This window comes from Scyliorhinus torazame, chromosome 4 (assembly GCF_047496885.1).
Source record: "Scyliorhinus torazame isolate Kashiwa2021f chromosome 4, sScyTor2.1, whole genome shotgun sequence".
NCBI lineage: Eukaryota > Metazoa > Chordata > Chondrichthyes > Carcharhiniformes > Scyliorhinidae > Scyliorhinus > Scyliorhinus torazame.
Window position 1 is genome coordinate 265498068 of NC_092710.1, and position 1145055 is coordinate 266643122.

The following is a 1145055-nucleotide window of genomic DNA, read 5'->3' on the forward strand; positions in this document are numbered from 1 at the left end:
CTGCCTCCTCCTTAAATGTATTCAAAGTCCGGCATTCACTGAACTCTGGGGTAGTGAATTCCACAGATACACGACCCTTTGCGAGAACTAATTTCACTTCAACTCTGTTTTAAATCTGCTACCCCTTATTCTAAATCTATGACCTCTCATTCTAGATTGCCCTACAAGAGGCACATAAACAAAGCATTTGTAAAGTGGCTGATGCTATGACTATAAGATATTGGTCCATTACCCAATCATACAAAAGGTGGAGGTGTCTTTGACAGAGTTTAGGCCCCCATTTACATCTGCAAAGTGCCTAACTCAGTCTGTGGCATGACCCTGGATGGGTAAGTATGAATGAATGAATGAATAGTAATGAAGTAGGTATCTTCTTCAGATAGGACAATTTTGGGTACCGAAAGAGAGTGTGAATGTCTTCCACTAAATTGTACTCTTAGTGCCAGGCAAAACCATCTCCAACAAAAGAGAATCTAATCCCCTCCCCTTGACATTCCATCGCTGAATCTCCCTCTATAAGTATCACTGGGATTTCCATTGACCAGAAACTGAACTGAACCTGCCATATAAATGTTGTGGCTACAAGAACAGATGAGGAGCTGGGAATTCTGTGGGAGTAACTCACCCCCTGACTCCTCAAAGCCTGTCCACCACCTGTAAAGCACAAGTCAGGAATGTGATGGAAAACTCCCCATCTGGCTGGATGAGTGCAGCTACAACAACATTCAAGAAAGCTCTTCACCATCCAGACAAAGAAGCCTGCTTAATTGGCACCCCACCCCACCCAGCATCTTCAACATTCACTTGCTCTTCCAGTGACACAGAGTGGAAGCATTGCTTACCATTTATAAGATGCACAGCACCTCACCAAAACTCCTTTGATGGTATTTTCCAAACCCGCAGACACTACCACCTCCAAGGACAGCAGATGGGTACATCACGACCTGCAAGTCCCCCTCCAAGTTGTTGCTCTATTAATAATGTTGATGAACCACAAGCCTTCCCTTATATCAATCAAATGACCACACAACCAGTTAGTTAGTTCAAAAGATGTTTTATTTACATACACAAGAGTTATGTCGACATGCAAACACAACATCTAATACGAGTTAAACTACACCTATCAGTTACAATAAGCTATACTGAACTTCAGGGCGACCGGCACTGTGCAAATGAATAAGGCCTTTATCTGGATTTCACTTGGCTGGTTTGAAGAAAGTGGCTCTGTCTCTGCTGGGCTCATCCGTCAGGTAGCGTTCGTTGGTCTTGAACTTGGCTGGCTGTTCCTGCTACAATTGGGTTGGCACAAGCCGGATCCAAAAGAGACAGAACACATGGCTGTGCTCTCTTTTATCCCTCTGGGATTTCACACTCTTTGGGGCGGTCCTTAACCTTGGACCCAATAGTTCGACAGGGCTCTGATCACTCTCTTCGATTTTGGCCAATAAAGGGGCGGGCGCCTTGGTAGCTGGGTGGGTCCTCAGCGGTCATTGACCTTGGCAGTTGGGCTTTCTGAGTAAGGGGAGTGGCGCCGATCAGTCTGTGGCTGTACCGGTTGTTTGATTGGAGTTCTATTGTCCTGAGAAATGGGCCACTAAAATGCAAAAGAGCAGGGGTTTCGATCAGGTCTGGTTACCTGTGTTTCAAATACACATAGGCTCTGTATCTGTCTGAGTCCTGGGTTGGCCATAATTTCCATGGTCCTTTGCAGGTGGCCATCTTAGATGGCTACAAAGTCACTCACCATCCTGACTTGGAAGTACAGCACCATTCCTTCACCATCACTGGGTCAAAATCCTGGGCCAGCCTCCTCAGCAGCACTGTGGATGTACCTACATCACATGGACTGCAGTTTTATAAAAGGCAGCTCACCACCACCTCCTCACGACAATTAGAGATGGATGTAAATGCTGGATGCTCACATCCCATGAAATAATAATAAAAAGAAATAGAAAGAACATAGAACATACAATGCAGAAGGAGGCCATTCGGCCCATCGAATTTGTGGTTGGTCAGTAGCAATAATCATAGATCATAGAATTTGCAGTGCAGAAGGAGGCCATGCGGCCCATCGAGCCTGCACCGGCTCTTGGAAAGAGCACCCTACCCAAGGTCCACAGCTCCACCCTATCCCCATAACCCAGTAACCCCACCCAACACTAAGGGCAATTTTGGACACTATGGGCAATTTAGTATGGCCAATCCACCTAACCCGCACATCTTTGGACTGTGGGAGGAAACCGGAGCACCCGGAGGAAACCCACGCACACACGGGGAGGATGTGCAGACTCCGCACAGACAGTGACCCAAGCCGGGAATCGAACCTGGGACCCTGGAGCTGTAAAGCCACAGTGCTAACCATTGTGCTACCATGCTGCCCCTGGAACATGAAAATATGAATAGCAATATCTTGTTATTAATTAAAATTGCATAAAATTAGTTGCATATAATATTTATAAAATAAAGCATAACCCAAACAGGTCTCAGATGAAAACCAAAAATTAACCAGTGTCTACAATGTATATATGCTCCATGCTATAGCATATCCTACATGAAGTCAATATTAACTGGATCTTTCATCATTCAGTGTGGGCCTGTTTCATGATAATGATCGCAAACTACAGCACCCTAAATGCTGAATTCAATTTACTTTGACTATTCCATTACTCCTTAACGCTATTGACCACCCACAAATTCAATAGCTCTTCCATTCCTTTTTAATTTGCCTAAATGATTATAAAATAAATATATAACAAAGTGCTGTATTTGATCACAGCTTCAGATTGTCGCCGAAAACCTGCAAGACTGTACCTTTAAAATGATTCTTTCATTACTCTCAATTGAAATAAAAGTGTAACTCGTTATCTGATTTTTAATAACATACGAAGAACAGATTGCTCAACCTTAAGGATACAGGTATTTCATTTCAGTTTGGCATACACCACAATATCTGCTCCACTAAGTGCATCTTGCAGTATATTACAGGGAAGAAAAGACATTTGTTTCTGACTTTGACAAGAGCCATCTCAGTACAGTAGCAGCTGTGGAAACTGAACTAGAAGGATTCAAAGATAAAAGGCTGGATTCTCCGATCGCTGACGCCAAAATTGCATTCGGCGATCAGCCGCAATCTGGGGCAGCACGTTTTTCCAATGCTCCGCCCCCTAGAAACGGCGTTCTTGAGGAGTATGCCGCACACTGTTGGGATGGCCTCGGGCATCACCTGATGCTCTGCCCCCAATGGGCCGAGTCCCCCGATGGCGTGGTACGTGTCCTCACAACATTCGGGGACCTCGCGTGGCGACTGTATCCAGCACCGTCACAGTGGGGGGGGGGGGGGGTGCTGTTCAGCTGGCCGGGGGGGGGGGCTGAGGCGGGTGCTGGGAGGACTGGTGGTGGGTGGTCTGGGGGTGGCAAGGGGGGTTAGAGGGGGGCACTTTTTGGCAGGCCAGGGCCGTGCGCCGCTGGCACTATGTTGTACGGCACAGGCGCCGCAGGCTGTTGCATGTGCATGCGTGGCTACGGACCCGGCCTTCCTGCGCCATATCTACAAGTATAGCTGGGGGCTTTACGCGGCATGGCTGCTAGCCCCTCACTGGGCGGATCATTAGTGCGGGGGTGGCAGTGACTTTTTGGTCATAAGATCAGATGGATCCTGCAGACATAGCCACAGAATCGGAGAATCCAACCCAAAATTTCGGCAAGCACGACAATGGATTTGGGAGGCAACTCACAAAGACTTTGGAGAGCAAAGGAAGGTAGAGATGGACCGGGATTTTCCAGCCTCCGTTGGTTTTCCCACCGCAGATGCGGCAGGCATCTTCCAGTCCTGTAATGTCTACAGCATTGCATGGTTCACCCGCCCCATTTCTGGGGAACATGCGCGTGGGGTTCACGCCGGCAGTGGGAAGCCATCCTGGTGGTGGGAGGGTGCAGAATGCTGCCCATGGAGTAGTAGTTTGAAAGAACAGTGTGGGTTAATGATTGCTTTTTTAAGAAGACCTTTCTACCCATGAAACATTTTGTTGAGGTATGTAGAAGCATGTCAAAACTAGCAGCATACCCTTCATTTGCACATGGATCGGACGATCCAGAAGGTTGAGAAGGCGATGGCTGAGCAGGAGGAGCATCAAACTGCGATGGAGCTGGAGGTGGGGATGCTGTGGAACCAGCAGAAAAGACTTCTGAAGAAGGTGGAGGACCTAGATAATAGATCCCGCTGGCAGAACATAAGAATTGTCGGGCTCCCGGAGGGGTCTGAGGGAGCTGATGCTGGGGCATACGTAACGGGTATGTTCGAAAAGCTGCTGCGGGAGGGGACATTCTCCCGACCCTTGGAGGTGGACAGGGCATATAGAGCGCCTGTGAGGAAGCCATGAGCGGGGTCCTGCCGAGGCCAATGGTGGTGAGATTCCACAGGTTTCTGGACAAGGAATGTATTCTCCAGTGGGCCAAGCGAATGCGGAGCTGTAAATGGGACAACAGTATCCTGCGGGTGTACCAGGACCTGTGTGGAGGTGGCTAGGAAAAGGGCAGGCTTCAACCAAGTTAAGTCAATCTTCTTCAAGAAACAGGTGAAATTTGGGCTGTTGTATCCGGCTCGTCTTTGGGTCAGATATGAGGACCAGCATCATTATTTTGAGTCGCCCGAAGATGCGCTGGACTTTGCGAAAAGTAAAGGACTGGTGGGGGGCTGAGAACTCTCGAACTTTGATGCAACCTGTTGGCTTATATTGGGCCCCTTTTTTTAAAATTTGTTTTTTCTCCTCTTATTTTTTCTCTTCTGTTTTTGAGTTCTGTTTAAGAAGGGGGGGAAAAGATTTTTCGTTTTCGGGTTTTCTTTTTGAAATGTCTTTTTCGTTGATGTGCACTTTTGTGGGATGGAGACGTGCTTGTTTGAGTTTTGGTGGGTGGTGTTTTTTTTGCAGCTGGGTGATTGTGTGGGGATTGTTAGATGAGGGAATTTGTTTGTACGAGCGGGGGGGAGGGGAGTGAGGGAACAATAGGTGAGAAACTTTTTGGCGCCGGGGGCACCAAACTAGCTGGGTGAGCTAACTCACGAAAGCGCAGTGGGGTGGGGGGGTGCATATGTTTAGTGTATTATATGGATTAGGTTTCAGAGTAGTATTGCTAGGGGGGAGAGAGGGGGGAGTGGTTCTGCTGACGAGGGAGGGACTTCGGTGGAGGGACAGTGAGGAGGTCGGGGGCTGCCGGGGGCGGGCCGGAGGAGGGGGGGCGCATGGGCTGGAGGCGGGCCCAAGAAAGGGGATGGCTGATCGGCGGAAGGGGGGGGCGCTTCTTGCCCCCCAACTAGGCTGATCACCTGGGATGTTCAAGGGTTAAATGGGCCGGTTAAGAGGGCACGTGTGTTTGCGCACCTGAGGGAACTGAAGGCGGACGTGGTAATGTTGCAGGAGATGCACCTTAGAGTAGTGGACCAGGTTAGATTGAGGAAATGCTGGGTCAGTCAGGTTTTCCACTCGGGGCTGGATACAAAGACTAGAGGGGTTGCGATCTTGATTAACAAGCGGGTGATATTTGAGGTGGGCAGAATAGTTTTGGATGTGGGGGGTCGATATATTATAGTTAATGGTAAGCTGGAGGGGATGAAGATAGTGCTGGTTAATGTGTATGCGCCAAATTGGGATGATGTGGAATTTATAAAGAGAATGTTTGGAAAGATACCGGATCTGGACTCGCACAAACTGATCATGGGAGGGTCTTTAATACAGTTATTGATCCCGGCCTGGATAGGTTGTGCTCGTAAACGGGTAGGGTGCCAGCAATGGCAAAGGAACTGAAAGGGTTCATGGAGCAGATGGGGGGGGAGGATGAACCCATGGAGATTTAGGCAGCCGAGGGAGAAGAAGTTTTTCTTTTACTCCCACATACATAAGGTATACTCTCAGATCGATTTCTTTGTTTTGGGTAGGGCCTTGCTGGCAAGGGGGGTGGACACGGGGTACTCGGCGATTACGATTCCGGACCATGCTCCACATTGAGTTGACCTGCAGGTTAGTACATATAGCAATCAGCGCCCGCAATGGAGGTTGGATGCATGGCCATTGGCGGATGAAGCGGTGTGCGAGAGGCAGAGGAAATGCATACAGAATTATCTACAGGTAAATGATACGGAGAAGGTCTCAGCAGCGGTGGTCTGGGAAATGCTGAAGGCAGTGGTGAGAGGAGAGCTGATCTCGATCCGGGCTCACTGGGACAGGACGGACAGGGCAGAGACAGACCAACTGGTAAAAGAGATTCTACAAGTCGACAGGAGGTACGCGGAGACTCCAGAGATAGGGCTTTTAAGGGAACGGCGGTGGCTACAGGCGGAGTTTAGAACATAGAACATAGAACATTACAGCGCAGTTCAGGCCCTCCGACCTTCGATGTTGCGCCGACCTGTGAAACCAATCTGAAGCCCATATACGTTATTCCATTATAAAGAACAAAGAACAAAGAAATGTACAGCACAGGAACAGGCCCTTCGGCCGACCATGCTGCCCGACTAAACTACAATCTTCTACACTTCCTGGGTCCGTATCCCTCTATTCCCATCCTATTCATGTATTTATCAAGATGCCCCTTAAATGTCACTATCGTTCCTGCTTCCACCCCCTCCTCCGGTAGCGAGTTCCAGGCACCCACTACCCTCTGTGTAAAAAACTTGCCTCATACATCTACTCTAAACCTTGCCCCTCTCACCTTAAATCTATGCCCCCTAGTAATTGACCCCTCTACCCCGGGTAAAAGCCTCTGACTATCCACTCTGTCTATGCCCCTCATAATTCTGTAGACCTCTATCAGGTCGCCCCTCAACCTCCGTCGTTCCAGTGAGAACAAACCGAGTTTATTCAACCGCTCCTCATAGCTAATGCCCTCCATACCAGGCAACATTCTGGTAAATCTCTTCTGCACCCTCTCTAAAGCCTCCACATCCTTCTGGTAGTGTGGCGACCAGAATTGAACACGATACTCCAAGTGTGGCCTAACTAAGGTTCTATACAGCTGAAACATAACTTGCCAATTCTTATACTCAATGCCCCGGCCAATGAAGGCAAGCATGCCGTATGCCTTCTTGACTACCTTCTCCACCTGTGTTGCCCCTTCCAGTGACCTGTGGACCTGTACTCCTAGATCTCTCTGACTTTCAATACTCTTGAGGGTTCTACCATTCACTGTATATTCCCTACCTGCATTAGACCTTCCAAAATGCATTACCTCACATTTGTCCGGATTAAACTCCATCTGCCATCTCTCCGCCCAAGTCTCCAAACAATCTAAATCCTGCTGTATCCTCTGACAGTCCTCATCGCTATCCGCAATTCCACCAACCTTTGTGTCGTCTGCAAACTTACTAATCAGACCAGTTACATTTTCCTCCAAATCATTTATATATACTACAAACAGCAAAGGTCCCAGCACTGATCCCTGCGGAACACCACTGGTCACAGCCCTCCAATTAGAAAAGCATCCTTCCATTGCTACTCTCTGCCTTCGATAACCTAGCCAGTTCTGTATCCACCTTGCCAGCTCACCCCTGATCCCGTGTGACGTCACCTTTTGTACTAGTCTACCATGAGGGACCTTGTCAAAGGCCTTACTGAAGTCCATATAGACAACATCCACTTGCCTACCTGCATCAATCATTTTTGTGACCTCCTCGAAAAACTCTATCAAGTTAGTGAGACACGACCTCCCCTTCACAAAACCATGCTGCCTAACACTAATACGTCCATTTGCTTCCAAATGGGAGTAGATCCTGTCTCGAAGAATTCTCTCCAGTAATTTCCCTACCACTGAAGTAAGGCTCACCGGCCTGTAGTTCCCGGGATTATCCTTGCTACCCTTCTTAAACAGAGGAACAACATTGGCTATTCTCCAGTCCTCCGGGACATCCCCTGAAGACAGTGAGGATCCAAAGATTTCTGTCAAGGCCTCAGCAATTTCCTCTCCAGCCTCCTTCAGTATTCTGGGGTAGATCCCATCAGGCCCTGGGGACTTATCTACCTTAATATTTTTTAAGACGCCTAACATCTCGTCTTTTTGGATCTCAATGTGACCCAGGCTATTTACACACCCTTCTCCAGACTCAACATCTACCAATTCCTTCTCTTTGGTGAATACTGATGCAAAGTATTCATTTAGTACCTCACCCATTTCCTCTGGCTCCACACATAGATTCCCTTGCCTATCCTTCAGTGGGCCAACCCTTTCCCTGGCTACCCTCTTGCTTTTTATGTACGTGTAAAAAGCCTTGGGATTTTCCTTAACCCTATTTGCCAATGAGTTTTCGTGACCCCCTCCTGACTCCTTGCTTAAGTTCCTTCCTACTTTCCTTATATTCCACAGAGGCTTCGTCTGTTCCCAGCCTTTTAGCCCTGACAAATTATCATCCATATGTTTATCCAATGACCATTTAAATGCCTTTAATGTTGGTGAGTCCACTACTGTTGCAGGCAGGACATTCCACGCCCCTACTACTCTCTTAGTACAGAACCTACCTCTGACATCTGTCCTATATCTATCTCCCCTCAATTTAAAGCTATGTCCCCTCGTGCTGACCATCATCATCCGGGAAAAAGGCTCTCACTGTCCCCCCTATCTAATCCTCTGATCATCTTGTATGCCTCTATTGTCACCTCTTATCCTTCTTCTCTCTAACGAAAGCAGCCTCAAGTCCCTCAGCCTTTCCTTATAAAATCTTCCCTCCATACCAGGCAACATCCTGGTAAATCTCCTCTGTACCCTTTCCAATGCAATACTCCAAATGCGGCCGCACCAGAGTTTGGTACAGCTGCAACATAACCTCATGGCTCCAAAACTCAATCACTCTACCAATTAAAGCTAACACACCGTACGCCTTCTTAACAACCCTGTCACCTATCAACCTGGGTGGCAACTTTCAGAGATCTATGTACATGGACACCGAGATCTCTCTGCTCATCCACACCACCAAGAATCTTACCATTAGCCCAGTACTCTGTCTTCCTGTTACTCCTTCCAAAATGGATCACCTCACACTTTTCTGCATTAAACTCCATTTGCCACTCTCAGCCCAGCTCTGCAGCTATCTATGTCCCTCTGTAACCTGCAACATCCTTCCGCACTGTCCACAACTCCACCGTCTTTAGTGTCATCTACAAATTTACTCAGCCATCCTTCTACCCCCTCCTCCAGGTCATTTATAAAAATAACAAACAGCAGGGGCCCCAAAACAGATCCTTGTGGTACACCACTAGTAACTGAACTCCAGGCTGAACATTTCCCATCAACCACCACCCTCTGTCTTTCATGGAATTTATAGAATTTATAGTGCAGAAGGAGGCCATTCAGCCCATCGAGTCTGCACTGGGTCTTGGAAAGAGCATCATACCCAAGGTCCACACCTCCACCCTATCCCCATAACCCAGTAACCCCACCCAACACTAAGGACAATTTTGACACTAAGGGCAATTTAGCATGGCCAATCCACCTAACCTGCAAATCTTTGGACTGTGGGAGGAAATCGGAGCACCCGGAGGAAACCCACGCACACGCGGGGAGAATGTGCAGACTCCGCACAGACAGTGACCCAAGCCGGGAATCGAACCTGGGACCCTGGAGCTGTGAAGCAATTGTGCTAACCACAATGCTACCGTGCTGCCCATCTTCTTACAGACAGCCAATTTCTGATCCAAACCGCTAAATCACCCTCAATCCCATGCCTCCGTATTTTCTGCAATAGCCTACCGTGAGGCACCTTATCATACGCTTTACTGAAATCCATATACACCACATCAACTGCTTTACCCTCGTCCACGTGTTTGGTCACCTTCTCAAAGAACTCAATAAGGTTTGTGAGGCACAACCTACCCTTCACAAAACCGTGTTGACTATCCCTAATCAAATTATTCCTTTCTAGATGATTATAAATCCCATCTCTTATAATCCTTTCCAAGATTTTGCCCACAACAGAAGTAAGGCTCACTGGTCTATAGTTACCAGGGTTGTCTCTACTCCCCTTCGTGAACAAGAGGACAACATTTGCTATCCTCCAGTCTTCTGACACTATTCCTGTAGACAATGACGACATAAAGATCAAAGCCAAAGGCTCTGCAATCTCCTCCCTAGCTTCCCAGAGAATCCTAGGATAAATCCCATCCGGCCCAGGGGACTTATCTATTTTCACACTTTCCAGAATTGCTAACACCTCCTCCTTATGAACTTCAATCCTGTCTAGTCTAGTAGCCTGTATCTCAGTATTCTCCTCGACAACATTGTCTTTTTCCTGTGTGAATACTGATGAAAAATATTCATTTAGCGCCTCTTCTATCTCCTCGGACTCCATGCACAACTTCCCACTACTGTCCTTGACTGGCCCTACTCTTACCCTAGTCATTCTTTTATTCCTGATATACCTATGGAAAGCTTTAGGGTTTTCCTTGATCCTACCTGCCAAGCACTTCACATGTCCCCTCCTGGCTCGTCTTAGCTCTCTCTTTAGGTCCTTCCTGGCCAACTTGTAACTCTCAAGCGCCCTAACTGAACCTTCACAGTTTGGCTTGTTAACCACAGGGAGGGCGGTGGAACAGCTCAGAAAGGCGAGGGGGGCGATATACGAGCACGGTGAGAAGGCCAGCAGGATGCTTGCACAGCAGCTCAGAAAGACGGAGGCAGCTAGAGAAAAAGGGAAAGTTATTGACGGGGATAGGAACTTAGTTGGGGACTTGGCAGAGGTGAATAAGGCGTTTCGGGATTTTTACAGCAGGTTGTACAGGTCAGAACCCCCTGCGGGGCGGAGGGGGTGAGGCACTTCCTGGAGAGGCTGACTTTCCCGAAGGTGCCGGGGGGCTGGTAGAAGGGCTGGGGGCCCCGATCGGGTTGGAAGAGATAATGGAGGGCTTGAAGGCCATGCAGTTGGGTAAGGCCCCGGGACCGGACGGGTACCCAGCGGAATTCTATAAAAGGTTCTCCGGGATATTGGGACCGGTGCTGATGAAGGTGTTTAATGAGGCAAGGGAAAGGGGGGTTCTGCCCCAGACGATGTCACTGGCCACAATTTCGTTTATCCTGAAACGGGACAAGAACCCGGAGCTATGTGGGTCTTACAGGCCGATTTCCCTGTTGAACGTAGACGCCAAACTGCTGGCCAAAATTTTGTCCTCCAGGATTGAGGATTGTGTGCCAAATGTCATTGTGGAGGATCAGACAGGGTTTGTTAAGGGCAGGCAGCTGGTGGCCAATGTGAGAAAGCTGTTAAACGTGATCATGATGCCCCCAGAAGGTAGGGAGGTGGAGGTAGTGGTTGCGATGGATGGGGAGAAAGCCTTTGACCGAGTTGAGTGGGATTATTTATGGGAGGTTCTGGGGTGGTTCGGATTTGGGACGGGCTTTATTGACTGGGTCAGGTTGCTGTACCAGGCTCCTGTGGCAAGTATGCGGACGAACAGGACGACTTCGGACTATTTTAGACAGCACCGGGGGACGAGACAAGGATGCCCCCTCTCCCCACTGCTGTTTGCGCTGGCTATAGAGCTGCTGGCAATTGCTCTGAGGGCCTCAAGAGACTGGAGGGGGCTGGTCTGGAGGAGGGGGTGGAGCAAAGAGTCTCGCTGTATGCAGATGACCTCCTTCTGTATGCTTCGGATCCAATTGAGGGGATGGAAAAAATGGGAATTTTAGGGGAATTTGGCCAGTTCTCGGGGTATAAGCTTAATATGGGGAACATAGAACATTACAGCGCAGTACTTGCCCTTCGGCCCTCGATGTTGCGCCGACCTGTGAAACCACTCTAAAGCCCATCTACACTATTCCCTTATCGTCCAAATGTCTATCTAATGACCATTTGAATACCCTTAGTGTTGGCGAGTACACTACTGTTGCAGGCAGGGCATTCTACACCCTCACTACTCTCTGAGTAAAGAGCCTACCTCTGACATCTGTCTTATATCTATCTCCCCTCAATTTAAAGCTATGTCCCCTTGTGTTAACATCACCATCCGAGGAAAAAGGCTCTCACTGTCCACCCTATCCAATCCTCTGATCATCTTGTATGCCTCAATTAAGTCACCTCTTAACCTTCTTCTCTCTAACGAAAACAGCCTCAAGTCCCTCGACCTTTCCTCATAAGATCTTCCCTCCATATCAGGCAACATTCTGGTAAATTTCCTCTGCACCCTTTCCAATGCTTCCACATCCTTCCTATAATGCGGCGACCAGAATTGCACGCAATACTCCAAATGCGGCCGCACCAGAGTTTTATACAGCTGCAACATGACCTCATGGCTACGAAACTCAAGCCCTCTACCAATAAAAGCTAACACACCGTACGCCTCCTTAACAACCCTCTCAACCTGAGTGGCAACTTTCAGGGATCTATGTACATGGGCACCGAGATCTCTCTGCTCATCCACACTGCCAAGAATCTTACCATTAGCCCAGTACTCTGTCTTCCTGTTATTCCTTCCAAAATGAATCACCTCATACTTTTCTGCATTAAACTCCATTTGCCACCTCTCAGCCCAGCGCTGCAGCTTATCTATGTCCCTCTGTAACCTGCAACATCCTTCCGCACTGTCCACAACTCCACCGACTTACGTGGCATCTACAAATTTACTCAGCCATCCTTCTACGCCCTCCTCCAGGTCATTTATAAAAATGACAAACAGCAGTGGCCCCAAAACAGATCCTTGTGGTACACCACTAGTAACTGGACTTCAGTCTGAACACTTCCCATCAACCACCACCCTTTGTCTTCTTCCAGCTAGCCAATTTCTGATCCAAACTGCTAAATCTCCCTGAATACCATGCTTTCGTATTTTCTGCAGTAGCCTACCGTGGGGAACCTTATCAAACGCTTTACTGAAATCCATATGCACCACATCAACTGCTTTACCCTCATCCACCTGTTTGGTCACCTTCTCAAAGAACTCAATAAGGTTTGTGAGGCATGACCTACCTTTCACGAAACCGTGTTGGCTATGTCTAATCAAATTATTACTTTCCAGATGATTATACACCCTATCTTTTATAAACCTTTCCAAGATTTTGCCCACAACAGAAGTAAGGCACACTGGTCTGTAGTTACCGGGGTTGTCTCTACTCCCCTTCTTGAACAAGGGGACAACATTTGCTATCCTCCAGTCTTCTGGCACTATTCTTGTTGACAAAGTTGACTTAAGGATCAAAGCCAAAGGCTCAGCAATCTCCTCCCTAGCTTCCCAGAAAATCCTAGGATAAATCCCATCCGGCCCAGGGGACTTATCTATTTTCACCCTTTCCAGAATTGTTAACACCTCCTCCTTATGAACCTCAAGCCCATCTAGTTGACTAGCCTGAATCTCAGTATTCACCTCGACAACATTGTCTTTTTCCTGTGTGAATACTGATGAAAAATATTCATTTAGCACCTCTCCTATGTCCTCGGACTCCAAGCACAACTTCCCACTACTGTCCTTGACTGGCCCTACTCTTACCCTAGTCATTCTTTTATTCCTGACATATCTATAGAAAGCTTTAGGGTTATCCTTGATCCTACCTGCCAAAGACTTCTCAGGTCCTCTCCTGGCTCTTCTTAGCTCTCTCTTTAGGTCCTTCCTAGCTAACGTGTAACTCTCGAGCGCCCTTACTGAACCTTCATGTCTCATCTTTACATAAGCCTCCTTCTTCCTCTTGACAAGTGTTTCGACTGCCTTAGTAAACCACGGTTCACTTGCTCGACCACTTCCTCCCTGCCTGACAGGTAGATACTTATCAAGGACACGCAGTAGCTGTTCCTTGAACAAGCTCCACATTTCCATTGTGCCCATCTCCTGCAGTTTTCCTCTCCATCTGATGCATCCTAAGTCTTGCCTCATCGCATCATAATTGCCTTTCCCCCAGATATGCCCTGTGGTATATACCTATCCCTTTCCATCACTAAAGTAAACGTAATCGAAGTGTGGTCACTATCACCAAAGTGCTCACCTACCTCCAAAATCTAACACCTGTCCTGGTTCATTACCCAGTACCAAATCCAATACGGCCTCGCCTCTCATTGGCCTATCTACATACTGTATCAGGAAACCCTCCTGCACACATTGGTCAAAAACGGACCCATCTAAAGTACTCGAACTATAGCGTTTCCAGTCAATATTTGGAAAGTTAAAGTCCCCCATAACAACTACCCTGTTGCTTTCGCTCCTATCCAGAATCATCTTTGCAATCCTTTCCTCTACATCTCTGGAACTTTTCGGAGGCCTATAGAAAACCTCCTAACAGGGTGACCTCTCCTTTCCTGTTTCTAACCTCAGCCCATAATACCTCAACCGACGAGTCCTCATCAAACGTCCTTTCTGCCACCGTAATACTGTCCTTGACTAACAATGCCACCCTTCCCCCTCTTTTACCACCTTCCCTGAGCTTACTGAAATATCTAAACCCCGGCACCTGCAGCAACCATTCCTGTCCCTGCTCTATCCATGTCTCCAAAATGGCCACAACATCAAAGTCCCAGATACCAACCCATGCCGCAAGTTCACCCACCTTATTCCGGATGCTCCTGGCATTGAAGAAGACACACTTTAAACCACCTTCCTGCCTGCCGGTTGACACTCCTGCAACTTTGAAACCTTACTCATGACCTCACTACTCTCAACCTCCTGTATACTGCAGCTACAATTCAGGTTCCCAAGCCCCTGCTGAACTAGTTTAAACCCTCCCGAAGAGCATTAGCAAATTTCCCCCCCAGGATATTGGTACCCCTCTGGTCCAGGTGTAGACCATCCCGTTTGTAGAAGTTCCACCGACCCCAGAATGAGCCCCAATTATCCAGAAATCTGAAACCCTCCCTCCTGCACCATCCCTGTAGCCACGCGTTCAACTCCTCTCTTTCCCTATTCCTCGTCTCGCTATCACGTGGCATGGGTAACAACCCAGAGATAATAACTGTTTGTCCTAGATCTAAGTTTCCATCCTAGCTCCCTGAATTCCTGCCTTACAGCCCTATCCCTTTCCCTACCTATGTCGTTGGTACCTATGTGGACCACAATTTGGGGCTGCTCCCCCTCCCACTTAAGGATCCCAAAAACACGATCCGAGACATCACGCACCCTGGCACCTGGGAGGCAACACACCAACCGCGAGTCTATCTCGTTCCCACAGAATCTCCTATCTATCCCCCTAACTATGGAGTCTCCAATGACTAATGCTCTACTCCTCTCCCCCCTTCCCTTCTGAGCAACAGGGACAGACTCTGTGCCAGAGACCTGCACCCCATGGCTTACCCCTGGTAAGTCCCCCCCCCCCAACAGTATCCAAAGCGGTATACTTGTTACTAAGGGGAATGGCCACAGGGTATCCCTGTACAGACTGCTTCCTCACAGCCCCTCTCACCGTCACCCATCTATCTTTATTCTTCGGAGTAACTACATCCCTGAAGCTTCTATCTATGACCATCTCTGCCTCCCGAATGATCCGAAGTTCATCCAGCTCCAGCTCCAGTTCCTTAACGCGGTTTCTGAGGAGCTGGAGATGGGTGCACTTCCCACAGATGAAATCAGCAGGGACACTGTCGGCGTCCCTCACCTCAAACATTCTGCAGGAGGAACATTGCACTACCTTCCCTGCCATCCCCCTAGATAAAAAAAAGAAAAAGAAAGAAAGAGCTTACCTGTTATTCACTCCCCTTCTCAGCAAGCACTCACTCAGCAACCTCTGCGCCCTGCACGATAACACCTGTGGGAAAATAAAAGAAAAATCACTTACCAGTCACCAGCCAATCCCTTACCTGCAGGCTGTGGTGTCACGGTTCAACTTCTTTCTACTTCTACCTGACCTCGAGCCTTCCTCTTGATCTTTACAGCGGTTGTTTTTTTTTTGGTTAGAGGAGGGGGTAGGGAGGGAAACACCGAAGAAGTGTTTCGGGTTTAAGTGTCACTTGACAACAGCACCTCCACAAACCACCTTCAAGTTAGGGTGACCACAACGGAGGTATGCAAATTTCCCTTGCAACAGTCAATCAACAGCTCTGCTCTACTGCCCTCTGCTGGATGCTTGTCTTCACTCGAACAGCTAGGGTCTCTAGCTCAGGTACACCATCACGTTAGGGTGACCACAACGGAGGTATGCAAATTTCCCTTGCAACAGCCAATCAGCAGCTCCGCTCTACTGCCCTCTGCTGGGAAGAGCGAGATGTTTGTGGTCCAGGTGAGGGGTCAGGAGAGGTGACTGGGGGAGCTGCCGTTTAGATTGGTAGGGGACAGTTTCAGGTACCTAGGTATCCAAGTGGCGCGGGATTGGGACCGGCTACATAAATTGAACTTGGCCTGGTTGGTAGATCAGATGAAGGATGATTTCCGGAGATGGGATGCGCTCCCAGTTGTCTCTAGCTGGCAGAGTCCAAACGGTGAAAATGACGGTCCTCCCGAGGTTCCTGATTGATTTCAATGTCTCCCCATCTTCATTCCGCGGTCCTTTTTTAAGCGGGAGCTTCGGTCTGGTCCCCAATCTGCGATAATCACCGGTTTGCCCCAGGGAGGATGGACGGGGGGTTCCGTATATGGCTGAGAGCAGGAATTGAGAGGATGGGGGACTTGTTTATAGAGGGGGGCTTTCTGAATAGGAGGGTGCTGGAGGCGAAGTTTGCATTGGCGGGGGGGAAACGAATCTCGATACCTGCTGGTGTGGGACTTTCTGCGTAGACAGGTATCAACCTTCCCACTCCAGCCGCTGAGGGGGATTCAGGAAAGGATGGTTTCTGGAGGATGGATAGGTGAAGGGAGCATTTTTGACATTTATAAGGAGCTTATAGGATCAGAGGAGACGCAGACCGAGGAGCAGAAGCGAAAGTGGGAGGAGAAGCTGGGGGAGAGATAGAGGAGGGCCTTTGAGATGACGTGTTGAGTAGAGTCAACACGACCGCGACATGTGCCAGACTCAGCCTGATTCAATTCAAGGTCGTTCACCGGGCTCACGTGACAGTGGCCCAGAGAGCAGATTCTTTGGGGTGGAAGACAGGTGCACAAAATGTGCGGGAGGACCAGCGAACCATGTCCACATGTTCTGGGCGTGTCCAAAGCTGAGGCGATTTTGGCAGGGGTGTACTGACGTCATGTCCAAGGTATTAAATACAAGGGTGGCATTAAGTTCAGAGGTGGCGATTTTCGGGGTGTCACAGGATCCAGGAATCCAGGAGGAGAAAGAGGCAGATGTTCTGGCCTTTACTCCCCTGGTAGCCCGGAGGCGGATATTACTAGCATGGAGGGACTCAAGGCCCCCGAAGTCGGAGACCTGGCTGTCAGATATGGCTAGCTTTCTCTGCCTGGAGAAAATTAAGTTCGCCACGAGAGGGTCACTGCTGGGGTTTACCCGGAGGTGGCAACCATTCGTCGACTTCTTCGCAGAGAATTAATCAGCAGCAGAAGGGCGGGAAGGGGGTTAGGTTAGCGTAAATTAGGGGGTTAATTAATGGTGGGACCTGTGGGGGAGGGAGGTGGTATTTGCCTATGTTTATATTTTTATGTACATTGTTTATATTGCTGCTGTTACAATGCCAAAAAAGTACCTCAATAAAATGTTTTAAAAAAAACTAGGATGTGTGTGCACATCGCTCGCCATATTGGACAATTGGGCACCCTTTAAAACAGGTGTAATGACAACTAACTTCTAGGTCTCCAGGAATAGTCTGGGAACAGTGTCCTCACAGTCAGTGTCACAGTGAAGCAGTCTGGGAACAGTGTCCTCACAGTCAGCATCACAACGCTGCGAGTCGGAGCGGAGATTTTAAAAGATCACCGCCTAGTTTCGGGAGCCGTTCGGAGGAGGAGGAGCAGTCTGTGTCAGGGAGAGAACCTGAGAACATCTAAGACACTCAGAGGGTAAGAAGGTAAGTAAGTGATTTTTACTCATTTTTACTTTTATACCTTTTTCAAATTGTGCGTGTCGGGGGGAAACTGAAGTGACATAACAGAAAAGCTGTGGCCTGAGTGGCTGGTTGGGAATCTACACTAAATTTAAAAAATTAAGCATTGGTAACTAATTAAACATAATTATTTAATTATAATTTAGAGGGATATCTAAGCCAGAGATCGGAGAGTACAATATTTCGCTTTCGCATTTCTATTAGAAATCTAGTGCTAGGAAACAGATAGTTAACAGTAACTTTGAAATTTAAAAAAAAATATTTAAATTTTTTTTTTTTTTTTTAATTTTAATTTTAATTAATTGACGCAATGTCAGTTAGAGGGGTGCAGTGCTCTGACTGTGAGATGTGGCAGGTCTGGGAGGCTTCCAGCGTCCCGGATGGCTTCATCTGCAGAAAGTGCACCCAACTGGAGCTCCTCACAGACCGCATGGTTCGGTTGGAGCAGCAATTAGATGCACTTAGGAGCATGCAGGTGGCGGAAAGCGTCATAGATCGCAGTTATGTAAATGTGGTCACACCCAAGGTGCAGGCAGAGAAATGGGTGACCACCAGAAAGGGCAGGCAGTCAGTGCAGGAATCCCCTGTGGTTGTCCCCCTCTCGAACAGGTATACCCCTTTGGATACTGTCGGGGGGGATAGCCTATCAGGGGAAAACAGCAGCAGCCAGAGCAGTGGCACCACGGCTGGCTCTGATGTTCAGAAGGGAGGGTCAAAGCGCAGAAGAGTAATAGTAATAGGGGACTCTATAGTCAGGGGCACAGATAGGCGCTTCTGTGGACATGAAAGAGACCCCAGGATGGTATGTTGCCTCCCTGGTGCCAGGGTCCAGGATGTCTCCGAACGGGTAGAGGGCATCCTGAAGGGGGAGGGCAAACAGGCAGAGGTCGTTGTACATATTGGTACTAACGACATAGGCAGGAAGGGGCATGAGGCCCTGCAGCAGGAGTTCAGGGAGCTAGGCAGAAAGTTAAAAGACAGGACCTCGAGGGTTGTAATCTCGGGACTACTCCCTGTGCCACGTGCCAGTGAGGCTAGAAATAGGAAGATAGAGCAGCTAAACACGTGGCTAAACAGCTGGTGTAGGAGGGAGGGTTTCCATTATCTGGACCACTGGGAGCTCTTCCGGGGCAGGTGTGACCTGTATAAGAAGGACGGGTTGCATCTAAACCGGAGAGGCATAAATATCCTGGCTGCGAGGTTTGCTAGTGTCACACGGGAGGGTTTAAACTAGTATGGCAGGGGGGTGGGCACGGGAGCAATAGGTCAGAAGGTGAGAGCATTGAGGGAGAACTAGGGAATAGGGACAGTGTGGCTCTGAGGCAGAGCAGACAGGGAGAAGTTGCTGAACACAGCGGGTCTGGTGGCCTGAAGTGCATATGTTTTAATGCAAGAACGGGTAAGGCAGATGAACTTAGAGCTTGGATTAATACTTGGAACTATGATGTTGTTGCCATTACAGAGACCTGGTTGAAGGAAGGGCAGGATTGGCAGCTAAACTTTCCAGGATTTAGGTGTTTCAGGCGGGAGAGAGGGGGATGTAAAAGGGGAGGCGGAGTTGCGCTACTGGTTCGGGAGAATATCATAGCTGTACTGCGGGAGGACCCCTCAGAGGGCAGTGATCAGGAATAAGAAGGGTGCAGTCACAATGTTGGGGGTTTACTACAGGCCTCCCAACAGCCAGCGGGAGATAGAGGAGCAGATAGGTAGACAGATTTTGGAAAAGAGTAAAAACAACAGGGTTGTGGTGATGGGAGACTTCAACTTCCCCAATATTGACTGGGACTCACTTAGTGCCAGGGGCTTAGATGGGGCGGAGTTTGTAAGGAGCATCCAGGAGGGCTTCTTAAAACAATATGTAGACAGTCCAACTAGGGAAGGGGCGGTACTGGACCTGGTATTGGGGAATGAGCCCGGCCAGGTGGTAGATGTTTCAGTAGGAGAGCATTTTGGTAACAGTGACCACAATTCAGTAAGTTTTAAAGTACTGGTGGACAAGGATAAGAGTGGTCCTAGGATGAATGTGCTAAATTGGGGGAAGGCTAATTATAACAATATTAGGCGGGAACTGAAGAACATAGATTGGGGGTGGATGTTTGAGGGCAAATCAACATCTGACATGTGGGAGGCTTTCAAGTGGCAGTTGAAAGGAATTCAGGACTGGCATGTTCCTGTGAGGAAGAAGGATAAATACGGCAATTTTCGGGAACCTTGGATGACGAGAGATATTGTAGGCCTCGTCAAAAAGAAAAAGGAGGCATTTGTCAGGGCTAAAAGGCTGGGAACAGACGAAGCCTGCGTGGAATATAAGGAAAGTAGGAAGGAACTTAAGCAAGGAGTCAGGAGGGCTAGAAGGGGACACGAAAAGTCATTGGCAAATAGGGTTAAGGAAAATCCCAAGGCTTTTTACACTTACATAAAAAGCAAGAGGGTAGCTAGGGAAAGGGTTGGCCCACTGAAGGATAGGCAAGGGAATCTATGTGTGGAGCCAGAGGAAATGGGCGAGGTACTAAATGAATACTTTGCATCAGTATTCACCAAAGAGAAGAAATTGGTAGATGTTGAGTCTGGAGAAGGGTGTGTAGATAGCCTGGGTCACTTTGAGATCCAAAAAGACGAGGTGTTGGGTGTCTTAAAAAAATATTAAGGTAGATAAGTCCCCAGGGCCTGATGGGATCTACCCCAGAATACTGAAGGAGGCTGGAGAGGAAATTGCTGAGGCCTTGACAGAAATCTTTGGATCCTCGCTGTCTTCAGGGGATGTCCCGGAGGACTGGAGAATAGCCAATGTTGTTCCTCTGTTTAAGAACGGTAGCAAGGATAATCCCGGGTACTACAGGCCGGTGAGCCTTACTTCAGTGGTAGGGAAATTACTGGAGAGAATTCTTCGAGACAGGATCTACTCCCATTTGGAAGCAAATGGACGTATTAGTGAGAGGCAGCACGGTTTTGTGAAGGGAAGGTCGTGTCTCACTAACTTGATAGAGTTTTTCGAGGGGGTCACTAAGATGATTGATGCAGGTAGGGCAGTGGATGTTGTCTATATGGACTTCAGTAAGGCCTTTGACAAGGTCCCTCATGGTAGACTAGTACAAAAGGTGAAGTCACACGGGATCAGGGGTGAGCTGGCAAGGTGGATACAGAACTGGCTAGGCCATAGAAGGCAGAGTGTAGCAATGGAAGGATGCTTTTCTAATTGGAGGCCTGTGACCAGTGGTGTTCCACAGGGATCAGTGCTGGGACCTTTGCTCTTTGTAGTATATATAAATGATTTGGAGGAAAATGTAACTGGTCTGATTAGTAAGTTTGCAGACGACACAAAGGTTGGTGGAATTGCGGATAGCGATGAGGACTGTCGGAGGATACAGCAGGATTTAGATTGTTTGGAGACTTGGGCGGAGAGATGGCAGATGGAGTTTAATCCGGACAAATGTGAGGTAATGCATTTTGGAAGGTCTAATGCAGGTAGGGAATATACAGTGAATGGTAGAACCCTCAAGAGTATTGAAAATCAAAGAGATCTAGGAGTACAGGTCCACAGGTCATTGAAAGGGGCAACACAGGCGGAGAAGGTAGTCAAGAAGGCATTTGGCATGCTTGCCTTCATTGGCTGGGGCATTGAGTATAAGAATTGACAAGTCATGTTGCAGCTGTATAGAACCTTAGTTAGGCCACACTTGGACTACAGTGTTCAATTCTGGTCGCCACACTACCAGAAGGATGTGGAGGCTTTAGAGAGGGTGCAGAAGAGATTTACCAGAATGTTGCCTGGTATGGAGGGCATTAGCTATGAAGAGCGGTTGAATAAACTCGGTTTGTTCTCACTGGAACGAAGGAGGTTGAGGGGAGACCTGATAGAGGTATACAAAATTATGAGGGGCATAGACAGAGTGGATAGTCAGAGGCTTTTCCCCAGGGTAGAGGGGTCAATTACTAGGGGGCATAGGTTTAAGGTGAGAGGGGCAAGGTTTAGAGTAGATGTACGAGGCAAGTTTTTTACGCAGAGGGTAGTGGGTGCCTGGAACTCGCTACCGGAGGAGGTGGTGGAAGCAGGGACGATAGTGACATTTAAGGGGCATCTTGACAAATACATGAATAGGATGGGAATAGAGGGATACGGACCCAGGAAGTGTAGAAGATTGTAGTTTAGTCGGGCAGCATGGTCGGCACGGGCTTGGAGGGCCGAAGGGCCTGTTCCTGTGCTGTACATTTCTTTGTTCTTTGAATACAGATCTGTTTGTTTATAGAAGCCATAGGATTAACAACTGTTCCTTGATTGTGGAACATAGCACATAAGAGATTCCATCGGATGTTTACTGCATTCTGCTGAACCTCCAGACAGATAAAAGCGCTGCACTGGCAGGCCAGCATGCTACAGTTAAAACCACTTGGTCAGCAACTCTGGCCTGGATTCTCCATTCTGGAGACTAAGTGCTGCCGCCGGTGGAGAATCATGCTAACTGCATGCTGCCTCTCGGATTGCTGGCATGTAGAAATCAATGTCATGCAAATGAACCTGCACACAGCCCACGTGTATCCCGGCCGAGACCCGGCCCTGCAGGCATGGGATTCACATTCAGAGCCTGACAAAGCATGAGCAGCTTTTCAAGGTCTCCACTCAGCACAGACTGTCATTCCAGCCAAGAAGGCGGCTGCATGAAGACCAGCACCAATGTTTCTTACATTGAAAGCATGCGAGACACTGTTGAGGAGAGGAGGGGCACTCTCTTCCCAGGGTGGGGCTGTACCTCAAGCCCGCTTTACTGAACGAGCCCTGGGATGAGGTGGCGGAGGCTGTGAGTGCTGGCAGCCTCACCCGGAGGAATGGCATGCAATGCCATAAGATGAACGATTCCTTTAATCAGCTTGGGTGAGTAACCACCTCTGTGGCCTGAGCATCACTCGCGTCCCTCGGGTGGGATTCTCCTTCCCACCACACCCATTTTCTGGTGCGGCGCGCCCCTGCCGACAGCAGGATACTCTGTCCCGCCAGCCAATGAGGTTTCCCATTGTGGGCACCCCCCCACACAGTCAGGTAATCAGCGGCTGCGAGTGCACTGCTGCCAAAATGGAGGATCCCGCCGATTGAGAATCCAGCCCCTCATAATAATAATAATCTTTATTGTCACAAGTAAGCAGATGTTAACATTGCAATGAAGTTACTGTGAAAAGCCCCTAGTCGCCACATTCCGGCGCCTGTTCGGGTACACCGAGGGAGAATTCAGAATGTCTAAATTACCTAATGTCACGTCTTTCGGGACTTGTGGGAGTAAACCGGAGCACCCGGAGGAAACCCACGCAGACACGAGGAGAATGTGCAGACTCCGCAGAGACAGTGACCCAAGCCGGGAATCAAACCTGGGACCCTGGCTCTGTGTGGCAACAGTGCTAAACACTGTGCTACCGTGCTGCCCCCATGACAATGTGCATGTCATTCCTCACATCTGCCCCCAATCGCCTAACGGCTAATATCATCCCAGCCTCATCTCGCTTGCAAATCACCCTCCACGAACCCCCAACACATGTATTTGTTCTCTTGGCAAAGAGCCTTGCACATACATGCCACCAGCTTCATACCCTCCATAAAACTGTATCCCCAAGGATAAAGAGGGCCATAATGACCAGGAGTCTAAGAAGACAGGAGGGGGCATCCCAGATTTTCGGGTCCACACTCCACCTGAGGAGAGGGCCCTGCAACTCGCAGGAGAGGAAGAGGAGAGGGCAGTGGCTGCAATGGAGTTTAGCATGCACCAAACAAGTGAGAGTCTAATGCAACGCAGATGTCCCTATCGCAAGTGAGTCACCCCTCTCCAACAGACCAGTAAGTCAGATCTCAAACAACGATGAGTCAGTATAGGAGGGAGATAGAGAATCTAATGTAACAACAACAATCTCTTCCTCTCCTGAATGTAGACGCCAAGTTGCTGGCAAAAGTGCTAGTGACGAGGATCGAGGATTGTGTCCCGGCGGTGGTGCATGAAGACCAGACAGGGTTTGTAAAGGGGAGACAACTGAATGTCAACGTGCAACGGCTGTTGGGGGTGATAATGATGCCCCCAGCGGAGGGGGAGGCAGAGATAGTGGTAGCGATGGATGTAGAGAAGGCATTCGATAGGGTAGAGTGGGAGTATTTATGGGAGGTGTTGAGGAGGTTTGGGTTCGGGGAGGGGTTTGTCAGTTGTGTCAAACTCCTCTATGGGGCCCCAGTGGCAAGTGTAGTCACAAATCGGCAGAGATCAGAGTATTTTCGGTTACATAGGGGAACAAGGCAGGGGTGCCCCCTGTCCCCATTCTTGTTCGCGCTGGCAATTAAACCACTGGCCATAGCGTTGAGAGACTCTAGGAAATGGAGGGGGGTGGTTAGAGGGGGAGAGGAACATCGAGTGTCACTCTACGCAGATGACCTACTGCTGTATGTGGCAGATCCTGTGGAGGGGATGACAGAGGTTATGCAGATATTGAGGGAGTTTGGAGATTTTTCAGGATATAGGCTTAATATGGGGAAGAGTGAGCTTTTCGTAGTACACCCCGGGGATCAGGGAAGAGGGATAGACGCCCTCCCGTTAAGGAGAGTGGAAAGGAGCTTCCGATATTTGGGGATTCAGGTAGCCAAGAGCTGGGGAAATCTACACAAACTCAATCTGACGCGGCTGGTGGAGCAGATGGAGGAGGATTTCAAGAGGTGGGATATGCTGCCGCTCTCACTGGCAGGCAGAGTGCAGGCGGTAAAGATGATGGTCCTCCCAAGGTTTCTTTTTGTGTATCAATGTCTCCCCATTTTGATCACTAAGGCCTTTTTTAAGAAAATAGATAGGAGTGTTATGAGTTTCGTGTGGGCAGGGAAGACCCCGAGGGTAAGGAGGGGGTTCCTGCAGCGCAGCAGGGACAGAGGGGGACTGGCGTTGCCGAATCTGGACGACTATTACTGGGCCGCCAATGTGTCGATGGTTTGCAAGTGGATGAGGGAGAGAGAGGGGGCGGCGTGGAAGAGGCTGGAGATGGCGTCCTGTAAAGGAACGAGCCTAAAGGCGCTGGTGACGGCGCCGCTACCGCTTTCCCCGAAAAGGTATACCACGAACCCAGTGGTGGTGGCAACCTTAAGGATCTGGAGGCAATGGAGGCGACATCGGGGGGTGACGGGTGCCTCGGTGTGGTCCCCGATCAGGAATAACCATAGGTTTGTCCCAGGAAGGATGGACGGAGGGTTCCAGTGCGGGCATCGGGCAGGAATTAGGAGATTGAGAGACTTGTTTATTGACGGGGAGTTTGCGAGCCTGGGAGCGCTGGAGGAAAAGTATGAGTTGCCCCCGGGGAATATCTTTAGATATATGCAAGTGAGGGCGTTTACGAGGCAACATGTGAGGGAATTTCTGCTGCTCCCGACACAGGGGATCGAGGATAGAGTGATTTCGGGGGTATGGGTCAGGGAGGGCAAAGTGTCCGAAATATATCAGGAGATGAGAGACGAGGGGGAGGGGGGGGGGGGGGTAGGGGGGGGGGGGGCACTATTTCTTGCTACTTTGCTAGTTCACTATTTTATTTAAATAATGTTACTTATTAGTTATTGTGTTATCTCTTATGTTGATTTGTAAAGTGAAAAAATTGTGCTTGAAAATTTTAATAAAATATATTTTGAAAAAAACAATCTCTCCCACAACATCAGCAAAACTAAGGAGCTGGTCATTGTCTTCGGGCAGCGAAGTATCTTAAACACGCCTGTCTTCATTAATGGTGCTGAGGTGGAGATGGTTCACAGCTTCAAATCCCTAGCTGTGCACATCACCGGCAATCAGTCCTGCTCCACCCATGTCAATGCTACAACCAAGAAGCACAACAGCATCTACACTTCCTCAGGAAACTTGGCATGTCCACACTCTTACCAATTTTTACAGATGCATCATAGAAAGCATCCTCTGCATCACTGGTATGGCAACTGTCCTGCCCAAGACTGTAAGAAACTACAGAGTCGTGAACAAAGCCCAGTCCATCACGCGAACCCGCCCCCCCATCCATTGACTCTGTATACATCTCCTGCTGCCTTGGGAAAGCAGGCAGCACGGTAGCACAAGCGGATAGCACTGTGGCTTCATAGCGGCAGGATCCCAGGTTCGATTTCCTGCTGGGTCACTGTCTGTGCGGAGTCTGCACGTTCTCCCCGTGTCTGCATGGGTTTCCTCCAGGTGCTCCGGTTTCCTCATACAGTCCAAAGACGTGCAGGTTAGGTGGATTGGCCATTCTAACAATTACTCTTAGTGTCCAAAAAGGTTAGCAGGGGTTATTGGGTTTCGGGGACAGGCAGGAATGGTGGGTCGGTGCAGACTCGATGGGCCGAATGGCCTCCTTCTGCACTGTATATTCTATGTTCTATGTCAAAGACGCCTCCCAGCTGGGTTATTCTCTCTTCCAACCTCTTCCGTCGGGCAGGAGATACAAAAACCTGATAACATGCACTAACAGACTCCTGAATGACCCTCTTATGGACTGAACTGATCTTTCCACGCATCTTCTCTACTGAGTAATACTACACTCTGCTTGACTCGATAACTATCTATTTACTTTGTGTATTTATCGTATGTCCTATGTGTTTTTCATGTATGGAACGATCTGTCTGGACTGTACGCACAACAATACTTTTCACTGTACCTCAGTACACATGACAATAAATCCAAATCTAAATCCAGTTTTTGCCAACATCTCACCCCTGTCTTTTGTCTTTCAGGCTCACCATCAGACGAGGCTAGTCCATTCGAGGTCACTTCCCCAACCAGACCCTCAGAACACCCCGAAGCATGATTCCGGGGAAGACACCGACATTTCAACACTGCTCTCAACTGCAGAATCCACCATTGCAGAAACTAGCACCTCGGTGGATAGTGTTAGCAATCAGGTTCCTGGGTGACCCTCTGGTGAGCGCCATACACAGACTGGAGCACATCATGTTGAGGCAGGGACTCGCGAGGGAGTGGATGGTGGAGGGCTGCCTGACAGCTTTCGCCTAAACAGATGTTGCACTTCTAGAAAAGCTGATCCCATCAGTAGTGCAGATGCAGAAGCAGAGTCAGAGTTTAAATCCTGCCAGTGGCCAGGGACAGCAGGGTGTGACTGCAAGTCAGGCAGGTAAAGGGAACCAGCAGTCAGGAACTCAGGAGCCTTAGCCCTTGACCCTGTCCAACAGGTATGAGGCACTTTCTCCCTGTGACTAGAGATTGGGGGGGGAAGGGAAAGTCAGGGAACCAAGAGGTGAAGTAATCAGTGGGAAGCGTAGCTGCTTAGAATACAAAAAAGCACGAAAAGACAGAACTCAGGAGAGGTTACGATAGTCCCCATCCCACAAAATATGACACAGTGTATGGAAAGGCTCAGTAAACCAAGGTCCACCACGCTAAGAAAACAAAAAGGGACGGTCAATAGAGAATTAAAGGTGCTATATTTAAATGCGCGCAGTGTACGGAACAAGGTAGATGAGGTTGTGGCCCAGATTGTGACTGGCAGGTATGATGTGGTAGGCATCACAGAGACGTGGTTGCAGTGGGTTCAGGACTGGCAATTAAACATCCAGGGATTCACAACCGATCAAAAAGACAGAGAGGTGAGCAGAGGGGGCGGGGTTGCCTTGTTAATTAGGAATGAAATTAAATCAATAGCACTAAACGACATAGGGTCAGATGATGTGGAGTCTGTGTGGGTAGAGTTGAGGAACCACAAAGGCAAAAAAAGCATGATGGGAGTTATGTACAGGCCTCCTAACAGTGGTCAGGACCAGGAGCACAAAATGCACCACGAAATAGAAAGTGCATGTCAGAAAGGCAAGGTCACAGTGATCATGGGGGACTTCAATATGCAGGTGGACTGGGTAAATAATGCTGCCAGTGGACCCAAGGAAAGGGAATTCATTGAATGTTTACAGGAGGGCTTTTTGGAACAGCTTGTGATGGAGCCCACAAGGGAATAGGCCATTCTGGACTTAGTGTTATGTAATGAGCCAGACTTGATTAAAGATCTTAAAGTAAGGGAACACTTAGGAGGCAGTGATCATAATATGGTAGAATTCAATCTCCAATTTGAAAGAAAGAAGGTAGAATCAGATGTAAAGGTGTCACAGTTAAATAAAGGTAACTACAGGGGCATGAGGGAGGAATTGATGAAAATCGACTGGGAGCAGAGCCTAGTGGGAAAGACAGTAGAACAGGAATGGCAGGAGTTTCTGGGAGTAATTGAAGACACAGTACAGAGGTTCATCCCAAAGAAAAGAAAGGTTATCAGAGGGGGGATTAGGCAGCCATGGCTGACAAAGGAAGTTAGGGAATGCATCAAAGCAAAAGAGAAAGCCTATAATGTGGCAAAGAGTAGTGGGAAGTCAGAAGATTGGAAGATACAAAAACAAACAGAGGATAACAAAGAGAGAAATAAGGAAAGAGAGGATCAAATATGAAGGTAGGCTAGCCAGTAACATTAGGAATGATAGAAAAAGTTTCTTTAAATACATTAAAAACAAACGGGAGGCAAAAGTTGACATTGGGCCGCTCCAAAATGACGCTGATAATCTAGTGATGGGAGACAAGGAAATAGCTGAGGAACTAAATAAGTACTTTGCGTCAGTCTTCACAGTAGAAGACATGAGTAATATCCCAACAATTCAGGAGAGTCAGGGGGCAGAGTTGAATATGGTAGCCATCACAAAGGAGAAAGTGCTAGAGAAACTAAGAGGTCTAAAAATTGATAAATCTCCGGGCCCAGATGGGCTACATCCTAGAGTTCTAAAGGAGATAGCTGAAGAAATAGTGGAGGCGTTAGTTATGATCTTTCAAAAGTCACTGGAGTCAGGGAAAGTCCCAGAGAATTGGAAAATCGCTGTTGTAACCCCCTGTTCAAGAAGGGAACAAGGAAAAAGATGGAAAATTATAGGCCAATTAGCCTAACTTCGGTTGTTGGCAACATTCTAGAATCCATTGTTAAGGATGAGATTTCTAAATTCTTGGAAGTGCAGGGTCGGATTAGGACAAGTCAGCATGGATTTAGCAAGGGGAGGTCATGCCTGACAAACCTGTTAGAGTTCTTTGAAGAGATAACAAATAGATTAGACCAAGGAGAGCCAATGGATGTTATCTATCTTGACTTCCAAAAGGCCTTTGATAAGGTGCCTCACGGGAGACTGCTGAGTAAAATAAGGGCCTATGGTATTCGAGGCAAGGTACTAACATGGATTGATGATTGGCTGTCAGGCAGAAGGCAGAGAGTTGGGATAAAAGGTTATTTTTCAAAATGGCAACAGGTGACGAGTGGTGTCCCGCAGGGTTCAGTTTTGGGGCCACAGCTGTTCTCTTTATATATTTACGATCTAGATGACGGGACTGGGGGCATTCTGGCTAAGTTTGCCAATGATACAAAGATCGGTGGAGGGGCAGGTAGTATGGAGGAGGTGGGGAGGCTGCAGAAAGATTTAGACAGTTTAGGAGAGTGGTCCAAGAAATGGCTGATGAAATTCAATGTGGGCAAGTGCGAGGTCTTGCACTTTGGAAAAAAGAATAGAGGCATGGACTATTTTCTAAACGGTGACAAAATTCATAATGCTAAAGTGCAAAGGGACTTGGGAGTCCTAGTCCAGGATTCTCTAAAGGTAAACTTGCAGGTTGAGTCCGTAATTAAGAAAGCAAATGCAATGTTGTCATTTATCACAAGAGGCTTGGAATATAAAAGCAGGGATGTACTTCTGAAGCTTTATAAAGCATTAGTTAGGCCCCATTTGGAATACTGTGAGCAATTTTGGGCCCCACACCTCAGGAAGGACATACTGGCACTGGAGCGGGTCCAACGGAGATTCATGTGGATGATACCAGGAATGGTAGGCCTAACATACGATGAATGTCTGAGGATCCTGGGATTATATTCATTGGAGTTTAGGAGGTTGAGGGGAGATCTAATGGAAACTTACAAGATAATGAATGGCTTAGATAGGGTGGACGTAGGGAAGTTGTTTCCATTAGCAGGGGAGACTAGGACCCGGGGGCACAGCCTTAGAATAAAAGGGAGCCACTTCAGAACATAGATGAGGAGAAATTTCTTCAGCCAGAGAGTGGTGGGTCTGTGGAATTCATTGGCACAGAGGGCGGTGGAGGCCGGGACGTTGAGTGTCTTTAAGACACAAGTTGATGAATTCTTGATTTCTCGAGGAATTAAGGGCTATGGAGAGAGAGCGGGTAAATGGAGTTGAAATCATGATTGAATGGTGGAGTGGACTCGATGGGCCGAATGGCCTTACTTCCGCTCCTAGGTCTTATGGTCTACAGGAAGGGGTGTCTTTCCAACACCTACAACTACAGCTGGAGTAGTCCAGTCAGCTTCAGGCACAGGAGATGTTGCCGACAATGTGTGGCACCCATGATGCTCTTGGTTGCAGACTGAGTGACGTTATAACAGTTCTCCACCTCAATCTGTCTGCTCAGGTGTCATTAGCCATAACCTCAGCAATGAACTCTTGGCCCCCGCTAGCCAACCCCTCACGAGAGGAAGTGCCTCAAAGGTGTCAGGAACCAAAGAGAGCGCCAGGATATTTGTGTCATGCACACTGCCTGGATATCGGGTGCAGGTGTGTATGCTGTGCAGCTGCTGGTCGCACACCATAGAATCACACCATAGAATCCCTACAGTGCAGGAGGAGGCTGTTCGGTCCATCAAGTCTGCGCCAACCCTGCAAAAGAGCATCATACCTGGGCCCACTCCTCTGCCCTATCCCCGCAACGTCGTAATCAAACCTACACATCTTTGCACACTAAGGGGCAATTTAGCATGGCCAATCCACTTAACCGGCACAGCTTTGGACTGTGGGAGGAAACCGAAACACCCAGAAGAAACCAACAAGGGGGAAAATGTGCAAACTCCAGATAGTCACCCAAAGACGGAATCAAATCCAAGTCCCTGGTTCTATGAAGCAACTGTGCCAAACACTGTGCCATCGTACTGCACAGTCATGGCAAACTGGCGCTCAGAGGGCAATCTGCATGCGCAGGAATCCTGTTGAGCCTCAGCTTGAAGGTGATTTAGTCCAATGCCCGGGTGCATAAGGCATCCGTGACAGCACAGATGCACCTGTGTGCAGACATTTGCGAGGTCCCACACTTTGATAGCTATCGGGAGCTGGCGTCCTCCTCCATATTCCCACCGTGCCAGGTGCACCATCATCTGGCACATGTGGCGCATCGTCTGCCGAGTGAGCCAGAGTCAGTGGCGGCACATGCAGTCTGGCAGCTCTTGAAAGGACAGGTGGCGATGGTATAAATGTGGCCTGGTGCAGCGCCTCCTCTGCACCTCCTCCTTGGCCTATTGGATGACTACCACTTGAGCCACCCTGAGCTGGCCCTGGCGCTCTCATTACCATGTATTTGCGACGACTGCAACGGCCCGATAGATAGCGAGCATTTGGGAGACTAAGTCCACACGCCAGCATGAAAACGGTGGTGTTTTACGCCAGGAAAACTGCCACAAAACGGCCACCAATTCACCGTTTTACTGGGGGCCAGCAGGAAGGCAGCGTAGAGCTCCCAGCTCTAACTGCCGATACGGCCTGAGCATTTGCGGGTCCGTGGCTGCGCATGCGCACAGCGGCGGCCTGCAGCAGCCGCGCCATACCTCATGGCGGACTCAGCCCGGACCGCAAAAATAGTACCCCCCTTCGGCCGCTCGCGCACCCGAGGCCGCCCGCCCACAGGGCCCCCCAGCCCCAAATGAAGCCCCCCCCCCCTGCCCGCGGATCGGCCCTCCCCTGACTGTGGCAGCGCCGGACTGAGTCAGCAGCCGCCACGCTAAGTTCACGCCGGGTGAGGCCATACATGTCCCACGCCGTCGGCAGCACGGCCGAGCGGGGACGGAGCATCGTGGGGTGGGCCTCAGGCCTGAGGTCGTGGATATGATCTAGTACTCCTAGTGTATGCCGCTTTTCAGTGGGTGGAGCGACACAAAAGCAGTGCCCCCAATTTTGGCAGGCATTCTCCGCCCTCTCTCCGAACGCTATTTCAGTGTCGAGGAGTGGAGAATCCAGCATCATGGGCGTCATTCTCCGACGCCCCCACCGAAGTCTCCGGCACCGGAGATTGGGCGGGGGCGGGAATCGGGCCGCGCCGGTTGGCGGGACCTCCCCCGCTCAATTCTCCGGCCCGTATGGGCCGAAGTCCTGCCCAGAAATTGCATGTCCCACCGGCGTAAATCAAAGCTGGTATTTACCGGCGGGACCAGGCGGCGTTGGCGGGCTCCAGGGTCCTGGGGGGGACGCAGGACGATCTGACCCCTGGGGGTGCCCCCATGTTGGCCTGGCCCGCGATCGGGGCCCACCGATCCGCGGGTGGGCCTGTGCCGTGGGGGCACTCTTTCCCTTCCGCCTCCGCCACGGCCTCCACCATGGCGGAGGCGGAAGAGACTCTCCCCACTGCGCATGCGCGGGAAACTGTCGGCGGACACTGATGCTCCTGTGCATGCGCCGCATTTCCGCGCCAGCTGGCGGGGCACCAAACGCCATTTCCGCCAGCTGGCGGGGCAACAAACGCCATTTCCGCCAGCTGGCGGGGCGGAAATCCCTCCGCCGCAGGCCTAGCCCCTCAATGTTGGGGCTCGGCCCCCAAACATGCTGAGCATTCCGCACCTTTGGGTCGGCGCGATGCCCGTCTGATTGGCGCCGTTTTTGGCGCCAGTCGGCGGACATCGCGCCGTTGGGGGAGAATTTTGCCCCATGTCTCTGTGGGTAGAAGGGGGAGAGACAGAGAATGTTAGCAAGGTGAGGATTCACTTGACCATCAAATGCCACCAGATTACACGATCATCCTGAGCTGTACTGCTGCACCATCCTCAACATGTCAGGAATATGCCCCATCAGGAATCCCAATACGGGCATCAGGCAATGGAGAATCTCTCCCTTTATTTCACAGGAGACAGGTTTCATCAGAGCCAAGATACTAAATCTATATAAGACCAATAAAACTAAAGTCAGCCCTTTGAAAATATATTTATTTCTCAGTGGGAAGGGGGGAGAGCAATATAGAGAGGGTGTAGTTGAGAGGGAAAAGGGGTAGGGATGAGAGGGAGAGTGCAGAGAGAGGTAGGGGGAAGAGTGGGGCGGAATCACAGAATAATAGTGTCGAAGAGGACCTTCCGCCCATTGAGTCTGCACCGCCGCATGAAAGGCCCCTGACCTGTCTACCTAATTCCACTTGTCAGCACTTGGCCCATAGCCATGTTATGGCGCCAAGTACTCATCCAGGCACTTTTTAAAGGATGTGAGGAAACTCGCCTCTATCACCCTCCCAGGCAGTGCATTCCAGACCATGACCACCTTCTGGGTAAAAAGGTTTTTCCTCAAATCCCCTCTAAACCCCCTGCCCCTTACCTTGAACTTGTGCCCTCTTGTCACTGACCCTTCAACTAAGTAAGGGGTCAGGAGGGCTAAAAGGGGTCACAAAAAGTAATTGGCAAATAGGGTTAAGGAAAATCCCAAGGCTTTTTACACATACATAATAAGCAAGAGGGTAGCCAGGGAAAGGGTTGGCCCACTGAAGGATAGGCAAGGGAATCTATGTGTGGAGCCAGAGGAAATGGGTGAGGTACTAAATGAATACTTTGCATCAGTATTCACCAAAGAGAAGGAATTGGAGGATGTTGAGTCTGGAGAAGGTTGTGTAGATAGCCTGGGTCACATTGAGATCCAAAAAGACAAGGTGTTGGGAGTCTTGAAAAATATTAATGTGTTTAAGTCCCCAGGGCCTGATGAGATTTACCCCAGAATACTGAAGGAGGCAAGAGAGGCCGTGACAGAAATCTTTGGATCCTCACTGTTTTCAGGTGGTGTCCCGGAGGACTGGAGAATAGCCAATGTTGTTCCTTTGTTTAAGAAGGGTAGCAAGCATAATCCAGGGAACGACAAGCTGGTAAGCCTTACGTCAGTGGGAGAGAAATTACTGGAGAGAATTCTTCGAGACAAGATCTACTCCCATTTGGAAGCAAGTGGTCGGATCAGCGAGAGGCAGCACGGTTTTGTGAAGGGGAGGTCGTGTCTCACTAACTTGATAGAATTTTTCGAGGAGGTCACAAAGATGATTGATGAAGGTAGGGCAGTGAATGTTGTCTATATGGACTTCAGTAGGTCCCTCATGGCAGTTTCAAAAGGTGAAGTCACACGGATCAGAGGTGAGCTGGCAAGATGGATACAAAACTGGCTAGGTTATAAGACCATAAGAGCATAAGAACTAGGAGCAGGAGTAGGCCATCTGGCCCCTCGAGCCTGCTCCACAATTCAATGAGACCATGGCTGATCTTTTGTGGACTCAGCTCCATTTTCCGGCCTGAACACCATAACCCTTAATCCCTTTATTCTTCAAAAAACTATCTATCTTTATCTTAAAAACATTTAATGAAGGAGCCTCTACTGCTTCACTGGGCAAGGAATTCCATAGATTCACAACCCTTTGGGTGAAGAAGTTCCTCCTAAACTCAGTCCTAAATCTACTTCCCCTTATCTTGAGGCTATGCCCCCGAGTTCTGCTTTCACCCGCCAGTGGAAACAACCTGCCCGCATCTATCCTATCTATTCCCTTCATAATTTTATATGTTTTTACAAGATCCACCCTCATCCTTCTAAATTCCAACGAGTACAGTCCCAGTCTACTCAACCTCTCCTCGTAATTCAAACCCTTCAGATCTGGGATTAACCTAGTGAATCTCCTCTGCACACTCTCCAGTGCCAGTACATCCTTTCTCAAGTAAGGAGACCAAATCTGAACACAATACTCCAGGTGTGGCCTCACTAACACCTTATACAATTGCAGCATAACCTCCCTAGTCGTAAACTCCATCCCTCTAGCAATGAAGGACAAAATTCCATTTGCCTTCTTAATCGCCTGTTGCACCTGTAAACCAACCTTTTGCAACTCATACACTAGCACACCCAGGTCTCTCTGCACAGCAGCAGTTTTAATATTTTATCATTTAAATAATAATCTCTTTTGCTGTTATTCCTACCAAAATGGATAACCTCACATTTGTCAACATGGTATTCCATCTGCCAGACCCTAGCCCATTCATTTAGCCTATCCAAATCCCTCTGCAGACTTCCAGTATCATCTGCACTTTTTGCTTTACCACTCATCTTAGTGACTTGGACACATTGACCTTGGTCCCCAACGCCAAATCATCTATGTAAATTGTGAACAATTGTGGGCCCAACACTAATCCATGAGGGGCACCACTAGCTACTGATTGCCAACCAGAGAAACACCCATTAATCCCCACTCTTTGCTTTCTATTAATTAACCAATCCTCTATCCATGCTACTACTTTCCCCTTAATGCCATGCACCTTTATCTTATGCAGCAACCTTTTGTGGGCACCTTGTCAAAGGCTTTCTGGAAATCCAGATATACCACATCCATTGGCTCCCCGTTATCTACCGCACTGGTAATGACCTAGTAGAGGGCAGAGAGTAGCGATGGAAGGGTGCTTTTCGGATTGGAGTGCTGTGACTAGTGATGTTCCGCAGGGATCAGTGCTGGGACCTTTGCTGTTCATAGTATATATATATAAATGATTTGGAGGAAATGTAACTGGTCTGATTCGTAAGTTTGCGGACAACACAAAGGTTGGTGGAATTGCGGATAGCAATGAGGACTGTCAGACGATACAGCAGAATTTAGATCGTTTGGAGACTTGGGCGGCGAGATGGCAGATGGAGTTTAATCCGGACATATGTGAGGTAATGCATTTTGGAAGGTCTTATACAGGTAGGGAATATGCAGTGAATGGTAGAACCCTCAAGATTATTGACAGAGAGATCTAGGTGTACAGGTCCACAGGTCACTGAAAGGGGCAACACAGGTGGAGAAGGTAGTCAAGAAGGCATACGGCATGCTTGCCTTCATTGGCCGAGGCATTGAGTATAAAAATTGGCAAGTCATGATGCAGCTATATAGAACCTTAGTTAGGCCACACTTGGAGTATAGTGTTCAATTCTGGTCGCCACACTACCAGAAGGATGTGGAGGTTTTAGAGAGAGTGCAGAAGAGATTTACCAGGATGTTGCCTGGTATGGAGGGCATTAGCTATGAGGAGCGGTTGAATAAACTGGTTTGTTCTCACTGGAACGAAGGAGGTTGAGGGGCGACCTGATAGAGGCCTACAAAATTATGAGGCGCACAGACAGAGTGGATAGTCAGAGACTTTTTCCCAGGGTAGAGGGGTCAATTACTCGGGGGCATAGGTTTAAGCTGTGAGGGGCAAGGTTTAGAGGAGATGTATGAGGTAAGTTTTTTTACACAGAGGGTAGAGGATGCCCAGAACTCGCTGCCAGAGGAGGTGGTGGAAGGAGGTCTTTGTTGTTCTTAAGGGGAACAGCTGCCCCCTATCCACACTGTCCATGTCCCTCATAATCTTGTACACCTCGATCAGGTTGCCCCTCAGTCTTCTCCGCTCCAGCGAAAACAACTCAAGCTTATCCAGCCTCTCTTCATAACTTAAATGTTCCATCCCAGGCAACATCCTGGTGATTCGCCTCGGCACCGCCTACAGTCCTACATCCTTCCTATAGCCATCCTTCCCAGTGTCATGCCATTCATTGAATACTTCCTTCCAAAGTGTATCAGCTCACACCTTTCAGGATTAAATTGCATCTGTCACTTTTCTGCCCATTTGACCATCCTGTCCATATCTTCCTATAAGCCAAGACTCTCAACCTCAATTTTGTGTTATCTGCAAACTTACTGATCCTACCCCCACATAGTCATATAAATGACAAATAATAGGGGAAAGAAAGGGAGCAGGGGAGAGATGAGGGGAAGGGGGGAGAGGGTGTGGAAGGGTGAGGATAAAATGGGAGAGAGAAGGGGAAAGGGGAGAGTGGAAGGACGGGGGAAAATGTTTGGAGGAGGTGGAGAGGAGGGGGGGATGGAGAGGGAATGTAGAGGAGGAAGTGGGGAAGAGGGGAAGAAGTGAAGGGGAGATGGGGAAGAAAACTGCAGCAATTTGGGAGAGAGAAAACTGCTGAATCCAGAGGAGGCAGGGGATGGGGGCAGGGGTATGCTGCATTCGTTATAGGTTATGAAGAAAAACATAAACCTAGCTTGTCAGAACAGATTTGTTAAAATGTAGTCTGCTTTTTTTCTAAAGTTAGCTCAGTTTTAGAATGCTTATTAAAGTATAGAAATTCAGAAAAATGGAGATGGCGTCAGAATGTTAAAATAATTTTGTTAATTGCAAATGTTTGAGCATTACGGTTTCGCGACAATTGATGACAATGTCAGTTGATCGCGACTTGCAATTTCAAATGATAACTGAATGATCACTTTTGAGCACAACCGATGTCAAATGTGCACAAGTTGAATGCAAAAGGTGTCAAAATTCTCTGGTAAGGACTGTTGACCAAGGGGGTCAAAGGATGAGAGCAACGCAAACTGCTGGACTTTCCAAAGACCACAGTGCCATCAACTGCATCCATGTCACCATTCAATCCTCAACCCTGGCCCGTCAAAATGGATTGTATTTATCATCCTCATGATATACAATCATTAGCTTAGAATTAGGCAAAGTAATGCCTGCTTCCCTCGGAGTTGTTGCAATGTTTCTCTCGATACTTAAGTGGAAATGAGAAATGGGAAGATGATACCAACGAAATCAAGGTCACTCTGTGCAAAGCAGCTCACGACACACATGGGCACACGCAGGAGCAGTGAAGCTTGCATTGCTACAGGAATATTCAAACATACAACTTTTGGGAAGTAATAATTCACACATTTAAATCATATCCAGATAGTTGGTATGTTCCAAAATCTTACCCTCAAAGTAGACTTCTGCATATATTTACATAGAATTACATAGTTTCATAGAGTTAGATAGTTACATAGTGCCCAAACCCATCTCTGCAGCACAGTCCAAAGTGACTGGTAAATTTAGGTATGGGGAACCAGAGTACAGGATCCTTGAATTTTTTCTCCCTAAGATTTCCCACGCACAGCCAGCGCGATTGGCAAGCAGGGCAAGAAATCCTACAGCACAAGGCTATATCCGAACACTCAACTCCTCTTAATCCACAAGCACTGCTGTGAAAGCATTTACCTCAGAAGTTCAACCCTTCTTGCCTGGTTTTGTCTGGTGGGAATTTCAAGACATGGAAAACACAGCCTTCTTTGGTTAACAATAGATCTGCCATTAAAATGAAGACAGGGAGGCTCATTCAAATATTTAAACCAGCCTCCTAAGAGCAGAGTAGTTGCCTATCCTGCATCTCACCTCTGTTAAATGAAATGAAAATCACTTATTGGCACAAGTAGGCTTCAAATGAAGTTACTGTGAAAAGCCCCTAGTCGCCACATTCCGGCACCTGTTCGGGGAGGCTGTTACGGGAATCGAACCGTGCTGCTGGCCTGCCTCGGTCTGCTTTCAAAGCCAGCGATTTAGCCCTGTGCTAAACAGCCCCTAGTTCTAAAGCCAGAACTGAGTGGATTTGCATAACCACTTCTGAGTGGAACTGCATAACCACTTCCTTACCTTGCAGGTCAGCTGTTCGGGAGAGAGAGGGAGCCAGGACCTTGGAAACAGCGCGGGAGTTTCAAAAAGCGCGGGAGCTGCGAGGCAGAGGGGACAGTTTAAAAGGGCGCGCTGTGGGTGAGGTAAGTACTGCATAACCACTTCCTTACCTTGCAGGTCAGCTGTTCGGGAGAGAGAGGGAGCCAGGACCTTGGAAACAGCGCGGGAGTTTCAAAAAGCGCGGGAGCTGCGAGGCAGAGGGGACAGTTTAAAAGGGCGCGCTGTGGGTGAGGTAAGTACTGCATAACCACTTCCTTACCTTGCAGGTCAGCTGTTCGGGAGAGAGAGGGAGCCAGGACCTTGGAAACAGCGCGGGAGTTTCAAAAAGCGCGGGAGCTGCGAGGCAGAGGGGACAGTTTAAAAGGGCGCGCTGTGGGTGAGGTAAGTACTGCATAACCACTTCCTTACCTTGCAGGTCAGCTGTTCGGGAGAGAGAGGGAGCCAGGACCTTGGAAACAGCGCGGGAGTTTCAAAAAGCGCGGGAGCTGCGAGGCAGAGGGGACAGTTTAAAAGGGCGCGCTGTGGGTGAGGTAAGTACTGCATAACCACTTCCTTACCTTGCAGGTCAGCTGTTCGGGAGAGAGAGGGAGCCAGGACCTTGGAAACAGCGCGGGAGTTTCAAAAAGCGCGGGAGCTGCGAGGCAGAGGGGACAGTTTAAAAGGGCGCGCTGTGGGTGAGGTAAGTACTGCATAACCACTTCCTTACCTTGCAGGTCAGCTGTTCGGGAGAGAGATCAGTTTTGGGAGCAGGCCTATTGGCTGACTGTAAATCAGGAAGGATACAAAGGGTGTGGCTGAAGTGCCTTTAGAAACAGAGTGCTGAAGGCAAACAGAGTGTATCTGAGTTTGGGTAAGGCTGAGTTCGGGTAAGAGGGGAGTGACAAAAAAAAAAAAAAATCAAGTTAATTAAGTAAAGTAATTAACTAGTTAAGGGAATTTGGTGCTCACCTGAAGGAGGTGCAGAGAAGCAGACCTGTGAGGGAGTCTCTGGAGCAACTACATCACAGCCAGCAGGTAAGTGTTTGGCTTGTAACTGGTAAGTGATTTCTCTCTCTTTGACTTTCTCCTAGCTGTGTAGTGTAGTTCAAATTTAACTTCAGGTTTAAGTCATGGCAGGAGAGCTCAGACCCGTGTCATGCTCCTCTTGTGAGATGTGGCAAGTCAGGGACCCTTCTGGTGTCCCTGACTCCTTCATCTGCAAGAAGTGTGTCCAACTGCAGCTCCTGTTAGACCGCTTGACGGCTCTGGAGCTGCGGATGGACTCACTTTGGAGCATCCGCGATGCTGAGGAAGTTGTGGAAAGCACATTCAGTGAGTTGGTCACACCGCAGATTAAAATTACTGAGGCAGATAGGGAAAGGGTGACCAACAGACAGAGGAAGAGTAGGAAGGCAGTGCAGGGATCCCCTGCGGTCATCTCCCTCCAAAACAGATTTACCGTTTTGGAAACTGTTGGGGGAGATGGCTCACCAGGGGAAGGTGGCAGCAGCCAGGTTCATGGCACCGTGGCTGGCTCTGCTGCACAGAAGGGCGGGAAAAAGAGTGGCAGAGCTATAGTGATAGGGGATTCAATCGTAAGGGGAATAGACAGGCGTTTCTGCGGACGCAAACGAGAATCCAGGTTGGTATGTTGCCTCCCTGGTGCAAGGGTCAAGGATGTCTCGGAGCGGCTGCAGGGCATTCTGGAGGGGGAGGGTGAACAGCCAGCTGTCGTGGTGCATATAGGCACCAACGATATAGGTAAAAAATGGGATGAGGTCCTACAAGCTGAATTTAGGGAGTTAGGAGTTAAACTAAAAAGTAGGACCTCAAAGGTAGTAATCTCAGGATTGCTACCAGTGCCACGTGATAGTCAGAGTAGGAATGACAGGATAGCTAGGATGAATACGTGGCTTGAGAGTGCAAGAGGGAGGGTTTCAAATTCCTGGGACATTGGGACCGATTCTGGGGGAGGTGGGACCTGTACAAATCGGACGGTCTGCATCTGGGTGGGACCGGAACCAATGTTCTCGGGGGGGGTGTTTGCTAGTGCAGCTGGGGAGGGTTTAAACTAATGTGCCAGGGGGATGGGAACCGATGTAGGAAGTCAGTGGGGACAGAAACAAAAGGCAGGAAGGGAGAGTGTGTAAAGCATGACCAGAGAAAGCAGGGCAGAGAGCAAGGAAGGTCTACATTAAACTGCATTTATTTCAATGCAAGGGGCCTGACGGGCAAAGCGGATGAACTCAGGGCATGGACGGGCACATGGGACTGGGATATTATAGCTATGACTGAAACATGGCTAAGGGAGGGGCAGGACTGGCAGCTCAATGTTCCGGGCTACAGATGCTATAGAAAGGATAGAACAGGAGGTAAGAGAGGAGGGGGAGTGGCGTTTTTGATTAGGGAGAACATCACGGCAGTACTTAGAGGGGATATATCCGAGGGTTCGCCCACTGAGTCTATATGGGTGGAACTGAAAAATAAGAAGGGAGAGATCACCTTGGTAGGACTGTACTACAGGCCCCCAAATAGTCAGCGGGAAATTGAGGAGCAAATATGTAAGGAGATTACAGATAGCTGCAAGAATAATAGGGTGGTAGTAGTAGGGGACTTTAACTTTCCCAACATTGACTGGGACAGTCATAGCATTAGGGGCTTGGATGGAGGGAAATTTGTTGAGTGTATTCAGGAGGAATTTCTCATTCAGTATGTGGATGGACCGACTAGAGAGGGGGCAAAACTTGACCTCGTCTTGGGAAATAAGGAAGGGCAAGTGATAGAAGTGCTAGTGAGGGATCACTTTGGGACAAGTGACCATAATTCCATTAGTTTTAAGATAGCTATGGAGAATGATAGGTCTGGCCCAAGAGTTAAAATTCTTAATTGGGGCAAGGCCAATTTTGATGGTATCAGACAGGAACTTGCAGAGGTAGATTGGGGGAGACTATTGGCAGACAAAGGGACGGCTGGTAAATGGGAGGCTTTTAAAAATGTGTTAACCAGGGTGCAGGGTAAGCACATTCCCTTTAGAGTGAAGGGCAAGGCTGGTAGAAGTAGGGAACCCTGGATGACTCGAGATATTGAGACTCTGGTCAAAAAGAAGAAGGAGGCATATGACGTACATAAGCAACTGGGATCAAGTAGATCCCTTGAAGAGTATAGAGATTGTCGAAATAGAGTTAAGAGGGAAATCAGGAGGGCAAAAAGGGGACATGAAATTGCTTTGGCAAATAATGCAAGGGAGAATCCAAAGAGATTCTACAGATACATAAAGGGGAAAAGAGTAACTAGGGACAGAGTAGGGCCTCTTTAGGATCAACAAGGGCATTTATGTGCAGAGCCACAAGAGTTGGGTGAGATCCTGAATGAATATTTCTCATCGGTATTCACGGTGGAGAAAGGCATGGATGTTAGGAAACTAAGGGAAATAAATAGTGATGTCTTGAGAAGTGTGCATATTACAGAGGAGGAGGTGCTGGAAGTCTTAAAGCGCATCAAGGTAGATAAATCCCCGGGACCTGATGAAATGTATCCCAGGATGTTGTGGGAGGCTAGGGAGGAAATTGCGGGTCCCCTAACCGAGATATTTAAATCATCGGCAGCCACAGGTGAGGTGCCTGAAGATTGGAGAGTGGCGAATGTTGTGCCCTTGTTTAAGAAGGGCAGCAGGGAAAAGCCTGGGAACTACAGACCGGTGAGCCTAACGTCTGTAGTAGGTAAGTTGCTAGAAGGTATTCTGAGAGACAGGATCTACAAGCATTTAGAGAGGCAAGGACTGATTCGGGGCAGTCAGCATGGCTTTGTGCGTGGAAAATCATGTCTCACAAATTTGATTGAGTTTTTTGAGGGAGTGACCAAGAAGGTAGATGAGGGTAGTGCAGTAGACGTTGTCTACATGGACTTTAGCAAAGCCTTTGACAAGGTACCGCATGGTAGGTTGTTGCAGAAGGTTAAAGCTCACGGGATCCAGGGTGAGGTTGCCAATTGGATTCAAAATTGGCTGGACGACAGAAGGCAGAGGGTGGTTGTAGAGGGTTGTTTTTCAAACTGGAGGCCTGTGACCAGTGGTGTGCCTCAGGGATCGGTGCTGGGTCCACTGTTATTTGTGATTTATATTAATGATTTGGATGAGAATTTAGGAGGCATGGTTAGTAAGTTTGCAGATGACACCAAGATTGGTGGCATAGTGGATAGTGAAGAAGGTTATCTAGGATTGCAACGGGATCTTGATCAATTAGGCCAGTGGGCCGACGAATGGCAGATGGAGTTTAATTTAGATAAATGTGAGGTGATGCATTTTGGCAGATCGAATCAGGCCAGGACCTACTCAGTTAATGGTATGGCGTTGGGGAGAGTTATAGAACAAAGAGATCTAGGAGTACAGGTTCATAGCTCCTTGAAGGTGGAGTCGCAGGTGGACAGGGTGGTGAAGAAGGCATTCGGCATGCTTGGTTTCATTGGTCAGAACATTGAATATAGGAGTTGGGACGTCTTGTTGAAGTTGTACAAGACATTGGTACGGCCACACTTGGAATACTGTGTGCAGTTCTGGTCACCCTATTATAGAAAGGATATTATTAAACTAGAAAGAAAGAGTGCAGAAAAGATTTACTAGGATGTTGCCGGGACTTGATGGTTTGAGTTATAAGGAGAGGCTGGATAGACTGGGACTTTTTTCCCTGGAGCGTAGGAGGCTTAGGGGTGATCTTATAGAGGTCTATAAAATAATGAGGGGCATAGATAAGGTAGATAGTCAACATCTTTTCCCAAAGGTAGGGGAGTCTAAAACTAGAGGGCATAGGTTTAAGGTGAGAGGGGAGAGATTCAGAAGGGCCCAGAGGGGCAATTTCTTCACTCAGAGGGTAGTGAGTGTCTGGAATGGGCTGCCAGAGGTAGTAGTAGAAGCGGGTACAATTGTGTCTTTCAAAAAGCATTTAGATGGTTACATGGGTAAGATGGGTATAGAGGGTTATGGGCCAAGTGCGGGCAACTGGGACTAGCTTAATGGTAAAAAACTGGGCGGCATGGACTGGTTGGGCCGAAGGGCCTGTTTCCATGCTGTAAACTTCTATGATTCTAAGTTGGAATCCTGTTAGGGATTTTAGTTTTTTAAACTTGCAACAAAAGCTAAAACACGTATTTAGAAACAGAAGCCTTGTGACCGCACCGAGCTTCCTACATACCTCCAGCCTAAGAGGGTTGCACACTCTGGGGCAATTACCCACTCTGAGTCCTATTTGGTCCCCTCAAGCCAGGTGACCCTAACTCTGCTGTGTAGCCCTTGCAGGGGCAATCATCGCAAATCACCACAAGTAGTCACATTACTTATCACCGACTTTTAAAAATCTGAATGTAAAAGAGTATTATAAATGCAAAACTGCCTAGAAAATGAATTGGATCCAGACCAGGTCATGTACTTAAAGTAGCTGACAGCAGAGACAGAACTGGTATTGTTCTGGTATTCTACAGGCACTACCTGCTCCTCCTGGCTCCACATTACTCAGCTTCTTGGTTGCAGCCTCCAGTGGATCCGATGTAAAATGTTGGTCTGCCTGCTGTTTGCCTAATTAAACTGATTGCAATCAACATGGTACATGCAGTCACTTGTCAACCAATTTTGAAAAGGGGCCTGAAATGTGCATAATGTCCTCAGTTTGCATAGACAATAGGCCGAATGACTGGTGCATGTTCAGTGTATAGTGAGCATGTTTGTGCTGCACACCATATTGGACCCATCTTCTCTAAGTGCTGGGGGTGACTCACTGTTGTCACAAAAAGGTGCCATCTCGACAGTTAGGCACGATTGGCCTCTAGAGTAATTAGTCCAGAGGCCTCTTGTGTCAGGATTCCTCCTTTTCAGTACACCTGTAAACAACCCCCTAGGCTCACACCTGTAAGTGATAATATGTTATTATGTTTTAAAATGTTTTACTTGTCAACGTACCCTTATTTAGTGGATGATACCCACATTTCTGAGGGTCACTGGATTATGTTCTATTAAACAGAGCAATGAAAGGTCGGTAATAAACTAAAGCCCCGGGTCCTAAAAGAATAGCTTATAAATACCTCTGCGCAGGAAACCCCTGCAAATATTTGCAAAAATCCAGGGAGTCCGGTCTTTAGTATCACATCATCTAACCAAAACAAAATGGTGCCATCATTTTCACAACACATTTTAATAAGACTACAACAACATCAACAAAATAAACAAATCACTAAGCAATCAATAAATATCAAAAATATTGATTAACACATTTTGAGACACCGGGCCGGATTTTTAAAAAGCGACAGGGTTGGGATTTGAAAACCACAGTGCCAAAGGTCATCTAAGGATCCTGACGCCTCCAGGACAGTTTGTAATTTCCATGGGGCTGGGGAGAGGTGAGGGAACAAGAAACCCACTCACCACTAATTGACAGACTCTTAAGTTCCTTAAGGAGCTCGTGAAGGAACACAATTTTGAAATATGATTTTAGCAGTCTGGTGCTTGTTAGTGCACTGCCGCCGGGGTCACCATGGGGCAAAATGAAGTTTATTTGCGTTTGCATGAAATTTGAGGGCTCAACCAGCACCAGTTCAAGCACTGTGCCTCGATGTGGCCACTTTGCACCGTTTTATCCTCCTAGTCATTTCATGAGCTGCCTGCTCACCTCGATAAAGGCGGAGACAACCTCCAACATGGCTGACATCTTCCTTTCTACATGTGCCAGGCAGGCATTTTCTGCCTCCTGGAGGTGCTTGGTGCCTCTAATTAGACATCAAGCTTGCCTCTTTCCCAGTTAGGGCAATAGCATTTGACAGAAGCATTGTGAGAGCCATGTAGCTTAGAAGTGTCTCCTGACCCTACCTTAAAAATCCACCACATTATGACCAATGTATTGTACGTATAGTCCTGTTAGATAGCAACCTGTGATAACCCTTGTAGACCCCTGTGATTCCAGCTTGAAAGCTACAGACAACAGTAAACCCGAAAACTCCAAATCAACTGAGTTGACTACATCGCTTATCACATGGATTTACCTATACTCTCCCAGATTCTTCCTTCGTTCTTAATGTGTACATGTACCTTCCAATTATTTTGACATCTCCATGAATCATGACTGATTTATGGACAAAGAAAGAGTTTGAACATTCCATCTAAAAATTAAATTGTGGTATGGTTTAAAAATCTTACTTCTAGGTCAATTTATCTTTGCGTGTACCGAAGACATGACTGTTGATGGGAGAATCCAAAAAATTGAATAGGTACAGTGATATTTCCTGCTTAGTGCTATGCTGCCACAAATTATTGATTTGTATTGACATTGACATTCTGATAACAGTATGTGACACACCATGGATGGACTTCCTGTATTTCAGAGGCAACAGATGCAGTCCCCCATCAGTTATGTCTCAGCATATAAACTCTTGAGGGACATGAGCAAGGATACATATCATAGTCTTTCTTTTACTTCTTTTTTTCTTTTAGGCTCCAAGTGCTACAGGTCACCATTGGCACGAACAGGCAGCATCTGGCCAGCTCAGGATGCAGGGCCTCTGCAGCAGTTAGTATGGAGGCCTCTGGTTTCAAGGTTCTTTTTAAGTACACATGGAGCTAATAAGGATGGGGGAGCCAAGGAAATTGTATTTTAAATACCAGCTATTTCCAATGTATTTGACATTACTAAAAATGGGAGAGTTAGGTGACATTAAATCAGAACAAACAACCAACTGGAGTTAAAGTGCAGCTTAGAAATAGACCAGAATATGAGAGTGGGCAATTATGAGAGAATGAGAGTGAGCAATTATGTACATAAAATGCAGGTTTTATTCCTTTTATAAAGTAATCTCAATTAAGGGACAGCACGGTCTGTTTGCAGTTTTCAGTGGGGATAAGCTGCCTGCAGCAGCCAAACTGCTTTGCAGCTATATTCATTTCCATAGCACCAGTCTATTCTAATAGTGATTTACCATCAAAGCTATCCCTTCACAATTTTAGCTGAAGAATGGTTACATACAAATTCATCAAAAAAGATAAGGCTTGATAGCAGTTATTCTTATGTGGCAATGTCACTGAATAGGACATGGTTACAAGTAAAGGGGATAGTATTAAAATAGGTTGGGTGGTACGGTGGCCCAATGGTTAGCGCTGGTGCCTCACAGCTCCAGGGACCTCAGGTGACTGTGTGGAGTTCGCACATTCTCTCCTTGTCTGCGTGGGTTTCCTCCGGGTGCTTCAGTTTTCTCCCACAGTCCAAAGATGTGCAGGTTAGGTGGATCGGCCATGCTAAATTGCCCTTTAGTGTCCAGAGATGTGCAACTTAGGTGGATTGGCGATGCTAATATTGTCCTTTAGTGTCCAAAGATGTGCAGGTTAGGCGAGGTTATGAAGTTACAGGTATAGGGCGGGGGAAGTAGGCCTAGGTGGGGTGCTCTTTCAAAGGTCGACTCGATGGGCCCAATGGCCTCCTTCTGCACTGTAGGGATTCTATGGATTCTATGGTGGCATTGGTGATGGAGTTAGTGCATATAGGGACCATGTGCCAGAAGTATGCAAAGTAGACAGGTGATAATGTCAGTGAGCAGATAACACTGATTTGACACCAACACAGCCATTTTTTTACTTCAATCAGTCAAGTTGCTGGCTCACCACTTGCAAATCCTATCTTTAAGTTATCTTTTAAGCTGGTGACTGCAAGAGTAAATGTGAGTGACGGTGTATCTTCATCATCGGTGTCTTCCTGCTCTTCTATCTCTGGTTGCTCCACCACTGCCTGGCCAAATGGCAGTTCTTGGGTAACTGAAAGGAGAAAAGCGTTGTCGTGACAAAGCGGAAAATGCAAAAATGCTTACACCACGTTCATTTATAAATCAGAAGAGAGTCTGGGATGAAGTGGAAGTGGAATATAAGAAAGCAGTTTCGAGGATACTGCCACCTTCTACAGTTTTTATCAATGGATACGGCCTCCATTATGACTACTCCTCCAAGAGGGTAAAGCCATACAACCATGCCTGCCTCCCTCTAGTTAGGTGTTTCTGCCTTAAGTTGTATGCCAACGTACCTTGTGGCAGAGAAGGAAGTGCATCAGTGTGATGTGCTTGGGTGTTGTGGCAGCCGTGGATGAATAACTAACAATATGTACAAGCTATCAAATGTGCGTGTGACACTTGCAGCAGTACTTAGTGAGGTTAACAGAGCTATGAGTTCAAGGTATGAATCACGATCGATAGACATTTGTTTTTAGGTCCGTGAAATGGGGGTGGTGATTTGTGTAGTGTGGAGCTACTGGTTCAATTGGTGGGATGTGGCATTTAATAATGAATTTACTAATTCATATGGGTGGCATGGTAGCACAGTGGTTAGCACTGCTGCTTCACAGCGCCAGGGACCTGGGTCAATTCCTGGATTGGGTCACTGTCTGTGCAGAGTCTGCACGTTCTCCCTGTGTCTGCGTGGGTTTCCTCCGGACGCTCCTGTTTCCTCCCACAAGTCCCGAATGACGTATTTGTTAGGTGAATTGGATATTCTGAATTCTCCCTCAGTGTACCCGAACAATATGGCGACTAGGGGATTTTCACAGTTACTTCATTGCAGTGTTAATGTAAGCCTACTTGTGACACTAATAAAGATTATCATTATTCACTGCATTTGACCACCCACATGAGATTATTATACTTCTTGGTGCACTCAAAGCCAAACTCGGGGAATTTACTTCCTTAGCCACCATTCCCATCTGAGGGTGCTCGTTAAGTGCCTTCTGGCTCACTCACAAATAAGCGACATCTATCCTTTTCTCTATCTCCACTAATAATTCAAGCATCAGGTGACTCTGGAGCCCTCTTTCTGCCCTGGTGCTCCATTGTTCTTGTTTAGGATTGCAGCAACAGCATTCAGCAGCAGCCTCCTTTGATTTCATGCAGTAACCCCTTAAGAGGGACAGACTACGTTGAAGAGAAACAGGCTGTCTACATCATGTGCTCTCTGTGAACACTCAGTTCCCTGCTGAGGACTCAGGCAGCCAGCAGCACAGGCCCCACTTAGACCAACACTAAAATTGGGTGAATGAAGATGCAGCACGATGCTTGCATGCTACGGAATTAGGAACAGGCAGGTCGTGAATCCCAACACTGCACCCAAAAAAGAGCAAGGACCAATTTGTAGTCAAATGTATTTTCACCTGATTATCCACCTTTCGGTCAAAAGCTAGTGGATGTAGACCAAATGCGATGGCATATTAGTTTGCAAGTTTGTGATCAGTCTTAACTTCAACATCCCCATACAATTATCCATTGAAACGATGCGTGAATGCATGTATTTGCTGTACCATAAGCTGATGGAATCTAGGTTCACGGCTACACTTTTGCACATTCTCTGCTCCAAATGTTCGGCAAGTTGTCGCGGGAAGGTGACCTACGTGGTGGGATAAGAGCAAGAGATGGTCCATGTTCTCAAAACGTGAGCATCGGTCTTGGTTACCTACTTCCTGAGTTGGAGAATATAAAATTGGAAACCAAATGGAAAAGTTATTGTTCCATCAGAATTACTCACAAAGAATGTGTACTTCTGACAAGGATGACCATACTTCTGTCTTTTATGTGCAATTGTCAGAATCAGTGGCGGAACGTGGGTTATGTTTCTCCTTTCACCCAGTGATGTAATTGAACATCCTAGATTATTTATTACACAGCCGAAATAAAAAACAGATGTACCGCAGGGCTCCCCTGCATTGCTTGAACAATGTAATTCAGCCCTAACCTCAGAAGAGCACCCATTACCGCACCAGTGTGATATTTTCCATTTCCATTTCCCCAACTGTCTGTCACTGTAATCTCTCTAGCTTCAGCTGTACTTTCATCATTGTTGGTTCAGGTCAGGGTGTCTTGAACTCGAGACAATCCCCAAGGTTTAAACTGAAGCCTGAACCAAGGCAGCTCATTCACTGGGAGGTATTAAATGACCTGCCTAATGGATGCATGGACTCTTGACAGTCGAAATCAGCAGGAGATCCACATCAGCCATTTATAGTGGCCTGATGGCAATCTGCTGCTCAGCAGCATCCGAAAAAAATCCAATTGCCGTAAATGATTCCTCACTGTTTCTACGTGGTCAATTGTAGGCTAGAACAAATATGAATTTGCAGAGTGAGCATGTATCAAAGACAGATTTCTGAAACAATAGCCATCAGCAGTAATTTCAATCAAGGTAGCTGACACTGGGTAATGTGAAAACAAATTGAGGACCCAAAATACACAGAATATGACTTGATTGTGGGGGCCGATCAGATGAACAGTACTATTCAAGCACTTTTGCCAATACTTTTAAGAAAGCAACATACCAGCCACGATGCAATCGCCTTGTACTGGAACATCATTTTCTGTTTCCTGCTGTACGTTTTCACAGTTTCACAAGGAACTAAAGCTAAATTCTGTTGTTTTCTTCTTAATTTGTATACTTGTTTTACCATGTGGAGGAGGGATTTTCCAGCCCATTTACTCAGCACGTGCAGCTTCATTTTCGCAGCGTGAGATCTTACTTCCTCTGATCCAATCATTATCGAATTGTTGTGTGTATCTAAGCAGGAAGGAGGTCACACATTTCGTGGTAATCTTACAGAAGGTTGCTCATTACCAATAGCAATGTCAGACTATGCACCATGAGATTAGCATATTAGAATGACATTGTGCATAATGGACCACTGCTGGGTTTAGGGAATTAAAGTTCATCTCAGATTTAGCATTTAAAAGAAAAGCATCCCAATCTCTATTTTTCAATGCTTTTCCCTGATTTTTCTTTCTTTACTCGTCCATGGGATGTGGGCATCACTGGCTTGGCCAACATTTATTGACCATCCCTCAGAGCATTTAAGGGTGCTGTGGGTCTAGAGTCACTTGTAGGCCAGACCAGGTAAGGATGGGAGATTTCCTTCCCTTTTTAAAAATAAATTTAGAGTACCCAATTTACTTTTTTCAATTAAGGGGCGATTTAGTGTCTCCAATCCACCTACCCTGCACATCTTTAGGTTGTGGGGGCGAAACTCACGCAAACACGGGGAGAATGTGCAAACTCAGATTTCCTTCCCTAAAGGTGTAGCCATCTAGGATGGCCACTTACAACTAGGGACAAAGAAACTCGCAAAGCCTAGCGGGTAAAATGGACAAGGCAAGACTCAGGCAGGCTCAGAGCCTGGAATGTATATTTGCAAGCAAGAAGTCCAGACAGTATCGAAACTCTGACCAACTAGCATTTTGATGGGGCCGATTAGCATTTGATGGCTCATCTTCACCAGAACAACAAAGGACTGGTAATCGAGCAACCGATACAGTCCCAGACATTTCGGCGCAACTCCCTGTTCAGGGGAAGCGTCAACAATGGGGTCAGTGCCCGCTTGGGACACGCCCAGCCATCCAGATCCCCGCCCACTTATTGGCTAGGAATCGAACAGAGTGATCAGGGATCACCCAATTAGTGGGACCCAAACTGAAGGACCGCCCAAAAGAGCGCAAAGACCCCCAAGTATAAGAAGAAGGGTTCACCGTATGTTTGTTCTCTCTTGGGCCTGGCGCCCCGGTCACGTCCATCTCCAATTGCAGCAACACCAGAAGCAAGTCCAAGTTCAACGCTCGCTACCAGACGGATGAGCCTAGCTGAGCAGCAGTTACTCCTTCGGACTCGATAGATACAGAATCGAACAGCGGCCACTGTTCCTCTGACCTAAACCGGGACCTAATTGTGTGTAAATAAATTACCCTTGACCTTGAACTAACAAACTGGTGTTTGGCTCTTTGATCGATATCCAGTTGAACCTTGTGGTGGTATCATTCAATACCTGGTGACCCTGAGCATTAGAACATAGATATCAAAAGAATGGAGTAAAACTCACTGATTGCCATAATTGGAACAGAGCCACAGGAAAAGACAGAGGAAAAGTAACTCACAACAGCTATTGGCGACATCTGACGGGATTCGACCCAGAAGTGACCGTGTCACTCCGAGAGAACCCACAAAAGCGTTTGAATTAGAATCCAAATTTGGCAAAGTAAAAGAAACCACAAGCGAAACCAGTATCGATCAAACACCCAGAATCCGGGAGTGTGTAATTTGCATGCGTACTAACAAAGGGATATAAGGTAAACTCGATGGATTTTGTTGCGTGAAACTTTCGGGAGTTGCGCAAACCAGAAAATAGCTTGAGCCGTACCCGTGTTTGCACCACTACTTTATTCCCCCTTGTTCCAAATTTCCGGTAGAGACAGAAGTAATTGTAGGGATGGCCATGAAGGCAATGGAACTCCTTATGCATCCACAAGAGCCCGAGGTTGCAGCGACCAATAGATCAGAACAGTGTCCCGTATGGAAAGAAGAGCTTAGGAGATACCTAAAGGGGAAAGGATGGCCCCCTATGGTCGGAATTTTGTGCAAATGAAGAAACAGGTCCTGGCAGCATAGGACAGACTTGGTGGGACAGCCTGACCGAGATTCACAAGAAAAGTTTAAGCAAGGTGCGTAAGCCGATAGCAATCATGTCCTGTCTGGCACAATTGCGAGGCACAGAGGAGGTCGTGAGGACGCTCCATAAGCAACTTGAGGAGAAGGAGAGAAGTAGAGAGGGAGATATTAGTGAAAGCGAGAGATTAAATGTACAGCTCCGGGAGCAATTTGCGGTGAAGGACAAGGAGATGGATGATGTCAAGAGGGCACATCAATCTCTTGTCTCGCCCACCTTAGCAGCTTCCAAATCCAATATGATAAGGCCTACCAGGACATGCAATGTGCTGTAATGGTAAGAGAAGAAACAGAGGTGACTTCCGGTTGCGGCGATGCAGAGCTAAGCCGCACGTTTCGGCAGCTCCCGTGATTACGGACGTTCGGGCTATCCAGAGGAGCCCCAACGGGAATTTTTCGAAGACGTTCTGTGTGGGAAGGTGAGAGAAAGGTCCCCCTTCACTGTATATGGAACGGACAAGAAGTGGAACGGCTAAAAAAGCGGCGTTGGAGCAGCGAGGGCAGCGAGGGAAGAAAAACAAGATGCCGGCGGCCGGAGATAAAGTGGAATGCGGGCCGGAGCTGCAAGAGTTTATCAAGCACTGTTTTGAGGAGCTGCGGAAAGAGATGCTGGCGCCTATACTGTCGGCGATCGAAGGATTAGGGATGACCCAGAAGACCCACGAGGTAAAGATCCAGGAGGTGCAGAAAAAAGTCGATGAGAACGAGGATGAGATCTTGGGCCTGGCGGTGAAGTTGGAGAGGCACGAGGCGCAGCACAAAAGGTGGGCGGAACGATTCGAAGACCTGGAGAACAGGTCGAGGAGAAAGAATCTTCGGATCCTGGGTCTCCCTGAAGGAGTGGAGGGGGCCGATGCCGGGGCATATGCGAGCACGATGCTTGAGTCGCTGATGGGTGCGGAGGCCCCTCCGAGGCCTCTGGAGCTGGATGGGGCACATCGGGTGCTGGCGAGGAGGCCCAAGGCCAACGAGCCGCTAAGGGCGATTGTGGTGAGATTTCACCGTTTCACGGACAGAGAGAGGGTCTTGAGATGGGCCAAGAAAGAGCGGAGTAACAACTGGGAGAATGCGGAGATCCGATTCTACCCAGACTGAAGCACGGAGGTGGCAAAGAAGAGAGCAGGTTTCAACCGGGCCAAGGCGGTGCTGCATCGGTAGGGAGTGAGATTCGGAATGCTGCAGCCAGCGCGATTGTGGGTCACATTCCAGGATCAACATCACTACTCTGAAACGCCTGAGGAGGCTTGGACCTTTATCCAAACTGAAAAGTTGGACTCAAACTGAGGGTTTGTGGGGGTGGGGGGGATGTTGGATGTTTGTTGTACACAGGGTTTTAATCACGCGCAGGAAATGTTCCACGGGTTGGGTGATGGATGGGGATGGGGAAAGGGATCGGGTGAGAAGACTGTGCGAGAAGGTGGGCGCTGGTGCTGGAGGGAGGGGAGGCTCGGGGATGGGGGAAATGAGATAAGGCCGTGACAGGCGCTGCGCCAGAGGTGGCAGGGCAGGCTCAGAAAAGAGCGGGCTTTTTCCCGCGCTAGGGAAGGACGGCTGGGGGGGGGGGGGGGGGGGGGGGGGGGGGGGGGCGGTGGTGGAGTGGAGGAGCGCACAAGGATTGTTGGGGAGGGAAGATTACCACACGGGGGGGTCAATGGGCCGGCGGGGGAAGCCGGGGTCTGCAGGAGTCAGCTGACTAACGGAAGTGTTATGGGGGGAGCAAAAGAGCTAGACTCGGGTCTAGCGGGAGGGGGGGTGGGGGGAATAGGGTTGCTGCTGCACTGGCCGCGGGGGTATTGGACACAGAAGAGGTGGTCAGGGTGGGGGTCCCCCGTCTGGGGGACTGGAGGGTGAGGGCGGCGCGGGCACGGGACTGGCCTAGAAAACGTGATGGCTAGTCGGCGGGGGGCCCGGGGGGGTGGGGGGGGGGGGGGGAGGGTTGGGGGAGGCCCCCCGATCCAGCTGATAACGTGGAATGTGAGGGGCCTGAATGGGCCAGTAAAGAGGGCCCGAGTGTTCGCGCACTTAAAGGGACTGAAGGCAGATGTGGTCATGCTCCAGGAGACACATTTGAAGGTGGCAGACCAGGTCAGGGTAAGAAAGGGATGGGTAGGACAGGTATTCCATTCGGGGCTGGATGTGAAGAACAGAGGGGTGGTAATATTGGTGGGGAAGCGGGTGTCGTTTGAGGCCAAGAATATTGTAGTGGACAATGGAGGTCGATACGTGATGGTGAGCGGTAGGTTGCAGGGGACGTGGGTGGCATTGGTAAATGTATACGCCCCGAATTGGGACGATGCTGGATTCATGAAGCGTATGTTGGGGCGCATTCCGGACCTGGAGGTAGGAAGCTTGATAATGGGTGGGGATTTCAACACGCTGTTGGACCCAGCACTGGATGGCTCCAGATCTAGGACCGGAAAGAGGCCGGCTGCGGCCAAGGTGCTCAGAGGGTTTATGGATCAGATGGGGGGAATGGATCTGTGGAGGTTTGCCAGGCCGCAGGCCAGGGAATTTTCTTTTTTCTCCCACGTGCGCAAAGCCTACTCCCGGATAGATTTTTTTGTTCTGGGCAGGGCGCTGATCCCGAAAGTGGAGGGAATGGAGTATTCGGCCATAGCCGTTTCAGATCACGCCCCGCACTGGGTGGAACTGGAGTTGGGAGAGGAGAGGGACCAACGCCCGTTGTGGCGGTTGGATGTGGGACTGCTGGCAGATGAGGCGGTGTGCGGGAGGGTGAGGGGGTGCATTGAAAGGTACTTGGAGGCCAACGACAATGGGGAGGTGCAGGTGGGGGTAGTATGGGAGGCGCTGAAGGCGGTGGTCAGGGGAACGTTAATCTCCATCAGGGCTCATAGGGAGAAGAGAGAGGTAAGGGAAAGGGAGAGGTTAGTGGGGGAGATTTTAAGAGTGGACAGGAGATACGCAGAGGCCCCTGAAGAGGGACTACTTAGGGAAAGGCGAAATCTCCAGACGGAGTTCGACCTGTTGACCACAGGGAAGGCAGAGGCACAGTGGAGGAAAGCGCAGGGGGCGACGTATGAGTCTGGTGAGAAGGCGAGCCGGATGCTGGCACACCAGCTCCGTAAGAGGATGGCAGCGAGGGAGATAGGTGGAGTCAAGGATGGAAGGGGAGCTACGGTGCGGAGTGCAGTGAAAGTAAACGAGGCATTCAAGGCGTTCTATGAGGAGCTGTACAGATCCCAGCCCCCAGCGGGGGAAGAGGGGATGCGACAATTCTTGGACCAACTGAGGTTCCCGAGGGTGGAGGAGCAGGAGGTGGCTGATTTGGGGGCACCAATTGGGTTGGAGGAGCTGATTAAAGGTCTGGGGAGTATGCAGGCAGGGAAAGCACCGGGACCGGATGGGTTCCCGGTTGAGTTCTATAGGAAGTACGTAGACCTGTTAGCCCCGTTGCTGGTGAGGACTTTTAATGAGGCAAGGGAGGGAGGGACCCTGCCCCCGACAATGACTGAGGCGACGATCTCTTTGATCCTGAAGCGGGATAAGGACCCACTGCAATGTGGGTCGTACAGGCCGATCTCGCTCCTCAACGTGGATGCTAAGTTGCTGGCAAAAGTGCTGGCTACAAGGATCGAGGACTGTGTCCCAGGGGTGATTCACGAGGACCAGACGGGATTTGTAAAGGGCAGGCATTGAAACACCAATGTGCGGCGGCTCCTAAACGTGATAATGATGCCATCGGTGGAGGGAGAGGCGGAGATAGTGGTGGCTATGGACGGGGAGAAGGCCTTTGACCGAGTAGAGTGGGAGTACCTTTGGGAAGTGCTGCGGAGGTTTGGGTTCGGGGGAGGGTTTATTAGCTGGGTTAAGCTCCTATATAGAGCCCCGGTGGCGAGTGTGGTTACGAATCGGCGGAGGTCGGAGTATTTTCGGCTGTAACGAGGGACATGGCAAGGGTGCCCACTGTCCCCCCTGTTGTTTGCATTAGCAATTGAACCCTTGGCCATGTCATTAAGGGAGTCTAGGAAATGGAGGGGGGTGGTCCGAGGGGGAGAGGAGCATCGAGTGTCACTTTACGCAGACGACCTGTTGTTGTATGTGGTGGATCCAGGGGATGGTGGAGGCCATGCAGACTCTAAGGGAGTTTGGGGATTTTTCGGGCTATAAGCTCAATGTAGGGAAGAGTGAGCTCTTTGTAGTACAGTCAGGAGACCAGGAAAGGGGGATAGACGATCTACCGTTGAGGAGGGCGGAAAGGAGCTTTCGGTGCTTGGGGATCCAAATAGCTAGGAGTTGGGGGGCCCTACATAAACTTCACTTGATGAGGCTGGTGGAGCAGATGGAGGAGGACTTCAAACGATGGGACATGTTGCCGCTCTCGCTAGCGGGTAGAGTGCAGTCGGTCAAAATGGTGGTCCTCCCGAGGATTCTTTTTGTGTTCCAGTGCCTTCCAATCGTCATCACCAAGGCCTTTTTTAAGAGGGTAGGCAGGAGCATAATGGGGTTTGTGTGGGCGAATAAGACCCCGAGGGTAAGGAGGGGGTTTCTGGAGCGCAATAGAGACAGAGGAGGGTTGCCGTTGCCGAATCTGGGTGGCTACTACTGGGCAGCCAATGTGGCGATGATCCGCAAGTGAGTGATGGAGGGAGAGGGGGCGGCATGGAAGAGGTTGGCGATAGCGTCCTGCAAAGGAACGAGCCTGGGGGCGCTGGTGACGGCACCGCTGCCGCTCTCGCCGACAAAGTACACCACGAGTCCGGTGGTGGCGGCAACGCTAAAGATCTGGGGCCAGTGGAGACGGCACAGGGGTGCAAGGGGAGCCTCAGTGTGGTCCCCGATCAGGGGTAACCATCGGTTTGTCCCAGGGAGGATGGACGGGGGGTTTCAGAGCTGGTATCGGGCAGGGATTAGAAGAATGGGGGACCTGTTCATTGATGGGACGTTTGTGAGGCTAGGGGCACTGGAGCAGAAGTTTGGGATACCCCCGGGAAATGCTTTCAGGTCCATGCAAGTGAGGGCGTTTGTGAGGCGACAGGTGAGGGAATTCCCGTTGCTCCCGGCACAGGAGATTCAAGATAGGGTGATTTCGGGTGTATGGGTCGGAGAGGGCAAGGTGTCGGCGATATACCAGGAGATGAAAGAAGAGGGGGAGGCTTTGGTAGAGGAGCTGAAGGGTAAATGGGAGGAGGAGTTGGGGGAGGAGATTGAGGAGGGGCTATGGGCTGAGGCCCTAAGTAGGGTTAATTCCTCTTCTTCGTGTGCCAGGCTTAGCCTGATACAATTTAAGGTGGTTCATAGAGCGCACATGACGGGGGCGAGGTTGAGTAGGTTCTTTGGGGTGAAGGACTGATGTGGGAGGTGCTCAGGAAGTAGGGCAAGCCATGTCCATATGTTTTGGTCATGCCCGGCACTGGAGGGGTTCTGGAGAGGAGTGTCGGGAGCAATATCTCAAGTGGTGAAAGTCCGTGTCAAGCCAAGCTGGGGGCTAGCACTATTTGGAGTAGTGGACGAGCCGGGAGTGCAGGAGGCGAAAGAGGCCGGCATTCTGGCCTTTGCGTCCCTACTAGCCCGGCGAAGGATCTTGCTAATGTGGAAGGAGGCGAAGCCCCCCAGCGTGGAGGCCTGGATAAATGATATGGCAGGGTTTATCAAGTTGGAGAGGATAAAGTTTGCCTTGAGAGGGTCTGCGCAGGGGTTCTACAGGCGGTGGCAACCGTTCCTAGACTATCTCGCGGAGCGTTAGATGAAGGTCGGTCAGCAGCAGCAGCACCCCAGGGGGGGAGGGGGGGAGGGGGGATATCTTTCTTGGGGGTGGGGGGGGGGGAGGGAGGGGGGGAAGGGGGGTTTATTTGGGGGGGCATTCGAGCAAGAAAATACGTGAATGAGCCGGAAAACTGACATGTAGGGGAGGAATCCAATGTACAAAGCTCTGTATCATATCGATTTACCATGTTCACGTCTTGCTCTGTGTGCTTTCTTTCTTTTTGTTACGGGGGGGGGGGGGGGGGGGGGGGGGGGAGGGGGGGGAGGTTTGTTTGTAAGGGTGAAAAATGTTGTTAAAAAATTCTTAATAAATATATTTTTTTTAAAAAGAGAAGAAACAGAGAACCAGGTAGAACAGTTGAGGAAACAATGCGATGATTTGAAGGCAGCCCTCCGAGCACTCCACAGTTCCACCACGGAACAGAGGCAGAGTTCGGTGGGTCATGCCAAGTGCAGGCAGCAAATTGCAAAGTTGCAATCCCTGCTATCTGTTCAGAATGGGTTTGAGAAACCTTTGGCCCACAATTAGATCAGGAAGTCGGCCCTGATTGGCAGGAACTCAGTGAAACGGCCCAACGGTACGTGAGTGAGACCGAAAATCAAAATAGAGCCCCTCAGGCCCCGAAAGGAAAAGCACCCGCACCACCGACTGCACAGGCAGCACACAACGCAATGAACCCCATCACTACGCAGCATGGGATCACCACGGAAAACCAACCCGATTTTGTGTATACAACCTCATTAACCATCACCCAGTTAAGGGATGCCCGCAATAAGATAGAGACTTTCCACCCCACATCAGAGCTACACCACTTTTTCGAGCTAGTAAAGCAACAGACCCTCATGTACGGTTTAGACAAAAAGGAAGAGATAAAGCTCATAGTAATGAGCCTTGACCCGTCAGTTAGTTCTGCCCTTCCCGACCCACAAAATGTAGGAGGAGGTAGCCTCCAAGAAATGAAAACAGCCATTTTAGACGCTATTGGGTATAATAGAGGAGATCCAGTAGAAGGACTCAACCGGTGCAGGTAGAAAAAGGGAGAGCATCTAACAGCGTTCGCTGGACGCCTTTGTATCCACTTTACTGGGGTATTTGGTGAGTTAGCCCGCACCCAGTTATCAGCAGACAATACGGCCAAATGGACCCGTACGCTGGTATCCCACGGCACAGAGGCAGGACAGAAGGCATGTGCCAGTTACGACCTCTCAGACCCGGCACACAATGAAGTGTGGGTTCTGAAGCACTTATCGAGAGCTTGGGAATAGTCCGGACACAGAAAGACAGAGCGGGAGAGAGTAGACAATTAATCCAGTAAGGGCACACCAAGACCCCACATGAGTCAATGAAGGCAGAGATGCAGTGCAGCACCCTAAGACACAGGAATGTTATAATTGCGGACACGAAGGACATTATGCCCGAGAATGCAATGCCCCCCCGAAGCAGCAAAGGAATCCCCCCCCCCCAGAAACAATGCCAGACGCATCCACAGTGTTAGCGCCCACCCAGATAATTTGGCCATGAACGGCACCGATTGTCAGTGTTTGGGCTCCCCAACTTGGGTCTACAATACTCTTTGGGATAAGTCCGGAAGACCGGTAGTTGCAGGCACAGTCCGGGAACACCCCGTTGAGTTCCTTTGGGACACAGGAGAGTCCTGAACCACGCTAAACTCCTCTACCATATACCAGAGAGAGATATGGCCCACTACGGACACCATTACCCTTAGTGGCTTTACAGGTCACCTCCAGCAGAGACACATCACAGCCCCTGTGGACGTACAGCTTGGCAATATTAAAACAAAACACTCGGTCATTTTAGTTGATTTATCCCAGGCAGCAGAACACATCCTAGGCATAGATTTCATGAGAGCACACAACCTTTCATTTGACCCAGTTAACAGATGTATATGGAAAATAGCTAGAGCAGCACGAGCCCCCGCCAGGCTCACCGCAGGAGATTATGCCCATAGAATCAGCTCAGTAGGAGAGTACTGGTTTGATCCACAAACCATTACCACAGACAAAGCGGTTGGAGAGGTCTTGAAAAGACATAAAGCAGCGTTTGCCCAGCACAAGCACGACTGCGGCAAAATCCCAGGAGTGGTTAATAGTACAGGTTCCGATCCTAAGCCCCAGAAACAGTACGGCTTCCCCCAGCATGCTGAGGGAAAGATAGCCAAGGTAATCCAAAGTTTATTAAATCAAGGTGTGATTCGACCTGTAGCATCGACGAATAATGCCCCGATTTGGCCAGTCAGAAAACCAGATGGTTCATGGCGACTGTCCATCGACTACAGGGAACTGATCAAAGTGACTCCCCTAGCAGCCCCAACCATTGCCACGAGTCCCGAGACAATGTTAAGACAGGGTCTCCAGTCGAAATTTTTCACAGTATTGAATATCAGAATGGTTTTTGGTCCATACCACTGGACAAAGCATGCCAGTATAAATTTGCGTTCACTTTCCAGGGACAGCAGTATACGCGGATGTGCCTTCCTCAAGGCTTCCACAATTCCCCCTCCATTTTTTACAGACAATTGGCAAGCGGCTTACCTAAATTTCCCCACCCTGAATGCCTTGTTCAGTATGTGGACGACTTGCTCCTACAGACGGACACCAAAGGAGAGAACATTTCGCTTCTTTCCAAATCATTAGAACTACTCACAACACTTGGATGCAAAATTAACCCCAAGAAAGCCTAAATCCTCCAGGAAAAAGTCACATATTTAGGTACGGTCATCACGCATGGTAAGCGTGAAATGGAACATAAACGCATAGATTCCATTGCAAAATTGCCTTTGCCCCAAAACGTTACAGCACTCCGGTCATTTTTAGGACTGGTTGAATATTGTAGAAACCACATAGACGGTTTCGCCACGAAAGCAGCCCCACTTTCCAAGCTCCTAAAGAAACAGGCCCCATGGAAATGGCTTCCACAGCACACGGACGCCGTGGATGCACTGCAACGTGCCCTGAGCACAATCCCTGCTTTGCAAGCCACAGATCACAACTCCCCATACGCGATAGAGGTAGCGACCACAGACCGAACCCTTTCGGCCGTACTCCTGCAGGACAGGCACGATCGTTTGTGATTTTCCGCCTGCAAAAGGCGCCTGTTAACAGTTTTCTAGGCGGTACAGTACTTCTCGTACATAACCGGACTCAACCCAGTGACCATTTTGACCGATCTCACCCCAACACAGCTTTTATTGGACGGCAGACTAAAAGACGGCACAGTAAGCCAAATTCGAGCAACCGATGGACCCTACTCCTACAAAGACGCGACATTACCGTAAAATGAACAAAAACGCACACGTTTCTGGCCAATAATTTGCACTCTGCAGGAACCCCACATGAGTGCGAGATCATAGCCCCAACGCACAGCACAGGCTCCTTTGTTCCCAAGTCGGTACCAAAGAAGACAGGTACCCGACCACAAACGGCCCAGCCCACAGACAAAGCATTGAGAATTTACGTAGATGGCTCCTCCGCAGTCCTTGATGGAAAAAGAATCACAGGATGTGGGATTTATGTAGAGGACACGCAGGGACGCGCTTTAGAAGAAATTGCTTTAAAGTTGCCTGGACATTTAGCTTCGCAGGCAGCCGAGTTAGCAGCCATCGCTTACATTGTCCAGCACCCCGATTCGTTCCCGACCCCAGCAGACATATATTCAGACAGTTTGTCCATCTGTAAAAGCCTAACAGAATTCCTACCCCTGTGGGAATCTAGAGGATTTATTTCCACCGATGGAAAACCTCTACCCTCAGCCCCATTGCACAAACATATCCTTCTGACAGTGAAAGGCAGAAAATATGGCCTAGTTAAAGTATGAAGTCACCACCGTTCCTCTCCACCTGGTAACGTGAAAGCTGACGCCCTAGCGAAGGCAGGCTCACGACATGGCCACTTTTGGCAACCCCCCGAGAGTGCCCCAGTGCACGCAGTTCAGGTCTCACAGACCAACATCCAAGACTTAGCCCAGGCACAGAAGGAAGACGAGGCATTGAAGGGAATTTTGAAAGGAAACTTCCCAGCCCCTACAAAAAGTTTAGGAATTCCTTAACAATCCATGAGGGAATCGTTTTAAAAGATGCAATTTATGTGGTCCCCACCCAGGACAGGAATGAAATCATTTGTAAGTTCCATGACGGACATGGACACCAAAGGATTGAATCCACTGTTGCCCACCTCAGACCTCTCTGCTGGTGGCCTGATTTAAAAACCGACATATCCCATTACGTTGAAAACTGCCTGATTTGTGTACAGAACAACCCGGATAGGTATGTGAAAAAAGTCCAGCTACGACACACCCGCCCTGTAAATGGCCCGTGGACAAACCTTCAGTTAGATTATATTGGCCCCTCCCCCCTGCAGAAATGGATACAAATATGTGTTGGTGGTAATCGACACATTTACGAAATGGGTCGAAGCTTTCCCCTCGAGAACAAATACAGCCAAGGCCACGGCAAAGATCTTAACTGAGCACATTTTTACGAGATGGGGACACCCCCGTAGTATTGAGTCGGACCAAGGTTCGCACTTTACAGGCAGGGTTATGAAAAATGTTATGACAATTTTTGGTATTAAGCAAAAGTTCCACATTGCCTATCACCTGCAGTCCAGCGGCATTGTGAAACGCATGAATCGGACACTAAAGGCCACACTTAGAAAAATGGTGCAGCAGCATAACACGACATGGGGCACAGTTCTCCCATTCGCACTGATGTTTATTAGAAACACGGTGTCGAGTTCGACAGGATATACCCCCCATACCCTCATGACCGGATGACCCATGAAGGGTACCGAATACTTATTCGGACTTGATTTGGCCAGCCCCGCAGTCACCACCCTGACCCATGATAAAGCAGTCCAGCACATGGTAGAGAATATTAAAGCAGCACAGCTCGCTGAAGCTGTTCGACTAGGCGCTAAACAAAAGCAGAGTAAGGCCTGCTTTGATAAAACAGTACACCCGACAGAGTATACAGTCGGACAGCAGGTAATGATCACCTTGTAGAACCCTAGTTCATTCCTCTCCCCTAAATTTGCAGGACCCTATTCAATCTCAGACAAAGTAAGCCCCTCAGTTTATAAAGTCATGTATCTGAATGGAAAATCAGGATGGTTCCATGTAAATCAGCTTAAGGTTTATGGAACGCAGTGCAGCCACTCGCACCACCTCTCGTTGACGACCCAATTCCCCCCTTCCCCAGCAGCAGCAGCACATCCACAGACACGACCTTAACCCCGCCCCCAGGATCAAATTTCACACTGACGCTTGATTCGGCTGCCAGCGACAGCACAACTGAAGTCCCTGAGAGACCCGAACATTGCACACACAGGCCAGGCCCCAGTCACTACAGCCCCAAAGACACCGACCAGGACATGTTCAGCCCCTTTGAGACGATTTATTTGCCCACATGGGAACCTGACCCACCACCCGACAATAGCAACACCTCCCTTGCCCAGACCGCCCTACAGAACATGAAACAATGGCACCATGATAATTCCTGTCGCCTGACACGGAATGACGAAATGGACCCCACATCAGCACAGGCCGCGTTAGCACGCAAACGCTACATGCGAGTTTGGCACCCAGGAGATGGTCTGACTCCCACCATGGTAACCCCTTTGAAATCCTTTTTGGAATGGAACCTTGAGGTGTCCAGATGATGAGAGAAAAGAATCGATTGAGATTTACGGTGTCCTAAACTCTGATGGAACCTGCCCGCTTTTCTTGTTTAGTTTGTTTTAAATATTGTTCGTTCTCTCTTGTACGAGTTTGTCTGTCGGCCTCTTGGACACTTTCTTGATACAGTCATAATTACTCTTCTGACGCCACATGACAGTTAAAGAAACAAGTTTGTTGGAGCCCATATATTTACAAATTCTTACCGCTCTTGGAAGGTCACTCAGGCAGTGGAGTAATGGCACTTATCCCCGCCCTGCCTGAGGACCCCTTATACATTTGGTCAGCCAAGCTCGGGTAGTGGAGTAATGGCACTGGTCACCGCCCTACCCGGGGATTCCAGCCATACTTGCCCTGCCGCGACTCATACGCACCCCATTTGGAGAATTGTTTTTGAAACTCTTTTGCTGTTCTTTTTCATTCTTGTGGTTTAAACAATGCATTTCGCCACAAATTTTGCCCCCTTCCGGCGACCCTTTGATTGCTATCCCCCACCTACTATTTACATGTCAGAATCACTTGGTTGGAAACACGAGTTTACAGAGGACGGAGAAATTGTCCGCCCACTCAGCCCATCATACACAGGCTGCAAGAGTGCTCGCACTGTGACACAGAACTTTTCCAGATGTCTTGTCTCCAAAATGATTGTTTAAAAAAAAATGAGGGAGTCACATATGGTGACGATTCTAATGGGAAATTGACGTTAAGGAGAAACAGACAGACAAACGAGATATTAAGCAACAAGATAATAACAGATATTATGCTTGTTCCCCGAGGAAGATACGAAGATATTTACAGACGGAGAAAAGCCTGAACAAGATGAAGACGACCCTGATGATCTACGTCATGATCGTCACTGGAACAGTATAGTTGCGCGCGTTACCTACCTCCACCACCCTCACCACACAGGCCCCGAACACGACTACCCAACACAACACCCCCAGCCCGGACACTACACCACACATAGCCCCAGCCACCGATACCCCCACATGGTGTGAGAATCTCGTTAAACGGTACTCCCTCTCCTACACAGTGGAAGCCTCACTAGTGATAGTCGTATTGTGCAGTGTCATCCAGACAATCAGATTGTGGAAATGGAGAAGCAGAGCCTCCCACCCTCCAGTATACACCTTTAGAGCCCCTTTCCTCGGACTCCAGCAAACCCCACACTCTTTCTGAACCTTTCTCTTTAATAAATTCCACGGTTGTTGTTTTGTTAATAAAGCTTATTTTTCTGTGAATGAATGTTAGTGATAAAAAGAAATGTTATGCTGCTATCGGATTTTTGTATTGTGAGATAAGTTCTTTGATTGTTAAATAGCAGCATGAGTGTAGTCTAGTTAGAGATAGAGGTTCCCTTTTTATTATTTATAAGGAGAATGGAATATAGGATTGATTGTTAAATGGCCCCTTAGGAATTTTTAGGTATGTGTTGTATTAGGGAAATTTAGGTAAATGTTTTTGACCCATAGGACATAGTAGGGTAGAACCTGTCCTTGATTGAGGGTACCCGGCATTTCAGAGAACAGGAGAAGACCCAGTATTGTGATCCTTCACGCTTCGCGTTGAGGATCAAGAGGACGGAGTGTAGCCATCTGGGATGGCCACTTACAACTAGGGACAGAGAAACTCACAAAGCCTAGCGGGTAAAATGGACAAGGCAAGACTCAGGCAGGCTCAGAGCCTGAAATGTATATTTGTAAGCAAGGAGTCCAGACAGTATCGAAACTCTGACCAACTAGCATTTTGATGGGGCCGATTAGCATTTGATGGCCCATCTTCACCAGAACAAAGGACTGGTAATCGAGCAACCGGGACAGTCCCAGACATTTTGGCGCAACTCCCTGTTCAGGGGAAGCGTTAACAACGGGGTCAGTGACCGCTTGGGACATGCCCAGCCATCCAGATCCCCGCCTACTTATTGGTTAGGAATCGAACAGAGTGATCAGGGATCACCCAATTAGTGGGGCCCAAACTGAAGGACCGCCCAAAAGAGTGCGAAAACCCCCAAGTATAAGAAGAAGAGTTCGCCACATGTTCGTCCTCTCTTGGACCTGGTAACCCGGTCACGGCCATCTCCAATTGCAGCAACACCAGAAGCAAGTCCAAGTTCAACGCTCGCTACCAGACGGATGAGCCTAGCTGAGCAGCAGTTACTCCTTTGGACTCGATAGATACAGAATCGAACAGCGGCCACTGTTCCTCTGACCTAAACCGGGTGCCTGAAGTTAAGTACAGGTTGTCTTAGTCGATAGGTGTAGTTAACTAGTAGTGTTTATGTTGCATGACTAATTGTGTGTAAATAAAGTACCCTTGACCTTGAACTAACAAACTGGTGTTTGGCTCTTTGATCGATATCCAGTTGAACCTTGTGGTGGTATCATTCGATACCTGGTGACTCTGAGCATTAGAACATAGATATCAAAAGAAAGGAGGGCAAACCCACTGATTGCCATAATTGGAACAGAGCCACAGGAAAAGACAGAGGAAAAGAAACTCACAACAAAGGACATTAATGAACCAGTTTTTTACAACAATCGACAATGGTTTCATGGCCATCACTAGACTTTTGATTCCAGATTTTTTTTAATTGAATTCAAATTTCACCATCTGCCCTGGTGGGATTGAACCCAGGTTCCCAGAGCATTACCCTGGGTCTCTGGATTACTAGTCCGGCAAAAATACCAGTACGGCACAGCTTCCCCTGATATCATCAAAAGTTTTTTTTAAAGTAGCTTATTAAAATACGAGTACCATAACCTTTCAACTTAACTCTAGAATAACTGTGTTTTAACATGTGAGTAATAATTTTGCAGGTCCCTTCTCCTAACGCTAAGTCTCACAGGAATAATGCTAAACAGATTCAGAACCCAAAATGTCAAAGAAAAATAAACAATTGCATTTCTTATAGCGTTTTTCAACCAACGCAGTACCTTTCAAGTGTAATAACTATTATAGATCATAGATCATAGAATTTACAGTGCAGAAGGAGGCCATTCGGCCCATCGAGTCTGCACAGGCCCATGGGAAGATCACCCTATCTAAGCCCACACCGCCACCCTATCCCCGTAGCTCCATCTAACCTTTTTGGACAGTAAGGACAATTTAGCATGGCCAATCCACCTAACCTGCACATCTTTGGACTGTGGGAGGAAACCGGAGCACCCAGAGGAAACCCACACAGACACGGGGAGAACGTGCAGACTCTGACGTGACCCAAGCCGGGTATTGAACCTGGGACCCTGGAACTGTAAAGCAACTGTGCTAACCATTGTGCGACAGCACCGCCCCTATAATTCAAGAAAAATGACAACCAATTTGCACACAACAAACTAAAGCAATCTGATAATGACCAGGTAATCTGTTTTTGTGATGTTGACGCAGGAATAAATATTGACCAGAGCATCGAGGATAACTCCCCTACATTTCTTCAAAACAGTACCATGGGTTGTCCACAATAGGCAGAGTTCAGACAGTACTCAACCAGGCCATGATTACCAAACCCAGAACAAAATGTCTACTGTTAGATGTGATTCCGTGATTAGGCAGTACTCACTGGGCAATCTTGAGTATGCTAATCGATACACTAAGGACCAACTTAAGATAGTCACTCAAGCTAATTTCTGCTTCTTAGAAACAACATATATTCATGCTCAGGGGTTACAAGAATATAATCAAGCCTCGCAACTAGTTGAATTACCTGGGGAGCTTGGGGAGTCTATAGTTCCCTATTGTTTTCTCCATGGTAATGCCTCAGCCAATCAGAATAGACTTTCCAACCAATCAGCAACCTTTTCTCCTGTAATATAAATTGTTGTGATTGTGTGAAATCTGGCACTCTTGAGTTTGCCCTGATGGAGCAAAGCAAAAAACTTCAGCAACTTGTCTCTTTTTTCAGCTGACGGATTGCACGGATTTGTGGGAGACTTTCCATTTGGCAAGATGAAAATTAGTTTGAGTGGAACCTTGAGCAGAAAGGAATTTCCGAAAACAGGCACAACTCTGAGCACAATGCGTACCACGATTGCTAGTTTCCCCTAAAGTGGAAACTCTGCTCCATATTTACTAAAGGTAAAGGGCGCGATTCTCCGCTCCCGCGCCGGTTGGGAGAATCCCCTGGCACACCATTTTTCCCCGCGACGCCGGCCCGACGCCCTCCTGCGATTCACCCAAGCAGCGAGAATGGCCCCGTCGAGTTCTACGCGCCACAGGCCGGAGAAACGCCCGGAACACCCAAAATGGCGATTCTCCGCTACACCCACTATTCTCCGGCCCGGATGGGCCAAGCGGCCTGCCCGAAACGACGGCTTCCCGCCGGCGCCATCCACACCTGGTCGCTGCCGGTGGGAACAGCGCGGGAACGTTGGGGGACGGCCTGTGGGGGGGTGAGGGGGGTTCTTTCACTGGGGTAGGACTCAAAAGGGGTCTGGCGCGCGATCGGTGCCCACCGATCGGCGGGCCGGCATCTCTGAAGGAGGACCTCCTTTCCTCCGCGCCCCGCAAGATCCATCCGACATCTTCTTGCGGGGCGGCCTCGGGGAGGACGGGAACCACGCATGTGCGGGTGACGGCAGTTACGCGACGCCGTTTTTACGCGGCGCCAATGCCCGGCGCGCGCTGACGACACTGCTTTCGCGACACACCCCCGAGTTTCTCGCAGCCCCGATCCTAGCCCATTTTCGGGCCCTGAATCGGTCGAGATCGGCGTTCACGACGGCGTGGGCACTTAGTCGCGGGAGCGGAGAATCGCGCCCAGGGTGCCTAAATAATTTAGAGCTTCATTCCTTGAATGCAAATGCTTTTTAAAGAAAAGCTGGATTACAATCTTACATCTAATCAGTTTTACAAATAGTTAAAACAAGTAATTTGCCTACCTCCATGACTGAAGTTGAAATTTGTGCAAGATGATAGTAATAAAAGTGTAATTTGAACTCCAGCAGCTCTTAACTAACTCAGCAGGACTGCAGAAGAATTTACGATGTGCTAAATTTTTCCTTTGTTCCTCCCCTGGTAGCCTGGTGTAGCAATTAGAAAGTCACTGAGGCTGCTCATGTCAACTGTAACATTATGCAAACGTTTGTTATTTATTAGTCGCATTAATGAAACACAGTAGGTTCCTTTTGTTTAACCACTTCATTACAGAAATCTCTAAACTCCTGTTACATTTGTGAATTTTATTCTGAAAACTCTGCTAATTGTTGTTTTCCCTTCTTCCTGTGGTGCTCCACAATGATGCGTTTGCTATTTTCACAGTTAGTTCCATTGCAAATCAATTGTGAATGTTAAAACGTGTAGACACACCGTTCTTTCAAGCTGCTTTGTGGTTTTGGGCTTCTAACATATGGGCTGACTGCAACGCAAAGGCAAAGCTTTTGGGTTTGCAACAGGAGAAGAAAACAGGGTCATTTTGACTTTGGCTGATTGTGTAAAATTAGGGATAGTGTATCGAGGGAGATGTCAACCAGGCTGAACTGACTATTTAATGTCACTTATTTTATAGTATCACAAAAGTAAAGCCAATCGCACCCCACCCTTGCCCCTGCCCTTGCCCCCGGCCTTAGCAAATAAAAAGAAAGAACTGCATTTGTATATTGTCTTTCACAAAATTAATGACGTGTCAAAGCACAAATGGACAACAAGTGCTGGTCTAGCCAGTGACGCCCACACCATGCGAAAAATAAATTAAGTGATCCTTGTTCGCTGTTATTGCATAGCAAATGAGGAAACTCAGCTTTCAATATACAACACTCTCCAACAAACAACAATGAGATCAATGACCAGATCATTTGTTTTAATCATGTTGATTCAGGGATTAAAGTTAGCCAGTTCATCTTTTTCTCTAACAAATGCCATGGAATCATTTAGTCCACCTGAGAGGACAGATGGTGCTTCAGTTTATCGGCTCAACTGAAAGGCAGTACTTCCAACAGTACACTACCCCATCAGTAACTGTTCTGAAATGCCCACTTGGATTATACACTCAGTTCCCTTGAGTGAGATTTAAGCCCATGGCCTTCTGACTCATGGCGGACACTTAAATCTTAATTGGTTTATCTTCAAATGGCTGTCTTCTATGCTTGACCCATATGTTGGGAATATGTGATGGTTGGATGAATAAAACAGCCGGAAACAAAATCACTGTTCAGCAATACGAAGCTGAATGTTGTATATTCCAGAATGATGGTGGATGACTCAACCAGATGAAAGGTTCAAAACCATTTTACTGGCTTTTATGGAGGGAGTAGTTGTGTGCAGACATCTTTAGCTAGTCAGTCCATCAGTGGTCAACAAACACGACGGTCCAATTCTCCGGCCATTGGGATTCACTCTTCCTGCCGGCAGCCCACCCCCGCCTGTGGATTTCCCAGCAGCGGGATGGCTTCAGTGGGAAATCCCATTGACAAGCGGTGGGAATATAGAATCCTGTTGCCAGTGAACGGTGGCTGGGGCGAGATGCTGAAATCGAGGAGAAGGTGGGAACGTGTTCGTCTTGCACAAAAGTGTGGAATCTGCTGCCATTATTCCCATTACACCCGTGGGAATGGCAGAAGAGACTTGGCAACGGGTAGATGTGGATTATACGACACCGTTTGAAGGCCGTATGTTTGGTTTGGTTTGTTTTATTGTCACGTGTACTGGGGTACAGTGAAAAGTATTGTTCTGCGCACAGGTCAGAGAGATCATTCCGCACATGAAAAGAAAATACATAGGACAAACATAAAATACACAATGTAAATACATAGACACAGACATAGGGTGAAGCTTACAGGAGTGTGGTACTCCTTAGTAGAGAAGAAGTGTGAAGAGATCAGATCAGTCCATAAGAGGGTCGTTTAGGAGTCTGGTAAAAGCAGGGAAGAAGCTGTTTTTTAATCTGTTAGTCATTCTTACAAATTGCTCAAGAGTCTGTAATTACTCAGTGAATTCCAAGTCGTATTTAACCAATTTATGGAATCATAGAATTTACAGTGCAGAAGGAGGCCATTTGGCCCATCGAGTCTGCATCGGCCCTTCTAAGAAAGAGCACCCTACCTTAGCCCACACCTCCACCTTATCCCCGTAACCCAGTAACCTTTTTGGACAATTTTTATCATGGCCAATCCACCTAACCTGCACATCTTTGGACTGTGGGAGGAAACCGGAGCACCGGAAGGAAACCCACGTAGACGCGGGGAGAACATGCAGACTCCACACAGACAGTGAGCCAAGCCGGGAATCGAACTTGGGACCCTGGAGCTGTGAAGCAACTGTGCTAACCACTGTGCTACCATGCTGCCTTAGTTGATGCTCACTCGAAATGGCCTGAAGTTGCCATCTTGAAGACAAGACAGCAGAGAAAACAATTGCGAGATTGGGTGAAATCTTTGCAGATTCGGTTACCCTGAACAACTCATGAGAGGTAATGGGCTGCGGTTCCTTGAACAAATAGATGCCACAGCTGCAACGTACAATGTTAGCGTCCCAACCCAGGATTACCGGGAACACCGGTCCGGGTCTGGGTTATACATTTTAAAGTCCCGCCAGTTAGTTCCCATTGGCCGAGCCTCCGCAGCTTGAGTTGGAGGAAGAATCAAGGAGATTCATCACCATGAACATACACAAAGGCTCATCCGAACATTCAAGATTGTGCTTCGGTATTTCATTATGTTTCAGCGCACGATGGAAAGCCTTTGACAAGCGACCCCAAAGGTTGTCGTGTATCTGGATGATGACTAAATAACAGGGGCAACACCCAAAGAGCATAGTGCAAATTTGGAAGAAATCCTCAGCACTGCTGCCTCACAGGATCAGGGACCCGGGTTCAATTCTGACCTTGGGTGACTGTCTGTGTGGAGTTTGCGCTGTGTCTGCGTGGGTTTCCTCCGGGTGCTCTGGTTTCCCCCCACAGTCCAAAGATGCGGCGGTTAGGTGGATTGGCCATGCTAAATTGCCCTTGGTGTCCAAAGGCACCAAGTTGGGATAGGGTGGGAGATTGGGCCTATGTGGGGTATTTCTTCAGTGGGTCGGTGCAGACTTGATGGCCAAATGGCCTCCTTCTGCACTGTAGGGATTGTACGATTCTATGTTCAAAGAAACTGGTGTATGCCTGAAGCAAGAAAAGTGCACATTTCAGGCCGATGAGGTCATATATTTAGGTTGCAAAGTTGATACAAAAGGATTACATCCATTCGAGGACAAAGTATAAGTGATAAACGGCACCATGGATTTAGATTTAGATTTATTGTCGAGTGTACCAAGGTACAGTGAAAAATATTGTTCTGCATCCAGTCCAAGCAGATTGTTCCGTACATGAGAAAATATAGGACACACAATAAATACACAATGTAAATGCATAGACATAGACATCAGGTGAAGCACACAGAGTATAGTGCTAACAACAGTAACAAAGGAACAAGATCCTCTTGAAATCCGTTTTAGGGATGGTCAACTATTATGGCTATTTTTTTACCTAAATTGTCTGCATTTTTGGCGCCCCTGCACTAACTGCTGAAGAGGTATCGATGATGGAAGTTGGAAGATTCCCAGCGAAAATCTTTTGATCAACTGAAGGAATTGTCGGCCTTACTTGTCCATTTTAACTCAGGCAGTCCCATAGTAACCATGTGTGATGCATCACCTTATGGCATACGGGTAAGATGGAAAATGGCGTGGAGAGGCCTGTTGCTTTTACTTCCAGAACCTTTTGGATGGTGAAAGGAAATATTCACTGATAGATAGAGTTTAGCAGTCATTTATGCCATCAGGAAACTCCACTTCACCATTGTCTCAGATCATAAGCCGTTACTTGGGCTCTTCCACAAAGATAAACTTGTTCCGCCGATCACATCGGCCTGAGTACAAAGCTGAGCATTATTGTTGACTGCGTGGTGTTAGATTTTCCAACACAGAGCAGGTACGCAGAACTCAAAAGCTGATGTTTTAAGCCGGCTTCCACTTCCACAGACAGTATCTGTGCCTCCCATTCGACAGGGATTTTCTCAACATTCTGCCCATTTCATCAGCCCATTTCAAGATGTGGACTGACAGGGACATGGTTTTATCGAACGTCAAAAGGGTGGATTGAACTGGCTGGGATTTTGATAAATCAGAGCAAGTCAGGCCCTAATTTCATCATAGAGATGAAATTACCTGTGAAGTAGGGGTTCTTTTGTGGAGTGCAGATTAACACTGCCACCCCCATTGCGACAGCCACTTCTCCAGGACAATGCACACTTTGGCCAAACCAAGCTACATTTGGTGGCCAGGGATGGACAAAGAAGTAAAGATCGTAATCAGCCATTGTGATCATTGCCAAATGCAGCACCTGTAGCCAAACTACACCCTTGGGAGTGTCCTGGCCACCCTTGGCCAAGGCTCCACATTGATTTTGCTGGAACTTTTATGGGAATTATGGGCTAAATTCTCTGCCTCGCACTGCCAGTAGCAGAGTCACCGATGAGGCGGGGAATCCAGCGGTCATGAAGTAAACAGGATCAGCACCGGGCGCCGATCCGTTTCTGATGCTTCGGCTTCCCGCTGGCGTCGGGATCAATGTCTGCACCCAACTTAATGACCCATTTGCATCCGCCTAACGGTTGGGAACCATGGCCAGGATTCTCAGCCCATGCCCGGCCGGAGAATCGGCGGGCCGGGCTTGAATCGCGCGGCGCCGCCCCGATGCCGGACTGCCAATTCTCTGGAGAGCGGAGAATCGGTGCAATTGGCGCCGGCGCGGTGGCGGTTGGGGGCCGCTCTACACGGCTCTCCTGGCGATTCTCTGCCCGGATGGGCTGAGCGGCCACAAAAAAAATCCGAGTCCCGCCGGCGCCGTCCACGTGTGGTCTTACCCAGCGGGACCTCGCCGTGCATCCATCCGGGGGCAGCCTGGTGGGGGTGGGGGGGTCCGACCCCAGGGGGGGTCTCCGCTGTGGCCTGGATCCCGATCGGGGCCTACCGATCGGCGGGCCGGCCTCTCTGGCTGGGGGCCGCTTTTGCTCCGCGCCGGCCCCTCTAGCCCTATGCCATGTTGCGTCGGGGCCGGCGCGGAGAAGGGAGCCACTGCTCATGCACGCTTTGGCGCCGGTCGCAGTGTGCATGCACAGACCCACGGTGCCCATTTCATGCCGGCATTGGCAGCTGGAGCGGCGTGGGTCACTCCAGTGCTGTGCTGGCCCCCTGAAGGCGTTTATGACGGCGTCAACATTTAGCCTCAGGATCGGAGAATGCCGCCCCATATTCTCCAGGCCCACTTGATTCTCCAGTCCTCCAGGAATCACGTGGGCAAGAATCCTACTGGTCCTGACAAACGTGTACATGGAGCTGTGGCTTTGCGGTGTCTGAGGGGAGTAAAGGGAGGAACGCCCAAAATCCATCTTAGGGCCACCCTCCCCCGAAATGCAAACCTATCCACCCCAACCCTGCCGGGCCACCCCCCACCAGAGACACCCTAAATAAGGAGAACGCAGAGAACCATAAATAAAGAGACTCCCCCAGAGCCACCCTAAATAAAAAGATCATTTCAAACAGAATTAAGTGCTGTCAATTTCTAGCTGACCACTTCAAAATTACTCAGCCGTGAGGCGAGGTATTTGGAAAGCACTTAATTCTGTTTGAAGTGATCCAGGAGCTGTCAGTCAAAGATTGATGTTTACAAACATTGCGGTTAGAGAACTTCAGAGTTATTCAACCATGAATAAAGATGAATGGAACAATGCTGACAGCTGGGGAGTCTGGAAGCTGTCAATCATAGCCTAGTAAAATCAATATCAACGATAAATTAATGAATGCCTTGCAGATCAGAGACCTGAGTGGGTCTCTTTTCAGGGGGGGTTTCCTGACACGGGTCTCTTATCTGCGATCTTCCTGACAAAGGGCCTCTCTTCTAGGGGGCCTCCTCACAGGGGTCTTTTTTTGGGGGGGCGAAGGGGGGGTCTCCATATTCTGGGGGATCTGGGGGGGACTTCATATTCTGGGAGGTCTGTGGGGGGTCTCCATTTTTGGGGAGTCTCTGGGGGTCTCTGTATTTAGCAAGTCTCTTTGGGGGTCTCTTTATTAAGGGGGTGTCTGTGTGTGGGGACAGGTCAGGTCACCCCCGTACTGGTGAGGAAGGGAGGAACTTAAAAAATCTGGGTGGGAGGGAAATGAGGGTATTCCATCACACCCATAGTCATCCAAACAGAGAATTTGCTCCTATGTTTTTAACATACATACAGCATGCAGTGCAGAAGGAGGCCATTCGGCCCATCGAGTCTGCACCGACCCACTTAAGCCCTCACTTCCACCCTATCCCGTAACCCAATAACCCCTCCTAAACTTTTTTGTCACTAAGGGCAATTTATCATGGTCAATCCACCTAACCTTTGGACTGTGGGAGGAAACCGGAGCACCCGGAGGAAACCCACGCAGACACGGGGAGAACGTGCAGACTCCGCACAGGCAATGACCCAAGCCGGGAATCAAACTGGTACCCTGGTGCTGTGAAGCCACAGTGCTATTGTGCTGACCAGATTTTAATTGTATTGATGCTCACTCAAAATGGTTGGAAGTCCAACTCATACATTCCTTTTTTTCAAATATTTTTATTCAAATTTTTTACATATTTTCAACAAAACCCCCTCCTTACTGAAAAACGAAAAACAAAGAACACATAAACAAACATCTTACAACTACATCACAAATTCCCCCAATATACAAACACCTCATTAAGCAATAATAAACACAGTAGTAAACACAAAATACACCCCCCCCCCTCCCCCCTCCCCAGGTTGCTGCTGCTGCCGACCACCTCCTAACGCTCCGCTAGAAAGTCGAGAAACGGTTTCCACTGCCTGAAGAACCCTTGCACAGACCCTCTCAAGGCAAATTTTACCCTCTCCAATTTAATGAATCCTGCAATGTCGCTGACCGAGGCTTCCACGCTTGGGGGCCTCGCATCTTTCCACTGTAGCAGAATCCTCCGCCAGGCTACCAGGGAAGCATAGGCCAGACTACTGGCCTCTTTCGCCTCCTGCACTCCCGGCTCGTCCGATACCCCAAATAGTGTTAACACCCAGCTCCTTAACCCGGGTGTTCACCACCTTAGACACCGTCCTCGCAATGCCCCTCCAGAACCCATCCAGCACCGGGCATGCTCAGAACATTTGGGTGTGATTTGCTGGGCTCCCCGAGCACCTCACACACCTGTCTTCCACCCCAAAGAACCTGCTCAGCCTTGCCCCTGTCATATGCGCTCTGTGAAGAACCTTAAACTGTATCAGGCTAAGCCTGGCACAAGAGGAGGAAGAATTAACCCGACCCAGGGCGTCTGCCCACGTACCCTTGTCTATCTCCTCCCCAAGCTCTTCCTCCCATTTACCCTTTAGCTCCTCCACCGAGGTCTCCTCCTCTTCCTGCACCTCCTGGTAGATCGCCGAGACCTTTCCTTCTCCAACCCACACCCCCGAGAGCACCCTATCCTGGATCCTGAGTGCCGGAAGCAGCGGGAACTCCCTCACCTGCCGTCTTACAAATGCCCTTACCTGCATCTACCTGAAGGCATTTCCGGGGGGAAGCCCAAATTTTTCCTCCAGCACCACAAGGCTCGCAAACGTCCCATCTAAAAACAGATCCCCCATCCTTCTAATTCCGTACCGAAAACTCCTTTCCGCCCTCTTCAATGGAAGCTTGTCTATCCCCCTTCCCTGGTCTCCTGGGTGTACCACGAAGAGCTCGCTCTTCCCCACGTTGAGCTTATACCCGGAAAAGTCCCCAAGCTCCCTGAGGATCCGCATAACCTCCGGCATCCCCCCAACTGGGTGCACCACATACAATAACAGGTCATCGGCATACAACGATACCCGGTGTCGTCGTCCCCACCACCCCCGGACCAGCCCCCTCCAGTTCCTGGACTCCCTCAAAGCCATAGCCAAAGGCTCAATTGCCAATGCAAATAGCAAGATGGATAGATGGATAGGGGGCACCCTCCTTGTCCCCCGGTACAGCCGAAAGTATTCCGACCTCCTCCGATTCGTGGCCACACTCGCCACCGAGGCTTCATAAAGTAGCCTAACCCAACCAATGAACCCCTCCCCGAACCCAAACCTCCTCAGCACTTCCCAAAGGTACCGCCACTCCACCCTATTGAAGGCCTTCTCCGCGTCCATCGCCGCCAGTATCTCCACTTCCCCCTCCACTGCAGGCATCATGATTACGTTAAGGAGTCTCCGCACATTGGTATGCAGCTGCCTTCCCTTCACAAAGCCTGTCTGGTCCTCGTGAATCATCCCCGGGACACAGTCCTCAATTCTGGTAGCCAACACCTTCGCTTACAGCTTCGCGTCCACGTTGAGGAGAGAGATTGGCCTATACGACCCATACTGTAATGGGTCCTTGTCCCACTTCAAGATCAGCGAGATCAGCGCCCTGGACATCGTCGGGGGTAGGGGCATGTACGTTCACTAATACCACCTGCACTCCCTGCAGCTTACCACTCACCATCACATACCTACCTCCATTGTCTGCCACGATATTCAGCGCCTCAAACGACACCCGCTTCCCCACCAAAATCGCCACCCCTCGATTCTTTGCGTCCAACCCCGAGTGGAAAACCTCCCCTACCCACCCCTTTCTCAGCCTAACCTGATCTGCCACCCTCAAATGCATCTCTTGGAGCATAACCACATCTGCCTTCAGTCCCTTCAGGTGCGCGAACACATGGGCCCCCTTGACCGGCCCGTTCAGGCCTCTCACATTCCAAGTTATCATCCGGTTCAGGGGGCTTCCCGCCCCCCCCCTGCCGATTAGCCATCCTCTTTTCTAGGCCAGCCACGTGCTCCGAGCTGCAGCTCTCCTTTGGCCAATGCAGCAGCACCCCAGTCCGTCCCCCCCCCCACCTCCCACCCCCCCCCCCCCCCCCACCCCTCCTCCCCCCCCCACCCCCAGCTAGGTCCCCTCCTAGCTGCGTTGCTCCCGCCCAAAGCACTCCCATAAGTCAGCTGACTCCTGCTGACCCCGGCCACTCCCGCCACTCCATCGACCCCCCCCCCAGTGTGGTAGTCTCCCCCCCACCCCCGTCCATCAGCGGACACTCCTCTCCAACACTGCCCTTCCCACCCAGCCCTGTCCCCTTCCTTCCCTAGCGCGGGAAAAAGCCCGTGCTTTCCATCAAACCGGCCCCGCCCTCTCTGGTGCAGCTCCCTTTTGCAGCCTAATCCCAGCCCCCCCCCCCCTCCGGCCTCCCATCTCCCTTCCACCCCCCCAACGGGGCCCCGTCCTTCCAACCACCGACGCCCACACTCTCACAAAACCCCACTTCGAACCATTTCACCCTACCCCACCAGCACCCAAGGAAACAGTACAGAACAGAACAGAACATCCCCCAACATCCCCCCAAGCACAGTAACCACAGTAACCCCCCCGCGACATCCCCTCACAACCGACCCTCAGTCCGTGTCCAACTTTTCGGCCTGGATAAAGGTCCACGCCTCCTCCGGCTTCTCAAAGTAATGGTGTCGGTCCTTAAACATGACCCACAGTCGCGCCGGCTGCAATATCCCAAATGTCACCCCCTTCCAATGCAGAACCGCTTTAGCCCGATTGTACTCGGCCCTCTTCTTGGCCACCTCCGCGCTCCAGTCCTGATATATAGGGACCTCTGCATTCTCCCACCTGCTGCTCTGCTCCTTTTTTGCCCATCTTAGGACACACTCCCTGTCCACCAAGTGGTGGAACCGCACCAATACCGCCCGCAGAAGCTCGTTAGACTTGGGCCTCCTCGCCAGGACTCGGTGGGCCCCATCCAGAACCAGGGGCCTCGGGAAGGCACTCGCGCCCATCAACGTGTTCAGCATCATGACCACGTATGCCCCAGCATCCGACCCCTCCACTCCCTCCAGGAGACCCAGAATCCGCAGGTTCTTCCTCCTCGACCGATTCTCCATGTCCTCGAACTTCTCCTGCCATTTCTTATGCAGCGCCTCGTGCGCCTCTACCTTCACCGCCAGGCCCAATATCTCATCCTCATTCTCCGAGGCCTTCTGCCGCACCTCCTGTATCGCCGCCCCTTGGGCCTTCTGTGTCTCGACCAGCTTGTCGATCAAAGCCTTCATCGGCTCCAGTAGCTCTGTTTCGATTCCGTGAAGCAGCGCTTGAAAAACTCCTGCTGCTCTTGCGACCACTGCCCACACTGCCTGGTCTCCACCCACCGCCATCTTGGTTTTCCTCCCTCGCACTTTTCGCTGCACCAAAATCACTTTTTTCACCTCTCCACTCCTGGGCCAATCCATACAGTTCCGGGGAAATCGTACTGTCACCTTCCCACACTGGGAACCGTCGAACAAATGCCGCTGGGGTCCCTAAAAAGAGCTCAATAGTCCTTTTCTGGCGGGAGCTGCCGAATGTACGACTAAGCTCAGCATAGACGCAACCGGAAGTCCCCAACTCACACGTTCAACAACTTCATCAGCCACAGTCAACAAGGTGCGTCAGATTTTTGCCACGCAATGCATCCTGGAGGTGATCGTTTCAAAAATGGCACCGCTTTCACAGCTGAACAGCTTCAACTCTATCAAATGTAACGGTATCCAGCACAGACGTACTGCCCCTGCCACCAACTTCAATGGATCGGCGGAACAAGCAGTCCTACCCTTTAAAGCTTCAATGAGGCAATAGTCCAAAAGACCACTGCTGCTCTGCTTGGCCAATTTCTTACTCTCGTACAACACAACCCCACACACTACCACTGAGGTTACTCCAGCCGTGTTTACTCTCGTACAACACAACCCCACATGCTACCACCAGGTTTACTCCAGCTGTGTTTACTAACATACAGCATAACCCCTCGCGCTACCACCAGGGTTACTCCAGCCATGTTTACTAACATACAGCATAACCCCTCACGCTACCACCAGGGTTACTCCAGCCATGTTTACTAACATACAACACAACCCCACACGCTCCACCGAGGTTAATCTAGCTGCGTGTACGAACATACAACACAACCCCACACGCTACCACCAGGGTTACGCCAGCCGTGTTAACTCACATACAACATAACACCACATGCTACCACCGGGCTTACTCCAGCCATGGTAACTCACATACAACACAAGATCACATGCTACCACTGGGGTTACTTTGGCCGTGTTTTCTAACATACAACACAACCCCACACGCTACCACTGGGGTTACTCTGGCCGAGTTGTTGATAAGTTGATGCCTTGATCTTGTTTTCCTAAATTTTGACGGGGAGGGTGGAGGCTGAGCAAGCCTCATAGAAGCTATACCACGACTCAGTGGTGACAGGTCATTTGAAGCGGAGGATTTAGTTTTTGTCCGGAATTTCGGAGGGGTACCAGCTTGGGTACCTGGGGAGGCTATTGCAAGGACTGGCCCAATGTCTTACTCATCCATAGAACCGCTACAGTGTAGAAGGAGTACATTCAGCCCACCGGGTCTCCACCGATCCTCCGAACGAGCACCTCACCTAGGGACTTAACCCCATAGCTTCAGTTAACCTGCACATTTTATGGGCAAATTTAGCAAGGCCAATCCACCTAGGTAGTCGACCTACAGGGTCACAAAGTGCGGTAGTATGTGTCGTGTTGGGTGTTCTGGTTCACAAACAAGCCAACAATGCTGGAAGTGGTGTAACGCTATTTTATTAACTGTTCAACTATGCTAACATACTGTAAACGTGGGTATAAGCAATACCAGCTTAACTGTGGACCCTTTCCTATCGCTAGCTATGGTGAGGCACTCAGTATGTAGATTATGTGAGAACCGAGAAGCTGCTGCCCCACAGAGAGGCATGTAAACTCAGTGATTGTTTTATGTGTACCAGCCACAGAGTCAGCAGTGGTAGAACCAAGGATTTCCCAAGGGGTATCTCATATGTTAGGCAGAAGGGGCTGAGGAGGGTGTCGATGGCTCACTGTTGGAATCAGCCTGTCACTGATGTGGACTCTGATACCTCAAGTATGGAAGAATCAGTTGCAAAGTTGTGGCGCTCCGCACAAGTTCAAAAGTCCCCTGATGGACTGACCTTATGAACTTTGCCTATTGGCTCCCATGCAGAGAATTCTGTTGAACTGTCATAGTTGTATATAAGAGTTTTATTTTGTGTAATCTTAAGTGAGGAGGAAGATAACAGTGCGGCCCCTTTAAGGGGCGCTCCTTTGCGTGCCACGTGGGACTGATGGGAGCACGTGAACCTGGGCCTGACGGGTGCCAGGCCAGGGACTGAGGTAGTGGGGGATAATCTGAGTCAACCCAGGAAGCAGAGGGGCTAGTCCTGTATTGGAGCTGTGTTGATCTGGATATAAAGGGTGCGATTTAATGGAAAACGTTCTCAGTATCGTTCTGGATGAGATTGTCTGGGTGTTTCCTGGCAGCCGCACCAGCGAGCTCGCAGCCCATATTCAACATTGCTGGAAATGAACCCAAGCGAACTTCTCGCCAATACTGCCGTCTTTCCGTCTGATTCACCATTACTGGCTGTCTCGCCGTCTGATTCGCCAGATTCGTGCCTCAGCGTCTCACTACTAACAAGGGCGGGGGCTGTTTTTAAACCACTCACTCCCAGTCAACACACAATTATGGCAGTGCACAGACCTGCTTCTTGCTTTGGCGATGCCGACCTGGCCGTGCTTCTGGATGCAGTGAATGCAAGACGGAACGTCCTGTTCCCCTGAGGGAGTCGGAGGACCAGAGCAGGGTCAACAATGCCGCCTGGGAGGCAGCGGCAGCGGCTGACACTTCGAGCAGCATGACCAGCAGGACCTGCATCCATTGTCGGAAGAAGGCCAACGACCACCTTTTTCCTGGCATCAGTTCCGTCTGCCACCCCTCAAATTTCCAAACCACCCCCTCACAAGTCACTGGCTGACACCTTGCCATCTGACACCCCTCCCCATCACACACACACACATCCACACACACACACACATCCGGTCTTCATTTTTGTTCCCCAGCTCTCCCTGGCACCCACCAGCACAACCCCTTCATGTCCAGTTGTGATGCCCATACATGTCACCTGCCATAGACCGTCCTGATCCATCAAGCCTACAGCTCACAATGTGCCCTCTTTGTCCCCACAGGATAAGTTGGCCCATAATAGGCGTGAAAGTGCCAAGACAGGCAGCGGAGTACCAGAGATCAGGGGCGAAATTCTCCATTATCGGCGGATAGTCCGCCGATCGGCGCAAAAAACGGCGCAAATCCCACTTGCGTCACGTCATAAAAATGGGCCGATAGTCTGCGGCCCGAAATGGGCTAGCAGCGACGTAACGGGATCCGCGCTTGCGCAGTGGTTCACGCCGTGCAGCGTCATACGCGCTGCACGGCGTGACGGCTCATAAGGCCGCGCAGCTCCCCCCCACCCGACCGGAACAGCCGACCGCAACACCCGACTTGATGGCTGGCCGTCGCTCAGCCCCGAGGTTCGAGTCACGCGATGTGGAGGCGCTCCTGGACGCAGTGGAGCAGAGGAGGGACGCCCTGTATCCCGGGCACGGCCGCAGAGTTGCCCCACGCCACAGCCGGCGTCTGTGGAGGGAGGTGGCAGAGGCCGTCACCGCTGTGGCCCTAACACCACGGACAGGCACCCAGTGCCACAAGAAGGTGAACGGCCTCGTCAGAGCAGGCACGGTGAGCCTCCCCATCTCCCCCATAGCCCCCCCTCCCCATATCCCCCTCCCCCATATCCCCCATATCCCCCCTCCCCCATATCCCCCATATCCCCCCTCCCCCATATCCCCCCTCCCCCATATCCCCCCTCCCCCATATCCCCCCTCCCCATATCCCCCATATCCCCCCTCCCCATATCCCCCCTTCCCCCATATCCCCCATACCGCCCTCCCCCATATACTCCCTCCCCCATATCCCCCCTCCCCCATATCCCCCATATCCCCCCTCCCCCATATCCCCCCTCCCCCATATCCCCCCTCCCCATATCCCCCCTCCCCCATATCCCCCCTCCCCCATATCCCGCATATCCCCCTCCCCCATATCCCCCCTCCCCCATATCCCCCCTCCCCCATATCCCCCATATCCCCCCTCCCCCATATCCCCCCTCCCCCATATCCCCCTCCCCCATATCCCCCCTCCCCCATATCACCACCTCCACCATATCCCCCCTCCCCCATATCCCCCATATCCCCCCTCCCCCATATCCCCCCTCCCCCATATCCCCCCTCCCCCATATCCCCCCCTCCCCATATCCCCCATATCCCCCCTCCCCCATATCCCCCCTCCCCCATATCCCCCATATCCCCCCCTCCCCCATATCCCCCATATCCCCAAGTGAATCCAGCCCTAACCTTAACCTCTGCAATGCACGCGCAACCGATGGCGTGCATTCATATACCTGCCTAACACTGTTGCCTTTTACCCCTGCCACCACCCCCCCCCCCCCACTGGAGAAGCGCGCACACAACAATAGGGAGCATGTGAGGACTGGAGGAGGGCCCGCTGATGAGAGGCCACTGACCGTACACGAGGAAAGGGCCCTGGAACTGGCTGGCGGACCTGAGGACCGGGAGGTTGCTGATGCAGAGGTCGGGGCCCCACGAGCAAGTGAGCCACCAACAGCCCGTCCCCATATCCCCCCTCCCCTATATCCCCCTCCCCCGTATCACCTGATCACTGCCTGATGTCTAACCATGCATGCTTCATTGTGTATCGCAGGACCAAACGTCCAGGCACCCATCCCCGCAGATGCACACCGCCCGCAGGATGCCCCTCGGAGACCACGGGAGACGGAGAGACCCGCACCCTCCAGCATGCGACGCCCGCAGGATGCCCCTCGGAGACCACGGGAGACGGAGAGACCCGGACCCTCCAGCATGCGACGCCCGCAGGATGCCCCTCGCACACCACGGGAGACGGAGTGACCCGCACCCTCCAGCATGCGACGCCCGCAGGATGCCCCTCGGAGACCACGGGAGACGGAGAGACCCGGACCCTCCAGCATGCGACGCCCGCAGGATGCCCCTCGCACACCACGGGAGACGGAGAGACCTGGAGCAACAGGGAGACGACACCCCCGTCACGTGCGGGAGCGACCACCCAGCGATGAGGGGGGCAGCCACAGGCCCCCGTCACATCCGAGCCAGGACACCACTACCCAGGACACCACTATCCAGGACACCCCTACCCGGGACACCACTACCCAGGACACCCCTACCCGGGACAGCACTACCCAGGACACCCCTACCCGGGACACCACTACCCAGGACACCCCTACCCGGGACAGCACTACCCGGGACAGCACTACCCAGGACACCCCTACCCGGGACAGCACTACCCAGGACACCCCTACCCGGGACACCACTACCCAGGACACCCCTACCCGGGACAGCACTATCCGGGACAGCACTACCCGGGACAGCACTACCCAGGACACCCCTACCCGGGAAGACGAAATACCGGACAGTGACTCAGAGTGGATGGGTGGAGACGAACTCCCACCCCAAAGTGCCATGGACTCAGAGTGGGACGAAGAGCACGACACAACGCCACTGCTGTCACCAACACCCTCCACCATCGCAGAAACACTCACCACGGTTGGGCACTTTAGTGATGAGGCGTCTGGTACACTCACTGGTGCGCACAACACAGCCGTCCCGGTACAGCAGGTGGAGGTAGGAGCAGCAGAGGGACCGGGCGGTCGGAGGGCAGCCCAGGCCAAGCGAACATCTGCCGCCCAGATGGATCCCGGGTTCCTGCAGTTACCACACCCACACATAGATCCGATGCAACCACCGACACGGAGACGAGCGAATAGGGTGACGGGTGGCTTGCGGCGTCTGCGGTCGCAGGTGGAGGAGTCCACCTGCGTCCAGGAGCTGGGAGTGGTCCCGGTCATGCGTGCCACCCAGGCTGACACCGCACGGGTGGCGTCCGCGGTGGAGGCAATGGGTGCGACGGTGTCAGACATGGGGAACGGTTTGCGTGGCCTGGGGCCTTCCGTGCAGGCGGCGTCTGTGGCCCAGGAAATGGCTGCCCTCTCACAGGAGGCCATGAGCCAGTGCCAGCGCCAGATGACAGAGGCGCTCAACGCCATAGCCCAGTCTCAGCAGGCCATGGCCCAGTCTCAGCAGGCCATGGCCCAGTCTCAGCAGGCCATAGCCCAGTCTCTGCAGGCCATGGCCCAGTCTCTGCAGGCCATGGCCCAGTCTCAGCAGGCCATCGCTGAGGGCATCGGCGCCAGTGGCCATGTGCGAGCTGGCGTCGCACTGTCGCAGACAGGGTTCGACAACCCCCTGGGCTCCATGGCTGCAAACCTGCAGACCCCTGTCGATACCAGCACGGGCCTCCAGGACTGGCAGCGCCAGATGTCGGGGGCGCGTCGGATGGCCAGTCCGTTCGCATCCCCCACCCATGTAGAGGCCTGGGGGCCATCGGGCACCCCGAGGGAGGAGGAGGTGGTGTGGTCCGTCCCGGCTCCCTCTGTAGGGGAGGTCCCGGTACACCGCGACACCTCGGACTCCCCCCCTTCCGTCCCAGGTGCATCGGGTGGGCAACGGGCTGGACAGGCTGGCAGCTCGCCATCCCAGTCGCCCGGGCCGCAGCCTGGCCCATCTAGGCCAGGACGCCCCAGGAAACGGCCGCCAAAGGGATCCAGTGTCAGAGGGCAGGAATCACAGGAGTCCACCTCCAGTTCTGCTGTACCGTCTGGGGAACCACGTAGACGTAGTCAAAGGGCCCGTAAGGCCAAACAATTAGACACTGAGTAAGTTGGCACGGGTGCAGGGCACAGATGAGTTTTAGGGGCTAGGGCACGTGCATGAACTCCTTTGGTTATTAAAGTCAATGTTACACCTACCGAAGCTGCCTTTGTGCTCTGTCCAAAGTGTGCGGGCGTGTCATGTACGTTGAGCGCAAGTGTGTGTGTGACGGGTGGTCTTACCTCAGCCCCAGGTGAGTCTGCCCCCTTCCCGCTGGGCCGCAAACAACATCCCCCGGGCAGAGGACGGGACCGTGCGCTGCAGTGTCACAGCCGCATGCAGGGATAGTCCGGGTGGATGGTGGTACTGTGGCCATGGGTCAGACATAGTCCAACGATGTAGAGCCAGGAGCTCATCGGAGGCGAGTTGTCATCATCCTCCATGGCCTGCGATAGACACGCGTCCACCCGCAACTGGGTGAGCCCGGCCTGTTGTGCCGCCGGTGGATCGGCAATTGGAGGTGGGGGGGGTGGTGTGCATGCGGGTGGGGTGTGTGGGGTTGGGGAGGGGGGTGAGGGTGCTGGGTGGGTGGATGGGTGGGGGGTGTGGGTGGTCGGCTGTTGTCATGGTGTGCGGTCTGTGGCCATACTACCCGGTTCCCACGCCCATCTAGTCAGTGAAGCGGGCGTCTATCAGTCTGTCCCGTGCCCGCTGGGCCAGCCGGTAACGGTGGACAGCCACCCGCCTGTGTCTACCCCGTCTGCCCTGACCATTGCCCCCATCCCCCTCATCTGGGGAGGACTGGGCCTCTTCCTGCTGCTCCTCCACTCCGCCCTCCTCTGCCTGCGGCACATCGCCCCTCTGCTGGGCTATGTTGTGCAGGACGCAGCACACCACAATGATGCGGCCGACCCTATCTGACCGATACTGGAGGGCGCCCCCAGAGAGGTCCAGGCACCTGAAACGCATCTTCAGCACGCCAAAGCACCTCTCGATCACTCCCCTTGTCGCTACATGGGCATCATTGTAGCGGTTCTCCGCCTCATTGCATGGCCTCCGTATAGGCGTCATCAGCCACGATCGCAATGGGTAGCCCCTGTCGCCCAGCAGCCAACCCCTCAGCCGGGGATGGCGTCCCTCGTACATGCCGGGGATGGATGACCGCGACAACACGAATGAGTCGTGTACACTGCCTGGGTGACGGGCGCAGACGTGCATGATCATCATGCGGTGGTCGCAGACCACCTGTACGTTGATTGAATAGGTCCCCTTCCTATTAGTGAACACGGCCCTGTTCTCTGCAGGTGGCCGCACGGCGACGTGCATCCCATCGATCGCGCCCTGGACCATGGGGAACCCGGCCACGGCAGAGAAGCCCACGGCCCGGGCATCTTGGCTGGCCCGGTCCACGGGGAAGCGGATGTAGCGGTGCGCCATGGCATAAAGGGCATCTGTCACTGCCCGGATGCACCGATGCACCGATGTCTGCGATATGCCGGACAGGTCCCCACTCGGTGCCTGGAATGACCCCGTTGCATAAAAGTTCAGGGCCACCGTAACCTTGACGGACACGGGGAGAGGGTGTCCCCCGCCAGTGCCACGCGGTGACAGGTGTGCCAGCAGGTGGCAGATGTGTGCCACGGTTTCCCGGCTCATCCGGAGTCTCCTCCTGCATTCCCGGTCCGTGAGGTCCTGGTATGACTGCCGGGGCCGGTACACACGGGGCGCCCTCGGGTGCCTCCGTTGCCGTGGGGCCGCGACGTCCTCCTCCCCCTCCTCGTCCTGTCGGTCAGGTGTCCCTCCAGCCTGGGCGGCTGCCGCCTGCCCCTCTGCGGCAGCCTGCGCCGCCTCTCTGGCACGCTCCTCCTCCTCCTCCTCCTCCTCCTCATCCAGGGCAACATAGACATGAGCGGCTGCCACCACGGCGGCCAACATCGCTGGATGGTCTGAAAACATGACGGCCTGGTGGGGGGGAGGGGAACGACGACATGTCATCATTGCCCATATCCCCTCCTCCCCCCAGCCAGGTGGCATGGACCGCATGGGTCCAACTGTTGGAGGCTGGCACCTGGCCAGGTGGACCAACTCATTTGCCCTCCCATCACCCACCCCGGCACGGACCCCCTCCCCAACCCCCAACCTCCACCCAGGCACGGACCCCCCCCCAACCTCCACCCCAGCACGGACCCCCCCCCCCAACCTCCACCCCGGCACGGACCCCCCCCAACCCCCAACCTCCACCCCGGCACGGACACCCCCCCCCCAACCTCCACCCCGGCACGGACCCCCTCCCCAACCTCCACCCCAGCACGGACCCCCTCCCCAACCTCCACCCCAGCACGGACCCCCCCTAACCCCCAACCTCCACCCCAGCACGGACCCCCCCTCCCAACCTCCACCCCGGCACGGACCCCCCCCCCCAACCTCCACCCCAGCACGGACCCCCCCCCAACCTCCACCCCGGCACGGACCCCCTCCCCAACCCCCAACCTCCACCCCGGCACGGACCCCCTCCCGGCACTCCCCCGGAGCCCAGCCTACTCTAACCACCCCCCCCCCCCCCCCCCCGCCGCACACACACACAAGCCGAGACACACCTCTCCTCACGCAATCAGTCTGCGGCCACGCCATTTCCTGCCCAGAGCCAACCCCCCAGGCCGTCACTCACCTCCTCGCTGGTCGGCGTGAGCCTGGAGCACCGGGTCACGCCGATGAAAAGGAGGTTTGATTGACGTCGACGTGAACGGTCATCACGTCGACGGGACTTCGGCCCATCCGGAAGGGAGAATATCGGCAGGCCGAAAATCGGCTGCCTTGCGCAGACCCGTGACATTCTCCGCAGCAGCGGCTCCATTAACGCCCCGCCGACTTTTCTCCCTTCGGAGACTTCGGCGGGGGCGGGGGCGGGATTCACGGCGGCCAACGGCCATTCTCCGACCCAGCGGGGGGTCGGAGAATGACGCCCCAGAGCTCTCACCCCCTATGAGGAACGGGCCCTGGAGATCATGGGGTTGACTGGGGAGAGAGCACTCATCGACAGCAAGTTTGGCCTGCGTCGCAGAGGTGAGGACCCATTGCCCCTTCATCCAGATGGCATTTTTCATGTGAGACAAAATGATCCTTCTCTCTCATTGACCACGTGTCCATTCTCTATTAGGACCTCCATCTGAGGGGGCTGGTCTATCTAGAGCTGTCCCCACCTCCGCCATCCAAGAGCACACCTTAGAGGAAAGCTCCAAGGATACCACCATTGACACGTCACATCTATCATCCCCACCTTCAGAGACACAAACCTCGGTGGGTGACAGACTTATGGGTCACTATCTGGTGAGCACCAGACAGTTGCTGATACACATCAGGTTGCGGCAGGAGCATCTAAGGGAGTCAGCAGTCAGAGGTCTGCTGGGTCGCAGTCAGATGGACAAGGTTATCCCAGAGCTGATGCAAATACTAGGACATGGTCGTGAGACTCAGGAGGGGATGTCAGTGACACTCCGATGGGTGCATAGTTGATTGGAGGAGTCCCAACGGCTTCGGACACAGGAGATGATGCTGACAATACGTGGCACCAAGGCCAAGAATGCTAGGGTGGAGACCGCAGTAGAAAGGCTCCAACACAATGTCAGCATCTTGAATGCTGGTGTCCAAGGCATAGCTCAGTCTGTGACAACCATGGCTGAGGCACTGGACATCATGTCCCAGTCACTGAGGGACATGTCCCAGATGCAGGTGGACATTGTCGAGTCATTGCTGGCCGAGTTACAGAGGAGTATCACTGACGGCATCGACACCACAATGGGGAGGTGCCAAGGCCAGCAGAGCCAGATAAGAAGACCTCTAAAGCTCACTCCAGCTGCCCCTTCCTCCCGTGGAGACCCCCAGGGGCCCCCCAGTACTGTCAGGGAGGAGGAGGCGCTGGGGACCAATCCGGTGCCTGCCAGCAAGGAGACGACGGCAGTCTCCAGTTCTCCCATATCCCCTCCTCCTGACACTGGGACATCTCAAGGGCAGCAGGCAGATCAGGATGGCATGACAATGCCAGTGACACCAGTAAGTTGGCCAGGAACCTCTGGCCCCAGGCCTGCTAGAGAATGTCTGCCAAAGACACGAAAGGTCACAGGGCGCGGAAAGCAGTAGGCTGCCTCCACATGTTATGTTCACCCTGGGGACACACCTAGACGCAGCACTAGACCACAGAAGATCAAGAAGAGTGAGCATCACTGAGTAGACACTGCAGGGGGAGGGGAGGGTCACTATCTGTAGCTACGGGTGATGGAAATCCAAATTTTCACAACTAAAACATATTGGGCTGGATTCTCTGCACCCCAACGCCAAAATTGCGGCTGGCGCCGGGGGGGAGAATCCGGGCACCGAAAAGCGGTGTCACCGGGGAGTACATAGAACTGTACAGCACAGTACAGGCCCTTCGGCCCACGATGTTGTGCCGAACTAGTCTGAAACTAAGATCAAATCAACCTACTCCCAATCATTCTAGTGCACTCCATATGCCTATCCAATAACCGCTTGAAAGTTCCTAAAGTGTCCGACTCCACTACCATAGCTGGGAGTGCGTTCCACGCCCCAACCACTCTCTGAGTAAAGAACCTCCCTCTGACATCCCTACAAAAAAAAAAAACACACAGTATCATCCCTCACAGTTCCCCAACAGAAATGGAGGATAAACCTGAGAATGTGTTATCATGTCCAGAACTTTGTTGTATAATGATCCGTCCATCAATATGTGACTTGTTCCCCGTATCAGTGCCATTCACCAAGAGCCACAGCTATGCAGGCCCTCCCATACAGCCCAATCTCACCGGAACCAAATCCTGTCATCCATATATTCCACCGGCCCTTAAGATGCAGTTGAACATCCTTGACTTCCAGCATGGTTAGCCCGCGGTGATGTGCCAGTTACATGCAGCGCTCCACACCAGCAACAAAGGCATCAGCAATCTGCGAAAGCATTTCTTCAACGGCGTTAGCAGGTGACCTATTTAGAACAGGTCGCGCACCAGGTCCCGCAGCAACTTTTTGCTTCAAACCGGATTGCCTTCTGGATTCATACATCCCCCTGTGCCCAATGTTCCAAGACTTAGAAAAAATGTCCTACTCTCCGGCTACAGAAGAGGAAGGAAACAGCAACAGCAGCCTCCAGGCATCTGCAGCCACCAGTAGGAGCAGCAGCAGATACAACCTGCAACTATGAAGTGCTCACATAACTAACAAGGCCAATTCTTTATTGGCGATAGCCTTCAGTTGTGAAGCTCAAACCTGCTCACAGTTAAAGGGAAATAAAGTGACCTTCAGCATAGATCCAAGAATAGGGCTCTGTCCTGGGAGTGTTTGTTAGGACAGACAGGCAGTAATTGTAATTGCCCCTGTTTTGGGTATCCATAATATTTAAAGATGGCTTGAAGACCTCATGGACGATAAGTCCCTCAACACCCACACCCCCTTCCCCCGGCCCAGGGGCGATCCCCGACATGGAATGCTTCATCCTCCCGACCAAGTCCAACCCTCTTGAGGGGGCCCCGATCTCCCCCCCCCCCCCCCACCGCAACACCCCACCCCCCCTCCCCCGCCCCCACCACTACCCACCCACCGAAGCACCAAGGCAGCAGTTCCAGTGTCCTTGAGCTGCGTGACTGAAAATAACTACTGTACCTAAACAGGTGCCAGAATGTGGCGACTAGGGGCATTTCACAGTAACTTCATTGCAGTGTTAATGTAAGCCTACATGTGACAATAAAGATTATTATTATTAAAAAGGAGTACCAAACGACAACCATGTGATTTCTCGCCGGGACCGGGTTCAATCCCAAGAGGCCGTTATGTTCGACTGCAATCTCGCTAATGAGATGGAAATTGGTGCTAATTGGGGTTAATAATATGATCGCCATATTTGGGCTTGATCCAGAACTCGCCATCGGGAGCGGACTGGTTAGGTAGCAAACTGATTCACGGCCGGCGCGGATCTCGATTTTGGCCTTCCCTGCTATTTAACCGGCGTGCCCAGGTCCATGCCGGGCGCAACACGGTGATTAAATTGCGCCCGTAAAATTCTTATTTTGTTAATAAATCATCATAGTGATTTAGTTCTGCCTCATCATATGACATTTTGGATAATAAGCTTATTTTTAATTCTTCTGGCCAAAATGGACAAGTTCACACTTGCCCACAGATGCTGAGTATTTCTGGCATTTTCTAGTTTTTATTTCAGATTTCAAGGATCAACAGTATTTTGCTCTGTATTAATCAGGAGGTGACAGGCAAAAAATAATAATAATCTTTATTATTGTCACAAATAGGCTTACATTAACACTGCAATGAAGTTACTGTGAAAATCCCCCAGTCCCCACACTCCGGCGCCTGTTCGGGTACACAGAGGGAGAATTCAAAATGTCCAATTCACCGAACAGCATGGGCGAGATTTTCCCCTACCTGTCGGGGCGGGCGGTCCCGGCACCGAGGAGTGGCATGAACCACTCCGGTGTCGGGCCGCCCGGAAGGTGCAGAATCCCCCTTGGCGTGGCGCAGATGTGGCTTGGCACCGCAGCAACCGGCGCCAAAGGGCCTCCGTCGGCCGGCACGAGTTGGCGCATGCACGGGAGTGCCAGCGTGTGCTGGCGTCATCCCAGCGCATGCGCAGGGGGGTTCGTCTCCATACCGGCCATGGAGGAGGTCCACAGCAGCCGGTGTGGAGGGCCCTGATCGCGGGCCAGGCCACCGTGGGGGCACCCCCTGGGGCCAGATCCCCCCTGCACCCCCCTGAGGACCCCGGAGGCTGCCCGCAGAGCTAGGTCTCGCCGGTAAGTACCAGGTCTAATTAACGCCGGTGGGACCGGCCTAAAACAGGCGGTCGCTCGGCCCATTGCATGCCAGAGAATTGCCGGGAGGGCCACTGCCAGCGGCCGCCGACCGGTGCGGTGCGATTCCCGTCCCCGCCAAAACCCCGGCGCCGGAGAATTCGGCAGTCGGCGGGGGCGGGATTCACGCCGGCCCCCGGCGATTCTCCAGCCCGGCGGGCGGTCGGAGAATCCCGCCCCACATCTTTCGGGACCTGTGGGAGGAAACTGGAGCACCCGGAATAAACCCACACAGACAGAGGGAGAACGTACAGACTCCACACAGTGATCCAAGCTGGGAATCGAACCTGGGACCCTGGCGCTGTGAAGCAACCATGCTAACCACTGTGCGACCATGCTGCCATGATAGATACCAGATAGACTAAGGCAGGCAGTATTGCAGAGGTGAAATTAGATAGGCTTGTGAAGAGGATCTGGGGTCAGTAGCTCCATTGTGAGTCAAATGGGATGCAAAGGCTATGAACAGTGTTGGAGAGCAAAGGGAACTTGTAAATGGAGCAGTAGTTTGTTCTGACAGAGAGCTCAATGGTGAGATTCCTGAAGCGTGTGGGGGTTTGATGACGATAGTTTTGAAAGAGAGACAGTACCCAAGGAGGGAAATATTTACAATGTCAGCTCGGGTGAGAGGCAAGTCGGCAGTTTGGTATTTGGGAGTTTAACAGGAATGGGGTCAAGAGAGCAGGAAATGGAACAAAATCAGCTTCGAAGGTTATGAGGGGAGATAGGAGAGTAATTAAAGAAGTGCACAGGTTTGGAACGAAGGCAAATAGGTCCTGGTGGCAGGTTTGACTTGTTGAACAAGGGATAGGTAAAAGCAGGAAAGGGAGCTCATCCATGAAGCTGAGGGCATGGAAGTGAGGGGGAAGTGGACAGTAGATTACGGAGTGGGGGAAAAAAAACTAATGGATATTTTTGCTCTCCTGTTTAATGAGGTGTGGAGTTTACTGATCCTGAAATAGTGGATGATTTTGGCAGATTTTAAGGCCTGAAAGTTCTTGATATTGTAAAAAAAAGACATTTGGAAATTTAACTGGCATGGCTATGTGGGGATTTTCATTGATTTATGTCAGAATTGGGTTGATAGGAATTTCACTTGTTTCTGCGGGAATTGCCATCAGTTCATATTCCCAAACTTCCTCCTACAAAAATTTATGCCATTCAAAAAATAATCTTGGGAAGTCTGACAAGGAATGTATATTTTTGATACATTCCATTTCTCAGGATGCGGAATGTCTACGTTCTGGTAAATTCCACCTTCAAAATCTGCAAAAAGCATTCCCTTCTGAACTTGGAGACATGACTCAACACAGAATCTGATAACCATGGAAACAGTCTGCTTCTCTCTATCTTCCCACATCTTTCTTCCCAAGCCCTTGGAGCCTGCTCTCCCAAATGCCATCTTAAATGCCATCTTTCTTTTTATTATAACTTGAGAAAAATTAATGACTTTATTTATTAAATCAATCTTTTCCTATCATTGCTGCTTCTTAAATGATAATACTCAGCTAAGTCTACCACCTCGAAGGACATGGTCAGCAGACACTTGAGAATACCATCAGCTGCAATGGGGGAGTGGAGTTAAAATGGGGGGAGGGAAGGGGAGGAATGGGGGAGGAGTGAAATAGGACACAGGTGAGGAATGGGGGAGGAGGGATGAAAGGACGAGCAAGACAAATAGAGAGGGGGAGGAATGAGGGAAATCGTGATGGGAGAAGGAAGAGTGGATGGGGTGGGCAGCAGAAGCAGTTGCGGAGAGAGAGAAAGAGGAAAAGTGAGGAGGGGCTAGAGGATGATGGGGAGATAGGGAAGGTGGGAGCGGGAGGAGTGACTGAGAGGATGTTGAAAAGGAGGGATGAGGGGAAAAGGGAAAGGAGAGAGAGAGAGAATAGGAGAGGAGGGATAGGTGACGGGGTGGGTAAAGAATAGGGGGAGAGCGGAGTGGGAGTGGTGGGGTAGGACTTGAAAGGGGAAGACAGGAAGGGGTGGAGGGAAGGACGAGGAAGGAATAGGAGGTGAGGCGACTTGGAGGGGCAAGAGGAAGGGCAATTGGGGGCAAGTAAAGGAAATGAAGGAGGGGAAATAGGGAGAGAGGAAGATGGGAGGAGAGTGGGAGGGAGTGGGTGGGAGGAGGGAATGGAGGGATGCAGGGGAAAGAAGGGATGGGCGGAGGGGGGATGTACAAAACCTGTGGGAAGGTGGGGCTGAAGAGAGTGGATTGGAAGGGTCTATTTCCCCGAGCAGAGGGGTCAATAACTAGGGGCATTTATTTAAAGTGACTGGTAGAAAGATTAGAGGGGAGATGAGGAAATGATTTTCCCCAAAAAATATTGCAGGGTCTGGAAGCCACTGTCTGAAAGGAGAGCAGAGACAAAGACCTTCAACTCATTTAAAAGGTGTCTGGATGTGAACCTCAAGTGCTGTAACCTGCTGCGCTACGGAGCAATTCTGGAAAGTGGGATCAGGCTGGATGGCTATTTATCGGCTGGCACAGACACGATGGGCCAAGTGGGAGTGTTGGGGTCCCACTTTCTGTGCCATAAACTTTCTATGATTCTAGTTCACATAGCATCCTCACTTGAAAATGTATCACCATTCCTTCATCATTGTTGGGCCAAGAACCCTGGAATTCTCTAACTACTGCAGGAATACCTACCACACCCAGACTGCAATGGTGTAAGAAGGCTGCTCACCACCACCAATTAGAATGATGGGGAGAGGGGGTACAGGTTTAAGTGCACAGTGAGGAGGGTCACTCCAACTCTTCCTGGCTCCACATTCAATTAAATAAAGCATTCAGGCACATTGGCATTGTAGTGAGTAAGTAACTGTCACTTTGGACACTGGCCTGATCCATGCCCACGAAAGCTCTCACAATCAGGCACCCTTGCAAAACCTCCGAGGCTTCCTCTTACTTTGCTGGTGAGTGCAGACACTGCCCTAACAAGGTTTGTGGATTCTATGTCAGGAGGTCAAGACACTGAGGCCTCAAAATTTGTTTCTACCAAATTTGGGCCTGAACCCAGCGACAGCCATGAACCACCAAATCAATGGACGCGATCTATCGACCTTGCCACGCCCGATTCGGGATGCAACGAGGCCGGTAAACTTTGCGAGAGGCCAATTACAAGATATTGACACTTGGGGGCTCTCCCAGGCCATTGGAGGCCCTGGATGGTCAGGTACCACCGATGCCACCCAGGTGCCATGGCACTGCCAGTCTGGAACCCTGGCAGTGCCATCTTGGTGCCATCTGACAATGCCAGGGTGCCCGAGTGGCATTACCAGGCTGGCTGGGGCACGGCCAGAGTGCCAAGCTGCCAGCACCAAGATACCCAGATGGCATCTGTCCCGTACCAGAGATCGAACCCGGGGGTGTGCTGCGCTTATTAGGTGGGGTGTAGGGGGCTCTAGGACCCCCTAATTGGTAAATTGGGGTATTGGGGGTGTCCAGAGGCCATGATGGAGAGGGGAGGGGGGGTCAGAGATCAGGGGCCATTTATTTCTTCCTGCTGAGGTCATTAGTGCAGGAAATGTAACTAAGTGCAACCTCGACGGGATGTTCTTTGCTGAGGCCTGGAAAAGGAGTAGTTTACAGGCCCCCGAGCAATACTTCCAAAGTGGGGCATAGTAATAATGAGGGCTTGTGAGAAGGGCACAACAGTAATCATGGATGATTTTAACATGCATATCAACTGGATTAATCAAATTTTAAAAGGAAGGCAAACTTTCCATGGATAAACAATGAAGTCAAGAAAGAAATAAAGGTAAAATCTAGGGCATGCCATACCACAAAAGTAAGCGGTATGCTGGAAGATTTAAGGTTAAGCCAAGGGCTACTCAAATAAAAACAAAAGAATTAAGATGAACTATGAAAGGAAACTAGCAGATAATATAAACACTGATACCAAAAGTTTCTATAAGTATGTAAAAAGGGAGAGGATAGCTAAAGTAAATGTTGGCCCTTTAGAGGATGATACTGGTGAGATGGCGGAGGCACTGAACTAATATTTTGCTTCTGTCTTCATGGTAGACGATAACAAAAATGTTCCAACAACTGCAGGAACTTGGAGCAATAACCATCACTGGGGAAACAACTTGAATTAACTAATGGGATTAAAGGCAGATAAGTCTCCGGGACTGATGACCTGCATCCTGGGGTATTAAGGGAGATGGCAGAGATAATGGATGCATTTGCTTATGATATTTCAGAATTCTCATATTCTCAATGTTCTTGTCATCAAGCAGCTTTGCACACATTGGTTTGTCTTCTTGGAAAAGTAAATACATTGGCATCATGGAACCTCTCCCTCTTATGGCATGATCTGCAAGAACCTAAGCAGGGTGCCTTCCTGTTTAAGATTAACATTGACTTTATAGGGTAATGGTCGATTGTAGTGACAAAGATTGTATTGGTTGCAAAGTCAACAGCCCATTCACTTTAGCTTCACCTGCTTATGGGGAACTTAACATATCTACTGGTTCTTTGGAAGATTACATCTTTTAACTCCTTGATGAAGGAGTGCAAAGGTGACTGACTGACACAAAATGTCATCTGCAGCAGACAAGAAGGAATCAAGGCAAACAAAATCAAAGTGATTGCAACCTTGATGGCCACAGGTGAGGTAGTCCATGGTTATCTCTAATTGAAGGCTCCAGGTTTGGATTCAGCAGGTGACACAGAACAGTGACACCCATGCAATCTCCTGCAACTTTGTTCCTTGATAAAATTGAGGTTAGTGAATTCATTAGATTCTGTTTGGAAAATGCCAGTGCCTTCTTTCTCCCTGACTCCCTACCACTCCTTGGCAGTCTTACTGCATCCTCCTATACAGCTTACCGATCTCTTCCTCCCATTGCTCTAGTTGGTGCTGCTATTTCCGTTCTTCTGCAGAGAGGTGCTTCAAGAAGGGCCCACAATCAAATGCTTCAAAGCATCCACCAAAACTTGTCAAATGCAAAGTGGAGCATTATGGAGAATGATAGACTTTCTTTCAGCTAGATCCAATGATCCAAAAACATTCTTGTGCACGCCACTTAAAGTCTTGTTCCCGTGGTCTTTTTCCTGTCCTGGACAGCTTTGACACTCAGTGGCAGTCTTTCATCTGCTGTTAAATCACAGCAAATGTTCTAGCTGTGTAATAGGGTGATTATTTTGATAACACTGCCACCTGATTCGCGCAAAGACTAACCACAGACAAAATGATCACCGTACATGTGCCAACAGGGTGATAAATGTTGCACCAACACATTAACACACTTACTACTCTATTTGCACCTCATTGGAATGGGCTAAAGTTGACATAAGGGTTCACACCCTAATAACCCTCTGCGTAATTTCAAGGCCTTTTATTTTTTATTTAATCTTTTTGAGAGAGACATTTAGTCTTATATTAATCACAGAATAATGAAATTGTTTCTGATCTTAATTATTCTGAGCATAATCAAAGATCCCTCCCTTACTCATTCTTCCAACTGCTTCCTTCGGGCAGGAGATACAAAAGTCTGAGAACACACACGAGCAGACTCAAAAACAGCTTCTTCCCTGCTGTTACCAGACTCCTAAACGACCCTCTTATGGACTGACCTCATTAACACTACACCCCTGTATGCTCCACCCGATGCCAGTGTTATGTAGTTACATTGTGTACCTTGTGTTGCCCTATTATGTATTTCTTTTATTTCCTTTTCTTTTCATGTACTTAATGATCCGTTGAGCTGTTCGTAGAAAAATACTTTTCACTGTACCTTGGTACACGTGACAATAAACAAATCCAATCCAATCTGAGAAGCATTAAGGGGGTAATATTAGAAGGAATTTTCATTGTGTGCACAAAATTGTAAAAGAAAAAAGGTTGGTCCACGGACTACAGGATTTCTGCAAAGTTGCTGTAGTTTGAAGCTAAAATTAGATAATCTCCTTTGCTCAAGTGTTCTTTCTGGAGCATAGGTCGGTATTGTTTATTCTATCGTATATGCCTTTAAATGAATTGGCTTACCTAAATGCGAATTCTTCCAACCATATCCGTGGCCTCCATGCTGACACACCTCTGCAATGACCAACATTCCTAGATCCTGTAATGATCTCCTGTAGCTTCGTGGTTTATGGTCTATTAACGACAATTTTGTCTTTAGTAGTCCTTTTCACATGGTTAAATGCTTCCCAGCAGTCATCTTGATCATGTTTGTTTTTTTGATTCCCCAATTTATAACAGTGCTGATTTCTTTCCAGGCAACACAGTGTCCATGTGGATTTGAGGTGGGGATAATGGAGCCAAAAATAACTTCACGCCATTTTAAAATTTCTTCCCCCAGAAGTAACCCTCAGTTTGTCTGAAGCATGATCTTCTATTTTATTTTCCTCCACCCTCCGCTGCTTTCTGCCAGCAGAAACACAACTGCATTAGTTTATTGGGCCCAGGTGAATACACTTTGTGAGTATTAAGTTAATTTATCAATTATTTAATTGAGATTGCTTTCCCTTTCTGAATTGAGAGCAGTAGTATTGGTGATGGACATGCTTTACAAAAGTAAAGAGAAGGGAACAATATAGTTAGAGAAAAGGAAGTTTTAAATATTCCAAGAACAGCATTAGTGTTTTGGTCTTTTAGATTATTTTGGGAGCAGCTGGACTATGTCTGTTTCTGGTACTGCCATAACGGTTTTTAAAAAAATTTAGAGTACCCAATTCATTTTCTTTCCAATTAAGGGGCAATTTTAGTGTGGCCAATCCACCTAACCTGAACATCTTTGGGTTGTGGGGGTGAAACCCATGCAGACACGGGGAGAATGTGCAAACTCCACATGGACAGTAACCCAGGGCTGGGATTCAAACCCGGGTCCTGAGCTCCTGAGCGCCGTAGGCAGCAATGCTAACCACTGTGCCACCGTGCTGCCCGCCTACTGCAATAACTTTAACAAAGATTCCATCCACTTATGATTTCACTCTCATCTCAGTGTAATCATGATCATTAATGCCACACTTACAGATTCCTTCCAAAGACATCTCGACTTTTTTTAAAAAAGCATCCTCAATACCCTCCTCTTCAAATAAGCTTTGAGGCAAGCAATCCCTTGCTGGTGTGGCATTTAGTATTCATGCACCCGCCTTGTCATGCACTGTGCTTTAAACCTTTATTAATGTTCAAATACGCAGTGAAAATGTACCTTGTTGTTGACTCCTCAAGAATTATTGACAAAAACAGTTTGAAAAAGTAAATATAAAACCCAATGGGCAAGAGACTGCAGCATCAAGCATCATTATATGAAGCTGCAGGAATGTAGATTAAATGGACCTTTAAGCTAGATGAAGACATTTTATTGCAAGTGTCTATATGGATTTTGCAGCCTGACCTAACTGATGCTGGCCCTCCATTGTGCTCAAACGTATTAGTGGAATGAGTCAGAGAATTCCCCAAAAAATAATGTTTTGTTCCTTGACTGGTGTCAATTTGGTACTACTTCTTATGCTGTTTCCTTTTTTAGACATAAGACAAGCAAAAAAGATTACAGACAGTTTCCTACTGTCCTTTGCTCCTTTCAGTCTTGCAACAACAAACACTTGGCCTTGCTGCTAGCTGCTGCTGAGGTACCTGTATAAGCAACGTAGGACTAAGCCAGTGTTTTTCAAACGTTTTTTCCAGGGACCCATTTTAACCAACCAACCAACCTTCGTGACCCACGCCGGCCGACCTGTGCGACCCACGCCGGCCGACCTGCGCGACCCACGCCGGCCGACCTGCGCGACCCACCATTTTCTTTTATCTTGTTTGTTGCTGACAAAAATGGAGAAAATGATTTTGGGTCCCTTTGGCCCCAATGGTCTCTTTGTCCCTTTGGTCCCTTTGGGCCCCTGAATGTGGAAAGAAAAGCCTGTGACCATATTAAAATAATGCAGCCGCACTGCGCATGCATGCCCGATCTTTGGTGCGCATGCGCATAGTTACGCATGAGCACCGATGATCGGGCACGCATGCACAGTCCGGCCAAATGTTTTTTATCTGTTCCTGGATATTTTGAAGGCCACTCGCAGCCGGCATTATTAAAAGCCGGCTGCTGCGGCTGTTGCGCGCGGATTTGAGCGACGGATGGCTCCCCGACCCTCCCGACACCCACCCGACACCCACCCGCGGGTCGTGCCCCCAAGTTTGACAATGCCTGGACTAAGCCAATGTGGTTCCATGGAAAGTAGAATACAATTTCTGCTGCACCTAGTATCATATTAATATTGACTCTCTGATGAGGAAAACCAGTGCAGTTCGTGGGCTCATTCCTTTCATAGAACACAGGCAGATTTAATAGAACAATTTCAAAGTGTCTTTTTGGGCGCGATTGGTGGGGTGTTTCTCGATGGCTGCATTGGCAAGATCGCGGCCTGTATTTAACGGCACTTAGTGGCGAAAATAATCACACACGAGCTTCTCGCCAAGACTTGCTATCTCGTCATCTGATTCACACGTCTCAGCACCTCACCGCTAACAAGGAGAACTGCTTTTAAAAGCTCCCTCACCACTCACCCCAGTCAAGACACAAGCATGGCAGCGCGCAGACCTGCTCTTCGCTTTGGTAATGCCAACCTGGCCAGGCTTCTGGATGCAGTGGGATATCCTGTTCCCCCAAGGCGGTCAGAGGCTCAGGAGCAGGGCCATTTCAGCCTGGGAGGCAGCGGCAGTGACTTTCAATTTGGGCAGCATGACCAGGAGGACCACCGTACAATGTCGGAAGAAGGTCAATGACCTTCAATGAGCTGCAAGGGTAAGTTACCACCTCTCTCCTGGCATCTGTTTCATCTGCCACACCTCAAATTCTCAACCCCTCCTCCCACAAATCACTGGCTAACACCTTGCGCCCTCCACACATCCAATCTTCGTGCTTGTTCCTCAGCACCCCCTGCCACCTGCCAGCACAACCCCTTCATGTAGAGTTGCAGTGCTGACACATGCCATCTGCCATGAACCCCCGATTCACCAAGTGTGCAGCTCATAATGTCCTCTTTTTGTCCCCAAAGGAAAAGAAAGCCCATAATAGGTGGGACTAGGCTAAGACAGGGGGGGGAGGGGAACCAGAGATCCGAGTCCTCACCCACGATGAGGAACGGGCCCTGGAGATCATGGTGTTGACCGAAGAGGGAGTAGTTATCAACAATGAGGTTGGTCTGCCCTGTAGAAAATCATGGCTGAGGGCCTTAACATCGTGCCCCAGTCGCTGAGTGATGTGTCCCAGACAGGTGGACATTGCTGGGGTACTGCAGAGCATGGCTCAGTCACAGAGGAGCATCGCTGAGGGCATTCACACGATGGTGCAGGCATTGGGGAGGAACCCGGATCGGTGGAGCCAGATGACGCAGAGACCTCTGGAGCTCACTCATCCCACGGAGACCCCCAGGACTTTACAGGCACCATCAGGGAGGAGGGAGCACTGGAGGCCACCAAGGAGATGACAACGGTCTCCAGTTCTCCCGAATTACGGCCCCCCCTCCTGACATTAGCGCATCTCAAGGGCAGCAAGCAAAACAGGATGGCACGGACTGCCAGTGACACCAGTAATTCAGCTGGGGCCCTCCAGCTCCAGGTCCTCCAGTGGACATCCACCAAGAGTATTAAAGGCCACAAGTGCAAAAAGCAGCTGGTTGCCTCCTCCTCTGATGTGCATCCTGGGGATATACCTAAATGTAGCAGTAGACCTTGAAAAATCAAGAAGATTGAGGATTCCTGAGTGGGCACTTAGTGTTGGAGGGTTACAATATGTCGCTAGAGGGAATGGAAATTTCAAATGTTCACAATTAAAACATGTCACAGCTGATACATGTGACGTTAATCTTCACAGCGGGCCTGCCTCCACCGCCAGCCTCTTTTTCCCTCCGCTCCCCTAACCCTGCCCCCCGGTCACAGTGGTCCAAGAGCAAATGCCCCTGATACAAACCCCGTTCAGATGATGGGCACGAGCATGCTGACAGCAGAAAGACAGGAGTCAGATTTTGGGATAAACTGAACAACGCCAGAGATGACCTCACAGGAACATCATTCTCCTGCTGTGTATATTGACCCACTGACAATGCCGACACAGGCCCATCACCCCGGGGTGATGTTACACAGAGCCTGGGAGGATGGAGCATGGTGGTCAGGAGCGGGGGTGGGGGTGGTGTTGGTGGGAGGGTTGGGGAATGGGAAGGAGGAAGGGAATGGGGCTATGATGGGGAATAGGGGGAAAGTGGGAAATGGGGGAAGGAGGGGAATGGTGGGAAGGAGGGGAATGGGGGGAGGGGGTGAACTGATGAACAAAGACAATGAGAATCAGGAAATGGTGAGGGCCTCGCTGGTCCTCTGGGCATGCCGGACTCTTGCCGCCGCCTGTGCTCCATCCTCCGACTCCCCCTATGGGTCCTCCCTGAGCTCGACCACCATTCCCTCCTGGTTCGCCTCCTCCTCAGACGAAGTTGCATGTCCCACCTCCTCCTCCAGCATGTTGCCCCACGGTTGTGCCAGATTTCGGAGAGCACAGGAGACCACCACAAAGCGGGAGACCCTCTGGGGGGGGGGGGGGGGGGGGGGGTGCTGCAGTGCACCACCGGAGTGGTCCAGGCATGGGAACCGCATTTAGAAGTCTGATGCACGCTCAATGACAGCATGAGTGGCAACACGAGCCTTGTTACATCGGGTCTCCACCTCGGTGTCCGGTCTTTGCACTGGGGTCATCAGCCAGGACCTCAGCTGGTACACCTTATTCCCTCAGAGCCAACCATTGATCCTTGGGTGGTCTTCAAAGATGCTGGGGACATCTGAGTATCCCAGGATATAGCCGTCATGCACACGGCCTGGGAAGCGTGCAAACACTTGCATGATTTGGAGGTGGTGGTCGCACATTGACTGAACATTCGGGGAGTGGAACCTTTCTATTAATTAAGGGCGTCCCTGATGCCCTGGTGCGTGCAAGGTGGCATGCATGCCATCAATTACCCCCCAGACCTGGGGCATCCCAGCAAGAATCCTGCAGCCCCTGCATCCTGGTGGGCTTAGTCCAGCTCCAAGTTGATGCAGTCAGCTGCCCAGGCATATAGGGCATCCATGTGAATCCACGGATTCACTTGTGGGCTGTAACTTGTGATATGCCAGACAGGTCCTTGCCCAAACCCTGGAATTAACCAGTTGCATAAAGGTTCAGGGTTGCGGTGACCTTCACAGCCACAGGAGAGGGTGTCCTCCTTCTCCAGGGGGTGCCAAGTCTGCAAGGTGCCACACTGTCTGTTTGTTGGGACTGAGTCTCCTGTGGAGCATGCTGTCCGTCATCTGCTCGAAAGACCAAAGCCTGGGCCGTCGTTGGCATACCCCTCTGGTAAGAGGTAAGTGCATTCCAATCGCTAAGTGCATTCCGATCGCTCTTTGATGTGGCTGTGTTTGTAAACATTGGGGTTTCAGCGCTTAAGAGTCACCCATCCAAGAAGGGAGATGAATTAATCAAGGCTGCAGTGGAATTGTGGAAGATATCAATCACAGCACACAACTGGAAAGGAATGAATGGCTTGCAGATAATGGATCTGAGGGCTGAAACACAGGTCATAGCTGTTCTCCTTTTTTCACTGCCCATGTGTGGACTGATCACTAGCTTCCAGACAGAGGTCTCTTATATGGGGGGGGGGGGGTCTATTGCAGGGTCCCTTTAGTCAGGGGGCCCTAATGGGGGGTTCCCTGTGTGGGGGTCACCTTATTAAAGGGGACCTGAGGAAAGAGCACCCTACCCAAGCCCCAGCTCATGCCTCCACCATATCCCCGTAACCCCACCAAACCTTTTGGACACTAAGAGACAATTTAGCATGCCCAATCCACCTAACCTGCACATTTTTGGACTGTGGGACGAAACCAGAGCACCCGGAGGAAACCCACGCAGACATTGGGAGAAAGTGCAAACTCCACATAGACAGTCAACCAAGGCCGGAATTGAACCAGAGTCCCTGGAGCTGAGGCAGCAGTGCTAACCACTGTGCCACCATGCCGCCCTGTGGGGATAGTGGATAATTCCAACCTCCCCAACATTAACTAGGGTCGGCATAATGTGAAAGCTTTAGAGGGAGTGGAATTCTGAAAATGCATCCGAGATATATTTTTAAGCCAGTACGTTAAAGATCAGACAAGAGAGGGGGGCGGTCGAGCAGCACGGTGGCGCAGTAGGTAGCACTGCTGCCTCACGGCGCCGAGGTCCCAGGTTCGATCCCGGCTCTGGGTCACTGTCCATGTGGAGTTTGCACATTCTCCCCGTATTTGCGTGGGTTTCACCCCCACAACCCAAAGATGTGCAGTGTAGGTGGATTGGCCACGCTACATTGCCCCTTAATTGGGAAAAATGAATTGGGCACTCTAACTTTATTTTAAAAAGAGGGAGGGTGGTCCTGGAATAAATTGAAGGTAACAAAGCCAGGCAAGTGGCTGAAGTATCAGCGGGAGAGCATTTTGCAGACAGTGATCATAACTGAGTTAGATTCAAGATTGATATGGAAAAACACAAAGATGGGCCTGAAATCAGGGGCAGGATTCTCCAACCCCCTGCCGGGACGAGGCGGCACGGGCCGGCTCTGGGATCCTGAGGGAGGCGCAGGGCGATCTGGCCCCGAGGGGTGCCCCCACAGTGACCTGGCCCGCGATCGAGGCCCACCAATCCACAGGCGGGCCTGTGCCGTGGGGGCACTCTTTTCCCTCCGCCTCGGCAACAGTCTTCACCATGGCCAACGCGCAAGAGACACCCCCCGTGCGCATGCGCAGGGATGATATCAGCAGCCGCTGACGCTACCAGGCATGCGCGGACATCCGCCGCCCGGCAAAGTCCTTTGGGCCCCGGCTGGCGTGACGCCAAAGGCCTTTCCCGCCGGCTGGCGGCGCGCTAACCACTCCGGCGCGAGGCTAGCCCCTCAAGGTGAGGGCTTGGCCACTAAAGGTGCGGAGCAATCCACACCTTAGGGGCGGCCCGACGTCGGAGTGCTTCACGCCACTCCATCCCGCCGGGATCCCCCGCCCCGCCGGGTAGGGGAGAATCCCGGCTCAAAGTTCTAAACTGGGGGCAGGCAGATTTTAATAAGATCAGGGGCTGGATTCTCCACCTCACGCTGCGACGGAGAAACCAGCGTCAGGGAAAAAGGTGGGTTGATTTGTTTCCAATGCTCCAGCCCACCACATGCATTGGGATCAAGGTTCACGCCCTGAGCCAGCAGGATGATGCAAATGAGTCACTAAGACCCACTGCATTCTATTAACAGACCAAGCAACATATTCTCCGGACCTGCATGATTCTCCGGTCCTCTGGATCGGAGAATCACGTGGGCGAGAATTGGTGCAGGTCCTGACAAGCGTGGCCCTGACACGGTGGACCTCACAGTGGGCCAGGGTGGGGGTGGTTGGGGGTGGGGGGTGGGGGGCTGGGTAAGTCTTTAAGAGAGTTGCCCCCAAAGTCCATCAGAGGGCACCCATAAGACCATAAGACAAAGGAGAAGAATTAGGCCACTCGGCCCATCGAGTCTGCTCCGCCATTGAATCATGGCTGATATTATTCTCATCCCTATTCTCCTGCTTTCTCTACATAACCCCTGATCCCCTTATTAATCAAGAACTTATCTATTGTCAAGCGAATGTCGCTTTAAGAAATGGTTAGCTGCTCATGTTGCTGCTGTAATGTCAGAGTGTGGGTGTAGCTGAGCTCTGGTTCTGCTTTTTCGTTTCACTTTGAGAAAAGCTTGAGTGTGTCTCTGTCTTTTTGGTTTCGTTTTTCAGTGTGTTGCAGCTGAAGTCAGCCAAAGCAGCTGTATTGTTGAGCTCTCTGCCATGAAGGACATATTGTGGTTGCTTTTCAGGTGTGGTATTTTAATTTAAGTGGGGAGTGTGTTGTGGACAATGGCTCTTTCAGAGGCTCAGAAGTTTTTGGGGTGGAGATGGTCACACGCAGTACCTTAAGGACAGACACTAAAAGCAGACTGTTAGATTTGGCAAAAACATTGCAGTTGACATTACCTGACAAAATGCGAAAAGGTGAGGTAATTATGGTGGTGGCTAAGCATTTAAAGTTGCCTGAGATACAGTTTGACTCATTGGAAATGGCAAAAATTCAATTACAAATTAAACAAATGGAACATGAGAAAGAATTAAAGCAGCTTGAATATGAAAGAGAGGAAAAAGAGAGAGAGAGGACAAAGAAAAGAACATAAGAACATAGGAGAGAGAAGAAAGGAGGAAAGAAAGAATAGCCCTAGCAGAACAAAAAGAAATAGAAAGGGAGATACAGATCAGGGAAAAAGATAAAGAGAGAGAGTTTGAACTTCAGAAGATGGCCTTGAAACATGACAGTCAGTTAAAATTGGCAGACATAAAGGGAAACGTGCAGTTGGATGATAGTGATGAGGATAGTGAGAAAGAGTGTCATAGTCGAAGGCGTGGTGGGGATCTATTTAAATATGTCCAAGTATTGCCAAGGTTTGACGAGAAGGAGGTAGAAGCATTTTTCATTTCATTTGAGAAGGTAGCTAAACAAATGAAATGGCCACAGGACATGTGGGTATTATTAATTCAAACAAAGCTGGCAGGTAGGGCTAGTGAAGTGTTTGCATCACTACCGGAGGAGGTATCTGGGGCCTATGAGGAGGTGAAAAAATCCATTTTAGGTGCATATGAACTAGTGCCTGAAGCTTACAGATAAAGGTTTAGAAATTTAAGGAAAGAATTTGGTCAAACATACATGGAGTTTGAAAGGCTCAAACAGAGTAATTTTGATAGGTGGATAAGGGCTTTGAAAATAGACCAAACGTATGAAGCTCTCAGAGAAATTATACTTTTAGAGGAGTTTAAAAATTCAATTCCTGATGTAGTGAGAACTCATGTGGAAGAGCAGAGATTAAAACTGCGAGATTAGCAGCAGAAATGTCAGATGATTATGAATTCGTTCATAAATCAAAGCTTGGTTTCCGACATCAGTTTCAGCCTGTGAGGGATAGAAACTGGGGATATGAGAAATACTCAAGTGGTGAAGGTAAAGGTGATCTGATGGGAGATAATAAGGAGGGTGTACCTCAGATTAAAAAAGAAATCCAGGAGGGTGGAAAAGAAATGAAAAGTTTCAAATATTTTCACTGTAATAAACTAGGCCATGTAAAGTCACAGTGTTGGTGGTTGAAGAAAAGCACTGGGAAGGCTGATGTGGTAAAACAGGATAAGAGAGGGGGGTTTGTTAGAGTGGTGAAGGAAAGCCCAAGAGAAGCGAAGGAGGTGCAAAAGATTGTACAGACTGTTCAAGAGGTGATTGATAGGAAGGTGCCAGATGTCTTTAAAGAATTTACTTGTGTGGGTAAAGTTTGCTCATGTGTATCAGGAGGAGCAGGTAAAGAAGTCACAATTTTAAGAGATACAGGAGCTAGTCAGTCTTTAATGGTAAGAGATGAGGAGTTATGTAGGTTGGGAAGAATGTTGCCAGACAAGGTGGTAATATGTGGAATTCAGGGTGAGAGAAGGAGTGTTCCATTAAATAAGGCAAGGTTGGAAAGTCCAGTGAAGAGTATTGAAGTGGTAGTAGGAGTAACAGAGAAATTATCTTGTCCAGGAATACAGTTTATCTTGGGTAATAATATAGCTGCATCGCAAGTGGGAGTGATGCCTACTGTGGTTGATAAGCCAGTGGGAAATCAGACGACTGAAGTGTTGAAGGTCGAATATCCTGGGAGTTTTCCAGATCGTGTAGTAACAAGGTCGCAAACTCACAGGTTAAGACAAGAGGAGAGATCAAACAGTGAAGATGAAGTTGAAATGCAATTATCAGAAATTATTTTTGATCAGATGGTTAAAAAAGAACAGAACAGTTGGAGGATGAGGCGGATATTTTTAGTTCAGGATAATTGACGGAGTTACAACAAAAAGATATAAAAATAAAACGGATGTATCAGAAAGCATATGCGGAAGAGGAATCTGAGTGTATACCAGAGTGTTATTACCGTAAAAGTGATGTCTTGATGAGAAAATGGAGACCTTTACATATGCAGGCGGATGTAAAGTGTGCAGAAGTTCATCAAGTAGTATTGCCGGTAGTGTATAGAAAGGAGGTGTTGCGAGTTGCACATGAGGTACCAGTGGGAGGTCATTTGGGGATAAGGAAAACTCAAGCTAAAATTCAGAAACATTTTTATTGGCCTGGACTACATAAAGATGGAGTAAAACTTTGTCAATCATATCACACATGTCAAGTGATAGGGAAACCTCAAGCAGTGATAAAACCAGCACCCTTAATACCCATTCCAGCATTTGAGGAACCTTTTACAAGGGTCCTATTTGATTGCATAGGACCGCTTCCTAAAACAAAAAGTGGGAATCAATATCTTTTGACTGTAATCGATGTGTCTACTAGGTTTCCCGAGGCCATTCCAGTATGTAATATTACAGCCAAAAAGATTGTGGAGGAGTTACTTAAATTCTTTACTAGATATGGACTACCTACAGAAATACAATCGGATCAAGGATCAAATTTTACCTCACAGTTATTCAAAGAAGTTATGGATAGCTTAGGAATAAAACAATTTAAATCAACTGCGTACCATCCAGAATCGCAGGGAGCGTTAGAAAGGTGGCATCAGACATTAAAGACAATGTTGAGGGCTTATTGTCAAGATTATCCAGAGGATTGGGATAAAGGAATTCCATTCGTACTGTTTGCAATTAGGGATGCACCTGAGTCAACCAAATTTAGTCCTTTTGAACTAATTTTTGGTCATGAGGTAAGAGGACCACTTAAATTGATTAAGGAAAAATTGGTGGGTGAGAAATCAGAAATTACATTATTGGATTATGTGTCAAATTTTAGGGAACGATTAAATAGAGCAGGTGAATTAGCTGGACAACATTCGAAAGTTGCACAAAATGTGATTAAACGGGTCACGGACAAGAAATCCAAAATTCGTAGTTTTGCCAGTGGAGATAAAGTTTTAGTGTTGTTACCAATGGTAGGTGAGCCTTTAAAAGCTAGGTTTTGTGGACCTTATCAGATTGAAAGGAAATTAAGTGAGGTGAATTATGTAGTAAAAATATCAGATAGAAGGAAGACTCACCGACTGTGTCATGTGAATATGCTTAAAAGGTACTTTGAAAGGGAAGGAGAGAAAAAGGAGGAGATTTTAATGATTCTAACTCAAATTGACGAACCAAATCCACTGTGAATTTGACATACCTCAAATTAAATTGGAAAACGAGGATTTTCTTAAAAATTTAAATCCCCTTGGATATTTAATCTGCAAGGCATTCATTCATTTCTTTTTGATACAAGGCTAAATTCTCTGCCTCGCGAAGCCACAAACGCAACTGCGATTGGGTGGAGAATCAGACGTCCAACTACCATCGATGTTTGCACCCAGCGACAAATCGGGTGCCATGTTCCAGTCCCTACCTGGCGGCGAAAATGAGGTTTACATCCCATGCCCATGTGGGCATGCAAAACTAGCATTTGCATGCATTTAAATGTGATTAGCAGGTTGGACACTGTATGCCAACCCTTCCGCAATGCTCCAGGAAATCTTGTTTTAACCGACTGGCAGGTGGTGTGTCTGCAAAAGGCGCAATTAAGATGTCATAAATGTGAGATAAACATTCATTCCAACCAACTATTTGTTTACAAAGAGAGGCCCAATGGAATTTCATTATGAGTGCTGGCGATTCCCTGGAGAATAGATAATTTGAGACATTAGGCAGAACCCTCCCAAAAAATGACTCGGTAATTTTGGGTGGGAATCACAGGGTCATTTTCAGTGGGTGTATGGGCGTGATCCAGTTCGCAATTCACCCACATTTAGTGCAAACAAAGGAGCTCCCACATGAAACATGCCGAGCCTGAGTCCCCAGGTGTGTGATCCGCCCAACTCAGGGCTGTTAGCTGTTAACAGCTAACAAGAGGGAGCAGGTCCCTGAATACTCATTCCCGGTCAATCCAGGAGAATGGCAGCACGGAGACCTTCTCCTCAATGTCTGGATGCAGACCTGACCATGCTTCTGAAGCCGCCGAGGAGAGGCAGTATACCCTGTACCGTCGAGGGGGTTGGAGACCCAACAGCACGATGACAAATGCCGCCTGGGAGGCAGTGGCAGCATCAGTGAGTGCAGACAGCATGACCAGGAGGACCATTGTCCAATGTGGGAAGAAGGTGAATGACCTCCTACGAGCTGTAAGGGTAAGTTACCACCTCTCTCCTCCTGCCACCCTTCAATTTCCATACCACTCCCCCCACAATCCACTGGCAGACACCTCGCGCCTTCCTAACATCCGACTTCCAAGATTGTTCCTCAGAACCCCCAGCACCCACCATCACAACTCCTTAATGTCTAGGCGTGCTGCCCTTACATGTCACCTGCTGTTGACCACCCTGACCCGTCAAACGTGCGGCTCATCATGTTATTTTTGTCATCTCAAGGGAAGATAACCCATAATAAGCGGGAAAGAGAAAAGACAGGGTGAGGAATGCCAGAGTTAGGAGCCTCATCCCCTATGAGGAAAAGTCCCGGAGATCGTGGGGTTACGTGAGAAGCGAGGTTGGCCTGGATCAGAGAAAAGAGGATCCACTGTGCCTTCATCCAGATGGCCTGTCGCAAGGCAATTGTTGATGTCCCAGACAATTATCCTTCCCTTTCACTGAATCCATGTCCATGATCTTGCAGGATCTCCATCTGATGAGGCCGGGCCATCCCGAGTCTCTGTCTCCCCTGCGACTCAAGGGACCGACAGCGGATCACAGTTCTTACCCGCCCCTTCCACTATCGCAGAGACGCACACCTCAGTGGGCAACATTAGCAGGCAGGCTTCTGGGTCACTATCTGGTGAGCACCAGACAGCTGCTGATGGACATCAGGTGGAGGTAGGAACATCCAAGGGAGATGGCAGTCAGAGATCTACTGGATCCTGTGACACCGGTAAGTCGACGGGACCCTTCGGTTCCACACCCTCCAGAGGATGACCACTAAGGACATCAAATGCCGCAGGACATGGAAGGCAGCAGGCCACCTCCACCTCCACCTCTGATGTACATCCTGGGGGCACACCTCAACGTAACAGTAGATCACGGAGGATTTAGAAGTTTTAGGAGCACTGAGTGGGCACTGGTGAGGTCAGGATTCGTAGACATGGGGAACGAATAATAGTTGTCATAATATCCACCAGTAGGAACCATAGACCCAACCAGAGGGCGGCAAAATGTATATCGGGTCAATTTTTTTTAAAAGGGCAGGATAAACCTTTGTGCACAATAAAGTAAACTTACACGGGTAAGAAAAATGTGATGTACATGTACAATTGGTTCTAAATATGAAAAATGCCAATAAAAAGATTTTTTTTAAAACAACTTTTTTCTATGAAGTTAATGTGTTTAATCCTGTGTTAAGAATAACGTTTGTTTTAATATGAAAGACACCTATTGGTCAGTGCAATCTTTCCCGGAGCGAAGCGTTTGGGATTCTTGTCCGGCAACCAAACAAATGTTGGGGTCTGGTCTAGGATCTTGAAAGTCCTGCGTGAGAGACTGATAGCCCATGGGATCAAAGGAAATTTGTCAGATTGGATCCAGAATTGGCTGAGTGGCAGAAGGCAGAAGCTGATAGTCGAGGGGTGTTTTTCTGACTTGAAGCTAGAGCATCGTGTACAGTTCTGGAATCCACATTCTAGGAGGGATTTGATAGCACTGGAAATGGTGCAGAGGAGATTTACCAGAATGTTGCCTGGATTGGAGAGTTTTAGTTGTGAAGAGAGATTGGATAGGCTGGGGTTGTTTTCCTTGGAGCAGAGGAGACTGAGGGGGGTAAATCGTTGAGATGTATAAAATTATGATGGGCACAGACAGAGTAGACAGGAAGAAACTTTTCCCCTTGGTGGAGGGATCAATGACCAGGGGGGCAGAGATTTAATTTAAGGGGCTGAAGGATTAGAGGGGATGTGAGGAAAAGCCTTTCCATCCAGAGGGTGTTGAGGGTCTGGAACTCGCTGCCTGAAAGTGAGGTGGAAGCATAGACCGCCGTAACATTTAACAAGTATTTAGAGTGCACTTGCGATGCCAAGGCATACAAGGCTGTGGGCCAAGTGATGGAAAATGGGATTAGAATAGTTAGGTATTTGTTTTTGACTGGGCTGAAGGGCCTTTTCTGTGCTGTAGACCTCTACGACTCTATACATTATTTTGCACAGAGTATTGTTTCAGTTCATGGATAACACAAATACAAATGCAACATAGCTGAAAGAGCCTGAAACATACCAGGTAGGATGCCAAAAGTGGACAATAGATTTCAGAAAAGACAATAAGAACAACAATTTGTAAAATGCCTTAAATGTAGAAAAATATCTAAGACAAGGAAATCGATGAAGAGATTATGGGGGAATGACCAAAAACCTAATCTAAGAATTTGGTTTAATGAGTGTCTTAAAGGAGGAGAGGGAGGCAGAGAGGTGTAAAGAATTAGAAAAATAATTATTTATGTATGACTGGAATTTTTTATTCCAGCTGTGATGAGTCTTGCATGATAGCACAGTGGTTAGCACTGTTGCTTCACAGCGCCAGCGACCCGGGTTCGATTCCCGGCTTGGGTCACTGTCTGTGTGGAGTCTGTCATGATATTCAGATGAACATCACAGCACATACACACACACATAATGATGGACAGATCAACGGACCAATCAACACACAAAACACGACAGCCAATCACGGACAAGAGCATACACAGTACAAAGCAGGGAACACGACACTTCCTGGGCACTGGAGCAGGACAGGGCTCAGGGCACAGACCTCATTGCCAGCCACTCAGAGGTTCACCATGTGCTGAATACCAGAGTTTAATATGTTAATAGTTCATTGAAATAAAACTGCGTTTATACCATTCGCAACCGTGTTGGTTCGTCTGTGTATCAGAGTACCCAACACTTCATGATACCAGGAGTGATTTGACACCTACCCACAAATCTGCCATCCTGCGCCATGGACACCGTCAACACACCGCAGCCGCTGCAAGTCGCTGGGAACCTCGGCGTAAATTGGAAGTTGTTCAAGCAGCTCTTCCAGCTCTTTCTGGAAGCCAACGAAAGAGAGAGCACCTCCGACACCAGAAAGATCGCCATCCTCCTCACCACCGCAGGGCAGCACGTCATCCATGTCTACAACTCCCTGGTGTTCACGGAAGGCGAGGACAAATCCAAATACGAGACGGTCCTTCTCAAGCTCGACCAACACTTCAACGTCGAGGTCAACGAAAGCTTCGAGAGATATGTCTTCCAGCAGCGCCTGCAAGGTAAGGATGAGCTCTTTCAATCATTCCTCACCCATCTCCGCATCCTCCCAGTCCTGCGGTTACGACACCACCTCGGACTCCATGATCAGGACCAGATCGTTTTTGGGGTCGCCACTGGCACCCTACACCAGCAGCTTTTAAAAATAAACGGTCTCACCTTAGCCTCCGCAATCGAAGCCTGTGTCCTGCACGAAAACGCGACTAGACGCTATGCACAATTTCAGGCGACTGAATCAGCGCGGCGGGGGTCCTACGCGGCCAGATTGGCGAGCCAGGTGCCCCACGAGGCCGAACGGATCCAGGCGATCGGGTTCCTCCCGGCCCGCGGCCCGGACGACGTCGGCCATTTCGCGTGCTTTTCGGGGCCTCCCGTGCTTGTGCGCACCAAAACCTACGGCAACACTGAGGGACGTGATGCGCAGGCGCGCCCGCGCAAGACCGAATTGCGCATGCGCAGTGGCGCAACGAACGTCATGACGTCACGACGTGCGGCAACTGTGGAGCTGCACATTTAAAGCGGCAATGTCCCGCAAGAACCCGACAATGCCTACGCTGTGGCAAGGTGGGACACTACGCTGCTTACTGTCGAGCAGCTCAACCTGTCAACTTCCACAATTCCGACAACCTCGAAGGGACGTGCGGGCCATTCAGCCTCCCCATTACAAATCTTGCCCAGACGACATTCAGACCGGTGACACAGATGACCAAGACGCCTTCCGTGTTGCGGTCATTGATGGGAACCGAGTTAACATGATCAATCCGGGTGATGAATGGTGTGCCACCCTGACGGTCAACTGATCGCCGATAACTTTCTGCCTGGACACTGGCACCTCCGCCAACCTCATAGCATGGTCAGCCTTCTACGCCATGAAGGTCAGACTACCAATTCGGCCGTCCCGGTGCAGGATGGTCAACTACAACGGGAACGTTATCCCAGCTATGGGATCCTGCCAGCTCCAGGTGACACACAACACACACACGGCCACACTCTCATTCGAGATAGTCGGCTCATCAAAGGATTCCCTGCTAGACGCACAGGCATGCAAGGCTCTCCACCTCGTGCAACGAGTCCACTCTCTCTCTCCAGATGGAACGTCTGACTTCCTGGATGCAGAGTTTAACGCACAGCTCCAATCACTCCTCGCCCACAACCAGGAGGCATTCGAGGGCATGGGAACACTGCCATACACCTATAGAATTCGGCTCAAACCAGACGCTACCCCAGTCATTCACGCACCTCGCAGGGTCCCTGCGCCACTCAAAGACCGCCTCAAGCAGCAGCTGCAGGATCTTCAGGACAAAGGGGTCCTATCCAGGGCCATGGAGCCCACGCCGTGGGTCAGCTCCATGGTGTGTGTCAAGAAGCCCTCCGGCGAGCTCCGGATCTGTATTGACCCAAAAGACCTCAATAATAATATTATGAGGGAACATTACCCAATACCCAAACGGGAAGAGATCACGAGTGAAATGGCCCAGGCGAAATATTTACCAAACTGGATGCCTCTAAAGGCTTTTGGCAGATCCAACTAGATCCGTCCAGCCGAAAGCTGTGCACTTTCAACACCCCTTTCGGCAGGTTCTGCTATTTGGCATCATCTCGGCATCCGAGGCCTTTCATAGGATCATGGAGCAGGTGATGGAAGGCATCGAAGGGATGCGCGTCTACGTGGACGACGTCATCATCTGGTCCACCACACCACAGGAGCACATCTGTCGTCTCCATCGCGTCTTTGCACGCATACGTGAAAATGGCCTGCGCCTCAACCGAGCCAAGTGTTCTTTCGACCAAACCGAGCTGAAGTTCCTGGGGGACCACATTGCCCGGTCAGGGGTCCATCCGGATGCAGACAAGGTGAGTGCCATCACAGCCATGCCGCAGCCAGCAGACAAGAAAGCAGTACTACGCTTCCATGGCATGGTCAACTTCCTGAGGACGTTCATTCCCAATCTTGCCTCCCACACGACAGCTCTGCGTCACCTCGTCAGAAAGTCCACGGAGTTCCAGTGGCAGTACACACACCAGCAGGAATGGGAGGAGCTCAAACTCAAACTCACCACTGCACCGGTACTGCCGTTTTTCGACACGTCTTGTGCCACTAAAATCTCGACTGATGCCAGCCAGTCCGGCATTGGGGCAGTGCTCCTGCAGCGGGATGACACTGCGTCATGGGCCCCGGTCACCTATGCCTCGCGGGCCATGACCCCCACAGAGCAGCGCTACGCGCAGATCGAAAAGGAGTGCCTGGGCTTGCTAACCGGTTTGGACAAGTTCCATGATTATGTGTATGGTCTTCCCCGGTTCACTGTTGAAACTGACCACCGCCCCCTGGTCAGCATCATAAACAAGGACCTGAACGAGATGACCCCTCGCCTCCAGCGCATCCTACTTAAACTCAGGAGGTATGACTTCCAACTGGTCTACACCCCAGGGAAGGACCTTATCATTGCGGATGCCCTATCGAGAGCAGTGAGCACGCCGCCAGATTCGGAGGGGTTCGTATGTCAGGTCGAGGCGCAGGTGGCCTTCACATCGGCAAATCTGCCAGCTGATGACTCCAGTCTGGCCCGCATTCGCAGAGTGACTGCAGCCGACCCCCTTCTACAACGTGCAATGCGCCACATGACGGGAGGGTGGCTCAAAGGGCAATGCCCGCAGTTCTACAATGTCTGAGATGGCTTGGTCGTCATTGATGGTGTCCTTCTGAAGCTGGATCGGATTGTGTTTCCGCACAGCATGCACAAGCTGGTTCTCGACCAACTACACAAAGGCCACCTGGGGGTTGAGAAGTACAGAAGGAGGGCCCGAGAGGCGGTATACTGGCCGGGCATCAGTGACGATATTGCCAATATGGTGCTCAACTGCCCAACCTGCCAAAGGTTTCAGCCGGCGCAACCTCCTGAAACGCTTCTGCCCCATGAGCTGGTGACGTCCCCATGGGCGAAGGTGGGTGTGGACCTCTTTCACGCGCTCGGCAGGGACTATGTCATCGTCGTTGACTACTTCTCCAACTACCCAGAGGTCATACGCCTACACGATTTGACGTCGTCCGCTGTCATAAGGGCCTGCAAAGACATCTTCACTCGCCACGGCATTCTGATGACTGTCATGTCGGACAATGGGCCCTGTTTCGCCAGCCAGGAATGGTCATCGTTTGCTGCCTCGTATGGCTTCACACACGTGACGTCTAGCCTTCTGCACCCCCAGTCCAACGGAAAGGCGGAGAAGGGCGTTCACATTGTCAAGCCACTCCTCTGTAAGGCTGCTGCTGCTGGATCGGATTTCTGCCTCGCCCTGCAGGCCTATCGCTCGGCCCCACTAGCCACTGGTCTCTCACCAGCCCAGCTGTTGATGGGTCGCGCCCTTAGGACTACTGTGCCTTCCATCCTGGCGCCCACAATCGACCATGCTCCGGTACTGCACAGGATGCAACTGCAACGCGATCGCCAGAAGAGTTCATATGACACACGGGCAACTGATCTTCCCGCCCTGGCCCCTGGAGACGAAGTCCGCATCCACCTACCAGAAGGTGGCTGGTCAGCACCTGCCGAAGTTCTCCGATGCGTGGCTCCCCGCACGTTCCTGGTTCGCATGCCTGATGAATCCGTTCGTAGGCGCAATCGCCGGGCTCTTCGCCTGCTTCCACGCTCGCTACGAGACCTTACACCGACATCGTGCCCTCCTGTTGTTCCTGATTTCGACTTCGTGAAGCTGCCTGCTACCATGCCCCTTCCGTCGTCGCCCGTGGCCAGGCCCGTTCCTCAGCCGGTGGTTCCAGACCTACCCTTGAGGCGGTCAACCCGAATTCATCGCCCACCTACTAGACTGGACTTATGAGACTGTTTATACATTGAACTCATGCAACCACTTTGTTAATATGTTTATGTTCTTATCGTTACAGGAATTTGTTTTATCGTTCAACATTTCCCCGTTCTTTGTTTATGGTACAACCTCGTTGTTATGTCACACCCGACATCGCCCCTTGTATATAGTTAAGCCCCATGTACATGCTGTAAATATTGCACACACACACATTTAGCTACACTCAGTCCACGTCTCTATTTATAACCACGTAGGCACATAATCCTGTAAAAAAGGGGGATGTCATGATATTCAGATGAATATCACAGCACATACACACACACATAATGATGGACAGATCAACGGACCAATCAACACACAAAACATGACAGCCAATCACGGACAAGAGCATACACAGCACAAAGCAGGGAACACGACACTTCCTGGGCACTTGAGCAGGACAGGGCTCAGGGCACAGACCTCATTGCCAGCCACTCAGAGGTTCACCATGTGCTGAATACCAGAGTTTAATATGTTAATAGTTCATTGAAATAAAACTGCGTTGTACCATTCGCAACCGTGTTGGTTTGTCTGTGTATCAGAGTACCCAACACTTCAGAGTCTGCATGCGTGGGTTTCCTCCGGGTCCTTCCCGAAAGACGTGCTGTTAGGTGAATTGTATATTCTGAATTCTCCCTCTGTGTACTCGAACAGGCGTCGGAATGTGGCGACTAAGGGCTTTTTCACAGTAACTTCATTGCAGTGTTAATGTAAACCTACTTGTGACAATAAAGATTATTATTATTATTGATAACAGTTCCACATTGACGGCAAAAAATCTTTATCTATTCTTTATTAATGAACATTATTCACTGTGTGAACAGTCATACATTCAGCTCCAAATGTACATAGCCTCATATTTAGTGGGATTAACATGCATCAACCTACAAAGAACTGAAGTTTCATTTTAAATATCCAAAATTATATAAATGTATCAGTGTTGAGGAAAGAATGTTTTGGTTGCACAGTCATGCTTATTCAACAAGTTATCATCAATTAATGTTACATAGGAACATAGGAATTGGGAGCAGAAGTAGGCAATTCAGCCCTTCGAGCCTGCTCTGCCATTCAATCAGATCATGGCTCATCTTTTATCCACCTCCCACACGTTACCCATATCCCACACATTCCCCATATCCCTTTAACCCATTTTTTTTCAGCAGAAATATATCGATCTCCTTCTTGAAACCATTTAATGACTCAGATTCCACTGCACTATGAGCCAGCGAGTTCCACAAATTCACCACCCTCTGCGAGAAATAGTTCCTCCTCATCTCAGTTCTAAATCTATCGCCTCTCAACCTACATTCGTAACCTCTCATTCTAGATTGCCTCAATGTTGCTATTGGTGCTGTTATCATTTAAGTTTGAAATACAATAATGAATTTTAAAACACTTAACTGCAGGAACCATCACCTAAATGATCAACCTTTGATGGAAGTGGCACATCATTCATAGAACTGTAGGCTGTCTCAATGATCAGGAACTGTGAGGAAGAGAGCTGGGTTCGAGAAGAATGTTGACAGCAAACTGAGCAGAAAGTCGCCCTGCTCATATTGAATATGCCCAGCCCATTTTTCTCAGAATCGTAGAATTTCACAGGACAGAGAAAAGCTATTTGGTCTTTTATGGCTGTGCCAGTTATTTGCAAGAACTATTCATTGTGTTCCATTCCCCTAACCATTTCCAACAGCGTTTTAAATATTCATTTCCTTCCATTTCAAATGTTCTACATTCTTCTAAACGCACCGGTGGTTCTTTGGTGATAACCTTAAATGTATGCACTTTTGTTATCAACTCGTGGAACTAGTTTGTTCCCTATTTATATTATCAACACACTTCTTAATTTTGAACACTTCTTTTAGATCTCGTCTTAATCTTCTCTGAACTAATGAAAAGGACACTAGTTTCTCTGGCTTCTCCTTATAACTAAACACTCTTGTGCTAGAACTATCTTAATCTCCTCTGTGCTATCTTAATACCCTCAATAGACTCTCTAAATTTGGGTGCCTAAAATTGGGCATGTCATTCTAATGTGACCAAAGCAATGATTTATACAGACTTAACATTATATACAAAAGTTCTACTCTGTGTGAAATTGGTGTTCACGGCACTCAGATTGTGCTAGTTTTCCAAGTTAAGTTGGTTCTTTTTCTCTCAAGCTTCTGTCAAGCTTATTTGCATATCACCAAACGCAAAATCTTCAACAAACCAGCGTAATTAGACAACTTTTTAGACTGTAATATTTAAAAACCTTTGTATTTCTGAAAATCCTTGATATATTTCTATGGTGGCCTGATATAGGTTTATCAATACAGCTGAAACTGGGTTTATCACAAAAACAGCAGTTTTATTAATTTCTCCAGGTATTCCCACTTTTAAGTAACTGAAAATTACTTTACAAAATACAGAAGTATTTGTTAGTTTCATTGGTATACAGTGGTCAATTTCATCATAGATTTTAAAATAATAGAGGGTGTCTGGTTATTAGTTTTCTTGCACCTAAAATAAAGCATATGAAAATGTAGATAATTAGTGGAAATTAATAATGATGATTAATCTGATCAGAGGACATGGCCAGTTTTGGGGCAGGGTCAACTTCCACTGCGATGGTTTTCAAACTAGAGCAAAAGATAGCAGAAACACAATTTTCCTTGAATGTAACTTGCGATTACAATTCTTCGACCGTTTTTGCTGGTTTGATCGGTTTCAGTCCAGCAGAAGCTTCAGCCCATGCTCTTAGAGGCTGTATACCCCTATATATAAAATCTCAAATGCCACATGCTTTATTCAGCTTTATCTATCTGCTGCTGCACTCGTCTTATTTTGTAATGTAAGACAGTTACATCTCTCAATATTGTGTGGAATTCGCACTGTAACAAATCAGGAACAAAATTAGTGCAGTAAATCTTCAAGGTAGTGGCATTCTCTGCATTCTCAGAACATGCAAGGTGATGGTTTCCAGAATAAACTATTCTTGCTGACTATGCCTAATATGTCCTTTTAAATGCTATAGATTGTGAGATAGGTATAATCAATGTTGGTCAAGTGGAGAATCGTGATGGTATTTGTCTTGTGCCAGTAATGCTTGTAGTCATTTTTCTGCTCCACAGAATAAATGATCATTTTTCAGACAAATAGTCTGACATATAATAGGACCTGAAAGACTAATGTGTGGATGTGTTAAACATTTGATTAATGTACAACATTTAGTATCTGATGAGGAAGTACAACATAAGATATTGAACTCAATTTTCCATACAACTTTTCTTTGGAACAGATAAAAGTGAAATAAATGTTCTGCTCTGTGAAATGTTTTCAGCATTTTATTTGAAAAAACATCTAAGATCAGAGTGCAAAATGCTTAACATCCTGCCTCAGTTGATATACTTTCTCACAATCTCCTCACTTCTCGCCGAGAGTTTATTCATTCCTCTTAGAGTTGTGTTTCTTTGCTATCCTTAAATTTCTTTACTGGCTCAGTACTACCTTAGCATTTTCCTCTTAATTTTCTTTCCCATTCTATCCCAGTTCCCTTGATCGTTCCTTTTTTTTCTTCGCAGCTTCTTTTACTTTAAAAAAAAACTTTCACTTATTCTTTAATTTCCTGCTGTCGCAGTCCAGCAATAATAAACAGCTTATATCCTGAGAAAGAATGGCAATTGAGTTTCTCTAAGTGGCTTTCATGCAATGTGCTGAATGCATAAAAAGAAGTATAAATAAGTGTACTTGAAAATACCTCCGATATATGTTTTGTGAAGTATTGCAAGTGCTGGTAGAGACAAGACAGCTCAAAGTTCCAGGGAAATTAGCAATTTTATATCATACCTGATGACTTGTATGGGCAATTTCAATCCTGCACTATTTTATCTGATATGCTTCAACAACTATCTTTGCCCAACAGCTAAGAGCACAATTATGACATGTTAATGGTTTTAATCTCAGCACAAGCCTTCATCGGAAATAATTAGGTCTGTCCTCAACCACTCAACATTACATCACGTTGCAATCAGTCCAACATCACATCGTTAATCCAGCAATAATTAAATAATTAGGTAACGAGAGGACTTTTTTTACAAACAAATCCCCAAAAATCCGTGTGTCAATATTATATCGAAAATAGATATTCCTTTATTAAGTAAAACATTTAATAGTTCCTAATTATTTTTAAGAAATTATTACCAAAATATCCTCTGAACAATATCCAATTAGAGTGTAAAACCTAATACAGAGGTGATATGAATAAACATGTTAGCCAATGGCAGTACATTACTGAAGAATGACAAGAAATTGGAGGACACACCAAAACTTTTATCAAAGTTCAGGATAACAGTCTTGCAATTTCAAACCATGCTTTTATGACCATTTTTCTGGGGGGGTGGGGAAACATTTTTTCTCCTGTAAAGATCAATGTCAGCTGATGAATTTCATCTGGAAAAATGTCATTGTTTTTCACAAATGTTCAGAAATTTCACTTTTGAAAAATGCTGTTTCTGATTAAATTGAAACTTCAGACTATTAATGGTTTACATACTAGCTCCGAAAAAAGCAAAGTAATTTTTCAAAAGCAAAGAAGAGAGAGACCATTGGGAATAAAAAGGAAAGAGAAAGGAATGAGGGAATTAAAAAAAGTTAGTCGAAGAATTTCAGCCATGGAAAGACACATAAGGTTATTAAAAGTTTGAGGCTGAAAGCACATCTTATTTATCTGACAAAAAAAGTATTTTATTGAACAGACTTTAATATTGTGAAAATGATTTTAGCCGAATGCATTCAGTAATGCTTTCTCTTCCTAAATGTTCAGAACCTGTGAAATTATAAATTTATATTTAGGTTCACATACACTTTGGCAGATTTTCAACTTGCTTAAATATCCATGTTAATCAGATATTAAATGTGATTTGCAGTTCAGTTACAGTTTTCCAACTGACAAAGTCACATTTAGCAAATCATTAATAATGTGACGCATCGTGATTATTTTTATACCTTGTTTGACAGACACTTCTGGGAATGCCTTCTTGTTTAACATTGTCAGCAGAGCTTCCAGTTAAACTTCCTTACGTGGCATTAAATACTGCTGAGCTGAATGGCATTTACTCACCCCTCACTCTAAGAATCATGGTCTGGCTTGGCAAGGAGCTGGAAACACATATTTTTCACAACAGCTGACCTCCAAAGTTAGGCCCATCTGGTCCTGTTTTCAGTAAGTTTTGGAATCAGACTGCACTAATTAGAGGAACATTTTAAGTCAACAATTGAAATACTTGGTCTTTTCACATCCACAGACTGACAAGTCGGACAAAGAGTCTAATTGCTTTCATGGGTCTACAAGTTATGTTCTTTTTTCAGCTCTATAAGCTCTGAGCCAGATACTAGTGTCGACGTGCTGTGAGAGATTTTTGGATCAACAGCAGTCCCGTCTATTTTGAGCTTTGTCACAGCTTGAAATTTTAATTTATTTTGATGATGCTGCCAGTCATATTATGACAGGCCCTGACTTAATCTTAGAACATCAGGTACTTTTCCTTAGCAGAAGAAGAAGTAGTTCTGTATAATTCAGGATATAAATTCATTTCAGTTTCGGTTCGGATCAGTATGTGATCATGTTGTTAAGATATGCTCACTGGTGACTGAAGAAAAAGTTTCAGCCGTTGTCAGGGAAAACCTCCTCCCAAACTTTGCACTCTTGCCGCTGGAATGGTGTAACAGGAAAGTGGCAGGACTGAAAGCCTCAGGACAGTTGGTGAATGCCTTGACCACTGGAGTTATAAATGTCTGATGACAAACCTCCCTTCCAAAGACACTTAGGAATAGTTTTGAATTTTGATTTAAAGCATTACATTTTGCTGAATTAGCTCAAACCTAGAATATTTATTCATAGAAAATAGAAAATGTAATTAATACATCTCATGCTGCTCAATATGAAATTCACTAACAAATAATTTATCTTTAATCATTAACATTATCTATTTCTGAAGTTCAGTTGTACATACTTTACAGCTGTTCAGTAGAGTTCATGACATATGAAATTTTAGCTTAACTGTTAATGAGGACACAGTGTTAAGCTGCAGTGTTATGTGTGCTTCCTCGGCACAAGATTGGATAAGCCTTGATAGTATAAAATAGTAAAGAAGCCATACACAAAATCAGTCATTTTAAGTTTATTGACTCTTAAATGATAGAAATCAAGTAACTATTTTAAGTCAGTGCCCTAAGTTTATCCATGTTCTTAAAGTCCATGTAATATGGTTAGTTTAATTAAGTGAATATTAAATTCATTACTTCTGTGAGCAATCAGAAAAAAGGAAATTCAATTTTTTTAGGCTCGTTGCCTTAATTTTCAATTAATCTCTGTCAAATAAATTATCCTCGACTGCATAAGAAACAAGTTAAATCTAATCAGTAAGTTTTCACCACATTCTCCAAAAAAGTTGAGTTTATGTTATAGTTACAATAAGAAAAACAGCTTATGTTTTATACATGTTTTTACATTGTAGTTAAAACTATTTTGACAAGTACCTCAGAGGATTCATGAGGAACAATATGATCATTCAGTAACAGTTCAGCACAAGAAAAGATACTTTTAGGTTAGAAATGTTTGGAATCAACTCACTTTGATATACATTCATGCTTTCCCGTTTATGTCATTTTGCTTCAGACAGTTTAATTGATCTTTCTAAAGCAATTGTGTTATTTTAAACTGAATCCCCAAAACATTGGTATACATAAAGTTGAAGATATGTGTTGCTTGTCACGATAAATCATTTGCTTAAAATGTTCCTAATTTAGCACATAAAGTTAATACACAGAAACTGAAAACGTTTTAGTACTTTTTTAATATTTAAACCATTTCAAGAAAAACAATTGATATGTAATGTTATAGATGCATCATACAACAAATGATTGCCCATACCGCAGTTACTAGGAAGTAAACTTTTCAGAACCAAGTGGGCAATAAAACAAAAATAATCCAGTACCACTTAGTATTAGACTCGATTAATGATTTTACTCTAGAGTTTTGGCATACAAAAGAACTCAGAGCCCATTCACACTTTGAAGGCTGTGATAATAATGATTAAAATTTATTAAAATTACCATGAGTTTACCACTTGTGATAAATCTGACTTTAATCCAACAGAAAATCCACCAGCTAATGAGTAGTAAGGTCTCCTCTCCTCTATAAACAAAATCTTTAAACCCTTCCATAATTTGTTTTTTGTGGATTGCCATCTTGCCATGGTGGAGAGGCTTGAGGTCTATTCTTAACTTCCAATGCCGAAGCAATACTGTCACAGAAAGAAAGATAACTATCCAAACATATTGAAGTTCAGATAGTAGTCATGACTACTATACTGCTCTTCCCAGCCGCTAGTCTAACAAAATCTGGACACCAACTTTTATCTGAGAAAAGTAAATAGAGTTACAAATGGATTGGACCAGGAGTGGAGCGGTGAAAAAAGTGGAATTGGAGCAGAGAAAGGTGCGAGGGAGGAAGACCAAGATGGCGGCGGGTGGAGAGCAGGCAGCGTGGGTGCAGTGGTCACAGGAGCAGCAGGAGTTTCTCTAGGGCTGCTTCACGGAGCTGAAGCCAGAGCTGCTGGAGCCAATGAAGGCGTCAATTGACAAGCTGCTTGAGACTCAGACGGCCCAAGGGGCGGCGATCCAGGAGGTCCGGCAAAAGGTCTCGGAGAATGAGGACGAGACCTTGGGCCTGGCGGTGAGGGTGGAGGCGCACGTGGCGCTCCATAAGAAATGGCAGGCGAAGTTCGAGAACATGGAGAAGGGGTCGAGAAGAAAGAATCTGCAGATTCAGGGTCTCCCGGATGGGGCTGAAAGGATCGGATATCGGAACCTACGTAGTCACCATGTTGAACACGCTGATGGGCGCGGGGGCCTTGCAAGGCCCCTGGAGATGGAGGGGGCCCATCGAGTGCTGCCGAGGAGGCCCAAGCCCAGCGAGCCACCGCAGGCGGTGCTGGTGCAGTTCCACCGTTTTGTGGACAGGGAATGTGTCTTAAGGTGGGCCAAGAAAGAGGGGAGCAACAGGTGGGAGAACGCAGAGGTCCGGATTTATCAGGACTGGAGCGCGGAGGTGGCTAAGAAGAGGGCCGGGTACAATCGGGCTAAGGCGGTGCTGCATCGGAGAGGGGTGAAGTTCGGCATGTTGCAGCCGGCGCGCCTGTGAGTCACCAACAGGGACCGTCTCCATTACTTCGAGTCGCCGGAGGAGGCGTGGACCTTTATTCAGGCCAAAAAGCTGGACTCGGATTGAGGGCTGGGGACGAGGGGATGCTGAGGGGGGATGGTTGGGACTGTTGTGTCGGGTTTTGGGGGGATTGTGCAGTTGGTTGGGCAATGTTTCTTCTCTGTCTGTCAGGTGGGTTCGTAGGGGGGGGGCAGGTAAAAGCTTGTGGGCGTCGGTGGCTGGAAATGGAGATGGGGCCCCACGGGGGGCGGGGGGGGGAGGCCTGAGCCGGGGGAATTGGGACTAGGCCTGGAAAGGGAGCTGCGCCAGCGGAAGCGAGGTCGGGTGGGTCGAAAGCGCGGGCTTTTTCCCACGCTAAGGGTGGAAAGGGGTGGGGCCGGTGCTGCAGGGGGTGCGGGTGGTCTTGGTAAATGTATACGCCCCGAATTGCGATGATGCGCGGTTCATGCGGCGCATGTTGGGCCGGATACCGGACTTGGAGACAGGGGGCTTGATAATGGGGGGGGACTTCAACACGTTGCTGGATCTGGCATTGGATCGCTCTAGGTCTAGGACGGGCAGGAGGCCGGCGGTGGCCAAGTTGCTGAGGGGGTTTATGGACCAGATGGGAGGAGTGGATCCGTGGAGGTTTGTGAGGCCGGGGGCCAGGGAATTCTCATTCTTCTCCCATGTTCATAAGGCCTACTTTTGGATTGACTTTTTTGCAATGAGCAGGGCACTGATTCCGAAGATGGAGGACACGGAGTATTCGGCGATAGCCATCTCTGACCATCTCTGGCATTGGGTGGACCTCGAGCTGGGGGAGGAGAGGGAACAGCGCCCGCCGTGGCGCTTGGAGGTGGGGTTGTTGGCGGTCGAGGAGGTGAGCGGGCGGGTCCGGGGGTGTATAGAAAAGTAACTGGAGGCCAATGATAATGGGGAGGTGCAGGTAGGGGTGGTCTGGGAGGCGCTGAAGGCAGTGATCAGGGGTGAGTTGATCTCCATTCGGGCCCACAGAGAGGGGAAGGAGAGGAGAGAGAGGGAGAGTATAGTGGGGGAGATGGTAAGGGTGGATAGGAAGTATTTAGAGGCCCCCGAGGAGGGACTACTCAAGGAGCGACGAAGCCTCCAGTTGACCACCAGGAAGGCGGAGGTGCAGTGGAGGAAGGCGCAAGGGGCGGTGTACAAGTACGGAGAGAAGGCTAGCCGGATGCTGGCACACCAGCTTCATTAGCGGGAGGCAGCGAGGGAGATCGGGGGAGTTAGGGATAGAGGAACACCGGGTATCGTTGTATGCGGACGATCTGCTATTGCATGTGGTGGACCCGGTGGGGGGAATGCCGGAGGTGATGCAGATCCTTAGGGAGTTTGGGGATTTCTCCGGGTATAAGCTCAACATGGGGAAGAGCGAACTGTTCGTGCTGCACCCGGGAGACCAGGAAAGGGGGATTGGTGAGCTTCTGCTAAAAAGGGCAGAAAGAAGTTTTAGATAACTGGGAGTTCAAGTGGCTGGGAGCTGGGGGGCCCTGCATAAGCTCAACTTAACGAGGCTGGTGGAGCAAATGGAGGAGGAGCTCAAAAGGTGGCATATGCTGCCGCTCTCCCTGGCGGGTAGGGTGCAGTCGGTTAAAATGACGGTGCACCCGAGGTTTTTTTTTTTCAGTGCCTCCCCATCCTGATCCCTACAGCCTTCTTTAAGTGGGTTAACAGGAGTATTATGGCATTTTGTATGGCCAAAGAAGACCCCCGAGGGTGAGAAGGGTGTTCTTGGAGCAGAGTAGGGACGGGGGGGGGGGGGGGGGGGTAGCGTTGCCAAACTTATAAGACCATAAGACCATAAGACATAGGAGCGGAGGTAAGGCCACTCGGCCCATCGAGTCCACTCCACCATTCTATCATGGCTGATTTCAACTCCATTTACCCGCTCTCTCTCCATAGCCCTTAATTCCTCGAGAAATCAAGAATTTATCAACTTCTGTCTTAAAGACACTCAACGTCCTGGCCTCCACCGCCCTCTGTGGCAATGAATTCCACAGACCCACCACTCTCTGGCTGAAGAAATTTCTCCTCACCTCTGTTCTAAAGTGACTCCCTTTTATTCTAAGGCTGTGCCCCCGGGTCCTAGTCTCCCCTGCTAATGGAAACAACTTCCCTACATCCACCCTATCTAAGCCATTCATTATCTTGTAAGTTTCTATTAGATCTCCCCTCAACCTCCTAAACTCCAATGAATATAATCCCAGGATCCTCAGACGTTCATCGTATGTTAGGCCTACCATTCCTGGGATCATCCGTGTGAATCTCCGCTGGACCCGCTCCAGTGCCAGTATGTCCTTCCTGAGGTGTGGGGCCCAAAATTGCTCACAGTATTCTAAATGGGGCCTAACTAATGCGTTATAAAGCTTCAGAAGTACATCCCTGCTTTTATATTCCAAGCCTCTTGAGATGAATGACAACATTGCATTTGCTTTCTTAATTACGGACTCAACCTGCAAGTTTACCTTTAGAGAATCCTGGACTAGGACTCCCAAGTCCCTTTGCACTTCAGCATTATGAATTTTGTCACCGTTTAGAAAATAGTCCATGCCTCTATTCTTTTTTCCAAAGTGCAAGACCTCGCACTTGCCCACGTTGAATTTCATCAGCCATTTCTTGGACCACTCTCCTAAACTGTCTAAATCTTTCTGCAGCCTCCCCACCTCCTCCATACTACCTGCCCCTCCACCTATCTTTGTATCATCGGCAAACTTAGCCAGAATGCCCCCAGTTCCGTCATCTAGATCGTTAATATATAAAGAGAACAGCTGTGGCCCCAATACTGAACCCTGCAGGACATCACTCGTCACCAGTTGCCATTCCGTAAAAGAACCTTTTATCCCAACTCTCTGCCTTCTGCCTGACAGCCAATCGTCAATCCATGTTAGTACCTTGCCTCGAATACCATGGGCCCTTATTTTACTCAGCAGTCTCCCGTGAGGCACCTTATCAAAGGCCTTTTGGACGTCAAGATAGATAACATCCATTGGCTCTCCTTGGTCTAACCTATTTGTTATCTCTTCAAAGAACTCTAACAGGTTTGTCAGGCACGACCTCCCCTTACTAAATCCATGCTGACTTTTCCTAATCTGACCCTGCACTTCCAAGAATTTAGAAATCTCATCCTTAACAATGGATTCTAGAATCTTGCCAACAACCGAGGTTAGGCTAATTGGCCTATCATTTTCCATCTTTTTCCTTGTTCCCTTCTTGAACAGGGGGGTTACAACAGCGATTTTCCAATCCTCTGGGACTTTCCCTGACTCCAGTGACTTTTGAAAGATCATAACTAACGCCTCCACTATTTCTTCAGCTATCTCCTTTAGAACTCGAGGATGTAGTCCATCTGGGCCCGGAGATTTATAAATTTTTAGACCTCTTAGTTTCTCTAGCACTTTTTCCTTTGTGATGGCTACCATATTCAACTCTGCCCCCTGACTCTCCTGAATTGTTGGGATATTACTCATGTCTTCTACTGTGAAGACTGACGCAAAGTACTTATTTAGTTCCTCAGCTATTTCCTTGTCTCCCATCACTAGATTATCAGCGTCATTTTGGAGCGGCCCAATGTCTACTTTTGCCTCCCGTTTGTTTTTAATGTATTTAAAGAAACTTTTTCTATCATTCCTAATGTTACTGGCTAGCCTACCTTCATATTTGATCCTCTCTTTCCTTATTTCTCTCTTTGTTATCCTCTGTTTGTTTTTGTACCTTCCAATCTTCTGACTTCCCACTACTCTTTGCCACATTATAGGCTTTCTCTTTTGCTTTGATGCATTCCCTAACTTCCTTTGTCAGCCATGGCTGCCTAATCCCCCCTCTGATAACCTTTCTTTTCTTTGGGATGAACCTCTGTACTGTGTCTTCAATTACTCCCAGAAACTCCTGCCATTCCTGTCCTACTGTCTTTCCCACTAGGCTCTGCTCCCAGTCGATTTTCATCAATTCCTCCCTCATGCCCCTGTAGTTACCTTTATTTAACTGTGACACCTTTACATCTGATTCTACCTTCTTTCTTTCAAATTGGAGATTGAATTCTACCATATTATGATCACTGCCTCCTAAGTGTTCCCTTACTTTAAGATCTTTAATCAAGTCTGGCTCATTACATAACACTAAGTCCAGAATGACCTGTTCCCTCGTGGGCTCCATCACAAGCTGTTCCAAAAAGCCCTCCTGTAAACATTCAATGAATTCCCTTTCCTTGGGTCCACTGGCATCATTATTTACCCAGTCCACCTGCATATTGAAGTCCCCCATGATCACTGTGACCTTGCCTTTCTGACATGCACTTTCTATTTCGTGGTGCATTTTGTGCCCCCTGTCCTGGCCACTGTTAGGAGGCCTGTACATAACTCCCATTATGGTTTTTTTGCCTTTGTGGTTCCTCACACAGACTCCACATCATCTGACCCTATGTCATTTAGTGCTATTGATTTAATTTCATTCCTAATTAACAAGGCAACCCCACCCCCTCTGCCCACCTCCCTGTCTTTTCGATAGGTTGTGAATCCCTGGATGTTTAAATGCCAGTCCTGAACCCCCTGCAACCATGTCTCTGTGATGCCTACCACATCATACCTGCCAGTCACAATCTGGGCCACAAGCTCATCTACCTTGTTCCGTACACTGCGCGCATTTAAATATAGCACCTTTATTTCTCTATTGACCGTCCCTTTTTGTTTTCTTAGTGTGGTGGACCTTGGTTTACTGAGCCTTTCCATACACTGTGTCATATTTTGTGGGATGGGGACTATCGTAACCTCTCCTGAGTTTTGTCTTTTCGTGCTTTTTTGTATACCTAAGCAGCTACGCTTCCCACTGATTACTTCACCTCTTGGTTCCCTGACTTTCCCTTCCCCCCCCAATCTTTAGTTTAAAGTCCTATTGACCACCCTATTTATTCTTTTCGCCAGAACACTGGTCCCAGCTCGGTTCAGGTGGAGACCATCCCAACGGTATAGGTCCCCCCTGTCCCAAAACTGATGCCAGTGTCCCATGAAAAGGAACCCCTCTTTCCCACACCACTCTTTCAGCCACGTGTTAACTTCCCTGATTCTTGCCTCCCTATGCCAATTTGCACGTGGCTCGGGCAGTAATCCGGAGATTATGACCCTCGAGGACCTGTTTTTTAATTTGAATCCTAGCTCTTTATAATCTCTAAACAGGTCCTCTTTCCTAGACTTGCCTATGTTGTTGGTACCGACATGGACCACAACAACTGGATCCTCCCCCTCCCTCTCCAGTATCCTTTCAAGCCGGTCAGAGATGTCCCGCACCCTAGCACCGGGCAGGCAACATACCATGCTGGACTCTTTATCCCGCTCACAAAGGATACTATCTATCCCCCTGATAATAGAATCCCCTACAACTACAACTTGCCTATTTACTCCCTCCCCTTGAATGGCCTGCTGAACCATGGTGCCTTGGTCAGTTGACTCATCCTCCCTGCAGCCCTGTTCGCCATCCACACAGGGAGCAAGTGCCTCATACCTGTTGGACAGAGTCAAGGGCTGAGGCTCCTGAGTTCCTGACTGCTGGTTCCCTTTACCTGCCTGACTTGCAGTCACATCCTGCTGTCCCTGGCCACTGGCACGATTTAAACTACTTACTCTGACAGGTGTGACTGCCTCCTGAAACACAGTGTCCAGGTAAGTCTCCCCCTCCCGGATGTGCCTCAGTGTTTGAAGCTCAGACTCCAGCTCATCAACTCTGAGCCGGAGCTCTTCGAGCAGCCAACACTTACTGCAGATGTGGTCGCTGCAGCTCGCAATGGGATCTGCCAGCTCCCACATCAAGCAGCTCAAGCACATCACCTGACCAGCCATCACTAATTAATTAATTAGTTTAATTTAAGTTTAGCTGTGTTTTTTTTAAAATTTGGGGCGGATTTGCTATCAACCAATCAGATCACAGCTTCCCTCTGACGTCACTTTTGGAAAAAAAAACAACTGGAAAACAGGAAGTTACCGTTAGGTTTTTATACTCACAGAGACTGCTCCTCCTCCTCCGAACAGCTCCCGAACTTAGGCCCGAAGAAAGAGAGAACAAAACAGTAGGGAAAAAGCACCTTCTCCCACTCTTCACCGAATTACCTCACTGCACCAAATTACCAAATTCTCACTCGGTCTGTATCTCTCTCACTCAGGCTGTGTCTCCTTGACCTGCACAATGCTTACTAATGTGCGCTTTCTGTCTGTCTTTTATACAGACTTTAGGATGACTCACGCTAAAACTTTGAAGAGAAGAATACAGTGTGTACCTTTGTGCCCTTTAACAGGCCTCAGGTGACTGCCAGATAACTGCCTCTCAGCAATTAGGGTGGGCGCAGCTTCAGCCAATCAGACACTAATCTACACTGCACTTTTAACTGAAAAACAACAAAATTAGATTGCCCACTTACCTTTCCTGGTTACCTCACTGCACCAAATTACCAAATTCTCACTCGGTCTGTATCTCTCTCACTCAGGCTGTGACTCCTTGACCTGCGCAATGCCGGGTACTATGTGGGTACTATTGGGCTGCCAACGTGGCGATGATACGTAAGTGGGTAATGGAGGGGGAGGGGGCGGCAGCGTGGAAGAGGCTGGAGATGGCGTCCTGTGTGGGCACGAGTCTGGAAGCGCAGGTGACAGCACCGCTGCCCCTTCCTCCGACAAGGTACACCACGAGCCCGGTAGTAGCGGCGACCCTCAAAATCTGGGGGCAATGGAGACGCCACAGGGGGGAGGTGGGGGCTTCGGTGTGGTCCCCGATATGGGAGAAACATCGGTTTGCCCCGGGGAAAATGGATGAGGGGTTCCTGAGTTGGCACAGGGCAGGTATTAGGAGAATGCGGGACCTGTTCATAGACGGGAAGTTTGCGAGCCTTGGGAGCTGGAGGAGAAATTCGGGCTCCCCCCTGGGAATGCTTTCAGATATATGCAGGTAACGGCGTTCATGAGGCGACAGGTGGTGGAGTTTCCACTGCTGCCGGCGCGCAGAGTCCAGGACAGGGTGCTTTTGGGGGTGTGGGTTGGAGAGGGTAGGATCTCGGCAACTCATCAGGTGATGCAGGAGGAGGAGGAGGCCTCGGCGGAGGAGTTAAAAGGTAAGTGGGAGGAGGAGCTGGGGGAGGAGATCGACGAGGGTATGTGGGTGGATGCCCTGGGAAAGGTAAACTCTTCCTCCTCTTGCGCGAGGCTCAGCCTGATACAATTTAAGGTGCTGCACAGGGCGCACATGACCGGGGCAAGGCTAAGCCAGTTGTTTGGGAGTGAGGACAGATGTGCGAGGTCTTCGGGGAGCCCAGCAAACCACACCCACATGTTCTGGGCATGTCCAGCGTTGGAGGAGTTCTGGAGGGGCGTAGCGAGGATGGTGTCAAGGATAGTGAATTCCAGGGTTAGGCCTAGCTGGGGGCTCGCAATATTTGGGGTGTCGGACGAGTCGGGAGTGCAGGAGGCGAAAGAGGCCGGTATTCTGGCCTTTGCGTCCCTGGTAGCCCGGCGAAGGATTCTGCTTCAGTGGAAGGATGCGAGGCCCCCCAAGCGTGGAACCCTGGATTAACAACATGGCAGGGTTTATTAAATTGGAGAAGGTGAAATTTGCCTTAAGTGGATCTGTGCAAGGGTTCTTCAGGCGGTGATAGCCGTTCCTAGACTTCCTGGCGGAGCTTTAGGAGATGGTCAGCAGCAGCAACCGGGGGGGGGGTAAGTTTGTGTCTAGTAGGGGATGCACTATTGTTTACTGTTTAATGTTTATTTGTTTATTTATGCACTTTTGTTCTTGTTGTTTTATTATTTGTGTAAAGGGGGGGTTTCTATTTTGTTGTTGTGATAATCTGTGAAAAAATTTGAATAAAAATTATTTTAAAAAAAAGAAAGTTGCCAAACTACAGATTAGATCTATATTTATTCAAATTAAATGAAAGTCTACAACTGACCATGTATAAACAATTTTCCGCACTTTGGAGGACATCTAAGGCAATTGAATTTAACCCACTAGGAAGTAATATGCATTAATTTGTTTTTGTTTTGTCATGTTCTCATGGATGCATGGGTTTGACATGTGAGCAAAGCACAACAAAGGTTGGCTTAACATACTTAAAGTGAGAAGGGTGTGATCCTGAGCTACACATGTTTGTAGCACCACTATTTTACCAAATAAGAGTTGGAAATATAAAAACACATTCTGTATTGTATATTTAATCATTGAGGTTAATGAGTAAAAGAAAATACAAGCTAAACATTAAAAAACTTTACAGTATCATTGCATTTTTTTAAATTCCTTCATGGGACGTGACTAACACGGGCAATATTTGTTGCCCATCCCTAATTGCCCATGAGCAGGTGATGATGAGCCACCTTCTTGAATCTCTGCGAGGCGCCAGTGGCATAGTGGTATTGTTGCTGGATTAGTAATCCAAACGCCCAGGGTAATGCTCCTGGTACCTAGGTGCGAAATTCGCCAGGGCAGATGGTGTAATTTAAATTCAATTAAAAATCTGGAATTAAAAGTCTAATGGTGACCATGAAGCCAATGTCGATTGTCATAAAAAACTCATCTGGTTCACTAATGTCCTTTAGGGAAGAAAATCTATCACCCTTACCCAGTCTGACCTACATGTGACTCCAGATCCATAGCAATGTGGTTGCCTCTTAAATACCCTCAGGGTTCATGGGGGGGGGGGGGGGGGGGGGGGGCATGCCCTCCCAAACCTACAACTTTACCACTGGGCGGCGACATCCGAGCGAATCAGGGGATGGATCAAGGAGCCAGAAGCCGAATGGGTGCGCGCGGAAGAGGCCTCCTGCAGGGGGACCTCCCTCCAGGCCCTCGCCACGGTGGCGCTCCCATCCCCACCCAAAAAACACTCCAGCAGCCCGGTGGTAATAGCCACCCTCCAGTCCTGGAACCAACTACGGCAACAATTTGGCCTGACCAGAATGTCGGGTAAAGCTCCCATCTGCAATAACCATAGGTTCACGCCAGCGCTGACTGACGCCACCTTCAAAAGGTGGGGACAGGACAGAAGGACACTGACAGTCAGGGACCTATACACGGACGGCAGGATCGCAACACTGGGCGAACTGACAGAGAAATTCCAGTTAGCCAGGGGGAACGAGCTAAGGTACCTGCAACTATAAAACTTCCTACGAAAGGAGACAGGGACATACCCACAACCACCACAACAGACACTACTGGAAGAGTTACTGGACGCAAGCACACTACATAAAGGAAACTGTAGTGACATGTATGACCGACTGGTAGAAGGGGCCGTATTGGACGCAACAAGAATGAAGTGGGAGGAGGACCTGGGGATCGAAATAGGGTGGGGACTCTGGAGCGAAGCACTGCATAGGGTCAGCTCCACCTCCACCTGCGCAAGGCTCAGCCTGACGCAACTAAAAGTGGTACATAGAGCCCACTTAACAAGAACCCGTATGAGTAGGTTCTTCCCGGAGGTGGAGGACAGACGTGAGCGGTGCCAAGGAGGCCCAGCCAACCACGTCCACATGTTCTGGTCCTGCCCCAGGCTTGTGGAGTACTGGACAGCCTTCTTCGAGGCAATGTCCAAGGTGGTGGGGGTGATGGTGGAGCCATGCCCGAAAGTGGTGGTCTTCAGGGTTTCAGACCAGCCAGATCTATTCCTGGGGAGGAGGGAAGACGCTCTTGCCTTTGCCTCCCTGATCGCCCGCCATAGAATCCTGTTCGGCTGGCGGTCAGCAGCACCACCCAAAGCTGCAGACTGGCTGTCCGACCTCTCAGAATCTCTCCAAATGGAGAAAATCAAATTCGCCATCCGAGGGTCAGACGACGGCTTCCACAGAACGTGGGAGCCATTCACCCAATTGTTTTGAGACCTGTTTGTGGCCAAGAAACAAGCAGAAGAATAGCCAGGTAGCCAAGAAACAAGGGAGAGTAGTCAAAGCATGAGAGAGAGAGATAGACCGGGAGGGAAGGGGGAGGGGGCAGCTAAATCTAAGAGGAAGGAAAGATGAGCCACAGAGGTGGCGGGTGCAAGAGCGGGGAGAGGGGGGGAGGTAGAGTGAAGAGACAGGGAACAATAGAGGAGAGCCAGGGAGGGGGGAGGCAGGGAAACGTTAACAAACTTAACGGCCAAAGGAACAGAGAAAACGGGGAAGACGGGAGGGCCGCAGAAGCGGAACGAGACGACAACGGCAGCGAACTCCGTCTGTGAGAAGCAAGGGACGGCAACACCACGAACAGATGCCTACTTATGTGTGCAAATAGTTTTGCCAAGTGTACAGAGCTGCTGCTGTTGAGCGGGGGCATAATACCGTCCGATGGCTTCTCAGGGAAAATTAAAACGTCAACAGCAGCAGCGACCCGTAGGGGAGTGGGGGTGAGTGCTCCGTTGGGAGGGTGTGGGAAGACTGAAGCGCGTGGGGGTCACGTCTAATCAATTGCTATTGTATATTCTCTTTTTGCACTATGTTAATGTTCACTCTATTTTGCTGTGTTAGGATTATCACTATTTATTATGAAAAACTTTGCAAAACTTGAATAAAAAAATATATATATTTTTTTAAATACCCTCAGGGATGGATAATGAATGCTGGGCCAGCCAGCGACACCCCCATCCCATTAATGAATAAAGAGAAAAAAAGTCCATCTGGCGCAGTTCCACCTACAGTGCTATTGGCAAAGAGGTTTAGGTTTCTGATCAATAGACAGTGAAGGAACAGAGATAATGCCAAATCAGAGTGGTGAGTAGCCTTGGAGGGGAACTTGCAGACGATGGTGTACCATTTAACTCCTGTTCTCCGGTCCGCCAGCTACGTTTTCCTGGGCGGCGAGACCTCATCAGCAGCAGGATTCTCCATTCCTGTCAACGGGATTTCCCATTGTGGCCACCATACGCTGCCGGGAAACCCACGGGCATGGGTGTGCCGCTGGCGCAACGAAGAATCCCGCCGGTGGAGAATCCCGCTGCACAGGTTTGCACTGTACTTTCGGAGGAGAACTGGTGCGTTGCTGCTGCACATCTTTTGTATTGTACATACTGCAGCCACTAAGCAACAATGGGGAGGGAGTGATTGTTTAAGGCGCTGCATGCTGATGAAGTGGTCTGCTTTGGCCTGGGTGGTATCGAGCTACTTGTGTGTTGTTGGAGCTGCAATCAACCAGGCAAGTGGAGAATATTTTATCACACTCATGATTTGTGTCATGTAAGGGATTGGTAGGCTTCTGGGAGACAGGAAGTGAGTTACTTGCCTCATAATCCTAAGTTTCTGATCTACTTTTGTAGCCACAGGGTTCCTAGGTGCCACCTCCAGGCTGCAAGGGCAATGCCATGGTGCCAGACTGGCAGTGCCAAGGTGCCCGGGTGGCAGGTTACCTGTGCCAGGGGCTGGGCCCAGGGGTGCCATATCATAAGAGGTGGGGTGAGGGGGGCTTGAAGACACTGGAAGAAGTAAGTTGGCTGAGGGGGTCTGGAGGTCACGGTGGGGTCGCTGAGGAGGTGGAAAGATCAGGGCTGCTTTTAAAAATGGCGTCCCGATCTGCAAGTCATCTTCCTGCACTGGCGAGCTGAGCTCGACAGTACAGGAAATGACTAACGTGCCAACTTGATAGGGCGATATTTGCTGAGGCCAAGAAAAATGGCAAACTGCTTTTGAACAGTGGAGTATTTCTTGGTGCTGCAGATGCCGAAAACACCCCACTAAACGCGTCCGAAATTGGGCTCTGAAATGTTTTCGTTAACTCAGGCCAAAGTCTCAGCTCTTTCACATGCTTAGCATCGAGAGCACTTTTAGGATTCAGTCCCTTTTAGCTCAGTCAAATCTCACTTCCCCGACTGCCTCTGGAATTCTATTTTTCTTCTTATTGCCAATTGAAAATGAATCTGTTTTGTAGAGAATTTGTTGCTTGTTTTAGCCTTAGTTTACTTATTCTTGTTCTGTCACCTTTGCTCATGAGTCGCCAGGTATCTTTCTGATACCGCCACGTGGTTCAAGTCCAAGTAATGATTAATAATGCGACACACCGCTCAGTAAGAGTTAAATCAACACTCATTCATTATATACAGCAATTAATAATTATACAATAATCCTACTTCTAGACTACTACCTACCACTAAAAGGCCAATACTTAACTTTTGGAAATGGCCCACCAGGTCAGGGAAACGAATGGTCTTTTGAATTGGTTCTGAGCCTGCGGGATTCAAAAGCTGGTACAAGTCGATAGTCAGGAGTGCCTATCTGGTAGCGATCGCTGGAGTAAAACTTACGGTTTCTTGTAGAAGGGTCTCGAAGGTTGCGAGCAGGAAAAGAAGGGGTGATTTAAACGTGGCCCCTATTCGTATAGTCCCCAGGGGCTTCCCGCCTCTCGGGGCGGACCTTGTACCTGGTTCCAAGTGATTGGACTTGGTCCCAATCACTTGGTTCGATATGCTCCAACACTGGAGCGATTCCTTGATCGGGGGGGTGGTCGTTTACCTTTCTTTGTGTCAGCCCCTGCTGGCGCCGAAAGGTCTGGGTCGGCTTTGAGTTGCTAATTTGTAGCAATTGTTCCCGGGGATGGCTGATTAAAATGCAGATGGCTGGGTTGTTGTGATGTTGATGGCTGCAGGTATCGGTCTGGACTGACTTCCCCAGAGGCGAATACACTGTTTTACTTGCAGCTGTCCGTTTGAGTCCTGTTGGCTGATTTTCCCATTAGCCTCTTCCGTTCGCCATTTTAAATCGGGGTTTGACCATTCTAACCTGGAGTCAGCCATTTTACATGGCTACATACCCTCCTTGTGATCCTAACGCGAAGTGTGAAGGATCACATTAATTTGTTACTTTCCATTCCCTGACCGGGCGGGACACCTCCTATATGACCTCTGCTCTGACCCTAGCTATGCACAAAAAATTTTACCTAACAATTCTAAGGGCGCTATGTCAGACAGAGACATGCATTACAAAATAACAAACTTGGAACCTCTAATTTATCCTTATTACACTACCCTCACTAAACATTCCATTATTCTATCTTCCCTAATCATACAACAAAAAATCACAACATTTCATATACTCTTTCCTGGCTTGGCAGTCAAGCTCAGGATCATACAATTTTTTGTTCATGAAAGGTTTTGTACATCTCTTTATTTACAACAATAAACGCAAGTGAATGCACTTTATTATTTTATTATAGATCGCGGGGGTCGGGGGTCTGGTCGTAACCGAATATAGGGGATCTGATCCTATATACCGGGGTTCGAGCGCGGTACGCTCTCCTTCTCCATTTACATAGGCGCATAGTCTGCACTACACAGCAGAGTATCACCAACGCTAACAGTGCTTCGATCACGTAGGACAGGGAGTACCAGGTTATGAACCTGGCACACCAGGAAGATGCAGTGTCGCTGGTGACTGGGCTCTGGGTACTGCGGGGCAGTGAAACATTAACGGCTGGGAGGTTTGAAGTCATGGGGTTCGCGTTCACGCGCAACCAAATGTCCAAGATAAAAATGTTGATCACGATGAAGGAAGTCCTCATGGCTGTCCTCTTTCCTTTTCTTTCTTTGAGTTCTCTTTATTTTCTCCGATCCTGGAGCCTCTGGAGTTCTGTAAAAACAAGCATAGTATCTGTAACTATCTTTGTTTAATATCCGGTATGCTAGTGTGTCTGTCCTTCGGTGCCAATTATTCCCTTATAATTGGTCACTATGTGTGATTCCCTCATTTTTTTTTCAAAACAAATTTTTAGGACATGGCACACTTCCCAATGACAGACCAGTGCTGATTTAGCATCCAAATGTTCCAGGATGTAAATAGCAGATAGCGGGCAACCTAAAGGTTCCCTAAACAAACAAAAACTTTTTGAAATGAAAAATGTCAAATGAGGTGCGTATGGGCCGCGACGGGTAAGATTTGGATGGAGTCCCCGGGTAGGACGGCTACCAATGCCGTATTTCCCCTACCCGAGCGTGATTGACCAGCGGGGGGGTCCCCAGGCAGGGCGGGTCTCACGCCGTTTCTCCACTGCCTGAGCAACCGACAAGAACGGGCAAAAATGTAGTCAGCGTGGTGGGGCTGCCATAGTGATTCTATCCCTCGAACCAGAAGGGCAGTTACGATCTTTCGTCTGATACCAGAACAAGTATCAGCTGAAAAGCTAGTTCAAGCGTGTGGTCTGTTGACCAGGTATCTGCAGATAAGCTGGTTCCGCTGAACAAGCGTCTGGCAGCGGTGGGTCTCTGAGGGCAAGTGCTCAGAGGTTTCAGGTGAATGGGCGTGTGGCAGTGAGAAAAAAGTCTCCTGTCGGACAAACAACATTAAACAAACTTACTAACAACATAAAACATTCTGCAGGTTCCATCAGGAAGGACACCACTTTTGCCAAGCGGTTCCTTTTAAACATCATGTGGACACCTCAGTTCTCAGTTGCGAACAGGGTCTCAAAGGGGTTGGCGGCTTGGGAGTCAGACCCGAGGTCGTCACCTTCTCCTGGGTGCCAAACTCTGGAGTGGATTCGGGCTGAAAGGGCTGCTTGGTGTGAGTTGGGGTTGCTCTCGTCGTTGCGGACGAGTCTGTAGGAGTTGTCGCGGTGCCAATAAGTTGTGTCGAGTTGTGTGGGGACAAAATCGGGGTCGTCCATGTGGTTCGGTGGTCGGTGGTGGGATTCATTTAGAAAAGTGATCAGGAAGGGATCACTTGGATCGTAGTCGGAGTCGCTGAGTGTGGGTCCAGTTGCGTGGGGATAGTAGGGAGGTGTGCTGTGGCTATCGTCCGAGTCACAGTCGCTGTCTCTGTTGCTGCAGTCTGTGGGCGTTCCGGGGCGGAGTGTATATTTCGAGGGTGGAGTCGAGGTCGAGTCCGTGGCTGGGCTGGACGTGGTGGGGGTTGGTCGGGTTACGTTAGCTGTGGACGGGGTGTGGTCTGCAGCATCAAGCATGACGTGGTGTGCGTGGTTCGACTGTGTTCCATAAGCATTTAACTGGTTTATATGAAACCACGCAGTCTTACCATTGGGATACTTTATTTTGTAAACGGATGGGCTTACTTTATCCGCAATGGAATAGGGACCTGAGTATTTTGGTGACAGGAATGTGCTGGGGTTATATACAGACAACATCACTTGCTGTCCGATATCGTACTCCGTTGCATGCACTGTCTTATCGAAACAAGCCTTGCTCTGTTTCTTTTTGGTGCCCAATTTTACTGCGGCTGCTAACGGAGCCGTTTTTACATTTGCAACTAATTGCTCCACGGCTTTCTCGTGTGTGAGGGCCGTTACTTCAGGGCTGGTCAGGTCTAAACCTAACAAGTATTCTGTCCCTTTCATGGGGTGTCCGGTCATGAGAGTGTGTGGGGTGTAACCTGTGGAGGTGGAAACAGTGTTACGCAAAAACATCACGCAAAAGGGAGGACTGCGTCCCAAGTGGTGTTGTTCTGCTGGACCATTTTTCTGAGGGTGGTTTTTAGGGTCCGATTCATGCGCTCCACGATACCACTCAACTGTGGGTGGTACGCAATGTGGAATTTTTGGGTGATGCCAAATATCGTGAGGACATTCTGCATGACGCGTCCCGTAAAATGAGAACGTTGGTCAGATTCAATGCTGCGGGGGAGTCCCCATCTTGTAAAGATGTGGTGGGTTAGGATCTTGGCTGTGGTTTTCACGGTGTTGGTGCGGGCTGGAAATGCTTCCACCCATTTTGTAAAGGTGTCTATGACCACCAGTACATATTTATAGCCATTCCTGCAAGGGGGCAATGGACCTATAAAATCAATCTGGAGGTTAGTCCAGGGGCCGATAACGGGTCGGGTGTGGCTGAGTTGGGCCTTTCTGGCATATCAGCCGGGGTTGTTCTGCGCACAGATAAGGCAATTCTCAATGTAATGGCTTACATCTTCCTTGAGATTTGGCCACCAACAAAGCTGTTTGAGATGGGCTGTAGTGGGATCGATTCCCTGATGTCCATGACCATCATGGAACAAACAAATCAATTGGTTCCTGTCCTGTTCAGGAACTACATAAACGGTGTCCTTTAACACCACACCGTCAAGTGTGGTCAGTGTATTTCTGAACCTCTCGTAGGAGGCTGGAAACTTTCCTTTCACAATCTCCGAGAGATTGCTGTCCTGCTTCTGGGCCTCTACTAGATCCTGAATTCTAGTCTGTGTGACTTGAACTGCACTCAGTGGCGCGCTTTCGGGGGATTTCCAAAAATACCCATGTCTGGAACCTGCCTTAGCCAGTGCGTCGGCTTTTACATTTCCAGAGGGGGAGGAACGATGGTGGCTGCAGACTTTTATGATCCCAAAAGTCCTGTTCTGGGCTTTCTCTAAAATATGGCGGAGTAATGGGGCTGAGGGGAGGGGTTTCCCATCTGCAGAAACAAATCCTCTTGCTTCCCACAGGGGGAGAAATTCTGTAAGGCTGTAACAGACATAGAGGCTGTCCGAGTATATGTCTGCTGGGCTGGGGAAGGAATCTGGGTGATCTACTATGTATGCGATGGCCGCAGGCTCTGCTGCCTGCGCGCCTAAGTGTCCGGGTAGTTTCAATGCTATTTCCTCGAGGGCGCATCCCTGCGCGTCCTCAACATAGATCCCGCAACCTGTTATGCGTTGCCTATCTAAGACTGTGGAAGATCCATCCACATAAATCTTAATGGGTTCACACGTGTCCGTGTGCGGGGGGCTTTGAGTAGAATTTCCTATCTTTCTGGGGGGTGTTTTTGCAATAAAGGGGCCTGTGTTATGGTGTGGAGTGATTATCTCACATTCATGGGGGGTTCCGGGTACTGCAAATTGTCCGCTAAGTATGTGTGTGTCTTTGTCCGTTTGTGATGTGGCGTACCTGCAAGAGAAGGGTCCATCTAGCTGCGCGTATTTGGCTGACGGTACCGTCCTTGAGTCGTCCGTCCAGTAAAGGTTGGGTGGGGGTGTGCTCGGTCGAAATGGTGATGGGGTTCAGTCCGGTAATGTAGGAAAAGTACTGGACTGCCCAGAAAACTGCGAGCAGGTGCCTCTCACAGGCTGAAAATCCCTGCTCCACAGCATCTAAGAGTCGGGAGGCGTAAGCTACGAGTCTTAACTGGTCATGCCGTTCCTGGGGGAGCACGGCAGAAAGGGTGCGGTCTGTGGTCGCTACCTCTATGGCGTAAGGGGAAAGCGGGTCTGGAACTTGTAGTGTGGGGGCGGCTATGAGTGCCTGTTTTAACGAGTCCACAGCATCCGTATGCTGCGGAAGCCATTCCCAGGGGGCTCCTTTCTTTAGGAGGTCTGAGAGGGGTGGGGTGCTGCCTTGCTGGCGAAACCGTCAATGTGGTTTCGGCAGTAGCCAACCAGTCCTAAAAACGACCGGAGGGCTGAAACATTCTGGGGAAGGGGCAATTTAGCGATCGAGTCAATTCTTTTATGCTCGCTCTCACATTTACCATTGTGATAATTGTTCCCAAATATACCACCTTTTCTTCCAAAATCTGGGCCTTTTTGGGGTTGACTTTACAACCAATGGAATGTAACAATTCCAGGAGTTCGGACAGAAGCTCAATGTGCTCTTCCTTGGTGTCCGTCTGCAGCAGTAGATCATCTACATACTGTACCAGACATTCGGGGCGAGAAAATTTCGCTAGTCCATTTGCCAGCTGTCGGTGGAAAATGGAGGGGGGTTGTGGAATCCTTGTGGCAGGCATGTCCACGTGTACTGCTGCGCTTTAAAGGTGAAGGCGAATTTGTACTGGCACGCCTTTGCCAATGGAATGGACCAGAATCCATTACTGATGTCCAAAACCGTGAAGTAGCAGGAATTGAGTCCCTGCTTGAGCATGGTCTCGGGACTTGTTGCTACGGTGGGGGCTGCTGCGAGGGTGACTTTATTGAGCTCTCGATAATCAATGGTCAGGCGCCATGATCCGTCGGGCTTTCTTGCTGGCCAAATCGGGGCATTATTAGTAGAGGCGACTGATCTTCATACGCCCTGCTCTAATAAGCTCTCTATAACTTTTAGGATTTCTCCCTCTGCTTCTAGGGGAAATCCGTACTGTTTTGGGGGTCTAGGGTCAGGTCCTGTTACTTGTACGGAGCCAGTCATCCATCCACAGTCGTGCTTGTGGGTCGCGAAGGCTGCCCTGCTCTTTTGCAGGACTGCCCTAACCTGTTTGTCCGTGCTAAGCGTGGTCGGGTTGAACCAAAATTTGCCTACTGCGCTAATTTTGTTCATGTAGTCCCCTATGTTGAGCATTGCGGGGTCTCTAGCGGATTTCACCATCTTCCAGACACACTGGTTGACTGGATCAAATGATAGGTGGTGGGAATTCATAAAGTCGATTCCCAGAATGTGTTCTGCTGTGTGGGGCAGGTCTACTAAAACTACGGGGTGTTTGGTGGTGATGGATCCGATTTGAATGGGTACAGGGGCTGTGATGTGTCCCTGCTGTGAGTGGCCTGTAAAGCCGCTGAGGGTGATAGTGGCTGTAGTGGGCCACGTGTCCTTTTGAAAAATGGTGGAGGAATTTATGGTGGTGCGGGACCCTCCTGTGTCCCAAAGAAATTCGATAGGCTGTCCCCGAATTTTCGCTGCGACTACTGGTTGACCTGACCTATCCCAAAGGGTGTCGCAGACCCAACTGGGGGAGCCCATACACCGTCAGTCCGTTCCGGTCAAGTCCGTCTGATCTGAACGGGTGCTAACGCTATGGATGGGCTCTGTCTTTTTCTTAATCAGAGTGCCTGTCTGTTGGGCTCTCTGTGGCTTTTTAGGGGCATTGCATTCTTTTGTGAAATGTCCCAAATGTCAGCAGTTGTAACATTCTTGGGACTTGGGTGGGGGGCTGTTCAAAGAACAAAGAACAAAGAACAAAGAAATGTACAGCACAGGAACAGGCCCTTCGGCCCTCCAAGCCCGTGCCGACCATGCTGCCCGACTAAACTACAATCTTCTACACTTCCTGGGTACGTATCCTTCTATTCCCATCCTATTCATATATTTGTCAAGATGCCCCTTAAATGTCACTATCGTCCCTGCTTCCACCTCCTCCGGCAGCGAGTTCCAGGTACCCACTACCCTCTGTGTAAAAAAAACTTGCCTCGTACATCTACTCTAAACCTTGCCCCTCGCGCCTTAAACCTATGCCCCCTAGTAGTTGACCCCTCTACCCTGAGGAAAAGCCTCTGACTATCCACTCTGTCTATGCCCCTCATAATTTTGTAGACCTCTTATCAGGTCGCCCCTCAACCTCCGTCGTTCCAGTGAGAACAGACCGAGTTTATTCAACCGCTCCTCGTAGCTAATGCCCTCCATACCAGGCAACATCCTGGTAAACCTCTTCTGCACCCTCTCTAAAGCCTCCACCTCCTTGTTCGTTCCCTCATTTACCCAGGCGGGGTTGTGAGGTGTTGTTTTTACTGCCTGCATGTCTGCGGCGGCTTGCTTTTCCTCGATGGTTTTAGCTGTGGGTTTACTCTGGACAGAATGCTTCCAAACGTGGGACAATCTTTTAACTACCCACTTCTCGTGATGTGCCTCTTCTGAGGGATCATAACTAGTACAGGCATTCTGTCCTGCATCTGTGGCATGGGAGATAAGGGTGCGGGTCCATTTGGCCATGTTGTCTGGGGACAAATGGGCACAGTCTACGTCTCCAAAAACGGCTGCGAAGTGAATCCACAGGCGTCCTGCGAACGCTGTGGGGTGCTCAGACTTCTTCTGCCTACACTTATTGAGGCCATCTACGGGGTCACCCCGGTTATACCCGATCGCATCCAGGATGCATTTCTGCAAGGGTGCCTCCTCCTACGTTCTGTGGGTCGGGAAGGGCTGCTGCTACCGATGGATCTAAACTTAGAACCATGAGCTTTACATGCTCTCTTTCATCCAGGCCGTACATGTTCGCCTGATGTTTGACGATGGCAAAGAAATGGTGGGTGTCTGCGGCGGGGAGGAACGGTGTGATCTTTGCACACGCGTCCCGTAATTGGGTCACTGCCAGGGGGGTGGAATATCGAAATTCCGTCTCGTCCGATGTGGCCGTGCGGTGGGTGGTTACTGGGTTCATTGGAGTCTGAACTACCTGCTGTGTGGGGGGTTGGGGTGCTTTTCTCCTTTGGGGCTTTCCCTGCACACATGTTCCCTGAACATATCTCTGCACTGTTTCTTGTAACTCTTCCCAATCAGGGTTTCCTGAAATCCTTTCTGATCAGAAAGCAGTGACTGCAGCTCTGCAATCTGCTTCCGGCACTTTGCATGATCTATTGTGCTCTGTCTTTGTTCTGTGGTGGCAGCGTGGAGCGCTCTCAAGGCTTTGTTGAGATCACTACATTGTTTCTGTAGCGTCTCCACCTGCTTTTCTATTTCTTTCCTTACCAGGACTGCACGCTGCGTGTCCTGATAGGCCTTTTCGTACTGTGATTGGAAACTGCTTAAATGCGCCAGACACCACTGGTGACCCCGTTTGGCCACCTCTTCATCCTTTGCTGCTAATTTCCTTCTTAACTCTAAATTCTCTTTCTCAACCTCGCATACATCGACTTTGCTCATCCGATGTATGCCCTCTACTTCTTTGCGGAGCGTCCTGACGACCTCCTCTGTGCCTCTCAATTGTGCCAAACAGGACACGATAGCTATCGGCTTGCTAGCTTTCGCTAAACTCTTTTTATGTATCTCACTCATGTTCTCCCACCAAGTATGCCCTATACTTCCGGGACCTGATTCGTCATTATCACAGAAATCATTCCACATGGGCCATCCTTTGCCCTTGAGATATTTCCGGATTTCCTCTTCCCAAATGGGACACTGTCCCACTCTACTGCTGCTGGGTGCTGCGACCGCAAATTCCTCAGCGTTCATGAGGCGCTGCATTGCCTGCATGGCCATCTTTCCTATCCGCTTGCTTCATTTAAATTTGGAACAGGGGGCTAAGGCGGTGTCGTAGATGCGGGTACGGCTTTCGCTACTTTCCAAAAATACAGACTTCCAACAGTTTTGACGCAACAAAAATCTATCAGTTTTACCTTTTATCCCTGTTAGTTACGCATGCATACACACAGTTCCGAATTATGACTATTAATCAGAACCGCTTGAACACTTGTGGTTTTCTGTTTCCAATTGGATTCTAATTCAAAATTTCTTGGGTTCTCCCGGAGTGGTTTTCCACTTCTAGATCGGGTCCCGTCAGGATGTCGCCAAAATGTTGCTTGTTTTAGCCTTAGTTTACTTATTCTTGTTCTGTCACCTTTGCTTATGAGTCGCCAGGTATCTTTCTGATACCGCCACGTGGTTCAAGTCCAAGTAATGATTAATAATGTGACACACTGCTTAGTAAGAGTTAAATCAATGCTCATTTATTATATACAGCAATTAATACTTATACAATAATCCTACTTCTAGACTACTACCTACCACTAAAAGGCCAATACTTAACTTTTGGAAATGGCCCACCAGGTCAGGGAAACGAATGGTCTTTTGAATTGGTTCTGAGCCTGCGGGATTCAAAAGCTGGTACAAGTCGATAGTCAGGAGTGCCTATCTGGTAGCGATCGCTGGAGTAAAACTTACGGTTTCTTGTAGAAGGGTCTCGAAGGTTGCGAGCAGGAAAAGAAGGGTCGATTTGATCTTGGCCCCTATTCTTATAGTCCCCAGGGGCTTCCCGCCTCTCTGGGCGGACCTTGTATCTGGTTCCAAGTGATTGGACTTGGTCCCAATCACTTGGTTCGATATGCTCCAATACTGGAGCGATTCCTTGATCGGGGGGTGGTCGTTTATCTTTCTTTGTGACAGCTCCTGCTGGCGCCGAAAGGTCTGGGTCAGCTTTGAGTTGCTAATTTGTTGCAATTGTTCCCGGGGATGGCTGATTAAAATGCAGGTGGCTGGGTTGTTGTGATGTTGATGGCTGCAGGTATCGGTCTGGACTGACTTCCCCAGAGGCGAATACACTGTTTTACCTGCAGCTGTCCGTTTGAGTCCTGTTGGCTGATTTTCCCATCAGCCTCTTCCGTTCGCCATTTTAAATCGGGGTTTGACCATTCTAATCGGGAGTCAGCCATTTTACATGGCTACAAACTTATCTTGCTCTTAAACACACTAGCCATTTTCATAGCTATGTTCAGCTGCAGAACTTCCTTCTGCCTCCAGCAAACATTCTTTGGGTCTGCAGCTCTCCTTTGTGTCTGCTAACCAAACTTGCAGCGGGATTCTCCCTTCTGGGGATTAAGTCTCCACGCTGGCGGGAGAACCGGCACCAACCACTCCGGCGTCAACAGCCCCCAAGAGTACGGAATTCTCCGCACTTTCAGGGACTAGGTGGACGGCGGAGGGGTTGGCGCCGCTCCAGCCAGCGCCGAAGGGACGGCGTGGGTTCGCGCATGCGGCGAAGGGCCGGCATGATCTCGCGCATGCGTGGAACCGCCGGCGTGGTTCTGCGCATGCGCAGACCGGCCGCCGTATTTTGACGCATGCGCGGGAGGGGTTCTCTTCTCTGCGCTGGCCCTGCCGGAGCCCTACGAGGACCGGCGCGGAAGGAAGAAGTGCCCCCACGGAACAGGCCCGCCCGCAGATCGGTGGGCCCCGATCGCGGGCCAGGCCACCATGAGGGCCCCCCCAGGGTCGTAGGCGCACGCGCCCCCCCCCCCCGAGGACCGCCCCCGCCGATTTACCTGCCAGGTCCCGCCATGTGGGACCATACGTAATCCACGCCGGCGGGACTGGCCAAAAACAGACGGCGGGGCCCATCGGCGCCCAGAGAATTGCCGTGGGGGCTGCTGCCAACAGCCCCCGACTGGCATGGCATGAATCCCGCCCCTGCGCCAGAGAATACGGATTTGCGTTGCCCCCGGGGATTCTCCGACCCGGCGGGGGGTCAGAGAATCCCGCCCATGGTTTCTGGTCTTAACTTCCTCCCTGTTAGTACTGCTTCCAGGTCAAGGGTCACTGGATTAGATGGACCAGCATTCCTTGTCTTCCAAGTTGATCCCTTATCAATCGCATAAATGTTCTTCTCAGACATTCGAAAAAACTGCAAATACAGATTCCAGGCATGTTAAAGAAATTATAAATATTTTTTTTTTTTTAATATTTTTTATTCTCCTCCTTTTTCACATTTTCTCCCAAATTTACACCCACCAACAACAAACAATAATCACATAACAAATATGTCAATCCCCATATGAACAACAACGATCCCATCCTCCCACCAAACCCCAAACATTAGCCCGCATGTTCACATAAACAAATGACAAAAAGGAATCAGGAATCACCCATAGTCACTGTTTTGTTATCTGTCTGGTAGGTAACATGTGCTACTCAAACCTTGGTTAGTGATGAGGTATTCTGAATCCCGATGAAGAAGATTCAAACTCTTCCAGTAGTAACAAAAGGTTTATTGAGTAACTACAACAATATTTACATGAGTTCTTTACTTTAATTTTGATACTAGTGATAAGGTTAACAAGATCTAACTATGGTAACTATACGTAACTCCACTGGCCATCTATACTAGTCTACTATTGCTTTGATCACCGTGCACCCAAGAGAGAGAGAGACCCAATGTGGCTACCATGTTGGTCCGGCCCCCTAGTGATCATGTGGTGCTACTGATTACACATTAACCCCTTGTGTACATGCACATATAGAGATCACCACAGTCACCATCAACACACACCGCCACCCTCCCCCCCAACCCTCCCACCCACCCCCCCAACTAATGTTCGATGCTATCCAGTTCTTGAAAGTGCATAATGAATAATGCCCATGAATTGTAGAACCCCTCCATCCTTCCCCTCAGTTCAAACTTAACCTTCTCAAGAGTCAAGGATTCCAACACGTCCCCCCGCCATGCCAGGGCACAGGGTGGAGAGGTTGCTCTCCATCCCATCAGGATCCGCCTTCGGGCGATCAACGAGGCGAAGGCTACAACATTTGCATCCGCACCCGTTTCCAACCCTGACTGGTCCGACACCCCGAACATGGCCACCCGGGGGCCCGGGTCCAGTTTCACATGCACCACTTTAGAAATGATCCTAAAAACCTCCTTCCAGTAATCCTCTAGCTTTGGACAGGACCAAAACATATGAACGTGATTAGCAGAGCCCCCCCACAACGTTCACATACATCTTCTACTCCTTCAAAGAATCGTCTCATCCTTGCCCTCGTGAGGTGTGCTCTGTATACCACCTTCAGCTGTATCAGCCCCAACCTCGCGCACGAGGTGGAGGCATTCACTCTCCATAGCACCTCACACCAGAACCCCTCCTCCATATCCTCTCCCAACTCTTCCTCCCACTTTGCTTTGATCCCTTCCAGTGGTGCCTTCTCCTCTTCCAAAATAGCTCCATAAACTGCTGACACTACCCCCTTCTCCAGTCCCCCTGTCGTCAACACCTCCTCCAGCAATGTGGAGGCCAGCTCCACTGGGAAGCTCTGTATCTCCTTTCTGGCAAAATCTCAAACCTGCATGTATCTAAACATTTCTCCCTGTTCCAGCCCATACTTCCCTTCCAGCTCCTTCAGCCCTGCAAACCGACCCCTAAGAAACAAATCTTTTAGTGACTTCATCCCCTTCTCCTCCTATTTCCGAAAATTTCCATCCCACCTCCCTGGCTTAAATCTGTGGTTCCCCCGAATCGGCATTCCCTTGACCCTGCCCCCAACCCGAAGTGTTGGCGAAACTGCCTCCAAATTCTCAATTAAGCTATTATTACCGGACTCCCTGAGTACTTCCGGGGATATCGGGAGAGGCGCTGTTGCCAGTGCTTTCAATCCCGACCCCCTGCACAAACTCTCCTCCATTCTGACCCACTGGGAATCAACCCCTCTCACCCAGCTCCGCACCTTCTCCACATTCGCTGCCCAGTAGTAATACATCAGGTTCGGAAGACCCAAACCCCTGCCTGCCTTCCCCTCTGTAGCAGCACCTTTCTAACTCTGGCCACCTTCTCTCCCCATATGAACGAAGTAATCCTTCCCTAAATCTCTCTGAAAAAAGCCTTTGGCAGGAAAATCGGCAGGCATTGAAAAATAAACAGAAACCGCGGCAGCACATTAATTTTAACCGCCTGTACCCAACCCGCCAGTGACAGAGGGAGACCATCCCACCTTGCCAGATCAGCTTTCACTCTCCCCACCAAACTAGAAATGTTGTACCTGCGGAGCACCCCCCCCCCCACCCCGACTCCCGGGCAACCTGCACCCCCAGGTACCTAAAGTGAGTCTCTGCCCTACGGAATGGCAGCCCCCCACCCCTGCCCCCACCCCCGGCCGAGACACCACAAAATACTCACTCTTGTCTAGATTTAGTTTGTACCCCGAGAAAGACCCAAACATTCAAAGCAGCTCCAATATTTCCCCTATCGACACACTCGGTTCCGACACGTATAACAGCAAATCATCGGCATATAAGGACACCCTATGCTCTATCCCCCCCGCCACCCCCCCCCCCCCCCCCACTGCCCCCCCACCGCACTATTCCTTTCCATACCCCTGAACTTCTTAATGCGATGGCCAACGGCTCAATCGTGAGTGCAAACAGCTGGGGGGACATAGGATATCCCTGCCTAGTCCCACGGTGGAGAGAAAAGTATCTCGAGCTGATGTTGTTTGTGCGGACACTTGCCCTCGGCTCCTTATACAGTAGCTTTACCCAGTTCACAAATCTTGGTCCAATCCTAAACCGCTCCAGAACCCCCATCAAGTACCCCCATTCTACCCGGTCAAACGCCTTCTCAGCGTCCAATGCCACAACCACCTCTGTTTCCTTCCCCTCTGCCGGTGCCATAACGTTTGAAAGGAGCTGCCTCCCTCTCACGAACCCCATCTGATCTTCACTGATCACCTTCGGGAGGCACTTCTCCGGCCTACCCGCCAGTACCTTCGCCAATACTTTTGCGCCCACATTCAGAAGCGATATAGGCCTATACGACCCACACTCCGTCGGATCCTTATCTTTTTTTAGCAGCAGGGAAATCGATGCCTGCCCCAAAGTTTGTGGCAACACCCCCTTCCCTATCGCTTCTTCAAACATCCCCACCATCAGGGTGCCAACCTATCCTTAAATTTTTTATAATATTCCACCGGAAACCCATCCAGCCCTGCCACCTTCCCCGACTGCATCCTCCCAATCGCATCCTTTATCTCCTGCTCCACTATTGCTCCTTCTAATGTAGCCCTGTCCCCCTCCCCTAACCTCGGGTACTCCAACCCATCTAGAAATTCCTGCATCTCACGGTCTCCCCCAGGTGGCTCTGACCTGTACAACCTCTCATAAAACTCCTCAAAAGCCTTGTTAATCAGATCCGGAGCCACCACCAATATCCCTGCCCTGTCCCTCACCTGAACAATTTCCCTCACTGCTGCCTCCCTCCGGAGCTGACCTGCGCACATACGCCCACCATCTCCATGTTCGTAAACTGCACCCCTTGCTCGTCTCAGTTGTCGCACCGCCTTCCTGATAGACAGCCAGTCAAAGCTCGCCTGTAGTTCCTTCCTCTTTTCCAGCTTCGTTGGGTCCCCATCTTCTGCATAACTCCCATCTACCTCCAACATCTCATCTATTACCCTCTGCCGCTCCAACCTCTCCTCTTTGTCCACCCTGGCCTTAAACAAAATCACCTCACCCCTCACCACCACCTTTAGAGCCTCCCAGACAACTGCCTTCGACACCTCACCCGTACCGTTGAAACCTACATATTCCTTAATGACCTTTTCAAGTTTGTCACAGAACCCTTAGTCCCCCAAAAGTCCCACATCTAATTTCCACCCCGGCCTCACCCCCTTCTCCAGTACCATATCCACCCAATGCGGAGCATGATCTGACACTGCAATTGCCGAGTATTCCGACCCCTTAGCCACAGCCAGCAAAGCCTTCCCCACCACGAAAAAGTCGATCCGCGAGTATACCTGATGGATCGCTGAAAAAAACGAGTACTCCGGTTCCCTCGGGTGCAGAAACCTCCAAGGGTCCACCACTCCCATTTCCACCATTAGCCCAGCCAACGCCTTCGCCCCCCCTGATGGACGCGGTTGTGACCTGTCCAACCTTGGCTCCTGCACCAAGTTCCAGTCCCCCCCCCCATGATCAGTTTGTGTGTGTCCAAGTCAGGGATGGCCCCAAACACCTTCTTTGCGAATCCCACATCGTCCCAATTGGGACCGTATAAGCTTAACAGCGCCACTAACCTCCCCTCCAGCGTCCCTGTCCCAATCACATAGCTACCCCCCTGATCAGCCACCACCTTCTCCATTTGGAAGCGTACTCTTTTGCTGACCATTACCGCTACCCCTCGAGCCCTTCCAGAGTGAAACACCTGACTAACCCAGCCCTTTTTAAGTCTCACCTCGTCCTTCACCTTCATGTGAGTCTCCTGCAGCATTGCTACATCGGCTTTCAAACCTTTAAGATGCGCAAGCACCCTTGACCTCTTGACTGGACCTCCTAACCCCCTCAGGTTCCACATGACTATCCTAACTGGGGGTCTCTCACCCGCTCCACCCTTTTTATCCACGATCATCATACCACCGGGCCCTGCCCATGAACCTGACCCGCCCCTATCCATTATTAACATCGAACCCCTTCCCCCCCTCCATTTCCTCTCAAAAAAACATCTCCCAGCATCAATCCCTTCCCCCCCCCCTTCACGCTCGCCTCATAGGCCCATCGAAACCTGCTAACCAGGCTCCAATGTCCACAGCCCTCCTCTCACCTCACCTCCATCACTAGCTGACTTTAGTTAGCTAGCGCGGGTGGCTCCCCCCGCCAAGATATACCGTCCCCTCCCACCCAGTCCCAGAGAAAGAAAAAACAAAAACAACAATCCAGCCCATACAATTCACTAAAATAAGACATGACTGTCGCAACACAGAGCGCCAATCAACCCAACCAATAACTTGAACTCTGTAACAATGTGAAGAGAAGTAAATTACAATACACGTCAGTAAAAAGAAAGATATAGCATTTATATATTTTCCAGCTCCCCAATCACAGTCCACAGTCTCTCTTGCAGCTCCGCTCCTCATGTCTGTCCCAAGTGTTCTGCCCTCACGAACGCCTCAGCCGCCTCCGCTGTCTCGAAATAAAAGCCTTTGGCATCATACGTTACCCTCAGCTTCACCGGGTACACCATACTAAATCGCACCCCCTTTTTGTACAGTGCCACCTTCACTCGCTCGAAAGCCGCTCGTCTTTTTGCCAACTCCACCGTCAAGTCCTGGTAGATCCGAACTCCAGCACCATCCCACTGCACCTCGCGCTTCTGCTTCGCCCAGCTTAACACCTTCTCCTTCATGCAGTACTTATGGAAGCACCACTGCTCTTGGCGGCTCATTCACTTTGGGCTTCGGCCTTAATGACCGATGAGCTCGGTCCAGTTCGCACCGGGAGGAGTTCTCACCCTCCCCCATCAGCTCCGCCAACTTCTTAGCGAAGTACTCTGTTGGCCTTGGACCCTCTGCCCCTTCGGGCAAGCCCACAATTCTCAGATTGTGGTGCCTCCAGCGGTTCTCCAAGTCCTCGAGCTTTTCTCGGAGTCCTCTGTTGACCTCCACCACCCTCCGCAACTCGTCCCCCATCGAGGTGAGCTGGTCGCTGTGCTGCGATACGGCCTCCTCCACTTCCTTCATCTTCTCGCCCTGCTCTCTCACCTCGGCCGATGTCTTTGCCACAGCTACCCTCACCGGGCCGATTGCCTCCTCCACCAATGGCTTCAATGCGACCGCCGTCTCCTTTCTCAAAGCCTCCATGTGCCTCGCAAACTGCTTTTCCAGCTCCACTGCCATCACCTCGGTCATCTTCTCCACCGTAAGTAGGGCGGCCCCACCATGCGGTCCGGCACTCGCCATCTTGTCAACACTTTTGCTCGTCCTTTCATTCAACAGCGAGCCCGCATTTCCTCCCTTCTTCGACGCTGCTCTTCACATCCTTTAACGGCTTATTATTTTTCCTTCTTTTTTTTCCCCCACCCTTCTTTCCTTCTTCAATCTTTATTTTTCTTATTTTTCTTTTATTAATAGATAAAACAAATTTATTTTTTTCCCTTCCCTCAAAAAAAAGGGGGAAAAAAAACTTTCGCCAAATTTCTTTAAAACTTCTTTCTCTTCTTTTTTGTATTCCACCAGAATTCCCCTGGGACCGGACTTCAATCTTCTCACCACATTCTAGGCGGGAGCCATCCGATGTGGGACATCTCACCTACATCGCGCCCTGGCTTCAGGCCTGCCGCCTCGACCTCCGTTTAGCTCCGCCCCTGCTGCTCCGACCTCCGCGCGCGCTGGGCCTGACGCCTCAGCACCAGCCGCCCGACAACCGCGCGGGGTTCCTCCCCGGTTTTCAAACAGGCCCCGCTTGCTACCCGGGACGGCCCCAAAGGCCGCCAATAATCGGGGGGGGGAGAGCGAAGAATCAGGGAAACCCCCAAAAGCGCTGCAAAGAGTGGCCACCAGCAGGAGGTCTTCTCGATGCAGCCGACTCGCTTGCAAACGCCACCGGAAGTCGAAATTATAAATATTATTAAGTGAATAACAAAGTGAAAAATTACTTGTGTTGAGCAATCAGAAAAGGTGAAATTTAATTTACCCGGACTCATTGCCTTAATTCTCAACTAATTTCTGACAAATAAATGATCCTTGACTGTGTAAGAAATGAATTATGTCCAAATCTAATCAGTAAGCTTTCACTACATTTAGTTTATAATTACTAACATCTTCCTTTTGTTAGGTACAACTTCAAACAGTGGAGTGCTTGCACCCCCCCCTCCCTCCCCCCCACTGCCATTTTTCATTTTACGGGCTGTTTAGCACACTGGGCTAAATCGCTGGCTTTTAAAGCAGACCAAGGCAGGCCAGCAGCACGGTTCAATTCCCGTAACAGCCTCCCCGAACAGGCGCCGGAATGTGGCGACTAGGGGCTTTTCACAGTAACTTCATTGAAGCCTACTTGTGACAATAAGCGATTTTCATTCATTCATCATCTTGCTGATGATCGAATGTAAACTGACAGGTGGATTTGATGCGGTTTGGATTTGTCCTGCCTTTTCTGGATGGGACATACCTGACTAATGTTTGACATTGCCGGTAAGTGCCAGTGTTGTAGTTGTACTTGGCTAGGGACAGAGCACGTTTTTGAGTACAAGTCTTAAGTTTCTTGTTAGGATGTTTTCAGAGCCAATAGCCTTCCAATGCCATTTCTTGATATTAAATGGAGTGAATCAAATTTCATCTGTGATGTTGGGAACCTCAGGAGGAGGCTGAGATTGATCATCCACTTGGCACTTTTGGCTGAAGATGAATATGCTGGGCTCCCATGATGGGCATATTTGAGGAACCTCTTCCTCCTGTTAGCTGTTTAATTGCCCATCACCATTCATGACCGGGTGTGACAGGACTGCTGAGCTTTGTTCTGATCGGTTGGTTTTGGGATCGCTTAGCTCTATCTATCACATTAACTTTGCCTATAAACCCAGAAAGAACACACGGTTCCTTCAACATATCATCAAATTGTTTCTTAGCTAACCTTAGAGATTAAGAGTTGGACGTTAAGAAGGCTAATCGAGTTTTGTCTTTCATTGCTAGAGGGATGGAGTTCAAGACTAGTGAGGTTATGCTGCAATTGTATAGGGTGTTGGTGAGACCGCATCTGGAGTATTGTGTTCAGTTTTGGTCTCCTTACCTGAGAAAGGACATATTGGCACTGGAGGGAGTGTAGAGGAGATTCACTAGGTTGATCTCAGAGTTGAGGGGATTAGATTATGACGAGAGGTTGAGTAGACTGGGACTGTACTCATTGGAGTTTAGAAGGATGCGGGGGGATCTTATTGAAACATATAAAATTATGAAGGGAATAGATAGGATAGATGCGGGCAGGTTGTTTCCACTGGTCGGGGAAAGCAGAACTAGGGGGCATAGCCTCAAAATAAGGGGAGGTAGATTTAGGACGGAGTGTAGGAGGAACTTCTTCACCCAAAGGGTTGTGAATCTCTGGAATTCCTTGCCCAGTGAAGCAGTTGAGGCTCCTTCTTTAAACGTTTTTAAGAAAAAGATAGATGCCTTGCTAAAGAATAAAGGGATTCGGGGATATGGTGTATGGGCCGGAGAGTGGAGCTGAGTCCACAAAGATCAGCCATGATCTCATTAAATGGCGGAGCAGGCTCGAGGGGCCAGATGGCCTACTCCTGTTCCTAGTTCTTATGTTCTTATGTTAAGCCAGATGGCTCTCCTCATCTGTGATATGCACAGATGGAGTTGTCTGCTGCTGCATTGGTTATAATGAAGAGACTGGACACTCCTAATGGTTACCTATTTCTCTAATAAGATCCTCCACTAGCACAGCAAGTCAATGTAATGGTATTTCCATCCATACATCTACATGCATCAGCAACATAACAGCAACCACCTGGCAGAATGAATGTGATATGCTTCCAATGTAGAAGAATTAGGAAAGTTAAAATGTTTACATAGAAACCTAGATGAGATTCATTAATGAGAGTATCAATAATATTCATTACTTTTAGGATACTTTCTAATTAACATTTGATCATTGTTATAATCCCCATGGGGAAACCGTAAACCAAAATAACCAAACTTAATGGATGACCACCAAATGGACAATTACCAACAAGATTCAAGTAGCTTCTGCTTGAAGCCGAATCAGAACCAATGCAAATTACAGATGAATTAACAGGCAAATGATACTTCAAATAAAAGTTTGATTTCACTTAGGAGGACAAAGGAGGCGCTTCAAAGACATGCTGAAGGCTTACCTCAAGAAATGCAACATAGATGTCAATGTCTGGGAGACCCTTGCTCAGAAGAGACCTACTTGGAGGAACGTCCTGATTGAAGGGTCACAAGTCTTTGAGGACACCCAAAGGCAAGAGGAGGCCTGGAAATGGAGACTGAATGGCTACAAGAACAGTTAAAAAATGCTCATAACGCATCGCCTGAATCCTCAAAGTTTGTCCACCATCTACAAAACACATGTCAAGAGTTATGATGGAATACTCTTTCCTGACTTGCATGAGTCCAGCTTCACCGACACTCAGGAAGCTTGACACCATCCAGAATAAAGCAGCCCACTTGACTGGCACCACCTTAAAATTCACTCCCTCCACCAATGGTGCACAGTAGCAACAATGTGTACCATCTGCGGGTTTCACCAAAACTCACCAAGGCTTCTCCAAAACCTGTGACCTCTACCAGCTAGAAGGAAAAGGACACCCTGGGAGCACCAAAACCTGCAAGTTCCCCTCAAAATTTACAAAACATCTCGACGTATTACCATTCCTTCATTATCACTAAGTCAAAATACCCCCAAACGGTACTGTGTGGGTGGCCTTCACCGTATGGACTGCAGCAGTTCAAGAAGGTAGCTAACCACCGTCTTTGCAAGGGAAATTAGTAATGGCTAATCAATGTTGTCTTTACCAGTGATGCTCGAATCCCATAAGTGAATAAAAAATACAATCTCATTGATTTAGAAACTTACCTTTCATGACTGTGATGACCCTTGACCCAGAAGCAGCACAGTAAGGAAAATTTATAATTTCTTTTAATGGTCAGTGGAATCTGTAATTGCTTTTGATAATGTTCACAAAGGACTAGGTAGGGTGCTCTTTAAAAGGGTTGGTGGAGACTTGATGGCCGGAATGGCCTCCTTCTGCACTGCAACGATACATTGTTCTTGCCAATGCCAACTCGCTGCAAGAAAATAACTGGCATTTCTGCCATTTACAAAATGTCTTGCTTTGTCAGAATGTTTTCTGGAATCTATTTCACATTTAATGTTACACTACAAATTATCAAGTGTGATGTAAATACACATTTGCATTTTTCTACACTACTTCTCGTTGTATTTGTAGATTATGTTCATGAGACGTTTCCCAGGTCATGTGATGTTTTACAAGATGAAATATATTCCGAAGGCAGTATATTTTGCAGTTTACTAATCCAGCTCGTTTCATTTGAAAGGAAATTGTTTTTTAAACATAATGTCATATTAAAATAAGCATTTCAAAGTCAGTAGCATGCGGTTAAATTTATTTTTCTGCAAATATGACATAAACTGGCATAAGAAGGAAATCCTTACATAAAGTATTCTTGATATAAGGAAATCATGACTCAGTGTTGGTATCCCTGTTCTTTTTGCAAGCAGGCATGCACAATTAGTTTACTTTTTCACCCCAACATGTTGTTTAGTAAGAGATTTCAATGATTCACAACTTTTTCAATGCTGAATGTTTTCTGCTATGGTTTTTGAAGTAAACCTTTTTCCTGTCGAAAACAATAACAATGCTCAATGTGTATTTAATGTTAGTTATTATCAATAAAATTCTAGGCTTTTAGAGAACTACAGCTCATTTCTTCATTCACAACACCCTCTGAAGGAATTTTTGAAAATCTTATCCTATTACCCAAAGTTTTTGCACAAAAATTATTTCACAGCCTTCAGTGTTCAAACAAATTCTAGAGGTGAAGTGAGGCGAAACGCATACCTATTTAGATCTTCATTTTTTGTGAAGTGGTACATTTTGGTGGGAAGAACCAGAAAAGCCATATTAAAGAAAGAATTCAATTCAAATATGGATGCAGGACAGAGAGATTTAGGGTTATGTAGGGACATAAACAGAGAGATTTAGGGATATATGTGCACAAACCATTGAAGGTGGCATGGCAAGTTGAGAAATCATTTAATAAAGCATACAGGATCCTGAATTTTCTAGGTAGAGGCATATAGTAGAAAAGCAAGGATGTCCCGGAGGACTGGAGAATAGCCAATGTTGTTCCTCTGTTTAAGAAGGGTGGCAGGGATAATCCCGGGAACTACAGGCCGGTGAGCCTTACTTCAGTGGTAGGGAAATTACTGGAGAGAATTCTTCGAGACAGGATCTACTCCCATTTGGAAGCAAATGGACGTATTAGTGAGAGGCAGCACGGTTTTGTGAAGGGGAGGTCGTGTCTCACTAACTTGATCGAGTTTTTCGAGGAGGTCACTAAGATGATTGATGCAGGTAGGGCAGTAGATGTTGTCTATATGGACTTCAGTAAGGCCTTTGACAAGGTCCCTCATGGTAGACTAGTACAAAAGGTGAAGTCACACGGGATCAGGGGTGAACTGGCAAGGTGGATACAGAACTGGCTAGGCCATAGAAGGCAGAGGGTAGCAATGGAGGGATGCTTTTCTAATTGGAGGGCTGTGACCAGTGGTGTTCCACAGGGATCAGTGCTGGGACCTTTGCTCTTTGTAGTATATATAAATGATTTGGAGGAAAATGTAACTGGTCTGATTAGTAAGTTTGCAGACGACACAAAGGTTGGTGGAATTGCGGATAGCGATGAGGACTGTCTGAGGATACAGCAGGATTTAGATTGTCTGGAGACTTGGGCGGAGAGATGGCAGATGGAGTTTAACCTGGACAAATGTGAGGTAATGCATTTTGGAAGGGCTAATGCAGGTAGGGAATATACAGTGAATGGTAGAACCCTCAAGAGTATTGAAAGTCAAAGAGATCTAGGAGTACAGGTCCACAGATCACTGAAAGGGGCTACACAGGTGGAGAAGGTAGTCAAGAAGGCATACGGCATGCTTGCCTTCATTGGCCGGGGCATTGAGTATAAGAATTGGCAAGTCATGTTGCAGCTGTATAGAACCTTAGTTAGGCCACACTTGGAGTATAGTGTTCAATTCTGGTCGCCACACTACCAGAAGGATGTGGAGGCTTTAGAGAGGGTGCAGAAGAGATTTACCAGAATGTTGCCTGGTATGGAGGGCATAAGCTATGAGGAGCGATTGAATAAACTCGGTTTGTTCTCACTGGAACGAAGGAGGTTGAGGGGCGACCTGATAGAGGTATACAAAATTATGAGGGGCATAGACAGAGTGGATAGTCAGAGGCTTTTCCCCAGGGTAGAGGGGTCAATTACTAGGGGGCATAGGTTTAAGGTGAGAGGGGCAAAGTTTAGAGTAGATGTACGAGGCAAGTTTTTTACGCAGAGGGTAGTGGGTGCATGGAACTCACTACCGGAGGAGGTAGTGGAGGCAGGGACGATAGGGACATTTAAGGGGCATCTTGACAAATATATGAATAGGATGGGAATAGAAGGATACGGACCCAGGAAGTGTAGAAGATTGTAGTTTAGTCGGGCAGTATGGTCGGCACGGGCTTGGAGGGCCGAAGGGCCTGTTCCTGTGCTGTACATTTCTTTGTTCTTTGTTCTTTGTTCTTATAATGAACCATTATGAAACACTTGATCGGCCTCATCTGGAGTACTACGCCCTATTATGGACACCACACTTCAGGAAGGATGTGAGCATGGGTGGCACGGTCGCACAATGATTAGCACTGTTGCTTCACAGTGCCAGGGTCCCGAGTTCGATTCCCGGTTTGGGTCACTGACTTTGTGGAGTCTGCACGTTCTCCCCTTGTCTGCGTGGGTTTCCTCCGGTTGCTCCGGTTTCTTCCCACAGTCCAAAGATGTGTTGTTAGGTAATTTGGACATTCTGAATTCTCCCTCAGTGTACCCGAACAGGCGCCAGAGTGTGGCGACTAGGGGCTTTTCACAGTAACCTCATTGCAGTGATAATGTAAGTCTACTTATGACAATATTATTTAAAAAGAGACATTGGAGAGAGTGCACAAAGATTTACAAGAGGGGTTCCAGGGATTATAGACATCAGTTACATGGCCGGAGTGGTGAAGCTGGGACTGTTTGCCTCAAAGAGACACAGTAGCAGGGAGAAACCAACTTTAATGGCTTAAGGGCTAAGAACCAGAAGATACAGGTTTATGGTGATTAGCAACAGAACCTGAGGCGACATGAGGAAAATGTTTTTTATGCAGCAAATGGTCAGGATCTGATCTGGAACACATTTTCTGAGATTGTGGTGGTGGCAGGTTCAAATTAAGATTTCCAAATTGAATTGAATAATTATCTGAAAAGAAAAATATTGCAAGGTTGCACTGAAAAAAGAGGGCGGTGAGGCTTGATAAGTAAGTTTGCGGATGATATGAAAATTGGTGGGATGGTAAATAGTAAGATCTTAGATTACAGGAGGATATAGCTAATCTGGTCAGATGGGCTAATCAGTGGCAAATGGAATTCAATCCAGATAAGTGTGAGGTGATGCACTTGGGCCGAACAAACAATACCCTGAGAAGCACCAAGGATCAGAAGGAAGTTGGTGTGCAGTTACAGTGGTCTCTTAAGGTAGCAAGGCAAGTAAACAATGTGGTTAAGAAGGCATATGATATATTTGCCTTTATTAGACATAGGGTTTAAGAGCAGGGAGGTTATCCTGGAACTGCATAAACCAATGGTTAGGTCACAGCTCGAGTGTTGTGGCAGTTCTGGAATCCACATTATAGGAGTGATGAGACAGCACTGGAAAGGGTGCAGAGGAGATTTACCAGGATGTTGCCTGGGCTGTTAGCTATGAAGCGAGATAGGATAGGCTGGGGTTGTTTTCCTTGGGGCAGAGGAGACTGAGAGAGGAAATAATTGTGATGTATAAAATTATGAGGAGCATTATCATAGAATTTACAGTGCAGAAGGAGGCCATTTGGCCCATCGGGTCTGCACCGGCTCTTTGAAAGAGCACCTACCCAAGGTCAACACCGCCACCCTATCCCCATAACCCAGTAACCCCACCCAACACTAAGGGCAATTTTGGACACTAAGGGCAATTTATCATGGCCAATCCACCTAACCTGCACATCTTTGGACTGTGGGAGGAAACCGGAGCACCCGGAGGAAACCCACGCACACACGGGGAGGATGTGCAGACTCCGCACAGACAGTGACCCAAGCTGGAATCTAACCTGGGACCCTGGAGCTGTGAAGCAATTGTGCTATCCACAAGGCTACCGTGCTGCCCCATTGATAGAGTAGACAGGAAAAAATGTATTGTCGTGGTGGAGGAATCAATAACCATAGCATTAAGGTAAGGGGCAGGAGGTTTAGAGGGTATGTGAGGAAAATCTATTTCACCCTGAGGGTGGTGGGAGTCTGCAACTCGCTGCCTGAAAGGATGGTGGAGACCCTCATAACATTTAAGAAGTATTTAGATGTGCACTTGCTATGCCAGGGCATACAAGGCTATGGGCCAAGTGCTGGAAAATGGGATTAGAATAGTTAGGTGGTTTTTTTTTGACCAGCCCAGATGCGATGGACTGAAGTGTCTTTTCTGTGCTGTAGAGCTCAATGATTCTATGACTAACTGAGTTGCTTGTGTAGAGAGTAAGAGTAAGGCCTCTTGTTGTAACCATTCCATGATTCCATAATTCTAGTTTCTTGCAGCGGTTTGGTACAACGAGTGATGTACTTGGCCATTTCAGAGGACAGTTCAGTGACAGATACATTGCTGTGGGCATGGAGTCACATGACTGAGAAAGAAGGCAGATTTCCACCAAAAGGATATTATTGAACCAAATGGGCTTCCGAAACAATTAGTTTCACAATTCACAATTCAGTTTCACAGTCACCATCACTGTTACAAGCTTTCCATTCTAGATGTATTTAATTAACTAGTTTTAGATTCTCTCAATACCATGGTAGGTTGTATGTCTTTGGATGATTACTCCTGCCTCTGGATTACTGGTTGGCTAACATAGCGGCTATAACCTTATAAAAATTGTAAAATTCAGGGATAAATGGGTGAACTGTACAGCTTGCCTTCTCCATCTAGGTGTAGCGGTCTCCAGGTAGCTTATCCAACTGCTCTTAAAGGAAATGCTAATGGCTGCTCATAAAATGGTCGTCATGGGCAACAATGAGATTCCAGTGGGCTGATGGCCCATTTGAGTGGGTCTCAGGCTGGCATAAAGTGATGACTGAAGCAGCCTCTCTATTGGCTTTGATGGGGTGTATAACCAGTAGCTGCTCTGACACTGCAAGTTTTATTCAAAGTTGAAAATAATACCCATGACGTCCAAAAGTATTTGCACATTACCATAGTCAGAGCTTATTTACTGTCAAATCCACTTAATTGTCAGTCCTGGACTGGTTGACCTCAAAAGTATGACATTGCCAGTGAAATCATGTTCTAAGTGGTACTTGTTTTTTAATTTCAGTGGTACTTGTTTTTTTTTATTTCTGTGTGCCAAGTAAATGATTTCGAACAGTAGTTAGCTTGTTGTGAAGGAGGATTGTGGCATTCTTCTAAAGAAATGTTTGCCTAATAAATTGAGCCAACAATTGGATACAGACAATTAACAAAGCCTTACGGTATGTTTGTTTGAAAATCTCACATTTCATGGAAAAGCATTGAGGTGGATACCTGTCAAGGACTGAACTTCAAAGCAGGGATCTGCATATCTCTCTGATAATACTTTGACTAAAATAAATACTGTGGCTTCAAGAACAGGTCAGGGTATTCTGCAGCGAGTGACTCATCGACTGGCTCCCCAAAGCCTTTCCACCATCTACAAGGCAAGTCACCAGGAATACTCTCCACAAGCAGTTCAACAACACTCATAAAGCTGAAGAGCATCCAAGACAAAGATTAGGAACCTATCCACCACCTTAAGAATTAATTCTCTCCACCACCATTGGCTGCAATGTGGACTATTTACAAGATGTATTGCAGCAACTCAAAGCTTCTTTGACGGCACTTTTCAGACCCACAACCTCTATCATCTAGAAGAAGAGCAACAGCAGACACCAGATACATGGGAACACTACCACCTCAGGTTCCCCTCCAAGTCAAACGTCACTTTGACGTGGAAATATATCGGGTGTGATTCTCCGTCTGCTGACGGCGATATCAGGAAAGGCGATTGGGCGGAGAATTGATCATGACGCCATAAATCATGGCGGGCGCACGCCAGAATGCCATGCTCCGGTGCCTCGACAATGGCGTCAATGCGTTCTATCCATATGTAGGGTAAACAGTGTTTGCATTTCATTAGCGGGTCTGATCCGGTATTCACTGGGGCCCTACATGCCCATGCAGCACAATATATAAAATTCAATGTGGACCAAGCCCATCGGGATGCACAGGCAGCATGGTTGGCCACCATCGGCGTATGTTGGGGCGCATCCCGGACCTAGAGATGGGAAATTTGGTAATGGGGGGGGGACTTCAACACGGTGCTGGACCCAGGGCTGGACCGGTCCAGATCTAGGACCGGGAGGAGGCTGGCAGCGGCCAAGGTGCTTAAGGGGTTTATGGAGCAGATGGGAGAGTCGATCCCTGGAGATTTGCTAGACCGAGGAGTAAAGAGTTTTCCTTCTTCTCCCACGTCCATGAAGTGTACTCCCGGATAGACTTTTTGTCCTGGGAAGGGCGCTGATCCCGAAAGTGGCAGGAACGGAATATTCGGCTATCGCCGTTTCAGATCACGCCCCACATTGGGTAGATCTAGATTTAGGAGAGGAGAAGGAGCAGCGCCAACTTTGGAGATTAGACATGGGACTGTTGGCGGATGAGGGGGTATGTGGAAGGGTGAGGGGATGTATTGAAAGATACCTAGAGGTCAATGATGATGGAGAGGTCCAGGTGGGAGGAGCATGGGAGGCGCTGAAGGCGGTGGTTAGGGGGGAGCTGATTTCCATAAGGGCCCACAAGAGGAAACAAGAGGGTAAAGAAAGGGAGAGACTGATTGGGGAGATTCTGAGGGTGGATAGGCAATATGCGGAGGCCCCGGATGAAGGGCTATACAGGGAAAGACGGAGACTACACATGGACTTTGACCTGCTGACCACGGGTAAGGCGGAGACGCAGTGGAGGAAGGCACAGGGGATACAATACGAATATGGGGAAAAGGCGAGCCGACTGCTGGCCCAACAACTTAGGAAGAGGGGGGCGGCGAGAGAAATCGGAGGAGTCAGGGATGGGGAGGGAGGGATGGAACAGAGGGCGGAGAGGGTGAACGGGGTGTTTAAGTCATTTTATGAGAGGCTGTATAAGTCCCAACCCCCGGAGGGGAAAGAGGGAATGATACATTTCCTGGACCAGTTGGAGTTCCTGAGGGTTGAGGAGCAGGAGGTGACAGGACTGGGAACGCAGATTGAGGTGGAGGAGGTGGTAAAAGGAATCGGGAACATGCAGGCAGGAGAGGCCCCAGGACCAGATGGGTTCCCGGTGGAATTTTACAGGAAATATGTGGACCTACTGGCCCCACTTCTGATGAGAACCTTCAATGAGGCTAAGGAAAGGGGGACACTACCCCCGACGATGTCGGAGGCGACGATATCGTTGATCCTGAAACGAGACAAAGACCTGCTGCAGTGCGGGTCATACAGGCCCATCTCCCTCCTAAATGTAGATGCCAAGTTACTAGCCAAAGTGATGGCGACAAGGATAGAGGACTGTGTCCCAGGGGTGGTACATGGCGATCAGACAGGGTTTGTTAAAGGGAGGCAATTGAATGCCAATATACGAAGGTTGCTGGGGGTAATGATGATGCCCCCACCGGAGGGGGAGGCGGAGATAGTGGTGGCGATGGATGCAGAGAAGGCATTTGATAGAGTGGAGTGGGACTACCTGTGGGAGGTACTGAAGAGATTTGGATTTGGAGAGGGGTTCATCAGATGGGTTCAGCTCCTGTACGGGGCCCCGGTGGCAAGCGTGGTTACAAACAGGCAACGATCTGACTATTTCCGATTACATAGGGGCACAAGACAGGGGTGCCCCCTGTCCCCGTTACTGTTCGCGTTGGCAATTGAGCCATTGGCCATAGCGCTGAGGGGCTCTAAGAAGTGGAGAGGGGTGCTTAGAGGAGGAGAGGAACATCGGGTGTCATTATATGCGGATGATTTGCTGCTATATGTGGCGGACCCAGTGGAGAGGATGCCCGAGATAATGCAGACACTCAGGGAGTTTGGAGAGTTCTCGGGATACAAATTGAATATGGGAAAGAGTGAACTATTTGTGATGCACCCCGGGGAACAGGGCAGGGGAATAGACGATCTGCCGCTGAGGAGAGTAGCAAGGGACTTCCAATATCTAGGGATCCAGGTGGCCAGGAACTGGGGAACCTTGCATAAACTTAACTTGACAAGACTGGTAGAGCAGATAGAGGAGGACTTTAAGAGGTGGGACATGGTGCCCCTGTCATTGGCGGGTAGGGTGCAGGCGGTTAAAATGGTGGTCCTCCCGAGGTTTCTTTTCGTGTTTCAGTGCCTCCCCATACTGATTACAAAGGTCTTTTTCAAGAAGGTGGATAGGAGTATTATGAGCTTTGTGTGGGCTGGAAAGCCCCCAAGGGTAAAGAGGGGGTTCCTGCAGCGTAGGAGGGACAGAGGGGGACTGGCACTGCCGAGTCTGAGTGATTATTATTGGGCCGCCAACGTGTCTATGATATGTAAGTGGATGAGGGAAGAAGAAGGAGCGGCGTGGAAAAGGCTGGAGATGGCGTCCTGTAGGGGAACTAGTTTAAAAGCACTGGCGACAGCGCCGTTACCGTTCTCCCCGAAAAAATACACCACAAACCCAGTGGTGGTGGCGACTTTGAAGATTTGGGGGCAGTGGAGACGACATAGGGGAGTGACGGGTGCCTCGGTGTGGTCCCCGATAAGGAACAATCACAGGTTCGTCCCGGGAAGGATAGATGGGGGATTTCAATCTTGGCAGCGAGCAGGAATTGTGAAGCTGAAGGACTTGTTCTTGGACGGAACGTTCGCGAGTTTGGGAGCACTGGTAGGAAAATACGAGTTGCCACCTGGGAATGCATTTCGATATATGCAAGTGAGGGCATTTGCGAGGAAACAGGTGAGGGAATTTCCGCAGCTCCCGGCGCAAGGGATCCAGGGCAGAGTGATTTCGGGGGCATGGGTTGGTGATGGTAAAGTGTCCGATATATACAGGGAAATGAGAGACGAGGGGGAGACGATGGTAGAGGAGCTGAAGGGTAAATGGGAGGAGGAGCTGGGGGAAGAGATTGAGGAGGGGCTGTGGGCAGATGCCCTAAGTAGGGTAAATTCCTCGTCCTCGTGTGCCAGGCTCAGCCTGATCCAATTCAAGGTTCGACACAGGGCGCATATGACGGGAGCAAGGCTGAGTAGATTTTTTGGAGTGGAGGATAGGTGCGGGAGGTGCGCGGGAAGCCCAGCGAACCACACCCACATGTTCTGGTCATGTCCGGTATTGCATGGGCTCTGGGTGGGTGTGGCAAGAGTGATTTCAAAGGTGGTGGGGTCCGGGTCGAACCAAGCTGGGGGTTGGCTATATTTGGGGTTGCAGAAGAGCCGGGAGTGCAGGAGGCGAGAGAGGCCAATGTTTTGGCCTTTGCGTCCCTGGTAGCCCGGCGAAGGATTCTACTTATGTGGAAAGAAGCTAAACCCCCGGGCGTGGAGGTCTGGATAAACGACATGGCAGGGTTTATAAAATTGGAGCGAATAAAGTACGCACTAAGAGGTTCGGCTCAGGGGTTCACCAGGCGGTGGCAACCGTTCCTCGACTATCTCGCAGAGCGATAAGGGAAAACAGGAAAGACAGCAGCAGCAACCCGGGGGGGGGGGGGGGGGGGGGGCATTCGGGTTTTTGTTTTGTTACATGCTAGTTGGTTATATTTATTTTTTCAGTGTCACTATTTCTTTTTTTTTCTTGTTTCTTTGTTTTCGGCACTTGCTGTTAGTTAATATATTATTTAAATAACGGTCAATGTACATTTTGTTACAAAGTTGTAAAAATGGAAAATTCTTTATGATCGAAAAACTTTAATAAAATATATATTTTTTTAAAAACTAGTAGTGTCTATGTTGCATGATGTGTGTGTAAATAAAGTACCCTTGATGTTGAACTAACTAACTGGTGTTTGGCTCTTTAATCGATATCCAGTTGAACCTTGTGGTGGTAGCATTTGTGGGCAGCACGGTAGCATTGTGGATAGCACAATTGCTTCACAGCTCCAGGGTCCCAGGTTCGATTCCGGCTTGGGTCACTAACTGTGCGGAGTCTGCACATCCTCCCCGTGTGTGCGTGGGTTTCCTCCGGGTGCTCCGGTTTCCTCCCACAGTCCAAAGATGTGCAGGTTAGGTCGGTTGGCCATGATAAATTGCCCTTAGTGTCCAAAATTGCCCTTAGTGTTGGGTGGGGTTACTGGGTTATGGGGATAGGGTGGAGGTGTTGACCTTGGGTAGGGTGCTCTTTCCAAGAGCCGGTGCAGACTCGATGGGCCGAATGGCCTCCTTCTGCACTGTAAATTCTATGATAATCTATGATACCTGGCGGCTGAGCAATATAATATCGATATCCAAAGAAAGAAGGGCAACCTCATTGATTGCCATATTTACAGTAGGTAAAAAAGGCAACACTGGGCATACAGGGGTTATCCGCTGCAGTTGCGGCTGACGGTGTCTATCCAGAAGCCATAGACTGACGGGGAGACCTGTTACAATGATGCTCATGCTGCGACCTTGGGCGTGATCGAGCAATGCTTCAGCATCCTGAAGATGCAGTTCATGTGCCTGCACCGCTCTGGAGGGGCCCTCCAGTATAGCGCTAGGAATGTCTCCCACATCTTGGTGGCCTGCGGCATCCTCCACAACATCACGCAGCAGAGGGGTGATGTGCTGGAGGAGGAAGGTGAACATTGTTGTGTTATTCACCTTGGGGTAACACGGACTGCAACTGGATGCAGTTGTACTTGAAAGTAGACTCCAAACTTTGGTGTTGGTTCAATACGCTTTATTGAACTTGTTAAGAAGTGCACACAGTTCGCTGTGGGTTTGACACTCTACTAATCTAAGTGTGCTTACTATAACTAACTAGACCAGACTAGCTCTGAGCCACGTGTAGAAGGTGCTGACTGATATATACACCCTGACTGTCACTACAGTTGTCCCCAGTGGAAAGAGGCAGAGTGCTGGTGCCTCGTTGTTTTATGGTGGGAGACCACCCTCTAGTGTTCTGCCTGGTGATTGGTTGTATTCTGTCCAGTGTGTTGATTGGCTGTACTGGGTGCCTGTCACTGCCTGTCTGTATCTCATTTTGTGCATGAGTGCATATCATGACATCCCCCCTTTTTTAAAAAAAATGTTGGTTGCTTGGAGAATATGCGACTGTATTTACATGTATAACTATTTACATTGAATGGCGAGTGGATAAATATATACATGAGAGGTGTCTAGCATGCAGATACAGAACAAAATTTACAAGAGAAATGTCCATAAGTCCAATCTTTGGGGCTTGGTCGGATCCTTGTCGACCGCCTGAGAGGTGGAGGTGGGGACGACGGCACCTTGACAGGCGGGAGTGCTGCCTCGTGGTGCGAGGTGTCCTATGGGAGGCATAACAACATCTGGAAAAGTAAGATCTGGTGGTGGGCAGGCAATTTTGCGCAGTGCCCTTCTGTTGTGCCTGACAATGGAGCCATCTGCCATACAAACTACAAACGATCTGGGAGCAGCCTGTCGAACAGCAACAACTGGAGCTGACCAGCCTCCACCAGGTAGCTTGATCCGAACAGCATCTTCCAGAGATAGCACAGGCAAATCGGTAGCATGAGCATCGTACGTCAGCTTTTGCCGGTTCCTGAGTTGCTGCACCTTTTGCAGCACTGGGAGGTGATCCAGGTCTGGTAAGTGTATAGCCGGAACAGTCGTTTGCAGGTCTCTATTCATGAGGAGTTGAGCCGGAGACATACCGGTGGACAGAGGGGTTGCCCTGTTTGCCAACAGCGCACGGTTGAAGTCCGCAGCCTTGCAGAGCAGTTGCTTCACTATATGGACCCCTTTCTCGACCTTCCCGTTGGACTGCGGGTAGTGTGGGCTTGAGGTAATATGGTTGAATTGGTACGACTTGGCAAAATTGGACCACTCTTGGCTGTGGAAGCAGGGACCATTGTCACTCATGACAGTGAGTGGAATAGCATGCCTGGCAAATGTCTCCTTGCAGGGCTTGATGACTGTCCTTGATGTAAGATCTGACAGCTTCACAACTTCCAGGTAATTTGAGAAGTAATCGATGATAAGCACATAGTCACGCCCATTGGCGTGAAAAAGGTTGATTCCCACCTTGGACCACGGAGAGGTCACGATCTCGTGTTGCTGGAGTGTTTCTTTTGTTTGAGCAGGCTGGAAACACTGGCTGGTTGCACAATTGAGGACCATGTTGGATATGTCCTGGTTGATTCCTGGCCAATAGACAGCCTGCCGGGCCCTGCGCCTACACTTTTCGACACCTAGGTGTCCCTCGTGGATTTGTTTGAGCACTAAGCTCTGCAGACTGTGAGGAATAACGATACGATCTAGCTTGAGGAGGATCCCCTCGACGACTGTCAGGTCGTCCTTCACATTAAAGAACTGAGGGCATTGCCCTTTTTGCCAGGTGGTGCATTACACACTGCAGAAGAGGGTGTTTGGCAGTCTCTTCACGAATGCTGATCACTCTTTCATCTGAGGCCAGGAGGTTGCTGGCACACAGCTGCACCTGTGCCTCAATCTGGTGGATGAAGTCAACCTGTTCACAGGCGAGGTGATGGAGCGGGACAGGACATCCACAATTATCAGCTCCTTGCCTGGTGTGTATACTAACTCAAAATCGTACCTCCGGAGTCGAAGGAGAATGCGCTGAAGCCTGGGCGTCATGTCATTCAAGTCGTAATGAATGATATGGACCAAGGGTCTGTGGTCAGTCTCCACTGTGAATGTTGGTAGACCGTAGACGTAGTCATGGAACTTTACAATGCCGGTTAGGAGGCCCAGGCACTCTTTTCCTATCTGGGCATACCTCTGTTCAGTAGGAGTCATGGCCCTTGACGCATAAGCAACTGGAGCCCAGGACAAGGAGTCATCCCTCTGGAGGAGCACCGCACCAATGCCATCCTGGCTTGCGTCCTTGGAGATTTTTGTTTCCCTGTCCGGGTCAAAAAACACTAGTACCGGAGCAGTGGTGAGCTTTGCTTTGAGCTCGAGCCACTCTGCTTGATGTGTGGGTAGCCACTGGAATGCAGTGGACTTCTTCACCAGATGCCTGAGAGCCGTGGTTTGTTAGGCCATGCTGGGAATGAATTTTCCCAAGAAGTTCACCATTCCGAGGAAGCGTAGTACCGCCTTTTTGTCTTCCGGGGTCTTCATGGCGTTAATGGTCCTGACCTTGTCCGAATCTGGTCGCACACCATGCTGGGATATCTGGTCGCCCAAGAACTTGATGGATAACATGCCAAAAGAGCACTTGGCCTTGTTCAGCTTGAGGCCATTTGCATGGACACGTCAAAAGACTTGTTTGAGACGAGACATATGTTCCTCAGGGGTCATGGACCATATGATTACATCATCTATGTAGACACGCACACCCTCAATGCCCTCCATCATCTGCTCCATGATCCTGTGGAAGATTTCAGAGGCTGAGACAATGCCGAACGGCATACGGTTATAACAGTACCTGCCAAATGGTGTGTTGAACGTGCAGAGCTTCCTGCTGGACTCGTCCAGTTGTATCTGCCAGAAACCACGTGATGTATCTAGCTTCGTGAAGAATTTGGCATGTGCCATCTCACTGGTCAGTTACTCCCGCTTCGGGATCGGGTAGTGTTCCCACATTATGTTCCGGTTAAGATCTTTGGGATCTATGCATATCCGCAACTTTCCTGAGGGCTTCTTCACACAGACCATCGAGCTGACCCAGTCAGTCGGTTCCGTCAATTTGGAGATGATGCCCTGGTCTTGGAGCTCCTGTAGCTGTGCCTTTAAACATTCCTTCAGAGGAGCCGGCACCCGGCGTGGTGCATGGATTACCGGCGTGCCATCAGGCCTGAGTAGGATCTTGTAGCACTATGGCAGAGTGCCCATTCCATCAAACACATCCGGATATTGAGCAATGTCATCAATGTCAGCCTGAAGATCCACATTGGAATAAGACATGGCATGGACTCGCTGTACGAGGTTGAGTAGCTTGCATGCATGGGCACCAAGCAGGGATGCCTTATCAGGCTTGATGATTTCGAATCGCAGTGTGGCATTGATGGTCTTGTTGGAGACAAATAGATGACAAGATCCTAGTGCAGTTATGGCATTGCCATTATAATCGAGGAGTTGGCAGGCTGGCGGAAGAAATTTGGGTTGCTTTTTAATGCGGTCAAAATCAGCTTGAGAGATGAGATTGGCAGAAGCACCAGTGTCCAGCTTGAACTGAATGCTGCATTGATTTACGTGTATGACAGCACGCCATTCGTCTGCGGAATCCACATTGAGGATAGATAGGCGTCTTGCTGAATTTGAGGAGGCATACTCACATGTAGTGATGATGCCCACACGATAGGGGGACTCCAGGCAGTCCTCCTCTGGATCCATAGTGCTACCAGGATCAGAATCCCGTAAACCTTGCTGTACACATCGAACGCGCTTGCGTTGGAATTGGGATCGCTGGCTCTTGACTGGTGGTGCAGACCTGCAGAAGGCTGCATAATGTCCAGGCTTCCCGCAATTTAAACATCGCCTGCCTTTTGCAGAGCATTGCCGCTTTAAGCGGGCGGTGCCGCAGTTTGGGCATGTCATGACGTTGACGTTGTTACGCTCCGTGCGTCGTCACACATGCGCAGTGCGGTCAGCCGACGTTCACACCTGCGCAGTTTGGTTTTCGGCCGCTTCGTTCTCCCGTTCATGTTGCGCATGTGAGGGGCCCCGGGAAAAGCGCGCTAAATGGCCGCTTTCATCAATACTGAGGCGCTGGATCCGGGCGATGGCCTGTACACTCTCTGCCTCGTGGGAGGCAAGTTTTTCGTATTCTGCCGATTTGAGACGGGGGTACCGATTTCTCGCATGCTCATGCACGATACACGTCTCGATTGCGACTGGCAGGGTCATGTGCTTAATTTTGAGGAGTTGCTCCCGCAAGGAATCGGAGTGCTCCCCAAACACGATCTGATCCCTGATCATGGAATCAGCGGTGTCACCATAATTGCAGGACTGCGCAAATATACGGAGATGAGTTAGAAACGATTGGAAGGGTTCATCCTTACCCTGGAGGCGTTGCTGGAAGACATAGCGCTCAAAGCGCTCATTTGTTTCAACTTCACAGTGATTGTTGAACTTCTCCAAAACGGTCTTGAATTTGGTCTTGTCCTGGCCGTCGGTAAAATTAAGCGAGTTGAAAATCTGGATGGCTTGGTCCCCCGCAGTTGATAGGAGCAGCGCGATTTTTCTGGTATCGGACGCATCCTCGAGGCCTGAGGCCTCAATGTAGAAAAGGAGCCTTTACTTGAAGAACCGCCAGTTAGCGCCGAAATTTCCGGAGATCGGTAGCTGTGGAGGGGCCTGGATCTTCTCCATGCCGCTGGAAGACACTTGCTGGTCGTCACGGAATCACTCGAGGTAAACCACTCATAGAAAGTAGACTACTGGTACCATGTCATGTTATTCACCCTGGGGTAACACAGACTGCAACTGGATGCAGTTGTACTTGAAAGTAGACTCCAAACTGTGATGTTGGTTCAATACGCTTTATTGAACTTCTTAAGCAGTGCACACAGTTCGCTGTGGGTTTGACACTCTACTAATCTAAGTGTGCTTACTATAACTAACTAGACCAGACTAGCTCTGAGCCATGTGTAGAAGGTGCTAACTGATATATACACCCTGACTGTCACTACAGTTGTCACCAGTGGAAAAAGGCAGAGTGTTGATGCCTCGTGTGTTTTATAGTGGGAGACCACCCCCTCGTGTTCTGCCTGGTGATTGGTTGTGTTCTGTCCTGTGTGTTGATTGGCTGTACTGGGTGTCTGTCACTGCCTGTCTGTTTCTCATTATGTGCATGAGTGCATATCATGACAAACGTCAGGCCTTGTCAGACGAGGAGGATGAGGAGGAGGATGGTAGGACGTGGGGCCCAGGCAGGCACAGAAGGCCGCGCAACATGTGCTCCAGGGTCGATGCACACAGGACGCTCTAATCGCCTCGATGTTCGCCGACTACGGGGCCTAGCCAATGGCACGGACATCCCATCCTACACCCACATCCCCTCTCACGACCGACCACCCCGCCCAAAACACCCCCATCTGCACTACCCCACCCTCACCCCCCTTGCAGCCCCCTCCCTGATTCCTACCTGCCTCACTACATGGTGCGGGACCTGGGTTGGCAGTAACACCACTGGTCTGGTCCATGGAATCGAGGAGGATGACAACCCGTCTGCGATGAGCTCTGGTGCTCCGCTCCATTTGACAACGTCTGATTCCTGCCCACAGTAGCACTTTCCACCGCCCACTTGGGTGATCCCTGGATGTGAGCTGGCCATTCCATCAGATGGTCCGATCGAACCCTTGGGGTGCCGACGATACAGACAGTGGGAGGGGGGGGTCAGCTAGGCGGGGGGATAGAGTCATAGAAGTTACAGTGCAGAAGGAGGCCATTAGGCCCATCGAGTCTGCACCGGCTCTTGGAAAGAACACCCTACTTAAGACCACGCCTCCACCCTATCCCCGTAACACCAATAATCCCCCTAACCTTTTTTGGACACTAAGGGCAATTTATCATGGCCAGTCCACCTAACCTGCACATCTTTGGATTGTGGGAGGAAACCGGAGCACCCAGAGGAAACCCATACAGACAGGGGAGAACGTGCAGGCTCCGCACAGACAGTGACCCAGCGGGGAATTGAACTTGGGACTCTGAAGCAGCTGTGCTAACCAATGTGCTACAGTGCTGCCCTAGGGATAGAAAGGAGAGAAACAGGGGTGGGGCACCAGAGCGGTGACCGCTGGCTGAATTGGGGACCCTGGTCCATGCCCACCCCCAACGTCCACCCATCGCGCCCCTCCGCCCCCAGCGCAGCCTCTGCAGCCAGCCCAGCCCAGCCCATCCCTCACACCCATCTGACAGAGCATTGAGGCAGGTTGAAATGTTATGAACATTTGTTTATTGTGCAACTGTGAACATGTATCTGTATATATCTACAGGTGCGTGCCTCTATCACTATCCTATATGCTGCACTCATGCCAATAAAACTGGTGTCTACCTTTCTGGCCTTATGGGCCCGAACGCTAAGCCAAGGTGAATCCCAGGCATTACATCAGGAATGGAGGCGGCCTGCTGTGGTTCCTGCCCTCTGAAATGGATCCCCTTTGGTGGACGTCTTCTGGGATGACTGGACCTGTATGGGCCTGGCTGTTTCTCCCGTGTCCCAGGTGGCATGGTGCCACGCTGTTCTGTCTATCAGATTTGTGAGGGACAGGAGGGGGGAGTGCGGGGGAGTCGAGGCGCTGCGCTGTTCCAGCACCTCCCCTGTGGGAGTCACCAGCACGGGCCCCAACACCTCCTCCTTTCTCGGGGTGCTCAATGACCACTGGGCGACTCTATGGGACTGGCGCTGCCAGTCCTGGAGGTCTGCGCCCGTCCCGACTAGTCTCAATATTCAAGATCATGGAGCACAGAGAGTGGACCACCTACGTCTGGGACTGCGCCACATTATGATGCGTCTGTGCCACCACCTTCTGGGTCTGTGCCACATCAGCCAGTGACTGTGCTACCTCCCTCTGGGTCTGTGCCACAGCAACCAGTGCCTGGAAAATGCTGCCGACGCCCACAGCCATGACCCGCTCTGAGAACCCATCGATCAGCTTTCCTTATCGTTTCGTCAATATCCTGGAACTCCCTCCCCAACAGCAAATGTAGGTGGACCTACTGTAGATTTTTAAAGTTCATTTACGGAATGTTGGTGTTGCTGGTTAGGCCAGCATTAATTACCCATTGCTAATTGCCCTTCAGAATGTGGTGGTGAGCTGCTTCTTGAACTGCTGCAGTCCCTGAAGTGTAGGTACATCCACTGTGCTGTTAGGGAGGGAGTTCCTGGATTTTGACCCAGCAACAATGAAGGAACAATGATAGATTTCCAAGTCAGGATGACGAGTAATTTGGAGGGGAACCTCCAGGTGGTGATGTTTCCATGTGTCGGCTGCACTCGTCCTTCTAGATGACGGTGGTCGTGGGTTTGGAAGGTACTGCCTGAGGAACCCTGGGGAGTCCCTGGAATGTATCTCATAGATGGTACACATGGCTTCCATTGTTCATCAGTGGTGGAGGGATTGAATGTTTGTGGAAAGGGTAGCAATGAAGTGGGCTGCTTTGTCCTGGACAATGTCAAGCTTCTGGAGTGTTATTGGAGATGCACTCATCCAGGCAAATGGAGAGTATTGCATCACACTCCTGACTTGTGCCTTGTAGATGGTGGACAGGCATTGGGGATTCAGGAGGTGAGTTACTTGCCACAGGATTTCTAGCCATTGACCTGCTCTGGTAGCCAGTGTATTTATATGACTAGTTCAATTCAATTTCTGGTTAATGGTCACTCCCAGGATGTTGTTGATAGTGGGGGATTCGGCGATGGCAATGCCCTTGAATGGCAAGGGACGATAGTTACTTCCTCTCTTATTGGAGATGGTAATTGTCTGGCACTTGTATGACATTAATGTTACTTGCCACTTGTCATCCCAGCCCTGGGTATTGTCCAAAACTTGCTGCATTTGAACAATGAACTGATCAGTATCTGAAGAGTTGCAAATGGTGCTGAACATTGTGCAGTCATCTGTGAACATCCCCACTTCTGATTGAAGGGAGGTCGTTGATGAAGCAGCTGAAGATGGTTGGGCCTAGGACACTACCCTGAGAAACTCCTGCAGTGATGGTCTGGAGCTGAGATGATTGACCTCCAACCACCACAACCATCTTCCTTTGTGCCAGGTATGAATCAAATCAGCGGAGGGTTTCCCCCCTGATTCCCATGGACTCCAGTTTAGCTAGGACTCCTTGATGCCATACTCAGTCAAATGCTGCCTTGATGTCAAAGGAAATCCCTCTCCCATTACCCCTGGTGTTCAGCTATTTTGTCCATGTTTGAACCAAGGCTGTAATGAGGTCGGGAGTTGAATGGCCCTGGCGGAATCCAAACTGAGCATCTGTGAGCAGGTTATTGCTGATTGAGTACCACTTGATAGCACTGTTGATGACTCCTTCCATCACTTTACTAATGATGGAGAGTAGATTGATGGGAGAGTAATTGACTGGGTTGTATTTGTTCTGATTCTTGTGTGCAGGATATCCCTGAGCAATTTCCCACATCGCTGGATAAGTGCCAGTGTTGTAGCTGTACTGGAACAGCTTGGCAATCCTGCAGATGAAGCTCAGTACAGATACACATAGTCGGGGGCAGATGGGTCCGTCCGCTCCAGGATAGACTACCAGTTTGTGTCCTGTGCATTCATGGTCAGATCCACATACGTCAAGTCGATGTTGTTCTCTGACCACTACCTCCTACTGGCTGACTGTCACTTCCAGGAAGACCATAGTGTTGGCAGGGAGATATGGAAGCTAAATGTGAAGCTGTGGACGAGAGAACCCCGAGGAACTCAAAAGAGATTATAAAAATTGGAGAACCATGAAACCCCTCTTTGAGTATTCATCACTCTGGTGGGAAGCATAAGGAGAATGTCAAGTTATTTCAATCCCCAAAGGTGTTCAGAAGGCAAGAGAGAGACAGGGGAAATGTCCTGACTCCAGAAAAGCATGCAGAATCTGCTCCGGCTGTAGTTGATTGGGGTTGATGTCAAGGGGGATCTCCAAGAGGTGATGAGCCAGCAAGCCATGCTCTTTACGTTGGCAGCTTCTAAGGTTACCTTCCAGACCAGAGTCTTCTCCATGGAGCAGGTATTTCTTCTTCCAAAAGGTGCACAAGGAGACTTCAGTGACCAGCAACCAGAAGGAAGAAGATGACTCAGTAAAATCATTGCGGTCTGACATTCTGAGGATCAGCAAATCCTTTTATGTGAGATGATATGACCTGAAGCCAACAGGCAGCATAGCTTCACAGTCCTTCCTGTCATCATTCACAGAGGTCTTGGACAACAGCGAGCGGGGAGGGGGGGAGGGAAGAAATTAACAATCCATCTCACAGTTGAGCGTGGATTACAAAATTTTAGCCAAGGTCACTGCCAACCGCGTCAAGTTTGCTCTGGTGTCGGTGATCCATTCTGACCAGACCTGCACTATATCCAGCAGGAAGATCTCGGATAGCCTCTCGCTACTCAGCGATACAATTGCCTTTTTTGCTGGACAGGCGGGTGGGCATCTGCCTCACCATTCTGGACCAGGAAAAGGCGTTTGACAGGAAATCGCACATCTATATTGTGGATGTGCTCTCCAGAACAGGATTTTGGAGGAAATCTGCAAATGGATCCAACTCCTCTGCACAAACATCTATAGTGCAGTTTCAATCACTCGGAATGATTGAATCAATGGGAATCGGAAAATTTTCTGATCAAATCTGGCATCAGGTAGGGCTGTCCTGTCCTCTTTGTGCGTTGTACATTCCGAGTCTATCAGGAAGCATTCGGGCACAAGAGAAGTGACGATCTCAGGCAGTGGAGGCACTCAGGTCAAAGCCTCTCTGTACATGGATAACGTTGTTGTCTTCTGCATGGATCCACTGTTGGTGCACAGACCGATCAACATCTGCTACCAGTTCTAACTGGCCTCGGGAGCCAAGGTAAACCCCAAGAGCGAGGTCATGTTCTTTGTGAATTGGGCTGAGCTATCTCTTGTCTCCTGCATCGGCAGGTAAGATTACCTGAAAGTGTTGAGGATATAGTTCGGATCGGATGGGGCATACAGCAAAAATTAGGAGGAGTGGGTTGCTAAGGTGAGAGAAACTAAGAATGTGAGAGCAACGCTCCTCCTCCATGGTGGACAAGAACCTTGTCATCAGGTGTGAGGTGCTCTTAGAGTTGCTGTACATGGCACAGATCAGCCCATACCCCGATCCTACGTCACAGCAGTCACCCGAGCCATCTTCCACTTCAACTGAAGATCAAAGATGGATTGTGTCCGAAGGGGCACCATGCAAGGGAGGGAAAAATATCCCCAATGTCACCCTCAGCCCTATGGCCACCTTTGTGTGCAACTGCATATAGCTGTGTGTAGTTCCTCGGTACACAAAAACCGAGTGGCCTATGCCTAGTGCTGCGAAGGATGGCTCTGGCAACATTGCCACGGAATGGTCCTAGTAGTTGGACCATGCCACATCAACTGTTCTCCGTTGCGAAGTTTGTTCAGAAAAACACCTTTGACCACAAGTCCATCAAGCAGTGGACTACATGTAACGTCCTCGGGGCCCTGAGGAAAACCAAGATGGTGGATCATGTTGGATGGTTCCCTGAGCAGACTGTCAAAGTAATTTGGCAAAATGCCTCATCACCAGAACATTCAAACAAGTACCAAGGTCTAGCTTGGCTGGTGGTGAGAAGGGCCCTCCCCGTCAGATCCTTCCTACACGCCCAGAGTCTTATCCCATCTGCAGACTGCCCTCAAAGTGACTACAGAAGGGGGGAGGGGGCAGTATGTGAGATGGTCGCATATCTCCTTATATGTGCCTTTGCAAAGAAAGTCTGGAGAAAGTTGCAGTGGTATTTGTCAAGGGTCGTCCTGAGTAGCTCTGTGACACAACTCTACAGGTTGCTCTCAAGGATGTACACCGAGACAAACATTAACCTCTGCTGGAGGATCATCAATTCAGTGAAAGATGCTCTTTGGGCTGCGCGAAACCTGTTGCTCTTCCAGAGAATTGCAATTTCAAAGAACTGTCCTTGAACAAATGTTGCAGACTGGCGCATTCCAAGGTCCAGGACTATGTTTTGAAGGTTACACTCAAGTTTGGGGCAGGTGCCACCCTGACAATGTGTAATGATCACCTTCAGGCAGCAGAGAGCAGCGGATCTGTGAGGGACACTCTATTGGGAGCAGAGGATAAAGGGAACGCAAGGCTTGGCGCCCTCACTCATCGTCAGACAGCAGAGAGCACTGGACCTGCGAGGGGCAGTCTTCTCAAGGCTTACAGCCTTTTTACTGTTCAAAAAAATAAGTCACAGTGACGTCACAGGAAAGTGGTAAGTTGATTGGTTGGTCAGTAACTAATATTAGGGACTGTGTCTGAATAGCTGTAACTTAAATAACTGAAAAAGATAACAGTTAGGCAACCAAGCTAAAGGGATAAAGGAGAAGCGAATCTAAAAGCAGAACCAGGAAATCAAAAGAGCTGATTGGGTGTGTACACTTATATATTCTATAATAACAAGGAGCAGAGAAGGACCCTAGTTAACATTAGTTAATACTGGTTCACATTATTGGATATTGAAAGGATGAATTTAATTTAAAGGGTAAGACATGGCAGCAGAACTCCAAACCGTGGTCTGCTCTTCCTGCTCCATGTGGGAGACCAGGAACATTTCCAGTTCCCAGGACCACCATGTGTGCAGGACGTCTCTCCAGCTGCAGCTCCTGGAAGCCTTGGTTTCAGAGTTGGAACGGCACTGGGGATACTGTGGAGCATCCGCGAGGTGGAGAGTATCGTGGACAGCAAGTACAGAGAGGTAGTCACATCACAGGCTCAGACGTTGCAGACAGGAAGGGTATGGGTGACCATGAGGCAGAGCAAGAGAGCTTGGCAGGCAGTGCAGGAACCTCCTGTGGCCATTCCCCTGCAAAACAGGTATACCATTTTGGATACCGTTGAGGGAAATGACCTCTCAGGGGAAAGCAGCAACAGCCAAATTTGTTGTGCCACAGTTGTTTCTTCTGTAAAGGGGAAGAGTAAAAAGTGTGGGAATGCAATAGTTATGGGGAATTCAATTGTAAGGGGAATAGTCAGTCGTGCCTGTGGCCGCAAATGAGACTAAAGGATGGTGTGTTGCCTCCCTGGTGCTAAGGTCAAAAATGTCTCAGAGCAGTTACAGGACATTCTGTAGGGGAGGGTGAACAGCCAATGGTCGTGGTACAAACAAAATAGGCAAAAAAAAGGGATCAGGCCCTGAAAGCAGAAAATAGGCATAGGAAGAAAGTTCAGAAGTCAGACCCCAAAGGTAGTGATCTCAGTGCCACATGCTAGTCAGAGTAGAAATAGCAGCATATATCTGATGACTGGAACGTGATAAAGGAACGCCTGTGATTATGGGGGACATTAATCTGCATATAGATTGGGTGACACAAATTAATCACAGTAAAATAGAGGAGGAATTTCTGGAGTGTGTACAGGATGGTTTTCTGGATCAATACGTTGAGGAACCAACAAGTGAACAAACAGGCCATATTGGACTGGGTATTGTGCAATGTGAAAGGATTAGTTGGCAACCTAGTTGTGAGTGAGCATAATGTGACAGAAGTCTTTATCATGGTGGATAGTGAGGTATTTGATCCTAAAATTAGTGTCCTGAATCTTAATACAGGTAACTATGATGGCATGAGGCATGAGTTGGCTATGATGGACTGGGAAACATGACTGAAAGGAAGGACAGCGGACAGGCAATGGCAGGCATTCAAGGAACGAATGGGTGAACTCCAAAACTTGTTTATCCCTAGTTGGCGCGTAGAAAGGGAGCTGTAGAATGGCTTACAAGGGAATTAGAGATAGTATTAGATTCAAAGAAGATACATACAAGTTAGCAAGAAAAAGCAGTAGACCAGAGGATAGGGAACAGTTTAAAATTCGGCAACGGCAGACCAAGGGATTGATTAAGAAGGTGAAAATTAAATATGAAAGTTAGCTAATGCCGAACATAAAAACTGACTGTAAAAGTGTCTATAGGTATGGAAAGAGAAAAAGATTGGCAAAAACGAATGTAGGCCCCTTACAGTCAGAAGCGGGGGAATTCATAACGGGAAACAAAGAAATGGCTGAGGAACTAAATTTGTACTTTTCTTCTGTCTTCACAAAGGAAGACATGAATAATGTAGCAGAAGTTTGAGAAACACAAGTTTTAGTGAGTAGTGACAATCAAGCTGCTGCGCAATTTCAGATTTTCCTCATTTGTTTTTCATTTTTATCTCCCCAAAGTATAACTGGGGAGCAATGTTTCCTTCTGTTCACCAACTGAACATGGAATGGTATTTTGGACATTGGCTTCATGAAAACTGTTACCCTCTGTTGGTCGATGTTATTCCTTTTCTGTTAGCCTGTTGGGTTCAAACTATGTAGTCCCACGTCACATGGCAGTTTTCCAAATGGCACTGCCTTTAGCTTTTTTTGTGCCTTCTGAATGAATGCTGCATCCTTTAAGTCATAAGATCAGGTTATTGTTAAAACTTTAAATGGGTGGTGCTCCTCTCCGATTGAGGCTGGGACACATTATTGGAGAACACACACTGGGACTGCCAAAGATTGAAACATCCCCCCACCCACCCCAAAGTTCTCTGTATCCTGTGAAGTATGAAGCAGATGTATAGCCTGGTGCTTTCTGTTCTAACTATCTCACTGACCCAGAACCCAGAAGTAGAACCTTGTGGTTCATATAATTAGATTCAAAGTTGTTATGGAAAGGAACAAAGAAAACTAAAAGGTGAAAATGTACAACTGGTAGAAAGTCAATTTCAGGAGCACAATTAGACTGGAAATAGGTTGGCCAGGAAAACTGTAAATGACCACTTCAAGGTGGTGATAATTCAGGTGCAAGCTAAACATATTACCAAAAGAAAGGTATTAAATCTATGGACCACACTGCCTTACTTTTTTCCAGTCAGAAAAGCATCTCTTCACCACTAATCTTTGACTCCTATCCCTTGGCTAATTACATACTAAAGCTATTACCATTGTGCCTCTATTTTCCAAATGGGTTACGTGATACTTGCTAAAATCCTTTGAGAGTCCACATTTACAAATCAGGTAATGGAATGCTCTCCACTTGCCTGGATGAGTGCAGCTCCAAAAAGACTCAAGAAGCTCGACACCGTCCAGGGCAAAGCAGCCCACTTGATTACAGCCCCTTCCAAAAATATTTACTCTGCCATCACCGATGCACAGTAGCAGCCATGTGCACCATCTACAAGGTGCACTGCAGGAAATCATCTCGGCTCCTTAGGCAGCACCTTGCAAATCCACCACCACTACCATCTCAAAGGACATGGACAACAGATTCATGGGAACCCCACCACCTGGAGATTCCCCTCCAAATCACTCACCATCTTGACTTAGAATTATATCACCGTTCCTTCACTGTCGCCCGGTCAAAATCATGGAACTCCCATCCTAACAGAACAATGGGTGTACCTATAACTCAGGAACTGCAGCGGTTCAAGTAGGCAGCTAACCACCACCTTCTCAAGAGCAATTAGGGATGTGCAACAAATGTTGGCCCAGCTAGTGACACCCACATCCCATTTTTAAAAAATGTAAAATATATATACATCATTACCTTTGGAATGAATAATTATTGTATTTGCAAAGTGAAGGAATTATGAGAATTGTTTCTGCTTTAAACCTGCTTGCATTAGGTAGAAATTAGATAATTACATTGTAAAAGCTACATGTTATCACTGAGTGTATGTGTGCTCATGTGCAAGCGAGGTTTGTTAACGTAAACTTACCTATAATTGGACAAGAACGGTATGCTTGTGGTGGACTGTGCAGGGCTGGTACTAATTAGAAGTCTTAGGAGAGTGTGCTGGAAAGGATTGTCTGGCTTAAGAGGCCCTTGGTCCAGGGTTGGATATGGTAGAGAAGAAAGGGAAGAAAGAAAACATAAAAGGGAAGATGAACTGGAGTCAAAAATGAGGGCAGAATCTCTTCCGACCAGTTTTGATGCTCTAGTCGTTCCATAAATCACTTTGCTTTATATGTATAAGTTTGTCTTGCCTTTCTCACAACAAAGTTTCTCCACAATTGAATGTTCATTGTTATGTCCAAATTAGAACGAGCAAAGGGTTAAATTCTTATCTCTGTTCTTCCATTAAATAACTCAATCAGATGCTATTTGTCTTTAACAAGTCAATCCCCACAATCCTTTATTAACCCAAGATTCTCCAGGCGGCAAGTAATTTTGTCCTTGTCAATCGTCTTTAGCTGTTTTACACCACGTACGTTAGAATGATTGGCCAATAATTACCAGCTCATCAATCTCACTTTTCTTGAGCAGTGATGTGATATTTGCAACCCTCCAATTCTCCAACACCACTGACCTGCCTAAGGAGGATTGAAGAATCGCTGTCAGAGCTCCTGTTGCCTCCAGCCTTGTATCACTGTAACCTCAGATGCAATAAAAACAAAATACTGAAAACACTCAGCAATTCAGGCAGCATCTGTGGAGAGAGAAACGGAGTTAAGCTTCAGGTTCCTGAATGTTTCCACCATTTTCAATTTTTATTTTAAGATTTCTAGCATCCACAGTATTTAACTTTGGTATTCTAGAAGAGATCTCATGTGGACCAGGTGATGTGTTAATTTAGCACATCCTTTTTCTGTCTCCTATCCAACATCACTACTTCCCCTCCACAGCGCGTGACTGTGGTATCAATGGGGAGCGGCGGCGTAGCGGTATTGTTACTGGGCTAGTTAATCAGAGACCCAGAGTAATGCTCTGGGAACCCAGGTTCAAATTCCGCCACTGCAGATGGTGAAATTTGTATTCAATAAAAATCTAGAATTAAACGTCTAATGATGACCATGAAACCATTGTCGATTGTCATAAAAACCCATCTGCTTCACTAATGTCCTTTAGGGAAAGAAATCTGCTGTCCTTACCAGGCCTGGCCTACATGTGACTTCAGACCCAGAGCAATGCGATTGACTCTTAACTGCCCCCTCAAGGGCAATTAGGGATGGGCAATAAATGCTGGCACAGCCTGCGATGCCCACATCCCTTGAACAAATAAAAAAACTTGACTCTATTTTATGAAGACCATACATAAGGTCGAGCCCTGCCTCAGGTTCGCCAACAGCCCCGACCGATCCACTCGTTCCTTTTATCTCTTTAATCTGTACCTTTATTCATTTAACTATCCTTTTCCTTTTTAGTTGCGAAATATTTTTGGGTTCTCTTTCATGTTACCCACTAATCATTTCCCACACTCTTCATTTGCTTGTCTTATATTAATTCTCTCCTTTCCCCCTGAAATCCTTCTGTTCTTGATTTTTGATTGTATTCTGCCCTTCGCATTTGTCATGAATCTCCTTGTCTATTTTGTTTTTAACTCTAATTTTCTTTATCATCCACAGATGTCTAGCGTTGGAGCCCATCTCCCCTCCTTACTGGAATATGCTTAATTTGTACCACACTGTACCCTTGTCAGCAACTGTCCCCCTCCCTGGCCCCTGTTGTCACTGTTTAGAAACTTGCGTTCGCACGTAACCATTTGCTTCCCACTGATATAACATTGCCCGCTTCTATTCCTACATCAGTCTATCTGCTGCTGAAACGATTTGTCACCGTCCCTTCGAAATTTGCTTACTCCAACACGTTCTCGTCCAGCCTCCCTCCCTCCCCACCCCCAATCCTCCACTCTCATCCAAACTTTGCTGTCATATCTCATCAACAACAGTCCAAATTTAAAATGAGCTACGCCTTGGGTTTAAATCAGGCTGACCAACTCTTTTGGGGAAATGCAATAAGGCACACTTTGACTTGGAGGGGACTGTACCAGTGGGGGTGGGTGCAATGTTGGCGAACCTGGCTGATCGGTCAGTCATGTTATCATCAAATGTTAATATGCCGATCAAACCAGAGTGCAAGTATCTGCTTGCGTTAATGAACGTTTCCGTTTCGTCAAATTTGCTCATCGGCTTCTGTGCAGAACTAATGAACTTGCACTTATGTAACAATCTGCACGTCGTCAAGACCCAGTGTATTTCGCTCTTCAACTTTCGGCTTTGTTGGTTTGCAGACAGCAAGGTCCTTCAAATGTCAATTAGATAAATGAGCAGGTAATCAGTTGCGCTGTTACTGGCGTGGAACAAATACAGGATGAAGCATTCAGTGAACTGGCCCTGCTGCTCTTTGAATGGGTCTTTCACACTTGCTTTTGAGAGGTTGGAGAGAGAACCTCGTTTTAAGGACTCATTCATAAACATTGCACCATCAGCAAAGCAGTACACTGCAATTAAACATGAGCCTTGGTTATCTGCTCAGTCCTCGAGTGGACCAATTACTCAGAATTATCTTGACTCGGGTGCAAGAAATTATGCAGGTTATTGCAATCTCGGACTAGACCCCAATAATGGCTCGGATACAGGATTTTACTTTCATTTTGTAAAACTGTGGGAAAGGATACCTCGCTCCAGGAGTGATTTCGTGAAAAAATAGGGATATGTACTTTAAAACAAACTTTACTACTAACACAGTATTAAAAGATCTTTAACATCACATCATAAAATAGTTTGTAATTACCCCATTAAGAATACTAATCAATACAGTGAATACACTACCCTCAACTGCTATCTTTATTCCCAAACATCAATTTACTCTCAATCCACTGTTAAATACAGTTAGCCCCCATGAACACTTGCTTTACAGAGATGTTCTCTGAGAAAGAGATACCTTTTGACACTGCTTTGAGGAAAAGATCTGACTCCTCTCAGAACCATGCAGAAACTATGGCTGTATTTCTTCAGAAGCTGCTTCAGCTGGTGTCAGCTCACCTTCTAACCACACTCTGCTGACTACTTGAAAGGACAGTACGAAGTCTTATAACACCAGGTTAAAGTCCAACAGGTTTGTTTCGATGTCACTAGCTTTCGGAGCGCTGCTCCTTCCTCAGGTGAATGAAGAGGTACGTTCCAGAAACACATATATAGACAAATTCAAAGATGCCAAACAATGCTTGGAATGCGAGCATTAGCAGGTGATTAAATCTTTACAGATCCAGATATGGGGTAACCCCAGGTTAAAGAGGTGTGAATTGTACCAAGCCAGGACAGTTGGTAGGATTTCGCAGGCCAGATGGTGGGGGATGAATGTAATGCGACATGAATCCCAGGTCCCGGTTGAGGCCGCACTCATGTGTGCGGACCCGCGACAACGCAGAATCACCGAGCAGAAACTTATAGCCAAGTTCCGCACACATGAGTGCGGCCTCAACCGGGACCTGGGATTCATGTTGCATTACATTCATCCCCCACCATCTGGCCTGCGAAATCCTACCAACTGTCCTGGCTTGGTACAATTCACACCTCTTTAACCTGGGGTTACCCCATCTCTGGATCTGTAAAGATTTAATCACCTGCTAATGCTCGCATTCCAAGCATTGTTTGGCATCTTTGAATTTGTCTATATATGTGTTTCTGGAACAGACCTCTTCATTCACCTGAGGAAGGAGCAGCGCTCCGAAAGCTAGTGACATCGAAACAAACCTGTTGGACTTTAACCTAGTGTTGTAAGACTTCGTACTGTGCTCACCCCAGTCCAACGCCGGCATCTCCACATCATGGCTACTTGAAAGGAAACTGCTAATCTACTATAGATATATTTTAACTGAACTGAGATGCTTGACTCCTGCTCACATCTCCAATTAACCCACAACTAAAATGCTTTTCTGCAAAATGTCTGATACCTTGGCTTCTCCCAGTAATTACATCATCTTACCAAGCTGAAATCTAATTAACTCCATAAGGAATCCCCTGAATCCAAACAACAATCCATTTGCCCAAGGTTTTTACGATGCTATAATTGCACCCCGGCTCCCAAAATATTTCAATACAGGATTCTTTAAAACTATTAACCCAGATTTTTAACCTCTACTGCACCAGCTATCTATAATACAATGTATCTGAAATGTGTACATTCGCAACAAGTTTCATGGTCTACATATTGACTTTAAATCAATGGAATTGAAATTTGATTATGTGGTTTAATTAGCAGTTTAAATTCACATTAACAAAGAAATGTCATCTAAATGCCATCTATACGACCTAACCAAAGGATAATATAATGCAGAATTACATAGTGCTGAACTTAATCCCCCACTTGGTGTGGAGAGGGACGGGGAAGGAGGAGGACATTTGAGTGAACCTGCTCCTGGACCTGACGAAACTCACCCTTTACAGGTCCAGGCAGCAGGTGACTGAAGGGGCCCTCTTCTGTGGCTATATTCATGACCAGGTGTCCCTGGAAAGGGAGCATGTGGTGTCCATGGGCACCTTCAAGAGTGTCCATGCCCAGTGGGGACTGCAGAAGCTGGAGTGCTTTATCGACCCCTTTAGCTGCACTTTGATTTGATGTTAAGTTTCCATTGATCTTTGTTTCATTCGGGCTATCCCCTTTTGATTCTTCCCTTGGTTTGTTTCTTTTTGTCTCCTTGATTGTCCCAAAAGAGATTAACTTAATCCCCACAGCCAAGTGAACCCATTGGGTAATGTTTTCAGTCTGGTCTAATCACCCATCATAAATGCATGGACAGCACAAAGCTATTCAACAGAAAATGTTTCGACATAGTGGTCTCTTTAAATTAGCAGAAGAAACACAGTGGCTCAGACATTGTTGAAATGGTGCATCTCATGACGGGTACCGTGAGATGAATTTTTTTAACCATACCTTTCAGATCCTAATATTTTATGACCGCAGATTGCTGGAGATGCTCATGTGGTCATGGCAACAGCACAGCTGGAAACTCCTGAACATTGGTCTTTTTCTCTAACCAATTGTATTTAGGGATATAGAAACAGAGTAAATAACAGGGAAGGAAATAAGTGAATTAGAGTCACATTAGGTACTGACCGAGAAGAGAGGGAATGGAAGGGACCGAATTGGGAGAGATAAAGGACAGAAACGAAAGGTCGATAAAATGTAAATTTAAAAGCCTCAAAGAACAATTTTCTACTTGCAGGTGTGAGACTCCACGGTTTTATTGTTTCCTTTCTGGGTTTTCAAGGTTGAATGGTGTGTCAGGAGGACTATAAAATACCCCATTATCCGTAAACTTACCACACAAATTACCAACCTAAATGACTGCAGTGAGATTTATTTGTGCTAACGGGGCAAATCTAGATTTCATGACAAACAATGGAATGGTTCATGCTGCGATGGTCATGTTTCAGGTCTTAGAAAAGCTGATGAGGAAGCAGCAACAATCTCCCAGCAATGTCCAAAATCGGAACTTATAGTGCATCTCTTTGCCATATAATAATAGTAATCGCTTATTGTCACAAGTTGGCTCCAATGAAGTTACTGTGAAAAGCCCCTAGTCGCCACAATCCGGCGCATGTTGGGGAAGGCCGGTACAGGAATTGAACCCGCACTGCTGGCCTTGTTCTGCATTACAAACAAGCTGTTTAGCCCACTGTGCTAAACCCAGCCCTTAGTTTTTAAGGTGGGACTCCGTCAACTTGCCATTTTGCAATTCTATGTACTACACCTGACTTGATATGTATTTGGAGGATCTTCCTTGTACATCTCTGGGCAGCAACACATGTTCATTTTCTCATGTTGAGTTTTATTTTATTAAACATAGAACATAGAACATAGAAAATACAGCACAGAACAGGCCCTTCGGCCCACAATGTTGTGCCGAAACTTTGTCCTAGATTAATCATTGATTATCATTGAATTTACAGTGCAGAAGGAGGCCATTCGCGCCCCCCCCCCACCCCCCCCCCCCCCACCCCCCCAGTCTGCTATACATTTCTCACGCTGTTGGCGGGGTTTCCTTGGTGCTTTTAAAAAAGGTTGCTGAAATTCAAACCACACGGCAGGGTTTTCTGTCCAAAATTACAGACTTCACACCCAATGAATGGGAGTTTTAATTTTACTTTAATGATTGCTATACAGTGAAGCTGTAATGCACTCGCAAACATCTCATTTTACTCTTGCTCATTAAGAAATGTCAGCCGGGGCTTATCTCTCTTTATATTTGTGCTGGGCATAGTGAGGGTAATAATAAGCACATTTTATTTATTGTTTAAGCACATTAAAGCCACCTGGTTGCTTCGCAACACACCTGACATCACCAGGCACTGGCGCATAAAACTCTAGACAACCTTGTTGGTTTTTTGGTTTTCACTTCTAGCCCAAGTTTGAATGTTTGAATGTTGCGCGTTTTGACACTTGGTAATATTTTCGGCGACACAATGCAGAATTGCATTTTTTTAAAAGCATTTTTTAAGTTTCGAAAACCAGTCCCAAATCACACTTAACCCCCCACCCCCCGCTGTCTCTCTCGCTCACCCATCCCCAAACAAATAAAGACTACGAAAGAGAAACTGCTGGAAAATCTCAGCAAGTCTGAAATAAAGACTACGTCCTTCTTCGAAAACTATTTTTGTCCGCTGATGGCCTCTGCTGCAGGCAGCGGTCTGAACAATGACCGCATTAGTAGAAGATCACTTGAACGAGTTGAAATCTATCCCAAGTGCGAGTATGCAAAGAATGAAAGGTAAATGGACAGACAAGCACGGCATCGATCGGTCAGCCTTCACATGCACAACATGTTCTGACGTTACCTAAAGTGGGGAAGAATGAAAATGGAAAATTAAGACGAGGCAAAGATATTCTCACCTTCAACATCTCGCCACTCCGAAAAGAGAATCAACAATATATTTCCAAATGCTCTTTGATTTTCAAATGTGGCAGTTAGTATTAGTCCCCCCCCCCCCTCCCCTACCACCCAACACCACCAAAGCCGGTTCTTTTGCATTATTCAGCGCGCTGGCCAAGACGATTAGTTTGAGATAACAGCTTGCCTCAGTTGACCAACTTCATGGATTGCGTGCATCGCGCAGACATTTACCGAACGGCTTTCACACCCGCTCACTTCATTGAAATGTTATATTTTGTAGGGTGCAACACTTGAGTTAACCACTGCCACTGAGCAAATGGCATATTGAGGGTAGGATTTTAAAACACGTACCGCTTACCGAGTGAGGATCCCAAATCTGCAGCCTCTGCTTTAATACATTGAAAGGTTTGTTTCTAAATCAATGTGACGCCTTTGAGTTTTAAGGCCCTGTGCAAAGGTGTCCTGTGGGAAGGCTATGGAGCAGTTGGTTTCATAGTGCCTTCATTGTTGGTCGACGCTGACCTTTCAGCACATGGACGCTTGACGTTGCCAATATCCTGACTTCCATCGGATGTTGTGCATTAACTGAGTCAAAGACATTGGAAAGTATCTCTTGAATTTGGTTGCGGATGTTTTCAACACATGCAATGTTCAAAAAGATTTTATTTTATGTCATTCGATTTTTTTTTTAGCGAAGTTAAATGTCTCAATCGTCCTATTGGCTGAGGAGAAATGCTCGTGATCTCTTGCCATTTATTCTCATTTCCTTGCTGATTAAGCAAGAAAGTCACTGAAGTCATTCTCTGGGTTATAAATAAATGACTGGGTATGTAAAGATGACACCTTTTGTAAGACGAGCCGCTCTATTATAGAGACTGCCTTAAAAGCATTAGATAGCTACTGTTCAGACGAGGAATATAATATCACTGGGTTCGCCATGATGGTCATAAATAAAATATAGAGTGTGCAAATATGACACCTTCTGTTAAACTTGTCTTTTGTATTATACAAGTTAAAGTACTAAAACCACTTTGCCACCTGGAAAAGGGCCCGTTGATAGTCTACATTTAAATAGGAACGCTGCAGTAGTTTCTATCGAACCCAGTTCCATTCTATAAACGCTTGCACACACCTCAGGTCTGTCCCAGCCCGATTTAAGCACGGTAAACTGACCTCTCGACGTAAAATGTGGACTCGGCGTGGTATTGGAATCTAACCACTTATCCGAGAGGAGTGTGAAGAAACAACGGTTCCCCGGCGATCACGCCCGTTGTTTTGTGGCCACCGTATTGTTGAGCCCCTTTAAAAAAAAATTATTTTAGAATACCCAATTCATCTTTTCCAATTAAGGGGCAATTTAGAATGTCAATCCACCTAGCTTGCACATTTTTGGGTTGTGGGGGCGAAACCCACGCAAACAAGGGGAGAATGTGCAAACTCCACACGGACAGTGACCCAGAGCCGGGATCGAACCTGGGACCTCAGCCCCGTGAGGCCGCAGTGCTAACCCGCTGTGCCACCGTGCTGCCCTGTTGAGCCTCTTTCAAGCTCATTGCTTTGATTGAAGTTTTCGCAACCCCAATTACATCGCCTGGTTTCCTGCAATCTGCATGGGGTTGGTATTGAGGGAGCACCGTACACATGAAAAGGACTTTTAGCTGGCAATTATGCTCAAATAAATTTGGCCATCGGGCAAGAAGGTCACTGATTTTCCTCTCTGCCTCCCCAAAACATGCTCACCGATCAACATTTTACACTAAAGGCAGCGTTGATCAGCTGGTGAGTAGTTTTACATGTCAGGTTGTGGCTTCCGATCAATCTTCTGGCGTACGGAGAGCGCACGCCACGCATGCATGTGCAGAAATCCCGATGCACGGCGCGCCAAGCTCAAACTTCCGAACCGGTTCTTTGCTCTTTTGTTTCTCATCCAAAATTAGCGAGCAGAGGCAGGAGACATCGAAGAGAATTTTTTAGATGTGATAATCTTTTATAATAGCGTTTATAAGATGCTTAAATATACAGGAAGTGGAAGAAAGATATATATTTTTTAAACTTTGGTTTCTTATGAGGCAGCTAATTCCATAAAGGAACTATAATGGATAGAGTGGGTTTGGAGTGTATCTAATAAGCTTCAGCTAAGTACATTTGGATTTTGCAATGCATTATAAGCTGTATTGTTTAAGATGTAATGTTGACCCTTGCAAGCCTCAGTGACTACTTCAAATGCTTTAGGAAAGTTGACTGCCTTAGTTGACATATGCAAGCCTCTGTAAGTTAATGTGAACTATCTCTCTGACAAGTATTACAGAAAGCAGTGCAGATTCAAAATCTGGAGTCATGCTCCACCACCACTGGGGCATCACACTTTTAGTTTGGCTTCTTAAAATTACTGAAGTTCTTTTGAGGCTTCAACGTAGGCAAAGGGATCATGACCGAAGAGTTAGGCTACATGTCCGCTTGGCAAGGAAGCAAATTAATTACCCAGCCCTGAGTGTTCAGGCAAAGAACATCATACGAAATGATGTCAGAGGAACATAGAACATAGAAAAATACAGCACAGAACAGGCCCATCGGCCCACGATGTTGTGCCAAACCTTTGCCCTAGATTAATCATAGATTATCATAGAATTTACAGTGCAGAAGGAGGCCATTCAGCCCAGCGAGTCTGCTAAATTAACACATCTTGGAAAGAGCACCCTACCCAAGGTCAACACCTCCACCCTATCCCCATAAACCAGTAACCCCACCCAACACTAAGGGCAATTTTGGACACTGAGGGCAATTTATCATGGCCAATCCACCTAACCTGCACATCTTTGGACTGTGGGAGGAAACCGGAGCTCCCGGAGGAAACCCACACACACACGGGGAGGATGTGCAGACTCCGCACAGACAGTGACCCAAGCCGGAATCGAACCTGGGACCCTGGAGCTGAGAAGCAATTGTGCTATCCACAATGCTACCGTGCTGCCCTTAAGTACAAATTAATCTACACTATATCATTCTACCGTGATCCATGTACCCATCCAGGATAGGTATACTCGCATATCAACTTATTTGTAGTGGGGAAAGCGGTGCGTCCAGGGATAGTAGGAGTAGAATAGTCTGCGATCGTAATCTCCGACCACACGCATACCACATGGATGTGAGGTTGGAGATGGGCTGTGCCCAACAATCCCCCACGGAGTTTGGACACAGCCTCCCTTGCTGAGAAGGCATTTTGCGAGAAAATATCACAGGCCATAGATGGATATATTACCAACACCCAGAATGGGGAAATCTCACCCTCCATATGCCGGGAGACGCTGAAGGCAGTGGATCAGGGGTGAAATTATTGCCTATAAAACACCTAGAGACAGGCAGGAGAGGGTGGCTAAGCTACAACTGGTTGATTCCATGCTGGAGGTGGATTGGCGATACTCTGAGGCCCTGACCGTAAAGCTTCTGGCAGGGAGGAAAAGCTTCAAATGGAATGTGACCTGCTCTCCACTAGGAAACCAAAGAGAAAATGCTGGAAAATCTCAGCAGATCTGGCAGCAAGTGTAGGGAGAGAAAAGATGACCCTTTGTCAAAGCTGGGAGAAGCTTTAGGAAAGCAGTACAACAGCACCACCAGACACGAGGGACCTTCTATGAACACAGAGACAAATCCAGCCGCCTACTGGCTCACGAGCTGAGAAAACAGGCAGCCATGATGTCATAGCACAGACTAGGGATAACAACGGCAGATTCGTAACTAAGCCGGAAAAGGTAAATAAAGTATTCGAGGCCTTCTACTGGGGACTGTACACCTCAGAACCCCCCAAGGGAGACACGAGGATGAAGTAATTCCTCGACCGACTGGACATGCCAGTCATGGGAGAGGATAGAAAACGGGGGCTAGAAGCACCATTTGAGCTGGGAGAAGTCATGGAGAGCATTAACTCCATCATGGGGGGAAGGCCCCAGAAATAGACGGATTCCCGGCTGACTTATTTCGCTGCTTAATGTAGATGTGAAAATACTGGCCAAGATCCTGGCCAAGCGATTGAAGAACTGTGTGCAGAAGATCAGACGGGCTGTGTTATGGGTAGGCAGCTAATATTGAACATCAGACACCTGCTGAACGTGATAATGACCCCATCAGGGGAGAGAACACCTGAGGTGATCATCTCCCTGGCTGCAGAAAAAGCCTTCAACAGCGTTGAATGGAAGTACCTCATAGAGGTGCTGGAGCGGTTTGGGCTTGGAGCAGGGTACACCGCCTGGGTCAAACTCCAGTACAGCACTCCCATGGTGAGCGTATGGACAAACACTTCCAGCTGTAAATACAGGGGGACTGAGCGCGAGCCCAGGGTCAGATACACAGTGACAAGGCAGGGATACCCACTGTCCCTTCAATGGTGGTTCATCTATGGATTTAGCCAGAGGGCACTAGCAGATAACCTGCAGATGAGTTGTTCAGAATGTTCTTTCCAACATTGACAGATGGTATTGTCTTCATTAAGAAGAGAGACATTATCCTATAAGTGATGGGGGATTTTGTCCAACTGACTTCGATCGGGAGTGTGATAGAATATTCTCCACATGCCTGGATGATTGCAGGTCTAAGAACACTCAAGTTCAACACCATCTAGGAAAAAGCATCCCAAAAGATTGGCACCCCACCCATCACGAAATGAAAAATGAAATGAAAATCGCTTATTGTCACAAGTAGGCTTCAAATGAAGTTACTGTGAAAAGCTCCTAGTCGCCACATTCCAGCGCCTGTTTGGGGAGGCTGGTACGGGAACACCTGCAACATTCACTCCCTCCACCACTGAGACACAGTGGCAGCAGTATGTACCACCCACAAGGGGCACTACAGCAATTAACCAAGGCTTCTTGGACAACACCTTCCAAAGTCGACACCTTCTAAACACCACCATCTGCACGTTCCTCTCCAAGCTGCTCATCATCCTGAATTGGAACAATATTACCATTCCTTCACTTTCACTGAGTCAAAATCATGGAACTCTCTTCCTTAACAGCACTGTGGATGCACCTACACCACATGGACTGCCGCGGACCAAGAAGGCAGCTCATCACCACATCGTCGAGGTCAATCAGGGATGGGCAATAAACGCTGGCTTAGTCAGTGATACATACAAAAGAATAAAAAGCGTGCCCATGTTGGCTACAAAAATGTTTAGCATATAATGGTCAGCATTTTTTAGATCTGTTGGACTTTCTCTTCACACAACCACATGTCCTTTAATCTCTGGATTTCTCTTTGAAATGTCAGCATTGAACTGTTGGAATGTTGCCTTCTTGACACATGACCTTGTTGTTTTGCCAGGCAATGAAGGCTTCTCCTTTTTGTTCTAAGTCACATATTTCAGCATAATTGTCATCAAACCAATTGTTGTGATAACGATGTTCAAACCCAACAGCATGGGCACAGAAGTCAGTAGAGCTGACTTTATTTGATCCCACTGTTCTGGAACTGTATTGGATTATCAATGGTTTTCCAGATTGGTCATGAGCAGCGCTTGAAATTATCCTCTTCATTCAGACTGCTTTATGGCATTGACCTTCTTCCTCTTCAACAATTGGTGCAAGGAGAATGTACATCATTTAGATCTGTCACCTGAATTATAACATAACCGAGAAGGTACCAATGCTTTGTTCTAGGTTGCCTCCATGTGGTTTTGTATTTGTCCTTCTTGTGGAAGAGGATGTTTGTTATAAATAGGCCATCCTGAGCATACGTTGTCAATGGGAGAATGCTGTTTGCATTGATGGGAGGAATTTCTTTCTCTCAGAGGGTCATGAATCTTAGGAACTCTCTTCCCCGGAATGCAGTGGAGGAAGGGTCACTGAATATTTTTAAAGCAGAAGTAGATAGATTCTTGATTAACAAGGTAACTAAAGGTTATTGGAGTTAAGCGGAATGCAGATTGAGGCCACAATCGGATCAGCCATTAATTTATTGAATAGCGATAGAGCCTTGAAGAGCCATATGGCCTACTCCTGTTCCCACACCACTTTCCCCAATGGCTCCACTCCAGGCATCAGAATCATGGCCAACCCTGGCAGGAAAGACCCCATAGAAAGATGAGCTTTTCTTTTTGGGATGGCAGTGCGCACTTCCTCAAGGTCAAAATCAAACCTTTCCTTATCATCTTAGAGTCAAAGTTCAGGGCATAAGCACTGATGATGATTGCATTGTGGTTATTGCTGAGCTGTAGATTGAGTGTCATGAGTCTTTCATTTATGTATTTGGGGAGTTCTGGCACTTCATCCAAGATTTTATTCCAGAGGGCAAAGTCAACTCCATAGACATGAGGGTCACTGTCAACCTTTCCTTTCTAGGAGATGGTGCATCACCCTGCTGGTTTCTTTAGCTGCCCCTTCCCAAGAAGGCAGGTCTCACTGAGGGCAGCAATATCAATTTGGAGTCTTAATAGCTCCCATGATATGGTTTCAGATGGTAATTCTCAAGATTATCCACAAATGTTCTAACATTCCACATTGCAAAATTATAAGTTTTTTCATTATTTGACCACAATGATGGTGATCCTACAAGGTGTGGTTCTCCAACCAGCGGAAATTGGAAAAGTTTACTTTCAGGGCACCATTTCTAGGAACCTTCCTATTTAGGGTGAGGCAGCAGAGGATATCCTGAGAAGGAATGGTCAGTCACAGATGCTGCTGCTCAAAGACCCTTCCATCCCACAGGTGTTTATCAACCTTCATGCATGTGTCTCCTGTTTGCAGATTCTTGACTGAGGATTCCCAGGTTCACAACACTGTCACCAATCCTCCATCGCCACAGGACTTGGTAAATGGACACCGGCAATCGCCTGCATGCAACTTTGTTTAATGTGGGGACATAGAATCACAACAGAGCAGGAGGGTATTTGGCCCATCAAGTCTGCACCGACCCACTGAAACAGCACCTACCACTCCCTGCCCTATCCCCGTAACCCCACCTAACCTGGATACTAAGGGGTAATTTATCATGGCCAATCCATCTAACTTGCACATCTTTGGACTGTGGGAGGAAACCAGATCACGTGTGGGAAACCCACGCAGACACGGGGAGAACCTGCAAACTCCACACAGTCACCCATTCCCGGAATTGAACCTAGGACCCTGGTGCTGTGAGGCAGTAGTGCTAACCACAGTGCCACTGTGCTGCCCCGGCATTGGGACACTGTTAATGTCCACCCAATCTTGATCAGCGGGTGATTGCATTTTGGTGATGTATCAGACCACAATGCCTGGGATCACCTTGCCACTGCAGGCTTTTTCTGCCTTTGCAGCCGGTGAGTAACACAGCTTTGACAAAAAGTCATCAAACTCAAATGGTTAACTCCGTTTCCACTAATTCTGTTCTTTAAATAAAACATGATGTGGAGATGCCGGTGTTGGACTGGGGTGAGCACAGTAAGAAGTCTTACAACACCAGGTTAAAGTACAACAGGTTTGTTTCGATGTCACTAGCTTTCGGAGCACTGCTCCTTCCTCAGGTAAATAAAACAAATAGCGATTATTTTAGAACATTTATAAAAAACATATGCAAATTTTGCTTCATTTCTAAATCCCCGATAATAGTTTCTGTCCACACAACTTATCGTGCAATGTTAACCAATTGTCTAATTAAAAACAATTTAAAATTTGAAATTTAGAAAATGATGATTATTTTTCAATGTTAGAGAACTTAGTGGCAATAATTAGTCTATTATGGCGCTATTTATCTGTGTAGGTCGTTAAGTATCAATATACTTTTCAAATTCGTAAATATCTTTGAATCTGATCGGAATGAAACGTGTTGGGATATAATCCGATACAGAGGGTCAAAAAAACCAGATGGCGGAGCTTCTTGCAGTTGTACATGCGCACATCCATATGGTCAGAAGAGTTTAAATCCTCCAGTATCCCGGCATACTCTACTCCCAAGACTGGACATAGATTCATGTATTAAATGGCAACTGAGAATATTGTAAAGTCTAAAACATATACAGTATTAAACAGAAAAAAAACCCTATCATTGTAGATAATCACAAGAAAAATACATTAACTTTTTGTCCTAATGTGCTTGCATTCTAGCGAGGAAAAGACGCGGCTTGTGTTTTGATTAGTTTGTGAGACTTAAATTGAAACGAGCGTGGTGCCGCACAGGAGAAGTTTGGAGACGGAGAAGGGGGGGGAGAGACAGGAACTCAGCGCGAGCCCACAGATAGCAGCTAGGAACCGAGCGCGAGTCCAGGGTCAGTGCACTAGTGATACACGGGGACTGAGCGCGAACCCAGGGTCAGATACACGGGGACTGAGCGCGAACCCAGGGTCAGATACACGGGGACTGAGCGCGAACCCAGGGTCAGATACACGGGGACTGAGCGCGAGCCCAGGGACATACAGGGGGACTGAGCGCGTCGCCAGGGTTAGATACAGGGGGACTGAGCGCGAGCCCAGGCACAGTGGGTGATACACGCGGACTGAGCGCGAGCCCAGGGTTAGATACACGGGGACTGAGCGCGAGCCCAGGGTTAGATACAGGGGGACTGAGCGCGAGCCCAGGGTTAGATACACGGGGACTGAGCGCGAACCCAGGCTCAGATACACGGGGACTGAGCGCGAGCCCAGGCACAGTGGGTGATACACGGGGACTGAGCGCGAACCCAGGGTCAGATACACGGGGACTGAGCGCGAGCCCAGGCACAGTGGGTGATACACGGGGACTGAGCGCGAACCCAGGGTCAGATACACGGGGACTGAGCGCGAGCCCAGGGTCAGATACACGGGGACTGAGCGCGAGCCCAGGGTCAGATACACGGGGACTGAGCGCGAACCCAGGCTCAGATACAAGGGGACTGTGCGCGAGCCCAGGGTCAGATACACGGGGACTGAGCGCGAGCCCAGGGTCAGATACAAGGGGACTGAGCGCGAGCCCAGTATAGTGAGTGATACAGGGGGACTGAGCGCGAGCCCAGGGTCAGATACAGGGGGACTGAGCGCGAGCCCAGGGTCAGATACAAGGGGACTGTGCGCGAGCCCAGGGTCAGATACACGGGGACTGTGCGCGAGGCCAGGGTCAGATTCACGGGGACTGAGCGCGAGCCCAGGGTCAGATACACGGGGACTGAGCGCGAGCCCAGGGTCAGATACAGGGGGACTGAGCGCGAGCCCAGGGTCAGATACACGGGGACTGAGCGCGAGCCCAGGGTCAGATACACGGGGACTGAGCGCGAGCCCAGGGTCAGATACAAGGGGACTGTGCGCGAGCCCAGGGTCAGATACACGGGGACAGAGCGCGAGCCCAGGGTCAGATACACGGGGACTGTGCGCGAGCCCAGGGTCAGATACACGGGGACTGTGCGCGAGCCCAGGGACAGATACACGGGGACTGAGCGCGAGCCCAGGGTCAGATACAGGGGGACTGAGCGCGAGCCCAGGGTCAGATACACGGGGACTGAGCGCGAGCCCAGGGTCAGATACACGGGGACTGAGCGCGAGCCCAGGGTCAGATACAGGGGGACTGAGCGCGAGCCCAGGGTCAGATACACGGGGACTGAGCGCGAGCCCAGGGTCAGATACACGGGGACTGAGCACGAGCCCAGGGTCAGATACACGGGGACTGAGCGTTCATCACATAGACGCACATGTGCAATGCGCTTGGGAAATCGAGGATAGCAAAACAAAAAAGTCCCCCATTTTACTTCCCCGCCCCCTCGGTCCCAGCTTCAAAGAAGACCTGAGATTTCAACTATTTCCAGGAAGACAATTTGAGTAGAAGAAACTGGAATTATATTGAGAAAGTAAGTTTTCTTGTCTTATCTTTGTCACGTATATATATGTATCTATAAAACATAGTAGTCCCGGGAAACTATTGTGCCGGGTTTGCTACATACTCGGATGGGAATTAATTTCTAAGCTGTCAACTAAACCTCAGAAGCGTGCTTAAAGAAAGAAATTTGTTTTATAGAAATGTAAACCGTGACAATTCGGTTCAAATTCTTGAAATTGTGGATACATAATATTGGATTGGTTATATAAAACACGGTTCAATATGCAGAGGCTGTGTTCGAGATGGTCTCTTTGCTGGTGCTGTTTGGAGGCCTGTTATTGTATTGTGGAAGTGCACGTGTATTTAGTGTTTATGTCTGGTGTACTGTGAGGAGGATACTCTTACAGCACACACACACATCCACTGCCTCTCAGGGTAGGGTAGCACCGGCTCACTCTTCAAGCCCAATGGGCTGTCGTCCATTAGTTTTCTTTTCTGGCTGTCATTACAGTCCTTTTGAATTCGATACTTGTATAAACCTACAGGTTGGATTTCAGATTAACGACACGTACTTAACAGTTATTTTCCCGACAGCGCGATTTCATTACACTCGCAAGGAATAAATTGTTCTCATTTGGATCATTGTCGAGATTAACTGTCAGGTTTCTTCGCTTTTCTTTGCCGCTTCTGCATCTCGAGGGTTGGCGCGGCGAGGGAAGAGAACCCGTGGTCCCATTAATTAATATCTTGTTGTAGAGCATGGTAGCACCACTTTAAATTCTGCGAATGAAACTATGTATCTACGCCGAATAAGAAATACTGACAAGTGTCGGAGCTGTGGGAAAGTGTATTTAGAAAGTGCCCAGTAAGTATTTCCATATTTTAATGGTCCTACTTGAATTTGCCACCTCCCATTCATTTTGAGACATTCTTCCCAGCTGAAAACTTCAATGGGTTGTTTTGTGAGCACAAAGGGTTAAAAACTGGCCTGGTCGAACATCTATTTAGAGCGGTAAATTGATTAGCATACCCACCCGGGTTGGTAATGAATATTTCTCCTCTGCGAATCAATATTGATTGCCAGGATCAGAAGTTTATTTGAGAGAATGAAAGAGGGAGGCGGGGAGGATAGGAGCCAGACCTCGATACGGTTACAATTCACCAGTTGCAATACATTAAGAAACATAAGATTCAAGTTCAGCGCGTGTGGGGGTTTCTGTCTTGCCCATGTTTTTGATCAAATTATTTTAAAGCCGTCTTTAAAGTGAGGCGAAAGTATCACACCGATTCAGTTTGGTGCAATAATCGTCGCCACCTTTCATTTATTTGTTTTGGAACTGCACTGAACAGCCATCGTGATGGGCATCCTGTAAAATAGAAATCGGTTTCTGGTTTTTATATTCACATTTGCACTCGCCACAGTCCCATTTAAAAAAAACACTGCTCCTACTTACCTTGATGTCAGTGATTTAGAATTGCCCATAAGGTACTGTTTAATTTCCAACCCGCCCACCCAATTTCCCATTCCCATCTCATCAGAGCGCTTTCCACATTACATCGTCATATTGCAGTAAACGCACAGACCGGATTACAATCCACAGAAGCAGTCATCACAAACATCGAAAACGTTTGTCTGACAACTTTTATTTTAGATCTCGTATGGTCGAATATGCTCGGCTCTGGTGTCAATTAGTCGGCAATGGTGACGATAAATGTTTTTAAGGGCAGGGGGAAAAAAGATCGTGTGGTCGGTACTTTGCACCAACAGCTGCTTTTGCTGAGCTATTCGCCTGAAAATGGTCCGCAGTCTAGCTCGGGCGATGCTGTCTGTAAGAATAAAATATAGTCGAGAACATAATGGATGTTCAGTATATTTTCAGAAACATCCCAGATATTAATATGCACGTAATAATTAACCATTCCCTTTATGTTCTAAAAGAAAAACGCACTTGTTTTTTTAAAAAGAGGATTAAAACTTACTTGTAGCCTCAAGGTCATCCTTGGCGGCAATATTTAGACATCCGGTACCAGGGTTACGGTTCTAAACTATTACTCATTGTAATGTAACATTCTGACTATATTGTAGAAAGAATGTGGTGATGCAAAACACTCGCGAAAGCATTTCAAAAATATTGTGCTGAGACTTCGACAGAGTTAGACTTATTCTGAAAAGGCACTTTGGCAGAATTTTTAAAAAGAATGAATAAAAACATAGAGGAGAAGAAAAATGAAACACTGACATTTTTTGCAATTATGTTTACTATAAAGGGCATATTTGTGATCAACGTACTAGAGAAGTGAGTTAAGGTTGCAGTATTATTCTTTCATGCAATAATAGTCTACAATCAGGAGTCTCTGAGAGGAATTTGAATAAAACAGAAGGTCTTGTGAGAAAGCATCCCGACTCTCATTTATACTTGCTTATCAGATCACATTGGTGTTAAAATGTTTGTGAAAATAGATTACTGCAAAGTTATTAATAGATGCAAAGTCCAATCTCATTTTTTTGTGAAGGAAATCTAAAGTTCAGAAATTTAAAAAAAATACAGAACTGAAGGAAACGTATGGGAATCTTTGAATAACTTAAACACTCTCTACCTATACTAAAATAACCAGCAAGTCATTCCTTCTAACATTTGTAGAGCGGATGAACTGGAAATACGAACATTATAAGTCCATTTTTGTGATCTCATCACAGGTCTGTAATATCACTGATGTGTTAATTCTAATTCTATGAATTGAGTGACTAACATAACATTAATTTTTTAATTAAAATATAAAATCTAGACAATAATGGTTGTACTGCCTTGTGTAGTTAAATATATACCTTTATGGGAAAGGGAGATAATGAAGAGGATCGTAGTTAGTGATCCAGTCAGCTTCAGTTGTGAAAATGAAAATGTTTTACGTCCAGAAGCCATCAGTATCCTTTAGCTAACCATGTGTCTTCTACTGTCTCAGCCCACCAAATTTTATGTTAGGTTTGCCTGTTCGATCAACATAGCCTAGAAATTATTATTTGAAATTAGTGTTCAATAAGCTTTTATTGCATTTCTGCATTCTTTTAACAGAGGTGTTAACCTCTTTATTTATAATGATTTAATGCCTCCATTGACGTAGAGGACAGAGGAATGTTACAAGAATGTTTAAATACTGATTCACCAATATTGTCAAATAGTTATAGCGAGTTAATTTAAGGCAGATTTGCTATTTGATGACTGAAAACAGAAATCTCTTAAAATGATATGAAATTTGAAAATTGTGAACAAATAATATAATTGTGCTCAGCCATGGCTCATTTGGGAGCACTCCTACTTGTCAATCATGAGGTTCTGGATTCAAGAGTCAATCCAGGGCTCAAGCACAAAAATTAACCCTGACACATTCAGTGCAGTACTGAGGGATGTACCATCCTTCAGATGAGATTTTAAACTGAGGCTCTATCTGCTTGTATATGTGAAAGGTCCCATGGCACAATTTTGAAGAAGAGCAGGGCAGTTATCCCGGATGACCTAACCAATATTTATCCCCAAATCAATATCACAAAACAGATTATCTGGTCATTATCACATTGCCTTATGAGGGAGTTTTCTGTGTGAAAATTGGCTGTTGCATTTTCCCACATTACAAGAGTGACTACACTTCAGAAAAGTACTTTATTGGTTGTAAAGTGCTTTGAGATATCTGGCAATTGTGAAAAGCATTATAGAATTGCAAGTCTCTTATTCTTCACTGCTCTAGTTGTTTCGCAGACAACATTACTGGATTGTCATGGAAATGTAGTACAGAGCTGAAACACTTTACAGCTAGAAAATAATTAAAATATCACCATCAATTAATTTACACCATAACTTCTATTTCCACATATATAGAATAAAATAGTCCAGATAAAAATCAAATCTTGTGACTTTTATCTGATCTGCAGATTATGCAAGGCGTGAATTATAAATAGGAAGTGGCAGCAATGATGTTTATTCCACAAGTCAAGAAGTTTGTGTGATTTGGTTTCAAAAGTCTCCTTAAAATACAGAATAATAATGTATTCAACCACTTCCCTTACATTGTTTAAAAATATAAACTTTATAGTGGTGATAGTCCAACGACAGGTTTTTCATACAAAGCAGAGTACAATAAAAAGGGGTGTTATTATGCATGATAACATTGGATTTATAATGAATTCGAGTTCCATCATGATGGTGTGAGAATTTTGAATTTAATGTTTAAAATATTGAAATAAAAAGCAGGTAGAAATGAAATCGTCAAGCTGCTGGATTGCTATAAAAACCCTATCAATTCAGTGCAACAACAACTTGTAATTATATGGAACCATTTTACAATAAAACTCCCAAGGCTCTTCACATGAGCATTATAAAGGAAAATTTGACACCGATCCACTTTGTGATATTAAGGCAGATGGCCAAAACCTTGATCCAAGAGGTAGATTTTAAAGAGCATCTTACAGGAAGAGAGAAAAGTGGGGAGTTTTAGGGAGGAAATTAAAGAGCTTGGAGTCAAGACAGCTGAAGCCATGGCCACCAATGGTGAAACAATGAAATTCAGGAATTATCTAGAGGCCAGAATTAAATTAGCACAGATATCATAGAGGGTTGTGTGGCTGGAGTGGGTTACAGTGGTGGGGAGAGCCAAGGCCAGGGAAGGAATTGAAAACAGAAATGAGAATTTTTAAATTGAGATACTGCTCGACTAGAAGCCAACATAGGTCAACAAGCACCGGGATTAGGGGTCTATACTTGGTACAAATAAAGACATGGGCAGCACAGTTTTGGTTGACCTAAAGTTAATGGAGGGTAGAATGTGGGAGGCCAACAAAGTGTGCTGGAATAGTCTAAAAGTAACAAAGGCACCTATAGGCTTTCAGCAGTAAATAATGAGCATAGCATGAATTTTCTTTTAGGGAAGAAATCCTGCTCTTCTTACTTGATTTGGCCTATATGTGACTCCAGTCCCTTACCAATGTGATAGGCTCAGCTTCCCTTTGAAGTGGCCTAGTAAGGCAACATCAAGAAGGCAACTTGCCACAAACTTCTTGGGACAGCCTGGGATGGACAATAAATACCACCCTTGCTCGTGATGTTCTCATCCTGAGAATTAATTTTCAGAATAATTCGTAGTATGTACTCTGGGTTGGTGGGAGAAGGCACACCGCTGTTTTGAAAAATAAATTGTAGGTATGTAGGTCTGCTCAGGCTGTTAACATCGAGTTGAATTATTATATATCTTGTACAATGATTAAATGCTGATATCTAGAAACGATAAAAATGTTGGTGCCTTTTTCATTCCATGTCTGGATGCAATGTTGTATAGTTTTGTCTCTAAGCGTGTGTGTGTCTCAGGCACAATGTAAATTTGCTGAAGTGAATAGTAATTACCTCTGGGTCACTGTCCATGTGGAGTTTGCACATTCTCCCCTTGTTTGCGTGGGTCTCACTCCCACAACCCAAAAGATGTACAGATTAGGTGGATTGGCCATGCTAAATTGCCCTTAGTGTCCAAAATTGCCCTTAGTGTTGGGTGGGGTTGCTGGGTTGTGGGGATAGGGTGGCGGTGTTGACCTTGGATAGGGTGCTCTTTCCAAGAGCCGGTGCGGACTCGATGGGCCGAATGGCCTCCTTCTGCACTGTAAATTCTATATCTATATATACCTTAAAAAATCAATTTCCAAAATCACAATGAGGGTTACAGAGGATATTATTCTTTTTTTAAAAAATTTAGAGTACCCTATTCATTTTTTCCAATTAAGGGGCAATTTAACATGGCCAATCCACCTAATCTGCACATCTTTTTGGTTGTGGGAGTGAGACTCACGCAAACAAGGGGAGAATGTGCAAACTCCACATGGACAGCGACCCAGAGCCGGGATTGAACCTGGGACCTCGGCGCCGTGAGGCAGCAGTGCTCACCACTGCGCCACCTTGCTGCCCGTACAGAGGATAATATAGTTAATGTTTCTACATTATAGTAATGTAGCTGATTCTTGAGTTGGTACTACGAGGAGTAGCAACTTGTTTTTTTTACTTTGTAAGCAGCATTCAAACATTCTTAAAAAGAGTATTTAAAGTATGAGTTCAAATTTGCTAGATTGCTGCCAATGTAGCTAAACATATTTAATACCTGTAGTAAACCATTGTGCATGTTACTGTTTCTCCCAAGTAAGCATTTTTAATATCTGAAGAACTATTTAATTTACTTATGAACTGCAGTTTATCTAACCAAAATATTATTTTTCACAGTGTACTATATTTGCTAAAGATGATAAAGAAGGTGGCATGTGGTGTATTGGTTAGCAGTGGGACTGCGGCGCTGAGGACCCGGGTTCGAATCCCAGCCCTGGGTCACTGCCGTGTGGAGTTTGCACATTCTCCCCATGTCTGCGTGGGTTTCACCCCCACAACCCAAAGATGTGCAGGTTAGGTGGACTGGCCACGCTAAATTGCCCCTTAATTGGGAAAAAAAATAATTGAGTACTCTAAATTTATAAAATAGGAAAAAATAAGATGATAAAGAACTCCATATCCAAAAATGAAACCCCAATATGCACTTTATCTAACTTGTAACTTATACAAATTTCTAAAAAATAAACTGTGGGTCAGGTAGGAAACCTGTGTTCGGTTCAGTGAAGGTGACAATCCACAATATATGAACAGAGCCACTGAAGGTCAGTGTGAATAGAGACAATGGTTGGGCGGGATTGATTGCTGGTCAGAATGGATGCAGCAGAATTTTACAAATTGCAGTTTGGCACTTTGATGAGAGCATTTGACAAGTCAAGTATTAAAGTAATATAAACATGGATAAGGGTTTCCAAGGAAGTAGAGAGGATTAAAGTGGGCAATTTTTCAGATGTGTAAGTGTGCTGTATTATTGGGTCTAATGTGGGAAATAAAGCTCATCCCAAGGTTAAACAGGAAACTGTTTATAAAGGAAGTGGAGATTCAGCTGGGAGCCAAATAAAATGCTTTTTTAAAGTCTTGAATGAAAGGATTAATATAAATTGTTTAAATATGTTGAAAGCTAAATTCATCTGTAAATGGAATTAATCTGTTAATTAAATGGGCAATAACTTTTGCCTGTGCTCCATATCAAGTTAATGCACTGACTTGGTATGAATGGTGCATCTGTTTGTTAAGGAACAATTGAAATGTTTCTCCTTAAATTACCGCTAGTTACATAGGATATATGGTACAGAAATAGGCCATTCGGTCATACCTGTACCTGCTAGTATTTATGCTGCACTTGACCCTCCTCCCTCATTTAAATCGTAATCCTCTATTCCCTTCTCCTTCATATGCTCGTCCAGCTTCCTGTTGTGTCCAGTGCCGCCACACTTGGCCGGAATCCGTGCCGCTGGCCGGGGGCACTTCCATGAGGGCTGGTGGGGGGTGGCCAGGGGTTGGCCTGTGGGGTCGCGGATAGCAGGTTGGGTCCACGGACAGCCGGCACCATGTTGCACGGCGCGACCGCTGCAGGTTGTCACCTGTGCGCTGCAGGTTGTCATCTGTGCGCATGCATGGCCCGGAACCCGGCCATTCTCCGCCCGTTTTCAGCGCGGGAGTCGTGTGTTTCACCCAGCACACTGCAGGTCCCGGAATTGGTGAGGGGTCAGCGCCGATTTCTTTCATCGCACACCTCCCGTGAATTCTCCGTTCGAGCCGGCACTTAGCCGCTGAAATGGACAATCCAGCCCTATATGTTTCAACCAATCCTTGTGGCAGTGGGTTCCACATTATCACCACTCTCTGGGTAACAAAGCTTCTTCTGAATTACCTACATGATTTCATCTTGACTATTTTATGTTGATGGCCTCAAGTCATGCTGTTCCCCAGAAGCAGAAACATTCTTTCTTTCTATCCACACTATTAAAATTGTTAGTAATTTTAAAGAGCTCTATTATCAAGTCATCCCTCAGCCTTATTTTGTTTTCAAGGAAAAATAGACACAAATATATTTACATGCATGAAACATTGGATTCTTCATCAACTTTCCATTATTGACATTGGAAAATAGAAACACGTTTATTAAGATAAAGCTGAAGCATTTGCAACAATCTTTAGCCAGAATTACTGAGTGGATGCTCCATCTCGGCCTCCCTCGGAGGTCCCAAACATCGCAGGTGCCAGTCTTTGGACAATTCGATTCACTCCATTAGATATCAAGAAACGGCTGAAGAGTGGAGGTGGCATCTTGCAAGGGCACGAGTCTGAAGGCTTTGTTAATGGCACCTCTGCCGTTCTCGCTCGCTCGGTACTCCACAAGCCCAGTGGTAGTGGCAGCCCTGAGAGTGTGGTGGCAATCGAGGCAGCACATGGGACTGGAGGGGGTGTCAGTGAGGTAACCAATCTGTGACAATCACCGGTTCGCTCTGGAGGGGCTGGACGGGGGCTTCAGGAGGTGCCAGTGGGCAGGGATTGAGAAATTTCTGGATTCCTTTATTGAGGAGGGTTTCCCGAGCTTGGAGGAACTAGAGGAAGAGTTTGAGTTGCCTGGGGGGAATGGGTTGTGGTACTTGCAAGTGCAGAATTTTGTCCGGAGACAGGTCCTGAGCTTCCCTCACCTCCCACTAAGGGGATTACAGGATAAGGTGATGTCAAAAACAAGGGTCGGGGAGGGGAGGGTCTCAGAAATATATAAGGAACTGATAGAGTGGGAAGGGGCTCCAATAGGGGAGGTGAAGAGGAAGTGGTAGGAAGAGTTGGGAGGGGAGTTGGAAGTCGGGTTACAGGAGAAGGCCCTGAGGAGAGTCAATGCATCCTTGTCGTGTGCCAGGCTTAGCCTGATCCAATTCAAGGTGGTCCACAGGGCTCATATGACTGTGGCCCGGATGAACAGGTTTTTTGAGGACAGATGTTTGCGGTGTGTGGGAGGACTTGCGAATCATGTGCCTATGTTCTGGGCGTGACCGTAGCTGAGGGGATTTTGGCAGGGATTTTTGGATGTCATGTCAGAGGTCCTGGAAGGGAGGGTGACTCCGAGTCCAGAGGTGGCTATATTTGGAGTGTCCAAAGATCCAGGCGCCCAGGGGGGAAGAGAGGCCGATGTTTTGGCCTTTGCCTCCCTAGTGGCCCGGAGATGGATTTTGTTGGGATGGAGGGATTCGGAGCCTCCAAAGTCGGGTGTTTGGGTCAGTGACATGGCAGGGTTTCTTAGGCAAGAGAAAATTAAGTTTGCCTTAAGGGGTTCACTACAGGGGTTCGCTCGGAGGTGGAAGCCGTTCATCGACTTCTTCAAGGAGAATTGACCGTCAGCGGGGGGGAACGGGGTGGGGAAGGAGAGACATGGAAGTGACGAATAAGGGTAGGGAATCTAATGTATGGGTAGTTAGGGTCTAGGGCTGGGGGGGAGTTGGGTATGTTATTGTGCTTTTTTGTGTGTGTTGGATCTCTGTTGTTTAAAATGTTAAAATTATAAATGCCTCAATAAAATATTTTCTAAAAAAAAAGAAACAGCTGAAGGCACTCGACACTACAAAGACTATGGGTCCTGATAAAATTCCAGCAATGCTCCTGATGACTTGTGTGCCAGAACTTATGTGTGCCCTAGCCAAGCTTTTCCTGTATAACTACAACATTTGCATTCCCCCAACAACAGGTATGTCCTGTACACAAAAATCAGGATAAATCCAACCTATCCATTTACTGCCCCATCAGTCTACTCTCAATCATCAATATTATTGATGGAAGATGTCATCAACAGTGCTATCAAGCTGCATTTGATTAGTAATAACATACTCAATGATACTTAGTTTGGTCACTCAACTCCTGACCGCATTACAGCCTTGGTTCAAACCTGGACAAAGAGCTAAACTCCAGAGGTGAGTGAAAGTGACTGCCCTTGACATGAAGGCAGAATTTGACTGAGGTATCAAGGAACTCTAGCAAAACTAGAGTCAATGGGAATCAGGGAAAACTCTCTGCTGATTGGAGTCAAAACTAACACAGAGGAAGATAATTGCGGCTGTTGGAAGTTTCCAGTACATCACGGCAGGAGTTCCTTAGAGTACTGTCCTGCCCTGGGCCAAACCATCTTCAGTTGCTTCATCAATGGCCTTCCTTCCATAGTAAGGTCAGAAGTTGGAAGGTTTGCTGATGTTCAGCACCATTCACATCTCCTCAGAAACTAAAGCTGGTCCATGTCCAAATGCAGCAGGACCTGGACAGTATCCAGACTTGGACTGAGAAGTGGTAAACAATATTCATACAACGCAAGTGCCATATAATGACTATCTCTGACAAGAGGGCAACTAACCATCACCCCATGACATTCAATGGAATTACCATTGCTTAATTCCCCACTATCAACATCCTGGGTGTTACCATTGACTGGAAACTAAACTGGACTACCTATATAAATACTGTGGCTACAAGAGCAGGTCAGAGACTAGGAATCCTGCAGCGAGTAACTCACCGCCTGACTCCACAAAGCTTGCCCACTAGATGTTAGGGATGCCTGATCAGCTCTCAACAGTGGCTGAGGCTGAACCAGAATCATAACGTTTTTAGGTTTTCAGACGGTGCAGGAAGATTGATTTGTTCCAGGGGTGATAATATAAGAAATATGGCTTAGTTATTTCATAAACAAACTTTATTAAAACAGAGGAAAATAAAACAATAAAAACTTTTAACCTTCAACCGTAACAATCCAGATTACATGTAGTTTCTAAACTTTAACACACTAATTCCCATTAAACAACACTGTAAGAACATGCAGTTCTCATGCCACTTTCACAGGAAAACAAAGGCGATACTTGCAATGGACAGCATGGTAGCACAGCGGTTAGCACTGTTGCTTCACAGCACCCTGGACATGGTTCGATTTCTGGCTTGGGTCTCTGTCTGTGCGTGTCTGCATGTTCTCCCCATGTCTGCATGGGCTTTTCCAAGTGCTCCAGTTTCCTCCAACGAAGTCCCGAAAGACGTGCTTGTTAGGTGAATTGAACATTCTGAATTGTCCCTCAGTGTATCCGAGCAGGCGCCAGGGTGTTCGACTAGGGGATTTTCACAGTCTTTCATTGCAGTGTTAATGTGAGCCTACTTGTGACACTAATAAAGATTCTTATTATTTACGAAGCAATTTCTCTTCTGGTAGGGACATTCGTTCTGAACCCTTTTTTCAAAGCCACCTCGGTGCCAACTTTCATGACCTTCCCGGTCGATTTCCAAAGCCTTTTCTTCTGTAACTGTTCAATATAGCATTCCTTCTATTTCTCTCTCTTAAGCTCTGCGCAGCCCCTTACACAAAAGAACAGAGCCATGCTATTGATATGCAAATAACTTCCCATTGCCAGACAAAGAGCCCATCAGACTCTGTGATGGGCTTATAGCTGGTCAGACAGAAATGTCTCGAAGGACAACGGATCTTGAGTAACGCACCCTTGCTGAACCGGACAATCCTGTGTAGTCTCACTAATGAGTTTAAGTCTGAATGGGACAATGTAACTGATGCCAGATGTGGGCATAACCCTCTGACACTGTGAGGGCAGTCTTTTTCCACCCTCTGTCTGTTTAACTCCTAAACTGCCTGCTACACTAGGGTCTCATTTCTGGACCCAATTTCTCATTATCTCCCTTGCGTAACACTAGATGAGTGCAGCTTCAACAACACTCAAGAAGCTCGACACATCGGGGCAAAGCAGCCCACCTGATTGGCACCTCATTACAAACATTCACTCCCTCACTACTGTGCAGGGCAGCAGTGTGTCAATTCTACAAGATGCACAACAGGAACCCACCAAAGCTCTTTCGACATTATCTTTCAAACCCTTGACCGCTACCATCTGGAAGGACAAGGGCAGCAGATTCATGGTAACACCACCACCTGGAAGTCCTCCTCCAAGCCACACATGATCCTAACTTGGAAATATATTGTTGTTTCTTCGCTGTGGCTGGGTTGAAATCCTGGAACTTCCTCCCTAATAACACTGTGGGTGTAGCAATGCCACAGGGACTGCAGCAGTTCAAGGAGGTAGTTCACCACCACCTTCTCAAGGATAAATAAAGCGTGGTCAATAAATGTTGGTCCATGAATGAATTCAAAAAAACACATGATATCTACTCAAATTTCTAATACTTCCCTAATATGAAGGGCCCTGATTAGCCGGATTAGAAATGGAGAACTCTGGAAATGGACAAATGGCTCTTTCAGTATATGAAAGTAAAAAACACACTTAACTGTTTTGGGGTAAAAAAAAATCTTTGTTAGAACTGATGACTCTTTCTTCCTGAACTGTTATAAATTCAGAGAGTTTTACAGCACAGAAAGAGGCCCTTCGGCCCATCATGTCTGTGCTGGCCACCAAAGACCAATCTGTTCAAATCCCGATTTCAAGCACTTGGCCCGTAGCCTTGTATGCTATGGTGTTTCAAGTCTCATCTAAATGTTTCTTAAATGTTGTGACGTTTGTTGTCACTATGTTGTCGCTTTTCAGGTGTCGATGGGCATTTCTATCAATTTCCGCCTTTTGTTTCCGTTTTCAGGGGAATTTATAGTTTCTGTCTTTAAAACATTCTTTTTCATACATTTGTAAACCTTTCATTCCGAATGCATTCCTCTTGTTGAGGCTTGTCATATAATTTTAGGTTCACAATTTTGAAAAGGTACTGATCATTTTACATGTGTTTATATTCAGTTTCTAGCTGATGATGAGTTGGCTTCACAGAGAACTCCTGCAAATGGTTATTTCAACAGAAGTTTCTAGTTTCTAACTAGTGAAAAAGCAAAGTGGTTACTGTCATGGGTGTATGCTGTTCCAGAACTTTGTGAGCACCTGGAATATCAGATTTGCATAACTAAACAATTCTAACAGAAAGCTCCAGAGATGTACAAGTGCACAGGATAATTTTCAAGGATAGCAGTTAAACAAGTGCTCCATGAGCACTACTGCGGATGTATTCTGATTAGACTCTTCAATTGTGAATTTGTATATTTGACATTAAAGCACACTGAGTGAATTTGGGGAGCATGCCAATAAAAGAAACTAGCTTTCATTTAACACACCACCAAACTGTGTTTATTTTGTCCTTTGGGCACTGGCTCCCATACAATGGGTCTTTCACAGCTGGCAACCACATCAACATAAATCTGCCAGGTACTTATATAGATTAATAGTGAGGAAGATTGGATCTCCCTGTCTGCCAGTCATGTTACTGGGACGAGTAAATACTGTCGTAGTGGAAGCACCATGTTTTGGCGGTGACACCAGCATCATCATCGCGCATGAATGTCACCATTATTTCGGTAACAATGGGCGGGATTCTCCCAACCGGCGTGGGAGTGGAGAATCTCGCCCAATGTTCTGACACAGTGGGCGAGATTCTCCACTCCCGCGCTGGTTGGGAGACTCACCTGGGCCGCCAGAATTTCCCGCGACGCTGGTCCGACGCCCTCCCGCGATTCTCCCAAGCGGCGGGAACAGCGCCGTCGAGTTCCGCTGGCCGGAGAATCGCCGGAGACACCCAAAATGGCGATTCTCCGGCACCCCCGCTATTCGCAGGCCCGGATGGGCCAAGCGGCCAGTCCAAAACGGCAGGTTCCCCCCGGCGCCGTCCACACCTGGTCGCTGCCATTGGGAACAGCGCGGGAACTCTGGGGGGGGGGAGGGGGGATCCTGCACCGGGGGGTACCTCAAATGTGGGATGGCCCGCGATCGGTGCCCACCGATCGTCGGGCCGTCCTCTCTGAAGGAGGACCTCCTGCCTTCCGCGGCCCCGCAAGATCCGTCCGCCATCTTCTTGCGGCGCGGACTCGGAGAGGACGGCAACCACGCATGCCGGCCGCGTCATGTATGCGGCGCCGCCTTTACGCGGCGACAAGGCCTGGCGTGTGTAGATGATGCGGCCCCACTCCTAGCCCATTATCGGGCCCTGAATCGGTCGGGATAGGGGCTGTTTCGCGCCGTCGTGAACCTCGACGGCGTGGGCACTTCGGTGCGGGAGTGGAGAATCCCGCCCCCTATGTGCAGACAAGCCAAATGTAGTCACTAGAGGTGGTCACAGACAATATCTAAAAAAAAGAGAAGATTGAGATGTAACCTTATGGAGATATTTATAATTATGTAGGAATTTGATAAGGTAGACATGGAGTTGATGTTTCCACATGCCGGGTAGTTAAAACTAGGGGCCGTTAATATAAGATAAAAGTGAGGTTGTCATAGTTCCTCTTGACTTAACCTGAGGAGCACCACATCTCAGGCAAGGGTCAAGGTTGAGAAAGTGGGCATTTATAAATGACCTTGGCTGGGACAATGATTGAACCTGTGCTGTTGATTTCCCCCTGCATTGTAAACCTGCTGGCCAGCCAACTGAGCGAAATCGATAATCACTAGTAAATCCAATAAGAGATTTGGGAAAGGGGTGAGAATGTGAAACTTGTTACATATAGAAAGGTTGAGGTAAATAGCAGAGATGCTTCAGATAAACGAGATAAGTACATGAGGATAATAAAGGAATAGAAGGATAAATTGACTTAGTCTGTTTAAAAGTCTGTGCTTGGGCTTGACTCTGAATTGAAGAAATCCTGCATTCTGAAAGTGTGCAGATTTTTCATTTAGTTAGCCCAACTGCTGAAATATTTTACTTCAGCTTCCATTAGTATTGACTTGATTGTTTTCTAGAATTATGTGAAGAGGAACTGACAATACATTTCTGAAGCTTTATTCAACATAAATTTACCTGAATATTTTATTTTCATGTGTGAGAGAGAAACAGAACAGGGACCTAAATGTAGCAGATTGTATTTATTACACATCTGGGGCGTCATTCTCCGACCCCCCGCCGGGTCGGAGAATGGCCGTTGGCCGCCGTGAATCCCGCCCCCGCCCCCGCCGAAGTCTCCGAAGGGAGAAAAGTCGGCGGGGCGTTAATGGCGCCGCTGCTGCGGAGAATGTCACGGGTCTGCGCAAGGCAGCCGATTTTCGGCCTGCCGATATTCTCCCTTCCGGATGGGCCGAAGTCCCGTCGACGTGATGACCGTTCACGTCGACGTGAATCAAACCTCCTTTTCATCGGCGTGACCCGGTGCTCCAGGCTCACGTCGACCAGCGAGGAGGTGAGTGACGGCCTGGGGGGTTGGCTCTGGGCAGGAAATGGCGTGGCCGCAGACTGATTGCGTGAGGAGAGGTGTGTCTCGGCTTGTGTGTGTGTGTGTGTGTGCGGCCGGGGGGGGGGGGGGGGGGGGGAGGGGGGGGTGGTTAGAGTAGGTTGGGCTCCGGGGGAGTGCCGGGGGTCCGTGCCGGGGTGGAGGTTGGGGGGGGGTCCGTGCCGGGGTGGAGGTTGGGGGTTGGGGAGGGGGTCCGTGCCGGGGTGGAGGTTGGGGAGGGGGTCCGTGCCGGGGTGGAGGTTGGGGGTTGGGGGGGGGTCCGTGCTGGGGTGGAGGTTGGGGAGGGGGTCCGTGCCGGGGTGGAGGTTGGGGAGGGGGTCCGTGCCGGGATGGAGGTTGGGGGTTGGGGGGGGGTCCGTGCTGGGGTGGAGGTTGGGGAGGGGGTCCGTGCCGGGGTGGAGGTTGGGGAGGGGGTCCGTGCCGAGGTGGAGGTTGGGGGGGGGGTCCGTGCCGGGGTGGAGGTTGGGGGTTGGGGAGGGGGTCCGTGCCGGGGTGGAGGTTGGGGAGGGGGTCCGTGCCGGGGTGGAGGTTGGGGGTTGGGGGGGGTCCGTGCTGGGGTGGAGGTTGGGGAGGGGGTCCGTGCCGGGATGGAGGTTGGGCGTTGGGGGGGGGTCCGTGCTGGGGTGGAGGTTGGGGAGGGGGTCCGTGCCGGGGTGGAGGTTGGGGAGGGGGTCCGTGCCGGGGTGGAGGTTGGGGGGGGGGGGTCCGTGCCGGGGTGGAGGTTGGGGGTTGGGGAGGGGGTCCGTGCCGGGGTGGAGGTTGGGGGTTGGGGGGGGGTCCGTGCTGGGGTGGAGGTTGGGGAGGGGGTCCGTGCCGGGGTGGAGGTTGGGGAGGGGGTCCGTGCCCGGGTGGAGGTTGGGGGGGGGGGTCCGTGCCGGGGTGGAGGTTGGGGCTTGGGGAGGGGGTCCGTGCCGGGGTGGAGGTTGGGGAGGGGGTCCGTGCCGGGGTGGAGGTTGGGGGTTGGGGGGGGGTCCGTGCTGGGGTGGAGGTTGGGGAGGGGGTCCGTGCCGGGATGGAGGTTGGGGGTTGGGGGGGGGGGTCCGTGCTGGGGTGGAGGTTGGGGAGGGGGTCCGTGCAGGGGTGGAGGTTGGGGAGGGGGTCCGTGCCGGGGTGGAGGTTGGGGAGGGGGTCTGTGCCGGGGTGGAGGTTGTGGGTTGGGGGGGGGTCCGTGCTGGGGTGGAGGTTGGGGAGGGCGTCCGTGCTGGGGTGGAGGTTGGGGAGGGGGACCGTGCCGGGGTGGAGGTTGGGGAGGGGGTCCGTGCCGGGGTGGAGGTTGGGGAGGGGGTCCGTGCCGGGGTGGAGGTTGGGGGTTGCGGGGGGGTCCGTGCTGGGGTGGAGGTTGGGGAGGGGGTCCGTGCCGGGGTGGAGGTTGGGGAGGGGGTCCGTGCCGGGGTGGAGGTTGGGGGGGGGTCCGTGCCGGGGTGGAGGTTGTGGGTTGGGGGGGGGGTCCGTGCTGGAGTGGAGGTTGGGGAGGGGGTCCGTGCCGGGGTGGAGGTTGGGGAGGGGGTCCGTGCCGGGGTGGAGGTTGGGGGGGGGGGTCCGTGCCGGGGTGGAGGTTGGGGGTTGGGGAGGGGGTCCGTGCCGGGGTGGAGGTTGGGGAGGGGGTCCGTGCCGGGGTGGAGGTTGGGGGTTGGGGGGGGGTCCGTGCTGGGGTGGAGGTTGGGGAGGGGGTCCGTGCCGGGGTGGAGGTTGGGGAGGGGGTCCGTGCCTGGGTGGAGGTTGGGGGGGGGGTCCGTGCCGGGGTGGAGGTTGGGGGTTGGGGAGGGGGTCCGTGCCGGGGTGGAGGTTGGGGAGGGGGTCCGTGCCGGGGTGGAGGTTGGGGGTTGGGGGGGGGTCCGAGCTGGGGTGGAGGTTGGGGATGGGGTCCGTGCCGGGATGGAGGTTGGGGGTTGGGGGGGGGTCCGTGCTGGGGTGGAGGTTGGGGAGGGGGTCCGTGCCCGGGTGGAGGTTGGGGAGGGGGTCCGTGCCTGGGTGGAGGTTGGGGAGGGGGTCCGTGCCGGGGTGGAGGTTGGGGGTTAGGGGGGGGTCCGTGCTGGGGTGGAGGTTGGGGAGGGGGTCCGTGCCGGGGTGGAGGTTGGGGAGGGGGTCCGTGCCGGGGTGGAGGTTGGGGGTTGGGCGGGGGTCCGTGCTGGGGTGGAGGTTGGGGAGGGGGTCCGTGCCGGGATGGAGGTTGGGGGTTGGGGGGGGGTCCGTGCTGGGGTGGAGGTTGGAGAGGGGGTCCGTGCCGGGGTGGAGGTTGGGGAGGGGGTCCGTGCCGGGGTGGAGGTTGGGGGGGGGGTCCGTGCCGGGGTGGAGGTTGTGGGTTGGGGAGGGGGTCCGTGCCGGGGTGGAGGTTGGGGAGGGGGTCCGTGCCGGGGTGGAGGTTGGGGGTTGGGGGGGGTCCGTGCTGGGGTGGAGGTTGGGGAGGGGGTCCGTGCCGGGGTGGAGGTTGGGGAGGGGGTCCGTGCCGGGGTGGAGGTTGGGGGGGGGGGGTCCGTGCCGGGGTGGAGGTTGGGGGTTGGGGAGGGGGTCCGTGCCGGGGTGGAGGTTGGGGAGGGGGTCTGTGCCGGGGTGGAGGTTGGGGGTTGGGGGCGGTCCGTGCTGGGGTGGAGGTTGGGGAGGGGGTCCGTGCCGGGGTGGAGGTTGGGGAGGGGGTCCGTGCCGGGGTGGAGGTTGGGGGGGGGGTCCGTGCCGGGGTGGAGGTTGGGGGTTGGGGAGGGGGTCCGTGCCGGGGTGGAGGTTGGGGAGGGGGTCCGTGCCGGGGTGGAGGATGGGGGTTGGGGGGGGTCCGTGCTGGGGTGGAGGTTGGGGAGGGGGTCCGTGCCGGGATGGAGGTTGGGGGTTGGGGGGGGGTCCGTGCTGGGGTGGAGGTTGGGGTGGGGGTCCGTGCCGGGGTGGAGGTTGGGGAGGGGGTCCGTGCCGGAGTGGAGGTTGGGGAGGGGGTCCGTGCCGGGGTGGAGGTTGGGGGTTGGGGGGGGGTCCGTGCCGGGGTGGAGGTTGGGGGTTGGGGAGGGGGTCCATGCTGGGGTGGAGGTTGGGGGGGGGGTCCGTGCCGGGATAGAGGTTGGGGGTTGGGGGGGGGTCCGTGCTGGGGTGGGTGATGGGAGGGCAAATGAGTTGGTCCACCTGGCCAGGTGCCAGCCTCCAACAGTTGGACCCATGCAGTCCATGCCACCTGGCTGGGGGGAGGAGGGGATATGGGCAATGATGACATGTCGTCGTTCCCCTCCCCCCCACCAGGCCGTCATGTTTTCAGACCATCCAGCGATGTTGGCCGCCGTGGTGGCAGCCGCTCATGTCTATGTTGCCCTGGATGAGGAGGAGGAGGAGGAGGAGGAGGAGGAGCGTGCCAGAGAGGCGGCGCAGGCTGCCGCAGAGGGGCAGGCGGCAGCCGCCCAGGCTGGAGGGACACCTGACCGACAGGACGAGGAGGGGGAGGAGGACGTCGCGGCCCCACGGCAACGGAGGCACCCGAGGGCGCCCCGTGTGTACCGGCCCCGGCAGTCATGCCAGGACCTCACGGACCGGGAATGCAGGAGGAGACTCCGGATGAGCCGGGAAACCGTGGCACACATCTGCCACCTGCTGGCACACCTGTCACCGCGTGGCACTGGCGGGGGACACCCTCTCCCCGTGTCCGTCAAGGTTACGGTGGCCCTGAACCTTTATGCAACGGGGTCATTCCAGGCACCGAGTGGGGACCTGTCCGGCATATCGCAGACATCGGTGCACCGGTGCATCCGGGCAGTGACAGATGCCCTTTATGCCATGGCGCACCGCTACATCCGCTTCCCCGTTGACCGGGCCAGCCAAGATGCCCGGGCCGTGGGCTTCTCTGCCGTTGCCGGGTTCCCCATGGTCCAGGGCGCGATCGATGGGATGCACGTCGCCGTGCGGCCACCTGCAGAGAACAGGGCCGTGTTCACTAATAGGAAGGGGACCTATTCAATGAACGTACAGGTGGTCTGCGACCACCGCATGATGATCCTGCACGTCTGCGCCCGTCACCCAGGCAGTGTACACGACTCATTCGTGTTGTCGCGGTCATCCATCCCCGGCATGTACGAGGGACGCCATCCCCGGCTGAGGGGCTGGTTGCTGGGCGACAGGGGCTACCCATTGCGATCGTGGCTGATGACGCCTATACGGAGGCCACGCAATGAGGCGGAGAACCGCTACAATGATGCCCATGTAGCGACAAGGGGAGTGATCGAGAGGTGCTTTGGCGTGCTGAAGATGCGTTTCAGGTGCCTGGACCTCTCTGGGGGCGCCCTCCAGTATCGGTCAGATAGGGTCGGCCGCGCCATTGTGGTGTGCTGCGTCCTGCACAACATAGCCCAGCAGAGGGGCGATGTGCCGCAGGCAGAGGAGGGCGGAGTGGAGGAGCAGCAGGGAGAGGCACAGTCCTCCCCAGATGAGGGGGATGGGGGCAATGGTCAGGGCAGACGGGGTAGACACAGACGGGTGGCTGTCCACCGTTACCGGCTGGCCCAGCGGGCACGGGACAGACTGATAGATGCCCGCTTCACTGACTAGATGGGCGTGGGAATCGGGTAGTATGGCCACAGACCGCACACCATGACAACAGCCGACCACCCACACCCCCCACCCATCCACCCACCCAGCACCCTCACCCCCCTCCCCAACCCCACACACCGCACCCGCATGCACACCACCCCCCCACCCCCAATTGCCGATCCACCGGCGGCACAACGGGCCGGGCTCACCCAGTTGCGGGTGGACGCGTGTCTATCGCAGGCCATGGAGAATGATGACAACCCTCCCTGCGATGAGCTCCTGGCTCTACATTGTTGGACTATGTCTGACCCATGGCCACAGTACCACCATCCACCCGGACCATCCCTGCATGCGGCTGTGACACTGCAGCGCACGGTCCCGTCCTCTGCCCGGGGGATGTTGATGGCGGCCCAGGGGGAAGGGGGCAGACTCACCTGGGGCTGAGGTAAGACCACCCCTCACACACACACTTGCGCTCAACGTACATGACACCCCCGCACACTTTGGACAGAGCACAAAGGCAGCTTCGGTAGGTGTAACATTGACTTTAATAACCAAAGGAGTTCATGCACATGCCCTAGCGCCTAAAGCTCATCTGTGCCCTGCACCCGTGCCAACTTACTCAGTGTCTAATTGTTTGGCCTTACGGGCCCTTTGACTACGTCTACGTGGTTCCCCAGACGGTACAGCAGAACTGGAGGTGGACTCCTGTGATTCCTGCCCTCTGACACTGGATCCCTTTGGCGGCCGTTTCCTGGGGCGTCCTGGCCTAGATGGGCCAGGCTGCGGCCCGGGCGACTGGGATGGCGAGCTGCCAGCCTGTCCTGCCCGTTGCCCACCCAATGCACCTGGGACGGAAGGGGGGAGTCCGAGGTGTCGCGGTGTACCGGGACCTCCCCTACAGAGGGAGCCGGGACGGACCACACCACCTCCTCCTCCCTCGGGGTGCCCGATGGCCCCCAGGCCTCTACATGGGTGGGGGATGCGAACGGACTGGCCATCCGACGCGCCCCCGACATCTGGCGCTGCCAGTCCTGGAGGCCCGTGCTGGTATCGACAGGGGTCTGCAGGTTTGCAGCCATGGAGCCCAGGGGGTTGTCGAACCCTGTCTGCGACAGTGCGACGCCAGCTCGCACATGGCCACTGGCGCCGATGCCCTCAGCGATGGCCTGCTGAGACTGGGCCATGGCCTGCAGAGACTGGGCCATGGCCTGCAGTGACTGGGCTATGGCCTGCTGAGACTGGGCCATGGCCTGCTGAGACTGGGCCATGGCCTGCTGAGACTGGGCTATGGCGTGCTGAGACTGGGCTATGGCGTTGAGCGCCTCTGCCATCTGGCGCTGGCACTGGCTCATGGCCTCCTGTGAGAGGGCAGCCATTTCCTGGGCCACAGACGCCGCCTGCACGGAAGGCCCCAGGCCTCGCACACCGTTCCCCATGTCTGACACCGTCGCACCCATTGCCTCCACCGCGGACGCCACCCGTGCGGTGTCAGCCTGGGTGGCACGCATGACCGGGACCACTCCCAGCTCCTGGACGCGGGTGGACTCCTCCACCTGCGACCGCAGCCGCCGCAAGCCACCCGTCACCCTATTCGCTCGTCTCCGTGTCAGTGGTTGCATCGGATCTATGTGTGGGTGTGGTAACTGCAGGAACCCGGGATCCATCTGGGCAGCAGATGTTCGCTTGGCCTGGGCTGCCCTCCGACCACCCGGTCCCTCTGCTGCTCCTACCTCCACCTGCTGTACCGGGACGGCTGTGTTGTGCGCACCAGTGAGTGTACCAGACGCCTCATCACTAAAGTGCCCAACCGTGGTGAGTGTTTCTGCGATGGTGGAGGGTGTTGGTGACAGCAGTGGCGTTGTGTCGTGCTCTTCGTCCCACTCTGAGTCCATGGCACTTTGGGGTGGGGGTTCGTCTCCACCCATCCACTCTGAGTCACTGTCCGGTATTTCGTCTTCCCGGGTAGGGGTGTCCTGGGTAGTGCTGTCCCGGATAGTGCTGTCCCGGGTAGTGCTGTCCCGGGTAGTGGTGTCCCGGGTAGGGGTGTCCTGGGTAGTGGTGTCCCGGGTAGGGGTGTCCTGGATAGTGGTGTCCTGGGTAGTGGTGTCCTGGCTCGGATGTGACGGGGGCCTGTGGCTGCCCCCCTCATCGCTGGGTGGTCGCTCCCGCACGTGACGGGGGTGTCGTCTCCCTGTTGCTCCAGGTCTCTCCGTCTCCCGTGGTGTGCGAGGGACATCCTGCGGGCGTCGCATGCTGGAGGGTTCGGGTCTCTCCGTCTCCCGTGGTCTCCGAGGGGCATCCTGCGGGCGTCGCATGCTGGAGGGTTCGGGTCTCTCCGTCTCCCGTGGTCTCCGAGGGGCATCCGGCGGGCGTCGCATGCTGGAGGGTGCGTGTCTCTCCGTCTCCCGTGGTCTCCGAGGGGCATCCTGCGGGCGTCGCATGCTGGAGGGTGCGGGTCTCTCCGTCTCCCGTGGTCTCCGAGGGGCATCCTGCGGGCGTCGCATGCTGGAGGGTTCGGGTCTCTCCGTCTCCTGTGGTCTCCGAGGGGCATCCTGCGGGCGGTCTGCATCTGCGGGGATGGGTGCCTGGACGTTTGGTCCTGCGATACACAATGAAGCATGCATGGTTAGACATCAGGCAGTGATCAGGTGATACGGGGGAGGGGGATATAGGGGAGGGGGGATATGGGGACGGGCTGTTGGTGGCTCACTTGCTCGTGGGGCCCCGACCTCTGCATCAGCAACCTCCCGGTCCTCAGGTCCGCCAGCCAGTTCCAGGGCACTTTCCTCGTGTACGGTCAGTGGCCTCTCATCAGCGGGCCCTCCTCCAGTCCTCACATGCTCCCTATTGTTGTGTGCGCGCTTCTCCTGGGTGGGGGGGGGTGGTGGCAGGGGTAAAAGGCAACAGTGTTAGGCAGGTATATGAATGCACGCCATCGGTTGCGCGTGCATTGCAGAGGTTAAGGTTAGGGCTGGATTCACTTGGGGATATGGGGGATATGGGGGAGGGGGGGATATGGGGGAGGGGGGATATGGGGGAGGGGGGAATATGGGGGATATGGGGGAGGGGGGATATGGGGGATATGGGGGAGGGGGGATATGGGGGCTATGGGGGAGGGGGGATATGGGGGAGGGGGGGATATGGGGGATATGGGGGAGGGGGGATATGGGGGAGGGGGGATATGGGGGATATGGGGGAGGGGGAATATGGGGGATATGGGGGAGGGGGGATATGGGGGATATGGGGGAGGGGGGAATATGGGGGATATGGGGAGGGGGGATATGGGGGAGGGGGATATGGGGGAGGGGGGATATGGGGGATATGGGGAGGGGGGGATATGGGGAAGGGGGGGATATGGGGGAGGGGGGAATATGCGGGATATGGGGGAGGGGGGGATATGGGGGAGGGGGGATATGGGGGATATGGGGGAGGGTGGATATGGGGGAGGGGGGGATATGGGGGATATGGGGGAGGGGTGATATGGGGGAGGGGGGATATGGGGGAGGGGTGAATATGGGGGATATGGGGAGGGGGGGATATGGGGGATATGGGGGAGGGGGGATATGGGGGATATGGGGGAGGGGGGATATGGGGGAGGGGGGATATGGGGGATATGGGGGAGGGGGGATATGGGGGATATGGGGGAGGAGGGATATGGGGGATATGGGGAGGGGGAATATGGGGGATATGGGGAGGGGGGATATGGGGGATATGGGGGAGGGGGGAATATGGGGGATATGGGGGAGGGGGGGATATGGGGGATATGGGGGAGGGGGGAATATGGGGGATATGGGGGAGGGGGGATATGGGGGATATGGGGGAGGGGGGATATGGGGGAGGGGGGTTTTGGGGGAGGGGGGAATATGGGGGAGGGGGGATATGGGGGATATGGGGGATATGGGGAGGGGGGAATATGGGGGATATGGGGGAGGGGGGATATGGGGGATATGGGGGAGGGGGGATATGGGGGAGGGGGGAATATGGGGGATATGGGGGAGGGGGGATATGGGGGATATGGGGGGGATATGGGGGAGGGGGGATATGGGGGAGGGGGGAATATGGGGGATATGGGGGAGGGGGGGATATGGGGGATATGGGGGAGGGGGGGATATGGTGGAGGGGGGGATATGGGGGATATGGGGGAGGGGGGATATGGGGGAGGGGGGAATATGGGGGATATGGGGAGGGGGGATTTGGGGGAGGGGGGGATATGGGGGAGGGGAGATATGGGGGAGGGGGAATATGGGGGATATGGGGGAGGGGGGGATATGGGGGATATGGGGGAGGGGGGGATATGGGGGAGGGGGGAATATGGGGGATATGGGGGAGGGGGGATATGGGGGAGGGGGGATTTGGGGGAGGGGGGATATGGGGAGGCTCACCCTGCCTGCTCTGACGAGGTCATTCACCTTCTTGTGGCACTGGGTGCCTGTCCGTGGTGTTAGGGCCACAGCGGTGACGGCCTCTGCCACCTCCCTCCACAGACGCCGGCTGTGGCGTGGGGCAACTCTGCGGCCGTGCCCGGGATACAGGGCGTCCCTCCTCTGCTCCACCGCATCCAGGAGCGCCTCCACATCGCGTGACTCGAACCTCGGGGCTGAGCGACGGCCAGCCATCCAGTCGGGTGTTGCGGTCGGCTGTTCCGGTCGGGTGGGGGGGAGCTGCGCGGCCTTATGAGCCGTCACGCCGTGCAGCGCGTATGACGCTGCACGGCGTGAACCACTGCGCAAGCGCGGATCCCGTTACGTCGCTGCTAGCCCATTTCGGGCCGCAGAATATCGGCCCATTTTTATGACGTGACGCAAGTGGGATTTGCGCCGTTTTTTGCGCCGATCGGCGGACTTTCCGCCGATAATGGAGAATTTCGCCCCTGATGTAGCCTTTACTTATTTTTGAAATATGAACATTCTGCACGGGAATCTCCGATTGCCGACGCCAAAATCGCATTCGGCAATTGGTCGGAGAATCCCTTTTGATGCTGAAATTGGGGGCGGTGCCCTTTTTCGATCGCTCCACCCTCTCCAAAATGGCATCATCACTGAGTACGCTGCACGCTGTTGGGACGGCCTCAGGACGTCACCTGCAGGCCCTTCCCGATGCTCCACCCCCGATGGGTTGACGTCCCGATGGCGTGGATCACTTGCGGTCTGAGGTCTCATTAACCTTGCACGGCGGCTGAGGACTTTGTCCAGCGCCACCATAGTCGGGGGGGGGGTGGGGAGAGCGGCGGGGGGGCGGGGTGGGGGGGCCATTCCATTTGCCGGGGGAGTCATTGGCGGAAGCTGGGGGACTGATGGGCATTGGCCCGTGGCTGGGGAGGGGGGATTACAATGGGGGGTACTATCTGGCAGGCCAGGTCCGCGCGCGGCCGTCGCCATATTGTACAGCGCAACCGCTGCAGGTCACTGCTGTGCGCATGCGCCGCCACGGACCCAGCAATTCTCTGTCCGTATCTGCAGGGGCTTTATGTGGCCCAGCTGTTAGCCCCCCCACCGGGTGGAGCATCGGTGCGGGGGCAGCGCCGACCTTTTGGTTGGAAGACTAGACACATGCTCCGGACATAGCCTCGAAATCGGAGAATCTAGCCCTCTATTTATTCCCAATGAAAAACTTAAATGTGTCTATGTCTAGTAGTATTTCAGTTCATGTGTTATTGAAAATAATCTAAATAAAAACTTGACCCTGGCATTAAAATGGACCATTTGGTGCATGAAACATCATGATTAGACACCTCCTACTCATCAGTAACCACACAAAAAAAAGGTCAAATATCAGAAAATAAGGATAATAAAATCTGGGAAATACCGATCCAAGCCCCTCACACGGTCAAAATTAGTGCACTCTTTTAAATAACCAATTCTTGTCTTTCTTTAGATGTTATGCAGGGTTGTTTCTCACTGGCAACTTGTTTCACAGATGGACTGTCTCCTGGAAGAGGAGGAAATGCACGTCCACAAAACCAGCCCTGTTCTTGCATAAGTTGAGCACATATTCCCTGGCCTTCCCCAATCTATCTGTTAGAACAAAACATAATCCTTCTAAATATTTCAAATGCTTCTAACAAATCACCTTAAATACCCATATCTAAACTGAATTAACCCAGCTTTTTAGGATGATCTGAGTAACAAAGGTTGCTGAAACTAGGAATCATTCTTGTGACCATCCTTTGAACTTTTTCCATAGCCTCAATATCACCCACCGTATGTAGAGACAAAAACTGGGAACACTATTTTAAATGTGGTCATCTTGTCCAAGGACAAAATGGCATGCTTTGTTTTCAATTGAATCTTCCTTTTATATCAGTGTTTTTAAAACTTTCTTTCCCAGGACCCACTTTTGCCAACCGGCCCACCTTCGCAACCCACGCCGGTTGACCATCACGACCCACGCCATGTTTGTTTACCTTTAATGCGAAAGGGGGGCCTGCTTGGTCCTCACGATTTCACTCCAGTCAGGTTCACAGGAGGAGAGGGTGATGTGCATATCAGGTGCAGAGTTCAGCCAGTCCCTTTGTGTGGTCTTCATCTTTTTGAGTGTGGAAAATTCAACCTCGCACATGTAGGGCGTCATGAAGGGCAGTAACAAGACGCTTGTATGACTCAGCACTGGATACGCCAAGGAGATGCTACTCCAGAATGTTGACAGCCTCATGGGCTTTTGGCGTGTTTTTAATGTGGCATCACAGGTCGGGTACAGCAGTGTCGTCTTTTAATTTGAAGTAAGCTGTAAGTTAATAACTCACTCTGGAGTCTCAAACTAAAAAGGAATTTTTCTCCCACCACTTCTCTTTCAAAATCTGAAACTTCTCCTCTCATTTGCCAGTAGTTTTCCTGCATATATCACACATGTACTTTGCATCCTTATTTGCATTGGCACAATTGACAAACCGTACCTCAAGAAATCATCTTTATACTGCTGTGTTCCCGAGTTCAGTTTCTTCTTTTATGCTGTCAAACAGAGGCCCTGGAGCTCTGTACAGAGCTAACACTAGCAGAGCTCTGTCCTGTCACGGATGCTCCTAAGAAGCTCTCTCCAGCAGATTCTGTTGTGAGATCCTGACCAGTGGGTACACTGCCTATTTGTGTCTCAAACATTCTCTTACTGGTAAAAAAACGCTCCCTCTTCACAGACCTCTTGCCTTGCTTGCCAGCAGCTAGAAAATGGAAGCAGCTCTCCTTCGTGATTTGGCACCAAAAGCACATACATAGAGGCCACCTGATGTCAAATGTACATGCAGGTCAAGTTACCTTCTCCCTGTTGCCGCTTCTGGCTGGAAGACTGCTCACAGCCTCATTTTGTTCACTTCAAAGGCAGCAGAGGCCGCCATTCCCAGTTTAAAAGCCAGTAGTGGCAGTTGTGTGCTTCCTCCGTGATCGGGACCTCCGTGGGAATGGTGGATTTGGATTTGGATTTTGTTTATTGTCACGTGTACCAAAATACAACGAAAAGTATTTTTCTGCGAGCAGCTCAACAGATCATTAAGTACATGAAAAGAAAAGGAAATAAAAGAAAATACATAATAGGGCAACACAAGATACACAATGTAATGACATAACACTGGCATTGGGTGAAGCATACAGGGGTGTAGTGTTAATCAGGTCAGTCCAAAAGAGGGTCGTTTAGGAGTCTGGGACGTCATTCTCCGACCCCCCAGAGGGTCGGAGAATGGCCGTTGGCCGCCGTGAATCCCGCCCCGCCAGTTGCCGAAGTCTCCGAAGGGAGAAAAGTCTGCGGGGCGTTAATGTCGCCGCTGCCACGGAGAATGTCACGGGTATGCGCAAGGCAGCCGATTTTCAGCCTGCCGATATTCTCCCTTCCGGATGGGCCGAAGGTGGATGGGAGGTCCGTGCTGGGGTGGAGGTTGGGGGGGGGGGGGGTCCGTGCCGGGGTGGAGGTTGGGGGGGGGTCCGTGCCGTGCCGGGGTGGAGGTTGGGGGGGGTCCGTGCCGTGCCGGGGTGGAGGTTGGGGGGGTCCGTGCTGGGGTGGAGGTTGGGGGGGGGGTCTGTGCCGGGGTGAGGTTGGGGGGGGTCCGTGCTGGGGTGGAGGTTGGGGGGGGGGTCCGTGCTGGGGTGGAGGTGGGGGGGGTCCGTGCCGGGGTGGAGGTTGGGGGGGGGTCCGTGCTGGGGTGGAGGTTGGGGGGGGGTCCGTGCCGGGGTGAGGTTGGGGGGGGGGTCCGTGCCGGGGTGAGGTTGGGGGGGGGTCCGTGCTGGGGTGGAGGTTGGGGGGGGTCCGTGCTGGGGTGGAGGTTGGGGGGGGGTCCGTGCCGGGGTGGAGGTTGGGGGGGTCCGTGCTGGGGTGGAGGTTGGGGGGGGGGGGGGCTCCATGCCGGGGTGAGGTTGGGGGTGGGTCCGTGCCGGGCTCGAGGTTGGGGGGGGCTCCGTGCTGGGGTGGAGGTTGGGGGGGGTCCGTTCCATGCCGGGGTGGAGGTTGGGGGGGGTCCGTGCTGGGGTGGAGGTTTGTGGGGGGGGGGTCTGTGCCGGGGAGAGGTTGGGGGGGGGTCCGTGCCGTGCCGGGGTGGAGGTTGGGGGGGTCCGTGCTGGGGTGGAGGTTGGGGGTGGTTCCGTGCCGTGCCGGGGTGGAGGTTGGGGGGGGGTCCGTGCTGGGTTAGAGGATGGGGGGGGTCCGTGCCGGGTTGAGGTTGGGGGGGGGTCCGTGCCGGGGTGGAGGTTGGGGGGGGTCCGTGCCGTGCCGGGGTGGAGGTTGGGGGGGGTCCGTGCTGGGGTGGAGGTTGGGGGGGGGTCCGTGCCGTGCCGGGGTGGAGGTTGGGGGGGGTCCGTGCTGGGTTGGAGGATGGGGGGTGGGTCCGTGCCAGGGTGAGGTTGGGGGGGGGACCGTGCCGGGGTGGAGGTTGGGGGGGGTCCGTGCCGTGCCGGGGTGGAGGTTGGGGGGGGTCCGTGCTGGGGTGGAGGTTGGGGGGGGGGGTCCGTGCCGGGGTGGAGGTTGGGGGGGGTCTGTGCCGTGCCGGGGTGGAGGTTGGGCGGGCCCGTGCTGGGGTGGAGGTTGGGAGGGGGTCCGTTCCGGGGTGGAGGTTGGGGGGGGGTCCGTGCCGGGGTGGTGGTTGGGGGGGGTCCGTGCCGTGCCGGGGTGGAGGTTGGGGGGGGGGTCCGTGCTGGGGTGGAAGTTGGGGGGGGGGTCCGGGGTGGAGGTTGGGGGGGGGTCCGTGCCGTGCCGGGATGGAGGTTGGGGGGGGTCCGTGCTGGGGTGGAGGTTGTGGGGGGGGGGGGGGTCCGTGCCGGGGTGGAGGTTGGGGGGGGTCCGTGCCGGGGTGGAGGTTGGGGGGGGGTCCATGCCGTGCCGGGGTGGAGGTTGGAGGGGGGTCCGTGCTGGGGTGGAGGTTGGGGGGGGGGTCCGTGCCGGGGTGGAGGTTGGGGTGGGTCCGTGCTGGGGTGGAGGTTGGGGGGGGGGGGGGGGTCCGTGCCGAGGAGGGGGATGGGAGGGCAAATGAGTTGGTCCACCTGGCCAGGTGCCAGCCTCCAACAGTTGGACCCATGCGGTCCATGCCACCTGGCTGGGGGAGGAGGGGAAATGGGCAATGATGACATGTCGTCGTTCCCCTCCCCCCCACCAGGCCGTCATGTTATCAGATCATCCAGCGATGTTGGCCGCCGTGGTGGCAGCCGCTCATGTCTATGTTGCCCTGGATGAGGAGGAGGAGGAGCGTGCCAGAGAGGCGGCGCAGGCTGCCGCAGAGGGGCAGGCGGCAGCCGCCCAGGCTGGAGGGACACCTGACCGACAGGACAAGGAGGGGGAGGAGGACGTCGCGGCCCCACGGCAATGGAGGCACCCGAGGGCGCCCCGTGTGTACCGGCCCCGGCAGTCATACCAGGACCTCACGGACCGGGAATGCAGGAGGAGACTCTGGATGAGCCGGGAAACCGTGGCACACATCTGCCACCTGCTGGCACACCTGTCACCGCGTGGCACTGGCGGGGGACACCCTCTCCCTGTGTCCGTCAAGGTTACGGTGGCCCTGAACGTTTATGCAACGGGGTCATTCCAGGCACCGAGTGGGGACCTGTCCGGCATATCGCAGACATCGGTGCACCGGTGCATCCGGGCAGTGACAGATGCCCTATATGCCATGGCGCACCGCTACATCCGCTTCCCCGTTGACCGGGCCAGCCAAGATGTCCGGGCCGTGGGCTTCTCTGCCGTGGCCGGGTTCCCCATGGTCCAGGGCGCGCTCGATGGGATGCACTTCGCCGTGTGGCCACCTGCAGATAACAGGGCCGTGTTCACTAATAGGAAGGGGACCTATTCGATGAACGTACAGGTGGTCTGCGACCACCGCATGATGATCCTGCACGTCTGCGCCCGTCACCCAGGCAGTGTACACGACTCATTCGTGTTGTTGCGGTCATCCATCCCCGGCATGTACGAGGGACGCCATCCCCGGCTGAGGGGCTGGTTGCTGGGCGACAGGGGCTACCCATTGCGATCGTGGCTGATGACGCCTATACGGAGGCCACGCAATGAGGCGGAGAACCGCTACAATGATGCCCATGTAGCGACAAGGGGAGTGATCGAGAGGTGCTTTGGCGTGCTGAAGATGTGTTTCAGGTGCCTGGACCTCTCTGGGGGCGCCCTCCAGTATCGGTCAGATAGGGTCGGCCGCATCATTGTGGTGTGCTGCGTCCTGCACAACATAGCCCAGCAGAGGGGCGATGTGCCGCAGGCAGAGGAGGGCGGAGTGGAGGAGCAGCAGGAAGAGGCCTCCCAGATGAGGGGGATGGGGGCAATGGTCAGGGCAGACGGGGTAGACACAGGCGTGTCCACCGTTACCGGCTGGCCCAGCGGGCACGGGACAGACTGATAGACGCCCGCTTCACTGACTAGATGGGCGTGGGAATCGGGTAGTATGGCCACAGACCGCACACCATGGCAACAGCCGACCACCCACACCCCCCACCCATCCACCCACCCAGCACCCTCACCCCCCTCACCAACCCCACCCACCCCACCCGCATGCACACCACCCCCCCCATTGCCGATCCACCTGCGGCACAATGGGCCGGGCTCACACAGTTGCGGGTGGACGCGTGTCTATCGCAGGCCATGGAGGATGATGACAACCCGCCCTGCGATGAGCTCCTGGCTCTACATCGTTGGACTATGTCTGACCCATGGCCACAGTACCACCATCCACCCGGACCATCCCTGCATGCGTCTGTGACACTGCAGCGCACGGTCCCATCCTCTGCCCGGGGGATGTTGATGGCGGCCCAGGGGGAAGGGGGCAGAATCACCTGGGGCTGAGGTAAGACCACCCCTCACACACACACTTGCGCTCAACGTACATGACACCCCCGCACACTTTGGACAGAGCACAAAGGCAGCTTCGGTAGGTGTAACATTGACTTTAATAACCAAAGGAGTTCATGCACGTGCCCTAGCCCCTAAAACTCATCTGTGCCCTGCACCCGTGCCAACTTACTCAGTGTCTAATTGTTTGGCCTTACGGGCCCTTTGACTACGTCTACGTGGTTCCCCAGACGGTACAGCAGAACTGGAGGTGGACTCCTGTGATTCCTGCCCTCTGACACTGGATCCCTTTGGCGGCCGTTTCCTGGGGCGTCCTGGCCTAGATGGGCCAGGCTGCGGCCCGGGCGACTGGGATGGCGAGCTGCCAGCCTGTCCTGCCCGTTGCCCACCCGATGCACCTGGGACGGAAGGGGGGGAGTCCGAGGTGTCGCGGTGTACCGGGACCTCCCCTACAGAGGGAGCCGGGACGGACCACACCACCACCTCCTCCCTCGGGGTGCCCGATGGCCCCCAGGCCTCTACATGGGTGGGGGATGCGAACGGACTGGCCAGCCGATGCCCTCCCGACATCTGGCGCTGCCAGTCCTGGAGGCCCGTGCTGGTATCGACAGGGGTCTGCAGGTTTGCAGCCATGGAGCCCAGGGGGTTGGCAAACCCTGTCTGTGACAGTGCGACGCCGGCTCGCACATGGCCACTGGCGCCGATGCCCTCAGCGATGGCCTGTAGAGACTGGGCCATGGCCTGCTGAGACTGGGCCATGGCCTGCAGAGACTGGGCCATGGCCTGCTGAGACTGGGCTATGGCGTTGCGCGCCTCTGCCATCTCGCGATGGCACTGGCTCATGGCCTCCTGTGAGAGGGCAGCCATTTCCTGGGCCACAGACGCCGCCTGCACGGAAGGCCCCAGGCCTCGCAAACTGTTCCCCATGTCTGACACCGTCGCACCCATTGCCTCCACCGCGGACGCCACCCGTGCGGTGTTGGCCTGGGTGGCATGCATGACCGGCACCACTCCCAGCTCCTGGACGCGGGTGGACTCTTCCACCTGCGACCGCAGCCGCCGCAAGCCGCCCGTCACCCTCTTCGCTCGTCTCCGGGTCGGTGGTTGCATCGGATCTATGTGTGGGTGTGGTAACTGCAGGAACCCGGGATCCATCTGGGCGGCAGATGTTCGCTTGGGCTGGGCTGCCCTCCGACTGCCCGGTCCCTCTGCTGCTCCTACCTCCACCTGCTGTACCGGGACGGCTGTGTTGTGCGCACCAGTGAGTGTACCAGACGCCTCATCACTAAAGTGCCCAACCGTGGTGAGTGTTTCTGCGATGGTGGAGGGTCTTGGTGACAGCAGTGGCGTTGTGTCGTGCTCTTCGTCCCACTCTGAGTCCATGGCACTTTGGGGTGGGGGTTCGTCTCCACCCATCCACTCTGAGTCACTGTCCGGTATTTTGTCTTCCTGGGTAGTACTGTTCCGGGTAGGGGTGTCCTGGGTAGTGGTGTCCTGGGTAGTGGTGTCCTGGGTAGTGGTGTCCTGGGTAGTGGTGTCCTGGCTCGGATGTGACGGGGGCCTGTGGCTGCCCCCCTCGTCGCTGGGTGGTCGCTCCCGCACGTGACGGGGGTGTCGTCTCCCTGTTGCTCCAGGTCTCTCCGTCTCCCGTGGTGTGCGAGGGGCATCCTGCGGGCGTCGCATGCTTGAGGGTCCGGGTCTCTCAGTCTCCCGTGGTCACCGAGGGGCATCCTGCGGGCGTCGCATGCTGGAGGGTGCGGGTCTCTCCGTCTCCTGTGGTCTCCGAGGGGCATCCTGCGGGCGGTCTGCATCTGCGGGGATGGGTGCCTGGACGTTTGGTCCTGCGATACACAATGAAGCATGCATGGTTAGACATCAGGCAGTGATCAGGTGATACGGGGGAGGGGGATATAGGGGAGGGGGGATATGGGGACGGGCTGTCGGTGGCTCACTCGCTAGTACGCCCCCGACCTCTGCATCAGCAACCTCCCGGTCCTCAGGTCCGCCAGCCAGTTCCAGGGCACTTTCCTCGTGTACGGTCAGTGGCCTCTCATCAGCGGGCCCTCCTCCAGTCCTCACATGCTCCCTATTGTTCTGTGCGCGCTTCTCCTGTGGGGGGGGGGGGCAGGGGTAAAAGGCAACAGTGTTAGGCAGGTATATGAATGCACGCCATCGGTTGCGCGTGCATTGCAGCGGTTAAGGTTAGGGCTGGATTCACTTGGGGATATGGGGGATATGGGGGAGGGGGGATATGGGGGAGGGGGGATATGGGGGATATGGGGGAGGGGGGATATGGGGGATATGGGGGGATATGGGGGAGGGGGGATATGGGGGATATGGGGGAGGGGGGATATGGGGGAGGGGGGATATGGGGGAGGGGATATGGGGGAGGGGGGATATGGGGGATATGGGGGAGGGGGAATATGGGGGAGGGGGATATGGGGGAGGGGGGATATGGGGAGGGGGATATGGGGGATATGGGGAGGGGGATTTGGGGGACGGGGGATATGGGGAGGGGGGATATGAGGGAGGGGGGGATATGGGGGAGGGGGGATATGGGGGAGGGGGATATGGAGGATATGGGGGAGGGGGGATATGGGGGAGGGGGGATATGGGGGATATGGGGAGGGGGGATATGGGGGATATGGGGGAAGGGGGATATGGGGAAGGGGGATATGGGGGATGGGGGATATGGGGGAGGGGGATATAGGGGAGGGGGATATGTGGGAGGGGTGGATATGGGGGAGGGGGGATATGGGGAGGGGGATATGGGGGAGGGGGGATATGGGGAGGGGGGATATGGGGGAGGGGGGATATGGGGGAGGGGGGATATGGGGGATATGGGGGAGGGGGGATATGGGGTATATTGGGGAGGGGGGATATGGGGGAGGGGGGATATGGGGGAGGGGAGGGGGGATATGAGGGATATGGGGGAGGGGGATATGGGGGAGGGGGGATATGGGGAGGGGGGATATGGGGGAGGCTCACCCTGCCTGCTCTGACGAGGTTGTTCACCTTCTTGTGGCACTGGGTGCCTGTCCGTGGTGTCAGGGCCACAGCGGTGACGGCCTCTGCCACTTCCCTCCACAGACGTCGGCTGTGGCGTGGGGCAACTCTGCGGCCATGCCCGGGATACAGGGCGTCCCTCCTCTGCTCCACGGCGTCCAGGAGCGCCTCCACATCGCGTGACTCGAACCTCGGGGCTGAGCGACGGCCAGCCATCCAGTCGGGTGTTGCGGTCGGGTGTTGCGGTCGGGTGGGGGGGAGCAGCGCGGCCTTATGAGCCGTCACACTGTGCGGCGCGTATGACGCTGCACGGCGTGAACCACTGCGCAAGCGCGGATCCCGTTACGTCGCTGCTAGCCCATTTCGGGCCGGAGACTATCGACCCATTTTTCCGACGTGACGCAAGTCGGATTTGCGCCGTTTTTTGCGCCGATCGGCGGACTTTCCGCCGATAACGGAGAATTTCGCCCCTGGTAACAGCGGGGAAGAAGCTGTTTTTGAGTCGGTTTGTGCGTGTTCTCAGACTATTGTATCTCCTGCTCGATGGAAGAAGTTGGAAGAGTGAGTAAGCCGGGTGGGAGGAGTCTTTGATTATGCTGCCCGATTGCTTCACCACCCTCCCAACACCCACCCGGGGTCACAAACCGCACTTTGAAAAACCCTGGGCGAGATTCTCCGACCCCCCGCCGCGTCGGAGAATCGCCGGGGGCTGGCGTGAATCTCACCCCCGCCGGTTGCCGAATTCTCCGGCACCGGATTTGTCGGCGGGGCGGGAATCGAGCCGCGCCGATTGGCCGGATGGGCCGAAGTCCCGCTGCTAAAATGCCTGTCCCGCCGGCATAGCTTAAACCACCTACCTTACCGGCGGGACAAGGCGGCGCGGGCGGGCTTCGGGGTCCTGGGGGGGGGGATCTGGCCCCGGGGGGTGCCCCCACGGTGGCCTGGCCCGTGATCGGGGCCCACCGATCCGCGGACGGGCCTGTGCCGTGGGACTCTTTTCCTTCCGCCTTCGCCATGGTCTCCACTATGGCGGAGGCGGAAGAGACTCCCTCCCGCGCATGCGCTGCCCGGAGATGTCACTTCCGCGCCAGCTGGCGGGGACACTGGATTCAATTCAACAAATCCATTCTCTATCCAGTTGACACTACAAAGCCCTCCTCACTAACATGTGGGAACTTATGCCAAAATTAGGAGTGCCTGACTCCTCCTGATACTCACAAATAATACGTTCACAGTCAATGTTTCAGATTCCTCCAGCATCATTTATGGATTTGTCCTGTCCCACTCGCAGGACAGACCGACATGAGGTGGTGGCACATAGCTGTATAGTTGATAAAGTGGCCCTGGGAGTCCTTAACAGTGCCTGGTCTCCACGAACACCCCTGTGTTGCTAACTTTTGGTTAGGTCAATTGGCTCTGTTTTATAACCTTTGCTCTCGAGTCGCCAGGTATCTTTATGATACCGCCACAAGGTTCAAGTTCAAGTAATGATCAATAACTCAATACACCAATTAGTAAGATTCAAATCAAAGCACATTTATTATACACAGTAAATTGCTACTCATGCATAAATTCTACTTCTAAGCTACTTCTACAACTAACAGGCCTATACTTAGCTTCGGAGTGGTCGACCAGGTCAGCGGAACAAATGGCCTTTCGTTCGGGTTCTGAATCTGAGGGATTCAAAGTTTTTACTGACTGGTAGCTAGGAGCGTCTATCTCATAGCGAGCATTGACTTAAGACTTACGGGCTCCTGGCGGTAGCTGAACCGGTCACTGTCAAGGGTTGGTTCACGTTGCTGAGTGACCCAGTCAAGAAGGACGATTTGAACTTGGGGGCTTAACTAAATAGTCCCCAGCGGCTTCCCGCCTTTTGGGGCGGACCCTGTACCTAGTTGCTGGTGATTGGACTTCGTTCCAATCGCTTGGTTCGATTTCTCCAATACTGGAGCGGTTCCCTGATCGATGGGTGTTCTTGAGGTGTCCATTAACCTCTTTTGTGTTGGCTCCTGCTGGCGCCGAGGAGTCTGGCTTGGCCTTGTTTATCCCAAATGTTTTGATTATTCCCGGGGATCGCTCATTAGTATGTAGATCGTTGCTACATTATTGTGCAGATGGCTGCTTGTATCGATGCTGTCTGGGCTTTTGCAGAGTTTAATACACCGTAACTTGCACCTGCTAGTTTCTGCCTCTGTTGGCTGAATTTCCCTTCAGCCTTTGCTGTTCTCCATTTTACGTTGGGAGTTGGCCAACCCAGGTGGCTACATGCCCTCTTTGTGATCCTAACGCGAAGCGTGAAGGATCACATAACTACGTTGTTTTCATTCCCTGACCCGGCGAGCATTCTTCTATGGCCTCTACACTGACCATAACTATACAGAAAAATTTTAACTGACAATTCTGATGGACGCTATGTCAAACAGGGACATGCATTACAAAATAGGAAAATCGGAATCTCTAACTATCCTTAATAAACTACACTCACTCAAACATTCCATCACACTAACTTCCTAAACAATACAAACAAAATCATAGCAGCATTATACACATTTTTCTGGCTTGGCAGTCAAGCTCAGGATTGTACAAGTGCTCATGAAACATTTCTTTATTCACAACAAAAACGCAAACGAATGCTCTTTATTGTGGATCGCGGGGGTCGAGGGTCTGGTCATTTCCGAAAATAGGGGATCTTATCCTATATACCGGGGTGCGAGCGCAGTAGGGTCTCCTTCTCCATTTTCTCAGACGAATAGTCTGCACGATGCAGCAGAGTATCGCCAATACTAGTAGGGATTCTATCAAGTAGGACAGGGAGTACCAGGTTATAAACCTGTCACACCAAGTTGGTGTGGTGTCGCTTGTGACTGGGCACTGGGTACTATGGGGAAGTAAATCATTAACGGCTGGGGGGGGGGTTGAGGTCAGGGGGTTCGCGTTCGCGCGCAACCAAATATCCATTAGGGTTATGAGCCACGCGGAGGATGTCCTCACGGTTCTTCTTCTTTCACTTCTCTTCTCTGGTCCTGGAGCTTCTGGAGTTCTGTGTGATCAAGCAGAGTGTCTGTAACTATCTTGGTTTAATATCTCGTATGATAGCCTGTCTGTCCTTTCGTGCCAATTACTCCCTTTATAATTGGTCACTATGTGTGACTCCCTCAATTTTTTTTTCCAAAAACCGAATTTCAGGACAAGACACACTTACAAATACTGAACCAGTGTGAGCTGTCCCGCAGACTGTGCGGTTTATCATCCAAATGTTTGAGGATGTAAATAGCAAAGGGTTGGCAACCTAAGGGTTACCTGAAAACAAAACAAAACTTTTTGAACAAAACTTTGCCGAAATGAGGTGCGTATGGGCCGCGACGGTTAAGATTTGGATGGAGTCCCCGGGTAGGACGGCGACCAATGCCGTGTGTGCTCTACCCGAGCGAGGCTGACCAGAGGGGGGGTTCCCAGGCAGGGCGGGTCCCAATGCCGTTTCTTCACTGGCTGAGCAACCGACAAGAACGGGCAAGAAATGTAGTCATCGTGGGGGGTTGCCGTATTGGTTCTTCCTTCGAACCAGAAGGGCAGTTACGAATGGGGGTCTGTGTTTCAGTCGACAGATGAGTTCCTCTGAACTGGCGTCTGGGACATTAACAAGTCTCTGTGGACAAGTTCTCAGAGGTTTCGTCCGAAAAATAAGGGGCGGGATTCTCCACTCCCACGCCGTCATGAACGCCGCGAGGTTCACGACGGCGCGGAACGGCCCCGGTCCCGACCGATTCAGGCCCTGGCAATGGGCCAGGATCGGGGCCACGTCATCTACACGCGCCAGGCCTTGTCGCCTGCGTAAAAGCGGCGCCGCATAGATGACACGGCCGGCGCCGCATAACGGGCATCATCCGCGCATGCGTGGTTGCCGTCCTCTCTAAGTCCGCCCCGCAAGAAGATGGGGGACGGATCTTGCGGGGCCGCGGAAGGAAGGAGGTCCTCCTTCAGAGAGGACGGCCCGACGATCGGTGGGCACCGATCGCGGGCCACCCCACATTCCAGGTAAAGCCCGTTGCAGGATCCCCCCTCGCCCCCCCACAGGCCGTCCCCCCAGAGTTCATGCACCGCCCATGACTGCAGCGACCAGGTGTGGACGGCGCTGGGGGGAACCCGCCGTTTTGGCCTGGCCACTCGGCCCATCCAGGCCTCAGAATAGCGGGGGTGCCGGAGAATCGCCATTTTAGGTGTCTCCGGCGATTCTCTGGCCTGCGGCCCGCGAAACTCGACCGGGCCGTTCCCGCCGCTTGGGAGAATCGCGGGAGGGCGTCGGACCAGCGTCCCCGGAAATATTGGCGGCCCAGGCGATTCTCCCAAACGGCGTGGGAGTGGAGAATCGTGCCCAAGGCATGGGGCTGTGGGAAAAAAAATTCCGGTCTTCCGGACATTCAACATTTAACAGAACAAGTACAAACAACATAAAACATGCTGCAGGTTCCATCAGAAAGATCACCGTTTCTCCCAAGCGGTTCCTTTTCAAACATCATTTGGACACCTCAGTTATCGGTTGCGAACAGGGTCGCAAAGGGGTTCTCGTTTTGGGAGTCAGACTCAAAGTCGTCATCTTCTCCCGGATGCCAAACTCACAAGTGTATCAGGGCTGATAGGGCTGCATGGTGTGATCTGGGATTGCTCACGTCATTCCGGACGAGTCTGTATGAATTATCTCGGTGCCAAAAGGTGGTGTCTAGTTCTGTGGGGACGGAATCGGGGTCATCATTGTAGGTCGGTGGTCGGTGGTGGGGTTTGTTTAGGAAAGTGATCATGAAGGGATCACTCGAATCGTGGTCAGATTTGCTGGGTGTGGGTCCTGTTGCATGGGGATACTAGGGAGGCGTGCTGTGGCTATTGTCTGCTGCTGCAGTCTGTGGGTGTTCCGGGGCGGAGTCTATCGTTCGGGGGTGGAGTCGGGGGTTGAGTCCGTGGCTGGGCTGGACGTGTTGGGGGAGGGTAGGGTTACGTTGGCTGTGGGCAGGGCGTGATCTGCTGCGTCGAGCATGACGTGGTGTGCGTGGTTAGACTTTGTTCCATATGCCTTCAGCTGGTTGATATGGAACCACACAGTCTTTTCATTAGGGTACTTTATTTTGTAGACGGAAGGGCTTACTTTGTCCGCAATGGAGTATGGACCCGAATACTTTGGTGACAGGAATGTGCTGGGGTTGTATACGGAGAGCATGACTTGCTGTCCTATACTGAACTCAGTCGCATGCACTGTCTCATCGAAACAGGCCTTGCTCTGTTTTTTTCTTGTGCCCAATTTCACTGCGGCTGCTAGCTGAGCCACTTTTACATTTTCCACTAATTGTTCTACTGCTTTCTCGTGTGTGAGGGCCGTCACTTCGGGGCTGGTCAAATCTAATCCTAATAAAAATTCTGTTCCTTTCATGGGGTCTCCGGTCATGAGGGTGTGTGGGTTGTAACTTGTGGATGTGGAAACCGTATTTCGCAGAAACATCAGCGCAAAACGGAGGACTGAATCCCAAGTGGTTTTGCTGGACCATTTTTCTGAGGGTTGATTTTAGGGTCCGATTCATGCGCTCCACGATACCACTTGACTGGGGGTGGTATGCAATGTGGAATTTTTGGGTAATGCCAAATATCGTGAGGACGTTCTTCATGACACGTCCCGTAAAATGGGAACCTTGGTCGGTTCCCAGTGCTGCAGGGGAGTCCCCATCTCGTAAAGATGTGGTGGGTTAAAATCTTGGCTGTGGTCTTTGCAGTGTTCCTTCTGGATGGGAATGCTTCCACCCATTTTGTAAACGTGTCTTATCACCACGGGTACATACTTATAACCATTCCTGCAAGGGGGCAATGGTCCTATAAAGTCAATCTGCAGGTTAGTCCAGGGGCCATTAACGAGTCGGGTGTAACCGAGCTGAGCCATTTTGGCATATCTGTCCGGGTTGTTCTGGGCACAGATAAGGCAATTCTCAACGTAGTGAGTTACATCTTCTTTCAAATTCGGCCACCAACAGAGCTGACTGAGGTGGGCTGTAGTGGGATCAATTCCCTGATGTCCATGACTGTCATGGAATAAACAAATCAGTTGATTCCTGTCCTGTTCAGGAACCACATAAAGGGTGTCTTTTAACACCACACCGTCATGTGTGGTCAGAGCATTTTTAAATCTATCATAGCGGGCTGGATAGTTTCCTTTCAAAATCTCCCTGAGATTGCTGTCCTGCTTCTGGGCCTGCACTAAATCCTCGATATTAGTCTGCGAGACCTGAACTGCATTCACTGGTGCGTTTTCGGGGGGTGTCCAAAAATATCCGTGCCTGGAACCTGCTTTAGCCAGTGCGTCGGCTTTTACATTTCCAGGGGGGGGGGGAGGAACGATGGTGTCTTCGAACTGTAACTATTCCAAAAGTCCTGTTCTGTGCACGCTCTAAAATGTGATGGAGCAATGGGGCTGAGGGGAGGGGTTTTCCGTCTGCGGAAACAAATCCTCTTGCTTTCTACAGGGGTAGGAATTCTGTAAGGCTGTTGCAGACATAGAGGCTGTCCGAATATATGTCTGCAATTTAAAAAGCGCGGGAGCTGCGAGTCGGAGCCGAGATTTAAAAAGCGCGGGAGCTGCGAGTCCGAGCGGAGATTTAAAAAGCGCGGGAGCTGCGAATCGGAGCAGAGATTTAAAAAGCGCGGGAGCTGCGAGTCGGAGCGGAGATTTAAAAAGCACAGGAGCTGCGAGTTGGAGTGGAGATTTTAAAAGATTGCGGCCTAGTTTCGGGAGCCTTTCGGAAGAGGAGGAGCAGTCTCTGTCAAGGAGAGAACCTGAGAACATCTGAGACCCTCAGAAGGTAAGTAAGTGATTTTTACTCATTTTTACTTTTATTACCTTTTCAAATTGAGTGTGTGGGGGGGGGAACTTTGAAGTGACATCACAGAAAAGCTGTGACCTGAGTGGCTGGTTGGGAATCTTAACTAAATTAAAAAAATTAAGCATTGGTAACTAATTAAACATTATTACTTAATTATAATTTAGAGGGGTATCTAAGCCAGAGATCGGAGTGTATTATATTTAGCTTTCACATTTATAGTAGAAATCTAATGCTAGGAAACAGATAGTTAACAGTAACTTTTTTTTCTTTTTAAAATTTTTTTTAACTTTGAACTTTAATTTACTAATTAATTGACGCAATGTCAGTTAGAGGGGTGCAGTGCTCTGACTGTGAGATGTGGCAGGTCCGGGAGGCTTCCAGCGTCCCGAATGGCTTCATCTGCAGAAAGTGCACCCAACTGGAGCTCCTCACAGATCGCATGGTTCGGTTGGAGCAGCAATTGGATGCACTTAGGAGCATGCAGGTGGCGGAAAGCGTCATAGATTGCAGTTATATAAATGTGGTCACACCCAAGGTGCAGGCAGAGAAATGGGTGACCACCAGAAAGGGGAGGCAGTCAGTGCAGGAATCCCCTGTGGTTGTCCCCCTCTTGAACAGGTATACCCCTTTGGATACTGTTGGGGGGGATAGCCCATCAGGGGAAAACAGCAGCAGCCAGAGCAGTGGCACCACGGCTGGCTCTGATGTTCAGAAGGGAGGGTCAAAGCGCAGGAGAGCAATAGTAATAGGGGACTCTATAGGCAGGGGCACAGATAGGCGCTTCTGTGGACATGAAAGAGACTCCAGGATGGTATGTTGCCTCCCTGGTGCCAGGGTCCAGGATGTCTCCGAACGGGTAGAGGGCATCCTGAAGGGGATGTCGTTGTACATATTGGTACTAACGACATAGGCAGGAAGGGGCATGAGGTCCTGCAGCAGGAGCTCAGGGAGCTAGGCAGAAAGTTAAAAGACAGGACCTCTAGGGTTGTAATCTCGGGATTACTCCCTGTGCCACGTGCCAGTGAGACTAGAAATAGGAAGATAGAGCAGCTAAACACATGGCTAAACAGCTGGGGCGAAATTCTCTGGAAACGGCGCGATGTCCGCCGACTGGCGCCCAAAACGGCGCCAATCAGACGGGCATCGCGCCGCCCCAAAGGTGCGGAATGCTCCGCATCTTTGGGGGCCGAGCCCCAACATTGAGGGGCTAGGCCGACGCCAGAGGAATTTCCGCCCCGCCAGCTGGCGGAAACGGCCTTTGTTGCCCCGCCAGCTGGCGCGGAAATGACACCTCCGGGCGGCGCATGCGCGGGAGCGTCAGCGGCCGCTGACAGTTTCCCACGCATGCACAGTGGAGGGAGTCTCTTCCACCTCCGCCATGGTGGAGACCGTGGCGGAGGCGGAAGGAAAAGAGTGCCCCCACGGCACAGGCCCGCCCGCAGATCGGTGGGCCCCGATCGCGGGCCAGGCCACCGTGGGGGCACCCCCCGGGGTCAGATCGCCCCGTGCACCCCCCAGGACCACAGAGCCCGCCCACGCCGCCTTGTCCCGCCGGGAAGGTAGGTGATTTAATTTACGCCGGCGGGACAGGCAATTTATCGGCGGGACTTCGGCCCATCCGGGCCGGAGAATCGAGCGGGGGGGCCCGCCAACCGGCGCGGCGTGATTCCCGCCCCCGCCCAATCTCCGGTGCCGGAGACTTCGGCAACCGGCGGGGGCGGGATTCACGCCAGCCCCCGGCGATTCTCCGACCTGGCGGGGGGGTCGGAGAATGTCGCCCCAGGTGTAGGAGGGAGGGTTTCCGTTATCTGGACCACTGGGAGCTCTTCCGGGGCAGGCGTGACCTATATAAGAAGGACGGGTTGCATCTAAACTGGAGAGGCATAAATATCCTGGCCGCGAGGTTTGCTAGTGTCACACGGGAGGGTTTAAACTAGTATGGCAGGGGGGTGGGCATGGGAGCAATAGGTCAGAAGGTGAGAGCGTTGAGGGAGAACTAGGGAATAGGGACAGTGTGGCTCTGAGGCAGAGCAGACAGGGAGAAGTTGCTGAACACAGCGGGTCCGGTGGCCTGAAGTGCATATGTTTTAATGCAAGAAGTATTACGGGTAAGGCAGATGAACCTAGAGCTTGGATTGGTACTTGGAACTATGATGTTGTTGCCATTACAGAGACCTGGTTGAGGGAAGGGCAGGATTGGCAGCTAAACGTTCCAGGATTTAGATGTTTCAGCGGGATAGATGGGATGTAAAAGGGGTGGCGGAGTTGCGCTACTTGTTAGGGAGGATATCACAGCTGTACTACGGGAGGACACCTCAGAGGGCAGTGAGGCTATATGGGTAGAGATCAGGAATAAGAAGGGTGCAGTCACAATGTTGGGGGTTTACTACAGGCCTCCCAACAGCCAGCGGGAGATAGAGGAGCAGATAGGTAGACAGATTTTGGAAAAGAGTAAAAACAACAGGGTTGTGGTGATGGGAGACTTCAACTTCCCAATATTGACTGGGATTCACTTAGTGCCAGGGGCTTAGACGGGGCAGAGTTTGTAAGGAGCATCCAGGAGGGCTTCTTAAAACAATATGTAGACAGTCCAACTAGGGAAGGGGCGGTACTGGACCTGGTATTGGGGAATGAGCCCGGCCAGGTGGTAGAAGTTTCAGTAGGGGAGCATTTTGGGAACAGTGACCACAATTCAGTAAGTTTTAAAGTGCTGGTGGACAAGGATAAGAGTGGTCCTAGGGTGAATGTGCTAAATTGGGGGAAGGCTAATTATAACAATATTAGGCGGGAACTGAAGAAACTACATTGGGGGCGGATGTTTGAGGGCAAATCAACATCTGACATGTGGGAGGCCTCAAGTGTCAGTTGAAAGGAATCCAGGACCGGCATGTTCCTGCGAGGAAGAAGGATAAATACGGCAATTTTCGGGAACCTCGGATAACGAGAGATATTGTAGGCCTCGTCAAAAAGGAAAAGGAGGCATTTGTCAGGGCTAAAAGGCTGGGAACAGACGAAGCCTGTGTGGAATATAAGGAAAGTAGGAAGGAACTTAAGCAAGGAGTCAGGAGGGCTAGAAGGGGTCACGAAAAGTAATTGGCAAATAGGGTTAAGGAAAATCCCAAGGCTTTTTACACGTACATAAAAAGCAAGAGGGCAGCCAGGGGAAGGGTTGGTCCACTGAAGGATAGGCAAGGGAATCTATCTGTGGAGCCAGAGGAAATGGGCAAGGTACTAAATGAATACTTTGCATCAGTATTCGCCAAATGAATTGGTAGATATTGAGTCTGGAGAAGGGTTTGTAGATAGCCTGGGTCACATTGAGATCCAAAAAGACGAGGTGTTGGGCGTCTTCAAAAATATTAAGGTAGATAAGTCCCCAGGGCCTGATGGGATCTACCCCAGAATACTGAAGGAGGCTGGAGAGGAAATTGCTGAGACCATGACAGAAATCTTTGGATCCTCACTGTCTTCAGGTGATGTCCCGGAGGACTGGAGAATAGCCAATGTTGTTCCTCTGTTTAAGAAGGGTAGCAAGGATAATCCAGGGAACTACAGGCGGTGAGCCTTACTTCAGTGGTAGGGAAATTACTGGAGAGAATTCTTCGAGACAGGAGCTACTCCCATTTGGAAGCAAATGGACGTATTAGTGAGAGGCAGCATGATTTTGTGAAGGGGAGTTCGTGTCTCATTAACTTGATTGAGTTTTTCGAGGAGGTCACAAAGATGATTGATGCAGGTAGGGCAGTGGATGTTGTCTATATGGACTTCAGTAAGGCCTTTGACAAGGTCCCTCATGGTAGACTAGTACAAAAGGTGAAGTCACTCGAGATGAAGAGTGAGCTGGCAAGGTGGATACAGAATTGGCTAGATCAAAGAAGGCAGAGAGTAGCAATGGAGGGATGCTTTTCTAATTGGAGGGCTGTGACCAGTGGTGTTCCGCAGGGATCAGTGCTGGGACCTTTGCTGTTTGTAGTATATATAAATGATTTGGAGGAAAATATAACTGGTCTGATTAGTAAGTTTGCAGATGACACAAAGGTTAGTGGAATTGTGGATAGCGATGAGGACTGTCAGAGGATACAGCAGGATTTAGATTGTTTGGAAACTTGGGCGGAGAGATGGCAGATGGAGTTTAATCCGGACAAATGTGAGGTAATGCATTTTGGAAGGTCTAATGCAGGTAGGGAATATACAGTGAATGGTAGAACCCTCAAGTGTATTGAAAGTCAGAGAGATCTAGGAGTACAGGTCCACAGGTCATTGAAAGGGGCAACACAGGTGGAGAAGGTAGTCAAGAAGGCATACGGCATGCTTGCCTTCATTGACCGGGGCATTGAGTATAAGAATTGGCAAGTCATGTTGCAGCTGTAATTCCCTACCACTGAAGTAAGTTGCTGAGGCCATGACAGAAATCTTTGGATCCTCACTGTCTTCAGGTGATGTCCCGGAGGACTGGAGAATAGCCAATGTTGTTCCTCTGTTTAAGAAGGGTAGCAAGGATAATCCAGGGAACTACAGGCGGTGAGCCACACTTGGAGTATAGGCCACACTTGGAGTATAGTGTTCAATTCTGGTCGCCACACTACCAGAAGGATGTGGAGGCTTTAGAGAGGGTGCAGAATGTTGCCTGGTCTGGAGGGCATCAGCTGTGAGGAGCTGTTGAATAAACTCGGTTTGATCTCACTGGAACGACGGAGGTTGAGGGGCGACCTGATAGAGGTCTACAAAATTATGAGGGGCATAGACAGAGTGGATAGTCAGAGGCTTTTCCCCAGGGTAGAGGGGTCAATTACTAGGGGGCATAGGTTTAAGGTGAAAGGAGCAAGATTGAGAGTAGATGTACGAGGCAAGTTTTTTACAGAGTGTAGTGGGTGCCTGGAACTCGCTGCCAGAGGAGGTGGTGGAATCAGGGACGATAGTGACATTTAAGGGGCATCTTGACAAATACATGAATAGGATGGGAATAGAGGGATACGGACCCAGGAAGTGTAGAAGATTGTAGTTTAGTCAGGCAGCATGGTCGGCACGGGCTTGGAGGGCCAAAGGGCCTGTTCCTGTGCTGTACGTTTCTTTGTTCTTTGTCATTGCTGGGCTGGGGAAGGAATCTGGGTGTTCCACTATGCATGCGATGGCCGCAAGTTCTGCCGCCTGCGCGCTTAAGTGTCCTGGAAGTTTTATTGATATTTCTTCTAGGGCGCGTCCCTGCGCGTCCTCAACGTAAATGCCGCATCCTGTTATGCGCGTCCCTTCTAATGTTGTGGAACATCCATCCACATATATCCTTATGGGTTCGTACGTGTCTGTGTGCTTGGGGCTCTGGGTTGAACTACCTATCTTTCTGGGGGATGTTTTAGCAATAAAGGGGCCTGTGTTGTGGCGTGGAGAGATAATGTCACATTCATGGAGGGTTCCGGGGTACTGTAGGTTGTCGGCTGAAAAGGTGTGGGTCTTTGACCTTTTAACAGTGATGTCCCGTCCCTGCAAAAGAAGGGTCCATCTGGCTGCTCTGATCTGACTAACTGTACCGTCCTTGAGTCGCCCGTCCAGTAAAAGTTGGGTGGGGGTGTGTTCCATTAGAATTGTGATGGGGTTCAGTCTGGTAATGTAAGAAAAATACTGTACTGCCCAAAAAACTGCGAGCAGGTGCCTTTCACAGGCTGAAAATCCCTGCTCCACAGCATCTAAAACTATGGAGGCATAAGCCATGGGCCTTAACTGTTCGTGCCGTTCCTGAAGGAGCACGGCCGAAAGGGTGCAGTCTGTGCTTTCTACCTTTATCGCATAGGGGGAAAGTGGGTCTGGAACTTGTAGTGCGGGGGCTGCTATGAGTGCTCTTTTCAAAGAGTCCACAGCATCCGTATGCTGCGGAAGCCATTCCCAAGGGGCTCCTTTCTTTAGGAGGTCTGAGAGGAGTGCTGCCTTGCTGGCGAAGCCGTAATGTGGTTTCGGCAGTAGCCAACCAGTCCTAAAAACGACCGGAGGGCTGAAACATTCTGGGAAAGGGGCAATTTAGCAATCGAGTCAATCCTTTTATGCTCGATCTCGCGTTTACCTGAGATAATTGTTCCCAAATATATCACCTTGTTTTCCAAAATCTGGGCCTTTTTGGGGTTAACTTTACATCCAATTGCTTGTAGGAGTTCCAGGAGTTCGGACAGAAGCTCGACGTGCTCTTCCTTGGTGTCTGTCTGCAGTAGTAGGTCCTCTACGTACTGGACCAGACATTCGGGGCGAGGAAACTTGGCTAAACCATTTGCCAGCTGTCGGTGGAAAATGGAGGGGGAGTTGTGGAATCCTTGTGGAAGGCATGTCCACGTGTACTGTTGATTTTTAAAGGTGAAGGCAAATTTGTACTGGCACGCCTTTGCCAATGGAATGGACCAGAATCCATTACTGATATCCAAAACCGTAAAGTATCGGGAATTGAGTCCCTGCTTGAGCATGGTCTCGGGACTTGTGGCTACGGTGGGAGCTGCTGCGGGGGTGATTTTGTTGAGTTCTCGGTAATCGATGGTCAGTCACCATGATCCATCGGGCTTTCTCACTGGCCAAATCGGGGCATTATCAGTGGAGGCTACTGATCGAAGTACGCCCTGCTCTAATAAGCTGATGATTACCTTTGAGATTTCTCCCTCTGCCTCTTGGGGAAATCCATATTGCTTTTGGGGTCTAGGGTCAGGTCCTGTGATTTGTACTGAACCAGTCATCCAGCCAGTCGTGTTTGTGGGTCGCGAATGCTGTCCTGTTCTTTTGTAACACTGCCCTTACCTGCTTGTCCGTGCTAATTGTAGTCGGATTAAACCAAAATTCGCCTACTGCACTAATTTTGTTGGCATATTCACCTAGTGGGAGCGTTGTGGGGGCTCTTGCATTTCCAGACACATTGGTTGACTGGATCAAAGGATAGATTGTGGGAATTCATAAAGTCTATGCCCAAAATGTGTTCTGCTGTGTGGGGCAGGTCGACTAAAACTATGGGGTGCTTGGTGGTGATGTTGCCAATTTGAATGGGTACAGGGGCTGTGATGTGTCCCTGCTGTGAGTGGCCTGTAAAGCCACTGAGGGTGATAGTGGCTGTAGTGGGCCACGTGTCCTTTTGAAACATGGTGGAGGAATTTATTGTGGTGCGGGACCCTCCTGTGTCCCAGAGAAACTCGATGGGCTGTCCCCGTATCTTTGCTGCAACTACCGGCCGTCGGGACCTATCCCAAAGGGTGTCGCAGACCCAACTAGTGGAGCCCGAACACCGTCAGTCCGTTCCGTTCAGGTCCGTCTGATCTGAACGGCTGCTCACACTATGTATGGGCTCTGTCCTATTCTTATTCAGAGTGCCTGCCTTCTGGGCTCTCTGCGGCTTTCGTGGGGCATTGCATTCTCTTGCAGGGGCTGGTTTAGCACACTGGGCTAAATCACTGGCTTTTAAAGCAGACCAAAGCAGGCCAGCAGCACGGTTCAATTCCCGTACCAGCCTTCCCGAACAGGCGCCGGAATGTGGCGACTAGGGGCTTTTCACAGTAACTTCATTTGAAGCCTACTTGTGACAATAAGCGATTTTCATTTCAAAGTGTCCCAACTGTCCACAGTTGTAACACTCCTGTGACTTATGTGGGGGGCTGTTCTTGCCTTCATTTACCCATGCGGAGTTCTGGTGTGCCTTAACTGCTTGTATGTCTGCTTCTGCCTGATTTTCTTCGGGATTTTTAACTGCAGGTTTGTTTTGTACAGACTGCTCCCAGGAGCGGGACAATCTTTTTACGACCCATTTCTAATTATGAGCATCCTCTGAGGGATCATAATTCGCACAAGCTTTTTGTCCTGTTTCTGTGGCATGGGAGATAAGGGTGCGGGTCCATTTGGCCATGTTGGCTGGGGACAAATGGGCGCGGTCTAAGTCTCCAAAAACTGCTGCAAAATGGATCCACAGGCGTCCAAGCAAACGCTGTGGGGTGCTCGGTTTTCTTTTGCCTGCACTTATTGAGGCTATCTATGGGGTCACCCCGGTTATACCCGATCGCGTCTAGGACCACCTTTTGCTGCCAACTTCCTCTTTAACTCTATATTCTCTCTTTCTACCTCACTGACATCGACCTTGCTCATTCGATGTATGCCTTCTATCTCTTTCCGGAGCATCCTAACAACCTCCTCTGTGCCTCGCAATTGTGCCAAGCAGGACATGATTGCCATTGGCTTGCGAGCTTTTCCTAAGCTCTTCTTGTGAATCTCGCTCAGGTTCTCCCACCAAGTATGTCCTATAGTCCCGGGAACTGTTTCCTCATTGTTACAGAATTCGCTCCAAAGGGGCCATCCTTTCCCTTTGAGGTACTTCCTGATTTCTTCTTCCCATACGGGACATTGTCCTACTCTACTGCTGCTGGTCGCTGCAACCACAAATTCGCCTGGGTCCATGAGGCGTTGCATTGCCTGCATTGCCATCTTTCTTATCTGGATGCTTCTTTTAAAATTTGGAACAAGGGGTATTCAGGCGGTGCTGTAATTACAGGTACGGCTTTCGCTATTTTCCGGAATACAAACCCCCGACAGTTTTGTCCCAACAAAAAGATCTATCAGTATTACCTTATCGCCCTGTTAGTTACGCATGCATTTAACACACTTCCGAATTATGAGGATTGATCAGAACTGCTTGAACACTTGTGGTTTTTCTGTTCCCAATTGGATCTCTAATTCAAATTTTTGGGTTCTCCCGGAGTGGTTAAGCCACTTCTAGATCGTATCCCGTCAGATGTCGCCAGTAATATGTTGCTAGCTTTTGGTTGGTTCAATTGGCTCTGTTTTATAACCTTTGCTCTCGAGTCGCCAGGTACCTTTATGATACCTCCATGAGGTTCAAGTTCAAGTAATGATCAATAACTCAATACACCAATTAGTAAGATTCAAATCAAAGCACATTTATTATACACAGTAAATCGCTACTCATGCATAAATTCTACTTCTAAGCTACTTCTACAACTAACAGGCCTATACTTAGCTTCGGACTGGCCCACCAGGTCAGGGGAACAAATGGCCTTTTGTTCGGGTTCTGAGTCTGCGGGATTCAAAGTTGGTACGGACTGGTAGCGAGGAGCACCTATCTCGTAGCGAGCGTTGACTTAAGACTTACGGGCTCTTGGCGGCAGCTGAACCGGTCACTGTCAAGGGTTGGTTCGCGTTGCTGAGTGACCCGGTCAAGAAGGACGATTTGAACTTGGGGGTTTAACTTTATAGTCCCCAGGGGCTTCCCGCCTTTCGGGGCGGACCCTGTACCTGGTTCCAGGTGATTGGAAAGTAGAAGCAGCTCTTCCAGCCTGCTCCGCCATTCATTATGATCATGGCTGATCATCAAGTTCAATAGCCTGATCCCACCTTCCTCCCAAATCCCTTGATCCCTTTAGCCCCAAAAGCTATATCTAATTCCTTCTTGAAACTACACAACGCTTTGGTCTCAACTACTTTTCCACAGATTCGCCACTTTTTGGTGAAGAAATGTCTCCTCACCTCAGTCCTAAAAGGTTTACTCTTTGTCCCCAAACTATGACCTCTGGTTCTGGACTCCCCCACCATCGGGAACATTTTTTCTGTGTCCAATTCCTGCCTAATCCTGTTAGAATTTTATAAATTTCTATGATATCCCTTCTCACTCTTCTAAACTCCAATGAATATAATCCTAATCGACTTAGTCTCTCCTCATATGACAGTCCCACTATCCCAAGAATTAGCCTGGTAAATCTTCGCTACACTCTTTCCATAGTAAGAATATTCTTCCTCAGATAACCTTCCTACCTTTATTATTATTATACCTATTGCCTTTCTTTTCCTGTGGCTCTGTTCCAACTATGGCAATCAGTGAGTTTGCCCTCCTTTCTTTTGATATCTATGTTCTAATGCTCTCCTTCTCCATTTCCGCAATCTGATTGTCTGGATGATACTGCACAGTATGGCTATCACGAGTAAGGCTTCCATTGTGTATGACAGGGAGTACCATGAAATGAAAAATGAAAATTGCTTATTGTCACATGTAGGCTTCAAATGAAGTTACTGTGAAAAGCCCTTAGTGGCCACATTCCGGCGCCTGTTCGGGAATTGAACTGTGCTGCTGGCCTGCCTTGGTCTGCTTTAAAAGCCAACGATTTAGCCCAGTGTGCTAAACCAGCCCCATTTAATTTCTCACACCATGTGGGGGTATCAGTGACTGGGTCTATGTGTGGTGTAGTGTCTGGACTGGGGGTGTTGTGTTGGGTAGTCGTGTTCGGGGCCTGTGTGGTGAGGGAGGTAGAGGTGGGTAACGCGCGCAACTGTACTGTTCCAACGACGATCATGATGTAGATCATCAGGTTCGTTTTCATTTTGTTCGTGCTTTTCTCCATCTGTAAGTATCTTTGTATCTTCCTAGGGGTACAAGCATAATATCTGTTATTATCTTGTTGCTTAACATCTCGTTTGTCTGTCTGTTTCTCCTTAAAGTCAATTTCCCATTAGAATCGTCACTATATGTGACTCCCTCTTTTTTTTTTAAAACAACCATTTGCGGAGACAAGACATCCGGGAAAAAATTCTGTCACAGTGCGAGCACTCTCGCAGCCTGTGTTTGATGGGCTAAGTGGGCGGAAAAGTTCTCCATCCTCTGCAAATTTGTTTTTCCAACCAAGTGATTCTGATATGTAAATAGTAGGTAGGGAGGGGGGGGGGAATAGCAACCGAAGGGTCGCCGGAAAGGGGTAAAAGTTGTGGCAAAAGTGCATTCTTTAAACCACAGATGTGAAAAAGAACAGCAAAGGAGTTTCAAAAACAATTCTCCGAATGGGGTGCATATGATCCGCGGCAGGGCAAGAATGGGTGGAATCCCCAGGTAGGGCGGTGATCAGTGCCGTTGCTCCACTACCCGAGCTTGGCTGACCAAATGTATAGGGGGTCCTCAGGCAGGGCGGGGATAAGTGCCGTTACTCCACTGCCTGAGTGACTTTCCAAGAGCGGTAAGAATTTGGGGATATATGGGCTCCAACAAACTTGTTTCTTCAACTGCCATGTTGCGTCAGAAGAGTAGTCATTACTGTATCAAGAAATTATTCGTGAGGCTGACATACAAAATCGTACAAGAGACAACGTACAGCATTTAAAAACAAACTAAAGAAGAAAAGCGGGCAGGTTCCATCAGAGAATATGACACACTGTAAATCACATTTGGCCTGGGGTGTAACTAGCATATGGAGTCAGTGTAGTGTGACCGAAGAAGAGAGGAGGAGAAGAGAAACAAAAATGAAGTGGCATTGCTGAGGTGTCCCTGTCATGAGAAGTGGCGGGTAAGCACTCACAGTTTGCATGGGGCAGCGGGGACCTTGTAGCTGCTGTGGGTGGTGGTGGAGGTCTCCTGCAATCTCGGGCGAAGTGTCCTGACTGCCCACAGTTGTAACATGACCCCTGGGGCACGTAAGGCGGAGCAGGCTCTCTGGTGTATTGTTCCCTTGCGTATGGTTCCCTGGGTGGAGGGTTGGGCTATTGGTGTCGTTGCTGGTTCGGGGTGGCATTTGTGGGCTGATTCTGTTGCTCTTTCGGGGGGGCTTGACATTCTCATGCATAATGTCCTTTCTGTCCACAATTGTAGCATCCCTGCGCTTTAGGGTGCTTTGCGCTACTTCTGCCTTCATTTATCCATGTGGGGTCTTGGTGTGACCTTACTGGGTTCATTGTAGCGCCTATTCTTTCCTGCTCTATCTTTCTCTGTATAGACTGTTCCCAAGCTCTCGACAAACGTTTTAGAACCCACACTTCATTGTGTGCCGGTCTGAGGGATCGTAACTGGCACATACCTTCTGTCCTGCCTCTGTGGCATGGGATACTAGGGTACGGGTCCATTTGACCGTATCGCCTACTGATAAATGGGCGTGGGCTAATTCACCAAATACCGCGGCAAAGTGGATACAAAGGCGTCCAGCAAACGCTGTTGGATGCTCCCCCTTTTTCTGTCGGCACCGGTTGAGTCCTTCTACCGGTCTCCTCTGTTAGAGCCAATGGCGACTTAAATGGCTGTTTTCATCTCTTGGAGGCTACCTCCTCCTACATTTTGTGGGTCGGGAAGGGCTGAACTAACTGATGGGTCAAGGCACATAACTATGAGCTTAACCTCTTCCTGCTCGTCTAAACCATACATGAGGGTCTGTTGCTTCACTAGTTTGAAAAAGTGGTGTGTGTCTAATGTGGGGTGGAAAGTATCAATCTTATCGCGGGCATCTCTTAACTGGGTGATGGTTAATGGGGTTGTATACACAAAATTGGGTTGGTCTTCCGTGGTGACCCTGCGCTGCGTGGTGATGGGGTTCATTTGGTTGGGTGCTGCCTGTGCAGTCGGTGGTGCGGGTGCTTTTCTTTTCGGGGCCTGGGGGGCTCTATTCTGATTTTCTATCTCGGTCACGTACCGTCAGGCCGTTTCACTGAGTTCCTGCCAGTCGGGGCCGTCTTTCTGATCTAGCTGTGGGCCAAAGGTGTCTCTGAACCCATTCTGAACAGATAGCAGGGATTGCAATTTTGCAATTTACTGCCTGCACTTGGCATGATCCACCGAACTCTGCCTCTGTTCCATGGTGGAACTGTGGAGTGCTTGGAGGGCTGCCTTCAAATCATCGCATTGTTTTCTCAACTGTTCTACCTGGTTCTCTGTTTCTTCTCTTACCATTACAGCACGTTGCGTGTCCTGGTAGGCCATATCTTACTGAATCTGGAAGCTGCTAAGGTGGACGAGACAAGATTGGTGTGCCCTCTTGACGTCATCCATTTCCTTGTCCTTCGCCGCTAGCTGCTCCCGGAGCTGCACATTTAATCTCTCACTTTCACCAATGTCTCCCTCTCTGTTTCTCTCCTTCTCCTCAAGCTGTCTGCGGAACGTCCTCACAACCTCCTCTGTGCCTCGCAATTGTGCCAGCCAGGACACGATTTGCATCGGCTTACGAACCTTACTTAAACCTTTCTTGTGAATGTCGGTCAGGCTGTCCCACCAAGTCTGTCCTATGCTGCCAGGACCTGTTTCTTCATTTGCACAAAATTCCGACCATAGGAGCCATCCTTTCCCCTTTAGGTATCTCCTAAGCTCTCCTTCCCATACGGGACACTGTTCTGATCTGTTGGTCGCTGCGACCTCGGGCTCTTGTGGATGCAGAAGGCGTTCCATTGCCTTCATGGCCATCCCTACAATTACTTCTGTCTCTACCGGAAATTTGGAACAAGGGGGAATAAAGCGGTGGTGCAAACACGGGTACGGCTCAAGCTATTTTCTAGTTTACGCAACTCCCGTAATTTTCATGCAAAAAAATCCATCGAGTTTACCTTATATCCCTTTGTTAGTACCCATGCAAATTACACACTTCCAAATTTTGGAAGTTTGATCGATACTGGTTTCGCTTGTGGTTTCTTTTCCTTTGCCAATTTGAATTCTAATTCAAATGCTTTTGTGGGTTCTCTCGGAGTAACACGGTCACTTCTGGGTCGAGTCCCGGTGGAGTCGCCAATAACTTTTGCCTTTCTTTTCCTGTGGCATTGCTCCAACTATAGCAATCAGTGAGTTTGCCCTCCTTTCTTTTGACATCCATGTTCTAATGCTCAGAGTCGCCATGTATCAAATGATACCACCACAAGTTTCAACCGGCTATCGATCAAAGAACCAAACACAGTTAGTTAGTTCAAGGTCAAGGGTACTTTATTTACACACAATTAGTCATGCAACATAAACACTACTAGTTAACTACACCTATCGACTAAGACAACCTGTACTTAACTTCAGGCACCCGGTTTAGGTCAGAGGAACAGTGGCTGCTGTTCGATTCTGGATCTATCGGGTTCGAAGGAGTAACTGCTGCTCAGCTAGGCTCATCCGTCTGGTAGCGAGCGTTGAACTTGGACTTGCTTCTGGTGGTCCTGCGATTGGAGATGGACGTTGCCGGGGCACCAGGTCCAAAAGAGGAGGAACATATGGCAAACTCTTCTTCTTATACTTGGGTGTAATTGCGCTCTTTCAGGCGGTCCTTCAGTTTGGGCCCCACTAATTGGGTGATCCCTGATCACTCTGTTTGATTCCTAACCAATAAGTGGGCGGGGATCTGGATGGCTGGGCATGTCCCAAGCGGTCAGTGACCCAGTTGTTTACGCTTCCCTTGAACAGGGAGTGGTGCCGAAATGTCTGGGACTGGACCAGTCACTCGAGTACCAGTCCTTTGTCTTGGTGAAGATGGGCCATCAAATGCTAATCGGCCCATCAAAATGCTAATTAGTCGGAGTTTCGATACCGTCTGGACTCCTTGCTTACAAATATACATTTCAGGCTCTGAGCTTGCCTGAGTCTTGCTTTGTCCATTTTACCTGCTAGGCTTTGCGAGTTTCTCTGTTCCTGGTTGTAAGTGGCCATCCCAGATGGCTACATACCTACCTACCTTCTGACATCAGATGAATCAGTACTCCTCCATATTGAGCACCATTGAGAAGAGGCATTGAGCATAGCAAAGATACAGAATGTAGTCTGATGGGGGACATTTCAATCTTTTTTCAAAATCTTTATTAGTGTCACAAGTAGGCTTACATTAACACTGCAATGAAGTTACTGTGAAAACCCCCTAGTTGCCACACTCCAGCGCCTGTTCGGGTACAGGGAGGGAGAATTAAGAATGTCCAATTCACCAAACAAGCACGTCTTTTGGGGCTTGTGTGAGGAAACTGGAGCACCCAGAGGAAATCCACGCGAACACGGGGAGAACATGAAGACTCCGCACAGACTGCTATCCAAGCGGTGAATCGAACCCTGGCTCCTGGCGCCGTGAAGCAACAGTGCTAACCACTCACTAACAAGACTGCTTAGTAGCGCAACCACTAACCAAGCTGGCTGAATTCTGAGGGACACAGCAGCCTGGTAATCTGCTCAGCCATTCAGCAGCCAGAAAACTACCATGAAGACATTGTTCTGTGATGAATAATGTGAGTGCCTGGCTGTGCAAAAATGATGTGAAGGAATTGCACACTGATAAAAACAAGCAAACATAGCGACTTAATTTGAAAGGAGACATTGGTGGTGATAGGTGTGACAATAACAGGGTGGCACAATGTTGCAGTGGTTGGCACTTAACTGCGAACCCGTGGATCCCGGCCCTCGGTCACTGTCTGTGTGGAGTTTGCACATTCTCCCCATGTCTGCGTGGATCTCACCCCACAACCCAAAGATGTTCATGGGAGGTGGATTGACCACGCTAAATTGCCCCTTAATTGGAAAAAACTTCTTTGAAAAAGGATTGGATAATTGCACATTGTGGAGATGAAGTCCCATCTTCACTTTGAGGATACAGTACTTCCATCACGTTGTGTGGCATTACCACTGTGTTAAATGGGATAGATTCTGAACAGATGAAGCAGCTCAAAACTCGGCATCCATGAGGCACTGTGGGCCATTGGCATCAGCAGAACTGTATTCAGCCACAATTTGTAACCTCATGGCCCAGCTGCTCCCTCATTCTAACATTAATATCAAACCAGGGAATCAAACTGGTTCAATGAGAAGACCAGAAGATCATTTCAAGAGCAACACCAGGCATACCTAAAACTAAGCTGGTGAAGCTACAACACAGAACTACACATATGCTAAACATTGGAAGCAGCATGCTAAAGACAGATCTAAATAATCACATAGGATCAGATTAAAGCTCTGCAGCCTTGCCACATCCAGTAACAGCGGACAATTAAACAACTAATGGAAAAAGGAGGATCCATCACCTTGTGCTCCAGAACTAGCTGTACCACTAGTCAAGCTGTTCCAGTATAGCCACAACACTGGCATCCACCTGACAAAGTGGAACATCACTCAGGTATGCCCTCAATCATCAGCTAAGAGATGGAATGTGTCGTCGATTCTGTCAAGTAAAGCGACTTAGCAAACTCCTGCAAACCATTGCCCAGTCTGGAGTCTCGCATGATCTCCTGATCCAGATCACATTAAGTCTTTTGTGCAAATATTGACAGAAGAGCTGAATTTCAGAGGTAAAGTGAGAATGACTGCTCTTGACAGCAAAGCAACATTTTAGAGGTGTGGCATCAAGTAAAAATGAAATATGTGTGAAAAGGTGGAAAAATCTTTCTTGCTATCATACAAGCATAATGAAATATGGCTGTGGTTCATTTTCAGTTCTTCTTGTTTTATTTATTTAAGGGATATGGACATTGCTGGCTAGGCCAGCATTTATTGCCCATCCCTAATTCCCTTGAGAGGGTGGTAGTGAGCTGCTTTCTTGGACCACTGATGTCCATGTGGTGCAGATACACCCATGTACTGTTAGAGAGGGAGTTGCACGATTTTGACACAGCGACAATGAAGGAACGGCCAAGTCAGGATAGTGTTTGGTTTGGAGAGGAACGTCCAGGTAGTGGTGTTCCCATGTATCTGCTCCCCTTCTCCCTGTAGATGGTAGAGGTCATGGATTTGCAAGGTGCTGTCTAAGGAGCCTTTGTGAGTTCCTGCAACGCATCCTGTAGATAGTACACGCTGCCGCCACTATGCATTGCGAATATTTATGGATGTGGTGCCAATCAAGTTGGTTGCTTTGCCCTGGACGGTGCCTAGATTCTTGGAGCTGCACTCATCCAGGCAAGTGGAGAGTATACCTTCACACTACTGACTTGTGCTTTGTAGATGGTGGACAGGCTTTAGGGAGTCAGGAGATGAGTTATTCGCCACAGGATTCCTAACCTCTGACCTTCTCTTGTAGCCACAGTATTTATGTGGCTAGTCTAGTTCAGTTTCTGGTCAATGATAATCCTCAGAATGTTGATAGTAGGGGATTCATTAATGATAATACCATTAAATGTCATGGGGCGATGGTTGTTTGGAACTTGTGTGGCACAAATGTTACTTGCCACTTGTCAGCCTAAACCTGGATATTGTCCAGGTCTAGTCACATTTGGAGATGGATTGCTTCAGTGTCTGAGGGGTCACAAATGGTCTTGAACATTGAGCAATCCGCAGCGGACATTCCCACATCTGACCTTATGATTGAATGAAGGTAATTGAAAAAGCAACTGAAGATGGTTGGGCCAAAGACACTATCCTGAGGAACTCCTGTAGTGATGTGTTGGAGCTGAGATGATTGTCCTCCAACAACCACAATCACTTCCTTTTGTGCCAAGTATGACTCCAACCAGCAGAGAGTTTTCCCCCTGATTCCCATTGACTTCAACTTTGCTAGAGCTCCTTTATGTCAAATTCTGCCTTCATGTCAAGGGCAGTCACTCTCACCTTACCTCTGGAGTTCAGCTCTAGTTCTTTTCCCCATGTTTGAACCAAGGCAGGAATGAGGTCAGAAGCTTAGTGACTCTGGCGGAACCCACACTGAGTGTCAGTGAGCAGGTTATTGCTAAGCAAATTCTGCTTGATAGCACTGTTGCTGGCCCCTTCCATCAGTTTGATGGTCAAGAATAGACTGATTGGGAGCTCCACAATCACCAGAAATCTGCCATTAGATGCTGAAATCAACACAAAAATTGCAAAAGCCGCATCTGTTAGGTCCAAGCTGAGGAGGAGAGTGTGGAAGAAGAACAACCTTACTGAGAACATCAAACTGAGAATCTCCCACCTCACACACTCCTGTACAGTTGAGAGCTGGACAACATAAGTTAGGCAGGAGAAAAGGCTGGACAGTTTCCGCCTTCACTGTCTAAGATGTTTTTTCAGTATCTCTTGGCACAACAAGATAGGTAACTCAGAGATTCTGGATCATACTAATTCAACTAGCATACACACATTGCTAAACAAATGACATCTGCACTGGCTCAGCCCTATTCATCAGATGGATGATGGCTACGTGTATGGTGAACTGGCTGCACAACCTCCTGGACAACCATATCTACGCTACAAGGACACCTGAATGCGAGAAATAAAGTTGACGAACATTGACACTGACAACTGGGAGACAGTTGCCAATGTCCATTATCTCTGAAGGATGACTGTCTGGATGGGCATTGGGAAAGGTGAGCGGAAATGAAAGCTAAGCTGGCAGAGAAAAGGGTCAAGAGAAAACCGAAGCTAGCAAATCCTGCACCTTCTTAGCTCACTGCCTTCCTCTGCAGCAAATGCGGCAGAGGCTGCCATGCCAGAGTAGGGCTCTTGAGCCACACCAGGCTATGTTTAACACACAGTTGACCACCAAGGCACAAAAGATCATCTCACGAGACGGACGTCTGCCAAAAACATAATGGAAGACATTTGCAGTTTGCAAAAGCACGATTCTGAAATCTGGAAAGCTTTGTAAATTTCCCCATATATTTCCTTTAATTGTCTGGATAGAAACCATCAGGTCCTGCAGATTTGTCTGCCTTAATTCATGTTATTTTTCCCATTATCTTTTTTCTACTCCTATTAAATTCACTAAGTTCTCCTCTTCGACTTATTTTTAGATTCCTTTGTACCTTTGGTATTTTGTCCTTTTCCTCCACTGTGAAAACAGATACCAAGAATTAATTTAACAAGTCTGCCATTTCCTTACTATCCATTGTAGTGTCATGTGCATCTGTTTTTAATCGGCCCATACTCTCTTTGCCACTCTTTTATGGTGTATTATATTTTCAGAATTCCTTTTTGTACATTTTACTACTATTTTTGTATCCATTGCTTTTTATAGTTCTCCCAGTCTGCTGGATTTCCATTTCTCTTTGCAAAATGTTGGATTACTCGTGAACTTTGAATTTGCCAAATTGAAATTCAAATGCTAGCAACAGTATTTCATCTTCTCTTTCTACTGAGCCCCCTTTGATTAAACTCACCTTTTTGTTTTATGTGTATTCCTGTACTGCCTTTAATAGAACAGATTTGATTTGGTAAGGGAGGGGGAGTCCTTTTCTGAGGGTTGTCTCAATTCAATTCAATTCACCAAATTTTCAATTATCTTCACAGTCAGTTAGCCCAGAACTTAAATTTGCTTATTTAGAAGATTGAGAGTTATCGGGTAATTTCACAGTGTTATTGACAGCACAGAAGGAGTTCATTCAGCCCATTAAGTCTGTGCTGGCTCTCAGTAAGCTTAAGGAATCCAATAATTTCCACTGCCTCTCTCTAAACGCATAACCCTGTCAGTTAATTTCTTTCAAATGCCCATTTCCTTTCAAAATCGTCCATCACCTCCACTTCCACCGCCCTTATAGGCAGCAAGTTCCCAGCCATTACCACTCGCTATGTAAAAAAAATTCTTCCTCACAATCCCATGCAACCACTGCCCAAAACCTTCAATCGTGAATCCCAAATTCTTTGTATTATCAACTAATGGGAACCCCCTTTCTTTATCTAAACCTGTCATAATAACTTGTATGTCTCTATCAAACCTCCCTTCAATCTCCTTTGCTCCAAGGAGGACAATCCTAGCTTCTCCAGCCATGCAACTAAAATCCTCCATCCCTCGATGCATTCGAGTACATCTCCTCTACACCCTCTCAAGGACCCTCACATCCTCCCCAATGTGGCGACCGCATGTAGATGCAATATTCTAGGGGCAGAAGGCTTGCGGACAGCGTTCCCACCCACTGCCAATTGAGGCCTTTATGTGGATGATTCATACCCACTTAAGGGCTTCATCACACCACCGCTGGGATTCAGCTACGGGTAGGCGGTGTCTCGTCATACGAAAAACCCAAAAGCAAACCGAATCGGATTTGCTTGCGGGCTTCTGGAATGGAGGAGGGAAGCCCTGGAAGCAAGGTTCTCCTCGTTCAAAGGCACTCAGTGCCTGATCGAGGGAATCGGCATCAGAAAGGGGACAACTAAGAGCTACTCCATTCTCCTGCCCTTGATGTTGACCACCCTATGCCTGACCCTCACCCTGCAACCACCCCCCACCCAACATAACTTCCTGAGATAGTACTTAATACTTCCATTTAGGAATTCCATGATCCAATATGCTTTGCAAACTACGCTCTCAATATCTGCCACTACCTACAAAGATCTATTACATTAACCCCCAGCTCCCTATATTCCTGTACACTCAACTGTGCTATTTAGTTTATATTGCCTCTCCTGCCTTCTGTTAAAATGCATAACTTCACACTTCTCTGTACTAAATTCCATCTGCCACTTACGTATCTGACCATTCTGCTAGCCTGCCTATGTTATATGCATCCTGTTGTAATTGATTGGTGTCATCCTCACTGTCCCATGCTTCTCAGTTTGCTATTATCAGCATTCCGCTTACCTATTGCCCTCCGTTGTTACTCCCTGTTTTCCTTTTGGAAAACATGGTAGAAGGTCTGCTCTTCCACCACTCTGATTTATTAGCCACCACTCCTGCTGCCAGGTCACACTGTCTCTCAATCCCTCACTCAGAAGCACCTTGTTTTGTCGAAGACCAAAACTGCACCTCTACCCTCACTGCGCCAAATTCCCAGAGTTAACTGCTCGGGTGTAGGAGTACTCAATCAAGCTGGATTGATTGCTGCTTACTTCATGTGTAAATAAGAAGTTAGATTATAGTCATTTTTTTCATGGAAAATATTTTTGTCTCAAGGAATTAGGATCGTTGAGATCCTTTGTCGACTGGCATCGAGTAGAGGGCTTTGTTCCCTTTAGAACAAAACAACATTGTCACTAAGGTTACTTAGTGTGTTGGCCTGAAAATACTTCAGAAAACATTGCACTGAAGCCTAGTGTGGTGGAGAAAAGTCCACTGAAGCCACACATGTCGTTTGTGGCAGTGAATGCATGTTTCCATTTCTTTTTATGCCTGTACTTCACTCCAGTGCTACATAGCTCAAAATACTTCCTTCAGACACAACTCGATTTTGAAAGGCAATCATCTGTAATCTAATTGTGCTGCTGAGATTATTTTACAGTTCAAATAAACACAGTACGAAAATATCAGATGCCTACAGAAATCCTAGTGGGGAAAATGAACCTCAACAATCACCACTATGCTTTACTGAAATTCTTGTGACAACATTCACTTCAGTATGCATCCAATGTCTCTGTGTATTTGAAAGATTCCTAAAATAGAGTAGAATGACAAAGGATGCAAGATTGAATCTTGTTTCCATTCCTTCATATAATTATAGTCACAATTTCAAGCTGGGAAAACTGGCATTTTCTCAGTTGCAAGGTGACTGAAAGAGGGTTTAACTTTTGTCACCTTTTACAACAAAGTGAGTAAATAGTCATTTGCTAATAAAAAACTTGAGTATTGCTGAAAAAAGAGACATGTCAAAGCTTTTCGGCTTGCACCCATCAGGGCACTTCGCAAGGATACCAGTATAAGGGAAAAGCAACACTTTATGCTGTATGAGATAAGAATGCTGATTGGTTGGCTGGTTGACTCTGATTGGTGGAGGTGTTGCCATGGAGAATGTATCAAGTGATGGTGACTAACAGTTAACTGCCAAGAATTTAAATCAGGCAGCTTGATCCTGATTGGTCAATGCATTGCCCTGGGGAATGAATCAGCAAATCCTTAGCACACTGAGGATTATTGAGAAAATTTGAGCAACAGGTGGATCTAGCTGTTTGACGCCACTACTATGCAGTAGCAAGAGGAGTGGTACACACCACTAACTGCATGCTGTTGTCAAGCCATAAAAATGTTCTGCCTATCACACAAATGAGTAATGTGGTATATGAACTTCGGTGCCAGTGTGATGCTAGGCCATACATTCTAAAAATTGGCAGACCATAATAAACAGCTTGTCTCAGTCATTGTTTGCAATGGGCAAGGTACATACAGGACCCAGCCAGCCTGTGCTTGCAAAACCCTGAACAACATTACATGTGATTCCGACAGTATTAGCTAAATAATCCTTTATGCACTAAAATTTAAGCTGATAATCAATTTAAGATTGTCAGTCAGGCTTGCAGTGTTGCTCAATAGCATGTACTGGATACTACATATATTATTTCAAAAGGCTTTGTTCTTTGCAGACAGAAAAAACATGTATACATTTCGTGCCTGTTACAGCTAAACATAATAAGTGGCAGCCATTTGCTGATTGATTCCCCAGAGAAATGCCTGGACTAATCAGGGTCAGGCTATTTGGTTTAAATTTCAAATAAGGCTCGGCAGTTAACTGTCAGTCAACATCACTCCATGGCAACGGTTCTACCGATAAGAGTACGCTTACCAACCAATCGGCACTCTCTTGTCATACAGTATAAATTGACCTCGCAGCTTGCCAAGTGGTGACAAGGTGCGAAGTACAACAATTGCGACCTGGGTGCCAAGGTGGGTCCTTCATGGGTGGTGGATGTTGGGGTTTGTGCTGGGCTGGAGGGGCTCAGGTCGGGGGCCTTCACTGGGATGGGGTTCATGTGAGTGCTCTCCTATCTGCAGCCTTTAAATCCATTAATTAGTCAGTGAATATGTAAAAATGAAAGTTTTCTGACAATAAAGTGGAAGTATTCTCATCTGTACCCCAAGACCATTTGAACAGTCACTCAGTATCTCAGAAATACACATCCCTCATAATAAAGAGAAAGTGTCCTCAGCTGTACCCCCAAACCCTTTAAAAATCTGTCAATATGCCAAGTTTAACGGTCTGTGAGATGAAGGTAAAAGTTATACCTTTAAAACTGGGGAACCTTTGAAATGGTTTACACACAAACAATTTAATTGCGCTTTAGGCATAGAAGTTTGTGCGTATGGCTAGGAGGCTGAAAGCTTTGAACTGGATTGTTTACATTCAATTCCACACTCCATTGCCTGCTGAAAGCTTCTTGATTGACAGGTTGATGCAGTTTCAATGGGAGATTCAGATTGTTTTTATAGATCTGCAAGGATCCATTATCTCAGGAGCAGGTGTTTTCCTAACCACAATTTTTTATATGAGTCTGCCTCTTTGTCCTCAAGTGCTTCCTAGAAAGTGAAAGCTACAATTAGGGTGAGTGGGGTGTACCCTGCCAGCGATCCAGGGGGAGGGGCTGCAGAGGCTATTTAAGATCAGAGCGCCCTTTAGAAATTGCGCTCCAATCTCAGGGGTGTGGGACCTGTCAGAGTGTTTAGGCCCAACCCATCAGTTGCAGCGCAGACCCTGGTGTACCATGCAATGGCAGACCCTGGTGTACCATAGCATGGCACGTTGGGGTCACTCTTAACACCAGTGGGAAGCACTCATGTTTTCCTGCTGGCAGGACACTTAATCACGGTTCAGGAGGATCGTGCCCATGCTTCTTTACCCCAAAATTAAACAAAACCTCACTAAGAATGTGCATTAGTTTGCCCTTAGATGGAGTAAAGACCCTCCTATTTTTTTTTAAATACCTAAGAGTTTCTGTTAAAATACAGTAAGTAAACGGTTGATAACAGATCTGAAGATCAGAAGATATTTGTTGGGCCAGCAGATCACGGATTCTTTTCTTATTCACTTGGAGTGAGTAAGAAGTTGCCACTTTAAGGACGACTGCATAGACTGCTCGGCATCCAGTCCCATGAGCATGAGCAGCAAGTACTCCATTTGGCAATCTAATGCTGAGATTATTTTACAGTTCAAGTAAACATAGTATGAAAATATCAGGTGCCAACTGTTAAGCTTTACAGAAATCCTGGTGCGGAAAATGTGGGATTGTCCGATGAGAAGAGATAAAGGAGTCTGGGCCTATATTCTCTACAGTTTAGAAAATGAGAGGTGATCTCATTGGAGATACAAGATTCAGTCAGGACAGATGCAGGATGAATGCTTCCCTGGGCTGGAGTAGGGGTGCGGGGGGAGTGGGGGGGGGGGGGGGGTGGAGGGGGTGAGGAGGAGGGGGTGTCGGACCATCGGACAAAATCTCGCAATAAGAGGTAAGCTGTTTAGGTCTGAGATACGGAGGAATTTCTTCACTCAGAGGGTGGTGAATCTTTGGAATTCTCTACTCCAGACAACTCTGAAAGCTCAGTCATTTAGGATACTCAAGTCAGAGATTGATAGATTTATAGATATTAAAGATATCAAGGGACATGGGGATGGTGTAGAAAAATGTTTTTGAATTAGAAGGTCAGTAATGGGCCAGGATTCGCTGCCACCTGTCACTGATAGCTTTGAACCTAACCACAATATTTCTAAATATCTAGGAGTTAAGTGCTTTCACTGCCCCTTTTTCCAAACAGAATGGACTTAACTGCTTTTGATGTGGTCAGGCGATGTCAATCATAGCTAGATGTTTATAAACAATGTGGTTTGGTTCACAGCAGGATACTTAAAATGCATTCAATCATGGGGGGGCGGTCTCTGATATAGTGGGTTGTCTGATATGGGGCTCTTTGGTGGCAGGGTCTGATTGGGATCTGGTGGGGGGTTGGGGGAGGAAGGTATGTATGTGTGCGTGTTGTGGGGGGTGACCGAGAAATTCCCATGGTGAGGCCGGGAAGGATGCCCTTACCTGTCAGCAGGAGTGGAGGTCAGGATTTGCGTTGTTGGGCGGGGGGGGGGGGGGGGGGGGGTGGGGGGGTGGGGGGGGGGGTGAAGGCGTTGGACCTCGGTGTCAGGCTACCGCTCAAAATGGCGACCCATGAGTGGAATTCGAAATGGAAACCCTTGAGCTCCCCACCATGCATAAATCTGCATGGCAAGGGAGAGAGAATAGCTTCTGGGTGTCACTTCACGATCTGATTGAATGGCGGAGAAAGCCCAAGGGGTCAAATGGTCTACTGCATCTATTTCCTATGTTTATTCTTTGAAACGTAAAGACTGCAAGCTGCCTTATTGTTGATTTATATATTTTAATAAGGCCTTTTTGTAAAGTCCGCTCAAGATGGCCTTGGGCGACCAATGGACCATGGTTTTTTAAAAAATAGTTGCCTGCCTACCAAAATTTCTGACTGAAGAGAACAGTAGGCTGGCGAAAATCACCATGACTGAATTTTAAATTGTAGAAATGGTCACTGCTGCTATTTTCCTCATGCAATTTGCGTTAAGGTCTGTTTTCCATATTGTTCTATATAGTTATTCTCTGCTTTACATTGTTTCCACAGCAATGCTCTTTTAACTAAAGCTGATAAAGCATTCTAAGTATGGTTACTACAACGGTAGTAAGAATTTAGATTGACGTTACAGCTATTCCTTGAATTAAGCATGAATTAAGTATGAATAAGGTTGGGAAATTAAACCAAAGAATCAAGGACATTTCCGAAAATGTAATAAACGTAACTGCCATTTCATGGCATTTTCACATGCAATCTACAAATATATTACCAAATGCTTTAGTTTCACTTTTTAAATGAATTCTGATGGGAAAGGACACAAATGGAACTGTATTATCAGTATGTTCGGGGAAAATTGGTATTATTACCATGTGCAGTAATCACCAAGCCAGGCCAAAGACTAGAGAAAAAATGCCATGAACAATGGAGATTTTTTTTCTTGTCTCTTTTCTGTACTTCTGTAGATTACTTGCATGGTACTGCAGGTTAAATGTAAAGTACTGTAAAAGCAAGAGTTACCACACATTTTAAAATATTGATATTGACATTAGTGATACACGAGGTACTTTATAGTCACCATATTACTTATGAAGAGAAGTCAATTACTTTGGGTGGTGGTTTCCTCACCCGCTGTTGGAAAGTTGGGGCAATCTTTCCTCGGCTGGTTTTTGGAACACCAACCTTTACATGCAGCAGGCAATTAAACTGCTTGACATTGTGGCTCCCAGCCCTTTTAAGGACAAGGTCCTGCCTCCGAGAACTGCTTGTCAGTCAGATGGCTGGAAACTCCACAATCCCAGCTGTGCCACAAGGAGCAGCGGCCACTGCTGGGACTGCAACGAGGCAGGCACAGCATTGGTGGAGGAGAACCCAGAACCTGTAAATGAGGTTCGGCTTGCTGGGACCATTCGGACAGACCCTGGCAAGGGGGAGGCAGAGTATTTGATCATTGATCCCAGCCACTAGAATGCTCTCCATGGCCAGCGGGTAGCTGTTCAGGAGGCACCACCACTCCCCCTCCCCACCCCTGAGCCTCAGGGATTCTGCCAAAGTATACTTGCAGTCTTCCCCATGTGGCAAGGTGCCCACCAGCTGCTGGGAAAATACGAACAGTGGCAGGAAGAGACCCTTAAGTGGCCCTCAATTATCTTAGGTGAGAGAGCCATCTTCTTGCACAGGTGAACCCCCCCCCTCCCCCCCACCACCACCATCTCCCTGCACACACTCTGGGACCCTATAAAATCTTAGCCGATGTAATTATGCATCCAATTTTGCACTGAACGAGGTCCAAAAAGCAAAACAGTATGAATAACAAGACAAATCTATTATTGGTGTTATTGGTTGAGGGAGCTTTATTGTTCCCTGCACTAGGAAAACTTCCTTTTCCTCTTTAAACATCTCCAGCTAAGCAGGCAGATGGGGCCTCTCTTTTGCAACTCATCTAAAACTGTGTTTTCTGTTTTGCTGCCAATGTTGTACTGCATTAAAATCTCCTCCCAAGTCATGCATTTCAGGCTGTGGTAGGCTTTGAACAATATAATCACTTTTTGATCTTAACAGCATAAAATAGATACCCAAAATATTGTTACCCATAAAACCAAATACAGACAGCTGATAAAAGGCTGGGGTTCATTTTCAATGACATGTTTGACCTGAATAGGTTACGAGTTTGTATTTCAGATATTCTGCATGTGTTCAGGAGATTCAGTGTTGTAGTATGTTTTAGAGAGAAATATTGTCCTCAAGATATTCAACACTTGAAATATTTTCGAACAATGTTATCTTTCCTACTGCAGAATTTATGTAAACATGCATGTATTATTTTTACAAACTGAAGAAGACTTGAAATGATGCCATATGTAGCAGTCCTTTAAATTCAGCTTATCTGTGGAACATTCTTAAATAAGTAAAAGCAAGCAGAAGTAGATAACAATGTGAGTGCACTCTGCTTCCATCACTGATATTTGATATTGCTGCAGTAAATGCAGTGCCACAGAACAGTGACCTACTCATTCTCTTTCCGATGTATTAACAGGATTGATTGTTACAACAAAAACTTGCGACAGACGGTACGAAAATGTAAATATACCTGAAATAACTACTAGTACATCAAGGAGGGAGGGGAAATAATTCAAGCGATTGAAGCAAAAGAAAAGTGCATCAATGGACATCAGTGTGTCGCACATGTGGTGTCAAGACAGCTTGAAAGGTGCTAATTGGCCCGCTGCAACTGTCACAGTGGGTTAGTTTTGTCATTTGAAACCTTGAGTTGGCAATTGAACATTTTAAGCCAGCCGGGAAAAAGATGAGAATGAGAGATGCTTTACTCACTAACCACTATAACATCGTGCAAGTGCATCATCAAAATATATTTTAATCTTTGTAGAATAAATGATGCAGCTGAAATATGTAACGTTCATTAAACTTGGGCCATGATTTTACTGGGAGCTTACCATTCCTATCACCCTCCTATTTCCCACAGCATGCAGCTTACTTAATCAGCCTGACATAACTAGGTTGGTGCCTATCATTTTGCACGTTACGAGAGGCAGCCTGTTCTCTATCATTATGTGTATTTCACATAATCCTAAAGGAATTTATTGTGCCTTTGAGAAGGGATTGTAGATCGGTAATTGGATAAGAACCTTTTCTGTTAGAATACCAAACCGATTGTAGTTAGGAGGGGTTGCCACTAAATACATATTGAGTGTTTTGCCCTGTATTCTAAAACTTTATTTCCAATGTTATTTTCTCAGGAGCTGGCTTTGTGGTTGTTTTTATGGGAACTGCCATCATTTTTTAAAAAGCACCTTCAGATCAGCTACTTTGTTGCCACATATTAGGTAGCTACATTACCAATGAGACCACAGTTTCAAATGTTTGCACAAAAATTAGTGGTGTCATGTGTGGTACAGTCCTTTTTTAAAAGAAATAAGTCACTATCTCATGCGCCTTTAAAACGTTTTGATTAAAGCAATGTTACACGTAAAGAGTAGAAGCAAATGCAGTCTGGTTTTCTTTCAGCGAGCATACTTTAATCTGAAGGGGCAACAAAAGCTTCTGCAAATTAAAAAGAAAGGAAATCAAGGGAACCACCCACATGGAAGACCCACAGGACTTAAATGAACGATCGGTGAGTGAATTACGATGCAAATCAATTTTTTTTACAATGATTGCTTCATGTTGAAAAAGGAAAATATTTGAAAGGTGTTCATAGAATGCCATTGTGGAAGCTTTAGCTGTAAACACAAGCTAACAATTTGGGGTTTTCATAGTTTTCTTTCCCTCCCCCCCCCCCCCCCCCCCCCCCAGAATACAAAATAATCTCATTTGGATGGGATTGTACAACTAATTTGTTTGTCATTTATAGTTTGGGGGACAAAATAGTCTGAGGGAAATGAATAAGATTTATTTTCTGTCTAGATGTAAACATCTGCATGTAAAAGCGAAAAAGGAAATTACCCTGAAAATTTCTCATAACCATTGCATTTGCTGCTGGAACATTTTGCCCATTAACTAAAATACTTTAGTTTAATTTTTATTGAGATTTGTTTTGTTTTTTAAATTATGAGTCAAGCTGCTGCCTTTTCCTCATCAACATGTGATCAATTAGATGAGGTATGTTTTCCATGATTATAACTCATCACATTTTTAGATTGCATTTTGAAAAAAAGATGGCTACAGGCCATAAATGTTTGTGGTGCCATTTGAATTCTTAATGTAAAAAATCGCTAAGTTTCAAACACTGTTGCATTTATCAGTTAATGTTTTGATAAAGCGTGATTAAGTCTGAATGGGAAGATCAAGCCAAAGAGACATTGGCCAAATTATAGTGGAGTTTGAAGCATTGAAATTCTTATCTCTTTTTTTTGCCTTAATTTGTTTAATAACATATTCTGACAAGTTTTGTAAACTCTTTGACCAAAGGTATGCACCTACTCAGAAATGTGTCATCTTAAATAAGAACTAAAGCTGATACCTTTCCTAATTATGTAACTATCTCAGACGTTAAAATCATATTCTCTTAATGTGGATCCTGCCCATTGCAGAGTTTACGTATCAGTGCTGCAATCGCTGCTGCAAGAGAGAGTAATATGAACTGTCCAGGATAATTTGGTATTAAGCAAATCTAATGCATATCTGGATACAATAAGTAAAATCAAACTTATCGATGTTTGAGCCCCCAATTTTGCAAGAGTGGATGCTAACAAAAAGTAAAGATGTATTTATTTTAATATGTTATTAGCAGTTCCATACAGGATAGATTTTTAAATTTTGTTTTACGGAACAGTCTGCTGTATCGAACAGGACTGTTCCTTTCTACTTCAACTATTGGATTAAACAAATGTGCGTATTTTTAAAAATACTTACAATATTAGTTCAACCATTTGTAGCTATATTTCATATAATATTGATGGTGGAAACCACAGCCCATTGTTTGTTCAGCACCAGTAACACTAATGTTCTCTGTTATACAGCTTGCAATCATTCAGGAATTTGCAAAGGAAGGATTTGTGTTGTCAAATGAGTCTTAATGTTTTGTAACCAGCTGTTTATGTGACAGTTGAACTACTCTATGTGTTAATTCTGTAGTCACCACAAAAGCCAATAGAAGCACATGTTGGCTGTACTATCTGATTAATAATAGTCACATACAATGACTACACTGTCTTAACAAGTATACTACTGTTCATTGTTCTTCAATAACAGTAAAAGTATAATAATGTCTGTTACCTCTCCCGCCCTCAACCATATCTTGCCTTCAGTCCAATGATATGCAGGTTACGTGGATTGGTTATGCTAGATTGCCCATTAGTGTACAAAGATGTGCAGGTTAGGTGGGGTTATGGGGTTGCGGGGAATGGGCTTAGGTAAAGTCCTCTTTCAAGGAGTTGGTGCAGACTCGATGGGCTGAACAGCCTCCTTCTGCACTGTAGGGATTCTATGGTTCTATGCCAGTGCACCATACAGGACATTTTTAATCATAATTCCACAATAGTTTGACTGTTGATTGTTTTCTGTTATCTTCTGAAATGTGACATTGTGACAATATTGACATCAATCTATATTTGTTTAAAATTTCAGTGCACTAACTACTCTTCCGCACAACAGTATTTTCTTGTTTATTTCAAATTACATCATAAATCGAAATTGTTGCGGATGAGTTACAGATATTGATTCAATCACTGCTGTGTTTTGGCCCACTGGCGTTTAGGAATGTGTGGGACATACAAGTTAAAAATCAGCAAGTGCCTGCTTAGTCCTAGTCAGGGTGGCACAGTGATTAGCTCGGCTGCCACACAGCGCCAGGGACCCGGGTTTGATTTTGACCAGGTGATTGTGTGGAGTTTGCACATCCTACCGTAACTGTGTGGGCTTCCTTTGGCTGCTCCGGTTTCCTCCCACAGTCCAAGGATGTGCAGGTTAAGTGCACTGGCCATGCTAAATTGTCCTTCAGTGTCCAAAAGGTTAGGTGGGGTTACTGGATGACCATGGGCCTAGGTGAGGTGCCCTTTTGGAGGGTCGGTAAAGACTCCATAAGCCGAATGGCCTCCTTCTGCACTGTAGAGATTCTATGATTCCTCTGAAATCAGTTTGTCCCCATAATCATCAGATATACACATCACAGTAGTTTTCCCATTAGCTGCCTGCTCTCTTGTTCCAAAAAAACTTGCCCTGAAATTGAGGTCAATAGATTACATGGATGAGTAAGCCATTTGTAATGAAAAACAAGAAGGGTATCGTATCTCAGGTGTAAACATAATGAGTGCATGACGTTGGAGGTGCAACATTGCAGTAACATTCAAATTTATATGTGGAGATTCAAAGCTTTGTAAATGCAGGAGAAAATCATTCTCTAGCAAAGAGGATATATCATTCATTAAAAATACGGCATGTTTTCTCCATTATTTTAAGTTTAAGCAATTACATTGGAAGTTTACTAGTTTCTGTGAATTTATTATTTTCACCTTTGGTGATTCTGAATCTGAATTAATTCAAATTGATGTTGTTCAGATTTTTTTTCCTTCCAAAATTTGCCTTTCTTTGGATAAAATCCAATTGAGCATGAGCTTCTGCCTGTGGTAAGGAAATTAGCACCAGGTTACATAAAGATATATAAACACTAGTTGCATCATTAAGAAATCTGAAGCTCAAGTTGCAGAAGTGTGGGTTCATGTTGTGAGTTTCGAAACATTGCCAGTTGGCAGGGAAAAGATGTTCATTGAAGTTGAGATATTTCTCCATAGAAGAACAAGTTACACCAATTTTATTGCAGAAATAGGATAGAAAACATTATGATATAACTATTGGTGTAATTGGCATTTATATGGCAAATGACTGATCATTGTCTGTGTACATTTCAATTTGTACCTCTGTCCAAGTAAGTTATCTGAGGGAAAATCCTTCTATGCTTTGAAGTGATCTCGCGGGCAAATTCGCTTGTTGCGCAGGTAATGAAATGTAGTGAATTATTTATTTGTCTGCCAGTGTGAATGATTGGCAGCTTGACTTGTATTGAGTTAACATTTTCATATTCAATGATTAAGCAATGATAATATCAAAATTTATAATTTTAGCAGGAACAGACATTATACCCATTGCAAGACTTCAATTTCCAGATTTTCTTCAAAGGACTTTTTTTCTTAAAATTTGATCATGTTGTTTATTCAATGACAGCTGTGTCACTTTAACTATGAAGGATCACAGCATATACAGGTTGGTGCTTAATATTTATCGGTAATCTTTGTTTACAGAAAAGTTTTATTGTTAGAAAAATGCTTTTAGCACAATGGTGTAGATTTACAAACAGAGATTCATTAAGAAAGGATGTAATTTCATCCTTTAGACGTGTCCTATATAGCTCCTGGAAATATTTAGGTCACAAAACCTTGGAAACAAACAATGGTTGGATAAGTAGGACAGTATCCATGTTCCTGTTTATTTTGTTAATAATCATTACTGTCATGAGAAATCATATCTAGTTTTTCATTTCAAACTGATTATATTTTGGAGAAATAGCCAGTTTTGTGAAATTATGACCCAGCTTTTCACTTTAACTATTTTCTAAGTGTGTTAATTTTTATCTTAATTTTAAATTGTGTTGTTTTAAAACAATGACCTGTTATACTTTTACCAATTAGGTTAATATGAAATAATTATATCTTTTTGTCTGTTTCATCCATGTGAAATGCCCAATAACAAAACTCATTTTCGCGTTAACGTTTAGAGCCTCACTCGATCCAGTAAGTGTGGTTTCCAAGAAGTATCTGCTCAGATTGAAACTATTTTTCAAAGTATGTAACTACTGATCTTGATAACTTTAATTCAAAAGCTCAATACATGAGTACAATTCGCGTCCATCGGGACGGGACTAGGCCATTCAGCCCTTTGAACCTAGAACTATAGAATTCCTACAATGCAGAAGGTGGTCAGCCAGCCCATCGAGTCTGCACCGACCCTCTGAAACAGCACCCTACCTAGGCCCACTCCCCGGCTCTGTCCCTGTAACTAAGCGGCAATTTAGCATGGCCAATCAACTTAATCTGCACATCTTTGGACTGTGGGAAGAACCCGGAGCACTCGGAGGAAACTCACGCAGACACGAGGAGAAAGTGCAAATGCCACAGACAGTCACCCAAGGCCGGAAATGAACCCAGCTCTCCAATGCTGTGATGCAGCAATGCTAACCACTGTGCCACCGTGCAGCCACATCAATGATGTTTTATTTTGAACACAATCTTTTACATTTGATTTGCATGGAAATCTGAGGGTTGTGATTGTACATTAGAAAATTAGGCAACTTGGAGTAGTACCGATTGATAGAAAATCAAAATGCTGTATTCATGACAGGTGAAATTGTTATTCAGATATTGTGAAATGTAGGGCATGATTTAACGGGACAGAAACAGAGTCCTATTTTGGATGGGTTTTGCAAGGTGTTTTTCGGCGCCTGCAGTGCTGAGAATGACACCATTATTTTACTGCAATTTGCCTTTTTTTGGCCTCGGCAAGGAATGCCCCACCGAGGCCGTGCCTACATCATTCCCTGCACTGGCAAGCTCAGCTCACCAGTGCAGGAAACGTATTCGTCGGTTGGGCACCATTTAAAAATGCCACCCTGATCTTTCGACCTCACCCACCCCACCGTAACCTTTTATGAGGTCCTCAAGCCCCACTCATCCCATCTCTTAAGGGTAAGGTACCCCTGGGCCTGGCACCAGTGCACCGTGGAACTGTCAGCCTGTCACCCTGGAAGTACCCCAGCCAGCCTGGCAGTGCCACCTGGGCACTACCAGGGTGCCCAGATGGCACCGCCAAGCTGTCAAGCAGACAATGCCAAGGTGCCTGAGTGTCAGCGGGAGTGTGAAAGTCCAACACCTAGGGGTCTCTAAAGGCCTGGGAGATCCTCCCCAGGTGCTGTTATGTCTGGTCCACATTTGTGGAAACCAGTGCTAAATGGCACCATGGTGAGGCCATTAGTTCCCAGGCCTCTCGTGAGATTCAATGGCCTCATCCCTCAACCAAACCAAGCTCAACCACGACGAGGCCATTAAACCGTGGGTTTTTCATTTGTTATACTTCTGTAAAACCATTAACACAATTACTATCAGGGTGTTGCAATGGGCTTTCACCGCTGGTTTTATTTAATCAGCTGTACAGAATGGGCTCATTGCGAATTGTTAGCCAATTTGTCATTGCACCAGTTTTTACCTTCTGTTAATTTGAAAAATATTGCCAAAGTTTTTCATTTCAAACCAAATAAAAAACATTTGCGTGGTCATTCTGTGAACTTCAGTAGAAAGCAGTTCAGGAGTGGTGAAAAATTGGCTGCCGATTCTTTATAAGTGCATTTTACATTATTGGCATAGATGAGTTTCTCCCCACCATCTGTCTGTATGCCACTCTCTCCTACTTTTCCAGGAAAATAACTCTTCTGTGGTGTATTACAATAATGTACTATATAGTTTGTTTGCTAGTACATAAGCCTGTCGTCAATGTTTGTAGCAGGAACGCAAGCTGCAGCTGTCCTTCAGTGCTGTATGCTGACCCAAGATTCTGAAGGGAATACGAGTGGTGGAGGTTCACTCATTGCTTCGACTACTTGTGAAATGCAGCCATATATGAACATCCTTACTTTCCTTATTTGAAATTTTGTTGCTTGTATCAAGAAAGTCGAATACAGATTTAGCTATAATATGAAGTCCCACGATTGCTGATAAAAACATTTGACTATGGGAAATGTATCATTTTCCTGCTTGCATCCAAAGCAGACTTTCATGCCTCCTTAGCAACCAACAATCAAAATCATCACATTTATCTTGTTATTGTATTCAACGAACAAAGAAAAATAGCAGCACATCAAGAGCTTGAGATTAAAACATAATCTTAGCAGTGCATCGTAACCATAGATTGGATACAGTTCTTCTTAACCATAGGTGGTATTACAGTTTTGGGATGCATTACAGTGGTATTATTATGTATAGCACATAGAAACATAAGAATATCTCACTATTACACACTATCACTCACATTTTATGACAGGAGTGCTCAGAAAAACATTGATTTAACAGCTAATGAAATTGTACCACATACCTAGGCCCACTCCCCTGCCCTATCCCTGTAACCCTTCACATTGATAATGGTCAATGCAGCTAACCTGCACATCTTCGGACTGTGGGAAGAAACTGGAGAACTTGGAGGAAACCCACGCAGATACGAGGAGAACATGCAAACTCCACACAGACAGTCACCCAAGGCCGAAATTGAATCCGGGTCCCTGGCGGTGTGAGGCAGCAGTGCTAACACTGTACCACCCAACTGTAATTATTTTACTGACTGATAGAACAGAAATAATCACCGTTCTGTATTAAGATGACCACCCCACTAATCCATAATGTTGAGGCAAATATCTATGAGTAGGGGACTCATTTGTAGAGGTATTAAAAACTTACATGTTGTATTTTGTTCTGTGGATTATTTGTGTACCATTATAAAAAAGAATAGTGCTTTTTGTATTTTGTTAGTACATTAAATTCTAAGTAATCATCAGACTTCAAACTCGCACTTGCAAAGGAAACTATTACTTTGGATTATTTGTCAAATACTGTTTTTGTAGAAGTACATTTCCTTTTGCTTTCCTCCTGAATAGAAAATATTGTTAAAATAAATGGTATGCCATAATTCATTTCAGGAAGTCAATGATAATAAGAAAAACCGATAAGCACAGTGGGAGCCAACCTGATGGGGGAGGTGTTAATTTCCTAACAGCCAAGCTTCTCTTGGCAGTTAGGAAATCAACTGATATTCAATAAACATCTGCCTACAGTTTTATAGCTGTAGCTCTTTCTTAAAAAGAGCTTTGCAGTATATGACGACGGTAATGTTGATGTAAAAGGTAAATTGGTTTTGTATTAGATTTCTATCATTAGAACCAATGATTTGATGGCAATAATCTTGCGAGAGCAATTGCATCATACCACTTGATCTTTTATAGCACCACAGTGAATGACATTTTCTGTTCCCTGATGTAATCTAGTTCATAATGTAGTACTGCTACATTAGAATCTAATTTGTTGCATTTTTATAGCCCTAATTAATGTGCATTTGTAGATTATTTGTACAAAAGACTATTTTAGAATGTTGAATTGACTGCATTGTAAATGGCAACTCAACTATGCTTTTTGACAGATTGACAGTGGCCACCACCCCAAACTTATTTTTTGTTCGTATTCAGCAGTGCAGAACTCCTGAAATGCTGATGATTCATCCAGGTTTCTGAAAACCAGACTGACTTTGAAGTGTTCAAATTTTAATACCCAGCCTTACTGCAAACATGTTTGTGGGGCATTTTTAATATACCAAAAGGAAAAAGGGTGGGTAGATTTGGGAAGCAGTACTTTCGTTCCACTGTGGCAAGAAAGTACCTCCAGTCTGAACACGTGATGGGAGAACAGAAGAGGAGATGGCCAAAAAATAGGAGAATTAGCATCCGGGCATTCTGCCAGGAAAATGGAACTAGTATGTGCCATCAGTATTGGTTGTACCTCTTTATCAAGTGTGCCAGACCATTTCTATTTTTCTACCAAATAATTAGAAATCATGTTAAATTTTACCATGGATTAGCGATCTTGTGCTCTTATAAACTATTCAGACAAAAAGATCCCGGATTCAGATTATGGCCTGTGTAACGTCAGCTGAATTCAGCTCAGGTGGCAAGAGTAGTTACTACACTTGCCTCAGTTCCCCAGGCTAAGGTAAAATAATTTAAGGGTCTCATGCCTGATAACTTTCCTGTAACCCATGCTGGAAGGTTCGTATGTGGTTTGTTGGATGCCAACAGAGTCTGACTTGTCTTGATGCTTTTAATTGTTACAAAGCCAATGCAGATATATTGGATGGTATTTGGTTCTTCTGGTGCGGTTTCTGATGGTAGACCCAGAAGTGGGTGGGAAAGGCTGGCTGACTGTGATTACTTAGATGCCAGCCAATAAAATATGCAGAGGTGTGAGGCCTGGCCAAATATGTGGAGGGGTGGGCAGCAAGTCTCTGGCCTTTTAAATAACATATTGGTGACCTCATTGATGCTGCGATGAGAAGCTGCCTATGAGAGGGCATACCCCCTGTGGAATCCTGGAAGGAGCCCCTGGGCATAGAAGTTCAATACCATCGTGATTTTTAACTCCGCTTGAATTGGGTTCCCTCCCCAGTCCAAAGAGGTACAGGTCACCTTGAGGAGAGCACACAATTTAAGCTGTCTTCGGCATTGCCATTCAGTCATTTGCAGGTAATTTAAGTGCATGTGGAAAACCCTAGGACACTGCTTATTGTCACCCTGGCTACTGTTTGCCTCCATCCTGATCCACCACAATGTCTGATTCTGGCTCTTGATAGCCTTCTGGTTGCTGTTGCAACTGACCGAATGCCATAATTTGTCTGTGGCACTTCTCCTCTGCCCAAGCTCCAGGAGCCCTTGGATGGATGAGACCAATTTTGGCAGCAGAAAGTGAACAGAGGGCAGAGCCATAGAATCATAGAATTCCTACAGACCCACTGAAAGAGCACCCTACCTAGGCCCCCACCCCCACTCTTTCGCTGCAATCCCACCCAACCTGCACATCCACAGACACTAAGGGGCAATTTTGCAAGGCCAGCTAACCTGCACATCTTTGAACTGTGAGAGGATACCAGAGCACCTGGAAGAAACCACGCAGACGCAGGGAGAAAGTACAAACTCCACACAGTCATCCAAGGCCGGAATTGAACCTGGATCCCTGGCACTGTGTGACAGCAGTGCTAACCACTGTGCCACCGTGCCATCAGAAGCCAGGTAAAGATGTGTCCTCCACCATTGACCTGACCCTCGAACAGAACCTTGGACCTTTGAACAAATGAAGATCGCCATAGTCCTCCTCAGCCACATCCTTGTGTTCTTGGACAGCATCTCATGTTTTATCGAGCATACCCTTGTGTTCTTGGACCACAGCCTTGCTTCTTCAGTCAGAGCCTGGTCTTGCTCAAAATGCTCGACTCTCCCTCAATCACTTTTAATCCTTTCTCATTCACTCTCGACCTTCCCTCTATCACCCTCTACCTGCCCTGCAATTCTTCTCATCCTCCATTCCCCCCCTTCCAGTGAACTCTCCAAGTAATGACAGCTCCAACTCGTGCAGTTTCCATCTGCCAGACTGCCCCACCTGCTCCATGCCAGCTTTAACCAGTCATGAAAGTGAAGGCTTGTGTTTCCCGTGCACTTCCAATTTAATTGCAAAGTTAGTGTACAATTGAAAAAAACTTGGGCTGGATTTTCCGATTAGAAGACTGACACTGGCGTGGGAACAGTGGCATTTTACCCCCGGAAAAACGGCGCAAAAGCTGCACCGATCCTCAGTCTGATGGGGGGCCAGCAGGCACGCAGCATAGAGCCCCTGGCTTTAGCTATGGATGCGGCCGTAGAATTCCCGGGTTCGGTGCCGTGCATGCAACATGGTGCCGGCCCCGCCCGGTCCCGGCCTGCCAAAAACTTTGATCAGGCTCGCCACTCACGAACAATCCCCACCAGTGCCCCCAGCCCCCGCCAAAGCCCCCCCTGCCTGTGGAACGGCTCCCGCCCGACTGTAGCGGCACTGGACACAATCCGCAGCTGCCACGCTGGGTGCCCTAAAAAAAATAGAAGGCGGGATTCTCTCAGCCCACGCCGGTTCGGAGAATCACCGGGCCGGGCGCGATTCGCGCGATGCCGGTCCACCGATTCTCTGGTGACCAGAGAATTGGCGGCACTGGCGCCGGCGCGGTCAGCGCGGCGCCGGTCAGGCGCTGCTCTATGCTGTCCCCCCGGTGATCCTCTGCCTGGGATGGGCCGAGTGGCCACCAAAAAAGTCCAAGTCCCGTCGGCGCTGTCCACATCTGGTCTTCCCCGATGGGACCTCGCTGTCAATCCTGTAGAGGCGGCCTGTTTGGGGGAGGGGAGGGGGGGGGCTCCACCATGGCATGGCCCACAATCAGGGCCGACTGATCGGCGGGCCGACCTCTCCTGGTGGGGGCCTCTTTTACTCCGCGCCGGCCCCTGTAGCCCTACGCCATGTTACGTCGGGGCCAACGCGGAGAAGGAAGCTACCGCGCATTCGCGCCGGTCGCAGTGCGCATGCGCAGACCCGCGGCAGCCATTTGACGGCGGTATCGGCAGCTAGAGCGGCGTGGGTCGCTCCAGTGCCGTGCTGGCCTCCTGTGGGGCAGAGGATCGCTAGACTTAGCGGTCTGATGACGCCGTCGTTAAACCCCCCAGTTTTTACGACGTCGTCAACACTCTGCCGTCAGAAGAGAGAATCCCACCCAGGATAACTGTTCCACGCCGTCGGGAACTCGGCCCATCGGGGTGGAGCATCGGGTGAGGGAGGGGATGTCCTGAGGCCTTCCCGACGGGAGGGGTGGACCGTCGGAAAAGCGGCGCCGCCCCCGATTTTGGCCCAAATGGGGATTCCCCAGCCGATTGCCGAACCCAATTTCGGTGTCGGAGACCGGCGAATCCCTCCCCTTGTGTTTTAATGAGTATTCACTGCATGCAAATCAATTGCAATTATTTTCTTGCTGTGTGTCGTTGACAAAGCAGTCTTGCTTCCAACCCACCACCAGGAGAACTCTGTGGTTTTAACCTGACGTTGGGAAATTCCTAACTGTGGGATACTCCGTCCCCCCGCCGGATAGGAGATTAAGAGGAGGGCTGGCGTGAATCCCGCCCCCGCCGTGTCCCCGATTCTCCGCCATAAGCGATTCAGCGGGGGCGCGAATCGCACCGGTTGGCCGCCCCCCCCCCACCCCCCGGCGATTCTCCGCCCCGCGATGGGCCGAAGTCCCGCCACTGTCAACCCTCTCCCGCAGGCGTGGATTAAACGACCTACCTTACCGGCGGGAGCAGGCGGCGCGGGCGGGCTCCGGGGTCCTGGGGTGGGCACGGGCGATCTGGCCCTGGGGGGTGCCCCCACGGTGGCCTGGCCCGCGATCGGGGCCCACCGATCGGCGGGCGGGCCTGCGCCGTGGGGGCACTCTTTTTCTTCCGCCTTCGCCATGGTCTTCACCATGGCGGAGGCGGAAGAGACCCCCTCCCCTGTGCATACGCGGGGATGACGTCAGCAGCCACTGACGCTCCTGCGCATGCGCGGACTTCCGCCGATCGGCGAAGACCTTTCGGCCCGCCTGCCGTGGCGCCAAAGGCCGTCCACGCCAGCCAGTGGAGCGCCAAACACTCCAGCGCGGGCCTAGCCCCTCAAGGCGAGCGCTTGGCCCCTAAACTCCGCACCTTTGGGGCGGCCAGACGCCGGAGTGGTTCCTGCCACTCCATCACGCCGGGACCCCCCCCCCCCCCACCACGCCGGGTAGGGGAGAATCCCGCCCAGGTGAGGGCTTGGCCCCTAAAGGTGCGGAGACTTCCGTACCTTTGGGGCGGCCCAACACTGGAGTGGTTCCTGCCACTCCATCACGCTGGGACCCCCCCCCCCAGCCCCGCTGGGTAGGGGAGAATCCCGCCCCTATTCTTTCACCTCTCCCCCAGCCAGCATTAAATTCTGCTTATTGGCTCAAGTGCGCAGAACCATTACTTGGGTGAGCTGCAGCTGCAATGTTGTCTTCAGGAGCAGTGGGAAGAAAGAGATGTAAAATGCAGCATGATTATATTAGTTAAAGCTGTGGAAATCAGTTCACCTAAAATTCTAAATCCATATGCTCGTCCTCAAATTCTCTGTCTTAAACTAGCCTGAAATAATTATTTAAAGACAATGTAGGTACATTTTATTTCTGCAGGTCCATTGTCATTCAAAATTTTCAGATTTAGCATCAGTGTCCTTTCAATTATAGCCTGTAAAATCCCATCTCAAAATATTTTACCAGTGCCACAATGTTCCGAGAATAGTGTACATTTTGGTAAAGTGATAATAAATGGATGATTTTCATAATTTTATCACTTCCTTATTCAGACAAAATTAGCACAGTGTGTTCTTTCATGGAAAGTTTAGTTCAGGTAAAAAAGATCCCCAATGGCTCAATATGTAAGTGGACTGCACCATATCAATCAAGCAGGTTCCAGTCCTCTTCTGTGTAATCGGTGCTAAGTTAGTTAGTCTGGGTAGAATACCAGTACTGCAATTAGTCTCAACATCCTTTGTTTTAAAAAAGAAAAAAACAGAGGATTCCTTTTTAATTTCTGATGAACCAATTGGTTATGTTGGTTCATTTGTATATGTATGTATGCTCCCATGTGCAAAACACGTTTGCATATAATATTTAACAGCAATATTTTAATGTTCTAAAAAGACCGTTATTAAAAATGATCTTCACCATTTCATGCTTGTCGAGGAAAGAAAAAAAGTTTACCTCCTTTCCATAAGTCAAGTGTAGCCAGTGCTTGAAAAGAGCATACTCTTGCTCATTAGGTACTAATGTAGAGTTCGAAGCAAAATATTGATTCCCAGAAGATTTCTGTGCTGTTTTTTGTGTAGATTAAGCTAAGGATCTTGCTTATTCAGCATTAGATGACAGCTGTAAGATACTTCATTTACCCCAATGCACCCCCCACCACCCCACCCCACCTCTGCCACAATCCCTTTCACTGCTGAATTTCCTTGCTGCTTGAATGGTTGATTGATTGGTGAAAGTGTGCATGAGCAGATGGCTGTAGTGTCGTGTTGCTGTTCTAGTAATGACGAACAGTCTCTTACTTGAACTTGAATAATCACTGACTTTCCTTTCAATAACCCACTATGTTGTTGCAGTGATTTATCGTGTGAAGTCAATTGATCACAAGCTATCTTTAGTTATTTCTGCACTGTATGGTGGGCTTTGAAAGTTAGTAAACTGAGTGCATTATTCATTACTCAAAGTGCAGTACTTCCAGAAAATGTGAGGACAGGGTGCATCGGTGAAAGCTGCTCACTGTTACAAAATAGGTCTGGAAAGCTTTGGCACATTGAGTGACAGACGTTGGTACATGGCTGGAGTTATTTATGTTGCACAAAAACTTTGCTAATATGTTCTCATCCTGCATTGATGGACATAATAATTACAATGTTAACCATTTTAAGAGTGCTGAAGAACACTATAAGTAGCAACATTTCTGACTCCTATTCCCTTCTTAATTAATTAATTCTTAATTTAATGGGGCAATTTTCCAGGGCCGTTAGCCCTAGCTGGGATTCCCGCTAGCCCGTTGAATCGGGCATGACATCCAAAGCAGCCCGCCGCCTGTGGCGAGATCAGGTTCTGGCCCAGAAGCGGTAAGAACCTGATCAGACCTCATTTGCATACATTTTAATCTCATTAGCGTGTGTGACGTGTGTTTCCCATGGTGGGTGTCGTGTTGGGTGTTCAAGCCAACAATGCTGGACGTGGTGTAACGCTATTTTATTAACTGTTCAACTATGCTAACATACTGTAAACATGGGTATAAGCAATACCAGCTTAACTGTGGACCCTTTCCTATCATTAGCTTTGGTGAGGCACTCAGCACATGGTGAATGTCTGTGATGCAGGCTGTGAGCTCTGTGCTCTGAGCTGGCTGCTGCTAGAATAGAATGAGCGGGAACTCTCCTGTCCCCTGTCTTTATAGTGCTTGTGCTCTCACTGGTGATTGGCTGCGGTGTTATGTATGCTGGTTGGTCCTACTGCATGTCCATCAGTGTGTGTATGTGATTGCACCATAATGTACTGATGTATATTATGACAGTGGGGGGGGGGGTGGTGGTGGGAAGACTGACGGCTTGTTTCTGGCCGCTGGGATCTGGGTGATTGTTTAAAATGGCAGCCCGGCCCCAGTAACTGCAGGGAAACCAGCGTGTTCGTCACTATGCATAATTTTGCACAGTAAAGGTATGAAAATACCATCTCAGCGATGCTCCTATCTAGTGCCCGTACTGACTCTCCGCTGGTGGGAGAACTTAGGCCCGAATTCTCTGTCCGTTCACGCCGGCGGGATTCTCTGGTCCCGCTGCAGTGAATGGAGTTTCGGCTGAGTGCAAAATTCTCCATCCTCGTTGGCAGGGCAAACTCGGACCGGAGAATCCTGACCTTAGTTTCTGAAACAGGGAATCCCACCCCTGAAGTGCTTCCTTAAAAGACCAGCTGCTATGTCTGAGTGCTGCCTCCAGGCATCCCGGCAGTGCCAATCTGGCAGTGCCAACTTGGCACTGCCATGGTGCAGCACTAGAAGGGGTCTTGCCTGCGATTAGGGGGGTGCATTGTCAGCAGTTTGAGAGGGGGCTTTAGGGCTATTCTGAGATCGGGGAACCCTTTGATCTCTGAGGATCCAGCCTTTCCGGCTTCTGCGGGTCCCACTGTGCGAATCTCCACTAGCTCGAAAGAAAATTCTGAGTGTGAGCGGATTGCACTCTGGATAATGCTGATCCACCCAGTGGGAATCACACCTTGTTTCCCACCAGAGGCCACACTTCAAAATCTTTTGGGAGAATTACACCTAATATTTTGGATGAGCATTTCTCATAAAAATATACCATTGCAGATAATGGGCGAAATTCTCCTACCCGCCCCGCCACATTTCTGCCCCGACCAGCCGGCGGGAGTCTCCGTAACACCGGCCGGTCAATGGGGTTTCCCATTGTGGGGCAGCCCCACGCCGTCGGGAAACCCCGGGCGCCGGCGGAGAATGACGCCCAATGTGTAACCGTTTAGAAAAAATAAAATAAATAAAATTCTATGGTGAGTAATAAACCACCTGACACCCCAAAGCCTGTCCGCCATCCACAAGGCACAGGTCAGGTGTGTGATGGAATACTCTCCACTTGCTTGAATGATTGCAACTCCCACAACACAGAAGAAGCTCAACACCATCCAGGATAAAGCTTGATTGGCACCCCATCCGCCACCTTAAACATTCATTCACTCAGTGACGCTCAGTGGCAGCCGTGTGTATCAACGATAAGATGCACTCCAGTAACTTACCATGGCTCCTTAATCAGCACCTTCCAAATATGTGGCCACATCACCAAAAAGGACAAGGACAGCAGATACGTGGGAACAATACCACCTGGAAGGTCCCCTGGAAGTCACACACCACTCTGAATTGGAAATTTATCGCCGTTCTTTCACTGCTGCTGGGTCAAAATTGTAGGACTCCATCCCTAACAGTACTGTGGATGTACCGACACCAGATGGACCGCTGTGGTTCAAGAAGGCAGCTCACCACTAACTTCTCAAGGGCAAATAGGGATGGGTAATAAATAAAAATAGTCAAAATATATAGCTTATTGTCACAAGTAGGCTTCAATGAAGTTACTGTGAAAAGCCCTTAGACACCACATTGCAGTGCCTGTTTGGGGAGGTTGGAACGGGAATTGAACCCCCGCTGCTGGTCTTCTGCATTATAAGCCAGCTGTCTTAGCCCACTGTACTAAACTAGCTTAGCCAGCAACACCTACATTTATGAAAGAAGAAAGAAAGTAATCAATATGACACAATGCGGGAGTCATATCAAAGTGCTGAAAAAATGTTCTCTCCGGGTTGAATGAATTGCAAACCACTTACTCTAATGTTGGTTCAATTTTTGTAGGAAAGAACTGTGTGAAATTTAAACAACTATATTTTACAACTTCAGTGTATTTATGACTGTACCCATTGCATTTGTTAAATTGCTTTGGGATCTGTTTACAATGCAACTGTTCCTAAAAAGCAACAGAAATTGTTGTTGATGCCTGCTGATGTTTTACAAGTGTGATTGTAATTCTATTTTTATTATGTTGAATTGATTGTACAGTGGGAGTCGATGCAATCCTCTAAAGACTGTTTAATACTCCTCTTTTTTGAGTATCTAATTTCCTTTTAAACAAAGCCATGGGCCCTGTCTTGTTACCTGTGTGGTAGGTAACTCGTGCTACTCAATCCTTGGTTGATGGTGAGGCATTCTGAATTTCAATGAAGAAAACTCAAACTCGTCCAGTAACAACAAAGGTTTATTGAGTAACTATAACAACAAGCGCGTGAGTTCTTTACTTTAACTTTGATACTAGTGATAAGGTTAACAAGATCTAACAACAGTGACTATACGTAACTCCACTAACTATCTGAAATATTCTGATATTGCCCTGATCACTGTGCACCAGAGAGAGAGACTGCGCAAAACCCAATGTAGCTGCCTTTTATACCCCCGTTGGTCCGGCCCTGTAGTGATCATGTGGTGCTACTAATTACTCATTAACCCCTTGTGTACATGCACATACAGAGATCACTACACCCCCCTCTTTCTTGTGTTACATATTTTCTGTATGTTGTAAAGAAAATTGAACAAACATAATGAATGCAGTTAACTGGAGACAGGTAAGACAAATAACGCTGTGTACAATCTGTGATGGTAATTGTTATAACCTGCCTACTTACCATTGGCTGGGGACTCGGTCTCGTAAACTATTACGGGAAGTTCCTCCCCAATCTGGCAACTACGCTGGCCCCTTTGCACCTTCTGCTAAAGAAAAATTACACCTGGATTTGGGGTCAGCCGCAAGAAACCGCTTTCCGGCGGGTAAAGCAACAATTGTCTTCGTCTGGGTTACTAACCCACTATGATCCTGGAAAGCCTTTGCTCGTCACATGTGATGCATCCCCGTATGGTATTGGGGCCGTGCTGTCCCACAAGATGGAGAACGGGGCCGAGCGACCGATAGCTTTCGCCTCCCGCACATTGACTGCAGATGAGAAAAAGTACGCTCAGATCGAGAAGGAGGGCCTGGCAGTGGTTTTTGCGGTGAAACGCTTCCACCAGTACGTGTATGGCCGCCATTTCACTATCGTGACTGATCATAAGCCTCTGCTGGGACTTTTCAGAGAGGATAAGCCAATACTGCCCATTGCTTCCGCACGGATCCAGCGCTGGGCTTTGTTGCTTGCTGCATACGAGTATTCTCTGGAGCACAAACCAGGTATGCAGATAGCAAATGCCGACGCACTGAGCCGATTGCCTTTATCAACCGGCCCCATGTTGACCCCCACGACCGGTGAGGTGGTTGCAACCCTAAATTTTATGGACACCTTGCCTGTCACGGCATCACAGATCCGTGAGTGGACCCAGACGGAGCCGGTCCTGTCAAAGGTTCGGCACATAGTCCTGTATGGTGGGCAGCATAGACAGCTCCCAGGCGAGTTGCGGGCATTTTCCTCCAAGCTGTCAGAATTCAGCCTGGAAGACGGCATCCTCTTGTGGGGGACGCGTGTGATTGTCCCAGAAAAAGGCCAGGAGCTGATACTAACAGACTTGCACAATGGGCATCCAGGTGTGACCAAAGTGAAAATGTTGGCCCGGAGTTATGTCTGGTGGCCAGGCCTCGACACCGACATTGAGAAGGTGGCCCAAAACTGCTCCATTTGCCAGGAGCATCAGAAGCTTCCGCCGGCCGCACCCCTACATCACTGGGAATGGCCAGGGCGGCCTTGGGCACGCTTGCATGCAGATTTTGCAGGCCCTTTTCAAGGATCCGTGTTCCTTCTATTAATTGACGCCCAGTCTAAATGGCTAGAGGTGCATAAGATTCAGGGGACAACGTCATGCGCAACAATTGAAAAGATGCGTTTGTCGTTTAGTACGCATGGCCTCCCCGAGGTGCTGGTCACGGATAACGGCACTCCATTCACGAGTGAGGAGTTTGCGAGGTTCACGAAGATGAACGGCATACGCCATATCCGCACTGCCCCTTACCATCCGGCTTCAAAAGGGTTGGCAGAGCGCGCAGTGCAGACATTCAAAAGAGGCCTAAAGGAGCAGTCTTCCGGATCAATGGACACGAGACTGGCTCGCTTTTTGTTCACGTATAGGATCACGCCCCATGTGGTGACTGGGGTAGCTCCCGCAGAACTCCTAATGGGCCGGAGACTTCGCACCCGCCTTAGTATGGTTTTCCCGGACATTGGTGCAAAAGTACGCCGCACACAAGAATGGCAGGGACAGGGATTTTCTCGGCATCGGCTGATTCGGCAGTTTGCGCCCGGTGACCCAGTGTTCGTTCGGAATTTTGTGGTGGTGCCCAGTGGGTTCCTGGTGTGCTCTTTCGCCAAACAGGCCCTATATCTTACCAGGTGCAAGCCCAGGGTCGTCTCCAGCGCAAACATGTAGACCACGTTCGGTCCAGAAGACTATCCCCTCAAAAGATTCCCCGCCCCCGGAGCTCATTTCTTCAGCCGCAGAGACCAGAGACAAGGGAAGGTAGTCCTCACAATCTTCCACTGGTGCCTCACTCGAAGCCTGCGCAGGTCGTTACAGAACCGAATGGAGATAGAGACGCTGACATGACGGAGGCAGCAGACTCTGACTCCGAGATGGAGACACAGGATGCATCAGAGGGGGAATCCTCGGGTCCACGGGCCATGGATGTACAACCGTTGCGCCGTTCATCACGGAAACGCCGGTCTCCGTCTCGTTACACGCCGCCTGATCCAGCGCCGCGTGCAAATGGTGTCCGGCCTGCGGCAAAACGAGTCCGACGCCCCCCTTCGCCAGAGTCTTCGGTGGATTCCTTGGACTTGGGGGGGGGGAGGGATGTTATAACCTGCCTACTTACCATTGGCTGGGGACTAATGACAATCCCACAATCCTGTGGGAGTATGAGCTTCCCCAATGAGAGGGGCGGAGAAACCATTAGTAAACTTCTAGTATAAATAAAGCTGGCCAGTTTAGGAACCAGCAGGAAGGAGTGTGCAGCAAGGGAAGTTGCTGCTGCTGTTATATATATACGTTATTGTAAATAAATGTTATTACTTTGTTTCCTTAAAACACGTGCTGGATTCTTCGTGGCCCTCACAAAAGTAATGATGACCGTACAAAGCCAATCAATCTTAACAAGAAAATTTGCGAGTCCAAACTTTATGAATTTGATCAGTTGGGTTGCTTTCTTCTTCTGTCGTCAAGGTGGCAATGTTGATGTTGTCATTTTGTTCTGAACATCGTCAGTGTTCATGTGTGTAAGTGACCAGCAAGTCATCATGAGGTGTTCGAATGGTCGAAGCAGCTTGTTGTCGGCCCCGGACTTTTTTTTTTGTGCTTGCGGTATTGACTCCGTATGTCCTCATTCTTGAAAGCTGGGCTGGTTGCTTGCTGCGGTGCAGATATGAAATCGAGAGATTGGTTGTCATGGAATGTAATGTTTGTAGTCTTACCACTGTTTTGAACTGTGCTGGTACATTGTCCTTTATGTGTGGAGTTGTGACATGATGTACATGTCGTTGTTTCATTGTTGTTGTTCTTGTGGCTTCTGTCGTTGTTGATACCGTTGTTGGTCTTGTTGTTGTTGTTACAGTTTTGCTCACTGACAGTACCATATGTATTATTCGAGTCATACTCAAAGGTGTTTGTGTCAGTGCCCTTTTTGGTAGCCGATGTTTCGTTGAGTGTTTTTTCTTGAGAATTGTGAGAATGATCTGATGTTGCATTGATGTTGGTGGCATCAGTCATTTGTGGTGGATTTGCTTGCCCTTTTTTGCTTCCTTGGTGCTCCTATTTTGGAGTCAAAATTTTCAAGATTTCAAATGACGTGGTCTCACTGGACCCAAGAGTAGATCTACTCTGTGCTTCTGTACAGACAAGCTGAGATCTGCCAGTCTCGCTGTGATCCTGCACACTCTGTATGTGGAGTGTGATCACTTTGTCACTGTTTTTACATATAGTGGGTAGACATTCAATATCTTCTTGTTGGTTACATGAGCTGGGTGGACTTTCATAGGCTGCTGCTGGTTGCTCATATAAGGCGGATAGACCTCATAGTCTTTGTCGTGCATTGTTGTCACTCCGGAGTCTTTAATCGCGTTCATTCTGGAGTCTGTCAATGAGCTCGCTGTGGAGTCCGGTCGATCACTCCCTCTGTGGAGTCGATCTGTGCTCTCTGCGTGGTGTCGCCTTCTTCTCGGATATTTGACATGTGACTGTCATCCATTGTATCTGCCATGTCGTCATGGTACTGGATTCCTCTACCATGAGACTCGTATTGGACTTGGCGTCATGATATGCAGGTAAACATCATAGCACAAACATACATACATACTGATGGACAGATCAACGGACCAATCAACACACACACAACACCACAGCCAATCACAGGCAAGAGCATACACAGTACAAAACAGGGAACATGACACTTCCTGAGCATTCCAGCAGGAGAGAGCTCAGGGCATAGAGCTCATAGCAAACCACTCAGACATCCACCATGTGCTGAATGCCACTACAAGATAGTATTAGGAATAGGTCCACATATTCTAGTGTTATGATCGAACCTCAGTAACCAGTTTACCACTATAAATAAATGTTAGTAATAAAACTGAGCTGTACCATTCGCAACCGTGTTGGTTCATCTGTGTAGCAGAGTACCCAACACATCACTTGGCACCCATGTTGCTGCTGCAGTGATCATCAGATCCAGCGAACTCATCCATGGCTGAGTAGCATTCGTCAGCGAGCAAATCATCTCTTCCTGCTGAGGATGTGTCATGGTGCTCTATTTGTCCAATGAGGAACTCATCTCCTGAGTAGTCATCGTCAATGAACAAGCCTTTTGCTCTGGATTTATCATTGTGCTCTCCTCTTTGGGTGTTGCAAACTGCTTGTTCCAGAGTGGTGAGGCGGTAATGTATAACTGTGGGTGGATGCTCGTGCTTCATTCTGTCGTTGGAGGAAAACATTTTGTGTTTTGTAACTTTAAAACTCTTGTTGTTTACTTTCGGGCATTTTGGATGAGGCGTGGTTACCGGAGCAGCATGGTAGCGTTGTGGATAGCACAATTGCTTCACAGCTCCAGGGTCCCAGGTTCGATTCCTGGCTTGGGTCACTGTCTGTGTGGAGTCTGCATATCCTCCCCGTGTGTGCGTGGGTTTCCTCTGGGTGCTCCGGTTTCCTCCCACAGTCCAAAGATGTGCAGGTTAAGTGGATTGGCCATAATAAATTGCCCTTAGTGTCCAAAATTGCCCTTTGTGTTGGGTGGGGTTACTGGGTTATGGGGATAGGGTGGAGGTGGTGACCTTGGGTAGGGTGCTCTTTCCAAGAGCTGGTGCAGACTCGATGGGCCGAATGGCCCCCTTCTGCACTGTAAATTCTATGACTATGATAGTTATGTAAGGTTTCTCAGTTGATTCAACCGTATAAGTAGCCACAGGCTAGGTCATCATTTTCTGATAAGTAATCACCGTAGGTTGGTTTGTGTTCCATTGATGCAACATTCTTAATGTTGCAGGGCCTCAGTTTTTGTCCTGTGGAAGTCATGTGTAGGACAGCTGTACATTTAGAGGCATCGTGGTTGTATCTTAAACACCTCAGGCACTGTTTGCCAAAAGCCGGACATTGCCCTTTTAAATTGGCATGTCCGCCGTGAAGACACGTCATCATGCTGTCCTGCCACGCTTGCGCATGCGCAGTAGTTTTGTCATCCGGTTCCAATCTTCGGGCGAACTGCGCATGTGTGTGTGTCACTTCCAGGTTCGAGGGCGCATGATTGCCGGTGCAGGAACGCCTTCTAGATGCCTGGGCCACCATTTTGACGGATCCAACCTCGTGGTGGAGGCCTTGTTCCCGGTGAGTAAATTGTTCATACTGTGCTTCAGTAATTTCATGAGCAGAGCATTTTTGAATGGCCATTTCAAGGGTCAGGTTTCTGTGTTTCAGGAGAGATTTTCTGAGTCCCTCATCAGAGATGCCACTGACAATTTGGTCTCTGATGAGGGAGTCACGGAGGTTTTCATAATTGCACGATTGGGTCATCAGCTTTAAGCCAGTGACAAAACTACTGAACGATTCTCCTTGTTTTTGTAGCTGCCTGGTGAATTTAAAGCGTTCAAATGTCTCATTAACCTCAGATTTGCAGTGGTTGTCAAAATTTTTTTATAATTATGTCCAGTTTGTCCTTGTCCTCCCCTTCCGCATAGTTGAATGAATTATACATATCAATGGCCTGTTTCCCTGCCGCAGATAAGAGGTAGGCAATTTTTTAAGAATCTGGTGCAGCGGTCATATCCTTAATTTCCATAGATAGGTTAAATTGTTGAAGGAATATTTTCCAATTATACTGGAGATTACCAGAGGTTCTGAGTTGCTGTGGTGCTGGAAGTGAGTCCATCTTACCGTTTTTTTTTTCTTGCCCGAGAGGTCCGAGTGCTGCAAAGACTTCTGTGGTCAAATATCTATCTGAATTTTTCTTCTCTTGGGCGGGATTCTCTGACCCCCCCCGCCGGGTTGGAGAATCGCCGGGGGGTGGCACCGAAAATTCGGCGGGGGCGGGAATTGCGCCGCGCCGGTCTGCGGGCCCCCCTCGGCGATTCTCCGGCCCGCGATGGGCCGAAGTCCCGCTGCTGTCATGCCAGTCCCGCCGGTGTGAATCAAACCACCTACCTTACCGGCAGGACTGGCGGCGCGGGCGGGTTCCGGGGTCCTGGGTCCTGGGGGGTCGCGGGGCGACCTGGCCCGTGATCGGGGCCCACTGATCCACGGGCGGGCCTGTGTCGGGGGGGGGGCACTCTTTTACTTCCGCCTCGGCCATAGCCTCCGCGATGGCCAATGCGAAAGTGACCCCCCCACCCCGTGCATGCGCGGGGATGACGTCAGCAGCCGCTGACGCTCCCACGCATGCGCGGACTTCCGCCGGCCAACGGAGTCCTTTCAGCCCCGGCTGGCGTGGCGCCAAAGGCCTTTCCCACCGGCCGGCGGCACGCCAACTACTCCGCCGCATGCCTAGCCCCTCAAGGTGAGGGCTTGGCCCCTAAAAGTGTGGAGGAATCCGCACCTTTGGAGTGGCCCGATGCCAGAGTGGTTCCCGCCACTCCACCCAACTGAGACCCCCCGCCCCGCCGGGTAGGGGAGAATCCCGGCCCTTGTTGTCTAACTTATCTAACTAGTTCTTTTAAAGCCAATACGCCTGGTACCATTTCTTGTTACCTGTGTGGTAGGTAACTCGTGCTACTCAATCCTTGGTTGATGGTGAGGTATTCTGAATCTCGATGAAGACTCAAACTCGTCCAGTAACAACAAAGGTTTATTGAGTAACTATAACAACAAGTGCGTGAGTTCTTTACTTTAACTTTGATACTAGTTTTAAGGTTAACAAGATCTAACAACAGTGACTATGGGCGAAATTCTCCATTATCGGCGGAAAGTCCGCAAAAAACGGCGCAAATCCCACTTGCGTCACGTCATAAAAATGGGCCGATAGTCTGCGGCCCGAAATGGGCTAGCAGCGACGTAACGGGATCCGCGCTTGCGCAGTGGTTCACGCCGTGCAGCGGCATACGCGCTGCACGGCGTGACGGCTCATAAGGCCGCGCAGCTCCCCCCCACCCGACCGGAACAGCCGACCGCAACACCCGACTTGATGGCTGGCCGTCGCTCAGCCCCGAGGTTCGAGTCACGCGATGTGGAGGCGCTCCTGGACGCGGTGGAGCAGAGGAGGGACGCCCTGTATCTCGGGCACGGCCGCAGAGTTGCCCCACGCCACAGCCGGCGTCTGTGGAGGGAGGTGGCAGAGGCCGTCACCGCTGTGGCCCTAACACCACGGACAGGCACCCAGTGCCACAAGAAGGTGAACGACCTCGTCAGAGCAGGCAGGGTGAGCCTCCCCCATATCCCCCATATCCCCCCTCCCCCAAATCCCCCCCTCCCCCATATCCCCCCTCCCCCATATCCCCCCTCCCCCATATCCCCCATATCCCCCCTCCCCATATCCCCCCCTCCCCCATATCCCCCATATCCCCCCTCCCCCATATCCCCCCTCCCCCATATCCCCCATATCCCCCCTCCCCCATATCCCCCCTCCCCCATTACCCCCCTCCCCCATATCCCCCATATCCCCCTCCCCCATATCCCCCCCTCCCCCATATCCCCCCTCCCCCATATCCCCCCTCCCCCATATCCCCCCTCCCCCATATCCCCCCTCCCCCATATCCCCCATATTCCCCCCTCCCCCATATCCCCCCTCCCCCATATCCCCCATATCCCCCCTCCCCCATATCCCCCATATCCCCCATATCCCCCTCCCCATATCCCCCCTCCCCCATATCCCCCCTCCCCCATATCCCCCATATCCCCCCTCCCCCATATCCCCCCCTCCCCCATATCCCCCATATCCCCCCTCCCCCATATCCCCCCTCCCCCATATCCCCCATATCCCCCCTCCCCTATATCCCCCTCCCCCGTATCACCTGATCACTGCCTGATGTCTAACCATGCATGCTTCATTGTGTATCGCAGGACCAAACGTCCAGGCACCCATCCCCGCAGATGCACACCGCCCGCAGGATGCCCCTCGGAGACCACAGGAGACGGAGAGACCCGCACCCTCCAGCATGCGACGCCCGCAGGATGCCCCTCGGAGACCACAGGAGACGGAGAGACCCGCACCCTCCAGCATGCGACGCCCGCAGGATGCCCCTCGGAGACCACAGGAGACGGAGAGACCCGCACCCTCAAGCATGCGACGCCCGCAGGATGCCCCTCGGAGACCACGGGAGACGGAGAGACCCGCACCCTCCAGCATGCGACGCCCGCAGGATGCCCCTCGGAGACCACGGGAGACGGAGAGACCTGGAGCAACAGGGAGACGACACCCCCGTCACGTGCGGGAGCGACCACCCAGCGATGAGGGGGGCAGCCACAGGCCCCCGTCACATCCGAGCCAGGACACCCCTACCCGGGACACCACTACCCAGGACACCCCTACCCGGGACACCACTACCCGGGACACCACTACCCGGGACAGGACTACCCGGGACAGCACTACCCGGGACAGCACTACCCAGGACACCCCTACCCGGGAAGACGAAATACCGGACAGTGACTCAGAGTGGATGGGTGGAGACGAACCCCCACCCCAAAGTGCCATGGACTCAGAGTGGGACGAAGAGCACGACACAACGCCACTGCTGTCACCAACACCCTCCACCATCGCAGAAACACTCACCACGGTTGGGCACTTTAGTGATGAGGCGTCTGGTACACTCACTGGTGCGCACAACACAGCCGTCCCGGTACAGCAGGTGGAGGTAGGAGCAGCAGAGGGACCGGGTGGTCGGAGGGCAGCCCAGGCCAAGCGAACATCTGCCGCCCAGATGGATCCCGGGTTCCTGCAGTTACCACACCCACACATAGATCCGATGCAACCACCGACACGGAGACGAGCGAAGAGGGTGACGGGTGGCTTGCGGCGGCTGCGGTCGCAGGTGGAGGAGTCCACCCGCGTCCAGGAGCTGGGAGTGGTCCCGGTCATGCGTGCCACCCAGGCTGACACCGCACGGGTGCCGTCCGCGGTGGAGGCAATGGGTGCGACGGTGTCAGACATGGGGAACGGTTTGCGAGGCCTGGGGCCTTCCGTGCAGGCGGCGTCTGTGGCCCAGGAAATGGCTGCCCTCTCACAGGAGGCCATGAGCCAGTGCCAGCGCCAGATGGCAGAGGCGCTCAACGCCATAGCCCAGTCTCAGCAGGCCATAGCCCAGTCTCTGCAGGCCATGGCCCAGTCTCTGCAGGCCATGGCCCAGTCTCAGCAGGCCATCGCTGAGGGCATCGGCGCCAGTGGCCATGTGCGAGCTGGCGTCGCACTGTCGCAGACAGGGTTCGACAACCCCCTGGGCTCCATGGCTGCAAACCTGCAGACCCCTGTCGATACCAGCACGGGCCTCCAGGACTGGCAGCGCCAGATGTCGGGGGCGCGTCGGATGGCCAGTCCGTTCGCATCCCCCACCCATGTAGAGGCCTGGGGGCCATCGGGCACCCCGAGGGAGGAGGAGGTGGTGTGGTCCATCCCGGCTCCCTCTGTAGGGGAGGTCCCGGTACACCGCGACACCTCGGACTCCCCCCCTTCCGTCCCAGGTGCATCGGGTGGGCAACGGGCAGGACAGGCTGGCAGCTCGCCATCCCAGTCGCCCGGGCCGCAGCCTGGCCCATCTAGGCCAGGACGCCCCAGGAAACGGCCACCAAAGGGATCCAGTGTCAGAGGGCAGGAATCACAGGAGTCCACCTCCAGTTCTGCTGTACCGTCTGGGGAACCACGTAGACGTAGTCAAAGGGCCCGTAAGGCCAAACAATTAGACACTGAGTAAGTTGGCACGGGTGCAGGGCACAGATGAGTTTTAGGGGCTAGGGCACATGCATGAACTCCTTTGGTTATTAAAGTCAATGTTACACCTACCGAAGCTGCCTTTGTGCTCTTTCCAAAGTGTGCGGGGGTGTCATGTACGTTGAGCGCAAGTGTGTGTGTGAGGGGTGGTCTTACCTCAGCCCCAGGTGAGTCTGCCCCCTTCCCCCTGGGCCGCCATCAACATCCCCCGGGCAGAGGACGGGACCGTGCGCTGCAGTGCCACAGCCGCATGCAGGGATGGTCCGGGTGGATGGTGGTACTGTGGCCATGGGTCAGACATAGTCCAACGATGTAGAGCCAGGAGCTCATCGGAGGCGGGTTGTCATCATTCTCCATGGCCTGCGATAGACACGCGTCCACCCGCAACTGGGTGAGCCCGGCCCGTTGTGCCGCCGGTGGATCGGCAATTGGGGGTGGGGGGGTGGTGTGCATGCGGGTGGGGTGTGTGGGGTTGGGGAGGGGGGTGAGGGTGCTGGGTGGGTGGATGGGTGGGGGGTGTGGGTGGTCGGCTGTTGTCATGGTGTGCGGTCTGTGGCCATACTACCCGATTCCCACGCCCATCTAGTCAGTGAAGCGGGCGTCTATCAGTCTGTCCCGTGCCCGCTGGGCCAGCCGGTAATGGTGGACAGCCACCCGCCTGTGTCTACCCCGTCTGCCCTGACCATTGCCCCCATCCCCCTCATCTGGGGAGGACTGGGCCTCTTCCTGCTGCTCCTCCACTCCGCCCTCCTCTGCCTGCGGCACATCGCCCCTCTGCTGGGCTATGTTGTGCAGGACGCAGCACACCACAATGATGCGGCCGACCCTATCTGACCGATACTGGAGGGCGCCCCCAGAGAGGTCCAGGCACCTGAAACGCATCTTCAGCATGCCAAAGCACCTCTCGATCACTCCCCTTGTCGCTACATGGGCATCATTGTAGCGGTTCTCCGCCTCATTGCGTGGCCTCCGTATAGGCGTCATCAGCCACGATCGCAATGGGTAGCCCCTGTCGCCCAGCAACCAGCCCCTCAGCCGGGGATGGCGTCCCTCGTACATGCCGGGGATGGATGACCGCGACAACACGAATGAGTCGTGTACACTGCCTGGGTGACGGGCGCAGACGTGCAGGATCATCATGCGGTGGTCGCAGACCACCTGTACGTTCATTGAATAGGTCCCCTTCCTATTAGTGAACACGGCCCTGTTCTCTGCAGGTGGCCGCACGGCGACATGCATCCCATCGATCGCGCCCTGGACCATGGGGAACCCGGAAACGGCAGAGAAGCCCACGGCCCGGGCATCTTGGCTGGCCCGGTCCACGGGGAAGCAGATGTAGCGGTGGGCCATGGCATGAAGGGCATCTGTCACTGCCCGGATGCACCGATGCACCGATGTCTGCGATATGCCGGACAGGTCCCCACTCGGTGCCTGGAATGACCCCGTTGCATAAAAGTTCAGGGCCACCGTAACCTTGACGGACACGGGGAGAGGGTGTCCCCCGCCAGTGCCACGCGGTGACAGGTGTGCCAGCAGGTGGCAGATGTGTGCCACGGTTTCCCGGCTCATCCGGAGTCTCCTCCTGCATTCCCGGTCCGTGAGGTCCTGGTATGACTGCCGGGGCCGGTACACACGGGGCGCCCTCGGGTGCCTCCGTTGCCGTGGGGCCGCGACGTCCTCCTCCCCCTCCTCGTCCTGTCGGTCAGGTGTCCCTCCAGCCTGGGCGGCTGCCGCCTGCCCCTCTGCGGCAGCATGCGCCGCCTCTCTGGCACGCTCCTCCTCCTCCTCCTCCTCCTCATCCAGGGCAACATAGACATGAGCGGCTGCCACTACGGCGGCCAACATCGCTGGATGGTCTGAAAACATGACGGCCTGGTGGGGGGGAGGGGAACGACGACATGTCATCATTGCCCATATCCCCTCCTCCCCCCAGCCAGGTGGCATGGACCGCATGGGTCCAACTGTTGGAGGCTGGCACCTGGCCAGGTGGACCAACTCATTTGCCCTCCCATCACCCACCCCGGCACGGAACCCAACCCCCAACCTCCACCCCGGCACGGACCACCCCCAACCCCCAACCTCCACCACGGCACGGACCCCCCCCCCAACCTCCACCCCGGCACGGACCCCCCCCCCAACCTCCACCCCGGCACGGACCCCAACCCCCAACCTCCACCCCAGCACGGACCCCCCCCCAACCCCCAACCTCCACCCCGGCACGGAACCCCCCCCCCCCCAACCTCCACCCCGGCACGGACCCCCTCCCCAACCTCCACCCCGGCACGGACCCCCTCCCCAACCTCCACCCCGGCACGGACCCCCCCCCCAACCTCCACCCCGGCACGGACCACCCCCCCCCCCAACCTCCACCCTGGCACGGACCCCCCCCCCAACCCCCAACCTCCACCCCGGCACGGACCCCCTCCCGGCACTCCCCCGGAGCCCAGCCTACTCTAACCACCCCCCCCCCCCCCCCCGCCGCACACACACACACACAAGCCGAGACACACCTCTCCTCACGCAATCAGTCTGCGGCCACGCCATTTCCTGCCCAGAGCCAACCCCCCAGGCCGTCACTCACCTCCTCGCTGGTCGGCGTGAGCCTGGAGCACCGGGTCACGCCGATGAAAAGGAGGTTTGATTGACGTCGACGTGAACGGTCATCACGTCGACGGGACTTCGGCCCATCCGGAAGGGAGAATATCGGCAGGCCGAAAATCGGCTGCCTTGCGCAGACCCGTGACATCCTCCGCGGCAGCGGCGCCATTAACGCCCCGCCGACTTTTCTCCCTTCGGAGACTTCGGCGGGGGCGGGGGCGGGATTCACGGCGGCCAACGGCCATTCTCCGGTCGGAGAATGACGCCCTATATGTAACTCCACTAACTATCTGAACTATTCTGATATTGCCCTGATCACAGTGCACCAGAGCGAGAGAGAGAGAGACTGACCAAGACCCAATGTGGCTGCCTTTTATACCCCCGTTGGTCCAGCCCTCAAGTGATCATGTGGTGCTACTGATTACTCATTAACCCCTTGTGTACATGCACATACAGAGATCACTACAGGCCCTACATCAACAATGATGTTAAATGACTTGCTGTGCTTGAGTTGCAACCTACCCCTTCCTTAATTCTTTTAGTGAACATTTAAATTTGTGCCTTTTTATTTATTGTTTCACTCATTGGTGGAATCAACATATTATCACATGCCTTATTTTAACCTTGCATAAACGCGAAGACCTCTATCAGGTCGGTACTTAATCTATTGTGCTATTTCATTACTTCCTGAAACGTGAGTCTAGGATTTAGGAGCATAATGAAGAACATAGAGCCAGATTGTTCGGTGGTCAAATTAGAACATGCCAATGGTGGCCTGATTTTGGAAAACTTTTGCAAATGGCAATTGATTCTCAATCAGTTCATTTTAAAACTGAGATCGATAGATTTCTGTTGAGATGTTTTGAGCCCTTGATCTTTCATGGTCATGACCTGCAGTACTACAGTGAGGAGCCTGAAGTCAGCCACTCCACCTCCTGTCTATCTCCTCTTCTAGGTATTATGGGTCTGATTATCCTGCATGACAAAGTGCAAAGTTATTGACCTGTCAAGTGACACCAAACCTCCTTGTCTGCATGTATCCTCATCACATATACTGGTTTGTCAGTCATACATTGCATCTAAATGCAAACAAAAGCCAAATCTCCACACACCTGGCCCCAAATTGCCATGTGGCACAAAGGTTGACCATGCATTCCCTCTTCTGGCATTGTTGCCCACTCACACATGTATATTTTGATGACTCCACAAGAAACCCCTTATGACGATGCAACACTGACATTTACCCTGGCGGATCACAGGAGATCATTGACCCAATTCCTGCACTGCATCCAGATTCTTGTATGGCCCTCATGATCACCTCCTCAGCCTCATCCATCCAAGCTGCCTTCACCAGGCAGGAAGGTCTTTTGATACCATCTTAGTAAAGAACACCTCTTGCCTTTCCCTGACGGCTAGGAGGAGAACTTGCTGTTGCTGGACTGTGGGGCTGGTCTGTTGCAATGCTTAAACATTATGGAGCGAGGCAATTTGGAGGGGATTGACAGTGAGTTGGAGAGCCAGGAGTAAGGGAGAATGATCTGGGAGAAGTCTGAGGCATTCTGAGAGTTCTTCAAATAGACTTGTGATGAATCTCTGACTCTTGCCGACCATTGGAGCAGTCTTACAGCAGTTTAGAGCCTTCCCGTGAGACCAGGAGGCTTTTCTATAGCACGCCAATAGCTGCAGCATTGTTAGCTGACAACAGGTTTCACCAGTTTGCAGCTAACCCACAGTAAAATCACGTGTGTCTCGCATACATGCACCAGCAGTGTAAATGTTTACTGGAGTCGGGTGGGAAACAGGAAAGAGCAAGAGAGGGGAAGTGGTGCATATTTCCAGGTTCCCTGTTGGGAATGGCACGCCACTTAAAATTCTGCCCCTAGATTATGTTCCTTATCCTCAGAGGATCTTCTCTCGCTCCGGCACCAGAACGCTCAGTTGAATTAACTCTATCACCCCACCTCTTTTCTTTCCTCCCTTATTTTTCCTGAATACCATGCATCCAGCAACATTTTATACTTAGTCCTGCCTTTTTTTTTAAGATGTCTCTGTTATGATCACAACATCAAAGTATCAAACTCCCCTGTGGCTGAGCCTGTAGCTCACGGATATTATTTACCACACTCTATGCATTCACATGCATGGCGCAGTAAACCTATTTTAGACTCTACTGCATTTCCTCCTCCCTTAATAATATATTTAATACCTTATCATTTCATACGCTATGATATCTGTTTCGTAATCAGCGATCTGACGGAGAATCCCTTTTTACCGAATCGGGTGCTCTCTCTCCCGCCCCCCCAGCATCATCGAGGAGTACGCCGCACGCCGTTGGGACGGCCTCAGGATGTTACCTGAAGGCCTTCCCCCGATGCTCCGTCCCCGATGGGCCGAGTTCCTGACCGCGCGGTTGAAGTGTGGTCTCAGTGGTCGGGAACCCGGCGTGGCGGCTGCGGTCTGTGTCCAGTGCCGGCAACAGTCTGGCGGGAATTATGTTGCTGGCCGGGGGGGAGGGGAGGGGCCTTTGGCGAGGGCTGGGGATACTGGTGGGGGGTGGCCCGGGGATGGTGAGGGTGTGTCCAGGGTGGCACTATCTGGCAGGCCGGGTCCGCACGCGGCCAGCGTCATGTTATACGGCATGACTGTTGTAGGTCATCGCCGTGTGCATGCGCGGATACGTACCCGGCAATTCTCCAGGCATTTATATCGGGAAGGCCGTGCGTTTTACATGCCGCGACTGCTCGCCCCTCAAGGGCGGAGGATCGTTGCTGAGGCCTCGACGATTTTTCCCACGGACATAGCCCCAAAATCGGAGAATCCAGCCCCTTGTTTTTCCTCTCTATTGCTGCTCCTGTTGCCTTTGTTCCTATGTTCCTATAAATCAGTGACTTCAGAAAATAATTATAGTTCACTTTGTGAATTGATGCCTATGGGAGATACTGACAAAGGCGCATTTATGCCCATCCTTAGTTGACCCAAGAAGGAAGCAATGAAGCATCTTGGACCATTGCAATCCTTGTGGCATTAGGTGAGAAATACTAGGATTTTGGCCAAATGAATGAATGACAATATATATCAAACACAGGATGGTGTGTGATTTGGAGGCAACTTGAAGGCACTCATATTTCCATAATCTTGCTGCTCGCCCTTTACTGCGGTTGGTTTTGCAGTGGTGTGGTGTGCCACTGAACCTAGTTTGATAGTTGCTGCAGTGCACCCAGTGAATAGTACATACCTGCCCCACAGTGCTTGCTAGTGGAATGGTGGATTTTGAATCCTGTGTCGGAATGCCAATCATTGAAACTGCACTGGCCCAGATTGGGTTGAGCTTATTGGATGCTGCAGTTACATCCATGGCAAGCATATTCCTGATTGAAGACCAGAACAAAATGGAGAAGCTGTAAAGGGTCTGGAGTTGAGCCATTACTTGCAGTATACCCTGCACATGCTTCCCTCTTTTTTTTTAGCCAGCCTCCTCTACTTATCATGCTAGAAGACAGTGGCACTTGTAAAAATAAATGTCTCAGTGGGACTCACTTAAGGTATAACAACACAGAGCACTGTTAAAAGCTCAATATCAAAACTTCCTTCTCAGCAAACATCCTGCCTGTTACATAGGTCTGTGATTTAAGAAGAAAGCTTGCAGTGGAAATTGAACTCTGTAGTATATGCATTGTGTGCAAATGGTGTTTTCCATATTGCTGAAATTTAGGGATCCCCTAAGTCTAGTGGCATAAGAGATCATAACCATTTATCAAAAAAACATACAAAACCAGATTCTTTGAAAGTATTAATATTTCAGTGCAGTCATAGTTGAAATGCGATATTTGGCGTGTTCTTGAACTGAAGTTTAAAAATAGATTGCTTTTCCGTTGTACAGTGTTAGTGGCCGCTTATTAAAATCAAATCCCTATCAATGTCAGCATTCAAAATGCCTTGAGTTGTTCTTTTAATCATAACAAAAGACAGAACACTTTTACTTCTGCAGCAAATTAGAGATGATCTTTAACAAACAAGGAGCTCCCTGCACCCTACACCCTACTACCCACCCACCATCTTAATTCTGAGTATTAAAACAATCCAGTGGCATTTCAGATAAGATCCTACGCATACTGACAATTGCAAAGCACAGCCCCTTCATTAAGTGTGGTAGCTGGAAATAAGACTGATTTATTATTTTCTGTTTAATAAAATTGATGGTGAGGGGAGTTATGTGATGTAAGTGCAGGAGTGATTGCGTTTTCCCGAGCTCTGGTGCTACTTATCTTTTAATCACTTTTCTCGTCCTAATGCACAACCGCTAATTATTTGATCCTGGTGTGTATGTCCTGTGCTATACTACTGGATGACCCTGGCTAGATTTTGGCGAAGTGGAGTCAAGTTAAGTCAAGAAACTCCTTCTTTGATTGAGATGGTCGGAGGCAGCCGGGTGGGGCCCACTTCGCAGTGGTGTTTTGGTTGTGAGCGGGCCTACGCTTCAGCAATGCCGTGGCCGTCAAGATGATGGCTGCCATTGTGAGTGAAGTGGTGGACGACAATCTCGGCTCCCTAGCACATGTTATTAGTGCTTGCATTAATGAACTGCAAGATATCCTGAAGAGAATGGAGGAAGTGTAGAAAGAATTCTCAGTCGATAGGGCAGTTTCCTCAGTGGGCGCTTGCTTTCAGCCCTTGGAAATCCTGCTGCATGGTATGTCAATCCTGGTTGATTCCGGGAAATGGGGACAGACTAGGAGTGTCCGTGCGCCCGGTCTCCCAAGGGGGTTTGGGATGAATTCCCGGCTGAATTTGAGAATTGGTTTCATGCTTTCACAATCTCGATTAGAAGGCTGGTAATTTTGAGATTTATGATGAACATTGTATCTGCTCTTTGAGGCTTGGGGTCGGTCGAGGATTCCAATCACTGGTCTTATGTTGTGTTGCCCTCAGTGTTTGTCGAGAAGGGCTGGACACGCCTAGGTTTACCACTACTGGTGCTTCGGGATGACGACATGGCAGAGGTGCAGGGGATTCGGGGAAACCCCGATGGATCCTGGATGTTGCTCGAGGATTCTATTATGGCTTTGGCCTTTCAAAGCTCCATGAACAGTCATATTATCCTTCAGTTCATCAGTAATCCTGAACTTTGTTCTCTTGTGACTATGGGCGCGATTCAGCAGACTCAAGTTAAAGTCCGCTGATCGAAGCATTTAACAGGGTATTTCTCAGCGGCCACCACGCCAAGAAATACACACTATCAAACGGCACTTTGCTGTTTTATTTGGCCTCGGGGAGTTTCTCCCCGCCGAGGCTACACTTAGAGAAATTTCCTACCGGTGAGCTTCAACTAGCCAGCACGAAAGGTTCCTTGCGGATCAGGGCACCATTTTGGAAGGCTACCCTGATCTTGCCTCTTCCCCTTTTCAGGCCCCTCCCCTCCCCCCCTGCTCTTTTAATCCCCTCCTCAAACCCCCCACCTGGGGGAGACCCTGGGAACCTCCCTCACCTCCTCTACCTGGCAAGGACCCCCGGGCACGACCCCTGGCAGTAATAAATGGCACTCTGGCGAGGACTTCCAGACGCGGCTGGTGAGTCCTGAGCGTGGGATGATTCCGGCGTCCTGGTAATTTGCTCATTTAAATATTCGGTTCTGGATCTCGTCGCGCGGAACGAGTCAGGTGACGTGCGTGAGGTTCCGCACCCAATGCAGGAATTCACCTGTGCACCCGGATCTGGGCTCGGTGCAACAGAGTCGCTAATTCGCGCCTTGTATCTCCGATTTTGTGTTATTGCCTTTTATCCTGATAAGGTGTACGACATATGAGCTCAGAGGTGTTTGTCGTCTGTTATCCTGCTGAGTTGGTCGTATGACATGAAGGTTGTACAGTATTTACATAGTTTTGTTTTTATAACTGTGCTGTAATCTTCCTATTACAATGAGGGAGTACATTTTTAGATACTGTTGTGGGCAAAATCTTGGAAAGGTTTATAAGAGATAGGATGTATAATCATCTGGAAAGGAATAATTTGATTAGAGATAGTCAACACGGTTTTGTGAAGGGTAAGTCGTGCCTCACAAACTCAGGGATTGAGTTTCGGAGCCATGAGGTCATGTTACAGCTGTACAAAACTCTGGTGCGGCCGCATTTGGAGTATTGCGTGCAATTCTGGTCGCCGCATTATAGGAAGGATGTGGAAGCATTGGAAAGGGTGCAGAGGAGATTTACCAGAATGTTGCCTGGTATGGAGGGAAGATCTTATGAGGAAAGGCTGAGGGACTTGAGGCTGTTTTCGTTAGAGAGAAGAAGGTTAAGAGGTGACTTAATTGAGGCATACAAGATGATCAGAGGATTGGATAGGGTGGACAGTGAGAGCCTTTTTCCTCGGATGGTGATGTCTAGCACGAGGGGACATAGCTTTAAATTGAGGGGAGATAGATATAGGACAGATGTCAGAGGTAGGTTCTTTACTCAGAGAGTAGTAAGGGCGTGGAATGCCCTGCCTGCAACAGTAGTGGACTCGCCAACACTAAGGGCATTCAAATGGTCATTGGATAGACATTTGGACGATAAGGGAATAGTGTAGATGGGCTTTAGAGTGGTTTCACAGGTCGGTGCAAAATCAAGGGCCGAAGGGCCTGTACTACGCTGTAATGTTCTATGTTCTATGTACCCTTCACTTTGTTTACAGAGAAGATGAGTAGTGCCATGGCACGGTGGTGGGCAGATGGTTTGGTGTATAGGTGGTTGGTATGGCCTTACAGGCCCTCACTCTGGGTGAGGAAAGCCCCTGTTAGAACTCTTCATGTTGTGTTTTTCTTTTTTACCTTTGTTGTTTTGGAATTATGGAATCCTTGCTTGTGTCCTGTGAAGGTACGAACAGATCATGTATCCTGGAGAGGACCGAGTGCCTTTTTCTTCTACTGTGGTTGGCACCTCTAGTGTTGTTGGTGTTGGGGGAAATATGTATTGGTGCATTTCTGACTGGTTGGTTAATCTTTGGATATATTTCTTGTGTTTCTTCGATTGGTCTTCTGTATTTACTTGGCTGTGCGGGTATCAACGGTGGTCACTTGATTGAGTAGGTTAGGGCAGTAGTAACTGTGTTTACGTGGGTCAGGTGGTGGGCATACTGGGTGGTGGAGTAAGTTACCCTTCCCCAAGATATCCCCTTTTGGGGGCTCCTGAACTGCTATTGTTGAGATTTGCTTCCACTGAGGAGGTAGTATCATGTTGGCTGCAAGGCCTGAGTGCGAGTCTGCTTTGGTGCAGTGTTAGAGTCTTTCTTCAGTTGGAGGTTAGGCTGGATGGAGGAGAAAGTCACCCTCCTCCAAGTGCTCTTAAATAAGGACTTCCAGACAGTCCTCCTGCTTGAGGCTTGGGCTCCTCTGGGATGGGGGGAGGGGGTGCTGAGGGAGGGGGGGGTGTATCCTGTTTCTTAAGAGGCTGTGCTGTTCTGTCCCTGTTATCCTTTTTGCATAAGTGTATGTCGCTCAGCCGTGTTTGATGTTTATTGCCTAATCCTGGTGTTCTTCTCTTCCTCGGGTTTCTTTTCATTACCTGGGTACGACAGGCATTGATAGAGGCTCTGATTTGTTACATTTAGTTCTAGAGGGTTTCCCTTATCTTGTCGGGGGGCTGGGGGGTATGGAGGAGGAAAGAGTCAGATCCTTTCCTGAGATATCCCGTTGATGGGTCTTGACAATTTCCCTTCTCCTTGTTGGTGGGGTTTCCTCAATGGAGGATGGTTTAGGTTTTCTCGTGATGGCGGGGCCTGAACGGTGCCTCTGATTTGGTTGGAGAGGAGTGAGGTCTTTTGTGTAGCGAGTCTGGGCATGGTGCAAGTATCCTTGTTTTACTAGCTTCTGTATATGAGAGTGTACACTGCCAAGCCGTGTCTTGTACTGAGGGCGGTAGGTATTCTATTGTTTCTCTTTGCTTGGGGTACCATCTCATTGCCTGGAGGTCTTGGGAGGCTGAGGTAGGTTTCAATTGTGTAGTTTCTTTCTTTTATGCCTCATGGGGAAGGGTGTGCACCATGGGGCCATGTGCTTATGGCTTTATCTTGGTATCCTGTTATTCTGAGATCCTCTGCTCTTTATGGTATCTTTAATCCTTTCATTTTCTCTGTGAAGGGAGGCGCCGACTACAACGATTACAATGTGACTCAATGGTATAAATATTTGCTGGTCTTCCCTCTCATAGATATATATATATATATATGTGTGGAGTGGTGATCGCTTTGTACTGTGCTAGATGTTGGGGTTTGCTGCGCTTGTGTTTATATGTAAAATATCCCCTTAGAAATTATAGTCTTCACAAATCTTTTCTGTATTTTTCTTTATTTTGGGGTTAAATAATCGTTAATAGGTTCCTGCAAAGGTACAGGCAGGTCTCGTATCTGAAAAAAGATGTTATGATGTGTAATCGGTGCCTCTGGTAATAACTGCAATTGGGGGACGTGTATTTTTATGCGCTCCCAAATGTGGCGCGAAAGTTTTATCCTATATTTTTAATTGGCTATAAGAGCAATCGCTAAACGAGAAAGAGTGCATCATTTAGCCATGATTTCATGGCTTTATCCTTGTGGTGTTCTTTGTGTTGCTTATTTCAGGATGGTTGGCGATGGTGTTCACAAAGACCACAGAATAGTTTGAACTTGAGCAAAGCTATTAATTTATTAACACTACTAACTTGGATTCGACATGTACTCCTAAAGAATACACAGTTGATTAATAAAATTTAAACTACACTCATTTGCAGCTAATCTCACTACTGATATAAACTATGATCTACTCTCACTTACACCAACTGTACTTGTGACTCTCGCTAGCTAACTCCTGCACACACTCTCCCACAAGGCTTAGCATCACTGCCTTATATAGTTGTAACTGTAGCTCCCTCTAGTGGCTACTCCAGACACTTCATTAACCCTTGCTGTTCTTACAGTTATGATAATACCACAACCCACTTCTCCCTCATTCTTTAGTTAACCCGTTCACCATCTTATATAAATGGAGGCACCGGGTTTAATGATTAAGCTGAACCAACTGTGTTGGTGTTCTCCAGTCTTTTTCTGTACTCGCGTGTAGAAGCATTTATAATGTACTGCTCCAGTTATGAAGGTTTGTTGCATTATTTGTAAAACTGGAATAACTCGAATAAAAATCTATATTAATAAAAACGGTGGTGAGAGGAGAAAGCTGCTAAATTAGTTTGGTGAAAATAATTGGGGAAAAAGCTAAAGGCAACATTTTACTCTCGCTGATAAATCGCTAGAGAAGACAAAATGAAGAAGAAAGAAGAAAGTTTATTTTCCTTTATAATTTCATTTTCTGGACCATTCTGTTTCAAAAACTAGGGGCGGGATTCTCCATTGCCCAACGGCGATATCGTAATCGACGATTGGGCAGAGAATCGACTCCGAATCGGGGTCGGCGCCGGTTTGACGCCGGTCAGCCATGCTCCTCCCCCTCGGAAATGGCATAATCACGTTGCGCGCCGTGTGCCGTTGCAACGGCGTTGAGTTCCGATGGGCCGAGTTCCCGACTGCGCGGGACACGTGTAGTCTCAGCGGTTGGTAACCCGGCATGGCGTCTGCGGACTGTGTCCAGCACTGCCACACTCGGCCGGGATCCATGCCGCTGACTGGGGGGGGCTTCCGCGAGGGCTGGGGGGATTGGTGGAGGGTCGGCAGGGGGTAGGGGGTGACCTGTGAGGTTGCGGATGGCGAGTCGAGTCCGCAGACGGCCGGCGCCATGTTGTACGACGCGACCGCTGCCAGTCGTCAGCCATGCACATGTGTGGCCTGGGACCCGGCCCTTCTCTGTCCGCTTTTGGCGTGGGAGCCGGGAGTTTCACCCGGTGCTGCTGCTAGCCGCTCATCATTCCAGGAATCGGTGAGGTGTCCGCGCCACGTTTTTCATCGCTATCTTCCCGTGAAGTCTCTGTTCGACCCGGCAATTAGCCGCTGAAATGGAGAATCCAGCCCTATGTTTGGGGATCTTGGTGCCCATCCTTTAAACTTCAGTAAGCTGCTTTCTATGGTTATTTGTTCTTCAGCAGTGGTTATTAAGAGGAATTCACATAAAAGAGTTCAAACTGTGTAACTGGACTGTAAAATATCACTGTGGACTTCATAAATGTCTAAATCTGAGCATGTTTCGAAACTGCAGTTGTGCTTTGCCATTTAAGTGTTTTCTTTCCTCCTAAAGTCTAGCTGGATTTTTCCCACAATGTATTTCCATTAGAATTTGAGTGGTCTGCTATTTAATGTATTGAAGTTAAGTCATTCTGTGGGAAATTAAAATGGGACAAGAACTCAACTTCATTGAGAATAATTTGTCTTCAAATATGGGTTTGAAGCTTTTATACATTTTGGCAATATATAAAACTTAAATTCTCCTAATTACTGATGTGCAGTAAAAAAAGTCTTGTGCTACTGGGGATTTGATGCTACGCATCTAGTTAAATGATTAGAATGTGTACAGTTGCAACTGACTTTAAAAGTGCACAGTTTAATAGATGTTTTAAATAATAATGAAACAAGAATATACATAATAAATTTACCCAATTTATTGTTGGTCTATTTGTAAAGACCCATATTGTTAATTTACAAATACAGACAGATCCATGTGTTCAGACAAATATTGTTGCATGGCTAACTTCGTTGTTGGCTTTTAATTGTGAAGGGCACCAACTTACCAAAAGTTTAGAGTAAAATATTCGTAAACCTTTCTGAGGTAAATTTTCTTACATACTTTAAATTGTACTGAAGTACTTAAATAGTTTCTTGTACCACACATATGGATTAAATACAGGTTTATTTGTGGCATATGGCACTTTTTCACTCCAAGCATCACATGGCACGCAAACACCTGCATATCATTCATTGCAGCCTTTTAAACTGTCCTTCTCTTCCCCAGCTATTCTTTTATTGTAGTTCTTGCCTCAAAATTCTAGGATAATGCCATTAGAATTTTGTTTTAAGAAGAACATTTTCTTACTACTTTACTGCCACTCCTGCGACATTCCAACTTCACATAAAGCTCACAAACAGAACATAGCTGCATCACAGTAAGGTAAATAGCCATATGTTTCCTTAGTTTAAAAAAAACCCTCAATAAACTTGTAAATTAAAGCAATGCAAAGAGATGAACAGTGCAACTCAGGTTTCCAACTCTGGATTTATGCACCCAGATTTTTTTGTCTTTTTTATTTGGATAAAGCACCATTGTGCTCAATAGGTTATTACTTTTGGTTGTGCTTTTTTTGTAAATTGATAAATCCTGTAGATCTTGCCTAGCATCGGCCTATGCAATTTAGGTAGGTCGATATTAATTTAACTGGAAGAAAAATGAAAATTATTCAGTTGACACATAAATGGAAAATGTTTTCTGTAGTATCAGGAACTCCAGGTGACCATCGGCAGATAACAGCAACAGACAGTTTCTTTTGAGGCAAAAACTATTTACAGAAAGTATAAAGCAACGTTACAATACCAGCCACCGACTCCAATTCTTCTCCCAGACTGGATCTGTTCTGCTGGTGTTAAAGGTCCCAGCCTGCTGGAATCATGTGCGCTTTGCCCTGATAGGCCGGGCGTCATGTGGCCTCCGAGGTTTGCCAAGGCCTCGGTTGGGGAGGTCACGTGACCCTCGATGTTCACTGCAACATCCTTCTCCCCTGTCAGGTCCATTAGTCCCTACCCTCAGGTACTGGAGACCTTGGTCTCAATAGCTCAGTCTACCATAGAGCATAGCACATACAGTGCAGAAGGAGGCCATTTGGCCCATCGGGTCTGCACCGACCCACTTAAGCCCTCACTTCCACCCTATTCCCCCTAACCTTTTTGGACACGATGGGCAATTTAGCATGGCCAATCCACCTGACCTGCACGTCTTTAGGTTGTCGGAGGAAACTGGAGCACCCGGATGAAACCCACGCAGAGACAGGGAGAACGTGCTGACTCCGCATAGACAGTGACCCAGCAGGGAATCGAACCTGGGACCCTGGCGCTGTGAAGCCACAGTGCCAACCACTATGCTACCGTGCTGCCCCTATGCTATCGGGGGGACTTCGTTCACATTGGATGCGACAAAGTACCGCTCATTGGGGTTCTCCCCTGGGGGTGTCCTGCTTGGGCTGGTCTCTCCAATTTCTTCTGTGGATACTGATAGTTCCTTGGCCTCCACTCTTCCTTGCCCAGTGATCATAGGTTCTGGACTCACTTTGAGCCCCTGATCAGTACTAACCATGGGTAGGTTGGATGTTAAAGAGGCTACGCCGCTCGTGAAGGCTCTCTTTTTCATAGGTGATCCAAATGTTTCGGCAAAATCTTATCCTGGTGTCCATACCTCATATGACACTGGGCCTGTATTGGCTACAACAAACTCCGAGAGCCAGCTAGGTCCCTTTCCACAGTTCCTTATGACAACCGGGTAATTTATTTCAAATGCTCGCTCTACCCCTAATGAGTCACAGTTTCTTTTTTGGAGATGTTGCCTGGACTCCACCCACCCCGCCAAATTCAGGAAGATCAGGCCCAGTCTTAACGGCGGATCGTCAGCAGCTCCACTGGGGAAACTCCTGTTGTGTGGAATGTAGGGTAATCCTATACAACAATAGAAACCATGAAATCTTGGTGTCCACGGGAGCCGACGACTGTTTCTACATTCCAGCTTTGAAGGTCTGCACAGCACCTTCTGCCAACCTATTTGACGATGGGTGGTATGGTCCCAATTTTATGTGCCTTATCTAATTGAAAGACAAAAATGAAATTCCATACTGGTAAATGCGGGTACCATTGTCAAAAACGAGGACCTCGGCTACACCATGGACACAAAAACCCTGGAGCAACTGTTCAACGGTCGCAAAAGGCATAGTGGACTTCATCTAGTACATATCCATCCATTTTGAGTGGGTGTCTGCCAACAAAAGGAACATGGTCGCCATGAAAGGCCCCAAAACGTCAACATGTGCCTTCACCCAAGGCCTACTGGGCCATTCCCCGGGGTGCAGAGAGGTGGCAGCGGGCAAGTTCCGCTGTTTTTGACACTGGTCGTAATACTCAACCATGCTAATAATGTTGGCATCAATGCCGGGCCACCACACGTAGCTCTGTGCCAACATCTCCATTTTAGATATGCCCGGGTGGGCATTATGCAGGCGTCTACCAGGACCCGGAATGATAACACGTGAATCTCACAGGAGCACACCGTCCTCGCAGCTCAACTCATGTCTTCTGTCTCCTGGTCAAATAAGGCTTTAACGTTTCTGAAACAGTTCCAGAGAAAGCACCGTTCAAAATCATGGCCGTCATTCTCCGCCGGCGGGAGTCTCCGTTTTGCCGGCGCCCGGGGTTTCCCGACGGCGTGGGGCTGCCCCACAATGGGAAACCCCATTGACCGGCCAGTGTAACGGAGCATCCCGCCGGCGGGTCGGGGCAGAAATGTGGTGCGGCGGGATGGAGAATTTCGCCCCATATGCTTAATTTCTGACAGGATAGGGTATTTTCGTGTCCACGACCTGATTTGTCTTGCAGACACCTGTAACGTCTCCAGAAAATTTAAAGTCATCACGACCTCCTGAGGCATCGGTAGGGATGTGGTGAATACGGGCAATTGGAGACGGCTCAAGGCATCGGCTTGACACATCTGGGCCCCAGGCCAATGCTCCAAGGTATATTCATAGTCTGATAGTAGCAACAGCCAGCAGAGGCAATGGGGGGAATTTCCTTATCCTCCATGAATAATCCTAACAATGGTTTGTGATTCATCACCAATATGAAATGCCGTCCGTAGACATATTGGTAGAATTTCTTAACGCTGAACACGAGCACCAATGTCTCCTTTTCTATTTGAGAGTATCCTTTCTCTGCTTTCGAGCGGATTTGGGATAAGTAAATGTTGGGCCTCTCTGTTCGATTGGGCAATCGATGAGAAAGAACGGCTCCAATCCTATATGGAGATTTGTCACAGGCAAGGACAAGTTCTTTTCAAGAGTCAAATTGGATCAGTAAACTCGTGGACTGAAGATGCTGCTTTACTCCTCCTCGCGTGTTTTACAAAACCATTTATGGAGTTTTTGCAATGGCGCTAACAGGGTTCCCAAATTTGGAAGGATCTATCATAATAGTTAATCATCCCCAAGAAGGACTTTAGCTCTGTAGTTTTTCGGAGTGGCCGCTTCTCTGATGGCATTTATTTTCTCCTCTACTGGGTGAGACCCTTTTGCATCGGCCCTGTAGCCCAAATAAGTCATTGTGTTGGCCTGGAACATACACTTTCCCTTTTTAAGCGCATGCCAGCGTTCGAGAATCTTTTTAGCACTTCTTCCAAGTTGGCTAAGTGTTCGCCTCTTCCGTGGAACTGGTGATCAAGATACCATCTAAATAAACAGCAACTTTGGACAGTCCCTGCAACAAATTTTCTATGGTGCACTGGAAAATTGCGCACGCTGATGATACCCTGAATGGTAAGCACGTATACTCATGAAAGACTTTGTGCGTGCTGATGACAACATACTCTTGGGATGCCTCATCTAACTTCAGTTGCAAGTAAGCATAGCTCATGTCCAGCTTAGTGAACATCAAATCCCCAGTGAGTTCAGCATTCAGGTTCTCAATCTTAGGTTTGGGATACCAGTTCAATTTGGCCGCTCGATTGACTGTTAGTTAATAATCCCCACAAATCCAGACCGTCTTGACCGGCTTAAGGATGGATACGATAGGTACGGCCCATCAGCGAACGTCTAATGATGGCCAGGCTTTTAAGGCACTGAAACTCTGCTTCCACTTTTTCTAACGTGGACTAAGGGACCGGTCTGGCCCTATAAAATCTTGGTGTGGCCTCAGTATCTGCAAATATTTTGGCTTGGAACCTCTTTATCTTTCCCAGTTCGTCCAGGAAGACCTCCGAGTACCTTCGGATAACTTTGTAAAGGTCCTCCTCGCCCAGTTTGAATATTTCTACTCAATTCAATTTTATATGTTGGATCCAGTCATGCCTCATTAAGCTTGGACCCTGTCCACTTAGTGGCAGCTGGACCAACTGCCATGCCTTTCCTGTATAAGTGGCTAACTGGCCTGCAGTTTATTTTGACCTCAATAGCTGGATCCCGTCTTGCAAGTAATGATATACTTGTTTCCCCTATAATGGTCACTGAAGCCCCGGTATCTACTTCCATCTTTAAAGGACGTCGGTTGACAAGTAGTACTACGGTTATTGGAGCCACACTGCCCACGTCCATGTGGTTCAATGTTAACACATTCCTTCCGCTCAGTTGACTGGTATTCCTCCATACTGTGAACAGCTGCTAGCTTCCTTCTTTTCCTGGGCTGGGCAGCCTCTGCTTGTCTCTGCATCAATGCCTTAAGTGACCTCTTGTACCGCAACAGAAACACTCGGTTTCTGGGAACTGCACCTGTCTGGGGTGTGGTTTCCCCTCCGCAATGAAAACATTTGTTGAAATTTGCAGTTCGATCAAGGTGACGGCTGCTGCCCCAGTTCCCTCCCTAGGTGAATCTTCCCCTATCTCTACCGTGAGGTTCATTCCTGGTGTTCCTACTTGTGGCCCCTTGCACCAACCGGTGGATCTCACCCCCAGGAACGTTTTGCAATTCCTGGGCCCTTTTCTCAACCCCCTCCATGGATAAAGCTATTACCATCACCCTTTTTAAGTCCAGCTCCAGTTCTGCCAGCAACCTTTTCTGAATAGCCTTGTTATTCACCCCACACACCCGCCTGTCACGTAACATATCAATCAGAGGGCATCACAAAATCACAATATTTCGGTAACTTTTCCAAGCCATCCATAAAAACCGCAATGGATTCTCCTTGTGCCCTCCCCATTGAATTTAACTTCTTCAGCTTAAGGATGATGGAGGGTTTCGGGTGATAATGACCTCTAACTAATTTCGCAAGATCGTTAAATGATTTGGAATAAGGGGCCTCAGATTCGATCAAGCTTCTTATTACATTGTAGTTCTGGATGCCACAGGCCATGTGCAAAATAACTTTTTGCCTTTCGTCCCCTTCTATGCTGTTTGCTCTAAAAAAGTAACGCATATGCTCCACGCACTGCACACAATCTTCCTCATGTATTTGCTTTGTTTGGCCCCTTGTTCCGCAGTGTAACCAATCACTGTTTGTCACTGTACCATTTGTCAATGTACTTTGTCGATTATTCGTTTTTGTCTAGTATACACGTACTGTGTACGTTCCCTTGGCCGCAGAAAAATACTTTTCACTGTACTTCAGTACATGTGACAATCAATCAAATCAATCAATCATTCGCATTGAAAGGCTCAAGCTTACCAAAAAGCAGCATGATGGTGCTCCTTCCACCGGGCACTATAAATAACTAGGAACCGGGCCTGGAAAAACTACCATGCTCGTCCCGCAATCGTGTCCTTCTGCCTCGTCACCAGTATGGTATGAGGAACTTCAGGTGACCAACAGCGGATAACAGCAGCAGACAGTTTATTGAGAGGCAAAAACCATTTACAGAAAGTATAAAGTTACAATACCAGCCAGCAACTCCAACTCTTCTCCCAGACTGGATCCGTTCTGCAGGTTTTAACGACCTCCAGCCTGATGGAACCCCGTATGAGGTTTGCCCTGATAAACCGGAGACTGGGAGCCACGTGGCCACTGAGTTTGCCAAGGCCTCGGTCAGGGAGGTCACGTGACCCCCAATGTTCACTACAACAGTTTGAATTTTTAATCACCTTCCACTTTTATTTTTTATACATTTGTACATGAATTGCCTTCGCTGGTTAGGCCAGCATTTGTTGCCCATCCCTAATTGCCCTTGAGAAGATGGTGGTGAGCTGACTTTTTGAACCGCTGTAGTCCATGTGGTGTAGATCCATCCACTGTTCTATTTGGGAGGATGTTCCAGCGACAGTGAAGGAATGGCAATATATTTCAAAGTCAGGATGGTGAGTGACTTGGAGAGGAACTTCCAAGTGGTGGTGTTCCCATATATCTGCTGCCCTTGCCGTTCCAGATAGGTAATGTTCATGCAGTTGAACGTGTTGCCTAAGGAGCCTTGGTAAGTTCCTGCAATGGATCTTGTAGATGGTATACACGGCTGCTACTGTGCAACGATGGTGGAGGGAGTGGATGTTTGTGGAAAGGGTGGCATCAAGCGGGCTGCTTTGTCCTGGATGGTATCGAACTTCTTGAGTGTTGTTTGAGCTGCACTCATCCAGGCAAGTGGGGCGTATTCCATCATACTCCTGACTTGTGCCTTGTAGATGGTGAACAGGCTTTGGAGGGTCCAGAGGCAAGTTATTCTTAGCAGGCTTCCTAGCCTCTGACCTGCTCTTGTAGCCTCAGTATTTATATGGCTAATCCAGTTCAGATTTTCATCAATAGTAACCCCCAGGATGTTGATAGTGGGAGATTCAGTGATGGTAATGCCATGGAATATCAAAGGGCGATTGTTTGATCCTCTCTTGTAGGAGATGGTCATTGCTTGGTGGTGTGAATGTTACTTGCCACTTACCAGCCCAAGTCTGGACATTGTCCAGGTCTTGCTGCATTTGTACGTGGACTGCTTCAGTATCTGAGGAATCGCAAATGGGCCTGAACATTGTGCAAACATCAGCGAACATCCCCATATCTGACCTTATGTTGGCAGAAAGGTCATTGATGAAGCAGCTGTATAGAGTTTTCCAATTGACAATTGCTTAAATAGACTTTGCTCTAAAAATATGTTAACAAGTCCCAAAGTGCTTTTATTTTAATCTGTCAGTACTTCTATATTCCTACCAATGGAACCATTTTTCAGGGTTTCAATACTATTGTACCATAATTCAGACACTGCAGAAATATGTTGAAGTAAAACTTCAGTTTGTACAGCATCAGCATCCTGTGAAGTTAAGAGCCAATCTTTTTGATCTAGTTTTCGATCATCTGAGATTCATTGCTTAAAAACATATTGTAATAACTGAATTTTCGTAAAATTTGTGATTTTAAGAAAGGAAAATATTTTGTCTTTTGCACAACATGTGCAGAAATTTTATATAGGAAATATTAAGTTCCTTTCATTCTTTTTACTTTGATAAATGATACATTTATTTTGTGATTCATAAAATAAGCAATTTCTGTATACAGCGTGAAAATAAATACCTTTTCAAATTAATCAATTAAATACATTTGCAGTATTGATGGAACCAGCGAATGGACCTGCGCATCAGATTTTAGGATTTGTAACCTTTTTTACACCGCTCACCTCCCCCCAAAAAGTCTTGTTTTGAAAAAGCATTTATTCATGGTAAGATTTGTCTCTGTTCATTTTTATGGCAAGATACTTCCATTCCAAGTGTTCTGCTTATGGTCAGATATTGGTTTTCCTTATGTATTGCACTGATTAAAAGTTACCATTTTTGTTCTGTTTACAATGTCATTATTTATCTAATATAGCACAGTGTTCTAAACAGCTTGCTTGTAATGCAGAACAAGGCCAGTAGTGCGGGTTCAATTCCCGTACCAGCCTCCCCGAACAGGCGCCGGAATGTGACGACTAGGGGCTTTTCACAGTAACTTCATTTGAAGCCTACTTGTGACACTAAGCGATTTTCATTTCATATAGTGACTTGCAGTCATACAAGTCGGTGAAGACTTGGAGGGCCGAAGGGCCTGTTCCTGTGCTGTAATTTTCTTTGTTCTTTGGTGGTTGCTTATGTGTATACTTGACCATTTCCACACACTTTTTTGACGATCAGCTGCCAAAGTTTGCTTTGCTCTTCATTCTACAAACTAATATTCTTAAAAGCATATTTAAATGGGCAAACGTGTAAAAATTAAAACAAGATTTCTATTAATTACACATTAGATTGGCAAACAGTGCGTTGACAGCTGCCACGGCTGAGAAAGAGTCATTGCCATCATGCCCAATGAATTTAAAGAATTAGCCTTTATAAGTTGGAAGCTGTAACATAGCAATGGACTGCAGTGTTCTCCTGAATTATCTCTGATTATATGGTGCAGATCCTGAAGTGGGGGAGGGTAAGGGAAACACTTTGTATGTGTGAGACCTACATGTAACAAGAGGGTGACTGAAAGCTGAAATGACCAAACTAGATGATGATTTAATCATGTACTCCAGGTGAGGTTGTATATGTAGCCACATGAGCCCTAATTTGACATTAATTTGGATAAATAGCACTTTACATGATAATTACCAATTTCTGCATCAGCTCATACCAGTAGGAAGTGGAATGCTTGATGAACTGAATTATGGAAAAAAAACAAATTGAGCATTGTGAAATTCAGCTTGGCTGTATTTCCCTTCCCCCATAATCCTCTTAATATTGGCTCAGATTTGTACTCAAAATAGAAATTTTGATTCTGTTTTATTGGACTTATTGGAGGCCCTTCGGATCCAAGTACAAATAGAATTATGGGACTATTTTCTTAATGTTTATGCAGTCCTGGAACTGTGGAAATAAAAAAAAATATGATATCACCAGATGGTTCGCTTTAGTTTTAATTTAAGTTAAATTAATAATAGCTCTAATTTATTATAAAATACATCAGTGTCCCAAACATGTGGCTGATTCCATACCTTGCTAGATACATTTCTTTGGACTTGAGTCCCATGGACTTGAATTTCCACACAGATTATTCCAATTTTCTGCAGTAATTTTAGTGGAAGTTCAGCGGAACTCCAGTGAAACGTCAAGGACTCATCTTGCACCTTTAAATGGTAACAAGTCCTAAGACATTTCACAGGAGCATTATCAATCAAACTTTGACACCGAGCCACAAATGGAAGTATTAGGACAGGTGGTCAAAAGCCAACTCTATATTAAGCCACTTATGCTGTTCTTCTGGATGTTTTGCTGATATCCTGCTGAAGTCACAATGAAAGATTGGGACAAGCTCCATGAAAATTCAAGATGTTGTTATGAACCCTATTCATTAGCGTACACATATTACATGAATATTCCATCTATTGACTATCCTTCACAATGACATTTTCAAACTTGGTTGCCATTCTCAAAGTAAAAAGATGGGAGCTCTCCCTGTGATCGGGACCACCGCAGGAACTGTGTGACCAATCATTCCGCGACCTTCCCAACACCCACCCACGACCCTGACTTTGAGAAACCCTGGTATAAAGCACTTAGCAGGTTGGGCATCCCTCATCCGAAATTCCAAAAACCGAAAAGCTCCAAAATCCGCACTTTTTTCGAGCGTCAACGTGACATAATGAGTGGGAAATCCCTCATGCTCTAGGAAGGTTTCCGAATGATGTGCAGGTCCTAACGTGCTGCAGATGCCCAGGTCCAACATGTCGCAGACGGTCACAAACACGAGGTGAGGCTGCTTTGGCGCCAAAACCACCTCAAAGCCAGGTGTGAGTGCGTTTGGTTTTTTGGTAAGTACCAAAAATTTATAGTGCGCATTGCACTATCACAAGTGTTTTACAACTAACCAAATACCTTTTCAGGGTTTTGACCACTGTCTTGTTGGAAAGCATCAGCTAGATGACTTGTGTGGTAGCATGGCCCCTTTAAGGGGACGGGTCTTGCAGCCCATGCAGCCCATGTGTCCGGCTCGGGATCGTATTATAAATTCTTGTGTTTCATTTTAAGAGACTTTTTATGAATTTTTTTTTCAATTCAGAGTGCCCAAATATTTATTTTTTGTTATCCAATTAAAGGGCAATTTAGCGTGGCCAATCCACCTACCCTGCTCATCTTTGGGTTGTGGGAGTGAAACCCACGGAGATACAGGGTGAATGTGCAAACTCCACATGGACAGTGACCTGGGGCCGGATCGAACCCGGATCCTCGGTGCCGTAGGCAACAGTGCTAACTACTGCGCCACTGTGCCGCCCGGCTTTATAGGAATGTGTCAGAATGGCAACATAAAGGTGAGATTGATAAATGTCTGCAACAGGAAACTAGCTTTCATAAGAACAGGGGGCGAAATTCTCCCGAAACGGCGCAATGTCCGCCGACTGGCGCCCAAAACGATGCCAATCAGACGGGCATCGCGCCGCCCCAAAGGTGCGGAATGCTCCGCATCTTTGGGGGCCGAGCCCCAACATTGAGGGGCTAGGCCGGCGCTGGAGGAATTTTCGCCCTGCCAGCTGGCGGAAACGGCCTTTGTTGCCCCGCCAGCTGGCGCGGAAATGACATCCCCGGGCGGCGCATGCGCGGGAGCGTCAGCGGCCGCTGACAGTTTCCCACGCATGCGCAGTGGAGGGAGTCTCTTCCGCCTCCGCCATGGTGGAGACCGTGGCAGAGGCGGAAGGGAAAGAGTGCCCCACAGCACAGGCCCGCCCGCGGATCTGTGGGCCCCGATCGCGGGCCAGGCCACCGTGGGGGCACCCCCCGGGGCCAGATCGCCCCGCGCCCCCCCCAGGACCCCGGAGCCCGCCCACGCCGCCTTGTCCCGCCGTTCAAAAGGTAGTTTAATCCACGCCGGCGGGACAGGCAATTTATCGGCGGGAGTCTCCGGTGCCAGAGACTTCGGCAACCGGCGGGGGCGGGATTCACGGCAGCCCCCGGCGATTCTCCAACCCGGCGAGGGGTCGGAGAATGACGCCCAGGATGTTTCGCCCTCCTCGAATATTATATTCTGAAATCCAAAATATTCCGAAATCCAATGCCCACTCGACTTCAAGCATTTCAGAGAAGGGATGCTCAACCTGTACTCCCACTTATACAGCTGAGTATCAATAATTATTAGCACAGTTGGTTCCTGACTTCAACCTCATCACAAGAGGAGAATTGTCAAGTTCCATATCTCTTGTGCCATATGTATGTTCGGATTGCAATGTCATTGAATAGTTCACCCTTGTTTTCTGTCACTGGAAACCAAGAAAATAAATAGAAATTTTGCTGAATCTCAACTTCATTTAAAACACAACCAGTCGAGTTGACCACAGATTTAGGCCAGCAATACAGGGGAGTAAAAATGAGTCAAATGTGAGTGGATGATGGGTGTGAGTTGATGATGGGCATGAGTAACCCTACATCTTGTGGGTACTGCTGCTCTAAATTATATGCAGGAGTTAAATCAGGAATTCCGGTGACTGCAAACTTTGGAAAGGATACAACAGAACCAGGCACCTTCAGCAATTGTTGACAGTAGTTAGTGCTTCAAATTATTAATTTTGGGGCAAAAATAAACAATAAATTCAATTCGCATTATCATTTGTAGACATTTGCTGGTAAATCAAGTTTTTATTTTGCAGTGACATGGGCCTGGATTCTCCAATCCCGCGGCCAAGTTCTGACGCCAGCGTCAAAAGCGGCACGAGCCACTCCGGTGTCAACGGACCTCCAGGCCCAGGTATTCACCCCTTCCTAGGGGGCTCGTACGGCGCCGGAGTGGTGTCTGCTGCTCCGGCGCTCGAAAGCTGCCGCACCATGGCCAGCACGGGTCCCGCATGCGAGCCACGGCCGGTGCGAATCCGTGCATTGGCGTGGGATCCTGTCTCCGCACCGGATCCCGGGCAATATGGCGGAGCACTACAGGGGCCCGGCGTGGAGGAACATAGGCCCCCCACGGAACTAGCCCGCCTGCTGAACGGTAGGCCCCGATCACGGTCCAGGCTACCATGGAGGCCCTCCCCAGAGTCAGATCCCCCCCCGCCCCCACACCAGGACAGCCCCCGCAGCCAGGACTCTGAGGTCCCGCCGGGTGGGACCATACGTAACCCCCGCAGGCAGGACTCAGCCCATTGAGGCGCGGAGAATCGTCGGGGGGGGACAGCTTTCAACGACCCCCGACCAGTGCTGCGGCGACCCCGCGGGGTCGGAGAATCCTGGCCCATGTATATGTAGGTGATATTTTACATTAGATCATCTTTTTTGGGAGAAGAAGGAGACAAAATTAACTAGCCTCAATTTAAAGTACAGATCAGAAGAAAGTTATCTCTCTCCCGTCTGGAATAGGCTCTCAGAGAAATCAGTTATGTTATACTTGAAAAAGAAGAGCCACGCACAACTGTTAAAAGGTTTTTGATGATTGTAAGTTTAGATATAGCTGATCATGTTTGTGATGAAACACCGTTGAGGTGATAATCTGACTTGCAGGCGTTTAAAGCCATTTCGACAGTGTCCTGGTGCTAGCTGGCCACAGTTCATGTGCAAGCATGAAGGTTACAATTCCCACATATTAGCACCTAAATTTACCACAAACTGGTACTAAGACACCCAGGCAGATGTTTCATGCCATTATTTGAATGACATATCAGAAAGTGGCAATATTGTTTTTGAAAAAAAATGAGAATGTGACATTACACACTATCAATGAGAATCTGAGAAACAACAGCTCCCAGGTTAAATTATTTATTTTCATAAGGTAGGTTCAAATATCAATATTTTCTTTTCAGACTACCTGAAATAATTTTTTTGTTGCTTGGATGCCTCTTCTTTCGGCCTTGGATTTCTTGAAAGAAGAATCTTGTAATCCTTAACTGGTGCAACAGGATTTTCTGGTTCCATCCGTAGCACCCCCCCCCCCCCCCCCCCCCCCCCCGTCCATGGGTTTCATGGCAGCATGGGGTGGCTTCAATCCCATTGATGAGGGACAGCGGTAGTGAATCCCGCCACCAGCAAATGGCGTGCCAAAGTTCTCCGTCCTCGCAACAGAGTCGTATTTTACATGAATTTGCAATAATTACGTGGAAATAATAAACAAAAAGTTCCAAAAAACACAACATCTCAGTCAACAACTGTAAAGAACGAGGCCATGTTATCACAGGTTGGATGTGTATCTTATTGGACAGATTATTGACCTTTTAAATTACTGCTGCTCCTTCACTTACCATCTCTTAAATTAGTATTTTTAATTTCCGTGACATGAGAGTGTCACACTTTTGGGTCTTTGTTGTTTTAATATTTAGCAGTAAGTCACTGCCTCTGCCAGGGGGTCCAAACAGATTAGAGGCCCCAGAGCCTGCTATAACACGGAAGCATCTGCATTGCATTCAGGCAGATTGTTCAATAGATTTTTAGGTTTCCTCTTCAACCTGTGTGATCTATTATTCGAGGTCATTGCGCAGGTTCTACTAGCCCCCCCAAAAAATTCTCAGACCACCCACGGTCACAACTATCCCCTTGGCATTGGACAAGCAGACAGCCCAGTCGCTGGAAATATATCAAAGAGCAAATTCTCTTTGTTTCAACATGTCATCCGTGTATGGGCAGGTATAATCCATGACACATGGCCTGTGCTGGACGAGGAGCAAAACATGTGGGCATGGCGAAACTAACTCCAACTAACGTTTTGCCCTCACCTTACCCAGATCCACTCAAATCAGTGGCAGGTGGGTAGGGAATCCAGCCCTAACATTTACTCCTATAGAAAGTTTTTGTTCATTTTTTTATGTAGTCATAAATTAAACTTAAAATAGACTAGTCAGTGACCTTTGTGTTCTCCGACTACCTTAAGTAATAATTCTCTGGTACAATCGTTGGAAGAAAGTTTTATTTGAAGAGATAAAGGGCGCAATTCAGCGGACAAATGTTAAAGTCCGCTTTTGGACTGCAGCGCCGAGAAATACCCCACTAATCAACGGCACTTTGTCGTTTGTTTTGCTCTTGGGGAGTTTATCCCCACCAAGGCCACACTTTAGTTGATATTTTGCTGACAAGCTGATTTCACCAGCAGGAACAACTGTTCGCAGATTGGGGCACAGTTTTGATCGGCAGCACCGATCTTTCCCACCCCACCCCCTCCCTTCAGGCCCCCGCTTTACCCCCCCCCCCCCCAATCATCCAAACTTGCCAAGGCCCCTGGAAATCCCCCACACCCCCCTCCACATGTGGGCAGCACAGTAGCACAGTGGTTAGCACAGTTGCTTCACAGCTCCAGGGTCCCAGGTTCGATTCCCGGCTTGGGTCACTGTCTGTGCGGAGTCTCCACGTTCTCCCCGTGTCTGCGTGGGTTTCCTCCGGGTGCTCCGGTTTCCTCCCACAGTCCAAAGATGTGCAGGTTAGGTGGATTGGCCATGATAAATTGCCCCTTAGTGTTCAAAACGTTTGGGTGGGGTTACTGGATTACGGGGATAGGGTGGAGGTATGGGCTTGGGTAGGGTGCTGTTTCAAAGGGCTGGTGCAGACTCGATGGGCTGAATGGCCTCCTTCTGCACTGTAAATTCTATGAAAGTCTATGAAATTGGCAAGGCCCCCTGACCCCGACCCTTGACGATGCCAATCTGGCACACTGGCCGTTGAGCCCCGGGTTCCGGATGAATCCGGCTGCCAGGTATTTAAATGAGCCATTAGGCTCATTTAAATATGCAGATCTGGATTTCGCTCATGAGTTGCCAGGCGGAACGAGTTGGGTGACTCACGATTGGCTCAGGGCCCGGCATATAGTCCGATTTGGGACTCTCGCGATTCACCTCTTGCGTCTGGGTCCACGCTGGGGCGCAATGGGGTCGCTTAATTGTGCCCAAAATCGTGCGATTATGTACTTTGCGAGATGCAAAATGTTTTACTTGTTTCAGGGCTATAAAAGAATCTTTACAAATTAATATGGAATGTCTACTTATTTTGTCCCCTATTAATTTCTTCTGTTTTCTATTATTTCCTGGATATCTTAACCTCAGAGAGTTTATTATTTGTGTGCATATTGACCTCAGCAGTCTCATCTGAATTCTTTGAATGCAGATTCAATACAGTGTACAGCTAAATTTGTAACTTTGGTGTGTTGTGATGGTAAAGGATTCAACGTCATTGGGGATGTTGTTATAAGGAATATGGTGTAATCAGGGATTATCCTACACATGTAAAGTGCATCATTAAATTTTTGTTTCTGTTTTCTTCTTGCTGCACATATTTAAATTAGACATTTACTACAGCATTGGTAACAAATGCAATGTGAAATAGTTCCGGTCCCTTTGGGATAGTGGGTTGGATTTATGTACAACACCAATAATTCACATTTACATGGTACTATAGTAACATTTCCCAAGGCATTGAACAAGAGTGCTTATAAATAAATTATTTTAACACCGAGCCACTGGGGCTATCAAGACTGATGAAGTTTAATCAAAGATGTAGGTTTTAAGGAACATCTTGAAGGGAGAGAGAGAGAAAGATTGAGGGAAGGAATTCCAGAAATTAGGGGCAAGGCAGTTAAAGACATGGCCACCAGCACAGGGCTAAATCGCTGGCTTTTAAAGCAGACCAAGGCAGGCCAGCAGCACAGTTCAATTCACGTACCAGCCTCCCCGAACAGGCGCCGGAATGTGGCGACTAGGGGCTTTTCACAGTAACTTCATTTGAAACCTATTTGTGACAATAAGCGATTTTCATTTCATTTTTCATTTCACTGCTTGGGCAAACAAAACCAGGGATGCGCAAAAGGCCAGAATTGGAGGAGTGAAAGTGAAAGTTGCCATAGTGCCAGAGGACCATGGTTTCCTCTCCCCTTTTGAGAGAGAGAGAGAGAGTTGATGTGGTTATTTAAGTCCCGAAAGACGTGCTTGTTAGGTGAATTGGACATTCTGATTCTCCCTCTGTGTACCCGAACTGGCGCCATAGTGTGGTGGCTACGGGATTTTCACAGTAACTTCATTGCAGTGTTAATGTAAGCCTACTTGTGACAATAATAAAGACTATTATTATTAACTTGAGGGTAACCACACCTCAGGCAAAGGACGAGGTTGCGAAGGTGGGGCCTTCATAGATAACCTCAGGGAGTATGGATAGCTTGAAGGCTTGTATGGGTGTGGAATGCAGAGCTATAGAGGGGTGAAGCAATGGAAAGATTTGAAAATGAGGTTGAAACTTTTAAAGTGAACACAACGTTAGACTGGAAACTAGACAAGCTCAGGAAGCAGAGGGGTGATAAAGCTTGGTGTGAATTAAGGTACAGATTGTTTTTGTGGGTGCCACTGGAAAGGCCAGCATTTGCTGCTCATCCCTACTTGCCCTTGAACTGAATAGCTTGCTTCAGAGATCAGTTAAGAGTCACCCATATTGCTGGAGTTTGCATGTAGGCCATGCTGGAAAGCGTGGCAGATTTCCTTCCCTAAAGGATATTTTAATAAAAACCCAACTAGTTCACCAATCAATGATAGGTTCATGGTCACCATTACTGAGTTTCATGGTCTCCATTACTGAGACTAGCTTTGTATCCCAGTTTTTTTAAATCAATTGATTTTAATGATCAACTGAGCTTTTTATTAATTCATTGAATTCAAATTCCACCACTTGCCATGGTGGGACATGAGCCGAGACCTCCGAATTATTAGCCCAGCGACATTATGACTACACCACTGTTTTGGATGAGCACAAATTTATGAAAAGTGCAAAATGGGGAGGCCAGCCAAGATAAATTAACAAAGCCATAGGCAATGATTTCAGCAGCAGATCATCGGAGTCATGTGATGTTACGGAGGTCAAGATGGGCAGTCTTGGAGATGAAATGGAGCTTTGGATTTTGGGGTCAAACACATCAAAGCTGTGTTTCGGGTAAATGCCAGGGAGAGGGATGGAAGTGATGGTCAGGAATTTCTGTATCACCAAAGAAATAACTGTGAATGCATAAATATTCGCTGAGCCAGGCAGATTGGGTTGCCTCCGCTCCTGTACCACTGTCTTTCCCTGCCTATAGTTTAGAGACAAAAATAAAACACATTTTTGAGTTGAGCCTAATTATGAATAGACATCCAATTCCCATGCCACTGCGCAAATCATGGAATTATCAGATTATACCATTTTCTCCCTGTTCACCTCTCTGCCTCTTCCTTTATTTCACTATTTTTCTCCATCCTTCCCTCCCCACTTCCTCTTCCATTTCTTTTCTTATTTTCCTACTTTTCACACAACTCTTTTGATCTCCCTCTCAGCGCTTCAGCCACTCCCTTGTCTATCCCTTCATAATTTTAAACATTTTGTAATGTCCTCAAAACAGCACCAACTTTTCAACTCTTTCTTTCTATTTCCTCATACTAAGCAGCCTCCAGGTGAATTCCCACTGTGCACTCTATTGCCTTAATGCATTGACATATATATATATTCTGAACTAAAAAAAACAGTACGCAAGAACACAAATTTATCTTTTGCCGTGTGGCTCTCTGAGAGGGAAGGCAGTGGCATATGCCCTGCTTTTGCTGCTGTTTAACTCCTCCCTTTATGCTCTGACTCAGGAAGGGGGATTGCAGTAATGCTGGGGGCAGGGGACAGGTGTCACTTGTTGCACCCCTGCTGAGAGCTCGCAACATTATCTCCTTCATTCCTTACTGACAGCTCACCTGTTTCTGCAGATGGCTTTGTTTTGGGGGGAGCATTTTTTTTCTGTAGCAGCTACTAAAATTGGGAAGCATTCCAGATTTTTCCCAGGGTTGACATCTCCATCTCCAGAACGAAACGAAAAGTAGAGGAAAATGTGAACAGGAAAGAGGCAAAGGGCATAACTCAGTGACCCCGTTGCACCTGATGCACATCTGGATGCAACAGGTGAATCACATGCAAGCCCCAAATCGGTCTCCGCGCCAGGTGCAGGCCGACTGCGAGTCGCCCGACTCGCTCAGCCCAGCGAGATCTGGATATTTAAAACCCGGCGTCCATAATTCACCGGCCGCAACTGGGAGACCTCGCCACAGATATGTGGACCAGTCGTAACAGCACGTGTGGCGGTCTCCCAGGCCATTGGAGACCACCTGGCGGTCAGCCCCGGCCCTCCCCCTGGCACTTGGGTTGATAATGCAACTGGTTGGGACCAGGAGGGGCCTTGCCAGATAGACGGGGAGGATGGGCATCCAGGGGCCACCCCAGAGTTGGGGGGGGGGGGGGGTGGTGGTGCGTCAAAGCAGTGGAGGGGAGCCTGAAAAGGGGATGGGGGCGGGGAAGATCGGGCTGCTGGACAAAATGGCCCCGGATCTGTGAGGGGCCAACAGGAAATTCCTCTCAGTGCGGCCTCGGTGGGGAGAAGCTCCCTGAAGCCAAAAGAAACGGCAAAGTGCCGTTGGATAACGGGCTGTTCCTCGGCACTGCAGCCGCCAGAAACACCCCACTAAACGTGCCGCTCAGCGGACTTTAAATGGAGTCCGCTGAATCACGCCCAAAGTCTCAGTACAAATAAACAGTTTGCTTTTACAATAAGTTAGAAAGTGTTAAAATAAGGGAAAAAGAGGTAGAAGGCATGTTAGAAGAATGATTCTAGTCATCAGTGAAAAATGTTGAAAGACAAAATGCATTGCAAAACTGTTCTAACGCAGAAGGGAATCAAAAGCAAGGTGGAGATAGAAACAGGTAGAAAAATAGAGCAAAGAGATAAAGTTTAAGTTTCCCTGAGGCAAAATTCAAAACAGCTGACTAAAAGAGTGCTAAATGTTTCTGAAGTCTGCTGGGCTTGGATGGAGCGGTGTAGGAGACCAAAGATGTAACTTACAGTAGATGAGTCACAGGGAAGTTCTAACCACACTTGCGGACAGGATGGAAATGTTTAGCAAAGCAGTTGCAGTATATGCATTTGGTCACTCCAATGTCGAGAGAACTGCACTGTGAACGGCAATTTTTTTTTACCAGAATACAGGTGAGGTGAAAGTGACTGAATGTGGCATCAAAGAGCTCGAGCAAAATTGAAGTCAGTGGGAATCAGGGGGAAAATGCACCACTGGTTGGAGTCATACCTAACAAAAGGGAAGATAGCAGTGGTTGTTGGAGGCTACTTATGTCAGCTCCTGAACATTTCTGCAGGAGTTCCTCAGGGTAGTGCCCTAGGTCCAAACATTTTTAGCTGTTTCATCAATAAAGTCAATAATTCCATCAATAATCAATAATTCCACCATAAGGTCAGAAGTAGGGATGCTTGTTGATGATTTCAGTGTTCAATATACCATTCGCAACCCCTCAAATATAAGCAAGAGGTGGACAACACCCTAGGCTTGGGCTGATAAGTGGTTAGTAACATTCACCACACAACAGCATCACCATTGCAGAATTCCCCACCATCAACATCCTTGGCGGGGGGGGGGGTTACCATTGACCAAAAACTCAGTTGGACCTATCATACAATACATACGTACGAGGTTTGATCAGAGGATGGAAGTTCTGCAGCACGTTGACTCCAGAATCCCCAAAGTCTGTCCACCATCTACAAGGCACAAATCAGGAATGTGATAGAATACTCTCCACTTGCTTGGATGAATGCAGCCCAACAACGCTCAAGAAACTCAAAACCATCCATGACAAATCAAGGGCAGAAGACACATTGGGAAAACCACAAACTGCAAGTTCCCTTCCAGGCCTATATACCATACTTTCTCAGAACTATATCATTGTTCCTTCACTATCAGTGGAGAAGATTATCTCTCCATCCATCGTCTATACTGTGTACTACTACACTCCATGGCTGGGATTCTCCAACCTCCCGCCGGGTCAGGGAATCCCCGGGGGGGGGGGGGGGGGGGGAGGAGGGAATCCCGCCCTGACGCCGGCTGCCGTATACTCCGGCGTCATTATTTGGGCAGCGGCGGGATTCCCACCACGCTGGTCGGGGGCCGTTGACAGCAACCCCCCCCCCCCCCGGCGATTCTCAGGGGCCGAGCAGCCGTCCATTTTTGGCCAGTCCCGCCGGCGTGAATTACTCACCTCACGCACTGCGGGACCTGGCAGGTGAGTATGCAGTGGTGGTCCTCAGGGGGGCGCGGGGGGATGTTGGCCTGGCCCGAGATCGGGGCCCACCGATCTGCGGGCGGGCTTGTTCCATGGGGGCACTTCTTTCTTCTGCACCGGACCCCTGTGGGCTCCGCCATATTGCCCGGGGGCTGGCGCGGAGACGAGAACCTCCCGTGCATGCGCAAAAATATGCTGGCTGGTCTGCGCATGCGCGAGATCATGCCCTTCGGTGCCGGCTGGAGTGGCGCCAAACCCTCCGGTGTTCACCTAGCCCCCTAGAAAGGTGAGAATTCCTCACCTTGGGGGACCGTTGACGCCGGAGTTGTTGGCGCCGGTTTTCCTGCCGGCGTGGGGACCTAGTGCCAGAACGGAGAATCCCGGCCCATATGTCTATGAATTTACAATGTTTTTAATGTATGGAACAATCTGCCTGGTCTCTATGCAGAACATACTTTTCACTGCATCTTGGCACATGTGATAATAAATCTAAATCTAATCTGAATCTATCATTGCGTCAAAAGCCTGGGGCGAGATTCTCCGACCCCCGCCGGGTCGGAGAATCGCCGGGGGCTGGTGTGAATCCCGCCCCCGCCCGTTGCCGAATTCTCCGGCAGCGGATATTCGGTGGGGGTGGGAATCGGGCCGCGCCGGTTGGCGGGCCCCCCCGAGCGATTCTCCGGCCTGAATGGGCCGAAGTCCCGCTGCTAAAATGCCTGTCCCGCCGGCGTAGATTAAACCACCTACCTTACCGGTGGGACAAGGCGGCGCGGGCGAGCTCCGGGGTCCTGGGGGGGGGCGCGGGGCGATCTGGCCCCGGGGGCTGCCCCCACGGTGGCCTGGCCCGCGATCGGGGCCCACCGATCCGCGGGCGGGCCTGTGCCGTGGGGGCACTCTTTTCCTTCCGCCTTCGCCATGGTCTCCACTATGGCGGAGGCAGAAGAGACTCCCTCTACTGCGCATGCGCGGGAATGCCGTCAGCAGCCGCTGACGCTCCCGCGCATGCGCCGCCCGGAGATGTCATTTCCGCGCCAGCTGGCGGGGCGGAAATTTGTCCGGCGTCGGCCTAGCCCCTTAAGGTTGGGGCTCGGCCCCCAAAGATGCGGAGCATTCCGCACCTTTGGGGCGGAGCGATGCCCAACTGATTTGCGCCGTTTTGGGCGCCAGTCGGCGGACATTGCGCCGTTTCCGGAGAATTTCGCCCCTGGATCTCCTTTTCAAAAAGATGATGGTCTTCAGCAAGGTGGTTCATCCCAATCATTTTAAATGCAATTGGGGATGGGAACAAATGCTGGCTCTTATCCCACGAATGAATTGAAAAAACCCCAAATAAAAACAGAAAATGAGTCATACCGACTCGAAAGGTTAATTCTGTTGCTTTCTCCATGGATGCTGCAAGACCTGCTGAGTTTGTCCAGCATTTTCTGTTTTTATTTCAGATTTCCAGCATCCACAGTACTTAGCTTTTAATTAAAAAAAAGCAGTTTTATGTATTACGTGGAGTTATTGTTTTAGGTCCTTTGCAAAACTGTATGAGATGAATAGACAGGTGTTGCGATAATTGGAAGGGGAGGCATGTATCACAAAAAAGTTAGATAGATAGAAGACAAATCAAGAGTATCCTGGAGGAAATGTTCCCCCCGTTGATACTGTCAAGCTGAAGCTTTGATAGGAAATCCTGAATAATGGCGGGGTTAGGTTGGTCCTGGCTTTTGTTTGCTGATACCGGGATTTAATTTAACCTGTGAATACTTTCGGCCTCTAGGCATCACATTGGGTGAATTTATTGAAATGTCCATAAGTAAAAGAGAATACATACTCACAAAGTATACTCTTGAAAATAAAGTTAAAATTTAACCAAATAATCCATCATTTAAAAATATTTATGATTCACCTGTTCTGTGGGTTTGTAAAAAGCCTAATGGAAGTGACCAACAGCTCGGCTTCCCAAAGGCCAGAAATGCCGGGTTTCCTGCCAGATTTGCAATCAGTAAATTTATTTCTTCTTCTTCAGGTCTATATTTCCTACTTATCAATGGGAATTTGCCGTGAAATCCCGATGCAGAATTTGAATCCTTTTTCTGCTAAAGGGATGTCAAGTTAATCTTGCCCTTTGCAGTAAAAGGTGGGCAGAATTTTACCGGCCAATGGATGGATGGGTGGGGTGGGAGGGCGTGGGGAGGGGAGGGATGGGGTTTGGCCGTGGGCAGAAGGTTAAAGCCCCCCAAAAATGCTCGCAGGTCTGGAACTTGGATATGATTCAGCCCGTTTGCAGGTTTAATTGATTCGCACTTAGAGGTCAGGGAGAACCCCCATGGAACTGTTGGTAAATAACTGAAATTGTGAAATAGTCAATGAATTGTGGATTTAGCCCATGATTCTGGCTTTAACAGGCAACGGGCAGATGTGTGAAACTTGTCAGGGTCAACAAGATGAGACCACAGAGGGGATTCATTGTTCTATGAAACTGATCGGGTTAAAAACCTTTAAGCAGTGGGCAACTGCAGAGTTGCTGTGTGTGCAAAGGACTTGAGTTTCAACACTTGTTCAGAAAGCTAATTGTTTGGGAATGCGGTTCACTTGCTTTGGACTTTACCTTTATCCGATCTTTTTTGCTGTTCACCTTCACTACAGCATGACAGCAGGTTGTGCAGCTCTATCTTGGACCTCTATTGAGGAACAAAGGGAGCAGCATCAGGAGCGGGAGAAGGAACACCAGTAGAAGCACCATCTGACTTCTCCTCAACCACACAGTACCGCACAGGATAGAGAACATGGACACAGAGCTTGACGGAGGCGATATCTCAAATACTGAAACATATTTGAGAACCAGTGCCTCAAACACTCAGGCTGTCGCAGCAGGTCAATGTTGCTAGACTTCGCAGTAGATCCTGTGGACATGAACTGCAATTGGCTGTCAAGGTAGTTGAAAATGAAATGAAATGAAAATCGCTTATTGTCACAAGTAGGCTTCAATTGAAGTTACTGTGAAAAGCCCCTAGTCGCCACATTCAGGCGCCTGTTCGGGGAGGCTGTTACGGGAATCGAACTGTGCTGCTAGCCTGCCTTGATCTGCTTTCAAAGCCAGCGATTTAGCCCTGTGCTAAACAGCCCCTAAACAGTTGCCACTGGAGGGTCACTGGTTCTCCACTGTCCCTTGAATTGTGCATTAATTGTTCCTGCAAGGAGCGAAGGCAGAATCTAAGAAATAGATTGTGCTTGGAGGATGGAATGGCAAACTGAGAACATTTGTCGAGGGTGACAGTGAGGCATGGGTGTGAGATGTCAATAAAATTAGAGTGTTCGCTATTCAGCTGGGGATTTGTGGGGCGCTATTCTCCTCCCCTCCACCCCCTCCCCCACGCCGGGTGGGAGAATCGCTGGAACGCCGCGCAAATCGCGCCACACCGCCCCGACCCCCGCACGCGATTCTCCCACCCCCCGGAAACCAGCGGCGCGCGATTCGCACCGGGCCGGTCGGAGAACCGGCGTGCGGCGATTCTCCGGCCCGGATGAGCCGAGCGGCTGCTACGACACGACAGGTTCCCGACGGCGCCGTCCACCCCTGGTCGCTGCCGGCCGGAACTCTGCGGGAACGCTGGGGGGGCGGCCTGTGGGGGAGGGAGGGATCTCCTTCACCGGGGTGGCCTCCGATGGGGTCTGGCCCGCGATCGGGGCCCACCAATCGGCGGGCCGGCCTCTCCCGCATCGGGCCTACCTCCTTCCGCGCGCGACCCCAGAACACCGCCGCCATGATGGTGAGGGGCCGGCGTGCATAAGACGTTCTCCGCGCATGCGCAGGATGGCACGGCCCAACTGTGCATGTGCAGGATTGGGCTGCCCCGACTGCGCATGCGCGGGTTGGCGCGGCGCCCATTTAGGGGCCAGAATAGGTCGTGCCCAGGCTCTGTTCTAGCCGTCGTGAAACGCGACGGCGTTCACAACGGCGCAAACACTTGGCCTCTATATTGGAGAATCGTCCCCGTGGTGTCTGCTGAGTGAGGGAATGAGTGGAGTTGCAAAGCATGTTAGTCTGAGGAGTGTTGTGCAGGAGAATGCTGGAGAAGTCAGGGTTTGGGGGTTGGCGCTGAAAGGGGCACTCACCTTTCCTGCCCTTTTAAATCATTGAACCTTTTGGGGCATTGAATCCAAGTTAGAGGAACCACATTCTTGCTGCTCACTTCCACTTCCATTCATAGAATCATAGAAGTTTACAGCATGGAAACAGGCCCTTCGGCCCAACCAGTCCATGCCGCCCAGTTTTTACCATTAAGCTAGTCCCAGTTGCCCGCACTTGGCCCATTACCCTCTATACCCATCTTACCCATGTAACTATCTAAATGCTTTTTAAAAGACACAATTGTACCCGCCTCTACTACTACCTCTGGCAGCCCATTCCAGACACTCACTACCCTCTGAGTGAAGAAATTGCCCCTCTGGGCCCTTCTGAATCTCTCCCCTCTCACCTTAAACCTATGCCTTCTAGTTTTAGACTCCCCTACCTTTGGGAAAAGATGTTGACTATCTACCTTATCTATGCCCCTCATTATTTTATAGACCTCTATAAGATCACCCCTAAGCCTCCTACGCTCCAGGGAAAAAAGTCCCAGTCTATCCAGCCTCTCCTTATAACTCAAACCATCAAGTCCCGGCAACATCCTAGTAAATCTTTTCTGCACTCTTTCCAGTTTAATAATATCCTTTCTATAATAGGGTGACCAGAACTGCACACAGTATTCCAAGTGTGGCCGTACCAATGTCTTGTACAACTTCAACAAGACGTCCCGACTCCTGTATTCAATGTTCTGACCAATGAAACCAAGCATGCCGAATGCCTTCTTCACCACCCTGTCCACCTGCGACTCCACCTTCAAGGAGCTATGAACCTGTACTCCTAGATCTCTTTGTTCTATAACTCTCCCCAACGCCATACCATTAACTGAGTAGGTCCTGGCCTGATTCGATCTGCCAAAATGCATCACCTCACATTTATCTAAATTAAACTCCATCTGCCATTCGTCGGCCCACTGGCCTAATTGATCAAGATCCCGTTGCAATCCTAGATAACCTTCTTCACTATCCACTGTGCCACCAATCTTGGTGTCATCTGCAAACTTACTAACCATGCCTCCTAAATTCTCATCCAAATCATTAATATAAATCACAAATAACAGTGGACCCAGCACCGATCCCTGAGGCACACCACTGGTCACAGGCCTCCAGTTTGAAAAACAACCCTCTACAACCACCCTCTGTCTTCTGTCGTCCAGCCAATTTTGAATCCAATTGGCAACCTCACCGTGGATCCCGTGAGCTTTAACCTTCTGCAACAACCTACCATGCGGTACCTTGTCAAAGGCTTTGCTAAAGTCCATGTAGACAACGTCTACTGCACTGCCCTCATCTACCTTCTTGGTCACCCCCTCAAAAAACTCAATCAAATTTGTGAGACATGATTTTCCACGCACAAAGCCATGCTGACTGCCCCGAATCAGTCCTTGCCTCTCTAAATGCTTGTAGATCCTGTCTCTCAGAATACCTTCTAGCAACTTACCTACTACAGACGTTAGGCTCACCGGTCTGGAGTTCCCAGGCTTTTCCCTGCTGCCCTTCTTAAACAAGGGCACAACATTCGCCACTCTCCAATCTTCAGGCACCTCACCTGTGGCTGCCGATGATTCAAATATCTCTGTTAGGGGACCACGGCTGCTTGCTTTGAGCGACTGTTCAATCCTCCTGTCAGTTGGAAGCGCTTCATTTCATTCCCTCAGATTACACAGCTTAACCTCTAGGGAGAGTCAAAAACCTGGGTGCAGCCATCCCAAATACGTTTTTCATTCCTGAGGTTGCTGAAGCTTCAGGAAGCCATGTAGAATTCAGCCACTGTGACTCCTGCTGGAGTCTTAGAAACGTTTCCCTTGAAAGTGTGGGTTGTCAACAAGCCTTTCCTATGTGATTGAACATGGAAGAGGATACTAATGGCATGACTGAGTTAAAGTGTCATGGAAAAGCCTGCTGATAAACAGGCTTCTGACCGACTCGCTCCTGCGAGTTTGCTGTAGCAAGGTACAGCCTGATCACTCAGATACCTTTCGTTTTGAAGATGACTCGTTAAGATTCCTTGTACCAGTGAGACATGGATATTATACAGCGATGGTTCTATGTTCTCTCTAAACCACATTCCCTGACATTCTTTGTCCTAGAAATTTGGGTGCAACCATTATTAGGCAAATGTGGGTCATGGGGTACAATCCCTGTACCTGAATGTTAACACTCGAGGCACCCCAATATTAAACTGTGGGTCTAATTTCCGTCGATGAGTGCAATTTAATACCAGGTCATAGCAGTACTAGCAATGGACTGCAGGTAAATGAGGTTTGTGCATGATCAGGTCAGGCAGGATGGGCAATTGGACCAGGAGATAACCCTTGGGGGAGGCAGTTGTGCCCAGGGGAAGGGTAGTCGTCCATGTTATTTTAAATGGAGCTGGAAGAGAATTGCTGCCCTTTCTAAGTCCACATTCGGGCATGCTCACTCCACACAATTTTTTGTCCTTTACCAATGTGGTGAGTGGCACATTTCTGGTACATAAAATAAACGTGTTTCCTGCAACCATATTGGACAGAGGCTTATGAGACAGTCTAGTTCCTGAAATTCTGGAATTGCATGACCCAATTCCTCGGCTTTTGTGATTTAACAAAAAAAATACTTGTATGGTCAATTATAGACATGGGCTACTGTATTTATTTTTTCTAACAAAAATTTATTGAACATGAGGATTAACTGATTCACAGACACTAAAGCACCAAATTCCAAAGATTGTACTCAGGTTTTCTTGTGGAACGCAGTTTGTACAAATGCCATATAATGTTGAAATATATTAGTTACGAAGAGGCACATTATAACCTTCGGTTTTCCTGCAAATGCCCATGGAAGTCAAACAGACAGCAAAAAAATAAATTAACACAACCAAGCAAACTAGCCTCTCTTGGGCAAAGCAACCTGGAGCAGCAGTGGAGCCAGCTAGACTTGCTTTTGAAGTTGCAAATGTTTTGACTGAGTTCAAGAAGGCGGCTGAAGTGAGAAAGGATTTTCAGTGACCCAAGGGACGGATGTAGATTTTTAATGTAGGGTTGAAAAATACTTTAGTTTTCCTTTGAAACAGGAACAGAACCAAAGCAACAGGTTTCATGTCATAGTGCTAGGCTATGAATCTCAGACATATACAGAAGTGACTCTTTCGAAGTTCAATGCCTAATAAGATGAAAAAACGTGTTTAATGAATGTTCAGATTTTTTTTACAATCTAAAAATCAAAATTGATGTAATGTATTGAAATCATTTTGTGTCTTGTTTTCTTTCATATAACTACTTGGTTCACTTTTTGCTTAAAGTTTGAGCAATGTCTACTAAAATGCAGCGATATGAAATGAAATGAAAATCGCTTATTGTCACAAGTAGGCTTCAAATGAAGTTACTGTGAAAAGCCCCTGGTCGCCACATTCCGGCGCCTGTTCGGGGAGGCTGTTATGGGAATTGAACCGTGCTGCTGGCCTGCTTTCAAAGCCAGCGATTTAGCCCTGTGTTAAACATAAAAAAGTAATTTCCACATTTATGTGCCGGTTCACTGGAGAAGTCTTTAGTCTTCAGGACGTCATAACTTGGGCGGTAATGAGCTGGATTCTTTGCTGCATCTGAAACTCCGCTACTGGTGGTGGGCGGCACAGAATCCAGTGGTGCTGATCCCGTTCCGATGCTCCAGTCCCCCGCTGGCATCGGGGTCGAGGTTTGCGCCTCCCATCAGTGGGAGAAGGCAAATGGGTCATTATGACTCGTTTGCATCCTATTAACGGGCCGGGTACCATATTCTCTTGGGCTCTCATGATTCTCTGGTCCTCTGGGCAGGTAATCACGTGGGTGAAAATTGGTGCAGGTCTTGCCAAACGTGGCCCTGACACGGGGAATCTCGCAGTGGGCCAAGGGGGCAACTCTGGAAGGAAGTTCCCACCAAAGTCCATCGGAGGGCCACCCTCCACCCCCACCCACAACGTAAGACCAGCCCACCCCACCCCCAGCAGACTCCCCACTGCCTGCCCCAACCAGAGACTCCTCATTAAAGAGGCCCCCACCTGAGACCCCGCTTACGAGAGACACCTGTCTGGAAGCCCCCCCAAAAGAGAGACCCCTGTCTGGAAGCCCCCCAGAAGAGAGCCCTCAGTCTACAAGCTCCACAGAAGGGAAACCCCTGTCTGGAACCCTCCCAGAAGAGAGACCCCTGGCTGGAAGCTAGAGGGTAATCCAGACAGAAGCAGCGAAAACTTTAAAACTCACCTATGCAATACACCTGCTGGCTCAGGCTCAGGAAGCAGCACCTATCATTTCCTGGAAAGAGAAAGACAGCCAGCTGGGTTTAAACTCGCTAAAATCTTTGATCATTCATTCATTCATTTCTCTGTGAAATTGAACTTACTATGCTGTGATTGGCAGCTTCCACACACACCTAGCTGTCTGCATGATTTCATTCATCTCCCTGAGGCTTGAGTGGCTTTGAAGTAGTCAGCTGTGAAACTAACAGAAAACACAACTTGCTTTGATGTGGTCCAGGAGCTGTCAATCATAGATTGATGTTTATAAACATTGAGTTAGCGATTCCCTGTGATCCTCCTGAGTGTTACCACATATTCATAAAGCTACCATGTGTATATAGCATGATGAGTAGAATTAGATTGTTAGAAGTTTATTTTCTTCATCTCTACATGGCTCCTGTGGTCTGTTCGTGGTGGATTATGGATGTGTGGCTATGGAGGTCACATGGAGGGCATGAGAGGCCATGAGGCTGGGTGGGGACATTGGTTGGCATTGAGGGTATAATATAATATGTACATGCAGAAGGAGGCCATTCGGCCCATTGAATCTGCACCGACCCTCTGAAAGAGCACCCTACCTAGCCCCACTCCCCTGCCCTATCCCTGTAACCCATAACCCCACCTAACCTTTGGTCACTAAAGGGCAATTGATCATGGCCAATCCACCTAACCTGTACATCTTTGGACAGTGGAAGGAAACCGGATCACCCGGAGGAAACCCATGCAGACATGGGAGAAAGTGCAAACTCCACACAGTCTCCCAAGGTCGGAATCGAACCAGTGTCCCTGGCCCTGCGAGATAGCAATACTAACCACTGTGCCACTCATCAAATCTTCACCAAACTAGATTATGGTTCATGAGGGTGGGTGGGAAGGTGAGGTCTAAAGGGCCTAACAACCTGTGAAGCGAATGGCGCCAAGTCCCAGAGATCGGAAGTGGGCCTTCTAACCAGTCTGCATCAGCACTCGCCTGCCCCCGTGGTTGCCTAGACTCTGCTTCTGGGGCTAGTGGGCCCAACACCATCCCGCACCCGATACACCCCCTAAAACTCCCTGGAGTTAAAATCGTGCAGTTTGGGGTTATATTTTCTGGCGAGCTTGGAAATTTCCCAGCTTGATTGTAAAAGTGTGGTGCCTAATTTTCATTCAGGGCTATGATGTAAAATATTACTTTGAGTGGAAATTAAAGTGACAATGCATTATTATAGTGTGCAAAATTGATTGTGCACTTAATCATTTCTGTAACCATGGCAGCAATCATTTACCAATTACAGAATCAAAATTAAGCTGAATATTTGTTTTGTTATTATATTCCCGAGATAAATATAGCTATGCTGATGTTATGTTTTACTTGAGTTAACTGCATAAGCACTGATGAAAAGCGAAACTTTAATGCTGAAAGTAGACAGCAGATCTATCAGTATCTGTAAAAAGGAACTTTAATATTTTGGAATGGCAGCTGTGGGTACATTTTATCACTGAGCAAGTGGCCATTCCATCTGGATGCAATGATCCAACTGGATATCAACCCAATAGGGATTATATTCTCGTCTTCACTCACCAGAGCTGCCTGGTTTCAGTCCTCTGAGTCAGAGGAGGGAGTGTTACCACTAAACCAAAGGCTCATTCCAAATGGGTTAATACCTCCACTTAAATAGCAGAAAGAGAAACTGGCAACCAACGGGTTAGCTAACCAGTTATTTCAGGACTTTGGTATTGCATAAATAATGGAAGGGATCCTCCGTCCTGCCGCACCCGTTTTCTGGTGCGGCATGCCCCGCCGGAAGCGGGATTCTCTGACCCAGCCGGCCAATGAGGATTCCCATTACGGGCACCCCTGCGCCCTCGGGAAATCCAGCGAAACAGAAGATCCCGTCGATGGAGAATCCAACCTTAGTATTGAATTCTGAACCTTTTGTGGACCACGGAGGAGTCCACACTGAGTTGTGAAAAGTAAATAAAGATTTATTACAAAAATCATTATTTACAAGGCACGAAAGACCCCAACAAAGAACAAAGTGCAAAGAAAAATACAGCACAGGAACAGGCGCTTCGGCCCTCCAAGCCTGCTCCGACCATGCTGCCCATCTAATCTTCTACACTTCCAGGGTCCGTATCCCTCTATTCCCATCCTATTCATATATTTGTCAAGATGCCACACAAATGAGGTTTCCAGCCATGTCACACCCGTCGGTACCTAAACTGGCTGACTTTATACACGGTTTAGGGTTCCCCAGCTCTTTTAACGGAGGAGCTCGTATTCGGTGAGGCTCAAGGGGAGTTTAATCATTCCCATCTTGTAGTCCTGTGCGGGTTTTCATAGGATCATAAAATTCACAGTGCAGAAGAAGGCCATTTGGTCCATCGAGTCTGCACCGGCCCTTGGAAAGAGCACCATACCTGCACCCTATCCCCACACCTCCACCCTATCCCCTTAACCCCACCTAACCCAACCTTTTTGGACACTAAGGGCAATTTAGCACAGCCAATCCATCTAACCTGTATAACTTTGTACTGTGGGAGGAAACAGGAGCTACCGGAGAAAACCCACGCAGACATGGGGAGAATGTGCAGACTTCGCACAGTATGGCACTCCCCCCCCCCCCTCCCCTCTCCCCCCCACCCCCCCCCACCCCAAGTCCGAAGAATCATCCGACGACTGCGGAGTTGCAAGGTGCCGGACACTTCGGGCGCGATTCTCCGACCCCCTGCCGGGCCGGAGAATCGCTGGGGAAGGCGGCGTGAATCCCGCCCCCGCCGGCCGCCGAATTCCCCGGCACCGGAGATTCGGGGGGGCGGGAATTGCACCGCACCGGTCGGCGGGCCCCCCCCCCCCCCGGTGATTCTTCGGCCCGCGATGGGCCGAAGTCCCTCTGCTTCTATGCCGGTCCCGCCGGCGTAAATTGAACCAGGTCCCTTACCGGCGGCACCTGGCAGCGCGGGTGGATTCCGGGGTCCTGAGGGGGGGGCGCAGGGCGACCTGGCCCCAGAGGGTGCCCCCACGGTGGTCTGGCCCGCGATCGGGGCCCACTGATCCGCGGGCGGGCCTGTGCCGTGGGGGCACTCTTTTCCTACGCGCCGACCACCAGCCTCTGCCATGGCTGACGCGTAGGTGACCCCCCCCCCCTGCGCATGCACGGGATAATGTCAGCAGCCGCAGACGCTCCCACGCATGCGCGGACTTGCGCTGGCTGGCGCAACTTGCCCCGACTGGCGTGGTGCCAAAGGCCTTCCACGCCAGCCGGCAGGGCGCCAACCACTCCGGGGTAGGCCTAGCCCCTAAAGGTGCGGAGGGTTCCGCACGTTTGGGGCAGCCCGACGCCGGAGTTATTCACGCCACTCCGTCCCGCCGGGACCCCCCGCCCCACCAGGTAGGGGAGAATCCCGCCCTTTATGTCTGGTTGTGCGTAGTGTACCCACAGTGCGGGATCAGACGGTGTGCACTGTGAAGGCAAACGTCACTTTCGACTGGAACACAGAGGTGGATTCTCTGCTGGAGGATGTACTGTGAACTCCCTGGAGACCACCAACGGTTAGGTCTCCATATACAAGTGTGTGTCGACGACCTTTCTAATATTGGCACTTTGACCCCCTTGGGGTTCTGCTCTGGCCCTTTTGGGCACTAGATTCTGCTGGATGAGAACTTCTCGTTCACTGGAAATTTTACGAAGAATTGGTTACCTGAACCTAATGTGATCTAAGTGCTTTTGCATTACTCGGCCTGGATTTGCACTTGATAGGAAGCCGGGCCTGTCTAGTGGATGACGGTCGGGCCCATGTTATGGGACAGGGTTTAGAAAACTCCACAGTATATCATGGAGTTCATCTGACCTACAACTGTTTATTAGTTTTGGTTATGAGGAGCACAAGGGCCTACCTTTCAAGTGTTATTCAACAGAGGCCTTAAGCACTTTAATCAAAAACAAAGTTTATTCTACGCTATTTAGTCAACATCTTAATGAATACACACAGTAGGCATTTTTATCAACGACAAACATAAATACCCCACACAGCTACAGTACTCTATATATACCCCCTAATAAATTTCCGCCTTAAACTGTTCCAATTTAATAACAAGATCCCATAAACCAGAAAACCCTTTTCAAAGGGGTGGCCCAGCTCACAGCACTTGAGACCTGGTTTAGATGCTCTTGTGTCCTTTCCAAAACAGGAGGTTTGAATTTCTTCCAGAAAACAATTATTTCTTTTCAAGTTATCAAGTAATCTGGAAACAGCTTTTAAAATGCAGAGAGAGACAAGACAAGACTTCTCTGGCTGAGTCCAGCAGCCAAATGTGAAAACAAAAGCAAAACTCAGAGCCACACAACAGCCCCAAAACCAAAACAAAAGTAAAACTCAGAGCCACAGCCCAGCTCCACCCACACAATGACATCACTTAAGCCATGTGATAAGACAACATTTCTTAAATGGGCGCTCCCATGACAGCAGATCCACTGGCACTGACTGCAACATTTCAGAAATACACGACATCAACCTGGCAAATTGGGCGGTAGACAACAAACAGGGCAACACACTTGCAGATCCTGGTTGTGGCGCACCTTCTCGCCGATATCTGGGAAAATCATGCTAAGGCAGATCCGAAGCCTCCATCCCATCAGCATCTCAGTCATGGCGTGCTGGGTTGTCCAGTAGCAAAAAAGGAACCAGGCTAGCCTAGTGTCCATCCACTCTGAAGACTATTTCCGCAGCCTGCGTTTGAACGTCCTTTCCACTAGTCCATTTGAAGCTGGGTGTTACGGGACAGTTCGGATGTTTCATACCTTGTTGGCCTTCAGAAACCCAGAGAGTTCTTTGCTCGTAAAAGGTGTGCCATTGTCCATGACCAGCACCTCAGGTATGTCATGGGTACAAAAAGACAAATGCAACTTCTCAATCACTGCCCTGAAAGTGGCTGCCCCCATCTTGTGGATCTCCTGCAATTTGGAATGGGTGTCAATTAAGATGAGGAACATCAAACCCTGAAACGGGCCATCAAATTTGGCATGCAACTGTGCCCTTGGCCACTCAGACCATTCCCAAGGATGAAGGGGCTCCTGGTGCTCCTGAGATACGGTACATTCTCGATCCAATCGTACAATGGTAGCACCCAGGCCTGGCCACCAAACGTAGCTGCGTGCTAACATTTTCATTTTTGACATCCCCGGGTATACATTGTGGAGGTTTTGCAAGATCAAACCCTGGGCCTTTACGACACGCGTATCCAAAAGCAGGACACAGTCCTCCACACTAAATTTGGACATTTGGATGAGAAAGCCTGAATTTCACCTGGATGCTGGCCATCATACTTTGGAAAGAACTGGGTCCGGTTGGGTCCACTCACAGATCCCAGACGCAATGACCGGCACCGGGTCCATAAAGTTAAGGGTGGCGACAACTTCATCTGCCCTGCGAGTACTCTTAGGCAGCCAATGAAAGGGGCCACTGCTGGGTCCTTGTGGAAGCAATAGGCGGAATGGCTCTGTTCTCTTTGAACAGACCGAGCAACTGTTTGTGGTCGGTGACGATGGAGAAATGGCGGCTTATATGTATTGGTGAAATTTCTTTACTGCGAAAATCACCACCAGGCCCTCCTTTTCTATGTGTGCGTACTTGAGTTCGGCCACAGCCAGAGTCTGGGAGGCAAAAGCGATCAGCCGATCCCTGCCATCTGCCATCCTATGAGAGAGAATGATCCCAATGCCGTCCGGCGATGTGTTGCATGCAACACTGAGAGGCTACGTGGGATCTTAGTGAGTCACCAACCCAGAAGATGAAAGCTGTTTCTTCGCCTCTTTGAAAGCCGTTTCCTGCTTCCAGCTCCTCGCCCATTCTTGATTTTTCTTCAAAAGTAGATGCGGGGGGGCCAGCATCGTCGCGAGTTTCAGAATGAACTTGCTGTAGTAGTTCACGAACCATTAAAACAATCAAAGCACTGTGGCGCTGATAGGGACAGAGGCCTGCTGAATGGCACGCACCTTCCCTGCGACCGGGTGTAAGCCCTCGCAGCCCACCTGATAGCCCAAGTACACCACCTCTAACGTGTGAAAAGCACACAATAATAATAATCTTTATTAGTGTCACAAGTGGGCTGACATTAACACTGCAATGAAGTTACTGTGAAAAGCCCCTTGTCGCCACATTCTGGCGCCTGTTCGGGTACACAGAGGGATAATTCAGAATGTCAAATTACCTAACTGCACGCCTTTCGGGGCTTGTGGGAGGAAACCGGAGTACCCGGTGGAAACCCATGCAGACACAGGGAGAATGTGCAGACTCTGCACAGACAGTGACCCAAGCGGGAATCGAACCTGGGACCCTGGCGTTGTGAAGCAACAGTGCTAACCACTGTGCTACCATGCCGCCCATCTTGGCTCTCCGCAGGCAGATGCCGATTCCGAAAAACGAAGAATTTCCGCCAGGTTGTCCAAATGCTCCTGTTTGGTGACTCCGGTACCCAGCACGTCAACTAAATATACACCCACACAGAATGTTCTCAGTCACCGCTGAAATGTGGCACAGGCCGATGACACGCCGATGAGCAAACTGGTGTAAACTCATACAGACGACGGTGCGTGTTGATCTTGACATAATGGCGGGAGGCCAATTCGAGTTGCAAATATGCATGACTCATATCAAGTTTAGTAAATGAGAGTCCACCTGTTGTACCTCTTTCTTAATGCGATCAAATGTTTGCCTTCCTGCAAGTGAAATTGCAACGGCATTCTCTAGCTTTATATCCAATAGACGCTTATTCACGTGTACTACAATTTTGATGGGGGCAACCTGAGGCGCCACCATGCAGTTGAGCTGCATGCAGTCTTCCTCCTCTAGTTCATCCAGACAGTAAGTGCGGGCTCTCGGCAGACACCTATCTTTACTGGGCAACTGGGTCTTCTGGTCAACCTGCGGCTTGTGTTCACATTGGGGCCTACAACCACATGCCCCACAACAGCCCGGTTCTCCCTCTGCCGATTCTGGGGAGGTATCCCATCCGGATAACTCGGTCTTCAACCAACAGACGGTGCCTGCATGATGCTCATTCCAGGGCGTGGTCAATTGTCAGGAGGAGGCATGTCCTAAGGCGTTAACTTCCATTCACCGGATTTACTGCACCCCTCGCTCAGCAGCAGATAATGTGCACAGCTTGCTATAGGTTTAAGGACATTTATTTTGAGTAGCCATGGGCGAAATTCTCCCCCAACGGCGCGATGTCCGCCGACTGGCGCCAAAAACGGCGCCAATCAGACGGGCATCGTGCCGGCCCAAAGGTGCGGAATGCTCCGCATCTTTGGGGGCCGAGCCCCAACATTGAGGGGCTAGGCCAGCGCCGGAGGGATTTACGCCCCGCCAGCTGGCGGAAATGGCATTTGTTGCCCCGCCAGCTGGCGGAAATGGCGTTTGGTGCCCCGCCAGCTAGCGCGGAAATGCGGCGCATGCGCAGGAGCGTCAGCGGCCGCCGACAGTTTTCCCGCGCATGCGCAGTGGGGAGAGTCTCTTCCGCCTCCGCCATGGTGGAGGCCGTGGCGGAGGCGGAAGGGAAAGAGTGCCCCCACGGCACAGGCCCGCCCGCGGATCGGTGGGCCCCGATCGCGGGCCAGGCCACCGTGGGGGCACCCCCCGGGGTCAGATCGCCCATGCCGTCCCCAGGACCCCGGAGCCCGCCCACGCCGCCTGGTCCCGCCGGTAAATACCAGCTTTGATTTACGCCGGCGGGACAGGCAATTTCTGGGCGGGACTTCGGCCCATCCAGGCCGGAGAATTGAGCGGGGGTCCCGCCAACCGGCGTGGCCTGATTCCCGCCCCCGCCCAATCTCCGGTACCGGAGACTTCGGTGGGGCCGGGGGCGGGATTCACGGCGGCCAACGGCCATTCTCCGACCCGGCGGGGGGTCGGAGAATGACGCCTCATATTATGGATGCCGCATACCAAACAGCCGTGCAGCATTTCCGACAGGGGCGCACCATATTCACAGAATTTGGCTATCTTTCGTAATCCCGACAAGAATTCGGTGATGGACTCACCCGGGGTCATTTCCGCTGTATTAAAGTGTTACCTCTGTACCATTATGGATGGTGTCAGGTTGAAATGTTCCCCCAGTAGTGTTACTAGCTGCTCGAAAGTATGAGTGTCAGGTGTCGCAGGCTAGGTGAAGCTCCCTATCACACCGTAGATCTGTGCGCCGCAGGCAGTTAGCAAAATGACTGACTGGCGATCATTCTCAATGACACTATTGGCTCGGAAAAAGTAGTGCAGTCTTTCCGTATACTGAGTCCAATCTTCCAAATGGGTGTCAAACACATCTCATCTTCCAAACAGAGGCATGGTAAATGAAAAGATTCTTACCTTTATCCAGCAGGGTTAGGGAGGATGCTTACACAACCGAGAAGCAGCTTTGACTATTTGAACCCTCGTCATCAGTTTTGTACACCATGAAGAAGTCCACACCGAGCTGTTAAAAGGAAATAAAGTTTTATTATGATAACTGTTATTCACACAGCCCAGGTCTCTCCCGTTGATACCCAAACCGGCCGACTTGGTAGTTTAGGGTTCCCCGCCCCATTTAATGAAGAAGCTCTTATTCGGCGAGGCTTACGGGGAGTTTAATCTTTGCCACCTCGTGGGTTGCGTGCGGGTTTTAACAGAACCTTACTCAAGGGTTTATAGTGGAGCGAGAGCTATTTGTTATGCGACCATGAGTTTGAGAATACAGGGAACCAACTAGCTTGATGTGAAGTCATTTTTTTATTGTCTGATTACATTCACTCCTGTGATATTCCTTGGGACATTAAACGTGCTATATGAATGCAAGTCACTGTTGAAACCAGATTAGTGACAAGATTGTAGACTGTTGAGACATTGAAACAGCTCTTTTTGCACTGTGGTTTCCTTGAGCTTTGTAAAGATTGGCCGTTGTTATTCTGTTATTATTGGGTCTGACTTTGGTCATGTTGGCAAGCCTCATGTTTGCTTTCCATAGCCTGAGATTTTGATGAGTTTAGTGCCCTGGAGTTGCCCCTCGGGTACCATTTTTATCTATTTCTAGGCGAGTAATATAAAGTGAATGGCTGGCAAATATATAGTTTTGTTAAATCAATGGAAACATCAAAAGAATACTTTTTGCCTGTATTAAGTCTTGCTATGCTCACCAGTCAAATGATATGGCCACCCATTGTATAAACTCCATCATATCTACTATTTTTATAGTTATCAAAATTTAGAAAACTGAGTTTTAAAATGGCAGCGTATCTACAGTGTTTTCTCAGCCTTCAAGCTACCCACGCACCAACCCATCTGTACAGATTTCGCAAAACCTGCTTTTGAAAGTATTCATTTGTAATAATACCCATTTCCTTTACAGTTTTACATTCAAACTAAGGATGTGAAAATGTTAAAAATATATATTATTCCATTGACTCTCATGGGTGCAAGTTGCATGAATGAGGTATTTCGTCTGTGACATTTCAGTATGAAACAGTCTGTGTTTTGGAATAACATTTAAACTGCTCACTTGGTGTGCATTGTGGTACATCAGGTAAGAACCACATTGTTGCAGTTGTATATTGAGGGAAAACTTTCCAGAATACTGTCTCATATTAAACTGATTTTGTTTTGTCCCAAGTCCTGTTTCTCTGAAAATAAGCCGGAGGCCTCTCAATTTTTTTTCCATTTCCTGGTTTCTTTTTAAATGCAACTAATTCTGAAATTGTCAGCACAAAATGTCCTCTATGCATCTGAATTATTATTGCTGGACTGATTTAATACTGTAGATTGGAATACTTGCTGGTATATATTGGCAGCAATTGTTGGTTGGATATTTCAGACCCAATGTGTGCATTTATGACCACATTATGATATAATTCAATATGCTGTAAAACAGCGTCTACTGTTTTTAAGAAAATCATTCCTTTTTTGTTTAAAAAAAAATGAAAAAAATTAAACTTGTTTCTGCTTTTTGCAACTTGTCAGATGTTCTTCATTTCTTGGTGGACAAAATATTTCCATTATATAATATAAAGTTACTATAGTTTGTTATTCAAGTTAAATATTAATGTTGACATGATCAGCCTTTATGTTTGTGTTGATTGGCTGACGTCCAGTGGTTCTGTTCGTAGTTGGAAACGTGTCAACCACAACAATTTTGATTGTGCGCTAGATATGTTTATTTGGAGAGCACATTCACTTTTAACATTATTCAGACCATTTGCAGTTCCAGATTTATTAAAATGTAACAACTACGTCCAAAAAATAAGTATATATTTCCAAGCAGCAGTCTTGAAACTTCTTTTGGTTTATACTGTTTGAATTTAATAAACTGCTTTTAAGTGGTTATACACTTCACAGTGTCCGTACTCATATTCTGATTCGTATCCAATATGATTGCTGTGGTAAGTGGTTAAAAAGGAAAATTATTTCCAGCAAATACAGTTGATCAAGATTACTGTAACTGGGTGGCCTGGTAGCTCTGGCAGCAAACCACTGATCATCCAACCGCAAAATATATATTTGCAACTTGGACAGATTAATTTTCCACTGACTCACAAATCTGCCTCTTAACCTCAAATGCCATCATTGGGAGAGTTGTGGGAGATCGCAGCGAGGTAGCATGATGGTAGAAGCACAGCACCTTTGCAAGAGGAAAATTGGCAGGGCTTCACTTTGGCTGGCTTGTCCTCCTGTACCATACAAAAGCGCATTTTCTAGCGACCAGACATTGAGCAGCATTCATATTGACTAGTTATGAGGAGATCAAGAGTTATGGGGAGAAGGCAGGAGAATGGGGATGAGAAATATATCAGCCATGATTGAATGGCAGAGCAGACTTGATGGGCCAAATGGACAAATTTTCCCCCTATATCTTATGGCCTTACCTAAAATGTAACTGTGGTGGTATGTATTAGGGGTAATACGGTACACCACGTGTCGACAGGCTATTGGTGGAGGGATGCCAGGTCCTGATAGGATCTGCCACCTACTGGACTCCACCCAGAAATGCCGGTATAAGAACCCAGTTTTTCCCTCCATTTCCCTCAGCAGCTGCATTCTGTAACCACGCTGCTGGGGATAAAGTTCTGCTTAATAAAGCCTTCAATTGACATTACCTCAACCTGCCTCGCGTCATATTGACGGTGTTACAATTTATTAAGCAGAATTTAAATTGAAGAAAACGACGTGGGAACATGGAGCTCCGAATCACCCCGGAGTGCCTGCGCATCGCACCCCAAGCAGCTAACTCGGCCTCTATCTTCAAGCACTGGATGGCTTTGAGGGCTACCTCCAAACGGCCCCCGGCACACCGACAGACGAACAAAAGATGCAGGTCCTCTATTCCAGGGTGAATCCTGACGTCTACTCCCTTATCGAGGACAAGGACGGTTTCACCGGTGCCATCGCCGCGCTGAAGGATATCTACATCCGGCCCGTCAACCAGGTTTTTGCTCGCTACCAGCTCGCCACACGACGGCAATTTCCGGGGGAATCGCTGGACGAGTTTTATAACATTAAAGCCCTGCAGATCCTGGGTCGAAACTGCAACTGCCCGGCGGAAACAGCGAGTGAACACACAGAGCTCCTGGTCCGCGATGCGTATGTGGCAGGTTTGGCCTCTTCCCAGATCCGCCAGAGGCTTCTGGCGAAAGAATCTCTGGGACTTACAGAAGCTCGGGCCCTGGCGGCATCCCTCGATGTGGCCTCGCGTAACGCCCGCGCCTACGCCCCCGACCGCACTACAGCCCCTTGGGCTCCGTGGACCCCCGCTGCGGTCGACTCTCCGACACCCCCCCGCCCCACCCCCGCAAACCTGCGCGGCCAAAACACAAGACCAACCGGGGGGGCCCCGCTGCTATTTTTGCGGCCAGCCGAAACACCCTCGGCAGCGTTGCCCGGCCCGCGCGGCTACCTGCAAAAGCTGCGGGAAGAAGGGCCACTACGCGACGGTGTGCAAGTCCCGCGGGGTCGCCGCTATCTCCGGGGAAGAAACGGGACCACAGACCCAGCCCCCCCAGCGATCCACGTGTGACCAACGGACGCCGCCATTTTGGACCCCGGACGCCACGAGGGAGAGATGGTGCCGCCATTTTGTCCACCCCCGACCGCGCTCGATCCGTGGACGCCACCATCTTGGCTGAAGGACCCTGACACAGACGGCTACATACTGCCTGATTACGATGCTCAACTTCAGCAACCATGTCTGGCTTCGACGACCCTCGACCAGTCGCGACCCCGGACGCTCCAGACTGCGACCACTACAGTCCTAGTGAATGGCTACGAGACGCCGTGTCTTATCGACTCTGGGAGCACGGAGAGCTTCATTCATCCGGACACGGTAAGGCGCTGTTCCCTCGTAATTCGGCCAAGCACCCAGAAAATTTTCCTGGCGGCGGGATCCCACTCACTACAGTAACCAAGTGTCTGCACTCACAAAAATAGAAAATGTCCCTTCCCATGTTTTCACACAGTGAAGCTTCTTTTTGGTTTCTGACAGGGGATTCCCGCATTTGAGGTCCACCATGATCCGCCTGTCATGTGTAAACGTGACAGAGACTCGGGGCTGGATTTTCAATTACTCGCGAGTGTGAGTTCGTGGAAGGACGCATAGCGAAGATAACATTTTCAGATGCAGTTTCTGGATCCTGACGCCTTTAGAATGTGAGGCAATGTTCAAAGGAGGAGTGTGGTGAGGGGAGCCTGCAACCTGCATGCCTCCAAGTAACTGGTCGTTAACTCATTGCAGAGCTCATTGAGAATTTAAAACTGCTGCTTGAAAGCCTTTTAATCAGGAGGCATGTGGAAAACTGAATGTCTGGGCAGGCTAGGGCGTTGCTGTTATGCACACAGCAGGGAGCCATGAGTGTTAATGCATGCAGTGGCCAACATATTAAGAAACTAAGATTTATACTCAGCTGCTCAACTGGTGGCTCAGAGTTGCCATTGCTGGCGCTGAGAGGTGTGACGGGTAGAACTCTTGAGAAGGACATGCAGCTGCTGGCAAGGGGAAGAAGGCACTACACAAGACCATGTGTACCATTAAAAAACAGCTACCTTCAGGTGACGGAGCATAAGTGCTGTAGGAATTTGGGCTCACCCAGACGGTAGTCTTGAACTTTTGTGCTGTGGTTCCCTTACCTGTAGCCATCAAGGTCACCATTGCCCTACATTTTTATGCCTCCTGATCATTCCAGGGGTCAGCTGCTTTCCCGGGTGGTATCAACGCAGTCAGCAGCTCATCACGTCATCAGGCAGGTCGTGGATGCCCTATGCTGGAGAATCAAGGAATGAATCCAATTTGAGACAAATGGACTACAGACACAGAGGGTACTGGCGTTTGCCACCATTGATGGATTCCCTTAGATCTATGGGTGATTGAATGTGCTAAGGTAGCCACCAAGGCACCAAAATTCCAGCCAGTCAGATGTCTGAACAGTAAAGACTTCCACAATGAATGTCTAGCTGGTCTGTAACCTCAGGAAGCATACCTTGCATGTCAGCACACAATTTGAGAGCGGTCATGGATCCTTCAAGAGCTCCAAATGTCACATATCTTTCGACCAATATCCAGAATCCATGCTTGGCTGCTGGGGGAATAAGGGTGATCCCCTGAAAATAGGGAGGCAGTGGCGTAGTGGTATTGTCACTGGACTAATAATCCAGAGACCGAGGAAAATGCTCTGGGAACCTGGGTTCGAATCCCACCAGGGCAGATAGTGAAATTTGAATTCAATAGAAATCTGGAATTAAAAATCTAATGATGACATGACGCCATTGTTGATTGTCGTTAAAAACGCATCTGGGGCGTGATTCTCCGATCCCCCGCCGGGTCGGAGAATCGCCGGGGGCTGGCATGAGTCCCGCCCCTGCCGGTTGCTGAATTCTCCGGCATCGGATGTTCGCCGGGGGCGGGAATCACACCGCACCGGTTGGCGGGCCCCCCCCCCTCGATTCTCCGGCCCGGATGGGACGAAGTCCCGCCGCTAAAATGCCTGTCCCGCCGGCGTAGATCCGCGGGGCTGGCCTGTGCCGTGGGGGCACTCTTTCCCTTCCGCCTTCGCCACGGTCTCCACCATGGCGGAGGCGGAAGATACTCCCTCCACTGCCCATGCGCGGGAATGCTGTCAGCGACCGCTAACGCTCCCGCGCATGCGCCGCCCGGAGATGTCATTTCCGCGCCAGCTTGCGGGGCACCAAAGGCCTTTTCCGCCAGCTGGCGGGGCGGAAATTCGTCCAGCGTTGGCCTAGCCCCTTAAGGTTGGGGCTCGGTCCCCAAAGATGCGGAGCATTCCGCACCTTTGGGGCGGCGCGATGCCCGACTGATTTGCGCCGTTTTGGGCGCCAGTCGGCGGACATCGCGCCGATACCGGAGAATTTCGCCCCTGGTTCGTTAATGTCCTTTAGGGAAGGAAATCTGTCATCCTTACCTGGTCTGGCCTACATGTGACTCCAGACCCACAGTAATGTGGTTGACTCTTAAATGCCCAAATCGCTAGCCACCAGGACAATGTATATTCAGCAGCATTTCACTGGCCAACATTCATCCATCAAGAATTACATTTGAAAGGTTGCAACCACGACAGACAATTTCAATACTGCAAAACAGAAGTAAGATGAAGGACTATTTAAGGTTTGATGGATGAATGTTAGCCAGGAGAATGGAATTGATTGCCTGTCTGCCAAGGGAAGTGTTCAGGAGCAGCAGCAGCTGAGGCCCGTGAAGACAGTTCCAGCAGTCAGCAGGAATGGAAAGTGGGAGAAATATTCTCGAGCCTGCACCATCACATCATTTCCTCTGCACCTACCACCAACACAGTGTGTGCTGGGTGAGCTGCGCATCACGAGTGAACAAGATTGGAATTCAACCAGCAATGGTGCCCTTCCTACTAGTCACCGCAGCCCTGGTGGATGCCTTGCGTCTGTACGAGCTGGCGCTGCTCGAGGAGGAGGAAGCTGCAGCATCAGAGTGTACAGCAAGGGAATGTGCCGCAGTGGAGTGTGTCGCATAGGGACAGGAGGCAGCCGCCCATGATGGAGTGCGAGCCACCCAACAGGCCGCGGAGGAGGAGGTGGCAAGGAGGTGCCTCTTGAGGCCTCGTGTATACCGGCACCACCTGTCATTCGAGGACCTGCCGGACCGAGCATGCCATCGAAGACTCCGGCTGAGCAGAGACAGACAGTGCAACATACCTGCCAGATGATGGCACACCTGGCACCGCAGGGGAATGGGGGAGGACACCCGCTTCCAGTGGCCATCAAGGTGATGGACGTCCTGAACGTTTATATGATAGGCTCCTTCCAGGTGGCAAGTGGGAAAGTGTCCGGAATCTCACAGACCTCGCTGCACAGGTGCATCCGCAATGTCATGGAGGCCCTGTATGCCGAGGCGGCCTGCTGCACCCTCGACAGCCCCTCGTGTAGTCCCTGGCTCTGCGACTGTATCTCCACAATTGATGGGCCTGTCCGTTCCAGAAGCCAGAAACCCATCTGGAAGGCAGCTAGTTGAGTCGGCCTTCCCTCCTGCCCTCAGGTGTTCCTATCTCCACCTTCTGCACTGGATCAGCTGTGTAGTGCGCAACCGATAGTGTCCCAGGAGCATCTTCACTAAAGAGCCAAACCAGGGTGAGATTCTCTGGGATGGTGGAGGGTGTTGGAGACAGCTGTGATGGGAGATCCGTGTCATCTTTGGACTCAAGCTCCGGGATCTCCTGAGTCTCAGGCTCGTGTGGGGAGGGGCCGGGGGCGGGGGGGGGGGGGGGGGAGGGGTCGCGGCTCCGGCTGTGGCATTGGTTGGGGCCGGGGGATGCCAGATGGGCCCGCCCCATCGCCAACCTGATTAGATGGGGGGAGAGAGTGAGGGTGGTGTGGCGGTGAGGGTGGTTGACACACATGGCATGGGGAACCGTAACTGAGCGGAGTCTCACTTCCTCGCCCGTGGCCTAACTCCAACTCGGCGCCCTCCCTTTCCTCTGAGCCGTGGACCAGGTCTAGGGCCCTGTGCTCTGCCACAGTGAGGGGCCGCAGGTCTGGTGGTCCCCCTCCTGTCTTCTCCCACTCCCGGTGGCCTTCTCCTTGAGGGGGGGGGTGGGGGGGGGGGGGGGGGGGGGGGGGGACAACAGAAAACTAGTTTTCGACAGTCAATGCATGCAGCCCAGGGGGTGGGTAGCTGGTGGCCTCAGTGGCCATGGAGGCTGGTATGGGTGTCAGCATGTGGTGCAGGGTGGGGGTTTGGCCATCCTCCGGGTGAGGGGGGGAAAAAGGGTGTAGGGTTACGGGTGTGTGAGACGCGGGCTGGTGAAAGGGGCACAGTGCTGCCTACTTGCCCTGGCCGCCCTGAGGACGTCATCGAGTTTTCTTTATGGCACTGCTGGCCGCTCTGGATGATGTTGCCCATGGCGCTGACTGCCTCTGCCACCTGCACCCAGGCACGATGAACAGCGGCGCTTGGGCAGACTCCTTCCTTGGCCGGGGTACAGGGTCATCCTCCGTGTCTCCACAGCATCCAGGAGGATCTCAAGCTCTGGAATGTGGAAGGGAGAAGGGGCAGCATGGTAGCACAGTGGGTAGCACTGTTGCTTCACAGCTCCAGGGTCCCTAGTTCGATTCCCGGCTTGGGTCACTATCTGTGCGGAGTCTACACGTTCTTCCCGTGTCTGCGTGGGTTTCCTCCAGGTGCTCTGGTTTCCTCCCACAAGTCCCAAAGACGTGCTGTTAGGTAATTTGGACATTCTGAATTCTCCCTCCGTGTACCCGAACAGGCGCGGGAATGTGGCTCTAGGGGCTTTTCACAGTAACTTCATTGCAGTGTTAATGTAAGCCTGCTTGTGACAATAAATATTATTATTATTATTATTATTATTATTATTAATGTTCAAACTCCACATGGATTAATGTTCAAACTCCACTCAGGGTTGGGATCGAACCCAGCTTCTCAGTGGCGTGAAGCAGCAGTGTTAACATGACAACAGTTTAATAAAAATATATATTTTTTAAAAGATCGCGCGAGGCATAACGACTGCCGGGAATCCCAGGAGAGGATTCTCCCAGGATCTACCGGCCACGCCCTGCCGCCATTCCGCCCCTGTTAACTCTGTTTCTCTCTTCATAAATTATGCCAGGCCTGTTGCGTTTTACCAGCACATTCTGTTTTGTTCATGTTGACCCACATTTGGTCAGCCAAATATTCTACAATAAGCCACCAATGATGAGGAGATCCAACACCAGGTCAGCTACGCCAGCTCAACCTTCTACAAATGACAGCATCAACTGTTTGACAACAAAGACCTCCGCGTGTCAACAGAAGTCCTAGAGTACGGAGCAGTTGTCATCATCTGTACTGGAGTGAGACCTGGAAGGTGTACCAGCAACAGATAAGAATGCTAGAGAAATTTCATCAGCATTTCCTCCATTGTATCCTTTGGATTAATTTTGAGGATGATTCAACAAACGTTCGTGTCCTTCTTGACACTGGCTCATCAAGCATTCAGGCAACATTCCTGCAAAATCAACTTAATGGATTGGACATTGTGGCCAGGGTTGGCTGAAAAGTGTTTCCCGCACCAGGTCCTGTTTTTATGCCCGGAATTCTCTTTTGCCACTGGCAGTGCACTCTGCTCACGGGTTTCCTGGCGGCATGGGGTGGCTTCAATAGGAAACCAAATTGACAAGCAATGGGAAGAGAGAATCCCATCACCACCGAGAAACATGTGGCTAGGGGACCAGAGAATTCAGCTCGTAAACTCTCAATTGGCCAATATTCCTGGGGAGGGCAAAGAAAATGCTTCAAAAAACTCTGAAATTCTCCTTGAAGCACAATGGCATTGACCTTAATGACTGGGATGAGCTTGCTACCACCCTGGGATGAGCTTGCTACCATCCTGGCACCCTCACAGTACTCCTTCCAGGGTGGCAGTGTCAAGGTGCTAGCCTGGCAGTACTAAGGTTCCCACTTTCCAGGTGGAGGGCTAGGGGGCCACTCTGCCCTGCCCTTGACCACCTAAGGGTCCCCGATGCCCCCCCCCCCCCCCCGGCCGGGTGCTGTTCTGGTCCTTGTTCGTGTGGACCAGTACTGAACGGCGCCCAGTTGGGGACTAGGCCGTTTGGTGTCGGGAGCCCGATAGATCCCAGGTGAGCACGCCTAAGTGGGTTTAAAACCAACTTAGACACATGGCTTTGTCATCATTGTGTGTGTGTGTTGGGGGGGGGGGGGGGGGAGAGAGGATGGGGGAGGGGGTTAGGCAGGGGAGCACTTACAAGAGCGGTTAAGGAAGGTTTAAACTAATATGGCAGTGGGATGGAAAGCTATGTTAGGATTCAGAGCAGGGGGAATCAAGAACAAGAGAAAAAAACAGAAAGGAGAATAAGAAAAGTGATAGGCAGAGAAATCGATGACTTGTATCAGATAATAACACTGTAAAAATATAATAGGGAAGGGACAGAGAACGGTAAAAGGACTGGACTTAAGGTTTTGTACCTGAACATGCGGAGCATTCAAAATAAAATGGATGAATTAATTGCACAGATAAATGCAAAGGAATATGATATTGTTGGGATTATGGAGGCATGGTTCCAAGGTGACAAAGGAATGGAACTAAACATTGAGGGCTATTCAGTTTTTAGGAAGGACAGACAGAAAGGAAAAGGTGGTGGATTTGCATTGTTGATAAAAGAAGATATTGATACAATATTGAGGAAAGATATTAGTACAGATGATATGGAATCTGTCTGGATGGAGTGGAATCTGTCTGGGTGGAGTTAAGAAACACCAAGGGGCAAAAAACATTTGTAGGGTGGTATACAGATCACCAAACTGCAGTGGTAATGTTGGGAATAGCATTTGACAGGAAATCAGTGATGCATGGGAAAAAGGGACATCTGTGATCACGGGTGACTTTAATCTGCATATAGATTGGTTGAGATTAGACACAGTACAATAGAGGAGGAATTTCTGGCGTGTGTACAGGATGGTTTTCTGGACCAACATGTTGAGCGCTCTTGTAAGTACCCCCCCCCCCCCCCCCCCCCCCACAGACACACACAATGATGACAAAGCCATGGGAACAGACCGTCTTGGACTGGGTGTTGTGCAATGAAAGAGGATTAGTTGGCAATCTAGTTGTGATAGAACCTTTGGGGATGAGTGACCATAATATGGTAGAATTCTTTACCAAGATGAATAGTGAGGTAATTGATTCTGAGACCAAGGCCTTGACCCTCAGTAAAGGTAACTATGTTGCTGTGAGGCATAAGCTGGCCATGACGGACTCGGAAACATTACTGAAAAGAAGGACAGCAGACAGGCAATGGCAGGCATTCAAGGAACGAATAAGTGATTTCCAAAAGTTGTTTATTCCTATGCGGCGCAAGAGTAAAAAGAGAGATGTGGCCAAACCATGACTCACAAGGGAAATTAGAGATAGTATTAGATTCAAAGTATAGGCATACAACTTAGAAAGGAAAAGCAATAGATCTGAGGATTGGGAACAGTTTAAATTCAGCAAAGGCAGACCAAGGGATTGATTAAGAAGGGGAAAATACAATTTGAAAGTAAACTAGTGGGGAAGATAAAAACTAACTGTAAAAGTTTATATTGGTGTGTAAAGAGAAAAAGATTAATAAAAACTAATGTCAGAACGGGGGTGTTCTTAACAGGGAATAAGGAAATGGCTGAGGAACTAAATTCGTACTTTGCTTCTGTCTTCACAAAGGAAGACATGAATAATGTACCGGAAGTTCTGAGAAGCACAAGTTTTACTGAGGAGCTGAAGGAAATTAATATTCGTAAAGAAATGGTTTTGTGGAAATTAAAGGCAGCTCAGTGGGCTAGACAGCTTGTTAGTGATGCAGAACAAGGCCAGCAGGTTCAATTCTCGTACCGGCCTCCCCGAACAGGCGCCGGAATGTGGCTACTAGGGTCTTTTCACAGTAACTTCATACTTGTGATAATAAAAGGTTATTATTATTATTTTTATAAATCTCCAGGGCCTGATAATCTTCACCCCAGAATACTTAAGGAAATGGTAAATTCTTTGGACTCTGGAATGGTTCCTACAGATTGGAGGGTAGCGAATCTAACCCCGCTATTGAAAAAAAGGAGGTTGAGAGAAAACAGGGAACTATAGACCAGTGAGCCTCACGTAGGTAGACGGGAAGTTGCTGGAGTCCATTCTCAAGGATTTCATAACACAGCATTTGGAAAGCAGTGATGTAATCAGACAAAGTCAGCATGGATTTATGAAAGTTAAATCATGCTAGACAAATCTACTAGAATTCTTGGCAGCTGTAACTAGTAGAGTTAACTAAGGAGAACCAGTGGATGTGGTTAATTTAGACTTTCAGAAGGGTTTCGACAAGGTCTCACATACCTGAGTAATATGTAAAGTTAAAGTGCATGGGATTACGGTTAGTGTCTTGAGATGGATAAAAAGCTGGTTAGCAGACAGGAAGCAAGAAGTTGGAATAAGTAGGTATTTTTCTGATTGGCAGGCAGTGATTAATGGGGTACCATTAATGGGGTCTGTGCTAGGACCCCAGCTGTTCACATTATATATTAATTATTTGGATGAGGGAACTAAATGTATCATCTCCAAATTTGCAGATGATACAAAGTTGAGTAGGGGGGTGAGCTGTGAGGAGAATGCTGAGATGTTTCAGCGGGATTTAGACAAGCTGAGTGAGTGGGCACATGCATGGCAGATGCAGTATAATGCGGATAAATGCGAGGTTACTAGCTTTGGTAGCAAATATAAGTTGGCAGATTATTATTTGAATGGGTGTAAATTGAGAGAGGTGGATACTCAGCGAGACCTTGGTGTCCTCGTGCATCAATCACTGAAAGTAAGTACGCAGGTAGAGCAGGCAGCAAAGAAGGCAAATGGTATGTTGGCCTTCATAGCGAGAGAATTTGAGTATAGGAATAGGGATGTTTTACTGCAATTGTATAGGGCATTGGTGAGGCCACACCTGGAGCATTGTATACAATTTTGGTGTCCTTATCTGAGAAAGGATGTTCTTGCTGTAGAGGGAGTGCAGCAAAGGTACCAGGCTGCTTTCTGGGATGGCAGGAATGTCATATGAGGAGAGACTAAATTGGTTAGGATTATATTCATTGGAGTTTAGACGAGTGAGGGATCTCATAGAAACTTACAAAATTTTAACAGGATTAGACAGGGTAGATTTAGAAAGAATGTTCCCGATGGTGGGGGAGTCCAGAAATAGGGGTCATAGATGGAGGATAAGCGGTAAACCTTTTAGGACTGAGCTGAGGAGAAATGTCTTCACCCAGAGAGTGACAAATCTATGATGAATTCACAGATGAATTCATTGCCACAGAAAGTAGTTGGGGCCAAAACGTTGTGTAATTTCAAAAAGGAATTAGATATAGTTCTTGGGGCTAAATGGCTCAAGGATATGGGGGAGGGGAAGGTGGAATCAGGGTATTGAATTTGATGATCAGCCATGATCATTTGAATGGCGGAGCTGGCTCGAAGGGCTGAATGGTCTGCTCCTGCTTCTATTTTCTATGTTCCTGTGCTCATTGTGGGCAGGATCCTGATCATAATGCCTCGCGTGATCTTGGTGGATCTTGTGAGTCGTACTGGCTGCCGGGAAGCCCACACCTGCATCGCGCTCCCATTCGGTCATGACACGGTCGGTAGATCGCGCCCTTAATTAAGAAGCCGAACTGCAGCAGAATATGAAGCAAATCCTGAACCCCATATTCCACCACCATGTGCGAGATTCTGTACTAGGTGGTTTGAGAGTTAACCTGCTCAGTCACATGAGGATGTCTGGCTGAAATTACCACCTTTAGAAGACATCATCCTCACATCAAGATGCAGACAATGACGACTACCAAATATGCAATTCAAAACTGTTCCAATTTTGGTATAATGGAATAAACAGAATGATTCATATATTTTCAGATGTATTAAACAAACTATTTTCCTTTGAGCACACTACATAAATAAAACAGAAAAAGTTTATGCTATGCCACCCACACCTTTGTGAATATTTGATGAAAAAGTAAATTTTGCCTTTAATGCAATCGGGTTATAATTTCTTCTACTTTGGGAAAGAGTAGAAAAATGGCTCTAGCCATATTTTATAACAACATTGCAGTTTTGTTATCTGTAACAATAAGCAGCCAATTACATTGTACCAGTAGTCATTCTTTACCACTTAATGATGAGCAATTTAACATGTGTTACTGGTGATTTGACATTTTGCTGAGGAAACAATTCTATAAATTAAGATCTGTTTACCAAACAAATTTATTTTTCCCTTTATATATATATATATAAAATCTACATATGTTCTTGTTTGGGCATGCAAGTTCAAACATGCACGTTTGTAGCTTTCCAATGTCAAACTTGCTACTGGGGGTGATGTGCCGTACATTGGCCTGAGACGTGTACATTAAGTAGAGAAAAAACTGGAAAGAGGATTGTCACAGGGTCTGTGTTACATACCAAACAAAGCATTGTTAGCAAAGAAACTGGGAAGAAGTTGTCATTTCCAATACTGCATCAGTCACATGGATTGGAGAGACTGTGGCAACAGGAATATACCAGAGGAACTTATTGATCAAACTTTATATTTGGTAACAGTGATTTTAAGTTTTCTCCCTCATGCTCAAGCACGAAGTTGGTAAATCCAATACTAGTATATGGTGAAAGAATAAGCCTGATGCTTGCCTTTTAACTTAAGCCAGTTTATTCTCACAACACAATGCCAATCTCTCTGATCCTCACACCCACTGTTCCAGCTGTGTCCATTTATAGTTGAGGCGATGATCATCACCAGTCTTTAACACTGAAATTGGCTTAGCAATATAATTTCCAAAATATGGAATTGCTGGTACAGGGTAACATACAAGAATGCAGTGTTTTATTTTTTGTAAATTACCAATTAGTTTTCATAAAATATTAAATTAATGAATTGTTATCCTTTGATATTGACTTCAAAGCTCATAGTTAAAAATCATAAAAAGAATGTTTTTTCATAATTTCTGATCTGCTGACAAAGCTTATTATATAGTTAAGTTAAAAAACAATGCAATGGTAATACATTAATAGTTTTCTCGTACTTAACAAGCCACTTAGCCTGTGTTCATATTGATGCTTCCAAAGAGTGCAGTTTTGGAAAATGGCTCCATGATCACCACTATTTCATGGTACTGAATAGCTAGTTTCTTGAATAATACATTGTGAGCTGTGCCGTTCCTATGACCTCTTCTTCAATTATATTATTTGCCTGTGATTTCTATACCCATGTTTTTGGACAGAAAATGCATTAATCATCAGAACTACTATGGTGCTATGTCATAGAACTCTGTTTCATTCGGCTCACTGATGCTTGCTGGATGAGGAGTGTCCTGGGACTTGGAGTAAATTACTTTACAATTCACTCTGTAACTTTGTGCAAATAACTTATCAACAACAACTTTTATAAAATAAAAGCAAAAAATACTGTGGTTGCTGCAAATCTGAAATAAAAACAGAAAATGCTGAAAATACACAGCAGGTCTGGCACCACCTGTGGCCAACCAGTCCCCATTAACCTCCACAGCAGAACTCTTTCTCTCATTGAATAAGTTAGGAAGGTAAATGCAATGTTAGCATTCATGCCAAGAGGGCTATAGTACAAGAGTAGGGATGTACTGTTGAGGCTGTATAAGGCTTTGGTCAGATCCCATTTGGAATATTGTGAGCAGTTTTGGGCCCCGTATCTAAGGATGTGCTGGCCTTGAAGAGGGTCCAGAGGAGGTTCACAAGAATGACCCCGGAATGAAGAACTTGTCAGAAGAGGAACGATTGACGTCTCTGGTCTGTACTCAATGGAGTTTAGAAGGATGACGGGGTATCTCATTGAAACTTACAGAAAACTGAAAGGCCTGGATAGCGTGGATGTGGAGTGGATGTTTCCATTTGTAGGAAAAACTAGAAGCAGAGGACACAATCTCAGACTGGAGGGGCGATCTTTTAAAACAGAGATGAGAGAGAATTTCTTCAGCCAGAGGGTGGTGAATCTGTGGAACTCTTTGCCGCAGAAAGCTGTGGAGGCAAATCACGGAGTGTCTTTAAGACAGATAGGTAGATTCTTGACTAATGAGGGGGTCAGGGGTTATGGGCAGGAGAATGGGGATGATGAACATATCAGCCATGATTGAATGGCAAAGCAGACTCAATGGACTGAATGACCTAATATTACTCCCATGTCTTATGGTCTTATGGTTTCCTGCTGGCATGGGCTGCGGATCTCGATCTGGAGCCCAGTGAGTGGCCAAGTAATCCGAAACGGATCAGCGCTACAACCGCTGGATTCTCCGCCTTACCAAGAACTCAGCTACCGGTGACACGAGGTGGAGAATTTCGCCAGGGTGTTTGTAATTAGAAAGTTTTGCAGTAGAAATCGAGTAGACGAGGTTCATCATGAATGCTTTTTAGCCAGGAACAGTATGGGTCATTATTTTGCAATTTCATCAATAGCAAGAATAACCTTAGGTGACTCCGATGTTATTAGTTTTAAGAGCAGGGTTTGGCAACACTAATTGTAACAGACATTCAGAATGAGCAGAAACAGAGGAACGTTGTTCAGTCTATATACAACGCCCTCTCTGCATTTTTCCATTTCAGGCTAAGGAATAAGACACAAAAGTACTAACAATCCGCAGGCCTTTAATACCAAAATTGGTGTGTCAAGAACTCCTGCCACGAACCCCAGCAGTCATTATGGACTGAAACAGATTAGCCGATTTTCAAAATGTTTGCGGTTGTGGGTTGGGCAAGAGGGGGTGGGTACAAAGTCAAGTTCCAACCCAGAGCCCCCAGGTGGCCTTGCACTCCTTCGACTGCTCACGTCGATTACAGCTGTTTCTTTTGCTTTAGATATATATAGTCAATATTTAAAAAATCTTTCCCTGAACTATTTCTGAGGCTTGAGGAATTGGAAATGCAGAAATAGTTAGCTTTATCGGAGGCAATTTTTTTCTATGCCAATAGAATTATTTATTAAAGGTGTTTAATTCACTCATAGCGAAATATGTTTTCTGCTGTAAGCTTCTGGTGCAGAACTGGAAATGCATATCGAGAAAAGTTGATTCATTAATTTCAAAAAGCTAAATATTTTAAGACAGGAATTTAAAGATGGAAACCAGATGATCAAAGGCAAAATGGTGGGCCAGGGACTGATCCTGAGGGTGCAAAATAGGCTGAGGATGGGTACGAGAAAGCTGACTGGTAGGAATGTGATGAGGTGTTGATGGGGGGAGCGGGGGTGGGGGGGGGGGGGGGAGGGGGAGAGGGGGGGGGGGGGGAGAAGGGGGGGGGGCCTGATGGTTCTAAAATTGTCAAGAACATTTTCCACCTTGTTTTTCTGACCTGTCTTTCTCCCACAGGATGGTGAATCCTGCTTCCCCTGCATTGGTGCCAGATCCCAGGAACCTACTAGCATTCCCAGACATCTGACTTTCCAATGCTTTGATACTTCTCATTCTGTCTGGTCTTCCTCCACTTGCAAACCCCCAACACCTCTTCTAGCTCACTCATCAAATCCTAGCATCCCTCATCAGTCGTCACAATTCCAAACATCCTGGGCTGGATTCAATGCCCCGCCGCGCCACATTTCTACCCCAACCCGCTGGTGGGATTCTCCCTTACGCTAGCCGGTCAATGGAGTTTCCCATTGTGGGGCAGCGGGGAACCCCCGGGCGCCGGCAAAATGGAGAATCCCGATAGCGGAGAATCCCGCCCACTGTCCCTTTTGATCTAAAAATGATGCCCATTTCTCCTTTATTCCAGCCCCTCATCCCAGTGGTCCCAGATCCCTGGGGATCTCCGGTGTTTCAAAACTCCTCTCTCGCTACTGTTCCAGGAACTCTGTCCCCCAGTGCTGACGCAACACAGAACCTCCACCCACCTCAAAACACCAGTAGATCCTAAGATCCCACCCTAGTACTGCAGGATGCAAAGCTATTTTCCCAAGTCTGCCCAGAGGTACCCCAAAGTAATAATAGGTAATAATAATCTTTATTATTATCACAAGTAGGCTTACATTAACACTGCAATGAAGTTACTGTGAAAATCCCCCAGTCGCCACTCTCCGGCACCCTGTTCGGGTACACGGGGGGAGAATTCAGAATGTCCAATTCACCTAACAGCACGTCTTTCGGGACTTGTGGGAGGAAACCGGAGCACCCGGAGGAAACCCATGCAGACACAGGGAGAACGTGCAGACTCTACACAGACAGTGACCCAAGCCAGGAATCGCACCCGGAATCCTGGAGCTGTGAAGCAGCACTACTAACCACTGTGCTACCCTGCCGCCCAGTAGTTGCTAGGTATAACATTCCTATTCTTACAAAATCACTGATTTACAATGAAGATCTTCTGTGTTTTTATTAAAGTAATATTTGCCTGGACATTTTCAATGTTAACTTCAGGGGCGAGATTCTCCGACCCCCCGCCGGGTCGGAGAATCGCCGGGGGCTGGCGTGAATCCCGCCCCCGCCGGTTGCCGAAGTCTCCGGCACCGGATATTCGGCGGGGGCGGGAATTGCGGCGCGCCGGTTGGCGGGCCCCCCCCCCCGCTCGATTCTCCGGCCCGGATGGGCCGAAGTCCCGCCACTAAAATGCCTCTCCCGCGCATGCGCCGCCCGGAGATGTCATTTCCGCGCCAGATGGCGGGGCACCAAAGGCCTTTTCCGCCAGCTGGCGGGGCGGAAATTCGTCCGGCGCCGACCTAGCCCCTTAAGGTTGGGGCTCAGCCCCCAAAGATGTGGAGGATTCCGCACCTTTGGGGCGGCGCGATGCCCGTCTGATTTGCGTTGTTTTGGGCGCCAGTCGGCGGACATTGCGCTGTTTCCAGAGAATTTCGCCCCCGGTGTCACGCATTATATCTGGGGCGAGACTCTCCGGCCCCCCGCCGGGTCGGAGAATCGCCGGGGGCTGGCGTGAATCCCGCCCCCGCCGGTTGCCTAATTCTCCACCACTGGATATTCGGCGGGGGCGGGAATTGCGCCGGCTGGCGGGCCCCGCCCCCGCGATTCTCCGGCCCGGATGGGCCGAAGTCCCGCTTCTAAAATGCCTGTCCCGCCGGCGTAAATTAAACCACCTACCTTACCGGCGGGACAAGGCGGCGCAGGCGGGCTCCGGGGCCTGGGGTGGGTGCGGGGCGATCTGGCCCTGGGGGGTGCCCCCACGGTGGCCTGGCCCGCGATCGGGGCCCACCGATCCGCGGGCGGGCCTGTGCCGTGGGGGCACTCTTTCCCTTCCGCCTCCGCCACGGTCTCCACCATGGCGGAGGCGGAAGAGACTCCCTCCACTGCGCATGCGCGGGAATGCCGTGAGTGGCCGCTAACACTCCCGCGCATGCGCCGCCCGGAGATGTCATTTCCGCGCCAGCTGGCGGGGCACCAAAGGCCTTTTTCGCCAGCTGGCGGGGCGGAAAATCGTCCGGCGCCGGCCATCCCCTTAAGGTTGGGGCTCGGCCCCCAAAGATGCGGAGCATTCCGCACCTTTGGGGCGGCGCGATGCCTGACTGATTTGCGCCATTTTGGGCGCCAGTCGGCGGACATCGCGCCGATACCGGAGAATTTCGCCCCTGATCTAAATTCACCATAGCGAAAAGAGCAACAAGTCTTTAGCTATGAGCAGTGAGGAAAATTGCCAGTAAAATAGCAGAATCTGAACTAATTGAATTCTTTCTACATTTTGTCAAAATTGCTTTGCCTACCTAATTCCTTTACATTGACCAAAGAACAAAGAACAAAGAAATGTACAGCACAGGAACAGGCCCTTCGGCCCTCCAAGCCCGTGCCAACCATGCTGCCCGACTAAACTACAATCTTCTACACTTCCTGGGTCCGTATCCCTCTATTCCCATCCTATTCATGTATTTGTCAAGATGCCCCTTAAATGTCACTATCGTCCCTGCTTCCACCACCTCCTCAGGCACCCATTACCCTCTGTGTAAAAAACTTGCCTCGTACATCTACTCTAAACCTTGTCCCTCTCACCTTAAACCTATGCCCCCTAGTAATGACCCCTCTACCCTGGGGAAAAGCCTCTGACTATCCACTCTGTCTATGCCCCTCATAATTTTGTAGACCTCTATCAGGTCTCCCCTCAACCTCCTTCGTTCCAGTGAGAACAAACCGAGTTTATTCAACCGCTCCTCATAGCTAATGCCCTCCATACCAAGCAACATTCTGGTAAATCTCTTCTGCACCCTCTCTAAAGCCTCCACATCCTTCTGGTAGTGTGGCGACCAGAATTGAACACTTTACTCCAAGTGTGGCCTAACTAAGGTTCTATACAGCTGCAACATGACTTGCCAATTCTTATACTCAATGCCCCGGCCAATGAAGGCAAGCATGCCGTATGCCTTCTTGACTACCTTCTCCACCTGTGTTGCCCCTTTCAATGACCTGTGGACCTGTACTCCTAGATCTCTTTGACTTTCAATACTCTTGAGGGTTCTACCATTCACTGTATATTCCCTACCTGCATTAGACCTTCCAAAATGCATTACCTCACATTTGTCCGGATTAAACTCCATCTGCCATCTCTCCGCCCAAGTCTCCAAACAATCTAAATCCTGCTGTATCCTCTGACAGTCCTCATCGCTATCCGCAATTCCACCAACCTTTGTGTCGTCTGCAAACTTACTAATCAGACCAGTTACATTTTCCTCCAAATCATTTATATATACTACAAAGAGCAAAGGTCCCAGCACTGATCACTGTGGAACACCACTGGTCACAGCCCTCCAATTAGAAAAGCATCCTTCCATTGCTACTCTCTGCCTTCTATGACCTAGCCAGTTCTGTATCCACCTTGCCAGCTCCCCCCTGATCCCGTGTGACTTCACCTTTTGTACTAGTCTACCATGAGGGACCTTGTCAAAGGCCTTACTGAAGTCCATATAGACAACATCCACTGCCCTACCTGCATCCATCATCTTAGTGACCTCCTCGAAAAACTCTATCAAGTTAGTGAGACACGACCTCCCCTTCACAAAACCATGCTGCCTCTCACTAATACGTCCATTTGCTTCCAAATGGGAGTAGATCCTGTCTCGAAGAATTCTCTCCAGTAATTTCCCTACCACTGAAGTAAGGCTCACCGGCCTGTAGTTCCCGGGATTATCCTTGCTACCCTTCTTAAACAGAGGAACAACATTGGCTATTCTCCAGTCCTCCGGGACATCCCCTGAAGACAGTGAGGATCCAAAGATTTCTGTCAAGGCCTCAGCAATTTCCTCTCCAGCCTCCTTCAGTATTCTGGGGTAGATCCCATCAGGCCCTGGGGACTTATCTACCTTAATATTTTTTAAGACACCCAACACCTCGTCTTTTTGGATCTCAATGTGACCCAGGCTATCTACACATCCTTCTCCAGACTCAACATCTACCAATTTCTTCTCTTTGGTGAATACTGATGCAAAGTATTCATTTAGTACCTCGCCCATTTCCTCTGGCTCCACACATAGATTCCCTTGCCTATCCTTCTTGCCTATCCATTGCTGAAATATCTTGGGCGGGATTCTCCATCCTCGAGATGCCCAGAGTGCGTTCCTTGATGGGACGGAGAATCGGTAGTTGGGGCAAAATCGGGATTGGTGCCAGGTGCTGGCCCGAACGCAATGCTCCAACCACTCACTGGCGGTGTGAACAAGTTCCACGCCGCACGCCAGCGGGAGCATGGAAATAAATACAAATGTGCCATAATGACCTGTTTACATCTATTTAGCAGGCCCGGTACCCTATGTTCCACGCTCCCGTGTCTCCCCCGTCACCGCGGCTGGGAGTCACATAGGCCAGGCTTACTTGTGGTCTCTACAATCTTGAACATGATGTGGTGGACCTCGCGGTGGGCCAAAGTGGGTCCCCAATTACAGGGGTACTTAGGGAGGTCAGGTCGGGTCAGCAGATGGGGGCTGCCGTGCTGTGGGGGGGGGGATGGTCTCTACCATTTTGGCCCTGGCGTGATGGACCTTGCGGTGGGCCAAGAGGTCCCCTTGGCCCACCGCGAGTCCACCACATCAGGTTTACGATTGTTGAGACCACAAGTGAATTTCGCCCACGTGATTCCCATTTCGACCCATTTGTATTTATTCCCACATTCCAGCGGGCAGGCGACGTGGAACCCGTTCACGCTGCCAGCGAGGGGTTGGAGCATGGTGTTTGGTTTGGCGCCCGGCACCAATCCCGATTTTGCCCCGATGCCCGATTCTCCGTCCCATCGTGGAATGCATTCTGGGCGTGCCGGGGATGGAGAATCCGTCCATCATGTTTGCAGCTTTCTGTGAAGAGGAGGAGTCAGAGAAAGAGGAAAATGAAATAGATGAAGCTTGATCTACATCCAAGAAGACTGGTGCCTCAATCATTACCTGGCAAGTCTTACACTTATAACCTGTATTTGTGACAGTACATGAATGGCTTCACAGACTTCTTCATAATATATTCTGAGGAGATGGCGGTGCAGGATAAGGTCACTGGACTAGTAAATTTCCTGTACGGGCTGAAGGTATTCATAAGAACCCGCCTTCTCAACCCTGCCCCTCGTCCGAGGTGTGGTGATTCTCAGGTTAAAGCACCACCAGTCAGCTCTCTCCCTGTCAAAGGAGAGCAGCCTATGGTCATCTGGGACTGTGGTTTACTTACTTTTACCTTAATGCACAAACTCAGGCTAATGCCCTGGGTCATGGGTTCAAGTCCCACCACGGCAGCTGGTGGGATTTACATTCAGTTAATAATGTATGGAATTAAAAAAAACTAACAGTGACCATGAAACTGCTGTTCATTGCCATAAAAACGTTTAAGGAAGGATATAGTCTGGCCTACATGTGACTCCGGACCCACATCAATGTTGTTGATTCTTAACTGCCCTCTCAGACGGCCCAGCAAATGGGCAACAAATGCTGACCTTGACTGCGATGCCTACATCCCATGAAAGAATAAATTAAATTATCCTGGCTCCATTATCAAAATGGTGTGTTTGATCCTCACTGTCGCTGTTACCCTTGTCTGGTTCCTCTTCATCTGTAATATTCTTCTAAAGATAAATCAGCGGCCTGCATCTTGTGGTTAGTGATGGCACTTGTTTCTGACATTGAATTCATTTACACACAAACCTACCTTGATCCCAATGGCGGGAATTTCAACTGCCCTGAGAGAGGATTCCCTCCCAGTGTGGTGTACAGCCTGGTGTAGTGTGATCACTGCATTACAAAATCTGAATTAAAAGGCTGGCGCTGTAAAAAGATGTTAGAGCAATCACATTTAGAAAAAGGCTTCGGAGAATCAATTTTTTTTATAGACATAAAATGTAGACATTTTTAAAAATTAAACTCAAGATGTAAACATTTTTGAAAGATAAAGTAGTTTAGATAAATAATTTTTTTAAACCATAATAAAAAGTCATAGATTTTATTTTCAAGAAAGCTTTTTGTTTGACTGGCTTTATCTTAACCCATTCCACTTTAACTTTTAAAAGGCATGGGCCTCCTCATTAAATATTTGCAAATTGAAAGGAGGTTCCTTATGCCTGAAAGAACAGGCATCAAATTTAAAATTGTAATTAATTTGGAATTGTGGGCAATTAGCCCAACTTCGCGACTGGTTTCTTACACAGAGTAGTGTTGGATAGCTCACCACAACTTTCAGATTAACGCAGTATAGTGCACACTCTGGAAGTTGCAGGTCCTCTCCGACATCCAATAATGCTTCACCACTACTCGCATTACAAAAATTCGGCCCATATTATTCCGAACCAAAGATGCATTTCATTTTTTCTGACACAAGTACTATGTCTCTTTTGTTCATTATTTACTTCCCCAGTGTACAGTCTTAATGAGATTTGTGTAAGCATGTAATTTGTTGCCTAGATTAGTGCCCATTATAAGGGTGAATTCAATGAAAGGGGTAGGTTTGGTGGTAGCTTGCTGCTCCTGATTGGAGACCCTAGGACTCAATGCCAGTATTTTAAATATTTCTGCTGGGTCAAGAGATAATCATCTAATTTCCATTAATATTTCATTTTTGTAATACCTAGCACAAAGAAAGATGTTTGTGGTTGTTGGAAGTCAATCATCTCAGTTTCAGGATATCACTGTAGGAGTTCCCCAGGGTAGTGTTCTGGGCCCAACCATCTTCAGCTGCTTTATCAATGGCATTTACTGCATCATAAGGTCAGTGGGGATGTTTGTTGATGATTGAACAATATTCAGCTAATTCATGACCCTTCGGATATTGAAGTGCTTAAATCCAACAAGACCCGGACAACATTCAGGCTCAGGCTGACAAGTGACAACAAGATAGAATATAACGATCTCCCCTTGACATTCAACAGCATTACCATTGCTAAATCCCGCATTATCAACATCTTGGGAGTTACCATTGAATAGAAACTGAACTGGACCAGCCATATAAATTTTATGGCTACAAGAGCAGGTCAGAGGTCGGGGGCGGGATTCTCCCATGCTGCGCCGTATGGGAGAATCGCTGTTCGCGCTATTTTTTTCCCGCGGCGTCAGTCTGACGGCGGCAGGCGATTCTCTGAGGAGTGGAGAATCGGCGCCACTTGCGCAGGTGCGTTTGGCGCGGCGCCGGTCGCGGGCTGCTGTCCGCGGCTGGGCCGCCGATTCTCCGGCCTTGATGGGCCGAGCGGCTGCGCGGAAACGGCAGAGTCCTGCTGGCGCCGCTCACACCTGCTCGCAGCCGGCGGGAACTCTGCGCGTAGGGTTAGGGGGCAACCTGTGGGGTGGGAAAAAATGCTCCTTCACCGGGGGGGTGGGGTGGCGGGCCTCCGATGGGGTCTGACCCGCGATCGGGGCCCACCAATCGGTGGGCGGGCCTCTCCAGCCCTGGACCTATTTTATTACATGGCCGGCCCCTGAACCCCCACGCCATGTTGCGTCAAGGCCAACGTGTTGAGGAAGTCCCCCGCGCATTCGCGGGTTGGCGCAGACCAACTGCGCATGCGCGGGTTGGTGTGGCGCCACTGCACATGCGTGGGTTGGCATGGTACCCACGGCGCCGGGAAGGGAGGCTGGAGCAGTGTGAACCGCTCGAGCACTGTGCTGGCACCTGTGGGGGCCAGAATCGATTGTGGCCGCACCCGTTTCGCGCCGTCGTGATCCCTCCCCGGGAATTTTGTAAAAGGCGCAAGTCTGATGGAGTACTCTCCACTTGCCTGGATGAGTGCAGCTCCAAGACCACTCAAGAAGCTTGATACCAGGACAAAGCAGCCTGCCTGATTGGTGTAAAAACAGAAAATACACAGCAATTCTGACAGCATCTGTGGAGAGAGAAGGGCATTAACGTTTCGAGTCTGTATGACTCTTTATCAAAGCTAGAGAGAACTGGAAATAGGGTCAGATTTATATTGTTGTGGGAGGGAGCGGGGGTGGAGCTGGATATCAGGCCAGCGATCAGTGGAGATTGACACAGATGTCATGGACAGAAATAAAACGGAATGTAAATGGTCGTGAACAAGGCTAAGAAGGTACTGATAGTGGTAAATTAAGAGGTCAGAATGTGGTAATGGCTAGGAACAGTTGGTCCAAATGGGGGGTGGGGGTGGGAAGAACAATGGTGAAGGAAAAACAGATAGATGGAAGAAATGAAAATGAATTGACAGAAACAAAAGTGCTGTGAAGGTGGAGGAGACAGTTTACAATCAAAAGTTGTTGAACTCAATGGGCCCGGTTCTCCCAAAAGGTTTCTCCGTTAATTAGTGGCGGGTTTTTCAGGGAGTTTCCCGCCGGCTCTGCTGGCGAGTTCCCCACTGCTATTCAATGACACTTAGTCACTTTCTTAGGCCCTGGGGAGTTTCTCACCAGTTTAGGTCACACTTAGAATTTTCTTTAGCACTGGGGAGCTGAACGCAGAGATCGGGCTGCCATTTTGAAAGGGTGCCCCATTCTCTAAGTGAGCTTGTGCGTCCCCACATCTCTCCACCCATGGACAATGTCACCCCCCACAAACGGACAGTACCCCACACCCTCTCCACAAGTGAGGACACTCCGCTATGGGGTACCGGGGGTCCCTCCCTTAAGGCCTCCCCCAGGCCCCCGTACAGCACCACTCCCTTCTGGGACCCCACCCATCAACCCCCCCAACTTCGCGAAGGCACCTACTTATCAGCCCTGCACTCTCCCGCCCTTCAAACCTCCCCTCCACCCTACTTTTATGGGCAAGGCACCCAGGCAGTGCTTCTGCTGGCTTGGCAGTGCCATACTAACACCTTGGCTGTGCCAAGGTGGCAGTGCCAAGGTGCCAGCTGGGCAGTGCCAAGGTACCCACATTCCAGCAGTAGGGCCAGGGAGCCACCCTGCGCTGTCGCTGACCATCTTGGGGTCTCTGGTGGCCCAGTAGACTCCCTGGGTGTTGTTCCCCTGGTCCACGTTTGTGTGGACTAGCACTGATCAATGCCTAGCTACAGTCTCCCTGGGGAGGTGAATCAAGGGAGGCCAGTGGATCCCATGCAGGTAGGTCGTAGGTAGGTTTACGACCTACCTCCACGAGCGTCATTCAGTCACGCCAATTTGGGATGGGTTCCTGGTTCCGATGCCTTGCGGGGCGTCCGGGAAACCCGGGAGGCACGGAGCCTATCGGGAGGGAGGCTCGCTGGAGGGCTTTCCCAAGATTCTCCGGCCGCATTGCGCTCAAGTGAGAGCCCAACACGGCCTGAGATTCACGCCCAATGTTAAGTCCAGAAGGCTGTAACGTGCCTAATCGGAAGATGAGGTGCTGTTCCTCCTGTTTGCACTGGACATCAGTGGTACATTGCAGCAGGCGAAGGACAGACATGTGTACATTAGAGCAGGCAATGCCTTCCAGCGAGCCTCCCAATAGGCTCCATGCCTCCCGGACTTCCCAGATGCCCCGCGAGGCATTAGAGCAGGAAGGTGAGTTGAAATGTCCAGCGACGGGAAGGTCTTGGTCCTGCTTGCGGTGAACCAGCTTTGTCTTTCTGCCCACGACATCTTTGTCAATCTCTGACCTCCATCCAGCCCCACTTCTCTAGGTCTCCTCTCTCTCTCTCACTTCTTCTCCCCCCCCCCCCCCTCCTCTCTCTCTCTCACCTCTTCTTCCCCCCCCCTCCGTCATACACACACACACACAACAGTATAAATCTGGTCCTATTTCCAGTTCTCTCTAGCTTTGACAAAGAGTCATCCAGGCTCGAAACGTTAGCTTCTTTCTCTCTCCTCAGATGCTGTCAGACCTGCTGAAATTGTCCAGTTTATGTTTTCTGTTCGTGTTTCAGATTCCAGCATCTGCAGTCATTTGCTTTTCTCTGCTTGATTGGTGCCCCATCCACCGCCTTCAACATTCGCTTCCTCCACTACTGACACTCAATAGCATGAGCATGTACCATCTACAAGATGCACTGTGGCAACACACTAAGGCTTCTTTGACAGCACCTTCCAATACAGTGACATCTACCACCGAGGAGGACAAAGGGCAGTAGATGCAAGGGAACACCACTACCTGCAAGCTCCCCTCCAAGCCAAACGCCATCCTGACTTGGAACTATATTGCTGTTCCTTCACTGTTGCTGGGTCAAATCCTGAAACTTCCTTCTAATAGCATTTTGGGCGTACCTACACCACATGCACTGCAGCGGTTCAAGATGGCTGCTCACCACTACCTTCTCAAGGGAAATTCAGGATGGGCCATAAATGTTGGCCTAGCCAGTGATACCCACATCCCCTGAATGAATTTTGAAAACAATCCCTGCACTGGCCATCTGTGTCTGCTCTCCTCTTCAATCCTCTTAGGATAACAGTTGAATTTTGCAGATAGGTTTTCATGCTGAGAGGTAGAAACTGCGTCCAAACCTGTCCCTCTCCAAACTGCTGGGTGCATCTCACTAATGGCTAGGGATATTTGTGTGTGGTCAGACCCTTGTTCAGTAATGAATACTGTGAATCCCACCATTACAGCTTTTTTTTCAAGATGACCTTCTAACCTCTTAAGACCAGAACTGAGAGCAGTCTTAAATTAGAAGCCCTGGTGTTAATGGAAACAGCAAAACTGCATCTATATTTTGGTCCTCTAATGCTTGCCTACAAATTGCCATAGAGTGCACCATTATGGATTGCAGGAACACCTACAAAACTGAAGTTCATGGAGATTAAGAGGAGAGCTCTAATAGAGTCATCGCTGATGGATAGGACGATGAATATAGTTACGTTCATTAACCGGAAACTTGGTAGTCTGCAATGAGTTGCTGCCTTTGTTATGTGATGCCTCCTGATGCTCTCTTGCAGATTTCCCCAAGGTAGGCATATGTAACAGATGTTTATATGGTCTAGAATGCTTGAAGTGTGCTTTCCAGAGGTCCAGTTCACTGCTTATTATTTAGGGAATACCCTACCAAGAGAGAATAGGAACAAGTGTTAGCATGGACTTTTTAAAAAGAAAGGTTCTGTAGTATTACAGTGCCCTGCCAGTGCTGGATAGAGGTGCCAAAATGTTACTGAATAAGTTGCATTGAACACAAGAAAAAGGAAAGCAGATACTTATGTTGGGATGGCATGAAGCCACCAAGTTGACTCTAGCGCGCACCCTGCCTGACAATTTGTACTGTGACCTTCTGAAGTGCAGTCTAGTCAGGTCTCTCTGACTGTGGGCAGCCTTCATCTTTAAAAACAGACATACAGGTGCTTTCAGCATCTTGATTCAGCATGGGATGTACCTTAATCTTAAGTCTACATTTGAGCTTGTGTAAAGGGATGACAACACAGCATTCAAGAAGGTGGACCATTTATATTTAATAGTAAAACATGCAAGCTATGTGACAATGGAAGTACTTCTCTTTGTTAGCTACGATGTTCCAGTTAATACTTTGTGGACATTGGGGTGGATTGTTACTTTGACTACCTGGGTGTTTAAGCATTGTAATGTAAGGCAAATCAGGTGTGTTCCATTACAGCCTTTGGTCCAGATATTCGCCGAGTGAGGCCAACTGAGGAGCCCTTTAAAAATGGTGGGTGGGACATATTCTGGGATTACCGTCCCAATTCCCATTTTCGCCAGTTTTCAATTTGATTTGATTTATTGTCACGTGTACCGAGGTACAGTGAAAAGTATCGTTCTGCATTCAGTCCAGGCAGATCGTTCCATACATGAAAAAACATAGGACATACAATAAATACACAATGTAAATAATTAGACACAGACATCGGGTGAAGCATACAGGGGCGTCGTACTAGATGCATGGAGAGATCAGTTCAGTTCATAAGAGTGTCATTCAGGAGTCTGGTAACAGTGGGGAAGAAGCTGTTTTTGAACCTGTTAGTGTGTGTTCTCAGACTTTTGTATCTCCTGGTTGGAAGAGAGAATAACCTGGGTGGGAGAGATCTTTGATTATGCTGCCCGCTTTCCCAAGGCAGCAGGAGGTGTTGACAGAGTCAATGGATGGGGAGGCGGGTCCACGTGATGGACTGGGCTGTGTTCACGACTCTCAGTAGTTTCTTACAGTCTTCGGCTGAATAGTTGCCATACAGGGCTGTGATACAACCAGATAGGATGGTTTCTGCCATGCATCTGTAAAAGTTGGTAAGAGTCAATGTGGACATGCCAAATTTCCTTAGTTTCCTAAGGAAGTACAGATGCTGCTGTGCTAAAAGTGTGGGCAGTCAGCCTCACAAGCAACACTCTTGCCATTGTGTGAGTGGACAGTTTAACCCCCACCCTGCAAGTTGAGTGAAGTTGGATTCCTTCAGTAAGTAGACATGGGGCGTCATTCTCCGACCCCCCGCCGGGTCGGAGAATGGCCGTTGGCCGCCGTGAATCCCGCCTCCACCCCCGCCGAAGTCTCCGCTCCCGGAGATTGGGCGGGGGCGGGAATCCGGCCGCGCCGGTTGGCGGGACCCCCCACTGGATTCTCCGGCCCGGATGGGCCGAAGTCCCGCCCAGGAATTGACTGTCCCGCCGGCGTAAATTAAACCTGGTATTTACCGGCGGGACCAGGCGGCGTGGGCGGGCTCCGGGGTCCTGGGGGGGGGGGCGCGGGGCGATCTGACCCCGGGGGGTGCCCCCACGGTGGCCTGGCCCGCGATCGGGGCCCACCGATTCGCGGGCGGGCCTGTGCCGTGGGGGCACTCTTTCCCTTCCACCTCCGCCACGGCCTCCACCATGGCGGAGGCGGAAGAGACTCTCCCCACTGCGCATGCGCGGGAAACTGACAGCGGCCGCTGACGCTCCCGCGCATGCGCTGGGAAACTGACAGCGGCCGCTGACGCTCCCGCGCATGCGCCGCATTTCCGCGCCAGCTGGCGGGGCAACAAACGCCATTTCCGCCAGCTGGCGGGGCGGAAATCCCTCCGGCGTCGGCCTAGCCCCTCAATGTTGGGGCTAGGCCGCCAAAGATGCGGAGACTTCCGCACCATTTTGCCGGCGCGATGCCCGTCTGATTGGCGCCGGCTTTGGCGCCAGTCGGCGGGCATCCCGCCGTTGGGGGAGAATTTCGCCCATGGTTCATGGCCTCTCACAGAACGCATGAACCATGAGGGAATCCCCGTCTCAAGTGGGGAATCAAAAGAAAAACACATTCTCCTAGAATTATTTCATTGACAGGCTTTGAAATACAAAATAAAGTTCCATCATTTTCAGTAGCTGGATGCTGCATTGTAAGTTTGATGGGCGCGATTCAGCCACCGTGTTGCACCTGGTGGGTGAGGGTCTTTTTAAAAGGTGCAGATCAGTCGGATCTCTAAGTTTCCTGACTCGACTTTCCTGCCTACTCCATGAACATCCAGCCCTTTATCTCCCCATCATCCAATCTTCCTCTCTGAATTTCTATCAACCTACATGGGCGGCACGGTAGCACTCGAGGCACGGTAGCACAGTGGTTAGCACTGTTGCTTCACAGCGGCAGGGAGTCTGTGTGGAGTCTGCACGTTCTCCCCGTGTTTGCGTGGGTTTCCTTCGGGTGCTCCGGTTTCCTCCCACAAGTCCCGAAATACATGCTTGTTAGGTGAATTGGACATTCTGAATTCTCCCTAAGTGTTCCCGAACAGGCGCCGGAGTGTGGCGACTAGTGGATTTTCACAGTAACGTTATTGCAGTGTTAATCAAAGCCTACTTGTGATAATAACAAAGTTTATTATTATATAAGTACATAAAGATGACCATTAGCTGCTTTCCCCTTTGAGGGGATTGAACCCGAGGATCACCATACCTCAAGCGAGCAGCAAAGTTGAGAAGACGGGGCCTTCATGAATAACCTCAGCAAGGAACGGGAATTGAACCTGTCCTGGTGGCCTTTCATCGCAAACCAGCTGTCCAGCCAACTGAGCCAAATTTTGTTCCACTAGACCCTCCCCCCATTTTCAACAGCTTAATTTCCCTCTCTTCGGTCTGAAAGAAGAGTCATATTATACTGGACTCACAATGTTAACTCTGTTTCCATCTTCGCAGATGCAGCCAGACCTGCTGAGTTTTTTTCAACATTTTGTGTTTTTATTCTAGGTGTGGCAGATTGTATTGTCTCTGTCCTGAATGCGGCATATTGATTCTGAGGAGGGGTCATGTCCCCAAATAATAGAAACTTTCCTCTGTTGAGCCTCCTCTCATATCATATTTTCTCCTTGTTAAAGGAGTAGATTTGATCATCTTTCATTTTTTAATGGAGGACAGTGACCTGCAGTGAGGCAGCCATTTAAAAACTGTGCATTCTCTGCCTACCTGCAGCCATAGTGCTACCGAAGCATCTGGCAAATTAACGGGGTCACATTTTGAAGTTACTTAAATCAGCTGATGCAAATCACAATCTGAGAATTTTCTCCAGGATTGTGGAATCTGTCCTTGTATATGAACATAGTATCACACATATGCTAGTAAATTTAAAGCAAAGTGCTACAGTAATTTTCATTAAACTTTTCAAATATTTTAAAATTTCAATCTTAATAGATTAAAAACTCTTATTTGTCATCCATTGCACTTTAAGATTGAAGTTGTGTGTCATCATACTGAAATTAATGGGAAGTTAGATTTCTGTAATCTTGTTGGAATTTCCCCAATTTGTTACCATAATCTCAAGGGGTAAAAATTACTTTCTATTGCATTTTATTACATTATGATGCAGTTAAGCTTCACAGCACTGTTCTAACTGTTTGCCTTAATCAGTTTATTATCCTCATGATTACTTTTGATGGCATGCCAGGCAGTTTTCATGGGGTTTAATTGTAGAGATCTCAATTTATTTGGGGAAATGTTTCTCGGTAGTTTTCTGAATCCCCTGTTGCTTGCTTGGAAGCAGGAAGCAGGGTTGACCTAATGTGATTGAGGGAGATTGTATAAAAATGTGGGGGCATGTGTAAATCAGGAGTGATTGATGGGATACTGAAGTGATTTTGACAGAGTGGAATGGTGAAATACCATACCAGCATTGGTATAGTGATGAATGATGAGGTAGCATTACTTGATCAAGCACTTCTTAAAGTGAATGCAATGCACAGATAAGAACCTTGCATGCTGGGGCAGGATTATTCACCCCAACTCTTTGAACCAGTATTATACAAAATGCTTCACTAGTTATTGTTTGAAATATATCATGCTCAACAAAACTCAAACCATCCCACAATTTTTATTTGTAGACTTCCAGAGTAGCAACATCTTCCAAATGTAAAGCCACGCAAACTCCACAAAGTGCCTTCACTTTAATTTTTCATTCATTTAAATAAAATGACATCAGCATGTTGTTTCTTTGGAAGAAAAATTCAATACTTAACGCCAAGGCAGAAAGTAGTTGAGTTTAAAATAATATTTTAGTCGTCTTGTTAGATTTAAATTTGTTCTACCTTGCTGCTAAATTCTGTCCACCCCATTCCCCAGGCAAACCTTGGCATCCACTTAACTAACAGCAATCAACCTTAGAATAGAGTACTTTCAATTTTGTTAATATTGAATATTGTTGCTCCTTTTCCCCTACTTTCCTCGCCTTTAATTTCAGTGTGAAATACAAATGGCTAAACACTGTTTCAATTTATTTGATAGTTGTCACCCATAAAGACGGTAAAATCAAAGTAGCCCTCTGCTTGAAAACAATAGTCACCATGTAAGATTGCAATTAACGGCCCGTTTGAAAAAACTAACTCCCTGAAATTTCTGATCGTTGCTGTACAGTTGGCAAGACTTCCAGCTGCCAGTTTGATATCGAGTTGACTCCATCACAAATTGTGGTTATTGAAGTAGCCAAGGTGGGTGGCCCACATTTGTAAAGCTGATCGTGACATGCCTGTCCCAGAAAAGGATGAGGAAATCACAGTGCTGCTCCGACTGGGAGACCCCGAGGGCTAGGAGGTAAAAAGTAAAAAGGCTTCTTCATTTTAATTCTGTTCCTTTGGGAGGGAAACAGCAGCATTCAAAAGTAATTGATCCCTCTGGGCTTATCAAATGATGTACTGAATCAAATTCCTGGAATAGCCCAGGAATGTCCCCATCTTGCCTCCAAAGCTGCCATGGACCTGTGAAGCAGACAGCGAGGAGACTTACGCTCTCAGCCGGGGGCATTAGAACGTCCCAAATTCCTGGGCTATCATCCTCAACCCCCACCCTACCCTTCCCCTCCCCCAGAGGTCAATCTCAGTTTATCCCACTTCTGTCAGAGATTTTTCCCTAAATCTTTCTTGAAGATAATAAAACAAGAATATTTAATACTATTGCTATTACTCTAGGGGTAAGGTAAGAAATATTTGTGAATTGTAATGCTTCTGGATAGCTTTTATAGGTCATTAAGCAAAATTATGTTAATTCTTCACCTTCAAAAGTTCAATCTAAATATAACATAGAACATAAATAATTAAAATAGTTAGATAATTTTATATTAAAAAAAAGATCAAAACAGGATCCTGAGATGACAATAAACACTGATTTAAAAAATGTTCAGTCACTGAGATTGCAGCACAATTCCACATATGTACTTCAACAATAATTTATATATCCCTGATAAATATGTTTCTCCGATATTGAAAATAAAGTGTTGCCACTTTAAGTCCAAAATTGAGCCGGCCTGCATCAAATGCAGGAAATCACCTTTTCTCCAGTACTCAGGTTAGATTGTTATTTTAGAATGCTAGAGGTGCCTCAATTAAAATATTTCTTTTTATTAACCCGGAAGTAGGCTGCACATGCTATTTGTCTAGCTTCTCAGAAATGACATCAAGTCTGTGGTTGAGATGGGCTTGTTTTACATTTTTTTTAAAAGTATCTATAATGTCACAAGTAGATTTACATTAACACTGCAATGAAGTTACTGTGAAAAGCCCCTAGTCGCCACATTCCGGCGCCTATTCAGGTACACAGAGGGAGAATTCAGAATATCCAATTCACCGAACAACATGGGCAAAATTCGGCGCGATGTCCGCCGACGGGCGCCAAAAATGGCGCAAATCAGTCCGGCATCGCGCCGCCCCAAAGGTGCGGAACCCTCCGCATCTTGAGCGGCCGAGCCCTAACCTTGAGCGGCTAGGCCCACGCCGGACTGACCTCCGCCCCGCCAGCTGGCGGGAAAGGCCTTTGGTGCCCCGCCAGCTGGCGCGGAAATGACATTGCCGGGCGGCACATGCGCGGGAGCGTCAGCGGCCACTCACGGCATCCCCGCGCATGCGCAGTGGAGGGGGTCTCTTCCGCCTCTGCCATGGTGGAGACCGTGGCGAAGGCGGAAGGAAAAGAGTGCCCCCACGGCACAGGCCCGCCCACGGATCGGTGGGCCCCGATCGCGGGCCAGGCCACCGTGGGGGTACCCCCCCGGGACCAGATCGGCCCCCCCCCCCCAGGACCCCGCAGCCCGCCCGCGCCACCTTGTCCCGCTGGTAAGAGAGGTGGTTTAATCCACGCCGGCGGGACAGGCATTCCAGCAGCGGAACTTCGGCCCATACGGGCCGGAGAATCGCCGGGGGGGCCCGCCAACCAGCACGGCGCGATTCCCGCCCCTGCCGAATGTCCGACCCGGCGGGGGGTCGGAGAATCACGCCCCATGTTTTTCGGGACTTGTGGGAGGAAACCAAAGCACCCCGAGGACACCCACGCAGACACGGGGAGAACGTACAGACTCTGCACAGCCAGTGACCCAAGCTGGGAATCGAACCTGGAACCCTGGCGCTGTGAAGCAACTGTGCTAACCACTGTGCTACTGTGCTGCCCACATGTGGAGGGGGGTGTGGGGGATTTCCAGGGGCCTAGTGCTATGCTACCGTGCTGCCCTATCTATGAGATTGATTTAAATATTTGTTGGTAAGCAAATTGGTTACATTTTAGCATGTGTTCTGTCAGGGTGTTGTCCAAAGCAAACTCTCTAATCCCCGTGAGCCTCACTGAGTAAATGAAGCTGCCCTATTTCTTTGTTCTATATATTTGCAAGTTTGATAAGATTAGAAAACGGTCTGCAAATTAGAACAGAATGTCGTTAATTTTCTGCAGTATATTTCTTGGCTCAGAAATCTAGAGAAGGGAGCCCTATTGAAGTGAGGTTTGCTTTACATACTGAAGTGTAGGGTACTTTGCTACACAGACGAACCAACACGGTTGCGAATGGTACAACTCAGTTTTATTTCATACATCTATTTACAGTTGTATACTGTTTACTGAGGTTCGATCATAACCCTTGAATCTGTGGACCTAAACCTAATTCTATCTTGTAGTGGCAGTCAGCACATGGTGGATGTCTGAGTGGCTTGCTATGAGCTCTGTGCCATAACATAGAAAATAGAAAATACAGCACAGAACAGGCCCTTCGGCCCACGATGTTGTGCCGAACCTTTGTCCTAGATTAATCATAGATTATCATTGAATTTACAGTGCAGAAGGAGGCCATTCGGCCCTTTGAGTCTGCACCAGCTCTTGGAAAGAGCACCCTACCCAAACTCAACACCTCCACCCAACACCAAGGGCAATTTGGACATTAAGGGCAATTTATCATTGGCCAATTCACCTAACCCGCACATCTTTGGACTGTGGGAGGAAACCGGAGCACCCGGAGGAAACCCACGCAGGCACGGGTAGGACGTGCAGACTCCGCACAGACAATGACCCAAGGGGGAATCGAACCTGGGACCATGGATCTGTGAAGCAATTGTGCTATCCACAATGCTACCGTGCTGCCCTTAAGAACAAATAAATCTACACTATATCATTTTCCCGTAATCCATGTACCTATCCAACAGCTGCTTGAAGGTCCCTAATGTTTCCGACTCAACTACTTCCACAGGCAATGCATTCCATGCCCCCACTACTCTCTGGGTAAAGAACCTACCTCTGATATCCCTCCTATATCTTCCACCTTTCACCTTAAATTTATGTCCCCTTGTAATGGTGTGTTCCACCTGGGGAAAAAGTCTCTGACTGTCTACTCTATCTATTCCCCTGATCATCTTATAAACCTCTATCAAGTCGCCCCTCATCCTTCTCCGCTCTAATGAGAAAAGGCCTAGCACCCTCAACCTTTCCTCGTAAGACCTACTTTCCATTCCAGGCAACATCCTGGTAAATCTTCTTTGCACCTTTTCCAGAGCTTCCACATCCTTCCTAAAATGAGGCGACCAGAACTGTACACAGTACTCCAAATGTGGCCTTACCAAAGTTTTGTACAGCTGCATCATCACCATGGATCTGTGAAGCAATTGTGCTATCCACAATGCTACCGTGCTGCCCTTAAGAACAAATAAATCTACACTATATCATTTTCACGTAATCCATGTACCTATCCAACAGCTGCTTGAAGGTCCCTAATAAGGTCCCCCGGTAGGTCACCCCCCCCAACAGCATCCAAAACGGTATACTTGTTTTGAAGGGGAACGGCCACGAGGGATCCCTGCACTGTCTGCCTGTTTGTTTTTTTCCCCCTGACTGTAACCCAGCTATTCTTGTCCTGTACCTTGGGTGTGGTTACCTCCCTGTAACTCTTCTCAATCACCCCCTCTGCCTCCCGGATGATCCGAAGTACATCCAGCTTCAGCTCCAGTTCCCTAACACGGTCTTTGAGGAGCTGAAGTTGGGTGCACTTCCCGCAGGTATAGTCAGTGGGGACACCGGTGGTATCCCTCACCACCCACATCCTACAGGAGGAGTTGCCCTGAGCTGTCTCGTCCTCGAGTCCCCAGGAAATGTCGTGTTCCCTGTTTTGTACTGTGTATGCTCTTGCCTGTGATTGGCTGTCGTGTTGTATGTGTGTTGATTGGCCCGTTGATCTGTCCATCAGTATGTATGTATGTATGTGCTATGACGTATACCTGGATATCATGACTTCCACCCTTTTTTACAAGAACATGTGCCTATGTGGTCATAAATAGAGATGTGTACTGAGTGTAGCTGAATGTGTGTGTGTGCAATATCTACAGCATGTACATGGGGCTAAACTATATACAAGGGGCGATGTCGGGTGCGACATAACAACGAGGTTGTACCATAAACAAAGAACGGGGAAATGTAGAACGACAGAACAAATTCCTGTAACGATAAGAACAGAAACATATTAACACAGTGGTAGTATGAGTTCAATGTACAAACAGTCTCATAAGTCCAGTCTAGTAGGTGGGCGACGAATTCGGGTTGACCGCCTCAAGGGTGGGTCTGGAACCACTGGCTGAGGAATGGGCCTGGCCACGGGCGACGACGGAAGGGGCATGGTGGCAGGCAGCTCCACGAAGTCGATGTCAGGAACAACAGGAGGGCGCGGTGTTGGTGTAAGTTCCCGTAGCGAGCATGGAAGTAGGCGAAGAGCCCAGCGATTGCACCTATGAATGGATCCATCAGGCACGCGAACCAGGAACGAGTGGGGAGCCACGCGTCGGAGAACTTCGGCAGGTGCTGACCAGCCACCTTCTGGTAGGTGGATGCGGAATTCGTCTCCAGGGGCCAGGGCGGGAAGATCAGTTGCCCGTGTGTCTCATATGCCCTCTTCTGGCGAACGCGCTGCTGTTGCATTCTGTGTTGTACCGGAGCATGGTTGGTTGTGGATACCAGAATGGAAGGCACAGCGGTTCTGAGGGCACGACCCATTAACAGCTGGGCTGGTGAGAGGCCAGTGGCTAGTGGGGCTGAGCGATAGGCCAGCAGGGCTAGGCAGAAGTCCGATCCGGCAGCAGCAGCCTTGCAGAGGAGCCGCTTGACGATGTGAACGCCCTTCTTCGACTTTGCATTGGACTGGGGATGCAGAGGGCTGGACGGCACGTGTGTGATGCCATACGAGGCAGCAAAGGATGACCATTCCTGGCTGGAGAAACAGGGCCCATTGTCCGACATGACAGTCACCGGAATGCTGTGGCGAGCGAAGGTGTCTTTGCAGGCCCTTATGACAGCAGACAACGTCAAATCGTGCAGGCGTATGACCTCTGGATAGTTGGAAAAGTAGTCAATGACGATTACATAGTCCCTGCCGAGCGCGTGAAAAAGGTTCACACCCACCTTCTCCCAGGGAGACGTCACCAGCTCATGGGGCTGAAGTGTTTCAGGAGCTTGCGCCGATTGAAACTTTTGGCAGGTGGGGCAGTTGAGCACCATATTGGCAATGTCATCACTGATGCCCGGCCAGTATACCGCCTCTCGGGCCCTCCGTCTGCACTTCTCGACCCCCAGATGGCCTTCGTGTAGTTGGTCGAGGACCAGTTTGTGCATGCTGTGCGGAATCACAATCCGGTCCAGCTTTAGAAGGACACCGTCAATGACGGCCAAGTCGTCTCAGACATTTTTGAACTGAGGGCACTGTCCTTTGAGCCACCCTCCCGTCATGTGGCGCATCACCCGTTGTAGAAGGGGGTCAACCGCAGTTTCTCGGCGAATACGGGCCAGACTGGAGTCGTCAGCTGGCAGATTTGTCGATGTGAAAGCCACCTGCGCCTCGACCTGACAGACAAACCCTTCCGAGTCGGGCGGTGTGCTCACTCCTCTAGATAGGGCATCCGCAATGATAAGGTCCTTAACCGGGGTGTAGACCAGTTGGAAGTCATACTCCTAAGTTTAAGTAGGATGCGCTGGAGGCGAGGGGTCATCTCTTGAGGAGTTGAGGCTCCTTCTTTAAACGTTTTTAAGAAAAAGATAGATGCCTTTCTAAAGAATAAAGGGATTCGGGGATATGGTGTACGGGCCGGAGAGTGGAGCTGAGTCCACAAAGATCAGCCATGATCTCATTAAATGGCGGAGCAGGCTCGAGGGGCCAGATGGCCTACTCCTGTTCCTAGTTCTTATGTTCTTATGTTCAGGTCCTTATTTATGATGCTGACCAGGAGGCGGTGGTCAGTCTCAAAGGTAAACCGGGGGAGACCATACACGTAATCATGGAACTTGTCTAAACCGGTTAGCAAGCTCAGGCACTCCTTTTCGATCTGCGCGTAGCGCTGTTCTGTGGGGGTCATGGCCTGCGAGGCATAGGTGACCGGGGCCCATGACGCAGTGTCATCCCGCTGTAGGAGCACCGCCCCAATGCCGGACTGGCTGACATCAGTCGAAATTTTGGTGTCACGAGATGTGTCGAAAAACGCCAATACCGGTGCTGTGGTGAGCTTAAGTTTGAGCTCCTCCCATTCCTGCTGGTGTGTGTGTAGCCACTGGAACTCTGTGGACTTCTTGACGAGGTGGCGCAGAGCCGTCGTGTGGGAGGCAAGGTTGGGAATGAACTTCCCCAGGAAGTTGACCATGTCTAGGAAGCGTAGCACTGCTTTCTTGTCTGCCGGCTGCGGCATGGCTGTAATGGCGCTCACCTTGTCTGCATCCGGATGGACCCCTGACCGGGAAATGTGGTCCCCCAGGAACTTCAGCTCAGTTTGGCCGAAAGAACACTTGGCTCGTTTGAGGCGCAGGCCCTTTTCGCGTATCCGCGCAAAGACGCGCTGGAGACGACAGATGTGCTCCTGTGGTGTGGTGGACCAGATGATGACGTCGTCCACGTAGACGCGCACCCCTTCGATGCCTTCCATCATCTGCTCCATGATCCTGTGAAAGACCTTGGATGCCGAGATGATGCCAAATGGCATTCTGTTGTAACAGAACCTGCCGAAAGGGGTGTTGAAGGTGCACAGCTTGCGGCTGGACGGATCCAGTTGGATCTGCCAAAAACCCTTCGAGGCATCCAGTTTTGTGAAGATTTTAGCCCGGGCCATTTCGCTCATGATCTCTTCCCGTTTGGATATGGGGTAGTGTTCCCTCATTATGTTGTTGTTGAGGTCTTTTGAATCAATGCAGATCCGGAGCTCGCCGGAGGGCTTCTTAACACACACCATGGAGCTGACCCATGGCGTGGGCTCCGTGACCCGGGATAGCACCCCTTGGTCCTGTAGATCCTGCAGCTGCTGCTTGAGGTGGTCTTTGAGTGGCGCTGGGACCCTGCGAGGTGCGTGAATGACCGGGGTGGCGTCCAGTTTGAGCCAAATTCTGTAAGTGTAGGGCAGTGTTCCCATGCCCTCGAATGCCTCCTGGTTGTGGGCGAGGAGCGATTGGAGCTGTGCCCTGAATTCTGCATCCGGGAAGTCGGATGTGCCTTCTGAAATGGAAATCGCTTATTGTCACAAGTAGGCTTCAAATGAAGTTACTGTGAAAAGCCCCTAGTCGCCACATTCCGGCGCCTGTTCGGGGAGGCTGTTACGGGGATTGAACCGTGCTGCTCGCCTGCCTTGGTCTGCTTTCAAAGCCAGCGATTTAGCCCTGAGCTAAACAGCCCCTGTTCTGGAGACAGAGCGTGGACTCGTTGCACGAGGTGGAGAGCCTTGCATGCCTGTGCGCCTAACAGGGAATCCTTTGATGATCCGACTATCTCGAATGAGAGTGTGGCCGTATGTGTGTTGTGTGTCACCTGGAGCTGGCAGGATCCCATAGCCGGGATAACGTTCCCGTTGTAGTCGATCATCTTGTAACGGGACGGCCAAATTGGTGGTCTGACCTTCATGCTGTAGAAGGCTGACCATGCTATGAGGTTGGCGGAGGTGCTAGTGTCCAGACGGAATGTTATCGGTGATCGGTTGACCGTTAGGATGGCACACCATTCATCACCCGGATTGACAGTGTTAACTTGCATCGGCTGGTGGGTCCTGGCTGGAGACATTTGGTTCCCATCAATGACCGCAGCACGGAAGACGTCCCGGTCGTCTGTGACACTGGTCTGGATATCGTCTGGGTAGTAAGGAGGCTGAATGGTCCGCACGTCCCTGTGAGGTTGTCGGAATTGTGGAACATTGGCAGGTTGAGCTGCTCGACAGCAGGCAGCGTAGTGGCCCACCTTGCCACAGCAGAGGCATTGTCGGGTTCTTGCGGGACATTGCTGCTTTAAATGTGCGGCTCTACAGTTGCCGCACGTCGTGACGTCATGGCGTTCGTTGCGCCACCGCGCATGCGTAGTGTGGTCTTGCGTCGAGCGCACCTGCGCATCACGCTCCTCAGTGTTGCCGTCGTTTTTGGCGCGCACAAGCGCGGAGGCCTCGAAAAGCGGGCGCAATGGCCGCCCTCGTCCGGGCCGCGGGCCGGGAGGAACTTGATCGCCTGGACCCGTTCGGCCTCATAGGCCGCCTGCCTTGCCCATCCGGCCGCATAGGACCCCTGCCGCGCCGATTCGACCGCCTGAAATTGGGTATAGCGGCTAGTCGCGTTTTCGTGCAGTACACAGGCTTCGATTGCGGAGGCTAAGGTGAGGCCTTTTATTTTTAAGAGCTGCTGGCGTAGGGTGCCCGAGGTTACCCCAAAAACGATCTGGTCCCGAATCATGGAATCGGAGGTGGTGTCGTAACCGCAGGACTGCGCGAGGATACAGAAATGCGTAAGGAATGACTGAAAGGGCTCATCCTTACCCTGCAGGCGCTGCTGGAAGAGATACCTCTCAAAGCTCTCGTTGACCTCGACGTTGAAGTGTTGGTCGACCTTGAGAAGGACCGTCTTGTATTTGGTCTTGTCTTCACCTTCCGCGAACACCAGGGAGTTGTAGACATGGATGGCGTGTTGACCTGCCGTGGTGAGGAGGATTGCGATCTTTCTGGTGTCCGAGGCGCTCTCCTTTTCGTTGGCTTCCAGAAAGAGCTGGAAGCACTGTTTGAACAGCTTCCACTTAATGCCGAGGTTTCCAGCGACTTGCAGCGGCTCCGGTGTGTTGACGGTGTCCATGGCGCAGGACGGCAGATTCCGGAGGATTTGTAGGTAGGTCCCACAGTTATTCCTGGTACTATGAAGTGTTGGGTACTCTGCTACACAGACGAACCAACAAGGTTGCGAATGGTACAACTCAGTTTTATTTCAAACATCTATTTACAGTTGTATACTGTTTACTGAGGTTCGATCATAACCCTTGAATTTGTGGACCTACTCCTAATTCTATCTTGTAGTGGCAGTCAGCACATGGTGGATGTCTGAGTGGCTTGCGATGAGCTCTGTGCCCTGAGCCGTCTCGTCCTCGAGTCCCCAGGAAGTGTCGTGCTCCCTGTTTTGTACTGTGTATGCTCTTGCCTGTGATTGGCTGTCGTGTTGTGTGTGTGTTGATTGGTCCGTTGATCTGTCCGTCAGTATGTATGTATGTGCTATGATGTTTACCTGGATGTCATGACACATACATGGAGTTTTATGTCCACACGTAGAAAAGATTGCACGGTCCTGTCTTTTATGAACTATTATTTAGATCATAAAGAAATCTCCCAGGACTGAAGGGGCAGTCATTGAAAAGGGCGAGTAAATTAACCTCAGATGGCTGTTGCTTGTGACATTTATGTTTGATTACTGTATAATTCTAACATTGTCTGATACTGATGCTTCATTTTGTTCTTTAATTTGTTAATAAATATCTTCTACTTTAGGCTGTATGTAAAAACCATGATCAGAGTTTTGATATTTCACCATATTTAGGTGGTTAAAATCATTTTGCGAGTTGAACTAATTTTAATTTGCAGTTCATTATAATTAGAGCAATAGTTAGACCTGAGCATCATGGGTTGCAAGGTAGCACAGTGGTTAGCACTGCTGCCTCACAGAGCCAGGGACCCGGGTTCAATTCCCGGCTTGTGTCACTGTCTGTGCGGAATCTGCACGTTCTCCCCCTGGCTGTGTGGGTTTCCTCCAGGTGCTCTGGTTTCCTCCCACAGTCCAAAGATGTGCAGGTGAGGTGGATTGACCATGCTAAATTACCCCTTAGTGTCCAAAAGATTAGGTGGGGTTACGGGGATAGGGTAGAGATGTGGGTTTAAATAGGGTGCTCTTTTCAAGGGCCGGTGCAGACTTGATGGGCTGAATGGCTTCCTTCTGCGCTGTAAATTCTATGATCACAAGTTCCACAAGGCCAGTATTTGAAAAGGTCCAGTTTCCGGGTCTCCTGGGACAAGTTTCATTTGCAGGGAATGTTTTGAAATCATTAAAGAAAAACAGAACTATCATAGAACGTTATGGCACAGAAGAAGGTTGTTCGGCCAATCAAGGCAAATCTGGCTTTTTTCTTCAAATGATCCACTTGGACTGATCCCGCCTTTCCAACTCGTTGCCAATGACCTTTTGATATTTTACTTTTTAAGAATGGCCCGCACCCAAACCACTTAAAAACAAAATGTGATTTTAACAGGTGGTGATAACTTCTGAATCTAACTTTAGTTCATTTTAAGTACATATTTTAGGTGTAAAATACATTAAGGATGTATTTTCAGGATGCAATTCAGCGACCCCGGTGTGCCCGGAGAGCTGAAAGATATAGGTGAGGTTTTAAATGAGAATTTTGCATCTGTGTTCACTATGGAGAAGGACAATGCATAGAAGCAGCGAGGGAGACTGTGATATAATTGAACACATTAGCATTGAGAGGGAGGAGGGGTTAGCAAGTCCAGCGGATTTAAACGTGGATAAATCCCCAGGCCCAGATAAGATGTATCCGAGGCTGCTGTGTGAGGCAAGCGAAGAGACTGCAGGGGCTCTGCCGCTAATTTTCAAATCCTCTCTGGCCACAGAAGGATTGTCAGAAGGCTAGAGGGTAGCTAATGTCCATTATTCAAGAAGAGAAGCAGGGAGAAACCAGTTTTGAAAAAAATAAATATTTTTAATTGAAGAAATTTTCAATTTAACACATAAACAATCCAATAATACAAATTATTACTTTTTAAAAATAACAATAATACCCCTAATCCCTCCTTCCCACGCAAGACCCAACCCCTCCAATTAACCTCTCCCCCAACTAACCCCCTCCCCAGTTGCTGGCCATGACCAAGTCTTTAAAAAAGATGATGGACAGCTTCCACCTGGAATATTACCCTTCCTCCGACCTTCTAATGGCATACTTAATGTTTTCCAATTGCAGAAACTCTGAGAAATCCCCCCAACTATGCCGAGGCCTTTGGTGGAGCTGGCGACCTCCATCCAAGCAGGACTCGCCTCTGGGCAATCACAGAGGGGAAGGACAGGACATTAGCCTTCACCCCCTTCAGAGGTGCCGACAAATCCGACCCTCCAAAGATCGGCAGCAATGTGCATGACTCCAGCCTGATTCTCCACAATCTTGGACATAGTCTCAAAAAAGGAGACCCAAAACTCAAACAGGGCAGGACTTGGGCAGGTTGGCCGGCCCCCTTTGACATCGCACATACCTGTCCTCTATTCCGGGGAAGAACCCACTCATGCGAGCTCTAGTTAAGTGCACCCTTTGAACTACTTTGAACTGTATCAGGCTCAGCCTGGCACAAGAAGAGGTAGGATTCACCCTGTGCAAGATCTCGCTCCGCAACCCTCCCTCCAGCCCCAATTCCTCCAACTTCCTCTTCTAATGGTGCTCTCCCCGCCTCCAACAACCACCCATATATCGGATATCTTCACTTTCCCTGTCTCATAGCATCTTGACCATAAGTGTAGGTCCCGGTAGCCGAGGGAACATAGACAATTCCTTAAAAACAAGGTTTCGCATCTGCATATCCCTGAACGAACTCCAACTCGGGAGTTGAGATTTCTCCACCAATTCCCGCAAACCTACCATCCTCAAACATATCCCTGAACCACTTGACACCCTCCCTCTTCCAAATCTTATATATTGCATCCATCCCGGATGGCATAAACCTATGGGGCTGGATTCTCCGATCCCTGATGGCGAAATCGCATTCGGCGAGGAGGCGGAGAATCCCCAGTGAAGCCAAAATTGGGGGCGCCGCCATTTCCGCGATGCTCCACCCCCTGAAGAGTGGCATACTCTATGAGTACACTGCATGCTCACATTCAATTTTTATGCTGAGAATGAACCAAAGTTTCTCAACAGCTCCCCGCACAAGGGCGAGGGCCTGAAACATATAACAAGTCGTCCGCATAAATGGACACCTATGCTCAATATCCATCCCTCTCTATACCCCTTCACCAGCCTGATGACTGAAGCATGATGGCCAGTAATTCAATCGCCAGCACAAACAGAAATGGGACCGTGGGCATCCCTGCCTTGTACCGCTGTGCAACCAGAAGTACCCTGAACTCACCGCTATGGTTCGGACACTAGTCTTGGGGGCACTATACACCAGTCTCACCGGGAGATAATTGTTGACCCAAACCCAAAACACTCCAAAATCTCAAAGACATACCTCCACTCCACCTGATCAAATGCATTTGGCGACATGGTAACACAGTGGTTGGCACTGCTGCCTCACAGCACCTGGGACCCGGGTTCGATTCTGGCCTTGGGTGACTGTGTGGAGTTTGCACGTTCTCTCCATGTGTGCGTGGGTTTCCTCCGGGTGCTCCAGTTTCCCCCCCACAGTTCAAGCATGGTGGGAATCTGGAACTCACTGTCTGACAGGGTCATAGAGATGGGAACCCTCGCAACATTTAAGAAGTACATGGATGAGCACTTCAACTGCCATAGCATACAAGGCTATGGAGCATGTGCTGGAAAATGGGATTAGAATAGTTAGGTGCTTGATGGCCAGCACAGACACGATGGGGTGAAGGGCCTCATTTTGTGCTATAAAAGTCTGGGCATTATCCAGAAAATGAAATTGGCACATTTAAATTTCCCAATGCCATACGCGCCTGGCACCCGGGAGTCAATGGCCGTTCCTGCAAGGCCTCAACTGGTCACTGTTTAGTACTGGTTTCTACAATTGTGCACCAGGTGTGTTGGTCTCAGAGACCATTAGAGCCTCCCCCCCCCTACCCTCCCAAGTGGTCAGCGACAGGGAATGATAGTACCCTGGCACTGGGGCACCTTGGCACTGCCAGCCTGGCATGCCGGCAATGCTACCTGAGCACCCAGGCAGTGCCAGTGTGCCTGATTGGCACTTCCAGGGCATCAGGGGCAATGTCAAGGTGCCCGGGTGCCAGGTTGATATTGCCAAGGGTCAACGCTTGGTAGGCCATGTCCATGAAAGGGGGTGGGGGGGTAAGGGGTGGTTTTGAGGGGCCACAGAAAGGATGGGGGTGGTGAAGTGAGGGGGGCGGGGGTTGGGGGGGGGTGTCCTGAAAGCAGGAGGGGGGTCCTGAAAGGGGTGGATGTAAAGATTAGGCAGCCTTTCAAACTGGCGCCTGATCTGTGAGGAGCCGATCCTGCTGGCAAGCTCAAGTCCTCGGTGCCGGAAAACTTTCAAAGGGTGTCCTCGATGGGGAGAAACTCCCGAGGCCCAAAAAAACGGCTATGTTCCATTGAATAGCAGTATCAATCTCAGCACTGCAGCCGTCAAGAAACACCCAGCGAAACGTACCTGAAACTGGTCTTTGAAATGTTTCCGGTGAATCGCGCCCTATGAGTCTGAGTATAGAAAGCTGAAACACTAACATTTGGCCTTGAGGCTTATAGCCTTGATTGACAGTGTAATATAATGTGATTCAATTATTGCACACAGGCTACTTCTATAACCTGAGGGGCTATGCTACTCAGATTCTGCTAAATTGGGCTTACAAGTCTCGAAGCTCTCTTACTATTTTTGGAAATTTATAGTTTGGATCTATGGGACTCTCAGTTTTCAATATTTCATAAGTTTCCTTCAGTTAACAAAACTGAAATTACTACACCTAATTTAGTTTGCTAGACTGATGGATTTTCTTTGTATCGCTCAAGCTCCTAAGAAGCTTGAACAATTAGAAAGCTGTGTCTCTTTTTCAACAGAAATTAGCATTTATATCATGCCTTTAAGACAGAAAGATGTTCCAAATTGCTCCATAACAGTATACTCAAGCAAATTAAATGGCAAACCGAAAAATGAAATATTAGGAGGGTGAACCAAAATGTTGATGAAGGGGTGGGCCACAATGTAGGACCCAAACAACTGCAGAGATAATCAATAATTTTGAGGCAGATGAGAAGAAGCACCAATGCACACTGGCCAGTCTAGAAGGATAAGAGCAGCAGATACCTGAGAACTCCACCACCTGGAGGTTCCCCTCCAAGTCACTCGCCACCCCAACTTGGAAATCTATCGCCCTTCACTGTCGCTGGGTCAAAATCCTGGAACTCCTTCCCTAACAGCACAGTGGGTGGACCTACACTTCAGGGACTGCAGTGGTTCAAAGAGGCAGCTTACCATCACCTTCTGAAGGGCAACTGGGATTGGGCAATAAATGTTGGTCTAACCAGCGACACCCACATCCCGTAAATGAATTTTTTAAAAAGTGGGGCTGTTTTTAACTTCTGCCCACCTCTGATCCCAGCCCTGCAGGGGAAAGCATATCCAGGCGTAAAACTTTTAAAATTTCAAACCCGCTTGCTCACCTAAGGAACAAGTGTGGTAAACCACTGTAGTATATAATATGTGTATTGTGGTAAACTGCTACTGTATTACATGTAATGTGGTAAACCACTGCCTGATGGCTTCGTCTCCCCTCTGGCTCGGTAAAAAGGTGGCTGGTCTCCGCCTCTGACCCAGTTCGGGATCAGAGGCCAGGAGGCTTTCTGTTTAGTTTATTAAAGCCTCAGTTACGTTCACTACTCATCTTGAAAATGAAATGAAAATCGCTTATTGTCACAAGTAGGCTTCAAAAACCCGTAGTCGCCACATTCCGGAGCCTGTTCGGGGAGGCTGGTACGGGATGGTGTTATTTAATAAACTAAACTTCTAAGATGAATTCATCGCTTAAGCCTGATCGGCTGGAGCTGGACCCACAGGCAGCCAACGCCACTGCAACATTCGAGCACTGGCTAAGCTGCTTCGAAGCGTACCTCAGATCCTCCACCGAAGACTTCACCAACCTCCAAAAGCAGCAGAAACTCAACGCACGGGTAAGCCCGCATGTTTTTCTTCTCATCAGGGACCTCTTATACGGAGGCGATAATGTTGCTGAAGGGACAACATGTAAAGTCTGTAAACGAGGTGTATGCTAGGCACCTTCTTGCCGAGGCGACAATGCCCTGGGGAATCACAAGCCGAATTCCTGTGTGCCTTGCGGGTACTAGGCCAGAACTATGCTTGCCAGGCGGTATCGACTACCCAACACGCAGAGCTGTTGATCAGGGACGCCTATGTCGCAGGCATTAAATCGAACTACATCTGCCAACGATTGCTAGAAGGGGGTACACTCGGCCTCCCAGAGACAGTGCAGCTCTCAAACTCGCTGGAGGTGGCCTTCCAGAACATGGAGGCCTACACCTCCGACCACGCGGCACCCTCGTGGACCTCGTGAGCGCTGCCATCATCCGATTCGAGTGTGGCCCAAGCCTGTGCCGTGCAGCAGCCCGCCAATGCCGGAAGCCCGAAGTGCTACTTTTGCGGCCAGGGTAAGCGTCCCAGACAACGCTGCCCTGCACGGGTCCTGTGGGAGGAAGGGCCATTTTGGGAAAGCCTACCAGGCCTGATCTCTCCCTAAAACTCCTAGGCACAGCAGCGCTGCCTGCTGCCTGTTGAGGCCGCCCCCAACTGCTAATGTCACCACCTGCGGCCATGACCAGCAGGACCATGACGAAAACCTCCGGCACTTCCTCCACACCGCTAAACTCCTGAACCTCACCTACAATAAGGAAAAATGCGTTTTCCGCACAACGCACCTAGCCATCCTTGGCTACGTTGTGGAAAACAAAGTCCTAGGGCCCGACCTCGACCGCTTGCTGGAACTCCCCCACTGCCCCAAGGGCCTGAAGAGATGCCTGGGGTTCTTCTCTTACTATGCCCAGTGGGTCCCCAATTATTCAGACAATTGCCCATCCACTTATTAAATCCACCATTTTTCCCCTGACGGCTGAGGCCCGCCTGGCCTTCAACCGCATCAAGGCAGATATTGCCAAAGCCGCGATGCACGCTGTGGACTAGTCCATTCCGTTCCAGGTGGGGAGCAATGCATCGGACTTTGCTCTGGCCGCTACCCTCAACCAGGCGGACAGGCACGTGGCTTTCTTATCCCGTACCCTCCATGCCTCCGAAATTCAACACTCCTCCGTCGAAAAGGAAGCCCAAGCCATTGTAGAAGCTGTGCGACATTGGAGGCATTACCTGGCTGGCAGGTGATTCACTCTCCTCACTGACCAATGGTCGGTTGCCTTCATCTTTAACAATACACAGCAGGGCAAGATCAAGAACGACAAGATTCTGAGGTGGAGGATCGAGCTCTCCACCTACAACGACGAGATCTTGTACCAACCGGGGAAGCTCAATGAGCCCCCAGATGCCCTATCCAGTGGTACATGTGCCAGCACACAGATAGACCGACTCCGAGGCCTCCACAATGACCTCTGTCACCCGGGGGTCACCCGTTTTTTTTCACTTTATCAAGGCTCGCAACCTGCCTGACTGCATCGAGGAGGTCAGAACCGTGACCAGGGACTGCCAGGTCTGCGCGGAGTGCAAACCGCACTTCTATCGGCCAGACAGGGCGCACCTCTCGCCCTTTTGAGCACCTCAGCATCGACTTCAAAGGGCCCCTCCCCTCCACTGACCGTTACGTGTACTTCCTCAACATTGTTTTTTTTTGTAACAAACAATTTTCTTGAGGTATTCTAGGCATATAGAAAAACTGACATTGTACAGTACAAACAAAAAAAGAAGTCAAGACACAAATTCCACAATGAACATAATGCAAACCACGGCTCTGTTCACGCACGGACCTGCCTCAATATCCCCCTACTCTACTCTACTCTACCCTCGCCACCCCCCCGCTGACGCTTACTCCTCTGCGAAGAAGTCAATAAATGGCTGCCACCTTCGGGCGAATCCTAGTAGCGAACCTCTCAAGGCGAACTTGACTTTCTCTAGGCCAAGAAGGCCCGGTGTACGACGTTAAACTGGATCAGGCTGAGCCTGGCGCATGTTGTGGTCGTGCTTACTCTGCTCAGGGCTTCTGCCCAAATACCATCCTCCAGCTCCCCCCCCCCCCCCAAGCTCCTCCTCCCACTTAAGCTTCAAGTCCTCGGTCTGCGTATCCTCAGCTCTCATTAGCTCTTTGTAGACGTCTGAAACTCTACCCTCTCCCACCTCTCCCCTAGAAACTACCCTGTCCTGCCTCCCCTTCGGCGGGAGACATGGAAAGGACGGCACCAGTCTGCGTACAAAATCCCTCACCTGCAAGTATCTAAAGTTGTTCCCTCTCGTCAGCCCAAACTTCTCCTCCAGCGCCCTCATGCTCGGAAAGCTCCCTTCCAGGAACAGATCCCCCATCCTCACAAACCCCGCCCTCCTCCACAGTCGATACCCCCCCGTCCATGTTCCCCGGGCAAATCGGTGGTTGCCGCAGATGAGGTCCACACCGATGCTCTTACCTTCCCTACATGCCTCCTCCACTGGCCCCAGATCCGAAGAGCCGCCACCACTATCAGGCTGGTGGAGTACCGTGCCGGTGAAAGCGGCAGAGGCGCCGTGACCAGGGCTGCTAAGCTAGTGCCCCTGCACGAAGCAGCCTCCATCCGCTCCCAAACCGACCCCACACCCACCATCCATTTCCTTATCATCGCTATGTTGGCCACCCAGTAATAGTTGCTGAAGTTCGGCAACGCCAGCCCCCCTTCTCCTCTGTTCCTTTCAAGCATCACCCTCTCCACCCATGGTGACTTCCCTGCCCATACAAATCCCAGAATAATTTTATTCAGCCTCTTAAAGAAGGACCGCGGGATAAAGATGGGGAGACACTGAAAAACAAACAAGAACTGCGGGAGAATCATCAGTCTGCACCCTCCCCGCCAATGACAGCGGGAGCGCATCCCACCTCCGGACCTCCTCCCTCACTCGTTCCACCAGTCGGGACAGGTTGAGCTTGTGCAACCTGCCCCAGTCCCATGCCACCAGAATCCCCAAATATGGGAAACTCTCCCCCACTAGCCGGAATGGCAACCCCTTCAGCCTACTCCCCTGCCCCCTCGCCTGAATTACAAACAACTCGCTCTTAGCCATGTTCAGTTTGTATCCGGAGAACCGTCCAAATTCACTCAGGGTTGCCATAATACCGTCCATCCCCACCATTGGGTCCGATACATATAACAGCCGATCATCCGCGTATAACGAGACTCTATGTTCCACTCCCCACCGGACCAGCCCTTTCCAGCCCCTAGAAGCTCTCAGTGCAATTGCCAGCGGCTCTATGACCAGCGCAAACAGCACTGCCGCGAGTAGTCCAACTTCCAGTCTCCATGGTGGGCGCTGAAAGCTCTCCTTACAAAACTGCAGGTCTACCCAGTGCGGGATTTGGCACCGCAGGTTCCCCAGCGACCATCACCACCATCCCCGACCCGACACCGTCTCCCTCCACCTCTACCCAGCTACTTCAAGATCTGGCACCTGCAGGCCCACCGGCGACCATCATCACCAACCCCGCCCATACGCCGCCCACCCCCCCCCTCCACCGACTCAACTATTGGGTGAAGAAGAGGACAACACGCTCCCGGATGCGCAGGTCTCGACACCGGTGCCCACACCACAGCCGGGACTGAGGCGATCACGGCGGAAGGTCAAGGCCCCCGACAGACTTGATCTTTAAGTCCACTTCACCCCCGCTGGACTCTTTTTTTTTAGCAGGGGGTGAATGTGGTAAACCACTGTAGTATATAATATGTGTAATGTGGTAAACTGCTACTGTCTTACATGTAATGTGGTAACCCACTGCCTGATGGCTCCGGCTCCGCCTCCCCTCGGGCTCGGTATAAAGGTGGCTTGTCTCCGCCTCTGACCCAGTTCGGGATCAGAGGCCAGGAGGCTTTCTGTTTAGTTTATTAAAGCCTCAGTTACGTTCACTACTCGTCTTGTGTTCATTGATGGCAGATCAACAAGCAAATAGCTTTCTCCAAGGAATTGGGGTTTTTAAAAAAATGTTTTTATTGAAGCATTTGCAAAATTTTTATAGCAATAACAAACAAAACAATAATAACATAAACATCAACATGGTAAACTAAACATTTCCCACCCAACCCATTGTGTACATCCCTTAACCATATTGCACCGACCCGCCCCCCCTTCAGAATACTGTTTCTGCTGACATTTAAATTTTCCACGAGAAAGTCGACGAACGGCTGCCAGCTCCGAGATAACCCCAGCATTGACCCCCTCAAGGCAAACTTTATTTTCTCCAACTTGAGAAACCCAGTCATGTCACTGACCCAAGTCTCCACACTCGGGGGTGGGGGTGGGGGGGGGGTGGGGGGGGGAGGGGGGGGGGGTTCGAGTCCCTCCACATTAAAAGGATCCGTCTCCAGGCTACCAGGGGGGCAAAGGCCAAAACGTCAGCCTCTTTCATTCCCTGAACTCCTGGGTCTTCTGACACTCCAAAGATCGCTATCTCTGGACTCGGCACCACCCGCGTACCTAGCACCTTGGACATTGCCTTGGCAAACCCCTGCCAGAATCCTCCAAGCTTCGGGCATATGGACATGGTTTACTGGGCTTCCCGCACACCTCGCACATCCATCTTCTACCCTGAAAAACTTGCTCATCTTCGCTGCCATCATGTGTGCCCGGTGTACCACCTTAAACTGTATTAGACTGAGCCGAGCACATGATGAGGAGGAATTATCCCTGCTTAAGGCATCCACCCACAGACCTGCCTCTAACTCCCCACCTAGCTCCTCCTCCCAATTGCCCTTCAGTTCCTCCACCGGGGTCTCCTCCGCCTCCAACAACTCCTGATAGATATCCGACACTTTCCCCTCCCCCACCCAGGTACCGGACACTACTCTGTCCTGTATCCCCCGTGACGGGATCAATGGGAAAGCCAACACCTGTTTCCTCAGAAAGTCCCGGACTTGTAAATATCTGAAATCATTCCCCGGCGGCAGCTTGAACATATCCTCCAGAGCCTTCTGACTGGGAAAACTCCCGTCTATGAATAGATCTCCCATCCGTCTAATTCCTGCTCTCTGCCAACTTCAGAACCTGCCATCTATCCTACCCGGCACGAACCTGTGGTTGTTGCAAATCAGGGTTCAGACTGACGCACCCTCCACCTTCTTATACCTCCTCCATTGCCCCCAGATCCTCAGTGCCGCCACCACCACCGGGCTAGTGGAGTACCGGGCCGGCGAGAACGGCAGAGGTGGCGTTACCAGTGCTCCCAAACTGGTGCCTTTGCATGACGTCGCCTCCATCCGCTCCCATGCCGACCCCTCCCCCATTACCCACTTCCTAATCATCGCTATATTCGCCGCCCAGTAGTAGTTGCAGAAGTTCAGCAGCGCCAACCCACCCTCCCGCCGACTGCGCTCCAACAATATTTTCTTCACCCGCGGGGTTTTATTCGCCCATACAAAGCCCAAAATAATCTTGTTTACCCGCTTGAAAAAGGCCTTAGGGGTGAAGATGGGGAGGCACGGGAAGACAAACAAAAATCTGGGGAGCACCGTCATTTTCACGGTCTGCACTCTCCCACCAGCGATAGCGGGAGCATATCCCATCTTTTAAAGTCCCCCTCCATTTGCTCCACCAGCCGGGTAGGAATTGGGTTTTTGACCATCATCATCCGTCTAGAACCCCCCCCCCACCACCACCACCACCATCAATCCCTACTTGCCAGCCATGTATTGGCCCCACCTCATGGTCTGGGATTGGGGCCTCCTCGCCTCCGGTGTAGGGATCAGACCACCCCCACACTCCCATTAGCAGCAGCAAGCAACTTGCCTGTGGCTGCAGTCTCCTCCTTTATGCTCCTGCTCAGAAGCCAATCCTGTCAATCCAAGCAAAACTCTGCAGTGTGTGGCAAAGCTGAACTTATCCCAACAGAAACTCCCCACTCCAGTCCCCACCTCTGTCAAAATTTGACCCAAGGAGCAAAGGGATGAAAGAATTGTAAATTATGGTCCTTAAATTGAAAGAAATCATATTATTGACGATCCAGAGAGTGCAGAAAAAAAATTTCATTTAATTCAGTGACATAACTATGCTATGTGCTGAGTATTTTCAGAACCCCAAAATGTATCATGGAGGTCAACCAACCTCACCCTTTAATGGATTTGTTGCTTTTCTGAGCACAAGACTTTTCCCTCGGTGTGGAATTACAATTATGGACACGTGGGTTTTTAAACACAAAACACTGTTTATTCCATGAACTCAACTTAACATCCTAAATAAACATTGGATCTCTTAACACCCCTTACTTCAAAGATAACTCAGAAAATATTGCAACAGTAAATACTTCCTTAAAATGTTCCTTCAAACTTCCAAGAGACTTAACACCTTTAAACAGTATCACATCAGGTTAAAGGATATATATAGTTTCTGTAGAATGGCAGAGATATATTAGCTTGGTTGATTTCAGTTCCAGCAAAATAGCCAGGCACTTTTTAGCTGCTCTCAGCAAAAACAGCCAGGCACTTTTCGAACTGAAACTAAAAACCTGCAAAAAGGCTGAACTGAGTTGAGCTCCACCCACTCTATGACATCACTGTTTTCTTAAAGGTACATTGCTTAAACATCCAGTTCTTAAAGGCACTCTCGCATGACACGTGTACCAAGGTACAGTGAAAAGTAGTTTTCTGCGAGCAGCTCAACAGATCATTAAGTACATGAAAAAAAAAGGAAAATCGCTCGGGAGTGTCGCGGGTAGGGGGCCATTGACAGAGGCCATCCCCGCGATTCTCCGAGGAAAGCTGTCCGAGTTGCCGACGGCGTGGGTCTAACCACCTATCGGCCGTCGGGAACGGCCAGTGGAGGCTGCGAACTCTGTCCGTGGCTGCCCTGGTGGGAGGCGAGGTATCGATCACGGGGGGGGCGGTGTCACATGGACGGGCGGGGGGGGGCGATCGGGCGTCATGGACCCGCAGGTGCGCGTAATCTTGGGATGGCCTACATTTTTGGTGCCATGTCCCAAGGGGCGGCCGCTGTAGGCCGCCGCCGTGCACCTGCGTGGACTCCCGGCCGGAGGTGCGGGGCCCCGTATCCGCAGCCAGAGCTGCGAGAAGCACTCTGGGGCCCTGCTAGCCCCCTGCAGGTAGAAGAATCATTCAGGACTTTCTTATGGAAAGTCCAGAGTGATTCGCCAGTGTTTTTACGCAGGCGTGGGGACATAGCCCCATTATTGGAGAATCCCACCCTTAAATCTACATTTTGGGGAATTAACTTGTTAAAGTTAAATATATAATTAACGCATCTTAAATTAGGGAGGAAAATTGTTTTTATTGGTTTGACTTGGAAACCAGAGACCCTTGTTAGGCTCTTCTATAAGCTTCGAAACTTGGAAATTTTATGAAATGCTGTGAAGGGGCTGAACGGTAGCATAGTGGTTAGCACAATTGCTTCACAACTCCAGGGTCCCAGGTTTGATTCCCGGTTTGGGTCACTGTCTGTGCGGAATCTGCACATTCTCCCCAAGTGTGGGTGGGTTTCCTCCGGGTGCTCTGGTTTCCTCCCACAGTCTAAAGATGTGCAGGTTAGGTGGATTGGCCATAATAAATTGCCCTTAGTGTCCAAAATTGCCCTTCGTGTTGGGTGGGGTTACTGGGTCATGGGGCTAGGGTGTAGGTGTGGGCTAGGGTAGGGTGCTCTTTCCAAGAGCCGGTGCAGACTCGATGGGTCGAATGGCCTCCTTCTGCACTGTAAATTCTATAACATCTATAACACGTTATTTGGAAAATCCTACTTGGAAATTGTTCCTCCAGTATTCTATTATTATATTTTAGTATAATGTTGCTGAATATAGTATTTTGGCTATTACTCAGCACCAGAGTAAATAATGGGCGCAATTTAACGGAAACGTTTCTAAGTACGTGATTCTCCCAAAAGAGAAGAAAGTCACCTAACGAGCGCGTTAGTTTCACGGCATTCGCACCACCCTCCACTTCCCCGCTCCCTCCAACCTTCATACCCTCCCTCGTTCCTCCTTTCATGGGCCTGGCCCCCTTCAGGCCAAGAGCCTTGGCAATGCCACCCAGGGACCCGGGCAGTGCTCCTGCCAACCTGACAGTGCCACCCAGGCACCTTGGCATACCAGGGTGGCAGTGCCAAGGTGCCAGTCTGGCAGTGCCGAGGTGTCAGGGTGACGGGGAGTGCTAGGCTGCCACCCTGACCTCTCAATGACCACTCAGGGGCTTCCAATGACCTGGAAACCCCCGGGTGCCATTTTGCCTGGTCCACGTTTGCATGGACCAGCACTAAACGGCGCCCAGCTGGGGTCTCGCTGGGGAGGCCAGTAGATGCCGGGAGCTGGTTAGATCCAACATCAGCATGTTTACGTGGGTTCTTAAACCAACATAGCCATGCAAGATTGGGTTCTGGTTAGATCTCGCGAGGTGTTCCAGCAACCAGGAAGCCTCGGGGACTTTCCCCGCATCTACTGGCCGTATCCGCCTCCTTTCGAGCAGGACGCGGCCGGTAGATTGCGCTCAATGTGTTAAAAACTTTAATTTTAATGAGGAGTTTAAAATAATGTGCAATGTCACACAATCTTGTATAAAGCTCACATCACTGCTGTACATAAAATCCACATATGTCGACGCCCAAAATTACTTTAAACAGCAAAACTCAGGAGAAGTGGGAGGAGGGAAATCAATGTCACTGAATGGCTGAAGGAAGAGGGAAATTGAAGCCGGCAGAATCTGACTGCAGTGCTTTAGGGAGGAATTGCCTGAGAGGATGTAGACTGCTCGTAAAACCTGTGAGACAAAATGAAGGGAAAATGCCAGCCTTATCCGAATGGGAATGTGATTAGAGAAGGTGAATATTACCTGAGGGCTATGGAATTACCCAAGTTAAATTGTCTCTTAGTTTTCAAAGATGTGCAGGTTAGGTGGATTGGCCGTGCTAAGTTGTCTCTTAGATGGGATTCTCCGATCCCGGGGCAGGTCGGAGAATCACCGGGGGGCGCGAAAATCGCACCCGGCCGCCCGATTCTCGGGCACCCACAGTATCACCGCTGCGCTGGTGGCCTCCAGGCGATTCTCCGCGCCTCGATGGGCCGAGTGCCCGCCGGGTTCAGCCGAATCCCGTCTGCATGGGTTACGTATGGTCCCACCCGACGGGACCTCGGAGCTCTGGCTGTGGGGGACATCCTGGTGGGGGGGCGGGGGATCCTACTCCGGGGGAGCCCTCCACAGTGACCTGGCCCGCGATAGGGGCCTACCGATCAGCGGGCGGGCTAATTCCGTGGGGGGCCTATGTTCCTCCGCTCCGGGCCCCTGTAGGGCTCCGCCATATTGCCCGGGGGCTGGCGCGGAGACGGGAACCCACGTGCATGCGCGGACTCGCGCCAGCCACGGCACACATGCGCGGACTTGAATTCAATAGACTTGAATTCAAACTTGATAACTCCCACCAGAGCACACATTGAGATGATTGGTGACATAGATGATATGCACTGGTATCCTTATTTACCAGATTTGTGGAGATCAAGGATTATTGTCATGATCCTTGGGTCTTCACATAAATTCCACCAGTTTCACAAAATGCGAGACAGTTGCCGTTTGAAATCCATGTCAAAGTGTCACAGAAGTTGACATGACGGGAAGCAAATGATGTTGCTGAGCGAATCAATTCATCGCTGTGATGCACAATGCAAAAATGGCAATTAGATCATGCACCAACTTTAATGCGGTCAGCAAAGCTATCATTCCAGACAAATATCCACTTCCTACAATCCAAGATCTGTCGGCATCATTTTATGACTCCCCAGTCTTCACAAAGCTCGACATATGATGGAACTATCTCCAGAAACCTCTGGCAGTGCAAAGCTCATGGGCGAAATTCTCCTACCCGCCCCGCCACATTTCTGCGCCGACCGGCCGGCGGGAGTCTCCGTAACACCGGCCGGTCAATGGGGTTTCCCATTGTGGGGCACCCCCACGCCGTCGGGAAACCCCCGAGCGCCGGCAGAACGGAGACTCCCGCCGGCGGAGAATGACGCCCCATATCTTACAATTTTGTTACTCGTGAAGGTGTTTTCCAGTATCACAGAATTACCTATGGATTAATGTCAGCATCTAGCACATTCCAGAGGATCGTTTTTTCAGTCTTTTTAGACTTTGAGGGGACATTCAGCATACATGATGATGCCATTGCCAATGGAAGGAGTAAAGCAGAACCCAATCAGCTGTTATCTTGCACAACACAGTTTGATGCTGAACAAGGACAAATGCATATGCCCGCGCGATACCTGAGATTGACTTCCTGGGGTACAGAGTGGGAGCAGCGTGAATAAATCCTAAGATAATGTCAGTTAACCAACTGCTTCATGCCCATCCAGGATGAAACAGTTGACATCGTTGCTTGGTACTACCAGCTTTTATCACAAATTTGTTCCTAAGTACACAGAGCTTGTGGAACCTCTTTGGAAGCTGCTGCACAGCAAACAGCATTTGATATGTGAAAGATGGAAAGAGCATGTACACAAGTCCTTCTGCAATTTAACCCACATGTGAAAACATGAGTCACAACAGATGGGTCAGGAAGTGCAATTGGTACTGTACTCTCACAGTGCATTGAAGGAAGCCAACAACCAATCGCTGATGCATCACACCCGTTGTTGGAAACGGAATGCAAATTCTTTACTGGACAGCAGGGAACCAACAACTACACTTGTGAACATGGGCATATGCCACCTCTACGGTAGAAAGTTCATGCTCCTAACCGCTCACCAAGTGCTGACTATATTGTTAACTACACCAGGATCTGGCCAGTGACCTCTATTCATCTACAGATGTTGAGCCCATCTTCATCAGAATAGCTCTGAAGTTGAGTACCTCACAGGTGCATGCAACAGAGTTGATCATACGGAACCACAATGTCAAATTCATAGATCTCCGCACTAAAGACTTCCTGTACTTACAGAAAACAGACAAGCTGAACTCCCAAGAAATTACATGATGTTCATACTTTTGTTATTTAGGATGGTTTAATTATTTTTGCAAGGGAGAAAAGATTTAGTAGCCTTGGTGTGGACTCAGAGAAAAGTAAACCAAGCTGTAGAAAGAGCTGGAAGCCAGAACTAAAACACGGAGAAGACATTTTAAAGCACTGTAAATGAAAGCTGTTGCATGCATAGAAACTAATGTTACCTCTGCAGATATCCGAGAAATAAAATACACAACCAACTGTTGTGTTATGTAATTTGGAATAACACAAGCTGCCACTTGATGCAGTTTTGAGTAAAAGATGCTTCAGACTTTGAAGTGGGTTCAATGTGTTTTATTGAACTATTAGCACAGTTCTCAATGAGTCTCTGCTAATCTAAATGTAGTAACTCAGTCTAATTGAACCAGCCTTGCTCTAAGCCATGTGCTGGGGTGTGATGCTGAGGATACACCCTGTCTCACTCTGTAGATGTTGGTCTGTGGAAAGCACGGTAGCATTGTGGTTAGCACAATTGCTTCACAGCTCCAGGATCCCAGGTTCGATTCCGGCTTGGGTCACTGTCTGTGCGGAGTCTGCACATCCTCCCCGTGTGTGCGTGGGTTTCCTCCGGGTGCTCCGGTTTCCTCCCACAGTCCAAAGATGTGCAGGTTAGGTGGATTGGCCATGATAAATTTGCCCTTAGTGTCCAAAATTGCCCTTAGTGTTGGGTGGGGTTACTGGGTTATGGGGATAGGGTGGAGGTGTTGACCTTGGGTGGGGTGCTCTTTCCAAGAGCCGGTGCAGACTCGATGGGCTGAATGGCCTCCTTCTGCACTGTAAATTCTATGAAAGAGGCGGGGTGTGAGTGCCTCATCCCTTTTATAGTGAGATACCACCCCTGTGTGTCCTGACTGCTCATTGTCCTATTCTGTGTTCATTAGCTGCATGTTTGCATATCATGACACCAACTGGCAAATACAACAGGGACAAGTTAAAATTAACCCCACTGAGAGTTGTTGAGGCTTCTTAATGAAATGAAATTCGAACAGTATCAATCCGGTTACACGCAGATCTTATACCTCAGTACGAAACTGCCCACAGTTCACAATGGGTACAATGAAAAAATATGTGGAGAAAATAACTTTAGATTTTGGCAACATGTTTGCCCTTTGAGGTATTCAGTGGAATTACTGAGTGCTGTTAAAGTAATGGCTTTATCCAAAATGCGTAATAAAACAAATTGACTGCTACTTCACTGCCTTTGGCTGAAAATATTTCATAGTTCTCTTGGCCCTGAAAGCCGAAGAAACAGTAATAAATAATACACAAATATTCACTTCACTTTAAGGCTACACTGTTAAACTGCTGCCCAAAGAGTGACGGATGTGATTGAGTGTGTGCTTTAATTGCCTTTGGGCATTATTCCACACTCAAGGTCACTCCCATCATTGAAGCAACAAAACTTTACCAAATGCAGTTCAAAAAACTGTTGTTTTGATATACTACAGAGAGGAGTTGAATTTCCACAGATGCCTCACTGTAATTTTGTTTGCAAATCAACAAAAAAACCCACAGAGAAATGCCATAAATGGCTTGCGCTGTTCCTCTGGACTTCGTACCAATTTTTCACTGAAGTCACAGTGGAAGATCGGATGAACCTACTCCGCGAACTGGTGTGATGATTTAGAATTTGCAAACTGGCCACAGTAGTCATTTTTGGTCCAATGTACTCCTATATTCCCATTCAGCATTTGGTTCTCTGTCCCTCTGCTAACGTGGGATTATCTGGATAAAGAACCAGAAAGGAATGGAGGAGAATGATTTTGTTTTGAAGCAAATTGGTATGGGATGCACTGCCTAAAATAACAATGAAAGCAAATTGAAAAATAACGTTCAACAGGGAAATATTTGGAAAAATAAATGCTAAGGGCAAATGGGAAAATGTGGGATTGGTTGGATAGTCCTTTTAAAGAGAAAACATAGGCACAGTGGGCTGAATGCCCCCCTGCGCTGAATGATTCTATGAATTGTATATTTTTCTTTCTTGTGGACAGTAATTTACTTGCCATCCTGCTTGGGATACATCAGTTTCCTCTAGTTCCCAGAAGAAAATGGCTTTTCTTTGAGTTTTGAAACTCAGAATATACAAGTCTGCTTGGGTGGCATTTTATTCCTGGTGAATGTTGAGTTGGAATAGCAGAAACAGGTCCCCATTTGGAAGTCCTTAAGTCTTGACCCTGGCCAACCTTCACTTAAGTTCTCCAGACTTGGGTAAGTGGAGATTGTTGCTAAGGGGTGGCAATATGCACAGCATAACGGGCAATGGAATCTCTACTTATGTAAATATCTGTTATTTAATTTAGGACTATTAAACACGGTGCTAAGTTTCTGTATGTCTTATTTACCTGATTGATGAAAATAATGAGCTAGATATTTGCTATACTTGTAGCTGAGTGCACTGTGGTCGCAGTATGTACCATCTGCAAGGTACATTTTTTCTTTTTTTTTTCATTTCATTACATTGCATCTACTTGGCAAGGTTCCTTCAGCAGTCCTTTCCTGTGACCTCTACTATCTAGAAAGAAAAAGGCAGCAGACACAAGAAAACACCATCATTTTCAAATTCTCGTCCATGTCATACACCGTCCTGACTTCGAACTATAATTTCTTCACTTATTCCTGGAACTTCTTTCCTAACCGCACTGTAGGTGTACCTTCCACACATGGGCTGCAGCAGGCAGGTGGCTCACCGCAACTGGGCAAATTTGAGGATGAGCAATAAATGCTGGTCTTGCTAGTGATAATCCCATGCCATAATTATATAAAAAAATATTCTGATCTGGTGAAGAATTGAAGTGAATGTGTGTCTGTTTCAAATCTGGGGCGAGATTCTCCGACCCCCCGCCGGTGGGGGCTGGCGTGAATCCCGCCCCCGCCGGTTGCCGAATTCTCCGGCACTGGAGATTCGGCGGGGGCGGGAATCGCGCCGCGCCGGTTGGCAGCCCCCCCCTCCCGGCGATTCTCCGGCCCGGATGGGCCGAAGTCCCGCTGCCTGGCCCGCCGGCGTGGATTAAACCACCTACCTTACCGGCGGGACAAGGCTGGCTCCCGGGTCCTGGGGAGGGCGCGGGACGCTCTGGCCCTGGGGGGTGCCCCCACGGTGGCCTGGCCCGCGATCGGGGCCCACCGATCCGCGGGCAGGCCTGTGCCGTGGGGGCACTCTTTTCCTTCCGCCTTCGCCAAGGTCTCCACCATGGCGGAGGCGGAAGAGACTCCCTCCACTGCGCATGCGCGGGGATGCCGTGAGCGGCCGCTAACGCTCCCGCGCATGTGCGGCCTGGCAATGTCATTTCCGCGCCAGCTGGCGGGGCACCAAAGGCCTTTCCCGCCAGCTGGCAGGGCGGAAATCAGTCCGGCTCGGGCCTAGCCCCTCAAGGTTAGGGCTCGGCCGGTCAAGGGGCGGAGGATTCCTCACCTTTGGGGCGCCGCGATGCCGGACTGATTTGCAACGTTTTTGGCGCCGGTCGGCAGACATCGCGCCGCTTATGGAGAATTTCGTCCTGGTATCATTTGTTCTTTTAAATCAGAAAGTTGAATGTTCACATTACTCCCGAGGAAATTAACACATAAAAGATAAATTTGACCAAATTCTACTCCCAGAGAAGAGCTTTGCATGAAAGACGTACAGGTTTGTGAAATCTAGCCTTAAGTAACGAGGGATTGCTGCATTGTCAAAGATACCATCCATACAAATCGGAAACTCCATATGCTATTTCAGTGGTTTTAGGTGAATGACCCTATTTGAAGAGGATTGGCAAGTTCTCTCAGTTGTCTTAATTAACATTTGCCCCTCAACCAGTGCCATTAAAATCTGATTACGTGGTCATTCACCTCATTGTCATTTGTAGGATCTTGCAGAATTGAAAATATGTGCTGCGATTGCCTGAATAACAAAAGTTACTTTAGTTCATTGTGTTAAGCTCTTATGAGACACTTCTGACAGGCACAGGAAGCAGCCAGCTAAATGCATGTATTTTCTGTAACATAGTCAGTGCCTGTGTTTGCTGGTGGGAAAAGGGGAATCGCAAGGCATCTTGGTTGTAACTTCAGATGTAGCATTATATATATCCAAATTTTGGGCCTCTTTATGCAATGTCAAAGCCAAATCACATTTTCCCTTTTTAAATTTTGACATGTGGCATCACATAAATGCAAAACGTTTTTTAGTTTTATATACAGGGAAAGCTAATGATGAGAAACAATCACTTTAGCTGGAAGGTTACAAAGGTGTATGTTGTGTTGTTGTAAGCAAATGTGGCACTTTTTTTTCGGGAGAAAATTGTAATTTAGACTCTTTAGCATTTGCATCCTTCAGATAATGGAAAGGCTGAATTGGCTGCAATACTTAAAAAGCCCATAAAGCATTTCCCCTGAAAGAGATCCCTTTGATCCAATGGACTCTTTTTTTTCTTGCTCATAGAACGTACTTTTTTTTCCCGTAATCAAAATTGAAACAGCTGTCCAAACAACCTTTCACGCCGCTAATGATTTTAGCAGCAGCTACCAGAGCACAAAATTATTCTGTGTCCCAAAAGTCTGCTTTTGTTTTCTTACTTGTGATTGTGCAAATATAGTTTTAAAGAAATAAAACATAAAGTCTGCATGCACAAAACATGTCACAGGAGCTGTGATTGACATCTTAGCTCCTATTTTTATCAGAGCCAGCCTCAGTGCGAAGCCTCACTGGCGATGGGCAGGGACCAGACATCCCACCAGTCACCAATCTCATGCCAAAGCACATTGCAACTGATTTTCAGGGGTGGAATTCAACCACCGCATTGCGCTCTGCGTGGATCTGGACGCGCCACATTTATAACGGGAAAGGCCAAAATCGAGATTCGCGCTGGGCGCAAACCAGTTTGAAATTTTAATGGGTCAGGGGTTAGAGAATCCCAAAGTGTATCATGGAGTTCACCTGACCACACCTTTTAATAGATTGTGGTATGGGGAGCACACGGCTTACTCTATAGGTATGGTACAGCAGAAAATGGACCAGTGGTTTTTAAAACAAAACAATGTTTTTTCTATGAACTCAAGTTAACCTTTTTAAAACAAACAGTGAATATCTTAGCAACCATTAATTCAATACTGCTGTCCTTTTACCATCCAAAAGACTTAACAAACCTTCAAACAGGAGCACGTTAGATTTATATTCAATATTGAGACCTTTTTTACAATTCTGAGTTCACCCAAATGATCCATAGAGAGTCTTTGGATGTCATAGATCAACAGCAGTGCAGCTCACAGACACACCCAAGCTTTTCTCAAACTGAAACTAAAAAAAAGCAGAACCAGAGCTCAGCTGCACCCACACTCTGATATCACTCCAGTAACATGAGCAGCTCCATTTCTTAAAGGTATATTTCTTAAACACCCATTTCTTAAAAGGTACTCTCACATGACACAATTAACCTGGTCCATTCCCGATGGTGAGTTCTGGATCTCGCCCAAAGATGGCGAGAAGGTCATTAATCCTCATTTGCATTCATTTCAAGTTCATTAGCGATATTGAAGTTGAATGCAGCAGCCTCCCGGGAATTACCCAACATCCCAGCGGGAAATCATGCAGACGTCGTTTAGTACTCATTTTAAAAACGTGAAGCTGGCTCAATGGCTGCTGAGAGGAAGTGAGCAGGCCAGTAGCCATTTTCCATTTTCCAGCACGCAGCTCAAGGGCACCGGAGCTGCTAGCCCAGTGCTCGGTAGAACGGGGGTGGAAACTCCCCCAGGGGGGTTTGGGCTTGGTCAGGGGGTGAAAGTGTTCCAGGTTGGGGGTCGTCCCTGGCTGGGGTGGGGGTGGGGGGGGAGGTGTTAGGGACTTTGCAACTGTGAAGCCATCTTTAAATATGGTGAAGACCTATAACAGGGGCAAGCTGCAGCTATCTGCCCCACAAAACACTTCCAGGACAGAGTCTTGCTGTGGCTTTAATGCGGAAAGTCAATTTCACTCCCTTTGACTGTGAGTAGCCTTTAGCTGCACAGCTGGAGGCTATTGCAAATGACAAATTAGCCTTGTTAATTATGTGAGCACTTCACACCTGAAGGTTGTGTTTGCTGCTTGCTGCTGCTGGTGGCTGAAAATGCCTGGAGGCTGTTGTTGCTGTTTCCTTCCTTTTTTGTAGCCTAAAAGAAGGACAATTTTTTCTAAGATACCTGGGTCCTGGAACATCAGGCTCAGGGGGGCACATGAGTCCGGAAGGCAATCCGGTTTGAAACAAGAAGACGCTGCGGGAACTGGTGCGCAACATTGATCCAAATGGGCCATCTGATAATGTCGTTGAAGAAATGCTTTTCAAATTGCTGATGTTTTTGTTGTTGGTGTGGTGAACGCTGCATCTAACTGGCACCTCACTGCGGGTTAAACATGCTGGAAGTCGAGGATGTTCAACTGCACCTTGAGCACCAGTGGAATATGTGGATGCCAGGATTTGGTTCTGGTGAGATTGGGCCGTTTAGGAGGGCTTACATTGCTGCAGCTCCTGGATGGAGAATGGTACTGAGATATGGAACAAGGAGGACACCCGCTTCCGATGGCCGTGAAGGTCACCGCAGTCCTATTAAAAAAAAAAAATTTAGAGTACCCAATTCATTTTTTCCAATTGAGGGCAATTTAGCGTGGCCAATCCACCTAACCTGCACATCTTTGGGTTGTGGGGACGAAACCCACACAAACACGAGGAGAATGTGCAAACTCCACACAGACAATGACCCAGAGCCAGGATCGAACCTGGGACCTCAGCGGCGTGAGGCTGCAGGGCTGATCCACTGCGCCACCATGCATGACAGCTACATCCCGGGGCACTCAGAGATTTGCATGCCTTTGAGGACCACCCCAGAATGATGGTTTGGCTCTTCGGGGACAAAGGGTACCTGTAGAGATTGTGCTTTATGACGCTAGTGCGGAGCCTGAAAACAAGAAGGAGACCCAATATAATGAGTGCAGTGCAGTGGCAGTGCATCAGACTGTTTAAAATGTGGTTCCGATGCGTGGACCGCTCTAGTGGTGCCTTGCAGTACACCTTGCAAGGGTCTCCTGCTTTGTTGTGTCTGCTGTGCATTCCATAACCTGGTACAGCAGTGGGGCAGCATGCTGGAGGAGGAGCAGGCGGTACATATGGTCCCGCCTAGGGAGGAGGCGGACCAGGAGTGACTGGAGTACGAGCCCATCAAGGAATCAGAGTAGAGCTTAGAGGATGGAGACAGGCAGCGGCAAGGGTCCAACAAGCCCGAAGGACAAGGAAGGCCCTCTTTGTCACCAGATACACACAGGGTGAGGCTATGTCGATCAACTCAACCCCTCCCACTTCCATTTCCCTCCTTCCCCCCAATTCCCCTCCCCCCATTTCTTTCCTTCCCCCAATCCCTCCCCATTTTCCTCCTCCCCCCCCCAGTCGCCTTCCTCTCCTCTCCCCCCCCCCCCCCCCGCTCCCCCATGGCCCTCCCCATCGAACCACCCCCTCCCCAACCACCCTGTTCCACCTTCCAAGAGTCTGTGTGACATCACTCCGGGGGATGGGCCTGTGTTGGCACTGTCAGCGGTGTCATGATATTCAAACACACACATCATGATGGACACACTAACAGGCAAATCAGAGTACACAACACCACAACCAATCACAGACAAGAACACCAACCACATAAAAAGCACGAGCACGACACCTGGAGGTCAGTAGGTCTGGGGAGAAGGGAACAGAAAGAGCTGTTGAAACACCACAAGCAGGGAGCCCCCCACGTGCAGAGTGCAAAGACCAAGTTGTAAATAGTGAGTTTAAATAAAGAAGCGTTGTACCATATGCAACTGTGTTGGCTCATCTGTGTGTCAGAACAACCAACACCACATGGTACCAGGAGTGGATCGATACCTGCCTACTAACCTGCCATTCTGGACATGGACCACACCGGCATACAGTTCATATGTTTAATAAGTTGGACAATTTTACATGATAACCTGTTGTTGTTTATCGTTCCAGATGTCGTCTGACTGGACAACTGTTCAAAATTTTTTTTCTTCTTCTCTCGTTCGCATTTCTGTTATGTTATGGTACAACTGGATTCATGTGACGCACTCGACATCGCCCCATGTACATAGTTCCGTCATAGACACATGCTGCACACGACACACACACACTCTTAGATGCACTCACGTCACGATCATATTTATTACCACGTAGGCACATATCTTTGTAAAAAGGGGGGATGTCATGATATTCAAACACACACATCATGATGGACACACTAACAGGCAAATCAGAGTACACAACACCACAACCAATCACAGACAAGAACACCAACCACATAAAAAGCACGAGCACGACACCTGGAGGTCAGTAGGTCTGGGGAGAAGGGAACAGAAAGAGCTGTTGAAACACCACAAGCAGGGAGCCCCCCACGTGCAGAGTGCAAAGACCAAGTTGTAAATAGTGAGTTTAAATAAAGAAGCGTTGTACCATATGCAACTGTGTTGGCTCATCTGTGTGTCAGAACACCCAACACCACAAGCGGGTCACTGTACAAGGCAGGAGGGTGACGATAACTCAATGTGAGCAAAGCTCTGGTGATCCTCTGGTGCAGGATCTGCTTCGGGGATGCTTGATCCTGGACCATTATGCCCGGGGGCTGGGGGAGAGGTAGTGGGGGCGCAGGCAGTACTGCTGTGAAGATTAATGTGTCAGAGGCTTCACATGTGTCAGGTGTTACATGTTTTAATAGTGAACAAGTAACGTTTCCATTCCCCCTAGCTACAGATACTGAACCCCCCCCCCCCCCCTAGTGCTCTTCACTCTTCTTGATCTTTCATGGTCTAGTGCTACGTCTAGGTGTGTCCCCAGGATGCACATCAGAGGTGGAGGCAGCCTGCTCCTTTCCATGCCCTTGGGCCTTTGATGCCCTTGACGGATATCCTCTGGAGGGCCTGGAGCCGGAGAGTCCCGCCCGATTTACCAATGCCACAGGCATTGTCATGCCACTGTCCTGCCCGCTGCCCTTGAGATGTGCCAGTCTCAGGAGCGGAGGGGGGGGGCGATTTGGAAGAAGTGGAGACCTCCATAGTCTCCTTGGTGACAGACTCTGGTCTGGTCTCCAGCGCTTCCTCCTTCATGATGGTGACCGTAGGGCCCTGGGATGGGGAGGCAGCAGAAGTGAGCTCCAGAGGTCTCAAAGTCATCTGGTTCTACCAGTCCTGGCAGCTCCCCATTGTCTGCTCCATGGTGTCGATGGCCTCATTGATGCTCCTCAGTGACTGAGCCATGCTCTGCAGTGCCTGGGCAAAGTCCACTTGCATCTGCAACATGTCCCTCAGTGACTGGACATGATGTTGAGGCCCTCAGCCTTGGTCATCAGAGACGACCATTAAGGGGAACGTGCAGAGGTCCTGCTCAGATTTTCCACTGCAGTCGCCACGCTAGCAGTTTTGTCTTCGGTGCCACGCATTGTCGGCGGTGACGCGCATTGTCGGCAATATCTCCTGCGGCCGACTCCTCCAATCGGCTATGCAATCACTGGAATATACCTGACATCCCTTCCTGAATGTCTTGGCTCTGGGCTCACATCTGCCTCAGCTCTGGGAGAATCTTGTCCAGAGGCTCGACATCTGATTCTGGCCCAGCTGAGTCCCGGGATCCAGCCGACCTCCGACTTCTGTCTCCCTTGTCTCAACCTGCTGTGCATCAGCAACCGTGTGGTGCGCACCAGATTGTGCCCCAGAAGCCTGCTCCCTGTGTTGCCCACCGAGGTGTGTGTCTCTGCGCTGGTGGAAGGTGGGGGCGATAGCTGTAATTCCTCGATGGTAGTCTCCTCAGAGCTATCCTCCGAAGTGGTCTCTTGGGTGGCCCTGGGAGGAGGGGGATGGAATGACTCCGGATGACCCAGTCTCATCATATGCAGGTCCTGCGAGACAATGGACTTGTAGTCAGTGAGAGGCAAGGATGATTTTCCCTGAAATAAACTACTCACTTGAGAGGTGTCATCTGAGTGAAGGACTGGGGATCCTCACCTCTGTGCCGTAGGTGAACCTCGCTGTCGGTGACTGTTCTCTCCCTGGTCAACCATGCGATCTCTGGCATGGCGCCCCCTGTCTTGGCCCTTTGCCGCTTATTATGGGCTTTCTTCACTGGCGGAGACAAAGAGAGGGCATTGTGAGCCGCAGGCCTGATGGGTCAGCGGGCCTCCAGCAGGCACCTCACCCTGACATGAAGGGGTTGTGCTGGTAGATGGCAGTGGGTTCTGAGGAACAAGCACAAAGATGGGATATGGGGAGGGTGCCAAGTGTCTGCCAGTGATCCGTGCAGGAGGACGGTTTGGGAATTTGAGGGGTGGCTTACAGAACTGATGCAGGGAAGAGATGTGCTTGGTGGAGGTTGTTGGTCTTCTTCTGACATTGGACACTGGTCCTCCTTGTCCTGCTGCCCGCACTGACAGCCGCTGCCACAGCCTCCCAGGCGGCATTGCTGACCCTGCTGCTGGTCCTCAAACCCCCTCAGGGGAACAGGGGGCTGGATTCTCTGTGATTAGGACTATGTCCCCACGACGTCAAAACTGTGGACTTTCACGGCAGCATTTGCTGCAGATATGGGCCCCTGCACTTCCGGGTCGGAGGCCATGCATGCGCATGGCAGCGGCCTCCAGTGGCCACACCGTGCTCCACTCGGACCACGGAGCTGAAAACTGAAAATAGACCCCCCATTCGGCTGGGTGCCCGACCCTGACCGCTCACACAAACATTGCCCGTCTGCATATGAGGCCCCTACCCTGCCCTCCAATCGGCCCGCAAAACAAACGCATTTGACAGTACTAACCTGGCACAATGTCAGTGTCCCTGCCAGCTGGCAGTGCCACCTGGGCTGCCACTGCCAGTGTACCACTTTTGTCATGATATTCAGGTAAACATCATAGCATAAACATACATACATACTGATGGACAGATCAACGGACCAATCAACACACACACAACACCACAGCCAATCACAGGCAAGAGCATACACAGTACAAAGCAGGGAGCACGACACTTCCTGAGCATTCCAGCAGGAGACAGCTCAGGGCACAGAGCTCACAACAAGCCACTCAGACATCCACCATGTGCTGAGTGCAACTCCAAGATAGTGTTAGGGATAGGTCCACAGATTCTAGGGTTATGATCAAACGGCCGGATCGGCGCGACAGGCGTCCTACAAGGCCGAACGGGTCCAGGCGATCGAGTTCCTCCCGGCCCACGGCCCGGACGAGGGCGGCCATTTTGCGCGCTTTTCGAGGCCTCCCGCGTTTGTGCACGGCAAAAACGATGTCGACACTGAGGGACGTGATGCGCAGGCGCGCTCGACGCAAGACCAAACTGCGCATGCGCGGTGGCTCAACGAACGCCATGATGTCACGACTTGCGGCAACTGCGGAGCCGCACATTTAAAGCGGCAATGTCCCGCAAGAAACCGACAATGCCTCCGCTGTGGCAAGTTGGGCCACTACGCTGCCTGCTGTTGAGCAGCTCAACCTGCCAATGTTCCCCCATTCCGACAACCTCGCAGGGACGTGCGGACCATTCAGCCTCCTTACTACAAGTCATGCCCAGACGATATCCAGACCAGTGACACAGACGACCGGGACGCCTTCCGTGTTGCGGTCATTGATGGGAACCGGATGTCTCCAGCCAGGACCCACCAGCCGAGGAAAGTGAACAGTGTCAATCCGGGTGATGAATGGTGTGCCACCCTAACGGTCAACCGATCACCGATAACGTTCCGTCTGGGCACTGGCGCCTCCGCCAACCTCATAGCATGGTCAGCCTTCTACGCCATGAAGATCAGACCACCAATTCGGCCATCCCGTTGCAAGATGGTTGACTACAATGGGAACGTTATCCCGGCTATGGGATCCTGCCAGCTCCAGGTGACACACAACACACACACACTCTCATTCGAAATAGTCGGATCATCAAAGGACTCCCTGCTAGGCGCACAGGCATGCAAGGTTCTCCACCTCGTGCAACAAGTCCACTGTCTGTCTCCAGAAGGCACATCTGACTTCCCGGATGCAGAATTCAGGGCACAGATCCAATCTTTCCTCGCCCACAACCAGGAGGCTTTCGAGGGCATGGGAACACTGCCCTACACCTACAGAATTTGGCTCAAACCGGACGCCACCCCAGTCATTCACGCACCTCGCAGGGTCCCAGCGCCACTCAAAGACCACCTCAAGCAGCAGCTGCAGGATCTACAGGACCAAGGGGTGCTATCCCGGGTCACGGAGCCCACGCCATGGGTCAGCTCCATGGTGTGTGTGAAGAAGCCCTCCGGCGAGCTCCGGATCTGCATTGATCCAAAAGACCTCAACAACATAATGAGGGAACACTACCCCATACCCAAACGGGAAGAGATCACGAGCGAAATGGTCCGGGCTAAAATCTTCACAAAACTGGATGCCTCAAAGGGTTTTTGGCAGATCCAACTGGATCCGTCCAGCCGAAAGCTGTGCACCTTCAACACCACTTTCGGCAGGTTCTGCTATAACAGAATGCCATTTGGCATCATCTCGGCATCCGAGGTCTTTCACAGGATCATGGAGCAGATGATGGAGGGCATCGAAGGGGTGAGCGTCTACGTGGACGATGTCATCATCTGGTCCACCACACCACAGGAGCACATCAATCGTCTCCAGTGCGTCTTTGCGCGCAAACGGGAAAACGGCCTGCGCCTCAACCGAGCCAAGTGTTCTTTTGGCGAAACCACATTTGGGGACCACATTTCCCGGTCAGGGGTCCGTCCGGATGCAGACCAGGTGAGCGCCATTACAGCCATGCCGCAGCCGGCAGACAAGAAAGCAGTGCTACGCTTCCTAGGCATGGTCAACTTCCTGGGGAAGTTCATTCCCAACCTTGCCTCCCACACGACGGCTCTGCGCTACCTCGTCAAGAAGTCCACGGAGTTCCAGTGGCTGCCCACACACCAGAAGGAATAGGAGGAGCTCAAAATTAAGCTCACCACAGCCCCGGTATTGGCGTTTTTCGACACATCTCGTGACACCAAAATTTTGACTGATGCCAGCCAGTCCGGCATTGGGGCGGTACTCCTACAGCGGGATGACACTGCGTCATGGGCCCCGGTCGCTTATGCCTCGCGGGCCATGACCCCCACAGAACAGCGCTACACGCAGATCGAAAAGGAATGCCTGGGTTTGCTAACCGGAATAGACAAGTTCCATGACTACGTGTATGGTCTCCCCCAGTTTACCACTGAGACTGACCATCGCCCCCTGGTCAGCAAGGGGCTGTTTAGCACAGGGCTAAATCGATTGCTTTGAGAGCAGACAAAGGCAGGCCAGCAGCACGGTTCGATTCCCGTAACAGCCTCCCCAAACAGGCGCCGGAATGTGGCGACTAGTGGCTTTTCACAGTAACTTCATTTGAAGCCTACTTGTGACAATAAGTGATTTTCATTTCATTTCATTTCATCATAAATAAGGACCTGAACGAGATTACCCCTTGCCTTCAACGCATCCTACTTAAACTCAGGAGGTATGACTTCCAACTGGTCTACAGCCCGGGAAAGGACCTTATCATTACGGATGCCCTATCTAGAGCAGTGAGCACACCGCCGTATTCGGAGGGTTTCGTCTGTCAGGTCGAAGCGCAGGTGGCCTTCACATCGGCAAATCTGCCAGCTGACGACTCCAGTCTGGCCCGTATTCGCCGGGAGACTGCGGCTGACCCCCTTCTACAATGGGTGATGCGCCACATGACGGGAGGGTGGCGCAAAGGACAGTGCCCACAGTTCTACAATGTCCGAGACGACTTGGCCGTCATTGATGGTGTCCTTCTAAAGCTGGACCGGATTGTGATTCCGCACAGCATGCACAAGCTGGTCCTCGACCAACTACACAAAGGCCATCTGGAGGTCGAGAAGTGCAGACGGAGGGCCCGAGAGGCGGTATACTGGCCGGGCATCAGTGATGACATTGCCAATATGGTGCTCAACTGCCCCACCTACCAAAGGTTTCAACCGATGCAGCCTCCTGAGACGCTTCAGCCCCATGAGCTGGTGACGTCCCCCTGGGCGAAGGTGGGTGTGGACCTTTTTCACGCGCTTGGCAGGGACTATGTAATCGTCATTGATTACTTTTCCAACTATCCAGAGGTCATACGCCTGCACGATTTGACATCGTCCGCTGTCATAAGGGCCTGCAAAGACACCTTCTCTCGCCACGGCATTCCGATTACTGTCATGTCAGTCAATGGGCCCTGTTTTGCCAGCCAGGAATGGTCATCCTTTGCTGCTTCGTATGGCTTCACACACGTGACGTCCAGCCCTCTGCATCCCCAGTCCAATGGAAAGGCGGAGAAGGGCATTCACGTCGTCAAGCGGCTCCTCTGCAAGGCTGCTGCTGCCGGATCAGATTTCTGCCTAGCCCTGCTGGCCTATCGCTCGGCCCCACTAGCCACTGGCCTCTCACCAGCCCAGCTGTTGATTGGTCACGTCCTCAGGACCACTATGCCATCCACTCTGGTACCCACAACCAACCATACTCCGGTACTACACAGAATGCAACAGCAGCACGTTCGCCAGAAGAGGGCATATGACACACGGGCAACTGATCTTCCCGCCCTGGCGTCTGGAGACGACGTCCATATCCACCTACCAGAAGGTGGCTGGTCAGCACCTGCCGAAGTTCTCCGACGCGTGGCTCCCCACTGGTTCCTGGTTCGCATGCCTGATAGATCCATTTGTAGGCGCAATCGCCGGGCTCTTCGCCTACTTCCACGCTCGCTACGGGAACTTACACCGACACCACGCCCTCCTGTTGTTCCTGATATCGACTTTGTGGAGCTTCCTGCCACCATGCCCCTTCCGTAGTCGCCCGTGGCCAGGCCCATTCCTCAGCCGGTGGATCCAGACCCACCCTTGAGGCGGTCAACCCGAATTCGCCGCCCATCTACTAGACTGGACTTATGAGCCTGTTTGTACATTGAACTCATAATACCACTGTGTTAATATGTTTCTGTTCTTCCTTGTCGTTACAGGAGTTTGTTTTGTTGTTCAACATTTCCCCGTTCTTTGTTTATGGTACAACCTCGTTGTTATGTCGCATCCGACATCGTCCCTTACATATAGTTTAGCCCCATGTACATGCTGTAGATATTGCACACACACACATCTAGCTGCACTCAGTACACATCTCTATTTATAACCACATAGGCACATGTTCTTGTAAAAAAGTGGGGGATGTCATGATATTCAGGTAAACATCATAGCACAAACATACATACATACTGATTGACAGATCAATGGACCAATCAACACACACACACACCACAGCCAATCACAGGCAAGAGCATACACAGTACAAAACAGGGAACATGGCACTTCCTGAGCATTCCAGCAGGAGACAGCTCAGGGCATAGAGCTCATAGCAAGCCACTCAGACATCCACAATGTGCTAAGTGCCACTACAAGATAGTATTAGGAATAGGTCCACAGATTCTAGGGTTATGATCGAACCTCAGTAACTAGTTTACCACTGTAAATAAATGTTAGTAATAAAACTGAGTTTTACCATTCGCAACCGTGTTGGTTCGTCTGTGTAGCAGAGTACCCAACACATCAACTTTGTTCAAAGTGCATGCATCTGGAGGCCTCCAATCCCTACGGAGACCCCCACGAGTGCCGTTCCGCTTGGTCCCCATTTCTGGAGACCAGTACTGAACAGCGCTGGCCGAAGGTCTCCGAGGCGGAGAGGACAAATCCCATGCCTCGGGTACCTCGGGAATCTGCACATTAAAGTGAAACTAGCTGTCTCACTTTAATATGTAGATTTGCTAAAAAGTGATCCCGCCCACAATGAGCAGAATTTACATCGCAACGTCTTGCGGCTTCTCCAGGCTGCACTGAGGCAAGCTACTTTTCGGGCAGAGCTTGGCCATTAAATCATGCCCAAAATGTTCACTTCGTTGAGACAGACTTTCTAAGAGATTGACAACCATTGATGCATTCGAAATTGCACCAAGCAAAAAGATAAATGTCACTTTTTTCATCTGATAAGAAAAACTGGTTAACAGCGAATTGGAAAAGCAAATTAGGGGAATTGCTGGCATTTATTTTCCATCCGGCAATAGAAGTTAAATTTATCCCAATAAATTTGTGCGGTGTTTTAGTTGCAGCTTGTTGTTTCATAGAGAAAGTTATCGTCATTGAAGGTGGTGGCAGCAAAGGCAATAATTTTTAATGGCATCTATGCAATGTGCCACAAGAGGCTGGTCTCTCTACAGGACCAGAGTGCCATTTTTGTCTTCAGAGTTCAAGGAACCTAGTTTCTCCCAGTAAATAGCTGAGCAACAGAAAATTCCCCCTTTTTGTTTAAATTCATTCTCAATTTGTAGGCGTCACTGGCGAGACAAACATTTGTAGCCCCCATACAACTGAGTGGTTTCTAAGCTATGGCGGAGAGCAGTTAAAAGTCAAACACGTTGATACTGGGCTAGAGTCATATATGCATCAAATTGGGTAAGAATGACAGGTTTCCTTCCGCAGATGATGTTAATGGTGTTTTATGCTTCTGATGTGAAGATGCTGTATTGGTAGAGATTAGTGCGCGCATGTAATGTCTGCCGGCTGTACAAAGGAAAGGCCCATCACAATATCAATCAGCAGACAACACTGGTTTGTTCCCATTGTTGCCATTTGGGAGTTCCAACCTCTGGCCTACTTTGACCCCCCACCCCAACCAAATCTGGCATGTGTTCAAAGTCAGGAAGAACACCCTCACTAATGCTGTTTATATGGATTATTAACGCCCTGCCACTTAGTTGTTGGATTATTGGATTATTTCTTACGGATGATGCTGCAATTCTATGCGTTTGTCTTTCAAACCTTGTTAAAAGTTACGATAGTCTACAGTGCGTGGTCTGGCTGGTGCGGAAATACTTATTTGATGACACAGCAACATTGAAAAAGGGAGCAGGAGTAGGCTGTTCGTTCCTTTGAACCTGCTCTGCCACATATTATGATCATGGCTGATCAGCCAACTGAGTAACCCGTTCCCACTTTCCCCAATATCCTTTGAACCCTTTTTCGCCCCAAGAGCTATATCTAACTCCTTCTTGAAAACAGACAAGGCTTTGGCCTCAACTGCTTTCTGTGGACTTATAAGGTTTGTCACAAATTAGTTGCTGCCAGACATAGGTGTTATTTTAAAGTTACTTTATGCTGCTTTTGCTGGTTCCAAAAATTGGATGTAGGGGTCATTAACAATGTCCCTGCCAATAGATTTGCTTCCTAAAATCTCCACAGGGTTTGGTCTTCTGCTAAGAGCTCTTCTCCCCATCCTCCTCTACCGTCATTTGTCCAGATCTGCGTGGTGTTTGTTCATTCACTCAGCCATGCTCAAGGACAAAGAGGAATCCCTACTCAACTGAAAAATTGGATGCAAAATGGCTGGATGAAATAAGAAATAGGGAGGAACAAAACCATGGAGGGATTTGAAAACAAGGATAATGATTTTAAAACAGAGACCAATTTGACACCCACTGTTCTCTAGATTACCAATCCAGTGAGATAACCCAATTCCTAAGATGGAAGATAGATAATGTAATGCAGTTGTTGGTGTCTCTAAATTGGGCCAAAACATTTGATTGCAGCTGCTGTTTCACCTCCATTGAAAATGCATTTAATATTTCTGGTTTAAGTGCATTTCTTTGTCTTTTTGAGATTTTAAAAATCCCCAACTTTTCCCTTCTCCCGAAGATGCGGATTCATGCTGAGCTTCCACAACAACTGGAATTCCTCTACTGCCTCAGCTCAGTATTATTTTTCACACATGAACTAAAACAGTGCGTATCAGCATGTATTATCCACTTAAAGTTCACATGCATTCCAATGATGAGGAATGATTGCCTTGTCTGATTACTGTGAACAAATGGATTGCAAGAAGGAGCACCAACTTCCAGACAAGAACTGCAGTTGTATTATGGGCCCTCTGACTTGAATCCATTTGTTAATCAGTGTATGACACTGCATGCACGCAATTCTTGTCTCTTGGGTATGTGGACTTGTCAGTAATTTAGATTTACAGTGAGAAAATGTGAATTATTCAATTTTAAGTATTTAAACAATTTTATGACCGTAAATCAAGAAAATAATTTTCTTTTGTATTGCTGTTTGGAACATTTTTTAAAAGTTCTGTTCCTTTTAAGATTCAAATATATTGCTCAGTAAAAAAAATCCATCATGAATCGAAGGAACAATATACATTTAATAAAGCAGAAATTGTCAAATGTTAACAGTATGCGAGCAGTATAATTTTAATATACTTGTACAGTTCTGAATTATATTTATTATATAATTACATAAAGTGTATGGTTTAAATTTCCAACAGCGCAAGACGTTCTTGATGCAATTCCTACATACTGTTTAAATATTGGGCGAGATTCTCCGACCACCTGCCGGGTCGGAGAATCGCCGGGGGCTGGCGTGAATCCCGCCCCCGCCAGTTGCCAAATTCTCCACCACCAGATATTCGGTGGGGGCGGGAATCGCGCCCCGCCGGTTGGCGGGCCACCCCACGCAATTCTCCGGCCCAGATGGGCTGACGTCCCGCCGCTAAAATGCCTGTCCCGTCGGCGTAGATTAAACCACCTACCTTACCGGCGGGACAAGGCGGCGCGGGCGGGCTCCGGGGTCCTGGGGGGGCGCGGGGTGATCTGGCCCCGGGGGGTGCCCCCACGGTGGCCTGGCCCATGATCGTGCCCACGGATCCGCGGGCGGGTCTGTTCCGTGGGGGCACTCTTTCCCTTCCGCCTTCGCCACGGTCTCCACCATGGCGGAGGCGGAAGAGACTCTCTCCACTGCGCATACGCAGGAATGCCGTCAGCGGCCGCTGATGCTCCCGCGCATGCGCCGCCCGGAGATGTCATTTCCGCGCCAGCTGGCGGGGCACCAAAGGCCTTTTCCGCCAGCTGGCGGGGCGGAAATTCGTCCGGCCCAGCGGGTCGGAGAATGGCCGTTGGCCGCCGTGAATCCCGCCCCCGCCGGTTGCCGAAGTCTCCAGCACCGGATATTCGGCGGGGGCGGGAATCAGGCCGCGCCAGTTGGCGGGCCCCCCCGCTGGATTCTCCGGCCCGGATGGGCCGAAGTCCCGCCGATAAATTGCCTGTCCCGCCGGCGTGGAATAAACCACCTTTTGAACGGCGGGACAAGGCGGCGTGGGCGGGCTCCGGGGTCCTGGGGGTGGCGCAGGGCGATCTGGCACCGGGGGATGCCCCCACGGTGGCCTGGCCCGCGATCGGGGCCCACCTATCCGCGGGCGGGCCTGTGCCGTGGGGGCACTCTTTCCCTTCCGCCTCCGCCACGGTCTCCACCATGGCGGAGACGGAAGAGACTCCCTCCACTGCGCATGTGCGGGAAACTGTCAGCGGCCGCTGACGCTCCCGCGCATGCGCCGCCCTGAGATGTCATTTCCGCGCCAGCTGGTGGGGCAACAAAGGCCGTTTCCGCCAGCTGGCGGGGCGGAAATCCCCCCGGCGTCTGCCTAGACCCTCACTGTTGGGGCTCGGCCCCCAAAGATGCGGAGCATTCCACACCTTTGGGGCAGCGCGATGCCCGTCTGATTGGCACCGATTTGGGCGCCAGTCGGCGGACATCGCGCCGTTTCGGGAGCATTTCGCCCCAGGGTCGGGATTCTCCATTTCAGAGGCCAGGGGCGTCATTCTCCGACCCCCCGCCGGGTTGGAGAATCGCCGGGGGCTGTCGTGAATCCCGACCCCGCCGGTTGCCGAAGTCTCCAGTACCAGATATTCGGCGGGGGCGGGAATCGGGCCGCGCCGGTTGGCGGGCCCCCCCGCTGGATTCTCCGGCCCGGATGGGCCGAAGTCCCGCCGGCGTGGATTAAACCACCTTTTGAACGGCGGTGTGGGCGGGCTCCGGGGTCCTGGGGGGGCGGGGTGATCTGGCCAGGGGGGTGCCCCCACGGTGGCCTGGCCCGCGATCGGGGCCCACCGATCCGCGGGCGGGACTGTGCCGTGGGGACACTCTTTCCCTTCCGCCTTCGCCATGTTCTTCACTATGGTGGAGGCGGAAGAGACTCCCTCCACTGCGCATGCGCGGGAAACTGTCAGCGGCCGCTGACGCTCCCGCGCATGCGCCGCCCCGATATGTCATTTCCGCGCCAGCTGGCGGGGCAACAAAGGCCGTTTCCGCCCGCTGGCGGGGCGGAAATTCCTCCGGCGCTGACCTAGCCCCTTAATGTTGGGGCTCGGCCCCCAAAGATGCGGAGCATTCCGCACCTTTGGGGCGACGCGATGCCCGTCTGAATGGTGCCGTTTTGGGCCAGGATCTGGATTCTCCGTTTCAGAGACAGGGGGCGGGATTCTCCGCAATCGGCGAGATGTCCGCCGACCGGCACCAAAACCGGCGCGAATCAGTCCGGCATCGCGCCGCCCCAAAGGTGCAGAATCCTCCGCATCTTGAGGGGCCGAGTCCTAATCTTGAGGGGCTAGGCCCACGCCGGACTGATTTCCGCCCCGCCAGCTGGCGCGAAACTGACTTCCCCGCGCATGCGCAGTGGAGGGGGTCTCTTCCGCCTTCGCTATGGTCTCCACTATGTTCCACTGACCTGGGAGGGAGGGGCTTCGGCAGAGACTGGTGGGGGGTGGTCCGGGGGTGGCTAAGCGGGTTACAGGGAAGCACTATCTGGCAGGCCAGGTCCGTGTGTGGCCGGCGCCATGTTCTACGTCTGCAGGTCGTCGCTGTGCGAATGCGCAGCCACAAACCCGGAAATTCTCTGGCCGTTTCTGTCGGGAACGCCGGGGGTTTTATGCTGCACAGCTGCTAGCCAACCCCCCCCACACCGGGCGGAGCATTGGTGCTGCGGCGCCGCTGACTTTTTCATTGTAAAACTAGACACTTCCTCTGGACATAGCCTCAAAATCGAAGAATGCAGCCCTAAGTGCTCCCGCCAGCAGAGAATCGGAACATTTTCGTGCTACCACAAGGAGCTGGGGAGGCACAATTCCATCCAGGTAGCACGCTGTCTACGTGCATCCCACCCGAGTCCCGCTTCCCCAGGCGTGTGATTCACTGCGGTAGGGAATCCCATTTTAAGGCTGACAAGCTGTACCCCAGACTCGCAATCTAGCCAAAATAATTACTGCTAAAACACCTACACCATGCTTCCTTAATGCAGAAATCCACAGGATGTTAGGTGTTGTTGAGGAGAGGAGGGACACCCCCATTCCCAGGACGGGGCAGTGACAACTGCCAGCTGTGATGAATTAAGCCTGGAATGAGGTGGCAGAGGCAGTGAGTGCTGGTAGCAGCACCAAGAGGGCGTGCAATGCAGGAATAAGACGAACAACCACCTTCGAGCAGCTCCAGTAATTAACCACCTGTGTGACCCTGGCACGCTCGTGATGATCTGCCCCCAAACCCTTATATGCCCATAACACTCCACCTATCAGCATTGTCCTCAGAATCCACCCTCCAGGAACCCCCAACACATGCCCTGTCCACTTTGACCAGGTGCCTTGCCCACATGTGCCACCAGCTAGAAGCCTCTCCTCCCCTGCTCCCCGAATAAAACTGATATGCCGGCAACTCACAATGTCCTTTCTGTGTCCCCAAGGGCAAAGCGGGCCATGATCTAAGGGAGCAGGGGAAGCATGGTGGCACAGGGGTTAGCACTGCTGCCTCACGGCGCCGAGGACCCGGGATCAATCCCAGCCCGGTCACTGTCCGTGTGGAGTTTGGACATTCTCCTCGTGTCTGCATGTGTCTCACCCCCACAACCGGAAAGATGTGGAGAGTAGGTGAATTGGCCACGCTAAATTGCCCCTTAATTGGAAAAAAAAGAATTGGGTACTCTAAATTTTTTTTTAAATAATCAAAGGAAGAGTCAGATGATGGGCGGGGGCATGCGTGAGATACAGGTCCACACCCCACTTTGAGGAAGTGTCCATGGAAGTCGTAGGGAAGGTCGAGCAGCGAGTTGAGGCAGACATAGGGCTGGATTCTCTGGGAGAGGGCTGGATTTTCCGATTTTGCGGCTAAGTGCCGACACCGGCATGGGAACAGTGGCCTTTTACGATGCCAAAATCGGCACCGAATGCTCGCCGATTCCAGGACCGGTGAGGGGCTAGCAGCGGCGCCGGGTAAAACTCCCGGCTCCCGCACCAGAAACGGCCCGAGAATGGCCGGGTCCATGGCCGCGCATGCTCACGCCGACAACCTGCAGCGGTTGCGCTGTACAACATGCGCCGTCAGCGGACCCCAACCAGCCAGAAAGTGCCCTCCTGTACCCCACCCCTCTAGCCACCCCCGGACCACTCCCCACCAGATCCCCCAGACCCCGCTGAAGCCCCCCGGCCAGCGGAATGGCTCCCCCCACACCACCAGACCCCCCCCCCCCCCCCCCCCCCGACTGTGGCGACGCTGGTCACAGTTTGCAACCGCAACGCAAGGTTGACGAAAACTCAGAGCACACGTGTCCCTCGCCGTCGGGACGTCGGCCTATCGGGGTGGAGCATCAGGGGAGGGCCTTCAGGTGACGTCCTGAGGCAGTCCCAATGGTGTGCGACGTACTCCCCGATGATGCCGTTTTGGAGGGGGCAGAGCATCTGAAAACAGCGCTGCCCCGATTTTTGGGTCAAAAGGATTCTCCTCCCGATCGCTGATTACGATATCGCCATCGGGCATCGTACAATCCCGCCATTTGTGTTCCTGTTGGAACTGAATTGTGTGCACTATTTGTTCCATGATTCAGGACATGCAAATGGGCAAGCACTCTGCCGGCATGAATTGGAAGCAGTTTCCAACCCAACGGGCAGCATAATCTCGGTGGCCGGAATTAGTGCTGAAGAGCCTGACAAGCTGGAGCTGCTTATAAGTGCTCCACACACTCATTGCACTGCAGATGGCTCAGAGAAGACCTGTTTCCTGATTTTAGGAGTCTGAAGTGGACCCACTGCTCAATGCCATTGAGAAGAGGATGGCCACTCTCTTCCCCATGGTGGGCTGCAGACTCGAGCTCACCCTCCTGAACAGTGCCTGTGAAGAAGTGGCAGAGACAGTCAGTGTAGCCAGCCTCACCAGGAGGAAACAGGTTGTGATCCTGAGGGGTGGGTGTCACTGGTGAGGCCTCTGCGCTAAGAGGAGCAGCGTGCCAGCAAGGGTTCCAAAGGCCACAGTGCAGGTGTCCTTTGGTTGGAGTGAACTATGCTCGTTCTCTGCAGTGGGACAACTCTTCTGAGGAGTGTACTGAGGAGTACCAACACCTGGTGGGTCAGTGATTGAGCATGGCCACACCCATCCCCTTGATTGTACTGCTGGGAATGAGGCTTTCCAAAGCGTCGGTCTGGGTGGCGTCCAGAGGCTCTCAGAACATTTACAGGAAAGAGTGAGCAGTCAGCACTGCGAGCAGCCAGGAGGAGCCGCATTGGTGGCCTGAGCTAGGCCACCCCAAACCCGAGGGAGACACCCCGAGTCCACAGACTTGGCACCAAGTCATTTCCCACCAATCCCCCCAGCCCAGGCAGCCCCCCCCCCCAACAAGCCCAACAGTTTTAAAGAGTTTTTTCACCCTCTCACTCCCTTTCAACAGCCATGCGCCCAGGCCTTACCTGCACCAATTCGCACCCGCGGAGCATCGCGGAGGGTAGAGCATGAAGTATCCAGCCCGTTAATGAGATTTAAATCCATGCAAGTGACGGTTTTGCATAGGCCCACAGGTGCGGGGCGCAAACCTCACTAATGCCGCCAGCTGAGGACCTTATCATGGCATCGGAATCGGCACCAGGCGCAAATCACAATTTTCCCATTGCGCAAAATTCTCCACCCAATCGGAATTTTCACTGCCGGTGGCAGGAAGTTGAGAATTCAGCCCATGGCGTTCGGCATACGCCAATGAAGTGAGAATCCAATGCAACTTTATCTAGGTGTCCTGTCTCAAGTGAGTCTTTCATCTTCCACAGCCCTATCCTTCCCAAGAGCTGACCCCATGTTTTCCAGGATCCCCATAAAATGAGATTGGTCTGTCTGGGGTTGCAGCCCTCCCTCCAGATACTTAGAACACACCAGAGTAGCCCTCCAGAGAAGACACCGACGTCTAGGCAATGCTTTCACCAGCACCATCCACGATTGCAAAAGTTATCATCTCAGTGGGAACTGTTAGTGATCAGGCTCCTGGATCACCATCTGGTGAGCACTTCACACATGCTGCAGCACGTCAGGTGGAGGCAGGGACTCCCGAGGGAGCAGATGGTCGGAGAACTGCCTGATCCCAGGGAACAGCTGCCCGTCACTGGTGCAGATTCTGGGCCAGAATTTACAGGAGGGGATGTCAGCAACATTCCACCGCCTGCAGATGCAGCTGGAGGAGTCCAGCTGCCTTCAGGCGCAGGAGATGGTGCCAACAATGCACGGCACACAGACCTACATCGAAAAGGTGACGTCCGCGGTGGAGGGCCTGGGGCAAGAGGTCAGAGCCATGTGTCAGGAAATCCAAGGCTTGGGTCATACTGTGCTATCCATGGCTGGGGCACAGGACAGGAGGGCCCAGCCACAGGTGGACATGTCCCGGACACAGATTATCATTGCAGCGCCACTCCAGAGCTTGGACAATTCACAAAGGGTTGTGGCTGAGGGCATTGAGAGCATTGGCAGGCACTGAGTGAGCGTAACCAACACAGAGGGACATGGAAGGGAATGAGGGATGTGGCTCATTCTCAGTGGGACATGTTCCAGACAGAGCACCATGGCTGAGGGCATGGTTCAGATGATGGAAGGCCTCCAGGACTGGCAGTGCCAGATGACACTGAGGCCTCTGAAGCTCACTGCAGCTGCCCCTCTGTCCGACAGAGTAGCCATGGGCCAGCGAGCACCGCGAAGGAGGAGGAAGGGATGGGACCTATCCCGGGTCTCCTGCAAGGGAAGCGCTGGAACACTGCAGCCCTAACCCGACTCTGGCACATTTTTTTTTTATAAATGTTTTTTATTGGGTTTTTGAACAAAGTATATTTACCGTTATGTACACAGAATAAGATATATATATGTAGAAGAGAAGGACACACAGAAACATACCATACAAAAAAAAAATAATAATTAAAAAAATAATAAATTAAAAAATAATAAAATAAAGTAACTGGTAAGATATGCACCAGCTCAACAGCAACAACTCTGTACAATTGGCAATATTACTTACAACACATAAGTAGGCATCTGTTTTTTTTTTGGGGGGGGGGGGAACTGGGGAGGTTGATATACATTTGGGTGCCGGAGAAACAATTACAGAGGGCAATACTCAAATGGGTCTGGTGTTGGGTGTTGTCACTTGCTTCTCCCGGGCGGATTTTGCTGCTGTTGTCATCTCACGATCACCTCCGCTTCAGCCATTCACCCACCTCCAGTCCTGATATGCAATTTGGGTGAACATCTCGAAGGAGCGGGAGGCCATGTAATATCGGAAAGTTAAACGACACTTAAGTTGGCACGCCTTGGTTACTGAACAGGGAGAAGGGGACATAATCTGTAAAAACGTACCACCACCAGTCCAATCTGCCTTTCCCTGTTGTCCCCCCAGCGGGAAGGTTGGGCTGGGGCTGGGTCTTGAGCTGTGATGAGGGTGAAGGTGGGTTCAGTGCGCAGTGGATCCATGGTAGTCCCTCAGACATCTACCCTCACTGGGAAGTGACACACCATGGGAGCTGCAGCGTGAGACAATCTAGTTTGGGGCGGCACGGTAACACAGTGGTTAGCACCATTGCTTCACAGCACAGGTTCCCAGGTTCGATTGCCGCCTGGGTCACTGTCTGTGCGGAGTCTGCACGTTCTCCCTGTGCCTGCATGGGTTTCCTCCAGGTGCTCCGGTTTCCTCCCACAGTCGAAAGACTAGGTGGATTGACCATTCTAAGTTGCTTTTAGTGTCCAAAAAAAAGGTTAGGTGGGGTTACTGGGTTACGGGGGTAGGGTGGAGGTGTGGGCTTAGGTAGGGTGCTCTTTCCAAGTGCTGGTGCAGACTGGATGGGCTGAATGGCCTCCTTCTGCACTGTAGGTTCTATGATTCTACAACAGCATCTCGAGTCTACGAGCCCAAAGCTTGCTCCATCTCCACCCCCACAAAATACTGTGGCCCATGAGAAGAATTGCCCATCACACAACCAGGAATCATCCTGGCGGACAGTGGTATGTTATCTAAAAGGCTGGAGTCAGACTTTCTAACACAATAAGGAGCACCAGAAATCATCTCACAGTGAGTCATCATCATCATCCTCCGTCCCGATACAAGACCCGCTGATATTGCCAACCCAGGCCCAACACCCTGTTGTGATGTTGAGATGACCCTCGTGATGTTGAGATGACCCTCGGAGGGGGGAGGGGGAACCGTGATCGTGGGAAGGGATGAAAGGCTATGGGGAATGTGGGGTGAAAGGATAAGGGGAAGGTGGAGGGAGGACCCCACCTTTTGGAACCCGATGCATCACTTGATGATGCTCCTGGTTGCTCCGTGAGGTTGTTATACTGGTTCTCTGTCTCGGTCCACGGCCTCCGCCCAGGCATCATCAGCCATGACCTCAGTGGGTAGGCTTTGTCACCCACTAGCCGCCCCCTCAGCCAAGGGAGTGCCTTAAGGGTGCCGGGAACCTCTGAGTGCGTCAGGAAGTATGCGTCATGCACGCTACCAGGGTATCATGCAGCACACCATTTGCTTGCTCAGGGAGTGGAACCCCTTCCTGTTAATGAAGGAACCCTGTCGACCTGGTGCTCTGAGGGCGACATGCATGCCATTCTGTACCTGGGGCATGCCAGCGTGGCAGCAAATGCAGCAGCCAGGGCATTCTGGTGGACCTGGTCCTGGTCGATGTAGATAGCTGCCCGAATGCATAGGACATCCGTGACATCTCGGGTGCACCTGATATTTGCAAAATCTCACATATTTCCTTGACCGAGCCCTGGAACGAGTCAGAAGCATAGAAGTTGTGGTCAGCCGTCAACTTGACGGCCATCGGGAGCGGGTGTCCCCCTTCTCGACGGTGCCAGGTCCACCATCATCTGGTGTAGGTGGTGCACGGTCTCCTTGTTGAGGTGTGGTCTATGGTGGCACACATGAATGGAATGCCCCGAAGGACAAATTGCCACGGTAGAAATGTGACCTGATGTGTCGGTGCCTTCGTACCCCTTACCTCCTCCTCAGCATGGTGGTCAGCTGGCACTTGAGCCTCACTGGCTGGCCCTTGCTGTTCGGGGGCAGGCCCCTGTCGAGCAGGGTCTTCCATGAGCTAGCCCTGGCGCTCTCGCCTCCATGCATCGCAACAGCAGCAGCGGCCAGGTAGATAGCTAGCCTGGCAGTCTGAATTTCAAATTCCATTTTGGTGAGGGGTGAGAGACAGAGACTGTCAGCAAGGTGTTGCTTCCCTTGACCATCCAAACCTCCCAAATTCCATGGTCATCCTGATTTGACTGCTCGGCTACCCTCACCATTCCCCCCATACCCCCTCCCCCAGCCCCTTCTAGATCACTTGATATTGCAGCCCTGTCCCCATAAGTAACTTGCACCCCACCTTTGATGTTCAAATCCTCTAACCTCACCATCTGACCCTGCCAAATGGGGTACGGATGGGGTACAAGTGTTAATGATGATAATAATAATAATCATCTTTACTGTCACAAGTAAGCTTACATTGACATTGCAATGAAGTTACTGTGAAAAGCCCCTCGTCGCCACATTCCGGCGCCTGTTTGGGTACACAGAGGGAGAATTCAGAATGTCCAATTCACCTCACAGCACGTCTTTAAGGACTTGCGGGAGGAAACCGGAGCACCCGGAGAAAACCCACGTAGACATTGGAAGAACGTGCAGACTCCACACAGACAGTGACCCAAGCTGGGAATCAAACCTGGGACCCTGGCGTTGTGAAGCCTCAGTTCTAACCACTGTGCTACCGTGCTGCTCATGCTGTTAGGAATGGGTTCTGTGGCCCCCAGTCCTGGTTCTCCCAGTGTTGTCTCTTTTGGGTGCCCTCATTCAGTGAGCCTTGTGCCTTCCCGCCAGAACAATGGCAACTGGTTATGTGGTGGAAACGTTCCTACTGTGCAGGTATGCGGCTCTAAACTAAGAGACCGGTGTGCAGGCAGGTCCTACAGATGGGGGCCGCTGAGGGCTGTGAGCCGTTGCTGAGAGCTTGGCTGAACTGCGATGTGGAGCTTGTGTTTAACACAATGGTTGTCACAAGGAGTTGTTCAGGTTTACTGAGCATGTCCAAGATCCAGACACTCATACCACGTGATACCAATTGGGCATGGTTAACCTGCAGGCCCTCGAGAAATCGACTGATCCTTAGGAGTGGGTTGGCTGATATTCTCACTGGTAAGGCTGTTACTCTGAGAGGGGCTGTGTGGCGGGTGAATTCCAGCAGCCACTGGTGCATGCGTCTTTTGTGTGGGGTTACTTCTGTTAATCCCCTGCCTACTTTGCTATGGAGCTATGCATCTAAAGAGTGCATTGAGGAGTCTCAATACCTGGTGGTCCAGCGATTGAGCATGACAATGATCATCCCCTGATTATACTGCTGATATATGAGGGTTTTCCAGATGGACAGGGTAATGGATACCTACATGATCAGGAGACCACTGAGCATTTCAAGGATACTGGCAGCAGTCAACAGTTTTAACAGTCAGGAGCCTGTAAGTTACATCTAAGGTATGATTTGCTAGTCTTTTGCCTGAGCAAAACGAGATTCGGCCATGGCATTCTGATCTCAAGGGGGACATCCCAGGTCCACACCCTTGTCACCAAGTCGTTCCCCACAAGTCCCAGAGCTCCAGGCCTACACCCTGCAGCACATCCGAAGACAATGAAAAAGGCACTTATCTCCTTGCTGCCACTCAAAGGTGATGGCACCAGGACCCCATTTGTAAATACTTGCACCAAATCAAACCCACGTGACTCCTGGCTGGGAGGGATGGAGCATAATGGGGGGTGGGGAGGTGGGGGTGGGTTGAGGGGGTGGCACGGGTGGTGATTTGGGCTCCAGCCCATCAATCACATTCAAATGAATGCATATGAGCTGTTTGCGTGTTTCCGCCGGCGCGCGGTGGGATGCCCCTATGGCTGACAGGGCAGGACAGGAGACTGGGTTCAGGTCTGCCGCCTGGTGCCGATCCTGTTTTTGGGCTTCCCGATCTTAGTGGCGGGTGGTGGAGTATCCTGCTAGTGTGCAGCTACACCATTTTTGCCATGCTACAACTTTCTTATTTTCAGATTGGTCATACAGTTTTCCTAGCTTAGCCTAGAAGCTACGTGGTACTACGATACAATTCTATTGATTATGTTTACCTCTGGCTAGCTGAGTCAATGACTTAACTCTGGAGATGTTCTTCCGAGTCCATTGCTGAGTATTAAGGCTAACTCCCTCCAGATAGGTTTTCCTATCAAATCCATGTTATTACTTGTTGATCAATACCTTTCACGAAAGCCTGTGCTCTTCAAACTCCCTCCACACGCCCCCCCCCCCCCCCCCCACCACACCCCCAACCCCGACCCAGGACCAAATAACCGTTCATTTTTTGCCAGTTGCTTTTTAATAGTCTAGGTGTACTGTGTCTTTTTCTCTCCCTGCTCTATTTTTGAAAGTTAGTGCAGTATGTGTTTTTTAATAGGCTCATTGCACGCTTTATGTTTCTTCCTTATTGTATATGAACGCCCATTTGCCACACTTTCTTTTCAATAGCTACTCTCCGCTGTTCATTTTGAACGCCTCTTCCCATTTTTGTTCCTCACTACCTTTTCGCAAGCTCTGCCTATATTTTCCTCTGATGTCATGGGCGGCACGGTAGTACAGTTACTTCACTATTACTTCACAGCGCCAGTGGCCCAAGTTCAATACCCGGATTGGGTCACTGTGTGGAGTCTGCACATTCTTACTCTGTCTGCGTGGGTTTCCCCCGGGTGCTCTGGTTTCCTCCCACAAGTCCCGAAAGACCTGGGGCGAAATTCTCCGTTATCGGCGGAAAGTCCGCCGATCGGCGCAAAAAACGGCGCAAATCCGACTTGCGTCACATCGGAAAAATGGGTCAATAGTCTCCGGCCCGAAATGGGCTAGCAGCGACGTAACGGGATCCGCGCTTGCGCAGTGGTTCACGCCGTGCAGCGTCATACGCGCCGCACGGCGTGACGGCTCATAAGGCCGCGCTGCTCCCCCCAACCCGACCGCAACACCCGACCGCAACACCCGACCGCAACACCTGACTGGATGGCTGGCCGTCGCTCAGCCCCGAGGTTCGAGTCACGTGATGTGGAGGCGCTCCTGGACGCGGTGGAGCAGAGGAGGGATGCCCTGTATCCCGGGCACGGCCGCAGAGTTGCCCCACACCACAGCCGGCGTCTGTGGAGGGAAGTGGCAGAGGCTGTCACCGCTGTGGCCCTGACACCACGGACAGGCACCCAGTGCCACAAGAAGGTGAACGACCTCATCAGAGCAGGCAGGGTGAGCCTCCCCATATCCCCCCTCCCCATATCCCCCCTCCCCCATATCCCCCCTCCCCCATATCCCCCCTCACCCATATCCCCCCTCCCCCATATCCCCCCTCCCCATATCCCCCCTCCCCCAGATCCCCCCTCCCCCATATCCCCCCTCCCCCATATCCCCCCTCCCCATATCCCCCCTCCCTCATATCCCCCCTCCCCCATATCCCCCTCCCCCAGATCCCCCCTCCCCCATATCCCCCCTCCCCCCTCACCCATATCCCCCCTCCCCCATATCCCCCCTCCCCATATTCCCCCCTCCCCCATATCCCCCCTCCCCATATCCCCCCTCCCCCATATCCCTCCTCCCCCATATCCCCCCTCCCCCATACCCCCCTCCCCCATATCCCCCTCCCCATATTCCCCCCCTCCCCCATATCCCCCCTCCCCCATATCCCCCCTCCCCATACCCCCCCACTCCCCCATTGCTTCAAACCAGGGAGCGGGATGTCTCAAGACCAGAAAGCACAGGGACCACTGCTGATTTGACAGAGAGGAAAGGGACCCTGATAATATGCACCTTAGGCAGCTCCGCACGCAGTAGGTTGTGCTGATTCGGAAGCTTGTCTTTCACTCATTGGCACCGGCCTCACTGACAGTGTTTTGTCTGTCTGCCAAGCTTTTGAGAGATAACATCTAACGGGGACAAGGAGTAATAGCCACAATGTCAATGATTTAAGAGTGATTTGAAGGGGCTCTCTACAAATGTCCAACCTCTTTCTCGAGGCGAGAATTTAATAACGCTATATTTTGTCCAGAAACAATACCATGGATACCAGCTAACATTATCATCTTTTAAAAATGCAAACCTGGAATGAAAACAGAGATATATACCATTCTGTTTTGCTGTATCATGTGTCATTTTAGTGCAGTGTGCTAGCAAACTGTTACTTGTTACTTCTAGGCAACAGAAAACACAGTCTTCTATATTAAAGATTATTTGCTTATTGTTTCATCCATTCAAACAAGTTCAAGTTAAGGGGCACTCAGCAAGGCAAATAGTGTTATCAGATATAGGATTTGATATCATGTGTCAGACATTTTGATATTACAGTAGTATTGATTCTAGTATGACCCTGTTTGAAAAGTTTATTTGAATTTAGCAGCTGCAGTATATTATTACCTAGGTGTTTGCAGATGACCTTGTAAGCGATATACCCTGGGGTATTTTATAATGGATTATTGTAGATGTAAGACTTGTAAATTTATCAGCCTGGATCTTACTGTAAGTATTATAAAAATCATTAGCCATTAAATATTTGTGGTGCTTGTAAATTACATCAGTAATGAGCCACAATGATCATTTAAGTGTTCGGCGATAGCATATTTCAAACGGTTAACCATGCTTAACAGCCTAATGCTCATCAGCGGTTTTCGGTATTTGTACCCAGAATCAAGGTGATGAGACAACCAACAAAGTCATAAGTTGCTAAGCCGACTGAGCTCACAAAAGGTATAGGAATTCTAAATTTATATTTTGTGAGTCGCTTCTTGCGCTTATGAAAGTGAGGAATCTCGGTGTAAGGAAATCAATAGTACAGCTTCAAAATTTGCAGATGACATCAAGGTGGGGAGTTAATAATAATGATGATTGCAACAAAACACAAGAAGCTATTGATAAACTTCCTGCAGTAAATGGAAAATTAATTTCATTGTAGATAAAAGTGAGGTGCATTTGTGAGGAGGAATAGGTTGTCATAAATACCTTGGAAAACAAGGGATGAATTTTCCAATGGACTTTGGGGCCCCAATGCTGGAACAATAGGACGATCCCAAACCCCTATTTACTTGCAGCACACCCGACAACACAGTCTTCCCGAAGGTGGTCTCTTGATCCCCTCCTAATCCCCTGCCTGATCTGCCATAACGGATGGTGGGTGGGATCCTGATGCTGCTGGTCCAATTGGGGCTGGCAGCCCTGCAGGCTGGGCAACCTGCCAGAGGTGGGCACTGCTGCGCCAGGGCACCTCAAAAATGGAGGCACCTTCAGAGTTGCATTTAGAGCAGAAGCCATTAGGCCCATTGTAACAGAGGGAACCTCTGCAGATGGATCGCTTGGATAATGGATATGAACTTTCCTGGTTGCAAACCCCACTTTGGGATATAAAGCCTTCGGCTCTGATGGCACTCCCAAGGTAGTCTCCATTTCAGTGAGGGCCTCTGCATGCTGTAGGGGGCTGATCTGCCGGTGGCAATGTTGCTACGTAACAGGACTTATTTGGCTCCATGGTGCATACATCTGATCCAAGTCCCGACCCACCCACGGGGAATATCCTTGACGGTGGAAATTACCTGGGGAGCCAGCCCGATGCAGCTCCTCTCTATTTTCCCATCCTTTCCCCTGCCTCTCTTATCTCTAAGCCCACCATCACTGAGCCGAGAAAATCGAGCCCTAACAGCTTAAATGTTACCGATACAGAAATTATTAAATTTAGCGATGCTAGGGCAGCACGGTGGCACAGTGGTACAGTGGTTAGCATTGCTGCCTACGGCGCTGAGGACCCGGGTTCAAATCCCGGCCCTGGGTCACTGTCCATGTGGAGTTTGCACATTCTCCCCATGTCTGCATGGGTTTCACCCCCATAACCCAAAGATGTGCAGGATAGGTGGATTGGCCACGCTAAAATTGCCCCTGAATTAGAAAAAATAATTGGGTACACTAAATTTTTAAAAAAATGTAGCGATGCAGGTTAATAAGGCCAGTTTTTTTAAAAGGGCAAACGCTGGAACTTTAATTTCTAGAGAAATGGAATTGCATTTGAAGTTGATGGTACAAGGACACTATGCTAAATCATAAACCAACCAGGCATATCTACAGATATTGTAAACCACTGCCAGGAGTCGCAGATCCAGTTGCAACTCCAGTAGCAGACTTTGAAGCGGAACCCCAGCCATCAGCATACCATCTTAGAAACAAGTAAAAATAATTAGGGAAGTGGCGGCAAGCTGGCGCAGTGGTAGCACTGCTGCCTCACTGCGATAAGGACCCGGATTCCATCCCGGCCCCAGGTCACCGTCCATATGGAGTTTGCACATTCTCCTGTGTCTGCGTGAGTCTCACCCCACAACCCAAAGATGTGCAGGGTAGTTGCATTGGCCACGGTAAATTGCCCTTCATTGGAAAGAAAAAGAATTGGGTACGTTAAATTTATTTTTAAAAATAATAATTAGCGACATTAATATCCTGTTCTTTCTTCATCTTATTTCTGATTAGTTTTAAAGACGGGGTTATTTTGTTTATGATCCAACTGAATCTGATTCTATTAGGAAACTATCTTGCATGAGCTCATGAGCTCTGTTGAAAGTATTTCTCAAAGGTTGTTGGTGACCATTGTTCAAGAGAGCCGTTGAAATTGGGTTATACACCATTGGATGTGGGACACGATTCAGAGAACTAAAGTTAAAGTCTGCTGAATGGCATGTTTACAGGGGTATTTCTCAGTGGCGACAGCGTCACCTGCTGTCCAATGACACTTTGCTGTTTTTTTGGGGGGGATTTCTCCCCACCAAGGCCGCAGAGGGATTCCATGCAGCTTGACAGCAGGAAAGGTCCTTGCAGATCGGGGCGTCATTGTCCGGCAGCCCCGATGTTCCCCCCTCCCCCCGACTTTGAGGCCCCACAGCGAGGGCGAGATCCTGATCGCCCAATTTGGGGCTCGTGCGCAATTCACCCATTGCGCCCGGATGCACAATGGGGTCGCTTAATCGCGCCCGTGAATTTGAAGGAGTGGACTATAAAGATGAAAAGCAAAAGGGTAAATAATTGCGTTTTCTTTGTTAATCCTGTTATGCCACCTGCATAAAGAGATGAATCATTGGGTTCATTTATCCTTCGCCTTTGTAATGACCTCCAATTGGCATTATTGGTTGGCCAATTGGAGTATGAGCTCCCTCAATGATAGCTCATTGAGGGGGCCCATATAAGCACCTGTGTAGGCTTTGTGAGGGAGTCTTAAGTTGACTGGAATGCAAGCAGCACTGTTTGGAGCTGCTCTTGTGTGGAAGTTATTGCAAATAAATACTGGTGTAGTGATGGAACCCCTGTCTCCTGTGGATTTTTCCAGCCTTTTTACCATTTTTGCATCTTTTTCCCCCACCAAATAATTAGTAATCTATTTTCAATGTCAAATAGCATAACATGCACAGTTTGAAATGACAAACTGGATAAGGTACCCGTAGGTTAAAGAGGTAGTCTCACCATCAAAATTGCCTGTAAATAGTAGTGAGTTAAGTATAATTGGGATCAGATTTGCCGTCATTTTAGATTTAAAAAAATGCTCAAGCACTGTTTGCTAATGACCTCATTTGAGGAGTTACTGAGCCAAAACATTTGACGAATGCAGTTTACGTATGCACAGCTAAGGTCGAGGAGTCTTGAAATAATTATGATGCAGTTTGACAATATATTCCCATTAGAGTTTGAATTAGTTGCACTATTAGACTTTTAAAACGTTAGCACAGTAAAATAAATTAAACAAAAGTTGATTTTCATTTTTAATTGATTTTCAAGTTGAAATCTTTTTAAGAATATTGGTTTGGCGATCGGTATTGGCCCATTTGTGTGCCCATAAGCAGCAGAATGTCCTAAAATTGGCCCTTTGGGCTTAATTAATTTATTTGATGTGTGAGCTGCCAGTGCCTGTTGTGCATCATGCAGTTTATTCAAATGAAGATCTGGTGATCAGGAGCCCAAAGAGAAGTACGTCCTGAGGGGTGAGGGGCTGGGAGCAGCAATGGGAGGAGTCAGTTATGAAGACTGTGGATATTGGGGCAGCATTCCTGCTCCTCCTGGCTCTGCATGAATGATTTTTAATTATTAAAAGGACTTAATCTTGCCTGTCTGTGGCGGCCACGGACTAGGTTTCACTGGCCGCTGAAGAAGGCTGAGCAGAGCAGGCCCAGAAACGCCTTCACTCATCAGAAACCAAATTCCCAGAGGGGTCCTAAAGCAGCTGCCAGGCTCCTCTTTAGCATATAGAGGGATCGTAATATCTGCGTTAGGTTGCCGCTTTGAGTGGCAATAAAACTGACCTTGTGCATTTAGTGGTGGCATGCATGCTCCTGCATGGTGGCATAGGCCATCCCAATAAATTTGTCATCATTTGTCTGTAAGCAGGTGCACCCCATTCCAATCTCCACTCCATGACAAAATCCTCCTACTTTCCCCCCGCCTTGCTGAAAACAATATTGGAAACTTCAGCACGGTCCCTAGTGATGTAAATTCAACTTTCTGTCAGTGAATTATTTTTTAAAATGACATGAGAATCATAAATCAGAATGGAAGTTAATTCCAATCAATTAATGTTTGATTTTTAAGTGAGACATTGGCAACAGAACTCTAACCAACTGAACATTATTCCCATACACAGCTTTCAAGGGTGAAATTATTTTAACAATTAGGACCAGAGGGCATAAACCCAGAGTAACAGGTCACCCATTTAAGACAAAGATAAGGAGGAATTTCTTCTCTCAGAGGGTAGTGAATCTGTGGAATTCTTTATTAATAATAATAATAATAATAATAATAATAATAATAATAATCTTTATTGTCACAAGTAGGCTTACATTAACACTGCAATGAAGTTACTGTGAAAACCCCTAGTCACCAGACTTCGGCGCCTGTTCAGGTACACAGAGGGAGAATTCAGAATATCCAATTCACCTAACAGGCACGTCTTTCGGGACGTGTGGGAGGAAACCGGGGCACCCGAAGGAAACCCACGCAGACACGGGGAGAATGTGCAGAGTCCGCACATACTGTGACCCAAGCGGAATCGAACTTGGGACACTGGCACTGTGAAGCAGCAATGTTCTTTTATTTAAAATTTAGAGTACCCAATTCATTTTTCCAATTAGGGGCAATTTAGCGTGGCCAATCCACCTAGCTTTCACATTTTTGGGTTGTGGGGGTGAAACCCACGCAAACAGGGGGCGAATGTGCAAACTCCACACAGACAGTGACCCAGAGCTGGGATCGAACCTGGGACCTCGGCGCCGTGAGGCCGCAGTGCTAACCCACTGCGCCACCATGCTCCCCTGTGAAGCAGCAATGTTAACCACTGTGCTACCGTCCCGTACCATACTTTTACCGCAGAGAGCTGTAGAAGCTGGGTCGTAAGTACATTCAATGCTGAAAGAAACAGATTTTTAATCAGTAAAGGAATCAAGGGTTCTGGAGGAAAGGTGGGAAAGTGGAGTTGAAGATTATCAGATCAGATCATTCATGATCCCATTGAATGGGGAAACAGACTCAATGGGCAGAATGGCTGACTTCTGCTCCTACATCTTGTGGTTTTATGGTCTTACTTCTCTGATGTTACTTATTTCTGCCGGTCATGATGTGGAGTGATAGGGATTACAAATTACAAAATATTCCTTCAGATATAGCAGTGATTGGCAAAACCTAAAAGGTATAAAATGAAATAATATAATTTATGGCACTACTAATATTTCTAAAGGTCTAATGACACCTAGAAACATCAGAGCAACATCATAGAGACATATACGGTACAGAAGGAGCCATTTGGCCCATCAAGTCCATGCCAGCTCCCTGCAGAGTGATCCAGTTAACTTCATTCAAGGAGGCATGGGATAGTGGGAAATGTGGCCAGTTGGATAACGAACTGGCTAACCGATAGAAGTCAGAGAGTGGTGGTGGATGGCAAATATTCAGCCTGGATCCCAGTTACCAGTGGCGTACCGCAGGGATCAGTTCTGGGTCCTCTGCTGTTTGTGATTTTCATTAATGACTTGGATGAGGGAGTTGAAGGGTGGGTCAGTAAATTTGCAGACGATACGAAGATTGGTGGAGTTGTGGATAGTGAGGAGGGCTGTTGTCGGCTGCAAAGAGACATAGATAGGATGCAGAGCTGGGCTGAGAAGTGGCAAATGGAGTTTAACCCTGAAAAGTGTGAGGTTGTCCATTTTGGAAGGACAAATATGAATGCGGAATACAGGGTTAACGGTAGAGTTCTTGGCAATGTGGAGGAGCAGAGATCTTGGGGTCTATGTTCATACATCTTTGAAAGTTGCCACTCAAGTGGATAGAGCTGTGAAGAAGGCCGATGGTGTGCTAGCGTTCATTAACAGAGGGATTGAATTTAAGAGCCGTGAGGTGATGATGCAGCTGTACAAAACTTTGGTAAGGCCACATTTGGAGTACTGTGTACAGTTCTGGTCGCCTCATTTTAGGAAGGATGTGGAAGCTTTGGAAAAGGTGCAAAGGAGATTTACCAGGACGTTGCCTGGAATGGAGAGTAGGTCTTACGAGGAAAGGTTGAGGGTGCTAGGCCTTTTCTCATTAGAACGGAGAAGGATGAGGGATGACTTGATAGAGGTTTATGAGGTAATCAGGGGAATAGACAGAGTAGACAGTCAGAGACTTTTTCCCCAGGTGGAACAAAGCATTACAAGGGGACATAAATTTAAGGTGAATGGTGGAAGATATAGGGGGGATGTCAGAGGTAGTTTCTTTACGCAGAGAGTAGTGGGGGCATGGAATGCACTGCCTGTGGAAGTAGTTGGGTTGGAAACATTAGGGACCTTCAAGCAGCTATTGGATAGGTACATGGATTACGGTAGAATAATATAGTGTAGATTAGTTTGTTCTTAAGGGCAGCACGGTAGCATTGTGGATAGCACAATTGCTTCACAGCTCCAGGGTCCCAGGTTCGATTCCGGCTTGGGTCACTGTCTGTGCGGAGTCTGCACATCCTCCCCGTGTGTGCGTGGATTTCCTCCGGGTGCTCCGGTTTCCTCCCACAGTCCAAAGATGTGCAGGTTAGGTGGATTGGCCATGATAAATTGCCCTTAGTGTCCAAAATTGCCCTTAGTGTTGGGTGGAGGTGTTGACCTTGGGTAGGGTGCTCTTTCCAAGAGCCGGTGCAGACTCAATGGGCCGAATAGCCTCCTGCTGCACTGTAAATTCAATGATAATCTATGATTAATCTAGGACAAACGTTCGGCACAACATCGTGGGCCGAAGGGCCTGTTTTGTGCTGTATTTTTCTATGTTCTATGTTCGATACGATTATTGTGGATAGAGCTTACTTTAAATTTTTAGAAACAAGTTTACAGCACCAAAAAAATAATGATTAAGACTGCTATTCAGGCAGTATCCCTGATTATATAGAGCACTGCAGCATTTTCTGAATACTTGAATCCATCCATATCAGCTATAAATAAGGTGACTGTGACAACAGATATAATTTTACTGTAATGCAGCTGTTATAAGACATGGGAGCAGAATTAGGCCACTCGGCCCATCGAGTCTGCTCCGCCATTCAATCATGGCTGATATTTTCTCATCCCCATTCTCCTGCCTTCTCCCCGCAACCCCTGATCCCCTTATTAATCAACAACCTATCTATCTCTGTCTTAAAGACACTCATTGATTTGGCCTCCACAACCTTCTGCGGCAAAGAGTTCCACAGATTCACCACCCTCTGGCTGAAAAAATTCATCCTCATCTCTGTTTTAAAGGATCATCTCTTTAGTCTGAGATGATGTCCTCTGGTTCTAGTTTTTCCTACAAGTGGAAACATCCTCTCCACGTCCACTCTATCCAGGCCTCACAGTATCTTGTAAGTTTCATTAAGATCCCCCCCTCATCCTTCTAAACTCCAACGAGTACAGACCCAAAGTCCTCAACCGTTCCTCATACGAGAAGTTCTTCATTCCAGGGATCATTCTTGTGAATCTCCTCTGGACTCTTTCCATTGCCAGCACATCCTTTCTTCGATACGGGTCCTAAAACTGCTCACAATACCCCAAATGGGGTCTGACCAGAGCCTTATACAGCCTCAGAAGTACATCCCTGGTCTTGTATTCTAGCCCTCTTGACATGAATGCTAACATTGCATTTGCCTTCTTAACTGCTGACTGAACCTGCACATTAACCTGAAGAGAATCGTGAACAAGGACTCCCAAGTCCCTTTGTGCTTCTGCTTTCCGAAGCATTTCCCCATTTAGAAAATAGTCTATGCCCAAATTCCTCCTTCCAAAGTGCATAACCCCACACTTTTCCACATTGTATTTCATTTGCCATTTCATTGCCCACTCTCCTAGCTTGTCCAAATCCTTCTGCAGCCCCCTTGCTTCCTCAATACTACCTGCCCCTCTACAGATCTTTGTATCATCTGCAAACTTAGCAAAAGTGCCTTCAGTTCCTTCTTCCAGATCATTAATGTTTTTGTGAAAAGTTGTGGTCCCACTAGTCAACGACTGCCATCCTGAAAAATACCCCTTTATCCTCACTCTCTGCCTTCCACCAGTCAGCCAATCCTCTATCCATGCCAAAATCTTACCCTCAACACCACAGGCTTTTAACTTATTTAACAGTCTCCTGTGCGGCACCTTGTCAAAGGCCTTCTGGAAATCTAAATAAATCATGTCCACTGGTTCTCCTTTGTCCAACTTCCTTGGTACCTCCTCAAAGAACTCTAACAGGTTTGTCAGACACGACCTCCCTTTGACAAAGCCGTGCTGACTCAGTCCTATTTTACCATGCACGTCCAAGTACTTTGCGATCTTATCTTTAATAACAGACTCTAAAATCTTACCAATGACCGACGTCAGGCTAACCGGCCTATAATTTCCCGTCCTATGCCTCCCTCCCTTCTTAAATAGTAGAGTTACATTAGCCACTTTCCAGTCCTCTGAGACCCTTCCTGCCTCCATGATTCCTGAAAGATCATCACCAAATCCTCCACAATTTCCTCAGCTATCTCTTTTAGGACCCTGGAGTGTAGTCCATCCGGTCTGGAAAAGGAATGGGATAATAGAAAGTTAAGGAAAACCTAGTTGGTATTCATAAGAGTTAAGGGATTCTCCTTTATCAAATGTGGATGAGTCATTTCAGTTTTCTCACCGATACCATGTGAGTAATTTTATCAGGAAGTGACAAGCAAGTTCACCTATGACCTGAAGAGTTCTCTGAGATCTAAAGAGATTTTGATTATTTTTACTTTGGCTTGCTATTTAGGCCGCGTGGTTACAGATTTGAAGTTCTTGGGATATTGTTCGTTATTAGAGGGGCGATATGAAGAAAATTTTTGTTTTACATCTGAGGTGTCCTACCAGCAATGCATTTATATCGTACAGATCCCAGGTCAAATTGAAGTTTAAATTGTTGCCACGTTCTTTGTCTGCTATTGACCACTATGGACCACAATCATTGGTCCACTACATTAAGTACATCCAAAATGTAGGTGTTCATTTCCAAGCTGGACCTTTTTTCTTTCTTATCCTGTCATTGATCATAATGTGCTTGGTGGGGAATTCATTGTGGGTATCTTGCTGAAACTTCAAAGGTCGCACTTGAAAGGTAAGCCACTCACTGCTGAACCTACCACTTCCTCTATTTGCATCTCCATGGATACATAGCAATAGAGACCTTCTTGGCCTATCCAATATATCAAGTAACTACGGTTCTATTACTGGCCTCCTGACAATGCACGCATTTATGGGAGTTTAGGTGGCTCTGTATCTGTGTTCACAGCAGTACTGTTGCATGAGACCTCGGGCGCAGTGATTCTCTGTACACTAGATGATCCCTGTTCTTTATCTTAAGTTACCCACTTCAATTCATCAAGGCTTGTCAACCTCAAAAGCCTGTCAATTTTTGAGGCATAGCCACTGTTGTTGAATTTGCCAGGTATTTGAAAACAAGTTTCTATGTTGTGGTTTTCACATTAGTTATGAGATGATTTTCTTATCTCCTGTCACATTTTTCAGGGGACAGAGCTGGTGTTCAACCATTCTGCCAGCTTTTTTACCATGTGGATTGAAGAGGGATGGGAGTGCATGAGCTAAAAAATCCAACGTCCTGACCAGTTTTTCTGATATAACATAGTACATCAATTTCCATGAAAGGGGCCTAGTGTATAAACTTCTGGACCATAGCTCTGAAGCTTCCAATCAGCACGTCTGGGCAGTTTGTTTTTGTAAGAGTTAGGGAAACTCACTTCCTGCTGACTAAGGTGTTAAACTGTGATCACTACAGCTGAGCTTTGATTGGATGGCTTAAGTTCTCAAACAGTGGCTATTCTGGTGCTACTGACAGGAAACTGCTGCATTCCTGCATGTTAACAAATTGAGCAGTTTACACAAACAAATCACCGTTAGGGACCTTAATGGATAACACTCCAAAAAGTGGCACTTGATGTCGAGATCTACCCAAAGCATTACGCATTTGTTGCAAAAATGTGAAGTGTTTTCTTTGGAAAAAAAATATTTTTCCTGTTATCGGAATATATGGATGTACTCCTTTACAAACCTTTGTGGCCTATTTGGCAATGTCTAAAAATATCATTGCTGAAATACAACAACAACTTGCATTTATATAGCACCTCTCATCTCGGAATTTCACAAGAGCATTCTCAAACAAAATTTGACTTTAAGCCACATAAGGAAATTTTAGGATATGTCACCTGTCAGGGACTCTCCTGTTTGTTCACGTTTGTTTCCTTACTTCCCCTTTCTTTTATATTTTGCTGTTACATCTTGATCCATGGATGAGTAATGGATCTGTGACATTAAAGCAAAGCAGCCTATCTGTGGCCTATGCCTTTAAATTCAAGCAGAGGATTGCAGCAGCAGGAGACTTCAGTGATGACGCCAGTTGATTGATTTGGCTGATGGCCAACAAATTGGCAAAAAGGGGACAGTGCTCTGCCCAGTGACAGGTAGTGATTAGACCCGGTCACACTGCTGCGTTCCTCAGAGTGACAAGGCTTGCTTTTTCATTTCACTTTCATCTCTGCAAGCTGGATGGAGGAATCTGATCAACTCACTCCAGGAATATGAAGTTAATTGTCACCAAAAAGGCCACTGTGAGAATCCGATAACTCTGTCTCTCTCTGAAAAGAAGGGGCTGTGCAATCTGAATCCAGAGTCTGATACTCTCTCTGTAGAGAGGATGCTGTTGCTAAGCCAGAGGCGTCTCATGGAAAAACTGTGAGTAAGATATATTGCTGAGCTGCAAAGAAGATCATTACATCACTCATATCATGAAGAGGGTGCACTGAAGATCTCATCATGTGAAGCCAGGACTCCTAACTCTTGACCTCAATCCTTATTATTTTTCCACCCTCTCCTTTCCCTTCTGTGTTTGTCTGTCTTATGTGTGTGGCTAGAGGGTGAGGCCGTAAAGGGCAGGGGGTCACGTGTTAAAGGACATTTAACAACTGCATATTTCAAATTCATCCTTGTTATAAATAAACAATAATTGTGTATAAATGTACAAACCTAGGGCTGGATTCTCCAAAAATGGGGCTATATCCCCACGCCGGCGTAAAAACACTGGCGTTTCACGCCAAACTTTCCTGAAAATAATTAAGACCTATTCACCTACCTGCAGGTGGCTGGCAGGGCCCCGGAGTGCTTCTCGCAGCTTCAGCTGTGGATACGGGTCCTCGCACGTCCGGTTCCGAGTCCGCGCATGCGCACGGCGGCGGCCTCCAACGACCAAGCCGAATGCGATGGCGGACTTAACCGGCAGAACTGGACCAACAAAGAAGGTCCCAACGATCTGCCCCGTGCCGCTACATCTAACCCGCCCAATCGCTGCCCTGGACTGAATCCCGACCGGCCAGATGTGAATAGAACCAGTCCGGCGGGAATTTGGCCGGTTGGGACTGGAGCATCGCCGGGAGGGCCTCTGGCAATGGCCCACCAGCCGCGTGTCATAAATCGCGCGGGAGCTGCGCAGGGCCCGATTCGGGCGTAAAAGTGGATTCTCCGCCCCCGCGCCAAACGCGATTTCGGCGCAGGGCTGCGGGGCCCCTGGTGACTGTAATTATTGGGCAAACAAAGGGCCAAAGTGGAAGTCAGGCACAGGAGGCCTGATAGAAACAGGCTTTTTGGGCAGAACCTGGATGTCAAGACTCCAATTAAAATCTGCTTCTTCGGCCCTGGGTCACTGTCTGTGTGGAGTTTGCACATTCTCCCCGTGTCTGCGTGGGTTTCCCCCCCACAACCCAAAGATGTGAAGATAGGTGGATTGGCCATGCTAAATTGTCCCTTAATTGGAAAAAATAATTGGGTACTCTAAATTTATTTTTAAAAACAAATCTGCTTCTAATCAGCACAGGGTCTAGGAGTGGGTAAAACTTCCATTGATCCCAACCATAGTGACCGGTGTCAAGAGGTGGGATGCAGGAGACAGATTGTTTGAGGGGTAAAATGAAACACAATAACCCCTTGAAGAAACTTGAATTATGTCCATTCACTTATGAGGGCATGACAATGTCTCACAGGCGATTCAGACATGCAATTCCTCCTTTTTCCTGCCCTACTCCATCCCCCTAAGTACTCAAGACCATTGTAGGGCCAGATCAATGCTATTCAAACAAAGTGACCCTGCAAGACTCTGGATGCTCCCTCACAGCCAGAAGCAGAGGTAGCCATCTTCCACTATGCCAAACATTTTGCTGGATGGGGGTAGGTTGACGTATTTAGTCTCCATTTGCATTTATTGGGCCAGATTTTAATCTCTAAGGTGGAAGTCAGGAGTCGGGAGATTTCCTGACATCACCAGGCCTCCTCCTACCTGGTAGTGCCTGCCGGCACTATTTCTACCCGATGAAGGCTGGAATGGCCTAGAGCCGGGCCTGCTGCTACATTTGGAGTATGAAGCAGACTAATGCTGAGGTGGCCAGGTTGAAAGGCCTACCTTCTTTTGCAGAGGTATTGGCTTGGTTGTGAAAATCAATATCAGGCCCCCAACCTTCACCCAATGTCGGTCTTATGCTGCCTGTCTATGGATAAAAAGAAGAAAAATGCACCAAGAACACTCTTGAACACTGTTATGCATTTGTAAAGTAGGTGCATTTATACAACAATCTAGTTCCTTTGTGCTCACCGTTCCAGGATTTTAACCTAGTTTAATTCATTGAACTTAAATTCTCCAACTGCATGATGGGATTTAAACTTTTGTCCTCCAGGTCATTAACCCAGGCTTCTGGATTACAAATCCTGTGACATAACATACGCTTCTCTTCCCTAAGTAGCAAAGGTTTTATGTTGTTTAATATTCAATTGGCATTTATAGTTCTATTTGTAGCATGAATAAAAATGAAATATGAATGAGTGAGGACAGTTTTGCACTGTATGCTCATCCACTAGGAATTGTGTTGAGGCCAAAGGATAAAATCTTACAATAATATATAGAACATACAGCACAGGACAGGCCCTTCAGCCCACAATGTTGTGCCAACCATTTATCCTAATTTAAGATCAACCTAACCTACACCCCTTCAATTTACTGCTGTCCTGTCCAAGAGACACTTAAATGTCCCTAATGACTCTGACTCCACCATCTCCGCTGGCAGTGCATTCCACACATCCACCACTCGCTGTGTAAAGAACCAACCTCTGACATCTCCCCTATACCTTCCTCCGATCACCTTAAAATGATGTCCCCTTGTGACAGCCATTTCCGCCCTGGGAAAAAGTCTCTGGCTATCCACTCAATCCATGCCTCACATCACCTTGTACACCTCTATCAAGTCACCTCTCTTCCTCTTCACTCCAGTGAGAAAAGCCCTAGTTCCCTCAGCCTTTCTTCAGAAGATATGCCCTCCAGTCCAAACAGCGTCCTGGCAAATCTCCTCTACACCCTCTCCAAAGCATTCACATGAGGGGCAGCACGGTAGCATTGTGGTTAGCACAATTGCTTCACAGCTCCAGGGTCCCAGGTTCGATTCCCGGCTTGGGTCACTGTCTGTGCGGAGTCTGAACGTTCTCCCCGTGTGTGCGTGGGTTTCCTCCGGGTGCTCCGGTTTCCTCCCACAGTCCAAAGACGTGCAGGTTAGGTGGATTGGCCATGCTAAATTGCCCTTAGTGTCCAAAATTGCCCTTAGTGTTGGGTGGGGTTACTGGGTTATGGGGATAGGGTGGAGGTGTGGGCTTGGGTAGGGTGCTCTTTCCAAGTGCCGGTGCAGACTCGATGGGCCGAATGGCCTCCTTCTGCACTGTAAATTCTATGATTCTATGATCCTTCCTATAATGAGGCGACCAGAACTGGACACAATATTCCAAGTATGATCTAACCAGGGTTTTATAAGGCTACAGCAAAACCTCGCGGCTCTTAAACTTAATCCCCCTGTTAATGAAAGCCAACACACCATACGCCTCCTTAACAACCCTATCTACCCGGGTGGCAACTTTGAGGGATCTATGTACGTGGACCCCAAGATCCCTCTGTTCCTCCACACTTCCAAGAATCCTGCCTTTAACCCTGTATTCAGCATTCAAATTCGACCTTTCAAAATTAATCACTTCACATTTATCTAGGTTGAACTCCATCTGCCACGTCTCAGCCCAGTTCTACATCCTGTCAATGTCCTGTTGTAACCTGCAACTGTCCTCGACACTATCTACAACTCCACCAAACTTCATGTCATCGGCAAACTTACTAACTCATCCTTCCACTTCCTCATCCAAGTCATTTATAAAAACCACAAAGAGCAGAGGTCCCAGAAGAGATCCCTGCGGGACACCACTGGTCACCGACCTCCAGGCGGAATACTTTCCATCCACTACCACTCGTTATCTTCTTTCGGCCAGCCAATTCCGTATCCAAACAGACAAATTTCCCTGTATCCCATGCCCCCTAACTTTCTGAATGAGCCTACCATGGGGAACCTTATCAAATGCCTTACTGAAATCCATATACACCACATCAACTGCGCGACCTTGATCAATGTGTCTCGGCACATCCTCAAAGAATTCAAAGAGGCTTGTGAGGCATGACCTGCCTCTCACAAAGCCATGCTGACTATCTTTAATCAAACTATGTTTTACTAAATAATTATCAATCCGATCTCTCAGATCCATTCCAATATTTTGCTCACCACAGGCGTAAGACTGACTAGTCTGTATTTCCCAGGGGTTTCCCTATTTCCTTTCTTGAACAGGGGAACAACATTCACCTTCCTCCAATCATCCGGTACTACTCCAGTGGAGAGTGAGGATGCAAAGATCATCGCCATCGGCGCAGCAATATCCTCCCTCGCTTTCCGTAGTAACCTTGGGTACATCCCGTCTGGCCCAGGGTACTTATCTATCCTGATGCTTTTCAACATTTCCTCCTTAATATCAACGAGCCTATTAACCTGGTTCATGCTGTTCTCACGAGCAACATGGTCCCTGTCTCTAGTGAATACTGAAGCAAAATATTCATTTAGGGCCTCCCCTACCTCCTCACTCTCCAGGCACAAGTGCCCTCCACTATCTCTGATCGGTCCTACTCTCACTCTGATCATCCTCTTATTTCTCACATAAGTGTAGAAGGCCTTGTGGTTTTCCCTCAATATTTTCCGTCAGGGCTTTTTCATGCTCCCTTCTCGCTCTCCAAAGTCCATTTTTGAGTTCCTTCCTGGCTATCTTATAACCCTCTCGAGCAGTGCTCGATCCTTGCTTCCTCAACCTTACATAAGTTTCCTTCTTCCGCTTGACTAGAAGTTCCACCTTGTCATCCAAGGCTCCTTCACCTTACCATTCCTTCCTTGTCTCAGTGAGACAAAACTATCCAGCACTCGTAGCAAGTGCTCCTTAAACAACCCCCACATTACTGTTGTGTATTTCCCTGCGAACATCTGTTCCCAATTTACGCTCCTCACCTCCTGTCTAATAGCAGCATAATTTCCCCTCTCCCAATTAAATACCTTCCCATACTGTCTGTTCCTATCCCTCTCCATGACTATGGTAAAGGTCAAGGAGTTGTGGCCACTGTCATCGAAATGCTCTCCTGCTGGGACATCTGACACCTGGGGCGAAGTTCTCCGGTATCGGCGCGATGTCCACTGACTGGCGCCCAAAACGGCGCAAATCAGTCGGGCATCGCGCCGCCCCAAAGGTGCGGAATCCTCCGCATCTTGAGGAGCCGAGCCCCAACTTTAAGGGGCTAGGCTCGCACCGGACTAATTTCCGCCCCGCCAGCTGGCGGAAAAGGCCTTTGGTGCCCCGCCAGCTGGCGTGGAAATGACATCTCCGGCGGCGCATGCGCGGGAGGGTTAGCGGCCACTCACGGCATCCCCGCGCATGCGCAGTGGAGGAAGTCTCTTCCGCCTCCGCCATGGTGGAGACCATGGCGAAGGCGGAAGGAAAAGAGTGCCCCCACGGCACAGGCCCGCCCGCGGATCGGTGGGCCCCAATCGCGGGCCAGGCCACCGTGGGGGCACCCCCGGGGCCAGATCGCCCCGCGCCCCCCCCAGGACCCCGGAGCCCGCCCGCGCCGCCTTGTCCCACCGGTAAGGTAGGTGGTTTAATCTACGCCAGCGGGGATTCTAGCAGCGGGACTTCGGCCCATCCGGCCGGAGAATCGCGCGGGGGGGGGGCCCGCCAACCGGCGCGGTGCGATTCCCGCCCCCACCGAATATCCGGTGTCGGAGAATTTGGCAACAGGCGGGGGCGGGATTCACGCCAGCCCCCGGCGATTCTCCGACCCGGCGGGGGGTCGGAGAATCTCGCCCCTGGTCTGGTTCGTTGCCGAGCACTAAGTCCAATATGGCCTCCCCCCTAGTCGGCCTATCTACATATTGAGTCAGGAATCCTTCCTGGACACACTGGACAAAATCTGCTCCATCCAAACCATTTGCACGAAGGAGGTTCCAGTCAATATTAGGGAAGTTGCAGTTATCCATGACAGCAACTCTGGTACTTCTGCACCTTTCCAAGATCTGCCACCCAATCTGTTCCTCCATCTCTCTGCTGCTATAGGGGGGGTCTATAGAAAACCCCCAATAAAGTGACTGCTCCTTCCTTGTTTCTGACTTCCACCCATACTGACTCAGTAGACGAACCCTCTTCGACTACCTCCTTTACTGCAGTTGTGATGCACTCCCTAATTAACAGTGCTACCCCTCCTCTTTTACCTCCCTCCCTATTCTTCTTAAAACATCTAAACCCCGGATTATCTAACAACTATTCCTGCCCCTGTGAAATCCAAGTCTCCGTAATGGCCAAAACATCGTAGTTCCAAGTACAGATCCATGCTCTAAGTTCATCTCCCTTATTCCTTACACTCCTTGCATTGACACAGACACACTTTAACCCATTCATCTGAGTGCAACTTTGCCCTATCAACTGTCTATCCATCCTCACAGACTCGCTGCATACTATTTCTGCCTGTTCAACAGCTACTCTATCCTCTGATCCGTAGCTCTGGGGCGGGATTCTCCGCAATCGGCGCGATGTCCGCCGACCGGCGCCCAAAACGGCGCGAATCAGTCCGGCATCGCGCCGCCCCAAAGGTGCGGAATTCTCTGCATCTTGAGGGGCTAGGCCCGCGCCGGACTGATTTCTGCCCCGCCAGCTGGCGGGAAAGGCCTTTGATGCCCCGCCAGCTGGCGCGGAAATTACTTTGCCGTGCGGCGCATGCGCGGGAGCTTCAGCGGCCGCTCACGGCATCCCCGCGCATTCGCAGTGGAGGGGGCCTCTTCCGCTTCCGCCATAGTGGAGACCATGGCGAAGGCAGAAGGAAAAGAGTGCCCCGTGCCCCCCCCAGGACCCCGGAGCCTGCCCGCGCCGCCTTGTCCCGCCGGTAAGAGAGGTGGTTTGATTCTCGCCGGCGGGACAGGCATTCCAGCAGCAGGACTTCGGCCCATCGCGGGCCGGAGAACCGTCGGGGGGGGGGAGGGGGGGCCCGCCAACCGGTGCGGCGCGATTCCCACCCCTGCCGAATATCCGGTGCCGGAGAATTCGGCAACCAGCGGGGGCGGGATTCACGCCAGCCACCGGCAATTCTCCAACCCGGCGGGGGTTCGGAGAATCCCGCCCCGGTTCCCATCCCGCTGCCAAACTAGCTTAAACCCTCCCGAAGAGCTCTAGCAAACCTCCCGCCCAGGATATTGGTGCCACTCCAGTTTAGGTGCAACCCGTCCTTCATGTACACGTCCCACGTTCCCCAGAAGGTATCCCAATGATCTACATATCTGAAGCCTTCCCTCCTGCACCAGCCCTGTAGCCACGTGTTGAGCTGCATTCGCTCTCTGTTCCTTGTATGACTAGCACGTGGCACCGGTAGCAATCCGGAGATTACTACTCTGCTCGTCCTGCTCTTTAGATTCCAACCTAACTCCCTAAAATCACTTTTTACATCCTCATCCTTTTTCTTAGCTATGTCGTTGGTGCCTATGTGCACCATCACTTCTGGTTGCTCCCCCTCCCCCTTAAGAATCCTGTACACTCGATCCGAGACATCCCTGACCCTGGCACCCGGGAGGCAACATACCTCCCGGGAGTCTCGTTACCGACCACAGAATGCTCCCCGAACCATTGAGTCTCCTATCACTATCACTTTTACAATCTCCCACTCACCCTTCTGAACCACAGAAAAGTCTATTTGTATTGCACAGACATTTTCCGTCAACAGGGGTGGATGGGAGTTACATTTCATCAGCCTGGGTAAAACTGTGAGTATCTAATTTGATTTCTTTTGTATCATCAGATAAAATTCATTCTTATCTTTTCCACAGAGAAAACGCATGCAGAAAGCATGCATGCACTGTGCCAACCCTGTGCATGTGCAGAAAGGGCACATCACAGGACAGTGGACTGGAACAACTTCCCAATCAACCATAATTGGTGTTTTGAGAGGGAATAACCTTAGGTACATACAGGTCAAAAACTTCCTCCGTGGAAATAATAATGCACCCCCCAGGACATTCACTGTTAGAAAGACTACTGAACGTGGGCGACCTAGGGGAGGAGAACTGTGCAGACATAAATGGACAACTGTTAGAAGAGGTGCACGTCCCCCTTGGATGAGACAAAGAAAAAGTGGCAGGCAGGGCGATCGGGGAGGGCTCTGGATCGATGCACTGCACAGGGCAAACTTCACCTCCGGATGCGCAGGTCTGAGCCTAACACAACTAAACGTGGTGCACAGGGCACACCTAACCAGAACTAGAATGAGTGGGGTCTTCTTGAAGGTGGAGATCAAATGCGAACAGTGACAGGGAGACCTGGCCAACCACACCCACATGTTTTGGGCATGCCCCTGACTTGTCAGGTACTGGACGTCCTTCTTTGAGGCCATGTCCAGGGTTGTGGGAGTGGGGGAGGAGCCGTGCCAACTAATGGCGGTCTTCGGGGTTTCAGAGCAGCTAGAGCTCTTCATGGGGTGGGGGGCTGACACTCTAGCCTTTGCCGCCCGGATTACCCACTGGAGAATCCTGCTCAGCTGTCGATCGGCAGCATCACCCAAGGCTGCAGACTTGCTGTCCGACCGGTGGAATTTCTCAGTCTGGAGAAGGTAAAGTTCACCATCCATGGGTCAGAAGAAGACTTTCACAGGATGTGGAAGCCGTTCACCGTACCAACTTGTTTCAAGACCTGTTCGTGGCCAGCAACCAATAAAGTAGGGAGGGTGGGGGAGTGGGGGGGGGAACGGACACAGAGCAAGCCATGGCGCAAGTAAGAGAAAGAAAGGGGGGGAGATCATGGTGGGGGACGAGGGACAAATGCAGCAAAGAGAAACACGGGAGACAGGCAGAAGAGAGGGATTGTATGAGAGACCGGTTTTCTGGCAAATTGATGCCTGAAACACAATGTACATAAACCACTGTAAATACGTGTTTTGGCCAAGTCTGGCAATGTAAAGTCTGCAAGAGAAATATTTTCGTTAACTATTGTCACAGTTGTCGGTTGGAACTTCTTCTTTTGTTGATATACGTGTTGGTCTTGTTTGGCTCTGTGAATTTCTAATATAAAATGTTAAAAGCGCAATAAGAAAATTAAAAATGATTGGTGTTTTGGGCATATCTCCAGTACTTCAATTGAACAACATGTACAGCATTGCACTTTCTAAACCACTAGATCCCTCCCATTATCAGTAGATGAGAGACATGTTTTTATAATTCATGTCCAAAGAGTAAGAAGTAAACTTAAGCACAACTAGAACATTCAACTTATTGCATGTTCTAACTTTAGTATTAATTTACCCATGCACTAATTTCAATACAATAAGACGACAGATTTGTTCAGCAACTGAAAATAGTTCACTTTGCAACATAATCATGTAAGTATGGAGGTTGATGTCTCACAAATGGGTTATCATCTAATCTCAGATGCAGTCTCATTTAAATGATGTTCTTCATTTGCAATGTCTATGTCAGAATCGGAAGTGCTGCTTACTATTTCATGTGAGAGTACCTTTAAGAAATGGGTGTTTATAAATGGGTGTGTATATAAATATCCCGTAGTGAGAGTAACTTTAAGAAATGGGTGTTTACTACTGCAGTGATGTCAGAGAGTGGGTGGAGCTGGGCTGTCTGTCAGCTTTTTACTTTCGTTTTAGGCTGTTTGCTGCAGGGTGTGTTTTAGTTTTGGTTTCAGTGTTGGAGCTGAAGCCAGACAGAGCAGGTGTACTGTTGATCTCTCTGCCATGAAAACACTATCTCTTGATCATTTGGTGAATTCAGAATTATAAATGTTCTCAGTAGTGAATGTGAACCTAATGTGCTTCTGTTAAAAGGTGTTTCTTTTGTCTTCTGGATGTTTTTGGGAAGTTATTAAGGATTACTTAGTGTTGTATTCTTTGGGGGTTGTATTTGAATTGATGGTTGCTAAGATGTTCACTGTATGTTTTAAAAAGGTTAACTTAAGTTCATAGAAAAAACATTGTTTTGTTTAAAAAAAGTACTTTTCCATTTCTGCTCTACCACACCTGTAGAGTGAGCCATGTGCTCCCCATACCACAATCTATTAAAAGTTGTGGGTCAGGTGAACTCCATGATACACTTTGGGGTTCTCGAAACCCTGGCCCATAACACTATAGTATAGAAGGTTGACAGATAGGATATGCTAATATATGACAAATATAATGATATACTACTGACATCAGTCAGTCATGTATGTATGAGAGAGAGAGAGTGAAAGAGAGGGTGTAGCACCATGCCTCAGAGCATCATTCTTCCTGTTTAACCTGTTTAACAGTAAAGTCACCATCGTTTCAGATGACCAAAGGCTGCTTTCCACTTTGAAGGGGAGAGCTGAATGGTGGTGGTCTAACCTGAGAACACCACACCTCAGGCGAGGGGCAAGGTTGAGAAGGAGGGGCCTTCATGAATAACCTCAGCCAGTATGGGAATTGAGCCCATGCTGTTGGCTTTGCTCTGTGTCACAAATCAGCTGTCCAGCCAACCGAGCTAATCTGACCCTCTTAACCAGTTTAGCAGTAGTACTAATACACAAGTGTTAAGTAGATAACAGAGTATAACTAGAGTCTGTCTACCAACCTCCGATGGGGTCTGGCGAAGGGTCGGCGGACCGGCCTCTTCCCCCCCCCCCCCGGCCTACTTTGATATGCGTCCAGCCCCTGAATCCCCACGCCATGTTGCGTCGGGGCCGGCGCGCTGAAGAAGTCCCCGCGCATACGCAGGTTGGCGCAGCCCAACTGCGCATGCGTGGGTTAGCGCGGTGCCCATTTGGCGCCGGGAAGGGAGGCTGGAGTGGCGCGAACCGTACCAGCGCCGTGCTGGCCCCCTGTGGGGATAGAATCGGTCACCCCCGTGCCCGTTTCGCACCGTCGAGAAACATGACGGCACGAACACTTCGTCTCCATTTTGGAGAATCCCCCCCCCACACATTTTTCAAGCTATGCATAAGTCTCCATCAGTTCTTGGCCAACGGGGCATGGTTTTTCATTGTGTGAAATCTAGATACTTCACAAATTCAGTGAACTCATCGCTGTTGAAATGCAGACGGCCCATCGGCACTTCTCACCATTTTAGAGATTCCAAACAAGGCAAAGATCTAGTCAAGGTTTGAGAAGACTGCTTTCGTTGAAGTTGACATGGTTATTTCCACTACTGGGAATCTGCTGTCGTCATCACTGACAACAATCATGTGTGCAAGTCTGCAAAACCATTGCTAACCTCAATCCATGGTCCAGGAGATATTTCAGAAATCTTGAGAGGATCACGAAGATTTGCCATTGTGATTGCTTGACATGACAAAAAATGATCGATTCCTGGAAATCAAACCTTTCCCCGAAGGAGTTGTTTAGTTTTGGCAATTCCCTGGTGACTTTCATGTGCCATGTTATCAAGACATTCCCCCAATGATTGCGGAATGATAACACAATTGTTGCATAACAAGAGATCAGATGTGTTTGTATTGGTCAGCTCACTTCAAATATTGTGAAGGACTTGCAGTGTGTGAACGATTTCATTTGTAGACTGCCACTGGATCAAAATCCGAAAAATCCCTTCTTAACAACACTGTGGATTTTCCTCCAATGCATGGACTGCAGTGGTTCAAGAAGGCGGCTCACCACCACCTTCTCAGCAAAATTTGGGATGGGCAATAAATGCTGGCTTGGCCTGAAAAGCCTGAATCACATGAAAAAATACATTTTCAAAAGACACTCTTTCAATCATGCCTTTCCATTTTTGTCATTCCATTGATGCCATGCATCGTGGTTTGTTGCTGCTTTGATGTCAGCTAGTTTTTGCGACTTTGGTGTTTAGGCTTACATGGTTAAGATGGGTGGCACAGTGGTTAGCACTGTTGCCTCACAGCGCCAGGGTTCCAGGTTCGATTCTGACCTCGGGTGAGTGTCTCTGTGGAGTTTGCACTTTCTCCCCGTGTCTGCGTGGATTTCCTGCGGTTTCCTCCCACAGTTCAAAGATGCGCAGGTTAGGTGAATTGGCCTTGCTAATATTGCCCAAACGTTGGGTGGGGTTGTGGGAATAGGAGCAGGGGATTGGGCCTAGGTAGGGTGCTCTATCGGAGCAAGGGCTGGTGCAGGCTCGATGGGCCGGATGGCCTCCTACTGCACTGTAGGGATTCTATCATGACTCTATATTGTTCAGCAACCTTTTCCTCATGACGAGTAGGACTCACTGCTGGCAATGGACATCACTGGTTAAGTTAGACTGGCTGATACTCAACATGGAATTCAAACTCTTTGAGTATCCAATGGTCTATTCAAGGAGGTAGTTTGCAATGTGGATTGTTGAAAAGTTACTAGTGGTCTATTTGTATTTGTTTGTATTTGTTTGTTTATTGTCATGTGTACCGAGGTACAGTGAAAAGTATTTTTCTGCAAGCAGCTCAAACAGCTAATTTAGTACATGAAAAGAAACAAAAATACATAACTATGATTAGTTATGACTCCCAACTTGCTTCCATACAAATATGGATGAAAGTGAAAGCTACTCTATGTGATTGAGAGTGCATTTCTCTCTGTTTCCGAATAACATTGCTTTATGGGTGTTTGTGATTGGATTGTCATTGCAACAATTGATGGGTTCCCTGCCTTGACTGTTTGCATGAGAACTGCACCCAGGCCAGCTGGGCTTATACCCAAGACTAGCTGAGTGATTTTCTCAGGATTGGAATAGGTATTTGTGGAACTTGCTGACAACCGTTCTTTGATGTGATGTACAGTCTGTGTAATGTAATCTACGCCCACTTGGTGGTCTCTTTTGTCAGACTGCAGAGGGGAGCAGATAGCATTGTGCGATCAGGAATGAAGTGACTGCAGTATGTGATTAATCCTAACAATCCTAACATGCAGGAAGACTCCGACTTCCTGCATGTTTGGAAGGTACACGGTCTTTACATTGGCTTCAACTTTCTGTGAATCAGGTGATAGTCCTTCACCACTAAACTAATGACTGCAGAATTTGAATTTACTTTTATTGAACAAGCATTTGGCTTTATTCAAGGTGAGGTTACATTCGCTAAGATGTAGACATGCATGTAGACATGTTTTGAGTTCACTTTCAGTGTGTCCATAGACAAAAATGTCATCACTGATATTCAGCATGCTTTCATGTCCTGGAAATACAGATTGAATCAAGTGCTGAAGTACCTCAACTGCTGAATTGACTCCAAAGTTGGTCCTCTTATATCGTAAAAAAAAGTCTGCTGTGAGTTCAGAATACTTCAATTTTATGGTATCCTTACATTGAGGTCACGTTTAGCAAAGAGTTTAATCTAGTACATCATCGATTGTCGGTGTGAAACGTCTTTCTCATCATGTGGCTTGGTTTGGTGACTCCGACCCCCCCGCCGATTCTCCCAACCGGCTAAAATCCCGCCCCCGCCGGTTGCCGAATTCTCCGGCACCGGATATTCGGCGGGGGTGGGAATCGCGCCGCGCCGTTTGGCGCCCCCCCCCCCCCACCCCCCCGCGTCTCCGGCCCGGATGGGCCGAAGTCCCGCTGCTAGAATGCCTGTCCCGCCGGCATAGATTAAACCACCTACCTTACTGGCGGGACAAGGCGGCGCGGGCGGGCTCCGGGGTCCTGGGGGGGGGGCGCGCGGGGTGATCTGGCCCCGGGGGTGCCCCCACGGTGGCCTGGCCCGCGATCGGGGCCCACCAATCCGTGGGCGGGCCTGTGCCGTGGGGGCACTCTTTTCCTTCCGCCTTCGCCACGGTCTCCACCATGGCTGAGGCGGAAGAGACTCCCTCCACAGCGCATGCGCGGGGATGCCGTGAGCGGCCGCTAACGCTCCCGCGCATGCGCCGCACGGCAATGTCATTTCTGCGCCAGCTGGCGGGGCACTTCCGCCAGCTGGCGGGGCGGAAATCAGTCCGGCGCGGGCCTAGCCCCTCAAGGTTAGGGCTCGGCCCCACAAGATGCGGAGGATTCTGCACCTTTGGGGCGGCGCGATGCCCGACTGATTTGCGCCGTTTTTGGCGCCGGTCGGTGGACATCGCGCCGATACCGGAGAATTTCGCCCCAGATATCAATGCAGATTCAGGGGTGAGATTCTCCGACCCCCCGCTGTTCCGTGCGTCTGGATGAAGAACTTGTTGTCGAAGGTGAAGACGTTGTGATCCAGAATGAAGCGGATGAGTTGCAGAATTGCGTCTGGAGATTGGCAGTTGTCCGTATACACAGGATCTGCTCAGACGAGGAGGAGCGTAACAGACATCTACAGACATTGAAAGATGCCCTCGTACGAATGGGATATGGCACTCGACTCATCGATCGACAGTTCCAACGCGCCACAGCGAAAAACTGCACCGACCTCCTCAGAAGACAAACATGGGACACAACCGACAGAATACCCTTCGTCGTCCAGTACTTCCCCGGAGCGGATAAACTACGTCATCTTCTTCACAGCCTTCAACACGTCATTGATGACGATGAACATCTTGCCAAGGTCATCCCCACACCCCCACTACTTGCCTTCAAACAACCGCGCAACCTCAAACGAACCATTGTTTGCAGCAAGCTACCCAGTCTTCAGAACAGTGACCACGACACCACACAACCCTGCCATGGCAATCTCTGCAAGACGTGCCAGATCATTGACATGGATACCACTATTACACGCGAGAACACCGCCCACCAGGTACGTGGTACGTACCCGTGCGACTCGGCCAACGTTGTCTACTTCATACGCTGCAGGAAAGGATGTCCCGAAGCGTGGTACATTGGCGAGACCATGCAGACGCTGCGACAACGAATGAACGGACATCGCGCAACAATCACCAGGCAGGAATGTTCCCTTCCAGTCGGAGAACACTTCAGCAGTCAAGGGCATTCAGCCTCTGATCTCCGGGTAAGCGTTCTCCAAGGCGGCCTTCAGGACGCGCAACAACGCAGAATCGCCGAGCAGAAACTTAGAGCCAAGTTCCGCACACATGAGTGCGGCCTCTACCGGGACCTGGGATTCATGTCACATTACATTCATCCCCCACCATCTGGCCTGCAAAATCCTACCAACTGTCCTGGCTTGATGCAATTCACACCTCTTTAACCTGGGGTTACCCCATCTCTGGATCTGTAAAGATTTAATCACCTGCTAATGCTCGCATTCCAAGCATTGTTTGGCATCTTTGAATTTGTCTATATATGTGTTTCTGGAACATACCTCTTCATTCACCTGAGGAAGGAGCAGCGCTCCGAAAGCTAGTGACATCGAAACAAACCTGTTGGACTTTAACCTGGTGTTGTAAGACTTCGTACTGTGCTCACCCCAGTCCAACGCCGGCATCTCCACATCATGGCTCACATACATGGGCCGGGATTCTCCAATCTCGCGCTGGGTTGGAGAATCACCGGGGGGGTGCGAGAATCGTCCCACGCCGCTCCGACACCAGGCCGTCAATTCTCCGGTGACCGGAGAATCGTCGCCAATCGCCCCCGCGGCGATTATCCACGCTCGACTGGCTGAGTGCCCACCGAGTTCTGCCGCGTCCTGCCTACAGGAGCCTGGCACAGAGGAACATAGGCCCCCTCCCGGAATTAGCCCGCCTGCCGATCGATAGGCCCCGATCGCGGGCCTGGCCACCGTGGAGGCCCCCCCCGAGTCAGATCCTCCCTCCCCCCCCCCCACCAGGATGGCCCCCGCAGCCAGAACGCAGAGGACCACACGCGAACAACGGCGGTGGGACTCGGCCGAACTCGGCGGGATTTCGGCCCCGCGCGTGGTCGGAGAATCCCGCCCCAGGTTCTTGCTCTTGGATTTCTTAACGACTTATATGGGTGAGACTCATGGGGTAAGTGTCATGAATCTGCATGGAGACAGCAGTAGACAGTACGAGCGGCACGGTGGCACAGTGGTTAGCACTGCTGCCTCACAGCGCCAGGGACCCGAGTTTGATTCCCGGCTTGGGTGCACTGTTGTTTCAGTCTGCACGTTCTCACCCTCTCTGCGTGGGTTTCCTGCGGTGCTCCGGTTTCCTCCCACAAGTCCCGAAAGACGTGGTTGTTAGGTGAATTGGACATTCCGGATTCTCGCTCAGTGTACCCGAACAGGCACTGTAGTGTGGTGACTAGGGGATTTTCACAGTAACCGTTGAAATGTTAATGTAAGCCTATTTGTGACACTAATATAGATCATTATTATTACTCAAAGGCCCTCGATTGGTATGCATCTTCCAATGTAATGAGGTTAGAATGGCAGTTTAGGTAATCGAGTGTGAATAGCTTATGGAGGAGAAACAGATTATAGATGATGGGAAAATGTACATATGTTAATGTACAGTCAAGGAATTGATAGGGGCAGACAACTGAACACACAGAAGGCATAATCAAAGAAGAACAAAGCTATTGCACAGACCTTGAGAAGCCAGGAGACGCATTTAACATCTCGTAGTCTCAGAAAGAAGACAGGCAGATCCTAGCCACCATGCCTGAAGGCCAAGTTTACAGCAAGCAAGTTTCTAAGTCTTAGAGCCAAGGCAATGCTGAAAACCTTTGTCACAGCAGTTTTAAAATATCTTCGCTGGATCAGGAAAAGACGGTTCCCATGTTTGGGTCTCATCTCTGTATTGTGTGGTAACTATAGCTGGTTATTCAATTGGATGTTGCTTGGGGAACAGGGGAGGTCTTGCAGAGTTCAGGTATCATAGATAGATTTTGTAACATGGGGTATGTTATATATGAACTGTCTGTATTTAGTAATTCATATATCTTGATTGTGCGAGAGTGGAATAGTCCTTTTGAGTGTATTTGTCTTTTCTTTACTTTAATAAACAGCCTTTCATAATTGTTACACAACAACTGGACTATTTATTCTCCCTGGAGTTTCATTTGTCTCTTCACAGCAAAACAAAACAAAACAACAATCCACCCTCATGAGCCGGTGTTCCAGGTTTGGCTACCCTCGCAGATAACATCAGGGTGCTTCGTGACAGTAGTCTTATCCCCAACTTTGTCAATTATGTCAAGGTCAAGTTGATGTTCCTTCTCAGTCTGCTTCCTTCCTGGCATGAAGTGGATATTGTTAGCATATATTCACTCATGTATCTTTTTAACCGAAGTGGATGCTGTTAGCGTATATTCACTCGTGTATCTTTTTAACCTTTTGGGAAATAGGGCGGGACGTGGTGGTAGGATTTCACAGCTGATTATCAGCCCATTAAATGGGTTGAATGCTCCTTCCGTGGGCAACAGGTTTTGGCATTGGACCCAAACCTGGATCTTCTCGTCCAGCGGTCGGTGCGCTACCATTGCATCACAAGGTCTTCTACACATGAAGTGGTAGTTGTAACCGTTGATGTGCACTACGGGAGGCACATTAGTATCCATATGCAATTTGCATGTAACTTACTCCGATACCAGTGAAGTGGTCAGAATACAATTCAAGAATGTTGTTGGCATGCATAGAAATCATGGTCAGGATTCTCCGAAATCCCGGCCACGTGTTGACGCCGGCAGCGTGGGCGTCAATGGGCCTCCAGGCCCAATCATTCACCCCTTCCTCGGGGCTAGTCCGCCGCCGGAGCGCTGTGCGCTGCTTCGACGCCGAAAGCCGGCCCGACACGGCCGGCATAGTCCACGCATGCGCGTGGGTTCACGTCTCCGCGCTGGCCACCGGGCAACATGGCGGAGCCCTACAGGGGCCCGGCGCAGATTGACGTAGGACCCCCCACCCCCCAGAATGAGCCCGCCCACCGATCGGTAAGCCCCGATAAGCCCCGATCGCGGGCATGGCCACAATGGAGGCCCCCCCGGATTCGGATCCCCCCGCACCCCACACCAGGACCCCAGAATGAGCCCGCCCACCGATCGGTAAGCCCCGATAAGCCCCGATCGCGGGCATGGCCACAATGGAGGCCCCCCCGGATTCGGATCCCCCCCGCACCCCACACCAGGACTGCCCCCGCAGCCAGAACTCCGAGGTCTCGCCGGGTGGGACCATACGTAAACCACACCGGCAGGACTCGGCGCGCACTTGGCCAGTCGAGCGCGGATAATCGCCGCGGGGGGCTCGATTGCCGATGATCCTCTGGTCGCCGGAGAATCGGTGGCCCGGTGTCGCAGCGGCGTGGCGCGATTCTCGCACCCCCCCCTCCCCCCTCCCCCGTGATTCTCCAACCCAGCGTGAGATTGGAGAATCCCGGCCCATGTATGTGAGGGCAATCATGTCCAGATCTGTTGCTGTATGAAAACCGTTGAGCATGTCACATTCTCCAGATATGACACAAAATACAGCACTTGTTCTGGTGTCTTTGAATGAGATTAGTATTTCAAAAGTTCTGAGAATGTTCAGTGGTTTGTCACTGTTATGAGGGAGAATTTTCATGCTTGCAGAGAATGAAGTTTGTTGAATATTTTGGGCGGGGTTCTCCGACCCCCGCCGGGTCGGAGAATCCCTGGGGGATGGTGTTGCTCTTATTAGCCTTAGTTTTATTAGCTCTAATTCAATCAGGCCAATACTTAACTTTGGGAATGGCCCACCAGGTCAGAGAAATTAATGGTCTTTCGAATTGGTCTGAGCCTGCGGGATTCAAAGGCTGACACAGGTCGATGGCTAGGAGTCTCTATCGGGTAGCGATCGCTGGAGTCAAACTTACGGTTTCTTGTCGATGGTTCTTGCGAAGGTTGCGAACAGGAAGAGAAGGGTCGATCTGAACTTGGCCCCTATCTTTATAGTTCCCAGGGGCTTCCCGCCTCTCGGGGCGAACCTTGACCCTGGTTCCAAGTGATTGGACTTGGTCCCAATCACTTGGTTCGATATGCTCCAATAATGGGGCGATTCCTTGATCAGGGGGTGGTCGTTCATCTTTCTTTGTCTCGGCCACTGCTGGCGCCGAGAGGTCTGGATCGGCATTTCAATTGCTAATTTGTTGCAATTGTTCCCGGGGATCGCCGATTAAACTGCAGATGGCTGGGTTGATGTGCTGCTAATGGTTGCAGGTATCGGTTCTGGGCCGACTTTCCCAGAGTCGAACATCCTGTTCTGTCTGCAGCTGTCCGTTTGTGTCCTGTTGGCTGCTTTTCCCATTAGCCTTTCCAATTCGCCATTTTAGATCGGGGTTTGGCCAAATTAATCGGGAATCAACCATTTTAGGTGGCTACAATGGCGTAAATCCCGCCCCGCCGCTCTGACGCCGGCTGTCGTATTCTCCGGCGCCGGATTTCGGGCGGGGGCGGGATTTACGCTGCGACGGTTGGGGGCTGTTGGTAGCGGCACCCCCCAGCGGGGGGTCGGAGAATCTCGCCCCACAAGTGGAAATATTGTTTGGACAAGTTGCAACTCTGTTTGTGAGTCTGCTGTTGTTGCTTTTGCAGGTGGTTTCCTGGCAAGTGTGAACTTCAAAAGTGTGTTTTTTTGCAGCCTGAACTTCAGTAGCTGTGGACTCGGAAAGCAATAGTGACGTTGCTAACTCCAACATCTCTGACAGATTTATGTCTTTCTCAACTGCAGCATAGTTGGCTGGAGTGGCATCCTTGGATGATTTGAACTATAATTTCCCTTTCGACCCATTGAACTTCAAAAGTCACATTTGGCGGGTAGTTGGCTCAACCACATGCAATGTCGATCTATTGTCTTATTGGCTTCTTGGATCATGTGACTGAAGATGATTATTTTGTACATTATGGTTTTCTTGAGCGTAAAATAGTCATTGCCATTTTGCTCAGGCGTGAGTGTTTCAACTATGTCTTCCAATTCTTTACCACCACTATGCGAAAGTAATTGCTATTTCCTTTTGGCCTCTGTCATGGCAAAACCTTCAAACGCCGCTTCAAAATTTTGCTCATTTGGAAAGACATATGAAGATTCTAAATGTACTTCAAAAGGTGGTAGCTTGGGTATAAACAATGCCATTTTCATCAGCAATAAGGATGAAACTTAAAACTTCCCTGTTAAAACTTCCCTGCTCGTTTGATCTCAACTTGTCAGCACTCAACACAGCCACCCTGGGCGGAATTCTCCAACACTGGGCCGGGTCGGAGAATTGTCGGGGGGTCGCAATTCACGCAGTTGGCATGGCGCCAGTCGGGGGCCGCTCTACACGGCCCCCCCGGCGATTCTCTGCACGCGATGGGCCGAGTGGCTGCCGAATCCCGCCGGCGCCGTTCCAAAATGACGCTGGTAATCTAGTGATGGGAGACAAGGAAATAGCCGAGGAACTAAATAAGTACTTTGCGCCAGTCTTCACAGTAGAAGACATGAGTAATATCCCAACAATTCAGGAGAGTCAGGGGGCAGAGTTGAATATGGTAGCCATCAGAAAGGAGAAAGTGCTAGAGAAACTAAGAGGTCTAAAATTTGATAAATCTCCGTGCCCAGATGGGCTACATCCTAGAGTTCTAAAGGAGATAGCTGAAGAAATAGTGGAGGCGTTAGTTATGATCTTTCAAAAGTCACTGGAGTCAGGGAAAGTCCCAGAGGATTGGAAAATCGCTGTTGTAACCCCCCTGTTCAAGAAGGGAACAAGGAAAAAGATGGAAAATTATAGGCCAATTAGCCTAACCTCGGTTGTTGGCAAGATTCTAGAATCCATTGTTAAGGATGAGATTTCTAAATTCTTGGAAGTGCAGGGTCGGATTTGGACAAGTCAGCATGGATTTAGTAAGGGGAGGTTGTGCCTGACAAACCTGTTAGAGTTCTTTGAAGAGATAACAAATAGGTTAGACCAAGGAGAGCCAATGGATGTTATCTATCTTGACTTCCATAAGGCCTTTGATAAGGTGCCTCACGGGAGACTGCTGAGTAAAATAAGGGCCCATGGTATTCGAGGCAAGGTACTAACATGGATTGACGATTGGCTGTCAGACAGAAGGCAGAGAGTTGGGATAAAAGGTTCTTTTTCGGAATGGCAACCGGTGACGAGTGGTGTCCTGCAGGGTTCAGTGTTGGGGCCACAGCTGTTCTCTTTATTTATTAACGATCTAGATGACGGGACTGGGGGCATTCTGGCTAAGTTTGCCGATGATACAAAGATAGGTGGAGGGGCAGGTAGTATGGAGGAGGTGGGGAGGCTGCAGAAAGATGTGGACAGTTTAGGAGAGTGGTCCAAGAAATGGCTGATGAAATTCAAGGTGGGCAAGTGCGAGGTCTTGCACTTTGGAAAAAAGAATAGAGGCATGGACTATTTTCTAAATGGTGACAAAATTCATAATGCTGAAGTGCAAAGGGACTTGGGAGTCCTAGTCCAGGATTCTCTAAAGGTAAACTTACAGGTTGAGTCCGTAATTAAGAAAGCAAATGCAATGTTGTCATTTATCTCCAGAGGCTTGGAATATAAAAGCAGGGATGTACTTCTGAAGATTTGTGAAGCATTAGTTAGGCCCCATTTAGAATACTGTGAGCAATTTTGGGCCCCACACCTCAGGAAGGACATACTGCCACTGGAGCGGGTCCAGCAGAGATTCACACGGATGATCCCAGGAATGGTAGGCCTAACATACGATGAATGTCTGAGGATCCTGGGATTATATTCATTGGAGTTTAGGAGGTTGAGGGGAGATCTAATAGAAACTTACAAGATAATGAATGGCTTAGATAGGGTGGATGTAGGGAAGTTGTTTCCATTAGCAGGGGAGACTAGGACCCGGGGGCACAGCCTTAGAATAAAAGGGAGTCACTTTAGAACAGAGATGAGGAGAAATTTCTTCAGCCAGAGAGTGGTGGGTCTGTGGAATTCATTGCCACAGAGGGCGGTGGAGGCCGACACGTTGAGTGTCTTTAAGACAGAAGTTGATAAATTCTTGATTTCTCGAGGAATTAAGGGCTATGGAGAGAGAGCGGGTAAATGTTGAAATCAGCCATGATTGAATGGTGGAGTGGACTTGATGGGCCGAATGGCCTTCCTTCCGCTCCTATGTCTTATGGTCTTATGGTGGGGGCCTATGGTCCTCCGCGCCAGGCCCCTGTAGCTGTCCGCCATGTTGCATCAGGGCCGGCGTGGAGAAGGAAACTAGCGTGCATGTGCAATTTCGCGCCGGTCGTAGCGCGCATGCGTGAATTCACGCCGGCCATAGTGCGCATACGCAGGCCCGCAGCACCCGTTTGATGCGGGTATCGGTAGCTGGAGCTGCGTGAGTCACTCCAGTGCCGTGCTGGCCCCCTGTAGGGCGCAGGATCGCTGCTCCTAGGGGCCTGTTGACGCCGTGGTAAAATGCGACGGCGTTTACGACGGAGTCAACATTTAGCCTCAGGATCAGAGAATCCCACGCCTTTATTTCTCAAAGCCTGCAGCCTAAAATTCTGCCTGCAGCTTATAATGCTTTATTCTCTGCAAAGAACAGGCAAAACTCTCCAAAAAGGTTCATACCTTCTTATGTTGCCTTATCCTCATCATAAGTATGAGGTTTTGGGGATTAAAAGTACATGAGCAAAATGCTTTATTTTATTCAGCAGCTTCTAAACTCTGCTCACACTCGCAGACTCCTCTGCTGGTATAATTTTGTACAGTAATTTCAAATGAACAATAAATACAACATTATACTTTTCAAAATACTCCAACACTACAGTGATCTCCTCAAAATAATCAACTAGATTCATAAATCATGACATTACTTTCACAAATGCAGACTTTGCTCAGCTAATTCTTCTTGATGTGTTCAGGCACAGTGGTACACATTCCCGTACCAGCCTCCCCGAACAGGCGCCGGAATGTGGTGACTAGGGGCTTTTCACAGTAACTTCATTTGAAGCCTACTTGTGACAATAATCGATTTTCATTTTCATTTCATTGCAATAATGTAAAACAGGTGATACGGAATTGCCAGCCCATTTTGTATCTTCCCTGTTTTTTATTTCCATTTTACACAATTGCAGAAAGTTAAAATCTATCCCACTGTGACTCTGGTGGTAGATTCTTTAAATTTTTTTACAAGTGATGTTAAGCTGAATCACCTGTCATTACCTGGGGCGAAATTCTCCGACCCCCCGCCGGGTCGGAGAATCGCCGGGGGCTGGCGTGAATCCCGCCCCCGCCGGTTGCCTAAGTCTCCGGCACCGGATATTCGGCGGGGGCGGGAATCCCGCCGCGCCGGTTGGCGGGCCGCCCCGCTCGATTCTCCGGCCCGGATGGGCCAAAGTCCCGCCGCTAAAATGCCTGTCCCGCCGGCGTAAATTAAATCACCTACCTTACCGGCGGGACAAGGCGGCGCGGGCGGGCTCCGGGATCCCGGGGGGGTCGTGGGGCGATCTGGCCCCGGGGGGTGCCCCCACGGTGGCCTGGCCCGCGATCGGGGCCCACCTATCTGCGGGCGGGCCTGTGCCGTGGGGGCACTCTTTCCCTTCCGCCTCCGCCACGGTCTCCACCATGGCGGAGGCGGAAGAGACTCCCTCCACTGCGCATGCGCGGGAATGCCGTCAGCGGCCGCTGATGCTCCCGCGCATGCCCCGCCCGGAGATGTCATTTCCGCGCCAGCTGGCGGGGAACCAAAGGCCTTTTCCGCCAGCTGGCGGGGCGGAAATTCGTCCGCCGCCGGCCTAGCCCCTCAATGTTGGGGCTCAGCCCCCAAAGATGCGGAGCATTCCGCACCTTTGGGGCGGCGCGATGCCCGTCTGATTTGCGCCGTTTTGGGCGTCAGTCGGCGGACATCGCGCCGTTTCCGGAGAATTTCGCCCCTGGTTTCTCCCAACCTCTCTTCTTAAATAATGGAGTAACATTTAGAATTTTCCAAACCAAAGGTATAACTCTTGAATCTAGACAACGATAGAAAATTATGGTTAATTCATTTGAAACTTCTTCACTTTTACTATTCTGGGACATAAACAATCAGGTCCAGGAGGTTTTTCTGTCTTAGGTCCCATTGCTTTCTCCATTACATTTTTTAAAAACCTACATTAAATCCACTAACTTCCTCCTCTTGACATATTTTTGCATTCCCTTGTACCATTTATATTTTGACCTCTCTCTCCACTGTGAAAATGGATACAAAGTACTCATTTAACAAATCTTCCATTTCCTTATTATCCATTATAGTCTCGTCTGCATCTGTTTTTAAATGGCCTGCATTTTCTTTTATCAATTTATTGTCCTCAATATGTTTTTTAAAACCTTTGCTGTTAGTTTGATATGCCTTGCAAATTTATTTTCTTATTCCCTTTTGACAACTCTTGTTACTCTCTTTGAATTCCTTTGTTTCTTTTTATGCTTTCCAGACTCCTAAATTTCCACTTTTCCTAGCGTTTGTGTAAGGTTTTTCTTTCACAGTACTCCTACCTCATTTGTTGACCATGGTTTTGTTAGTCAATTGGAGACTTTGCCATTTTGGAATTCGTGTAGCGTTTATATTGTACCAAATTTGTCTTTGAATACTTCCCACTTAATTTTTCAACATTTTCTGCCTCACAATATCCCTCTTGGCTTCTCATGCCTTTATGTCACCAGTAATAAAAAGCAGGGAGTCTTTATTTTAATAGGAGAAGATTGTCCAAAAGACAGTTGCTAAGGCTTTTGAAGAAATAGCAGATCACTTAAACACTTAACCACAGAGACAGTGAAGGAACAGCAATATAGTTCCAAAATTTGATGTACAATTTACAAAAGTGGAAAACACAGGTCCATTCAATGTATCCATTTGTCACTCAACAGAGCAGCTGCAGAGGGGCCAATCATTAGCATTATTTAAAAGGCAGAGCTGGTGCGATAGAAGCTGAGGCCCTCCAAGTGGAGCACATAGCATTTTGGCAGCTTCCAGAGCAGCCTAAGTGGCATCCCATGCTGGGGAGAGTGCTTGTGCAGGTGCACTTTGCGTGCATTTTCAACTTCTCATCTGGCCAGACCGTGACGTTAGTTAGCCATTTTTTAGTTGTTCATTCTCAGGATGTGGGCGTCACCAGCTGGGTCAGCAGTTATTGCCCACCTCTAATTGCTCATGAGAAAGTGGTGGTGAGCCACCTTGTTGAACTGTCGCAGGTGAGGGGGGTGGGGGATATCATGTGAAGATGCCTTCACTGAATTGGCCACAGACATGAGATTGTTAAAACTCTTTTGCCGCTGCTTTCCAGAAGTTGACTTTCTTGGCCAGCCGCTCCCGTGCCTTATGAAGGTAGCGCTGGCTTCACATGGAATCATGATCTCTCTCTCCTTCTGTTCATCTCCATGATTAAGGTCTCCAGTGTTGCAGTGAACCCAAAAGTTTTCTCTTCCCTGATGCTCCATTTGACCAGCGCCTGTGTCAATACAGGCAGTCAGCTGCACCTCCCTTCCATGTGTGCAACTCCCCTTTAAGATGATTAAACTGCCTTTAAGAACATCAGGCTGGCTACACCATGCAATATCAGTCCACACTGCTTGGCACACTGCTGAGTGCCTAGGCAGACAGCCAGTGTGATTTCTGCATGGATCTGCACAGCAATCAGATGAAGGAGAAGGCAGAATTAAATTTGTAGGTAGATCCTGAGCCATGACCCTGCACCCAAAAATGGTCCATAGCAAATTTTTAGTTCAGCAACTGCTCAGTAAATAATAATATTTTTTTTAAATTGTAAGGTTTTGTTGATGCTTTTCTTGTGGATTACTCACATATTCTTCAGCTCTTACATTTGAGATTTATTGGTTGGTTTAAATTACACATTCCATCAATCATGTGCATCTGTGGGTTGGATATTTGCATTTATACCACCCAAAGTGTGATATCAAGATGTCCACAAAACATAGTGCTATTGTTGAGTAGTGCTCCTGCCACAGCTTGGAATATCTGAGCTCAGAGTGAGGTGACTTCATTTAAATGGCATCAATGCTCATGTGTGCCAATTTGGACACATCTTGTATGGTGGCCACAGGGATAGGAAATCTCGATCAGGCAACCTGCTCATTCACCAGCTGGTATCATTGGCTTGGATCATTTTTAAACATTGTATAATTGGCCCTAATACACAAAGGGTGGCACAGTGGTTAGCACTGCTGCCTCACAGCACCAGGGACCTGGATTTGATCACTGTGTGGAGTTTGCACAATCAAAGAAGGAGGCCATTTTGCCCATCGAATCTGCACTGACCCTTGGAAAGAGCATCCTACTGAGGCCCATGCACCCACTCTATCCCCGTAACCTGGCGGCACAGTAGCACAGTGGTTAGCACTGTTGCCTCACATCTCCAGGGTCCCAAGTTCGATTCCCTGCTTGGGTCACTGTCTGTGTGGAGTCTGCACTTTCTCCCCATGTCTGCGTGGGTTTCCTCCGGGTGCACCGGTTTCCTCCCACAGTCCAAAGATGAGCGAGTTAGGCGATTTAGACATTCTGAATTCTGCCTCTGTGTACCCGAACAGGTTTCGGAGTGTGGCGACTAGGGGATTTTCACAGCAACTTCATTGCAGTGTTAATGTAAGCCTACTTGTGACACTAATAAAGATTATTATCATTCTTATTATTACCCGGTAACCCTGCCTAACCTTTTGGACACTAAGGGGCAATTTAGCATGGTCAATCCACCTAACTTGCACATTGTTTGGACTGTGGGAGGAAACCGGAGCATCGGGAGGAAACACATGCAGACACGGGGAGAACATGCAAACGCCACACAGACAGTCACTCAAGGCCGGAATTGAAGCTCAGTCCCTGGTGCTGTGAGACAGCAGTGCTAGCCACTGTGTATGCGCTCATTCTCCCCATGTCTGCATGGGTTTCCTCCGCGTGCTGGGTTTCCTCCCAAATGCTGGGGTTACAGGGATAGGGTGGGGATTGGGCCAAGGTAGGGCGCTGTTTCAGATGGTTGGTGCAGATACGATGGGCCAAATGGCCTCCTTCTGCACTATAGGGACTCTATAGATTTCATGGTTTCTCTGGACTCTATTTACAAAACAGCTACTGTGAATAATTGGTATGCTTTTCCAACAATGGAGAGGGTCTCTGGAAGTCCCACTCTCAAACTCAGGACCTACCATTTTTGGGTGCAATACTCTGGCCTCGTTGCGCTCCCGCTCGTGTGAAACAAGGCCGGTGAATAGCAGGAGAGGCAGAATATGAGAACCAGGCCAGGCGCCATAGTTTGCGATGCAACCAGCCTGCTTCCCTAGAGACTTGTGAACTTTAGACCTATCAGGAGAAAGTCTAAAGTTAGTGGAGTTCTTTGGACAAGGCAGGTACCCTTTTGGATTGGTCCAGGGACACATTTGGGAAAGGTAAGGTGCCCTGTAGGAGAGGACAGGTACCCTTTCAGATTGTTGAAAGTGTGCATAAAAAGTGGATAAACAAATTGGAACACTCAATTTAGCAAGGGAACTGATAAGCTCATTCAAACTTTGAAGAGTTTTAAAGATTCCTGGTCTTTATTTATTTTTTAAGCAGGATGCAGGTTAAAAGATATTGTGCTCACTATTTCACTCTGCCTATTGACATAAGCTTGAGGCTATCCTGATAAGATTTGTGCTGCATGATTGATTTTACAACCTATCATTATCTTGGTGGGGTGGCTCCCCAGTCACAGTTTGATTGACAGCTGCTTGTACTTATAAGTGGGACTATGAATATAAGTGCTTGTTTTTATATGGGTTAAGTCGATGAAGGGATTTAAATTTAGTAAGTGGGTTTTCATCAAGGTGAATGTTTTCTTTAAAATAGTAAATCATCAATACACATTTAGAACTTTATTTCCTCTCAGCATGGGTCCTGGGGTCTGCCCACTGGGTAAGTTAGCATGGAGGGTGTAAGGGAAAATGGTAGTGGAAGGTGGGGACATGGGTTGGCATGAGTTGGTACTAAATTGGCATAGGGGCTATAAAGAGCTGTGGGGTGGATGGGGGTGTAGGTTGGCAGGGACGGTATGAGCGGCCTGGGCTGGGTAGAAGGCCAAGGTTGGCATGGTGGATATGAGGAGCCATGACAGGTAGGTAGAGAATGAGGTGGCATGGGTTGACATGGATGTGTCTGCAGATGAGAGGGAATGCGGAGATGAGGGGCAGAGTGCTCTTTTTGCATTTTCGGGTATTTTTTGTGCAGCTGGGACAAAGTGCTGGATTGACATGGCCAATCTTTTGCTGAGCCCGCCCCTGCTACCTGCAGCCTCTGTGCTGCCTCCCGGGGCATTGAGCCCCTGTTACACCCCGTCACACCCCGCCCCACTCCCCCAGAATGAATATATGAATTCTGGGGCCGATTCTCAGGGTTCGCAGGACTGGGAATTCTCCCGACTCTGTGCTCCGGACCCGACAATGATAATTCAGGGGCAAAATTCTCCCCCAATGGCGCGATGTCCGCCGAGTGGCGCCAAAGACGACGCCAATCAGATGGGCATCGCGCTGGCCCAAAGGTGCGGAATGCTCCGCATCTTTGGCGGCCGAGCCCCAACATTGAGGGGCTAGGCCGACGCTGGAGGGATTTCCGCCCCGCCAGCTGGCGGAAATGGCATTTGTTGCCCCGCCAGCTGGCGCGGAAATGCGGCGCATGCGCGGGAGCGTCAGCGGCCGCTGTCAGTTTCCCGCGCATGCACAGTGGGGAGAGTCTCTTCCGCCTCCGCCATGGTGGAGGCCGTGGCGGAGGCGGAAGGGAAAGAGTGCCCCCACGGCACAGGCCCGCCCGCGGATCAGTGGGCCCCGATCGCGGGCCAGGCCACCGTGGGGGCACCCCCCGTGGTCAGATCGCCCCGTGCCCCCCCCCCTAGGACCCCGGAGCCCGCCCACGCCGCCTGGTCCCGCCGGTAAATACCAGGTTTGATTTACGCCGGCGAGACAGGCAATTTCTGGGCGGGACTTCGGCCCATCCGGGCCGGAGAATCCAGCGGGGGGTCCCGCCAATCGGCGCAGCCCGATTCCCGCCCCCACCCAACCTCCGGTACCGGAGACTTCGGCGGGGGCGGGGGCGGGATTCACGGCGGCCAACGGCCATTCTCCGACCCGGCGGGGGGTCGGAGAATGACGCCCCCGGTCTTTGGGATTTCCTCTTTCTTTTCCTGCTGATTGAATGAAGGAAGAAAAGCTTGAATTTTGCTTTTGCCTTTCTCATTTGCTGAATGTACTTCAGTTGCTACATTCAAGCCTCCTTCATCCTGACCTGCAGCATTCTTCTAATATTAATATTCATATTTTATATTACGCATTTAGCTTGCAATCCTCAGGTCAGTGAGATGAAGAATTACTGCTTTCATACTTAAAGTACCATAAGGGCAGGCAATGTAAAGTTGCATTCAATCTGCATTCTGCATATTGGTATCAGGCTGATATCTACAGTATGACCAAGATCGTCCAGTCTCCAATTGTCAGGGATCGGACATATGACTGAGGATATGCGACAGGTCATCGTGGAAATTCCAATCCACTGAGCTCCGGGTGAATTACTGGGAAGTTTGAACTCCTGATGGGCAATTCTCCTGCTTCCCGGGATCCTCCATAAAACTCTAAAACTCTGAGCTAGAGTCGGAGACATCAGGCAGTTCCGTGGGATATATCTGCATAGTTACCCTGGAAATGTTGGACAGAAAGATCCTAGTCTAGCTCTTGGGTAACTACAAAACTGACCCCCATCTCCTAACCACACTCTTTGACTTCACCCCCATGCCTGCACTCCCTGCTGACCCATGCCCCCTCACCAACCCAACCACTTCATAATCTGACCCAGCCAGACTACCCGACTTAACCCAACCCGACAACCTCCGATTGCCCTTGCCCCCCCAATCCCCTCAACCCGACTCCCACTCCCAACCACGCAAACCCCCACCCACCTGACTGCCCAAAGACCAGTTTTGACTAGTCTCCAGTGACCCTGATGCAGCTATGCTTGACCCAATTTTCTCCCTACCCACTTACCTCACCCACCTACCCATACACTCATTTGTTCACTTTCCCATCTACTAAGACCCACACTGGACATTAAAACTTATGGCAGCTAGTGACATAAAAAGAGCGTCAGTCTTCCCCTGACACTATTTAGAACATAGAACATAGAACATTACAACGCAGTACAGGCCCTTCAGCCCTCGATGTTGCGCCGACCTGTGAAACCACTCTAAAGCCCACCTACACTATTCCCTTATCGTCCATATGTCTATCCAATGACCATTTGAATACCTTAGTGTTGCCGAGTCCACTACTGTTGCCGGCAGGACATTCCACGCCCTTACTACTCTCTGGGTAAAGAACCTACCTGTCTGTCCTATATCTATCACCCCTCAATTTAAAGCTATGTCCCCTCGTGCTAGACATCACCATCTGAGGAAAAAGGCTCTCACTGTCCACCCTATCTAATCCTCTGATCATCTTGTATGCCTCAATTAAGTCACCTCTTAACCTTCTTCTCTCTAACGAAAACAGCCTCAAGTCCCTCAGCCTTTCCTCATAAGATCTTCCCTCCATACCAGGCAACATTCTGGTAAATCTCCTCTGCTCCCTTTCCAATGCTTCCACATCCTTCCGAGAATGCGGCGACCAGAATTGCACGCAATACTCCAAATGCGGCCGCACTAGAGTTTTGTACAGCTGCAACATGACCTCATGGCTCCGAAACACAATCCCTCTACCAATAAAATCTAACACACCGTACGCCTTCTTCACAACCCTCTCAACCTGAGTGGCAACTTTCAGGGATCTATGTACATGGACACCGAGATCTCTCTGCTCATCCACACTGCCAAGAATCTTACCATTAGCCCAGTACTCTGTCTTCCTGTTATTCCTTCCAAAATGAATCACCTCACACTTTTCTGCATTAAACTCCATTTGCCACCTCTCAGCCCAGCGCTGCAGCTTATCTATGTCCCTCTGTAACTTGTAACATCCTTCCGCAGTGTCCACAACTCCACCGACTTTAGTATCATCTGCAAATTTACTCACCCATCCTTCTACGCCCTCCTCCAGGTCATTTATAAAAATGACAAACAGCAGTGGCCCCAAAACAGATCCTTGTGGTACACCACTAGTAACTGGACTCCAGTCTGAACACTTCCCATCAACCACCACCCTTTGTCTTCTTCCAGCTAGCCAATTTCTGGTCCAAACTGCAAAATCTCCCTGAATCCCATGCTTCCGTATTTTCTGCAGTAGCCTACCGTGGGGAACCTTATCAAATGCTTTACTGAAATCCATATGCACCACATCAACTGCTTTACCCTCATCCACCTGTTTGGTCACCTTCTCAAAGAACTCAATAAGGTTTGTGAGGCACGACCTACCCTTCACGAAACCGTGTTGACTATGTCTGAACAAATTATTCCTTTCCAGATGATTATACACCCTATCTCTTATAAACCTTTCCAAGATTTTGTCCACAACAGAAGTAAGGCTCACTGGTCTATAGTTACCGGGGTTGTCTCTACTCCCCTTCTTGAACAAGGGGACAACATTTGCTATCCTCCAGTCATCTGGCACTATTCCTGTTGACAAAGATGACTTAAAGATCAAAGCCAAAGGCTCAGCAATCTCCTCCCTAGCTTCCCAGAGAATCCTAGGATAAATCCCATCCGGCCCAGGGGACTTATCTATTTTCACCCTTTCCAGAATTGTTAACACCTCCTCCTTATGAACCTCAAGCCCTTCTAGTCTAGTAGCCTGAATCTCAGTATTCTCCTCGACAACATTGTCTTTTTCCTGTGTGAATACTGACGAAAAATATTCATTTAGTACTTCCCCTATCTCCTCGGACTCCAAGCACAACTTCCCACTACTGTCCTTGACTGGCCCTACTCTTACCCTAGTCATTCTTTTATTCCTGACATATCTATAGAAAGCTTTAGGGTTATCCTTGACCTGCCAAAGACTTCTCATGTCCCCTCCTGGCTCTTCTTAGCTCTCTCTTTAGGTCCTTCCTAGCTATCCTGTAACTCTCGAGCTCCCTGACTGAACCTTCATGTCTCATCTTTACATAAGCCTCCTTCTTCCTCTTGACAAGTGTTTCGACTGCCTTAGTAAATCACGGTTCCCTTGCTCGACCACTTCCTCCCTGCCTGACAGGTACATACTTATCAAGGACACGCAGTAGCTGTTCCTTGATAAAGCTCCACATTTCCATTGTGCCCATCCCCTGCAGTCTTCCTCTCCATCTGATGCATCCTAAGTCTTGCCTCATCGCATCATAATTGCCTTTCCACCAGATATAACTCTTGCCCTGCGGTATATACCTATCCCTTTCCACCACTAAAGTAAACGTAATCGAATTGTGGTCACTATCACCAAAGTGCTCACCTACCTCCAAATCTAACACCTGTCCTGGTTCATTACCCAGTACCAAATCCAATACGGCCTCACCTCTCGCTGGCCTATCTACATACTGTGTCAGGAAACCCTCCTGCACACATTGGACAAAAACGGGCCCATCTAAAGTACTCGACCTATAGCGTTTCCAGTCAATATTTGGAAAGTTAAAGTCCCCCATAACAACTACCCTGTTGCTTTCGCTCCTATCCAGAATCATCTTTGCAATCCTTTCTTCTACATCTCTGGAACTTTTCGGAGGCCTATAGAAAACCCCTAACAGGGTGACCTCTCCTTTCCTGTTTGTAACCTCAGCCCATACTACCTCAATCGACGAGTCCTCATCAAACGTCCTTTCTGCCACCGTAATACTGTCCTTGACTAACAATGCCACCCCTCCCCCTCTTTTACCACCTTCCCTGAGCTTACTGAAATATCTAAACCCCGACACCTGCAACAACCATTCGTGTCCCTGCTCTATCCATGTCTCCGAAATGGCCACAACATCGAAGTCCCAGGTACCGACCCATGCCGCAAGTTCACCCACCTTATTCCGGATGCTCCTAGCATTGAAGAAGACACACTTTAAACCACCTTCCTGCCTGCCGGTACACTCCTGCAATTTTAAAACCTTACTCATGACCTCACTACTCTCAACCTCCTGTATACTGGAGCTACAATTCAGGTTCCCAAGCCCCTGCTGAACTAGTTTAAACCCTCCCGAAGAGCATTAGCAAATTTCCCCCCAGGATATTGGTACCCCTCTAGTCCAGGTGTAGACCATCCCGTTTGTAAAGGTCCCACCGACCCCAGAATGAGCCCCAGTTATCCAGAAATCTGAAACCCTCCCTCCTGCACCATCCCTGTAGCCACGCGTTCAACTCTTCTCTTTCCCTATTCCTCGTCTCGCTATCACGTGGCACGGGTACCAACCCAGAGATAATAACTCTGTTTGTCCTAGATCTACGTTTCCACCCTATCTCCCTGAATTCCTGCCTTACATCCCTATCCCTTTTCCGACCTATGTCGTTGGTACCTATGTGGACCACGACTTGGGGCTGCTCCCTTAAGGATCCCGAAAATTTGCCAGCAATGGAGTTCTCTGATGGCCTGAATGCTCTGCACTTCTAGAAAAGCAAGGCTCATTAGACCTGGCCAGAAGTGCAGAGCTGTTTTATGACACAGAGAAGTATGGTTAGAGCAGCAGTCCGACAATGCTTGCTGCTTCGCAGATGATCCAGGCCAATGTATTTTAGCTAGTACTTTGCCTTACTGGGGCCGGTTTAGCGCACTGAGCTAGACAGCTGATTCATGTTGTAGAGTAAGGCCAGCAGCGTGGGCACAATTCCCTTACTGGCTGTCATTATTCATGAAGCTCCGTCTTGTCAACCTTGTCCCTTGCCTGAGGTGTGGTGATCCTCAGGTCAAATCACCACCAGTCAGCTCTCCCCTCAAAGGTAAAAGCAGCCTATGGTCATCTAGGTACTATGGCGACTTTATCTTACTTTGCCTTACTAAAGTTACAATAGTCAGCCTGAAGAGATTACATGTAAAACTTTGACATTTAGAGAATGTATATCTTCGCACTCTAATCATGTGTGTGTTTGTGTGTGTGTGTTTGTGTGTATATACATGTGTGTATATGTACGGGAAACACCAGCATTTATTGTCCTTCGCTTGTTACAAACTGAGGGTAAACTGAATAGCTTGCTTGGGTACTCCGGATTAAGTCACATTTATGCGAGACTGTAGTCACATGGGGCATTTGATTTCCATCCCTGAAGCACCTTAATGAACTAGATGAATGTTTTTACTTATTTTAGAACAGAATTCAATTTCTTAAAACTGCAATGGTAGGATTTGAATTCTTATTCTTTGGGTTATTAGTCCAGGCTACTGAATTTCTAGTCACATAGTGGGGATTTTGATGCCACACATTGACTTATGTTTCATGTGACTTTTGAACTTAATGATTGCAAAATTAGCCCCTCAAGAAGGCTCACATAGTTTTTAACCAGTCAGGTCAGACCGTCCATCCAGCTTTAAGCAGCAAGTTTAGCATTGGAGCCAAGCAGAAACAAATTTAACGGAACTCAAAATTCGGAGTACGAATGCACCCAAACATTCTAGTTTAGGATATTTATTTGTTGAGGTGTGCAAAAAAAAATAGTGTAGTTTTAAGTACAAATGATTGATACGACCTGAACGATCAATGAAAATTACATGTTTTCTTCTGACAGTCTCCAAAGTAATCCTGTCAACGGCAGCAAATAAATGTGAAGTCGGTCTACCGGTTTGGAAGTGGATCTCATTTTTAAAAATCTATTTCTGGCTGGTGTTTTCAGTCTTGTGAAAAAGCAGATTTTTAGAAATGTGCAGCAGGATAGGCGTTAAAATGAAAATAATTTTTTGGTCAGTTCTTTGTCTTGTGGTGCATTTTGATGTTGTTTAATTCAAAATATCTTGTTTTCTGGTGATTCCACCATTCTAGAGAGTTGATCCTTTTGCTCCTAGATGCTTGGGGCAAGGGACCCACAGCTGTACAGAAAATTTAAGCAATTTAGGATTCTGGTGTTTACGAGAATGGAAGGGTTCCAACTTTTCTTTGCCAGACATTTATGTGGATCACATGTTCACTTTTGTCACAAGGTCACATAATTACAGTATTGTATTGTTGCTGATTTGCTTTCATTTTGAAAGTGATCAGCAGCTGGTTTGATTTAAGAAATTTTCTGAAGTAGTGTTAAACTCTTGCAGTGTTTCAGGTCGATTTTACAGTTCTTGTAGAAACTAATGCATGTCATGTGGTAGTTGATGTGAGTTAATACACTGGCTGGTCATCTTTCCAGAACAAAAAATATTTCAAATTAAATCAAACATTGGCCTCCCATTCCCTGTTATATAACTGAGGAAAACCAAAGGTTATAAAAATCCATTATTGAGTTCTAGCAATAAATTTCATAAGATTGATTGTGTAATAGACTCTGAAATCTCTCCCCAATGTCCCATGCTGTTGGCTTAAAAGATATCCCAAAGAGTATATAATTTTATTGATTTAAAGAATTTTTAAGATTGCAAGAACAATTAATAATGTAAGCCCGCTTAAAAAGAAGCTAACCTTTCCATATGTTAGACGCAAATACATTGAGAAAAACACACACACACAAAAGTATACCTGTAATGTAAACCTCAAAATTACAAATTCCGATTATGGCAGTATAAGCATTTGAATTCACTATTAAAAAAAACTGGAAAAAAATCAAAAGTTGATATCAGTAAATATACCACTGAAACTGTTGGATGATTGTAAAAGCATAAATGGTTTGACAATATAATCAGGGAAGGAAACCTGCTGTCCTTATCTGATCCGGCCTATATCTGACATCATAAAAGCACCTTCTGTTAAATTGCTAATTAAAATATCAGGGAAAAAATGGAGTTACAGCAAAACAAAAAACGTTGACCTCTAGATTATACCTTACTTATAAAGAAAGTTAATGCCAAGCGAAATGAAAGCGGTTGTATTTTGCTTCAAAAAATCTTGAAGTAATTTGCAGCCATTATGGGCTTTGTGAGGAGTAAGGCTGGTAGTAGAACATCAGTAAAAGTCATCCTTGAGAAATAAATAAACAAAAAGAAATGTGTTTTGACCTGCCTCTGTGCAAAGCTAAACAAAACCAAAGTTGAAAGGAAAATGACTGAAAATCTTAGCTTTGGTTTCTGACAGAGAAGTACCAGATGACTCTCGGCAATAAACTAACGAAGGATCTGATTTACAACAATAGACTTTTATCTTTTCCCATATAAATAATGACGTGAAAATTTTACCACAGTAAAGAAAACCCAATTAGTTAAAGTACATTTTCTTTTTTATATATACACATATATAAACTGCCTCCTTTCTCTGGGTATACTTCAAAAATACTTCATTGGCTGTGGAATGCTTCGTGATGTCCCGAGGTCATGAAATGCTCGATGTAAATTTATTTCTTATGATCTTTCCATCATCATTTGATAATATCCATTGTGTATGCACAAGGTGCCAGAAGCATAAACTAGAAATCTGACTGTTGTAGTACACACATAGGGGGCTGATAATGCTGCATCGATACAGCATCATTGGTGCTGCAGTTTCTTTTTTTTTAACAAACAATTTTAATGAGGTTTTTTTGGCATTACAAACAACAACAGTATAAAGACAGTGTACAAAGACTGTCTTTGTACAGTCTTTGTACAGTCAATAAACATAGTGCAAACACCGACACCCGTCCCTCCAAGACCCGCCTATTTAATCCCCTATTCTATGCTACCCTAGCCCCCCCACCCCCCCCCCCCCACCCACCCCCGCCCCTCCCTGCTGACAATTAATTCTCCGCAAAGAAGTCGATGAATGGTTGCCACCTCCGTGCAAACCCGAACTCTGACCCTCTCAAGGCGAACTTAATCTTCTCCAGGCCGAGAAAGCCCGCCATGTCGGTTAACTAGGCCTCTGACTTTGGGGGCTTTAAGTCCCTCCAAGCTAATAATATCTGTCTCCGAGCTACCAGGGAGGCAAAGGCCAGAACATCTGCCTCTTTCTCCTCCTGGACTCCCGGATCTTGCAACACCCCAAAAATCGCCACCTCTGTGATGTGTTGGGTGTTCTGGATCACAAACAGGTCACCAACACTGGAAGTGGTGCAACTCTATTTTATTATAAGGTTAACTATATTAACATACTTGAATTGTGAGTAAATGCAATACCAGCTTTAACTGTTGACCCTTGCCTAGTCCTAACCAGGTGATGCATTCAGCACATGGTGAATGTCTGTGTTGCAGGCTGTGAGCTCTGTGCTCCGAGCTGGCTGCTACTAGAATGAGCGGGAACTCTCCTGTCCCCTGTCTTTATAGTGCGTGTGCTCTCACTGGTGATTGGCTGCGGTGTTGTGTATGCTGATTGGTCCCACTGCATGTCCATCAGTGTATGTGTGTGTGTCTGCACCATAATATACTGGTGTATATTATGACATCCCCCCTTTTATATAAAGAGCATGTGCCTGCGTGACAATAAATATCGTGTAGTGAATGTACCTGACTATGTGTGTGCGTGTTATTTACATGACTATGTACATGAGGCTAATCTATTTACACGGGAAGGTGCCTGGTGCAGAGAAATAGGGGGAGCAATTCTCTGCTCCCACGACGGTTGGGAGAATCCCCTGGCACGCCATTTTTCCCCGTGACTCCGGTCTGACGCCCTCCCGCGATTCACCCAAGCAGCGAGAACGGCCCCATCGAGTTCTGCGCGCCGCAGTCCGGAGAATCGCCCGGGACACCCAAAATGGCGATTCTCCGCTACACCCGCTATTCTCCGGCCCGGATGGGCCGAGCGGTCTGCACAAAATGACGGCTTCCTGCCGCCGCCATCCACACCTGGTCGCTGCCGGCGGGAACGCTGGGGGGGCGGCCTGTGGGGGGGGGGGCGAGGGGGGTTCATTCACCGGGGTAGGACTCAAAAGGGGTCTGGCCCGCGATCGGTGCCCAGACTCTCTGAAGGAGGACCTCCTTTCCTCCGCGCCCCGCAAGATCCATCCAACATATTCTTGCAGGGCGGCCTCGGGAAGGACGGCAACCACGCATGCGCGGGTGATGCCAGTTACGCGGCGCCAGTGCGTCATTTACACGGCGCTGCTTTTACGCGGCGCCAATGCCCGGCGCGCGCTGACGACGCTGCTTTCACGACACGCCCCCCGAGTTTCTCGCGGCCCCAATCCTAGCCCATTTTCGGGCCCTGAGATCGGGGCCGTATCGCGCCGTTGTGAACCTCGACGGCGTTCACGATGGCGTGGGCACTTAGTCGCGGGAGCGGAGAATCGCGCCAGGGTGTCACACCAACAACGAAATAAACATTATGTACAAACTACTGGAATGATGAAACAGGATAACAGAACAGATCAAAGAGTCCAACATTGTAAAACTCGTAAGTCAAGTCTCTGAGGTGGGCGACGAGTTCTGGTTGACCGCCTCAAGGGTGGGTCAGGAGCCACCGGCTGAGGAAAGGGCTGGGCCACGGCAGAGTGTGGAGGTTGCAGAGTATTCGGAATCTCCACATAGTCCAGGTTGGGGACAACAGGAGGGCGTGGAACGAGACGAAGGGCACGCCGATTGCGGCGGCGAATGGAATCATCTGGGAGACGAACCAGGAACGAGCGGGGAGACACCTGCCGAAGAACCACAGCAGTTGCAGACCAGCCACCATCCGGAAGATGGATTTGGACGTTGTCATCTGGCGCCAGAGCAGGGAGATCAGTCGCCCGAGCGTCATGCACCGCCTTGTGTTGGGCACGAGACTGTTGCATCCGCTGAAGGACCGGAACGTGGTCGAGGTCTGGGATGTGAATGGACGGCACCGTGGTCCTGAGGGTGCGACCCATGAGCAGCTGGGCTGGCAACAGGCCCGTGGAGTGTGGGGCCGAACGATAGGCCAGCACGGCGAGGTAGAAGTCGGATCCTGCATCGGCAGCCTTGCAGAGGAACCGTTTGACGATGTGGACGCCCTTTTCCTCTTTGCCATTGGATTGGGGGTGCAGGGGACTGGATGTCACATGCACAAAGTTGTACCTGCTGGTAAAGTTGGACCATTCCTGACTCGCGAAGCAGGGGCCATTGTCCGACATCACAGTGCGTGGGATGCCGTGACATGCAAAGGTCTCCTTGCAGGCACGGATGACTGCCGATGATGTGATGTCATGCAGGTGTACGACCTCCGGGTAGTTCGAAAAATAGTCTACAATCAGAACATTGTCCCTGCCGAGCGGATGGAACAGGTCAACGCCTACCTTAGACCAAGGGGACGTGACCAACTCATGGGGCTGTAGGGTCTCACGTGGTTGGGCCGGCTGGAACCGCTGACAAATGGGGCAGTTGAGCACTGGGCTGGCGATGTCCTCATTGATGCCGGGCCAGTACTCAGGCTCTCCGTCGGCACTTCTCCACGCCAAGATGGCCCTCGTGTAGCTGTTCCAAAACAAGCTGGCGCATTCTGTGCGGGATCACGATGCGGTCCAGCTTCAGGAGGACACCATCGACTACTGCCAGATCATCTCTGATATTGTAGAACTGCGGGCATTGGCCCTTGAGCCACCCATCCGTCATGTGGCGCATGACACGCTGTAGTAGGGGGTCAGCCACAGTCTCGCGGCGAATGTGGAGAAGGCGTTCATCCGTGGCCGGCAGATTGGAGGACGTGAAGGCCACATGGGCGTCAACCTGGCAGACAAACCCCTCTGGGTCACACGGGTTGTTGACTGCCTTGGACAGAGCATCGGCTATGATCAGGTCCTTGCCCGGGGTGTATAGGAGCTGGAAATCATACCACCGGAGTTTAAGCAGAATGCACTGGAGGCGAGGGGTCATATCTTTCAGGTCTTTTTGTATAATGTTGACCAGCGGGCGATGGTCGGTCTCGACAGTGAATTGGGGGAGGCCATACACGTAATCATGAAATTTGTCGACCCCAGTCAACAGGCCCAGGCACTCCTTTTCGATCTGCGCGCAGCGCTGTTCCGTGGGGGTCATGGCACGTGACGCCTATGCAATGGGGGCCCATGATGAGGCCTCATCGCGTTGCAGGAGCACCGCCCCAATGCCGGATTGGCTGGCATCCGTTGAAATTTTTGTTTCCTTCGTGGGATCAAAAAATGCTAATACCAGGGCCGTGGTAAGCTTGGTCTTAAGCTCCTCCAATTCGCGCTCGTGGGCGGGAAGCCATTGGAAGTCTGTCGTCTTCCTGACCAGGTTCCGGAGAGCTGTGGTATGGGAGGCGAGGTTGGGGATGAACTTCTCCAGGAAGTTGACCATGCCCAAAAATCGGAGGACCGCCTTCTTATCGGCTGGCTTCTGCATGGCCGTGATGGCTGCCACCTTGTCTGCATCCGGCCGCACACCCAACCGGGAGATGTCCCCGAGGAACTTGAGTTCCATCTGGCCGAAGGAACATTTGGCTCTGTTGAGGCTAAGGCCTTGGTCCCGTATTTGTTTGAAAACGTGCTGGAGGCGACTGATATGCTCCTGCGGGGTGGTGGACCAAATGATGATGTCGTCAACATAGACGCGCACACCCTCAATGCCCTCCATCGTTTGCTCCATGATCCGGTGGAATACTTGTGATGCCGATATAATCCCAAACGGCATCCTGTTGTAGCAGTATCTGCCAAACGGGGTATTAAAGGTACACAGCTTTCTGCTGGACCTGTCTAGTTGAATTTGCCAGAATCCGTTCGAGGCGTCAAGTTTGGTGAAGATGTTGGCCCGAGCCATCTCGCACGTGATCTCCTCGCGCTTGGGGATAGGGTAATGCTCCCTCATTATGTTGCGATTCAGATCCTTTGGGTCAATGCAGATCCGGAGCTCGCCGGAAGGCTTCTTTACGCACACCATGGAACTGACCCAGTCGGTTGGTTCCGTCACTCTGGAGAGCACTCCTTGGTCCTGCAGCTGCTGCTTGAGGTGGTCCTTGAGGGGTGCTGGGACTCTGCGAGGTGCATGAACCAGAGGCATGGCATCTTGTTTGAGCAGGATTTTGTAAGTGTATGGAAGCGTGCCCACCCCTTCGAAAACGTCGCGGTGCTGGTCGATGATGGCATTGAGTTGCGCCCTGAAGTCCGCATCCTGGAAGGCAGACGTGTCCTCTGGAGAGAGAGAGTGTACTCGTTGAATGAGGTTTCGGAGTTTGCACGCCTGTGTGCCTAGCATAGAGTCCTTCGAGGAGCCCACGATCTCAAAGGGAAGGATGGCTATTCGCGAGTTGTGTGTCACTTCGAGTTGGCATAAACCGGTAGCAGGAATGACGTTGCCATTGTAGTCCACTAGTTGGCAGGTCAACGGAAGAATGGTTGGTTTAACCCCAAGGGTCTGAAAGTCTGACCACGCTAGGAGATTAGCGGAAGCACCAGTGTCCAGGCGGAATCGTGTCTGGGATCGGTTGACCGTCAGGGTGGCACACCACTCGTCGTCTGGATCAATGCTGTGCACCGACAGTGGCTGGTGGTTTTGATTCGGGAACAGCCTATTCTTTGTTATAACAGCGACTCGAAAAGGCTCCCTCGGGTCCTCGGTGTCACTGATCTGCGGGAAGTCGGAATCGGACTCGGTGAACGTGGGTTGAATTGCCCGAACGTTCTTGCGAGGCTGGCTGAAGCGATGCGAATATGCAGGCTGAGCTGCTCGACAGCAGGCAGCATAGTGGCCAAGTCTGCCACATCGTAGGCATTGTTGCGATTTTGCAGGACATTGCTGCTTTAAAATGGGCGGAGCTCCAGTTGCCGCACGTCGTGACGTCAGTACTCTCGTTGTGAGACCATGCATGCACGGTGCGGTCCTGCGTGGTGTGCGCCTGCGCATCACGTTCCTCCACGTCACCGTCCCCTCGTTTGGCGCGTACAAGCACGGGAGGCCGCGAAAAGCACGCAAAATGGCCGCCCTCCTCCAGACTGCAGCCTTGGAGGTGTTCAATTGTTTGGACCCGTTCTGCCTCGTGGGGACATTGCCACGCCGTTTCAGCCGCCTGTATGCGGGAGTACCGGCTGGTGGCATTTTCATGCAGGACACAGGTCTCGATGGCAGTCGCTGGGGTGAGTTGCTTAATTTTGAGGAGCTGCTGACGCAGGGGGTCCGACAGAACACCAAATACGATCTGGTCGCGTAACATGGAGTCGGAGGTGGGCCCATCCTTACCCTGCAAGCGCTGCTGGAACAGGTATCTTTCGAAGCTTTCATTGACCTCTATGCTGAAGTGGGTATCGAATTTGAGGAGAACCGTCTTGTACTTTGTCTTGTCCTCGTCGTCTGCAAATGTGAGGGAGTTGAAGATGTGGATGGCGTGTTGCCCGGCCGTGGAGAGGAGCAGAGCAATCTTCCTGGTGTCCGAGGCGTTCTCCCTGTCCGTGGCTTCGAGGAAGAGCTGGAAGCGCTGTTTAAAAATCTTCCAATTGACCCCGAGATTGCCGGCGATGCGGAGCGGCGGCGGCGGGTTGATGTTCTCCATACTTCAGGATGCCGGAATGCTGATTAGTTGCAGGTGGGTCTCAGAGGTGCTAGTATGCAACCACTCCTTGTACCATGATGTGTTAGGTGTTCTGGATCACAAACAGGTCACCAACACTGGAAGTGGTGCAACTCTATTTTATTGTAAGGTTAACTATATTAACATACATGGTAAATGCAATACCAGCTTTAACTGTTGACCCTTGCCTAGTCCTAATCAGGTGATGCACTCAGGACATGGTGAATGTCTGTGTTGCAGGCTGTGAGCTCTGTGCTCTGAGCTGGCTGCTGCTAGAATGAGCGGGAACTCTCCTGTCCCCTGTCTTTATAGTGCGTGTGCTCTCACTGGTGATTGGCTGCGGTGTTGTGTATGCTGATTGGTCCCACTGCATGTCCATCGGTGTGTGTCTGCACAATGCTATACTGGTGTATATTATGACACTCTGGACTCATTGCCACCCTTGTTTTCAATACTCTGGACATGACGTCCGCAAACCCCTGCCAATATCCCCAAAGTTTTGGACACGCCCAGAACATGTGAACACGGTTCGCTGGTCCTCCTGCACATTTTACACACCTGTCCTCCACCCCAAAGAATCTACTCATCCGGGCCACTGTCATATGGGCCCGATGTACCACCTTGAATTGGATCAAGCTGAGCCTGGCGCATGTTGCGGTCGCGTTGACCTGCTCAACGCGTCTGCCCATAAGCCATCCTCCATCTCACCACCAAGCTCCTCCTCCCACTTACGCCTCAGCTCCTTAGTCTGCGTCTCCTCCACCCCCATTAGTTCTTTGTAGGTGTCCGAGACACTCCCCTCCCCCACCCATCCCCAAGATACTACCTTATCCTGGATTCCCCCTTAGTGGCAGGAGTGGGAAGGATGATAACTGCCTGCGCAGAAAGTCCCACACCTGTAAAGATCTGAAGTTGTTCCCTCTTGCCAACCCAAACTTCTCCCCCAGCTCCCTCAAGCTAGGGAAGCTCCCTTCCTGGATCAGGTCCCATCCTCTCAATTCCCGCCCTTCGCCATACTCAAATCCCCCCATCCAGGCTCCCTGGGGAAAACCGGTGGTTGTCACATATTGGGGACCAAACTGATGCACCCACTGCTCCAAAGTACCTCCTCCACTGACCCCAAATCCTCAAGGCCGCCACCACCACGGGACTGGTGGAATCTCTCGCCGGCGGGAACGGCAGAGGTGCCGTTATCAACGCCCCCAAGCTGGTGCCCCTACATGAAGCTGCCTCCATCTGCTCCCAAACTGACCCCGCCCCCACCACCCACTTCCTTATCATAGCAATATTGGCCGCCCAGTAGTAATTACTGAAGTTTGGCAGGGCAAGCCCCCCCTCCCAGCCAGCGACAGCGGTAGCGCATCCCATCTCCGAAACTCACCCCTGATCTGCTCAACCAACAGGGACAAGTTCAGCTTGTGTAACCGGCCCCAGTCGCGCACCACTTGTATCCCTAGGTACCTAAAACTGGCCCCCACTAACCTAAATGGTAGCTCCCCCAGCCGACCCTCCTGACCTCTTGCCTGGACTACAAACATCTCGCTCTTTGTCATGTTCAGTTTATATCCCAAAAACCGGCCAAATTCCCCCAAAGTCGCCATGATCTCACCCATCCCTGCCCCTGGATCTGTTACATGTAAGAGCAGGTCGTCCGCGTACAGCGAGACCCTATGTTCAACCCCCCCCCCCCCCGAACCAGCCCTTTCCAGCCCCTTGAAGCTCTCAGAGCAATTGCCAGCGGCTCTATAGCTAACGCAAACAGCAGTGAGGAGAGGGGGCATCCCTGTCTTGTCCCGGTGCAGTCTAAAATAGACCGAGGTCGTCCTATTCGTCCTTACACTAGCCACTGGGGCCTGGTACAACAGCCTAACCCAGTCGATAAAGCCTCTATCGAACCCAAATCGTCCCAGCAACTCCCATAAATAGTCCCACTCCACCCGGTCGAACGCCTTTTCCGCATCCATTGCCACAACTACCTCAACCTCCCTACTCTCCGGGGGCATCATAATCACATTGAGCAGCCTTCTTATATACTGTCTGCCCTTAACAAACCCGGTTTGATCCTCCATAATCACATCCGGCACACAATCTTCAATCCTGGAGGCCAAACCTTTGGCCAGCAACTTGGCATCCACATTAAGCAGGGAGATCGGCCTATATGACCCACTTGGCTCCGGGTTCTTGTCCCGCGTCAATATTAACGAAATAGTGGCCTGTGACATTGTCGGGGGCAGCACCCCTCTATCCCTCGCCTCATTGAAAACCTTGACCAACAACGGCCCTAATATCCCCGAGAATCTCTTGTAGAATTCCACCGGATAGCCGTCCGGCCCCGGGGCCTTACCCGCCTGCATTGCCTTCAAGCCCTCTGCTATTTCTTCGGCCCTGATCGGGGCCCCCAGCCCAGCCACCAGCTCCATACCCACCCTTGGGAAGATCAAAAAGTGCCTCACCCCCTCGGGCCCCGTGGGGGGTTCCGAGCGATAAAGTCCGCTATAAAAGTGCCTGAACGCCCTGTTTAGCATAGCCGAATCCCCGACCAGGGCCGGGATTCTCCCCTACCCGGTGGGGCGGGGGAATCCGGCGTAATGGAGTGGCGGGAACGACTCCGGTGTCGTGCCGCCCCAAAGGTGCGGAGGGCCAAGCCCTCACCTTGAGGGGCTAGGCCCGCGCCTGAGTGATTTCCGCCCCGCCGGCTGGCGGGAAAGGCCTTTGGCGCCACGCCAGCCGGCACCGAAAGGACTTCGCAGGGCGACGCATGCGCGGTAGCGTCAGCGGCCCCGCGCATGGGCAGTGGAAGGGGTCTCCCGCCTCCGCCATAGTGAAGTCTATGGCAAGGTGGAAGAAAAAGAGTGCTCCCACGGCACAGGCCCGCCGGCCGATCGGTGGGCCCTGATCACGGGCCAGGCCACCATGGGGACACCCCCCGGGGCCAGATCGCCCCGCGCCCCCCCCCCCCCCATGACCCCAGAGCCCGCCCGCGCCGTCTGCTCCCGCTGGTAAGGTAGGTGGTTCAATCCACGGCGGCTGGCGAGGGTTAACAGCGGCGGGACTTCGGGCCATCGCGGGCCGGAGAATCGCCGAGGGGGGAGCCCGCCAACCGGCGCGGCGCGATTCCCGCCTCCGCCGATTCTCTGGTAGCGGAGAATTCGGGACACGGCGGGGCAAGATTCACGCCAGCCCCCGGCGATTCCCCGACCCGGCAGGGGGTCGGAGAATCGCGCCCCAGATTCCCATCCCCATCGACCACCTTTTCTATTTCCCTGGCCGCCTCCCTGGCCAAATCACAAATTTGATTGAATTCTTTGAGGAGGTAACTAAGTGCGTCGATGAAGGTAGAGCAGTTGATGTCGTATACATGGATTTTAGTAAGGTGTTTGATAAGGTTCCCCATGGTTGGCTCATGAAGAAAGTAAGGAGGTGTGGGACAGAGGGAAATTTGGCCAATTGGATAAGTAACTGGCTATCACATAGGAGACAGAGGGTGGTGGTGGATGGAAAATTTTCAGACTGGAGACCAGTTACCAGCGGTGTACCACAGGGATCAGTGCTGGGTCCTCTGCTATTTGTGATTTTTATCAATGACCTGGAGGAGGGGGCTGAAGGGTGGGTCAGTAAATTTGCTGATGACACCAAGACTGGTGGAGTAATGGATGAGGTGGAGGGCTGTTGTAGGCTGCAAAGAGACATTGATAGGATGCAGAGCTGGGCCGAAAAATGGCAGATGGAGTTTAACCCTGATAAGTGCGAGGTGATTCATTTTAGTCGGACAAATTTGAATGCGGATTACAGGGTCAACGGCAGGGTTCTGAGGAATGTGGAGGAACAGAGAAATCTTGGGGTTCATGTCCACAGATCTCTGAAGGTTGCCACTCAAGTGGATAGAGCCGTGAAGAAGGCCTATAGTGTGTTAGCGTTTATTAACAGGGGGCTTGAGTTTAAGAGCCGCAGGGTTATGTTGCAACTGTACATGACCCTGGTGAGACCACATTTGCAGTATTGTGTGCAGTTCTGGTCACCTCACTATAGGAAGGATGTGGAAGCATTGGAAAGGGTGCAAAGGAGATTTACCAGGATGCTGCCTGGTTTGCAGGATAGGTCTTATGAGGAAAGGCTGAGGGAGCTAGGGCTTTTCTCTTTGGAGCGGAGGAGGATGAGAGGCGACTTAATAGAGGTTTATAAGATAATGAGGGGGATAGATAGAGTGGACGTTCTGAGACTATTTCCTCGGGTGGATGTAGCTGTTACAAGAGGGCATAACTATAAGATTCAGGGTGGGAGATACAGGAGGGATGTCAGAGGTAGGTTCTTTACTCAGAGAGCAGTTAGGGTGTGGAATGGACGGCCTGCTGTGATAGTGGAGTCGGACACTTTAGGAACTTTCAAGCGGTTATTGGATAGGCACATGGAGCACACCAGAATGACAGGGGGCGGGATAGCTTGATCTTGGTTTCGGACAATGCTCGGCATAACATGGAGGGCCGAAGGGCCTGTTCTGTGCTGTACTGTTCTATGTTCTATGTTCCCGCTTCCTAAGCTGCTGTGCCAGCATTCTGCTGGCCTTCTCCCCATGTTCATAAAACGCCCCCCTCGCCTTTCTAGGCTGCTCCACTGCCTTACCTGTGGACAACACCCCGAACCCAGCCTGCAGCCTCCGACATTCTCTTAACAGCTCCGCCCCCGGGGTCGTCGCATACCTCCTGTCTATCTGTAGGATCTCCTCAACCAGTCGGTCCGTCTCTGCCCTATCTGTCCTGTCCCTATGAGCCCGGATCGAAATCAGCTCCCCTCTCTCCACTGCCTTCAGCGCCTCCCAGACCGCCGCTGCTGATACTGCCCCTGTGTCATTGACCTGCAGGTAGTTCTGCATGCACCTCCTCACCCTCTCGCGCATCGCCTTGTCCGCCAACAAGCCCACGTCCAATCTCCATTGCGGGCGCTGGAAGCTCTTCTCACTAACCTGCAGTTCCACCCAATGTGTGTCATGATCCGAAATAGTGATGACCGAATACCCCGTGTCCACCACCCCGCCAGCAAATCCCTGCTCAGAATGAAAAAATCAATCCGGGAATAAACTTTATGAACATGCGAATAAAAAGAAAACTCCCTCCCCGTCGGCTGCCTAAACTTCCATGGGTCACCACCGCCCCCCCCCCCCCCCCCCACCCCCACCTGCTCCATGAACCCTATCAGTTCCTTTGCCATTGCTGGCACCCTCCCCGTTCTCGAACACGACCGGTCCAGGCCGGTGTCGATGACTGTATTACAATCCCCTCCCATCACCAACTTGTGCGAGTCCAGATCAGGTATCTTCCCCAGTACCCTCTTTATGAAGTCTACATCGTCCCAGTTTGCCGTGTACACGTTAACCAAGCCTACCTTCCTCCCTTCCAGCTTAACACTCACCATGACATAACGCCCCCCCCCCCACCGTCCGAGACTATACTGCCCAACTGGAATTGCACCCACTTATTGATTAAAATCGCCACCCCTCTAGTCCTGGTGTCCAGCCCCGAATGAAAGACCTGACTGACCCAACCCTTCCTTAGCCTGACTTGATCCGCCACCTTCAGGTGCGTCTCCTGCAACATCACCACATCCGCCTTCAGAGCCCTCAGATGCATGAACACACGTGCCCTCTTGACCGGCCCATTCAGCCTTCTAACATTCCAGGTGATCAGCCTGGTTGGGGGCACCGCGCCCCCCCCTCTGCCGATCAGCCATCCCCTTTCTTGGACCCGCCCCCAGCCCATGCGCCGCGCCTCCATCGGCCTGCCTCTTGGCAGCCCCCACCCCCAACCTCCTCTCTGTCCCAAAACCTAAGTCCCTCCCTCGTCAGGAGAGTAACTCCCCCTCCCCGCCAGCAACACCACTTTGTAACCTAACCCTTGCCATATATTGAACATGTACACCGCCCCCCCCCCCCCCCCCCCACTGTACTTATGTAGACTAGCTCACCCAGCTATCCTGGTGACACTCGACTCCGGCACCAAGAAGTCTCCCACCTATTGTTCCCTACTCCCCTCCCCCCCCCGCCCATCAAAACCACTTCCCTCCTCAGACCGAGAACGAACAATCACCCAATTACCATAGGAGACAATCCAAAACGAAAAACCCACAAAGAACCCACCCAATAGTGCAAATCAATGTAATAAAAAAGTAAAAAGCTCCCACCAGCCATCCCCACCAAAACACCGAAAACCCATAGAAACCGAATAACTTTTACTTCCCCATCTTCCCCCAAACATAAAAGCAGAAGAAAAACGACAATCAAAATGTATAAACATCACTCAGAAAAGTTACAACTTAAAGCAAAAAGTTCTCAGTTCAGCACCAGCCCTTTCTTCTTGGCAAAGTCCATCGCGTCTTCGGGTGACTCGAAATAATGGTGCTGGTCCTCGTGCATAACCCACAGACGCGCCGGGTATAGCAGCCCAAATTTCACCTTCTTCTTAAACAGGATCTCCTTCACTTGCTTGAAGCCTGCCCTCTTTCTGGCCACCTCCACACTCAGGTCCTGATAGACACGCAATATGCTATTGCCCCATTTGCAGCTCCTAGTATATTTAGCCAACTGGAGAACACACTCCTTATCCAAAAATCTGTGGAACCAGACCACCATCGCCCTTGGGGGGTCCCCCGGCCGTGGCTTCCTCGCCATCGCCCTGTACGCCCTGTCCACCTCCAACGATCAGGAAAAAGCCCCCTCCCCAGAAGCTCCCCAGAAGCTTCTGGAACATACCCGCCTCAAACGCGCCAGCATCAGACCCCTCAGGGAGACTGACAATTCTTAAGTTCTGCCGGCGAGCTCTGTTCTCCAGATCTTCCACCTTCTCCAGCAGCCTCTTCTGCTGATCCTTCAGCATCCCCACCTCTAGTTCGACCACCGTTTGGTGCTCCTCCTGGTCCGCCAACGCTTTCTCCAACTTCTGAATCGTCCGATCCTGGGCATCCAGCCTGCGCTCCAGCTGATCGATCAACTTCTTTATTGGGTCAAGACAGTCCCGTTTCTGTCTGGCAAAGCCCTCCTAGATGACCTGCATCAGCTCCTCCGCCAATGGCTGGGTCGCCGCAGCAAGGGTCTGAACATCAGCCATGTTGTCTTCAGCTGCCACCTCCACCCAGTCCTTGCTTATCCTATTATTTCTTTCTTTTCGGTCCCTTGGGGTTCTCTGTTCCATGCACCACTGTGTGGATTCAGAGCCTTTTCGTCTGCGCCTTCAAAGCCAAAACTCAAAACCATGAAAAAGTAAGGAAAAAAGGTCCAAAAGACCGGCCAGAGCGGGAGCCACCAAACGTGTGACTTACTCCCTCATAGCCACCACCGGAAGTGGTGCTGCAGTTTATAATGATATGTATATAGGTATGCCAGTGAAGGGTTAATTATTACATCTCAGTGTAACTCAAACACTAGAGGGCAACACCAGTTCCCAGTATAAATATCAGACCTCAGGGAATGCTGAGTAGTTAGCAAAGGAGAAGTATTGATCACAGCTCGAGGAGTAGTTTAGATTGGAGAGAGTTAGCACAAGGTCATCATTAATTAATACTAGATTATAGATTACTGTTTAACAGATTCAATCTTACTTTATTAGTAGTTGTAGCTCTGTAGTGTGTTCAAACTTTATTTAATTAATCGTTATTCAATAAATTAGTTTTGCTTCAATCTAAAATCTGGTGGTTTCTGTATCATCAACTCATCAGACCATTCTGGATCACAAGGCAAAGAATAACAATGTAATACCTCAAAGTGTAATATGAAACAGTTCATTATGCAATAAGATGTATTCCCAGTGCTGGCTCCCAGCACTCACCATGATGTTCCTCTGCACTGGCGTACGATGAGTGCCTCAGGTATTTTGGTGGTCGAAGCCCTCATCAAGATTCGGCACCAGCTATGTCTTTATTGGTTTCACCTTCCAATAAAGCGCAGAACCAAGTATTTTCCACTTTGAGAACTATCATATGTACTCTAAGAAAAACACTTTGGCTTGTTATTTATCATCTAGCACAGTCCCAAAATTTTCAGCCACTTTTTTGGAACTTATTCATCATGGCAGATGCTTTAACTTGCACTGAGGGAGTTGTAGACTGACTGAATACAAGTGACCCATGATCATGTGCCAGAACGTAATCATAAAACTGATCTGTTAGAATACACAGGAAGACGGTTTATTTATTGGCTACTTTCACTGAAATAACTGAGAGCTGAAAGAAAAGGAAGTAGAAAGCTCAGGAAAAAGATACAAGCCAAAAGGGCAGATGTGAATGAGATTTTGATAGATCGGGAGATATGAAAATAAGTATTCAAAATGGTGGCATGTGGTATATTTTAAAAATGTACTTGATGCTATTCTGTGTATATATTCAAACTTTTAAATTAATTATGTTTTTTAAAATCTGGTTTTAGCACAAATTTATTAACTTGATTAAAAATACCCCAGTAAATGATGGGCATGTAGTTGACTGGAGAGTATAAATATATATATATATATCAAAATCCTGTATCGTCTATACTCTAAACCTTAGCAATTCTACACACAATGAAAACCATGGGCGGAATTCTCCCCCCCCACGCCGGGTGTGAGAATCGCCCTGGCGCCGCGCGAGTCCCGCCATGCCGTCCCGACGCCCGCACGTGATTCTCCCACCCACCCCCAAACCGGCGCGGCACGAATCACGGCTGGCCACTGGGAGAATCGCCGCTTGCCGTTGGTAATGGGCGAGCGGCGATTCTCCGGCCCGGATGGGCCGAGCGGCCTGCCCAACACGACAGGTTCCCGCCGGCGCCATCCACACCTGGTCGCTGCCGGCGGGAACAGCGCGGGAACGCTGGGGGGGCAGCCTGTGGGGGGGGGGGGGGAGAGGGGGTTTCCTGCACCCGGTGGGGGGAGCTCAAAAGGGGTTTGGCCCGCGATCGGTACCCACCGATCAGCGGGCCGGCCTCTCTGAAGGAGGACCTCCTTTCCTCCGTTGCCCCGCAAGATCGATCCGTCATCTTCTTGCGGGGTGGCCGTGGGGAGGACGGGAACCGCGCATGCGCGGGTTGGCACCAGCCAATGCGCGCATGCGCGGGTGATGTCATTTACGCGGCACCAAGACCCGGCGCACGTAAATGACGCGGCACCGCTCCTAGCCCCCGGGGGCGGGAGAATAGGGGGCTGGGAACGGCCTCCGACACCGGAGTGAAACACTCCGGTTTTCACTACGCCGTCAGGACTTAGTCTCCCGATGGGAGAACTGCGCCCCATATGTAATGCAACACAGCACCATTTGTTGTAATGCCACAGGTATCCTTGAGATCAAACATGTGTAGAGTGATGTAGGAACCACAGACCAAATTATGCTGCCAACTTAATTTAATCTCTCACCAATGAAAATGGGATGGACATATCTAGGTTCTCATCCCACAGCATCTGAAGGCAGTTGTTAAGAACTGGTAATTACGTTATTTGAAATGGATAGTAAAGGTATAATTACAGGGTGTTTGTACTATGTAGGTAAAGAATTGGCTTAAATGCCAAGACACTGGACGCGGTATCTTGGTTAGCACTGCCTCACAGCACCAGTGACCCATGTTCAATTCCAGCCTTGGGTTACTGTCTGTGCGGAGTCTGCAAGTTCTCCCCCTGTCTGTGTGGGTTTCCTCCCACAGTCCAAAGATGTGCAGGTTAAGTGGTTTTACGGGGTTATATGGGTAGGGCAGGGGAGTGGGCCTAGGTAGGGCGCTCTTTCAGAGATTGGTGCAGACTTGATGGGCCGAATGGACTCCTCCTCCACTGTAGAGATTCTGGGCTGGATTCTTGGCATGCCCATGCCAAAATCACATTTGGCACGGCGGCAGAGAATCGACGTTCCCGACCCGATCCCGACCCCGCCGCGCCGGCGATTCATGGGCTCCGGAGATTCACTCGTCCGTCAATCACGCAGCGCGGCTGGGGGGGGGGGGGCATTGCCAGAGGCCCTCCCAGCGATACTCCGATCCCGCGTTTGCGCGGCCGCTTGAGGCCGCCGTGTGCATGCGCGGATTCGGAACCAGACGTGCGGGGGCCCGTATCCGCATCCGCAGCCAAAGCTGCGTGAAGCTCGCCGGGTCCCTGCTAGCCCCCTGCAAGTAAGTGAATAGCTTTTTATTTTTTGCAGCAAACTGGGGAGTGAAACACCAGCGTTTTTACACCGGCATGGGGATAAAGCCCCATTTTTGGAGAATCCAGCCCTCTATGTACCTATCGACTATTCGAGCAAATCATCACTCTCAGGAACAGACTATTATGGATTCACTCTTGGATTTTGGATATTTCCAGTTATTGAGGGCAAATTATTAAGTAGCCCGGTAAAATTTGATGGTGAAAAGTGACAGAGTCACCAGGAAGTGCATAACACCTGGTAAACAAAGATTCACAAAAATGCCATACCACTTTAGAAATAACATCACCTTGGAAAGCAGAATGGGATCACTAAAGTTCAAGATTTTGAATGGGGTAAATGCTGAGAGATTATTTACGCTATTTGGAGAACCTAATAGAGGGGCACAGTCACAGGATACGGAGGGCAATCATTTAGGACTGAGATGAGGAGAAATTACTTCACGCATAGGGTTCTACTCTTTGGAATTCTCTACCCCAGAGGGTTGAGGATACTCCATTATTAAATACATTTGAGGCTGAGCTAGGTTTTGCGTGTCTCAGGGAATCAAGGTATATGGGAATGGATAGGAAAGTGGAGTGAAGCCCAAGATCAGCCATGATCTTTTGGAATGGCGGAGCAGGCTCAGCAGGCCAAAGTAGAACATAGATGGGCAAGAAATTGGAGAGATCCTGTTCCTACTTCTTGTGTTCTTGTGTATTCGCCATCTGGTCAACATTACGCTATGGATCTGAAAGTTGGAATTTAAGCAAGACAATAGAATATAAATTAAAGGTAACAGTTTCTGAGTATGATGAGGATTAGTTGGACAACACATGCAATCGATGGACGTGTTTTGAGGGAAGTGGGCACATAAGAAGAACTTTTATAAATGATCACCGAGAGACAGCGACAATTCTTAGAGCATGCACTTAGGAGAGAGAAACTAGAATATCTTGTAGTGGCTGTTAAATTGAAGGCAGTGGAGCATGACGGTTATAAAGGAGGGAATACACCAACAGTTGAAGAAGCAGAACGGGTATAAGGGGCGAAACTCTCCGGTATCGGCGCGATGTCCGCGACCGGCGCCAAAAAGGGCGCAAATCAGTCGGGCATCGCGTCGCCCCAAAGGTGCGGAATCCTCCGCCCCATGACCGGCCGAGCCCTAACCTTGAGGGGCTAGGCCCGCGCCGGACTGATTTCCGCCCCGCCAGTTGGCGGAAGTGCCCCGCCAGCTGGCGTGGAAATGACATTGCCGGGCGGCGCATGCGCGGGAGCGTAGGGGCCGCTCACGGCATCCCCGCACATGTGCTGTGGAGGGAGTCTCTTCCGCCTCCGCCATGGTGGAGACCGTGGCGAAGGCGGAAGGAAAAGAGTGCCCCCACGGCACAGGCCCGCCCGCGGATCGGTGGGCCCCGATCGCGGGCCAGGCCACCGTGGGGGCACCCCCCGGGGCCAGATCGCCCCGCGCCCCCCCCGGAGCCCGCACACTCCGCCTTGTCCCACCGGTAAGGTAGGAGGTTTAATCCACGCCGGCGGGACAGGCATTCTAGCAGCGGGACTTCGGCCCATCCGGGCCAGAGAATCGCGGGGGGGGGCCCGCCAACAGGCGCGGCGTGATTCCCGCCCCCGCCGAATCTCCGGTGCCGGAGAATTCGTCAACCGGCAGGGGCGGGATTCACGCCAGCCCCGGCGATTCTCCGACCCGGCGGGGGGTCGGAGAATCTCGCCCAAGATTTGAGAACAACACCAAGATGATGTCGAGTACCATGAAAGTTAGAGAGCCATGATTGCTGAGAGTTGTAAAACATGAATCCTGAAGAAGAAGATGGAAAATTATTAGCTGTTCCAAATCGGCTGGATCTTTAGAGAATCAGAGAGAAATTTCCTAGGTTTTTTTTCTAAATTGGTCACCGTTCGTTTTCCTCTTTTTGGTCCCTCCTGAGCAATTACATGATTCGGGGTGAGTCAGTGGTGTTCATGGTTCCACAATGTCTGGTTGCAACAGGTTTAATAGGTCGATTGTTCTATTCCTAGCCTTTATTTCTTTTTGTATGGGACATTTTCATTCTGGTAAAATTAAAAAACGTCAAAAATAACATTTAAAATTTTGCTTTGCTGTAATTATTACGCTGTTACAAATAGCTGAAGAAGAGACAGAGTATACTCTGTAGCGTGAGACAACCTTCGGTCTTTGAAGCAAAAAGAAAAATCTACAGTTTTGAATTCTCAAATTTCTTTTATGTTTAATTTGTTATACCTACAGGGGAGTTGTTAATAATGTCTTTAGCTTGGGCACAATACTTTTGCTCTGTTAATTGTTTGAGATCTCCATGACAATGTTTTGGGGACTTTAAAAAAAAACATGGACTATTGCTGTCGCTGCCTCCTGCCTATTGGACCTGTCGTTTTCCAATTATATTTTTGGCAGAAACCAGATTGTTTGGACTGCTCAAAATAAAAATAGTGAAAGTGAAAAAAATGTTGTTAGTGAAAAAAGTCTCAAATATGAAACAGAAGTTACAGATACAAACTGCATATAAATTCCTTCATGATGAACCTGGGCACAACAAATATTTATTCCCTTTTTAAGCATGAGCCCAAATCATTTCTATCTACATGAGCACTCTTGCTAATACTTTTGGAGCTTTTCTGCTTAAACCTATCCCATTTCTTGGCCATCTATGTACTATTGAAAAGCTGTGTAAGCACATTGCAATTGGGAAAGGCACGCTGGTGAAAATATTCTGTCAAAGTAAAGGGTCCCTAAAGTTTTTTGCAAACTCTTTCCAAAATCTGAAAGCAGTATTATACTTTTCTTGGACAGTGTGACATAATGTAATAGTAACAAATGTTTATGAGTGAGTAGTACCGTTACAATTTATAATTGTAAGGATTTACAATGAAAGGGTCTCAACTAACTGTTGCATTTTCCAGCTATTACTTCATGAGGAATCTCCCCAAAGTTCCAGAAAACTATGGCAACAAGAGCATTAACAGAAGCATCCAATATTACACTATTATTACTTAGCTTGCAGGTTCTATAAGTCTGAAGTGTAATAAAGCAGTTATTTGCAGAATGTCCTTGCAACCAAATATATTTAACATTTTCACAAGAATGTTAGACATAACTGAAATCAGTTGATGGAGGAAAAGGGTTGTTTTATGAAGTAGTGGGCTTGGACCAATGTATGAAAATAGAATATTATGCATTAAACCTGGCGGCAGAGGATTTCAGAGTACATAGCCACCTTTCTTCGAAAAGCAGGGCTGCAGCACTTGCTATGCCTTTGCTCGCAAACATTACATTAGGAGAATAATAGACACATTTTTCCTTTACTTCAGAACCCTGGAAATATGTCTAGCCCTGGCTAATGAAATAAAAGTCCCCTAAACTTTTCCTAGCTGTAATGGACTAAGCGCAGTGCTACTGACCTAATGTAACCCTACAGCATAGATCTCGCCACAATGTGATGTAAATGGGAGGCAGATTTTGATACTACAACTTGGAGGTTATAAAATGCCTGGAGTGAAAAATAGGGATGGTGCTTCTGGCACCCAATTTCCTGGGGGATGAAGGAGGGGTGGGGGGTGGGGGGGGGGGTCATAAAATTGGGCATCAGGCCACCAACATTGTCCCTGCAACCTATCCCCCCATCAGCCTCAATGCAATTTGACAAGGGGGTGTTGGGCAGGCAACCCGTCGTTTAGGCCAATTGAAGCCCTTGCATGGTAAATTAATGACCAGTTTTACCCAGGCGGAAGGGAGGCCTGCTCCAGCGTCCAGCCCGTCAGGTGAAACCAAGCAGAATGCTGGTCAAGCAAGGAGGGGTTCCTCTTTTTCAGGCCCTCTGTGCTCATTGGAGGTACCCCCCAGGGTCTTCACCACCACCTCCCGTGTTTCCCCACTCCACTGACCATTCCACACTGACTCCTCACCCATGACCAGCCTCACCCCGTCGAGTCCCTTGGAATTACCTTCAAGTTCAGCTCCATCGCAGCTCATTTATTTTAGGGTCCAATCAACTTAATAGAACAACAGAAACAAACTCATGGACAGATTTAAAGGAGCCACTCCTGGTAGGGGCACTGCCCAAAAATAACAAAGAACAACGGAAATTTATCAACATCAAATCATAATGTGAAAGAGGGGTCGATAAAGCAATCCAACCCCTATCGTGCCCAGAGGAATTGGAAGGCCTCGAGAGTGCCAGTGGTCACCACATGCTCCCTCTCCAGTGACCCCCAGCCGCGAATTTGCCACGGAAGAGGGACAGGCAGTCCGGCCGGACGACCCCCCTCAGTCGCCCGCTGCTTGGACCTGTTAATGGCAAATTTCGCCAGCCCTAGGATCAGGTTCATGAGGAGGTCCTCTGCCTTTCTCGTCCCTTTCTGCACCGGATGCCCATAGATCAGGGGCGAAATTCTCCGACACCCCCGCCGGGTCGGAGAATCAGCGGGGGCTGGCATGAATCCCGCCCCCGCCGGTTGCCGAATTCTCTGGCACCGGAGATTCGGCGGGGTCGGGAATCACGCCGCGCAGGTTGGCGGCCCCCCCCCCCCCCGCGATTCTCCAGCCCGGATGGGCCGATGTCCTGCCGCTAAATTGCCTGTCCCGCCGGCGTAGATTAAACCACTCACCTTACCGGCGGGGCAAGGCAGCGCGGGCGGGCTCCGGGGTCCTGGGGGGGGCGCGCGGGGTGATCTGGCCCCGGGGGGTGCCCCCACGGTGGCCTGGCCCACGATCGGGGCCCACCGATCGGTGGGCGGGCCTGTGCCGTGGGGGCACTCTTTCCCTTCCGCCTTCGCCACGGTCTCCACCATGGCGGAGGCGGAAGAGACTCCTTCCACTGCGCATGCGCGGGAATGCCGTCAGCGGCCGCTAACGCTCCCGCGCATGCGCCGCCCGGAGATGTCATTTCCGCGCCAGCTGGCGGGGCACCAAAGGCCTTTTCCGCCAGCTGGCGGGGCGGAAATTCGTCCGGCGCGGGCCTAGCCCCTTAAGGTTGGGGCTCGGCCCCCAAAGATGCGGAGCATTCCGCACCTTTGGGGCGGCGCGATGCCCAACTGATTTGCACCGTTTTGGGCGCCAGTCGGCGGACATCGCGCCGATACCGGAGAAATTCGCCCCAGGGGTGGGATTCTCCGACCCCCCGCCGGGTTGGAGAATCGCCAGTGGGTGGCGTGAATCCCGCCCCCACCAGCTGCCGTATTTTCCGGCGCCGGGATTTTGGCGGGGGCGGGAATTGCGCCGTGCCGGTCGGCGGCCACTGGCAGCTGGCCCCCCCCCCCCGGTGATTCTTCGGCCCGCAATGGGCCGAGTGGCCACCGTTTTCGGTGGGACCTGGCTCCACAGGAGGCCTGCAGAGTCCTCGGGGGGTGGCGCAGTGGATCTGGCCCCGGGGGGTGCCCCCACGGTGGCCTGGGAAAGGGTTGGCCCACTGAAGGATAGGCAAGGGAATCTATGTGTGGAGCCAGAGGAAATGGGCGAGGTACTAAATGAATACTTTGCATCAGTATTCACCAAAGAGAAGAAATTGGTAGATGTTGAGTCTGGAGAAGGGTGTGTAGATAGCCTGGGTCATATTGAGATCCAAAAAGACGAGGTGTTGGGTGTCTTAAAAAATATTAAGGTAGATAAGTCCCCAGGGCCTGATGGGATCTACCCCAGAATACTGAAGGAGGCTGGAGAGGAAATTGCTGAGGCCTTGACAGAAATCTTTGGATCCTCGCTGTCTTCAGGGGAAGTCCCGGAGGACTGGAGAATAGCCAATGTTGTTCCTCTGTTTAAGAAGGGTAGCAAGGATAATCCAGGGAACTACAGGCCGGTGAGCCTTACTTCAGTGGTAGGGAAATTACTGGAGAGAATTCTTCAAGACAGGATCTACTCCCATTTGGAAGCAAATGGACGTATTAGTGAGAGGCAGCACGGTTATGTGAATGTCGTGTCTCACTAACTTGATAGAGTTTTTTGAGGAGGTCACTAAGATGATTGATGCAGGTAGGGCAGTGGATGTTGTCTATATGGACTTCAGTAAGGCCTTTGACAAGGTCCCTCATGGTAGACTAGTACAAAAGGTGAAGTCACACGGGATCAGGGGTGAGCTGGCAAGGTGGATACAGAACTGGCTAGGCCATAGAAGGCAGAGAGTAGCAATGGAAGGATGCTTTCCTAATTGGAGGGCTGTGACCAGTGGTGTTCCACAGGGATCAGTGCTGGGACCTTTGCTCTTTGTAGTATATATAAATGATTTGGAGGAAAATGTAACTGGTCTGATTAGTAAGTTTGCAGACGACACAAAGGTTGGTGGAATTGCGGATAGCGATGAGGACTGTCGGAGGATACAGCAGGATTTAGATTGTTTAGAGACTTGGGCGGAGAGATGTCAGATGGAGTTTAATCCGGACAAATGTGAGGTAATGCATTTTGGAAGGCCTAATGCAGGTAGGGAATATACAGTGAATGGTAGAACCCTCAAGAGTATTGAAAGTCAAAGAGATCTAGGTGTACAGGTCCACAGGTCATTGAAAGGGGCAACACAGGTGGAGAAGGTAGTCAAGAAGGCATACGGCATGCTTGCCTTCATTGGCCGGGGCATTGAGTATAAGAATTGGCAAGTCACGTTGCAGCTGTATAGAACCTTAGTTAGGCCACACTTGGAGTATAGTGTTCAATTCTGGTCGCCACACTACCAGAAGGATGTGGAGGCTTTAGAGAGGGTGCAGACGAGGTTTACCAGAATGTTGCCTGGTATGGAGGGCATTAGCTATGAGGAGCGGTTGAATAAACTCGGTTTAGAGTAGATGTACGAGGCAAGTTTTTTACGCAGAGGGTAGTGGGTGCCTGGAACTCGCTACCGGAGGAGGTGGTGGAAGCAGGGATGATAGTGAGGATTCCGCACCTTCGGGTCGGCCTAACGCCGGAGTGGCCCACCCCGCCGGTTCGCGGAGAATCCCACCCCAGGAGCGTGGGGCTGAAGTACAAACAAAATTTCAATAAAAGGGAGTGCAATCTAGGACATTCAACATAGACATAGCTGACGGACTCCAGAAGACCGCAAAATTGGCACAGCTCTCACTTTCCTTGGTCCCTGCAGTTCCAGCATTGACTGATAATCCCATATTTGATTGGTCAGCAGCTCTTGGAGTCATGACTCTCTCCACGATGGTGATGGAGGTGTTTCCTTTAGCCAATTAACAGCACTGGTAATATGGCCCCTGCATAAAATGTAGTCGCTGGTATAGAGTCGTACTGGGTGTGGGGGGGTAGTGTTGGACCAATGGGGGGGGGGGGGGTGGGGGAGGAGGACCAGAAGGAGGTTGGAAGGGGAGTCGGACCGAGGGTGGACAGGGGGAGTCTGACTGGGAGGACTCTTCCCTTTCCACCCCCCCTCGTCCGACACCCCCTGCCTGTCCTCTTACCCCCCCCCCCCGCCCCCCTCATCCCAGTCCAATGACCGCTGCCTCCTCTCAGTATGATACCTCCACCCACCCCGTGCTCCTCCCGGTCCAACATCTTCCTGCCCGTCCTCCTCCTCTCAGTCCAACACCCCCTCCACCCTCCTCCCTGTCCTCCTCCCTCGCCTAGTTTAACTGGATGGTCGGGGGAGCCAGACTGTGAAGATGGTGTGAGGGAGCCAGACTAGGAGGAGCCAGACTGATCGGAAGGTGAGAGCCAAACTGGGAGGGGGGGTGTGGGAAGCTGGACTGAGTGAAGGGTGAGAGGGTGCCGAACCGGGAAGAGGAGGGGAGGAAGGTTTGGACTGGTGGGGGGAGGTTGGTGATCCCCTGGGGTGGACCATATAAGGCTCGATCTGGGTGTTTGAAATAGTGGCCTAGATTCTCACCTGCCGGTAGCAGAATTCCCAATCTGACAGAGATTCAGCGTCGGGCAAAAAGCAGGATCGATGCCCATTCCCATTCTCTAGTCCCCCACTGACAGTGGTATCGAGGTTCACGCCCCATGCCAACGGGGAGATGCAAATGGGTCAATTTGACCCATTTGCATCCTATTAACGGGCTTGGCACCAGATTATCCAAGCCCGCGTGAGTATCCTGGCCCAGGATTCATGTGGTCGGGAAATGGTACAGATATTTCCCAGCGTGGCTATAATGCAGTGGACCTCGCAGTGTGCCGGTGGGGTAGTTCTCTAAGGGAGTTGCCCGAAAAGTTCATCCTTATGGGGAGGGCCGCCCACCCATCCCCACAATGCAAATCCTGCTCAACCCTCTCACCAGAAATCCCCACACAAGAGAGACCCCCACCAGAGACACCACCTCATAAGAGAGACCCTCCCCAGAAATCCCCGCATATGTTCCTGCCCTTCCTGGACTGAACCTGATCAAATCATCAGCGAGGGTCTCGGAAGATCACTTTCTGAAATCCCGCTGGTGCCAACCCCATTTCTGGCCTCCCGCAATATTTTATGGCCATTACAGGATTTGATCCACTGCTAATAGGCCCATTAAATCCCACCCCGTGTCAACAACAAATGTTCTAAGGTCAAATTTTTTTTTTTTCCCCAGCAATCAGCCATACTTTCCTGGCTCCTCAGCGTCGCATTTGGGGGGAGCCCCAATGATGTATTGGTGAATCCCTCTTGGAGGTTCCCCTGGACAATTGTGCTGGACTGGGAAGCATCTGACCAAGTGATTTAATTCATTAACTTCAGATGATTCTGCCAGTTTTACCCTCATTGCTCTCTGAAGGAGTTAGAAGGAACAAAAGCACCTCTAACTTCAGAGTTAACGGGTCGGAATTATCTATTTGGGAGTCTATGTTCTCCTGCCGGAGATGAATCGCCACTGATTTCTACTCGGGCAGGGAGCAAAATCCAGAGGTGATTCCCTACCCCTTTCCATGCGGATTTATGCATGACAGAGTTTCACACGGGCACGAATTACTACTGCTTTTTAAAAACTGGAAGCAGATGCCATGACCTCCGAGAGGGATGAAGGAGGTGAGCACCACTGTCTCCACTGAACCCCAGGGAATCCCAGAGGACGGAGCCTGCTGGCCAACTCCAAAGGGTGGGTAATTGGTGGGGGGGTGGGAGGGTTGCGGTTGAGGGGGTAGAGGTTCGGGGACTTGCGGGACAGGGGTCAAGGCTGGTATGTTGGTCCTGAAGCCTGCTGCGTGTGTTGTATTGAAAGCCTTAGATCTCTGTCAGTCTGCTGCCTGTGTTTATAACGTTCTGAGAGGGCTGTGATAGTCAGCTGATTGTGGCATTGGGCTGGTTTTACACAGGGCTAAATCGCTGGCTTTTAAAGCAGACCAAGGCAGGCCAGCAGCACGGTTCGATTCCCGTACCAGCCTCCCCGAACAGGCACCGGAATGTGGCGACTCGGTGCTTTTCACAGTAACTTCATTTGAAGCCTACTTGTGACAATAAGCGATTTTCATTTCATTTTCATAGTGCGGCTGTGGGTGCAGGGCACAAGAGTTGGGGGGAAGGGTGCTATGAGAGTGAAGGAGGCAGGCCTAATGAGCTGGGTGGATGAAATCCTGAAATAGAAGTCAACACGGTTCCCAACTTGGGGAGGGCATGTGAAAAAATGTAATTGCGTGGCTGTCCAGAGTCTTAAGTGTAAAAGTCTGACAGCAATGATATCTCGGAATTATGCAGTCTGACTGAGTGCCTATTAGCCTTGCTAACCCTTATGCAGAAAGTAATTGTGCCCTCTAACATTCTTCAGACTCATGCTTGTCAAACTAATTGGCGGCACTATGGCACAGTGGTTCACACTGCTGCCTCACAGCGCCAGGGACCTGGGTTCGATTCCCGCCTTGGGTGACTGTCTGTGTGTAGTTTGCACATTCTCCACGTGTCTGCTTGGGTTTCCTCCGGTGCTCCAGTTTCCTCCCACAGTCCAAAGATGCGCAGGTTAGGTGGATTGGCCATACTAAAGTTGTCCTTCGTGTCCAGGGATATGTGGAGTAAGTGTGTTTACGGGGTTGCAGGGATAGGTTGGGAGCCTGGTTTGGGTGCACGTTCAGAGTACCAGTACAGTCTCGATGGGCCATTTGGCCTCCTTCTGCACTGTAGGGTGATGTGTTGGGTGCTCTGGATCCGTGGAACACATACAGGCCATCAACACTTAAAATCGTGCAACACTATTTTATTAAAGTTAGAAACTGTTGAACATACTTTCACTGTGGGTTAACACGATGTTAGATTAAGCTAAAGACCTATGCCTGTCCGAACCAGTCTATGCACTCAGCACATGGTGAGGATCTGTGCTGTAAGCTGTAAGCTCTGTCCTTGTAGGAGGCTGCATCCCGAATGAGCGGGAACTCTGATGCCCCCTGTCTTTATAGTGCGTGTGCTCTAACTGGTGATTGGCTGCGGTGTTGGGTGTGTTGATTGGTCTTGCTGTGTGTCCATCAGTGTGTGCGTATCTGCACCATGATATACTGGTGTATATTATGACATAGGGATTCTGTGATTCAATGATCAAGTGTTAGCCCATAACAATGTCAGCTGTCCATAGTCTCAAAATCAAGGATTCCCCTTTTAGTTATTTGAAAAACCTCATTTCAGTTTTGTTTTCACGTCAGTCCAATGTTCCTAATCTACAGGCACCCGGTGCGGAGAGGGGTGGGGAGGACAGAGGACCTCCTCGTGAACCTGTTCGTGGGCCTGGCCAAACCTGCTATTTACTGGTCCAGGCAGCGGGCAACTGAGGGGTCGTCTTACTTGACTGTCTGCTCCTCTACTGCAGCTACATTCATAGTTGGGTATCCCTGGAGAGGGAGCGTGCGGTGTCCACAGGCACCATCGAGGCCTTCTGTTCCACTGGGCACCACAGGGACTGGGGTACCTTATTGTCCCTTTTAATCACATTTTACTTTGATGTTTTTAAGTTTCATTTGTGATTTGTTCCAGTTTAAGACAGTATCCCTTTAAGGGGCTGCCCCTTTTACTTTGTTCCTCAAGTTTTTTAATTTAGTTGAATTGGTTTCATACAAATTAAGGGAGAAAATTCAGGGTTCAAAGATAAACACTTGGGTACTCAGGATTGGGAGGGACTGCGTCTGCATATGTGCCATACGTCAGCGCCTGCCATAGAGGATCCATAAGCCCCCAAGGTGGGCATCATCACCCAATTGACACAGCTTACAAGAGATGGGCAACCATAGAAATCTCCTGTCAGAATCACCAGTGATGAAGAGAATAAGGGAGGGACAACCAAACTGACGGTGCAATGGGATTGACTGCGCTGGCGATGGAAAGACACCCTGAGATGTGAATGAGTTGGAGCTGTCGGATAAGGTGTAGGACTGACTGCTTGCAGGACCGGGAGGCCAATGGTGAGGTGAGGTACTGAAGTTAAGTGGGTGTGACACCGACCCAACTCTATTTGTCTCTCTCTCATTCTCTCTCTCTCTCTCCCTCTCGCTCTCTCTCGCTCTCTCTCTCTACCTCTCTCATGCTCTCTTGCTCTCTTGTTCGCATCCCTCCCAGCTTACTGACCGAGATCAGTATTGAGACAGTGGAGCTAATTACAGCGCTGGAGGAGCGTAGGCTCCAGCAGCAATGAGCGAGGGCATCCAGGGAACACCCAGCGCCAGGAGATCAGGGCACCCCAGGGCAGGCTGATGGGCTGGTGGCCACATCAACCGAACGGAGGGCTCAAAGGCAAAAAAGGGTGTACAGGACCTGTGTGTTCTTCATGAATAACACGTGCCGCAGGAGACTCCGCCTCACCAAGCAGTCAATGAGCTGCCTGTGCCACATTCTTTCCAACTTGGCGCATGTGGAGGCAGAGGACACTTGCTCCCTGTGGCCATGAAAGTCATGGTAGCCCTCAACATCTATGCAACAGGATTATTCCAGGGATCCACAGGTGACCTGTGTGGCATTTCATAGTCATCTGCCCATAAGTGTATTCGTGAGGTCACAGATGCACTCTTTGCCAGGACTTCATTCATTTCGACCTGAACCAGGCCCAGCAGGACGAAAGGTCTGCGGGATTTGACACCATAGCTGGTCTGCCACATGTGTAGGGGCATTCAATTGCACCCATGTCGTTCTATGCACCCTGTGGCATCAGGGAGTCCTGTTCATCAACAGGAAGAGGCTCCACTCGTTTAATGTCTAACTGGTGTGTGACCACCAGATGAGGTAATGCACGTGTGTACATGTTTTCCATGGAGTGTGCATAACGGCTTGATTCTCGGGCAATCGCAGATCCCTGGAATTTTCGAGTGTCACCCCAGGCTGCAGAGATGGCTTGTTGGGGACAAAGGTCACCCCTGAAGTCTTGGCTGATGATGCCAATGCAGAGGCCTGAGACTGAAGCAGAGGCCCATTACAATGAGGCTCACAGTGTCACCCGATCAGTGATCGAGCGGTGCTTCCGCTGCCTCGACAGGTCCAGTGGGGCCCTTTAGCACAGTGCCCAGAGGGTCTCTCACATCGTGGTGGTCTGCATAACCTGCTTCACGCATTGCACGAGCATGTTGTCCGACAGCTCAACAGGCCACCCCCTTCCCAAAACCGTCGTGTACCCCCCCTCCCCGACCATGGGAGGAGGGTCACATGGAATCTTTTTCATCAGGGTGCTGGGCCTTGGGAGTCCTTGTGCCTGCTCATTAGTCAATGCAGGAAGGTGATGACGGCTCGCAGTGAGGAAAGCTCAGTGATGCTCCTTAGCTATTGCTTATGTCTGACTCCTGCCTGTTGCAAGCATGCTGACTCCCCAGCTCATGTGCGATTGAGGTTCGGCCCTTGATCCCTTTGTCCCTTAACATTGGAGGGGGATTTGAGGCGAGGGTTCAGGGCTCACTTATTAATGCCTGAGTCATTTCAGGATTTATGTAGTTTTCGCTTTGAATGGGTCGAACCTTTCGCTTGACATTGGAGGCCTGTGAGAAGAGCTGTGTCCAAATGGGGAGAAGCACTGTCCCATTGGGAGGAGGGTTAATGAGAGTGAGGCATTAAGGTTGTTCGAACAAGAAGCTTTTAGTAAAGTGACATGTACATTTGTAACATTTGATAAAGACCCCCCAACTTTCTGTGCCTTACTTCATGTGTGCCCACTCTGTGATCTTAAAATTCCTAAGCTTTGCGAACATTCTCACTACGTCTGGGTGTGTTCCCAGGATGCATATCAGAAGTGGAGGCGGCCTGCTGTCTTCCATGCCCTGTTACCTGACATGCCCGTGGCGGGCGTCTTTTGGGCGGCCTACTCTCTGGTGGCACTCGTGTTGCCACGTCACCCTGTTCTGCCAGTTGCCCATGAGTTACACTGGTATCAAGAAGGGGGGATTCAGATGGGCTGGTCACTGGTGGAAGGCCCCGGGATGTGCTCCAGCGGTTCCTCGTCCCTCGTGGTGCATGTGGGCCCTTGGGTTACTCCATCGGATGGAGGTGCAGCTGGAGTGAGCTCCAGAAGCCTCAAAGCCGTCTGGCGCTACCAGTCCTTGAGGCCCACCATTGTCTGCACTGTGGTGTTGATCCCCTCAGCAATGGTCCTCAGGGACTAAGCCATGCTTTGGAGTTCTCCAGTCATGGATCTGATGCCTTGCCCAGGCTTTGTATTGCAGATTCCACCCTTGCAGCGCAGGTTGGCGCGTCTTGTCGGCAACATCTCTTCCGACAAAAGGCTTTGGGACTCCTCCATTTGTCGTTGCAGTTACCCTTGCAGTCACTGGAATGTCGCTGACAAACCTTCCTGATATCCCCGGTTTTGCCTTTGCATCTCCAGCAGCTGAGGGACGAACATGTCCAGAGGCACAGCACCTAGCTGAGGCTCAGCTGTGTCCAGGGATTCAGCAGACCTCTGACTGTCGAATCCCTGGGATAGTCCTGCCTTCACCTGATGCACTAACCAGTGATGCCACCGCCTCCCAGAAGGGATTGGTGACCAAGCTGGAGGGCCTGCTGCCAGCCAGGGGCATGTTGTGGCCCGCCACTCCTCCACAGCATCCAATAAACAGCTGAGGGACCCCTCCGTAAATCTAGTTTCCATCCCCCTAGCTTGAATCAGATCAAGTGCTGTGGAGCTGTTTAAATGCCGCGTCCCCTTTATTGAAGGGTTCAGATGACACTTGGAGCGGACGAATCAGACGCTTTGCACCTGAGGTGCAACGTTTTTCATGTGCGGCACAATTTGTGTTTTTGGAGTGCCTGAAGATTGCGCCTCTGGAGCCAGCGGGGAATTCCATCAGTTTTCTCGCTGAAAATTACTCTCATTTTTTCGAACAATTCCGTCCATGGAGGCCAAAGGAAAATACAGTCCTTCTCACCAACAATTAGTCACAATATTGAGCACAGCAAATGTAACTTTGGCACAAAAAAAGAATGATCATAAAAAATATTGGCCTGGATTCTCCGCCCCACAACGGCAGAAACGCAAATCGCAATTGGGTAGAGAATTGGGCCTCCACCGAAAATCGAGGTTCGTGCCTGGCGGTCGACTGCACGGCATCGGCTCCGCTGGCAGCGGCAATGCAAAGCCGACATTTGCATGCGTTATCATATCATTACCAATGTGGTGATATGCACATATGCATATCTGTATATAACTGTATATAATTGCACAAATGTATAAAGCTGATCAGCAGTACATGTAGTGACAGTTATGACCTCCTGCCAGTAGGTGGAGCCAGATGCACATGGAGCCAGATATACATCGGGTGACTGACGAAACCCAGTAGTTGACAGCAGGACAGACAAAAGGACAGTCGCATCTCACCGTAACTCCCAAGTAGCTTGGATATAAGTGTCTGTACATAGGTTTGTTGGTTACCTGTCCATGTGTTTGATAATAAATACTTGTTGTAGCTAAACATACATGTTCTATGCGTGTCTTCATGATCAAGGGAGACATAGAACACAACAACTGGGTTTGACCTATTAGGCGGATGTCACGTGGGCGTGGTTTACTACAGGTATTTCCAAACTGGGACTGGGTGCCATGGCTGCTGAAGGAGAGAGAAGGTAAGCAAAGTTTGCAAAATTGTTAAAAACCATTGCACTTGCTGGTGGGTGGCTCCCAGGGCCAGGGGGGAATAGCGTGGAGTGACTTACTGACATGTCAGTGAATTCAGGGTATCCTCCTTGGGATCGGGGTGGCCAATCGGCACTCACTGCCATTGCTGCAGTATTTGTTTTAAAATCAACCTTTCGATACAAGTTACAGACTCCTGGCTGCTCACTCTGCTGACTGCTCACTGGGTCCAGTAAATGTTAAGAGTCTCTGGTTATTTGACAGCTCACCCAGGCCACCCCTCTGAAAACCCTCAGACCCCAGCTGACCCATCAACGGGATGGGTGTTGGCTAAACTTAATCAGTGGCACACCAGGTGCTGCCACTCCTCTGCACTCATCAGAAGTGCAGCCCCAATGCAGGGGAAGCAGGGGAATAGCAGAGCTCATCCTAAACAGAGGACACATATACCATGGTCTTTGGCACCCTCCCTGGCACACTGCCCCTCTCCAGGAAGAAGCCTCACCAGTCACACTGCCAGCTAGCCCACTCTGCAGGACCACTAGCTGTCTCCAAGCCCTACCTGGCTACTGTGCCCCTGCTCCCATCCATCCTGCCCCCGTACAGGTTGTCACAACCTGTGTGTCATACCCAGGACCTACATCATGTTGTATGTAAGTTCCCAGCAGACACCCAACCCCCTCCCTCAACTCCGTCTGTAGGACCTGCCCCCATACAAGCCTCTAAGCATGGAGGCAGTTGGCGACACTCCATGATCCTCTCCATCGCACAACCAGTTGTCACCCTGCTGGTGGCATAACACACGGCCCATCCATTGAAGGCACCCACATTGGACCCCACTGGGGAGACAGGACAGGTGCCTCAGAGCTTACAGCTGACATGGGTTGCGGCAGCCACTGGTACCCTTGTTGACAGGGATGGGGAGTGATAGCTCACCTGGACACAGGGGTATGGAGGAGGACACCCACTCCTGGTGGCCATCAAGGTGATGGTCGTCCTGAACGTTTTAGCCTCAGGATATCTGACATCAGCACACAGGTGTATCTGTGCCATTACAGATCCCAATGTACCCAGGCAGCAGATTACATCAACTTCAGTTGGGACCAAGTCCACCAGGATGCCCAGCAGCGGGATTCGCCGCCATCAACTGACATGCCCCAGGTCCAGGGGGTGATAGGTCCCCCCATGGGCACTGGCTCATTGGGGGGGGGTTGCCCTTCATCAACACAAAGGGCTTCCACAACCTGAACGTGCAGTTGGTGTGCGATCACCAGCTGTACATCATGCATGTCTGTGCCCGATACCTGGGCAGTGCGCACCACGCCTACATCCTGATGCACTTGTTGGTTCCTGGCATCTTCGAGGCGCTCCCTCAGGTGTGGGTTTGGCTCCTGGGCGACCAGGGTTATCCACTCGGATAATGCCTGTCTGGAGGCCCCAAGACCAAAGTGGAGAACTGCTATAATAATAACGCCCTTGCAGCAACCAGGTGCGTCATTGTACGGTGCATCAGTGTCCTGAAGATGCTGTTCAGATGCCTGGGCCATTCTGGTGGGGCTCGGCAATGTAGCCCGAGGAGGATCTAACAAAACATGGTGGCATGCTGCACCCTGCGCAACATCGAGGAGCAAAGGGGGGGGGACATCGTGGAGAACGCCAGGACTCATCCAATGAGAATGGGGATGATAGCCAGAGGACCGGGGCATGGGATCCAAGCAGGCACAGGAGGCCGGCCTAAGTGTGCACTCGGGCCACTGCACATGGGACAACCTCATCGCTGACTAGGGGGCCTGTCCATCGCCACCCTGCCCCACCTCTTCTTACTCTCCATAGCTGCTCACATCTTCCCCTCTCACCCCAGCTCCGCCACCCCATCCAGGGGCCCTACCAGCATCACAGCAGGTTGTGGGCCCTCTGTTGGTTCTTGCCCACGGCACGGAGGATGATAACTCGCTGTGTGATGAGCCCTGGCGCTCCTCATCGTTCGGCAAAGTCTGACTCCTGCCTTGGGATCACATTCCAATATCCGCCCAGAATATCCCTGCATGTCTGCTGTACATTCCATTTCACGGGCGTGCGGTAATGGGAATGGTGATCGGTGATGGGTAACTCACTGAGTAAGCTGTCCTACATGGACCCTGTCGCCTCTGAGGGTGACACCAGGTGGAATGTCAGATTGTCCTGGGGGCCCTGCCCTGTGTCATCATCCGACACCCAAACCCCACACCACCAACCTCCCACACCCCCCCTCCCCCATCTGACACACCCTTCACACAGCCCATCCCTCACATCCTTCAGTTAGAGGATTGGCATCAGTGCCAACTTAACTCATGCTTAACGTAGAACATAGAACATACAGTGCAGAAGGAGGCCATTCGGCCCATTGAATCTGCACCGACCCACTTAAGCCCTCACTTCCAACCTATCCCCGTAACCCAATAACCCCTCCTAACCTTTTGGTCACTAAGAGCAATTTATCATGGCCAACTCACCTAACCTGCACATCTTTGGACTGTGGGAGGAAACCGGAGAACCCGGAGGAAACCCACGCAGACACGGGGAGAACGTGCAGACTCCGCACAGACAGTGACCCAGCGGGGAATCGAACCTGGGACCCTGGCGCTGTGAAGCCACAGTGCTATCCACTTGTGCTACCGTGTTGCCCAACTTCTTAAACTTGCATGTTTCCCCAGACAGCACATCTGACATGGAAGCGGCCTGTTGCGTTTTCCGCCATGTGATCTGAAGTGCCTTTGGTGCCATCCTCTGGAGGGGCTGGACCTGGATGAGCCCAGCCAATTATCGGATGTCACAGGTGATGAGGTGCCACCCTGTTCTGCCCGGTGTCCATCAGATGCTCCAGTGTCGGATGGGGTGCAGTCAGAAGCGCTGGGTGTTCCATCACCTCCCCTGCAGGGGGCACCGGCCCTGGCCCAATCATTTTCTCCTCCCTCGGGGTGCTCGATGACCCATGGGCTGCTCCATGGGCCGGAAGTGAGACCGGAGTGAGATCCGGAGGCTCCACCGTCACCTGCCGCTGCCTGTCCCAGAGGCCCGTTCTTGTCTCAACCTCTGTCCTCCGCCATGGATCACAGAGACTGAGACATGTCCTTCAGTGAGTGCAACATGGCCCTCTTTGATTGGCCCACATCAGCCAGTGCCAAACTCTGGAGCAAACTCTGGGGCACCACAGTAATGTCCATGTGGGCTTGCTACACGGCTGCCTGTGATTGGGCTCCCCTGTCCTGAGCCTCAGCTATCGACCGCACAATGTGGCTCAAGCCTTGGATGTCTTGCCCCATGACTATGACCTTACCCAAGGCTTCCACCGCAGACGCCCCCCGTTCCGTGTTGGCCTAGGCCTCAGCGCTGTGAGGCAGCAGTGCTAACCACTGTGCTACCATGCCGCCCTAGCATTTAACACGGTATTGAACAAAGAACAAAGAAAAGTACTGCACAGGAACAGGCCCTTCGGCCCTCCAAGCCTGTGCTTACCATGCTGCCCGTCTAAACTAAAATCTTCTGCACTTCCGGGGTCCGTATCCCTGTATTTCCATCCTATTCGTGTATTTGTCAAGATGTCCCTTAAACGTCATTATCGTCCCTGCTTCCAGCACCTCCTCCGGCAGCGAGTTCCAGGCACCCACTACCCTCTGTGTAAAAAAACTTGCCTCATACATCTCTAAACCTTGCCCCTCGCACCTTAAACCTATGCCCCCTAGTAATTGAGTCCTCCACCCTGGGAAAAAGCCTCTGACTATCCTCTCTGTCTATGCCCCTCATAATTTTGTAGACCTCTATCAGATCGCCCCTCAACCTCCAGTGAGAACAAACCGAGTTTATTCAACCTCTCCTCATAGCTAATGCCCTCCATACCAGGCAACATCCTGGTAAATCTCTTCTGCACCCTCTCTGAAGCATCCACATCCTTCTGGTAGTGTGGCGACCAAAATTGAACACTATACTCCAAGTGTGGCCTAACTAAAGTTCTATACAGCTGCAACATAGCTTGCCAATTTTTATACTCAATGCCCCGACCAATGAAGACAAGCATGCCGTATGCCTTCTTGACTACCTTCTCCACCTGTGTTGCCCCTTTCAGTGACCTGTGGACCTGTACACCTAGATCTTACTGACTGTCAATACTCTTGAGGGTTCTACCATTCACTGTAAATTCCCTACCTGCATTAGACCTTCCAAAATGCATTACCTCACATTTGTCTGGATTAAATTCCATCTGCCATCTCTCCGCCCAAGTTTCCAAACGATCTAAATCCTGCTGTATCCTCTGACGGTCCTCATCGCTATCCGCAATTCCACCAACCTTTGTGTCGTCTGCAAACTTACTAATCAGACCAGTTACATTTTCCTCCAAATCATTTATATATACTACGAACAGAAAAGGTCCCAGCACTGATCCCTGCAGAACACCACTCGTCAGAGCCCTCCAATCAGAAAAGCATCCTTCCATTGCTATTCTCTGTCTTCTTTGACCTAGCAAGTTCTGTATCCATCTTGCCAGCTCACCCCTGATCCCGTGTGATTTCACCTTTTGTACCAGTCTGCCATGAGGGACCTTGTCAAAGTCCTTACTGAAGTCCACATAGACATATAGTATATCAAAGTCTTTAAGACTTACTGCAAAAGGAAGAACAGTGAGCAAAACAATGAGGCGTTCCTTGCTGAGGCCGCAGATTTCAACCAAGTCCCGATAGATAACATTGTGTTTCTCGACGCTGTGAGCGTCAGGAAACACTTGGCCGCTCGTCACAGGACTCTGTTGCAATTTGGTTAGATCCCGCCCTTAGCCTCTCAAACGGAGAATTTCACCCATTGTTTTTTAAAGAATTCTTAAAATGTCAGTGCAAAAATCTATCCCAAGTAATGTATCCATGCACAAGTTAATGGCTCGGATAGTTTTTATGAAAATTGTTGCTAGTACCTGTTTCGTTCACAATTCTTCCTTTTGCAGTAAATTTTCAAAACTTTGATATACAGTGTTAAACGCTAGGGTGGCACGGTGGCGCAATGGTCAGCACTGCTATCTCACAATGCTGAGGACCCGGGTTCGATCCCGGCCCCGGGTCACTGACTGTGTGGAGTTTGCACAGTCTCCCCGGGTCTGCGTGGGTCTGACCCGCACAACCCAAAATGTGTGCAGGGTAGGTGAATTGGCTATGCTAAATTGCCCCTTAATTGGAAAAAAAGAATTGGATACTCTAAGTTTAAAAAGAAGTACTGTGTTAAATGTGAACCTACTTACCTGATACTTGTTCGAGAGTTATTAGTTAACCATCACTCAAGAAATACATTTCACATTCCAATGCAAATCTTAAATATTCGAGTGAGAAAGAGGACACATATTCCCTGTTGACATTTTATATTGGATTTCAGTTTTACTAGCATGTGATAGCTGCTGTACCTGTGTCCTCAAAGAAACCGGATATACAAATCAGACTTTGTGTCCGTTGCACTTTATTTCACTTTTCCAGTCATAGCCTGGAGTGCAGAACTTTATACAATTGGGTTTGGCTAATAGTTTTAAAGTATCCCAAATGAAAACATTAAGTTCAAGCAAAGTTAACTGTTCTTGTTTTTGGCCCTCTCTTTTCAAGTTTTAAAGAGAAGTTGATTTTTCTGGTCTTGATAAAAGCGCACAAAATAAATTAGTACCACAAAATAAATGTATCTTATCTGATATAGGTTTGGGTAGCTTTTGTATTGTGGCTTTCTGTTCTGTTATGGGTATTGTGATAAGATTTATCTCTACAATATCATTCATTGACTGTGGCTTGGAGGACATAGCATTGTGACAGAAGAGAATTGCTCTTTTTTTAAAAAAACAGAATAATTAAATTACATTTATCAACCCATAGTAAATTAACTCAACTGAAAAAAGTGGAAATTCATTACACTTAGCTTGAGGAGTGTCTCCAGTTTCTGTGAAATCTGTTACCACATAACGCAGATTGAATGTTTTCTGAATGTATAACAACTTGCATAGAAAACTAATAGGAAGAAAAATGTTTCCACTGGAAGTGAAAAACCTATCCTATTTTACGTGTCAATTGCTCCTTTCAGTAGTTATGAAAATGTTACATTTCCAACAAAACGTTGAATTCCCAAGCATTACATATATTTCCATCTATTGTACAATGATGTACAACAGAGACTGCTGAGGTTGCAGGATCAACCTTTTGGTAGTACCCCATTAGGTGACAACCAGGCCATGGTGCAAAATTCTCCTGGGTGCTCACAAGTTTCATCATCCTGTTTAATAACTGCTGTCGTACCAGTTCTCAGAGCCAGCTTTTCGGTTTGTAGCCTTAAATCCAGCTTCCTTATGTCAGCCAAACACAGGCTGATGAAAGACAAATCTGAAACTAGGCTAAAGAGACTGTGTTTGATCACTTAAATGCTGCCTCATTGATGCGAGTCCGTCAGAATGAAAACTTATATTGGAAACAATATAAAAGCGGGCATGTGAGTGCCAGGCTGGCAGTAATCATGACTTGTTCCTGAATTTCTTATAGTATATATATTGTCGCTGACATTGTCCCTCAGTTCAAGCCTGACATCCATTCGGGGTCAGATTCTTCCATTGGTCTTTATGTGACTGAACCCACGGATCTTTGGCACAATGGACAGGATGTGGAGGAAATGTTTTTCAGCCACCTGGACAAAGTGTCCAGTCTTTAGATGTCGGTTTTCCAAGAATTTTGCCGGAATGCTTGTGGAGCTTCCTTCTGGAAAGATATTAGTGTTTGTTCGATGGTCCTCCCATTGATTCCAGAGGCTAATGGAATTTCTTTAGTGCTTCTGTACAGATGCACAGTCCAGGTCTCTTTGCAGTTCAGAAGTGTGGTGATGAGAACTACTCTGTATACTAGGACTTGTGTTGACTTGCATAGGACTTTATTGTCGAACTATTGCTACCATAGTTTGTAGAAGGCTGAGCTGCTACAGCTGATCTGTTGTTGGATCTCCTTGTCAATGGTGGCCTCTGGAGTGACGTGGCTGCCAAGGTATGGGAAGTGTTCATCATATTCCAGATTCTCTCCTCCCAACATATATGGGAGGTGGATTATTTGGCTGACCAGGTGTGGGTTGATACATGAGTTCTGTTTTGGTAACAGTCAAGGACAGGCCAGGTTTTTTGAATGCAGTGTTGAAGAGATTGAGAATGACTTGTAAATCAGGTGTGGGGTGACTGCAATAATCCGCAAACTGTAGATAATGTATGGCCATGGTGGTGAATTTAGTTTCCGAAAACAGGCTACTGAGGTTAAAGAGTTTTCCATCTAGGCTGTATTTAATATGGGCGCCAGAAGACAGTTATCTTTGAGATTAATAGCCACTGTTTGATGGATGGTAATTAGTATGGAGGCTATCACACAACCTGGCTTGACCCTGGTTCAGATTTTGAAGGAGCCTGTTTCAGTTCTCCCACTCAAGACATTTCCAGGCATATCCTATAATGAAATTGTGATGAAGGGAGCGATCTTCTCAAAAGATAACAAAGTCCCCGAACGATTGTGTTTAGCCACGTGTTTCCCGGCACCCGCAGTCCGAGAAACACATGGTTATTCAATGCGACTCGCTTTGAATAAGGTGCCCAAACGGGGAACGCACGGCTGAGGCTGCCCATAGCCCGTTTTTCCCAATTCCTGTCTCCTCAAGGATTGTTTCGGTCTCAGGAAATAGGCAACTGAGGAGAATGCGATTTTAGGCATTTTCCTGCAATGGACAATAAGAATTGGAATTGTTTCCAATCTCCCTTTCTGAAGAAAGTTACAATTATCGCATTCCTGAAGCGAGGTGCGATGGAATGTTTTTCTTGTTGAAGTTCCCAGCGTCACAGATCCTGAGTGTGTTAACAGCTACATTAACAACTGGATTATGATAATCAGTCAAGTTCGTAATGTGGCTCATTTACCCTGGCTAGAAGGGACATACAAATGAATGTGGGGAGACCCATTCTCTGAAAACAAAAGGAATATTTTCGGGCCTTGAACCTTTTTTGAATTACTGGGGAATTTGGGGAGCCTATTGTCCCCTGTTGCCTTCGCCTCAGCCTATCAGAGTTAGCTTGCTAACCAATCAACATCTTTTTCTTCTGTAGCCTAAATTGTTTTGATCATTTGAAATTTGGTACTCTCTCATTTGTCCTGATGAGTGCAAAGTGAAAAGCTTCAGAAACATGGGCCAGATTCTCCGACCCCCCGCCGGGTCGGAGAATCGCCGGGGGCTGGCGTGAATCCCGCCCCCGCCGGTTGCCGAATTCTCCACCACCGGATATTCGGTGGGGGCGGGAATCGCGCCGCGCCGGTTGGCGCCCCCCACCCCCCGCGATTCTCCAGCCCGGGTGGGCCGAAGTCCCGCCGCTAAAATGCCTGTCCCGCCGGCGTAGATTAAACCACCTACCTTACCGGCGGGACAAGGCGGCGCGGACGGGCTCCAGGGTCCTGGGGGGGGCGTGGGGGGATCTGGCCCCGTGAGGTGCCCCCACGGTGGCCTGGCCCGCAATCGGGGCCTACCGATCCGCAGGCAGGCCTGTGCCGTGGGGGCACTCTTTCCCTTCCGCCTTCGCCACGGTCTCCACCATGGCGGAGGCGGAAGAGACTCCCTCCCCTGCGCATGCGCGGGAATGCCGTCAGCGGCCGCTAACGCTCCCGCGCATGCGCCGCCCAGAGATGTCATTTCTGCGCCAGCTGGCGGGGCACCAAAGGCCTTTTCCACCAGCTGGCGGGGCGGAAATTCGTCCGGCGCGGGCCTAGCCCCTTAAGGTTGGGCCTCTTCCACGCCCAGGTGAGCCACAGAATCTCCGTGCAGATTGAGGAAGCGACCACGTACGCAGAAGCGGTCGCGATCCTGAAAAGGCAGTCGTGAGCTGGTGAATGAAGTGTTCGCGCGGCATCTCCTCACCACTCGTCGTCAACGCCCCGGGGAATCGCTGGAGGAATACCTACGCGATCTGAAGGTACTTGCAACTACAAGGACGTCACGGCCTCGCAGCATATGGAACTCGCCACCGGGACACCTATGTGGCTGGAGACCGGTCCAACTACGTCAGACAGCGCTTACTCGAAAAGGGCGCCCTCGATCAAGAAGAGACGGTAATACTATCCACCTCCTTAGAACTAGCGTTTCAGAGCCTCAATGCTTTCCCCTCCGACCACGCGATCCCCTCGTGGACACACCACCAGAGGGTGTCCCAGGCCTGTGCCACACGGCTGCCCGCCCAAACCGGGGTCTACCCTGCTATAGCTGAGGTCAGAACCAGCACCTCAGGCAGCGTTGCCCAGCTCGGAACGCGATCTGTAACGACTGCGGCAAGAAAGGACACTTTGCCAAAGTCTGCCTGGCCAGATCCAAAACTCCTAAATCACAAGCCCGACTTTCAGACTCACAGGCCCGCAGACCCCGCAGTGTGGCTGCGTGCCTGCTGGTACCGCCCCCTTCGGACGCGAGCCCCCAGATGCCCTGTCCCGCGGCACATGCGCCAGCACGCAAGATGACCGACTCCAGGCCATCCACAATGACCTCTGTCACCCGGGGGTCACCCGGCTTCTCCACTTCATCAAGGCCCGCAACCGAGGAGGTCAGGGCCATGACCAGGGACTGCCAAGTCTGCGCGGAGTGTAAGCCGCACTTCTCTCGTCCTGACAAGGCCCACCTGGTGAAGGCATCCCGGCCCTTTGAGCGTCTCAGCATCGATTTCAAAGGGCCCCTCCCCTCCACTGACCGCAAACGCGTATTTTCTTAACGTCGTTGACGAGTGTTCCCATTTCCCTTTTGCCATACCATGCTCCGACGTGACCTCTGCCACTGTCATTAGTATCTTCGCCGGACAGACTCGATCTGTGAGCCCACTTCACCCCCGCTGGACTTCAATTTTTAACAGGGGGTGAATGTGGTGAATGTATTACTGCTACCATTCACCATTGTAATTGCATTACATTGTATTGTTTTTATGTTGATGCCCTTGTGGGCTCCGCCTGTGGCTCCGCCCCCCTCGGGGGAGGTATATAGAGCTGCAGCCTGTAGGCGGCACTCAGTACAGAGCTGTTGCAGGCAGGCACAGTTCTAGCTGATTAAAACCACTGTTCACTTTAACTCTCCATCTCGTGTGAATTGATGGTCGCATCAAGCCTGTTGATGTGCATTGTATGTAGCCTTCACATACAAAAATGTGTTAAAGTGTTTGAAGTGTATTAATAACAGTGTGAGTTGCTTGAAGAATCTGATTGGCAAGCTGAATAGCTGACAGTGTTGAATAAATTGTCAGTAGCAAGCAAATTAGTTTTGTAGTTGGGTTGAGTGTGTGAGCATGAGAAAATTTCTAAAGTTTGATGCAATAGAACTCTGCAGTGGAGGAGGACAGTTCAGTGCCATAAATGTTGTAATTAATGAAGCTGTGATCAATTCTACTTAAGTCATTGGGCTAAATCTATTGGTCTCTGGATCTATGTAGGAATTGGCTGGGAAGTTTTAACTTAACAACCTTGCCCACTTTCCACCTCAGCTACCCATCCAACCACACGCACTCATTTACTTATCGAATCACTAACATTCAGATGGACCTCTAACTTACCATATGGTGGGTAGCTAGTGCTGTAAAAAGGGGGCATATCCTCTTTTCCCCCCGCCTCTGCTCCATCAGAGTTCCCCAAGGGACAGTGCCCTGCACATTTCTGTGCAAGCTAGACTTGGAGTGTCCCAGTAGAAATGTGCAGCAGCATCAAGTTGGCGGGGGGGTGGGGGGGTTCGATATTCAAGAAAAGAGGCAATCCGCCAATCATTATCACTGTTCCAAATAACTGGGCCAGCAAATATTTTCCTCCACTGCAACACTGATCTTGGGGCAATGGTCTTGGAGCTAGTGTACTCCTTCAGGAGATTATGTTCTCCCATTATAGTTGATTCGCTACTCATTTGTGCTCCCACGGGCAAATTTATGCATGCTGAGGACTGTGAGCGATTGCCGAGGGAATCCCGCTATTGATCTGCCATAAGCGAGGTCTTGTGGCCACTCCCCCCCTCATTGCAGATCAGCCAGCCCCTCCATCCGCATCACAATTCGGCCTCCCATCCCTGGATTTTCTGGGTCCTTTCCTTCCCCCAAGCATAGAGGTGACCCAACCTGCCTGCCTCCTAGAGACCCCCTGAATATGAGGACCCCCATCACAGTTGCAAATAGGGAGATCCTCACAGAGACCCCATGAATAGGGGGACCCCCCATAGAGACACCCTGAATAGGAGCCCCCGAAACCCCCCTGAACAGGGGTACACCCCACAGAGACCCATGAGTAGTGGGACCCCCGGAGACCCATTAACAAAGGAACCCCCCCCCCCCCCCCCCCAGAGAGCCCCTAAATAATGGAACTCCCCTCCCTGAGATCCCCGGTGGAGAGTCGGAGAATCCCGCCCCATATCATCACTTTTTGTGTTGGAGCTGTCATTGTGCTCGCGATGTCCAAAAAAGTCATCAACGTCTGTGTTGTAGTCTTCAAGGACTAAATCATCTCTTAGGGCGGTGCTAACTGCTTGCTGCAGGGTTCTGTGGAGGTTACTTTCAACTACTGGTCAAAGTTCAGGCATTCTGCTGTCGTTCCAGGTGAAAGAATTGTGTGTTCCGGCTTTAATTTTTTTTTACTGTTTTGGGACATTTCCCCTTTAAGTCGGTGTGGTCCGGGCCTCTGACATCATGATGCTTGTGACGTAGAGCATAGGAATGGATTGCGCATACGCAGATCATTTTTCCTTTACTTTGTGCTGTTTGCGCAAACGGACCTTCCTTTTCTGTGCACACTTTGTGCAACTGCGCATGCGCAGCTTCTCGCGCATGCGCAAAACACTGTTTTGCCGGTACGCTTCTTTTGGGGAACTGTGCATGTGCGGCTCCTTTCCCAAGATGGCTGCCAATCAAAACTGCCATTTTCTGCATTTGCAGGCCTACCTTCGCCTCGTGGTGAGTATTGGTGCCTCTTTTACCGTTCTCTCTTTTGTTTTCCTCGCAGTATGTTTCAAATTTGTCCAGGACCGTCTGGAAGTCTCTCTTGTCTTGCCCTTTTGAGTATTTGAAGGTCTTGATGATTTCTGGTGCACTTGCACCCGCAAAGGTGAGCAGAAGCTTTATTATCTCTGCATCCGCCACGCCATCTAGGTCGGAAGCTACCAGGTAGATCTCAAATCTCTGCCTGAATGCACGCCAGTTGGCACTGAGTTTGCCGTGGTACCTGAGCTGCTGTGGAACTGGAATCTCGAACATCTTGCCTTGGTGCTGTTGCTGGTTGTCACGGATTTGTTGAGTTTCACTATATAGATTCAACAGGCACTCCTGGAACCATGTTGTGTTATGCTTCTTCATGTAGCATAAGCTGCTTCCTTGATGTATACTCTGACAAAGGAAGGTTCAACTTGGAGATAGGTTTCATACATTTATTGAACAGTTAACAATTCTCCTACTTGAGTTCGACTCTCCTGCTAACCTTGCTATAGTAACTCAGTCTAACTAACCAGTCTGCTCTAATCCACGCGGTGGCTATGATGCTTCCTGATCTGCCCCTGTCTCTCTGAATGTCGCCTGTGGAAAAGAGAAAGAGCCTGTGTGCCCTGTCCTTTTATATGGGTAGCCCCCTTGTGGTAGTGTCACCTCTGGGTGTGTCTTGACTGCCCATTGGTCGTGTCCTATCTTACTGACCTATTGGTTGAATGTCTGTGTACCATGATGTCTCTGGTGCTCCCACTGGTGTTTACTCAGTCCTAGTGTATCTACATTAATCCCTTGTGTACTTACAGTGATGCATATCACCACAATGCCCATGCCACCGATCTGGCCGTACTATCCCCGGCAGACACTGTCAGGATTAAGATACCGGATGGTGGGTGGTCTGCATCGGCTGTCGGTGTTTGACAGGCCGTGTCCCACTCTTATGTTGTATGTATGGCTGATGGCTCCATCGTGCAAACGAATCGACGGGCACTGCGCAAAGTTGCCTGCCCGCAACCACTTTCTCCTCCATTTCCATATGTTGAATTGCCACCTCCTGATACCTCGCACCACGAGGCCTCCAGTCAGGCTTCCATGCCACCTGTCAAGGCGCCGTCGTCCCCTCTGCCACCTCTCCGGCGGTCGACCAGGATTAGACGCAAGCTTCAGAGACTGGACTTGTGAATGTTTGATTTGTTTGCTCTGTTCTGTTGTCCTCCGTCAGTCACGTTAGACAGACTCATTCACATGTAAATACATTCACATACACCAACAAAACATTAAAAAAAGGAGAGATGTCATGATATGTAAACATGCAGCTAATGAACACATAGAATAGGCCATGACCAATGAGCAGTCAGGACACTCAGGGGTGGTATCTCACTATAAAAGGGATGAGGCACTCACACCCCGCCTCTTTCCACAGACCAACATCTACAGAGTGAGACAGGGTGTATCCTCAGCATCACACCGCAGCACGTGGCTTAGAGCAAGGCTGGTTCAGTTAGACTGAGTTACTACATTTAGATTAGCAAAGAGTCGAACTCATTGAGAACTGTGTTAATAGTTCAATAAAACACAGTGAACTCACTTCAAAGTCTGGAGCATCTTTTACTCAAAACTGCATCAAGTGGCAGCTTGTGTTTTTTCCAAATTACATAACACAACACTCACGAGGGCGAGGATGAGCCGATTCTTTGAAGGAGTAGAAGATGTGTGTGAACGTTGGGGGGGGGGGGGGGGGGGGGCGCTAATCATTTTCATATGTTTTGGTCCTGTCCAAAGCTAGAGGATTACTGGAAGGAGGTTTTTAGGGTAATTTCTAAAGTGGTGCACGTGAAACTGGACCCGGGCCTTCGAGAGGCTATATTCGGGTTGTCGGACCAGCCAGGGTTGGAAACGGGTGCAGAGGCAGATGTTGTCACCTTCGCCTCGTTGATCGCCCGAAGGCGGATCCTGATAGGTTGGAGAGCAACCTCTCCACCCTGTGCCCTGGCGTGGCGGGGGGACTTGTTGGAATTCTTGACTCTTGAGAAGGTTAAGTTTGAACTGAGGGCTAGGATGGAGGGGTTCTACAATTCATGGGCATTATTCATTGCGCACTTTCAAGAACTGGATAACATCGAACATTAGTTGGGGCGTATGGGTGGGAGGGTTGGGGGGAGGGGGGGCTGTGTTTGTTAATGACGACTATGGGTGATTCCTGATTCCTTGGTGTCATTTGTTTATGTGAACATGCGGGCTAATGTTTGGGGTTTGGTGGGAGGGTGGGATCGTTGTTATTGATATGGGGATTGACATATTTGTTACTGATTATTGTTTATTGGTGGTGGGTGTAAATTTGGGAGAAAATGTGAAAAAGGAGGAGAATACAAAATATTTAAAAAGAAAAAAGAAAAAAATGCCATTGACATTGAATGAAGAATGTCAAAACCCTTTATGTGGATTTAATTGACAATGTTGTGTCCAAAACTTTCTTGAAATTGAAAACAAATAAAATACTGCTTGATACACTTCCACATAAACATTTGATGAGGTTACCTGTAGTCTACAGTTCCTGCAAAGGATTAATGAAGTATAATGTTGACCCATGGGCAATGGAAATTTCAAACCATTAGTGGTGTTACATACCGACAAACTAAATTGCTGTCTTCTGCAGTATCTAAGGTAAGAGAAATTGGATTTCTCACCCACCATTTTGTTATTGCATCTGTTCTGGATTCCTGTTTTTATCTTGTTGTTTTATCAAATAGAAAAGCTGAGAACATACTACTTATGTTACCTACTGTCACTGAAAGAGTATCTTACAATTTCTGATTCACGAGATTTAATTTGCTGATAATTAATTTCAAACAGCATTTCTCTGTAATATTTTAAACCTTTGTATATTTCCAAACTATAAATCTAACAGCAGTGAAACAACAAGATTTTGTACTGCAGTTTTTTGTTTCTTTGCATTGGTAGGAGTGCGTTTGCTACTGGTCTTCCTAGTGACGAATTGGTTTACAGGCAAAAGTAAAAATGTTTCTTCTGCAGATGCAAGTTGCAGAGGAGGTTTGGCAGAAACATGGATTTGTAATGTTTACTTGCCATTTTGTTAAGGTTATAGGTCAGTGCCTAAAATTGAGGGAAAACAGTAATTTTAAGAGGTTATAGAGATTTTACATTTAATTTCATGCAGCATAGCGCATGATTGCCATATAACACTGTGGCATATTTTGAGTCATGCCATAATTAATCAAATATAGAATTAAACACAATTTTTTAGTGGGCCCATTGATGTAAATTTAGTAAAGTGTTCATCACTATTTTGTGATGCAAAAACCAAGTGAATTGTTTTCCCAAGAAGCATAAATTTACTTTACAAAGAAGATAAAATACTCAAAACAACCACTGGTGTATGAAGAGATATGTTACTTCAGTACACATTGCAGTTACCCTCACAAAGCCTTTTCTCCTCAGAACCACATGGCTCATTTGCATATATATTTATGATACATCAGTGCACTGTCAAATGTAAACTAATTTGTGGAGTTTTGCCAAGCTTGATGAGCTATATCCTCTCCATATTCTCTGGCTTACTTTTAAAAGGGAATATTTTCAGCACAATATATTTTTTGGACCAAGTGTATGAATATTCTGTGATTAAATATGATTTACCTGTCATCTCATTAACTTCAAAACATTCAATAGTTTTCTGTCTAAGGCTAATAAAGTATTTTCTCCTCCCCCTCCCCTGGGTAAAGACCCCTGTTATAATTTGTGTTGGAATTTGTGATATATATTTAAGCGGCCATATTTTAACCTCAATAAATAAAGTTTTAATGATAATTATTTATAAATAGTTTACACATTTACACATTGAACTCTGAATTTGATAAAGGAAAAATACATTTTAATGATCAGTCACTTCACTTTCTAAAAGTTTCTACACTTCTAAAATAGCCTGCAAAGTTTGGGGTTTTCTCTTAAAATATAATTTTTAGCTATAACAAAGCACCTGGGTGACCATTCTCAACTTGGCGCAGAGCATGTTAAATAATGCACTTTCCCCAGTCTGGATTTGAAACCTGGCAAATCCCGATGCCATCATCAGCATTATTTAAAGGATGGCACACACATTGACATCTGGGAGCCAATTCATCATTTAATTAAATTATCCTGTAATGAAATCTTCTGTAATGAGATTAATCTAAATTATTTATCAGGCGCTGACACAGGCGCAAGACATGGTTAATAATGAATGAGGATTCTGTCTGTTCTGCTTCCAAAACCAGGACTTGTATCTTCTGCTAAAAATTTTTTTTTTAAATTTCGTATTGCAATAATCTTTAATCAATTTATTTCAGAAGCATATTGTGGGATGGCCTGATTTTTTTTTCTCGGGTGGGTTAGGAGAGGATTTGGAATAATCAAATGTAGTCTTTGCTACATTTCCCTAAACAGTAGGACATGAGTCAGGCTGTGGGTCATATTTCTCCCTGTCAGGAAGGTGGTTTGCTTGTTTGCAGAAAGGCTCCAGGGAGAATGTGTTACAGTGCCTGCAAGTAGGTAACCATGGTAACAATCATACAAGCTTTTTAAAAAAAAGTTGATTTAAAGAACAGTGTGACTGTTAATGATATATCCACCGTGCGTATATTGATTATTAATAACTGATTGTGTGAGTGTCTGAAAAGGGTTCTGATACTATTAAGAGATTGTGTAAGATTCCCCCCCCCCCCCCCATGTTAATGCTGCCATAGTTAAAAGGAAATGTGTTATCTTTATTCATGAAAGAGTTGTTATAAAAAGCTTGAATCACGTGAAATGAAATATTTTTTGGACCAAATACTGAAAAATAGCATCCAAAAAGTGAATGGAACTGTGCAACCTCATGATGTAGTGCTTTTGGCGCCATCTTCAGGTTGCATACTTGCTGACCTGTTAACAAAAAAGTGTCTGCTCTTGAAGGGTATTTTACAAAAATTATTTTTGTGTTCCATTTTTCAAACCCATCCCTTTAGTATACAATGTTTAAGCCTCCTGATGTTGCAATGTTTGTTAATACATCCAAGTATGAAGGGGCTAGTTTAGCACAGTGGGCTAAATAGCTGGCTTGTAATGCAGGACGATGCCAGCAGCGCGGGTTCAATTCCCGTACAGGCCTCCCCAAACAGGCGCTGGAATGTGGTGTTTAGGGGCTTTTCACAATAACTTCCTTGAAGCCTACTTGTGACAATAAGCGATTATTATTATATAGCAGTGAAGGTGTATCAGTATGGAGTTATTTTATTTCAATTCTTGCTGTTTTACATGGTCAGGCTTTTGTCTTTCAGCACACTTTGAATGAACCTTACAGAACAGATAAAGGCACAGATATTCCTTAGTGTGCCAAGACATTTTGAAACCACTAATGTTTGGCGTAGCAGGAACAGACAATGCTGAAACATTTAACCCAGGGATGAATTATCCTCTATTTAATTTAACTTTCCCTTCGTTTACTCCTTTTGTTACACCAAACATCCAGAAAATGTTTGCTTCTGGACGTGTTTCTAAACCTCATTGACTTTGGAAGCCCAATTAAAGGTATAATAAATATATTTGAAGGATTAATAACTAACCCATGCCTCTTTCTTGCGTATCAGAGGTCCACACTGTTTTTGGAAGTGGAACTTCATTATATCATCAGAACAAAGATAACAAAATAAATTTTAATCTATTTGACAAAAAGGATTGTTGCTTAAATTAACTATGGTACCACTAGAAATGAAAGTAGACATTTGGCTAAATCCAAGGAAATTCCATGAATTACTTTGATTTGCCTGTATTCCATTAGTATTCTGGCAGTATCTTTGAGTACTTGGCGAGGGATGATGTTTACCTGTGTGCTGTTGAAGAAATATGACAGGGGCTGCAGCTAATAGCATTCTAATTTTTTTTAGTAGTCTAGGTATTTCCTGAAGGGATCGACGCTTTCAGACAAAAATGCTTCTTTCTGCAGACAGGGTGACTGCTGAAATGTGTTTCCACAACACAGTTTGCAGACTTATCCAGCAGTCCTAGCTGCAGCACTGCTTGTACGCTGTCTTTTCCAACTCTGATAGTTTGCTGTAAAACTAATTGAATTGCATATGCTGTGCCTGAACTTCATCTTTTGTTCTCAGGTGATGTACTGGTCTTTCTTTTTGTATTGTAAGCCATGTTTCTTGCTTTTAGTATAGCCTTCATGCAACTGATGTGACATAAAATAGCATGGCGACTTTGGCTGTATCTACGGCTGCACCAGAATACGGCGCACTGCTCATTCCTTCAGAAGTTGACAGTATGTTTAAAACAGACTGTGACTCAGTCAGATATTCTGTTCATTTTATTGTCAGCGCAAGCAGTTTAAAATAGGCTTTGAATACAGTGCCCATCGGCTGGTACTCAAAAACTTTACACAGATGCCGAGACTTAATTTTCTGTGGTATAAAATATCATTAATGGTAACTGAAATATATCAGGAGTATCCCAGTCAATGAATATTTCACGTAAATAAATATAAAAATTTGTTTTTCGTTCAGCAGAAGTGGCCTTTTTTTTAATTGATAGCGTTTCTGAATATGTCTGCATTATGCAGTGCAATTTCTTTTTAAACTATGAAACATTTAAGAGAGTTTTCAGCCTTCCAAGATCCTTTCTAATAATAAAGTGCTTGAGTTGTCAAAGTGACGGCACAGATGTTCTAATCTGTACTGACACAGCTTCCTAACGCAGCACATCAATCATGTGTTATTAGCTTTAATGGAGCTTGGACATTTTCCGTCACTTAAACATTGCAGTGGTGACAAAAGTGAACCAGAAATGTGCTGCAGGTGTAACCTTCACTCAAACCCCATTTGTGACAGGAGTCGCAGTGGTCTCCACCATGGAGGAAGGGTGCCATCTTCAGTCTCTTCTTTCCTTTGTTTAAGTCGGTGGCACAGTGATTTTGTGTGAGGTTAGTTAAACAGTGATATTTGTATAAGTTTGGTTTTGCAGAAGATTTTTAAAGAAGGCTATTAAAAAGATTATTCCGCTTCACTTAATGCTGCAACTTGGTGGGTTTCAGAGCTTTTTTTTTTTCAGATCAAACCCTCTATTTCAATTCTTTTCAGTGGTTTAAGATTTTCAATTGTTGATGTTGTTTTTGAACTAAAGCTTAATGGAACGTTGTTCCTTTACCATCAACAGTTTTTAAAAAAAATTAATTTCTGAAAATGTTAACTAGAAATTCGATTCCTTGTGACAAAATTCCAACTGGTTTCAGATAAGATTAATTTCTGGATCCTTTCTTCCAAGATTAAGTTTCACACTGCACGGTGAAAGAAATAAACATAAACTATAGTAACGTCTGCAATGAATTCCTAGATATTTATTATATTTATAAATGGTCAATTTTTAAGAACATTAAAATTGACGTTCTTTCAATAAGCAAAAAAAAAGTAAAAGAAAAGACATATTGTCTGAAAGAAAAATTTGAATACAACCTGATTAACGTTTAAGGGACTCCATGAAAATTACATTGCATTCTTGCAAAAAAAATTCTAAATTCCCTTCTGAGTGAAACTTCACATGCTAAAGAGCAGATGCGTCACAAAGTGACAGCAGGCTAGCAGAGGCCAGGCATGTGGCTACGCTGGTGAGCCATGGAATAAATGCAGCACATTATATATCCAGTGAAAGACAGGAGCTGTTGACGAGGTGACCTCTGAATGTAAGTCAGCTTGCTATAAACAGAAGAGTGTGGAAAGCTATTGGTCAGTCTGAAACTTGTTTACTATTCTGACTATCCTCATGGTAAAGTTAAATCAACAGCGCTGAACCTTGGAACATGATTACAGCTTTAAAAGGGGAAAAAATCAGCAGAGTAAATAAAAACAATACTGTTGAAAAAAAATCACCACTTTGACTAATTCAAAAGCTGTGGCACGTTTATAACGTTGAACTGGTGACTGAACCGTAAGGTAAAGAAAAATAGAAACAAAATTTAATATCTTCCTTGCAGAGGTGAAAACAAAATGAACATTTTGGAGTTTTAACTGAAGAGCTGTGTGTTTTTCTGGTAAGACTTTACCTTCTATTTTTTCACTTTGTTTCCAGTAAAACAATGAGACCGTTGTTTCACATATCTGCCCAATGTCTAGATAATTGAACAGCTTACCTGAGAATTGTTTCCTTTATTCCATTACGGACTGCAAGCTGCAGTGGATGATATATTATCATTATAATTCCAAAGTAACTTTGTAATTCCTTGTAGCTTTGTCTCAGTAGGGGGACAAAAATTGTTTCTAACTTATGCAGTTCATTTCTGGGAAAGTGAGAAACAATTGTTGAGCTTGCTGGTGTTCCTCGGTATATGCATCCATGCGGTTTGATGCTGAAAGGCAAGCTTGTGTTATGGAGATAAGTTACAGTATTTGTAAGACAAGAGTGTCTTGTTACTTTAGAATTACAGAACTTATTTTTCAGTTCATTGTGTCAAGTGATAAAAAATCATTCTACGTCCAGAGTCGGACTCAATGAGCTATGCTTTTTAGTGAGTCTTCTCGTTGCAGTTTTCTTCTCCTTTTGTACTGGAGGGTACCTCTACCTTGTTTGCAGAAAATGTGCTCGTTATTGTTGACTACTTATTTTATTATTGTGGACAAATGTTCTACACATCCCTTTGAAGTCGAATTTAAAATTGCTTTTATTCAGTGCAAACCAGTGAGAAAAAATATGTGAAATATTTATGTCACCTTATCTGTAATGATGTCTCTTAACAATTAGTTAGAAGGAAGTCAAGATCTACGGAAGGAGGATTAAGTTACAGATCCATTTGAAATCATTACAGATATAAAGGTAGACCTAGAAAATTCAACTGAAATATTTAAGAAAAATCTATCTTAATTTCTTCTTTATGTATATTAGATATGCTCGTTTTTAAAAACAGTTAAGTGTGCTTAAAACATTTACTGCTAGTAACATACAATAAATAATTTGCAACAATCCGCTAAGCAGTCAACTCCCTTCATCTTTAATTTGTTTATTTGTAAGTTTATCCTCATAACTTGGTTGTCAGAAATATTATTACTAACTGGTGCGATGCCGTGCTCGATACAGCATAACATATCTATTTAAAATCGAGTTTCATTTTAAAGACCAACTGTCGGTGTTTGCAATCTGAGGCCATTTCATGAGTTGGCAAAATGTTTGCTGACTTCTTGAAAGTCTGCTTCATTCACGGGACACAGCCAGTGAGAGGCTACCACGGTGGTGCCTCTTTATCAGGCTTCTGGAGGAAACAGAATACCACAGACTGGGCTCTTCTGTGTCCGAAATCAGTTTTTCTCCTTCAGGGCTTTGGATTGTTTTGAGAACCTGACTTCTGTTTTCATTGTAACAACAGGTACGCACAGTGTGTAAAAGAGGGAAGGTTTTCCTGTCCCATTTAGTTCTGTAGGCTAATGCCATGAAACTACAGAGCTGCTGTATGGAATAGATTGATGCATGGTGTTTAAAGCAAGCAGCTTGTTATGTGGGTTGCCCAGTTGCTTTCCTTCTGCACATGCTCTTTTATGAAAGTGTACCTTAAAGCTTAGCTGTAGTGCAAAATATACTTAATGTTATAAATTAAGAATATTGGGTAGATTATTGTGCCCAAATAAGTACAAAGGAGCATTTTGAGGCAAATGTGAATAATGTTTAACACTGAGTTGAGAGTGAACTTTAATAAGGAAGAAAATGTTGGTCAGTTTTGTGTGGAATATGCAATTTAGGTGTGATTTGATTTCTTTCTCTTTCAGTAAAAGTGTTTCAGTTCAGCTTGTACCTATGAAGCCGTAAATACTTAAGTGTGTCATTGCATTTTAAATAAACCCCGACTGATATTTAGTTTGAAGCACAGTAAGATTTTGCAGGAAAATATTGTTGTTTTTTATATAAATCTCATAAAGCTGTTAACGTTGTAGAGAAAAGTTTGCTGTCTTTAGATCTGCTAAGTAATTCTCAGGACTTATAAAACTCAATTCCTGTTATTAAGGGCATGGCTATAAAACAGGTTATGATTATGTCAAACTGATAGAACAAATAATTTTTGAACCCACATTTACCAGCTGGTACAATTTTTAAAAACACTTTAAAAATGAATTGGTCTTTATCAAAATGCAGTTTTCATTTTCTTGTGATAATATGTAACTCTCGTCTCACATAAAGCGTTTTAAAAATGGGCTAACTTTATTCTAGAATGTTAGGATATTCTTAATTGCTTACATCTATCACTATCATTACTTGACCATGTGATTAATTGAAAAATATCTAGATATATAAAATTCAAAGCTCTGGAAATCTATTAATTCAGATAGTTACTGAAAAAAAACATTGTTTTGATCGACTTAAAAGCCTCTTGAACCACATTCAACTTTTGACTGATCATACTTATGTTTTACAATTATCACAGACTGGAAACTCATGTGATCATGAATATTTTGCATTTTATGTGTCATTGTCATGATTTTAATAATTGTCATTGAAAGCTGGGAATGTTCATTTGCTGCTTGCACAAGGGGATACTATGCTTGGAGTAAACAAACAAGACTTGTATGTACTGCTGTGTTCCAACTAAGGTGAAGTTTTAGTTGAAGTTGTGTTTTTCTCTTTGAGTTCTATTACTCTTTTGAATTCTGTATAAACTATTTGTGGAGATACGCCTTCAATGTGTTCTTTTAAATCTGTGCATTTGGAAAATGATGTTGGCTTGCAGAATACAGTTACACTATTTAAGGTTGCATGGAAAGCATTTTGCTCAAACCCCTTGTGTAGGATAATTCTATTGAAATGACTGAAAGTCACACCAGAGAAGGCAAACAAGGCCGAAGGAATTGCAGACACCTTTGAAAATATTGCTGAACATTTCCATTGGTTCATAATTACCCAGGAACTAATTATTTACGGTTCCCCGCACTTGCAGCAGATCAAAAGTATTGCATTTGTAGTTTGCGGCAACATCTTTTTCAGATATATCTGCCTTCTTGGGTTTACACTTGCTTTAGTTTCTAAACCAAATGTTTTTTTGAATATAATTTTGATCTGATGCAATACATTCAGGTCTGCAGACTTCAGTGCTCAATTTGAAACCTGTTAAATTGAAGTTTATTGGTAATTCTTGTCCTGAGGTGATTTACTTCTATTCAAGATGTAAAATTCGGTTGTTACTGTGTAAGGTCTCTAAACAATAGTTTGTATCCTGTTTTAAGCATTTTAATAAGAATGCAAAAAAAATTGTGAAACTACACAATAATTTCCATGTGTATTTTTTGTGTGACTAGACTTTTTATATTGCGTAGCTGAAAGAATGACGGAGAGAGTATCATATTATTAACTGTAAGTTCTTAATAAAACAAACTTTCCTGCTGAAATTAAAATGGCGACAAAATTCGAAAGCACCTCCAGTAGCTCGTGTATTGGCATCTAAATAGTAAAAGTAAGCGTAGCAGACCAACACAACAGTTGTCTTTCAAACCTTATGATAGTTTTGTGACAGTTGTTCAAAGATTTAAACAGACCAGAAAACCACCAATGTGCAGTGAATTGAACAAATTGCTTTATCAGCAAAAGCTAATGAAAATGTGCAGGTAATTCAGTTATCACACAACATGCCATCTATATTTTATTCTTAATTACAGAGGTGATGTTTTAACTAAAAACATCATTGCTAAAGGATTTGTTTCTTTTAAGATGTTCTGTATATGTTTTATGTACGCTCATGTATTTATCCAGTTTCAATGTAACATGCTTCAATGCTTTTGCAATTCCTCACATATATTTACAAATATAGTTAAAGAAGATAACTAAGTAATAAATGCATGAATCCCTGCACTTATGAGGCGTTAAATGACTCCTATACTCGAAATAGACCCCAACACTGCCAGGTTGAGCTATTTATTGGAAAGAGGGCTGAATTATCGGGGATTTCCTATGTTTAGTATTGTGATTTCATTCTGGGGGGGTTTTAAATTAGAAGATAGCTTCACCAAAATAGTCAGCATGTTTAACATACAATGAAGTGAAAGAAACTGTACAATGTTGCAGCTTCATTTCTAGAAAATGTGGAGTCACAATCAGGTTTATTTGTCAGGTCAAAATTGATCTTTGTATTGGGAGGATCTTTAGCGACTAATGCTAAAATCATCTGTATATGTGAGACATTTGTGTAGTGTAGACAGTGTTGCTAATTTTAATGTGATTAACTTGGGATCAGCAACATGCAACATGTCTACACAGCACCTTTAAGGTAATAAATTGTCCCAGGGCACTTCAGAGCAGTGTTACAAGACAACGTATGACACTGAACCACATAAGGAGATTTTGGGTTAGATGGTCAAAGAGGTAGGCTTGAAGGAGTGTTATAAAGGAGGAAAGCGAGTTACAAAGGTAGAGAGATATATTTAGGGAATTCAAGAACTCGGGACCTAGACAACTCAAGGCACGGCCACCAGTGCCAGAGGAAGTATAATTGAGAATGCACAAGAGGCCAGAATTAGAGGAGTGCAGATACCTCGGAGAGTTGTAGGGTTTGGATGAGATTGCAGATACGGGAAGGGATAAGGCCTTGGAGGAATTTGAAAACAAGGATGTGACTATGTGTCATTGTAAGTCAGCAAGGAGCAGGGGTAATAGGGGAACAGGACTTGCTGTGAGCTAAGGCAAGACCAGCAGATTTTTGGATGATAGACATAGGACCAAAGAATAACTGGTACTATTTCCTTTTGTGACTTAAATATTTTCTCTTTCATGCATTCAATTATTCAAGTAAGCGTTAAGCTTGTGAATATTTCTATTACATTGGCTGAAGTGTAATTTCAACTCGTACACCATGAACTCATACTGAAGCAAAACCTGTGTTATAGTAATAAAGATACTCCACTCTTCATAGTAGGGTTATTCATACCTAATATGAATACTATAGAATAAAATTAAACATTTAAAAATCCAAATAACAAGTGCTTTAGGAAAGGTCTGCGGAAAAATGCCTGTATTTTCTTTTCTGCTATGTCTCTTTAAACGTGGCTGGGGAATATTCTGAAAGAGGATGAATTGGTTTCCTGATTATGACATGATTTGGTTCCAAGGAATGCTCATGTGACCTGATTTGCTATGGAGAGGTACTAATAAGAAGGAAAGGATAAATAAAAAGCTAATTGCAGTGGTGTTAAATAGTGTTATTCGTTTCGGCAATTCGGAGCACTGAGAATTTGTGTAAATAGGAAACCAGCAAGGTTCTCTGTGAATGGAAATTCATCTATTTGGCAGCCTTCACAACAAATCCTGGTGTTGAGGCAGGTATCTGAGAATAGATCAATTATAGAAAACATAGAAAATAGGAGCAGGAATCAGTCATTCAGCCCTTCGATGCCTGCTCCACCATTCAATATGATCATGGCTGATCCTCTATCTCAATGTCCAAAGACATTGGACATTATTATTGATGTGGAGATGCGTTGGACTGGGGTGGGCACAGTAAGAAGTTTTACAACACCAGGTTAAAGTCTAACAGGTTTGTTTTAAATCACTATCTTTCGGAGCGTGTTCACGTGAGGAAGGAGCTGCGCTCCTAAAGCTAGTGATTCGAAACAAACCTATTGTACTTTAACCTGGTGTTGTAAGACTTCTTACTGTGTTATTATTGTTTGGTTTACAGTTCGAAGGAGCAGAGGACTGAAGAAAGGAAGGATTGGACAAGACCTATTGCTGTTGTTTGAGTGTTGCTACAGCCCAAAGAAACATTTAAAGGGATGGAGATTCAGTGCCATCAGCACCATCATGGCCCAATAGAGAGAGGGTTTGTAGACATAGACGTTGTCTGTTTTAACCATCTCCGAGGTTGTTGAATGGGACACAGCTGCCAGCAAATGCAACTCAATGGGCGAAAATAATGAATGAGAAGTGAAAGACTCGACAAAGCTGAGGCTGAGCTTTGAGAATGCATACTTTGTGAGGTGTACCTTTGTTTTATATATTATTTAAAGTGAAATTTAACCTTTTATTTGAAATATCCTTCACCTGTTAATTAATGTTTGAATTATGTTGATTTCGGTTGGTTTGTTAATCTGTGAAAAAAAAATTATTTCCATTGGCTTCATGGTGATTGCTTTCTTTCAAAGGTTATTGGTCCAAGGCGATCATAACTTGAAGGCTCATCCGGCATCAGGAAATGTTGAGACCTAAAAAGGGGGACACTGGAATTTTCCATAATTTCACAAAAAGGCTTCACATTTACTTTTGTGGTATTTAGTGACAATCAGCATGGTTACCTTTAGTGCTCAGACCGTTCTGAAGAGTGGCTTGGAAAACTGTTAACAAAAGTTAAATTGAAGGCTGTGGCAGAAGAATTAAGGGTTGATTTGAAATCAGGAGTTTAGGAAGCAGAGGTTGTTGAAGTAGTGGCCCAGCACTTGAAGGTTGTTTTATTCTTTTGTAAAATTATTTTTATTCAAATTTTTATCAAAACATAATTTTTGCATAACCATTCGCAACATTTAACATAACAAAATAAATGTTAACCATATATACAGAGAAAAGAACAATATTACGTAACAATTTCCCCCCCCCCCCCCCCCCCCCCCCCCCCCCCCCCCCCCCCCCCCCGCTGATCTTTACTGCTCTCCTAGAAAGTCGAGGAATGGCTGCCACCCCGTCATGGACTCTCTCAAGGCAAACTTTATTTTCTCGAGACTGAGAAACCCAGCCATGTCACTAACCCAGGTCTCCACACTCGGGGGCTTCGAGTCCCTCCACATTAAAAGGATCCGTCTCCGGGCTACCAGGGAGGCAAAGGCCAATATGTCGGCCTCTTTCGTTTCCTGAACTCCCGGATCGTCTGACACACCAAAGATCGCTATCTTGGACATTGCCTAAGCAAGTTCCTGCCAGAATCCCTTAAGAGCCGGGCATGCCCAGAACATATGGGCATGATCAGCAGGGCTTCCCGCACACCTTGCACATTTATCCTCAACCACAAAGAGCTTGCTCATCCTGGTTGCCATCATGTGTGCCCAGTGGACCGCCTTAAACTGGATTAAGCTAAGCCTGGCAAATGAAGAAGAGGAATTGACCCTGTTTAGGGCATCCGCCCACAGGCCCACGTCCAGCTTCCCGCCTAGCTCCTCCTCCCACGTGCCCTAAAGTTCCTCCACTGGGGCTTCCTCCACCTCCTGAAGTTCCTGGTAGATGTCCGACACCTTCCCTTCCCCTACCCAAGTTCCGGAGACCACCCTATCATGTATCCTGCGTGGGGGAGCAGCGGAAATGTCACCACCTGTTTTTTGAGAAATGCGCGTACCTGAAGGTATCTGAAGGCATTTCCAGGGGGCAAACTGAATTTCCCTTCAAGCGCTTTCAGGCTGGGAAAGGTCCCTTCTATGAACATCCTTTCAATGCCTGCCCTATGCCAGCTTTGAAACCCTCCATCTATCTTGCCCGGGAAAAATTTGTGATTGTTGCGTATCGGGGTCCAAACTGAGGCTCTCTCCACCCCCCTCTGTCGAAGCTTGTGACATTGTTGGGGGGAGGGTCCCTCTCTCTTTGGCCTCATTAATGGTCCTTAGCAGGAGTAGGCACAGCAGCTCCGAAAGTTTCTTGTAGAATTCTACAGGGTAGCCGTCCGGCCCCGGGGCCTTACCCGACTGCATGTTCCCTAGACCCTTTACCATCTCCTTCAGCTCTATCGGAACCCCCAGTCCTTCCACCAGATCCTCTTCAACCTTCGGAAACCTCAGTTGGTCCATGAATTGCTTTATCCCTTCCCCTCCCGGCGGGGGCTCTGACTCATACAATTTACCGTAAAACGCCCTAAAGACTTTGTTCAACCCTCTGGTTCCATGACCGTGTTGCCCTCCTTATCACGCACTTCCCCAATTTCCCTGGCTGCCTCCCTCTTGCGAAGTTGGTGCGCCAGCATTCTACTCACTTTCTCCCCGTATTCGTAGACAGCCCCTCTGGCCTTCCTCAGCTGTGCTACCGCCTTCCCAGTGGTCAGCAGGTCGAATTCCACCTGCAGCCTCCGGCACTCTTTCAGTAGCCCCGTCTTGGGAGTCTCCGCGTAACTCCTGCCTACACTGAGTATCTCCTCGACTAGCCTTTCCCTCTCTGCTCTTTCTTTCTTCTCTCTGTGGGACCTGATAGAGATTAACTCCCCTCTGTTAACTGCCTTCAGGGCCTCCCACACCGTGGACGCCACTACCTCCCCCTTTTAATTAGTTTCCAGGTCATTTTTAATGTTCCTCCTTATCCGCCCACAAACCTCGTCACCTGCTAGCAGCCGCACATCTAGCCTCCATGGTGGAGGCTGCCCTCTCTCTTCCCCAAGACGCAAATCCACCCAGTGTGGAGCATGATCGGAGATTGCAATGGCCGAGTATTCTGCCCCCTCCACCCTAGAGATTAATGCCCTGCTCATCACAAAGAAATCTATACGGGAGTAAACTTTGTGGACATGGGAAAAGAAAGAGAACTCCTTGGCCCTCGGTCAGGCGAATCTCCACGGGTCTACGCCCCCCACCTGTTCCATGAATCCCCTCAGTTCTTTAGCCACCGCTGGTTGCTTCCCCGACCTGGGGTTTGACCGGTCCAATACAGGGTCTATAACTGTGTTAAAGTCACCCCCCACATAATCAGATTGTGTGAGTCTAAGTCCGGAATTTTACCCAGCATGCGTCTCATGAATTCCACGTCGTCCCAGTTCGGGGCGTAAATGTTCACTAGCACCACCTGAGTCCCCTGCAGCTTCCCGCCCACCATTATGTATCTGCCCCCCTTGGCAGCCACAATACTCCCTGCCTCAAAAGCCACACATTTGCTGACCAGGATTGCTACTCCTCTGGTCTTTGAATCCAGCCCTGAATAGAACACCTGGCCCACCCACCCCTTTCTCAATCTTGTTTGGTCTGGACGTTTTAGGTGTGTCTCCTGTAGCATGGCTACGTCTGCCTTTAACCCCTTTAGGTGCGAGAACACGCGAGCCCCCTTAACCGGCTCATTCAGGCCCCGCACATTCCACGTGATCAGCCTGGATGGGGGGCTAACCACCCCTCCCCTGCCGACTAGCCATCTCCCTTTTTCGGCCAGCCACGAGCCCCGTCCCCCGCTTACTCGAGCCCTCCCATTGGAGGCCGCCCCCCGACTCTCCCTCTGTTCCCCCATATTGGCTCCTTTTCTGTCAGCAAAGCAGCATCCCGCCGCCCCCCCCCCCACCCCCCCAGCAGCCCCGTGATCCTAAACCCCCAAGTCAAGCACCCGGTTGACACTGGCTCTCTCCCCATTACACTTCCATGAGTCAGCAGACCCATGCTGACCCCGGCCGCTCCCGCCTCTGTCTCCAATTATTCCGATGCCTCATTTCTCGGGCCCCTCCCTTCCTGTGAAAAGCCCACCTTATCTGCTTCAACGGCCCCCAAAGAACATTAGGGCCCCTCTCCTCCTTCTGCGGCCGAGCTCTATAAAAGCCGAAAACATGGCCAAAGAATCAGGGAACAAACAAAAATAAGAGGGAACAACATAATGTCGCTCCCTCCGGCTATCCGGCAATTAACATCCCCACCAGAGTAACGTCCCAGTGTGCCTGTCCTTTAGGTCGAGTCCAACTTTTCTTACTTGATAAAATTCCACGCCTCGTCCAGTGTATCAAAGTAATGGTGGTGATCTTGATATGTGACCCACAGCCTCACCGGATGCCACAGCCCGAACTTCACCCCTTTGCTGTGGAGGGCTGCCTTAGCCCGGTTGAATCCAGCGCGCCTCTTGGCCAGTTCTGCTCCCAGGTCCTCGTAAATGCGGATTATGCTGTAGTCCCACCTGCTGCTCCGCTCCTTTTTAGCCCATCACAGGACTGGTTCCTTATCTGAGAAGCGGTGGAACCATACCACCATGGCCCTCAGCGGTTCATTCGTTTTGGGCTTCCTTGCAAGGATTTTGTGCGCCCCATCCAGTTCCAGAGTCCGAGGAAATGCTCCTGACCCCATCAGGGTCCCCAGCAACGTGGTCACGAATGCGCTCGCGTCCGACCTCTCCGCGCCCTCAGGTAGGCCCAGAATGCGCAGGTTTTGCCTCCTGGACCTGTTTTCAAGGTCTTCCACCCTCTCCTGCCACCTCTTATGCAGGGCGTCGTGTGCCTCCACCCTGACGGCCAGGCCCAGTATCTCATCTTCATTATCCGAGACCTTTTTCTCGATCTCCTTGATTACCTTCTCCTGCATTTTCTGGGTCTCCACCATTTTCTCCATTGAGGCCTTCACTGGGGCCAGCATCTCCGTTTACAGGTCAGCAAAGCAGCTTCTAAGGAACTCCTGCTGTTCCCGGGACCACTGATCCGAGCCGGCCACCATTTTCTGTTCCCGCGCCCGTTCCTGCTGCTTCTCACTGGTCGTTTGTTTGGCCTTTCTGCTCCTGGTCCCCTCCATAAACTGCTGTGGGGAGCCTTCTAGAGTCGTTTGCCTGCCAATTTACGTCGACAAGGGGCCGTCAAAGCTCCTTAAAAGGGCCCGTTAGTCCGTTAGCAGCTGGAGCTGCCGAAAACGCAACCAACCCGCGCATGACCGCCACCGGCAGTCCAAGTTTGTTTTATTCTTTTCATGGGATGTTGCCATCGCTGGCTAGACCAACATTTATTGTCTATCCCTAATTGCCCTTGAGAACGTGGTGGTGAGCCCCCTTCTTAAATTGTTGTAGCGCATGTGGTGTGGGTATTTCCACAGGGCACGATTTAACGGAAATGAAACAGAGTCACTCGTCGAGCGTGTTTAGCTGGTTGGTTCCTGGCGCTGTCAGTGCCGAGAATGGCCCCACTATTAAGCAGGATTCTGCTTCATTTCTGGGCCTCAGTGAGGAATGCCCCGCTGATGCTGCACTTAGTCTCGTTTTTCAATGATGCCCCGATCTCTAGACACCCACCATGGCCTCTGGACCATCCCAATGCCCCAACTCACAAATAAGGGGGTCATCGAGACCCCTCACCCCACCTCATAAGGGCAGGGTACCACGGACCTGATCTCTGGCATGGGCACAATGCCACCTTGGCACCTTGCTTACCCTGGCACTGCCAGAATGCGAGGCTGGCAGTGCCATGTTGCCCAGGTGGCATTGGGGTGCCAGGGTACCACCTTGCCCAGAGTCCAACCACTAGGGGTCCCCAGTTGCCCGGGAGAAACCTCCTCCCAAGTGACGGCACACCTGGTCCACATTTGTGGGAACGAGTGCTAAATGACGCCAGCCCAGGGTCTCCGAGTTGAGACTGCTAGGTCCCGGGTGCTGGGTAGACCCGGCGTAGACTAGCTTGATGGGGAAGGTGACTAATTGCTCACTTGAATATGCAAATCTGGGTCCCCACTTCAATTTGCGGGATCCAGATCGTGACGCTCGTGAGATCTCGTTCGATCTTGTATGGTGTGAAGAGGCCGGTAAATCGCGCGAGAGGTCTTTCGCGAGAATTACCGGCCTTGTCGTCTTCCAAGTCGGGCGAGGCTGATAGATCGTGCCCACAGGCCTGTTAGAAAGGGAATTTCGGGATTTTAACTGCAACAGTGAAAGAACGGTAATATACTTCCAAGTCAGAATGGCGTGTGACTAGGAGGGGAACCCACAGGTCGTGGTGTTCTCAGGCATCTGCTGCCCTTGTCCTTTGAGGTTGTAGAGATTGTGAGCTTGGAAGGTGCTATTGAAGGAGCCTTGATAATAATAAGAAGAATCGCTTATTGTCACAAGTAGGCGGCTTCAATGAAGTTAATGAGAAAAGCCCTCAGTCGCCACATTCCAGCGCCTGTTCGGGGAGGCCAGTACGGGAACCAGGTACATCTTGTAAATGATGCACATGGCTGCCACTGTGCATTGGTGGTGGAGGCAGTGAATGTTGAAGATGGTGGATGCAGTGCCAATCAAGTGGGCTGCTTTGTCTTGGATGGTGCCGAGCTTCTTGAGTGCTGTTGGAACAGCTTTCAGCCAGGTATGTGGAGGGTATTCCATCACATACCTGACTTGTGCCTTGTAGATGATGGCTTGAGGAATCAGTAGGTGAGTTACTCGTCGCAGAATTCCCAGTCTCGGACCTGCTCTTGCAGCCACCGTATTTATATGGCTAAATCTGTTCAGTTTCTGGTCAACAGTAATCACCCAGGATGTTCTAGTGGGGGAATTTAGTGATGGTGATGGTAATGCTATTGAATCTCAAGGGGGATGGTTGGATTCTATCCTGTTGGAGAATGCAATTTCCTGGCACATACATGACTTAAATGTTATAAAGGAACATACAAATCAGGAGCAGAAGTAGGCTACTCAGCTCCCAAGCGTGCTCCGCCATTCAATTCAATAATGTCTGATCTGATTTAAAATTTAAAGCCATTGGGTGGGATTTAACCACCGCGTTGCGCCCATCGTGGATCTGGGTGTGTCGGCTAAATACTGGAAAAGGCCAAAATCAAAATCCGTGGCAGGCGCAAATAAGTTTGCCATCTAACCGGCATTCCCAAATATGGCGAGCAAATGATTAACACTCATTTGCATTAATTTCTATCCCATTGGTAAGATTGAATGGAACAGCCTCACGGGAATTAACTGGCTCCCCAGCGAGAAATCACATGGCTGTTGTTTAATACTCCTTTTTAAAAATGTGAAGCTGGCGTAATGGCTGCTGAGGGTAAGTGAAGAGATGAGTCGCCATTTCCATTTATGGGTATGCAGCTCGATGTACTGCAGCTCAAGGGTTGGGGGGGTGGGAGGATCCCTCAGGGTGGTGTGGATTGGTCGTGGGGGCTGAAGTGTTACAGGTCAGGGATGTTAAGTAATGGGTTAAGAGACATTCCAATTAGTTGTCTCATGTATGTGAAGTATCCAATAATTGACACTGATATGGAAAGGGGCTTCAGGTGGCCTTTGTGTCAGGTGATGTGATGTTAGAGTTTTGTGCAGAGTCTTTTGAAGTAAATTATAGGTGTTTGTGGAAAAGAAGCAGAACCTTTGACTCTTTATACAACCGCAGTTAAACATCTAACAAATGGTAGCAGAGGATGGTTGCTGTGCAAATGCGAAGCGTTGAAAGATACAACTTTTCCAGACCAAACCGAGGAGTGAGTGAGAAGAAAAAAATAAAACAAAGCTATATAGCTGAACCTAGGATAAAGATGGTTGGATTTCACTACCCGCCCTTATTTTCTGAAAGGGAATTGTACGGCCAATGGAGAAGTGCAGTAGCTATGTGGACTAAGGTTACTGCCTTGGGAAAGAGAAAACAAGGTATGGCATTGGCTCTTTCTCTACCTTTTGACAGTAAAATCCGGAGCAAAGTGTTTTCTGAGCAAGAATTGGAAGAGTTAGGTCTGCAGACTCTATTACGTTATATAAGAAGGATGACTTGTTCAGTGTGTATGAAGCATGGTCGGATTTTGATAGGCTCCGGAAAATAGAGGATTTCTCCATTGAAGACTATATAATGAAATTTGGCAGACTATGTAAAAGGCTGCAGAAACACAATCTGGCATTTCCACAGTCTGTGTTGGCCTTTAAATTACTTGACTGTGCTGGAGTGCACAACATGGATAGGCTCCTGGTTTTGACAGGAGTTCAGTTTGCGGATAAGGATACCTTATTCGATCAGATGACAGAAGCTTATTAAAAAAGTTTCTGGGGAAACATTCGCTTTCCGATGGCTCCGATGACCCAAATAGATCAGCCTGCAATAAGGCAGAATATGGAAGATACACTACTAACAGGATGGCGAAATCGTACGGCTACCAACAGGAGTATAGAAGGAGATCAGGACCCGGAATTTATGAAGACAGAAACCCAGTTAGAACCTACAATAGGAAGATGAACCCAGAAATGCACGGGACATGATAAATCAATGTTTTCGATGTGACTCAATACCACTTTGCTTTCAACTGTCCAATACGTTATAATAGTGTTTGAAGCGACACATGACATGGAAGAGTCAGAAGAGGAAAAAGATAGTGACCAGAAAGAAGGCATCATCATATTAACAAGCAGTTTTACACCGGTAACGAGGGTGTTGGTTGCAGAAACCTTCAGTTGTGATGTATTGGAAATGTTACCTGGACTCCTTGAATGCTGAAAATCGTAACAAGGTTAAGGAATTTGAAAGTTCCACAAGTTTCAGGTTTGGGGATGATAATACTCTGAAGTAACTGAAAAGAGTGGTGATCCTTTGCAATATTGCCGGAGTGAATCATTTCATTAGCACAGATGTTGTATCAAATGAGATACCTTTGCTTCTGAGCAGAGCGTTGATGAAGAAAGCACACATGAAACTGGATATGGTACAGGATAAGGCAACAGTTTTTGGAAAGACGGTGGACTTACAATTTACACAGTCGGGACACTATTGTATTCCATTACTGACAAATAATATTTCAAGTACAGTTGTTTCGGATGTGTTAATGGCAGTTGAAAATTAGACTTTAGCTAATAAAAAGCTTGTTGTTTTAAAACTGCATAGGCAATTTGTGCATTCGTCTCCTCGGAGGCTGACAAATTTATTAAAGGATGCAGGGATAAGGGATGAAGACTATGCTAAGCTAATAGAACAGGTTAGTGATCGCTGTGAAGTTTGTAGGAAGTACAGAAGGACACCAGCATGACCGATAGTCACCCTATCTTTGGCCAGGGATTTTAACGACATTGTGGCCATGGACCTTAAGATCTGGGATGAAGCCAATAATATATTTATTTTCCATTTTGTAGATTTAGCAACCAGACTTAGTCAATCAACGATTGTACGAAGTAAAGAAAAGAGAGTAATTCTGGATCAAATTGTGGAAAAATGGATAGGGACAGGAATCGGCCCACCGGCAAAATTCCTAACAGACAATGGGAGAGAATTTGCCAATGATGAGTTTAGGGATATATGTGAAAACGTGAATATCACAGTTCTGAATACGGCTGCAGAAAGCCCATTTAGTAATGGTGTGTGTGAAAGAAACCAAGTGGTAATAGATGACATGCAGATAATGTTGACAGATAGACCAAACTGCAAGCTAAATTCAGCTTTAGCATGGGCGGTACATGCAAAGAATTCATTGCTGATGGTTGGGGGCTATAGTCCCTATCAATTAGTGTTTGGGAGAAATCCTAAAATTCCATCCATTTTGGATGACCAACCTCCAGCTTGGGAAGGGACTACAATTAGCTCTGTCTTTGCTGAGCATTTAAATGCATTTCATAGCAGTAGAAACGTTTTTTTGGAAGCAGAAGACTCTGAAAGAATTCACAGAGCTTTAAGGCATAATGTACGGCCATCAAATACCGTTTCTCAGCAAGGAGACATAGTATACTATAAGAGAGACAATTTTAATGAATAGAAAGGCCCAGGGAAGATCATAGGCATAGATGGCAAAACAATTATTTTGCAACATGGCAATCAAACTGTTAGGGTACATTCATCAAGGCTAATCGGTACAGATTACAAATGTTCAGATTTAGACAGAGCAGACAGACATGATGAAGAACCAGGGTCATCTGGTACACACGTGTTACAGAACTATGAGGACCAGTTAACTGATAAAGACAGGGTTTCTGTAGAGGAACACAACACTTCTGATGATTTAGAACAGGCCATTTTTCCAAAAGGACAACTGCCAAAAGTTGGTACAAAAGTGATATACTTGTCTGAAGGGTCTAGTCTATGGCAGGATGCAATTGTTATTAGTAGAGCAGGGAAGGCCACTGGAAAGTATATACATTGGTTGAATGTACAGCATTCAGGGGAGAGAATCAAGGCAATGGATTGGGAACATGAAGTTCATAGATCATAGAATTTACAGTGCAGAAGGAGGCCATTCGGCCCATTGAGTCTGCACCAGCTCTTTGGAAAGAGCACCCTACCCAAGGTCCACACCTCCACCCTATCCCCATAACCCAGTAACCCCAGCCGACACTAAGGGCAATTTATCGTGGCCAATTCACCTAACCTGCACATCTTTGGACTGTGGGAGGAAACCGGAGCACCCGAAGGAAACCCACGCACACACGGGGAGAACGTGCAGACTCCGCACAGACAGTGACCCAAGCCGGGAATCGAACTTGGGTCCCTGGAGCTGTGAAGCGATTGTGCTAACCACTATGCCACCGTGCTGCCCCCAAAAGTTTTTCCTCAATTCCCCCCTAAAACTCCCACCCCTCACCTTGCGAATGGAATTGAACTCCACATGGACAGTGACCCAGAGCCGGGATCGAACCTGGGACCTTGGCACCGTGAGGCAGCAATGCTAACCACTGTGCCACCGTGCTGCCCCCATCAAAAATGAAGTGCACAGAAACACAGTGCCAGTTCAGATAGTACATCGGATAGTGAACAGGTCTGCAGGTAAAGGTCGAGAACTATTGAAAGGACATCCCACAGCAGAAGGGAAAGATCAAGCAGTAGCAATACAGAACGAGATACCAGGCGGGAGAGGGGACGTAGTTTATCAAGGACTCGGAACATGAGTAAGACTACAAATACTAATAGGAGTAGAAGCCCACATGCACATGGGATTTTGCTGGTTTCCAATAAGTTAAATGAAAAAGTTATAAAGGTGCCATACAGCAAGTACTGCATTGGTGGAGTGAATTTCGGGTATACACGGAAATACCGGAAAGGGGACAAAGAGCTCTATCCCACAGATGGATTTGTATGGAAAATGTTCTTCCGGATGGAACTTATAAGGCAAAGGCCAGGCTTGTGGCGAGGGGATTTGAAGAAAACTTAGAAGATCAGGATTTAAGGGTAGGTTATAAGATCACGGCAAGAAAGGTTATTTTAAAGATCTTCTTGGCTCTATTAGCCACAAAGGAATGGGAATGCAAATCTATAGATATAAAAGCTGCCTTCTTTCAGGGGCATCAGCTCCAGAGAGACATTTTTCTCCGTCCTCCTAAAGAGGCAGCTAACACAGAAGGGGTACTCTGGAAGTTAAACAAAGTGTATATGGATTAAATGATGTGTCTAGAGTCTGGTATTTTTCGGTAAGGTCAGTTTTGTTAAAGTTAGACTGTTGCCAGTTGAAAGCAGATCCGGCAATGTGTTACTGGCACTATGAAGGAAATCGCTCTGGCATCTTTCTGATGCACGTCGATGGTTTTTTGTGGGGTTGGACTAGTGATTTCGAAGCTATTGTAATCTCTGGTTTGAGGAAAGAATTCAGGGTTGGAAGTCAGGCTTCCAGTGCATTTAAATATATTGGACTGGAAATCGGACAGACTAAGTTGGGGGCAACTTTACGTCAGTAATCTTATTTGGAAAGCAGCAGCCCAATAGCAATTAGCTGTGGTCAGGTTTCAGAAAAAGATGCAATGGATTCAAAGATGGAAAAAGAGCAACTGCAAAGTTTAATTGGGCAATTGACTTGGTTAGGTAGACAGACTAGACTGGACGTGAGTTTTGACATCTTAAAGTTGAGTACAAAAAGACATAATAAGAGCAAATAAAGTGTTGGTCAAATAAAAAATGCAGGAGTGTGCTTTGAGGTTCCCGGTTTTAGGTGACCGTAGGCACTTGAAACTCATAGTTTATAGTGATGCATCCTATGCAAATATATGTGATGGGGTTTGAAGCACAGGAGGTTTTATAATTTTCCTTTTGGGGAACAATGGTAAATGTTGCCCTCTTGTGTGGGAAACAAAGAAAATAAGGAGAGTGGTCAAAAGCACTTTGGCTGCTGAGACGTTAAGCCTTGTAGAGGCGGTGGTTGCGGCCTTTTATATACCTCAGATATTGACAGAAATTTTGGGATTAGGGGATTTAGGTAATATACCTATTGAAATTCACATTGACAATAAATTCCTGTGGGAAAATGTGCACTCTACAAAAAGTGTCAATGAAAAAAGGTTAAGGATAGACATCGCAAGTTTGAAGCAGATGTTGGACAGAGGGGAAATAGCAAAAATTCAATGGGTTGACAGTAGCTATCGATTGGCAGACTGTTTTACAAAAAGAGGGGCTAGCTCACAGAAACTTTTGGATATTGTTAATGAAGGGCGCCTGTTTCTGTGACTGTTTTTTTTCTTCCAAAATGGAAAAAAAGAAGGGGGGAAATTGTGTGTGTGTGCTTTTCAGTTTCTTGTAATTTTGTTTTCACATAATTATTTTTTTCCCCAAGGAAGGGGAGACTGTTAAGTAATGCGTTAAGAGACATTCCAATTATTTGTCTCATTTATGTTAAGTATCCAATAATTGACACTGATATGGAAAGGGGCTTCAGGTGGCCTTTGTGTCAGGTGATGTGATGTTAGAGTTTTGTGCAGACTCTGTTGAAGTAAATTAAAGGTGTTTGTGGAAAAGGAGAAGAACCTTTGACTCTTTATACAACAGCAGCTAAACATCTAACAAGGGATTGCCATTGGGCTGGAGGGGGTGGGGGGGGAGAGGAGGAGGAGTGGGAGGGGTGGTGGCCATGATGGTGTGCTGGGGGACATCTGTTTCGTGAGGCCTTCAAGCCACCTTTAAAATGTGGATAGCCATAACAGGGGCAACTACAGCTGCTGTCTATCTGTCCTACCAAACAGATCCAGGACAGAACGCTGTTCTTAGTTATATGCTGATGGTCACTTTAACTCCCTCTGACTATGAGCAGCCTCTAGCTTCACAGCTGAGGGCTATTGCGAATAAGGAATTGGCCTTGTTAGTTATGTGAGCACTTCACAACTCTCAAGTGGTGCTGCCACCTGTCAAGAGTGGCCCCTTTTGCTTTGTCCCTTACTTTGTTTACTTTCCATTAATTGGTTGGACGTCACAAGTGGCTGCAGGTTGGCTTTGCTGCTTGTTCCTTCTGGTAGCTGCAAATTGCTGAAGGCGTTGTGTTTGTTTGCTGCCGCGTCTTCTGCTTCTGTGCCTGGAGTAAGGAATGGGAGGATGTAAGATAACCTGCTGTCAACGTTGGAGAAGGGAAAGCAGAATGCTTTCTCTCTTCTGGCATGCTCTGCGTCGGTGTGCCTTTCCACTGTTGAGAGTCTACTGTTGGGAGCTGCAGGAGGGGGAGAGCAAGGCGGACTGATCCAAATTCAGCTGTGGCTGCCTGGAGGCTGTTTGTTTGCTGCCATCCCTTTGTTTTTGTGGCCTTGAGCAAGGAAAGGGAGGATGTAAGATGATCTGCTGCCTGCGCTGGAGAAGGGAAGCCCTCCGCAGCACCTCACACCAATTGTAGAACCCGTCCTTCACCCCTTTCAGCTCATACTTCACCCACTCCAGGGTCAATAACTCCAGCAGGTCACCCCGCCATGCCGAGGCACAGGGTGGAGAGACTGACCTCCCCCAACAGGACCCCACTACGAGCCAGCAGTGAAGCAAAGGCTAAAACATCCGCCCCAACTCCCGCCTGCAACTCGGGCCAGTCTGACACCCAAAATATGGCTTCTAGGGGACCGGGCTCCACATCCTCATGCAAGACCACTGAGATTGTGGTAAATCCTTCAAAACCTTTCCAGCTCAGGCAGGACGAAAACATATGGACATGGTTCGTGAGGCCCCTCCCACATCGCTCACAGACTTCCTCCACCCCCTCAAACAGCCGGCTCATCCTTGATTTTAAGAGGTGCGCCCTACGTATGACTTTCAGCTGTATCAGCCCCAACTTTGCACACGAGGTCGAAGCATTCACCCTCCGCAGCACCTCACACACAATCCCTCTTTCAGCAACCGCCCAGCCCCTCCCCCCACTTTGCCTTAATCTCCTTCTTAGACAGCCTGTCCTCCTCAAGGATCCTCCATAGATCGCCAAAACAAACCCCTCTCCAGCCCCCCCACTGATAGAACAACCTCCAGCAACGAAGAGGCCGGTGCTATTAGGAATGTTGGGAAAATCTTTCTTGCAAAATCACAAACCTGCCGGTACCTAAACCCTACCCCCTACAACACCCCAATACTTCTCTCCCAGCTCCTCCAGGCTTGCGAATCTCCCCCAAGGACCAAGTCCTTCATTTCCTCTCTCTCATCCCATCTCCGAAAACTTGATCCATCCTCCCCGGCTCAAACCCATGATTCCCGTAATCGGCATCCCGCCTGATCCACCCCCCCCAGCTTAAAATGCTGCCTAAACTGCCTCCAAATCTTCAATGTGGCCACTGGATTCACCGAGTACTTTCCTGGAGCCATCGGTAGCAGCGCCATTGCCAGCGCCCACAACCTAGACCCCCTACATGAGCCCGCCTCCACCTTAACCCACCAGGCCTTCCCTTCCCCCCCCCCCTGTGTTCCAGCCCCGCACCTTCTCTGCATTCTCCGCCCTATAATAGTACAGCAAGTTTGGGAGGCTTAGCATTCCCGCCTGTCGTTTTCTCTGCTGGACCACCCACGTAATTCTGGCCACATCCACCCCTCCAAGGGAATAGACAGGCAGTTCTGCGGATGCAATCGAGACTCCAGGATGGTATGTTGCCTCCCTGGTGCAAGGGTCAAGGATGTCTCGGAGCGGCTGCAGGACATTCTGGGGGGGGGGGGGAGGGTGAACAGCCAGCTGTCATGGTGCACATAGGCACCAACGATATAGGTAAAAAACAGGACGAGGTCCTACATGCTGAATTTAGGGAGCTAGGAGTTAAACTAAAAAGTAGGACCTCAAAGCTAGTAATCTCAGGATTGCTACCAGTGCCACAAGCTAGTCAGAGTAGGAATGTCAGGATAGAGAGGATGAATGCGTGGCTCGAGGGATGGTGCAAGAGGGAGGGATTCAAATTCCTGGGACATTGGAACCGGTTCTGGGGGAGGTGGGACCAGTACAAACCGGACGGCCTGCACCTGGGCAGGACTGGAACCGATGTCCTAGGGGGGGTGTTTGCTAGAGCTGTTGGGGAGAGTTTAAACTAATGTGGCAGGGGGATGGGAACCGATGCAGGAAGTTGGAAGGTAGTAAAACAGGGACAGAAATAAAAGGCAGGAAGGGGGAAAGTGTAAGGCAGAGAAGCCATAGTCAAAAATCTAAAAGGGCGACAATACAAGGTACAGTGACTGAGGGGAGCTCAGTGAATAGGACCAGGAATACTAAAAGAAATAAAACGGGAAGTGAAAACATTAATGGTCAGCGACGCGGCAGGTTGCTACATGAAGATATGGGTTCAACGACAAGGAAAATTAGGAGAAAGGTTAAGAGGAAATATAACTTAGGAGAGGTTACTGATCGAGGTGTTAAGATTCAGAACAGAGGTAAAAAAGCCAACATAAGTGTACTTTACCTGAATGCTCGTAGTATTCGGAATAAGGTAAATGAGTTGATGGCGCAAATCATCGTGAATGACTATGATTTAGTGGCCATTACTGAAACATGGTTAAAGGATGGTCACGACTGAGAGTTAAATATCCGAGGGTATCAAACTTTTCGGAAGGACAGAGTGGATGGTAAGGGAGGTGGTGTAGCTCTGTTATTTAAGGATGACATCCGGGCAACAGTAAGGGATGACATTGGTGCTATGGAGGTTAAGGTTGAATCCATTTGGGTGGAAATCAGGAATAGTAAGGCGAAAAAGTCACTGATAGGAGTAATCTATAGGCCACCAAATAGTAACATTATGGTAGGGCAGGCAATAAACAAAGAAATAATAGATGCATGTAGAAATGGTACAGCAGTTATCATGGGGGATTTTAATCTATTGTCGATTGGTTTAACCAGGTCGGTCAAGGCAGCCTTGAGGAGGAGTTTATAGAATGTATCCGCGATAGTTTCCTAGAACAGTATGTAATGGAACCTACAAGGGAACAAGCGGTCCTAGATCTGGTCCTGTGTAATGAGACAGGATTGATTCAGGATCTCATAGTTAGGGATCCTCTCGGAAGGAGCGATCACAATATGGTGGAATTTAAAATACAGATGGAGGGTGAGAAGGTAAAATCAAGCACTAGTGTTTTTTGCTTAAACAAAGGAGATTAAAATGGGATGAGAGAAGAACTAGCTAAGGTAGACTGGGAGCAAAGTCTTTATGGTGAAACAGTTGAGGACCAGTGGAGAACCTTCCAAGTGATTTTTCACAGTGCTCAGCAAAGGTTTATACCAACAAAAAGGAAGGATGGAAAAAAGAGGGAAAATCGACTGTGGATATCTAAGGAAATAAGGGAGAGTATCAAATTGAAGGAAAAAACATACAAAGTAGCAAAGATCAGTGGGAGACTAGAGGACTGGGAAATCTTTAGGGGGCAACAGAAAGCTACTAAAAAAGCTATAAAGAAGAGTAAGATAGATTATGAGAATAAACTTGCTCAGAATATAAAAACAGATAGTAAAAGTTTCTACAAATACATAAAACAAAAAAGAGTGGCTAAGGTAAATATTGGTCCTTTGGGGATGAGAAGGGAGATTTAATAATGGGAGATAAGGAAATGGCTGAGGAACTGAACAGGATTTTTGGGTCGGTCTTCACAGTGGAAGACACAAATAACATGCCAGTGACTGATGGAAATGAGGCTATGACAGGTGAGGACCTTGAGAGGATTGTTATCACCAAGGAGGTAGTGATGGGCAAGCTAATGGGGCTAAAGGTAGACAAGTGTCCTGGACCTGATGGAATGCATCCCAGAGTGCTAAAAGAGATGGCTAGGGAAATTGCAAATGCACTAGTGATAATTTACCAAAATTCACTAGACTCTGGGGTGGTCCCGGCGGATTGGAAATTAGCAAACGTGACACCACTGTTTAAAAAAGGAGGTAGGCAGAAAGCGGGTAATTACAGGCCAGTGAGCTTAACTTCGGTAGTAGGGAAGATGCTGGAATCTATCATCAAGGAAGAAATAACGAGGCATCTGGATGGAAATTGTCCCATTGGGCAGACGCAGCATGGGTTCATAAAGGGCAGGTCATGCCTAACTAGTGGAATTTTTTGAGGACATTAATAGTGCGGTAGATAACGGGGAGCCAATGGATGTGGTATATCTGGATTTCCAGAAAGACTTTGACAAGGTGTCACACAAAAGGTTGCTGCATAAGATAAAGATGCATTAAGGGGAAAGTAGTAGCATGGATAGAGGATTGGTTAATTAATAGAAAGCAAAGAGTGGGGATTAATGGGTGTTTCTCTGGTTGGCAATCAGTAGCTATTGGTGTCCCTCAGGGATCAGTGTTGGGCCCACAACTGTTCACAATTTACATAGATGATTTGGAGTTGGGGACCAAGGGTAATGTGTCCAAGTTTGCAGACGACACTAAGATAAGTGGTAAAGCAAAAAGTGCAGAGGATACTGGAAGTCTGCAGAGGGATTTGGATAGGCTAAGTGAATGGGCTAGGGTCTGGCAGATGGAATACAATGTTGACAAATGTGAGGTTATCCATTTTGGTAGGAATAACAGCAAAAGGGATTATTATTTAAATGATAAAATATTAAAACATGCTGCTGTGCAGAGAGACCTGGGTGTGCTAGTGCATGAGTCGCAAAAAGTTGGTTTACAGGTGCAACAGGTGATTAAGAAGGCAAATGGAATTTTGTCCTTCATTGCTAGAGGGATGGAGTTTAAGACTAGGGAGGTTCTGCTGCAATTGTATAAGGTGTTAGTGAGGCCACACCTGGAGTATTGTGTTCAGTTTTGGTCTCCTTACTTGAGAAAGGACGTACTGGCACTGGAGGGTGTGCAGATTCACTAGGTTAATCCCAGAGCTGAAGGGGTTGGATTACGAGGAGAGGTTGAGTAGACTGGGACTGTACTCGTTGGAATTTAGAAGGATATGGGGGGATCTTATAGAAACATATAAGGTTATGAAGGGAATAGACAGGATCGATGCGGTCAGGTTGTTTCCACTGACGGGTGAAAGCAGAACTAGGGGGCATAGCCTCAAAATAAGGGGAAGTAGATTTAGGACTGAGTTTAGGAGGAACTTCTTCACCCAAAGGGTTGTGAATCTATGGAATTCCTTGCCCAGTGAAGCAGTAGAGGCTCCTTCATTAAATGTTTTTAAGATAAAGATAGATAGTTTTTTGAAGAATAAAGGGATTAAGGGTTATGGTGTTCGGGCCGGAAAGTGGAGCTGAGTCCACAAAAGATCAGCCATGATCTCATTGAATGGTGGAGCAGGCTCGAGGGGCCAGATGGCCTACTCCTGCTCCTAGTTCTTATGTTCTTATTATGAACAAGGAGATCAACTAGTTCACCCCCCTGAAAAGGACTTCAAAAAAAGACCGTCAGGCACTGGAATAAAAACAGAAATCACATCAAAACATTCATTTTAACTGCTTGCAACTGGCCCGCCAACAACAGAGGGGGGTTGTCCCACCTTGACAGATCACCCGTCACCCTCCCCACCAAATTAGTCAAATTATATACAACAACAAAAGCAAAATACTGGACAATCTCAGCAGGTCTGACAGCATCGGTGGAGAGAAAAGGGAGCTAACGTTTTGAGTCTGGATGACTCTTTGTCAAGTTATATTTTCAGAGCCCTCCCCAATCCCGGGCCATTTTGCCTGACATGAACAACTCACTTTAGACAGGTCATCTGGATCGAGGGCCAATGGATCCTCACCTCTGTAGTGCAGGCCAACCTCGCTGTTAGTGACTGCTCGCTCCCTGGTCAACCCCGCGATCTCCAGGGCCCGTTTCTCATCAGGGGTGAGGACTTTTACCTCTGGTATTCTGATGCCCATGTATGCCCGTTCACACCTACTCTGGGCCAAATTATACCGCGGGGACAAAGAGGCTCACACGCTTGATGGATCAGGGGGGTCTATGGCAGGTGGCATGTGTGGGCATCCCAACTGGACATGAAGGTGTTGCGCTAGTGGGTGTCAGAGGGTGCTGAGGAACAATCACGAAGACCGGGGGTGGATTCTTCAACATCGAGACAATGTCCCACGCCAGTGTACAAACGGTGGAATTTTACTCCTGAAATTCCTGGAAAAAAGATAAACAAATTCTTAGCCTAGCATGGACCTGGAATGAATCTCACAGATAGTAGCCCCCGCACTTCCGGGTCAGAAGCCGCGCATGCTCACGGCGGCGACCTCCAGCGGCCGCGCCATGCTTCATGGCGGACTCGGACCGTGGAGCCAGACCGAAGAAAGAAAAGCCGCGCGCCCAAGCCTCAACCCCTGCACATTTAATCCCCAGCCACCTATAAGGACCCTCCTGGTCTCCGATCCGCCCGCCCCCGACCAGGGCAGCTGCAGACTGAGTCCATAGCTACCACACGAGCATCCCGACTGGAAATAGGTGGATAGTTCCACGCCGTCGGGAACTCAGCCGGTCAGGAGCGGAGGATTGATGAGTGAGCCTCTGGCGATGCGTGACGCCGATTTTTCGGTGCCCGGAGAATTGCCGGACCGGAGGCGGGCCCGATTACGGCGTCAAACAGGACTCTCCGCCCCGGCGGCAGCCGCAATTACAGCGTTGGGCTGCGGAGAATCCAGCCTCGGATGTGCGGAACGTTCAGGGTGTCCACCAGTGATTAGTTGGGAGGGGTGGGGGAGGGGAATTTGTGAGGTGACAGGTGGAACTGATGCCAGGAAAGACTGGAGGATAGATCTGATTCAAAGGAATTTTCACAAAAACGAGCATGTATAGGCTGAATGTTGCCAGTGGAAAAGTAAATTTGTAACAGTGGTACAGCTGCACACTGTCCCTTCAGAGATTACTGTCCTCGTGGGTAAAGTTGAAGACAAGCCGATAGGTTCCCCTGTGTTTATTGATAATAATAAAGCCCATCATTGAAGAAAGGCAGAGAAAACTGATTTGTTTTTTGGCATACCTTCACACATACATACACACATACAATGAACAAAGAAAAGTACAGCACAGGAACAGGCCCTTCGGCCCTCCAAGCCCGTGCCGACCATGCTGCCCGACTAAACTACAATCTTCTACACTTCCTGGGTCCGTATCCCTCTATTCCCATCCTATTCATGTATTTGTCAAGATGCCCCTTAAATGTCACTATTGTCCCTGCTTCCACCACCTCCTCCGGCAACGAGTTCCAGGCACCCACTACCCTCTGTGTGAAAAACTTGCCTCGTACATCTACTCTAAACCTTGCCCCTCGCACCTTAAACCTATGCCCCCTATTAATTGACCCCTCTACCCTGGGGAAAAGCCTCTGACTATCCACTCTGTCTATGCCCCTCATAATTTTGTAGACCTCTATCAGGTCGCCCCTCAACCTCCGTCGTTCCAGTGAGAACAAACCGAGTTTATTCAACCGCTCCTCATAGCTAATACCCTCCATACCAGGCAACATCCTGGTAAATCTCTTCTGCACCCTCTCTAAAACCTCCACATCCTTCTGGTAGTGTGGCGACCAGAATTGAACACTATACTCCAAGTGTGGCCTAACTAAGGTTCTATACAGCTGCAACATGGCTTGCCAATTCTTATACTCAATGCCCCGGCCAATGAAGGCAAGCATGCCGTATGCCTTCTCGACGCCCATGAGGAATAATGGAGGAAAGACTCTCAAGCTCAATGTCAGCCCGTTGTATCATGTTATGAACACCCCTTCCATGGCCAACAAATCTGGGTGTTGGACTTGAACCCAGAGCTTCTGGTCCAGGGGTAGTGGCACTACCACTCTGTGATAAGATTTCCGAGGGAAGTTGCTGAATTCAGAGGGTCAGAAGTATTTCAATAAGCCTTTAAGGGATAACAGCATGACATTACGAGAAGGAAAGTGTGTCATGTGATCCAGTCTTAGTTTCACTTTTGCCTTAGAGCAGAGCACACGTATCTCGCTCTGCTGCTGATGTCTTCAAGCTTACTATCGATGTATAAATGTTCCTATGTGCCTACCTTAAATAAATGAACCCACAACATGTTTTCACAATCCCTTATGAGTGATTGGTGTTACAACAGTGGGTGAATTTCTCCGCATGACGCCGCCGCAAACGCGAACTGCAATCGGGCAGAGAATGGGGTTTCTGGCCAAAATTGAGGACCATGCCAGATGCTGATTTAGGCACCATGCTCCGGACCCTCGCTGGGGTGATAACAAGGTTTGCATCCTGGGGTGATCCCTCAGGATCAGGGTGGCTTGGCTCAGACTGCCATCACTGCAGTCTGTCTTTTAAATGCATCCCTTTGGTGCTACTTACAACTCCTGGCTGCTCACACTACCTAGTGCGGCATGTGTCCTTTAAATGCTCAGAAAGCCTTTGGACATCTGGGTGCCCACCCAGCGACCCCTCTGGACACCCTTATACCCCAGCTGTATCATCAAGGGTCAAGCTCAATCAGAAGCCCACCGGGCATCTGCACTCCTCAGAAGTGCTGCCCCATTGCAAAGGAAGCAGGGGATCAGCAGAGCTCACCCCAACCAGAGGACACCTGCACAACAGCCTTTGGAACCCTCCTTCTCTGCCCCTCTCAGGGCAGAGTATTCAGTGACCCCGAACCCTCCATATCATTAGCTATCACCTCCCGGTGAGACTGGCAGCGCTGACTGCCTCTGCCTCCACCCCCCAGGCAGTGTTCAGGAGGGCAGGCTTGAGTCTGCGGCCCACCCCGGGGAAGAGGGTGTCCCTCTGCTTCTCACTTGCATGGAGCTGTGGGTCCTGACCTCGGGACTGGTCTTCTCTGAGCCATCTTGGTGGCTGCAGTGAGTGTGCGGTATGTGGAGCATTTAGAAACAGCTCCAGCTGCCAGGCTCTTTGGCGCTAACTCCGGCCCCCGCAGTTAGAACACTCGCTGGGCCGGGATTTGCTCGGAATTCGCACCATCAAAGTGCTGACCCATTAGCATGTCCTGAATTCTCCGAACAGCAAGCCGACAGGACCACAAACTACATGAAATTCAGTCTCAGTGTCAAAAATTAGCCTCCCAAATGGAGAATTTCGCCCAATATGACAAGAAGCAATGTGACAAGGAATGTCTGAAGTTCCAATTTATAACAGCCAGTGCTTAAAAGCCAGGAGGATTTCCAGTGATCAGCTATTTTGTACTTTCTTACTTTGTTTGCCAACGGTATCTTTCTCCCCCCAATACTTAGTTCTCGTCCAGAATATAGAACCCAACATGGTTCAAAACTGGCCCCTGAATGACCAGTCTTCCTTGAGCCATTTCCAGAAGCCAAGTGTTCAATCAGCCAATAATCAGGATTTTAATAATTGACTTGTTTGCATTATGGATACCTTCTAGTCAAATATTTTTGTTTAGCAGCTCAAACCAAAAGCAGTCCTCAGGAGTCCTCAGATCATTATCACTAAGAAAGTAGTGTTGGGCAAACTAATGGGGCTAAAGGTAGACAAGTCTCCTGGCCTTGATGGAATTCATCCCAGGATGCTAAAAGAGGTGGCAGGGGAAATAACAAATGCACTCGTGGTAATTTACCAAAATGCGCTGGACTCTGGGCGGTCCCAGCAGATTGAAAACAGCATATGAGATGCCACTGTTTAAAAAAGAAGGTAGACAAAAGGCAGGTAACTATAGACTGGTTAGCTTAACTTCTGTGGTGGGGAAAATGCTTGAATCTCTCATTAAGGAAGAAATAGTTAGACATCTAGATTGAAATTGTTCCATTGTGCAGACGCAGCATGGGTTCATGAAAGGCAGGTTATGTTTGACTAATTTAGTTGAATTCTTTGAGGACATTACAAACGCGGTGGACAACGGGGAACCGGTGGATGTGTTGTATCTTATATTCCAGAACGCATTTGACAAGGTGCTGCACAAAAGGCTGCTGCTTAAGATAAGGGTGCATGGCATTACGGGTAATATATTAGCATGGATAGAGGATTGGTTAACTGTCAGAAAGCAAAGAGTGGGGATAAATGGGTGTTTTCCTGGTTGCCAATCAGTGGTTCGTGGTGTACCTCAGGGATCAGTGTTGGGTCCGTAATTGTTTACAATTTACATAGATGATCTGGAGTTGGGGACCAAATATAATGTATCAAAGTTCGCAGATGACACTAAGATGAGTGGTAGAATAAAGTGCACAGAGGACACTGAAATTCTGCAGAGGGATACAAATAGTTTAAGTGAGTGGGCAAGGGTCTGGCAAATGGAGTTCAGTGTTGATAAATGTAAGGTCATCCATTTTGGCAGGAATAACAGCAAAATGGACTATTATTTAAATTGTAAAAAATTGCAGCATGCTGCTGTGCAGAGGGACCTGGGTGTCCTTGTGCATGAATCGCAAAAAGTTGGTCCCAGGTTCGATCCCAGCGGGTCACTGTCCGTGTGAAGTTTGCACATGCTCCCCGTGTTTGCGTAGGTTTTGTGCCCAGAACCCAAAGATGTGCAGGATTAGTGGATTGGCCACGCTAAATTGTCCCTTAATTGGAAAGAATAAATTGGGTACTCTAAATTATTTTTAAAAAGAAAAGAAAAAGAAGACAAATGGAATTTTGTCCTTCATTGCTAGAGGGATGGAGTTTAAAAGCAGGGAGGTTACATGGCAGCTGTATTGGGTGCTGGTGAGGCAACACCTGGGGAAATGTGCACAGTTTTGATCTCCTTACCTGAGAAAGGATGTACTGCACTGGAGAATGTGTAGAGGAGATTCACTAGGTTGATTCCAGAGTTGAGAGGATTAGCTTATGAGGAGAGACTATGTAGACTGGACTGTACTCATTAGAATTTAGAAGAATGAGGATGGATCCTATAGAAACACAAAATTATGAAGGGAATAGATAGGATAAAGGGAGGTTGTTTCCACGGCGGGTGAAACTAAAATGAGGGGCATAGCCTCAAAATAAGGGGAAGCAGATTTAGGACTGAGTTGAGGAGGAACTTCTTCACCCAAAGGGTCATGAATCTGATGAATTCCATGCCCAGTGAAGCAGCTGAGGCTACCTCGTTAAATATTTTTAAGGCAAAGGTAGATAGATTTTTGAACAGTAAAGGAATAAAAGGTTACAATGAGCACGTGGGTAAGTGGAGCCGAGTCCACAAAAAGATCAGCCATGATCTTATTGATTAGCGGAGCAAGCTCAAGGGGCCAGATGGCTTACTCCAGCTCCTAGTTCTTATGTTGTATGCAATTCCAGCAGCAAGACATCTTCAGCACTCATATAAAATTTGGGATATATATTTTGTATATTTTCACAATAAATTATCAATATTTTCAACAAGTTATATCTTTGACTCAGGCAAGCATAAAAATAATTAAATTATTTTTATTATTCTGATTATAATATGTTGATTCCAATCATTTAACAATATATCTCAAAAAACAATGGAAGGCTTTCAATTAAACTCAGTAGATAGGATATGGCCCAAGGAGAAACTGATTAGATTTCAACAAAGTTAATCTCGATCCAGGTCTTGGAATATTTGTAAAGGACACATCAACATTGAGAGCTGGGGTAAATTGACTTATTTTTAGAATGTTGTGTGTTTGATTTTGAAAGGTTTTGCTTGTTTTAGAATGTTGGAGGATTGCCTCAGCTGCTGTGGTGCAATTTGTACAGTTGACAAAATTTTCAGAGCAGGTTGTTGGGTGTGGATTGTCTTGAAGCCTCCTCGGTGAGATAGAAAGATGTTAGTAAAACAATTTATTTTTCCAGCTTTGTAGTTTCAGAGGATGAACCAGACAAGGAAAAGGTCAAGGAAGACGTTGCAATTGGAATAACGTAGAGTTAATACAGAGTAATACGCTCTACTGAGTACCCTCCTCAATTGTCTTTTAATTTGTTCAAGAATCAGGTAGAGCAGTTCATGCAACTTACATTTTCAAATTCAACAGTTTGAGGAAACAATCTTCAATTAAGTTGAAAGAGGTGCCAATCTTTCCTATTTTGGGAGAAATTTTTGGTCCATTTTGGAGATAATGTTAAACTAATTCACAAGTTGTGATGCAGTGTTTTTAATTAAAATATAAAAAATCTCTACTTAAACTTATTTATATCAGAAGAAAATCAAAATATGTTATTTTAATGATTTAACTAAATGTATTATAAACGTGATTGTCTTTGTATGAGAAGATTATTTAATAACAAAATTAGCATAATTCTAGAAATTAATATTCATTCATAATTGTATTCCATTTGTGACTGCTGTTCATGCCCTAATTCGCAAAATATCACGTTCACTCATCTCACCGGCCTGCTGAATTACATTGGCTACTGGTCTGACAATGCATCTCTTTTAAATTTCCCATCCTTGTGTTCAAATCTCTTCATGGTCTCATGTCTCCCTACCACTGTAAGTCCCTCGAAGCTTTTGGTCACCCTGCTAATATTTCCTTATGTGGCTCAGTGCCAAATTTTGTCTCATGACGTTCCTGTGAAGATACTTGGAACATTTCCCTCCATCAAAGTATCAGAGCCAGGATTCTTCGTTTGGGACATCACGGGTGGGATTCTCCGAGCCCCCGCTGGGTCGGAGAAGCGCCGGAGAGCGGCGTGAATCCCTCCCCCCGCTGGCTGCCGAATTCACCGGTGCCGGGGATTTGGCGGGGTCGGGAATCGCGCCGGTCAGCGGCCGCTGGCAGTGGCCCCCCCAGCGATTCTCCGGCCTGCGATGGGCCGAGTGGCCGCCCGTTTTCGGCCAGTCCCGCTGGCGTAAATTAGAGTAGGTACTTACCGGCGGGATCTGGCTGCGCGGGCGGCATCTGGGGTCCTCGGTGGAGGGCGGGGGGATCTGGCCCCGGGAGGTGCCCCCACGGTGGCCTGGCCCGCGATCGAGGCCCACCGATACGCCGGCGGACCTGTGCCGTGGCGGCACTCTATGCCTCCGCGTCGGCTGGTGTAAAAGTCCGCGATGACGCCAGCACATGCAGGCGTTCCCGCGCATGCGCCAGCCGGCGGAGGCCCTTCAGCGCCGGTTGGGGTGGCGCCAAGCCCCTTCTGCGCCGGCCGACGGAGCGCAAACCACTCCGACGCCGGCCTAGCCCCTGAAGGTGTGGAGGAGTCCGCACCTTCGGGGCGGCCCAACGCCGGAGTGGTTCACGCCACTCATTCACACCAGAGTTTCCCGCCCCGCCGGGTCACGGAGAATCTCGCCCCACATGTGAGATTCTCCTTTCCGCCAGACCCGTTTTCTGGCACGGTGTCATGATATTCAGATAAACATCATGGTGCAAACACACATACACACTGATGGACAGATCAGCAGACCAATCAATACACACGCAACATCACAGCCAATCACAAGCAAGAGCAGACACACTATAAAAGGGGGAACACGACACTTCCGATTCATTTCAGCAGGAGACAGCTCAGGGCACAGAGCTCACAGCAAGCCACTCAGACATTCACCATGTGCTGAGTGCCTCTCCAAGATAGTGTTAGGGCTGGGTCCACAGGTTAGAGGGTAATGAACGAACCGCAGTAACCAGTTTACAAATGTTAATATTGTTAGTAATAAAACTGAGTTGTACCTTCCACAACCGTGTTGGTTTGTCTGTGTAGCAGAGCACGTCACACGACAGTCGGTAGCGGGATCCTCCGCCCCGACGGCTGGCCAATGGGGTTTCCCATTGTGGCCACTCCAACGGCAGCGGGAAATCCATGGCCGTGAGTACACTGCCGGCAAAGCGGAGGATCCCACTGATGGAGAATATGTTCTCCCGCCAGTGGAGAATTGCCACTGATTTACGCTGATTTTGCTGGGAATGCAAATCACAAAGCAATTCAGTGTCACACGCCATGCAAATGTATGCATGGTGAGGAATGCAAGGGATTCCTGAAGGAATCCCACTATCGGACCGCCATTTTGAGCGGGTGGCCCGAAAGGGAAGTCCTGCCACTGGTCATTCCTCCCCCACACCGCAAATCAGCTCCAGTGCCCCGCATCGCAAAGCAGACCCCACCCCCAGATTTATTGGGTTCCCACCCCTCCCATAAGTACAGGGGTGACCCGACCTCCCCACCCCCCAGGACCACCTAAATAGGGAGACCACCCCACAAGGGCCCCTTTAATAAGGAGACCACCCCACAGAAACCCCATCGAGAGGGAGACTTCCCCCCCTCCCCCACCCACCTCCCCCCCCAGGGGGGACCCCCTAAATAGAAAGACTCCCCACAGATATCCCCTAACTGAAAGGGAGGCAGTGATGTAGTGGTATTGTCACTGGACTAGTAATTCTGAGACCATTGTCGATTATTGTAAAAACCCATCTGGTTCACTCATGTTCTTTAGGAAAGGAAATCTCTCGTCCTTACCCAGTCTGACCTACATGTGACTCCAGACTCACAGCAATGTGGTTGACTCTTAACTGCCTGTTCAAGGGCAATTACGGATGGGCAATAAATGCTGAGTCAAACGACAATGCCGACATCCCATGGATGAACATTTTAAAAAGGACCCCCAGAGACTCCCTAACTAAAGGGACCCCCTGCAGGCACCCCTGACCACCCAGACAGACCAAACCCCACCTAGAAAAGAGACCCCTGTCTGGAAACTCGAGAGCAGTCCAGACAAGGGCAGTGAAAAAAAATTACAGTTGTTAACACTCACCTGGTAGCATATCCATTCCTGGAAAGAGAACAGCTGTGATCCTTATGTAAACCACTCAGATCTTTTAGCTGCAAGCCATTCATTCATTTCTTGTATTGGATTGTGATTGGCAGCTTCCACAAAACAGCTCTGAGCATTGCTTTATGGATGAATAACTCTTAAGTGCCGTAACCGTATTGTTTACAAACATCAACTGCATCAAAGAAAGTAAAGTGCAGGCAACGTGCCTCAATGACTACCGACTGATGGCCCTGACACATATCATTATGAAGTGCTTGGAGAGGTTAGTCATGAGACGCATCAACTCCAACCTTCAAGAATGCTTTGAACTACTGCAGTTTGCAAAACGCCACAACCAGACCACAACAGATGCTATCTCTCTGGCCCTACACTCATCCTTGGCGCATCATAAAATCATAGAATTTACAGTGCAGAAGGAGGCCATTTGGCCCATCGAGTCTGCACCGGCTCTTGGAAAGAGCACCCCACTTAAGCCCACACCTCCATCCTATTCCCATAACCCAGTAACTCCACCTAATCTTTTTAGACACTAAGGGCAATTTATCATGGCCAATCCATCTAACTTGCACATCTTTGGACTGTGGGAGGAAACCGGAGCACCCGGAGGAAACCCACGCACACACGGGGAGAATGTGCAGATTCCGCACAGACAGTGACCCGAACCGGGAATTGAACCTGGGACCCTGGAGCTGTGAAGCAATTGTGCTAATCAGTATGCTACCGTGCTTCCCTTGATTCCCTTGATTAGAGGAGTTATATTTGTTATTTTCCGATTTGATTGCACCTTTCCTGAATCAAGGAAATTTTGCAAAATACAACTATTGCATCTCCTATCTCTGCAGCCACTTGTTTAAGATTCTAGGATACAGACCACCAGATCTTGGGGACTTGTCAGACTTTAGTGCCAATATTTTTTCAGTACCCTTTCCCTGCGGATTATAATTGTTTTTAGTTCCTCCTTCCCTTTCATGTCTCGATTTACAACTATTTCCAGGATATTATTTATGTCTTCTACAGTGAAGAGCGACACAAAATTTCCATTTCCTCATTTCCCATTCTCACTTTCTAGAGGACCAACGTTCCCTTTACTTGCTCTTTTCCTTTTTAAATTCTTGTGGAAACTCCTTGGGCAAGATTCTCCATCCCGCGCGCTCCCCAACTGGCAGCGGGATTCTCCGTCCCGCCAGCCGGCCAATGGGGTTTCCCATTGTGGGCGGCCCACGCCGTCGGGAAATTCCCGGGCGTGGGTGCGCTGCCGGCAAAATGGAGAATCCCGCCAGCGGAGAATCCAGACCCTTGTCTTCCCTCTGTCACTGACCATTACAGCATATGCTTGGGCACGTGCAAAGATAAAAGCCATGAGAAAATATCCATTCCATATAAAATATATTGATCAAATATTAACATATTGCATACAGAAGTCAACTAAACACTTTTGTGCATTTCCTCATTGTCATTCTGCTGTGTGCATTTCCTGCCTTGAGTGTGTCTACGCATGCTAAACCAATGGCTGCAGCTTGGCTGCTGGAAGACTTTCAAATGAGGAGACTGCAGTTGGCATGAGGGGATAACCATGAGCACCTCTGGGCTGAGAAGACTCGGCATTGGACTGCACCAGCTCAGTCAGCGTGACAGCATTGGGCTGGCAGGTCAAAAGTGTTGGTATTGGCAGGACTGAGGATGTATATGATCTTCCCTATAGAGGACACTTCTTGATCCATTGTGCCACTGCCACTTCCCCAGAATACCAATTTAGTAATCGTAGCAATCTGCTGGAGGACAAAGTAATGAATTGTTGTGAGAACCTGTAATGCATGCTGTATTCATGACAGCAGCCCTCAAAGCTTGCATGGCAGAAGCTGGCCTTTTTTAACTTCAGTCTGAGCTTCCACTACATCTCTCAGTTTTGTGGTGACTTCTGGTCGAGCTGCAGTGGAAGCTGAAACCTCGGTCATCAGATATTGCATTTATAGTTAGGTGCACTGAAAAAGTTGACGACCATTTCCTTTTTGGAATAGATGGGCTGTGGGTTCTTCTTCAGGTTGGTGCGCAATTTCTCCACATTGCAGTCCTTGACACTGATCGCAGACTTTCTGGTAGACTGCACCAAGCATTTCATTTTGTTCACCCATCCACTTTCTCCTGTAACCTGACTGAAAACGCACTCACATGAGTCCTCTATAACAGAATCCATATCTGACCTCACTCACCAGTGAGTTGGCACCTGAGCTATCCTTGCTCTAGCTGGAGGCAATTTGTGTCCAGTGTCTCACCCTGTGCAGACCCCACCTATGAGCCGTCATGTTATTTACATGCGCTGTCTGATCCATGTAAAATAAAATGTGTGTTGTTCCTGCAGTACCTCGCCAGGTTTTACCTTGAGGATCTGAAAGGAGAAGGGTTAAAGGTCTGGGGCAGGAGTGGGGAAAGGAAGAGGTGCATGCTTGCAGTGCTGAGAAACACATGGCCATTCAATGCGACTCGCATTGTCAAAGGGGCCTGAAGGGAGAACACTTGTGAAGGCTGCACATAGCCCTGTTTGTACACTGGGGAGCCCCATTCGCCAGAACACCCCATTGTAGCGAGAGATCGGGATGCCATTTTTAAATGGCGTCCTGATCTCCGAGGCCCCCGAAACGATCCCCGACCTCACCAATGTACCACGCTTCGGGACATCCTTTCCTGCAGCGTATGAGGTAGACAACGTTGGCCGAGTCGCACGAGTATGTACCACGTACCTGGTGGGTGGTGTTCTCACGTGTAATGGTGGTATCCATGTCAATGATCTGGCACGTCTTGCAGAGATTGCCATGGCAGGGTTGTGTGGTGTCGTGGTCACTGTCCCGAAGCGTGGTACATTGGCAAGACCATGCAGATGCTGCGACAACGAATGAACGGACATCGCGCGATAATCACTAGGCAGGAGTGTTTCCTTCCACTCGGGAAACACTTCAGCAGTCAAGGGCATTCAGCCTCTGATCTACGGGTAAGCGTTCTCCAAGGCGGCCTTCAGGACGCGCGACAACGCAGAATCGCCGAACAGAAGCTTATAGCCATGTTCCGCACACATGAGTGTGGCCTCAGCCGGGACCTGGGATTCATGTCGCATTACATTCATCCCCCACCATCTGGCCTGCGAAACCCTACCAACTGTCCTGGCTTGACACAATTCACACCTCTTTAACCTGGGGTTACCCCATCTCTGGACCTGTAAAGATTTAATCACCTGCTAATGTTCGCATTCCAAGCATTGTCTGGCATCTTTGAATCTGTCTATATATATATGTTTCTGGAACATACCTCTTCATTCACCTGAGGAAGGAGCAGCACTCCGAAAGCTAGTGACATCGAAACAAACCTGTTGGACTTTAACCTGGTGTTGTAAGACTTCTTACTGTGCTCACCCCAGTCCAATGCCGGCATCTCCACATAATGGGGAGATTGACAGCTCCATATAGAAACAGTGTAAATCAATGAACTAAAAGCAAACCTCAGGAGGCATGCCTTCACTTGATGATGGGAAAAGGGGGAGTGGCAGTGCTGGATTTACACTTGTCTCCTAAACCTGTCCGTAGCTGCATCCCTGCTGGAGCCATCATCGGAAGAGGCAAAGACTCCAGCGGAAAATGGTAAGTGGGATTTTTAGATCAAAGTCAATGTTGGACACTCCCTCTCCAACCCTGACCGCAAGATCTGGGCAATTATTAATATTTTTTGAATCTCCAATAATAATTAAAATGTGAAGGAAAAGCACTTCACACTTGTAAAAGCAAATATTCAGTGTCAGAGGGATTGTCTGGCTATTTATCTAGCTATTAAAACTGAATGGACAAACCAGCAAATTTAGTGGGTAAGTACAGCAACTTCAACCCTTTCAAGCATTTTGATTCCAACTCCCTTCGTAAGGTACCGATGTAGTGCAACTTATGGAGGAGCAGAGCCAATCAAACAGCAACTTCCTGATTCCCACATTTAACTGAGCATGTGTGGATGCTTGGAAGTTGCTGTCCGACTTACTCCATATCAACAGTGAGCGCTGATATCTGTTATTCTCAGTGCAAAATTTGTGCTAAAAAGTTTCATAGCATCCAGGACAGAAAGAGGCCATTCAACCCATCATGCCTGTGCCTTCCCTTTGGGACAGCAATCCAATTAATTCCACTTCCTTGCTCTTTCTCCATGGCCATGTTTTACATTGCAGAAAAACTACTTGGGCAAAATTTCCCAAGTTATTACTCAGCAGCACAACACCTGAAATTAAATGTGTTTATTTGAATAAACAGGAACTGCTTTATGTTGGTCATATTACCTGTGCTAGTTATTAGTTTAATGCATATTGAAGAACAGCATTAGCGCTGTAATGCAAAATACAAACATTTGATACTTCAAAATATACACGATGTGGAGATGCCGGCGTTGGACTGGGGTGAGCACAGTGCGAAGTCTTACACCAGGTTAAAGTCCAACAGGTTTGTTTCGATGTCACTAGCTTTCGGAGCGCTGCTCGAAGGAGCAGCGCTCCGAAAGCTAGTGACATCGAAACAAACCTGTTGGACTTTAACCTGGTGTTGTAAGACTTCGTACTGTGCTCAAAATATACAGTGCAACATCTTGTGGAAGAATATAACTATTCACCCATGGAGGAAAGTTTCCTGTGCCCCATATACCAAAACTGTAAGCCTGTTTATAAAGAGCTGGTAATGATTTTACTTTGCAAATATACATGAAGAAATCTCTCCGCATTATTTAAAATACTCTTGACTAATTTTGTTTCCAGTCTTGCATGGGAGAACAATTTATACATATGACTGACAGATGTCTTTTTCTGATAAGCAAAAGAAGCATTAAATCTTAGCCTTTAGCAAATTCTTTTCAGATATTATATCCTAATAGGAACTAGGATTAGTTAAGTGCTGAATTTCTGCTGAGGATCACGACCCTATTTTGTTTGGCAGGTCAACACTAATGGAGAATCCTGCCTAACCTTGTGGCAACAGCATTCCAGTATCTCTCAAAGGGTAGTGTGAAGGAGAATTAGAGTAAAATGTCCTGGGAAGGAACTTTCAACCTGCTTTCTATTTTTTACCTCCCATTATTCATTAATAAGCCAGAAAATCAATACTAGTGGATTGCTTTCAGAATCCAACAAAATAACGATTTTTCAATTTGTCTAGGGCAGCACGGTGGCACAGTGGTTAGCACTGCTGCCTCACAGTGCCAGGGACCTGGGTTTGGTTCCGACCTTGGGTGACTGTGTGGAGTTTGTATATTCTCCCTGTGTCTGTGTGGGTTTCCTCCAAGTCCTCTGGTTTCCTCCCATAGTCCAAAGATGTGCGGGTTAGGTGGATTAGTCATGCTAAATTGCCCTTAGTGTCCAAAAGTTAGGTGGGGTTGTTGGCGAATGGGCCGAGGTAGAGTCTCTATAAGAAGGTTGGTGCAAACTCGATGGGCTAAATGGTCTTCTGCACTGTAGGATTTCTATGATTCCATGAATGCATGTTTGAGTATTTTTAAATATAGTGCTTCAATTTGTTAGTAGTATTTGGTTACTCAAACGTTTTGTGTGATTTTTCAAGTAAACATAAGCAACAAGTATGTCAACTTGAAATCAATTTAAATAATATTTGTATATGGCCCAGTTTCAGACACGTTTCTGTTTGTGTGCCATGAATAGGTGAAGTTCAGTAACAGTACAAAGTGTTCCATAATTTGCGATTGTATGCATACTGTAAGAGGGAGAAATTCATTTGTGCTGCTTCAAGCGGGCTAAGCACACTACAATAATTCCATGGAGCCAAGCAGCACACTGGAGCGCTCCGTCCGAGCTGTTCTTCAGCGATATCAATGAAGAATATTGCATGGATGGCGGCCCTTGTGCTACCTTCTCCCGTGAGTTGACGCAAGTCTGCATAGCACCTCTTTAAGTGGCACTGTGCAAACAAATTCTTCCCGTTAAGTATTTTTTAATGTTACTGAAACATTACAAAAGGATTTGGTTTCTTTAAAGAAAAGGGTTGGAGTCGCAAGGTAATAATCATATTAGGTGGTCCAGATGATATTATAAACAGCAAGTGGTTTATTATCCTCATCTAAACTCTGAAATTAGTCTTGAAACCATTGCCACATATCTTTATGTGCACATCTTTTCTACTAATGCGGATGTTTTTTGCAATTATATTTATATCCGCACATCATGACACTTCAAGCACAGAACACTGTTTAATTCAAACATCTACGTCACAAATTTGAAAAATTATAATGAAATGCAGGCATTTGAAATGTACAAAAAACCTCCAACAAATGCAAAATACCAGACCTGTAAAGTCTTAATTGTCTTGCTCACAAACAAAGCCAGATTCCTCATCTCTAGATATAACCACTGAATGGGCAGACCCAATCTATTAGAATATTTTCTTTTTTCTCTTTTTTTTTAAATTTAGAGTACGCAATTCATTTTTTCCAATTAAGGGGCAATTTAGTGTGTTCAATCCACCTACCCTGCACATCTTTTTTGGGTTGTGGGGCGAAACCCACGCAACCATGGGGAGAATGTACAAACCAATTCTACCAAACCATACATAGTTGCCAGACCCTTACCGTTATCCCTCCCACTGTTGATATAGACTCCCAGAAATTCTCAATCAACCAATCCCACATTCCCCTCCACAATTCAACCTTTTAATATGGGTGTCACTGCCAAAACTGGCATTCATTGCCCATCCCTGCTTTAGAAGCTGGTGGTGAATAGTCTTCTTGAATCGCTGAAGTTCATGTGGTGAAGGTGCTCTCAAATTTCTGTTAGGTAGGAGTTTCCAGGATGTTGATTCAACAATGATGGAGAAACTATGATACAAGTCCGAATGGTATATGACTTGGAGGTAATGGTGTTCCCATACATCTGCTGCCATGTCTTTGAATTATGGACGGCATGAATTAGGGAGGTGCTGCCAAAGAAGCTTGACAAGTTTCTATGTGCATCCTGGTGCTAGGCTAATCCATGTCCTATCCCCCCACTCCTCAAGTAAAATATGCAGTTTTACCTTGATAAGCTGGAAACCCATTGGATCTAGCTTCCAGTCCAAATTCTAACATGTCCCCAAAATGGAATTTCCCCAAAAAGCATAATGTTATTGTACAATTCCTGAGTATATAGTTTTATTTGAATGTATTTGCATGTAAACTAGGTAAGGTAAAAGGTAAATTCGCCATAGTCCCATATGACCACAGGATGCTTTCCACTTTGAGGGGGAGAGCTGACTGGTGGTGGTTTAACCTGAGGATTACCACACCTCAGGCAAGGGGCAAGGTTGAGAAGGTGGGCCTTCATGAATAACCTTATAAATTAGGTTATAAACTAGGATATTTATGATTGAAGGAGTGGTTTATCTAAGCCTTCATCTGTTTCTTTGTCTTGATTTGAGGATCTGGAGGTGAGCAAATAATACATGTTCATGATGTATCAAGCTTATTCATCATGCCCATCAAGGGTTAGAGGTTCAACGCCAATCTAAGTATCAAAAGCAGGCAGTTCCCACTCAACCTGCCAGGAACATGCATAATTCAAAGACTTGTTAGGCGGAATTCTCTGAAAATGGGGCTATGTCCCCACGCCTGTGAGAAAACGGGCGCAAATCACTCTGGACTTTCTTGGAGACAGTCCAGACTGATTCTCCAGTTTGAAGGGGGCTTACAGGGCCCCGGAGTGCTCCTTGCAGCTTTGGCTGCCGATATGGGGCCCTGCACTTCCGGCCGCGGGTCCGTGCATGTGCGCGGCGGCCGCCTGCGGTTGCGGGCCCGCACAACATAGCGGACTCACACAGCAAGCCAGCCAAAAATACAGCAAGAGAGGCCCTCCCCAGATCATGCACGCCCCGCTGATCGGTGGCCCCCGATCGCGAGCCTGGTCGTCCTGGAGGCCCCCCCACCGCTGATGGATCCCCCCCGCCCCCACCAGGGCAGCCGCGGACTGTGTCCGCACCTGCCACTCTGAGTGCCTGCCGGGTGGAACCATGAGTGAACCATGCCGGCGGGAACTCAGCAAGCTGCCAGCTGAGAATCACCGCGGGGGCCTCTTTCAATGGCCCCCGACCGGTGCCGTCTCAACCGCGTGCGCTGACTTGCGGCGATTCTTCGGTCCGCTGAGAATTGCAGGAAGGCGTCAGACCCGATCGCGGGTCTGAGGCCCCATTCTCCGCCCTCGCGCCAAGCGCGATTTCGGCGCGGAGGCTCGGAGAATTCTGCCCGTTGACCCTGCCTATTGAGAAGGGAATATGCCTTAATCAAAAAAAAAGTTCAGTGAGGGGAAAAAAAACACTTGATATTTAGACAAAGAAGTTGCCAGAGTAGGCATAATTCCTGCAGCCTTGGGTTTAGACTTCATATTTTAATTTTCACCATTACTGTATTTTCCAGCAAGGTGTCCGTAGGGTTGTCTCTACGCAAGTGGAAGAATTTCTAAGTTTTTCCAGATGAATTGGGAATAATTTCCAGAATGGATTTTTCTGCTTATGTTTAACATTTGTTAAAATAGAACACCAGTCAGCATAAAGCAGCCAGCTTTCTTTATAAGTAACTGTATTTACAAAGGTTTCTGCACGACATTGGCTCGAAGATGTAGATGCTAGTCCAGGCTCCTGGCTATTAGATTGGAGACTGGCCACACAGACTGTTAGGTGGAAAACGGATTCTGGCTGTTCAGTGTAAACTGCCTCTCTGCTTCTGAGGGTGCAAGCAACTTTATATCATTCATTTAGACACCTTTCATTTGAAGCCGACTTGTGACAATAAGCGATTTTCATTTCATTTCATTTCATTACATCTCATTTCTTTTAAAATTGCATCTTATTATGCCTTTTGAATGCTGGCTACTGCTATCGCTAGGCAGATGTCTACCTGTTGCTGGGCTGATCGCATCCCATTATGCCTTATTACATTCATTTTACTGCTGTTACTAGGCAGATTTGTACCTGTTGCTGGGCAGATCACACCCAATCATGCCTTATCACATTAGTTTTACTGCTGTTCCTCGGCAGATTTTTACCTGTTACTGGGCAGACCTGTTGCTGGACAAGTCCATGACACCATTGAGTATCAAAAACAAAAAATACTGGCAATCTCAGTAGGTCTAACATCATCTGTGGAGATAAAACGGAGCAAACGTTTCGAGTCTGAGTGACTCAGGTTCGAAATGTTAGTTCCCTTTTCTCTCCACAAATTGTCCAGTATTTTCTGTTTTAGTTTCAGATTCCAGCATCCACAGTAATTTGCTTTCCACACCATTGAGCATGCTTATGGCTGATCTGCGACTTCAGTTATACTATTCCACTCCTCCCTATATCGCTTGATTACCTGAAGACCAAAAATCCATTTATCTCATCTTGGTTTGGGAAATTTGGGTGGGTAGGTTGAGGTGATTGCTGGTGTAAATTTCAAGAATTTGAAAACTGACCATGACGCATCCTAGACTGCACCATTTCTGTTTTTAATTGAGGCAGGCTCAGGAATGAACAACTAAACTACTCCCCTAGAGGTGGGTCAATTAATAAAATTAATAAATTAATAAAATATTTATTATTTATTAAAAGCTTCAGCTTTTAGCAACATTAAGATTGAATGACTGCAGACCAGTTTTCCCAGAGCTTCCTCGCCATGACGTCACCACCTCTGCCCCTGTGATCACTTCAGCTCCTAATTCACAATCTCTCACTTGACCTACAATCCTACACTTCCCAAGTTGCGTCTTCCTTCCTTGATCACTTCAATCCCTTGACTCACAGTTTCTGACCTCATCATGACCTCTGGCCAACTCATGATCTCCGTCCCCGCAGTGTTTTAATCTTCCCCTCCTCACAGCCCATTTTCCCACATTCCAGGTGAACCCCACAAGTAGTGAGATACTTCATAACCTTCCTGCTACTTCCTCAGTGAAAGCAGAGGGCCTTGCTTAGGTCACCTCTTGCTCCATCTCACGTCTTCCTCAATGAAAGACTGCCAATGGCCTTTGACTTGACAGAGTCTTTTGTATTTGCATTGAGGTTATTAAGATTCTTCGTCCAGCTTTACCATGTATTCCCTGTTATAATGCTGTAGCAGTGGTCCATTTCGCTTGAGACTACTGGGTAGCTCCAACTTTGTGCAATCCCGTCATAGGCCTGCCATGAATGCTTAATGGCACTGATGCACGATCAATTGCACGAAGACGAGAGTTGAATACAACTGAGGCTTTATTGCTCTAAGATGTGTGGCCTCCTACAGCAGCTGGTGAAATGGCTGCTGCACAGAGGACACACATATTTATACTCCGCCTACTGGGCGGAGCCAGCAGGCAGGGACGACCATCGTACCTGTAGTACAGGTCCTACCATACATCACCTAATATAGGTGCAACAGTGGTTTACTACATTCAGCCCCTGTTAAAATTGAGTCCGGCGCGGGTGGTGGAGAATTATATACAACAACTGAATTTTACATGTACAATTTTTGTGAGAAACAAAATGTCTTTTGAAGTCCAGTGGACCAGTTAGAGATTCAAATGGTCCGGGGCTTTGATGTGCCGCTGGGAGCGACGCAGTGGTGGCGGCGGTGCCGATGCTGGCCCGATGTCTGGTGCCTCCGGGAGCATGCCGAAGTCCTCTTTACACTCGGGCGTGGGCAGGGGGAAGACAGATGGTCCTGGGGAGGTTGCTGCTGGGAGCGCCAGGGGAGGGGAGGGTGGCGCCGGGGAGGAGGTGTGTGTTTGTGGGGAACCTGCTGGTGCCAGGTCCCTGAGGGAGACAGTATCCTGGCGGCCGTCGGGGTAGGCCACGTAGGCATACTGGGGGTTCGCATGGAGCAACCGCACCCTCTCCACCAACGGGTCCACCTTGTGGATTCGGACGTGCCTACGGAGAAGGATGGGTCCTGGAGCTGCGAGCCAAGTCGGGAGCGACACCCCGGATGTGGACTTCCTGGGGAAGGCAAAGAGACGTTCATGGGGTGTGTTGGTAGTGGCGGTGCACAGTAGTGAGCAAATGGAGTGTAGTGCATCAGGGAAGACCTCCTGCCAGCGGGAGGCCGGGAGGTTCCTGGATGTAGGGCCAGTTGGACGGCCCACCAGACCGTCCCGTCCTCCCTCTCTACCTGTCCGTTTCCCATGGGGTTGTAGCTTGTCGTCCTGCTGGAGGCGATACCCCTACTGAGCGGGAACTGACACAGCTCATCTCTCATGAATGAGGATCCCCTGTCATTGTGGATGTAGGCGGGGAAACCGAGCAGAGCGAAGATTGTGTTGAGGGCTTTGATGACGGTGGCAGACGTCATGTCGGGGCATGAGATGGGGAAGGGGAATCTGGAGTACTCATCGACCACACTGAGAAAATACGTGTTATGGTCGGTGGAGGGGAGGGGCCCTTTGAAATCCATGCTGAGGCGCTCATAGGGGCGGGAGGCCTTCACCAGGCGTGCACGGCCCGGCTGGTAGAAGTGTGGCTTGCACTCCGCACAGACCTGGCAGTCCCTGGTGATTGTCCATACTTCCTCGACGGAGTAGGGCAGATTGCGGGCCTTTATAAAATGGTACAACCGTGTGACTCCCAGGTGACAAAGGCTGTCGTGCAGGGCCCGGAGTCGGTCTACTTGTGCACTGGCACATGTACCTCGGGATAGGGTGTCTGGGGGCCCGTTGAGCTTGCCAGGGTGATACAAAATCTCGTACTTATAAGAACATAAGAACTAGGAACAGGAGTAGGCCATCTGGCCCCTCGAGCCTGCTCCGCCATTTAATGAGATCATGGCTGATCTTTGTGGACTCAGCTCCACTCTCCGGCCCGTACACCATATCCCCAAATCCCTTTATTCTTTAGAAAGGCATCTTTCTTAAAAATGTTTAAAGAAGGAGCCTCAACTGCTTCACTGGGCAAGGAATTCCAGAGATTCACAACCCTTTGGGTGAAGAAGTTCCTCCTACACTCCGTCCTAAATCTACCTTCCCTTATTTTGAGGCTATGCCCCCTAGTTCTGCTTTCCCCGACCAGTGGAAACAACCTGCCCGCATCTATCTTATCTATCCCCTTCATAATTTTATGTCTCAATAAGATCCCCCCGCATCCTTCTAAACTCCAATGAGTACAGTCCCAGTCTACTCAACCTCTCGTCATAATCTAATCCCCTCAACTCTGGGATCAACCTAGTGAATCTCCTCTGCATTCCCTCCAGTGCCAATATGTCCTTTCTCAGGTAAGGAGACCAAAACTGAACACAATACTCCAGATGCGGCCTCACCAACACCCGATACAATTGCAGCATAACCTCACTAGTCTTGAACTCCATCCCTCTAGCAATGAAAGACAAAACTCGATTAGCCTTCTTAATCACCTGTTGCACCTACACACCAACTTTTTGCGACTCGTGCACCAGCACACCCAGGTCCCTCTGCACAGCAGCATGTTTTAAAATCTTACCGTTTAAATAATAATCCATTCTGCTGTTATTCCTCCCAAAATGGATAGCCTCACACTTGGCAACATTGAATTCCATCTGCCAGACCCTAGCCCATTCACCTAACCTATCCAAATCCTTCTGCAGACTTCCGGTATCCTCTGCACTTTTTGCTTTACCACTCATCTTAGTGTCGTCTGCAAACTTTGACACATTGCACTTGTAGGTGGAGAGCTCGATCCTCCACTTCAAGATCTTATCATTCTTGATCTTGCCCCGCTGTGTGTTATTGAACATGAAGGCTACCGACCGTTGGTCAGTGAGGAGAGTGAATCTCCTGCTGGCCAGCTAATGCCTCCAATGCCGCACAGCTTCAATGACAGCTTGGGCCTCTTGTTCGACGGATGAGTGCCGAATGTCTGAGGCATGAAGGGTGCGGGAAAAGAATGCCACGGGTCTGCCTGCCTGATTGAGGGTGGCGGCTAGGGCGACGTCTGATGCGTCGCTCTCCACTTGAAAGGGCAGCGTCTCGTCTACTGCGTGCATCTCGGCCATGGCGATATCGGCTCTGATACGGGCGAAGGCCGTTGAGCCTCGGCCATCAGGGGAAAATGGGTGGACTGTATGAGTGGGCGGGCCTTGTCCGCATAGTTTGGGACCCACTGGGCGTAGTATGAAAAGAACCCCAGGCAGCATTTGAGGGTCTTGGGGCAGTAGGGGAGGGGGAGCACTATGAGGAGCACGCATGTGGTCGGGATTGGGCCCCAGAACTCCGTTCTGGACCACATAGCCGAGGATGGCTAAGCGGTTCGTACTGAACACGCACTTCACCTTGTTGTAGGTTAGGTTTAGGAGAGTGGCGGTGTGGAGAAATTTGGCAAGGTTGGCATCATCGCTGGTGTCAGATGATGGGGAGACAAGATGGCGGCGCTTGAAGATCTTGGGGAGGACAAAATGGGCCCATGGGCCGCACGTGGTGGGGGTTGAAAAAGATGGCGGCACCCATGGGCCGCACGTGTTGCGCGGAGGGGAAGGTGGAGGCACCCACTGGCCGTGCTTGGTCTGAGGGGGAGAAGATGGTGACGCCCACTGGTCGCCCGTGGTCTGAGGGAGGTGAAGATGGTGGCGCCCATTGTCTGTAAACGAGGGGGATGGGGGCGATAGCGGTGACTGCACGGGCCTGGCACACCGCGGCGAAGTGCCCCTTCTTACCGCAAGCCTTACAAAGGGCAGCGCGGGCCGGGCAGCGTTGGCGGGGGTGTTTCAGAGATGGGGTAACCCCAGGTTAAAGAGGTGCGAATTGTGTCAAGCCAGGACAGTTGGTAGGATTTTGCAGGCCAGATGGTGGGGGATGAATGTAATGCGACATGAATCCCAGGTCCCGGTTGAGGCCGCACTCATGTGTGCGGAACTTGGCTATAAGCTTCTGCTCGGCGATTCTGCGTTGTCGCGCGTCCTGAAGGCCGCCTTGGAGAACGCTTACCCGGAGATCAGAGGCTGAATGCCCTTGACTGCTGAAGTGTTCCCCGACTGGAAGGGAACATTCCTGCCTGGTGATTGTCGCACGATGTCCGTCGGATAAATCTGTAAAGATTTAATCACCTGCTAATGCTCACATTCCAAGCATTGTCTGGCGTCTTTGAATTTGTCTATATATATGTTTCTGGAACATACCTCTTCATTCACCTGAGGAAGGAGCAGCGCTCCGAAAGCTAGTGACATCGAAAGAAACCTGTTGGACTTTAACCTGGTGTTGTAAAACTTCTTACTGTGCTCACCCCAGTCCAACGCCGGCATCTCCACATCTTCACTAGGGACAGCAGCAGTAGTGATTTCTCAGTTCAGTCCTTATATACCTTCACAGGTGGAATAATAAAGTCAATCAACTGTATTTTACATGCTCCTGCCGGGTGTGGTTTTGGTGGGAGGGCACTCCATGTAGGGCGGGTGCCCACCCCACCACCTTGCCCATCTCTGAGCTCACCACCATAATTCAGGGCAGGCAACAAAATCGGCAACCCTTTCACCATATTCACCTGATATTATGCTGTCCAGATCATAAAACATTTGATGTGGGCAGTCAGGTGGAAGCGGGCAGCCAGCGTTTTAACAAAGTTCTTCAAAGCGTGGGAAGAAAGTGGAGATTTGATCTTTGGGGAATGCCCTTTACTAACTGTGAAATCAAAATCAAATAGCCCTCCCCAAGATTGAATCACCCCTTCTCTCTTATCCATCTGCATCTTTAAGCCCACCCCTTCTCCCATCCCCCCCCCTTGGCCTGCCCAAGTTATCCCTACCCAAGATCCTAGACCTACCTGTTGCAGGGATCTGGGGGATTTCTCCTTTCTCCTGCAGTCATGGCAGCAGCCACTGACACACTTTTGTTGCTGCCAGGACTGATGGCGCTGCTGTCCAATCGAATAGTGTTTCTTCTGCTCTCTGCACTTGATGACTGTAAGGCAGGTCAGGTGAAACATTTTGGGCGGGATTCTTCCGCAACTGGCCGGATGGCCCGACGCCGGTGCCAAGAGCGGCCGAAGGGCTGGCGCGAGTTGGCGCATGCGCAGAACCGCCGGCATGGTTCCGCGCGTGCGCAGACCGGCCGGTGTGTTTCCTGCTCATGCGCAGGTGGGTTCTTCTCCGCGCCGGCCATGGCGGAGCCCGACAGAGGCCAGCGCAGAAGGAAAGAGTGCCCCCACAGCACAGGCACACCCGCAGAGCGATGGGCCCCGATCGCGGGCCAGGCCACCGTGAGGGCCCCCCCCCGGTGCCGGTTCACCCCCCCCCCCGTCCCCCCGTCCCCCCGAGGACTCAGCTAGCTGGCCTACAAGCTACGTCCCGCCGTGATGGACCATGTCCATTTCACGCCGGCGGGACTGGCCAGGAAACGACGGCCGCTCGGCCCATCGGGGCCCAGAGAATTGCCGGGGGGCCGCTGCCAACGACCCCCGACCAGCGTGGCGTAAACCCTGCCCCTGCCCGAAAACCGGCGCCGGAGAGTATGGCAACCGGCGTCGGAGCGGCGGGGCGGAATTCGTGCCGCCCCCCGCGGTTTCGCCGACCCTACAGGGGTCGGAGAATCCCGCCCTTTGTCTCCACATTGCCCCCGGGGATGGGGAGGGCTGGGGGGTTGGGTGGGGAAGATGAGGGGGGCTGCCATCAATCACACACACCCCCACCCCGCATGCACCCCTGCACCCCTGAATTATAAAGCCCAACTGATCAAGGTTGGAGATTACAACTCCAAACAAACTGTCCATCCCAGGACTCAGCAGAGAAGATGGCAAACTCCATTCTAAGAATGATCATATAAAGCAGCTGTATGTTTGAAGCCTTAGCTGGGAATTTGAAATGTTAGAATAGAATTACGACAAAAAGTGAAAATGTAGTGGGGAACCTGTGGCGCACAAAGACTCCGTGAGACAAATAGAGTGAAGTCGATGAGGCTTTATTAAGCGTGTCTGTTCCCCAGCAGCCCGATAGTAAACTGGCATGCGGGGGAAGGCACCGGCTTCTTATACTTCGCCTTCAGGGCGGAGTATGAGGTCAACGGCCAACCAGGACCCGGGATCTGTCAGCCAATGACATTAGGGCTTCCAGTCCCACATGACCCCCAATACATACTGCCACATTCACCCCTTGTCAAAAATGAACCCGGCGGGGTGATGCTTCGTATGGTGGTAAGGGTTTACAGTACTGGTCCTGGGAGGAGAGAACAGTTACATGGTAGTACCGTATTAGACAGTATCGTCCTGTTACAACTATTTACAGAGGATATAGGAAAACAAAATGTTCATTGGACAGTCCATCTTTGTTTTACATCGACGCCACGAGTCGGTCGGGCGGTCTGGTCGTCCGTGTCGATCGCCTCGGCCCCGGCGGTGGTGGTAGTGCTTGTACCAGCGTTGTCGCCTCCGGGAACCGCACGGTTTTAGCTGTCGGTGCAAAGGGGAGGGGGACTGATCCTCCTGGGAAGGGGGCGGTCGCGGGGTGCGGCGGTGGCAGGAAGGGGGGCGGTTGGGTTGATGGTGCCGGGGGGGTGTGCGTGGTGCCGGCGGGCGCCAGATCCCGCAGGGAGACCGTGTCCTGTCGGCCGTCGGGGTACTCCACGTAGGCGTACTGGGGGTTTGCGTGGAGGAGGTGAACCCTTTCGACCAACGGGTCCGCCTTATGTGCCCGCACGTGCTTTCGGAGCAGGATGGGTCCTGGGGCCGCCAGCCAGGTCGGCAGCGACGTTCCAGAGGAGGACCTCCTAGGGAAGACAAGGAGACGCTCGTGAGGCGTTTGATTAGTGCTCGTACATAATAACGACCGGATGGAATGGAGAGCGTCCGGGAGGACCTCCTGCCACCGTGAAACTGGGAGATCCCTGGACCGTAGGGCCAGTAGGACGGCCTTCCAGACCGTGCCGTTCTCCCTTTCTACTTGCCCGTTCCCCCGGGGGTTGTAGCTGGTCGTCCTGCTTGAAGCTATACCCTTGCTGAGCAGGAACTGGCGCAGCTCGTCACTCATGAAAGAGGACCCCCTGTCGCTGTGGACGTATGCGGGGTAACCGAACAGTGTGAATATGCTGTTCAGGGCTTTAATGACTGTGGCCGCGGTCATGTCGGAGCAGGGAATGGCAAAAGGGAAGCGGGAGTATTCGTCCACTACATTAAGGAAATACGCGTTGCGGTCGGTGGAGGGGAGGGGCCCTTTGAAATCGAGACTGAGGCGTTCAAAGGGACGGGAAGCCTTAATCAGGTGCGCTCCATCTGGCCTGAAAAAATGCGGTTTGCATTCTGCGCAGATGTGGCAGTCTCTTGTGACTGTACGGACCTCCTCTAAGGAGTAGGGGAGATTGCGGGACTTGATGAAGTGGTAAAACCGAGTGACCCCCGGGTGGCAGAGGTCCTCGTGGAGGGCTTGGAGGCGGTCAATTTGTGCGTTGGCACATGTCCCGCGGGATAGGGCATCAGACGGCTCGTTCAGCTTTCCGGGCCGGTACAAGATCTCATAGTTGAAGGTGGAGAGTTCGATCCTCCACCGCAAGATCTTGTCGTTCTTGATCTTGCCCCGCTGTGCATTATCGAACATGAAGGCAACCGACCGTTGGTCAGTGAGGAGAGTGAATCTCCTGCCGGCCAGGTAATGCCTCCAATGTCGCACAGCCTCCACTATGGCTTGGGCTTCCTTTTCCACTGAGGAGTGGCGGATTTCTGAGGCGTGGAGGGTTCGGGAGAAAAAGGCCACGGGTCTGCCCGCTTGGTTAAGGGTAGCCGCGAGAGCTACGTCAGAGGCGTCGCTCTCGACCTGGAAGGGGAGGGACTCGTCGATGGCGCGCATCGTGGCCTTTGCGATGTCCGCTTTGATGCGGCTGAAAGCCTGGCAAGCCTCTGTCGACAGCGGGAAAGTCGTGGTCTGTATTAGGGGGCAGGCCTTGTCTGCGTACTGGGGGACCCACTGGGCGTAGTATGAAAAGAACCCCAGGCAGCGTTTCAGGGCTTTTGGGCAGTGCGGGAGGGGAAATTCCATGAGTGCGCGCATACGTTCGGGGTCGGGGCCTATTATCCCATTGCGCACTATGTAGCCCAGAATGGCTAGCCGATCGGTGCTAAAAACGCACTTGTCCTCATTGTACGTGAGGTTCAAGGCTTTGGCAGTCTGGAGGAATTTTTGGAGGTTGGCGTCGTGGTCCTGCTGATCGTGGCCGCAGATGGTTACATTGTCGAGGTACGGGAACGTGGCCCGTAACCCATGTTGATCAACCATTCGGTCCATTTCCCGTTGGAAGACCGAGACGCCGTTTGTGACGCCAAAAGGGACCCTTAGGAAGTGGTATAATCGCCCGTCTGCCTCGAAGGCTGTGTACTTGCGGTCACTTGGGCGGATGGGGAGCTGATGGTAGGCGGACTTGAGGTCCACGGTGGAGAAGACTTTATACTGGGCAATCCGATTGACCATGTTGGATATGCGGGGGAGAGGGTACGCGTCTAGTTGTGTGTACCTGTTGATGGTCTGGCTATAGTCAATGACCATCCTTTGTTTCTCCCCTGTCTTCACTACTACCACCTGCGCTCTCCAGGGACTATTGCTGGCCTGGATTATGCCCTCCTTTAGTAGCCGCTGGACTTCGGAGCGAATGAAGGTCCGGTCCTGGGCGCTGTACCGTCTGCTCCTAGTGGCGACGGGTTTGCAATCCGGGGTGAGGTTCGCAAACAAGGACGGGGGTTGCACCTTGAGGGTGGCGAGGCCGCAGATAGTGAGTGGGGGTATGGGGCCGCCGAATTTAAACGTAAGGCTCTGTAGGTTACATTGAAAATCTAAGCCCAGCAAGGTGGGGGCACAGAGTTGGGGAAGGACGTTAAGTTTGTAGTTTTTGAATTCCCTCCCCTGTACCGTTAGGGTAACTATGCAGAATCCCTGGATCTGTACGGAGTGGGATCCTGCAGCTAGGCAAATCTTTTGTGCGCTGGGGTAGGTAGTTAAGGAACAGCTTCTTACCGTGTCGGGATGTATAAAACTTTCCGTGCTCCCGGAGTCGACTAGGCATGGCGTCTCGTGGCCGTTAATTAGGACCGTTGTCGTCGTCGTCTGGAGAGTCCGGGGCCGAGCCTGATCGAGTGTAACCGAAGCGAGCCGTGGTTGTAGTAGTGGGGTGGGGTCCGTTGTTGCCGTCCAAGATGACGTCGGGGATGGATAAAATGGCCGCCCCCATACCTCGCCCGTAGATGAGGGGTCACAAGATGGCGTCGGGGGTGGACAAAATGGCCGCCACCATGCGTCGTACAGGTCGGGGGCGGTCCAAGATGGCGGGGCCCCTCCTCCCCTCGTGGTGGTCGGGACCCAAAATGGCGGCGTCTGCGGGTCGCACATTGAGTACTGGGGGGCGCTAGGACCGCGCGGAGTTCCCGGGCCGCGGGCGCTAGGACCGCGCGGAGTTCCTTTGGTGCGAGCGCCAGGGCCGCGGGCGCTAGGACCGCGTGGAGCTCCCTCGCTGGGGACCGCGGTGTTCGGGGCCAAGGCATCAGTACTGCGAGCGCTGGGACAGTGAGGAGGTCCCTCGCCGGGGACGGAGATCGGGGTCCAGGTAAGTTGTATTGCCGGCGGGTCAGGCGTGGGGCGCGGGACGGGGGTGAGGGACCAGGTCGGCGGCGTTGGCGGGTCAGGCGTGGGGCGCGGGACGGGGGCGAGGGCCCAGGTCGGCGGCGCTGGCGGGTCAGGCGTGGGGCGCGGGACGGGGGCGAGGGCCCAGGTCGGTGGCTCCGGCGGGTCAGGCGTGGGGCGCGGGACGGGGGCGAGGGCCCAGGTCGGCGGCGCTGGCGGGTCAGGCGTGGGGCGCGGGACGGGGGCGAGGGCCCAGGTCGGCGGCGCTGGCGGGTCAGGCGTGGGGCCGCGAGCGCTGGCACCGCGCGGAGCTCCCTCGCCGGGGACAGCGGTGGTCGGGGTCAAGGTAGGTGGCGCCGGCGGGTCAGGCGTGGGGCGCGGGACGGGGGTGAGGGTGGCGTTCGGGATACGAAAAACCCCTTCCTCTCCGTGGAGAGTGTTGGCCGGCACCCAAATCGGGAGCGCCGGCGGCGGGTCATACATGGGCTGCGGGGAGGGGGGTTGGGGAGCGTAGGCGGCGTGCAGGGCTCCCAGTTCTCACGGGGCCGCGGTGGTCGGGACCCAAAATGGCGGCGCCTGGGGGTCGCACATGGCGTGCTGGGGGGGTTGGGAGGCATAGACTGCCTGTAGGGCTCCCTGTTCTCCCGGGACGGCGGCGACCACGCGGGACCGGCACACCACCGCATAGTGGCCCTTTTTCCCGCAGCTTTTGCAGATGGCTGCGCGGGCCGGACAGCGTTGTCGGGGGTGCTTCGCCTGGCCGCAGAAATAACAGCGGGCGCCCCCGGTGCGACTCGGCGTTTGGACTGCGCAAGCCTGTGGGGTGTCCGGGGGGGGGGGGGGTAGGGGGTTTGCCACGGCGGGTACGTACGGGGCCCAATGGCCTGCCGCGCGGTCGGGGCCGTAGGCGCGGGTATTACGCGCGGCTACGTCCAGCGAGGCTGCCAGGGCCCGTGCCTCTGAGAGTCCTAGTGACTCTTTTTCTAGAAGTCTTTGGCGGATTTGGGAGGATTGTATACCTGCAACAAAAGCATCGCGCATTAACATGTCCGTGTGTTCGTTTGCGTTCACCGACGGGCAGCTGCAGGCTCGTCCCAAAATCAGCAGCGCGGCGTAGAACTCGTCCATCGATTCTCCGGGAGCTTGCCGTCTCGTCGCGAGCTGGTAGCGAGCGTAGATTTGGTTAACTGGGCGAACGTAGAGACTTCTCAGTGCTGTGAACACCGTCTGGAAATCGCGGGTGTCTTCAATGAGGGTGAAAATCTCCGTGCTCACCCTCGAGTGCAGGACCTGCAGTTTTTGTTCATCTGAGACTCGGCCTGTGGTCGATGTGATGTAGGCCTCAAAGCAAGTCTGCCAGTGTTTGAAGGCTGCTGCTGCATTCACTGCGTGGGGGCTGATCCTCAGGCATTCTGGAATGATCCTGAGCTCCATAGTCCTTTTTAGGCACGCTTAATAAATTGTGGCGCACAAAGACTCCGTGAGACAAATAGAGTGAAGTCGATGAGGCTTTATTAAGCGTGTCTGTTCCCCAGCAGCCCGATAGTAAACTGGCATGCGGGGGAAGGCACCGGCTTCTTATACTTCGCCTTCAGGGCGGAGTATGAGGTCAACGGCCAACCAGGACCCGGGATCTGTCAGCCAATGACATTAGGGCTTCCAGTCCCACATGACCCCCAATACATACTACCACAGAACCTCACTTACTTCTCAGAATATTTATATTGTTTTTGTTGTGAGAAATGGCATGAGGTTCACAATCTTCCTGTTGAGTGCACAAGTTAGTACTGAAAATCAAAAAAAAACATTTGTGTCTTGGTGCCTTTATGGAACTTCAGCTATTAATAATGAACAGCATATACTGAAATATTATAGATTAGAAATATGCAGGGTAGCCTGGTTATTACAGATGTTAATCATCAGATCAGATGTTACTAATGAATTTGTCCCACAGCTCTCTGTGACCCTGCTGTGTCCTTATATCTGAGTTCCATTCTCCATGTCAGGGGATCAGCTTCTGCTGTTTCTTCAACAATATCAACTGGAGCTTTCAGTATTGAGATCGATCATTCTTCATTAGTTAAGCGCAAAACATATTAAGCTAAATAAGGTAAAAGGAGTTGATATGTATATCAGCCATTATCTAATTGAATGGTGGAGTGGGCTTCATAGTGCTTACTAGCATTGTAATAATGTTCACATGTTCCTAATTTAGGGCAGGAATATATAGGTTCAAAACGTATTTCTTGTTTATGTGTATCTAGGTATATATGTATCCATGTATATGTAAATATTTTAGTTTTATGTTTCTTCATCAATAAATATGTTCTTAGGATGAAATAAGAAGAGAAAGGTGCCTCTTTGTTATTTGTTTCTGGAAGGAGAATGGAATTGAGGAAGAGTCCACATGGGTGCACCATAAACAGCAATCACTATGAAGGGATAGTATGGTGTACTCTTAAAAGGGTGTAAACACTGAAAATAGCCTTCTGTGCTCCATGGTAATTTTATTTAATATGTTTGTTAAGTGAAGAAGTACTGAGTTTGTAAAATAAGGGGCGAAATTCTCCCCCAACGGCGGGATGCCCGCCGACTGGCGCCAAAGCCGGCGCAAATCAGACGGGCATCGCGCCGGCAAAAAGGTGCGGAAGTCTCCGCATCTTTGGCGGCCTAGCCCCAACATTGAGGGGCTAGGCCGACGCCGGAGGGATTTCCGCCCCGCCAGCTGGCGGAAATGGCGTTTGTTGCCCCGCCAGCTGGCGCGGAAATGCGGCGCATGCGCGGGAGCGTCAGCGGCCGCCGAAAGTTTCCCGCGCATGCGCAGTGGGGAGAGTCTCTTCCGCCTCCGCCATGGTGGAGGCCGTAGCGGAGGCGGAAGGGAAAGAGTGCCCCCACGGCACAGGCCCGCCCGCGGATCGGTGGGCCCCGATCGCGGGCCAGGCCACCGTGGGGGCACCCCCCGGGGTCAGATCGCCCCGCGCCCCCCCCCAGGACCCCGGAGCCCGCCCACGCTGCCTGGTCCCGCCGGTAAATACCAGGTTTGATTTACGTCGGCGGGACAGGCAGTTTCTGGGCGGGACTTCGGCCCATCCGGGCCGGAGAATCCAGCGGGGGGTCCCGCCAACCGGCGCGGCTGGATTCCCGCCCCCGCCCAATCTCCGGGAGCGGAGACTTCGGCGGGGGCGGGGGCGGGATTCACGGCGGCCAACGGCCATTCTCCGACCCGGCGGGGGGTCGGAGAATGACGCCCAAGGACTCCAATAACTCTGACATCTCTCCTAATTCTTTGCTCTGGCGCTTTTTTTGCAAGGGTTAAAATACTGAGCTATTTTTAACTAAATTAAAAACAGTAGATATTGTAGTGACAATTCTGACAGCTAATATAAAACAGTAGTATTTTAAAGAAAAAAATAAAATTGACAACCTGTTCAGGAGAACCTTTGTGCTACATATAACTGCTGACATTTTGAATTGCTGACTGGCATCCACATACTTATGCCTGAATTAAGCGGCATATTTCATTTGGTGAGCAAATCAAAGATTTAATAAGTACTCCAGTACAAAAAAATGAATAGTGCCACAATGGTTAGAGTTGTCAAACATGTGACACATTAAACCAGCTTGCTGGGTAGATGATAGAAAACAGTAATAGAGGCATGATAAGCATTTGCCACCTTCCAACCTCTTACCTTCAACATTAGCTTTGATTAGGAATTGACTACAATTATCATGCATGGTAATTCGGTATACACAGTTGACTTTATTTTATATCAGTTATGTTCTGTGCAGTGTTGACTGTTATTAGTTGGTTTAAGTTCTAGTTTCATGAGTATTTGGAACAAGTCTCATCGGAGGACCGATGGATTGAATGCCTTTCAGTGCCTGCTGTAAATCCTAATGTTCAAATTTCATTAGCAAGTTAAGAATCTAGGCATGCTGTTGCATCTAAAATAGATAGAACAAATGGTTTCTTAATGTAACTTTGGCATTACATTAGGAACAAAACATTGCTCACATCTTTTGCCTTGCTGGATTATAGCTACAGCTTCAAACGGAGAGTAGCAATCAACTCTGCAACCTTAAAATCAATAGTTTCATAGGCAGTGAATATTTATGTGGCTTTCCCCATCGCATGTATTGCTTTATGTAGCTTTCAACCTTCGTTCCTCCATATGCTTCTTATTTGGTTCAGTCAATTAATTTTGTTCTTGTTTAATCAGAAGGTTATAGGTTAATGCTTTGCAAAAAATGTATGAGAATTCTCTTCACCATCAATACAAAGTAGATGTTGAAACAGCAAAATAAAGTTTGAGGCTGAACATGCAAATCTTCAGTTAGCCTTGAGACAATTGAGTGGTGGTTGCACGAGAGTTTGGCACTGTGTCTCTTAATTACGAAGGACAAAAATGTTATTCAGCAGGACACAAAATAGATAGGAAAAGTGATATAATTCTTCATAAAATGCAATAAATAAATGAGGAAGAATATGTAATCAATATGAGCTATCATTTGCTGGGCTGATTTTGGAGCACAATATCACGACCTGTAGAAACTTAAAATTCCTATTTTTTGTCATAAAATTATTTGGATTAATAGCCACATAAAACTTGACGATTGATAAAACTACATTGTGTTTCACAGCTCATCAGCAATCAGCAAAAACATTATGCCTCACAAATGTGAACCAAAATTGTAATCATTAAACTTAAAATAAATAAAAATAAAAATTGCTTGGCTTAACTTGGCCTCGAATTTGTTTGCTGCTGCGTTGTATTGAGGATGTGAATTAGAAACCAAAGCATTCAACTTAGCAGGCAACATGCCTGCACTCATTCCACTGCCTGCCACATTGGTAAAGGTAAAAGAAAAGACTTCCAGAGCCCATTCCTGAAACAGGTTGGTTTTGCCCCTTGGAGACAGGAAACTGGGGCCAGATTGGTGTTTGTGTCAGAACCCCACCTCTGGTGGGAAAATAACTTGAGTTTGGGATTTTGAGCCCTTGATAAGGAGATGGATTTCCTGTTCAATTACAGTTATTAGAAGCAGGAGTGGAGGTAGGTTTCAGACATCCAAGGGAGCTATCACTGAGGCTGCTGGTTGTCCTTGGAGAGAAGGTATATGCAACAGCCTTCCACTGCACTACAGGGATGTAAGATAGCACAGGGGAGGCTGAGATCCAGCATCTATGAGAGAAAGGCAGGAGGTAGCCACCTTGTCATGCAGCAGGGTCACCAGTGATCAACGTCATCTCTCTCTGCTGCCAATTCTTCCTCCTCCCTTGCCTCCTGCTTCTCCTTGATGAGCTGTTTCCTCCAGGACCACACATTCCTCAAGGTCTTAGACTCTCAGGCAAACCATGTTATGGAGAGCACAGCAGACCACCACTTTAACCAAGATCCTCGCAGGAGGGTTTTGCAGGGCACCACGTGACAATACCAAACAATGGACACAATGCCTCTGAGCCCACCATTTCCATCAGATGTGATCCTGATGTGTCGTTCAGCATTGGTAAAGAAGGTATCTATCACCTGGGTGATGTGCCAGTATGCAGCCACCTGTAAGATGCTGCAAAGATCCACAATTACCAGGCTGCGGATATCTGTGACCATCTGCCGAGAGAGTTCTGTCTGCAGATCCTATGCTCAGGGTAGTTCCTCCTTCTCCTTCGTGCTGCTCTCCCCTGCTGTCCTGATGCCCAACACTCCGCCCTTCTTGTACAGGCTGCTGCATCCTCATCTCCAATGGCCTCAATTTCTGAAGATGCAGAACCCATTTCCAGCTACAATCTTCCTGGTGCTCAGGAGTAGAAAGCCTTGCCCACTGATCCAATGCCTACTCAATGCCAGGTGGTTTACGACCCCTTCAAATGGCAACTTTCCTAATTCTGGTTCCTCTCCTGGCCTGTGATGAGCTGCTGCAACTTTAACTTCAAAGTTCTTAACCACAGTGTTAATGTAAGCCTACTGGTAACAATAACGATTATTATTAGAATGAAGAAAATTAGAGTGCCTAATGCTTGTTTTAGGCTTCCTTCCCAAAATTCGACTTGGGTGACGACACAGTAGTCTGATGATAACTAATGACCCTCTCATTCAAATATCTTGTCGTTTTTACTTGTGTTGGTCAAAAAAAAAATAGTCTTCATGCAGCCTAATCAATGTTCTCCTAAGGAACTGCTGAAGATCACCTCCAAAAAATGTTATTTCCTGAAAAATAATTGAATGTGGCCAGGTGGTGAGTAGTGCCCCTCCCAGTTCCACTGTCTCCTCCCGATCACCTCCCATGTTCCCATCCCAGGATCTACCTGGGGCAGCTGCTTGCAACACTGCAACCCAAAATGCAATGTTGTTTCCCAGTAAATGGATTGGCCACGCTAAATTGCCCTTAGTGTCCAAATATGTGCGGGTTAGGGGCTTACAGGAGTAGGGCGAGGGGAGTGGACTTAGGCTGGGTGCTCTTTCAAAGGGTTTGTGCAGACTTGATGGACCAAATAGCATCCTTCTGCATTGTAGGAATTCTATGATTCTATTCCACGACAGGCTGCTTAGGTGCCCAGTATGCATCCACAGCTTACTGATCTAATATAAATGAGACCGAAGGCCCAAAGTCTACCCATTCTGGCAGATAAATTGTTCTTGGCTAAAATCTCTAAACGCAGTGTTTCAGACAAACTAACAGGGGAGAATAATGATTTCAAATGTAAATTGAAATCAACTTGTGCCAAATGATATGTGGTAAAATATACATCTATTTTGCAGAAAACCATTTATTTTCTTTAGTGTTGCTAGCAGATTTCCCATGTCGCTGCTCACAGTCAGAGAATATGTTGTTTCATAACAATAGGATCATTACAATATGTAATGAACAATATGTTAATTTGCTCAGAAAGTGGAATCATGGGTGGGATTTTCCACACAACCTGCCATACGTTTCACGGCAGCAGGGTCAGCTGCCATCGGTTATCGGTGAGATCTTCTGGTCCCGCGTTGTCAATGACGTTTCCCGTTTAATGTACCCCTCGCTGCTGGGAAACTAATGGCGGGGGTGCACCATCAGCAGGTCAGGAAGATCCAGCTGGCATGAATGGCCGGCAAGTTCTGGCCTATATGTAACTTGGCAGCCCTTTATGACCAAATGTACAAGTTATGGACCATGGCCTGTATAAAGTCCTGGCAATATGGTCAGCTGCTAATCACTGGTCCGTTGGTCTCTGTTGAGCCTGGCAGTTTGGAAAGGGCTGTTGTCTCATTAATGGATAAATCTTGAATCAAAAGATTTGTAAATATTTTCAACTGGAGGTACATGAAAATTAATTTGAACATTGACTTATGTGTCATAAACTTCGTGCGATTGTACGATATGCAACTAAGTGAGCATGAAGGTGAACAGCTCACCCAATGTTGCTTTAAGGCCATGAGGCTGAATTGGTAGGTCTTCTTGAAATCAATTAGAAGCTGTTCTATATTATCGGGACTTCTTTGTTTTTTGAAAGAAAACCTAACTATCTTCCTCTTTGTCTCATACTTTATTGTGTGACAGAGAAATATGTATTTGTGCTACATTAAGCATGTCGAGCTCATCTTGAAACCTATGGTTAAACGTACAAAGGAGTGACTTTCCTAACTGGACCTACTGTAGATGAAGAATTCAATTTTTTTGTATCCTTTATTAAAATCAATTTCTACAAAGGATAGAATTGCACACACTCACGTGTGCATGCACTCACACACTATTACATACTTATTTACAGTAGTCATTGTACTGCGATATTTAGGAAGTGGTGGTGGTGGGATTTCACCGTGATCCAGCCCATTTATGGATAGTGCTTGCTTGACGGGTGCAAATTATGTGAAATTCCACGAAGATGAAGGAGCAGCCATGCATGTTCAAGTCAAAAGGGTGCGCAGTTCGGAAAGATGCATGAAGGTGATGTTGTGACTATGATCAAGCAATGAGGTTAGGAGATTCTGTCGAAATATGCTTGTTGCGTCCTGAATTATATAATACAGCGGTCATGTGCTGCCATTGGAGGGAATGAATATTGAGCTCTGTTTCAGGGAATCCAGTCATGCAGACTGCTCTGGCCTGGATAGTATTGAATTTTCTCAGTCCTGGATTTTCACTCCCAGGTTTAAAGCGTGGAATTGGGACATGTGCTGGCTCTGCAAATACAACCCGGGAGAAAATGCCCTGGATATTGGAGTTTTCATTCTGCGGTGGCACCACCACTGATTTGAGTGCAGAGGCAGCCAGGACAGAAAGTCTGCCTCTGTGCTCCAGTACTGTGTCCAGAATATTTTGTTAACAGCATAAAATAAGAAAGCATTCCTCCAGTCCTCAGCCCTCACCCCTCATATTAGTAAACAATGGCCTTGATGCTGGTAATTTAGTATTATCTGTCATTAAGTGGGTGTTCCTGAGAGAAACCAGGATGGAATTCTCCCATCTGGGACTAAATCTGGGGTGGGGGAAACGGGGAGTTTTTCCTGCAGAGGCTGACAGGAAACCACATCATGGGCGAGATTCTCCGACCCCCCGCCGGGTCGGAGAATCACCGGGGGCTGGCGTGAATCCCGCCCCCACCGGTTGCCGAAGTCTCCACCACCCGATATTCCGCGGGGGCGGGTATCGCGCTGCGCCGGTTGACGGGCCCCCCCGCTCGATTCTCCGGCCTGGATGGGCCGAAGTCCCGCCGCTAAAATGCCTGTCCCACCGGCGTAAATTAAACCACCTACCTTACCGGCGGGACAAGGCGGCGCGGGCGGGCTCCGGGGTCCTGGGGGGGCGCGGGCCGATCTGGCCCCGGGGGGGTGCCCCCACGGTGGCCTGGCCCGCGATCGGGGCCCACCGATCACTGTGCCGTGGGGGGCACTCTTTCCCTTCCGCCTCCGCCACGGTCTCCACTATGGCGGAGGCGGAAGAAACTCCCTCCACTGCGCATGCGCAGGAATGCCGTCAGTGGCCGCTGACGCTCCTGCGCATGCGCCGCCCGGAGATGTCATTTCCGCGCCAGCTGGCGGGGCACCAAAGGCCTTTTCCGCCAGCTGGCGGGGCGGAAATTCGTCCGGCGCTGACCTAGCCCCTCAATGTTGGGGCTCGGCCCCCAAAGATGTGGAGCATTCTGCACCTTTGGGGCGGCGCGATGCCCGTCTGATTTGCACCGTTTTGGGCGTGCGGTGATACACCACTGTACTTCCCTAGCATTGTACATAGTTATATAATAGTTGTGTGTAACGTGGCCCTGTAATCCTGTGTATTATACTGTGTATTGTACTGTAGCTCTGTAAAGGTTCGGTCACCTGTATGTAACCTGACCTGGCCACGGAGAGCTCCGCCTTGGCCACGCCCCCGGGAGTTAGGTATAAGACCCAGCTTCTGAGACCTGACCCATTTTGTCTGGGGTCGTCTGTGTCGGGTAAGCTTCCTATGTAGTGTATTAAAGCCTTGGTTAAAGTCTCACATGTCTTTGTGGTTCTTGACGCTTAGTGCATCAGGGCCCCAGTCGCGCCGTTTCCGGAGAATTTCGCCCCATATCTTCCATCCCGGGGGTAATCAATTATACATCCAGGGTTTTGCACCATCTGCGATCAGCCATGATCGTGATAAATGGCGGAGCAGGCTCAAAAAGCCAAAAGGCCTCCTCCTGCTCCTATCTTCTATTTTTCTATATATCTTGTATGGTGGGCCAGGCATGATGGTGCACATTCTGCTGTCAGATGCAGGCGCCATATTGAAAAGACATCCAACTTTGAAAGGTGTTCCACCATTGAAGAAACAAATGGACCTCCTGAAGTAAGAAGATGGACCGCTAGCAGCACTCTGAGGCTGGGAGATGGACCTCCTTGACGACACTAAAGCTGGAAGATCCACCTCATAGATGCACCCTCCATCCACATCTGTGGAGGTCCAGTCTTGCTGGATGCCTCCATCCTGAACTCCGATGGCAGCCTAAACCTTCTTCAGGTAAGTCCTGACTTTTGCACACCACGTTGGTCCGGACATGTTCTGAACTGTTGTGTTTTCCCGCTGGCACAGTGGAAAATCGAGACATGAAAGCAAGATTCTGGTCGAGCCTTAATTTCCACACCATTAATGAGATGCAAATCGGTTTCACACCAGCCTCCTTCGAGATTCCCGATCTGCCTTGATGGGCATTATCGGAAGATCCTGCTGTAAATTCACACTGCCGTGAAACTGATATTTGGGTCTCCCACCAAATCCCTCTCCACCCCTCCTCCCCCCCCACCCGCCATTGAACCTGCCGATGGAGGCATGGGAGAATTCCGCCACCCTTGTCTGTGGATGCAGGACCTTTCACTCACTACTGTTGCCTTGTGCAGGTGGGTTTCTGCAGGCCATTAAAAATGATTGGTTGTAGTAGCAGAGCCATTTCAATCATCATTCAGAGTTTAAGTATGGCATTAAGAAAAAACTCGGAAGTCGTCTTCAACACATCAAAATACTCCATTTTGTCTTCCATCATCAAAAGTTCAGTTCTTAACGAATTAATTTTGTTAGACGATCTTTAATAAAAAGAAAAATTCTTTATTTCCAGGGTGTTCCTTTCCTCTCCCTTCGTTTGAACAGCTCACTAATATCTTCAGATGGAAAGCAGAGGACATCAAATTTTCTGCGTAAACCAGAGCCCGCATGACAGCGGTGCCACGACCAGATCACTTTATAGCAAGAACACTTGAGTGGATTCCTGTACCTAATCAAGGCTAACTGACCTGAGAAACAATTAGCAGCGAAACTCCTAATCTTTTAAAACCAGTTCACGACTTATGAATGGAAAAACACCAGTTCAGGTGATCCAACATACAACTAGATTACCTCCAGCTCACTCAATCCGAGTGAAGTCAAGCAACAAATATCTTGACAATGGTTTAAAATTATTTTCTCTTCTCTTAGCAGTCCAGTCAGGAGCCTTCGTGCAAAGTATTATTAATCCAAATATTATTTATTGGGTAGGATTTTTCTTTACCATTTGGGCGATTTTTAAAAAATCACCAGGTAGTGAGCAAAGAGCTAAATTAGGCAACGTAATCTACATACTTAAAACATAATCTGCCAAATATTTGCTTGCCGTACTTCCTCTCAGGCAACACTACACCCATGCAGCGAAGACAAGAATCTACATTTGAGGGGTGCTTATGTAAGCTTGGCTCAGTTACTGACATTTTTACTTCTGAATCAGTAGGCCTGGATGAATGACACAAATACTGCAGAAGGGCCAGACTGATTTTTATTCCCAAGCCTTGGGCGTCATTCTCCGACCCCCCGCCGGGTCGGTGAATGGCCGTTGGCCGCCATGAATCCCGCCCCCGCCCCCGCCGAAGTCTCCGAAGGGAGAAAAGTCGGCGGGGCGTTAATGGCGCCGCTGCCGCGGAGAATGTCACGGGTCTGCGCAAGGCAGCCGATTTTCGGCCTGCCGATATTCTCCCTTCCGGATGGGCCGAAGTCCCGTCGACGTGATGACCGTTCACGTCAACGTCAATCAAACCTCCTTTTCATCGGCGTGACCCGTGCTCCAGGCTCACGCCGACCAGCGAGGAGGTGAGTGACGGCCTGGGGGGTTGGCTCTGGGCTGGAAATGGCGTGGCCGCAGACTGATTGCGTGAGGAGAGGTGTGTCTCGGCTTGTGTGTGTGTGCGGCGGGGGGGGGGGGGGGGGGGTGGTTAGAGTAGGCTGGGCTCCGTGGGAGTGCCGGGAGGGGGTCCGTGCCGGGGTGGAGGTTGGGGAGGGGGTCCGTGCCGGGGTGGAAGTTGGGGGGGGGGTCCGTGCTGGGGTGGAGGTTGGGGGTTGGGGGGGGTCCGTGCCGGGGTGGAGGTTGGGGAGGGGGTCCGTGCCGGGGTGGAGGTTGGGGGGGGTCCGTGCTGGGGTGGAGGTTAGGGGGGGTCCGTGCTGGGGTGGAGGTTGGGGGTTGGGGAGGGGGTCCGTGCTGGGGTGGGTGATGGGAGGGCAAGTGAGTTGGTCCACCTGGCCAGGTGCCAGCCTCCAACAGTTGGACCCATGCGGTCCATGCCACCTGGCTGGGGGGAGGAGGGGATATGGGCAATGATGACATGTCATCGTTCCCCTCCCCCCCACCAGGCCGTCATGTTTTCAGACCATCCAGCGATGTTGGCCGCCGTGGTGGCAGCCGCTCATGTCTATGTTGCCCTGGATGAGGAGGAGGAGGAGGAGGAGGAGCGTGCCAGAGAGGCGGCGCAGGCTGCCGCAGCCGCCCAGGCTGGAGGGACACCTGACCGACAGGACGAGGAGGGGGAGGAGGACGTCGCGGCCCCACGGCAACGGAGGCACCCGAGGGCGCCCCGTGTGTACCGGCCCCGGCAGTCATACCAGGACCTCACGGACCGGGAATGCAGGAGGAGACTCCGGATGAGCCGGGAAACCGTGGCACACATCTGCCACCTGCTGGCACACCTGTCACCGCGTGGCACTGGCGGGGGACACCCTCTCCCCGTGTCCGTCAAGGTTACGGTGGCCCTGAACTTTTATGCAACGGGGTCATTCCAGGCACCGAGTGGGGACCTGTCCGGCAAATCGCAGACATCGGTGCATCCGGGCAGTGACAGATGCCCTTTATGCCATGGCGCACCGCTACATCCGCTTCCCCGTGGACCGGGCCAGCCAAGATGCCCGGGCCGTGGGCTTCTCTGCCGTTGCCGGGTTCCCCATGGTCCAGGGCGCGATCGATGGGATGCACGTCGCCGTGCGGCCACCTGCAGATAACAGGGCCGTGTTCATAGGAAGGGGACCTATTCAATGAACGTACAGGTGGTCTGCGACCACCGCATGATGATCCTGCACGTCTGCGCCCGTCACCCAGGCAGTGTACACGACTCATTCGTGTTGTCGCGGTCATCCATCCCCGGCATGTACGAGGGACGCCATCCCCGGCTGAGGGGCTGGTTGCTGGGCGACAGGGGCTACCCATTGCGATCGTGGCTGATGACGCCTATACGGAGGCCACGCAATGAGGCGGAGAACCGCTACAATGATGCCCATGTAGCGACAAGGGGAGTGATCGAGAGGTGCTTTGGCGTGCTGAAGATGCGTTTCAGGTGCCTGGACCTCTCTGGGGGCGCCCTCCAGTATCGGTCGGATAGGGTCGGCCACATCATTGTGGTGTGCTGCGTCCTGCACAACATAGCCCAGCAGAGGGGCGATGTGCCGCAGGCAGAGGAGGGCGGAGTGGAGGAGCAGCAGGAAGAGGCCCAGTCCTCCCCAGATGAGGGGGATGGGGGCAATGGTCAGGGCAGACGGGGTAGACACAGGCGGGTGGCTGTCCACCGTTACCGGCTGGCCCAGCGGGCACGGGACAGACTGATAGACGCCCGCTTCACTGACTAGATGGGCGTGGGAATCGGGTAGTATGGCCACAGACCGCACACCATGACAACAGCCGACCACCCACACCCCCCACCCATCCACCCACCCAGCACCCTCACCCCCCTCCCCAACCCCACACACCCCACCCGCATGCACACCACACCCCCCCCCCAATTGCCGATCCACCGGCGGCACAACGGGCCAGGCTCACCCAGTTGCGGGTGGACGCGTGTCTATCGCAGGCCATGGAGGATGATGACAACCCGCCTCCGATGAGCTCCTGGCTCTACATCGTTGGACTATGTCTGACCCATGGCCACAGTACCACCATCCCCCCGGACCATCCCTGCATGCGGCTGTGACACTGCAGCGCACGGTCCCGTCCTCTGCCCGGGGGATGTTGATGGCGGCCCAGGGGGAAGGGGGCAGACTCACCTGGGGCTGAGGTAAGACCACCCGTCACACACACACTTGCGCTCAACGTACATGACACGCCCGCACACTTTGGACAGAGCACAAAGGCAGCTTCGGAAGGTGTAACATTGACTTTAATAACCAAAGGAGTTCATGCACGTGCCCTAGCCCCGAAAACTCATCTGTGCCCTGCACCCGTGCCAACTTACTCAGTGTCTAATTGTTTGGCCTTACGGGCCCTTTGACTACGTCTACGTGGTTCCCCAGACGGCACAGCAGAACTGGAGGTGGACTCCTGTGATTCCTGCCCTCTGACACTGGATCCCTTTGGCGGCCGTTTCCTGGGGCGTCCTGGCCTAGATGGGCCAGGCTGCAGCCCGGGCGACTGGGATGGCGAGCTGCCAGCCTGTCCTGCCCGTTGCCCACCCGATGCACCTGGGACGGAAGGGGGGAGTCCGAGGTGTCGCGGTGTACCGGGACCTCCCCTACAGAGGGAGCCGGGACGGACCACACCACCTCCTCCTCCCTCGGGGTGCCCGATGGCCCCCAGGCCTCTACATGGGTGGGGGATGCGAACGGACTGGCCATCCGACGCGCCCCCGACATCTGGCGCTGCCAGTCCTGGAGGCCCGTGCTGGTATCGACAGGGGTCTGCAGGTTTGCAGCCATGGAGCCCAGGGGGTTGTCGAACCCTGTCTGTGACAGTGCGACGCCGGCTCGCACATGGCCACTGGCGCCGATGCCCTCAGCAATGGCCTGCTGAGACTGGGCCATGGCCTGCAGAGACTGGGCCATGGCGTTGAGCGCCTCTGCCATCTGGCGCTGGCACTGGCTCATGGCCTCCTGTGAGAGGGCAGCCATTTCCTGGGCCACAGACGCCGCCTGCACGGAAGGCCCCAGGCCTCGCAAACCGTTCCCCATGTCTGACACCGTCGCACCCATTGCCTCCACCGCGGACGCCACCCGTGCGGTGTCAGCCTGGGTGGCACGCATGACCGGGACCACTCCCAGCTCCTGGACGCGGGTGGACTCCTCCACCTGCGACCGCAGCCGCCGCAAGCCACCCGTCACCCTATTCGCTCGTCTCCGTGTCGGTGGTTGCATCGGATCTATGTGTGGGTGTGGTAACTGCAGGAACCCGGGATCCATCTGGGCGGCAGATGTTCGCTTGGCCTGGGCTGCCCTCCGACCGCCCGGTCCCTCTGCTGCTCCTACCTCCACCTGCTGTACCGGGACGGCTGTGTTGTGCGCACCAGTGAGTGTACCAGACGCCTCATCACTAAAGTGCCCAACCGTGGTGAGTGTTTCTGCGATGGTGGAGGGTGTTGGTGACAGCAGTGGCGTTGTGTCGTGCTCTTCGTCCCACTCTGAGTCCATGGCACTTTGGGGTGGGGGTTCGTCTCCACCCATCCACTCTGAGTCACTGTCCGGTATTTCGTCTTCCCGGGTAGGGGTGTCCTGGGTAGTGCTGTCCCGGGTAGTGCTGTCCCGGGTAGTGCTGTCCCGGGTAGTGCTGTCCCGGGTAGTGCTGTCCCGGGTAGGGGTGTCCTGGGTAGTGGTGTCCCGGGTAGGGGTGTCCTGGGTAGTGGTGTCCTGGGTAGTGGTGTCCTGGCTCGGATGTGACGGGGGCCTGTGGCTGCCCCCCTCATCGCTGGGTGGTCGCTCACGCACGTGACGGGGGTGTCGTCTCCCTGTTGCTCCAGGTCTCTCCGTCTCCCGTGGTGTGCGAGGGGCATCCTGCGGGCGTCGCATGCTGGAGGGTCCGGGTCTCTCCGTCTCCTGTGGTCTCCGAGGGGCATCCTGCGGGCGTCGCATGCTGGAGGGTCCGGGTCTCTCCGTCTCCCGTGGTGTGCGAGGGGCATCCTGCGGGCGTCGCATGCTGGAGGGTCCGGGTCTCTCCGTCTCCCGTGGTCTCCGAGGGGCATCCTGCGGGCGTCGCATGCTGGAGGGTCCGGGTCTCTCCGTCTCCCGTGGTGTGCGAGGGGCATCCTGCCGGCGTCGCATGCTGGAGGGTGCGGGTCTCTCCGTCTCCCGTGGTGTGCGAGGGGCATCCTGCGGGCGGTGTGCATCTGCGGGGATGGGTGCCTGGACGTTTGGTCCTGCGATACACAATGAAGCATGCATGGTTAGACATCAGGCAGTGATCAGGTGATGCGGGGGAGGGGGATATAGGGGAGGGGGGATATGGGGACGGGCTGTTGGTGGCTCACTTGGTCGTGGGGCCCCGACCTCTGCATCAGCAACCTCCCGGTCCTCAGGTCCGCCAGCCAGTTCCAGGGCCCTTTCCTCGTGTACGGTCAGTGGCCTCTCATCAGCGGGCCCTCCTCCAGTCCTCACATGCTCCCTATTGTTGTGTGCGCGCTTCTCCTGTGGGGGGCGGGGGTGGTGGCAGGGGTAAAAGGCAACAGTGTTAGGCAGGTATATGAATGCACGCCATCGGTTGCGCGTGCATTGCAGAGGTTAAGGTTAGGGCTGGATTCACTTGGGGATATGGGGGATATGGGGGGAGGGGGGGATATGGGGGAGGGGGGATATGGGGGAGGGGGGGATATGGGGGATATGGGGGAGGGGGGCTATGGGGGAGGGGGGATATGGGGGAGGGGGGATATGGGGGATATGGGGGAGGGGGGTATGGGGGAGGGGGATATGGGGGAGGGGGGATATGGGGGAGGGGGGGATATGGGGGAGGGGGATATGGGGGAGGAGGGATATGGGGAGGGGGGATATGGGGGAGGGAGGATATGGGGAGGGGGGATATGGGGGATAGGGAGGGGGGTATGGGGGAGGGGGTTATGGGGGAGGGGGGTATATGGGGAGGGGGGTATATGGGGGAGGGGGGGTATGGGGGAGGGGGGATATTGGGGAGGGGGGATATGGGGGAGGGGGGGTATGGGGGAGGGGGATATGGGGAGGAGGGATATGGGGAGGGGGGATATGGGGGAGGGGGTTATGGGGGAGGGGGGATATGGGGGAGGGGGGATATGGGGGTATGGGGGAGGGGGGATATGGGGGAGGGGGGTATGGGGGAGGGGGGATATGGGGGATATGGGGGAGGGGGGATATGGGGAGGGGGAGATATGGGGGATATGGGGGAGGGGGGATATGGGGGAGGGGGGATATGGGAGGGGGGGATATGGGGGAGGCTCACCCTGCCTGCTCTGACGAGGTCGTTCACCTTCTTGTGGCACTGGGTGCCTGTCCGTGGTGTTAGGGCCACAGCGGTGACGGCCTCTGCCACTTCCCTCCACAGACGCCGGCTGTGGCGTGGGGCAACTCTGCGGCCGTGCCCGGGATACAGGGCGTCCCTCCTCTGCTCCACCGCGTCCAGGAGCGCCTCCACATCGCGTGACTCGAACCTCGGGGCTGAGCGACGGCTAGCCATCCAGTCGGGTGTTGCGGTCGGGTGTTCCGGTCGGGTGGGGGGGAGCTGCGCGGCCTTATGAGCCGTCACGCCGTGCAGCGCGTATGACGCTGCACGGCGTGAACCATTGCGCAAGCGCGGATCCCGTCACGTCGCTGCTAGCCCATTTCGGGCCGGAGACTATCGGCCCATTTTTATGACGTGACGCAAGTGGCATTTGCGCCGTTTTTTGCGCCGATCGGTGGACTTTCCGCCGATAACGGAGAATTTTGCCCCTTATGTCTACGTTAGAATTTAATCTCCTGCCTGAGCCCAGCAGAAATCACAGCGTGTGGGGTGGCAAGAGGCTGCTGCCAGAGACCTCTAATTGGTGGTGGTGGTGGGAGGGTGCAGGGGGAGGGATAGTTAACAATGGGAAAGGACTGACATTTCTTGTGGGTTGGTTCCTGGGACAGAAGGAAAACATTTAAAAAATTTAGTTTGCTTTCTGTGTTTCTTTGGCAGCCCTGGCACTCACAATTGACTGGTGCAATTCCGAGTAAAAATTGTGTAAGGGTGAGTTGCATCTTTATTATTTTTATGTACTCGGGGAGCATATGGACATATATGGGAGTAGTAACTGGTGGGTCAAACTGCACTCCAGGATTTGGTTGGATAATCCAGATTAATACTTTAGCACTAAACTAAGTGAGCCTTTAGGCAGCATGATGGTGCAGTGGTTAGCACTGCTGCCTCACAGTGCCGGGGACCCAGGTTTGATCCCAGCCCTGGGTCATTGTCTGTATGGAGTTTGCACATTCTCCTAGTGTCTGCGTGGGTTTCCCCCCACAACCCAAAAAGATGTGCTGGGTAAGTGAATTGGCCACGCTAAATTGCCCCTTAATTGGAAAAAGAAATTGGGTACTCTAACTTTATTTTTAGAAGATTTTTAAAAACTGAGTGAATGTTGTTTTGTCACATCTGCCATCTTTTCAGATGAGATGTTAAACTGAGGCTGACTCAGGTTGATATAAACAATCCTCAAAACACAATCCAGACAAGAATAGGGAATTCTCCCAATCTTTGTACCACCATTAAAACCATAAAACATTATCCGGTCCTTCATCTCATTTATTTCCTGTCACATCTGGTAAGATGCAAATTAATTTGCTTTAGTAAAAAGCAAATGACTGGGTGCTGGAATCTGAAACAAAAACAGAAAGTACTGATCAATCTTAGCAGGTCTGACAGCATCTGTGGGACAGAAGAGAGCTAATGCCTCGGGTTTGGATGACTCTTTGTCAAAGCTGGAGAGACCTGTAAATAGGGTCAGATTGATACTGTTGTGGGGGGACGCGGAGCGAGGTGCTGGATAGAGGGCCAGCGATAGGTGGAGATTGACAAAGATGTCGTGGACAGAAAGACAAAGGGAATGTAAATGGAGGTGATTAAGGCTAAGAAGGGTGCTGATAGTGGCACATAAAGAGATTAGAATATGTGAATGGCATAACAAAGGTGTGTCAAAGGGCAACTAGGGACAGGGGCCGGGATTCTCTGAAATCTCTGACGCCGGCGTCAAAACCAGCACGAGTGACACCGGCGTCAACGGGCCTCCAGGCCCAGTCATTCTCCCCTTCCTCGGCGGCTGGCACAGCGCCAGATTGCTGTGTGCTGCTCTGACGCTGAAAGCCAGCGCTACACGGATGACGCGGGTCCGCGCATGCGTGCCACTGCCGTCTCCGCGCCGGCCCCCGGGAAACATGCGGAGCCCCACAGGGGCCCGGCGCGGAGGAACACAGGCCCCCCCGGAATGACCGCGCCCACCGATCGGTTGACCCCAATCGCGGGCCTGGCCACCGTGAAGGCCCCCCCCACCCCCGGAGTCGGCTCCTCCCCGTCCCCGCAGCCAGAATGGCAAAGCCCCTCCAGGTAGGACCACACGCGAACGACGTCGCTGGAACTCGGCGGGCACTCGGCCCGTCGAGGACGGAGAATCGCCACGGGGCCGTTTTCAACAGCCCCCAACCAGCGCTGCGGCGTCTCCGCGATTGCCGCCAATTCTCCGGCGACCGGAGAATCGGCGGCCCAGCATCGGAGCGGCATGGCACCCCTCCCCGGCGATTCTCCGACCCGGCATGGGCTCGGAGAATACCACTTGAAAGGAGTAGTGTAGATGTATTTATGAGGAAGATAGACAAGCATATGAGGGGGAAGAGAATAGAGGGTTACGTTGGTATTTAAGGTGAGAAAAAAATGGGAGGAAATCGGATGAAATATAAATGTTGCAATGGGCTGCTTGGGCTGAATTACCTGTTTTTGTGCCGTATATCCAATATAATCCTGTACAATCCTATGAATTATGGGACAGGGCGTTCTAAGGTACAAATTACTCATATTTTTGAAAAAATAGTTTTGTGTATGACAGAACTATTTTGGTTTAAGCTTTAATTATTAAATAACCCAATGGCTTTTATTAATTCTACTTTATAAAATCATACAGCATAGAGGAAGACCATTCAGCCCATCATTCCTGTACAGATTAGACCTCCAAGTAGAGGACAATTACCATGACCCATTATTAATTTTAGTTACAGCCTGTGGTTTGATATTATCCCCAAGCATGCCATTTTTAGTCATTGTCAGAGCTTTCAAAATCCACATTCATTTGTGTAATTTATAAAGTTGAATATCATGAAACTGAATTGAAGAAAAGTTTAAAAATCCAGTTGTCCCTCCACATTCATGCCATCTATGTACTATTAACTCATCCAAATTGTGCCACTGTGTACATTTGAATAATGCTGGAAAGGATCCTGGGCGAGATTCTCCGACCCCCCCACCAGGTCGGAGAATCGCCGGGGGCTGGCGTGAATCCCGCCCCGGGCGGTTGCCGAATTCTCCGGTACCGGATATTCGGCAGGGGCGGGAATCACGCCGCACTGGTCACTTGCCTTTGGCACATTTGGAAGGATTTTGCAGGTTGACACTCAACCTGCTTGCTTGAACCCAAAACTTCGGGCTCAGAGGCAAGGGTGCTACCCCTCCTTGAGCCACAAAACCTCCCAGGAACCTGGGGCGAAATTCTCCTACCCGCCCCGCCACATTTCTGCGCCGACCGGCCGGCGGGAGTCTCCGTAACACCGGCCGGTCAATGGGGTTTCCCATTGTGGGGCAGCCCCACGCCGTCGGGAAACCCCCGAGCGCCGGCAGAACGGAGACTCCCGCCGGCGGAGAATGACGCCCATGAGTACAAGTATACAAATAATGTACAAATAGCAGTCCTCGCCAGGAGCCAAGCTCAGGACTCTTTCCTCAGATATACGACTTAGCCATTCATTCTAAACAATAAACTACAAAGTCCTGACCAAAGTATGTCATTTCTTGCAGAATTGCTGCGCTATGCAGAATGTAAAATTAATATTTACTTGCTATTTCTGCTTGTCATAATGCATTTCTATGGTCCTGTTTATAAATATAACCATAGACATCTCGAAAAGAATAAACTTTCATAATATAAAAAATGGATTTGATGTGTCAGAAGATATTAAATTACAATTTTTTAAGCCTTCTAAGACATTTTATTTACTCTGTGATATTTTCTGAATTAATGGTGTTTCTGTGATTTGTGCAATTCAATGATAAGAAATTCAAAGTCTTCATAACACTTGTCTATGCATACTGGTCTACGTTCACAGTAGTACCCTTATTCATCAAATTATACACATGAGGCTGAAATACTTGCCAGACACTACAGAGTATAGTACTATGCTCCTGAACAGTACAGAATCTTGGCAAATGCTGCTTGTAAACATGTGTCTAACTGGTGGACATTTTTTTTCTTGCCATTTGAAAGATATTGGCGGAATTTTTCAATTTTATTTCTAAGCGTTGTCTGGTATGGAAAAAGCGGAGGGCAGCACTCAGAAAGAAAAGTTAAGAGGTGGGTCCCATGTTGTCAAGCATGTGGAGAGCCCAGCAAACTCGGCTCATGACAGATCGGGGCACCCGATTTGAAAGAAATAAAAATTTAAAAATCGATCTTTCATGGCGGGAACCCCATTATGCCATTGGCGGGGGGGGGGGGGGGGGGGGGGGCGGCAATGTCAATGGGAAATCCCACCAGCGTAAAAGCATTTTTGGGATTCCCGTCCTCTGCCCCCTACGGCTTTCCCACCCGCCGAAAATAGGGGCGGTAATCCATTCTCCCATTTTGTTTTGTATATTCAGCTTGTATTAAAACTATGTTACAGATATTACTATTGCTTTAAATTGTTTATGATCAATTGGTAGCTCTTTATAAATATGTTGTAGTTTTAAAAATATTTTTGATCATTTATAAACATTCAACTGAAAACAATTATGCACCTTATATTTATATTCATGCTTAACTTGAACATGTCCAGAATCGATCAGTACAATTCCAATTCTGTTGTATTATTTATGAAACGCCGCAAATCGTTTCTATTAATTTGTTAATGTACTTCACAGCTAAGTCAATTTTTAAGAAATTTGCCACGTTTTAGCATGTTTATAAAAAGTGTAGATATGTAGTAAATTTGGACACACTGGTTTGCTTTTAGTTTATAAGTTTAAATGGTTACATTTTTCATCAACACAAACCATTTGTAGTTTTGAAGAAAAGCCTTCTGAATTGCCATGAAACAATGGATGATAAGAACATAAGGAGTAGGCCATTTGCCCCTCGAGCCTGCTCCCCCATTCAATAAAATCATGGCTGAACATTTTGTGGACTCAGCTCCACTTACCAGACCGTTCATCATAATCCTTAATTCCTTTACTGTTTAAAAATCTATTTATCTTTGCTTTAAAACATCCAACAATGTAGCCTCAACTGCTTCACTGGGCAGGGAATTCCATAGATTCACAACGCTTTGGGTGAAGAAGTTCCTCTTCAACTCAGTCTTAAGTCTGCGCCCCCTTATTTTGAGGCAGTGCCCCCTAGTTCGAGTATCACCCACAGTAGAAATAACTTTCCTGCTTCTATGCTCCCTATTCCCTTCATAATTTTATATGTTTCTATGAGATCCCCCCTCATTCTTCTAAATTCCAATGAGTATAGTCCCAGTCTATTTAGTCTCTCCTCATAAGCCAATCCTCTCAACTCCGGAATCAACATAGTCAGAGGGATTCTCCGACCACCCGCAGGGTCGGAGAATCCCCGGGGGGCCGCGAAAATCCCGCCCCGACGCCGGCTGCCGTATTCTCACGTCACGCCAGTCGGGAGCCGTTGCCAACAGCCCCCCTGGCAATTCTCCGGGCCCGATGGGCCGTGGCCGTCCCTTTTTGGCCAATCCCGCCGGCGTGAATCACTCAGCTCACATACCAGCGGGACCTCGCAGGAAAGTTGGCTGGGGCAGTCCTTGGCGGGGCGTGGGCCGATCTGACCCCGGGGGTGGCCCACACAGTGGCCTGGTCCGCGATCGGGGCCCACCAATCTGCGGGCTCTCCCATGGCCGGCGCGGAGGATCCCCCCCCCCCGCGCTTGCGCCAAAACACGCTGGCGGTTCCGCGCATGCGCGAGATCACGACGGCCCTTTGGCGCATGCGCGAACTCGCGCAGTCCCTTCGGCGCCGGCTGGAGCGGCGCCAACCCCTCCGGCGTCCACCTAGCCCCCGAAAAAGTGGAGGTTAGTGGAGAATTCCTCACCTTGGGGGGCCCATTGACGCTGGAGTGGTTTGTGCCAGTTTTCCTGCCGGCGTGGGGACATAGTGCCCGGAAAGGAGAATCACGGCCAGTGAATCTGCTCTGCCCCCCCTCCAGGGCCAGTACATCCTTTCTCATGTAAGGAGACCAAAACTGTACACAGTACTCCAGGTGTGGCCTCACCAGCACCCTTTTCAGCTGCCACATAACCTCCCTGTTTTTAAACTTCATCCCTCTAGCAATGAAGGCAAAATTCCAAAACTGATCCCTGCGGTACACCACTAGACACTGATCGCCAACCAAACAAAACACCCATTTATCCTCACTATTTGCTTTCTGTCAGTTAACCAATCCTCTATCCATGCTAATACATTACCTGAAACGTTGTGCACCCTTACCTTATGCCTTTTGTGCAGCACCTTGTCGAATGCCTTCTGGAAATCCAGATACACCATGTCCACTAGTTCTCCTTGTCCAACCCACTCATAATGTCCTCAAAGAATTCCAATAAATTAGTTCAACATGACCTGATTTTCATGAACCCATGCTGCGTCTGCCCAATGGGACAATTTCTATCCAGATGTTTTGCTATTTCTTCCCTGATGATAGATTCAAGCATTTTCCCCACCACAGAAGTTAGCTAACTGGTCTATAGTTACTCCCCTTTTGTCTCCCTCCTTTTTTAAACAGTGGCATCACATTTGCTGTTTTCCAATCTGCCGGGACCGCCCCAGAGTCCAGCAAATTTTGGTAAATTACCATGAGCTCATTTGTTATTTTCCCCGCCATCTCTTTTAGTACCCTGGGATGCATCTCATCACGGCCAGGAGACTTGTCTACCTTTAGCCTGTATTAGCTTGCCCAACACTACCTCCTTAGTGAGATAATGATAGTTTCTGGGTCCTCATCTGCCATAGCCTTCACGCCATAAATTATTGGCATGTTATTTGTGTCTTCCACCGTGAAGATCAACACAACTGTTTATTGCCTCAGCCATTTCCTCACTTCCCATTATTAAGTCCCCCTTCTCATCCTCTAAAGGACCAATGTTAGCGACTCTTTTTGTTTTATATATTTGTAGAAACGTTTGCTATCTCTTTTTATATTTTGATCTGGTTTTCTCTCATAATCTATCTTACTTTTCTGTATAACATTTTTGTGGCTTTCTCGTTTCCCATTAATCTTTGTCACTTTGTATGCATTGTCTTTCAATTTGATACCCTCCTTTTTTTCCTGAGATATCCATGGCTGATTAGCCCTTTTTCTGCAGTCCTTCCTCTTCACTGGTGTATACTTTTGCTGAGCTCTGTGAAAAATCGCTTTAAAAGTCCTCCACTATTCCTCAATTGCCCTACCACAAAGTCTTTGCTCCCAATATACCCGAACCAACACCTCCCTCATCCCATTGTAGCCTACTTTGTTTAAGCACAAGACACTGGTATTGGATTTTAAGTTCAACCATGCTGTAATCGCTCCTTCTGAAAGGATCCCTAACAACGAGATAATTAATTATTCCTGTCTCATTACACAGGACCAGATCTAGGATAGCTTGCTCCCTTGTAGGTTCCATTACATACTGTTTGAGGAAACTGTCGCGGATACATTGTATAAACTCCACCTCAAGGCTACTTTGACCGACCTGGTTTGACCAATCAACATGTAGATTAAATCCCCCATGATAATTGCCGTACCATTTTTACATGCATCAGTTATTTTTTGTTTATTACCCGCCCGACTGTGATGTTATTTTTTGGTGGCCGATAGACTACACCTATCAGCGACCTTTTCTCCTTACTATTTATAATTTCCACCCAAATGGATTCAACCTTTTCCTCCATAGAACCTATATCATCTCTCACTACCACCCTAGTGTCATCCTTACATATCGGAGCTATACCACCTCTCTTAACTTCCTGCCTGTCCTTCCAAATAGTCTGATACCCTTGAATATTTAACTCGCAATCATGACCACCCTACAAGCATGGCCGGGATTCTCCCCCAACCGGCGGGTGAGCCATAGCGGCGCCAAAGAGTGACGCGAACCACTCCGGCATCAGGCCGCCCGGAAGTTGCGGAATCCTCCGACCGGTGCGACGTGATCCCCGGCCCTGCCCGAAAACCGGTGCCGGAGAATTCGGCAGCCGGCGTCTGAGCGGCGAGGCGGGATTCACGCCGCCCCCGGCGATTCTCCGACCAGCGGGGGGCGGAGATTCCCGCCCCATGTCTCTGTAATGGGCACTAAATCCCGTCAACTCATTTACCTTGTTTTGATTGCTACGAACATTCATGTAGAGTGCCCTCATGCTAGTTTCTTTAACCTTTTTGAATTAGAACACCTCCATTAAAAACATCTCCTGAGTTCATCTTCCCTTTAACTCCCCCCCCCCCCCCCCCCCCCCCCCCCCCCCCCCCCCCCCCCCCCCCCGATACAGGGAGAGGCGGAAAACCCCAGGGCGAATATGAGAAGAGATTTAGGGAAAATTCCTCTCCGACCCCTTGTGGCAATCAAAATGAGTCCAGGAGATCACTGTGGCTGGGATGATACTTAAAATGAACTCGCTCCTCTCTTCCCGCTGATAAATATGTACTCTTGCCTCTATCTCCCCGCTGTTCATAATTAACTCTCTCCTCTCTCCCAGCGCTATTCAAACTGAACTCTCTCCTCAGGTCAGGTTACGGGGCTAGGTCGCAAGAGTGGACTTAAGTGGGGTGCTCTTTCCAAGGGCTGGTGCTAACCCGATGGGCCGAATGGCCTCCTTCTGCACTGTAAATTCTATGATATGATTCTCTTACCCCACTGGTCAAAATTAACTCTCTCCTCTCGCCCTGCGCTATTCAAAATGAACTGTTAAGAGACTGATTCAGTAAAAAAAAAACACATCAGCGAGATTCAATGTCCGACAGCTGAAGAAAAAAAGTCAACAAGCCTTCCCACTCCTCTGATCCTGATTTAGTGACATAAGAACATACAAAGTTAATGAGCAGGAAAAGATTAATTGGTCCATTAAACATGCTCCACACAAGGGCATGTTTAGCCATGAGGCTCTAGCTACACTATGCTGGACAGAGCATCAAGATGAGACACTTCTTTACACCCCCTACCCCAGCCATGAACTCTCCGAGGAGAGGCAAATAAAATAGTGGAAAACAATCTCATTATAAAGTAGCTTTGTGAATACTTAGTGAGGAACATAGTCATGGTCAGCTATTGTGCTTCAACACTGAGCAACCAGCTTGTCAATACTCACAACATAGGGAGCGGGATTCTCTGATCCTGAGGCTAAGTGTTGACACCGTCATAGACGCCGTCGCATTTCTCGATGGCATCAACATGGCCTCAGGAACAGCGATTCTGACCCCTACGACCCACGCCGCTCTAGCTGCCGATCCCCAGCGTCAGATGGGCGCCGTGGGTCTGCGCATGCGCAGTGGGACCGGCGCCAATGCAACATGGCGTAGGGCTACAGGGGCCGTTCGGTTGGCCCCAATCGCGGGCCAGGCCACAGCGGAGGCCCCCCCCCCCCGGGTCGGACACCCCCCCCCCCACCATGTTGCCCCCGGATGCATGCACGCCTAGGTCCTGCCGGGCAAGAGCAGGTGTGAACGACGCCGGTGGGACTCGTATTTTTTGGTGTGGCCGCTCGCCCCATCCCGGGCGGAGAATCGCTGTGGGGGGGGGGCCATGTAGAGCAGCCCCCGATTAGCACCGCTCCGACCGCGCCGGTGCCAATGGGACCGATTCTCCGCTCTCTGGAGAATCGGCGGGCCGGCGCCGGGGCAGCGTGGCACGATTCGCGCCCGTCACGGCGAATCTCCAGCCCAGCCAGGGCTGAGAGAATCCCGCCCAGGATTTCACACAAAGATTGAGCACTTGGAAATGTACAACGAGCAAGAACATTTTAAAAATGATAATCTGTTCTAAATTATTAAAAGGCAAATAGAAAAATATTTTTATCTCTGCTGCACACAAAAGCAAGAGATGTGCCTGGGACGATCTAATAATGTTTTTTTAATGAAAGCTGCACAAAAATAATTGAGAAGTAAAATTTCAATACGCTTCATAAAATTATGGTTTGAGTGTATACTGAAACTACAAGGCTCAGGGACAGAATAGATTTGCTGGTACATGAGGGAAAAATAAAATTTTGCAGTACTATGCTTCTACTTGGATAAATTCACAGAACAACACATCTTGATATGAACATACAAATTGGAGCAGGTAAATACCATAAGATCATGACGACTCTGATTTGGGCTTCAACACCATTTTCCTGCCTACCCCTGATAACCTTTGACTCGCATGTTAATCAAGAATCTATCTACCTCTGTCTTAAAAATATTCAATGACACTCCATCCACTGCTCTCTGGGGAACAGAGCTCCACAGACTCATGACCCTCTGAGAGAAAATAAATTCTCCTCATCTCCATCTTCAATGGGAGACCCCTTATTTTTAAACAGTTTCCCAGGGTGGAGGGGTCAGTCATCAGGGGGCATAGGTTCAAGGACCGTGGGCAAAGTTTAGATGATTTGTGCGAGGCAGGTTTTTTATGCAGAGGGTGGTGAGTGCCTGGATCGTGTTGCCAGGGGAGGTTGTGGAAGCAGATACATTAACGGCGTTCAAAAGGCATCTTGACAAACACATGGATAGGATGGGTATAGAGGGATACGGCACAAGGAAGTGCTGAGGATTTTGGCAAAGGGTGGTATCATGACCGATACAGGATTGGAGGGCCGAGGGGCCTGTTCCTGTGCTGGATTGTTCTTTGTTCTAATTCTAGTCTCTCCTACAATGGAAAACATCTTCTGAAGGGCAATTAAGGATGGGCAATAAATGCTGGCCTCGCCAGAAACACCCATAATCCCGTGATTTTAAAAAAAAAATCGACTGTGCCAAATCCCCCTCGGGATCTTATATGTTTCATTAAGATCACCTCTCATTCTTTTAAACTCCAATGGATACAGGCTCAACCTGTCCAACCTTGCCTCATAAGGTAAGTCCCTCATCCCAGGAATTAGCTGAGTGAACCTTCTATGAATTGCTACTAATGCAATTATGACCTTTATTAAATAAGGAGACCAAAATGTTACACAGTATTCTCGATGTGACCTCATTAAAGTCCTAAACTCAGCAGGTCTGGCAGCATCTGTGGAGAGAAACAAAGTTAATATTTCGAGCCCAAATGACCCATCTACGTATATTAAACAAAATGCTGCTTTTCTATGCTTCCTGCCAAAGTGGACAAGTTCACATTTTCCCACATTATACTCCATCTATCAAACATTTTCCCACTCGCTTAACCTATCTCTGCTTCTTTACAGACTCCTAATATCTTCTTCAAAACTAACTTCCCTACCTATCTCTGTGTAATCAGCAATTTTAGGATTTATAAATTTGGTCCCTTCATCCGAGTCATTCATATGGATTGTAAATAATTATGGCCGCAGCAAAAATCCACCCATATATCTTGCCAACCTGAAAATGACCCATTGATGCCTACTCTCTGTTTCCTGTTAGCTAACCAATCTTCTATCCATACTGAGATTCCTCCCTACACCATGACCTCTTATGGCTGTTCCAGTTAAGATGCAGGTAAGAGCATATCAGAAGGAAAGGCATAACTTTATGTAGTCAGTATCAGCGGGATTCTCTGCAATCGGCTGGATGGCCCGACGGCGGCATCAAAAGCGACATGAACCACTCCGGCGTCGGGCCGACCGGAAGTAGCGGAATTCTCTGCACTTCCAGGGCTAGGTGGACGGTGGAAGGGTTGGCGCCACGGCAGCCAGTGCCGAACGGACTTCGCGAGTCCGTGCATGCGCCAAAGGGCCGGTGCATGCGCGGAACCACCGGCGTATTCTGGCGCATGCACAGGGGTGTCTTCTCCGTGCCAGCCATGGCGGAGCCCTACAGGGGCTGGTGGGGATGGAAGAAGTGCCCCCACAGCACAGGTCCACCCGCAGATCGGTGGGCCCCGATCACAGGCCACCATGGGGGCGTCCTCCCTGGGGTCGGATCAACCCCCCCCCCCAGGACCCCGGAGCCCGCCCGCACCGCCTTGTCCCGCCGGTAAGAGAGGTGGTTTGATTCTCGCCGGCGGGACAGGCATTCCAGCAGCGGGACTTCGGCCCATCGTGGGCCGGAGAATCGCCGGGGGGGGGGGGCCGCCAACGGTTGGCGGGCGATTCACGGCCCCACCGAATATCCGGTGCCGGAGCATTCGGCAACCGGCCCACCAATTCTCCGACCCGGCGGGGGGTCGGAGAATCCCGCCCTGGTAGAATAATCCCTGCCCAATGTAAAAATGAAATTCACATTCTATTGAGTCTGGGGAAGTGTGCTTGGAGCTGTGCAGTAATGGATTGCTCTGATTAGCATTATGTAATGCTTCTATAAAGGTTTAAGAAAGTGTTTAATGGAGATCATGGGGAGCAGGACATTTACATAAAGGCATATTTATTCCATCTCATTCGCGATCTGAGAACTCTGTATGGATTTGATAAGAGCTGTAATTACTCCATGGATATCTAATTGGTAATAATTTACTTTTGCAGGTAAAGAAAACACAGCCAGATTCAGATGTTACAGAGCCTCAGAACGGCAGGTAATTGAGCATTTCCATGTTTTTATGTCTTTAATAGTAAGCTAGTGTGATGATAAATAGTGTTAGCATTTGCTGCATATTTGCTAATGCAGAGGCATTGGACAAGATCTTCCAGCTGTTCACATTGGTGGTATTCAAGATGTGAGATGCAATTTGCAAATCCAGGTCCTGGAATTTATCGTCTTATAAAAGCTGTACATTTTTTTAAGTTTAACGTTTAACTTTGCATGACATGCTTGTAAAATTGAAGTCAAACAAAACCAGCTTGTCTTTACAGATGTTAGTGGAATAACATTTCTACATGTTTGTATAACACTTGTTTTTTATTTGTATGGGAAAAACAAATGGCTGAAACATTTTAGACTAAATTATTAAAAGTACACACGCCACACAACTGAATTTAGATGTGAAACTACAAGATTTACGAATAGTCCAGCACCTTATCTTACCTGCACAATGAACAAACTCCAATGATTGTTAAAATTTGAACCCTGATGTAAAGACACTAAACTTTTGATCAGTATGGTATTGTACTCCGTTTTTTCTATTACGTTTTTGTATCTTATATTGTACTTGGAAGGACTGATTGGGTCATTTCAGCCCTTGGCTGACTGCACTGGAAGTTGATATTTAAATATATGAATAATTCTACTTTTTAAAAAATAACTTGCTTGGGTTTGGCAAAAAAAAGTAGTTTGTCACTGAAATAAGTTTTTCCCATTTTCAGCATACAATGGGATATATTTCAAGCATTGTTCATATTGCCGTGCTGTTCAGTTGATTATAGATAAACAGCTAATGTAAGCATAGAAATGCAATGTAACCGATCATTATTCATTCACATTATTAACCAAGTACAGCATTTGCAAGACAGATAAATGAAACTGATTCAGATGGAAAGTATTGCTGAATTGTTTGTTCATTAATTGCACAAGATATATTGTGGGCAAAATTCTCCTACCCGCCCCGCCACATTTCTGCGCTGACCGGCCGGCGGGAGTCTCCGTAACGCCGGCCGGTCAATGGGGTTTCCCATTGTGGGGCACCCCCACGCCGTCGGGAAACCCCCGGGCGCCGGCAGAACGGAGACTCCCGCTGGCGGAGAATGACGCCCTGTGTGTGTAATTCATTCCTAATTCACTATTATGTACCACTAGCTTTAGAAATTTAGTATAATAAACTGTTTAAATTTAGATTCAGTTGCAGAGTGAGTGACTTGTTGGGTTGTTGAGGCATTAATATTACTGACAGACTATTTTTGTAGTAACAGTGTGCAAAATTCCTGATCCAAGCAAACCAGTTCATTTCTCAGATCTCGGCCGTATATCAACCCTTCTCTTGTTACACAAATGTATTTGAAAATAGATGCAGATACAGAAAATATGAAACAGAGTAATTTTTAATAAGTTGTGCGATGCAGATTATTGCATTTCTGTTACAAGTACCTATTTTTTGTTCCATTTTAACCTTTAAATGCTAATCACAGCATTCCTGGTGTTAATGACAAAACAGAGCCCTAGAAGTGGCTAAACCATCCCTCGGTGGGTGGATCACCACAGTGCAGAAGGAGGCTATTTAGTCCATCGAGTCTACACCGACCCTCTGAAAGAACAGTCTACCTACGCCAAATCCCCAACCCACCCTTCCCTATCCCTGTTATCTAACCTGCACATTCCTGGACACTAAGGGGAAATTTAACATGGCTAATCCACCTAACCTGCACATCTTTGAATTGTGGGAGGAAACCGGAGCATCTGGAGGAAACACATACAGACCCAGGGAGAACGTGCAAACTCCACACATCAATTCTGTCCCCAGCATAACAGATGCCAGTCTACAACCAAATTGAATCATTTCCCTTGATATCAAGAAATGGCTGAAGGCATTGAATACTGCAAAGCCTTTTGAGCCTGACAATATTCTAGCAATGATACTGAAGACTTGTACACCAGAACTTGCCATGCCCCCGAGTCAAGCTGTTCCAGTACAGCTACAAATGTGGCATCTACCCAGCAATAAGGAAAGTTGCCCACGTATGTACACCAAAAGCAGGACAAATCCAACCTGACCAATTACCTCCCCTTCAGCCCACTCTCAATCTTCATTAAAGTGATGGAAGAGGTCATCAACAGCGCTACCAAGAGACACTTGTTTGCAGTAACCTGGGGTGAGATTCTCCGACCTCCCGCCGGGTCGGAGAATCGGCGGGAGCTGGCGTGAATCCCGCCCCCGCCGGTTGCCGAATCCTCCGACACCGGATATTCAGCAGGGGCGGGAATCGCGCCGCGCCGGTTGGCAGTCCCCCCCCCCCGCGATTTTCGAAGTCCCGCTGCTAGGATGCCTGTCCCACCGGCGTGGATTAAACCACCTCTCTTACCGGCGGGACAAGGCGGCACGGGTGGGCTCCGGGGTCCTGGGGAGGGGCGTGGGGGATCTGGCCCCGGGGGGGTGCCCCCACGGTGGCCTGGCCCGCGATCGGGGCCCACCGATCCGCAGGCGGGCCTGTGCTGTGGGGGCACTCTTTTCCTTCCGCCTTTGCCACGGTCTCCACCATGGCGGAGGCGGAAGAGACCCCCTCCACTGCGCATGCGCGGGATTCCGTGAGCGGCCGCTAACCCTCCCGCGCATGCGCCGCCCGGCAACGTCATTTCCGCGCCAGTTGGCGGGGCACTTCCGCCAGCTGGCGGGGCGTAAATCAGTCCGGCGCGGGCCTAGCCCCTCAACGTTGGGGCTCGGCCCCCCAAGATGCGGAGGATTCCACACCGTTGGGGCAGCGTGATGCCCGACTGATTTGCGCCGTTTTTGGTGCCGGTTGGCGGACATCGCGCCGATACCGGGGAATTTCGCCCTTGCTCACTGACATTTAGTTCGAGTTCCGGCAGGTTCACTCAGCTCCTTACCTTGTTACAGCCTTGGTTCAAACATGGTCAAAAGAGGTGAATTCCAGACGTTAGATGAGAGTTATTGCTCTTGATATCAAGGCAGTATTTGACTGAGTATAGCAAAAACTGGAGTCAATGGGACTCCCGGTGGGTGGGCGGGGGGGGGGGGTGTTTAGGGTTGTGTCGTCGTACCCGACACAAAAGGAAGATGGTTGTGGTGATTGGAGATCAATCAACTCAGTTCTAGGACATCACGACAGCTCTGTAGGTGTACTTACTTCACAAGGACTGCAGCAATTCAAGAAGGCAAGCTGACCACTACATTCTCAAGGCCAATTAGGAATGGGAAAGTAATGTTGGCCTAACTAGCGATGCCCATATCCCGTAAAGGAATTTTTAAAATGGTAAATCACTTTTCAATCACTTATTTTTAAACTATGCCCGGTATTTTAGGTACCTGAACAAGAGGAATCACGGTGTGATTTTCTGACTCCATTCACCGTGACTGCAAACCCAGTTATAGCTGCTAACTCTCGAGAGGGTCATAACAGGATTTGTGCTGGCGAGAATGTTCCCGGGCACTCTCTGCTGCCCAGTAAGGGGCCCGAAGTTGACTATCATGCACTTAAATGCATTTTAATATTCGGAAACAGCTTTATACCATTGCTTCCAATATTCCCCCCTGCCAGCATGATATCACGCCGGCGGGAATCACTACTGGTTCCTAAAAATGGAAACCAATTATGACGACCTCGCTGGGGGCTGGGAGATGAGTATAGCTCTTGGGTGGAGCGGATAATGGTCGGATAGTGTGCTGGCACAGCCCCCTGGCATCCTCACTGTGCCAATCAGTGTGGTGTCTTTAGAGAACCCCCATTGGGTGCTGTACTTCTGGTGGGAGGAGCATCAGCGATGGTGGGGGCAATAAGGGGACTGATGCCTACATTGGTGGGGTGATGCTGAGCGGCATGGGGGGCCGTGGATGCCACATTTGAGGGGGGGAGGGGGTGTTGCCGGCATTGGTGGGAGTGAGGTTGAAATGACTATATTGGTGAGGGTAGGGGTTGGGATGCCCGCATTGGTGGGGGGGAATCATGCCCCGATCTCCAAATCCGAGCTTTGCTGGCATGTTTAGGTTACGTCCCTTCTAGATGGTTGTGTCAGCACTTCGAAATTGCACGGAATGCCGTTTGACCAGCGGGTTTCACACAGTCTTGCCTGACCCAACTATCAACTCAGTACGTGCTCTGTCAAGCTTCCTCAGAATTGTATGTTTCCATTGGATCACTTCTCATTGTGCTAAACCCCAGTGAGTATTGGTCCAACCTGCTCATAAGACGACCCCAACATACCAGAAGTCAACCTAGTGAACCTTCTCTGAACTGTTGCCAATATAAGTATATCGCTCAAGTAAGAAGAGCAACACTGCACACAGTAACCTAGGTGTGGTCTCATCAATCCCCACACAATTGTAGCAAGACTTCTCTACTTTAATACTCCTTTCGATAAACACCAACATTCCATTTGCTTTCCTAATTACTTGCTGTACCTGCATGTTGCCATAGAACCAGTCACATTTTTTTCAAGTCGACCAAATATGAAAACAGTTATTTACTAAGAGAATTCAGCCACAAGATTCCACAGGTTAAACCAGAAATGTATTTGAAATACAAGAGACAACAAAAAAACATTAAATACTATTTATTCTACACCCAGAATTAATAAGAGTTAAAAATGAATTAACAGGAAAATTGTGGTTGAATATAAACTATAAATTGTACCTTAAGCCGCAGATACAGACATTATGAACTGGCTCAGCAGTCCACTCAGATTTTGGTGCCAGATCATCGACATGGGTACCACCATTACATGTGAGAACATCACCCACCAGGTACACGGTACATACTCAGCCAGTGTTGTCTACCTCATATGGGGCGTCATTCTCCGACCCCCCAGAGGGTCGGAGAATGGCCGTTGGCCGCCGTGAATCCCGCCCCCGCCGGTTGCCGAAGTCTCCGAAGGGAGAAAAGTCGTCGGGGCGTTAATGTCGCCGCTGCCGTCGGAGAATGTCACGGGTCTGCGCAAGGCAACCGATTTTCGGCCTGCCGATATTCTCCCTTCCGGATGGGCCGAAGTCCCGTCGACGTGATGACCGTTCACGTCGACGTAAATTAAACCTCCTTTTCATCGGCGTGACCCTGTGCTCCAGGTTCACGCCGACCAGCGTGGAGGTGAGTGACGGCCTGGGGGGTTGGCTCTGGGCAGGCGATGGCGTGGCCGCAGTCTGAATGCGTGAGGAGAGGTGTGTCTAGGGTTGTGTGTGTGTGTGTGCGGCGGGGCGGGGGGGTGGTTAGAGTGGGCTGGGCTCTGGGGGAGTGCCGGGAGGGGGTCTGTGCCGGGGAGGGGGATGGGGGGTCCATGCCGGGGTGGAGGTTGGTGTCCGTGCCGGGGTGGAGGTTGGGGGGGGGGTCCGTGCCGGGGTGGAGGTTGGGGGGGGGGGTCCGTGCCGGGGAGTGGGATGGGGGGTCCGTGCCAGGGAGGGGGATGGGGGGTCCGTGCCGGGGTGGAGGTTGGGGGGGGTCCGTGCCGGGGTGGAGGTTGGGGGGGGGGTCCGTGCCGGGGAGGGGGATGGGGGGTCCATGCCGGGGTGGAGGTTGGGGTCCGTGCCGGGGTGGAGGTTGGGGGGGGGGTCTGTGCCGGGGTGGAGGTTGGGGGGGGGTCCATGCCGGAGAGGGGGATGGGGGGTCCGTGCCGGGGTGGAGGTTGGGGGGGTCCATGCCGGGGAGGGGGATGCGAGGGCAAGTGAGTTGGTCCACCTGGCCAGGTGCCAGCCTCCAACAGTTAGGCCCATGCGGTCCATGCCACCTGGCTGGGGGGAGGAAGGGATATGGGCAATGATGACATGTCGTCGTTCCCCTCCCCCCCACCAGGCCGTCATGTTTCCCGATAATCCAGCGATGTTGGCCGCCGTGGCGGCAGCCGCTAATGTCTATGTTGCCCTGGATGAGGAGGAGGAGGAGGAGAAGAAGGTGCGTGCCAGAGAGGCGGCGCAGGCTGCCGCAGAGGGACAGGCGGCAGCCGCCCAGGCTGGAGGGACACCTGACCGACAGGACGAGGAGGGGGAGGAGGACGTCGCGGCCCCACGGCAACGGAGGCACCCGAGGGCGCCCCGTGTGTGCCGGCCCCGGCAGTCATACCAGGACCTCACGGACCGGGAATGCAGGAGGAGACTCCGGATGAGGCGGGAAACCGTGGCACACATCTGCCACCTGCTGGCACACCTGTCACCGCGTGGCACTGGCGGGGGACACCCTCTCCCCGTGTCCGTCAAGTTTACGGTGGCCCTGAACTTTTATGCAACGGGGTCAGTCCAGGCACCGAGTGGGGACCTGTCCGGCATATCGCAGACATCGGTGCATCGGTGCATCCGGGCAGTGACAGATGCCCTATATGCCATGGCGCACCGCTACATCTGCTTCCCCGTGGACCGTGCCAGCCAAGATGCCCGGGCCGTGGGCTTCTCTGCCGTGGCCGGGTTCCCCATGGTCCAGGGCGCGATCGATGGGATGCACATTGCCGTGCGGCCACCTGCAGATAACAGGATCACCAATAGGAAGGGGACCTATTCGATGAACATACAGGTGGTCTGCGACCACCGCATGATGATCCTGCACGTCTGCGCCCGTTACCCAGGCAGTGTACATGACTCATCCGTGTTGTTGCGGTCATCCATCCCCGGCATGTACGAGGGACGCCATCCCCGGCTGAGGGGCTGGTTGCTGGACGCCAGGGGCTACCCATTGCGATCGTGGCTGATGACGCCTAACCGGAGGCCACGCAATGAGGCGGAGAACCGCTACAATGATGCCCATGTAGCGACAAGGGGAGTGATAGAGAGGTGCTTTGGCGTGCTGAAGATGCGTTTCAGGTGCCTGGACCTCTCTGGGGGCGCCCTCCAGTATCGGTCAGATAGGGTCGGCCGATTCATTGTGGTGTGCTGCGTCCTGCACAACATAGCCCAGCAGAGGGGTGATGTGCCGCAGGCAGAGGAGGGCGGAGTGGAGGAGCAGCAGGAAGAGGCGCAGTCCTCCCCAGATGAGGTGGATGGAGGTAATGGTCAGGGCAGACGGGGTAGACACAGGCGGGTGGCTGTCCACCGTTACCGGCTGGCCCAGCGGGCACGGGACAGACTGATAGACGCCCGCTTCACTGACTAGATGGGCGTGGGAATCGGGTAGTATGGCCACAGACCGCACACCATGGCAACAGCCGACCACCCACACCCCCCACCCATCCACCCACCCAGCACCCTCACCCCCCTCCCCAACCCCACCCACCCCACCCGCATGCACACCCCCCCCCCATTGCCGATCCACCTGCTGCACAACGGGCCGGGCTCACACAGTTGCGGGTGGACGCGTGTCTATTGCAGGCCATGGAGGATGATGACAACCCGCCCTGCGGTGAGCTCCTGGCTCCACATCGTTGGACTATGTCTGACACATGGCCACAGTACCACCATCCACCCGGACCATCCCTGCATGCGGCTGTGACACTGCAGCGCACGGTCCCGTCCTCTGCCCGGGGGATGTTGATGGCGGCCCAGGGGGAAGGGGGCAGACTCACCTGGGGCTGAGGTAAGACCACCGCTCACACACACACTTGCGCTCAACGTACATGACACCCCCGCACGCTTTGGACAGAGCACAAAGGCAGCTTCTGTCGGTGTAACATTGACTTTAATAACCAAAGGAGTTCATGCACGTGCCCTAGCCCCTAAAACTCATCTGCGCCCTGCACCCGTGCCAACTTACTCAGTGTCTAATTGTTTGGCGTTACGGGCCCTTTGACTACATCTACGTGGTTCCCCAGACGATACAGCAGAACTGGAGGTGGACTCCTGTGATTCCTGCCCTCTGACACTGGATCCCTTTGGCGGCCGTTTCCTGGGGCGTTCTGGCCTAGATGGGCGACTGGGATGGCGAGCTGCCAGCCTGTCCTGCCCGTTGCCCACCCAATGCACCTGGAACGGAAGGGGGGGAGTCCGAGGTGTCGCGGTGTACCGGGACCTCCCCTCCAGGGGGAGCCGGGTCGGACCACACCACCTCCTCCTCTCTCGGGGTGCCCGATGGCCCCCAAGCCTCTATGTGGGTGGGGGATGCGAACAGACTGGCCATCCGACGCCCCCCCCGACATCTGGCGCTGCCAGTCCTGGAGGCCCGTGCTGGTATCGACAGGGGTCTGCAGGTTTGCAGCCATGGAGCCCAGGGGGTTGGCAAACCCTGTCTGTGACAGTGCGACGCCGGCTCGCACATGGCCACTGGCGCCGATGCCCTCAGCGATGGCCTGCAGAGACTGGGCCATGGCCTGCTGAGACTGGTCCATGGCCTGCAGAGACTGGGCTATGGCGTTGAGCGCCTCTGCCATCTGGCGCTGGCACTGGCTCATGGCCTCCTGTGAGAGGGCAGCCATGTCCTGGGCCACAGACGCCGCCTGCACGGAACGCCCCAGGCCTCGCAAACCGTTCCCCATGTCTGACACCGTCGCACCCATTGCCTCCACTGCGGACGCATGACCGGGACCACTCCCAGCTCCTGGACGCGGGTGGACTCCTCCACCTGCGACTGCAGCCGCCGCAAGCCGCCCGTCACCCTCTTCGCTCATCTCTGGGTCGGTGGTTGCATCGGATCTATGTGTGGGAACCCGATCTTTGACTTTGTCTGTATAACTGTTTCTGGAACCTACCTCTCCATTCACCTGCGGAAGGAGCAGTGCTCCGAAAGCTACTGATTTGAAACAAACCTGTTGGACTTTAACCTGGTGTTGTAAGACTTCTTGCAGATTTTGGTGATCACACTTAGTTAAAAATCCTTCAAATTCTGTCTTCCTCTTGGGGAATTTCAGCTCCTCTCCATCTAGGAGCTAGTTGGATCCCCAGCCAATAGCAGTTGACAACTAACCTGAGTTCCACAGACACAGACTTCACCAAAAATGGCACACATCTGCAGAACCTGCTCAACTCAATATGGATGGCATAAATCCACCACTCTTCAGTTAACAGAAACCAACAGCGCAACTAATTTTCTTTGCCTATTTTCAAGTTCTGGATCTAATCTCTTTTTCTTGAGTCTTTTCAAAAAGCAAAGAAAAGTACAGCACAGGAACAGGCCATTCGGCCCCCCAAGCCTGCACTGACCATGCTGCCCGTCTAACCTAAAACCTTCCGGGGTCCATATCGATTGGATTGGATTTGTTTATTGTTGCATGTACCGAGGTACAGTGGAAAGTATTTTTCTGCGAGCAGCTCAAACAGAACATTTAGCTCATGAAAAGAAAGAAAATACATGATAGGGCAACAAGGTCCACAATGTAAATACATAGACACCGGCATCGGGTGAAGCATACAGGGGTGTAGTTTTTTTTTTAATTAAATATTTTATTGAAAATTTTTGGTCAACCAACACAGTACATTGTGCATCCTTTACACAATATTATAACAACACAAATAACAATGACCTATTTTATATACAAAAAATGAATAAATAATAAATAACAAAAATGAAAACTAGCCCTAATTGGCAACTGCCTTGTCACAAGTAACACTCTCCAAAAATATAATTTAACAGTCCAATATATAATTATCTGTAGCAACGACCTATACATACTATACAGTATATATTAACAACCCTGAGAGTCCTTCTGGTTCCTCCTCCACCCCCCCCCCCCCCCACCCCTCCAACCCCCCCCCCCCCCCCCCCCCCCGCCCCGATCCTGGGCTGCTGCTGCTGCCTTCTTTTTCCCATTCCGTCTATCTTTCTGCGAGGTATTCGACGAACGGTTGCCACCGCCTGGTGAACCCTTGAGCCGACCCCCTTAGGACGAACTTAATCCGCTCTAGCTTTATAAACCCCGCCATGTCATTTATCCAGGTCTCCACCCCCGGAGGCTTGGCTTCTTTCCACATTAGCAATATCCTGCGCCGGGCTACTAGGGACGCAAAGGCCAAAACATCGGCCTCTCTCGCCTCCTGCACTCCCGGCTCTTGTGCAACCCCAAATATAGCCAACCCCCAGCTTGGTTCGACCCGGACTCCTACTACTTTTGAAAGCACCTTTGTCACCCCCATCCAAAACCTCTGTAGTGCCGGGCATGACCAAAACATATGGGTATGATTCGCTGGGCTTCTCGAGCACCTCGCACACCTATCCTCCACCCCAAAAAATTTACTGAGCCGTGCTCCAGTCATATGTGCCCTGTGTAATACCTTAAACTGAATCAGGCTTAGCCTGGCACACGAGGACGACGAGTTTACCCTGCTTAGGGCATCTGCCCACAGCCCCTCCTCGATCTCCTCCCCCAGCTCTTCTTCCCATTTCCCTTTTAGTTCATCTACCATAGTCTCCCCTTCGTCCCTCATTTCCCTATATATATCTGACACCTTACCATCCCCCACCCATGTCTTTGAGATCACTCTGTCCTGCACCTCTTGTGTCGGGAGCTGCGGGAATTCCCTCACCCGTTGCCTCGCAAAAGCCCTCAGTTGCATATACCTGAATGCATTCCCTTGGGGCAACCCATATTTCTCGGTCAGCGCTCCCAGACTCGCGAACTTCCCATCCACAAACAGATCTTTCAGTTGCGTTATTCCTGCTCTTTGCCACATTCCATATCCCCCATCCATTCCCCCCGGGGCAAACCTATGGTTGTTTCTTATCGGGGACCCTCCAAGGCTCCAGTCTTTCCCCTATGCCGTCTCCACTGTCCCCAAATCTTCAGTGTAGCCACCACCACCGGGCTTGTGGTGTAGTTCCTCGGTGAGAACGGCAATGGGGCTGTCACCATAGCCTGTAGGCTAGTCCCCCTACAGGACGCCCTCTCTAATCTCTTCCACGCCGCTCCCTCCTCCTCTCCCATCCACTTACTCACCATTGAAATATTAGCAGCCCAATAATACTCACTTAGGCTCGGTAGTGCCAGCCCCCCCCTATCCCTGCTACGCTGTAAGAATCCCTTCCTCACTCTCGGGGTCTTCCCGGCCCACACAAAACCCATGATGCTCTTTTCAATCCTTTTTAAAAAAAGCCTTCGTGATCACCACCGGGAGGCACTGAAACACAAAGAGGAATCTCGGGAGGACCACCATCTTAACCGCCTGCACCCTCCCTGCCATTGACAGGGATACCATATCCCATCTCTTGAAATCCTCCTCCATCTGTTCCACCAACCGCGTTAAATTTAACCTATGCAATGTGCCCCAATTCTTAGCTATCTGGATCCCCAGGTAACGAAAGTCCCTTGTTACCTTCCTCAGCGGTAGGTCCTCTATTTCTCTACTCTGCTCCCCTGGATGCACCACAAACAACTCACTTTTCCCCATGTTCAATTTATACCCTGAAAAATCCCCAAACTCCCCAAGTATCCGCATTATTTCTGGCGTCCCCTCCGCCGGGTCCGCCACGTATAGTAGCAAATTGTCCGCATACAAAGATACCCGGTGCTCTTCTCCTCCCCTAAGTACTCCCCTCCACTTCTTGGAACCCCTCAACGCTATCACCAGGGGCTCAATCGCCAGTGCAAACAATAATGGGGACAGAGGGCATCCCTGCCTTGTCCCTCTATGGAGCCGAAAATATGCAGATCCCCGTCCATTCGTGACCACGCTCGCCACTGGGGCCCTATACAACAGCTGCACCCATCTAACATACCCCTCTCCAAAACCAAATCTCCTCAACACCTCCCACAAATAATCCCACTCCACTCTATCAAATGCTTTCTCGGCATCCATCGCCACTACTATCTCCGTTTCTCCCTCTGGTGGGGCCATCATCATTACCCCTAACAACCTCCGTATATTCGTGTTCAGCTGTCTCCCCTTCACAAACCCAGTTTGGTCCTCGTGGACCACCCCCGGGACACATTCCTCTATTCTCATTGCCATTACCTTGGCCAGGACCTTGGCATCTACATTTAGGAGGGAAATAGGTCTATAGGACCCGCATTGTAGTGGGTCCTTTTCCTTCTTTAAGAGAAGCGATATCGTTGCTTCAGACATAGTCGGGGGCAGTTGTCCCCTTTCCTTTGCCTCATTAAAGGTCCTCGTCAGTACCGGGCGAGCAAGTCCACATATTTTCTATAGAATTCGACTGGGAATCCATCCGGTCCCGGAGCCTTTCCCGCCTGCATGCTCCTAATTCCTTTCACCACTTCTTCTACCTCGATCTGTGCTCCCAGTCCCACCCTTTCTTGCTCTTCCACCTTGGGAAATTCCAGCCGATCCAAGAAGCCCATCATTCTCTCCCTCCCATCCGGGGGTTGAGCTTCATATAATTTTTTATAAAATGTCTTGAACACTCCATTCACTCTCTCCGCTCCCCGCTCCATCTCTCCTTCCTCATCCCTCACTCCCCCTATTTCCCTCGCTGCTCCCCTTTTCCTCAATTGGTGTGCCAGCAACCTGCTCGCCTTCTCCCCATATTCGTACTGTACACCCTGTGCCTTCCTCCATTGTGCCTCTGCAGTGCCTGTAGTCAGCAAGTCAAATTCTACATGTAGCCTTTGCCTTTCCCTGTACAGTCCCTCCTCCGGTGCTTCCGCATATTGTCTGTCCACCCTCAAAAGTTCTTGCAGCAACCGCTCCCGTTCCTTACTCTCCTGCTTCCCTTTATGTGCCCTTATTGATATCAGCTCCCCTCTAACCACCGCCTTCAACGCCTCCCAGACCACTCCCACCTGGACCTCCCCATTATCATTGAGTTCCAAGTACTTTTCAATGCACCCCCTCACCCTTAGACACACCCCCTCATCTGCCATTAGTCCCATGTCCATTCTCCAGGGTGGGCGCCCTCCTGTTTCCTCCCCTATCTCCAAGTCCACCCAGTGTGGAGCGTGATCCGAAATGGCTATAGCCGTATACTCCGTTCCCCTCACCTTCGGGATCAATGCCCTACCCAACACAAAAAAGTCTATTCGCGAGTAGACTTTATGGACATAGGAGAAAAACGAGAACTCCTTACTCCTCGGTCTGCTAAATCTCCACGGGTCTACACCTCCCATCTGCTCCATAAAATCTTTGAGCACCTTGGCTGCTGCCGGCCTCCTTCCAGTCCTGGACTTCGACCTATCCAGCCCTGGTTCCAACACCGTATTAAAATCTCCCCCCATTATCAGCTTTCCCATCTCTAGGTCCGGAATGCGTCCTAGCATCCGCCTCATAAAATTGGCATCATCCCAGTTCAGGGCATATACGTTTACCAAAACCACCGTCTCCCCCTGTAGTTTGCCACTCACCATCACGTATCTGCCCCCGTTATCCGCCACTATAGTCTTTGCCTCGAACATTACCCGCTTCCCCACTAATATAGCCACCCCCCTGTTTTTCGCATCTAGCCCCGAATGGAACACCTGCCCCACCCATCCTTTGCGTAGCCTAACCTGGTCTATCAGTTTCAGGTGCGTTTCCTGTAACATAACCACATCTGCCTTAAGTTTCTTAAGGTGTGCGAGTACCCGTGCCCTCTTTATCGGCCCGTTCAGCCCTCTCACGTTCCACGTGATCAGCCGAGTTGGGGGGCTTCCTACCCCCCCCCCTTGTCGATTAGCCATCACCTTTTTCCAGCTCCTCACCCAGTTCCCACGCAGCTGTATCTCCCCCAGGCGGTGCCCCCCCGCCCATCCTCTCCCATACCAGCTCCCCCCTCTCCCCAGCAGAAGCAACCCAGTAATTCCCCCCTCCCACCCCCCCCCGCTAGATCCCCCGCTAGCGTAATTACTCCCCCCATGTTGCTCCCAGAAGTCAGCAAACTCTGGCTGACCTCGGCTTCCCCCCGTGACCTCGGCTCGCACCGTGCGACGCCCCCTCCTTCCTGCTTCTCTATTCCCGCCATGATTATCATAGCGCGGGAACCAAGCAAGGGGTGTAGTTTTAATCAGGTCAGTGCATAAGGGGGTTGTTTAGGAGTCTGGTAACAGTGGGGAAGAAGCTGGGGCGAAATTCTCCCCCAACGGCGGGATGCCCGCCGACTGGCGCCAAAGCCGGCGCCAATCAGACGGGCATCGCGCCGGCCCAAAGGTGCGGAAGTCGCCGCATCTTTGGCGGCCTAGCCCCAACATTGAGGGGCTAGGCCGACGCCGGAGGGATTTCCGCCCCGCCAGCTGGCGGAAATGGCGTTTGTTGCCCCGCCAGCTGGCGCGGAAATGCGGCGCATGCGCGGGAGCGTCAGCGGCCGCTGTCAGTTTCCCAGCGCATGCGCGGGAGCGTCAGCGGCCGCTGTCAGTTTCCCGCGCATGCGCAGTGGGGAGAGTCTCTTCCGCCTCCGCCATGGTGGAGGCCGTAGCGGAGGCGGAAGGGAAAGAGTGCCCCCACGGCACAGGCCCGCCCGCGGATCGGTGGGCCCCGATCGCGGGCCAGGCCACCGTGGGGGCACCCCCCGGGGTCAGATCGCCCCGCGCCCCCCCCCCAGGAACCCGGAGCCCGCCCACGCCGCCTGGTCCCGCCGGTAAATACCAGGTTTGATTTACGCCGGCGGGACAGGCAATTCCTGGGCGGGACTTCGGCCCATCCGGGCCGGAGAATCCAGCGGGGGGTCCCGCCAACCGGCGCGGCCGGATTCCCGCCCCCGCCCAATCTCCGGGAGCGGAGACTTCGGCGGGGGCAGAGGCGGGATTCACGGCGGCCAACGGCCATTCTCCGACCCGGCGGGGGGTCGGAGAATGACGCCCCTGTTTTTGAATCTGTTTGTGCATGTTCTCAGACTTTTGTATCTCGTGTCCAATGGAAGAAGTTGGAAGAGTGAGTAAGCCTGGTGGGATAGATCTTTGATTATGCTGCTCACTTTCTCCAGGCAGTGGGAGGTGTAGATCGAGTCAATTGATGGGAGGCAGGTTCGTGTGTCGGACTGGGCTGTGTTCACGACTCTCTTAAGTTTCTTGCGGCCTTGGGCCGGGCAGTTGCCGAACCAGGCTTTGATGCAACCAGATAGGATGCTTTCTATGGTGCATCTGTAAAAGCTGGTAAGAGTTAGTGAGGACATGCCGAATTTCCTTAGTTTCCTGAGGAAGTATAGGCGCTGTTGTACTTTCTTCGTGGTAGCGTCGATGTGGGTGGACCAGGACAGATTTTTGGTGGTGTGCACCCCTAGGAATTTGAAGCTGTCAATCATCTCCACCTCGGCACCATTGATACAGTCAGGGGTGTGTACAGTACTTTGCTTCCTGAAGTCAATGGCCAGCTCTTTAGTTTTGCTGGCATTGAGGGATAGATTGTCACTGCACCACTCCACTAGGTTCTCTATCTCCCTCCTGTATTCTGACTCGTCGTTGTTCAAGATCCGACCCACTATGGTCGTGTCGTCAGCAAACTTGTAGATGGAGTTGGAACCAGATTTTGCCACGCAGTCATGTGTGCACAGAGAGTTTGGTAGGGGGCTAAGTATGCAGCCTTGTGGGGCCCCGGTATTGAGGACTGTTGTGGAGGAGGTGTTGTTGTTTGTTCTTACTGATTGTGAATGTGGAGCAGAAATTCGAGGATCCAGGTGCAGAGTGGGGAGCCAAGTCCTAGCTTTTGGAGCTTTGCTATGTGCTTGGCTGGGATTATGGTGTTGAACGCGGAGCTGTGGTCAATAAATAGGAGTCTGATGTGGGAGTCCCTGTTGTCGAGATGCTCTCGGGATGTGTGTAGGGCCAGGGAGATGATGTCTGCAGTGGACCGGTTGCGGCAATATGCGAATTGCAGTGGATCAAGGAGTTCTGGGAGTATGGAGTTGATGAGCTTCATGACCAATCTCTCGAAACACTTCATTACGACTGAAGTCAGGGCCACCGGATGGTAGACATTGAGGCACGTTGCCTGGTTCTTCTTTGGCACCGGTATGATGGTGGTCTTCTTGAAGCAGGTGGGGACTTCGGAGTAGAGTAGGGACATGTTAGAAATGTCCGCAAACACATCTGCCAGCTGGTCCGCGCAAGCTCTGAGTGCACGGCCAGGGATCCCGTCCGCACCCGTCACCTTCCGAGGGTTCACTTGCAGGAAGGTTGATCTGACTTCGGAAGCTGTGACGGTGGGTATGGGTGTGTTTTGGGCTGCTGGGACACTCGACAGCGGATCGATGGTTCCCTGTTCGAACAGAGCATAGAATGTATTGAGTTCACCGGGAGGGGTGCGCTGCTGCTGGAGATACTGCTCGACTTCGCTTTCCAGCCCGTTATGTTGTTTAGGCCTTGTCACAACCGACGAGAGTCTGTAACGCTAGTCTGTAACTCTAGCTTGGTCTGATATTCTCTCTTAGCATCCCGGATGGCTTTGCGGAGGTCGTACCTGGATTTCTTGCATAAGTCAGGGTGGCCTGACTTGAACGCCTCAGACCTGTCCTTAAGTAGGGAGTCAACCTCCGATTAAGCCATGGTTTCTGGTTGCGGAACTTATGTACTGTTTTCTTTGGCACGCAGTTGTCCACACATTTGCTGGCGAAGTCTGTGACGGTAGTGGCATACTCATTTAGCTTGGTTGCTGAGTTCTTAAACATGGACCAGTCCACTGTCTCCAAGCAGTCATGTAAGAGCTGTTCTGTTTCCTCGGACCAGCACTGCACGACATTCTTAGCCGGATTCTCCCACTTAAGTTTCTGCTTGTATGCCGGGAGAAAGAGCACCGTCTTATGGTTTGATTTTCCAAAGGCACCCTTGATTTTTGAGTAGCAGTGGTCAAGAGTGTTGTCACCCTGGCGGGGCAGGAGATGTGCAGCTGGAATTTGGCAGTACACTCTTGAGGTTGGCCTTGTTGAAGTCCCCGGCCAGAATGAACAAGGCTTCTGGGTGTTCTGTTTCATTGTTGTTTAGAACTGTGTATAATTCTTCACCAGTGCCTTCTTCACTTCCGCCTGGAGTGGGATGTAGACCGCTATGATAATGACTGAAGTGAACACACGTGAAAGGTAATATAGGCGGCACTTCACGGTATCCCTCTAATCCCATCCTATTCCCGTATTTGTCAAGATGCCTCTTAAACATCTTCGAACACCGAATTACAGACACCCACTACTTCCCTCGCACATCTCCTCTAAACTTTGCCCCTCGCACCTTGAACCTATGCCCCCTAGTAATTGACTCTTCCACCCTGGAAAAAAGCTTCTGACTATCCATTTTGTCCATGCCCCGCATGATCTTGTAGACTTCACAGGTCGCTCGTCAACCTCCGTCGTCCCAGTGAGAACAAACTGAGTTTATCCAAAATCTTCAGTTTGTCTGTTTTGCTCCCCTGAACTCAACAGCTGCTTGGACTGATCTGTGTCCTTTCACATCTTTAAACAACTTTGAGTTTCAAATTCCCCACATCAGCTTGCTCCTGATTTCCTTCAGAGACAGGGAAGTTCCGTTTATTTCTATGTTGACCTGTTCTTCTTCGCTTTCAGCTTCATTTTTTGTTCAGCTTCTGTTCGGATGTAGGATCTGTCTCAAAAATAACAAATTGAATTTTAAAATATAGATCCCCTTGCAACAGTCTCTCTCCATTTAAATTACATTCTGTTTTTCTATTCTTACTGCCAAATTGGACAACATCACGTTTTCCCACTTAAACTCCATCGGCTAAATATTTGCCCACTAATATTCAAATAACTGATATCCTTTTCCAGACTCTTTGTATCCTCCTCACAACTTGCCTTCCGACTATCTTTGTATCAAGAGCAAATTTAGCGACAATATTTGTAGTATTATTCACGCTGGGGTAACACGGACTGCAACTGGATGCAGTTTTACTGTAAAGTAGACACCAAACTTAGACGTTAGTTCAATACATTTTATTGAACTTCTGGAGCAGTGCACACAGCTTGCTGTGGGTTGACACTCTACTACTCTAAGTGTGCTGAATATAACTAACTAGACCAGACTAGCTCTGAGCCACATGTAGAAGGTGCTAGCTGATATATACACCCTGACTCACTACAGTTGTCAACAGTGGAACGAGGCAGAGTGCTGATTCCTCGTGTGTTTTACAGTGGGAAACCCCCCTCTAGTGTTCTGCCTGGTGATTGGTTGTGTTCTGTCCTGTGTGTTGATTGGCTGTACTGGGTGTCTGTCACTGCCTGTCTGTATCTCATTATGTACATGAGTGCATATCATGACAATATTGTCAGTCCATTCAATTTGTTAATATAGATCGTAAATAATTGAGGCCTGTATACTGATCCCTAACTCCACTAATAACAGTTTGCCAACCCGAAAATCATCTAATTACCCAATTCTCTTTTTTCCAGTTATTTAGCCAATCCTCTCTCCATGCTAATATATCATCGCTAACACCTTTTATGTGGCACCTATTGATTGCCATTGGGAATCCAAATACACTACATCTACAAGTTCTCATTTATCCACCCCACTTGTTACAATCCTTAAGGAACTCTGTCAAATTGTCAAGCATGATTTCCTTTTCACAAAACTATATTGACTCTACCTGATAGTATGATGACTTCTTAAATATCCTGTTCTGACCATCTTAAGAATAAATTCTAGCACTTTCCATTGATAGATGTTTGTCGAGCTGGCTTATAGTTTCCTGCTTTCTGTCTCCCATCTTTCTCAAATAGTGGTGTTTTCTTTGTGGTTCATCAATCCGCTCGGATCTTTCCAGAACCTAGGTAATTTTGCAAGATTACAACCAACGCATCCACTATCTCTGCAGCCACATCCTTTACAACCCTAGGACGCCAGCTGAAACAAAATCCCAGTTATTTAGAAAAAAACAGAAACAAAGTATAAAATACTTGTGTTAATTATTTGTTTCTATTGAAAATATTCTAGTTAAATTAGTTTCTTCGTCGTTTCTTATCTTTTTACTGGCTCACCAAGCCTCGAGTTTTGACTTTGACATGGGCCAGAATTTTACACATCACCACTGGCGGGTTTTTAGGCAGAGGTATTGGGGAGCGTGAAACTGAAGGGAAGGGATTGCGTCCAGGTTCCCACCCACCCCGACCACACAGCGATTCTACTGGGGTGATTAAGGCCTTGGGTGGGAAGCCCACCCCTGCCCCAATTGAGGCCATTGTGCGGCCAATGATTAGCCACTTGAGGGAAGTTGTACGCACAGCCTCAATCTTCAGGCTGGCGGGGGGATGGATTGTGTGGGGCAAGGACGAAAATGTAAACAATTACATCTCGGGCGGGAAGGGTGATTGGGTGGGTGTGGGCGGTAGGAGGCAACACACGCCTCCATCAGAAGCCCTGCTCTGAAATTGGGTGCCCCCCCCCACACACACCCAAAGTTTGGTGGCTGCTGGACTTCCCACTCCACCTCCCCCCCCAAACCTTCACTACCTTCTATGCCCTTGAACTTATCTGGGCCTCCAGTGTCCAGACTTAGGCAATGATGTCTTGCTGCATTTCCTCTTCTGTTCATTGCAGCGCTGTCGCTGCGACTTAAGAGAGCTGCTGGCCAATCCAATTTGCTCTAAGGTTGATCTTCCTCCTGACTGAGGGGCGAAAGTCCCATCTGCAGCCATGTAATGGTCATTTGAGTGCAAAATAATTGCACGGCACTCTTTAGGTGACAGAAAGCAAGACCCCGCCGTCAAATTCAGGCCATGGGATAATGAGTAACAGGTTTCGGGAGTCTATTGTTCATCTTTTGAAAGTTGCCAATAACTAAACACCTTTAGCTGATTAAGATGGCAATGAGCACAACACATTAACTAGTGGAGTGAATGCTTTGTCTACTGTAGAAGAGTCCTTCCTGTTGTTCCTGTTTATTCCCTTATTTTCCCTTTCTTTTAGTTTTACTATTATTCTGATCCATGGATGAGTAATGTACCTGTGACTTTAATGTAGCCTTTACCTTTAACTCAAGCAGAAACAATTGTCTTTAATTCAAGCAGGAGAAGCCGGAAGGCATCAGTGATGACTCGGATTAATTGCTGTAGCTGGTGGCCGATGAATGGGCCTTAAAGTGCCCATAAAGATGCCCTGCCCAGTAACAGGTAGAGGTTGTTTCTGGTCCCATTGAAATGATTCAGAGAGCTGATGAGCTTTCAGTTTTGCTTTGGCAGCTGAGGGAGAAAAGCTCTCTTTTTCCCCTCTGTTTTCTCCAGAAATAAACAGCGAATTCTCACCAAAAGGTCACTGTGGGAATCAGTTCTTTCTCTGCAGGAAAGAGTTGGTGCGGCAGCATGGTGGCCCAATGGATAGCACTGCTGCCTCACAGCACCGAGGTCCCAGGTTCGATCCAGGCTCTGGGTCACTTTCCGTGTGGAGTTTGCACATTCTCCCTGTGTTTGCATGGGTCCCCCGTTCCCCCCCACCCCCCCCCCCCCCCCCACCGCAACCCAAAGATGTGCAGGGTAGGTGGATTGGCCACACTAAATTGCCCCTTAATTGGAAAAAATTAATTGGGTCCTCTAAAATTTTTTTTTTAAAGAAAAGAGTTCATGCAAGCAGAACCCAGAATCTGATAATTTTGAGCGGGATTCTCCGTCCTGATAGCCAGCCAATGGAGTTTCCCATTGTCGGCAGTCCCACGCCATCGGGAAATCCCTAGACATGGGTGCCGGTGCAACAGAGAATCCTGCCAGCAGAAAAGGACTGTCTTTGCAGAAAAGGGCTGATGCAAGCAGAGACCAGAATCTGGTAACGCTCTCTCTGCAGAGCAGGCTTATGTGAAGCCCGAGGTCTCTCCTGGAAAAGCTGTGAGTAAGATATGCTGCTGATCTGCAAAGAAGATCATTACACGCTGTAGACCAGAGACTTTAAACCACAGTCATACTGTGAAGAGAGTGCACTGAATAACTCATCAGCTGAAGCAGGGTCTCTCATCTTTTGACCTTAATCCTTATTATTTTTTCTCCCTTTTCCTTCCCCTCTCTGTTTGTCTGTCTTGTATGTATGGGTAGAGGGTGGTGCAGTTAAGGAGGGGTCAGGTGTTAAAGGACATTTAACCAACTGTGTTTACTGTATATTGCATATTTGTTCGAGTTATAAATAAACAGTAATTGTGTTTAAACTAACAAATCTGGTGACTGCAATTACTGGGCAGCCAAGGGCTAAAGATTTCAGGAATTTAAAAAAAAATTATTGGTTAATTCACGGTGTTGTGACTCCAGAGCGCGTGGGGCCGGAATTGACCATGCATTTGCGCAGAGTGGCGTAACAATTGTGAATCCATGTTCGCAGGCAGCTCTTTCCTGCCAAGGGCAGTACTGAACCTGTTAATGTCACAATTTGAGCAACAATGAGAGGGAAGCTGTAAAATTCCTTGGATGGCCTTACCTTCATCCACCTACGCACCCTGACCTCTCTGCAGTTTTGCAGTCTGAAAAGTAAGGCCTAGGCTGTGCCTGCCCACCCTTAGTCCATTGAGACCCTCGTGTGACTAATTAATAACTTCTGGTGCTGCTGGGACTGAAGAAGACCTGCCACCCAGTCAGATAAACTGGCAACTCTCTGAGGCGGGACTTCTTCCCAAGTTAGAGACAGATGCTCTATCTCCAGTCAATTAATGCTCAGCTGCGAGGCTCTTTCGATAGTGGGAAGGGAAGCCCTGCCATTCTCCAAAACCTGCCTCAGATCAAGGGGAGGGTTCCATTGTTACCCGTGGAAAACTGCTGCAAAGTTCTGCGAAAGCCCGTTACCAAGACCTTAACAAATATCAACAATTCTTTGTTTAGAATTAGTTACCAGTTTCACTTACTTTTGAGAGAGTAAAAAGAAAACAACAATGCAAGAAATGTCAAAACTGGCAGCTGCAGTCAGTTTATCTCACTGCTTCCACTGGTTTTATTGCCCATTTTTTGCTGTCATGGTCATTTAACAGTTGTGGGAAACATCCCATCAGTTACAAAATCCCCCCCTGAGGCACGATCAATTTGGCTGGAGACAAAGTTGAATTCAAACTGAAGCTTTATTAGTATCTGAAGTGTGGCATCCTACAGCAGCTGACGGAATGGCTGCTAGCTGAAGGCCACGCATATTTATAACCCCGCTCCTGGGCGGAGCTAGCATGCAGGGGCCCAGGTAAACCTGTAGTGCAGGTTCTACCGTACAATCCTTAATATAGGAACACAGTGGTTTACCACATTCACCCCCTGTTAAAATTGAGTCCGGCGGGGGTGGTGGATAACTATATACAATTCGCAATCTTTAATATTTACAGAACAGTGAAAAAAAAAATGTCTCTGGTCATCCGTTGGGCCAGTCAGAGGTTCTGCCGGTCCGGCGCCTTGATCGTCCTCTGGAATCCACGAAGTGGAGCCAGCGATGTTGGTGCTGTCGTGGTCGAAGTTGACTCCGGGAGCGTGCCAAAATCCTCTTCATCAACGGGGGTGGGCAGGGGGAGGACGGACGGTCCTAGGGGGGGGTGATGGGGGCAGCGGGAGAGGGGAGGGTGGCGCCGGGGGCGACGGGGGTGGTGTGGGGGCGGAACCTGCTGGTGCCAGGTCCCTGAGGGAGACGGTATCCTGGCGGCCGTCGGGGAATGCCACGTAGGCGTACTGTGGATTTGCGTGGAGCAGGTGCAGCCTTTCCACCAACGGGTCCGCCTTGTGGAGCCGCACATGTTTACGGAGAAGCACGGTTCCCGGAGCTGTGAGCCAAGTTGGGAGCGATACCCGTATGTGGACTTCCTGGGGAAGGCAAAAAGACGTTCATGTGGTGCACTGTTAGTGGCAGTGCAGAGTATGAGCGAATGGAATGTAGTGCATCAGGGAGGACCTCTTGCCAGCGGGAGGCCGGGAGATTTCTGGACCGTAGGGCCAGCTGGACGGCACTCCATACCGTCCTATTCTCCCTTTCTACCTGTCCGTTTCCCCGGGGATTGTAGCTCGTCGCTCTGCTGGAGGCGATACCCCTGCTGAGCAGGAACTGGCGTAGCTCATCACTCATGAATGAAGATCCCCTGTCACTGTGGATGTAGGCGGGGAAGCCGAACACAGAGTGAAGATAGAATTAAGGGCTTTAATGACGGTGGCAGACGTCATGTCGGGGCATGGGATGGCGAAGGGAAACCGGGAGTATTCATCGATCACACTGAGGAAATACGTGTGTCGGTCGGAGGAAGGGAGGGGGCCTTTGAAATCCACGCTGAGGCGTTCAAAGGGCGGGAGACCTTCACCAGGTGCACGCGGTCCGGCCGGTAGAAGTGCGGTTTACACACCGCACAGACCTGGCAGTCCTTGGTGATCGTTCTTACTTCCTCGACGGAGTAGGGCAAATTTTGTGCCTTAATGAAGTGGTACAACCGAGTGACCCCTGGGTGGCAAAGGCTGTCGTGCAGGGTCCGGAGTCGGTCTACCTGTGCGCTGGCACATGTACCTCGGGATAGGGCGCCTGGGGGCTCGTTGAGTTTGCCAGGGCGATACTTAATCTTGTAGTTACAGGTGGAGAACTCGATTCTCCACCGCAAGATTTTGTCATTTTCGATCTTGCCCCGCTGTGTGTTGTTGAACATGAAGGCTACCGACCGTTGGTCAGTGAGGAGAGTGAATCTCCTGCCGGCCAGGTAATGCCTCCAATGTCGCACAGCCTCAACGATAGCCTGAGCCTCCTTTTCGACGGATGAGTGCCGAATTTCGGAGGCATGGAGGGTGCGGGAAAAGAATGCCACGGGTCCGCCTGCCTGGTTGAGGGTGGCGGCAAGGGCGACGTCCAATGCATCGCTTTCTACGTGAAAAGGAAGTGTTTTGTCTACAGCGTGCATTGTGGCCTTGGCAATATCAGCTCTGATCCGGGCGAAGGCCTGTTGGGCCTCTGCTGTCAGGGGAAAATGAGTGGACTGTATGAGTGGGCGGGCCTTGTCCGCATAGTTTGGGACCCACTGAGCGTAATACGAGAAGAACCCCAGGCAGCGTTTGAGGGACTTGGGGCAGTGGGGGAGGGGAAATTCAGGGGACCAGGTAGCCGAGGATGGCTAAACGGTTTGTACGGAACACACACTTCTCCTTGTTGTACGTGAGGTTGAGGAGAGTGGCGGTGCGGAGAAATTTAGCGAGGTTGGCGTCGTGGTCCTGCTGATCATGGCCGCAGGTGGTCACATTGTCTAGGTACGGAAACGTGGCCCGCAAGCTGTACTGGTCGACCATTCGGTCCATCTCCCTTTGGAAGACCGAAACCCCATTGGTGACGCTGAAGGGGACCCTGAGGAAGTGATATAGCCGGCCGTCTGCCTTGAAGGCGGTGTATGGCTGGTCCGATTTACGGATGGGGAGCTGGTGGTAAGCGGATTTCTGGTCCACTGTTGAGAAGACCCAGTACTGTGCAATCTGGTTAACCATGTCAGATATGCATGGGAGGGGGTACGCGCCGAGCTGCGTGTAACTGTTGATGGTCTGGCTGTAGTCCACGACCATTCGATTTTTCTCCCCAGACTTAACCACTACCACTTGAGCTCTCCAACAGCTGTTGCTAGCCTCGATGACTCCCTCCTGAAGCAACCGCTGGACCTCGGAATTGATAAAGGCCTTATCCTGGGTGCTGTACCATCTGCTCTTGGTGGCGACGGGTTTGTAATCTGGAGTTAGATTGGCAAATGGGAAGGAGGATCGACCTTTAGGGTCGCGAGGCCGCACATAGTGAGGGGTGGTAAGGCTCCGCCGAATTTAAGGATCAGGCTCTGGAGGTTGCACTGAAAATCCAGGCCAAGGATAAGTGCAGCGCAGAGGTTAGGGAGGACATAGAGGTGAAAACCGTGGGACTCTACTCCTTGGGCTGTGAGCGTGACTGTTCAGAACTCCCGGATCACTGCGCGATGGGATCCGGAGGCCAGGGAGATACTTTGATTGGTAGGGTGTACCTTAAGGGAGCAGCACCTTACCGTATTTGGATGTACAAAGCTCTCGGTGCTCCCGGAGTCCAGTAGGCAGGAGGTCACGTGGCCGTTGACTTTCATGCTGGTGGATGCGTTGGTCAGAGTGTGTGGTCTGGACTGGTTGATTACCATGGATGCGAGTCGTGGTTGATCGTCGGGTAGTGAGGCGGGCCGCTGCGCGGGGCCCTGAAACGCCGTTGGTCTCCGTGTGCTGCGGGGTGGACAAGATGCGGCGCCCGGAGGTCCTGGGGTTCACAAGATGGAACGCCCATGGAACGCACGTTGCGGTGGTGAAGCAAGATGGCGGCGCCCATGAAACGCACGTGTTGCGCGGGGGAGAAGTTGGCAGCGCCCATTGCTCGCAGATGGCCTGGGGAGGATAGCGGCGCCCATTGTCCGTGACCGGGGGGTGGGGTGGGGGCTGCCGCTGAGTGGGCCTGGTGCGTGGGAGAAGATGGCGGCGCCCATTGCTCGCACCTGGCCTGGGAGGAGGGGAGGATAGCGGCGCCCATTGTCCGTGACCGGGGGGGTTGGGGGCGACCGCTGCCGCTGAGTGGGCCTGGCACACCGCTGCGTAGTGACCCTTCTTCCCGCAGGCCTTACAAAGGGCAGCGCAGGCCGAGCAGTGTTGGCGGGGGTGTCTTTGTTGGCCGCAAAAATAGCATCGGGGCCCCCCGGAGATCACTGGCTGGTTCATAGCGCAGGCGTACTGGGTGGGTAGCGCCCCCGCTGGGGCGGCTGCCTGTGGGGCCCATGAAGCATAGGAGGAGTGGGCCGCGCGGTTGGGGGCGTAGCACTGTACATTGCGCAGGGCGACCGTCATGGAAAACGCTAGTGTTTTAGTCTCTGCGAGGTCGCGCGTGGCCCCTTCTAGGAGCCGCTGCCTGATAACATCGGACCCAATCCCAGTTACAAAAGCGTCCTTCATAAGGAGATCTGAGTGCTCCTTAGTTGTAATGTCCTGGCAGTCACAGTCCCGAACTAGTGGGATCAGGGTCCTCCAGAGATCCTCGATTGACTCACCAGGTAGTTGAGTACGCGTTGCGAGCGCGTGTCTGGCGAAGAGCGCGTTCGTCTTCTGCTCATAACTCTCTTTGAGTTGAGTCATAGCGTCAGCGTAATTGGGCGCATCCTGGATCAGCGGGAAGATTTTAGAGTTGAGTCTGGAGTACAAGATTTGAATCTTCTGAGCCTCCGGAACAAGGTTCGGCGCCGCGTTGATATACGCTTCAAAACAAGCTAGCCAGTGCTGAAAGTCCTTTCTGGCGTCGCTTGCGGTGGATCCAGCTGCAGCCGATCTGGTTTAATCCGGAGGTCCATCTTCTGAATCAGATACTAATAAATTGAGGCACGATCAATTTGGCTGGAGACGAAGTTGAATTCAAACTGAGGCTTTATTAGTATCTGAAGTGTAGCCTCCTACAGCAGCTGACGAAATGGCTGCTAGCTGAAGGCCACGCATATTTATAACCCGGCTCCTGGGCGGAGCTAGCATCCATGGCCCAGGTGAACCTGTAGTGCAGGTTCTACCGTACAACCCTTAATATAGGAACACAGTGGTTTACCACCCACCCACCCACCCCCCCCCCCCCCCCCCCCCCCCCCACACCCATTAAAAAAAATCTTCCAAGTATCATTATTTTAGAAATTGACCTAGAATTATGTTTAAGAGAAGAATCTCCATGTCTCTAATCCCTCGCCGGGATGGAGAATCGCCGGGGGCCGCCGTGAATCCTGCCCCCGCCGGTTGCCGAAGTCTCCGGCACTGGATATTCAGCGGGGGCGGGAATCCGGCCGCGCCGGTTGGCGGGCCCACCCGCTCGATTCTCCGGCCTGGATGGGGCCGAAGTCCCGCCGATAAATTGCCTGTCCCGCCGGCGTGGATTAAACCACCTTTTGAACGGCGGGACAAGGCGGCGTGGGCGGGCTCCGAGGTCCTGGGGGGGGCGCGGGATGATCTGGCCCCTGGGGGTGCCCCCACGGTGGCCTGGCCCGCGATCGGGGCCCACCAATCCGCGGGCGGGCCTGTGCCGTGGGGGCACTCTTTCCCTTCCGCCTCCGCCACGGTCTCCACCATGGCGGAGGCGGAAGAGACTCCCTTCCACTGCGCATGCGTGGGAAACTGTCAGCGGCCGCTGACGCTCCCGCACATGCACCGCCCCGAGATGTCATTTCCGCACCAGCTGGCGGGGCAACAAAGGCCATTTCCGCCAGCTGGCGGGGCGGAAATCCCTCCGGCGTCGGCCTAGCCCCTCAATGTTGGGGCTCGGCCCCCAAAGATGCGGAGCATTCCGCACCTTTGGGGCGGCGCGATGCCCATCTGACTGGCGCCGTTTTGGGCGCCAGTCAGCGGACATCGTGCCGTTTCGGGAGAATTTCGCCCAATATGTTACAGATCCCTTTCAAGATATGATTACAAGTATAATGTTTAAATTGCCTACTTATGTATAATTATTTCTGCCCCCTGCCATTATGATTCGTTGCCTAAGTACGTGTTCTGCTTAAATGAACAACCATGTTACGTTGAACCATGGATTGGTCTCCACGGTTTGCTGATTAATAATTTTACTTCAATTGTTGCAAGTGACATCGTTTAATTGGTGAACATCATCCATTAAATTAGGAACTCATTGTAAACTTACATGAAGTTTATTTAAAAAGGACAACATTGTCAGGCTGTAAAGTTGCAAATAAGAAACAGAAAACCCATGCTCAGCTGTAGCACCATAAAAAATGCACTTTTGGCATGTGTCCCTGTTACATTCAACGTTATCTGGATTTCAGGATGGCCACTGGCAGTCGGATTGTCTTCTTTCACATGCTAATCTGAAGGACTCACTGACCCACTATATCTACTCAAGACATGCTGTGTAACCAATTAATGCTTTGAATGAAATTGTTTGAAAGCTATGCATACAATTGAGTTACTTTAATCAGAATTGGTTTTTTTTTGTCAAATCAGTCTACTTTTGGGCAGTTTTGAGGTGCAAAATGGGGCAGTATGATTTTTCTTCACAATACCGATGCTCTCGGTCCTCGGCGGTGAATCCTTTCCAGAATTAAATCTACTGATATTACCACCAGCCTGGGTCGGAAGGGCCTGACCGACATTCCTATGCCATTTCCCCACCCACCGCTACTAACCTGGGGCGTCATTCTCCGACCCCCCGCCGGGTCGGAGAATGGCCGTTGGCCGCCGTGAATCCCGCCCCCGCCCCCGCCGAAGTCTCCGAAGGGAGAAAAGTCGGCGGGGCGTTAATGGCGCCGCTGCCGCGGAGAATGTCACGGGTCTGCGGAAGGCAGCCGATTTTCGGCCTGCCGATATTCTCCCTTCCGGATGGGCCGAAGTCCCGTCGACGTGATGACCGTTCACGTCGACGTGAATCAAACCTCCTTTTCATCGGCGTGACCCTGTGCTCCAGGCTCACGCCGACCAGCGAGGAGGTGAGTGACGGCCTGGGGGGTTGGCTCTGGGCAGGAAATGGCGTGGCCGCAGACTGATTGCCTGAGGAGAGGTGTGTCTCGGCTTGTGTGTGTGTGCGGCGGGGGGGGGGGGGGGGTGGTTAGAGTAGGCTGGGCTCCGGGGGAGTGCCGGGAGGGGGTCCGTGGCGGGGTGGAGGTTGGGGGTTGTGGAGGGGGTCCGTGCCGGGGTGGAGGTTGGGGGGGGGTGGGTTCGGGCTGGGGTGGATGTTGGGGGTTGGGGAGGGGGTCCGTGCCGGGGTGGAGGTTGGGGAGGGGGTCCGTGCCGGGGTGGAGGTTGGGGAGGGGGTCCGTGCCGGGGTGGAGGTTGGGGGGGGGTCCGTGCTGGGGTGGAGGTTGGGGGTTGGGGAGGGGGTCCGTGCCGGGGTGGAGGTTGGGGAGGGGGTCCGTGCCGGGGTGGAGGTTGGGGAGGGGGTCCGTGCCGGGGTGGAGGTTGGGGGGGGGTCCGTGCTGGGGTGGAGGTTGGGGGTTGGGGAGGGGGTCCGTGCCGGGGTGGAGGTTGGGGGGGGGTCCGTGCTGGGGTGGAGGTTGGGGGTTGGGGAGGGGGTCCGTGCCGGGGTGGAGGTTGGGGAGGGGGTCCGTGCCGGGGTGGAGGTTGGGGAGGGGGTCCGTGCCGGGGTGGAGGTTGGGGAGGGGGTCCGTGCCGGGGTGGAGGTTGGGGAGGGGGTCCGTGCCAGGGTGGAGGTTGGGGGGGGGGGTCCGTGCTGGGGTGGAGTTTGGGGGTTGGGGAGGGGGTCCGTGCCGGGGTGGAGGTTGGGGAGGGGATCCGTGCCGGGGTGGAGGTTGGGGAGGGGGTCCGTGCCGGGGTGGAGGTTGGGGAGGGGGTCCGTGCCGGGGTGGAGGTTGGGGAGGGGGCCCGTGCCGGGGTGGAGGTTGGGGAGGGGGTCCGTGCCGGGGTGGAGGTTGGGGAGGGGGTCCGTGCCGGGGTGGAGGTTGGGGGGGGGTCCGTGCTGGGGTGGAGGTTGGGGGTTGGGGAGGGGGTCCATGCCGGGGTGGAGGTTGGGGAGGGGGTCCGTGCCGGGGTGGAGGTTGGGGAGGGGGTCCGTGCCGGGGTGGAGGTTGGGGGGGGGTCCGTGCTGGGGTGGGTGTTGGGGAGGGGGTCCGTGCCGGGGTGGAGGTTGGGGGTTGGGGAGGGGGTCCGTGCCGGGGTGGGTGATGGGAGGGCAAATGAGTTGGTCCACCTGGCCAGGTGCCAGCCTCCAACAGTTGGACCCATGCGGTCCATGCCACCTGGCTGGGGGGAGGAGGGGATATGGGCAATGATGACATGTCGTCGTTCCCCTCCCCCCCACCAGGCCGTCATGTTTTCAGACCATCCAGCGATGTTGGCCGCCGTGGTGGCAGCCGCTCATGTCTATGTTGCCCTGGATGAGGAGGAGGAGGAGGAGGAGGAGGAGGAGGAGGAGCGTGCCAGAGAGGCGGCGCAGGCTGCCGCAGAGGGGCAGGCGGCAGCCGCCCAGGCTGGAGGGACACCTGACCGACAGGACGAGGAGGGGGAGGAGGACGTCGCGGCCCCACGGCAACGGAGGCACCCGAGGGCGCCCCGTGTGTACCGGCCCCGGCAGTCATACCAGGACCTCACGGACCGGGAATGCAGGAGGAGACTCCGGATGAGCCGGGAAACCGTGGCACACATCTGCCACCTGCTGGCACACCTGTCACCGCGTGGCACTGGCGGGGGACACCCTCTCCCCGTGTCCGTCAAGGTTACGGTGGCCCTGAACCCTTATGCAACGGGGTCATTCCAGGCACCGAGTGGGGACCTGTCCGGCATATCGCAGACATCGGTGCATCGGTGCATCCGGGCAGTGACAGATGCCCTTTATGCCATGGCGCACCGCTACATCCGCTTCCCCGTGGACCGGGCCAGCCAAGATGCCCGGGCCGTGGGCTTCTCTGCCATTGCCGGGTTCCCCATGGTCCAGGGCGCGATCGATGGGATGCACGTCGCCGTGCGGCCACCTGCAGATAACAGGGCCGTGTTCACTAATAGGAAGGGGACCTATTCGATGAACGTACAGGTGGTCTGCGACCACCGCATGATGATCCTGCACGTCTGCGCCCGTCACCCAGGCAGTGTACACGACTCATTCGTGTTGTCGCGGTCATCCATCCCCGGCATGTACGAGGGACGCCATCCCCGGCTGAGGGGCTGGTTGCTGGGCGACAGGGGCTACCCATTGCGATCGTGGCTGATGACGCCTATACGGAGGCCACGCAATGAGGCGGAGAACCGCTACAATGATGCCCATGTAGCGACAAGGGGAGTGATCGAGAGGTGCTTTGGCGTGCTGAAGATGCGTTTCAGGTGCCTGGACCTCTCTGGGGGCGCCCTCCAGTATCGGTCAGATAGGGTCGGCCGCATCATTGTGGTGTGCTGCGTCCTGCACAACATAGCCCAGCAGAGGGGCGATGTGCCGCAGGCAGAGGAGGGCGGAGTGGAGGAGCAGCAGGAAGAGGCCCAGTCCTCCCCAGATGAGGGGGATGGGGGCAATGGTCAGGGCAGACGGGGTAGACACAGACGGGTGGCTGTCCACCGTTACCGGCTGGCCCAGCGGGCACGGGACAGACTGATAGACGCCCGCTTCACTGACTAGATGGGCGTGGGAATCGGGTAGTATGGCCACAGACCGCACACCATGACAACAGCCGACCACACACACCCCCCACCCATCCACCCACCCAGCACCCTCACCCCCCTCCCCAACCCCACACACCCCACCCGCATGCACACCACCCCCCCACTCCCAATTGCCGATCCACCGGCGGCACAACGGGCCGGGCTCACCCAGTTGCGGGTGGACGCGTGTCTATCGCAGGCCATGGAGAATGATGACAACCCGCCTCCGATGAGCTCCTGGCTCTACATCGTTGGACTATGTCTGACCCATGGCCACAGTACCACCATCCACCCGGACCATCCCTGCATGCGGCTGTGACACTGCAGCGCACGGTCCCGTCCTCTGCCCGGGGGATGTTGATGGCGGCCCAGGGGGAAGGGGGCAGACTCACCTGGGGCTGAGGTAAGACCACCCCTCACACACACACTTGCGCTCAACGTACATGACACCCCCGCACACTTTGGACAGAGCACAAAGGCAGCTTCGGTAGGTGTAACATTGACTTTAATAACCAAAGGAGTTCATGCACGTGCCCTAGCTCCTAAAACTCATCTGTGCCCTGCACCCGTGCCAACTTACTCAGTGTCTAATTGTTTGGCCTTACGGGCCCTTTGACTACGTCTACGTGGTTCCCCAGACGGTACAGCAGAACTGGAGGTGGACTCCTGTGATTCCTGCCCTCTGACACTGGATCCCTTTGGCGGCCGTTCCCTGGGGCGTCCTGGCCTAGATGGGCCAGGCTGCGGCCCGGGCGACTGGGATGGCGAGCTGCCAGCCTGTCCTGCCCGTTGCCCACCCGATGCACCTGGGACGGAAGGGGGGAGAGTCCGAGGTGTCGCGGTGTACCGGGACCTCCCCTACAGAGGGAGCCGGGACGGACCACACCATCTCCTCCTCCCTCGGGGTGCCCGATGGCCCCCAGACCTCTACATGGGTGGGGGATGCGAAAGGACTGGCCATCCGACGCGCCCCCGACATCTGGCGCTGCCAGTCCTGGAGGCCCGTGCTGGTATCGACAGGGGTCTGCAGGTTTGCAGCCATGGAGCCCAGGGGGTTGTCGAACCCTGTCTGCGACAGTGCGACGCCAGCTCGCACATGGCCACTGGCGCCGATGCCCTCAGCGATGGCCTGCTGAGACTGGGCCATGGCCTGCAGAGACTGGGCCATGGCCTGCAGAGACTGGGCTATGGCCTGCTGAGACTGGGCCATGGCCTGCTGAGACTGGGCTATGGCGTTGAGCGCCTCTGCCATCTGGCGCTGGCACTGGCTCATGGCCTCCTGTGAGAGGGCAGCCATTTCCTGGGCCACAGACGCCGCCTGCACGGAAGGCCCCAGGCCTCGCAAACCGTCCCCCATGTCTGACACCGTTGCACCCATTGCCTCCACCGCGGACGCCACCCGTGCGGGGATGGGTGCCTGGACGTTTGGTCCTGCGATACACAATGAAGCATGCATGGTTAGACATCAGGCAGTGATCAGGTGATACGGGAGAGGGGGATATAGGGGAGGGGGGATATGGGGACGGGCTGTTGGTGGCTCACTTGCTCGTGGGGCCCCGACCTCTGCATCAGCAACCTCCCGGTCCTCAGGTCCGCCAGCCAGTTCCAGGGCCCTTTCCTCGTGTACGGTCAGTGGCCTCTCATCAGCGGGCCCTCCTCCAGTCCTCACATGCTCCCTATTGTTGTGTGCGCGCTTCTCCTGGGGGGGGGGGGGTGGCAGGGGTAAAAGGCAACAGTGTTAGGCAGGTATATGAATGCACGCCATCGGTTGCGCGTGCATTGCAGAGGTTAAGGTTAGGGCTGGATTCACTTGGGGATATGGGGGATATGGGGGAGGGGGGATATGGGGGAGGGGGATATGGGGGATATGGGGGAGGGGGGATATGGGGGATATGGGGGAGGGGGGAATATGGGGGATATGGTGGAGGGGGGATATGGGGGATATGGGGGAGGGGGGATATGGGGGATATGGGGGAGGGGGGATATGGGGGAGGGGGGATATGGGGGATATGGGGAGGGGGGATATGTGGGAGGGGGGATATGGGGAGGGGGGATATGGGGAATATGGGGGAGGGGGGATATGGGGGAGGGGGGAATATGGGGGATATGGGGGAGGGGGGATATGGGGGAGGGGGGAATATGGGGGATATGGGGAGGGGGATATGGGGGAGGGGGGATATGGGGGATATGGGGGAGGGGGGAATATGGGGGATATGGTGGAGGGGGGATATGGGGGATATGGGGGAGGGGGGATATGGGGGATATGGGGGAGGGGGGATATGGGGAGGGGGGATATGGGGGATATGGGGGAGGGGGGAATATGGGGGATATGGGGGAGGGGGGAATATGGGGGATATGGTGGAGGGGGGATATGGGGGATATGGGGGAGGAGGGATATGGGGGAGGGGGGATATGGGGGAGGGGGGATATGGGGGATATGGGGGAGGGGGGATATGTGGGAGGGGGGATATGGGGAGGGGGGATATGGGGAATATGGGGGAAGGGGGGATATGGGGGAGGGGGGAATATGGGGGATATGGGGGAGGGGGGATATGGGGGAGGGGGGAATATGGGGGAGGGGGGATATGGGGGAGCGGGGATATGGGGGATATGGGGGAGGGGGGATATGGGGGATATGGGGGAGGGGGGAATATGGGGGATATGGTGGAGGGGGGATATGGGGGATATGGGGAGGGGGGATATGGGGGATATGGGGGAGGGGGGGATATGGGGAGGGGGGATATGGGGGATATGGGGAGGGGGGATATGTGGGAGGGGGGATATGGGGAGGGGGGGTATGGGGAATATGGGGGAGGGGGGATATGGGGGAGGGGGGGATATGGGGGATATGGGGGGAGGGGGGATATGGGGGAGGGGGGAATATGGGGGATATGGGGGAGGGGGGATATGGGGGATATGGGGGAGGGGGGATATGGGGATATGGGGGAGGGGGGATATGTGGGAGGGGGGATATGGGGGAGGGGGGGATATGGGGAATATGGGGGAGGGGGGATATGGGGGATATGGGGGAGGGGGGATATGGGGGAGGGGGAATATGGGGGATATGGGGGAGGGGGGATATGGGGGATATGGGGAGGGGGATATGGGGGAGGGGGGATATGGGGGATATGGGGGAGGGGGGATATGGGGAGGGGGGATATGGGGGATATGGGGAGGGGGGATATGGGGGAGGGGGGGATATGGGGGAGGGGGGATATGGGGGTTATGGGGGAGGGGGATATGGGGGAGGGGGGGATATGGGGGAGGGGGGATATGGGGGATATGGGGGACGCTCACCCTGCCTGCTCTGACGAGGTCGTTTACCTTCTTGTGGCACTGGGTGCCTGTCCGTGGTGTTAGGGCCACAGCGGTGACGGCCTCTGCCACCTCCCTCCACAGACGCCGGCTGTGGCGTGGGGCAATTCTGCGGCCGTGCCCGGGATACAGGGCGTCCCTCCTCTGCTCCACCGCATCCAGGAGCGCCTCCACATCGCGTGACTCGAACCTCGGGGCTGAGCGACGGCCAGCCATCAAGTCGGGTGTTGCGGTCGGCTGTTCCGGTCGGGTGGGGGGGTGCTGCGCGGCCTTATGAGCCATCACGCCGTGCAGCGCGTATGACGCTGCACGGCGTGAACCACTGCGCAAGCGCGGATCCCGTTACGTCGCTGCTAGCCCATTTCGGGCCGCAGACTATCGGCCCATTTTTATGACGTGACGCAAGTGGGATTTGCGCCGTTTTTTGCGCCGATCGGCGGAGTTTCCGCCGATAACGGAGAATTTCGCCCCTGATGTCCAGAAAACTGATTGTATGATAGTCTCTTTGGAAGATGTCACTTGGAGGCAGCCATTTTGGATATCCTGACAGAAGCTGACAGAAACTTTGATTGCACAATTGTTTTGATTGGCATTTTGCTTTGGAAGTCTGAACACATATCCTGACAGTTTTTAACGAGTACTTGAGAAAGTAACTTTCTCAGTGGGTAAATGAATTTTGCTGTTGCAGTAATTCTGTGCCTGTGCTACAAGGTGGGGGAGGGTGAGCACGTCGAAGATGCTAGATTGGTTCTTGTTATGAGACATCACAGAAATAATTTGCTTCCAAATGCCAATACTTCACAGAGTTTGCAAACCTATAAGTCTTACTTAGATTTCTCTTTCCATCAGTACCTCAGAATACTTTGCTTCTTTGCTGGAGGCAATTGCGGAATACAGTAAGGTCCATAAGGCAACAGAAATATTACTACGTCAGCCATATTTATTTGAGTTGTAATGGACAGGAGGGCAATTAATTTAAACAGCCTTGATTTCGCCTCCTGCCACACATCCATAACCAGAAAGGTGTTTTATTTTGCCACCCCTTTATAATTTCCCAATCTCTCAATTTTGGTGTGATCCAATTTCTGTTAATAAATTCACAGAAAAATTATGATAGGATGAGCTCAAAGGATTAGTTTATTTGCACGCACTCGGGGGGAGGGTGGGAGTGGGGGGGTAGCCACATTGCCCCGTGGATACACACACAGCAAAAGTTGGGGTAGAGACAGAAAGATTTGCAGGGCAAAGACGACAGAGAAAATAATTATTACGTCACGTAAATCCAGAGTCCAGAATCAAAGTCCAATAAGGTACCCCTTCAAGAAGGTATGCAGGTTGAAACCCAATGCTGTACAATTCACTTTTCCAGTAGAGTTGGCTTCATATGAGAAGATAGACACACAGAGATGAATCGGTCTTGCAGGATATGGTACAAATGTTCCAGTAGGAACAGTGTAGATGAGGCCAGGTATTCAGCCTGGCAGAGTCCCTGTGCTGTGCAGTTGCTGGTGGGCATTAGAAATCGCAGACTGAGGTTTTTTTCCAGTACAGCAAGGCAATATTACTAGTTGCACAAGCTAGGCTCCCACCTCTTAACTGTCCTTGATAAAGGGTATGTATCCCTTTGTCTGGGTCCCCAAAATTGTTAAATGTTTCAACCATTAAGGCTCGAAAGCAATGTTGTGGGGTCATTTGTCCTAGCAGATGAATAGGCTCCAGTTAGCCAGGGCTGGCTAATGAAATGCAATTGACCTTTGTATGATTATCTTTGAATTTGGTCTCTACAGCCCACAGGGACCATGAGTGTCACTTCAGAGATAACAAGGTGCGAGGTCTCCTGATGCTACTAGAATGTTCCTTTTGTTTCGTGGTCACAGACAGACCTAGTTTCAGTCATTTTAAAAGGAGTCCAGTTTTTAGAATTCCAGAAATTAGCCATGAGGATATCTATATATATTTTACACAAATATATAGTGTAAGGACCTCGTTCCCTGGCGGAGGCCCCACAGAGGGATAAACCGGATAAAATTCAGAATCATTATTCTTTTCTGCATTTCACATTATATTGCCATGGAGAAATGATTAGTACTTCCTGAAACTGTAGCAGATGTTGATGAAGAAAAAGAGGGAGTAGGGACCTCTATATGCACATCCAGGAGAAGGGTCAGTAGGAGGGAGCTGACTCGAGCAGGAGAGCTATCAGCTTGCAACTAGAGAGGAGGCAACAAGTTAAAGCTGAATTCTTTGAGTAAACAAACATTGTGGAAGCAAATAATGGGGGTGATTCTCTGGCCACATTGCGCTGGTGCAAATCCTGCTATGTCGGGAGAATTTCGAGAGAGGCCCAAGGCGGGATTTGTACTGGGCCCGCAGTTAACTCCAGCTGGCATGAACAGGATCTCGCCCAGAGAGGGCAAGAACCTGATCAGAGCTTATTTGCATTCAAATTAATCTCATAAGGGAGATTAAGGACATGTGTACCCCTCTCCACTGACCCCCAGGGAACACAAGACCCCTGGTCAGATGCTGTGGTGGGGGAGGGGGCCCTTCAAGGGAGCTGGGGGTTGGGGGCTCATGCTAAACAGGAGGAGGCCAGGTTGGGGTCTCCCCCTGGATGGGGGTTGCTTTGGGTCTGCGAAGGCTTGAAGCCGGCTCTCTTTCATGTTTACCACCCCATAACAAAGCAAAGCATAGATGCAGCCTGTCTGTGCTGAACCCCTCTCATAGGACAGAGCCATTCTGCAGTTTGTCTCTTGGAAAAGCATTTCAATATGCTCTGTGGTTTTACTGTTGCAGTATGCCTGCTTTTATACCTTTCTACTTGCTGTTCACATTCCATTTCACACTCCATTGGCTTTTACGAGCCTCTGCGGTTTCACTGGTTTCATTGTTGCAGTATGCCTGCTTTTATGCCTTTGTACTTGGTTGTTTACATTGAATTTCACACCCCATTGTCTTATACAAACGTCTTGATTAACTCCCGAAGCCTTGTTTGTTTTTATAGCTTTTAACTCTGAAGTGCTTCCTATTTTGATGAGGTGTCCTGTCTGACCACAGTTTCTCTGTAGTGGATGTTTTTCCACCTTGAATTGTTTCGGAGAAAGTGCAGGTGTGCAGTCTGAATGCATTTTTGTCATGGTGGGTTTGTTTAAAGTCTGAAATGCTTCCTAGAAAGAGCAGGTGCTCCATCTGACAGCAATCTTTTTAGACTGGATTTCTTTCAAACTCTGATGCCTGAACAGCAAGCCTGAACTGGAGATACTTTTCCACCATAGAAGCCACTGGCACCACTCAGTTAGTAAAGTTCAAGGGTTGCTCAATGAGGACCTTCGTGCAGCCACTGTTGAAATATCTGGATAGACATGATAACCACACCGGAGCCTTGGAGGCCATTGTAGACCCGGGTGGTCAGGGACATGGTTGCCCTGGTGCTGCCCCCAACACCCTGGAAGTGCCAACCTGGCAGTCTCTGAGGTGGGGGGAGGGCCCTGAAAGTGGAGGCCTTTGGTGATCCCATAACAGAATGCCACTCACTAGGGAGTGCTGATAACAGTGGTTGGGGGAGGAGTGTGTCTTTGTCGGCGATTGGGGAGGGGATTTCTGTAAAGGGCGCTCCGATCTCTGATGAGCTGGGCCTGTTGGTGTCTTTAGGTCCCGCATGCCTCATTCATGGTGCAAATCACCCCAACTTCAAAGAAATGTCATCTAAGTGTGGGTGGATTGCGATCTGGATCGCACCGGCCCACTTGGCGTGAATTGTTTCCTGCCAGAGACCACACTTAGAAATTTTGTGTCCAAACTTTCCTCCCCATCCCAGCTGGCTCACAAAGTCATGCAGCCCCAAAGACTTCTCTACCCCACCTGGACATTACAAAAATCACAATCTCAAGCCATCAGTTAAATCCATTAAGTTGTGAACTTCACAATCATTAATGGTGAAATTTATGTGGTCAAACAATTTTATTACCAACAACAAAATTCATCAATATCTTCAAGTAGTTTCACACCCTAAAATTTCAATTATTTGTTATCACTCTTCATCGCCCTAGTTACTAATCTTACACTTCTACATGATGCTCACTAAGTGAAACGCCATTGAAAGCTGGGTGGCTGGGGTGATTAGGCTGGACACTTAGAAGACTGAAATAATGTTTTCCTGAGTGTTCTTGAAGGACCCATTTTCAGTTGCATTTTAAAGAGGAGCCATGCCGAGGGCCTGGAGTTTTCTTCAATGCCAGCTTTGGATAGGACCTTAAAGAAGTAGATGCAATTCACTGTCATGAGAATCAGTAACATGTACGCATAACCTGAAGCCCATTAGTGTAGAACACAGGCTCAAAGTTTCTACAGTTCTGGGTGCCACTCTTTAGGAAGGATGTGAACCCATTGGAGAGAGTGCAGAAGAGGTTTACAAAAATAGTTCCATGGATGAGAAACTTCAGTTATGAGGATAGACTGGAGAAATTGGGACTGTCCTCCTTGGAGAGGAGAAGGCAAAGGGGAGATTTTATAGAGGTATTAAAAATCATGAGGGTATGCAAAGAGTAGATGGGGAGAAACTGTTGCCGCTCATAAAAGTTTTGGGAATGCAAGAGCACAGATTTAAGGTGATTTATGAAAGAGGCAAATGTGGGGCGAAATTCTCCCCCAACGGCGCGATGTCCGCCGACTGGCGCCAAACACGGCGCCAATCAGACGGGCATCGCGCCGGCCCAAAGGTGCGGAATGCACCTCAATGTTGGGGCTAGGCCGACGCCGGAGGGATTTCCGCCCCGCCAGCTGGCGGAAATGGCGTTTGTTGCCCCGCACGCTGGCGCGGAAATGCGGCGCATGCGCGGGAGCGTCAGCGACCGCTGACAGTTTCCCGGCGCATGCGCGAGAGCGTCAACGGCCGCTGTCAGTTTCCCGCGCATGCGCAGTGGGGAGAGTCTCTTCCGCCTCCGCCATGGTGGAGGCCGTGGCGGAGGCGGAAGGGAAAGAGTGCCCCCACGGCACAGGCCCGCCCGCGGATCGGTGGGCCCTGATCGCGGGCCAGGCCACCGTGGGGCACCCCCCAGGGTCAGATCGCCCCGCGCCCCCCCACCAGGACCCCGGAGCCCGCCCACGCCGCCTGGTCCCGCCGGTAAATACCAGGTTTGATTTACGCCGGCGGGACTGGCAATTTCTGGGCGGGACTTCGGCCCATCCGGGCCGGAGAATTGAAGGGGGGGGGGTCCCGCCAACTGGCGCGGCCCGATTCCCGCCCCTGCCCAATCTCCGGTACCGGAACTTCGGCGGGGGCGGGGGCGGGATTCACGGCGGCCTACGGACATTCTCCGACCCGGCGGGGGGTCGGAGAATGACGCCCGTGATGTGAGAAAAAACCTTGGGTGGAATTCTCCGATCTTTCGTGCCGAAATCGCGCTTGGCGCGGGAACGGAGAATTACCCCAAATAGGCTACAACGTCAGCACACGATTCTCCGGTAACCGGAGAACTGCCAGCAGTCGCGCTTGTACGATCAACGTGCTGCCGGTCGGGGGCCGTTGAAAGCGGGGGCCTATATTCCTCGACGCCGGACCCTTGTAGGGTGTCGCCATGTTGCATGGGGGCTGGTGCAAAGACGTCCGCTGCGCACAAGGGCGGACCCACGGCCGGCCGCCATGCACATGCACGGCCATAACTGCAGAGCCCCGCCGGCAGCCGGAGCTGCGGGACGCATGTCGGGGCCCTGCTGGCCCCCTTGAAGATGGAGAATCACTCCGGACTTTCTTGGAAAAAGTCTGGAGTGATTCCCGCCCGTTTTCCGGCGGGCGTGGGGACTTAGTCCCCAGAAGGGAGAAGTCCGCCCCTTTTCACTGAGAGTGGTTCAGCTCTGGAATGCATTGCCTGGAAGCGTGGTGGAGGCAGGTTCAATCAAGGCATTCAGGAGGGCATTAGATTATTATTTAAATAGAAACAATGTGCAGGATTACAGGGAATAAGCAGGAGAATGGCACTAAGTCATAATGCTCATTCAGAGAGCCGGTGCATACACGGCAGACCAAATGGCCTCCTTCTGCACCATTACAATTCTGTGATTCTGGAATCAGTGCTATTATAGGAATGTAGGCCATTTATCCCCCTGAGCCTGCTCCACCATTCAATGCGATCACGGTTGGTCTGTTAAGGAACTCCAAATGGCCTTTGGCCATTATCCCTTAATATCTTTACTTACCAAAAACCCTAATATTGGCACAGTGGAGAAAAATGACCTAAGTTCAGGAAACCAGTATGTAGAAACGGTTTCGGTAGAGATGAGAAATGACAAAGGCAAGAAGTCACTTGTGGAAATAGTGTATGGGCTACCTAACAATAATGGTACTATAGGATGGGGAATAAAGGAAGAAATAATGGGAGGTTGTCATAAAGATATGGTAATAATTTTGGGAGATTGTAATGTACATATAACTGGAAAAATCAGCAGCGGAATTCTCTGATAATGGGGCTATGTTCCCCGCCCGCGAGAAAACAGGCGCGAATCACATAGAACATAGAACAGTAAAGTACAGGCCCTTCAGCCCACGATGTTGTGCGACCATATATCCTAATCTAAGGTCAACCTAACCTATACCCCTTCAATTTACTGCTGTCCATGTGCATGTCTAAGAGTCGCTTAAATGTCCCTAATGACTCTGACTCCACCACCTCTGCTCGCAGTGCATTCTACACACCCACCACACTCTGTGTAAAGAACTACCTCTGTCATCTCCCCTATACCTTCCTCCAATCACCTTAAAATTATGTCCCCTCGTGACAGCCATTTCCATCCTGGGGAAAAGTGAATCCACTTATCACCTCTTTTCACCTGGTACACCTCTATCAAGTCACCTCTCTGCCTTCTTCACTCCAGTGAAAAAGCCTTTGCTCCTTCAACCTTTCTTAATAAGACATACCCTCCAGTCCAGGCAGCATCCTGGTAAATGTCCTCTGTACCCTCTCCAAAGCATCCACATCCTTCCTATAATGAGGCAACCAAAACTGGACACAATATTCCAAGTGTGGTCTAACTAGAGTTTTATAAAGCTGCAGCAAAATCTCAGGGCTCTTAAACTCAATCCCCATTAATGAAAGCCAACACACCATACACCTTCTGAACAACCCCATCAACCTGGGTGGCAACTTTGAGGGATCTATGTACGTGGACCCCAAGATCCCTCTGGTCCTCCACACTTCCAAGAATCCTGCCTTTAACCCTGTATTCAGCATTCAAATTCAACCTTCCAAAATGAATCACTTCACATTTATCAAGGTTGAACTCCATCTGCCACTTCTCAGCCCAGTTCTGCATCCTGTCAATGTCCTGTTGTAACCTGCAACAACCCTCAACGCTATCTACAACTCCCCCAAGCTTCGTGTCATCGGCAAACTTACTAACCCACCCTTCCACTTCCTCATCCAAGTCATTTATAAAAACCACAAAGAGCAGAGGTCCCAGAACAGATCCTTGCGGGACACCACTGGTCACCGACCACCAGGCGGAATACTTTCCATCCACTACCACTCGCTGTCTTCTTTCGGCCAGCCAATTCTGTATCCAGACAGCCAAATTTCCCTGTATCCCATGCCCCCTATCTTTCTGAATGAGCCTATCATGGGGAACCTTATCAAATGCCTTACTGAAATCCATATACACCACATTCACTGCCCAACCTTCATCAATGTGTCTCATCACATCCTCAAAGAATTCAATGAGGCTTGTGAGGCATGGCCTGCCCCTCACAAAGCCATGCTGACTATCTTTAATCAAACTATGTTTTTCTAAATAATCATAAATCCTATCTCTCAGAATCCTTTCCAATATTTTGCTCACCACAGACGTAAGACTGATGGGTCTGTAATTCCCGGGGATTTCCCTATTCCCTTTCTTGAACAGGGGAACAACAATCTCCTCCCTCGCCTCCTGTAGTACCCTTGGGTATATCCCGTAAGGCCCAGGGGACTTATCTATCCTGATGCTTTTCAAAATTTCCAGCACATCCTCCTTCTTAATATCAATCTGTTTTGAGTCTATTAACCTGGTTCACACTGTTCTCATGAGCAACAAGGTCCCTCCCTCTAGTGAATACTAAAGCAAAATATTCATTTAGGGCCACCCCCATCTCCTCAGACTCTAGGCACAAGTTCCCTCCACTATCCCTGATCGGCCCTACTCTCACTCTGATCATCCTCTTATTTCTCACATAAGTGTAGAACGCCTTGGGGTTTTCCCTAATCCTTTCCTCCAGGGCTTTTTCATGCCCCCTTCTTGCTCTCCTCAGTCCATTTTTGAGTTCCTTCCTGGCTACCTTGTAACCCCCTAGAGCCGAGTCAGATCCTTGCTTCCTCAACCTTACATAAGCTTCCTTCTTCCTCTTGACTAGAAGCTCTACTTCTCTTGTCATCCAAGGCTCCTTCACCTTACCATTCCTTCCTCGTCTCAGTGAGACAAAACTATCCAGCACACTTAGCAAGTGCTCCTTAAACAACCCCCACATCACTGTTGTGGACTTTCGTGGAGAAAATCCAGAGTGATTCTCCGTTTTGAGTGAGGCTAGCAGGGCCCTGGAGTAGTCCTCGCAGCTCCGGCTGCCGATGCGGGACCCTGCACTTCTGGCTATGGGTCCCGTGCAACATGGCGGACCCACACAGCGGGCCGGCCCCAACAATATAGGCCCCCCCCCAGATCTCACGCGCCTGCCGATCAGTGGCCCCCATCGCGAGCCTGACCGTCCTTCAGGCCCCCCCCCCCGCTCGGTGGTGGACCCCCCCCCACCCCCCCACCCCCCCCCCCACCCACCAGGTGGCCGTGGACTAGGCCTGCAACCGCCACTCCGAGCTCCTACCGGGTCAAACCATGAGTGAACCACGCCGGTGGGAACTCGGCCAGTTGTCGGCGGAGAGTCACCGCGGGGGCCTCTTTCAATGGGCCATAACTGGTGCCACGTTGACTGCGGGGGCAGAGAATGGGGCGGCAGACCGTCAATCGGGTCTGAAACCTTCTCCGGACCCTAATCACGGGAAGGCGTCAGACCCGATCGCGGGTCTGACGCCCCATTCTCCGCCCCCACGCCAAGCGTAGTAAAGGTGCCCCAGATTGCAGCATTCGTAATATGATTGAGTTTTATATTCAGTTTGAGGGAGAGAAGAGCAGCTCTAAGATTAGTATTTTAATATTAAATTAGGGCAATTATGAGGCCATGAAAGTGGAGCCACCTAAAGTAAAGTGGCAAATTAGTCAATCGACATTCAGTGGCAAATATTTATGGGGATAGTTCAGAATAATAGATACAATCTAATGAGAAATAAAAATTCCAAGGAGAGGACTGACCATCTGTGGTTTATTAAAAAAGTTAAATCAGACTTATAGAAAAAGTATATAATTGCACAAAGATGGTGACAGGTCAGATGATTGGACAGAATATTATAAAACAGCAAATAATAACCAAAAGATTAATAAGGAAAATTAGAGTATGAGCGAAAGCTATCTAGAAATAAAATAAGAAGTCTTACAACAGCAGGTTAAAGTCCAACAGATTTGTTTCGAATCACTACAGAGCAGCTACGTCCTCAGGTGAAGGATTAAATAGGTATTTTCAAGGATATAAGTAACATCCAAAAATAGCTGTAAATCAGGGAGAGGAAGAGAGGGAAGAACTCAGGAAAATTACAGTCACCAGGGAAATGTTGGAGCTGAAGGCTGACAAGTCCCCAGGTCCTGATGGACTTCATCCCAGGGCCTTAAAAAAAATGGCCAGTGAGAGGTTTTTTTAAATTTCGAGTACACAATTATTTTTTTCCAATTTAGGGGCAAGTTAGCATGGCCAAACCACCTACTCTGCACATCTTTGGATTGTGGGGGTGAGACCCACACAGATACGGGGAGAATGTGCAAACTCCACACAGACACTGGCCTGGGCCAGGATCGAGCCTGGGTCCTCGCGCTGTGAGGCAGCTAACCACTGCACCACCGTGCCGCCCCTGCTCGTGAGAAAGTTGATGCTTTGGTTGTAATTTTCTAAAATTCTTTAATTCGGGTAAGGTTTCATTAAATTGGAAAATGATGAATGTATTTACTTCATTCATTAAAGGAAGGCAACAGACAGCAGGATACTACAGGCCCACTGGCTTAACACCTGTCATAGGGAATGTTAGAAGCTATTATTAAAGACTTCATAACAGGGCACTTGGAAAAATTCAAGGTAATCAGGTAGACTCAACATGGCTTTGTGAAAGGGAAACTAACATTTTTCCAATTATGGAGTAATTTAGCATGGCCAATCCACCTACCCTGCACATCTTTGGGTTGTGGAGATGAGACCCACGAAGGCACAGGGAGAATTTACAAACTCCACATGGATAGTGACCCGGGCCGGGATCGAACCCGGGTCCTCGGCACAGTGAGGGAAATCATGTTTGACCAATTTATTGGAGTTCTCTAAAGAAGTAACAGATGCTGTGGATAAAGGGGATCTGGTGGATGTTATGTATTTGGATTTCTAGAAGGCATTTGATAATGTGCCACATCAGAGGTAATTGCAGAAGATAAAAGCATGGTATAGGGGGAGGCAGTGGTGTAGTGGTATTGTTATTGGTCTAGTAATCCAGAGACCCAGAGCCATGTTCTGGGGACCCGGAGTTCAAATCTTGCTATGGCCGATGGTCAAATTTGAATTCAATAAAAAATCTAGAATTAAAAGTCTAATGATGACCATGAAACCATTGTCAATTGAAATGAAATGAAATGAAATGAAATGAAAAATGAAATGAAAATCGCTTACTGTCACGGTTAGGCTTCAATGAAGTTACTGTGAAAAGCCCCTAGTTGCCACATTCCGGCGCCTGTTCGGGGAGGCTGGTACGGGAATTGAACCGTGCTGCTGGCCTGCCTTGGTCTGCTTTAAAAGCCAGCGATTTAGCCCAGTGTGCTAAACAATTGTCGCAAAAACCCACCTGGTTCACCAATTGTCCTTTGGGGAAGGAAATCTGTTGTCCTTACTTGGTCTCGCCTACATGTGACTCCAGATCCACAGCAATGTGGTTGTCTCTTAAATGACCTCAGGGATGGGCAATAAATGCTGACCCAGCCAGCGACACCCACATCTCATGAACGAATAAAGAAAAAATATTAGCATAGGTAGAAGATTGGCTAGCTAACAGGGTACAGAGGATAGGCATGAATGGTTCTTTTTCTCATTGGCAAGATGCAGTGAGTGATGTGCCACAGGGATCAGCGTTGCGACCTCAACCTTTTACAATTTATACAAATGTTTTGGATGATGGGACTGAAGGTATGGTTGCTAAATTTGCTGATAGGTAGGGGAAGATGTGAATAAGACACAAGGAGACTACTAACGAATATAGAGGCGGAGCCCACCAGTACAGTACCTGGAAGTAGACCGTATTATCATTTCCAGGTCATAGGTCACAGCACTATACAGACAGTTCATACTTAGGTGAATACATTCACCACACATAGAAAATTATTTTTGATACACTAACTGCTTCCTCTCATATGGACAATTCTAAACTGATTCTGAGGCAGATTAAATGATTGATGGAGAAGAGGTTGCAAAGATTTGATGAGCCCCGCTGTTTCACTGAGCAGCCGGCCTTCTTTAAGAAACCCCCATGAATTTTAATTTTACAAAACCTTGATTACGTATATCAACAGTCTCATTTTTGTTCCTAAAAAATAATGGCTGATGGTAGTGTCATTCTTATTGAAATCAAATAAAGCATTTTTAAAATTAATTTACGGTATATGAATATTGATGGCAAGGCCAACATTTATTATTCAATCTTGGTTGCCTTCTTGAACTGTTGCAGTCCATGTGGTGTATGTACATCTCTAGTGCTTTTAGGAAGGGAGTTCCAACTCCCAATGGCAGCGAAGGATCAGTGATATAGTTCCATGTTAGGATTGTGTGTGACCTGGAGGGAAACTTGATCCCATCCCCCGCTGCCCTTTCTTAACCTGCCAGTCTTTCTTGTTAGTCTGAAATTGATTGATTGATTGATTTATTGTCACATGTACCGAAGTACAGTGAAAAGTATTTTTCTGCGGCCAAGGGAACGTACACAGTACGTACACATAGACAAAAAGAATAATCAACAGAGTGCATCGACAAATAGTGATTGGTTACAGTGTGGAACAAGGGCTAAACAAAGCAAATATATAAGCAACAGCAGCATAGGGTGTCATGAATACTATTGTTACAGGGAACAGATCAATCCGAGTGAGAGTCGTTGATGAGTCTAGTAGCTGTGGGGAAGAAGCTGTTCCTATGTCTGGATGTGCAGGACTTCAGACTTCTGTACCTTCTGCCTGATGGAAGGGTCTGGAAGAGGGCAAAGCCTGGGTGGGAGGGGTCTCTGACAATGACATCTGCCTTCCTGAGGCAGTGGAAGATGTTGATAGACTCAATGGGAGGATGGCAAGCTTAGGTGATGCCTAAGACAGCCAGAGTGAGACAGCAAAGAGTGAGTTTGGGAATTTGAATCTAGGTGGGAATTCGAAGCTGGGTGGGGTGGAAGTGCTTTTTGTGACTGGTAAGTAGTGTTACTGTTTTTCTGTTTCTTTTCATTGGTATATTTATTTATTTTTTTCTTCGTTGTTTATTTATTTATTTAAGTTTTTTGGGGGAAATTGTAATTGTTGAAGTTAACCGAAGGTTTAAGACATGGCAGGAGATCTCAGACCCGTGTCATGCTCCTCGTGTGCGATGTGGGAGCTCAGACACACGTCCACTGTCCCTGGCTACTTCACGTGCAAAAAGTGTGTCCAGTTGCAGCTCCTGTTAGACCGCTTGACGGCTCTGGAGCTGCGGATGGACTCACTTTGGAGCATCCGCGATGCTGAGGACGTCGTGGATAGCACGTTTAGCGAGTTGGTCACACCGCAGGTGAAAGGTACTGAGGGAGATAGTAAATGGGTGACCAAAAGACAGAGCAAGAGTAGGAAGGCAGTGCAGGTGTCCTCTGCGGTCATCTCCCTGCAAAACAGATATACCACTTTGGATACTGTTGAGGGAGATGGCTCGCCAGGGGAAGGCAGCAGCAGCCAGGTTCATGGCACCGTGGCTGGCTCTGCTGCGCAGCTGGGCAGGAAGAAGAATGGCAGGGCTATAGTGATAGGGGACTCAATTGTAAGGGGAATAGACAGGCAGTTTTCCGGATGCAATCGAGACTCCAGGATGGTATGTTGCCTCCCTGGTGCAAGGGTCAAGGATGTCTCGGAGCGGCTGCAGGACATTCTGGGGGGGAGGGTGAACAGCCAGCTGTCGTGGTGCACATAGGCACCAACGATATAGGTACAAAACGGGACGAGGTCCTACAAGCTGAATTTATGGAGCTAGGAGTTAAACTAAAAAGTAGGACCTCAAAGGTAGTAATCTCAGGATTGCTACCAGTGCCACGAGCTAGTCAGAGTAGGAATGTCAGGATAGAGAGGATGAATACGTGGCTCGAGAGATGGTGCAAGAGGGAGGGATTCAAATTCCTGGGACATTGGAACCGGTTCTGGGGGAAGTGGGACCAGTACAAACCGGACGGTCTGCACCTGGGTAGGACTGGAACCGATGTCCTAGGGGGGGTGTTTGCTAGAGCTGTTGGGGAGAGTTTAAATTAATGTGGCAGGCGGATGGGAACCGATGCAGGAAGTTGGAAGGTAGTAAAACAGGGACAGAAATAAAAGGCAGTAAGGGGGAAAGTGTAAGGCAGAGAAGCCATCGTCAAAAATCAAAAAGGGCGACAGTACAAGGTACAGTGACTGAGGGGAGCTCAGTGAATAGGACCAGGAATACTAAAAGAAATAAAACGGGAAGTGAAAACATTAATGGTAAGCGACGCGGCAGGTTGTTACAGGAAGATATGGGTTCGACGACAAGGAAAATTAGGAGAAAGGTTAAGAGGAACTATAACTTAGGAGAGGTTACTGATCGAGGTGTTAAGATACAGAACAGAGGTAAAAAAGCCAACATAAGTGTACTTTACCTGAATGCTCGTAGTATTCGGAATAAGGTAAATGAGTTGATGGCGCAAATCATCGTGAATGACTATGATTTAGTGGCCATTACTGAAACTTGGTTAAAGGATGGTCACGACTGGGAGTTAAATATCCGAGGGTATCAAACTTTTTGGAAGGACAGAGTGGATGGTAAGGGAGGTGGTGTAGCTCTGTTATTTAAGGATGACATCCGGGCAACAAAAGGGATGACATCGGTGCTATGGAGGATAAGGTTGAATCCATTTGGGTGGAAATCAGGAATAGTAAGGCAAAAAAGTCACTGATAGGAGTAATCTATAGGCCACCAAATAGTAACATTATGGTAGGGCAGGCAATAAACAAAGAAATAATGATGCATGTAGAAATGGTACAGCAGTTATCATGGGGGATTTTAATCTACATGTTGATTGGTTTAACCAGGTCGGTCAAGGCAGCCTTTAGGAGGAGTTTAAAGAATGTATCCGTGATAGTTTCCTAGAACAGTATGTAATGGAACCTACGAGGGAACATGCGGTCTTAGATCTGGTCCTGTGTAATGAGACAGGATTGACTCAGGATCTCATAGTTCGGGATCCTCTCGGAAGGAGCGATCACAATATGGTGGAATTTAAAATACAGATGGAGGGTGAGAAGGTAAAATCAAGCACTAGTGTTTTGTACTTAAACAAAGGAGATTACAATGGGATGAGAGAAGAACTAGCTAAGGTAGACTGGGAGCAAAGACTTTATGGTGAAACAGTTGAGGAACAGTGGAGAACCTTCCAAGTGATTTTTCACAGTGCTCAGCAAAGGTTTATACCAACAAAAAGGAAGGACGGTAAAAAGAGGGAAAATCGACCGTGGATATCGAAGGAAATAAGGGAGAGTATCAAATTGAAGGAAAAAACATACAAAGTAGCAAAATTCAGTGGGAGACGAGAGGACTGGGAAATCTTTAGGGGGCAACAGAAAGCTACTAAAAAAGCTATAAAGAAGAGTAAGATAGATTATGAGAGTAAACTTGCTCAGAATATAAAAACAGATAGTAAAAGTTTCTACAAATACATAAAACAAAAAAGTGTGGCTAAGGTAAATATTGGTCCTTTAGAGGATGAGAAGGGAGATTTAATAATGGGAGATGAGGAAATGGCTGAGGAACTGAACAGGTTTTTTGGGTCGGTCGTCACAGTGGAAGACACAAATAACATGCCAGTGACTGATGGAAATGAGGCTATGACAGGTGAGGACCTTGAGAGGATTGTTATCACCAAGGAGGTAGTGATGGGCAAGCTAATGGAGTTAATGGTAGACAAGTGTCCTGGACCTGATGGAATGCATCCCAGAGTGCTAAAAGAGATGGCTAGGGACATTGCAAATGCACTAGTGATAATTTACCAAAATTCACTAGACTCTGGGGTGGTCCCGGCGGATTGGAAATTAGCAAACGTGACACCACTGTTTAAAAAAGGAGGTAGGCAGAAAGCGGGTAATTATAGGCCAGTGAGCTTAACCTCGGTAGTAGGGAAGATGCTGGAATCTATCATCAAGGAAGAAATAGCGATGCATCTGGATGGAAATTGTCCCATTGGACAGACGCAGCATGGGTTCATAAAGGGCAGGTCGTGCCTAACTAATTTAGTGGAATTTTTTGAGGCCATTAACAGTGCGGTAGATAACGGGGAGCCAATGGATGTGGTATATCTGGATTTCCAGAAAGCCTTTGCAAAGGTGCCACACAAAAGGTTGTTGCATAAGATAAAGATGCATGGCATTAAGGGGAAAGTAGTAGCATGGATAGAGGATTGGTTAATTAATAGAAAGCAAAGAGTGGGGATTAATGGGTGTTTCTCTGGTTGGCAATCAGTAGCTAGTGGTGTCCCTCAGGGATCAATGTTGGGCCCACAACTGTTCACAATTTACATAGATGGTTTGGAGTTGGGGACCAAGGGCAATGTGTCCAAATTTGCAGACAACACTAAGGTAAGTGGTAAAGCAAAAAGTGCAGAGGATACTGGAAGTCTGCAGAGGGATTTGGATAGGCTAAGTGAATGGGCTAGGGTCTGGCAGATGGAATACAATGTTGACAAATGTGAGGTTATCCATTTTGGTAGGAATAACAGCAAAAGGGATTATTATTTAAATGATAAAGTATTAAAACATGCTGCTGTGCAGAGAGACCTGGGTGTGCTAGTGCATGAGTCGCAAAAAGTTGGTTTACAGGTGCAACAGGTGATTAAGAAGGCAAATGGAATTTTGTCCTTCATTGCTAGAGGGATGGAGTTTAAGACTAGGGAGGTTCTGCTGCAATTGTATAAGGTGTTAGTGAGGCCACACCTGGAATATTGTGTTCAGTTTTGGTCTCCTTACTTGAGAAAGGACGTACTGGCACTGGAGGGTGTGCAGAGGAGATTCACTAGGTTAATCCCAGAGCTGAAGGGGTTGGATTACGAGGAGAGGTTGAGTAGAATGGGACTGTACTCGTTGGAATTTAGATGGATGAGGGGGGATCTTATAGAAACATATATGATTATGAAGGGAATAGATAGGATAGATGCGGGCAGGTTGTTTCCACTGGCGGGTGAAAGCAGAACTAGGGGCCATAGCCTCAAAGTAAGGGGAAGTAGATTTAGGACTGAGTTTAGGAGGAACTTCTTCACCCAAAGGGTTGTGAATCTATGGAATTCCTTGCCCAGTGAAGCAGTAGAGGCTCCTTCAATAAATGTTTTTAAGATAAAGAAAGATAGTTTTTTGAAGAATAAAGGGATTAAGGGTTATGGTGTTCGGGCCGGAAAGTGGAGCTGAGCCCACAAAAGATCAGCCATGATCTCATTGAATGGTGGAGCAGGCTCGAGGGGCCAGATGGCCCACTCCTGCTCCTAGTTCTTATGTTCTTATGTTCTTATGTTGGGCTGAGTTCACCACACTCTGCAGTTTCTTGTGATCTTGGGCTGAGCAGTTGCCATACCAAGCTGTGATACAGCCGGATAGGATGCTCTCTATGGCACATTTGTAGAAGTTTGTGAGAGTCAATGCAGACATGCCGAATTTCTTTAGCTTCTTTAGTCGTTGGGCTTTCTTGACTGTTGCATCAACATGAGTGGACCAGGACAGACTGTTGGTAATGGTGACCCCCAGGAACTTAAAGCTATCGACCATCTCCACTTCAAAGCCATTGATGTAGACAGGGGAGGGGGGGGGGGGGGGGCAGTGCCGTGCTATGCTTCCTGAAGTCGATGATCAATTCCTTGGTCTTGCCAACATTTAGAGAGAGGTTGTTTCCGGTACACCATGCAACCAAGTGATCTATCTCCCTTCTGTAGTCTGGTTTATTGGTGCTACTTAAAAATGGCGTCGCGATCTCTTGCTGCACAACTCCTCAGTGCAGAAAACGGGGCTAAGCGTGGCCTCCTCGGAGAGTTCACCGCTGAGGCCCCCAATCTACCCAGATGGGCGTTAGATAGTGGGGTGTTTCTCGGCACTCCCGAGCGCCGGAAAATATCCGACTAATCTCACGCGCTATGGGACTCTGTCCCTATTCGGGTAGATCGTGTCCATAGTTTCTCATTTCAGCTACTCCACTCACGGAAGGAATGTTTGGTCCTTTAGTCAACTGCAGCATTTTACACACTGCAGCAAAATTCAATTTCAGTCCTTCCCAGAAGGGATAAACTAAAGACTGTTGCCAGGAAATTCAACTCCATAGCACCCAACTTCTTGACCTCCAGCGTGGCATCCATGGCATTCTCAGTCTCTCCGAGCCATGCTGGATTCCATTTCGATGAGGCTATTAACATATGCAAGCAGTGTCTGCCAGAATATGCAAAAATTGTGACATCAATCACGTGTAACACTGATTTGATGAAATTGCTACCATTTGGGAGCCAAGTGCTCCTGCTAGCATCTTCTCTTGACCTCTCACAGCTGAACATGCATTTAGCATCTGGAGGGCCCTTTTACCAGTGCTATTTAAATGAATCATCAATTATTTTCGGGTCAGTTATGATTAGTTTCTGCAGGTTCTTTTCTGCCATTGGAAAAGAGTTGGTTGTTTCCAGTGTTGTTTAAAGTTACTGAAGTCTACAAACAGTAGTGTGGCACACGTTGGAGGACTTTTGCCAAAGCCACCTTTCCCAGACATGAGTGTAGTAGTTTCACCTGCTTTAGTCAACAGCATGACAGGAAGAATAAGCAGAGGTAACACAGCAGGACAAGCTGCTCAAAGATGGAACAGGGGAAAAGCGGAACGGCTCTCAGTACGAGGCCATTTCGACACAGTGTGTTGAGGGGGCCAACATCCTAACTGAACCTCAAGAAGGAACAGTGTGTCAAACATCTGGGTGGCATGGTAGCACAATGCTTCACAGCGCCAGGTTCGATTCCCAGCTTGGGTCACTTTCTGTGTGGAGTCTGCACGTTCTCTCCGTGACTGCGTGGATTTCCTCCGGGTGCTCCGGTTTCCTCCCACAAGTCCTGAAAGACGTGCTTGTTAGGTGAATTTGACATTCTGAATTTTCACAGTAACTTCATTGCAGTGTTAATGTGAGCCTACTTGTGACAATAATAAAGATCATTATTATGATTATCTCTGCTTCACCAATGAGGTGCTTATTGAAATCTGTCAACTACTGCAGTCTCAAAGCTTGGTCGGGACTGCATCGCCAATGGGCGTGAAGGCGAGCTTTTAAAGGCCATGAGCTTTTATGTATTTGAAGTCTTCCAAGCTGGAGAAAGCAATATTTGTAGCATCTCCCAATTTGTCATCCATTGTTGGATATGGGATATCTCTGCAAGCTGTACTGTGCTGTGTACATTTTCTTCCCTCTTGCCTGAGAGCAGCAAGGGGACTGAGCATATGGCGAAGATTGATGGTTCCCCCATGGTATAGGGTGCTCTTGACAGCAAGCATACTCACTTTGTGAGTGCTGCATGTCAACTCTGAAATGCACTGCAACCTAAAGGGATTTCACTCCTTCAATTTACATCTAGAGTCTGTTTCCGTAGCCTTATATGCTTTGGCATTTCAAGTGCTCATCTAAATACTACTTATATGTTTGAGCAACCATAACAAACTAATGGTTGGATGTTGAGTGACAAGGATAGAGCACTGATGATGCGAACTCACAAACATCACCCACCACTTTCTATTAATGGTCTATGAATCATGATCCAAGTGAGCCTAGATTTCTAAGGTGGAGGCTGGGGCTCTCTGTTGGAAACCAGTGCCATCCCATAAAATTGTTGCAAACACATCATTAGTAGCCTGTACATCATGGCATTGGGTTAAATGGTGGCAAAAATAAAAATGCATTGGTAAACTTTTATGGTAAGAAAACTTAAAATCCTCAACCAATCATTGTATAATTTGCAAAGAAGATGACCGTACAATAGGAATTTGTGAGTTGTGCCCTTTCCAAGATGCCAGCAAATTTCAACTTAATGGAACCATTTTGCAATGGATTCCAGCCAACCGCTCCCACCATCTTCTTCCCCTCGGCCCCACTCCCCCCACAGCCCTCCCTCCCCCATTTTCCTCCAATCAAGAGATTTTGAATTGTGACACATAAAGAGGCAAGGAAAATAAGGAAAAATGACAGTTGAATGTCCAAATCTGCCCTGCTATCCCTGCCGAGAAAGTGAAACAAGAATGGAGAGCTAATGCGGTTCCCTGGTTCTTTACATGTGGTACCTTCTTGATTCCGAATAGATCAAATGTACCAATCGGTAAACTTCTGAAAGATTTACCATTTTGAAGTGTACTTCAATGCTGTCGGCTGGTCTTGTGTTGACACGTTTTATTTTGTAATCAGGTTTTAAAATGAAATATATGCACCATATAACCGTGATTTTTTTCAGCTCACAAAGAAAACATTCTCGGAATGCAGTTGATTTCTCAAGAATATTAGTTAGAGAAGTAGGTAATTTATGGCATAAAAATATTGTTATGACTGCAAATGGGCAGATTGTCTGTTTTCAAGGGCATTGCGCATGGTGATGTAATTTTGAGCAGAAATCAATGCTTTTGTTTGAAACCACTGCGCCAAGGAATTTTGTTACAGCCATTGCATGATCGAAATGTGATACGATAAAAGGAGCATAAAATGTATTTTGGCCAACAAAGTGATGCCTTAGCAAGATCCTACTATGTACCAGCAAATCAGTGAAGGTTAATATGTGAATGCATTGTTTTTCCCTTTTGAAACAAATAAACTGAGTTACATAAAGATCTTTCAATTACCTCAAAAACCATCATTTCACTGTCTTAAATCGCAATGCGATAATGATTAACATGTGTTTTTCTGAAGTGTTGGGAGATACTTGAAAATTATATTGCCGTAAGTTGAACATTTTACTTAATAGTTGAACATTTTACTTAATAATTGTGATGAAAGAAATTTTCATGTCCTGGCAGGTCTATGGAAATGCAGGACCTAGCAAGTCCGCACAATCGAGTGAGCAGTAGTGATACTTCTGCTGGCTCAAAACTGGACAAGGCCAACCTGAGTAACTCTTCGATTATATCAAATGGAACAGCGGGTAAGTTGTAGGAAATGTTTCTCTTCCATATTTCCTGCTTTTGTTTACATTCTTCGTGGCTGCTTTCGAAAATTCTTTACTTCACAGTGATAATGATAAAATTGGGAAAGGATTTAAGGCCTTTCCTCAATACAAAGATGTGTGCTTTCCATATGTGGCTTAGTCAAAAATGCAGGAACTATCAACTTTTTTGTTTTCAACATTTTAAGCTTATGGGTTGGCACAGCTCTCACAGCAGTACTGATTGAACTGGCACTTACTCATAAATGAATGCATCATATAAGTAATCATAATTATAAGAAAGTATCAATAGTACCTTAATATTTCATTTCCCTTCTGCCTTGGGACCATTTACTCTTTTGATATATGTTTCCACAATATATATTTTTGTTGGTAGTAGCACAGCACACATTTACTTCCATCTGAAATACTGCAGACGTAAAGTTAAGCATATTATATGGCAACTTGAATACGTCCCCCTGCTATACTTCACACAATGTAAAGGTAGGTAATAATAGTGTTGTTGTCCTCTATATAGTGTACACCACATGCCTTTTTACATTGTGATTTGGCTTTTTTTTGTTCTTTTTAATCGGTGTCTGTTAAAATTTGTTTACAACAAAGTGAAAAATAATGATGCTGAAAATTTGGGGAAAATTGAGTTACATTACTGTTGTAAATTAAGAATAATTAAAATAGTCGAGTTTCTAAGTATGGTCATGGGGATGCAATGTGGCACTAATAAAATTAGAGAATCTTATGTTCAAAGTGGCCAGGGCGAAATGGAGAGCTAGAAACTGGAATAGGGTCGAGAAAGGTTACTTACATTTTTATCACTGTTCAGTATTTTGTTCTCCAAACTTTCACTCTTTTGCACAGGGATCAGTGCTGGGACCTTTGCTCTTTGTAGTATATATAAATGATTTGGAGGAAAATGTAACTGGTCTGATTAGTAAGTTTGCAGACGACACAAAGGTTGGTGGAATTGCGGATAGCGATGAGGACTGTCTGAGGATACAGCAGGATTTAGATTGTCTGGAGACTTGGGCGGAGAGATGGCAGATGGAGTTTAATCCGGACAAATGTGAGGTAATGCATTTTGGAAGGGCTAATGCAGGTAGGGAATATACAGTGAATGGTAGAACCCTCAAGAGTATTGAAAGTCAAAGAGATCTAGGAGTACAGGTCCACAGGTCATTGAAAGGGGCAACACAGGTGGAGAAGGTAGTCAAGAAGGCATACGGCATGCTTGCCTTCATTGGCCGGGGCATTGAGTATAAGAATTGGCAAGTCATGTTGCAGCTGTATAGAACCTTAGTTAGGCCACACTTGGAGTATAGTGTTCAATTCTGGTCGCCACACTACCAGAAGGATGTGGAGGCTTTAGAGAGGGTGCAGAAGAGATTTACCAGAATGTTGCCTGGTATGGAGGGCATAAGCTATGAGGAGCGATTGAATAAACTCGGTTTGTTCTCACTGGAACGAAGGAGGTTGAGGGGCGACCTGATAGAGGTATACAAAATTATGAGGGGCATAGACAGAGTGGATAGTCAGAGGCTTTTCCCCAGGGTAGAGGGGTCAATTACTAGGGGGCATAGGTTTAAGGTGAGAGGGGCAAGGTTTAGAGTAGATGTACGAGGCAAGTTTTTTACGCAGAGGGTAGTGGGTGCCTGGAACTCACTACCGGAGGAGGTAGTGGAAGCAGGGACGATAGGGACATTTAAGGGGCATCTTGACAAATATATGAATAGGATGGGAATAGAAGGATACGGACCCAGGAAGTGTAGAAGATTGTAGTTTAGTCGGGCAGTATGGTCGGCACGGGCTTAGAGGGCCGAAGGGCCTGTTCCTGTGCTGTACATTTCTTTGTTCTTTGTTCTTTGTTATTACATGAAACTGATTCAACATTTCCGCCTCTGCTCTTGCCAAGATGCAGCTGGTCATGTTCAGAGAGCTGCTTGTGGCCGGCCGCATCCATGACAATCTGGGTGGTCCAAAGGCAAACATTTAATAAGCACCCGAATGACTTCAAGCTGCCCAATTGACTTCACAATCCAGCCCACACCCCCGCTCTCCCACCATCCTTGGGAAAATCACCAGTTGGGAATGGAGGGACGGCAAGGTGGCGCAGTGGTTAGTCGGCCCCAGGTCACTGCCCGTGTGGGGTTTGCACATCCTCCCTGTGTCTGTGTGGGTCTCACCCCCACAACCCAAAGATGTGCAGGGTACATGGATTGGCCACGCTAAATTACCCCTTAATTGGAAAAAAAAATTGGGGTTCTCTAAATTTATATTTTTAAAAGATCCAGGAACGTAGGTGGCAGACTGCTGTGTAGACTGCCAGTGCAATGTTTTTGCAATCCTGCTTCTATTTAATCACAGTTCAGCATGGGGGAATCTGGTCCAAGTTCTCCAATATTGAAGGACATTGTTCCTACCTTTTCATATTATTTTGTGTAATAAAGTCATTTTGTCCCAATATTACCCTCATTTAACTTTCATTTGATGTATTTATTCCTGATACAGGTGAACATGAAATATTAGCTTTTAACTAGGAATAGGAAATCGAGAATGTTTAATTTGAAGTTGACTTTCATGTGATTTTTCTGGCCTGAACTAGCCACAGGTGAACTAAACTGCTCCAAAATTCATGCAAAAGGTCTGTCCATAATTTTCTGTAAGGATTCTGGACCGTTTTTTCACTGCCTTCATTTCCCTTCTGAAATAATGATGGCATGAAAGTGTTGTGGTGCATCTATAAGGTAAAATATGTTTTGTTTCCTCACACAGGAGAACATGAAAGATTAGTTTTTAACTAGGAATAGGAAAACTAGAATGTTAAATTTGAGGTTGACCGTCATGTGATTTCTATGGCCTAAACTAGCCACAGGTGAACTCAACTGCTCCAAATTCATGCAAAAAATCTGTCCAACAGAAAAATGCACAACAAACTACAGTGGGTGCACAGCAAAATCATCACTAACTTGAAAAAAATCCAGGCTGATACTAGGGGTTATCCATAGACCACCAAGGAAGATAGTTTGCTGTACAAAGGTGCAAAAACAGAAAAGCTGTTCGAATGGGCAACTTAATCAACTTAATAAAAGTTTGGAAGATGAAAAGTGCCAAGAGCCAGACTCTAAATGAAGTATGTAACTGTTGCATGCCCCAGAAGATTACAAGAGGTAGTGTTCATCTCATCTGGTATTCATAAGTGAGCCATACTACGTTAGGGCAGCCCTGGCTGGCTGTGACCACAGAATGAAGAAATTGAATGTGATTTGGGATTCAGAAATAGCTAGGATGACAAGCCAAGTATATGGTGTATAAATACCTCATTTCAAAACATTTAGGGGACAACAGAAGCAAATCGATTGGGGAGGCTGTTCAACAACACCTCAGTAAACGATACACGGAACATGTTTAGTTGCATTATGTTGATCTTCGAGGAAAAATGCGTATCTGAAAACAAAAAGCTCAGACTAAATGAAAGTTCACCATAAATAGAAGCATAAACAAATGAAATGTGAAGTAAGGAGAACAGATAGGCTCTATAAACCCGACAGGGTGAAGGGGGATGGGGTTCACTTGAATAAAATATTTTGACATGTAGGAACATTTTAAAGAGATAAAAGAAAGACCTAGAATAGAACATAGCTGCAGACACAAAGTACAACAATAAGAATGTTTTCCAGTACTCCAACAGAAGAGGACACTTAGAGAGCTGAGGTCCATAAATGTTACATTCAATCTTAAAACAGAGGATTAGCACAGCAGTGGCAAGAACATGTATGTTTATATTGCACCTTCAATGTGGGAAAGCATCCATTTTACAAAACTATAGATCAGGCAAAAATGTATATTGAGCAAAAGGAGACAAATGTAAAGCTACAGAGATAGGGTGCAGTTGCCAGCCCTCCGATTGGTCAGGCAGCCTCTACAACTTGCCCACTGTCCTTAATTGGAGATCAAGCAGGAGGCAGTCAATTCGGAGGCTGCATCTAGGAAAATCTCTCTCTCTCTGCTGCTTCCAGCAAGTACAGGCGCAGAACATCTATTTCATTCCAACGTGGTGTCGTGAACCCCATGTTAAAATCTTGCTCAATTTTGTATGAAAGCAGATGGAATCGATGGTGGGAGTTGATGACAGAGGGGCAAAGAAGATGGCTTCAGTCTCCAAACACTGAACTGGGAAAATTATGCTCATCATCATTGACTAAGAGACAAGAGGAGCAAAATTGAATAGGCTCCAGGCACAGGGGAAGAACTTGAAATTCGTCATTACCTGCCATTGCAAGAAGGCAGCATAAGCATGATGTTGAGTGACTGCACACTTCAGCAGGTGGGGGAAGTGCCAGCACCAGTCAAAGCTAGCCTGTACCACTGAAAGGGGAGGTGCAATGTGGTTGGAGCAGATGGTAGAAATCCTTGTATAAGTCACCACAATGTGAAGAAAGACAATGGTACAAATGGAAAAGAGTGTGCCCCAAGATTTTGGGCATTGTACTGAAGGCCTTAGTGGATAATGTGCAAAGGAGCAGAGTTGTTCTCAATTCAGAGGGAGCCTGATCGCAAATGGTCTGATGATAGTGGGACCAGATAGCCATGGCAGTCAATGCCAAGAGACCAGCCCAGATGATTTGCAGCAGAAACATTCACTGACCTCATATGAATGATCAAGGTCAGTGAATTCATCTTCACATATCAAATCCCACCAACTGCACAACTAAGCTCAAAGACAGCTTAATGCACTGCACCCCATCACTCACCTACAAACCATCTCTTAAGTGGAAACATTCTCTCTGTATTCACTCTTGTTAAATAATATATTATTTAAGAATTTTAAAGACCTCTATTAAGGCATCCCCCAGCCACTTCCTTGAAGACAAAAGAGATCCACCTGTCCATCCTTTCCTGATGTGCACACCCACACATTTCTGGTATCATCCTTTTGAATCTCTGCTCCCTCATCTCTGTCTTTTACTAATTTGGTGGCCAGAACTGCACATGTACTCTTAAGATTGTTCTAATTAGGGTCGATACATGTTTAGCATAACTACCCTACTTTTCACTTGTGCCTCTCTAGAAATAAAGCCTGTCATGATATTCAAACACACACATCATGATGGACACACTAACAGGCAAATCAGAGTACACAACACCACAACCAATCACAGACAAGAACACCAACCACATAAAAAGCACGAGCACGACACCTGGTGGTCAGTAGGTCTGGGGAGAAGGGAACAAGAAAGAGCTGTTGAAACACCACAAGCAGGGAGCCCCCCACGTGCAGAGTGCAAAGACCAAACTGTAAATAGTGAGTTTAAATAAAGAAGCGTTGTACCATATGCAACTGTGTTGGCTCTTCTGTGTGTCAGAACACCCAACACCACATGGTACAGGAGTGGATCGATACCTGCCTACTAACCTGCCATTCTGGACATGGACCACACCGGCAAACCGCAGCCGATGCAAGTCACGGGGAACCTAGGCACCAACTGGAAGCTCTACAGGCAGCGATTTGACCTGTACATCCGTGCCACCGAAAAACAGAATGTCTCGGATGACTCGAAGATTGCAATGCTCCTCTTCTACGCAGGCCCGCACGCAACCGATGTCTTTAACTCACTGGTGTTCGAAGAAGGCGAAAACCAGGCCAAATATGACACGGTCATCCTCAAACTGGACCAGCACTTTCAAGTTGAAGTAAACGAAAGTTTTGAAAGATACATCTTTCAGCAACGCCTGCAAGGTAAGGAGGAGCTTTTTCAACCCAATTTGACGCACCTCCGGATTCTAGCGCAGTCCTGCGGTTACGGCACCACTACAAAGTCCATGATCAGGGACCAGATTGTTTTTGGCGTTGCCTCTAGTGGCCTACGCCAGCAGCTTCTTAAAATGAAAAGCCTCACCTTAGCGTCTGCTGTGGAAGCCTGTGTCCTCCATGAAAATGCTACCTGCCGTTTTGCCCGATTTCAGGCGTCCGAGTTGGCACGGAGGGGGTCCCCAGCCGTCGAATCGGCAAGCCAGGCCGCCCACGACGTCGAACGCATCCAGGCCGTCGATTACTTCCCGACCCACGGCCCGGACGACAGCGGCCGCTTCCCGCGCTTTTCGCGGTCTCCCGCGCAGGTGCGCGCCAAAAATAACGGCCACAACGAGGGACGCACTGCGCAGGCGCGCCCACCGCAAGATCGCACTGCGCATGCGCAGTGGCGCAACGAACGCCGTGACGTCATGACGTGCAGCAATTGTGGAGGTCTACACTTAAAAGGGCAATGTCCTGCAAAAAACCGACAGTGCCACAGATGTGCCATGATGGGCCACTACGCAGCCCGCTGTCGTGCGGCTCAACCCATGGATCCGGCGCATCCTCGACAACCTCGCACACGAGTCAGGACCGTCCAGCCCACGCATCAAGACTTCCAGTTAAGTGATGCAGATGACCAGGATGCCTTCCGAGTTTCCGTCATTGATGTCAACAAGGTCAATGCCATCAATCCAGCCGATGAGTGGTGTGCCACCCTGACGGTCAACCGATCGCGCGTCGCCTTCGGTCTGGACACCGGCGCATCCTCCAACCTGATTGCTTACTCTGCAGTCCAGGCCATGAAGGTCAAACCACCCATCACACCATCCCGGCTTAAGATGGTTGACTATAACGGGAACGTTATCCCGTCCATAGGATCTTGCCAGCTACAGGTGACTCACAAGAGGTACACGGCCACACTCCCCTTCGAAGTTGTTGGCTCATCAAAGGACTCGTTACTGGGCGCACAAGCGTGTAAGGTCCTTCACCTGGTACAGCGCATTATGTCTCTCTCTCCAGATGAGATATCCGACTTCCCGGATGCTGAGTTCCACGCGAATCTCCATTCCCTCCTCGCTCACAACCAGGAGGTTTTTGAAGGCATGGGGACATTGCCACACACGTACAAGATTCGACTCAGACCGGACGCCATCCCTGTCGTTCACGCACCTCGCAGGGTTCCTGCGCCTCTCAAAGACCGCCTCAAGGCACAACTGCAGATTCTTCAGGACCAAGGGGTCCTATCCAAGGTCACGGAGCCCACGCCATGGGTCAGCTCCATGGTCTGTGTAAAGAAGCCCTCTGGCGAGCTCCGTATATGTATAGATCCAAAAGATCTGAACAACAACATCATGCGGGAACACTATCCCATCCCGAAACGAGAAGACCTCACCAGCGAGATGGCGCGAGCCAAGATATTCACTAAATTGGATGCGTCCAAAGGATTCTGGCAGATCCAACTGGACCCGGCCAGCCGAAGACTATGCACATTCAACACCCCTTTTGGCAGATTCTGCTACAACCGGATGCCATTCGGCATCATTTCGGCATCTGAAGTATTCCACCGCATTATGGAGCAGATGATGGAAGGCATCGAAGGGGTACGTGTATATGTGGACGATATCATCATTTGGTCCACCACTCCGCAGGAACACATGCATCGTCTACGACGTGTCTTTACCCGCATACGACAAAATGGCCTGCGTCTCAACCGTGCGAAGTGTGCTTTCGGCCAGACGGAGCTGAAATTCCTCGGGGACCACATCTCAAGGTCCGGGGTCCGTCCCGATGCAGACAAGGTTAGCGCCATCACAGCCATGCCACGACCGGCTGACAAGAAGGCTGTCTTAAGATTCCTGGGCATGGTCAACTTCCTTGGGAAGTTCATTCCCAACCTGGCTTCTCATACAACAAATATGCGCCATCTCGTAAAAAAATCGACGGAATTCAACTGGCACCAATCGCATCAGCGGGAATGGGAGGAGCTCAAGCACAAACTGGTCACGGCACCAGTGCTGGCCTTCTTTGACACGACTCGCCCTACAAAGATCTCAACAGACGCCAGCCAATCTGGTATTGGAGCGGTACTCCTGCAAAAAGACAGCACGTCATCATGGGCCCCGGTTGCGTATGCCTCACGAGCCATGACCCCTACCGAACAGCGCTACGCGCAAATCGAAAAAGAATGCCTGGGCTTGTTAACTGGACTGGACAAGTTCCACGACTATGTGTATGGCCTGCCACGATTCACGGTCGAAACTGACCACCGCCCCCTGGTCAACATCATTAACAAAGACCTGAACGACATGACTCCTCGCCTCCAGCGCATCTTACTTAAACTCAGGAGGTACGATTTTGAACTGATCTACACTCCGGGGAAGGAACTCATCGTGGCGGACACTCTTTCCCGAGCAGTGAGCACACCACCAGATGCAGAGGGGTTCGTGCGTCAAATTGAGGCACACATGACTCTGACAGCAGCAAATCTGCCAGCTGATGATCCTAGTCTGGCCCACATACGCGCAGAGATGGCGACTGACCCCCTTCTGCAGCGAGTGATGCGCCACATGACGGAAGGGTGGCTAAAAGGGCAGTGCCCCCAGTTTTATAATGTGCGAGATGATCTCACCAATATAGACGGGGTCCTTATGAAATCGCACAGGATCGTTATTCCACACAGCGTGCGCCAGATGATTCTTCATCAACTACACGAAGGCCACTTGGGCGTCGAAAAATGCAGACGAAGGGCCCGGGAGGCGGTATATTGGCCGGGTATTAATGAAGACATAGCCAACATGGTGCTCAACTGCACAACCTGTCAGAGGTTTCAGCCGGCGCAACCTCCGGAAACACTTCTACCACACGAGATGGTGACGTCCCCCTGGGCGAAGGTGGGTGTTGACCTATTTCACGCGCTCGGCAGAGATTACATTGTTATTATAGACTACTTCTCAAACTACCCGGAAGTCATGCCTCTCCATGATCTGACGTCGTCCGCAGTCATTGGGGCCTGCAAGGAAACGTTTGCTCGCCATGGCATTCCAAGGACTGTCATGTCAGACAATGGACCTTGTTTTGCCAACCGTGAATGGTCGTCCTTTGCCGCAGCATATGGTTTCACTCATGTGACATCCAGCCCTCTGCATCCACAATCGAACGGGAAGGCTGAAAAGGGTGTCCACATCGCAAAGCGGCTCCTGTGCAAGGCGGCTGATGCCGGATCGGACTTTAACCTTGCCTTGCTGGCCTATCGATCGGCCCCGTTATCCACGGGCCTCTCGCCAGCGCAGCTACTAATGGGTCGCTCCCTCAGGACGACGGTACCTTCCGTCCTGGCACCGACAACAGACCATGAGGCGGTTCTTCGGAACATGCAACTGCAGCGTGATCGCCAGAAAGGTCGGTACGACACACGAGCGACGGACCTGCCCCCCCTGTCCTCCGGAGACAAAGTACGCGTCCATCAACCGTATGGTGGCTGGTCAGCACCGGCCGAAGTCCTCCGACAAGTGGCTCCCCGCTCGTTCCTGGTTCGCATGCCGGATGGTTCCGTGCGTCGCCGCAATCGGCGCGCCCTTCGCCGACTTCCACGCTCACAGCCACACAGCACGCCAGATCCTCAACAGGCTTCCGAGGATGACTTTGTGGAGCTGCCGCACATCACGCCCTTTCCATCGCCACCCGTGGCCATGCCTGCACAGCAGCCGGTGGTTCTTGATCCACCCTTGAGGCGGTCAACCCGAATTCGTCGCAAACCCATTAGACTGGACTTATAATACAGTTCATATGTTTAACAAGTTGCACAGTTTTACATGATAACCTGTTGTTGTTTATCGTTCCAGATGTCATCTGACTGGACAACTGTTCAAGTTTTTTTTTCTTCTTCTCTCGTTCGCATTTCTGTTATGTTATGGTACAACTGGATTCATGTGACGCACTCGACATCGCCCCATGTACATAGTTCCGTCATAGACACATGCTGCACACGACACACACACACTCTTAGATGCACTCACGTCACGATCATATTTATTACCACGTAGGCACATATCTTTGTAAAAAGGGGGGATGTCATGATATTCAAACACACACATCATGATGGACACACTAACAGGCAAATCAGAGTACACAACACCACAACCAATCACAGACAAGAACACCAACCACATAAAAAGCACGAGCACGACACCTGGTGGTCAGTAGGTCTGGGGAGAAGGGAACAAGAAAGAGCTGTTGAAACACCACAAGCAGGGAGCCCCCCACGTGCAGAGTGCAAAGACCAAACTGTAAATAGTGAGTTTAAATAAAGAAGCGTTGTACCATATGCAACTGTGTTGGCTCATCTGTGTGTCAGAACACCCAACACCACAAAGCCTAGTTCTTCGTTTTTTTTAATGGCCTTGTTAACCTGTGACACAGCTTTTAGTGATTGGTGCATTTGTACTCTGAGATCTCTTTACCCCACCTAGACTTGCATAAGTGATCTCCCTATCCTTCATATCAAAATGTACTACCTCAGCAAACTTTGTGTCTTCTGAAAATATCGGGAAGCAGGACTAATCCCGCCATGGTGATCCCACCACTATTGCCAGGAAACAGGATGTTTCAACAGCCATGGCTTTAATTGACCTTGAGATGGATGCGAGTAAGATTCCAGAGTGAGGGGCGGGGTTCTCCGACCCCCCTGCCGGTTGCCGAATTCTCCGGCACCGGATATTCGGTGGGGGTGGGAATCGCGCCGCGCCGGTTGGTGCCCCCCCCCCCCCCCCCGGCGATTCTCCGGCCCGCGATGGGCCGAAGTCCCGCTGCTGGAATGCCTGTCCCGCTGCCGAGAATCAAACCACCTCTCTTACCGGCGGGACAAGGCGGCGCGGGCAGGCTCCGAAGTCCTGGGGGGGGGGGGGGGGCGTGAGGCGATCTGACCCCGGGGTGTGCCCCCACGGTGGCCTGGCCCGCAATCGGGGCCCACCGATCCGTGGGCGGGCCTGTGCCATGGGGGCACTCTTTTCCTTCCGCCTTCGCCATGGTCTCCACTATGGCGGAAGAGACCCCCCCCACTCCGCATGCGCGGGGATGCCTGAGCGGCCGCTGACGCTCCCGCACATGCGCCTCACGGCAAAGTCATTTCCGCGCCAGCTGGCGGGGCACCAAAGGTCTTTCCCGTCAGCTGGCGGGGCGGAAATCAGTCCAGCGCGGGCCTAGCCCCTCAAGGTGAGGGCTCGGCCCCTCAAGATGCGGAGAATTCCACACCTTTGGGGCGGCGCGATGCCGGACTGATTCGCGCCGTTTTTGGTGCCAATCGGCGGACATCGCGCCGATTGCGGAGAATCACGCCCGAGAAGTTTAAAAGGTCCACCTGAGTTCACAAAAATATTGGCCCTCCGTTGTTCCAATGGATTAGAAACAAAGGTGAGCTGTATCGGGAAGGCTTCACAATCTTTAATTTAAACCCTTTGATCAATTTAACACCTCCACCTTACCCACCCTTACCACCCTCACCTATTATCCACTTTACGAACATAACTCACAAGCCCAATTATAACAATTGGAAGCTATTGTTATGGGCTAGGGTTTAGAGAACCCCAAAGTGTACCATGGAGTTCACCTGACCCACAGCTTTTACTAGATTGTGGTATAGGGAGCACACGGCCCACTCTACAGGTGTGGTACAGCAGAAATGGAAAAGTATTTTTAAAAAGCAAAACAATGTATATTCTATGAACTCAAGTTAACCTTTTTAAAACATACAGTGAACATCTTAGCAACCATCAATTCAAATACAATCCCCAAAGAATACAACACTAAGTAATCCTTAATAACTTCCCAAACAACATCCAGAAGACAAAAGAAACACCTTTTAACAGAAGCACATTAGGTTTACATTCACTACTGAGAACATTTATAACTCTGAATTCACCAAATGATCAAGAGATAGTCTTTCCATGGCAGAGAGATTAACAGTACACCTGCTCTGTCTGGCTTCAGCTCCAACACTGAAAATGAAACCAAGAACACACCCTGCAGCAAAACAGCCTAAAATGAAAGTAAAAAACTGACAGACAGCCCAGCTCCATCCACACTCTGGCATCACTGATAAACACCCATTTCTTAAAGGTACTCTCACATGACACCTCCCCCCAAGAAACAAAAATAAACCATCACCTTCAAGATGGTTTCATTTTTCACCTTTTCTCTATCCTTTAAGAAATGCACACAGTAAATATACTTTATCATTTCAAAAAACAACATGCGCAAACAGGCATAATAATATAGTCCATTTTTGTTTCGTTCTTCTTCCTCCAACTGAAATCCTTCTTGATTGATAGGCTCTTTGAACAAGAAGGTCTCTGCACGATCCGTCCATTTCTCTACGCCTCGGCATTTCTCTTTAAAGTCAGATACTTTAGTTCAATATGATCACCGAGTCCCTTGTAATTCTCCAACACAGGAGCATTGATTATCACAGCTTTCAGGCAGTCAAATCCCTGTTGAAATTCTGCTATCCACTGAAATTTTCGACATTTCTTCAGCAAGTTCATCAGTGGAGCAATCACGCTACAAAACCTTTGCACAAATGTTCGATCCAATCCACTCATGCCAAGAAATCACATTATTTTCCTTTGTCTTGAGGCTATCGGAAACTCCTCAATAGCTGTTGGCTTCACATCCCGTGTGCACATTCGACCCTATCCGATTGTATGGCCAAGGAAAGTGACTTGGGCTTTTCCAAATACACTTTTTGCTAGGTTTATCACCAAACCCGCATCCTGAAGTCGATCGAATAACTCCATCAGATGTTTTAAATGTTCTTTCCATGTCTGGCTGAAAATTACCAGATCGTCGATGTATACCTGATTGGGTAATCCTGAAACAACTTTGTTAGTTAACCGTTGCAATGTAGCTGGGGCATTTTTCATGCCAAATGGCATAACTTTGAATTGGTATATACCATCTGGAGTCACAAAAGCTGAAATCTCCTTCGCCCTTTCGGATAAAGGTACCTGCCAGTAACCTTTAAGTAAATCCAGTTTGGAAATAAAAGCTGATTACCCACTTTCTCAATGCAATCCTCCAAACGTGGTTTAGGATAAGAGTCCGTTCTTGTAACTGCATTAACCTTTCTATAGTCCACACACAACCGTTGGGTACCATCTGGTTTAGATACCATCACTATGAGTGAGCTCCATTGGCTGCAACCTACTTCAATTATGCCATTTTTAAGCATACTCTCAATCTCTTTGTTAACCTGTACCAATTTTAAAGGGTTAAGTCTGTATGGATGTTGTTTGATTGGACGGCATTTCCCACATCTATATCATGACTTCATCAGCAAATGTGTGGACGACTGCGTAACTTCATCAGCAAATGTGTGGATGGCTGTGTGCCAAAGAAAGCAGTACGTACGTTCCCCAACCGGAAATCATGGCTCAATCACGAGATTGACTCCCTACTGAAGGATAGATCTGAGGCGTTCAAGTCAGACGACCCTGACCTATACAAGAAATCCAGGTACGACCTCCGCAAAGCCATCCGAGATGCCAAGAGAGAATATCAAACCTAGCTGGAGTCACAGACAGGTTGTCGGCGATTGTGGCAAGGACTAAACAACATAACTGGCTACAAAGTGAAGCCAAGCAGTATCTCCGCCAGCAACGCACCCCTCCCCGATGAACTCAATGCATTCTATGCTTGGTTCGAGTAGGTAACCAACAATCCGCTGTTGAGTGCCCCAGAAGCCCATAACTCACCCATACCCACCATCACAGCTTCCCAAGTTAGATCAGTCTTCCTGAAAGTGAACCCTTTGAAGGCGACGGGCCCGGACTGGATCCCTGATCGTGCACTCAGAGTCTTCGCGGACCATCTGGCAGAGGTATTCGTGGACATCTTTAACCTGTCCCTACTCCACTCCGAGGTTTCACCTGCTTCAAGAAGACCACCATTTTACCAGTGCCAAAGAAGAACCAGGCAACGTGCCTCAATGACTACCGGCTGGTGGCCCTGACTTCAGTCGTAATGAGGTGCTTCGAGAGGTTGATCATGAAGTGCATTACCTCCATACTCCCAGAACACCATGATCCACTGCAATTCGCATACCGTCGCAACCAGTCCACAGCTGACACCATTTCCCTGGCCCAACACTCATCCCGAGAGCATCTCAACAACAAGGACTCCTACATCAGACTCCTATTTATTGACTACAGCTTCGCCTTCAACACCATAATCCCAGCCAAGCTCATATCAAAGCTCCAAAACCTAGGACTTGGCTCCCCACTCTGCAACTGGATCCTCGGTTTTCTGACCAACAGACCACAATCAGTAAGAATGAACAACAACACCTCCTCCACAATAGTCCTCAATACCGGGGCCCCGCAAGGCTGCATACTTAGCCCCCTACTCTACTCTCTGTACAGACAAGACTGCGTGGCAAAATTTGGATCCAATTCCACCTACAAGTTTGCTAACTATGCGACCATAGTGGGCCGGATCTCAAATAACGATGAGTCAGAATACAGGAGGGAGACAGAGAACCTAGTGGAGTGGTGCAGCGACAACAGTCTCTCCCTCAATGCCAGCAAAACTAAAGAGCTGGTCATTGACTTTAGGAAGCAAAGTACTGTACACACCCCTGTCAGCATCAACGGGGCCGAGGTGGAGATGGTTAGCAGTTTCAAATTCCGAGGGGTGCACATCTCCAAACATCTGACCTGGTCCACCCACGTCGACGCTACCAGCAAGAAAGCACAACAGCGCCTATACTTCCTCAGGAAACTAAGGAAATTTGGCATGTCCACATTAACGCTTACCAACTTTTACAGATGCACCATAGAAAGCATCCTATCTGGCTGCATCACAGCCTGGTATGGCAACTGCTTGGCCCAGGAATGCAAGAAACTTCAGAGAGTCGTGAACACCACCCAGTCCATCACACAAACCTGCCTCCCATCCATTGACTCCATTTACACCTCCCGCTGCCTGGGGAAAGCAGCAGCATAATCAAAGACCCCTCCCACCCAGCTTACTCACTCTTCCAACTTCTTCCATCGGGCAGGAGATACAGTAGTCTGAGAACACGCACGAACAGACTCAAAAACAACTTCTTCCCCGCTGTTACCAGACTCCTAACTGAACCTCTTAAGGACTGACCTCATTACCACTACACCTTGTATGCTCCATCCGATGCCGGTGCTTATGTAGTTACATTGTCTACCTTGTGTTGCCCTATTATGTATTTTCTTTTCTTCCCTTTTCTTCCCATGTACTTAATGGTCTGTTGAGCTGCTCGCAGAATAATACTTTTCACTGTACCTCGGTACACGTGACAATAAACAAATCCAATCCAATCCAATGTATAGCCGTTTTAGTACTTCCAATTTATCTCCACAAACGTGCCCACGTGATATCAATAACTCTTTCAGGTCAGTTGGTTTTTCCTCTGGAAGGTAACTCAACAATTTATCCCAATTTTTAAGAACATCCTCGTTTTCCAATTTAATTTGAGGTATGTCAAATTCACAGTCATCTGGATTTGGTTTGTCACTTGAGTTAGAATCATTAAAACCTCCTTTTTCTCTCCTTCCCTTTCAAAGTACCTTTTAAGCATATTCACATGACACACTCGGTGAGTCCCTTCTATCTGGTGTTTTTACCACATACTTCACCTCACTTAATTTCCTTTCAATCTGATAAGGTCCACAAAACCTTGCTTTTAAAGGTTCCCCTACCACTGGTAACAATACTAAAACTTTATCTCCACTGGCAAAACTACGAACTTTGGACTTCTTGTCCACTACACTTTTCATCACATTTTGTGCACCTTTTAAATGTTGTCTAGCCAATTCACCTGCTCTATTTAATCATTCCCTAAAATTTGACACGTAATTCAACAATGTAATTTCCGATTTCTCACCCACCAATTTTTCCTTAATCAATTTAAGTGGTCCTCTTCCCTCATGACCAAAAATTAGTTCAAAAGAATTAAATTTGGTTGACTCATTAGGTGCATCCCTAATTGCAAACAGTACAAATGGAATTCCTTTATCCCAATCCTCTGGATAATCTTGACAATAAGCCCTCAACATTGTCTTTAATGTCTGATGCCACCTTTCTAACGCTCCCTGCGATTCTGGATGGTACGCAGTTGATTTAAATTGTTTTATTCCTAAGCTATCCATAACTTCTTTGAATAACTGTGAGGTAAAATTTGATCCTTGATCCAATTGTATTTCTGTAGGTAGTCCATATCTAGTAAAGAATTTAAGTAACTCCTCCACAATCTTTTTAGCTGTAATATTACCTACTGGAATGGCCTCTGGAAACCTAGTAGACACATCCATTATAGTCAAAAGATATTGATTCCCACTTTTTGTTTTTGGAAGCGGTCCTACGCAATCAATTAGGACTCTTGTAAAAGGTTCCTCAAATGCTGGAATGGGTATTAAGGCGCTGGTTTTATCACTGCTTGAGGTTTCCCTATCACTTGACATGTGTGACATGATCGACAAAATTTAATTACATCTTTATGTGGTCCAGGCCAATAAAAATGTTTCTGGATTTTAGTTTGAGTTTTCCTTATCCCAAATGACCTCCCACTGGTACCTCATGTGCAACCCGCAACACCTCCTTTCTGTACCCTACCGGCAATAGTACTTGACGAACTTCTTTTCATCCGCCTGCATATGTAAAGGTTTCCATTTTCTCATCAAGACATCATTTTTACGGTAATAACACTCTGGTATGCACTCAGATTCCTCTTCCGTATATGCTTTCTGATATATCCGTTTTATTTCTATATCTTTCTGTTGTAACTCCGCCAATTTTCCTGAACTAAAAATATCCGCCTCATCCTCCACCTGTTCTTGTTCTTTTTCAACCACCTGATCAAAAATCGTTTCTGATAATTGCCCTTCAATTTCATCTTCACTCTTTGATTTCTCCTCTTGTCTTAACCTGTGACTTTGCCACCTTGTTACTACACAATCCGGAAAAATCCCAAGATATTCGTCCTTCAACACTTCAATTGTCTGATTTTCCACTGGCTTATCGACCACAGTAGGCATCACTCCCACCTGCGATCCAGCTATGTCATTACCCAAGATAATGTATTCCTGGACAAGATAGTTTCTCTATTTCTCCTACTACCACTTCATCACTCTTCACTGGACTTTCCAACCTTGCCTTATATAATTGAACACTGCTCCTCTCACCCTGAATTCCACATATTGCCACCTTTTCTGGCAACATTCTTCCCAAACTACATAACTCCTCATCTCTTACCATTAAAGATTGACAAGCTCCCATATCTCTTAAAATTGTGACTTCTTTACCTGTTCCTCCTGATACACATGAGTAAACTTTACCCACATAAGTAAATTCTTTAAAGAGATCTGGCACCTTCTTATCAATCACCTCTTGATCAGGCTGTACAATCATTTGCACCTCCTTCACTTCAATTGGGCTTTCCTTTACCACTTGAACAAACCCCATTGTCTTATCCTGTTTTACCACATCAGCATTCCCCGTGCTTTTCTTCAACCACCAACACTGTGACTTTACATGGCCTAGTTTATTACAGTGAAAATATTTGAAATTTTTCATTTCTTTTCCACCTTCCTGGATTTCTTTTTTAGTCTGAGGTACACTCTCCGTATTATCTCCCATCAGATCACCTTTACCTTCACCACTTGAGTATTTCTCATGTCCCCAGTTTCTATCCCTCACATGAAACTGATGTCGGAAACCAAGCTTTGATTTATGAACTAAATCATAATCATCTGCCATTTCTGCTGCTAACCTCGCAGTTTTAACCCTCTGTTCTTCCACATGAGTTCTCACTCCATCAGGAATTGAATTTTTAGACTCCTCCAAAAGTATAATTTCTCTGAGAGCTTCATACATTTGGTCTATTTTCAAAGCCCTCATCTACCTATCAAAATTACTCTGTTTGATCCTTTCAAACTCCATGTATGTTTGACCAAATTCTTTCCTTAAATTTCTAAACCTTTGTCTGTAGGCTTCAGGCACTAGTTCATATGCACCTAAGATGGATTTTTTTCACCTCCTCATACGTCCCAGATACCTCCTCCGGTAGTAATACAAACACTTCACTGGCCCTACCTACAAGCTTTGTTTAAATCAGTATTACCCACATGTCCTGTGGCCATTTCATTTGTTTAGCTACCTTCTCAAATGAAATGAAAAATGCTTCTACCTCCTTCTCTCAAACCATGGCAATGCTTCGGAAATATTTAAATAGATCCCCACCAAGCCTTCGACTTTGACGCTCTTTCTCACTATCCTCATCACTACCATCCAACTGTACGTTTCGCTTTATGTCTGCCAATTTTAACTGACTGTCATGTTTCATGCCCATTTTCTGAAGTTCAAACTCTCTCTCTTTATCTTTTTCCCTGATCTGTATCTCCCTTTTCTTTCTCTTTGTTCTGATCGGGCTATTCTTTCTGTTTTCCTTTCTTCTCTCTCATTGTCCTCTCTCTCGCTTTCTCTCTCTCTTTCTTTTTCCTCTCTCTCTCTTTTGTATTAAAGCTGCTTTAATTCTTTCTCATGTTCCATTTGTTTAATGTGTAACTGAATTTTTGCCATTTCCAATGAGTCAAACTGTATCTCAGGCAACTTTAAATGCTTAGCCACCACCATAATTACCTAATTTTCGCATTTTGGCAGGTAATGTTAACTGCAATGTTTTTGCCAAATCTAACAGTTTGCTTTTAGTCTCTGTCCGTAAGGTACTGCGTGTGACCGTCTCCACCCCCAACAGCTTCAGAGTCTCTGAAAGAGCCATTGTCCACAACACATTCCCTACTTAACTGAAATACCACAATATGCTCACACCTCACCATCTTTAAGTTCACTAAGCCAATCCAATAGATTGACTTTTATCCCCCTCGAGCCCCCAATTTGTTATGGGCCAGGGTTTAGAGACTCCCAAAGTGTATCATGGAGTTCACCTGACCCACAACTTTTACTAGATTGTGGTATGGGGAGCATACGGCCCACTCTACAGGTGTGGTACAGCAGAAATGGAAAAGTATTTTTCAAAAGCAAAATATTGTTTATTCTATGAACTCAAGTTAACCTTTTTTAAAACTTACAGTGAACATCTTAGCAACCATCAATTCAAATACAACCCCCAAAGAATACAACACTAAGTAATCCTTAATAACTTCCCAAATAACATCCAGAAGACAAAAGAAACACCTTTTAACAGAAGCACATTAGGTTTACATTCACTACTGAGAACATTTATAATTCTGAATTCACCAAATGATCAAGAGATAGTCTTTTCATGGCAGAGAGATCAACAGTACACCTGCTCTGTCTGGCTTCAGCTCCAACACTGAAAACGAAACCAAAAACACACCTTGCAGCAAACAACCTAAAACAAAAGTAAAAAGCTGACAGACAGCTCAGCTCCACCCACACTCTGACATCACTGATAAACACCCATTTCTTAAAGGTACATTTCTTAAACACCCATTTCTTAAAGGTGCTCTCACATGACACTATTGAGTAGCCCATACAACTCCCCTAGTTACTAGTGAATAAATAAACTCTTTACATTAGCTGTATAAGCAGAATCTAAGGTGAAAACACAAAGTTCAAATATTTTCACATTGATATCATTACTAGACTTCCTTTTCCATCGTGTGAAATGCACTCTACCTTTTTATCCATGAGATGAATTTTTTTAACTCATTAGAAGACTTGTCCACATTTACAATGTTGAATTTGTACTTGACAGCTTACCAGAAGTAACAACATGGCAAACACCTTGTTCAATGGGTAATCACAGCTTCCAATAACAGCACTATCATGACTCACCGTAATTAACACAGATACAACTCATGCTCTTGCATTTCATGATGGGCTGTAAACAAGGAGAAACCATTTTACTACTTAACCTTGTTACCCCAATCCATGATTCATGCCTCCATGCAGCTGGTAGTCAAATTCAAAAGGTGGGATTCTCAGTTCCCCAGGCGTGGGTTTCTCCGCCGCATGCCTTTCGCTGGCGTCGGGATTTTATCTTCCCGCCGCTTTTCAATGGGTTTCCCATTGTAACCATCCCAAGCTACCAGGAAACCTGTGCGGGTGGGGATATGCTACCGGTGGGAAAAGTGAATCGCACAGAACGGAGAATTCCGTCCAAACGTTTCTAAAACTTGGCTGTCTCTGTGAAAGTTATTGGTGACGGGCTCTGAATGGGCCCACATGGGGGTGATGGCCTCCTTCATAGGAGTGGCAGGTCGCAGGGTTCCACTCCTTCCCCACCCTCGTGAAAACGGTTGAGGGTGAAAATGGAGGCAGGATCTCAGGGCGTGTAGTCAGCAGCCATTGTACTTTGGTGCCACTTCTCCATTCGGGACCATGAAAACCTGGCCCTTAGTCTGTCACCAAACAATAATTCAGCATAACATGGGAATCATCTGAAGAGTGCAGGTGAAATGTAACTATTTATCACAAGAATAAGCTTCTGAAATGAGTCCAACAAAGAATCATTGGTAATGATATTCTTGGACTGCTAAGAGCAGTGAGAATGGATACATCTCGCAATCCCCAGACAAAGAGTCTCTTTTCTTCATTGCAACTGTGCTTTGATAGAGTTTCAACTGTCATATGCCTTTCAAATAACTTCCTAAAAGTCATGCACTGTTGAGAGAAACAATTTACAAATGTGAATTGTAGTTTCAATAATAAACACAAGGAAAGAATTTTGCTGAACTAATTTGTATTAAACCAACAATAATTGCCCTTCTGTAAGTGTCATACCATATTAGTTTCAAATGTCTATCTATTTCAAAGATATAGGATTGCCAATGATGCATTCATGTCAACCTTAGAAACTGACAAAATGCGCAAAGAAAGATCAGTCCCTTTCACAACCTCAGGGTGCCCAAAAGTGTTTGGCAACCAATTCATTATTTTGGAAGTGATGTAAGCAAAATATCTGACAGTCTCCAAAAGCCTGACACCATAAACAGCCCGAAAGGCCCTCTGACCTGTGAAAAGGGCTTCAGCCGCAAGTACATGGACAGGGGCTTTTCAAAATTGAAGCTGCAGTTGTACCCAACATTCTATCACTTTGATGCAGGAGACAAAGCCAAAAGTACGCAAACGTGCTGTTTGCAACAATGGCATATTCAGAATTTACTGAAGGTAAATATGAATGCTGAAGAAGTGAAGTTCATTTTCCAAAGGGACCCGAGTACCTTTCCAGAAAAAAAAAATCTTTGTACTTCATTCAGTGCATTTTCTGAATTTTTGGCGCCTACTGTCTTTCACTCCAAAAATAAATTCATCCTGGAATAGTTATAGATATTTTAGGTATGAAAAAAAGCATTTCTTCTGACTTCAAAACAAATTTACAGGGTCGAGTAAATCTAATGCCAGATACAATTGAAAATTTTCCAACTCATACTAACAATAATGCCAAAGAATAGTGTGGTTTAAATGCAGTCAACAAACTGACTCAATTATTGGATCAGTCCTTGTCCTTGATCCCAGGCAGCCCAGAGGCAGGTGGGGATTATGTGAATTAAGGGTATGCTGATTTAACTATTTTAAATAAACAACTGTTCTGATCCAGACAGTGCGGGCTCTCTCGCACTCTCTCCCTCTGTGATTACTATATGGTAACAAAGTGACCTCCATCGATGTAGCACAAGAACAAACTGAAAACTGTTTCACAGTTACAGAACATAAATGGGCATTATATCTCAACCCCCACTCAGGCCAACTGTCCCTTCCATATATCGTAGCAAAGCACTGTAACTACATTCTATATGCAGGAGTCCCACTGTAAACCTTTAAATTGCGTTAATCTCATCATTGTTCCAAACCCACCCCCTCTTTATTTTCTTTTTTTAAATTTTTTTATTTAAAACAAATTTGTAACATTTACAGAGAGAAAAAAGGCCCTATGCAAAGAGCCTTAACATAGTGAAAACGAACAGTGGGAAAGAATAAACATGTTAATAAGGCACTTCCGTTTGCCCACGCCACACGTGTTCAACTAAACTAACGTGGCTCTAACCCCCTTCCCCTTCCCCCCTCGGGTGCTGCTGCTGTCGGTTTCCTGCGCTGTTCCCTGAGAGTCTGCAAGCGACTTTCTCCCCCGGGGGACCCATGGTCACCCCCCCCCTTGCCCCCTTAAGTCTCCTCTACTCTACTTCTCAGCTTCCCCCCCCTTCTCCCCTGTCCCCCGAGGACTGACCTGCCAGGTCAGCCCTGCACTTGGCCCTAGCCCACCCCTCCTCCTACTCTCCCTGGTGCCCCCTGACCTACGCTAGCTACGCTGACCCCTGCCCTTGGCGCCTGTCTGTCTCCCGCCCGAGCGCTCGGGCCCTCCCTGCACAGACCAAGGACCCATTAACCTGATTGTATCTCCCCGTGCCCTTTCAAGTCCCTTAATCAGCCCGTAGCCCATCCCCCTATCAGAGGCCCCGATCTCCCACCAAAAGGTACCAAGTGCAGGGCCCCCTTTGCAGGGCCCCTCTTTCCTACCCCCCCCTTTCCTACCCCCCCCCCCCCCTCGATGCAATCTCCCAAAAACACCCTAAGCAGTGCGCCCTCCAGCCCCCGCTCTCTGTCCAGGCTTAAAACAATCTTGGATAAAACATTACAGTACAGATAATGTAACAAACCGCCGCCACACAAAAGCTCAGAGAGCCCAGAATCCTTTAGTCTTCAAGTTCAAGTTCCAGCTTCTTCTTTTAATAAAAGTCCACTCCTAGTCAGAGCAAGTTAGGTTAACAGACAGCCGCCACTGTACTGCACTGAAAAAACTAAGTGCACGCTAGTTCAAGTCCAGCTTCTTGGGCGAAATTCTCCGGAAACGGCGCGATGTCCGCCGACTGGCGCCCAAAACGGCGCAAATCAGTCGGGCATCGCGCCGCCCCAAAGGTGCGGAATGGTCCGCATCTTTGGGGGCCGAGCCCCAACCTTAAGGGGCTAGGTCGGCGGCGGATGAATTTCTGCCCCGCCAGCTGGTGGAAAAGGCCTTTGGTGCCCCGCCAGCTGGCGCGGAAATGACATCTCCGGGCAGCGCATGCGCGGGAGCGTCAGCGGCCGCTGACAGCTTCCCACGCATGCGCAGTGGAGGGAGCCTCTTCTGCCTCCGCCATGGTGGAGACCGTGGCGGAGGCGGAAGGGAAAGAGTGCCCCCACGGCACAGGCCCGCCCGCGGATCGGTGGGCCCCGATCGCGGGCCAGGCCACCGTGGGGGCACCCCCCAGGGCCAGATACCCCGGAGCCCGCCCGCGCCGCCGTGACCCGCTGGTAAGGTAGGTGGTTTAATATACGCCGGTGGGACAGGCATTTTTGCGGCGGGACTTCGGCCCATCCGGGCCGGCGAATCGCACGGGGGGGGGCCGCCAACCGGCGCCGCGCGATTCCCGCCCCCGCCGAATCTCCGGTGCCGGAGACTTCGGCAACCGGCAGGGGCGGGATTCACGCCAGCCCCCGGCGATTCTCCGACCCGGCGGGGGGTCGGAGAATCTCGCCCCTTATCTTTAATGAAAGCCCAAACCTGTTCTGGTGTCTCAAAGTAGTAGTGGAGTTCCTCAAACGTAACCCAAAGCTTCGCAGGATACAGCATTCCAAACCTCGCCTCCTTTTTATAGAGGGCTGCCTTTACCTTGATGAATCCTGCACGCCTCTTGGCCAGCTCCGTTCCCGGCGGGGGGAAGCCTCTTCCCTATCGCCTCCTCCACCAATTCAGGTTGCCAGGTCCCGAAAAAGTCAGTTGAAAAAGGTCCGTTTGCCCATCGCGGGCAGGAGCAATCCGATCTGCGACCTGCTTCCTCTTTTATTTTCAAACACTGGTGATTCTGCAAGTAAGGTGACAACAGTGGCTCATCAAAGCCAGTTACGTTATTCACAGCAGGAACAAATGGTTCAATCCAAAAATGTTTCGGCAACTCTGCAAACAACTTTGAAGAAATTAAGCTTCAAATAAGACAACTTCTGGGCATGTTTCCGAATGTCACTTTTTTAGGAAAATTATGTTTTAAGTTGAATTTAGTAGCTTTATCTACCATCTTCAAGGGGAAAAAATAAAAATAAAAGAATGCATCTATAATTGCAACTCTCAGAAACTATCCACTCATCGTTTTTTTGCCTGAAGATTATGCGCAATTAACAGTGGTCACAAGTAATATCTGGTTAATCAATTGATTGCTTTTTACAGCGTTCAGTCCACCATACTACAAATTTGATTAGCTGACACTGACCACTTCCAATCCCATCCTGATTTTTCTGAAAAAAACTGACAAACTGACACATGCGTTGAAAAGATGACAGTCAGGTTAAAAAACTGATGGCTGACATATGTGATGGGAATCCATCTGCTGAAAATGGGAACAATTCTCAAATTGAGTACATTTACCACAGAATGAAGCAGAAAGCAAGAATGAGTTCATATTTTAACTTTAATCTTGGAGCTCACCTGATATTTACATTGTTCACTTTGCACATTTAATTTAACAATTCAAATCCTTTGATTATATTACTAGCTGATAATTTTTTGTTATTATTCCATGCATGCGAATAATACTCAGCTAGGAATTAAATTTGAAATTTTTCCCATAAATTTCCCGGTTCTTACATGGTTAAATTTAGACTATAAATAATAAAGCAGGAATTTAGATAGAAATTAATTGTCCTTGGGCAGCACGGTGGTGCAGTGGTTAGCACTGCTGCCTCACAGCGCTGAGGGCCCAGATTCAATCCAGGCCCCGGGTCACTGTCCGCGTGCAGTTTCCACATTTTCCCCATGTCTGCCTGGGTCTCACCCCCACAACCCAAAAGATGTGCAGGGTAGGTGGACTGGTCACGCTAAATTGCCGCTTAATTGGGAAAAAAATAATTGGGCACTCTAAATTGTTTTTTTTTAAAGAAATTAATTGTCCCTCTCTCTTTCTCACGTATCCGCATTTATCTCTCTCTGTCTCTCTACATCTCTTTAGCCCTTCATTTCTCTTACTTTTAATATGTTTGGCTACTGGATTTGGTAAAACTCCAGAACTGAGAGTTGTGCCATAAATTATGTAATCTCTGGTGTCATTCTAAATCAACCCTGTTGCTGTTCCCTGGTCTTATTCTCAAATGGTCCCTCTTATCCTTTTCAAGGAGGAGAACGTACTGCAGTGTGCATGACATTGGGTGCAGAGCTGTGATTTATGAGTTTTAATTATGTTTTCCCCTTTCTTTAACATTTGTTTACCTTTGACCTGAGGGGTCATTCTAATTTCCTGTTATAATGTAATGAATGGAGCAATAAATATCCCGCCAGTCATTGCTTTTGCTGATCGTGTACTATTAACTGCTTGCACCCATTCGTGTATGTGTAATTCATTTTGTGCACACACTTCAACTTGAGATCAACATGCAGTAAGCTGGTCTGGTTTGGCTTGCTCTGACTGCACTATAAACAGACGGCAATGGCATGTATCTCATTAAGATCTGGAGTGAACTGGACTAGAGTTACCCTGGCAGAATATAATTCAGCCTTGCAAGCTAGTGAATATTGGATTGCTTCCAGAGCATGCTTATTTAACTGTGATTTTCTTCAGCATGAAATTGTTTTTTTCATTATTAATTTTTGAAAGAAATCACTGTGTTACCTAAGTGGTTGGTGTCAAAATGAGCTGTGGTCTTCAATTATTTTTCCTTTGATATAAGAACGGTAAACAGTTTCTTCTCGCACTCACTCTCAAATTAGACTTCACCCAGTGCCCATCATTTTGTCCACCGAAATGCCGAAGGCACAAAAGAAACCTGTTTCCACAGATATTTATTGGATTCATATAAGATGCAGCAAGGCCAAGAAAAACCAACAGGTGGTGGTACTGAGGGGAAGCAGCCTGTTTCTTTGATACCTTATTTAGATGTGGTTTAAATCATTTCTGTGGCTTAGCTGAACTACATGTAGTTATTTATTCAACTAACTTAAACCTCTTTACACTAATGAATGTGCAGGGTAGAGAAAAGGGGGGGCTTACAATGACATAATTTGCTTGGTTTTTCCTTACTGCAACTTCTCAACCAATATTTTAAATGTGTCCGGTTGGTTATTCGCCTGTCACTTAATTTTCGTGAATCTGCACCGTCAGTGAACACAATGATATGTAGTTGTTTTACTGTCATTTGTACTAATGACCTTTGTTTTTTCTGGATAATTTGCTATGCCAAACAAGCTGTTCTTTGACCACAGTACCCCATTGCAGGGTATTTCACATTTACACCTGGAAATATACTCATTTAACACCTTCCATCAATATTTTGTATGACTGCAAGTTGTATGAATATATATATTAGTGTATTAGCAAGTGATAAAATGTTACTGAAATCTCAAACTGAATGTGATTTTGACTTTCCCTCTTCAGGAGACACCATGACTATTTTAAACACTGCAGACTGGTTGTTGGGTTGCAGCACCCCCGCCTCTGCAACAAGTATGACAGATTATGGTACAGTGCATGTGTGTGCTAGTGTGGAACATGAGTGCAGTGCTTTTGTCTTCCTTATTCTCTGAAAGCTTGTACATTCTATAAAATGGTGTTAAACAAATAATAGCAATTATCATGGAACTTGATAGTAACGATGTTTATGGGTATTTTCTTCATGAGTGAACCTGTTGTCATCCTGATCGATTGCTCACTATTACATTTTTAAAGTAATTTGAACAGGTGCTCTTAAATAAAAACATATAATACTGGAAATACTCAGCAGTTCATTGGGGAGAGGGACACAGGCACCAGAATTTTCTGGCCATTGTTGCTGGTGGGATATTCCGATCCCGCTGGTTCCCCAGCAGTGGGGAGTGTGTAGAATAAGATGTCCTGCTGTCGGCTAATGGGAGGACACCACCGCTGCGAAACATGCCTGTGGGGGTGGGGCAGGGGGCAGAAAATCCCTTCCATTGCATTGTTAGTGTTTCAGGTAAATGAACTTTCATCACAGGTCCCGAACTGGAATGGGAATCAAACTCACATTCTTGGTGTTATTCTGAATCACATGCTAACATCTAGCCAACTGAGCTAACTAGTCTCAGTGAGTGAATAACACTGTTTATTGACTGAAGATTAGACCAATAAATTCCATATTATAACAAAGCGTTCAAAAGATATGCAACTAAAAATATATATCCAAGATCTTTACAATGGCATAAAAGACAACTGGATATGAAAAGAATTCCATGGATCCACCATGTAGAATTTCTGCAATAAAAACCTTTCCAATACCATGTTGCATTATGTAAATTTTCCATTTAAGTTATCTCAACTTGTATTATTCGAGTATTTATGGAAATTGTATTTCTATCTGCATGGCTTTTGTATTGTGACCATTTGAGTTAATCAACAGGGGGTGAAAATTGGCTCCCGGCCTCTTACAAGCAGTGAGTAGGGAATGAAGCACATGATGGACTAGGTATGCACAAAATGTGGGCCTCAATTTAAAAATACTTACTGGTGAGGTACAGGTGCCTGCTCCCTGGCCCCAGCCAGCTCACCAGAAAATTGAGAATGAATTGAGGCTACTTCACTGCTGGAATTGGACCTGAGGTGGGGCTGCGAATGATGTAATTAGGTGAGGGATGAGCAGGAGCTGGCAGTAGTGCTGGGGGAGCTGTAGGGTGCATTCCTGTCTCATCCTGGCAGCAAAGTACAGCAAGTTTTAAAACAGTTTCCAGCTAAACCCCTACCTGGGCCTCGAACGATTACTTTAAATGCTGCTGAAGAACTGTCAAAGTTAGCAAGAAAGTAATATGTTCAAGGACCTGACACCACTTTCAGGTTGATGCCAAGGGCTCTTTAATCGCTCAATCAAATGATTACAGTCTTGAGTGATTGTCTATGTGGAGTTTGCAAGTTCTCCCCTTGTCTGCATGGGTTTCCTCCGGGTACTCAGGTTTCCTCCACAGTCCAAAGATGTCCAGGTTAGGTGGATTAGCCATGCTAAATTGCCCCTTGACGTCCAAAGATGTATAGGTTAGGTGGTATTGCGGGGATAGGGCGGGGGGATGTGAGCATAGGTAGGGTGCACTTTCGGAGGGCCGTTGCAGACTTGATGGGCCGAATGGCCTCCTTCTGCACTGTCGGGATCTATGCTCTACTGTGCAGCTAGGATAAGACAGGACTGTACCCTACAGCTCCTCCAGCTCCTGTCAGCTCCTGCTTATCCCTCTCCTGATTACTCCGATGTTGTCTGTTGGTTGGCCTGCCATGTGCAACAAGGTCCAATTTTACTCCTCTAGAATCCTTTATTTCACTTAATTGTATGATTAATAATACCTTGGATCTAGTTTCAAGTGTGTTGCAGATTTAATTATGACAAAGAAGTAACAGCTGACCTTTTATTTAAATATTCAAGCTGTATTATGTACATATCAGAATTGTGCAATGTTACAGGAAATCAGTGCTGTTGCCAATTACAGTAGCATGAACAATGATTAAATGCACTTCAGAAAAAGAAACAAATATTAAGAATTAGCATCTTATATGATTATTTGTTTTGAAAATGAAGTAGATACAGCCTTCAAAGGCTGTGATTTTCAAAGTAGGGTTTCCACAATGGACACCTAATTTTCTCATTGATTGGATAACTCTAATGATTAAAGTTAGCCTGGAGGACAAGTTCATGCATTCAAGATAGATTTCCTAAAATTAAATGTCATGGAACCAACCAGCATTAAGACTAAATTAAATCTTGCTTTGCATAATGAGTGTTTTAGAAACCTGCAAAGGCTAATCAAAATCAAAGCTAAACACTATGAATTCTGGAAATCCAAAATCTGAAATAGAAACAAAGGGCATGATCTAACGTGGCGGGGTTTGCTGAGAGTTTCTCCCTTGCTCTGTCGGCAGGTTCTCCACTGCTATCTAACCACATTTAGTCACTTTTTTGGGCCCTGCGGAGTTTCTCATTGTCCTAGCCCACACTTATTTTCATCGCTGGGGAGCTGCACTCACTGGCCAGAGCGGCTCCTCCAAGGTAGGGCCACCATTTTGAAAGAGTGCCCTGATCTTTAAGTGGGCCTGAGGGACCCCTACACCCCCCACCGCACCTGAAAGACAATGTCACCCCCTACACACATGGGTATTATTCAAGACCCCACCCCCCCCAAGTGATGACACGCTAGCAAGGGGTTCCTCTTTTCAGGCCTCCCCACACTTCCTTTTGGGCCCCTGCTCCTTCCAGGACTCCCACCTTTCATCACCCACCAAACTTCCGGAGGGCCCTTCCTACCCCTCTGCGCCCTCCTTTCATGGGCATGGCCCCCCCTCAGGCCCTGACCCGTGGCCTTGCCACGTTCGTACCCAGACACCCTGGCACAGCCAGCCTGGCACCCTGACAGTGTTCCCACCAGCTTTACACTGCCATGTAGGCACCTTAGCAGTTAAGGGGGTCTCTTGGGGGGTTCTCCCATTTTGGGGGCCTTGGCGGGGTGTGGTAGAGGAGGGGTGGGCAGGTAGTGCATTGTGGTGGGAGGGGGGGTGGTCGACGGATTGACTTTGGAGGCAACACCCTTAAGGAGTTACTCCCTTGGCCCACTACGAGGTCCACCATGTCAGGTTCACACTTGATGAGACCTGTAGTAATCTCCACTCATGTGATTCCCAGCCCAGGGAACCGGAGAATCACGGAGGGCCGGAGATTAGGGTGCTGGGCCAGTTAAATGGATGCAAATGGGACATGAAGACCATTTGCATTAATTTACATCCTCCTGCCGGCACGCTGACGTAAACCTCGATCCTGCCGCCAGCATGGGGTTGGAGCATCGCGATCAGATCAGTGCCTGCCGATGCCTGATGTAGATCCTGATTTTTCGATTCTCCGCCTCATCCGGAAACGCGCTTCGGGCAATGTTTCAGGTCAAATATGACTTCTTCAGAATTGGAGAAGCGTAATTCTCAACTCAAAATTTTAACCCTGTTTCTATCTCCAAGAATTGTTAAAGAGGGAAAATATAGGTTACAAAGTAAACTAGCAAGAAATGCAAAAACAGACGGTAAAACAGATGTACCAGGAGAGTAGTAAAATTAAACATGCTCCCTTCGAGATTGAGGCTCGATACGTTATAATGAGAAGTAAGGAAATAGCAGAGACGAGAATCAAATATTTTGTATTTGTCGTCACTGTGGAAGACTCATAAAACATATCAAAAATAATAGGAGATCAAAGGGCTAATGAGAGTGAGGAACTTAAAATAATTAATATCAGTAGAGGAAAGGTAACAAATCTCCAAGACCTGATGACCTCTATCCTCAGGTTCTAAAAGAAGCGGATGCAGATGTAGTCGATGCATTGGTTGTAATCTTCATTAGATTCTAGTACAGTTCCAGCAGACTGAAAGATAGCAAATGTAAACAACCATTCAAGAAAAGGAGAGAGAAAAGCGGGAACTACAGACTATCTAGCCTGATATCAGTCATCAGGAAAATACTGCAGTCCACTATGGAGGAAGTGTGAACAAGGAAATTAAAAATCATGTTACGATTAGGCACAGTTAACATGGTTTCATGAAAGGAAATTTATTTTGAACATGTTTATTAATTATTATGAGAATGTCACTAACAGGTATGGATAGCAGATTGGTTACCAAATAGGAACCAGAGAGTAGGGATAAATGGGGTACTTTAAATTTGACAGGCTATAAATAGTGGATTGCAGTAATGATCAGTGCTGGGGCTGTTTACAAAAAATGTGACAATTAGATGAAGGCGGTAAGAGTAATGTGTCCAAGGTTACTAATGATAGCAGGCTCGGTAAGCTGTGAGGAGGACACAAAAGGGAGAATTTTCACTGACCTGAGCTGCAGGGAGCTATTTAGTCAGAATGCCAGGTGTAAACCTCCATCGTTGTCAGGATGAGGTGGCGTGGTGGGGTAAGAGATCAGGGCAAAACTAGCGAGTGGTCAATCTGGGGTGATCAAGGGCAGTAGGAATGGATGGAGGTTGAGGCCAGTTGGGGAGGAGCCTGTAGGGGAGAGTTCAGAGGTCTCCGGGATGGGTGGGGCAAATGCACATCTCAGAATTGTAGGTACAGAATGGGGGCCTGGTGAGAGTGGGGCCAGGAGACATTTTGGAGTTGGTGGAGCAGTGGGGGGGGGGGGGGGGAGGGAAGAGACCTTATGGGGAATAATCAGGGCTTGCTGACCAGGAGTAGTGTCAGATGCCTCAAAAATATTTGGGGGGGAGCAGGGGCTTCCAATAACAGAGCCTCCTCAGGCATGTACCTGAATCAAGATATGTGCAACAGCACTTACCTCTGTTAAATGGATCAAAGACAATGGCGAAGTACGAATCAAGAGATAGATCTACCTATTAAACCTATTTAACAGTAGGTTTATTCACCAGATGTAACATTACAATTTTCTGCCTTATTACGATTGATCCCAGCCCAGACTCCAGCAGTGGCCAGGATACTTGACCGTAACCCCAGTATTTTAGCTTATTTAAAGACTGTGTGGAAAGGATGATTCACTCCAGGAGTGATTGCATGAAGAAACAGGGCTTGGTTATTTTTAAAACAAAACTTTATGATAAAACTTCACCCCCAAAATGAACATGGGCGCGATTCTCCCCTACCCGGCGGGGCGGGGGGTTCCGGCGTAATGGAGTGGCGGGAACCACTCCGGCGTCGGGCCACCCCAAAGGTGCGGAAGTCTCCGCAGCGTTTGGGGCCAAGCCCTCACCTTGAGGGGCTAGGCCCGCGCCAGAGTGGTTCCCGCTCCGCCGGCTGGTGGGAAAGGCCTTTGGCGCCACGCCAGCCAGCGCCGAAAGGTCTTCACCGGGCGATGCATGCGCGGGAGCGTCAGCGGCTGCTGACATCATCCCCGCGCATGCGCAGGGGAGGAGGTCTCTTCCACCTCCGCCATAGTGAAGACCATGGCGAAGGCGGAAGAAAAAGAATGCCCCCACGGCACAGGCCCGCCCGTGGATCGGTGGGTCCCGATTGCGGGCCAGGCCACCGTGGGGGCACCCCCCGGGGCCAGATCGCTCCGCGCCCCTCCCCCCCCCAGGACCCCGGAGCCTGCACCTTGTCCCGCCGTTCAAAAGGTGGTTTAATCCACGCCGGCGGGAGAGGGTTGACAGCGGCGGAACTTCGGCGCATCGCGGGCCGGAGAATCGCCGGGGGTGGGCCCGCCGACCGGCCCGGCGGGATTCCCGCCCCGACCGGGGGGGCGCAATTCCTGCCCCTGCCGAATCTCTGGTGGCGGAGTATTCGGGACACGGCGGGGGCGGGATTCACGCCAGCCCCCGCCCATTCTCCGACCCTGTGGGGGGTCGGAGCTTGGTGGCACCCATGCTTACAATTTACACCTTAAGCGCTACTACTGAATTTCCCATTAAACAATAAAAAAGAAACATACAGCTCTTAATCCACCTTAAAATTAGCAGGGCATAGAGTAATTCTTCATAGATTCATAGAATCCGTACAGTGCAGAAGGGGGCCATTTGGCCCATTGAGTCTACAACAACCCTCTGAAAGAGCACTCTACCTAGGCCCAAACCCCACACTATCCCCATAACTCCACCTAGGGCCAATTTAGCAAAGCCAATCCACCTAACCTGCACATCTTTGGACTGTGGGAGGAAAGCGGAGCACCTGGAGGAAACCCACGCACACACAGGGAGAAAGTGCATACTCCACACAGACAGTTACCCGAGGTCAGAATTAAACCTGGATCCCTTGCGCTATGAGGGAGCAGTGCTAACCACTGTGCCACCATGCCGTCCCCTTGCTTTATAAAACAGATTTGACACCGGTTGGAACCCTTCAGACTCTGGCTGAATATCTTTAAAAAGCAACTTCAACTTAGGTTGTTACAGCCTCTTCTCTTCAGACAATATTGCTCGGCTTTAAAATATTATTACCCTTTTTTTAACTATCCTACTTGGACAGAATTGTGGACAGGTAGATCAGAACTCAGCTCCTCTCTCTCGCAAAGCTTCTCCAAACTTACTGCCTCTCTGCCTTTCTGGGCTCTATCCAGCAATTACCTATCTCCCCAAGTTTAAAAAAACAAATGGTCTCTGCAGGCTGCAAAAGCACAATACCTCCACAGGGACCTCCCAATTCAAACCACAGTCCATTAGCCTCAAGTGAAAAACACATTGCTTGGTCAATTTCACATGCTATTCCCTAGAAGCAAAACAAAATCTCTTTTAAAGCCATGCTCACTACAGCCACACTATCCCCAAGGCTTTTAACTCATAAGTTGTCCCAATATTTAGAAGCGAATATTTTTTAAATCCTCCAATCGACACAGCCTTCTAAATACCCACTCAGTTCCTTGCTTACACTGTTTATGTGCTCTCAATCCTTAATCAAACAAAGCCCATCACCTAACAACATAATCAACCAATCATTAACCACCTCCTATATCCACCAAGGGCTCGTCCTGAGGAAGCTCCCGGGTGTCCCCTGGCTCAGGTTAACCAACCAGCAGAAGCAAAAGTTCAAAAGCTGCTTGACAATGAGGCTTGTATTTTTTGTTTGAATGGGGAATTCAAAGCCAGAGAGATCTGCTTCTTGATCCAAACTTCCTGTTCATTTAACGCAGGAAATAAGAACGTTTGGGTCACAGAATCAAAGAATCCCTAGAGTGCAGAAGGAAGCCATTCGGCCCGTCGAGACTGCACTGACACTCCGAACATGAACCAGGCTCCCACCCTATCCATGTAACCCCCTGACCACACTTAACCTGCATATCCCTAGACACTAAGGGGCAATTTTAGCACGGCTGTTCGGGAAATAATTTTTTCTGCCTTTAACCCACCCCCACCCAATCAAAGTCTACCTGATGTTTTCAGTTCCCCCAAAATAATCTACAGTGCGATATAGTCAAACCATGTGAGTGGGCAAGGAGGTGGCTGATGATATGGGAATATGTGAGATTATTCGCTACGGCAGGAAGAATAGAAAAACAGAATATTTTTAAAATGGTAATAGACTTTCAAATGTTGACATTCAGAGAGATTTTAGATATCCTCACACAAGAAGCAAAAGGTTAGCTTATAGGTACAGCAAGCAGTTAGGAAAACAAATTGTGTGCTGTGACAAACTGTATGTTAGCCTTTATTACAAGGGAATTGGAGACTGAGGAAAGCTTGCGACAATTGTGCAGGGCTTTGGTAAGACCACAACTGCACTATGCACAGTTTTGGTCTCCTTATCTAAGGAAGGATATACTTGCACTGGAAGAAGTACTGCAAAGCTTCACTAGATTGGTTCTTGGGGTGAGAGGGTGGTCCTATGATGAGAACCTGAGAAAATAATTCCATACTCTTTGGAGTTTCGCAGATTGAGAGACTATCTCATTCAAACCTAAGGGGCGGGATTCTCCCCTACCCGGCGGGGCGAGGGATCCCGGCGGGATGGAGTGGCGTGAACCGCTCCGGCGTCGGGCCGCCTCAAAGGTGCGGATTCCTCCGCACCTTTAGGGGCTAGGCCTGCCCCGGAGTGGTTGGCGCCCCGCCGGCTGGCATAGAAGGCCTTTGGCGCCACGCCAGCCAGGGCAGAAGGGACTCCGCCGGCCGGCAGGAGTCCGCACATGCGCGGGAGCGTCAGCAGCTACTGACGTCATCCCCGCGCATGCATGGGGGGGGTCACTACGCGTCGGCCATAGCGGAGACCTACACGGCCGACGCGTAGTAAAAGAGTGCCCCCATGGCACAGGCCCACCCGCGGATCGGTGGGTCCCGATCGTGGGCCAGGCCACCATGGGGGCACCCCCCGGGGCCCGATCGCCCCGCGCCCCCCCCCCCCCAGGACCCCGGAGCCCGCTCGCGCCGCCAGGTCCTGCCGGTAAGGGACCTGGTTCAATTCATGCCGGCGGGACCGGCATAGCCGCAGCGGGACTTCGGCCCATCGCGGGCTGGAGAATCGCCGGAGAGGGGCCCGCCAATAGGCGCGGCGCGATTCCTGCCCCCGTCGAATCTCCGGTTTCGGAAAATTCGGCGGCCGGTGGGGGCGGGATTCACGCCCCCCCCCCGCCCCCCCGGACTATTCTCCGACCCGGCGGGGGGTCGGCGAATCCCACCCAAGATCCTAAAGGAACTTGTCAGGGTAGATGCCGGGAGGTTGTTTGCCCTGCCTGGAGTGTCATGTAAGAAGTCTTACAACACCAGGTTAAAGTCCAACAAGACCTGTTGCACTTTAACCTGGTGTTGTAAGACTTCTTACTGTCCCACCCCAGTCCAACACCGGCATCGCCACATCATGGAATGTCTTGGATAAGGGGGCATAGTCTCAGGATAAAGGATTGATTCGAGGATTGTGAATCTTTGGAATTTGCTACCTCAGAGGTTATGGACTCTCAGTTGTTGAGTGTACTCCAGGGTAAAATAGATAGAGTAATCTGGGAATTGAGCAGGAAAGTCAAACTGAGATTCAAGATTAGCCATGATCTTATTAACCAGTGGACTAGACTGGAGGACTCTGCTCCTGTTCCTATTTCTAATGTTGTTATGTCAGTTCAACTTCTATTTGCAGTATTGACAGGACCATGATAACACACAAGAACTGGTGTACCTGAATAATATGACTCTGTTTTTCCCCCAAAATTCATTAACTTGTGTTGGCAGCTGAAATGCAACTTCCATAAAGCAGATCGAACCTTCAATAAATGAAACTGCAATTTGGAGTCTGTTATATTTGGGCAAGATTTTAACTCATTCAGAACACAGCCACTTTCATAGAATTGGACCCTTCTTGTGCCCTGGGTTAATAGTGACCTTTTTATTATGATATAAGCCACCTAAAATCACAAAGGGTGGAAACGTTTTTGTCTAATCCTCCTGCCCCATACCCCTTACTGCTGGCCACGAACAGGTGATGAACGGCATCCAGCTGGAAAAGAACCTTTCTTCTGACCCTCTCCGGGTATATTTAATCTTTTCCAATCGCAGGAATTCTACCAGGTCACTCAACCATGCCTTGGGTAGCACCACCGACCTCCACCCAAGCAGGACCGGCCTCCGAGCCACCAAGGAGGCAAAGGCCAAGAAATCAGACCCCCCCCCACCCCAAAGATCTCCGCCGGCAGACATGGCTATAGTTTGACCCCAACGATCTCCGACATGATCACAAACAATGAGACCCAGAACCCAACTAACTTGGGGTAAGACGAGAGCATGTGTAATTCGCAGGCCCCTGAACAATGCTCACACCTGTCCTGCACCCCAGGGAAGAACCCACCCATAATCGTCTTAGTTGTACACTCTATGTACTACTTTAAATTGTATCAGGCTCATTGTAGAGGTAAAGTTGACTCTATGCAGTATTACATCTGTGTCTCCCTAATTTAATTAATCACTGGTATAGGAACTGGTATAATTAAAATCAGTAAGCAAGAAATTTAAAGTACCATGTATATAGTAATAAACCTGGAGAGGGTTAATTATAATAATCTTTATTGTCACAAGTAGGCTTACAATAACACTGCAATGAAGTTACCCTAGTCGCCACATTCTGGCGCCTGTTCAGGGAAAGGTTAACAAAGCCTTTGTTCTACACCAACAATCTTAAAGTGTTTGAATCAAATAGACTTACACATTATGATATATATAAGTGACATAATTTCTTATGAACATAATATCTGGTAAACCTCACACTGAGAAAAGACAGCAGTGTATATTTCAGACCAAAGGTCACTGCTTAAACAGCTGCCAATCAACCAAGATTAAAGACACAATGGCGAGAAATGTTTGCATTTCATACTAACAAGCAGGTGTTAATAGTTGAGACATCAACGGGCTTCGTGTCACACATACTCCTTAGTCCAGCTATTAGTGCCCACATCCCCCCCCCCTCCCCCCGCCCCACCCACACACCCAACCCCCTACAGCCGATGGACTTTCATGCATTATTATTTCAAAATTAGGCTGCTGTCACCAGCAAGCAATCATCACACAATTTAATTTCAGAAAACAGATAATGGCACCAACAAAGAAAAGCACAATCGACTTCTTTTCCGGTTTCCACACCATTACATTAAGTATCCTCCTTGGTCCCCTCTATTATTTCTTCCACATGCTGCCCTTTAGCAACATCATCTGAAAACACTGTGTCAGTTTCCACATCCAGTTCTACCTCAACATCAGAAATTCCTTCCAATTAAATATTAGGAAGCCTATAGTGTCCAAAAGATGTGCAGGTTATGTGGATTGGCCATGATAAATTGCCCTTAGCGTCTAAAATTGCCCTTAGTGTTGGGTGGGGTTACTGGGTTATGAGGATAGGGTGGAGGTGTTGACCTTGGGTAGGGTGCTCTTTCCAAGAGCCAGTGCAGACTCGATGGGCCAAATGGCCTCCTTCTACACTGTAAATTCTATGATAAACTTTGGTCTCCATCGCAAACTCCATTCCTTAACCACCAATTCCATCCCTTTTCCTGACGACTGACTGAGGCTGCACCAGAAATAAAACAGAAAACGCTGGGAAAACTCAGCAGGTGGAGAGAGAAAAGGAGTTAGCACTTCAAGTCCGTATAGCTCTTCAGGGATCAAGGGAGTGAAGAAAAGTGATTTGTGATGTTCTATTTCAGAGGGGATGAAGCAGGTGGAGCAGAGTTGATGGTCAGAGATAAGTGTGTACGAGAAGAGATTAGACAAAGATGTTATGGGCACAAAAAAACATTCTCCAGATGGTTGTGGGCTACAGCCCCTATTAATTACTGTACGGCAATAATCCAAAGATACCTTCAATAATGCTTTGAATGCAATTTGTTCCATTTTCGTGCAGCATTTGAATGGAATACATGCAGGGAGGAAAACATTTATTAAGGCGGAGGTTTAAGAGATAAATCAAGAGAGCTTTGAGGTATTGAATCAGTGCCCCTAACATCTTTGTCTGGCCTCTCAACATCTCTTTCCTCCTTTAAGACCTGAAGGTGTTCAACCATTTGCTTATTTGCTCTACTTTCTGCGATGTAGTTTGTTGGAAGTTCTTGCTGTGAAACACCTGAGGATGGTTTACCACATTAAAGGTGCTGTATAAATACAAGTTATTGTTGTTCCTTAGCCAAGATAACATGATTACAGTCCTAATAATAGGCCCATGAGCAATCCAGACATAAAATAGAACCAATTACAAAGAAAAAACAAGCAAAGTAGAGGAGAGGATTAGGCAGGGTAGATTCAGAAAGAATGTTCCTGATGGTGGGGGTCATAGTTTGAGGATAAGGGCTAAACCTTTTAGGACTGAGATAAGAAATTTCTTCATCCAGAGAGTGTTGAATCTGTGGAATTCACTACCTCAGAAAGTAGTTGAGGCCAAAAAGTTGTGTAATTTCAAGATGGATTTAGATATAGCTCTTGGGGCTAAAGGGATCAAGAGATATGGGGGGGAAGGTGGGATCAGGGTATTGAAGTTGATGATCAGCCATGATGTTTCCATGTATGTTTTTTATGTATAAGTAACACGCAAGGTGGATGAAGGGGCACCTGTAGATGTGTGCTTGAATTTCCAAAAGACACTCTATAAAGTGACATATCAGGGGCAAAATTCTCCCCCAACGGCGCGATGTCCGCCGACTGGCGGCAAACACGGCGCCAATCAGATGGGCATCGCGCCGGCCCAAAGGTGCAGAATGCTCCGCATCTTTGGCGGCCTAGCCCCAACATTGAGGGGCTAGGCCGACGCCGGAGGGATTTCCGCCCCGCCAGCTGGCGGAAATGGCGTTTGTTGCCCCGCCAGCTGGCGCGGAAATGCGGCGCATGCGCGGGAGCGTCAGCGGCCGCTGTCAGTTTCCCGCGCATGCGCAGTGGGGAGAGTCTCTTCCGCCTCCGCCATGGTGGAGGCCGTGGCGGAGGCGGAAGGGAAAGAGTGCCCCCACGGCACAGGCCCGCCCGCAGATCGGTGGGCCCCGATCGCGGGCCAGGCCACTGTGGGGGCACCCCCCGGGGTCAGATCGCCCCGCGCCCCCCCCCCAGGACCCCGGAGCCCGCCCACGCCACCTGGTCCCGCCGGTAAATACCAGGTTTGATTTACGCCGGCGGGACAGGCAATTTCTGGGCGGGACTTCGGCCCATCTGGGCCGGAGAATCCAGCGGGGGGTCCCGCCAACCGGCGCGGCCCGATTCCCGCCCCCACCCAATCTCCGGTACCGGAGACTTCGGCGGGGGCGGGGGCGGGATTCACGGCGGCCTACGGCCATTCTCCGACCCGGCGGGGGGTCGGAGAATGACGCCCCAGAAGTTACTGCACAAAATAAGAGCCCTCTTGTTTAGGGGTAACATATTAGCGTGGATAGAGGATTGCCTACCTAGCAGGTAGCAGAGAGTAGGGATAAATGGGTGCACCAGCATTGCTAGGGTACCACCATGCCCAAAGGGCATACACCTGGGCTCCTCCAATCCCCAGGGAGACACCCACGAGTGCATTTCCATCTAATCCCCGATTGTGTAGACCAATACTGAACGGCGCTCGCCCGAGGTCTCCGGAGCGAAGAGATAGATCCCATGCCTCTGGTACCTTGGGAATCTGCACATTAAAGTGAAACTAGCTTTCTCACTCTAATTTACAGATTTGTCAAAAGTGATCCCACTCACAATGGGCGGGATTTACATCGCAAGGTCTCAGGAGGCATTGAAAGCCAGGCAGATCCTGGGAGCGGGGTCTCCCGGCTTATATCGGCCACACTGCGCCGCGGCGAGCTGCCTTTTGGCCGCAGTGTGGCTATAAAATCATGGCCAAGGTTTACAAAGGGATTTAGAAGGGTTAAGTGAGTAGGTACAGCAAGTGATTAGGGAGGTAAATGGAATGTGCAAGAAATGTGGCACGGCGAGGTGAAGAATCCAATCCCACATCTGGATTACTACGTTCAGTTTTAGTCTCCTTACTCAGGAAAGGATATAATTGCATTAGAAACAGTTCAGAGAATGTTCACTCATTCCTGTAAAAAAGAAGGTTTCTTATGAGGAAAGGTTGGGACTGTATCCATTGAAATTTTAGAAGATTGATAGGTGATCTTATTAAAACATACAAAATCCTGAGGGTCTAGACAGGGTTAACACTGAGAGGATGTTTCCATTTGTGGGGGAGTCTAGAACTAGGGGGCACAATTTCAAAATAATAGGTCTCCCATCTAAGTTGGAGATGAAGAGAATATTTTTCTCTCAGAGTCTCATTAGTCTGTTGCATTCTCTCCCTCAGAGAGCTCTGGAGACTCTATCATTGAATATATTCAAGGCTGAGTTAGATAGACAAGGGATTTGAGGGTTATGGGGACAGACAGGATAGAGAAGCTAAGACCATAATCAGATCAGCCATGGCCAAGGGGCCGAATGGCCTATTCCTGCTCCTAATTCTTGTGTTCCTGTTAAATATGGTGCTTTTAATTCTTGCCTGATTGAAATCAAAAGAAATCCATTCATTAAAAGGAGGCCACAAACCATATAATAACAATGTTAATGAAATCTGATCCTAACTGCTGAATAAATTAAGTAGACTTAAAAATATTTTCTGACTTTTTCAAAATGAGATGTCATCTATTACTGTACCAAAAACATATTTTGATCATTAATGTTTGAAATCCCTGTTCTCTGAAATCATTTGTTGTCATGAAAATGTTCAAGGTTGATTTTGTCACTCTTGAAGTCATCCTGCACATTCAAGCCACATTTTATTAAATGTCAACATCATTATATTATGTGCAAATGAGCTCCATACTGCAGGATTGGCCAGTTCAGTCTTAAAAGCGAGTACCTGTACTATATTTTGTGTCATTGCCCTCTCGCCTGTCTTAAGGGAAGACTAAGTTACGTAAAGGTTCGTACAGATTTCCAATTACATGAAATTTATGTGCATTTATTATGATCTTTACCTTTAAGGAAAAACAATAATTAGGTTAGAAATCAAAATTCTCTGGAAAGGTGTAAATGTAAAACAGACCTTGTGTTGTCGCAGTGTCACTATTGATTCATAACTAGTATACATTGAATGAAGGTGAAGCAGTGGCTTTGCCTTGCTGAAATAAATGCAATTTTAGAATCAAAGCAGTGGCAATTTCAAAACCATATCAGTCTTATTTGTAAATATCTCTTTAATATGAAGAACATTGGGAGGGCATGGTTGCACAGTGTTTAGCACTGCTGACTTACAGCACTAGGGGCCCGTGTTCGATTCCAACCTTGGGTGACTATCGGTGTGGAGTTTGCACATTCTCCGTGTCTGTGTGGGTTTTCCCCCACAGTCCAATGCGGTGTGCAGGTTAGGTGGCCTGGTCATGCTAAATTGCATCTTAGTGTCCAAAGGTTATGCAGGGGTTATGGGGTTGTGAGTATGGAAGTTGAGAGCCTGAGTAGGGTGCTCTTTTGGAGGATTAAATGGGCTAAATGGCTTCCTTCTGCACTGTAGTGATTCTATGAAAAGAGAACGTTAAATCTTCCTTTAATATTATTTTAAGAAAGGCATCGATCTATTTATTTTAGGTCAGTTAATGCTTCAAAACAGTGGAAAGGGCAGTCCTATTTGGTGGGATTCTCTGTTTCTGTTGACGCCAATGCAGAATTTGTGAACTTTCACAACTGCAAAACTGCCGCCGGACCTGACCAATTCCGTTACTATTAAGGGACTAGCACCGGCACGGTGTGGAACTCAATCGATTCCAATGAAAATGGCGCGTGGCTGACCGTCGGGAGGCTGACAAGCTGCAACCACACATACACATTACAATCCCCACACACATTCAGCCCAGCCAACAAGAAGGCACTGGTTGTGCTGGAGCGCGTCCACGCAGCTGATGGGTCGGCTGGGGCCAGAGGACACCCAGGGGCTAGCCTGGGGGGGGGGGGGGGGGGGGACCTATACAACCCGTGGCATTAGGTTCACAGTGGGTAGTCCAGCGGCATGGCTGCTTTGTCCGCTGCAGAAATGGTGTTCGTGTCCGTCCACCCTGACCTCATAGCCCACCCCCTGGCCACCCCTGCTACTTCCCCGGCCCTGGCAGAAGCCCCCCGGCGAACAGCACAACTGTGAGAAAACTATGGCGTTGGACACTTTCCGTACCCTCTCTCTCTCCCTCAGCAGCCATGGCGCCAGTTTCACGATTTTTAAAAGCACAAAGTGAACCGCGCCGGCGGGAACTCGGCCCATCGGAGGAGGAAAATCGCGGACGCCCCGGAGATTACCGGGTCGGACCCGCTAATGATATGCGAAAGGTGTTTACTGTACACTCGTTCCGGATTGCATTGAGGTGTCGGATAATTGCGATTTCGCTGTCGGAAACGATTCTCCGCCCAATTGCGTTTCACAATTTCACCATCGGCCAACAGAGAATCCCTCCCATGATTTTTAAACTGTGCCCCCTAGTTCTAGACTCCCACACAAGTGGAAACATCCTCTCAGTATAAACATTTAGTACTAATGTGGCACAGCAGGATTTCAATCCTAAAAGCGTGAGTGAGTATTCCAATCAGCTTTTTAAAAATGTTTTATGCTTACAATTTATGCCGTAAGTAGATAAGTTGGTTTTAGTAACTGAATAAAAGAAACAAACATGTATATTTAATTTTAAAAGCTAAAAAAAAAATTAGATTGACTTTCAGGACAAAGTAAACATATTTAGAAATCATTTTGATCCAGGTTAGAATGATGAATGGCTAAAATACATGAAGCTGGTGCTGTGAATTTAATATCATGCCACAACAATAATAATTTTGCAATTCCCAGGGTCAATTTAATCCAAAGTATGGTGATATAACTTTTAACTCTATTCATCATTACGTGCTTACCGAGTAAGACAACAATTGTTTAAGAATTGATTTGAAGCCGTTCCACCACTAGCCCCAATCAGCGACATAATTCCCACCAGCATCAAGCAGAAGTCAGAGTTGGGACAAATAAATGAGGCCCGGGAATTGAAATTGTAGGCACCACGCTCTAGAGAAGGGGATGGAGTGGAGAGGCAGATTTTTTACTGCCGGTTTGGCCCTAGCACCTCCCCCACGCCTCCCCTACCCCCCACCCCCACCCCGATTCCCAATCCGAGTAAAACTCAGCCTTTTAGTTTCATGCAGAACCATGAGCAGCTATGTTTATTTCCTCTTTTTTTAACCAACATCATGCAGGTACATTTTTGAACTGTAATTTGACTGAGTGAATCGCTTCCTTTTATAGAATTCATCCAATTTTCATTCCATTGATTTTTATGCCAGATGATTGCCCCCTCAGGTTCCTGCATCCGGTGAAGATGAAAATCTGCACTTAAGAGGTTGACATGAATTTGTTACAAATGGTGCCAAGTTAATTTGGCACCAGAAATGTAGAATTAAAAGCCTCGATTTTAACTCCGCAAGCTTGCCAATAGCATTGGAGCATAAAATCAGGCAGGGTTTAAATCTGTTTTTCCCCAAAAATATGCTTTATTCATAAAATTTGTAAAAGTACATTACAAAACATTTCAACCTGAAATTTACAAAATGTGCCATTAAAAACCCGACATGCCTCCATGCAGCGTGTTCCACTATTAGGTGCCTCTGTACCATTGTAATTCTTTTGATATTTTCAATAAACATTCCATGTCAGGCACACAGCCTGGGGGCAAAATACAATTCAGATTGAAAAGGTACAAAAAGTGCATACAGCATGTGCCTCTCTGAATTCCCTCAATACAATTTCTGAGCTTTTGTATTCATATTGAATGTTGGGCATACAACCAGGGTTCTACAACTTTTCCAGCCCCACGGTGTACTGTGGCTGAAAGGCAGGGTTTAAATCAGGCATCCGACTCAAGCATGTCCTATTTTTGTTGGCTATTTAAGTTAATAGTTCCATCTCTTCTTCCACCGCCCCCCCCCCCCCCCCACCCACTTCGAACAATTTCACACAACTAGACTTCCTGTTTTGTTTAAAAAACAATTATTGGCTCTTTCCTAATGAGAACATTTTTATTATTATTACTAACATCACTTTTTAAGAGACCAGGGACGTCATTCTCCGACCCCCCGCCGGGTCGGAGAATGGCCGTTGGCCGCCGTGAATCCCGCCCCCGCCCCCACCGAAGTCTCCGGTACCGGAGATTGGGCGGGGGCGGGAATCGGGTCGCGCCGGTTGGCGAGACCCCCCGCTCAATTCTCCGGCCCGAATGGGCCGAAGTCCCGCCCAGAAATTGCCTGTCCCGCCGGCGTAAATCAAAGCTGGTATTTACCGGCGGGACCAGGCGGCGTGGGCGGGCTCCGGGGTCCTGGGGGGGGCGCGGGGCGATCTGACCCCGGGGGGTGGCCCCACGGTGGCCTGGCCCGCGATCGGGGCCCACCGATCCGCGGGCGGGCCTGTGCCGTGGGGGCACTCTTTCCCTTCCATGGCGGAGGCGGAAGAGACTCTCCCCACTGCACATGCATGAGAAACTGTCGGCGGCCGCTGACGCTCCCGCGCATGCGCCGCATTTCCGCGCCAGCTGGCGGGGCAACAAACGCCATTTCCGCCAGCTGGCGGGGCAACAAACGCCATTTCCGCCAGCTGGCGGGGCGGAAATCCCTCCGGCGCCGGCCTAGCCCCTCAATGTTGGGGCTCGGCCCCCAAAGATGCGGAGCATTCCGCACCTTTGGGCCAGCGCGATGCCCGTCTGATTGGCGCCGTTTTTGGCGCCAGTCGGCGGACATCGCGCCGTTGGGGGAGAATTTCGCCCCAGGTTGGAAAAGAGTGCCAATTCCTCACAAGCTGTCCCAATTAACATAATCCACCCCTACAGACAGAAAGCCTTGACCACTCAAAGGTTTTCAACTGAAAATAGTTTTTTTCCAGGCACAAACAAGTGAAATTAAAGTTAGCTTAAAAATTTGGAGAACTAGGTCAAAGATGCATTACAATTTTAATGAGTTTAGCCATCGCACATTCTTATTCTGTTCCTGTCCATTTCAAATTTCACGGCAGCACGCTGGCACAGTGGTTAGCACTGTTGCCTCACAATGTCAGGGACCTGGGTTAGATTCAAACCTTGGTGACTGTCTGTGTGGAGCTTGTATGTTCTCCCCTTCTCGGCTTGGGTTTCCTCTGGGTACTCTGGTTTCCTCCCACAGTCCAAAGATGAGCAGGTCAGGTAGATTAGCCATGCTAAATTGCCCATTAATGTCCAAAGATTAGGTGGGGTTACAGAGATAAGGCAGGGCAGTGGAACTCGGTAAGGTGCTCTTTCAGAGGGTTGGTGCAGACTCAATGGGCTGAATGACCTCCATTAGGGATTCTAAATATATAAATTCATGTCAGTATGGAGAAATAAAAAGGAACATTACAAGATTATAATTTAAGTATAGAAAAGGTGTAAAAAATCTAAATTATTTAAACCTGAGCTGATTTCACAAAAGGCAACTTAATTATTTTGGACACCAAATGAGCTGGAAGAATGCAGGAGTGATGTAACTATTGTAATTTTACAAGATAAATTATATTTTTACCACCAGCAATAATACATCAATCTATCCACATTGAACAACCGTAGAATATCTAGGGCGCAATTTAACCAGAAAAAAATTAATGTAAGGTTTTAGCCACATTTAGGGGTGTGTTTCTCGTCAGCTCCAGCACCAAGAAACACCCCGCTATTCAATGGAACTTTGCCATTTATTTTTGCCTCGGGGAGTTTGTCTCTGCCGAACCGCACTTGGAGTAATTTCCTGCCGGTGAGCCCAGCATGAAAGGCTCCTCGCAGATCGGGGTGCCATTTTGTCTGGCTACCTTGATCACCCCACCCCTGCCCTCTCCATTTCAGCAACCACGTCTGTTTTCAAGCCCCTCCTTCCTCCATCTCGCCGATTCCCCCAGGAACACCCGCTCACCTCCCCTGCGCGCCCCCCCCCCCCTCCCCACACCACCACCTGGTAAGCCCCGGTCCCTGGCAATGCTAACCTAACATCCCTGCCACACTGTCAGTGCCACCCAGGCACCCTGATAGTGCCAGGCTGGCAGTGCCAAGTTGCACAGATGTCAGAAGGAGCCCCTGGGTGCCACCATGCCTGTTCCCGACACCTGGGAGTCTCTAATGGTCTGGGAAACCACCCCAGATACCATTACGACTGATCGACGTTTGTAGAAACTGGTACTAAACAGCACCCTAGTGAGGTTTCACAGCTGCGGCCCTTAGGTGCCAGGCATTGGGAGAATCCTGCAAACGCATATTCGGCTCATTTAAATATGTTGATTTGGGACTTCCGGGTGCGGCGATGACCAGCTGAGTCGCACGTTTCGGCAGCTCCCTGTGAAACGGACTTTTGGGCTCTTGATAGGAGCCCCAACGGCAATTTTAACGGCTGAAAACACCGTGCGGTAAACCAGAAGGGTGTTCCCCCTGGACACGGATGGAAAAAGGAGAGGAAAGTGGCCGGATTGCAGCGGATCCTTTGGAACAACGGCAAGGAAGGCAAGCAGAAACCAAGATGGCGTCGGAAGGTGGCAGTTTCATATGGGGCCCTGAACAACAAGAGTTTTTGAAACGCTGCGTGGAGGAGATAAAAAAAGGAAATGAAGAAAGAGTTGTTGGCCCCGATATTACAGGCGATTGAAGGGCTGAAAGAGGAACAAAAGACCCAGGAGCAGGAGCTTCGGGTCGTGAAGGCGAAAGCAGCAGAGAATGAAAACGACATACAGGGCCTGGTGGTGAAGTCGGAGATACAGGAGGCACACCAGAAACGATCTGTGGAGAGGTTGGAGGCACTGGAAAATAACGCAAGGAGGAACAACTTGAGGATTCTTGGCCTTCCTGAAGGTGTGGAGGGGGCGGACGTCGGGGCATATGTGAGCACGATGCTGCACTCGTTAATGGGAGTGGAGGCCCCGACGGGTCCGTTGGAGGTGGAGGGAGCATACCGAGTTATGGTGCGAGGATCGAGAGCAGGAGAAGCTCCCAGAGCCATAGTGGTGAGATTTCTCCGTTTTAAGGATAGAGAAATGGTCCTTAGATGGGCGAAGAAAACTCGGTGTAGTAAATGGGAGAACGCGGTGATCCGCGTCTATCAAGATTGGAGTGCGGAGGTGGCGAGAAGGAGGGCGAGCTTTAATCGGGCCAAAGCGGTACTTCACAAAAAAAAGATAAAGTTTGGAATGCTGCAACCGGCAAGACTGTGGGTCACATATCAAGGGAGGCACCACTACTTTGAGACGGCGGATGAAGCGTGGACTTTTATTGTAGAAGAAAAATTGGAATGATTGGACTACGAAAATGAACGTTTGGACAAAGTGGTGGGACGAGTGGGGGGGGGGGGGGTGGCGAAGAGGGATTGTATGATTAATCCTGCGGTATGGTAACTTTTCTTTCTCCCACAGGTGGTGATGGGGGGAGGTGGGGAGGGAGAGGAGATGGGGCGTTGGCCATGGGAGGCGGGGCCGAGGGAGAGGCGCGGGCTTGGTTCCCGCGCTATGATAATTATGGCGGGAATAGAGAAGCAGGAAGGAGGGGGCGCCGCACGGGGCGAGCCGTGATCACGGGGGGAAGCCGAGGTCAGCCAGAGTTTGCTGACTTCTGGGAGCAACATGGGGGGAGTAATTACGCTAGCGGGGGGGGGGGGAGGGGGGAATTACTGGGTTGCTGCTGCTGGGGAAAGGGGGGAGTGGGTGCGGGAAAGGATGGGCGGGGGGGCACCGTCTGGGAGAAATACAGCCGCGTGGGAACTGGGCGAGAAGCTGGAAAAAGATGATGGCTAACCGGCAAGGGGGGGGGTGGGAAGCCCCCCAACTCGGCTGATCACGTGGAACGTGAGGGGGCTTAACGGGCCGATAAAGAGGGCACGAGTACTCGCACACCTTAAGAAACTTAAAGCAGATGTGGTCATGTTACAGGAAACGCACCTGAAACTGATAGACCAGGTTAGGTTGCGCAAAGGATGGGTAGGGCAGGTGTTCCATTCGGGGCTGGATGCGAAAAACAGGGGGGTGGCTATATTAGTGGGGAAGCGGGTAATGTTCGAGGCAAAGACTATAGTGGCGGATAACGGGGGCAGATACGTGATGGTGAGTGGCAAATTACAGGGAGAGATGGTGGTGTTGGTAAACGTGTATGCCCCGAATTGGGACGATGCCAATTTTATGAGGCGAATGCTAGGACGCATCCCAGACCTAGAGACCGGAAAGCTGATAATGGGGGGAGACTTTAACACGGTGTTGGAACCAAGGCTGGATAGGTCGAAGTCCAGGACTGGTAGGAGGCCGGCAGCAGCCAAGGTGCTTAAGGATTTTATGGAGCAGATGGGAGGGGTGGACCCGTGGAGATTCAGTAGACCTAGGAGTAAGGAGTTCTCGTTTTTCTCCTATGTCCATAAAGTCTATTCACGCATAGACTTTTTTGTGTTGGGTAGGGCATTGATCCCGAGGGTGAGGGGAACGGAATATACGGCTATAGCCATTTCGGATCATGCCCCACACTGGGTAGACTTGGAGATAGGGGAGGAAACAAGAGGGCGTCCACCCTGGAGAATGGATATGGGACTAATGGCGGATGAGGGGGTGTGCTTAAGGGTGAGGGGATGCATTGAAAAGTACTTGGAACTCAATGACAATGGGGAGGTTCAGGTGGGAGTGGTCTGGGAGGCGTTGAAGGCGGTGGTTAGGGGGGAGCTGATATCAATAAGGACACATAAAGGGAAGCAGGAGAGTAAGGAACGGGAGCGGTTGTTGCAAGAACTTTTGAGGGTGGACAGACAGTATGCGGAAGCACCGGAGGAGGGACTGTATAGGGAAAGGCAAAGGCTGCATGTGGAATTTGACTTGCTGACCACAGGCACTGCAGAGGCACAATGGAGGAAGGCGCAGGGTGTACAGTATGAATATGGAGAGAAGGCGAGCAGATTGCTGGCACACCAATTGAGGAAAAGGGGAGCAGCGAGGGAAATAGGGGGGTGAGAGACGAAGATGGAGAGACGGAGCGGGGAGCGGAGAGAGTGAATGAAGTGTTTAAGACATTTTATAAAAAATTGTATGAAGCTCAACCCCTGGATGGGAGGGAGAGAATGATGGAGTTTTTGGATCGGTTGGAAATTCCCAAGGTGGAAGAGCAGGAAAGGATGGGATTGGGAGCACAGATCACGGTAGAAGAAGTGGTGAAAGGAATTAGGAACATGCAGACGGGAAAGGCCCCGGGACCGGACGGATTCCCAGTTGAATTTTACAGAAAATATTTGGACTTGCTCGCCCCGCTACTGACGAGGACCTTTAACGAGGCAAAGGAAAGGGGACAACTGCCCCCGACTATGTCAGAAGCAACGATATCGCTTCTTTTAAAGAAGGAAAAGGATCCGCTACAATGCGGGTCCTACAGACCAATCTCCCTCCTCAATGTAGATGCCAAGGTCTTGGCCAAGGTAATGGCAATGAGAATAGAGGAATGTGTCCCGGGGGTGGTTCATGAGGACCAAACTGGGTTTATGAAGGGGAGACAGCTGAACACGAACATACGGAGGTTGTTAGGGGTAATGATGATGGCCCCACCAGAGGGTGAAACGGAGATAGTAGTGGCGATGGATGCCGAGAAAGCATTTGATAGAGTGGAGTGGGATTATCTGTGGGAGGTGTTGAGGAGATTTGGGTTCGGAGAGGGGTATGTTAGATGGGTGCAGCTGTTGTATGGGGCCCCGGTGGCGAGTGTGGTCACGAATGGACGGGGATCGGCATATTTTCGGCTCCATAGAGGGACAAGGCAGGGATGTCCTCTGTCTCCATTACTGTTTGCACTGGCGATTGAGCCCCTGGCGATAGCGCTGAGAGGTTCCAAGGGATGGAGGGGAATACTCAGGGGAGGAGAAGAACACCGGGTATCTTTATATGCGGATGATCTGCTACTATATGTGGCGGATCCAGCGGAGGGGATGCCAGAAATAATGCGGATACTTGGGGAGTTTGGGGATTTTTCAGGGTATAAATTGAACATGGGAAAGAGTGAGCTGTTTGTGGTGCATCCAGGGGAGCAGAGTAGAGAAATAGAAGACCTACCGTTGAGGAAGGTAACAAGAGACTTTCGTTACCTGGGGATCCAGATAGCTAAGAATTGGGGCACATTGCACAGGCTAAATTTGACGCGGTTGGTGGAACAGATGGAGGAAGATTTCAAGAGATGGGACATGGTAGCATTGTCAATGGCAGGGAGGGTGCAGGCAGTTAAGATGGTGGTCCTCCCAAGATTCCTTTTTGTGTTTCAGTGTCTCCCGGTGGTGATCACGAAGGCTTTTTTCAAAAGGATAGAAAAGAGTATCATGGGTTTTGTTTGGGCCGGGAAGACTCCGAGAGTGAGGAAGGGATTTTTACAGCGTAGTAGGGATAGGGGGGGGCTGGCACTACCGAGCCTAAGTGAGTATTATTGGGCCGCTAATATTTCAATGGTGAGTAAGTGGATGGGAGAGGAGGAAGGAGCGGCGTGGAAGAGATTAGAGAGGGCGTCCTGTAGGGGGACCAGCCTGCAGGCTATGGTGACAGCCCCATTGCCGTTCTCACCAAGGAACTATACCACGAGTCCGGTGGTGGTAGCTACACTGAAGATTTGGGGACAGTGGAGACGACATAGGGGAAAGACCGGAGCACTGGGGGGGTCCCCGATAAGAAACAACCATAGGTTTGCCCCGGGGGGAATGGATGGGGGATATGGAATGTGGCAAAGAGCAGGTATAACGCAATTGAAAGATCTATTTGTGGAAGGGAAGTTTGCGAGTCTGGGAGCGCTGACCGAGAAATATGGGTTGCCCCAAGGGAATGCATTCAGGTACATGCAATTGAGGGCTTTTGCGAGGCAGCAGGTGAGGGAATTCCCGCAGCTCCCGACACAAGAGGTGCAGGACAGAGTCATCTCAAAGAAATGGGTGGGGGACGGTAAGGTGTCGGATATATATAGGGAAATGAGAGACGAAGGGGAGACTATGATGGACGAACTAAAAGGGAAATGGGAAGAAGAGCTAGGGGAGGAGATTGAGGAGGGGATGTGGGCAGATGCCCTAAACAGGGTAAACTCGTCGTCCTCGTGCGCCAGGCTAAGCCTGATTCAGTTTAAGGTATTACACAGGGCACATATGACTGGAACACGGCTCAGTAAATTTTTTGGGGTGGAGGATAGGTGTGCGAGGTGCTCGGGAAGCCCAGCGAATCATACCCATATGTTTTGGTGATGCCCGGCACTACAGGGGTTTTGGATGGGGGTGACAAAGGTGCTTTCGAAAGTAGTAGGAGTCCGGGTCGAACCAAGCTGGGGGTTGGCTATATTTGGGGTTGCACAAGAGCCGGGAGTGCAGGAGGCGAAAGAGGCCGATGTTTTGGCCTTTGCGTCCCTAGTAGCCCGGCGCAGAATATTGCTAATGTGGAAAGAAGCCAAGCCCCCGGGGGTGGAGACCTGGATAAATGATATGGCGGGGTTCATAAAGTTAGAGCGGATTAAGTTCGTCCTAAGGGGGTCGGCTCAAGGGTTTACTAGGCGGTGGCAACCGTTCGTCGAATATCTTGCGGAAAGATAGATAGGGGAGAACAAAGAAGGCAGCAGCAGCGGCCCAGGATTTGGGGGGGGGGGGGGGGGGGGAGGGGTGGGGGGGGGATGTGTGTGGCCTGAGACAAGGCAGTTGCCAATTAGGGCTAGTTTTTATTTTTTTTGTTATTTAATATTTATTTATTTGTTGTTGTTTTTGTTTAAATTTAAAAAAGGTCATTATTATCTGTATTGTTACAATGTTGTGTAAAGGATGCACAATGTACTGTGTTGGTTGACCAAAAATTTTCAATAAAATATTATTTAAAAAAAAAAATATGTTGATTTGGATCACACCCAATGAGGGCGAGATCCAGATTGTGGCGTCTCGCGAGACTCCATTAAATTTCGTGAGGTGTTTCGAGCATCACAAATCTCATGAGAGGCCTCTTGCAAGATTCAAAGGTCTGGTCCCGCACCAAATCATGTGGAAGAGACTGTTAAATTGCGTCCCTAGTTTATTTGTGAATAACATAGTACTCATTAATTATCAGAGCTTCCTTCCATTGTGGAATAAATGAATTTTGACTCTATGAAGTTGTGTATTTAATTTACACCATTTATATAAAAATGTTACCCTAATTTTAATGTTTTACGTTATCTTTTAGAACACCTCCTTGTTCAGTCTGATTCATTAGAGGATTAAACAATCTTTTCTCAATTAATAGGAAGCACAGCAAGTTATTGCAATGTGCTGCTGCAAAATCATAGGATATGGGTTCACAGCTACAGACTCCCACGCATTGGGTAACTGGCCAAAAAAAAATTGTTGCCTCAGTATTCCTGATCTTGAATTTTTAACAAGTTTCTCAGTACTTAAGTTTTGACTCTCTTGGGAACATGTTTTTTCAATGCATTTAATGAAGTTTCAGAAGCAGTTTAAATATGTAACAATACATCACTCACTTTTATCTCCTTGCTAGATATTACAAATTGCATGCGAGTGTTGCACAACTCTTTTCTCTTTTAACTTGCCTTGTTGTGTTTTCTTGGCACATGTAGTTTACAGTGTTTGGTTTACAAGTTTTCAGTGTGTGTCAACTTTGCCATGCATAGAGAAATAATATATTTTAGTTCAATTTACAGTTGTCTCTAATGCCATACATATTTAATTTGTTCAGCTGAACAGTGTTGTCATCGCAATAGAGTAACTGGTAGTTTGCTACACAAGCAAAGTAATAAAGCTTTGAAAAAGAGATATGTGATGAACAGCGACTTACAAAAAGTTAACCACTAAATGACCTCATTCGCCTAATGTTACAAGTAATTTATTTTTGTCCAACTATCCCTATCTATTGTGTATTCTATTTTTATGCACACAATAATAGATATCTTGGAATGAGTTACAAGGTTACTGTCTGATCGAAGGGTTCATAGAATATCCTGTATTGCAAGATTAGAACTTAAGTGGTTTATCAACGTCATCTAAGATTGAAGATTAGATTACAATCTTGAGATTGCTCCCTGGCACCATATATTTTGTAAAACCTATATTGCTTACATTTTATTTTTATATTAGAAATTACAACATCTCTTTCTTAACTTGTCAACAGAGCTTTCGTGTCTCCAGGCTCAGAAGAAGGTATTAACATCTTCTGCGATATTTTCGCTGTAGTATTACCAGGGAATCATTTTGGATCAGAATACAGATCGTTTCCATGTAGAATATATACTAAAAATCATTTTTTCTAAATATCAGGATTTTATTTAAACACCAAACTGTTATCACCCCCTTTTGAAGTGGTACTACTCTCTGAGATGAGTTAACATGACTGCAGCTTTTTTCATGCTGACCTCAGGGCTCCATATTCCAGCATTGATACATCCTAACCATAAACCAATATGACTGTAAACCAAAGATGGGACTGCCCAAACGCATTGTATAAATCAGAATGAAAAACTAGGGGTTACATCATTTTTTATACTTATTCTTCTATGTAGTGTCTCTTCTTGCAGTCAAAACAGAGCCAATGAGCAGCAGTGACACTGCCACAACGACAGGAGATGGATCACTTGACAATTACACTGGGTCAGGTAAGGCACTGACCACATAGTTCAACTCGCAGAGCAGACATAATTGTCGCAACTTCATTGACTGGTGACAAAACTAGAACTCTCACTGATAGATGTACATGTAGCACTATTATACAGGAGGTTAACATGTAGCACTGTATTATAAAGGCAGTCTTATGGCATGATGGGTAGTGTCCCTGCCTCTGAGCCAAAAGCTTCGGGTTCGTGTCCCACCCCGGGAGTGATAGCCAAGGAAGGTGAATTAATAACGTGGCCAACAGGTTGAGTATCAAGCTGCAAATTCCTTCCAACGCATGCCAATGGCAGATGGTAAGAGCGGAAGAGATTCCTGGGCAGCCATTCATGATGAAGAGTGGCACCCCCTCAGGCTATATACCTCTGACAACAGGCTAGCGACCTGTTCACGAAAGCAAATCTTGCTATGGAATAGATGAAAGTCTGCCTTGTACACGACGAGGTGTACCGCAACAATAGCTGTCAATGATATCAGACAGTGAAATGTACTTTCTCCAACCAGTTATTACTGGTATATGAATATCTATGTTGCATGTCTGTGATTAAGTAGCGGTGTGATTTCCCTTTTTAAAAAGAGAGCAAGAGCATGAAATACGGCAGCATTATTCATGCTTTTAAAGAGAGCACATCAGAATTTGCAGATTTAAAGGAATATTGAAACAAAACAGAATAATAACCTGTCTTATGTTTCCATCATTTCCTTTAAATATGTAAGAAATTCTTTCACTAAGTGATCTAATGCCAGCCCACTGTAAGATTTGTTAGTAAAATGAGAATATTATGATAGGAAGTTTATTCAGACAAAGATAATAATTTCATGTGGGCATCCTCTTTTAACCAGCTAAACCCAAAATGTACTTCCCATATTTCCTATTCAATAGCACAATAGAACTATTAGCAAAAACTGGAGTAGTCAAGTCAAACTAGTAGCTGAAGGTGCACAATACATAGAATCTAAAGCACAGAAGCAAAAAAATTCTATGAAATCACTTGAATTAATTTCTGAAAACATGACTAATTTGCTACAACTATAAATTTATAATATTTACAATTTATCCTTGAGAAGAGAAAATTGTGCATCGCTTTTGAAAGAAGCAGGTTTAATGAACTGAATGGTATTTTCTATTTTCTTGCTTTCTGATATTATGAGTGAAGACGCCTAGCAAAGATATGTCTGGTTAAGACAGGAATTCTGTCCATTAAGATAGAGGCTGGGATTTTCCGCTCCCACCTGCAACAGGTATCATGGTGGGCGTCAGCGGAAAATATTGTGAGAGCATAAAAATCTGGTTTACGTCGTCTGGAAAACAGGGTACTATTGTCTGCTCCAGCCTTCAATGGTGCACGCAATGTCAGGAAATTAATTTTAATACAGTTAAATATCACTAACTTGATAGAGTTTTTTCGAGGAGGTCACAAAGATGATTGATGCAGGTAGGGCAGTGGATGTTGTCTATATGGACTTCAGTAAGGCCTTTGACAAGGTCCCTCATGGTAGACTAGTACAAAATGTGAAGTCACACGGGATCAGGGGTGAGCTGGCAAGGTGGATACAGAACTGGCTAGGTCATAGAAGGCAGAGAGTAGCAATGGAAGGATACTTTTCTAATTGGAGGGCTGTGACCAGTGGTGTTCCGCAGGGATCAGTGCTGGGACCTTTGCTGTTTGTAGTATATATAAATGATTTGGAGGAAAATGTAACTGGATTTGTTTATTGTCACGTGTACTGAGGTACAGTGAAAAGTATTTTTCTGCGAGCAGCTCAACAGATCATTAAGTAGATGGAAAGAAAAGGGAATAAAAGAAAATACATAATAGGGCAACACAACATATACAATGTAACTACATAAGCACTGGCATCGGATGAAGCATACAGGGTGTAGTGTTAATGAGGTCAGTCCATAAGAGGGTCATTTAGGAGTCTGGTGACAGTGGGGAAGAAGCTGTTTTTGAGTCTGTTCGTGCGTGTTCTCAGACTTCTGTATCTCCTGCCCGATGGAAGAAGTTAACTGGTCTGATTAGTAAGTTTGCAGACGACACAAAGGTTGGTGGAATTGCAGATAGCGATGAGGACTGTCAGAGGATACAGCAGGATTTAGATTGTTTGGAGACTTGGGCGAAGAGATGGCAGATGGAGTTTAATCCGGACAAATGTGAGGTAATGCATTTTGGAAGGTCTAATGCAGGTAGGGAATATACAGTGAATGGTAGAACCCTCAAGAGTATTGAAAGTCAGAGAGATCTAGGAGTACAGATCCACAGGTCACTGAAAGGGGCAACACAGGTGGAGAAGGTAGTCAAGAAGGCATAATCAAGAAGGCATACGGCATGCTTGCCTTCATTGGCCGGGGCATTGAGTATAAGAATTGGCAAGTCATGTTGCAGCTGTATAGAACCTTAGTTAGGCCACACTTGGAGTATAGTGTTCAATTCTGGTCGCCACACTACCAGAAGGATGTGGAGGCTTTAGAGAGGGTGCAGAAGAGATTTACCAGAATGTTGCCTGGTATGGAGGGCATTAGCTATGAGGAGCGGTTGAATAAGCTCGGTTTGTTCTCACTGGAACGAAGGAGGTTGAGGGGCGACCTGATAGAGGTCTACAAAATTATGAGGGGCATAGACAGAGTGGATAGTCAGAGGCTTTTCCTCAGGGTAGAGGGGTCAATTACTAGGGGGCATAGGTTTAAGGTGAGAGGGGCAAGGTTTAGAGTAGATGTACGAGGCAAGTTTTTTACACAGAGGGTAGTGGGTGCCTGGAACTCGCTACCGGAGGAGGTGGTGGAAGCAGGGACGACAGTGACATTTCAGGGGCATCTTGACAAATACATGAATAGGATGGGAATAGAGGGATACGGACCCAGGAAGCGTAGAAGATTGTAGTTTAGTCTAGCAGCATGGTCGGCACGGGCTTGGAGGACCGAAGGGCCTGTTCCTGTGCTGTACATTTCTTTGTTCTTTGAATGAATACTCATTATAAAGTTTGCTTACCGACACTGGGATCAAGTGGTCCCTAAACAATTAGACCAACATGTTTCACAATGGACATTCGGCATTCTCCCTCAGTGTACACGAACAGGCGACTAGGGTTTTTTCACAGTAACTTAGCAGTGCTAATGTAAGCCTACTTCTGACAATAATAAAAGATTATTATAAACATGCACCTGTCGACCAGCTCCCAACTTCGAGATTTGTTCGCCTACCTTTCATCATGAAGTGTTCATGGCAGGCAGCACCACATCGCTCTTGGGAGTATCACTGGCAAGGCTGTACCAATCATAGCAGCTGTAAGGTGGGGTGCTGTAAGGAAGGGTCCGCAGGGCAATGCCTTCACGGAGAAGGGGGCAAAAGTGGGCAGAGATTTTGCAAGGGGTCACAGGGCAAGGCCGTCCAGTGAAGGCGGTAAAATTGGCAAAGGATGAAGTCCAACACATGACTAGGGGGTACATCCTCTTGGCCAGAATGGAAACAGTGTCTCAAAAAGGGCCATAGTGACCTTGGGCCAGAATTGGAAGATGGCAGAGTGATGAGTTGCTAAACGTTACAGTGCTGACTTTGCAAGGACTGTTGCTGTCCGAGGCAAGGGTCTGGTGCCCAGGGGCCAATGCTGCAGCTGGGGGTGCATGTGCAGGGGGCATAGGATGGCACCCTGAGGGATGTCAGTGGATGTGAGAGTGGGGGATGCTTAGGAGATATGAGGATACCTGGGTGGAAGCCATAACTATTTGTCAGCCTCACAACCTCTCCAATTCCTTACGGATATTAAATTATGGATGGTATCTTGGACCCCGCGGAAACTGTCCTCACGGTTGCATTGGCAGGTGAGGCGGCCACACGCTGGAGAAGGCAAAGGCGGTGGCGGCAGCATCAAGAGAGGTGCAAGGCGATGGCCCACATGCAGGGCCCTGCCCCACATACTGAGAACCATGTCTGCACCATGGTGTTGATGCCCTCAATGATGACCCTCTCTGAGTGGGCCATGCCCTTCAGTGCCTCACCAATGTCCACCTGTGTCTGGGACACGTTCCCCCAATGACGGGACCTGTTCCATAGTGTCTCAGCAATGTCTACCTGAAAGTGGGACATGCTCTGCAGCGTCTCATAAAGGTCCGCCTGTGTCAGGGACACGTCATGTGGGGACACGTCCAGTCATGCGCTTTTGAGGCGCACAGCCATGGCCACCAATGACTGAGCAAGACCTTGGACACCACCAGCCATGCTGCTGACATCGTGTTCCAGGCTTTCCACTGCGGTCACCACCCGTGCGGTTTTGACCATGTTTTGCTGTGCAATCTCCTGCGCTCGTAGCCTTTGGGACTCTTCCATTAGGCTATGGACCTGCTGGAGTGTTACTAACATACCTCTCTGAATCTCATGTTCGCACCCTACTGACTGCATCAGCTCCAAGACAGCCTGGTCCAGAGACTCAGCATCTGACTGGGACTCAGCTCTGTCCTGAGACCCAGCAGACCTCTGACTGCTGTCCTCCGTATGTTCCTGCCTCCATCTGATGTGTGGTGCTCACCAGATTGTGCCCCATAACTCTACTTTCACCCACCAAGGTTTGTATCTCTATCCTGGTGGGGATGACAGCCATGACGCATTGATGGTGGAATCCACAGAGCCCTCGTCCGAGATGTTCCCATGGCCGGTGTACATGCTGGATGGCCTGGGATGGACATGTGGTCAGTCGGAGGAAAGGATCATCGTCCTGACATGAACAACTCACGTGCGACAGGTCATCTGGGTGGGGACCGGTTGATACTCACCTCTGTGGCGCATGCTAATTCCAATGTCGGTGACTGACCTGTCCTCGGCCAACCCCGTCCAGAACCCGTTCCTCATCGGGTGAGGACTCTGACGTCCGGCATCCTGCCATCCGTCTGGGCCCTTTCCTATCGGTTATGGGCCAAGTTCTCCTGTAGAGATACAGAGGGGGCATTGTGAGCCACACGCTTCATGCATCACGGGTGGAACTCATGGCAGGTGACAGGCAGGTGTACCACTGCTGGGTATTGGTGGGTGTTGTGGTAATATGCATCACTGTAAATACACAAGGGGTTAATGTAAGTACATTATGACTAAATAAACACTAGAGGGAGCACCGGAGATGTCATGACATGCAGACATACAGCTAATGAACACATAGAATAGGACACGACCAATGGGCAGTCAGGACACCCAGAGGTGACACTACCACAAAGAGTCCCTGACTCCGCACAGAAAGCGATGACAGACTCCACAGCGAGACCACCGCACGTCTCCACACAGAGAACACAGAAAGACTCCACAGCGAGACCACTGCACGTCTCCACACAGAGAACACAGAAAGACTCCACAGCGAGACCATTGCACGACTCCGTTGAGAGCGCACAGATCGGCTCCACAGTGAGACCACTGCACGGCTCCACACAGGGAACGATGCCAGACTCCAGAGAGAGAGCGATACAAGCCTCCACAGCAAGCTCGTTGACAGACTCCATGGTAAAAGCAATGCAAGACTCCAGAGCGCAGCCCTTGCATGAACAAGACCATGAAGGTCTAGCAACCTTATCTGAGCAATCAGCAGCAGACGATGCAAGTCTGCCACGCTCAAGTGCACAGCAAGATGACTATGACAGTCTGCCACGCTCACGTGAACAACAAAAAGACTCTGACAGTCTACCCAGCTCAAATAACCGACAAGAAGACACTGAAGGTCTACCCACTGTATGTGCGACAAGTGACAAAGGCTTCACAATTCCCATACAAGATGTGCGATATCTCAGCGAGACTGACAGATCTCAGCTAATATGTACAGAGGCACTCGACAATCCAAGTGAGGCTACTAGTGACTCCAGTGACACCACGTTAATTCAAACCTCATCTACTCGGGCCTCTCCACAAGAACCCGAAATGACTCCTGACGGGGAGCATCAAGAAACCAAATATGATTCAGGTGAACCAGAAAGGGCTCCAGATGGGGAGCATCGACAAGCCAAAGATGATTCCAGTGAACCGGACATGACTCCAGGCGGGGAGCGCCGAGGAATCAAAGACAAAACGCTCAATGAAACAGCAGATGCCACACAGGACACTGACACAAGTAACATTGTGAAGGACTCAAATTTTCCACTCGGTGTGGTCATTGAGCGCAACAAGCGCAACAACAAAACCTACAAAAACAACAACACAAACAACAACAAGAAGCGTACCAAAGGCACCAACGTCAACAACAAGCATGATAAAAACGACAATGGAACAACGACTGGTACGACATGGTACAACTCTGCCAATGCAGGACACTGTGACAGCACAGCTCAAGACAATGGCAAGTGTGCAGACATGCCATGGCATGATAAGGCATCTTACAAATTCACGTTTGCTCCACAAAAACACGCAGACCGGCTTTCAAGGCAGCTGACATATGGCATCAATACCGCAAGCACAGACACCAGTCCAGGTCAGCCAGGAAAGATGACATCAAGAATCGCTACCACAAGCATCGAAAAGAAAAAGAGTCCAAATCAGACAACAAAGTGATTTGGCCATTTGAACACCTCCTGATGACTTCTTGGTTCCTTAAGCACAGGGACACTGACGGTGTTCACAAGGAAATGACAACATCAACATCGACACTTAAATAACAAAACAAGAAAACCACTTGACCGTATAAATTCATGAACTTTGGACTCACAAATATTATTTAGTATTGTATAATCATCACTGTCATCATGACTTGTACATGTCATCACTTATCTACCTATTTTGTTCAATTTTCTTCTACCAAGTACAGAAAATATGTAACACGAAAAAAGGGGGAATGTGGTGATATGCATCACTGTAAATATACAAGGGGTTAATGTAAATACACTATAACTAAATAAACACTAGAGGGAGCACCGGAGATGTCATGACATGCAGACATACAGCTAATGAACACATAGAATAGGACACGACCAATGGGCAGTCAAGACGCCCAGAGGTGACACTACCACAAGGGGACATTACACAACCCATATAAAAGGACAGGGCACACATGCTCTGTCTCTTTCCACAGGCGACACTTATTGAGTAGGACAGGGGCAGATCAGAAACATCACACCCACCACCTGGCTTAGAGCAGACTGGTTAGTTAGAGTTACGAGAGCAAGATTAGCAGGAGAGTCGAACTCATAGAGAACTGTGCTAATGGTTCAATAAATCACACTGAACTTACTTCAAAGTCTGGAGTATCTTTTGGTCAAAGCTGCATCAAGTTGCAGCCTGTGTTATCCCAGAGTACATAACACATCAGGTGTGTTGGTGAATGTTAAGGTATGCTGGGGCATGGGCATAGTATTGTGCTGGGGGGGGGGGGGGGGGGGTGCCAGGACCAATGTCATCAGGGGTAGGCTCTGGGGGTAACAGGCGAGACCAGTGCCAGGGGGCCAAAGCCAACTCATCCATGTAGCTTGGCGGAGGTCGTTGAGCTTCTTGCGACACTGGGTGTTAGACCTCTTCATGACACTCCCCGAGCTGACGTCCTCTGCCACTGCCTCCCAGACACCACTGGCTGCCCTGTGGCTGACCCTCCGAGCCTCTTGGGGGAACAGGGTATCCCATCTGGATTTGACCACGTTCATCAGTCTGGCCAGGTCGGCAACTCCAAATTGTGGAGCTGGCCTGTGCGATGGCATGGCTGCATGCTGTCTGGAGTTTGGCCTGCGGGATCAATTGAAGTGCTGCTCCCCGTCATTAGCGGGGAGCTGCCGGGCACAGACCCGGTGGGACAGTCATTTGCTGTGTGTAGCCCATAGAGCATCATTAAGTGCCCTAATTAAGGTTAGATACCGGTGATGGCCTCGCCGGGTCAGCTTTCGGGAAACATCGGCATTTCCCGCTCGCTACCACACTGAGAAACATTTCCATTAGGTCGCGCCCAATGTTGATGTGTACGAGATACCCAGGAAGCTGCCACAATCCATACGTCTTGAGCTGAGCCCAGATCCCTGACTTCTTCAAGGGACCAGACAGAATCCAGGGTTGGCTTCTTGGCGTCAAAAGAGTATCCACACAACACCTGGCTTATGATGCCCGTGCAACAGCCGTAAAACCCTGTTGAAAGAAGATACAATGATGTTCATACCGTGACGCGAACATTGGGAGAGCATAGCATAGGCATCTTGAAGATGCAGTTTCAATGCCTCACAAAGCTGGCAGAGCACTCCAGTACTGTCTTTACCATCGTCGTCTGGTGCGCATTGTACAAGTGCTACCAAGGGGGAAGGACTTGCCAAGTGCAGATCTGTAGGAGCAGCAAGTCTCCTCGGATGAGGAGAATATTGAAAAGATGAGGATGAATAGTTTGATGAAGCCAAGGCTGCAGCGAAGAGACTATAACACAGGCCAGACGAGGCAGAGTGGTGGCACTGGTGGACCTCCTCTAGCCATCACTGGGGAAGAGGGCATCCTGATGTGCCTCAACAGCGTCCAGAGGTTAGCCAGTGAAGCGTCACTCAATGTGGGTGATGCACATTTATTGTCTTTGAGGTCATTTCTTTTGTGGGGCTATTCTGGCTTGAAGACACTGAGAAGGCTGATTACGGCTGCACCTTAAACATAACACCCAGAGGAAACGACCTCTGAGGTCACAGCGGGCAAATCAGAAGTCGACAACCCGTGATTCAATGTGCTTCCGGTTTCTACATCAGTCTCGAGGCGAGGAGCAGACAGTACGACGCAAAAACACGTCGTTGTGCTCGGCCAGCAAAGGGCCACTTTTCCCGCCTGCTACCTTCACCTAGAACGTGTGTGGGACAATCCTGCTCAGAGACCATGGGCTGGATTCTCTGTCGGCGGGATCCTCGCCAGCAGCGCACTGACGCCTGCGGATTTCCCGATGGAAATCCCATTGGACAGCTGCTGGGACGGAATCCCGCTGCCAGTGGGGGCGGGCCACACCAGGAAACGGAGGTGTCATTCTCCAACCCCCCGCCGGGTCGGAGAATGGCCGTTGGCCGCTGTGAATCCCGCCCCCGCCGAAGTCTCCGGTACCGGAGATGGGGCGGGAATCGGGCCGCGCCGGTTGGCGGGACCCCCCGCTCAATTCTCCGGCCCGAATGTGCCGAAGTCCCGCCCAGAAATTGCCTGTCCTGCCGGCGTAAATCAAAGCTGGTATTTACCGGCGGGACCAGGCGGCGTGGGCGGGCTCCGGGGTCCTGGAGGGGTGCGGGGCGATCTGACCCGGGGGGTGCCCCCACGGTGGCCTGTCCCGCGATCGGGGCCCACCGATCCGCGGGCGGGCCTGTGCCGTGGGGGCACTCTTTCCCTTCCGCCTCCGCAACAGTCTCCACCATGGCGGAGGCGGAAGAGACTCTCCCCACTGCGCATGCGTGGGAAACTGTCGGCGGCCGCTTACGCTCCCGCGCATGCGCCGCATTTCCGCCCCAGCTGGCGGGGCAACAAACGCCATTTCCGCCAGCTGGCGGGGCGGAAATCCCTCCGGCGCCGGCCTAGCCCCTCAATGTTGGGGCTCGGCCCCCCAAAGATGCGGAGCATTCCGCACCTTTGGGCCGGCGCGATGCCCGTCTGATTGGCACCGTTTTTGGCGCCAGTCGGCGGACATCGCGCCGTTGGGGGAGAATTTCACCCCGGGTTCAGCGGGACGGAGAATCCCACCCCATATCTAGGTTGTTCATAAATGATCTGTTAACATAACTTTCCTAATGACCTAATAAGTATAGTGAATAAAACTGCCTAGTGTAGCACGAAAGCATGTTCACTGGAAGGTCCCAGGTTCAGCTGTTGATCTGTGCCAGATTTCAGGTGGCACAAGGCATCTTATGTGATGATGCTATGGCAGGCATCAATGCCCCTGTGCAGTGAAATGGAAAATCAGGATTTGTGCTCTTGATCACTACCCCCCCCCCCCCCCACCCCCCCCAAGCTCCTGCTGGTAAGTACAGATGTGGATATTGCTGATGGGACGATTGGGCTTACCTGTGTTTCCCTTCAATGAATTTCACTGTCTAGGTTTGTCGCTACAACTTTCCAATGTACGAGAGGGAAACCGCCACCCATGCATCAGCATCGAGGAAAGGAAGGGAGAAAAGAGGAGAAAGTTGTTGTCAATGTTTTGTCAGAGAACCTTGAATGCTGGGTCAAGAGTTAATGGACTTCATATGAGTATACAATATGAAGCAATTGTTGAGTTCAGTTCATGTAGAGACGGTAGAAATAGTGTTAGTTAATGCATCTTATTAAGCTCTGCCGTGCCTGCAGGCATTTCATAACACCTCAAAATTTTAAGTAATCCTATTTAGCTGTTATTCTCAAGCATTATGAATGAAGAGGTTTAAATTAGTAGCAGAACTTTTAATTTTGCCTTTGTGATAATTTTTGTTTCAGTGAGGAAACCCGTGACTGTCAAAGAGTAAACCATCAAGAATGTGCCCATAAACACACAGTCCACTGTCAAGTGCTCTGATTTATGTGCTGCAGCTGAGCAGCTCTCTATTTTTGCTTTCCTGTACAGGGCAGCTTTAGAGTGGACCGATGTGCTGGTTGAGGAATTTGATTTGCACCCAAAACAGGGGCAGATTTGGCAGAGTTATACCTCCTGTCCACGCCGTCCAAAAGCCCGAGACACATTCTGCTTTGGGCCAAACTGAAACGCTGTCGGCAAGCAGCAGGTGACAAATGGGCACACTACAGCAGTTGGTTGGGCAGAAAGAGCAGTAAGTCAGCTGGGTCCGATGCTGCCAGATTAAGTCCAGGGTCTGTGAGGGGCCTTGAAAGGGCCAGTAGCATCCAGAGTTTTTTAATGTGACCTCAGGAGGCGCTCTCCAGAAAAATAAAAATGATAGGTTTGCTATTTGCTGTCGGTGGTGGTTGGGGGGCGGGGGGGTTTGAGCAGCCGCCATTAAGGATTCTTTCTTTCTCTTTTGACTTTTCCCATGCTACATGGGGTTGCCACATTGCTGGATGATCACCTTCATATCAACCATTATTTTTTCCGATTTGACGATGGCTCTGCCTGCCACCGACCTCCTTCCTCCGCTGGGGGCCGGTACTAATACATGCTGGCTTGTTTTAAGGATTGCTCCCTAGGCGGCACAATACCTGCCTGCAACTAGGCAGAACATCCACTGCACAATCTTCGCCCGTTTGTATCTGAATTTTGCATTCAGGATCCTACAGATCTCCCTGTTTAAGTTGCCCAGTGCCTATTTCTGGTGGGTATCCCTTCCAACTAAAAGTCAGCCAAGTCAATTAGCCTTACATGACAATTCCAGTGTAGTTCAGGCATGCCATATCGGCACGCAAAAATCTAATAGCGATTTATGCCTGAAAAATTAGCGCTCTTGTGCCGAATTTCTGCCACATGGTGCTGAGTCAGCAACTTAACTGTGACATATTCGTCAGAACTTTGACTTAGAAAGAAAATGCTGTTTTTTTTAAACAAATAGAAATTAATGGATTGTGCAATGCTGAATGTACCACTGGATTCAACTGGTCTTCTGCCATAATGTAAGCAGGAGATGGGTACTACTCCCAAGAAACTGCTTCAGTGGCTAAAAATAGGGTGGGGGGTTGGGGGTTGGCTGTGGTGGAAATTGCAGGGGCTTGTTTTATTAGGATTTCATAATTCATTATATTGGTGCCTGTATGCGACTCCCAAAGTTGCGCTTTAAAACTGTCGTCAGAGAAGCACTTCTTACTACACCACCATGGAATTTACATTGTCCATGAATCTCATTCATGTGGCTTCCCTCACTGACAATGCCAGGTTAATGTCAATTAGTCTTGAATTATGGACCATTTGCCTCTGTGGAATGGCGTGCAGTAGTGCATTTGTGCAAATTCCAACACCAGAGATAGTCTTTCATCCTTGTTGAAAAGTATTAGAATTAAAATTTTTAGCGTTTTAACATTTTACAAAACAAAACAAAAACATTACACCCCGAAATACAATAAACCTTGCACCAACTACTCCCCCCCCCCCCCAACTCTTCTCCTCTCCTAACAGTTGACGGTAACTAGCTCCCCAAAATACAAAATAAACAAACCCCATCTCTTGTGGAACCCCTCATTTGCCCCCCTTAGGGCAAATTTCACCTTCTCAAGATGTAAGAACTCCATTAGATCCCCCAGCCACGCCGAGGCGCAGGATGGAGAAGCGGTCGTCGAGAAGAAGGCTAAAACATCTGCCCCTGCTCCCTTCTGCAACTCTGGCAGGTCCGACGCCCCGAATATGGCCCCCAGGGGACCGGGCTCCAAATCCACATGCAGGATCGGCAACATGGTGCTGAGAAACAACCCCCAAAATTTCTCTAACTTCAGACAGGACCAGGACATGTACACATGATTAGCCGGTTCGCAAGTATCCTCTACACCTTCAAAGAGCCGGTTCATCCTTGACTTCATCAAATGTGCCCTGTGCACCATCTTCAATTGTATCAACCCCAGCCTCACGCACGAGGTTGAGGCATTCACCATCCGCAGCACCTCACACCACAGTGCCTCCTCCAGCACCATCCCCAACTCCTCCTCACACTTGGCCTTAACTCCCTCCATAGACACCTTATCCTCCTCCACAATCCTCCCATCAATCACCGAGGCGACCCCACCCTCCAACCCCATTACCGGCAGCACCTCCTCCAACAACGATGAAGCAGGCGCTATCAGAAAGGTCAGAAAAAGGTTTCTAGCAAAGTCCCAGACCTGCATATACCGAAAACTCCCCTCAAGTGGAAACCCAAACTTCCCCCTCAACTCCTCCAAGCTTGTGAACCGCCCCTCCAAAAGCAAATTCTTCATTTCCTTCACCCTATCTCTTCCCATCCCGAAACCACATATCCTTCCTCCCCAGCTCAAATCGGCATCAGCCTCAACCCCGCTCCCAACCTAAAATGCTGCCGAAATTGCCTCCAAATCTTCAACATGGCAACCACCACAGGACTTCCCGAATGTTTGCCTGGGGCAAATTGAAGCGGTGACATCGCCAGCGCCCGCAACCCTGACCCCCTACAAGAACCCGCCTCCATCCTCACCTATAAAGCCTCCGCTCCTACTCCAGACCCGCACCTTCTCCACATTCACCGCCCAGTAATAATACAAGTTCGGAGGCCCAACCCCCCCCCAACTGCCGACCCCTCTGAAGTGCCACCTTATTTATCCTGGCCACCTTCCCTGATCAACCAAATGACAAAACCAACCTGTCCATCCCCTTATAAAAAGACTTCAGCAAAAAGACCAGCAGGCACTGAAATAACAATAGAAATCGTGGCAAAATGTTCATCTTAACTGCCTGCACCCAACTTGCCACCTCAATAAATCTGTTTTCACCCTCCCAATCAGACTTGTAAAGTTCAGCCACGCCCAATCTCAGGCCACCTGCATCCCCAAATACCTGAAATGGGTTGTTGCCACCCGAAATGGCAACCCCCCCCACTCCAACCCCCCCCCCCCCCCACTCCAACCCCCAGCACTGGAGAAGACCCCATAGAATACCTGCTTCTCCCCCAAATTCAACTTATGATTGTGATTCAACTTAGCACAGGGCTAAAGAGCTGGCTTTTAAAGCAGACCAAGGCAGGCCAGCAGCACGGTTCAATTCCCGTGCCAGCCTCCCCGAACAGGTGCTGGAATGTGGCGACTAGGGGCTTTTCACAGTAACTTCATTTGAAGCCTACTTGTGACAATAAGCGATTTTCATTTCATTTCATATCCCCAAAACGCCCCAAATCCCTTAATCAGACCCATTATGTCCCCCACCAAAGAGCTCGGGTCTCAAATATATAACAGCAGATCACTACGTACAGAGACACCCTGTGCTCCAACACCCCCCCCCCTCCCCCAACTCACTATCTCCTTCCACAAATCCGAGCACCTCAGGACAACAGACAAGGGCTTTATCACCAGCGCAAACAGAGGGGGGAGGGGGGGGGGTGACATGGGGCAGCCCTGCCTCGTACCCCTATGCAACGGAAAGTATCCTGAATTCATATCATTCGCACACACACCATCGGATTCTTATACAACAATTTCACCCATGCCACAAACTTAAGCCCCATCCCAAACCTCTCCAACATTACAGATAGCTCCACTCCACCCGATCAAATGCCATCCCCGCATCCAACGCTACCACCACCTCCAACTCCCTTCTGCCGGAGAAAGCACCACAAACAGCAGTCGATGCACATTCAACGACAACTGCCTACCTTTTTAAAAGAATATTTTTATTCTCCTCCTTCATCACATTTTCTCCCAAATTTACACCCAACAATAAACCATAATCAGTAACGAATGCAATGTCAATCCCCATATCAATAACAGCAATCCCATCCTCCCACCAAATCCCCAAACATGAGCCAGCATTTTAACATAAACAAATAACAAAAAGGAATCAGGAATCACCCATAGTCACCATTAACACATACAGTTCCCCTCCTCCCAACCCCCCCACTAATGTTCGATGTAATCCAATTCATAATGAATAACGGCCATGAATTGTAGAACCCATCCACCCCTCAGTTCAAATTTGACCTTCTCAAGACTCAAGAATTCCAACAGGTACCCCCGCCACGCCGGGGCACAGGGTGGAGAGGTTGATCTCCATCCCAACAGGATCCGCCTTTGGGCGATCAATGAGGCAAAGGCTACAACAACTGCCTCCGCACCTGTTTCCAACCCCGGCTGGTCCAACACCCCGAATATGGCCTCCCGAGGGCCCGGATCCAGTTTCACGTGTACCAGCTTTAGAGATTACCCTAAAAACCTCCTTCCAGTAATCCTCCAGCTTTGGACAGGACCAAAACATATGAACGTGGTTTGCAGAAACCCCCCCCCCCACTCCCCCCGCAACGTTCAGACACATCTTCTACCCCCTCAAAGAGCCGCTCATACTCGCGAGATGTGCTCTGTATACCACCTTCAGCTGTATCAGCCCCAACCTCGCGCATGAGATGGAGGTGTTCACCCTCCGGAGCACCTCACACCGAACCCCTCCTCCATAGATGGAGATGGAAGATGCTTACGAAATCAGAAGCACAAAAGGACTTGGGAATCCTTGTTCACGATTCTCTTAAGATTAACGTGCAGGTTCAGTCGACAGTTAGGAAGGCAAATGCAATGTTAGCATTCATGTCGAGAGGGCTAGAATACAAGATCAGGGATGTACTTCTGAGGCTATATAAGGCTCTGGTCAGACCCCATTTGGAGCATTGTGAGCAGTTTTGGGCCCCGTATCTCAGGAAGGATGTGCTGGCCTTGGAAAGGGTCCAGAGGAGGTTCATAAGAATGATCCCTGGAATGAAGAATTGTCATATGAGGAACGGTTGAGGACTCTCGGTCTGTACTTATTGGAGTTTAGAAGGATGAGGGGAAATCTTATTGAAATTTACAGGATACTGCATGGCCTGGATAGAGTGGACATGGAGAGAATGTTTCCACTTGTAGGAAAAACTAGAAGCAGAGGACACAATCTCAGACTAAAGAGACGACCCTTTAAAACAGAGATGAGGAGGAATTTCTTCAGCCAGAGGGTGTTGAATCTGTGGAAGTCTTTGCCGCAGAAGGCTGTGGTAGCCAAATCACTGAGTGTCTTTAAAACAGAGATAGATAGGTTCTTGATTAATGAGGGGATCAGGGGTTACGGGGAGAAGGCAGGAGAATGGGGATGTGTAAAATATGAGCCACAATTGAACGGCGGAGCAGACTCAATGGGCCAAGTGGCCTAATTCTGCTCCTATGTCTTATGGTCTTATTCCCTCACCCAACTCTTCCTCCGACTTTGCCTTGATCACGTCCAGCGGTGCCGTCTCCTCTTTAAAATAGCCCCGTAAACCGCTGACACTACCCCCTTCTCCAGTCCCCCTGTCGACAGCACCTCCTCCAGCAATGTGGAAGCCGGCTCTACTGGGAAGGTCTGTATCTCCTTTCTGGCAAAGTCTCAAGCCTGCATGTATCTAAATATTTCCCCCTGCTCCAGCCCATACTTCGCTCCCAGCTCCTTCAATCCTGCAAACCGACCCTGAAGAAACAAAACTTTTAGTGTCCTAATTCCTTTCTCCTCAAATCTCCGAAAATTTCCATCCCACCTCCCTGGCTCAAATCTATGGTTCCCCCGAATTGGCATTTCCCTTGGCCCTGCCCCAACCCGAAGTGCTGGCGAAACTGCTTCCAAATTCTCAATGAAGCTATTACTACCGGAGTCCCTGAGTATTTCCCCGGGGCCGGCGGGAGCAGCGCTGTTGCTAGCGCCTTCAATCCTGACCCACTACACAAACTCTCCTCCATTCTGACCCACTGGGAGTCAACCCCTCTGATCCAGCTCCGTACCTTCTCCACATTCGCCGCTCAGTAATAATACATCAGGTTCGGAAGACCCAAACCCCCTGCCTGCCTTCCTCTCTGTAGTAGCACCTTTCTAATTCTGGCCACCTTCCCTCCCCATATAGACAAGTGCCAACGCTTAACGAACCCCATCTGATCCTCCCCAATCACCTTCAGAAGGCACTCCTCCAACACCTTTGTCAGTATCTTGGAATCCACATTCAACATATGGGCCTGTATGACCAACACTCCATCGGATCATTATCCTTTTTAAGCAACAACGAAATGGATGCCTGACACGTTGTTTCCGACAAGGCCCCCCGACCATCGCGTCCTCAAACATTTATACCAACAGCTGTGTCAACCTGCTCCTTAAATTTTTTAGAAAATACCACGGGAAAACCACCCGTCTACATATTCCCTATCGCTGTCTGCACTTCTTCTACCTCGACTGGCTCCTCCAATCCCGCACTCTCCTCTCCTACTTCTGGGCACTCCAACCACCACAAAAACTGGGCACAAAGGGCCAAAAACTAGAAACCCTAGCAGGAGCCGCCCATCGTGTGACCTCCATCTACATGTTGCCCCCGGAAGTCATAGGGCTGGATTCTCCATCGGCGGGATCCTCCATTTTGCCAGCAGCACACACACGCCCGCAGATGGGGGTGCCCACAACGGGAAACCTCATTGGCTGGCTGCCTGGCAGAGGATCCCACTGCCGGCAGGGGTGCGCCGCACCAGAAAACAGGTGCGGTAGGACGGAGAATCCCACCCATAGTATTTCATCCTAACCCAGTGCTGAACTATTCCCGATTCCTCCCTTTTACTCTGTGTTCTATCCCAAATATTTAGAGTAAGCTTCATAATATGGAATTGGTGCCAGGTGATGTCTAGACAAGGTAAGGATTGCAGGTCCCCTTCCCAAAGGACATTGGATAACAAGCTGGGTGCTTGTTACAATCCAGAAGCTTTCATGGTCATTTTTCATATGCTGAACACAGATTTGCGGAATTCACTTTTAATAACTTGACATGGTCGATTTCAACTAATGAACTCTGAGTTCCATAATCCATTAGGCTACTGCATGATTCAGTCTCAGTTTACTCAACAATTTGGCTGGATCTCACTATCGTGTCACTTGCTGATTCCAGGCCAAAACAGCCAAGACGCAGGGCAGGAGAATGTGGCTACCCAGCCATTAAAATAGGGCAGCAATAAGCTACCACCAGGGATGCAGTCCCCAGCACAAGATGAGTTCTCCAAGAATGGAATCCGGGGGCTGGATTTTCACGGTCCCAATCGGGACCCAAAATGGAGGTGAGGCGGGACCTGGAAGTACCACCTCCATCCCTTAAACCTGCACCGGAAAGGTGGGTGATGACACCCATCGCATGTTGGTTAACATTGCCGCACATTTTAAAGACGGCCAGTTCAGATCACTTGTGATTGTCCTAGACGTGATCATGATCCAGAAGGAATTCTGGTTTATACCTGATGCTTGAGGTGATATTTGGGCGGGAAGTTCATCAAGAAATGCTGCAACCTGAGGTGTATCTGTTACATCCATATTCAGAGCTAGTAGGATTTGGATGCAAAATGTAACAAAACATTGCCAGATTGGCCTTGACAGTTTTATGACTTCAAAAGATTGGTGGTTCTTTCAAGTGGCTTTTGAATGGTATGATTATTTTGAGAGACCTTTGACCCTCTGAGAGGAGTACACTTTTCCAATGCCTTCTTTGGCTATTTTTTTTGACAGATCTATAGGTGTTTAAATGGATTGCAACACATTATTATAGAGGCAAAAGTGAGCACTGAGGAGAGTGGGGGGGGGGGGGGGGGGTGGCGGGCGGGGGGAGGCCCTGTGTGGGTGAAGGAAACTTCCCGACTCTCAATAGCCAAGATAAAAACCCAAACCACAGTCAGAGGAGAGGAGACAAAGCATTTGGATTCAGAAGATTTAAGGTTTCCTTGTCAGACCTGGAGGAGCAATTCTGTTCCTCAGCCCACCAGTAAATCAAAACTGATTTTAGGGGGAAGGGAGCATGGTGGTAATAGAGTTCATAGAATTTACAGTGCAGAAGGAGGCCATTCGGCCCATCGTGATAACGCCGGCCCTTGAAAGAGCACCCCACGCCTCAACCCTATCCCCGTAACCCAGTAATTCCACCTAACCTTTGTAAATTAAGTTAATTTGTAAATTGGTCACTTCCAAGGAGGAAGCATCTCACTCAATTTGTCATCTTTGCTAGATAGTCATGTCAACAATAAAAATTCTGTCACTCGACTAATAATCTTTGCTCATGTTCTGGTGACATATGTTCAAGTCTCACCATGGCTGCAGGGGGAATTCAAATTTAGTTAATAAACATGGAATAAAATGCCTGTCTTATTAATAATAATCTCAAAGCTTCCAGATTGTCGGAAAAATCCATCTTGTTCACTACTGTTGTCATGTGAGAGTACCTTTAAGAAATGGATGTTTAAGCAATGTATCTTTAAGGAATGGAGATGATCATATTACTGAAGTGATGTCAGAGGTTGGGGGGAGCTGAGCTCACTTCTGCTTTTGGTTTTAGTTTGACAAAGTAGCTTGGGTATGTCTGTGTGTTTCCAGAGAGCGGCAGGAAGAAAAGCAAGGTGCTGGAGCTGAAGTCAACCAAGCTGATATATCTCTGCCATTTAACAGAAAATATATATATTCTGTGACCTGGTGTGTTACTGTTTTGAAGGTTTGAAGCCTTTTGGATGTTTGAAGGAACATTTTGAGGGATTATTTAGTGTTGCATTATTTTCGGGACTATCTTTGAAGTAAGGGGTGTTAAGAGATCCAATGTTTATTTAATACGTTAATTTGAGTTCACGGAATAAATATTGTTTTGTTTTAAAAACCACGTGTCCCTAATTGTAATATCACACCTTGGGAACAAGCCATGTGCTTCAAAAGCAACAATCCATTAAAGGGTGAGGTTGGTTGAACTCCAAGCTGATATATCTCTGCCATTTAACAGAAAATATATATATTCTGTGACCTGGTGTGTTACTGTTTGAAGGTTTGAAGCCTTTTGGATGTTTGAAGGAACATTTTGAGGGATTATTTAGTGTTGCATTATTTTCGGGACTATTTTTGAAGTAAGGGATGTTAAGAGATCCAATGTTTATTTAATACGTTAATTTGAGTTCATGGAATAAACATTGTTTTGTTTTAAAAACCACGTGTCCCTAATTGTAATATCACACCTTGGGAACAAGCCATGTGCTTCAAAAGCAACAATCCATTAAAGGGTGAGGTTGGTTGAACTCCAAGCTGATATATCTCTGCCATTTAACAGAAAATATATATATTCTGTGACCTGGTGTGTTACTGTTTGAAGGTTTGAAGCCTTTTGGATGTTTGAAGGAACATTTTGATGGATTATTTAGTGTTGTATTATTTTTGGGGTTATCTTTGAATTAAGGGGTGTTAAGAGATCCAATGTTTATTTAATAGGTTAATTTGAGTTCATGGAATAAACGTTGTTTTGTTTTAAAAACCACATGTCCATAATTGTTGTGTCACCCCTGGGGAACAAGCTATGTGCTTCAAAGGTAACAATCCATTAAAGGGTGAGGTTGGTTGAACTCCATGATACATTTTGGGGTTCTGAAAACACCTCACCCATAACAATTGGGGGCTCAAAGGAGATAAAAGTCTCTCTATTGGATTGGCTTTTGTGAACTTAAAGACAGTGAAGGTTTGTTGCTTTTCCGGTGTGGTATTTTAGTTTAAGTGGGTAGAGTATTGTGAACAATGGGTCTTTCAGAGGCTCAGAAGTTTTTGGGGTTGGATGTGGTAACACGTGATACCTTACGGACAGAGAGTAAAAACAGACTGTTAGATTTGGCGAAAGCATTGCAGTTAACACTGCCTAGCAAAATATGAAAAGATGAGGTACTTAACGCGGTATCTGCGCATTTACGTTTGCCTGTGATAAATTCTGACTCATTAGATATGGCAAAGCTCCAGTTGCAGATTAAGCAATTTGAACATGAAAAAGAATTAAAGCAACTTGAACATGAAAAAGAATTAAAGCGGCTTGAATATGCAATGAGAGAAAAAGAAAGAGATAAAGAGAGAGGAAAAAGAAAAGGAGAGAGAAGAAACAAACAAAGAAAGAGATAGAGAGGAAAATGAAAAAGAGAGAGAGTTTGAACTTCAGAAAATGGCTCTGAAACATGAAAATCAGTTAAAATTGGCAGACGCAAAGGGACACGTACAGTTGGAGGAGATGGATGAGGATAATGAGACAGAGCGTCATAGTCGAACATGTGGTGGGGATCTATTTAAATATGTCCAAGCATTGCCAAGGTTTGACGAGAAGGAGGTTGAAGGCTTTTTCATTTCATTTGAGAAGGTAGCTAAACAAATGTAATGGCCACAGGACATGTGGGTATTACTGATTCAAACAAAGCTGGTAGGTAGGGCTAGTGAAGTTTTTGCATCACTACCGGAGGAGGTATCTGGAACGTATGAGGAGGTGAAGAAATCCATCTTAAGTGCATATGAGCTAGTGCCTGAAGCTTACAGACAAAGGTTTAGAAATTTAAGGAAAGAATTTGGTCAAATATACATGGAGTTTGAAAGGCTCAAACAGAGTACTTTTGAGAGGTGAATAAGGGCTTTGAAAATAGACCAAACGTATGAATCTCAGTGAAATTATACTTTTGGAGGAGTTTAAAAATTCAATTCCTGATGTAGTGAGAACTCATGTGGAAGAACAGAGGGTTAAAACTGCAAGATTAGCAGCAGAAATGGCAGATGATTATGAATTAGTTCATAAATCAAGGCTTGTTTTCCGACATCAGTTTCAGCCGGTGAGGGATAGAAACTGGGGACACGAGAAATACTCAAGTGGTAAAGGTGATCTGATGGGAGACAATAAAAAGAATGTATCTCAGATTTAAAAAGAAATCCAGGAGGGTGGAAAAGAGATGAAAAGTTTCAAATGTAATAAACTAGGCCATGTAAAATCATCATGTTGGTGGTTGAAGAAAAGCACTGGGAAGGCTGATGTGATAAAACAGGATAAGACTGTGGGATTTGTTAGAGTGGTAAAGGAAAGCGCAAGGGAAGCGAAGGAGGTGCAAACGATTGTACAGCCTGTTCAAGAGGTAATTGTTAAGAAGGGGCCAGATGTCTTTAAATAATTTACTTGTGTGGGTAAAGTTTACTCGTGTATCAGGAGGAGCAGGTAAAGAAGTCACAATTTTAAGAGATACAGGGGCTAGTCAATCTTTAATGGTAAGAGATGAAGAATTATGTCGTTTGGGAAGAATGTTGCCAGAAAAGGTGGTGATATGTGGAAATCAGGGTGAGAGGAATAGTGTTCCATTATATAAGGTAAGGTTGGAAAGTCCAGTGAAGAGTGGTGAAGTGGTAGTAGGAGTAAGAGATGAACTATCTTGTCCAGGAATACAGTTTATCTTGGGTAATGATATAGCTGGATCGCAGGTGGGAGTGATGCCTACTGTGGTTGATAAGCCAGTGGAAAATCAGACAACTGAAGTGTTGAAGGATGAATACCCTGGGATTTTTCCAGATTGTGTAGTAACACGTTCACAAAGTCACAGGTTAAGACAAGAGGAGAAATCAAAGAGTGAAGATGAACTTGAAGTGAAATTATCAGAAACGTTTTTTGGTCAGATGGTTGAAAAAGAACAAGAACAGGTGGAGGATGAGGCGGATATTTTTAGTTCAGGGAAATTGGCGGAGTTAAAACAGAAAGATGTAGAAATAAAACGGATATATCAGAAAGCATATACAGAAGAGGAATCTGAGAGTATACCAGAGTGTTATTACCGTAAAAGTGATGTCTTGATGAGAAAATAGAGACCTGTACATATGCAGGCGGATGAAAAGTGGGCAGAAGTTCATCAAGTAGTATTTCCGGTAGGGTATAGAAGGGAGGTGTTGCGAGTTGCACATGAGGTACCAGTGGGAGGTCATTTGGGGATAAGGAAAACTCAAACTGAAATCCAGAAACATTTTTATTGGCCTGGACTACATAAAGATGTAGTAAAAGTTTGTCAATCATGTCACACATGTCAAGTGATAGGGAAACCTCAAGCAGTGATAAAACCAGCACCCTTAATACCCATTCCAGCATTTGAGGAACCTTTGACAAGGGTCCTAATTGATTGTGTAGGATCGCTTCCTAAAACAAAAAGTGGGAATCAATATCTTTTGACTATAATGGATGTGTCTACTAGGTTTCCAGAGGCCATTCCAGTCCGTAATATTACAGCTAAAGGATTGTGGAGGAGTTACTTAAATTCTTTACTAGATATGGACTACCCACAGAAATTCAATCGGATCAAGGATAAAATTTTACTTCAAAGTTATTCAAAGAAGTTATGGATAGCTTAGGAATGAAACAATTTAAATTAACTGCGTTCCATCCAGAATCGCAGGGAGCGTTAGAAAGGTGGAATCAGACATTAAAGACATTGAGGGCGTATTGTCAAGATTATCCAGAGGATTTGGATAAAGGAATCCCATTCATATTGTTTGCAATTAGGGATGCACCTAATGAGTCTACCAAATTTAGTCCTTTTCAAACTAATTTTTGGTCATGAAGTAAGAGGACCACTTAAATTGATTAAGAAAAAATTGGTGGGTGAGAAATCGGAAATTACACTATTGGATTACGTGTCAAATTTTAGGGAACGATTAAATAGAGCAGGTGAATTGGCTAGACAACATTTGAAAGTTGCACAAAATGTGATGAAACGGGTAGCGGACAAGAAATCCAAAGTTCGTAGTTTTGCCAGTGGGGCTTAAGTTTTAGCGTTGTTACCAGTGGTAGGGGAGCCTTTAAAAACTAGCTTTTGTGGGCCATATCAGATTGAAAGGAAATTAAGTGAGGTGAATTATGTGGTAAAAACATCAGATAGAAGGAAGACTCACCGAGTGTGTCATGTGAATATGCGTAAAAGGTTATTTGAAAGGGAAGGAGAGAAAAAGGAGGTTTTAATGATTCTAACTCAAAGTGACAAACCAAATCCAGATGACTGTGAATTTGACATACCTCAAATTAAATTGGAAAATGAGGATGTTCTTAAAAATTGGGATGAATTATTAAGTTGCCTTCCAGAGGAAAAACAAACTGACTTGAAAGAGTTATTGATATCACATGGGCAAGTTTGTAGAGATAAATTGGGAAGTACAAAAATGGCTATATCTGATGTAGATGTGGGCAATGCTGTTCCAATCAAATAACATCCATACAGACTTAATCCTTTAAAATTGGCACAGGTTAACAAAGAGATTGAGAGTATGCTTAAAAATGGCATAATTGAAGTGGGTTGCAGCCAATGGAGCTCATCCATAGTGATAGTACCTAAACCAGACGGTACCCAACGATTGTGTGTTGACAATAGAAAGGTGAATTTAGTTACAAGAACGGACTCTTATCCTATCCCACGTTTGAAGGATTGCATTGAGAAAGTGGGACAATCTGCTTTTATTTTCAACTTCCAGACATGGAAAGAACATTTAAAACATCGTATGGAGTTCTTCGATTGACTTCCGGCGGCGGGTTTGGTGATGAACCGAGCCGAAAGTGAATTTGGAGAAACCCGAATCACTTTCCTTGAGGAGTTTCCGGAACCCTCAAGACGAAGGGAAATAATGCGATTTCTTAGCATGAGTGGATTTGATCGAACATTTGTGCAAAGGTTTTGTGGCGTGATTACTCTACTGATGGACTTGCTAAAGAAAAGTCAAAAATTTCAAAGGACTGCGGACTTTCAACAGGCATTTGACTGCCTGAAAGCTGTGGTAACCAATATTCCTGTATGGAGAATTGCAAGGGACTCTGTGGTCAGATTGAACTAAATTATCTGATTCTAAAGAGAAATGCTGAGGAGTAGAGGAATGGATAGATCGTGCAGAGACCTTTTTGTTCCAAGAGACTGTCAATCGAGAAGGATTTCGGTTGGAGGAAGAAGAATGGGAAAAATGGACTATATTATTATACCTGTTTGCGTGTGTTGTTTTTGTTGAACCGCTAAAGTGTTTTTACTGTGTGCATTTCTTAATTGATGGTGCAAAGGTGAAAAATGAAACCATCTTGAAGTTGATGGGTTTTTTTTTCTTGGGGGAGGCGTCATGTGAGAGTACCTTTAAGAAATGGATGTGTAAGCAATGTACCTTTAAGAAATGGAGATGATAATATTACTGAAGTGATGTCAGAGGTTGGGGGGGGCTGAGCTCACTTCTGCTTTTGGTTTCAGTTTGAAAAAGCAGCTTGGGTGTGTCTGTGTGTTTCCAGAGAGCGGCAGGAAGAAAAGCAAGGTGCTGGAGCTGAAGTCAACCAAGCTGATATATCTCTGCCATTTAACAGAAAATATATATATTCTGTGACCTGGTGTGTTACTGTTTTGAAGGTTTGAAGCCTTTTGGATGTTTGAAGGAACATTTTGAGGGATTATTTAGTGTTGCATTATTTTCGGGGCTATCTTTGAAGTAAGGGGTGTTAAGAGATCCAATGTTTATTTAATAGGTTAATTTGAGTTCATGGAATAAACATTGTTTTGTTTTAAAAACACGTGTCCATAATTGTAATATCACACCTTGGGAACAAGCCATGTGCTTCAAAAGCAACAATCCATTAAAGGGTGAGGTTGGTTGAACTCCATGATACATTTTGGGATTCTGAAAATACCTCACCCATAACACTGTCCTTCAGAGGAAGAAATCGGGAGTTCTTGGCTGGTCTGACCTACTGACATGACTCCAGACAGAGCAATGTGGTTGATTCTTGACTGTCCTCTGAGATGGCCGAGCAAGCCACTCAGTGGTATGTGTACCTACACCATGTGGACTGCAGTGGTTAGAAAATAACTTCCGTATGTCATTTATGTATATAAAGGGGCTCATTTATGCAGTACAGTGGGTGACAAATGTAGCAAATTTTGAATTAAATTATATCAGTGAGATATTCAGTGAAATTTTAACTCCGTTCAAGTGGGTGGGTTTTGAGTGAGTTAAAATCACGCCCCATGGGGACAATAATTTAAAATTCTAAATTTGTTAACAAAAAGCTTAGGATGGGGGTGGGGTTTGTGGTGATGGTCATGGCTGCAAGTTAACAGACATAATTAGTTATGTATAATTGTTTATAATTGCAGCTGGGGTAATCCTATAAGTAGATAAAGACTCCACAAGCTAGTAATTAGTTACCATTGGGTAAAGTCTCAACATAGCACAACTTCTGATAATATTCCTAACTTCAGGCAGAGGAATTTGAGTGCACTTGGTGAAATACAGTGTGTGTATGCAATGGAATTCCTTTCTACAACAGCAGTTATCAGTCAAATACACATGTTACAAAAATATTCATAATTATAATGAAGAAGTACCATATTCTTTACTGTATTCTTTGAAGTACAGGTATGATGGATTAGGAGAGACTAATTCCTGTGTTGTATAATGTGCCACTTTAATCTTCAGAATGGTGAACGAATAGCAGATGGGATCATAAAGAAACTCTGTTTCCTTGCCCAGTCTTGTCGTTCTCTGATGAAATTGATTTAATAATGTAAAGTCTGTATGCATTATACATCTATCTTAGCCATCAGGTGATTGGAACTATTTGCAGTTTGGAATTGATCCAATTAGGATCTCACTTACTACCAGCTTGTACAAGAGATTTAATCCAATATTGTAGTCCAAGATCCAAAACTTTATTTGAGCCTTGATTAGTCAGGTGCAAATGCCAACAGTAATGTTGGGGCTATGGTTTGTAATTATTTATATATCGAAGCTCAGAGCCAGATTTTTGCTCCAATATGGGCACTGAAATGGAAGCAGACGTCCGCACAATTTAATGTCACTGGCAGGCATGCCATTTTTGGGGAGGCCAAACTGAGGACAGAGCGCCTGCCTGCTGATGAGCAGTGGGTAGCTAGTTAAGGTCATTAAAGGGCAATTAAAGCCAAGGATTGGAGGCCAACTGGAATTTTGCAATCAGCCTGCGAGTTCCTGTGCCATAGGCAGCAGAGGAAGAGGTCTCCCAGTGACAGACTGGGATGCCAGCACTCCAGTGTGACTCTGAGGGCCATCTCTCCCGCCTACCTGGTCACAGGTCCGGCCACAGGCCACTATGTGGAGGGGTTTCCTGCCACAAAAATGGCCCAGCCGCTGGCCTTTTTTAGTTTTATTCTTTTAAAAGTGTTGAGAGGGTGCCTCAAGATGACAGTTGAAGCAAAATCATTGTCAGCTGACTGTTCGCGACACAGTGTGGGGGTGGAACCCACAATTGATTCTGACAGTTCAAACCCCTTGGGGAAAGCCTTTCCCTTGGTGTCAATGAACATTTAACAGAATAATCGCATTTGCGCTGCAGTCTCTTGTTGGGGCGTTCCGTTCCTTAGTTGTCTCTAATCTGCCTTTAGTCATGAAACTGTCCCAGAGGTTTATTCAAAGATGATACCGCACAATTTTGGATAATTTATATTGCACCTATTGTACCTGATTTGTGGAATTACACATTTCATTCTGACAGAAAGTTCGGAATATAAATGGAGCATTTTAGATTTTGGACCAACAGGCCTTTTTTATACAATATACTTGAAATTGTAAATGATTTTTTTTTAAATGTAAAGCATTTTATATGGATGGGTAGAATGAACTGGAGATTAATGAATGGAACTGTTTCATTGTTTTCTGGTTGATAGTTAATGGGGCTAGAATTATAATCAATCAACACCTGAATTATGGGTTCAAAAGAGTTTTCCCTCCATTGCGTTTCTGAACTACACTTCCCAGTGTTTTTCAGTATATGCTCCTAATTGTGCCAGAAGATGCAATTGCTTGCAAATGAATGCCGGTGTTGGACTGGGGTGGGCACAGTAAGAAGTCTTACAACACCAAGTTAAAGTCCAACAGGTTTATTTGGAATCATGAGCTTTCGGAGTTAAGCTCCTTCATCTGATGGCACTGGGGAGGGGGCAGGGGGCAAGTCTCGGTCAGGTTTACCGGCATCGGTGGGGGGGGGGGTGGAGCCAGGGGGAGTTCCCACACAAGGCCTGAGGGGGGTGGGGGTGAAGGTGGGTCTTGCGGCGCCCTGTTCCGGGGCAATCTCAGCCCCTGCCTGTCTGCCCCACCGACCACCCATAACTCCCAGTTACCACGGAGGCCTCTAGTCACGCGGCTGAAGGCTATTGCGAATCGGCAATTGGCAATCATAGTTAAGTGAGCACTTCACAGCTCCCAAGTGAATTCCCATGGGTAGACATGTCATGTAGCAAGTGGGAGTGATTGCCCAGCATCCTAATCAGACCGTGATGCCTGGACTCTGTGCCTGAACACTGCAAGAGGCAACACGGATGCAGCAGCTAACATCTGAACACCAGCGACTGCCGCCTCTGCACCGGCAACCAGAGGGTGCGTGTGTGCACCGGGAAGGGGACTAGAGCACGGTCCAGGTAACATTACATGCGGGTGTCTGGGGTGCAGGTTGTGGGACTGGTGACCAGGTCCCCCCCTGCGGCCAGGATTTGTGGGCAGAGTGTGTTGGATGGCAGGCGGTGGGGAGTAGCAATGGGGGAATGGAAGGACCCAGGGTGGAAGACACCGCAGGTTTCAGTCTCACACCTTCTCCTAATCCTTGCAGATATTACACTGGATGGATGATATCTTGGACCTCGCGGAAGCTGCCATCATGGTGCTGCTGACAGACCAGGCGACCAGGCACTGCAGAAGATGGCGGTAGCAGCATCAACAAAGGCTCTAGGCAGCGGCCCCGCTCCACACCCTGAGGACCTGGCCGCCCATCAGGCCAGGGAGGGACCAGAGGGGGAGGCCTGTGATGGCCCAGGGTGTACAGGCGTCACTGGTCTTTTGAACAGATGACTGACTGCATGTGCTGCAGGAGTCTCCGCCTCAACAAGGGGATGGTACAGCACCTGTGCCATGTCTTTGTGGGCTTGGCACCATGTGGAAGAGAAGGATACCTTCCAGATGGCCGCAAAGGTCTCCGCAGCCCTAAATGTCTATGCCTCAGGATCATTCCAGGGCTTGAGTGCGGAATGGTGCAGCATCTCACAAGCTACAGATCACAAGTGCATCCATGAGGTCACGGATGCCCTATTTATCCCGTCCGTAAACTATATTAACTTTGACAATGACCAGGCTCAACAGGCTGCCCAGGCAGCAGGACCTTTTGCCATTACCGGGATGCCCCATGTCCAGGAGCTAATAGACCACACACATGTCGTCTTGCGCTCACCAGGACGTCTGGGTGTGCACTACATCAATAGGAAGAGTTTCCACTCCCTGAACGTCCAGCTCATGTGCGACTGCCACATGAAGATCATGCATGTGTGCACGCTTCACAGGGTGTGTGCTCGACAGCTACATCCTGGGGCAGTCAGACATCCCAGGTTTCTTCGAGGACCAAACCAGGTTGGCCAGTTGGCTCTTGGGAGATAAGGGATACCCACTGAAGACAAGGCTAATGACACCAGTGCAGAAGCCGGTGACCAGAGCAGAGTCCCGAAATAACATGGCCCATGTGGCCACCTGGGCTGTCATTGAACGGTGCATCGGACTCCTGAAAGTACGGTTCCAATGCCTCGACCGCCCTGGTGATGCACCCCCTGAGAGTCACGCGTTTTGCGGTGGTATGCTGTGCCCTCCACAACATAGAACATAGAACATAGAAAATACAGCACAGAACAGGCCCTTCGGCCCACGATGTTGTGCCGAACCTTTGTCCTAGATTAATCATAGATTATCATTGAATTTACAGTGCAGAAGGAGGCCATTCGGCCCTTTGAGTCTGCACCAGCTCTTGGAAAGAGCACCCTACCCAAACTCAACACCTCCACCCAACACCAAGGGCAATTTGGACATTAAGGGCAATTTATCATTGGCCAATTCACCTAACCCGCACATCTTTGGACTGTGGGAGGAAACCGGAGCACCCGGAGGAAACCCACGCAGACACGGGGAGGACGTGCAGACTCCGCACAGACAATGACCCAAGCCGGAATCGAACCTGGGACCATGGATCTGTGAAGCAATTGTGCTATCCACAATGCTACCGTGCTGCCCTTAAGAACAAATAAATCTACACTATATCATTTTCCCGTAATCCATGTACCTATCCAACAGCTGCTTGAAGGTCCCTAATGTTTCCGACTCAACTACTTCCATAGGCAGTGCATTCCATGCCCCCACTACTCTCTGGGTAAAGAACCTACCTCTGATATCCCTCCTATATCTTCCACCTTTCACCTTAAATTTATGTCCCCTTGTAATGGTGTGTTCCACCTGGGGAAAAAGTCTCTGACTGTCTACTCTATCTATTCCCCTGATCATCTTATCAACCTCTATCAAGTCGCCCCTCATCCTTCTCCGCTCTAATGAGAAAAGGCCTAGCACCCTCAACCTTTCCTCGTAAGACCTACTCTCCATTCCAGGCAACATCCTGGTAAATCTTCTTTGCACCTTTTCCAGAGCTTCCACATCCTTCCTAAAATGAGGCGACCAGAACTGTACACAGTACTCCAAATGTGGCCTTACCAAAGTTTTGTACAGCTGCATCATCACCTCACGTCTCTTAAATTCAATCCCTCTGTTAACGAACGCGAGCACACCATAGGCCTTCTTCACAGCTCTATCCACTTGAGTGGCAACTTTCAAAGATGTATGAACATAGACCCCAAGGTCTCTCTGCTCCTCCACAATGCCAAGAACTCTACCGTTAACCCTATATTCCGCATTCATATTTGTCCTTCCAAAATGGACAACCTCACACTTTTCAGGGTTAAACTCCATCTGCCACTTCTCAGCCCAGCTCTGCATCCTATCTATGTCTCTTTGCAGCCGACAACAGCCCTCCTTACTATCCACAACTCCACCAATCTTCGTATCGTCTGCAAATTTACTGACCCACCCTTCAACTCCCTCATCCAAGTCATTAATGAAAATCACAAACAGCAGAGGACCCAGAACTGATCCCTGCGGTACACCACTGGTAACTGGGATCCAGGCTGAATATTTGCCATCCACCATCACTCTCTGACTTCTATCGGTTAGCCAGTTAGTTATCCAACTGGCCAAATTTCCCACTATCCCATGCCTCCTTACTTTGTGCAGAAGCCTACCATGGGGAACTTTATCAAATGCCTTACTAAAATCCATGTACACTACATCCACTGCTTTACCTTCATCCACATGCTTGGTCACCTCCTCAAAGAATTCAATAAGATTTGTAAGGCAAGACCTACCCCTCACAAATCCGTGCTGACTATCCCTAATCAAGCAGTGTCTTTCCAGATGCTCAGAAGTCCTATCCTTCAGTACCCTTTCCATTACTTTGCCTACCACCGAAGTAAGACTAACTGGCCTATAATTCCCAGGGTTATCCCTAGTTCCTTTTTTGAACAGGGGCACGACATTCGCCACTCTCCAATCCCCTGGTACCACCCCTGTTGACAGTGAGGACGAAAAGATAATTGCCAACGACTCTGCAATTTCATCTCTTGCTTCCCATAGAATCCTTGGATATATCCCGTCAGGCCCGGGGGACTTGTCTATCCTCAAGTTTTTCAACATGCCCAACACATCTTCCTTCCTAACAAGTATTTCCTCGAGCTTACCAATCTGTTTCACACTGTCCTCTCCAACAATATCGCCCCTCTCATTTGTAAATACAGAAGAAAAGTACTCATTCAAGACCTCTCCTATCTCTTCAGACTCAATACACAATCTCCCGCTACTGTCCTTGATTGGACCTACCCTCGCTCTAGTCATTCTCATATTTCTCACATATGTGTAAAAGGCCTTGGGGTTTTCCTTGATCCTACCCGCCAAAGATTGTTCATGCCCTCTCTTAGCTCTCCTAATCCCTTTCTTCAATTCCCTCCTGGCTATCTTGTATCTCTCCAATGCCCTGTCTGAACCTTGTTTCCTCAGCCTTACATAAGTCACCTTTTTTCTCTTAACAAGACATTCAACCTCTCTTGTCAACCATGGTTCCCTCACTCGACCATCTCTTCCCTGCCTGACAGGGACATACCTATCAAGGACACGTAGCACCTGTTCCTTGAACAAGTTCCACATTTCACTTGTGTCCTTCCCTGCCAGCCTATGTTCCCAACTTATGCACTTCAATTCTTGTCTGACAACATCGTATTTACCCTTCCCCCAATTGTAAACCTTGCCCTGTTGCACGTACCTATCCCTCTCCATTACTAAAGTGAAAGTCACAGAATTGTGGTCACTATCTCCAAAATGCTCCCCCACTAACAAATCTATCACTTGCCCTGGTTCATTACCCAGTACTAAATCCAATATTGCCCCTCCTCTGGTCGGACAATCTACATACTGTGTCAACCTGGCACAGCAGCGGGGCGATGTGGTGGAGGAGGAGGAACATGTGGCCACCTCCGAGGAGGAGGACAAGGAGTCACCAGACCAGCCGGAGGCTGGAGGGTAATGGCAGCAGGAGGGTCCCGCAAGCCCAGAGGATCAGGGAGGCCCTCAGCCTCACCAGCTTCACATAGGGTGTGGCCTCGTCCATCATCGTCCCCGCTCCCCCCATCCATCAGCCTTCCCCCACGACCTTCCCCTCCCCCTCCACCTTCCCCCTGCCTCCTTCGCCTTCCTCCCCTGCCTCTCCCTTCCTCCTACACCCCCCTATTCTGACAACCACCACCTTCCCCCCCCCATCCTCCTTCCCCACCCCACCCTTTTCCACCCTCCCAGGGTCTGTGTAACATCACTCCAGTGTGATGGGACTGAGTTGCAACTGCCAGCCGTCATCGCTACTCCGTAGCTGTGGCCGTCATCGCTACTCCGCTGGGTGGCTCTGAGGGGTGCCACCCAGCACCCCCTTCTCCCCGATGGTGCCCATTGGGCCCTGAGGTTCAATCGTAAAAGAGGGGCTGCTGGATTGAGCCCTGTGTCATCTGGCTATGCCAGCCCTGGCGGCTCCCCAATTTCTGCAGGATGGTGTCGACGCCCTCGGTAATGCTCCTTAGTGACTGGGACATGATCTGGAGTGTCCCGGCAATGCCTACCTGAGATTGGGACATGCCCCACAGTGCCTCGGTTGTGCCCACCTGAGATTGGGATATGATCTACAGTTCCTCGGCTATACCCACCTGAGATTGGGACATGCTCCGCAGCGCTTCATCAAGGTCCACGTGGGACGGGGATATGTGAACCAGCGAGTGAGACATGTTCTCGAGGTGCTCAGCCATGGCTGCCACCAACTGAGCCACAACCTTGTTGCCGACATCCCCATCTGATATCACGGCTGCACCCTAGCGTCTGCATCAGCTCCGGGTAAACCTTGTCCAGAGGCTCAGCATCTGACTGAGACCCAGCCAGGTCCTGGTATCTAGCAGACCTCTGACAGCTGCCTCACCTGCGTGTTCCTGCCTTCACCTGATGTGCATCGGCAGGTGTTTGCTGCTCACCAAAATGTGCCGCAGACACCTGTCCACTACTGTCACCCACCGTTGTGTCTCTGCACTGGTGGAGGGTGGGGATGACAGCTGTGCCGCAAATACAGTGGTCTCCTCGGATATCCCCTCTTGAGGTGTTCACATGGGAGGCAGGGGGGATCACCCCTGATGGGCCAGCAATGTCGGATGAAGATCCTGCGGGAGAATGGACATGTGGTCAGTGGGAGGGATGGCTCATGCTACATGGCATTAACAACTCTGGGTGGGGGTCGGTGGAACTTCACCTCAGCCCGCAGCCCGCCGCCCATCTGGGCCCTCTCCCGTCTGTTGTGGGAAAATTTATCCTGCGGGGACACAGAGGGGCATCATGAGCTGCAGGCTTCATTCATCGTGGAGGGAGAAGGAGGCAGGGGAAGGGAGTGTCACTATGGTGGGGTGGAGTTGGGGAGTTTGGGGGGTGGGGAGTTTGCGAGGGGTGGCGTGAGCATCACTGCTGGACATAGCTAGGCTGGGGCACAGAACGGTGCTGGGCGGGGGCGATGCCTGGTGCATACTCATGTGGGGGGCGGAATTGGTGATGGTGGGTGGGGCAGTGCCAGGGGGTCGGTGCCAACTCACTCGTGCGGCCTGGTGTAGGTCGTTGACCGTCTTACGGCACTGTGTCCTCCTGGTGACGCTTCCCAAGCTGACGGCCGCTGCCTCTTCCCCTCAGGCAGCTCTGGCTGCCCTATGGCTGACCCGCCAAGACCCTCAGGGGAGCAGGCCATGCCCGTCTGGTTTCGACCACGTCCAACAAGCTGGCCAGGTCGGCATCCCCAAATCGGCCAAATTTAATGATTTAGAATCTTTCTCAAATGCCATCTACAGCCAACTTCATTTTCCTTGCTCTGAGCAGATTCCGCCTGATCCTTTTCAAGATCCCGCAGTTATTTTGAAACCATGCCTTTGAAGTATCTACGATGGGACAAACATTGCATGTTTTTTGTTTGGGTGCTATATTGCAGCTTATTTGTTTCAAATTTACTTGTTATATTGTGTTACAGTATCCACTACCTGTCACATTGAAGGTGGGATTGGCCCTGATGGTCCTTTTTAGTGAAAATAAAAGTTTTGGGGTTGATTGTTCTTGAAAGAATGGTGGCCTTTTCATTCACGTTGTCAAATTGTTTGTGTTGTCCAAGGGTTCAGAAACTAGCAATATAATTAGAAAATTGGAATTGCAGGCAGAGCTATTTCATTCAAAGAGCACTTGATGTATGGAAAAAGTTACAATGGAATATAATGTCAGCCACACAACCTCAGCCCTCCTCCAACCCACATTATCTGTAGATCATCTCCTGTTCATCAAGGACAATAGTCCCAATAGTTGGGAAGGCAAAGTTGTTGAGAAACTTTACTTCAACAGTGTTGTAGGCCAGAATGGTTCAGAAATGGTGATAGTCACTGATGTTAGCAGAGTGTTGAGCGCAATTTGATTTGCTCAGACACTGAAGTAGTTCATGCCTACATACAGCAAAACCTGGAAAACTTTCAAGCTTGGGTTGATAAGAGACATGCAACATTCATGCCAGACAAGTACCAGGCGATGACCACTTCCAACAAAAGAATCTAACTATCTCCCCTTAACCTTCAATGGCATTAAATTGGCTACATCCCCACCCTTAAAATCCTGGGGGGTTACCGTTGCAGCTGAACCAGCCATATAAATACTGTGGTTACAATAGTAAGTCAGAGGCTGGAAGTTCTGTAGTGAGTAATTCACCTCCTGACTTCCCAAAACATACCTGGAAGGCACAAGTCAAGAGTCTGATGGGTTACTCTCCAATTACCTTGATGAGTGCAGCTCTAACAACACTCAAGAAGCTCAACATTATGGACAAAGTAGCCCTTTTGATCGGCTCCCTGTTAAGCACGTTGAACATTCATTCCCTCTACCACTCCATTACAATGACAGCGGTGTGTGCCATCTATAAGATACACTGCAGCAACTCACCAAGGCTCCATCCACAGCACCTTCCAAATCCCATGATCTCTACCACCTGGAAGGATAAGGGCTGCAGACACATGGGAATGCCGTTATCTTGCAAGTTCCTCTCCGACACACATATCAGGCGCCGGAATGTGGCAACTAGGGGCTTTTCACAGTAGCTTCATTGAAGCCTACTTGTGACAATAAGCGATTTTCATTTCATTTCATTTTCATCATGACATGTACCTATATCCCCACCCCTTCACTTTCCCTGGATCAAAGTTCTGGAGCTCCTTTCCAGCACTGTGGGTGTCGCTACACCACATAGAATCATAGAATTTACAGTGCAGAAGGAGGCCATTCGGCACATCGAGTCTGCACCGCTCCTTGGAAAGAGCACCCCACTTAAGCCCACACCTCCACCCTATCTATGTAACCAAGTAACCCCACCTCACCTTTTTGGACACTAAGGGTAATTTGTCATGGCCAATCCACCTAACCTGCACATCTTCTTGTTCTTGATTAATAAGCAGATCAGGGGATTTGGGGAGAAGGCAGGAGAATGGGGATGAGAAAATATAAGCCATGATTGAATGGCGGTGCAGACTCGATGGGCCGAGTGGCCTAATTCTGCTCCTCTGTCTTATGGTCTTTGGACTGTGGGAGGAAACCGGAGCACCTGGAGGAAACCCACACAGACATACGGAGAACGTGCAGACTCCACGCAGACAGTCACCCGAGACCGGAATTGAACCTGGGTCACTGGGGCTGTGAAGCATCTGTGCTAACCACTGTGCTACCATGCTGCCCCACATATAGTACAGCAGTTCAAAAAGGTGGCTCTGCACCATCTTCTCAAAGGCCTTTGGGGATGGGGCAACAAATGCTAACCTTGCCAGTGGCATTAAAATCTATTGACAGAAAAATAGATTTTATAAGAAAAAAGTGATTTTATAAAGTTATCTATATTATGTAATTGTTGCATGCGAGAGTCAGTTTGCTCTGTATTTGTTAGTCTCCATAATTTTTACACAAGATGCATCTTTTTTCACCTTACTATTATTGATCAGGAAATGGTAGTGACAACCTGACCCGAGAAGATGGTCAGTGGAATATGCTGCTTTTTATCGCAATGACCTTGTATAAAAGTATTAGCAATCCTTTCAGTATAAGGGGATCCGCAGCTGAGACACTTGGGGTTGGATTCGCCAGTCCTCCCGCTGCATGTTTCTTGGCTGCACATCCTTCTCTGGTGGGGGATTCTCCACTCCTGCTACTTGTCAATGGGATTTCCCATTGAAGCCACCCCAAGCCGCCAGGAAACTCGCAGGCAGGGGTGCGCTGCAGGTGAAACAGATAATCCTAATGGCCAGTGAATTCCAGCCTTGGTGTCTGTGCTACCATGACCAAACGACACATGTGTGTACCTACTAAACTTAAAGGTTTTAATGGTATAGTCGCATATATTGGGATAGAAAGGGCGAGATTCTCCGACCCCCCGGCGGGTCGGAGAATCGCCGGGGGCTGGCGTGAATCCCGCCCCCGCCGGTTGCCGAATTCTCCAGCACCGGAGATTCGGCGGGGGCGGGAATTGCGCCGCACCGGTTGGCGGGGCCCCCCCCGCAATTCTCCGGCCCGGATGGGCCGATGTCCCGCTGCTAGAATGCCTGTCCCGCCGGCGTGGATTAAACCACCTCTCTTACCGGCGGGACAAGGCGGCGCGGGCGGGCTCCGGGGTCCTGGGGGGGGGGGGGCGGGGCGATCTGGCCCTGCGGGGTGCCCCTACGGTGGCCTGGCCCGCGATCGGGGCCCACCGATCCGCGGGCGGGCGTGTGCAGTGGGGGCACTCCTATCCTTCTGCCTTCGCCACGGTCTCCACCATGGCGGAGTCGGAAAAGACTCCCTCCACAGCGCATGCACGGGGATGCCGTGAGCGGCCGCTAACGCTCCCGCGCATGCGCCGCCCGGCAATGTCATTTCCGCGCCAACTGGCGGGGCACCAAAGGCCTTTTCCGCCAGCTGGCGGGGCGGAAATCAGTCCGGGGCGGGCCTAGCCCCTCAAGGTTAGGGCTCGGCCCCCCAAGATGCGGAGGATTCTGCACCTTTGGGGCGGCGCGATGCCGGACTGATTAGCGCCGGTTTTGGCGCTGGTCGGCGGATATCGCGCCGATACTGGAGAATTTCGCCCAGTGTTTCCGCTTTGGGTGCAATCAGGGGACAAATTGCCTTCTAACTCAATTGCTTATTGCTGGACATACATCTTCCATGTACCAGCACAATCGAACAGTACTTTATATTCTTTGATGCACTAAAGAGTGGCAACATGGCGCAGTTTTATACATACAGGTGGAAATGGGTTCATCACGAAAATATGAGCAATTTTTAATTTGTGTGTTTAGACCACTACCTGTAAGTAACCCAATTTTCAAAAACTGAAAATGATTTATTTTTAAAATATTTTAGTAAGTGTCAATTTTTACCTTTGGGTCTAAGAAAAAACTTAATTTTAAGAACCTCTTTGAAGGTCAGCATCCAGACACAATTAGTGGAAGCTTGCCATAATGCTCCCTGGAATAACGGCCAGTTTTGTGGGTGTGGCCAGCTGACAACATGATGTTTTTTAAACTAGCACAGAAGATCACAGAAACTCAATTTGCACTTGAAATTCCTTGATCTTTTGCAGTTCTTTGGCCTTTTTCAGGTCAATGGTACTGAAAATGCGATTGCACACTCGCAGTAACTCTACCTTCTCTTACCTTGCATTCGTTTAGTAGCCAGTCGGTCAAGAGAAGATTATTTCATAGAATTTCATAGAATTTACAGTGCAGAAGGAGGCCATTCGACCCATCGAGTCTGCACTGGCTCTTGAAAAGAGCATCCTACCCAAGGTCCATACCTCCACCCTATCCCCATAACCCAGTAACCCCACCCAACACTAAGGGCAATTTTGGGCACTAAGGACAATTTAGCATGGCCAATCCACCTAACCTTTTCAAATATTGAAATATATAGAAATATGTCCTTTGAAGCCAATTCTGGTGTTTCCCATTTGACATTGACTTTTAATTTTGTAGATTAATTAGGTGAACTTCCTTATTCCGACAAAGGAAATTAAACATTTGAAGTTTATATTTCCTTATTTCATGTGTGTGGAACGAAACATTTACAATTCTGTCATGAATCTTGAACTAGGAAATGCCAAGTGTTTCCTGTTCAGTCAGAAGCCGAGCTGAAAATAAAAATCAACTTTGGTTCAAACTTATTGTCATGTTTTTATTTTTAGTACACACAATAAAATACAAAGAGTAGTGAGAAAAGCCCACAATGGAATTGTTCATTCCAATCCTGTGAGTTCGTACCTTATCTAAATTAAAAAATGAACAAATGGAAAACGTTTACAGCTGGGCTCGTATGGATCTACTTTAGCAGTCATTTGTTATTACTGTACAGCATTGTAAATGTCACAGCATTTCAATCTATCCACCTGGGAACATTACTGACCTGGTTCACTATCACATAATTGGGCAGAGATAATTCTGGGTCATTTTTCCAAGTTATGCAATCCTCAAATTATTCAAAGAGCAAATCTAATCTAGAAACACATATGGTTTAATTTTTACAAATTAAGTTTGCAACTAAGCATTCAAAAGTTAAGTGACCAAACAAAATTTATCAGAATCCACAATCAAAATATTACCCACAGCTGGGAAGAGTAATAATAGTGAATTTGTGGAGTTGTGGGGCCAATATTCAGCATTGAAAAGGCTTGTTGACATGAAAATATTGGTGTTCAATTTCATAATTGGGACCCTGACACAATGATAACAACCGATCCCACTTAGTTTCCTTGTGGAGAGGGGTGGAGCAAGAGTGCTCCTCTGGGGTGCATCAGCAAACTTTGAACCTCACTGCCCTGGGCTTTCCTCCTCTTCTCTGATCACAGTCATAGGCATTTGTTGCAGGTCCCAACCCTGAGAACCTTTTCTACAGGTGCTTGGTGGCAGCCTACTGTCAGCCAAAATCTCAATCCCGCCAATCCACCACGTGGTGTTTCTCTTCAGATTTAGTGTGCATGTCTGTGTAGAACATGAAATTGAGATCTCATGGTTAAAATCTCCCTCGCTGTGGTAAGAGCTCAGGGGTGAGGGTGGGGATGGTTGGGTCAGTCTGTTGCCAGTCTGAGCCTCACTGTAACCCGCCTCCTCCCCACCCCCTCCCCGCCATCCCCAAGACTGCAATTTCTTGGAAGTTTACCACTGCAATCCTCAAAAGGTTCATTACCACTGGCTACAAGTATGAGAACTAATAACTTCAACTTTTTAAAAACGTACAACATTCAGACTTAGACTCTTGGTGATCAGTGCTCAGTCCTCAGAGCCTCATGGGCGCGATTCAGCAGACTAGTGTTAAAGTCAGCTTGTGGGCGCATTTAGCAAGGTTTTTTTTGCCAGCTGCAGCGCTGAGAAACACTGCCCTATTTAACAGCAATTTCCCCTTTTCTTTGGCCCCGGGGAGTTTCTCACCAATGAGGCCGCACTTGGAGAGATTTACCCTCACCCCCCCCTTTATCAATCCCTCACCACCCAACTTTGTTGAAGTCCCTGGGACCCCCACACCCCCTCTCCAATTGGCAAGGCCAACCCCGGGCCCGACCCCCCCCCCCCCCCGGCCATACCAACCTGGCAACTGGGCACACTGGCAGTGCCCTTGCACCCAGGCAGTGCCATCCGGACACCCTGCCATGGTGACACAGCCAGGGTGCTAGGCTGGCAGTACCAGGCTGCAAACCTGCCCTGCCCTGACCATCTGGGGGTTCGAAGGCCCTGTGAGACTTTCCCGAGCTGCCGTTATGCCTGGTCCACACCAGTACTAAACGGCTTCGCTGGTGAGGTCTCGAAGGGTACCGTTGAGCCCCGGCCATTGGGTGAATCCGACGTCTGTGCATTTAAATATGACATTAGGCTAATTTAAGTACACAGATCTGTCCACCAAGGGCATGATCCAGATCGCGGCGGGCGGAGCAAGTTGAGTGACTCATAATCGGCCCAGCTCCCGGCACGGAGCCTGATTTGGAGCTCTTGCCCAATTCACCTTGGATCCTCGCAGGGTACAATAGGGCCGCTGAATCACACCCCATATTCCATTCATGTCTTCTGACTTCCAACTGCAGCAATATAACAGGACTAATGTGCCAAATCAGTACTTCATAAATTTAAGTATTTTATATTTCAACCAACATTTTTGCAGGCATCTTAATCTGTGTTTGTTGCAATTCCTTTAACCATGCTAAATGTTATTTTCCATGCATTATGCATTTATCTCCGCAGATGTCTAGTTGTTTAAGTTTATTCTGTCATCTCACACCTGCTTAACTTGAGTTTGTGCCACAAAATCCAAAATGCATTTGTTCTGCTTGTCATTTAATGTTTCACTTGTCTTTTCTCTTTCCTGTAGTAATAACAAGTAGTGGCTATAGTCCAAGAGGAATACACCAATATTCACCACAGCTATATCCTTCCAAGTACGTATAAAACAAACTTTATAGTCCGTCAAAGGGAAATGCCTTCTCAGTATTTATTTATACATACATTTCCATGGAAACCAAATTGTGTATAAATCTGGATTGCATGATTGCAACAGATTTTCTTTATATTATTTCTGCTTGTGGGGTCACGCAAGACAAAATTTTGCACATGTGCAAATTTCACTATGGCCGGAAATTTTCCCTGGTACTGCCAGACTTGCACTTCCGGGGGGGCGGGAGGGTTGAGAGGGACGGGGGCATGATGGTTTTCGCAATGCTGGGTGTCGCTCTCTTGGAGGGAGGGCCTGATGACAACGATTGGGGGGGAAGTGGTCTTTCCCAGCGATTGGGGTTGGGGGGGCGGGTGGGGGTGTTCGGAGCCAGCCTTGCCAGCATCTTTCAGTTTCACACACCATATTTATGGCACAAATCGGGCAGCACGGCGGTGCAGTGGGTTAGCCCTGATGCCTCACGGCGCCGAGGTCCCAGGTTCGATCCCGGCTCTGGGTCACTGTCCGTGTGGAGTTTGCACATTCTCCCCGTGTTTGCGTGGGTTTCGACCCCACAACCCAAAAAATGTGCAGGGTAGGTGGATTTGCCACACTAAATTGCCCCTTAATTGGAAAAAATGAATTGGGTACTCTATAAATTCATTTTTTTTAAATTATGGCACAAATCACCCCAACTACAAAACAAAAATGCCTATAAGTGTGGGGGGATTGCGATTCGGATGGCGTTGACCCACCCGGCCAGAATCACACTGCTTTGACATAGCTTTCTCTTCTCCATAGGCCATACCCACACATTCTTTCCACACCAGCAGTGCAGTCAATGACAGCTTATGCTGGACAAACCCAGTATTCAGGAATGCAGCAGCCAGCAGTCTATGCAGCATATTCTCAAACAGGCCAGCACTACGGATTGCCCACTTATGGTAAGGCACTTCTCTGAGGCTTTGTTAAATTAATTATTCCACAGCGATTGTTTTGTTTAGTCAGTTGTCCACTGTAAAAGCAAAGGGATGAAAGTTTCATTTCAAGAAACAGCATTACAAAATATAATGTTTCAACCAGTTTGGGTGTGCTGTTGGCAGGAATCAAGACCGAAGGGGGACTACCGCAAGCACAATCTGCACTGCAGACTGGATGCCTTAGTTACAGCCCAGGATTTGCTGCACCCCAGCCTGGCCAAACGGCATATTCCTATCAGATGCAAGGTTAGTGCAGTGTTATTTTTTCCTTTCTGTCTGCTTCCCAACTAATTTACTTTGCGACCCTTGTGGTCCTGTTCATGTTCCGAATGGTGATACGTTAATTGTTGACCACTGTTTCAAGCTTTCAAAATAATAGTGTAGAGGCCTGGAGTAGTCTCACACAGATGAAGTTATTCCACAAAGCTTGTTGTTTACTTTTGGGATAACTGATTCTAAATGTTACCACACAAATATTTTTAATAATTAACTTCAGGTTATTTCTTCAAACTATAATCATTCTGATTTTCCTGACCTTTGCCCCTGGGAAATCATTGACTGTGGAGGTCAAGCAAATAGCCTGTTTTCTGGGCCTTTGCCCTCTTAATGTTGTCCCAGGTTTACTGGTGCTATTGAGGGGGCAGTGCTGAAACTGAAGTGTATGGCTGAGGTAACCAAGCCCAAGGGGGCTTGTACGAGGTTCTCAAGAGAACCAAACAAGTTTAAAAGTAAGTGACACATTTCTTACTGTGATCTAGCAGATCTTTGGCACTAGTGTATCCTAGCTGCTGCTCCCCAGGAGGTTAAGGCTGTCACTGGGCCATGTTATGGCTTAGACATCAAGCCTGGACAGGTGCAGTACACATTAGGCACACTGCTCCTTTACAGTTCCCTGGAAAGAGATGGGGCCAACAAAATCAATTCCTTTATCTTTATATTAGCAAATTTAGAAAATGATCTCATTAACCTTTTTTCAGCCGCAAATATATTTTTATGGCTTGTCTGTTGTATGGTTTAACATTTCCAGAATTCAAATGTGCTCTAAAATTAGAGTCTTACTTTCTTTTCATTTTTGTTTTCAATGCTATGCTGCACCAGTCACAATTAAGTTACTTTGTTTAATGCTGTTGCATTAAACTTCACAGCAGCACTGATCAAAAGAAAAAGTCAACTGAAAGAAAATTAAGGACCATACTTAATCATTTAATGCAGAACCTAAATATTATTTATTTAATATCACATGTTATTGCGAGAGCACTTTCTGTGATACTCTGCAATATAGGAACCTGACTCTCTGTTAGAGTGTGACTGCTGCAGCAAGGCACAAAGGCTGGAGGAAACTCCAACCAAATCCCAGAAGCATGACAAACCTATTTATATATTCAAGCCACAATTCAAGCCTAACACAGCCGTCAACAATGAGAAGGACTGGGAAAGTAACCTGATATCATATTCCATTGATTTTAATGGAGTGTAAGATCAGGAGGGATGTAAATCGGGCATCCAACTTGTACCCACTCAGGTTTCAACTATCACGTTTGATTAACATTGGGGGGTGGAGGTGGCTTAAATTTACCAAAATTTAAGCTCCAGAGAAAGTCAATATTATCAGCAGTCTTATAAATAGGCCCCAAGTGATTTTCTCATGCAGAAATAAAGTGCATCAAAGAATCCTGCAGGAAACTGGCCATCCTGGCCAGGATACTTTTTGCTGTGTATCATGCAAACTTGCAAAAGGCTGCCAACGTTCGGACCTGAAAGGTTCTCAATCCGCATCGAATTGCCCTGGCTAGGAAAAGTATCTCAAAAATTTGAACAGGTTAAGCAAGACATTTCATGCTGTTGCTATGCAAGTGGTACTTTCCACTACTCAGGTGCTGCCGTCAGTCCTAAAAGAGACTCCACTCGAACATAATTGAGCAAATTCATATAGGAATTTCAGTGCCATTGCAAGATCAGATCCATAGGGTATCCCAATGATTGGTTGATCATATCAAACAACATATTCCTCTGGCTGTTCATAACATGCAGGATACAGACCTTACTCACTTGCCTACATTTGCAAAACCCTAGACGAAACATCTATTGTTAGATGTGATTGCGCAATTGGGCGGTACTTGCTGATCAATCCTGAGTGAGATAATAGCCACACTAATAACCAATTTAAGATCATCTGTTGAGCTCATAACATGGTCATTTATCCTTGTTATAAGTGACATAAGTTCTTCTGTGGGAACCTTCTCACTGCAAACAAAAGTTCAAATGTTCAAGCCTTGTGCCTTTTTTGAATTAGCCAGGCACATGGGGAGCATCTAATGTCCCCCTGCTTTTTCCATGGCAAAGCCTCAGCCAATCAGAGTTAATTTTCCAACCAATCAGCACCCCTTTCTCATGTAGATCATTTGAAATTTGGCATTCTGCATTTATCTTAATGAGTGCAAGGCGAAACGCCCCAGCAATCTGGTCTCTCTTTAAAGCAATATTCAACATTAAATGCTTTCAGAAGTAGTGCTATCATCAATTCAATTGTCACCATATCAGCAGAACAGCTAACTAAAACAGTATTCAATGGTCCATGTAAACTTTCAGCATGGCCAAACTTGACCCAGAATTTCCTTGGAGTTGCTCCTATGCTGCAGCTATAACTTCGCTGGAAACACCATTTACACAGTTCCAAGACCCCTGCTGATGTTACCTGCGAGAGTGTCTCAAAACCCCAAAAGATAACTTGAAACACCGAGTCTTAGGGATGTATATTTGTTTGGAATAATGTGAGGAATCATATACAACCCAGTGAGGAATCAGTCCAATCATTGTGTAAACAATTAATACAAAATATTTATTAAAGCAAAATAAAAGGAGAAAAAATACATGACAAAAGACTAATATGCACTATGACATTTAAATATTTGAATAACTGAACACATCGGGTTATCTGAAATTACCTCTTGTTCCCAAAATATACCCATAAGACCATAAGACATAGGCGCAGAATTAGGCCACTTGGCCCATTGAGTCTGCTCTGCCATTCAATCATGGCTGAAGTTTTCTCATCCCCATTCTCCTGCCTTCTCCCATAACCCCTGATCCCCTTATTAATCAAGAACCTATCTATCTCTGTCTTAAAGACACTCAGTGAATTGGCCTCCACAGCCTCTGTGGCAAAGAGTTCCACAGATTCACCGCCCTCTGGCTGAAGAAATTCCTCCTCATCTCTGTTATAAAGGACCGTCCCTTAAATCTGAGTTGGTGTCCTCTGGTTCTACTTTTTTCTACAAGTGGAAACATCCTCTCCAAGTCCACTCTATCCAGGCCTCGCAGTATCTTGCACGTTTCAATAAGATCCCCTCTCATCCTTCTAAACTCCAACGAGTACAGACCCAGAGTCCACAAACGATCTTCATACGACAAGTTCTTCATTCCAGGATCATTCTTGTGAACCTCCTCTGGACCCTTTCCAAGGCCAGCACATCCTTTCTTAGAAATGGGGCCCATAACTACTCACAATACTCCAAATGGGGCCTGACCAGAGCCTTATACAGCCTCGAAGTACATCCCTGGTCTTGTATTCTAGCCCTCTTGACATGAATGCAAGCATTGCATTTGCCTTCTTAACTGCCGACTGAACCTGCACATTAACCTTAAGAGAATCGTGAACAAGGACTCCCAAGTCCCTTTGTGCTTCTGATTTCCTAAGCATTTCCCCATTTAGAAAATAGTCTATGCCTAGATTCCTCCTACCAAAGTGCATAACCTCACACTTTTCCACATTGTATTTCATTCGCCACTTCATTCTCACTCTCCTAGCTTGTCCAAGTCCTTCTGTAGCCCCCTTGCTTCCTCAATACTCCCTGTCCCTCTACAGATCTTTGTATCATCTGCAAACTTAGCAACAGTGCCTTCAGTACCTTCTTCCAGCTCATCAATGTATATTGTTAAAATGTTGTGGTCCCAGCACAGACCCCTGAGGCACACCACTAGTCACCGGCTGCCATCCTGAAAAAGACCCCTTTATCCCCACTCTTTGCCTTCTGCCAGTCAGCCAATCCTCTATCCATGCCAGGATCTTACCCTGAACACCATGAGCTCTTGACTTATTTAACAGTCTCCTATGCAGCACCTTGTCAAAGGCCTTCTGGAAATCTAAATAAATCATGTCCACTGGTTCTCCTTTGGCTAACTTGCTTGTTACCTCCTCAAAGAACTCCATCAGATTTGTCAGACACGACCTCCCTTTGACAAAGCCGTGCTGACTCAGTCCTATTTTACCATGCACTTCCAAGTGCGTCACAATCTCATCTTTAATAACAGACTCTAAAATCTTACCAATGACCAAAGTCAGGCTAACCGGCCTATAATTTCCCATCTTCTGCCTCCCTCCCTTCTGAAACAGTGGTGTTACATTAGCCACCTTCCGGTCCTCTGGGACCCTTCGTGCCTCCAGTGATTCCTGAAAGATCATCACTAATGCCTCCACAATTTCCTCAGCTATCTCTTTTAGGACCCTGGGGTGTAATCCATCCGGTCCAGGTGACTTATCCACCTTCAGACCTTTCAGTTTCCCCAGAACCTTCTCCTTAGTAATGATCACTGCACTCACCTCTGCCCCCTGGTTCTCCTGGAGCTCTGGCATCCCACTAGTGCCTTCCACCGAGAAGACTGATGCAAAGTAACTATTCAGTTCGTCTACCATTTCTTTGTTTCCTATTTATTACTTCTCCAGCTACATTTTCTAGTGGTCCAATGTCTATTTTTGCCTCTCTCTTACCTTTTATATATTGAAAAAAATCTCTTTCTATCTTCCTTTATATTACTAGCTGGCTTGCACTCGTACTTCATCTTCTCCCCTCTTATTGCTTTTTTAGTTGTCCTCTGCTTGCTTTTAAAGGCTTCCCAATCCTCTGGTTTCCCACTAATTCTCGCCACCTTGTAATGCTTTTTCTTTAGCCTTTATGCTGTCCTTGACATCCCTTGTCAGCCATGGATGCCTTGTCCTCCCCTTAGCATGTTTCCTCCTCCTTGGGATGAATTTATGTTGTGCCTCCCTAATAACCCCCAAAGACTCCTGCCATTGCTGGTCCACTGTCTTCCCTGCTAGGCTCCTTCTCCAATCAACTCTGGCCAGCTCCTCCCTCATGTCTTTGTAGTTACCCTTATTTAATTGTAATACCATTACATCTGATTGCAGCTTCTCCCTCTCAAACTGCAGGGTAAATTCTATCATATTGTGGTCACTGCTCCCTAAGGGTTCCTTCACCTTCAGTTCCCTAATCAAGTCTACCTCATTACACATCACCAAATCCAGAATTGTCTGTTCCCTAGTAGGCTCTGTCATAAGCTGCTCCAAAAAAACATCTCTTAGACATTCCACAAATTCCATTTCTTGGGATCCACTACCAACCTGATTTTCCCAGTCCACCTGTATATTGAAGTCCCCCATGATTATTGTAATATTGACTTTTTTACATGCCTTTTCTATCTTCTGATTCATTTTCTGCCCCACATCCTGACTACTGCTAGGGGAGCTGTACATAACTCCCATCAGGGTCTTTTTACCTTTGCGATTCCTCAACACTACCCACAGAGGGTCTATGCCTTCTGATCCTATATCGTTCCTTGCTATCGATTTAACTTCATTCCTTACTAGCAAAGCAACTCCGCCCCCTTTGCCTATCTGCCTGTCCTTTCGATAGGACATATATCCTTGGATATTTAGATCCCAGCCCTGATCCCCTTGCAAACACGTCTCTGTGATGCCCACAACATCGTACCGGCCAATTTCAATGTGCGAAACAAGCTCATTTACCTCGTTCCATGTACTGCTCCCTCAATCCTGCATTGGCCACCTCCCTTTTCACACTCTCCTCAGTCACTATACCCTGTACTGTGGCCCTTTTTGATTTTTGACTATGGCTTCTCTGCCTTACACTTTCCCCCTTACTGCTTTTTGTTTTTGGCTCCGTTTTACTTCCCTTCGACTTCCTACATCGGATCCCATCCCCCTGCCACATTAATTTAAACCCTCCACGACAGCTCGAGCAAACACCCCCCTAGGACATTGGTTCCAGTCCTGCCCAGGTGCAGACCATTCGGTTTGTACTGGTCCAACCTCCTCCAGAACCGGTTCTAATGCCCCAGGAATTTGAATCCCTCCTTCTTGCATCAACTCGCGAGCCATGCATTCATCCTCTCTATCCTGACATTCCTACTCTGACTAGCTCGTGGCACTGGTAGCAATCCTGAGATTACTACCTTTGAGGTCCTACTTTTTAGTTTAACTCCTAACTCCCTGATTTCAGCTTGTAGGACCTCATCCCATTTTTTACCTATATCGTTGGTGCCTATGTGCACCACGACAGCTGGCTGTTCACCCTCTCCCCTTCCCCCCCCCCCCTCCATAATGTCCTGCCGCACATCCGAGACATCCTTGACCCTTGCACCAGGGAGGCAACATACCATCCTGGAGTCTCGATTGCGTCCGCAGAACCGCCTATCTATTCCCCTTATTATTGAGTCCACTATCACTATAACCCTGCCAGTCTTCTTCCTGCCCTCCTGCGCAGCAGAGCCAGCCACAGTGCCATGAACCTGGCTGCTGCTGCCTTCCCTTGTGAGCCATCTCCCTCAACAGTATCCAAAGCGGTATATCTGTTTTGCAGGGTGATGACCGCAAGGGACACCTGCACTGCCTTCCTACTCTTGCTCTGTCTTTTGGTCACCCATTTTCTATCTCCCTCAGTAACTTTCACCTGCGGTGTGACCAACTCACTGAACGTGCTATCCACGATGTCCTCAGCATCGCGGGTGCTCCAAAGTGAATCCATCCGCAGCTCCAGAGCCGTCAAGTGGTCTACCAAGAGCTGCAACTGGACACACTTCTTGCACGTGAAGGAGCCAGGGACAGTGGACGTGTCCCTGAGCTCCCACATCGCACACAAGGAGCATGACACAGGTCTGGGATCTCCTGCCATGTCTTAAACTTTAGGTTAACTTATACAACTACAATTTCAAAAAACAGAAGAAAAAATAAATAAATAAATAGACAAATGAAAAGAAAAACTACTTACCAGTCACTTACCAAGGATAAAAAGCACCTCCTCTCCACCCAGCTTCGAACTCCCACCTAGCTTCAGATTCCCAGATTTCTGGTTCAGCACACCGGCAGGACGCTCCATTTTACCAGCTGGTCAATGGGATTTCCCATTGTGGGGCAGCCCCACGCCATCGGGGAACCCCCAGGCTACCGGCAAAACAGAGCATCCTGATGGCGGACAATCCAGCCCAACGTTCTCGGGGGTGATTTGCAACTGATTTGCTCTCCCACTTCCAGACAGGGGTCTCTTTCCTGGATGGTTCCTGACAGCTTTCTCCTTTCTAGGGGCTTCCTGACAGGTTTCTCTTCTGCAGCAGGAGTTCAGGGAGCTAGGCAGAAAGTTAAAAGACAGGACCTCGAGGGTTGTAATCTCGGGATTACTCCCTGTGCCACGTGCCAGTGAGGCTAGAAATAGGAAGATAGAGCAGATAAACACGTGGCTAAACAGCTGGTGTAGGAGGGAGGGTTTCCATTATCTGGACCACTGGGAGCTCTTCCGGGGCAGGTGTGACCTGTATAAGAAGGACGGGTTGCATCTAATCCGGAGAGGCATAAATATCCTGGCCGCGAGGTTTGCTAGTGTCACACGGGAGGGTTTAAACTAGTATGGCAGGGGGGTGGGCACGGGAGCAATAGGTCAGAAGGTGAGAGCATTGAGGGAGAACTAGGGAATAGGGACAGTGTGGCTCTGAGGTAGAGCAGACGGGGAGAAGTTGCTGAACACAGCGGGTCTGGTGGCCTGAAGTGCATATGTTTTAATGCAAGGAGCATTACGGGTAAGGCAGATGAACTTAGAGCTTGGATTACTACTTGGAACTATGATGTTGTTGCCATTACAGAGACCTGGTTGAGGGAAGGGCAGGATTGGCAGCTAAACGTTCCAGGATTTAGATGTTTCAGGCGGGATAGAGGGGGATGTAAAAGGGCAGGTGGAGTTGCGCTACTTGTTCGGGAGAATATCACAGCTATACTGCGAGAGGACACCTCAGAGGGCAGTGAGGCTATATGGGTAGAGATCAGGAATAAGAAGGATGCAGTCACAATGTTGGGGGTATACTACAGGCCTCCCAACAGCCAGCGGGAGATAGAGGAGCAGATAGGTAGACAGATTTTGGAAAAGAGTAAAAACAACAGGGTTGTGGTGATGGGAGACTTCAACTTACCCAATATTGACTGGGACTCACTTAGTGCCAGGGGCTTAGACGGGGCGGAGTTTGTAAGGAGCATCCAGGAGGGCTTCTTAAAACAATATGTAAACAGTCCAACTAGGGAAGGGGCGGTACTGGACCTGGTATTGGGGAATGAGCCCGGCCAGGTGGTAGATGTTTCAGTAGGGGAGCATTTCGGTAACAGTGACCACAATTCAGTAAGTTTTAAAGTACTGGTGGACAAGGATAAGAGTGGTCCGAGGATGAATGTGCTAAATTGGGGGAAGGCTAATTATAACAATATTAGGCGGGAACTGAAGAACATAGATTGGGGGCGGATGTTTGAGGGCAAATCAACATCTGACATGTGGGAGGCTTTCAAGTGTCAGTTGAAAGGAATACAGGACCGGCATGTTCCTGTGAGGAAGAAAGATAAATATGGCAATTTTCGGGAACCTTGGATGACGAGTGATATTGTAGGCCTCGTCAAAAAGAAAAAGGAGGCATTTGTCAGGGCTAAAAGGCTGGGAACAGACGAAGCCTGTGTGGCATGTAAGGAAAGTAGGAAGGAACTTAAGCAAGGAGTCAGGAGGGCTAGAAGGGGTCACGAAAAGTCATTAGCAAATAGGGTTAAGGAAAATCCCAAGGCTTTTTACACGTACATAAAAAGCAAGAGGGTAGCCAGGGAAAGGGTTGGCCCACTGAAGGATAGGCAAGGGAATCTATGTGTGGAGCCAGAGGAAATGGGCGAGGTACTAAATGAATACTTTGCATCAGTATTCACCAAAGAGAAGGAATTGGTAGATGTTGAGTCTGGAGAAGGGGGTGTAGATAGCCTGGGTCACATTGTGATCCAAAAAGACGAGGTGTTGGGTGTCTTAAAAAATATTAAGGTAGATAAGTCCCCAGGGCCTGATGGGATCTACCCCAGAATACTGAAGGAGGCTGGAGAGGAAATTGCTGAGGCCTTGACAGAAATCTTTGGACCCTCGCTGTCTTCAGGGGATGTCCCGGAGGACTGGAGAATAGCCAATGTTGTTCCTCTGTTTAAGAAGGGTAGCAAGGATAATCCCGGGAACTACAGGCCGGTGAGCCTTACGTCAGTGGTAGGGAAATTACTGGAGAGAATTCTTAGAGACAGGATCTACTCCCATTTGGAAGCAAATGGACGTATTAGTGAGAGGCAGCACGGTTTTGTGAAGGGGAGGTCGTGTCTCACTAACTTGATAGAGTTTTTCGAGGAGGTCACTAAGATGATTGATGCAGGTAGGGCAGTAGATGTTGTCTATATGGACTTCAGTAAGGCCTTTGACAAGGTCCCTCATGGTAGACTAGTACAAAAGGTGAAGTCACACGGGATCAGGGGTGAACTGGCAAGGTGGATACCGAACTGGCTAGGCCATAGAAGGCAGAGGGTAGCAATGGAGGGATGCTTTTCTAATTGGAGGGCTGTGACCAGTGGTGTTCCACAGGGATCAGTGCTGGGACCTTTGCTCTTTGTAGTATATATAAATGATTTGGAGGAAAATGTAACTGGTCTGATTAGTAAGTTTGCAGACGACACAAAGGTTGGTGGAATTGCGGATAGCGATGAGGACTGTCTGAGGATACAGCAGGATTTAGATTGTCTGGAGACTTGGGCGGAGAGATGGCAGATGGAGTTTAATCCGGACAAATGTGAGGTAATGCATTTTGGAAGGTCTAATGCAGGTAGGGAATATACAGTGAATGGTAGAACCCTCAAGAGTATTGAAAGTCAAAGAGATCGAGGAGTACAGGTCCACAGGTCATTGAAAGGGGCAACACAGGTGGAGAAGGTAGTCAAGAAGGCATACGGCATGCTTGCCTTCATTGGCCGGGGCATTGAGTATAAGAATTGGCAAGTCATGTTGCAGCTGTATAGAACCTTAGTTAGGCCACACTTGGAGTATAGTGTTCAATTCTGGTCGCCACACTACCAGAAGGATGTGGAGGCTTTAGAGAGGGTGCAGAAGAGATTTACCAGAATGTTGCCTGGTATGGAGGGCATAAGCTATGAGGAGCGGTTGAATAAACTCGGTTTGTTCTCACTGGAACGAAGGAGGTTGAGGGGCGACCTGATAGAGGTATACAAAATTATGAGGGGCATAGACAGAGTGGATAGTCAGAGGCTTTTCCCCAGGATAGAGGGGTCAATTACTAGGGGGCATAGGTTTAAGGTGAGAGGGGCAAGGTTTAGAGTAGATGTACGAGGCAAGTTTTTTACGCAGAGGGTAGTGGGTACCTGGAACTCGCTACCGGAGGAGGTAGTGGAAGCAGGGACGATAGGGACATTTAAGGGGCATCTTGGCAAATATATGAATAGGATGGGAATAGAAGGATACGGACCCAGGAAGTGTAGAAGATTGTAGTTTAGTCGGGCAGTATGGTCGGCATGGGCTTGGAGGGCCGAAGGGCCTGTTCCTGTGCTGTACATTTCTTTGTTCTTTGTTCTTGTTTTGCTGAGGGGTTTCATGACAGGGGTCTCTTTTCGGGGGAGTCTGTGGGGAGCCTCTGCATTTTGGGGATCTATGTGGGGGGCTTCCATTATTAAGGGGTCTTTGGCAGGATCTCGTCATTTTGGGGATCTCTATAGGGGGGTCTCCCTATTTAGGAAATCTCTATGGAGGTCTGTTTATTTAGGAGGTCTCTGGGAGGTCTCTTTATCTAAGGAGGGTCTGGTGGGGGGAGGGTGGGCAGATCTTGCATTATGGGGAGGGAGGGTGCCCCTCAGATGGACTTTGGGGCTTCTCCGTTAAGAAATTACCCCTCTTGGCCCACAGCAAGGTCCACCACGTCAGGGTCACGCTGGGAAATACTTTTAGTGATTCTCGTCCACGTGATTCCCGGCCCAGAGGACCATGGGCCGGGAGAATGCTGGCTCCCAGGTGCAAACCTCGATCCCGCGGCCAGAGCATCGGAAACAGATCGGCACCTGGCACCAATCCTGTTTTTTCCCCGAAGCCCGATTCTCTGCTGCATTAGAAACCCTACTACTGGGGGCAGGCAGTGGAGAATTTCGCCCACCACCAGCACTCCTGTTTCCGGTCACAGTTGATCCTTGAATTTCGTCATATTTTCTACCTGCAATGTCATCAAAAACACAGCAACAGAAAGTCCGAGGGAAGTCAAATCCTTAACTTAATAAAAAAACTGTTTTAGCAATTTACATTTGGACCTGAATTTGAATTCCAATATAATGAGATCTAATGGAGTCGCTTTTTCTGCTAAATTTATTCCCTGGCAGGTTTTAACTATTGAGTAGGGTTAGGGGTACAAGAGAAGCTATTGTAATTTCACATGTGAAATGGACACCAAGAAGGATTTAGTGCAAACGTGCAAATTTGGAGGGGCCGAGTAAGTCTTGTAAATGTTTATTTTCTGTACCAGGGAGGTTATTTATCAGTAATAGCTGGGTGAATATGCAGCTGCACAGAAGCCTGGAAAGTACTGCACAAGCCTTATTCTGTATGAGTGCAGCGCAGCCGAGGTGCAAAAATACTTTAAGGTACCACTAGTTAAAAAGCTGACCGCTCTCAACAATGAAATTTTACAGGAAACATTGCTTATCACTCGAATGGATGAGCCATAACTTTTTCCAGCATGTTTAGTTGGTGTTTACTGCGTAAGTAGAGCAATTTCACCCCTTGCATGTGTGTGAACACTGAGGCCGCGATTCAACTGGAAAACAAATCTCTGTCCGGTTTTGGTCATGTTTAGCAGGATGTTTTTTGGCGGCTGCAGCATCCACTATTTAACCGCACTTTTTTGGGGCCTTGTATAGATTCTCTCCGCCGAGGCCGCACTTAGAGTCAGTTCCTGCTGGCGGTCCCAGCAGGAGAGGCTCGTCGCAGATTGGGGTGCCATTTTGTCTGGCTGCCCTAACCTTCACAAGCCTTGCTCCTCCACAAACCATGCTGCAGTGGTACCCTTGCTGAGAGATTCAGGGCACGATTTAACAGCCTCATTGAACCCGACCTGGTGACGGGACGAGGCCATTGAATCTCGCGAGAGGCCTCCAAACTCTGCGGAGGAGCAGAACAACAGGGAGAACAACTTCCTGACTTCTGCTCTACTGTGTGGACACCAGAAGCTGCTACCTAATTTACTCCTTTATTCCACTCACTGGTGTTCTTCGGGGAATTCCAGGCGTTTGTCTTATGCCCTTCATCATGTATTAGTTTGATTTTACTTTTGTCCCTTTTGTAATCTTTTTTAAAATATTTTTTTCTTGGCAGTTTTCAGTTTTTACAGAGTAACAACTCGATCTATAGTGCACCTGGTATTTACATATATATTCCCTCCTTCTGCCCCCCTCCCCTTCCCCCCCATTGGTAGTCTGCTTTTTCCCCAGTATCAACTTCCACCCTGGGTGTCACACACTGTGCTCCGCTCCTTTCGACTGCGGTTCTAATTGTTGTCCTTGCTGGGTCGGGGGGGAGGGTTCTTGCCCCCTCCCCTTCTCCCTTTTTCCCCTTGTTTGGCTTTGTGACTCCCGTGGATTCCCTCTTCTCCTCCTCTCCCTTTCTCCCTCTGCTCCTCACAATTGTGACATAATGGGCATGATCCAACGGCCACGCTTTGCCGAAAAAGCATCTCGCCACACCGAAGGGTGGCTGTCGAAAGCCAGCAGACCTTGCTCCTGGGACCTACCCAGCTCCCCACGGCTCGCGAGACTTAACACGACCTTGAGACATTTTGCAATGAAAATCCCATCCACAATTGGCGGGACCCACTTTTTGGCAAATCTGTATATTAGAACGTAAGCCTCACTCTAATGTGCAAATTCCCGAGATACCCGAGGCTTTGGGATTCAACCCCTTCGCCTCAGAGACCTCGGGCGAGCACCGTTCAGCGTTGGTCCTCGCAAACGGGAACCAGACCGAATGGCAATCTTGAGGGCCTCCCAGGGTATCGGAGGCTCCCAGCTGCATTCCTTTTGGGCAGTGTGGTGCCTTGGCACTGCTGGTGTACCTGAGCACCCTGGCAGTGCCAGCCTGGCACCTTGGCAGTGCTACCTGCATGACAACCTGGCCCTGTCAAGCTACCCAGGTGGCACTGCCAGCTGGCATGGGGACTTATAGGATAGCAGGTTATCACTGCCAAGGTGCCAAGCTGGCATTTTCTACGCGCAAGCAATCGGGCCAGGGTTGCCCGGCGTAGGTGTTGGAGAAGGTGCGGTAAAAATGGCATCCCGATCTTTCGCTACACTGTACAAAAGGGGCTGTGTGTGCCCTCGACTGCACAGTTCCCGTTCAGGCCCCTTACTCTACGCGAGTTGGGTTGAATAGCCATGTGTTTCGCGGCACTGTGAGCGCCGGGAAACATGCACTAAACGCGCTCGCTATGGGACTGTGTTCCCTTTTGGGAGAATCGCACCCAATGACATGTTAATTTATTATCCGCACAAAAATAGTGCGAGCGCCACTGTGGTCAAGAAGTGCATCCAGTACTTGTTTTACTTTTGTCATCTGCATCTGCAATTTTTACTGTGATGCTTAATTTGAGATATGTAAGATTTCTAAATGTGCTGTTTGTTTTGACTGCAGGTTCTAGTTTCACACCATCACCCGGTATTTATGCGAGCAGCAATTCTGTTTCCAATTCGACAAGCTTCAACAATTCTCATCAGGTATAAATTCCAATTCTCTTCTCTTAACCATCTTTCGCTGGAGACAGAGACATGCACTCTGGTCCTGAACCATGGGTTATGCCAGCCTTCCATTACTTCACATTTCTGTCATTTGTGAGGCTGACCTGCGTTAACCTTGCATAACACAGTTCAGCCTGACCCCCTCCTATTCAGCAAAATATATATTTCTACACATGCAGTCCTAAAAGGGGCAATAGGTAACAGTTGGAAAAGGGATTTCTGCCTATTTCACTTCCTCAAACCTGACGATGGTAGACCAATTGTGGCATCCCCATTAATGCCACTGAATGAGGATAGGTAACTTTTTCCAAAGTTTACGATTATGCTTTAGTTTCTCAAAAGTAAATGTCTCAGTGTAAATTTACAAAATACTGAAAGGGATAGTCCGGGTAGATACAGGTAAGATGTTTCCCCTGATTGACAAGTCTAGAACCAGGGAACACAATTTTAAAATAAGAGGGAAGCCACTAAGAACCAAAAGAGGAGAAACATTTTTACTCCGAGGGTAGTGAATGTTTGGAATCCTCTACCTGGAGGGCTGTGGAAGCTGCAGTTGAGTATGTGTGAAGTAGAGATTGGCAGATTTCTGAATACCAATGACTTAAAGGGAAATGGGAGTAGTGTGGATCATCATATTGAATGGCGGAGCAAACTCGATGGGCTGAGCATCCTAATCCCAGTTCCTAGATAAGGCAAATGATATTTCAACACCATATTTGACTGTGTTTGGAAGTGAATTTTAAGTTTATTTCAATCGGCTCTACTTCCATGCACTTCCCTGACACCACTGTGGCCAAAACCACTTTCCTGGTCTCAACTCATTATGTATGGATGGAAGCGCACAACTTGCTTGCAGCTTGCTTTCCCATCAGAAGCATAAACCCTCCGCAACGGTCATGGGCACCCCTTGCCTCCCTTCCCATAGTTTTTAAGTTCCTCCTCCATTGTAATGTGACTAACTTGACTCACCCCAATCTATATGCAGATTAAACTCACCCATAATCATAGATGTTTATTTATCACATGCATCTCTGATTTCCTGTCCAATGTTATTCCCAACATTACCACTATAGTTTGGTGGTCTGTATACCAGCCCGACGAATGGTTTTTCCTCTTGGTATTTCTTAACTCAACCCATACAGGTTCTACATCAATTGTGCTAATATTGTATCAATATCTTCTTCAATCAACAATGCAACTGTCTGTCCTCCCTAAAAACTGAATAGCCCTCAATGTTTAGTTCCCCTCCTTGGAACTATGGGCGGGATTCTCCGAACCCGTGCCGGATCGGAGAATCGCTGGGGGGGGGGGGGGGGGGGGGGGGGGGGGGGGGGATCACGCGATGCCGGTCCACCGATTCTCCGGTGAGCGGAGAATCGTTCTCGTGTGGTCCTGCCCGGCGGAACCTCGGTGTTCATGCTGCCCCCCCGCCTGGTGGGGGGAGGGGTTCCAATGTGGCCTGACCCGCGATCGGAGCCTACCGATCGGCGGGCGGGCTTATCCCTGTGGGGGCCTATGTTCCTCCACGCCGGGCACCTGTAGGTCTCCGCCATGTTGCGTCGGGGCCGGCGCGGAGACGGCATCCCACACGCGCATGAGCGGACCCGCGGCGCCCGTCCTGACGCCCGTATCGGCAGCTGGGACAGCGTGAGACTCTCCAGTGTCGTGCTGGCCCCCTGTGCGGCGCAGGATCGCTGATCCTAGGGGCCAGGTGACGCCATCATCAACACATAGCTCCAGGATCGGAGAGCCTCGCTCCGTGTCATGGTAATCCTAATTATATCATAGTCTTTTACACCTAACTGTGCAACTAATTCATCCATTTTATTTCAAATGCTCCAAGATTTCAGGTACAAAACCTTAATGCTAGTCTTTTTATCATTCTTTGTCCTGTTCCTACCATTTTCTATGGTGTCCTTATCTGATTCTAGCCCCCTTGATTTCTTTGCCGATCACTTTTCTTATTCTCCTTGCTGTCTTGCTTTCTTTTTCCTTATTCCCTCTGCTCTGAATCCTTACATAAGTTCCCGCCCCTGCCATATTAGTTTAAACCTTCCCCAACCGCTCTAGCAATGCCACCCCCCACCCCCCCCAATCCATCCCATCCACCGCACCCCAGGACATCAGTCCCACTCCTGCCCAGGTGTAACCCGTCCAGTTTGTTCCAACACCTCCAGAACCTGTTTCAATGCCCCAGGAATCTGAATCCCTCACCCTCACACCATCTTTTCAGCCACGTATTCATCCTATATACCCTGCTGTTTTCACTCTGACGAACACATGGTACTGGTAGTAATCCTGAGATAGCTACCTTTGAGGTTCTACTTTTCAACTTGCTTTCTAGCTCCCTGTATTCGGCTTTTCGGACCTCATCCGTTTTTTTACCCATGTTATTTATTCCAACGTGTACTCCGAATACTGACTGTTCAGCTTCCCCCTTCAGAATGTCTTGCAACCGTTCTGAGACATCCTTAACCCGAGCACCAAGGAGTCAACATACCACCCTGGAGTCCCTTTTGTGACCACAGAAACATCTATCTATTCCCCTCACAATTGACGATTGCATTTCTACACCTTTTACTTCTCCCCTGTGCGACAGAGCAACCATGGTGCTATAAATTTGGCTGCTGCTGTTATCCCCTGAGAGGCTATTCCCTTCAACAGTATCCAAAACGGTATATCTATTTTGCAGGGGAATAGCCACAGGAAATTCCTGCACTGCCTGCCTGGCCCTCTTGCTCTGCCTGGTGGTCACCCATTCCCTTCCTGCCTGTGGAATCTGAGTCTACGGTGACCACCTCTCTACACGTGCTATCCACGATACTCTCCGCATCACGGATATTCCACAGTGTCCCCAGACGCCGCTCCAGCTCCGAAATTCGGGCTTCCTGGAGCTGCAGCTGGAAACACTTCCTGCACACATGCTGTTCCTAGGAACTGGAAGCATTCCTGGGACCCCGCAAGGAGCAATAAGAGCAGACCACAGCTTGGAGCTCTCCTGCCATGTCTTATCACTTTAAGCTAAATTAATCCTTTTAATATCGAACAATATCAACTAAGATATGGAGATGCCGGCGTTGGACTGGGGTGAGCACAGCACGAAGTCTTACAACACCAGGTTAAAGTCCAACAGGTTTGTTTCGATGTCACTAGCTTTCGGAGCGCTGCTCCTTCCTCAGGTGAATGAAGAGGTATGTTCCAGAAACACATATATAGACAAATTCAAAGATGCCAGACAATGCTTGGAATGCGAGCATTTGCAGGTGATTAAATCTTTACAGATCCAGAGCTGGGGTAACCTCAGGTTAAAGAGGTGTGAATTGTATCAAGCCAGGACAGTTGGTAGGATTTCGCAGGCCAGATGGTGGGGGACGAATGTAATGCGACATGAATCCCAGGTCCCGGTTGAGGCCGCACTCATGTGTGCGGAACCTGGCTATAAGTTTCTGCTCGGCGATTCTGCGTTGTCGCGCGTCCTGAAGGCCGCCTTGGAGAACGCTTACCCGGAGATCAGAGGCTGAATGCCCTTGATTGCTGAAGTGTTCCCCGACTGGAAGGGAACATTCCTGCCTGGTGATTGTCGCGCGATGTCCGTTCATTCGTTGTCGCAGCGTCTGCATGGTCTCGCCAATGTACCACGCTTCGGGACATCCTTTCCTGCACCGTATGAGGTAGACAACGTTGGCCGAGTCGCACGAGTATGTACCGCGTACCTGGTGGGTGGTGTTCTCACATGTAATGGTGGTATCCATGTCGATGATCTGGCACGTCTTGCAGAGATTGCCATGGCAGGGTTGTGTGGTGTCGTGGTCACTGTCCTGAAGGCTGGGTAGTTTGCTGCAAACAATGGTTTGTTTGAGGTTGCGCGGTTGTTTGAAGGCAAGTAGTGGGGGTGTGGGGATGACCTTGGCAAGATGTTCATCTTCATCAATGACGTGTTAAAGGCTGTGAAGAAGATGTCGTAGTTTCTCCGCTCCGGGGAAGTACTGGACGACGACATTCTGCAACTCATCCGCTTCATTCTGGATCACAACGTCTTCACCTTCGACAACAAGTTCTTCATCCAGACGCACGGAACAGCCATGGGGACCAAATTTGCACCCCAATATGCCAACATCTTCATGCACAAGTTTGAACAGGACCTACTCACCGCACAGGACCGTCAACCGACGTTATACACCAGATACATCGATGACATTTTTTTCCTTTGGACTCACGGCGAAGAATCACTGAAACGACTGCACGATGACATTAATAAGTTCCATCCAACCATCAGACTCACCATGGACTACTCTCCAAAATCAGTTGCATTCTTGGACACACTCGTCTCCATCAAGGACGGTCACCTCAGCACTTCGCTTTACCGCAAACCCACGGATAACCTCACGATGCTCCACTTCTCCAGCTTCCACCCTAAACACATTAAAGAAGCCATCCCCTATGGGCAAGCTCTCCGTATACACAGGATCTGCTCAGACGAGGAGGAGCGTAACAGGCATCTACAGACATTGAAAGATGCCCTCGTACGAACGGGATATGGCACTCGACTCATCGATCGACAATTCCAACGCGCCACAGCGAAAAACCGCACCGACCTCCTCAGAAGACAAACATGGGACACAACCGACAGAATACCCTTTGTCGTCCAGTACTTCCCCGGAGCGGAGAAACTACGACATCTTCTTCACAGCCTTCAACACGTCATTGATGAAGATGAACATCTTGCCAAGGTCATCCCCACACCCCCACTACTTGCCTTCAAACAACCGCGCAACCTCAAACAAACCATTGTTTGCAGCAAACTACCCAGCCTTCAGAACAGTGACCATAACACCACACAACCCTGCCATGGCAATCTCTGCAAGACGTGCCAGATCATCGACATGGATACCACCATTACACGTGAGAACACCACCCACCAGGTACGCGGTACATACTCGTGCGACTCGGCCAACGTTGTCTACCTCATACGGTGCAGGAAAGGATGTCCCGAAGCGTGGTACATTGGCGAGACCATGCAGACGCTGCGACAACGAATGAACGGACATCGCGCGACAATCATCAGGCAGGAATGTTCCCTTCCAGTCGGGGAACACTTCAGCAATCAAGGGCATTCAGCCTCTGATCTCCGGGTAAGCGTTCTCCAAGGCGGCCTTCAGGACGCGCGACAACGCAGAATCACCGAGCAGAAACTTATAGCCAGGTTCCGCACACATGAGTGCGGCCTCAACCGGGACCTGGGATTCATGTCGCATTACATTCATCCCCCACCATCTGGCCTGCGAAATCCTACCAACTGTCCTGGCTTGATGCAATTCACACCTCTTTAACCTGAGGTTACCCCAGCTCTGGATCTGTAAAGATTTAATCACCTGCAAATGCTCGCATTCCAAGCATTGTCTGGCATCTTTGAATTTGTCTATATATGTGTTTCTGGAACATACCTCTTCATTCACCTGAGGAATCTCCAAAAGCTAGTGACATCGAAACAAACCTGTTGGACTTTAACCTGGTGTTGTAAGACTTCGTACAATATCAACTAAGGCCCTTCTTCTCAGCTCTTTGTTATTATATAATATATTTCTTACAAATAATGAGTCATAGAATGATATTTTAACAAGTATAACCAATAATAGTAGTAAGTTCCCACCCAACGATACTCACCCAAACAGTTGTTTAGATTTTCTTAGGAGATGTAAGCTTGCACTCTGCCCTTTTTTACAGTCTTTTAATCCACCTGGTTCTGCTCTTAGATTCACTTTCCTCTTGCTCTCTTTTTTAAACTCTCGGTACCTCTCCTGCTCTTTGTGAACTCCCAGCTCCTCTCGCACTCTTTGTGAACTTCCGCGATCATTGTGAACTCCTGGCTCCTCTCACACCCTTTTTAAACGCCCGGATCCTCTCATATTCTTTGTGAACTTTTGGCTCCCCTTGCGCTGTTTTTAAACTCCCAGCTCCTTTCGCGCTCCTTGTGAACTCCCAGCTCCTCTTGCTCTCTTTGTGAACTCCTGGGTCCTCTCACGCTCTTTGTGAAATCCTGGCTTCTCTCACGCACATTTTACAACCCCTGGCTCTTCTCATAAACTTTGTGAACTCCCGGATCCTCTTGCGCTCTTTTTAATCTCCCGGATCCTCTCGTGCTCTTTGTGAACTCCAGGCTTCTCTCATGCTCTTTGTGAACTTCCGGGTCCTCTCCTGCTCTTTTTAAACTACCAGTTCCCCGAGTGCTTTTTTTTATACTCCCGGGTCCTCTCGTGCTCTTTGTGAACTTCCGGCTCCTTTCGTGCTCTTTTTAAACTCCCGGATCCTCTCCTCTTTTTAAACTTATGGATCCTCTCGCGCTCTTTTTAAACTCCCGGCTCCTCTCGTGCTCTTTGTGAACTCCCGGATCCTCTCAGACTCTTTTTAAACGGCCGGATTCTCTTGTGCTCTTTTTAAACCCCGGGTTCCTCTCGTACTCTTTTTAAACGGCCGGATTCTCTTGCGCTCTTTTTAAACTCCCAGCTCCTCGTGTGCTCGTTGTGAACTCCCGGCTTCTAATAATAATAATAATCGCTTATTGTCACAAGTAGGCTTCAATGAAGTTACTGTGAAAAGTCCCTAGTCGCCACGTTCCGCCGCCGCCTGTTCGGGGATGTCGGTACGGGAATTGAACCCACGCTGCTACCTTGTTCTGCATTACAAGCCAGCTGTTTAGCCCACCGTGCTAAACCAGCCCCCCTGCTCTTTGTGAATTCCCGGCTCCTCTTGCGCTCTTTGTGAACTCCCAGATCTTCTTGCGTTCTTTTTAAACTCCCGGTTCCTCTCGTGCTCTTTTTAAATTTCCTGATCCTCTCGCGCTCTTTTTAAACTCCCGGCTCCTCGCGTGCTCTTTGTGAACTCCCGGATCCTCTCGTGCTCTGTTTAAACTCCCGGCTCCTCTCGTTCTCATTTTAACCTCCCAGTTCCTTTTGCGTTCTTTGTGAACTCCCGGCTCCTCTCGCTCTCTTTGTGAACTCTTGACTCATCTCTCGTTCATTGTGAAATCCCAGCTTCAGCATGTAACACACATGATGGAGATCCTCATCTTCTACCATTTGCTCTCATGTTTTAAGCACAGTAGGGCATGTCCAACACAGAAATCATAGGAAAGAATGGTTCAACTCAACCAGCATGTCACTTCTGTTTTGTAGCAGCTAAGAAAGTACTCACAATATAACAGATTTATGAGCTACTCATGTACTTGGCAAGTGTCTTCTATAAGGTTCCTAAGTGTATTATTTCAATATATAAAGCACATGGTACAAGAACAATACCATTTACTCTGAAACGTCTGTGTATTATTTTATGGAACAATTCTTCAAGTGTTTTATTCCTTGCTGAATACAACATTTTACAGCTAAGAATACAACATTCTTTATTGCCATCATATCTAACAGTGACTAATACCTCATGAGGAAAGTTTACTATTAAACTTAATGGACTTATGTTGGGAGTTGCATTTATTATTTAATTTTTCACAAATCACTCCTCTTCTGAAGATTACGACATACAGTGAGTGCAATTCCACAAATGTTTGTGTGCCCGGTTACCTCACTCAATTGACCATTTTTCATCTGTGAATCTGCCTTTTTTAATTGTTAAGGCTATCGCAATGGAACTTGACTTTTATCTTCATCAAATGTACATGCATGTGCCTTCCAAGAAAGGTCCCAAGAGATAGAATCAGGGGCGAGATTCTCCGATCCCCCGCCGTGTCGGAGAATCGCCGGGGGCTGGCGTGAATCCCGCCCCCGGCAGTTGCCGAATTCTCCGGCACCGGAGATTCGGCGGGGCCGGGAATCGCGCCGCGCCAGTTGGTGCCCCCCCCCCCCCCCCCCCCCCCCGCGATTCTCCGGCCCGGATGGGCGGAAGTCCCGCTGCTAGGATGCCTGTCCAGCCGGCGTGGATTAAACCACCTCTCTTACCGGCGAGACAAGGCGGCGCGGGGGGGCTCCGGGGTCCTGGGGGGGGGGCGCGGGGCGATCTGGCCCCAGGGGGTGCCCCCACAGTGGCCTGGCCTGCGATCGGGGCCCACCGATCCGCGGGCGAGCCTGTGCCGTGGGGGCACTCTTTTCCTTCCACCTTCGCCACGGTCTCCACCATGGCGGAGGCGGAAGAGACTCTCTCCACAGCGCATGCGCGGGGATGCCGTGAGCGGCCGCTAACGCTCCCGCGCATGCGCCACCCGGCAATGTCATTTCCGTGCCAGCTGGCGGGGCACCAAAGGCCTTTTCCGGCAGCTGGCGGGGCGGGAATCAGTCCGGCGCGGGCCTAGCCCCTCAAGGTTAGGGCTCGGCCCCCCAAGATGCGGAGGATTCTGCACATTTGGGGCGGCGCGATGCCCCGACTGATTTGCGCCGTTTTTGATGCCGGTCGGCGGACCTCGCGCTGATACTGAAGAATTTCGCCCCAGGAGTCCAAAACCTGACCAACTTCTTTCACCTTCCTCTTCTCAAGGAAGCTGAAGCCAGTCATGCTCTTTTTTTTCTAATCCATTGACAGGAATATAAGTATCTTTGGCAAGGCCAACATCCATTCTTAATTGCTCTTGAGAACATGGTAATAAATCACTGTCGACTGTTCAGTGGAAGCACTCCCATAGTGCTGATAGGGAGGGATACCTGGGTTTTGGCCCAATGGTGATGAATGAAACCAAAAGAGAAAATGCTGGAAAATCGCAGCAGGTCTGTAGCATCTGTAGGGAGAGAAAAGAGCTAATGTTTCGAGTCCAGGTGACCCTTTGTCAAAGATGATGAATGAAATAGTCAGGGAGAGGAACCTGGAAGTGGGGGTGTTCTCATGCATCTGTTGCCTTTGTGGTTCAGGTAGTAGATGTCATGGGTTTGAAGATGCTGTCGAAGGAGGCTTGATGAGTTTCTGCAATGCATCTTGTAGATGGTACACACTGATGCCATTGTACGTTGGCGTTGAAGGGAATTAATATTTAAGATGATGGATGGAGTGCCAATCAAGTGGGTTGGTTTGTTCTAGAAGGTGTCGAACTTCTTGAGTGTTGTTGGAGCAACACTCATCGAGGCAAGTAAACCCAAACCCCAACACCCCTCACTAAGACCCAACCCCAAACTTATCTGGGCTCCTCAGCATGGTGGCCATCAATTCTGGCTGGTGCTACTGGAACTGTCTGATTGGCCAAATGGGGTAGAAGTGGCGTTTAAGGCAATTAACGCTGCTCCCAACATTAAATGCTTTAGGGCTACTGTCAGGATAACGTAGCCCTCCCTCCACCCCGGATCCCTGACATTTTAAGCAGGGGGAGGTCCAGGGACCACAGCACCCTGTAAAATCTAGGTCTTGTTTTATGCAGGCATGAACTGCTTAGTATCTAAGGAGTTGTGAATGGAACTGAACACTATGCAATCAACTGTCAAGGGCCCCACTTCTGACCTAATATGAACATATGAATTTGGAGCAGGAGTCAACCCCTTGGACCGCAACAATACATTAGCAACCATACATATGGTCCCTTCATCCAAGACATTTACTTAAATTGTAAATGATTGAGGCCCCAGCATTGATTCCTGCGGCACACAACTTGGTATATCTTGCCAACCAAAAAAATGACCAATTTATACTGATGCTCTATTTCCTTATAGCTAACCAATCTTCTTTCCATGCCAATAAGTTACCCCCTACAGCATAAACTTTTATTTTCCAGAATAACTTTGATGTGACACCTTGGGCGGGAAATGTCCGAACTCGCGCCGGGTCGGAGAATCGCAGGGGGGGGTTTGGGGTGGGGTGGCGCGGGGGCGCGAATCCTGACACGCTGCACCGATGCCGGGCTGCCAATTTTCCGGCGACCGGAGAATCAGCGCCAATCCTGCCACCGCGGCGCCGATCAGGGGCCATTGAAAGCCGCCCCCGCGGCGATTCTGCGCGCTCGACCAGCCGAGTGCCCGGCGAATTCCGCCGAGTCCCGCCGGCATCGTTCGCGTATGGTCCTACCCGGCGGGACCTCGGCATTCTGGCTGTGGGAGGCCGTCCTGGTGGGGGGGGGGCCGGGGAGAGCCGACTCAGGGGGGGGGGGCCTCCACGGTGGCCAGGCCCGTGATCGGGGGCAACCAATCGGCGGGCACGCTAATTCCGGGGGGGGCCTATGTTCTTCTGCGCCGGGCCTCTGTAGGGCTCCACCATGTTGCCCGCAGGCCGGCATGGAGACAGCCGTGGCGTGCATGCGCGGACCCGCGCCGGCCATGGCGCACATGCGGGTAGGGCTGGCTTTCCGCGCTGGAGCAACGTACAGCACTCCGGCGCCGTTCTAGCCCCCGAGGACTGGAGAATGACTGGGCCTGGAGGCCCGTTGACGCCAGCATCGCTCATGCCAATTTTTAGCCGGGAGTTCGGAGAATCCTGGCCCATATCAAAGGCCTTCTGGAAATCTAAGTGCAGTACATCAACGGGTTCTCCTTTATCTACAGCACATATGATTCCTTCTAAGAATTCCAATAAATTGGTTAAACATGACTTCCCTCCCACAACATCTTGTGACATTGCTTGATTACCTTGAATTTATCTGAATGCTCTGTTATAACATCTTTATGATGGAGGGAGGTTCATTGATGAAGCGGTTGAAAATAGTGGCCTTGGACACTACCTTGAGGAACTCTTGAAGTGATGTTCTGGGTCTCAAATTATTGAACTCTAGCAACCACAGTCACCTTCCTTTGTAATAAGTATGACTCCAGCCAATGGAGGTATTTCCCCACAATCACCATTAATTTAAATTTCAGTAGGGTTCCTGAGTCACACTTGGTCAAATGTTTCATTGATGTCAAGGGTATTGACTCTCACCTCATGTCTGAAATTATGCCCTTTTGTCCGTGCTTGATCCAAGCCGAGAAGGAGGTCTGGAACAAAGTGGTCCTGACGGAATTAAAAGTGAACATCTGTGGCAGATTACTGGTTAGTATCTGCCACCAGATAACACTGGACAACCCCTTCCTCACCTTGCAGATGATTGAGAGTAGGTTGAATGTGGAAGTAATTAGACAGATGTACCTGGGCAATATTCTATTTTGTCAGGTCGATGCCAGTTTTGTAGCTGTATTGGATCTTACACACTCATCACACAACCCCTTAATTTATGCATGCATATCCAAAATATTGGGGGCCATTCTCCAGCCACGTTGCACCTGGCGCAAATCTTGCTATGTCGGGAGACTTGCGGGAGAGCCCCGAAACGGGATTTGCGCCGGGCACAGAACAACGCACAATACTCCAGGCCCGCTGCAGCTGACATAATCTGGTTCATGCCCAAATTAGCATATTTAAATTCTCATTTGAATATGTTGGATTTGTTTGAAGCCGGATTCTCCTGGCTCTCGCTATTCAATCACCCGCCAGCAGAACATGCAGCCACCAGAGACCAGACGCGATGACCACACCAGGGAGCTCTGTGGTCATAGTAGTTCTTGGGTGGTCACAGTACCATGGCATTGCCCCCTGGCTGTGGAAGGCGGCACTGAAGCCCCAATGCCGGCAATGATGGGGGGTGGGGAACCTTTACCATCACTTTAAGATCGGGGAGCCCTTTAAAAAAGGCGCCCCTGATCTCTGTGAAGCCTGGCTTGCTGGCATGTTTAGGCCCCACCCCTATCCGTGCCAGTGCAAAACTCGTCCCCCTTCAAAAGATTTTCTAAATGTGAGTGGATTGCAAACTGGATTGCGCCAACCCATCCGGCAGGAATTGCAATGCATTTCCCGCCGGAGACCACACTTAGAAATGTTTTGGGAGAATTGTGTCCCTTAACATAGTTGATCGGAACGTCCCTTTTAGTTGTTGTATTTATTACCTCTGTGCACAGTGTGATTTTATTCCGCTGAATGCATTTTATTTATGACAATTCTGGTAGTTTTCATTACACTGATTGAACAGCATAAAGTGTAAGATACAAGAGATATTACTTAAACCTGCTTGTTGCCATTTTAGGATTACCCTTCCTATACAGCATTTGGCCAAAACCAGTATGCACAGTATTATCCAACTTCAACATATGGCACATACATGACCTCGAATGATACTGTTGATGGTACCTCTTCAACGTCAACAACTTATCAGCTACAAGATCCTTCTAATATCACTGGTCAGCCTGCCACAGATCTTCCTGGAGGTAAAGAACTTCCTTTCCCTTTGTACTGTAGTCAGTGTTTTAAGACAACTGAATGATCAAACACCATCATGTTTCTGACAAAGGAAGAAAGTGTCTGGTTTAAGTTAGCACAGTAACAGTCCTCATTTTTATATTGTTGACTACAAGTGCCTTTAAGTTATTCTACAGAGCGGCAAAGTGCAAGCAACATTGGTGTATAATGATTGTAAGATCCAAACTGAACTTAAATTCCCCTTATGGTTTATGGTGGGGGAAAGGGTGCAGTGGAAGGGTAGGGGAGGGTTGCAGTTGCAAGGACGTTCTGCAGTTGCAATCTGATACCATTTTGGAAGTGTTGATCAGGAGGTAGGGAAAAATAAAAAAAATCCAGCAGCTTGGTTTACACTTGTCAAAACAAACCCTTTAATGTTGACTACTGCACTTGCGCCTCTAAAACCGAAGCATATATTTATGCAGTTAGAATGACAAAGGTGAGCCTCAGATTTGGAGATTTTGTTAAATGAGTTCCAGTTGGGACTGAACCCTATGCACAAAAGGCTAGCAAACACGTGCACACACAAGTGGCAGTTGGGTTGTGTGGGTGTAACGTAGCAAATTGTCATAGGTCCAAGTGGAGAACAAAGCTCAGAGGACAATAACCAACGCTGTTGATAGATTTGTATGGTTCAACATTTTATTATATGGCGTGTGATGTTGAGGTTTAGCCATAAAGTGAATACAGCCAGGCCGAGTTAAACAGAAGCAGGTTTCCAAATTAGTAAATAACAAACACACATACACACAGCAAAATGTCTTAAGCATTTGTTGTTCATAATTCAGAAAGAATACGGAAAACAAAAGTATGCCTTTTTGAGATTTTAATGAAAATATATTATTTTTAAATTCATTTTTGCAGTTAAAATGCAATGTAAACAGTTCAGGCTTCTGTGTGTGCTAGTTGCAGTGTAATTATCTTTTGAAGGCTCCATGCTGCTTTAAAAATAAAGCTAATACTTTCCATTAATATCAGTGTGAAAAAGGCACACTCTTTTATTCCGGAGTTTGACTATTTTAATTGCAGGTATTTGAACTTTGATATCAAAGCTTCCTTGAGAAACTGGAACATTCTTGAATCTCAAGTCTCTTTTTTCCAGTTGTCTTTGGCAGCCTTACAGATTTTTGATTAAGGAAGCTTATCAGTCGTCTTCAATCACAGACATTTTCTTTTTCCATTCCAGAGAGTTAGACTGTTTTTCATTATTGAGACGTAACAATAAGTGCTTTAAAACCTGTTCTGTTTCCTGTTAACATTTTTCTGTAACACCCTTCAGTTACACTCACTAAACATGGGTAATTATGTGGGATTCCTGGCCTGTGTGGTCTTCAGTTGCTCTCACTTAGATACCTGACTAATATTATCCATCTTGGACACGAATACTTACTTTAAAGTGCATACCAGAAATGCAATTTTTTTTAAAAAAGTAATTCAATTTGCAAGCTTTGTAAGATTTTCCAAAAAGTTGTGTGCACATGTACGTGTGTTCATTTTATGATTGACTTTCTCTGTCCTTTCACTTCTGTCCACAATATATGCATTATCCGACCTGTCTTTTAATTCAATTTTATTGTTGCAAGTCATTAGATTTTGAAGCTTCCATGTTGCAGATGAAGCCGTCGGTGACAGGCAGTAAGAAAAATCATTTTGGTACTTAGAAAATTAGGTTGAGGCATTAAGTCCAAAAGAATTTCCAAATGCTAGTGCCAAGGGTGAGGGCAGGGGGAAGGGGAAGCTGGTGCTGGATTTATAAGTGTATATCGTTATTTTAATCGTTTAGCATCATTTCTGAGTATATGAACTGAATCTTGTCAGTTTGACTTTACTTTTTCAGGCTAGACATTTTATTGGAGTTAACAACGGGATTTTTGTTTGGATGCTTAGATTAGCCTACGGCTACACGGAGATTCTCAGAACATATGTAACCCACTTGGGTGTGGGTGTAACGTGTTAAGATTTTTATTCGTAAAAGGAGTCCAATGAACTAAGTGTAAGAGTAGAACTGCAGGCACTGGTTGGAGTAAAACTGCATTCCTCACAATCTTTAATTTTTTTTCTGGTTCCAGCTAGGGCTTACAATTTATTTTAGAGTTAGGGGTGGATTTTCCACCAGTGACACAAAAGCCGTGAGGATGGTCCGTAAGTGTTAGGCACTTAACCGTGGTCATTTCAGATGAAACTCCTGGGGTCTGGATAATCAGTCATGACCATCATTGAAGATGGTGACAGCTGAGATGTAATGTTGGTAGGGGGAGGGGGAGTAGAATTTCTGGGGTTGCTGCAGATACTTTAACAGCTGCAGCAAAAGTAAGTGGCTGGCTGTGAGGGCAAAAGGGGGCAAAAATAGAGGCAGCAAATAGAGTATCTGGGCAAGTGATTGAACAGTACCAAAAAGGAAAAACCTGGAAACAGATGCTGGGGATGATTGTTACTGTAACAAAGTTGCTAGGATAAGGCTATTCAATAGTGCCATATACCAAATTGCTGCTACAAGCCGGCATTCCACAAAGTGTTGCCCACTGCCTGTTACGCATTTACTGCTGATCCATGCAAAGCCCTCAGACAGCCTTACAGCCCTTCCATCCCTTACTATGCATGCCACACATTCAAACTGCAACTTTCAACTAAAGCCCTTGACACACTGACATCTTAAAAGAGCTTCACACAGCAAATCATTTTAACACAACTTAGTTACGTGATTTACTCACACACACTGGAATGCGGGATAGGCACACGGGAATCGCTCTTATGTGCTCGTGAAGCTTTCCATGTCTCAACACTACTACTCTGTTTACAAGATGGGGTTGTTCAAATCAGGAGAAAGCAGACCGACACAGGGCGAGGACCTTGCAACTTCAACCCTGTGGATCAATTCCAAGATATCTTGCTGAATATCATTAATGGTGAAATCATGGAGGGAGTGATAGAAGAAGTGGTGAAGGCTGTGCCCTAGTGTTATCCTGCCCTTTTACCTCCCTCAGTTCACTCACTCACAAGTGGATTTACATTCAAACATAAAACCATCAGGCACATCCTACAGGCAGAATTGTAAAATGTGTTCCTTCACGGTTTTTGTATTTCACATTCTTAATGAAGCTCCCACTTTATAAACCAAGCAGACATTTGGATGGAGAAGTTCTGAAGGAGGACCAGGCTAAATCAGTAAAGATTTGAAGCCTGAAAATCCATAGGTTTGATATTCTAGCTTAAGTATGCAGAATCAGACGGTAGACGTAATTTTAATATTGTGGACAGATAATAATAATAATCTTTATCACAAGGAGGCTTACATTAACATTGTAATGAAGTTACTGTGAAAAGACCCTCGTCGCCACATTCCAGCGCCTGTTCGGGGACACAGAGGTGAATTCAGAACGTCCAAATTACCTAACAGCCATTTGGCCCATCGAGCCTTTTGGGACTTGTAGGGGGAAACCGGAGCACCCGGAGGAAACCCACGCAGACACGTGGAGAATGTGCAGGCTCCACACAGACAGTGAGGAGTCAGGAATCAAACCTGGGACCCTGGCACTGTGAAACAACAGTGCTACCCACTGTGCTACCATGCTGCTCATGACCATGGCAATGGAAGTGCACCACTAACCCCCCCCCCCCACCCCACCCCCCAATACCCCCACAAACCAAGGACCTTCTCATCTGTCCTCCCCACACCAGAGAGATGATGGAAATTCCCTGCTGACCCTCAAGTGGATCACCTCCTCTGGACAGTGAGCTGGTTCTCCTGCTCTCGCTCAGCATACTGGCCCATTATCAACATAGAAACTTGTGGTCTGAGAGACCCCGGTCCTTGAGAAACCCTAACAACACGGGGGTATAGAAGGAAATTAGCAGCGAAGGCTGGCACCCAACATATAAAGAGAAAATAGTTTATTTATAATGCATCTTTCATGATCTGAGGACATTCAAAACACCTTACAGCCCATAAAGTACTGTCAGAATGTAGAAAAAGCTACAACCAATTTGCACACAGCAAGGTTCCCCGCAAGCAAATGACCGGATAATTTCACAAAAGTGATAATGACCAGTTAATTCTATTTTTTTTAATATTATGTTGGTTGAGGGACAAACATTAACAAGGATGTCAGGAAGAACTCCTCTGATTATTACCTGAAATTGTGCCATTAAATCGGGTACTACTGCCAGTGAAGGCAGACAAAGCTTGAAGTTTAACATTTCATGCAAAAGATGGCACCTCCAACAGTACAGCATTTCTTCAGCACAGCACAGGAGTGTGAGCCCTCAGATTTTGTATTCAAGTTTCTGGGGTGGGATTTTAATCCACAATTTTCTGACTCAGAGGGAACAATAGAAACTGAACCGCAGCTGATCCAGTTACCCTCCTTCCACTGGCCTTCACCAGACTTAAAAGCATAAGTACGCCAGAAAGGCTGCAGATATTCAGTCCAAAATCTTCCTGCTTCCCCCTTACATTCATGTTGTGCTAGAGGAATAATTCCTAATGATCGAATATTCACTCCAGTTGTCCACCAGATCCTTAGACAGTCCGTCCAAATGTGTATAGCAAATGAGTAAAATATGAAAGCTCCACATCATAGAACCTTAATAGTTCTGACTGTGGCAACAGTTAAATAAATTGCTGCACTGTTTGTTATTCTGTGCCTGGTGTATTTTCTTTATACATAATTATTCAGCTGCTGAACTGCTGTCAAACTGAATGCTGTGCAATCATCAGAAATCACTTTGTTTCTGCAGCGGCGTGAATTTGTGGTGAACGTGCATACCTTGTATGCAGAAAAACTCAAGATGATAGTTGTAATCTGAATGGTTGCTTTTACAGGGGAGTTTGATACTGTGCAGAGCCCATCAACACCAGTCAAAGACCTGGATGAGCGAACGTGTAGGAGTTCAGGGTCAAAGTCACGGGGAAGGGGAAGGAAGAATAATCCATCACCACCTCCTGACAACGACTTGGAGGTATGCCCTGACTTTAATTGATGAAAGCTTAAGATTATATATATTTTGCAATAAATGTTGGAAGGCAGGCCTCACTACACTAATGCAGAACTACAGCTAAACATTCTTTCCAAAAACCTGATTCATAAAATAGTTATCAGCCAAGGTTGGTGTGAGGTGATTTTATTCCTGATGGTAAAGATAGTGCAACACAACGATGGTTTCAGCAAGCACTTGGTTTTCAGACTGTATATTGCCTTCCAGAACTTTCTGAATTTGGGGCAACGCAGCAGGAGAATAAAGCTGAAATTATTATGAGTGATGAGCAACAGAACTGAAAATTTCTGGTAAAAGTTTCACTGCACACAATACAGCCATTAACTCTATTGCAGTTTCATTTCTAAGACTGTGGACTATTGCAAACACTTATTGTTCAAACAATAATTGAGAACCAAAAGTGCCAGTTTCAACATTGAAAACTGTGAGAGTTCTGTTTTTAATTATGTACTGCCATAATAAGTAGCTGGATCGTGTATTCAACACTATCGGAAAATATATTGTTTATTACAATAGCACAGTGGGTAGCACTGATGCTTCACAGCTCCAGGGTCCCAGGTTCGATTCCCGGCTTGGGTCACTGTCTGTGCTGAGTCTGCATGTTCTCCCCGTGTCTGCCTGGGTTTCCTCCGGGTGCTCCAATTCGCCCAACAAGCACGTCTTTTGGGACTTGTGGGAGGAAACCGAAACGCCTGGAGGAAACCCACGCAGACAAGGGGAAAGCATGCAGACTCTGCACAGACAGTGACCCAAGCCGGGAATCGAACCTGGGACCCTGGAGGTGTGAAGCTGTGAAGCAACTGTGCTAACCACTGTGCTACCGTGCTGCCCTTGAATGCATGACAAGTACCCTGCTGTGAACCTAACCGCGATGTTTATAAACATCTAGGAGTTAAATGCTTTCACTTCCTCTTTTTCTCAGCAGAAAGAACTTAACTGCTTTTCATCTGATCGGGAGCTGTCAATCATAGCTAGGTGTTTATAAACATTCAGGTGAATTCCCCGCCAGCGGGATTCTCCATTTTGCTGACAGAGCACCCCGCCCTGGTGGCGTGGGGTGCCTACAATGGGAAATTCCATTGGCCAGCGGCAAGAACGGCGATTCCCACAGCCGGTGATGATGCTCCATTGAGAAACACGGGGAGGTGGAGATGTATGTTTTTTGGTGACAGTGTCAGGGAAATATCTGCAGTGGTGGAGGAAGAGCCATCAGCTGCAGTAGTTGGGGAGTAATTGGGAAAGGAGGTTGGTGAAGCAGTAGGCTGTACCATTTGAAATAAGGATAGGAGATAAATTTATAACAGTGGCAGGTGACAGAACAGCTTTTATGCTATCACCTCCTCCTCTGAAGATTGTATTGCATGCCTAGGCTGCAAGCTACATTCTGTGAGCAGTGATGGTAGTCCTGGTGTCCAACATCCCTAATGCATTTAATGTCATTGCTGGCCTAGAACTCTAATTGCCTCCCTTCAAAACCCCCATGGGCAGCACTGTCTGTGCGGAGTCTGCACGTTCTCCCCGTGTCTGCGTGGGTTTCTTCCGGGTACTCCGGTTTCCTCCCACAGTCCAAAGATGTGCAGGTTAGGTGAATTGGCTGTGCTAAAATTGCCCTTAGTGTCCAAAAAAGGTTAAGTGGGGTTACGGGGATAGGGTGGAGGTGTGAGCTTAGGTAGGGTACTCTTTCGAAGGGCCGGTGCAGACTCGATGGGCCGAATGGCCTCCTTCTGCACTGTAAATTCTATGATTCTATGATACCCCACTGAGCATCAATATGCACCTTCAATTTCCCACTTCCCTGTCCAAAGAGCACCTCTCAACTGCAGTACCCCCTTATCCTCAAAGATCATCAATGCCTCGTCCCCCTGCTGGAAGTGAATAATATACCTGATTTTGGCTGAGATCATTTCACAAAATGTTAAATCTTGAGCAAAGAAAAGAGTCAAGTGCCAGAAGGGAGAGATTGTGAGCAGAGGCCCCTGTCATCTGTAGAAGAGGACAGTTACTGGATGGGGGTACAGATTTACAGCTGTACAAATCGGGGGGGGGGGGGGGGGGGAGTAAAATAAATGAATGTCTTACAATTTGTTAATACAAGACTTGCCTTTTAATTATTTAAAACCAGAAAATCCACAGCGTGAAAAACAAAACAACAGGCCTCATTATGCACAACATAACCCAGTGACACATGAACAGTGCCTGTTCCTCGAGGCAGACTTAAAGTTGTATGTTTTGCAATTAGGCTACACATAATCCAAATATAAAAATTTAGGCTGCCACCTAAGCCAAAGTTTTCAGTCCAAGGTCGGGTACCCAGTACCAGGACCAGATCCATTTCCCTGATGATGCAGATCATTAACGGACCAGATCCATTAATGGCAGGGAGTGGACTCCACATCCAGCTGAGGATGGTGGGTAGGCTGCCAAGGTTAGGAGGCAAATGGGAAGCCCTCCAACTCTGAAAATTGGCAGCCCCATCAGGTGCAGTGGGTGCTGCCGAATCATGATGGAAAGAGCACCTTAAAGTGGAAATGATCTCAGAAGAAGAGGTCAATTTTTTGTTTAAATTTAAGGAGGACACAGCTGGCTGGCTGTGATTGTGGAGGGACAGCCAGGCCCTCCACAAGACAAGCAGAGGCCGCAGCTAAGGCATCATTGGTACAACAAGTTGCATGGCGCAGAATTTCATAACAACCAGAGGCAGCACACTTTCTCATGACATCTCAGTCAATAGGTATCACTTCATATTGAACGGACTATGGGGTGGATTCTCTGCCGCCCGTAGCGGTGTTCCCGATGCTACGGAGAATCGAGCAAAAAACGATGATCAGGAGCGTCATTCTCCGACCCCCCACCGGGTCGGAGAATGGCCATTGGCCGCCGTGAATCCCGCCCCCACCCCCGCCGAAGTCTCCGGTACCGGAGATTAGGCGGGGGCGGGAATCGGGCCGCGCCGGTTGGCGGGACCCCCCGCTGGATTCTCCGGCCCGGATGGGCCGAAGTCCCGCCCAGAAATTGCCTGTCCCGCCGGCGTAAATCAAACCTGGTATTTACCGGCGGGACCAGGCGGCGTGGGCGGGCTCCGGGGTCCTGGGGGGGGCGCGGGGCGATCTGACCCCGGGGGGTGCCCCCACGGTGGCCTGGCCCGCGATTGGGGCCCACCGATCCACGGGCGGGCCTGTGCCGTGGGGGCACTCTTTCCCTTCCGCCTCCGCCACGGCCTCCACCATGGCGGAGGCGGAAGAGATCTCCCCACTGCGCATGCGCGGGAAACTGACAGCGGCCGCTGACACTCCCGCGCATGCGTCGGGAAACTGACAGCGGCCGCTGACACTCCCGCGCATGCGCCGCATTTCCGCGCCAGCTGGCGGGGCAACAAACGCCATTTCCGCCAGCTGGCGGGGCAGAAATCCCTCCGGCGTCGGCCTAGCCCCTCAATGTTAGGGCTAGGCCGCCAAAGATGCGGAGCATTCCGCACCTTTGGGCCGGCGCGATTCCCGTCTGATTGGCGCCGTTTTTGGTGCCAGTCGGCGGACATCGCGCCGTTGGGGGAGAATTCCGCCCCATGTTCTGATGCTCCAGTCCCCCGCCAAGAGTGGCAGCGTGCTACATGCCCCGCGCCAGTGGGAGGATGCAAATGGCTCATTTGAATCGATGTGCATCTGATTAACAGGCTGGAAGCCCGATTCTCCAAGCCCCCCTGATTTTCCAGCCCTTTCGGCCAGGGTTTATGCAGGTGTGCTGGTGCAAGTATTTTTAAGCATTGCGTGATGGATCCCGCAATGGGTCAGGGGTTAACTATGTAACATAGGTGTAGCCAATGTCCATTGTAGGGCCCCCTCCCCCCCACAAGGTAAATCCTGCCCACACAGACTCCCCCATCAGACCCCAACAGAGTCTCCCCCCAATCAGATCGCCCATCAGACTCCTCCCAACAGAGACCCTCCATCAAACCCCCATCAGAAACTCAGCAGAGACCCCTAGCAGAAAACTCCCAGCAAACCCCCAACTGAGGTTAACAACAGACACCCAATCACACCCCCAACAGACACCCCCATATCAGAGATCCCTCCATTAGAGACCCCCATGCCAGAGATTCCCCCCAACAGAGATTCCCCCAAAAAAGATGCCCCCCAACAGTGATTCACCCAAAGAGTGTTCCCCCCCCCCCAACAGAGATTCCCCCCATCAGCCACCCCTGCCTGGAAGCTGAAGAGAAGTCCAGGCAGAAACAGTGAAAAATCACTGCTTTTTCCCTTACCAGTCCCTTGCCTCGGACAAAAGTATTGAAACCAGCAACTGTTTCATAAAAGTCAAAACACAAGGCTTTAAACACCCTCAAATCCTTCGATCTACGAGGCTTCTATTCAGTTTCATAGATAAATAGCTTTTAGTAGGCTGTAATTGACATGGTAATATTTTCCAGACAATCAGGTGTCTGGATTTTCATTTCCCTTCATACTTGAACGCACCTCACATACCCTGCTTTGAAGCTAACAACAATGTTTATAAACATGTAGCTATGATTGACAGATCCTGACCATATCAAACAAAGCTGAGTCCTGCCTGCTGAGGAAAAGAGGAAGTGAAAGAGGAGGTTTTTTGATGTGGGGATCTCTGATATGTGGGTCTATGTTGGGACTCTGATGGAGGGTCTCTGATAATGATCTCTGATGGATGGATCTGATGTGGGAGTTATGGGGGGTTTGATTCACCCTCATACGTGCATGTTGTAGTGGCTTGACCCATAATTCCCGTGGTGTTGGGGGAGCATGCCCATACTTGTCAGCAGGGTGTGGGAAGGCAGGATTTGCATTGTGGGGAGGAGGGGGGCCCATCTCTGGACCTCGGTATCGGGCCAACCTCTCAAAATGGCAGCCCGATACTTGGATTCCAATGGAATCCTGTGAGCTCCCTGCGATACATAAATGTGCATGGCAAGGGTGATGGAATTGCTCCTGGGCACTTGCACTGATCAGGAGCGATTCCACTCTGGCGGGAGAGCTTGGTCTCCTGAACAGATAATCCAGCCCTACATCTGTTTTTGGCGAACTTGAGGGAAGAAGAATGCAATGGGTACCGTATCCATCTGAGGGTGGAGAAATGAGGTCAAAATACCATTGTGAGATTCCATTGTCAAAAAGACATTATTTCGGAGAAATGACACAAAACACACTCTGATATTTTTGGTTGATATTAAAAAGATAATACAAGGGGCGGAATCTTCCACTCCCTCCAATAGAGGGAATTACAGCGGGTGGAAACACTTAATTTGTTGTGGATTAGGGGTGGCATGGCGGCGAAGTGGTTAGCACTGCTACCTCATGACACCGAGGACCCTTGTTCGATCCTGGTCCTGGGTCACTGTCCATGTGGAGTTTGCAAATACTCCCCGTGTCTGCATGGGTCTCACCCCCACAAGGTATGCAGGGAGGTGGATTGGCCACACTAAATTTCCCCTTAATTGAGAAAAAGAATTAAATTTGATGTGAATTAGAGAATCAGTTTCCGAGTCACAGAAAATTTGTTTGGAATTTTGTTCTCCCGACTTTAAGGCAAGTTAAAGGTGCGTCGGGTTTCCCTCTGAGCAATGTCAGGAACCCCTTTGGCATTAATTAGAATCTCATGAATGCACATGAAAAGGCCAACTCACCAAAATCACCTTTCCTCCTCCAAATTAAGTTCCCTGCCAGCAGCTCTTGAACATTCTGTTTTATGACAGTTTGTAGCTGGCACTCACCTGCTGACCTTCACTTCACACATGATTTACACCGTCACTGATATATATCAGGTGCTGTGGCACAGGCTTCACCAAGGCAGGGGTTGAGAAACATGGCTAACAGCGAGGGTTGAGACGGAGACAGGGCCTGGGGTAGTCGTGCAGGGGAGGGGGTGGGGGGACACCCCTGCCTCCATATCACCTTGGTTCAATTGCTCTGTTTTATTACCTTTGCTATCGAGTCACCAGGTATCTTTATGATACCGCCACGAGGTTCAAGTCCGAGTAATGATCAATAATCCCTTCCGGCAGGACCAGGGAAGAGGCGGGGAAGGACCAGAGGGGGAGGACAAAAGAATGTCTGGAGAGGAAATTTAAGATACGGTTATAAGGAATGAGGATACACTGTCAGGGGCATGTTTAACAGACTATCAAGAGAATTATGCCACACTATCAGTTAAAGAGCAAGGCGTGTCATGTTCAAGGCTTGGGCGGGAGAAGACCTCTCATGGCACTGACTGTGGTGCACAGAATGGTGTGTAGGGTGTGGTCAGTCATCCCATCAAAGGAGCACATTTGCTGCGAGCAAAGAGGAAGTGAAACCTCTGAGCTCCTTTGATGTGATGAGGTGCTGTCAATCATAGCTAGAGTGTTGATTGATATTAAGGTCAGCTTCAAAGCAGGGTACCTGAGATGCATTCAAGCGTGAAGGGAAAGATAAATAAACAATCCACCAAGCAGCTGGAGTGAGGTTGAGGTGCCCCATCACTCTCTTGTCTAGCCACTGCTGAAATGCACCTATTACTAGAGTGATGGTATGCAGGTCCAAGCACAAATCCGGCAGATTGAACCTTGGTCTCCAGGGTGTTGCTAATTTTCTCCTTGGTTCAATTGCTCTGTTTTATTACCTTTGCTATCGAGTCACCAGGTATCTTTATGATACCGCCACGAGGTTCAAGTCCGAGTAATGATCAATAATCCAATACACCGATTAGTAAGATTTAAATCAAAGCACATTTATTATACACAGTAATCGCTACTCATGCACAAATTCTACATCTAAGCTACTTCTACAAGTAACAGGCCTATACTTAACTTTGAACTGGCCCACCAGGTCAGGGGAACAAATGGCCTTTTGTTCGGGTTCAGAGTCTGTGGGATTCGAAGTTGGTACGGATTGGTAGCTAGGAGCGTCTATCTCGTAGCGAGCGTTGAATTAAGACTTACGATTCCGATGATCACTGGAGTCACTGCACCGGTCACGGTCAATGTTGGTTCCTTTTGCTGGGTGACCCGGGCAGGAAGAAGAGATCGGTGAAGAGAGAATGATTTGAACTTGGGGCTCAACTCTTATAGTCCCCAGGGGCTTCCCGCCTTTCGGGGCGGACCTGTACCTGGTCCAAAGTGATTGGACTTTGTCCCAATCGCTTGGTTCGATTTTCTCCAATACTGGAGCAGTTCCCTGATCGATGGGCGGTCTTGAGGTGCTCGTTCACCTCCTTTGTTTTGGCTCCTGCTGGCGCCGAGGAGTCTGGCTTTGCTTTGTGTGTCAAAAATGTTACTTATTGTTCCTGGGGATTGCTCATCAGTATGCAGATGGCTGTTTACTTTGTTATGCTGATGGTCGCTGGTATCGATGTTGTCTGGTTTTTGCAGAGGTAAATGCACAGCAAACCTGCAGCCGCTGGGTTCTGTCTTGTTGGCTGACTTTCCCATCAGCCTTTGCAATTCGCCATTTTAAATCGGGATGGCTACTTTAGGTGGCTACATTCCCTCCTTGTGATCCTAACGCGAAGCGTGAAGGATCACATAACTATGTTGCTTTCCATTCCCTGACCTGGGGGCACTTCTTTCATGGCCTCTACACTGACCATAACTATGCCAAAAAATTTTAACTGACAATTCTAAGGGGCGCTATGTCAAACAGGGACATGCATTACAAAACAAAAAAAAATGGGAACCTCTAACTATTCTTAATACACTACACTCACTTAAACGTTTCATCATTCTACCTTCCTCAACCATACAAACAAAATCATAGCAGTCTATACACATTTTTCCTGGCTTGGCAGTCAAGCTCAGGATCGTACAATTTGCTCATGAACAGTTCTTTACATTTCTTTATTTACAATAAAACCGCAAATGAGTGCTCTTTATTATAGATCGCGGGGGTCGGGGGTCTGGTCATATCTGAAAATAGGGGATCTGATCCTATATACCGGGGTTCGCTCTCCTCCATTTTCTTAGACGCATAGTCTGCACGATGCAGCAGAGTATCGCTAATACTAGTAAGGTTTCTATTACATAGGACAGGGAGTACCAGGTTATAAACCTGGCACACCAAGATGGTGTGGTGTCGCTGGTGACTGGGCTCTGGGTACGGTGGGGAAGTGAAACATTAACGGCTGGGGGCTTGAAGTCATGGGGTTCGCGTTCACTCGCAACCAAATGTCCACAAAGATAAGCCATCCGGAGGATGTCCTCGTGGTGCTTCTTCTTTTCTTTTCTTTTCTTCTCCGGTCCTGGAACTTCTGGAGTTTTCTGTGGAAACAAGCATAGTGTCTGTAACTATCTTGGTTTAACATCTCGTACGATAGCCTGTCTGTCCTTTAGTGCCAATTACTCCTTTTATAATTGGTCACTATGTGTGACTCACTCATTTTTTTTTTCAAAAACCGAATTTTAGGACAAGACACACTTCCAAATATTGAACCAGTGCGAGCCATCTCGCAGACTGTGCAATTTACCATCCAAATGTTTCAGGATGTAAATAGCATATGGTCGGCAACCTAAGGGTTACCTGAAACAAACAAAACTTTTTGAACTAAGATTTCCAAAATGAGGTGCGTCTGGGCCGCGACGGGTACGAGTTGGATGGAGTCCCCGGGTAGGGCGGCCACCAATGCCGTGTCGCCCCTACCAGAGCGTAGTTGACCAGAGGGGGGGTTCCCAGGCAGGGCAGGTCCCAAGCCGTTTCTCCACTGCCTGAGCAACCGACAAGAACGGGCAAGAAATGTAGTCATCGTGGGGGGGCTGCCGTAGTGGTTCCTTCCTTGAACCAGAAGGGCAGTTACGAAGGGGCATCTGGTACCTTAACAAGTCTCTGCAGACAAGCTAGCTCCGCTGAACTAGTGTCTGGCAATAGTGAGCCTCTGTGGGCAAGTCCTCAGAGGTTTCTGCTGAAAAGGCGTGGGGCCGTAAAAAAAAAATTGTCTGACAAACAACATTTAACGAACTTACAAACAACATAAAACATGCGGCAGGTTCCATCAGAAAGGACGCCACTTCTCCCAAGCGGTTCCTTTTAAAACATCATCTGGACACCTCAGTTCTCGGTTGCGAACAGGGTCGCAAAGGGGTTCTCGGTTTGGGAGTCAGATCTAAGGTCGTCACCTTCTCCCGGGTGCCAAACTCTTGAGTGTATTTGTTGCGGACGAGTCAGAATGAGTTATCTCGGTGCCAATAGTTGGTGTCTAGTTGTGTGGGGACAGAATCGGGGTTGTCAGTGTAGTTCGGTGGTCGGTAGTGGGGCTTGTTGAGGAAAGTGATCATGAAGGGATCACTCGGATCGTAATCGGAATCACTGGGTGTGGGTCCTGTTGCATGGGGATAGTAGGGAGGCGTGCTGTGGCTATCGTCCGAGTCACAGTCGCTGTCTCTGCTGCTGCAGTCTGTGGGCGTTCCGGGGCGGGGTGTATATTTAGGGGGTGGAGTCGAGGTCTAGTCCGTGGCTGGGCTGGACGTGTTGGGGGATGGTACGGTTACGTTGGCTGTGGGCGGGGCGTGGTGTGCTGCGTCGAGCATGACGTGGTGTGCGTGGTTAGACTGTGTTCCATATACCTTCAGCTGGTTGATATGGAACCACGCAGTCTTATCGTTGGGGTACTTTATTTTATATACAGAAGGGCTTACTTTGTCCGCAATGGAGTACGGACCCGAGTATTTTGGTGACAGGAATGTGCTGGGGTTATATACGGAGAGCATGACTTGCTGTCCTACACGGTACTCAGTCGCATGCACTGTCTTGTCAAAACAAGCCTTGCTCTGTTTCTTTCTGGTGCCCAATTTTATTGCGGCTGCTAGCTGAGCCGTTTTAACATTTTCAACTAATTGCTCTACTGCTTTCCCGTGTGTGAGGGCCGTCACTTCGGGGCTGGTCAAGTCTAAACCTAAATATTCTGTGCCTTTCATGGGGCGCCCGGTCATGAGGGTGTGTGGGGTGTAACCTGTGGAAGTAGAAATTGTATTATGCAAAAACATCAGCACAAAAGGGAGAACTGAGTCCCAAGTGGTGTTGTTCTGCTGGACCATTTTTCTGAGGGTGGATTTTAGGGTCCGATTCATGCACTCCACGATACCACTTGACTGTGGGTGGTATGCTATGTGGAATTTTTGGGTGATACCAAATATCCTGAGGACGTTCTGCATGACACGTCCCGTAAAATGGGAGCCTTGGTCGGATTCAATGCTGTGGGGGAGTCCCCATCTTGTAAAGATGTGGTGGGTCAAAACCTTGTCTGTGGTTTTTGCAGTGTTTGTGCGGGCTGGGAATGCTTCCACCCATTTTGTAAATGTGTCAATTACCATAGCCATTCGGGCAAGGGGGCAATGGTCCTATAAAATCAATCTTGAGGTTAGTCCAGGGGCCATTAACGGGTCGGGTGTGGCTGAGTTGAGCCTTTTTGGCATATCTGTCCGGATTATTCTGGGCACCGATAAGACAATTCTCGATGTAGTGATTTACATCATCCTTTAAATTCGGCCACCAACAAAGCTGCTTGAGATGGGCTGTAGTGGGATCGATTCCCTGATGCCCATGACCATCATGGAAGAAACAAATCAGTTGATTCCTGTCCTGTTCAGGAACCACATAAAGGGTGTCTTTGAACACCACACCGTCATGTGTGGTCAGTGCATTTTTAAACCTCTCATAGGGAGCTGGATATTTTCCTTTTACAATCTCCCTGAGATTGCTGTCCTGTTTTTCTGGGCCTCCACTAGATCCTCGATCTTTGTCTGTGAGACCTGAACTGCACTCACTGGTGCGCTTTCGGGGGTTGTCCAAAAATGTCCATGTCTGGAACCTGCTTTAGCCAGTGCGTCAGCTTTCACATTTCCAGGGGGGTAGGAACGATAGTGACTTCGAACCTTGACTATCCTAAAGGTCCTGTTCTGGGCTCTTTCTAAAATGTGACGGAGCAATGGGGCTGAGGGGAGGGGTTTTCCGTCTGCGGAAACAAATCCTCTTGCTTTCCACAGGGGCAGAAATTCAGTGAGGCTGTTGCAGACATAGAGGCTGTCCGAGTATATGTCTGCTGGGCTGGGGAAGGAATCTGGGTGTTCCACTATATACGCGATGGCCGCGAGCTCTGCTGCCTGCGCGCCTAAGTGGCCTGGAAGTTTTAACGATATTTCCTCAAGGGCGCGTCCCTGCGCGTCCTCAACATATATACCACAACCTGTTATGCGCTTCCCATCCAAGACTGTGGAAGATCCGTCCACATAGATCTTTATGGGCTCGCACGTGTCTGTGTGCTGGGGGCTCTGGGTTGAACTACCTATCTTCCTGGGGGGTGTTTTAGCAATAAAGGGGCCCGTGTTGTGGTGTGGAGAGATAATCTCACATTCATGGAGAGTTCCAGGGTACTGTAAGTTGTCGGCTAAAAAGGTGTGCGTCTTTGTCCGTTTAACAGTGATGCCCCGTCCCTGCAAGAGAAGGGTCCATCTAGCTGCTCTAATCTGGCTGACTGTACCGTCCTTGAGTCGTCCGTCCAGTAAAAGTTGGGTGGGGGCGTGTTCGGTGAGAATTGTGATGGGGTTCAGTCCGGCAATATATATGAAAAATACTGCACTGCCCAAAATACTGCGAGCAGGTGCCTCGCACAGGTTGAAAATCCCTGCTCCACCGCATCTAAATGTCTGGAGGCGTAAGCTACAGGCCTCAACTGGCCGTGCCGTTCCTGGAGGAGCACGGCTGAAAGGGTGAGGTCTGAGGTCGCTACCTCTATGGCGTAAGGGGAAAGCGGGTCTGGAACTTGTAGTAGGGGGGCTGCTATGAGTGCCTGTTTTAAAGAGTCCACAGCATCCGTATGCTGCGGAAGCAATTCCCAGGGTCCTCCTTGCTTTAGGAGGTCTGAGAGGGGTGCTGCCTTGCTGGCGAAACCGTCAATGTGGTTTCAGCAGTAGCCAACCAGTCCTAAAAACGACCGGAGGGCTGAAACGTTCTGGGGAAGGGGCAATTTTGCAATCGAGTCAATCCTTTTATGCTCAATCTCGCGTTTACCATTGTGATAATTGTTCCCAAATATATCACCTTATCTTCCAAAATCTGGGCCTTTTTGGGGTTGACTTTACAACCGATTGAGTGTAAGAGTTCCAGGAGTTCGGACAGAAGCTCAATGTGCTCTTCCTTGGTGTCTGTCTGCAGTAGTAGGTCTTCTACGTACTGAACCAGACATTCGGGGCGAGAGAATTTGACTGAACCATTTGCCAGCTGTCGGTGGAAAATGGAGGGGGAGTTGTGGAATCCTTATGGCAGGCATGTCCACGTGTACTGCTGCGCTTTAAAGGTGAAGGCAAATTTGTACTGGCACGCCTTTGCCAATGGAATGGACCAGAATCCATTACTGACATCCAAAACCGTAAAGAATCGGGAATTGAGTCCCTGCTTGAGCATGGTCTCGGGACTTGTTGCTACTGTGGGGGCTGCTGCGGGGGTGATTTTGTTGAGTTCCCGGTAATCGATGGTCAGTCGCCATGATCCATCGGGCTTTCTCACTGGCCAAATCGGGGCATTATTAGTGGAGGCTACTGATCTAAGTACGCCCTGCTCTAATAAGCTTTCTATTACCTTGGAGATTTCTCCCTCTGCCTCTTGGGGAAATCCATACAGATTTTGGGGTCTAGGGTCAGGTCCTGTTATTTGTACGGAGCCAGTCATCTGTCCACAGTCGTGCTTGTGGGTCGTGAATGCTGCCCTGTTCTTTTGCAGAACTGCCCTAACCTGCTTGTCCGTACTAAGCGTGGTCGGGTTGAACCAAAATTCGCCTACTGCGCTAATTTTGTTTGCGTACTCTCCTATGTTGAGCGTTGCGGGGGCTCTTGCAGATTTTGCCATCTTCCAGACACACTGGTTGACAGGATCAAATGAAAAATTATGGGAATTCATGAAATCAATTCCCAGAATGTGTTCTGCTGTGTGTGGCAGGTCAACTAAAACTACGGGGTGCTTGGTGGTGATGGTACCGATTTGAATGGGTACAGGGGCTGTGATGTGTCCCTGCTGTGAGTGGCCTGTAAAGCCGCTGAGGGTGATAGTGGCTGTAGTGGGCCACGTGTCTTTTTAAAACAGGGTGGAGGAATTTATTGTGGTGCGGGACCCTCCTGTGTCCCAGAGAAATTCGATGGGCTGTCCCTGAATTTTTGCTGCAACTACCGGTGGTCCGGACCTATCCCAAAGGGTGTCGCAGACCGAACTGGGGGAGCCCGTACACCATCAGTTCATTCCGGTCAAGTCCATCTGATCTGAACGGGCGCTAACGCTATGAATGGGCTGTCTTTTTCTTACTCAGAGTGCCCGTCTGCTGGGCTCTCTGTGGCTTTTTAGGGGCCTTGCATTCTCTTGCGAAGTGTCCCAACTGTCCGCAGTTGTAACACTCCTGTGACTTGGGTGAGGGGCTGTTCTTTCCCTCATTCACCCATGCGGGGTTCTGGTGTGTTTTTCCTGCCTGCATATCTGCTCTGGCCTTTCCTCTGGCTTTTCCTCGGGATTCTTGGCTGCGGGTTTACTTTGTATAGATTGCTCCCAAGCGCAGGACAATCTTTTCACTACCCACTTCTCGTTATGGGCCTCCTCTGAGGGATCATAACTCGCGCAGGCTTTCTGTCTTGTTTCTGTGGCATGGGAGATAAGGGTGCGGGTCCATTTGGCCATGTTGTCTGGGGACAAATGGGCACGGTCTAAGTCTCCAAAGACTGCTGCAAAGTGGATCCACAGGCATCCAGCAAACGCTGTGGGGTGCTCGGATTTCTTTTGCCTACATTTGTTGAGGCCATCTACGGGGTCACCCCGGTTATACCCGATCGCATCCAGGATCGCGGTATGCATTTCTGCAAAGGTGCCTCCTCCTACATTCTGTGGATCGGGAAGGGCTGCTGCTACTGAAGGGTCTAAACTTAAAACGGTGAGCTTTACATGCTCTCGCTCATCCAGGCCGTACATGGTCACCTGATGCTTAACTGTGGCAAAGAAATGGTGGGGGTCTGAGGTGGGGAGGAACAGTGTGATTTTCTCGCACGCGTCCCGTAGTTGGGTCACTGTTAAGGGGGTGGAGTATAGAAATTCCGCATCGTCCGATGTGGCTGAGCGGTGGGTGGTTACTGGGTTCATTGGAGCTTGAACTATCTGCTGTGTGGGGGGTTGGGGCGCTTTCCTTTTTTGTGGCCTTCCCTGCGCACATGATCCCTGAACATATCTCTGCGCTGTTTCGTTCAATTCTTCCCAATCAGGGCCGTCTTCCTGATCTAATTTTTCTCCAAAGTTTTCCTGCAAAGCTTTCTGAACTGAAAGCAGCGATTGCAGCTCTGCAATCTGCTTCCGGCACATTGCGTGATCTAGCGTGCTTTGTCATTGTTCTGTGGTGGCAGCATGGAGTGCTCTTAATGCTGCCTTGAGGTCACTACACTGTCTCTGTAATGCCTCTACCTGCTTTCCTGTTTCTTCATGTACCAGGACTGCACATTGCGTGTCCTGATAGGCCTTTTCGTATTGAGACTGGAAACTGCTTAAGTACGTCTGACAAGACTGGTGTGCCCTTTTGGAATTCTCCACCTCTCCATCTTTTGCTGCCAACTTCCTTCGCAATTCCAAATTCTCCTTTTCTACCTCGCTTACATCGACTTTACTCATTCGATGTATGCCCTCAACTTCTTTCTGGAGCGTCCTAACGACCTCCTCTGTGCCTCGCAATTGTGCCAAGCAGGACACGATTGCCATCGGCTTGCGAGCTTTACCTAAGCTCTTTTTGTGGATCTCGCTCAGGTTCTCCCACCAAGTATGTCCTATACTCCCGGGACCTGATTCCTCGTTGTCACAGAATTCATTCCAAAGGGGACATCCTTTCCCTTTGAGATATTTCTTGATCTCTTCCTCCCAAATGGGACATTGTCCCACTCTACTGCTGCTGGTCGCTGCGACCGCAAATTCCTCTGGGTTCATTAGGCGCTGCATTGCCTGCATTGCCATCTTTCCTATCCGAATGCTGCTCTTCAAATTTGCGACAGGGGTATTAATCCGAATGCTGCTCTTCAAATTTGGGACAGGGGTATTAAGGCGGTGCTGTACATATGGGTACGGCTTTCGCTACTTTCCGATATACAAACCTCCGACAGTTTTATCGCAACAAAAAATCTAGCAGTTTTACCTTATCGCCCTGTTAGTTACGCATGCATATACACACTTCCGAATTATGAGTATTGATCAGAACTGCTTGAACACTTGTGGTTTTCTGTTTCCAATTGGATCTCTAATTCAAATTCTGGGTTCTCCCGGAGTGGTTTTCCACTTCTAGATCGGGTCCCACCAGGATGCCGCCAAATAATGTTGCTAATTTTCTCCTTGGTTCAATTGCTCGGTTTTATTACCTTTGCTCTCAAGTCGCCAGGTATCTTTATGATACCGCCACGAGGTTCAAGTCCGAGTAATGATCAATAATCCAATGCACCGATTAGTAAGATTTAAATCAAAGCACATTTATTATACACAGTAATCGCTACTCATGCACAAATTTTACGTCTAAGCTACTTCTACAACTAACAGGCCTATACTTAACTTTGAACTGGCCCACCAGATCAGGGGAACAAATGGCCTTTTGTTCGGGTTCTGAGTCTGTGGGATTCGAAGTTGGTACGAATTGGTAGCTAGGAGCGCCTATCTCGTAGCGAGCGTTGAATTAAGACTTACGATTCCAATGATCACTGGTCACTGCACCAGTCACGGTCAATGTTGGTTCCTTTTGCTGGGTGACCCGGGCAGGAACAAGAGATCGGTGAAGAGAGAACGATTTGAACTTGGGGCTCAACTCTTATAGTCCCCAGGGGCTTCCTGCCTTTCGGGGCGGACCCTGTACCTTGTCCCAAGTGATTGGACTTTGTCCCAATCGCTTGGTTCGATTTTCTCCAATACTGGAGCGGTTCCCTCATCGATGGGCGGTCTTGAGGTGCTCGTTCACCTCCTTTGTTTTGGCTCCTGCTGGCGCCGAGGAGTCTGGCTTTGCTTTGTGTGTCAAAAATGTTACTTATTGTTCCCGGGGATTGCTCATCAGTATGCAGATGGCTGTTTACTTTGTTATGCTGCTGGTCGCTGGTATCGATGTTGTCTGGTTTTTGAAGAGGTAAATACACAGCAAACCTGCAGCCGCTGGGTTCTGTCTTGTTGGCTGACTTTCCCATCAGCCTTTGCCGTTCGCCATTTTAAATCGGGAGTTGGCCACTTTAGGTGGCTACAAGGGTGTCGTCACCTTTACAATAACGACTTTGTTGCACTCACATGCTGGGGCCACAACTGCAAACATAACATGGATGGACTCCTCCCTCCTTTGGTACAGACCGCGAATGGCCACTGATAATTTTGCCTGATATTCCCCTGCCTGTTTCTTAGGGCTGAGTCCAGAGGCTCGTCATCTGACTCGAATTCAGCAGGGGCCTTGTCTGGATTGGATTGGATTGGATTTGTTTATTGTCACGTGTACCGAGGAACAGTGAAAAGTATTTTTCTGCGAGCAGCTCAACAGATCATTCAGTAGATGGAAAGGAAAGGGAATAAAAGAAAATACATAATAGGGCAACACAAGGTATACAATGTAACTACAAAAGCACCGGCATTGGATGAAGCATACAGGGGTGTAATGTTAATGAGGTCAGTCCATAAGAGGGTCATTTAGGAGTCTGGTAACAGCGGGGAAGAAGCTGTTTTTGAGTCTGTTCGTGCGTATTCTCAGACTTCTGTATCTCGTGTCTGATGGAAGAAGTTGGAAGAGTGAGTAAGCTGGGTGGGAGGGATCTTTGATTATACTGCCTGCTTTCCCCAGGCAGCGGGAGGTGTAGATGGAGTCAATGGATGGGAGGCAGGTTTGTGTGATGGACTGGGCTGTGTTCACGACTCTCTGAAATTTCTTGCGGTCCTGGGCCGAGCAGTTGCCATACCAGGCTGCGATGCAGCCAGATAGGATGCTTTCTATGGTGCATCTGCATCTGTAAAAGTTGGATAGACTTAATGTGGAAATGCCGAATTTCCTTAGTTTCCTGAGGAAGTATAATTGCTGTTGTGCTTTCTTGGTGGAAGCGTCGACGTGAGTGGACCAGGACAAATTTTTGGAGATGTGCACCCCTAGGAATTTGAAACTGCTAACCATCTCCACCTCGGCCCCGTTGATGCTGACAGGGGTGTGAACAGTACTTTGCTTCCTGAAGTCAATGACCAGCTCTTTAGTTTTGCTGGCATTGAGGGAGAGATTGTTGTCGCTCCACCACTCCACTAGGTTCTCTATCCCCCTTCTGTATTCTGACTCGTCGTTATTTCAGATCCGGCCCACTGTGGTCGTATCGTCAGCAAACTTGTAGATGGAGTTGGAACCAAATTTTGCCACGCAGTCGTGTGTGCACTGGGAGTAGAGTAGGGGGCTAAGTAGGCAGCCTTGCAGGGCCCCTGTATTGAGGACTATTGTGGAGGAGGTGTTGTTGTTCATTCTTACTGATTGTGGTCTGTGGGTCAGAAAGTCGAGGATCCAGTTGCAGAGTGGGGAGCCAAATCCTAGGTTTTGGAGCTTTGATATGAGCTTGGCTGGGATTATGGTGTTGAAGGCGGAGCTGTAGTCAATAAATAGGAGTCTGATGTAGGAGTCCTTGTTGTCGAGATGCTCTGGAGATGAGTGTAGGGCCAGGGAAATGGCATCTGCTGTGGACTGGTTGCGATGGTATGCGAATTGCAGTGGATCAAGGCGTTCTGGGAGTATGGAGGTGATGCGCTTCATGACCAACCTCTCGAAGTTCTTCATTATGACTGAAGTCACGGCCACCGGACGGTAGTCATTGAGGCACGTTGCCTGGTTCTTCTTTGGCACCGGTATGATGGTGGTCTTCTTGAAGCAGATGGGGACCCCGGAGTGGAGTAGGGACAGGTTAAAGATGTCCGCGAACACCTCTGCCAGCTGGTCCGTGCAGGCTCCGAGTGCATGACCAGGGATCCCGTCCGGGCCTGTCGCCTTCCGAGGGTTCACTTTCAGGAAGGCTGATCTGACTTCGGAAGCTGTGATGGTGGGTACGGGTGATTTATAGGCTGCTGAGGCACTCGCCAGCGGATTGTTGGTTTCCTGCTCGAACCGAGCATAGAATGCATTGAGTTCATCACGGAGGGGTGCGCTGCTGCTGGAGACACTGCTTGGCTTCTCTCTCCAGCAATGATCCAAGTATCTGCCACCTTGGCTGTCACTGCCTTTGCTAGATGTGGATCTGTGTCTATGAGGTGGTCACCATATTGTGAACCCAAGCCTACAATAGGATTAGGACCCACCAAATTATTTGTATCTGCATAGGTGGAGGGTGCTGGTGAACCCGCTGATGGTACTCCCTCTGAGGATATTGCGGCTTCCTCCACAGAAATGGGCTGAGGGTTCTGGACTGTGGCATGTGGAAGATAACGTCCTATGTCTTTTCTTGCTGGTACCTGGAGTAGAAAAAAGGGAGAGCTAGTTATCGAATAAGCAGGCTCATACATTCACTCACAGTCATTGCCCACGTCGTGTCGATGTATACCGGATGCATCCTCACTGGCTTGTTGGGGAAGGCCAATCTCTCCTTCTGCGCAGATATGAACTCTGTCTCCTCCTGCCAGCTGCCTCCAGTGCCTTTGAACTTGATTGGGAACAGGTTTCAGGAGTGCCACCTCTGATCTTGGCCAATCTCTCTTGTTATGAGTAACTAGTCCTACAGAAAGAAAGATGGATTGATTGTGATCCCAATGGGTGAAGCATGCTGAATTCTCCCCAGTAAGTGACTAAGAAGTCGTTTGTCCAAGAATTAATATGAGATTGAGAGCTTAAAGTGGCTGGCACACATTCAGTGCTGATGTCCCATCTGCCAGTCGTTGGTGACATTCCTGTGGACTCCTTGCTTGCCAGATACCCCTCTGAGATTATCAGTTTCCTTGAGTAAACAATGCACTTACCCTGGTGAAGCACGGAAGATCATTCATCCGTTTCCTGCAATGCAGGACAATCTTTAGTTTGGGCCCCACAGGGTCTGGATCACCTCCCGATTGGCATGGTCAGACAGCAGAGCCTCCTGCTCCCATCCCTGGGAAAGAGAACTTCCCTTTCCTGGATGACTTGGATTGGAATATTCAGGGAGGATTTGCTGAACTGTGGGGCTGAAGGCTATTTTCTTTTTGGGCCATCCTGGACGAGTTACCTGGAGCTCCTGGCCCGATTAAATGAAAGGCGTCCAAGTGCCAAGTTAAATATAATACCAGAACTTTTGACCCTATGAAATAACGATGGGGCTTCATGCCCGCCCCACCACGAGAATCGCCAATCCTTTTGAGGATGCATAATTAATGATCTAAAAAGCAGATGATTGCGCATGTTCAACCAGTGCCCCCCTCAGCAGGAATCACCTCGACTTTCCTGTCCGCCACTGGATTTTGTCTCCAGGACGAAAGATTCCATCCAAAGAAACTGGCTGCCTAAAATACCATGTAGTCATGTTACTTTAACTATGCAACTGTGAAACAGGTTATCATTGGCACATCGCAGCTCTCAAATACATCACAGGTTGAAATGTACAGGGCAGCACGGTAGCATTGTGGATAGCACAATTGCTTCACAGCTCCAGGGTCCCAGGTTCGATTCCGGCTTGGGTCACTGTCTGTGCGGAGTCTGCACATCCTCCCCGTGTGTGCGTGGGTTTCCTCCGGGTGCTCCGGTTTCCTCCCACAGTCCAAAGATGTGCAGGTTAGGTGGATTGGCCATGATAAATTGCCCTTAGTGTCCAAAATTGCCCTTAGTGTTGGGTGGGGTTATTGGGTTATGGGGATAGTGTGTAGGTGTTGACCTTGGGTAGGGTGGTCTTTCCAAGAGCCTGTGCAGACTCGATGGGCCGAATGGCCTCCTTCTGCACTATAAATTCTATGATAATCTATGATGTTTGGACATGCCAACATCAGGGATGGAGGCAGACGCTGGCTGAAAATTTAGAGGCTAGTCAGCAAGCAAGGGCAGCTACCGACCGCATTCCTGGTGTCAGCCTTTTGGCTGACACAGGTTTGGGACCTGAAAAGGCTGACCATTCACATAAGGTGAACAAACAAGTAGACTCAATGTGAGCCTTGTTAAAGATGGGCAATGGAGGCCTCCAAATTTGCCAACATAACTGGGGACAGATCAACATGAGTTGGACAACCAGCGACAGGGTGGGGGGTACTTTCAAAGACTGCCTTGCGGAGCGGTTCCCCACCCCAACCCCGCCCCATTTCTACCACTCCCCACCCCGACTCCAAAATCCACAGTGATGGTGTGGCTGCGTTTTGTACTTTAATGAAGAAAGGTTTTAAAAGTTGCTGAGAGGATACCTTCTATTGAAGCACCCTCCCAGTTCGTGCTTCTCTCAAGCTGAAAGTCCTCAGATTGGATTCAAGTTTTGAGAACCCACCTGCTATGGTTACATGGACAGGGAAAACCCCTGTGCCAGCTGAGGACTCACCCCCAATGAAAATCTTGACTTCAGTCAGTCAAGGCAGGTTCAGGACCCGGATAGAGTCCCCACACCTGTTTCCTGTCTCCGTTGGGGAAAGTACAGCCCCGCATACGAGGTCTCCATAGGTGACGCAGAATGACCAACCAATGAAGTTTTCTCATTTATTCGTTCACGGGCTCTGTTGCTACAGTAGAAAACTCAGCGACCATCACTGGATATGTGACCAGAATGGTCAATGAATAATTACCCAAAGATAAATTTTATAGCCAATTGAAGGAAGAAATGTATTCAGCAAAGTGGCCAGAGAAAGCACTTCACAGACAATCTGAAAAACAATCTTGTAAAAATGTTCGAGAAGCGGTTGTGTAATTTGTCAGAAAAGAATACAGAATGAGTAGTACAAACGCCACATGTGGACAATACAGACCTGTTTCTGATCACGCAGAGAGTGGCCCTGAACGTACATCGCATGTTGGTTTTGAAAATGTTTTTGATAACTACCAATGGCTTCATCATGGTCAGATATATTGCACGGTGGAGAAGTGCTGATCATCTACACAAATCATTGAAAGCTGATGTACAGGCACAAAAAATAATTTATTTCAATTGACTTTGGAATACAAAATTGAGGAATTGATGCTTCAGTTTGGAGTAATCCATCCGGAGCGCTGTGTATAGTTTTAGATATTGAACTTCAGGAATATGACCTTCAGGGTTCATTGACTTTGGTGGGGGTCCAATCAAGTTGCACCAGAAGAGCATAGTGCATTAAATTATAACGACAGGTTACATAAATTTGTATCATATTCCTTTGAGTTTGGAAGATTGAGGGGTGATCAAATTGAATTGTTGAACGGGCTCCTCGGGAGACTGAATGACTTAAGCCCAGATTTTCGCTCCCAAGCCGTGTGAGCAGAGACTGGAGAATTCACAGCTCTGCGAACGCAACCTAGTCACTTACAAGTCTTACAACTCCTCCTCCCCTCCCCCCCCCCCCCCCACTCATTCATCCACAAAAAAAAACACGGCTGAAGCCGACAAAGAGAGAAGAGAAAGCGGGGGAGCAAGGAGAAGAGGGAGCACACCCCCTGATCGACCAGGAAGGATAGCAAGAGGGGTGGGCGGGGGGAGATGGTAAGGGGTTAGGGAAAGGGGGACTGGGAGGGGGTGGGCATGCCAAAATAGACGGCAGCAATCCGTAAATAAAGTAACTCAAGACAAAAGCCTTTTTTCATTGCACTGTACACTGTGTCAAGCTGCGGCCGTGGCGGCGGGGGGGGGGGGGGGGAGGAGGAGGCAGGGGGGCAGACTGGGAGGGTGCGGGGACTGAGACTGGGGGTGCGGGCAGGCCTGCTGTGAAGATTGAAGTGACAGAGGCTTCACATGTTTCAGGTGTGTGATGTTTTGATGGTGCACATTCACCCTAGCTACAGATAGTGCCCACTCGGTGCTCCTCACTCTTCTTGGCCTTCCATGGTCTAGTGCTACACTTGTGTGTCCACAGGATGCATATCAGAGGTTGGGGCAGCATGCTGCCTTCCGTGCCCTGTGGTCTTTAATGGTGGCCGTCCTCTGGAGGTCCTGGAGTTAAAGTGACCCAGCCGGCTTACCGGTGTCACAGGCATAACCATGTCAGCCTGTTCTGCCCTCTGCCCTGAGATGCACCGGTGTCAGGAGGTGGGGGGTTCAGAAGAATTGGAGGCCACCTTAGTCTCCTGGGTGGAAGGCCCCGGGATAGGCTCCAGCGCTTTCTCCTCCCTAAGGGTGCCCATAGGGCCCTGGGTGACTCCATGACATGAAGGGGCAGCTGGAGTGGGCTCCAGAGGTCTCTGAGCCATCTGGCGCTGCCAGTGCTGGAGGTGTCCAATATGTACACCAAGGAGTCAATGCCCTCAGCGATGGTCCTCAGTGATTGGGCCACACTCTGGAGTGTCTCGTCAATGTCCACTTGTGTCTGGAACATGTCCCTCAGCGAATGGTGCATGATGTCGAGGCCCTCATCATGGTCGCCACAGACTGAGCAACGTCTTGGACACCACCACTCAATGCGCGGACGTTTTACTCCAGGTTTTCCACTGTGGTTGCCACCCCAGCAGTGTTGGCCTGGCTACCAAGCAATGCCAGCACCATTTCCTGCACCTGAAGGCTTTGGAACTCCTCCAATCGGCTTGCAGTCACTGGCATGTCACTGATGCCACCTCCTGAATTTCACAGCTGTGTCTGAGTACCTGCATCAGCTCAGGGAGAACCTTGTCCAAAGGCTGGGCATCTGGCTGAGACCCAGCTGAGTCCTGGGGCCCAGCAGATCTCTGACTATTGACTTCCTTGGATGTTCCTGCCTCCACCTGATTTGCATCAGCAGCTGTGTGGTAGACAACAGATAATGACTCCGAAGACTGCCCACTACTGTTGCCCACTGAGGTATGTGTCTCTGCGCTGGTGGAAGATGTGGGTGATAGCTGTGACGCATTGCCGGTATTTACCTTGGAGCGCTCCTCCAAGGTGTTCTCTTGGGTTGGGGTGGGAGGGGGCCCTGACCATATCAGATAGTGATCCTGCAAGACAATGGACATGTGGTCAGTGAAAGGGAAGGATAATTTTGTGGGACTAACAACTCACTTGAGACAGGTCATCTGGGTGAAAGGGCAGTGGATCCTCATCTCTTGGCGCAGGCCGACCTCGCTGCCCTTTCCGCGGGAAACCTGGCGATCTCCAGGGCCTGTTCCTCATAGGGGGCGAGGACTCAGCCCTCATCATCTTCGCCCTTTCCCGCTTATTATCGCCTATCTTCTCCTACGGCGACAAAGCGAGAGCATTTCAAACTGCACACTTGATGGGTCAGAACAGTGTATAACAGGTAGCATGTGTGGGCAATGCACCTAGGCATGAGGGGAATGTGCTGGTGAATGCCAGGGGGCTCTGAAGAACAATCTTGGAGATCAGATGTTGGGCGGGTGCACGGTGTCAGCCAGTGGATTGAGTGGGGGTTTGGGAATTGAGGAGTGGCAGGCGGGACTGATGCCAGGAGAGAGGTGGTAACTTACCCTTGCAGCTCTTCTTCCTCCTTTGGATGGTGGTCCTCCTGGTCATGCTGCCCACACTAACAGCCGCTGCCATTGCCTCTCAGGTGGCACTGTTAACTGTGCTGCTGGTTCTCCAAACCCCTGGGGGAACAGGGTGCCCCGCCTCTCATCCACGGCATCGAGAAGCCTGGCCAGGTCAGCATCCCCAAAGCGAGGAGTAGGTCTCTGCGCTGCCATCCTCATTTTCTGACTGGGAGTGAGTGCTGAGTGAGCATTTAAAAGCAGCTCCCCTTGTGAGCGGTGAGCAGCTGAGTCGCGAGACGGCGAATCAGATGGCGAGGGTGCCAGGCATGGCGAGAATCACAGGGAGGCTCGTTTTTTGCACTAAGTGCAGGTGAATACAGGTCGCAATTTCGCCATTACAGCCGGATCGAATCACCCCACCAAACCCACCCAAAATGACACCTAGTCATGTTTTGAGTGAATCACGCCCCATGTGTTTATAAGGACAATAAATTACAATATCATGTGTATCTGTGTTTTGAAGTGAATAGGTTTGTAATCTCACTATTTTCCTCATTCACCAGGAAATATTATTTTAAAAGTATTTTCAATACTAAATTTAATGAATAGAATCAGATTCAGCCATAATTCAAGAGCAGAAAGCACAAAAATTGCAAGGCAATCAGCAATACAAATAAATATTTTGTGACATTAATACAAAATAAGTAATATTTCAGTGACTTTTTGTCTTTATATTTGCAGCGAGTATTTGTCTGGGATCTCGATGAGACTATCATTATCTTTCATTCCTTGCTCACAGGATCATATGCACAAAAGTATGGTAAGGTAAGAAATTAAACCAACCATGCAATTTGCTTTCATTTCTTTGTATATAAAAGCACCATTATTTATGAGCAGTGTATGCCTTTGCTCTGCGTTTCTTGATCAGTAGTTTACTTTGCACCACGTACTTTCCTAGTGACATGCGTTTGGCAGCAGACTAAAGTTTCCAGACAAGCAGTGTAACTTCGATGCTTCTTCCATGCAATAGATGCTACTTCTGTATGAGAGTGCTGAAAGATTCACGGTAGTTGTTACTATAAACTTCTGCTGAGATCAATAAAATAACTTTTGAACTACCTTCCTAAAATAATCTGAATAAAGCACAGCCAATTTAGGATGATTTCTGCTCTTGAATTGTTACTGAATGTGACTATTTGTGACATTTATAATTGAAAGTACCTTTTAAAAAGATTTCCTGGAGAATGAGGAAAACAGCTGATGACATTGCAAAATTACAAAAATGTTCAATTTCTGTGGATCGAGTCATACAGACTTAATTTTAGAGGTGTGTACAAAAATGCACTATTCATATTTTAATGCCACGTTTTTGACATCGCAGCTTCTGCTTGTTCTTTCAAAGTTTAGATTCAAAACACTATCTTATCTGACATACTGTGAAATGACCAATTTCCACAGCTAAATGTCCACAATACGTAACAGGAACAAAGCTACTAAAAAGCTCACAAGTAATGTAAGAGCATAAGCCTCTGAAATGATTTGATTTTGTTGGATTAAATATGCAGTTATGACTGGTTATATTCGGAAGGGAAGGCATTCAACTTGATGAACAGATATGTTTGAGATAACTGTGTGTCTGACTTTCAGTGGATTAATTGTTGACTGCTTTCAGTGAGGCAAGTGGGAGGTGGAGGATTTGGCCATCACTCAGTATGCAGTCTACCTTTGTAATATCCTCATTAACTGAAAGCAGAATGCCACACCAACAACACCCACCACCATGGGAGACTAATCAAAGTCTACCTTTGAATCTTGCAGTCAGTAGTTTGTCACATCAGACAGGACGAGAAGATTAATGCTAGCTGGCTTGTAAAAACTGTTCAGTTGTCAATAGGGGTCAACGTCCCTGTGATCTTGGATTTTTCCAGGAATGGGTCAGTGACCCATACCTTATTAAAAATAGTACAATGAGGGCTAGTAAGTGAAGAGTAATTTAGTAAGTTAATGCATCAAGAAATTTTGCTGTTGCTGTTTGCACCATTTGTGACGGTATTTGATCTTAATTGGTGCATTTAGTCCATGCCTTTGTTTTTTGTTTTTGTTTTTAAAGAAACAAATCTAACTAACTGTGGGTGATCTAAAGTATTTCACACTGTGACAACCAGATACTGTTTTTGTCCACATGTGAAGCAATGCAAAATGTACATGCAGCTCACCGAGGATTTTGAAGAACGGGTTTTCAGTTGCAGAATTGATGATGCATCAATGTGCAAAAGTCTCTATTACACAAACATTTCCTGTACCATCAGCCTGCTATGAAATTTTTAATTCCATCCACAGTTAATTTAATGAACCTAAATAAATACAGCTGTTGCCAGCAACCCATCAAGCCCAAACTATCAGGCTTTTGATCCTAAGTGTTTGAAATATCCAATTGATTACCAACAATATCATATGACACTGGTGCCCTAGTTGACTCTCCTAACAATCGCAGTTATAGCTGAAATCTGTAACAAAAACAGGAAAACTGAGAAATGCACAGGACGTTCATCAGCACCTGAAAGTGAAAAAGATAGGTGAAAGTTTCAGTTAGAAGTTTTTGCCAGTTCCAATGGCAAATGTCACTCATAATATTAGCCTGTCCTTCTCTTTTTGGATATTTCATACAGCGCTTTTAGTTCAAATATCTTTTATTTATATTTTAATCTACATCTAAATACTTTACCTTAATTTTCTTTGTTCATGTGTATCAATTTTAGTTTTTTAATTACGCCTGATTCTGCAAGTTTCCTTTGGATCAATTATTGAAACAATCAACTTGTAAATTATGCGGTCTGTGATATTAAAAGGGGCAAAGAAATCCTTGGAATAAAATGAAGACTCGTCACCATCCTGCCCATATATTCTACTATGAGTTGAACACACCTAAGCTGGTGAATCCTTGGTGGGATGAAACTACTGCTGCCCCCCACACTTGCTGACTTTCCTGGCAAATATGTTATATGCGGTCATGATGTTTTTCCCCTGGCATTAGGGAAACCCTTACAGGGGAGAGAGGGGAGGAAAATACTACAGGCCCAGGAGCTTGTAGCAGTTGGTAGGATACCAGACTAGACCCCAATTTTTGCTGGGACACCAGCTGAGAACACCAAACACCAAACAAGTTTTCAATTTGTAAAACTGTGAGTAAAAGATACTTCACCTCAGGAGTAATGACTGTCCAATAGGTATCTTTTATGTTAAAACAAACTAACTTAAACACATAATTAACCCCATTAACGTCAAAGAAATAGCTTTACAATTAACAGTTCTTAAATAAAAGGAAAAGCTTTAACTTACTATCTACACCCTGCCACTAGATCCAATTAAACAACTGAATACAGTTCAAATGCCAGTTATAAATAAAGTTAACAAAACAAGTTACTTGCTTATCTGTGTAAACATTTGAGAGAGACCCTATCAAGAGAAAATCCAGTACACTTCTATTTTGTCAGACCCTTCGACTCAACCCAACAGCTTTTGACAAAACTGCAAACTGCAGTCAGACCTGGCTCCTCCCATTAATTTGTATCCCGCTAAGATGTCCCATCACCTGCTCAGCTGTGACTAAATATAATCCCTCAAAAATGGTCTACTCTCCAGACAATCTCCGGAATCATAACAATATCCTATTAGTTATCTCTCTGTACACAAGTAAATGGATAAAATCAATCATTACCTCACCATTTAATACTCATTAAATATAGCTTTAGTAGACAGGCTACCTGAATGCATTTTAAATCAGGGTTTTTAATAACATTACTGCCACAAAAATGAAATATAATATATGACAATTTTATCACACATTTGCTGGCAGCCCCTGTAGCAGCTAAAGAACTTTGGACGCGGTCGGCGAGGCGGCGGTTGGGAGCCGTTCATCGCGCCCCCTCCCCCGGCGATTCTCCCCACGCGATGGGCCAAGTGCCCGCCGAGTCCCACCGGCGCCATTCTCGTATGGTCCTACCCGGCGGGACCTCGCCATTCATGTTGCGGGGGGTGGCCTGGTGGGTGGATCCGACCCGGGGGGGCCCTCCACGGTGGCTTGGCCCACAATTGGGGCCTACCGATCAGGGGGCGGGCTTTTCCCGGTGGGGGCCTATGTTCCTCCGCGCCGGGCCCTTGTAGCTCTCTGTCGGGACCGGCGCGGAGACGGCAACCCTCGTGCATGCATGAACTCACGCCGGCCATAGCGCACATGCGCAGACCCGCGGCGCTCGTTCTGACACCCATATCAGCGGCTGGAGCAGCGTGAGGCTCTCCAATGCCATGCTGGCCCCCTGTGCGGCGCAGGATCGCTGATCCTCGGGGCCAGATGACGCCATCGAAAAACGCTCCGGCATTTACGACGGCGTCAACACTTAGCCGTCAGAGAATCCCGCCCCTTTTATTAAATGCAGAATGCTGAAACCAGTCTCAGTGATCAAACAATGTTATTGTTAGAGGAATATTCTTTGTGTTCAAATGCTTTCCACAATTTTTTTGTGACTTTTATAAGTTTACTCCTACTTTTGAAAGAATAACCTAAGATTTACTTGTTAAGGCAGAGAAACAATGATGTTCTTCCAGCCTAGTCAGTTCTGCAGTTCAATTAGTGAAAACTAGTTAGCTGGGTTAGACTTCTGAATGATCACCTGGCTATTGAAGTGAATAGTAGTGAAGTTGATGATAGGTGAGAAACACGTAACCATCGGAACTTTGTGCTTTAGAACCTTTGCTGACAAGACTGTATTCTCTTTTCATTAACTTTATTTGAATTAGAACATAGAACATTACAGCGCTGACCTGTGAAACCACTCTAAAGCCCATCTACACTATTCCATTATCATCCATATGTCTATCCACTGACCATTTAAATGCACTTAATGTTGGCGAGTCCACTACTGTTGCAGGCAGGGCATTCCACACACTTACTACTCTCTGAGTAAAGAACCCACCTCTGACATCTGTCCTATATCTATCTTCCGTCAATTTAAATCTATGTCCCTCATGCTAGCCATCGCCATCCGAGGAAAAAGACTCTCACTGTCCACCCTATCTAATCCTCTGATCATCTTGTATGCCTCTATTAAGTCAACTCTTAACCTTCTCTCTAACGAAAACAGTCTCAAGTCCCTCAGCCTTTCCTCATAAGATCTTCCCTCCATACCAGGCAAGATCCTGGTAAATCTCCTCTGCACCCTTTCCAATGTTTCCACATCCTTCCTATAATGTGGCGACCAGAACTGCACGCTATACTCCAAATGCGGCCGCACCAGAGTTTTGTACAGTTGCAACATGACCTCATGGCTCCAAAACTCAATCCCTCTACCAGTAAAAGCTAACACACTGTACGCCTTCTTAACAACCCTCTCAACCTGGGTGGCAACTTTCAGGGATCTATGTACATGGACACCGAGATCTCTCTGCTCATCCACACTACCAAGAATCTTACCATTAGCCCCGTACTCTGTATTCCTGTTACTCCTTCCAAAATGAATCACCTCACACTTTTCTGCATTAAACTCCATTTGCCACTTCCCAGCCCAGCTCTGAAGCTTATCTATGTCCCTCTGTAACTTTTAACATACTTCCGCACTGTCCACAACTCCACCGACTTTAGTGTCATCTGTAAATTTACTCACCCATCCTTCTACGCCCTCCATCAGGTCATTTATAAAAATGACAAACAGCAGTGGCCCCAAAACAGATCCTTGTGGTACACCACTAGTAACTGAACTCCAGGCTGAACATTTCCCATCAACCACCACCCTCTGTCTTCTTCCAGCTAGCCAATTTCTGATCCAAACCACTAAATCACCCTTAATCCCATGCTTCCGTATTTTCTGCAACAGCCTACCATGGGGAACCTTATCACACGCTTTACTAAAATCCATATACACCACTTCAACTGCTTTGCCCTCGTCCACCTGTTTGCTCACTTTCTCAAAGAACTCAATAAGGTTTGTGAGGCACAACCTAACCTTCACAAAACCGTGCTGACTATCCCTAATCAAATTATTCCTTTCTAGATGATTATAAATCCTATCTCTTATAATCCTTTCGAAGATTTTGCCCACAACAGAAGTAAGGCTCATTGGTCTCTAGTTACCAGGGTTGTCTCTACTCCCCCTCTTGACCAAGGGGACAACATTTCCTATCCTCCAGTATTCTGGCACTATTCCTGTAGATATGACGACATAAAGATCAAAGCCAAAGGCTGTATCTTAGCCTGTATCTTAGTATTCTCCTCGACAACATTGTCTTTTTCCTGTGTGAATACTGACGAAAAATATTCATTTAGCGCCTCTCCTATCTCCTCGGACTCCACGCACAACTTCCCACTACTGTCCTTGACTGGCCCTACACTTACCCTCGTCATTCTTTTATTCCTGACAAACCTATAGAAAGCTTTAGGGTTTTCCTTGATCCTACCTGCCAAGGACTTCTCATGTCCCCTCCTGGCTCTCCTTAGCTCTCTCTTTAGGTCTTTCCTGACTAACTTGTAACTCTCAAGCACCCTAACTGAACTTTCACGTCTCATCTTTACATAAGCCTCCTTCTTCTTCTTGACAAGTGATTCAACTACTTTAGTAAACCACGGTTCCCTTGCTCAACCACTTCCCCCCTGACTGACAGGTACATACTTATCAAGGACACGCAGTAGCTGCTCCTTGAACAAGCTCCACATTTCAATTGTGCCCATCCCCTGCAGTTTCCTCCCCCATCCTATGAATCCTAAAGTCTTGCCTAATCACATCATAATTGCCTTTCCCCCAGCTATAACTCTTGCCCTGCGGTATATACCTATCCCTTTCCATCGCTAAAGTAAATGTAACCAAATTGTGGTCACTATCACCAAAGTGCTCACCTACCTCCAAATCTAACACCTGGCCTGGTTCATTACCCAGTACCAAATCCAATGTGGCCTCGCCTCTTGTTGGCCTATCTACATACTGTGTCAGGAAACCCTCCTGCATACATTGGACAAAAACTGACTCATCTAAAGTACTCGAACTATAGCATTGCCAGTCAATATTTGGAAAGTTAAAGTCCCCCATAACAATTCCCCTGTTAATTTCGCTCCTATCCAGAATCATCTTTGCAATCCTTTCCTCTATATCTCTGGAAATTTTTGGAGGCCTATAGAAACCTCCCAACAGGATGACCTCGTCTTTCCTGTTTCTAACCTCAGCCCATACTACCTCAGTAGACGAGTCCTCATCAAACGTCCTTTCTGCCACTGTAATACTGTCCTTGACTAACAATGCCACACCTCCCCCTTTTACCAGCTTCCCTGAGCTTACTGAAACATCTAAACCCCGGAACCTGCAACAACCATTCCTGTCCCTGCTCTAATTGTTAGATAAATGGAAGCAATGCTTCCATTTGATTGATTGATTGATTTGATTTATTGTCACATGTACCAAGGTACAGTGGAAAGTATTGTTCTGTGTACAGTCCATACAGGTTATCATAGATTTTCATAGAATTTACAGTGCAGAAGGAGGCCATTCGGCCCATCGAGTCTGCACCGGCTCTTGGAAAGAGCACCCTACCCAAAGTCAACACCTCCACCCTATCCCCATAACCCAGTAACCCCACCCAACACGAAGGGCAATTTTGGACACTAAGGGCAATTTATCATGGCCAATCCACCTAACCTGCACATCTTTGGACTGTGGGAGGAAACCGGAGCACCCGGAGGAAACCCACACACACACGGGGAGGACGTGCAGACTCCGCACAGACAGTGACCCAAGCCGGAATCGAACCTGGGACCCTGGAGCTGTGAAGCAATTGTGCTATCCACAAGGCTACCGTGCTGCCCATACAGGTCATACAGATCATCATACATGAAAAAAACCATAGGGCATACATAAATACACAATGTAAAGACATAGACACAGGCAGCGGGTGAAGCATACAGAGTACAGTACAATTCAGTAGAGAAGATATATGAAGAGATCAGCTCAGTCCATAACCCCGTGGAGTTATGGACACATTCTCCCCGTGTCTGCGTGGGCTTCCTCCGGGTGCTCCGGTTTCCTCCCACAGTCTAAAGATGTGCAGGTTAGGTGGATTGGCCATGATGAATTGCCCTTAGTGGGGTGGGGTTACTGGGTTATGGGGATAGGGTGGAGGTGTTGACCTTGGGTAGGGTGCTCTTTCCAAGAGCTGGTGCAGACTCGATGGGCCGAATGGCCTCCTTCTGCACTGTAAATTCTATGATAAGAGGAACATTGAGGAGTCTAGTAACAGTGGGGACGAAGCAGTTTTTGAATCAGTACGTGTTCTCGAACTTCTGTATCTTCTGCCCGATGGAAGAGGTTGGAAGAGAGGAGAACCTGGGTGGGAAGAGTCTTTGATTATGCTGCCACTTTCCCAAGGCAGCGGGAGGTGTAGACAGAATCAATGGAGGCGGGTTCGAGTGATGGACTGGGCTGTGTTCATGACTCTCTGTAGTTTCTTATGGTCTTGGGCCGCGCAGTTACCATACCAAGCTGTGATGCAGCCAGATAAGATGCTTTCTGTGGTGCATCCATAAACAATGGTAAGAGTCATTGTGGACATGTCGATTTTCCTTAATTTCCTGAAGGGGTATAGGCGCTGCTGTTCTTTCTTGGTCATAGCGACAACATGGGTGGACCAGGACAGATTGTTAGTGATGTGCACACCAAGGAATTTGAAGCTGTCAACCATCTCCACCTCAACACCACTGATGCTGACAGGGGCATGTACGACACTTCGCTTCCTGAAATTGATGACCAGCTCCTTAGTTTTGCTGACATGTAGGAAGAGATTGTTGTCATTGCACCATGCCACTAAATTCTCTATCTCCCTCCTGTACTCTGACTTATCGTTGTTTGAGATGCGACCCACTATGGTCATGTCATCAGCAACCTTGTAGATGGAGTTGGAGCTGAATTTTGTCATGTGTGTATATGGGGTAGGGGGTTAAGTTCAGCCTTGCGGGGCCCCAGTATTGAGGACTATCGTGGAGGGAGGTATCATTGTTTACCTTACTGATTGTGGTCTATGAGTCAGGAAGTTGAGGATTCAGTTGCAGAGGGAGGAGCCGAGTCCTAGGTTTTGGAGTTTGGATATGAGCTTGGTTGGGATTATGGTGTTGAAGGCAGAGCTGTAGTCAATGAACAGGAGTTTGATGTAGGAATCCTTGTGGTCGAGATGCTCTAGGGATGAGTGTAGGGCGAGAGAGACAGCATCTGTTATGGACTGGTTGTGGCAGTAGGCGAAATGCAGTGGATCAAGGTCATCTGGAAGGTTTGTGTTCATGTGTCTCATGACTAACCTCTCAAAGCACTTCATAACATTAGATATCAGGGCCACCGGTCGGTAGGGAGGCACGTTGCCAGGTTCTTCTTTGACACTGGTATGATAGTGGTCTTCTTGAAGCAGTTGGGAACCTCAGAACGGAGTAAGGAAAGATTTACGATGTCTGCGAACACACCCCCAGTTGGTCCATGCAGGATCTGAGTGCACGACCTGGGTCTGTGTCAGGACCAATTGCTTTCTGTGGGTTCACTTTCAAGAAAGCCGATCTAACTTCTGAGGCTGTGATGGTAGGCATGGGTGTGTCTGAAGCTGTTGGGGCAGTTGACAACGATTCGTTGGCTCCTGCTCAAACTGAGTATAGAATGCATTGAGTTCATCGGGGAGGGGGCGTTCTGTTGCCACAGATTCTGCTCGGCCTTGCTTTGCAGCCCGTTATATCGTTTACGCCTTGCCACAACCGACGAGAGTTTGTGCTGTTAGTCTGGGACTCTGTCTCTTGGCGTCCCTGATAGGGATGAAACTTAAACCAGGCAATTTGACTCTGATTGGCTATGGCATTTCCCTGAGGAATGAACCAATGAATGGCTGACACTTATTTTGTTTAGCTGAAACAGGCAAAATGTGTGTACATGTTTTTTCTGTCTGCATAAAACAGGGCGATGTGTATTAATTGTTGCTACCACCATGTGTCTTAACCCGTATACAGTGGATAAATGACCGTAAGTCTACTTGTTTAAATCAAACAGTATTTAATCCTATTCATACAATGTTATAGTTACACAATCACACCATCATCATAAGTTACACTACAGAGTACTACAAGTTCATACGAGACCTTGACTTAACTTCAGAGTGACTAGCAAGTACCAGACAGATATTGGCATTTATCTGTGTGCTGAATCCTGTAGCCCTCAGTGTCCGGTCTTTGGTCTGGTCTGTTTCTGGCTCTGGTCTTCCTTCGATTGGTGGGGTGATGGTCTTGCTCGTGTTGGCCGGTGAAGGTCACCGTTGTTCCGTTGCTGCTGCAGACAGAGATTCTAAGGTTATGCAGCCTCTTTTAACCTGCTTGGATTTTGTGCTGTTTTGGGCGGTCTCTAGGTCATTGTCAATCAATTGATCAGGGCTCAATCACCATGATCGATCAAGTCCAATCGGGGGCTGCCACATCGATTTTGGGGTGGACACTCAGTGGCCGTGCCTGCAAGAGTTGGGGGCAGGTAGGCCCTTCCAAATAAGGAGTTTAGGTGCCTGTCTGCAAAAAACAAGACAATGTGTATTAATTGTTGCTACCACCGTGTGTATTCCTGTGTTTTCCTGTGTATTTGAGAGTCTGGGCTGCAGTTTATCCATCAGTGTTTATTTGAGCTGCAGCCTGTTTGTCCTTAAACTTGGCCAAATCTCCCTTGGCCAATTCTCCCTATGAAGGACACCATCGTAGGGGGCCGTTTGGCCACGTGATATATGTAGCTTCCAATACATGCAAATGCAAACCAGACTAACAATCTTAAATTGGTTGTCAGCGTTATTTTTTTAATTTTATTTTTTCTCCATTATTTTATCAAAGTTACAAAGCCAGAGCTCAGAATGGACAGGGGTGAACCCCTAATCCAGCTCCTTGCCTGCTCCAAAAAACAAGTCAAATTGAATCCAATTCATGGTCTTCATAAGAGAGACATACCAGATCCAGGCATTACACCTGATCCCATGCTCATCTTAGCCAAAAAGCCAAGAAGCACTACGATTGATCTTAGCCAAAATGCCGAGAAGCGATGTCAGCATTATTCTTAGCACACACAGAATTATTGAGCAACGGGCATCCAATTGCGGGATCACATCTAATGTTGGAATCTGTGTTTTTGAGTTTTGTAAGTTTGGGCTAATTGGGTGCAGTCTGTACCTTGGTCATTGTGAACAATGGAAGGGACAGACTGTTTGATATGATCCACCAGTCTTTGAGGTATATGGTCTACATAACTATCATCACACTGGCACTGAATTTCATATACCACATTACTCATTTGGCTGATAGACAGAACGGCTTGATGGCAACATTTGCGTGACATTGCTAAACCCTTCAAGTTTTGTCGAAGGCTTGCTAAAATACTACAGAGAATTGGCAAGTTATACACAAGTGGATGTCATTCACTCAAAAATTAACAGTTCACAGATACTTTTAAGGAAGACAAATCTACTTTGGCTTGAATTGATGTTGTTGTGCAATGATCTATCCCAAAGGGAGTGGTGCTTTTGGAGCTTCTGTAATGCAGCAGATTTTCTGGAAAGCTTTGTTAGGCTGTTGCCAATATTAAAATTACACTTTATGCCCAAGGTACATAGGCATAACTACAGTAGAATCATAGAATGGTTGTAGCACAGAAGGAGGGCATGTGCCCTCATGTGACCATGCTGGTTCTCTGCAAGACAACTCAGCTAGTCTCATGCCTCCACCATTTCCCTGTAGCCCGACATTTTTGTTTCCTCCGGTGCTTATCCAATTCCATTCTGAAAGCCATCATTGAACTTGCCTCCACCAGCCTCTCAGGCACTGTATTCCATATTCGGGCCACTCACTGCGTAAAAGCGATTTTCCTCATATTGCCATTCATCGTTCTCCCTCATATCAGTGCCTTCTGGTTCTTTCTATTTCCAAGAATGGAACAGTTTCATAGAATCATAGAATTTACAGTGCAGAAGGAGGCCATTCGGCCCATCGAGTCTACACCGACTCTTTGAAAGAGCACCCCACTTAAGCCCACACCTCCACCCTATCCTAGTAACCCCACCAAACCTAAGGGCAATTTAGCATGGCCAGTCCACCTAACCTGCACATCTTAGGACTGTGGGAAGAAACCGGAGCACCCAGAGGAAACCCACGCAGACACGGGAGAACGTGCAGACTCCGTACAGACTGTGACCCAAGCTGGGAATCGAACCTGGGACCCTGGAGCTGTGAAGCAACTGTACTAACCACTGTGCTACCATGCCGCCCCTCTGTTTCTCACTAGATAGTTTCTCACTTTCTACTCTAACTAGACCCCTTATGATTTTGAACATCTCTGTCATATATTCTCTCAACCTTCTCTTCTCTAGGGAAAACAACCCCAGCGTCTCCAATCTTTCCAAGTAACTGCAGTGCCTCATCCCTGGAACCATTTCCGTAAATCTTTTCTGCACCCATTCTGAAGCCTTCATTACCTTCCTAAAGTGCGTCATCTGAGAATTGGGCACAATATTGAGGCCAGACCAGTGTTTTATACAGGTTCATCATAGAACATAGAACATAGAAAATACAGCACAGAACAGGCCCTTCGGCCCACGATGTTGTGCCAAACCTTTGTCCTAGATTAATCATAGATTATCATTGAATGTACAGTGTAGAAGGAGGCCATTCGGCCCTTTGAGTCTGCACCGGCTCTTGTAAAGAGCACCCGACACAAACGCAACACCTCCACCCAACACCATAGAACATACATAGAACATAGAAAATACAGCACAGAACAGGCCCTTCGGCCCACGATGTTGTGCCGAACCTTTGTCCTAGATTAATCATAGATTATCATTGAATTTACAGTGCAGAAGGAGGCCATTCGACCCTTTGAGTCTGCACCGGCTCTTGGAAAGAGCACCCTACCCAAACTCAACACCTCCACCCAACACCAAGGGCAATTTGGACATTAAGGGCAATTTATCATTGGCCAATTCACCTAATCCGCACATCTTTGGACTGTGGGAGGAAACCGGAGCACCCGGAGGAACCCCACGCAGACACGGGGAGGATGTGCAGACTCCGCACAGACAGTGACCCAAGCCGGAATCGAACCTGGGACCCTGGAGCTGTGAAGCAATTGTGCTATCCACAATGCTACCGTGCTGCCATTAAGAACAAATAAATCTACACTATATAATTTTACCGTAATCCATGTACCTATCCAATAGCTGCTCGAAGGTCCCTAATGTTTCCGACTCAACTACTTCCACAGGCAGTGCATTCCATGCCCCCACTACTCTCTGGGTAAAGAACCTACCTCTGACATCCCTCCTATATCTTCCACCTTTCACCTTAAATTTATGTCCCCTTGTAATGGTTTGTTCCACCCAGGGAAAAAGTCTCTGACTGTCTACTCTATCTATTCCCCTGATCATCTTATAAACCTCTATCAAGTCGCCCCTCATCCTTCTCCGTTCTAATGAGAAAAGGCCTAGCACCCTCAACCTTTCCTCGTAAGACCTACTCTCCATTCCAGGCAACATCCTGGTAAATCTCCTTTGCACCTTTTTCAAAGCTTCCACATCCTTCCTAAAATGAGGTGACCAGAACTGTACACAGTACTCCAAATGTGGCCTTACCAAAGTTTTGTACAGCTGCATCATCACCTCACGGCTCTTAAATTCAATCCCTCTGTTAATGAACGCGAGCACACCATAGGCCTTCTTCACAGCTCTATCCACTTGAGTGGCAACTTTCAAAGATGTATGAACATAGACCCCAAGATCTCTCTTCTCCTCCACATTGCCAAGAACTCTACCGTTAACCCTGTATTCCGCATTCATATTTGTCCTTCCAAAATGGACAACCTCACACTTTTCAGGGTTAAACTCCATTTGCCACTTCTCAGCCCAGCTCTGCATCCTATCTATGTCTCTTTGCAGCTGACAACAGCCCTCCTTACTATCCACAACTCCACCAATCTTCGTATCGTCTGCAAATTTACTGACCCACCCTTCAACTCCCTCATCCAAGTCATTAATGAAAATCACAAACAGCAGAGGACCCAGAACTGATCCCTGCGGTACGCCACTGGTAACTGGGATCCAGGCTGAATATTTGCCATCCACCACCACTCTCTGACTTCTATCGGTTAGCCAGTTCGTTATCCAACTGGCCAAATTTCCCACTATCCCATGCCTCCTTACTTTCTGCAGAAGCCTACCATGGGGAACCTTATCAAATGCCTTACTAAAATCCATGTACACTACATCCACTGCTTTACTTTCATCCACATGCTTGGTCACCTCCTCAAAGAATTCAATAAGACTTCCTTGTACTCCATGTCTCTATTTTTAAAACCTTTTAGCCACTTTCGCAACCTGCCTTACCGCCTTCAATAATTTATGTACATATACCCCATGTCGCCCTCTTCCTGTATCTCTTTACAGTTGTATCCTTTATTTTATATTGTCTTTCCTCATTCTACCAAAATGCATCAACTTACGCCTCTATGCATTAAATTTCATTTGCCATGTGTCCATCCATTCCACCAGTCTGTCTATGTCCTCTTCAAATCTATCACTGCCGTCATCGCAGTACAATACTAACAGATTTTGTGTCATCTGCAAGTTTTGAAATTGTAACTCTGGTCAAAAGATATCACGGAAAGCAGTTGTCCTAGTACCAGCCCCGGAGAAACCCTGCTGTCCACCTTCCTCCAGCCCCCAAAAACACACCATTACTTTTTATGGTCTGTCATTCAGCCAACTTTATACCCATGCTTTTATGCCACGGGCTTCAGCATTGCTGGCAAGCCAATTATGTGGCACTTTATCAAATGCCTTTTGGAAGCCCTAAACATTAATTGCATTATCCTCATCAACCCTCTCTGTTACCTCTTTAAACAAAATCAAATCAAGTTATCTAAGCGCAATTTGCTGTTAACAAATTCACATTGGCTTTCCTTAATTAATCCACGCTTGTCCAGGTAATTGTTAGTTTTGGCACAAATTATCATTTCTAAATGCTTTCTCACCGTCAAGGTTAAATGGAGGGCTTGTAGATGTTGGAGGCAGAATTTTCCATTCTAGTCATAGGTGCCATGCGGGGAGGGGGGAGATGGGGGGTTGGGGGCAGAAGAACCAGGAATGTTTCCTACCACAAAGGCTGGTGGGAATTTGCGCCGAATTCCACACTACCAGCCTCATAAATTATGCAGTCGGGGGTTTCCCGATATATCGCACGGCGGGCGGACAGGGTGGCATGAGCCCCACCATGCTTAAAAAGCGCCAGGGTATCAACTTACCCAACTTTGGAGGAGGAGTTGACCTGCTAATCACAGGGAGCTCCAGCCCCACAATTCAGTGATGCATCTCTCAATGCAGTGGAGGCCAGAAGGGGGGGTCCTCTACAACGAGGATGGAAGAGAAAGCTGAGCCATCAGCCCAACCTTGAATGGGAGGAAGTCAATAATGGTGCAATTGCAAAGTGGAAGTGGAAGAACGCTGTTTAATTATTTTGCATGCTTTTTGACAAAAGTTTGGATGAGAATGCTAAGGACCGCTGCAGTAAAAGGTTAATTGAATTCTAACAGGAGAGCATGGACACAAATCTTTTTTGAAGATGAACTAAAGTAATTCATTAATTTCATCGATAATGATAAACTTTGTGCTTTGAGATCACCAGCTTATTTGTACAAAATTGTACGTGATGGTTTGCAGGCAACCTTTCCAAATATGGAAACCATTCTGAAGTTCTTTTTAACAATAGTTGTCACAAATGCTTCCGTTGAACATTCTTTCTCTGTATTGAAAAGAGTGAAAAATTATCTGCGAAGTGCAATGAGTCAGGAACATTGGACAAGTTCAGCAAGACTGACAGTCAAAAATGCATCCTTACAATATTTTACCTACGATGATGTGATTGATGATTTTGTGAACTTAAGAAAAACTATCTAAGTTGCCGTGGGTTGCAAACAACTGAAGGAGCAAGAAAATCTAAAATAATTGTCACCCTACACTGTTTCTCAGTCTAAATTCTGTTCTTCGTCTTCGAGAGAGAGAGAGAGAGAATGTATACTCGTCTGATATAATGGCTGGTGGTCACATGCAGACCTCCATCCCCATCGCTCTTTACTGGCTTTCAAAATGTGCCTTCTTAATCTTCTGGACATTAAAGAATGGAATCCTGCCAGAAAGTTGCCAGCAAAGCCACTGATATTAGACTTGGACTGGACATTCCACTTCCTGCACTGGACTTTTCCTGGCTGATTCTGTCCTGCACTGGCCTGTGTTGTGCTGCAGTCATATCATCAGCTGATTTCTCCATTCCATTTTCATCAGCCAATTCATATTTGCTTGCCTCCATGGAACCAAGATCGCAATATTGACCACCTCTACCATCATGCTGATAACAGGTGGACTTGGATTTCAATTTATCTATTAATACATGCTTGTTGTTGTCAAGTTAAAGAGGACTACAGCAGTCTGTCAAGCAGTGATTTTGAGTTTCTGTGCCTTGCATTGTGTAAGCTGAGGGTGGGTGGTGCCAGTAGGGCATTGACATAATTCGGGGTGGGGCTAGACAGTGTAGCCGGGGTTTGATTATGACTGGCAGGGCATGATGTCATTGAGGCAGAGCTCAATGGCATTGGGGTGGGCTGCCATGTCACCAGGCGGTTGGGTGTGGTGTGGGGCCCCTGCAAAGAGCACAGCACCCCCAAAGGTGTAAGTTCACCTCTGGTTGAGGCGCAACAGGAGAGAGAGAGAGCTTGCCTGACCTGAAGAACCTGAGTTCGATGAGCAGGTATCCCAGCTGGAGGAGACTGGGCCAGCCAAACTCACTGGCACTCAGAGAATTGCTGAGGAAGACGCATCTGCGACATCCAAGTTGGACGACAAGCCTCTGGGATGGCCATGCATGAGTACTTAGGAAACTGCAAGGAAAGCATCAGACAGAGATGTTTGGAATCTCGCAACAGGCACATGAGGTGGAAGAGTCCGTCCTCTTACTCTCTGATGAAGCAATGCCGATATATGCGTAGATTGAGGTCTCCATGGGGAAGGTGGCAGATACCATGGAGAACCTGGTCCAGTACATCACCCAGTTTCTGCCACAGATGCACACAGACCTGCACTCCATAAGTGTAGCGATAGGTGACTTTTTGTAGTGGCTCCATGAGAAGGGGACGGGTTACCTCGACTTCCCTCCAGGTAGCCCTTTCCCTCATGAAGTCTTGCACCAAAAGGGAGAAGGAGCAGCTATTGAATACTACTTAGACTTCCATTCAGGACTCTCTGTGGGTGACCAGCCCTTTGGAATCCTCCCTGCCCGTGACTCATTCAGTTTCGTTCTTTGTGACAACAAAGGGAACAGCTACCCTACTGTAGGACCTCCAAAGTAAGCCGGGGTCCTCCAAGCCTCAGGTTTCCAGAGGTCGACCACCAAGATCATCCAGGACAAAAGGGGAAACTGGTCAGCAGACTGCCTCCATCCCTGCTGCAGATGTCGGAGAAGCATCCAGAAGAAGTGGTAGGGAATGCAAGAATAAGACATTTTGATTTCACATGTGGTTGCATGGGTGCAGTATAATTGTTAATGTTATGACACATTTGCTTTTGTAAGTAGAATACACTTACATTTTAATGAGGTCTGATGTGGTTTATTTGCATTTCATAGCCCTTAGGCCTGTATGCCCTCCAACCAACACTACCGCCCATCTTCAAAGGGACACCACAGGCTGGGTTATATCCCTAGGAATCATGCATGTGCAGGGAGGCAAAGATATTTGCCAGGGCCCTTCAGCCATGTGCAAGATGTTTCCTGCACCCATTGAGCCTTTGCCCTTCACATATTCATCTTTCCCAATGCCCTAACATTGTAAGTAGTACATGCTGGGGCACCCCTTCAGTTGTCCAGTTGAGATAATCTGCATCTCTGCCCATGCCCTCTCCAGGATGCCATTGGCTGCACTCATGGGACCATCAAGGTGCCTGCAGGTGAGCTGGGTACCTTCATGAAGCAGAAGGGGTTCCGCTCAATGAACGTGCAGATCTGTGACAAGACACAGATCTTGCAAGTTAATGCCCGTTACCCTCGCAGCTCATATGATGCTTATGTCCTGCAACATTCACAGGTACCAAGGCTGTGTGTCATTTCTGATCATTTGGATGGATGGCTCCTGAGTAACATGGTAGCTCACGAACCCATCTTCTCATCACCTAAGAGTGCACTCTGCTGAAATCTTTAGACAAAAGTGGTAAGAAAATGTATTCCGAAACAAAGCATTGAATACACCAGAAATGGCAGAGAAACCTCTCATATCGGATACATTTCACAGCAAATTCATCTAGCCTAAAGAGACAGAGCCTTTGCCCTGGGGCCTTTTAACCCACCTCAGATGAGAACGCAGGGAAAATGTATTGGTCACATTCCCATGTTGCCTGTGCAACATCCGCAAAACCGTACGGGCTATTGAAAATTGTTTTCAGTTGTTAAATGAATGGCCTTAATTGACCCTTGTAGTGTCAGCAGCTGCTCTTCGGCCTCTCGTGCGCTCCTGCCAACTATAATATCACTCGCATGCGCGGTGACATCGGGATGAATACCCAATGTTTTTTTGCACATTTTTACACAAGTTCAGGTCACTTTAATTGTTTAAAATTCTGGCTGCAGTTAAAATGCTTTTTGTCGCAATCAAAATAGTCAGCTGTGCCACCCACATCATTAAGGTGAACAGAATGATGACCGAATACTCAAAATGAATATCTGCATTGATTAAAACTGTGAAAAACATTTTTATGTTTAGATATTCTTTGATGCTCAAATAGTATTGGACTCTTGGTTGATGCTAGCCAGCTACTCAATCCCATGTAGTTTTAACCAGTTGTTCTGATGCAGGGTCACACGCTGTGACAGACACAGTTAAAGGTACCAGACTTTCTTTATTCATGGCATTTATGGTAATGTAGCAAAACAAATTTTTTAATTATCTGTAAACAGCATCAATGCACTAACCCTTTCTGTGCAGGAGAAAATAATAAAAAGCCATCAATTTCATGTGTTGATTCTATGCAATAGGACTCCAAGCAGCCGCTGTATCACACATGATTTTTAGCTAAAATTATTATCAACAGGAGAAATATTTCTTTAAATATAGTTTCATTTTTGAATTGTAGAATAAATTGTATAAAGTGTTTCAGGGGAACATGAACTTAACATCATTTATTGGATTGCATTTTATTGATCCTAACTTTATGTATTGTGCAAATTACAAGATGACTGTGTTCTTGGAACTATTTCAAGCCATCTGTATCATTCTGATTTGTCTACAGATGGCCAAAGAGCTCAGGATAAAAATGAATCCCAAAGCAGGAAGGATGGAGTTTGAAAACTCCTGCCCATTTTTCTAACTTTTTCTTTGGTTGAGGTTCAGACTCGGTAGGCCGAACGGCCTCCTTCTACACTGTAGGCATTGTATGATTCTGTGAATGTGAAAACATGGTAGTGTTAGAATCACTGACAAGGTTCTACTCAATCCTTGCAACAAGAAGCGGCTATAACATAAAGAAAATGGATCCTATTGAGGGAGAATTATGGGCAGCGACACAGATGTTTAGATTACTTTCTTCAAACTGGATGTTCGGGTTTACAATGACTTCTGAACCCTCAGTTGTGTTCCTCCCAAGCTGCTCACATATTAGTTCAAGAATTATTGGCGCACTGTATTTGAAGCCGCATATTTGAATTAGAATATTTGTGTTTAAGGAAGAAGTCAGTTGTCTTCCATTGCTTGCGATTTAATTGGCAAAACTTTTATTTGGAGCATATCCAAAAGTGCCACATTAAATCCCCGTCAGAAAATAGCTGCTATACAGTATTTCATTCCAACTAATTCAATTCTTTCTTTGCCTTTTCATGTAAGTTTTAGTTTACAAGTTAATTTTTGTCATCTTTCCACATTACAGTTGTTCGATATTCTTGGCTGAAGATTATTCCTTCAATATCTTAATCATTCTTGGTTAACTTTATTCTGCGGTTTGTTTCTTTACTCCTATTTTTATTTTTATTTTATATCTTGTAGCATGTTTGCTTCTTCCATCTAGTTACCTTTAGTCACATTTTAATTGGTTTTTCGTATCTATAGTTGTTTATTTTCTTGAATTGTTCCATCATTACTCTATTTTTAATTTATTTTTGTAAAGCCTTGCAGTTATTATTTTATTATTTGCTTTATTGTACATTTTTTTCACTCCAAGCTTTTGCCTGAGCCTATTGCCTTTCCATTTAATGTTCTCCTCTTTCTCCCATGCAGTGGCTTTCCCACTATTTTTACTCCAGGTGTGTTTAGGTCTAACGTTCTCTGACTGCGAAGCTGTCATTTGCACATAGCCAGAAGAGTTGCACAGTTAATCAATTGCTTTTTTTTTTTAAATAATTTTTATTAAAGGTTTTCATAAAATATCAATAACAAAATGAGAAAGAAAAAAGAACCCAACAGGGTTAAGTACAAAACACAATCTAAAAAAGCAACCCCCCAAACCCCTCCCCCCCCCATACCTAAATAATAAATTAACATTAACACCCCGACTTCAGACAACAGGTGAGTTAATCAATTTCTAATAAGAGCATTGACAATCCCAACACCAGTAAGCTATTATGAACACAGTGTGCGCAATCACTCCCAACGGGAGTGCGACACGGCCGGTAGATGGAGGGAGAGGCCTCCCGCAGGCCTCCAGACACCAGTACGCCTCGTGAGAATCGAGATCCCACGCATACCTAAGTGGGTTTAAGACCAGCGTACTGACCCAGGATCTGTTGGGCTCCCGACAACTATCTGCCTCCCAGGGAGACCCCAGCTGAGTGCCGTTAATTACTGGACCACACAAATGTGGACCAGGCAGAACGGCACCTGGGGGTTCTCCCGGGCCATCGGAGGTCCCTGGGTGGTCAGAGACAGGGCAGGATGGCCCTCCCCCTAGAACACGGGCACTTTGGTAGTGCCATCCTGGCACTGCCACTGTGCCCAGGTGGCAGTGCAATGTTGATAGGAGCATTGCCAGGATGGCAGTGCCAAGGAGCCCGGGTGTACTGCCAAGGGTCAGGGCGTGAGGAGGACCATGCCCATGAAAGGAGGATGGAAGGGGTATGAAGGATGGGATTGTGCAGGGCGGGTGGGAAGATCCTCCTGAAGGTTGGTGGGGGTCCCGAAAGGGAGCATGGCAAGTCCTGAAAAGGAGGGCCCTCAGTGACCCCATAGTAGGTTATCATCACTTGGGCGGTGTTTGGGGTTATGCCTATGTGTATGGGGGTGACATTGCCCATGGGTGGGGGGTGTAGGGGTCCCACAAGCTCACTTAGTGATCGGGGCACCCTTTCAAAATGGTGGCCCGATCTGTGAGGTGCCGGGTCTGGCTAGTGGGTTCTGTCATAATATCCACTCATGTATATAAGAGATGCAGACAGGCAGTGATTGACACATAGGATGACCAGTAAGCATACAACACAGCACAGCCAATCACCAGACAGGACACTACCACTATAAAGCCAGAGGGCACTAGGTTTCCCGCTCTCTCGGGACCCAGCGACTGAGACAGTCAGAGTCCACGAGCTAGCAAGCACAAACACCATGCGGTAGCTAGTAAGTCTGGTCAGGCTACTACAAGGTCACTAGTCAGATCAGTATAGTGTCGACCCACAGCTGAATATGTACACAGTTCATCTAGTTGAATAAAACAGTGTTGGATCTTATCCTTTGTTAGACGTCTGTTTCTAACTTCCCTACATCGAGTGCAGTCCACATCGAATCAACCTGCCTAAAACATCATGGTACCAGAGTGATATTGATCTTGACGGACCTACCTCGAGTGAATCAGCATCGACCAGCAAGCAGCCATCCAGCGAAATGGAAAACATCCAGCCTCCTCCGCAGCTCCGCATCTCCGGCAACCTCGGCGCCAATTGGAAAATCTTCAAGCAAAAGTTCCTCTTGTACATTGAGGCCTCCTACCTCGAAGCAGCATCAGATGCCAGGAAGATCGCGCTATTTCTCTCCACTGTGGGGGATCACGCCATCCATATCTATAATTCACTTACGTTCACCGACGGCGAAGACAAAACAAAATTCAAAACAGTCCTGCTGAAGTTTGACAGCCACTGCGACATTGAGGTGAATGAGAGCTTTGAACGGTACATCTTCCAGCAGAGGCTTCAGGGTAAGGATGAACCTTTTCAGTCCTTCTTGACCCATCTCCACATCCTAGCTCAGTCATGTAACTATGACTCGACGGCTGATTCCATGATCCGGCTCCAGATCGTTTTCGGGGTCCACTCTGACTCCCTTCGGCAGCAGCTCCTAAAAATCAAACAGTTGACCCTCTCTGTCGCTATCGAGACGTGCGTTGTCCATGAGCATGCCAAGAATCGTTATTCCCACATCAGGGCGGCAGAAACTGCAAAACTGGCCTCCCACGAGGCAGAAAGGGTGCAGGCCATTGCACAGATGCAGGGCCTGATCATCGCGGAGAGTGGCCATTTTGCACGCTTTTCTCGGATCCCTGCGCATGCGCGCCACGACCGAGTGGACGACGAGACCGAAAACCCAACTGCGCAGGTGCGTACGTCGGCCGACCGCACTGTGCATGCCGAATGGCGCACGTATCGCGCTGACGCCAGCATCATGACGTGCCCGAATTATGGCTCCGCCCACTTAAAGAGGCAATGTCTGGCAAGAGGACGCCGATGTCTCCAGTGTGGCAAGCTTGGCCACTACACAGCCCTCTGCAGATCCGGTCCACCGCTCAACAGCCAGCGATCCCAGCTGTGGCACAGAAGTATCCGCTCAATACAACAAGGCATGCCAGATTCTGACCCCGACAGCCCAACGGACCCTGATGCTGACTGCCTCAAGTCTCCATATCGGGTGGGCATCATAACCACACATGAACTGGCCTCCACCACACCTGCGCAACGACTCTCGATCCTGTGTGGATCCCGATGACGAGTGGTGTGCTGTCCTCACAGTTAACAAGGCTCGCATCCGATTTAAACTGGACACCAGCACGTCTGTGAACCTCATCTCACAGTCCGACCTCGACACCATCCGGGCCCGACAAGCATTCTTCCACCGGTCTGCCGGCTCCTTGACTACAATGGCAATGCCATAGCTGCCAGTGGCTCCTGTCAACTAGGGGTATCCAACAAGGCGATCAAGGCAACGTTATGATTTGAAATCTTCAGGCCTGACAGGGCGTCCCTGCTTGGTGCTCACGCCTGCAAGCTCCTGAACCTGGTTCAGCGAGTCCACACCATGTCATCATCACTGGCGACGGCCTCGCCCAATGGAAATTTGCAAGCTGACATAGACGACATTATCACGCAGTACCACAGTGTATTCGATGGAATGGGCACGCTCCTGTACTGATACAAAATACTCCTCAAGCCGAACGCTACTACTGTAATTCATGCACCACGCCGAGTGCCGGCGCCCCTCAAGGATCGTCTGAAAAAACAACTACAGGACCTCCAAGACCAGGGCATCATCTCGAAGGTCACGGAGCCAACAGACTGGGTCAGCTCCATGGTCTGTGTAAAGAAGCCATCAGGGGAGCTCCGCATTTGCATTGATCCCAAGGATCTAAACCGCAACATCATGCGGGAGCACTACCCGATCCCGAAGCGTGAAGAGTTAACCAGTGAGATGGCTCATGCCAAATTCTTCACTAAGCTGGACGCCTCCCGGAGTTTTTGGCAAATACAGCGGGACGCGTCCAGTCGCAGGCTGTGCACGTTCAACACCCTGTTCGGCCGCTACTGTTACAACCGCAAGCTTTTCGGTATCATATCTGCCTCCAAAGTGTTTCATCGCATCATGGAGCAGATGATGGAGGGCATCGAGGGGGTACGAGTATACGTGGACGATGTGATCATCTGGTCCACCAGGCCCCAGGAACACATCGCTCGCCTTAATCAGGTCTTCCAGCGAATTCATGAAAATGGTCTCCAGCTCAACAGGGCCAAGTGCCCATTTGGTCAATCTGATATAAGGTTTCTAGGCGACCAAATCTCGCGGCAGGATGTGCAGCTAGACGCCGTCAAGGTCTTGGCGATCAACGCCATGAAGACCCTCCCGGGGGACAAGAAGGCGGTCCTCCGCTTCCTCGGGATGGTCAACTTCCTCGGGAAATTCATTCCCAATATGGCATCCAACACCACGGCTCTCCGCCATCTCGTCAAGAAGTCAACGGAATTCCAGTGGCTGCCCACGCATGAAGCGAAATGGCGTGAGCTGAAGGCAAAGCTCACCACAGCCCCAGTTCAAGTGTTCTTCAACCCAACCAACGAAACCAAGATATCAACTGATGCAAGCCAGGACGGCCTTGGGGCGGTGCTCCTCCAGCGAGATGACTCCTCGTCCTGGGCTCCAGTGGCATATGCCGCCAGGGCCATGATGCCCACTGAGCGACGGTATGCCCTGATCAAAAAGTAGTGTCAGGGTCTCCTGACAGGAATAGTCAAGTTTCATGACTACGTTTACGGCCTGCCAAAATTCACGGTGGAAACGGACCACAGGCCTCTAGTCCACATAATCCAGAAGGATTTAAATGACATGACACCTCGGTTACAGCGAATTCTTCTTCGACTCCGCCGCTATGACTTCGAACTGGTCTACATGCCAGGCAAAGAGCTGATCATTGCAGATGCCCTATCCCGGTCCATCACCACACCGTGTGAACAAGGTGACTTCATCTGCCACATAGAAGCACAAGTGCAATTGTGTGCCACCAACCTCCCAGCCTCTGACAAACGGGTGGTCCAAATTCGTGAGGAAATGGCCAAGGATCCTTTACTGCAGCGTGTGATGCAGCACCTTACCCATGGCTGGCAGAAGGGACAAGTCCCCAATTCTTTAATGTTAAAGACGAACTGACATTTGTGGAGGTGAATCCTTCTGAAACTTGACAGGATCGTTATTCCTCAAAACATGCAGGCTATGGTGCTGGGTCAACTCCATGAGGGTCACCTTGGAGTCGAGAAATGCCGACGCAGAGCTCGGGAGGCGGTTTACTGGCCGGGCATTAACCAGGATATTGCCAACACGGTCCTCAACTGCCCCACCTGTCAGAAGTTTCAACCGGCTCAACCCAAGGAAACACTGCAACAGCATGAGATCGTGACCTCGCCGTGGTCCAAAGTAGGTGTAGACCTTTTTCACGCCAAGGGGCGTGACTACATACTCCTGGTCGACTACTTCTCCAGTTACCTAGAAGTGGTGAAAATGTCTGACCTCACGTCGAAGGCGGTCATCAAAGCCAGCAAAGAAATGTTCGCCAGGCACGGGATACCACTCACTGTAATGAGTGACAACGGTCCATGCTTTACAGCCAAGAATGGTCTGATTTTGCACAGTCCTACAACTTCCGTCTCGTTACCTCCAGTCCCCACTACCCGCAATCAACGGGAAGACCGAGAAAGGGGTCCATATTGTCAAGCGGTTGCTGTGCAAAGCTGCAGACTCAGGCTCCGACTTCAACCTGGCAATGCTGGCATACAGGGCAACCCCACTGTCCACTGGGTTGTCTCCAGCGCAGATGCTCATGAATCGCACTCTGAGGACCACAGTTCCAGCCATCCATGTTCCAGACCTTGACCACCTCATGGTAATACAAAAAGTGCAGCAGTCCCGGGCCTAACAGAAGGCCACATATGATGCTCATGCCACAGATTTACCCGAGCTGGCTCCAGCCGATCATGTTCGCGTCCTGTTGCCCGAGGGTGGTTGGTCAGCCACAGCTGTTGTTGTCAAACAAGTTGCCCCGAGGTCTTTCATTGGTCGCATGGCTGATGGCTCCCTGCTACGGCGCAACAGACGGGCATTGCGAAGAGTTCCACGCCCACCACCTGACCGCAGTGCTCCGCCGGCTATCATGCTTCCTCCGGACGTACCCTGCCACGAGGCCACCGATCTGCGAGCGATCCTGCTGGCCCACGCGACCACCGCAATGGCAGCGATCCCACCTCTCCACTTGCAGGCGGCTCCTGATCCACCGCTGCGGCGATTGACAAGAATTCGTCGCCCGCCACAAAGACTGGATCTGTGGACTTAACTTTTGTAAATTTTTGTGACAGAATCCATCGACTTAAGTCTTGTAAATATTGCTTAGTTTGCCACATATCTGCACTATCGACGCCTTCTCATGTATATACGTTTGTTCAATCACCATTTGTATATAGTCAGGCATATATATATATACACACCTCAGTATTTATTTAACTCAAAAAAAAAAGGGGGCAATGTCATAATATCCACTCATGTGTATAATGAGATGAAGACGGGCAGTTCTTGACACATAGGATGACCAGTAAGCATACAACACAGCACAGCCAATCACCAGACAGGACACTACCACTATAAAGCCAGAGGGCACTATGTTTCCCGCTCTCTCAGGATCCAGCTACTGAGACAGTCAGAGTCCACGAGCTAGCAAGCACAAACACCATGCAGTAGCTAGTATGTCTGGTCAGGCTACTACAAGGTCACTAGTCAGATCAGTATAGTGTCGACCCACAGCTGAATATGTACAGCAGTTCACCTAGTTGAATAAAACAGTGTTGGATCTTATCCTGTGTTAGACGTCTGTTTCTAATTTCCCTGCATCGAGTGCAGTCCACATCGAACCAACCTGCCTAACACATCAGGTTCAACTCCTTAGAGATTAAAATAATTCTAAGTGTGGGCTAGCCCGGAGAGAAACTCCCCAGTGCCCAGAAAAGTGACTAAGTATGTTAGATAGTGGTGGGGAACTCGCTGACAAGAGGTGGGTAGAAAGTCCCAACAAAACTCGCCACATATGACACTTAAAAACCTTTCTGTTTGACCAAGTCCTACATAAGACAGGGTCATTCTTTTTAGAATAAAAATAATTATTTGTTTAACTTCTGTTAACATCGGTGTTATACATTTTTTTCAGGAATAACTTGACTAAATGCTGGAATATGTAAAATCATCCATTTGGTGATGTGCATCAATGTAAATGCATGTAGGCTAGCTAGACACTAGAGGGAGCAACAAAGATATCACACACACACACTCAACCAATAGATCAAGTAGATAGGACATGACCAATAGACATTCACGATACACAAGGAGGTGACACGACCACAGGGGGGCATTACACCAACCCATATATAAAGGACACTACACACGTGATCTGCCTCTTTCCAGTGGAGACAGTCAGTGAGAACAGACAAGGGTTGATTCAATATTACACCCACCACGTGGATTGCAGCAGCTGGTTAGTCAGTCTGGGTAGCTATAGTAGGATTAGCAGTAGTGTTGAACCCGAGTAATAGAAGTGTAAATAGTTTAATAAACGTGTTGAAGTTATCTCCACGTCTGAACCTTCCTTTGTCAAGTGCACCACAAGGAAGCCGCTTATGTTACACCTACAACATAACAAATCAATCCAATCTTCTTCTAAGAAAAGCCTTTGCTGACTTTACCATTTTAGTTAGTCAATCCACCTAACCTGCACATCTTTGGACTGTGGGAGGAAACCGGAGCACCCGGAGAAAACCCACACAAACATGGGGAGAACGTGCAAACTCCACACAGACAACTCACACAGACAGTCATCCGAGGCCGGAATTGAACCCGGGATCCTGGAACTGTGAGGCAGCAGTGCTCACTACTGTGCCACCGTGCCGCCCCAATTGTTTCCACTCTGCCAATAGTTCCATGGTTGGGGCCGTGGAGTACCACCGATCCACCTCCAAAATGAAGTTGATTAGCCCTTGCCTAGCCGCCCTATCCTTTCTGTCCCTGTGTGCCCTATATGCAATTACTTTCCCCCTTATCACTGCCTTCAGTGCCTCCCAGAATGTGGAAGTTGAGACCTCTCCATTATGGTTGCAGTTAAATACCCATCGATGCTTTGTGACATTCTCTCGCAAAATGTCTTATCGGCGAGGAGGTCTGGGTCTAGCCTTCATGGGGGCACTGGGCCCTGCCCAACTCCAACGTCACATCTGCATAGTGCAAAGCATGGTGTGAGATTACTATTGCAGAGTATTCTGCTCCCACTACCCCTAGAAGTACTACTTTACCCACTACAAAGAAGACATCGATGGCCATCCCGGGTGGTCCCCAGACAAAGGGAAACACCGGCGTGCTGGGGCACAACCATGTGGTAAATATGGCTGACCCCGCAGGAAGTCAGGGGCTGGTTTAGCACGCTGGGCTAAATCACTGGCTTTTAAAGCAGACCAAAGCAGGCCAGCAGCACGGTTCAATTCCCGTACCAGCCTGCCCGAACAGGCGCCGGAATGTGGTGACTAGGGGCTTTTCACAGTAACTTCATTTGAAGCCTACTTGTGCCAATAAGCGATTTTCATTTCATTCATTTCATTTCATTTCACAAATTAGTTAATACAGGAATATGTGGATCTGGGAGAAGAAGGAGAGCTCCTTCTCCCTCGGGTGTGTGAATGTCCTCAGGTCCACCCTTCCGCACCGACCTCCACGCAACCCACCCATCTGCTCCATAAAGGAGATCAGTTCCCTTTGCCATCAGCGATTGCTTCCCCCGCTTTGGGCTGGATTTGTCTGTCCGTGGGTCCTGTACGCAGTTGAAGTCTCCTCCCATGTTGAGTCGGTGGATGTCTAACTCGGGGATTTCTGCCTTGATCTTTTTGATAAAGTCTGCATCGTCCCAGTTAGGGTGAGTACGACACCACTCACCATGATATACCATTCCCCCACACACCCCGCCAACCCGGGGCCCATCACCATATTCGGCTCTGTGAAGGTCATCCTCCTATTCAACAGTATTGCCACTTTCCTAGCCCTCGTCCTGTAGCATACTTGGTAGTCCTATCCAGTTCTTTCTTGCCCTCAGTCGGTCTTTCCCCCTCAGGTGTGTCTCGTGCAGGAAGACTATGGTGGCCCTCAGGCTATTCAGATGGGCGAAGACTCTGGATCTTTTCACCGGGCCTTGAGTCCCCTGACATTCCAGCTGACTATCCTGATGGGGGGTGTTGTTTCTATCTCGCACTTCCTGCGGGGTCAGCCATACTTACCACATGGTTGTGCCCCAGCACGCCGGTGTTTCCCTTTGTCTGGGGACCATCCGGGATGGCCATCGTTGTCTTCTTTGTTGCAGCCGTTCCCATGCGTGACCTGTTGTGACCAGCATTCTACCTCCCACCCACCCCTCCCCCAAGCCCCCTCACTCTTGCTGCCCCCCCTCCCCATGACCCGATGGTCTCTCCTCCCCCCCCCCCCTTACACCACCCTCCGCCCGCCTTGTTGTTCTGTCCACCCCTTCTGCCAGGTGCTCCCTCCCTTTCGAGAGATGCACCGCAAGCCCCCCTTCTCATCTTCCTTTCCTGTGTTCGCATGTTCGCCAGCCTAATAGCTCTCCCCCTGGGAGCGTTTTCTCTTATCCTTTCTCCTTGTTTGTTACCCCCCCCTCCCTTCTCGCTGCCTGGTGTCTTTCTGCCTTACCCCCTTCCGCTAGGCCATGCAGGTATTCATTCGCGAGAATGGCAAGGCAGACAGAATAATAAAAGAGCAGTATTAGTGGCCCACATGTGTCCATTAGTGTTGCTGTCTTCCCAGCCCGTTTTTCCGAATGAATTTGTCTGCTTCTCGCAGTGTGTTGAAATAATATTCTTTGTTGTTGTGTGTCACTCAGGCCAGTTCGGCCCTAATGTCCTGATATATGCATATCGTATGCCCTTCCCATTTGCAGGACCTGAGGGGGGGTAGTTGTTGGCTAAACGGCCGATTTCCAGGTGAAAGGAGAGAAGATATCATAGATTATCATAGAATTTACAGTGCAGAAGGAGGCCATTCGGCCCATCGAGTCTGCACCGGCTCTTGGAAAGAGCACCCTACCCAAGGTCAACACCGCCACCCTATCCCCATAACCCAGTAACCCCACCCAACACTAAGGGCAATTTTGGACACTAAGGGCAATTTATCATGGCCAATCCACCTAACCTGCACATCTTTGGACTGTGGGAGGAAACCGGAGCACCCGGAGGAAACCCACGCACACACGGGGAGGACGTGCAGACTCCGCACAGACAGTGACCCAATCTGGAATCGAACCTGGGACCCTGGAGCTGTGAAGCAATTGTGCTATCCACAAGGCTACCGTGCTGCACTGTAAATTCTATGATAATCTATGATAATCTATGATATCTTCTCTCCTTTCACCTGGAAATATGAGTTGTGAGGTGGGTGGATGTTGCTGACAAGGCCATTGGGGGATTCATAAATGAGGACCCAGGTTTTGACATGAATGCATCAAAGGACAACAAGCCAGTGGAGGTCAGCAAGAACAGAAGTGAAAGGCAATTAAGGTGTCTGTACAAGCAGGGTGCAAACAATGGAGTTAGAGTTGAAGTTTGGAGTTCAGTAAGTAGAAAGTGGCAAAGAAAGGATTGGAAATGACAAAGTCTGGGGTATGAATTTCAGTAAGAAGTCGTACAATACCAGGTTAAAGTATGTTTGGAATCATTAGATTTCAGTGCGCAGCTCCTTCTTCAGGTGAGTGAAGAGGTGGGTTCCACAAACACATATATAGACAAAGTCAACGATGCAAGATGATACTTTGAATGCAAGTCTTGAAATGAAATGAAAATCACTTATTGTCACAACTAGGCTTCAAATGAAGTTACTGTGAAAAGCCCCTAGTCGCCACATTCCGGCGCCTGTTCGGGGAGGCTGGTATGGGAATTAAACCATGCTGCTGGCCTGCCTTGGTCTGCTTTAAAAGCCAGCGATTTAGCCCAGTGAGCTGAACCAGCCCCTATACCGTCTTTGACGGTAATTAAGTCTTTACAGGTCCAGACGGAGTGTCTGGAGAAAGAGATAATCACAGGTTAGAGAGGTGGGAATTGTCTCAAGCCAGGACAGTTAGTAGGATTTCGCAAGCCCAGGCTAGATGCATGAGTACTCAAGAGTTAATTACCTGCAAAGGCTCGCATTGATTCTAAACAAACCTGTTGGACTTTTACTTGGTGTTGTAAGACTTCTTACTGTGCCCACCCCAGTCCAACGTCAGCATCTCCACATCATGAATTTCAGTGGCAGGGATAGAGGCAGGCAATTTTACTAAGGGGATCAGGTTCTTGTGGTGATGAATAGAATATGGGTTGGAATTTTACTGTCCGCCACTGATTGGTTTGAGGGCAGGTGTGGCTCATAAAATGAAGCCCAGGGGCTGCCCGCTGTCTTCCCTCCTATCCCCTGATCAAACTCTAATTTTACAGGTGAAGGTGGCTGATTTAATCTTCAGCCTGGCCTCCGTTGGCTCCTCTTCTTCAGGGACTGGCTGTAGTGCCAGCAGTGACCACCGCTTGGACCTGGCATTGCTGGGATTATGGAGCTTTAGTCTATCCGATTGGCTGGCAGCTCTCTAAATTTGGACTTCCTCCCCAGACAGCGGCGGAAATCTCAAATTAACTCCCTGCGGAATGTTAAATAACTGCGGGGCAGCCGGTACCATGAGGGATTTGTTCCCCATGGACTCTTTGAGTAGCAGGGTGGGAAAGCCCACCATCCAAAAAAATCCTGCCCTATGGAGTTTGAGGTTTAGAGTGAAACAGGGCATTGAGATTATGCACAAGTCAGATCCAGCTTGCAGTTTGGGTAAACTCTGGACTTTGCCTGTGGAATCAGTGTAACAAATGGAGGAATGTTTTGCAATTTATAATGTATAAATACAGTGGGAAACAGTGGAACACAGTGCTTACTCCTCCACTGAGGTATGTTTTGCAACTTGCAAAATAATAAAACCATTTATGGAGTACTGAGGGACTTCCTGTCCGTTTTACATTGCGCAATTGAAGAAAGGTAACATTAGAATTGCAGTTTATTGTTAACTTTGTTTTTTATTGTTAAAACTAATTCTGCTCTACGAAATGCTGTAAGTGTAATGTATAAATAATTCTCCTGGCATGTAACTAAAAGCTGTTTCTTAATTCAAATTAACAACAGCTGAAGGTAACTATGAATATAATAGAGTCACTATGTGAAACAGTCATTTATTGGTCTCTAGTTTATTATACCCAGGGAGGGTACTACAACTGTGGCTAGATTGCAAAGATTCTGGGAGCAATCAAACATGAGAGTTCGGTTTTCCCAACATTGCGTTGGAGAACGTTCCGGCCTTATTGACCTTGATTTTACAATCAGTGGCGAAGTGAAGTACTCACTTCTGACGGCGCCACCTCCTCCCCCCAAAAGCAACGTCGACATGGAGCCAACCCGCACAACACCAGCCCGCCTCGCAGGCATAACGCACTGAGGGCAGGCTAAACAGGTACAGAGTGGGACTCCCACGCCCCATTGGTGAATAAGCCCCACTCTTGGGGCTGCCAGCTAATAGAGGACTTTGAGTAGGGAGAGTGTGGGCACTTTAGGGAAGGGTTAGGGGATGGGGATGGTGTGTTTCATGGGGGAAGCAGATAGGAAGAATGGGGTGTACTATCTTTACGAGGCTGCCACCCTGCCCTCAACCGAAGAGAGTACACATTCCTTCCTGCCCTTTGAGAAAGTTTTTTAAAAAGCAGCCTGCCCACTTCCGCAACTGCCCATGCCAACCTTATTATAGTGTGGGCAGCGTATTATCGGGGTCAATTGGTTTGTTAGCAAGTTCAATTGACCCTTGTTTATTTCAATATGGCGGGTGGGTTACTGATTATAAACATTGGGGTTTCACTACTTAGGCCACTGAACCCTGAAGGGAGATGAATGAATCAAAGCTGCAGGTGGTTTATTGAAGCTGTCAATCACAGACCACTACTAGAAAGCTATGAGTGGCTTGCAGCTAATGGATCTGTGGGAACCAGACGCTGGTCACAGCTGCTCTCTTTTCAGGAATGGGCATGTGGAGCTTTGAGGTAAGTGTTAGAGCTGTAATTCTTCTCACCGACTCTGTCTGGACTGCTCTCTAGCTTCCAGACAGAGGTCTCTTTTCTAGGGAGGCATTCTGAGGGGGGGGGATCCATGATGGGGGTTCCTTTAGTCAGGGGTCCCTGTGGGCGGTTACCCCTATTACAGGGTCCCTGAGAGGGGTCCCTTTGGTCAGGAGGTCCCCCAAATAGAGGGGCTCCTGGGACAGGGGTCTCCATATTGCAGGGGTCCCTGTGGTGTGTGTCTCCCTATTACAGGGGCCTTGTGGGGAGTCTTCATTTAACAGGGGTCCCTGTGGACGGCAGATTGTGTCACCCCCATACTTGGATGGGGGGGGGCACCGAGTCAATCTGGGGTGGGGAGCGGCTACTTTGCACTGCGGCGGGGAGGAGGGGGGGTTGTTTGGGGCTGATTTGCTGTGCGGCGGAGATGGCTGGCAGCAGCACCTCGCTATTGGACCACCCGCTCAAAATGGTAGCCTGATAGCGGGATTGTCTTTGGACTCCCTCGTATTCCACGACATGCATACATTTGCATGCCAAGGAACACTGAATTGTTTCCCGCTTTTCGCTGCCAGGGAGATCACAAACGGATTGCAATTCACCTCAGGCGGGAGAACACAGTTGATGTGTTATGTACTCTAACACAGGCTGCCACTGGATGCAGCTTTAACCAAAAGATACTCCAGACTTTGAAGTTAGTTCAATCTGATTTATTGAACCAGTAGCACAGTTAGCACAGTTCTCTATGAGTTCGACTCTCTGCTAGCCTAAGTGTGGTTACTCTGTCTGACTGAACCAGACTAGCTCTTAGCCACGTGCTGGAGGTGTGATACTGTACATACACCCTGACTCACTCTGTAGATGTTCATCAGTGGAAAGAGGCAGAGTGTGAGTGCCTCGTGCCTTTTATAGTGAGATACCACCCCTGAGTGTCCTGCCTGCTCATTGGTCATGTCCTGTTCTCTGTGATCATCAGCTGCCTGTCTGTGCATCATTATCTGCATGTCTGCATATCATGACATCTCCCCTTTTTTAAAACGTTTTATTGGCACATGGGAACGTACTTACATGTGAAGACAGCTGTCTAATGTGAGAAAACAGATCATAGCAAACAAAACAAATGTTCATAAGTCCAGTCTCTGGGGCTTGCGTCTGATCCTTGTCGACCGCCGGAGAAGTGGTGGTGGGGACGATGGCGCCTTGACAGGCGGGATGGAAGCCTGACTGGTGGCCTCATAGTTCGAGGTATCAGGAGGTGGCAAAACAACGGATGGAAACGGAGAAGAAAGCAGTTGCAGGCAGGCAACTTTGTGCAGTGCCTGTCTGTTTTGTCGCACAACAGAACCGTCAGCCATACGTACAAAACACGAGCGGGGCGCAGCCTGTCGAACAACGACAGCTGGAGCAGACCAGCCACCATCCGGTATCTTGATCCTGACTGTCTGCCGGGGATAACACGGGCAAATCGGTGGCATGAGCATCATAGCCCTGCTTTTGCTGGTTTTGGAGCTGCTGCACCTTCTGCAGCACCGGGAGGTGATCCAGGTTGGGCAAGTGTATGGCTGGAAGTGTCATCCGCAGGTCCCTGTTCATCAGGAGTTGAGCCGGCGACATGCCAGTGGACAGTGGGGTTGCCCTGTACGCAAGCAGTGCGAGGTAGATATCAGAAGCAGAATCCGTGGCCTTGCAGATGAGCTGTTTCACAATGTGCACCCCTTTTTCAACCTTCCCATTGGACTGCAGATAGTGTGGGCTGGAAGTGACATGTTTGAAATTGTATGACTTGCCAAACATAGACCACTCGTGGCTGTTGAAGCACGGGCCATTGTCACTCATGACAGTGAGTGGGATACCGTGCCTGGAGAACGTCTCCTTATAGGCCTTGATGACGGTCCGAGATGTGAGATCTGAGAGCTTCACGACTTCAGGATAATTGGAGAAATAGCCAATAATCAACACATAGTCACGACCATTCGCACGAAAGAGGTGGATGCCAACCTTGGACGACGGGGAGGTCTCGATTTCATGCTGCTAGAGCGTCTCCTTGCTCTGCGCTGGCTGGAAGCGTTGACAGGTCGCACAATTGAGGACCATGTTCGAGATGTCCTGGCTAATACCGGGCCAGTAGACAGCCTGCCTGGCCATGCGTCTGCACTTCTCGACGCCCAGGTGTCCCTCATGGATTTGACGGAGCACCAAGCTCTGGAGTCTGAGTGGAATGACCAGCTTGAGGAGGATACCATCAATCACCGTCAGGTCGTCCTTTACATTGTAAAATTGAGGGCACTGCCCTTTCTGCCAGCCATTGACGAGGTGATGCATGACACGCTGCAAGAGGGAGGTCTTTGGCTGTCTCCTCGCGGATACGAACCACCTTCTCATCAGACGTCGGGAGGGTGCTAGCACACAGCTGCACCTGTGGTTCAATCTGCCGGGTAATTTCCGGCGGTTCACTTGGCAATGTGATGGAGCAGGACAATGCATCAGCGATGATGAGTTCCTTGCCAGGCGTGTACACAAAGTCATGGTCGTATCTTCTGAGTTTGAGGAGGATGTGTTGCAACCGAGGCGTCTTGTCATTCAGGTCCTTGTGGATAATGTGGACCAGAGGCCTATGATCCGTCTCGACAGTGAATGTCGGCAGGCTGTAGACATAGCCGTGAAACTTGAGAATGCCAGTGAGAAGCCCCAGGCATTCCTTCTCTATTTGTGCATACCTTGTTTCGGTGGCCGTCATGACCCTCGATGCGGAGGCTACCGGTGCACAGGATGAAGTGTCATCGCGTTGCAGAAGGACCGCACCAATGCCACCCTGGCTCGCATCTGTCGAGATCTTCGTCTCCCTGTCTGGGTCGAAAAATGCCAAGACGGGTGCAGTGGTGAGCTTGGCTTTCAGCTCCAACCACTCTGCCTGATGTGCTGCCTTCCACTCAAAGGCAGTGGACTTTTTCACCAGGTTTCATAGGGCCGTGGTGTGTGAGGCCAGGTTTGGGATGAACTTGCCCAGGAAATTGACCATGCCCATGAAGCGCAACACCGCCTTCTTGTCTTCAGGGACCTTCATGGTTTTGATGGCCTTGACCTTGTCTGTGTCCGGGCGCATGCGCTGCTGAGTGATCTGGTCACCTAGGAACTTGAGTGTCGACATGCCAAAGCAACATTTGGACCTGTTCAGCTTCAGGCCATTGGCATGGACAAGGCGGAATACCTGCTGGAGACGGGAAACATGCTCTTCAGGGGTCGTGGACCATATGATGATGTCGTCCATGTACACACAAACTCCTTCAATGCCCTCCATCATCTGCTCCATGATGCGATGGAAGATCTCCGATGCCGAGACAATGCCAAATGGCATGTGATTATAGCAGTATCTGCCAAACGGTGTGTTGAAGGTGCAGAGCCTTCTGCTGGACTCATCCAGCTGGATTTGCCAAAATCCATGTGATGCATCTAACGTGGTTAAAAAACATGTGTGTGCCATCTCACTGGTGAGTTCCTCCCGCTTCGGGATGGGGTAGTGTTCACGCATTATATTCTTATTGAGATCCTTGGGATCAATGCAGATGCGCAGGTCTCCCGAAGGCTTTCTGACACATACCATCGAGCTGACCCAGTCAGTTGGTTCGGTTACCTTGGAAATGATGCCCTGTTGCTGAAGATCCTTGAGCTGTGCCTTCAGGCGCTCCCTCAGCGGAGCCGGGACCCGGCGTGGTGCGTGGACCACTGGCTTGGCATCAGGTTGTAGCAAAATCTTGTTTCGATATGGTAGCATGCCCATCCCGTCGAACACATCCGGATACTGAGCGAGGATGTCGTCAATGCCGGCCTGAAGATCCACATTGGAGGATGTTGTTGTGTAAACCTGCTGCACGAGGTTCAGCTGCTTGCAGGCATGCGCGCCAATTAGGGATGCCCTGTTTGGCTTGGCAATTTCAAAACATAGCCATGCATGCGTGCTCCTGTTGGAGACGAGTAGATGGCATTTCCATTGTAGTCCAGGAGCCTGCAGGCTGCTGGATGGACCTTGGGGGGCTTCTTAATGCATTTTTAAATCTGCCTGTGAGAGGAGGTTGGAGCAGTGGTTGACCTGCTGGATGGAGCAGTAGTTGACCTGCATCACCGCACGCCATTCGTCCGCAGAATCCACAACGAGAATGGATTGAATTTGTGATGAGTTGGATGTGGCATATTCACATTTGGTAATGATGCCCTCTGGATCCATTGTGCTACCAGGATCAGAATCCTGTAATTGGTGTTGCACACTCTGAACGCACCGTCGTGGGAATTGGGAGCGCTGGTCCCTGACTGGTGGTGCAGACCTGCACAAGGCTGCATAGTGTCCAGGCTTCCCGCAGTTTAAACATCGCCTGCCTCTTGCAGGGCAGCGTTTCTTTAAGTGGGCGTTGCCACAGTTCGAGCACGTCATGACGTCGCCGTCCTAACGCTCTGCGCATTGTCGCTCATGCGCAGTGCGGGTGTCGGCCGCCTCGTATTCCCGTTCGCATCACGCATGCGTGGGGCCCCGGGAAAAGTGTGCAAAATGGCCGCTTTCATCAATGCTGAGGCGCTGCATCTGGGAGATGGCCTGCACACTCTCTGCCTCGTGGGAGGCTAGTTTCTCATTTTCAGCCGACTTGTACTGGGCTTAGTGATTTTTGGCGTGCTCATGCACTGTGCATGTTTGAATCGCGACTGGCAGAATCATATGCTTGATTTTCAGTCGCTGCTCTCTCAGAGGATCAGAGTGAACTCCAAAAACGATTTGGTCTTTGATCATGGAGTTAGCGATATCACCAAAGTTGCAGGACAGCGCTCGCAGGCAGAGGTTAGTTGAGTTGAAAGATTTATCTTTACCTTGTAGACGCTGTTTGAATGTGTCGCGCTCGAAGATTTCATTGGTGTCCACTTCACAGTGACTGTCAGACTTGTCCAGGATGGTCTGAAACTTTGTCATGTCCTGGCCTTCGGTGAAGTGAAAAGAGTTGAAGAGTTCGATGGCTTGATCACCCGCTGTTGAGAGGAGAAGCGCGATCTTCCTTGCATCAGACCCACCCACGAGGTCTGAAGCTTCGATGTACATCAGAAACTTTTGCTTGAATGTCCGCCAGTTGGCATTGAGATTGCCGGAGCTCCTGAGCTGGTGAGGAGCCTGAATCTTCTCCATGGTGCCGGGATACATTCGCTGGTCGTCACGGAACGGACTGAGGTAAACCACCTGGATTAAGCAGTCTCCTGACAACATGTCTTGAGAAGTGTGCATATTACAGAGGGGGAGGTGCTGGAAGTCTTAAAGCGCATCAAGGTAGATAAATCCCCGGGACCTGATGAAATGTATCCCAGGATGTTGTGGGAGGCTAGGGAGGAAATTGCGGGTCCCCTAACAGAGACATTTGAATCATCGGCAGCCACAGGTGAGGTGCCTGAAGATTGGAGAGTGGCGAATGTTGTGCCCTTGTTTAAGAAGGGCAGCAGGGAAAAGCCTGGGAACTACAGGCCGGTGAGCCTAACGTCTGTAGTAGGTAAGTTGCTAGAAGGTATTCTGAGAGACAGGATCTACAAGCATTTAGAGAGGCAAGGACTGATTTGGGGCAGTCAGCATGGCTTTGTGCATGGAAAATCATGTCTCACAAATTTGATTGAGTTTTTTGAGGGGGTGACCAAGAAGGTAGAAGAGGGCAGTGCAGTAGACGTTGTCTACATGAACTTTAGCAAAGCCTTTGACAAGGTACCGCATGGTAGGTTGTTGCAGAAGGTTAAAGCTCATGAGATCCAGGGTGAGGGTGCCAATTGGATTCAAAATTGGCTGGACGACAGAAGACAGAGGGTGGTTGTAGAGGGTTGTTTTTCAAACTGGAGGCCTGTGACCAGTGATGTGCCTCAGGGATCGGTGCTGGGTCCACTGTTATTTGTGATTTCTATTAATGATTTGGATGAGAATTTAGGAGGCATGGTTAGTAAGTTTGCAGATGACACCAAGATTGGTGGCACAGTGGATAGTGAAGAAGGTTATCTAGGATTGCAACAGGACCTTGATCAATTAGGCCAGTGGGCCGACGAATGGCAGATGGAGTTTAATTTCGATAAATGTGAGGTGATGCATTTTGGCAGATCGAATCAGGCCAGGACCTACTCAGTTAATGGTATGGCGTTGGGGAGAGTTATAGAACAAAGAGATCTAGGAGTACAGGTTCATAGCTCCTTGAAGGTGGAGTCGCAGGTGGACAGGGTGGTGAAGAAGGCATTCGGCATGCTTGGTTTCATTGGTCAGAACATTGAATACAGGAGTTGGGACGTCTTGTTGAAATTGTACAAGACATTGGTACGGCCACACTTGGAATACTGTGTGCAGTTCTGGTCACCCTATTATAGAAAGGATATTATTAAACTAGAAAGAGTGCAGAAAAGATTTACTAGGATGTTACCGGGACTTGATGGTTCGAGTTATAAGGAGAGGCTGGATAGACTGGGACTTTTTTCCCTGGAGCGTAGGAGGCTTAGGGGTGATCTTATAGAGGTCTATAAAATAATGAGGGGCATAGATAAGGTAGATAGTCAACATCTTTTCCCAAAGGTAGGGGAGTCTAAAACTAGAGGGCATAAGTTTAAGGTGAGAGGGGAGAGATTCAGAAGGGCCCAGGGGGGCAATTTCTTCACTCAGAGGGTAGTGAGTGTCTGGAATGTGCTGCCAGAGGTAGTAGTAGAGGCGGGTACAATTGTGTCTTTTAAAAAGCATTTAGATAGTTACATGGGTAAGATGGGTATAGAGGGTTATGGGCCAAGTGCGGGCAACTGGGACTAGCTTAATGGTAAAAACTGGGCAGCATGGACTGGTTGGGCCGAAGGGCCTGTTTCCATGCTGTAAACTTCTATGATTCTATGATTCTAACATGATGTGTTATGTACTCTGGGATAGCACAGGCTGCAACTGGATGCAGCTTGAACAAAAGGATACTCCAGACCTTAAAGTTAGTTCAATCTGATTTACTGAACCAGTAGCACATTTAGCACAGTTCTCTATGAGTTCGACTCTCTGCTAACCTAAGTGTGGTTAACTCTGTCTGACTGGGCTTCCAGGTGCGGCTATGCAGAGCTCGGTCGCATATTCGGCAGCTCCCGCTTGGAACGGACTTTTGGGCTCTTTTACAGGGTCCCCACGGCATTTGTTTGACATTTCCCGGTGTGGGAAGAAGGCTGCAGCATTCCCCTGACAGTGTCCCCCAGGAGTGTTGTGTCTTTTGGCTACCAGACCCGGCAGAAACAGTGAAACATTTGGCTTGAGCTGCAGCAGTAGACGAGGGCCTCTTCCAGCATGCAGGCGGGGGAAGGGCAAGCTTAAAGCTGCAATCTGGCTTGACTCTATCAAAGGTGAATTCTAGCAGCAGAGGGAACAACTGTGAAAAGATCTACCAGGGCCATTGAAGAAACAGGGACGAGGCTTCTGGTGGTGGCCATGGAGGAGTAGGTCGCGCATTCGGCAGCTCCCGTCTGGAGCCGACTCTCAGACCTTTTTCAGGAGTTTCCATAGACTTTTTGGGGCAGACTGGTGAAGCAAACACTGCCAACTTATATGAAACGGACCAGAAGTGTAACGGCCAAAGGAGCGGCACTGGAGCAACGGGAGAAGCGAGGGAAATAAAACAAAATGGCGGCGGCCAGGGACAAAGGGGAGCTGCAGGAGTTCATCAAGCGCTGCTTTGAGGAGCAGCGCGAGGAGATGCGTAAAGAGATGTTGGCGCCTATGCTTTCGGCAATTGAAAGACTCGGGATCACGCAGAAGGCCCACGAAGCTAAGATCCAGGAGGTACAGAAAAGAGTCCGTCAGAACGAGGACGAGCTCGTGGGACTGGCGGTGAGAGTGGAGCAGAACGAGGCGCTACACAAGAGGTGGGCGGGAAGACTCGAAGACCTGGAGAACAGGTCGAGGAGAAAGAATCTGCGAATCCTGGGTCTCCCTGAGGGAGTGGAGGGGGCTGATGCCGGGGCATACGCGAGCACGATGCTCGAGGCGATGATGGGCACGAAGGCCCCTTCGAGGCCGCTGGAGTTGGACGGGGCGCATCGGGTGCTGGCGAAGAAGCCCCAGGCAAATGAGCCGCCAAGGGCGATGGTGGTGAGGTTCCACCGGTTCACGGACAGAGAGTGGGTCCTGAGATGGGCCAAGAAGGAGCGGAGCAGTAAGTGGGACAATGCAGAGATCCGAATATACCCGGACTGGAGCACGGAGGTTGCAAAGCGGAGAGCGGGTTTCAACCGGGCCAAAGCGGCGTTGTACCGTAAAGATGTGAAATTCGGAATGCTGCAGCCAGCGCAACTGTGGGTCACATACAAGGGCCAACACTATTACTTCGAAGCGCCTGAAGAGGCGTGGACCTTTGTACAAGCCGAAAAGTTGGACTCTAACTGAGGGTTTGTGAGGGTTTGATGTTTTGGGGTTTGATGTGTGATGGTTGTTGTATATAGGGGGTCAATCACGCGCAGGAAATGTTACATGGGCTGGGGGAGAGAGACAAGGCCGTGACAGGAGCTGCGTCAGAGGGGGCGGAGCGGGCTTTGGAAAGCGCAGGTTTTTTTCCCACGCGCGGGAAGAAAGGCGGGAAGGGGAACGAAGGAATGCATATGGATTGGGAGACTCCCACGCGGGGAGGTCAATGGGACGGCGGGGGAAGCCGGGGTCAGCAGGCGTCAGCTGACTTACGGGAGTGACATGGGGGGAGCAAAAAAGCTAGACAGGGGTCTAGCGGGGGGGAGGGGAGGGGGTGTGGGGGGGGGGGGGGGGAAGGGTTGCTGCTGCACTTGCCGAAAGGGAATGGGACACAGAAGAGGTGGTCGGGACGGTGGTCCCCCCTCTGGGGGACTGGAGGCGTGGACACGGGACTGGCCCAGAAAAGGAGATGGCTAGTCGGCGGGGCGTGGGGGGGGGTGAGAGCCCCTCCAATCCGGCTGATAACGTGGAATGTGAGGGGCCTGAATGGGCCGGTGAAGAGGGCTCGAGTGTTCGCGCACTTAAAGGGACTGAAGGCAGACGTGGCCATGCTCCAAGAGACACATCTGAAGGTGGCGGACCAGGTCAGGTTAAGAAAGGGATGGGTAGGACAGGTATTCCACTCGGGACTGGACGCGAAGAATAGAGGGGTGGCAATATTGGTGGGAAAGCGGGTGTCATTTGAGGCCAAGACTATTGTAGCGGACAATGGAGGGCGATATGTAATGGTGAGCGGTAGGCTGCAAGGGACGTGGGTGGTGTTGGTAAATGTATACGCCCCGAACTGGGATGATGCAGGATTCATGAAGCGCATGTTGGGGCGCATTCCGGACCTGGAGATAGGAGGCCTGATAATGGGAGGGGACTTCAATACAGTGTTGGATCCAGCACTGGACCGCTTCAAATCAAGGACTGGAAAGTGGCCGGCGGCGGCCAAGGTACTTAGGGGGTTTATGGATCAGATGGGGGAAGTGGACCCATGGCGGTTTGCAAGGCCGCAGGCCAGGGAATTTTCTTTCTTCTCCCATGTACAAAAAGCCTACTCCCGGATAGATTTCTTTGTTCTGGGTAGGACGCTCATCCCGAGGGTGGAGGGGACGGAGTATTCGGCTATAACCGTTTCGGACCATGCCCCGCACTGGGTGGAACTGGAGCTGGGAGAGGAGAGGGACCAACGTCCGTTGTGGCGGCTGGATGTGGGACTGCTGGCAGACGAGGTGGTGTGTGGGAAGGTGAGGGGGTGTATCGAAAGGTACTTGGAGGCCAACGACAACGGGGAGGTGGGGGTGGTATGGGAGGCGTTGAAGGCGGTGATCAGGGGAGAGCTAATTTCCATTAGGGCTCATAGGGAGAAGACAGAGGGTATGGGAAGGGAGAGGTTAGTGGGGGAGATTTTGAGAGTGGACAGGAGATACGCAGAGGCCCCGGAGGAAAGATTACTTGGGGAAAGACGACGGCTCCAGACGGAGTTTGACCTGTTGACCACAGGGAAGGCGGAGGCACAGTGGAGGAAAGCGCAGGGGGCGACCTACGAGTATGGGGAAAAGGCTAGTCGGATGCTGGCACACCAGCTCCCTAAGAGGATGGCAGCGAGGGAAATAGGGAGAGTCAAAGATGGAAGGGGAGCCACGGTTCGGAGTGCAACGAAAATAAACGAGGTATTCAAGGCCTTTTATGAAGAGATGTACAGATCCCAGCCCCCAGCGGGGGAAGAGGGGATGAGACGATTCCTAGATCAGCTGAGATTCCCGAGGGTGGAGGAGCAAGAGGTGGCTGGTTTGGGGGCGCCAATTGGGTTGGAGGAGCTGAGCAAGGGTTTGGGGAGCATGCAGGCGGGGAAGGCCCCGGGACCGGACGAATTCCCGGTGGAGTTCTACAGGAAGTACGCAGACTTGTTGGCCCCGCTACTGGTGAGGACCTTTAATGAGGCAAGAGAGGAGGGGACCCTGCCCCCGACAATGTCAGAAGCGACAATTTCTTTGATCCTAAAGTGGGACAAGGACCCACTGCAATGTGGATCGTACAGGCCGATCTCGCTCCTCAATGTGGATGCAAAGTTGCTGGCAAAAGTGCTGGCCACGAGGATCGAGGACTGTGATACGGGGGTTATCCACGAGGACCAGACGGGATTTGTAAAGGGCAGGCAACTAAACACCAATGTGCGGCGGCTCTTAAACGTGATAATGATGCCATCGGAGGAGGGAGAGGCGGAGATAGTGGCAGCTATGGACGCGGAGAAGGCCTTTGACCGAGCAGAGTGGGAGTACCTCTGGGAGGTGCTGCGTAGGTTTGGGTTCGGGGTAGGGTTTATCAATTGGGTTAAGCTCCTTTACAGAGCCCCAATGGCGAGTGTAGTGACGAACCAGCGGAGGTCGGAGTACTTTCGACTGTACCGAGGGACGAGGCAGTGGTGACCCTGTCCCCCCTGTTGTTCGCATTGGCGATCGAACCTTGGCCATGTCCTTGAGGGAGTCTAATAAATGGAGGGGGGTGGTCTGAGGGGGAGAAGAGCATCGGGTGTCGCTATATGCGGATGACCTGTTGCTGTACATGGCGGATCCAATGGAGGGGATGGTGGAGGTCATGCAGACTCGAAGAGAGTTTTGGGAGTTTTCGGGCTATAAGCTCAATGTAGTGAAGAGTGAGCTCTTTGTATTACAGGAGGGGGACCAAGAAAGAGGGATAGGGGACCTACCACTGAGGAGGACGGAGGGGAGCTTTCGTTATCTGGGGATCCAGATAGCCAGTAGTTGGGGGACCCTACATAAACTGAATCTGACGAGGTTGGTGGAGCAAATGGAGGAGGATTTCAAAAGATGGGACATGTTACCGCTCTCGCTGGCGGGTAGAGTGCAGTCGGTCAAAATGGTGGTCCTTCCAAGGTTTCTGTTTGTGTTTCAGTGCCTTCCCATCGTGATCACTAAGGCCTTTTTTAAGAGAGTAGGCAGGAGTATTATGGGGTTTGTGTGGGCGAATAAGACCCCAAGAGTAAGGAGAGGGTTCCTGGAACGCAGTAGGGACCGAGGAGGGTTGGCGCTGCCAAACCTGGGGAGCTACTACTGGGCAGCAAATGTGGCGATGATCCGCAAGTGGGTTATGGAGGGAGAGGGGGCGGCATGGAAGAGGATGGAGATGGCGTCCTGGAAAGGAACGAGCCTGGGGGCGTTGGTGACGGCACCGCTGCCGCTCTCGCCGACAAAGTGTACCACGAGCCCGGTGTGGCGGCAACGCTAAGGATCTAGGGCCAGTGGAGACGGCACCGGGGTGCAATGGGAGCATCGGTGTGGTCCCCGATCAGGGGTAACCACCGGTTTGTCCCAGGGAAGATGGACGGGGGGTTCCAGAGCTGGCATCGGGCGGGGATTGGAAGAATGGGGGACCTGTTCATCGACGGGACGTTTGCGAGCCTAGGGGCACTGGAGGAGAAGTTTGAGTTACCCCCGGGAAATGCCTTTAGATATATGCAGGTGAGGGCTTTTGTGAGGCGACAGGTGAGGGAATTCCCGTTGCTCCCGGCACAAGAAGTTCAAGATAGGGTGATCTCGGGTGTATGGGTCGGGGAGGGCAAGGTGTCGGAAATACACCAGGAGTTGAAAGAAGAGGGGGAACCGCTGGTAGAAGAGTTGAAGGGTAAATGGGAGGAGGAGCTGGGGGAGAAGATCGATGAAGGTCTGTGGGCTGATGCCCTAGGTAAGGTTAATTCCTCCTCCTCGTGTGCCAGGCTCAGCCTGATACAATTTAAGGTGGTCCACAGAGCGCACTTGACGGGGGCGAGGTTGAGTAGGTTCTTTGGGGTAGAGGACAGATGTGGAAGGTGCTCAGGCAACCCGGCGAACCATGTCCATATGTTTTGGTCATGCCTGGCACTGGAGGGGTTCTGGAGAGGAGTGGCGGGAGCAATATCTCAGGTGGTGAAAGTCCGGGTCAAGCCAAGCTGGGGGCTAGCAATATTTGGAGTAGTGGACGAACCGGGAGTGCAGGAGGCAAAAGAGGCCAGCATTCTGGCCTTTGCGTCCCTAGTAGCCCGGCAAAGGATCTTGCTAATGTGGAAGGAGGCGAAGCCCCCCAGCCTGGAGGCCTGGATAAATGATATGGCTGGGTTCATAAAGTTGGAGAGGATTAAGTTCGCCTTGAGAGGGTCTGCGCAGGGGTTCTACAGGCGGTGGCAACCGTTCCAAGACTATCTCGCGGAGCGTTAGAGGAAGGTCGGTCAGCAGCAGCAGCAACCTTGGGAGGGGGGGGGGGGGGCGGGTGGTGGAGGGGACGTCCTGGGAGGGGGGGAGGGGGGGAAAGGGGGGACTGCCTGGGAGGGTGGATGAGCAAGAGATAACATAAAGGGTTGGGGAAACTGGCACGTACGGGTGAGGGCCAGTGTACAAAGCTGTGTAAATATATCATTTTGCCATGTATATATCTTGCTCTGCGCGATTTCTCGTTTTTTTTTGTTACGAGGGGGGTGGGGGGGGGGGGGGGGGGTTATTGTTTGTAAGGGAGAAAAATTGTGTTAAAAAACTTTAATAAATATATATATTTTTTTAAAACTCTGACTGAACCAGACTAGCTCTTAGCCACGTGCTGGAGGTGTGATACTGTACATACACCCTGACTCACCCTGTAGATGTTCATCAGTAGAAAGAGGCGGAGTGTGAGCGCCTCGTGCCTTTTATAGTGAGATACCACCCCTGAGTGTCCTGCCTGCTCATTGGTCATGTCCTGTTCTCTGTGTTCATTAGCTGCCTGTCTGTATATCATTATCTGCATGTCTGCATATCATGACAACAGTCTCTGAAACGGATAATCCAGCCCCATGATTCTGACTCATTAACTCTTCAGTTATGAAAGTGAAGTCAGTGCTTAAAAGGTGAGTATGTTTAATGGTTGATAGTCTAATGGTTTTCAGACTGCCGAAACATGGTATTTTGCTACACTGTTGGTGTGCACTAAAAACTCTAACTGCTAGATAAGAAGGTTTATGGATAATACCAAAGATTGTTAAAAACAAGCATGATTTTGGCATTTTAGCCCACTTAACTGAGCCCTTAATGTTTGAAGTGCTTACTATAAATATATGTTGCATATATTTATATATATATATATGTCGAAACATATGGATAAAGAAACCAGCGTACTGGGCATACATAACACAGAGGTAATTTGGGCTGTTTTCTCAGCCACGGTACTGGAGGTATAAATGAATCTTCCAGTTGTCTAGACATCAATAAATTTTTAATTATTACCATGCACAGTTCACTCTTTAGGATTTACGTTGGACTGAAAACTGCAGCTAATATAGCAGTAACAGGATAGTTGGGAGGATGAAGGCTATTGACTGTAGGGTATGTGGTATATTTTATCTAGTGAAGTGACAGGTTCAAGAGTGCTTTGGAATACTTTACTAGATGTACACAGGAAGAATTACTGAGCCATTAAATGAGAATGAGACAGTCTGTGAAAAACAATGTCAAAATAATGGCCAACTTGCCAAAATGTAAATAAAACTGTGGCACGGTGAATGTAATTGCTGTTAGAAGAGACTAAGAGCAAGTATCATTAAAAATACATAATTCTTCTTCACCACATAATGTGGTGTACTGGTATCATTTTGTAGGAAACATTACATTGCTCATCACAGTATTAGAATTTAAAGGATTTTGTTAGAAACAAATTAACTTCAGTGTGGTGAATTGTCGTATGATCACTCAAGATATCACCTGTTTTTATGTTAGGTTAGTTACCATAACAACAAATAAAGAAGATTGGTATTTGACTTGTTGTGACCTGTGCTTGATAATGGTTTTTGCAGCTGAGTACCAGTTGACCTACGAATTTTTAAAAACAATGAGCCCTTAAATAATGGCTCCTGACAGAACAGGACAACTGACCATGGAGAATGTCGTTTAGAACTTTTTTCTGCATTCATATGTTCTAATTAGCCACTCATTTTTTTAATAGCCCATATTGTTTTGAATTTATTTGCTCGATTTCTAAGTGCCGATATAAAAAGCCATATTAATTGCAACGTTTGCATTCAGCGAACACAGAGAACAAACATAACAAATGTATCTAGCCCAATGAAAATACATGAAACACTTTAGAACTGAGGACGTAATGAGGTATTTTAGCTCCATGGTTTATTCATCAAACTGGATTCAATGGGCTGCATTTTACGTGCCCTTGCTATGGGTGTTTTCAGCAGGGGTGGATGGGGGATCACATAAAATAGGGTGGGTTCCTACCTCACCACTGTTATAACCTGCCCAGATCCTATTGGCTGGGGGCAATTGGTCACCCCATGTTACTTGAGAAATATGAACTCCCCAAAGGGGTGGGGGGGGCACAATCGTTAGATTTGCAGCTGTATAAATAGAGCTGGCCAGTGTGGTACCGGCTAGAGAGGGAACCCGTAGTGAACCACTGGTGCTGCGTACATATTGTTGCATAGAAATTTATTTTCTGTTTGACTGTACAAACTCATGCTGCATTCTTCGTGGCCCTCACAAAAACCATCTTCCTCCAAGCTCGCCCCATAATACAATGGGGAGGGATGTGGCCAGCACCAAAACCATCAGCCCACCCACCATATTTAAATAGATAATCAAGGGCCAATTAGGCTTGTTACCAACACAATTGATCCAGATAACATGCTGCCCACCCCGCAAAACATATGACGTGGGCAGTCAGGCAGCACAATTTTTAAAATAATTTAGTCAGAGGATGGGAAGAAATGGCCGGTTCAATTTTTGGGGGAGTTGTCCTTTGCGGGTCAGGAGCTGTCCCCCGAAGATGGAACTCCCATTTCTTCCTTATCAGGACTGGTGGAGCTGCCAGCCAAATGGATTGGTCGACAACTCCACATGACAGATCTTCCTCCCCAGTGAGGGGCAGAAGTCCCACTTGGCATTTGTTCAGTCTGCCCACAGCACGTTACAACTTTGCTTCCAACAGGGGTGGGGTGGGGGTTGGGGGGTGGTGGCGAGGCGGGCTGAGCCCAATGACTCTGAAGTTAAAAATGTTGCTTTGAAGCCCAGTTACAGCCTTTTAGTTCTGCTGTTTGAAGCTTTAATGTTGGAAAATGTTAACTGCCCATGCTATATAATCTCTTTGATCTCAATCTTATCCCTTACTTGATCGCACTTCCCACAGCCATCCACCATTTTGAGGCTGATTTTCTGAAGGCAAATGCTTTTACCTGCTGGACACATTTGTGGAAATGATGGGTGCCCTGCCAACAATTTTCTATCCATTAAAAAGAACTAGTGGGAGATGATGGGTAGTTTTGCAATGTGCTTTAGAAGGCAAGACTCCTCGCCGTAAACATACATCCGCGTAATTGGCTCTTTGAAGTATTCATAACTTTGTAATAGCAGAGTAATAAGCCTGAAAGCTCCACAACCTTGTGAGTCCAGATTTAAGACAGAGGCACACAGATTCAACCTTGCTGCATTAGGGTTCATAAGTGGGTATATTTCTTAATTTGCTTTATTTGTTTTAATGCTGAGATTATATTAAATGTGTAGTTGAAGTGCCAATCAATGCCCTCTTCCCCCCCCCCCCCCCCACAACAGCTTTGCCTCGCTGTGTCCCTCCCCTCTCCCCTCCCCTCTCCCCCACTCTGTCCAACAAGCCCACTCAGCCCCTCACCGGGACTGCCAACCCCCTCCCAGTGAGATTCTAGACTTCCCTGAGTTTGGTGACATCCATGGTTCCATTTCCTCGCAGGCCTCCTGCAATACCAGCAGTCGCCACCAATCCTGGTATGGCACAGAACTGCCGGCCTCCAATTGGACAGCAGTTGAATGAGGCAGGACATCGGCTGGAGACGGCAGAGGACCCGCCTCGTGCTAATTAATGGGGTGAGCCAGGCAAACAGAGGGAACTGGGCTTGCCCCTCAAAATTTTCACTAGGATACAGGAAGTCTGCCCTCAGCATATTGTCCAGCCCACTATTTCATTCTCATTATTTAAATAGACTGTGAATAAAGTGGATAAGTGCTGAAACTTGCGCAGCAGTATGCTGGTTCTGATGGAAATGTCTGTTTTACAGGATCCACCTATAGCTGTTACACTTGGACTTCGGATGGAAGAAATGATTTTCAATCTGGCTGATACACATTTATTTTTCAATGATCTGGAGGTACGGATATTTTACAGTTTACAGAAGTAATTCATTTGCCTCAATATCTAAAAGTTTGCAATATATGTTTTCAGTTTTACAGGACCTCTATCAAACTCTGTCTTTAATGATTTTTACTGAGATTAATTAGCCTTTTGATGATTAGAGTGCAAAATACAAATTTTAGATATACCTATCATAGAACATAGAACAGTACAGTACAGGCCCTTCAGTCCACGGTGTTGTGCCGGCCATTTATCGTAATCTAAGATCAACTTAACCTACACCCCTTCAATTTACTGCTGTCCATGTGCCTTTCTCAGAGTCGCTTAAATGTCCCAAATGACTCTGACTCCACCGCCTCTGCTGGCAGTGCATTCCACACACCCACCACTCTCTGTGTGAAGAACCAACCTCTGACATCTCCCCTATACCTTCCTCCAATCACCTTAAAATTATGTCCCCTCGTGACAGTCATTTCCATCCTGGGGAAAAGTCTCTGGCTATCCACTCTATCCATGCCTCTCATCACCTTGGACACCTCTATCAAGTCACCTCTCTGCCTTCTTCACTCCAGTGAGAAAAGCCCTAGCTCCCTCAACCTTTCTTCATAAGACATGCCCTCCAGTCCAGGCAGCATCCTGGTAAATCTCCTCTGTACTCTCTCCAAAGCATCCACATCCTTCCTATAATGGGATGGCCAGAACTGGACACAATATTCCAAGTGTGGTCTAACTAGAGCTTTACAAAGCTGCAGTAAAACCTCGCGGCTCTGAAACTCAATTCCCCTGTTAATGAAAGCCAACACACCATACGCCTTCTTAACAACCCTATCAACCTGGGTGGCATCTTTAAGGAATCTATGTACGTGGACCCCAAGATCCCTCTGTTCCTCCACACTTCCAAGAATCCTGCCTTTAACCCTGTATTCAGCATTCAAATTCAACCTTCGAAAATGAATCACTTCACATTTATCAAGGTTGAACTGCATCTGCCACTTCTCAGCCCAGCTCTGCATCCTGTCAATGTCCTGTTGTAACCTGCAACAACCCTCAACGCTATCTACAACTCCACCAACCTTCGTGTCATCGGCAAACTTACTAACCCACCCTTCCACTTCCTCATCCAAGTCATTTATAAAAACCACAAAGAGCAGAGGTCCCAGAACAGATCCTTGTGGGACACCACTGGTCATCGACCTCCAGGCAGAATACTTTCCATCCACTACCATTCGCTGTCTTCTTTCGGCCAGCCAATTCTGTATCCAAACAGCCAAATTTCCCTGTATCCCATGCCCCCTAACTTTCTGAATGAGCCTACCATGGGGAACCTTATCAAATGCCTTACTGAAATCTATATACACCACATCCACTGCCCGACCTTCATCAATGTGTCTCGTCACATCCTCAAAGAATTCAATGAGGCTTGTGAGGCATGACCTGCCCCTCACAAAGCCATGCTGAATATCTTTAATCAAACTATGTTTTCCTAAATAATCATAAATCCTATCTCTCAGAATCCTTTCCAATATTTTGCTCACTACAGACGTAAGACTGATGGGTCTATAATTCCCAGGGATTTCCCTATTCCCTTTCTTGAATAGGGGAACAACATTTGCCTCCCTTCAATCATCCGGTACTACTCCAGTGGAGAGTGAGGATGCAAAGAACATCGCCAACGGCGCAGCAACCTCCTCCCTTGCTTCCCGTAGTATATATTCTTGGATATTGCTTCCTTGGATATATCCCGTCAGGCCCAGGGTTCTTATCTATCCTGATGTTTTTCAAAATTTCCAGCACATCCTCCTTCTTAATATCAACCTGCTCGAGTCTATTAACCTGGTTCACACTGTTCTCATCAGCAACAAGGTCCCTCTCTCTAGTGAATACTGAAGCAAAGTATTCATTTAGGACCTCCCCCATCTCTTCAGACTCTAGGCACAAGATCCCTCCACTATCCCTGATCGGCCCTACTCTCACTCTGATCATCCTCTTATTTCTCACATAAGTGTAGAACGCCTTGGGGTTTTCCCTAATCCTTCCCGCCAGGGCTTTTTCATGCCCCCTGCTAGCTCTCCTCAGTCCATTTTTGAGTTCCTTCCCGGCTACCTTGTAACCCTCTAGAGCCGAGTCAGATCCTTGCTTCCTCAACCTTACGTAAGCTTCCTTGTTTTCCTCATATGTTTTCTATTAATTACATCAAACCTTGTTGTATTGATTGGTTCATGCAAACGCTATTAAATTTAATGTTCTTTTGTAGCATTCAAACAGTAACTTACTTTGGGCAGCACGGTAGCACAAGTGGCTAGCTCTGCGGCTTCATAGCGCCAGGGTCCCAGGTTTGATCCCCCGCTGGGTCACTGTCTGTGCGGAGTCTGCACGTTCTCCTCGTGTCTGCGTGGGTTTCAGCCGGGTGCTCCGGTTTCCTCCCACAGTCCAAAGACGTGCAGGTTAAGTGAATTGGCCATGCTAAATTGTCCTTAGTGTCCAAAAAGTTTAGGAGGGGTTAGTGGGTTACGGGGATAGGGTGGAAGTGAGGGCTTAAGTGGGTCGGTGCAGACCTGATGGGCCGAATGGCCTCCTTCTGCACTGTATGTTCTATGTTCTATGGTCATTATTCATTTGATTTGGAAAAATAACGATTCTGTATTCTGTTTTGAGTAGATAATTGATCACTCAGATTTACATTGACTTCTCATTTTATATGTGAACTGTTTTTAAAAAAAGAATTAGAAATGAAAATATTAAAATAATTCTAAAGTCTGTGCCTGATAGCTCAGTTAGTTAATCCCTTGACGTCCAGCCAGGAAACTGTTAGTTCAAATTCCAGCTTTGCCTGACACTCAAGCTTGTCCACTTGTTCGATGTGTTTTCCCAGTTCTTGGCAGTGCACTTACAAATGCTTCTTGGAAGGAGGGCATAAGCAGATCAGAAGTTCAATTCACATCTTACCCATTTCCCTCTTCAACAGCTCAGAAATTGATTAAAGTGTGGCAACAAAGTTGTAAAACAAAGGGTACAGAGTATACATTGGAGTGAAACATACTTTTTGATTCTGAGGAGGGAATGAGTAGTAATTTTTAAGTTGAATATGACAATATGTTGTGCACCAAATGTAATATACTTCAGAAATTTGTAGTGGGATTCGCCGCCCAGAGACAGCGGAATCGTGGAACGCGATTGGGCAGAGAATCGTGTGTGAGGCGGAATTCGTGGCTGGTGCTGGGCTCCCGATGGAATGCCATGCTCCGGTGCTTTGACAGCGGCGTCAATGCATTCTACCCTGCATGTACAGTAAAAGCCGTTGGCATATCATTAACAGGCCTGACCCGGCATTCTCCGGAGCCTCCGCGATGCTCCACCTCCACAAGGAGGAATTACCAATGTCGGGTTTCACTTGTGGTTTTAAAAATCGGAATACAGGCGCTGCTGAGGGAGAGAGGTGGTAGGACATGTTCCACAGGTGCAACCGTGGGCTGCCGGACCTTCTGCTGGCAGGACTGGCAGGGCTGGCTGGGGGTGTGGGGGGAGTGCCTCTGCCAGTTTCAGGGGTTGTATGGGGGGGTGACAGGGAGTGTGACCAGGGGCTAGGCCATGGGGCCGGGGTGACCCCAGAACTGGGAAGACGAGGCATGGACCATCATTATGGCAGTCTGCAAGGCAGCCATCTTGCTGTGCACCCAACTGAATGCCCACCATGGTCTGTGATTTCGCAGAGTGACTCCAGTCGTATGGGTGCCCCTACCACTTCCGCACTCCACTCCCACTCCACCCCACTGACCACCCATCTCCACATCTAACCCCCCCTCCGCAACTGGGTGCCACCCGCCGGCGGGGCATTCACGAGGACCACCCAAGGCTGGATGGGTGCCAGGCACCAACGGGACCAGGGATGCAGTGGCAGGGAAAAGGGGTGGGCGTGGGGATGGGGAGGCGGGGGGTGGGTGGGGCATGCGGGGGCAGGGGCTGCAGTGCAGGTCGGGGCTACTGTGTAGCCCAGTGGGCCTAGTTGGGCATGGGAGTTCGCACCATGCTAACATGGACCTCTGAATTCAACCAGGAATGGTAGCCTTCATCCTAGCCGCCGCCACAGCACTGATGGATGCACTGAGACTGTATGAGCAGAAGCTGCTCGGGGTGGACCCTGCAGTGGCCAAGCCTGCCCCAGAGGAAGAGGAGGCAGCCAGTGAGGCTGGAGAGCCAGCTCCCCAACAGGCCGAGGCATCAGGCCTCATGTACCAGCAGCGCCTGTCATTCAAGGACCTGCCGGGCCGTACATTCCATCGAAGACTCCAGCTGAGCTCAGGGAATATTGCGACATATCTGCCGGATCATGGCGCACCTAGAACCACAGGGGTATGGGTAGGACAACCGCTCCTGGTGGCCGTCAAGGTGACGGTCGCCCTGAACTTTTACACCATGGAGTCTTTCCAGGCACTGAGTGGGGACCTGTCTGGGATCTCGCAGACCCCGATGCACAGGTGCATCCGCGCTGTCACGGAGGCCCAATATGCCCGGGTCAGCACAATATGTCAATTTCAATGTGGACCGAGCCCACCAGCATGCCCGGGCAGCAGGGTTTGCCACCATTGCCAGGATGCCCCACGTACAGGGAGTGATCGACGGGATGCATGTCCCCCTATAAGCACCGGCCCGTGACGGGCTACCCATGTAACTGGGTGTTGTAGAGGATTCATCATTATTTGTAGACCGGGGGCAGGGTTCTTCGCCCCCGCGCCAGGTCAGAGAATCGCCGGCAGGCCACGCTAATCACGCCACACCGCAGAGCAGAGAATCGGCGCCATTGGCACCAGTGTGGTTGGCACGGCACCGGTCATGGGCCGCTCTACGCGGCTGGCGCACTGATTCTCCGGCCCGCATGGGCCGAGCTGCCGTAAGAAAAGAGCCGAGTCCCACCGGCGCCATTCTAACCTGCTCTGGGCCGGCGAGACCTTGGCGGGTAAGGATCAGGTGGCGGCCTTTGCGGGGGGGGGGGGGGGGGGGGCTAGGGGGGGCCTGACCCTGGGGGGGCCTCCGATGTGGCCAGGCCAGCGATCAGGGCCCACCGATTGGCGGGCCGGCCTCTCTGGCTGGGGGCCTCTTTTCCTACGCCCCTGTAGTCCTGCGCCATGTTGGGTCGGGGCCGGCGCGTTGAAGGGAGCCACTGTGCATGCACACGTTGGCGCCGGTGCCACTGTGCATGTCCTTGTTGGCGCCGGAACAACTGCGCATGCGCAGATCCCGCCGAGCACAGTTCGCGCCGGGATCTGCAGCTGGAGCGAGGCGAACCGCTCCAGCGCCATGCTGGCCCCCAGGAGTTGTGGGAGCGGCCTGTTCACGCCGTTGTAAAGCGTGACGGTGTTTACGACGGCGTGGACACTCTGCCACGGGATTGGAGAATCCCATCCAATGTATCCCTCTTACGAAACAGACTCCTCTGGATCTTCACAGTGGCCTAAAAATGATGGCATGCTTGTCTCAGGATGAATGGATTGTGGCTACTGCCAGGATAGCAGGCATTCACTGATCATGATGATCTGGGCATTGTCACACATTAACGGCACATTGATGGAATATTAGCACTTGCGGTCCTTTACCTCTCCACATTTACAAATGGGACCTGCAGAATCATATGTGTGCAGTTGATGCTTCCTTGCACAATAGACATTCTGGTACCTTGGCAATGCCATGTGCCTGCTCATCCTGCTTCTCTCTGGTAAGAGAGAAGACAATGAAATCCCTTCCCTGGCATTCTGGACCTCTATCACCATCTGATGCAATGGTGGACAGTGAATTGGGAAAGTTACCACCGAGAAGGATCACTTGCGTAGAACCTGAGGGCGAAGGTCACCTTGATAACCATTGGCAGCACTGTTCTCACCCTTATTATATGGCTGTAGGCTCTGATGCAGAAAGTGACCCGCCTCCTTGCAGGTGCTTGAAACATTGTTCCTGGCTAAGGTGAATGTAGTTCTCCCGGAAGGTCTTTGCTGGGTAGGGCTTTCTGTGAAGAGCATTCCTCTTTCTCCCTCTGTGTTCAGCTTTCCCTCTTTGCAGCCTTTGCTCCATGTCATATTGCAACTCAAGTGAGGCTGGATTATGCACCCCCCCCCCCCCCACCCCCACCCCCCCACCCCCACCCCCACCAACTCTAGCAGCCTTTCTGTGCACTGGGCAGAAAAACCCTCTGGTCTCACTTGCATGATGTCGGAACATTCACTTCAAAGAACAAAGAGCAATACAGCACAGGAACAAGCCCTTCGGCCCTCCAACCTGTACAGGTTGCTAGGTTTGCTAGTGTCACACGGGAGGGTTTAAACTAGTATGGCAGGGGGGTGGACACGGGAGAAATAGGTCAGAAGGTGAGAGCATTGAGGGAGAACGAGGGAATAGGGACATTGGGGCTCTGAGGCAGAGCAGACAGGGAGAAGTTGCTGAACACAGCGGGTCTGGTGGCCTGAAGTGCATATGTTTTAATGCAAGAAGTATTACGGGTAAGGCAGATGAACCTAGAGCTTGGATTAGTACTTGGAACTATGATGTTGTTGCCATTACAGAGACCTGGTTGAGGGAAGGGCAGGATTGGCAGCTAAACGTTCCAGGATTTAGATGTTTCAGGCGGGATAGAGGGGGATGTAAAAGGGGAGGAGGAGTTGTGCTACTGGTTCGGGGGAATATCACAGCTGTACTGCGGGAGGACACCTCAGAGGGCAGTGAGGCTATATGGGTAGAGATCAGGAATAAGAAGGGTGCAGCCACAATGTTGGAGGTTTACTACAGGCCTCCGAACAGCCAGCGGGAGATAGAGGAGCAGATAGGTAGACAGATTTTGGAAAAGAGTAAAAACAACAGGGTTGTGGTGATGGGAGACTTCAATTTCCCCAATATTGACTGGGACTCACTTAGTGCCAGGGGCTTAGATGGGGCGGAGTTTGTAAGGAGCATCCAGGAGGGCTTCTTAAAACAATATGTAGACAGTCCAACTAGGGAAGGGGCGGTACTGGACCTGGTATTGGGGAATGAGCCCGGCCAGGTGGTAGATGTTTCAGTAGGGGAGCATTTCGGTAACAGTGACCACAATTCAGTAAGTTTTAAAGTACTGGTAGACAAGGATAAGAGTGGTCCTAGGATGAATGTGCTAAATTGGGGGAAGGCTAATTATAACAATATTAGGCGGGAACTGAAGAACATAGATTGGGAGCGAATGTTTGAGGGCAAATCAACATCTGACATGTGGGAGGCTTTCAAGTGTCAGTTGAAAGGAATTCAGGACCGGCATGTTCCTGTGAGGAAGAAGGATAAATACGGCAATTTTCGGGAACCTTGGATAACGAGAGATATTGTAGGCCTCGTCAAAAAGAAAAAGGAGGCATTTGTCAGGGCTAAAAGGCTGGGAACAGACGAAGCCTGCGTGGAATATAAGGAAAGTAGGAAGGAAGTCAGGAGGGCTAGAAGGGGTCACGAAAAGTCATTGGCAAATAGGGTTAAGGAAAATCCCAAGGCTTTTTACACGTACATAAAAAGCAAGAGGGTAGCCAGGGAAAGGGTTGGCCCACTGAAGGATAGGCAAGGGAATCTATGTGTGGAGCCAGAGGAAATGGGCGAGGTACTAAATGAATACTTTGCATCAGTATTCACCAAAGAGAAGAAATTGGTAGATGTTGAGTCTGGAGAAGGGTGTGTAGATAGCCTGGGTCACATTGAGATCCAAAAAGACGAGGTGTTGGGTGTCTTAAAAAATATTAAGGTAGATAAGTCCCCAGGGCCTGATGGGATCTACCCCAGAATACTGAAGGAGGCTGGAGAGGAAATTGCTGAGGCCTTGACAGAAATCTTTGGATCCTCACTGTCTTCAGGGGATGTCCCGGAGGACTGGAGAATAGCCAATGTTGTTCCTCTCTTTAAGAAGGGTAGCAAGGATAATCCAGGGAACTACAGGCCGGTGAGCCTTACTTCAGTGGTAGGGAAATTACTGGAGAGAATTCTTCGAGCCAGGATCTACTCCCATTTGGAAGCAAATGGACGTATTAGTGAGAGGCAGCATGGTTTTGTGAAGGGGAGGTCGTGTCTCACTAACTTGATAGAGTTTTTCGAGGAGGCCACTAAGATGATTGATGCAGGTAGGGCAGTGGATGTTGTCTATATGGACTTCAGTAAGGCCTTTGACAAGGTCCCTCATGGTAGACTAGTACAAAAGGTGAAGTCACAGGGGATCAGGGGTGAGCTGGCAAGGTGGATACAGAACTGGCTAGGTCATAGAAGGCAGAGAGTAGCAATGGAAGGATGCTTTTCTAATTGGAGGGCTGTGACCAGTGGTGTTCCACAGGGATCAGTGCTGGGACCTTTGCTCTTTGTAGTATATATAAATGATTTGGAGGAAAATGTAACTGGTCTGATTAGTAAGTTTGCAGACGACACAAAGGTTGGTGGAATTGCGGATAGCGATGAGGACTGTCAGAGGATACAGCAGGATTTAGATTGTTTGGAGACTTGGGCGGAGAGATGGCAGATGGAGTTTAACCAGGACAAATGTGAGGACAATATTCCATGCATAGCACATCTGTGCTAATCCCCTCACAAGACTTTGCATCAGAGTCAAAATTTGTGATCTTTATGTTTTGTACTTGAGAAATTCGGTATCAGTGACACATCAATCTTGTCCCACTAAAATTAGGTGAGGAAATAAAGCTTTTAAATATTCATATTAGCCAGTAGCTTCATCTAACCCCATACAGCATCTCACTGTATACAAGTAAATAATGCATTCCACATATATTATGCAACATGGAAATGGATAACTAGATTAAATGGTGCTTGCAATGATGTTAAATGAATTACAGGTAAATAAGTTATTGTTGACAGGCAACATTAGCAACAGTAAGATTGAAAAAAGACACTTTTCAAAATGCCATCAGTTAATAAAGGTATTTTAGTTCAATGGTGCAGTTAATGAACAAAACATAATTTTGTATAATAATGGTATTAGAACTAAGCAATCAATGGTTTTAACCGAGTTTTAGTAATTAGTCAATATTATTGTTACAAAAGCAGGATAGTGAAACAGGAAAAAAGGTGAGCAATGGTAGTGGAATCCTTCTTTCATTAAATTGAATGTAATTCTACCACAAGGGTGCTAATTGCATTGAGCGATATTGAACGGAAAATGTAGTCTTCAGCAGTGGACGGTAAAATGGAACAATATTATGGTAGTTGAAGTAGATGCTTCAGCATTAAAGTATTTATAGCAATTTTAGTCTTGAGTACGGTAACACTTGCATTTTATTACAATCAGCATTTCATCAACAGTTGTTCATTTCCATTGTTGCATAATATATGTGGAATGTATTATTTACTTGTGTATGGGGGGTGCTGTATGGGGTTAAATGAAGCTACTGTCCAATATGAATATTTAACAGCTTTATTTTCCCTCGTAGCCTTAGTCAAAGGTATAATTAACACCAGGGGCAGGATTCTCCATTTCAGAGACTAAGCGTTGATGCCGGGTTTGAATCGGTAGACTTCTGCGACAATAAAATTGACGCTGGTCCCGGAACAATTCATGATCCGTTAATGGGCTAGCACCGGTGCCACGTAGAACCCCAGAGATTCCAATGAAAAACCGTGTCCGATTTGCCGGGATTGGAATTGCCACCCTAGAGGCTGACTAGCTACAGCCGCATATTAGCACATGAAGGGCTCCTTCAAGCCACATTTGGTCAAATGATGCCTTGATATCAAAGGGAGTCACCCTCTCCCCACCTCTTGAGTTCAGCTCTTTTGTCCATGCTTAAACTAAGAAAACATACGCAATGCTTGCCTTCATTGGATGGGCTATCAAGTATAAAAACGGCAAGTCATGCTACAGTTGTATAGAACCTTGGTATGGCCGCACTTGGAATATTGTGCACAATTCTGGTCGCCACACTATTAGAAGGAGGTGGAGGCTTTGGAGAGAGTACAGAGGAGGTTTTCTTCTGCTTCATAGCACTGTCAACAGTCCTTCTCATTACGCTGCTCATGTTCAAGAGTAGAAGAATGGGGCGGTAATTGGCTTGGTTGAATTTGTCTACTTTTTGTGGACATAACATACCTGGGTAATTTTTCACATTGCTGGGTGGATGCCAGTATTGTAGCTGTACTGGAACAGCTTGGCGAGGGGCTCAGCTGGTTTAGAGCACAAATGCGAGATGATGCATTTTGGAGGATCAAATTGAGGTATGAATTATACCGTAAATGGCAGAACCCTTAGGAACATTAACAAACAGAGGGATCTGCTTGCGCAGGTCCACAGCTCCCTAAAAGTGGCAACACAGGTGGACAAGGTGATTAAGAAGGCATATCGCATACATGCCTTCATCAGCTGGGGCATTGAGTACAGGAGTTGGGAAATCTTGCTGCAGCTATATAAAACCTTGATTAGGCCGCATTTGGACTAGCTTTTTAATTGGGAATTTATTAACGTAATTTAAATTCCACCAGCTGCCTTGGTGGGATTTGAACACATAGCCTGGGCCCCTGGATTACTAATTTGGTGACATAACATCTGCCAGGATTCCAGACTGGCATTTTTCCCGCACGGAGGATCGAGCAGAGCTCTTCAGTGCAAGAAACAGGAATAAGTGTGGCCTCGGCAGGGTGTTCCCCGCTGAGGACCCGGAATGCAACAAAGTTGGTGTATCTCGGCACTGCGATAACCAGGAAACATCCGGCTAAACACGCTCATCATGGGACTCAGTTGCAATTTGGTTAGATCACGCCCAGCATCTCTGACCTCTGTAGTACTCCTTCAGTGCTAGACCAAAGTATCTGCCCAAATTTTGTTCTCTGGTCCCAGGAGTGGAACTCAGAGAAAATGCACTACTGGACCAATCTGAAACTTAATAAAATAAATACAAAAAATTCGGGAATTACTCAGCAGGTCTGGCAGCATCAATGGAGAGAGAAACAGAAGGTAACGTTCAGGATAATGTCCTTTAATTTCAGATTTTCAGCATTTGCAGTATTTTGCTCCTGAGATTCAATTATGTGTTTTTGGAAATTTGCCCCTTTTATCTGCAGAGGGACATTTCAAGATGTTCAGATTAAGATTTTACAAAGTTATTGACACTGTAATGAAGTTAAACTGTGAAACCTACTTAAAGAATGAACCTCTTCCCGTTGGAGAGGTGTGAGTTTGATTACCTTCTTTATGAGAACCTTTGGCACTTGTGAGTTATTCAGTGCACCTCATAAATTGAATATTCTCAAACACCAATAAAATTAACATTGCATTCTGTTAGATTATTAGCAGAATTCTTGTGATGCAGAGATCAATTATGCAGCCAATGTGGAAATTCTTTCTGGGAATAATCATTTAATAGCTTACAGAATAGTGATTTTGACAAGACTTGAATGTGTTGAGCCCTTTATGGTTCTGTCAATCTGTGAAATCTTTTGAACTGTTTATGGTTTAGGGAAATCAATGCCTTGCATTTCTGCTGGGGAATTGATTTGTGAAGGGAAGATTCTTTACGACTCTTTAAGAGAACAGTAAGAAGTCTTACACCACAAGGTTGTAAGACTTCTTGCTGTGGTCACCCTAGTCCAACGCCGGTATCTCCACATCATCTTTAAGAGAAAGTGGAGTGTCTTCAATGGTATGAAGATTGGGTAGTTTCTATCATCATCGCCTGATGCACAATAATAATAATCTTAATAATCTTTATTGTCACAAGTATGTTTACACTAACACTTCAATGACGTTACTGTGAAAAGTCCCTAGTCGCCACATTCCGGCGCCTTTTTGTGTACACAGAGGGAGAATTCAGAATGTCCAAATTACCAAACAGCACCTCTTTCAGGATTTGTGGGAGGAAACCGGAGCACCCGGAGGAAACCCACACAGTCACAGGGAGAGCGTGCAGACTCCACACAGACAGTAACCCAAGCCGAGAATCGAACCTCGGACATAAGAACATAAGAACTAGGAGCAGGAGTAGGCCATCTGGCCCTTCGAACCTGCTCCAATGAGATCATGGCTGATCTTTTGTGGACTCAGCTCCACTTTCCCGCCCAAACACCATAACCCTTTATTCATTTATTCTTCAAAAACTATCTATCTATATCTTGTAAACATTCAATGAAGGAGTCTCAACTGCTTCACTGGGCAAGGAATTCCATAGATTCACAACCCTTTGAAGAAGTTCCTCCTGAGCTCAGTCCTAAACCTACTTCCCCTTATTTTGAGGCTATGCCCCCTAGTTCTGCTTTCATCCGCCAGTAGAAACAACCTCCCCGCATCTATCCTATCTATTCCCTTCATAATTTTATATGTTTCGATAAGATCCCCCCTCCACATCCTTCTAAATTCCAACGAGTGCAGTCCCAGTCTACTCAACCTCTCCTCATAATCCAATCCCCTAAACTCTGGGCTTAACCTAGTGAATCTCCTCTGCACACCCTCCAGCGCCAGTACGTCCTCTCTCAGGTAAGGAGGCCAAAAGTGAACACAATACTCCAGGTGTGGCCTCACTAACACCTTATACAGTTGCAGCATAACCTCCCTAGTCTTAAACTCCATCCCTCTAACAATGAAGGACAAAACTTCATTCATCTTCATAATCACCTGTTGCACCTGTAATCCAAATTTTTGTGACTCCTGCACGAGGACACCCAGGTCCCTCTGCACAGCAGCATGTTTTAATATTTTATCATTTAGATAATAATCCCTTTTGTTGTTATTCCTACCAAAATGGATAACCTCACATTTGTCAACATTGTATTCCATTTGCCAGACCCTAGCCATTCACTTAAACTATCCAAATCCCTCTGCAGACGTCCAGTATCCTCTGCACTTTTTGCTTTACCACTCATCTTAGTGTCCTCTGCAAACTTGGACACATTGCACTTGGTCCCCAACTCCAAATCATCTATGTAAATTGTGAACAATTATGGGCCCAACACTGATCCCTGAGGGACACCACTAGCTACTGATTTGATTTGATTTGATTTATTGTCACATGTATCAAAGTTCAGTGAAATGTATTTTTCTCCGGCCGAGGGTACGTACACAGTACGTATATAGTAGACAAAAGAATAATCAACAGAAAACATTGACAAATGGTACATCGACAAACCGTGATTGGTTACAGTGCGGAACAAGGGGCCAAACAAAGCTAATACATGAGCAAGAGCAGCTTAGGGTGTCGTGAATAGTGTTCTTACAGGGAACAGATCAGTCCGAGGGGGAGTCGTTGAGGAGTCCTGTAGCTGTGGAGCAGAAGCTGTTCCTATGTCTGGATGTACGAGTCTTCAGACTTCTGTACCTACTGCCTGATGGAAGGGTCTGGAAGAAGGCATTGCCTGGGTGGGAGGGGTCTCTGATAATGCTGTCTGCCTTCCTGAGGCAGTGGGAGGTGTATACAGAATCAATGTGGGGGTGGCAAGCTTGTGTGATGCGTTGGGCTGAGTTCACCACAGTCTGTTCTTTCTTGCAATCTTGGACCGAGCAGTTTCCATACCAGGCTGTGATGCAGCCGGATAGGATGCTTTCCATCGCACATCGCTAGAAGTTTGTGAGAGTCGATGCAGACATGCCAAATTTCTTTAGCTTCTGTGGGAAGTAGCGACGTTGTTGGGCTTTCTTGACTGTTACATCAACGTGAGTGGACCAGGACAGACTGTTGGTGATGGTGACCCCCAGGAATTTAAAGCTATCGACCATCTCCACTTCGGAGCCATTGATGCAGACAGGAGTGTGTGTCGTGCTACGCTTCCTGAAGTCGATGATCAGTTTCTTGGTCTTTCCAACATTTAGAGAGAGGTTGTTTTCGGTACACCATGAAACCAAGTGATTTATCTCCCTCCTGTAGTCTGATTCGTCGTTGTTTGAGTTATAGGCCACCACGGCCGTATCATCCGCAAACTTATAGATTGCCAACTACTGATTGCCAACCAGATGAAATACCCATTATCCCACTCTTTGCTTTCTATTAATTAACCAATCCTCTATCCATGCTACTATTTTACCCTTAACGCCATGGATCCTTATCCTATGCAGCAATCTTTTGTGTGGCACCTTGTCAAAAGCTTTCTGGAAATCCAGATATACCACATATATTGGCTCCCCGTTATCTACTGCACTGGTAATGTCCTCGAAAAATTCCACTAAATTAGTTAGGCCCCACCTGCACTTTATGAACCCATGCTGCATCCGTCCAATGGGACAATTTCCATCCAGATGCCTCGCTGTTTATTCCTTGATGATAGATTCCAGCATCTTCCCTATTACTGAAGTTAAGCTCACTGGCCTATAATTACCTGCTTTCTGCCTACCTCATTTTTAAACAGTGGTGTCACGTTTGCTATTTTCCAATCCGCCGGACCACCCCAGAGTCTGGTGAATTTTGGTAAATTATCACGAGTGCATTTGCAATTTTCCTAGCCATCTCTTTTAGTACCCTGGGATGCATTCCATCAGGGACAGGAGACTTGTCTTCCTTTAACCCCATTAGCTTGTCTATCACTACCTGCTTAGTGATAACAATCGTCTCAAGGTCCTTACCCTGGAGCTGCGAAGCAACAATGTAGTTCCAGGCCAGATAACAGGTTACAAATCTACCTATTCAGTGTAGAAACAAAATGATTTGCTCGTAAAGCAAAAAAAATCCTGTGTCAAACAACATTCAGGCACAGTGAAAGATAACAGGCACAGTCTAGTGGCCATGTTAGGTGCAGACACAAATCCTGTAATGGCAGCTAAATCTTGTGAGCGCCCCAGAATGGGATTTGGGCCAGCAAAATCTCAGTTTTAGATCTTCTCCACGTCCCTGCCAGTGAGGCTGGGCGTGAACCTGATTTCTATACTTTTTAATAAATTAACTGATGCACTATCAATTACGACAAGATGAGAGTAGAGAGTAATTGAGGCTTTATTAAGCAGAGATGTGTGGCCTCCTGCAGCTGCTACCAGAAATGGGAGCAGCTCGGTGTGCACATACATTTATACTCCGCCTGCTGCGTGGAGCCAGCAGGCAGGGATCTACCCCCGTACCTGTAGTACAGGAGCCTTACCGTATTACCTCTAATACAACTATTATACAAACAGTGGTGACTACCGCATTAATATAAATACTTAGTTTGAAGCCATAACCTGCCCACAATGTGTCTCTGCCCCCCCCCCCCCCCCACAGACACGAATCACCACTGGTTTTCAAAAGTGAAAAGCAGTTATGATGTCCACGCCACGGTTGCAGATATGCCTGTAGCCCTCGAGGTTGAGGGACAATTCTGGGCATATGGCCATGCCTTCAGGGAACACTGACGTGGGCCATACCTGGGGGGCTACCATTTTCGCTTGCGGGGGCAGGAGGGGCTTCCTCTTTTCCTCTTATACATGGGGTAGGAGAATAGGAGAGAGTCCCCTTCTGTATGAGGGGTTTGGGGGTGTTCCCCTTCTTCACGTCGATTTCAGCGGGAGCGGTGCGCAAGTGATTTCTGGGAGGTAGGTTTATCCTTTAAAAACACTTACCTTCACAGGAACAGGCCAGTCGATTTCAGCGGGAGCGGTGCGCAAGTGATTTCTGGGAGGTAAGTTTATCCTTTAAAAACACTTACCTTCACAGGAACAGGCCAGTCGATTTCAGTGGGAGCGGTGCGCAAGTGATTTCTGGGAGGTACGTTTATCCTTTAAAAACACTTACCTTCACAGGAACAGGCCAGTCGATTTCAGCGGGAGCGGTGCGCAAGTGATTTCTGGGAGGTATGTTTATCCTTTAAAAACACTTACCTTCACAGGAGCAGGCCAGTCGATTTCAGCGGGAGCGGTGCGCAAGTGATTTCTGGGAGGTAAGTTTATCCTTTAAAAATACTTACCTTCACAGGAACAGGCCAGTCGATTTCAGCGGGAGCGGTGCGCAAGTGATTTCTGGGAGGTAATTTTATCCTTTAAAAACACTTACCTTCACAGGAACAGGCCAGTCGATTTCAGCGGGAGCGGTGCGCAAGTGATTTCTGGGAGGTAAGTTTATCCTTTAAAAACACTTACCTTCACAGGAACAGGCCAGTCGATTTCAGCGGGAGCGGTGCGCAAGTGATTTCTGGGAGGTAAGTTTATCCTTTTAAAAAAACACTTCTTTTCTGTTTTATTTTTTTCGACCTGCGGACCTCTGGGAAGTCCCCCCCCCCCCCCCCACCCAACCAATAAATTCTGGTGGAGAGGAAACCCGAGACACTACACGTGTAGTGTCTCCCACCCGCCCTCCTCCTCTAACCTAATAAGACCCAGTGGTGTGAGGTAAGTGCCATATTATATTATTATTATATTATATTATTAGAATTTTGCAGATCAAGGTTCGGAGGTGGAGGAGCAGTCTCTGTCAGGGAGAGAACCTGAGGACATCTAAGACACTCAGAAGGTAAGAAGGTAAGTAAGTGATTTTTACTCATTTTTACTTTTATACCTTTTTCAAATTGTGTGTGTCGGGGGGGAACTGAAGTGACATCACAGAAAAGCTGTGGCCTGAGTGGCTGGTTGGGAATCTACACTAAATTAAAAAAATTAAGCATTGGTAACTAATTAAACATAATTACTTAATTATAATTTAGAGGGGTATCTAAGCCAGAGATCGGAGAGTACTATATTTAGCTTTCGCATTTCTATTAGAAATCTAGTGCTAGGAAACAGATAGTTAACAGTAACTTTGAAAAAAAATTTAAAATATATTATTTTAAAATAATTTTTAAAATTTTTAAATTTAAATTAATTGATGCAATGTCAGTTAGAGGGGTGCAGTGCTCTGACTGTGAGATGTGGCAGGTCCGGGAGGCTTCCAGCTTCCCGGATGGCTTCATCTGCAGAAAGTGCACCCAACTGGAGCTCCTCACAGACCGCATGGTTCAGTTGGAGCAGCAATTGGATGCACTTAGGAGCATGCAGGTGGCGGAAAGCGTCATAGATCGCTGTTATGTAAATGTGGTCACACCCAAGGTGCAGGCAGAGAAATGGGTGACCACCAGAAAGGGCAGGCAGTCAGTGCAGGAATCCCCTGTGGTTGTCCCGCTCTCGAACAGGTATACCCCTTTGGATACTGTCGGGAGGGATAGCCTATCAGGGGAAAACAGCAGCAGCCAGAGCAGTGGCACCACGGCTGGCTCTGATGTTCAGAAGGGAGGGTCAAAGCGCAGAAGAGCAATAGTAATAGGGGACTCTATAGTCAGGGGCACAGATAGGCGCTTCTGTGGACGTGACAGAGACTCCAGGATGGTATGTTGCCTCCCTGGTGCCAGGGTCCAGGATGTCTCCGAACGGGTAGAGGGCATCCTGAAGGGGGAGGGCAAACAGGAAGAGGTCGTTGTACATATTGGTACTAACGACATAGGCAGGAAGGGGCATGAGGTCCTGCAGCAGGAGTTCAGGGAGCTAGGCAGAAAGTTAAAAGACAGGACCTCTAGGGTTGTAATCTCGGGATTACTCCCTGTGCCACGTGCCAGTGAGGCTAGAAATAGGAAGATAGAGCAGCTAAACACGTGGCTAAACAGCTGGTGTAGGAGGGAGGGTTTACGTTATCTGGACCACTGGGAGCTCTTCCGGGGCAGGTGTGACCTATATAAGAATGCATCTAAACCGGAGAGGCATAAATATCCTGGCCGCGAGGTTTGCTAGTGTCACACGGGGGGGGTTTAAACTAGTATGGCAGAGGGGTGGGCACGGGAGCAATAGGTCAGAAGGTGAGAGCATTGAGGGAGAACTAGGGAATAGGGACAGTGGGGCTCTGAGGCAGAGCAGACAGGGAGAAGTTGCTGAACACAGAGGGTCTGGTGGCCTGAAGTGCATATGTTTTAATGCAAGAAGTATTACGTGTAAGGTAGATGAACTTAGAGCTTGGATTAGTACTTGGAACTATGATGTTGTTGCCATTACAGAGACCTGGTTGAGGGAAGGGCAGGATTGGCAGCTAAACGTTCCAGGATTTAGATGTTTCAGGCGGGATAGAGGGGGATGTAAAAGGGGAGGCGGAGTTGCGCTACTGGTTCGGGAGAATATCACAGCTGTACTGCGGGAGGACACCTCAGAGGGCAGTGAGGCTATATGGGTAGAGATCAGGAATAAGAAGGGTGCAGTCACAATGTTGGGGGTTTACTACAGGCCTCCCAACAACCAGCGGGAGATAGAGGAGCAGATAGGTAGACAGATTTTGGAAAAGAGTAAAAACAACAGGGTTGTGGTGATGGGAGACTTCAACTCCCCCAATATTGACTGGGACTCACTTAGTGCCAGGGGCTTAGACGGGGCGGAGTTTGTAAGGAGCATCAAGGAGGGCTTCTTAAAACAATATGTAGACAGTCCAACTAGGGAAGGGGCGGTACTGGACCTGGTATTGGGGAATGAGCCCGGCCAGGTGGTAGATGTTTCAGTAGGGGAGCATTTCGGTAACAGTGACCACAATTCAGTAAGTTTTAAAGTACTGGTGGACAAGGATAAGAGTGGTCCTAGGATGAATGTGCTAAATTGGGGGAAGGCTAATTATAACAATATTAGGCGGGAACTGAAGAACATAGATTGGGGGCGGATGTTTGAGGGCAAATCAACATCTGACATGTGGGAGGCTTTCAAGTGTCAGTTGAAAGGAATTCAGGACCAGCATGTTCCTGTGAGGAAGAAGGATAAATATGGCAATTTTCGGTAACCTTGGATAACGAGAGATATTGTAGGCCTCGTCAAAAAGAAAAAGGAGGCATTTGTCAGGGCTAAAAGGCTGGGAACAGACAAAGCCTGCGTGGAATATAAGGAAAGTAGGAAGGAACTTAAGCAAGGAGTCAGGAGGGCTAGAAGGGGTCACGAAAAGTCATTGGCAAATAGGGTTAAGGAAAATCCCAAGGCTTTTTACACGTACATAAAAAGCAAGAGGGTAGCCAGGGAAAGGGTTGGCCCACTGAAGGATAGGCAAGGAAATCTATGTGTGGAGCCAGTGGAAATGGGCGAGGTACTAAATGAATACTTTGCATCAGTATTCACCAAAGAGAAGAAATTGGTAGATGTTGAGTCTGGAGAAGGGTGTGTAGATAGCCTGGGTCACATTGAGATCCAAAAAGACGAGGTGTTGGGTGTCTTAAAAAATATTAAGGTAGATAAGTCCCCAGGGCCTGATGGGATCTACCCCAGAATACTGAAGGAGGCTGGAGAGGAAATTGCTGAGGCCTTGACAGAAATCTCTGGATCCTCACTGTCTTCAGGGGATGTCCCGGAGGACTGGAGAATAGCCAATGTTGTTCCTCTCTTTAAGAAGGGTAGCAAGGATAATCCAGGGAACTACAGGCCGGTGAGCTTTACTTCAGTGGTAGGGAAATTACTGGAGAGAATTCTTCGAGACAGGACCTACTCCCATTTGGAAGCAAATGGACGTATTAGTGAGCGGCAGCATGGTTTTGTGAAGGGGAGGTCGTGTCTCACTAACTTGATAGAGTTTTTTGAGGAGGTCACTAAGATGATTGATGCAGGTAGGGCAGTGGATGTTGTCTATATGGACTACAGTAAGGCCTTTGATAAGGTCCCTCATGGTAGACTAGTATAAAAGGTGAAGTCACACGGGATCAGGGGTGAGCTGGCAAGGTGGATACAGAACTGGCTAGGTCATAGAAGGCAGAGAGTAGCAATGGAAGGATGCTTTTCTAATTGGAGGGCTGTGACCAGTGGTGTTCCACAGGGATCAGTGCTGGGACCTTTGCTCTTTGTAGTATATATAAATGATTTGGAGGAAAATGTAACTGGTCTGATTAGTAAGTTTGCAGACGACACAAAGGTTGGTGGAATTGCGGATAGCGATAAGGACTGTCAGAGGATACAGCAGGATTTAGATTGTTTGGAGACTTGGGCGGAGAGATGGCAGATGGAGTTTAATCCGGACAAATGTGAGGTAATGCATTTTGGAAGGTCTAATGCAGGTAGGGAATATACAGTGAATGGTAGAACCCTCAAGAGTATTGAAAGTCAAAGAGATCTAGGAGTACAGGTCCACAGGTCATTGAAAGGGGCAACACAGGTGGAGAAGGTAGTCAAGAAGGCATACGGCATGCTTGCCTTCATTGGCTGGGGCATTGAGTATAAGAATTGGCAAGTCATGTTGCAGCTGTATAGAACCTTAGTTAGGCCACACTTGGAGTATAGTGTTCAATTCTGGTCGCCACACTACCAGAAGGATGTGGAGGCTTTAGAGAGGGTGCAGAAGAGATTTACCAGAATGTTGCCTGGTATGGAGGGCATTAGCTATGAGGAGCGGTTGAATAAACTCGGTTTGTTCTCACTGGAACGAAGGAGGTTGAGGGGCGACCTGATAGAGGTCTACAAAATTATGAGGGGCATAGACAGAGTGGATAGTCAGAGGCTTTTCCCCAGGGTAGAGGGGTCAATTACTAGGGGGCATAGGTTTAAGGTGCGAGGGACAAGGTTTAGAGTCGATGTACGAGGCAAGTTTTTTACGCAGAGGGCAGTGGGTGCCTGGAACTCGCTACCGGAGGAGGTGGTGGAAGCAGGGACGATAGTGACATTTAAGGGGCATCTTGACAAATACATGAATAGGATGGGAATAGAGGGATACGGACCCAGGAAGTGTAGAAGATTGTAGTTTAGTCGGGCAGCATGGTCGGCACGGGCTTGGAGGGCCGAAGGGCCTGTTCCTGTGCTGTACATTTCTTTGTTCTTTGTTCACTAGGGGCCCGGCTGTCCGTTTGGGTCCGATGTCTGTTGGGGGGGTGGCAGGGAATGGCCTTACATTCTACTTTGAGAGTGGGTGCCCCAATCCCAGTATCCCGCCATTGGCAATGTTTTTAGGCCCCATCCTTCCAGTTGTCTGTGTTATCCTTGCCGGAACTCTGAACTTGCACAGAGCGCAAATCAGGCGAGAAAAGGTCAGGTGTGGAGCTGCCGAGTTTCATACAGCTTTTCCCACCTGATCCAACACTCTGTGCAATTTTGGGAAGATTGCACCCTCTGACCTTTCATGTAACTAACCACAATCTGCTAACTATTTGAGGCCAGACCATTTAGTTACTGATCAGTTTTGTTTGCAGATTTTTTTCACGATTTATCTCTGATTACTTCATTTTACCTCGTAGTTTTTAACAGAAATACATGAAGCAAACTAATACGTCTGTGCCACTTCCTTTCTCTACATGAATGCTCTGATGAAATCACACTCTCTTTGCTTGCCATATGCCTTTAGTTTTTCTTTCTCAATCAACTATACAACTCACATTTATGGACTTGCTTCAGTAATAGTTTGTGGTGTGTTTGTAGCCACTCTCTGTTTAAAGGATTGTTTCAACCCGCTTTTAAATATTTCTTGTTATCTTAATTTATACCCTCTTCTAATGATTTCACCAGCCTGTGGAGAGTTTATTACTATTTTTCATAACTCTTCAATAACCATAAAGACCTTTATTAGGTCAACCTTTAACATTTTCAGCTCCAGCTTTCAAATCTCCTTCTAATCCTAGAAAGCTGCAAAGAATTTTCTGCTTGTCTCCTCCTCCTCCTCACTTGCAATAACAGACAAAATTAATCCTTAGCAACAACCCATGCCAGCACATTTTAAATCCATCTTAAACATGGAAAAAAGTGGAATTATGTTGTACTCAATTTCTGTCAGGACTACTTTGATGTAGACTTTCCAGCATTCTTTATTACGTGTATAGTATTAGGTTTGAGTGTATGAACATGGAAAATTGAAAATTTGGGGTCGAAGAAGGCTTTATCCAGTTCCCAACATTGAGATTTCAACTACAGATGCCTCCTGGAAATTTGATGCAATTTTGTCAGCAGGGTCACAATGGGAGCTGCAGATTTGTTTAGAAGCTGCATCCAGCAGGTTTCCAAGTCTCACTCCAAATTCTACCCTGAAAGACCGAGGATAATCAATTCCAGAAGAAATTGAGTACCTTTTAGAATCCATTTCCTCGGGCGTCACGGTGGTGCAGTGGTTAGCACTACTGCCTCACGCCACTGAGGACCCAGGTTCAATACCAGCCCCAGGTCACTGTCCATGTGGAGTTTGCACATTCTCCCTGTGTCGGCATGGGTTTCACCCCCACAATCCAAAGATGTGCAGGATAGGTGGATTGGCCACGCTAAATTGCCCCTTAATTGGAAAAAAAAGAATTGGCCACCTTAAATTTATTTTAATAAAGAATGCATTTCCTCATTTCCCTGTGGCGACTTAAATGTGTTCCTCTTAACTCAGTAAGGGTCTTGGGCTCATAGTCCATGGGGAAGTAGTGATAGCAGATATGGTTAATGGTTCTTTATCCGGGTAGTATGCCACTCTTCTTCAAATCTGCCATCATCGTCCTCCCGGCTTTTTTTAAGAAAAAGAAAATCTAGTCCTCTTTGTCCTTATAAACCTTGCCTCACCCCTAACCTCCGTTTCTTCTCAAAGTTCTTGAACATGCTGTCATCGCCCAAAATTGTGTCCATCTATCCTGATTTCTGTGTTAAATCTCTCCATTGGATTTCACCCCCTGTCACAGCACTGAAAAGACTTTTAACAAAGTCACAAATGGCATGCTATGTGGTTTGCATTGAATCGTTGTTTATTGTCACGTGTACCGAGGTAAAGTGAAAAGTATCGTTCTGCTTACAGTTCAGACAGATCATTCCTTACATGAAAAGAAAATGCATAGGGCAAACATAAAATACACAATGTACAGAAATAGACACAGGCATCGGGTGAAGAATACAGGAATGTAGCATTACTCAGTAGAGAAAATGTGTGAAGTGATCAGATCAGTCAATAAGTGGGTCATTTAGGAGTTTGGTAACAGCGGGGAAGGAGCTGTTTTTGAATCCATGAGTGCATGTTCTCAGATATTTGTAACTCCTGCCCGATGGAAGAAGTTGGAAGAGTGAATAAACCGGTGGGAGGGGACTTTGTTTATGCTGCCCGCTTTCCCCAGACAGGAGGAGGTGTAGACAGAGTCAATGGATGGGAGGCGGATTTGTGTGATGGACTGGGCAGTGTTCACGACTCTCTGTAGTTTCTTATGGTCTTGGGCTGAGCAGTTGCCATACCAGACTGTGATGCAGCCAAATAGGATGCTTTCTATGGTGCATCTGTAAAAGTTGGTAAGAGTCAATGTGGTCAGGCCGTATTTCCTTAATTTCCTGAGAAAATATAGGCGCTGTTGTGCTTTCTTGGTCGTAGCATCAACGTGGGTGGACCAGGACAGATTGCTGGTGATGTGCACACCTCGGAATTTGAAGCTGTCAACCATTTCCACCTCAGCCCCGTTCATGCAGACAGGGGTGTACGATACTTTGCTTCCTGAAGTCAATGACCAGCTCTTTAGTTGTGCTGATATTGTGGGAGAGATTGCTGTCATTATACCACTCGACGAGGCTCTCTATCTCCCTCCTGTATTCTGACTCATCGTTGTTCAAGATTATCATAGATTATCATAGAATTTACAGTGCAGAAGGAGGCCATTTGGCCCATCGAGTCTGCACCGGCTCTTGGAAAGAGCATCCTACCCAAGGTCAACACCTCCACCCTATCCCCATAACCCAGTAACCCCACCCAACACTAAGGGCAATTTATCATGGCCAATCCACCTAACCTGCACATCTTTAGACTGCGGGAGGAAACCGGAGCGCCCGGAGGAAACCCACGCACACACGAGGAGGATGTGCGGACTCCGCACAGACAGACCCAAGATCTGACTCATTACAATCGTGTCATCAGCAAACTTGTAGATGGAGTTGGAGCCAAATTTTGCCATGCAGTCGTGTGTGTGTGTATAGGAAGTATAGTAGGGGCTAAGTACGCAGCCTTGCTGGGCCCTGGTATTGAGGACTATCGTGGAGGAGGTGTTGTTTATCCTTACTGATTGTGGTCTATGGGTCAGAACGTCGAGGATCCAGTTGCAGAGTGAGGAGCCAAATCCTAGGTTTTGGAGCTTTGATATGAGCTTGGCTGGGATTATGATGTTGAAGGCGGATATGTAGTCAATAAATAAGAGTCTGATGTAGAAGTCCTTGTGTTGAGATGCTCCAGGAATGACTGTAGGGCCAGGGAGGTGACGTCTGCTGTGGACCGGTTACGGTGGTATACGAATTGCAGTGAATCTAGGCATTCTGGTAGTATGGAGTTGATGTGCCTCATGATCAACCTCAAGGGGAAGGTAAATGATCCCTCGCTATCTTTGTTGATCTTTGACATAGTTAATTACACCATGCTCCTCCAGCTATCGTCCAGCTAAGTAAGACTACACTAACCTGGTTCCATTGTTATCTATCCAGTAATAGCCAGAGCACTACCTGCAGTTTATTTGCTTCCTACTTCCACATCATTTTCTCTGGACCTATGCTTTCTTCCCCTTCTGTTTCTCATCTACAGGCTGCCCCTTAGTAACATCATCTGAAAACACACCATCAGTTTCCACAAGTCTAAGGAAAACTTCCAGCTCCACATCATCACCACCACCTCTCTTGAACTGGCCATTGTCTCTAAATTTTCAGACTGCTTATTCAAACTTTCATTACTAAATAAGCAGAGGGTTCCTCCAACTGTGTTTTGGGAAGACAGAATCCATTGGCTGGAATTTTCCAGCAGTTCTCGCCGGTGGGATCTTCTGGTCCCACCGATGGTGAACGCAGGTTTCTCGGTGACAGGGGAGTGCAGAATATTGGAAGCCCCGTTCCCGACACCAACCAATGGCGGCCTACTTCCCTCTGGCACAAAACACACAGCGGGGGCATGGAAAATCCTACCCAAAACCTTTGATCCCCACCGGAGACTTCATTTCCTAGCCATCAACTTCATCTCTCTCCCACTCACCGGACTGTTCACAACATTGGTGCCAAATTTGAACCCCAAATTACGCCATCGGTAAGATTGTCTGTTTTCACCTCTGTAACATTGCCTAACTGCACTGTAGCCTCAAATGCTCTACTGCTGAAACCCTCATGCACACCTTTGCTACTTCAATACTTGACTATTCTAATGAGGTGCTGCAGTTGCCTTCCATTTTCTACCCTCCATATTCTTGAGGTTATCCATTCTCCACTGCCTGTGACCGAATTTGCACTATGCCCTGGTTCACCCATTACTCTTGTACTCTTTGACCTTCATTAGTTCCCAGTTAAGCAATTCCTCAATTTTAAAATAAGCACCTTTGACTTCACCCCTCCATACTTTTGCGGTCTCCTTCTGCCCTACAACCTTGCAAGATATCTATGCTCCTGCAATTATGGTTTAATGAACATCCCGCCATGTCTTGAGCTGCCAAGACCCCTCATTCTGGGATATCTTCTCTGAACCTGTCTATCACTCTTTCTTCCCTTGAGATGTTCTTTGAAACCTATCTCTGTGACCAAGGTTTTCACCACCTGCCCAGAGGCGGCACGGTAGCACAGTGGTTAGCACTGTCGCTTCACAGCACCAGGGTTCCAGGTTCGATTCCTGGCTTGGGTCACTGTCTGTGCAAATCTGCGTGTTCTCCCTGTGTCTGCGTGGGTTTCCTCCGGGTGCTCCGGTTTCCTCCCACAAGACCAGAAAGACGTGCTGTTAGGTAATTTGGACATTCTGAATTCTCCCTCTGTGTACCCGAACAGGCGCCGGAGTGTGGCGACTAGGGGCTTTTCACAGTAACCTCATTGCAGTATTAATGTAAGTCTACTTCTAACAATAAAGATTAATAAGGGAATAGTGTAGATGGGTTTTAGAGTGGTTTCACAGGTCTGTGCAACATCGAGGGTTGAAGGGCCTGTACTGCGCTGTAATGTTCTATGTTCTATTATTATATTTTACTATGTTAAAGACACTATATAAATATGAATTGTTGTTGCATTTAAAATTGTACAATATTTACTGTTTTAACCTGCCCAGACACTATTGGCGGGGGACAATTGGTTACCCCATGATTCTTGAGGAATATGAGCTCCCCCAATGAGGCCAGGGTGGGGGGGGTCGCAATCGTTAACCTTTCAGCTATATAAATAGAGCTAGCCAGTGGGGCACTGGCTAGAGAGAGAGAACCAGTAATGAACTATTGATACTGTGTAAATATTGTTGCAAATAAAAGTTTCTTTCTGTTTGACTCTACAAACCTGTGCAGGACTCTTCGTGGCCCTCAGAAAACCCACCTTTCGTATTAATTTAATTACAGATAGTCAGTATAGTCGATCTTCTCTATTGTGTTTTTAAGAAACCATATTGAAAAACAATGTTATGGAATAGGTAAATTGAGTAACTTCTCCATCAATTTGGGAACTATAAATAATGTATTATATCAAAAGTATTTGGACATGTGCCTGAGTTTTGTTCGGAGCTAGTATTACAATAAGAGGCAAAGGTTTGTTCATACGCATAATAGAGTTACAGATTTAAATCCGTGTTTAATTATTAATATCACAATAGAGTTAGGATTTATTTATTTATTCTTTCATGGGATGTAGGATGCTGTCAAGGTCAGGATTTGTTTCTCAGCCCTAATTTCCCTTGAACTGAGTGGCTTGCTCGGCTATTTCACAGGGCAGTTAAAAGTCAACCACATTGCTGTGGGTCCAGACTCGCATGTCAACCAGACTGGCTAAGGATGGCAGGTTTCCATCCCTAAAGGACACTGGTGAACCCATTGGCTTTTTATGACAATCAGTGGTAGTTTCATGGTCCCATTACCAAGACTAGATTCCAATTCTAAATTTTACTAATTACTGCTGCGGCGGGATTTGAACTTGTGCCACCAGACCATTAGCCTGGGCTTCTGGATTACTAGTCTAGTTAATTACTGGGGGGTTGTTTACTTTTGAACTTATAGTAATGTTAATTGTCTCAATAAAGGAAAAAGAACTAATTTTGTTATAATCTTTGTAATGCAATCTTTGGATGTTATAGTCATTTGACACACATTCAGAGCACGATCTAACAAAAAAAACACTCCCCTTCGGGGCGGGATTAGCGGGGTCGTTCCTGGTGCGTGCCGGGAATGACCCAGCTAATTCCTCCCAGAGAGGGACTCCTGTTTGTTTCTGTTAGATCATGCCCATAGTTAAGTGGGCTGTTAAGCTCACATAACTATCAAGTCTGAATCCGCCTATTGTGGGCAGGATCCAGATCACGAGATCTCATTAGATCTCACGTGCATAACGCCCGTTGGGAATCCCGGTCAAAGCCCCTCACTTGGTCCACCAGCTGCGTCTCATTCCGATTCCGGCGGGACACAGCCGGTAAATCGTGCCCTCAGTTTTTTGTGGTTTGATTAAAATTGTCTTAATCAGCAACTTCATTTTCTAAAGAATGGCAGTTTATTGTGGAATTCCAATTAAAATCCTTTTTCATTTCTACATTGATAAAATTCAGACATTATATTGAAAATTTGTCAGACAGAGCAAATATGGTATATGTCTGTGGGAATAACAGTAAAATCACAGATACCCAGCTCGCAGCAGAGAAAAACTAAAAGGGAAACACAAAACCCTCTCAGGCCTTCGTGCCTATGCCAGCTCTTAATTAGACCATTCCAAAAACTAATCCCACTGCTTAACTAACTGCCCGTACTATTGTAATTAACTGTTAAAAATATATTTAACTATTTCCTTAAAAGATACAATGGTGTCCGTCAACTATCTCCCTGTGGAAAGTCACATCATGCTTGACATTCTCTCTGTAAAGAAACATCTTCTCACCTCCCCTCCTCAGTCTGTAGTGGGCAATTTTAAATTAATGGTTACATCTTCACTGATTCCCCAAGCAGAGGAAATAGTTTTTCAACATTTTTTGTGATTTTAGAAACTTCTATTAAGTCTCCTTTTAACATTCTCTGCTCCAGTTGAAATCACCCTAATATATCAAGCCTCTTCTGACAACTTGGTTGGTCTATGCTGTATGTTCTCTTTCTGGCTTCAGTGTATTTGGGCACCAGACTTGCTCAGTACAATCTAACTGTGATCTCATAATTGCTTTGTACAAATTTAGCATCACTCTGGTATTTCATTACTCTATTTACAAAACCCAAAATGCTTTTAACCTTTTTCATGGCTTCATTGGGGCATAGGACCTAGAAGCAGGGATGGGCGATTTGGGCCTTCAAGCCTGTTCTGCAACTCATAAGATCATGGCCTGAATTTTAGTGACTGACCTGAAAGCACGTAAAGTCACGCGAGAGGACGTCAGTCGTGCTTCCTGACAACATTGCACTCGCGATAATTTGCTCAGCGGGTGCACTCAGGAGTTGGAAGTGTGCCCACCGACTATTAAGCCCGTAAAGGAGTCACATAAAATCAATTTTACATAGCCTCGTCCACTTTTAGTTGGCAGACGGGTTAATCGGCCAGGTGGCCTTTACGTTTTGCTTCAACCTCAATCCAGGGTGGGATTGAATGTCTGGGGAGTGAATACGGCTGGCGGGTGTTTGACTGCTGCACAAACATAATTTCCTACATTTTTTTCATCACTTTTAATTTGCAGTGGTTTGCAGCGCACTGAGACAGCTCCGCAATGGAAGTGCCAGCCCGCACCCTCCCTTTTCACAGTGTCTGCCCTCTTCTCGTCAACCATGGCATCACTGAGCCTTTCTCAGCATGTTTTTCATGCTGGCTCCCCTTTAATTGGCCAGCTGGGGCTGATCGCAGTTAGAAGCGCATTTCATGCTAACCTCCGAGTCTACCGAGTGCGCGCACTTGATGGCCACAGAATTCAGGCCACAATGTATTCTCATATTAGTATGCAGTGTATGAGATTAATACGACCAGGTGAGGAGGGATGAACTGGTGCTCCTTTATTCATCCTCCGGGGCTGGTCACAACAAAAGTTTTTACATTTATTTTCCCTGGGTAGATGCCTTTTCCGATCCAAATGTATTTACCATGTAATAGCCAATCAAACCAGGTTTTCTTGAGTCAAAGAAAGAGCAAGTTTTCTCAGTTACAAAAATAATGAAAGATGTGACAACGTGCCCACAGAAGTAAGAAAAGTAAGGTTCCAAATAAAAGCCAAAAGAATCAGTGATTATTTGCTTATCCTTGAGGCAAAGATTGTTCAATATTATAGCTGTTTGAGGTTAACTGGTCCCTTTTAAAATCTTGGAGTTGAATTGTAGTCCTGATAACTTCACTTTGCTGGAGACAATTTCCTTCCTCTTAATTCTTTCTTCCGTCTCCTAGAAATCAATTAATTCGTCCTGAGGTTTTTTCCGATGGACAGTCACTAGCTCTTGGGTTGGGTTTTCATACTGTAGAAATTGGACATTTGTTAACTTAAGAGAGAGAGAGATTCCTTATCTCTCTCTTCAGCAGATTTTCCTGATGACTTCTGTCTGTGACTGGCTTGGCAAAACCAGTTTGTAAAATCCTCCTTCCTGTATTTTCCCAAAAAGGAGTTTGATTAACATGTCTTGCTGTCATTATTGTAGTTACATTTTAATCTTGCATCTCCGAAATGTTTGACATATTTCATGGTATCAGAAGCCAACAGGAGATGAGGTTATTTCATCCTCCACAATGGTTTTTGAGTACCTGTTGGGCACAACTGGCAGGTTAGCAGTTCCCATTGTCTTTATTGTTGATTAAAATTCAGCATGTTGCATTTTTAATCTCGTCCTTAGTTAGAAGATTTGATGTCTGTAGATTTCCTTTAGAATGTTTCTAACTTCACACTTCCTTTTGGAGGGTTTTTTTGTTTGCTTATCTCACCTTCACCTTGCATTTTAAAGCAGTTGGCTATCTCATTTCTAAAAGTACCAATTTTCCAGTCAGCTGAAAGTCCCTTAAAAATACATTTTCAAAAATAAAGAAGCATTTTTGTGACACTATCAACTGCACATTCAAGGATTTACATATCTCCGTCCCAGGTGTTGAATTTCCATGGGATCCTCCCACTTGCCTCACTAATTTCATTGGGAGGGCCAAATAATTCATGCTATTTTTTTCCCAGGTATTTTGTGGCTGTTCTGCTGAACCTACACCAAACTGGAAAACCCCACAGAAATTAAATCCCTAGTTCCCTTTGTTCTTTCACATTCTATTCTATCTTTCCCATGAGTTTCTGCTCCCATCCCTCGTTTCCTTTTCTCCAAATCTATTACATTATATCTGCCACCTCTCTGTCCATTCCACTAACCTACACATGTCCCCAACAAAGTTTTTGAAACTGCAGGCCGGAGATAGGCCAAGAACATTGTATCACTGGTTCTCCGACCTATGCCCCCTTCAAGCACTTGGAGCGTGGGAACTGTGATTATTTCTAAATATTTTCACATCAGTGTCATATATATTTTAGTCGGAAAGGATTTTATAAAGGTGTGATATTGTTGGAAATGTCTTTTTACAGTTGGTCGGCGTTATCCAGAACCGTGCCTTCTTTCTTTTGTTGTGTTTTTTCACATGTTAAATTTACATAGCTATCTGCCTTTCACTGCTCTTGAGATATTGGCTGTAAAATTACCTTTGGCCGTTTTAGGTTTCCATACATCTAACCTGTGTTGACCTACACTGTCGGCCTCTTAATTGAAGGCTGCTTCAATCGGGAGTACTGCTCAGCCAGCTTTCGGCACAGGTTTTTGGCTTCCTCACAGCCCTTGACTGTGTTAAAGAAATCTCCTGTGGTGCAACAGTGCATACTCCCATTGCCCAGACAATGCAACAAATTATGATATTGCCAAGCAGTCACTGTTATTATAAATTGCCAAACCAAGCTGTAGTATAGGAAAGAGCACACTTTTATTAAAACAGCCTCTTGCAAAAACAATGTGACTTATTGGTTGTTTCAAAGAGCTACCAGAGTGCACTTACAGAGCTCCCTCTGCTCAGGATTAGCAGGGTCTCCATGTACCCGCCCTGACCTGAAATCTAACTCTCTCCATCAATCTCTTCCCCTGCCTCTGTCAACTCTTATGCATGTGCTACATGGTGTTTCAACTTAATACAGTAGATCCCTGCTCTATAAGGCTGTCAATTGGGAAGGGTACAAAAAGTGTACCATAGTTGGGTTTTATATGGTTTCTGTATTAATGAGGGAGCTGGAAATAATGTAGTGTATTGCAGTATTGGTGAGTGTTACAGTGAGGAGCTACTATTTGTTGTGTCACATTAGTGACATTTGATCATATGATTTACAATAATTTTGCTTATGGAGCTTAGCATTTGGAACAGTTTAAACATTCTCCTTCATATGTTTTTAATGATTTCTTTATTGAGTGTAATTTTGAACAAAAAAATTAAATAAGACATTATTCTTGTATATTATGCATTCAGTTATTTGACACTGCGGACTATATTTGCTTAACCTCATCATATTTGGCTACTTGGTGAAGGAATGTTACTCTAATCTCTACTCACTTATATGTGGAGAACATTCATTGATTCAGCTGTGCTGAGGTCAGTTTCATATGCAGTAAATTATTAGGTCCATATGAAAGATATATAGCTCTCAAGGTTTAAGGTCAGGCAGCCTGAGCAGGCATTTAGTTTGATTGAGAAATTAAAATGATTTGTTGATGGACTTTTTTGGGAGAACAGCAGTACACTGTTCCACACCACCAATGTTTTATTAGTCATGGTAGTGAATGTTAGCAATCAACGTTTTCAAGCTTCTTGTAACTATCCACCATCATTAATATAAAGCTCTAAACTTCAGTTTCTATGTTCACTTTTGCACGGGTTATTCATGGCATTCCACGCTGGTAGCCGTGTGTACCATCTACAAGATGCACTGCAGGGACTCACCAAAGTTCCTTAGGCAGCACCTTCAAAATCCACAACCACTACTATCTAGAAAGACAAGGGCAGCAGATACCTGGGAACGCCACCACCTAGAGGTGCCCTTCCAAATCACTCATCGCCCTGACTTGGAAATGCATCACTTCCTTTCCTGTCGCTGTGTCAAAATCCGAGAACTCCCTCCCGAACAGCACTGTGGGTGTAACTACACCTCAATAACTTCAGTTGTTCAAGAAGGCAGCTCACCACTAGTTTCTAAAGGGCAACTAGGCATGGGCACTAAATGCTGGCCTAGCCGGTGACCCCCACAACCCGTAAATTAATTTTTAAAATATTCCAATGGATCAGTTCTCATTGAACAAAAATAAATGGGACAAAGAATATTCATTTTGGCCTGGCAGGATAACTTTCACATGCGCATAAGCCATTTCATGTTGTAAATAACTATGCAGTTAGTTTAATTTTTCTTTATTTTTTGACATGGAGGATGCTAATTGCGTCCAAGTCCATTATCCCCTGTGCAAAAAATAGCTAGTTAATTTATGACGCTTTCACTGCACTATGGAAGGTTGTGGGAATGCAGGCTGATCACAAGAGGGTGGATCTTGCTTCCACCAGATTCAAACTACAAGTCCTCCCAACACAACGGTTGGTGCAATATGGTTCTTAGTCATTCCATTTCATATAGCTGCATGTCAGTGTATTAACTATTTTTGGCGTCTTTAATGAAAATGTTAGAACAAATGTAACGACACAAAAGTCAAGCACATATAAAGTGCACCACAGTTTTTAGAATGAAGTTACGAAATAAACAATTATATTATCATTTTCACTGCATGCTTGAAAAGAAATGTGCAGCAGCCCATGGTTGTGATAAATGTATCAATTCTGCCACCTACTGGTTGAATGTTACTTTATGACCCTTCAGTATAAACCTTGATGCCATAATAAATATTACTTCAATTAATTGTATTTCCTAGTCATCTTTTGTCCACATAATTTGAAGTAGATAAAAATTCATTGATAGGTGAATCACTTTAATGAACCAGTGTATGTCATTTTATTTGTAACTGCCTTGAGTAACAAGTTAATCAACAGTTGTCATTTAAAGAATATTGTTAAGGAAATAAACTTTCTGAACTGCCAAAAAGGCATTTCAACAATAATAATCCAGAATAAAAGCAGAAATAGTTTTGGAACATAGAACATACAGTGCAGAAGGAGGCTATTTGGCCCATCGAGTCTGCACCGACCCACTTAAGCACTCACTTCCACCCTGTCCCCGTAAACCAACAACCCCGCCTAACCTTTTTTGGACACTAAGGGCAATTTAGCATGGCCAATCCACTTAATCTGCACGTATTTGGACTGTGGGAGGAAACCGGAGAACCCTGAGGAAACCCACGCAGACACGGGGAGAACGTGCAGACTCCGCACAAGCAGTGACCCAGCGGGGAATCGAACCTGGGACCCTGGCGCTGTGAAGCCACAGTGCTAGCCACTTGTGCTACCGTGCTGCCCCTTTTATTGGTCAACGGCCACCCTGGTGCAATTATGAATTTAGCATTTTTATGTTTTTGTGTTTTCTCTAATCCTTCTTTAAAACTTTGACAATAGAAGCTCATGCCTACAAAACACTTTTTTAGCATCTCTGCTACTGCATGCTGCATGTACCATTGTGCCTCCGAAATGACATCCACAGCAGACGCGCACATTTCCAGTGCTTGGTTGCTATTTTGATGTGGAGACCAGCGCATGCTGGCAGCGGCCATCCATTGGAAGTATGTTGAATAGACATGTTGTGACACCAGACAGTGTGTAATGCTGATTTGATGCTAGCACTGCCATTTTCACCAAAACCTTGGGCTCAAATGTGCACCCAACAGCAGGAGCTCTATTTAAAAGTATTGCCAATAACTTTGAATGTGGTTGCCGATGGATTTCTCACGGCTCTTGCTGCCGGCTCTTTCTGCAATTGCAGGGGTTTTTTCTGCTTTTTGAGTTTTGTAAAGCTGTTCAATTCTACAGAGAGTGATGTGACGCATGCTGAAGAACTTCAAGGGTCCTGACTTCAAGGATTCTGCGCAAACCCACCTGCCCCCAGACATAGATGCAGATTTGTTCCACAACAAGACAGGGAGAATGAACAGAGGTAATACATAGCAGGACAAACTTCTGGGAGAGAGAGAAGGGGGCGGCGGACTCTCAGCAGATGGCCATATTGGCCATGATCTCCAGGGAGTAATTCACCGACCTGAACTTCGGTGAGGAGAGCAGCGGTTGAATTTTAACTTGACGAGAGGTTGGTTTGAGTCTTGCAAACATTTATATCTAAACTGTAGCTGAGTCAGTTTCAATCCAGCCTGCTTTCACTTTTAGTAGAGGTGGAATGAGAGGCCGATGACCAACTCACATGTGGGAAGTGGGTTGGTCATTTAAATATTATACTGAAGCTGCAGACTTTATTTCAATACTCATTCTGCTTGCAATCATAGGCGTCTGGGTTTCTCACGCCTCGTGAAACCCTGTAAGTACCTCTTCCAAGCCCAACAAGTACCCAGCAAATATTCACAGCTACCCACCATCGCCATAATCAGTCTGCTTATCCCCTGAACAGTATTGGAAACCCCGACTGCCAACTACTTCCAATTCTGCGCCAAACCCCACCATGATCCAGACCCTCTGCACCGCCATTAGACTGCACTCCCCACATTTGGAACCACCTTGAACCATGAATTGATTTCCCTGCTCCGCTATACATCACAACCAGGACCCCTGAGTGCCATCTGACCCATGTCCCTGCAATCCAGAATCCCACTGCAATTGGTTCCATAAGTGCCCCTTAATCTCCTCCAATAGACTCACCTGCTCTCTTGTAATACAGTTTTTCTGAAGTGGAAAGCAGAGAGATACTGCTGTATTTTCCACAGTCGGATTTTTTGTTGGCTGTCCCATTTCTTGAAGATTGACACAATTAAGACATGCTTGAGATCATTTGGGACTTCTTCATTCCAGACATGTAGGATAAGGGCGTGAAGTTGTAATGTTAGTCATTCTCCTTCATGCTGAAAGTTTTTAGCTGGGATTCCATCACCTCCTGGAGCTGTGTTGATCTTCATTCGGGTGATAGCTTTCACTACTCCCATAGGTGTTGGTGAAGTTCCATGCTCGTCTCGAGGATGGAGTTGAGAAAACTCAACAATCGATTCATGATTGAAAAGATCTACAAAATGCTCTCTCCAACAGGCATTGACAGCTTCCCTCTCCTTGATCAGATCTCCCCGTCCTTGAACCTCAGAGGAGCTGGACTTTGTGGCAGTGTAGAAGCCACGGATATCATTCATGTCAGTGATATTTTGAATTTCCTTTGCATAGCCTGCCCACCACATGTTTTTCATGTCATAGCTGCACATTTATGCTTCAGCTTTTACTTGCTGGTGAGCCAGTTTTGTTTGCTCTGAGTTCGGGTCATTCCACCAAGGGCATAATGTCTTGCACGTGTGATCAATCAGTTAGTAATATCCTGATCATTTTCATCAAACCAATCCTGATGTACCCTGACAGAAAATCCTCAGACATTGATTATGTTGAACTTAAGGGCATCCCAAACACCATGGATACTCTTCTGTTTTTGATTGAAGTTCTTCCCTCAGGCAGTGTTGTTGATCTTTCATGGACATCTCTTCTGTTGTACACATCATTTGGGAGCCAGTTGGTGATTGGTCCAGCAGTCATCAGGCCTGTCATTGCTCTGATGGTTCGGACATCATTTTGATTCCGGGCACAGATGATAATATAATCGCTATGTGCTAGTGCTTGGACCGTCGTATTGCCATGACATTTTGTACTTGTTCTTCTGGTGGAACATGGTATTGGTGATACTAAACCCATGTTGGTAAGAAGAGGAATGCCTTTGGAGTTGACATTTCCAATTTGTTCCCTGCCAATAGTTCCATTCCAGAGATTGGAATCCTTTCCAACTCTGGGGTTGAAGTCTCCGAGAAGAATAAGATTGTCCTTTGGAACCCCACAGAGAACTTAGTCAAGTTCAGCATAGAATCTCCCTTGGTTTTGGCATTGGCGATCCAGAGTTCGGGAAAATGCACTGACCATGGTGGCACACTGGGTCCTTGCAGTTTGAGACGAAGAGTCATGAGGGTCCCATTTCTTCGAAGAGGAGCTCATGAAGCCAGTTGACAAGTTTCTTCTCAATGGCAAATCCAACTCCATGATCTTTGTGTCCTTTTTCTGATTTCCCTTCCCAGAAGAAAGAATAGCCACCTCAGAGTTGACTGAATTGCCCCTCTCCAGCTTGCTGGGCCTCATTCAGAGTGGCAATGTCATATGGCCAGAGTTCTCAGCAACTAGGCGTACTCTAGGCGTTCACTCACAGGTATGGCAATGAGGATCCTAATGTTCCTGATCCCATACATTGTGACTTGTGTCTTTTGTGTGTTTCTACATGCAGAAGGTGATCCCTCTGGCTACGGCTATCCAGTTCAGAGCAGTGAGGGCGACTATTTTTAGGGAAACTTTTCTAATCTTCTCCCCAATAAGGGATGAGCAGAGTGGATCCTAAAGAGGGTTACTCAGTCACAGTTACAGCTGCTAAAAGGCACCAATGCCTCATCTGAATGCTAGCCTACAATCTTGTAACTGCCGTCTCAGTGGCAGATTATGACTAGAAGCTTCCAGACAACTCAATCCTGCTCCTGACTCCATTCTGCTGGTTACCGAAGAGTTTGGGAGGTATGCTTAGAAAGAAAAATGCCTGTCTATGAGATCTTGTAGCATGAAGAAACCGTTGCACACCAGCTTCCGTTTGACAGAGCAAAACCTTGATCCAATGGCAAGGAAACTAAGACAATTGGAGGTTTTGTTCTTCTGCAGCCTTCTGCTGGAACAGCCATTGAGATATTCCAGATGGCACATCTTCCCCTTCCTGTTCTGCCACTGAGGGTATGTTTGTCAGAGTCCCATCTGCTAAATATTTCTAGGGTTCCTAATAGACTTTCACGGTAACTGAAGTGGCCCAGGACAAAAGCTGTCCCACCATATCGACCCTTTCTTACTGATTGCCAGGTTCCGCAGTAAGGATGAAGTGGGCTGAATTTTGGAACCCACAACTTGTATACAATCTCGCCCTTGGGCAAATTAGTGCCTTTGCCACACCAAACCCTTCCTTGGCTACAGCTCACTCAAACCCAGTGCCTCACCATATGCCAACTCTGCCTTTGAGTTATCCTGCAAAGTACACAAAGTGTCCATGTCTGAGCTGGTAGCTGTAAGAGTTAGTGAGTGATCGCCTTTCTGCTTCATTACTGGCTTTCCCCACTTGATCGTCCACTACTGTCTGTTCATATTGCACTTTTGGATATCTAAACGGAGAAAGTCACAATGGTAGGGCTGTGATGAGGGATGAGAGGAAAGCAAGAGGTGTGTGCTAACACCATCTGAAGCTTGTATATCAGAAGAGTCTGGCATAAGGGCGGAAAGTGGGATATGAGAAGGATGATTAGATACCAGGATACCATCATGCAGTAATATTGGTCGTAGCCACCCCAGTGGCAGCAGCACCAACTCCTGCATCAGGGTAGGTTAAATGTTGCTGTCTCCAGATATGTGGCCCATGTTCTTCAGGCGATAAGGAAGTGTGTCAGTGTATTCAGGAGATGTAGCTATAAGGGTTGAGCAGGTGACAGCATATATAAACGGTGAGAGGTGAATATGAGATTTGCAGAAATACTAAATGTATGATGGTGATGTGAAACTGTGAATGCTGGGTATAAATGTGATTGATAGAGATTATTGGTAGGTGTGTGATGCAGGTTGGTGCACTGAGCCCTTTGAGAGGCTTGTGGTACAATAGATGGGGTATGACATTTGTGGATACATTCTCTGGCCTTGACTACTCGATTTTTTTAATTCATTACAGGATGTGGGAGTCGCTGGCTAGGCCAGTATATATTGCACACCCCTAATTGCACTTAAGAAGGTGGTGGTGAGCTGCCTTCTTGAAACCACTGCAGTCCCTGTGGTGTAGGTACACCCACAGCGCTATTAGGGAGGGAGTATCAGAGTTTTTAAAAATATTTTATTCAAGACATTTTCATATAAACAAAAAAAAGCAAAACAACCATACATCATTATAACCAACCAACACCAATTCCCCCTTGCACCTCCAATACCGTCTCCTACCCCAACCCTGCCTGCCCCAATTTAACCCACTTACCTCCATTATACCTGCACCCCCCCCCCCCCCTCCCCCGCGCTGCTGACCCCTCAATCCTCCTTAAATAAATCAATAAACGACTTCCACCGCCAAGTGAACCTATCGACTGACCCTCTCAGGATGAACTTGATCTTCTCTAGCCTCAGATATTCCACCAGGTCACTCACCCACACCCCCGCTTTCAGCGGCTCCAAGAGCCTCCACCCGAGCCAACTCCATCTCCGGGCTATCAGGGAGCCAAAACAACGGCCTCTCTTGCCCCCATTAACCCCCGGGTCTTCTGACACCCCGAATATCGCCACCACTGGACTTGCGGCCACCTTCACCCCCAGCACATCGAACATTACGTCCGCAAACCACCAGCCAGAAACCCTTCAGCTTCGAACATGCCCAAAACATGTGGACATAATTCATGGACCCCCGCACACCACCCACGCCTGTCCTCTACCAACTCAAAAATCCTACTCATCTGTGCTACCGTCATATGTGCCCTTAGGACTATTTTAAACTGAATGAGGTTTAACCTCACACACGATGAGGATGCATTCACCCTCCGCAGGTCATCAGCCTCCGTACCGGCCTCCACATCCCCTTCCAGCTCCTCCTCCCACTTACGCTTTATGTCCCCCACCAGGGCCCCCTCCCAGTTCATCAACTTCTTGTAGACTTCGGACATCTTCCCGTCCCCTGGCTCATCCTTCACCAGCACCTTATCCTACAAACCCAGCCGTGACAGCCCAGGAAAGGACAGTACCTCTCTCTTTACAAAATCCCGAATCTGCAAATATCTGAAACCGTACCCCCTGGGCAACTCGTACTCTTCATCCAGGTCCTCCAGCTTTGCAAATCTGCCCCCCTATGAACACATCGCCAAATTGCTCAATCCCTACCTGCCGCCACCCCCGAAACCTCGCCGCTGCAAACCTATGGTTGTCACAGATCGGTGCCCACACTGAGGCACCCTCCAGTCCCAAATGCTGCCTCCACTGCCTCCATACCCTTAAGGCCGACACCACCACCAGGCTCGTGGAGTGCCTGGCCAGCGAGATCGGCAGAGACACTGTCAACACTGCTCTTAAACTCATTCCCCTACACAAAGCCGCCTCCATCCGCCCCCACACTAACTCCTCCCCCACGACCCATTTGCTAACCATGGCAATGTTCGCAACCCAATAGTAGTTCATCATGTTCGGCAACGCCAGCCCCCCCCCCACACCCCCTCCTCACCCCCACTCCATAAAAGCCCTCATGACCAACGGGGTCTTCCCTGCCCTCACAAACCTGGAGATTAACGTCTTTGAAGAACAATTTCAGGACGAAGATTGGGAGGTTCTGAAACACGAACAGTAAACTTGGCAGCACTGTCATTTTTACTGTCTGCACCTGCCCCGCCAGCGACAGCAGCAGCACATCCACCTCTTAAAGTCTCCCTTAATCTGCTCCGCCAATCGACTCAAGTTCAGCTTGTGCAGCTGCACCCAGCCCTCTGATATCTGGATGCCCAAGTATCTCAAACTCACCCACACTACCTTGAATGGCAGCTCCCCTAATCTGCTCCCCTGCTCCCTAGCCTCAATCAGGAACACCTCGCTCTTTCCCATATTCAACTTGTACCCAGAGAACCAGCCAAATTCCTCCAAAATCCCCATATTGTCCCCAATACTGCCCAATGGGTCCGAAATGTATAGCAGCAAGTTATCTGCATGTAGCAAGACCCTGTAGTCAGTGCTCACCCCCCTCACAATCGCTCTCCAGTCCCCGAACACCCTAAGCGTCATTGCCAGTGGGTCTATCGCCAAAGCAAAGAGCAACAGGGAGATCGGTCACCCCTGCCTCGTCCCCCGATACAGCCCAAAATATCCCAAGCTCACTCGGTTCGTCCATACACTTGCAACCGGTGACTCATGTAGCAAACCAACCCAGTCCACAAACCCTTGCCTGAACCCAAACCACCCCAGCACTTCCCACAGATACTCCCACTCCACCCAATCAAACGCCTTCTCTGCGTGGAGTTCCAGAGTTTTGACTCCGCAATAGTGAAGGAATAACAGAAGATTTCTAAGTCAGGATGGTGAGTGACTTGGAGGAGAACATCCAAGTGGTTGTGTTCCCCTGTGCCTGCTGCCTCTGTCCTTCTATGTGGTAGTGGTCATGAGTTTGGAAAGTGCTGCTTAGTAAGGAGCCTTGGTGAGTTCCTGCAGTGCACCTTGTACTCACGGCTGCTACTGTGCGTCAGTGGTGGAGGGAGTGAATGTTTGTGGGTGAACCAATCAAATAGGCTGCTTTGTCCTGGATGATGGCTGGCCTATTGAATGTTGTTGGAGCTGCCGCTTCCAGGAGAGTGTTCCATTACTTGTGCCTTGTAGATGGGGGTCAGGCGTTGGGGAGGCAGGAGGTGAGTTACTTGCCTTAGGTTCCCAACCCCTGACCTGTGCTTGTAGCCACAGTATTTATATAGATCTGAAGAAGAGTCACACAGAATCGAAATATTTCTCTCCAGAGATGCTGCTGAGATTTTCCAGAATTTTCTGTATTTACTTCAGATTTCCAGCACCTGCAGTATTTTGTTTTTATATTATATATTATTTATATGACTAGTCCATTTAAAGTAGCATAGAATTCCTACAGTGCAGAAGGAGGCCATATGGCCCATCAAGTCTGCACTGATCCTAGGCTCACTCCCCTGCCCTATCGCCGTAACCCCACCGAACCTGCACATCTTTTGACACGAAAGGGAAATTTTAGCACAGCCAAACCTTGGACTGTGGGGGGAAACCAGAGCACCTGGAGGAAATCCAAGCAGACACCGAGAGAAAGTGCAATCTCCACACAGACAGTCACCCAAGGCACATAGGAACAAGGAGCAGAAGTAGGCAACTTAGCCCTTCGAGCCTGCTCCGCCATTCAATCAGATCATGGCTGATCTCGTCCTGGTCTCAAATCCACCTGGGAATTGAATCCAGGTCCCTGGCGCTGCTTGTATTGCAAACAATGGTGATTTATTTAAATTTCGATCTTGTCACAAAATATCATTATCATTCTGGTCCTTAACCAAGCATCCTGCATATTGTCACATGCTGTACATGGATGTTCCTCAAATTCTAACTTGAAAAACAAAGGGGTCAAAGTTTACTCAACTTGAAACAGTAACTGCAGTTAAAATTGCAATATAATTTTCTGTTCTCAGAGAGGTATTTTTGTATTTGATTAATTTAATCATCTTTTAACAGGAATGTGATCAAGTTCATATAGATGATGTCTCCTCTGATGACAATGGACAGGATTTAAGGTAATTGTTGTATTCTCCAGCAAGTTAATATGCCAAGAAAAAGGATTTTAAATGACAAATCATACATTGTTTTGCTCTATTTGCAGTACCTACAGTTTTGCAACTGATGGTTTTCATGCAGCTGCCACCAGTGCAAACCTCTGCTTAGCAACAGGTGTGCGAGGGGGTGTTGATTGGATGAGAAAATTAGCCTTCCGCTATAGGCGTGTAAAAGAACTGTACAATACTTACAAAAACAATATAGGAGGTGAGTCTGGCTTATGTTTACTCTGATTGTAATGATATACAGAATATAATTTGTGTATAATTTAACAACCGAACTGTAAGTAAAGATAGGTGCTGTATGCATAGACTGAGATTCTAGCATCCGACCACTCGGTGGCGTGACGACAGGAGAACTTTACTGGAACACACGAGGTGTGCAGCAGATCTTGGATAGCAGGCGTAGAGTCCAGCCGCATATCGAGTAGCTCCTTAATCAATAGTAATTAATACTAGTTAATCATAATTATTTGAATTTAACCATAGTATCTAACTGTACTTATCGTTCACATAATACAAACCTCTTCTATTTAGTTAGTTAATAAATAGTTTTGTTCTTTAACAAAGCCGTATGTTCTCTAATTGATTCAACCACAAAGACATCGCCATTTGTGAACATACAGAACATTACGCTGATTAGTTTGGTTTCTCGCTGCCTCTTAAGACAACGGGCCAGAAGGTCCGAGGAGTGGCAATCGTAGTTGGATTGCCACTCCGGTCCTTTTTACTGAAACTGGAATATAGCTGCACATTTCTCACCCAACCTTCTGACTTGGGCAGGGTGAGGAAAGTGCAGTGTGGCGGGTTCCTGAGGCCTTCAGTCGACTGCTGCAGAGTCGGGTGAAAGGAGGCCGTGCCCTTCTTTCACAGCACTCGCTGCCGTAAAGCAGGTAAGTTTAATGAATAGTCCAGCCACTTTGAGAAGCTAGGGAAAAGGTAAATGGATAGGCTGTGATGCTTTAGATAGTCTGTACACAGGGAAGGGGTGGGAGGCGTGGGCCGTGGGGTTGCTTTCAGGTGGTCAGTTGAGGAGGTAGGATGGTTAGAGGGGTCAGGTGGTCAATGGGGATGTCAGGTCATCGTGATGAGGGAGTCGGGGGTTCCCATGGGGTGAAGGGGGTGTTGTTAGTACCATAGATATGCAGGAGTGGGAAGTGCTGTCATTGCTACTCGCTTTTCTTGGGTAACTATTCTGGTAGTACAATCGGAACCATCTCGAATTTAAATTGGAGTATTGGATTGTTCCCAGCGCAGGGTACCTGCCCACCAAAACTTTGAACTTCCCAGGCAATTCCGGTGCAGTCCTTGTGAGGTAACATCCAGGGGTCCCCCAGCTCATCTTCAGGGGTGCCTCCTGGTTATGATGCTCCGGAGACCGGAGGTTATGGGACCAACAATTTAATAATGTGCTACCTTCAGAATGAACACCATTCACCGTCAACCAATTTAGTGCTGCCACTGACAGAAAATTCTCACTTGTGGTCAACCTAACAACCTGTCTCACATCCTTGTCATTGAAAACATTCTACAGTTGGAAGCTCCATTCGATTTTGTACACTGGCTAACAAACCTGCAAATGTTTTCCCATGTGTGCTGTGTTAACACTTATCATTCAGTCTAAAACTAACGGTTGGGGAGGGGGAATTGGATATATAAGTGAAATTTAATGGGGCGAGGATAATTATAGGGCATATCATGACTGGTAACAAAGTTTAGCAAATTGTCAGAATTTTAAGAGTTACCTGAACACATAAGGACTCTTTGTCAAGACCAATGGGGCAGAGCATTTAAAAAACGTGGCAGACTCTTTTTTCACAATGCTTGACCTTCCCTTACAGTCATATGATTTAAGTTGAGTAAGTCTTTGACCTGCACCTGACCCACAAGATGCCCGGGCTTCAGGATGTGCGGCCATCACCAGGATGCCCTAGGTCAGGGGTGGGGGGGCGGGGGGGGGCGATGAATGGCACGCATGTCACCTCGTGAACACCGGGACATCAGGGAGTACCCTATATTAACAGGAAGGCATTCCACTCGCTGAATGTTCTGATACTGAGTGACCACCGCCTCAGAATCATGCAGTGTGTGCCTGCTTCTCAGGGAGGGTGCATGACAGCTACATTCTGGGGAGCTTAGAGATCCTCAGTGTCTTTGAGGACCACCCTACGATGAAGGGTTTGCTCGTTGGGGTTAAGGGATACCCGGCTGATGACACCAGTGTGGAGGCCTAAGACCGACACAGAGACCTGACACAATGAGGCCCGCATTGCCACCAGTGCTGTCATTGAACAATGCATTGAGTTGCTGAAAATGGGGTTCCAATGCCTTGCCGCTCTGGCGATGCCCTGCAGTACACCACCAGAGGGTCTCCTGCTTTGTGGTGGTCTGCTGTGCCATCCACAAACTGACACAGCAGTGGAGTGACATGCTGGAGAAGGAGGTGGAGGGACATGCACCGCCGTCTTGAGAAAGAGGAGGAGGTGAACCAGGAGGTGCTGGAGGTCAACCCCGAGGAGGAGCCGGAGGATGGAGGACAGACTTGGTGAGGAGAACCAGGAAGGTCCTGATCGTCTTCAGATTCTCCTAGGACAAGGCTCTGTCCATCAGCTCAACCCCCCCCCCCCATCCCCAATCTCCCTTCTCCCAGTTCCTCCATTCCCCACCACGCTATTTCCCTCCCCTCCCATCCACCCTTAACACCACCCACTCCTCGACCACCTGTTCCCCCCTCCAAGGGTGTAACATCGCTCCAGGGCGATGGGCCTGTGTCGACACAGTCAGTGAGTCCCGATACAAGGCAGGAGAGTGATGATCACTCGCTGTGAGGAAATCTCTGGTGCTCCTCAGATTTTGCTACAGTCCAACACCTGTTGTGCTAACAATGAGCTTACACCCATCCTCTGAATGGGTATGCATCCGGGGCTTTTGATCTTGGACCACTGTGCTCGGGGGTGGGAAGGAACGGAGGGCAACAAGGGGTGCGGGTGCAGGCAGGCCAGTGTGAAGATTAAAGTGACAGAAGCTGCACATGTATGAGGTGTGACATGTTTTAACCGTGACAGATTTCCATTCCCCCTAGCTCCGATATTACCCTCTTAACAGGAAGGGATTCCACTCCCTGAATGTTCTAATCATGTGCAACCACTGCCTCAGAATCATGCATTGTGTGCCCGCTACCCTGGGAGCATGCATGGCAGCTCCATCCTGGGTAGCACGGAGATATCAGGGACCAGTTTAGCTCAGTGGGCTAAACAGCTGGCTTGTAATGCCGAACAAGGCCAGCAGCGTGGGTTCAATTCCTGTACCGGCCTCCCCGAACAGGCGCCGGAGTGTGGTGACTAGGGGCTTTTCACAGTAACTTCATTGAAGCCTACTTGTGACAATAAGCGATTATTATCCTTAGTGTCTTCGAGGACCACCCTAGGATGAAGGATTTGCTCGTGGGAATTAAGGGATACCCGCTGAGGGCATTGCCGATGACGCTCGTGTGGGGGCCTGAGACCGAGGCGGAGACCTGATACAATAAGGTCCGCATTGCCACCCTTGCGGTCATCGGGCTGCTGAAAATGCTGTTCAGATGCCTTGCCGCTCTGGCGATGTCCTGCGGTACAACCCCCAGAGGGTCTCCTGTTTTGTGGTGGTCTGCTATGCCCACCAAAACTGGCACAGCAACGGAGTGACATGCTGGAGGAGGAGGCGGAGGGACATAATAATAATCTTTATTATTGTCACAAGTAGGCTTACATTTACACTGCAATGAAGTTACTGTGAAAAGCCCCTAGTTGCAAACACTCTGGTGCCTGTTCGGGCACACAGAGGGAGAATTCAGAATATCCAATTCACCTAACAAGCACGTCTTTCGGGACTAGTGGGAGGAAACCGGGCCACCTGGAGGAAACCCACGCAGGCACAGGGAGAACGTGCAGTCTTCTAAGGAGGAGGAGGTGGAACAGGAGGAGCCGGAGGATGGGAACAGGCTGTTGTGAGGGTCTGAAATGCGAGGAGAACCAGGGAGGTACTCATTGTCTTCAGATTCTCCTAGGACAAGGCTCTGTTCATCAGCTCAACCCCCTCACACCCCCAATCTCCCTTTCCCACTTCCCTACCTACTTCCCCATTTCCTTCCCTCTCAACAACACCCACTCCTCGGCCATCCTGTTCCCCCCTCCAAGTGTGCAACATCGCTCCAGAGTGATGGGCCTGTGTCGGTCACTATACAGCAGGTGTGTGATGATCACTCGCTGTCAGGAAAGCTCTGGTTTCTGACTAAGTCTGACTCCTGCCGTGCTGAAAATGCGTTCACACCCATCCTCAGAACGGATCTGCTTCGGGAGCTTTTGATAGAACATAGAACATAGAACAATACAGCGCAGTACAGGCCCTTCGGCCCACGATGTTGCACCAAAACAAAAGCCATCCAACCTACACTATGCCATTATCATCCATATGTTTATCCAATAAACTTTTAAATGCCCTCAATGTTGGCGAGTTCACTACTGTAGCAGGTAGGGCATTCCACGGCCTCACTACTCTTTGCGTGAAGAACCTACCCCTAACCTCTGTCCTATATCTATTACCCCTCAGTTTAAAGTTATGTCCCCTCGTGCCAGCCATATCCATCCGCGGGAGAAGGCTCTCACTGTCCACCCTATCCAACCCCCTGATCATTTTGTATGCCTCTATTAAGTCTCCTCTTAACCTTCTTCTCTCCAACGAAAACAACCTCAAGTCCATCAGCCTTTCCTCGTAAGATTTTCCCTCCATACCAGGCAACATCCTGGTAAATCTCCTCTGCACCCGCTCCAAAGCCTCCACGTCCTTCCAATAATGCGGTGACCAGAACTGTACGCAATACTCCAAATGCGGCCGTACCAGAGTTCTGTACAGCTGCAACATGACCTCCCGACTCCGGAACTCAATCCCTCTACCAATAAAGGCCAACACTCCATAGGCCTTCTTCACAACCCTATCAACCTGGGTGGCAACTTTCAGGGATCTATGTACATGGACACCTAGATCCCTCTGCTCATCCACACTTTCAAGAACTTTACCATTAGCCAAATATTCTGCATTCCTGTTATTCCTTCCAAAGTGAATCACCTCACACTTCTCTACATTAAACTCCATTTGCCACCTCTCAGCCCAGCTCTGCAGCTTATCTATATCCCTCTGAAATCTGCTACATCCTTCCACACTATCGACAACACCACCGACTTTAGTATCGTCTGCAAATTTACTCACCCACCCTTCTGCGCCTTCCTCTAGGTCATTGATAAAAATGACAAACAGCAACGGCCCCAGAACAGATCCTTGTGGTACTCCACTTGTGACTGTACTCCATTCTGAACATTTCCCATCAACCACCACCCTCTGTCTTCTTTCAGCTAGCCAATTTCTGATCCACATCTCTAAATCACCCTCAATCCCCAGCCTCCATATTTTTTGCAATAGCCTACCGTGGGGAACCTTATCAAACGCTTTGCTGAAATCCATATACACCACATCAACTGCTCTACCCTCGTCTACCTGTTCAGTCATCTTCTCAAAGAACTCAATAAGGTTTGTGAGGCATGACCTACCCTTCACAAAGCCATGCTGACTATCCCTGATCATATTATTCCTATCTAGATGATTATAAATCTTGTCTCTTATAATCCCCTCCAAGACTTTACCCACTACAGACGTGAGGCTCACCGGCCTATAGTTGCCGGGGTTGTCTCTGCTCCCCTTTTTGAACAAAGGGACCACATTTGCTGTCCTCCAGTCCTCTGGCACTATTCCTGTAGCCAATGATGACATAAAAATCAAAGCCAAAGGTCCAGCAATCTCTTCCCTGGCCTCCCATAGAATCCTAGGATAAATCCCATCAGGTCCCGGGGACTTATCTATTTTCAGCCTGTCCAGAATTGCCAACACCTCTTCCCTACGTACCTCAATGCCATCTATTCTATTAGCCTGGGGCTCAGCATTCTCATCCACAACATTATCTTTTTCCTGAGTGAATACTGACGAAAAATATTCATTTAGTATCTCGCCTATCTCTTCAGACTCCACACACAATTTCCCATCCCTGTCCTTGACTGGTCCTACTCTTTCCCTAGTCATTCGCTTATTCCTGACATACCTATAGAAAGCTTTTGGGTTTTCCTTGATCCTTCCTGCCAAATACTTCTCATGTCCCCTCCTTGCTCGTCTTAGCTCTCTCTTTAGATCCTTCCTCGCTACCTTGTAACTATCCATCGCCCCAACCGAAACTTCACACTTCATCTTCACATAGGCCTCCTTCTTCCTCTTAACAAGAGATTCCACTTCCTTGGTAAACCACGGTTCCCTCGCTCGACGCCTTCCTCCCTGTCTGACCGGTACATACTTATCAAGAACACGCAGTAGCTGATCCTTGAACAAGCCCCACTTATCCAGTGTGCCCAACACTTGCAGCCTACTTCTCCACCTTATCCCCCCCAAGTCACGTCTAATGGCATCATAATTGCCCTTCCCCCAGCTATAACTCTTGCCCTGCGGTGTATACTTATCCCTTTCCATCATTAACGTAAACGTCACCGAATTGTGGTCACTGTCCCCAAAGTGCTCTCCTACCTCCAAATCCAACACCTGGCCTGGTTCATTACCCAAAACCAAATCCAACGTGGCCTCGCCTCTTGTTGGCCTGTCAACATATTGTTTCAGGAAACCCTCCTGCACACACTGTACAAAAAACGACCCATCTATTGTACTCGAACTATATCTTTTCCAGTCAATATTTGGAAAGTTAAAGTCTCCCATAATAACTACCCTGTTACTTTCGCTCATATCCAGAATCATCTTCGCCATCCTTTCCTCTACATCCCTAGAACTATTAGGAGGCCTATAAAAAACTCCCAACAGGGTGACCTCTCCTTTCCTGTTTCTAACTTCAGCCCATACTACCTCGGAAGAAGAGTCCCCATCTAGCATCCTCTCCGCCACCGTAATACTGCTCTTGACTAGCAGCGCCACACCTCCCCCTCTTTTGCCTCCTTCTCTGAGCTTACTAAAACACCTAAACCCCGGAACCTGCAACATCCATTCCTGTCCCTGCTCTATCCATGTCTCCGAAATGGCCACAACATCGAAGTCCCAGGTACCAACCCACGCTGCCAGTTCCCCTACCTTGTTTCGTATACTCCTGGCATTGAAGTAGACACACTTCAAACCACCTACCTGAACACTGGCCCCCTCCTGCGATGTCAAATCTGTGCTCCTGACCTCTATACACTCATTCTCCCTTTCCCTAAAACTACAATCCAGGTTCCCATGCCCCTGCTGCATTAGTTTAAACCCCCCCAAAGAGCACTAACAAATCTCCCCCCCAGGATATTTGTGCCCCTCAGGTTCAGATGTAGACCATCCTGTCTGTAGAGGTCCCACCTTCCCCAGAAAGAGCCCCAGTTATCCAAAAATCTGAATCCCTCCCGCCTGCACCATCCCTGTAGCCACGTGTTTAAATGCTCTCTCTCCTTATTCCTCATCTCACTATCACGTGGCACGGGCAACAACCCAGAGATAACAACTCTGTTTGTTCTAGTTCTGAGCTTCCATCCTAGCTCCCTGAAAGCCTGCCTGACATCCTTGTCCCCTTTCCTACCTATGTCGTTGGTGCCAATGTGGACCACGACTTGGGGCTGCTCCCCCTCCCCCCTAAGGACCCGGAAAACACGATCCGAGACATCACGTACCCTTGCACCTGGGAGGCAACATACCAAACGTGAGTCTCTCACGCTCCCACAAAATCTCCTATCTGTGCCCCTGACTATAGAGTCCCCAATTACTAATGCTCTGCTCCTCTCCCCCCTTCCCTTCTGAGCAACAGGGACAGACTCCGTGCCAGAGGCCCGTACCCCATGGCTTACCCCTGGTAAGTCGTCCCCCCCACAAGTATCCAAAGCGGTATTCTTGTTTCTCAGGGGTACGACCGCAGGGGATCCCTGCACTGACTGTTTTTTCCCAGTCCCTCTTACAGTTACCCACCTATCTCCAATCTTTGGTGTAACTAATTCCCTGAAGCTGCTATCTATGACCCCTTCTGCCTCCCGAATGATCCGAAGTTCTTCCAACTCCAGCTCCAGTTCCCTAACTCGGTCTTGGAGGAGCTGGAGATGGCAGCACTTCCTGCAGGTAAAATCAGCAGGGACACTAACTGCATCCCTCACCTCAAACATCCTGCAGGAGGAACATTGCACTCCCTTCCCTGCCATTCCTCTAACTTTCTACCAAGATCTGGCTAAAAAAATAATAATAATATAATAAAATATGGTACTTACCTCAGACCAATGGGTTTTATTATTAGGTTAGAGGAGGAGGGCGGGTGGGAGACACTACACGTGTAGTGTCTCGGGTTTCCTCTCCACCAGAATTTATTGGGGAGGGTCTTCCCAGACGTCCGCGGGTCGACTTCCTGTTCCCGCCTAAAAAAAAAAACTAATTTAAAATAAAAGAAAAAGAAAAATTCTCAGCTCCTGCTGAAACTGACTCACCACTCACCAGCTGTTCTCCCGCCGCCGAAATCGACTGGCCTGCCCCTGCAAAGACAAGTGCTTTTAAAGGTTGACTTACCTCCCAGCAACCTCCTTCCGCAATGCTCCCGCTGAAACTGACTCACCACTCACCAGCTGTTCTCACGCCACCGAAATCGACTGGCCTGCCCCTGCAAAGACAAGTGCTTTTAAAGGTTGACTTACCTCCCAGCAACCTCCTTCCGCAATGCTCCCGCTGAAACTGACTCACCACTCACCAGCTGTTCTCACGCCGCCGAAATCGACTGGCCTGCCCCTGCAAAGACAAGTGCTTTTAAAGGTTGACTTACCTCCCAGCAACCTCCTTCCGCAATGCTCCCGCTGAAACTGACTCACCACTCACCAGCTGTTCTCACGCCGCCGAAATCGACTGGCCTGCCCCTGCAAAGACAAGTGCTTTTAAAGGTTGACTTACCTCCCAGCAACCTCCTTCCGCAATGCTCCCGCTGAAACTGACTCACCAGCTGTTCTCACGCCGCCGAAATCGACTCAGTGATCTTGGACCACTGTTCCCAGGGAAGCGGGGTGGGGGGGAGCAGAAGTCAACAAGAGGTGGGAGTGCAGGCAGGCCCGGTGCGAAGATTAACGTGACAGAGGCTTCACATGTATGAAGTGTGACACCCTCAGCAATGGTCCTCAGTGAGTCTGCAATGCCTCGGCAATTCCCACCTGTGTCTGGGACACAACCCTCAGTGACTGGTGTCAAGGCCCTCGGCCATAGTTGACACAGACTGAGCAACGCCTTGGATACCACCACTCAGGATGCGGACGTCATGCTTCAGATTTTCCACTGCGGTTGCCACCCTAGCAGTATTGGCCGTGGTGCCACGCATTGTCAGTACCATCACCAGCACCTGAATCATTTGGGACCAATCGGACTTGCAGTCGCTGGAATATCGCTGACACCTCCACTGATTCTCACAGCTGGATGCTATCATCTGTATCCGATCTGGGAGAGCCATGTCCAGGGATTTGGCATCTGACTGGGACCCAGCTGTGTCCCAGAATCCAGCAGACCTCTGACTGCTATTTCCCTTGGGTGTTCCTGCCTCCATCTGATGTGCATCAGCAATTGTATGATGCTCATATTGTGCCCCAGAAGCCTGTCCTCTAATGTCACCCACTGAGTGTGTGACTCTGTGCCGGTGGAAAGTGCAGGATGCCCCGGCCTCATTAGATGGTGATTCTGAACGACGATAGGCAGGATTCTCTGATCCCCGCCAGGCCGGAGAATCGCCGGGGGGCAGCGTGAATCCCGCCCCCCCGGGCGGCCCGACACCGGAGTGGTTCACGCCACTCCTCGGCGCCAGTACGGCCCGTCCCACCGGGTGGGGGAGAATCCCGCCCAATGGATATGTGGTCGGTGAGAGGGAAGGAAAATTTTGTCTGACATGAACAACTCACTTGAGACAGGTCATCTGGGTTAAGGGTCAGTGGATCCTCACCTCTCTGTCGCAGACCAACCTCGCTGTCGATGACTGCTCTCTCCTCGCGCAACGCTGCGATTTCCTGGCCCGTTCCTTATGGGGGTGAGGACTCGAATCTCTGGGTTCCTCCCCGTCCTGCCCCTTTCCCGTTTATTATGGGCTATGTTCTTCTGCGGGGACAAAGAGAGGACTTTGTGAGCTGCACACTTGATGGGCCGGGGGGTCTATAACAGGTGGCATGCGTGTGGGACCGCACCTGGACATGAAGAGGTTGCACTGGTGAGTGTCAGGGGGTTCGACGAACAAGCACGAAGTTCGAGGGTGCGAGTTGTCAGCCAGTGGATTGGGGGTGTGGGTTGAGAATTTGAGGGGTGGCAAGTGGAACTAATGCCGGGAGACAGTTGGTAACTTACCCTTGCAGCTCGTTGGAGGTTGGTCTTCTTCCGACATTGGTCTTCTTATTCTACTGACAGCAGATACCACTACCTCCCTGGTTGCATTGCTCACCCTGTTGCTGGTCCTCCAAACTCCTCAGGCAAACGGTGTGCTTCACCTCTCATCCACCGCATCGAGAAGCCTTGTGAGGTCGGCGAGAAACTGAGGAGCATGTCACGCGAATCAGGCGGTGAGGGAGCAAGTAATGTCGAGAATCTCGTGAGGGCTCATTTTTGGCACTAAGTACTGTTGTATCCCAGCTGCGATCTCACCAACGCGGCCATCGCAAAACAGGACTTCAACTTCGATCTGCTGAATCGCAAGTATCACTGAAAAAAAGCACAGGATTTTTGTCTTTCACTCATCCGCCCATTTGTAAGAATAGCAAATGCAAAGGAAAACTGTTTATACCTCATGAGGAGAGAGTCCTGATGAATGATGAACAAAAAGCTTCAGCTCTGGGTGGAATCTTACCAGAATTTGGCAAAGTATCAGGCTCAGGCAGACAACTGCCGTGTAACCTTCCAGCTGCACAGACCAATTTTCTCGCTAAATCTTAAATCGCATAGACAAAACAACATGAGTGGACACGGTTTTCAGCCTCACTCTGGTGGGGCGGGGCCTCATAGACCCAGCAACCGGCTCCAAAGAGATTGGGTCGCCATCTTTAAAGGGCACCCCAATCAGCACTGCTGCCTAATGGCCCCCATCACAGAGGTATGGCCCCCCGCCCCCGCCCCCCCCCCCGACAATCCTCTCTGGCATTCCACTCCCTCCCAAACATCAGCTGATGGAATTGAACCCCCCTGCCCCCCACCACCACGAACATCGCGGAAGTATAGCCGGCACTCCCTGAACCACACATCAGTACATGCACCCCCCCCCCAAACCTTCACACATGGGGCTCCTTCTAGGGCGTGCCCCTGGCACTGATCCCTGGTACTGCTTGGCATTATGCCGGGCATGTCTCTCTCACTCCCGGGGGCCATATTTACTTCTGCAACCCTGGAGGGATCCCCCGATTGCCTTATGTCTGACTAAACCACCATGTCAGCGAGGGATAAATATTTCGTGAGGGGGTGTCATTTTGTCAGGGGGATCACTGATAATATTTAAATCAATGAAAAACTATAAAAATGAGATTCAACGGGTGGAGGATTTCGCGAAAATGATTTATCCGACTTTTCGGTGGTTAAAGGAGATGCTGTCGGTGATGGGGTGGTGGGGGGTCACCTTGGCGGTTTATGGGAGAATTTTGGGGAGGATATGGTGTCTCTGGAGGGGGTTAAGGACAAGTGGGAGGAGTCAGGGACGGTGCTGGAGCTGGGGCTGTGATATTGGGTGTTGCAGAGGGTCAATACCTCAACATCGTGCATGAGGTTGGGGTTGATATAGCTAAAGGTAGTGCATATGGCACATCTGATGAAATCAAGGATGAGCTGGATGTTTGGGGGGTGGAGGGTGGAGGACATGTGTGTGCCGTGTGGGAGGGGCCCAGCCAATCAGGTACATATGTCCTGGTCCTGCCCAAAGTTGGAGACATTTTGGAGGTCATTCTTCAACACCATGTTGGTCACTTGCATGTGGATTTGGAGCCCAGTCCCCTGGGGGCCATATGCAGGGTGTCGGACTTGCCGGAGCTGCAGACGGGAGTGGGGGCAGATGTTTTGGCCTTCGCCTCGTTGATCGCTCACAGGCAGATCCTGTTGGGGTGGAGGTCAGTTTCTCCACCCTGTGCCTCGGTGTGGCTGGGGGATTTAATGGCGTTCTTGCACTTGGAAAGGTGAAATTTGCTGTGAGGGAGGGCAAGTGATGGATTCCATAAGAGATGGGGTTTGTTTATACTACATTTCTAGATGCTAGTTACTGTCAGTTGCTAGGGGCGGGGTGGCGGAGCGTACAAGGTGGGGTGGTTGGTTAGGGAGTCGGGGGAGGTGGGTTTGAGGTTTTGTGTTGGTTTCACTTTGTATTTTTGTGTGCTTTAAATGTTAAAATGCAAAAATATTTTGAATAAAAAAACTTTTTTTAATGAGATTCACGCCCAGCGAGGGGCGGGGAAATCGGGAAACACAGGGCGGGATTCTCCACTCCCGCGCCGAAGTGGCCGCGCCGTCGTGAACGCCGTCGACATTCACGACGGCGCAAAACGGTCCCGATCCCGACCGATTCAGGCCCTGACAATGGGCTAGGATCGGGGCCGCGTCGTCTACACGCGCCAGGCCTTGTCGCCTGCGTAAAAGCGGCGCCGCATAGATGACGCGGCCGGCGCCGCATAACTGGCGTCATCCGCGCATGCGCAGGTTAGACGGCGCCAACACGCGCATGCATGGTTGCCGTCCTCTCTAAGTCCGCCCTGCAAGAAGATGGCGGATGGATCTTGTGGGGCCCCGGAAGGAAGGAGGTCCTCCTTCAGAGAGGATGGCCCGACGATCGGTGGGCACCGATCGCGGGCCACCCCACATTTGAGGTACCCCCCCGGTGCAAGATCCCCCCTCGCCCCCCCGCAGGCCGCCCCCCACCCCCAGCATTCGCACGCTGTTCCCGACGGCAGCGACCAGATGTGGACGCCGCCGGGGGGAACCCGCCGTTTTGGCCTGGCCGTTCAGCCAATCCGGGCCTGAGAATAGCGGGGGTGCCGGAGAATCGCCATTTTGGGTGTCTCCGGCGATTCTCCGGCCTGCGGCCCGCGGAACTCGACCGGGCCATTCCCGCCGCTTGGGAGAATCGCGGGAGGGCGTCGGACCGGCGTCCCGGGAAATTTTGGCGGCCCAGTCGATTCTCCCAACCGGCGCGGGAGTGGAGAATCTCGCCCTGAAAGTTTCAAAGTTGTTTGTGGTGGCTCGAGACAGGCATGCTGGAGGCTTCCAGTGTAAACCAAAGGAGTTTATTATGGAAGACAAAAGGCTAGTATGATATTGGCACAGAGCAACTATATACAGACTTTAACTCCGCAGCTCCGTGTTTTACTGTGCCGGGGCCCAGCTCCCCGGCCTCGCGCTGTAGCGCTGTATCGCTATTGGCTAGGGTTCGCGCGCTCCTGCGTGATTAGCCCTAGACCAGTCACATGGGCTGCGTAGCCAGCCCTCCTCTTAAGAGGCCGCCTACCACAGTGTTGTTGTCCAGAGGCAGATATTTCAGAGATTAGGTAGCCCCCCATTATAATTCCACCCTCTTGACATGATTCTTTGTTAACTACACCCCTGAATGCTTCACCCGATGCCGGTGTTATGTAGTTACATTGTGTACCTTGTGTTGCCCTATTATGTTTTTTCTTTTATTTCCTTTTCTTTTCATGTACTTAATGGTCTGATGAGCTGCTCGCAGAAAAATACTTTTCACTGTACCTTGGTACACGTGACAATAAACAAAATCCAATCCAACTACACAATACAACATTCATAACTCGTAGGATGTAGAATCTAAAACTGAAAAATGCTAGTTAAGCTTTAAAACCTCCTCCTGAAAAACCATTTTAAAACTCCACTATGTTATGCAATAACGTTTCTGGAAAGAAATTGAAACTGAACGAATAATGCTTGTTTTCCAGTGTAGCGGAACTTTTCCCTCCATTAAACTGGTTAAAATAACCCAGTTAACAAGCTTCCAAATTTATAAAATAAGTCAATGGACAGACAATCATGGCCATTGTACCCATGATTTTCACAAGCTAACCCTCAGAGTATTAAATATATTTCTCACTCTATTTCTCTGTGTATTTTCTTGTATTTTATTTTAGGGCTACTTGGTCCAGCAAAAAGAGATGCCTGGCTTCAGTTAAGAGCTGAGGTTGAGGCCCTGACAGACTCCTGGCTGTCAAATGCACTTAAATCATTGTCAATCATCAGCTCAAGGTAGGATTTTACTGTTAATTTACTGTTAGGAATAACATTATATACCATGCACCCGACACAAAGGTTTACTTATCAGTATAGTTGTTGCTCATTGCTGAAACTTCCAGGACACAGTCGCATTAGTGCTTTGTGTTCAAGACAAAATAATGATTTGGTATCAATAATAGTTTAACTATGAAAGTAAATAACAATATTCCAACATTTTCATTTTGATCGGTCTTCAGTGTGTTCCAGTAAATACTTGCCAAATGCACTGGGGTCACTAATTGCCTGGAGAATGTGCAAAGAGGTAGATTAGTGTGGTAACTTTCACGAGGACCATGGGGGATCACTGATTGATCTCCCCTTGGACTTTGTAGAATACGAGTTCCCGTGGTGAGTGGGCAGAGACCCAACCCCACCTGGGTTTCATTAACGGGACCTTTAAATGTAGCTCGCAGACCTGGGTCGACAGTTCCCGATGGCCCTGGGCTGGGACATTTGTTTTGTGTGCCGCAATGGCAGGTTTATTTTCAGTGTAATATAAATCAGTTTGGCCTTTCACCCCGTGCCTCCTGGAATTATTACATTGGCGAAGAGGATCAAGCACAGGGGGTGGGATTCTCTGACCCCGGGGCCGGGTCTGAGAATCGCCGTGCCGGGCATGATTCACGCGACCCCACCCGACGCCGGTCCACCGATTCTCCAGTGACCGGAGAATCGGCGGCATTGGCACCAGGGCGGTCAGCGCAGCATGGTTGGGGGCTGCTCTACGCGGCCCGCCCCGTCGATTCTCCGCCCGGGATGGGCCAAGTGGCCGCCAAGAAAGCCCGAGTCTCGCCGGCGCCGTTCACCTGTGGTCTTACCCGGCGGGACCACGGCGTCCATCCTGCGGGGGGGGCGGCCTGTTGGGTGGGGAGGGAGGGTCCGACCCTGGAGGGGGTCTCCACTGTGGCCTGGCCCGCGATCGGGGCCTACAGATTGGTGGGCTGGCCTCTCCTGGCGGGGCCTCTTTTACTCCATGCCGGCCCCTGCAGCTCTCCGCCATGTTGCATTGGGGCTGACTCGGAGAAGGAAACTAGTGCGCATGCGCGAGATCGCACTGGTCGCAGCGCGCATGCACGTGTTCACGCCGGCCACAGCGCACATGCACAGACCCGCGGCGCTCGTTTGTTGCCGGCATTGGCAGCTGGAACTGCGAGAGTCGCTCCAGTGCCGTGCTGGCCCCCTGTAGGGCTCAGGATCGCTGCTTCTGGGGGCCTGTTGACGCCGTCGTAAAACGCGACGGCGTTTTCGACGGCGTCAACACTTAGCCTCAGGATCAGAGCCCAGGATTCTTAGCAGCTTTATCGAAAATCCCCGACAACAACTCCGGTAAGAAACAAAGCAAAACAAAACCCACCCTAGACCTCAAAAGGGCGATAGAATTAGTACTATCCCTGGAGAACGCCAAGAAACGGGCCCAAGAACTCCAAGAGATGATGGACCATAGCATTCCCAGTGAAGGCTCCCACGTACCTCACCCACCACCAGCTGAGCATTCAGCCAGGACATTCTGGCATTTCAAAAGAACGCCGGATAACACTAGAAGTACCAGGGAAGCCCCCCCGGAGGATTACAAGTGTCAGCTGCACGGCTGCTATAAGTGGAGCCAAAGGATATTACCCAGGCAAAGCTGCCAGAATCAGAAATACTCGTGTCGTCCATGCCGGAAGCCAAAACCACCTCAGACTAGGGTCTCACAACTCAATCAGCCCATAGAGGACGAAACAAAGCAACTAATTTGCAGCATCACCCCTAAGGCTGCCCCGATAAATATAACACTTGTGTTCAACAGCCATTCTCTAGAAATCGGGGTGGATAGGGACGCTGCTAACTCCAACATTGGGGAACAGTCCTTCTGGCATCTCTGGATGTGCATCCTGCCCCTAGGCCTGCGAGGCACCAGCGTCAGATTGACCACATATACTGGGGAACCTTTGAAGATTATGGGGACCACTATGATCCTGGTTACCAATGGGCAGCAGACGGCCTGATTCCCGTTCATAGTTGTACAAGGACCAGGACTCAGCCTCTTGGGCAGAGACTGGCACCAGAGGGTCCATTTGGGCTGGCTACAAATTTTTAAACAAGGACTGTATGAGGTCATTGGCAAATACCCAAGGTATTCCAAGAATACCTTGGTAAAATAAAGGAATCAAGGGCAAAGATTTATGTCGACACTGACGCCCCTCCCAAATATTTCAGGCTAGAATTAGACGAGTCATCTAGGAAGTACGTAACGATTAACAGCCATAAGGGTTTAAATAAATATATACGCCTGATCTTCAGAATCTTGTTGGCGTGCGTCATTTGTTAATGCGTGATGGAAAACATTCTCCAAGGGCTACCTAAGTATACTATGGCAGTATACTTAGACGACATAATAATCACAGTAGCCATGGAAGTAGAGCACCCAACAAACCTGGAGGAGGTTTTGAGATCATTTTCTGACACCGGTGTCTGTCTCAAATGAGAAAAATGCGTATTCCTGGCAGGCAAAGTGGTCTAGCTAGGGTACCGAGGTGCTATAAAAGGCCTATACCCCATGAAGGATAAAGTTAAGGCCATCAAAGAAATACGTCAGAATTAAAATATTTCTGAGGCCTCATAAACTACTATGGGAAAATCGATCCCAAACTCGGCCGTTCTATGGTCACCTCTGCACACACTGTTAAAAAAACACCAAAAGTCGTCATGGCAGGCGCTGCAGGATGAAGCCTCCATGAAGGTGAAGCAGCAGTTATTATCATCGAACATCTTGCCTCATTACGACCTCAAGAGAGAACTTGTGATGCCTTTTCATAATGGAGTAGCAACAGTCCTTTCCCGTTGATGGCACAAAGAGACCTATAGCAAATTCATCCAGAACCTTGGCGGACATGAAAAGATGCTATTCTCTGATTAAAAAGGAAGGATTGGCTGTTATTTTTGGGGTGACGAGATACCACCCATATGTCTACGGCCAACATTTCAGAATCATAACAGATCATAAATCTCTGCTGGGCCTTTTCAAAGAGGATAAAGTGATTTTCCCCCATCACCTGGCTCAGATCCAACATTGGGCATTATTGTCAATGGCCTACAAATACTCTATTGCGCACCGCCCAGGAACACAAATTGCCAACGGGGATGCCCTGAGTTACCTCCCGCTGCTCATAAGCTTGGTCTTGCTGCCAGATTTGAAATAAATCATCATGACCTTGAGCATCCTGGACACCTTGCTGGCATCCACAAAGCAGTTTCAAGCATGGACCCAGAAAGACAATTGTGCCATATGATCATCAGCTGCGGAATTCGAGAACACCCCACAGATGACTTGAAGTCCTTCCACACTAAACAACAAGAGCTGAGTAAAGAAGATGGGATTATCCTTTGGGGAGGCTGAGTGGTCGTCCTCTGCCCAGGTCGGCACCCAATCCTGCCGGAATTACATATTGGACAGCCCAGAGTATCCAAGATGAAAATGCTCGCAGGGAGCTCTGGCTGGTGGCCTAGGCTCAATACAGACACTGAGAACCAGATGAATCAGTGCTCCAGTACTCGGAGAACAAGAAGCTGCCACCTTCCGCTCTTTGCACGCATGAGAGTGGCCAGGAAGAACATGGTATGGGTGCATGTGAACCTTGCTGGCCCATCTTGGGATCGATGTTCCTTATTATGGTTTCCCAATCAAGATTGTTAGAAATACATTATAAGTCCTCCATGACTTCACATGCATCAATTAAAGAACTCCGGCCATGTCTCTGTACCCACAGCATACCAGAAGCCCTCGTATCCGATAATGGTACCCCCTTTCCCAGTGGCATTCCTGAAGTCAAATGACCTGATGGTTCTCTGGATATGAAATTAGCCCAGTTCTTCGTTGAACATGACACCAGAAGATATGAAAGGTCTTTCAGAACAGGAGATGGCATTCATGTGCGGAACTTTGGTGATGGCACTCAGTGGATCCCAGGAGGTCTATTGGAAAAGTCTAGTTCAAGGGCAGCACAGTGGCACAGTGGTTTGCACTGCTGCCTCATGGCGGTGAGGATCAGGGTTCAATCCTGGCCCCAGGTCACTGTCCATGTGAAGTTTGCAAATTTTTGGGTTGTGTGGGTGAGACCCACGCAAACACGGGGAGAATGTGCAAACTTCACACGGACAGTGACCTGGGGCCAGGATTGAACCCTGGTCCTCAGCGCCATGAGGCAGCAGTGCTAACCACTATGCCGCCCTTGGACTAGATTTTAGCCACGCTAAATTACCCCTTAATTGGAAAAAAGAATTGGGTACTCTCAATTTATTTTAAAAACGGAAAAGACTGGTCCAGTTTCTTACAAAATCACAGTCCAAGGGGAGGCCGTTAAAAAACACTTGGAGCACCTGAGAAGCAGGGAATCCACTCGAGCGGAGACAATTTCAGCAGAGATCAGGGGCTGGATTCTCTGATTTTCAGGCATGTCCTGACTCTGGCGTGGGAACGGTGGCATTTTACGACCGGAACGGCCACCAATAGTCCGTTTGGTAGGAGGCTAACAAACAGGTAGCATAGAGCACCTGGCTCTAGCTGCCGATACAGTTGGAGAATTGTTCGGTCCGTGGCTGCGCATGCGCACGGCTGCGGCCTGCAGCGGCCACATCGTGCAACATGGCGTTGGCCACGCGCGGAACCGACCCGCCAAATAGTGCCCCCCCCTTTGGCCAGCTCGCGACACCAGACCACTCCCCAAAAGTGCCCCCAACCCCTGCCAAAGTCCCCCCTGCCCGAGGATCAGCTCTCCCCTGACTGGCAGCGCTGGACTGAATCCGCAGCTGCCACACCGAGTTCCCGACAAATAATAGCATACGCGACCGACGCCATTGGGAACTCAGCTGGTCGGAGCGGAGCGTCTTAGAGGGCGTCGCTTTGCAGGAGGTGGATAATTGCGAAAGCGGCGCCGCCCCCAATTTCAGTGCGAACGTTGATTTTTCCGGCCGATCGCCGAACGCGATTTCAGCGTTGCCGACCGGAGAATCCCGCCCCATATCCCCAACGCCCATTACGACCACCTCCAGCAAGGGGATTCAGCCTATGGGGGAATCTAAGAGTCATTCCCCCCCATGATGAAGGTTCAGTGTCCGAAATGGAGATTGAGGAGATTGATCCTCCGCTAAAGGTCAGCATTGAAGACGAGCCTCCGTCTGTGACTCTTCAACACTCAACAAGGAAACAAAATCCTCAGTCCATTTCACGTCCCCTGATTGACTCTATCTGTCACCGAATCGAGGCCTTGTGCCAAGTGATGAAAGAGACATTGCCGCGGGAGTGAGGACGATGATTCAGACTTGAGAGTGGAAAGAACTTGAAGAGACCCACAAATCCCTTCTCAAGACAACCAAGATGTGGAGATGCCGGCGTTGGACTGGGGTGAGCACAGTACGAAGTCTTACAACACCAGGTTAAAGTCCAACAGGTTTGTTTCGATGTCACTAGCTTTCGGAGCGCTGCTCCTTCCTCAGGTGAATACAACCAAATGAAGACAACCAAAGTTAGGTTACAAATGCAGTCTTGCCATTGTCAACTGCATCCTGAGAATAACTAAAAAGTACTAAGGTCCTACAAAAAGTTAATTAAACTGATGCACCTGGGGCTGGATTCTCCCCAGGAAAACTGGTGTAAAAGAGCCACCGATTTCCGTTTTGCTGGGGGCTAGCAGGGAGGCAGCGTGGAGCTTGCAGCTCTGGCTGCAGATACGGCCCTCAGCACTTCTGGTTCCAAGACCGTACATGTGCAGGGTGGCAGCCTGCAGCGGCCACGCCGTGCTCCATGGCAGACTCAGCCCGCGGACCTGGACTGCCAAAGTAGTGCCCCTCTCCAAGCATTTGCGCTTCCCGGACTGCCCACCCACAGTGCCTCCAGCCCCGAATGAAGCCCCCCCTGCCCGCCGATCGGCCCTCCCCCAATTGTGGCAGCCCTGGACAGAGTCCGCAGCCACCACGCGAGCTTCCTGGGCGGTGTGAGCACACGTAACCAACGCTGTCGGGAACCCGGCCAGTCAGGGACGGAGCATCATGGGGCGGACCTCAGGCAATGACCTGAGGCGGTGAATAATCGGCGCGGCGTACTTCTGGAGTACGCTATTTTTCAGGGGGCGGAGAATTGAAAACGGGCTCCACTCCCGATTTTGGCGCCAAAACGGATTCTCCGCCCCATCGAAGTATGCGATTTTGGCGTCGGGGAGCGGGGAATTCAGCCCCTGGTCTATCAGTTATTTTGTATGAGTAACATTGGTTGAGGGAGGATGTTTGTTTGGACAATGTGTAAACTGCCCACTTTACCTCAAACAGTCCTGTGGGATACTTTATTTCCCCAGCCCAGAAAACTAACTATAAAGTATCATCCAAATAATAGTATCTCCAACAATATAAAGGCGGCACAGTGGTTAGCACTGTTGCCTCACAGTGCCAGGGACCTGGGTTCAATTCTGGCCTGGAGTGACTGTGTGGGGTTTGCACTTTCTCCCGTGTCTGCATGGGCTTCCTCCGGGTGCTCCAGTTTCCTCCCACAGATATGCAGGTTTGATGGATTTGCCATGATAAAATTGCCCCTTAGTGTCCAAGGATGTACAGGTTAGGTGAGGTTACGACACTGAAGCGTCACTTTAGATTGTATGCTCATGGGGGGCTTGAACCTAAAGGCAATAGTTGAGCTAAGCTGACACAGTTGAGCTAAGCTGACACTCATTTTGGTCAACATCTGGGGCGAGATTCTTCGACCCCCCGCCGGGTCGGAGAATTGCCGGGGCCGGGCGTGAATCCCGCCCCCGCCGGTTGCCGGCACCGGAGATTGGGCGCGGGCGGGAATCGCACCCCGCGCCGGTTGGCGGGCACCCCCCCCGCGATTCTCCGGCCCAGGTGGGCCGAAGTCCCGCTGCTAGGATGCCTGTCCCGCCGGCGTGGATTAAACCACCTCTCTTACCGGCGGGACAAGGCGGCGCGGGTGGGCTCCGGGGTCCTGGGGGGGCGTGGGGCGATCTGGCCCCGGGGGTGCCCCCACGGTGGCCTGGCCCGCGATCGGGGCCCACCGATCCGCGGGCGGGCCTGTGCCGTGGGGGCACTCTTTTCCTTCCGCCTTCGCCACGGTCTCCACCATGGCGGAGGCGGAAGAGACTCCCTCCACAGCGCATGCGCGGGGATGCCGTGAGCGGCCGATAATGCTCCCGCGCATGCGCCGCCCGGCAATGTCATTTCCGCGCCAGCTGGCGGGGCACCAAAGGCCTTTTCCGCCAGCTGGCGGGGCGGAAATTAGTCCGGCATGGGCCTAGCCCCTCAAGGTTGGGGCTCGGCCCCCCAAGATGCGGAGGATTCCGCACCTTTGGGGCGGCGCGATGCCCGACTGATTTGCGCCGTTTTTGGCGCCGGTCGGCAGACATCGCAACGATACCGGAGAATTTCGCCCCTGATATTCTTTCATATTACAAGGAAGGTTACTAATTTTATTTTTTTCTCTTTGTTTGTTACAGAAGTAACTGTGTTAATGTCTTGGTAACCACGACGCAACTCGTGCCAGCACTTGCCAAAGTCCTATTGTATAGCTTAGGTGGTGTTTTCCCTATTGAAAATATTTACAGTGCAACCAAAATAGGTAAGGATCAACCAAAAAATACTTGCAGCATTATAATCACTGAAACTATATTGAGATTACAGAATGTCACAGGAACTAAGGGTACAGCTTTTAGTTGCCACAACCAACATATGGTCAATCTTGCTAGGCAATAATGTCCTATTAGTTCCACTGTGCAGTTCATCATTTTGCAAAGGCCATTTAATGTTTACGTTAGTTTTGTTTTGTTCTGAATTTGAGTCAAATGGGTTAGGTTAAATTAATTGTGAGGTGCACTCCATAAATCCGTGAACCCACCCCTCCAGTGAGAGTGCAGGAGAGTGGGTGCTAGTGACCTCTGCAAAGTAACTGCAATCAGAGGGATTTCATCTCCGTTAAATAGAGCAGCCAATGCCCCGGCTACTATGGGGAGGCAGGGTGGGATAGACAGGAAATATGTCAGTGACCAATCAATTTTTGACTGCTGTGCCACCAAACCATTTGATAATACTGATCGGACTCCTTTATTCAAGAAAATTCCTGCTGCCTTGATTTTCGCCACTATGCTGCCATGGTGTTTTGGATCACGGGACCCCAAGGTTCTTCCAAAATCCAGGTAACTCAGTGTATGAGACACTGGGCCTAAAGAAATTCCCATAGCTTTATCTGTGTAATACATTAACATGGTTTGTTGGATATGGTCGACTGTATTTGGAGGTGACACGTTTATTCCATTTTTTTTAAGAGGGTTTATGAAGGATTATGATGATCATTCCCACCTGTTTTCTTGCATCATTTACTTTCAATATTTGGTTATTTACTTAAACAACTACTAAAGCCTTGAAAAAATTACCTGACTACATGAGAGCTGACCTGACAATGAAACGCTGTCAAATAATAATAATCACTTATTGTCACAAGTAGACTTCAATGAAGTTACTGTGAAAAACCCCTAGTCGCCCCATTCCGGTGCCTGTTTGGGGAGGCTGGTACGGGAATTGAACCCACGCTGCTGTCCCTGTTCTGCATTACAGGCCAACTGTTTAGCCCACTGTGCTAAACCAGCTCCGAAGAATAAGAATACATAACCTGATTGTTTGAAAAGCTGCTTAACTTTATCACAGATCCGGAGTGGTTGAGGAACTAATTAATATTTAGTACAGATTCTGGTTTAATGGGAGACTGTTTGCCATTAATACAGTCCCTTCCCAGGAGAAAACTTATTTAACATTAGTACAACCACCAAACATATAAACAAACTATAATTGGCATAGATTGTATGAGGAACTAATATAAGATTAGTAAGTTATTACTCTTAAGAATTAAGGACAGGCAACTCAGTTTTTAGCTTAATTACATACTAAATATTAGTACTACAGACTTCAGAAATGTGACTTTGAAAGGTTTGATAAGACCTAAGAGAAATCAAGCATTACAAAGTCAATAGGGAGAAGTAACAACCAGTTGGGGCAGAAATTATACTTTGTTATGTCCATTTTATGGATAAAAGGCCTAAAACAAGTATCAATGTCCAATCTTGGGGGCACACATTTTTACCCAAAGAATCCAGAAAAAACCTAACTCAACCAGAAAGCGAGGGGAGATGTACAAACTTCCAAAAATGTGCTTCAGAAGTAAAGTAAAATAAGAATAGTTGTGGGACCCAAATTTAACCTTAGGAAATTCTTCCAACATTAAAACAGCAAGAAAGTTACAATTGAAATTTCAGAAGAGTGCAAGTAAGACTAAAACTAAGGGGAAGAAGTCTGATAAAGTTAGAGGGAGAGGGCTCTGTTATAAGGGTTTCTTCCCGCATTAGGGAAACTCAGAGCCTTCACCATCACTTCCTGGGGCCCACTGTCATGCTCCCATTAGTTGGCTGAACAGATGGTTTGCGATGCGGAGCCATGCCTACAGCATGGCTTCAATTTCCATACTGGCTGACGATATTCACAAAGGCACTGCCTTCTCAATCTTGCCCCTCGCCTAAGGTGTGGCGACCCTCAGCTCGCTCTCTCTCAATGGGAGAACAGCTTATGGTCCTCTGGAACTATGGCAACTTTAGTGACCCTGGAACACAGCAGTGTATGGGGTGCTATAAAGTCATGGGATGGCTATACAGTCAGTTGAAATGAAAATTGCTTGTGATGTAAATGGGCTGTCAATTCACTCTACCCAGGGGCTGGTTTAGCACAGTGGGCTAAACAGCTGGCCTGTAATGCAGAACAGGGACAGCAGCGTGGGTTCAATTCCCGTACCAACCTCCCCGAACAGGCGCCGAAATGGGGCGACTCGGGGTTTTTCACATTAACTTCATTGAAGCCTACTTGTGACAATAAGTGATTATTATTATCTTGCACTAGCACAAAAGGGCAAATTCAGCTCCTGTGTATCAATGTTAGATGAAAAGAAGAACAAGCTGTCGTACTATCTCCCACCAGCATTTGCTGTCTGTGTTCACACTTAGGTGAAGAACTCACGGGTTGACATCACTTGTGCCCCAACACAAGTCAGTGTCGTTTTGAAGACGAGAAAAGTGAGGAAAATGGGGCGGGATTCTCCACTACCCGGCGGGGCGGGGGTCGCGGCGCCGAGGAGTGGCGTGAACCACTCCGGCGTTGGGCCGCCCCAAAAGTGCGGAATCCTCCGCACCTTAGGGGCTAGGCCCACCCCGGAGTGGTTTGCGCCCCTCTGGCCGACGGGGAAGGGGTTTGATGCCACGCCAACGGGCGCTGAAGGGCCTCCGCCGGCCGGTGCGAGTTGGCACATGCGCGGGAGCACCAGCGTGTGCTGGTGTCATCCCGGCGCATGCGCGGGAGGGTTCGTCTCCGCATTGGCCATCGCGGAGGACCACAGCGGCCGATGCGGAGGAATAGAGTGCCCCCACGGCACAGGCCCGCACACGGATCCATGGGCCCTGATCGCGGGCCAGGCCACCATGGGGGCACCTCCGGGGCCAGATCCCCCCGCGCCCCCCCCGAGAACTGCGGAGGCCGCCCACGGAGCTGGGTATCGCTGGTAGGGACCAACCTTGATTTACACCGGTGGGACCCTCGTTAAACGGGCGGGACTTCGGCCCATCGCGGCCCGGAGAATTCGGGCGGCCCTGGGGCCCATTGAGTCGCACCGGTCCCCGCCATTCTCCTAGGCGGGCAGCGCGATTCACGCGGGGGCGATTTTTTGGGGGGCCGGAGAATTCGGAGGACAGCAGGGGCGGGATTCAAGGCCGACCCGCGGCGATTCTCCAACCCAGCGGGGGGTCGGAGAATCCCGCCCATGCTTATTTATTTTATTATTTTTTAATTATTTTTTTCTCCCCCCGTGCAGTGAGTGCTCCGCTCCTCCCCCAGCGCAGTGAGTGCTCCGCTCATCCCCATATAGTGAGTGTTCTGCTCCTCCCCCCGCGCAGTGAGTGCTCCGCTCCTCCCCCCATTTAGTGAGTGCTCCGCTCCTCTCCCCATTTAGTGAGTGCTCCGCTCCTCCCCTGCGCAGTGAATGCTCCGCTCCTCCAGCGCGCAGTGAGTGCTCCATCCCTCTTTCCCATGCAGTGAGTGCTCCACCCCCTCCCCACGCAGAGTGCTCTGCCCCCTCCTCCCCCCACACAGTGAGTGCTCCGCCTCTCCCCCCACGCAGTGAGTGCTCCGTCCCTCCCCCACGCAGTGAGTGCTCTGTCCCTCCCCCCACGCAGTGAGTGCTCTGCCCCTTATCCCCCACGCAGTGAGTGCTCCGCCCCTCCCCCAGCACAGTGAGTGATCTGCCCCTACCCCCCACGCAGTGAGTGATCTGCCCCTCCCCCCTGCGCAATGAGTGCTCCTTCCCCCCCATGCAGTGAGTGCTCCACCCCCCCCATGCAGTGAGTGCTCCGCCCCTCCCCCCTGTGCAGTGAGTGCTCCACCTCTACCCCCCATGCAGTGAGTGCTCCACCCCACCCCCACGCAGTGATCTGCCCCCCCGCGCAGTGAGTGCTCCACCCCTCCCCCCTGCGCAGTGAGTGCTCCGCCTCCCCCACGCAGTGAGTGCTCTGCCCCCCCGTGCAGTGAGTGCTCCACCCCCTCCCCACGCAGTGAATGCTCCGCCCCTCCCCGCACGCAGTGAGTGCTCCACCCCTCCCCCCTGCGCAGTGAGTGCTCCGCCTGCCCCACGCAGTGAGTGCTCCGCCCCTCCCCCTGTGCAGTGAATGCTCCACCCCTCCCCCTGTGCAGTGATTGCTCCGCCCCTCCCCCACTGCAGTGAGTGCTCCACCCCTCCCCGTGTAGTTAGTGCTCCGCCCCTCCCCATGTGCAGTTAGTGCTCCATCCCCCCGTGCAGTGAGTGTTCCGCCCCTCCCCCCCCCCCGCACAGTGAGTGCTCCGTCCCTCTCCCCCCACGCAGTGAGTGCTCCGTCCCCCTGCGCAGTGAGTGCTCTGCCCCTCCCCCTGGCGCAGTGAGTGCTCCACCCCTCCCCCATGCAGTGAGTGCTCTGCCCCTCCCCCTCCCCACGCAGTGAGTGCTACGCCCCTCCCCCGCACAGTGGGTGCTCCGTTCCCCCGTGCAGTGAGTGCTCTGCCCCTCCCCCCGGTGCAGTGAGTGCTCCCCCCCCACACGCAGTGTGTGCCCCGCCCATGATTATTGAACACCAAGAAGCCCAGCCTTCAAATTGCCAGCCCACGTGTAGTTTTGAAGAAAAAGTATGACTTGAGACAGAGTTTGTTGAACCATTAGGGAGACTGACAATATAGGGGCAGGTGGCAGACTGAGGTACATCATTACTAATGGATTGAGGGAGATGAAATATAAAGCTGTCCAGCTGTATTCAAGTGAATGCTGTACACTGCAGTGTTATATTCTCTCGTGCTATTCTTAATGTTTTTTCCAAAGATAATTTGAGCATGTTCCCACAAGGCTGATTTTAATTGTGTACAGTATAGTAAAACAGATTTAAAGGCTGAGCCATGCGTTGTTTTTCAGGCAAAGAAAGCTGTTTTCAGCGTATAGTGTCCAAATTTGGCACTAAAGTTACTTATGTTGTCATTGGAGATGCCCGAGATGAAGAGCATGCCGCTACTCAGGTAAATTCACCCTGAACTCTTCCTCATTTATCTTCCAGGCAAAGAAAGTTGCTTTGAACGAATTATGCAAAGGTTTGGCAGAAAAGTAGTATATGTTGTTATTGGGGATGGTGTAGAAGAAGAACAGGCAGCAAAAAAGGTAACAAGTCTGCTAAATATTGTTGGTGCACCATTTAGATTTATTGCTCTGGGCTTTTCTTTGTTTGAATTTACGTGATGTTGGAAAAGGTTTTTCCAAGTGTGCATTAATGTAATTAGCTTGTAGAGCATGATGAGATAGCTCCCTGAACAAGTCGCTTTGTGAACTAGAATTAATATAATTCATCTTATTAGCTAATGGATTTGGTCTTCATTTTAAGGTGGTGGTTAATTCTTTTTTTTCTTGCATGAATTTTTGAGAAATGGTGTGTGCTCCTTTATAAAGTCTTGTATGGACCAAATCAGATTTTGCATGCTTTAAGTATCAATTGTGATGTGCCTTTCCTCAAGGATTATATCAATAAAAAATCTACTCAATTACATTGTAAGACATTGATATCAAATATCCAAAAGTCGCCTATTGCTTTGAAACATGTTAGTTGCACAACTAAAAATATTAAACTATCTTAATACTTTAAAATGGGACATGAGTTGAATTTTGTAGCATGCAACCCATGAGGCCGTCAGGCTGACAAGATCTTCCAAGGAGCAAGAATTGTACATGCAAGTTAAAGCGACTAATAACTTGAAGATTAATGGCTTAGTACTTACATGGCCCAGTTGTCAATCCATTCACTGTTCTTGTGTTATAGATCAGCACATATGAGCAACAAGGCAGTTATCGATGGAAGATGCAGATAGCATAATGAAGCATAAGAACCAGGCAATTTAATTTGAATTAGCAGTAATGGCAATTAAGGAAATTAAAAGTTCCAAGTGCCAAAACATGTATCAAAGTGTGCAGTATCTATTAAGAATTCTCAACAAAGTAAATCACAGGTGGGAGTGTTTTGTATAATTTTATTTATATAATCAAGAAATGATGGGGGCTTGTAAGAAAGGCACAGCAATAATTGTGGAAGATTTTAACCTTCATATAGATTAGATTGGCAAACAGGCGGCGTGGTGGCACAGTAGTTAGCACTGCAGCTTCATGACGCTGAGGACCGGGGGTCACTGTCCGTGTGGAGTTTGTACATTCTCCCCGTGTCTGCATGGGTCTCAAAATATGTACAGACTAGGTGGATTGGCCACGCTAAATTGTCCCTTAATTGAAAAAAATAATTGGGTACTCAAAATTTATATTAAAAAATACATTAGATTGGCAAAGGCATTCTAGAGGATGAGTTCATAGAGTTTATTCAGCAAGGTTTCTTAGAACAATACATTCTAGAACTCACAAGGGAATAGCTATTTTATACTGGGCAATGTGTCATGTGAGAGGATTGATTAATGTCTTCATAATGAAGGATCCTCTAGTTAAGAGTGACCAGAATAAGGTGGAATTTCACATTCAGTTCATTTCACATTCAGTTTGAAGGTGAGAAATTTGGGGGTGAAACTAGTGTCTTAAACTTAAATAAAGGCAATTACAAGGGTGTGAAGACAGAAAATGTTGGAAAACACGGCAGGTCTGGCAAAGTTAACATTTCCAGTCGCATATGACTGTTCTTTGTCCAGAAGCAAAGTTGGCGTGGAACCATCCTGCTCCATGTTGGCCTGCCACAACAGCCATAATGCACTGAAGGAGCCATAATGCACTTAACAAGGGCAATATGGGACTCCTGCCCCTCACTGGGGAGGGTGGCCCGCCCTCTGGAGCTACCAGACATTCCGATTAGTAGGCAACTCCATCAGCTGGCAGAGGCAAGAGTGCATTAGTCGGGACTGCAATTAGAGGAGTGTAGCACAATTAATTACTCACGAGACGAGAAGAGATGAAGTCAATTGAAGGCTTTATTAAGCAGACTTGTTCTCCAGCAGCTCAGTTACAGAATGCAGTTGCTGGGAGAACCCAGGTTCTTATACTGCGCCTTACTGGGTGGAGACAGCAGGCGGCAGATCCAATCAGGACCCAGTGTCTGTCTACCAATAGCCTCTCGGCATCACAGGGTACCGTACTACCCCTAATACATACCACCACATTCACCCCTTGTTAAAAAAGAACCCGGCGGGGTGGTGGGTCGCAGGGTGGTGGGGGTTTACAAAGCTGGTACTGGAATTCCCTTAACACAGTGGCTATGCATTGATCTCAACGGTTAACTATTTACATTGCCGCTTTTACTGGGCTATTGAATTACTTACAGATTTTACTTTGTCACGCGGATTCAACGAGTCGAGTGGGTGTCCTAGTTGTCCTTGTCGATCGTCTCAGCCCTGGTGGTGGTGCAGGTGCTGGCTCGGGCACTGGCGTCTCTGGGAGCGTCGCGCTGTTTGTTCTTGTTTCACTACTCCTGGGCGGGCACAGGAGGAGGACCGATCCACCCGGGAAGGAAGCGGCCGTGGGGTACGCCGGCAGGAGGGAGGGGATGATTGGGGTTGGGGAGGGGGGGTGGGGAGTTCCAGCGGGCGCCAGGTCCCGCAGGGAGACCGTGTCCTGTCGGCCGTCGGGGTATGCCACGTAGGCGTATTGAGGGTTCGCATGGAGAAGATGAACCCTCTCAACCAACGGGTCCGATTTGTGCGCCCGCACATGCTTTCGGAGCAAGATGGGTCCAGGGGCTGCCAGCCAGGTCGGAAGTGACGTTCCGGAGGAGGACTTCCTAGGGAAGACAAGGAGGCGCTCGTGAGGCGTTTGATTAGTTGTGGTACACAGCAGCGACCAGATGGAGTGGAGGGCATCCGGGAGGACTTCCTGCCAACGGGAAACTGGGAGACTTCTGGACCATAGGGCCAGTAGGACGGTCTTCCAGACCGTACCATTCTCCCTCTCTACCTGACCGTTCCCCCGGGGGTTGTAACTGGTCATCCTGCTCGAGGCAATGCCCTTGCTGAGCAGGAATTGACGCAGTTCGTCGCTCATGAAGGAGGACCCCCTGTCGCTATGGATGTATGCGGGGAAACCGAACAGTGTAAAGATGGTGCAGAGGGCTTTAATGACCGTGGCCGCGGTCATGTCGGGGCAGGGGATGGCGAAAGGGAAACGGGAGTATTCGTCCACCACGTTTAGGAAGTACGTGTTGCAGTCGGTGGAGGGGAGGGGGCCTTTGAAATCCAGACTGAGGTGCTCAAAGGGTCGGGAAGCCTTTATCAGGTGCGCTCTATCTGGCCTGAAAAAGTGCGGCTTGCACTCCGCGCAGATTTGGCAGTTCCCGGTGGCTGTTCGGACGTCCTCAACAGATTAGGAGAGGTTGCGGGTCTTCACAAAGTGGTAGAACAGAGTGACCCCCGGTGGCAGAGGTCCTCGTGGAGGGCTTGGAGGCGGTCTACTTGTGCATTGGCACATGTGCGGCAGGATAGGGCATCGGACGGCTCGTTCAGCTTTCCGGGACGATACAAGATCTCATAGTTATAGGTGGAGAGCTCGATCCTCCACCTCAAGATCTTGTCGTTCTTGATTTTGCCCTGCTGTGCATTATCGAACATGAAGGCTACCGACCGTTGGTCAGTGAGGAGAGGGAATCTCCTGCCGGCCAGGTAATGCCTCCAATGCCGCACAGCTTCTACTATGGCTTGGGCTTCCTTTTCCACTGAGGAGTGGCGGATTTCTGAGGCGTGGAGGGTCCGGGAGAAAAAGGCCACGGGTCTGCCCGCTTGGTTGAGAGTGACCGCCAGAGCTACGTCGGATGCGTTGCTCTCGACTTGGAAGGGGAGGGACTCGTCGATTGCGTGCATCGTGGCCTTTGCGATATTCGCTTTGATGCGGCTGAAGACCTGGCGGGCCTCTGTCGACAGGGGGAAGGTAGTGGACTGAATTAGTGGGCGGGCCATGTCCGCGTAGTGGGGAACCCACTGGGCATAGTACGAGAAGAAGCCCAGGCAGCGTTTCAGGGCTGTGGAGCAGTGGGGGAGGGGTAACTCCATAAGGGGGCGCATGCGTTCAGGGTCGGGGCCTATCACTCCATTACGCACTACGTAGCCAAGGATGGCTAGACGGTCGGTGCTAAACACATTTTTCCTTGTTGTAGGTGAGGTTCAGGGCGTTAGCGGTCTGGAGGAATTGCGGAGGTTGGCGTCGTGGTCCTGCTGGTCATGGCCGCAGATGGTTACATTGTCGAGGTATGGGAACGTGGCCCACAAACCATGCTGGTCAACCATTCGGTCCATCTCCCGTTGGAAGACCGAGACTCCGTTAGTGACGCCAAATGGGACCCTTAAAAAGTGGTAGAGCTGCCCGTCTGCCTCGAAGACCATGTACTTGCGGTCACTCGGGCGGTTGGGGAGCTGGTGGTATGCGGACTTAAGGTCCACCATGGAAAAGACCTTGTATTGTGCAATCCGATTGACCATGTCGGATATGCGGGGGAGAGGGTACGCATCTAGCTGCGTGTACCTATTGATGGTTTGACTATAGTCTACGACCATCCTCTGCATCTCCCCGGTCTTCACAACTACCACCTGGGCTCTCCAGGGACTATTGCTGGCCTGGATTATGCCTCCCTTCAACAGCCGCTGGACTTCAGACCGGATAAACGTTCGGTCCTGGGCGCTGTACCGTCTGCTCCTAGTGGCGACGGGTTTGCAATCCAGGGTGAGGTTCGCAAACAAGGAAGGCGGTTCAACCTTGAGGGTCGCGAGGCTGCAGATAGTGAGTGGGGGTATAGGGCCGCCGAATTGGAACGTTAAGCTCTGGAGGTTACATTGAAAATCTAACCCTAGGAGAGTGGGAGCGCAGAGGTGGGGGAGGACATAAAGCCGATAATTCTTAAACTCTCTCCCCTGCACTGTTAGGTTCGCGATGCAGAACCCTTTGATTTCTACGGAATGGGATCCCGCTGCCAGGAAAATCTTTTGGGTACTCGGATGGATTGAAAGAAAACAACGTCTTACCGTATCCGGGTGGATAAAACTTTCCGTGCTCCCAGAGTCGATCAGACATGGCGTTTCGTACCCGTTAACCAGCACTATTGTTGTTGCCGTTTGGAGCGTCCGGGGCCGCGACTGGTCCAGGGTCACCGAAGCCAGTCGGGGTTGCTGCATCGGGGCGTTTTCTTCAGGTCCTGTGGAGCCGTCTATGCTGGGGTCCTTGGCTATCAGCCAAGATGTCGGCGTCCACGGATCGCACGCGGTCGGGAGTGGACAAAATGGCCGCGCCCATGGATCGCATGTGGCCGGAGGGTCACAAGATGGCGGCGCCCATCGCCCCCGCGTGGAGTCCGGGACCCAAAATGGCGGCGCCCGTTGGACGCACATGGATCGTTGGGGGGGTTGAGTCTGCTGTCCCCGTTCTCCCCCAGAGATTGCGGCGACCCCCCGGGACTGGCACACCACTGAATAGTGCCCCTTCTTGCCGCAACTTTTACAGATGGCCGAGCGGGCCGGGCAGCACTGCTGGGGGGGTTTCGACTGCCCGCAGAAATAGCAGCGGAGCCCCCCCGGGTAGTCTGGTGCTCTGGCCGCGCAGGCTTGTGGGGGGTGCCAGGGAGTCGGTCGCAGCGGGCGCCCACAGAGCCCAAGGGGTTGCCGCGCGGTCGGGGGCGTAAGCGCTGGCATTTTGTGAGGCCACATTGAGGGAGGCCGCAAGGGCCCGTGCCTCCATGATCCCTAGTGAGTCTCTCTCCAGCAGTCCCTGGCCAATTTGGGAGGAGGTCATACCTGCCACAAAAGCATCCCTGATTAGGAGCTCCGTATGTTCGTTTGCGGTCACCGATGGGCAGTTGCAGCTCCTTCCCAATATTAGCAGCGCGCTGTAGAACCCATCCAGTGATTCTCTGGGGAATTGCCGTCTCATCCCGAGTTGGTGGCGTGTGTAGACTTGGTTTACGGGCCGAATGTAGATCCCTCTTAGCATGGTGAGCGCCGTCAGGAAATCCTCCACGTCTTCGATGAGCGTGTAGATCTCCGGGCTCACCCTGGATTGCAGGACTTGCATTTTCTGGTCTTCTGTGGTCCGGCCGGGGGCCGTTCAGAGGTATCCCTCAAAGCATGCTAGCCAGTGTTTAAATACAGCCGCTGAATTTGCTGCATGGGGGCTGATTCACAGACACTCCGGGGCGATCCGGAGCTCCATAGTCTTTTAAGTCTGCTTAATAAATTGTAGCGCAACAATTACTCACGAGATGAGAAGAGATGAAGTCAATCGAAGGCTTTATTAAGCAGACTTGTTCCCCAGCAGCTCAGAATGCGGCTGCTGGGAGAACCTGGGTTCTTATACTCCGCCTTACTGGGTGGAGCCAGCAGGCGGCAGATCTAATCAGGACCCAGTGTCTGTCTACCAATAGCCTCTCGGCATCACAGGGTACCGTACTACCCCTCATACCACCACAAGGACTAAGAAGGCCCGTGGATCCCCAAAGCCTCTAAGACCGTTGTCTTGGGCAGAGAGGGCTTCATCGGGTCAAGGGTGTGGGATGGGGAGCAGGGCATTGTATTTAGGGCTGCAGGGGTTAGAAAGAAAAGGGGGTTCCATCTTTGGGGACTGCCCTCCCTTCCACAGGGGGCAGCCTCTGAAGATCAAAACTCAACTTTCCACCCCTTAGCGAATGGAGCTAAAGAAAATCAGGCTGCCTACTCCTGCCTGATTGCCTTAGCCAAATGTTTTACGGCATGGGCAGTACATCATCAGGGTCAATTCGCTTGGTAAAAATTGTCTTGGGTGGCACGGTAGCACAGTGGTTAGCACTGTTGCTTCACAGTGCCACGGTCCCAGGTTCGATTCCCACTTGGGTCACTGTCTGTGTGGAGTCTTCACATTTCCCCATGTTGGCATGGGTTTCCTCCAGGTGCTCCGGTTTCCTCCAACAAGTCCAGAAAGACATGCTGTTAGGTGAATTGGACATTCTGAATTCTCCCTCTGTGTACCCGAACAGGTGCCGAGTGTGGCAACTAGAAGATATTCACAGTAACTTCATTGCAGAGTTAATGTAAGCCTACTTGGGGCAATAATAAAGATTATTATTATTAGAAGCCTAATTAATCCTTGATTACTTATTTAAATTTGGCGGGTGTGATGCTGCATTCTACATCCATCCTACCACCCCCATATTACGGGGATGAGCTCGGAAGCATGTGGGAAGGTGGCGGTTTCTGTATCTGTCCTGTGATACATGCCCCACCCCACCCCCAGCCCTGTAGAAATTGTACCCCAATGGTTTTTTTGGGGTGGGGGGGGGGGAGGGGGGAGGGGAGAGAGCTTTGGCTAGTTTATTGTACTAATATACAGGTTTGAAAAAATATTGTCCTAGTCCTGGTAGTTAATAATGTTCCATCCATGAAATATGGACAACATCATGACTGATTATTCCCTGTTCCTTTGGAATGAATTACACAATTATTTTAAAAATAGAATGGAATGTTGATTTAATAAATTGCACTACTGCTGCCAATCATTTGAACAGTGATAGGTGAAGAGAAATGGAATAGCTGAGGGATGAATTGGAACTATAGTCTAATCAAATTACGCATTTCTTGAAGTTCAGGTCCTGATCTCAGTGCCAAAAAAATTCCAAACTCATGACGTGCACATGTCCAGAGTTGTTTTGGATGTGCTTTGTGCCATAAGAAAATGAGACACATTTTCATTTTTAGCTATATTATTTCATTGCTTCACTGTTGACTAATCATCTTCCTGTTGGTTAAAATACATGCCACAGCAGCAACAACAAAGATGCTTTAATAGGATAGTACAGCAGGTGTAGCTGGCAAGTACTGTCTACTGTTATTCTTCATTCTGTTAAGATCCAGGATCGAGGCATCACCCCATTGACAATAATGTGCAAATTTTTTGTCCAACCTAGTTCAAAAAAAAAGAACAGACAAGTTTCAAATTCTAGACATAAAAACAAATCTTTTGTTACAAGGAATAGACCCTTAATGAAATATGCTGAAACAGTAGAAATTCACAAGCAAATTGGATTATCTTGCACGATTGTTTTTTGTTCTTGAGATGTGGGCAACTGCGAGCAAGACTTCATTTATTGCTCATGCCTATTGCTCATGCCTAGATGCTGTGATAACTACTTCTCTGGGTGAAATCCCTGAAGATCAAACACATAAGGCGGGATTCCCTGGTTCCCAGCCGCATGTTTCTTGGCCGTGTATCATTCGCTGGCGGGTGGATTCTGTCTTTCCGCCTCTTGTCAATGGGATTTCCCATTGAAACCGCCCTACGCTAGCGTGATACCCACTGGCAGGGCCGCGCTGCAGGCGGTAAAAGTGAATCCCAATGACCGGAAAATTCCGTCCATGGAATGGAGCTAGAATCACATGTAGTCAGATAGGGTAGAGTTGGCATGTTGCCATCACTGAACAACATTTGTGAATTAGCTGGGGTTTTTGACAACATATCGCCTTTCATGGTCATTTTTTTTCTCATACCAACCACAAGTTACCAGATTAATTAATTTTGATTAACAATGGATTTTAAATAAACCCATGAATGCACTACTGCAGACAGAATGACATTGTGTCAATGTGTCTGAAGGTGGGCCTCACACTGGGAACTGTTGTGTGATGTGCTTTGAGCGTCAGCTTGGTGTTCAGAGTACAGTAAGCGATTTAAGTATTCTGTGTAACATTTCTTCTAGAGATTCCAGGTTGGATTCTCCGATCCCATACCAGCCTCCCCGAACAGACGCCGGAATGTGGCGACTAGGGGCTTTTCACAGTAACTTCATTTGAAGCCTACGTGTGACAATAAGCGATTTTCATTTTTCATTTCCTGCAGCTATGTCCACAGGATCCGTCTGGTCTTACGACCAGAAAGTCGGCGCTGCCCCCCACCGATCCTCCGCCCAGTGGGGCGCTAGCAGCCGCGCAGCGTAAAGCCCCCGGCACAGAATTGCCGGGTCCATGGCCACGCATGCGCACGGCGGCGGTGGCGCCGTACAACATGGCGCCGGCCACGCACAGACCCGGCTTGCCAAAAACTGACCCTCTGTAACCAGCTTTGCCACCCCTGGACCACCACCCCCCCCCCCCCCCCCCCAGCCTCCCCAGCCCCTGCCGAAGCCTCCCCCTGCCAGCAGATCGGCTCCCCCCCCCCCCCCCCCCCCGATTGTGGCAGCGCTGGACACTGTCTGCTGCCGCCACATGAGGTCCCCAAAGGTTTTGAGGACATGTGTCCCACGCCGTCGGGGACTTGGCCCATCGGGGCCGGAGCATCGTGGGAGGGCCTTAGCTGACATCTTGAGTACGCCGTTTTTGAGGGAGCGGAGCATCGCAATAATGGCACTGTCCCCGGTTCCAGCCTAAACGTGGATTCTTTGGCTGATCACCGAACGCGATTTTGGCGTCGGCAAACAGAAAATCCTGCCCTATAATTAGCATTAAGATATATATAACAGAAATGCCAGATTTTGAAACTAAAATCTTGAATCATATTTTTCCATTCCATCTTGATTAATAAGGGGATCAGGGGTTATGGGGAGAAGGCAGGAGAATGGGGATGAGAAAATATCAGCCATGATTAAATAGCGGAGCAGACTCGATGGGCCGAGTGATCTAATTCTGCTCCTATGTGTTTTAGTCTTATGGTCATTCAACTGTTTTTCCCATTCATTACACTCATTCATCATTACTATATCTCCTCAGGGAGCCTTATGCAGAGGTTCCTGGCATCACCTGGTTACAGAATTTTACATTCCACTGCCAACAGGGAGTGGCCATAAAATTCTTCAGATCGCCTTCCCACTGGGCTATCATCCACCCTGACCTCTCTGCAATTTCACTGTGGGACAGAGAAGGCCGAGATAAGCTTCCCCTGCTCCTGCCCCAGTTGAATTCCTTAAGTCGCCAACCAATGACCACTTAATGGCCATTTCACAGCCAGCATCAATTTTTAAGCTGATGGGAGGAGATTGGGGCAGGAGGAAGCCCCACCCACCTCCACAATCCTAACGGGCCTTAGCTCCTCTCCCTACACAGAGACCCCAAAAGGTGCATGATCCTGGATTATTGGGACCTAGGCTTGAATGTTTAGGATGGTGGGGGCACAGCCCTTTTTAGATGGGACCAGCCCCGCCATCCAAAGAGTTGACACAACAAGCTTGAGACTAACTCCTGGGACCAGAGACCCAGATAATTGAAATGGGTTCTAGGATGGGGAGGATAGGGAAGGCCTGGGGGATTACGAGGGAGGCTATTGGGGACTAGGTTGTGTAGGGGAGGGAGCCCAGTCAGAAGAAGGCTTCTTATGGAGGCATCCCTTCCGCCCACCACCGCCATACCACCATCATGTTGCCCACCCCCCTCTCCCGACCCCTTTGCCTGCCCATCCCAACCAAGATCTAAGACAGCTCACAACAGTCCAAAGTGGTGCCGGTTAGGTGGATTGGCCATGCTAAATTGCCCTTAGTGTCCAAAAGGGTAAGTGGGGTTACCTGGTTACAGGATTAGGGTGGAGGTGTGGGTTTAAGTAGGGTGTTCTTTCCAAAGGCTTGTACAGACTCTATGGGCAGAATGGCCTCCTTCTGCACTGTAACTTCTATAATCACCTTCTCAAGTGCAATTAAGGATGGAGAATACATTCTGACCTAGCAATACCCACATCCTCCAAATGAATTTTTAAAAATCTTATTTTCGGTTCCCCTCAGAGAGCTGTCAACCCAATAATTGAGGCTGCGATGGAAACAGCCCTTAATTTGCCCATTAATGAGTCACTTAAGGACCTTCATTGGAGAAACAGGGGCTTCCTGATCGAAGCTGTCCCACCCAGTGTAAAATGGCTGTAGGGTTGGAATGGAAAATTTCACAACCCCCCCCCCTTGCTGGCCCGCTGCTCCTCAGAACCTGCTGGGAGGCAGAGGAGAGGATAATATACTGGCCTTAGATGCTGGGCACTACCCATCACTTCCATCATTGCTGGGACAAGCAACTTGGCAGTTCTGAGGCGGGCTTTCCTCCCGAATGAGGGGTGGAAGGCTGGCCTTCAGCCAATTCATGCTTTTGGAGGGTGAAATGGCACTGGGGTAGCAAGTATCGCTCCTTGGATGGCGGGAAGGGAAGTTCTGCCATCGAGAAAATCTGGCCATGTCTGCTTTCTGAAAAAGCATTAAGTTGTAACTAATGTTTTAAACCACTTGGTCCAGTCTCTGAAGGTTTTTGTAAAGATGCTCATCATATCCACTGAAAACTTCTAACCAAAATCTTCAGGGATTAAATCTGGAGATTTGATTTATGCTGAAGGTGAAATAAAATCAATGAACAAAAATAACTAAATAATTATTCCATACATTCAACATAGCAATAGTCTTCTTTCCCTGAGCTGTCTGAGCTCTGTCTTTTGCTGGATTATGAATAAGCAAACTGGGAACAGCATGCTGAAAGAGCAGTGGCACCTCCTGTGACATTACATTGAAATACAATCGTCTCTCTGCCCAAAACTTTTGTTTTCCAAATGATCGAACGATTGAATTGCAGCTGGGAATGATGGCGAGAATTTCTTTCTCTCAGAGGGTTGTCAGCCTGTGGAATTCTCTTCCCCAGAGAGCAGAAGAGGTTGCGTCATTGAATTTATTCAAGGCTGACTTAAACAGCCTTTCGACTCACAAAAGGAATTGAGGGTTATGGGGGACAGATAGGAAAGTGGAGTTGAGACCATAACCAGATCAGCCATGATTTCATTGAATGGCAAAGCAGATCGAAGGGCCGAATGGCCTACTGGTGTTCCTAAGTCCTATGTTCCCACCACTTGTTGTAAACAAATTGAATAGTAAAATCTTTGTAAAATGGGATCGTTGAAGGAATGTCGAGGATTGCCATATCTAATTTGATACAGAATGCATCGTTGAAGGAGGCCCAGAGAAGGGGGAGGGTGTGGTGATGGGGAACGCAACCATTGGTTATCGCAAATAACTTTGCCATGGAATGTCTTCACAGCCACATCGACCCCCACTAAGACATTCTGATCTCGGATAAACTGATGAGGTGATGAGCAGACCTTGGGTACCTCACCAGAGACAGGGGAAGAAAATGTGTGCCATACAAAACCTTTGCTGTACTGAACTGGTTAAGACTGTGGATATTCCCTTCGTCTTTGCGTAGCTTTGGCGCTGGGGACAGGGGTCAGACCTCAAAAGTAATTTTCTTTTTGAATGAAGAGTACTCTTTAAAAAAATTAATGAACATAGAGGGCCAATCTTTCAGGAATCCACGTGTCCCAGCTGCTATCACTCACTGATCAGTCTGGAGTACTCTGGTTTAAAGTTTCAGTGTGTAACAAGGGGTTGCACTGTGGATACCTAATTGAGGGGTGATGTTGCTGACCATTTCTCTCAGTTAAACTCCGTTCCATTTGATTTTCCTTACCAACCCTGAATCCACATTGCCCATGTCTGATTGACAAAAATAAGCCACTACAGCTGGAGTGTTGAAAATTTGGCAGTTTGTAAACTGTTTTTCCTTTCCTTTAAGCCAAGAGGGAATTAATAAATCTTTGCGTCTTCACCACCATTCATCCCCTCCCCCGCCTGTGCATTTAAGTACTCCCACAAATTTATTGAAATGTTACTCCATCATTTAAACTTCTGCAACATTTCTATTATTGAGTGTTTTCTGGGATAGTAATACATTGGCCAGTAGCAGGATCTTCTGGTCCCAGCATCGTCAACAGGCGTTCCCATTGAATGCACCCTTTGCTGCTCATAAACCTGTGGCGGGGTGCACTGTCGGCAGGACCGGAAGATCCCACTGATATGAAATGCTAGAAAATCTCACTATTTGTTTTTTAAATATTTCTATTCAAGGCATTTTCACATATATACACAAAATATCAGCAAAACAACACATCAACTTGAAAAATAACCACAACCCATCTGCCCCCGACACGAACCCCCCCCCCCCCCCCCACACATCCCGTTTTCCCCATTTTATCCCCCTTATTCTCTCCTCCTTGCTGACCCCTCAATCCTCTTTAAAGAAATCGAACCTCTCTGCCGACCCTCGCAGAGTAAACCTAACCTTCCCCAGCCTCAGGAATTCTGCCAGGTCACTCACCCACATTCCCGCTTTCAGCGGTTCCGAGTCCCACCACGTCAACTAAATCCATCTCCGGGCTATCAGGGAGGCAAAGGCCTAAATGTCGGCATCTTTCACCCCCTGGACTCCCGGGTCTTTCGACACCCCAAATATGGTCACCTCCGGATTCGGAACCACCCCCACACCCAACACCTCGGACATCACGTCTGAAAACCCCTGCCAGAACCCCCACAGTCTTGGACACGCCTCGAACATGTCGACGTGATTTGCACCCCACCCTCCCCCCGCACCGTCCACACCTATCCTCTACCCTCACAAGGAATCTGCTCATCCTCGCCACCACCATATGCGCCCTATGCACCACCTTAAACTGGATGAGGCTTAACGTCGCACACAATGAGGACGCGTTCACCTTCCGCAAGGCCTCTGTCCATGTCCCAGCCCCCACCTTCCCTCCCAGCTCCTCCTCCCACTTACGCTTGATATTCCACACCATCAGATCAGTTCCTTATAGTCATCCAACACCTTCCCCTCCCCTACTTCATCTGTCAACAGCACCTTGTCCTGCAACCCAAGGGGCGGCAGCCCACGAAAGGACGGCACCTCTCTCCTCACAAAATTCTGAACCTGCAAGTACCTAAAGCCATTCCCCTTGGGAAGTCCATACTGTTCCTCCAGCCCCACACATTTGCCCCCTACATACAAGTCCCCAAAGCATCCAATCCCCGCCTGCCAACACCCCCTAAACCTTGCATCCCACCCCACTGGCGCAAACCTATGGTTGTCACAGATCGGTGCCCACACCGAGGCACTCCAGCCCGACCAAGGCACTCCAGCCCCATATGCTGCCTCCACTGCCCCCACACCCTTCGGGACGACACCACCACTGGACTTGCAGAGTACATGGCCGGCGAGAACGGTAAAGCCCTCAAACCCGTTCCCCTATACGACGCCACCTCCACCCGCTCCCAAATCGACCCCTCCTCCACAGCCCACTTATGCACCGTTGCAATATTTGCTGCCCAATAATAATTGATCATATCCGTCAACTCCAGCTCCCCACCCCCTCTTGCCCTCGTTCCAAAAACGTCCACCACACCAGCGAGGTCTTCCCCGCCCACGCAAACCCAGAGATCAGCCCACTGACAAATATAGGGAGATTCTGAAATACGAACAGAAACACAGGCAGCACTGTCATTGCACTGTCTGCACCTGCCTAGCCAGCGACAGCAGCAACACATCCCATCTCTTAAAATCCGCCTTCATCTGCTCCACCAGTTGAGCCAAGTTCTGTTTATGCAGCTGCTCCCAGCTCTGCGCCACCTAAATACCTAGGTACCAGAAGCTCGTAACTATCACCCTAAATGGCAACTCCCCTAATCTCCTTTCCTGCACTTCGGCATTAATCAGGAACATGTCACGCTTTCCCATGTTTAATTTATATCCCACAAACCGTCCGAATTCCCCCAGAATTTCCATAATACCTCCAATGCTACCCACTGGATCAAAGATATATAATAACAGGTTGCCCACATACATCAAGACCCTCGATTCTTCGTTTTAGCAGCTAAGTACCGGCTTGAATTGAGAATTCACGGGAGTTCTACGACCGCAAAATCGGCGCCGGCCCCTCACCGATTCCAGGACCGGTGATGGGCAAGCAGTGGCATCAGGTCAAACTCCTGGCTTCGCCCTGAAAACAGCCGGAGAATGGCCGGGTCCCTGGCCGCGCATGTGCACGGCGACGACCTGCAGCGGTCGCGCCGTACAACATGGCGGCGGCCATGCACGGACCCAACCCATTATCTGTGACCCCACAGGCCACCCCCTGGCCACCCCTCACCAGTGACCCCAGCCCTTGCGGAAGCGCCACCGTGGCCAGCAACACGGATCCCGGCCGAGTGTGCGGCGCTGGACACAGTCCGCAGCCGCCACGCCGGGTCCCCGACCGCTGAGACCACACGTGTCTCATGTCGTTGGGAACATGGCCCATCGGGGCGGAGCATCGCAGGAGGGCCAGCCGACCACACGGAGCATGACACGATTACGCCACTTCTGAGGGGGCGGAGCATGACTGACTGGTGATAAACCAGCGCCCGCCCCGATTTGGCCGTCGGAGTCGATTCTCTGCCCGATCGCTGATTACGATATCGGCATCCGTCAACGGGGAATCCCACCCTCTATGTTCGGCACCACCCCCCCCCCCCCCCCCCGCTCAATCCCTCTCCAATTCCTCAGTGCCCTAAGCATCATTGCTAATGACTCTATCACCAAAGCAAAAAAAAATTTAATTGGGAAAAGAAAGAATTGCTCTACATTTTTTTTACATTTTTAAAAATTGAATCACAACATGTTTCTGGGAGAACCTATTTGGAACAGAAAATGTAGCTACTCCAAACATCAAAGTGTGCCAAGTCCAGTAAATTCTTTAGCCTCCATCTGAGTTCACCCAGCAGGCTGTGCACCTGGAGGAACTCCTATCTGCTGTCTTTGGGGTCCATCTGAAGATCCAGGGGCGAAATTCTCCCCCAACGGCGCGATGTCCGCCGACTGGCGCCAAAAACGGCGCCAATCAGACGGGCATCGCGCCGGCCCAAAGGTGCGGAATGCTCCGCATCTTTGGGGCTGAGCCCCAATATTGAGGGGCTAGGCCGACGCCGGAGGGATTTCCGCCCCGCCAGCTGGCGGAAATGGCGTTTGTTGCCCCGCCAGCTGGCGCAGAAATGCGGCGCATGCGCGGGAGCGTCAGCGGCCGCCGACAGTTTCCCGCGCATGCGCAGTGGGGAGAGTCTCTTCCGCCTCCGCCATGGTGGAGGCCGTGGCGGAGGCGGAAGGGAAAGAGTGCCCCCACAGCACAGGCCCACCCGCGGATCGGTGGGCCCCGATCGCGGGCCAGGCCACCGTGGGGGCACCCCCTGGGGTCAGATCACCCCGCGCCCCCCCCCAGGACCCCGGAGCCCGCCCATGCCGCCTGGTCCCGCCGGTAAATACCAGCTTTGATTTACGCCGGCGGGACAGGCAATTTCTGGGCGGGTCTCCGACCACTCGGCGGGGGGTCGGAGAATGACGCCCCAGGTTTGTGTTGGCCTGGACCTCGAGAATTTTGCCTAATCTCCTGTCTGATCAACCCCCTTTTCAAGCCTCTGTAAAGAAGAATGGGGCTGTCGCGAAAGCAACAGGTGAACAAGCAGCTGACCATCTGTGTTTCTCCAATGCCCTCTCCCTTGATACATGAAACATCATGGGCAGGATTCTCTGTTAGCTGGCCCCGAAATCGGGAAAGGCGATTGGGTGGAGAATCAGTTCCGACGGCAAAATCACGGCAGGCACCGATTTGACGCCAAATCGCAATGCTCCAGTGCCTCGACAGCAGCGTCAATACGTTCCGGAACGCACGTACAGTAGACACTGTATGCATATCATTAGCAGGCCCGACCCGGTATTCTCTGGGGCCTCCGCGATTCTCCGCCTCCGATGGCTTTCCCGACGGCGTGGTTCACTTTTGCTTTTGAATATCTGAAACCGCGTGGCAGCTGCTGAGGGAGAGGGCATACGGAAAGTATCCAACATCGCCATAGTTTGCTGACAGCTGTGCCGCTGGGTGTGGGGCTTCTGCTAAGGCTGGGGGGAATAGTGGGGCCAGGGGATGGGCTGTGGGATCAGGGTGGACGGGCAGAGATCATCACTGCCGCAGCTGGCAAAGCAGCCTTGCAGCTGCGCACACCCACATTGAACTTAGTGCCACAGGTCGTATAGGTGTCCCCTCAGGGCACCCTCCCTGGGTGCCCTCGGGCCCCAGACAACCATCAGCTGCATTGGCGCGCTCCAGTGCGACCAGTGCCATCTTGTTGGCTGGGATGAGTGTGAGTGGGGATTGTAATGTGTATATGTGGCTGCAGCTTGTCAGCCTCTAGAATATCAATCACAGACCCGCCGAATACTGCACCGCTTTTCATTGGAATCGATTGTGTTCCACATGGCATCAGTGCTAGCCCCTCAACAGTAGGTCCAGGTGTGGTGCCGTTTTTTCTGTCGTAAAAGTCCACAAATTCTGCATTGGCATCAACATTTAGGACGGGTGTTTCCATCCCACCGCACCAGATTTCCATTTTGCCGGCTCATCAATGGGGTTTCCCATTGTGGGGCAGCCTCACGCTGTCAGTTTGCCGTCAAAACAGAGAATCCCGATGGTGGAGAATTCCGTCCTTAGTCTCAGAAACGGAGAATCCCGCCCCATTGTTATCAAAAGTCAAACTAAGCTCTCAACCTACTCTCATTTAATTTATATGCAATGAAGCATTTTGAAAGTATAGAATTTCACTTTATCAGCATGTTTTTAATATTGGTTTAATATGACTTTTTTGTTTTGTTTCATCTAGCACAATATGCCATTCTGGAGGATATCAAGCCACTCTGATCTGTTGGCTTTGAATCAAGCACTGGAACTGGAATACTTGTAGCTGCCTTGTGCAGCACAGCCAGAGATACAAAATTAACAACATACATAGGAGTATATGAAGTTACCCTCTGTGATCTGCAGCACCTCTGGCTTCCACATTTGTCTTAAGAAATGAAGAGATATGAGTTGTCATGTGAGGCTATTGTGAATTCAAACTGCTGAACAGTGACTGGTACATTAAACCTCTGCATAAAGAACTATGTTGGTCTTAGGAAATATTGTTCATTATAGATAAAAGTGCAAGTTGTGTGTATTTTACAACTCTTCAAGTGATTATACAATGCCCAGGTTGCTTGAACAGCTTTTACAATGAACTAGCTCTTTTAAGGAACACGAAGCTGCTACCAACGCATCCGGTATGAAGTTGTTCAACGGCATTCCTTGCCATTGGATGTTCTCAATAATGCAGTGTTTTAGCAAACTTTAGTCTGCTTATCCAAGCTGAACCTGCATAGGAAGTGCACTGGGCTACATTGACAATCACATCTAGACCTGCAGTTTGTGTAACTTAGTTACTGTGAGAGCTTACTCTAAGTTAGCAGCTGTATTCGAAAATGTAATGCTTTTATGGGGATAGTCACTTTTTGTAAAGCTTGACAAGGAGAATATACATAAACGATGTGCTGTGCCTTAAAATAAGACAGTGTTGGTGTGTTACAATGTAACTTTTGTTCCACATATGTATAGATAAATTCTTTGTGATGATTAATTTTTTGAAATGACCAAATTATGAAAAGAATCAGAAGTAAAAGAATTCTGCGTTGTGTAAGCAGAGAAGAATTGTTCCAAACTGCTGGTCTAAACAGGAAATTAAAAATTGGAGAGTTTTTTGTGTTTTTACTTGGACTTTTAGTGTTTAATTGTAAATTACAATCCTTAATGATATCCAGGAAAAACGTTTTAATTTAAACTGTGAGATAATCTATTTTAGTCGTTAAACAGCTTGACACTTTTTGATATTATGCTAGTCTTTACCATTTTTGGGAAGTTTCTAAAAGAACTTTGGTTTGGGCACTTATTTGATTTCATGCTTGTTTATATTTTCTTTAACTCTGAAAATGATAATACCCCAACCTCACTGAGTTCATATAAGCTTTATCACAATCCACCCCTTCCTGCTTCCCATCCCCATTTGATATGTCTATGAATAAAATGGGATGTGTGGTTAAGGGTTTTGAACAAGTTTAAGGGCTTATTGCATCTCCTGGGAAGGCTCCAGTCTTCATTGATAGATTCATTCTACAAATACAAAGTGAAAAGTTATCCAATTTCTCAGCCCAATGTTATAATTTTCTCTCTAAGCCAGTATTGCAGTTCCTATTGTACAATAAACCATTCAAATTCATTTTAATAACTTGTTCAAAGTTCAGAGACCTTTAAATAAAGTTGATGTTCAAAGCCTTTAAACTAAGTTCTTCCTAATAAATGCAATTGTGCATTATGCGTTTTTACAGCATATTGGCAGACATACAAAAATGCATCTTGAAGGTAGGACAAGAATTAATTTAAGTAGACTTGCAGTGTCTCATCCCAAAACATAATTTTCCAATCAACTATTTTTCTATGTTGCTTATGTTACAGTTCAGTTTTAGTTTTGTTAAATCTCCCAATTATCATTGTATTAACTTCTATATTTAATGCCATTTACAATCAACAATTTCATAGTGTAGCATGAACATATCCTTTAGTCTTTAATCTGGCTGTGTCTAGTTAATAATAATAATCTTTATTATTGTCACAAGTAGTCTTACATTGACATTGCAAAGAAGTTACTGTGAAAAGCCCCTAGTCGCCACACTCCGGCACCCATTTGGGTACACTGAGGGAGAATTCAGAATGTCCAATTCACCTAACAAGCACGTCTTTTGGGACTTGTGGGAGGAAACTGGAGCACCCGGAGGAAACCCACGCAGACACGAGGAGAACGTGCAGACTCCACAATGACAGTGACCTGTGAAGCGGGAATCGATACCCAGGACCCTGGTGCTGTGAGGCAACAGTGCTAACCACTGTGCTACCGTGCCGTATGGGGAAATCTCAGCACAGATTCACCAGTTATAGTAACATCATTCTGATTTCACTGTCTCATCTCCCCTCCCTTCCCGAAAAAATAGAAACAAACTGTACATAACAGATTAGGTAATCTGCCAATATGCTGTAAATGCAATTTGTCTTCAACTCTATGTGTGATTTACTAAAGAAGATATTCAGAGGATGCACAAATTGATACACCACTCTGATTTGTTAAACTTTGTTCCTGCAGATTCTAGTATTGGGGCTATAGAATAATAAGTATTGGCCACTCAACAAAATTTTAATGGTAACAGTATAGTGTTTATGTTTTTTTTATTTATTTTGATTGTGCTTTTCAAACATTAAAATCAACTCTTGTGGAAATTTAAATGGTCCTGGGTTTCTTTGTAATATATTTAGTGTGAATTATCTGAAAATACATGTACAGAAACAGTCTTGATATTTCTGTGTTTCAAAATGAATAAAACAAACTAATTTCAATGATTAAGACAGCCTCAGTTTGTGGTACAAATGAATGCCTGTATCATGAGGTAATTATTGTAATGATATACTATAATAATGTAAAACAGTGACTCGCACTTACATTAAACAGCTGCCTTGTAAAGCAGAACAAGGTCAACAGCACGGGTTCAATTCCCGTACCAGCTTCCCCAAACAGGCGCCAGAATGTGGCGACTAGGGGCTTTTCACAGTAACTTCATTTGAAGCCTACTTGAGACAATAAGCGATTTTCATTGTAGCACAGAGAAATTGTAACGGTGTTTCACAAAGATATTAGACACCAAGCAAGTGTTGGGGGTAGAATTAGAGAATGTAAAGAGGTAGGGCGGGTTCTCCGACCCCCCGCCGGGTCAGAGAATCGCCAGGAGGCGGCGTGAATCCCGCCCCCGCCGGCTGCCAAATTCTCCGGCGCCGGGGTTTTGGTGGGGGCGGGAATCGTGCCGTGCCAGTCGGCGGCTGCTAGCAGCAGCCCCCCCCGGCGATTCACCGGCCCGCGATGGGCCAAGTGGCCACCTGTTTTTTGCGCCAAGCCCTTTCCCCGCCGGCCGGCGCGGCGCAAACCACTCCGGGGCCGGCCTAGCCCCTGGAGGTGCAGAGGATTCTGCACCTTTGGGGTGGCCCGACGCCAGAGTGGTTCTAGCCACTCCTTCCCGCCGGAGCTGCCTGCCCTGCCGATTACGGCAGAATCCCGCCCGTAGACTTTCAGGGTTGGGAGAATTAAAGGAAGGACAGTGAAGGGACTTGATGGAGGATGAGAGGAAACAGCCAATAGAGTTTTGGATGTTTTGAAATTTGTGTAGGATGGATTGAGTGAGGGAGTGGGAATGATCTAGAGAGCACAGCATTGGGAAAGTTGAGTGTGTCGTGAAAAAATTATAAGTGAGAGATTCAACAACAATAGCTCCCAAGAATTAGAATCAGGATTAGGCCTTTCTTTCCCTTGAGCCTGTTCTGCCATTGAATGAAACCATGTGATGTAGGAGTGGTTTCAAGACCTGTGTATTGATTCAGCTTCCACGTGGGGTTATTCCCTGTGGCTCAACTCAGTACAGAGAGGAACAAACACGACAACCTGAACAAAGATGGCTTATTTAATCAAGCTGGTTAAGTGTACACAGAGAACAGACTGGATATCAGCCAAGACCTGTTCTGCCGAACAAACACCAGAACACAGTACTTATACAACGTTCAAAAATCAATAGCCCACCCCAGTTGGACGCGATCCAATCCCTGAAGCTGCAACTTTTAAACTTATCCAATAGAATTGCAAGCAGTGTTTCAACTTCACCCAATAGAATTGCAAGCAGCGCATGATTGATCCTCATCCTGACAGCTGTTCCCAGCACCTGTGCTGACTGTGAAAAACAGAAGAACAGAACCAGCACCCTGAATTGTTTCACAAAGACAAGACGTCAGAAGTAATTACCTTTTGGTCAAGTGAGCTATCCTAAATCCCATTTGATCACTTATTACTACTATGTCCTAAAAATACATGTTTAATGGTTAATAGTGATTACTCAGTCCTATAATTCATCTCAATCCTTAATAAAATAACTTATGTAAAACTACTCTAGTGGCATGCTAACTATTCAGTTTTACGAGGTATCATCGCTGACCCCCCCCCCCCCCCCCACCCCTTCACCATGGTTGCTCCAGTTGTGGCCTCAATTCCATTTTCCTTTCCGTTCCAATAACTCTTGACTCACTTGTTGGTCAAAATTCTAACTCAGCCTTGAATATATTCAATAATCTAGTCTCCACAGCTTTGTAGGAACCAAGTTTCTACAGACTAACAACCCTCTGAGAGAAGACATTTCTCCTCATCTCAGTCTTAAATACACAACCCCTCGTTTTTAAACTGTTCTCTGAGACATAAACTCCCCCACAAGGGGAAACATCCTCTCAACATCCACTCTCATCCACCTTGGCAGTTCTTAGACATTTTTATAATTATTATTTTAGACTCCAATGGATACAGACCCGACCTGTTCAATCTTTCCACATAAGATATTCCATTCAGCCCAGGAATCTAGTCATTTTAACCTTCTGTAAACTGTTTCTAATGTAATTATAACCTTTCTTAAGGAGACCAAACTGTCCACAATGCTCCAGACATAATGCTCACTAAGGCATTATAGAGCTATTGTAAAACTTCAGTACATTTATACTCCATTCTCTTAAAATGTACACCAATAAGGAGCAGGAATAGACCATTCAATCCCTTGAGCGGGCTCCACCAGTTAGTAAGATCATGGGTGATCAGATAGTAACTGCAAGCCTGCAACCCACCTATCCCGAATAATCTATCACCCCCTTGCTTACCAAGAACTTATCCACCTCTGCCTTAAAAATATTCAAAGACTCTGCTTTCACCACCCTTTCAGGAAGACAGTTGCAAAGGTTCACAATCCTACTGAGTGAAAATATCTCACCTCATTTCCCTTTCGAATGGGTGACCATTTATTTTAAACAGTGACCCCTGTTCTAGACCCCCCATAAGGGGAAACATCCACCCTGTCAACACCCCTCAGGAACTTATGTTTCATTCATATGCCTTCCATCTTGTGATTCATATAGCAGGACACCCAGATCCCGCTCGAACATAGAATTCTATGTCTCCATTTAAATAGTATACTACTTTTCTGTTCTTCCTGCCAAAGTGGATAAGCTCACATTTTCCCAATTTATACTCCATCTGCTAGAATTTTGGCCACTTACTTAACCTATCTAAATCCTTTTGTAAACTCTAAACATCATCTTGACAGCTTACGTTTCTACTTATCTTGTGTCATCAGCAAAATTAGCTACTGTATATTACTTCGGTCCCTTCATCGAGGATAGTGATATAGGACATGATTTAACATGCAAAAAAGAGTCCTGTTTGGTGCCGAGAACTACTCTGCTGCCTTGTCTCTATTTTAACCTCGGTTGGGAACTCACCACCGAGGCCGCACTTACCTCACTTCCTGCATTGACGAGCTCAGCTGGTAGTGCAAGAAGAAATCAGAGCGGTATTTCTGATGCTGCCCTGATCTTTTGACTCCCCACTGTGGCCACTGAACCCCCCCCCCCTCTCCCCCCACTGCACCAATTACCTCTTGGTGGTCCTCAAGCCCCTCCTCACCCCACCTCTTAAGGGCACCTCTGGGCCCATTCCCTCGCATGGGCAACCTGGCACCCAGGCATCTTGGCACTGCCAGCCTGGCACCCTGAGTGCCACCTGGGCACCCTGGCAGTGGATGCCCAGGTGCCAAGTGCCAAAATGTCTAGGTGCCAGCGGGTGTGCCAGAGTACTACCCTGCCCAGAGCCCAACCACCTGGGGGCCTCCAATGGTCTGGGAGACTTCCTCTAAGTGCTGGTACACCCGGTCCACGTTTGGGTGGATCAGTGCTAAACGGCGCCATGGCGAGGTTTCCCAAGAGCAGGCGTTAGTTCCTCAGCCCCAGGAGAATCGGGCACAGATATTTAAATGAGCCTAATAGCTCACTTAAATATGTTAATTTGGATCTCACCCAGCAAGGATGAGATCGATTGCCACATCTCACGAGACGTCATTAGATCCTGTGAGACGTTGGGAGTGTCGCAAATCTTGTGCGAGGCCTCTCGTGAGATTTAACGGCCTCAGGCACGACAAAGCCATTAAATTGCGCACATAGCTTGTAAATAGTTTTTTTAAATATAAATTTAGCGTACCCAATTACTTTTTTTCCAATTAAGGGGCAATTTAGCTTGGCCAATCCACCTAACCTGCACATCTTTGGGTTGTGGGGGTGAAACCCACGCAGACACAGGGGAGAATGTGCAAACTCCACATGGACAGTGACCTGTCATAATATACACCAGTATATTATGGTGCAGACGCACACACACACACACTGATGGACATGCAGTGGGACCAATCAGCATACACAACACCGCAGCCAATCACCAGTGAGAGCACACGCACTATAAAGACAGGGGACAGGAGAGTTCCCGCTCATTCTAGTAGCAGCCAGCTCAGAGCACAGAGCTCACAGCCTGCAACACAGACATTCACCATGTGCTGAGTGCATCACCTGGTTAGGACTAGGCAAGGGTCAACAGTTAAAGCTGGTATTGCATTTACCCACAGTTCAAGTATGTTAATATAGTTAACCTTATAATAAAATAGAGTTGCACCACTTCCAGTGTTGGTGACCTGTTTGTGATCCAGAACACCCAACACATCATGACCCAGGGCCGGGATTCGAACCCGGGTCCTCAGCGCCGCAGTCCAGTGCGCCACATGCTGCGCTGCTTGTAAATAGTTGAGTCCGCAGCACTGATCCCTGTGGCACGCCACTAGTTACAGCTTTATCCCAACTCTCTACTTCTTGCTAGCTAACCAATCTTCTATCCACGCCGATATGTTACCCCCTTCACCATGAACACTTATTTTGAATAGAAACCTTTGATGTAGCATCTTACCAAATGTCTTTTGGAAATCCAAGTACACTACATCGATATTTTCCACTTTTTACATCCTCAAAGAATTCTAATAACTAAGTCAAACATAATTTTTTTCACCAAACAATGTTTAATCTGCTTAATTGTATTATAATTTTCTAAATGTCTGATTATTACTTCCTTAACATTGGATTCTAACATTTTCCAAATGACAGATGTTAGACTAACTGCCCTACAGTTTGTGCTTTCGGTCTCCCTCGTTTCTTGAATAGAATCTTGATTAACAGAGCTACTGAACCTTTGCCTCTTGTCCTTCCCAAATGTCAAATAACCTTGAATATTTAGTGACCAACCTTAGTCACCTTGCAACCTTCAGTTTATTTGATTTAGTTTAATCGAGTTCCAAGCATTTTGCACTTCAGCCCCATGCCCCTGATCGACAGGCACCTGGCGCGAAGAGGGACAAAGCAGGAGGAGGACCTCCTTGTGAACATGAACCTGGCCAAACTTACCATAAGCAGGTCCAGGCAGCGGGTGGTGAGGGGATCCCAACATGACTGTCTGCTCCTCTACTGCAGCTACATTCACGGCCAGGTGTCCCTCGAAAGGGAGCATGTGGTGCCACTAGCATGGTTGAGGCCTTCTGTGCCCACTGGGGTGCCTTATTGGCCCTTCTATTCACATTTTTGATTTTTTTTTTGTTTATGGCAGTATCCCTTCAAGGGGGTGCCCCTTTTAATTTGTTCTTCAATTTATTTAATTTAGTTTATTTTGTTTAATCAAAATAGTTGGAGTCCCAAGCATTGAATTCTAAGGTTCATAAAATAGTTAACTTCATGCAGATCACACTGATGTGCACCCCAATACAAAGCTTCATTGTTAATTCTATCATCACTCACCCCGTTCTAGGACATGACGAGGGGTGTCTTTGAGGTGCCCCGTGAGGATGCAAATCCTGGGCTGCACAGTGGTTAGCACTGCGGCCTCACGGCGCCGAGGACCCGGGTTCAATCCAAGCCCCGGGTCACAGTCCGTGTGGAGTTTGTACATTCTCCCCATGTCTGTGTGGGTCTCATCCCCACAACCCAAAGATGTGCAGGGTAGGTGGATTGGCCACACTAAATTGTCCCTTAATTGGAAAAAATAATTGGGTACTCTGAAGTTTTTTTTTTTTTTAAAGGATGCAAATGCTAGTCCCTCTCATCCACTCAATTGCCTTTTCGCCTGGCGCAAGGTTTGGGGGGGGGGGGCATTTGGGGAAATGGCGGGGGAGATGAGCGACTAAAACTCCCGAGAGTCCAGGCGCCTAATCCTGGTGGAGTTGAGAGGGACAGCGGTGGGGATTTTCTGGTGTGAGGCCTAGTGGAGAGGCACGCACTGAGGGGGAAACACATAGGTTGAGGTCCCAGAGGAATGGAGGGCAGTGGGACTGGGCTCTATCAGGAATCCTCACTACTCCACTTTGGTGATCTTTTTTCAGTGCATGATTCTGGAGAATCAAGGAGTCTGTTGAGTTGGCTTATCTACTAATAGCGATCAATCATCAGCACAGACAGAGAGATGCCACTGCTCGCAGCCAGGACCAGCGGACTGCAGAGGATTTGGAGGCTTGGCCCATAGCTGTTCCGAGAACAGGACCACAGAGTGTGGAGCCCCATAGGAGGCACTACCGGCAAAGAAACTTCCAACGTCGGACATCCGACCTACAGATGTCGAAGCCGCAGTGCCGGAGAAGACAGCTCCTGTCCCGGAGGGACGCTGGACCACCTTTGCCATGTGTAAGTTAGAGCAACTCATCAGCTGAACAAAAATAAACGGAACAAAATGGACAAAATTGGAAAGGATATATTCCATTTTAAAAGGACAAATGCTGTACAGAAAACAGAATCAATGTCTGCAGGCAGACAGCAGAATATACATCCTTAAGATCATCTCAGATCAGAACAAAGCAGGGCCAGGAGTCATGACAGGCCCAACGGAAAAATTATGCGGGAAGATCTAAAAGGCCAGAATTCACTCCAAGACGAAATCACACTATACTGATGGGAAAACGATTAAAGTTGTCCCCAAAGTCCACTTGAGCCATTTGCAAGACATCAGCGGTCTCCGGAGACATTATGGAATCTTTTGTGGAGAAACTGATCAAATCAATTTTATCCAGCCAGCAATTAGCAGGCTGTGGTAAACCACTGTGTTCCTATATTAAGGGTTGTACGGTAGAACCTGCACTACAGGTTCACCTGGGCCCCTGCATGCTAGCTCCGCCCAGGAGCCGGGTTATAAATATGCGTGGCCTTCAGCTAGCAGCCATTTTCGTCAGCTGCTGTAGGAGGCCACACTTCAGATACTAATAAAGCCTCAGTTTGAATTCAACTTTGTCTCCGGCCAAATTGATCGTGCCTCACAGACCTTTGTCCTAGAACTCACCTGTGGGAGGGGCCAGTCAGCTCCATTCAGGTTTTTGCCCTTAAAAATATGGGACTCAGAGGCCCTCGCTCTCTTGCTTCGCTCTCTCTTCACTTGCTACGGGGCTTCTACCAGACTACAAGACAGAAGGTCAGGGACACCAAATCAAGGCCCAGCAGCAAACGTACCAGTCAGTTTTTGAGGAAGAGCCGGAGACATCCGTGCCGGTTTAACTATTCTTCCTGGGAACGGTGAGTATACACCCTCAGTCCACAGAAATTTCCAAATAGGCTAGATTGTTGAGGGTGGGGTGGGTGAGTGTATATATATATGTTTGTGTGTGTTTAAGTAAATTTGTGTAAAAGTAAGAATTTTCGATATGCCATTTAGTTTCTTGCTTCGCATAGTATTTTTATAACCGGTGTTTGTGTGGTATAGTCTGAGTGCGGAAGGCCTAATTTTCTTGAATAAATAATTTATTTTTAAATCTACCATTGCTGTAGTCTCACCTTTCTTTCACTGTCTGCTCTGGTTGAGTCACAATAATTGCCAGAACATAATTCCGTAGTCAAGGACCCAAAAGGAATCCGAGCGCTTTGAACACCCTCATTCAAGAGAGGCTACTGGTTAGGGATGAACAATGGCCCCTCTTTCTCTCTCTCATGTGAAGTTGCACTAGTGGGGTACTTCCGGGTGACATTTCACCATCAACAGGAGAGAGACTCACACAGGCGTAGGTGGCAGTCAAGGTAACTGGCGCGGCATAAGGACAAACCCCTCGTTCTTGTTCCCTCGCTCTTGCAAAGCTGTCTCAGTGCGACACTTCCGGGTTATGGTTTCAACACCTGAGAAAGAGACACCCGCAGTTATCTGTGACACCCAATACCAGTCTGTTGTGGAGTAAAGGAAACTCTTTTACACATGTCCTACAAGAGCTGGCACCACATGGAATGAGCGTACATAGGAAACATAGGAACAGGAGTAGGCCATTCAGCCCCTCGAGCCTGTCCCGTCATTTATTGAGATCATGGCTGATCTGTGGCCTATATCCATATCCCTGCCTTTGGCCCATATTCCTTAATATCTTTGCTTCACAAAAATCTATCTCAGATTTAAAATTAACAATGTTCTAGGTTCAACTTCACACTTTGAGTGAAGAAGTTGTTCCTAAGATCTCTCCTGAAGGGCCTAGCCCTAAGTTTTAGATTATGCCCCCCAGTTTTGTAATCTCCAACCAATGGAAATAGTTTATCTTTATCCTCTCTTTTCCTGTTAGTATCGTGAATACTTCAATCAGATCACCCCTTAATCTTGTAAATTCGAGTGAAAACAGGTCTAATTTGAGTAATCTCTCTTCGTAACTCAACCCCTGTAGTCCATATATCATTTTTCTCAACTTACATGGCCAAAATATCCTTCCTACGGAGTGGTGCCCGGAACTGCTCACAGAATTCCAAGTGGGGTCTAATCGGATTTTATATAGCTGCAGCATAACTTCTGTCTTTATACTCCAATCCTCTAGATATAAAGGCTAGGATTCCATTAGCCTTTTTGCTTATTTTCTGCATTTTTCGTGGCATTTTAAGGATCTATGCACCTGAACCCCCAAGTCTCTTTCGACATCCACTTTGCCTAACCTCTTTCCATTTAGAAAAAACTCTGCTCTATCCTTTTTTGGTCCAATATGGATAACTTCACACTTCCTTACACTGAATAACATGTACCACAATTGTGCCCATTCACCTAATCTGTCAATAACTCCTTGCAATTTTATGCTATCTTTTAGGCTGTCTACAATGCTACCTAACTTTGTACCATCGGCAAACTTGGATATATGATTTTCCATGCCATCATCCAAGTCATTAATTAACAATTATTGCCCGTGGCCCTTAAGGTCACCACCACTCTGAATTTATATTCGAGAGGCTCATTTCAGGGCAGCACCAGTGATTCTGTGTGGCATCTCCCAGTCAGCCACACACAAATGCATTAGGGAGGTAGCAGATGCCCTTTATACAAGGATCCACATATACATCAACTTAGACCAGGACCAGGAGAGCATGGGCTTCATCCATTTAGCAGACATGCCACAGGTGCACGACGTGATAGACTGCATGCACATGCCTCTGTGGTCGCCATGGCATCATGTGATGCCATTCATGAACCGCAAGGGATTCCAGTCCCTCAATGTACAACTTGTTTGTGACCACAAGATGCACATAACGCAGGTGTGTGCCCGTTTCCTGGGGAGCGTCCATTTTGGGCGCTCGCAGATCCTTGAAGTTTTTGAGGGAGCGTTGTGTCTGGCGAGATGGCTCCTCAGGAACAGGGGATACCCACTGAGGAAGTGGCTGGTGACACCAGTGCGGAGTCCACAAATATCTGCAGAGAGTTCCTATATCAAGGCTCATGCTTCAACACATGTGCGGGTCAAGCAGGCGATTTAACTGATCAAGATTCAGTTCTGGTGCCTGGACTGGTTGAGGGGGTGCCCTTCAGCACATACCATAAGACCATAAGACATAAGAGCAGAATTAGGCCACTTGGCCCATCAGGTCTGCTCTGTCATTCAATCATGGCTGATATTTTCTCATCCCCATTCTCCTTCCCTCTCCCCATAACCCCTGATCCCCTTATTAATCAAGAACCCATCTATCTCTATCTTAAAGGCACTCAGTGAATTGACTTCCAGAGCCTTCTGCGGCAAAGAGTTCCACAGATTCACCACCCTCTGGCTGAAGAAATTCCTCCTCATCTCTGCTTTAAAGGATCGTCCCTTTAGTCTGAGATGGGGTCCTCTGGTTCTAGTTTTTCCTACAACTGGAAACATCCTCTCCATGCCCACTCTATCCAGGCCTCGCAGTATCTTGTTAGTTTCAATAAGATCCCCTCTCATCCTTCCAAACTCCAACGAGTACAGACCCAGAGTCCTCAAACGTTCCTCATACGACAAGTTCTTCATTCCAGGGATCATTCTTGTGAACCTCCTCTGGACCCTTTCCAAGGCCAGCACATCCTTCCTTAGATACGGGGCCCAAAACTGCTCACAATACTCCAAATGGCGTCTGACCAGAGCCTTTTACAGCCTCAGAAGTACATCCCTGGTCTTGTATTCTAGCCCTCTTGACATGAATGCTAACATTGCATTTGCCTTCTTAACTGCCGACTGCACGGTAACCTTAAGAGAATCGTGAACAAAGACTCCCAAGTCCCTTTGTGCTTCTGCTTTCCGAAGCATTTCCCCATTTAGAAAAAAGTCTATGCCTAAATTCCTCCGTCCAAAGGATCTGTTCTGGGGCCGTTGCTGTTTGTCATTTTTATCAATGACCTAGAGGAAGGCGCAGAAGGGTGGGTGAGTAAATTTGCAGACGATACTAAAGTCGGTGGTGTTGTCGATAGTGTGGAAGGATGTAGCAGGTTAGAGAGGGATATAGATAAGCTGCAGAGCTGGGCTGAGAGGTGGCAAATGGAGTTTAATGTAGAGAAGTGTGAGGTGATTCACTTTGGAAGGAATAACAGGAATGCGGAATATTTGGCTAATGGTAAAGTTCTTGGTAGTGTGGATGAGCAGAGCGACCTAGGTGTCCATGTACATAGATCCCTGAAAGTTGCCACCCAGGTTGATAGGGTTGTGAAGAAGGCCTATGGAGTGTTGGCCTTTATTGGTAGAGGGATTGAGTTCCGGAGTCAGGAGGTCATGTTGCAGCTGTACAGAACTCTGGTACGGCCGCATTTGGAGTATTGCGTACAGTTCTGGTCACCGCATTATAGGAAGGACGTGGAGGCTTTGGAGCGGGTGCAGAGGAGATTTACCAGGATGTTGCCTGGTATGGAGGGAAAATCTTATGAGGAAAGGCTGATGGATTTGAGGTTGTTTTCGTTGGAGAGAAGAAGGTTAAGAGGAGACTTAATAGAGGCATACAAAATGATCAGGGGGTTAGATAGGGTGGACAGTGAGAGCCTTCTCCCGCGGATGGAAATGGCTGGCACGAGGGGACATAACTTTAAACTGAGGGGTAATAGATATAGGACAGAGGTCAGAGGTAGGTTCTTTACGCAAAGAGTAGTGAGGCCGTGGAATGCCCTACCTGCTACAGTAGTGAACTCGCCAACATTGAGGGCATTTAAAAGTTTATTGGATAAACATATGGATGATAATGGCATAGTGTAGGTTAGATGGCTTTTGTTTTGGTGCAACATCGTGGGCCGAAGGGCCTGTACTGCGCTAATTTGTTCTATGTTCTATGTTCTATCCACTTGTGTTACCGTGCTGCCCACATTCCCCCCTTGTTTGTGGGGGTTTTGCCCCCACAACCCAAAAATGATGTTCAAGCTAGGTGGTTTGCCACGCTAAATTGCCCCTTAATTGGAAAAAAAATGAATTGGGTACTCTAAATTTATATTAAAAAAAGGATTGGTGGACACGTCAATGGCGGTCCATAACGACACCACTACTGCCCATTCCACCACGATTTTTAAAAGCACAAGTGAATCGCGTCGTCGGAAACTCGGCCCATTGGAGGCGGAGGATAGCGGAGGTCCCAGAGAATACCGGGTCGCGCCCGCTAATGATATGCAAAAGGTGTTTACTGTACGTGCGAACGCATTGACGCCGCTGTCGAGGTGACGGAGAATTACGATTTGGCATTGGAAACGATTCTCCGCCCAATCGCTTTTCCCGATTTTGCCATTAGCCAACGGAGAATCCCGCCTACAATGTTTTGACCTCAAATGCTTTCTGTGGTAGAGAAATTGCCAGAGGCTCACCACTCTCTGGGTGAAGAAATTTCTCAACTCAGTCCATGTCCTCAGACTGTGACCCCTGGTTCTCACTCTCCGGCCATCAGGAACATTATTTACTGCATCTACCATGTCTAGTCCTGTTCAAATTTTATAGGTTTCTATGAGGCCCCCCTTCATTCTTCTGAACTCTGGTGAATCTAATCCTAACCCACACAACCTCTCCTCATGTATCGGCCCCACCAGCCCAGGATCCAGTCCGGTAAACCTTCACTGCACTCCCTCCATAGCAAGAATATCAATCCTCCAATAAGCAGACCCAAAACTTCCCATAATATTCCAGGTGTGGCCTCACCAAGGCCCTGTATAATTGCAGCAAGACATCCCTGTTTCTGTACTCGAATCCTCTCGCAATGAAGGCCAACATACCATTTTCCTTCTTTACCTCCTGCTGTACCTGCATGTTTACCTCAGTGACTGGTGTACAAGCCCAGGTTTCGTTGCACATTCCCCTTTCTCAATCCATAGCCATTCAGATAATAATCTACATTCCTGTTTTTGCTCCCAAAGTGAATAACCTCACATTTATCCACATTATACTGCATCTGCCGTGCAATTGCCCAGTCACTCAGCTTGTCCCAATCACACTGAAACATCTCTTTTCTTTTGTAAAATATGTTATTAAGGCATTTGTGATTTTATAACAGTAAACCATATACAAACAACTATAAACATAGTGCAAAGACCCTCTACCTCCCTCACAGGTCCCACCTTCCATGAACAGTAATCTAGACTAAACCACCCCCTCCTTGAACAGTAATCTCGACTAACCCCCCCACCCCCTCCCCCCCCCTGCTGACAGATAATTTTCTCTAAAGAAGTCGACAAATGGCTGCCACCTCCAGACGAACCCTAACATTGACCCTCGTAGGGTGAACTTGATTTTCTCAAGAGTGAGAAAGCCAGCCATGTCATTAACCCAGGTCTCTGATTTTGGGGGCTTCGAGTCCCTCCATGTTAACAGTATCCGTCTCCGGGCTACCAGGGAGGCAAAGGCCAAGACGTCGGCCTCCCTCGCCCCCTGGACTCGCAGGTCCTTCGACACTCTGAAAATCGCCACCTCTGGACTCAGTGCCACCCTTGTTTTAACACTGTGGACGTGACATCTGCAATGTGGACATGGTTCGCTGGCCCTCCCTCACACCATGCACACCTACCTGTCTTCTATCCCAAAAAACTTGCTCATCCGGGCCACCATCATGTGTGCCCGGTGAAGGACATCCGGTTGCGGCTATGCGGAGCTAAGTCGCACATTCGACGGCTCCCGCAAAAACTGACTTTTGGGCTCTTTTCAGGGCCGCCGATGGCACTTTTTCGACGTTTCCCGGTGTGGGAAGGAGTTCATAACAGCTCGCCGTCAGTATATGGCTTCAACTAGGAGCGGGGCGACAAAAAAGGTGGTGGTGGACCCGAAGAAGGTGCGAGGGAAGAAGAACAAAATGGCGGAGACCAGGGAGCGTGGATGCAGTGGCGGAGGAGCAGCAGGAGGGTATCCAGCGCTGCTTCAGAGAGATTAAAACGGACCTGCTAGAGCCGATGAAGGCTTCTATTGATAAGCTGCTGGAGACACAGACGGCCCAGGGGGTGGCGATCCGCGAGGCTCGATAAAAGATCTCTGACAATGAGGACGAGATCTTAGGCCTGGCGGTAAACGTGGAGGCACACGAGGCGCTCCACAAGAAATGGCAGGAGCGGTTCGAGGAGATAGAGAATCGGTCGAGGCAGAAGAATCTGCGGATTCTGGGCCTCCCGGAGAGGCTGGAGGGGCCAGACGTGGGGGCCTTAGTGGTCACCATGTTAAACTCGCTGACGGGAGCAGGGTCCTTCCAGGGGCCCCGGGAGCTGGAAGGGGCCCATAGAGTGCTGGCGAGGAGGCCCAAGGCTAACGAGCCTCCGCGGGCGGTGCTGGTGCGGTTCCATCGGTTCGTCGATCGGGAGTGTGTGCTCAGGTGGGCCAAGAAGGAGAGGAGCAGCAGGTGGGAGAACGCGGAGGTTCGAATATACCAGGACTGGAGTGCGGAGGTGGCGAAGAGGAGGGCCGGGTACAATCGAGCGAAGACGGTGCTGCACAGGAAGGGGGTGATGTTTGGCATGTTGCAGCCGGCGCGACTGTGGGTTACCTACAAGGACCAGCACCATTATTTTGAGTCTCCGAAGGAGGCGTAGGCCTTTGTTCAGGCTGAGAAGTTGGACACAGATTGAGAGTCGGGATGGGCGATTGGGGACTGCGGTTGATATGTTATGTATATTTTTTTTCGAGGGGGGGGCCTTTGCATTGCTCCGGGTTTCTTTTTCTCTGTTTTTCTCTTTCGGGTCGGTGAGGGTGATTGGGGCAGGTTGGGCACTGTTTTGGTTGGGTTGGTCGGGGGGGCTCTTGGAGGGGGGGTAGGTAAACGGAACAGGGGGGGTGGGCGGTGGTGAGATGGGGCCCTGCAGAGGCAGGGGAGGCCCGAGTCGGGGGTGAGGGGACCGGGCCTGTAAAAGGAGCTGCGTCAGAGGTGACGGGGCCTGGTAAGTGGAAAGCGCGGACTTTTTCCCGCGCTGAAGACTGGAGGGGGCGGTGCCGGGAAGCGAGGGTTGTTTCCCGCATTTAGAACGGAAGGTGGAGGGGGAGAGCCTATGGATGGGGAACAAGAGAGGAAGGTGTGCCACACAATGGGAGGAGTCGAAGGAGAGGCGGGAGTGGCCGGGGTCAGCAGGAGTCAGCTGACTTGCGGAAGTGCAATGGGGGGAGTAAATCAGCTAGGATGTGGCCTAGCCGGGGGGAATCGAGTTGCTGCTGCTAAGGTCAAGGAGGAGATGGAGCGAGTGGGGGGGGGGGGGGGTCGAGACGGGGGTATGCCGCTGTGGGGAACAGGCCGGGTGTGGGGTGCGGGTGCGTGGCTGGCCGAGGAGGGGTCATGGCTAGTCGGCGGGGGAGAGGGGCGGGTAGCCCCCTGATCCGGCTGATAACCTGGAATGTAAGGGGACTGAATGGGCCGGTTTAGTGGGCCTGCGTGTTTGCACACCTGAAGGGGCTCAAGGCGGATGTGGTTATGCTCCAGGAGACACACCTGAAGGTGGCAGACCAGGTAAGATTGAGGAAAGGGTGGGTAGGTCAGGTGTTTCACTCAGGGCTGGATGCCAAAAATCGAGGGGTGGCGATCTTGGTGGGAAAGAAGGTGTCATTCGAGGTGTCGAGCATTGTGGCAGATAATGGCGGGAGGTACATAATGGTAAGTGGTAAGTTGCAGGGAGAGAGGGTGGTACTGGTCAATGTGCATGCCCCGAACTGGGGCGATTCAGGTTTTATGCGGCGTATGTTGGGTTGGATCCCAGACTTGGAAGTGGGAGGCCTGATAATGGGGGGAGACTTTAACACGGTACTGGATCCGGCACTGGATCGCTCCAGGTCTAGGACGGGTAGGAAGCCGGCGGCGGCTAAGGTACAGAGGGGGTTTATGGACCAGATGGGAGGGGTGCACCCTTGGAGATTTGCAAGGCCGGGGGCTAGGGAATTTTCATTCTTCTCACATGTCCATTAGGCTTATTCCCGAATCGACTTTTTCATTTTGAGTAGGGCGCTGATAGCGAGAGTAGAGGATACCGAGTACTCGGTGATAGCGATTTCGGACCACGCCCCGCATTGGGTGGACTTGGAGATGGGGGAGGAGAGGGACCAGCGCCCGCTGTGGCGCTTGGAGGTGGGGCTGTTGGCGGACGAGGAGGTGAGCGAGCGGGTCCGAGGAAGTATAGAGAGGTACTTGGAGACCAACAACAACGGGGAGGGCCGAGTGGAGATGGTATGGGAGGCACTGAAGGTGGTGGTGAGGGGAGAGCTGATCTCTATTAGGGCCCACAAGGAGCGGAGGGAGCAGGGGGAGAGGGAGAGGCTGGTGGGGGAGATGATGAGGGTAGACAGGAGGTATGCGGAGGAGCCTGAGGAAAGATTGTTGAGGAAGAGGCGTAGCCTACAGGACGAATTCGACCTGGTGACCACCAGGAAGGCAGAGGTGCAGTGGAGGAAGGCCCAGGGGGTGATCTATGAGTCTGGGGAAAAGGCAAGCGGATGCTGGCGCATCAGCTTCGGAAGCGGGACGCAGCTAAGGAGATCGGGGGAGTTAAGGACAGGGGAGAGAGTGTGGTGCGGAGTGGGGTTGGCATCAATGGAGTCTTCAGGGACTTTTACGAGGAATTGTACCGATCCGAGCCCCTACGGGAGGAGGGAGGGATGGGCCGCTTCCTGGACCAATTGAGGTTTCCAAAGGTGGAAGAGGGAGAGGTGGCAGGATTGGGGGCCCCGATTGGGCTGGAGGAGCTGATGAAAGGGATAGGAAGCATGCAGGTGGGGAAGGCACCGGGTCCGGACGGTTTCCCGGTCGAATTCTATAAAAATATATGGATCTGTTGGGCCCGCTGTTAGTCAGGACCTTTAATGAGGCAAGGGAGGGGGCAGCTTTGCCCTCGACGATGTCCCGGGCACTGATCTCCTTGATCCTGAAGCGGGACAAGGATCCCCTGCAATGTGGGTCTCACAGACCGATTTCCTTGCTAAATATAGATGCCAAGGTGCTGGCGAAGGTCTTAGCCACGAGGATTGAGGATTGTGTGCCGCAGATCATCCATGAAGACCAGACGGGGTTTGTGAAGGGGAGACAGTTGAACGCGAATGTGCGGAGGCTTTTGAACGTTATCATGATGCCGGCGAGGGAGGGGGAGATAATGGTGGCGATGGACGCTGAGAAAGCCTTCGATAGGGTAGAGTGGGGGTACCTGTGGGAGGTGCTGAAGAGGTTCGGGTTTGGGGAGGGGTTTGTCAGGTGGGTTAGGCTGTTGTATGAGGTCCCGATGGCGAGTGTGGCCACAAACAGGAGGATGTCCGAGTACTTTCGGTTGCACCGAGGGATGAGACAGGGGTGTCCCCTGTCCCCCCTGCTCTTCGCACTGGCGATTGAACCCCTGGCTATGGTACTGAGGGAGTCAAGGAACTGGACGACCTGCTGCTGTATGTTGCGGACCCGGTGGGAGAAATGCCGGAGGTAATGAGGATTCTTAGGGAATTCGGGGACTTTTCGGGGTACAAGCTCAATATGGGGAAGAGCGAGCTGTTCGTAATTCATCCAGGGTGACCAGGAGAGGGGGATTGGAGAGCTCCCACTAAAAAGGGCGGAGAGGAGCTTCAGGTATTTGGGGGTCCAGGTGGCCAGGAGCTAGGGGGGCCCTGCATAGGCTTAACTTTACAAGGCTGGTGGAGCAAATGGAGGAGTTCAAGAGGTGGGACGCGTTGCCGCTGTCCTTGGCGGGTAGGGTGCAGTCAATCAAAATGACGGTGCTCCCAAGGTTTTTGTTCCTGTTCCAGTGCCTCCCCGTGTTTATCCCGAAGGCTTTTTTCAGGCGGATTAACAGGATTATAGTGGGGTTTGTGTGGGCACGAGGGACTCCGAGGGTGAGAAGGGTGTTCCTGGAGCGGAGTAGAGATAGGGGGGGACTGGCGCTGCCCCACCTCTGTGGGTACTACTGGGCCGCCAATGCGACGATGGTGCGCAAGTGGGTGATGGAGGGGGAGGGGGCTGCATGGAAGAGGCTGGAGACGGCGTCTTGTGTGGGTACGAGTCTGGGGGCGCTGGCAACGGCGCCGCTACCGCTCCCTCCAAGGAGGTATACCACAAGCCCGTTGGTCGTGGCTGCCCTCAATATTTCGGGGCAATGGAGGTGGCATAGGAGGGAAGTTGGGGCCTCGGCTTGGACCCCAATACGGGGGAACCACCGGTTCGCCCCAGGAAGACCAGGTGGAGGGTTTTCAGGGTGGCACAGGGCAGGGATACGAAAGTTGGGGGGCCTGTTTGTGGACGGGAAGTTCGCAAGCTTGGGTGAGCTGGAGAAGTACGGGCTCCCCCCCGAGGAACACCTTCAGGTACTTACATGCGTGGGGGGGGTGAGATCTCGGAAACTTACCAAGTGATGCAGGAGGAGGAGGAGGCCTCGGTGGTGGAGGTAAAAGGTAAGTAGGAGGACGAGTTGGGAGAGGAAATTGAGGAAGGGACGTGGGCAGATGCCCTGCAGAGGGTGAACTCTTCCTCATCGTGCGCGAGGCTCAGCCTCGTACAGTTTAAGGTGCTGCACAGGGCACACATGACCGGGACAAGGATGAGCCGGTTTTTTGGGGGTGAGGACAGGTGTGTTAGGTGCTCAGGGAGCCCAGCAAATCACACCCATATGTTCTGGGCATGCCCACGCTAGAGGAATTTTGGAAGGGCGTAGCGAGGACGGTGTCGAGGGTGGTAGGATCCAGGGTCAAACCGGGCTGGGGGCTCGCAATATTTGGGGTGGCAAAGGAGCCGGGAGTGCAGGAGGCGAAAGAGGCCGGTATTCTGGCCTTTGCGTCCCTGGTAGCCCGGCGAAGGATTCTCCTTCAGTGGAAAGATACGAAGCCCCCAAGCGTGGAATCCTGCATCAGCGATATGGCAGGGTTCATGAAATTGGAGAGGGTTAAATTCGCCTTGAGAGGGTCGGTACAAGGGTTCTTTAGGCGGTGGCAACTGTTCTTAGACTTTCTGGCAGAACGATAGACATTGGTCAATGGCAGCAGCAGCTCGGGGGAGTTACTTTATTATTGTTTTTGTTACTTACACTGAAGAGTCTGAGGGGTGTATGTATGTTATGTTTAGTCGGGGTGTTAATGTTAATTTATTATTTATGTACGGGGGGGGGGGGTGAGGGGTATGGGGGGTTGCGTTTCTAGGTTGTGTTTTGTACTTAACCCTGTTGGGTTCTTTTTTTTCTCATTTTGTTATTGATATTTTATGAAAACCTTCAATAAAATTTTTTTTTTTTTTTTTAAACGTGTGCCCGGTGAACGACCTTAAATTGTATCAGGCTGAGCCTGGCGCATGATGTGGACGCGTTGACCCTGCTTAATACAACCGCCCAGAGACCTGCCTCTATCTCTCTCCCAAACTCAACCTCCCATTTGTGCTTTAGCTCCTCTGTCTGCGTTTCCACTGACTCCATGAGTCCTTTATAGATATCTGAGACCTTCCCCGCTCCCACCCATGCTCTAGAAATTACCCTATCTTGAATCCCATGTGGCGGTAGGAGCGGGAAGGTTGGAACCTGCCTTTGCAAGAAGTCCCGAATCTGCAGATACCTAAACTCATTCCCTCCCGTCAACTCAAATGTCTCCTCTAACTCCCTCAAACCGGGGAAGCTCCCATCTATAAACAAATCTCCCATCCTTCTGACCCTTGCTCTCTGCCACCTCCGAAACCCTCCATCTAGTCTCCCTGGGGCAAACTGATGGTTGCTACAGATTGGAGCAGAAACCAATGCTGCCTCCGCTCTCACGTTTCCTCCACTCTCAGGGCTGCCACTACCACCGGGCTTTTGGAGTACCGGGCCGGCGAGAACGACAGAGGTGCCATGTTCAATGCCCCTAACCCGTGTCCTTACAAATGCTGCCTCTACCCGCTTCCTGATCATGGCTATATTTGCTGCCCAGTAATAGTTGCTAAAGTTCGGCAGCGCCAGCCCACCCTCCCCCCCCCGGCCACTCTCCAGCATCACATTTTTTACTCGCAGGGTTTTACCCGCCCACACAAAACCGGAGATCACCTTATTTACCCACTTGAAAAAGGCCCTTGGGTAAAGATGGGGAGGCGCTGAAAAACGAACAGGAATCTCAGGAGGACCGTCATTTTCACTGTCTGTACCCTCCCCGCCAGTGATAACGGGAGCATATCCCATCTTTGGAAGTCCTCTTTCATTTGTTCCACTAACCGGGTCAAGTTTAGTTTATGTAACAGCCCCCAGTCTCATGGCGCCTGGATCCCTAAATAACAGAAGCTACTTCCCACCACTTTGAATGGCAGCTCTCCCAGTCTCCTCTCCTGCCCCCTTGCCTGGATCGCAAACATCTCGCTTTTCCCCATGTTCAATTTGTACCCCGAAAAACAGCCAAATTCCCCTAAAATCCTCATGATCTCTCCCATCCCCTCTAACGGGTCAGAAACATACAGGAGCAGGTCATCGGCGTATAGCGAGACCCTGTGTTCCACCCCACCCCGGACCAGCCCCTTTCAGCTCTTAAGGCCATGGCCTCAATGGCCAGAGCGAACAGCAATGGAGAGAGGGTCATCCCTGCCTAGTTCCCCGGTGCTGTCTGAAATAGCCCAACGTCACCGGTTTGTTCGAATATTCGCTTCTAGTGCTTAGTACAGCAGCCTGACCAGTCGGTGAAACCCCGACCAAACCCGAACCGCCCCAGCAACTCCCAGATAGTTTCATTCCACCTGGTCAAAGGCCTTCTCTGCGTCCACTACCTCCACCTCCTTTCCCTCTGGGGGCATCATGATTACATTCAAGGGCCTTCTAACGTTGGCCATTAGCTGCCTACCCTTAACGAACCCCTTCTGGTCTTCCCCTATCACCGCCGGGACAGTCTTCTATCCTTGAGGACAAGATTTTAGCTAACAGTTTGGCATCAACATTCAACGGGGTGATCGGCCTGTAAGACCCGCATAGCTCAGGTTCCTTCTCCCGCTTCAGGATCAGTGAGATTGAGGCCTGCGACATTGTTGGGGAAAAACACGGTGATCCCTTGCCTCGTTAAACATCCTCACCAACAGTGTGCCCAGCATCTCAGAACTTTTTATAAAATTCTACTGGGTAACCATCTGGTCCCGGGGCCTTGCCCGACTGCATGGCCTCCAGTCCATCTACACCGAAACATCTCTTGTATCCTCCTCACAGCTCACCCTTCTACTCACTTTGTCATCTGCAAATTTGGAGATATTACATTTAGTTCCTTCATCTAATTAATAGCTTTCAGAGCGCAGCTCCTTCCTGAGGAAGGAGTTGCCCTCCGAAAGATAATGATTCGAAACAAACTTGTTGGACTTCAACCTGGTGTTGCAAGACTTCTTACTGTGCCCACCCCAGTCCAACGTTGCCATCTCCACATCATAATTAATACATAATGCGAATGGTTGGGATCCGAGCACTGATCCCTGTGGTACCCCTCTAGTCAGTCTTGCATTCGAAAAAGACCCATTTAATCCTACTCTTTGTTTCCTGCCTGCCAACCAGTTTCCTCTCAATCTCAATACACTATCCCCAATCCCAAGTGCTTTAATTTTAAATGAGCTATATGAATTCATTGTGTAAAAATGACTTTTAATCTATCTGATGTCAGCTACAATTTTGCATTTTCAAATTTAGTCACTAGAAATTAAGAGCAGTACCATTAAGTAACAGAGGGTGGCAATGCTCACCCATCACAAAAAGCACTTTAGTCCATCCATTAGTTAGAGCCATAAGGCAGGTTTCCTTTAAAAAAATGCTTTTAATGTAAGCATCAAAAATTTACAGAATGGGAGGCCTTTTGGCCCATCATGTTTCTACCAGCTCTAAAGGGGCTTTCCGACTTAATCCCAATTTCCAGCTCTTGCTTCATAGTTTGGCAGACTACATCAAGAGTATTTTCTTCCAAAAATGTATTTATTCATAATTGTAAAACCACATTACATAATAGTTCAAATTTGACATATCATAAAGTTTAACATAGATTCACTTATTTTAATAAAGTATGTGGCAGCCTAGGGTATCTCACTGCATATCCAATTACAGGCTTTATATATATATATTATACTTTATGTCAAACATGCTGCTCAAGTGTTAGTTTCCAACCTCTAGATATACTAGTGGGAGTGGCCTTACGACAGTGGCTCTTCCCCACTGAGCTTTTGCAGTGTCTACCCAAGTTTTATTGCACCCCGCTTCACGTAGTCCTGCACCTTAGAATGTGCCTGTTGCAACGCTTGGTTACCAGAACCATTGAATCCCTAGTGCAGAATGAGGCCATTTGGCCCATCAGGTCGACACTAACCCTCTGAAAGAGCTCCCTACCTAGGCCCGTGCCCTATCTCCTTAACCCCACTTAACATTCACATCTTCGGACAATTTTTGCATGGCCAATCCACCTTACCTGCACACCCAAGGTGAGAGGAACCCCATGCAGGCATGGGGAGAATGTGAAAACTCCTCAGTCACCAAAGGCCAAAATTGAACCTGGGCCCCTAGGAGGCAGCAGTGCTATCCACTGTGTCCAATGGGTTTTTGGCAGACCAAAGGGCGTCTCTCACAATGTTGATATTCCTCCAGCAGCAGTTGACATTTATCTCAATGTCAGCCTGGGAACAGCTTGGTAGAGCAGCGTTCTGCATTGCCAAGCTGATTGAAATGAATTGACAAAATCCACTACAACTCTTTCCAGACTTTTGTTTCCCAAGAGTGGAAAAGTCTCTTCACCACAGCCACCTCAATAGCAGCATGCAGAAGGGATAACACTCCAGTGTGCAGGAAGGATCTGACAGGAAGAGCTCTTCCCATCATCAGCCAAGCTGTGCCTTGGTGTCTTGTTTGAAAGTTATGCTGATGAGGTGTTCTGCAAAATAACTTCAGTCTGCTTAGAGAACGAAAGAAGAAAAATCATAGAATCATTACAGCGCAGGCCATTCAGTCCATCGAGTCTGCACCAACACTCTGAAAGAGCACCTAACCTTTTGGACACTAAGAGGCAATTTAGCATGGCCAATCCACTTAACCTGTACATCTTTGGACATCTGACAGGATCTACCATCTCCTCCCCCCCCCCCCCCCCCCCCCCTCCCCAAGGGCCTCAAAGGCATTACATGTGGACCACTGCCAAATAGACTTGTGGTCCAAGTTGTTTTTCTGCACAAACATTTCCATGTGATAAGTGACTGGGACGTTCATGAGCAATGTGGTCAGACTCATCCTTCACACGAGGAGAAAAACAACATCAGCACATACTGAGGTTTAATACAAAGCTTGATGAAGCTTCCAAGTCCATCTCCAAATATATTTCTTAATTCAATGAGTTTCTGCCTCTACCACCCTTTCGGTGAGTTCCAGGCCCCAACCATCCTCAGTGGGCAAGAAAAATTCTCCCGTGATGCTTCTACCAATTACTTTAAATCTCTGCCTGCCATCTATTAACCACCCTTGTGAAATCTCATCATAATTCAATTTATACTTCAATTAAATCCGCCCTTAACCTGTTTCAAAAAGTACCAGCCTATCCAATCTTTCCTCGTGACTAAAATGATCCATTCCTGACAATATCCTCCTACCCTCTCCAGTGTGATTACATCCCTTTTTACTGCAGTGACCAGAACTATATACTAAATCTTAATATAGTTCTAAAATAATCTCCCTGCCTTTATGTTTTGCCTCAGCGAATAAAGGAAACTATTCTGAATGCTTTTATCTTGGCCATTTTATCTGCCTACTCCATAATCTCCTGCATCTGTGAATATGCACTCCAACATCTTGGGCCCTCTACAATTCTCAGTATGCTAATTTATTGTGTATTCCCTTGCCTTGTTTCCTCTCCTCAAATGTACTGCCTCACATTCCTTTAGATTGAAATCCATGACACTTTTTGCCCATTTGACTAGTCTATTCGTATCTGCCTGACTTTACAGCTTTCTTCTTGTCAAGTAGTAATTTTTTGTATTAGCTGCAGACTTAATAAATCCCCCTATATTCAAGTCTAAATCAGTGATATATTCCCATTGCAGACATGCCTATGTCAAATATTGATTTCTAATTCATCAGTTAGAAACAGGAATTCCAGATTTTTTGAAAGACTAAAGCAATTTCAATATGAAGCAAGGTGGGAATTGCCCTTGGAAATTGTAAACTACCTCATCAAAGATATCTATGGTAACCATCTAGCATTCAGCAATTGGAAATGAGCCAGAGATTGATTACTTGAAGAAGGACCTTGATTCTAAGAAAACATCCAAACTGATTAAATCAAGATGTGGAGATGCCGGTGTTGGACTGGGGTGAGCACAGTAAGAAGTCTTACAACACCAGGTTAAAGTCCAACAGGTTTGTTTCAAACACTAGCTTTCGGAGCACTGCTCCTTCCTCAGGTGAAGAGGTGGGTTCCTCAATGTACCCATTCACCTGAGGAAGGAGCAGCGCTTTGAAAACTAGTGACATCGAAACAAACCTGTTGGACTTTAACCTGGTGTTGTAAAACTTCTTACTATGATTAAATCAAGTCAGTTGGAATATACAATTCATTGTTAGCAGTGGTTATCGGTGTTGCTTCAGTGCCAGGGTCACAGGTTCGATTCCTGGCTTGGGTCACGGTCTGTGCAGAATCTGCACATTCTCCCAGTGTCTGAATGGGTTTCCTCCCACAAGTCCCGACAGACATGCTTGTTCAGTGAATGGGACATTCTGATTCTCCCTCAATGTACCCGAACAGGCGCCGTAGTGTGGCGGCTAGGGGATTTTCACAATAACTTCATTGCAGTGTTAATGTAAGCCTACTTGTGACACTAATGATTATTAACTGGCAGTTGGGGCACTTGTGACATGCCAAGATCTCTGAATATGTTTGCATTACATTAGCAGTTTAATGAAGGGCTGTGGATGAAGGGGGATTGATGAATGCACTGCAGTTGAAGGCACTTGATAAGATGTCACATCAAAAGTTATTGCTGAAAATAAAAGCTTGTGGTTTAGAGGGTAATACATTGGCATGGGTACATGATTGGCTAGCTAACAGGAATTAGGAGACACAAATGGGACAGTTTTTGGTTGGCTAGCTGAGGGGTATGCCACAGAGATCAGTGCTGAGGTCTCAATATTTACAATTTAAATGTGACTTGGGTGAAGGGACTGAAGGTATGGCTGCTAAATTTTCTGATCGCACCAAGTAGGAAAGTAAGTTGTGAAGAGGACACAAGGGGATGGGTAAATGGAGAATAATGAAGGAAAATACAAAATTGCCCATTCTGGCAGAAAGAGTAAAGAAAGCATACTATCTAAATGGTGAGGGATTGCAGAATCTTCGATGAAAAGGGATCAAGTGTCTGAGTGCATGAATTGCCATAGATTAGTATGTAGGTACTCCAAGTTATTAGGAAAGCTAATTGAATGTCGTCACTTATTGCAAGGGGAATTGGATACAAAAGTGGGGAGGTTTGCTTCAGTTATACAAGGCATTGGTGAGACCACATCTAGAGTAGTGTATGATATTGGTTACCTTATTTAAGGATGCAAATGCATTGAAGCAATTCAGAGGTTTACTAGGCTAATACCTGGAATGAGAGGAAAAAAGCAAATTATTGTGGATGCTGGAATCTGAAACCAAGAGAAAATGCTGGAAAATCTCAGCAAGTCTGGCAGCATCCATTGAGAAAAGAGCTAACTTTTTGAGTCCAGGTGACCCTTAATTTTCCAGCATTTTCTCTTTGGTTCCTAGAATTGGAGGGTTGTCTTATGAGGAAAGGTTGGACAGGCTAGGCCTCATTGAAACAGATTAGGATCTTGAGGAGTCCTGACAGGGAGTGGAAAGCATGTTCCTCGTGTGGGAAAATCAAGAACTAGTGGCCACTGTTCAAAAGGGTTCGCCCATTTAGAACAGAAGCGAAGAGATTTGTTTCTGGAACTGTCTTCCTCAGAAGGTGGTGGAAGTAGTCTTTGTATATTTTTAAGGCACAGCTAGATAGAGGATTGATTAATAAGTGGTTGAAATATTATCAGGAAGTGGGGTTGAGGTTACAATCAGATCAGCAGAGCAGACTTAAGGGGCTTCTGCTCCTAATTTGTATGCTGACATGAAGGGTAACCATCTGTCCCCATCTCTCCAGCTGAACCATCGAATGTCTCCATTCTGCAGTAGGACGGTAGAGCACTCAACAGACCAAATAGCTTACTTCTATTCCAATGTATTATACAGATTTTTAAAGAACTTAACTCCACATCTGTGACTTCAGAGGATCAACTAGGTCACTTACATCCTTAAATTTGAAGCATCATGCCTCACAGATTCTATCTGCAGCCAGACAGGGCAGCAAGCTATGAACATTTTTAACTTTCACACAAATTAATTTGGTAAAATCTACCCTCTCCTATTTTAGTCAATATTTGTGAGTTGGGTGTTCAAGGTATAGAAGAGTGGGATGGAGATTACAAGTGTTTCTCTGATAGGCTTTCTTAAAAGGTTGAGAAAGTAAAGATTCCGTTCAAAAAAACATCCAAACTACGTTGGTCTACAGTGCACATTTGCCTTGCAACGGAATATAAAGTTCAAGAAGTTAAGGGAATGCGGCAATAAGTTACAAAAGGAATTGACCCATTTAGAAGAGGAGGCACATGATATAACATGTTGTGCAAGATTTGAAAAAACTAGACCAAACACTGGAACCTGTATGAATTGAAGTTGCAAGTGGCATAGCTTGCGCAACTTCAATTCATACAGGTTCCAGTGTTTGGTCTAGTTTTTTCAAATCTTGCACAACATGTTATATCATGTGCCTCCTCTTCTAAATGGGTCCATTCCTTTTGTAACTTATTGCCGCATTCCCTTAACTTCTTGAACTTTATATTCCGTTGCAAGGCAAATGTGCACTGTAGACCAACGTAGTTTGGATGTTTTTTTGAACGGAATCTTTACTTTCTCAACCTTTTAAGAAAGCCTATCAGAGAAACACTTGTAATCTCCATCCCACTCTTCTATACCTTGAACTCCCAACTCACAAATATTGACTAAAATAGGAGAGGGTAGATTTTACCAAATTAATTTGTGTGAAAGTTAAAAATGTTCTGCCACTTGCATCGTTCTTTTCAGAGTTTAAGTTCAAAAGCAGAGAGGGACAATGACGGAGAGTCCCCATATTGTTGAAGAGCCTGAGGGAAGTCAAATGGTTCAAACAGGAATGATCCCAGAATCCTTCTTTCCAGATTTAGAGCAGGACAAAGCAAGTTCCCAAATTGACAGATAGTGACGGAGACGCCTCAGCCAGTGGAAGAGCAGTAGAAACTGAAGTTGGCTCTCAAAGCACGAGGCTCTAAACCCATTGCCCTCTTGTCAAAGTAAGAAATGTTTTGTAACTGGCCTCACCCAGTTACAAAACAGTGACCTGACAGATCCTCCCAGCTGCATGCTTCCTAGAATTTAAAGTCTGATGGGCCAAAGCACTCACAGGGACCCAATTATCATCAGACAGGTCCCCATCAAAATCCTGAGTATATTCACAGAAAACTTTACGACTGTTACCATAAGACCAAAGATGAAGATTATAACCAGTAAGGCCAACAGCAATTGTCAGTCAACTGACTCCTCCACCAACATCATCCACGATCATGACCCTGTAAAGTTAACTTCCCCCCGCAAAGTACACCTGATATTTGAAGCATGTTACTATTTGTTCTCAAACATTAAAAATGTTTTTAAAGTTTGAAGAGGAAGCTAGAGTTTGGAAACTGAGCATTTAAAATGTTATGTTTGTACTGAGAAAGGAAGTTTGAATTGTACTTGGACAGCTGTGAAAGGGCTCTACAGTTTGTTCCCAAATATACAAGGACGTGTAAAACCTTGCAGAAATCCAATTTAAACGTTTCAAAACATATGCACCGACTTAAAAGCATGATTTACGGTTTCTTTCAAATTTGGCTAAGCAGTAAAACATGTTTTTTAAGTAGTTTGACTTTTTGATCAGCTTTTTAAAAAATTATGTAAAGTATTGAATTTGCACACCAGTTTCTTTGCCTTCACCCTACTGTCATGAGAATGTCACTTTTAAGAAATGGTTAGCTGCTCATGTTACTGCAGTGGTGTCAGAGTGTGGGTGAAGCTGAGCTCTGGTTCTGCTTTTTAGTTTCACTTTGAGAAAAGCTTGGGTGTGTCTGTCTTTTTGGTTTCGTTTCAGTGTGTGTTGCAGCTGAAGTCAGCCAAAGCAGCTGTACTGTTGATCTCTGCCGTGAAGGACTATCTCTTGATCATTTGGTGAATTCAGAAATTTAAATGTTTTCAGTACTGAATGTAAACCCTGATGTGCTTCGGTTTAAAGGCCGTTAAGTCTTTTGCATGTTAAAAGGACAGCTTAAAGGATTAGTGTTGTATTCTTTGGGGGGTTATCTTTGAATTAATGGTTGCTAAGATATTCACTGTTTGTTTTAAAAAGGTTAACTTGAGTTCATAGAATAAACATTGTTTTGTTTTTAAAAATACTTCTTATTTCTGCTGTACCACACCTAGAGAGTGGGCCGTGTGCTCCCCATACCACAATCTATTAAAGGTTGTGGGTCAGGTGAACTCCATGATACACTTTGGGATTCTCTAATTCCTGGCCCATAACACTACCCAAACAAGCAGCAGTTAACTTTGTGCTAACAGCTGCTTTTTTTCTTTTTAAAAAAAATATATTTATTCAAATTTTCAACAAAACACTCCAACCAGAAAAAAAGAATAAAGCACAAAACAATTTCCAACAAAATATAATAACCCCCATTTAACAAATAAACACGGCAATAAGGAAAAACGCCTCACTGTAACTTAAAAACAGAAAAACCAAACCCCCCCCCCCACGGGTTGCTGTTGACCGCCACCTAACGTTCCGCGAGAAAGTCTAGGAACGGCTGCACAGACTCTCGCAAGGCAAACTTTATCCTTTCTAGCTTGATGAACCCTGCCATATCGTTAATCTAAGCTTCCACGCTTGGGGGCTTCTCATCCCTCCACATTAGTAGGATCCTTCACCGGGCTACCAGGGACACAAAACAGCTGCTTTTTTTTCTAACATTCATTACAAAACCTTTGGATTACTAAATGCATATTGGTCATTGAGATTTTAAATTTCAAAATGAACAGATATGGGGTGTGATTTAACAGACAGCAGCAGAGGCCCGTTTAGCAGTGTTTCGTGGCGCTGTAGACACCACTATTTAACAGCACTTTGCCGGTTTTTTGGCCTTCGACGGAGAATGCCCCTCCAAGGCCACACTTTTAAAAAAAATTCATAGTACCCAATTCATTTCTTCCAAATTGAGGAGCAATTTAGCATGGCCAATCCACCTAACCTGCACATCGTTGGGTTGTGGGGGCGAAACCCAGAGACACAGAATGTGCAAACTTCACACGGACAGTGACCCAGAGCTGGGATCAAACCTGGGACCTCAGCGCCATGAGGCAGCAATGCTAGCCACTACACCACCGTGCTGCCCTTAAGGCTACACTTGCATCGCATCATTTTCTGCACTAATTAACTCAGCTCAGAGTAATCGCAGATTGGGATGACATTTTTAAATGCCACCCCAATCTATCAAACCTGCCCTCAAGTTTACCTCTTACAGGACCCTCTTGTACAACACAAAAGGACAATGTGCCCGCACACAAGATCACCGCCATGGGCAATCTGGCAATGCCCCCTGCCAGCCTGGTAGAGCCACCCGGACATGCCCAGCTGTCAGGAGTGCAGGAATTCCACCCTGCTCAGAGCCTGACCACCCGAGGGGGCTCCAATGACCCCCCCCCCCCCCCTCCCACCATGCTGTTACACCTGGTCCACATTTGTGGAAACCAGTGCCAAATGGCAAGGACTCCCAAGCATGGCCGTTAGCTCCAAGGCCCTGGGAGAATACGACGCACATATTTTCAATGAGTCTAATGGCCCACTTAATTATAGTAATAAGTCTTACAACACCAGGTTTGTTTCGAATCACTAGCTTTTGGAGTGCAGCTTCTTCCTCAGGTGAATGAGGAAGGAGCTGCGTTCTGAAAGCTAGTGATTCGAAACAAACCTGTTGGGACTTTAACCTGGTGTTGTAAGATCTCTTAATGTGCCCAACCCCATCCAAAGCCGGCATTTCCACATCATGGCCACTTAATTATGTTCATCTGTATCTTGCCAACTCTCTGTTTAGAGCCGCGTGAATCTCGCGAGATTAAACGGCCTCATCACGCCACCAAGTTGGGCGCAACAAGGCCATTATATCGTGCCCATAAACGGACATATTATTGCATTCAACTCTTCGCCAGTGCCACAATGGATTGTTTGCAATGTTTTTTAAACATATGATGGTTTCCACCTCCGTATGAACCCAGCAGTTTTGAGAATTAAAGCACAGCATAAAGACTTCCTTTCAGAGACTTGGCCTTAATCACTTAAGCCATTTTGTTACCATTAGTTATCTTTCAAGACAGCGTTTGTAGTATGGGAGATATGGTAATCACCTCTAAATTGATTGCAAACGTTTTTGTCTCTGATGCAAAACCACAATTTTAAAATACCATGTAGGCCAACAGATTTCCTTCCCTTAAAGGATATAAGCAAATCACATGGGCCCTTACGACAATGGCTTCAGATCTTTACTGAATTCAAATTTCATCCCAGGTCTCCAGAGGATCTCTGGATTACTAGTCCAACGACAATATCTAATCCTATTTAAGTTCTTAGACTCCACTGCTTTGTGAAAACTTTTATAATTATATGCATGCCCACTGTACACAAAGAACTATTAAACAGCATTCTCTTCAGTTTAGCCAATATTAACCTGTACTGTATCTCAGAAACTTTGGGTAACGGATCTGGCATTCTTCCTCACTTTGTCAGCAGAGGGAGCCAAGTGATCATCATAGATACAGTAATGGTTACTCACTATTGACAGTATTTCAGATTAGTCCAAATGGCAATTTTTGCAACTGAAGTGATTGTCCACTAACAAGGAATATTCTCAACAATGCTACAACTGTAGCATCTTATTTTCTGAAAGTAGCTTGCTAAGACCCATACTGCTAACAGCATAATCCATCTCACACGTGGACAAAAATAGAGTCATAAAATTAATTTTTGATTTTATTTATGAAACACATCACTTTCCTCTGAAATAGTTGTCAATGACATCCTTGGCTTGTGAGTCTTTGCCATAATCCTAAAAAGAAAGAACATTTGTTCACTTGTGTTAGATTAATTTTATAACATGATCTCAAACTTGCAACAGAGGCAATGCCTTATGAATGGATAGCCTTTCTTTCATTTAGTTCAAGTTTAATACATTAAAATATGTATGTATATATAAAAAATACATAGTTTCATATATATGTCCAATAGGACTACAACCAATAGTTTTTAGAAATTAGCCTCATTTACTGATGTAAATAACTCACCTTGACAACAACACAGCTGCAGCCTACAACCTTGCGAGGTTTTCCTTCTCTGTCTATTTTGCACAGGCCTACCCATTCACCAAGTTTTTTGTTGTCATCAACCTTTAGTGCAGAAAAAGACAGTTATACAATGTCTTATAACAGCCATCAGGTTTCACCAACATTTGATAAGACAAGTACTGCATCTCAGACATGTTTGGGTAACAATTCAGGCATTTTCTTCATTTGATTTCTGTTGAGGGAGCCAAGTGGTCATCACAGATACAGTACTGCTATTCCATTCCATATCAAACACAGGATAAGTATACATAGATAATAATAGCTACAATCATTCATTTTTAATTTTTGAGTTAAATATTTCATCAGGGCAACTCTATCCCCTCTGTACAAGGTAGTGACTCACTCCATGTTCAAGCCACCGTTATTAAATAGAGCTTCACCACTCAACACTAACTGGCTAGTTAAGTGAGCAATACCACCATAAAGTTTTCCCTTCTTCCAGCCAAGATTGGGTGGCTCAACAGAGATTTGATGTCAAATGGCAGACCTTCCTGGTGTATATACAGTAGTTCAACTATTGGCTGCTTAAACTCTTTGAAACAAATGAAGCCTCAAGGAGGAAATGTGCCACCGTTTTAGGTTTCCCTACCATGTACGTGGTCAATTCTCAGAATCCCAGATGCTATTAATCTCAATGTATTCCTGCATTAAATTAACTCATCAAATCAGCCCAGTTTGTACATTCAGTAGCTTAAACCAACAGGCTCAGAAAGTCCCAGGTTTAATCTGCCTTGTGTGTGCAGAAAGCTGACCTTAGTTAGGTTAACAGTTAACTTTAGCGATGTTGCTAGGGAACATACATTCTATCCCATGCCTGATTGCTACATTCATAGTGGAGCTGCACAGGTGTCATGCGAAAACAGGATTGAATTCAATCATGGCAAATCGTACTTACTATATTATAATAATAATCTTTATTGCCACAAGTAGGCTTACATTAACACTGCAATGATGTTACTGTGAAAAGCCCCTAGTCGCCAAATTGCGGCACCTGTTCGGGTACAGAGGGAGAATTCAGAATGTCCAAATTACCTAGCAAGGACGTCTTTCGGGACTTGTGGGAGGAAACCGGAGCCCCGGAGGAAACCCACGCAGGCACAGGGAGAATGTGCAGACTCCACAGACAGTAACCCAAGCCGGGAATCAAACCTGGGATCCTGGTGCTGTGAAGCAACAATGCTAACCACTGGACTACCGTGCCAACCAGGTTATTAGGGTGAAGTGCCATATAGGTTAGCACTGCTGCTTCACAGCATCAGGGACCTGGGTTCATTGCAGACCTTGGGTGACTGTGTGGAATTTATACATTCCTCCAGTGTCTGCAAGTATTTTTCGGGTGCTCCGGTTTCCTCCCACAGTCCGAACATGTGCAAGTTAGGTATGATACGAGGAAAGATTGGGGAATTTGGGAGCTGATCTTGGTGCTTCATAAGATAGTTAATGAACAAAATAAAGTGGGGGGGGGTTTGGAGATTTGTAAGGGGAGCCCACAGGAGGGGGATTGGAGGTGGAGGCGGGAGCGGCCGGGGTCAGCATGAGTAGCTGACTTACGGGAGTGCAATGGGGGGAGGGGGGTTAAGCGGAAGCTTAACTGGGGGGGGGGGGGGGGGGGGGGCTGGGATGCTGCTGTGCTGACTGAGGGGGAATCGATGTTAAAGGGGAGATTCGGGACGGGGAGCCTCTGCCCGGGGACTGGAGGGTGCGGGAGGCGCGGGCACGTGGCTGGCCTAAAAAAGATGGCAAGTCGGCCGGGGGGTAGCCCCCCGACCAGGCTGATCATGTGGAACGTGAGAGGTCTGAATGGGCCGGTCAAGAGGGCCAGTGTGTTTCGCACTTAAAGAAAGGGGCTAAAGGCAGACGTAGCCATGGTACAAGAAACGCACCTGAAGATCGCGGATCAAACCAGGCTGAGGAAAGGATGGGTGGGGCAGGTTTTCCACTCCAGGCTGGATGCGAAGAACAGGGGTGGGGGGGGGGGGTCGCAATTTTGATGAGCAAGCGGGTGGCATTTGAGGCAGCGGGTATTGTGGCAGATAAATGGGGTCGATATGTTATGGTGAGTGGAAGGTTGCAGGGGGCCCGGGTGGTGCTAGTGAATGTGTATGCTCCGAACTGGGACGATGCAGGGTTCGTGAAGTGGATGTTGAGTGGCTAATCCCGAGAGTGGAGGGGGTGGAGTATTCGGCTATTGCGCTCGGACCATGCCCCGCACTGGGTGGAGTTGGGACTGGGGGAGGCCAACGCCCTCTGTGGAGAATGGACGTGGGACTACTGGCGGACGAGGTAGTCTGTGGGCGGGTTCGGAGGTGTATACAAAGCTATGTGGAGACCAATGATAATGGGGAGGTTTCGGTGAGTGCGGTCTGGGAGGCGCTGAAGGCAGTTGTCAGAGGGGAGCTAATTTCAGTCAGGGCCCACAGAGAGAAGAGGGATAGGATGGAGAGATTGGTGGGGGACATACTTAGGGTGGACAGGAGGTATGCGGAATCCCCCGAGGGGTTGTTGAAGGAGCGCCGGAGCCTGCAGGCGGAGTTTGACTTGCTTACCACGGGGAAGGCAGAGGCTCAGTTGAGGAAGGTACAGGGTACGAGTATGGGGAGAAGGCAAGTGGGATGCTGACACATCAGCTGCGGGAGAGGCGGCCAGGGAGATTGGGGGAATTAGTGATGCGGGGGGGGGTAACACGGTGCTGAGCTCGGCAAGGATTAACGAGGTCTTCAAGGACTTTTATGGCAAATTGTACGAGTCAGAACCCCTGGGTGGGGGGGGGGGGGGGGGCAGTTCCTGGACCGACTGAGGTTTCCACAAGTGGAGGGGCGAGTAGAGGAATTGGGGGCCCCGATTGAGATGGAGGAACTGGTTAAGGGGTATGCAGGCGGGCAAGGCCCAGGGACCGGATGGGTATCCTGTAGTTTTATAGGAAATTCTCAGAGCTGCTGAGTCTGCTGTTGTTGAGGAATTTCAATGAGGCTAAGGAAAAGGGAACCCTTCCCCTGACGATGTCGCAGGCTCTGATCTCGCTTATCCTCAAGTGAGATAAGGACCCGTTGCAATGTGGCTCCTATAGGCCGATTTCACTCCTTAATGTGGATGCCAAGCTGTTGGCCAAGATTTTGGCCACTAGGATTGAGGACTGAGTCCCGGGAGTGATCAATGAGAATCAGACGGGGTTTGTGAAGGGCAGGCAGTTGAATACGAATGTGCGGAGGCTCCTGAATGTGATCATGATGCCCTTGGAAGGGGGGGGATGCAGAAGTGGTAGCGGCAATGGACGCGGAGAAAGCCTTCGATCGGGTGTAGTGGGAGTACCTGTGGGAAGTGTTAGGCAGATTTGGGGTTGGAGAGGAATTTATAGAGTGGGTCAAATTGTTGTATCAGGCCCCGGTATCGAGTGTGTCGACGAACCGGCTGCCGTCGGAGTACTTTAGATTACATCGAGGGACTGCTATTTGCCCTGGCGATCGAGTCGTTGGCCATGGCGTTGAGGAAGTCCAGAAACTGGAGGGGGTTGGTTTTGGGAGGGAGAGGGGGGCATAGCGTTTCACTGTATGCGGATGACCTGCTCCTGTACATTGCGGACCCGGTGGAGGGGATGGGGGAGGTCATGCAGATTCTTAGGGATTTTAGACTTTTCGGGGTATAAGCTGAATGTTGGAAAAAGCGAGCTTTTTGTGATACATGCGATGGGCCTGGAAGAGCTACCGCTAAAGATGGTGTAGAGGAGCTTTCGCTACTTGGGCATTCAGGTGGCTAAGAGCTGGGGGGGTCCTGCACAAGCTCAATTTAGCACGGCTGGTGGATCAGATGGAGGAGGACTTTAAGAGGTGGGACATGCTGCCGCTTTCCCTGGCGGGCAGGGTGCAGTCCGTAAAGATGACGGTCCTCCCCAGGTTCTTGTTCGCCTTCCAGTTCCTTCCCATTCTCACCCCCAAGTCCTTTTTCATGCGGGTAAATAGTATTATTACGGGATTTGTGTGGGCAAACAGGACCCCGCATGATAAGAGACTGTTCTTGGAGCGCAGTCCGGGGGGGGGGGCTGTCAAACGTTTGCAGCTATTACTGGGCAGCGAATATATCCATGATTCGGAAATGGGTAATGGAGGGAGAGGGGGCGGCGCGGAAACAGTTGGATGCGGCGTCTTGTAAAGATACTAGCTTGGGGACACTGATAACGGCGCCGTTGCCGCATCGCCGACGCGGTATACTACGAGCCTGGTGGCGGCGGCGGCAACATTGAGGATCTGGGGGCAGTGGAGACGGCACAGGGGGGAGGCTTCAGTCTGGGCCCCGATACGGAATCACAGGTTCGTTCCGGGTAGAATAGACGGGGGGGTACCTAAGTTGGCACAGGGCAGGTGTCAAAAGGATGGGGGACTTGTTCATTGATGGGACTTTTGCTAGTCTGAGGGCGCTGGAGAAACGGAGGGCTACCCCCGGGGAATACCTGGAGGTACATGCAGGTTTGGGCGTTCGTGAAAAAGCAGGTGGGTGAATTCCCGCTGCTGCCTGCCCGGAGGATACAGGACAGGGTGGTCTCGGGCGTGTGGGTAGGGGATGGCAAGATATCGGAAATATATCAGGAGCTGCAGGAGGCCTCGGCGGAGGAGCTGAAGGGCAAGTGGGAGGAGGAGCTGGATGAGAGCCTGTGGGCTGACGCCCTGGGCAGGGTCAATTCCTCATCTTGGTTCTTTGGGGTGGAGGACAGCTGTGTGAGGTGCGCAGGGAGCCCAGCAAATCATGTCCGTATGTCCTGGGCATGCCTGGCACTTACAGGATTTTGGAAAGGCTATATCCAAGGTCTTGGATACTCGGGTAAAACAGAGCTGGGGGATAGCGATATTCGGGGTACCAGATCCAAGAGTTCAGGAGTCGAAAGAGGCCGGAGTTCTGGCCTTTGCCTCCTTGGTAGCCCGGAGAAGGCTCTTGTTAATGTGGAGTGACGAGAAACCCCTAAGCGTAGAGGCTTGGGTCAGTGACGTGGCGGGATTTCTCAGGTTGGAGAGGATAAAGTTTGCAGGGGTTCTCCAGGCGGTGGCAACCGTTCCTTGACTTTCTCGCGGAACGTTCGGTGGAGGTCAGCAGCAGCAAAACGGGGTGGGGGGTTTGGGCAGTGGATGGATTTAGTTTGTAATGAAATGAAAAGCGCTTATTTTCACAAGTAGGCTTCAAATGAAGTTACTGTGAAAAGCCCCTAGTCGCCACATTCTGGCGCCTGTTTGGGGAGGATGTTACGGGAATTGAACCGTGCTGCTGGCCTGCCTTGGTCTACTTTCAAAGCCAGCGATTTAGCCCAGTGCTAAAGGGCAGATACCCCACCTTGTTTTGTTAAATGGTTAAGTTGTTTTCTGTTTTATTGCTATGTTTTCTTTTCGTTGTTTTACTTTTTGTAGTGGTTTGTAAAAATTATTGAAAAATTTTGAATAAAAACAAATTTAAAAAAAAGATAATGGAATACATGATGGTTATTAAAGTACCAGAAGTTATTTGTTCAGGGCACTGATGCTCACCTTAATCAGGTTGATCTGATGCTCTGCACAGAGTGCCTCTACCAACTTAACATACTGTGCCTCATCACAATTGCCTGCCAGGACACACAAGTGAGCTTGTCGTCTAGAAGTAATAAGAAATCAGATTACATTGAACTATTTTTGGCATATACAAATACAAACGCCAATCTGCTCCAATGAATATGACCATTAATATCAATGTAAAGTAATGAATGTTATTCAAAAACTTACGTGTAATGCTATCTACATAAAGAATAGGTCACCAGCACTTGGGCTGTTCTTGAGACAGGACAGTATAGCGGTAAGTTCAAGATTGGTCCCTTGCTAAGTTAAGGGAGCATGATTTAGGTGTTGGCACAGTAATGAGCATTAGGTTTTGTTATAAGGTTTAATACAACAATGGGATAGCCTGATATGATTCAACATTAAAAATCAATAAGCACAGAGCTCTTCTCAATACAGCAACTCCAGTTCTAATGGTAGCAACAGCCTTCAATACTTCACTTAAATGGTTTGTGTGAACAGAGCTACCAAGTGTCACATTGTATATTGCAGTAGGAGTTACTGGCTCATGTTTCGGAGCCAAAACCCTGCCTGATATTTCCCCCCATTCCCTCAAAAGGGACATCCCAAGTAGCTGTGACAAAATATAACGGTTCCATTCAGCAAAAACTTTGAACATGCCACTCTTGCACTCTTATCCAAATTTCACGATACCGACAATAGGCTTAAATAAGAAATTGATCTACAAGACGTACACTGGGTTCATACCTACCATTTTAAAATTGGACATTTTAACTAAAAATGTGGCTTAAGCAATTTGGTAGTCAGTACATTTTAAAAGAATTTTAGCAATAACCTGCTGGAACAAAACTCATTTCAATATTAAAACCTTCCCTTTATCATAGATTTCAATAAGTTCACAGCACTAGACATTATTCAAATGTTCAGTTCATAGCGATTGTTACTGTTCTCCCATTGCACGTCAACGATGAAGGTTCATTTATCGAATTATAAAGATACTCACTTGTCCAGCACCTTGACAGCTTCCCGTAGACCACAACACAAGCCATCGTGGATGTATGCCGTTTTAAGCACTTCCTGAAGTGCTGTGTTAACATCCATGACACCGCCTGCAGTTATGCTGTCAAAAGAAGTTAAAATTGTATATTATACAGAATTCTGCTCCTATTCAACCTTTGGAATTTTGGCAAATATCAAGTAAAGTTAATGGTTTGAGCTACATCGTTGTCAGAATATTTTTTTCACTCATTCTTAAGAGTGAAGGGGTATCCGACATAAAACATTCATCATTCCAACCATGTAGCTTAATTGTAATACAATGATCAGCGACACTTGAAATCGAACAATTATGGTCAATCTTGCAACATAATTTTAAACTGTTTTGACATGCAACCAATCCAAATATTTGGAAGAACATAATGATCGAGTGAGGCTTCTAGCACCTAAATGTATGTTATGTCTATATTTCCATTATAAATACTTCTACTAGAAATAATATATTTCCACCACTTTCTCACTGACCAGTTAAATTCTTCATAGAAATCATTACAAAGTCAGTGCAGGAAATGAACCGCAAAACCTGCTGGTTCTTAGGAATCTGCCAAGAAATGAATGAAATAAAAATCGCTTATTATCACAAGTAGGCTTCAAATGAAGTTACTGTGAAAAGCCCCTAGTCGCCACATTCCGGCACCTGTTCGGGGAGGCTGTTACAGGAATCGAACCGTGCTGCTGGCCTGCCTTCAAAGCCAGCGATTTAGCCCTGTGCTAAACAGCCCCTAAAATGAAATGAAAATCACTTATTGTCACAAGTAGGCTTCAAATGAAGTTACTGTGAAAAGCCCCTAGTCACCACATTCTGGCGCCTGTTCGGGGAGGCTGTTACGGGAATCGAACCGTGCTGCTGGCCTTCCTTGGTCTGCTTGCAAAGCCAACGATTTAACCCTGTGCTAATCTTGATTAACAGACAGGAAGTATAAAGTAGGGATAAATGGAATATTTCAAGTTGGTAGGTAGGGGCGTCAGCGATTTACATTTAATGACAAAACAGTAATCTAAATTTGGTGATGACACAAGCTAGGGTAGCACAGTGGCTTCAGTGCCAGGTTCCATTCCCGGTTGGGTCACTGCATGTGCGGAGTCTGCACGTTCTCCCCATGTCTGCGTTGGTTTCCTCCGGGTGCTCGTTTCCCCACAAGTCCTGAAAGAGGTGCTCGTTAGGTGATTTGGACATTCTGAATTCTCTGTGTATCCAAATGTACAGGCACCGGAATGCGACGACCAGGGGCTTTTCACAGTAACTTCATTGCACTGTAAGCCTACTTGTGACAATAAAGGTTATTATTATAGGTATGAGGACAGAGATTACAGAGTTATAGACAGATTGAATGAATAGGCAACAATGTGGCAGGTGTTGTATAATGTGGAGTATAATGTTGGCAATAATTGGGTGGGAGGGGTGTTTGATTATGCTGCCCGTTTTCCCCAGGCAGTGTGAGGTGTAGATGGAGTCAATGGATGGGAAGCAGGTTCATGAGATGGACCGGGCTGTGTTCATGACTCTCTGAAGTTTCTTGCAGTCTTGGGCCGAGCAGTTGCCATACGAGGCTGTGATGCAGCCAGATTGGATGCTTTCTATAGTGCATCTGTAAAAGTTGGTAAGAGTTAACGTGGACATGCCGGATTGCCTTAGTTTCCTGAGGAAGTGTAAGCGCTGTTGTGCTTTCTTGGTGGCAGTGTCAACGTGGGTGGACCAGGACAGATTTTTGGAGATGTGTACTCCATGGAATTTGAAACTGCTAACCATCTCCCCCTCGGCCACGTTGATGCTGATAGGGGTGTGTACAATACTTTGCTTTCTAAGTCAATGACCAGCTCTTTAGTTTTGCGGGCATTGAGAGAAGAGTGCCTTTGATGTGGCGGTGCAACAAAGGTTGATCAGACTAGTTCCTGGGATGAGAATATTGCCATGAGCGGCAGCGTTTACTGGGCCTGTACTCTGAAGTTTAGGAACAGGTGGTGATCGCTCAACGTGGACTCAGATAGTTTCCTCTGCTTTGGGAATCTGGAGCACAATATCAGACTAATGGCTCAACATTCAATACCGTGGGCTGGAGGAGAAACTTCTTCACTCGTGGGTTGCAAATATTTGAACTTCACTACCCCATTTCATTTTCTAGGCCGCTCCCGTTCTACCTTTCAGATCAATTGGCTAAAGCAAATGACTGAGACTCCAGCTACTTTCCAGGCCCCGCTCCCGGGCGCGACCGCCACCCACCCCATCATGCCCTGGCCCTGCTCCCAGCCCTCCCCCCTTCCCCCACGGTGGGCTGTCCCCGATTCCCAGCCCGATCCGGGCAGACCTGGGGGAAGGGGAAGCCACTCACCATTCCTCGGCCATTGTGCTGCTTGCTGTGCCGGATCAGGGCGGTTTCCTGCTGCAATATAAAGGAGAGGGGGAGTGTTAGGCTGGGCCGTGTGGGATGGCGGTTTGCCCGGGGGGAAGGGGCTGAGGATGGCGGAGATGCGGCTCCAATTGTCCCCTCACTCACCGCGGACCCGAGAAATCCGAGCCGCCGACAAGATGGCGGAGAGAGAGAGGGCGCGCGCCGTGACGTCACCGCTTTAATACCCGCGCCGCGCGCGCGCGCGCAGGCCCGCCCCGCGAGGAGAGGCGGCCACGCCACCCGCCCGGTGGGAGGCGGAGTTGTGTCGTCCGAGCGCCGCGCACGGCCTCAGCCCAACTCAAAAGGCCAATGAAGCATTTTAAAAAGTGGCGCAATGTAGAAAAAGTTCCCGTGGACACTGGGCGAAAAGGCGGGGATAACTCTGCCGGGGTGGATTTGATGCCCACCTTTAGGACTGATGATGTGGAGATGCCGGGGTGGGCACAGAAAGAAGTCTGACAACACCAGGTTAAAGCCCAACAGGTCTGTGTTGAATCACTAGCTTTCGGAGCGCAGCTCCTTCGTCTTCATTCACCCGAGGAAGGAGCAGCGCTCCGAAAGCTAGTGATTCAACACAGACCTGTTGGGCTTTAACCTGGTGTTGTAATGCCTTTAGGACATTTAAGGGCTTCTGTTTAACATCTGGCCCAGATGTTGACGCCTCTGGCAGCGCAGCAGCACCTTCTTGTCCTCCGTGCTGCACTGCCCCCCCCCCCCCCCCCGAGCAAGTCCCGGGGGAGACGTGAACCCACCGCCTTTACTCGGCGGCCGGCCCGCGCGCAGGGCCCCTGTGAACACACCGACACCATTCACTTCCACACCGGCCGCCCATTGCCGGCTCTGGCGCAGCGTCTAACGGGTGGATAGTAACCGCAGGACGGGGAGATTTAGTCAATGCGACCGACACAGTGAATGCTCGCAAATCAGGACTGTCATACCTGCTGACACAGTGCGGGGTGGGCGGGGATACTTGGGAAATTGCAATATTGCGGGTAAAACTGGGCGGGCGGAGTTTGGACCCTGGCTGGACCGAGTTTGGTTTACCCTGTACGTCGCGAGACATCTCTCTCTCCCGCTGTCGGCAGCTGCCCCTCCGCCAAACTGCAATGGCAAGTCAAGGGGATGAAGGTAATTACTGGACTTGCTATTTTTCTCTGTTGACTTGACCAGGGTGTGCAACGGATCCGGCCGTGACAGCCCCAGATCATGAATATCCCAAAGAGGGTTGTTTGCCTTTAGGGCAGGGATTTTTTTAAATATAAATTTATAGTAGCCAATTCTCTCTCTTCCCCCCCCCCACCCCCAATTAAGGGGCAATTTAGCCCTGCAGATCTTTGGGTTGTGGGGGTGAGACCCCACGCAGACACGGGAGAATGTGCAAACTCGGACAGTGTACGGGGGCTGGGATCGAACCTGTGTCCTCGGTGCTGTGAGGCGGCAGTGCTAACCACTGTGCCACCCCCTTTGGGGTGATTTAAAAACAAATAATTCACAGAATATGAAGTTGTTGCTAAGGCTGCCATTTATGACCCTTGCCCCCAAGGAAGTGGTAAATCCATGCAATGAAGGTACTCCCACTGTTCAGAAGGTAATTGAGGGACTTTGATGAGGGGATATAGTGCTAATTAAAGAACGGCAATATATTTCCAAGTCTGGGTGGTGTGTGACTTGGGGAATTTGCAATTGGTGGTTTTCTCCAGTGCCTGTTGCCCTTGTACTTCATAGTACAAAGTCTTACAACACCAGGTTAAAGTCCAACAGGTTTGTTTCGATGTCACTAGCTTTCAGAGCGCTGCTCCTTCCTCAGGTGAATGAAGAGGTCTGTTCCAGAAACACATATATAGACAAATTCAAAGATGCCAAACAATGCTAGGAATGCGAGCATTAGCAGGTGATTAAATCTTTACAGATCCAGAGATGGGGTAACCCCAGGTTAAAGAGGTGTGAATTGTCTCAAGCCAGGACAGTTGGTAGGATTTCGCAGGCCAGATGGTGGGGGATGAATGTCATGTGACATGAATCCCAGGTCCCGGTTGAGGCCGCACTCATGTGTGCGGAACTTGGCTATAAGTTTCTGCTCGGCGATTCTGCGTTGTCGCGGGTCCTGAAGGCCGCCTTGGAGAACGCTTACCCGGAGATCAGAGGCTGAATGCCCTTGACTGCTGAAGTGTTCCCCGACTGGAAGGGAACATTCCTGCCTGGTGATTGTTGCGCGATGTCCGTTCATTCGTTGTCGCAGTGTCTGCATGGTCTCGCCAATGTACCACGCTTCGGGACATCCTTTCCTGCAGCGTATGAGGTAGACAACGTTGGCCGAGTCGCACGAGTATGTACCGCGTACCTGGTGGGTGGTGTTCTCACGTGTAATAGTGGTATCCATGTCGATGATCTGGCACGTCTTGCAGAGATTACCATGACAGGGTTGTGTGGTGTCGTGGTCACTGTTCTGAAGACTGGGTAGTTTGCTGCAAACAATGGTTCGTTTGAGGTTGCGCGGTTGTTTGAAGGCAAGTAGTGGGGGTGTGGGGATGATCTTGGCAAGATGTTCATCGTCATCAATGACGTGTTGAAGGCTGTGAAGAAGATGACGTAGTTTCTCCGCTCCGGGGAAGTACTGGACGACGAAGGGTATTCTGTCGGTTGTGTCCCATGTTTGTCTTCTGAGGAGGTTGGTCCGGTTTTTCGCTGTGGCGCGTTGGAACTGTCGATCGTTGAGTCGAGTGCCATATCCCGTTCGTACAAGGGCATCTTTCAACGTCTGTAGATGTCTGTTACGCTCCTCCTCGTCTGAGCAGATCCTGTGTATACGGAGCGCTTGTCCATAGGGGATGGCTTCTTTAATGTGTTTAGGGTGGAAGCTGGAGAAGTGGAGCATCATGAGGTTATCCGTGGGTTTGCGGTAAAGCGAAGTGCTGAGGTGACCGTCCTTGATGGAGACGAGTGTGTCCAAGAATGCAACTGATTTTGGAGAGTAGTCCATGGTGAGTCTGATGGTTGGATGGAACTTATTAATGTCATTGTGTAGTCGTTTCAGTGATTCTTCGCCGTGTGTCCAAAGGAAAAAAATGTCATCGATGTATCTGGTGTATAACATCGGTTGAAGGTCCTGTGCGGTGAGTAGGTCCTGTTCAAACTTGTGCATTAAGATGTTGGCGTATTGGGGTGCGAATTTGGTCCCCATGGCTGTTCCGTGCGTCTGAATGAAGAACTTGTTGTGGAAGGTGAAGACGCTGTGATCCAGAATGAAGCGGATGAGTTGCAGAATTGCGTCTGGAGATTGGCAGTTGTCGGTGTTGAGTACTGAGGCTGTTGCAGCAATGCCGTCGTCATGGGGGATGCTGGTGTAGAGTGCCGAGACGTCCATTGTGACGAGGAATGTTCCTGGTTCAACTGGTCCATGGGTGCTGAGTTTCTGTAGGAAGTCCGTCGTGTCGCGACAGAAGCTGGGTGTACCTTGTACGATGGGTTTCAAGATGCCCTCGATGTAGCCAGAGAGGTTCTCACACAGGGTCCCATTGCCTGAAACGATAGGGCGGCCTGGTGTGTTGGCCTTATGTATTTTTGGGAGGCAGTAGAGATCTCCAATGCGGGGAGTACGTGGGATGAGAGCACGTAGGGTGCTCTGAAGATCTGGATCCAAGGTCTTGATCAGTCTGTTAAGTTGGCGGATGTGTTCCTTGGTCGGATCTGCGGGTAACTGTCTGTAGTGTTCTTGGTTGTTCAGTTGTCGGTATACTTCTTTGCAGTAGTCCGTTCTGTTCAGTACGACAGTGGCCCCCCCTTTGTCTGCTGGTTTGATGACGATGCTGTGGTTGGTCTTGAGAGCGTGGATGGCATTGCGTTGTGCTTGGGTGATGTTTGGGGTTGTCTTGTGAATGCGACTGATGAATCTGGCATTGACGCGACTCCTGACGGCTTGAGCATACATGTCGAGTCTAAGGCAGCGGCCTTCCGGAGGGGTCCAATTCGACTCTTTCCTCTTCGGTTGCCGCACCGCAGATCTCTGTCTGCTGTTCCGGTTCATTGGTAGTCTGCTTGGGTTCGCTGTTGGCCTCTTGGGGTCTGTGGAAGAATTCCCGGAGCCTCATTCGCCTGATGAATTCCTCCGTGTCTGCCGCGAGACTGATGGGGTCCATTTTGGTGGTGGTGCAGAAATTAAGCCCTCTGCTGAGGACTTCGATTTCGTCTGGTTGAAGGGTGTAGTCTGACAAGTTGACAATAGATTTCCCTGTATTGTTTTCTACTGTGACACCGGGGGTGGCTTGGTTGCTGCCGGTGGTGATGCCAAATTTCTCAAGCTTTCTGTTCTTGGTATGCATATAGGTGGCATAGTATTGTTGTCTCATCTGTTTGGCGGTGTTCCGCAGCTGGTCTGCTGCATCCTGAGCGCAAGTTGAGAATATGGCCTCTATCTTGGTTTCCAGGTTGCGTCGTCTGCTGTAGAGCTGGCGGACGAGGTGGTTGAGGAGTGTGAGAGAGGTGTACTTCATGATAGTGGTCGCTGCAGGTCTGAGAGGGGTCACTGAAGAAGTCTGGGTGAGTTGTTGGAGTGCATCTTGTGATTTGTGTTGGCCAACATGTTTCGGCACTTGCCATTTGTGGCAAATGAATTGGACACAGACATATGGTGAATTGACACTTTTTAGAGCCGCACAATATGGGGTAAAGTTGCATTGGTAAAGAGTATAGGTGACACTTGCCAAACTGTTATTGTTGTCCATCCCTAATTGAGCAAGGAAGAATCAACCACATCACTATTGGGCAGGAGTCATAAATGGGTCAGATCGTGACTATGTTTATGAAAATAAAGTTCAGGAGACTTCCGGGTGCGGCGATGACCAGCTAAGTCGCACGTTTCGGCAGCTCCCGGTGGAACGGACTTTTGGGCTCTTGATAGGAGCCCCAACGGCAATTTTAACGGCTAAAAACACCGTGCGGTAAACCAGAAGGGTGTTCCCCCTGGACACGGATGGAAAAAGGAGAGGAAAGTGGCCGGATTGCAGCGGATCCTTTGGAACAACGGCAAGGAAGGCAAGCAAAAACCAAGATGGCGTCGGAAGGTGGCAGTTTCATATGGGGCCCTGAACAACAAGAGTTCTTGAAATGCTGCGTGGAGGAGATAAAAAAGGAAATGAAGAAAGAGTTGTTGGCCCCGATACTACAGGCGATCGAAGGGCTAAAGGAGGAACAAAAGACCCAGGAGCAGGAGCTTCGGGTCGTGAAGGCGAAAGCAGCCGAGAATGAGAACGATATACAGGTGGTGAAGTCGGAGATACAGGAGGCACATCAGAAACGATGTGTGGAGAGGTTGGAGGTTGGAAAACAACGCAAGGAGGAACAACCTGAGGATTCTTGGCCTTCCTGAAGGTGTGGAGGGGGCGGACGTCGGGGCATATGTGAGCACGATGCTGCACTCGTTAATGGGAGCGGAGGCCCCGACGGGTCCGTTGGAGGTGGAGGGAGCGTACCGAGTTATGGTGCGAGGATCGCGAGCAGGAGAAACTCCCAGAGCCATAGTGGTGAGATTCCTCCGTTTTAAGGATAGAGAAATGGTCCTTAGATGGGCGAAGAAAACTCGGTGCAGTAAATGGGAGAACGCGGTGATCCGCGTTTATCAAGACTGGAGTGCGGAGGTGGCGAGAAGGAGGGCGAGCTTTAATCGGGCCAAGGCGGTACTTCATAAAAGGAAGATAAAATTTGGAATGCTGCAACCGGCAAGACTGTGGGTCACATATCAAGGGAGGCACCACTACTTTGAGACGGCGGATGAAGCGTGGACTTTTATTGTAGAAGAAAAACTGGAATGAGTGGATTATGAAAAAGAACGTTTGGACAAAGTGGTGGGGCGAATGGGGGGGGGCGAAGAGGGGTTTTATGTTCTAATCCTGCGGTATGGTAACTTTTCTTTCTCCCACAGGTGGTGATGGGGGGAGGTGGGGAGGGAGAGGAGATGGGGCGTTGGCCATGGGAGGCGGGGCCGAGGGAGAAGCGCGGGCTTGGTTCCCGCGCTATGATAATTATGGCGGGAATAGAGAAGCAGGAAGGAGGGGGCGTCGCACGGTGCGAGCCGTGGTCACGGGGGGAAGCCGAGGTCAGCCAGAGTTTGCTGACTTCTGGGAGCAACATGGGGGGAGTAATTATGCTAGCGGGGGGTCTAGCGGGGGGGGGTGGGAGGGGGGAATTACTGGGTTGCTGCTGCTGGGGAAAGGGGGGAGTGGGTACGGGAGAGGATGGGCGGGGGGGCACCGCCTGGGGGAGATACAGCTGCGTGGGAACTGGGTGAGAAGCTGGAAAAAGATGATGGCTAACCGGCAAGGGGGGGGTGGGAAGCCCCCCAACTCGGCTGATCACGTGGAACGTGAGAGGGCTCAACGGGCCGATTAAAGAGGGCACGAGTACTCGCACACCTTAAGAAACTTAAAGCAGATGTGGTTATGTTACAGGAAACGCACCTGAAACTGATAGACCAGGTTAGGCTGCGCAAAGGATGGGTGGGGCAGGTGTTCCATTCGGGGCTGGATGCGAAAAACAGGGGGGGTGGCTATATTAGTGGGGAAGCGGGTAATGTTCGAGGCAAAGACTATAGTGGCGGATAACGGGGGCAGATACGTGATGGTGAGTGGCAAATTACAGGGAGAGATGGTGGTTTTGGTAAACGTGTATGCCCCGAACTGGGATGATGCCAACTTTGAGGCGAATGCTAGGACGCATCCCGGACCTAGAGACGGGAAAGCTGATAATGGGGGGAGACTTTAACACGGTGTTGGAACCAGGGCTGGATAGGTCGAAGTCCAGGACTGGTAGGAGGCCGGCAGCAGCCAAGGTGCTTAAGGATTTTATGGAGCAGATGGGAGGTGTGGACCCGTGGAGATTCAGTAGACCTAGGAGTAAGGAGCTCTCGTTTTTCTCCTATGTCCATAAAGTCTATTCGCGCATAGACTTTTTTGTGTTGGGTAGGGCATTGATCCCGAAGGTGAGGGGAACGGAATATACGGCTATAGCCATTTCGGATCATGCCCCACACTGGGTAGACTTGGAGATAGGGGAGGAAACAGGAGGGCGCCCACCCTGGAGAATGGACATGGGACTAATGGCGGATGAGGAGGTGTGCCTAAGGGTGAGGGGATGTATTGAAAAGTACTTGGAACTCAATGACAATGGGGAGGTTCAGGTGGGAGTGGTCTGGGAGGCGTTGAAGGCGGTGGTTAGGGGGGAGCTGATATCAATAAGGGCACATAAAGGGAAGCAGGAGAGTAAGGAACGGGAGCGGTTGCTGCAAGAACTTTTGAGGGTGGACAGACAATATGCGGAAGCACCGGAGGAGGGACTGTACAGGGAAAGGCAAAGGCTGCATGTGGAATTTGACTTGCTGACTACAGGCACTGCAGAGGCACAATGGAGGAAGGTGCAGGGTGTACAGTATGAATATGGGGAGAAGGCGAGCAGATTGCTGGCACACCAATTGAGGAAAAGGGGAGCAGCGAGGGAAATAGGGGGAGTGAGGGATGAGGAAGGAGAGATGGAGCGGGGAGCGGAGAGAGTGAATGAAGTGTTCAAGACATTTTATAAAAAATTATATGAAGCTCAACCCCCGAATGGGAGGGAGAGAATGATGGATTTTTTGGATCGGCTGGAAATTCCCAAGGTGGAAGAGCAGGAAAGGGTGGGACTGGGAGCACAGATCAAGGTAGAAGAAGTGGTGAAAGGAATTAAGAACATGCAGACGGGAAAGGCCCCGGGACCGGACGGATTCCCAGTTGAATTTTACAGAAAATATTTGGACTTGCTCGCCCCGGTACTGACGAGGACCTTTAACGAGGCAAAGGAAAGGGGACAACTGCCCCCGACTATGTCTGAAGTAACGATATCGCTTCTCTTAAAGAAGGAAAAGGACCCGCTACAATGCGGGTCCTACAGACCAATTTCCCTCCTAAATGTGGATGCCAAGGTCCTGGCCAAGGTAATGGCAATGAGAATAGAGGAATGTGTCCCGGGGGTGGTTCACGAGGACCAAACTGGGTTTGTGAAGGGGAGACAGCTGAACACGAATATACGGAGGCTGTTAGGGGTAATGATGATGGCCCCACCAGAGGGTGAAACGGAGATAGTAGTGGCGATGGATGCCGAGAAAGCATTTGATAGAGTGGAATGGGATTATCTGTGGGAGGTGTTGAGGAGATTTGGTTTTGGAGAGGGGTATGTTAGATGGGTGCAGCTATTGTATAGGGCCCCAGTGGCGAGTGTGGTCACGAATGGACGGGGATCGGCATATTTTCGGCTCCATAGAGGGACAAGGCAGGGATGTCCTCTGTCCTCATTACTGTTTGCACTGGCGATTGAGCCCCTGGCGATAGCGCTGAGAGGTTCCAAGAGATGGAGGGGAATACTTAGGGGAGGAGAAGAACACCGGGTATCTTTATATGCGGATGATTTGCTACTATATGTGGCGGATCCGGCGTAGGGGATGCCAGAAATAATGCGGATACTTGGGGAGTTTGGGGATTTTTCAGGGTATAAATTGAACATGGGGAAGAGTGAGCTGTTTGTGGTGCATCCAGGGGAGCAGAGTAGAGAAATAGAAGACCTACCGTTGAGGAAGGTAACAAGAGACTTTCGTTACCTGGGGATCCAGATAGCTAAGAATTGGGGCACATTGCACAGGCTAAATTTAACGCGGTTGGTGGAACAGATGGAGGAAGATTTCAAGAGATGGGATATGGTAGCACTGTCAATGGCAGGGAGGGTGCAGGCGGTTAAGATGGTGGTCCTCCCGAGATTCCTCTTTGTGTTTCAGTGCCTCCCGGTGGTGATCACGAAGGCTTTTTTTAAAAGGATAGAAAAGAGCATCATGGGTTTTGTTTGGGCCGGGAAGACTCCGAGAGTGAGGAAGGGATTATTACAGCGTAGTAGGGATAGGGGGGGGCTGGCACTACCGAGCCTAAGTGAGTACTATTGGGCCGCTAATATTTCAATGGTGAGTAAGTGGATGGGAGAGGAGGAGGGAGCGGCGTGGAAGAGATTAGAGAGGGCGTCCTGTAGGGGGACCAGCCTGCAGGCTATGGTGACAGCCCCATTGCCGTTCTCACCGAGGAACTACACCACGAGCCCGGTGGTGGTAGCTACACTGAAGATTTGGGGACAGTGGAGACGACATAGGGGAAAGACCGGAGCATTGGGGGGGTCCCCGATAAGAAACAACCATAGGTTTGCCCCGGGGGGAATGGATGGGGGATATGGAATGTGGCAAAGAGCAGGAATAACGCAACTGAAAGATCTATTTGTGGACGGGAAGTTCGCAAGTCTGGGAGTGCTGACCGAGAAATATGGGTTGCCCCAAGGGAATGCATTCAGGTACATGCAATTGAGGGCTTTTGCGAGGCAACAGGTGAGGGAATTCCCGCAGCTCCCGACACAAGAGGTGCAGGACAGAGTCATCTCAAAGAAATGGGTGGGGGATGGTAAGGTGTCGGATATATATAGGGAAATGAGGAACGAAGGGGAGACTATGGTGGATGAACTAAAAGGGAAATGGGAAGAAGAGCTAGGGGAGGAGATCGAGGAGGGGCTGTGGGCAGATGCCCTAAACAGGGTAAACTCGTCGTCCTCGTGTGCCAGGCTAAGCCTGATTCAGTTTAAGGTATTACACAGGGCACATATGACTGGAACACGGCTCAGTAAATTTTTTGGGGTGGAGGATAGGTGTGCGAGGTGCTTGAGAAGCCCAGCGAATCATACCCATATGTTTTGGTCATGCCCGGCACTACAGGGGTTTTGGGTGGGGGTGACAAAGGCGCTTTCAAAAGTAGTAGGAGTCCGGGGCGAACCAAGCTGGGGGTTGGCTATATTTGGGGTTGCACAAGAGCCGGGAGTGCAGGAGGCGAGAGAGGCCGATGTTTTGGCCTTTGCGTCCCTAGTAGCCCGGCGCAGGATATTGCTAATGTGGAAAGAAGCCAAGCCCCCGGGGGTGGAGACCTGGATAAATGACATGGCGGGGTTCATAAAGCTAGAGCGGATTAAGTTCGTCCTAAGGGGGTCGGCTCAAGGGTTCACCAGGCGGTGGCAACCGTTCGTCGAATATCTTGCGGAAAGATAGATGGGGGAAAAAAGAAGGCAGCAGCAGCAGCCCAGGACTTGGGGGGGGAGGGGGGGGATGGGGGGGGTGGGCGGGGGATGGGGGGGGGGGTGGGCGGGGGGGGGGTGTAGCCTGTGACAAGGCAGTTGCCAATTAGGGCTAGTTTTCATTTTTGTTATTTAATATTTATTTATTTGTTGTTTTTTGTTTATATAAAAAAGGTCATTATTATCTGTATTGTTATAATGTTGTGTAAAGGATGCACAATGTACTGTGTTGGTTGACCAAAAATTTTCAATAAAATATTTATTAAAAAAAAAGAAAATAAAGTTCAGTCGTCTGGTTTATGCTAACCTGGAACGTGCTTTCTCTAAACAAAAAAAAACATAGTCCACTGTTTGCTACCTTCGCTGTTTCTGGACTCTCTTGGTGCCTCTGAATAATACATTTATGTCTCCAGGACTGTTCTGTGAAGCACTGTGAAAACAGGACTGGCCACCAGAAGAACAATGATCCGGTTGTACTCAAAGTTTTCTTAGGGAATCTAGTGACACAGAGAATACTGACTGAAGAACTTGGTAGTTGGCAGTTTTTCACAAGGAGTACTGCACGGCTTCCAGGGAGGGTTGAAATGTGCAACCTGAGGTTGTGTAACAATATCCAAATGCATTCAGCCTTCAGCTTAATAAATCTGTTGGAATGAATCATTGAAAGGAATAGTGCACCTTGGCCTAAAAAGAGACATTACAGGAGGTTGGCTGAGAATCAGAGGTCTATTTAATGCCTGAACACTGGGTTTGGAAATGGCAGGTGAGAGAGCATAAACATAGGGAAAAGTCAGAGTGCCAAAAGCTCATGTGTGGAGATTTGTTGATTCTTTTCCCTCCGTGTCTCCAGTATATCAATTCTGATAAAATAGAAACAGTATTACTCATGCAGAAGTTTGTATCATTTTGTCATAAACAAAAAAATTCAGTTAACAGGTTGCCACCACCCTTTAATAATATTTACAACAGTCTTGCTTTGCAGAGCAGTTGAATTGCAAAACCATTTTGAAACCGTATTCCTGGCTCTGGTTGAGTGTATCAGTCTAATCATTGACAGTTTAAAACCTCAAACCTATTTCCAAAAGATTGCATGGTTGTTTGACAGGTTAGGTCAAACGTGTGAGGTCTTCTACTATGGGAAGCCCAGTGTGTCCATTTGCAATGGCAGAGCTGGCCATGTCTAACTTGGCACTGCAGTGGAAGGCAATGGCACATCAACAGTGAAAGTAGTCAAGAACAGAAAGGGCTCAGATAGCATCAGAACACCAAAAGCGTAGGCAGGAGCCCCTGTCAAAAGACAGATAATGTCACACTGAGCAAGCTAGGAAGTATCAAAATAATAGAAACATGGAATGTATGAATAATGTTCAGGAAGGAAAGCTGGATAGAACATAGTGCAGAAGGAGACCATTCGGCCCATCGAGTCTGCACCGGCCCACTTAAGCTCTCACTTCCACCCTATCCCCGTAACCTAGGGCAGCACGGTAGCATTGTGAATAGCACAATTGCTTCACAGCTCCAGGGTCCCAGGTTCGATTCCGGCTTGGGTCACTGTCTGTGCGGAGTCTGCACATCCTCCCAGTGTGTGCGTGGGTTTCCTCCGGGCGCTCCGGTTTCCTCCCACAGTCCAAAGATGTGCAGGTTAGGTGGATTGGCCATGATAAATTGCCCTTGGAGTCGGGTGTTGGGTGGGGTTGCTAGGTTATGGGGATAGGGTGGAGGTGTTGACCTTGGGTAGGGTGCTCTTTCCAGGGGCCGATGCAGACTCGATGGGCCGAATGGCCTCCTTCTGCACTGTAGATTCTATGATTCAATAACCCCTCCTAACCTTTTGGACACTTAAGGGCCATTTAGCATGGCCAATCGACCTAACCTGCACATCTTTGGACTGTGGGAGGAAACTGGAGCACCCGGAGGAATCCCATGCAGACACGGGAGAACATGCAGACTCCACACAGATAGTGACCCAGCAGGGAATCGACCCTGGGACCCTGGCTCTGTGAAGCCACGGTGCTAGCCACTTGTGCTACTGTGCTGCCCAAAGAGAGCTTAAAGCAAGAAATAGAAAAGGAGAAATGTGAAGTACAATAGGCAGGGAATGTGACTTCAGAATGATGAGTTGAGAATGGTATACTCAGGAGGAATTGAAAAGGAATGGAGAGTACCAGTAATGCCAGGCAAAGGAGCTGCCAAATGTGTAATGAGGTGAAATGTGAGTCAGATAGACTGATGTTAGTCAAATTATAGGGGCAACCAACCAGTGGATATCAAAGAACAAAGAAAAATTACAGCACAGGAACAGGCCCTTCGGCCCTCCGAGCCTGCGCCGATCCAGATCCTCTATCTAAAACTCGCCTATTTTCTAAGGACCTGTATCCCTCTGCTCCCTGCCCATTCATGTATCTGTCTAGATACATCTTAAATGATGCTATCGTGCCCGCCTCTACCACCTTCGCCGGCAATGCGTTCCAGGCACCCACCACCCTCTGCGTAAAGAACTTTCCACGTATATCTCCCTGAACCTTTTCCCCTCTCATGACCCCTAGTAATTGAGTCCACCACTCTGGGGAAAAAGCTTCTTGCTATCCACCCTGTCTATACCTCTCATGATTTTGTAGACCTCAATGAGGTCCCCCCTCAACCTCTGTCTTTCTAATGAAAATAATCCTAATCTACTCAACCTCTCTTCATAGCTAGCGCCCTCCATACCAGGCAACATCCTGGTGAACCTCCTCTGCACCTTCTCCAAAGCATCCACATCCTTTTGGTAATGTGGCGACCAGAACTTTAAGCAGTATTCCAAATGTGGCTGAACCAAAGTCTTATACAACTGTAACATGACCTGCCAACTCTTGTACTCAATCCCCCTTCCGATGAAAGAAAGCATGCCGTATGCCTTCTTGACCCTCTTATCGATCTGTGCAGCCACCTTCAGGGTACAATGGACCCGAACACCCAGATCTCTCTGTACATCAATTTTCCCCAGGGCTTTTTCATTTACCGTATAGTTCGCTCTTGAATTGGATCTTCCAAAATGCATCACCTCGCATTTGCCCGGATTGAACTTCATCTGCCATTTCTCCACACAACTCTCCTATCTATCTATATTCTGCTGTATTCTCTGACAGTCCCCTTCACTATCTGCTACTCCACCAATCTTAGTGCCATCTGCAAACTTGCTAATCAGACCACCTATACCTTCCTCCAGATCATTTATGTATATCACAAACAACAATGGTCCCAGCACGGATCCCTGTGGAACACCACTAGTCACAGTTCTCCATTTTGAGAAACTCCCTTCCACTACTACTCTCTGTCTCCTGTTGCCCAGCCAGTTCTTTATCCATCTAGCTAGTACACCCTGGACCCCATGAGACTTCACTTTCTCCATCAGCCTACCATGGGGAACCTTATCAAACGCCTTACTGAAGTCCATGTATATGACATCTACAGCCCTTCCCTCATCAACCAACTTTGTCACTTCCTCAAAGAATTTTATTAAGTTGGTAAGACATGACCTTCCCTGCACAAAACCATGTTGCCTATCACTGATCAGCCCATTTTCTTCCAAATGGGAATAGATCCTATCCCTCAGTATCTTCTCCATTCAGACCTATCTGCCCACAAGCGAATATCTAGAAGAAGTGATTGCTGAACAGTATGATAGAGCACAGTTATACAGTGGGTAGCTGTTGCTTCACAGCTCCAGGGTCCCAGGCTCGATTCTCAGCTTGGGTCACTGTCTGTGTGGAGTCTGTACGTTCTCCCTGTGTCTGTGTGGGTTTCCTCCGGGTGCTCCGTTTTCCTCCACAAGTCCCGAAAGACGTGCTGTTAGGTCATTTGAATCTGGCGACTATGGGCTTTTCACAATCACTTCATTGCAGCGTTAATGTAACCTACTTGTGACAATAAAGATTATTATTATTATTAATTAAAAAAACAAATCAACCAGGCGAGTGGAATGAGTATATGATTGTTATGGGAGATTAGAGAAGAAAGAGATGACAAATAATTAGGACTATATGGTCTTGGAAAAAGAAATGAGCGAGGCCAAAGAACTAGTGGATTTTTGAAGAACAGAACTCATGATAGCAATTAAGTGAGTTACGCAGCATAAAAGATGATGACGTACCTTGAAAATGGTTGCCAGCACTTCCTGTTGCGGCTATGCGGAGCTAAGTCGCACATTCGGCAGCTCCCGCAAAAAACTGACTTTTGGACTCTTTTCAGGGCCCCCAACGGCATTTTTTCAACGTTTCCCACTGTGGGAAGGAGAGTACAGTAGTTCCCCGACAGTATATGACTTTTACCAGGAGCGGGGCGACTAGAAATGTGGTGGTGGACGCGAAGAAGGTGCGAGGGAAGAAGAACAAAATGGCGGCGGGCGGGGACCAGGCAGCGTGGATGCAGTGGGAGCAGGAGCAACAGGAGGTTATCCAGCGCTGCTTCAAGGAGATTAAAGCGGACCTGCTTGAGCAGATGAAGGCTTCTATCGATAAGCTGCTGGAGACACAGACGGCCCAGTGGGTGGTGATCCGCGAGACCCGACATAAGATCTCCGACAACGAGGACGAGATCTTAGGCCTGGCGGTAAAGGTGGAGGCGCACAAGGCGCTCCACAAGAAATGGCAGGAGCGGTTCGAGGAGATGGAGAATCGGTCGAGGCGGAAGAACTTGCAGATTCTGGGCCTCCCGGAGGGGCTGGAGGGGCCGGATGTGGGGGCCTATGTGGTCACCATGTTGAACTCACTGATGGGAGCGGGGTCCTTCCAGGGGCCTCTGGAGCTGGAAGGGGCCCATAGAGTGCTGGCGAGGAGGCCCAAGGCTAACGAGCCTCCGCGGGCAGTGCTGCTGCGGTTTCATCGGTTCGCTGATTGGGAGTGTGCTCAGGTGGGCCAAGAGGGAGAGGAGCAGCAGGTGGGAGAACGCAGAGGCCCAAATATACCAGGACTGGAGTGCGGAGGTGGCGAAGAGGAGGGCCGGGTACAATCGAGCGAAGACGGTGCTGCACAGGAAGGGGGTGAAATTTGGCATGCTGCAGCCGGCGCGACTGTGGGTCACCTACAAGGACCGGCACCATTATTTTGAGTCTCTGGAGGAGGTGTGGGCCTTTGTTCAGGCCGAGAAGTTGGACACAGATTGAGGGTCGGGATGAGCGTTTGGGGATTGTGTTTGATATGTGTAGCGCACAAAGACTCACGAGAGACGAATAGAGATGAAGTCGATGAGGCTTTATTAAGCGTGACCTGTTCCCCGCAGTTCAGTAACAGACTGGCCTGCGGGGAAAACTCCTGGTTCTTATACTCCGCCTTCAGGGCGGAGCTAGAGGTCACCAGCCAACCAGGACCCGGGATCTGTCAGCCAATGACATCACGGCTTCACAGTCCCACATGACCCCTAATGCATACTACCACATTCACCCCTTGTTAAAAATGAACCCGGCGGGGTGGTGCTTCGCATGGTGGTAGGGGTTTACAAGGCTGGTCCTGGGAGGAAAACTTTTGCATGTCATCACAGTATGTACAGGGTTTTTTTTTGTTTTGCACTATTTACAGTAGTCGCAAGGGGGAAAAGAAAAAAGTTCTTGTTAAAGTCCACAACATTGTAGTGTTACATCCATGCCACGAGTCGGTCGGGCGGTCTGGCCGTCCTTGTCGATCGCCTCGGCCCCGGTGGTGGTGCTTGTTCCCGTGTTGTCGTCTCCGGGAGCCTTACGGTTTCTGTTTCAGCTTCACTTCTGGTCGGACCTGGGAGGAGGACCGATCCTCCCGGGAAGGGGGCAGTGGCGGGGTGCGCCGGTAGCAGGGAGGAGGTGATTGGTGTCGGGGGGGTGTGCGTGTTGCCGGCGGGCGCCAGATCTCGCAGGGAGACCGTGTCCTGTCGGCCGTCGGGGTACTCCACGTAAGCGTACTGCGGGTTCGCGTGGAGGAGGTGAACCCTCTCGACCAACGGGTCCGACTTGTGCGCCCGCACATGTTTTCGGAGCAAGATGGGTCCTGGGGCCGCCAGCCAGGTCGGCAGCAACGTTCCAGAGGAGGACTTCCTGGGGAAGACAAGGAGGCGCTCATGAGGCGTTTGGTTAGTGCTAGTACACAGTAGCGACCGGATGGAGTGGAGAGCGTCCGGGAGGACCTCCTGCCACCATGAAACTGGGAGGTCCCTGGACTGTAGGGCCAGTAGGACGGTCTTCCAGACCGTGCCATTCTCCCTCTCTACTTGCCCGTTCCCCCGGGGGTTGTAGCTGGTCGTCCTGCTCGAGGCTATACTGTTGCTGAGCAGCAACTGGCGCAGCCCGTCACTCATGAAGGAGGACCCCCTGTCGCTGTGGACGTATGCGGGGCAACCGAACAGTGTGAACATGGTGTTAAGGGCTTTAATGACTGTGGCCGCTGTCATGTCAGGGCAGGGGATGGCGAAGGGGAAACGGGAGTACTCGTCCACCACATTCAGGAAGTATGTGTTGCGGTCGGTGGAGGGGAGGGGCCCTTTGAAATCCAGACTAAGGCGTTCAAAGGGACGGGAAGCCTTGATCAGGTGCGCATCATCCGGCCTGAAAAAGTGCGGTTTGCACTCTGCGCAGATGTGGCAGTTCCTTGTAACTGTACGGACCTCCTCCACAGAGTAGGGGAGGTTGCGGGACTTTATAAAGTGGTAGAGTCGAGTGACCCCCGGGTGGCAGAGGTCCTCGTGGAGGGTTTGGAGGCGGTTAATTTGTGCGTTGGCACATGTGCCGCGGGATAGGGCATCGGACGGCTCGTTCAGCTTTCCAGGACGATACAAGATCTCGTAGTTGAAGGTGGAAAGCTCGATCCTCCACCTTAAGATCTTGTCGTTTTTGATTTTGCCCCGCAGTGCATTATCGAACATGAAGGCTACCGACCGTTGGTCGGTGAGAAGAGTGAATCTCCTGCCGGCCAGGTAATGCCTCCAATGTCGCACCGCTTCCACTATGGCTTGGGCTTCCTTTTCCACTGAGGAGTGGTGGATTTCTGAAGCGTGGAGGGTTCGGGAGAAAAAAGCCACGGGTCTGCCCGCTTGGTTAAGGGTGGCCGCTAGAGCTACATCGGAGGCGTCGCTCTCGACCTGGAAGGGGAGGGACTCGTCGATGGCGCGCATCGTGGCCTTTGCGATATCCGCTTTGATGCGGCTGAAGGCCTGGCAAGGCTCTGTCGACAGAGGGAAGGTCGTGGTCTGTATTAGGGGGCGGGCCTTGTCTGCGTACTGGGGGACCCACTGGGCGTAATATGAAAAGAACCCCAGGCAGCGTTTTAGGGCTTTTGAGCAGTGAGGGAGGGAAAATTCCATGAGGGGGCGCATGCGTTCGGGGTCGGGGCCTATTATCCCATTGCGCACTACATATCCCAAGATGGCTAGCCGGTTTGTGCTGAAAACGCACTTGTCCTCGTTGTATGTGAGGTTCAAGGCTTTAGCGGTCTGGAGGAATTTTTGGAGGTTGGCGTCGTGGTCCTGCTGATCGTGGCCGCAGATGGTTACGTTGTCGAGATACGGGAACGTGGCCTGCAACCCGTGTTGATCAACCATTCGGTCCATCTCTCGTTGGAAGACCGAGACCCCGTTTGTGACGCCAAATGGGACCTTTAGGAAGTGGTATAATCGCCCGTCTGCCTCGAAGGCTGTGTACTTGCGGTCACTTGGGCGGATGGGGAGCTGATGGTAGGCGGACTTGAGGTCCACGGTGGAGAAGACCTTATATTGGGCAATCCGATTGACCATGTCGGATATGCGGGGGAGAGGGTACGCATCTAGTTGTGTGTACCTGTTGATGGTCTGGCTATAGTCTATGACCATCCTTTGCTTCTCCCCTCTCTTTACTACTACCACCTGTGCTCTCCAGGGACTATTGCTGGCCTGGATTATGCCTTCCTTCAGTAGCCGCTGGACTTCGGACCGAATGAATGTCCGGTCCTGGGCGCTGTACCGTCTGCTCCTAGTGGCGACGGGTTTGCAATCCGGGGTGAGGTTTGCAAACAAGGATGGGGGCTCAACCTTGAGGGTTGCGAGACCGCAGATAGTGAGTGGGGGTATTGGGCTGCCGAATTGGAAGGTTAGGCTCTGCAGATTGCACTGGAAGTCTAATCCCAGTAATGTGGGTGCGCAGAGTTGGGGAAGGACGTAGAGCCTGTAGTTTTTAAACTCCCTCCCTTGCACCGTTAGGGTTACTATGCAAAAGCCTTTAATCTGTACGGAGTGGGATCCTGCAGCTCGGGAAATCTTTTGCGCACTGGGACGGATGGTCAAAAAACAGCGTCTTACCGTGTCGGGGCGGATGAAGCTTTCTGTGCTCCCGGAGTCGAGCAGGCATGGTGTCTCGTGCCCGTTTATCAGCACCGTTGTTGTCGTCGTCTGGAGCATCCGGGGCCGTGCTTGGTCCAGCGTCATTGAGGCCAGACGTGATCGTAGTGCTTGAGCGTCTTCCTCGAACCCCGTGGAGCCGTCGACACTGGGGTCCGTTGTTGCCGTCCAAGATGGCGGCGGGGGTGAACAAAATGGCCGCCCCCATGCGTCGCAAAGGGCTGGGGGGTCCCAAGATGGCGGCGCCCCTCCTCCCCTCGTGGTGGCCAGGACCCAAAATGGCGGCGCCTGCGGGTCGCACATGGGGCGCTGGGGGGGGTTGGGGAGCGTTAGAAACGCGCAGGACTCCTTGTTCTCCTGGGACAGCGGTGGCCGGGACCCAAAATTGCTGTGCTTGCGGGTCGTACATAGGGCACTGGGGGGGTTGGGGAGCGTTAGAAAAGCGCAGGACTGCTTCTTCTGGGACAGCGGCGACCTCCCGGGACCGGCACACAGCCGCGAAATGGCCCTTTTTCCCGCAGCTCTTGCAAATCGCTGCGCGGGCCGGGCAGCGCTGCCGGGGGTGTTTCGCCTGGCCGCAGAAATAGCAGCGGGCTCCCCCGGGACGACTTGGAGTCTGAACCGCGCAAGCCTGTGGGGTGTGGGGGGGTTTATCGCGACGGGGGTCCACGGAGCCCAAGGGGCTTACGCGCGGGCGTTTCGCGCGGCTACATCCAGGGAGGCTGCAAGGGCCCGTCCCTCTGAGAGTCCCAGCGACTCTTTTTCCAAAAGTCTTTGGCGGATTTGGGGAGAGTTCATACCTGCGACAAAAGCATCGCGCATCAACATGTCCATGTGTTCAATCGCGTTTACCGGTGGGCAGCTGCAGGCCCGTCCCAAAATTAGCAGCGCGGCGTAGAATTCGTCCAGCGATTCTCCGGGACTTTGCCGTCTCATTGCGAGTTGGTAGCGTGCGTAGATCTGGTTCGCTGGGCGAATATAGATGCTCTTTAGTGCTGCGAACGCCGTCTGGAAATCCTCTGCGTCTTCGATGAGAGGGAAAATTTCCGGGCTTACCCTCGAGTGCATGATCTGTAGTTTCTGGTGTTCTGTTACCCGGCCGGGGGCCGTTCTGAGGTAGGCCTCGAAACAAGTCTGCCAGTGTTTGAAAACTGCTGCTGAGTTCGCTGCGTGGGGGCTGATCCTCAGGCATTCCGGGATGATCCTGAGCTCCATAGTCCTTTAAGCACGCTTAATAAATTGTAGCGCACAAAGACTCACGAGAGACAAATAGAGATGAAGTCGATGAGGCTTTATTAAGCGTGACTTGTTCCCCGCAGTTCAGTAACAGACTGGCCTGCGGGGGAGAACTCCTGGTTCTTATACTCCGCCTTCAGGGCGGAACTAGAGGTCAACAGCCAACCAGGACCCGGGATCTGTCAGCCAATGACATCACGGTTTCACAGTCCCACATGACCCCTAATGCATACTACCACAATATGTTACTTTTTGAGGGGGGGGTCCTTTGCTCTTGTTTTTTTCTTTCTGGTTCGGTGAAGGTGGTTAGGGCGGGTTGGGCACTGTTTTGGTTGGGTTGGTCGGGGGGGCTCTTGGAGGGGGGTAAGCAAATGGAACAGGGGTTGATGGCCGGCAGTGAGATGGGGCCCCGTGGGGGTGGGGGAGGGGGAGGCCTGGGTCGGGGGCGGGGAGGGGACTGGGCCTGTAAAAGGAGCTGCGTCAGAGGTGGCGGGGCCGGGTAGGTGGAAAGCGCGGGGAATCAAGTTGCTGCTGCTTAGGTCAAGGGGGAGCTGGAGCGAGTGGGGGGGGGGGGGGGGGGGGGGCGTCGAGACGGGGGTCTGCCGGCGTGGGGAAAGGGCCGGGCGTGGGGTTCGGGCGCGTGGCTGGCCGAGGAGGGGCTATGGCTAGTCGGCGGGGGAGGGGGGCGGGTAGCCCCCCTGATCCGGCTGATAACCTGGAATGTAAGGGGACTGAACGGGCCGATCAAGCGGGCCCGCGTGTTCGCACACCGGAAGGGGCTGAAGGCGGATGTGGTCATGCACCAGGAGACACACCTGAAGGTGGCAGACCAGGTAAGATTGAGGACAGGGTGGGTAGGTCAGGTGTTTCATTCAGGGCTGGATGCCAAAAATCGAGGGGTGGCGATCTTGGTGGGAAAGAAGGTGTCGTTCGAGGCGTCGAGCATTGTGGCAGACAATGGCGGCAGGTACATAATGGTAAGTGGTAAGCTGCAGGGAGAGAGGGTGGTACTGGTCAATGTGTATGCCCCGAACTGGGACGATGCGGGTTTTATGCAGCGCATATTGGGTCGGATCCCAGACTTGGAAGTGGGGGGCCTGATAATGGGGGGAGACTTTAACACGGTGTTGGATCCGGTACTGGATCGCTCCAGGTCTAGGACGGGTAGGAAGCCGGCAGCGGCTAAGGTGCTGAGGGGGTTTATGGACCAGATGGGAGGGGTGGACCCTTGGAGATTTGCAAGGCCGGGGCTGGGGAATTTTCATTCTTCTCACGTGTCCATAAGGCTTATTCCCGGATCGACTTTTTTATTTTGAGCAGGGCGCTGATAGCGAGAGTAGAGGATACCGAGTACTCGGCGATAGCCACTTCGGATCACGCTCCACATTGGGTGGACTTAGAGCTTGGGGAGGAGAGGGACCAGCGCCCGTTGTGGGGCTGTTGGCGGACGAGGAGGTGAGTGAGCGAGTCCGCGGAAGCATAGAGAGGTACCTGGAGGCCAACGATAAAGAGGAGGTCCGAGTGGGGATGGTATGGGAGGCGCTGAAGGCGGCGGTTAGGGGAGAGCTGATCTCCATTAGGGCCCACAAGGAGAGGAGGGAGAGGCTGGTGGGGGAGATGGTGAGGGTAGACAGGAGATATGCGGAGGTGCCCGAGGAAGGACTGTGCAGACTCCAGGCCGAATTCGAACTGGTGACCACCAGGAAGACGGAGGTGCAGTGGAGGAAGGCCCAGGGGGCGATTTATGAATATGGGGAAAAGGCAAGCCGGATGTTGGCGCATCAGCTTCGGAAGCGGGTCGCAGCTAGGGAGATCGGGGGAGTTAAGGACAGGGGAGGGAGTGTGGTGCGGAGTGGGGTTGGCATCAATGGGGTCTTCAGGGACTTTTATGAGGTTTATGAGGAACTGTATCGGTCCGAGCCATTACTGGAGGAGGGAGGGATGGGCCGCTTTCTGGACCAATTGAGGTTTCCGAAGGTGGAGGAGGGACTGGTGGCGGGATTGGGGGCCCCAATTGGGCTGGAGGAGCTGACCGAAGGGATAGGGATAAAAAATATATGGACTTGTTGGGCCTGTTGTTAGTTAGGACCTTCAATGAGGCAAGGGAGGGGGGGCTTTGCCTCTGATGATGTCCCGGGCACTGATCTCCTTGATCCTGAAGTGTGACAAGGATCCCCTGCAGTGTGGGTCTTATAGGCCGATTTTGTTGCTAAACGTTGATGCCACGAGGATTGTGTGCCGCAGGTCATCCACGAAGACCAGACGGGGAGGCAGTTGAACGCGAACGTTATCATGATGCTGGCGAGGGAGGGGGAGGCGCAGATAGTGTTGGCGATGGATGCTGAGAAAGCCTTCGATAGGGTAGAGTGGGGGTACCTGTGGGAGGTGCTGAAGAAGTTTGGGGAGGGGTTTGTCAGGTGGGTTAGGTTGTTGTATGAGCTCCCGATGGGGAGTGTGGCCACAAACAGGAGGAGGTCTGAGTACTTTTTGTTGCACCGAGGGACGAGGCAGGGGTGTCCCCTGTCCCCCCTACTCTTCGCACTGGCGATTGAACCCCTGGCTATGGTACTGAGGGGGTTGGTGCGGGGTCGGGAGGAGCATAGGGACGACTTGCTGCTATATGTGGCGGACCCGGTGAGGGGAATCCCGGAGGTAATGAGGATCCTCAGGGAATTCAGGGATTTCTCGGGGTACAAGCTCAACATGGGGAAGAGCGAGCTGTTTGTGGTTCGACCAGGAGAGGGGGATTGGCGAGCTCCCACTAAAAAGGGCGGAGAGGATCTTCAGGTATTTGGGGGTCCAGGTGTCCAGGAGCTGGGGGGCCCTTCAGAGAGTTAATTTCACAAGGCTGGTGGAGCAAATGGAGGAGGAGTTCATGAGGTGGGATGCGTTGCCGCTGTCCTTGGCAGGTAGGGTGCAGTCAGTCAAAATGACAATGCTCCCAAAGTTTTTGTTCCTGGTCCAGTTCCTCCCCGTGTTTAACCCGAAGGCCTTTTTAGGCGGGTCAACAGGAGGATAATGGTGTTTGTGTGGGCGCGATGGACTCCGAGGGTGAGAATGGTGTTCCTGGAGCAGAGTAGAGATAGGGGGGGGGACTGGCGCTGCCCAGCCTCTGTCGGTACTACTGGGCCGCCAATGCGACGATTGTGCGCAAGTGGGTGATGGAGAGGGAGGGGGCTGCATGGAAGAAGCTGGAAACGGCATCTTGTGTGGGTACGAGTCTGGGGGGCACTGGCAAAGGCGCCGCTGCCGCTCCATCCAAGGAGGTATACCACGAGCCCCGTAGTGGCGGCTGCCCTCAAAATCTGGGGACAGTGGAGGCAGCACAGGGGGGAAGTTGGGCCCTCAGTGTGGACCCCAATACGGGGGAACCACCGATTCGTCCCAGGGAGAACAGATGGAGGGTTTTCGGGGTGGCACAGGGCAGGGATACGAAGGTTGGGAGACCTGTTTGTGGACGGGAAGTTCGCGAGCCTGGGTGAGCTGGAGGAGAAGTATGGGCTCCCCCCCGGGGAACACCTTCAGGTACTTACAGGTAAGGGCGTTTGCCAGGCGGCAGGTGGTGGAATTCCCGCGGCTGCTGCCACGCACAGTACAGGACATGGTGTTCTTGGGGGGGGGGGGGAGATCTCGGAAACTTACCAGGTGATGCAGGAGGAGGAGGAGGCCTCGGCGGTGGAGGTGAAAGGTAAGTGGGAGGAGGAGTTGGGAGAGGCGATCGAGGAAGGGACGTGGGCAGATGCCCTAGGGAGGGTGAACTCTTCCTCTTCGTGCGTGAGGCTCAGCCTCATACAGTTTAAGGTGCTGCACAGGGCACACATGACCGGGACAAGGATGAGCCGGTTCTTTGGGGGCAAGTACAGGTGTGTTAGGTGCTTGGGGAGCCCAGCGAATCACACCCATAAGTTCTGGGCATGCCCAGCGCTGGAGGAATTTTGGAGGGGTGTAGCGAGGACGGTATCGAGGGTGGTAGGTTCCAGGGTCAAGCCGGGCGGGGGGCTCGCAATATTTGGGGTGGCAGAGGAGCCGGGAGTGCAGGAGGCGAAACAGGCCTGTATTCTGGCCTTTGTGTCCCTGGTAGCCCGGCGGAGGATTCTCCTTCAGTGGAAGGATGCGAGCCCCCCAAGCGTGGAATCCTGGATCAACGATATGGCAGGGTTTACTAAGTTGGAGTGGGTGAAATTCGCCTTGAGAGGGTCGGTACAACGGTTCTTTATGCGGTGGCAACCGTTCTTAGACTTCCTGGTAGACATTGGTCAATGGCAGCAGTAACTCGGGGGGCGGGGGGTGGGGGGGGGGGGGGTTACTTTATCTTTGTTTTTGTTTATTTACACTGGGGGATCTGCGGGGGTGTATATATTTGCTATGTTTGCTTTGTGTTAAATCGGGGTGTTAATTTATTATTCATGTACAGGGGGGTATGGAGGGTTGCTTTTTTGGACTGTGTTTTGTACTTAACCCTGTTGGGTTCCTTTTTCATTTTGTTACTGGTATTCTATGAAAACCTTAAAAAATTATTTTTTTTAAAAGAAAATGGTTGTCAGCAATACAGGACGATTTCAACTGGACTGTATAATAGTGATACAAAGATGCAGGAACAGTGTTGAGAGCTCAAAAGCTCAGCTGGGCGCTCACGCAGAATCAGATCATAATCTTGTGAAAATAGAAACCCTATTCTGACTGATTAAGACTCAAAGTGGAATATGTGGGAAACAGTGGAACTGAGAGAGGCTGAAAGAAGTAACTTAAGAAATTGTAAATGAAGTAATGGCTAGAAAAGATAAGGATACCACCAACACCAATGGGCAATGGAAACAGATTATAAGTCAAGGAAGGAGGAACAAATAACATGGGAGATTTTAAGAGGATAAATGCAATATTGTAAAATATGGAAGAAAGGAGACAATTGAAGAATATTAATACTGATAAAGGCAAGCTAATAATAGACATTGAATAATGAGTTAAGAAGAGAAATGGAAAAAGAAACAAAAACAATGGTTAAAGGAACAATGCAAAATATTCCAAAAAATTGGACCAACTGGGAACGGTAGACCTTGGCTTTGCAAAAACTAAGGAGATTAGTGACACTCTGCATAATCGACTAAAAACAACAGCAATTTTATTAACAAACCCCGATGAAACAATAAACAGAAGAACTATATGTAAAAAATGAAGGACTCAAGAAAGTAATGTTGACATTGGTTTCACTGGAGCAGAAATTCTAGAAAGTGAGATAAAGGCAGCAATAAGTTAGATAAAAACTGGAAAAGTGGCTGCAAGAGATTGAAAAAAAGGAGATATTATTTACTTATCAGGAGAATAGTTAGAGGACTTTGTGATGATATGCATAAAGCAAGTTTGTATATAATGTTATGCATGACCTCTGACCACTAGGTGGCAGTGTAAATCCACAACGTGACCCGGTGGCTGGGAAGTTGGGAATAAGTCGTGCTAACGGTTAGACGTAATTTGTAGTAGCTTTACAATAGTGAATTAGTATTAGTTTATCATCTTATTTATCTTTATCATGCAGTTGTTTGATATTAAATAATTTAAACTAGATGTTCTGTAGTTTATCATTTACTTCCGCCAGTCAACAGAACATGACATGGTACCAGGTTTGATGATTTACTAAGAACTTCTGTCTGAAAAAATTCGAACCACTCAAGATAACTTTGAAGGAAAAGGAAGAAAGCACATATTTGCTACTAAACTTGCTAGCTATTGGCACCTGGTGCTCAACACACTGCAAAACATCGAAGTCCAGGACGTAGGCATCAAGGACCTAAACCGCTTCGGATTACCAGTAACATAGACGAGAATTGGATGGAGCTTAAACAACAGTTTAAACTCTTATGATGCAGCCCTAGTCTTCAGGCACAGCCCAATGAGAGGCGTATCGCGTTGCTGCTCACTGCAGCAAGTACCCAAGCAATTGAAATTTTCAACACTTTTGTCTTTGAAAACGAGGCTGACAGCAAAAGCTTCAACGAAGTTCTTAAACAGTTCGATCGGCACTGCTCCCCCCCCAAAAACGTTAAACCTTCGAGCACTATATATTCTGTACATGCAACCAGAACGTAGGAGAGGCAGTCGATAGCTTCCTCACTGACTTGCGATTGAAAGCGCACTGGTGCAACTTCAGCACACTCCAGTCATCAATGATACACGACCAGATAGTTTTCAGAATCTCCAATGATAAAATGTGCGAACGGTTTCTGACGGGAAACAGACCTGCAACTCGAAAGTGCGATTCAAATCTGCCATGCTAATGAGCTTTCTGCAAAGCAGCTCAGCACGCACCATCTCCGGCATTTTGGCTCGAAGGCAGAAGAGCCGGCAAACACCATTAGTGTGGTGGCACAGCTGATTAAGAAACGTGCTCCCCATGAGGGTGGCAATTTTGAGCGGCTGACCCAATCCTCCATTTTATGTTCACAATGGGCAGCACGGTAGCATTGTGGTTAGCACAATTGCTTCACAGCTCCAGGGTCCCAGGTTTGATTCCGGCTTGGGTAACTGTCTGTGCGGAGTCTGCACATCCTCCCCGTGTGTGCGTGGGTTTCCTCCGGGTGCTCCAGTTTCCTCCCACAGTCCAAAGATGTGCAGGTTAGGTGGATTGGCCATGATAAATTGCCCTTAGTGTCCAAATTGCCCTTAGTGTTGGGTGGGGTTACTGAGTTATGGGGATAGGGTGGAGGTGTTGACCTTGGGTAAGGTGCTCTTTCCAAGAGCCGGTGCAGACTCGATGGGCTGAATGGCCTCCTTCTGCACTGTAAATTCTATGATAATCTATGATAATCTGCAGCAAACAGCAATGCCCTCCTTATGGAGAAACATGTGCCAACTGCAATGGCAGAAATCATTTTGCAATCCAATGTTATTCAAGAAGAAGGCCTGAACAAGCAAAGAGTATCAGCGCTATTGATGAAGTGTGCCCAGGGGACACATTCTTTGTAGACATGATCTCCAGCGCGGACAGGGAGACTCAGCTCATACCAAATAACAATGTATTTGTACCAATCTGTAGCAATAGTGAATTGAAGGCAGATAATCATAAAAATAAATGGACAGTGCCACTAAAATAAATGGCACAGTGATAACAGTCAAGCTTGACACTGGTGTGAGGGCCAACCTCATTAACCTGTCCTATGTTTTTAAAAAAAGGCTGCGATTTGAACCAAAAATAGTTACCAGAGCGGTATTATTAAGGGATTACAATGGGAACAAAATCTCGTTGTTAGAAGCGTGAGTTTGAGGTTGATGTGAAAAACAAAATTCACAAGTTGAAATTTTCTGTGGTGGCGACGGACAGCGAGTCTTTAATTGGAATTGAGGCTTCTGAGGAGCTGCAGCTAGTCTGACGAGTCTGTAGTTCAGACAGTGCTGCAACAGGCCCTCATCCTTCAGGAGACTCCATTCTGAATGATTTCCCAGAAATTTTCCACGTTTTTAGTATGTCACTATACATCTACAAGGTTCAATAAAAGAAGATGCGAAGCCTGTGATTCATGCGCCGAGACATTAATGGATAAACTAAAGGCAGAGCTTGAGAGAATGACTGCCTTTGGTGTCATTAAGCGTAATGAAGTCCTCACAGACTGGGTTAATTCAATGGTCTTTGTAAAGAAGCGCATTCAGCATGCTAAGTTTTATTGGTCAGAATATTGAATATAGAAGTTGGGACGTCTTGTTGAAGTTGTACAAGAGATTGGTAAGACCACACATGGAATACTGTGTTCAGTTCTGGTCACCCTATTATAGAAAGGATATTGTTGAACTAGAAAGAGTGCAGAAGAAATTTACGAGGATGCTACCAGGACTTGATGGTCTGAGCTATAAGGAGAAGCTGGATAGGCTAGGACCTTTTTCCCTGGAGCATAGAGGCTTAGGGGTGATCTTATAGAGGTCTATAAAATAATGAGGAGCATAGATAAGGTGAATAGTCGACATCTTTTCCCAAAGGTAGAGGGGTCTAGAATTAGAAGGCATAGGTTTAATGTGAGAGGGGAGATGTAGAAAAGAGCCCAGAGGGAAATTTATTCACACAGAGGGTGGTGAGCATCTGGAACAAACTGCCAGAGTTGGGCACAATTTTGTCTTTTAAAAAGCAGTTGAGCAGTTACATGGGCAGGGTGGGTATAGAGGAATATGGGTCAAATGAGGGCGAGTGGGTCTAGCTTAGTGATTGAAAACTGGGCGGCTTGGGCAAGCTGGCTGAAGGGACTATTTCCATGCTGTAAACATCTATGACTCTATTACTTTGGAGTCAATTTTCACTTCTAATCTGTATGAATTTATATACATGTATTTTAGCATTTTCTTGCATTCAGTAATTAATGAGCTCAAGAAAGTCTGGTTAAATTGGCTCCTTTTACACCATAGATATTGGGACTTAAAAAATATATATTCATGTTGTTGTGACCAACCTGGGGGGGGGTGGTTGTGGAGGTCATAGCAAAGACTACTTCAGGCCATAGATAGGTTAATTGAATGGGCAAAGATCTGGAAAATGGAGTACAATGAGGGGGGAAAAAAACCTTATTCTCCTGTAAGGGGGCATTAATGTTGTATAGCTTCTGAAAATTGATGTTTGCCTCTTGTCTTAAAGTTGTGACAGTTTCAGATGATCAAAATGAAAATTCGAGAAACGAATCGCAGAAATGGACAAGGAATCAAATTTTCACACTAGTGTCTGCAGCATCGCTGAACTTTAGTTCTATGATTTGTTATTCAAGTTTGGGACCTTTCTTTCCAAAAGAGGTAATAAACATTCCTTGTCTTGTGTTTAGTTAATAGATATATATTTTTCAAAGCCATCCTTGAAAGTTTAATTCAAGCATTTTGCAATTCTCAGTGGTTTGATAACTACTGTTTCATTAAATATTTGACGGATATATTTAGCGATTTTTACTATTAAAGGATATTACAGTCATGGAATGTGTTTGATTAGCAAATTGTTGGTCAACACTTGATACAAATAATACATTTAATAATGCTCTTCATCGATGGTTTCTCCCTGGTGTATATAATTTAGTATCCCTAACAGGTACTCCTTAGATTGTAGTAAGTGTACTATTTCCACACTGTTTTAACTAGTCTATTGGAATGCAACAATAACCTACATTTCAATAACCTACAGGCAGCATGGTAGCGTTGTGGATAGCACAAATGCTTCACAGCTCCAGGGTCTCCGGTTCGATTCCGGCTTGGGTCACTGTCTGTGCGGAGTCTGCACATCCTCCCCGTTTGTGCGTGGGTTTCGTCCGGGTGCTCCGGTTTCCTCCCACAGTCCAAAGATGTGCGGGTTAGGTGGATTGGCCATGCTAAATTGCCCATAGTGTCCAAAATTGCCCTTAGTGTTGGGTGGGGTTCCTGAGTTATGGGGATAGGGTGGAGGTGTAGACCTTGGGTAGGGTGCTCTTTCCAAGAGCCGGTGCAGACTCGATGGGCCAAATGGCCTCCTTCTGCACTGTAAATTCTATGATTCTACTGATATTATCTAATAGATTTTTAGTATCAGCTATTTGCATTTACATAGAGATGTTTTAATTTAGAAAAATGTTCCAAAACAATTCACTGATGCATTAGAAAAATAACATACAGGGCCTACGGTGGAGATATGAGGAGGGGTTGACAAATACTTGGTCAAAGAGACAGATTTTTAGGAGGGTCTTAAAGGAGGAGAGGGAGGTGGAGTGAATTTGGGGCCTAGGTATGTTGCGGGGGTAGGGGAATTGGTCGAATCGGGCTTGATACAGAATAAGATACAGGTTTTTGATGTGCCAAAGTTTAGAAGGATAATATCCAGGAGAGTCTGGAGTTAACCAGCATGAATTAGTGTTTTAGTCGCAGATAGGGATCATTAGGATGGCACAGTGGTTAGCACTGCTGCCTCACAGCTCTAGGGTCCCCGGTTCAATTCCGGCTTCGTGTGACTGTGTGGAGTTTGCACTTTCTCCGCTTGTCTGTGTGGGTTTCCTCCGGGTGCTCTGGTTTCCTCCCACAGTCCAAAGATATGTAGGTTAGGTAGATTGGTTATTCTAAATTGCCCCTTAGTGTCCAAAACGTTAGGTGGGGTTACGGGGATAGGGTAGAGGCTTAAAGTAGGGTGCTCTTTCCAAGGGCTGGTGCAGACTCAATGGGCCTCTTCTGCACTGTAAATTTTATGATTCCATGATTAGAGATGGAGGCAGGCAGTTTTGGTGGAGAAAACGGTGAGTCAGCTTGGGAATGAATAAGATGTAGAGATAATGAGCAATCTGAATTCAGGCTGAGATGATGGCTAAGGAGTCAGTAGCAAGTGCTCAGAGTTTAGAGTATGCATTGAAGGTGATTTTTCCAGTGCGTAGTGAGAGGAAATTTGGCTTATTCAAGACTGGTTATCAAACAAGAAGTCAAACAGTACAACGGTTTTGAAGTACTTGAGAAAGGTGCTGCACAGAGCTTGATCCTGCAGTCCGTGCCGAGAAACTCACTTCCCACCAAATCTGCAGATCATATTGCCAAATGGCATCTTGTGGGCGAAAGAAAAGGTTCCAAGTCTGGATACCAAATGCTTTTATCTGTAAGCAGCTTATTAATAATTGTATATTGTATATTTATTGTATATTCTCTTTATAGGCAGAAAAGAAAGGAGCCAGTGCTTCTATTGTTGGAATGATTTTTGGGTGTTTTGCTTTAATCGAACTTCTATTTTCACTGATATTGGGAAAATATGTAAGTATAAGATTTTAATATTTATGTTTTCTTACAATATTTTAGCCAGTAGCTAAATGACAATACATTTTTCATGATAGGAAAGCAAAGTCTATTTTATTAAATCAGTTCATTACAACAGTTTCTAGATGAAGGATAGACAGCTGTTCCATTGGTGGAGATCATGGCATGCATGCCATCATGGAGTAGGCAGAGGATGGGAAACAATTTCCGAGGGCAGCCAAATTTGAGGATTCTCCATAAGCTTTTAAGGTTGACCTTCGTGAGGGCAATAGGCACAGTTGTTCCTGCACAAAATATACATATTTAATACCTGGCAATTTTGAAAGGCTTTTTAGCGCGTTTTGAGTGTGGACATTTTAAACATTGGGCCTCTACTTATGTTTTATGTTTTTTAATTATTATAGCCCAGCACAATTGATTGAAAGCTCCTTATGATGTAATCATATGTATAAGTGTATATTCCATATAACCATGATGAGATGTAGGGCTGGATTCTCCGGTCCCCCCAGCCGCGTGTTTCTCGGCGGCGCGCCGTTCGCTGTTGACGGGACTCGCTACTCCCGCCACGTGTCAATGTGATTTCCCATTGAACCCATCCCACACCTCTGGGAAACCTGCAGGCGGAGACGTGCTGCCAGCAGGAAAAGAGAATTCCAACCGGATGCTTTGTTGACTGTTTAAAATGCCTATTGTTTCATTTTTATTCAGATTGTGCAAATTGGAGCCAAGTTCATGTTTCTGGTTGGGTTGTCTATTTCTGGCTGGTGTACTATCCTTTTTGGGTAAGCTATCCATTGGAATTTGTATAGTTGTTTTTACTTGCAATCCAGTCCTTTGCTGTTGAATGTGGAAGTTGGGATTTAGGTTGTGGTGGTTTTTGCATGTGTGTGTGCGGCGCTTTCTGATGCACTATCAATTACGACGAGACAAGAGTAGAGAGTAATCGAGGCTTCATTAAGCAGAGATGTGTGGCCTCCTGCAGCTGCTCCCAGAATGGGAGCAGCTCGGTGTGCACACACATTTATACGCCGCCTACTGGGCGGAGCCAGCAGGCAGGGATCCATCCCCGTACCTCTATTACAGGAGCCTTACTGCATTACCTCTAATAACAACTATTATACAATCAGTGGTGACTACCACATTCCACATTCACCCCCTGATAAAAAGGAGTCCGGGGGGGGAGGGGATTTACAGATGTGAAAATTTTAAGTTTACAGTCTGGTGAAAATTTACAAATTCAGCCGGTCGGGTGCCTTGGTCCTCCACTGTGAGCACCTCGGTCCCGGTGGTGATGCAGGCGCCAACTTGGTCGCCTGTGACTTCGGGAGCGTGTTGTCCTCATCTTCATCCCCGGGTGGAACCAGTGGAGGACGGATCGTCCTGGGGCGGGAGCTGTAGTGAGGTGCGCTGGGGGAGGGGGAGTGGCACCGGGACATTCGGGGGTGGGGGGAGGGGGGGGGGGGGGGTAGGTAGTGTGGTGGTGGGCCGTGGGTGGGGATCCAGCTGGTGCCAGGTCCCTGAGGGAGATTGTGTCCTGGCGGCCGTCGGGTAGCAATACTGCGGGTTCGCATGAAGTAGTTGTACCCTTTCGACCAAAGGGTCTGCCTTGTGGATCCGCACATGTTTGCGGAGGGGAACGGGTCCTGGAACTGCCAGCCACGTTGGGAGCGAGACCCCGGAGGTGGACTTCCTGGGGAAGGCGAGGAGACGTTCATGGGGGGTTTCATTAGTCGCAGTGCAGAGTAGTGATCAGATGGAGTGGAGCGCGTCGGGGAGGACCCCCTGCCAGCGGGAGACCTGGAGATTTTTAGACCGCAGGGCCAGCAGGACGGCCTTCCAGACCTTCCCATTCTCCCTCTCCACCTGCCTGTTTCCCCGGGCGTTGTAGCTGGTCGACCTGCTCGAGGCGATGCCGTTGCCGAGCAGGAACTGACGCAGCTCATCACTCATAAAGGAGGATCCCCGGTTGCTGTGGACGTAAGCGGGGAAACCGAACAGGGCAAAGATGCTGTTGAATGCTTTAATGACCGTGGCAGACGTCATATCGGGGCATGGGATGGCGAAGGGGAATCTGGAGTATTCATCGACCACGTTCAGGAAGTACGTGTTTCGGTCGGTGGAGGGGAGGGGGCCCTTTGAAGTCCACGCTGAGGCATTCAAAGGGGCGGGAGGCCTTCACCAGGTGCGCTCGGTCTGGCCTGTAGAAGTGCGGTTTGCACTCCGAGCAGACCTGGCAGTCTCTGGTGACAGCCCTGACCTCCGCAATGGAGTAGGGCAGGGTGCGGGCCTTTATGAAGTGAAAGAACCGGGTGACCCCTGGGTGACAGAGACCATTGTGTAGGGCCCGGAGTCGGTCCACTTGTGCGCTGGCACATGTACCTCGGCATAGGGTATCAGGGTGCTCGTTGAGATTCCCGGGGCGATACAAAATCTCTATATTTTGTAGGTGGAGAGCTCGATCCTCCACCTTAAAATTTTATCATTTTTGATTTTGCCCAGCTGTGTATTATTAAACATGAAGGCAACCGACCATTGGTCAGTGAGGAGAGTGAATCTCCTGCCGGCAAGGTAATGTCTCCAATGCCACACATCTTCCACGATGGCTTTGGCCTCCTTTTCGACAGAGGAGTGCTGAATTTCGGAGGCATGGAGGGAAATGAATGTCACGGGTCTGCCTGCCTTGTTGAGGGTGGCGGCCAGAGCGCCGTCCGATGCATTGCTCTCGACCCGAAAGGGGAGGGTCTCGTCGACCGCATGCATTGGCGATGTCTGCCTTGATGTGGTTAAAGGCCTGGCGGGCCTCAGCCGTCCGGGGAAAAACTGTGGAGTGGATGAGTGGGCGGGCCTTGTCCACATAGTTAGGGACCCACTGGGCATAATAGGAGAAAAACCCCAGGCATCGTTTGAGGGCTTTGGGGCAGTGGGGAAGGGGGAGTTCCATGAGGGGGCGCATGCGGTCGGGGTTGGGCCCTAGAACTCCATTTTCCACAACATAGCCAAGGATGGCGAAGCGGTTGGTGCGGAACACGCACTTCTCCTTATTGTACGTGAGGTTAAGGAGTTTAGCGGTGTGGAGAAATTTGAAGAGGTTAGCGTCGTGTTCCTGCTGATCGTGGCCGCAGATGGTGACGTTGTCTAGGTACGGGAAGGTGGCCCGCAGTCCGTACCGACCAACCATTCGGTCCATCTCACGTTGGAAGACCGAGACCCCGTTAGTGACGCCGAAAGGAACCCTAAGGAAGTGGTAAAGACGGCCGTCTGCTTTGAACGCAGTGTATTGGCGGTCCGCCTTGCGGATGGGGAGCTGGTGGTAGGCAGATTAATCTGCAAGATCTGCGGGAAGAAGGGACATTTCGCTGCTGTGTGCCAGGCCTGGTCGATCGCTGCTGTATCTAGGCCCAGTGTTCCTGCACCCCCCTCGTGCGACCCGTGGGCGCCGTCATTTTCGTCCCGCAGACCACATGCGGCCCGTGGTCGCCGCCATCTTTAACGCTGACCGCCAAGTGCTTAGGGTTGGCTGGGGGCGGCCGCTGATGGGGCCTATGATGTCCATGAGGGCGCCGTGAAGTCGGGGGCTTACGACTGTACGTTACGGGAGGCTACCGTTAGCAAGTTGCGAGGTCGAGCGTACCCCCTTCTAATAAGCACTGGCGGATGTATGCCGACCCCATGCCGTAACAAAAGCGTCCCTGATTAAGAGTTCTGTATGTTCAGCAGCCGAAACTGCCTGGCAATCGCTGTTCCTCGCCAGGATGTGCAGGGCACGCCGGAAATCGTCTAATCACTCACCGGGGAGTTGCTGCCTCGTGGACAGGAGGTGCCTGGTGTAGAGTTTGTTGATCGGCCGGATATAGTGTCCTTTCAGAAGCTCCATAGCTTCAGGGTAAGTGGGCGCATCCCGGATAAGGGGGAAAATCTCGGAGCTCACCCGTTAGTAGAGAATCTGGAGCTTCTGTGCGTCCGAGGATTGTTCAGTCGCTGATCCGAGGAGGCTTTTGAAGCAAGCTAGCCAGTGGTTGAAGGCTGAAGTGGCGTTGGCTGCTTGCGGGTGCAGCTGTAGGCGATCTGGCTTGATGCGTAGTTCCATTGTTGTAATATCTCTGCTTAATAAATTGATGCACTATCAATTACGACGAGACGAGAGTAATCGAGGCTTTATTAAGCAGAGATGTGTGGCCTCCTGCAGCTGCAACAGAATGGGAGCAGCTCAATGTACACACACATTTATACTCTGCCTACTGGCCGGAGCCAGCAGGCAGGGATCTACCCCCGTACCTGGAGTACAGGAGCCTTACCATATTACCTCTAATAACAACTATTATACAATCAGTGGTGACTACCACACTCTCCAAACAACTTTTCAACTCACTTCAGTAAACTGCACAGTGAAAAGGAGTTGGCATGCAGTTACAAACACTGAATTAACAAACAGAACTCTTAAAGTTCAAGAAGTGGGATTTGTCCAAACTGATGTTTTCTTCAACGATGTTGAGAACCCAAATCCTATTTACTCATATTTGAAAGAGGCAAAATTCCTTGATGTAAATATTGGTTCACAAAGATCCTGATAAGGATTTTTCTCAGTACATCTATGTTTCTCTGAGACCTGAATATTCGCCATGACTGAGAGGCTCTCCATTGTGGCGAAAATCGACAAGGTATCCAGGTCCCATCCCTGAACACCCATTTCCAATTTGTGCAGGGCACGAGACTGGAGTCAGGCTACGGTTTGCTCATGCGCAATTTGCCATTTAAATCACCTGCTGCCTTCGTTGAAGTGGGATTTTGGGAGGTCCGATGTATGACAACTCAAGTGTGTAGATTGGAACAAGTAAGAGGAGGTTTGAACTTGATTGATTCGCTGGATAGTCAGGGCACTCTTTTGGAGAGCTATGTTACTCCTTTGTAACGACTATAGTGGAGGTACGCCACTCTTCGGGGGAAACGGGGCCCCCTTTGGGGGAGGCAGGGCGCTCTCTGCGATTGATAAAAGTAAATATGATTATCAAAGTCCAATGCACAAATGCAGAGCAACTGTCAAGCTGTTGAAGAACTCTACAGCTGTCAAAGAACTGTTAGGAACACAACAAATTTATTAAAGACCCCCAGATAATTGAGCAAATATGTGCGCAATTCACAGAGGGGTGTAAAAATAATAAGAAGGTAATTATATTAGGTGATTTCAACCTCCCAAAATTAATTGGAATAGCCATCATGTTGAGGGCCTAGATAGAGAAGAGTTCCTAAAATGTATACAGGATAACTTTTTATGCAGATGATCCAACAAGGGATGCTGCAATGCTGGACCTAATTCTGCGGAATGAAGCTGGACAGGTGGTTGATGTGTTGGTGGGGGAGCATTTTAGTGATAGTGACGGTTCAATTTAAATTTGTTATGGACAAAGAAATAGACAAGTTGCAAAAAAAGTTTTTGGACTGGGGGAGAGTAGATTTTAACAAAATAAGGCAGGGTCTGAATGGAAAGAATTACTTGTGGAGAAACCTGCAGAAGAGCATTGGGGGGCATTCAAAGATGAAGTGGGGAGGGTACAGGCCCAACATGTTCCCTCTAGGGTAATAGGAAGGTGTGATAAACCCATAGAACCATGAATGACCAGAGACATTGAGGATACAATGAGAAGAGGCTGTTAACAAGTATGGGAGCAAGTCTGCAGAGGCATCAGCAGAGTACAGAAAGTGCAGGATGGAGCTTAAGAAATCAATTAGGAGAGCAAAGAGGGGATATGAAAAAGCTCTGGCTGATAAAAGAAGGGAAAATCCCAAGATATTCTATAAGTATATCAATTCTATAAGGACCAAGGGGGAAATCTGTGGGAGAAGCCAGAGGACAATGGTAGGGTGTTGAACGCATTTTTCACATCTGTCTTCACTCCAGAAAATGAGGAGGTAGTTGTGGAACTCTGGGAGAGAGATTGTGAGTTTCTTGAGCAAATTGTCATGGGTATTGGAGGTATTGGCGGGCTTAAAAGTGGACAAATCTCCAGCCCAGAGATTGTGTCCCAGGCTGCGTGGGAGGCGTGGGAGGAGATTGCTAGGGCTCTGACCCCAATTTTTAATTCCTCTCTGACCATTGGAGAGGTGGCAGAGGACTGGAGAACAGCTAATGTGGTCCCACTATTTAAGAAAAGTTATAGAGCCAAACCAGGAAACTACAGACCAGTGAGTCCCAACATTGATGGTTGGGAAACTACTGGAGAAGATTCTGAAGGAGAGGATCTATCTCCACTTGGAGAGGCAAGGTTTGATCAGGGATAGTCAGCATGGCTTTGACAGAGGGAGGTCATACCTAACATATTTGATTGAATTTTTTGAGCATGTAACCAAGTGTATAGATGAGGGTAGTGCAGTTGATGTAGTTTACATGGATTTCAGCAAAGCCTTTGACAAGATCCCACATGGGAGACTTATTAAGAAGGCAAATGGGATACAGGGTGATTTGATAACGTGGATTCATAATTGGTTTAGGGGTAGGAGACCGAGGGTGATGATGGATGGCTGCTTTAGTGTCTGGAAGCCAATGTCCAGCGGCATGCCACAGGGATCTGTGCTATGTAGCCATCTAAAATGGCCACCTGCAAAAGACCATGGGAATTGTGGTCAGCTTGGACACAGACAGGTACACAGCCTCTGTGTATTGTGCAAAGAAACCAGACCTGACCAAAACTTGTATCCATTAAGAGTCAATCACCATTTCCCCCAGGACAATAGAGTTTGAATCAAGGAGTTACAACAGTAGCAGACTAACCGGCACCACTTCCCCTTATTTGGAAAGGCCTACGTGCGTAGGACAATGATAGCTAGGACCCGCCCAGCCACGGAGGTATCCGCCCCCTAATTGGTCAGGATCAATGAGGGTGATCGAAGCCCCATCGATCCATTGCAGCTGGAGATAGGACCGCCCAAAAGAGCGCGAAAGAGAAGAAGGATAAGCCCTGTGCACTATGGATCGGCCTCTTTTGGACCGGCCTGTGTGCGACCAACTGCAGCATATCAACCAGCCAAGTTCAAGGACCCGCGATCGCTACATGAAGGACGAGCCCAGCCAAGACGAACCTGAAGATTTCCAACCACGTGGACACAGATAAAGGCCTTATCTCGCACAGAGCCGGTTACCCTATGTTAAGTGAAGGTCATCTTAGTTATTAGGTCTAGTTTAGTGCGTAGTCGTGTGTATTATTGCATATAGAAATAGGTCTTGTGTTATTAATAAACTGTCTTTGAACTAATACACTAGTTGTTTGGTCATTCGGTCGACATAAGAAACAGCTTGTGGTTCACATAGAATAAAGAAGCCAACAGCTGGGCCCCCTATTGTTTGTCATTCATATCAGTGACATAGATGACTATGTGGGGGTAGGATCAGTACGTTTGTGGATGACACAAAGATTGGCCAGGTGGTCAACAGTGGGTTTGAGTGTCTTGGGTTACAGGAAGATATAGATGGGATGATCAAATCGGCGAATAAGTGGCAGATGGAATTTAACCCTGAAAAATATGAGGTGATACACTTTGGAAGGAGCAATTTAACAAGGAAGTATACTATGAAATATCTGACACTGGGAAGTTCCAAAGAACAAAGGGACCTTGGCGTGTTTGTCTGTAGATCTCTGAATGCAGAAATGCTTTTTAATAGGGTGGTGAAAAAGGCACATGGGACACTCGCTTTTATCAATCAGGGCATAGATTACAAAAGCAGGGAGGTCATGATGGAGCTGCATAGAACTTTGGTGAGGCCACAGCTGGAGTACTGTGCGCCATTCTGGTCGCCTCATTATAGGAAGGATGTATTTGCACTGGAGGGGTTGCAAAGAAGATCCACCAGAATGTTGCCTGGGATGGAGCATTTAAGCTAGGAAGAGAGGTTGGATAGGTTTGGGTTGTTTTCTCTGGAGCAGAAAAGACTGAGATGACCCGATAGAGGTGTACAAGATTATGAGAGGCATGATCAGGGCGGATAGGGAACAGCTGTTCCCCTTAGTTGAAGGATCGGTTACGAGGGGACATAAGTTCAAAATGAGGGGTGAGAGGTTTGGAGAGGATTTGAGGAAAATCAGAGGGTGGCGATGGTCTGGAATGCACTGCCTGGGAGGGTGGTAGAGGCGGGATGCCTCATCCTTTAAAAAGTACCTGGATGAGTATTTGGCATGCCATAACATGGCTATGGGCCAAGTGCTGACAAGTGGGATTAGGTGGGCAGCCTTTCATGTATTGGTGCAGACTCAATGGGTTAAAGGGCCTCTTCTAGAGTATTATTGTGTGATTCTGGGATCTAGATGCAGGATTAAATAATTCAGCCCCTCGAGCCTCTCCGCCATTCAATATGATCATGACTGATGTCATCTAAGCCTCAATTCCACTTTCCTGCCCGTTCTCCATAACCCCTCAACCGATTACTAATTAATAACCTGTCCATCTCCTCAAATTTACTCAACATCCTGTCATTAACCGCACTCTGGGGTAGTGAAGTCCATAGATTCACGACCCTTTGAGAGAAGTAATTTCTCGTCATCTCTGTTTTAAATCTGCTACCTATCCTAAAACTATGACCGCTTGTCCTAGATTGCCCCACAAGAAGAAACAACTACTCTCATTCTACTTTGTTAATACTTTTTGGCATCTTATATACCTCAATTAGATCTCCTCTCATTCTTCTAAACTGCTCAATCTCTCTTCATAAGACAAACCCCTCGCCTCTGGAATCAATCTAGTGAACCTCCTCTGCACTTCCTCTAATACAACTACATCCCTCCTCAAATAAGGGGACCAAAACTGTACACGTACTCCAGGTGGGATCTCACAATGCTGTGTACAGTTGCAGCAACACTTCCCTACTTCTATACTCTCTTCCTTTTGCTATAAAGGCCAAAATTTTATTTGCCTTCCTTATTATCTGCTGCACCTGCATGCTAGTTTTCTGTGATTCATGCAGGAAGACACCCAGTTCCCTCTGCACCAAAGCACTCTGAAGTTTCTCTCCAGTTAGATAATAAATTGCCTTTCCATTTTTCCAACCAAAATGGATAACCTCGCACTTAAACTCCATCTGCCAAATTTTGGCCCACTCACCTAACCTATCTATAACCATTTGTAAATATCTTATTTCCTCATTGCAGCTTACTATCACACCTATTTTAGTGGCATCTGCAAAGTTGGTTATAGTACCTTTTGTTCCTGCATCCAAGTCATGTTCCTGCATCCAAGTCATTAATATATATTGTAAACAGTTGGTACATGAGGGCCAAACTCTGTGGCATCCCTCTAGTTACACCCTGCCAATCAGAAAAAGATCCATTTATCCCGACTCTCTGCCTTCTGTCGGTTAGCCAGTCTTCTATCCAAGCTAATAAATTACCCCTAATCCCATGTGATCTTACCTTGCATATTAACCTTTTGTGTGATACCTTATCAAATTACTTCTGGAAGTCTAGATATAATACATCTACATGATCCCCATTATCCATTTGGCTTGTTACATCTTCGAAAAACTCTAACAAATTAGTCAAATGCGATTTACCATTTCTAAAACCATGCTGACTCTGCTGGATTGCATTTTGACTTTCTAAATGCCCTGTTATTACTTCCTTAGTAATGGATTCTAACAATTTCCCAATGACAGATGTTAAGCCAACTAGTCTGTAGTTCCCTATTTTCTGCCTCCCCCCTTTTTGAATAAGGGCATTTCCCAATCCACTGAAACCTTTCCCCCATCCAGGGAATTTTGGAATATTAAAGAGCTGTCAATGCTGTCCAAGAAGTGTCAAACTGTCCAAGGGTACCGATGAAGGGGCAAGGGCAAAGGGTGATGGTTTGAGGGCATGAATTGACACTAAGTTGGCAGAGGGAATATGGGGCACAAGGGTACGGGTAAATGTGTGGTGGGTAGAGGGGCATCGGCTGAATTGGAAGATATGGGGCAATGTGTGGTGGGGGCATGGGTCGGCATAAGAGGTTTGAGGTGCCAGGAGTGTGTGGGGGTATGGGTTGGCATAGAACGTGAGGGTGATGGCCAGGGCCGGTGGGATTTTTTTATTGCGTTATGTTTTATTTATTTTAACACCATGCAGGTGCACAGAGAAAGGTCTTGCGCCCAGCAAATTCCAACAAATCAGAATGAAAAATATTCACTGAAATATGCAGAATCTTAAAAAAAAAAGTCAGCTTTAATTCGATGCAAGTTCAAATACAGAAAGTGAAATGAAAAGAAGGAAAGAGTAATTGAATTAAGAGAAACGAGAGACGGAAGGAAAATATTTCAACATTATTAATTTTTTTTAAATTCCAAGTGATAACTAAAATCTGAAGGAATATGGCACTGCACATGTAAAAGTTAATTTTCAGTTCCAGAGAGATTGTTTGGCAGTAATCTATTAATCTTAATTTATTAGTCACTTTAGTATTGGTTCTTTAATGCAGGTTAGAACATGTGGAGGCAGGATACAAAATAACTGAACGATTGGCAAATTAAACATTTTAAAAACCTGAAAAGCAGGGTAAAGAATGACTATTCAGATTAGAGGAAATCTAAGAGTGGTGTTCCACAAGGATCAGTGCCATCACTGTTACTCATAATTTATATTGATGATTTTGACTTTGCAACAAGTAACTGCAATATCAAAATTTGCAGATGGTTTAAAACTGGCAAGGTGATACTTTTTTTTGAAAATATTTTCATTCGGTTTTAACATTTAAATTTTTTATACATGAACCAAAACAATGCAAATGTCATAACAAAAGTGACCCCCGCCCACTCCACCAACCGATTCCCCAATAACTCAAAGAACCCCCCAACCCCATCCCCTTTGCAGCTGACGGTAACCAGCTCTTTATAATAATAATAATCTGTATTAGTGTCACAAGTAGGCTTGCAATGAAATTATTGTGAAAATCCCCTGGTTGCCACACTCCGGCACCTGTTCGGGTACACAGAAGTGTAGAATAAATAGACTCCATCTCTTGTGGAACCGCTCCATTAACTCAAAAAATGTAACCTTCTCCAAATACAGGAACTACATCAAGTCCCCCAGCCATACTGAGGCACAGGGTGGAGAAGCTGACTTCCACCCCAGCCACACCCACACCCACATCAATAAGGCGAAGGCTAAAACATCTGCCTCACTCCCATTTACAGCCCCTGCAAGTCCGACACCCCAAATATGCCCCCATCCTCACCCAGATTGCCTCCAGCTCCCTATCCCAACCCCATGTTGGCGTTCACCACCAATAGTGATACAACAGATTTGGAAGAACCAAACCCCCTGACTGTCGCCGTCTCTGAAACATTGTCTTCCAAATCCTCACTACCTTACCTGCCCAGACAAATGAAAAAAATCAACCCCTATAAAATACACTAAGACCGGTAAACACTGGAATAAAAATAAAAATGGTGGCAAGATATTCATCTTTACCACCTGTACCCACCTGCTACTGAGAGGGAGAGGCTGTCCCATCTCAACAAATCTGCCTTGGACCCTACCCACCAGGCTTGTAAAATTCAATGTACTGTGCTGGACCCAATCTCGAGCCACCTGCACATCCCAGGTACCTGAAGTGAGTAGTCGCCACACAAATTGGCAGTCCCCCCCCATTTGGAGAAATTCTGATCGGTCGGACAGCCAGTCTGCAGATTTAAGTGATCGCCAACCATGCAGGATTCTACGGCGGGCGATCAGGGAGGCAAAGGTAAGGCTGTCCGCCCTCCTCCCCATGAAGAGATCTGGCTGGTTTGATACCCTGAAGACCTGCTACTTTCAGGCATGGCTCCACCCTCATCCCCACCACTTTGGACATTGCCTCGAAGAAGGCTGTTCAATACCCAGCAAGTCTGGGGCAAGACCAGAACATGGAGGTGTGATTGGCCGGGCCTCCTTGGCACCTCACTCACCTTTTTCCACCATGGGACCCGGGTTAGAAATATACAACAAAAGGTCTTCGGCATAGAGGGACACCTTATGCTCCCCCTCACTATCCCCCTCCACTTATCCGAACACCTCCGTGCAATGGCCACAGGCTCTATCACCATGCAAACAAGAGGGGAGTCGTGGGACACCCCTGTCTCATTCCCCTATGCAACTGAAAATATCCCTGAGTTAGCCTCATTTGTACAAGCACTCTCCTTCGGTTCCTTTTTAAAAAAAAAAAAAAAAAATTTTATTAGGGTTTTCACAAAATATCAACATCAGAATGAAAAAAAACCCCCAATAGAATTAAATACAGAACAAAGTAAAAGAACCCCCATGCCCCCCTCCCCCCTATACATAAATAATGAATTACCACCCCAAGTTAACACAAAGCAAACATAGCAAATATATACACCCCCTCAGATCCCCCAGGGTAAATAAACAAAAATAAAATAGAACCCCCCTCCCCCCAGGTTGCTGCTGCTGCTGACCATTGTCTACCGTTCTGCCAGAAAGTCCAAGAACGGTTGCCACCGCCTAAAGAACCCTTGTACCGATCCCCTTAAGGCGAATTTCACCCTCTCCAATTTAATAAACCCCGCCATATCGCTGATCCAGGATTCCACGCTTGGGGGCCTCTCATCCCTCCACTGAAGAAGAATCCTTCGCCGGGCTACCAGGGACGGAAAGGCCAGAATACCGACCTCTTTTGCCTCCTGCACTCCTGGCTCCCCTGCCACCCCAAATATTGCGAGCCCCCAGCCCGGTTTGACCCTGGATCCTACCACCCTCGACACCGTCCTCGCTACGCCCTTCCAAACTTCGTCCTGCGCTGGGCATGCCCAGAACATATGGGTGTGATTTGCTGGACTCCCTGAGCACCTAACACACCTGTCGTCACCCCCAAAGAACCGGCTCATCCTTGTCCCGGTCATGTGTGCCCTGTGCAGCACCTTAAACTGTATGAGGCTGAGCCTCGCGCACGAAGAGGAAGAGTTCACCCTCCCTAGGGCATCTGCCCATGTCCCCTCCTCGATCTCCTCTCCCAACTCCTCCACCCACTTAACCTTTCAACTCCACCACCGAGGCCGCCTCCTCCTCCTGCATCACCTGGTAAGTTTCCGAGATCTCCCCCCCCCACCCCCCCGAGAGCACCCTGTCCTGTCCAGTGCATGGCAGCAGCCATGGGAATTCCACCACTTGCCGCCTGGCAAAGCCCTTACCTGTAAATATCTGAAGGTGTTCCCCGGGGGTGGAAGCCCGTACTTCTTTTCCAGTTCACCCAGGCTCGCGAATTTCTCGTCCACAAACAGGTCCCCCAACCTTCTTACCCCTGCCCTGTGCCACCCCGAAAAGCCTCCATCTATTCTCCCTGGGACAAACCGGTGGTTCCCCCGTATTGGGGTCTACACCGAGGCCCCAACTACCCCCCTGTGCCGCCTCGACTGCCCCCAGATTGAGGGTAGCCGCCACTACCGGGCTCGTGGTATACCTCATTGGAGGGAGCGGCAGCGGCGCCGTTGCCAGCGTCTCCAGCCTCTTCCATGCAGCCCCCTCCCCTTCCACCCACTTGCGCACTATCGGCGCATTGGCGGCCCAGTAGTACCCACAGAGGTTGGGCAGTGCCAGCCCCCCCCCCCAATCCCTTCTCCGCTCCAGGAACACCCTTCTCATCCTCGGAGTCCCTCGCGCCCACACAAACCCCGTTATGCTCCTGTTGACCCGCCTAAAGAACGCCTTTGGGATAAACATTGGGAGGCACTCGAACAGGAACAAAACCCTTGGGAGCACCGTCATCTTAACTGACTGCACCCTACCCGCCAGGGACAGCGGCAACGCGTCCCACCTCTATTTGCTCCACCAGCCTCGTGAAATTAACTCTATGCAGGGCCCCCCAGCTCCTGGCCTCCTTTACCCCCAAATACCTGAAGCTCCTCTCCGCCCTTTTTAGTGGGAGCTCGCCAAACCCCCTCTCCTGGTCCCCTGGGTGAACCACGAACAACTCACTCTTCCCCATGTTGAGCTTGTACCCTGAGAAATCCCCGAACTCCGAGGATCCTCATTACCTCCGGCATTCCCCCCACCGGGTCCGCCACATATAGCAGCAAGTCGGCCGCATAGAGCGACACCCTATGCTCCTCCCCGCCCCGCACCAACCCCCTCCAGTTCCTCGACTCCCTCAGTGCCATAGTGAAGAGCAGGGGGGACATGGGACACCCCTGCCTCGTCCCTCGATGCAACCGAAAATACTCTGACCTCCTCTTGTTCGTGGCCACACTCCCCATCGGGACCTCGTACAACAACCTAATCCACCTGACAAACCCGAACCTCTTCAGCACCTCCCACAAGTACCCCCACTCTACCCTATCGAAGGCCTTCTCAGCGTCCATCGCCACCACTATCTCCGCCTCCCCCTCCCTTGCCGACATCATAATAACATTCAGGAGCCTCCGCACATTAGTGTTCAACTGCCTCCCCTTCACGAACCCCGTCTGGTCTTCGTGGGTGACCTGCGGCACACAATCCTCTATTCTCGTGGCTAAGACCTTCGCCAGCACCTTGGCATCTACATTTAACAACAAAATCGGCCTGTAAGACCCACTCTGCAGGGGATCCTTGTCCCGCTTCAGGATCAAGGAGATCAGTGCCCGGGACATCGTCGGGGCAAAGCCCCCCCCCACCTCCCTTGTCTCATTGAAGGTCCTAACCAGCATTATTGGGTCCAAAGCTAAGGAGCGCCCAAAAGAGCGTGAAACCCCAGATGGATAAAGAGAAACACTGCCATGTGTTCAGTCTCTCTTGGACCCGGCGCTCGGTCTCTCTTGGCCCCGACCTATGCCTAAAACCAAGTGTAGCATCACGACCAGAAGACAAGTTCAAGACCAATGATCGCTACCAGATGGAAGAGCCCAGCAGAAACAAAGTCGCTTCTCCAGACCCAGCCACGCAAGATCCGAACAAAGGCCTTGTTCCTTTGCATAAAGCCGGGTGCCTGAAGGTAAGTACAGGTTGTTGTAGTGTTAGGTGTAATTTAGCTTGGAGTATTTTATGTTGCATGTCGAAGTAATTCTTGTGTGTAAATAAACTATCATTGAACTTGAACTAACTAACTGGTTGTTTGGTCTTTCATTTCATTTTGATCGATATCCGGTAAAATCTTTTGGTGGTATAATTTGATACCTGGCGACTCTGAAAACAGTATCATCATTACTAGCTGTCATATCAGTATCCAGTTAAAAGAGCAACATTATTGGTGTCTCCAGTACGAATTAGCAACAAGTGAAAAGTATTTTTCTGCGTGCTGCTCAAATAGATCATTTAATACATGAAAAGAAAATACGTAATAGGGCAACACAAGATCCACAATGTAAATACATTGACACAAGCATCAGATGAAGCATACAGGGGTGTAGTGTTAATCAGACCAATAAGAGGGTTGTTTAAGAGTCTGGTAACTGTGGGGAAGAAGCGGTTTTTGAATCTGTTCGTGCGTGATCTCAGACTTTTGTATCTCCTGCCCGATGGAAGAATTTTGGAAGAGTGAGTAAGCTGGATATGCTGATTATGCTGCTCGCTTTCCCAAGGCAGCAGGAGGTGTCGACAGAGTCAATGGATGGGAGGTGGGTTCTTGTGATGGACTGGATGCAGCCAGGTAGCATGCTTTCTATGGTACATTTGTAAAAATTGGTCACGGTCTAAACAACCAAACATGAGCTCCAAATAAAAGGGGAGAAAGAAACCAACACATTACCCGAACATCCAAAAACCATCCCCTCCCAACCACAACATACAAAAAACAAAGTCCAAACTCAGTTCAATCCCAATTCTTCAACTCTCATGAACCTCTCCGCTTCCTCCACTACCTCAAAGTAATAGTCCTTGGAGTTGTGCGTAACTCTCAACTTCACCGGGTAGATCACCCCGAACCCCACACTACTCTTATAAAGCACCGCCTTCGCCCTGTTAAAGGCTGCCCGCCGTCTTACCAGCTCCACCATGATGTCCTGGTATATACAAATACCACTGACTTCCCACCTCACCTCTCGATTTTGCTTGGCCCATCTCCGCACCTTCTCCTTCATCTGATAGTTGTGGAAACAGACTATCTCAGCTCTCGGTGGCTCATTCACCTTTTGGCTTCAGGTGGAGCGACCGATGAACCCTATCCAGCTCAAAGAGGGAGGTGCCCACCTCCTCCCCCAACAATTTAGCAAACATCTCCGAGAAGTACTCTGTTGACCTCCGGCCTCCCAGTCCCTTGCGCAGACCCACGATCTGCAGATTCTGCCGCCGTGACCTGTTCTCCAGGAATTCCACTTTGGCTTCAGCCCATTATTACTCTCCTGTTGAGGCGAGCTGGTCACTGCTGCAACAATGCCTCCTCCACCCCTTCAACACCTCCTTGCACCGCTGTCGACGTCTTTCCAAGAGCCTCCTTTATCAGGGCCAATGTATTTTTCACCAACTGTTTGAGCGTTTCCACTATCTCCTTCCCATGCTGCTCAAACTGCCGTTCAAACACCACTGCCATCACCTCGGCCAGTGTGTCCACTGTAATGGGCGCAGCCCCACCTGGAAAGTTTGCACTCGCCGTCTTTCCTCCCACAGAACTCTGCACTGAACTCCGCTCTCAGGCGGACTAGCGGTCGTTCCTTTTCGTCGCGTATTCTTGCATTGGGTTTTCAACATCCTCTAATGACACTTTTCTGAAGACCGATCATATTAAATTTCCCCCCAAACCTGGGTGAAAAGGGCCAAAAAAATGAAAGCTCCAGCAGGAGCCACCTAACATGTGACCTCCACCCACGTCGCCACCGCGGGTATAGCTAATACTAAGGAAGAATCCAACATAGTAAAGGACAATCTTAGAAAACTTTCAGACATTGCATTTAAGTGGCAAATTAACATTGAACTTCAATAAATGTGAAATGATGCTTGACAGTTCCAGTGGGATTTAAATGCCTTGACAACGCTCATGAGTTTATCCACCCTTTATGCACATTCATGTCTACTTTTAACAAACCCAAAGGGTACTTGACCGTGGCTGTCCCTGGATATACCAAAATGGTCCCTTACCTCTCTAAAGAGCTCCAGTACATTTAGACCTTCTGAAAAGTGGAAAGCCGATGAGTCGTATTTCAGAAACCTGGGTATTGACTATCGCATGTGACTGGAGTGCAGCTACCTCTGTGAAAATTGCAACCCACTCCCCTCCACCCCACCCCCTTGGCAAAAATGGTTGGTGCCAGTTTGGGGATGGGATTTCCAGAACGTAGGGCTCTGGTGCCATTTTGGCTAAGCTGGAGACCCACTCCGCAAGTATTCAGTGACATGCCATTTCTTCATATGCAAAAAGGGAAATTGCTTTTCACTCAAAGTGCAATAGGACAAGAATTGAATGGTTTTCTAGGAAGGGCAGTGATTGAGAGAAGCAGTTATGTTGATTTTAAGTGTAATAGTGGGCAGGAAATAACGGCGAGTTTCCCGCTGTGAGGTGGAATGTAGGAAGGTGCTTTCTAGATCATTTAATTATGCATCAGCAAGAAGCTCATCGTATGAGAGTTGTTTTTGCACTGTTGGCAGTGTATTGCAGTTTTGCCTGACAGTTGTGTGCTTGTCTGCTGCGACCCTTCTCGATTCTACGGCCTGGACCCCGGCAAATTACCAGTGCTGGAGAAGGGGCGGGATGTGTTCTCTCCTCCTTCCGCTGTGCCCCATGTTGACCTGACCTTTTCTGGTCGTCTGTGCTGCTCACTCTCTTGCAGACGCATTTTAACTGGTATGCACACGCAGTCATTCACGTCTATACTCTTTATGCACTCACGTTCTCGCCAATATGCATGCACTGATGTTCACACGCATGCTTTCCTGCAACTTAGGAGAGTGATTGATGCTCACTCACTGTAAGGAAAGCTCTGATGCGCCTCAGTTTCTGGTAAAGTCTGACTCTTGTCTTACTGCTGACAGTGCGCTCACACCCATCTTTGGATTAGGGTCTGTATCGGGGGTGTTTGTTCTTGGACCACTGCACCATGGGGGTAGGGTGGGGTGAGCGGAGGGCAACAGGGGGTGGTGGTGGAGGCAGGCCTGCTGTGAAGATTAAAGTGACAGAGGCTTCACATGTATCATGTGCGAGAGAGGGGTAAACTATCTGTAGCTCGGGAGAATGGAAATGTGTCCCAGGATGCACATCAGAGGTGGAGACAGCTTGCTGCCTCCCATGCCTTGTGGCCTTTGATGCCCTTAGCGGATGTCCTCTGGAGGGCCTGGAGCCCGATCTAACACGATCTCACGTGACATTGTGATGTGAATCTCGCCCACTGTGGAGGAATTACTTTTTGGCAAATCGGCATGTTAGAGAGAGACTGCTATCCTCACTTTAATATGCTGTTTCCCGAGGCACATGCAGCGTTGGGCTCTATCCCCTTTGCCTCAGAGACCTAGGGCGAGTGCCGATCAGTACTGGTCTCCACAAATGGGGACCAGGCGGAATGGCACTCATGGGGATCTCCCAGGGAATCTGAGCCCCCCCAAGTGCTTTCCCTCTGGGAAGGGCGGCACCCTGGCACTGCTGGTGCCACCTTGGCATTTTGGCAGTGCCATCTGGGTGACAGCCTGGCACTGCCTAGGTGCCCAAGTGATTCTATTACTGGCATGGAAAGGGCACTGATAGAGTATCAGATTGGCATTGTCAAGGTGCCAAGCTGGCATTTTCCGCGTAGCAGCAATCGGGTCGGTGTGCTCTGCGTGGGTGTTTGCGAGGGGTCACGGGTTGCATTGGGGCTTAAAAATGGCGTCCCAATCTCTCACTACACCAAGGAATTCCAACAAGCGGAGCTCCACAGTGCAGAAAACGGGGCTATGTTCCCTGCTGAGGCCTCCTATCTGACCGGGGATGAGTAGTTAAATAGCGGGGTGTTTCTCGGCACTGCGGGTGCCGGGAAACACGCGTCTAAATGCATTTGCTGTGGGACTCTGTTCCCATTTAGTTAAAGTGCTCCCATTGAGATGGAGTTCTCCGGATGCAGTAAAATGTGAAGTTGTTTAAGGATGTGTGCTCATGGACGGGTAATCACATTCCACAGCGGCCACATGTTGCTAAGGCTACTATACCTTCCAATGATGACCCCCTTCGTTAGATGATGAATGCTGCTTTTGTGATCATTGTGGGTTTTCTGACTTCTCATGAGATGTTCATGCTGAGAAGGTGAATGTTCAAGCTGAGAAAGTTCCCTGCATTGAAGGCTGAAGCGAACTTTGCTCGTGGAAATCTGTCATCACCTTATTCCTTCTGGAATCTTATAGCTATGAGTTTGTCCCGAGCAGATCTTTCACATCCGTGTATGCGATGGCACCCTGGTATAGCTTATTTGAATCCTCACCTCCTTGAATTATCCTGTTCCACACACTCCTTGTCCGAGGAGATGTCAAGCTCCTTAGTGTCTCACAGTTCTGTCCAAATGCAGCAAGACCTGTAGAATTTCCAGGCTTGGGCGGACAAGGGCAAGTAACAACCCTGCCCAGTGTCAGGCAATGGCCATCTTCAACAAGAGAAAGTCTCACGATCAGCCCTTGATTTTCAAAGGAATTACCATCACTGAATCCCTGCACTTTCAACCCCCTGGGGGATACTGTTGACCATAAATTGAACTGGACTACCCATATAAATGCTGTGGCTCCAAGAGCAGGTAAAAAGCTAGGAATATTGCGGTGAGTAATTCACGTCTGACCCCCAAAGCTGGTCTACCATCAACAAGGCATAAGTCAGGAATTTTATAATCTCCGCTTGTCTGGATGAGTGCAGCTCCAACAACACTCAAGAAGCTTGACATTATCCAGGACAAAGCAGCCCACTTGGTTGCGACCCCTTCCACAAACATTCAATTCCTCCACCACCGATGAACAATGGCAGCCATGTGTAACATCTACAATATGCACTGCAGGAACTCCCCAGGGTTCCTCAGGCAGCACCTTCCAAACCTACGACCACGACCATCTAGAAGGACAAGAGCATCAGATATCAGGGATCCCCACCACGTGGAGGCACCCCTCCAATTCACTCACCATCCTGACTTGGAAATATATCACTATTCCTTCACTGTTGCTGGGTCAAAATCCTGAATTCCATCACTAACAGCACTATGGGTGTACATATACCTCGGGGACTGCAGTGGTTCAAGAAGGCAGCTCATCACCACCTTTTATTAAAAAAATATTTTATTCAAGGCATTTTCATTTAGACAAACAAAAGCAGAAGAAAAATCATACAACATTATAAATAACCAACACCAACTCTTCCTCCACCCCCCCCCCCCCCCCCTTGCTACCCCACTATCGCCACAATCTCCCATCCTGCCTTCCCCATTTTAACCCCTTACCCCCTCCCCTTTGGTGACCCCTCAATCCTTAAAGAAGTCAATGAACGGCTTCCATCAACTGATCCCCTCAGGGCAAACTTGACCTTCTCCAGCCTTAAGAGTTCTGCCAGGTTGCTCACCTACACCCCCACTTGCAGCAGCTCCAAATCCCTTCATCCAAGCAAGAACAGTCTCCGGGCTATCAGGGAGGCAAAGACCAAAACATTGGTCTTTCTTGGCTCCTATTCTCACGGGTTTCTGACACCGCAAATATCGCTACCTCTGGACTCGGGGCCACCTTCACCCCCAGCACCTCGGACATTATGCCCGCAATCCCTTGCCAGAACCCCTTCAGCTTCGGACGCGCCCAAAACATGTGGACATGATTCACAGGCCTCCCTGCGCACCGTCCACACCTGTCCTCTACCCCCTCAAAGAACCTACAGATCCGCGTACCGTCATGTGTGCTCTATGAATTACTTTAAACTGAATGAGGTTTAGCCTCGTACATGGCAAGGACGCATTCACCCTCCGCAGGACCTCTGCCCAAATCCCGGCCGCCTCCTCCCTTCCCAGCTCCTCCTTCCACTTACGCTTTATATCCCCCAACTCATCAACTCCTTGTAAACCTCAGACACCTTCCCCTCCCCTATCTCCTCCTTCAACAGTACCTTATCCTGCAACCCCAGGGACGGTAGCCCAGGAAAAGTGGGCACCTCTCTCCTCACAAAATCCCATACCCGCAGGTACCTAAAACCGTTCCCCTCGGCAACTCATATCTTTCCTCCAAGTCCTCCAGCTTTGCCAATCTGCCCCCGATAAACAGATCACCGAATGTCTCAAATCCTGCCTGCCACTACCCCTGAAACTTTGCATCCAGCCCCCCGGCACAAATCTACGGTTGTCACAAATAGGTGCCCACATCGAGGCATCCTCCAATCCCAAGTGCTGCCTCCACTACCCCCACACCCTTAAGACTGACACCCATCACCGGGCAGAGTGTCTGGCTGGTGAGAATGGCAGAGGCGCTGTCAACAACCCCCATAGGTTAATTCCTCTACAAGAATCCGCCCCCATGCCGACCCCTGTCTAATCATTTCCTGACCATGGCAATATTCACCGCTCAGTAGTTCATCATGTTCGGCAACGCCAGCACCCCTCCCCACGCTGCAGGTAAACTCTCCTGACCTGTGGGGTTTCCCCCGCCCACACAAACTCATAGATCAGTCCAGTGACCTTTTTAAAGAAGATTGGGAGATTCTGAAACACAAACAAAACCTTGACAGCATCGTCATTTTTACTGTCTGCACCCATCCCGCTAGCAACAATGGCAGCACAACCCACCTCCTAAAATCCCCCTTCATCTGCTCAACCGAGTCAAGTTCCGCTTGTGCAGCTGCGCCCAGCCCCACGTCACCTGGATACCCAAGTATCTAAAACTTGCCCCCACTACCTTGAATGGCAGCTCCCTTAATCTCCTCTCCTGCCCTCTAGTATCAATCGGAAACACTCCACTCTTTCCCATGTTCAACGTACCCAGCGAACCGGCAAATTCCTCCAAAATCTTCACAATGCCCCCAATACCGTCCCAAGAAATCCAAAATGCATCACAGCAGGTCAACCGTGTACAACGAGACCCTGTGCTTGGCGCCCCCCCCCCCCCCCCCCCCCCCCGCCCCCCCCATCTCACAATTCTTCTCCAATCCCTCAATGCTCTTAAAGCGCCATTGCCAGCGACTCTATTGCCAAAGCAAGGAGCAATGGTGAGAGCTGGCACCCCTGCCTCATCCCCCGATACAGCACAAAATATCCCGAACTCACTCGGTTCGTCCGCACACTTTGACCGCTGCCTTGTAATTTTCCGGTCCACTCGCAAATCCACCCAATGTGGCACGTGGTTGGAGACCACGATCACCAAATACTCTGGATCAACCGCCCCGGCCAGCAAAGCCTTATCCAGCACAAAATGTGATCCGGAATACACCCACTGCACGTGGGAGAAGTATGAAAATTCCTTCGCCCCCAGCCTCACAAACCCATAGGTCCACCCTCCCCCATGTACTTCAGCTGTTTCGCCACTGCTGACACCTTCACCGACTTTGGGCTCAACTGGTCCTTACGTGGCTCTATAACTATATTAAAATTCCCCTCTTATAATCAACCAATGTGAGTCCAAATCAGGAATCTTCCCCAGCACCTAACTCATAAAGTTCTACATCTTCCCACTTTGGGTGTAAATGTTTACCAAGACCACCGGCATCCCCTCCAGCTTCCCAATCACCATCACAAATGCACCCCCCCCACAATATTCCCCACTTCAAACGCCACCCGCTTATTCATCAGCTCCGCCACCCCACCCCCCTCCCCCCCTGGTCTTCATATCCATAATGGAACACCTTCCCCACCCATCCTTTCCTCAACCTTGTTTGGTCCCCTATCTTCAAGTGCATCTCCTGCAAAAAGGCTACATCTGCTTTCAGATTCCTCAGGTGCGCGAATACACATGGCCATCTGACCAGCTCATTCAGCCCCCTCACGTTCCACATGACTAGCCTGGTCGGGGTGGCTATACACCCCCTCCCCTTTTTCAGCTGCTCCTGGCCCGTGTTATGCGACCTTCAGATGTCCACTGTCATCGATTCTTTTCCAACTGTGTCACATCAACCACACCCTTGTCAGAAACCCTTACCTCCCGCCCACTTCTAAACAAAACACCAGCCCCATTCCCCTCCTCTGCTCCTGACAAACCTTCCCACTGCTAACCCGCCCAGCTAGCATGGTGGCCCCGCCCAAGGAGCCCCCATCTCCAACCTCCCTATCCCCCTCAATTCTACCCCCACCGCCACCCCTACTCTCCTAAAGAACAGCAAAAGGTGCACTCACTCATGACCAGCCTGCCCTCCAAATACCCCGCCATCAAAACAAAGGAAACACTTCAAAGGGGAAAAGATTTCAGAAAACAAGGAAACGATCGCACAAACCCCACCAAAGTTCAATGTTCTCACTCTCCTCCCAGTCCATTGTTCCTCATGAACTCCATTGCGTCATCTGACTCGCCCATCAGAGGATCTTCTGCTTATCCAGAAAGCGGTGCAACCGCACCATCATTGCCGTTGGCGGCTTGCCCGCTTGTAGCCTCCTCATAAGCGCCCTGTGTGCTCAGTCGACTTCCAGGAGCCGATCAAAGGCCCCATCTTCCATCAATATCTCCAACATTTTGTCCACGAACCTGCTGGCCTCCTCACCTTCAATGCCTTTGGGCATCCCCATGAACCTCAAAGTTTTGTCTTCTGGAGCAATTCCCCAGATCCTCCACCTTCACCTTCAGCCGCTTTTGGGTCTCCCGCATCACCCCCAATGAGGCCAACTGCTCCTCCACTGCCTCCTCCACTTTCTGGATCACCCAGCCCTGGGACTCCAGCCTCGACTCTCTCGATCCCCATTTAATTGGTTTCACCGCTTTGGCCAGGCCTTCCAGGGCCTCCTTTACTGGCTGAACTTTGCGTTCAGAAACTCCACTCACCGCACAAACAGCCCCCTTGCCCTCCGCCATCTTATCCTGTGACGCACCACAAAGACTCTTCTGTTCCAGCAGCTCTTTTCTTCTTGCCTCACTCCTAGTTTGTGGATCCATCCACCAGCCACAACAGAGAAGAACACCTTCCTCAGGCACTCCTTCACCTCTTGCCATCAAAATATTCGCCTTTCGGGCGGGGAAAAGACCAAGAAATACTGCCTTGAGCGGGAGCCACCAAATGTGTGACCGCTCACTCCATGCTGCCACCGGAAGTCCACACCACCACCTTCTGAACCCCACCTAACCAGTCCAAACATTGGAAACACCTCTTCAAGAGGCCAGTAGTTTGCACTATATTAAGTGTTCAAGCTTAATGGCAATTATATTGTTCAGGTTTAATCGCAATTACATTGTTAAACAGATGATGGTTATTTGTACACCTATAAATGTGGACAGCTGGGAGTGGGGATGGTGGTTGGGTTTGGAGCCATGTTGACTGTGAATTAAATCAGGAAACTCTCTCCAGCAAAGAAACCAGCTGTGTCTTAGTTTTAACTTCACCAGCTGGTGAATGTGATTAACATTAAGGACCTTGTGGCAGAATGTGCTGCATTGTTTGTATCTCCCCTCAGATACACTGTGTGGCTGACGAACTAGTGGAATTACCCATGTCCTTTGCCCTTTGTCACTGAGAAGCCAACCCTCTTAGAGCCAAGATTCTTCAAATATCTGTCAGACATGCAAGTGACTCGAGATGTAAGAGTTGCGGGAGCTCCCTAGGTACCTAACACGAACACGCAGGATCTTTTCTCCATGATTACAAACTAACTGAACATTCATTATTCTACTAATGAATCTCACAGGCTACCAGTTCTTGAGACCATATGTTTGCAATCAGTGGTGCCCTGGACTTGTGGGAAACCGGAGATCACAGCTAATCCCACAGCTCTGGGAGCGTGGATCGCATCATCTATGCAGAACTGCAGGTAATGGTGAACTTCACGGAAAAAAAGGCATTTGTCATCGCCCTAATACATTTCCGTGTTGCTGATTGTGAGATTCTGCAAAGGATCCCAAGGGAAGGATCTGCTGGCAAAAAATCTTCAAAATTAATGTGGTAGTCACCAATGTTGTATTGTATATACCGCATACGAGGGGTATTATGGTAAGGCCCCTGTACTACAGGTACGGGGGTAGATCCCTGCCTGCTGGCTCCGCCCAGTAGGCGGAGTATAAATGTGTGGGCTCTCCGAGCTGCAGCTATTTCGGCAGCAGCTGCGGGAGGCTAACATCTCTGCGTAATAAAGCCTCGATTACACTCTACTCTCACCTCATCGTAATTGATAATGCATCAATTTATTACGCAGAGATTTTACAATGATGGATCTCCGCATCAAGCCTGACTGCCTGCAGCTGCATCCTCAAGCAGACAACGCCAAGTCGGCCTTCGCACATTGGCAAGCTTGCTTTGAAGCCTACATCGGATCTGCGACAGAACCACCCTCAGAGGCACAGAAGCTCCAGATCCTTTACACGCGGCTGAGCTCCGATATCTTTCCCCTCATCCGGGACGCGCCGACCTATGCTGAGGCGATGGCGCTACTGAAGAAGAACTACACTCAATAGACCAACAAAATCTACACCAGGCACCTCCTGTCCATGCGGCATCAACTCCCCGGTGAGTTCGGTGGAAGATTTCTGGCATTCCCTGCATGCCCTGGTGAGAGACTGCGACTGCCAGGCCGTTTCGGCCGTTGAACATTCTGACCAGCTGGTTAGAGACGCGTTTGTTACAGGCATAGGGTCGGCAAACGTCCGCCAACGCCTCTTAGAAGGGGCTACCCTCAACCTCGCGGTGACCAAGAAACTAGCCTTCTCGCTCACAGTCGCCTCACGCAATGTACAGGCGTATGCCCTCGACCGCACGGCCCACCCCTCCTGGGCATCGTGGACCCCACCATCGAACACCCCATCTTGGACCCCATCAGCGACCGTCCACAGCCAACCCCAGGCCTGCGCTGCGCGGCAGCCAAACAACCCCGGGGGACCCAACTGCTACTTCTGCGGACAGACAAAACACCCCAGGCAGGGCTGCCCGGAGCGGAGAAGAAAGTATATTTAGCTGCTGTGTGCCAGGCCCGCTCGATCATCGTTATTGTCCAAGCACCCCCATGTGCGATCCGTGGGCACCGCCATCTTCCTCGCCTCAGACCACGTGCGGCCCGTGGGTGCGCTATCTTGCTCGCCTCACAACACGTTCGGCCAGTGGGCGCCGCCATCTCGCCTGCCTCAGGACACTTGCGGCCGTGGCCACCGCCATCTTCCCCGCCTCTGGACCCCTGCTCATCAGCCACCTCATCGGGCCGCTCATCGCCTGCAACCGCCTCCGACCAACTGCGTCTCGCCTCCATCACGATCAACCAGTCCAGATCGCACAACCTCGCGACCGCATCAATGACAGTGAAGGTCGACGGGCACAAGATATCCTGCCTTCTGGACTCCGGGAACACTGAGAGCTTCATCCACCCCAATACGGTAAGGGGCTACTCCCTCACAGTACACCCCATTAACCAAAGAATCTCCCTGGCCTCCGGATCCCACTCCATGGCAATCTGGAGAAACTGCAACGCCGCCCTCACCATCAAGGGCGTAGAGTTCAGCGGCTTCCGGCTCTATGTCCTCCCCAACCTCTGCGCTGCCTTGCTACTCGGCCTGGACTTCCAGAGCAACCTCCAGAGCCTAACCCTGAAACTTGGCGGGCCCCTACAACCCCTTGCTGTCTGCGGTCTCACGACCCTTAAGGTCGACCCGCCTTCTCTGTTTGCAAACCTCACCCCGGATTGCAAACCCGTTGCCACCAGGAGCAGACGGTACAGCGCCCAGGACAGGACCTTCATCAGGTCTGAGGTCCAGCGGCTGCTACGGGAAGGTATTATCGCGGCCAGGAACAGCCCCTGGAGAGCCCAAGTGGTAGTTGTGAAAACTGGGGAGACAAACAGGATGGTCGTTGACTACAGTCAGACCATCAATCGGTACACGCAGCTCGGCACGTCCCCCCTCCCACGTATATCTGATATGGTTAATCAGATTGCACAGTACCGGGTCTTCTCAACAGTGGACCTGAAATCTGCCTACCACCAGCTCCCCATTCGCAAGGCGGACGGCTCGTACACCGCGTTTGAAGCGGACGGCCGCCTTTACCATTTCCTTCAGGTTCCCTTTAGACCATAAGACCATAAGACATAGGAGCGGAAGTCAGGCCATTCGGCCCATCGAGTCCACTCCACCATTCAATCATGGCTGATTTCAACTCCATTTACCCGCTCTCTCTCCATAGCCCTTAATTCCTCGAGAAATCAAGAATTAATCAACTTCTGTCTTAAAGACACTCAATGTCCCGGCCTCCACCGCCCTCTGTGGCAATGAATTCCACAGACCCACCACTCTCTGGCTGAAGAAATTTCTCCTCATCTCTGTTCTAAAGTGACTCCCTTTTATTCTAAGGCTGTGCCCCTGGGTCCTAGTCTCCCCTGCTAATGGAAACAACTTCCCTACGTCCACCCTATCTAAGCCATTCATTATCTTGTAAGTTTCTATTAGATCTCCCCTCAACCTCCTAAACTCCAATGAATATAATCCCAGGATCCTCGTATGTTAGGCCTACCATTCCTGGGATCATCTGTGTGAATCTCCGCTGGACCCGCTCCAGTGCCAGTATGTCCTTCCTGAGATGTGGGGCCCAAAATTGCTCACAGTATTCTAAATGGGGCCTAACCAATGCTTCATAAAGCTTCAGAAGTACATCCCTGCTTTTATATTCCAAGCCTCTTGAGATAAATGACAACATTGCATTTGCTTTCTTAATTACGGACTCAACCTGCAAATTTACCTTTAGAGAATCCTGGACTAGGACTCCCAAGTCCCTTTGCGCTTCAGCATTATGAATTTTGTCACCGTTTAGAAAATAGTCCATGCCTCTATTCTTTTTTCCAAAGTGCAAGACCTCGCACTTACCCACGTTGAATTTCATCAGCCATTTCTTGGACCACTTTCCTAAACTGTCTAAATCTTTCTGCAGCCTCCCCACCTCCTCCATACTACCTGCCCCTCCACCTATCTTTGTATCATCGGCAAACTTAGCCAGAATGCCCCCAGTCCCTCATCTAGATTGTTAATATATAAAGAGAACAGCTGTGGCCCCAACACTGAACCCTGCGGGACACCACTCGTCACCAGTTGCCATTCCGAAAAAGAACCTTTTATCCCAACTCTCTGCCTTCTGCCTGACAGCCAATCGTCAATCCATGTTAGCCTCGAATACCATGGGCCCTTATTTTACTCAGCAGTCTCCCGTGAGGCACCTTATCAAAGGCCTTTTGGAAGTCAAGCTAGATAACATCCATTGGCTCTCCTTGGTCTAACCTATTTGTTATCTCTTCAAAGAACTCTAACAGGTTTGTCAGGCACGACCTCCCCTTACTAAATCCATGCTGACTTGTCCTAATCCGACCGTGCACTTCCAAGAATTTAGAAATCTCATCCTTAACAATGGATTCTAGAATCTTGCCAACAACCGAGGTTAGGCTAATTGGCCTATAATTTTCCATCTTTTTCCTTGTTCCCTTCTTGAACAGGGGGGTTACAACAGCGATTTTCCAATCCTCTGGGACTTTCCCTGGCTCCAGTGACTTTTGAAAGATCATAACTAACGCCTCCACTATTTCTTCAGCTATCTCCTTTAGAACTCTAGGATATAGCCCATCTGGGCCTGGAGATTTATCAATTTTTAGACCTCTTAGTTTCTCTAGCACTTTCTCCTTTGTGATGGCTACCATATTCAATTCTGCCCCCTGACTCTCCTGAATTGTTGGGATAGTACTCATGTCTTCTACTGTGAAGACTGACGCAAAGTACTTATTTAGTTCCTCAGCTATTTCCTTGTCTCCCATCACTAGATTACCAGCGTCATTTTGGAGCGGCCCAATGTCTACTTTTGCCTCCCGTTTGTTTTTAATGTATTTAAAGAAACTTTTACTATCATTCCTAATGTTACTGGCTAGCCTACCTTCATATTTGATCCTCTCTTTCCTTATTTCTCTCTTTGTTATCCTCTGTTTGTTTTTGTAGAATTCCCAATGTTCTGACTTCCCACTACTCTTTGCCACATTATAGGCTTTCTCTTTTGCTTTGATGCATTCCCTAACTTCCTTTGTCAGCCATGGCTGCCTAATCCCCCCTCTGATAACCTTTCTTTTCTTTGGGATGAACCTCTGTACTGTGTCCTCAATTGCTCCCAGAAACTCCTGCCATTGCTGTTCTACTGTCTTTCCCACTAGGCTCTGCTCCCAGTCGATTTTCGTCAGTTCCTCCCTCATGCCCCTGTAGTTACCTTTATTTAGCTGTAACACCTTTACATCTGACTCTACCTTTTTTCTTTCAAATTGGCGATTGAATTCTACCATATTATGATCACTGCCTCCTAAGTGTTCCCTTACTTTAAGATCTTTAATCAAGTCTGGCTCATTACATAACAATAAGTCCAGAATGGCCTATTCCCTCGTGTGCTCCATCACAATCTGTTCCAAAAAGCCCTCCTGTAAACATTCAATGAATTCCCTTTCCTTGGGTCCACTGGCAGCATTATTTACCCAGTCCACCTGCATATTGAAGTCCCCCATGATCACTGTGACCTTGCCTTTCTGACATGCACTTTCTATTTCGTGGTGCATTTTGTGCCCCCGGTCCTGACCACTGTTAGGAGGCCTGTACATAACTCCCATTATGTTTTTTTTGCCTTTGTGGTTCCTCAACTCTACCCACACAGACTCCACATCATCTGACCCTATGTCGTTTAGTGCTATTGATTTAATTTCATTCCTAATTAACAAAGCAACTCCGCCCCCTCTGCCCACCTCTGTCTTTTCGATAGGTTGTGAATCCCTGGATGTTTAAATGCCAGTCCTGAACCCCCTGCAACCACGTCTCTGTGATGCCTACCACATCATACCTGCCAGTCACAATCTGGGCCATAAGCTCATCTACCTTGTTCCGTACACTGCGCGCATTTAAATACAGCACCTTTAATTCTCTATTGACCATCCCTTTTTGTTTTCTTAGTGTGGTGGACCTTGGTTTACTGAGCCTTTCCATACACTGTGTCATATTTTGTGGGCGCCTTTCCATACACTGTCATATTTTGTGGGATTGGGACTATCGTAACCTCTCCTGAGGTTTGTCTTTTCGTGCTTTTTTGCATTCCTAAGCAGCTACGCTTCCCACTGATTACTTCACCTCTTGGTTCCCTGACTTTCCCTTCCCCCCCCAATCTCTAGTTTAAAGTCCTATTGACCACCCTATTTACTCTTTTCGCCAGAACACTGGTCCCAGCTCGGTTCAGGTGGAGACCATCCCAATGGTATAGGTCCCCCCTATCCCAGAACTGATGCCAGTGTCCCATGAAAAGGAACCCCTCTTTCCCACACCACTCTTTCAGCCACGTGTTAACTTCCCTTATTCTTGCCTCCCTATGCCAATTTGCACGTGGCTCGGGCAGTAATCCGGAGATTATGACCCTTGAGGACTTGTTTTTTTAATTTGAATCCTAGCTCTTTATAATCTCTAAACAGGTCTTCTTGTCTAGACTTGCCTATGTTGTTGGTACCGACATGGACCACAACAACTGGATCCTCCCCCTCCCTCTCCAGTATCCTTTCAAGCTGGTCAGAGATGTCCCGCACCCTAGCACCGGGCAGGCAACATACCATGCGGGACTCTTTATCCTGCACACAAAGGATACTATCTATCCCCCTGATAATAGAATCCCCTACAACTACAACTTGCCTATTTACTCCCTCCCCTTGAATGGCCTGCTGAACCATGGTGCCTTGTTCAGCTGACTCATCCTTCCTGCAGCCCTGTTCACCATCCACACATGGAGCAAGTGCCTCGTACCTGTTGGACAGGGTCAAGGGCTGAGGCTCCTGAGTTCCTGACTGCTGGTTCCCTTTACCTGCCTGACTTGCAGTCACACCCTGCTGTCCCTGGCCACTGGCAGGATTTAAACTACTTACTCTGACAGGTGTGACTGCCTCCTGAAACACAGTGTCCAGGTAAGTCTCCCCCTCCCGGATGTGCCTCAGTGTTTGAAGCTCAGACTCCAGCTCATCAACTCTGAGCCGGAGCTCTTTGAGCAGCCAACACTTACTGCAGATGTGGTCGCTGCAGCTCGCAATGGAATCTGCCAGCTCCCACATCAAGCAGCTCAAGTACATCACCTGACCAGCCATCACTAATTAATTAATTAGTTTAATTTAAGTTTACGAGTTTAGCTGTGTTTTTTAAAAATTTGGGGCAGATTTGCTATCAACCAATCAGATCACAGCTTCCCTCTGACGTCACTTTTGGGGGGAAAAACTGGAAAACGAAGTTACCGTTAGGTTTTTATACTCACAGAGACTGCTCCTCCTCCTCCGAACGGCTCCCGAAATTAGGCCCGGAGAAAGAGAGAGAACAAAACAGTCGGGAAAAAGCACCTTCTCCCACTCTTCACCGAATTACCTCACTGCACCAAATTATCACTCTGTCTGTGTCTCACTCACTCAGGCTGTGTCTCCTTGACCTGCACAATGCTTACTAAGTGCGCTTTCTGTCTGTCTTTTATACAGACTTTAGGATGACTCACACTAAAACTTTGAAGAGAAGAATGCAATGTCTACCTTTGTGCCCTTTAACAGGCCTCAGGTGACTGCCAGATAACTGCCTCTCAGCAATTAGGGTGGGGGCAGCTTCAGCCAAGCAGACAATAATCTACACTGCACTTTTAACTGAAAAACAACAAAATTAGATTAACCACTTACCTTTCCTGGACTACAACAAGGAGAAGTGTGTGTTCAGCACGAACCGATTAGCCATCCTCAGCTATGTGGTCCAGAACGGAGTGCTAGGGCCTGACCCCGATCGCACGCGCCACCTCATGGAACTCCCCCTTTCCCACTGCCCCAGGGCCCTCAAACGATGCCTGGGCTTCTTCTCGTACTACGCCCAGTGGGTCCCTAATTATGCAGACAAGGCCCGCCCACTCATCCACTCCACCGTTTTCCCCCTGACAGCCGAGGCTCACCAGGCCTTCGACCGTATCAAGGCTGACATCGCCACGGCCGCGATGCTCGCGGTCGGCGAGACCCTCCCCTTCCAAGTCGAGAGTGATGCATCAGACGTCGCTCGAGCCGCCACCCTCAACCAGGCAGGCAGGCCCGTGGCATTCTTTTCCTGCAGCCTCCATGCCTCCGAAATTAGGCACTCCTCCGTCGGAAAGGAGGAGCAAGGTATCGTTGAAGCTGTGCGGCATTAGAGGCATTACCTGGCCGGCAGGAGATTCACTATCCTCACTGACCAACGGCCGGTTGCCCTCATGTTCAACACACAGCGGGGTAAGATCAAAAATGATAAGATTTTGAGGTGGAGGATCGAGCTCTTCACCTACAATTACGAGATTTTGTATCGCCCCGGTAAGCTCAACGAGCTCCCCGATGCCCTGTCCCGAGGTACATGTGCCAGCGCACAAGTAGACCGACTCCGGACCTGGCACGACGATCTCTGTCACCCAGGGGTCACCCGCTTTTATCACTTCATAAAGGCACGCAATCTGCCCTACTCCATCGAGGCAGTCAGGGCAGTCACCCGAGACTGCCAGGTCTGCGCGGAGTGTAAACCGCACTTCTACCGGCCAGACCGAGCCACCTGATGAAGGCTTCCCGCCCCTTTGAACGCCTCAGTGTGGACTTGAAAGGGCCCCTCCCCTCCACCGACCGAAACACGTACTTTCTTAATGCGGTCGACGAATATTCCAGATTCCCCTTCGCCGTCCCATGCCCCAATATGACGCCTGCCACCGTTATCAAAGTCCTCAACACCATCTTCGCTCTGTTCGGTTTCCCCGCCTATGTCCACAGCGACCGGGGATCCTCATTTATGAGCGATGAGCTGCGCCAGTACCTGCTCTAAAGGGGCATTGCCTCGAGCAGGACGACCAGCTACAACTCCCGGGGAAACGGGCTGGTGGAACGGGAGAATGGGATGGTCTGGAAGGCCGTCCAGTTGGCAGGAGGTCCTCCCGACGCCCTTCACTCCATTCGGTCGCTCCTTTGCACTGCGACTAACAAATCTCCCCATGAACGTCTCTTTGTCTTCCCCAAGAAGTCCACCTCTGGGGTTTCGCTCCCAACGTGGCTGGCAGTTCCAGGACCCGTCCTCCTCCGCAAGCACGTGCGGCTACACAAGGCGGACCCGTTGGTTGAGAGGGTACAGCTACTTCACGCGAACCCACAGTAAGCCTACGTAGCGTACCCCGACGGCCGCCAAGACACAGTCTCCCTCAGGAACCTGGCACCAGCTGCCCCCCCCCCCCCCCCCGGGCCCGGCGCCACCCTCCCTCCCCCGCAACGCACCCCACCACAGCCTCCCGCTCCAGGATGATCTGTCCTCCCCTTGGTCCCACCCGGGGATGAAGTTGAGGTCGACGCGCTTCAGGAGTCACCGACGACCGAACCGCCGCCAAAATCGCCACCAGAATTGTGGCGCTCGCAACGACGGATCAAGGCGCCCGATCGTCTGAATTTGTAAACTTTTCCTTAAAATGTTAAACACCTGAATGTAAATAGTTTTCCACCACCCCCGCTGGACACTTTTTTAACAGGGGCTGAATGTGGTAATCACCACTGTTGTATTGCATATACCACGTACGAGGGGTATTACGGTAAGGCCCCTGTACGACGGGTACGGGGGTAGATATCTGCCTGCTGGTTCCGCCCAGTAGGCGGAGTGTAAATGTGTGGGCTCTCCAAGCTGCAGCCATTTCGGCAGCAGCTGTGGGAGGCTAACATCTCTGCATAATAAAGCCTCGATTATACTCTACTCTCGTCTCGTCATAATTCATCATGCATCAATGAACAGCAGCCTGAGTTCCTCAAGGAGAAAGTGGCAAATGCAAGCTACCACATCCCTAAACAAGCAAAGGTACCTGTAGCACTGACTTTTGCTCATCTCCATTTATGAGCTGCACCTTCTTGGTTGCGCCAAACGTCATTGTGGAATTTGCCCCTTCCCAGGAGCTTCTGGGACATCCTGGGGTTTGCTGACAGCATCAGAAAAGAAAGAGGATGGATTCATGCATTTGATGTAGACTCTTCATTGTTGAATTACATTTATTTTAAACTTCTGAAAAGATTCATTGTCAATGAACAACATCAACTTAGATAGTGACTTTAATGGAAAAAACATCGCAAGGCACAGGAACTTTACAAAATAACGCAGACACTCCATGAAAGGCAACATTAAGCAGATATAGCCAAAAGTTTGATACAAGTAGGTTTGAAGAGGTGGCAAGGTTTAGACTAGGGCCCGGGTAGCAGAAGTCATGTCCACCAATGATGGAGCAGTTACAATCAGGAATGTTCAAGACCAGAATTAGACCAGTGCAGATATCTTGGAGGATTGTGGGACTGGAGGAGATTACAGAGATAGGGAGGGGCAAGGCCTTGGAGGGATTTGAAAATGAAGATGAGAATCTTAAAATCAGGAGCATGCTTAACCAGGGGCCAGTGGAGGTCAGCAAGCAAGAGGGTTGATGGGCGCATGCAAGGACACAGACAGCAGAGTTTTAAATTATCTCACATTTGTGGGGGTGGGATATGGAATGTGGGAGGTTTACGTAATGAAAAGTCCAAAGCATTTCACAGGAGCATTCCAGGCTTTGGAACAGTCAATTTTAGAGGTTTCAGCAGAGGATGTGGTGAGTCTGTAGCCATCTGGGATGGCCACTTCCACTAAGTACAGAGCAACTCGCAAAGACTGATGGATAAAATGGACAAACCAAGAGTCAGGCAGGCACAGAGCCTGAAGTGCATATTTGTCAGCAAAGTCCAGACGACATCGAAACTCCGTCCCATTAGCATGTTAATCAGGCCGATTAGCAGGTGATGGCCCATCCCTTCCAACACACAGGACTGGTACTCCAGCAACTGGTTTAGCACACAGGGCTAAATCGCTGGCTTTTAAAGCAGACCAAGGCAGGCCAGCAGCATGGTTCAATTCCCGTACCAGCCTCCCCGAACAGGCGCCGGAATGTGGCGACTAGGGGCTTTTCACAGTAACTTCATTGAAGCCTACTCGTGACAATAAGCGATTTTCATTTCATTTTTCATTTCAACTGGGACAGTCCCAGACATTTCGGCGCCACTCCCTGTCCAAGGGAAACACAAACAACAGGGTCAATGACCGCGTGAGCCCCCGAGTATAAAGGAAGATTTCGCCATATGCTCGCTCTCTTTTGGCCTTGGTACCCCAGTTACGGCCATTGCCAACTGCAGCAACACCAGAAGTAAGTTCGAGTTCGACGCCCGCTACCAGACAGATGAGCCTAGCTGAGCAGCAGTTACTCCTCCAGACTCGATAGATCCAGAATCGAACAACGGCCACTGTTCCTCTGACCTAAGCCAGGTGCCTGAAGTTAAGTACAGGTTGTCTTAGTCGATAGGTGTAGTTAACTCGTAGTGTATGTTGCATGACTAATTGTGTGTGTAAATAAAGTACCCTTGACCTTGAACTAACTAACTGGTGTTTGGCTCTTTATCGGTAGCCGGTTGAACCTTGTGGTGGTATCATTTGATACCTGGCGACTCTAAGCATTCGGACATAGACAATATAGAAAGAAGGCAAATCCACTGTTTACCCTAATTGGAACAGAGCCACAGAAAGGACCAAGTAGTAGAGATAAATTGACAACAGTTATTGGCGAAACCTGACTGGATTCGACCCAGAAGTGACCGTGTCACTCCGAGAGAACCCACCAAAGCATTTGAATTAGAATCCAAATTGGCAAAGTAAAAGAAACCACAAGCTAAACCAGTATCGATCAAACACCCAGAATCCGGGAGTGTGTAATTTGCATGCGTACTAACAAAGGGATATAAGGTAAACTCGATAGATTTTGTTGCGTGTAACTTTCAGGAGTTGGGTAAACCAGAAAATAGCGTACACCATACCTGTGTTTGCACCACCGCTTTATTTCCCCTTGTTCCAAATTTCGGTAAGAGACAGAGGAGTATTTGTAGGGATGGCCATGAAGGCAATGGAACGCCTTATGCATCCACAAGAGCCCGAGGTCGCAGCGACCAATTGATCAGAACAGTGTCCCGTATGGGAAGAAGAGATCAGGAAGTACCTAAAGGGGAAAGGATGGCCCCTATGGTCTGAGTTTTGCACGAATGAAGAGACAGGTCCTGGCAGCATAGGACAGAGTTGGTGGGACAGCCTGACCGCGATCCATAAGAAAAATTTGACTAAGGTCCATAAGCCGATGGCAATCGTGTCCTGTCTGGCACAATTGCGAGGCACAGAGGAGGTCGTGAAGATGCTCCGCAACCAGCTAGAGGAGAAGGAGAAAAGTAGAGAGGGAGATTTAAGTGAATGCGAGAAATTAAATGTACAGCTCCGGGAGCAGTTAGCAGCGAAGGATAAGGAAATGGATGATGTCAAGAGGGCACATCAATCCTGTCTCGCCCACCTTAGCAGCTTCCAAATCCAATATGATGAGGCCTACCAGGACACACAGCGTGCTGTACTGGCAAGAGAAGAGACAGAGAATCAGGTACAGATTCTAAAGAACCAATGCGATGATTTAAAAGCAGCCCTCCAAGCACTCCACAGTTCCACCACGGAACAGAGACTTGGCAAGTCATGTTGCAGCTGTATAGAACCTTAGTTAGGCCACACTTGGAGTATAGTGTTCAATTCTGGTCGCCACACTACCAGAAGGATGTGGAGGCTTTAGAGAGGGTGCAGAAGAGATTTACCAGAATGTTGCCTGGTATGGAGGGCATTAGCTATGAGGAGCGATTGAATAAACTCGGTTTGTTCTCACTGGAACGAAGGAGGTTGAGGGGAGACCTGATGGAGGTCTACAAAATTATGAGGGGCATAGACAGAGTGGATAGTCAGAGGCTTTTCCCCAGGGTAGAGGGGTCAATTACTAGGGGGCATAGGTTTAAGGTGAGAGGGGCAAGGTTTAGAGTAGATGTACGAGGCAAGTTTTTTACACAGAGGGTAGTGGGTACCTGGAACTCGCTACCGGAGGAGGTGGTGGAAGCAGGGACGATAGTGACATTTAAGGGGCATCTTGACAAATACATGAATAAGATGGGAATAGAGGGATACAGACCCAGGAAGTGTAGAAGATTGTAGTTTAGTCGGGCAGCATGGTCGGCACGGGCTTGGAGGGCCGAAGGGCCTGTTCCTGTGCTGTACATTTCTTTGTTCTTTGAATAAGAGACAGAGCTCGGTGGACCATGCCAAATGCAGGCAGCAAATTGCAAGGTTGCAATCCCTGCTCTCAGTTCAGAATGGATTTAGAAACATCTTTGGCCCACAGCTAGACCAGGAAGATGGCCCCGATTGGCAGGAACTCAGTGAAACGGCCCAATGGTACGTAAGCGAGACCGAGGATCAAAATAGAGCCCCTCAGGCCCCGAAGAGAAAGGCACCTGCACCACCCACTGCACAGGCAGCATCCCAACCCAATGAACCCCATCACCACACAGCGCAGGGTGACCATGGAAGACCAACCCGATTTTGTGTACACCACGCCATTAACGATCACCCAGTTACGAGACGCCCGCGAAAAGATAGATACTTTCCACCCCACATTGGACCCACGTCATTTTTTCGAGTTAGTAAAACAACAAACCCTTATGTATGGTTTAGACGAGCCGGAGCAGGTTAAGCTCATAGTTATATGCTTAGACCCGTCAGTTAGTTCTGCCCTTCCCGACTCACAAAATGTAGGAGGAGGTAGCCTCCAAGAAATGAAAACGGCCATTTTAGACACCATAGGATATAACAGAGGAGATCCGGTAGACGGACTCAACTGGTGCAGGCAGAAAAAGGGTGAGCATCCAACAGCGTTTGCTGGACGCCTTTGGATCCATTTTACTGCGGTATTTGGTGAGTTAGCCCGCGCCCATTTATCAGCAGACAATACGGCCAAATGGACCCGTACATTAGTGTCCCACGCCACAGAGGCAGGACAGAAGGCTTGCGCCAATTATGACCCCTCAGACCCAGCACACAATGAAGTGTGGGTTCTGAAACGATTGTCCAGAACTTGGGAACAGTCGGTACAGAAAAAGACAGAACATGAGAGAATAGACGCCACCATGAACCTAGTAAAGGCTCACCAAGACCCCGCATGGGTAAATGAAGGCAGAGGTACAGCGCAGCATCCCAAGACACACGAATGCTATAATTGCAGACACGAAGGACATTAAGCCCGAGAATGCAATGCCCCTCCGAAGCGGCAAAGGAATCACCACCCAAACGCCACCCCCACCCCCAGAAACAATACCCGACCCATTCACAGCGTTAGCGCCCGACCAGATAATTTGGCCACGAGTGGCACTGATTGACTGTGTTCGGGCTCCCAACTTGGGTCTGCGATACCCTTTGGGATAAGTCCGGAAGACTGGTAGTCGCAGACACAGTCCGGGGACACTCCGTGGAGTTCCTTTGGGACACAAGAGGGTCCCGAACCACATTAAACTCCTCCATCATGTTCCAGAAAGAGAGATGGCCCACTACACTACGGATACCATTACCCTTAGTGGCTTTACAGGTCACCTCCAGCAGGGACACATCACAGCCCCTGTGGACGTACAGCTTGGTAATATTAGAACAAAACATTCAGTTGTTTTAGTAGACTAGCCCCAGGCAGAAGAATATTCTAGGTATCGATTTCATGAGTACGCACAACCTCTCATTCGACCCAGTTAACCGATGCATCTGGAAAATAGCTAGAGCAGCACGAGCCCCCGCCACGCTCACAGGAGGAGATTATGCCCATAGAATCAGCTCAGTAGGAGAGTACTGGTTTGATCCACAAACCATTACCACAGACAAAGCAGTTAGAGAGGTCTTGAAAAGACATAAGACAGCATTTGCCCAGCACAAGCACGACTGCGGTAAAATCCCAGGTGTTGTAAACATTACAGGTCCCGATCCCAAACCCCAGAAACAGTACGGCTTCCTCCAGCAAGCCGAGGGAGAGATAGCCAAGGTAATTCAAAGCTTATTGACATAAGGCGTGATTCGACCTGTTGCATCGACAAATAATAATGCCCCGATTTGGCCCGTACAAAAACCCGATGGATCATGGCGACTGACCATCAACTACGGAGAATGGAATAAAGTAACTCCCCTAGCAGCCCCCACCGTTGCCACAAGTCCCGGGACCATAGATTTAATAGACTTTACAGTGCAGAAGGAGGCCATTCGGCCCATCGAGTCTGCACCGGCTCTTTGAAAGAGCATACTACCCAAGCCCACATCTCCACCCCATCCCCATAACCCAGCAACCCCACCCAACACTAAGGGCAATTTTGGACACCAAGGGCAATTTAGCATGGCCAATCCACCTAACCTGCACATCTTTGGACTGTGGGAGGAAACCGGAGCACCCGGAGGAAACACACACACACACGGGGAGAACGTGCAGACTCCGCACAGACAGTGAACCAAGCCGGGAATCGAACCTGGGACCCTGGAGCTGTGAAGCAATTGTGCTAACCACCAAGCCACCGTGCTGCCCTTGTTGAGACCATGTTGTGACAGGGACTCCAGTCAAAATTTTTTCCGGTATTAGACATCAGTGACGCCTTTTGGTCCATACCACTGAACAAAGCATGTCAGTATAAATTTGCATTCACCTTCCAGGGACAGCAGTACACGTGGCTTCCACAACTCCTCCTCCATTTTCCACAGACAATTGGCAAACGGACTATCTAAATTTTCCCACCCTGAATACCTTGTTCAGTATGTGGACGACTTGCTCCTACAGACTGACACCAAGGAAGAGCACATCTCACTTCTTTCGGAATTCTTGGAACTCCTTACGATTGGATGCAAAATTAACCCCAAGAAAGCCCAAATTCTTCAGGAAAAGGTCACTTATTTAGGTACAGTCATCACGCATGGGAAGTGTGAAATAGAACTCAAACTGATTGATTCCATCGTAAATTTGCCCTTGCCTCAAAACATTACAGTCCTCCGGTCATTTTTAGGACTGGTTGGTTATTGTCGGAACCATATCGACGGATTCGCCACAAAGGCAGCCCCACTCCAATTTACTAAAGAAACAGGCCCCATGGAAATGATGTCCACAGCACACGGATGCCCTGGATGCATTGAAACGCGCCCTGAGCACAGCCCCCGCTTTGCAAGCCCCCGATCCCTATTCCCCGTACGCCATAGAGGTAGCGACCACAGATCGCACCCTTTCGGCCGTACTCCTGCAGAAAAGGCCCGATCGTCTAGAACCCGTGGCCTATGCTTCACGAGTCTTAGATCCGGTCGAACAAGGATTTTCAGCCTGCGAGAGGCACCTATTAGCAGTTTTCTGAGCGGTACAGTACTTCTCGTACATAACCGGACTCAACCCAGTAACCATTTTGACCAAGCACACCCCGACACAGCTTTTATTGGACGGCAGACTAAAAGACGGCACAGTAAGCCAAATTTGAGCAGCGCGATGGACCCTGCTCCTACAGGGATGCGACATCACGGTAAAATGGACCAAAACGCATACGTTTCTGGCCGATAACTTGCATTATTCAGGGACCCCATATAAGTGCGAGATCATAGCCCCAAAACACACCACAGGACCCTTTGTTCGAAAGTCGGTACCAGGAAAGACCAGTATCGGACCCCAGCTCACAGACAAAGCCCTGAGAATTTATGTAGACGGATCGTCCACAGTCCTTGAGGGAAAAGGGATAACAGGCTGTGGCATTTATGTAGAGGACGCGCAGGGATGAGCTTTAGAAGAGATTGCTTTGAAGTTGCCTAGACACTTAGGTTTGCAGGCAGCCGAGTTAGCGGCCATTGCTTACATTGTCCAGCACCCCGATTCATTCCTGACCCCTGCAGACATATATTCAGACAGTTTGTCCGTCTACAACAGCCTTACGGAATTCCTACCCCTGTGGAAATCGGGAGGATTTATTTCCGCGGAAGGAAAACCTCTACCCTCAGCCCCACTACTCAAACATATCCTTCAGACAGCAAAAGGCAGAGAATACGGCATCATCAAAGTAAGAAGTCACCATCGCTCCTTCCCACCCGGTAATGTGAAAGCTGACGCCCTAGCGAAGGCAGGCTCACCACATGGCCACTTTTGGCAACCCCCAGAGAGTGCCCCTGTACACGCAGTTCAGGTCTCACAGACCAACATCCAAGTTCTAGCCCAGGCACAAAAAGAAGACGCAGCATTAAAGGACATTAGAAAAGGAAACTTCCCAACCCCCTATGAAAAGTTTAGAAATTCTTTGACGGTCCATGAGGGCATCGGTTTAAAAGATGGAGTTTGTGTAGTTCCCACCCAGGACAGGAACAAGATAATTTGCAAGTTCCATGACGGTCATGGACACCAAGGGATTGAATCCACCCTTGCCCACCTCAGACCCCTCTGCTGGTGGCCCGAGTTGAAAACCGATGTGTCCCATTACGTCGAGAATTGTTTAAATTGTGCTCAAAACAACCCCGATAGGTATGCGAGAAAAGCCCAGCTCCGACACACCTGCCCTGTAAATGGCCCCTGGACAAACCTCCAATTAGATTATATTGGCCCCCTCCCCGCCCCCTGCAGAAATGGTTACAAGTATGTGTTAGTAGTGATAGACACATTTACAAAATGGGTCAAAGCGTTCCCATTGAGAACAAACACAACCAAGGCCACCGCAAAGGTCTTAACAGAACAGATTTTTACAAGATGGGGACGCCCCCGTAATATTGAGTCGGATCAAGGTTCCCACTTTACGGGAAGAGTCATGAAAAATGTTATGACAATATTTGGAATTAAACAAAAGTTCCACATTGCCTTATCACCCGCTGTCCAGCGGCATTGTAGAGCGCATGAATCGTACGCTAAAAACCACCCTTAGGAAAATGGTGCAGCAGCACAATACAACATGGTGCTCCCATTCGCACTGATATTTATTAGGAACACAGTGTCGAGCTCTACAGAACATACCCTCATGACCGGACGATCCATGAAGGGTACCGAATACTTATTCGGACTTGATTTGGCCAGCCCCGCAGTCACCGCCCTGACTCATGAGAAAGCAGTGCAGCACATAATATTAATATTATAATATTAAAGCAGCACAGCTCGCTGCAGCTGTTCGACTAGGCGCTAAACGAAAGCAGAGTAAGGCCTGCTTTAATACAACAGTACACCCAACAGAGTACACAGTCGGACAGCAAGTAATGATCACCTTGTAGAACCCTAGTTCGTTCCTCTCCCCTAAATTTGCAAGACCCTATTTAATTTCAGACAAGGCAAGCCCCTCGGTTTACATAATCACGTTGCCAAACGGAAAATCAGGATGGTTCCATGTAAATCAGCTTAAGGTTTATGGAACGCAGTGCAGCCACTCACACCATCCCTCATGGCGATGGCAGACAATGAGGACCCGCCCACTGACAACCCGAGTTCCCCCTCCCCCAGAAACAGCAGCACGTCCACAGACAAGATCTTGACCACATCCGCAGGATCAAATTTCACCCTGACGCTTGATTCGGTTGCTAGCGATAGCACTACCGAAGCCCCTGAGAGACCCGAACAAAGATCACTCGAACCAGGCCCCAATCACTACAGGCCCAAACACCCCGACGACGATACACTCAGCCCCTTTGAAACAATTTATCTGCCCACTCCGGAACCTGACCCACCAACCGAAGATAGCGACACCCCCCTGACAACCTCCCTATGGACCATGAAGCACTGGCACCGTGATAACTCCTGCCGCTTGACGAGAAATGACTAAATGGACCCCAAATCGGTACATGCCGCGTTAGCACGCAAACTCCATGAAAGAGCACCCGGGAGATGGTGACAGCTACGAGTCTGACTCCCACCATGGGTAACCCCTTTGCAAATCTTTTTGCAATGGAATCTTGAGGTGCCCAGATGATGAGAGTCAGGAACCGATGGAGATTTATGGTGTCTTGTACTCTGATGGAGCCTGCCCGTTTTTTTTTCTTTAATTTCTTATTTTTAAATGTTGAATGTTTGTTTATTTGTGCGACTACTCATGTCGATCTCACTGAATTTTTTGATACAGTTTCTTCTTTCGGTATCACACCAAAGTTCTTAATGCAGCCATAATTACTCGTCTGACGCCACATGGCAGTTAGTGAAACAAGTTTGCCGGCAATCCATATTGTTACACATTTGTTCCGCTCTTGAAAGGTCACTCAGGCAGTGGAGTAACAGCACTGATCCCCTCCCTGCCTGGGGACCCCCTATACATTTGGTCAGCCAAGCCTGGGTAGTGGAGCAGAGCAACGGCACTGATAACCGCCCTACCCGGGGAGCCCACACATTCTTGCCCTGCCGCAGATCATACGCACCAGCCCATTCGACTATTTGGTTTCGAAAATCTTTTTCTGTTTTTTTTCGAGTCCTGTGGTTTAAAGAATGCTCTTTGCCACTACTTTTGCCCTCCCGGCAACCGTTCGGTTGCTATTCCCCCACATACTATTTACATGTAAGAACACTTGGTTGGAAAATCAAGTTTGCAGAGGATGGAGAAATTGTCCGCCCACTGAGCTCATTGACCACAGGCTGCGAGAGTGATCGCGCTGTGACACAGAACTTTTTGGGATGTCTTGTCTCGCAAATGGTTGTTTAAAAAAAAAAAATGAGGGAGTCACATAGGGTGATGATTATAATGGGAGAATTGATGTTTAGGAGACACAGACGGAAATACGAGATGTTAAACAACACGATGATAACAGACACTATGCGTGTTCCCTTAGAGAGATAAGAAGACACTCGACGGTGAAGGAAACCAAAACAAGATGAAGACGACCCTGATGATCGGCATCATGATCGTCGCTGGAACAGTCCAGTTGTGCGCGTTGCCCACTTCTACCCCCCTCACCACACAGGCCTCGAACACGACCACCCAACACAACACCCCTAGCCTCCACTACACCACACACATACCCTGCCACCGATACCCCCACATGGTGTGAGAATCTCGTCAAGTGGCATTCACTGTCCTACACAGTGGAGGCCTTACTCGTAATAACCATATTGTACAGCGTCATTCAGATAATTAGATTGCGGAAATGGAGACGGAGAGCCTCCCGCCCCCAGTATACACATTCAGAACCCCATTCCTCGGACTCCAGCAAACCCTACACTCTTTCTGAACCTTTTCTTTAACAAATTCCGCGGTGGTTGTTGTTTTGTGAATAAAGTTTATTTTTCCGTGTATGTAAGTGTCCGTGATGGGAAGAAATGCAATGCTGCTATTGAATATTTTTTGTTTTGTAACATAAGGTTTTGGATTGTAAATAGCAGCATGAGTGTAGTCTAGTTAGAGGCAGTTAGAAGTTCCCCTTTTACTGAATGTTAAATGGCCCCCTGGGAATTCTTAGACATATGTTGTTTAGGGAAATTAGGTAAATATTTTTGAACCCATAGGACAGAGTAGAGTAGAATCTGTCCTTGGTTAAGGGTACCCGGCATCCCAAGAGAACAAAGAAGACCCAGTATTGTGATCCTTCACGCTTCGCGTTGTGGATCAAGAGGACGGAGTGTAGCCACCTGGGGTGGCCACTTACAACTAAGTACAGAGCAACTCGCAAAGACTGATGGGTAAAATGGACAAGCCAAGAGTCAGGCAGGCACAGAGCCTGAAATGCATATTCGTAAGCAAAGTCCAGACGGCATCGAAACTCCGTCCATTAGCATGTTAATCAGGCCGATAAGCTGGTGATGGCCCATCTCCCCAACACAAAGGACTGGTACTCCAGCAACTGGGACAGTCCCAGACATTTCGGCACCACTCCCTGTCCAAGGGAAACACAAACAACAGGGTTAATGACCGCTTGAGACACGTCCAGTCATCCAGATCCCCGCCCACTTATTGGTTAAGGAATCGAACGGAGTGATCAGGGATCACCCAATTAGTAAGGCCCAAATCGAAGGACCGCCCAAAAGAGCGCGAAACCCCCCCCACCGAGTATAAAGGAAGAGTTCGCCATATGCTCGCCTTGGTACCCAGGTTACGGCCATTGCCAACTGCAGCAACACCAGAAGCAAGTTTGAGTTCAACGCCCGCTACCAGACGAGTGAGCCTAGCTGAGCAGCAGTTATTTCTCCAGACTCGATAGATCCAGAATCGAACAACGGCCACTGTTCCTCTGACCTAAGCCAGGTGCCTGAAGTTAAGTACAGGTTGTCTTAGTTGATAGGTGTAGTTAACTCATGTATGTTGCATGACTAATTGTGTGTGTAAATAAAGTACCCTTGACCTTGAACTAACTAACTGGTGTTTGGCTCTTTATTGGTAGCCGGTTGAACCTTGTGGCGGTATCATTTGATACCTGGCGACTCTAAGCATTCGGACATAGACAATATAGAAAGAAGGCAAACCCATTGTTTGCCATAATTGGAACAGAGCCACAGAAAGGACCAAGTAGTAGAGATAAATCGACAACAAGTCGAGATAGAGTCAGGTAATACTGAAGTGGAAATGCATTTTTAGTGATGGCATGGATATGTGTTTTGAAACTTAGCTCAGCCGGGTTGCCAGGGAGAAGATGGAGTCAGTAGCTCGAGTTTGTGGTGGTGACTGAAGACTGTTTTGGTCTTCCCAGTGCTTAGTTCAAGGAAGTAACTAACTGCTCGTCAAGTAATAAGTATCAAACAGTCTGATGATTTAGCAACAGGGCAAGAGTCAAATGTGGTGGTGGTGAGGGAGAGCGGAGATAAAGCAAGACAGGAGGAAAAGAATTGTACTCCTTTTCTGATTGTTTTTTTAATATTCTCAGCTTACTGGATAAAGCTCCAGATGGACCGATTTATATCTCTTTGTGCTTCATCGTAAGATCAATGGATGGAATAGGCTTTTCTGGGGGCATGACTGCCACGTTTTCAATCCTTGCAGCAACATTTCCAAACAATGTTGCCACAATAATGGTAGTAGCAAATTGAAGTCTTTCACTAATGTATAACTTGTACTCTACTGATAGCATTCAACTTTTATAATGACATTTATATCTATAGGAATGAGTATATCTGGATACCAATTTGTTCTTATGGGCGGCATGGTAGCACAGTGGTTAGCACAGTTGCTTCACAGCTCCAAGGTCCCAGGTTTCATTCCCGGCTTGGGTCACTGTCTGTGCGGAGTCTGCATGTTCTCCCCGTGTCTGTGTGGGTTTCCTCCGGGTGCCCCAGGTTCTTCCCACAGTCCAAAGATGTGCAGGTTAGGTGGATTGGCCATGCTAAATTGCCCTTAGTGTCCAAAATGGTTAGGTGGGGTAACTGGGTTACACGGGATAGGGTGGAGGTGTGGGCTTGGGTGGAGTGGGATACCCTTTCCAAGGGCCGGTGCAGACTCGATGGGCCAAAGGGCATCCTGCTGCACTGTAGATTCTATTCTATAATTCTTCAAATTCCATTTGCTTTCTCCAACCTTCCTGCAACTGTCACCTAAATCCCCCCCACCCCACGCATAGCTACAAAAGTCTCACCATGTGAAGCTGAGTAGCCACAATATTGTATTAAGATAAAACAACCAAAATAAATTACAAAATTTGAACGTGTCCCTTCTGGACTTCATGAATCTCTCAAACCTCTGCTTTTTGACTGTTAGTTACATGTTTATCCAGCCTTGGTTCAACTCCTTGTCCTGTGTCACCTCGCTATATTATTCCCCATTCAGTAGTGAATCAAATTTTCTGTAATTCAGGTTTAACAGATTTGAATTTAATGAGGGGGTGATGGTGTATTTGTATTGTCGGGACTAGTAATCAGGAGACCCAGGGCAATGCTCTGAGGACCCAAGTTCGAATCCCACCACAGCAGGTGGTGAAATTTCAATTCCATAAAAATCTGGAATCAAAAGCCTAATAATGACCATGAAACCATTGCCTTGTCGTAAAAACCTATATGGTTCACAAATGACCAAAGGGAAGTTAATCTGCAATCCTTACCTGGTCTGGCCTCTATGCGACTCCAGATCCAAAGCAATGTGCATGACACTTAAGTGCCCGGTGAAATGGTGCCATTGAAGGTCAGTAGAAGGGCAATTAGGGATTGGCAATAAATGTTGCCAAGCCAGTGACACCCACATCCCATAAATGAATTTTTAAAAAACCAAACTGTTGCATAACAAAATTCTAGCTATGCTGAGAACTAATGATTCACAATGCCACATGGTTCTTTCTACCGACACTCATATTTTTCACTTAAAAAGCATAGTTTTATTGACTTTTGGGGACTCAAATGATTAATATATACGAAAGCAACATAATACTAGGTTTAGAATGACCTGCCCAACGCATTTTCTTAGATCTGCAGCGCCTCAAAGTTTGGCACCCCTGATGGCGATGAAATAGACGAAAAATGGCTTCCCAATGTCGATGAACCTCGGTTTGTGCTCCTTAGCTAATCTCAGCAAAGGCATCAATAGGACAAATGGTTACAAGGCTATAGTTTAGAAAAGGGAGAATTAAACCGTTCCGATACCTGATTTTTATCCAGCAATTTCGCCACCCTGTAGTAGAAATGAGGAACGTCAGAGGACAGGATTTGGCTTCATTGGAATAATCCTGTGAGCAACTAGTTTGTCAATGCTTAGTTAGTGAATAATGCCCATTTGTGTTCCATATTAACGGTCAGTGTAACACTACCTTGCCATTTGGGAGGGGAGGGGAGAGGAGAAACTTAGAAGGGAAAAACTTGCTTAAGCTGACTACACTTTGTAATAAAATAGTAAATGTAACTTTTTATGATTTTATATTTCTAGCAAACAAAGTCACTGTAACACAAACTGCAAATGTTTCTCTTTTAGGGACTTCTGGAAATATTCAGTGGGCTTGGCCTAATATTGGGTCCGCCTATTGGAGGCTTTTTGTACCAGTCTTTTGGATATGAAGTTCCTTTTTTTATACTAGGATCTATCGTTCTTCTAATGGTACCTTTGAACATGTGCATTTTACAAAATTATGGTAAGGCTCTGCATTTTAAGTATACTGTAGAAATATAATTAACTTCTATTGAGATGGTTCCCATAGGCAAATATTTTAATATATTTTTAAACAATTGTGTCATTTAGAAATTTCTAAGACTGTGAGTGGGATTCTCCGTCGCGCGGGAGCCGCTCAGAATGCGTTCCCCAATGGGATGGAGAATCAAGTGTTGGGGGAAAATCGAAAACGGCGTCCAACGTGATGCTGTGACCTCCCGCTGGCAGTGTGAACGAGGTCCATGATGCGTGGGGGTTTGTAAATAAATGCAAATCAACCTTAATGACCTATTTGCATCTCTTTAGCAGGCCCGGCGCCCTATGGTCCGGCCTCCCGTGATTCACTGGCCCCGCGGCCAGGAGTCATGTGGGTGCGGATCACTTGTGATCTCTACCTGCATAGCCCTGGCATGGTAGACCTCGGGTTCAAATCCCGCCCTGGCAGTTGGTGAAATTTGAATTGACTAAAAATCTGGAATTAAAAGTCTAATGGTGACCATGAAACTATTGTTGATTTTTGTAAAAACCCAGCTGGTTCACTAATGTCCTTTAGGGAAAGACATCTGTCATCCTTACCTGGTCTGGCCTACATGTGACTCCAGATCCACGGCAATGTGGCTGACCCTTAACTGCCGTCTCAAGTGCAATTAGGGATGGGCAATATGCAGGTCCAGCCAGTTACGCCCATGTCACATGAACAATTTTTTTAAATCACCAAGACCATAACATTTATACAATTGTGGGTGCTATAACTAAAATACAGTGGAAGATATTTTAATCTTTGTTGCTGAAAAGGGCATTTTTTGTCGAAGCTTTCCATCTTGCACTCATTAGGACAATTCACAAGAATAGCAATGTGAGGAAAACAACAAATTTGTGAGTGCTGATAGATTAGCAAGTGGATTCTGATTGGTAGAGGAGTTGCCATGGAGAATACACCAGTTGATGGTAACTGACAGTGCTGACTACCAGGCTTTTTTTGAAATTTAAATCCGACAGTTTGACTCTTGAATAGTCAAACCATTGCCCTGAAGAATGAACCAGCAAGTGGCTGTGTCTTATTTTGTTCAGCTGCAATACTAGCAGTGTGTGTACATGTCCTTTCTCTGCAATGAACAGGGCCCTGTGTATTAATATATGTGGTTCAAGTACACACAAATGCATCATACAGCAAGCCTGACCAGCAATCTTAACTTGGTTGTCAGCATAATCTTAGCACGCAGAGGATTATTTAGCAAATGTTGTCTAATTGCAGAATCGCATTTAATGTTGGATACTGTGTTTTGAGTTTTGCAAGCACGGGCTGGGTGGTAACAGTCTGTATCTTATCAGTTATGAACAGCTGAACGGGCAGGCTGTTTGATACGATCCACCAGCCATTGGGACATGCGGCCTACATAACTAGCCTCACACTGGCAATAAAATTCATATACTGCTTTTCAAGAAGCAGTCAGATATACTATTTGGGGCAAAGGGGATCAAAGGATATGGAGGGAAAGCGGGATGAGGCTATTGAGTTCAATGATCAGCCATGGTCATAATGAATTATGGAGCATGCTCGAAGGACCGATGGCCTCCCCCTGCTCCTATTTTGTATGATTCTGTGTTTCTATGCCACATTACTCATTTGTGTAATAGGCAGAACATCATTTTGGCTTGACAACAGCATCCTGTTAGTGGCGAATCCCACTCATGTTGCTACTGCATAGTAGCTGCTTGAAACAGCTAGCTTCACCTGTTGCTCAAATATTTTAGTTACCTTTCCCACCCAGAAGAATCCGAGATAGACTGGGCACCTTTTGGTTCATGAGTTTGCGCGATATACACTGCAAAACGAGCTGATCAGGGTAGCCAGAGGATGCCTTTAATACACTCTATTTCAGCATCAACCTTTCATAGTGAGCAAGTGGCTCAGATCCTATTTAAGTTGTTGCTGACGAGGCCAATGTTAACAAAGAACATTACAGTGTTTATACTGCAAGAGCTGTAAGAATCCCAACTCGTATATTGACCAGTGAAGGTAGGGTTACAATAGACCGTGGTAGAGAATCCCTGGCAGATTTCTCAACTAGTACATCAAGGAAAGGGAGCTCATTTGATTGTTCCATTTCAAATGTAAATTTGAATGCGGGATGAAGCCTAATAAGACATGTAGGGAAATTATGATAGGCAGCTGCAGATTTAGATATAACAAACATATCATCTACATAGCTGAAATATGTAAGGGGTAGGAGATGAGGTATCATTCCATCAAAGGCTCATTTCTCATGGAAGCCAACAAATGTTTGTGAGAGGGGATTCCATGGCAACACCATCTATTTGGGCATAAACTGTCTTATTAAAACTGAACTCAACTGCACACATTTCTGAGTTCATAAGTTCAATGAATACTGATTCACCCAATGGTGGAGGGTCAACATTACCATTTTATGGTGCTGCAGCATATATATCCATGGCTTCTTTAAGTGGAGCATTGGTGAACAGGCCAGCAATGTCAATTGAGCATATAGACACAGCACTGCTATTGATATGCAAGTCCTGCAAATGTGAAGGAATCCTTCAGTGTGTATCTGGCAAACCTGCTCAAAACTGGTTGTAACAAGTCTCCCAACCATTTGGGCAGTTCGTGTTGTGCAGAACCAGTCATGGATAAGATTGGGCCCTGTAAAGGACAGGGACATCAAAAAAAGTCTTCTTTTTCAGTAATGCTCAAGGTTTGTACTAACTATGTGATCAATGTTTTGGATTTTCAGATGGAATTGCCAGCAAAGAGTCGTTCTGGAATTTAATTGCAATTCCAAAAATAGCTTTAGTGTGCCTACTTCTATGTTCTATAAGTTCTTGCATTGGCTTTCTGGATCCGACCGTGTCACTGTTTGTGACTGAGAAGGTAAGAATTCCTTCCTTTGAATTTCTTTGTGTTGTATTTTTTGTGTTTCCTTAAGTTCAGGAAGTCTCATTGGTGATCTAATCCTTTCCTAATAACACAGGAAACTTCAGCAGTTGAAGAAGGTGGCTCACCACCACTTTCTCCAGGACAATTCGAGATTGGCAACAAATGCTGGCCTAGCCAACAATGCCCACCTCCCATAAAATAAATTAAAAAATAACAAGGGTTGGGTTCTCCATTTCAGAGACTAAATCAGTGGATTTCTATGACAACAAAATTGGGGCTGCTCCCAGAGCAATTAATCAACTGATAATGGGATAGCACCGGCGTCACATGAGAACCTGCATCGGATATCCTCCTTCTGCACTGTAAATTGTATGTATGTAATTACACCGGAGTTGGGATTGACACTTGAGAGGCAGTCGCATATTAGCAGTCCACTCCCCACACACTCATCCCAGCCAACAAGATGGCAGCATGGAGAGCGATATGCCAGTTTACAGATGCTGAGCTGGAGACCATATTGGACGCCTGGTTGGTGGGCCCGGAGAGAGGGCAGTCGGCGAGGCAGAGGTCGGCATTGGGCAAGCAGACGAGACCCCACTGAGTTGCGGTTCTCCAAGGCATGTGTGTCACCACTCCAACCCGCAATCCAATCATGCCTTGTGTCTTGCAGGTTCGCCTGGCAATGACGTGGGCCATTCTGGTGTCCCCCTACCCCGACACCAAGCGGATAACAGCGAGGAAGTGAACATGGACAGCGATGGGAGCCTTCAAGCAGCAGCCTGAGACACCCCGGAGCACCAGTCCAGAAATAACACTGACTTCCCAACACCGCTGTCTCCAACATCCTCCACCATCCCAGAGACACTCACCTCAGTTGGGCATGTTGGTGAAGAGGTTCCTGGGGCGCTATCTGGTACACACCACACACGTGCTGCGGTACTTCAGCTGGAGGTAGGAACCCCCGAGAAGTGGACAGTCGGAGTAGGATCTAGCTGCCGTCCGTACGGGTTTCGGCTTCTGGAAAAGAAGGACCATCGATAGTGGAGATGCAGTCACAGAGCCAGGGGCTGCATGAGGGGGTGTCAGCAACCATCTAGCGCCTACTATGCAGTTGGAGGAGTGCAACTACCTGCAGAGGCAGAAGGTGGAGACAACCATGTGTGCTAACACTGCACAGTGGTGTCTGTGGTGGAGGCCTTGGGGGCAAAGGTATCGGCCATGGGTCAAGATTCCTGAGGTCTGGGCACTCTGCGTGGGTGGTGGCGGACGCCCAGGACAGGGCTGCCCTGTCAGAGGCAGCCAAGAACCAGGGCCACCTGAATATTGCAGCAGCGCTCCAGAGCGTGGATCATGGCTGAGGGCATCGGCGGCATTGCCTTGGCGCTGGCTGACCTGAGGCAGGCACACAGGGAGGTGGCGCAGCCACTGGCTGATGTGGCACAGTCCCAGAAGGAGGCGGTCCACTCCCTGTGCTCCATGGCTGCAAGCATTAAGATCTTGAGACCCTACTTGAGACGGGAGCGGGCCTCCAGCACTAGCAGTGCTAGGTGGCGGCGGAGCCTCAGCGGTTAGTTCCGCTCGCAACCCCATCCCAAGGAGCAGCCTGAGGGGCCATCAGGCACTCTGAGGGAGGAGGAGGTGATGGGGCCCATGCCGGTGACTCCCGCAGGGGTGGTGCAGCACCGCGCCAGCTGGGACACTCGGCAGCAGCCGGGCCCATCCAGGCCCAGTCACCCCAGAAATGGCCACCGAAGGGGACCCAAGTCACAGGGCAGAAATCGCAGCAGGTGGCCTCCACTTCTGATGTCCCACCTAGAGATCCACCGAGACATAGCATTAGGGCCCCTAAGGGCAGAAAGGGGGGTGGAAGATGAGCGGGTGGTGGGAGTGGGCTTGGGTCAGGCACCCAGTTCAGCCAGTGCTCACTACTCCATGCCTCACCCCCATCCCTCTCCATCCCATTCCCCTCTGTCACCCCAAGGGTTCGGTGGGACCATTAGATGGTCGCATGCAGGGATCATCCAGGTGGATGGTGGAAAGTGCTACCGTGGGCAGGAGTCAGACAGTTTGGAGCCCCAGAGCTCATCTCGGAGAGGGTCGTCATCATCCTGCATCCCAACGCCCAGACTCTGTGTTACTGCCAACCCAGGCCCACACCCGGTGGTGAGGCAGGTAGGAATCACGGTGGGGTTTACAAGGGGGAGAGGGGGCAGCAAAAGGAGGGTGTTCATGGGAGGGAGTGGTCGGCTGGGGAGAGGGTTTGAGTCGGTGAACCTGGAAACTATTAGAGCATCTCATGCGTGTCGGTCCTGGCGCACATGTTGTGCGGCATCCTGTGCCTGCCCGGGCCTACTGTCATGCCCATCCTTGCACGCCTCCGCTTCCTCCTTGTTGGGTGAAGCTGGACATTCATCCTCCTCTTCCACGTTGCCAGTCTGCTGTGTGATATTATGGAGGACGCAGCAGGCAGCCACGATGGGAGAAACTCTCCTAGCGTTATACTGGAGGGTCCATCCAGAGTGGTCCAGGCACCTGAACTGCATTTTCAGGATGCCGAAGCACCGCTTGATTACGCCCCTGGTCACGGCATGGGCGTTGTTGCAGCACATCTCTGCATTAGGCTATGGCCTCAGGATGGGCATCGTCTACCACGATCGCAGTGGATATCCCTGGTTGCAAAGAGCCAACCCCTCAGCAGAGGGTGTACCTCAAAGAGGTCAGGAGCTGTCGTGTGTGCCAGGATAAAAGCATCGTGCAAGCTGCCCATGTTACGGGCGCAGACGTGCATGATGTGCAGTTCATGGTCACACACCAGCTGCACGTCCATCGACTGGAACCCCTTTCGATTTGTGAAGACTGGCCCGTCATGGGCCCATGCTCTGTCCACATTGAATTTGAACCATTAAGGCGACCAGGCATATGGGCGGCACACGGTAGGACAGTGGTTAGCACTGTTGCTTCATAGCGCCAGGGTCCCAGGTTCGATTCCTGGCTTGGGTCACTGTCCGTGCAGAGTCTGCACGTTTTCCCCGTTTCCTCTGGGTGCTCTGGTTTCCTCCCACAAATCCCGAAAGACGTGCTGCTAGGTAATTTGGACATTCTGAATTCGACGTTCTGAATTCTCCCTCCGTGTACCCGAACAGGCACCGAAATGTGGCGACTAGGAGCTTTTCACAGGAAGTGCTAATGTAAGCCTACTTGTGACGATAAAAGATTATTATTATTATATGCGCCTCCATGACGGCGTAGATGCACCCATGCACTGAGGTCCATGAGATTCCGGAGAGGTCAGCAATCGGCGCCTGGAAGGACCGCCAGGAGTAGACATTCAGGATGACCACCATCTTGACGTCCACTGGTAGCGGGTGTCCTCCCCCATATCCCTGCGGTGCCAGGTGCGCCATATGCTGGCAGATATGCCGCACTGTCCTCCCTGCTCAGCCGGAGTCTTCGACGGCATGCCCGGGCCGGCAGGTCCTCCAAAAACAGGTGCTGTCGGTACACACGAGCCCTGTCCAGCGCTACTGTGAGTGTCGCCCTTGGGTGGGCCATGTGCTGGCGGGTGGTAGTTGGTTGGGGGGGGATGGGGGAGAGTTGGTGGGGGCTGGGGTGTGGGGATGGTTGGGTGGGGGCTGGGGTGTGGGGATGGTTGGGTGGGGGCTGGGATGAGGGTATGGTTGGGTGGGGGCTGGGGTGAGGAGATGGTTGGGTGGGGGCTGGGGTGTGGTGATGGTTGGGTGGGGGCTGGGGTGTGGGGATGGTTGGGTGGGGGCTGGTGTGGGGATGGTTGGGCGGGGGCTGGGGTGTGGGGATGGTTGGGTGGGGGCTGGGGTGTGGGGATGGTTGGGTGGGGGCTCGGGTTTGGGGATGGTTGGGTGGGGGCTGGGGTGTGGGGATGGTTGGGTGGGGGCTGGGGTGAGGAGATGGTTGGGTGGGGGCTGGGGTGTGGGGATGGTTGGGTGGGGGCTGGGGTGAGGAGATGGTTGGGTGGGGGCTGGGGTGTGGGGATGGTTGGGTGGGGGCTGGGGTGTGGGGATGGTTGGGTGGGGGCTGGGTTGTGGGGATGGTTGGGTGGGGGCTGGGGTGTGGGGATGGTTGAGTGGGGGCTGTGATGCGGGAATGGTTGGGTGGGGGCTGTGATGCGGGAATGGTTGGGTGGGAGTTACGGTGCAGAGTTAGTAGGGCGAAGGCTGGGGTGCAGGGTTAATGCGGTGGGGGATGGGTTGGGGGCTGGGGTGCCATGTGGTGGAGTGAGGGGTGTGGGCTGGGGGGGGCGGAAGGTGCGGGTTGATGGAGTGGAGGGTGGTGGCTGGAGTGCGGGGTTGGTGGGGTGGTGGTTGGGGTGCCGTTTGGTGGGGTGAAGGGTATGGGCTGAGGTGCAGGGTTGGTGGGGTGGAGGGTGGTGGCTGGGGTGCATTGTTGGTGGGGTGCTGTATTGGTGGGGTAGAGGGAACGGGGTTGATGGAGTGGAGGGTGGTTATCATAGAATTTTTACAGTGCAGAAGGAGGCCATTCGGCCCGTCAAGTCTGCACCACATCTTGGAAAGAGCACCCTACCCAAGGTCAACACTTCCGCCCTATCCCCATAACCCAGTAACCCCACCCAACACTAAGGGCAATTTTTCACACTAAGGGCAATTTATCATGGCCAATCCACCTAACCTGCACATCTTTGGACTGTGGGAGGAAACCGGAGCACTCGGAGGAAACCCACGCACACACGGGGAGGATGTGCAGACTCCGCACAGACAGTGACCCAAGCTGGAATCGAACCTGGGACCCTGGAGCTGTGAAGCAATTGTGCTATCCACAATGCTACCGTGAATAACGGCGTAGGTAAGTTGGGGGCTGAGGTGCTTGCACACATACAGCCAGTGTCACTCTGCACAACCATGGACCATGGAGGCCGGACAGTGGGGTGCGTAGCAAGATGGCTGCCTTGCAGGCCGCGGCATTGGCAGCCATGCCTGGACACCCTGGTCCCATGAGGAAACCTGAGCCATAGACCATAACCTAGTCACCCATGCTGCCCTCCCCCAGGCCTGGCAGAGTCCCCTCACCGCCAGCCAGCCCTGCCAGTGGCAGGACCGGCAGCCCGTGGTCATGCCTCTGCATGTCCTACCTCCTCTCATTCTCGCACCCTCCCTCCCTCATTGGCCACGGCGTCTGTCTCCAGATTTTGAACCCACTATTCGGTAATTCCTCCCAGAATACCAGGTCGGGCCCACTAATGATGTGCGGACAACGTTTACTGTATATGCGGAGTAGAATGCAGGGTTGATGGGGTGTGTTGAGGCACTGGAGCATGGCATTCTGGCGGGTGCCCAGCGCCGGCCATGATTTTGGCCTGAGGACAGATTCTCAGTCTATCGCCTTTCCCAATTTTGGCGTTGGCCAACGGAGAATCATGCTTCAATGGTTTAATTGACAGCAGGATTTGATGAAATAGATGCTTATAAACAATGTCTAATGGTGAGGGAATCCCTAACAAGAGGTAAACAAATCTTCAAATGAGCCAAAGAGCTTCTACAAATTCATAAATGATAAAAGAGTAACTAGGGAGCGATTAGGGCCTCTTCAGGATCTGCAAAGTCATCTACGTGCGGATCCACAAGAGATGGGTGAGATCCCACAGGAATATTTCTCATCAGTACTTACTGTTAAGAAAGGCATGGATTTTAGGGAACTTGGGAAAATAAATCGTGATGTCTTGAGCATGGTAGCACAGTGGTTAGCTTCTCCAGAACCGGCATACGCGACGGGGTCGGCGCCCACAAGTCCGACACCGCCATTGCTTATTATCCATCTGTTCTGGAGAAGGCTCCCTTCGGAGAGGAATGTCCGGTGGCCACTGGCGTCGATCCGGACACCGCCCCGCCCAAGGTACAAATTGTTCAATATTTTGATTGTTGAATTATATCCAAGTGAAGGTTACTTCGGTTAAAATTTGTTGAATATATAATCTTTTTTGCTTATTCTTCAGTTCGACTTACAACCTGGATATGTAGGATTAGTATTCTTGGGATTCGCTCTGTCATATGCTCTATCCTCCCCATTACTTGGATATTTAAGTGACAGGACACCAGTAAGTACGCAGTCTAGCTTGGATGTCTTTTGTGTTGTTAAACCTCGCTTTCCTAAATTCAGATTCTTTATCATTATGATAAACTTCCTCATCAGTTCTATTCATTTTTGTTAGTCAACGTTTAAATAAATTTGATTTAAAAATTTTGCTTTCAAAACTACTGTAAATCAAATCTTAATTTCAATGTATGAATGTAAATAAATGGTCCCAACAATTGGAGTCTTATTTCAAAAGCTATTTATAATATTTCTTTTTTTAAATGTATTTTATTCCAAACTTGTGTAAGAGGTTACAAAAACATAAACAATTCGGGGAGCAAAGCTCCCCAACACACAACTATACAGTTTGTACAAATTGTTCCCTTTTTCGCCACCTCGCGACAAAGAGCTCCTCAAATACGGTCACAAACATTCCCTACCATGCCTTGAAGCCCTCCGCTGAACCCCTTAATTCGTACTTAATCTTTTCCAACCAAATTCATATACATCCCCCAGTCAGGGCGCTATCCCCGGTGGCGTTGCTGACTACCAATAACATTAGTCACCAGGCAATCGGAGAGGCAAAGCCCACAACAATGGCCTTCCTCCCCATCATCAGCTTCGGCCTCTCCAATATCCCAGATATCACCACCAAAGGGTTCGGCTCAACCCCCCCCCCCCCCCCCCCCCCCCCCCCCTATTCTTATTAGGGCCACGAACACTCCCGGCCTGAATCTCTCCAACTTTTCACAGCCCCAGGACATATGTGCGTGAGTCGCTGGTCCCCGCCCGCACTTTTCACACTCGTCTGCCATTCCCTGGAAGAACGCACTCATTCTTCCCCAAGTCATATGCAACCTGTGTACCACCTTGAACTGTATCAGTCTCATCCTTGCAGACGAAGAGGTCATTTTCCCTTCGTAGTGCCTCACTCCATACTCCTTCACCACCTGCTCACATCTACACTCTCCCAGCCACCCATAGATGTCTCCGATCCTGCCCTCTCCTTCCACATCCGGAAGCAGCGGTAGCTCCAACAGGGTGTACCTCAGTGTGGTGAATGTATTCACCTAATGCATGTATGATACTGTAACCTATGACCTGGAAGTGGTGATACGAGCTGCTTCCAGGTACTGTAGTGTAACCCCGGTGGGCTCCGGGGTTGTCCCTCACGGGCAATATATAGACCGGCCACCTGTGGGCGGCATTCATCTGTTCAACCGACGCTGGCTTGGCAAGTTCATGATTAATAAAGCCTAATGTTCACGCGCTCTCTCTGCCTCTCGTGAATTGAAGGTATATCAATTTATTAATCAGCACTATGGAAGCCGCTCTAAAGCCAGACAGGTTTCGAACTCGATGCCCACACGTCCGAAGCCAAGGAGATATTCGAACATTGGCTTCGATGCTTCGACAACGCTTCCCACAGAGACCCTCAAGCTGCGACTCCTCCACGCTTGGGTGAGCCATCGAATCTCAGTAATGATCGAGAAAGCGGCCACGTACGAGGCGGCGGTCACAACCCTCAAGGCACACTTCGTGAAGCCCGTAAATGAGGTGTTCGCCAGACACCTGACTACTCGCCGTCAACGTGCCGGAGAATAGCTGGACGAGTATCTGGAAACCCTGACTCTACTCGCGAGGAACTGCAGCTATCGAGATGTGACGGCGGAAGAACACATGAACTCACAGATCCGGGGCACCTACGTGGCGGGGGTCCGCTCGAACTACATCAGGTAGCGCCTGCTGGAAAACGGGACCTCCGACCTGCGGGACACGATAAAGTTAGCTACCTTGCTAGAGGTGGCCAACCAGAACCTCAGTGCGTTCCCCGCGGGCCTGACGAACCCCTCGTGGACACCCACGTCGCGAGCCCCCGTCGGACCCGACTACGTCGCAAGCCTACGCCTCGCGTGTGCCAGCCCAGCCCAGCACAGCCCAGCCCAGGGAACGGCAATGCTACTCCCGACCCGCACAGCGATGTGCAGCGACTGGGGAAAAAGGGGCACTTCGCTAGAGTCTGACTGGGCCGACCTAAGGCTCAGAAATCGAAAACGCACCAGGCCTGACCCATGGACTCGCAGCCCCACAGACCCCGCAATGTGGCTGCGTGCCTGCCCGGAACGCCCGAATCAGATGCGTCATCAGCATTGTGTGACTCGTGGGGGCCGCCATCTTGGTCGCCGGCCCGAACACCGACCAACACGTGCGACTCATGGGGGCCGCCATCTTGGCCGCCGGCTCCGGCACCGAGCAACACGTGCGACCGATGCAGGCGGTCATCTTGGTTGCTATCTTCGCCCCAGCTCGACACGTGCGACTCATGGGGGCCGCCATCTTGTAATTCCACCGACCACACAGGCTACCCGCAGCTGGGCGCAGTCACCCTCGACCAGTCGCAGCCGAAACAGCTGAAGAACTCCATGATGGTCGTCCGGGTCAACGGGCACGAGACCCCCTGTCTTTTCGACTCTGAGAGCATGGAGAGCTTTGTCCACCCCGACACGGTAAGGCGCTGCTCCCTCCACACCTACCCAGCCTCCCAAACAATCTCCCTTGCTTCCGGGTCCCATTCAGTTCAGATCCTGGGGTACTGTATCACCAATCTCGCGATGCAGGGCGCAGAGTATGCTCGTTTTAAACTCTACGTCCTCCCCCACCTCTGCACCCCCCTACTGCTCGGATTGGACTTTCAATGTAATCACCGAAGCCTGACCTTACAGTTCGGCGGACCCTTGCCACCCCCCTCACTGTGTGCAGCCTCGCGACCCTCAAGGTCTCTCCCCCCCCCCCCCCCTTCACTCGTTGCGAACCTCACTCCTGACTGTAAGCCCATCGGTACAGTTCGCTAGACATGATGTTTATCAAGTCGGAGGTCCAGCGACTGTTGAGTGAAGGGATCATTGAGGCCAGCAACAGCCCCTGGAGAGTGCAAGTGGTGGTCGTCCAGACCGGGGAAAAGAATCGGATGGTTGTGGACTACAGCCAGACAATTAACCGGTTCACGCAACTGGATGCGTACCCCTCCCCCGCATAGCAGAGATGGTCGACCAGATCGCGCAGTACAGTGTGTTCCCAACGGTCGATCTGAAGTCGGCCTACCACCAGCTCCCAATCCGCCCGGAAGAGCCCTACTAAACTGCCTTTGAAGCAGCCGGCCGACTCTTCCACTTCCTCAGAGTCTCCTTCGGCGTCACTAACGGGGTCTCGGTCAATCAGAGAACGATGAACCAAATGGTGGACCAGTACGGTTTGCGGGCTACATACCCGTACTTGGACAGTGTGACCATCTGCGGCCATGATCAGCAGGACTGTGACGCCAACCTTCAGAGGTTCCTCCAGACCGCCCAATCCCTCAATCTCTCATACACCAAAGAAAAGTGCGTCTTCTGTACTATATGACTAGCCATCCTCGGCTATGTCGTGGAGAACGGAGTCCTAGGGCCCGACCCTGACCGTATGCGCCCCCTCCTCACAGCCTCAAGGACCTAAAACGATGCCTGCGGCTGTTCTCATACTACGCCCATTGGGTCCCCAACTATACGGCGCCAGTAGGAGGTTCACCCTCGTCACCTACCAGCGGTCGGTTGCCTTCATGTTTGACAACGCACAACAGGGCAAAATTTAAAAATGACAAAATCTTGAGGTGGAGGATCGAACTCTCCACCTACAGTTACGATACCAAGTATCGTCCTGGGAAGCTCAACGAGCCCCCAGCTGCCCTGTCCCGCGGCACATGTGCCTGGGCGCAAGGTGACCGACTTCGGGCTATCCACAATGTCCTCTGCCATCCGGGGGTCACCCGACTTACCCACTTCATTAAGGCCCGCAATCTGCCCTACTCCACCAAGGAGGTCAAGGCAATGACCAGGGATTGCATTTCTACCCGCCAGACAAGAACCGAATGGTAAAGGCCTCCCGGCCCTTTGAGCGCCGAAGCATTGACTTCAAAGGGCCCCTCCCCTCCACCAACCGTAATATATACTTCCTCACCATCATCGATGAGTACTCCCGCTTCCCCTTCGCTGTCCCCTGCCCCAATATGACCTCGGCCACTGTAATAAAGGCACTGCACAGCATCTTCACACTGTTCGGTTTCCCTGCCTACGTCCAAAGCGACAGGGGCACATCGTTCATGAGCAATGAGCTACGTTAGTAGCAAAAGCATCGCCTCGAGCAGGGCTACGAGCTATAACCCGCAGGGAAACGGGCAGATGGAGAGGGAGAACGCGACGGTATGGAAGGCCGTTCTTCTGGCCCTCGGGTCTAGAAGTCTCCAGATCCCCCGTTGGCAGGAGGTCCTCCCCGACGCCCTCCTCTGCACTGCCACAACCGAGACCACTCACGATCGTTTGTTTAGCTTCCCCAGGACGTCCATCTCCGGGATCTCGCTTCCATCTTGGCTGACAACTCCGGGACCAGTCCTTCTCCGGAGGCACATGAGAAGCCATAAGACCGACCCCCTGGTCGAGAGGGTCCAGCTGCTCCACGTCAACCCCCAGTATGCCTACATCGCGCACCAGGACGGACGGCAAGATACGGTCTCCATACGGGATCTGGCGACAGCTGGTTCCCATGCCAACTCGCCCCGCTGCCCGCCGCCACCACCAGCGCCCCGTTCGCTCCCCTGGGTCTTCTGTATTGTCCCGTGCTGACACTGCCGTCACCCATCACCCCCTGCTTACTCCCACACCCCAACCGTCTCCGACCTGCCGGATTGAGGCTCAAGCTCCAGGCACAACACCCCTGGAATCACCACCTGCAACAACCGTGCCCACCGCACCGCCAGAGCTGAGGAGGTCGAAGAGAACAATCCGGCCTCCAGATAGACTGAATATGTAATGACCCCACGTCACCCCCGCTGGACTTGATTTTTTTTAACAGGGGGTGAATGTGGTGAATGTATTCACCTAATGCATGTATGATACTATAACCTATGACTTATGACCTGGAAGTGATGATATAAGCTGCTTCCAGGTACTGTACTGTAAACCCAGTGGGCTCCGCCTCTGGCTCCGCCCTCACCAGGGCCATATATAGATTGGCCGTCTGTGGGCGGCATTCATCTGTACAATCGACTCTGGCTGGGCAAGTTCATGATTAATAAAGCCTAATGTTCACTCGCTCTCTCTGCCTCTCGGTGAATTGAAGGTACATCACTCAGCAAACTGGGAAACCCTTTCCAAACCTTCCGTGTGGAGTCCCTTACCTGCAGGTACCTAAACCCACTTCCTCTCGGGAGCCCTATCCTCTCCTTCAGTTCCTCTATACTGGCAAACCCTTCTTCCAGATACAGATCCCTCACCTTAACCAACCCCATTTCTCTCCACTTCCTGTACATACCTTTGACAATGAACCACATGGTAGGTTGTTGCATAAGGTTAAATAATAATAATAATCTTTTATTGTCACAAGTATGAAGTTACTGTGAAAAGTCCCTGGTCGCCACATTCCGGTGCCTGTTCGGGTAAGCTGGTACGGGAATTGAACCTGCGCTGCTCGCCTTGTTCTGCATCACAAACCAGCTGTCTAGCCGAGTGAACTAAACCAGCGCTATCTCACGGGATCCAGGGTGAGGTAGCCAATTGGATACAGAATTGGTTTGACAACACAAGAGGTGGTTGTGGAGGGTTGTTTTTCAAACTGGAAGCCTGTGACCAGCAGTGTGCTTCAGGGATCAGTGCTGGGTCCACTGGTATTTGTTATTTATATTAATGATTTGGATGAGAATTTAGGAGGCCAGGTTAGTAAGTTTGCAAATGACACCAAAATTGGTGGCATAGTGGACAGTGAAGAAAAAAGTAGAGGGCATAGGTTTAAGGTATGAGGGGAGAGATGCAAAAGTGTCCAGAGGGGCAGTGTTTTCACACAGAGGGTGGTGAGCATCTGGAATGATCTGCCAGAGGCAGTAGTAGAGGCTTTTGTCTTTTAAAAAGCACTTAGACAGTTATGTGCGAAAGCTGGGTATAGAGGGTTATGGGCCAAATGCGGGCAATTGGGACTAGCTTAGTGGTAAAGACTGGGTGGCATGGACAAGTTGGGCCGAACACCTGTTTTCATGCTGTAAACCTCTATACCATCTATCTGTTCCCCCCCTGGGCTCAAAACCATGGTTTTGCGCAGCAGCGCCAGCACCGACATCTCTTTTATCCTGAAATGTCTCCTCAGCTGGTTCCACACCTTTGCTGTGGACTGCACCACGGGGCTCTCCGTGTACTTCCTTGGCGCCATTGGCAATGCCATCGTCACCATAGCTCTCAAGCTGGATCCCCGATAGGATTCTTCCTCCATCCTAATCCATTCTGCCCTCTCTCCTTCCCACCACCATCTCACCTTCTCCACATTCGCTCCCTAGTAATAATGTAGCAGATTCGACAACGCCAACCTTCCCTTCTACCTCTGTCTCTTAACCGTTGGCACTTTCCCTGCCCATACAAAGTCGGAGATAATCATATCCAGTTTTCAAAAGAAGGCCTTCGGTACAAAGATCGGAAGTGTCTGGAATATAAACTGGAACCTCGGCAGAATGGTCATCTTCACCACTTGGATCTTCCCTGCCAGAGTCAAGTGCAGCATGTCCCACCTCTGCAGATCCTCCTCCGCCAGCTTTGCTATATTCCATTTATGTAGCATCGCCCAGTCCCTCGCTACCCGAGTCCCCAGGTATTTAAACTGTCTCTGGCCACCTTGAATGGCAACCCCCCTAGTTTGGCCCGCCGACCCATCTTGTTCACCAGGAACACTTCACTTTTCCCTACATTTAGCTTATATCCCGAGAACGCCCCAAATTTCCCCAACAGCCCATAATACTCTCCATACTCCCCAGCGGGTCCGAAACATTCAATAGTAGATCGTCCGCGTGTAGTGACACCTGATACTACGTTCGCCCTCTTGTAATCCCTCGCCACTCTGTCGACCCGCTAAGAGCCATTGCCAGAGGCTCTATTGCTAGCACAAACAACAGCGGTGACAGCGGGAACCCCTGCGTTGTTCCCCTGTGCAGTTCAAAATTTCAGGAGCCCATGTCGTTGGTCCACACACTTGCCATTGGTGCCACGTATAACAGGCGCACCCATGCCACAAACCTTGGCCCGAACCTTCCCGGAACCTCAAACAGGCACTACCACTCCACCCGGTCAAATACCTTCATGGACACCACGACGTCTGGTACCTGGGCTCTCGATGGGGGTCAAGATCACGTTCCAACTGGTCTTTTCCCTTCTTTGATATCAGTGTCATAGTTGCCTGTGTCATCGTCTCTGGCAGCTCCCCCTTCTCCAAAGCCTCCTGAAACGCCCCCAAGAGATGAGGTGCAAGGTCCATCATGAACTCCTTACAGAATTCTGCTGGGTAACCATCAGGCCCCGGGGTCATCCCAGATTTCATACCCCTTATATGGTCCAATACCTCCCTCAGCCCCAAGGGCTCCTCTAGCGCCTGCCTCTTCTCTTCCTCCAACTGCGGAAACTCCAGTTCGTCTAAAAACCATCCCATGTCCCCTCTTCATCCCAGGCCCGCCCTGTACAGCTCCTTATAATAATCCCTAAATGCTTTGTTTATCTTCAATATTTCCCTGGATATAATATTATTTCTGTACATCAAATAAATGAATAGCTCTGGATAGATGTCAACGATGGCTCATATGATAGCACTGGTTGCACCGAGCCTAAAGGATCGGGAGTTCAAATTCCACTCCAGAATTTGAGTACAAAAATCAAGATTGGAATTCCCATGCAGCACTGGGGGATTACTGTACGATCAGAGGTGCTGTCTTGCAGATGAGATGTTAAACTCTTTGGGGATAGCATAGTGGTATTGTCACTGCTAATGCTTGGTAATAAATCTAGTAATCCTTAGACCTAGGATAATGCTCCAGTGCCCTGGGTTGAAATCTCACCACTGACAGATGGTGAAATTTGAATTCACTGATAACCTGGCGTCTGTGAAATCATTGTTGATTGTCGTAAAAATCCATCTGGTTCACTAATGCCCTTTAGGGAAAGAAATCTGCCACCCTTACATATGGACCTGGCTTATATGTGACTCCAGACCACCGCAATGTTATCGGTTTAAAGTAAGGGGCAGGGGATCAGAGGATGGTAAGAGTCTGGGCTCATTGCCTGAAAGGGTGGTGGAGGCGGGAACCCTTGTAACAATTAAGATGAGCACTTGAAACACCATAACATACAAGTTTACGGGGCAGCACGGTGGCACAGTGGTTAGCACTGCTACCTCACGGCGCCAAGGACTCTGGTTCGGTCCCAGCCCCGGGTCACTGTCCGTGTGGAGTTTGCACGTTCTCCCTGTGTCTGCATGGGTCTCATCCCCCTCAAAAAGATGTGCCGGGTAGGTGGATTGCCCACGCTAATATGTGCCTTAATTGAAAAAAAAAAGAATTGGGTACTCTAAATTTATAAGAAAAAGAAACATACAAGGCTACAGATCGAGCGCTGAAAAATGGGATGAGAATAGGCAGGTGCTTGATGGCCTGCACAGTTACGATGGGCTGAATGGCTCTTGAATAAGAGCACGGGAATTATGCTCACTGTCCTGATCAATATTTATCCCTCAACCAACATCACAAAGAAACAGATTTCTAACCATTATCACATTAGGGTTTATGGAAGCTTGCTGTGTGCAAATTGGCTACCCTGTTTCCTATATCATGATAGTGATTGTTACGTTCTAGTGCGTTTCAATGATTGAGTCAGTGTACCAAATAATGCCTAGTTTGTGACTAGTTAAGATTTATTAAATTACAATAATCTGGGTAGAAAACAATACTAATAATACTAACTAACTGTAAACTATTAACAAGTAGAATACGAGAGCTAATACAGAACACGACTATCCACGACGATTCCTCAAGACTCCATCCAGACTCCCCAAGGTTGCAGTATCACATGCTGTAGTCTACTGCCACCTGCTGATTGGAGGTCTAACATATTAATATACAGAATTGCTTATTGGATGGATTTGTTTATTGTCACGTGTACCGAGGTACAGTGAAAAGTATTTTTCTGCGAGCAGCTCAACAGATCATTAAGTACATGAGAAGAAAAGGGAATAAAAGAAAATACATATAGGGCAACACAACATATGCAATGTAACTACATAAGCACTGGCATCGGATGAAGCATACAGGGTGTAGTGTTAATGAGGTCAGTCCATCAGAGGGTCATTTAGGAGTCTGGTGGCAGTGGGGAAGAAGCTGTTTTTGAGTCTGTTCGTGCGTGTTCTCAGACTTCTGTATTTCCTGCCCGATGGAAGAAGTTGGAAGAGTGGTAAGCCGGATGGGAGGGATCTTTGATTATGCTGCTCGCTTTCCCCGGGCAGCGGGAGGTGTAGATGGAGTCAATGGATGGGAGGCAGGTTCGTGTGATGGACTGGGTGGTGTTCACGACTCTCTGAAGTTTCTTGCGGTCCTGGGCCGAGCAGTTGCCATACCAGGCTGTGATGCAGCCCAATAGGATGCTTTCTATGGTGCTTCTGTAAAAGTTGGTAAGGGTTAATGTGGACATGCCGAATTTCCTTAGTTTCCTGAGGAAGTATAGGCGTTGTTGTGCTTTCTTGGTGGTAGCGTCGACGTGGGTGGACCAGGACAGATTTTTGGAGATGTGCACCCCTCGGAATTTGAAACTGCTAACCATCTCCACCTCGGCCCCGTTGATGCTGACAGGGGTGTGTACAGTACTTTGCTTCCTGAAGTCAATTACCAGCTCTTTAGTTTTGCTGGCATTGAGGGGGAGATTGTTGTCACTGCACCACTCCTGTATTTGCACTCGTCGTTATTCGAGATCCGGCCCACTATGATCGTATCGTCAGCAAACTTGTAGATGGAGTTGGAACCAAGTTTTGCCACACAGTCGTGTGTGTACAGGGAGTAGAGTAGGAGGCTAAGTACACAGCCTTGCGGGACGCCGGTGTTGAGGACTATTGTGGAGGAGGTGTTGTTGTTCATTCTTACTGATTGTGGTCTGTTGGTCAGAAAATCGAGGATTATGCATAACATTACATTCCCTTTCCTTTAGATTTTGACAAAGTATAATATAAATCATTTCAACCAATTATCATACAGATGATATGCATAGCAATTCAGATTATTTACAGTTGCAGTGTCCTCTACAGATTCAGCCTGTCAGGCTTTTTTCGTTGACATTCTAAGCTTTTCTTGATCCGCCAAATCTGCTTGACGTTCTAGTGGCTCTGAAGATGCCTCTATTGGAACTGTATTACCCTGTGCATCTTCAGGTTGTAGACTTGATTCTTGATTAGGTTGCATTGGTTTGGATAGACCGAAGTTTTCACACACATCATCTGCTGACAGTGAAGTAACAGGTTGCTGAATTTTTAACAAAGCTCTTCTGTTCCTCCTGAATTGCGACTAGGGGATTTTCACAGTAACTTCATTGCAGTGTTAATGTAAGCATATTTGTGACAATAATAACGATTATTATTATTATTTCTCTGTAAGGCAGCACAGTAGTGCAGTGGTTAGCACTGCTGCCTCACGGCGTCGAGGTCCCAGGTTCGATCCCAGCTCTGGGTCACTGTCCGTGTGGCGTTTGCACATTCTCCCCGTGTTTGTGTGGGTTTCACCTCCACAACCCAAAGATGTGCAAGGATTGACCATGCTAAATTGTCCCTCAATTGGAAAAAATGAATTGGGCACTCTTACATTTATTTATTTTTAAAAATTATTTCTCTGAGATGACTGTAGGATCTCGGACCTATCTTCTGTATCACATTTGCACACTTTAACCAGCCATCAGGATCCTCCACCCTTAAGTTATCATTGTGTTCTAAAGGCTGTAGAGACTTGGTTGACCTGTCATGAGTTTTGACCTGTCATGCAGTTTGAGACTGCAGTTGATGTTTATTTTGTGACTTGCTTATTGATTTGAAAGACATGGCAACGTTGTTCTTATCTTCCTGTTCATCAGTAATTGTGATGGTGACAAACCATTGCTAAAGGTGATGCTCGATAACTGAGCAATGCCAGATATGGAGCATCCTGACTGTCCATTGATTTTTTTTTAAGTAACTTTAATAGGCATGAAAACACACCTGGCTGACGAGCTGGATAACTGTGTCACTTCAAGAACATTGGAAAAGTAATCTATGGCCAGTAAATACTCTTTCCCTTCCCGATAAAACAAGTCCATCCCTACTTTCTGCCATAGAAGTGTCACTATGTCTCCCATCTGCATTGGTTCTTTCATTTATCTATGTTGGAATTTTTAACTTGTTGCCCATTTCTCTACCATCCTTTGAATATTCTTGTTGATCCCTGGCCAATAACTGTGTCTCGTGCTCTCCTTGTACACTTTTTAATTCCCAGATGGCCCTCATGAATTGTTTGTAAAATTTCGGCTTGCAGAGACTGCAGTATTATTATTCTTTGTTGCCTTAGGAGGAATCCATTGTCTACACTTAGTTCTGCTCCGATGCTGTGGTACTTTGAACATGACCCTTTTGGCAATCCCTCGTTGAGATTCTTGATGACCATCTGCAGAACTTCATCCTTTTTGGTTTCTGCCATTATTAGTTTCAATTTATTGTCAGACACCGCAGTGTCTCTGTTATCAGATTGACATGCACTTGCACATCTTCTTCAATATGATTGTTTTCCAGCACAGCTGTAGCTCTTGATAGCGCATTTGCAACTACGATGTCCTTGCCTGGAGTGTAAATTTGTTCAAAATTGTACCACTGGAGCTTCATCGTCATTCTCTGGATGCGTGGTGACATCTGACTTGGATTTTTTTTGACGATGGCTACCAATGGTTTGTTGTCTGTTTCTATCAGAAAAGTTGGTAGGCCATACACATAGCTATGAAACATTTCCAAGCCATTGACTAGTCCAAGGCATTCCTTCTCAATTCGAGTGTATCCGAGTCGGTCGTGGACGTAAGCGCATAGGCAACTGGCTTCCAATCCTCTCCATCTTCCTGCTGTAACAAAACTGAACCTAACCCACCCTTCGACGCATCTGTCGAGATTTGGGTTTTCTTGGTCGGGTCGAAAAATGCTAGCACTAGAGCTGTTGTCAAAGGTGTCTTCAAAGTAAGCCATTCTTGCTCATGTTTATATGTTAAACGTACAATACATTGTACTCTTTTCATCTAATTTGAGTTGCCAAAAACCCTGCGATGCATCTAGTTTTACTGAAGCACGTCACACCTGACATTTCACTTGTTTTTTCCTCATGTTTTGGTATTGGATAGTGTTCTCGCTTAATGTTGGCATTGAGGTCTTTAGGATCCATGCATATTCTTAAATCGCTATTGCGTTTCTTAACCATTGAATTTATCAATCTGTTGTTTCTTCGATTTTCTTAATGATCCCCAGATTCGTCATTCTATCAAGTTCAGCTTTCAACCGATCCCTTAATGGTTATGGTACTCTCCTAGGAGCAGGTATTTCAGTTTGCACATTATCCTTTAGTTGAATTTGGTAAGTAAATGGCTGAAACCTTGAAAAATCTCCGGAAATGCTTGTACTATTGAATCTACTGATTCACTGTGCGCATTCAAAGCATAGTCAGCACTCTATACTCTCTTAACTAACTGAAGTGTTTCACAAGCTTCCACACCTAGTAACGATTCACGATCTGTGGCTACATCTAAAAATTTCACTTTATGGATTCTAGCTTCGACTTGAACTTCAAGCTCACACACGCCTAAAGAACTCATCTTTTGACCATCATAATCTTTTTAAAAATACTCGTCCGTTCAGAAGCTTGAGCTTGATTCTCATCGCTTCAATATCTGTGTACTGATGAGATTTGTTCTTGCTCCTGTGTCAAGTTTGACATTTATAAACGTTTGATTTATGAGTAAAGAAACTGTCCAGTTATCTTCATTTACACGGTGTCTCGTGCTCTCCTTGTACACTTTTATTTCCCAGGTGGCCCTAATGAATTGTTTGTAAAATTTCGGCTTGCAGAGACTGCAGTATTATTATTATTCTTTGTTGCCTTAGGAGGAATCCATTTGCTACACTTCATTACATATTTCATTATTACTACTTCTTTTGTTCGTCAAAGACATTCTATTTTGCTTGGCTACATGGCCCTGTCTTCATTAGTAACAACATCAATGAAGAATGTATCCTCTAAATTAATTTCTTCAGTGTTTATAGATTTTGGTGAGTCTTTTGTTGGAAAACCATTGCTTGGCAAAGTGGTTTTTGCCTTTGCATTTCGCGCAACATTTCCCAAAGGTGGGACACTGCCTCTGTAAGTGCCTATTTCCACACTGCTTACACAAAATGGTGGCGTCTGGCAATCGCTTAAAATAGCCGCTGCTGTTGAGACCACGTTTTGCTTTTGGGTGCGTCACAACATTTATGGTGTTGGCTTCATTCCTGATTTTTGCGCTTAAACTTCGCGTGTTTAACGTGTTGATTTGCTGTGCAGCTAACTCGCTGGCATGGCAAATTTTTATTGCATTTTCGAGCTGGAGCTCATTCTCCCTCAAAAGACGTTCACACACTTTATTGTTTTTTATGCCAAATACGATTTGATCCCTAATCATTGATGATTTTAATGTGGCAAAATTACAAGTCTGAGCCTTTAATTTTAGACCCTTGGGAAAAGTGTCGAACGACTCACCTGTCTGCTGTGTGCCATTCAAAAGTTTTGTTCTTCTTCGGGATACAGTGCTCATCGAACTTTTTAACGATGGCACGACAGTTCTCACAATCTGCCTCTCGCTCAAATACTAACATAGTGATCACCTGTGGACCTGCTACAGTGAGCAGTAATGCTATTTTTCGCTCATTAGACTGTGCCTGTAAACTTAGAGCCTCGATGTACAAGGTAAACTGCTGCTTCAAAGCATGCCAATTTGCATCTATGTTACCAGTTACATGAAGAATTTGTGATGTTTTCAAGCTATCCATCTTTTTCCTTGGTGACCAGTAGAGCATTGAGATGTATTCTGTTGATTCTCATCGTCGATTAGTAGATTTTTTTTAGTAGTACCATTTCCAAAGTTCTTTACTTCAGATCTTCAATTCGTAGATCACCACTTCTGGTTTCATGTTGCAATGCTTGGATCAGTGCTCAAAGAACATCTAGTTCGTGACTAGTTAAGATTTGTTAAATTACTCAAGGCGCCGAGGTCCCAGGTTCGATCCTGGCTCTGGGTCACTGTCCGTGTGAAGTTTGCACATTCTCCACGTGTCTGCGTAGGTTTCGCCCCCACAACCCAAAGATGTGCAGGTTAGGTGGATTGGCCACGCTAAATTGCCCCGTAATTGGAAAAAATTAATTGGGTATTCTAAATTTATTTTTAAAAAGATTTTTTTTTTTTAATAAATATTTTATTGAAAATTTTTGGTTAACCAACACAGTACATTGTGCTTCCTTTACACAATATTATAACAACACAAATAACAATGACCTATTTTATAAACAAAAAATGAATAAATAATAAATAACAAAAATGAAAACTAACCCTAATTGGCAACTGCCTTATCACAAGTAACACTCTCCAAAAATATAATTTAACAGTCCAATATATAATTATCTGTCGCAACGACCTATACATATTATACAGTATATATTAACAACCCTGAGAGTCCTTCTGGTTCCTCCTCCCCCCCCCCCCCCCCCCCTCCCGATCCTGGGCTGCTGCTGCTGCCTTCTTTTTTCCATTCCATCTATCTTTCTGCGAGGTATTCGACGAACGGTTGCCACCGCCTGGTGAACCCTTGAGCCGACCCCCTTAGAACGAACTTAATCCGCTCTAGCTTTATAAACCCTGCCATGTCATTTATCCAGGTCTCCACCCCCGGGGGCTTGGCTTCTTTCCACATTAACAATATCCTGCGCCGGGCTACTAGGGACGCAAAGGCCAAAACATCGGCCTCTCTCGCCTCCTGCACTCCTGGCTCTTGTGCAACCCCAAATATAGCCAACCCCCAGCTTGGTTCGACCCGGACCCCCACTACTTTTGAAAGCACCTTTGTCACCCCCATCCAAAACCCCTGTCGTGCCGGGCATGACCAAAACATATGGGTATGATTCGCTGGGCTTCTCGAGCACCTCGCACACCTATCCTCCACCCCAAAAAATTTACTGAGCCGTGCTCCAGTCATATGCGCCCTGTGTAATACCTTAAACTGAATCAGGCTTAGCCTGGCACACGAGGACGACGAGTTTACTCTGCTTAGGGCATCTGCCCACAGCCCCTCCTCGATCTCCTCCCCCAGCTCTTCTTCCCATTTCCCTTTTAGTTCATCTACCATAGTCTCCCCTTCGTCCCTCATTTCCCTATATATACCTGACACCTTACCATCCCCCACCCATGTCTTTGAGATCACTCTGTCCTGCACAACTTGTGTCGGGAGCTGCGGGAATTCCCTCACTTGTTGCCTCGCAAAAGTCCTCAGTTGCATATACCTGAATGCATTCCCTTGGGGCAACCCATATTTCTCGGTCAGCGCTCCCAGACTCGCGAACTTCCCATCCACAAACAGATCTTTCAGTTGCGTTATTCCTGCTCTTTGCCACATTCCATATCCCCCATCCATTCCCCCCGGGGCAAACCTATGGTTGTTTCTTATCGGGGACCCCCCCAAGGCTCCAGTCTTTCCCCTATGCCGTCTCCACTGTCCCCAAATCTTCAGTGTAGCCACCACCACCGGGCTTGTGGTGTAGTTCCTCGGTGAGAACGGCAATGGGGCTGTCACCATAGCCTGTAGGCTAGTCCCCCTACAGGACGCCCTCTCTAATCTCTTCCACGCCGCTCCCTCCTCCTCTCCCATCCACTTACTCACCGTTGAAATATTAGCGGCCCAATAATACTCACTTCGGCTCGGTAGTGCCAACCCCCCCCTATCCCTGCTACGCTGTAAGAATCCCTTCCTCACTCTCGGGGTCTTCCCGGCCAACACAAAACCCATGATGCTCTTTTCAATCCTTTTCAAAAAAGCCTTCGTGATCACCACCGGGAGGCACTGAAACACAAAGAGGAATCTCGGGAGGACCACCATCTTAACCGCCTGCACCCTCCCTGCCAGTGACAGGGATACCATATCCCATCTCTTGAAATCCTCCTCCATTTGTTCCACCAACCGCGTTAAATTTAACCGATGCAATGTGCCCCAATTCTTGGCTATCTGGATCCCCAGGTAACGAAAGTCCCTTGTTACCTTCCTCAACGGTAGGTCCTCTATTTCTCTACTCTGCTCCCCTGGATGCACCACAAACAACTCACTTTTCCCCATGTTCAATTTATACCCTGAAAAATCCCCAAACTCCCCAAGTATCCGCATTATTTCTGGCATCCCCTCCGCCGGGTCTGCCACGTATAGTAGCAAATCGTCCGCATACAAAGATACCCAGTGTTCTTCTCCTCCTCTAAGTACTCCCCTCCACTTCTTGGAACCCCTCAACGCTATCGCCAGGGGCTCAATCGCCAGTGCAAACAATAATGGGGACAGAGGGCATCCCTGCCTTGTCCCTCTATGGAGCCGAAAATATGCAGATCCCCGTCCATTCGTGACCACGCTCGCCATCGGGGCCCTATACAACAGCTGCACCCATCTAACATACCCCTATCCAAAACCAAATCTCCTCAACACCTCCCACAAATAATCCCACGCCACTCTATCAAATGCTTTCTCGGCATCCATCGCCACTACTATCTCCGTTTCCCCCTCTGGTGGGGCCATCATCATTACCCCTAACCGCCTCCGTATATTCGTGTTCAGCTGTCTCCCCTTCACAAACCCAGTTTGGTCCTCGTGGACCACCCCCGGGACACATTCCTCTAATCTCATTGCCATTACCTTGGCCAGGATCTTGGCATCTGCATTTAGGAGGGAAATAGGTCTATAGGACCCGCATTGTAGCGGGTCCTTTTCCTTCCATAAGGGAAGCGATATCGTTGCTTCAGAAATAGTCGGGGGCAGTTGTCCCCTTTCCTTTGCCTCGTTAAAGGTCCTCGTCAGTAGCGGGGCGAGCAAGTCCACATATTTTCTATAGAATTCGACTGGGAATCCATCCGGTCCCGGGGCCTTTCCCGCCTGCATGCTCCTAATTCCTTTCACCACTTCTTCTACCTCGATCTGTGCTCCCAGTCCCACCCTTTCCTGCTCTTCCACCTTGGGAAATTCCAGCCGATCCAAGAAGCCCATCATTCTCTCCCTCCCATCCGGGGGTTGGGCTTCATATAATTTTTTATAAAATGTCTTGAACACTCCATTCACTCTCTCCGCTCCCCGCTCCATCTCTCCTTCCTCATCCCTCACTCCCCCTATTTCCCTCGCTGCTCCCCTTTTCCTCAATTGGTGTGCCAGCAACCTGCTCGCCTTCTCCCCATATTCGTACTGTACACCCTGTGCCTTCCTCCATTGTGCCTCTGCAGTGCCCGTAGTCAGCAAGTCAAATTCTACATGTAGCCTTTGCCTTTCCCTGTACAGTCCCTCCTCCGGTGCTTCCGCATATTGTCTGTCCACCCTCAAAAGTTCTTGCAGCAACCGCTCCCGTTCCTTACTCTCCTGCTTCCCTTTATGTGCCCTTATTGATATCAGCTCCCCTCTAACCACCGCCTTCAACGCCTCCCAGACCACTCCCACCTGGACCTCCCCATTATCATTGAGTTCCAAGTACTTTTCAATGCACCCCCTCACCCTTAGACACCCCCCTCATCTGCCATTAGTCCCATGTCCATTCTCCAGGGTGGGCGCCCTCCTGTTTCCTCCCCTATCTCCAGGTCCACCCAGTGTGGAGCGTGATCCGAAATGGCTATAGCCGTATACTCCGTTCCCCTCACCTTCGGGATCAACGCCCTTCCCAGCACAAAAAAGTCTATTCGCGAGTAGACTTTATGGACATAGGAGAAAAACGAGAACTCCTTACTCCTAGGTCTGCTAAATCTCCACGGGTCTACACCTCCCATCTGCTCCATAAAATCTTTTAAGTACCTTGGCTGCTGCCGGCCTCCTTCCAGTCCTGGACTTCGACCTATCCAGCCCTGGTTCCAACACCGTATTAAAATCTCCCCCCATTATCAGCTTTCCCATCTCTAGGTCCGGAATGCGTCCTAGCATCCGCCTCATAAAATTGGCATCATCCCAGTTCGGGGCATATACGTTTACCAAAACCACCGTCTCCCCCTGTAGTTTGCCACTCACCATCACGTATCTGCCCCCGTTATCCGCCACTATAGTCTTTGCCTCGAACATTACCCGCTTCCCCACTAATATAGCCACCCCCCTGTTTTTCGCATCTGGCCCCGAATGGAACACCTGCCCCACCCATCCTTTGCGTAGCCTAACCTGGTCTATCAGTTTCAGGTGCGTTTCCTGTAACATAACCACATCTGCCTTAAGCTTCTTAAGGTGTGCGAGTACCCGTGCCCTCTTTATCGGCCCGTTCAGCCCTCTCACGTTCCACGTGATCAGCCGGGTTGGGGGGCGTCCTAGCCCCCCCCCCCCCTTGTCGATTAGCCATCCCCTTTTTCCAGCTCCTCACCCGGTTCCCACGCAGCTGTATCTCCCCCAGGCGGTGCCTCCCCGCCCATCCCCTCCCATACCAGCTCCCCCCTCTCCCCAGCAACCCAGTAATTCCCCCCTCCCACCCCCCCCCCCCCCCCGCTAGATCCCCCGCTAGCGTAATTGCTCCCCCCATGTTGCTCCCAGAAGTCAGCAAACTCTGGCCGACCTCGGCTTCCCCCCGTGACCTCGGCTCGCACCATGCGACGCCCCCTCCTTCCTGCTTCTCTATTCCCGCCATGATTATCATAGCGCGGGAACCAAGCCCGCGCTTCTCCCTTGGCCCCGCCCCCAATGGCCAACGCCCCATCTCTTCCACCTCCCCTCCTCCCCCCATCACCACCTGTGGAAGAGAGAAAAGTTACCACATCGCAGGATTAGTACATAAAACTCCTCTTTCCCCCCTTTTTAACCCCCCTCTTCGCCCCCCACATTCGCCGCACCACTTTGTTCAAACGTTCTTTTTAATAACCCGCTCATTCCAGTTTTTCTTCCACAATAAAAGTCCACGCTTCATCCGCCGTCTCAAAGTAGTGGTGCCTCCCTCGATATGTGACCCACAGTCTTGCCGGTTGCAGCATTCCAAATTTTATCTTCTTTTTATGAAGCACCGCCTTGGCCCGATTAAAGCTCGCCCTCCTTCTCGCCACCTCCGCACTCCAGTCTTGAGAAACGCGGATCGCCGCGTTCTCCCATTTACTGCTCCGAGTTTTCTTTGCCCATCTAAGGACCATTTCTCTATCCTTAAAACGGAGGAATCTCACCACTATGGCTCTGGGAATTTCTCCTGCTCTCGGTCCTCGCGCCATCACTCGGTATGCTCCCTCCACCTCCAACGGACCCGCCGGGGCCTCCGCTCCCATTAACGAGTGCAGCATCGTGCTCACATATGCCCCGACGTCCGCTCCCTCCGCACCTTCAGGAAGACCAAGAATCCTCAGGTTGTTCCGCCTTGCGTTGTTCTCCAGTGCCTCCAACCTTTCCACACATCGTTTCTGATGTGCCTCATGCGTCTCCATCTTCACCACCAGGCCCTGTATGTCGTCCTCATTCTCGGCTGCCTTTGCCTTCACGACCCGAAGCTCCCGCTCCTGGGTCTTTTGTTCCTCCTTTAGCCCTTCGATCGCCTGTAGTATCGGGGCCAACAGCTCTTTCTTCATTTCCTTTTTGATCTCTTCCACACAGCATTTCAAGAACTCTTGTTGTTCAGGGCCCCATGTTCAACTGCCACCTTCCGACGCCATCTTGGTTTTTGCTTGCCTTCCTTGCCGCTGTTCTAAAGGATCCACTGCAATCCGGCCACTTTCTCCTTTTTTCATCCGTATCCAGGGGGGATTCCCTTCTGGTTTACCGCACAGTGTTTTTAGCCGTCAAAATTGCCGTTGCGGCTCCTATCAAGAGCCCAAAAGTCCATTTCACCGGGAGCTGCCGAAACGTGCGACTCAGCTGGTCATCGCCGCACCCGGAAGTCTTTAAAAAGATTTATTAAATGACAACGTGGGTAGAAAACAATACTAATACTACTAATGAACCGTTAACAACTAGAATACGAGCTAATACAAAACACGACTATCCACAACGACTCCTCACCAAACTTCGAAGTTGCAGTATCATGTGGTGTAGTTCTACTGCCTCCTGCTGGTTGGAGGTCTAACATATTAACATACAGAATATCTTATGCATAGCATTACAGTGATCACATTTCAAAAGTACTTCATTAGCTGTACAGTGTTTTCGGATATTCTGTGACTATGAAACAAATTATAAAATTGCAAATCGGGCAGCACGGTCGCAAGTTGCTTCACTGTTGCTTCACAGCGCCAGGGTCCCAGGTTCGTTACCCATCTTGGGTCACTGTCTGTGAGGAGTCTGCACGTTCTCCACGTGTCAGCGTGGGTTTCCTGCGGGTGCTCCGGTTTCCTCCCACAAATCCCGAAGACGTGCTGTTAGGTAATTTGGGCATTTTGAATTCTCCCTCTTGTGTACCCGAACAGGCGCCGGAATGTGTGACCATGGTCTTTTCATAGTAACTTCATTGCAGTGCTAATGTAAGCCTACTTGTGACAATAAAGATTATTATTATTATAAGCATAATAATCTTTATTAGTGTCACAAATGGGCTTACCTTAACACTGCAATGAAGTTACTGTGACAATCCACTAGTCGCCACACTCTGGCAATTTCCTTTTACATATAAGCTTTGTTTTATACGCCATAATATATGGTTTCTTTGCCCAAAGGCAAATATCCTCAAGTTCAATATGTAGTGTGTGGTGAAAGTATTATAGTAACCATTCACCACTGTACTACGTTGTATCACGCTGTTGCCCATGTGGGCTCCACCTATGGACCATTGTACTGTACGTCACGATTGTATCATGTTGGTGCCCTTGTGGGCTCTGCCCCTGGCTCCGTCCCCTTGAGGGGAGGTATCAGAGCAGCTGCCCTGTAGGCGGCCCTCATAGCAGAGCAGTCGCAGGCAGGCACTGTTCTAGTTGATTAAAGCCTCTGTTCACTTCTATTCTCTGTCTCGAGTGAATTGATGGTCGCAACAATTTAATCAACTAGAACACCACAATGGAATCAGCCCTCAAACCTGACCGACTGGAACTCGACCCACAGGCCGCGGAAGCCAAAGGAATTTTTTCACACTGGCTCAGATGTTTCGAGACCTACCTCGCCGCCTCCTCGCCGTTCGTCACCAATGATCAGAAGCTGAGCCTCCTCCACGCCCGGGTGAGCCATCGAATCTCCGTTCAACTCGAGGAAGCGACCACCTACACAGACGCCCTCGCAATGCTGAAGCGCCCATACGTGAGGCCGGTGAACGAAGTGTACGCGCGACACCTCCTCGCCGCCAACGCCCAGGGGAATCGCTGGAGGAGTACCTACACAACCTCAAAGTCCTCGCGCGAGCTGCAACTACCAGGCCGTCACGGCCTCCCAACACATGGAACTCGCCGTCCGGGACACCTACGTGGCTGGACTCCGGTCCAACTACGTCAGACAGCGCCTGCTTGAGAAGGGCACCCTCTACCTCGAAGAGACTGTAAAACCAGCCACCTCCCTAGAAGTAGCGTTTCAAAGCCTCAACGCTTTCCCCTCCGACTACGCGACCCCCTCATGGATCCCCGACCAGAGAGTACCCCAGGCCTGTGCCGCGCGGCTACCCGCCCAACCCGGGGGGCTACCCTGCTATTTCTACGGCCAGCACCAGCACCCCAGGCAACGCTGCCCGGCTCGCAACACGAACTGCAGTGACTGCGGCAAGAAAGGACACTTTGCCAAAGGTTGCCTGGCCAGGTCCAAGTCCTCCAAATTGCAGGCCCGACTCTCGGACTCTCAGGCCCGCAGACCCCGCAGTGTGGCTGCGGGCCTGCCGGCTCCGCCCCCTCCAGATGCGTCATCTACCTCGTGTTGTCCGTGGGGGCAGCCATCTTCAACTTCGCACAACATGTGCGACTCACGGGGGCTGCCATCTTGGCCACCGTCTCCCACGTGGCCCGACATGTGCGACTCATGGGGGCGGTCATCTTGGACGCCATCTTCCTCGCCGCCCGACACGTGCGACCGACGGGGGTCGCCATCTTGGCCGCCATCTGCAACGCCACCCAACACGTGCGACTGACGGGGGCAGCCAGCTTGGGACCACCCCACCACCTCTGACCAGGCCGGCTACCTGCAACTCGGCGCAGTCAGCCTCAACCAGTCACACCCGAAGCACCTCTGGAACTCCATGATGACCGTCCGGGTCAATGGACACGAAATGTCTTGCCTGTTTGACTCCGGGAGCACGGAGAGCTTCATTCACCCAGACACGGTAAGGCGTTGTTCGCTCCAAATCTCTCCCGCACTTCAAACAATCTCCCTCGCTTCCGGATCGCACTCAGTATAGATCCGGGAGTACACTGTCGCGAACCTCGCGATACAGGGCATTGAATACGCAAACTTTAAGCTATATGTACTCCCCGATCTCTGCGCTCCTCTTCTGTTGGGACTGGACTTCCAGTGCAACCTCAGGAGCCTGACCTTGAAGTTCGGCGGGCCCCTATCCTCTCTCACCGTATGTAGCCTCGCGACCCTGAAAGTCGCCCCTCCCCCTATCTTCGCAAACCTCACCGCCGTCTGTAAACCAGTCGCCACCAGAAGCAGGCGGTACAGCATCCAGGGCAGGAGTTTTATCAGCTCCGAGGTCCAGCGACTCTTGCGGGAAGGGATCATCGAGGCCTGTAATAGCCCCTGGAGAGCTCAGGTGGTGGTCGTCAGGACTGGGGAAATGAATCGGATGTTTGTTGACTATAGCCAACCATAAACCGGTACACGCATCTCAATGCGTACCCCCTCCCCCGGATAGTGGACATGGTTAATCAGATCGCACACTACCGAGTGTTCTCCACGGTGGATCTGATGTCCGCATACCACCAGCTCCCAATCCGCCCGCAGGACCGCCACTACACGGCCTTTGAGGCAGACGGCCACCTCTTCCACTTCCTCCGGGTCCCCTTCGGCGTCACCAACGGGGTCTCGGTCTTCCAAAGAATGATGGACCGAATGGTGGAACAGTACGGGCTGCGGGCCACATTTCTGTATCTCGACAACGTCACATCTGCGGCCACAACAGCAGGACCACGACACCAACCTCCAGAAATTTCTCCAAATCGCCCAAGCCCTCAACCTCACTTATAATAAGGAGAAATACGTTTTCCGCACAACCAGACTCGCCATCCTCGGCTATGTCGTGGAAAATGGTGTTCTAGGGCCTGACCCTGACCGTATGCGCCCCCTCCTGCAACTCCCTCTTCCCCACTGCCCCAAGGCCCTGAAACGGTGCCTCGGGTTCTTTTCTTATTATGCCCAGTTTGTCCCCAACTATGCGGACAAAGCCAGCCCACTGATCAAAGCCACCATCTTCCCACTGACGGCTGAGGCCCGCCAGGCCTTCAGCCGCATCAAGGCAGATATTACCAAAGCCACGATGCACGCGGTGGACGAGTCCGTCCCCTTCCAGGTGGAGAGCGATGCATCAGAGGTCGCTCTCGCCGCCACCCTCAATCAGGCGGGCAGGCCAATAGCATTTTTCTTCCGTACCCTCACCGCCTCCGAAATTCGACATTCCTCAGTCGAAAAAGAAGCCCAAGCCATCGTGGAAGCTGTACGGCACTGGAGGCACTACCTCGTTGGTAGGAGGTTTACCCTCGTCACCGACCAACTGTCGGTAGCCTTCATGTTCGACAACACACAGCGGGGCAAGATCAAGAACGATAAGATCTTGAGGTGGAGGATCGAACTCGCTACCTATAATTACGATATAGTATATCGTCCTGGGAAGCTCAACGAGCCCTAAGATGCCGTGTCCCGCGGCACATGCGCCAGCGTGCACGATGACCGACTCTGGGCCATCCACGATGACCTCTGTCACCCGGGGGTCACCCGGCTTCTCCACTACATCAAGGCCTGCAACCTGCCCTACTCCACCGAGGAGGTCAGGGCCATGACCGGGGACTGCCAAAACTGCACGGAGTGTAAGCCGCACTTCTATTGATCGGATAAGGCCCACCTGGTAAAGGCATCGCGGCCCTTTGAGCGCCTCAGTATCGACTTCAAAGGGCCCCTCCCTCTTCCAACCGCAACACGTATTTCCTCAACGTCGTTGACGAGTTCTCCCGCTTCCCCTTTGTAGTCCCTTGGCCCGACATGACCACGGCCACCGTCATTAAGGCCCAACATAGTATCTTCACCTTGTTCGGTTTCCCCACTTACGTCCACAGTGACTGGGGCTCCTCATTTATGAAGGACGAACTGCGTCAGTACCTGCTCGGTAAGGGCATCGCCTCGAGCAGGACTACCAGTTACAACCCCCGGGGAAACGGGCAGGTGGAGAGGGAGAACGCGACGGTATGGAAGGCTGTCCTCCTGGCCCTGGTCCAGGAATCTCCCAGTCTCCCACTGGCAGGAGGTCCTCCCCGACACGCTCCACTCCATTAGGTCACTCCTTTGCACAGCCACGAACGAGACCCCTCATGACTGCCTGTTTATTTTCCCTAGGAAATCCACCTCCGGGGTCTCGCTTCCGTCCTGGCTGAAGACACCGGGGCCCATCCTACTCCGCAAACACGTAAGGAGCCACAAGTCCGACCCCCTGGTCGAGAGGATCCAGCTCCTTCACACTAACCCCCAGTATGCATACGTAGAGCACCCCGACGGCCGACAGGATACGGTCTCCCTCCGGGACCTGGCACCCACAGGATCCCCTGCCAACACCCCAACCTACCCCCCCCCCAAACCTACACCGAACAGCGCCCCCTGCCCCTGCGTGGCCTCTATACCCGCTCCTATACTTCTCCCCCTTTCACCGACCTACAGGAATTAAGCTCCTGAAGACACGTTCCAGGATCCCATGTCAGTGCCCGCTTCGATGAGTTCACCACCCATGCCTGCACCAACAAGTTCGACACCCGTGCCCGCTGCAAAACCAGAGCTCCGGCGATCGCAGCGCACGATCCGGGTGCCGGACAGACTGACCTGTGAGCTCTTCACCCCTGCCGGACTTCATTTTTTTTAACAGGGGGTGAATGTGGTGAAAGTATTATAGTAACCATTCACCACTGTACTACATTATATCACGCTGTTGCCCATGTGGGCTCCACCAATGGACCATTGTACTGTACTACACGATTGTATCATGTTGGTGCCCTTGTGGGCTCCGCCCCCTTGAGGGGAAGTATAAGAGCAGCTGCCCTGTAGGCGGCCCTCATAGCAGAGCAGTCGCAGGCAGGCACTGTTCTAGTTGATTAAAGTCTCTGTTCACTTCTATTCTCTGCCTCGAGTGAATTGATGGTCGCATCATTGTGCAAGTTAGAGGAAAGACTTCAACAATCATCTTTGTAACCATAAACATGTCACAATGATTCTGAGGATGTGTAGTTTTGTTGCCTTAGTGTATCTGTATTCTTTGGGTTCTGTTTTTTTAAACTTGCATTTATATATGACCTTGTTATTAATACAGGCATATCCGTATGATGCAAAATAGTATAAAGGAGCCTAGCCTTTATTTACAGCCATTCATTTGCATTCTGTGCACCTCCATTTGTGGTTTTAATTTTTTAATATAAATTTAGAGTACCCAATTCATTTTTCCAATTAAGGGGCAATTCAGCGTGGCCAATCCATCTACCCTGCACATCTTTGGGTTGTGGGGGTGAAACCCAAGCAGACACGGGAGAATTTGCAAACTCCACACGGACAGTTACCCAGGGCCGGAATCAAACCTGAGACCTCGGTGCCGTGAGGCAGCAGTGCTAACCACTGCACCATCGTGCTGCCCTTATTTGTGATTTTAACGACGGCAAAACTGTCAGTATACACCGTCATTATCTTGTGTGACTGTCAGCAGCTTTTGGCATTCCCACCTAAGCAGTTAAATCCAGAAGTTGCTGTCAATGATTCCTTGCTCCACACGAGGGAGTGCTGTTGAAGATGGGCAGATAGCTGTCTTGAGAGATCACAGAACTGCTGGAAAGGTTATGCCTTGGTAATAAGGTGTGCTGGGTTTTCAAACTAGGCACTAAGTTCTAACTATTACTGAACAAGTTCTGGATAATGACAGAGTGCTCCTCCTCTTTTTTCCCCCCGCCCCACTGAAGTCAATGGAAATCCACGATCAGTGCATTTTACAAGTGATGTCCAACTGAAGTTGCATTTCATCCCATGTTTTTTAAGCATCCCCCTTTCTATGTGTGATTCTAAGGCATTCACTGCTGCCGTGCTTTGTTAAATCCTACTTGCTCTCATTTTTCAGTTTTCATTTTATTGTGTTTCTCACTCCTCTCCATTCCAGAGAATCAGGAAGTGGCTGATGTTGGTTGGAAGTTGGCTTATTGTTCTCAGCTTTTTCTTGTTGGGACCAGCACCCATTTTACATATCAAGTGGTGGGTATTTTGTTGAATAAGGTTTCATTAGCTTTATATTTATAGCAACAATATGTTGTGACCTGGAATGTATTGTCTGAAAGTGTGGTGGAAGCTAATCCATTAGTAGTTTTCTAAAGGAAATTGAAGGGAAGACAATTTCTGGACAATGGGGAAAGTAAAGGGGAGTAGGACTAATTGGATAGATCATCATAGATCTGACATAGGTATAATAGGTCGAATGGTCCACTTTTATACTGCAAGATTCTATGATTACTGCAGTCAAAGTGGGCAAAATTGCATATTGTGCAGTCTTCTACACATCAAGCTGAATATCAAATAAAGTTTAAGTATGTTGTCCAGTACTTTACATATAGAATATGGAATCCTACAGTGCAAAAGGAGGCCATTCGACCCATCACGTCTGTACCGACCATCTGAGAGATAACCCCATAATTCCACCTAACCTGCACATCTTTGGACTATGGGGGTAAACCAGAGCACCCGAAGGAAACCCACGCAGGCACGGGGAGAACGTATAAACTCCACACAGAGAGCACCCAAGGCCGGAATTGAACCCAGGTCCCTGGCTGTGAGGCAGCAGTGCTAACCGCTGTGCCAATGTGCCATTGATACAGTTGTGGCATTCATCACATTTAGAAAGTGCTTCTCTCGCAACTTAATATTTTGCACTCAGTAAGACAGAAATTTAAGATGCATGAAATGGAAGCAGGAGGAGGCCCTTTAGCCTGCTTCACCATTCAATAAGATCATTTTCTTTCTGATCTCTAATGCATATATTCAATCAAAAGTATGTATTTAATCTACATACCATCAGCAGGCCACCTGTCGAACAAAAATATTTGCTCTGGTACTCAATCATCATAGGTAATTAGTTTATGGGGAGAGGGGAAAGCACTTAATATATTAAAAGATATTTGGGGGATTAGAAGAATGATACTAACCAGATTGGAAGTAGAACCATTTCTAAGAATGTGTTTTATTTGTTTCCTTTGCAGCCAGCTCTGGATGTTTGTTTTGATGATGGTAATCAGTGGGTTTTCACTTAGCATGAGTGGCATTCCGATTTTTCCAGAAATCATCTCCTGTGCCTAGTAAGAATTTTAAAATTATAATGTTATAATGTTTGCTTCCAAAAAAACAGTTGGGTATATTTACCTGGACTGCTGTGTAAGCATAAAGCAGGGACACCTACTTTTCACATTGTTTTGTGAACTAAGGAAAATATACTTGCTGCATTTGACAAGAACTATATTTTGCCTCACCATCTCTGCAACTTTAGACTTCTTTTATAAACTTCGGATAGACAGCAGCCCAAGGATCTCCAGGTGCCCTAGCTTCAAAGGATTTATTAGCACAAGCAGTAATTGTAATATTTACATTTAATAATTGTTGCAAGTCCTTAAGTAGAAAGTTGGAAATACATAGCTAAATTTTAATGTAAATCTTTATCTGTTTCGCACTTGTGACTCTCATAATACATGTTTCTTTGGCCAAATGTTCTGCCTATTTGAACTGCATGACTGCCAAAATCAGAACTGTGCAATTTTCTGTTTAGTCATTGAACATAAAGAAATCAGCCTTATTGGTCTTCCAGTGGTTTCAGCTTTGTGATGGAGGCGAGGTGTCATTTGGGTGTCAAAACCTCAGCTGACACTAAAACAAAGTGCGTGACATTACTTTCTTTGCAGTCTCCCTCTCCTCACTGTCAGGTGAAACTGAATTGCCAACTGAAGGCAATGGTGGAAGAAAATCATTTATGAGCAAAAGGTCAGAATTGGAGGAGTACATAGTTCTCAGATAGTTTTAGAGCTGGAGGAGATTACCAAGGACGGGAGTGTTGAGGTCAGGGAGGGATTTTAAAATTGAGGCGTTCAGCCGTTGTCGCAGCGTCTACATGGTCTCGCTTCGGGCCATCCTTTCCTGCTGCGTATGATGTACCACGTACCTGGTGGGTGGTGGTCTCGTGTGTAATCGTGGTACCCATGTCGATGATCTGGCACGTCTTGCAGAGATTGCCATGGCAGGGTTGTGTTGTGTCGTGGACGCTGTCGTGAAGACTGGGCAGTTTGCTGCAAACAATGGTCTGTTTGAGGTTGCGCAGTTGTTTGAAGGCAAGTAGTGGGGGTGTGGGGTTAACTTGGCAAGATGTTCGATGATGTGTTGAAGGCTGTGAAGAAGATGTCGTAGTTTCTCCACTCCTGGGAAGTACTGGACGACGAAGGGTACTCTGTCGGTTGTGTCCCGTGTTTGTCTTCGGTGCGCTTTTTTTACTTTGGCGCGTTGGAACCGTCAATCAATGAATAGAGAGCCATAGCCCATTCGTACGAGGGCATCTTTCAGCGTCTGTCGATGTCTGTTACGCTCCTCCTCGTCTGAGCAGATCCTGTGTATACAGAGGACTTGTCCATAGGGGATGGCTTCTTTCCAGTGACTTGGCCTTGACAGCTTTCTGAATTAACTAACGTTGCATCTAGCCTTATCTGCTGATTTACTTTTAGATTTGTACGCTCTGTCCCTCCCTGTCACGGTTTTGTGTATAATTTCCTGTAATAGGGCGGCATGGTGGCGCAGTGGTTAGCACTGCTGCCTCACAGTGCCGAGGACCCGGGTTCGATCCTGGCCTTGGGTTACTGTCCGTGTGGAGCTTGCACATTCTCCCCATATCTGCAGGGATCTCACCCCCACAACCCAAAGATGTGCAGGATAGGTGGATCAGCCATGCTAAATTGCCTATTATAAAATAAAAATTGGGTACTCTAAATTTTAAAAAAATGGTTTCCTGTATTAGTATCTTTCTCTCTTGCCTTGTGTCTACTCTTTTTTGGTGTGCCACATTTTTCCAAATTTGATGTTTAAAATTCTCTCTACTTACCTAGTTATGCGACTCGCTAGAACATCAGCCGCAGTACGGTTCAGATGCAGGCTATCCCAACAGAGATTCCACTATCGCCAATACTGGCGGCAGTGCCCCATGACCAGGAACCCACTTCTTCCACACCAATCTTTGAGCCATGAATTCACCGAAATTCCCACCCGAGGTCAACGGACCTTTGCTTGTCAGTGAAATTCTCCATCCCTCCCGTGACAATTCCCTCAGCAGGAAGGGCAGATTTAGGCCAGTATTTCCTCTTGTGCAGGAAGTGCAAAAAGGGATAGACGATCCGTTTACGCAGACTCTACAAATTGACGGTAAACACGGCTTTGTGGTTGGATCACGACCCCACGCCCTGCATTGAGGATCGATAGGGGAACAGAGCAAATTTATATTGGGGCTAAAGTGTGGAGAATAAGCACCAGCTTATGAGCTGAATGGCCTGTTTCCATGTAATTTATATGTACCCTTGTAAGTGCAGGCAGCACGGTAGCACAGTGGTTAGCCAGTTGCTTCACAGCTCCAGGGTCCCAGGTTCGATTCCCAGCTGGGTCACTGCCTGTGCGGAGTCTGCACGTTCTCCCCTTGTCTGCATGGGTTTCCTCCAGGTGCTCCGGTTTCCTCCCACAGTCCAAAGATGTGCAGGTTAGGTGGATTGGCTGTGATAAATTGCCATTTGTGTCCAAAAATGTTGGGTTACAGGGATAGGATGGAAGTGTGGGGTGAAGTATGGTGCTCTTTCCAAGGGCCGGTGCAGACTCGATGGACTTATTGGCCTCCTTCTGCACTGTAAATTCTATGATCTAAGTGGAAAGCTGATTTAATATTATACTAGTTAATACCAGAATATTCTTAAAATCCTGGCAATGGTTTTACTTGGAACTCTCTTTAGTTAGTGACAGTGTAGCCACAGGCAGAAGGCTGTGGTGAGACAAGCAAGTAATCTAGAATGTTATTTTTGTGCAGTAATGAAGGGGAGGTACATTGCCAGAGGTGCCGTCTTTTGGATGGAATGTTAAATCAAGACTTTGTCTGCCTGTCCTGCTGACACTATTTGAAGAGGATCAGGGTATTTCTTCAAAGTCTTTGCCAACATGCTTTCGTCAAATAGTGGCCTGAATTGTTCGGGGATAAATAGCGCAGGAGCCCCAAATCGGACGTTTACCCCCGAACCTGGCACCCACCATTTTCACCAGGGGGGAAGCAAGGCTGGTCGCACTTTGGACATGCGCTGTTCGTAGAGGTGTGCAGCTGCCTTCAGCTCGGTACGATTCTTCTCACCCAGCTTTCTGAACCACGCTTTTCAAGGGAAATTTTAAAGTAGGTTCTTTGGAGAGGTAGGGTACCCTTTTGGATAGCTCAAGTACCCTGGCTACCTCCAAATCTTTCTCCTCCACAATCGTCACGGCCCCAGTCCAGGTCAGTTCCATGACATTATGGACCCTGGCGATACAACATAAAGAGTGATGCTAACCTTTTAAAAAAAATTTAGAGTATCCAATTTATTTTTTCCAATTAAGGGGCAATTTACCGTGGCCAATCCACCTATCCTGCACATCTTTTGGATTGTGGGGGCGAAACCCACGCAAACATGGGTAGAATGTGCAAACTCCACACGGACAGTGACCCAGAGCCGGGATCGAACCTGGGACTTCGACGCCATGAGGCAACCGTGCTAACCACTTGCGCCACCGTGCTGCCCTAGAGTGATGCCAACCTAATATCCAATGGCATCAGGGAGAAAACCTTGCATAATGGTGGACATTCACACCTCTACTGTTACAAACTATTGGAGAGGAATATACCTGTTACCTACCATGTTATGGTCCCCTGCTGTGTTCACCACAGTGGCTTTCTCCTGCCATGACCTCTTGGTTGCTGTGGATTTGATATTGTGTCTAGACCTCTTCCACGAGGATCTGGAGATCCTTATCGCTGAAGCGGGGTGCTGGCCCTCCCATTCCTTCACAACTCTCTCTTCAGTGAGACCTTCTGGCATGAGAAATTTGAAAAGTAACTTGTAAGGTTTTGAATGGTCTTGCACACATACACGGACTATGTTCTCCCTCTCATTAATGACTAATATTAGTAGTGGCGGGAGAGAGGCTAAGGGGTCTGGACAAATGTAGGGTAGCATTTGTTCCTGTCGCTCCCAGAATGGCATGCTGTGCTCCTAATCACTCGCTAATCTGCTTTGTTGTGCTGCTGCTGACTGCAATGAATGCAGACAGAATTGAATGCTCACAGCCAAGTTGATTTACCTTTAAATACAACTTTCGATAAAACTTCAGCTATGTGTTTATTTAAACAGTTGCATAACTTTCAAGAGTCACAGCTGGAATCAAAATATACTACCCGATTAGAGCGAGCTTGGCCAGGTTCATTCTGAGGGGCGCGCGCTAATAGGCCTTGAAATTCAGGTCTGAACATACGGCGGTTGATCCTAGGTTAATAATAATCTTTATTAGTGTTACATCATAGGCTTACATTAACACTGCAATGAAGTGGACTTCCGGTGACGGCGGGCGGGAGGCGGCCGCACAATGGAGAGCTCCCGCTCGGGAACGGCATTTCCGGGGCTTTAAGCCCGGTCCCAGGGTCCACGGAGGTGGCAGAAGCAGGGAGAAGGCACGGAGGAGGCACTGTGAAGACACAGGAGGGAAAAAAAACCCAAAGACAAATGTCGAGGGTGAGCAAAATAACGGCCGAAAAAAAACCAGCTGGAGGTCCGTCGGGGAGTGGAAAGGTCACCGCGGGGTCACCAGGGAAAATGGAGGCTGGAGCACCAGGGAAGGCCGCACTGCTTACGGCTGAAGAAATAACGAAGGTGATGGCGGCGGAATTTGAAAAGCAGTTGGCGTAGATTGCGAAATGTATGGAGACGGTGAGGAAGGAGATGAGGGAGGTTTTGAATGTGCTGGTGGAGGAGGCAGTTACCCCGGTGAGGACGGAGGTGGCGAGCGCAGTGGCGGAGGTGCGAGAGCAAGGGGAGGCACTGAAGGAAGTGAAGGAGACGTTATTGCAGCACGGTGATCAACTTGCCTCGATGGGGAAAGAGATGCGGAAGGTGATGGATACTAACAAGGATCTGCGAGGAAAAATGGAAGACCTGGAAAATAGATCCAGGCGACAGAACGTGAGGATTGTGGGGCTGCCCGAAGGAGTTGAAGGACCGAAGCCGACTGAGTATTTTGCCAAGATGCTGGCAAAACTATTGGGGGAGGGGGAGGACCCCTCCCGATATGAACTGGATCGGGCTTATCGGTTGTGGAGGCCTGTACCAAAGGCGAGTGAGCCGCCAAGGGCAGTGACTCTGCTTCCGTAGGTACAGGGTGAAGGAGAAGGTCCTGAGCTGGGCCAAGCAGAAGCGGGTGGTGCAGTGGGCTGGAGCTGGTACACGTGTATACCAGGACTTTACGGTGGAGCTGGCAAGGAGGCGGGCTGCCTTCAACCGGGTGAAGAGGGCACTGTACATTAGCAAGGTGCAGTGCGGCATTGTATATCCAGCGAAGCTGAGGGTGACTTACAAGCTCAGTGACTTTTATTTTGGAACGGCGGAAGCAGCGGAGGAGTTTGCGAAAGCAGAAGGACTGTGGCAGAACTGACAAATTGAGGAATGGCCATGTGCCGATGTAACCTCATGACTGTATTTTTTTGTATCACTGCGCGCGGGTGTAGAGATTAGAGGAGCCAAGGTGGTATATATTTGGACAAGGGAAGGGACGGGACTTTCACTCGAAATGAGAGTTCTTTGGGGTGTAGATGGATATGCGGGGTTTGTGTGCTAAAAGGGGATCTTTGGGCTTTCCTGGGGCCGGGCAAGTGGGAAAGGGACCCGGGCGGGGGCCTCCACGCTGGCCGGTTTGTGCCGGCCAGTGAACGGGAGTGAGGTGGGGGGGAGGGGCTGCGGCCATCGGAGCCTGGCGGAACAGGGTCCGAGTGGTCCAGCCAGGGTGGAAAGTTGGGGGGGGAAGGAACCGAGGGTGGGGGGAGAAGTTTTACAAGAGGCAGTGGACGGGAGGAGCTGGAGACCTGGGGTGGGGGGGTGGGAGCTGTGTAAGATTAAGGGTGACTACGGGTAATCCCTGATTCCTTTTTGTCATTTGTTTATGTAAACATGCGGATTGAGGTTTGGGGGTTGGTGGGTAGATGGGATCGTTGTTATTATGGGGACTGACATATCTTGCTGATTATTGTTTAGTGTTGATGGATGTAAATGTGGGAGAAAATGTGAAAATGGAGGAGAATAAAACATTTTTTTAAAATTAAAAAAAACACTGCAATGAAGTTAGTGCAAAAATCCCCCAGTCGCCGCACTCCAGCTCCTATTCGGGTGCACTGAGGGAGAATTTAATGTCCAATTCACCTAACAGCACGTCTTTCGGGACTTGTGGGAGGAAAGCGGACCACCCAAAGGAAACGCACACAGACACAGAGGACGTGCAGACTCTGCACAGACAGTGACCCAAGCGGGAATCAAACCCGGGTCCCTGGTGCTGTGAAGCAACAGTGCTAAGCACTGTATTGCCGTGCCGCTGAAATCTCGATGTTACCATTTTCTATACGGTTTCAATTAAACAATCCTCCCAGCTCCAGATGTCACTGGGCCTGTCCATGATGTTCCATAAACAAGGATGTTATGCTAGACGTCATCGGAGTCTGTACTTTGTGTTCTGAAAACATGGGCGTTTATCAGCTATGTTATTGTCCCTGGTTCTCATGAAATCCATTTTGCAAAGAGGCACAGTTTTCTCACACAGGCAAGTCTATTGGAACCTTTGTCATCATGCTTCACAGTCCAATGTTAGCCATTATCCTCTTTACTGTCATGCTTTTCGACTTAATGTTGGCAATTGTCTCACTCAGCACCTTGTTTGCTCCCTCTGATCCATACTGTTGTGCCATGGAATTGTGCAGCTGTGTGTGTCTCGGTAAAGAGTCAGTTGAATGAGCACACCATTAGACATAATTGGAAAGAGGGTAGGTGGAAGGGCAAAGAATTGTAGCAAATGTGGTGTGTATCATCATTCCCCAGGCACTATAATAACCAAAGTCAAGACCGAATATTGACTGATGGTGCCAAAGTCAATACCGAACAGCTGATGGTGCCAAGATTCTGTGTCTTACCACCTTTAAATAAGTGACCTCCTTCATTATAAAGTGAATACGTAACAGCAATGATTATACTTTCTTGTGGAAGCCAATGATTGGGCCACTGTTCCAATGATAGCAACTAGTTGGACAACTATTGTTCAACAACAGTTTGCCTTCACCTGACTGCTCAAGGACAATTTAAAAAATATATATATATTATTCAAATTTTTCGGCCAAACAAAACCATACAAAGGTTTTTCCTTTTTACAACAATAAAACAATATAAATAACAGTGATCGTTTTTTAACAAATAGATAAATAATATATAAACTAAATGGCAACTGCCAAAGCAAAAATAATAACTCTCCCAAATAATAAAATCAAACAATCCAGTATACATAACCAAGTACAAATATCTATACAAAAACACCCCTGAGGACCCACCTGAGCCCCCCCCCCCCCTCCCCCCTGGGTTGCTGCTGCTACTTTCCCAGTTCCTTTATCGTTCTGCGAGGTAGTTAATGAACGGTTGCCACCGCCTGGTGAACCCCTGAGCCGAACCCCTTAGTACAAACTTTATCCGTTCTAGTTTTATAAACCCTGCCATGTCGTTTATCCAGGTCTCCACGCCCGGGGGTTTGGCTTCCTTTCACATAAGCAATATCCTTCGCCGGGCTACTAGGGACGCAAAGGCCAAAACATCAGCCTCTCTCGCCTCCTGCACTCCCGGCTCTTCTGCAACCCCAAATATAGCCAACCCCCAGCTTGGCTCGACCCGGACCCCCACCACCTTCGAAAGCACATTTGCCACCCCCACCCAGAACCCCTGCAGTGCCGGGCATGACCAAAACATGTGGGTGTGGTTTGCTGGGCTCCTCGAGCATCTCCCATACCTATCCTCTACCCCAAAAAATTTATTGAGCCTTGCTCCGGTCATATGCGCCCTGTGCAAAACCTTGAATTGTATCAGGCTAAGCCTGGCGCACGAGGACGAAGAGTTTACCCTACGTAGGGCATCTGCCCACAGCCCCTCTTCAATCTCTTCCCCCAGCTCTTCTTCCCATTTTCCCTTCAGCTCATCCACCATGATCTCCCCCTCGTCTCTCATTTCCCTGTATATATCCGACACCCTACCATCCCCCACCCATGTCCCCGAGATCACTCTATCCTGAATCTCCTGCGTCGGGAGCTGCGGGAATTCCCCCGCCTGTTGCCTCGCAAAAGCCCTCAGTTGCATGTACCGAAATGCATTCCCTTGGGGCAACCCATATTTTTCCGTCAGCGCTCCCAGACTCGCAAACGTCCCGTCTAAGAACAGATCCCTCAGTTGCACAATCCCAGCTCTCTGCCAAGCTCTAAATCCCCCATCTATTCTCCCCGGGACAAACCTATGATTATTTCTTATCGGGGACCGCACCAAGGCTCCCGTCATTCCCCTATGCCGTCTCCACTGCCCCCAAATTTTCAGTGTTGCCTCCACCACTGGACTTGTGGTGTATTTCTTCGGGGAGAACGGCAACGGCGCCGTCGCCAGTGCTTGTAGGCTGGTTCCTTTGCAGGACGCCATCTCCAATCTCTTCCACGCCGCTCCCTCCCCTTCTCCCATCCACTTACACACCATTGAGATATTGGCGGCCCAATAGTACTCACTTAAGCTCGGTAGTGCCAGTCCCCCCCTATCCCTGCTACGCTGCAAAAAAACCCTCCTCACTCTCGGGGTCTTCCCAGCCCACACAAAACTCATAACACTTTTCTCGATTTTCTTGAAAAAAGCCTTTGTGACCATCACCGGGAGGCACTGAAACACAAAAAGGAATCTCGGGAGGACTACCATTTTGACCGCCTGCACCCTACCCACCAGTGACAGGGGCACCATGTCCCATCTCTTAAAATCCTCCTCCATCTGTTCCACCAATCGTGTTAGATTAAGCCTATGTAAGGTTCCCCAACTCCTGGCTATCTGAATCCCTCAGTACCGGAAATCTCTTGCTACCTTCCTCAGCGGTAGATCATCTATTCCCCTGCTCTGCTCCCCCGAATGCACCACAAACAACTCACTCTTCCCCATATTCAATTTATACCCCGAGAATTCCCCAAACTCCCTGAGTGTCCGCATTATCTCTGGCATCCCCTCCACCGGGTCCGCAACATACAGCAATAAGTCATCTGCATACAATGATACCCGGTGTTCTTCTCCTCCCCTGAGTACTCCTCTCCACTTCCTGGAGCCCCTCAGTGCTATGGCCATGGGCTCAATTGCTAATGCAAACAGTAACGGAGACAGGGGACACCCCTGCCTCGTCCCTCTATAAAGACGGAAGTAGTCAGACCTCTGCCTGTTCGTGACCACACTTGCCACCGGGACCCTATATAGCAGTTGTACCCATTCAATAAACCCTTCTCCAAAGCCAAATCTCCTCAACACTTCCCACAGATAATCCCACTCCACTCTGTCGAATGCTTTCTCGGCATCCATCGCCACCACTATCTCCGCCTCCCCCTCTGGTGGGGGCATCATCATCACCCCTAGCAGGCTCCGTATGTTCATGTTCAGCTGTCTCCCCTTAACGAACCCAGTTTGATCCTCATGGACCACCCCCGGGACACAATCCTCTATCCTCGTCGCCATCACCTTGGCCAGGAGCTTAGCATTTACATTCAAAAGGGAAATGGGCCTGTAGGACCCACACTGCAGCGGGTCTTTTTCTTTCTTCGAAAGTAGCGATATCGTCGCCTCCGACATAGTCGGGGGCAACTTCCTCCTTTCCCTGGCCTCATTAAAGGTTCTCGTCAAGAGCGGGGCCAGTAGGTCCATATATTTCCTATATAATTCCACCGGGAACCCATCCGGTCCCGGGGCCTTCCCCGCCTGCATGCTCCCAATCCCCTTTACCACCTCCTCCATCTCAATCTGTGCTCCCAGCCCCGCCCTCTCCTGCTCCTCCACCTTCGGGAATTCCAGCTGATCCAGGAAACACATCATTCCCTCCTTCCCTTCCGGGGGCTGAGCCTTATATAACCTCTCATAGAATGCCTTGAACACCCCGCTTACTCTCTCCGCTCCCCGTTCCATCTCTCCCTCCTCGTCTCTCACCCCACCTATCTCCCTCGCCGCTCCCCTCTTCCTCAATTGGTGGGCCAGTAGCCGACTCGCCTTCTCTCCATACTCATACTGTACACCCTGTGCCCTCCTCCACTGTGCCTCTGCCTTACCCGTAGTCAGCAGGTCAAATTCCACATGTAACCTTTGTCTTTCCCTGTACAGTCCCTCCTCCGGTGCCTCTGCATATTGCCTGTCCACCCTCAGAAGTTCTCTCAACAATCGCTCCCTTTCTTTACCCTCTTGCTTCCCTTTATGTGCCCTTATGGATATCAGTTCCCCTCTGACCACTGCCTTCAACGCCTCCCAGACCACTCCCACCTGAACCTCTCCGTTGTCATTAAGCTCCAAGTACCTTTCGATACACCCCCTCACCCTTAGACATACCCCCTCATCCGCCAATAAGCCCATATCCATTCTCCAGAGTGGGTGCTGTTCTTTTTCCTCTCCTACCTCCAGATCTACCCAATGTGGAGCGTGGTCCGAAATGGCTATGGCCGTATACTCCGTCACTGTCACCTTTGGAATCAGTGCCCTTCCCAAGACAAAAAAGTCTATCCGTGAATATACCTTGTGAACATGGGAGAAAAATTAGAACTCCTTACTCCTAGGCCTAATAAATCTCCAGGGGTCTACTCCTCCCATCTGCTCCATGAAGTCCTTGAGCACCCTGGCCGCTGCCGGCCTCCTCCCGGTCCTGGACCTCGACCGGTCAAGCCCTGAATCAAGCACCGTATTGAAGTCTCCTCCCATTACCAACTTTCCCGCCTCCAGGTCCGGGATACGCCCCAACATACGCCTCATAAAGTTTGCATCATCCCAGTTCGGGGCGTATACGTTCACCAGAACCACCGCCTCCCCTTGCAATCTGCCACTCACCATCACATATCTACCCCCACTATCCGCCACTATGGTCTTTGCCTCAAACAGTACCCGTTTCCCCACTAGGATAGCCACCCCCCTATTCTTCGCATCTAAACCCGAATGAAACACCTGCCCCACCCATCCTTTACGTAGTCTGACCTGGTCTATCAGTTTCAAGTGCGTCTCCTGCAACAAAACCACATCTACCTTTAATTTCTTTAGGTGTGCGAGTACCCGTGCCCTTTTAATCGGCCCGTTCAGCCCTCTCACGTTCCACGTGATCAGCCGGGTTGGGGGGCTCTTTACCACCCCCCCCCCCCCCCTTGTCGACTAGCCATCCCCTTTTTTAACCCAGCTCCTCACCCGGTTCCCACGTACCTGTATATCCCACCGACGGTGCCCCCCCGTCTCGACCACCCCGTCCCATAACAGCTCCCCCTTCTCCTTGGCAGCAGCAACCCAGTTAACTCCCCCCCCCCCCCCCCCCCCTCCGCTAGATCCCCCTCTAGCGTAGTTACACCCCCCATGTTGCTCCCAGAAGTCAGCGAACTCTGGCTGACCTCGGCTTCCCCCTTTGCCCTCGCCCCCTCACTGTGCGAGGCCCCCTCCTTCCTGCGTCCCTGTTCCCGCCACAATTATCCCACTCGGCCCCGCCCCTAATGGCGCATTTCCCTTCTCCTTCCCCTTTCCTTCCCACCGGCGCCCACAGTTCCTCATGCTCCCCCCTCCCCCCCAACGAGGGGAAGAGAGAAAAGTTACAGGGTCGAAGGATTAACAAATTGAAAAAATCATCCCCCCCCCCCCACTTCCCCTTCCTCGTCCCACATTATCACCCCACCACTTTATCCCAGAAGCTCTTTCTCTCGCCAGACTATTCCAGCTTCTCGTCCACAATGAATGTCCACGCCTCTTCTGCCGTCTCAAAGTAGTGGTGCTTCCCTTGGTGTGTGACCCACAGTCTCGCCGGTTGCAACATTCCAAATTGAACCTTCTTTTTGTGAAGCACCGCCTTAGCCCGATTGAAACTTGCCCTCCTTCTCGCCACCTCCGCACTCCAATCCTGGTATACGCGGATCACCGCGTTCTCCCACCTACAGCTCCGAGTTTTCTTCGCCCATCTGAGGACCGTCTCTCTGTCGTTGTAGAGGAGAAACCTCACCACTATAGCTCGAGGTATTTCTCCAGCCTTTGGTCTTCGCGCCAGAACTCGATAAGCACCCTCCACCTCCAAGGGGCCCGTCGGGGCCTCCGATCCCATTAGCGAGTGAAGCATCGTGCTTACATATGCCCCGACGTCCGCCCCCTCTGCGCCTTCGGGAAGACCCAGGACTCTTAAATTCTTCCTCCTCGAATTATTCTCCAGTGCTTCCAACCTCTCCACACACCTTTTGTGCTGTGCCTCGTGCGTTTCTGTCTTCACCACCAGGCCCTGTATTTCATCTTCGTTTTCAGCAGCCTTTGCCTTCACGACCCGAAGCTCCAGCTCCTGGGTCCTCTGCTCCTCCTTTAGCCCTTCAATCGCCTGTAATATCAGGGCCAACAGCTCCTTCTTCAACTCCTTCTTCATCTCTTCCACACAGCGCTGCAGGAACTCTTGTTGCTCTGGGCCCCATAACAAACAGCCGCCTTCCGACGCCATCTTGCTTCGAGCTTCCCTTCCTTGCCGCTGCTCCAGAGGATCTTCTGCAATCCGGCCGCTATCCTCTCCTTTTTCCATGTGTATCCGGGGGGATTCCCTTCTAGTTTACCGCACAGTATTTCTGGCCGTTTAAATTGCCGCTGGGGCTCCTATCAAGAGCCCAAAAGTCCGTTCCAACGGGAGGTGCCGAAACGTGCGACTCAGCTGGTCATTGCCACACCCGGAAGCCAAGGACAATTTTTGTTATTTGTTCATGGGTGTTGTAGGCTGTGCCAGCATTTATTGCCCTTCAGGGAGCAGATAAGAGTCATCCACATTGCTGTGAGTCACATGTAGGCCAGATCAGGTGAGAACGACCAATTTCCTTCCCTAAAGGCCATTAGTGAACCAGTTGGGTTTTTACGACAATCGACAATGGTTTTATGGTCATCATTAGACTTTTGATTCCAGATTTTTATTTAATGCAAATTTCACCATCTGCAGTGGAGGGATTTGAACCTGGGTCGCCAAACCATTACTCTGGGTCTCTGGTTTACTAGTCCACTGACAATACCACTGCGCCACCGCCTCCCCAACTCTTCCAAATGAAAATTGCAGCTCCATCCACTTGCTGCCTCACCATAGAAGCTCTTTTAGAGGCCAGCCTTTTAGACCCAACCGAGTTGCTCAATCCATACTGAGTCCATCTCTGTCACTTCATCACTTCTGGAGAGGGGGCCTTAACACCCCCTCCCCCATAAGACACAGGAGCAGAATTAGGCCATTCGGCCTTTTGAGTCTGCTCAGCCATTCAATCATGGCTGATATGTTTCTCATCCCCATTCTCCTGCCTTCTCCCCATAACCCCTGATCCCCTTATTAATCAAGAACCTATCTATCTCTGTCTTAAAGATACTCAGTGATTTGGCCTCCACAGTCTTCTGCGGCAAAAAGTTCCACAAATTCACCAACTTCTGGCTGAAGAAATTCCTCCTCATCTCTGTTTTAAAGGATCGTCCCTTCAGTCTGAGGCTGTGCCCTTGGGTTCTAGTTTTCCATACTCCTGGAAACATCCCCTCCACGTTCACTTTATCTCGGCCTCTCAGTATCCTGTCAGTTTCAATAAGATGCCCCTTCATTCTTCTAAACTCCAATGAGTATAGACCCAGAGTCCTCAACCGCAGACCAGAATTTGGAATGTCCACAGCACTGTTCGCTGAATCAGGTTTGGGGGCGGGTCGGCACGGTGGTGCCGTGATTAGCACTGCTGCCTCACGGCGCCGAGGACCCGGATTCCAGCCTGGCCCCAGGTCACTGTCCGTGTGGAGTTTGCACATTCTCCCCGTGTCTGCGTGGGTCTTACCCCCACAACCCAAAGATGTGCAGGGTAGGTGGATTGGCCACGCTAAATTTCCCCTTAATTGGAAAAAAAATCTGAATTGGGTACTTTAAATTTATTTTTAAAAGAATCCTGTTTGCGAAGCCGGGAATTTTCCCAATTCTGAGCTTCTGATGTGGGAGTGAAAACTCAACTTGGTCTCTTCAAAGTAGATTAACTGTCATTTCTTGCTCTCCTGGGAATCCTTACATATTCACATTGGCTGCATCATGGTATTGATTTCCAAGTTTATAATGAAAGTCAATTTTTTATATGGATCACTGAAATATCATAAGAATGTTCCAAGCTCTCTAGAAATGCAATTTTGAATCAGTGTGATGTTGAAAGGTATAAAACTGAATTTGACTGGCCTAATTAGAGAGTAGAGTTCTTCATCTTTATCAAAGAAAATTACAGCACAGGAACAGACCCTTCGGTCCTCCAAGCCTGTGCTGACCATACTGCCCGTCTAAACTAAAATCTTCTACACTTATGGTGTCCGTATCCCTCTTTCCTATCTTATTCATGTATTTGTCAAGATGCCCCTTTTTAAAAATAAATTTAGAGTACCCAATTCATTTTCTCTAATTAAGAGGCAATTTAGCGCATCCAATCCACCTACCCTGCACATCTTTGGTTGTGGGGGCGAAACCCACGCAAACAGTGGGAGAATGTACAAACTCCACACGGACAGTGACCCAGAGCCGGGATCAAACCTGTGACCTCGGCGCCGTGAGACAGCAGTGCTAACCACTGCGCCACTGTGCTGCCCCCGTCAAGATGCCCCTTAAACATCATTAGCGTACCTGCTTCCATCACCTCCTCTGTCAGCGAGTTCCAGGGACCCACACCCTCCGTGTAAATAAGAAAAAACCCTCCCTCGCGCGTCTCTAAACTTTGCCCCTTGCACCTTAAACCTATGTCCCCTAGTAATTGACTCTTCCACCCTGGGAAAAAGCTTCTGACTATCCACTCTGCCCATGCCCTTCATAATTTTGTAGACTTCTATCAGGTCGCCCCTCAACCTCCATCATTCCAGTGAGAACAAACTGAGTTTATCCAACCTCTCCTCATAGCTGATATCCTTTTACTCTTGTCTCCCAGTTAATTTTGAAGTGAAGGTGTGACTGTTTAGCAAGTTCTAATGAGCTTGAGTGAGGTTTGAATGTAATAATTGACATTGACTTTCACCTTTTTATTTAGTGAGAATGGATTTGAAGAGGGCCTTGGCACTTTAGGTCTAGTGTCTGGAATGCTTGGAGCAAGTTGGTCTCTTGGGTATGTATCTGTTGTATCTGTATCAATATATAGAAATACATTTAATTTTGGGGGTTTGTATTTTAGTAGTTTTGCAATGTCTAATGTGGGGTTTCCAATGATGTACCTTTAGGAATTTCTGCTTTGAACTCTTCAGCTCCAAATGTATTCTGCTTTTCAGTACAGTCCAAAACAATGTTTGATCTTTTGCAGGCTGAGTAGGCAGAAATGATGGTCAGTCAGGTCATAAGGGAAAATACTAACTCCATGTTTAGAGAAGCAATAGAACTCGCTTCTAGATATTGGGGGAACCATTAGATTGATGGGTCCAAATGTAAGAATAGTGTCTTGAAGCTAGAACGACTGCTGTTACAATCTAGTGTTGAAATGTATGTTTTAATGTGTGACAACAGATGTGAGAGAACGTGTTATTAAACAGACAAATATCCAATTACCAAATTAGATAGCAGACAACATTCTGATGATTCCTAATAGTTTTATGATATTACAATAGTTCAGCTCAAATCTGGTTTCTACTCACCATTCAGGATCCTCTTCCTGTCCAGAAGCTTCCCCTACTGGGGGAAAACCCAGCTCTCAAGTACAGTCTTTATTGAGCATCACCTGCTCTCAGTTCACTCTGAAGCAAGACCTGGTTTACTCTTAAAGGGACCTGCCTTTCTGACATTGTCACAGGAAGTTCCTGTTATATATAAGATATTGAATAATTAAGTGTATGTACTTTATCGACTTCCGGTTGCGGTGATGCCTTGCTAGCCGCACGTTTCGGTGGCTCCAGCTCCGACAGACCTTCGGGCTCTTTTAAGAGCCCCAACGGGAAATTTTTGGGCGACGCAACCCGGTGTGGGGTGAGTGAGAAGGGAGTCCCCCCCCCCCCCCCCCAACGAAGGAGGAAAATACCGGCGGCGGCGGCTGCAGCGCGAGGAATCGTCAACCAAAGAGACAGAAAGGGAGAAGCACAAGATGGCGGCAGAGAAAGCGCAGGCGACATGGGGGCCCGAGCAGGACGAATTTTTGAGACGGTGCGTGGAGCTACTAAAGAGGGAGGTGCTGACCCCGATGCTACAGGCAATTGAGGGGCTCAAGGAGACACAAAAGACCCAGGAGACAGAGCTCCGCGTGGTGGAGCAGATGGTGACGAATAATGAGGACGAGATCCTGGGCCTGGCGGTCAAAACTCAGACGCACGAGGCACTTCATAAAAAGTGTACTGAAAGGATCGAGGCCCTAGAAAACGAAGCGCGAAGGAAGAACCTTCGGATACTGGGTCTCCCTGAGGGTGTGGAAGGAGTGGACTGTGGAGCTTATGCAAGTACGATGCTGAGCTCACTGATGGGTGCTGAGGCCCCTACGGGCCCCTTGGAGGTGGAGTGGGCACATCGGATCCCGGCGAGAAGACCAAAAGTGGGAGAACCACCCAGGGCGATAATCGTGCGATTTCACCGCCTTAAGGATAGAGAAGAGGTCCTGAGATGGGCTAAAAAGGTGCGGAGTAGCAGATGGGAGAATGCAGTGGTACGGGTGTACCAGGATTGGAGTGCGGAGGTGGCGAGAAGGAGGGCGAGTTTTAACCGAGCCAAGGAGGTGTTGCATAAAAAGATGGTGAAGTTTGGGATGCTGCAGCCGGCAAGACTATGGGTCACGTATCAGGACAGACACCATTATTTCGAGACGGCGGAGGAAGCATGGACCTTTATTAAAGAGGAGAAATTGGATCGGAACTGAGGGACTGATACTGCAGGAAATGTTATTGTTAATGTTATGGTTGATGTTAATAGAGAAGTAAATTGGGAAGGGGGGAGACATTGGGAAATGTGGGCGCCGGTGAGGGGGGAAAGACGGGACATAGATGGAGAATGAGGAAGGGGAGGGGGAGGGGAAAGGGAGCTGCGCCACAAGAGGCGGGTCAGGTAAAGGGATGTTCCCGCGCCAGAAAGAATATGGCGGGAAGACAGGCGCAAGGCGGATGGGAGTTCCCCACACGGGGGGGGTCGAGGAGTGAGCAGGAGTAGCTGGGGTCAGTTGAAGTCAGCTGACGTACGGAAGTAATATGGGGGGAGCAATCACGCTAGAAAGAGATCTAGCGGGGGGGGGACAACTGGGTTGCTGCTGCGGAAATCCAAAAGGAAATGGCTAAAGAGTGGGTGGACGGGGATGGTATGCGACGCTGGGGGAGCGAGTGGGAGCGCGGAGGCGGGATATGGGACTGGCCTAGAGAAGGTAATGGCTAGTCGACACGGGAGGGGGGCAGGTAGCCCCCTAGTGAGGCTGATCACGTGGAACGTGAGAGGCCTGAACGGACCGATAAAAAGGGCCCGAGTGCTCGCGCATTTGAAAGGACTAAGGGCAGACGTGGTTATGCTCCAAGAGACGCACCTAAAGGTGGCGGACCAAGTTAGGTTAAGGAAAGGATGGGTGGGACAGATGTTCCACATAGCGGAGGTAGATATGTAATGGTGAGTGGCAGGCTGGAGGGAATGGAGGTTGTGTTGGTTAATGTATATGCCCCGAACTGGGACGATGCGGGATTTATGAGACGGATGCTGGGGCGTATACCGGACCTGGAGGTAGGAAACTTGATTTTAGGAGGGACTTTAATACGATGCTGGACCCGGGGCTAGATAGATCCAGCTCAAAGACCGGAAGAAGGTGCTTAAGGGGTTTATGGACCAAATGGGGGGAGTGGATCCATGGCGATTTCTTAGACCTAGGGCTAGGGAGTTCTCCTTCGTCTCCCATGTCCATAAAGTGTACTCCCGGATAGATTTTTTTGTTTTGGGAAGGTCGTTGATCTCTAGGGTGGAAGAAACTGAATATTCAGCCATAGCGGTTTCGGACCATGCCCCACATTGGGTGGACCTGGAATTAGGAGAGGAAAGGGAGCAGAGAGCACTCTGGCGATTAGATGTGGGATTGATGGCGGATGATGGAGTGTGTGCAAGAGTGCGGGGGTGTAGCGAGAGATACCTGGAGGTCAATGACGACGGAGAGGTCCATGTGGGAGTGGTATGGGAAGCACTAAAAGCGGTGGTCAGAGGAGAGCTGATCTCCATTGGGGCCCACAAAAGGAAAACAGAGGCCAAGGAAAGGGAAAGATTACTGGGGGAGATTTTAAGGGTGGATAGGGAATTTGCAGAGACCCCGGAGGAGGGACTGTACAGGGAGAGGAGACGACTCCAGACGGAGTTTGACCTTCTGACCACCAGAAAGGCGGAGGTGCTGTGGAGGAAGGCACAGGGGAGGAGGTATGAATATGGGGAAAAGGCTAGTTGCCTGCTGGCTCATCAATTGCGAAAGAGGACAGCAGCGAGGGAGATAGGAGGAATTAGAGACGAAAAGGGAGACACGGTGCGAAGAGCAGGAAAGATAAATGAGGTGTTCAAGACCTTTTATGAGGGACTGTATAGATCTCAACCCCCAGAGGGAGAGGAGGGGATGCGGCAGTTCCTGGATCAACTGAGGTTCCCGAGGGTGGAGGAGCAGGAGGTGGTAGGCCTGGGGGCACCGATTGGGGTGGACGAGGTTATTAAGGGACTGGGGAGCATGCAAGCAGGGAAGGCTCCGGGACCAGACGGGTTCCCGGTGGAATTTTACAGAAAATATGTGGACTTGTTGGCCCCGTTGATGGTGAGGACGTTCAATGAGGCCAGGGAAGGAGGGACTTTACCCCCAACAATGTCAGAGGCGACGATATCGCTAATTTTGAAGAGGGATAAAGATCCGTTGCAGTGCGGGTCCTATAGACCTATTTCATTATTGAACATAGACGCCAAATTGCTGGCAAAGATACTGGCATCGAGGATAGAGGACTGTGTCCCGGGGGTGGTGCACGAAGACCAGACAGGGTTCGTAAAAGGGAGACAACTGAATGTGAACGTGCGACGACTATTAGGGGTGATGATGATGCCCCCAGTGGAGGGGGAGGCAGAGATAGTGGCGGCAATGGATGCAGAGAAGGCATTTGATAGGGTGGAATGGGAGTATTTATGGGAAGTGTTAAGGAGGTTTGGGTTCGGGAATGGGTTTATTAGCTGGGTCAAACTTCTTTATGGGGCCCCAACGGCAAGTGTTGATACGGGTCGACAAAGATCGGAGTATTTCCGACTATATAGGGGAACAAGACAGGGATGCCCGCTGTCTCCATTGTTGTTCGCGTTGGCAGTTGAACCTCTGGCCATGGCGTTGAGAGACTCCAGGAAATGGAGAGGGGTGATTAGAGGGGGAGAGGAACACCGAGTCTCGCTATACGCAGATGACCTATTGTTATACGTGTCGGACCCAGTGCGGGGGATGATAGAGGTTATGCGAATGTTGAGGGAGTTCGGGGATTTCTCGGGGTATAGGCTAAACATGGGGAAGAATGAATTATTTGTGATACATCCAGGGGACCAGAGTAGAGAGATAGAAGGCCTGCCTCTAAGGAAAGTGGAAAGAAACTTCTGATACCTGGGGATTCAGATCGCTAGGAGCTGGGGAACCTTGCACAGACTTAATCTGACACGGCTGGTAGAACAAATGGAGGAGGACTTCAAGAGGTGGGACATGCAGCCTCTGTCGCTGGCTGGCAGGGTGCAGGCAATTAAGATGATGGTCCTCCCGAGGTTCTTATTTGTATTTCAATGTCTCCCTATACTCATCACTAAGACCTTTTTCAATAAAATAGACAGGAGCATCACGAGCTTCGTGTGGGCAGGGAAAGTTCCGAGAGTAAGGAGGGGGTTCCTTCAGCGTAGCAGGGACAGAGGAGGATTGGCACTACCGAACTTGGGCGATTACTATTGGGCCGCCAATGTGGCAATGATACGTAAATGGATGATGGAGGGTGAGGGAGCGGCGTGGAAAAGACTGGAGAGAAAGTCCTGTAAAGGGACGAGTTTAGAGGTGCTGGTGACGGCGCCGCTACAGTTCTCACCAAAAAAGTACACCACGAACCCGGTGGTGGCGGCAACATTTGAATATGTGGGGACAGTGGAGGCGACAGAGAGGGGTGCGGGGAGCCCTGGTGGGGTCCCCAATCAGGAACAACCATAGGTTCGCCCCAGGAAGAATGGATGGAGGATTTCAGAGCTGGCACCAGTTGGGAATTAGGAGGGTGGGAGATTTATTTATAGATGGGACTTTTGCAAGCTTGGGAGCATTGGAGGAAAAGTATAAGTTGCCCCGGGGAAACTTCCTGAGATATATGCAGGTGAGGGCGTTTACTAGACAACAGGTGAGGGAATTTCCGCTGCTCCCGACACAGGGCACTCAGGACAGAGTGCTTTCAGGGGTGTGGGTCGGAGAGGGCAAGGTGTCAGAGATGTACCGAGAGATGAGGGAAGAGGGGGAGGAGTCGGTGGGCGAACTAAAAGGAAAGTGGGAAGAGGAGCTAGGGGAGGAGATTGAGGAAAGTATGTGGGCTGATGCCCAAAGCAGGTAAACTCCTCTTCCTCATGCGCCAGGCTCAGCCTGATTCAATTCAAGGTGCTACATAGAGCACACATAACGGGAGCAAGATTGAGCAGGTTCTTTGGAGTGGAGGACAAATGTGGGAGGTGCGGCGGAAGCCCGGCAAACCACGTACATATGTTTTGGGCGTACCCGGCACTGGAGGGGTATTGGAAGGGAGTGATTTCGAAGGTGGTGATGGCCCGGGTCAAACCAGGCTGGGGGCTAGCTCTATTTGGAGTTGCGGATGAGCCGTGAGTGCAGGAGGCGAAAGAGGCCGACGTTGTGGCCTTTGCGTCCCTAGTAGCCCGGCGTAGGATCCTACTCATGTGGAAGGAGGCGAAACCCCTCCTTCCCCCCCCCTCCTCCCCCTCCCCTCCCCCTCCCCCTCTTCCCCCCCCCCCCCTCCCCCTCCCCCCTTCCCCCCCCCTCCTCCCCCTCCCCTCCCCCTCCCCCTCTTCCCCCCCCCCCCCCCCCTTCCCCCCCCCTCCTCCCCCTCCCCCCCCCTCCCCCCCCCTCTCCCCCCCCCTCCCCCCCCCCTCTCCCCCCCCCTCCCCCCCCCCTCTCCCCCCCTCCTCTCCCCCCCCCCTCCCCTCCCCCCCCCCTCCCCTAAAAGGGGGGGGGGGGGAGGGGGGGAGGGAGAGGGGGGGGGGGGGAGGGGGGGGGGAGAGGGGGGGGGGGAGAGGGGGGGGGGGAGAGGGGGGGGGGGAGAGGGGGGGAGGGGGGGGAGAGGGGGGGAGGGGGGGGGGGAGGGGGAGGGAGGGGGGGAGGGGGGGAGGGAGGGGGGGAGGGGGGGAGGGGGGGGAGAGGGGGAGGGGGGGGGAGAAGGGAGGGGGAGGGGGGGGGGAGAAGGGAGGGGGGAGGGGGGGGGGAGGGGGGGGGGGGGAGGGGGGGGGAGGGGAGGGGGGGGGGGGGGGGAGGGGAGGGGGGGGGAAGGGGGGGGGGAGGGGAGGGGGGGGGGGGGAGGGAGGGAGGGGGGGGGGGAGGGAGGGAGGGGGGGGGGGAGGGGGGGGGGGGGGAGGGGGGGGGAGGGGGGGGGGGGGGGGGGGGAGGGGGGGGGGGGGGAGGGGGGGGGGGGGGGAGGGAGGGGGGGGGGGGAGGGGGGGGGGGGGGAGGGGAGGAGGGGGGGGGGGGAGGAGGGGGGGGGGAGGGGAGGAGGGGGGGGGGAGGAGGGGGGGGGGGGGAGGAGGGGAGGGGGGGGGAGGGGGGGGGGAGGGGGGGGGGGGGAGGGGGGGAGGGGGGGGGGAGGGGGGGAGGGGGGGAGGGGGGGGGGGAGGGGAGGAGGGGGGGGGAGGGGAGGAGGGGGGGGGGGGGAGGAGGGGGGGGGGGGGGAGGAGGGGGGGGGGGGAGGAGGGGGGGGGGGGGAGGAGGGGGGGGGGGGAGGAGGGGGGGGGGAAGGAGGGGGGGGGGGGGAGGAGGGGGGGGGGGGAGGAGGGGGGGGGGGGAGAGGGGGGGGGGGGAGAGGGGGGGGGGAGGGGGGGGGGGGGAGAGGGGGGGGGGGGAGGGGGGGGGAGGAGGGGAGGAGGGGGGGGGGGGGAGAGGGGGGGGGGGGGAGGGGGGGGAGGAGGGGAGGAGGGGGGGGGGGGGAGAGGGGGGGGGGGGAGGGGGGGGAGGAGGGGAGGAGGGGGGGGGAGGGGAGGGGGGGGGGGGAGGAGGGGGAGGGGGGGGGGGGGGAGGGAGGGGGGGGGGGAGGGAGGGGGGGGGAGGGGAGGGGGGGAGGGGAGGGGGGGGGGGGAGGGGAGGGGGGGAGGGAGGGGGGGGGAGGGGAGGGGGGGGAGGAGGGGGGGGAAGGGGGGAGGAGGGGGTGGAGGGGGGGGAGGGGGGGGAGGGGAGGTGGGGGGGAGGGGGAGGAGGGGGGGAGGGGGAGGAGGGGGGGAGGGGGAGGAGGGGGGGAGGTGGGGGGGGTGGGGGGGGAAGGGGGGTGGGAGGGGGGGAGGGGGAGGAGGGGGGAGGGGGGAAGGGGAGGGGGGGGTTGGGGGTTTTAGTTTAGTTTATGTCAAACGATTATGGGGTTTAGTTATTTGTGTATTGTTAAAATTTCTTCACTGTTACGTTGCTTTGTAAGAGGGAAAAAATTGTTGTTTGGAAAAAAATTTCAATAAAATATATATATTTTTTAAAAGTGTATGTACTTTATCAAAACAATTTCCAGTCTTACTATGCATTAGCATTTGATTTTTACAGTGCTGCTATATCTTGTAAAAAAAAACCTCCAGCACTTTATTTCTAATATTGCCTTATAATGGTCCACTTTGCACAGCCGTGACATTTTAGTAAATGTGGAAATTTTACTTGCTGCAGGTCACTATTTTTGTTGTTAATTTGTTGGTGCTTCAAATAACCATTGTCTCAAGTCATACTGGCTGTATGTAATTGGTTGCCCCAGCTTCCTCCACATAATGGAATGCCAATTTAAAAAAAGATTTAGAGAACCAAATTATTTTTTTCCAATTAAGGAGCAATTTAGCATGGCCAATTTGTCAACACTGCACATCTTTGGGTTGTGGGGATGAGACCAGCGCAGACACGGAGAGAATGTGCAAACTCCACACGGACAGTGACCCGGGGCCGGGATCGAACCCGAGTCCTCAGTGCCGTGAGACAGCAGTGATAACCATTGCGCCACTGCGCTGCCCATTGAATGCCAATGTTGATGGACAGCTCTCGGCTATTTTCATATCTATTCACTCACCTTGATTCAAATATGAAAAAGCAAGAATGCCCAGGTTAGCATAGTCTCACACAAATCTCATCCTCTGGTGTCGGCCAATTTAAAAGCCACTCCTCCAGGTTTGTAGATATAAGTAAGCTGCCAGTGTACATCTCAAGTATTGTATTGTACGGCAGTATTAGCTCATTGGTGTCACTGGAGCTGACTCATTGTCCTACCACCAGAAGCAGGTACTGTTGGAGACAATATAAGACGGTGCTGTACACACCAGTACTGAGGCTGGTTGAACATCCATGAGCAGAAGGTTATAAATTTTATTATATACTAGATGGTAACTAAAATTACCTGTTTTTTTTCTTTTAAATCAGATCATTTATAGGACCAACATTGGGTGGATATCTATTAGAAAAATTGAATTTTGAGTGGGCTGCAGCCATACAAGGAGGTGTTGTACTTGTTTTTGTAAGTAGACACAGTATGAATCATGCTTATACTATTTAGAGTTGAAACCCTAAAAATAAAATTGAAGATCCTTCTAATAATTACCATCAGGAATAATGGTCTTTTCTTCTATCTTCAGAGTATGTTGATGAGTGTGTACTTATTGGTGGAAACGATGCACAAAAGGAGGTTTGTACTTGTATTTTCATATTCTTAAATTTAAAAGAATACTTTTGTATAAGGATGGACAAAAGAATGATGACAATTTAAGAATCAGCACTAATAATCACTCGGAAAAATGGCATGGAAACAGGCCATTCAGCCCAACCAGCCAATACTGGTGTTCATGTTGCACTCCAGTCTCTTCCCATCATTTCTCATCTAAATTTACCATCATAACTATATATTTCCTTCTCACTCATATGCTTGTCTGGTTTTCCATCATGTGCATCTGTCCTGTTGGCCTCGACTACGCCCTGTGGTAGCGAGCTCCACATTCTTACCACTCTTTGGATGAAGAAGTTTTTTCTGAATTCCTTATTGGATTTTTCTATCACTACCTTAGATTGATGACCTCCTAGTTATGCTGTTCCACATTCTCCATTTACCCACTCTATCATCACCTTTCTTAATTTTAAAGACCTCTAGCCTTTTTTCTAGGAGGAGCCTATCTATCCTTTACTGATACATATTGAAAGATGTGGGATGTATGTTCTTGCCTGAAGACAGATCCTTGACTCATTGCCTGCTTGATGCTTCATCCTGAGCCATTTCCTTGGCAGATTTTGTTGGTGATATTTTTCCATTACTTACCACTCTCAGGGACAGAGCAAGGGCTGCCCAAGTCTGCCTTATGGGAATTGAACCCATGCTATTGGCATTATTCAGTGATCCTTATGGAACTCACTTTCTGATTTCTGCCTTGAAATCAATGAACAATCCATTCTGCCACTTGTCCCCTGACTCCACATTCTCTGTAAGAAGTCTTACAACACCAGGTTAAAGTCCAACAGGTTTGTTTCGATGTCACTAGCTTTCGGAGCGCTGCTCCTTCCTCAGGTGAATGAAGAGGTATGTTCCAGAAACATATATATAGACAGATTCAAAGATGCCAGACAATGCGAGCATTAGCAGGTGATTAAATCTTTACAGATCCAGAGATGGGGTAACCCCAGGTTAAAGAGGTGTGAATTGTCTCAAGCCAGGACAGTTGGTAGGATTTCGCAGGCCAGATGGTGGGGGATGAATGTAATGCCACATGAATCCCAGGTCCCAGTTGAGGCCGCACTCATGTGTGAGGTATTTGGCTATAAGCTTCTGCTCGCCGATTCTGCGTTGTCGCGCGTCCTGACGGCCGCCTTGGAGAACCCTTACCCGGAGATCAGAGACTGAATGCCCTTGATTGCTGAAGTGTTCCCCGACTGGAAGGGAACATTCCTGCCTGGTGATTATCGCGCGATGTCCGTTCATTCGTTGTCACAGCGTCTGCATGGTCTCGCCAATGTACCACGCTTCGGGACATCCTTTCCTGCAGCGTATGAGGTAGACAACGTTGGCCGAGTCGCACAAGTATGTACCGTGTACCTGGTGGGTGGTGTTCTCACATGTAAAGGTTACGCCAAAAAACCGCACCGACCTCCTCAGAAGACAAACATGAGACACAACCGACAGAATACCCTTCGTTGTCCAGTACTTTCCCGGCACGGAGAAACTAAGACATCTTCTTCACAGCCTTCAACACATCATCGATGAAGATGAACATCTTGCCAAGGTCATCCCCACACCCCCACTACTTGCCTTCAAACAACCGCGCAACCTCAAACAAACCATTGTTTGCAGCAAACTACCCAGCCTTCAGAACAGTGACCACGACACCACACAACCCTGCCATTGCAATCTCTGCAAGACGTGTCAGATCATCGACATGGATACCACCATTACATGTGAGAACACCACCCACCAGGTATGCGGTACATACTCGTGCGATTCGGCCAACGTTGTCTACCTCATACGCTGCAGGAAAGGATGTCCCGAAGCGTGGTACATTGGCGAGACCATGCAGACACTGCGACAACGACTGAACGGACATCGCGCGTCAATCACCAGACAGGAATGTCCCCTTCCAGTCGGGGAACACTTCAGTCTCTGATCTCCGGGTAAGCGTTCTCCAAGGCGGCCTTCAGGACGCGCGACAATGCAGAATCGCCGAGCAGAAGCTTATAGCCAAATACCTCACACATGAGTGCGGCCTCAAGCGGGACCTGAGATTCATGTCGCATTACATTCATCCCCCACCATCTGGCCTGCGAAATCCTACCAACTGTCCTGGCTTGACACAATTCACACCTCTTTAACCTGGGGTTACCCCATCTCTGGATCTGTAAAGATTTAATCACCTGCTAATGCTCGCATTCCAAGCATTGTCTGGCATCTTTGAATCTGTCTATGTATATGTTTCTGGAACATACCTCTTCATTCACCTGAGGAAGGAGCAGCGCTCCGAAAGCTAGTGACATCGAAACAAACCTGTTGGACTTTAACCTGGTGTTGTAAGACTTCTTACTGTGCTCACCCCAGTCCAACGCCGGCATCTCCACATCATGTCCACATTCTCTGACCTTGTTCACATTGCCCTCTGCCCTTCACTGCATGGGCTGCTAATTGTTATGACAAAAGCAGCAGGGACTACTTGAGCTCAGAATAGATGAAGATGTGTCATATGTTAGCATTTTGTCTCAAATGTGGCCCCAATTGGGCAGTCAACTATTTTACTACATGAAAGTTGGGTGACGATTTAGTAGTTGTGGAGTTCAATATGGTTCAGGTACTCACAGTGAACTACTTATCTCCTGTCTCACCAAATCCTTTCCACTCTACAAGGCACAAGTCAGGTGTGTGATGGAGTACTCTCCATTTGGCTGGATGAGTGCAGCTTCAACAACACTTCAGAAGCTCAATGCCATCCAGGACAAAGCAGCCCATCTGAATGGCACTCCCTCCACCATTGATACACAGTGGTTGCAGTGTGTACTATCTACAAGATGCACTACAGCAACTCACGAGCCTTCTTCGACAGCACCTCCAAGCCCAGCTAAATGGACGAGGGCAGAAGGTGCACAAGGGCACAACCACCTCTATGTCACACATCATCCTGATTTGGAACTATGTTACTGTTCTTCATCATTCCTCAGTTAAAATCCTGGAACACCCTATCTACCTAATAACTACCTACACCACAAATACTGCAGCAATTCAAGAAGGCCACTCACCACCCCCTTCATGAGGGCACTTAGGAACAGGCATTAGTGATGCCTACATCCTGTAAATGAAATTATGTCATAGTTAATAGTTTTCACACATATCAGAAAATTAATATTGAAATTGAATGATGTAACTTTGTGTTGTTTCAGTTTTAAAAATGGCAATTTAGCATGGCCAATTCACCTACCCTGCACATCTTTTGGGTTCTGGGGGTATTGTTTCAGTTGGTTAACCTTTACTTTAATGATTGCAAAAAGTAGAATGGGAGTATGGGTTGGTCAGTGGGTGATGAACACATCCTTCAAATTAAATAAACCACTGAAAGGTAGATAATGCACTTGCTGTATTTATTGTTATTAAGACAATCATTGAAATAATCAATATTTGGACCAACAAGTGAATCACCTGTATGTTTAAGAAGAAATTGATTTATTAAGTAGTGGATTGTGGTGGATTGCTTTTTAAAACAAAATCTCTTGTTCTGATATCTATTTATATGATTATAATTGTCTTCAGTGAAAATATCAGAGATTTTTCCCTTTTAAAAAGGTCATATTCTGGGAATAGCACAGATGAAGAGAGAACACAACTAATACCAGACTGAATTTGGATTTTTGAATGGGCTACAATTCTCTTGCAGACAGCATATGGATCTCTTAGTATTTAACATTGCCTTTATCAAGCAAATCAATGAGTCTAAATATTTGAACATTTTATATTTATAATATTAACTATTCTGTTATTTGACTACTGGATAAAAAGGGAATATATATCACTGCCACCAAATGTAATGCAGAAATAAGTTTTCTTTGTGAAAATGGTAATTTTCAATTTAAAAAAAAATGTGAATGCTAATCATTATTTGTTGTCCATTCAACGGAATTAGATAGTCTTAACCACAACCTTCCTGCCACTAATAAAGCTGCCAGTTTGGATTTCACTATTTTTCCCTGTTCCTTTTTCCCTGTTTTATTCATTATTACGTGTGTTTCTTCCCCCCCCCCCCCACCCCAGCTCTCCTTTGTCAGAATACTGCTGAAACAACTACATACTGTTTGTCGCCTTGGATACGGAGGACAAAGCAGATTACTTAACTTATTGGGTGGCCCTGAAATGAGTCCACCATTTCAGTCTGCCAGAGTACGTTTTAGGATCCAAAGCAATAACCAGATTTGATGAGGTCTAGGCTTTTTATCCAAGGTGCATTTTGAAGATTTATTTGGAGACAAATGTTTACGGTTTCCTGATTCACAACTTAAAAAAGAAAACCTCTCTTTCGCAAAATATCCATAGATGGCATCCCTCCTACACTCCTGGAGAAAAAGAAAAGCCAAGTTGACACATCTTAAACAAGAATGATAAGATTGATGTTTTCCTCTGGACTGGAACCAAAATGAAAGTCCCTTAATAGCTTTGAACTAAATAAATGGGATGTAAAATTGGTGTTTTTAAAGTCAGGAGAATTAACAAGCTGAATGTTGCCTGCCTTCTGTTTTATGTGGAAAGCGATGAAAAGGATAACGTGGAAAGCCAATTGTGATAATGTATTAGGAAAACAAAGGTAGTTTTAAGGAATTTATATTTGTATCGGTAAACATTACAAGTTATTCCTGAAGGCCCCGCCTTCTCAACCTTGCCCCTCGCCCTGAGGTGTGGTGATCCTCTGGTTAAATTACCACCAGTCGGCTCTCCCCCTCAAAGGGGAAAGCAGCCTATGGTCATCTAGGACTATGGCAACTTTATCTTTACCTAGCTAAACATTAAACACACTTAAAACTATACCTTATTTCTAATGTTTCTGTGCCTTGAAGGGTAGATTCATGCTGGACAAAGATGTTTGTACGCGTGGTGGTTAGTTTCAATTCCAACTGTGAATTTATTGTGCTTAGAAATGCCTTCCTACAGCATGATGAGTAAATAGGCCAGCAGAAGTATGCAGGCGTTGCTTAGCAACTGGAGCTCCTTTCAAGGTAGGAAGGCTTTCTACTGTTTGTTTAGCTGAATATTTTTGCAGTTGGAGACTGGATAAGGTGAACATTTCTCAAACTCTGCTGGGAGAAGCTGGACAAGACAAGGGAGTTGAAAATATGCAAGCTCCCTAAGCAACAATTTACAGTCCAGATAACCAGGAAATTGGGATGTAAAGAATGTCTTAAAATGACTGAAGTTCACCAGTTGAGGAAGCAGGAGGCGTCAAGAGAAATTGGGAAAGTGAAGGACAGGACAAGGGAAGGAACACGGTCTTGGACTCGGTGCGGGTGAATGGGGTGTTTCGGGAATTTTATAGTAAACTGGGCTCGGGGGGAGGGGACGAGGAGGTTTCTGGGAGGGTTGGAGTTCCCGAAGGTGGACGAGTTGGTGGAGGGCTTGTAGAAGTAGTGGAGGGGTTGGAGGTGATGCAATCGGGTAAGGCCCCGGGACCGGATGGGTACCCGGTGGAATTATACAAGAAGTTCTCGGGGGTGTTGGGACCACTGTTGGTAAGGGCCTACAATGAAGCCAAGGAGTGCTCCCCCGAGGTCACAGTCATTGATCTCCCTCATTTTAAAACGGGATAAAGTCCCGGAAAACTGTGGGTCATGTAGGCCGATCTCCCTGTTAAATGTGGATGCCAAACTCTTGGCGAAGATCCTGACCACAAAGATAGAGGATTGCATCCCAGGGGTAATTGGGGTTCGTTAAGGGGCGGCATTTGGTGAGCAGCATTAGGAGGTTGCTTAATGTAATCATGATGCCTCCAGAGGGTGGAGCTGATGGTGGCCATGGACGCAGAGAAGGCCTTCGATCGGGTGGAGTAGGAATACTTGTGGGAGGTCCTGGGGCGATTTGGGTTTGGGCAGGGATTCGTGCATTGGGTCCGGTTGCTGTACCAGGCACCGGTAGCAAGTGTGCAGACGAATCGGGCGTGTTTGGACTACTTCAGGTTGCACTGGGGATCGAGGCAGGGATGTCCACTTTCTCCACTGTTGTTTGTCTTAGCTATAGAGCCGTAGGCATTGAGAGCCTCGATGGGCCTGGCAGGGGATAGTATGAGGGGGTGGCGGGGAGTGGAACACAGGGTCTCGCTCTACACGGCCAATCTACTTCTGTAACTATTGGGGGGAATTAGAGAAATGATGGGGATATTCGAGGAATTCGGCCGGTTTTCGAGATACAAATTGAATATGGATAAGAGTGAGGTCTTTGCGATCCAGACGAGGAGGCAGGAGAAGAGATTGGGTGAGATGCCGTTCAATGTGGTGGGAGGGAGCTTTTGATATTTGGGTATCCAGGTGGCGCAGGAATGGGAGCAGCTGCATAAACTGAATTTGGGGCGGCTGGTAGAAGATGAGGGGGAATTTTCGGAGGTGGGATGCGCTCCCATTGTCATTGACGGGGCAGGTACAGACAGTGAAAATGACAGTCCTCCCAAGGTTTTTGTTTGTTTTCCAGAGTCTCCGAATCTTTATTCCCAAGGTGTTCTTTAGAAAAGTGAATGCAGTGATCTCGGCATTTGTTTGGGCAGGTGTAACCCTGGGGTGAAAAAGATGCTGTTGGAGCGGGGACGTTGGCCCTCCCGAATTTCATCAGCTATTACTGGGCGGCAAATATTGCGATGGTCAGGTAGTGGTGGTGGTGGTGGTGGGGCGGGAGGGGGGAAGAATGTCGGTATGGGAACTGGTGGAGACGGCCTCATGTAAGAGCACGAATTTGGGGGGCATTATTGATGGCACTTCTCCCATTCTCGCCGGCTCGGTACTCCACAAGCCCGGTAGCAGTGGCATGGCAGGGTTTCTCAGACTCAAAAAAATTAAATTCGCCTTGAGGGGTTCGTTGCAGGGGTTTGCTCGGCGATGGCAGCCGTTCATCGATTTCTTTACAAAAAATTAAGCTGTCAGCAGGGACGGGAGAAAAAGGGATGGTATGGGAGGTGGTTGGGGAAGGTGGCACTGTTTGTGCAAGCCATATTGCGTTTGCGCCTGGGGGATTGTTGGGTATATTATTGTGGTTTTGCTTTAATGAAATTTGATGTTTAAAATTGTTGAAATTATAAATACCTCAATAAAATATTTTCTAAAAAAAAGTGACAAGTTCAGAGGACAAGGTATTGTACAGAAGAATTCAAGGAAGTGTAAACAAAGTGTTCTGAACTAAAGAGTCAATTGCAGTAACCAGCTTTAAAATGGAACAGCAGACTTCAGAGGTAAATCAAACATTTGATGCCATTCTACTGGAGTCTGGGAATCGAGAGTTAAAGCAATAGTGAACCGTTTGTTGATTGTTGAAAAAACTCATCTGGTTCACTAATTAACGTTGGGAAAGGAAATCTGCCTACATGTGAGGGTGTTTTGCCTAAATGCGCACAGTATACGAAACAAGATAAATGCGCTTGTAGAGCACATTAAAATTGGGGGGTATGATGTTGTGGGCATCACTAAGATGTTGCTGCAATAGGATCAGGGCTGGGATCCAAATATCCAAGGATACATGTCCTATAAGGACAGGTAGGTGGGCGGGGCCCCCAGTGGTATAGTTAGTAAGAAATTAACATAAAATCAATAGCAATAAGTGATATAGGGTCGCAAGGTGTAGAATCTGTGTGGATAGAGTTGAGAAATCGCAAAGGACAAAAGACCCTGATGGGAGTTATGTACAGGTCCCCTAGCACTGGTAAGGATGTGGAGCAGAAAATAAACCAGGAGATAGAAAAGGCAATATTGCAATAGTCATGGGGGACTTCAATATGCAGGTGCACTGAGAAAATCAGGTTGGCAATGGATCCCAAGGAAAGGATTTTACTGGATCCCAAGAAAAGGATTTTGTGGAATGTCTACGAGATGTTTTTTGGGAGCAGCTTTGGGAGAAGACCAGAGGAGGTGCACCGGACCTCAGGACTCTCACTGCCGGTGAGCAGTGGGTGATGGAAGTAGCCAGGGAGGTGGGAGAGGACTATCTTCCAGGCAGAGGTCAGCATGAGGCATCCAAATGAACCCCTAATGCAAAATGAGTCACCCCTCCCCCAGACCACTCCTTCCCAATCTCACCATGTGTCCTGTCGTTTGTCTTATAGGATCACCATCAAATGAAGCCGGCCAGTCTGGGGGTACCTCACCCCCAGCTACAACCCCAGCACAGTCCGGGGACAACACCGACTTTTCAGCATTGCATTCACTTGCACCCTCCTTCCACTGTCACAAAGACAATCACCTCGGTGGTCATAATAGTGAAGAGGTTCTTGGTTCACCAGCTGGTGCACACGACACACGTGCTGCGGCATTTCAGCTGGATGTAGGAACTCCTGAGACAGTCGGAGGGCATTCCAATCCCAGGAACCAGCTGGAATCTAGACAGGTATTGCGCTTCTTGAAAGAATGACCCTATCACTGGTGGATATGCAGATGCAGAGCCAGGTTCTGCAGGAGGGGGTGTCAGCAACCTTCCAGCGCCTGCAGGTGCAATTGAATGAGTCCAACTGCCTTCAGGTGCAGGAGATGGTGCTGGCAATATGTGGCACCCAGGCCAACACCAAACGGGTGGCATTTGGTAGGAGCCTTGGGTGAAAAAGTCACAGCCATGGGTCAAAACTGCCAAGGCTTGGGGCACACTGTGCAGTCGATGGCTGAGGCTCAGGACAGGGGAGCCCAGTCACAGGTAGACATGTTCGGGGCCCACATTGACATTGCTGGGATGCTCCAGAGCTTGACCCAGTCACAAATGGTCAACGCTGAAAGCGTTGAGAGCATTGGACAGGCACTGACTGACCTCCGGGCGGTGACTGACCTGGGCAAGGCACAGACGGACATGACACATTCACTGAGGGATGTGGCCCAGTCTGTGCTCTATGGTTGAGGGCATTGGGACCCTGGCTGAGACGAGATAGGGCTTCCAGTACTCGCAGCGCCAGATAACGGTGGAGCCTCTGGAGCCCACTCTGACCTCATCTCTATCCCATGGAGTAGCCCGAGGGCCATCGAGGACCCCAAGCGAAGAGGAAGTGATGGGGCATTGCTGGTACACCTCCGCGCTTTTGAATCCTTCCCCCCGCCACCAAAATCTGGCCAGGTCCAGAGCCTCCAGAGGACGACCGCCAAAGGCGCCTCAGGTCACTGGGCATGAAACACAGCAAGCCGCCACCACGTCTGATGTGCTGTCTGGGGTCACATCTAGGAGTGGTAGGCCACGTAAGCCAAGGAAGTTAGAGACCAGTTAAGTTGGCACAGGTGCACCACATAGGTTAGAGGCAGGGGCCAGGGCACAATAAAGTAGTCACGATCAAACAGGTTTGCACCAAAATTGCGACCTGCCCTAATCCTCTGACTGAAGGTTGTGAGGGATGGGCTGGGTGTGGAATGTGGGGGCTTGTGGGATATTAGTGGTGTGGGTGTTGGAGGATGGCACAAGGCAGTGCAACCAGTATAATTGGACGTCCACCTGGGGTCACCCTCTGAGGTGGCAACGAATGGGGCTAGAGGTATGAGGTGCGTTGTAGGACAGCTTACCTAGCGAATAAGCCATCATCGCTCATCATTTCCATAACTGCCCCCCACCCCCAAATGATATATGGGCCCGTGCACATGCAGGGATCACCTGGATGGACAGTGAAATGTGATCCTGAAGGTAGGAGTCAGACTTTGTCAAACAATGTGGAGAACCAGAGCTCATCTCGCAGCAAGTCATCATCATCCAGTACCCCGTGGACAAGACCCAGCGATACTGCCCAGGGCCAACACGCTGTAGTGATGCTGCCCAGGGCCAACACGCTGTAGTGATGCTGGTAAGACCTCCAGAGGGGGATGGGAGAGCAAAGGTGGTGGGATGGGTATGGGGAGGAGGAACAGGGGAGG

At 48.9% G+C, this 1145055-nt stretch overlaps 3 protein-coding genes, 1 long non-coding RNA gene and 3 other non-coding genes across 30 annotated transcripts; 2 read left to right on the top strand and 5 right to left on the bottom strand.

The window, feature by feature from the left end:
- Window positions 1-1111: 1111 nt before the first annotated feature.
- LOC140411727 (uncharacterized) lies at window positions 1112-122297 on the bottom strand. Of its 2 annotated transcripts, XR_011940969.1 has the most exons (4): window positions 122040-122297; window positions 47049-47198; window positions 15632-15696; window positions 1112-1594 (listed from the first exon to the last, which is right to left on the bottom strand). It is a non-coding gene; the product is annotated as an uncharacterized lncRNA (long non-coding RNA). The 2 variants fall into 2 exon arrangements; XR_011940970.1 differs by lacking the exon at window positions 47049-47198.
- A 76161-nt stretch (window positions 122298-198458) lies between these two features.
- eya4 (EYA transcriptional coactivator and phosphatase 4) lies at window positions 198459-956905 on the top strand. Of its 20 annotated transcripts, none has more exons than XM_072499733.1 (20): window positions 198461-200037; window positions 268651-268759; window positions 615403-615452; window positions 669926-670050; window positions 696268-696336; window positions 723261-723353; window positions 763546-763612; window positions 764407-764549; window positions 764709-764831; window positions 778394-778476; window positions 790469-790649; window positions 795503-795639; window positions 819928-820011; window positions 868660-868749; window positions 909874-909932; window positions 910019-910179; window positions 924125-924239; window positions 931745-931866; window positions 936911-937011; window positions 954305-956905. In XM_072499733.1, the coding sequence occupies exons 2-20, from the start codon at window positions 268727-268729 to the stop codon at window positions 954383-954385; spliced, it is 1917 nt and encodes a 638-aa protein (XP_072355834.1). In that variant the 5' UTR covers window positions 198461-200037; window positions 268651-268726; the 3' UTR covers window positions 954386-956905. The 20 variants fall into 20 exon arrangements, with proteins under 20 accessions (XP_072355839.1, XP_072355834.1, XP_072355835.1 ...); XM_072499734.1 differs by lacking the exon at window positions 936911-937011 and adding an exon at window positions 936772-936872 and having other exon boundaries at window positions 198462-200037; XM_072499735.1 differs by having other exon boundaries at window positions 198462-200037; window positions 723276-723353.
- Window positions 956906-986911: 30006 nt separating this feature from the next.
- Window positions 986912-986995, bottom strand: LOC140415739 (small nucleolar RNA SNORD100). The gene has a single exon (XR_011944646.1). It is a non-coding gene; the product is annotated as a small nucleolar RNA SNORD100 (small nucleolar RNA).
- A 199-nt stretch (window positions 986996-987194) lies between these two features.
- On the bottom strand, window positions 987195-996755 carry rps12 (ribosomal protein S12). Of its 2 annotated transcripts, XM_072499755.1 has the most exons (6): window positions 996661-996755; window positions 996496-996546; window positions 994113-994229; window positions 993086-993188; window positions 987519-987620; window positions 987195-987283 (listed from the first exon to the last, which is right to left on the bottom strand). In XM_072499755.1, the coding sequence occupies exons 2-6, from the start codon at window positions 996507-996509 to the stop codon at window positions 987224-987226; spliced, it is 396 nt and encodes a 131-aa protein (XP_072355856.1). In that variant the 5' UTR covers window positions 996510-996546; window positions 996661-996755; the 3' UTR covers window positions 987195-987223. The 2 variants fall into 2 exon arrangements, with proteins under 2 accessions (XP_072355856.1, XP_072355855.1); XM_072499754.1 differs by having other exon boundaries at window positions 996496-996692.
- Window positions 987699-987784, bottom strand: LOC140415740 (small nucleolar RNA SNORD100). The gene has a single exon (XR_011944647.1). It is a non-coding gene; the product is annotated as a small nucleolar RNA SNORD100 (small nucleolar RNA).
- Window positions 994333-994405, bottom strand: LOC140415728 (small nucleolar RNA SNORD101). Its single transcript, XR_011944637.1, has one exon. It is a non-coding gene; the product is annotated as a small nucleolar RNA SNORD101 (small nucleolar RNA).
- Window positions 996756-997530: 775 nt separating the features above from the next.
- On the top strand, window positions 997531-1139171 carry slc18b1 (solute carrier family 18 member B1). 3 transcript variants are annotated; one of them, XM_072499757.1, is made up of 14 exons: window positions 997531-997683; window positions 1024835-1024986; window positions 1026847-1026942; window positions 1027654-1027727; window positions 1072629-1072776; window positions 1074656-1074812; window positions 1077583-1077719; window positions 1083709-1083810; window positions 1110133-1110224; window positions 1111223-1111318; window positions 1126357-1126431; window positions 1134898-1134991; window positions 1135110-1135159; window positions 1138781-1139171. In XM_072499757.1, the coding sequence occupies exons 1-14, from the start codon at window positions 997662-997664 to the stop codon at window positions 1138833-1138835; spliced, it is 1350 nt and encodes a 449-aa protein (XP_072355858.1). In that variant the 5' UTR covers window positions 997531-997661; the 3' UTR covers window positions 1138836-1139171. The 3 variants fall into 3 exon arrangements, with proteins under 3 accessions (XP_072355858.1, XP_072355857.1, XP_072355859.1); XM_072499756.1 differs by lacking the exon at window positions 997531-997683 and adding an exon at window positions 998416-998446; XM_072499758.1 differs by lacking the exons at window positions 997531-997683; window positions 1027654-1027727; window positions 1072629-1072776 and adding an exon at window positions 998416-998446.
- The last annotated feature ends 5884 nt before the right edge of the window (window positions 1139172-1145055 follow it).

Bases quoted from the DNA above. Each gene is read 5' to 3' on its own strand.
- eya4 (XM_072499733.1), top strand. From the start codon at position 268,727: ATGGAAGACCCACAGGACTTAAATGAACGATCG. The intron at 670,051-696,267 runs GTAAGTTGTAGG...TTCCCTCTTCAG, and splicing joins TATATCAAATGGAACAGCGG to GAGACACCATGACTATTTTA. The intron at 931,867-936,910 runs GTAAGGATCAAC...TTTATCTTCCAG, and splicing joins TTACAGTGCAACCAAAATAG to GCAAAGAAAGTTGCTTTGAA.
- rps12 (XM_072499755.1), bottom strand. The intron at 993,189-994,112 runs GTGAGTATCTTT...TATTACTTCTAG, and splicing joins GCTGTCAAGGTGCTGGACAA to ACGACAAGCTCACTTGTGTG. The intron at 987,621-993,085 runs GTGAGCATCAGT...TCTGCACTAAAG, and splicing joins ATCAGATCAACCTGATTAAG to GTTGATGACAACAAAAAACT.
- slc18b1 (XM_072499756.1), top strand. From the start codon at position 998,422: ATGCTAGGAATGCGAGCATTAGCAG. The intron at 1,077,720-1,083,708 runs GTAAGAATTCCT...CTTATTCTTCAG, and splicing joins CACTGTTTGTGACTGAGAAG to TTCGACTTACAACCTGGATA. The intron at 1,126,432-1,134,897 runs GTATGTATCTGT...CTTTTAAATCAG, and splicing joins GGAGCAAGTTGGTCTCTTGG to ATCATTTATAGGACCAACAT.